A 1153433-nucleotide genomic window follows, 5' to 3' on the forward strand; every position below is an offset into this window, starting at 1 on the left:
ACTATGAAATGATCGTGTTAGTAGGAGGTAGTTAGGTTTTTGTTTGTTTGTTTGTTTTAAAATGTTACTTTACAAAATAAAAAGTTGGCCAGTCTATGCCTGTCAATTCTTTTTTTGTTAAAATTTAGTTTGGTAAATTCAAAAGGCTGAGGAAACCTGATATAGCTAACTAAATGAAAAATAGAAGTTCTGTTTCTGGCAATATGGAATACTAGATATTAAAAAAATCCTTCTGGTGCAGAGTACCTAAAAAAGAATGTAAAATTGGAAAACTTATATATTTTAAAAAATGCATAGTTGTATTGGCAAGAAAGGAAAATTCCTAGAGGCCAAAAATGACAAGAAAGCAGAAATCGGAGAAAACTACATTTGGGAGAGAAGAAATAAATCTCAAGGTGTTAGTGAGGTGGAAAATAGGATCAAATACTGTTGCCTAAAGCTAGTGTTCCCCAAAGATGACATCCTTGGTGGAAAGACAAACTAGGAAAAAAGAAATCCCCCCTCAATGAGGCCCAGTAAATACAACTGCCTGACTCACCCCTGGGATTTGAGAAAGGGTAAATTTCTTCTGAGAACTTCATAACCATGAGTCACTCTCATTGGATTTAAGTTTAAAAATCTTATCATTAATATGAGCTGAAGACTCCCAAACTGAGAATTCAAAATAATCTGAGTTGGGTAGTACCTGTAGGTGCCAGATGGGAGCAAACACAAATGTTCTCTGAAGGCATGCAGTTTGATTTCAGGCCTGAAAGTTATGATTCCGATTAAGGTTGGCTCAAAATTTGCAAATCACTAAATAAATGAGGAAATAAGATGTCAGGAGAAGAAACCAAAAGAAACATCAAGAAGCAGAATCAGAGCTTTGAAAACTTCAGGTATTAGCAATAAATATAATGTGTAAATAGAAGTCTTGAAAAGACAAGAAATTATCAAGAATATTTATTGAAAAGAATCAATTAGAATTTGATCAATGAAAAATACAACCACTGGCATTTCGAAGTTTCTGTTACACACGTGAAAAGAGAGATAATGAATGTGAGGATAGATATTTTCAGATTACTTTGAAACCAGGGAGGAACAAAGAGACTGAAAATATGGGAGGTAAGTTAAAGAGAAAGAGAAGATATGTGAGAAGGTAGACTATGTGTCTAATTGGAATTATGGTAATAATAATAGATATAATGTCAGAAAGGCATATCCCAGGTTATAATGAAGGAAAAGTTTCCAGAACTGATGAAATATGGGAATCTTCAGATTCAGAAATCCTTATGAATACCAAGCCTGATAAATTAGAAACCCACACCTAGATACTTTAATCTTATTTAATCCTATTATAGAATATCAAAGAGAAACGGACCTTGGAACCAGCTACAGGAAAAAGAAAAATAACCTATAAAGGAATGATGATAAGCTGATAGCTGACTTCTCAACAGCATCAATGAAAATAAGAGATGTACATTCAAAATATATCTGATTACTTTGCATTATGTTGGAAAAAAGCAGCTAGGCTTCTTTTCATTCAGAACACTAACATACATCCAAAGTCTGAAAGTAAATCCAGTATCACCAAACCACATTCATTCAGCAAGAAACATTTAGAAATCAATCAATACCAGCAATCCTGTTTGTGTGTGTGTGTGTACACAACATACAGTAACCCCAAGCAAAGTACTTTCCTTATGATCAGTTCCAAGGAGATAAAAACCTAATACCTTAAACCTAACTACTTGCTAAAAGGCATTTATAACCTCCAAGATTTTAAAGGAAATGAATGTTCCTTGAAGAGTTCCTAAGCTGAACCCTCATTTTTTACATGTATTATTGTATGTTGACTCTATTTTTAGACTACTTTATTTATTAAGTGTGGCCAAGCTGCTCTGAATCCTTGATCTAAGTTGTTTTTATTCTTTTAAGGAAATAACACGGACTTAAAAAAATTCTGTAATAAAATTTATGTTTTATAAGAAATAATAGGAGTCACTTTTATTCTAAGGTGTCATTTTTATTAAAATACTTAAAATATTTATTGAAAAATATTTGTTCTTTATTTTTAAACATTAAAACAATACTGAAGTATATAAAGTAAAAATTGAAAGCTCCCTAGAAGCCTGGTTCATCTCATTCCCAACAGACAGTCACTGTTAACCATGTTATGCTCATCTTTCCAGATCTAACTTTCCTGCAACTTGCTCTTCTCACTCTGGATCTGGGAGATGTTTAAACATCGCTACATACAGAGACACTTTACTATTTCATAGACCAGATGTACCATAATTACCCTATTGATGGACATTTATATTTTTCTCAATATAAGACATTTTCAATATATTCAAAATAAAACCATATAAAATGTGTTTCATATATAAAATCAGAATCACAGTAATTATATTTTTGCACACATATCTGCACATTTGTGAGAATAGTTCTCTAGGCTAGATTTTTAGAAATTGAATTAAATGTCAAAGGGTCTACATGTTTAACATCTTAATGCATTGTATGCATTTTTTTTAATTAAAAATTTTTTTTCTGAGTTTCCTGTTACTTAAAAGTTAGCTGGATTTTATTAAGTTTGTTGTGGCTTTAGGTTAACCTCTAGACAACTGCTGACATGGTTTGGAGAAGCCCCTTTACAGAGGACTAAAGAAGCTGGGAAACTATAGAGGAAAGATTTAGGGCTCGCCTGGGAAAGACACATAGCTCCACGAGCAGCCCCACATCCCTGAGAAAGCACATCAAGTGTACGGAAGTCAAAAGAAAAATGAAAGTGCTGAGTGTTCAAAACCGCAAGAAGAAAGAAATTTTAAAAAGTCCTTTAAGGATGTCAGTAGTCTTGAATGATGCAGTAAAATGTGCCCATTCATACGTGGATACTTATCTTCTTAAACATAAAATAATTAAATGTGGCAGTATTTTAACATTCTAATTTCTTACTAATAAACATGGGAATTCTATACTTCAAAGTTTCAAGTATGTCGAGACTTAAGCTCTATTTCTCACAAAGACTTGTGCTCCTTAAGACTAGAGATACTGTTTTAGGACAAAAAGTGCTTTCAACACATCTTTATACAGCTGCCTTCAACTGCCCAACTCTCCGGTCACTAGATAGATATGAATACATATGTATATATACATATATGTATTTCAGCTCCTGGAACCAAAACTCTTGGTTCCTAGTTGACAGGATATAACAGTAGCTCAAGACTTAGCTGGGCTTCCCAGGTGGCACTAGTGGTAAAGAACCCACCTGCCAATGCTGGAAACTTAAGAGACGCTGGTTCAATCCCTGGGTTGGGAAGATCCCCTTGGAGAAGGGCACGGCAACCCACTCCAGTATCCTTGCTCGAGAATCCCACGGACAGAGGAGCCTGGTGGGCTACGAGTTACACATGACTGAGTGACTGAGTACTCATGCAAATGTCAAGGGAGAGAAAAGCTGTCACAAAAGGTTTCCCACATTACTTGCACTCAGAGGTCTTCTTCTCTAGTGTGGGTCTTTTTATTACACCTGACAAAAGCAGAGTGTTGGGCAAAGGCCTTTCCCCATTCCCTGTGCTCGTAGGGCTTCTCTCCACTGTGACTCCCATAGTGTGGGTGAGGGAACAGCTGTAGTCAAAACCGTTTCCACAGTCTCTACCCTCACGGTGTAATTTGGGTCATGCCATGTGGGAAAAAACCAAGTAGTAGGTGAAGGTCTTTCCACAGTTGCAGCACTTGTAGGGCCTCTCCCGTGTAGGACTTGTCCCTTGTAGGGCTTTCTCCCATGTAGGGCTTCTCTCTGTGCAGAGCACCTCCAGCTACAGATACGAGGGAGCCATGTGCTCAGGAGGGTAGGGCGTGGGGCTATGAGTCCCAGAGGCTCCTCTGGGAGATGAATTTTCAGTTACTCTGGAAGGAAGTTCACGAGTATGGTTGGAAGTTCATCCCTGCCAGTTGTGGCAGGGAGAAACTCCAAACACGGATGCAAAGACTTTGGTCCAGCAGGGTGTAGGGAAAGAAAGAACCCTACTTACTGCTTTAGTTTATCTGCTGACACACATTAAACCATATTCAGGGGATGGGTGTTAAATTCAGTTCAAATCAACTACGTAGTTGGAAAAGGCTGAACACTCAGGACCTCTTCTACGTTGCTGATGGTTCTGTCATGAGTAAAACCACATTGAAAAGTTTTGGCCTCACCTCCTAAAGGCCTTTTCAAAGAAAAGCTTTCCCACACAGGGCCCAGGAGACATGTATCAGAAGGTTCACCGTAGCAGGCACCTGGAGAGAGTCCAGGAAAGGGGATGGATAGAGGACTTCTCTCAGGAACGGAACATTATTTAGCAGCTAGTCTGCTACTGTGGTGGGGGACCAAATTATGTTGCAGAATCTTCAAAAAACCTAAGATCCCATCAGTGCCAAGCCCTTCTAGCACTGGTGAGGAGGGGAGACTATCTGTCATGTGGAGGATGGTGACAGCAGTTTGAGCAGTTTCACCTTGACCCACTGCCCTCCCCTGCTCATGCTGGAGCTGGTTCTTCTTGGAACTAGAGAAGGAGATGCAAATTTGACGGTTTTGACATGCAGTGGAAAGACATTTGATGGTTGTTGACATGACCCATTATGGTCAATTTTAAGAACTAAAACTATAAAACTCATAGAAGAAAACATAGGAGTGAATTTCTGTGATCTTGGGTTAGGTAATGGTTTCTTAGACATGGCACAGCAAACATGAGTAACAAAAGGACAATTGAGTTTGTCTTCATCAAAATTAAAAACCTTTCTGCTTCAAAGGACACCACTGATAAAGTAAAAAGACAGCCCACAGACTAGGAGAAAACATTTGCTAATTGCTTTTTTGATGAGGAGTTTGTATCCAAAATATATAAATAACTCTTACAACTAAATTAATCAAGAGACAGAAGCTTAATTAAAATGAGCAAAGGATTAGAAGACCTCTTTCTCCATAAAGGATAAGCAAATAGCAAATAGTACATGAGAAGATGCGCTAGCATCTTTAGGCATCACGGAAGTGAAAATCAAACCCACAATGAGAAAACCACTTCACACCTACCAGGATGACTAAAATTGAGAACACAGGAATGAGTTTTGATGAAATAAGCAGAAATTGGAAACCTTATACGTCACTGGTGGGAATGTAAAATGGTGCAGCCATTTCGGGAAGCAGCCTGTAGTTCCACAAAAAGAAAGCTACCACAGGACCCCAAAATTTTACTCCTAGGTATATACCTAAGAGAAATGAAAAAAATATGTTTATATAAAAATCTGTATGTAAATGTTAATAGAAGCATGATACATAACAGCAAAAAAGTGGAAACAATCCAAATGTCAATCAACTGATGAGTGGATAAGCAAACGGTGCTTTATGTGTATGGTGGAATATGACTCAGTCACAAAGAGTCACTGGTAGATGCTACAATATCACTAAATTTTAAAACCATTATGCTATGTGAAAGAATTAACCCACAGAAGAACACATACTATATGATTCCATCTATATGAGTTGTCTAGAATAAGTACATTTATAGAAACAAAAACTAGAGTGAGGGTGGGAGGAAGGGATAAGGATTGACTGTGAAGGGGTATGGGGTTTTCTGGGGGAAGGGTGAGAAATATCTTCTAAAATTATATTGTGATAGTTGGATAACTCTGTGAATATACTAAAACCCATTGAATTGTGTACTTTGGGTAAATTTTATGTATGTGAATTTTGAGCATTACTTTACTAGCATGTAAGATGAGTGCAATTGTGTGGTAGTTTGAGCATTCTTTGGCATTGCCTTTCTTTGGGATTGGAATGAAAACTGTCCATTCTAAAGTAGATCAGCTCTGGGTGTTCTTTGGAGGGAATGATGCTAAAGCTGAAACTCTAGTACTTTGGCCACCTCATGCGAAGAGTTGACTCATTGGAAAAGACTCTGATGCTGGGAGGGATTGGGGGCAGGAGGAGAAGGGGACGACAGAGGATGAGATGGCTGGATGGCATCACTGACTCGATGGACGTGAGTCTGAATGAACTCCGGGAGTTGGTGATGGACAGGGAGGCCTGGCGTGCTGTGATTCATGGGGTCGCAAAGAGTTGGACACGACTGAGCAACTGAACTGAACTGAACTATGTTATGTGAACCATAGTTCTCAATAAGATTTTTGTTTTTACATGAGAACCATATTCAAGTGTTCAAAGAATATTTCATTTCAGGCATAGAGATAATAATATATTGACCACTCATTTACTTACCACACAGCTTAATAAAGAAAATCCTACAGATTGATTCAATTAACTTCACACTACCTCTAGAAGTAACTAGGTTGTTTGCTAAAGGTGAATTTGATATTTATCATTTGTTGTCATTTCTTGAGTTTTTTTTTATCCTTTTGCTACATTTGTATTTATGTATATATATAAAAGCATGTATGTATTCATTAACTTTATATAATACTGATATTCATATATAACCCCTTTTATTTTTAACTTTTCTGAAGGTTAGGCTATTCAGTTTTAAGCAATACCTTTTATAGGATATCCGCAGTGTAATTCAGGCTGGATTTCCACAAACCTTGTGGATATCTTTTTCCAGAAGCCCAAAGAGAGGAGAGGATATTTCTGCCTACACGCTCCAGGGTAAGACAGGAATTAGCTTCTTGAATGGCAGCTGCTCCATTGCCTCTACTTTTCCATGGTATCCAGTTCTTTAAAGAGGTGTTTCAATATGGTTAGTGTTCCACTGGTGAGCTCTGTGTTCCCTGTATTCTAGAAAAGTATGCTTTTTATTTTCTAGATCTGTTCAGTTGCCAGTTAGAAGAAACAGAAAACTTCCGTCATCACTTCTTCTGGTCCCTGAGTCCAGCTCTAGCAGTAAAGATCCCAGTTCCGGCACTGAGAAGACCCACAGCAGGTATTTTCCACCTGGGATGTCCCTGAGCCGGGCCCTTGGACTTCTTTCCCACCTGGTGCTAGGTCCTTCATGGGTCTATCTGCACTGATAGGCCTAGGGCTCTGCAAATTTATCCTCTTCAAACATTCCCAGTCAGAGAGCTCCTCTCTCACTGTGTCAGAAATGTCTACCAAAGTGAAAGTCGCTCAGTTGTGTCTGACTCTTAGAGACCCCATTCTTCAGGCCAGAATACTGGAGTGGGTAGCCTTTCCCTTCTTCAGGGGATCTTCCCAACTCTGGGATTGAACTCAGGTCTCCCGCGTTGCAGGTGAATTCTTTACCAGCTGAGCCACAGGGGAAGCTCAAGAATACTGGAGTGGTAGCCTAACCTTTCTCCAGCAGATCTTCCTGAGCCAGAAATCGAACCGGGGTCTCCTGCATTGCAGGCAGATTCTTTACCAACTGAGCTATCAGGGAAGCCATGTCTACCAGACTTGGCATTTTAAAGCGCAGAGGCGGGGAGGAATAGGAACTTAACAGTATGAGCACATCCAGGGCTGAGCTGTGGAACTGAGCCCTCCTCTCCCTTTGCTGGGTGCTGGGAGAGAGGAGGGGAGTGGAGGGGTCAAGGGCAGGTCTGGGAAATGGAGGAGGACTAGGTGGTACCCAGACCTGTGGAGATACTCTCCTTTGGCCTGTGGGGCCACTGCTCCTGCCCGCAGTCACATCCAACAGGTGTCCTGAATGCAGCCAAGTGCCACTCCTTCCAGCAGAGCAGGTCTGCGAAGCCGGCCCTTGAAAAGCTTCAGTAAGGAGACTGTGGAAAAGAAACAAGAGTGTGGATGGGCCCTGGGCTCTTAGCAACAGGGTCCCCTGACTGTTAGGCAGGAAAATTAAAGTCAAAATAGTAACTTTTGAAGAGAGTGACATGGGTGATATATTTTGATTCTGACACATTTTCTGCCTTCAGAAGAAAGAAAAAAAAAAGTCTAATAAAAAGGAAATGTCTTGAAATCTTTTTTGCTATTAAAAATTATTTGTTCTTGGAGTATTGGAGTAGCTTTACAATGTTGTGTCAGTTTCTGCTGTACAGCAAAGTGAATTAGCTATACATATACATATATCCCCTCTTTTTTGGATTTCCTTTCCATTTAGGTCACTACGGAACACTGAGTAGAGTTCCCTGTGCTATGGGCCTCCTCAGGTGGTGCAGGTAAAGAATCCACCTGCCTCAGGTTTGATCCCTGGGTCTGGAAGATCCTCTGGAGTAGGAAATGGCAACTCACTCCAGTGTTCTTGCCTGGAAAATTCCATGGACAGAGGAGCCTGGTGGGCTGCACTCCATGGGGTCAAACAGAGCTATACATGCCTGAGCATGCAAGCATGCACCGTATGCTATACAGTGGGTTCTCATTAGTTATCTCTTTTATTTTTTTAAACTGGAGCGTAATTGTTTTACAGTGTTGTGTTAGTTTCTGTGTACACCAGTGTGAATCAGCTGTGTTTTATCACATATACATGTACATATATCCCCTCCCTCTTGAACTTTCCTGCTACCACCTCTCCTCCAATCCCACCCTTCTAGAAGGTCATCACAGAGCACCAAACTGAACTCCCTGTGCTATACAGCAGGTTCCCACTAGCTATCTATTTTACATATGGTAGTGTGTTTATGTCAAATCTAATCTCCCAACTCATCCCACCCACCCTTTCCCTCCTTGGTATCCATAGGTTTGTTCTCTATGTTTCTGTTGCCACTTCTGCTTTGCAAATAAGTTCATCTGTACCATTTTTTTTTTCTAGATTCCACATGCACCTGTTCTAAGTAGCTTCAGTCTTGTCCGACTCTTTGTGAACCTGTGGACAGCAGCCCACCAGGCTCCTCTGTGCATGGGATCCTCAAGGCAAGAATACTGGAGTGGGTTGCCATGCCCTCCTCCAGGGGATCCTCCCGAGCCAGGGATCGAACCCACATCTCCTGTGGCTGCTTCATTGGAGGTGGATACTTTAACGTTGAGGCACTGGGGAAGCCCTAACAATTACATATATATGTGTAATATACGGTATTTGTTTTTCCCTTTCTGACTTATTTCACTCGGTAGTATTTTTAGAGGTGAGATAAAATAGCTTCAAGTGCTGATGGTCTTTTGATTGCTTCTTTCCCTGATCTCAGTTTATGGAGAAAGGAAGTCCAAGCTTAGGACAGTATTTAAAGCAAAAGGAAACAAAGAAACAAGTAAATCACCTTAGGCACTTCTGGTGGTCTGCCAGATTCTGGAAAGTGATTAACTCAGTTACCTCTTTCTCCTGTGAATCAGGCCTCCTGAAGTGCTCATCCTTTCTAAACTCAAAAGCGCCTGCCTGCACCTCCTTGTCTGTGCCTTGCCCCAACCTGGAATGTTTTCATTCCCTCTCTAAATGTCCCAGGCCCAATGACAGTGTCCTTTTACCCCCAAATGCGGATTCTCCTTGATACTCCAGGCTAGGAATAGACTCTCTTTGTGTTTCCCTAGTTCTTTGTCCTTAATCTCACATCATTACCCTTCTTGTCTGCCTGGCGATGAGACTGATTGTGTGCACAGCCTCACTTTCCCCACAGCTCACAGGAGCAGGATTCCTATAAATTCACCTTTATATCTCCTGGAGTAAGAAACACTGCCTTGCATGGGGGCCATGAGCAAATATGTATCCCGTCCAAGTTAATTTCTTTTATTGTTGTTGTTTAGTCGCTCAGTCCTGTCTGACTCTTTGCAACCCTGTGAACTATAGCCCCCACCAGGCTCCTCTGTCCATTGAATTCTCCAGGCCAGAATCCTGGAGTGGGTAGCCGTTCCCTTCTCCAGAAGATGATCCCAACCCAGGGAGTGAACCCCTGTCTCCCGCATTGCAGGTGGATTCTTTACCACCTAAGCCAGCAGGGAAGCCCTCGAACAATATAAAGCCTAACAAACAATCAACAAAAACCCTGAAATGTCAAAGTCAGTAAAGTGTATCCATTGGTTATCTGTTTGGGGAGCCAACTTCTCTCTTTCTTCGTCGCAAGGGAGCTGGTCCACTTCTCAGGCAGAAGCAAAGCGTTCCTCCTGCCACAGCGTGGGACCAGCTCCTCTTCCTTTTTCTGCATGTGGGAGTTGCCTCTGGGCAACTGGGGCTGCTTCAGGAGCTCCACACCTGCCTCTTGGACGCCCAGTAGATTTGGAAGTTCTTCCCCACGGTGGTTGCTGTAGGGAAAGATGAGTTTCTGTTTTCCTCAGAAGATATTCTTTCTGACTGGAGGTTTCCCTTGTGCTTCTTGTCTGTTCCACTTGTCTGTCATTTGCCGACAGGGTGCTTGACTCCTCAGTTTTTCATATAAATAAATAAGTAAGTAAGTAATGAAATAAATATTTGTTTATTGGCATATTTCCCATTACCACACAAACAGCAAATCCTTCAGAGGTTGTTATAAGATGTCAAAGTCTCACTCTATCACATCCCACTAAAAAGATTCAGAAATTGGAAACAGAGAAAGCTTCATTGCTTCTAGGTCTAGGAGGGTTTGACAAATCAATGTGGTGAGACCCAGATTTGTCGGTTTCTTCACAGAAAAGAGTGGATTAGACTAGATTATTCTGATCTGTGAATTTTTCCCCTCACCACATTCAGGCTACCTCAGTTGGTTTTCAGTGAGACTGTAGGACGTGGGTCAATGTGGGAGACTTGGGTTCAATCCCTGGATCGGAAAGATCCTCTGGAGAAGGGAATAGCAACCTACTCTAGTATTCTTGCCTGGAGAATCCTATGGACAGAGGAGCCTGGTGGGTTACAGCTCAAGGGGTCACAAAGAGTCGTACATGATTGAGCAACTGACACACACACACACACACACACACACACACACACACTCACACTCACACACACACCCATACTAGAAAGGGAATATTGAAAATGTCAGAAGCAGAACTCGTGAATTAATAGAACCATAATTATGTTTGTAACTCCAGATGGACCACCACGTTCCCTTTTAATTCAATATATCTCATGGTTTCCCATGCCAAAACTCTCAAAATCCTTTGCCAAAAAGTCTGGTCCAGTCTTGGCAGTCTCTAAGCATCTGGATGGATGATCATACTATCCCTAAGAACTCTTTAACTTCTTCCATTCCCATTTTTCCCAACAAGCCACTCCCAGCTACAGGATGTGGGCTAAGGTGAGGAAGGAGGGACCCTGAATATAATCCATGCTAAAGTCTAGTAGAGGATCCCTAAATAGTGCCTTCCCATCTTGGGCTATGCTAGCCTTTGCTCATGTTGTTGATGTGCTTAGTCACTTCAGTCATGTCCAACTCTTTGCAACCCCATGGACCAAAGCCCACCAGACTCCTCTGTCCATGGGATTCTCCTGGTAAGAATATCGGAGTGGGTTGCCATGCCCTAGTTTCTTCTTGTTTTCTTGTCCAAATTAAGGCTGCTCTATACTGTTGCCTGAAGTTGCCAATTAAAGTCTCTTCAATTAGTGGCTGGAAAGATGTGGCTGTTACTATTTGAGAATTTCAACTGTCCCTCTGAAAAAATTTTTTGGCTTCCCTTCCATAAGGTGGGTAAACGGAGCTCATTTGGGGATGTGATAGGACTTTTTTGATCTTTGGTAGATTAGGACTGATTGCTACTCTCGGGAACTAAGCATATAGAAGAAAGCCCAATTATTCCAGCCCAGTCTCTTACTCCAGACTCATCAAAAAGTGCTGCTCAGTTTTATGGGTTTTTATTGTGCCCACAGATTGAAATTCTTCTCTAGAAGTTGGTAGAGAATAGCTCTTCTTCGTTCTGACATTCTGAGTACATCCCAGAACCCTGGACCAAGTCTTCCCTGGGGAACCCTCTTCAACATTCTCCATAATAGAGGAGAATACATTCTTTAAAACACTCAACTGATCTGGTCCCTAAATATTGCTTAAATAGCCTCTTCGACTTTTTCATTAAGGCTTAATTAACAGACTCTCATTCTGCCCAAGATGGAATAGCTCCATTTTTCATTAGTCTTCCCTCTTACAACTAAAAAAAAAATCCCAGACATAATACAATATACACAGGGAGACTCTGAAAGATGGAAGGGGAATGTATACTGTTTCCAATTTTAGGACTTGAAGAAAGACACAATGGTGAGTTCCCTGGGCTTTCCTCCAATATATCTCAAACTGCAGGGTGCTGGAGAAAACTTCCACCCGGAACTCCTAACAAGCAAAGACAAAAAAGGTTCAAGATTATTCTCTCTTTGTTCAAAAGACCAGGAAAAGAGCAGCCTAATAGAGCAGAATGTCTTTTTGATATACCCGGCTCATTCCAGCCAAACAGCCAATATACTAGGAAAAACAATGATCAATATGTAGTGACAGAATTATAAAGTACAAGAGTGAATGGAGAGAGAGAAAACTGAAGATGTAAGCAGGGCATACATCCATGGAGGACCTTGAACACTGGATGAAGCATCTTAACAAAAATCTCTGGACTTTATCTTGTAGATTTAGAGGCACTACAGATGTGACTTAAGGAAATAACAGGTGTAGACGGAGTTTTAAGTGGATCATTCCAAGGGCTAACTCCAAGTGAAAGATGAGGGAGGCTTCCATTTGGGCAGGGGGCATTGGAAATGTGGAGGTGAAGAAAGATTCTGAAAATTCAATCATTTGGGAACTGATGTTAAGGGTAATGGTGAAAAGAGAAACCTAGGTGTCAAGAATGACTTCTATGTCAACAGTGAATTTCCACTGGCTATCTAATTTTACATATGGTAATGTATATGTTTCAGTGGAGCTCAAATCCGAGCCTCTGTGTTAACCTAGAGGGACAGGATGGGGTGGGAGGAAGGAAGGTGGTTCAGAGGGAGGGGGCATACGTTTACCTGTGGCTGATTCATGTTGATATATAGCAAAAACCAACACAATATTGTTATACTAATAAAGCAATTATCCTCTAGTCAAAAATAAAGTGGGCAATTCCAAACACATGATGCTGCTGCTGCTACTGCTGCTAAGTCACTTCAGTCGTGTCCTACTCTGTGCTACCCCATAGACGGAAGCCCACCAGGCTCCCCCATCCCTGGGATTCTCCAGGCAAGAACACTGGAGTGAGTTGCCATTTCCTTCTCCAATGCATGAAAGTGAAAACGGAAAGTGAAGTTGCTCAGTCGTGTCCAACTCTTAGTGACCCCATGGACTGCAGCCTACCAGGCTCCTCTGCTCATGGGATTTTCCAGGCAAGAGTACTGGAGTGGGGTGCCATTGCCTTCTCCACCAAACACACAAATAATGAGTTGTAGGTTTCTAACTGAGTGCTGTGTACATGGCATGTCATCAACTGAGAGCTCGGTGAAGAGCCTTATTTGGAGGCGGAAGTGTTAACTTCTCCTATGAATATGGTGAGTTTGAGGTGCCTGTGGATTCCCCAGGTAGAGAATTCCCCCCACATTATCAGCTGTCCAGGTCTGAAGGGAGCTGTCTAGGGGGAAGAAGTAGATTAGACCCCAGTTAGCATGTCGCTGACACCCTGGGGCTTCCAGTCCTATGCAAATGAGTCTGGGGCATTTGGTCATGACTCACCCATAATTTTCCCCTGGAGCACAGAGTTATTTTGTTCAACCAGGGCCTTTCAGTCATTTTCTTAACATGGTGCTACACATCTAAGAAAGAGCCCTGATTTCTTTTCTTTTTTAGACCTGGGAAGCCAGTATCTATGTAGTACATTTAATTAAATTAAACTCTCAGGGGCTCCTGTCTTGAGTTGACACCTGTGAACAGAGGTAAGGATTTTTAAGACCATCGAAATGGGAGAACCTCACTTGCCCCCAAATTCCCCTCAGTATCTGGTGGGAGAGAGAAAGAATGAATCAATGCTGCAACAGTAGACATCTTATGTGAGAGCTGGAAAGGACACTAGTTGAGCTGAGGGAAGAAGGGAACTTTTGCCTCCAGAAGGAGCTATGATGGCCAAAAACAGCCTGGACCATATGCCTTTTTCTGATGGCCCAGGCAATCTTGAACTGACTTGGATCACCAGGCCCCTTGGCAGATGGCAGCCAGCAGCATCCAGATCCATAGATCAGCAGACATCAGATGAAGGACTCAGGAGCTCTGCTACCAAGCCGGGCAGAAACTCCTTTGTGTGCAGGAGCAGGGAAGGTATGAGACACACCTACAACCCCAGATAGTAAAGGCAGTCCCTGGGAAAGGAGATCACAACCTCAGGCTCCACAGTCACACAGAGGTGATGCTAAAATTTCATTGTGTTCAGTAGCTCAGTCATGTCTGACTCTGTGGACATCTACTCATGGACTGTAGATCGCCAGGCTCCTCTGTCTGTGGAATTCTCCAGGCAAGAGTATTGCAGTGGGTTGCCGTTTCCTACTCCAGGGGAGCTTCCTGACCCGGGGATCAAGCCCTCGTCTCTTGGGTCTCCTGCGTTGTCAAGTGGATCTTTACCACTGTGCCACCTGGGAAGCCCCTAAAATTTCATTAATTAAACATTAATGCTATGACTTAATCCTGAAAAGAGGTAAGGTGGTTGGTTATGAATCTAAGCGATATCTCCTAGTAAGAGAGAATAGGGTGGGGAAGTTTTAAAATGAAGTTGGCTATTGATGTGTTAAGCCCCATTCGTTTGCTAAGCTCTGTGGTTGGTGTATTAGAGAATATGAGGATGTGCAAGTCACTGTCGCTACATGCAAAAGGTCTACAATGTGGAGGAAGAGAGATGAACACAGATGGGAGTGTAGTCCAGAAGATGCTGTTAAAATCGCTTCATGCTCCTTGAAGTCACAAAGAAAATATTCAAAGACATAAGATAGTCAGAATACCTATATTTAGGTAGTGATTTACTCTTCATTTTAAGTTCATTTAAACATTTTGGTTCCTAAAATGGCCCTGTGAGGTTAATGAATGGTATAACTCACAATTTAAGGATGAAGAAGCTTTGTTCAGCTAATTCCTAGTGCATGAGGTCACAAGATGTAAGAGTGGCAGGGTCTGTGCAAGAAGTTACACCTCCTTGACTATGTCTTATGGAAATGGCTTGCTGGTAACATGCAAGTATACACAGCTGAGGCAGAGGTGCCTTGCCCCCGGCCTCTGGGTGTGGAAAAGGAGAACAAAGCAAGGGAAGGAGCAAGGCCTCATCTTTCTCTTTTCACCTGGGTTTCCCAGACCTCTCTTTAGGCACGAGTAGGGGCTGATTAACTTAATAATTCAAATCCCACTCCCTTGTGCCTGTTGAAGTAGACTTCTTGCCCTGGAACATGTTCCCCTAATGATTTCTTGAAGGCCCCACTCTGGGGAGGGGAGTCACATGGACTCTTTGCCCGTGAAAACAGGCATCTCACAGGATCTCCTGGGAAGCCCCCTTCATGGAAAAGTGGAAGAACACCGCTCCTTCCTTTGTGATAAACTCAGTTATAAAGTAGGGACAGGAATAGCTCTTTCCTCTTCATTTCTTATCTCTCACTAGAATTCAGGATTGAGACTGTGTCTAAAGGCCAGGAGCTTGGATGGATCCAAGTGACACCTGCCATTCAGGATCTGACAATCATAGCGATTCTGAGAGCTGAGGCTTTGTTCCTAAGTCAGACGTCAGTGTCTTGTGCTGTCTTTTGTCTCCTGGGCTTTCCAGTCAGTCTCCCAGAAAATAGGTTCCTGGCAGGCCTGTCCCATCTGGGTCAGATGTATCCAGGTTCCAATTTTTATAATAAAAAGAAGGACCTGAGATTGGAGCAGGGCAAGTAGCATGCAAGGTATAAAATTGTAGCTCTGAAGTAGAGGATTAAGGAGTCTGATCCCAGGAAAACTGTTAAAAAAGAAAACAGATGGTATCACAAAATGCCTTCCAAACACAATGATAAAGAGACGGGGTGGGAATGAAGACAGAGAAAAGTCTGGATTTCCTATGACCAGGCTGCTAAGTCGCTTCAGTCGTGTCCCACTCTGTGGGACCCCATAGACAGCAGCCCACCAGGTTCCGCCGTCCCTGAGATTCTCCAGGCAAGAATACTGGAGTGGGTTGCCATTTCCTTCTCCAATGTATGAAAGTGAAAAATGAAAGTGAAGTCGCTCAGTTGTGTCTGACTCTTCACAACCCCATGGACTGCAGCCTACCAGGCTCCTCCATCCATGGGATTTTCCAGGCAAGAGTACTGGAGTGGGGTGCCATTGCCTTCTCCCTATGACCAGGCATAGAAGCCCAAGTTTGCATGTTTGGGCCCTTAGGAAAGGATCTGAAGGATTGATGAGGTCAGACGGACTAAAAGGGACCATTTTGTTCTTAAAGAATTGTGCCATCTCCACCAGGCCTCAAGAAGCAGAAAGGAACCCAGAGGGTTTAGAGTAACTCTAGGGGGGTTTATCAAGCTCTTTTCATCTGTGTCTGGATGACTGAGGGGTAGAAAATGTGGATGATGTGGTTGAACCATAAACAGCTTGGAGAAATTTTAAGAAAGGTCCCAGATTCTTTGAGACTTTTTCATTGAGAGGGAGTGTCCACGTCCCCTCCTCTGGGTGGGTTTGTGTTTTGAACAACAGAGCATGGCTGAGGCTTCGTGCCTTTCAAGGCTAGGTCAACAAGGCTCATGCCTGGTTCTCCAGAGGCAGGTACCCAGCCTCCATGTGAACTATCTGACTGGGACTTTCCTGGTGGGCCAGTGTTTAAGACTCTGTTTTCCCAGTACAGGGGACGTGGGTTCGATCTCTGGTCAGGGAACTAGATTCCACGTGCCACAACTGAGTGTCTGAGTGCTGCAACTATGCAAAAAAAGATCCTGCATGCTACCACAAAGATGGATGATCCTGTGTGCTGCAACCAAGACCTGGCACAGCCAAATACATAAAGAAAGAAATATTCAAAAAGAAATCTGACTACTCCAAGGTGGCCAGGGAGAAGATGCTATGTGAAGACTCTCTAGTCAATGGGCGCAAAACTGAACTCAGCCTTCCAGCCATCCCCACCTAGACCTTGGACAGCTGACTGAAGCCACTTTGGACCCTCCGGGTCATCCCAGCTGACAACTAAGTCCCACTGTGTGATACCAGTGAATGCACTGTGTGATATCAGCAAAAAACTCACCTAACAGCCTGAATTGTATTCCCTTAAAGTTTATATGTTGAAATCCTACTCCCACCCAGTACCTCAGAATGTGACTGTATTTGAACATAAGGTCTTTAAAGAAGTGATTAAGGTAAAATGAGGTTATATGAGCAGGCTCTAATCCAGTATGACTGATGTCCTTGTAGGAAGAAGAGTTTAGGACACACACAGAAGGAAAGACAAGAGATGTATGCACAAGGGGGCCATCTGCAAGCCCAGGAGAGAGGGCTGTTAAAAGAAAATTCTCCTCAATTTACTGACCTAGGAGGCTTCATCCGGAGAAGGCAATGGCAACCCACTCCAGCACTCTTGCCTGGAAAATCCCATGGATGGAGGAGCCTGGTGGGCTGCAGTCCATGGGGTCGCTAAAGAGTCAGACACGACTGGGCGACTTTATTTTCACTTTTCACTTTCCTGCATTGGAGAAGGAAATGGCGACCCACTCCAGTGTTCTTGCCTGGTGAATCCCAGGGATGGGGGACCTGGTGGGCTGCCGTCTACGAGGTTGCAGAGTCGGACACGACTGAAGCGACTTAGCAGCAGCAGCAGCAGCAGGAGGCTTCATCAGGCAGCATTCAATCCAGCAGATAGAAAGGAGCGCCAAAGAGTTGTACCAAGAGGGAGTTTTTAAAGACCAAAGTGAGCAGAAACAAGGAAGGAACACAGGCCATTTGTTGACTCGTTAAAGCAGAGTTGCTTTCCTTACACAGAGCAAAGGGGATTCTTGGAGTAAATTCAAGTAATTACCCCACTCCAGTACTCTTGCCTGGAAAATCCCATGGATGGAGGAGGCCGGTAGGCTGCAGTCCATGGGGTCGATAAGAGTCGGATGCGACTGAGCGACTTCATTTTTCATTTCATACATTGGAGAAGGAAATGGCAACCCACTCCAGTATTCTTCCCTGGAGAATCCCAGGGACGGGGGAGCCTGGTGGGCTGCCGTCTATGGGGTCGCACAGAGTCAGACATGACTGAAGTGACTTAGCAGCAGCAGCAGCAGCAGCAGTGCTGAGCAGGCAAGCCCTCATGGGCTGACCATGGTCTTCCTTTTTTGGGAGACCTGAGCATAGAAACTTAGTTAAGTTTTGGTTTGTAAACATGGGGCTTAGCATGAGTGATTCCATTTAGGACCTAGTCTGTTACTGTGATAAGCCTCAGAAGAAATAGACACCTTGGTCTTGGACTTGTAGCATGAAGAACTGTGAGAAAATTAACCTCTGTTGTTTAAAGCACCCAGTCTGTGGTCCATTATTATGGCAGCTCTTGCAAACTAATATATTCACCCAACTAAGAAATTGTCACAGAAATTGTGAGAGATAAGAACATGCTGCTGCTGCTGCTGCTGCTAAGTCACTTCAGTCGTGTCCGACTCTGTGTGAGCCCATAGACGGCAGCCCACCAGGCTCTGCTGTCCCTGGGATTCTCCAGGGAAGAACACTGGAGTGGGTTGCCATTGCCTTCTCCAATGCATGAAAGTGAAAAGGGAAAGTGAAGTCACCTCAGTCGTGTCCGACTCTTCGCAGCTCCGTGGACTGCAGCCCACCAGGCTCCTCTGTCTGTGGGATTTTCCAGGCAAGCGTACTGGAATGGGTTGCCATTTCCTTCTCTGGATAAGAACATGGCACTGTGTTAATTCACTAAGTTTGGGGGGTAGTTTTGTTCTATAGCCTTAAGAATGGGAACAAGCTTGGGCTTTTCTAAAAGAAAATTATCTGTGCCAAGTTTTAGTTGCAGCATGTGGGATCTTTGATCTTTGATGCAGCGTGCAAACTCTCATGAGATCTAGTTCCCTGACCAGAGCCCCCTGCATTGGGAGTGTAGAGTCTTAGCCACTGGACCACTAGGTAAGTTCCTTGGACTTCTGAAGTGCCTCTTCTACTAGGGATAGCTCGTTTTCTATCCACATTGTCAATTTAGGATGGATCACCATAAGCAACCTTGACGAACTGACACCATCAGAGAGAGGGAGAGGGAGAGGATGAAGTGAAAGGCTGGAGTCCAGGCTTGAGGCTTTGGTGGCAGAGCCACCAAAAAAACCCAGAAACTTTTAAACAGAGGTTTAAAAATATTTTCTCTTTAGTCTGGGAAAAGTGGGAAAAACTGTGCATACAGTGCCGCTTTATATAACGGCTATGTTATAGGGATCTCATTTGGTCAGGTGGGATTCCTTGGGAGAGAATTACAGCACCAGATTACAGGCTGAAGGCCCCATCTGACCCACATTCTAATTTTTTAAAAGAGTGATTATAGCTCTGGAGGCAGGGGTGAGGTCTCATGGTCTCTACCAGGAAGCACTTTTCTTAGCCGTGGGGGATATTACATTATAGCTAATTACATGCTGCCTGCTAAGATTTTCTAATTACTTCACTTACATTAGTCTTGCTTTCTTAAGGAGCCTGTGAGTTTTTGGAAAGCATCTTGAGGACAGGGCAGAGCCCTCGTCAGCATCAGCCGCCCAAGAGATCTTGGAGAGCAGAGGTAGATGGTCGATCATGAGTCACCGGAAGCCTGGGCTTTGCACTTAGCCTGGTTGGGTTCAAATCCAAATATTACTTCTTCTTCTCTTAAATTTTTTTTTTTTTACTTGTTAATTTGGCTGTGATGGGTCTTCATTGCTGCATGGACTTTCTCTAGTTGTGGTCATCGGGGGGCTACTTGCTAGTTGCATTGTGCAGGCTTCTCATTTTGGCGGCTTCTCTTGTTGCTGAGCACAGGTTCTAGGGCATGAGGGTTTCAGTCATTGTGGCTCCCAGGCTTTAGAGCACAGGTTCAATAATTGTGCACGGGCTTAGTCTCTCTGGAGCATGCAGGATCTTCCTGGACCAGGAATCAAACCTGTGTCCCCTGCACTGGCAGGTAGATTCTTTAAAACGGAGCCACCAGGGAAGCCCCAAATATTACTTCTTATTTGCTAAGTGACCTTGGGCAAATTGTCTTAACTTCTCCAAAACCTATTTTCTCATCTGCAAAATGGGGATACTAATAGTAGCTACCTTATAAAGCAGTTGAGACAATGCCTGGCACCTAGTAAATGCTCTATTTACATTGTATATATTCACATTAATAAACTTTTTTTTCTTCTTGCATTTGGCTCTAGCCTCCTACTCACTAATGTCGGTTTTGGGGTTTGCATGTGGGGAGAGGAGCAGAGAGCAGACGCTATTGGAGTCAAGGAGTGTGGGTTTGTTTTCTTCTTCTTTAACTGCACCGGGTCTTCACCGTGGCATGAGCATCTTCAGTTGTGGCATGAGGGATCTAGTTCCCTGACCAGGGATGGAACCCAGGCTCCCTGCATTGGGAGCATGGAATCTTAACTACTAGACCATCAGGGAAGTGCCAGAGGCATGGGTTCTGGAGAGATCTAATACCCAGCTCCCGTTTTTGGAGGCTTCGTGAATCTGCATGCACCCCTATCTGCGATGCAGGGCACTGGGGCTAGGATTGCCAAAGCAGGGCTTCTGTCTCCCCCTACCCTCATTCTCAAGTGGACAAACCCCAGGTGACCATCCAGCTCTTGTTTTAGACTGGAAGCCCCCACCAAAGCCAGAAGAACTAAAGATCTACTTCAGCCATGGCAGGGGCTTTGAGAAATGAAAAGGGAACACATTAATTAGAAAATGCTTAATTAGGAAACCAGTTTCCTAGAAGAAAGGGAATTAACTGAAAAATAAATCTTAATCAAGAAGCTTTGGGCTCAAAAATCCAGTGCTGGAGCTGGCTTGTACTGGCTTGGACGAGATGATTGGGCTCTTCCCTAACTTCACATTGTGTGATATCTTCTTGGTAGCTGAAATCACCATGGTGGGGTAATTACATCACTGACATTGACTGAGGCTACAGATGGGGGACTTTTTCTCTGGAGATTTGTTGTTGATCATTTACCATCACACAACTGCAGAAATCTAACTTGAGCTCCTGCCCTCTGGCCCCACAGGGGCACACCCTCCCTCACCATGTTACGGGAGCATCTGGCATTGTGTTTACACTTGACCTGCTGGACATCGGGAGTAGGCCACATGTATTGACTCCATGAGACCAGGCAGGGACTCCTGAATTAATAGGTCCCTCTTTTACGGAGACTTCTACTATACTTTCCTTTGAGCCATGACACCATCCATATTTATAATGTTTTGTTTTCTATAATATATATTTGGAAACGTGTGTCTAAACATGTGGGGTGTCCCATCTTCTTTCAGAAGTGCTGCCTGGGAGCACAGGAATCTGGGCGTGTGGATTAACACTGTCATTGCGACTCTGTCCAGGCATTGGCTGCTTGCCAATTGTTGTTACTGTTTCTGCATTTACTTCTATTTTATTTATCTCCTTGCTACATCCACACAACCACCTCGTTCACATTTTACCTGACACAAATGATTATCCTATAAACCCACCTTCGTTCACGTGTACAAGTCCTTTGCACCACTTACCTGCCTTATATATTAAATTATTTTTGTTTGGGTATAAAGCTTCCTGACTAGATTGTAAACTTCTTGAGTAAACTTTTTCTTCTTCAGCCATAATGCCCAGCACAGCAGTTTTGCAAAGTAAGTGCTCAATATTTGTTGATTGATTGACATGAAGAGATGTGTTGGGGCTGTTAGATTTGTTATGACAGAGAATCAACCAGCCTCAGCTCAGACGAGGATCTGCCTATCCAATATGAGGAATTTGGCTAAATACTGAAAAGCTCCTTTAATTATTATGACATTTAAAATTAATTATATATTTTCAACTGTATTTTTCAGTTGTACACATAATTATTATTATGCCGAACAGTATTTATACTTAAATGTTTAGTAGTTCATGTAAGTGACTGAAATTAGTAATGTTTTACAGCTAAACCAAATCCATTTTTAATAGATCTCTTCTCACAGCCTCACTATTGACAGTTTCTCTGATGCAACGTGCTTTTGCATTCTAATCACCCAGTCTCATGTGCAGATGGCTTGAAAGATAGAGGCCCTGAGTTGATTCCCACAACAGGCAGGGGTCTCCTTGGAAGGGAACCCCTTCATATTCATGTTCCCCCAAACTAACTGCCCATCCTGTCTGGTGCCTTGATTCTCCCAGCCACACTTGAACATTTCCTTGCATTTAATTTTGAATTGTTACTATAAATTTTGTATTCATGAAGATGTAGAAACATAGTGATTAATACCTATATTCCCATCGCCTGAATTCAACAATCCACATTTTGCCACCCATTCTTCATTATATGAGGATTTAAAAATTACAGATATTAATACATTTCACACTTAAAAATTGCACAGATCTCTGAAAAACTTTCTACATAACCACAATATCATTCTTACATTGTATTAATTTATCAGGACTGCCATAACAAAATACCACTGAAAATGAAAGTGAAAGTGTTGGTCGCTTTAGTCATGTCCAACTCTCTGCGACTACAGAACTGGGTGGCTAAAACAATAGAAGTTAATTTTCTCACAACTCTGGAGGCCAGAAGTCCAAAATTAAGGCGTCTGTAGGTTTGGTTTCTGCTGAGGCTTCTGTCTACGGCTTACAGATGGCCACCTTCTCACGGTGTGCTCACTTGGCTGTACCTCTGTCTGTATCTGTCTCTTTTTCTAAATTTCCTCTTTTTTAAGAACAGCAATCATATTGGATAAGGGCCCACCTTAAAGACTTCTGGGTTTCCCAGATGGTGTAGTGGTAAAGAATCTGCTGGCCAATGCAGGAGACTTGGGTTCGATACCTGATTTGGGACGATCCCTTGGAGGAGGAAATGGCAACCCACTCCAGTATTCTTGCCTGGACAATCCCATGGACAGAGTAGTCTGGTGGGCTACAGTCCAGGGGGTTGAAAAGAGTTGGACATGACTGAGCACTCACACACACTACAGACTTCATTTTTTTTTTTCTGTGAATTTTTGTTGTTGTATTTTTTAAAAATACATATATCATAAATTTACCATCTTAACCATTTTTAAATATATATTTCAGTGACATTGTATGTAGCCATAACTACCATTGAACCCTATAACTCTTCATTTTTTAACATTAAAACTTTATACTTATCCGTAATCAATAATTCCCCACTCTCCCCAGGCACTGGCAACCATCATTACAAGTTCAATGATTTTTGACCAAGTACGTCACGTAAGTGGAATCATTCAATATGCGCCTTTTGTGACAATTTACTTCATTCACCAAAATATCCTCACAGTTCATCTTTGTTTGGCACATTACTGAATTTCCTTCTAAAAGGCTGAGGAATATTCCATTGTATATATATACCACATTTAGCTTACAGACTCTTGGATTTCCTCTATGTTAGAGCTAATGTGAACAATGCTGGTATGAACAGTATATGACTAGCTCTTAAAAGAAACTGACCTCAATTATACCCACAGCTGGATCATACTTCTCTTTTTAACCCTTTGAGGAAACTACATGTTTCCTACCATGGTTGAACCATTTTACATTCCCACCAGTAGTGCAGATAGGTTCGAATTTCTCTATATCCTTTCCAACACTGTTCTTTTTCTGTTTTCCTTTTTTCCCCAATAGTAGTGATCGTAATAGATGTCAGGTGCACCTCACAGTAGTTTTGATTTGTATTTCCTTAATGATTAGTGATGTTAAGCATATTTTCATGTGCTTATTCTCCATTCATATATCTTCTTTGGATAAATGTCTATTTAAGTTTTTTACCCATTTTTAAATTTTTTAAAATTGTTGTTGAGTTTTAGAAGTTCCTCTACAATCTGGATATAACTGCTTATCAAATTTGCAAATATTTCCCCCCATTCTGTGGACTGCATTTTCACTCTGTGCATAGTGCAAAAGACAGTGTCCATTCAAACAATATCATTGAAACTAATGGAGTATCATTTTCAATAGGTTATTTTTGGAAATTACTTTTCTATATAACTGTGTATCTTTTTCATTAGAATGTGTAGATCATTGTCACCTGAAGGAAGAAAGAAAAAACAGACACTATGTACAGACTTCATTTTAACTAAATCAGCTCTTTAAAGACCTCTTCTTCCCTGGTATCTTAGCTGGTAAAGAATCTGCCCACAATGCAGGAAACCTGGGTTCGATTCCTGGGTCAGGAAGACCCTCTGGAGAAGGAATAGGCCACCCACTCCCGTATTCATGGACTTCCCTAGTGGCTCAGACAGTGAAGAATCTGCCTGCAATGTGGGAGACCTGGGTTTGATCCCTGGGTTGGGAACATTTCCTGGAGAAGGAAAAGGCTACCCACTCCAGTATTCTGGCCTGGAGAATTCCATGGACAGAGTAACCTGGCAGGCTAGAGTCCATGGGGTCACAAAGAGTTGGACACAACTAAATGACTAAGCCCAGCACACCAAATATAGTTATACTCTGAAGTGCTGAGGATTAGGACTTCAACATAAGACTTTGTTGTGGGGGGGCAGGGGACACAATTCAGGTCATAATGCACACTTAACAAAACTAACAGTAGTTTATTAATATAATTAATGCCCAATCTGTATTTGATTTCTGACAGCTGTCCCCCAGATGTCTTTGTTCAAATGAAGGATCAATTGAGAACCATGAATTGCATTTGGCTGTTATGTCTCCTAAATTTGTTTTACTCTAAAATAGTCCTCCTCCCTCCTTCTTTCTCCTTGCCTTTGTCTTGAAAAAGTTGTCCCACATTTGCATTTTGCATTTTTCTCTGCTCTGTAGTTGGGGGGAATTTAACCTGTTCACTTATACATTGTACTATGTCTTCTATAACTAGAAGTCTGCTCAGACTCAGGTTAAACATTTGTTTTTCCCAATAGTCATATACGGATGTGCGAGTTGGACCATAAAGAAGGTTGAGTGTTGAAGAACTGATGCTTTTGAAATGTGGTACTGGAGAAGACTCATGGAAGTCCCTTGGACTGCAAGGAGATCAGACCAGTCCATTCTAAAGGAAATCAACCATGAATATTCATTGGAAGGACTGATGCTGAAGCTGAAGCTCCAATACTTTGGCCACCTGATGCAAAGAAGTGACTCATTGGAAAAGACCCTGATGCTGGGAAAGATTGAGGGCGGGAGGAGAAGGGGATGACAGAGGATGAGATGGTTGGATAGTGTCATCGACTCAATGGACTTGAATTTGAGCAAATCTGAGAGATAGTGAAGGACAGGGAGGCCTGGCATGGTGCATGGGGTCACAAAGAGTCAGACATGACTGAGTGACTGAACAACAACAACAAACATTTTGGGAATGAATATTTCATGGATGGCAGCTACACTTAATTTTGGGTCCTATTAGATTGCACAATATGTCTGACTGTTCAAGTTTGAGTGGTGTTTAGATTAGTCACTGGGAAAAAAGTGGGGATAGCTTAATCCCTCCCTTGAGCTGTTGCACTTTCTCCCTTGTGACCAGAAAGCAATCTGTGAGGCTGCCTTAGCACCTTGGAACATCTGCTTTGCCATCACATTTCACCTAATGGTTTCCATTTCCATCAGAGATCCTTAACTGAATCAACTATTATATTAGGGTTGACGAAATTTATTCTCTATTTATTAGCTAGAATTATTCTGTAAACAAGTGCTTTCCCTCATCAACTGGGCTATTTTTTGTTGTTATTGTTTAGTTGCTCAATCGTGTCTGACTCTGGGACACCCATGGGCTGTAGCCCGCCAGGCTCCTTTGTCCATGGGGATTTCCAGGCAAGAATACTGGTATAGGTAGCCATTTCTTTCTCTAGGGGATCTTTCCAACCCAGGGGTCGAACCTGCATCTCCTGCAAGTCTCCTGCATTGCAGGTGGTTTCTTTACTGCTGAACCACCTAGGAAGCCAACTGGGCTATTTCGTCATCCTTAAATACAATTCCAAACAGAAAGACAGAATAAATCCTGTCAACTTGAATTGCCAGTTTTTAGAACAAGGGGTTGGTGTGGTAACTATCTCCAATAGTGACAAATGAGGCTTGCTTTGTTTAGAATTTTCTGGTTTTGGAGTATCATTTATGGATTTATGGCCTTTAAAATATTCTTGTAGCCATTTATCTTTGTCACACACTAACGGGCCCAGCTTTGGCCATTTGTAGCCCCTGCAAATTGGTCTGGTCTTCTTGACATGACTCCATTAATCTTTCAAAGAGTGAGATGTCCTGGGCTTGTCTTATATACTCCTTGATACAAACTTGGAGTCAGTTGTTTCTCTTAGAAGCCCTGGTCCCTCAAATACAGAATGGTTTTAGAAAGCATTCTGCCTCTAGGGATACTCATTACTCCTGGATTATTGTTGTTTTGGGGCTCTTTCAATGGGCCAAGCTAGATTTTATATTTATATGTGTGTGTGTTAGGGCTTCCCTGGTAACTCAGACTGTAGTGTCTGCCTACAATGCGGGAGACCCAGGTTCAACCCCTGGGTCGGGAAGATCCCCTGGAGAAGGAAATGGGAACCCACTCCAGTATTCTTGCCTGGAAAATCCCATGGACTGAGGAGGTTGGTGGGCTACAGTCCATGGGGTCTCAAAGAGTTGGACACGACTGAGTGACCTCACTGTCACTGGGTGCTGTGCTAAGTTGCTTCAGTTGTGTCTTTGTGACCCTATGGACTATAGGCTACTATAGGACTACCAGGCTCCCCTGTATATATATAATATGTATATAATTTGTGGCTTTATATTGATCAAATTTTCATATTTAACCTTCCAGGTTTTACTTAATTGTATGAATTTGTACTTCTGTTTTCTCTCACACTGAAAACTTGGCTTCTAACAATATTAATGTAACAACTTGGTTGTTGCATCATTATTTCAAAATTATAATACAGTGGAAGGACTATAATACTATGCTTTTATCCTAGAATATATTCCAGTGAGTAGATACAAAGTGCTAAGTTTTAAACAGGGTTGATTATTTTCTCTGTGTGATTGTGCTATTCATTTGAAATTTGATTAGATTAATTTGTTTCTTTTTTTTCCTTTGATTTTTAGGGATTTTTTCTTTTTAATTTTTATATAATATGAATCATTTGAATATGTAAAGCACTCATATGTCTTAGAAGTTCAAAGCTATATTCCAAGAAGTTTCTTTTCCATTCCAATTCCCCCCCCTTCCTATACCTTCTCCGACCACCTAATGGTAACCAAGTTTTAAAATTAATTTTGATCAATTCTTAGTGTTTCTTGTTAAAGATATAGGCAAATTTTTACTCATCTTCTTTCTGCCTTTGCCCCATTCCACAAAGGCTGCACACTAACACACTGGCTCCACGCTTTCTCATTTAACAAAGTCTCCTCGCGATCATTCCATATCCATACATTGAGATTGGACTTATCCTTTCTATGGTTGCTCAGTTCTCCAATATGTGGCAGTACCATAGTTTATTTGATAAGGGACTTGGGTATCAGTTTATTCAGCCAGGAAACTACTGATGGATGTTTGATTGTAACATGTTTTTGTTTGTTTGTTTTTGCTAGTGAATTATGCCTTGGTGAATAAGATTGTGCACATGTCATTTCCTGTTTAGGCAATTAGGTCTTCAGAATTTATTTCCAGAAGTGGGATTCCTGGGCCAAAGGGTAAACAGTGCTGCAATCTTGATAGTTATGGACCAATTCTCCTGCAAAGGAGTTGTATGATTTTTTTAATTCCTAACAAAAATAAATGACAGTATTTGTTTTCCCACAGCCTTACCAATAGAATATATTGTTAAAATTTTGATTTTTGCCAGTTTGGTGGGGTAGAAATGGTGTCACGGTATAGTCTTAATGTATCTCTCTCTTTATTGAGTAGAGTGAACTTTTCAAATGTTTAAGGGATATTGTATTTCTTTTTCTAAGAACTTTCAGTTCATGAATTTTGGTCTTTTTCATATTGATTTCTAGAAATGCTTTATGTTAAGGAAATGAATCATTTGGTTGTGAAGTAAGTTCCAATATTCTTTCTTAGTTTGTCAGTTGTCTTTTGACCTTTATGATTTTTTAAATGCAAAAGACTCTTTAAAAAAATCTTTATGTAGTCAAATCCCTCACCAGTTGTTTTTATTGATTCCAGATTTTGATCACAGTTTAAAAATTTTCTCAACTTTTAGGTTTTAAAGGAATTTTCTTTTAGTATTCGTATGGTTTCATTTGGAGCTTCCCTGGGAGCTCAGCTGGTAAAAAATCAATCTGTAATGCAGGAGACCCCAGTTGATTCCTGGCTGGGGAAGATCCCCTGGAGAAGGGATTGGCTACCTGCTCCAGTATCATGGGTTTCCCTAGTGGCTCAGACAGTAAAGAATCTGCCTGCAATGCGAGAGACCTGGGTTTGATCCCTGGGTTGGGAAGATCCCCTGGAGAAGGGCATGGCAACCCATTCCTGTATTCTTGCCTGGAGAATCCCCATGGACAGAGGAGCCTGGCAGACTACAGTCTATGTAAAGAGTGGGACACGACTGAGCGACTAAGCACACACACACACACATGGTTCCATTTGAAAATGTATTGAAGTAAAGATTTTTAGTATGGCTTTTGCACACTTCTTGCTAAATTTATTTCTGAGTATTTTATTTTTGCTGTTGTGAGATTTCTCTTCCAAAATATTTTCTAACTAGTTAATGATTGTATATAGGAAGACTACTTTTTAATTTAGATTAATGCTATATCCTGCTAATTTTACAGAATTCTATTGTTTGTGATATTTCCCCCGTTGAGTCTCTTGTTATGATAACATAACTAGAAATAATTTTATATCCTTATTTCTAACTCTTACTCCTCTAACTGCTTCTTTTAATTGCATTTGCTAATACTTCTGATAACTTGTTGACTAGCTGTGGCAATACTGAGTGTTCTTGTCTTATTTCTGAATTTACCGAGAACACCTCTAGTGTTTTTCCTTCAAAAGAGATGTTGACTCTGGGCCTGGTGTGTGTGTAATTATGTTAAGAATTAATTTTAAAAAAAATTAATTTTTATTTTACTGACTGGTTTGTTTTTCCAGCCAGTCATAGGGATTGAATTTTCTTTTTAGTGTCAGGAAGTGACCATATGTTTTTCCTATGAAGATCTTGTATTTAATATTAATATAAAAGGATTTCCTAGTATTGAATCATTATTTTATGATTCACGTACATGTTTATTCACCCTGCGATAAACTCTAACTGGTGCTTATGTATTTTGTTTAATTTGCTATTGGCATCTGTGTGACAATATTTTATTTAGAATTTCCCCCACACTATCGGTAAGAGATTAGGATCTGATTTTCTTTTATTGTGAGCAATCTTAATCATTTTTATAATGACTTGAAATTCACTTCACACAACAAATTTGGAAGTGTTTCTTTATGTTTTTTGTCTGTATATTTTAAGTAGCATTGGAATTATCCTCTCTTTACAGGTTTGTTATAGTCCCCCTGTGAAACAATCTTGGTCTGGCATTGTTTTGATGGTGGAGTGAGGATGCTTGACTGTTGAGATGGTCTTTGAACCACACATTCACATATATTTCTATCACAATCCTCCTTGTCCCGGATGCTGAGGGATGCAGGTAGTAGGAAGTAGAAAGTAAGTTTCCAGGGATAGAGGACATCTTTCCTGTGGGAGACAGGGCTAGGGGATGACTGATAAGAAAATCACATCCAGGATGGGGGAGGATGGAAGGGGAGCGATGTCCGTGGGTGGGAGGGCTGTGAGAGAGGCTACCGGAAAGGCCTAAGTTGAGGACAGAGGATCAGCTGCTTTCTTCCCAAGACTTTTCTTCTGATTGCATTCCAGCCTCTCCTGGGAGTCTCTGTCGTATTTTCACAGCTGGGAAGGCAAAGGGAATTTCCCATAATCCATGAACCTCCTTGGCAGCCTTTGTTGGGGAGGTCCTCAGGGTCACCTCACCCAAGGGGGCTTGGACAAACAACAGCAATCCCACTCCCGAGTTCCTCCTATTTGCATTTGCTCTGAGGTGGTTGCCGCCCACAAACCTCGTGGCTCACAGAATTATTAAAGACCATGAAGTCAGAGATATTCCTTTCATGTTGAGTAAAATGACTTTGCGGTGGCAAAGGCTGGGTGGGGCTGAGGGGGATGCAGGGCAGGCTCTTCTGGGTACCCGGGGTGGCTGTGTCCCCTTATCTCCCCAGTTTCCTGGCTCCTGCTTTCTCAGCTCTCTGTAGGCCCTCCAGCCACAGTACAGCCCACAGCAGGAGGTGCTAGCCGGTGAGGCAGAGAGTGGGAGCATTTGGCTGGGGAGGCCCCCGCCTCTGCAGCTGCTGGATGTTGCACTCGGTAAGAGGCTGGGGAGAGTGGGGAGAAGACAGTCATGATATCCCTCAGGCTTCCGCACCCCTTCTGAGCCGGAAGGAAGACTTCAGAGAGTCTGAAGTTCAAAGACACAGCTGAGAGATGGGCCTGTGCCCCGAGAAAATCCTAGGCTGTGTTTCCTATATGTGAGACATGGCCTTGTGGAAAGTGTGACCACTCTCAGCCCTGTGGGTCCAGTGCTGTGACCCTTGCCAGGCCATGGGCTTCCAACTGAAGATGGGAAGTAGGCTGTGGGCTCAGGGGAGGCTTATAGGGCAAAGGGAAGGCTGGGCTGTGAAAGCACTTGAAGGGCCTGGGGAGAGTTTTACTTTCCAGGCCAGGGCTTCTTCCCCCTTTACACGCAAGTAGAGTCCCTTCCCCAGTACCTTCACCCACCCCACTGCCTCAAGGCTAACCACGCCTGTCCAACCCACAACCCCAGAAGTCAGGGGAAAAAAGTACTGTGGCTCCTTTTAGAGCTTTAAATACAAATATGAGTTAGCACCCAACTAATCACAGAGGAGCCTGGCAGGCTACAGTCCATAGGGTCGCAGAGTCAGACATGACTGCAGCGACTTAGCATGCTCACGACCACAGGGGTTCATGCTTTGCTGCAGGGACTGCCAATGGGCCCCAGAGGCTCAGGGTGGCTTGGGGAACTGTTGGTTCAGACCTGCTCCTTGTGGTTGGTGCTCGGCTCTGGCTGCAGCCATGACCTTTCCAGGAGTGGGCCCAGGAGGAGGCTTCAGAGGAATTTGGAAGGTTCCTCAGGGAGACTTTTCCATCATTCACCTTCCTCCAAGGCCTTCTCAGGGTTTGACTGGTACAGTGGCTACTTTTCTGCAGTAACATTTTATCCTTTTATTTGATATCAGATGCCTAAGCCAGAATGAAGATGTTTGTAGAACATTGGCTTTGCAGTCCAGAGACTAGGGTTTTACTCCTGGCAAAATACTCTACTTAGACAGGGCTATTCTTCTCTGATCTTCCTTTCACTCCCTCAGTTAATGTTTGCAGCAATACTATCATTGATATAGTGATCTCTTCTGTGTTCAGCACTGTGCCGAATACCTTACCAGACCTCAGTTCACCAAATCCTCACAATGACCCCATGAGTGGGGGTGAGGAGGGGCCACTACTGTTTTTGTTAACAGATGAGGAAGCTGAAGCTTCAGGAGGTTGAGCAATTTCACAACATCACCAAACCAGTATGAATTCTGGCCCCAGGTAGCTTTCATTCCATAGGGTGTTAGTCAGCACCTTCAATGGTGTTTAGAGCACCATTGATCAGAATAGAATTGCCTGTGTTCCTCTTTGGACTGATTGTTTAAAGAACAATTCTTTAACCTAGTCTAAGTTTCTTTGGATTTCTCATTGTATAGTCATTTTTCAGTATCCATGGGGGTTGTTGGTTCCAGGAACCATGCAGGTGCTCAAGTCTCTTACATCAAGTCTCTTACATAAAGTGGCATAGTATTTGCATATAGTCTAGGCATAGCCTCCCATATAATTTATACCATTTCTAGATTACTTATAATATTTAATAGCTGCTGCTGCTGGTAAGTTGCTTCAGTTGTGTCCGACTCTTTGCAACCTCATGGACAGCAGCCCACCAGGCTCCCCTGTCCCTGGGATTCTCCAGGCAAGAACACTGGAGTGGGTTGCCATTTCCTTCTCCAATGCATGAAAGTGAAAAGTGAAAGTGAAGTCACTCAGTCGTGTCTGACTCAGAGACCTCATGGACTGCAGCCCACCAGGCTCCTCCGTCTGTGGGATTTTCCAGGCAAGAGTACTGGAGTGGGTTGTCATTGTCTTCTCCAATTTAATAGCATGTAAATACTATGTGAACGGGGCTTCCCAGGTGGCACTAATAGTAAAGAGCCCTCCTACCAATACAGGAGACGCAAGAGACAGACACAGGTTCTCTCTCTGAGTCAGTGCGATCCCCTGGAGGAAGGCATAGCATCCCAGTATTCTTCCCTGAAAAATCCCATGGACAGAGGAGTCTGGTGAGCTACAGTCCATAGGGTCGCAAAGAGTCGGACATGACTGAAGTGACTTGGCAGGCAAGCACACTATGTGACTAGTTATAGATACAATGTAAATGCTATGCAAATAGTTGCCAGTGCAAGACAAGTTCAAGTTTTGTTTTTTGGAACTTTCTGGAATTTAAAAAAATATTTTCTATCTGTGGTTGGTTGAATCTGCACATGCTGAACTCATAATTCCAGAAGGCCAGCTGTATACAATACAGGTCCTGCCTCTGTGGCTTCTACCAGCCCCTACTGTAGAAGCAATCTAAGTTTTTTATGGTCCAAATGCCGGAGTCCACTTCTCTCTGTGCTTTATTCCTGTCAGCAGCTCGCTGCTCTCCCACCTTTGGCTCTTCTGCCTTGGCAACAATTTCGGAAATGCCCCACTGGTTCAACCTCTGCACCCACATTAGGTCTCTTAGCTTCTTCAGCTGCAGCTCTGTAACTGTGGAGAGGCGGTGGAGGGGATGTGTTGATGTGAGTCTTGAAGGACAGGTTGAATTGGGGTGAGCAGAAAGTAGTTGGTGAGGCGTGTGTTGTCTAAGGGGCTGGGGTGGGGGTGAGGTGTATGTTGTACATGGGTCATGGTGTAGACTTGGGAGTAGGCAGTACCCAGGGAGGGGAGGAAACTGGATTGAGATCGGGCATCCTGCAGGAGGAAAGAAGGACAGGAGTCTGGGCAGTGTGGGATGCTCAGGGTACAGGCTGGAATGAGGGGCAGAGCACCAGGCTTCCAGTGTTCCCCCTGGCGGAACAGCAGACTTTTGGGACATGTACCATGGGGCATGTCCAAGGCAGCAGTGGCGAGCCCTGAGGGCAGGTGAATGTGTAGCCTCCGCCTCCTCTCCCCAGAGTGAGGCTTCACCAGAGAGCAAGCTTTGACTGTGGACTGTCTGAGAGCAGGGGGCTCTGATTATCCACCCTCGTATCTTCAGAGCCTAGTCTCGAGTCTGGTGCTTCACAGGCACTCAGGGACTTTCACATGAATGAACAGAGAGAGGTGGGGGGAAGCAGGAAGGAAGGGTGGGCCAACAGCAGGGCTTGATGATGAGCTGAGAGCTCCAGGCCAGTGTCAGCCAATCTCAATCCAGGGTCAGGCAACTGGGGCTCGCCCTCTGCATCCCCAAATGGTTGTGGGGTCACCATTCATGAGAAAACTCACTCTTCTGGTCTCCTCTGATTCTACTGGGTCAGAGAGACTAAGCCCAAATTCAACAACATCTCAGTCCAAATAAATAAGAGCGAAGAAATAAGATTCAAGGAGAGGGAATCTTAGTTCTTTCCCTCACTCAAGGGAAAGCTGCTCTGTTTGGTCAAGACTTTTGTCTTGTTTCTGAAGTAAATGGCTCTTGTTCCCACGATCATTAGATTTCAAGTGCAGTTCCTGGCCTTTAAGTGCATAAACTTAAGTTTCTCTCCTCACTGCACACTCTTTAGTGGGAAGAAGTCAGGGCAACCCAGTGAACCCCATCAGGGACAGGTTCCCCAGGATCGTGGGCATTACACAGATGCTTTTGAGCTTGTTTGATGAAGGCTGATTTTTTTTAAAAAGTGCATTGAGACAGAACTTGAAAACTATAGGTTGACTAATAGTAATCCAAAGACCAGTGTATCTCTAACCACATTTTTGTTTATTTTTAAAGTGTTACCTTCATGGCTTTTCTTGTGGCTTGCCCAGGGCAGTTTGTGCTCTTGTTGTGAGCTTTATCTGTCTTTGACATTGTTTTTGCTGAACTTGGTTTTTCCGAGACCCTCTCTGCTCAGAGGCTCAGTTTCACCCTGCCATCAGCAGTCAGCCAGTTTCGGTGGCAGAAGGGGCCACAGCTGCTTCCTGTCAGCCCCCTGGGCAGAAGCATGCAGTGGTGTCTCCTGCTGATCTGGGCCCAGGTGCTGAAGCAGGCTCTCCTCCCCACATCAGGTAAGATCTGAAGTCTAGCCCAGGACAGGACCGGGATGGAGAGCGGGCGGGAAGGGGAGGCTGGAGCCAAGGCCTCATCCATCTGACGGAAGGAAATACAGTTTTCAGAGTCCTGTGTCCCCTCGTGGGAGAAAACGCTGTCTCTGAGAAGGAGCTCCAGTTCTGTTTTCGGTGGTAGATGAAGGACTTGGGGTTGTGGGGTACCTGCCTGGCTGACCCAAAAAAAGAAGCAGGAGGTGAGAAAGGGGCTAAGGAGGAGGGATGATGGGTTTGCTGGGCGAAGTCCCCTCCTGCTCTATCCTCCTTTCTTCTGTCCTTGAGGAAACTTCTAGAAAAACATAGTATGCTTTTTGTGGGTCAAAAACGTCATTGTCACAGATTACAGATATTCTACTGCTATAGACTGAATTTATGTTAAACCTATTTCCTTCTGTATTAAAAATCATAAATAAATGTGTCTGAGGGGGCAGAAATATTTAAAAACTGTTATAATTTTGTTTCCCTGTTTTCTGAACCATCTGCGGGGGTCAGTGCTGAGGAGGGTGGTTTTGCCTGGGAGAAACAGAGTTACTCCCCAAGCGTCCTTTCCTTTAGATTTCGAGGCTTTTCTGAAAATTTTCCAGGCACCCCCAATGGCAGTCAATCGAAACAGCCAGGTCTTATTTCAAAGGATAATGGGCTCAGCGCAGAACTGGCTGCCGATAGATACAATCAGAAACAGAGGTGGTGGCCGACAAGGGCCTATATTCTAGGTACAGAGACAACATAAGTGTGTGGAAAAAATCAGTGAGCTCATCAGGAAATAATATTCCAACAGAGTGTCTTGAGAGGGTGAAGCAGCTACATTGTATAGGAATTATGGTGTTTATGGGGGAAAGACAGGACGAACTGGAGAGAGTGTCATTCCAAAATCCAATTCTGGTATTCCCCTGGTGATCCAGTGGTTAAGACGTCGCCTTCCTGTGCAGGGGGTGTGGGCTCAATCCCTACATGGGGAGCTAAGATCCCACATGCCTGATGGCCAAAAAATCAAAACATAAAACAGAAGCAGTATTGTAACAGATTCAATAAAGACTTTAAAAATGGTACACATCAAAAAAAAAAAAAAAAAAAAAATCTTAAAAAAAACGAAGCAAAACACCGAAAATCAATTTTGGCCTCAAAGACTCGTTGGAATTTCTATGGAAAGGTTCAAAACCAGATGCTAAAAATGCATACTTCTTTCCCCCTCTCTAGGAGCTGTGACAGGCAGAATAGTAACAATGGGGAACATTTCTGCAGAGGAAGGTGGCTCTGTCACCTTACAATGTCACCTCTCCTCCACCACTGCCAAAGTGACCCAAGTCAACTGGAATCTGCAAGACCAAGTTGTGGCCATTCATCATGACAGCTTGGGGTGGCACATCAATCCTGCCTTCAAGGAGCGAGTGGTCCCGGACTCCAATTTGGGCCTCACCCTCCGGTGGCTGACCAGTAACGACACGGGACAGTACACCTGCGTCTATCACACCTACCCTGACGGGATTTACAAAGGGGTGCTCTTTCTGCAAGTCCTACGACACTCAGGTATGCCTGGGGCCAGGTGGCTGAGGACCCTCATGCTCGATGATCGAATCACTGCAGAGCGGGACCTCCCAACCCTGGCTCACATTCACATCACCTGGGAGCTTTCAAATGGTACGGAAGCTGGCACCCCATCCCAGACCAGTTCAGTCAGAGCCTCTAGGGACAGAGCAGGGTGTGTTAGATTCTAGAAGCACTCTCGATGGTTTGAATAGTCAGCCATGACTGAGAACCACTGTTTGGGTAAAAGCACATCTTATGTGTTTTTGTTAGGAAGACCAGCTGTTCAGGTCATTTGAGAAGCGTGTACACGCTCAGTCGCTCAGTCATGTCCAACTCTTTATAACTCTACGGACTGTAGCCCACTAGGCTCCTCTGTCCATGGGGTTTCCTAGGCAAGAATACCAGAGTGGGTTGCCATTTCCTACTCCACAGCATCTTCCTGACCCAGGGATTGAACCTGATTCTCCTGCATCTCCTGCATTGGCAGGTGGATTCTTTACTGCTGCACTGCCTGGGAAGAACCCATTTGAGAAGGGATCACATTAATTACTTTAGCAGTGATCATGCCAATTAGATTTAGCCTCTCCATTTATAAAGGATTAGAGCTCAGTGTGTGCTAAGTGTAAATGTACAGCAATTTACATTTCTGTGGTACTTGATGGTTTCCCAAAATGCTCTCAGCTTCATTATCCACCTGCACACTTAAACCTCTTTGGAGGGGGAAAATGACTGTTCTAGTGTGAGGGACAGGATAGAAAAGTGATGATGGACCCAGACGGCCTGGGTCCAAATCCTAGTGTTGCTGTGACCTCAGACAAGATTATTGGGCTTCTCTGTGCCTCGTTTTTTTCAACTGTGAAATGAGGAGATGTAAGACCTTATGAGGTGTGAACATAGGATTGGATTACTGACTAAAAGGAAATGCCCTTAGAATAGCACCTGGAATGTGGCAAGCATGAGGTCAGTGTTAGCTATTAATAGGATCCCCCAAACCCCATCTGACTGTAGGGTGGAGGAAGAAGCTGAGCCTGACCGTTGCTCAGAGTGGTATAGCTGATTTTAATACTGGTTTTCAGGTTCCACTCACACACCCTCAGAGCTGCTGTTTGCTGCCATCAATGGTGTGGGAGTTTAAGTCTTATGAGTTAGCAAACTGTGTATGTGTAAACTGAGGAGATAAAAGTTGGCCTGCAAGTTTCTTCTCGAGCACTGCTTCCTGAGGGGCCCCCGCATAGGCCCAAGTATCATGTGGGGAAGAGCCTCCATCCTTTGCTGGTTCTATGGATGGCCCTCTGCAGGCCCTCGCACCCCTCCAGCCTCCATCCTTTGCTGGTTCTATGGACAGCTGTCTGTAGCTTTGCTCCCCGCCAGTCCTCTTTGCCTACCTGTGGCCAAGGCAGGAGACTGGGTCCTCAGGGCAGGAGGAAAGCAAGCTGGGCAATTTGGGCTCGCCTCCCTGTCCTGGTACCTTGCAGGCACCATGCGTGCTGTCCCATCCTAAGTGATGGCAGGCCTTAACCACCTTCCTGGCATTCAGAGTCCTCTGTCAAAGGAAAGAGGGCCCAGCCTCTGCTACACCCCTCTCCTTCCATGACTTCCCCGGACACCTGAATTCTGCCCGAGATCCTGGGAAGGAGGTGGGCATGGGAGGGGGCAGCCTGGAAGCTCGTGTGCCTATAGTCCAGCACACAGCCTGGCAGCTGTCTGTTTCCCTCACACCCTCCTCAGGTCAAGTATCATCTCTCCAAGCCCCCCGACTCTTCCTCCTTCTTGTTTATATTTTACACCTTGATACAGATTCTCCTTTTCGTGCTTTAACTTGTGTCACGAGTATTTATTAGGTGTCTGCTAGGTTCCAGGTGCTGGCAAAACAGCAAAGGGTCAAGTTCCAGAGCCTTAGCCCCTCCGGGGTCTCACAGCCTAGTTGAGATGTGTTATAGGCTTAAGGTGAAAGGTTATATGCCTTTTTTCTTCTTTGTACTTTAATGTTAATTTTACTTTTTAATTAAACTTTTCAAAATATCAGATTGATTATAAACACAAAGTTTCATAAAAAGAAAGTATTCACTTTCTTATTTTTTACTGAATGTTATTTGTTTCACTTTGTGACTATTACTGAAAGTGATTTTGTCCAACAGAAGAAGGGAGTGTTAAAAACGGTCTGCTGTGGTGTCAAATGCATGAGGCACAGCTCTGGAGGGATCAGTTATTCATTTTGTGATGGGCCTGGCAGATGCTCTGCTCGCCAAAGAGCTGGGTTTGAAGACTCCAGTTCTGTGGTTTGAGAAAAGCCCGGCCAATCCCCACCCCTGGTGCCCGGACACTGAGGTTTCCCTGGATAATGGTTGCCCTTTGCTTCTGGCCTCTACCCGCTCACCTTAGTTTTGTCTTCCCTCTAGTGGCTGAGTACAGCGCTGGGTTCCAGATCCCACTGCTTGGAGCCATGGCCGCAGTGCTAGTGGTCATCTGCATAGCAGTCATTGCAGTGGCCACACTGGCCAGAAAGGTAATGGCTCTGGCTGCACCTCTCAGTCCTGGGCACCCCATCCCTACCACCCATCCTATCCCACCCCTGGTCCTTTCCTGTCCCCTTGCTGTCTAGATGTGACTCCCCACCCACCCCCCTGCCCCCAGCACTGCTCTCTACGCCTCTTGCCACAGTACTTTCTCTGCCTTTCAGCGGCATCGTTTGTGCTCGTTCACTGTCCCTCTCCCTTGTCTGGGAGCTCCTGAAAGTTTGGACCTGAATCCTCCACATCATGCTGTCGCCTACAGTTCCTGGCTTCTGCTTGGCCCTTAAGCTACTCCTCTGAGAGTCTGATTTATCTACTGTGAGCTTGACGCATCTTGGGCATCTGCTCTGTGCCAGGGGTTTTTGGACATTAGCTCCTTAAATTTTAATAGCCAGTCACTAGTGCTGGTTACCTAGCATTTCTGCAGGATGAAAAATCAACACTCCAAAAATTTAGGGGCAGAAGGTGCATGGCAAGATCAGTAGGTTGTACATCCTCCATTACATTTGCTTAAGAGGTCATGTGGCTGAGAGAGTATTGGATGGGAAATTGGAAATTTCTATTCTCAGCATGGAGGGTGTGATGATAGGGTTGTTGTTTCATCTTCTGGGTCTCCAGTTCTTCATATGTAAAATAGGCATTATGATTCTGCATGCTCTATATCCCAGGATTGTGATGAACAGCTAGCATATTCCACGTGGAAGCTTTGTAAACAATGAAGAAATATATTTTCTTCATATATTCATGTCCTTGTGAGGTAACAGGCAGCTATTGTTGTGTGCATGTGTGCTAAGTCATTTCAGTCGTGTCCGACTCTTTTCAACCCTTTGGACTGTAGGCTGCCAGTCCATGGGATTCTCTCAGCAAGAATACTGGAGTGGGTTGCCATGCCCTCTTTGAGGGGATCTTCCTGGCCCAGGGATCAACCCAAGTCTCCTGCATCTCCTGCATTGGCAGGTGGGTTCTTTATCTCTAGTGCCACCTGGGAAGCTACTGATTTGGATGAACAAAAGAATTCCCACTCCTTTTTATCTGCCCTCTTGGGTCTTTTAAGCCATCCAAGGTTGCCTTAATTTAAGTTACTAAACAAACATTTTGGAGAGTACAAGCCTGTGATTCCTAACGCTGTTTTCCACCTCATACCAGATCCTCCTCCCCAGCCTGCCTTACTTTCCCTCCAACTCTGACTGTACTCAGTTAACAACTCAGCTCTACAGCCTGCTTTATTCTCTGGACTGGTACCTGGTGCTGTTATTCCTGATACCTATGGGTTTACATCTACCACCTTATTCTCTTCATGTTTGTTTTGCCTGTTTACTTCCCTAATCTTTTTCTTGCTGCCCTTTGAATTAAGTATTTTTATTATTAAAAACATGTTTAGTAGTTATGCATTTTTTCTTTTCTTTAGTAGTTACGCTAGAGATTATAAAATAGACCTCTGATTTATTAAGTCTAATATGTATTAGTGCTTTTATCATCTCTTGGATTTTGCAAGAACCTTAGAACACATTAACTCTTTTCTTACCTCCCCAACTTATTGCTATTACTGTCATGGATTTTAGTTCTCTTTCTATTTTAACCACCCACCTGAAGATGATTATTGTCTTATGAGTCAATGTGTGTTTAGATTTACCTTTCTATTGCTCTTCACTTCTTCACGAATGTTCTTTCTTATAACTAAAATAGTTTTCCTTTTGCCTAAAGAATATCCTTTAGCATTTCCTTGTGAGCAGGCATGCTAGTGGTGAATTATCTCACTTTTTGTTTGTCTGAAAATATCTTAATTTTCCTTAATTTAGAAGTGATCTATTTGTTTTTCTGGGTATAGAATTCTATGTTGGCAGTGATTTTTTTTCAACACATGGGAAATACTGCCCCATTGTCTCTGACTTCCCATATTTCTGTTGAGAAATTACATGGGAGTCTTATTTTTGTTCTGTGAAAGACAGTATTTGTTTGTTTTTGTTTTCTTGTTCTTTAAAATTTTTCCTTCTCTTTGGTTTTCAGCAATTATATGGTGATATAATTGGATATAGTCATCTATGTATTTATTCTGTTTGAGGTTCAGAGTGCTTTTTGAATTTGTTACTTGACATCTTCTGTCAGTTTTGTATCATTCTTGGCTGTTATTTCTTCATATATTAATTCTCTGTCCTTGCTTTCCTTTCCTTCTGGAATTCTAATCACAGGTGATATTTTCAACATTTTCACTTTTCCCCACATCCCTTACCCTCTTTTTGGAATTTTCCATCCACTTGTCTCATCAAATGTTTTCTTTGGATGTGCTTTCCAGTTTACTAAGTATCTCCTTTGATGTATCTAATCTTCTGTTAAACCCATCCATTAAGTTTTTAATTTCCATTATCATATTTTTCAGATCCACAACTTCTATTTTGTTCTTTGTTTGAATAGCTTACAGTGTGCCAAAATTCCCAATCTTGTTTTTAATTCTTTGAAAATATTAATCACAGTTATTTTGAAATCTGTGCCTGATAATCTTGTTTAGTTGTGTTCTCTCTGGTCTTCTAATATTTTCTCTTTCTGCTTGTTTCTTGGACCTATCTTATCTTCTTGACTGTTTATTTTTCATTGAGTGCTGTACTTTCTACTTCAAGACCTGTGGCAACAATTTGAAGCTCTAGGTAGTATCATCTTCCTCTAGAGAGGATTGATTCCTTTGGCTTCTGCCAGATGACCAGTGTGAAAGCACTAGCGTTCCTGTCTCTTTAATTAAATCAGTGGTGAGAGAATTTAAAGCTGGACCCAACTTTGCTACTTCCTTACTGGTAGAGGGTGGTCCTTTGGGATTCTAACTCAAAGCCTGTAGAGTTTGCCAAAGTCTCCCTCCTCAGTGATTTCTGAACTCAAAGTTTTGTCCCTCCAGACAGAAACTCTGTGGAGTTTATCTGCTTCTTAGCCAAGACTTTCAGGAAATTTCTCTAGAAGAAAATCTCCCTGAATGCTCTCTCATCTCTCTGGGCTTCCTACTCCTAGACTTTGCGCCCTAGCCTAAAATTTCTCACTGATTTGATAGATTTCAGATGACTACAAATAGACACTTATATTATTTAGCTTTTCTAGCTGTTCTCAATGGAAAGTTTGGTTCAAAGCAACATAGGTAATCATTATTCCACCAGAAGCAGAACTCCTGTTTCTGACATTGCATTTCCTATCTGCAATCAAAGGCTGACTCTTTTTTTTGTTTTCATAGTTATTTTATTTGGCTGTATTGGGTCTTAGTTGCAGCAGGCAGGATCTATTGTTGGGGTGGGGCTCAGGCTTCTCTCTAGTTGAGGTGTGTGGGCTTTAGGAGTTGGTGTGTACAGGCTTAGCTGCCCCATGGCATGTGAGATCTTAGTTCCCCAACCAGGGATTGAAGCCACATCCTCTTCATTGAGAGGCAGATTCTTAATCACTGGACCACTTTGGGATTTGGGAAATCCCTCAAAGGCTGAACTACAAGCAGAACACATTTAGCCCGCCCACCCACTGTGTACCTTGCACTATATTGGGTTAAGACCCCCAAATTGAGTTCTAGCTTCACTCTACCTGATTCTTCACCAGCCATTTAGCCTGAATCTGCCTGGGCCACTGCCAGTTCCAGAGGGAGAGATTTAGACAGCTGTGTGTTCTTAGGCTCAAATTCCATGTGTCTTGCTTATTTTGAGTTCTTGTCTTCTTTTTCCTTTTCTCCATCTCTCAGAAATGGACCATCCTTTGATTTTCTCTTCTTTCTTATTTAACATCTATTTAAGATCTCCTCTGAAGATCTTCAAGAGCTGCTTCCCCCTCCAGGCCTCAGAGTTGAGATGAAATTGCACAAATTAGAATTGCTTAATAAGAAAGTGCTATTGTAATGTTTTTCCACTTAGACCTCATGATAATTTACATTTAAAATAGCCTTAATACTGTATAAGTGTCTAGACTTTGTGTATACTTTCCTACTGTTAATTCTGCTTATGGCGTTACACTTTTGTGCATACTGATGCCTATCACCACTGACTAATCTTGAATTTTCAGTCTAATATCTTACATCTTAAATTCTTAGTTCATGTAGATAAACCCACTTTGCTTTCTGTAACCTATCATCAATACCAGGGTATTGATGTAACAGTAACATGTTCCATTTGACACACATTCTGTCTTCATTCAGATCTGAAAGGGAAGAAATCCCAGGAGCACTTACTCTAACCTTATTTTACTGAGAACAGATTGGAATGAGGATGGGGAAAGGAATTTGGTAGCAGAACCAACGTCTTATTCCCCTCTGAGTGACAAATTGCCCAGGTTTCCCCCAGTCAGTGGTCTAAAAGTGCTTCAGGCACCTGTTGGACTTTGCAGATTTGGTCCAGAGGAAGTGAAAGAGATTTTCCAAACGGTAGGAAAACTCATGTGATAGGTGAAAGTTACATAAAGTCTAATACTAGCATACGACTGCCTAGTCCACCAACTTGCTTGCAAAAATTTCTTGTCCTATGGTTCAAACCCTCGCTTCCAGGTTTATGAGGCAAACATTTAGTTTGCTGACTGGCTTGGTTCATAAGGATGTGGCCACTATTCCTTGTTGTTCAGTAGGCATCATGGAACAGAGTGCTGGGGATCCAGCAGTGGCTGAAATGTGGCTAGTGCTACTGGAGAAATCAATGACTTAATGACTTATAGTATTTTCATTTATGTCTTAGCTATCACAGTAGATAGGTTTCGTAATGAAACCTCTAGGGGAAAATGAATGCAAGAAAAGTGATTGACTAGAGGAAAGAGGTGAAGAGAACAACGATTGATCTGTGAGCTGGAAGAGAGTTGTTATGGTAGCTGGTGAGCAGATGTCCTCTGCTGTCACCAGTACTCTGCAGCTCTGGCACATGGAAATATGGAAGGCTCTTTACAAGCAGCAGAACACATTTTCCTGTTAATGATTAAGACTGGTTCATTTTCAGGCCAGTATTCCAGACAAGTTTGTATAAGGGAAAGGGGAAGAGGTGAAAAGAGAGAGTCCAGTAGGTATCGAATTCTGTGGCTCCCCTTCTACAATGTTTTATTCACCAGCCCCCTCTTTGACATGTCTGCTGCTACCTGTCCAAATCAGTTCCTCTCTGCTTTTTCCTATGCTTTGGCTATGGCTTCCTGTCTTCTTTCTCTTATTGCTCAAATGTATTTTATCCTTGTAGTATTTAAGGTCCAGCAGAGAAACATAGTACTCTTAAGCTGAGTAGTTTGAGGACAGTTTAATAAAGGGATTTACAAAGTATTGGAAAGCTTAGAGGGAAAGCATAAGGGGGCGGGTAGGAATGTATTGTTACCACCCTGAGATCTTCAGGGAAAAGGAGAGAGAATGATTACTGAAACCTGGAAGGAAGGGTGATGACCAGGCCCTGGAAAGAGAGGGTTGTGTGGAGGGGACCACCTTGAGAAGTACTATAATCCTTGATTGAAGATCACAGCCAGTCCAAGTGCACCCTGCAGAGAGAAGGCCGGGGAACATATACCCTCAACCTCACTCTCCTTCCCACCATTCTCCTACTGTTGCTTTGCATTGACTGAAACCAGACTCAAGCCAGAGAGCAAGAGAAATCACTGGGTCAGTATGAATCCACCTGCAATGCAAGAGACCTGGGTTTGATCCCTGGGTTGGGAAGATCCCCTGGAGAAGGCATGGCAACCCACTCCAGTATTCCTGCCTGGAGAATCCCCATGGGCAGGGGAGACTAGTGGGCTACAGCCCATGGGGTCACAAAGAGTCGGATATGACTCAGCACCTAAGCACAGCACAGCACACATGTGTAGTTCAGTCTCCTTAGGGCACAGAAGGATGGAGAGTGACGTTGAGGGGTGAACAGACAGTATCCACACCATTACTATTATAGATCTTGACTTGCCATGCTTCAATCTTCTCTCATGTATCCTTGAATTCTTGATTATACTTTTAAGCAATACCCTTGTCAGCTGTCCATCTATATGTCTCCTGGGACCACTGGGATTTATTAGCCATCTTAGTAGCGCTGTGGGCCAGGCTTCCTTGGCTGCCATTTCAGTAATTACATTCACTTCATTTCTTACATGCTGCCATCTGCCCCGTTATTATTTGGGGATCTCCTCTTCCCTGTCGCTGCTGGGGATCCAGATCTCTACATCATCGCCTTCTTCAACCCCAGCATACAGAGGAGAGCTACCTCTGAGCCCCTCAGTGATGCTGGTGGTTTCTTCATTAGCACATTTCTTTCCACTTTAGGAAAAGCGTGTCCTTTGGATCTTCTCCAGAAACATAAGCAGCTGTTGAAGTTTCAAAATTATGTAGTACAGAGATTGGCAAAGTTTCTTTGTAAAGGGCCAGGATCTTTTAGCTTTTGTGAGCCTTCCAGTCTCTGCTGCAACAATTCAACAATGCCATCACACTGTGAAAGGACCACAGATAATATCTAAATGAATGAGTTGGCCATGTTTCAATAAATCTTTATTTATAAACACTGAAATTTAAATTTTATATACATTTCATGTTTAATAAAATATTATTCTTTTGAATTTTTTGAACCACTTAAAAATATAAAACCCACTTTTAGCCCATGGGCAGTGCAAAAGCCTGTGGTGCCCCAGATTTGACCCATGGGCCTTAGTTTGCCAATTCCTGATTTAGTAAGTTGTACTGGGAAAAATGGGCTTCCCTCCAAGCTCAGTCAGTAAAGAATCTGCCTGTAATGCAGGAGACCTGGGTTCGATTCCTGGATTGGGAAGATCCCCTGGAGAAGGAAATGGCAACCCACTCCAGTATTATTGCCTGGAGAATCCCATGGACAGAGCAGCCTGGCAGGCTACAGTTTATGGGGTTGCAAGAGTCAGACATGACTTAGAGAATAAATCACCATCACCACTGGGAAAAACTCTGTCCTTTCCTCTTCTCTACTCTTAGCAGTGCACAGAACACTTCTGCCACCAGAAGCTCCCACACTGACCAATTCTGCCACATTATCTGAACGCCCTATAAGCAATCCAGTTCTGATACTATCTACCTGTAGTTAACATCGGGTCCCAGCAGTTAGGGGCTCAGTCTTCCAAGACAGCCCTCACTTCAGATGCCAGTTGCAAGTCCCAGGCTGTCACCTGTGTCTCTGACTGCTATGGCTGCTTAGTCACATCTGACTCTGTGCAGCCCCATGGACTGTAGCCTGCTATGCTCCTTGTCTATGGGGATTCTCCAGCAAGAATACTAGAGTGGGTTTCCATGCCTTCCTCCAGGAGATCTTCCCCACCCAGGAATCAAACCCAGGTCTTCCACATTGCAGGCAGATTCTTTACCATCTGAGCCACCAGAGAGGCCCGACTGGTTGTAAATTGAGGTTCCCACAGTCCCCTCCTTGGATTTGATAATTTGCTAAGATGTCCCACAGAACTCAGGGGAACACTTACCTGCATCAGTTTATTATACAATAAAGAATTTGATAAAGGATACAGATGAAGAGCCAAATGAAAGAAATGCATGGGATGGGGTCTCCAAAGGTCCCAGGCACAGGAGCATCTGTCCTCATGGAGCTGGGTGTGCTGCCCCGCAGGCGCGTGGCTGTATTCAGCAACCCAGAAACTCTCCAATCCCATACTGCTGGGGGTTTTATAGAGACTTCATCACACAGGCATGATTGGGTATTAACTCATTTTCGAGTCCCTTCCACTCCCTGGAGGATAGGGGTTAGGGCCAGAAGTTCTAAGCTTCTCCTCATGGCTTGGTCATTCTGACCAGCCTCCATGTGAGGGCCCACCGAAAGTCACTTCACTGGGACAAAAGACACTCCTGCCATCCAGGATATTCCAAGGGATTTAGGAGCCTTGTGTATGACATTCCTATCACTCGGGATATGTTAGGGTCAGGAACTGGGATTTAATGAAGACCAAATATTAACTCAGGGTAGAGACCGACATATGCTTCTCACTATTCCGCATGGATCCATGACAGCAGTGTCTGGGGAGTGGGAACGCTGGTCGGGTGAGGAGGCGATCTGAGCAGAATGCCAGCTGCATTTCCTTCAGACCCCGGGAGCCAGTTGGTTGCATTATTTAGGAGTTTGGGCTTTGAAATCAGACAGACCTAGGTTTTGGATCCTAGCTCTACCACTTGAGTAGCTCGGCCACCTAACTTTGCTGACCCTCAGTTTCTTCATCTGTAAAATGGGAATAATAATTATGGCACTGCCCTATTAGAGTTGTAGAAAAACTCAAGTCAAATAATTCAAGCAAGGCACCTGGCAGTTTTCCTGATATGGATTAGTAACTGTTCTTTATTAAGTTCTTATAATTATTATAAAATTTATTTACTATAGCACTTCATAATACCTGGTGCTCAATAGTTATAGTGCATAGACTGATGAGGACTAAATGAATGGATGTTATTTGATGACCAGCTATTGGGAAAAGTGCCCCCAGGGGATCATCTGTAAGGGAAAGGAGAGATGGGTGTGTCTAGCTCCGGGACAGTGACTGCCAACTGTCCTTATGTTCCCCAAGAGGACAGCGTGTGTCCCGCAAATGTTCATACTGTGATCTCCATAGCTCCCGTTGGTCCTTTGGAACAACATCAGTGCATTAATCCCAGGCTTGTTTTCTATGCTGATTTTGTAGGGTTCCCAACACAGGATGGATGGAATGAAACAGACCAGCTGAGAGATCCATCTCAGACATATTTACATTTCCCAGAGGATTTTTGGGAGCCAAAATAGTCCTGTGATTTAAAGACAAGGGTAGGCAGTCTAAGAATGGGAAGGAGAATACATATACCATCAGGAAAAGTCACAATCAGCTCTTTGAGAACTGGGTATCAGTATTTTTCTTAAATGGATAGAGTTGCATTAAGGGATATAGGACTCCTTTTAAGCACAGCATCACGTGACCTACAATTACAACCCTTTTCTTCACACCCACAGTAAGGTGCAGCCACTTCTACTGAAAAGGAGGGAATGAAACAGCCTTCAGGAGCCAGCTCCTCAAGGCCAGCAGTGTGACCCTGCTCCTAATTTTTGATATGTGTCCAAGGTGCCCATCCATGCAACCCACCCTTCTGTTCAGCCTCTCTGCATCTGCTTGTATCCTGTTGAGCTTGACACTAGCCAGTGAAGATGGTGCTGTTTCTTATTTTGAAGCAGTGAGGTGGACAGAATGAAATGTGGTTTGTGTTCATTGTCATTTTACGAGCCTGTGTGCAGCTCTATGTAATTCTGTCATTTGGATCTATGGTGGGGCTGGGTGACCTGCTTTGGAGCAGCATCTGTGAAAGCTGAGAGACTGTCACCTTTGCATGGCGTGCCACGAGGCACTTCTTCTGCCACCCCACTTATGCCTGCTGTTCTTTGCTTTTTTTGCCTCTAAGCACAACCCTCACCTGTGATACTGTCATGGGGATGTGATGGCTGATTTCACGTCCTTGATTTTCCCAAACAGATTTCACTGTCTTTCCTCTTGTTTCATAAGTACATATACACCTGTCTCACCATGAGTCTATATTTTGATTTGAAAAATCCTGTTCATTTAGATTTGGGGCTAGTGGGGTGGGCCAGGAGAGAGAGAGTGTTGTGTGTGTATGTGTGTGTGTGTGTGTGTGTGTGTGTGTGTTTTAGTCCTAAGACATACAATAAGCATCTGTTATGGGATCTGAGGTTACCAAGAAGAACACAGCACAGATCCTTCCCTCAGGAGAGCTCACAGTTGGGGTCTAAAGAGACAGAAGGGTAAACAATTGTAGACAGCATCGGAGGTTACAATGAAGAACACCCAGGACCACAGTGAAACACACAGGAAGGATATAACTCTGCTGGAAGGATCAAGGATGTCTTCCTGAAAGCGTGCTGTAGAGCCGAGTCTGGAGGAAGGAGCAAACAACTTTTCAGGGAGCTGTGGGGAACGGACAGTAGGGGTAACATATACCCAATTGGAGAGGCGGGAAGCAGTGCATAGCATTTGGAAACTGCAAGATGAGAGGCAGTTTGGATAAGAAGAGCATGGCCCAGAGTCAGACAAACTCAAGTCAGAACTGAGATTTCACCTGTCTGAGCCTATCAGCTCACTCAAAAGTAGAAAATTCAATAGTTGGTTGCTGAGATGACATAAAGAAACTAGCCCACTTGGTGCTCATAGCAGATTCGCAATAAATGGTGCCTCTTTGGCACCCAGGCCCTATACTTGAACTTGGGGTGCTGGTTAGGGAAGCACTGCAGGAAATGAAGCTGGAAAGGCAAGTATGACCAGATCACAAAAGGCATTTTGGGGCGCATTACTCACAGTCTCCTGTGGGGCATATGGTGAAACTGTGGACTTTCTTCCCAGAAAAATGCACTTTACAAAACATTGTTAGTACAGCTCAAGGGGTTTGAAGTCCACCTGTGGCATTTATAGGTGGTTAAGCACCTGCCCATAGACACTGGGGGCCATGGATGAGTTTTAGGCAGAAGCATGGCAGGATCCAACTTCCATTTTTGAAGGATGGTGGCCGTGTAAGTTGGAGCAGAGGTTAGAGGGAATCTAGAGAGTGGTGAGTCTGGAAGTGCAGGTGAGAGATGAGACATGGAAGTGGATGCGAAAGAGGGGCTCAGTTTCAAAGCTATTTTGGAATAAAATCAGATGGGATTTTATGGCCCACTGGAATTTTTAAAAAGTTATTTATTAGGCTCTAATATTTGTGTGTGTGCTCATTCATGTCCAGCTCTTTGCAACCCTATGGACTGTAGCCTGCCAGGTTCCTCTGTCCATGGGATTTTTCAGGCAAGAATACTGGAGTATTGCCATTTCCCCCTCCGGAGGATCTTTGTGACCTAGGGATCAAACCCACATCTCTTGCATTGGCAGGCAGATTCTTCTACCACTGAACCACCTGGGAAGCCCAAGCTCTGATATTTACTTATTTATGTATGTTTTGGCCAACTGCACAGCATGTAGGATCTTAATTCCCTATCCAGGGATGGAAATCAGCATCCCCTGCTTTGGAAGCACAGGAATCTTAACCACTGGACTGCCAGGAAAGTCCTGGCCCATTGGAGTTTAGTATTAGCCTCCAGATTTCTGGTCATCTGGTACCATAAATCAGGACAGCTTGCTGCTTGCCCGTGGTGAGGAGTGAGGCTCAGGGTCTGCAGCTGGACCTTGGTGTCTGGAGCTCAGGGCAGAGCCTGGGCTAGTTTGGATAGGGATGTGGCGTTCCTCAGAGGACAGAGGGTGGGTGGAGATGTACGTAAGGATGAATTGCTGAGCTGCTGTACAGAGGAAGAGAGAGTGTCGGGTGTGACAGACCAGAGGCGGAAGCCTGGAAGAACATCTTTATCTGGGGAGATGAGGTGTAAGCAAAAAAAAAAAAAAGAAAAAGAGCAGGCTCAGCTACGGAGGGATGTGGGAGACTTCCTCAGGAGGAGGAGGAGAAGCAAGAGAGAGTGATGCCATGGGAGCAGTAAAGCAGGGAAGGCGAACATCTCAGAGGGAAGCAAGCAGTCAGCAGCGTCAGAGGCAGCCAGGGAGTGTGAGAGACAGGGGGCTCGGAAGCCGCCTCCTGGGCTCAGCTGACCAGAAGGAGAATGTGGGGGAGCCTGGAGCCCTTCAGTGGAGCGGCTGGGGCTGAAAGCAGTCTAAGACGGATCAAGAAATTAAGGGTTAAGGAACTAGTGTTGATAAGAACACAATGTATGTGTGTGTGTAAGATATTATTCCTGGATCACGTTGGAGAGGCGTTTTTGAATGATATCCCCACATATTCACTTTGTGGGTTTTTTGTTTGTTTGTTTGTTTTGGGAAGAAATCTCTCCGAATCCGTTCTGCGGAAGGTGACCTTGGGAGGGGGCCGTCTGAACCGGAGGCGTGCAGGCCCAGGGTCGTGTCCTCCCCCGGCAGCTGTGTGCAGGCGGATGCCGGGCTGTGCGATGACCAGGGCAGCGAGGACCACGCCGAGGCTGAGCCGCACGAGTACTTCAACGTCCTGAGCTACAGAAGCCTGGCCAGCTTCAGCTTCCCCACCGAGACGGGTTAGCGCCCGAGCATCTTCCGGGAGACCCAGTCCAGTCTTTGTCGTCACAGATGGATGTACTGGCATCTGCACGTCACGGCTCTGTGTGTATGTATGTGTGTACGTGTGTGTGCGCGTGTGTTCTGTCGAGTGAATGCATGTCAGCCTCCTTTGTGTCTGTGTTTCCTCTACCAGTCCCTCCAGTTCCATGGTGCAGACCCCGGTGAGGAGCTTGTGTCTGATTACAAATGCAAAGTTAGAAAACCGAACAAAGACCTGAGCTGGTTTTGAAGCTGGCAGTGGGAGCAGATCCTGTGGCTGAGATCTGCATCCCCCCGAAAGCACTGGGCAGGGCTTAGGGCTGCAGGGCTTTGTGGTGGGTGATGGTGGTGGGGTGACTGCAGAGACACTTCATTTCATTTGTCACTGTCGTTTTCATCAATGTTCACACACTGGAGGCCTTTTAGGAATAAGGCACGCTACCAGCTTCTATGGGGCTTCCCAGATGGTGCTAATGGTAAAGAACCCACCTGCCAATACAAGAGATGTAAAAGACGTGGGTTCGATCCCTGGGTTGGGAAGATGCCCTGGAGGAGGGCATGGCAACACACTCCAGTAGTCTTGCCTGGAGAATCCCCAGGGACAGAGGAGACTGGCACACTACAGTCCATATGGTCCCAAAGAGTTGAACACGTCTGAGCGACTTAGCACGCATGCACCTGCTTCTGTGCAGAGCTTGGAGGGTGACTAAATGCAGACTCTTTCAGAGTCCTAGCCCTGTAAGAACTCACCTTTATGTGGGGAGACAATATTTACATTAAAAGGTAGTGAGGAGATAAGGGTCTAAGACACAGGCCTCTGGGAAGAGATGTCAGTTCAGAGTGAGATGGTCAGGATAAGCTTTTCTGTGGGTAAGTGGCTTGGGAGGATGTGGGGAACAGTGAGGCTGGGCTGAGAGAGCAGGAGTTTTGTTTAGGGAAGTCATAGATAGGAAAGTTGAGAGGTAAAAGTCCCACATAGAAGACCCTGGCACCAAGGGAGCAAGCAAGACTTCAGAGTTTATTTTCTGGGCAGACTATTCAAATCTCCTTTTGCTGGATGTACTCAGAGGCCAGTGATGGCCAAATACAGAGAACTCTAGGCTCTTCCAGCCACATGTGGTGGGGAAGCCCACGGAAATGGTGCGGGTCCACAGCAGGAGCTATAGTTTGACCCTTGAACTGTGATCTACTTCTTCTCTATCAATCTACCATTGAGTCTTTGAAGAAAGAATCTGTTTCCCACCAAAGAGGAAATCTTAATTTTTAAAATAGAGACTCTTCCTAGAAAAACAAAAGAGGATGATAGCAGGTTTAAAAAAATGAGCACCTCAAACTAGCTGCCCAGAACGCTTACAGTCATGCCCTTACCTTTTTGAGCTGGGGTTGTTGTGGCATTGGAGTGGCTCATTTCTGGCATTCAGGCTTTATCCTCCCACCACCTTTCTTAGAAAAATGAGGGAAGTGGCATTTACAGGAGACTGATTTTCTTCCATGGGCACAGGAACTGAGAAAATGTGAAGCAAGACTGTCCTTTGCCAGAAGATCCTCTGGAGAAGGAAATGGCACCCCACTCCAGTTCTCTTGCCTGGAAAATCCCATGGATGGAGGAGCCCGGTAGGCTACGGTCCATGGGGTCGCAAAGAGTTGGACACGACTGAGTGACTTCACTTTCACTTTCTTTTCACTTTCAAAATAGAGCATTGCCCTGCTCCCTCAGAATCAGGCTGTTGAGGGAGAAGACAATTCAACTCCTTCTCCTCCTTGGATTTTGATTTTTCTTACTTCTGTATCAAACAGGTATATAGTCAGGAGCAATGAACTGAAATATATCCAGAGTGCCAAGTCCTTTGGAAGAGAGATAGATACCTGTAAAAATGCTGCTTTTTGCCATGGCAGTTCACAATTTCTTTCTTGCAAGGCTAGTGCAGACTGGTTGGGAGTAGAAGACAATTCACAATTCACAAATGAACTAACATATAATGACAAAAAAGGGAGTGGTATTTTGATTTGAAGAAGATGCAAATTTGGTTGAGGCTGGACCAAGAGTTGGATGCTATTTGACATGACTATGATAGTTATTTAACATGATTATATAGGGAAACATTTCCAAATATCATTTGGATGGTACTAAAAATATAAAGGGACCCATAGATGTTGCAAATGGGTCAGGTTATTAAAATGAATTAGACAAAAAATAAAATTTTTTGAATTAGACAAAAAATAAATCTGAAAGTGGAATTCATTGAAGCAGATTTTCTTTGGAGAACCGAGAAGATAGTCCCCTAAAAGCCATGTACCTGGATACCTGCCTGTCCAGGACAGCAGCCGCTCTCCATGTGTGGCTCTCACATGGCATGTGGTTAGTCCTATTGAGCTGGACTGTGCTAGAAGTAGAAAATACACACCAGATTGTGAAAACAGTGCGAATAATAGAAATGTAAATGGTCACATGATTAATTGAAGAATACTGATTACATGTTGAAATTATAATATTTTGTATATATTGTGTTAAATAAAATATATTATTAAAATGGATTTAACCTGTTTCTTTTTACTTTCTTAATGTGGCTACTGGAAAATCTAAAATTGCATATGTAGCTGCCATTATATTTGTGTTGGACTGTGAAGCCATAGACTTTAAGTCCCAGTCAAGGTGGTACCTAGGATGGGTGTCTATCTCTGGCTGGTGGGCTCTGTCTCTCTCTCTCTATCATTCAAAATAGGGCCTGAGGAAGGTTTTCTCTCTTATTGTGTCTTTTGAGAAATATGAGAAAAGATCACAAGAGAGACTGAGGTGGGGGACCTCTAAGTGTAGGCAAGAGCTCTTAAGAGCTTCTGGATCCACTCTTAGAGTCCATGATAGGGGGAAGGGAGAATAAATGAATCAATGAATGTGAATTTGAAGAAAAATACATTTACACCATAGCCCTTATCACTCCACCTTCTAAGCCTGGGCATGTAACCCAATGAATTACACTGAACTGATCGGTAACCCAATGCATTACCCTGAACACGTAAGAGAAGTTATGAGTCATGGACTTTTGAGGCAGATTATCTTCATGAGTGGACAGAAACTTCCCATGCAATTTTATCTTATGACTTGTCCCTTCTCAGCTGGACAAGGGGGTGGCTGTGTGTGCTGCACAAGAATGGCAGGGTTCTGGTGGGCTCAAATCCCACCAAAGGAGGGAGTCAGCAGCATGGCTGTACCTGCCAACTATGAGAAATCAGTGTTTTGTTCAGTTTTCTGGTTCTTTCCAGTCCTGCAACCTTGCAGTCAACTCCCACATCCACTCCCAAGCACACCTTCCCAGAGACCCAGGAGAGCGTTATGTGTGTAAAAGAGTGAGTTTTCTGGAAGTCAGAATTATATTCTTTGATGTTTGGGGTTTCCCTGGTTGCTCAGATGGTAAAGAATCTGCCTGCAATACAGGAGACCCGGATTCAATCCCAGGGTTGGGGAGATCCTCTGGAGAAGGGAATTGTTACTCGTATTCTCACCTGGAAAATTCCATGGACAGAGGAACATGGCAGGCTATAGTCTATGAGGTTGCAAAGAGTTGGACACAGCTGAGCAACTAATAAACACACTTTGGGAGAATTTTTGCATAAGTTAGAGTCTAGGACTGTGTGCTGTGCTTAGTCGCTCAGTTGTGTTTGATTCTTTGTGACCCCATGGACTGTAGCCCAACAGGCTCCTCTGTCCATGGGGATTCTCCAAGGAAAAATACTGGAGTGTGTTGTCATGCCCTCCTCCAAGTGATCTTCTGAACCCAGGGGTTGAACCCAGGTATCCTGCATTGCAGGTGGATTCTTTACAGTCCGAGCCATCCGATAAAGCTTTCTATAATGACTGAAATCTTCTATATCTGTGCTCTCCAATATGGCAGCAAATAGCCATAAGTAGTCATGATTTCAATCAGCACTTGAAATGTGGCTAATGTGACTAAGGGTGTTAATGTTAAATTTTATTTCATTTTGATTGATTTAAACTTAATGCAAATAGCAACATGTGACTGGTGCCTAGCGTATTAGATGTCACAATTCTGGTAATTGCCTTGTGTTCGGAGAAAACACAGAGAGGTGTATCCATCAGCCACTGGATAGATCTTCAGATGTTATGCACTTGAAAGGGCTATCAACAGGAAGACACGTGGAGGTCTTCTGTTCTCTTCTGTCCTTTGTTTGATCAAGACAAGCATGGTACCAAATGCAAGCGATGCATTTCCTTATTTCACACACTTCCCCATGGGTATCTGAGGTAGCTTAGTGGCTCCTGTAAACAGGGCAAGAACTGGCAAGAAGTTTGCAACTCACAGGTGTTATGCAGGGATAGACTTGCATCACAGGACTTTCCCTGGACTACAGTCATCTTGACTTCATATCAGAATGTTGTGAAGAGCATCATCCCTGCTGCTAAAAGTCTAGCTGATTGTATAGAGATCAGAAGAGCAGTAGCTGTGGTGTGTCATGGATTGGGAGTCAGGGTACTTGTCCAAGCACTGAATGCTACTAGTTAGTTTCAAGGCATTGGATAAGCCACTTAACCTATTGACCTTCATTACAAATGTTTCCTCATTTGTAAAACGGTAATGATAATATCTACCTTATAAGGTTCTTGGAGAGATAAAGTAAGATAACGTGGTTGAGTTTTTTGTAAGCTGTAAAATGCAGGATTAATGCTATTATCGTGCTAGGCATTGCTTTTAACGATGCCACAGGGGTCCCTGGGGGGGCATCAAATCTTGTTGGGATTTAAAGAGTGCTTAGAAGTTGCATTCTGATGCTGGGAGGGATTGGGGGCGGGAGGAGAAGGGGACAACAGAGGATGAGATGGCTGGATAGCATCACCGACTCGATGGATGTGAGTTTGAGTGAACTCTGGGAGTTGGTGATGGACAGGGAGGCCGGGCGTGCTGCAATTCATGGGGTCTCCAAGAGTCGGACACGACTGAGCGACTGAACTGAACTGAACTGAAGAAGTTGCAGATATATTCTTGCGGCCTACAAGCTCTTGCTAAGTATTTACAACTTATGTGTGTTAAGTGAGATGATGGTCTTTAGCAAAGTCAAATGTATCTTGGATATTGATGATCTTCTTATAATAGGGTATTGTTGTTGTCTTCAGTCTTCATATTTGTGTTTCTAATTGTTGATTTCAAGACATGTGAACTTAAATCAGAACAGATTAGCGTGCTCCAGGAGGGTAAAGCAGTGGAAGAGTTTGCAGTAGTTGAAATACTAGGAAAGGGATTGAAGAGCTGGCCTCACCTTCACACTGTCACGTAGGGCTGCTGCAGCTGGACCAGGGCAGGCAGTGCACCTCCCTTTGTGAGCCCTGACTTCAAGCCAGTGAAGTATCATCCAACATATTACATTCATGTTGTTTATCTGTATTTATTTTAATAGTTTTTTTTAAATTACAGTATAGTTGATTTACAATATTGTGTTTGTTTCAGGTCTACAGAAAAGTGATTCAGTTATACATGTATATGTGTGCACACACATATATATTCTTTTTCCTTACAGATTATTACAAAATGTTCCTGTGTTATACAGTAGGTCCTTGTTGATTATCTATTTTATATATAGTAGTGTGTATATGTTAATCCCCAACTCCTAATCTATCCCTTCTCTGCTTCCCCTTTGGTACCATAACTTTGTTTTTTATGTCTGTGGATTTATTTCTGTTTTGTAAATATGTTCATATTTTAGTTTTATAATTCTATAAGAGGCACAAGCATAAAAAAATTTACTTGGTTTTATGTTTGAGAATATTTAAGAGAGAGTTTAATAAAAACACATTTCATTAATTATTGATTAATGTATTAATAGACATTAGAACAAAAATAATCAGACTCTCCCCATGGGGAGGGGTCTATGAGAAGTACTTATAAAAAAATGAATTAGTAAGTTTATTTAATTAATTAATTATTGCAGTAGAGTTACTATGTGAGAAGTACTTTTCCCTTTTTTTAAAAAACAATTCTTTAACTGGCAGGAAAATTGCTTTACAATGTTGTGTTGCTTTCTGCTGTATAACAATTCAGTTCAGCCATAATTATACTATATCACCTCCCTCTTGAGCTTTTCTCTCCTCCTCCTTCCCACCCCTCTAGCTCATCACAGAGCACCAGGCTGGGCTCCTTGTGTTATATAGTAACTTCTCACCAGCTGTTTCACCCATGGTAGTGTATATATTGGAGCAGAGAAGGCAATGGCACCCCACTCCAGTACTCTTGCCTGGAAAATCCCATGGACGGAGGAGCCTGGCAGGCTGCAGTTCACGGGGTCGCTAAGAGTTGCATACAACTAAGTGACTTCACTTTCATTTTTCACTTTCATGCTTTGGAGAAGGAAATGGCAACCCACTCCAGTGTTCCTGCCTGGAGAATCCCAGGGACGGGGGAGCCTGGTGGGCTGCCATCTATGGGGTCGCACAGAGTCGGACACGACTGAAACGACTTCGAAGCAGCAGCAGCAGTGTGTATATGTCGATGCTGCTTTCTACATTTATCCCACTCTCTCTGTCTCCCCGTGTCCACACGTCTGTTCTCTGTATCTGCATCTCCATTCCTTCCCTGCAAATAGTTTCATCAATATCACTTTTCTAGATTCCACATATATGCGTTAATATAAATATTTGTTTTTCTCTTTCTGACTTAACGTTTTTTCTTTTGTAAGTGTATACACTTGGCTTAAGTTTGAGAAACACTGGTATGGTATATATATCATTGGATTTCTGAAAGCTTGACTTCAAGTACTAGTTTATTAATTGGTTTATATTGAGAAGGACACATATTTCTAAATTTTGTTTCTATAAATAAGTGTACTAATGTTTCATAAAGCAATTGTAGGGATGGTTAAAGTACATGAAGGAAAAACTTTATTAACTGTTAAGTTTCATATGAATAATCTATGTGCCATTACTATAGATATATAAGCCAGCAAGGAGATCCAACTAGTCCATCCTAAAGGAAATCAGTCCTGAATATTCATTGGAAGGACTGATGCTGATGCTGAAACTCCAATGCTTTGGCCACCTGATGCAAAGAACTGACTCATTTGAAAAGACCCTGATGCTGGGCAAGATTGAAGGCAGGAGGAGAAGGGGATGACAGAGGATGAGATGGTTGGATGGCATCACCAACTCAATGGACATGAGTTTGGGCATAAACTTCGGGAGTTGGTGATGGACAGAGAGGCCTGGGGTGCTGCAGTCCATAGGGTCGCAAAGAGTTGGACACAACTGAGTGACTGAACTGAACTGAACCACATTTTCAACAGGGAAGAAGCCTAAAGTGTCTGTGGACAATTCACAGAGAGTTCAAAGGCTCTGGGTGAAGTTGGCTGGCATTAACATGTTGCTGAGATTCATAGAAATCAAATAGGGGAAGATCATGCATCAGGAAAACATTTTCTTCCTATTTTTTATTTCCTAGAATATCAGGTGAATTTAGGTGTTTGGTGAGCAAGTTGCAAGAAGTCAATATTTAATTCATAGAGGTCACCTTTCAGCCTAGATTTCTCCCCATCCCAGGTCCATGCCTGTGTCTCTTTGTGTTCCTCACACTGGTGGAAATGTCCATCTACATGCACCTCCTCCAACCTGAAGCATGCATGTTCCTGAGAGCTCCGGATGGGACTGTTTAGTCCTTGGACCCTTCCTTGATGTACCTGCCCAAGTATCTTTTTGTTAGTTTATAGGGCTTCCCTGGCGGCTCAGCTGGTAAAGAATCCGCCTGCAATGTGGGAGACCTGGGTTTGATCCCTGGGTTGGGAAGATCCCCTGGAGAAGAGAAAGGCTACCCGCTCCAGTATTCTGGGCTAGAGAATTCCATGGACTGTACAGTCCATGGTGTCACAAAGAGTCAGACACGACTAACTTTCAACAGTAATAATAAACTTCCACACCACTGAGAGTTTGAATGGTAGAATCTAACTCTTGACATATATGAATCTTTATTTATTTCTAGTTGTTAAATTTTAAAGTTCACCAGAGCTGAAGCAATTTCCTCCATTTCTTGCAAACACTGCACAGTTTTGAGTGAAATGTAGATGCTTACTGGAGACAGCAAATCTAATTCAGTTGTGATGACTTCACCTGGGACAAACAAGATGTAAGTTTTCTCCATTACACCGGCAATTTTCATGAGAATGATGAGGTTCGAGAGCTCTTATGGTAGAGTATGAGAAAGAGCCTTTGGAGCAAATAGGAGGTCTTTGGGAGTCCCCAGATGAAGACATATTTTGAGCCATGAGTTTTCTTTGAATACGAAGATACAGGGATAGATGGGCACAGTGTAATATAAGGTTGGTTATTTCCACAGTAGGCAGAGAGATACTGGTACAAGGAGCAGGGGAAAAAGGTGAATCAATTTAGGTAACAGTAAATGAGCCATAGGGCTTCCCGCTGGTAAAGAACCTGCCTGCCAAGCGGGAGATGTGGACTTGATCCCTGGGTTTGGAAGATCGCCTGGAGAAGGAAATGGCAACCTACTACAGTATTCTTGCCTGGAAAATTCTGTGGACAGAGAAGAATGGCAGGCTATAGTCTATGGGGTTGCAGAGAGTCAGACATGACTTACTGACTAAGCGACAAGTACAACAACAGCAGACGGTCCATGTGCATTTATGAGGCGGTGTCAGGAGGCCCAACTGGCCTTATATTTCCCCAAAGTGATTTCAGTATCATCGATCCTGGAATTCTTGCTTATCGTAGCAAGAGGGTTGATATGTTGAGAACTTTTCGGGCCCTTTAGGTTTAATCCTCAATTTGGATCATCTCAGACTAGACCCAGACCACACTGTATGAAAGAATGTGTAAAAACAGTGCCACTATATAAAGAAGACACAATAGGAAACCAAGAGAAGAGTTTTTTTTTTTTTAATTATTCCTTCATATTCAAACTTCACAAACAGTGTGAACTTGTACAATACCTCAGAAAGTGAAACTTACAAAAAAAGTGCTGGTAACATTTAAAAAAAAACAACAAAAACCCCAAAAAACAAACATCATTCTTAGCAACATCAATTACTCTTCCACACAAAACAGAAACCTTGTAAAATTTATTTTCGTATTTTTAAGGCGTAATACTTCCGTATAAAGTATATGCAAGAGATAAAACTTCACAGTATTCCAAAATGTCACAATAATAATAATAATAATATAGTATAATGAAGCGCTACAGTTAATTTTCTTTTTTTGAATGTTTTTTTCCTGTTTAAATAACAAATACAAGTCACAGGTAAATATACGTGAGAAAAATACGAGGCTAATATTAAATGGCAGGTAAGGATACTGTCACTGTAAGAAAAAACTGGCAGGATGTGTGTATTTAGTCTATATTTTAAAGCACTTGATAGAAAAGGCGTATGCAAGGTTTTTCAAAACAAGTTTTTGTTTGTTTGTTTGATAACTGACAACAATTTAAGAGTATAATGAGGAAAAAAAAAAAGGAACAAACTCCCTCTCAAAACTATTGACCTGCTCATTCCAAACCACATGTGTATATTGACGGGTGGATGGGTGTGTGTGTTCGTGTTTCCATGGGTTGAACGGTACACAGACTGATACAACAGTGTCCCTTGTCCACCTGCAAGGATTGGAGGGGACAATCTCTGCGGTCATCAAGCCTAGGTTCCTCGTGGGAAATTATTCTTTCAGTTTAAAGATCTCTTTTTCCTTGCCTCTCCCTCTTTCCAAACTCCTCCCCAATCCGCAGGTCCTCAGACTGAAAAGACAATCTGGTTAGAAAAGTTGCCCTCCATTCAAAATTCACTGGGAAATAGAAACCGCGTAAACAGTGACAACCACACAAGACACTGAAAATACCACTTGGACGAATGAATATATTTGTGCATGTGGGGGGTGTGTGTGTGTGTGTGTGTGTGTGTACAGTAGCAATTGCAAAAAAGGGACCATGTTCCTTTCCATACTAAGATACAATGTGATAAGAAACATTTCTGTGCAGGGAATACGGTTTCTTCGAATCTTATCACAACACTGTGGCGGGAAGATCAGGAAACGGGTTCACCTTTCAGCAGTCACCACAGTAAACTTCACTGAGAACACGCAGGCCCCGCCCTCTAGTCTGTGCGCATGCGTGTGTTAACAGCTAGCCATTCAGCCAACAGGTAACAGAAAGACAGCAGATAGCAAAACACGTCAATAAGGTGCTCAAAGAAAAAAGTGGCACCCATTCCTTGAATGGGTGGCCACATTAAGGTGCTTCAAAAAAGGTTTTTTTTTTTTTTTTTTTCAGTTTTATTTCAAACATTAAAAGAGTACTGGTTTGCACATGGTAGTTCTGAGTCAGGCCAAGGGTTTTGAGATTTCTGACTTCTTCCACTGAAAAGGGCTTTCGCTGTAGTCATTTTGCTCAGTTTTGTTGTGGGTCATTTGAGTTAAAGAAAATTTAATAGCCGAAAACTGAAATCAAATCAACATGACGAAAAGAAATAGGTGAAATGTATAGAACATTACTGCATTCCCATTGGATCAAGATGGTTTCGCCCATTTTTCCTCTTTCACTAACACTGTTCCTTTTTTTCTTTGTTACAATCCATTCCTTGTGAACATACAGAAATGACCAAAGTCACTGCAAGTGGCTGTTTTTATTTTTTGTGATCTGTTGCAAGAGTCCAACCTTGTTTCCTCTGCTGCTGTTTGTGTAGCATCTGGTTTTGTAATGAGCATCTGGATTTATGTGCATGTGTGTATATATGCACATATACACACCTATACATGTATAATATATACACTATATATATATGGATATATATAGGAAGTGTGTATACATTTATACATAATATAGTGTATATTGTTTCAACTGGAGATAAACTGAACTGGGTTCAGACACTAGCACATGTTTATCTTTCCCCTGCCCCCTCTGTACATTTTAAACAGTCTGGAGCTTTTATTTATTTTTTTAAAGTGCATTTTCAATGCAGAATAACTGTAATCCAATGATTTCTTGGAAAACATTTTTGATGAGAAAAATCTGACGGTTCTCAGCCCCCAGTAAGAGAAACCCGGGTTCGGTCGTGCCAGGGGCTGATGTGGCAGTGCCAGGCTTGTGCCTGAGTGATTACTGGGCGTTCTGGACTCCGGGCACCTCAGTAGCAGCAGCAGCAGCACCTTTGGGAGAAGGCAGAGATAGAAGAGGAAGGAGGAAGGAAAGCTCAGGTGAGGAAGGATGAGTTTGCGGCGTGTTACAGATCAGAAGTGCTCACCATGTATGGATGTGTGCAGTTCCTGCTCGGCTTCGGCTAAGAGATGCCATCTAGTCCCCTCCCCACCAGTGGACACCAGCCTCCCCACGCCCCGCCCGCTCCAGCATTGCCCGGGCATCCCCACTCCCCAGGCTGACTTTGGGTCAGCTCCCTGTGGGGATTTGAGTGCCAGCGTCCAGTAGGAATAAGGCACCAGAGAAATCAAAATGTTACAAAAAAGATGCAAAACCCCGTTTCAAAGAGCCTCTCCCATTGCTCCATTAAAATATTGCATGTGATACCATTCGTGTGTAAAATGTGTCAAATGCAGTCTCTGAAAGGAACTGGAGGCCCGTCAGCACCAGAGATCTTTAGGAATGCACCCTTTGTCGAAACACACCCACGCCCCCCACCCCCATGCCCACCCCACGCCACATGCATAAGCACCAGATTGGGAGAACAAGGTTGTGCGCCATTGCTCACCTCATTTTTGAGAAGGATCAAAGAAGTCTATGAAATCAAATTTTCAGGAATTGCTCGAAAATTAAATGGGTGTAGGCTGTCATGTATCTGGTCACTGGATGCTCTAAATGTCCAAAGAATATGATTAAGGGGTGGAAATCTTTGTACTGACGTTTGGGGAAATGTGCTAAACAAAAATTACTTCCTAAATGACACCCAAGTCCTCCCCCACTAACATTTCAACCTCCTCTATTGTTTAAATGCTGTAAAAAAAGAAGAGGTTCATCTAGCTATAAAAGGAAAAAATGAAGGCACATGATTTTATTCGGTCCCACAATCCTTAAGAAAAATGGTATTTTGCAAGTATGTGTGTCTGTGTGTGTGTGTGTGTGTGTACACGTGCACACAGGTATGAAATGGGAGACCAAGGGCCATTGGGGCAGTCAAAGGAAAGTTGGAAAAGGAGAAGAGGGAATTTCAAGACAGAGAGAAGAAAGGAGAAAGGAGGAAATGGAGGCCTCTCTTCAGCTTTCTGTCACAGACAGTCTCCAGATTTGGCTGCTTTTGGGTCCAGAACGAAATTCATTTGTCTTGGTCTAGAAAGTGCCCCCAGTTTAAATATCTCCAGTTAATCATGTTACAGCTTTTGGTGTTTCCCTTTTCCCTTCCCTCCAGCCAAATGATTAAAAAAAAATCACAGTTTTAAAAAATTATTTTTTCAATGTTGAAAAAATATGGCAAAGCTATTGAACAGCCTTAGGGCACTCTGCCTCTCCATCTTCACAGTGAGCAGATGGATAGACAAGCCACAGAGTCAAAGATGAAGCAGGCAAGCTCCCTTGTGCTAGAGGTCCCTTGCCTCACCTTCCCCAGGGCTGGGGGGCCCTTCATAGCATCCACAGCATTTTCTTTCAACTTGATCCTCCCTACCCCACCCCATCCACGGAAGGTGGGCTGCTGAGAGAGGCAAAGCCATTCCACAGAGCAGAGGTCTTAGAAGACAAGGATGGAGGTGATAGGGGTTGGGGAGCTCTCCCCTCAGGCAGGTCAGCACTGCTCTTGGGCAGGATGGGAAAACTGCCCACTGACAAGTTGAAGTCGCACTCACATGGACTTCATGACCCTTCAACTCTCAGGCTTGCCATCTTTATGCTTCTGTGGCCTCAGAGTTGGCCCCCAGTCCTTAAGAAGGCAATGATCCAAGACAGAGAGGCGGAGTCAACCGGCTGTGTCATACAAAAAAGGGCTACGGACAGTGGGATTTCATAAAGGAATTTAACTTTGGTTTTCCAACTTTTTCAAACCATAAAAATTAAAGCAGGGCTTCAGTGGCTTCCATCATCTGACAGCTGTTACATTTTTCTCATTTGGCAAGGCTAAGGCGGGGGGGAAGAGAAAAGGGGTTTCCCATAATTGGTCGAAGACACAGGGTGGTAAAATGCTTCCACACTTAAACTCACAGTCCAGTGTTTTTGACATTTCATAAATAGCTTTTTTTTTCTCTAAAAAAGAATAAAACAAGAACAATCCCTTTACTTACTCATCTGAAACAAAATAAACAGCAGTGGGTACAAACTTCTTCTTGTAACAATTACAAAAAACAACAATATAATCCCAACTTTTAACACGCATCTTGAATCAGTTATTTTTTTTTTTAACCTCAAAACTGCAGCATATCCTTAAGGGCAAACTTTTCGATTAGTTTTTTTCTTTTTTTTTTTTTAAATAATGTCTTCACCAAAAAAACAGTCTTGTACCAATAAAATGCATTCAAAAATAGAAAATATTACACAACAAAAATATGTATCCTTCCTTTCCAAAAAAGATTCTTCACAAAAAAATGTAGAAAAAATTCCAACAATTTTTTTCCTCTCCTAAACATTAACTTTCAGTCTAGGGCACGATTATTTATTGATTTAAATGTCTGCTTTTGCATAAAACATGGAAGATGCAAAACAATTACTGTATAAGGTTTGTGAAGTTACGTCTACTCCCACCCCAACTCTAAAACAAAACAAAACCAGAAAAACCCAGCAAACATTAAACAAAAGATACAACTGGTTGACTAGGAAAAAAAAAATCTCTGTTTCGTTTCACTGTGCATTTGTATGGGTTAACTGGCTCTCTCAGTGTCTGGGAATGCTCAAGAAGGGAGACCAGATTGGAGTCAAGAGGCTCTTTAGCATGAGCTGATGTTCTGAGAATCCTTTACAGTCTCCCATGTCATGGGCTTACCTGCTGCAAATCCTCAAGGAGAAAAGAAACATCCTGCCTGAGGATGGGCAGAGGACTAAGCTGTGTCCACACTTGTACTGTACAAATACCTCTATACAAGCCAGTTTCTCCATCATAGCATGTTTTTCTTCCCCCTTACAATAGAGCTTAAGCCTAGAAGAAAAGGCAACAGAGAGCTCCAGTGGTGTGTGGAAGGCTGGGGCCATTTTCTCTGTAGTCACCTTGCCCACACTGAACCAGTTTGGGCATTAACTGTAACAATAATCAGACCTCTAATTTTAACGGAATGTCCTATTTTCCCATCCCCACTGAATCCAGGTATCTTTTTGATTTCAAATGTTGTAGCTTTTAAACGATTTATTTTTTCTTATTTGATGGCATTTCTCTTTCCTGTGGGAAGTATTTTGTATGGTGTTTTCAGTACAAACAGATTTTTTTTTTCCCCTATTACTTACTTGGTTGCTGGTTTTTTCTCTGCGGTTTCTGTTCTGTTTTGTTTCTGATTTTTTAACAGTGAAATATGTCCAATTTTATTTCCAGTGCATTAAACAAATTTTAAATTAAAAGAAGAAATAAAACTTTCCCCCCATCCTTGTAAAGGAAACGACTGGTAAAAGTACAATATAATAAAATCAGGCATTGCCAAAAACAGCATGATGTGCAACCTCAATTACATTAAAGAAAAACAAACAGACAAACAAGAATTACAAAACATAAGCATGAAGGAGCCAAGACTATGTAATCCCAACTATGGTATGACTGGTAAGCACTGGTTAAAATAGGTAAGGCTACTCTTAGATTTCTAACTCGACATAGTTAACCACTGCTCTTCGGTCTTTTCCTTCTTAATCTTTCACTCACTAGTTCTTTATATCTTTAAAATGAACAAATTTGTTTTTATATTTTTGGTCTACAGTAGAATTACATATTAATAATATAATAAACAGATACTTCATTAACAGATTGGTACTGCATTCATGTGGGGAAAATAGAAAAAAAGCACTCACAGAGACATAGCAAATGGACTCTATTCTCATAAAAATAACCACAAATATGATAGAAATTATCATCAGGGCAACAGATTCAACTGAAAACAGGGCAAAAAAGAGATATTTGGGGTAATACAAACTCCTGACAAGTATGCCCTAGAATTGCAGCCTCCAAACCTTTCCCATGATTTCCACCTTTCTATAGGATCACTCACAATTCAAATGGAAATGGAAACAAAAGGAAAAAAAAGTGGACAGGTGATTGAGCAAGCCAAAGCTTCCAAGTTATCTTAGTTGACTGGTCAAGACCAGCTGGAGAGCATTCGAGAAACTGGTACGTCACAAGGGAGACACTGATGGTATTTGTTTTTAATTTTGGAGGGGTTCCAAGACCACTGTTAAAGAGAGAAACCAAGGAACCAAATAATTCTTCTGGTACCATATATTGAAATGAAATATAATTCCAATAGAGAAGATATGAAGGTGAGTTGGAAAAGAAGAGAGAGGAGAAATAGGCAACCTTTGGGCTCCACCTCCCTTTGTTTTCTTCAACACGTTGGTTTCCTTCTTTCTGAGCATCCTTTAGGATTAGCTCTGGGTCCCAATGTCCTCTGAGCAAATATGCATCAGCTCAGCTTTTGACATGACATCTATGCCTACTGGCTTCCCCAAGGGCTCAATGGCTCTGCAGCCTCCCCACCCCCATGCCTTTTACGAAGGAGAGAAGGGTTATGAAGCTGTAATGACAGAAGCCTTTCCACTAACCATTCCTACTTGATGGTTAATTCACACCGATGGTCCAGTGTGGGAATAAAATAAGAAGGAAAACAATTGTTAAGAGCTGAGCTTGGTAATCAACAAGTGTGAAGTTGCTTCCAGGAAAAAAATAGAAGAAGAAGAAGACAAAGAAATGGGATCAGTCAGAAAATACTGCTTTTGGTTTCTTTTCACTTGGAACTATCCTTGTTTTTCTCTCATTCAGTCGCTCCAGTTTAACGTTTAGAATCTAGTGCAAATATCATCACATCACAGCATTCCAGGAGCAATACCCTATCCCTTCATCCTAGGTGAGTATTATCCCTTCAGACCTCCTCAGGAGACTGGGGCAATGATCCAGGAAAGCATAACTAAACAGATTATTATTAACCTAGGACTTGTACAACAAGAAAGGCACTATCACAACAGACCAGCCTCAGCATTTTCCTTGCCATGGGCATGGATGTTTTAACCCCTCCAGCAACCACAATGAAACCCAAATTGTGGCTTTTCCAGTACTTGAATTCATTGGCCAGTTATCTGATTTCCCTATTGGCCCCGCTGTTGGCTCCAGCCACGCAGAGCAACGACCTGCTCTGTGTACGCGCTGCCCCATGTTTCACCAATGATCCTTGTTTGGTTCTTAATGATTTAGCTCACTCTCTTCCATGGAAGTTTCTTTCTCTCCATCAGTCTCCAGGTCATGACTCTATTAAAGACTAATTTACAGTGTCAAGTACTATCGTTTATTTTTTTCCCCTATTTTTTTTAAACTTCTAACCAATCCCTAAGTCATAGAGACAATTCAGTAGCTCCTCTAACAACAAGTCTCCTGTTAAATATCACTGTGAACAGAAAGAAAACGTAAGTATCATCACTTGACCACCAAAGCATATCCCTTGAGCCTGTTCTATTTCTTCTGCCTTGTAAGAAAGGAAGTGGGGCTCTAGAGATTAAAATCTTTGGTGACAAAACTGGAGTGGGTATGCAAGTTTTAAGGAAGAAGTTATTTTCCAAAAGCCTCAAGAGAAGTATCCTAGGACAGTTAATGTGAATATATTTTAAAAGGTCAATTTTTTCTGTGTATAACTTTGGTTTGGTACAGTCAGTATCTTCTCAGTGCTTACCCAAAACGTATCTCTAAGTATCTGTTAAGAGCTCTGAATTTCGAGTTTCTTATTTAAAAGGGAGAGAATACTTTGAGTGCTGAAGGTATTGCTTACATTAGTTCTGAAAGCTCTAAATGGAGTCTTCTGCCTAGCAAGGCTGACAGCTTCCTTAAAAAAATTTCAACTTGGAAAAGTAGATTTGGATGGATACTAAGAGGGAGAGAGAAAGACAGGTATCACCCAAGAATCTTCCACATTGATGCCCCAACATGTGACAGTGATAGAGAAATTCAACAGTACCCATTGATAGGAGCTGTGGTCCTTTCCTACGGAACCAGAATCTTCAAAGCTGTCACCTTGGATACTGGGAGAGTCCTTCAGCATCTTCACTCTTCTATTATTATCTCCTACACAATCCATTACTTTTCCTGTGGCCAAAGAGTCTTTTACTAATAGTCACTAAAGAGCTGTCAAATTCTAATTATTTCTGAGATTTAAAAAGGCAATAAAAATAAATCAAATAAAGGAATACTGAAAACAAAACCAAACCAAAACCAATCCAACTTCAAAACTAGGCTTTTAGACACTGTTAAGGTCTTCTGTTTTAGAAAGGATAGTCTCTGATGGAGCAGCTAGTAAGTAGGTTCCGATGAATCCTCCAACTCTTCCTCCAATTTCAAAGGTGGCCTAGCTTGTTTCAAAATAAACCTTTCACCTCACTGGTTTTCATGTTTATTGCACTGTTCCCTTACTGTCATCTTAAAGGATTTTTACCACATGCATGGCCTTCCTCTTTGGTTAGCCTGATCTAGGTTTCACCCAGTGATGAAAAAGCATGCTCAGGCTGAAAGGATACCTCCAGTACGGACAAGATGAGGTTTTTCTGAAAGGAGGCCCTACCCCTGGTCAAGGTGAAGACTTCCCTGTCACCTCTGTTGGCTTCCTCACCATTGAAACTTTTACTGAAAGCTTAGTTGGAGACAACGTTGGGCAAACTTCTCCTCTTAAACATCTTCAATGTACAGTACTAACTCAGCTTCTTTATAATAAGAAAACAGATCCTATCAGCATGGCAGTTGCTAGGCCTGATCAAGAGCTGGCAGATTCCACAGATTCTCACCAACCTCGATAAGACCGAGCATGATGAAAACAACCTTCCGTTTCTGTGGTGCTTCTAGTTTCGTAACTTGCATCTTTCTTTCCCATACCTCACACACTCTCTCCCGGCACAAGTAAATACATTTCAGTAGTGCAATGCAGTGCAGTCATATTTATTTAGTGCAAAACAAAAACAAAAACAAAAACAAAACCAGAAAGCCCTATTACAGACCCAAGCTCAACCCTAAACAACACTTACTAAAAGTTACCAGTGCCACAAAAGTGGGAAATTCGGTCTGTACCTCACACTTCTGTGAGTCATCTCTTTTATTGTCCCTGTTTGTTTCCAAGGAAAGAAACAACTAGCAAACACCTAGGCATTATTCTGTAAAATGTTAAGCCAATAGGCAGAATATAAAGGGAAGGAGTTGAGTTGAAACCAAGGGTAGTATTTAGAAGAGGAAAATAGCTATTTAATGCAAAGGTCAGTAGTGGTTTTTATTGAATGGTTTTCATCATGTCAAATGGCTCCGATGCTAAAGGGAATAGGTACAGAAAAAGATAAAGCTTTCCTGTTTCCCAAAACACGGTCCTAAATTTAACAGTGCTGGGTTCTTATTTTTGAATAGTGCAATCAGCTTTTCCTCAAGGGCTCCAGGCAGCAGCCACCTTACCTAACATAAATAGAGATACTAAGAGCACTCACTTTTTCACATTGACCTCATCTCTCACCTCAATCTTGTCCTGTCCACTTTTTCTGACTTCACATAAATACAGATCTACATACACATACACAGAAATTCTCAAGGCCCCTCTCAGGATGATAGATTGAAAACGGGTACAAATAGCTCAATGACACACTAACACAAAAAGTACAATTATTAAATATAAAAGTGAATTATTACACCAAAATTGAGTCTGCATTGTACCTCTTCTAATATTATTAAGAAAAGAAAAATTCATAGCAGGATGTCTGATGGAGCTTACTTTTTGCTTGAGATTCATCTGGACTTAGTTTGGGATACGGGAGTACTGAGTGATTCTGGAGAGAAGCTTTGCCTTTGACCATCCTCCAGCATCATTCTCTCCAGTGTGTCTGGGTCTCCACCCTCCAGGTGTAAGTCTGCTTGTCTGCACATACCCACACACACCCTGGAAGTCTCAGGAGAATCAATATGCAGTTTAGAATAGATTCTAGAAACATTTGGCAGGGTGGGGTGGAGGGGTCAGCACACTCAAAGTACTTTGAAACAGTATGTTCCCACAGAGTTTCTTGATTCTGTCAATTTCTTGCCTTGGTTTGCCATGAGGATTATGAAGAGACTCTACTTTCATTTACTCTGAAAACCACAATTCTTTTAACAATAGAGCAAAAAACTAAATTTAATTAGATGTATGAGAGTTACCCTTAATGTATATCTCAATAGGCCCCTGGGAAAATGTAATCAATGGGACAAAGGAAGGGGTTTAAATGATGACAACGCTTCTGAGAATTCTCTCCTTCAAATCTACATATAGATCGCTTCAAATCAAAGTTTGTGCCAGGGGCAGAGTAACTCGCCTTACTTTTCAAAGAACCCTCTGGTAAGTGAACTAAGCACTTTGGTCTATGTCTAAATCTTGTATCAGATTTGACCATTACTTTATTGTCAGTTCTTTCTGCATAAGCCCCAGAAAGCAGGGTTAGGAATAGGGGCAGACAAGTCTATAATTTCTCTTATATGGGTTTGATAGTATTAAGAGAAGTCTTAAATCACAAAGAAATGAGGTTAATTCTTAGGCTGATAATAGTGAGAATGGGCGAGAATGGCAAAGGGTAACGGTGCTGACTTTCCTTGCTAACTCTAAGAACTGGCTGCAGGAATCCAGAACTGTATCAAATTTAGTCCCATCACATGGTCCTGTTTTCCCTCTTTGCTTTTCCTCTGTTCACTTAATTGAAATTGCAATTATTTTAAAGATGCAGCCATGAATGCAAATTATAGCACAAAAGACAGGTTATAAAAAGGTTGTCAGGCTATCTGTAAATTGAGCTGAGTTGAGAACAGTATGCTTGTATGCTTTCAAATGAAGCAATACAATGTCCTCTTTTTTTTTTTTTTAGTTTCTAATTTGGTTTTTCCTTCTTGTTTAGTGGTGTGAATATGCATGGGTGAAGTACTGCCAATGCCGGTCTCCCTCTGTGATTGTCCCCTCCAGCGCCAGGTTAAGGAGACGTGAGGCAATGGAGGATGTTTCACCATTTATGACTGTGAACACATGCAGTTTTGAAATGAAGAGAACAGAAATCTGAACAATTATAGCAATCCATAGATCCACTGGTTTTGTCATTTTAGTAGTATTCTCTTTTTCTTTTCTGGTGATTCTGTACTATAGTAATAAAAAATATCCAAAGAGGGTTTTCATTACATTATCCTCAGCCTTATTTCCAAAATTTGAGGAGGCAATAAGATTTGTAGTGTGTAACTCTATGACCTTCCTCTGCAATCAATTCCCATAAGTTTAGGTAAATGGGGTTTCTTTTGCAAGGAATAGCATTTATTTTAACTATTCTACCCTCAAAGTGAAGAGAGAATTTTTCTCCTCAAAGTTCTCAGGTGCTACTAGAAAAGGAAGATAAGCTTTTCACAGAGAAAAGACTCCTTAATGATAGAATGGAAGGCTTTTCATTCTAAGAGGGAAAGGAGTAAGATAAGAGTGGGCAGTGATTTGACTGATGCCTAGGGCCAGGAACAGTATCAAATTAAAGAATCAAAACTTGACTGTCTTGAGAAGAAAGAGATAAAGGCTAACAAACAAATCAACAAACAAACTTTACTAAAATACACATTCCTCCAGTTTCAGGTTTCTAAAAAGTAATAATTATGCTTAAATCAAGGTTTACAGATAGCAAACAACTGTTTTAATGTGTACAAGTATTATCCCTTTGCTTTACTATGTTAGTTTCACTTTCTTTGAAGGAATTGTATCTGTGCACACTTGTCCTAAATCCAGTGCAGAAAATAAACTGGTTTGTTACCAGCCTCAATCTCAGAACATTTCCTAAGCTATATTTGCAAATCCTAAAACTACGTATCTGTAAAATTAGATGCAGAGTTCCTGAAATGCATTGTGGTGGTGGTGGGGACAGGGGGAGAAAGCAAGCATTTTATGGAGGGAAAAAAAGGACATCCCTTCTTGTCCTCCCAAATATATACTACCATGTTTCTGACCATTATTTTGCTGCATTAGTTACTTTAGGGCTCCTGACAGATGTCAGCTTAGAAAAGTAGGAGGCTTGAAAGCAATAAGAAATTCACGTCCTGGACTAGCTAGAATATTAAACAGGATTTAGACATTAATCTAGACTCATGCAGAGGCTGTGGTGAAAAATCCAGGGTCTTGGGGCTAGAGCTCTTCTTGGAGAGCTAAAGGAACAATGGTAAGAAGACATCCTGGAAAAAAAAAAAAAAAAAAAGAAGGCATCCTGGGGGAATCCTGGTGATACACTGGACCAGGTAGAACCTACAGAACCAGATCCTCTCCTCCTCCACATTATACTTTAAATGATGGCATTCAGGATTTAAAAGAGAGTTTTTTATTCTTTCAGAAGTTAATGCCTGAGGAGAGGAATACTTTAGATGAAGAGTACTGTAAAAAATAGAGTCAGAAGGGACGAAGGAAGAGAAGGAGATAGGGATGATGGGGAGAACATGTTCAATTAAAATGAGTCATAAGCAACATAATACCGACTTTAAGAAGTGTTGGTTTCCTGTCACATTCATGACTCAGAGTCTTTTGAATCTCTTTATTTCATCGTTCTCTAAGGTGTGAGATGATGTTAACAATTGGTTTGATTACAGTAAAAGCTGGGTCAAGCCTCAAATCAAATTCAGGCTCCATTTCTGACATGAATGTTGCTTCTGTTTGTCAACAGGTAAAGCAAGAAATGAAAGCATACCCCTGTGTGCTCAAAACCTTTAGGTAGCACTCTAAAGGCCACGGAATGGTCCTCCCAAGGGCATCGAGCCAAAGCAGTTATCACAATAAGTGTTGGACTTTCAGGTCAAGAAAGACTGTGTTATAGAGTTGCTTGGACTGTGTCCTAAACATCCTGTAAAGGGGTAGAGCCAGAACTCTGTGGGTCTTTGGGACAATGCTCTGGCAACTAGATGGGAGTAACTCATTGAAATGAGACCTAGCATGATGACCACCAAGTCACATGGTGAATGCTTAGGTACTAGGGAGTGTATTACACGGCTCTTCAAGTATCTGATCTGCCCTAATATTATTCTATTTAAGCACAGATTAACTTTACCTTTTAAAACACATCTGGTTGCAAAATAGACATTTTAGAAACTTTAGGAATCCTTTCATCCCTTAGTAAATTACTGCTTAAAGTTCTAAACCAATCAACAATTGTTTTTCAAAAAGATAAATGCAAGAAAAAAATGCTTCCTAATTGTCTCCTATGCCTTTGAGTGAAAGTGGCTTTACTTGTTTTAGAAGAGCTCATTAAGGCTTGAATAGTTATCAAAATTATTCTGAAATGTGACCCCTTTCATTAGATTTCGCTAGGTCTAGCCTCTGGCAACTATGTCATTTGGCTAAATATTAGTAGGAGTCAAAAGGATCATCATTGATGATTTTTTTTTCTCCCCCTCAGAAATAGTCCACTCATATCATGAATTCGAACACTGTGGTATTTAAGAAAAGAGGGAATAAAAAAAGTCAGAAAATATTTTTCTCTTTATCTTTGGCCAGATGTGAAGGTGAAAAGAATTCATGACCTCAGCTAATACGGCTGACATTTAAAACTGTGACTCAGGTCCTCCCACTCTCAAAAGAATATTGATAACTTTGAAGGCCTGAAAGTGCAGTGAAGACATGCTTCACTCTGCCTACGAGTCTGCTGAGCTCACTCGCGACAACGTTCGTTAACCACATAAAGCTTAAAGAAGGACATTCAGAAGGGGGCAGGGGGAAGGGAGGGAGACGAGCCCTCAGGGGTCATGATGACTTTCTTAAGGCAGTGAGGAGAGGAACAGGTAAAGCATTAAAGAGAAACAAGAAATAATAATAATTAAAAGGAAAAAAGAGTGAGGAAAAGGAAAGAGAAAAATAGTACAGTTTATACAGTGTGGGTATCAAGGGGTCCGAGGCAAAGGAACAGTTCCTCTCACCCTCAACTCACAATTATGGGCTTCCCTGGTGGCTCAGTTGGTAAAGAATCTGCCTGCAATGCAGGAGACCCGTGTTTGATCCCTGGGTCGGGAAAATCCCCTGGAGAAGGAAATGGCAACCCACTCCAGTATTCTTGCCTGGAGAATTCCATGGACAGAGGAGCCTGGCGGGCTACAGTCCACGGGATCGGAAAGAGTCAGACATGACTGTGCGACTAACTTTCACTTTCTTTTCAGTAGAAATATATGTAGTTGAGAACTTTGGAGAAACAGATGCTTTTGGACTTTTGCTTTTGGACTCAATACTCCTTCCAAGCAGATCAGAGCAGGTAGTTCCTTAATGAGTACTGGGAGTGGAGGGCAACAGGAGAATGGGGTGGGATTCGGAAATAAACATCTACTAGAAAAGATGAAAGGGAGGAATTGGTGTTACACTGAGAGGCCTTAATAGCCATTCAGTGTGGGAAGGGCTCTCACGCTGAGTATGGTGAACAGCTGTTTTCATCTTGTCCTGAATGTGGAGTTGGTCTCGGGCACCCAGGATAGATGTGAAGTTTATCCATCCGTGGGTTGTCTAGGCACTATGTTGAGTAGCTGAAGGAAGCTGAAGAAGCTCTTTATCTAAAATTACTGTTTGAAAATACTTCTTGCTAGGGAAACAGGATGCCTATTTCTGATGTTTCCATGGGGGCCTTAAAGAAGGAAGGCACCAAGTCCCCACCTTAGCAGACAACTGGAGATGCTGAGGGTGACATAGTATCTACACATTTCTGAGTTCTAGTTCTATCAGCCTCTGTCACGAAAAAGTCCCTCAAATTCTGATTTTATTAAAAAAAAACTCCTAGGAAAATGAATATTATATTGCTAAGCTGCCTCCAGGGAAGCACAGAAGACAATTTAAAATAATTGCAGGCATACTGAAAACAGAAAGGAGTCAGTAAAGAGCTAGTATTAAAAATCAGTATTTGAAAATACAGTTGGGACAACTAGGCATTTAACTGCCTCTTCTTCTCAGATGAGCAGCCCTTTGAAATGCAGCCTGTAACTGTTGGCCAGATCATATGGAGGTTAGGTGGCCCCTTGGTCATATTTTTAAAAGCAAATATAGACAGTGACAGTCCTAGAGGGGATCACAGATACATTCATATGCACTTCTTTTGTTCTTCAGATATTGAGAGGGTCAGCTAAACAAGATCACTTTGACTATGAATCTCTTTGTGTCAACCATACTTAACAAAGTTTTCACTTTCCTACATTTGCTAAGTCCGAGCTTAAAAAAAAAATTCTAAAATCCTGTAAAGACAATACTGAAGCTGATAATATAAAAAGCAAACTAGAGCAGTAATGATTATTATTAAATGCACCAGATTAACTGCAGCAGGTTGGTGATGGGTGATAAATGTGAAGAAATAATATTTCAATCAACTTGTGATTGTAGGCAGATTCAAAAGGAAAAATGAATATAATGTAATATATATTTCAATATAGAGTTGTTACATATAATGTGTATGTTCTAGCTTTCAGAAATACTGCAATGTAGTGTACTGTACTTAAGTAAGCATACCTAAATAGTAACTGATATTCTTCCACGAAGTCACTAGTACTGTTAATTAAAAAAAAAATTCATTTTTTTTTCCAGTAAAAAGAAATACCTATGGTTACAGTCACAGACTTCTTTTGGATATAGAAAGACAATATACATTTTAAAAAATAATAACAACAAAAAAGATTGCAACTGTAAGTAGCCTTACTTAATGGGAGAGGGGGAAAGTCACCAAAACAGAAGAGGAAAGAAAATGTCCTCTGAATTCTGTGAGCAGAAATAATCCACATGTCATAAAAACTAAGAAGCCACCTAATAAAAGAAGGGCGTGGGAGTGGAGAAAACTGAATTCGACTGTTTCCAGGCCACCCTTCAAAGTCAGCTGTAAGAGCCAGGTCCGTTGGTTCAGAACAGTCCACTAGAGCGCGTTCTACTTTAATGTTTGAGCTGGGCAAGAGCCGTCAATTCTTAGAGATTACCAAAAAAGATTCTTCTGAGAGTCTATTGGTCTGCTAGACACGGTAAACAACCCACTCCTGGAAAGACTTAGGCAAAGGCCACACTGGTTTCAGGAGACACAGTTTATGAATGGTGATGGTTTCCTGCAGATGCAGGCAGGATTAAGGAAGCTTTAGTCTGGGAGTCAAACTCACAAGTGGGTGGGTGTTTGTGCGCATACACTGGGTTGCATAGAGGAAAGGAATGGAGGCCTTTGAGCCACGGAACGGCTCAGGCCAAAGTCTGTACGGGCCTTGCCTGCCTGGCCCCGGTGCCCCTCCTCCACAGGAAACCTGGGCGAGAGGGGGTGCCCCAGACTGCTCTCCCTCTTGTCTACTTGCCAGTGGAGGACATCTGTTCTACCTTCTTCTGGAGGAGAGCAGCCTGTCACTGTGGGTTCGCTGTGGATCCAACAAGCTGCCTTTGTTTCTCCCAACTCTGACATGCTGCAAAAAGCAACAGAGTGGGCAGGTGACTGGTTCCTGGGAAGGGAGCCACCAGCCTTGAGCACAATGGTGGGAAGAGGCAACTGTATCTATGCACCAGGACCTATGCCTATGTGTGCTTTGTTTGAGATGCACACACGACCAGACTACAGCAAGCACACACGCAAAGACACATGTCCACACACACGTCAATAAACCCCATAGAAGCGCAGTTGGTTACATGCACTCTACTTCACACAAGCATATTCAAGTTTCTCATGAAACGGGTATCAGAAATCACTGATGGTTGGGCTCCTTCAGAATGTCCTAAAGCCTCATCACAGACAGTGGACAGCACTAACGCATCCAACTAAGGCAACAGAGCAGAAGATACGTGAGACCTCTGACCAACTAGAAATTCCAGACTCTGTCTTGTTGTCACCGGGGAATATGAACGTGGCACAGTTTTGTACTGAGAGCACCTCACCCTGCATGTGTACATGCATAATGTGTACTCATTTACAGACATTTTGGACAGCAGCTGTGACATACTAGATGGGTTAAGTCCCTTTCGTTACTAGAATCTACATATAAATTGCAATGATTTTGCTGGGCAATGACAAACTTCTGTTGCAACAGTAGTAGAAACAGATGTCTCCTAGGGGGTTAATTTTTTTTTTTTTTTTTCTGTCTTGGGTGTATTAGAATCTCATTGAAGCATTTTGAATCAAGGAAATCACTGAATTTGAAAGAGGGCTAGTTAGGGACTTTTTACACTCTAATTAGGTATCGCAAAAGCCAGGACTCCAATAACTGTAGCTAGATTTTCCCTACGATCTGCAGATTGTGCTCCTTCATTGAAGATTTGAAAGTTGTGAGTTTGCATTTAAACAAAAAGCCACCAGATAAACCAGATGCTCACTGAAACTGAGAAAAAAAAAAAAAAAGTTTAGCGATATACACTGTACAGGAAGAGAAAGCTTTTTGTTGAGATTGTTCTCCCTGCTAAGGAAATGATTCAAACCAGCATCTTAGGCACCTGTGATCATGTCTCATGGGACTCACTATTTAGCTAATAGGATGTCTATTTTACATGCAGCCCAGACCTATGTTACTGAAATAGGATAAGAAATAGCAGCCATTCCTAAAAGCAGCCAGTTCCATACAAGTTTGGTGCCTCCCTGTAAAGTCACTGTTTCCATAGTCTTCAGTCATGAATAGGGCTCAGTTTTGCGATAATGTAACCATTAAAAGGCAAGAAAGGGTCACATCTTCACACCCTTTCAATCTCTCTATTTCTGTTCTCTTCCCTGGGCTTTCTGATTTAAGGCAGTAATTCTTTACTATAAGTGGCTTCCTGTGAAAATACCTTAACTGAGGTCACTTCAGATTAGATTTAGTCTGAAATTATTCAGTTTTGGGAGCAATAGGCTGGGCCTGAAGAAACACTAGAATCCAGGCATTTTTGGTCAGCAGTGTGGAAAACTGATGTTTCTTGTTTCAACACAGGGCATTTCTACCCCTCATGCAGTGAAATACATAGTTGTGAAAAGGGACCCATGCTGTGTAGCCCTCATCTTCTACCTCTTCAGCCTAGAAAGAATCCAAACAGACCCTCGTGCTTCACACCATTTCCTGGGATCTATTCACGTGCACCATCGACTGCTACAGAGTCAGCATTCTGTAGATATTCAGAGACTGAGCAGGATCTTTGGGGTGTTTTGGTCAGGTTAATCATTTGAGTATCTAGTACTAGAAATGATGCTTTGGGTTAGTAGTTTCCAGACTCTGTGTTTACAGGAACACTGAGTCACCACAGCTTTCCTTCTTGGGGAGGTTGATGCAGCATCACAAATGGCAACTCTGCACAAATAGCTGTTGGGAATGTTCTCTCCAGAGCAAGAGCTCCTCTGTGCCCCTTTTTTGTCTCCATTTGCAGCCCGAGCACCAAGGCAGAGATTGTTTTGAAAGTTTGCCCCGTGCCATCTATTTCCTGGGCACCTAGGAGAAGAGCCCCTTTCTCTGCGAGAACACAGAAGGGGAAGCAGCTGCGGCCGCCCCTCTGCAAGGCTGCACTTGGCCTTGGGGAGCCTGGTGTGGCTCAAGCACCCTCTTCACACACTAGGCACTGAGGGGCACTGGGTTGCCTGGCTCTTCTGTGGAATCAGGGAGTCTATTGAAATTCTAGTGCGCCCTTCCTTTTGTTTGATACCAAGTCACATGGTTGTGTCTTTAGTGTCCTGTTTTTCTCTTTATAAAATCTTTCTCTGGGGGACAAAATTGGCCATTTAAATAAAGTTCTTTTATAGCGAGTAAAGAGGTTTCTCAGAGCCAGAAATCACTCAAAAGAAAGTCTGTTGACCCTACTCGTGGAAAATCCCAGAGCTTTCTCTAAATACATCTTGCCAAACCTCCTAGTTTTGTGACTGGATGCTTTCTGGCTTCGCATTATTGGGTGCTGAACACATTTTGCAAACCTTCTATTCTCTTTCCCATGGCTCCCAGGTCCCTGGACTTCAACTCATGACTACATTAAAGAATTCTTTTATACGATGTCTTTTAAGTCAGGTCACAGCAGACAGGGCACCCCCTCCCTTCTCCTAAATTCCAAGGGCATCTCAGGAGATGCCTGCTCCTCCTTTGCACATACTGTTGGTGTACTTGGACGATGGGGGAACAGGAAGTCTTCAGGACCAGTGTGAAACTTACACACCCAGAGGAAACCTTTTCTCTTTTCATATCACAATGCATGCATTCTAACTGCTCATGAGTTAGAAGTTTTCTTGGTCCTTATACAATGTTGGGCTGATACAAAACAAAACCCTGTGACTTTTAAACAAAGTAAATTCAAGTCTTTCTTTCTAAGGCTAGGAGCTACTGTGACCTCCAAGATGCCTAGGAAGAAATGGGCTTCAGCCTGAACAACAGCGGGAAATTATCCACGACACTTACTCATAGAGCATTAGGAATCTGGGGAAGAAAATGTCTATAAAATTGTATTAAAAGCTAAAGTTTACAATGCAAACTATATAGTAAGAAATATTTTGATATAGAGATTTTCATTTCAGATTCTTTTTTGTCCTGGCTTGTTTCTCAACCTTTTCCCCTGTGTAGATTTGTATCAGATCCATGTGTCCCAATTTCTTCCCTTTTTTGGATTCTATTTTACTTACTGGGAGTTAGGGGGGTGGGTACAATTATTAGAATTTATTATATTAATAGGGGCAAAATTGCTTGCTCTGTGAAGATGCTACTGATGTTTTAGAGCTAGACATTTTGTTTTTCATAAACTACATCTAAATGTCTTGAGATAAACATCCCCCTTTGACTTTTCTCCTTTCCCTTGTCCAGCTAATCCAGTTTTAAATCATAAATTGCTGAAAAAAAAAGTACTTTTCCATACCAGTTCTTATTCCCTGTACTTATCCTAAGAGGTCTTATATCTGGAACATTTGATTCCATTACATCTATTTTTTTTTTTCCTGGCTACTGAAAATTTTCTTTTTTAAAAGCACTCATTAACATCCCAGCATGACGTTCGAAATGTAAGAAGATTGTTGGATTTGAAACTAGAAAATAAAAAAGAATCCATGCTCATCTTCTGTTCTTAAAGCAAAATGTTTCCCCTTTCCTAAGATGTTGGTGGTTATTTAATTTAAAAGGAAAGATTGATAAACTAAAAGCTCCTTTATCCCTTTGAAACAGGTACAGACTGGTTTATTTCCCCTAATGTAGGTCAGTTTGGAAAGCAGCTCTTTCAGAGACCAGAGTATGGAGTAATGACCCCACAGCAAGTTCCCTCTCCCCAAACTTACATCTCCAACTTCAGTTTAGCTTCTTCCTTTCTCCAGAGGACAATCTGTCAACTGTTTTGGACTATGAGATGTCTGGGAAGAATATACACACAGTAAGAAAAAGTCTACTTCTATGTAAACCTGGATAGCACATATCATTAAAATGATTACCTCATTAAGAATTCTTTAGGGGTCCTCCAACATTTAAAAAACAGAGAGAGAAATACTTCATTTGAAGGGGAAGGATGAATATTAGGGTTTAAACTCAACTGGAATTTTTTCCCCTACATGTTCTAGAACAAAAGGTAAATTTTAACCCAATTGCTTAGTTTTTTTATGTGACAAATCAGCATTTAGGCAAATGGGTCTCCCTCAGATTTGAGAAGCAAATAGCTGAACGTGGTCCATACTGGCACCCAGGATCAAGTTTCTGGGGATCCTATAATGTTGTCTACTTTGCTAAGATTTGAGTATGGACACCATTTTAAACCAGCTACTGTCAAATAATTCAAAATATTTTAAAGTGGCTCTTGACCTTCTTCCATTTGTAACATATGCTGAGTGATTTCATGTCATTTTCCTTTAGATTAAAAAGATCTTTTTTAATGTCAATTTTTTTTCTGTGTTACATCATGGGTTGAATGACTTGTTTTTCAAAATATCAAAATTCTATGACACGGTTAATTAACTAATGCTCCCTCTGTTGGTAGCAGGTGGAAATACTGGAGTCTAAGATAGCTACTTCAAAAAGCACAATTAGCAAAAGAAAATGGACTTTTTCTTATTTCTGAAGCTGTTTCCCACCAGCTTTTAAAACAGGTCAATTTTGGATACATAGTTTGTGGTAGGACTCCTCTTAGAAATCATGATGGGCAATACTTGAAGGTCAGTTAATCATCCATGGCTACATTAAAATTTCTAGCAAAATATTTACTGAATTAAGGACCAAGGACCAAATCAAACTCACATATACGCCAGCTGTACTAACCTTATTATTTATCAGCAAAAACTTATGGAAAAGATACAAGTGAACCAATACTAAAATAATGAGTAAAACCAATTTAGTTATTACACAGTTGCTTCCCTTGGAAGATTTCTCCCCATTTGTTGCACAGTTGTTTTTTTTTTTTTTATAAATAAGTTGCTGATAGGAAAATTAAATGCAAATGCAAAGTAATTTTGAAACTGAGATACATCTTTCCTTCTTTTTTTTTTTTAACTGTAGTTTAGTGTTTCTGCTTTGTTTAAAGATTTACTTTCCCCCTTACAGGTATTAAAATATGCCCAGCAGTGAAATCACCTTTGGAGTTTTTATAAGGTTTAAGAATTCCTATGTTTGAGTTGGAATCCCTTTAGGACACTGTCTATAATGGAAAAATCTCTATTCTGATACCTTAATCAGGACCGAGGAGAGAAATCTCAACTAGGAAGAGAGAGTGGCATCTAAGATGATGCAATGAACTGGTGGTCTTCCGGACGATGGACGTTGGGCATCTGGGAGATTTTTGTTAGTTTCTTTAAAACCTTACCAACAAGCAAGGATTGACAAGGCATCTAAAGAATAATCATCTTAGTTAGCCCTCTCAATCAGGGTCGGAACAGAAACTGATCTTTGAAAGGAAGAAAGTGATTGTGGCATTGAGGCATACTGATCTGCAACAGGCTTCTGATAATGCCGTTCTCTGCAGTTGTGAAGGGTGAGGAGGGACAGCAGAGTTTCGTGAACTCCTCCTCCCGGCTGACCACAAAAGGAAAGGACCCATTTGTCAAGACTTCTAGAGTACTAGTGTTTCATCAAAGAAAAAAGGTAAAGTCAATAGAAATTCTAGAATCACAAGATCTCAATGAAACTTTCAGAGAAGCAAGACATCTGTTTCTGAACGATAAAGTCCCTCCCGTGAAAAAGAACAGAATTCTAGATGAATTGGTGAAAAAAATATTCAGTGGAGCAACATAAGCTTGCTAAAAGTTGAAAAACTACATATCAAAATACAAAGCAGCAGTTCAAATTACAGCAGGGATGGGCTGGCCAGAGGCCCTCAACCCAGGCAACACTTAAAATAATAAAAATTAAGAAAAATTTAAAAAAATATGAAGAAAATATCCTTCCTCTCTTTCAAATATAACTTTAATTGCCTTTTATTCTTTCTATCTGGAAGCAGTATCGCTAACCTTAACAGTCTTGACTTACCAAAAAATATATATATGTGTGTGAAATAAAATAAAAGAGAAGGGATTGGTGGCAGTGTATGCAAAACCGAAATGAAAAAAAGAAATTACTTTTAACAATCTCACTTTTTTTGTATTTTTTTTTTACACAAATACTGTTGTAAATATATTAAAAAAATCAGCATTCTATCTGGTAAACGTCACTTTTGCCCCTCTATAAAATTTTGAATTAAAAAAGCCTCAAGAACTTTTTATTATTCCCCCCACCCTCCATTTCTCTTTCTTTTTCTCTTCCACAAGAATATATCCTGACACTTTTTTTTTTTTGCAAAGATTGTTGGAAAGAATCCTTCTCTTGTACCTAGAAACGTAGGTGCAAACCTCTGATATCTTTGTTTTATCTGCATTCCTGCCTTTCATGAAAGTCCCTCTTGATTGTGCTGAGGCTGGAGCTCAGCGAAGACACTGAATAAATACGATAGCCACTGTTGCTTGATGCTTGTCCAAGTCTTCCTGGCTTCTGCTGAAAGGGGGGTGTGGAGGAGGTGGGCCAAGGTGTGTGGACCCAGCAGAATCTGGGGGAGAAGCCTGCCATTTGCCTTCCCCACACCATCAAACCTACACCCCCTCCCACCCCCACAGCCCTTTTTACAGAAATCAGACAACGTGGCAGGTGGAAAAGAGCAGGGCCTTCCCTCTGGGTTTTCAACCAGAAAGTGATATATTCCACAGTTTTAAATGGTTACTGTGAAGTCCAAGCGGCCAGAATTGTGAAAATGTCCACTGAAACACTGCAAGCGGTGTACTTAAAGACAGTAGGCCTTTTAGATTTTGTTATATATTTTTGTAGTGCTCTTCACAAGTGAAAAAAAAATTTTTTTTTTTTACTTTTTTTTTTTTCTAAAGATTTTTTTGTAAAGAAGGGTTGTATTTAGAGGCCAGTAGCTAGAGATCCAACCAGTGGACCTCCGAAGCACTACCAGGCCTTAAGGCCACCATCCAAGGGAGACTGGGAGAACTATTATTCCCCCCGAGCCTCCAGAAATGTAATGTACCAGCAGGCAAAAAACAGTTCTTCATGTAGTACAAAATGAAACGAAACAAAAACAAAAACAGAAAGTAAAAACGAAACCAAAACATTTCTTAAATTCTAGTGCCATAGCTTTTTTGTTTGTTTCTTTTTTGTTGTTTTGTTTTGTTCATAAGAAAGAGAGAAAGATACTACTTATCCATCAGACACGTGCATCCTCATGTGGTCGTTGAACTGCTCGATTTGGTCAAACTTGGCTGGACAGACGGAGCAGACGTAGGTGGTCCCCTCCGTGCAGGCCCCCACCCCGGGGGGGCCGGCGCGGGACCCCGGGGGTGTGCCCGCTGGAGGGGTCCCGTTGCTGGCGCTGTGCAGGGCCACGTGCCGCTCCAGGAGGGTCTTGTGGGAGAACTTCTTTTTGCAGATGTAGCACTCATAGGACTTCTCGCCCCGGTGGAGGCGCATGTGCACGTTGAGGGAGCTCTTCTGGGTGAAGCGCTTGTTGCAGATGCTACACTGGTACGCCCTCACTCCCGTGTGTGTTACCATGTGCTTGATAAGGTAATCCTTTAAGGAGAAGGAGCGCCAGCAGATGCTGCATTGGTGGGGCTTCTCACCTGGCCACAGGGGAAAGACAGCAGGCAGAACGAACAGAGCGAGACACAGCCAAGGAGGGAGAACAAGAGACAGAGAAACAAGACAACAGAAAACAAAAACAAAAACATTAAAAGAAACATCTAATTGGTTAAGGGAGCACCCCTGATTGGAAAGATCCAGTCCTTCCTGGCCTCTCATGGTCTGAGAAACCTTGCTTCAAGGTGCTGCCAGGGAAGTCTAGACTGCTTCAGGTCCCCATGCCAGAAAATGGTTCTCTTGGAAAGCTACATGACCTTCTCCAGTAAAAGTCTTCTAAGATCATTCTGTGGAGAGAGAGAGTGCTACTTCAAGGGGGTCACTTTCAATGCCTTCATTAGCTGTATGTCTGCTATTTGTATCATCAAGCAAATAAGAGAGAGAAAAGTTCTTTGGAAACATAGGGATCTCTAGAATCTTTGGGAACTAAGGATGGTGGTGACATAGCTTGCCTTTCTGGGGACAATAATCATGTCCAGTATTTTGTCTAGCAAATGCACTTGTGCCTTGATCATAGGTCTGGAAAATATTGGTTTTTTAGGAATAAGTCATTCTAAGGAGCTATGCCTTTGATTTTTTTAAAAATGTATTTTAGATAGAAATCTTCTCAAAATGTAACTTTAGAGAGTTAATTGGTTATTCTGTCTAGACTGCCCTGAGCTGCAGACTGGCCTTGTCTTGCATGGAGGTTGAGTAGGTGGTAGATAGCATGATGATCTCAGAGTCAAATGGTCCTGTTTAAATCTAGGCACCAAGGCACAGCCTGCCACTCTGACGAATCTCCAAATGCCTCTGAGGTACACGGTTCTGCTTACCTCACCGTGCTGGTGTTGACATAAAATACGTGTGAAATCACTTTGCAGACCACCAAGAGTGGTGTGGGAATACTTGCATGGTGTTCTTATTATAAGACTATCCATCCCTCCTCCACCATTAAATGGTTCCATACGCCTTTTTTTGAACTCTTGGGTCAATTTTAAAAATAGTTTTCTCTTTCTTTGCTCTCAGTGTGTTGGCTGAAACCCTTCTTTCTCGTCAGTTTACTGCTTTGGTTTGCTCTTGGCTTAGAAACCAAATGATCAAACTTGCTAAAAGCTGTAACGTATATAAGAATATTGTCACTGAATGACCACCTGAAATAGTCTTCTATAAGTAACGTCCATGGGCCTGTACCATCTCTTTGGATAAATAGAGACTTGGTTTTGTTGGTGCTGTGTGCCCTCGTCTCTGCTCTTTGAGGGTGAAATGAACTGCATTATGGTGTTTCCATCGTTCCCACCTCACCACTGACCGCCCAAGGCAGGCAGCCAACACGGAAAGCCTGTCCATGTACCCTCCCATGTTGTTTGCTATTCAGTCACTAAGTCGTGTCCAAACACTGGCGTGGGTTGACATTTCCATGCATGTGTGCTAAGTTACTTCAGTCATATCCAATTCTTTGCAACCCTATGGACTGTAGCCCACCAGGCTTCTCTGTCTATGGGATTCTCCAGGCAAGAATACTGGGGTGGGTTGCCATGCCCTCCTCCAGGGAATCTTCCCAATCCAGGGATCGAACCCACGTCTCTTACGTCTCCCGCATTAGCAGGCAGGTTCTTTACCACTAGCGCCACCTGGGAAGCGATTTCCATAACCCAGCCTAAAGCCGGAAGCCTCTGAAACTCTTCGGTCATATTTCAACATCTGAACAAGGCATCAGGGTAGGAAATCTTGAATTTGAGTTAACTTCCATTTAAAATATGTGCCTTGACAGTCTTGCCATTTTCCTCCATCATGAAACAGATGAGGTTTGGTGTGTCCTAGTGATGGTGGTGAAGAACACAATCACATACATGCTGACTGTGTGCCAAGCTCAGGGTTAGTGCTTTCTGTTCATGATATGTTTTATGAAACTTTATCTCACTGGAAAGCTTTTTTGATGTGTTTGTAAACAGAAAAAGATATATTTTGAAGCACACGATCCTAAGAAATGGCTGTTTGGTTCAATTATAACTCCACAAATTTCTAAAACAATTTCATTGAACTTTGAACTTTTTCCTTTAGTTAATCACAACCTTTTTGGCCTGGCTTTCTCTCCGCTCTGCTGTCTTCCAGTCTTCCTTTCCCTTCATCTTCATGGATGAAATAACATGAGCCATAGGCTCACAGGGATAGAAGAGTTTCACTTTTAGGCTACAATGGGAGAATTTAGAAGCCTTGTTCCTACCTGAAGAGTTCAATCCCTGCATGCTGTTTATATAGGTACATTTTTTTGAAGTGAGAGATTCCCTAAGAGAAACAGTCATGCATGTTATTTTTAGCTGGAACATTTCTGTCAGCCGTAAACATGCTTGGAACTCAAGCTGGTCTTTGCCATCCTCGGGCTTTCAGTGCACTTTCTAGAGGCTGTGACAGGCCAGCCAACTATCTTTTAAAATATGTCCACCTGTCACCTTTAATGGGAAGTGTGCCTTCTTAAAGTTCCAGATGGTATTTTGGCTGCTAGGAAGTTGAAACTCGGTCTGTGTTAAAAATTATCCTGCTGTTTCAAACTTTCACCTTCTTATAGTGTATTTTTCCCTCTAGACAAGGTCAGCGATGATGGCTTGTTACTTTCGCACCTTTCTAATCTATCCGTTGGTTCTTCACAGGTGTCGTCTCTCCCTCCATAGCTTATATATGCATGTTGTTTATATGCACCTGTGCACCCAGCACCGAGGTCTGGCCGTTAATTACCCGTGTCACCCTGGGTTTTCTAAGTGTTTTCATCGCTGTGGGTTTGTTCCCCTTCTGTAAGTGAGGAGTTGGACCAAGCACTTGCCACATTCCTTTGCAGGTTTAGTGGCCTTCGGTCCACCATGGCCCACGCCCCAGAGGACTCTGGTCCAGGTCTTGTCAATGCGTGACCTGAGGGCAACTTGCTTAAGTCACCCAAGGCGTCGGCAGTCCCACATTTTAAATAGGACAATGTATTCTACCACAGAAAAAATGATGTGATAGGTAAGGAGGAAAAATGTTTGCAAAGCACTTGGGAGCTCCATACAGGAAGGTGCTCTGAAATTATTCGGGTGCCTCACTGGCAGAGCATAGGCATTCCAGGAACTGCCTGACTACTAAACAGGGTGCATTTTCAGATTAGTCAGGTGTGAACAACTCATTTTTTATGTTTTGATTTGAAACAGTATCACTCACTAGAAATGAGTGATTCTTTCCCATTATTTTCCTGCATGTTACTTAGAGTGAACCCCAAACGGCTTTCAACATTATACATGAAATGGATGTGGCTGGTGTTGCTTGGTGCTCTCGATGTGGAGAAATGAAATTAAGATGAGTGGTAGCAGATGGCTTTCTGGGTCCAAGCCTGTGGCCAGGAACAGCAAGTCTGATAGGTTAGAAAGGGATACAGAGTACCAGGCAGACACTGGGATTAGACACAGGATGAGGAAGCTCATATAAGCCCCTGTACTTTAAAGTGATCCATTTTGGGGCCATACAGATGCTGGAGTCAGATATGAATTCCATTTCCTTGGCTGAATGACCTGGGCATGTTACTTCACTCCTGTAAGCCTCAGTTTCCTTATCTATAACTTGAGAGTAATACAGTAAGCACCTGTCTTGTGAAAGTATTTTGAAAATTAAAGCAATAAAGCACTTTTGCACAGAGTATGTGATCATTTCAAGAAAAATTCAACTGTTCCTTTCAGCACAAAGGAACTGGTGATAAATGAAATCAACTGAAAAATGACTTGCATGGCATGAGGAAGCCTACTTAGGATTTTGCAAAAAACTGTTTCAGATAATCAATAAAGCAAGTGATTATACTGTAGCTATGCAATTCAGAGTTAAGGGTCTAGTCTAGTCTCAGCTACATATGCTAATGGAAAGAAGTGGCACCATGAAACAAATGCCAGCAAAGAGACAGAGGATTCTTAGCAGGCAGCAACTGTACTCTAGAGGCTGAAAAACCAGACAGCAAGTGGTGGAACAGAAGCGGAGGCAGTGTCCTTTATGATTCCGTGTGTGTGTGTATGTGTGAGAAGGGAGGAGTAGTGAATGCATATATTTTTCTCCAGTTTCGGATGCCTGCTCCCTAAAGCATCACTTTTCAACTCCTTCTTGTGGACTGGGACTGACATTTACTCTACCATGACTGACAGTGAGAAAAAAAGAGAGGAAGAAAGATATATTCAGGTTAGAGGCTGCAGAAGGTCTGCCTAAAATTTGAGGCTGAGGCACTCCAGTTCTGAAGAGTGACCTCTGAATTGGGGGCTCAGCAAGAATCCATTTATTCTGTGGATTCTTTTTCATTCTAATCAGGCTTTTCCTAGGCTGCAAAGAGGACAGTGACTGCTGTTACAGGACACTTTTTTGAAATACTGTTCCCATCTAGTTCTCACATTCTCTCGGCCTCTCTATCATCTGCTCTAGCATACGCCTTCCTTCAGGTGAGTACAGTGTGGGGCAGTGTACAGAAAACATGGTGTTTGCTGAGGGGGCGGAGAGCAGGGAGGGAAGAGCAGGTGCAGGGGGAGGTGGCTACTGCCGAGGAGAGCAGAAGGGGTCTTGGAAATTGCAAGTCCTCTGAATGGGGACAATCAAGATCGGAACAGAAAGGGGGAAAGGTCCAGTGACAAGAATGGAAGGTGCTCAGATGGAGTCATGCGGAGCCTTCACGGGCTGAAGAATCTGCTTTCCACCAGAGAGGTCTAGTTGGAGGGGGACGTTTAAGACCACCTACCAGCCTTTCTCCCAGTCTGGGGTTAGAGGGTGCAGTCCTGGTGCCAGCTTGGACAGTGAGGCTGTCTGGGAAGGGGTGGAACTGCCTACTGGGGACACACTGCATTTATGAGACCTCTGTGGCTTTAGTGACAAGTGAAAATTTTGATGTCAAGAAGACTTTTAAAGATGTCAGGGACCTTTGTCCACATTACTTGACTTTTCTTACAACTTTGTGAGCGGGTAGAACCTTTTCCTCTATCCTTCAGTACTAAGTTCTGTTAAGATCTGTATCTTACATGACAAGAAAATGAGGCTCAGATTGATTATAGAATTTACCTAAAGTCACTCAGAAACTGGTAAAATCAAGGCTTTCTCACTTCAAACCTTACACTTGTTTGTTACTCCACTGGCTTGATACAATTAGTAGCCCAAGCTCTATATAAGGATTATAACATCACAATCTTGATCGCACTGTTATTACTCTATGGATACCATTGTTATGTTACTATCATCGATATATCTATTTTTGTAAAATTCAAGGCCAAAATAGCTGAGCATCTCAAAGTAACAGAAAAAATGATCAATTCTGCAGAGAACACTAATGGGCATTAGTGACCGCTGAGTGGACTGTTGATACTATGACTCAGAAAAGGTCCACATGTCTACCACTTGTTGGTAAAGAAAACACAAGTGGGAACACAGGTACAATATAGTCTTTGTATATAGAAAAAGAAGAGAAGAAAAAGAAATTTATGTCTTGGTAAGAAAATAATGAATTTATGTATAGGTTCCCCAAATTAAATTCTCCTGGAAAGTATACTTATATATTTGAACATTCAGTCATTCACTCAACCAATATTTGTTAAGCAAATACATATGCTAGTCTGTACCATCTATGGATTTTAAAGCAGAAGTCCTAACACTGGCTCTTAAAAGAAAGTTCCACCTGGACAGCACTGCCAGGTAAAATACAGTTAAATCTAGATTTCAGACAAACAATGAACACTTTTTTAGTATAAGTACATCACAAATAGTGAAGGGGTATACTTAGACTAAAAAAAAATATTTGTTGTTTATCCAAAAATTCATCTGGAGATCTTTGTTTTCTAAGTCTGGCAACCTTATACCTGGTGACAAAGAAATACCCTGAATGCCATCTTAGTCAGCCTTGTAATTCTGTATGCAATTTTGTTGTATAGAGCAAGGTACAGCAAAAAGAATGTGGTATCTGAAATTTGTTCTGATCATTGGAGAGTACTTATATAAATGTACAAAGTATATTTGCATTGTTTCTATGGAGCTACATCCTAAAATAAATAAAACAACTCTGTAGAAAAAAATTTTTTTTCCCTTTTGAAAGTGATTAGATATCATTAGAGAAGAATTCAGCTCATTCGTTGATCAAATATTTTCTGAATGTTTACCATGTGGAAGGTATTATGTTGGGTATATTGAAGCATAAGATATATATGATATATATCATATAATTGGGCTTCCCTGGTAGCTCAGACGGTAAAACGTCTGTCTACAATGCGGGAGACCCAGCTTCGATCCCTGGGTTGGGAAGATCCCCTGGAGAAGGAAATGGCAACCCACTCCAGTATTCATGCCTGGAAAGTCCCATGGACTAGGAGCCTGGTGGGCTACAGTCCATGGGGTCGCAAAGAGTCGGACACGACTGTGTGACTTCACTATCATATAATTATATATAAAATTGTTTCTGCTTTCATAAAGTTTACATTCTAATGGGAAAGCATAAAAACACTCACACAATGATAATATAGGGCTTCCCAGGTGGCTCAGTTGGTAAAGAATCCACCTACAATGCAGGAGACCCCAGTTCAGTTTCTTGGTCAGGAAGATCCCCTGGAGAAGGGATAGGCTACCCACTCCAGTATTCCTGGACTTTCCTGGTGGCTCAGATGGTAAAGAATCTGCCTGCAATGCGGGAGACCTGGGTTTGATCCCTGGGTTGGGAAGATCCCCTGGAGGAGGGCATGGCAACCCACTCCAGTATTCTTGCCTGGAGGATCCTCATGGACAGAGGAGCCTGGTGGGCTACAGTCCACAGGGTTGCAAAGAGTCACACATGACTGAGTGACTAAGCACAGCACAGTTATAATAAGTCATTATTATAAGTTAAATTATTGCTATAAGTTAAGTTATTGTTATAATATTAAGTGCCCAAAGGAGTACATTTGCCATGGAACCTTGAATATGCAAGATATTTGCTTCCATTAACATAATTTATCACTATAAAATCAAGCTGTTGTTCAGTACTCTGATTTACTTTTTTAAAGACGTAGATTCTTGTGAGTGGAATTTTGGGGAACAGTGTTATATAACATAAACAACCTGAAGCCATCCTCCTCCTAATCACCCAGGCCGTCTAGGGAAGTGAGTCACAACTCAGTGTGAATCAGGGCTTGTTAAGACGTAGGTCACTGGGTTCCCATTCAGATCTGGGCTGGACTCGAGAATGCACATGTTGCTGTTGTGGGGACCACAGCTTGAGAAGCACTGTTCCCACGTTACCTTTGAATTTTCCCTATTGCGTGCCTTCTATGCCCACATTCACCCCAGGCTTATCCTCCTGTGTCCTCTGTCTTTCCCTTCTGTCCCATGCCTTTTTTTGCTTTTTCTCTTGGGAGAGGGCACAGAGGAGTCCTGCTTTGTTCCATGAGAGGATGGTTTGTGTTATCTTGCCTTTTCTCTAATTCTCTTGTTTTTAAATGTGTCCTTAACTCTTGTTTTCCTGCCCCACAACATTTATGAAACTTCAGTAAAGCAAACTTGAGAAATTCCTAGAAGAGATGAAGTCCTTTCGTGGTTTGTTTGGCAGTAGAAAGAGTGGTTTAGTGAGAGATTTTCTTTAAAAAATCTTTAAGGAATGAAAAAAAAAAATTCATGCTATGTAGGAAGTTCAAGGGAAACCCAAGGGGTATCACATTGCTTTGGCATTTGCATTCCAATGAGGAAGGAAACATGTTGACAGTTATTACTCAGAGATTGGAGACAGAGCAAAGAAACTCAATGTCTCTGGGAGGAGGAGGCTAAAGTAATGAGGATTTTAAAGAAAGCATTAAGTAGTACTTTACCTTTTATGCAGAGCTCTCACATGCATAATACCTTTACAGTAGCTCAAAAGGCAGGAAAATTATTGTTTCCACTTTAAGCTCAAAGAAACTGAGGGTAATGAAATTAAGTGACTTGTGTATGGTCACAATTAGAGGAACCAAAACTGAACCCAAATAATCTAATTCCAGCACAGTCATCTTTGACTTATGTCCCTACTCTAAATATCAGTGTTATAATCATCAGGAAATATGCTCTACAACCAGTGCTCCCTTGGTGCTCTAAGGTAGAGGTTAGCTCCAAGGTCAACATGATGGACTAATTATTTGTCACAAACATGTCCTTTTAATGACTATGTGGATCATTAACACAGACTTACACAGAACTGTATTTGGAATTCAGATCTCAGAACTGAGTCTCTCCGATCGTTATACGTGTGAAAGCTGCTCAGTTGTGTCTGACTGTTTTCGACCCCATAGACTATACAGTCTATGGAATTCTCCAGGCCATAATACTGGAGTGGGTAGCTATTCCCTTCTCCAGTGGATCTTCCCAACCCAGGGATCGAACCCAGGTCTCCTGCCCTGCAGGTGGATTCTTTACCGACTGAGCCACCAGGGAAGCCCCCAATCCTTGAAAGCAAGTATCATATTCATTAAAAGTTGCAGTTGCTAAACTGCAAAGCTGGTTACCATGCATAGTGGCTGTGATGCTGAGAACCTAAGTTTTTTTCCTTTTAACTCTGTAAAGCTACTCTTTCCTAGTAAGATTCTTTTTGGTTAGATTAAAGGTAAGAAACAGAATCCATCTCTACTCTTCCAGTATACCCAGGACTTTCTAGAATCTTATTTTACACTAACATTTGGACTCTTTGCTGTGGATTTTTATCATTTCCACTGGGCTCCTGTAAAGTTGTGAGGCTCCACTTTTTGATGTTTTCTCAAGACATTGGAGAGAACTTTGTTTTGAAATGTCAGCCACAGTGAATCCAGGTCCTGAATTACTTCCATATGTTCAGGCTGTCTTGCCTTTTGAAAACTGAGACCAATTGTTCCTAAACTTTGTTAGGTTATAGACTTGTTCACTTAGACAAGTATTGATAGAGAGCTGACCATTCCAAACTGCCACTGCCAGATGATTTGGGGGTGAAATGGAAATGTTGATTCTTTTAGATAAGGTACTCAAGTGATAGATGTACATTATTTATTGTTCCTGGATGTGGTCAGGTTATACACACCATTACAAAGACCTTTATAAGTTATGAGGAATTTCATAGTTTCCCAGAGATCTGAAGGCCAACCTTTGAGCATAACTCAGATTTATAAAATGACTTTACTTGTAGCCTTTGTATCTATGATGTCTAAATTTGCAAATCCATTGCTGGTTTTCTTATGGGCAAATCAAGTTATTTGGGTTAACCACAGAATCCTTTGGTAAAATTGAATAAATATGTTCATACACCAAAGAGACAATTTTCTGTAGTACACCAAAATGTTATGCTCCAGATTTAAAGCCTTATTTTGACATGTGATCTAATAGAGTATGTAAACTTTATATCTGCTGGGTCTACTGGAAGAGATGCAAAGATGGGGAGGGTAGACACATTCATGGATCCAAGACCAGAGCCGTCAACTTTGGTTAAGAATACATCTCCACAAATGGTCTCTTTTCCCCTCCTTAATCCTTAATTTGATGGATTTACAATGTAGGTACTCAGAGGAGGAAAGGACATAAACTATGGGAGAATACCCTGTAAATCACAAATTGCCATATAAATTAAAATATTACTATTTGATTAATTTACTAAATAATGATGATACCATACCACATGGAAAATGTCCTTGATTGACCTCAGGTTATTAGATATTCACATTTGCCCTAAGTAAATACAGTGACTTACTGATTTTTTTCCTAAATGCAGCAGTAGTCACTATGTTTTTTAGAGGTATGAAAACTGTCATCTTTAAGAACTGATTCACACAAGGGCACATACATAGATTTACATATTGTTCTGACTTAAGTTGAACTGCACAGAAGGAAAGTTTCGTCTTAAGTAATGCTCTGTTTCCGTTGTTCACTTCCATGTTGGTATGTCTGTTGCAGTTCTTCCCTTCTATTCCCCAATTTAAATTGATCTGCTTTATGTCCTATCCCCTAGCTAGTCCTGCTGGCTGACCTGAGAAACAAGGTTGCTTTGAGGAACTAACTTATTTTCATGTATTGTAATTCAAGTATGTAACTTTCCCCTGACAATTTATTTGTCTTTTAACAGAGATATTCTAGAACTAGAGGGTTAGCAGATGAATGACTCTCCTAATCAGTTCTGTTCAGCTCAGTCGCTCAGTTGTGTCTGACTCTTTGCGACCCCATGGACTGCAGCAGGCCAGGCTTCCTTGTCCCTCACCAACTCCCAGAGCCTTCTCAAATTCATGTCCATCATGTCGATAATTCCTCATAATTCCTCATAATAGGAATTATATAATTCCTCATAATTATATCATTCCTCATAATAGGAATGATATAATTATATATATAATTATATATAATTCCTCATAGGAATTATGACTCTCATAATAGGAATTTCAAATATGGTGATCATCACTGAGTTAGTTACTTTTAGTATAAGAGAAGCCATGTGAAATCATATCACATATATAGACCCTTATATGGAGGAGCGTCTGTGGAGTTCTCACTTCTGTCTGGTCCATTGTAGAACTAGGAAAGGGCACTCACTGGCTGGGAGGTCAGGAAATCTTTGCTCTAGAATCATGGGCTCCAGGGACGAAGCACTATCTTGCCCAACTACTTACCTGATGAATAACTGAATCCCCTCTATAACAAATCACTATGAAATGATTATCCATTCTCTCCTTGAACACCTTTAATTATAGGAACTCATGCTCCCTTTGTAGGTTATCTACCTATCTTTAGAGCATCTCTGCTTAAACTTCCTCTTTTATTTAATTAAATTATCTTTATAGCTTCTAATCATTGGTCCATTTCTATATATGTGAACACAAATAGAACAAACTTAATGTATCTTCCCTCAAATCATTTAAATAATGCTAATAGTGCGAACAATAGCTTCCATTTATAGAGTGCTTATTATGTGCTGGAGATTGCTTTAGGAACTTCTTCATATGTATTAATTCATTTAATCCTCAAAACAGCACTACTATCACTATTTTCCCCATCATATAGACAAGGAAACTAATGTATAGAAATGTTAAGTAATTTTGCCAAGCTGACAAAGCTCGGTAGGCACTTTCAATTCAAACCTACGCACCGCCAAACACCTCTAGCACCTTCAAACATGACTCATATGCCATGGCTTCACAGCCCTTTCCATCTTAAACATACTCCTTTGAGTGTGCCCCAGAGTGTCTACTGGCCTTTTAAACGGGAGAACCCAGAACTGATTGTGGTCTCTAGATGTGGGAAATAGAGAACTAGCACTGGAAAACAGTGAGCTTATCACCCCTCTTCATTTCAGGGACCATAAGTGTAGCTTCCACTGGCATTAGCCTTGTTGTGGCCTCTTCAAGCTGTTGGTTCATATGAACCAACAGTAAGTTTCAGAAACTTACTACAGGCTAAAACCCTTATTCCTGTCTGGCCTATATGACTTGGGTCTGTAAAATGAGGTGACTGGAGTATGTGATCTCCAAGGACTTTTCCAGTTCTAAACATCTAGGATCAAAAATATGTTTCAAAGTTCAATGTATTTCAAGGATGTTGTGCCTGCAAATTCTGTATCAGGTTTTCTCATCTGGCCCTTTCCCACAAAGGGTTTCTGTGATTTTGGTGACAGGATGCTTGGTTCGTGGGATGGGGGCATAGTTGGGGCTTCTAGAAGATGGTTTACAATATGGCTTTCTGTAAAATCTGAAAGATGACTCCTACTTTCCCTGCCACCTACAGGTCCTGCCCCTCCCTTCCCCCAGCCCCCTCGGCCTCTCCCCCTGCTGCCAGGCTTCCAGCCGGGCCGCACTCACCTGTGTGTACGAACATGTGCTTGACGTAGTTCTGTTTGGCGGTGAAAGTCTTGTTGCAGAGAGTGCACTCATAAGGCTTTTTTTCGCCCTGCCCACTGGCTGTGCTGTGGCCTGCGGATGGGGCCAGGGGCTGTGGCGCTGGCAGCTGTGCAGTAAAGGTCGACAGGCCGGGCTGGGACACTGTCACAAACTGGGTCTGCTGGCCTGCCAGGGGCTGTGGCAGGCTGAAGAGGAAAGGCTTGGGGCCGCTGCCCGCCGGCTGGGTAGTGAAGAGGGCCGGCAGGTAGGTGTTACCGGCTGTGCCAATGACCTGCGTGTTGCTGGTTAAGGTCAGAGGCATCCTCAAGTTGCTGGTGAGGGTTTCGGTCTGGCGTAAGTAGAGCTGGGTACTTGGCAATGGCTGCCCGATGGACGTGTTGACCGAAGGCTGCTGCAGGACACTTTTGTCGGAGCTGTTGCTGACAGTGATCACCGTGTTGTCCACCTCCACCTCGTTGCTTCTTTCGGGGGAGGAGGCACCGGTCTCTAGCTGGTGCGGCTGCGGGGCGCCCTCGGCCGGGGCTTCCGCGGCCTGCTCAGGTTGGGCAGGTTCGGCCTGGCTGTCCCGCGCCGCCCCGGGCCCGAACTGCTGCTCCACGGAGTCAGGCTCGGTGCCTATGGAGGAGCTGACGCCCGAGTCGAAGCTTTCGCCCTTGGGCTCACTCTCGGTGCCCTCGGCCTGGTCGGTGTCTTCCGTGCACTCCTCGGACTCATTGCGCTCCAGGATCTGCACCCTTTGCTGCCCGTAGTAGTCGTAGTCGTCCTCCATCTCCTGCTTGATATGGATGTTGCCCACCAGGGTCTGGATGCGCACGGGCCGGGGCTGCTTGCGGCAGTGCGTGGTCTCGGGGGTGGTGGACAGGTAGCGCTCCATCTGCTGCGAGCGCTCGTGGATGCGCGTGATCCAGCTGGGGTCTTCTATGTGGTGGTCGCGGGGCAGGCCGAGCGCAGTCTCGTGGTGGCTGACTACTGCGCCGCTGTAGAAGGAGCGCTCGCCGCTGCCGTTCTGCATGGAGCAGGCGTACAGCGCCGAGTAGATCCTGTCCACGCTGTGCTGCGGGTGGCTCTGCAGGTAGCCTGACTCGGTGTCGCTGCTCTGGCCGGAGGTGCCTGACTCGGGAGTACCCCGTGGCGTGTCCTGGCCTGAGTCCTGGATCCCCGGGAACACATCGCCCACGTTCTGCGACACGATGCGCGTGCACTCATCGATGACAGTTTTGATCTGCAGGATGCTGGCGGCCGTGAGGATCTGCAGGGCTTCCGACTGCGAGACGCGCAGCACGCCGCTGTACATGAAGTCAATGAGCTTTTGCACCGACTGCACCGACACCACCGACGGGATCTCGATGTCACTGTAGCCCAGCAGCAGCTTGTCCTGGAAGAAGGGGCTGCCGGCGGCCAGCACGCAGCGGTGTGCGCGCAGCATGCTCCCGTGGATGCGCACCGTCACGTCACAGAAGTGGCCACGGTTGCGCTGCTCGTTGAGGGTCTCGAGCACGGAATTGCTGAAGTTGTGAAGGTTGATGCTGTGAATGCGCTCGGTCATCCCCTTGCAACTGATGTCACCTGCACGGTGAGACAGACACAACACAGGGCGTGGGTCAGAGCGACCTGGCTGCATCCCTAACATTTGGGTCTCAGGTGGGCAATGCTCATGGCTCCTAGCAGCACCCCTTTGCAGACACAAGCAGGCTCTGTGGCAAGATGGATAGGCTTTGTATCAGGTCGATCTGTGGGTATGATGTCCTATGGTAACAAGGCCTTGGATTTTGTTGCAACAGGGCCCCAGCTATTTGGGGGTACCGAATCCATAATTGACCCCCTAGACCTGCAGCCAGGGTTGTCAGCTGAAGTACAGCAGGCTAAAAAACTGATGGGTCATTGCCTGCTATTCCTATAGCTTCAGCAAATAAGAACCAAAAGGCAAATGAAGACTTGTTCTCAGGAAATTCTGCCTCCACTTTAGACAGACCTAAGCCCAGGTCCTTTGGGAAAGCTTGTATTTTTCTCAATTTATCAAAATTCCTTATTTTATTCATAGACCACAATATTTAATTCCCTTCCTATTAATTAACATGGCAAATTCCGCAAATCCATACCACATATGCAAAAATTCTTGGAAAATTCAGGTTAGACTAAGATAGACATCAAATAGCTACCACCGTGTTTTCCAGTGGAGGGACACGCTCTAGAATGCAATCTTCTTGCTAAAGGAGCACTTGTCCACTGTCTGTATCTACATTTTTCTTATCCTCTTTGGTGAGACCTGTTTGAATACTTTCTAGGGTGTTGTACGTTATATGGTGGTTGTCTGAATTTTCTGAGGCTTAATGAAGAAGAAACGTCAGAAAGGTCAAAGATGGCAGTGTTGACCTGGGAGACTGGAATACACTAGGTGACCATATTCATCATTCAAACTGGGCTCTTGGGAGGACTGTTAGTAAGCAGGTCAGGACGATAGGGTTAACCTTGAGTGGGATGCACAATTATCTCAGGAACTGGGTGCTCTCTGCTCTTGCAAGAGGGATATATCCGACAGTTGCCAGGAGGAAGGCAGCAGTCAGCAACATGGAACATCGGGACAGCCTGACCTACTGCCATCCTTCTATCCTAGGCTACACAGACAAGGGATAGGCTGGTAACACCTAGATCTCAGATTGAGAAGGACAACAAGTGTCTATAACACTAGGCTGAGGGCTTTCCTGTTGTTTTCCTATTCTCTAAAGAATCCCTCTCTCCAAGTCATTCTTCAGTCATTCCCCATTCTTGCCTTTACAACTGAATGATTAGCTTGAGGGAGGCCAAGTAAGTAGGCTTTCAAAACTAGGTGACCTAGGTATAGATTGTTGGTGTGACCCAGATCCCTGTGTCTTGTTAGAAGTAACCCAGAGGTAATGGCTTGCACACACAGGAATGCCCGCCTCCTCAGGTTCTTTCTCCTCTGCCTTAGGAAAGAGGACCTGCTCAGAGAAGTCTGAGCTCAACAACCTTTTCTACTTGATACAATCCATCTCCTCATTCTGAGTTCAGCTGTTGTGATTGCATCCTTATATACTCATTCATTTCCTTTGCTCCCAACTTTACATTCAGTCAGCCTCACAGAAATCCACTAAACTTAATAAATGCTGCCTACAGGCTCTATGTTATCTTTGAGTGATATGATTTGTGCAAATTTTTACGTAAGAGAATTCCCTTTCCTTCCAATTTCTATTAGGTCTGTTAATGTGTCTAAAACATTTCATTAGATGACTGTTTCTATTTTTCCTTTTATATAAAACAAATTGTCCTTGCCAGGTTAAGGAATCAAGGTGAATCCTTTATAACTGTTAATACAAAACACAGCACCAGAGGAAGGCCCCAAAAACCTAGAAAGGAAAATTTAGGAAATCAGTCAGCAGATCATATTCTAATGTCTTACTGAGTCCCTCATGCTCGTGCACTGTGATAATAAGAGCAATTTTTTTTAAGTGTCAAGTTTTAACTACTTTATGTACATTGTTTCATTGAGTCCTCACAACAATCCTGTAATGTCGGTAGTATTATTATCCCCATATTTCAGATGAGGAAACTGAGGCCAGAGGAACTGGGAAACCACTCAAGGCCACACGGGTAGTTGGTGGTCAAGCTGGCATTTGAACCTAGCAGTCTGGGTCTAGAGTTCACACTCTTACCTGCTTCACTGTATTGCATGCTTTGCCTCTGAATGACGCCTGGTTCTTAGGTGTCCATGGGTCTGCCATAAAGGTGCGTAATAAGGCCTGTTCACTGTACCCTCCAGCTACTTCTATACCTATCCATAAACTAGTGTGCTGTCTCATAGCCTCAGTCATCTAATAAAGCACATTTTAAAAAACTTATAAATGGAATAATGCAAGAGATAAAAGAGAGTTCGGGCACTAAAATGTAGAGGTGTCTATATACAATTTTACCATCACCAAGGTCTCTTTCATTTCATTTCATTAAGTAAAATGGTAAGCACTAAAATTGGCTAAGTCTCTGAGTAGGATGGGTTTATTAAAAACTTTTTTCCACACAGGTAAAAACACTCTTTAAACACACAATTGCTCATAGCAGCAGTCACAGCTATATCACTTGAGTTGTCATATATGACAAAGAATTGTCTTCCTTCTGATAACTCTGGGAAGAAGCTCAATCACAATTATCATAATAATTAATAACCATGTAGCATTTTACAGTGTACAAACTTTTACAGGTATAAACTCATTTACTCCTTATAACAATCCTATATATTTTCAGGACAGGTCCTATTATTACTATTTGATGTAAAAGGAAGTTGAGGGTTTCAAAGTATCTAAATGACTAGCCCAATGTTTTCCAGAGCTAGTAAGTGGCTGAGGTGGGATTAGATCCCATGTCCCTTTGATGCTCTTTTTATCACATGATACTGGATCACTGACAAATGAAATCTGGATTACCCAAAGACTGAGGGCCATCTAATTCTCAGAACATAGAAGAAAAGATAAAGACACGGAAAGTGATGATGGAGCTTGCTGTAGAGATGGATATGGTCACCAACAAGAGCTGTCATTATATCACACACATTTGTAGATACAGGCACACACACACAAACACATACAAACTCATGAAAAAAAGTTCAAACTGCTTGTTGGGCTGATCCACTCAAGTCTAAATAATCAGGTAAATCTACAGCAATAATAACAAAAAATTGTCTGCTAAATAATCCGAGTTATGATTTTTTCAGTAATGCTGTTGCCAACTTCATTAAAAACCACAGAGACAAAACCTGCACACATATACAGCCTGACCTGACCAACCTAGTTGGATTTTTGCAGACACAATTTTTAAAGATCTCTGAGTGCACTGGTCCTGCACCACAGTGAGCAGCCGTGAAAGGCTGAATCGGTTTTTGCTGATATGTGTACAGATGCGACGGGGGACCCTGCCGGTCCATTCAAGCATGCCTCGGCCCTCCAGCACACAATGCTGAAGCAAGTCCTTTCCCAGGCTTTCTTTCATTTTCAACACTAATACAGTGGGAAAGAGTTTCTGCCACAGCAAGGCGATGTCCAGGCTTTTGTGAAACAGGTCCTTTTCATCCAGTGGGCATTAATGTATAGATTCCAACGGAATAAATCTGAAATACTCTACTGTAGAAGATTTGTTCCCCATTGAAAACAAATCTTGATTAGATGGTTATTCAGAGACTGTATAGGAAGGAATGGTGTGAAAATGCTAACTCCATTCTTTCTTAGATTGGCAGTGAATAGGCATTTGGGCTATTCAAAAAAAAAAAAAAAAAAAAAACACCAACCTTCGACTCTACAAAACCATACAACTTTACAAAGATTTTGTGCATCTGGGGACGCCACGATACACTTCCTCCCCCCATTCCCTCCAAAAATCCCCCATGGTGGTGTGAACATAGAACTGATGGGGTAAAATGAAAAAAAAAAAAAACTGACAAAAATAGTTCTCTGCGTGTTTTAAAATAGTAACCCATCTTCTTTCCACTAGAGTAAAAAATATAGAGTCAGCCTGTGGTGGCATTCACTGGAACACGCAAGGAATTCTATTCCTGAATGTGATCGTGTACTCTAAGTGATGGTGTTCTGCGGGTGAGCACAGTATGGATGAGGCGAGGCAGGAGTGAACACCGGAGGGGGATTCTGCTTGTGGTGAAATAGCTGATGGAGGGCTTGGCTGTCTATGTTGTAGGAACCCAGTTCCTGCCTGTCCCTGAAACGGCGGGTGTCCAAGGATAGGACTAAGCACTAGAATAAAAAAGCTGCCTGTGCACAAGGGAAAAGGAATGAGAAAAGGAAACAGCAGGCAATACAATCTCTTTTAATTAGGTGTGAAATCCAGTCCTTTCTCAGTCCAGATATATAAAATGAGACTAGTGCAAGGGCGAGATGCTGTAGAGAGAGATGGGAATTGGAAGACTCTGTGGCTGGGAAAGAAACATGAGCTCTCAAATTAAAACCAAGATGAATTTTGGTTGACAGACTGAAGTCAAATGTCAGGGCCAAAGAGCCCTCGAGTTTTCAATCTGGGCCACCAGGCTCATGTGTGCTAAGTGGGTCAGCACATGAAACAGGGCCAGGTGGCCAGGCCTCCACACCCAGCCTCTTCTCACTCCCTTTCCCAGATTGTGCTCAATCGCACACCCAAGTTGCTCTTTCATATTATCAGGTGATGAGTGATCATGTTGAACTTTCACATTTTGGTGCTACTTCCCAAGCTGATCCCATTGGGAAGAATCCAGTTTTTACTGGAGAAAGCTGGGATACATGTGCAACTATGGCCCCTTTCTCCCCAAATCTACATCCATTGTCCTGCCAGATGCCTGACCTCAGTCATGTGTGTTTTACCTCTTTGCCTGGGGTGGATGCTTGCGGAGTCTCTGCACCACAGGAGGTTAGAGGTTGCTTGCTCACAGATTCCACCATCTAGAGCAGATGGTCCTGTATGTCCCTCCCCTCTCTATCTCCCTGGCATCTCCACAGGGTGGCTCTGAGGAAATCACTAATGCAAGTGGGAAGCAGTAGGCAGAGAAAGACTTTCTTCTACCCTAGCTCCATCTGTTGTTGTTTAGTGACTAAGTTGTATCTGTCTCTTTTGCTATCCCATGGACTGTAGCCCACCAGGGTCCTCTGTCCATGGGATTTTCCAGGCAAGAACACTGGAGTGGGTTGCCATTTCCTTCCAGGGGATCTTCCTGACCAGGGATCAAACCCATGTCTCCTGCTTGGCAGGCAGGTTCTTTCAGGTTCTTTACCCTGAACCACCTGGAAGCCCCCTGGATCCACACACCTAGCATATCCCTGCTCTCACTGCCTCTGTAGGTGAACTGTGGGAAGGTCATCAGCGTTTGAGAAGCAAATGCCTCATACGCTTACCCATTCCTGGTAAGCAGGGGGTGCTTTGAGCTATCTCCCAATGAGGGTTTTCCCTGTCTTCCAGATTGTCATAGCCTGGATTACAGGAACCATTAGCTATTCCATGTTTTTTTTTTTTTTTTTTAGTGATTGGTAACAGAATTCTTCTCCTAAAACTGAAATAAATTCTTCAGTTTTCAGAAATTTGACTTTCAAACATATTTTCAGTAATTTTATATATATATATATTTTTTTAAGTTGCTCAGTCGTGTCCGACTCTTTGCAACCCCATGGACAGTAGCCTGCACCAGGCTCCTCCGTCCATGGGATTTTCTAGGCAAGAGTACCGGAGTGGGTTGCCATTTCCTTCTCTAGGGAATCTTTCCAGCCCAGGGATCGAACCCAGGTCTCCTGCATTGTAGACAGATGCTTTACCATCTGAGCCATATACAACCTGTAAAAGTTGGGAGCACTCTGTATGAAATTTTATAATCACTGCTTATTATTTCATGTCGATGGAAATATTAAAACTACTAATGATATTTTATTTATGATCTCAATATTTTGGTTAGGTATGTTTTGTATTACTTGAATTTTCATTCATATATTAATTCACGCATGTAATGCACTTTCATTCATTCTGGAGCACATTTTAAGTATTTAAAGGTCCTTAAGAAGCATATATATATATATATATACACACACCCAGGTTTCCCAGGTAGTTCAAATGGTAAAGAATCTGCCTGGGATGCAGGAGACCTGGGTTTGATCCCTGGTCAGGAAGATCCCTGGAGAAAGAAATGGCAGCCCACTCCACTATTCTTGCTTGGAGAATTCCATGGACAGAGGAGCCTGGTGGGCTACAGTCCATGGGGTCACATAGAGTTGGACACGACTGAGCAACTAACACTTTCACATATATAATGGAATACTATTCAGCCATAAAAAGAACAATAGTTTGCCATTTGCACAAACACAGATGGACTTGGAGGCCATTATACTAAGTGAAATAAGTCAGACAGAGAAGAATAAATACTGTATGAGTGACTGAGTGATAGTCGCTCAGTCGTGTCTGACTCTCTGCGACCCCATGGACCGTAGCCCATCAGGCTCCTCTGTTCATGGAATTCTCCAGGCAAAAATACTGGAGTGGGTTGCCATTTCCTTCTCCAAAATACTGTATGATATCACTTATATATGGAATATAAAAAATACAACAAACTAGTGAATATAACAGAAAAGAAGCTGACTTGCAGATATAGAGAACAAACTAGTGGTTACCCATGGGGTAGGTGGTATAGGGTGTGAGGAAGTGAGAACTACAAAGTACTGGGTGTAAGACAGGCTCCAGGATGTATCGTACAACGTGGGGGATACAGCTAATATTCTGTAATAACTGTAAATGGAAAGTAAGCTTTAAAAATGCATGTTTGTTGTTTAGTTGCTCAGTCATGTCTGACTCTTTGTGACCCCATGGACTATAGCTCGCCAGGCTCCTCTGTCCACGGGATTTTCCAGACAAGAATAGTGGAGTGGGTCACCAAGTCTTTCCCCATAAACGCTGTATAAAAAATAAAACGTTATTTTAAAATGCATATTTCATATACTTATGTAACTATAAAATCAATGAAGGGACCAGTATCAGCATTACAGTTGTATGAATAAATGTATGAACATAAATGAATAAATGAAAGTTTTGTGATGAATTAACATTACATTTTTACTTGAAAGAGTAAAAATAAAATTAGGCCACACTTTAGCAACTATGTAGGACCTATGGTGCACTCTTCTATGTAAAATTTACCCTCGCCCTCATTCAACTCCTTATTTCACTTCTATTCTGATTTCTTTTTATAGCCATACACAAATATATTTTCCTATTTATTAATGTATTGAATATTTTTTCAAGCCAACTTAAATCCTTTTAGTTATGAGGTGAGTTTATTATCAAACAATTAATCAACAAATAATTGTACATTAACTTTATGGGACCAATTATAAACATAAGTTAACACTTCATTTTGGGGTATTATCAAGCCACATACTTTATGAATTTACATACTTTGAGCATCTGATTCCAGTGGAACAAAAGGCTGAAAGTTCAAATACCTTTACTGTCTTACAGTACAAGTGGCAAAAGCTAAGTTTTAACTCTGTGAACAAAGGCATTGGATAGCTGTAATTCTAGACAACATTCTGAAAGACACCTATGCCCTCATTCTAAAGCTGCAGTGAAATGGCTTCTTCTTGAAGAGGGAGGACCTGCTGGGACTAAGGGAAAAAGTCAATGAAATCTGAGGTTGATGCCTTTAAATCCTCTTATGCTGTAAACCTTTTGAGACACCTTTAGGGGTTTGATTTTTCCCCCCCCTAAAGCTCTTTCCTTACAAATTTAGCTGCTGCCCTATTGTAACCTTTTCCTTTGTTCACTAAATCTGAGGAACGAAAACACAGAGATACTGCATCTGTGGGTGGGATGAAAAAATGAACAAAAGGATCTACTTAAATTCACAAAGTATGCAGTTTGAACTTGGCTTTGACAGAAGGGTCTATATATTCAAATGCATAGTTAGTAAGTCCTTTATTTTGCTTAGGAGGAAACTGTACACTTAAAAAGTGTTTACATAAAAACCAGCATCTTTTTACTTACTAATCTATTCTCCTTTTGATCTCTTCATCATCATATACTTATTTTTTAGAGGAAAAACAAAATTTTAACTGCAGTGACTTGAGGCACTCCTTTGGAAAACATCATCAACTGGTGATGAAGTATAGTTAGGTAAGAAACTAATTTTTTGACTTTGGGAAAACTTTTATCTGAACTTCGATAAGTGAGAAAACAGAACCCTATAGTGTCATTTTACAAAAGCTTTTTGACTGAAATAATCACAGAGTTCCTCAATTCCCAAAACTTCCTCTGCTGCTCACTGTTCTGAGACTGCTTTCAAAGCAGACATTCAGATTCATGCTCAAATGTTCTCTTTGCTTATATCTCCCTAGAAAAAAATAAGCTACTTTCATTGTGACAACCAGTTTTTAAGCATAGCTCTTTGTTGGCAGGAGATGGATAAACGTTTTCGGTATGGAAAGTGTGGACTAGAGCCATGATAGATTGTTCTACTGAGGAATGAAGGCCTTCTACATGCGGAAGACCAGGATTCAATCCCTGGGTCAGGAAGATCCCTTAGAGAAGGAAATGGCAACCCACTCCAGTGGGATTCTTGTCTGGAGAATCCCATGGACAGAGGAGCCTGATGGGCTACGATCTATGGGGTTGCAAAGAGTTGGATATGACTGACATACAGCATACAGCTTCTCAAAGTAACAAGGAAAAGCCAAGGAAAGAGGTAAATTTGTTTGGCTGGATAACTGATTAAGACAGAACAGAGGTGATTTGATGTGGGCCAGTTTAAGAAAGTAGCAGAAACTACATCTTAACAGCCCTACCTAGGGTAATACATTATAGAAACAGGCACAGGATTTCCTTAAGAAAAAATAAGATGTAAGTTCCTTTTTGGCTCATGCTGAGATGAAGAAGAGTCTAAATAAATGTTGTTAGAACTTAAAAACTTGGAAAGCACTGGTAAGTAAGTGAAGTGGAAGGTATAATTTGCAATTATTCTAATTAGGAGTAAGGTCTATATTTTAATCTTATTTTTATTATATTCTTGATTGTATCTTTTATATAATGTTTTATTATATTGTTTACATATTATAGGGTAAAAGATAATAAGCTGTTTAAGAGTCTTCTATTGCTATAGGTAACATTTTAATTATCTTGACTTATTTCACCAATTTGATTTGATCTTATCTTCTTATTTTCCCCAGATAAAATCTCTGCATTAATTCAAGAAGCTGTGTGTTAGTTGTTCAGTAGAGTCCAATTCTTTATGACCCTGTAGTCTATATGTAGCCTGCCAGGCTCCTCTGTCCATGGGACTCTCCAGGCAAGAATACTGGAGTGGGTTGCCATTCCTTTCTCCAGGGGACCTTCCCAACTCAGGGACCGAACTTGGGTCTCCTGCATTTGCAGATATCTTGATGTAGTACATTCATTTGTCCTGAGTCCTAAGATTATCATGCTTTCTCTACTTAACAAATCTTAGGTACCATTTAAAGAACCCAATTCAAAGTTTTTCTGTTCTGTGGAGCCTTCTTTGATTACTGAACTCCATCCTGAGTTCTTTCTTTTCCTAGTTCCCACTGATAGTGAGGTAAGAAACAAACATTAATTTCTATTTTTTAACGGAACTATAAAGCTTTCATAATAATAAGGCAATTAAAAAAGACCAAGTCTTGCCCTCATTTCTGGGCTCCCTTGATAGTTGTGGCTTCTGAGCCCAGCTTCCCCTCAAATGAAGAAGGTGCCAAAGTGTGAGGTACATGACTCCAGTTGGGTTGACTGCTTGGCACACTTTTGGAGGCTGGAAATAAAAAAGCGCTCACTTGGGAGGGACAGTGATGATTTTGGGCTGGGTCCATACTCAGTAGTAAAGACCACTACTACAGCAGTGCTGGGCAGTCAGATGGACCAGTCAATTTGGCAACTTCGTTAGGTAGACAAGGAATATTGATGATGAAGACTATTATAGACTAAGAATCTGACCACTCCTGAGATTTCATGAGTCTTGTACAAGTCTAGAGAGGGGAAGGAAGCCCTGAAACTTGACTAGATTTTTTGCTAACCTTACTGATAGGGACCTTGGTTTAATTTTCTATAGAAAAGTAAGGAAACATTTCTTGTACCTCAATGTTGTAGGATAGATCGGAACTTTCTTATAGTCCTTAACAGTGTGTTGTTGATCATTCTGTCTTCATTTTTCTTCATTTGTGCCTGACTTCTCTCTATGAGAGGGCTTCCCAGATAGCTCAGCTGGTAAAGAATCCACCAGCAATGCAGGAGACTCTGGTTTGATTTCTAGGTCAGGAAGTTCCCCTGGAGAAGGGATCGCTACCCACTCCAGTTTTATTGGGCTCCCCTGGTGGCTCAGATGGTAAAAAATCCACCTGCAATGTGGGAGACCTGGATTCGATCCCTGGCTTGGGAAAATCCCCTGAAGGAGGGTATGGCAAGCCACTCCAGTATTCTTCCCTGGAGAATCCCCATGGACAGAGGAGCCTGGTGGGCTACAGTCCATGCGGTCATAAAGAGTTGGATAACACTGAGTGACTAAGCACATATTATCTCTATAAGAAGGCTCTCAGCTTCCTGGAGGCTGGTACCTTGCCTTGTTATAACTACAGCTTCATCACAGATCATCGAATCCTCACTTTGCCCACCACACTTCTTTCCACTGAGTAGGTCTCATCTAAGCGTTTGTTTGCTCATTTCTCCCCTGCATATCCCAGACATGCTGATGACAACGTATGGGTCCTGAGGATGCTCCTTTTCTCTGAGCTGTGTCTACAGGCTCTAGGCCCAAGGCTATTTTCACCCCTGCAGTTGTGGGCAATGCTGTTCCCCTGTCCTTTACCGCAGCACCCCTTCTCATTGGGGAAGTTCAGTGTTCAGTATGAATTCAAGCTCTAAGGCAAATGGTTTTTTATGTGTTCACTGCATTTCCCAGAATCTGTGCTTCTTCATTTGTGATTTTTGACACGTCATACCATCCGCATTGCTTTGGTTCCATTCCCCGCCAAGAGGCAGCTCACTGGGGCCTCAAGTCATGTCTTCACATGCAGTGGAACTCAAAGCTGAGCCACACTTTGCAACTCAAAATGAGAAGAGATGGCCAATCTGTGAAGTGGTACCAAAGCGATAAGACTGAACTCCCACCACTCTTGCTTAACTTAGGGAAGCTCAACTGCTTGGTAAAAGATGTTACAGAGATGATCTATCAATCAGCTTTGACAATGGGTATTTATATTTGCATAAACAGTGTCAGGGATTGTTTAGAATATTTTCACTTGGTGGCCACTGGGTGTCCTCATTTGCAAAGTAAATATGCATCATTTAGTGTGGGTCACCAGAGAGAATAAAAGACACTAGTTTTCTCTTTGGCCTCTTGCATACGAGGTAGAAATTTATTGCTGAACTCATAACCAGGTCACATATTAATACTGTTTAAAAACCTTCAGGTCATACTGTTAAAGTTTATAATCAAAAGTAACTTCTGCAGATTCCAGACATGAATTTACAAGGCTGGGCTTCCTTAGCAGGGGGACTGTGATCCAGCTAATAGAATGAACCCTTATTCATTTGAAAATTGGCATGGGATTTTGACTATCTGCCGAGAGAGTCAGGAGAGAGGAGTGGAGAAGGTCTTAATTTATTCTTGAAAGGAAAGAGAACACCAAATATCTCCATGGGATATTTGTTAAATTCTGTTTTTATCTCAAGTTTTCTGAAAACCAATTAAAAATAATAATGAGAAAGATAAAACATGCCCTTTGCTTGGGAAACCTGAAATAATGTGAAAAACAGTAAAATGAGCTGTGCCATATAATGCTTATCAATCATTTCATATTTAGAGACAAAGAATTAAGTTATTCCTTGGTGGACTAGTTATCCCATGTGTAAAAGAGATACTTGTGTTTCACAAGGATGTTGTAGGACAAATAAAATAGAACAGGGTTCCTAAGAAGAGAAACAGCATACAAGATAGATTACGGGCATTACTAATATTCTAATTGTGGTTGAGTCACAGTTGTGTGACTTGTTCCTGATGGCAGACAGGAGTCAAGGCCAGAGCTCACGCAGCAACAAATAAACTGTTTTGGCCACACCAAGGCACTGGGTGTGACATACTGCTGGGCTATTACTTTGTGCTCCCTAAAGTGATTTTTGCATGCTTAGGATTGTCAATGCTTATATTACACACGTCGCTGATGAGATTATTTCCTTGTATGGCCAAAAGGATTTCTATCTCCCCACCTTGCAAATTCTCAAACTGGAGATTCAAAACTACTCCTGACTATAAGAGTACTTGCTTTCAACGAGCTGAACTTTCTCAAAAGCAAAATTAACAGTAATATTTTTTTCACTAGTGTATACCCCAGGTTAATAATTATTCTCTGGCATGTCATTTCAGTATATAAATTAGCAATATGATTCTGTGCCATAGCAATTATTTACACAGATAATATCAGGGAAACTACGAAGATCCACGAGCTAGTCCCTGCCTTGCAGAGATGTTCTCCGGTCTTACTTGGCTTTGCTTAACAGCCTTTTTTGTTTTTAAAGGACCACCATGCCTCTAGTACACCATCTGTGACTCTTAATCAACTGTTTAAATCCGCAACAGGACACAACAGCCAGGTCACTTTCACCCTGAGTTTCTACTAAAGGATCACCATGTATTCAAAGTATAAGGAGAAGTGTCTCATTTCTTCTAATAGCCTTTGATTTCTGTTTCTTTAATTAGTAGATTCGTTTCTGGACTACTGTAACCCTAACACATATCTGCAGAGCCCTCCTGATTGTGTTCTACCCTAAGCCTTTCTCCTTTCAGTCTTCTCAGTCTACTCCTTTCATTTCACTTTGAGCACTTCTCAAGGCTCGGTGACCGAGCACCACACAGCCCAGGTCTTATCTGATATGCCGGCGCCTGGTGTGGTCTAAGACACACTGATGTTTTGTTCTTGAAGGACAGGACTGATGTTCTGAAACCTGGACTCCAACACAAAGGAGATCATTAGCCCACTTTGAGTGTCTCTCTTCTTTCCTCCTGCCTGGCCCCCTCCTACCCTCCCCAATACTTCCTTAGTCTTGTGTGCTGGCAGCAGATGGCAACCATATTCTGAAGCTGAGTCTGTACGAAATCGTGCCATGGAGAACAGAGTGGCTTCAAAGTTAGCTTTCTATTCAAGTGGGATGGCGGAGGCTTCTGGAGGCATGAACTCATCTCTCATTCATATAATCCTCTCTTGCATTCAGCCAGGCATTTGTTTTTTGACACATCTTTCCACTGTCCAGCCAGTGGAGGGAGGGTGGGCAGAGAGTTGGACGGCCCTTTCAGCAGGAGGGCACCAGGATTCTATTCCATGCCAACTGCTTGTTTCCCTGGGCCAGCTCCGTCTGCTGCAGATCACATTACATCCTTCCCCTGAGAGAGGCTCGGGAGCATGGGTGCAGAGTGGATTTCTCAGGAACCGTATCTTTGCTAGACTGACACACACTGTACTCCCTAGGCCAAGCTGAGACCTGGGAAAAGGGTGAGACCAGGACGGGGGTGTGGGGTTGCTGAAAGCTGTGCAGGATGGTACAGTAATGAGAAGCGGGAGTGGGAAAACCTTTCCTTTTTGTTGTTTCAAGGTTTGCTGGAGCTTTTGCCTAATCATCTGTTTGAGCATCTTGAAAATAAGTGTCTATTTTCATGATATCTATCAAAAACAGGCACCAGATTATCCTACAAAGTCGACCTTAACCCTCCCATATTGCTACTCGAATCAAAACATGTAGCAGCCTACATCCAACAGAAAGTGGTTCTGTTTTCCCAGCATAAAAACCAGTGGGTATCTGTGATACACTTTGTTTTGTTGGTCTGCTGAAAGAAAACAACTAGGTGAAAAATCAGTAACTCTACTTTTACAAACGGGAGAAATGCTCGCAAACACACTCCCACTTTTGCTCAGTTCTCCCTACCACATTCATTCATTCATTTATTTGCTCAATAAAGATTTGCTGAGCTCCTACTACGACCAAGCACTTCTCTGCTAGGTGCTAAGAAATCAGCAATGAACAAGATAGAGTTTCTGCCCTAACAAACTCTTCCACCCAGACAAAATAAAGATTTAATAATTTAACTTTTAGAATATTATTTGAGGACTAGGAATAATTAATTTGTCTTACCTAGTGTTTCTTCTGATTCTTTCTCAAACATGTCTCTCGAAGGTCCACACTCCTTTAACCACGAAGTTCTCTCCTGAAACTCTCTCTATTGTTATATTCATTCCTTTCTTGGATACAATGTTGAGAGTTCAGATTGCAACTGGTATCTTTTTTTTTTTTTTGGTAGAATTGCAACCCTGAGGATCCAGGATCATTACTTTGCAAGCTACACATGTATTTTCTCTGTAAATATTGTATCATCTAATTTGCATCTTTGGGTTCTGCTGATTAGCCATCAACATGTGATTTAAGGAATACAGCATATGAGATGTACAAATCATGACTCAGTAAGTTATTATTTTAAAACTCTGACTTGGGATTTATACTGACTTGCATACAATCTAGTTAAGCATTTGATCTGCGACTATTACTAAAAGCCTTATAGCTCAAGTTCCATACCCATGTGTCTCTGGAATTCTATACTCAGCAGCAAAAGGGCTCCACAGTTGAGAGAAGCAAATGCTTGAAGTTATCTCCACCCATTACCTCAAACCACGTAGGCACCACGGGACAGGAAAGGCTCACTGGGTACGATGAGCCAACAGGTCTTACTGAATTTCTTAAGATTATGTTTTTTTTCCCCAACTGCTGAAAACTGCTTCAGAAAGGAGGAAGGTAAGTGAGCTGAGTGATTAAGGGCAATCCTCCTTGGCACTAAAACACATTTACACTTCTAACTTTACCTCTATTTTGATTTATTTCAAAATACTCTGAAGCCATCAGGCAGACCATCTTTCAAAAAGATAATAGGTGCATTTCTTTAGTTGTAAATGTGTCATTTCAGAAGGGGCCCTCTTCTCTCTCTGACGTGGCAGCACAGCAGTGTGCCCATTCTCAGGACCTGATGCTTTGGCCTCTTTGGGTAATAGGGCTGGGAGATGGAGAGTGAAAAGATGCCTGAGCACAGGAGGGACAGCCATGGGTTCCACAATGCACTCTGAGGACAGACTATACACTCATCCAATCTCCATAATTTGAAAAATATCTCACAGATTAGAATATACTTGAGGACAAGAAAGAACAGAGTAGCTTAATACTACACTATAATGTAAATAATTGGCTAAACCTTTCCAAGTCCATAAAAAAAGATTCAGGAACATTTTTTTTAAAACTTCGCTGAGCCAGTTTCCTTATATGTAAAATGGAGTGTTTTGTAAGAATGATAGGTATTTGACACAAAGTAAATGCTTAGTCGTATTAGTTCTCTTCCAATATTTAGAAAACACATGAAAAACAGGGGAATAAAAGCAGGAAAAAAGATGATGGAGAGGCTTCCCTGTCTGCCCAGGCCTGAATCTCAGAAAGGACAAGGAGAAGGGCATGGCCTTTTCCTGAAGTGGAGAGTAGACCCTCCTACAGACTCAGGGCTTCTGTCTCAGTCACTCTCAGCAGGAGGGAGGGATGGAAAACTTGCTACAAGCTTCACTTACGTTGCATCACTTTTAGTCCGTACATTATTGTCATTCTCATCATGCCCTCCAGGACACAGAAACATAGGGAGGTTAAGGAAAGGCACGTAAACTTCTTGTATAGGCTGAAGTCGGCCATGGGGTGAGAGCAACACAGGGTCAAACCCTTAGTCCATCGTCAACATGTTCAGGAAACAGCTTTCGAAGTCTGTCAGCATACCTGCCCGTCCCCTGCGGGCACCCTGAGAACCCACATCCGACTTTCTCCTTTAAATCTTAGTTTCCTTTTAGGGGGCGGGTTTGAGGACACAGGTTCTGACTGGGGTTTGTCTTGGGGAAGTGCCTCTTGCCTTCTTTTAGTTCCCTGACACCAGTCTACGCAAAGTTACACACTGGTGTCCCCACTGGCCTGCATCTGTGTGCCTATCTTCTTAGGGAGTTCACAGACTCTGAGACGCAGGCGCAGTCATGGTGCTGGTGGAGTACCTGAGGCCTCCAGGTCAGGAACTCCTCCTCTGGAGGGAAACGGTGCATGCATGCCAAGTCACTTCAGTTGTATCCGACTCTGTGTGACCTCCTGGACCTTAACCTGCCAGGCTCCTCTGTCCATGGGGTTCTCCAGGCAAGAATACTGGAGTAGGTTGCCCATGCCCTCCTCCAGGGGATCTTCCTGATCCAGGGATCCAACCTGTATCTCCTGCATTGCAGGCAGATTCTTTACCACCTGAACCACCAGGGAAGCCGGGAGAGAGAGGTTACCCTCTGCTTAAAGTGAAAGTGAAAGTCGCTCAGTCATGTCCAACTCTTTGCTACCCTATGGATTATACAGTCCATGGAATTCTCCAGGCCTGAACACTGGGGTGGGTAGCTTTTCCCTTCTCCAGGGGATCTCCCCAACCCAGGGATCGAACCCATGTCTCCTACATTGCAGGCAGATTCTTTTTCAGCTGAGCCACAAGGGAAGCCCAAGAACAATGGAGTGGGTACCCAATCTCTTCTCCAGCGGATCTTCCCGACCCAGGAATTGAACCTGGGGTGTCCTGCATTGCAGGCAGATTCTTTACCAACAGAGCTATCAGGGAAGCCCTGCCCTCTGCTTAAAGCCTCAGCCCCTTGTCACTACTGGAGGACATCAAGGGTGCGGAGGAATGCTGCTCGGCCTGTCAGCCCAGGTGTCTGAGGCTGCTTCAATTACCCCTCTGGAACCTGAAGTCAGGAATAAAATGGAATAGGCTAGATTTAGGGATTTTTTTTCTTCAAATTAGGAAAAAAAAAAAAAAACAACAAAAACCCAGGCCTGAGCGGGGTTTTTCCTATGATATTTCCCTGAAAAAAAAAAAGATAGACTTCCTCTTCCATGGGGTTAAGTTCTCAGAGTTGAAGTTCAGAATTTGCAAGTGCATTTTCCGTAAGATGTGGGATTACACTCTGTAGCTCAAATTTATATACACTTTCCTTTCATTATCGCCTTTATATCCAAGTACCAGTTGAGATATGAGGCAAAGAGACAATAAGTGATTATACAGGAAAGGAAATGATTACGGCAGAAAACTGAATGGCAAAGTTAATTTAGTCACCACTTCTTGAAATTCTTTATGTGATATTCTACGTGCCACACCAAGCTTTCCTAAAAATTATGTCTGCCCTCATCTAAGACTGTGTGAGATTTTGGTGTAAAATTGATAACATGAACCTAGCTAAAACCACTGAGGATAAATGAGTCAGGGAGAATTCTTTTCTGGAGTTGGAGAGGAAAGGAAAACCTCCTCAAGGTCCATTTTGACGTCAACTATGAATTCACTGTTCCCAGTGAAATTATAAAAGCTCATACTCAAAATTCCTCCATGTGGCTGTTTGTATAATTTCTTGTAGCGATAAAATAATTTTCTTACTTAGTTTTACAGTAATTTAATAGCAGAGCAAAATAACATTTCATTTAGTTGTTTCCAGAGCACCACCCTGAAGTAGGAGGAATTGCAGATACTTTGTTTCCAGGGGACTGTGGCCTTAGGGAAGCCTTTAACCATCAAAGAGAACAATACAGACTAAGTAAACAAGTTAAACATGGCCCACAAATAATGAACTTGACGATGTCTGTGACAATGAGAACAACACACAGGCTTGTTGTTAGTAACTACTTGAATTGGATCTATCATGAAAGACAGTCACAGAATGTGGCATTTTAAAAATGGATTATGGTTTGAAATAACTTGTTTTAAAAGTTTTTAGAAAATTGAAAGGCTCAAAGTATATAATACCTGTCCTCTACCTAATGCTCAGAGATTACTGAGGGTTAGTGAATATTTGTGAAGTCATCCAAAGAGGATGTAACAATTCTTGCAAAACATTAGTTCTTATTAGCTACAGGGAAGAGAAAGAATTAGAGAAAGAATTAATGTAATAAAATTACTGATTCTTTGGGCTTGGGTGGTGATTTCAAATTTCCTTTACATACATTTATCATCCCAATTGCCCTGTAAAATGAGAGATCTAATTCTCTCACCTTGCCTATTTAATTGCAGAGTCTCCCTTAACACTGGTTTTTATTTTTCAGTCTATAAATGGGCTTGGGGCTGCTGTATCATAAAAATATTCATACCCTGCTTTTGCATTACCTGTTCATTATTTCTTTTTAAAGTATTAAGCTTTAAAAAAAAAAAAAAACTGGTTCATAATTGTTGCTTTCCTATTCAATTCTGTTTGCTCCTGAACCCTTTTGTATGGTGTTTTTGTCACACATCTGACTCTTTTCTCTCAGCAGCCTCCAGGAATCTACCCATCCTCCTTGTCTGAGCACCCAACACCACTGACCCTTCTTCTACCTGGTGGTCTCTCTCAATTGTCCTGCTTTTCAAATTTCCCTTACATATATTTTTGTATATATGCTATGTCTTAGACCATCTTTTCTTTCCCTCCTTTGAGGGTTCACCATTTTCTCTTTCTTATCATGCAATGCATAAATATTTCTGAAGGTTCTATTTTCATTTTTTTTTCCTCTCAACTAAATCTTTTTTGAATTTACTTCACACTCATGACTTAAAATATGGCCCTTTCGGTCAAAGCATTTGCTATTCCTAATTTCAAATCCCTCCTGCTCTACTCCAGAACCCTATTTAGAACTCAATGTCAGTTGTCTCCACAGGGTCTACCCCTGTTATCGCATACTCAGTGAAAGTGAAAATCTTAATTGCTAATTCTTGTCTGACTGTGTGGGACCCCATAGACTGTAGCTCTCCAGATTCCTCTGTCCATGGGATTCTCCAAGCAAGAATACAGGAGTGGGTAGCTATTCCCTTCTATAGGGAATCTTCCTGACTGAGGGATCGAATCCGAGTCTCCTGCATTGCAGGCAGATTCTTCACCATCTGAGATACCAGAGACATCTCATACTCAGCACTGTATAAAATTGACTTGTATTCTGTCCTCTAGTTACTTCTTTTTCATCTTCTTTCTTTGATTTCTTGGAACTGTCTTTGATGATTTCTTCTCTCTTATCTAATACTCTGTTAACTCCTGGACCTGCCCACCCTCATCCATAAACGCTGTTGAGTCTAGATCCTCCCCATTCCCCTTTCACCAGCGCCCCCAGGTAACCAATAATCTGAACTACTGACAAAGCTTCCTGGACTCTGTCTTCTCTCTAGTCACCTCCTTCCATGTACAAGCATGTTCCACATCCCTGCTGCTAGATTAGATCTTCCCAAAGCAAAGTCCAGATCATGGCAACCCCTACCTAAAACCCCACCACAGCTTTGTCCCAGAATGCAGACACCTTATACCTTTTCCTAATGCCTCACCACCAATAAAATTCTGTTCATCCTTCAAGGGAGCTCAAATGGAACCTTTCCTGATAAATTAAACTGGATGTTAATGTTAACTGGATTATAATACATTTTGTGAACTTTCTAACTTCTAAGATAATGGTGATTTGAGGGTATGGACTAAGAATTCTTGGTGGCAGGGTCTGTTTGTCTCCACCTTTCTGCCCCTGCAGAACTCACTGTAGTGCCAGACACCTAAGATGTACTCTACACATGGTTGCCAAGCCAGTGAATTGAGTGAATCGATGCTCTGGTGCATCCAGGTACATAGGGACATAGCTTTAACCACCCTGCAGGGCGGTTGGTGTGAATATGTCTAAACTTTTCCATGAGACTCTAAGTCTCTGAGCAAAGGGCTCCAGTTTATATTGAAAAACTGTATCATGTCTGATGCCTAGGCTGGGTCCTCTACATTGAAAGCATTCAGTAAACTGAAGGATGAATAGTGCTGACTCCTTCTGATTCAGAAAATGTACGTTCTCTTATTCGCAGACTCAGTAACAGGCAACACAGTATGGTGAGGATGGGAGGAGTAAGATCATATGTTTGTCTCTTCTACTCACTATATTGAGAACCTTTTGGTATGACCCTTGTTCTCTTTGGGCCTCAGTTTCCCCATGTGTATAATAATAGGTTTAGACCAGCTTAACTTTACTCTCTTTCACTGCTGATAAAAAGTTCTAACTGTAATACGTTCCTTAGAGAGAACAAAAGATGTAGGAGCCGAAGAAAAGCAAAAAAGAAAGCAGCTGTGCTTATTCAGCCCATGTAGTAATGAGAGGTTTTACTATGGTACCTGGTATGAAGTGATTGGTGGAAGGATCTGACTTGAAATTACCTTCAAGCAAGAAATTCCTAGACTCCTCATGCATGTTCCCAGTTGATCACACATCTGTCTCTGAAGACAGTACTACATTTTTTAAAGTCAGAATGTGAGAAGCCCTGACAGATATGAAGGAACACTAATTTTATATAATGAAATTTGCCACGAGTAGAGGAAGCACATATGAAACTGTCACCAGCGGCTGCAGATAAAAATTAAAGATGTGCTCCAGCAAGATGAGAGATGGCAAAATGAAGAATGGAACCCTGAAGATCAGCAGTCAGCCTTGACAATTACACACGGACAATCACAAGCACATTCACGTAGTACCTGGCAGAGTGAAAGGCATGGTGTGACTCAGAGCAATGGGCCAGAGGACCAGATTTGCCAAGGGATTGATTGCTAGAGTCTGGAGGGACCACGAGTCAGTGACTGAGTTCCAGCCTGGCACTTCTAGATGACTCTGTGACTCCTGGAATGAACCTCTTAATATGAAAAGTTATTTTGAACCATTTCATCAATAAATTATCTCTAGATGCTGCCTAATATTTGCCCACATCTACTGATCTCATGCAAAGAAAGGCACTTTTACCCATTAGAAAATAAGTGGTGTCTTGCTTTCTTATTTATCTGGAAAGCAAATGTCTCCAAAGGAACATGCAGTTCAGCCCAGCTGACTTTTAATGACAGGCAGTGTGACTCAAATACAGACTGTCCTGTGAGTTTATATTAAAATGAGGCAAACTGTAAGAAAGTCTGAGTCTGGTAACTGAACTGCTCTGTTTGCTGAGAACACCATGCTCTTTTTGTGCCTCTGTGGTTTTGCTCCTGTCCCTTCTGGCTATAAGGCCGTTCACTCCCTCCACTGCTTTACATACACCTACTCCTTCCTGATCCAGGTCTAATGTCACCTTTCTTGAGAAGCCCTTCCCACTGCTTCAGGAGCCTGGGAGCTTTTTGTGCATTGTCAGACACTTCCATATTGTAATCGCCTGTCCCTTTTACAGGTTTAAAAGTTGGTGAAAGTGTGTGGGAACACCACAAGTTCCTAAAATTTGGGGACAGTATTTTGTTTGTATCTTCAGCCCTGGTCCCTAGCTGAGGTCTTGGCACAGATGGAGGGGTTTGACAGCATTTAATGTGTGACTGAACGGAAGAAGGCAGGAGTGAATGAGGTAAGAGTGACTTCCAGAACTTGCTGCATCAAGTGGCCATGGAAGATATCCAGTTACATTAGCATTGTAGGGAAAGGATAATTTTTATTAAAAAGAGGGATAATTTTATAAAAAGTAGATTATGACATGAAATTCCAAGATATATGATTTTAAAAAATAAACGTGTCCCCAGATATACTATGTGGAAACTCTAGGAAATAAGAGCAAATAAAAAATTGACTGGCCTTCTAATGTATAAGTGTGGGATTAAGAACTGAAACCTCTAAATAAGAGGGTATCATAGGTGATAAAAATAATTCCAAAGAAATTATGTGTCAATTAACTCAGAGAAGGAAAGAAGGGAACGGCTATCTTTAAAGAAATGAACCCACACATAATAAGTAAAAGGTTTACTTTGTTAATGAAATAGCAGGAAAAACAAGTTTAAACTGTTGGTGATAAAAAGGTAAATATATAATTCTTTATAGGAAGTAGAATACAGAGAAATGTGAGACACTCTGGGGATAATGAGAGCATTTAGTTACATCAAAGATGCTCTATTTACTGTTTAACTGATACGGAATCTTATTAGAAAATTAATAGAAAGCCATAAGATAATAACGATCTGTAGTGACTTATTTCATCCCATGTTGGCTCTATTTCTTCTGCAAATTAGTGTGACCCCAAAATGTTTTCAGGATTGTCCAACTTGTCCTAAATTCCATAAATAAACTCTTTCAGAGGATGCTGTTTTTTGCCATGTCTCTATTACAGTTCTTCACAGATGGACCATTTTTGTCCTTCCAAAGTCTAAGAATAACTCTTTCAGTTATCAAGACATACCAAAATCCAGTTCAGCTGCTCCTGTGGGATTCCAGTTAGTTTAGACACATCTGCTGAGATACACGCATTTGAATCCAAATGAAGCTTTTGTTTGATGATACATTTTGAACATTTACGAAGGTTTTTCGGGGGCCAAAATGTTTTTCATTTTTTTGGCACTCCAAACAGAGATCTTCAGTTATAAACACTGCCTTCTGAGCACCTCCAGCAGAAATCCAATCTTTTCATGCGAACAGGTGCCTCAGGAAGTTTTTGGAATGCTTTACACTGAATCAGCTTTCTGATTGGAAACTTTCTGAACACGCAGTCAAATTTGCCAAAGAGACCTTCAAACTTGCATGAGTAGTTTTCACTCATCCAGACATACATTCACACATACAGACAGCCCTAGTGAAAGCAAGTCAGAGCTCTGTAAGACTGAAGTCTTTCTCTTAAAGGTTAAATACAACACACAACCAAACTAAACAAAAGGAATAAATACGTGACGGGAGAGATAATGAATAAACAACAAGAACCTCTGTTCAACTTCTCCATAAGCATGTTCCCCTTAAATTTACTTTACCTGAGAGTTTAGATGGCACATCCCTTCAGTAAAAATCCACCCCAGTTTCAAATAATACTCCAAGCATTTGTGTTCTTAAACACTGTGGCTGGGGGGATGGCTACTAATTCTTTTCACTAACAAACGTGTTCAAACAGTTCTTTTTGAAACACTTCCTTCTCTAACACAAATAGGTCAACCAGATTCAAATCTGAAGGAATGCAAACTACTCTCTAAATCAAGGGTTCTTTGGAAAACCTTCTATTTTACCTGAGTCCCTACAACTTTTCTTTTCCAGTTTGAATATAAACTGAAAAGCCGTTACAGAGTAAGACAACTTTTGAAGCCTTACGCCTGAACAGTTATTACAGAGTAAAATCACTTCCCCATTGGGCATGCCCGGAATTCAGGGGAAATCTGCTTTCAAGTTTGTCTGATGGCCCTGGACCAGATGCTCCAAGGTGGCCAGAAACCTTTGTCTACACCCACTTAGCAGATTTCTGGCTCTTTATCAGGAACTAAGAGGTTTATTTGCAGAAATGAATCATTTCCTTCAAAATATCCTTTACCCTATTTACATGCTTGCATATTCCTTCCATTTTGTTTTCCCCCTACAGCTTTACTAAGGGAATTAATTATCTAGAAGAACAGGAACATACAGTAAGTACATCTGAGATACAGGATGAGACACAGTATGTCATCTATTAGGCCTGGCTAAGACCAGCAGCTGATGCTAAATGGGAAGGAACATGCACCAAATGTTTTTTAATCACAAAGTTAGTAATTAATTGCTCTTTAAAATATATTTTATGCTTCTTTCTGTCTGTGTACATGAAATGCACATTTATTACATGCCAAAAATTACAACATTATGGTTTAAATGTGACTGGCACGGAAGTCCGGAAATCAGAGTTAATGTTCCCACAACAACTTTAATTCTGTCCGTGTGCACATGTAGAGCTCTAATCGTCTTCCGTTCCAGGATAATACATATAGATGGTTTGGGAAGGGAAGCTCAAGACCCATATCCTCAGCTGTAGTTACCGGAAAAAAACAAAGGATAAAAGCTGTGCTCCTTTCCACGTACGTGGATAAAAAACAATGTCCCCGCGACCGGTGTTGTGTAATCCGGGAACGAAAGAATCCGCTGTGATGTCGGCACTCAAGGGGACAGTTTCTGTTGCTGTGGGAACCTGAACTTTGCATTTCCTGACTGTGGGGTAATTAAAATGTCAGCCTTAATGTGGCATTAATGGAGTTTGCCATAAAGAAATCCTCTTTGTTTTGTTCTCATAAAAAATTGCTTAAAAGTTTATAATGAACCAAGTGTACTAAAACCTTCAGTCCGGGGGACTGACGCAAAGGTTTGGGAGGGGGGAGGCCAAGTGAGGTGGACGGCCTGAGAGAGCAAAGGAAGAGACCACCCGGCTCCTCCCTCGACAGTGCTCAGCCCCTCAAGATTCATGCTACCTACAGAGCTAAAGTTAAACCCGCCCACACAACAGTTTGGTAATGTGTAAAGGTTAAATTAAAAATAAATAAAAACTGTTAATGCATAAGTGCATCTTGGCAAGGACACAAAAAATGAGACAATCTGATGAGGCCAGTGCAAGACATGAGAAGGTAAGTAACCACAGATGTCAGCTTCCAACAAAACAAAGACATCCAACTAGGTCCTTCCAAAGTAGGGAGGCAGCTAAAGAGGGTGGGGGAAATCGCTCCTCCCTTTGACTCGGAGCCTTATCAGGAGGAAGACAAAATGGAAGTGTCTGTCACATGTACATGACTGAGATGTGCTAGGCTTGACAGGTGTCAAGAAAGGTTTTCCTGGGAAGAGCTCCGACTGCTCTCCTGCCTTGGTTTAAGTGCTACTTCTAGGTTTAAATGGAGAGCCTGGCTCCGCCCATCCTCAGCCTGTGCAGTGGGAACTGTTCTGTCAGACGCCTAGGGGTTCAATGCCCTTTGCATTCGGAAGCTCATCTTAATGTTTACCAGGAGATAGTTAGAAGTGGTGAGGAGGTGACACTCTAAGGGGTGGTGGGGGAATATTTCTAGAAGGTGATCATTGTGGGTGCCCTGGAAAGCGGCACATGTTTCAGTAGCGATATTAACCTCATCATTTCACCAAGGAAAGCATTTCTCAGCCATATTCCCTCTTGCTTTGACTTTTACTGGAATCTTTTGCTGGATTTGAAGTGGCTCAGCAGGTTAAATAGCCATCTGAGAATTTCAGAGGTCACACTTGTCCTTTCTGCTCCAAAATATGGGCTGTGTCTTTTAGAGGTAACAGCGCCATGGGTTCCCCGCTCTGACCAGTTCATACGCAGAACTGACTTTGTATTCATGGGGATGCTTATCCATCATGTTCTATAACCCCGTCACGGATATGAGTAGTTGCACATTTTCAAGAAACCTGTTTCGAGCCAGGAATACAATATCCAGGCTCGGAACAGAGAATTCAGGTTGCTTACAGTGACAGCAAATCCACAAACATCCCCCCCCACCCCCCACTAATTATCAAGCATTCATCTATATGGGTGTCAATTTTCTCAGTTTTCTCATCTGTAAATTGGGAAGAATTATAATGACTGACAGAAAATGGTCATTAAGCCATGCCTAAGAATAATTTTGCTAAACACAGTTCAGTTCAGTCACTCAGTCATGTCTGACTCTTTGCAACCCCATGAATCGCAGCATGCCAGGCCTCCCTGTCAATCACCAACTCCTGGAGTTCACTCAGACTCACGTTCATCGAGTCAGTAATGCCATCCAGCCATCTCATCCTCTGTCGTCCCCTTCTCCTCCTGCCCCCAATCCCTCCCAGCATCAGAGTCTTTTCCAATGAGTCAACTCTTCTCATGAGGTGGCCAAAGTACTGGAGTTTCAGCTTCAGCATCATTTCCTCCAAAGAAATCCCAGGGCCGATCTCCTTCAGAATGGACTGGTTGGATCTCCTTGCAGTCCAAGGGACTCTCAAGAGTCTTCTCCAACACCACAGTTCAAAAGCATCAATTCTTTGGCGCTCAGCCTTCTTCACTGTCCAACTCTCACATCCATACATGACCACAGGAAAAACCATAGCCTTGACTAGACGGACCTTTGTTGGCAAAGTAATGTCTCTGCTTTTGAATATGCTATCTAGGTTGGTCATAACTTTCCTTCCAGGGAGTAAGTGTCTTTTAATCTCATGGCTGCAGTAACCATCTGCAGTGATTTTGGAGCCCAAAAAAATAAAGTCTGACACTGTTTCCACTGTTTTCCCATCTATTTCCCATGAAGTGATGGGACCGGATGCCATGATCTTCATTTTCTGAATGCTGAGCTTTAAGCCAACTTTTTCACTCTCCTCTTTCACTTTCATCAAGAGGCTTTTTAGTTCCTCTTCACTTTCTGCCATAAAGGTGGTGTCATCTGCATATTTGAGGTTATTGATATTTCTCCCGGCAATCTTGATTCCAGCTTGTGCTTCTTCCAATCCAGCATTTCTCATGATGCATATAAGTTAAATAAGCAGGGTGACAATATACAGCCTTGATGTACTTCTTTTCCTATTTGGAACCAGTCTGTTGTTCCATGTCCAGTTCTAACTGTTGCTTCCTGACCTGCATACAGATTCCTCAAGAGGCAGGTCAGGTGGTCTGGTATTGCCATTTCTTTCAGAATTTTCCACAGTTTCTTGTGATCTACACAGTCAAAGGCTTTGGCATAGTCAATAAAGCAGAAAGAGATGTTTTTCTGGAACTCTCTTGCTTTTTCGATGATCCAGCAGATGTTGGCAATTTGATCTCTGGTTCCTCTGCCTTTTCTAAAACCAGCTTGAACATCAGGAAGTTCACGGTTCACATATTGCTGAAGCCTGGTTTGGAGAATTTTGAGCATTACTTTTCTAGTATGTGAGATGAGTGCAATTGTGCAGTAGTTTGAGCATTCTTTGGCATTGCCTTTCTTTGGGATTGGAATGAAAACTGACCTTTTCCCATCCTGTGGCCACTGCTGAGTTTTCCAAATTTGCTGGCATATTGGGTGCAGCACTTTCACAGCATCATCTTTCAGGATTTGGAATAGCTCAACTGGAATTCCATCACCTCCACTAGCTTTGTTTGTAGTGATGCTTTCTAAGGCCCACTTGACTTCACATTCCAGGATGTCTGGCTCTAGGTGAGTGATCACACCATCATGATTATCTGGGTTGTGAAGATCTTTTTTGTACAGTTCTTTTGTGTATTCTTGCCACCTCTTCTTAATATCTTCTGCTTCTGTTAGGTCCATACCATTTCTGTCCATTATCGAGCCCATCTTTGCATGAAATGTTCCCTTGGTATCTCTAATTTTCTTGAAGAGATCTCTAGTCTTTCCCATTCTGTTGTTTCCCTCTATTTCTTTGCATTGATTGTTGAGGAAGGCTTTCTTATCTCTTCTTGCTATTCTTTGGAACTCTGCATTCAGATGCTTACATCTTTCCTTTTCTCCTTTGCTTTTCACTTCTCTTCTTTTCACAGCTATTTTTAAGCCCTCCCCAGACAGCCATTTTGCATTTTTGCATTTCTTTTCCATGGGGATGGTCTTGATCCCTGTCTCCTGTACAATGTCACGAATCTCATTCCATAGTTCATCAGGCACTCTATCTATCAGATCTCGGCCCTTAAATATATTTCTCACTTCCACTGTATAATCATAAGGGATATGATTTAGGTCATACCTGGCGTGGTGGCGGTGGCTGCCACCCGCACACTAAGCGCGGCCGAGAGGAGCTACCCCACGTCCGAGGTTAGGGGCAGAAGCCGGGAGGACCCCATGCCCAAAGTGCAGCAGCCAAGAGGAGTTACCCCACGTTCGAGGTCAGGGGCAGCGGCCAAGAGTGCCAGGCTACAACGGCGCAGGAACGGCAGAGAAGAGCTACCCGAGTCCGAGGTCAGGGGCGGCGGCTGGGAGGAGCCACCCCACGCCCGAGGCCAGAGGCTGCAGCCGGGAGAACCAACCCCACGCCCGAGGCCAGAGGTGGCGGCCGGGAGGAGCCACCCCACGCCAGAGGCCAGGGGCGGCGGCTGGGAGGACCAACCCCACATTCAAGGAGTGGTGGCTGCGTGGGCGCAGGAGGGCCTAGAGAAGCTATCCCACGTTTGAAGATCAGGAAGGGCGGCGGTGAGGAGATACCCCTCGTCCAAGGTAAGGAGCAGCAGCTGCGCTTTGCTGGAGCAGCCGTGAAGAGATACCCCAGCCCAAGGTAAGAGAAATCCAAGTAGGGTGGTAGGTGTTGCAAGAGGGCATCAGAGGACAGACACACTGAAACCATACTTACAGAAAACTAGTCAATCTAATCACACTAGGACCACAGCCTTGTCTAACTCAAAGAAACTAAGCCATGCCCATGGGGGCAACCCAAGATGGGCAGGTCACGGTGGAGAGATCTGACAGAATGTGGTCCACTGGAGAAGGGAATGGCAAACCACTTCAGTATTCTTGCCTTGAGAACCCCATGAACAATATGAAAAGGCAAAATGATAGGATACTGAAAGAGGAACTCCCCACCTCAGTAGGTGCCCAATATGCTACTGGAAATCAGTGGAGAAATAACTCCAGAAAAAATGAAGGGATGGAGCCAAAGCAAAAACAATACCCAGCTGTGGATGTGACTGGTAATAGAAGCAAGATCTGATGCTGTAAAGAGCAATATTGCATAGGAACCTGGAATGTCAGGTCCATGAATCAAGGCAAATTGGAAGTGGTCAAACAAGAGATGGCAAGAGTGAATGTCGACATTCTAGCAATCAGCGAACTAAAATGGACTGGAATGGGTGAATTTAACCCAGATGACCATTATATCTACTACTGCGGGCAGGAATCCCTCAGAAGAAATGGAGTAGCCATCATGGCCAACAAAAGAGTCCGAGATGCAGTACTTGGATGCAATCTCAAAAATGACAGAATGATCTCTGTTTGTTTCCAAGGCAAACCATTCAATATCACAGTAATCCAAGTCTATGCCCCAACCAGTAACGCTGGAGAAGCTGAAGTTGAATGGTTCTATGAAGACCTATAAGACCTTTTAGAACTGACACCCAAAAAAGATGTCCTTTTCATTATAGGGGACTGGAATACAAAAGTAGGAAGTCAAGAAACACCTGGAGTAACAGGCAAATTTGGCCTTGGAATACGGAATGAAGCAGGGCAAAGACTAATAGAGTTTTGCCAAGAAAATGCACTGGTCATAGCAACCACCCTCTTCCAACAACACAAGAGAAGACTCTACACATGGACATCGCCAGATGGTCAACACCGAAATCAGACTGATTATATTCTTTGCAGCCAAAGATGGAGAAGCTCTATACAGTCAACAAAAACAAGACCAGGAGCTGACTGTGGCTCAGACCATGAACTCTTGCTAAACACATGACAAATAAAAAGTGCTATAAAAATCCAGGCACTAGCAAACACTTAGAACACCACATACTGGTGGAATGTTTCTGAAGTTAAAGATACTAACAAGTCAAGGGCACTATTTTTAAATGCCCCAAATCTGTTAGTTCTAAATAGAAACTGAATATTTTACCTTAAAGAAATTAGGCTTTTAAATTAATCTATGGTAAGAATGACATTTTAAAGTAAAAAAAAAAAAAAATTCTCTTGAATGCAAGAAGAGCATCCAAAAATTTTAACAGCTTAAAATAAATCTCTTTCCTGTCTTCTCTCAAGCAATCTCCAAATGGACAGATTTCTGTGAATCTTTCCTCAAAACAATTTTCTTCTAAGTGTAGGCTCAAATCAGGACAAACTACAATCCAAATATATTTGGAGAAAAGTATAATCAATTTAAACAACAGGTTGGGGCAGAAAAGATCTACACATCTTAATGGCAAAATCAGAATGACTTTCTGAACAGCTGGAGATTAGGTTTCTCCTCCCTATTTGTTCCCCTTCCAATGGCATTCAGACCTAACTGAGCTCAGATCCACTAGCTTCCTCAGGGTCACCAAGGGGCTGCTCCTTGTACATATTTCATGTTAATGCCACGGGCTGGCCAAAGAATGCTTATGGTAAAGTATAATCAACAGCCCAGTGCTGTTTCTTTCTATTCAGCAAAACACTCATTTGGCTGTAACGGGATTTCTGGGCTAAGGCCATTCTATGTAATCTTCCCCATAAGCTGTGGCAGAAAGCCAGACGTTGGAGGTCTGCATGCAGGAGCTCCAGGCCCTTCTCCACAGGAACAGGCTACCTTCCTGGTAGGTAGGGACAGTGCGCACATGTCTATGGGCACTGTGCCATGCTATTTTCCAATTCTTCCTGTAATTACTATTAGGCTAGAGACTGCCAGGCAAGAAGGCCAAGAATGTTACTATTTTGACGGTCCACAGAACACAGTCCCCGCTTCTGACCCCAAAGTTTCTCTGTGGAATCAGCAGCTTGGTACAATGCACACAGGTTGCAGAGACTTGGCTTTTGTTATTTCTCGTTTCGTTTTCTTGCGACAGCTGAAGTGTGGTCTCATCTCGGTCATGAGCAGAACAAGGTGGGGTCCCTTTATCTAGAGGTTATTATGATGAAGAAAGTACAGGATGGAATGTCCCAGCCTCATTCACCTCTCGCCCTTTCTGCAAAGTTTTATGTTTGCTTTGTCAGAAAAATAACAATAGGAGATTTAGAATCTCATTTCCTAATTAATAATTTTTGCTTTGTGGACAGGATAAATGGAGTTCTTTTTTGAAAAGAAAACTTTCTTGGTCTTAGCTTAATCCAAAGAAGACTCCAGCTTTCTGCCTGACATCACTGTGGAGGTCAGTTCTGAATAGCTGTTGGAATAAAAGGAATATTCTTTCCCAATGGGCTCCAAGTTACCCTACTTCCTTCCATCGTCAACACACGTGTTGCTCTCTCTGAAGAACTGAGCTATGTTTCAGAAAGAGAAAATATCTTCTAAACGTGATTTATCAACTTTCTTAAAATAGAATTTGAAGAAGTGACTCTCAGATTAGTGGGAAGACAGCGAAAATAAACAGCAATGGAGTGATTTCAATAGCGACAATCTCATTAAGCTGCCCATTTCCAAATTTAGCCCGTAGGCAGTTTTTTTAATTAAAAAATATTTTTAACCTGAGTTCTTATTGGCTACGTGAAGTCTGGGTGGCTTCTGAATTCTTGGAAGCCATTCTCTTTTCTTCTGTAAATTTATGCTGTCCTTTAACCACTTCAAAATAAATTAAAAACTGGAAAGAGAAATTCAGCCAAGCTACAATAACTAATGCAAAGCTGACTTGTGTTATGTAATTTCAAAATGGAAGTTTCCTTTTGAGGTCCATATTTGGTCATTGAATTTCGTCATGGTGGAAGTACCATTATTCAGATCACGGGGACAAAAGAATAATTAGAAAATAGCAACACGGCTTCTGTTTTTGAGTTAATGTTATGAAAGAGAATGCGGTTCATGTAATTAATCCGCCTTTTGAGGCCAAAAGGCGTCACCTGGTTTTAAAACACACTCTAGCTTTGAAAATATAGATGTTGGCTGACTCAAAATGGTGGCAAGTTACTTTTGGCTACTTTGGAAGGCCAAATGGAAACAGCTTGCTCTGAATGCAGAAAAGCCGGGACCCAGGGGGAGAAGCCTGCTCCAAGAACCGTGAAGACACCATCACCTCATGGTGTAAGTGGTGTACTCACAGTCAGATGACCCGGGATGAGCGTGCGAGTTTGTCAGTGAATGTGTTGAGTGGATGAGGGCTGGGCCTGGAGACAAAACAGCTTCAAAGTTCAGGCAGGGAAGGCCCGGCTTGGCGCTGGATCCACCCGGCTGAGTAATCTCATTCTCCTCAGATGCCTTCTGGTTTTCAGCTGTCTTGGGTTTCTTCCTGAAAATAAACAAAGGGCCCTTTGAAGGAACTGACTGCATATTTGGGAAAAGGCATTTTTAGAATCTGTTAAAGATAACTTGATTTTTTTTTTCTGAGGGGGGATGGGAAGGAGTCCAGTATGTCCCTTGTTTTAAAACAAGCTGATTCTTGTTTTTTTTTTTTTTCCCTCCAGTAATGGCCTAACTGGGAACACATGAAAGCATATGGGCCAAGCAAACAGCACCACATTTGGACTCTGTTGGCTGCATAAAAAGACCCTGTCCCAGAACTTTAGACAGCTTGAGCTACGTATGGCTGACATTATCCAAGAAAGCATCCTTTCTTCCCCCCGTAAGAGTTTTAACATGGTCTGGAAAAATACTAGTGGAGGCTTTACCGTTCTAGCATTTGTCAGGAAGCTTAGAGACAGGACCCGTGGAGTAATGGGAGGAGCACTGGACTGGGAGTCAGGAGACTTGAGCTATGGTACTAGCTGTGCCTCTAACTTGCTGTGTGGCACTTGGGCACCTCACTTCACCTCTCTGGGCTTCAGTTTCCTCATCTGTAAAATAAAGGGCTTGGATTAGAAGGCCTTAAAGGTTCCTTCTGCTTTTTCAGCTTCTATTCATGGAACACATTACGGAACAGTCAATTTTCTTGCTGTTAATAGATTTTGTTTTAGATCAACACATAATTTCAAATCACAATCTAAACTTGCAGGCTGTACCAACGAGAGGGATAGTGATGAAAAACTGTTTAGAGCAGCAAATGAAAAGTGAAAAGAAGAGCTTAGACTCCAGCAGGTAAAGAAGAAAGATGTCACATAGAGATCCTCTATTCCCACTCTTTACTCATCTGAAGCTTAAGATTCCCTTTTTAAAAAATAATTTAGTGCATGATCCTGGAGTGCAGGAGTGTGACTGTGTGTTTGGGAAAAGAAGGGTGAAGGGAAGTAGAAAGTAATTGTGATTTGGGACCAGAAATAGGAAGTGGCAGTGCTCAACCATCAGTCAGCTCCTCTGCCTAGGACCGTGCAACTGATAGAAATGAATACGTACTTAGCTTACGCTGCATGCACCCTTGGCCCTGGTCAAACCAAATTATTTGTCATACTCTGAACACCATCCCACCCACCCCCACCAGTTTCCTTGGCTCTAAGCTTTTCCTATCATCATAGTACAGTGAACAGAAAAAGTATTTGTAAAAAATATTTTCTGGTAGAAGATTATGTGTGGTACAGAATTTGTTGTAAGTGGGTCTGTTCCCATGTTTCCCTTGTTTCCCTAAGCATGGCAATGGACTTGTTATACAGAATATTTTGTATTGAAATTTGTTGTACTGGGTAGTTAAATCTGCCCTCGCAGAATATGGTGTTATGAATTAGCATGCTGTGTTTCTGGTCCAACAGGTTGTGAAATCAAATCTGCTTTTCCAGAGGGCAGGAGGCAGAGATGGCACGGTGAAGATGAAAATAGAGGGAGAGTGTTTAGACATATTTTTAGGATGGAGGAAGCCAATACAAAAGCAACAAACTGCAATCCTTTACTGTTGAACGGTGACTAAGGAATGAACCTCCAAATCTTGAGTGTCTATGTGGGCCTCTAGGAACTGGTTTCTGGTTTTCAGTGTAAGGAAGTACCCAACTGCTTTTTCTTCATGAAAATCAGCGCTTCCTCTCCAGTCCCTATCCCACTCACCACTGTCTGTCGCCAGGCTTGTCACCGTGTTGGACACCTCCGGGTCACACATCTTCCTCTGCCTTAAAGCCATTTTGTCAAGTCCTGACAATTGTGCAGACTTCATATTTTGCACACCTAAGTTTCCTTTCTGTGTGCATTGCTATCACCTTAACACTTTTTATTTAGACTGCTGTTTACTTTCTGACCCCCATCCTCCTTGACTTCTCTGCTGCCACAGCTTTGCCATCACTGATCTGAATGACCATGTCAGGCTGACAGCTCCAGGTGAATTCCATGCATGTGAGACTGCATGGAATTCTACTCTGAGGGTAAAAAGCATCATAGTTATTTCTGAATTCCCTGCGTTCACCCATTCGTTCCTCCTTCCTTCCCTCCACCTATTCATTTATTCATGTATTCATTCCACAAATACTTACTATGTGCCTGCAATGTGCCAGCATGGGCCTGGAAATAAAACAAGCCTGGTTTCTGCCCCTCCCAGATCTGCTGTCTAGAGTATACCGTTAAGCAGAGTAGCTTAGACAAAGCTGTCATTCAATATATGGTTTTGTTGATGGAATGAAATTGAGTTGAAATTAAAGTATATTTTGAGAATAGTTATAGTCTGAATCCAAATTAAGTTTCCTACTCTTTATGCAGCAGGGAAATCTACCTTGACAGGCTGTTTTCCTTGGAATCCATGCAGTACATTTGATAAGAGTAGGACCGTTATGCCCACTGAAGCTAGGCTGGTCCTCATGGGTCATTTAAATATCGAGATGAAACACTAATGACAGACATCATGTAACATAAAAAGTTTATTTCTGATGTTCATAAATAAGGTCTAGGCTAGTTTCAGATGTACTGATTTCCTTGGTTTCTTTCAGGAAATTGAAGAAGCTATCTTTCAAACGTGAGTGTATGACCAGCCCACCAACATTACTCTTTGATTTTAACTTTGCAGAAGTTGTACTGTTCTTTCTATCGATGGCATCGCTTCCTTCTCTAGATTTGATGCTGCCTCCCACCTGACATCTTGCATCATACCCTCCTGTCTGTCATCTCAAGGATCACCTCTGGGGACCATTCATAGCACAAGACACTGAAACCATCTCTACCAATAGAGAATATTGAAAACTCAACCTTTTGGCTCACTCCTTCATTTGCCTAAAATCCCTTTCCTTGTTCTTAGACCACTGGGCTATTTCCCAACTGCACATACCAGAGAGACATTCACTGACCTTAGAAACAAAGCGTTTTCCATCTCACTCTCTCTAATAGTGGACTGCTTTTTCTAGAGCTGAGAAACTCTAAAACATAGCAACCATCTACATTTAGACATGCACAGGTGCTGTCATTTTGACCCTAGTTTTGCAGCTCATATTTTATTGAGGAGGAAAAAGGAAGTCCTGTAGTAATTAATTGAAAATACCTTCTTTGGTCGTGTGAAAGAATTACATGAACATGGCATATTCGAGGGCAAGTCTCACCAAGCCTCGGAAGCTGTGTACTAGTCCCTGGAGCCTTTAGAGGGCAGCAGCGTACCAGCTGACTCCAGGCAGCGTGTCAGGCAAACTCCCCACCAGACCAGAACCTTCCTCCTGGTCACCATGCCAAAGGTTGGTTTGCCAAGCTCTCTGGCCGCTTAGCTTCCTTCTTTCTTTTCTGTTTCTCTCTCTCTCCCTCTCTCTCTCGCCTCCCACTTCCCACACTCCCTTTCCCTCTCTCCCTCCCTCCCTCCTCAATGTTAAAATTATACACTCTGATGAAGTCGCCCCTCAACCGGAAAATGAAAGCTCCAATGAAAAAGTTAGACGAGCCAATGACAACAAAGGGAGAAATTGGGAGAAAGGGGAAAGGGGGCTGGTAAGGGGGAAGGATTTAAGAACAAGAAAAGGGCAGATGTTTCGTAAATATATGCAAAGCAAAACTGGGTGTACCCTGAACATTTCCACAGAGAAACAGACCAATCGCTGTGCACTTCCTCCCGCCACACTGGTGGAGCTCTGCTTTCAAAAAAAAAAAGTGTGGCCACAGGCACCTGCCTTTCAACGGTCAGTTCTGACATGCTGACTATCTCCCAGTTATCCAAAGAGAACAAAAACATTTTCATTTCTCCCACAGCAAACATTTCTGTTATGAGAAAAAGGCTGCTTCGAGGAGTGGGAAGGCGATTTAAGGTGACGGGCGGTTGAGCTGGCCAGCAGGATCTACTGGTATTTAACTCTCATTGTGCTGGCCATGGCAACAAGTCTGGGGCTGAAACATAGCAGTGAGTAAGGTTGTGGGTGATGTTGGCTCTTCCTTACTAGACCATATTGTATGTGGCAAGAAATATACATGAAAACATATTGAGGAGATGGTAGGTAATAAGCATGTTAACTGCATGGAAATTAACTAGATTGGTGGCATTTGATGTATAGATTTCACACTTCTTTGCACATATTGCACACATACAGCGATGGCAATGCTCTCTGCGACATATGGAAAATAAATATTTTATCTCTGTGAGCTCTCATCAGTCTCCGGGGGCTGCTGAGGGAGAGTGTTCTCTTCACCAATTTTCTCTCTTCACTGGGCTCCCACCCTCTCCTGCACATTAACATGCCTTCCACTCATCAGCCTGGTTGGGTGGAAAAGAATTAGAACCCCTTTTTAATAAATACTGAGTCACTGGATCATGACAATTTTGACCCCTGCCCCACCTGTCCCACATCTTTTTGGTGTGGTAATCTTTTCCTTGTTCTGCTTCCCAATAATACATGGAAGAGGCTTAGCACAGTATTTGGGGAGGAGGGCACAGCGGAGGTGGTAACAAACCACCTCAGTGGGGGCTGGCAGTAGAACTGAGCTCTACCATCCAGTAGCCGTGTACCTGAGGCAGATTCCTCTGCCTCTCTGGGCCTCAGTTTCCTCATCTGTAAAATGGAAATAATAAACATTCTAGGGCTGCTATGCTATGCAATGCTAAGTCGCTTCAGTCATGTTTGACTCTTTGTGACCCCCTGGACTGTAGCCTGCCAGGCTCCTCTGTCCCTGCAATTCTCCAGGCAAGAATACTGGAGTGGGTTACAATTTCCTTCCCCAGGGGGTCTTCCCAACCCAGGGACTGAACCTAGGTCTCTTGTGTTTCCTGCATTGGCAGGCGGGTTCTTTACCACTAGCACCATCTGGGAAGGTGATGTGAAGATTAAATAATTCCTGTTGAGTGATGGGCACAGCGCTGGCACACAGTCAGTGCCCTGGGAGGGTAGCTCTTCCACAGAGTGTCGGTTGTGCAGTTTTAATTTCAGCTGGAAGGAGGCAATTCTTTTATCTTAGTCATCTTTTCAAATATCTAGATTTGGGCAGGGGCAAATGGACTATAATTGTAGCAAAGGCAGAAAGAATGCTAGGATAAGCAGTCTCCTCTTCAACACTTTTTTTCTTTTTTTTTTATGGTATCACCCTCCTGACACCTTCTTTCTGTTCATGTGTTTGTCATTGCTGCCACTACACCATTAGCTCCTCTTGAAGTTGGGGGTCAAGCAAGCTACACTTGGCCTAGAGAAGCCCATCAAACCTGAGCACTATGGTCTATTCATAGAAACCAACCTTTGGCACTCTAGCTTATCACATTTTCTTACAGTTTATCCTTTCACCGCTTGGTCTAATGTTCTCAGATCCATTTAAGATGTTTTCATGATTCAAATATTTTATTTCAATTTTTTTAACCTTCTTGGCAAGGTTGATTTACAATGTTTTTCAGTATATTTCTCCCTCACTGTATCAGTCAGGATCTTGGCAAGAAACAGATGGCATACTGAAAGGTTTTAACTGAAGAGAGTTTAATGAAAGGACTGTCTACTGAGGTACAGAGGAGGTTAAAGGACCCTCAAGGGAAGCGAGGCACCGAGGACTGGCGATAGTGCGTGGTTGTTAATCTCAGCTTTAACTGCTAAACCCAGGGGGTGAGGAAAGGTATGGAGCTCCCCACGTCCAGTCAGAACTGGAGCTGGGAAGGGGCCTGACTGAGAAGTACCCTGACCGTACTCCCCTGTCTCTTGCTAATGCTTCCTATTGTTGTTGCTCAGTTGTGTCTGACTCTTTGTGACCCCATGGACTGCAGCACGCCAGGCTTCCTTGTCCTTCACCATCTCCTGGAGTTTGCTCAAGCTCATGTCCATTGAGTCAGTGACGCCATCCAATCATCTCATCCTCTGTTACCCGCTTCTCCTCCTGCCTTCAATCTTTCCCAGCATCAGGGTCTTTTCTACGAGTCAGCTCTTTGCATTAGGTGCCAAATTACTGGAGCTTCAGCTTCAGCATTAGTCCTTCCAACAAATATTCAGGGTTGATTTTCTTTAGGATTGACTGGTTTGAACTCCTTGCTGTACAAGGAACTCTCAACAGTCTTCTCCAGCACCACAGTTGGAAAGCATCAATTCTTTGGTGCTCAGCCATCTTCATGGTCCAACTCTCACATCTGTGCATGACTACTGGAAAAGCCATAGCTTTGACTATATAGACCTTTGCTGGCAAAGTGATGTCTCTGCTTTTTAATACACTGTCTAGGTTTGTCATAGCTTTTCTTCCAAGGAGCAAACATCTTCTAACTCCTTTTGGCCAAATTCAAAGGTAGCCGGAGAAAAAGGCAGCCTGGGTGTCGTAATCTGGAAACGTGGGTCTCTTGGGCCATGTATCAGGGCAGGGAATGTACTATGGTTTTGCATGTGTGTCAGGGGTGAGGGAGGGATGAATTAGCAAACTGTGTCTCCCCTCTCCATATCCTTTACCTTTTCTCCCATTATACTTTCCGGAAGGAAAGACACAGCAATAAAATGAAAGCAATTCTCTCTTGGTGTCCAACTGCCTATTTTGTCTATTTGCAACTTGTGGGGGAAGAAAACTGAACATAAGCTCTGTGAAAGCAGGGATTTAGGTTTGTTTTATTTGCTGCCATTCTTCTGGTCCCTAGAACAGTGCCTGGCACTTGGCAGATACCCAGTAAATTTTAGTTGACTGAGTAAATATACTCATGTCTGCTGCGCCAGACACTATACATATATTATCTCATTTAGTCATCGCAACAATCCAGGTAAGTAGGCAAGTTGCTGAGCCTGGTTGTGCAGCTGTTATGGGAGTAGGTAGGTTTTAAAATCTAACACTTACCTCCTCCCTATCCACCCTTCAAGGCTTGAGACTTCACCCGGGTATTGTAAACACATAGAGAGGGATTCACTTGTAACTAGAACACATTCTTATACCATACAAGGTTTCCCAGGTGGTGCTACTTTGTAAAGAATCCACCTGCCAATGGAGGAGACTTAAGAGATGTCGGTTCGATCCCTGGGTCGGGAAGATACCCTGGAGGAGGAACTGGCAACTGCAGGCTGCCCGTATTCTTGCCAGGAGAATTCCATGGCCAGAGGAGCCTGGAGGACTGCAGTCCATGGGGTCACAAAGAGTCGGACACGACTGAGCGTCTGAGTGATGTTTATAGCATATTCACCTTATTGAATGAAGGTTTTGCACCAAGCAAGTCTCTGTAAGTTTTTTTATTATTATTTCTCTTTTACATATGAGGAAGCTGAGCTTAGGAAAAGCAAAGGCTGCAAGAATTAGAACCCAACGTCTCCCTCCTCAGGGTCCCGCAAATCATGAACACAGGCACTGGTGTTCAGCACAGAGGCTCCCTTGTAGGCTTCCTAGGAATTTTTAGGAAACCTTAGGTCCCAATTTCTGTCCTGATTCTATCCAGAATCCTTTCCCTCCCAAAGGATAAACCAGGCTGAGACTCTGAGACCAGCTGTGCCCTTGTGTTTGCGGTACTGTGCTCTGTGATGGAAACATACTCGGAAAGCTCTCCAGATGTGGGGATTTCTAAGGCATTCTTCCGCTTGAACTTAAGGGTGACAGTGTTTACACTAGCAAGTTGCTCACATGGGTACAGAATGAGGACACTCTATTTCTGACCTCTTGTCATGTCTTTAGTCCCCAGTCCCTCCAGCCCATTAGTCCTGTGGATCAGTCTGATAGTTCCGGTCTCCATTCAGGCAGGCCTGATTCTCATCTACACATCCACCACCACCAATTACAATCCAGGTGACTGACAGTGTTAAAGGCAGAAAGCAACGCAGAACAAAACAATCCAAACCCTGACTTCCTCCTCGTTGGGTTTGATTTGTGCCCAGAGTAGCTAAAGACATAGAGAATGTGAATGTGAAAATCCTACCTGAAGCCTGGGAAAAACGTTAGTTTCCTAGGTTTAGCATTTTCCAGTAACAGAGATGTCTGTAAAACACCATCCCGTTACCTGCCTCACACCATACAGGAAAATGAGCAAGTACAACCAGCATGAGTTTTTGTTTTAAAATGTATAATTGTTTTGCATGCATAGCCTCTAAATAATTTAAAGTTCTGGCTTTTCTAGTGAAAGAAGGCATATATTTATCTGTTACTTCTAGCAATGATTAATCAAAATTTGATGTCAGTCTTTCATCAGTATTTCCTGTTGGCATCCAGCTCCTACCCCAACTTACTTCTTCAACTCGACTTGCAGGGGTCATACTTCTCCTATGTAAATGTCTGACTTGAAGGGAACTCAATCGAGTACCCAGAGCCTTGCATCCAGAGGGCAGAGCTGACCTGGGCACAATGGTTTAGAGACGTGGCTGAAGGAGCCCACAGACACAAGGGTGGGTGTTGGCCCCTTGGGTAGCAAGGAGACCACAGCATGGGGGCACAGAGAGGCAGCTACATCACAGGTGGACATGAGCACAGAAAACTGGCTCACAAATGTGACCAGGGCAGCGTGAAATGACAAGCTGCAGCGAGATGCAACAGAGCTGCACAGAAGGGCGATGAGAGGCAAACACAGAGGGCTGGAGCTGCCACGGCTTCAGGCCGAGGCACAGATGACCCAGTGGAACAGCACCGGTCCCTGCAAAGTGCGTGCAGCTCAGCTCAGCCACCTGGGAAGCGGGCGTGATGCTGCCCGGGGCTCGCACTGCAGGCTGGAAGCCGAGAACCAGTGTAGGCACCTCAGGACTGAGTCTGGTTACATCACTGCATCCAAGAGATGAAGCCATCTAAAATTTCATCTGCTCTTACAATTGTGAGTGCTTTTTTTTTTTAATTAAACAAAGTGAACTGAGAAGCCTTTCACTGGAGGCATAATGTACTCACAGTAGTTTTCAAATAAATGGTGTCACTCTTCAGGTAAATCACTCCAAGGCTTGGGCCTAGTGCAGCTGTTCATTGGGGCAGGGAATACAGAGCGGCTGCATCTGGATCAGACAAGAGACAAACAAAAATAAGGCTGTCAAAGGAGGAGACAATGGAGATCACTAGTTCTGAGAGAGCCAGAACCCTCGGACTTGATTGAGAGTCTGGTTCCGCATTTTGCACAAGAGACTTGGCGAGTCAGGGGAGGGAGATGGAGATGGTGTTGTCCAGGCCCCATTTTCAGCATTTCTACCCAACTGCCTGTCTGGTGTGAGAACGTCAATAGCACCCGCCAGTACAGATGGGGCTGAAGGAGCTGACGTTGGAGCTGACGTTGCTCCTAAGTTGGAGCTGAGGGTGAGGGTAGAGCAGTGGTCCCCAACCTTTTGGCACCAGGGACCAGTTTCGTGAAAGACAATTTTCCAATGGACCAGGGGGAGGGGGATGGTTTCAGGATGATTCAAATGCATTACATTTATTGCTCACTTTATTTCTATTTATTTCTCAGCTTCCCTAGTGGCTCAGATGGTAAAGAGTCTGACAGCAATGCAGGAGACCTGTGTTCAATCCCTGGGTCCGGAAGATCCCCTGGAGAGGGGAATGGCAACCCATACCAGTATTCTTGCCTGGAGAATCCCATGAATGGAAGAGCCTGGCGGGCTACAGTCCATGGCGTCCCAAAAAGTTGGACATGACTGAGCGACTAACACTTTCTAACACTCCTTTATTTCTATTATTATTACATCAGCTCTACCTCAGATCGTCAGGCATCAGATTCTGGAGGTTAGGGACCCCCGGGGAGGGGAAGCGGGGGTGGCGCCCCTCCACCTGGCTACAGCTGACTCCTCCAATGCTCATTTCCCCTGTCTCTCCCTCTTTGTCGCTCCAAGATTCTAGCCTTCTTACAGATGCCCACGGACCCAAACGTGTTTCTGACCTCTTGCCTTCCTGCCAGCCTTCACTGCAGGCCACTTCCTGCTGCATCCTCTAACCCTGAGAGGTGCAGCCTCAGGGGTTACAGATTGGACTCCCATCTGTCTCAGAGACTCATACCCAGAGGTACTTTTCCCAGGTTTTGGCCCTTTGGTCACCTGGGCCTGATGACCACTTTATTCCGGAAGCTCTCCTCCCTTCTCATCAGGATACGGCACCATCCTGACTTCGCTCCTGCTCTCAGTTCTCTCTTCTGCTTCCTTCCTTGGCCTCTTCTCTTTCCCCAAATGCAGACATACCTCAGGATACTCTTCACAAGCTTTGCCTACACGCCCACCCTCCATGGCCTCAACAATCACTTCTCCATAGACAACACCCACATGGCTATCTTTAGTTCTCACTTGTCTGCAGAGCTCCAGACACTTATTCTAAATAACTGCTGGTTATTGGTTCATTGATTATTTTGTTTGTTTGTTCATTCATTCACTGTTTACATAGACTCTATTAGGCACCTGGAAAAGATGAATAAGATGGGGCCTCTAACTTTGAGAAGCTCACATCTCCATCGTACACTTCACAGGCACTTCCAACTCAGAAAGTTTCAAGCAGAATTCATTGCTTTTCCCTCAAAATAAGTGCCTTCTCTAGTCTTCCCATTTCCTGCTATTGGTACCATTTCCTTCCAGTTACTTGTGCCTACAATTGAGGAGTCTTGTTTAATTCCCCTTTTTCTTTCATTTCCCATAACCAATAAGCTGCCAAGTCCTGTGGTTTTTACTCAGGCTGTGAATCAATGCTCACTTTTTATCCCTTTATCACCTGTTGCCTGGACTTCTGTGAGTGCCTCCTACTTGGCTTCCCTTCCTCCAGATTCTCTTTACTTCTTGTTCATCCTTCATACCAGCAATGCATTTACTGTTCTGAAGTACCATTCTAAATACATCATTCTTTTGCTCTTTGCTGGATTAAATGCAGACTTCTCGGCTTGGCATTTAAGGTTTCTACAATATAGCCCCATTCTAATTTCCTTTTCTTTTTTTTTTCTATAGTCCATTCTACATTGCATAAGTTCCATTCCTTCCCATCAGGGTCATGGTCTTTCCTCCCTTTTCCTAACATCTGCATAGAGCTTCCTTAAGGGCAATCCAAATACCATCTCACTTATACGACATTTCCCAAAGCAAAGTGCCCTTTCTTGAATCCTAAAGAACTTTTTGCACCGTTCCCTTTGCACATTCTATGAAAAAGGAAAAGAAAGCGTTAGTTGCTTAGTTATGTCTGACTCTTTGGGTCCCCATGGACCATAGCCCGCCAGGCTTCTCTGTCCATGGAATTCTCCAGGCAAAAATACTGAAGTGGGTTGCCCTTTCCTCCTCCAGGGGATCTTCCTGACCCAGGGGTCAAACACAGGTCTCTGGCATTGCAGTTGGATTCTTTACAGTCTGAGCCATCAGGAAAGCCCTTACATATCTTATGGACTCTAATATTTATTTGTGTAATATTTCTTCCTGCTTAAGCTTCTTGAAGGCAGAGACCATTTTTACTCTCTTTTACCCCATTGTGCGCAATGCCTTACACACAGCTTAGCACTCGGTGGCTATCTGCTGATCCAAATTTAAAAGGAATAAAGATGCTTCTTGGAGTCATGGAAGCTGAGACTGAACTGGAAAGACCTTGAAGCTCATCACTCCAAACCCTCATTTTTCAGATGAGGAGATCAAGGGAACTGAGTTGCTCAATGCCACATCCTTGCTAGTGGCTGAGTAAAGACAACTGATAGAAAAAGTCACAAATCTCTAAATACCTACCAGTGCTTTCTCAGAACAAGTAGGCCCAGCAGACCATCAGCAGTGACCAGACAGAGAGAGTGAGGAGTTGGGGTGCATAATCTGCAAGGATACACTGGTTTCCACAAAATGAAGAACTTTGTTTCCCTTTCTTTAATAAACCAAACTAATAAATGGCTTTTTTATAGTTAAGTGTTTTAAAAATGAGGGTGGATTTAAAGAACAAGGGAGCAAACCCTTCTAATAATACAAGCAGAAACATTTGCGACAATATTGCAAATACCACTGGAGTGATCAACTCAGGGTGAAAAAGCAGAATGAAGAAATTTCTCATGCTTTGGAAAAGCAGTGCATTCAGCTGAAGTTCTAGGTGAGAACAGGCTGCGGTAATTCTACGGTTAAATTCATCTTTCTATAGACACATAGGCTATTGGCAATCCTGCTATTATGCCACACCAATAAATCTTTTCCCACCTAGCTTTGCCCAGTTTTTATCCTATGCTGCTGTTGCTGCTAAGTCACTTCAGTCATGTCCGACTCTGTGTGACCCCAGAGACGGCAGCCCACCAGGCTCCCCCATCCCTGGGATTCTCCTGGCAAGAACACTGGAGTGGGTTGCCATTTCCTTCTCCAATGCATGAAAGTGAAAAGTGAAAGTGAAGTTGCTCAGTCGTGTCTGACCCTCAGCGACCCCATGGACTGCAGCCTACCAGGCTCCTCCGTCCATGGGATTTTCCAGGCAAGAGTACTGGAGTGGGGTGCCTTTGCCTTCTCCTTTTATCCTATAGGTTTGTTTAAACGTTTACTTATTTTCCTTTCATTATATCTCCAATCTCCTTGTAGAAAAGGATAGTGACTGCTTCCAAGACTGTTCTAATTTTCGTCCCTTATTCTTCTCTTGTGGTAGAAGAAACATTAACTGTTTAATCTCCTCTCTATCCTCATCCTCAAACAGAATCATTTTCTTTCACCTGATGATGGAAAGCCCAATAAAACATGTCGTGGAGATAGCAGTGTTTCCCTAAGTGAGGAAAACAGACTTTTCCAGGGGATCTCAGTAGTTTTTATGTGTCCAGAAGAACTCAGCTCTTAAGCACTAGCCACCAGTCCTATAAAACTCCATCTGCCTCCCCACGTGAGCATGCTACTCATGTTACTCACTGTTAATCCCAGAGGAAAACTTGGTACTGGTTATCATGTTCTCTTGGCCAATATGGTGGAGCCATGTGAGGTACTGAGAGATCCATTATATATAACACCCCAGGAGCCACATAAACAGCAAATTGGGTTCAAGAGCGCCTCACAGTTCTTACTAAATCGTCACATGGCTGGATAGATTATCAACAGGTCACCAGACAGAGCTTCCTTCTCTTTGCTTCCTTGGCAACTATATTAAAATGATAGAGGAAATCACTTGTTGATATGTCTAGTACATTGCAATGAAAAATTACCTGGAAGCATACACATCCATCGTGTAATTACGTAAGTGTACATTTTAAATATGTCTAACATTTGATTTAAATTGTGCATATTATAATTAAGTGGAGACACAATCTTTCTGTCCTTTAATCAAACTCCTCTTATCAGCTCCACAGCCTCTTGCTATGAGTTTCCTTTCCTTTTTGGGCAAATTGTCACCTCTCTCCTTCTTATTTCCCCTCTTGCCACAGCACACACCCGAAGGTTTTTAATTAGAACTGCTGCATGGTGTGTCATGTTCTACTGCTTAAGGAGTAGTGATGTTCTAAAAAAGACCCAGGGAAATTGACTACATGAGGTTTCATATTTATCCTTTTTCAATGGCATCCATATCCAATGTACTCAGTTTTTAAGTCAAAAGGTAAGAGGCTGCTGGGGTCTTACATTTCCCCCATAGAAATCCAGCTATTCTCTCTGCCTCTTATATCATCGCTGTAAAAATGAATCTTCTCTGGGAGCCCAGATGGCAAGGTTCTGGATGGTGTCAGAGGCAGAGGAGACAGTGGGTCATTTCCATTCCAGACCGCTGTACTGTTGATGGCTCTGCAGATCTGTCTCGAAGCCCTTAGAGAGCAGGGCTGTTATATAACATGCCGCCACAGACTGCTGTGAGGAACTTTCTGTGGAGGTCTCATTTTAGTATGACCATTTCCATACCAAATCATTCTAAAATGACAGATGGGACTTCTATGACAAAAGCTTACAAAAAAAAAAAAGTAACAATAATTTGTTAGATGTTTAACTGTTGTTAGAGACTGTATGAGGAATTTTTATGTGTAAATCTGTTCTTATTCAATCCTCAGCTGTGATGCAGGTGTTAATATACCCATTTTATAAATGTGGAAAAGTGAGACCCAGAGTCCTCAATCAACTACTCTAAGATTAGAAAGCTGTGGGTAGTGTGAGACCCACGTCTTACTGACTCTAAATCTGTGCTCTTTTCACTACACAACAACTGCTCCAACACAGCACGAGCACGTTTCTAGTTCCCACTGTGAGTTCAGCACAAGAAAGAGGTTTATGTTGTTTCCATGATGGTTCAGAGTCACTGCAAGACCTGGGGGCAGAGATCTCAGGCGGAGGAACTCTTTCAGAAACGATGACTCCTTCCTAGCTCTTTTCTATTTGAAGATGAGGATGCTTTAGGCTGGTTTTCTCAAATGCTGATGAACAAATGAATCACCCAGGATTTCTCATTCAGCATGTCTGGGGATGGAGTCTGTGATTCTACATTTCTACAGGCTCCCAGGTGATGCTGATGACATCAATCTGGGTACCACAGATCCTATGTCTGACACTCACCTTCCTACTGAGGGTCGTTTTCAAAGGAGCAACTCAAGCTGAAAAACTTGGCTACCAGTTCACACAACACGACTAGCTTCTGATTCAGGGCCAGTTTGTCAAGTCATCGGACATTAGGCAGAATTCATGGAGTTTCTGGCAGAGAGCACATTATGGGGAAAAAAAAGAGTTTCTGGATCCCTCAGGGCTTTCCTCCTCCCAACTGGAAATTAAAATGATAATGTCTCTAACATGTAAAATTCCTATTTCTTACATTATTGTTATTTTTAACAATAATTATCTGGTAATAATTCAAATAACACCTTTCCTCTGAGAAATTCAATGAGCTTTACTAACCTTAATTGTCTAACAGCAATTCCCAGGTGTAGATAGAGCTGTCTCAAAGATCACAGTATATTTAAAATTGTCCCACTTCCCTCCTTTCTTCGCCCCAAATGTAGTGGTGAATTAGTGGCAGTTCAGTTCAGTTCAGTTCAGTCGCTCAGTCGTGTCCGACTCTTCGCGACCCCATGAATCGCAGCACGCCAGGGCCCCCTGTCCATCACCAACTCCCGGAGTTCACTCAGACTCACGTCGATCGAGTCAGTGATGCCATCCAGCCATCTCATCCTCTGTCGTGCCCTTCTCCTCCTGCCCCCTATCTCTCCCAGCATCAGAGTCTTTTCCAGTGAGTCAACTCTTCTCATGAGGTGGCCGAAGTACTGGAGTTTCAGCTTCAGCATCATTCCCTTCAAAGAAATCCCAGGGCTGATCTCCTTCAGAATGGACTGGTTGGATCTCCTTGCAGTCCAAGGGACTCTCAAGAGTCTTCTCCAACACCACAGTTCAAAAGCATCAATTCTTCAGGGCTCAGCCTTCTTCACAGTCCGACTCTCACATCCATACATGACCACAGGAAAAACCATAGCCTTGACTAGACGAAACTTTGTTGGCAAAGCAATGTCTCTGCTTTTGAATATGCTATCTAGGTTGGTCATAACTTTCCTTCCAAGGAGTAAGCATCTTTTAATTTCATGGCTGCAGTCACCATCTGCAGTGATTTTGGAGCCCCAAAAAATAAAGTCTGACACTGTTTCCACTGTTTCCCCATCTATTTCCCATGAAGTGATGGGACCGGATGCCATGATCTTCGTTTTCTGAATGTTGAGCTTTAAGCCCACTTTTTCACTCTCCTCTTTCACTTTCATCAGGAGGCTTTTGAGTTCCTCTTCACTTTCTGCCATAAGGGTGGTGTCATCTGCATATCTGAGGTTATTGATATTTCTCCCGGCAATCTTGATTCCAGCTTGTGCTTCTTCCAGCCCAGCGTTTCTCATGATGTACTCTGCATATAAGTTAAATAAGCAGGGTTACAGTATACAGCCTTGACGTACTCCTTTTCCTATCTGGAACCAGTCTGTTGTTCCATGTCCAGTTCTAACTGTTGCTTCCTGACCTGCATACAGATTCCTCAAGAGGCAGGTCAGGTGGTCTGGTATTGCCATCTCTTGAAGAATTTTCCACAGTTTCTTGTGATCCACACAGTCAAAGGCTTTGGCATAGTCAATAAAGCAGAAAGAGATGTTTTTCTGGAACTCTCTTGCTTTTTCCATGATCCAGCGGATGTTGGCAATTTGATCTCTGGTTCCTCTGCCTTTTCTAAAACCAGCTTGAACATCAGGAAGTTCACGGTTCACATATTGCTGAATTAGTGGCAAGGGGTTACTAATTGGCAAAGACCCACTAGCTCCTCATTTGAGTCACAGGAAATTTCATAAGGCAAGGGTAAATCCAAGAAATAATCAGCAGAAAGGTGGTTGTGGGGGCAGAGAATATTGGTGAGAGGGAAAAGGAGAGAGGTAAAAGGAGTAAGAAAAAGAAAAGAGAAAGTAAAATCACAGAACTGGACACATGATCTTGGATGAGTCATGGCTTAGCTTTTTACTCTGCAAGAAAAAGATTTTATGATTTTTAAAGTCCTTTAAAACTCTGAAAGTGAAAGTTGTTCAGTTCTATCCAACTCTCTGCGACCCCATGGACTATACAGACCATGGAATTCTCCAGGTCAGAATCCTGGAGTGGGTAGCCTTTCCCTTCTCCAGGGGATCTTTCCAACCCAGGGATCAAACCCAGGTCTCCGCATTTCAGGCGGATTCTTTACCAGCTCACCCACAAGGGAAACCCCTTAAAACTGTAATAGTCCCCTGAGAAGAAAGATGAGGGAATTAAGTGGCTTATCCACCTGTTAAACCATTAAACTTGTTAAAGAAATCCGTTTGACTTTTAACTTTTTAACTAATTACCTGAAAGGAATTCTGAAGTCTATGTCATCAGTCTCACCTTTTTGGAAACTGATGAGAAAACCATTTAATGAATAAGGCGCCAGAGGTATCATAGCCAGAAAAACTAGTCAGGAACCCTATCTTCAGCTTTGTGATGCTATAGGAAATGTTTTACTTAAAAAAAAAATTAGCTCTTTAATTAACCACTAGTTAATACCCATGTCCAGAAGAATCATCACTGATGGCCTGAAGACCCCTAGGATAGCCCTGCCAATAGAAGGTCCCACTATCTGTCCCTTTAAATTTGTGTTAATTTTCTCTACAGAGACGTTGATTCCTCTTTGATCACTCACAAACTCTGTTAATAAGAGCTGCTCATCCAGGAACCTTAGTGCTGTTAGGTAAAGTTGATTTTTGTTCTTAAAATAAGAGATCTTTGGGATATATACATATGCATATAAACATGTTTATAAATATTTGTACATATGATAATACTTTTTCTGGTTTTAATGAATACTTGTGATGGAAACCCCTTTTCTAAGTCATTAGATACTAGAATCTTCTGGTCCAGAAAGCCTGCCACAGGATCTAGTGATAAGGTCACTTCAAACTCCGTAATGAGGATTCCAACATGAGAACAATGTATGGTGCAGCACATGACTTGGTGTTATATCAGAGTTATCTATATTTTGCCCCTTGCACTGAGTATATTTTCTGGAATAATCATTGCATTGTGTCTAAATGGAGAAACATCAAAATGGCATTACCTGCAAGAAGATACTGTCACTGTCCCCAAAGCGAAAACCCCTTTCTTCTCCCTGCTCCTATAGCCTCCATAGTAGTGTGGCTACCATTATAAAATGCTTAATGTGCGGCAGGTCTTGTGCTTGGCACTTTTTATATATTATTTAACTTATCTCTTGGACCATAAAGAAGGCTGAGGGCCGAAGAATTGATGCTTTTGAACTGTGGTATTGGAGAAGACTCTTGAGAGTCCCTTGGACTGCAAGGAGATCAAACCGGTCAATCCTAAAGGAATCAATCCTGAATATATATTGGAAGGACTGGTGCTGAAGCTGAAGCTCCAACACTCTGGCCACCTGATGCTAATAGCTAACTCATTAGAAAAGACCCTGATGATGGGAAAGATCGAAGGCGGGAGGAGAAGGGGATGACAGAGGATGGGATGGTTGGATGGCATCACCAACTCAATGGACATGAGTTTGAGCAAGCTGGTGGAGATGGTGATGGACAGGAAAGCCTGGTGTGCTGCATTCCATGAGGCTGCAAAGAGTTGGACACGACTGAGCTACTGAACAACACCTAATCTCTTACACTCACTCTTTGGATGTGGGAGTTTTCTGATTTTACTCATGAGGAAACTGATGTTTAGGAAAGGTGAAGGATGAAGTTTTTTCGCCATAGATCATGATGCTAGAGGGTAGCAAAGCAGGGCTCCAGGGCCAGATTTTAAGCACAGTGCTCTGGCGCTTAACCGACACCGAGCTTGTGATTGCTAAGCAGCTGCTCTCCTGCTGTCATTCCACTGCTGTTCATTTGAGGTCCTCATCATAGACTTATAGTATTAGATTCTCCACCATGGTCCTGCATTGCCATCTGAAATCTTTTTTTAACTTTTTCCAAAACCTTCTCTACTTGATTTATGTTTGCCTTCCTTCCTTTGATTAATACATCAATCCAAACCCATTACCATTTTTTGTTCAACAGATCTTTATCATCATTTTGCTAGCTACTTTTTGGCCCTCATTCCCATTCCAAATTATTCTTCTGAGGCCTCCCATTTGATCTCAAATGCTCCAGCCTTAGCTTGAGAACTTCCCTTCCTTAATGCCTAAAGAAACTTCATTTTTCACCTGGTCTATTAGTAGGCTCCTGCTGACCTCACTAAATGTCTGTTCATTCTGACCCCATGATCAACCATTTCAACACTCTTCTCAGTGACTCTCCAGATTTCCTTGCTTCCCTAATTTTCTATGTACTGGGCCTCTTCTTATGTTATTCAATCATGAATCTGTATCACCACTCACCATTCCCTGCCACTCTTAGTTCAAAACTCTACATGTGCACACCATCTGTAACCTCACTCCTGCTTAGTGTTGCTTCTGAGTACAAGCCTACAGTAGTTTTCCCTCATATGTTTTACTTTATCAAGTCTCATTCTTTTTTCTCTTTTTCAGTTGATGATCTTGCCTCCTACATTAGTAAGAGGAAATAGACCATCTAGTGTGGTAAGCTCACAAGCTCTCACTTCCATATCCAATATCTTTGAAGTTTTCTCATGTTGTCTCCTTAAAATATATCGATACCCTTTTCTACAATCTCCTCCTGTCTTGGAGGTTATCCTCTCCTTCCCTTTGGGCTTCCCTGGTAGCTCAGATAGTAGCTCAGAATCTGGCTTCAATGTAGGAGACACTGGTTCAATTCCTGGGTCCAGAAGATCCCCTGGAGAAAGCAATGGCAACCCACTCCAGTATTCCTGCCTAGGAATTCCCATACACAGAGGAGCCTGGTGGGCTACAGTCCGTGGGGTTGCAAACAGTTGGACATGACTGAGCAACTTTCACTCACTCATTTGGTTTCATCAATGGTGTTTTCCTCTGTACTTAAAGACATATTCATTCACAATGGTACTAAATTGATCATAAAATATGATGTTTTCCTCTGTCATCTGCTCTTGCCCTTCAAAATCTTTTCAGGTGGTATATTTCAAAGTGAGTTTTATAGAACACTAGAACTTCAAGATGAACCTCAAAAAAGTCCTTTAGTCAAACAAATACAGGAAACGCTGAATACTATATGCCTGTCTTATAAACTCAAAATGTACACTGTCCAAACTTATAGGATTATAGACTCACCCCTTGTTCCCCAGTTTTTCTAATGGCACATTTAGTAACTTCAGAATATGCTTAGAGAAAAGATGCTTTAGTAGATGTCTCCTGGTTCTAAAGTCATTAGCCTAGGTATGTTAGTTCACTGAATCTATATCAAATAAGCCCTCTCAGATATCCTTTCCGTCAATACTCCATTTGGTTTAACCTAGTTAACTTGCAGAATGTCAGAAAGACTAAGCACGTTGGTATCTCTGAGTGCCTGAACATACCATTTTGGCTGTTGGCAAGGCCTCTGTGATCTTTTTCTCATTTAGACCTTTCCTTCTTTCAAGGCCCATATCAAATCATGTATCTTATGAAAACTGCTTCAGCCCATGTTGACCTCTGCTACTCATATAATAACACTTAGGTAAATGGTTATAGTTTAACCCCTGTTTCCTCTATCACTTGGTAAGAATGCAAATTCTCCAGGACATGGACCTTGGTTTACACATTACAGAAATTCCAGCACCCAGGGTCACCCTTTGTTGCAATACTGCTGCTGCTGCTGCTAAGTTGCTTCAGTCGTGTCCGACTCTGGGCGACCCCAGAGACGACAGCCCACCAGGCTCCCCCGTCCCTGGGATTCTCCAGGCAAGAACGCTGGAGTGGGTTGCCATTTCCTTCTCCTGTTGCAATACTAGGGGGTTATAATCATATTAATAGTAGTCGGGAACAGAAATACTTAACACTGGGGTATGTTAGGTAAATACTTGATTTCCTTAGGTATGGACACAATTTAATATGCTAAAGGCCCAGGTGAATGTACCACCACCTTGTGGGGAGGAAGCACCGTTCACTATTGACATCATCACCTCCATAAATAGAAACCTGTATGCTTTGGGGAGAAGAAGACCAGATCTATAAGAGCAAAGGCAGCTCTGTCCTTAGGTAAAGATGAGACTACGCATTCAGTTCAGTCGCTCAGTTGTGTCCGACTCTTTGCGACCCGATGAATCGCAGCACACTAGGCCTCCCTGTCCATCACCAACTCCCTGAGTTCACTCAGACTCACGTCCATCAAGTCAGTGATGCCATCCAACCATCTCATCCTCTGTCATCCCCTTCTTCTCCTGCCCACAATCCCTCCCAGCATCAAAGTCTTTTCCAATGAAATGGGGAGAAAGCTAAAATAATCCAAAACCAGTGGAACAAATGCCTCTCTACCAGTGATGCAATCATTATTCAGAATCATTGTATCATGGTATCTAGATGGTAAAAACAAGCCTCTTTTTTCTACAGAAGGAAGTCAGTCTCATGAGAGGATTATCACTGCCCCTTGTCACAGCACTGGAATACAGACTATGCCATTCTGCAGGGTGGTAATCACTTGCAAGATGATAATGGACCGAACGTGCTCCTGCCTTCCAGGCGGCTTCCAATCTCTAATTCTTTGGGTCAGTCTCAAGACACATTGCACCGAATACGTCAAGACAATCTGGCTGCCACCAGCACAACATTGTAACCCCCAATGAACTGGATCACTTCCATAAAGCTCTTTTACCGCCCCATCACATGGGCTGCTGAGCAGGTTTTAAGTCTCAGGTAGGTCTGCAATAACCAGATATTAAGGAGCTTTGAGTTTTTCAAATTAGATGTTATCTGAAGTTAAGACTTAATGGATTCCCTAATAGTGAGCTTGCAGTGAGGCTAGGACTAGAAATTTGTTCTCTTGATGCCTAGTCAGGGAGTTTGATTATGAGAGAAACAGAGTATATCTTTTTCCCTTAAAACTGCAGCAACTTATGATTTTCACATTTTGGGTAGAGGAGAAAATGCATTTCATTAAGGTACAGCTTGTGAAATATTTTGCTGTCTTTCTGGATAAAAAGTGGTATGCAAACCAAAGATCTAATTAAAAACTATAAACGAGAATGTTTTACTTAGGCTTACTTCAAAATAGGTACAGATTGTATTATGTAATGTGTGAAAATAGTAGGAAGAAGGTAAAAATGCTGTAATAGAAAACTCTGTGTTGGTCCTTCATTAAAATTCATAGCAATGTATGAGAGTATTAGTAGCAATAATCAATGATAAGCATTTTTAAAACTGGAATTTTTATTGTGGGAGATTACTGGGTAGGTGAAGCTAAATGGCTTAGCTATTTTCCTGTCATGCCCCTGTTCAGAGTTGCCGTTCTGGACAATTTACACATTTGAGAGTGAAAATGAAGGGTGACCTGACTTTTGAATGTGTCCTAGGCCACCAGGTCAAGGTTGCTGCCATCTGAGAACCATGGGCAGTTTCTGCAGTACAGTATTTTAATTTCTTCTTTTTGTGGTTAAAATAGTTAATTTTTATATTCTACGTGAAATCTGAGATCTCTACAGCTTTCTCCTGTTGTCACATGTGGTGGAGACAAGGGGATACTATTGGCAATCTTTGCATTGATTTAGACACATCAAAACTTATGAGGTACTTCCATGGACACTTTTTAAAAGTGAATTCTCCTCACCATGAGTTTACATAGATGAGAAGAAGATTGGGGTTGAGGAGGGAGGTTAAAGTTGCCCAGCTAATAAGCAGTAGAGTTTAATCTAAAAAATGTGATTTTCAGTAGAAAATCCTCTTTTATCACCCAAAATGTCCATGGCTACCAACAAGCTTTGTGGTGAATCTGAGAAGTAGAGGACTGGGTAGAGAATCAGAAATACCTTGTTTTCCTGGATCTGATAAATACTAGTTGTGTGATCTTGGTCAAGTCACTAACTTTTCTGAGTCTTATCAAATCATGAATGAGGAAACAATGAATGATATAATTACCTCCTAGCCATGAAATCTTTCACCTGTAAAATGATATTGATTAATAATGGGTGCGTAGCCTATCTCCCAAAGTTGTGAGCTAAAAGAAGCTGATGTACACTGAAGTGCTTTGCATTCTGCGAACTACGGAATCAACATAGTCTCAAAGAATGGCCACTGGAGGGACTAGGGAAGGGCCTCTGTGTGTGTCCACACATACAGCCAGTCCACTTCCACTCAGGATTGGGGATAAGCTGTAATAGAGCACCAGCAGAGGCTCAAACCCCTCCCCTTCTAGGGAGCTGCTCAGTGTCACCGAAGCGAAGTTAACTTGAGTAGGTGAGCCAAACGTTCAAGTTCCAGCTTTGCTGAGTAGAAGCCACAGAGAATCCTGAGCCACCCTGTAGGTGACAACCACTGCTCCTCCAGGTGTGTCTGAAACACTGGGGAGATCCGGGGAGGGCAGTACAGGAAGCGGGGGAAGGCGTCAGACCTCCCTGCTCCCCAGGCCCAGTTTTCTCCTGCACACACAGCTCCATCCCTCGTGACTTCACCTGGCAGCCCCAGGAGACAGAATAGACCCAAAAAGAGCAGGAGCCTCCCCTCTGGATAACCTAAGTGCTCTGATGGAAAGACAGAGGGTATCAGCAGAGAGGCTGTACTGAGTCGGCATTGATTTCTCCGGCCTTTGTCTGCATCTGGTTTCCGTCTCGTTTGGAGGTGGTTACTGTTACTACAAGCAGCATGAATCATGTCTCTGTTAAAAAACAGAGCTTCAATTGTCTTACATAACCCCTGATAACTGAACGTCTAATAATAGCAAGCCATTTACAGGTAGAGAGTCTGTCTTCCTCCCAGACACACACACACACACACACACACACACACACACACACACGCTACTCCCAGTGTCTCACAGTAAAGTGAGGCAGGCAGGGAGGAGGCAGAGGGAAAAAGGGGACAACACGGTCGACTTCGGAGGATTTTAAAAAATAATGAATAATCATGCATCACAGGACCTGAGGACCACCATGTTTAACTAAAGTACGTTTTATAGACTGTAAGAATCAGACATTCTTCTTTAAAGTATATGAAACAGCAAGGAATCCAAACATACCTCCTCTACAATTCTATGACTGTATAAAACCCCCAGACTCCAAAGACACAAAGGAGTGCAGGGGCTAGGAAGGAGAAGTTTTACTGAATTTGAAACTAGCTTACAGCAGGTAGGTTTAATCTTCTCAGGACTTTTTCTCCTCTCCTTTTTGTGTGACCAGAGAAAGATATCTCAAAGGTTCCTGGCTATAGTCATTATGCAAAAATTCCAGACAGTGAAGAACAACTGGAAACACGGCTGCAGTGTCCCGCTCTGCAGGCAATGCCTTGTCGGGTGCTATTCCCTGAGCCACTATCTTTGGGATGGAGAACCTTGCATCTGAAGACTTGTGTTTTCCCATGAACATAAACTCTGCCTTGAAGGTCAAGATAAGTCTTTTCATACACGACCCCCACTCCACCGCCCGTTAAGGTGATGGCCAAAAAGCAAAATAAGAGGACAGGCTGAAAAGAATGACTCAAAAATTACGAAGTTTCCCTTTAAAACATTCATTTGATTGAGGACCAAAAAAAGCCTCTAGATAGCAAGCTAAAAAGTGTATGAGAAAAAAATAATCTAAATTTGTATCATGCATGTCTCTATTTCCTTATCATGACCATCTTAAGAACAATCAATTCAGGCTATGTTTTTGGAGTATGCATTCCCAGGAGCCCAATAGCTCTAGGTATCAGAGAAATTGGACCAAGGGAGCACTTCTTGGAAAATCATCGACAGGCTACATCCAGTCACTCATCTGGGCTAGGACCACAGAAGGAAAACGTTCTTCTCTGTTTTGATTGTTCAATAACATCAAACAGTGAGCTTGGCTATTTCAAGCCAAAGAATGCTCTAGGACACACCCACTTTGAGGACCAGCACCTGGGTTATTCTGTAGTCTCTTCAGCTGTTTAGGAATGCAAAAGGCATATGGATATAGTTATGTGTCAGGATGGCTGTGTGTGCCCTCAAAATAGGATTTATTCTGCCTATTTCCTTTTGGAATATGTCCCACATCCATAAGCAAAAGATTTTTGCATAAGAGGAGGAAAGAAGAGAAAGAAAAACAATAAACAAGAAGAGAGGAGTAGGAAGGAAGATGACTAACGTCCCATTATCACTGCCTGCAAACCTGGCAGGAGTGGATACAAAACTTCTAACTACTGCTGTCTAGAAGTCTTTGCTACGTGCCATGTGGATATGGTTTCTGAAGGAAATGAGTTCTAGATTTTTCCCATGAATATCCAAATGCAGAAAGCAGGGGCTCTTGACCATTAAATCACCCCCACAGAACAGCAGTGGAAGGTAACTGATGGGGCTAGACTCTTACTTCATTCACTTTGTGAATTAAAATGCTCTCAGAGCTGGTGTGTCGGTGGACTAGATGTTTTAACAAAAACAGCCACGAGACACCACAGTTTCTTTCAGGTGAGGCTTTCTCCTCTCCCTACTGTGAATGTACTGTTGAATGATTCCTGTTTCTGGAAGAGCAGGTGGCTTGCCTCTTCTCCTTTTCTTGGCCTCAAAAGCCAGGCTCTTCTACAAAACTGTCAGGGCACTGCTCACCATGGTATGTTTGGCACTCAAATTAGGACTTGGTGGGCCAGAAACATTTAAAATGTAAGCGTGGATTGTTATATTATTTTGTGTTGCAATAGTAAGAGGATTCTGGATTGTGGCTGGCAAGCTGATCATAACCACATGCAGTGCAACAAGCCACATGACACAGTATCAGAAGTTCAGAGGTAATATTTTCAAATGACCCAGAGATTTTTTTTTTATAGAGAAAAGATGGATGCTTTTCCCCCCTTTCAATAAGTATTTATTGAATGCCTATTGTCAGTGATGGACTTTTTACTCATAGGAGGGAGCTGGGCTATGCCAGACTCTCACCGTGTTCTTTCTCTTTTAATACTGAACAAAATATCAGTAAAATATCAAGTACAGCATTTTTTTTTTTTAAGCTGATAGGCAATCAGTATGTAGTAACTGGCCATGCAGATGAGAGAAGGAACTGGTGATAGTGATGGCAGTGGGAAGAGCTTCCTTATAAAAGCGCATCAGTTTGAGAACATTTCGGGGACAATTCAGGGAATCCCTGCTGACTCAGTGGTAAAGAATCCACCTGTGATGCAGGAGATGTGGGTTCGATCCCTGGGTGGGGAAGACCCCCTGGAGAAGGAAATAGTAATCCATTCCAGTATCCTTGCCTGGGAAATCCCATGGACAAACGAGCCAGAGGGGCTACAGTTCATGGGGTTGCAAGAGTTGGACGTGATTTAAGAACTAAACCACCACTATCAAGGACAATTCAGAGGGAATACCTAAGCAGATCTGGTTTGACCTATGTATGCATTCCAACAAATATCTAAATTCTATTAACCTTTAAACACCTAATAATATGGTCATGCCATTTTTACAGGAATGATTTTTTTTTTAAGAAGAGGTATCTATATTTATGTAGTAAGCTTCTCTGTGTTTGTAGAATACTCATAATACTTCTGTACATGCTAAGTCACTTCAGTTGTGTCCAATTCTTTGAGACCCTATGGACTGTAACCTGCCAGGCTTCTCTGTCCATGGGATTCTCCAGGCAGGAATACTAAAGTGGGTTGCCATTTTCTCCTCCATGGGACTCTTTCCAACCCAGGGATCAAACCCGTGGCTCCTATATCTCCTGCATTGGCAAGGGGGTTCTTTACCACAAGTGTCACCTGGGAATCCCAGAATACTTCTGAGAACCCATCTTACATTTTAGAACCATTTCTAAGAATCCAGCAATTTATTATTTTAAAATCAACTTCAGTGCTTCCCTGGTGGTCCAGTGGTTAAGAATGCCTGCCAATGCAGAGGACGTGAGTTGGATCCCTGCTCTGGGAGGATCCCACCTGCTGCAGAGCAACTAGGCCTGTGCACCACGACTGTGCCAGCGCTCTAGAGCTGCTGAGCCACAACTACCGAGCTCTCATGTCCCAGCTGCTGAAGCCTGCGTGCCCTAGAGCCCATGCTCCGAGACAAGAGAAACCACAGCAATAAGAAGCCCACACATCGCAATGAAGAGAAGCTTCTGCAACTCGAGAAAGCCCTTGAGCAGCAACGAAGACCCAGCACAGCCAAGTATTAAGACATAAACAAAATCAACTTCAAAGCAATTAATTAAGGAGCTCATTGATAACCATGATGCACAAAGTGAGGATGGTGGGATAAGGCAAAGTTAGAATTCTCCAAAATGACTGCATAGAAGCTGAAGAAATGACGGCCCATTTGGTTGGAAGGCATCTGACTATAGATCAGATGACGTGGGTCCCCAGTTATGTTTGTCAAGTGCCTTAGATAAGACACCAGAGAAGGAAATGGCAACCCACTCCAGTATTCTTGCCTGGAGAATTCCATGGACAGAGGAGCCTGGCAGGCTACAGTCCATGGGGTTGCAAACAGTCAGGGAGGATTGAGCAATTATGACTCACTCACTCACTCACTTAGATAAGACAAGGCATCAAACTTCTCTTGAATCTCACTTTCACTTGCATAAAACAGGAGTCCTGGATCTGATGGTCCCTAAGATTCCTTCCAGTGGTAACATCTGATGATTTTAAAGTAAGGAAAGATGACAAAGTAATTCCCTCTTCCTCTCATTTTGCTAAACAGTTTAGGGTTGATTTCCCCTGATCTGTGACTATCCGGTTCACATTCAGTTTTAGGTTTCTGGGTTCTAGAAGTCACACAGTAAATTTTCAAGTCATTTTGCCTTATGTACATGAGAAAATGATAGTGAAACAACTCTTCCTTTCTTTCCATATCACTGTTTCTTCTCATATCAGACTCACACGCCTACCATAAAAACACAATCATCCTCGTCACAGGCCCTCACTCATGCTCATGCAAGCTTATCAGATTGGGTTATTTCTATATTTATGTCCTGGCTATTTTTTCTCTTCCAACTTGTTTATGAAATCCCTGGTAAGCATAAAGCTGCAAAAACAAAAACAAACAAATAAAACAAAGCAGCTCTGTTTGAATAATTTACTTCAGTGAAGGGAATATAAGAAAACGTTCTAACGGGGGAAAAGCTTAAAAAAAACACTCCCATATCCTAGAAAAGACTAAATAAAATGTTTTATCAGTGATAATTTCATATGTTGTTCTTTTTCATCACAGGGAATGCTACATATTGGGTTTATGGTCTGTTGTACAGACGTGGATATTTTCCCCAATATTTCTCAGGCCACTGCATCCTTGAAGCCAAGAAGGCCCAGAGCCTGCCGAGCTGGCTTTACATAGACAAAGGAGCCACACAGAAAACCCAATACCTGGAGCTTATATCATATCCTGCCTAGGCACTCCAGTACTCATGACTCGTTCTTTTCCATCTGCGTCCTGTTCCATTGCTGTTTGATTTCCTTCACCTAGAATGCCCTTTCTTTGCTTCCCTTTACTGCTCAAAATTCTCCCTATCTTTCAAGACCCACCTAGCTGAAGCCCCATTTTAAAGAAGCAACTTAGGTTGATCCAACTTGGGACCCAGGAATAAGTTTCATGGCTAGCAATCAATAATTAGCCCTTGTAATAACTGGAGTCACTGAAAACACATATCTAAGAAGTTCTCGGAGAACACCAGAGAAAAAAGTTTTAGAGTTGCAGGGTCCTCATAAAAGGAGGAAGAAAGCTAGCTTTAAGAAGAGGTCCGATATAGAAGCTGTGGTACATAAAGTAACAGTTGTAGCCTTGTACAGAAAGGTTGTATCTTGTACAGAAGGGACTTTTTTTTTAGAATTGCCTGGCCTTTTATTTTTTAAAATAAAGTGGAAGATATTCTTTCTCAAGAGTTAAGACACTGGATATAGCAATGCACAGTACCATGAAGTTTGATTGCATTAATTATGAAGCTAAAATATCAAGATCTTAATTAGAAAGAAAATGGGGCACAGAGTAAAAAGGCAAAGACAGAGGTGTGTGTATAAAATCTGAATTTCATCTTCCCCTACCCCTCCTCAGTCCAATGGCCACACCACACACTATGATAAACTCTGCCAGCGCCTAGCTGAGCTTAAGTGATGAGCCATGATATATTCTGATAGTAAAAGATTGAATGAAGCTAAGGAATGCTGGATGCTGTTATACATGTATATGATTTTATTTATGTGTATATTTTTATATCTATATATACAAACATATATATTTGTATGATGTTTGGCAACCTCATCCATGGTATTCCTGTGAAGTAGGCATGTGGTAAACATAATTAGCCCATTAAACAGATGGTAGGGCTCTGGCATATCTCACCATATTCTAAAATGGTGGAGCTGTGAGCAGGGACTGGAGAGGGAGTGCAGTTTGATATACGGGTAACTGCAAATCTCTGTGAATTGCTACTTTCCTGAAGACAATCTGGGTAGGTTGCATTTGGCTGAGAACTGGGGATGGTTTGGGAAGCTTTAAAAATATACAAGGGGACAACTTTTCACATTCATTCAGATATAGTATCTTCATTTTTACTCACTAGAGACATTTTTTGAAAAACAGCTTTTTCTCTTAACTCATCTGTGTTCCAAGCAAACTCTCAAATTGCTGAGCAGATTAAAAAAAAAAAGAAAAAAAAATCTACATGCCAAGTAGAAACAGCGGGTAAAAGACTTTTTTTAATTGTCTTTTACAAAGTGCACTCTTGGAAAGGATCAAGTTGAGGTTTGGTACCATAAACATAAACACGTAGCTCTCACTGTAGTTCAGTGACCAGATAGGTGCAAAAGCATGTGTGAGGAACTTTTACCCGGCTGAATTATGCGGTCGTGGCATTGCCACTCCATGGTACAGCTGGCTGCAGGGAGCCTGTAATCAATATTCTAGTTCAATTCTTGGTCAGCTGAAATAGGGGCTAGCAGAAGTGAAAGAGTTACTAAAAGTTAAGACTCGAATTTACAAATGTATTTGAACAGGCTTCAAGAAGACATGAAACATCAATACATCTGGAGAATAGAACTTGCAATTGACTGCTCTTTACCATCTGGTCTCAAGAACATTTTCTGCTTGGAAGTTGCATAAGCAATGAAAAACACACAAACAACTTCCTGCACCATGCCTTTGGTCACTCATAATCACGCATTACAAAGTAAACCAGCTAAATAGGAGAAACTCTGCCTTACTCCAGATGACAACATACATTATGTAACTAAGATCTGCGACAGAGAACATCTTTAAGACATTTAGACTAAAAAAATTTCAAGAATAAATATCCTTCCTTGTAAGGTGTTTGTTGAGTAGTTTTGGCTAGATTGGTTTTTAATGTCACTACAAAATCATATCTATTTTTTTCTAAATTGAAAAAAGAAAAACAAAAAAAGCTATACTGGGGAATAAAATGGTCATATATATATATTTTAATGACACAAACTTGCCTCTTTAAGCAATAAAATATGTTACACTTTTTTTAAAAATAGAAAGATTTTATGTATCCCTGTTGTCTTAAACATAATAGGCTGTTATCATTTATATTTCTTCTTATAATACAGGATCATCCTTGCAAAGGCCGATTACTCCTGTTTTTCAGAAATACATTTCTATTTCTCTTGAGAATCAGCTTATTCTCTCACTGTTCAGTCTAACGGCCACAGGAGCTGCAGCCCACGATCCATGGCCATCGGTGTCACTGTCCCAGTTTTTAAGAGTCATCTCCTTTTTACCTTTTACGGTAGGTGTATTTTCTACTCTGCTTTGGATTGGAAAATCAGATGAACGAGTGCTATAGAGTCAATATTACCTGTAAGGGTTTGGTTGGAAACTTTGGGACGCTCATTTTGATGTTTGAAGATCTTATTTATTTCTTTGTTCAGCATTGTAATTCAGAAGTCTGAACTGCAAGAAGTCAGACTTCCAGATATTATTGTACAACACAGCGTGACATTTATGCTTTTTTATTGCAAGGGTTTTTATTTTTGAAGAGGTTACCCAGAAATCCATTTTTGATCATTTTATTTGTTAAGTCTCTGATCCATTCCATTTCACTCCCTTGATTTCTGCAAGCAATGGAACTAACATGATAACGTTGAGAAGTAAAGAAATAACACATTTTTTAGGATAAGATGGGAGAGTCTTGGTAATTAACTGCATCATAGGGATGGAAGCCAAAGTATAGTCGTTAGAAAATTTCTCTGGACTTCTAATTTTTTCCTAGATTTTGAACAGGACTCTGGCCTTACTGAATATTAGAAAAACATTAAAAAACTATAAAGCTATTTATGTAAACTTAAGCATTCAGAAATGTATTAATAACATCTGATCATCCTTTTTCCCTTTCCCCTAAAGAAGAAATCACTGTAATTCACAATCTGTGATAGTTGGGATAGGTATTTTGTTGAAATTTACCTTTTCCCTAATCTCCGAAAATAGGATTTCAAAGTAAATTAATACTGCTAAACTGTTGGGAGGAAGGGAGGAGAACCATGTTTAACTTATAGGAGAGAAAAATGAAAACTTAAAATATTTAAAAATACTCATACTTCGTATGCTACTGACAATTCTTATTTATTGATATCAGTGTTTAAGAAACTCTACCTGTGAACACTTTGAAATGTCAGTTCAAATCACATTAAAATATTCCATGATTCATACTTTCAGCCAATTCAGATTGGTCTCTCTTTCCCAGTTTATCTGAACTGGTTAAGTTCTATAAAATAAACATCTGTAGCTTTCGAGAGTTACATTTTTACTTGTTTGACATATTGTGGGTTTTTGTAATAGTGCTTATATGATAAAAAGAAACACTAAGTGTGAGAACTATTTGTTAGAGATTATGTTTGGATCAAGAGAGTTTGCAAGAAACTATCAATTTTACATCAGCCAAGGTTATGCAGACTAAAGCAGAAGTTCCACCCATTCTCCACAACAGCATCTGAAGACATGGTTAATGAGCTCTGAAATTCATTCACAACCTTGCTAATCTTTTAGGAACCTTATAACCTTGCCCGACATTTCCATCATCATGGGAGGAAAACCTTGACAGAATTAGAACCTGTCATCATGATCTCCCTTCCTTCTAGCGATTCACCTATTTTTTTTTTTTTGGTATTGGAATAGTCAAAAGACTCCATGTTTTGAAATTCCATAGAAGACTTAACGATTGAATAATTTTCTCACATCTCTGTTTGCAGTTTCGTAGTCTGGTGGCATTGATTTGTGTCTCATAAGTAGACACTTCCTTTGTTGGTTACAAATCAATGCCATGAACAACCTGTCAGTGCATTCCCACTTCCCCATCCCCTCTTGCACTTTGAAAAACAAAGGACAGTTTTCTTTGAAAAATTAATTTCATTGGTTGGTAATATATTTTTTTAAAAAAAAGGAGAGAGAAAGACCCAGACGTTAAAAAAATGTCTGTGGGAAAAAGAGCTCCTCACCATCTAAAACAGAGACTGCCTAGCGGGAGGGCAGCACTCTATCCTCCTGGTTTGCGTCCTTAATGCAACCATGGTCCTCACTTTCATATATCACAAGGCTGCCCAACACAGCACACTGGGAAGCCACAGTCAGATATGATTTCATGGCAGGAAAGAAACAAAAAGGCAGGACAAGTTGAAAGTATTCTGCTTTTATTCAAACCTTCTAAGATGGGGCAAAAGGGAAGATAATTTTTTTTTTTTTTTTGCTAGGAGGAAAAAAGCACAGGCTTTCTCTATGTGAATGTGAAAACTGAGTTCTGAAGATACCCCGGCACTTTTACCCCAAGTGGATAAGCACAAATAAAGAAGGACAAAGAAGTACTATCACCATTCTGAATGCTCTTGCCTGCACTTAGCTACAGGTGGAAAGCAAGCAGGCACGAGTTGAATTACCTAGATTAAAAGAGCAATTTTCTATCCTCTTTTTTTTTTTTCCTTTTAAAAATAGCCAATCGATTTTGGCCTAGCTATTGCTGACTGTACTGGGTCCATTTTCATACACCACTGATTAAATGGTGTGCTCATGGCTCAAGGCACCCGAGCAGGAGCAGGCAGAAGCTGCTGAAGGAATGCGGATGGAGACCAGAGGCCACAGCACAGAAAAGCCACAGGTTCACACTCACTGGGGCCTCACAAAGGCCGTAATTACTAGCGCTGGAGTGTTGATAGCACATTTTAGACTTAGACTAGCTGAATATAATTCTGGGAGTTTAAAGCCTAGAATTCATTTAGCTTTTGAAATTTTGACCTTAAGTATCAAAGGAAAAAAAAAATCAAAGTCCTTTTTTTTTTTTTTAAAGAAATATGGATGGGGAAAATACTCTGTCCTAAATTGCGATGACATCTGACATGAAGCTGGGAATCTGCTTCTCAGGAGCTAGCTTATTTAACTGCTTTATGAAAAAGTTACATTTTCATCTGTTACAGAATTAGTCATCTACCCAAAGAGGATCCAGTTGTTTGGAGCCCTTGGTGGGTGAAACTGGATAAAAATGAAACCCAGAATACAGGACTTTTATGTAGGGTGACTCTATACTGAGATTCATATAGCAGTCCTCTGATAAGAGAGACCTCTTCTAATTCTGGAAAATAACCATCTTGGTTATGATGAGAAATCTTCAGAAATTAACCAGAATCTGTGTGGCTGGGAAAATAAACTCAGTAGGGATTTTCTCAGATCATTCTTAGAGAGACTCAACATCTACAGATGTGTCTTCAGAAAAAGACAAGCCCACCTGACAGGTGAGGCTGGAGCTCAACAGTGGATCTGAGGACATGGGGACTGGGTCTGGGAATTAGCAAAATCCATTTCTAAAAAGTCAACCTACTTTTTTCCCCCCTATACCTACTGCTTCCTCTCTCCCTTCCCTCCTTTTTTTCCTCTCCCATTATTGTTTACTTAATTTGAAATCTGGCCTTATTGTGGACGGAACTGTATCCAGAGGTACTATTAAGATAAGAAATTTCAGGCAGAAAGATTTAATGAGGGGCTTAGGAGTTTGGGGAGAGGAATAGGAAATTATTTAGAGAGAAACGAGGGAAAAACTAAGAAGTTAAGTATCAGAATTAGCACGATAGCTGGAGACTAGCTTTTGTGAGACACAGAAGGTCTGCGCTCTCCAGAACAAAAACAAACAGGAAATAACAGGGCCAGAGCTGTCTCTCTCCCCCATACCTCCCTCCCAGTAAATTTAGGGAAAACAAAACAAAACAGAAACGTGTTCAGATCAAAAAGTTTTCTTTCAAATGCTAGAAAGTGACCAAAGTAAAAGAAAAGAGAGTTGGTTCTAGAAGGTAAAATGCCAAAGGGACATCATATTTTGGGGAGAGGAGAAATTAAGGATCAAAGACACACACACAGTCTGGAAAAAAGTCAGGGTCTCTAGCTGATAAGGAAGGATGGAGCCGACAGGTGGCAAATTAGAAGGCTGGAGGAAAGAAAGGGCTTTGTTTAGGGCAGTCCACTTTCTGGAGGAGGAGTGGGGAATGTTAGGGAACGTGACTCCTCCTGGGGTGCGGGGGAGACAAGAGGCTGGGAGGAGGGAAGGGAAAGAACTAAACTAGGGAGTCGTCTGGGGGCATAGAGTCAGGTCAGGGCTCATTCTGGATGATAAGAGACTCTGAGAACCTGGTTTTGAGGTTTAGAAAAAATGGTCGCTGGAACGGATGGCTACCTACAGGGTTAACAACACACTAAGTTCTTTCATTTCCAAACCTGATGCTGACGTCCTGCCTAGAGCGGCAAGCATATACATGCAAAACTTCAAAACTCCACCAAATGGGGGTTTGGGGCCACAACGGGGGTGTGTGAAACATGCCACCTTCCTCATGCACACCCCAGGACAGCCCAGGGCTCCAGCAGGGAAATTGCCAGCGAAACCAGAGACTTCCAAGCCACCCCACAAAGATAAACCACCCCAGGTCCCCAGTGACTTCAGGCAGCAATGGGGACAGTTTCCATGTTCCAAAACTAATTCAACAGTAAGGAGTGTCCGTAAGAATAAAAGCGGGTGGGAGTGGAGGATGGAAATAAAAGCGGAAAAAAGTGTCCTTGTTGAAAGTTTTAAATTACAGGCTCAGTAAAAAACTGGCATTCCACCACATCCGGTCTAGTTACCAAATGGAAAAACAGGGTCATTAACATGTTTATTTGAATTACATTAGTCCTTCTCTTTCATATTTAATTTATTCTGCTAGAAAACACACATACACACACACACACACACACACACACACACACACACACGGCTCTGCAGGCTGGTGAAAGGCAGGGGTGTAATGGATCAGGAAGCTAAAATGCAATGATCTTCACCCATTATCTACCCTACTAAGGCTTTTCAGAGCTTACTAGGATCATTTGGGGATTCTGCCTCAGGAGCAGGGAAAGGGTACGGAAAGAAGTAAGGCACAGATGCCACTGAGTTATTAAAATACTCAGTATTTTAATAACATTTGAACCAAGGAGTGGGCGTGGGATTTTAATAGAAAGGAAGTTCAGGAAAAGAAGAAAAAGCTGGGATAGGTGACCTCTCTCTGGACTGAATGTCCAGATGCAAGGTTGAGGCTAGGGCTCTTGAACAGTCTCCACCTGACAGGGACAGTGTAGAATGCAGAGAAATCTGTTATTGGCATTCTGGGTTCTAAAAGGTTAAGTCTTCAGGATGATCTCATGAGTCTTGCTGTGGTCCAAAAGAGTTCCGATCAGCCTAAGTATAAGTAAGTCTAACGCAATACATTAAGGGGAAAATGAAAGAAAGTATATTTTTAGGATGGCATCTAGAGATCACCTGGTTGTCACCGTAGTCTTGGCAAGACCAGCCCTTGCTCAACAAACTCATTACACTTGCACACATGATTTAATCAGTTTTCCTCATCCATAAAATGGGACCATGAACAGTTACCACAGAGTGGAGAGGCACGAGTAGGATAATCTATGTAAAAGTGTTCTCCAAAGCACTGTACACATGTAAGACATTCTTATTTCCTGAAAGACTGTGGTGCCAAGTACAGGCCAAACAATGTGGCAAATATCCTTAGAAACAGGACTAGAAACAAAGCAGGAAATGCTCTGACTAAACTGAGGGGGACACGGATCTTCCATCTCAGCGCTGACTGGCTGCATCGCTCGCTACCTGCAGGGATTTCTCACCGGGATACTGACCTGGAGTTCACAGATTGCCTTCACAGTAGGCTGCCACCCACTCAGAGTGAGTCATATAAAGTTCAAATCTTTGTGCTAGGATGCTAATGTAGAAGTAAGCAGGTTTAGGCTTCTTAGTTGCAGATTTCTGCTGGAATTGTCAAAATGTAGCCCCCTCCTTTTACTGTCAGTCAGCCCAACCTAGACTTTGTTCTGGGCCCACGAGTGCTCCAAGCTCACAAGTTCCAGTTTCAGTGGAACAAAGTGGATAGATCTTAGGATCTCCAAAATGTGTAAAAATTTCAGTCTCTACCTTACCATTTAGACAAGTTTCTCACTTTGCCCCAGACAGAATCACATTTTCAGTTATGATTCTTCCTTTTGGTCCTGTTTGTTGGATATTTTGCCAGCTGCCTCTAAGCTGAACCTTGGCTCAAATACAACTGTGTTGACATTCAGGTCATTCTGGTTTGAGTCCAGAATGACTATACTTAGGATGTAATTTTGACAGAGGATGCGGAGAGTTAAATGACAGCAACTCTAGTAAAGATAATGGTGGCCCATTTGTGGGTCATTGTTTCTGGATGAAGCACTTCAATAAACAAACAAGCAAGCAAATAAATAGATAAGAATAGGAGGAAACTCAGAATCAACAGAAAAAAGTCATCATATAAGATGAAGATTTCCATTTATAATGACCAAATCCAGGAAGGGGTATGATATATGTCTATAAAAACATGATAGGCCTGGGTAGTGTTTAGTACATGTGATACAGACATTATCTCATTATGCTTTAAAAGAAACAATTTAAAGAAAAGTAAAAAATGCTTTATACAGCAGGCAGTAAGCTTATAAAATTCATTAAAGGTTGATGACAGAAATAGTATCATGAAGGCTTAGCTAAATTCATGGATAATAAGTCTATAGTGGTTTGTTCAGGCAAACTAGGATGTCTGGAGGAAAGTAACTCTATTCCTTGAAGTTAGCAAAGGACAATTGTGTCTTACATAACATTTCCCTGGGCCTGTGATCAGAAGGTGTGTGCTGAGCTGAAACGTCCCACCCAGTGGGGCTTTTCTCACAACCACATGTTCTTAAGAAACTCGGGGCTAACTGCAGCACTGGCAGTAGGCATGCTGAGGCCAGATGTGCCACAAATTTTGGAACCTACAGCCACATGTGTGAGACTGCCTAAGACGTGTCTTTGTCTGTAGTAATTGCTATCATCTCCATGTTACAGATGACAGAACTAAGGATCAAAGAAGTCCAGAGAGGAACACTAATTTAATAATGGTTACTCAGACCTGGGATTTGAATTCAGGATTATCTGCTTCCGAAGCTGTGCTGCTCCACTGTTGCTGCTTTCTTCCCAGTAACCTGAAGCATTAGCAGCTTACAATGACCAGTGTCACTTGTTAAAGCAGTATGAAGTCTTGTTCTTCATGTCCCTCCATATCTAAATTGTATTGCAGTAGTTCCTTGCTAAGAAACATTCACAGCTTTACATTAAGATGACTCCAGGTCTCATTAGGAGGGAACAAAAGAAGCAAGCAGATCACGAGAAGGGAAAGGCCTGTGGCTAGTAACACAGACAGCCACACATTACTATACAGTACCCCTGATTATGGTGTATACTAGCAGCAAATCTTACTTCTCCATCAACTTACCTAAGGGTTCATTCTTAGTTATCCTAATCTTAACATATGGATTTCAATAAAAGTAACATCTAAGAAGGGTTATCATGGATGCCTCCTTGCCTTATTACTTCTAATAATGACTGAGTTATCAAAGTGGAAGATGGAAAAATGCAAGAAAGATCTGGGTGGCGGGGAGAAGCATGGTAAAGAGAAGTAGGGGAATTAGAGAAAAATCCCTGGTTCACTCTCTCAGGCTCTAGGTGATTTGATCCTCATGAGCTTGGTTTCCTCCATATTTTGAAGAGTTTAAATTCAGTTGCAGAAGACTTTGTGATGTAAGACTGTTGCTAACCCAAAGGCTATGATAATGTATTTTAGGAGGTTTCTGTCCCTTGTAACAAAAATAAGAAGCCTTTCAAAACTGTCTATGCCTTTGAATAAGTTGTATCTTAATTTCTGTTCTGTAAAGTGGGGCTAGCTATTTTTTTTTACATAGTCAAGATTTTTGTATACATTTATAAGTGAATAGGAGCTACTTAGGTGTATTATTAAAAATTCAGGTGAAAGTAGAGTCACCTACGATCCTTTACCCAGAGTTCCCTTCCATTTTCTTCTTACATTCCTGTTCATTTTTTTCTGTTTTTTTTTTTTTTTTTCTTTTTCCAGGATTTTAGCCACATGTATAATACATTTCTATATATTCATTGGTTTCACAAATATTCTCTAGGAGATAGACTACCCAACTAGTTACTATGACTTGCCAGTGAAAAATTAGTATGTTTTAATGTTATTTAGAAAGGATTGAAATAATTCTCCGAGTAGAAATTCTTTTATTATTTAAGAATAAGTTTTACCTAAAGACTTACTTTCCCTTAACACCAATTTGACAATCTCACCCCAAATATAGCCTGGAAATGTGGCATTACCAAACCTTGCAAAGTTATGTCATGATGTCAATGCTTAATTGAATTAAAGAAACTGGTAAGTACCCGAGAAAAACAGAATATGAGAAAAATGTCAGGAGTTATTGTCTAGACTCAGAAAAATGTCAGGGGATTATTGTCTAGGCTTCTCATTGTGTTAAAATATATACAATGGAATATTACTCAGCCACGAAAGGGAACAAAACTGTGCCATTTGCAGAGACATGGATGGACCCAGAGACTGTGATACAGAGTGAAGTAAGTCAGAAAAACAAATATTGTATACTAATGAAAATATGTGGAATCTAGAAAAATGGTACTAATGAACCGATGTGCAAAGCAGAAAAAGAGACACAGACATAGAAACAAACGTATGGACACCAAGGGGGGAAATGCGAGTGGGGTGACTTGGGAGATTGGGTTGACATACATGTAAAAGCTATGTAGATGGTTCCCAAGAACTCAACAACAACAACAACAACAACAACAAAAAGACTCACAACATATTTTTTCCTTACTGATAAAATACCACTGAAGACTGGTTAGCTCAGCCTCCTTGAATTGAATCCTGACAGTGTTAAGGTGTGGGGCTGATCTCTGCCTGGCTCATGCCCTCTGACCTGGGAGAGGAGGGACACACAGGGGATAGAGCACGAGAGTGGGGCCAGCAGCTTTGAGCTCTGGTTCTGGCTCTTGATACTAATGAGCCGTGTTGAGTTGGGCAAAATGACTGAACTGTTTAGGCCCAAATGCCTTCATCTGCAAAGTGAAGGACTCCTTTCAAATCTAAACCTCCAATTTTGTCTGACTGGTTTTCTTGGTTAGAACCTGGTTTCAGTGAGGTTAACATCATAAATTCAGTTCTCATGCAAGTAAGACGGCCCAGGACAGTGCTTCACACATAGCACTTGCTCAATGAACATTTGTTCAAGGACTAAATTTTTTGGTATAGAGAAAAACTGTTTCATAGTTGAAGATTCTAATTTAGGTTAAAACAGAGCACTGCCAAGAGAGACCATAGGGTTTAATACCAATGCATCTGAGACCCTGTGCAAAATAATTCAAAACACAGGTCTCACTAATGTTGAGTGATATTGAGTGGTATTGCTATAGCTGGTTGTGGTCTAAGAACAAGATCACCATTTGCTACTCCTCCGATCAACAAAGAGCCCTCTTCCCAATATCATCTTCCAAAAAGATATTGGTTCTAAAAGAATTCTCTGAACTTGAGATTATGGAATAGCTCATCAAATCCTCTTGACAATCATCTGACGTATGAAAATCACAGATAAAGTTCTTTTCATTTTTCACATGGGAAAAGAGAAACCTGCTTCCATTCTGGGTCACCTTAGTTGCAACAGGGGTGGGAAATAAGTTCACCTTTAATACTTTAATGTTTGAACCACTACCTCTTTGTAAAATACTTGAGTTTAGGCTTTGCCCTTATATTGGATATCCAGTGATTCAGGTGGTGATACATGGCCCAGTTTTGCTTCAGAAAATGAGAATCATGTCATAAAACAACATGTAAAATATAAATTAAACGAGACAATATCAACCACCTGACCAGCATGATCAGATAAACCATAGTTTGAATTCTTTGGCAGTACTTTAAAAACTAACTAAAAAGAGGGACTGGAACCTTGGAAGATGAAGAACTGAACATTAGAACAAGTTGCCTCAAATTATGAATGTTCTCGGATATGTTCAGTTTGCTCCCAACATCTAGGGTTTTGTTTTGCTTTTGGTTCCATGACTGTGCAGTGCTTCCTTTTTCTTTTGGAGTCTGGCTATAGATGTGGAGGGGAAAACCCCATCACAGAGGGCTGATGGAGCTCCTCTGCTGGCTTACAGAGCAGATCTGTAAGTCTCAGATCTCTTGGGCTGGCCAGCAGTGACAAGTAAACACTGGTTTTATTTTAGCAGCTCTGTTGTAGTTCTGCAGGCAGCTGTCCTTACTGCATACAAGCAGTCCCTCTTTTCAGGGGGTTATAACTCAACCATCAAAATACCAAAATATGCTCTGGTTTGAAACTTGGTGTACAGAGTCCCAAGCCCCAGAATGACTGTGGTTTACTTCCAAATTTAAGAAAATATTGAATTTTGTAGGTTATTTGTTTACTGTTTTCAAATATGTTTGAAGAGTCTTTTAAACTTTCCATAGGAAAATGTACTAAAAAAGACACACCATTTTAGTATCTTTGGTAACTCATTCTGAATTTCAGCACACCACTGAAAGGACCAAGTGGTAGGAAAGAAAAGAATTTATTTATTTTCTTACCAAATACAGATGTTTTGACCACTTGGGTCCTCATCAGTGTTCAAAATATTGGTGTGTTGTAACACAATAAAATAAAATAAAGGCATTAAACTCCTTTGTTTCATTCCTTTCAGTGATGTGCAGAATGGATTAATGAGTTCTTGTTTTGGCCCTTGTATAACTCAAAAACTCATTTCAACTTAAATAAATTAAGTAAGTAATTAGTTCATAATATGGCCTAATCACCTCTGGTATTTTGAAACAAACAAAAACACAAAAATGGCTGTTGCACATTTGCACTTAATTACTTCCATATAAAATACCCATGTAGATTTTATTATAGGTGACAAGCACTACAAACCTAAGCTTTGTTTGCAATAGAAAACCTGGGCTAAGGTATTGTGTAGATTCTGTGCCCTTCCCTGCTATTTTCCTAAAGAAAGACAGTCTATGAACCCACATTCCTGCTCTCTTAATTGGCAAAGGAAAGCACTTTATTTCAAGAACTCTGGAGAATAGGTTACTTCCTACCGAGGCTCAAAGGATGTTAATAAAAAAAAATAGTATCATTTCTAGAATTTATGCAATGTTCAATTTTTGCTCTTGGAGTCTGAGCAGTTCTTGTTTGCATACATGTCTATCTAGGGATTGCTCTTGGTGATCAGGACAGCCTTATGGAAATCTTTCCAGATGAATACACCCAATAGAGCAAAAAATCTTGCTATGTCTCTAATGTAAAGGAAGAAAGGACTTTTAACAACTGTGTAATTGTGAGTTTTAGCCTTAAAGGAATTCTCTTGGCTCAGCTTTCTTCCACCCTCCCCCTCAGATACTTAATAATCAAAGTATATGCCAAGAAACTAATGATGCAAACCAGAGTATCGCAATGAACCTGGATCTCTTTCCCATTGTGTAGTGTGCATAGTATGACCAAGATTGGACCCAGAAAGTCAAGGAAAGAAAATAGGCAAGCCAACGTGATCTATCTGAAGGTGCTGTTACCCTGGGTAGATTCAGATTCATTTCCAATCCTCTATAAATGGATATAGAGAGGCTGAAGCTTTTAAGCTAATCTAACAAGCAGCTACAAAAGGAAGAAGGAGCAAACCTTCGCTAGTAAACACCCAGGTCATTTTCTTAGCATGAATACACTGCAGTGTCAGACGCGCACCTCACTGTTCTTTGGATAATACATTTATAACACCTTTTGAGTTCTTAAACAGAAATCAAAGCACAAACAAAAATTTCCCCAAGCTGTGACAGCTTTATGCATTTCACTCACTTTAGAATTTAGACCCACTTTTCTTTTTGAGGTGGGGGGGAGGATGTTTGGCCTGGGAGAGCTCCTCCTTTAAAAGCTTTCTGACTCATGCAAATCCATTTAATGCAGAGCTGCAACCCTTGTCAGCTGTGACCGTCTCTTCACTTAGTGATGCCTGACACATAGTAGGAACTTCATAAACACTTGCCTTCCAGGATTGAATTAGCCTTAATGCAAGGGAAAAGAGAGTACATAACAGAGTTCTAAATGAGCTTGAAGGAGGACTGACAGATCTCGAGGACATTAAGAAAAAATTCAAGCCGTGAAAACAGTTGGGGTTTAATACAGTTTCCCAAGGGAAGTAGTGGAAGTTTCATTACTCAGGGCATTTAAAATGGAAGTAGACAAAACACTCGTGGAGTATGTTGAAATAAAATATGCGAAGTCTGTCTGTGAATTAGTGTTTACTTTCAATATAATTATAAGTGAAGCAACACTGTAATGGGAATTTTTCATACACAGGAAAGCTATGGCTACTATGTTTCCACATCGACCATATGTTGCACATATTGGTTGGTGTGGATGTGTATCCCTACTGCCCTCTAGTGGATGAAATGTAAGACCTACCTGATCAGACCAATCTAGCAAGCTACTATGGCCCGGGGATATATCAATCCTTAATCATTTAGGGTAGAAAGAAAATAGCTGTGTTGATGCATTTTCCATCAAATTATAAAATTGAAGGGCATTAAAAACAACAGAGTCAAACTCTGTAATTAAGACTGCCATTTAATGTTTGTTCGCACACGGTATTCATTTCTGTGTATCCCTGCCAAAGATCCATTGTGTAATGTTGTCCTCACATGACATTAAAAACACCAGTTCCCTGGAAAATGTAAAAAAGAAATCATGCTGCCTTGAAATACATGGAGTTTACTTTTGGGAACAGAAAATTAATACAGACACAGTACAATAATTTGAAACACAAATAACGGCTAGAAGAAAACTTGAAAATCAGGACTACTCTTTAAATCTGAGCAGCATATTAGCAAGCAATGGGTGTGCTGGCTGATATTCAGAAGAGGGCAGGGAAAACAGGCTTCATAACAGGGAAGCTGCTTTAAAAAGTACTGACCAAACACACTCTTACCCAGAGTAATGGGACAGGAAAATAAGTCAAAATATATATTTGGTGCTGTGAGTACATTTTAAATGCTATTGTATTTAAGTTGCTTTTCAGATGTAGAATCCAGATGCTCTACACACTGAAGAAAGATATGGCTCTGTATAGTTCCTTAGTGTTTTGGCATTAAGACAAGGGGCAAATCTGAAGGCAGTTCTCTTTGTATAATATTAACTGCTTTACAGAATTTATTCTTTAATCAATAAACTTTAGTTTCAAACATAACATGTAAAATCACCCTTTTAGCATACTGAGAGGGAACAACTGTAAAATCTGAGTTGCAAAAACAACTGAAATACCAGGTAGAATAAATGAAATCAGAATGAAGAGAAACATATGCCATGCATGCTGAGTGTAGAGGGCCAATGGACATTACTACAAATGGCAGGTGGGTGTGAAATGGACCAATTCTGTAAATATCATAAATTATTAGAAGCCAGTGGTAATGTGGATGGTGTAGATAGGTGGACATATGAGAGGAGGAGAATCTGGATGGGCATGAAGCCAGATTATTCCCTTTGAAGGAGTGACAGTTTTCACAGCACCTGATTTGGTGGAAGAGTGAAGGCTTAGCAATCAAGGGTAGATTCCAGAGGACTTCTTGTCAACTTCAAAAAAACAACAGATCTACCTAGATCAGGACTTTCATAGTGGTTCAGTGGTAAAGAATCCGTCAGCAGTGTGGGAGACCAAGGTTCAATCCCTGGGTCAGGAAGATACCCTGGAGAAGGAAATGGCAACCCACTGCAACATTCTTGCTTGGAAAATTCCATAGACACAGGAGCCTGGTGGGCTGCAGTCTATGGGGTCTCAAAGAGTCAGACATGACTGAGCAGGCAGGCATGTATCTACCTAGATCAAGGTGGAAAACAACATGAAATCTCTCATCCCCTGACTGACCCAGAAGAAAATCTGACTCAATAAATATCCTAGAAACTTGGTTTTCACCTCAACTAGATTTGTGGTTGCTGTTGCTTAGTTGCTAAGTCATGTCTGACTCTTGCGATTTTGTGGACTGTATCTCACCAGGCTCCTCTGTCCATGGGATTTCCCAGGCAAGAACACTGGAATGGGTTGCTATTTCCTTCTCCAGGGGATCTTCCTGACTCAGGGAACCCATGTCTCTTGCATTGGCAGGCAGATTCTTTACCACTGAGCCATCAGGGAAACTCAACTAGATTTACTGTACAGCAATTAGCATCCCTACAGACAGATGACTGGAAGCCCCAGGAGAGTTTGGGGTAAGCAGTATGGGGCCACAGGGAAGTAATCCAGCCAATTTCCTATTTAGCACCACGGACAGAGCTGTCAGCAGAAAGGAACATCCTTGAAGCTCTCCTTGGAGTTAAAGAAATAATGAAATCAGTGTTGCATTTAAAGATGCTTCTTATCCCCAGTATAACTGGCTTGTGGGATTGTATTGGAATGCATTCTGTGGCTTCCCCACAGTGCAGCCATTGGAGATGGAAAGGACCAGCTCTGAGTAAAAAGGTGTCTTGCCCACCTGTGGGCATGGAGGAAGGAAAGGTTGATTTCAGAGAATGATGCCTCCTTGACCTTTCTGTCACTTTTGGATTTTGAAAAATCATAGAACCTTGAGGAGTACTGTACCCAGGCCTTCCCAGGATGAGATGAGTACACATGTATTTCAGCCTTAGGATCTCTAGGGCACAGAAATTCCTATGGGGCAGAACTAAGGGAAGAGATTAAGTAGAAACAACCTTTAAAGAAAATCAAGTACCTCTATTCCATCTCCTGTTATAGCAGATCACAAATCAGACGACCCTCTTTTTTCTCTTAGTTCTGGTCTTTGCAGGGTGAAAAGCACTGTTTAGTTCTATAGCTGAGTAATAGAATCTGGGAAATTAATGTCATCTCTGTTACACCTGAGCAGTGAGTGGGTCTCCTTTGCTGCCCTGCTGAAGCTTGACACAGAGACCTAGTTTAATGAAAGAAAGCATCCTGGCATGACTTATCGGACATTAAATCTTACTGTCACTTGCTGAAAATTTGGTCTAAGCTTTTCCCACTTGATTAACAAAAAACTTATCATTTCTAAAAGAACCCGATTACAGGGAACTTCTGGGTTGCAGTTTTAGTCATTTTTTAAAGGATTTTTAGGGTTTTCGTTGATTACTATTATTTCTTAGGCCCTTATGTCCACAAAGGAGTTTATGGGGCTGTAAAGGTAGTTGGAACCTGGAATTTCTGTCAGCTCACTACACGTGTTCACCAAATGGTAAAGTCCTCACATGAAATCCCAGCAAGACAAGATAAACTCTGTCTGCCCAGCAGCCTTTCAGAGGCATTAAGGGTAAGAGAGAAGGTAAGTAATTCACTATGCGTCCCCATTTCTATAATGGGGAAGGATGTCTTGATACATTTACAATACTCCTCTGGGGATATTTCATCAGTTATACCTAAACTCTAATGGACAATAATTGATTTGAACTTTCCACTTAGCACAGAGCTGTAAACAGCTTCACTGCAGACGGCAGCAATGAGCCGACGTTTTGTAAAGTGGAGAGAGATTCAGAAAACTTTTGTACTGGGTCAGGCTGTAGCCTAACAGCTTTTGCATCCAGGGAAGAAACAGTTTGTCCTCCTGGTTTTAATAGCTGGGCTAATCGAGCTTTAAGCCTTCAGTAGGTATAGGTTATCTGTTGAAGGCATTTCATTTTAACCCCTCACTATTATGATGGGTTTATAACTCAGCCATGAAAATGCATTCCTGATTTAGGCATACCTCAGGACATACTCCAAAACATAACTTTCAGAATGGTAATTTCCTGATGAAGGAAAAAAGACATTAAAATCATTTTAAGGCTAGAGTTTTTTTTTTTTTTTCCCAGCTCTCTCTGCTTGTTAAACCTCTGAGGGAACACACTCCCTTTCCTCAGTGTCTCTCATCTGGTTGGCATCACTTTGCCTCTTCCCCTCTCTCCTCGACACCTCATTTTGCTTCCGGCTGTATCCTGGTGCAGTCTCCCACAGAAGGAGCCTGAGGCCTCGTCTGCTGCTGGCACTGGCCGAGTACCAGGGTACCTCAGTGTCCCAGCTGTTTCTGCAGCCCCTCCCTAGCTCTGCTGAACACAGAAGGAAGCCAAATCTGAGGGATTCTTTATTCTATCTAACTCCATTTTGCTTAGACCACTGCCTCTTTTGCTTGAACTGTGGGTGTCTTACCTTGTCCTGCAAGTTCTCTAGATGGGATTCAAAGCCCACCTGGCTGCCGCTCTGAGACAACAAAGGGCAGAGACCCCCTTGGAAGTGTTGCTGCTGCTTCTCTGGTGTCATCATGGCAGGACCTTCTACAAGCACCAGTTATAGTTTTCTGAAAGCAACTCTGGTCTGCTGTGTGAGGAATACACAGCAAGGAAGTGCATTTCATGAATATAATGCTACCTGTCATTACTTGCCTTATGTGAGTTTGACACAGAATATGAATTTTCTGGTAATTCGACTGATGAGATTATCAGAGCAAAAACACCTCATTGTTAGAAAACAGATTTACCCTCCACCCTCAAGTGAAGCTCCCTTCCTAGAAATCTACAGGAAAAACAAGATACAATCAGACATTTTGTAAGATGTCTAGGTTCTGAAATGGATTAAAATCAAACTAAACGTAACTTGCTCCAACTAGCCTTGAAAAAAACAGTCTGTGAATTCTGCACATCAAACCTAGATCTGGTTTTGATTCCCATTGAATATATAGGTAACACTAAGTGGAGAGAAGCATATCTGTATATTTATATTCATTCACATTCATGTATATTCATTTGCTGATAAGATGAATGAAATTATATAATAAGCTGCTAGACAGAAAGCTGTTATATATTTAAGGTTCATCATGTTTAGAGTGCCATGACCAATGACTGATAATAGTCAAAGTTCAATGCATTGTTTTCACTTCTTAGGTAGAATACAACATGGAAATGACACTTCCTACTGATTGGCTTTTGCTCTAACCAAGCTCTACTATAAGCAAGCCCTTTCTTTCCACAGTCAAAGGGAAACATTTCAATATTTGACCTTTGAATCAAATTTGGCATCCTCAAATTTGATTTTACCAATGTTTAAAATTCACCTAGGATTCAGTTGAGTCACCAAGACCCTTTTTTCAGCAATAAGCTTCCATGAAACACTCTTTAATCAGAAAATTTCAGACAATGGTACCCTGTGATTTCAATTGATTTTCTCAACAATCAACAGTTTAACAATTATAAGTCTGTGGGTATTTATATTGCAGACCATCACTGTATCAGGTTCTGCTCTCATAAATTTTGCTAAGCATAAAATGTGCTTTAAAAATAAAATGACAAAAGTTAACAAAGAGGTGGATAACTTAAATTCACTCCATCTTTTATATCAACCTTGGGATTCAGAGTTCCATAATTAATGGAGATGGGAAAAGCTTAAAGAGAGTTCAGGGCAAAGGTCAAAGAACTCTCCCTCCTTCCTTGCCTCAAATATTTTAAGAGGTGATTTAAAGAGCACCAAAACTGCAACTAGCTGTTGAACAACCATCAGCAGGAAGATACTGGAACCCATCAAAAACAGATACCCCACATCCAAGGACAAAGGAAAGGCCACAATGAAATGGTAGGAGAAGAACAATTACAATAAAATCAAGCCCTGCTGGGTGGGAAAACTGGAGAAAAATAATACCAAAGAAGTTCTCACACTGTTGTGAAGGTTCTAGGCCCCACATCAGGCTCCCAGCCTGGAATTCGGCCAAGAGACTGGGAATCCCCAGGGAATCTGACTTTGAAGGTCAGCGGGATTTGATTACAGAGCTTCCATAGGACTAGGGGTAACAGACTTTTGGAGGGCACAAACAAAATCTTGTGTACACCAGGACCCAAGGTGTGACCCCACAGGAGACTGAGCCAGACCTACCTGTGAGTGTTTGAGGATCTCCTGCAGAGGTATGGGTTAGCAGTGGCCTGCCACAGAGATAGGGAGCACTGACAGCAACAGTCCTGGGAGTTGCATTATGGCATGAGAGCTCTTGGAGGTCACCAATAGCCCTACTATAGGAACTTATTGACTCCAGGACTGGGTGCCTCTGGCCAAACAACTAACAGGGAGAGAGCACAGTCCCATCCATCAGCATACATTTGGATTAAAGTTTTACTGAGAACAGCCCTGCCCATCAGAGCAAGACCTGTTGCCCCCACAGCCAAGTCCCTCCCATCAGGAAGCTTGCACATGCCTCTTATCCTCATCCACAAGAAAGCAGAAAGAAGAAATAAGAACTGAAATCCCATCAGCCTCTAGAACTAATATCACAATCACAGAAAGCTACCCAAAATGAAAAGAAATAGGATTATGTCCCAGATGAAGGAACAAGATAAATCTCCAGAAAATCAACTAAATGAAATGGAGATAGGCAACCTCTCAGGAAAAAAAAAAATCAGAATAATGATAGTGAAGATAATTCAGGATCTCAGAAAAAGAATGGAGGCAAACATTGAGAAGATGCAAGAAATATTTACCAAAGACCTAGAAGAACTAAAGAACAAACAGACAGAGATGAACAATACACTAAAAGGAATCAGTATCAGAATAACTGAGGCAGAAGAACAGATAAGTGACCTGGAAGATAGAATGATGGATATCAGTGCTGCAAAACAGAATATAGAAAAAAGAATGAAAAAAATTAAGACAGCCTAATAGACCTCTGGGACAACATTAAATGCACCCAACGTTCACATTATGGGGTCCCAGAAGAAGAAGAAGAGAGAGAGAATGGACCCGAGAAAATATTTGAAGAGATAATAGTTTAAAACTTCCCTAACATGGGAAAGGAAATAGTCAACCATGTCCAGGAATCACAGAGAGTCCCAGGCAGGATAAATCCAATGAGGAACATACCGTGACACATTACAATCAAACTGACAAAGATTAAAGACAAAGATGAATTATTAAAAGCAACAAGGGAAAAAAGACAAATATCATACAATGGAAAATCCATAAGGTTACCAGCCAATCTTTCAACAGAAACCCTACAAGCCAGAAGGCAATGGCACAATATATTCCAAGTGATGAAAGGAAAGAACCTAGAACCAAGAATACTCTACCCAGCAAGACTCTCATTCAGATTTGATGGAGAAATCAAAAGTTTTCCAGACAAACAAAAGTTAAGAGAATTCAGCACCACTAAACCAGTTTTACAACAAATGCTAAAGGAACTTCTCTAGGCAGGAAACACAAGAGAAGGAAAAAATCTACAAAAAAGTAAACCCAAAACAATTAACAAAATGGTAATAAGATCATATATATTGATAATTAGCTTAAATGTAAATGGATTAAATGTACCAACCAAAAGACACAGACTGGCTGAGTGGATACAAAAACAAGATCCACATATATGTTGTCTTCAAGAGACTACTTCATACCTAGGGACACTGACAGACTGAAATTAAGGGGATGAAGGTAATACTGAAGCAAATACTGAAGAAGGTATTTCACACAAATGGAAATCATAGGAAAGCTGGAGTAGCAATACTCATATCAGACAAAATAGGCTTTAAAACAAAGACTGTTATAAGAGACAAAGAAGGACTTTACATAATTATCAAAGGTTCAATCCAAGAAGAAGATATAAAAATTATAAATATATATGCACCCAATATAGGATCACCTCAATATGTAAGGCAAATACTGAAAAACATAAAGGGAGGAATCGACAGCAATGCAATAATAGTGGGGGGCTTTAATGCCCCACTTTCATCAATGGACAGATCATCCAGATAGAAAATCAGTAAGGAAATGCGGGCCTTAAATGATGCTTTAGATGAGTTGGGCCTAACTGATACTTATAGAACATTCCATTCAAAAGCAACCAATCCTAGCAATTCTCTAGGATTGACCATATGCTGGGCACAAAGTAAGGTTTGGTAAATTTAAGAAAATTGAAATAATATCAGGCTTCTTTTCTGATCACACTATGAGACTAGAAATAAACTACAAGAAGAAAACTGTAAGAAGCACAAACATGTGGCAGCTATACAGTACACTACTAAACAACCATTGGATCACTGATGAAATGAAAGAAGAAATAAAAAAATACCTAGAGACAAATGAAAATGAAAGCACAATGGTCCAAAACTTATGGCATACAGCAAAAGCACTTCTAAGAGGGAAGTTTATAGCAATACAGTCTTACCTCAAGAGACAAGAAAAATCTCAAATAAACAACCTAGCCTCACATCTAAAACAACTAGAGAAAGAAGAACAAACAAAACCTAAAGTTAGTAGAAGGAAGGAAACCATAAAAATCAGAGCAGAAATAAGTGAAACAGAGACAAAGAAAACAATTGCAAACATCAATGAAACTAAAAGCTGGTTCTTTGAAAAGATAAACAAGAGTGATAAACCTTTAGCCAGACTCATCAAGAAAAAAGGGGGGAGGATTCAAATCAGTAAAATTAGAATTGAAAACGGAGAAGTTACAACTGACTTCACAGAAATACCAAGAATCATATGAGATTACTATGAACAACTGTATGCCAATAAAATGGACAACCTGGAAGAAATGGACAATTTCTTAGCAAGGCACAGTCTCCCTAGACTGAAACAGGAAGAAACAGAAAATATGAACAGACCATAAGCACTGAATCATAAGCACTGAAATTGAATCCATGATTAAAAACTTCCCAACAAGCAAAAGTCCAGGACCTGATGGCTTCACAGGTGAATTTTATCAAACATTTGGAAAAGAGTTAACACCTATCCTTCTGAAGCAGTTCCAAAAAGTCGCAGAGGAAGGAAAACTTCCCAGTTCATTTCATGAGGACACCATTACCCTGATACCAAAACCAGACAAAGATACCACAAAAAAATAAAATTACAGGCCAATACCACTGATGAACATAGATGCAAAAATCCTCAACAAAGTACTAGCAATCCATATCCAACAATACATTAAAAAAGATCATACACCATGATCAACTAGGATTCATCCTGGGGATGCAAGGATTTTTTAATATCTGCAAATCAATCAATGTGATACACCATATCAACAAATTAAAGAATAAAACCCATATAATTATCTATAGATGCAGAAAAGGCTTTTGACAAAATTCAGCACCCATTTATGATGAAAACTCTTCACAAAGTGGGCATAGAGGGTACATACCTCAATATAATAAAGGCCATATATGACAAACCTACAGCTAGCATCATACTTAATGGTGAAAAGCTGAGAGCATCCACTTAAACATTGAAACAAGACAGGATGCCCACTTTCACCATTTTTATTCAACATAGTTTTGGAAGTTCTAGCTACAGCAATCAGAGAAGAAATATAAGTAAAAGGAATCCAAACTGGAAAAGAAGAAGTTAAACTATCACTGTTTGCAGATAACATGATATACTATATATAGAAGATCCTGAAGATGCTAACAGAAAACTACTAGAACTCATCAATTAATTTGGTAAAGTTGCAGGTTACAAAATTAATCCACAGAAATCTGTTGCATTTCAATACACTAACAATGAAATATCAGAAAGAGAAATTCAAGAAGCAATACAATTTACCATTGCATCAAAAAGAATAAAATACCTAGGAATAAACCTACCTAAGGAGACAAAAGACCTGTACTCTGAAATCTAAGATGCTGATGAAAGAAATCGAAGAAGATATAAACAGATGGAACGATATACCATGTTCATGGATTGGAAGAATCAATATTGTCAAAATGACTATACTACCCAAGGCAATCTACAGATTCAATTCCATCTCTATCAAATTACCAATGGATTTTCCACAGAACTAGAATAAAAAGTCTCAAAATTTGTATCAGTTCAGTTCAGTTCAGTTCAGTTGCTCAGTCATGTTCGACTCTTCACGACCCCATGAACTGCAGCACGCCAGGCCTCCCTGTCCATCACCAACTCCTGGAGCTCACCCAAGCTCATGTCCATTGAGTCAGTGATGCCATCCAACCATCTCATTCTCCGTTGTCCCCTCCTCCTCCAGCCCTCAATCTTTCCCAGCATCAGGGTCTTTTCAAATGAGTCAGTTCTTTGCATCAGGTGGCCAAAGTATTGGAGTTTCAGCTTCAACATCAGTCCTTCCAATGAACACCCAGGACTGATTTCCTTTAGGATGGACTGGTTGGATCTCTTTGCAGTCCAAGGGACTCTCAAGAGTCTTCTCCAACACCACAGTTCAAAAGCATCAGTTCTTCGGAGCTCAGCTTTCTTTATAGTCTGATTCTCACATCCATACATGACTACTGGAAAAACCATAGCCTTGACTAGATGGACCTTTGTTGGCAAAGTAATGTCTCTGCTTTTTAATATGCTGTCTAGGTTGATCATAACATTCCTTCCAAGCAGTAAGTGTCTTTTAACTTCATGGCTGCAATCACCATCTGCAGTGATTTTGGAGGCCCCCAAAATAAAGTCAGCCACTGTTTCCACTGTTTCCCCATCTATTTGCCATGAAGTGATGGGACTGGATGTCATGATCTTCGTTTTCTGAATGTTGAGCTTTAAGCCAACTTTTTCACTCTCCTTTTTCACTTTCATCAAGAGGCTCTTTAGTTCTTCTTCACTTTCTGCCATAAGGGTGGTGTCATCTGCATATCTGAGGTTATTAATATTTCTCCCAGCAATCTTGATTCCAGCTTGTGCTTCATCCCATCCAGCCCAGCATTTCTCATGGAGACACAAAAAACCCTGAATAGCCAAAGCAGTCTTGCAAAAGAAAAATGGAACTGGAGGAATCAGGCTCCCTGATTTCAGACTATACTACAAAGCTACAGCATTTAAAACAGTATGGTGCTATATTTCCAAAAATGGAAATATAGATCAATGGAACAGAATAGAAAATCTAGAAATAAACCCATGCACCCACAGTCACTTAATCTATGACAAAAGAGGTAAGACTACACAGTGTTGGAAAGACAGTCTCTTCAACAAATAGTGCTGGGAAAACTGGACAGCCACATGTAAAAGAATGAAACTAGACCATTCTTTAACCCCATACACAAAGATGAGCTCAAAATGGATTAGAGACCTAAATGTTAGACTGGACACTACAAAACTCTTAGAGGAAAACATAGGCAGAACACTCCCTGACATAAATCACAGCAAAATCTTTTTAAATCCATCTCCCTGAATAATCGAAATAAAAGCAAAAGTAAACAAATGGGACCTACGTAAACTCAAAAACTTTTGCACAGCAAAGGAAGCAATAAACAGAATAAAAAGACAACCCACAGATTTGAAGAAAATATTGGCAAATGATGTGACTGATAAGAGATTAGTCTCCAAAATTTATAAACAGCTTATGACACTTAATGGCATCAAAACCAACAACCCACTTAAGAACCAGGCAGAATTGCTGAACAGACATTTCTCTAAAGAGGACATAGAGGTGGCCAATAAGCACATGAAAAGATGTTCAAAATCACTAGTTATTAGATAAATGAAAATCAAAACCACAATGAGATATCACCTCACACTGGTCAGTATGGCTATCATCAAAAAAATCCACAAACAACAAATACTGGAGAGGGTGTGGAGAGAAGGACACCTCCTGCACTGTTGGTGGGAATGTACATTGGTTCATGCACTATGGAGAACAATATGGAGGTTTCTTAAAAAACTAAAAATAGAGCTACCATATGACCCTGCAATCCCACTCCTGGGCATATACCCAGAGAAAAATACGGCCTGAAAAGATACATGCTCCCCAATGTTCATTGAGCACTCTTTATGATGGCCAAGACATGGAAACAGCCTAAATGTCCACTGACAGAGGAAAAGATAACAATGTGGTATAAATATATATATAATGGAATATTACTCAGCCATTAAAAAGAATGAAATAAGGCCATTTGCAACAACATGGATGGACCTAGAGAGTGTCTTACTGAGTGAAGTAAGCCAGACAGAGAAGGAGAAATATCATATGACATCCCTTACATGTGGAATCCAAAAAGAAATGATACAAATGAACATACTTACAAAACAGAAAGAGACTCACAGACTTAGAAAATGAACTCATGGTTGCCGGGAGAAGGCATAGCTGAGGTCTTTGGGAAAGTCGTGTACACACTGCTATATTGAAGATGGAAAACCAGCAAAAACCTGTTGTATAGCACCTGGAACTCTGCTCAATGTTATGTGCCAGGCTGGATGGGAAGGGGGTTTGGGGGAGAATGGAAACATGTATATGTATGGCTGAGCCCCTTCTCTGTTCACCTGAAATTATCACAACATTGTTAATTGGCTATACCCCAATACAAAATGCTTCTGGTGTTAAAAAAATTAAATTAAAAAAAGTGATTAGATTTTAAAAAGAGGTGATTTGATAATGGTTTTCAGCAAGATGATGTATTAATAGATGTTCTTCATCCATAATTCAGATCAAACATTTAAAAGAGGGGTTTAAGAAACATCAGGGATTTAGTTTAGTTATAATATTCTGCTATATTTCAGGGGATATTAAATCCTCATATGACGTACTGTGATGTCCTATTATAAGTTTTATAATAGGTTTCCTAGCTAGAAGGCAGGGTAGGTAAACCAAATGAGTCTTGGACTTTAGCTTTTTTTTAAAAAGTTAAGAGTGAGTTATAGAACTTATCTTGAAATACTCTTTCACAAAAAGCATATGTGTGATATGAGGACTGGCACTCCCTCTCCATGCCAAGTTGACTGCTGTCTCAGGGAACCAATCTCATTTGAAATGTCTGATCCAAGTATTGATCAAGTCCTTATAAATGCTTGGCAGAGGTCATGGAAGCAGATACAATACCTATAAAGCAAATAAGAAATGTATTTCCTTGTTTGCTTTTAAAAATGACATTTACTGATTTTTTTTCATTATAGTATTCAGCTGTATGCAGTCCTATTATAATTGTCATAACCTTACTTCAGGGACACATCTTTTAAAACAATGTATTATTCAGCAACCTTCAGTAAACATGCAATTTAGGAGTGGAAAAGATGCACACAGAGACAAGTAATCATAGATACAAAGCATGGCGAATTTCTGTGCCATGCACTTCACACCCCAACTCATCTCGCAGGGAAACTAGAGAAGGGGCAGAACCATTTCTATTATGATAATTCACAAAGGGAGGCCATATAGATATGCATGCAAGTCTCTCCCCACCTCTCCATTTACATGCCAGGATTTCAACTCTGCGACACTGAGTCCCTTCATTTAGCCAATTAGTCTTTCCAGCTTCATGTAATGCACGCCAAGAAGAAGGAGAAATAGAAGTGCTGACGTTCACTGCTTTGAAAGTTGCTATTCTAATGCCAAAGCTGCCTCTTGAGCAATTTCCAGAATGTATTAACATGGGAGCAAAGCTCTATTCTGAAAGACATGGATCACATTATGCAGGAGAGCCCCCTTCAACGTGTCACAATCACACAGAATCTCGTCCATCTCTCTCAAGATCTTTACAGTTGTAGTTAGCATGGACTCAAGTTTATGGTCCTTACTCAGGCAAAACCTAGGAGGTCTTCCTGAAGAAAAGGGGCCAATTTAAAAATATTTAACAAGCAAAGCACGACATGTTTTCTGGACCATAGAGTTGGCCAAGTCTTTGCATGGCTGTACTGAAGAAAGCCAGTCAAGGTCCAAAGAAAACTAGCTTCTCAGTTTAGGTTAGAGTGTCATATTCTTCAGTTTCAGTCTTTTTTTTTTTTTTTTTAAACCAGCTAAGTCTAGGTTCAATTTTAATTATTTTAATTCAATATGCAGCCCCTAGAATTTCCCCTCAATGTCAAGGATCAAGCCGAAAAGAGTTGATATTTTAAACAAAATATAAATATGCTTCTACACTTGCAAGACTTTTGTGCATCTTGTGCCTGTTTACACATGATCCTGATACTTAGCAGGCAATCAGAAGTTGCTCTGAAATACTAAAAACTATTCATTCCCCTTATTCTGTTGACCATCCTGGCCACAGCTGATAGAGTGATGGAGATTTCAACATCACCCTCTCCTTTTCTCTTATCAATGGATTTACACAAGTCAGTTTGTGCCAGTCTGGTCTCTACAAATTCAGCCTTTCTTTGCTTAATTCATGACATGCACAGAAGTGAGTGGACAGGTCCTTCATGGAGGGAGCACAGCACACGGACGGAGCACGTCACTGGGATCAAACACCTTATGACCTAGTTCTGGTTCGTCTACAAGTTAGCTTTGCTTACATGACCACTTCTCTCTTTGAGGCTTCCTTTTCCCCCACATACAGAGTTTGAGCATTGGCTAAGAGAGTACTGCAACATGCCTTCAATTTCTTGTTTCTCTAAAAAGCTTCTCAAAAATGACTTCTTAGTCCTTTCTTCTGACGTTTAAAATCTTGGCTCAGTTTTATCCCTTCAATTGTTACCTCAACATTCCTTTACTGTCTCCTAACTGGGTTGTCCCTTGAAAGGCATCATCTTAAAGTTCATACTTTTTTTCTTCTTATATTCATGCATTTGAGGGGTTGATGCACACATTCATCTTTTCCTATAATCTGCCTCTTTTAGTTATGGTTAATTAAGTTACTTAGTCAACACTTCAGAATACCTTTGATTAGAAGTTCTGCTAGCACCTCAAATTCCCTACAGAGCATTCTCTCTTTCCTTTTAAATCATTCTGCTATTCAAATGCTACAAAACCACAGTCCATGACACCATCCAAATCCCCAAACTTCTGCTAAACTTTCTGTAATAAAATAGTTTGCTTCCACGTCCATCAACAAAAGATAAAGAAGATATGATACATATATCCAATGGAATATTACTCAGCCATAAAAAGAGCAAAATAATGCCATTTGCAGCAACATGGATGAACCTAGAAATTGTCATATTGAGTGAAGTAAGTCAGATAAAGAAAGACAAATATCGTATGATATCACTTATATATAGAATCTTAAAGAAATGGTACAAATGAACCTATTTACAAAAGAGAAGTTGAGTCACAGACATAGAAACAAATTTGTGGTTACCGAAGGCGGAAGGGGAGGAAGGATGAATTGGGAGATGGGGTTGACTTACACACTATATAACTAATAAGAACCTACTGAATAGCACAGGGAACTCTATTCAATACTCTGTAAATATCTATGTGGGAATAGAATCTGAAAAAGAGTGGAAATATGTGTATATATAGCTGACTCACTTTGCTGTACAGCAGGAACTAACACAGCATTGTAAAGCAACTATACGTCAATGAAAAACTAATTAAAAAACCAACCAAATAAATCTGAAAAACAAAAATCAACTAATCTGCTGGAATTTTTTTTTTTTTTGCTTCTTATATGTATGTAAGTATATAAAAAATTTCTTAAAATGATCTTAACTCAAACACACATTTTTTATTATTATCATTGGCTATCTCTTGATCAGGCTTCCCTGGTAGCTCAGCTGGTAAAGAATTCACTTGCAATGCAGGAGACCCCAGTTCAATTTCTGGGTCGGGAAGATCCCCTGGAGAAGGGATAGGATACCGACTCCAGTATTCTTGCCTGGAGAATCCCCAGGGACAGAGGAGTCTGGCAGGCTATGGTCCATGAGGTTAACAAAGAGTTGGACACAACTGAGCAACTAAGCAGAGCACAGCACAACTCTTGATCACACTATACGTAGGATATGAAAATTGCCTCCTCACTCCAAACATCTTCTCAATGGTTTGATTGTCATAGTTCCCTTTTTAGTCCTCCAGAGGATTTCTATCCTACTTAAGATCAGTTATGAATTCCAGACTATCAGCACTGAAAGCCTTTTATAGGTTTTACATTTATATTTTATTTATATTTATATTGCTCATTTAATCTCTCAGAAAATGGTGCCATGAAGGTCCCCCTATATCCACTAAGGACATCTCCTTTGCCTTTTGGCTTCTTCCCATTGACAGTCGTTTCTTTACGTGGAAAAGTATATCTCTGAATCTTTCCCACGCAAGCCTGTGTCTGTGGAATAATTCCTCAGCACTGAAGAACATCTCTCCTTCCTTCAAATGATTACTTAAAGGCTGCTTCTGCTAGAGAGACTTTCAAGATTGCTGTCAACCAGTGGCCAATCCTCTTAAACAAGGTAAAAACCACTGCATTCGCTTTACCACACTTTAAAAGATTTATTGTACTTTAAAAGTATTTTATGGGACTTCCCTGGTGGTTCAGCGGCTAAGACTCCATGCTCTCAATGCAGGGGGTCCAGGTTCGATCCCTGCTTAGGGAAATAAATCCCACATGCCAAAACTAAGAATTCACATGCCAGCGCTAAAGATCTTGCATGACGTAATTAAGACCTGCTCCAGCCAAATAAATTAATAAATATAAAAAAATAAATGTACGTTATAATTGCTTATAAATTCCACTGATGGCAGGAAAAAATATAGTGGGTACTCACCCAATACAGTTTGATTAATTTGTTGCATTGCAACTACAGGTCTTAATTTTAAATAGTATATATGTGTGTATACACACACACACACACACACACACACACACACACGGTCTTGTTTTGTTACTTTAAGACATATAAAGCTACTTAAGTCTCCTGATTTTGGGGAACTGTCAACTGTTATGCATGTGGTAGGCATCAATAAACACTTGTTGAATTGGACTGAAGAGGAATCATCTTAAACAGTTTACTCTTGGAGGAGGGAGCAATCATAAGAAGACTATTAACATAAATATTCTATAACAGAGTCTAAGTGTAATAAAAATAATACTCAAATGAGAGTTACTCAAATTTCTCTCATCCTCTTGATTATTTAATATTATATTGATAAAAATATATTGTTAAAAATAGCTTTGACTTTAAAACACTAAATTTACACACTAAGAATTAGACACTAGAAAAATCTCATAGTCTGATTTATTTCTCTGTAATATATCTGTCTTGAGAACATCAGCAGGAATACACCAAAGAAATATGTCCCTCACGGGATCAACTATATAAAAAGACAGAACACATCATCAGCACAAAAATCATTATCCATCTAATTTCTCCCATTCTGGATGGCTCCGGTGAGCCCCTCCATCATTACTGACTAGGGTTAAGATAGACCTTAATGGATTAATTAAACCAAAGTGGGACTGCACTGCAGACCAAAGAGGAGGAGATCCTGATACAGGGCAGGCAACAACCCCTGTTCTTTTACTCAGATGAGTGAGACTTGGCTCTTCCCAAGTGCTGTTTATTTGTACTGCAAAGGAGTTGTCTAAAAATAAGACTTGGTGCCTATTGTCTGGCTCTTCCCCTTAGCATTCATAAAAATTGAATACTTGGGTGCTAATCAAAAATTATCAGGTAAGAAATTAAATGTGAAGACTCTTCTTTTGCTTCAGGAAGGTGGGAGCATCTGAAAGAGAGGTCAAATGACAGAGACAGTGTGCTCACCTTGGTCAGGAAGGCCAGGTGTGGGGGAGGCTATTGTTGGAGCACGAGTGAGATTCTGAGTGCTGGCAGGACACAGAGAGCTCTCAAAGAGCTGAAAGGAAGAGATGCCCACCACAAAGTCACCGTGTGTGTGTTAGTCACTCAGTCATGCCCGACTCTCTGTGACCCCATGGGCTGTGTAGCCCGCCAGGCTCCTCTGTCCGTGGGATTCTCCAAGTAAGAATACTGGAGCGGGCTGCTGTGCCCTCCTCCAGGGGATTTTCCTGACCCAGGGATTGAACCCAGGTCTCCTGCATTGCAGGCCGACTCTTTACCGTCTGGGCCACCAGGGAAGTCACAAAGTCACAGGGACACACCTAAAGGCAGCTGTCAGTAATGGAAACCCTGAGAATCGCTCATATAAAGAGGGCTTTGAAATTCAAATGTGAAAGGAGAAGATGTTAATCCAAAGGCACAATTTAGGGTCTTTTTCTGCTGGTAAAAGGAAGAGGAAAAAAACAAAAACCAAAAAACCACCCAGTTAGTACTGTACCATACTGGCAGTTTACTCTTTCATGAACAAAATCAGCACGTTAATGACATGAACACCTACTTTCCTGATGGGGACAATCACACAACATTAAATACGCCAGTATTAAAAGAGAAAAAAACAAAAAACAAAAACACCAGGAACACGTCACTCTGGAAATGGTGAGGCTGACTAGGGCAGACTGTCACTACTATCAAGCATATCCTGAGAGTCTATAAAAGCATCTATGAAGCATTAATGAGCTGGCAGGCCTCTTTTCCACCAAAGAGGAAGTGTCCTTAAGGATTCCAGAAGTGGCGATCTGGGCAGCTTTCAGTTTCTTTTTTGAAATAACAGGAGCAGGGCAGGCTCCTCTGGGGGTCAGGCTGGCCCCACCATGTTGAATGTCTGTGTCTAAATGATAAGTAATTGAAGTGAAACGACACCAGTTTCAATAGCTGCTCTGAATTTTAAAAGCAAGTACAAATTCCCAGCCCCTTAGTAGATTTCATTTGTGATTCCTGCATTAGGGGAAAAACTGGCACAAAGTTCAAACAATAATAGTAGAGCTCTCAAAAACACACGTCATTTCTTACTAAAGAGAAAAAAATAGAATTATGGAGTTGAAAAGTTTTCCTACCTTAGTGATTATTTAATCTAGTCATTTTGTAAATGAGGAAACTGAGGACTGGCCAGTGATCATAGAGTTAATTGTACAGCTGGCAACTTTATCAGTAATGAATCTATAAATAGATTCAGGGCTATCAGTGACCCAGTGGAACTGGGTCCCTCAAGGTCTTTCATTCAAACAATTATATATATAAATCAATATATATACATACACATATATAAGTATACACACAGAGGGAGAGGTCTATTGATACAGGTATTTATACATAAAATATATTGCTGGACAGTAAAAACAGGATCCTGTGTCACTATCATGGTCCAGAGGTCACTGGATAAATTTGTTTACTCAACATTTACTGAGCTCCAACCTATGTGTATTAGGAAAGTAAAAGGGTATGATTAGACATAGTTTGTGTTGTTGCAAAGAATTTTACATCTGCAGCACAATCAGATAGAATAATGGAGCAGTCATACGTGTTCCCATTGGATAAATATAAAACCTAATCATTAGGTTTGAATCAAGAGAGGAAGGACCCTGTATTAGAGACTGGAAAGAATTAGGAATTTTTCTAGTACCCCAAATCTAAAGGTCGAGCCATTGATTTCAGCTGTTCTATGCATTTGGACATGCTTTCCCTTCAGAATCTACTCCAAATTCACTGCCCTAAGTAGCTCAGAAACAGGGCTCTTGAGGCCTGGCTGCTCCGCTCCTGCCCGTCTCTGAGAGGGTATTTAGGTCAAGGATGAGGGTGGAGCTGGGGATGAAGCAGCAAAGAACCTGGCTGAGTCCTGAGTCTGTTAGCTCCAACACACTACCTAATCTCCCAGTCATTTTGCTTACAGCTATATCTCAGTATACAACACAGCAGAATGATTTCCTACGTGGTGAACAAAAATCGAGAGGCTAAAACCTAGGTAATATGATTGGTTCAAGTAATCTGGATATGGAGAAAAATCACTAATAGCAAGCTTAAGACCAAAGAAGTGATCAGATCACCCAGGCATTTCTCTTAAAAAGAAGGGAGGAGAGAAATAATACATGTAAGTGTCTACCATGTTTCAGACACTATGTTAGGGGGTTTACATATATTATCTCACTTAATTCTGACAGAAACCTCCCAGAATAGAAGTAACCATCCATTGTTCTTCAGGTGAAGAAACTGAGGCACAGCAAGACAGTGGTTTAACCAGCCTCACAAAGTAGAAAGTGCTTTATGACATTCCTATATGGATCTAAGTTTGTCCAGCTACAAAACTTGTATTCTTTGCCAAAGTTTGCCAAGCAGGAAACCCAGAGGTGAAACAACTATGAATGCCATCAGAAAATATACTTAGTGACTGCTATACACTGCTAAAATTGGGTGCAGACAGTTATACAAATACAAACACACAGTTACTACCACCTTGACATTTAAATATGCTAGCATGAACAAACTGACATTGGACCCACCAAAAAAGAATATTACATGTAGACAATTCAAATGACTCATGTCCAGAAGGGTATTCTTTTCCAGCCATAGAAGACAGTCTACCTGGCACCGCAAAGCTTTTGTAAAAATAGTGCTTAAAAACAAATGAACAAAAAAAATCCCCAAACTCTTTCAGTATCAGAAAAACATGCACAATTCCCACAAAAATCTAGCACAATCAATTCTCCAATAATTGCCAATCATAGGGATTTTTTTTTTTTTCCTCGAAAAAAATTTAAAGGTGAGCACAGAGTTTGTGCATAAAGGCTTCCTTTTCAATCCAGGGTTGACATTATCACTGCCTCTGCTTACCTTGTCTTCGTAAAGTGTGGGAAGGGAAAAAGGTTTGAGTTTTTCTTCCACATATGAAGGCTTAGCTGTGGGGAGAGGTTGTTTAAATAAAAACACCGAGTTTCTTTCCTCGTGGTAGGCTGGGGCATTAGGAGATTCTCCTCCCCATTGCAAGCCACCATTCACACACACACACATACACACACACACACACACACTCCAGATCAAGCTTGAGGGGTAGAAAAAGAAAGAGGGGGGCAAGAAAAGTGGGGAAGGAAGAGAGGGAGGGATAGGAAGAGTTGCTAAGGAAGTAGTGCCGAGCTCCAGAGTGCTCCAGAAAGTGAAAGTATGCGAAGAGCCCGCTTAGAAGCTCTCAGCTCCTAGCTCTCCAGGGATGGCTCTTGCAGAGCATCAGCTGCAGAACTCAAGCTTTCTGTGGCCAGGATGGCGCTGAAAGAAGGAAGATGCTGGGCAGGGGCTGGAGAGTAATACTGTAGAGCTTTCCAGCCCTCCCACCCCACACTGTAAACAAATCTATTCTCGAAATACTGTAACTTCCCAGGGTATATTCGAATGCAAGGAAGAGGTACAACTAAGATGAAATGTGATGTGAGAATCTTTTTATCATTTACTATGGCATGATTTAAATTTAAATTATTATTTATCGACCGCAACCTCTCACTGCCACTTGATAATCATGATTGACAGCATGTCGTTTTAATTACTTTGTGAAAGAAATAACAAAGGAGGCACTGAGGTAGACTGGGATTGTATTGCCGTAATAAGGACACATGACCAATATCCCCAAATCAACAGCAAAAATGTTGATGGCATGGTCCTGAAGTCATAGGGGTTTGTCTGCTTCTTCCACGGTCAGAACCAAAGGTGAAATTTAAGGTGATAGGCCCTCAATAGGTGGTAACGATGGCTACTGCTGTTAGTCTTTTTTGAGTAAAATTCACAGCTGGGATTCCAAAGATTCTCCCATGCTGGAACCTGCATCCACATTAGCTTTTCTGGGGTGTCGTTACACACAGGGGAGGGGAAGGGTGGAAAAGAAAGCATCCTCGTCTACCACCTTGATGGGGGTGAGGTGAAGGCCACGGAGAGTAGGAGAGTAACGGAGGTGCAGTCAGTCGGCTCTCTCTTGACAGACAGCAGTGTGGGACGGGGTGTTGGGGGGGGGAAATCCACACACTTGTATTTTGCTAATGTAAAAGTCCCAGTGGAAACATTAGCACTCAAAGACATTAATGTGGATTTGGGACACTCCCTGAAGGATTTTGATTCCATTAGAAAAAAAAAAAAGACAGTGACAGATATAATCCTGCTTTGATATGTTTAATGCCATTTAAAGAGAAACTGCACCTATTTACCTCAGGCCGGGACACTGTGAGTTCAAAAAGTGAAATAGCAGTTCTCAGTGCAAAGAAAAAGCTTGGAAAATATTATGTGAAAATTAATTTGGCACGCTTCTTTGAAATTTTAGATTTCTGGGATGAGCAAATGGGTACAGTTTTCTTTTAACTGTTTTTGAACACCATGTGTTGAGAAGAAAACAACAGAATGGCAATTGCTCATCCAAAATGCTAACTTGTGGCATGGCACAGTCAAGATGGCCTGCCACAGCCAAAAAGCAGGTGTGTGCTATGCCTCTCACTTCAGTAGCATGCCCGCCACATGTCCCTGCATTCGGCAACCTCTTGCATTTGCTTTTGGAACCTTTCTGAGGGGGGACAGTAAACATGACTCAACAGAACGTCTAGCCTGGGACGGCTCCCCGGCTTTCTGCGAGACAGACTCTCTGAGAAAGAACGAAGGCAAAACTGGAATAATGTATCTAATTTGGAAATCTGTGACCTAGCATGGAACTGACTGGTTTCAGATCATTTTGTGTGGCTGAGGTGGAGGATCAAATCAGGTTGGAGAGTGATGGTGACGCTTTTGCGTGGCCGGACAGGCTCTAAGCAATCGGCTGTCTCATTTGGGCAGAGGACACAGTGAATGCGCCTAATAGGTCATATGCACCTAATGTAAAAGCTTGGCGTAATAAACCTTCACCCCTCAGGTCCACGCAGAAGCTCAACACACGTGATGTTCACAATCATTTGGTGTGCCGGGGTGCCAAAGCTTCCTCAATCTGACGTTATGAATCTGATATTACATTTGTTCCAGAAATTAAAATGCTTTTATAGAGACTAGGTCTCATTCAACTATTTAACACTCCTATGAGGAACAGGAGACAGAAAAAAAAAAAGATTTTTCTTCTGCCCTGTAAGAGGCCTGATAAAGAAACCAAATTAAAACTCATGACCATTTTTTAAGCCTTAGCCAGGTACTATGTGGAACGAAATCTGAAGATACCTGTGTTGCAAGTGTTGACAAGGTCTGAAATAAAGGTGTAGATGGGGATCAAAATAAGTATTTCAACATAAAGAAATGGGAAATTATTGCTTTATTCTATGATTTTAATTGATAAATCAATAATCATTTATTAAAAACCTACTATGTGAAAATGCTATTAGTGAAGAGGAGGGAAGAATGAAACCTATAAATACTAAGTTGGGGAAAAATCCTAGAGCTTTACAGATATAACTGAATGATAAACTCTGTAAGCTGCCTTCTGGGTTGGCATTTATGGAGTTTAGAAATGCTAGTTTGTTGCCAAATACTTATATGCTACTGTTAATTTCATTCATTAAAATTATATTATTCACTATGTACCTTTTATTTCTGATGGTACATTCTAGGTGTTGAAGGAGACACAAACTGTATATAAATACAATCTCTGTATTTATGAGTTTACTGTGCAGTGATAGGAGTGCACAGGAGTGATATCCTGGTGTAGGACAGTATGTAATCAGTGCCAAGTAAGACATTAAATAAGTGCTTTAACAGTTCAGAAGAAGCAAGACCTCTTGGCTATGAAACAGCCCTTCCATAGATTGACTAAAGTTTCTCAAAGCAGGAAAGGAAGGGATTGGAACCAAACTTTAAGGCACCAGCCATCAGTACACAGAGGGGCTAGCTATCTATGAAGGGAGGGATATGTACCCTCTATCAAAGCACCTCTCACACTGAGTTGTCCTGTAATCAGTGTTGACCAAGAACTTGCATGGCTGAAAGAGGAATCAATACGGATGTTAGGCCAGGTCAGTGGTTCTGCATTAGCCCTAGATATTCAGGTGATTATTAATTCACTGTTCTAAGTTGGCATTACAAAGACATCATATTTTTTCCCATAGAATTATGAGAAATTCTGTCTTTTATCCACATCAGAGTAAGGGGAAGTACAATTCAGGGCTCTTCCTTGCAAGTGAGGAGAACGCTTTGCCCATGCAGAATGCCATTGGTACAGAAATCACAATGTTTTTCAGAACAGCAGCAAATGAAATTCTTCACCTCACCTTAGGTGGGTGAGTCAGAATCCATGCTCCCTAGAAACAATGACAATGGAGTTGGGGTGTGGCAGCTAGGTTGGGATTACATAAGAAGGCAAGTTACCATTCAGCAGGAAACAGAATTTGAGTACCCTGACTTCTAGGTCTGGGTTCTATCTATAGAATTGCTTTCTTTTTCCATTTTTTTTTCCTCTTGGACACTCTAGCCCTTTACATCACGAATAGTGGCTTTCTGTAGTTGGTCTCTCTCTCTCTCTCTCTGTGTCTTTTTAAAAGGAAGGATGGCTTTACTGATGTGCCTTTTGTAAAGAATTCAAGGTTGTCTGGATCTTCAAAGAATGCAATTGAAAAAAAAATACTGTTTCTTTGATTCAATGGTGCTTACATTTGGGCAGAGTTTTCTTTTTCCATCCTCAAATACAGTATTTGAGACAATCTGCCCACAATGGAAAGCTTTTAGAGCTTCAAAAGTGTAGGCGAACCAAATCAGAATTAATCTCTGTGAAAACGGAGACTCGGGCACATGGAGAAAGTTTAGAAAAAAAAAGAAATCTGGGCAGGAGGCAGTCCCACAGAAAGATGCCTGATATCTCTACTAATTTAAGATGAGCTGGAGTAGAACAGGTGAAGAAGGGCCCTGGAAAGTTCTAGCTGCCATGTGATCTGCCGTCTTGATTCTATTCATTTACCTTGAGTCTGTGTTATCAAGGGGTTTAGTTGATTTGCTTAAGATGTGTCTTGTGGTCTGACTGTAGGAACCCAGTGAAGGCTGATAAAGCGGAGTCTAGGTTAACTGGGCCTAAGGTGAAGTGGCCAATAGCTATTCACTCAGAAAGGACTGACCAGACCAGTCTGCAGGGCATCTATAGCAGTGCTGCATTTTATTATCATATTAAAATCCATGCATTTTATAGGGGGAAAAAAAACTGCAAACCACAGAGGCAAAAAGGGTAGATGATTATAATGATCATCTTTGAATACTTGGTGTATGCTCATCGGTTTTTCTTCATATGTGGATTTCTCTACATATGTCATCTCATTTGATCCTCATGCTAACTATGAGAGGTTGATATTTTGCCCGTTTTCTTAGTGAGGAGCCTAAGGTTCAGAGAAGTTAGGTGAGCATCCTCTGGTCACACAGCTAGCAGAGGCTAAGCTGGGATTCAAATCTGAGCGGTAGGACACAAAGCCTGAACTCTTTTCTGTGCCTTGTGCTTTTCATGGCATGAAATCAGTGTTGGGGGAACTCTGCCCAGCATCTCTGGTTAGCAGAGTGAATTGCTTTTATCATTTGCCAACATGTCATAGAAAAAAACCAAAACAACAACAAAAAAATTAAAACTCCTGGCTCTAGGAGATTTCCTATCAACCACCTGAAGTTTGGCTTGGTTACATATTATTTGAATATTTGACAATCTTATAAAAAGTCTAACAACAATAAAGAATTTTTCATTTAGGCTAGCTTCTATGTTAGTTAAAAATCTCCTATTCCTACATAACAATGTGCCTGGGGGACTCTCTCACTGCCAAAAACATATCTGAAAACGCTGAAAAGTCAGAATTTGGGGCCTATATACTGACTAATATTACCAGCTGTGAGTCGGCTTGAACATCAGTAATATGATATTTCCCGCTACAATTTGATTTGGTTAAAATGTGTTTGAAGTTCACCCTTCTATTAACTAGAATTACCACCTCCTGAAACTGGAGGGCCCCTGAGAGCAGGCTGCTAGTGCAATCCAACCTCCCACCTGCCATCAGTGCATTTCCTGGCAACAAATACTATTAAATTGATAACTACAGAAATAGGTCAAAATGTCTTTTCAATAGTTGCTAATGTTCCCCTAATGTTCCATCTCCTCCCTTTGATTCTCCTGCTAACATTTTCTCTAACATCACAGGAACAACAACTAGTCAAGAGAAATGCTAGAAGATGGAGAAGCTGGCAGCCGTGGATAGAGGAGGTCTTAGGAGTTCCCCCAGTTCTCAGATAGAAAAGCTAAACTTCCCTAGGGGCCAGGGGCCCCAAACTCAGCTCTGCTGCTCAGTTGACCCGGAAAAAAAAAAGCCATGTCCCATATGAGCCTTCATACCCTCCTATGCAAAAGAGGAAAACTCAAGATGACTGATTATTCAAATTTGCAAAATGCTCAGAGTTCACAGGAGATAAGAGTCTTGACCAATCTCAAAGCAGTGGGGTTTTAAACTTATGCACACTATGTTCATAACTATACCTGTTAGAGCCTTGGCTCTCCAAGGTAGAAACCTACTTTTATATAAAGAAATGACATCACAGCATGTTTTTGTGACAGAGACCCTCTGCGGTCATCCCAGGTTTGATTATTCACCATGTAAACCTGCATTTTTTCACCCCCTTTTCTCTCCCAGGAAGAAAATTGGCTTCTCTGAGTTCGTATCACATATGTGACCGAAGATAAAGAGGCAGAGGGGTGGGCACAGCTGTATCAGGGCACAACTGATTCTAGGCAGATAGTCTGGCTTCAAAGAGAGGCCACCTCCCTGGGGCCAGGAGTACAAGCCCCCTTGTTAATGAGGTACAGTTCAATTTCCAGCACTTCAGTGAGGCTAACGTATCTTAGTGTGGCTGAAACCCTCATGCCTGGGTGCTCTGATGGTTTCAATCCCCAGAGAGTTACCTCAGTGTAAAGTAGTTTTGAATTGGAGCTGGGGAGAGGGGGTGGCGGGGAGAGGGATAATTCTGGAACAGGGAGGTTGAAGGAAAAAAATCAGATAAACGCAAGGACCCTGGGTCCCCGAGGCAGAGGAGAGGAAAAAGGGGGTGGCCATGAGCCAAAAGTACTCAATCTGTTTAGCATTTTCTGCTCAGGGCCCTGTCCAGAGCTGGTGAACCACTGAAAAATCTCTTGAGAGACCCTATGGTCTCTGAGTCGTGTTTTCAGCTTTCCTCTGTGCCACAGGTGTGTTGTCACTAGACAGGAGATCAGCTGATTTGAAACTTGCAAACTTCAGCCTACCTGGTTCAGGCAAATCAAGGTTATTCTAATCACTTGTAATTTAAACTTATAGAGACCACACAGTCTGCCACTTCTCCATCAGATTCTTTCTGCCCGCCTTCCTTTCATGAGGGAGGGAGAGCAGAGGTGTGGAAGAGAGCACACCAGGAGAGGAGGCAGGAAGGGTAGAAAGGGCTCGCTTTCCTAGGTTTCTGCTGTGAGTGGGGCTTTGTGTCAGGTAAGCCTCTCTCTGGGTTGGCTCCAGCAACCCAGGAGACACTGTTAGTGTTAGGAAGTGTTTTACAGGTTCAGGGAGGCTAAGTAGCCTCATGGAGGCTACTTAAGGTGGCCAGTCAGGTTCCTTCTCCCAGCTCCTAGCTCCTCTGGCATATTTCCTCCTCCTCCTGGTAATGGGTCTTCCCAGGTGGCACTAGTTGTAAGGAATCTGCCTGCCAATGCAGGAGACAGAAGAGACACGTGTTGGATTCTGGGGTCGGCAAGATCCCCTGGAGGAAAGCATGGCAACCCACTCCAGTATTCTTGCCTGGAGAATCCCATGGACAGAGGAACCTGGTGGGCTACAGTCCATGGCTCACAAAGAGTCGGACCCGACTGAAGGGACTTAGCATGCCCATGCACCTGATGATGGGAGCTTAGAAACCGGTTTACAAACCAGTCATCTAGAATATATCTTTTGGGAATATTGAGGATGCGCTGAACCATCAAGGGTATATCTGGCTGGGAGTCAGGAGCTTTGAATTCTTCTGGTTAAGACCTAGTCCTACCAACCTTCACTAAAGACACATGCAGACACTTGTATGGGATCTGGTCATGACCTCACATCCCTGCCATTCACACTCATCAAGGGGGTGGCAGGGGTGTGAAAGCACCAAATTCAACAGAATCATTCTCATTAGATGTTGTATGTAGATTAAAGAGAGGAATTCCCTCCTCCTAATGCCTGTTTGGGTAAGAAGGAAGGAAAGATTGATAGGAGCTGAAAGCAGACGGGGTCATGAGAAAGATGTGGAATACACAGCAGCAGCCACGGTAGAAACTTGAGAGAGCCTGAAGGCAAGGCTAGAGCTGGGACATAAAATTGTTTTAGCTTACATGGATGTGTTTGATCACACAATGGATGGAAACTCCTAGTCTATGCTAGATGTCCTGTTTAAAATCTCCACTGAATCGTTGAAGTCTATTTTAACTATTCAATAACAGGCAAATACTTCATTACCACAACTATTTCTCCCAAGTATCAATCTCTAGCAAAAATAATATTTGGCTGAGACCACTACAACATTTCTGATGACAACAAAAGACCATCTGGATGATAACCAGCTTGAGGTGTTTGCAGGAAAGAAGGAGAGATGCGTTCTTCTGAAACATAATGTACAGATAGAAATCTTCAGAGTTGAATGCAAGAATTAGCTTCTGAGAAATTGAGAAAGAGGCTCATTTTCAGTAGAAGAGGATATGTGACTGATATCTTCACTTGGCATGCTAGGAAAAGATAAGTTCCAGGCAGGATCGGCTATGTAATCTGTGGGGCACAAGGTAACATGAAAATGCAGGATCCCTTATTAAAAATCATTAAGAATTTCAAGACAACAACAGCAGCGCATTAAACCACACTGAGGGCCCTTCTGAGTGCAGGGCTCAGTGTGACAGCGCAGGTTGTACAGACAGGAAGGTGGTCTTAATTCTAGCTGTATTGTTTCCACCAAGGCATTCGAGCCCCATTGTCACCAAGGCCTAAATTAAGAAAGATGCACCGCCACTCTCAAAACTCTCAGTTCACCCTGTCTTCTTAGGGTACGGATGCAACTGAATTCTGCAGGGAGGATCAGAATGGTCTGCCAACATGTTTAATAGATTGCAGTTGTGCTGGCTTCTGCTCCATTTGTTACAGCCTCTAATCCCCACTTCTGTTACAATCTAAAGATGCCTAGGATATCAATGACTGGGGAATTGAAACATAAAAACACAAATTTCCCTGGAAAAATGAAAAACAAGCAAAAATAATGAAAAAGAAGTTGAGTTTCCTGGATATAAGTCCTACCCCTGATTTCTTTCTGGCCTTACCTTGAGCAGGTCTTGGGCATGTGCATATGGGCTCAGAAAACAGGTGAATTACCACAATAAGTCTTTTCAGTTTGGAAAAAACAGAGGAAACAGGAGAACTTGGTCTTAGCCCAGTAGAAACTTGCTGGGTTCACTAACTGTGTACTTGCTCTCTCTTTCTGTCTGTCTGTCTCATTATGCTAAGTTGGAGCTATGACTTCACTCTCCGTGGAAGCTAAGTTTCTCTTTCCTGGATGCTTGGAATGGCCAGAGAAAAGCTATTAGAGGGTAATGGTCATGTCTAAAAAATCACATTTATTTATCTTCACCTGCCCTCCTCACGTCATTATCATTCCACTGAGGTCTGTATATAGAAAGCAGAGATTAAATAGCCAAGATGAACATCAAAAGAATAACAGCAGTACCGAATAGATGAATGTGGCCTCTTTCCCAATGGTCTTAGGGGCTTTATATATACTGAGCCTGATTCTTGCAGGGGCAGACCAAGAGCCTGGGCAGATGCCTGGGATGTTTGTGTGGGCTGACGCTGACCCTCTCCTAACTATGTATCCCTGTTCCATTTTCTAAAAAACGTGTCTAATATAGAGAACTAGTTCATGTCTACAGCCAGAATTATACTTTGATACTAGACCTTGATTTAGGACTTTTCTTAAAAAAGGTATCTTTTGTTTTGCTTAACAGGTTTGTACTGCCTTGAGTAAGGCCACTAGGGTCCATAAGTAGATGGAAATGCATTTGACTTTATAAGTCAACTAAGTCTAGTTACACTTAGTTTTCAAAATGTCTTCCATTTCACGGAGATGATATAGGTTTGGTCATCATTTTCAAGTGTTTTAACAATTGGTAGGGCTTCCCTCGTGACTCACTCGGTAAAGAATCTGCCTGGAATGCAGGAGACCTGGGTTTGACCTCTGATTCGGGAAGATCCCCTGGAGAAGGGAATGGCGATCTGCTCCTGTATTCTTGCCTGAAGAATTCCATGGACAGAGGAGCGTGGAGGGCTATAGTCCATGGGGTCGTAAGGAATCGGACAAAACGGAGCCACTAACACTTTTAACAATTGGTAATTAGCAGAAGAGATCTTAAAAAATATAGTGATTGACCTTCACCACAGATGCATATATAAACTCCTGATTCATTTACTCTGAAATCATTCTCCCCTGCTGGAAATAGATAGCTATAATATATACATTTATATATGTGTGCACAATCAGCCTTAGCAATACCGCTGTGAAGGAGATGAGGACAGATGGTTTTCTATTTATTTGACAAATACACTATTACATAGACAGGTTAAGTGATTTGTCCTATAAGGAAAGGTGGAGATGAAAAAAAAAACAAACAACAAAGCCTGTCACATCTGTCCTCAGGTTATACCACTCTAGAATTGTGTAGCCATTATTGCTTTTGAGCAACTTGATCTAAATGTTTGGCAAGGCAACTTTCCTGAAAAAAGATCTTACACTTCTTTCTTTTCCATTGGTACTTTCTTTCTCCCTCTTTCTTCCTCCCTCTGAGATCATTATAAACTATTGGTAAATGTGGCTGCTCTAAGTTTATGCTTGCTCTTCCTGAGTTCAGATGTATTTTAGCTCTTCAGACAGCATAAGAAAAAAAATCATCTCTGAAAGGTAATAATGATAAATAATGCTGAAACAATGGGTTTGAGTTAATGTCATGGCAACAGTTGATATGGGTACAAGTGAGGTCTTGGACTCACCATTCACAAGAGCTAGTCTACTGGTTCTGAGTTGACTTAAGAAGAAGCACAGGCTTCTCTGAGGCAGAACACACTTGTCAATTCTCTGCTGTCCTCCTGGGACTTCAGACATGGGCCAAACCTTTCTGCTGCACCTTTCTCTGAAGTGCTGCAACTTGGAGCTGTCTCTGTTCTACACTAGGGCTACATCCTCTAAGTTCTTGACCTCAGATAGCCCTTCTCTATTTTGGTACATATTTGCATGATGCTCACGGTGCTATATTTGATTTAAAATATTGGCATGACTGTTATTTGGCCAAGGAAAGACTGTTTTGCTATCACTTTAAATCTTTATTATCTATTTTGCTAATTATTTATGTGAATAAAAAATATCCTCAACTTCTTGCCTCTTTTCATGGTTCTGGTTAATGTTTCACAATGTTATCTCACAAAATACTTGGGAAATACAATTTGGTTTTAATAAGTCCTAAACAAAACACAATTGTGAAAGAAAACTGATAGAGAACGATATAAAATAAAATTTGAAGGTAAGTGTGATGTTACTTAGTTCTGAAATATCCATCACTCTTAGTACTTTATAATAGAATGCAATATTGCCAAGAAACTTGTTACCCATACTAGTTGTTTTTTTAATGAAGGGACAAAGTGATGTTTCTTTTCTGATGATAAGAACTGCAAGCCCAGCAGTATAACGGCACCCGAGTGGCGTCTGAGATGTGAAACTGGCTTCAGTGATTTCTCTTAATGGAGACTGCTCAGTCAAGACCTTCAAGCAAGCTGCTGCTGTTTAGGACCCAGACTCCACAAGGAACGTCCCGGTTCCCTACAGAACCTGGGCTGGCTGTCATCCCATCCTGTATCCAGTCTGCAGTCGCTACTCAGTCATGTAGAGCGTGCGTCTGGGGACGATACACAGTGGAATAGGAAAGGCTACAGAGCTCTGTCGTACCAGCACGTTTATTGTAAGGAACTAGTTATGCTGCAACTGCTTTGCTCTTTTATATTCTAGGCAACACACTGGTGAATATAAGTCATAATGAACATATTCAACATTTTTTTCCATCAGTTCAATACATTATTCATAAATATTAGAGATGGAAAAGACCTTGTTGATTATCAAGTCCAAACTTTCTTTCTGCACTGCCCTTTCCCCTCAACTGTTGTTGTTAGCTCAACAAAACAAGACAACGACAAATCACATGAAGAGAGGAACAAATTCACAAGTTTAACAAGTAAAAAGGAAAGCTCCACTGAAGTCCGTATTGAGGGTGGGGAAGTCCAAGACCTTCCCTTCCTGCTGGTGGAGCTCTGAAGACTAAGAGTATGGTAGCCCTTTGCTGTGAAGATGAGTCAAGGGAGAAAAATGCTAATTTCTTCTCTTGAGAATCACAATTCAAGGTAAAGCCCAAGAGGCAATCCCACGTCCTTGGCCAAGTGCTTTCTATCTGTCTCTACAACCTGGTGTGGATTCAGGCATTCTTCTCTCCTGTTGGAATTTGAGATACTGACAATAATGATAAAATGAAAATGTATAAATGAATAGAGAGTTAAAACTACTAGAGAATGCTCCCTGGGATTATCTGTACTATCAAGATAGGAAAACTTTGCAGATGCTACTGTCTCTCTAGAGGAATAAATGCTTGCATTTTAATATTCTCAGCAGCTGGTTCCTGTTGAATGCCATCAGGATGATTCAGCCACCCACCAGGAACACCAGTAACAGCAAGTGCACACAGAGAAATCTGCAAAACTTTTCTTCTCTTGATGCCAACACTATTACTCTGGGAAAGTCAGAACCCTTTATTGAATTACCAGTTCTACTAAATGTGACCTTGTTCCCCTCACAAATACGAACTTGCTCTCAAATAAATGGAACTTCTGGCTGATAAAGATGCAGCATTCTTCCTGATTTGAATACACCCCGCCATCAGGAGCTCCTTGACTATGGTCATGTGATCTGCCCCTTTAAATTTTCTCACTATTCACTGTAACCCCGAAGAACCAGTCAGGTCCGCACACATTCCAAGTCCACCTTGTAGGCCATCCTGCCTACAGCTGACCCTACACATGTAATGCTATATCTCTAGCCCCACATGCCCCAAGTTATTTTTCATTTCCCCATTTTTAGAAGTCTCTCATTTCCACAGAATGGAGTTGTACACCCAGAAAACAGAAATGTGAAGATGAACTGCATTGACCCTAGATTTCACTGATACAGAATTATCAGACCATATTCAACTTAAGACAAAAAATTCTATACTTGCCCCCTTCTTCAAACATACCAAATTAGACACTAAAAGAGAAAAATGCCAAAGATGACAGCTAGCTATCAAAAATGTCTCACTGTATCATTTTCTGGTCCCCAAAGTAAAATCTAAAGACATTCACCACAGATTCAGGTGCTCTCAACAGCCATGAAAATATATGGCTGGAGAGGGAATCTATAAATGTAATGAATACACAATTGGCTTATAACAGATGCAACTAAAATTAAATTCGATATCTTGACCCGCTCTCCAAAGTGAAAGTTTCTAGTTCAGGCTGCAGACAGAGGTATAACCAGCTCATTAATCACATGAACCAGAACTATAAGCTGACACTTCTGGAGATGCTTCAAAGAGCAGTCCTGCACGGCTGGGGGGTCTGTGGGGAACCTGAAAGGGAAGGCAGAGCTGACAGTTTAGAGTGAGCAATACTGCTGTCTTTTATGGTATCCACAGGTCAGCCAGGGTGACTATTCTAAACTTCCAGGGAAAAAACGGAAAGGTTTTGTAAGGAAGTAATGGGACCTATGGACTTGTATAAAAAGATTTGATACATTTTTATTCAGTTCCTATTATGTAAAAGTAATTGTGATTGTTGCTTGAAGGGAAAGGGAATCTTAACAATAGTAGTAGTAACAACGACAATGATATTGAGTGATGACTACTCTCTAGTCATGGTGCTGAGCCTTCTATATACTTCATTTCAGGAATTCTTACAATTTCCCAACAAGGTAGTCAGTAGTGTTCATTTTCCTCCTTTACAGATGTGGAAACTGAGGCCCAGTGAAATTAAGGGCATTACCCCAAATTACATAGACCTGTTCCTTACATTATAAATAAACACACAAATGGCTAATCTATAAGACAAGACAAAAGCCATTAAAGGACAGAGTATTGTAGAAATAAAGAAGGCAGAATTGCTTCTGCTTGGGACCACCGGGGGAAAAGGAACAGGGGTGTGGGAATGTAGTGTGTGCTTAGGAGACAAGGAGTAGCCTAGTTAACACAGCACTTTCTGATTAGAAGTCATATTTTGATAAGATGGTAAGATACATTGATCTGTACAGGAAGATTTCTAAAAAGAAGGACTTCTTTCTAAAATATTTTCTGACTACAATTTCTCAAAATTTTTTTTCTTTCTTTCTTTTTCTCTTTTTTTCCATTGGTGGGAATAGGTGGAAGAAGAGAAATGAGATACAAGCTTACCTTGGAGGGGATAGGAGGATCATGTAGGGGGAGCAATGTCAGGAGCAGAGGGTATCCAGGGAGTCCCAGGGTGGGTGCAATTTCTTTCATTTCCCAGAATGCTGTATCCTTATCACACATATTTGACCCTTGCCCAATATATAGTAGGGTTATTGGTATCAAAATAGGAACCCTAAAGTCTTGGTTACTCTGCTTTCTTCTTCAATTACTTCTGGAATTTTTTTTTTTTTAGAAATTTGTTTTAGGGGGTCAGGCTTATGATATAGAGTAGTAGCTAGAAAACTTGAATTGTAGTACAATTTGCCTTCCTCATCTTGAGAAAGTTTGATCGTTTCTCTGTTTACATTTTCTTATTAGCATGGTATAAGCTCAAAGAGCATTTCTTCTTCTGTTGAGCAGCCTGCCCCTCTGGTGAAAATAAAATCTTGTGCTTTTCCAAAAATTTGCCATTCTTCTCTGTAGAACCACTGGTTTACAGAACCCAATGTATAGCACCACTAGTCAAGATGAATTCGTGGAGATTCAGTTTCTCTGCTTTTCAAGCTTTTATTTTAAACAGTGTTTTCCAAATGTAAGTTGTAATATATGAAATACATATTTTAAAAAATTCTGCATGGTCTTGCACCAGATATTCAGTATTCTTTTCTGGAGAGTTTGATAATCCACTCATCCTTATTGAGATATCTAAGGCTCCTTCAAGCTCTAAGATGCCATGATTATGATTCTATGATGCTGACACTTGCTTTGTCGACACTTAAAGCGGAGCTTTTCAACTTCAAACAATAGCATAAGTTGCTATAACAATTACACTTACATGAATCTTTAAGCAAATGTACATAACAGCTCTTTACAACTATTATCACACTGGACAGCCACAGCCAAAGCTTAGGAGGTTGTTAAAATTCTCTGCAAAAGCAAATTCTGATTCTAGAAGGAAAAAGTACTGTTTTTCTATCTACTTTTAAAATTAACTCTTTTTTTTTTTTTTTTTTGGTATCTGTTAATTCCACAGCCAGCTATAAGCTTTAAGCATCTCCAATAACTTTCATCATTAGCTTCCACTCTGTCATGACTTCTGTATCTCACCCTCCTGACCCTGGCCACTGAGGTCACTCTTCCTGATGTAATCAAGCATGCTTCTTTGTCGTTACATTCGTCACAGTGCTCATTAGAATTATCATCATTCCTACTGCACCTTAGGTCGACGGAATTAAATGTGCTTATGTGATTTGTTGTCATTTTAATTTTTCAGCCAGGATTTCTTCATCCAGAAGGACAATTTCATTTTATCTGATCAATAAATAACTAGCCAGTCAAATGACTCTGGAAAGACTGGTAGAAAATCATTCTTTGGGGCAAAACCTTAAGTCTAGAGAGGTTTTTAGAAACCTGGAAAGTGGCATTTCACTGACCTGGAATCCATAGGTTCGAAATATACTGATGTCAAATTAGTCTTCCAATATAGTAAAGCAGTAAGGATAAAATATACATGATTCATATTTAGGTGTGTGTTGAATTTAATAAATTAGTTGGGAGTCAAGGTATTTTTGAAGAGAATTCAGTCTGTCCACAGTGACTAATTCACTGACTCTCAATAGCCTAAAATATTTTTTGCTGTAGCTTTAACCTCATTTTTTTCAAGATAAAGAATATACATAGACTGTGAAGTGGCAATGCAGACCACTGTGACCTTCTATATATTCCTCAACTTTTGCTCTTTCTATGGTCAGGGTATGTACAAATAAATAAATCTACAATAGTTTAAATCTAGAAAATTTTTTTTGGCTAAACTCTGAAAACATAGCTTAAGTAGAGTTGAAGTGTGGCATCTCATCATTTCTCTATATTATAAGGCTTACAAATGCCACCTTATAAAAGATATATTTGTTTATTTTCATGTTCAATCAAAAGTGTAGAGTTTCAGGTCTAGGAATGGATTACAGATCGTTTTCTCCTGGTTATTTTTGGCTTTAAGTATATTGATCATTTTATCATTTTCTTGTTTTAAACTGCTTTAAACACAGCACAAATGTTATTCTCATCATGCCAGAAATGGGTTTGGAATTGATTTTGAGTTTCCATCAATTTTACTCTTTGCTCTCTGTGAGAAGTTTTTCACTTGGTTAAATTCAAAAGGATAGTTTTGTTCAAAAGATGTCAGAATACAGCATTTGGAGATCCTTAGCTGGACAAGAAAACTGACATTTTCTACTTTTCAAGAAAAAAAAAAAGTAATAAAATTTTGCATCTATTGCTATGGACTTTATTGAAATTAGGGAAGAATCATTCATATGAATGCAATTTCAAGGGCTTCCCCCCTCTTTCTCTTCATGTAAGTGTTTGACAAAAGCATGTATCTTCTGAGAAGCTGGCCTGATTGGTCCAGGTTGGCACTGTTTCAGTGTTTGGCCTACGGCGGCTGCTTAGGAATAATTTCGTCTCATCCTCTCTATTTTCCTGGACTGTATCGGACTCAGACACGTGGTATGCAAAGGAAATCCAAGTCCCTTAAAAATGCTATTTCTTTTGGTACTAAAGCCAAGCCCAGTTCTACTTTGGCCAAATGATCTTATCAAGATTTACAAGAGATATTCAGTAATATCTCCAATCTGGGAGAAGACATCCCACTAAGAAAGATCATTTACTACATACAGAATACATATATATCTTCTCATCCGCTACCAGGGAAGGACATGATCAAACTTATCCTATTGTTACCGAGAATAATATAACACCGATGCAAATTTTATGCCATTATTCATTTCAATTGATTTAAAAAGAAATAAACAAGTAGTTCTTTCCATATTAAAGCAGATATACTGAAGATCTATTTTCAGTTATTGCTGAAAATATTTTGGCTTCCATAAAGGAACCGTCCTAACACTGCTGCTTTGCCCTCCTCTGTGCTGTCACAATTCAGAATTTGTCACATTTCAGCCAGGTTCCCTAGACTAATTGGATGAAACAACTGCATTACAGTATCAAGATTCCTTTGCAGAATCAAATGAGAGGAGATCTGCACAGTTTATATAGCCTGGAAGATTTGTAACCAACACAGTCCAAATCCTATATGTTACAATACATCTTTCTACGTTTACAGTAATAATCACTTTTATAAAAACTGTTATGATTTAACTTCACACTTAAGAACATCAACAAACATAGGGAGAAATTTAGATATATAACCTTCATTTCCCACCCCATCCTTACTTCTCCCCTGTGCTGTTTCGTGTTTCGGAGCAACATGCTTACTCTTTTTTGAAGAGTCACGAAATCTCTTCTCTAGCAATCTAAGCCCTTGATTTTCCGTGTGTAGCATGACACACCTTGAAACAGAAAGCCCCACACACCAGAGTGGGACGTTAATTTAAATACAGACTTAGGGGGAAGAGCTCCATCTACTGAATCAGTTAGATCACAGTTTGTACCCTATAGTTATCCCATTCACTCCTTTCAACCTCTTAAAGACTCTGAGGAGAACTGAAAAGTTACAGACCCCCCAAACAGCTTTGAGTCTGATGCCATTTTGAATACTTTCCAGTTTCCCCGAGCCTCTTTCCTTCGCCCTTCCCAATCTCCAAAGCTTTCCATGTTTCAACATAAAAGAAAAATGGGATGCTCTGCTGTATAAATCATACCTGGGAAAAGGTAGAAAACCATTGGCAATAGAAAGACAAGCCCCAGATAGCTGACGGGAAAGCAACAGAAAAAATTCACTCTACCTGACCCATTGGCAGCCCAGGTAAGAAGCAAAGAGAAGAGTAGCCTACTTATTCCTCTTGCCTTGCATCATCGCTGGGGAAGTCTGCAGCCACCCAGGATCAGCTCTTCTGGGCTCTCCCCAGTTGCACAGTGTTGTTGTGGCATTGGGAATTTGCTGTGGCTTCGTAAGATTATGGGGATATGCTTCAGCAAGCCAAAAAAGTCACAAACAAAATTCAGGAGAGAGAGAAAAAAAAAGTACAAAAACAGCTGATCTGACTGGGGAAGCGCCTGGCATTTTCCTACATATGCCACAATTTTCTTTGGTATTTCCTGGTTCTATGATCAGAAAAGTTATCATATCGTGTTTATTACTTTTGTTTTTTCAGGGTTGCTGGTGGCGAGGGGCGGTACAGTGACAGCAAACAGAGTGGGGAGCAGCAAGGTAAAGATCACTTCTACTTGTGTGAAAGCTTTCCAGGGTATCACGAGGTTACAAAGTTCCTTCTTCAGAATACTGAAGACGTACAGAAATCATATATAAGAAAAAATAGCCATAGTCTTACTGGATTGAGAGAGAAAAAAAGAAAAAACTTTTTAATATGGAACAAAGCAAATCGTATCTGAATAAACCTGAATGTTAATATAGCTGCATAGGATTCAAGGGTATGTAAGACATAAAAAGACTATAAGTTAAGCTAAATTATTAGAATAAAAAAAGACAGTAATAAGTATATACACATATTAAATCATCAGAGGGAGGCAACAGTTAGTTGGATTTTTAAATTACAGAAAAATACTAAAATGTAATAAATTAATAAAAGTTTGGATGAATGCTAATCCTCTTTTATGCAAAAATAGAATGAATATAAATGTAAAGTGAAGCTGTGAGTGTGTGTGTCTGTATGTGTATTTGCACAAAGTATTACTGACTGACATTGAAAGATGCTATGTTACATAGAAATGAAAACTTTGAATTATTTTAAATTGGGCATTTAAAGTATCAAATTAACCTGGCAGGTTTTTTTCTTTTAAAAAATATTTTTAATTTTCAAGTTCTGTTTTAAATCATGGAAAGAAAAAAATAGAAAAGCACTGCATAGATGCACAATATGTATTTTGTAAAAAATTACATTTGCATTTCTTAGAATATTTAGTTCTCAAAAAACGGCTAATTGGCTTTTCTTCAAGCCTCTGCAAGACACAAGACAAGTTCAGTTCTGAGTCAAGAAAAACTATGAGAAATTTCACCTCAAAATGAAATTTATTTGGATAGTTATAAAGGCCTGAAAAATGAGATTATCTCCACCATAACTATAACAAACAGCTAATGAATAAATAAATTCTGACAAGAATCAATAAGAACTGCAAAGCCTGAGAGGGTCATCGCAGACTTGAAAAAGGTAAGCAAGTGAGGAAACATCAAACAGAGTTAATGGAGATAAAGCATTCTGAAAAATGGCAAGTGTTAACAATCACCGACAGGAAAGAATATACTTCCACAGGGATGACAACAAGAAAATGAAACAAAACAACACAAAACAACTGGAAATATATATTTCCTGGAGCAAAGTATGACTACTGATTCAGCAAGAGGAGAACCTACTTCTTTGTCACTCCCTTTGGAAGCCTTGCTTAAAAAAAAAAAAAAAAAAAGGTTGCACAAAAGATACATGTGTTCTTTTTCTGGTATTATTACAGGCCCACCTAGATTTAGATTTAGCTTTCGATTCCAGATGAGATCAGACATGTTCAGACTAGCACATCCTTGTTCTGTAAGCACAGAGCTGCTATCATCTCACTGGCAAATTCTCGGATCCCCAAATTTATGCACAATAGATGCTCTTAAAAATTTTCTACTTCAGTCAAATACCTCACTGAGTTCAATTTTTTATTATTTCACTCTGCTAGTATTAAGCCGAAAAGTTAAGGCAGGCGACTCCCATAAGAAAGGAAAGTTGAATAGTACTTACCCTAAGTATAATGTGCAAGCCTTAAAGGGGGAATCTACTTCTGCTCTAGGGTTTTTAGAAAGGAATCCAGGTCTAAACTCAGCTCTTGCCCTTTTCCCTTCTGGAAAACTGAGTAGACTCACAGAAGGTGGCTCTGAGAAAGATCTTACAAATCAACAGCCTTACCTGTGGCCATTCAGAAGACTGCACTTTGGTGTGTGTTTAAAACTATGAATAAAGTCAGATACAGCGCATGCTCAGCAGACAATTTAAAAATATTTATAACATTGTTGTTTCAAAAACAAATTTCCTCAAACAAAGCAAAACTCACATTTCTGATCCATGCCAAGTTTAACGTTCTGAGACAAAGCTGTTTTGGAGTTTTCCGCTGGGGAAAAAAAGGGCTTCTAAAATTTTTTGTTGAACGAAAAATAGTTCTCTCTTCCCTTTTGGGTACTCTTAAAGAGGTGGAATAAAATTTGCTCTAAGTTTCAACAAAATCCACCTCGGGCTAAGATAAGGCAGTAGAAATTGGAGATCTATAAAAAAAATAATTTTGGAAAGAGTAACAAGGAACTAAAAACTATGAGTTTAAAGAATTTAATGATCATCTGTACCTTCAAGGCAGTCGTGTTTATTACTATACAAAAAAAAAATCTTGATACAAACAGGATATATTATGTATACATAACTTATGCATTGATAAGAATAATGCACAGACAACTCTTGCATATCTAGAGAAGTTATGTTTTACTTTTGCTAACTAAAATCCGAACTCCTGAAAACTGAAAAAGAAATATATCAAAAATACAGGAGAAACCCAGGAATAATGTCAGTATATTTCCTCTGTTTTTCATAGCAGGCATGGAGAAGAAGGCAATCACATATCTATTAAATTTTGAGTTACACAAAATAAAAATTGGATCAAATACGGGTTTTAAAGTCCTAATTACTGCAGCAGGAATGCCTGTTCCCCCTGGCTGGGAATTTTTCCTCTTTCTCCTCCTGAGTGTCCCTAAGTATTCCATTTTATCATCTATCACCAAACCCTGCATGGCCCACAGATCTCCTAGACCTTATTTAAATTTCTCACGTAAGTCTCTGAATGACTTTCAGCCCCTGCTCTACTTTCCAGGGGTGCTCATCTGGCCTCAGAAAAGCTCCACAGACACATCGTTCAGTATTTCTGACACTTTCAAGCTCAGCAGAGGGTGCCAAAAAAAAAAAAAAAACCCAAAAAACGATATTAAAAAAAAGTTTATTAAAGTGAAACTAGGAGTGCAGATTTGAAGAAGTTGCCTCTACTTTAATTTCCCTCTCAACTCAGCACAGGTGTTTCCTAACTTATACTATTGTGCATGCTGATGAGGGGGAGGGTGAAATGAAGGTGAGAGAGTGGGCTAAACACCGACCAGGACCAGCAAGCATTTCGGATCTCTAGCCTCATATGTTAATGGACGTGTCTAAAAATGGACCCCCCAAAACGCCTAGAAGGAGGTTTCTTTTTGGCAAATGATTAAACCAGTATACTGAAATAATTAAAGCTTTGTCCTTAAAGAAAGCATCAGATCAACAGAACAGAAACAAAGATAAAAATTGCACACACATATGCATGTGCACACACACTCTCTCACACACAGATACACACAACTAGCGGGTGAAGGGAGAGGGAAATTAAATAAAAGAAAACAAACAGAGTCCTAACAGGCCATTCTCCGAAAAGGAATCTAAATAAAAAGTCATATGATATCTGATAGTGCAGGACACGTCGCCAAGAACTGGAGCGGATTGCCTACAGGAAGAAAGAGCCAGTGTATTCCAGCTCAAAGAGCTTTTCTTTCCTCCTCCTCTATTTTTTTTCCCTTTTCTCCTTGACTGTGAATGTGTTACTCTCAGGTCAGATGCACGAAGAATCGCAGAATGACAGCTATCACCTTTCCCTACTCCTGGCGGCACGACTGGCTGATAGGAGCTGCCTGAGTTGGGATCGAGAGGGGCTGGTGCAGCTTTCATATGAGCCTCTTCAGGAGCCCCTCTGTCTCTTCCATAAACCCCTTTGGTCACATCAAAAACAGACACCCCCTAAAAAGTACAAGCAGAAAACAAAAATGCAAACACAACGCCCATGGCAACAAAAGAGTTCAAGACAGAAAAAAAAAATCAGAAACAAGTCAAAAGGGAAAAAGAAGAGACAAAAAAAAGCTCTTGCTTTCAATATAAAACTTTTTCAAGACCGAGTTTCTTTTCTCTTATTTTAATGACTTTCTTTTTAAAGATCTTTTTCTCCTTAAGCACTCTTAAGAGCATTAAAAATCTCTACAGAAATACAGAAAAGTCTCAAGGCAAAACACTATAAGAAGTGAGTTACCCTAGAGAAATTTGGATTTGCCAAAAGTTCCCCTCATTCTAATGTCTTTTAGCGAGTTCAAGTGCAAACACTGGCCACCTAGCTCTTGTTTTTTTCTCTGATGGGTCATTACTGAGGCAACACATACACACTAAGGTTTTCCGAAAAGACTCCTTGTTATCAAGTTACTTCAAACATAAGGCGCTCACACCTCCCAGCCAGAAGGGTTTACTGACTAGACACCACTCTCTGCCCTGTTATATATTACATCCCTGAGAAGTAGTTACATAAATGTATTCTAAATATATGGAACAATGTATATATCTATATTTTCCCTACAGTTTCCCACCCCAGGGACAAAAACAGATTATATTTTCAGTGGATGAAAAAAAATAAAAGGAAAGGAAAGAGTTTCTGAACCTTGAAACAACTGTTGTAGCTGGTTTCCACTTAGTTAAATAGTTATTTGTAGTTAGGTACTGCCTATAGTATATATTTAAGGATTTTTGTGGTGCTTGTGAATTTCCCCCTTGTTCAGTTTTGTGTCTATTAAGTATCCTAAAGAGATTTTCAAATAGCAATCAAAATATAAACACATTAGGAGGAAAACTTTTAGAAAGAAAACATTGAGTTTACAATTCAAGGATGTTAGTATAAAGATATAAATGTACAGCATATATAAAAGGTGGAATTGTTTACACATTTTGCACAGACAGTTCACATGATTTCTTTCTTCTTTTGTTGGAGCATTAATTTGAAAATGATAAGCACTCTGGAATGTTTGCTACAAACACAAATTTATGGTGAAAATACACATGCATAGGCAGAAAAATCAAATGGAGAACACGCAAAGCTACGTGGCCATCAGAATCACAGAAAAATCTCTGTCTAGACTATATTTCGCTTGAACTAGTAGATCACGGATGGGCAGTAATCTCTCTGGGTTTTTTTTTTTTTTTTGCCATTTACATCATTAAATAGAAACAAAAATATAATACAAATATCTGTTCCTTTAGTACCTTGTCTTAATAACTGACAAGCGACACAGCGGTACCTTTTAAACGGATGCAAAAACTTGTGAGACCGAATGAACTAATGTACCCCATTGGTATTTTGGGAACCCAAATCCCATAGTTAACTTTTTACTCAAGTGGCAAAAGTAGAAGATGTTCTTGCCACTAAACTGATTATTTTGTGGAGTCTTGTTCTCTGCCCCACAGGATTTTAGGGACCCAGAATTGGGTAAAAGAGATAGTAAGAGAGGATGTATCCTGAACAACTTTTATTGTGAGTAGAAAAAAATACCATGGAGTGAGCATAAGAAAAGTCGGATTTAGAAAGATTAAAAGAAGAGAAAAGAGCAACATATCCAACTTAATTAGTCTTTTTCCTTTTTATTTTTTATGTATATATATATATTGGGGTGATGGGGAGAAAAGATAACTGGATTTCTTTGGGAATGTCTTTGTGTCTTTATAGAGTGAATGTTCTGTTCCTGTCTCTCTTTTTAGGCGAAAAACTAATAAAAATAGAAAAACATATATCAGACATTAAGCTCACTCCCCCCACCACCCCTTCCCTTTGTAAAGAACTCTTTGTTCTCTAGTGAAAATGCTGAAAAATCCCCGGGCAGCTACTCCCTGAAACAAGTGCAAAACACTTAGAGGCTTTTGGGCTGGCTGGGAGCCAGGAACCCTCCCGCTGTCTGGTTAGAAGAGGAAAAAAAGAAGAGAGAGGGAGAGGGAGAGAGGGGAAGAGAGATGGGGGGGGGCAGAGAGAGAGAGAGAGAGAGAGAGACAGGAAGAGAGAGAGAGAGGAAGAGAGAGAGAGGAGAGAGAGAGGGGAGAGAGAGAGAGAGAGAAATTGGAGCTTCCTTTAATAGACATAGGAAGCAGCGTTTTTTTTTTTCTTTTTCTTTTTTTCAAAACTGGCGGTCAAGCGTTAAGTAACTCCCGTCTAAATCCACCTGCTAGAAATGAACTTGGGTAACCCCCCAGGGGTGCACAAAGACAGGGAAGACAGTAACGTACTCCATACTCTTTCCCACCCCCCGTTGTACTGCTTCCATTCTTTCTGCTCCCATACACAAATGCCCACAGATCTCACACCACCCCCTTACCCCCCAACAACAAACACAGCGAAATACATGCTCCCTCAGTCTCCTAAAAAAAAAAAAAAAAAAAGGCTTTTCCATCTCCGTTGCGACACAGTGATAAGGGGTAGCGAACATCTCATACCTGGTGTGAATGCTAATCAGTCAGGAGTTCTCCTTTTCCCAAGACAGGGAACTGTTTCCTTCCAAATTTATTAGAACCTCCTCCACTGCCTCTTTGAAAAACCTTCTTTGTCACCCTCTCCCAAGTCCCGATACTTCTTTAAAAAAAAAATGGCTTCGGAGCTCCTTCTATTCTTGATATTGATTCTCTCTCTCTCCCCCCACCCCTCCTCCTCTCTCCTGTCTGTGTCTCTTCTGAGTGGTCTATTGATAAGTCCCTGGAGGCACTGGGTCAGCCTGCCCGTAGGAAACCAGACACAATGCACAAATCTCCGAGTGCCATTCTGCCATCAGCAAGCAGACCACGTTTAGGAGAGAGAGAGAGGAAAAAAAAAAAAAAAAAACAGTAGAGCAAGAGACAGAGAGAGAGAGAGAGAGAGAGAGAGAGAGAGAGAGAGAGAGACCAACCGAGGGAGGGAGAGACCGAGAGAGAGGAGAGGGGGGGAGAGAGAGAGAAGGGGGGGGAGAGAGACAGAGGGAGAGAGAGAGAGAGACACGGAAGGAGAGAGAGAGAGTGTGAGAAAAAGACTGATTGGAACAGGAGGGAGGGAGAGAGAGAAAGGGAGAGGGAGAGAGCGCGCGAGAGGGAGAGCGACACTGCCAGTCAGGTTAATCATCCCTACTTTAATTAGCTGTTCGGCTTAGACATAAAACAATTGAATTTGAATGATCTGTCAGCAGGCTCGGCTGAACCAAAGGGGAAAAGCGAATATTACAAAAAGACTGTTGGTGTGTTCTGATAAGCAATACTGCTCGTACTGACAAATCCTCAAAGGGGGAACTATTAAAACTTACAACTAAACAAAAAGTGCAAATATAAATGGCACTAGATAGAGGTCTTTTTTCAAAAATGGAGTTTTCTCCCCTAGTTTTATCAACGGTAGATATTTATATGCAGGTGCCAACATATTAGGGTCTGTGTGTAATGTGTGAAAGTTTATTAACGATGGTCTAGGAGTGTAGCAGACAGATGCTGCAGAGAACAAGACAGGTACAGTCAGATGCCGAGTCTAGATCTTGGAGGGAGATGGATGCTGGAAGAAGAGGCACCGTGGCAAGAGATCAGCACAGACAAAGTCAGTGGGCAGACAGGCAGACAGATTTTAGGCACGGCACGATCTCGTCTAAAAAGGCAAAAGTTCTGATGCAATAATAGGTGCAAAACAATCCATCCATCCTCCTCTCCCGGGAGCACTCCAAGGTACAGTTAAAATAGATTAATCTTTGTGACAAACAGAGCTGGCAAGGCAGACTATGGCAGACACTGAAGGCGATTCGCAGACCCAAGAGTACCAGAGCCGGGAAAAGCCACAGAGATGAATCTCTCCAACGCCCTCATTTATCAGATAAGGAAACTGAGGACTAGAGACTCAGGCTAATAAATCACAAGGGCAATGGCAGTGTCGACATCAGAACCCAGGGCTCAAGTGGCCCATCAGATTAGCCAACTTCTAGCTTTCTTTACAAATTCTGGCCCAACAGGTATGGAAATCACTGTTGCCTCCAGAATAACCAGATACTTCCATCTATATAGTTAGTGCCCAGACCTCTAATTTTTAAAAACATCTAAGTGGCTAACTGGAAAAAAAAAATCTTTTTTTTTTTTGGTTCATTTTGAATTCTAGGGATTTAAGTGCTTAATTCGTTCTCAGAGAAAAGCAGAAAACTATAACATTGTACAGGCCCGGTCTCAGCAAGTTATAGCTGGTGCCACACTCCAAGCTGGTGAAGACCAGTGGATCGATCTACAAAGACCTCTCCCAGAGTTTGCAATTCTCTTTGTGAATTTCATCTGCTATACATCACCAGGTAAAAAGATGTGGTTCTTTCATACAGCTCATTTTTAAAATATAGGCACACTGTGGGTGAAAGTGGTTGTCTTTCAGCTTACAGTATCATTTTCAGTCACGGATGAGATTTGTTACCTGGAAGATGTGCTATAGGCAACTCTTCCTATATATTTCAATTGAAACGAGTTACTCAATTAGAAAGGGGACACTGTATCATCTACCCACATAATTGATGGTATCTTTTTAGAACACACATGATCATATTCAAGAAGAATCTCCCTCTTACAGCAGATAATTGAAGGTAAAAAATTTTTTAAGGGGGAAGAGGTGCTTATGAAGAGAACAGTGCCATCAGATGTTACTGGAGAGATTAAATCTCTTGTCCTAAAACAAGAATGGTGGTGTACATAAAAGCAAAAACTCTCGGTCATGCTTCAGCAACGACATTGCTACTTAGGGTGAGAGAAGAAAACTGAAAGAAATGTCAGGCACCTAGAAGCCCAGTCGTAGGCAAGTAATCTGAGAGAGGTCATGGCCAGAGTAATTTAGTTTATTTGCCTGCCAACCTCTTTAACAATGGCTGCTGCGGCATGTCTAAAACACACTCTCCATCATCAGTTGATTCAGGGGAAAGAGGAATCAGTGATTTTGACACCGGCAGGGCCTCCTGCAGGTAGGTCTCAAAGCATCAGATAGGCAAGAACCCAGGGAAGACTGTGCAGTCCTTAGTGAATGCGTTCTGGGTGATCTGTGTGAAAGGGGAATGAGCTTTAGCCTCAAATGGACCATTATAACAGTGCAAAAGTCACAGCTGCTCTCAGAAGCTCAGTTTCCCTACCTGTATAAGGTGGTGATATCCATCCCATAAAGTTATTTTGAGCATGACATGAGTTAACACAGATAGAGCTCATGGTCATTAATTACATGGTAGTTTTTATTGAGGTAGGCAGACAATCAGGGTGTGAATAAACAAAACTACGTACTATAGATGTGCTGAGGGTGTTACGGTCAAAGCATGCAAGTTCAAGACACATAGTACATCAAGGATCTAATACACAGATTTCTATTCAAAAGAGTAAAGTTTAGGGCCCTAAATTCTGGAATGTAAAATTCAAGGATTCTCTGAGGGGTATATGATCTTCTTGTCTCCAGACTTTGGCATATTTCCTGGTTAATAATAATAATAATAATAACAATAATATTCAATATATCACTGAGCGCTTGATTTGTGATAAGCACTCTGTTAAGTACTTATTTTCATCAAACTTTAGTGCCCTGTGAATTACCAATCCTCACTTCATAGAAAAGAAAATCGAGGCATAGAAGAGTTAGGTGACTTGCTCAAGAGCACACAGCTAGCAAGTGTGGAGTTGGAGATGAAACCCAGGCAATCTGACTTTAAAGCCTGCATCCTCAGCCATGATGCTGGGCTGGCACACGGAAGGTATTCAGTAAATATGTGTTGAATAAATGAACAGATGCATAAAATACCACTGTATTGATTTCATTAGAAAATAAGTGAAAATCTATGCACAAGCTCTTGAGCAAACCTTGCGCTCGGATTGTGCAACCTGTCCCTCCTCTGCAGCTTGCTTCAGGTGGCAGCCCTTCCTCAGAAGCCAGGGTCAGCCATGTCCCTGGATGGTGTTGAAAACAGATGAGGTGAACACTGCTGGCTATGACCACCCAGGGCATTTAAATATCTGACGGCATTTTCAGCACTTTGAGGGTAGTGTTAGCACACGGGTTATTAATTGGCTTAATTCCAGTTTGGATAATTACATCGTGTCTCTTTAATTTTTCCCTGACTATGCCATTCTTCACTTCCTGTCACAAATGTGCTCTTTAAAAAAGCATAGGAACACACACAAACATATAGTTATATTTAAGGTTTGTATAATCATCTAGGGTGTTCTTTTTTCTAAATGATTAATACATAGTAGCCATGTAATGAATGAATGGGCAAAAGAATTAAAGTCGTTGCAAAATACAGATAACTAGTTGAAGCTGAGATTTTCATTTGGCACTGAAATAAACAGATTTTTAAACCATTTCCTTGGTGACAGGATTCCAATCATTTTTTTTTTATCATGGGCAGATATTTCAAGAACTGATGACCTGCTCATGATAAGCTGATTTCCTTATACTATGTAGTTTCCAGCATAAAAAATAGCAATGAAAACTAATATTTTAAAGTAGAAAGTAAGACTAGGACCTAAATGACACAGTATACTGAACTCATAGGTTTTAGAACAGTCGTTAATCCAGTTATTAGATCCTGACTTATTTAGCAACATTTTTTTTCCACCAAACATATTACTAGAATAATCTTCAAATTATAGAAGAAACAGAAAAGGCTTCCTCATTCAATAAGCTTCGAAAAGTTTGACAGTCATAAACAGACACCACCCATTTCCTTTACCCAAAGAATTCTTGGCCTTTGAAATACTGGTTGTGTCTACGTGATACCAAAGAAAATCTCCTACAGGCATCCATTTAATCATGTGCACAAATAGTTAAATGCTTCCACTGCAGAGAAAGGTTTTCTAGTCCTTTTCAGTGTACATTTGTATGAACAAATCACCAAATATAAGGAACACAGAAAGAGAATAAAGGGTTAATTTATTTACTATGCATGACAGTTTCTAGACCTTTGCTTCCTCAGCTTTTAGTTCACAATTCCATGCATACTCTGCACATAATAATAAATGCCATAATTCAATGTATGCCATAATTTGATTGACTTTCAAGCACCTTTTCTGGTTCAGCTCCCAAAGCTTTCCTTCCTATAAACTTCCTCCAAATTATTCTTTGTGGTCCTCTGTAAATCATCATTTGAAACTGGTGTTTGTGGGATGACTCTAATACTGTAGAGAGATCTGTATCAAACTAGCTATGTTTCCTTTTGAGAATCAGTGGTCAACTTCCATGTCCTTATCGGAGAACAAGACAAATTAAAAAAAAAAGAATAAAATCCAAGCCCTTTCCCACCTCTTCGACTCCTGTAATAACGGACAGCTGTCATTCAGTGACTGTCGTCTACTTTGTTACTCATGCCTTGAGACTGAGATCTTCAGGATGAGGTCTTCACACTCTACTTGCCGTATTTAATGTATTGTCTGGTATCACAACTGGCCATGTTGGCAGATGATATCTCAGACAAGCTGGAGGCAACAATTGTTAACACTTGTAGTTCTTCATATGCAATTGCAATTTATTTTCTATGTGCCTTAAGTTTCCAATATGTAACAGGGTTATACTTATTGGTGTAAGCCTAGTGATTTGATGCTTAGACTAAAGTAGTATTATTGGATGGGATATTTAAGAATTAGTAAGGGAGAAACACTTGTAGTACTAGAGATTTTTATAGAGTAAGCACTATTTTTTTTTTCAGTAAGAAGTCCTTGGATAACACGTTCTACATTTAGGTGAGTTTTTAAATTCAAAAGAAAACTGGACAATATTTATACTCAATATTAGAGATAGTAAACAAACTCTTGGTTTTAAATTTAAAATGTCATCTAGAAACAGCCTGATTGATTTTATAAAAGCATAGGATCTTAGACCTAGGTGAGTATTTAGGAGATTCTCTGGTTCTTTCAGTTTACAGAGGAAAGCTAAGTGGCTTATTTTATCTGATAAGTGCTAGAACCCAGTTTTGTCTGTTTCCTGGTCCCATGCCCTTCTCAGTCACACTGGGCAAGAGGGCTGTCACACTCTTGCCTTTCCTAGCCCTGGCCATACTCCTTTTGCACGTATAGTTTTTTTTATTAAAGAGCCTGTTAAATTCTGGTGCTGAGAAAGGGAATCTACATTTCAACTGTAGTCTGATAGACATGCCACAACAGGACTGTGGTAGGCCAAATAATGACCCTGAGAAAGATATCCACATTCTTACCCCAGAACCTACAAATGGTACCTTATAGAGCAAAGCAGTCTTATGGATGTGAGCTAAATGTAATTACCAGTGTTCCTATAAGACAGAGACAGGTGGGTCGAAGCTAATAGTAAGAGATGTGATGACAAAAACAAGAGGTTGGAGTTACTTGTGGAAGGGGTCATAAGCCAAGGAGTGCAGATGGCCTTCGGAAGCTAGAAAAGGTCAGGAAACAGATTCTTCCCTCAGAGCTCCCGGGGAACCAGCTCTACCACCAGCTACCTCTATCTGGACATCATTTTAAACAGCTAAAATATTTCTTAGCTTTTTAAAAAAAAAAAAAAAAGTAGATATATTACCTGTTGGTTCAAACTGAGCTTGTGATACAAGACTTCTTACCAGTCTTCAGAAAAATATTGACTAGAATAGGTCAAGAATGGATCTCTCCCTCTTTCCTCTAAGAACTTCCTCCTAAGCTGACATGGAGAAATCTATCTTAATGGACATCTTGGTTAACAGATGAGTTGCCTATGGATCCGTCTAATCATGTTTGCCTATGTTTAGTCTTATAACAAATAGTTCTTCAGTGGCGGGTTGGTACTCAGCACCAAGTTAATCTACCACACTCAACAGTAGGTTTTAGTTAAAAGCAAACTGAAGGGTTTTGCTGTGTGATTCTTGGAGACCAGGAGCCCTAAATTTTCTCTAAACAGTGAGGTGCTCCCTTGCTAGCCCCACATCCCATATTTGTTTCACTTTTACCTTGTGGAGGTCAGAAAGGGAGAAAAGCAGCAGCATAAGGCAACATGATGCAAAACGAACTTCCTTTTTAGGACTGTCTTGCCTATATATACCATGGCCACTCAGATACATGCACAATCTGTAGGACAGTGCTCCTGAAAGAGTGGTTCTTGGCCGCATCAGCATTACCTAGAAACTTCTTAGAAAAATAAATTCCCGCATCCTACTCTAGACCTAGTGAACCAGATACTCAGAGGTGAATATCTGAATGCCTGTGAATATATGAGTGCCCTTTGAAAGTGAAAGTTGCTCAGTTGTGTCTGACTCTTTGTGATCTCATGGACTATACAGTCTATGGAATTCTCTTGGCCAGAGTACTGGAGTCGGCAGCTGTTCCCTTAAGGGATCTTCCCAACCCAGGGATCAAACCCAAGTCTCCTGCACTGAAGCAGATTCTTTACCAGCTTAGCCACCAGGGAAGCCCAAGAAGCCCTTTAGATAATTCTAAAGTCCATTTAAGAACCATAGGACAAATCTGTGAGGTCTGGCAAGTATAGTGAAAAACCTCTTGGACTATGAGTGATATCACCTGTTCATCAGGGTGGATTTAATTGTGGCTCTGTCATGTGCCCACTATATGACCTTAGATCGTGTTCTTAGTTTATCTCATCAAGTACAAAAAGGGAATGACAATATTATTGCCCTCTCTATGCAAAAGGATAAACAGATCATGAATATGAAAACACTATATGCTTTATAAAAGTGTTAGTCCCTCAGTTGTGTCTGACTCTTTGTGACCCCATGGACTGTAGCCCACCAGGCTCATCTGTCCAGGGGATTCTTCAGACAAGAATACTGGAGTGAGTTGCTCTTCCCCTCTCCAGGGGTTCAAGTCCCAGGGATATAACTGCAGCATTATTATTATGGAAGAAATATCTATTTGAACTGCAAGTGTCCTGGGACCAAAGTGTGGGGGATATCCCCTTAATAATCACATTAACTAAGTAATATTAGTAAAAAAGAATTCAAGAAGCTCAAATGTTAGGTCTAATTCTCCAAGCCAAAATGAAGCCTGTAAGTCTGTAGAGTTTTAAAGGATGTGATAATGAGTGGAGAACCCACTGACATTTTTAGCTTCTAGAACCAGGTGCTGAATCTTTTGATTCAAGAACTCCACCTTTCTGTTCATCAAGTAGCAAAATGTAGTGGCAGTTTTGAATGCTATAGTGCCAATGAAAGCCTGTGGCTTGTGAGATTCAGTCATACTTCTTTGTAAATTCCCAGCACCAGTCAGTTTTAGTAAAGTGGCCCATGATTGCTTTCATTTCCATACCATATTAACTAAGCAAGAAGCTCCAGGAAGCCAGCCCAAAGACAACTGACTATATTCTCAGATTTTTCAATGGAGAAGACATAAATCCTAGTAGGTGGAAAGGGTTGTCCAGATTGAGAGTTTTTCAGATATTGAAGTCCAAGCTCTTAAGGAGCCCAAAAATATCTCTCAATGGGTTAGACAGAATCATAATTTTTATGGAAAATCACCAGGACTTTATCCAATCTCTTAGTAATGAAAATTCACAGTAATGGCCAATGCTCTATAAAGGCGGGGCACATATATGTTGTAAAAGATAGCTAACCATCAGTTTTCCTTCTTGCATGAAATCATAGCAGTTATGCCTTTTGGACCAAGGGCTCTTCCATCCTCTCATGATTAAAGTCTGTGCCTTGCAGGATTGTTGTGGTGTGGAAACGGGTTGCTTTTGGGTTGCAGCTTCCTCTGAACCAGTCACATCGTGTGCATCGGGGGAAGCAGCTGCACCTTGTAAGAGCTCTGTGTCCTTAAGCAAGTCATCTACCCTTTTAAGCTTCATAGATTTTTCACTGTAAAATGTGGATATGTGACTTAATAATTTCACAAGTTGTTGAGATCACAAGTTGAAGAGCAAAAAGTATAATATATTCCAAATGCTTTGTAAGCTAAAGATCCCATTTGCTTGGCATTATTGATGTGATTATTTACACTTCAACTGAAGAGTAAAGGTATATATGGAAACACCATGTATGGTAGTCTGCATACTTTCAGACATTTAAGGTGTATATACCACCATGGTTTTCTCTTGAACTTACACTAATCTCTTTGTCAGGTTAGAGCTAAGGTGGTTACCAAGGATGTTACTTCCTTTAAGTTCCTACATGATCTTTGGGTTGATTATGATCAACTGATCATAGACGTTGCTGCAAAATTTATTATGGCTCTGTTCTGGCCAATTCTACCCTGAACATATTCCCTAAGAACAAATTCAGTGCTATAAAGCAGAAAAAGAAAAGAAAACATGGCATCAAAAGCTGGTATTGAGGAGTGAAAATATCTTCAAAGGCAAACCGGGGTCTCTTGCATTGCAGGTGGATTCTTTACCAACTGAGCTACCAGGGAAGCCCATTTCTCAGTTAATTTACATCAAACATCTACTTAGAAATGTCTATCAGTTCAACAAGTATTCCTGAAGAAAAATCTGTAGCTTAGTTACTGAGTGCTCAACATTTAAAAGGACAGGAACATATATTTTGCCAATTTATTGGCAAATTATTATTGCTTGAATTGCCTAACCTTTGTTTAAATTAACCTATGAGTCGAGTTCAGATGACGTGGTCACAGGTTGTTGCCTTTCAGTAGCTTTAAGAATATATGGTACCGAAAAAAAAAAAAAAGAATATATGGTACCGAATCAATGAGTCTTTCCAATGGAAGGGAAATTACCTGGTATATTTTACTGTAAATAATTAATGTGATTGTGTAACAAATATATCTAAATACCTAAAATGGTTATTTAAACCTTTAATTTTGATATATAACCCCATCTTTTCTGTTGTACATCCTTAATTAGACTATATGCTTGTTGAGGATAAACCCTGACTTATACTTCTATGAATTTCCTATTGTCTGCAGTACAGACATTTATACATAGCATTTGTTTCCAAAATATCTGCTTTTTAATTGGATTCACTTCTTATTGGCTTTTCTTGGGGGCAATTAAACCACATAAAGTGCCCATAGATAAAGGCATCGTTTTCACTGAGGTGAAAGTTGTGATTCTTAATTTTTTTTTTTTAAATTATGGACTGGGACATTTTTTTTTCCCATGTGACACTTAACCTGACTAATTATAGAAGTGAATAGAAAAACATGATTCTCTTTTAAAAAGCTCACTTTACCTGCAACATTTATAGGAATTCAGCTAAGATGTCAAGCAGAATCACTCTGCACGATGAAGGGGATGGTGAGTACATACTCCAGTTTAGACTCTAGATAGACTAAATTAAAGCAGGCTACCCACAAAGTTACAAAAACATAAACACGCACTCTCTCACAAACTCACATGTGCACGTCCTTAAATTAATGCAAAGAAGAGATATATTCTTTTGTTCTAGTGGAGTACAAATTATGAAGACTAATAAATGAATAAGCAAAGCGCCGGGCAACCAAATCAATGTCTGCTCAATTCTGGTCAAGGAGGTGAAGTGAGGTTTCCCTTTGAGTCAGAGAATGTAGTGGATAAAAAGGACGTGAATAGCTGGGGGGATTTCCTGAGGCCATTGCAGACCAGCTCACATACTGTTAAGAGGCTCGTTTTTTTATGAGACTTTTGGTTGCATTTGTAATGCTCGAGGTCCCCTAGAGCATTAAGTGCCACATCACAGCACTACAACTACAGGACTAAGTGTGAGAAGGTGCATTCCAAGCTTCTTTCTCTTTCAGATCCTAATATCCGGGAGTTTGTAGATATTTGCAAGACCGTTTTTCTTCCTTTGTTCCCCTCTGCCCCCGCCAAAAAAAAAAAAAAAAAAACCCTTCCTAATAGGACTACATAGAAAGGACTTTCTGTTTTCAGTAAAAATTCTTGTGCTTAAAAAAATGACCAATTGTAAGACCTGTGAATTAGTACAGTTAATTATTTCCATAGATAGAACATATTTCATTAGAAAAAAAACAAACTTGGTCTGACTGGTAAGTTTGTTCTAGATTAAGGATTTAGCCACAGTTTGATAAGTATTTGTTGTCTATCAGGCTTGGTGCATATTAATTGATGCATATTTTAACATTTCACTGCTGCATTAAATTATTGATAATTTGAAATTATTAGCCAGTACTGCCACCAGTTTTTTTTTTTTTTTTTTTTTAACAATGCCATCCATTTCTTTCAAGTTTGGTTCCAAACAAAAAGTCTAGACTCTAATTTGTCAAGAAAACAACTGTGAAGTTTAGGAAAAGGAAAGGAATCACCAAAAGAATGAGATCCAATTTTAAAATCGCTGCTGCTGCTGCTGCTGCTGCTGCTAAGTCACGTCAGTCGTGTCCGACTCTGTGCGACCCCATAGACGGCAGCCCACCAGGCTCCTCCGTCCCCGGGATTCTCCAGGCAATAATACTGGAGTGGGTTGCCATTTCCTTCTCCAATGCATGAGAGTGAAAAGTGAAAGTGAAGTCTCTCAGTCCTGTCCGACTCTTTGCGACCCCATGAACTGTAGCTTACCAGGCTCCTCCGTCCATGGGATTTTCCAGGCAAGAGTACTGGAGTGGGTTGTCATTTCCTTCTCCATTTAAAATCACTAGGGAGAACAAAAGCTCACTTAATCCTCAACGAAAATGTAAAAGTAGGCATTCTGGTTATGTTGATGAAGAAGCTGAGGCTCAGAGAGTTTAAGTAAATTCCTTAAGGTGCAAAGTTGAGAGGTGGCAGTACTGTGTGTTGAAGCTTCCAAGGTATTGCTAGTAGTAAAGAACTTGTCTGCAATGCAGGAGACATAAGAGACCTGGGTTTGATCCCTGGGTCAGGAAGATCCCCTGGAGAAGGAAATGGCAAACCCACTCCAGTACTCTTGCCTGGAAAATCCCACTGACAAAGGAGCCTGGCAGGCTACAGTTCATGGGGTCGCAAAGAGTTGGACATGACTGAAGTGACTTAGCAGAGTACAGTGCTATGTGTCACACATTGGTCTGTCTGACAATGCCTGTTCTATTTCCTTTTACATGCTCCATTCCCAGAAGGTCTCTGGCTATCCAGAAGTTTCTTTGGGATGTGACATCAGGTTCATGGGGTGACATAACAATTATAACAGCTATAATAATTGTTAAATGTATATGTATTAATATTACGTATCAAGTATATATACATATATACTTCATATACATATGGCTATATATACTATATGCCATGTATGTGAATACTTAATAGCCAACATGTAGCAATTATAGTATACCAGATATTATTCCAAGTACTCTTATTTAGTATTTATTATTTACTGTTTATTACTATTTACTTAGACTCATAACCTCTGTAAGGTAGAAAGTGTTATCATCTGGATAACATTAGGTGAGATAACATCTAGATGAGAAAATAAGGCATACAACTAGAAAGTGGCATCGCCCAAGCTCCTCTCCACCACCCTACCTCTCTCAGGTACATCTTCCTATTTGTTACTACCTTGAGAACAACTTGACCTCTGCCTATCCTTGCAAGACTTGCTCCCTCTCAGGAGACAATGAGTACATCTTAGAAAGTGGAGCATTTTAACTATTTACTAGTCAATAGTTTACTTGCTCGGAAACAAAAAGGATGCAACTTAGTGGAATATTCCCATTTGTAGAGAGAAAGTCTCCAAAGCAAGATATTATGGCTTGGAAAGTAAGGGAAACACTTTGGTTAGGGGGCACTTTTTGGGTCTGTCAAACCCTAAAACACATACAACCCCTGATCCATAAACTCAGTTTAACTCAACATATATTTAAGGAGCACCTGTTACGAGCAAAAGACTCTGCTCTAGAAAATAGCTACATAAATGAGTAAGAAGCCACAAACCTAATGTTTAGAATATGTGAGAAAATAAACACCACATAACTAAAATACAATGCAAAATAAGATCATTATCATAAAGGGTTGATGACAAAATTCCGAAGGCTCAGTGGCTTGGGAAATATCATTTGATGATGGACAAGGGGAAAAAGTTATTCTAGGAAGGCAGTGTTTGAGATGGACCCTGGAATATGGGAAAAGTTTCAACTGTTAGAGTTTAGGCTAGGGGCACAGAATGAATAAAAGCATGGGGATAGGAAAGCACAAACTGTTTTTGTAGCTGATATGACTAGCTTCTAGAATACTTGAAGGATAGCAGCAGGAGTTTGAGACGCTGGATGGCACATTCAGGTGGGAATGTATATTTGGCAGCTGGAAACCTGTATCTGTGGTAGCAGAGCCCACAGCCAGGATGAGATACTCAAATCTTCAGGGAGGCAATAGGAATGTCTGGTTGAAGCTAAAACTGCTCACAAACTTCAAGAATTCAGTGAGGGAAGAAAGGAAGGCAAATGTAAATTTTATGGGCAGAAGAAAGGAGAATGGATGAAGGGGCAAGAAGGAGCACTCTGATGAACAGGAGACTCATGAAAACAGGTGTTACAAAGCTCAAAGGGAAAGTGATCTAGAGAAGTGGAGACAGATGGTCAAAACAGTCAAATCAGTAATGGTGGAGCTAGCACTGCCTGGAGGAAGAGTCTTTATCACTAAACTCATCTTTGAAAGGACCACCTCTTATCCCCTTTTTTACTCTATGCCTAAACTTGTATATGTACTCAACCACATACATAAACAAACTATTTCTTTTTCTGGGAAAAATTTATGGCATTATTGACTCTGAAGCACCCAACCTACATCTGGAAGCTTTATGAGTAAAGTTCAGATTTTGTTGTTTGATCTTTATTTAAAAGATGACTAATTTTTGATGCTCAAGTCAGTTGCTTTTTGATGAGAGTGCAAATTTATTCACATTTTATTTAACGAATACTTTCCTATCTGCCAGGCATTGTGCTAAGTGCTGGGATCAGAATAGTTTCCATAAATGCTTAAATGGCTTTTACCTGTGAGTTTTGCCTCCTATAGTTGGCACAAGTTGATGCACGAGTTTTTGTGTTCATATTACAAAGTACATATTTATGTGAAAATTTTCTGTTCCAAAATGCTTTCAAAATGTTTTGAATAATTTTTGGTATCAGCAAAGGGTGCTTTAGAAGAACAAGCCAATTCCAGGTCAATGCATTGCTTTGCCATGGTGGTAGTCTAGTGCGTGGGCAAGCAGGAAGAGCCTCTCAAGTATTTAAAACAACTTTGAAAATCTTATTCTTAATTGTATCCTCTAAAGAATAAAGGCAAGAAGAATAATCAGCTTCAGACAGAGTTGAAAAACAGCTTCAGGATATGTTCTAACTGATGAGTTAAAAATGGAATAAAGAAATCACATGGAAGGGGATCTACAAAAGATACCCTTGAAGCTTATTTATTAACTTATTTGTATACATTTCTTTACACATGTATACATTTTTAAAGCCAGCTCTAAGACATCAGTTCAACTTTTTCCCTATGTGTATAAATATTTTTTCTCCTAGAAAACAGGTGTCATATACATTGTAAACTTCCTTCTTTCAAGACATATATTTTTAAGCCCTGTATAGTATTTCATTATATGGCTATATCAACATAATTTAAAGCATTTCTCTATTTTTGGATAATTTGGTTGCACTCCAATTTTGTCATTTTCAATAATGCTTTGTTCAGAAGCACCGGTATGCACACAGCCTTTGCAATATTATCATTTATTGGAAAGCTTTAAAACTTAATACCACAGGCCAAGAAAGCAAGGAAACAATACATATACTGTAAGCAAAGAAAGAAAAGCCAAGTGCCGCTAGTATCCAGGGTGACAGAACAAATGAGTGAAGTGGATGTGGCATAAAATGTGGGGTGACAGGTACTTTGTCTAACTGGAGAAGACATGGCTTGTCTGAAGGGAACGGTTATTACTCAGTTCCAGATATCTGTCCCATGCAAAAATTCAGGTCTAATATTTTAAGATCGCCATATTTCCTAGAATCTGGAAAAGATCTGGGTTTCTTTTTGGTGAGACCTTTTGATCTTTAACTGTTGGCTCAAACTCTCAAATTATTTTTAAGTATTGTATGGACAAAAATTTTTATAGGCTAGTTTGATGCAGCTCACAGGTCATGGGTGTGTAAGCTTCAAATTAAAGAAAAGGAAACCTGGTGTTTGAAATCTATTTCTAGGCAGTGAGTTAAACAAATCAAGCTTGCTTTAAGTGTTTGTAGTAACAGGAGATAGTACTGGAGAAACGGAACCTAAACATGAAAGTCTTGGAAGACAGGTAAATTCTGCTCCCCATTTAATTATCCATGAAAGATTAGCTAGAAGAAGCTTCTCAAATGTTTCAGAACTCTCAAAGAACCATGTTTTATTTACATAGAACTTTAACCCAGTGCACTGTATGATGAGATCTAACCTTTATTTCCCTTAATTTTCCATCTGAACACATATTTCACATTAACATCCACCTGCACTACTTCCTTTCATAAAGAGGAGGTGGTATTTGGCTATTCTTTGGTTCTGATTCATGAGAAATCAGCCCAAGACCAACATTTCTGTTCTTAACAGATTTTGGTTTTTAAATCTGTAGAACACAATGTTTCCTTGGGCTGAGTTCTAGCATGCCAAGTTTTGGCTGGCCACAGACTTTGACATCTGAGTGAAAAATCTTTCAACAATGGCATTTAAACTGAAGAATCAACAGACCTTTAATTATAACACTGCTTGTAATCTCCCCACCTCCCCCTCCTTTTATCATGATGTTCAAATTGCCTAAAATCACTAACTGCACGGACAGCATGTTATTTCATTTGCCATTGGAAATATCATCATTTAGAAACTTGGTAGCTTGAGATCCTGTATTAATTTTTGAAAAATCAGTATTGTTTTATTCACTATAAATTAAAGAGGCATATGTAATGAAGTAAAAATTATTGATTCATTAGAAATAGGAAATAAACCCTCAGCATAGACATTTTCAATTTACTATGTTCAAGATTTATTTAGACCAGAATAGTATTTCTACTTGGAAATTAGGCATTAAATATATCAAAATATAGAGTATCCTTTTTTTGTGAAGTTTCTCTAAGTGCCAGGATACCTTTCCATAAAATGTTAAGTGATCACTTTTTATGGCTTTTTAAAAGTGACACAGCCAGAAAGTACTGTGTTTCCCTGGGTTTCATCTGTGTTTCTCTTATATAACAACAAAAGACACCTTTAAACTGCTAAAACACTAGAAATCCTTTGAAAGCTTTCTTTTTAGATATAGATACTGAAAAGGTATAGTTTATATATCCAGTCGGTCTATCTGGATATACTTAACGATGTGCATTCGTGCTAAGTTGCTTCATTGGTGTCTGACTCTTTGAGACCCTAACCGGGGTTCAAAACATAAACGTGGAAAATTATTTCCATGTTCTATAGTAGCTAAATAGTTTTTTGTTTTTGTTTTTAAATTGAGAGCTTGGTTATATGTGGAAGGTGGACAAAATTTCAGTTCTCTTTCATCTTGAAGAGAAACCTGGCTCTAGATTTCCAGGAAATTCATTTATTTAGACTAAACATCAGGTTTTTATATATAATTTCTAATCTTCATGATATGTCTGCAAGATGGGTATCATTAATTTTGGGGCTGAAATATTTGATTTATCTGAGCCTCAGTTTCCTCACCAGTAACAGATTAATTATAGGAGTTTTTGTGTCTCTTTGTCATTGAATTTTAAGTGGTAGCATTTGGATGTAACCCCAGATCTGACTTCAAAGTGTTTGCTTTCTCTTTGGGGGCAGAAAAACACCTCCCTGAAGAGTAGACCACTCTTCCCTGTGTTATTGACCTTGCTTTCTGAATACAATAGGTTATCAAAGGGACACTTAATTATGTTCAGCACTCCCTCATGACTCTCAAATTCATCTTCATTCAGAGTATAAAATTCACAGTATAAGAAGTCATGTCTCTGATTTCCTGCAACGGACCTGGTTTCAAAGCTTGCCTTTTATTATCTCCACAAATATGCTTGTATTTATAAAACTATGTCCTGTTTTTGTTCAGAAAATATGGTCCCTATCATTATCAACTTTGTGTGTCAAGTAGCCAAAAAAAGGTCAGGTGCAGGAAACTGGTTCTGACCAGCCCAGCACACTCAAGGATTAGCTCCTCCAAGACAGAACCAGCAGAGGAAATCCGAATCAGTGTTGTTGAGGGAAGTGCAGATAATAAATAATATTAATAATAGTAACTACAGGTATTGCACTATTAACAAATGTTCCTGATTCTATTTATATATCATAGTTAATCCTCACAATATGCCCATTTTACATACGAGGAAACAGAGGTTTGGAGATGATAAATACCTCGCTTAAGGTCAAACATCTAGGAAGTGGCATCTGACTCCAAAGCTAAGCTTCATCTGTGTTACTAAACTATCTCCAGGATGAGGGGAACAAAATTTAAAGAGCAGTTATAAGATTATAAATAGAAAATGGAACCAAGACTCAGAATTTGTAGGGGGAACAGATTAGGAACAAGGCAGGGGATCCAGCATGGTAGAGGTCAGTAGGTGTTTGATACATGGGGTGTCATGTGATAGTAGAGTTAGAGCAACATGCAGAGCTGAAAAAGAGAGGCGGGGTGCGGGGGGTGGGGGGTGTGCGCAGGGGCGGGGGCAAGGCGGTGGGGGCATGTGTGTGGGGAGCAGTGGAGGAGATACGTAGGGCTCTTGGGCTGATTCCCTATGTTATTCTCTCCTGCTGCTGCTACTGCTGCTAAGTCGCTTCAGTCGTGTCCGACTCTGTGCGACCCCAGAGACGGCAGCCCACCAGGCTCCCCCGTCCCCGGGACTCTCCAGGCAAGAACACTGGAGTGGGTTGCCATTTCCTTCTCCAGTGCATGAAAGTGAAAAGTGAAAGTGAAGTCGCTCAGTCGAGTCTGACTCCCAGCGACCCCATGGACTGCAGCCTTCCAGGCTCCTCCATCCATGGGATTTTCCAGGCAAGAGTACTGGAGTGGGTGCCATTGCCTTTTCCGTTATTCTTTCCTACACATGTAAATAAAACTTTGTGTGTTGGGACACAGCGGGCAGATAAATGTGTCTGAGAGCCCTACTCAAAACTCTCTCTCTTCACATGTCATTATTAACTGGAGGAAAACAAAACTGGTTGTCTAATGAGATTCATTTTAAAATACAAATTTCTCTAAGAGGTCTAAACCTCATTCACACCTTAGAGTAAATGATTTTAATGAGGCTACCAGACCACCTAACTGAGTGTAAATAGTCAAGATGCCTCAGTTTGACTGGGGAAAAGTAATGGATAAGTGTGGGGCTGAGGAGTAGAAGCAAGGTGCTGCGTGGTGATACAAATGAGGGGGAGAGAAGGATATTCCTAGTAGAGAGGGAAGGCGCCAAATCCACTTTGGTGAAAATACTGTTGAGATACACGTGAATGTAACGTACCAGCATCATTATTATCTTAGTTCTCCTCTGCACTTGGGTCTAGAATTTTGATAGTAGCCACAGATCAATTAAAAATCACAATTGGTTGCTAATTTCTGATGTAAATAAAGACTCAGCAGAATGCCCTACTTAGAGCAGCTCCTCATTAAATACTAGCTGGGCAAATGGGATATCAAAACTAGTCTGGAAGTGGGAAAATTTCAGATTTCCTGAATTCCAACCTGTTTCTCCAGTCCAACCTGTCAGGTTCAGAAGACTGTTTCCTCAGGAAGAAGGGAGAAAGACTAGAGAAAGTAAAGGAAGAACTGACACCTTAGTGCTCTCCTTCTTCTCATCTGCATGGCCCAGGACAGCATGTTCTAGATTCTGGGCCTTTAGAATGTACCTCTTATTACTGACACAATGTTGAAATAATGGAGCTATCTTCAAGTTCAAACTATGAAATGCATGAAGAAAAGTGAACCAAGCAAAGAGGGTGTGTTAAAGATGAGCCCTTTAATTAAGGAAAAGCTTCATTCCCCACTGGAATTGCAAGAGATTTTTAAAAAAGTTTCACTCTAGACCTGTTCTGGGTCTGTCCTATGGTCTAAATGTCTGTCTTGCCTCTCTCCCCTCCCCCATCTTGGGCTTCTAATTCTCAGTATGGTGATATTAGAGGTGTGGCCTCTGGGAGGTGATTAGGTCATGAGGATGGAACCTTCATGAAGGAGATCAGTGCTATTCTAAAGGAGGCCCCACAGAGCTTTCCAGTCTCTTGGGCCAGGAAAGGAGAAGTTTGCCACCTAGAAGAGGGTTGTCACCTGACCATGTTGGTGCCCTCATTTCAGACTTGTAGTCTCCAGAACTATGAGAAATAAATTTCTATTGTTTATAAGTCCTTTAGTCTATGGTATTTTGTTATAATAGCTCGGACAGAGGAAAACAGTCTACACAGGTGCTTCTGAAATGCTGATCCATGCAATCTCAACAACTGCAGCAGGAGCATTAAAACCAAGTGTAGAGCCTGGGCATCATTGAGTTTGGGGTGCATGACTAGTCCCCAGGTGCACAGAGAAGCGCTCCTGTTTGTGTGCACATGCCTTATCTTCCCTGGTTTTCTGCCCCTTCCATCTCCCTTTCACACTTACCTTTCACATTGTATAACATCACAGGACCTTCTAAATTATGTGCTTTTCAAATATGTTTTCTATCTTACTGTTGACTTAAAGAAGAGAGGGGGAATATTTTACCATACATGGAATTTGACACTAAACTTGTTATTTTGATATGTTTTCTTACTTGTGAATTGTGGCAAAAAATACCCATTTTGTCTGAAGACTGGGAACACTTTAGAATGTAAGAGCTGGAATGTGTAGCCCAGTGGTTACTAACCCTGGCTGCATGCCAGAATCACCTAGACGATTTAAAGAATACAGATCCCTGAGCCCTGGTCTCTGCCCCTCCCTTCTCCAAGTGATTCTTATATAATGTCAGTTTCGGCTGCTTGCAGCCAGTTACGTTGACCACAGATCTTAATCAACATCTTCATTTAACTGATGAGGAATCTGAGACCCAGAGAGGTGCAGTGACTACTCTAGAGTCACACAGGAACATACTATATGTGAAGATAAAAGCTGTGGGTAATGTGAAATTGATTCAAATAGCCATATTCCAAATTGCTTCATTATTTTAGAGTATATTTTTTATGTTTTTATGTAAAATTCATACATCTGCAAGCCACTTATGCAACTTTCCAAATATGGTTAAGAACAGAAAGAAAGTGAAAAAGACGTGCAAGCAGCCAGAACTGGAATCAAGTAGACCACACATAAATCCCTCAAATCTCTCGGAGAAACTCTGCTCTTGCCACTGTGTCCTCTTTGTCTTTGAGGCAAAGTCCTGATCTCCAAGCCTGGCCCCTCTGCTGCACTGTAGCCTCCTGTCTCCAAAGGCCCAGTTGAACTTTCACAGCTACCCAGTCAGCACCTTCATGCTTTATGTTCAAAATTAAACTCATGCTTTCCGCTCCAAATCTGCTCCTGTTCTTAGCCCTCTGCTTCTGTTTATGGCCCCACTTAGGCTCAATAGTAAAATGATGTCTTTGGTGCCTTCCTCTCCCTTGCTCCCAAATATAACGGATATAATTCTTCTTCTGCCACATCTCATCAATGTTTGCTGGCTCCGTTTGTTCCCTCTGCCCCTGCCCTAGTTAGGGCCCTCGCTGCCTCTTCCTGGACTATTGAGATAGTCTCCTACCTGATCTGTGTCCTCTGGTCTCTCCCTTGTCCAATTCATCTTGCTCACGGTGGCCAGATTCATCTTCTGAGGCACAGCTCTGAGGATGTTACTCTCCTACTAAAAACTTTCAACAGCTCCCTATCGTCTACTGAATAAAGTCCAAATTCCTGGTCTGGTAATCAAGTCCTTTCACTTTCTGGTCCCAATTTATTTTTACCACTTTATTGCCCACTACTCACCTTCACACACTCCATGCTCTAGTTAAACCCAACTACTCCTTTGCAGAGTCATTGCCATTTGATTCTTCCAGGCTTTGCTCATGGTTTCTGAAATGTTCTTTTCTTCTGTCTGCTCAAGTCCTGCTTGCCTTTCAAGGCCCAAATTCAGCATCGCCTCTTCTGGTAAAGCCCCCAGTTAGCCCTTCTCTGAACTGCAGTAATACTAAATCTGTACTGCTTTCAGAGAGCACATCACTTTCTACTATGGCTTCCAGTGAAGTAGGCACGTATCTCAGACCTGCTGCTGGATTAAAACTTCTCTGATGGCACGATTTGTGTCTTGTTTATCTGTATACTGCTGAGTACACACTGTACTGCACTCATTTACATATTTGTCAAGTGAATGAGTAACTGCATGGACTTCATGGGCAACCTAAGTGATGTTAGTTCCCCCCGCCCCCCATCTGAAGCAGATTAGAAGTAGCACGTTAGAGAAGGAATGAGGATTAAGATGAGGCTGGCACAACAAGAAGAAACTTAATCACTAAAGAAGGGGAATAAAAACTATAAAAAGGAGACATGAGAACTAAAAATATTATGGAAGTCTGGGGGTAAATAAGCACAGAAACAAATAATCTTAGAGACTAAGGACCAAATAGTTAATGCCACATGCAACTGCTTGGAAACCACAAAACAATATTCAAATATACAGAATTATTTTTATACTTCCACATCCTCATCACAATCAGTAGAAACACAACAAAATTGTTGTTTAGTGATGATGACCCTCAATCATTTATAAAAGTATGAATTATGGTAAATATATTCTAAGAAAGCTAAATGTGTGTATCAATTTAAGATACTATATTGAAACTTAATAAAAGAAAATATCTTTTGATAATGAAGAAGAGATTGCATCTGTTATGTGGGATACTCTATTTGTATAAACTCATTTCCACGGTGAAGTCAGATAAATAAACTCTCTACCTTTACACACATATATTTTTCTAAATATAAAAGAAATAACTTTTTATCATTAAAAATAAAATGTGCTCATGATATACAATTTAGGAAAACAGAAAAGGGGGAAGATGAAAAAATACAGTCTTCCAGGATCTATAACTTATTACTAAAAAATAGTTGTGATTACATAATATGTATAATTATGTAATTATGTATGCCATCCTTGAGTATATAACATAAATAGTCCACATTATTATAAGCTCTTCATAAACATTTTAATGATTCAAAAATTCTATCTAATGGATAAATCATAAAGCACTTAACCAATTCCCTAGAGTTGAACATATGGCTTATTTCCAGTTTTATAACATAGCTATGTCTAAGAAGATTTGCCATGAGCTGATTGTTGAAGTTGAGTGAGGAATTTATGAGGGTTCACTATGATGTTCTTTCTACTTTTGTATATGTACAAAATATCTACAGTGAAAAGGTAAAAAACGTTTATGATAAACATTTTGTATACAATGTTTTTTATTTGTAACTTTTCTTAGCTTAGCCGTTAGTACTAGCTGCCTTGTTCAAGGTCTGACTCCATCATTACCTAGTTATGTAATTGTAGGCAAACTGCTGATGTGCCCTCTGCTTCAGTCCCACCATCTGAAAAATGGGTTTAATAATGGTAACTGATAGGGCCTGGAGTAAGGATTATCACATGACATGACATGCTTCACATGCCTTCCACAGCACCTGGAATGGTGTTAGTGTGCAATAAATATTTGAAAAAACAAAATGCTGGTAGTATAATTACATGTGTTGTGATTATAAAAAAAAATCATCATATATAAACTGAGAGACAAGCCAGAAATAACACACTGAATTATTCATCATGGCCATCTCCAGGTGAGGTGTTTATTCTAAAGATACTGCCAATGCTAAAATAATTTAGACTCTTACTACCATTATGGAGCACTTTCTATGTGACTGATACTGGACCAAATGCTTCACATGTTTTATCTCATTTAATCTTCATCAGAATTCTTGGAAGCAATTACTATTACTATTCTAATTATATAACCAAGGAACTTGAGGCTTAAAGATTAATTAACTTGCCCCCAAGGACGTAAGAATAGACAGGGCATGTTGTCAAAAACAGGTCTGAACCCCTGGAATTCATCCCTAAGCTACTGGGAATGGCCTTTGGACCTTGATCTTTTTGTAAAGACCTCAGTGTTTCTAATCTTTATCCCTCAGAGGCAGATTTAAGCTTTGGACAAAATTTTGGCCCAACTTTGGAAGTTAAACTGGACCTCTGGTTAGAGCATATTTTCTTTCCTTTTACTTTCATTAGTATTATTTAATTTAAAAAATGCATTCTAGAAAACCATTTAGACAAGAAAAAAGAAGTCCTCCATAAAATAAGCAATTTTTAATAAAATTTTAAAAATTATTTTAATAAAATAAGCTATTTTTAAAGAATGCATATCTCATGGTCCAAAAAAATTAATATGCATATTGTTGTTCAGTTGCTAAGTCATGTCCAACTCTTTTGTGACCCCACGGACTGTAGCCTGCCAGGCTCCTCTGTCTGTGGGATTTCCTAGGCAAGAATACTGGAGTGAGTTGCCATTTCCTTCTCCAGGGAATCTTCCTGACCCATGGATTGGACCCATGTCTCTTGCGTCTCCTGCATTGGCAGGTGGATTTTCTACCACTGAGCCAACTGGGAAGCTTGAATATACATATTGGTTTACAAAGATTTTCCACTGGTTTGATTAAATTATGTCCACTGTAAAATAATTATCAAACACACACACATATGCATACTCTTTTGGAAACTTATAAAGCGGTCCATGTTACATATTTCACTTTAAATATATAATCTCTAAATGTGTATGCATATGTGTATACATGTAAGATACAGACAGTGAACGTTTGAATTTAGAAAATGCTTCAGAAGTCTGAAAAAGGTGGTTTTCTACAGATGTTATGAGAAATTAAGTCACAGGAAGTCTTAATTTTAAAAAAGTGGTCAGACGGCAAATTGAGTCTTTTACTTTGGGTCTCAGGAGGCTACTCCTTTGCAATGTACTCTAGATGTTGTTGTTCAGTCGCCCAGTCACGTTCAACTCTTTGCTACTCCATGGAGTACAGCACACCAGGCCTCCCTGTCCCTCACCATCTCCCAAAGTTTGCCTGAGTTCATGTCAATTGCACGGGTGATGCCGACTAGTCTAGATAAGAAATACCAAAGGGAATGCTGCATCTCCTCTGGCTCAGACAGCACATTTATGCATCTGTATTTTAAAAAATGTGCCAGCTCTAGCAAGCTCACAGTACTGAGCAAAGTGCTACAGTTACAGCTGGGAATTTGTCTTTCAGGACTGGCTCTATTTGCTGGTTGGTAGTTTTTGTTTTTGGTCTTTTTTTGGGGGAGGGGGTGTCTATTTCTTCCTGGGGGTCCCAGTGGATGTTTTTTTGTGGGGTATGGTGATGAAGGAGGGAGTTTTTCTGAGTTCTATTTTGGATTTTGGTGAATAGGAAAGCAGGGAATTTGCCAGCCTGTTACTCAGTTATACTGAAACACGATGCCTCAGATTTGGAGCACAGAAGGTGCTGAAAAAATTTTCTGAGGAGGTCTTGAAATATCCACGCCTGTCTTCAAGGAAGGACTTGTTTCTTTCAAAAATCACCCAGTAAATAATAGAGTACGTTGTTGCTATCTCTCTTCCCATAAAGGAAGTGGCCCCTAAGTCCTACCCAAAGGCATCACACTCGAAAGGAAGCCATTATGATATTGAAATTTATGCTATATTCTTTAATTTCTAAGAGAGTATTAAGAGGAATATGCTTGAGTGTGGGCCTTCTTTACAAAGTCACTTCTACATATGTACACTGTTAGGAGTATGGGCTGCAAATGTTTGAACAAGCTGTATTTCCATATTTGCATTGTCCAGTCTTTTTTTGTTTTTCCTATTTTCCTGAATATGCCTGAACATATGTGTATGAACCTACAATTGCATGGCCATGTCTACGCGAGTTTCCAATTCCATAGTATCTTCAAATGGTTAGGCTTTCTAGAAACACAGCCACATAATTTGTTTTGATTTGAAAAACTGCTCGGCAAATGCATGCAGGTCATAATGGCAGGTAACAGACCATTTATTGAAGTGCTGAAACAAACAGAAAACAAAGTCCAGGACACCATCACAGAGCTGCGCTTCCCTTGTGAGATCCTCTCGGTTGAGGAAGGATTGAGTGAGACCATAATAAAACAAATACCCGTAGGCTTTTCAAACAGTAACAACCAGTTCAGGGTTAGCAGCGTTTCAAGACCTTGATGGGACAATGAGGTCCTCAAGCTTTGCTCTCAGACGCTGGATTGCTGCTTAAGTAGCCTTTATCATTTCCCCCCTAATTTTGGTTGAAGATGTCCTTGAAATTAGATCATATTTGTTCCTAACAAAGCATATGCATATTGTGGCATCACTCTATAACCAACGATTGGTTTTAGCTCTCTGAAGAAAAAAATTCCAACAACCTTTCATGCTGAGATTTCTCATGCTAGTTCTCAGCACAGAAGTGATTTTTTTTTTTAAGTTGCATAAAGCCTAGCAAGGTTTAAGTTTTCCCAGCAAGAAGAAAGTGTTTTTCAGCTGTTAAATTTTTCAGATGCTTTTTTTGAATTTGGATAAAACTCAAAAACATGTTTGTTTTAAAATGTAAACCTTTTTATGTACAGAGGTTTGCATATAGAGAAATGTTACTACTATGTTTAAAGGTACTTTTGAAATAAGGAAGTCATGGGTACTTAAATATAACAGACCGTATGTTGCTTTATGGACATTTCATTAGGTGCTAACATAAATACGCTGTTCTGGAGGACCATGGAGCACATGTTTGCTGGTGGGATCACCTATGACATTGGCAGTGGATGTATTTCTGTGTGGGAGCAAATGGTGGCCAGGTTTGGACTAAAGAGCATCCTTCCAGTCAGCTGGTATGCTTTCCCAAGACACTTTGCTCCAGTTGCATGGCACTTTTTGGCCCTAAACTTGCTTGATTCCTCAGCTTGTTGACTGGGCCAAAGTTGAGACAGCATATGGTATTTTAAGCACAAAAATGAGGAAACGCATTGAGGTCTCGGCAGAGAGGCAGAGATGAGGGTAAATCATCAGAAGGCCTGCTGTCTGCCTATTTAATGGGTCTCAGTTCAGTTCAGTTGCTCAGTCATGTCCGACTCTTTGTGACCCCACGGACTGCAGCATGCCAGGCTTCGTTGTCTGTTAATGGGTCTAGTCACTCTTCAGTTATAAGCACATTGTAGGTATGCTGAATATAAAAATAATTATCTTGATCTACCTATTTTTTCCAAACATTTTTACTCAGGACTCACAGTAAGTTCATTTTACATTGTGATCCAGTGATTGTTTACATACATGGATGGAGATATGTGTATACACACAGGTACTACACACACACACACACACACACACACACACACACACACAGGGTTCCAGAGACAGAAGGTAACCAATCTACCCACATTTTAAACCTTAGGATTCTTCATAATTCTATTGAGTATTTACAAAAATATTTTATGGAAGTTGATTTACAATGTGTTATTTCTACTGTATAGCAAAGTGATTCAGTAATATATATGTATATATGTATAGGTACATATATACACACATTCTTTTCCATTGTGGTTTATCACAGGGTAGAATAGTTTCCTGTGCTATACAAAAGGATGTTGTTTTTTTATCCATTCTATATATAATAGTTTGCATCTACTAACCTCAAATTCCTAATCCATCCTTCCCCCTGCTCCCCTACCCCTCTCCCCTCTATAGAATATTCTATTGCTTAGAAAGTTGAATATCAAGGATGAGAAATTCAGCACACTTCAAATTTCTAATCAAGTACTTTCCAAGATTAAGAAAAGTACCTGATCTCTGGTTTAGTCTTTGAAATGCCAACAAAATTTACTTTTTCCCTTATTCATTCATAATTTATTCATTCTCCAAACATTTATTGACAGTCTACTATATGCCTTATGTTATATACCTGCAACATATTTCTAGGCCAGTTACTTCACAGTTTCTTTAGAATTTATGGCAGGGTTGGCCAGATGATTCTCAAAAAGGAGAATCTTCCAGAGTAAAACAACTTGTTCATAGTGCTTCCCATCTAGCACCTAAGAGCTCTGATAGCTTTTCTCCTAACCTCTTATGGTAAAACTTCAGTCTATTTTATTTACTTTACATATTTAATCCTAATTTAAAATGTTGAATGCAACCATGAGACTTAACATAAGTATATTTGAAAATAACTTTCGCATAATAAGGTCTTCCTCATATTTATGTGATACATAGAGGCTATTTACACAAATTTTCCATGCTACAGATACGCAGAAAGCTGACTGTTAACTATTTTATAGTAGTTTTGAAAATAAATGTGCTAAAGTATGTGAAGTTCTAAGAAGCAAAGTAAATAAATATTATCATACTAGTATCTCCAGAGACAGTGTGTCTGCTCTTCTCTTGTTGAGGGCAGTATATGTACAATAAGAAGACAAGTTCTAAATATTTATTACCAGACTTTCTTTAGATGGCCGTGTCCTTCTATTCCAGTAGAAAGCATTATGGAAGTATAGAGCTGGAGCCCAATTCAATTACTTGCATGGCTCTTCCAGGAAATGGTTAACACTGTGGACCACGGACTTAGAAAATGCAGAAGACTGACGATACACACAGGTGGAGGAGACATGAGTCTCTCTCTTCATCATGTAGGTCACAATTCAAGGTTCTGGAGTTGCTACATTTTAAGAGTAAAATGTTTTGAGGCTTTTAAGAGAATTTCAAATGAATTAACTTTATTTGGGGAACTATGATTTGGGAATGATTAAAATATTACAATTGGATATTGTTTCATAAACATAATTATAGGCCACCTTTTCAAAAGATCTCAATAACTCAGTTTTTTTATCGGTATGGTCACTTGCCTGACTCCATCTTCCATGGAAGATGGAAGTGATTCCATCTTCCAAAGCATGTTACTTTGCACAACTGACAGCTGGCATGTGGATATTGATGCAGAGAAAGAAGGAACTGCTAAGGTTGTGGAAGTTGGGACTTGGCAGGCTTTAAGCACAGAGGGCAAAGGCGCCAGAAACATGGGCAAACAGCTTAAAATTGTCCCTTCTTATGTTTGTGCATTGTTTCTATATGGAAAATTACATTTCTCTGAGAGTATATGTGTAAATATGCATCTGCTAGTGTTTTGGCAACTCTAAGTTACCTAAATTAGTTTTGATCAACACTGTCGGATTTTTAAACCCACCAACGTAATAAAAGCAAGTTTAAAAAAACACAAACAAATCCTACAGTACATTGTGTGCTGTGCTGTTCCAAGCCTCAGTTTCAAGACAAAAGGAAAGCGAGACTTTGTCATTCGCTAGCTGTTAATAATCAAGAGAAGATCTGCCAGACAAGCTCTTCAAGGGCTCTGTCTGTCTGGACCAGGTATATACCGAAATACACAAAGGGCTTTGCAGGGGGAGAAAAATGAGTGTTCGTGGACAATGATGCAGCTTTCTTAATTAAGATTTTCATTACTGATACATACATTAAGTTCTGCAACTGCAAGAGCCAAGCACTGCCATGTGCAGGTAGATGTCCCTGATTCCATCTTCAGGCAGCAAAGCTAAAACATATTAAGCGTGCACCCAGCAAATGTTGTGGGAGCCAGGAGAGTTCCAGAAATATTTCTGTTGAATGCAGAGAGGCCCCATTAAAAGCAAATTTGTAACGCATCTAATAGGCGGGAGAAAAGCCCATACCAATAGACTGTGTGCGCATGTGTCCCTGTACAGGATTGCTTTGAGCGTCCAGCCACAGCAAAAGGTAGCTGCAGCTGACCTAGAAATAATCCCTACAATCACATCAATAGCTCAGGCCTGAAAAGGACCTTTGATCTTTAGGTTTTCTAATGCCTATTGTTGAGAAAGGAAATAAAAGACTGATTTGGGGTAGTTTTTGGAAGATGGTATAGACTCCAGTCCACAGCTGGCCCTGACTCTGTCCCTCTGGGTCACTCTGTCTGTTTTCCCTGGATCCTCAGGCTGGTCCACAAGTCAGTGTGGTCTGCCAAGGGTGTACTGGTCCCAGGAAATAATCTGACTGTGGTGTGGAGAAATCTTTCTTCTTAGATCAAGTTATTTTTTGCTAAGAGATGAGAGGAAATTAAACCCTGCACAATCCTAGAAATGGATGAATATCTAGAGTACATGTTTTTGATTACATCTTGACTAAAGCCTAACTTGTTTTAGAGTTGCTGGCACTGTTAATGTGCACCCAGCTCTCTCTTGTTTTTCTGGCTTCTAATTACATCCCTCCTTGTTTCAACTCTATGTCCCCTTGGGGAGCTACCCGTAGAACTCCGATCTACTCTTTAAAAGAGGCCTCTATCTCTTGGTCATTACTAAAGAGGAAATGATTATTAGACACTGGACTTGATGAATGATCATTGTATCACAAAAGTCAAAAATTGTACATTCATATCTTATTAGGTAAAAGCATTTATTTGGAATTTAAATGTAGTCCCTCATTTTCTAAAAAAGAATAAATCAGAATCCAACACCAAAATCACTCAAAAGGTAATCTTAAAGTGTTTTCACTACAGTTCTTTGTTGTTTGGGGAAAAGGGGGAAATTCCCAATAATTGTGACCAGTAAGATTTCTCTTGGATTCCTGCTCCAAGATTCAGATCTCTGAAGTAGTTTTCTGAATGTTAGTGTACATTTCTGAAATTTGTCTCTTTTTAGAGAGTTGGAGTGGATGGTGAACACACAACCTACTGTGAGGTGGTTGACCTCTGTACAGATTCTAGATAGGAGATGTTCATGACTGGTGATAATAAGATGACCAAGAAATTGACCCTTTGTATTATCTATATTAATAAATAAATAGAGATAGATAGATTGTTATAGACACCTTGTCAACAGATACTTCATATATTTTGGGGAAACTAAACAGTATTAAGATTCTTTCTAATCTTCACTGAAAAGTGCTATTATTAAAACTGGTAGACTGGTAGTCATATAGGCGCAAACACATTCTAGGAAAAAATAAATCTACATTTTCTTACTCTCCTCCCCAACATTTTATGATTTTTGAGGCCCTCTTTTGCATCTTCATGTTAATTTTTTTCACAGTGTTTATCACTGCTTTCATAAAATTTTTAAAAATTAAAAAAATTATATATATATAATTAAGTCACTTTGCTATACAAAAGAGATTCACACAACATTGTAAATCAATTAGGCTTCAATAAAATAAATAAAAAGTGGTAGAGGAGTATGCAGAATCTCCTGGTGAAGAACCAATGTAGTAGACTATTCGAGTTTCATAATGATGGAAAAAGGAGGGGGCAAAAATCCCAGAAAATGATTCTAATCAGAGACTTCCTACTACTTCCCTTATGCACCCTTGACTAACTTGTATGGACCAGAATGAAGGACATTGCTAGAGGATTTAGGTGTAATTTTACTCAATTTCTGTCATGAGACACATGCTTCTTGTATTCAAAATATAGGATTAACTTTAAATTAGAGGTGATAATTACTTTCCATGTACCAAAGTCTAGAAATTTCCAGGGGGGAACTAAAAGTGGAATCAGTTTTAGCTTACTAAAAGTGTGAGAGGGTAAGGTGGCCATTCTAAATAAATATCTGGAAATTATTCTCTGGGATAAGATAGGTATGTCTGATTTATCTTCAATAACCTCACATTAGAAGAAATGAGAAAATGGCTGTCTGGGGAGGCCTTACAAATAGCTGTGAAAAGAAGAGAAGCAAAAAGCAAAGGAGAAAATGAAAGATATAAACATCTGAATGCAGAGTTCCAAAGAATAGCAAGAAGAGATAAGAAAGCTTTCTTTAGCGATCAATGCAAAGAAATAGAGGAAAACAACAGAATGGGAAAGACTAGGGATCTCTTCAAGAAAATCAGAGATACCAAAGGAACATTTCATGCAAAGATGGGCTCGATAAAGGACAGAAATAGTATGGACCTAAAAGAAGCAGAAGATATTAAGAAGAGGTGGCAAGAATACACAGAACTGTACAAAAAAGATCCTCACGACCCAGATAATCATGATGGTGTGATGATGGTGTGATCACTCACCTAGAGCCAGACATCCTGGAATGTGAAAGTCAAGTGGGCCTTAGAAAGCATCACTACGAACAAAGCTAGTGGAGGTGATGGAATTCCAGTTGAGCTATTCCAAATCCTGAAAGATGATGCTGTGAAAGTGCTGCACTCAATATGCCAGCAAATTTGGAAAACTCAGCAGTGGCCACAGGACTGGAAGAGGTCAGTTTTCATTCCAATCCCAAAGAAAGGCAATGCCAAAGAATGCTCAAACTACCGCGCACTTGCACTCATCTCACACGCTAGTAAAGTAATGCTCAAAATTCTCCAAGCCAGGCTTCAGCAATACGTGAACTGTGAACTTCCTGATGTTCAAGCTGGTTTTAGAAAATGCAGAGGAACCAGAGATCAAATTGCCAACATCTGCTGTATCATCGAAAAAGCAAGAGAGTTTCAGAAAAACATCTATTTCTACTTTATTGACTATGCCAAAGCCTTTGACTGTGTGGATCACAATAAACTGTGGAAAATTCTTCAAGAGATGGGAATACCAGACCACCTGACCTGCCTCTTGAGAAATCTGTATGCAGGTCAGGAAGCAACAGTTAGAACTGGACATGGAACAACAGACTGGTTCCAAATAGGAAAAGGAGTATGTCAAGGCTGTATATAGTCACCCTGCTTTTAACTTATATGCAGAGTACATCATGAGAAACGCTGGACTGGAAGAAGCACAAGCTGGAATCAAGATTGCCGGGAGAAATATCAATAACCTCAGATATGCAGATGACACCACCCTTATGGCAGAAAGTGAAGAGGAACTCAAAAGCCTCTTGATGAAAGTGAAAGTGGAGAGTGAAAAAGTGGGCTTAAAGCTCAACATTCAGAAAATGAAGATCATGGCATCCAGTCCCATCACTTCATGGGAAATAGATGGGGAAACAGTGGAAACAGTGTCAGACTTTATTTTTCTGGGCTCCAAAATCACTGCAGATGGTGACTGCAGCCATGAAATTAAAAGACGCTTTACTCCTTGGAAGGAAAGTTATGACCAACCTAGATAGCATATTCAAAAGCAGAGACATTACTTTGCCAACAAAGGTCCGTCTAGTCAAGCCTATGGTTTTTCCTGTGGTCATGTATGGATGTGAGAGTTGGACTGTGAAGAAGGCTGAGCGCCGAAGAATTGATGCTTCTGAATTGTGGTGTTGGAGAAGACTCTTGAGAGTCCCATGGACTGCAAGGAGATCCAACCAGTCCATTCTGAAGGAGATCAGCCCTGGGATTTCTTTGGAAGGAATGATGCTAAAGCTGAAACTCCAATACTTTGGCCACCTCATGCAAAGAGCTGACTCATTTGAAAAGACTCTGATGCCGGGAGGGATTGGGGACAGGAGGAGAAGGGGACGACAGAGGATGAGATGGCTGGATGGCATCACTGACTCGATAGACGTGAGTGTGAGTGAACCCCGGGAGTTGGTGATTGACAGGGAGGCCTGGCATGCTGCGATTCATGGGGTCGCAAAGAGTCGGACACAACTGAGCGACTGATCTGATCTCTGACAGAAAGAGTGCAGAAAGAATCTAATGAAAGGAAAAAAAATTTATCACTACAAAGACCTCTTCTACAAGAGAGTAGAAAGACTCTTTGACTAATTAGGTGGCATATGTACCATTGTTGTTGTTGAACTCAGTCGCTCAGTCGTGTCAGACAGACTCTGCTACCTTTTGGACTGTAGACTGCTAGGCTCCTCTGTCCATGGGATTTTTCAGGCAAGAATACTGGAGTGGGTTGCTATCTCCTCCTTCAGGGGATCTACCCAGGGATCAAACCCATGTCTCATGCACTGCAAGCAGATTCTTTACCACTGAGCCATTGGGAAAGCCCATTTGTACCAAACATATATATATAATGTATATCCTATACATACACCACTGCCCAGCTTCCAATTGGCAATGATGTTTGGGGAAGAAAAGGGTGAGAAAGAATGGAGGGAAGATTCATGCTAATAAACAACACAACACCAATCATCATTATTGGGTCCTGTTTGGCCTCTGAGTATAGGCCATGTTATAGAGGCAGGGGTATAATATGTGACGTTTTCTAAGGGCATCAATAAGAAAGTTAAACATTCGGCACTCTGAGCCTACAGTATGGCAGTGCCAGTCTTTAACTGCTCCAGGGGCATCACTGAAACCTAGCCGGTAGTCATGTGCTCCCACTTCTTGGGCAGTTTCACTGCTCAGGTAGAGGAGTTATTTACTAGGCCTGGTTCCTACCACTTGCCTCAGCTTGTAATTGGCCTAAAGGAGCTTCTGTACAATCTTGAACATGATGGTTTCTTTTCTGCTTCCCTTCTGGACACTGCCTAAGGATTTAAGGAACTGCATATGACTTCTGGACATGGTTTTTCTTTAAAGACGTAGAAAAAATGCTCCAGAGCACATGGCATCCCTTATCATCTGCAAATGAACTTTTTGTGCTGAAGGAATGCTCCAATTACCACTCAGAACAGCGTTGCACAACTCCTGCCCCACAGAGAGACTTGGGTTGCACATGCCGGGAGCCACATGCTCACAATTCCAAAACACAGGAAGATGCTCTGTCAGTCTGCGCTGTGAAGGGCAGGGGAGGATGCTGTCAGTGTGGCATTTCTGCCTCTTAGCGTCTTTCACTTTCCCTGAAGTTGCTGAAAAATATTCCATTTCATTAAGTATGTAGTAATACACATGGGAGTCAGAGAGAGGGAAAGGTGGAGGACACTGGTGACATGGCCTCTAGCACTTTATTTATGAGAACATCCAGAAATCTCTATCTACATCTGGTAGAAGAATAGTGTCAATTCTGCCCTGGAGACACAGATCAGGCAATGTTGCCAGTGTGTATTTTTCCCTTCCCAATAATTTACTGATTCTGGAGTCTGATGGCAGAGCTCAGATGATCACTTTCACATTCATATGAGTGAACAATTAGCCTGTCCCTTTGGGGGAATGGCGATGTCAAATAAACATAAATGTTTGAAACCAGGGGAAGTACTGACTGTCCCTCACCCAGAAAGAAACTCTGCTGGTCTCCCGAGTGGTGCTTCTCTCCCCACAACTTTCCCTGGGAGAGGGGTGAGGGTGGGGGGTGCCAGCAGAGCGCAGGAAACAGCGCTAGAGGTGACCTCACAGGACAAGAGTGGGCACTGCCTTTGCAGCAAAGGGTGAGACTACACAACAGAACGCCTGTGAGGCTGCTCATTCGCCCTTTGCATGTTTTTACTGTATTATTCACCTTTTCATCGTTGATTATATCTACTTTTAAAATATTAAGGATATGTCATAGTATTTCCCTAGTTGTTTAAAAAATACTGTTTACCACAGTGATTTCTATTTTCATGTAATAAAATGTAATATTCTTTAAGTTTTCAGATGGGATTGTATGCTTGGCAAAAGCATCTTGTACCCCAATATAAAAATATTCCCTTACATGGCAAAAAGTACAATTGACAAGTACAGAATTAGTGAAGATGCAGAGAAATGGGCAGCCTCTTTCCTTGCTGGTAGGGGTATACATGGCTTTCCCTAGTGGCTTAGCAGTAAAGAATCTGCCTTGCAATGCAGGAGGCCCGGGTTCGATCCCTGGGTCTGGAAGACAGCATGACAACCCACTCCAGTACTCTTGCCTGGAGAATCCCATGGACAGAGGAGCCTGGCAGGTTACAGTCCATAGGGTTGCACAGAGTTGGACTTGACTGAAGTGACAAATCAGCAGTAGCAGCAGGGGATATACACTGATACAATTTTGCTGGAGGACACTTTAGCAGCAGATACATTTTACTTTGGCAGTTCCACTACTAGAAATTACCCTAAGGAAATAATCAGGCAAGTGAATTAAAAAAAAAAAGCACATATGTATAGAGATGGTTACTGTAGCACTGTTTAGTTAGAAAAAATTTCCAAATATCCTAAATGTCCATCTGTAAGTGACTTATTCAATAAATTACCCTCTACTGGAGTACAATGTGGCTGTCAAAAAGATAATGTAGATCTATATTTATTATTATGGAAAATGCCTGTTACAATGAGTAAAAAAGCAGATTGCAAAACAGCCAGCAGATTTTCCTTTTATTTTGAAAAGAGAAAGACAAAGAAAAACAGACAGATAAATAGATATGTTTGGAAATATATTCCCCAAAGTGTTAACTCTCTGGATAGTGAGATTTTGAATGGATTTTTTTCTTTTACATCATTACTGTAACACATGCAAACCAAACTAAATGTATACTTTAGAACTAAAAAAATAGAATTTGAATTTTAGGGAAAAAAGCTTAGATAAATCCTGTAACAACTACTTAAAAATTTAAATATGAGTTTCATAGTCATTCAGTTCAGTTCAGTTCAGTTCAGTTGCTCAGTCGTGTCCGACTCTTTGCGACCCCATGAATCGCAGCATGCCAGGCCTCCCTGTCCATCACCAACTCCTGGAGTTCACTCAGACTCACGTCCATAGAGTCAGTGATGCCATCCAGCCATTTCATCCTCTGTCCTCCCCTTCTCCTCCTGCCCCCAATCCCTCCCAGCATCAGAGTCTTTTCCAATGAGTCAACTCTTCGCATGAGGTGGCCAAAGTACTGGAGTTTCAGCTTTAGCATCATTCCCTCCAAAGAAATCCCAGGGCCGATCTCCTTCAGAATGGACTGGTTGGATCTCCTTGCAGTCCATGGGACTCTCAAGAGTCTTCTCCAACACCACAATTGAGAAGCATCAATTCTTCGGTGCTCAGCTTTCTTCACAGTCCAACTCTCACATCCGTACATGACCACTGGAAAAACCATAGCCTTGACTAGACGGACCTTTGTTGGCAAAGTAATGTCTCTGCTTTTGAATATGCTATCTAGGTTGGTCATAACTTTTCTTCCAAGGAGTAAGCGTCTTTTAATTTCATGGCTGCAGTCACCATCTGCAGTGATTTTGGAGCCCAGAAAAATAAAGTCTGACACTGTTTCCACTGTTTCCCCATCTATTTCCCATGAAGTCATTAGCAATTAGTAACTCTCTGAATAGGGTGACACTACTGCCTGACCATTCTCTTGATGGATGGCATCACTGCCTGCCTTCCCCAAGTTTCCTCCAAGTTTGCCAATTCAGGTAACATATTACATCTTAAAAGACTTTAAAGTATAAAAGGGCACATACTGGAAATAACCCAAATATCTATACTTAGGGCATTGTTAGGAAAATTCTGGGAGTTTTATATGATAGGAAACTATTCAGACATTATGGTGGCAGTATGTAATTATACTGAGAAGGGCTTACATAATATTTAGTAAACAATAGAATACAACCTTATACATACAGTATGTGCTAAATCGTGTTAAATTCAGAGGAAAGACTAGAAGGTGATCTAAAAAATTGTTAATAATCACTTTTTCTGTTTAGGGGGATTGTGAATATTTTCTCCATACTTTCTTAATATTTTACAATAAATGTGAATTATAGAATCATGAAAGAAGTAACTATTAAAAAAAATACAGCTGTGTTGCTCAACAGCTGGCAAATTTTATCCCAGATGTATCTACAGTTGAGTTTTGAGTCAAATGGTCTTAATGTCATTTCCTAAAGGAAATCTAGTAGAATGGAATGTGTTCAAATAAAGGAAAGCTGTCATTGCCACCACCTCTTTGCAAGCCACCGCTTTATAACAGAATAAATCTGAATGGGGAATCCTAGTGCTATTGGCAATTAAGAATTTACACATTCTTTAGGTCTTTTTTATATCTTGTTTTATGCTACTAGAAGCTGAAGTTTAGTTAATCTTTAGTACTCTGAAAGGTCTCCAGCTCTGGAAGCTATTTTGAAGTCTGATGACATAGGACACCATTAGGAATGGAGGCTCATCCATTCATTTTAAGTGAGAGTTCCCTGGAATAACAAGGGTGAGCTGCTATACCAGGTCTTCTATAGATCATTAGCTTTCTTTCCCTTTTTTCCTTCTTCTCTCGTACCTACCCACTCTTCCTCTCTCCATCCCTTTTTCCAAGAAAATAAATAAATAAATAAATAAATAAATAAATAAACAGTCTATGTACAGTTAGATGGAAGCTCTTAAAATTCAGAGAAAATTCACCCAGGACCAATACCACACTTCAAGTAGATGACCTAATTGTTCCTAAATGATCATATGTTAGCAAAATGATGATGGAAGAAATCAGAATTGTCACTTACATATGCATGTTGTATATTAGAGGCTTGTCAATAAGGCAGAGAGTAGATATTTAGTGAGAAAGCAAGAAAATAACTAGGTAATGCCAGAATGGGAGGAAGGAGAAGGCAGAAGAAAGTAATGACGTGGGTTTCTGTGTCTTTTGGCAAAGGTTATCTAATCACCTGTTCTTGGCCTTTTGGATTAGATGTCAGCCTTTAAACTAAACTAGACTGTTTTTTCTGTACCAAACACAGTGCCTGGTGCAATGTAGATGCTCACCAGAGGCTTAGAGAGTTGAACAGAGCCCTTTTACTGCCTTTTCATTCTGGCCTTAGGTTGGATCAAAAAGAAACTAAAACCCCTAATATCTTTTCACGCTTATTATGTAAAATTCCATCGTAATTTGAACTAAAAGGCACATCTTCTCTAAGTTTCCTCCTTGGTCACTGAACTTCTGGAGAAAGTCACACAAGACAGAATGGGTACTATAAAAACCCATCAGACTCACCTAGACCTTCTGCACTGCCAAGGAGAATCCCACTGTGTTCTTCTGGTCAACCTGCCATCCTATTTGTCCCAAGAACTATTTTACACTTCTACTTTCCTCAAATCTCCTCCTCACTTATTCTTGGCAGCACCTTGCTCCCTAGGAGTGACCATTTGGGACACCTCTCAACCTCTTAGAACCAAGCCTACACACAGCTTGCACGTATCTCTACCCTTCCTTCTTTTTTCTTGTAACTATGGAAGAGATGTCCATCCGTCTATCCTTCTGCTTGTGCTCAGGACCCCGTGTCTCTGTCATATCAGGAACCATCCGTTCAACAGTCATCCTATCCTATTGTCGCTCCTATACACTGAATCTCTCATCTCTACTGTATTTTTCTAAGCATATAAAAATGCTAAAATCGCCATTCCCCTCCAGAAACTTCTTTTGACCTCACCCCCCCTCCACATTCCTAAGATATTATACTAGCTCATTTTCTTTTCCTTTAAGGTAAAATTTCCAAGACTTATCCACATTTGCTCTGTTTCTTCACTTCTTATACTTTCCTCATCCTTTAACAAATAAGTTACTGCTTCTACCTCTTCAAAAAGCCACCTTTTGCTAAAGTCAACAACAACCTTCAGACTAATATATTAAGTGATATATTTTTCAACCCTTAACTTACTTGACTCCTCAGGGGTCACTATTGACCACTCTCTTTGAAATGCTTTCTTTTCTTGGTTTCTGTGTCAATGTTTTCTGATTTTCCTACTGCTGCTGGTACTGCTAAGTCACTTCAGTCGTGTCCGATTCTGTGCGACCCCATAGATGGCAGCCCACCAGGCTCTGCTGTCCCTGGGATTCTCCAGGCAAGAACACTGGAGTGGGTTGCCATTTCCTTCTCCAATGCATGAAAGTGAAAAGTGAAAGTGAAGTTGTTCATCCGTGTCCGACTCTTAGTGACCCCATGGACTGCAGCCCACCAGGCTCCTCCGTCCATGGGATTTTCCAGGCAAGAGTACTGGACCCCTTAGCTATTCCTTCTGAGGATACTCATTTTTCCCTTCCAGGTGATTAAATACTGAGTTCTTCAAGTCCCAGTTTGGGCCTTCTTCTCCATCTAACCTTGTCCCTAGGCAATTATCATCCATGCCAACAGCTTCATTTGTCTTCATTTTATTTCTGAATTCCAGTTGTATACATTCATCTGCCTACCCAATATGATTACTTCTCTCTATCGAAAGCATTTGACACTAGACATCTCAGAAACAGATCTTAACCCCAGTTCTCCTCTGGTGTTTCATAGAACCCTGAGTGGCACCATCCTTCATATTTTTAACAAACATAAAACCAGTAGTCACTTCTTTCTCCTTCATCTCCCACATCCAATCCATATATTCGTTTCAAAATTATATATTTTGTTTCTGAATTATCTCTCAGTTGCCTTCATTTTGCTTCCATTCCCATCGTCAAAATCCAAGTCTATTTTTTATCTGTTCTATTACTATAGTCTCCTTACTTTTGCTCCTCCTAAACCATTTACCACAATGAAACTAGCTTAATTTTTTAATTTCAGGTTTATGGTAGTTTATTATGCAATTGTAAGAGATAATACAGAAAGGTCTGGTATGCCCTCTACCCCTCTCTCATAATGGCCCAATATAATATCTTGTTTAACTGTAGTACAATATCACAATCAGGAAACGGACACTGGTACAATCCATCCACCTTATTCAGATTCACTCATTTTACATATACTCATATAAGTGTGTGTGCGTCGCTCTATGCGATCGCATCCTTATGTAAAGATTTGCATGATTACCACTAGTCAAAGTACAGAACGGCTACATCCTAAGACTATTTTGGGCTACAGTTTTGTAGCCACAGTTAGCCCCATCTTCCCTCACTCCTTAATCACTGTTAATCTGCTCTCTATAATTTTGTCATTATAAGAATGTTATATAAAGGAAACTGGCCTTTTAACTCAGTGTAACATCTTTGTTATTAATCCAAGTTATACACATCAAGAGTTCACTACTTCCAAGTGTTGAGCAGTTCCATGGTTTGGTCATACTATGGTTTAACCATTTACTGATTGAAGGACATCTGGGTTGTTTCCAGTTTGGGGCTATTGTGAGTAAAGCTGCCATAAACTTTGTTTTCTGTGTGGATATGTTTCCATCTGTTTGGGATAAATGTACAAGAGTAGTAAGATCTTTTTAGAATACAAAATTGATCATGCCACTTTCAGTCTTAAATGTGCTTTTCCATTGCCCTGAGGCAGGTCCTTAACATGTCCTCAGAGATCCTGACATCAACAGGCCTTGAATTATCTCCTCAACCTCAGAGGTCAGCTCAGAATCACTTCCTCAGGGAAGCGTCTTCTGTACTTCCAGACTCACTTAGATCCCCCTCCTATATTGCTTGTAGAGGACCTGGCACTTTTATTTCACAGCAGTAAGCACAGCTTGCAATTATAAGTTCTTTTGTGTGACCATTTGATTAATGTCTCTCTCCCATCCCCCAGACCGTAAACTCCAGCAGGGCAGAGGCTCTGTGTGTTTTGCTATTAGGTTTTCAGCACTTAGTAGACATTTACTTTGTGTTTAATGAAATTCCACGAAGATTTTAAGACAGATAGTCTTGGATTCAAGTTCTATCTGTTATTTCCTAGGCATTCTTGGAAAAAATTATTCAAACATGCTAAATATCCATTTCATTTTTATAACATTATAGACTTAAAAAGAGTAGTTTAAAAGGTTAAATCATATAGCCATTAAAAATATTTTATCTAGTACCCAAAGAAAGGCAAGTACTCAACAAATTTTATCACTAGTTTCACAAAAGATAAGAGTTTTGTTTTTGTTTCCAACTTGGGTTTAGTTCATTGTCTTCATTTCTTGCTTGTTCCTGGGATTCTGATTCTGGTAATTTTAAGAGTCTAAAAAGGAAGCCTCAGTTTAGAACTCCAATAATTCTATGACAGCTGGTTTCAACCTCAGGTATGTCCCCTTAGGCATTTGAGAGCCTTATCTGACCTCTTGGCTCTGGTTTCCATTTTCATTTTACTCAGTACTTCCTCCTCTTGTTTCCCAGCTTGTGGATCTTAGGGTTTGCAGGAAAGCCTCTTCCCCCTCCCAGTTTACATAAAGAAGTTTTCTAAACATATCTTGCCTCATTCCTTATGCTAATACTTTTCCATGGAGGAGAATCATCCTGTTGGTAAGGCAGCCCTTGGTCCCTGTTTCTCAGTTGGCTGGGACTTATCTATTGAAGTTTCTGAGTCTTTCTCCTTTCTAGACTGCTTAGACTAGCAGGAGTCAGTGACCTGGAAAAGCATTACTCTTATGCAGATCCAGATTTTCCCTTGGGAGGAAGAGAGTCAGTGAGCCCCTTCTACCTCTCATACTAAGTTATATCCTTCCACCTAGACTTTAGCAAGAATTTTGGCTCCCCAGCTATCACTGTTTTTATTTTTCAATGGGCTTAAAATTTGAGTGGGGAAAAACTGCTTTTTATTGTACCCCTTCAAAGAATCCTACACTTAGGTTTATACTTTTGCTCAGGATATCATTTCTTTACTTTTCCTTTCTTTCTTTCTTTTTTTTACATTCAAGCCATTTTTCAAGACTAGCTAAATGGGAAGTCTGGGGCGCTGCAGTCTATGGGGTCACAAAGAGTTGGATACCACTTAGCAACTGAACAACAACAAAAATCACATTTTACACGATGTTTTCCAGCCCATAAGTTTTCTCTCATGAAAGAAATCCTACAGTACTTATTGGAGTATCATTCCTTTTGGAATTGTTATTATCTTATGTGCATATGGAACACTCAATAGTATGGCTTCTTTTCGTAACTCAGTGTTAAGTTTCTTAAGAACACACAAGGGCAATGTGCTCGTTTATGTTTTAACTCACCACTAAATATGATTCTGAATCCTAGCTTGTGCTATGTTTTCATTCTAGTAATGTACTCTCCCATTTCCTTTATGAAAAGCTTATGGAAAGCATTGTTTAATAGGTAGAAAGGCTAAAAGGAAAGGAAGCAGAGAGAGGTAATGCTCCTGGCTATGATAGACTGGTCTGTAGTGTATTTTGATTCTCTGAATCAAAGATAGAAAAAAAATAGCCACTACTACTACAGGGAAAAAAACATGAGGAGGAAGGGTCCTGAAAATGATATCTGAGCAATGAAAGACAGTGAATATTTTAAAGATCACTGAATTTAATTTATTCAACCTAAATGCATAAAAGTACAGGTGGGGACATTATTTATGCAGGTATATGCAAATCACTTTATAAAATAGGCAAAGCCCTTCTGCTTTTTATAAGTTGCCAAGGTGGTTCCTGATATTTTAAAAGCTATGCACCTTTCATGTAATTTCCTAAGACTTGGAATCCCTCTATCAGAATCTCATAGTCATTGTCAGAGCAAGTTTATTTTTTTTCTCTCCTCTGGGACATTTACAAGGCTCTCATAACCATCATAAAAAGAGTGGTTTCCACAGAGATGTGACTGGAAAAAATCACTTGGAAATCGCTGAGGAGCAAGTCACAATGTTCAAAGCAGAGAACATAGGCTTTGAAAACATGAACCCATCTGACCTCTTGAATTTAGAACAGTGAATTCCTGAGCTCTGAAACATGGGGCCCGGCTGTGCATGCCATATTGGTGCTATAAGACTGGCAGTAGGTTGGCTGTGGCATGGTCTATTTCAAACTCCTTCACAGTGCCCAGTGTTGCATGTTCCCAGATGACATTTGGTTGGCAGAAGCTGGGCCTCCAAAGCTGGCAGTCTGGAATGCAGCCCACTGTGTTTTGACAAACACATAATTGACCATCTGATCACCAGCCTACGTTCTGCACTCAGGTCACTGAGGGGACCTGGGCTTTCAATAGGTCCCTACTCCTTATCTTGTTCATCTCCGCAAACATTTCTCCAGAAAGTAATACAGAGAAGACTTATGCACACCCACACATATCTTCCCATTTGCTAAAGAGAACATGGCACATGCAACAGAAGCTGCTGAAAACCTCCTTTAAATTGTCCTGGCAGCCCAAAGTGAACAAGAGAAAAGCACGCTTATGGTGAACTCTAATTCAGAAAGAAGGAACAAATATCCTGCATTGTTTCAACACTCTGCTGTGCATAAGTTGCAATTCAGTTCAATGGCTTGGAACTTCTCAGAAAAGGGCAGCCATGGGAAAATGATAGGAACTGGGGCTTTGATTGACTTTAGGAGGATCTTATTAAGAACTGGTTTCATTTTCAGGTGAAAGAAGGCAGACTGGCATTGCCAGACTGGCAATGTCCCCTCCTTCTTGGCCTGCCAAGGCCACTATGAGAGAAGGAGACACATATTTCTGGAAACCAGTAGGCCTAACTCAAGTTGAGGTCTCCAGTGAAGGGACTTAAAGGAACATTTCACCTGAAATTTGGCCCCACAAAACATGTGAGCCTTCATCCAAGAAGGCAAGGATTGTGCATGGGGCCAAGCCAGGCTGGCGTTAGGCAAACATCAGGGTCTATGCCGCACTACCCAGTGGCCTCTCCTCTCCTTTCCCAGCCCCACTGCACAGTTGAAGCCCTTGGTTTTCATCTTTGACCGGCTCTCCCTTTTCTCAGTCAGTCACCAGACTGCTCTTTTTCTAAAACATAAATCTCCTTAAAATTCTTCAAAGCCTCACCAAGCCTGTTACTTCAAGTCCAAACTCCTTGCTCAGCATACAAAGCCTTCCATGATCTGCCTCCTGCTTACTTGCCAGCCTCATCTCCTCTGAAAGGATCTCCTTTAGTCACGAAACTGTGCCGAGAACTCGGAACCTGCCTGCTGTGTGTCACCTCCTTTGCGCTGGCTTTTTTTCTGATTGCGATCTTCTGTTGCTCCCCCCTCCCCCATACTCACCTGGTAAACTACAGCTCACTCTTCAGGCTTTTAGGTTCCGCTTGGGCACCCCCCATGTGCAGGCAGGTGCTCCTGCTTCTTTTTTGATCCCTTGCTACATCTTGTATACCTCCATTCCAGTGGCCATCACATGGCATGGCCTTTATTTATGTATATCTCCCTATCAGGCTGATTTTTAACAATGGGGAGCATTTCTTATTTATTTAGCAGTTTTAAGAACTGAGAATAGTGACTGGTTTTCCATAAACGTTTGTTGACTGAAAACTGAATAAAGAGCCATACGTGATAATCCATCAAAACCTAAGCTAAGCAGTAGTATTAGCTTCTACAAGCAGGATAGGAGCCTCCAAGCAATGCAATGAAGGCAGAAGACCCCAGTAGTAAGGCACTTTGGATGGTTATCACTGGGTGAAAGGAAGAGTGGGAGATCAAGGGTGTGATAGAGGAATGTCTTGTTAACAGAGAAGGTAGGCAGTGAATTTTCAGGCTTTTCAACGTTTAGTTTTCAATACAGAAAGGTCCTTTCTGAGAATGCATCTGAGTTTGAACTGTGGACAGTTCTACATTATAAGAACCTGGTTCTCAAATAGGGCGAGTCTGTGCTATCTACTTCAAGGCAGCATGTCAGGTCATGGAGGGCTCCTCTCTGCTCTGCTAAAGATGAATGGGATGAAACACTTTCGGGGGAACGTCTGGAAGCTATTCAGCTCCTATTGAAATCTATGTAAAATCCAGACTGGGACTTTGGACTAAAGGCAGTGCCAAGGAGAAAAAATTCGAACAGGCAGAATGTTGTACCTGCCTGGAGGAGGCCATTCAGTGGCATTAGGAGCTAGAAGCGCTAAGGGATAATGTTTTCACCTGACCCCAGGGAACTTTTCTTCTCCTTCTGATGGGCTCCTGGGGCACCACCTCTGGAGCCATCAGCTGTGTCTGTGGGCACATGAGGTCAGCAGAACTGTCACAGGCCCCGTCACCCTTGAAATAAAGGCAGTCTCAGGATTTTAAACAATCTAAGCAATCATGGAGGTGGGAAAAGGTTAGTGGGTACATGGATGGGCGTTCAGTCTATTCCAGGTCACTTGCTCAGCCTCATTTCTGGTTAAAACTTGGATCTTTCTAGAAGCTGCCAGATTGATGGCTGATGTAGAATCGAATCAGTTTCACATTTTCCTATGAGCCAGGCACGGCCTTTCAATTATGTTTTTTATCTCAAAGGTCTCCCCTCGATTTCTAATCTATGACCCAGGTCTCCAGGCCCCTGCACTGCTTGTGTCTGAAGCTTGCCCTCCAGTGCTGACGTCATAATAGCTGAGCCGGGCGGGCAGGAGTGCACAGTGCTGACTCATCCCCGGTGATGTGAGGATTAATGCCTTGTCTAACACACAGCTATTATGTGAACTGTTTTTACACAAAAGAACTGTAACAAAAATGATTTGCCAGTCAGAGGACTAGAAATACACAGTGCTAGGTAACTGGAGTAGGGACACAGAGACTTAAAGTGGTAACTGCAAGCATGAACGCCGACACCCTCCAAAGCACTGACAGACCCACTCTATCAACACCGAGAATGAGGAATAACAAGACTTGTCAGGGGCAGAGAGGACCCACCCCTGCTGTATAAATGCATTACACACAGCACCAGTCTTTGGGGAGTTTAATCAATCTCCTTTCTCTGTCAAATAACTGTCACTTTAGACTTTAGCCTTAGCATCCTTTGGAGGATATTGCTCCCCTAAATATATTTGCAACTCGCTTCTAGGAATGTGAGTGGAAGCCACACACAAGCAAAAGAGCCATGGGAACACCCTTTCTGTGCAAATGATTGCAACACAAGAAATAACCTCGCAGTGCGAAGGCGTCAGTGAAGTAAGACAGAGTGTTGTGAATAGGGGACAGCGTTCACCAGAGAGTGAGAAGCAGCTGGAAGGACGCTGATAATATTTATCCTGTGAGTGACTGCCACTACCTGTGGCATCACTTGGGTAGTGTCTCACACAGTGACTTTGATTATCTGGGTTCAGGGCCCCAGAATCTCTTTCAAGCAGCTCGAGGTAAAATTTATCCAAACCAACTCAGTGCAGCCTAATTTGGGCTTTAAATAATAAATATTCTGTCTTTTCATCTGAAATCAAGTTATTATTTTTCCCCAAATGACTTTCCATCTTTTCTAAAAAGAGAATGGTACCTTCTATAAACCTCCTAGCATATGTAATCCTGGATTTCTCTCTTTTTTTTCCTGGACTTTACAATTTCACAGGATTTCAGCCTAAATGACTGAAGTTTTATACTTCAGTCTTATACTTCCTGTAAAAGGATATTAGAAATTTTGTACAAAAAATGAAACCTCTGATCTAGAAGTTGAAGTAAAAAGCTATTGAACCTAGCGATGGGTATATAACTGAAGAATAAATAATTGCCCATTGATTGACAGCAGAGCAAAAGCCCAACTGTTGCTGGTATCTGACTGAAGAATGTAAGCTGTAGTCTAGAAGAGCAGTGACTTTTGCAAAGAGCAGCTGTGGCCAAGTCAAAGGCAGTCTTTATATAATACAAGCCCAGTGGCTTGGGCTGCTGGCCTTTCAGCCCCGTCATGATGGCAGCTACTACTATCACCAAGAGCATCGACTCCAAACATGAAAGAAGCTAATACACAGTTAAGACGCGCTGGAAACCACAACAAAGCCAACTGGAAAACATGCCAATAAAGACTCAAAATTCCCAAATCAGGCACTTCTGTTTTTTTTGAAAAGTAAAGAAACCATTTTACTTACACAGAGAGAAGGGGCAGGCCACAGGCTGATGGTCAAGGAACTGAAAATCAAAGACAAAACAAGGAATTAAAAATAAACCCAATGATACTGTGGAGAGAAGGAAAGCAAATTACGTTTAGACAGGACTTGTTGCTCCTAAAGCATGAGCAGTAAGAGCCCATTTTGTCACCTGGAGCCCAAGATTCAGGACTCATAAAATGTCCAAAGATGTGGCCTCTTGCTGTCTGATCAATGTAGAAGGGGTGGTACCTCTTTCTTTGTCAGCTTTGTTTTGATCGGAATCATATAAACAGTTTCTAGAGTTATGCTGTTCAATATAGTAGCCACTAGCCATATATACCTATTTAAATGTAAAATACTTAAAATTTAATTAAAAAGTAAATGTTTGGTTCCTTGGTCTACTAGTCACATCCCTAGTGCTCCATAGCCTCCTGTGGCTGGTGGCTTGCCTTATAGACAGACCGTTTCTATCATTGCTTAAATAGCTATTGGGTAGCACAATGAGAACAAGTAAAAGCTTTACTATGTTGTACATGACAAATCTTAGCTAATTTTGACAAAGATAGACTTCCGTAGACTTTGCTTCTTTGAAGGGTAGATTTAGAATGTTTAATGCTTTGGATACATTCAAAACCTCCATGTGCTGTCAGTCATTAACTGACAGTGGTTACTGCCTTGTCTGCTGCATAGCACCAGGCTAGGAACGTGCCCTCTGACAAAAGGATTTTAAAGAAAAGCATCTGTCCCCTAAAATGCATTTCTAATAATAAAAACTTCAGTTTTCTGCTATACATCAACATGAATCAACATAGGCAGAAACCAATATAATACTGTAAAGTAATTATCCTTCAATTAAAAATAAATAAATGTAAAAGGAGAAAAAAAAACACAAACTTCAGTTTGGGGGGAGTTGACCTTAACAGTGTCTCATTCTGTATTTCAAGTCTGACAATTTTCTTTTGTAATCGTCAACACACAAGTCAAATAAGCGATTAATGGGCTGGCCTGCTCACTATTGTTTTGATAGCTTTTCTTACAGAGAAATAAAACTGAAGTAACAGAAGATCCAAGAGAATAAACCAAACAAGGATGCTGAGAAGACAAAGCAGGTCTCCTTATCCCACCCCACTCAAATATGTCAAGGACTTAAAATACGCTGGTTGAATTTTTGTGTCTCTGACACTGTAGTTTTAGCCACTTCACATAAGGCCTCCAGAAAAATGCAAAACAAACTGTATTAAAAAAGATCAAGTAGAAAGACCTGATTAAATAAATTAGCATAGAATAAGGCTAAAGCAGAAAACTGGCAATTAGAGCTTCACTTCTCAGCAAGTTTTCTGGACAAATGCACCATTGTAGAGATTCCTCCGAAAAATACATCTTTCTTTTTGTGGACTAGGTGAAACCCTGTTCCATGAACATGCAGGAGTGAAGGATGGTGTTTACCTCTTTGGACAAGAAGAGTTAAATTGAAAATCTGCAGCTTGGACCATAAAGAGAGGTTGGGGGTCTCCAGTGATTTTAAATTGTTTCACAAAATTGATGAGCTTAATGAAAATTTTAAGCAAGATAATTAACTTATGTATGATTCACTGAAAGTACACACAAACTTGAAATATATATGTGAGTGTCTATATATATATATATATATATATATATAGACCAACTAGCTTCAAAGACTTTAAAACTCTAAGTTTTGCTACATTCTAGTCCCGTCTACAAGCTGGGATCCTAGACTATCACACTGGTGCATCTTTTAAACTATTTTTCCTTCCTTCTTTTCTTCTTTTCTCCTTTCCTTCCTTCCCACCGGCTCCCCCAATATTTTTGAGGTTGCTTTCTTTCCCAACCTTTGAAAAAACAGAGAAAAATATGACTGCTGGTTAATCTGTGCAGTGTGCTCGCTTATTTTTCTGTTGTATGTTATAAACCCAGTAAGTCTCAATAATAATTATGCTCTTTTTGAACTATACTCAGCATTTATGTTCTTATATCTAAGCATACAACTTTCTAAATTTCAAGGAGTATTTATTCATAAAAGTTAATCAGTCAAAATTAAATTTTTGATGTGATCAAAAGAGATCGATGTAAATTATACCCAGATTGACTAATATATCCAAGGTCTGGAATGAAAAACTATCTTTCCTGGATGTCAAATGACACACAGGCTGTCAATGACAGGAATCCAAGATGGAGAGAAAATTCACAGTGTGTATGTCACAGTCTAAGACAAATTAAAGCCAAGTTAAATTAAAGATTTTATTGGATATAATTGTTGTCTTTATGTATTAATGAAAATCAATAATATCTATCCCAAATTTAATATTAAGGCTAAAAATTTAATCTCAGAGTTCTTCTACAATTTATAAACGTTCATAAATGTCAAAAGGCCCCTGTTTCTTGATTGAATTACAATCTGCTATGCAATTTTGAAAATATGTATTAATCTGCATGGGTTTATTTTTGTTCAGCTCAAATTGTTATTTTATTGATATGTGCCCTTTCTGCCTAAGTGATATTCACTTTGTATGTCTGTATATTGTTTTCATCTGAAATGCAAAGAATTATCTACAGTGGTTTTGCACGAGATTAAAATCATTTGCATTAAGCATGCTGGGTTCAAAGCACAAATATCTAGCAAAGAGTAAAGAACTGTAAAGGCCAAATGAATCAGGACCTTAAAACAGTAGGGGAGGCAAGAATAGAGGGAGGGAGAGGGGTTAAGTCTGACTTTAGTTTTGTGATATCTGAGTAGAGTCCGAAATGCAGTACTTGGATGCAATCTCAAAAACGACAGAATGATCTCTGTTTGTTTCCAAGGCAATCCATTCAATATCACAGTAATCCAAGTCTATGCCCCAACCAGTAATGCTGAAGAAGCTGAAGTTGAAAGGTTCTATGAAGACCTACAAGACCTTTTAGAACTAACACCCAAAAAAGATGTCTTTTCATTATAGGGGACTGGAATGCAAAAGTAGGAAGTCAAGAAACACCTGGAGTAACAGGCAAATTTGGCCTTGGAATACGGAATGAAGCAGGGCAAAGACTAATAGAGTTTTGCCAAGAAAATGCGCTGGTCATAGCAAACACCCTCTTCCAACAACACAATAGAAGACTCTACACATGGACATCACTAGATGGTCAACACCGAAATCAGATTGACTATATTCTTTGCAGCCAAAGATGGAGAAGCTCTATACAGTCAACAAAAACAAGACCAGGAGCTGACTGTGGCTCAGATCATGAACTCCTTATTGCCAAATTCAGACTTAAATTGAAGAAAGTAGGGAAAACCACTAGACCATTCAGGTATGACCTAAATCAAATCCCTTATGATTATACAGTGGAAGTGAGAAATAGATTTAAGGGCCTAGATCTGATGGATAGAGTGCCTGATAAACTACGGAATGAGGTTCGTAACATTGTACAGGAGACAGGGATCAAGACCATCCCCAAGGAAAAGAAATGCAAAAAAGCAAAACGGCTGTCTAGGGAGGCCTTACAAATAGCTGTGAAAAGAAGAGAAGCGAAAAGCAAAGGAGAAAAGGGAAAGATATAAGCATCTGAATGCAGAGTTCCAAAGAATAGAAAGAAGAAATAAGAAAGCCTTCCTCAGCGATCAATGCAAAGAAATAGAGGAAAACAACAGAATGAGAAAGACTAGAGATCTCTTCAAGAAAATTAGAGATACCAAGGGAACATTTCCTGAAAAGATGGGCTCGATAAAGGACAGAAATGGTATGGACCTAACAGAAACAGAAGATATGAAGAAGAGGGGGCAAGAATACACTGCTGCTGCTGCTAAGTCACTTCAGTTGTGTCCGACTCTTGTGCAACCCCACAGACAGCAGCCCACTAGGCTCCTCTGTCCCTGGGATTCTCCAGGCAAGAATACTGGAGAGGATTGTCATTTCCTTCTCCAATGCATGAAAGTGAAAAGTGAAAGTGAAGTTGCTCAGTTGTGCCCGACTCTTCGTGACCCCATGGACTGCAGCCTACCAGGCTTCTCCGTCCATGGGATTTTCCAGGCAAGAGTATTAGAGTGGGGTGCCATAAGAATACACAGAACTGTACAAAAAAGATCTTCACGACCCAGATAATCACGATGGTGTAATCACTCATCTAGAGCCAGACATCCTGGAATGTGAAGTCAAGTGGGCCTTAGAAAGCATCACTACAAACAAAGCTAGTGGAGGTGATGGAATTCCAGTTGAGCTATTTCAAATCCTGAAAGATGATGCTGTGAAAGTGCTGCACTTAATATGCGAACAAATGTGGAAAACTTAGCAGTGGCCATAGGACTGGAAAAGATCAGTTTTTATTCCAATCCCAAAGAAAGGCAATGCCAAAGAATGCTAAAACTACCGCACAATTGCATTCATCTCACACGCTAGTAAAGTAATGCTCAAAATTCTCCAAGCCAGGCTTCAGCAATACGTGAACCGTGAACTTCCAGATGTTCAAGCTGGTTTTAGAAAAGGCAGAGGAACCAGAGATCAAATTGCCAACATCTGCTGGATCATCAAAAAAGCAAGAGAGTTCCAGAAAAACATCTATTTCTGCTTTATTGACTATACCAAAGCCTTTGACTGTGTGGATCACAATACACTGTGGAAAATTCTTCAAGAGATGGGAATACCAGACCACCTGACCTGCCTCTTGAGAAATCTGTATGCAGGTCAGGAAGCAACAGTTAGAACTGGACATGGAACAACAGACTGGTTCCAAATAGGAAAAGGAGTATGTCAAGGCTGTATATTGTACCTGCTTATTTAACTTCTATGCAGAGTACATCATGAGAAACTCTGGGCTGGAAGAAGCACAAGCTGGATTCAAGATTGCGGGGAGAAATATCAATAACCTCAGATATGCAGATGACACCACTCTTATGGCAGAAAGGGAAGAGGAACTCAAAAGCCTCTTGATGAAAGTGAAAGTGGAGAGTGAAAAAGTTGGCTTAAAGCTCAACATTCACAAAACGAAGATCATGGCATCCAGTCCCATCACTTCATGGGAAATAGATGGGAAAACAGTGGAAACAGTGTCAGACTTTATTTTTCTGGGCTCCAAAATCACTGCAGATGGTGACTGCAGCCATGAAATTAAAAGACGCTTTACTCCTTGGAAGGAAAGTTATGACCAACCTAGATAGCATATTCAAAAGCAGAGACATTACTTTGCCAACAAAGGTCTGTCTAGTCAAGGCTATGGTTTTTCCTGTGGTCATGTATGGATGTGAGAGTTGGACTGTGAAGAAGGCTGAGCACCGAAGAATTGATGCTTCTGAACTCTGGTGTTGGAGAAGACTCTTGGGAGTCCCTTGGACTGCAAGGAGATCCAACCAGTCCATTCTGAAGGAGATCAGCCCTGGGATTTCTTTGGAAGAAATGATGCTAAAGCTGAAACTCCAGAACTTTGGCCACCTCATGCGAAGAGTTGACTCATTGGAAAAGACTCTGATGCTGGGAGGGATTGGGGGCAGGAGGAGAAGGGGACGACAGAGGATGAGCATCACTGACTCAATGGACATAAGTCTGAGTGAACTCTGGGAGTTGGTGATGGACAGGGAGGCCTGGCGTGCTGTGATTCATGGGGTCGCAAAGAGTCGGACACGACTGAGCGACTGAACTGAACTGAACTGATCAGTCTCCATGGAAGTAAAAGTATTATTAACTGTAATGAAAGATTAGTCCTTCTGATTTCTGTGTATGTAATGTTCCAGGGCAATGATTACCAATTTTTGAAGGTGATGCAGATGCCTATGAAAATCTCTCTTCCTAAAATTCTTCAAAAATAACAAGTTTCAAGCATCTCCCAAACTCCAAGGAGGTCTTCTAAGAATTCCAGGTTAGTAACCCTCGGCCTAAAGGGAGAGGGGAGAAAGTGTTCTTTCAGTCCCCTTGCTCATCACTTCTAGGATGATTTAACAAGTTGCTATAAAGTTAAAGCCAGGAGTAAATGAAATGTATGAAAATGGAGCATACTACATGGGTAAATATGTGTGGCTAGAGACACACAGACTCCTTCACAGGACTTCCAGACTCTGACTTTCCTAGTCCTTGACAACTTCTTTATGAGAAAGGCCATAGAGCCTTAGGGACAATAAGGTAAAGGAAATAATGAGCAAAGGAATGATAATAAGAGGTACTATTCACTGAAGACCTTCTGTGGTTTCAGGTATCCTAAGTAAATGTTCTTCAATTTGAATACGGGCAGACCCAGGGAAGTGGAGCAGTCTGACGAGTATGCAAAGCCACAAAGTAAATAATAAAGATGTGGCTGTCTCTTTAGAGAGTCAGTTGTCCTTGTGGTTAAGTAATTCAAAATCTTATTTGTACATGTACTCATTTATCCAATAATTACTTCTTGAAAGTTATATACAAAAAGAACAGACCCTGTTCTTGTCCCCATGGAACTTCCAGTTTGGTGAAACAAACAAGGATTTGTTGAGGAGCAGAAAGCAGAATATGTACATATTTTTAGGATGAAGCCTGAGACTTTACTGAAAGCCTAATTTGTGGCACACTGTTTCAGGCATCAGTTCAGTTCAGTTCAGTCGCTCAGTCGTGTTCGACTCTTTACAACCCCATGAATCGCAGCACGCCAGGCCTCCTTGTCCATCACCAACTCCTGGAGTTCACTCAGACTCATGTCCATCGAGTCAGTGATGCCATCCAGCCATCTCATCCTCTGTCATCCCCTTTTCCTCCTGCCCCCAATCCCTCCCAGCATCAGGCATCAGGCACCCCAAATACTGGATGCTCACCTTAGCTTGAGGATCACCTGCCTAGAAGAGTTTAAAAAGCAGCTCTAACAGTATATTATTTAATCCTGACTACAAGAGTATATAGTGTCATTTCTACTTAGCAGCCCACTCCAGTACTCTTGCCTGGAAAACCCACGGATGGAGGAGCCTGGTGGACTGCAGTCCACAGGGTCGCGAAGAGTCGGACATGACTGAGCGACTTCCCTTTCCCTTTCCCTTTCCCTTTCTACTTTACCAGAGAAAAAATGAGATTTGAGAAATTAGAAAACTCACCTTAAATCAGACAGTTTCTTGGATTTAATGAGTTTGTACTGTTCCAAAGTCTATATATTTATAAATCCTAAGTTCCCGTGTCTCTTGGTATTCCTCTCTTTATGCTTGCCCTTGACATCTGGACTAATTCAGGAATTTGTTAGGCTAGTTCAGGCTTCTTCTTTGGAAGGAGACATATTTGGCTTGATTTGGATTCTACATATTGGATGGTGGTAAGGGAAAGCTGTTGTTAATATTACACCTATTTTATGGGCAGAAGCTGAGCCACTTGCCAGTTGAGGTAACTGGCTGGATTAACAAAGGAGCCCAGGGGGTTAGTCTCTCATTCCTCTTGACTAACTCCAAGGCTAGGCAATGGTACTGTCCAAGGGCTTTTCTGCAAGTGGGGTTCACACTGGCTGGTAAAGAGTGAGAGAAACTTGCTAAGGAAAAATAATAGTACATTAAAAAAATGGGAAATAATCATAACTCACTCACAAAAACTGGTTACTTTTAGCATTGTGAATAGAAAAGAGAGAACTTATTCATCACAAATGAATAAGAAAATTAGAATGTGTCACAGCATTGATGACAGAGCTGAGGAATTCAGATGAACTGAAGTTCAACACTTATCCTTCTATCTGAATAGGGTAAATGGTGAGACAACAGGACAGAAATGACCTCTTAGACATCCCTTTAATCCTTCCAATCTTTCTTTTCCAACTACTCTCTCTAATATTTAGGTGGGTTTATATCTTTGTTTTCTATGGGTAGAGATAACATTTTAACATTCTTTTCATGTTCTAGAAGTATTGCGTTAATTAATTCTTATGTGGGAGTCATTCCAAACAGTAGGATGAAGATTTTTTACCTTATTGATTTTCCTAATACCTTTCTGGCTTCAAGTGTTTTCAAAGGAAGAGGCATTATTGGATTTTTAGATTCATATGTCTCTCAGAGTAAGTGCCAGCTTCATAGGTTTCTGTCAATTGATATTCCATCTTCACTCTGGATACATGATTTCCTTTATCTGACAGATTCAAGAAATTTTATACTAGATTTAATGACATTTCATGCACCCTGAATTTGGAGGTTTTTAATTCTCTATTTTCTACCTGGCAAAAGATTTACAACTTAAAGTCAGGTGGAAGGGTTATTCAGATGTGCATACAAAGCATGCTCAATTTCCCATTAGGTACTCTGGGGTCTCCTGCAAGTTTCTTGGTCTTAAGGAGACTGACTATAAATGCCATAAATGGTCATTCATATCTTGGGGGCCTGCTTTTCAAGACCATCTTGAGAAGAACAATAGGAATATCATAGTGATGCTTTACCATTCCTTAAAATACTATGATAATTCTGAATAATGCCTACCTTCAAAATTTAGATGATGAAATAATGATCAGTAAAAAGAGAGAATTCAAAAACTAAAGTTCAGGGGCTTCCCTGGTAGCCCAGTAGTTAAGAATCTTCCTGCCAATGTAGGGGCAGGCTGGATCCCTGGTCAGGAACTAAGATTCCCACATGCTGCAGAGCAGCTAAACCCATGAGCCACAGCTACTAAGCCCACATATCTTGGAGCCCACGTGCCACAACTACTGAAGCCTGTGCACCACAGCTGGAGAGTCCTTGTGACAAAGCGGAAGACCCCCCTGACACCATGAAGATTCTGCATGCCACAACTAAGACCCAATGCAACCAAATTCATAAATATTAAAAACTAAAAAACTCACATGTATCCCATTGTTCATTGCAGCACTATTTACAATAGCTAGTACATGGAAGCAACCTAGATGTCCCTCGACAGATAAATGGATAAAGAAGTGGTACATATACACAATGGAATATTACTCAGCCATAAAAAAGAACACATTTGAGTCAGTTCTAATGAGGTGGATGAACCTAGAACCTATTATACAGAGTGAAGTAAGTCAGAAAGAGAAAGATAAATATCATATTCTAATGCATATATGGGCTTCCCTGGTGGCTCAGAGGTTAAAGCATCTGCCTCCAATGTGGGAGACCCAGGTTCGATCCCTGGGTCCAGACGATTCCCTGGAGAAGGAAATGGTAACCCACTCCAGTATTCTTGCCTGGAAAATCCCAGGGACGGAGAAGCCTGGTAGGCTACAGTCCACGGGGTCGCAAAGAGTCGGACATGACTGAGCAACTATATACGACTGAGCGTATATAGTCCACAGTCCATGGGGTCGCAGAGTCGGACACGACTGAGCGACTATATACGACAGTGTATGTAGTGACTGAGCGACGCATATATACAGAATCTAGAAAAATGGTACTGAAGGATTTATTTACAAGGGCAGCAATGAAGAAACAGACATAGGAACAGACTTATGGACATGGGGAGAGGGGAGGAGAGGGTGAAATGTATGAAAAGAGTAACATGGAAACTTACATTACGTATGTAAAATAGATAGCCAACAGGAATTTGCTGTATGGCTCAGGAAACTCAAATAGGGGCTCTGTATCAACCTAGAGGGGTGGGATGGGGAGGGAGATGAGTGGGAGGTTCAAAAGGGAGGGGATTTATGTATACCTATGGCTGATTCATGTTGAGGTTTGACAGAAAACAACAAAAGTCTGTAAAGCGACTATCCTTTAATAAAAAAATTAATTAAAAAATAAAAAACTCAAGTTCAGCAGTTAGATTTGGGGCCACTTCTGAGCCTGAGACATTGCTGAGATATAACTTGAGACTCCACCCCATCCCACACTAATCCCCCTGAGTGTTCCTGCTTCTTACAGATTGAAAGCCTGAGGAATTAGAAATGAAGTAAAATCAGTAGGGCTGGGAGGGGTGGCAGAGCAGGGTGGGAGGTAGTGTCAGGGACTGAATTTGCTTAATATATTTAGGACAATTTCTTACAGCTCCTAAAACAGACCTAACTCGATGGCATGATGACAGTTTAGGAGCTCTTTACAATCTGACTCCAAACAACTTTTCCTTCCATATTTCAAACTCCTGAAGTTATACCTTTATAGATTCCAAATGGATTGGTATACCAGGACCTTTTATTATATAGTACATTGATATTCTTTAAGGGACACTGCAAGGGCTTCTCAAGTGATACTAAGGGGTAAAGAACCTGCCTGATAATGCAGGAGATGTGAGAGATACAGGTTCAATCCCTGGGTCGATCCCCTGAAGGAGGGCAAGGCAACCCATTTCAGTATTCTTGCCTGGAGAACCCCATGGTTAGAAGAGCCTGGCAGGCTATATAGTCCATAGGGTCTCAAAGGGTCGGACATAACTGAAGTAACTTAGCATGCATGCAAACAGGAGATGCTGTAAAGATCTGGCATTGTTATCATGTGGCCCAATCAAGTAGAAACACTTGGTCGTAATGCTACTCACAGCCCATCATTAATGCCATTTGGTACAGAAAGTTGTGCCTATTATAGGACAAACTCTTCTCCAGACTCCTTGGTATATATAAACACAGAAAGTAACATGTTAGTGTACAGAGGGCTTTGGAATAAATATGGGCACAGCAGGAGGAAGAACCATCCAGATCAGTGTGAACAGAAGGCTGTCTTTACTCAAATGGTTTCCTTGAATTTTTTAATACAAAGGGAAAAATTATGACACAGAATTTATATAAAAAGACATAAATGAAGCAGGTACTTTTACCCGATGGTCTGTTAGATACTAAACCAAGAGGACAATGTGGGCACAGTCTGTGTTTTAAAGACTTGATAAGAGCTTTCCGTAATACAGATTGGAAAATGTTACTTCTGTCCTTGTTACCACCAACTATTTGTTTAAGAGCAATCCAAGATCTTTCATGATCTGGATCTAGCCCCAGTCCACCTCTCTTGTTTTCCCCCACCACTGCTTCCTTACACACTGTGACAGACTATTTGCTCTCCCTGAACATGCCCAGGACACCTCTGCCCTTGAGCCTTTGCTAACAGTTCACACTAGAACCTCCCAAGCCTAGCACAGTGTCCTAAACACAGCAGGACCCTCCAATGTTTGTTGAATAAACGCTGTCTATTTATTTTAGGAGACAAAGATGATAGAAAAAAGTTGTTAAATCAGTAAAGGAATAGCAGCAGAAAAGGTCAAGGAAAAGTTAATTTTAGTGCGTTTTCAGAGTGGGGGCAAGATGAGCCTTTAAGATTAGGAAAACTGATGCTCTTTATTCTTGGGTCTAGCCAATGCTATGAGTCAGTTACTTTTTTGGGAACAAGTTTCAACCTCAAGGTTAAATGAACACAAATGCTCTGTCCATCAGCATATAATGAAAAAGCTGTGGCTATTTCCACATCAGCACAGTGAAATTAAAACATGCAGTGCCTTTCTCAGGGGCATCATGTATGGCAGACCTTTTAAAAATACTGCCCTTTTCCATTCATGTACAGAAAGAGCTATAAAAACAAAAGTAAATGTTTAAAAAAACTGGAATAATATCGCGTACAAAAGAAAGAGCTGAGGTATATCTTCATAGTTTTCTGACTATAAGAAGGGCTGTAAAGAGGATAATGATAGGAATTTGTGTCCTAGGGCAAAATGATATTAAACTGTCCAGTGAAGAATTTAAGACTTTAGGATGAACATCTTAAATGTACAAGTGGTAAATAATCAAATAGATTGCTAAGAGCTGTTATGAAATTTCTATCTTCACGGTTATTTAAAATAGGAAAGATCCTCGTCTGTTTCGGATGGAATAAAAGCAGCTCTATCTCCAGTCAGGAGGGTGAATTCAATAGCTTCTCTAGTCTCGTTTTGCTTTATATTACTACAAAATCCTATAACATGCTGATTCCCTGAATTGTATAGAATTACAACACAGTTGAATAAAATACATTCTATGGTTTGAAGAGGACAGTGTGACACAAGAAGTCTGTAACTAAATTCAAAATAGTGTATAGACTACTTGTATGTAGATTCAATTTGCCAAGTGTATATTAATTACTCAAACAGAATTGAGCAAACATATACTTGAATCTACTATGGTTTTTAACATAATGATTAGCTAGAGTGAAACATTCTAATAATTAATTCTTTCATGTCCAAGACATTTTAGCTGAATATTTAATAAACCTGTTATGAATATGCATATAAATTCAATACCCAATTTTTTTAAAAGTTAGAAAAAAGACCAAAAAATATATACGATTTCTCTGTTAATATTCCCAGGACTATCTTCAAAGACATCAGGAGATTGGTGAGCAAATACTTTTAAATGGCCAAAATGGGCTCCATATGATTAAGAATGTATATCTAATGACAGACTCAGGGAGAGCTCTAACAGAGGTGGCAAATTACTGGCTTTCTTATCTATTTACCTTTCAGCTTTGGAGCTCAGCAGAAGTGTCCATTCCATACAAGCACACAAGATTAGATGAGCAGTTCCAAAGACCTTGTCTGAACCAAATCCATTTCATGTAGTTTGCCACATTTCTTAAACAGAAGATGAGCCCTTTCTATCTATGGCCCAGATTTGGGTTGGATCGCTGAACTATTGCCCAACTCTTATAAGCAAAGCACTAACATGTACCAATCAACAGGCAGCCCATAGCAGAGGTATCAGGAAGGTCAAAATACACACACATAAGAAATTGGCAGTACATTATAGAGAAAAGCTATTTCTAAAGATGGACTTTGGCTACTTAAAGCCTTTGAGTGTTATTCAACTTTTGTCAGGGGAAAAAAAAATCAGTCCCAGTGTTACTTGTAAAGATCTGGTTAAAAAAAGAGATCAATTCAAACCATTATTTTCATAAGGACACAAATCAGAGATAAATTATGACAATTTCTTCATAGCTGACTTCTTGGAGAATATTGTTCTTGTCTCCACTAATGACTTCTGGAGGTTGGTTATTGCTGTGATCAGGAGCTGGGAGGATAGAGGCCTAAGACCTTTCAATAGAAACATTTTGTTCAATATCAGTTCAGAAAATAAAGCCAGCATTAAGCTGACTTTGATAACCTATCATATCATTATGGCTGATTCACTCCTTATGCTGTTTTGAATGTGAAGAATGAGTTGAACAGTAAAGGTGTCAAGCTAACCAGCAACTGGAGTTTGAAAGGCTATGGTTCAAAAAGCTGATAATAATGTTAGAATTCATAAAACTTACTCCTGGTTCCCTCAGTCCATCCCTTCCTGGTTTCACATCCACATTCCTATCATTAGGCAGGTGAAGAAAAAGAAACAAATGTGATCGGGACTGCCTCTTTGGGGATACAGTTGGTTCTCCATCCTCCCCAACTGTAACCTGCTCTCAGTTATCTGAAAAGTTATCAATTGAAATGCTTTAATACTTCTTCTTAGGGGAACTGGCATTTTAAACTATCTCTACAAGATCCAAATTCAGGTTTTTCCAAGGTCATGAGGAAGGTATTTGGTGATTCTGTGTTTGTGTGTGTGTGGTGGTGGTGGTGGTGGTGGTGATGGTGGTAAGCGGTAGGGGTCATGGTAGACTCTCTGAACTACAGATTTTGCAGCTTTATTGCCCAAGGGGGTCACCTGATTTCCTATCTCAAGAAACAAAGTTTCCTATGGTTCAATTGCAAATAAAGATATATTCATACATATGCATATATCATATATATATTATATATATATTTATAGATTGAAGGTGGGAGGAGAAGGGGATGACAGAGGATGAGATGGCTGGATGGCATCACTGACTCAATAGACATAAGTCTGGGTAAACTCTGGGAGATGGTGATGGACAGGGAGGCCTGGTGTGCTGCAGTCCATGGGGTCGCAAAGAGTTGGACATGACTGAGCAACTAAACTGAACTGAATATATATATATATATATATATATATATATATTTCTGATTGAAAGTTATAAACATCTGGGGAGAGTCTATACACTCTATGAAGTGTTCCTACTGATGTCCGAGTAATTTAGGTAGAAACATAAGGAAACATAAACGGTTTCCTCTGACACTACAAACATGTTCTTCGTTAGTGATTCCTCCTGGTTAATTGCCCTTCATTCCTGGCTCTTTGGAGTATGTGCTCAAGTAGACTTTTTCACAGTATCTTTCCAGTGGGTGAAATTTACTTATAAATACCTGAATACTTGTATTCACCTATTAATGGCCTAGGAATTGAGGATGTTTTTTTGTCTGCTATTTCACCTTTCACTTCATGAAAGGATTAGATTGTAAACAGCCTAGCAGAATCCTTCAGGCCAAACCCTGGCTGAGCTGATCTCAGCAGGCAGGGACCAGTGGCAGCCTATGAAACACAATTATGAAAATAGAAAGGATTCACTCATACTTTCAGGAAGAAATTATGTTGTTTCCAAGATGACACCTAGAAAATAAGACACGTTACAAGACACTGAGCAAGATATGACTTTAAAAAGAGTCAGCAGAGGTAAATTTCAAAAAACACCAGATTTGCCAGAGCCTTCTCAAACTGTAGATATATTTTCAGTGTCTGACCTGCACCAGACATTTAAGGGAAGTCCATTTGTCTCTGACCAATGAAGCCCAAAATACCCATGCACAAAAGGCAGCGAGTATTTCTCATCTCCAAAGGCAATCAGTTTATGCCCAGAGTATGAGGGTTCATGGCTTTCTTTTAATTTTATAATTCTGTATATGCCTGGTTCCTCCTGCATGAATAGATCCTGAGGAAGTGACCCATCCACAAGCCCACGGAGCTAATTAACCCCATCCTGAGGGTTACCCCTCCCTCATCTCACACATCCACTCAGTGTTTTAAATGACCCAGCAGTAGAGTGATCAGATGATTTTTTTTTTCTCAGTGAGGAAAACATGGTGTTGGGAGAGCTAGGATATGTCTGCTCTAATTCAAAACAGCAGTGGGACCCTAAAACATTATCAAATAACTTTTTATCAGTAGTGCAGAAATGATCAAAAATGCTTGAATGAAATCTTTCATGATATTCATCCAACTTACTGAAGTTTCTATTTTTAAATAACAAATAATACATAATAAATACTGAGGTAGAGAAGTTTGAGCTATATCCATAAAAAATTTTTTAAATCTCCTTTTACTAGGGAAAAAAAAAAAAAAAAAAGACCCATAGCCTCCTTCCTCATCTTTAACAACTTAAAAAGAAGGGCCAATGAGAAGAATGACACAACCCATCCTTTTTCCATTTCAAGGAATAGGCTCATGTTTTTCCAGATTTATTTTTGCCAAAGTGAATGTCTTGAAAACTCTGAGATGATCGCTGTTTTCTAACTTTTCAAAAAAGAAAAGAAAAAAGTGAACATGATGATGGTGGGTGATTTAATGGAATCAGCTTGTCAACATGATGAAACTGAAAAAGCTTCTACAGAATATGTCCACATGCTAAAATAAAAAATCTTTAACATAATGTATATAGTGTAGCGTGATTTTTGTTATGGCAAAAGAAGAGAATATCATTAATTTAGACAGTAAGTGTAAGGTTCTGCTAAAAACTCCATGGATAAATCATAGAAATACATCTTGGCCAGACAAATGGAGCCAGACAAGTTCTAGTTCTTTCAGAAGCTATCAAAAGAGCCATCAGATTTTAAGTCTGTCATCTCTCGTATGTGATAAGAAAAATTCTCAGCAATTCCCCTCAGTAATACTAGTTATAGCTTCAAAGTTTTAGCAATTTATACATAAAAGGACAAGAAAATGACCTTTTGTGAATGTCCCATTTTAGGCAAACCATGATATTTCTTGCATTCTTAAATGTAAGTGTGGCAGATTGGCTCATTTTGGTAGGGCTTGGTGGGAGAACTTGCACATCTTGTGTGAACTTTTAACCTCTCCTTCCTCTGCAGAATGGTTTATGCACACACTATTTAATGTCCAGGAATTCTGTAATTCTTAGCACGGTGATCAGTCAATACAAGGGAAAATCATCTAATATTTAAAATTCATGTTTAAGACTGTCTTAAATCCTATGCTCTTGAACTAAAAACCTTATGAAAGTTCTAAAACAATTGAATGCTTCTTCCTAAGTGTCTTATAGGTGTGGTTGCCAACTGAGAGTGTTAGGTTGGTAAACCTGGGTCAATAGGCAAAACAGGTGCTGGATGAACAATGTTTTTATTTACACTGGTTGGAAATTGTATATTTGATTTATAGCCCAAATCAAGCTCTTGTATCAGTGCCTCCAGTCTTTGACTGGAACTGCTTCATTTGATTTCAAAGATTCCTGCCCATCATTGATTCTTGGGATTCTAAAGGACTTAGGTCTATGGGGTCCAATCCCTCACTACTTCTCTAACCTCATTTCTCATCACTTGCATGCAACATTGGTCCAACTGCAATAAAATATGTTTACCTAAGTGGAACAAGAATAGAAATGTGAGTTAGGATTGAAATGAATAAACCGATTAGAATTAGTGACTCTATGTTTTTGAGAAAATTCAGGTTTCCCATTGGAGAGATACCTGTGTTTTTAACTGAGCCTAACACAGTGTCTGGACCTTCCTTGAGAATTAGTTAGATACGGGAGAACATGCAAAGCACTGTCGATATGGAGGCATGCTTTCATTCACTAATTTAACAGAAGTTTTTCCATAGTCTACTATTAATTACTCTGCCGATTAGACTCCATTGCAGCTCTCGAGGACCTCTACTGTAATGTACACTTTACAGTTTTTATGTCTCCAATATTACTGATAGGTTACTTGCTCACTTTTGTAAGTTATCCTAAACATAACCATCTGCCTATAACAACTTCCTGTTCCTTATTCACTCTTTTCAATTGCCCTGGGACATCCAGCAGCAGCAGCAACAGCAGTAGTAGTAGTGTTAGTTGCTCAGTCATGTCTGACTCTTTGCAACCCCATGGACTGTAGCCCGCCAGGCTCCTCCGTCCATGGGATTCTCCAGGCAAAACTGGAGTGGATTGCCATTCCATTTTCCAGAGGATCTTCCCGATCCAGGGATTGAATCTGGGTCTCCTGCATTGCTGGCAGATTCTTTACCATCTGAGCTACAGGGAAGAACTCGCATGTCCTAAGTCGCTTCAGTTGTGTCCGACTCTTTGAGATCCTATGAACTGTAGCCTGTCAGGCTCCTCTGTCCACAGGATTCTCTAGGCAAGAATACTGGAGTGGGTTGCCATGCCCTTCTCCAGGGGATCTTCCTGATCCAGGGATGGAACCTGGGTCTCTTCTGTCTCCTGCTTTGGCAGGTGGGTTCTTTACCACTAGCGCCACCCAAGGAAACCCCGACATCCATTAAGCCCTTATCAATACTCTGACCCTTTGTGGCCTATATTGTCAACTCAGTTCATTTCAACTTAGGTAAGAAACTCCTTCCTTACCATCAACTACCTTGTCTTTTTCAAACCATCAAGAAAAATCATATATGTCTCCCCAGTACTATTTGTTTGAAATGGATCCTTACCATCTTATTTAAAACAGCATTCTTCTCTTTTCTTTTTTTTTTTGAACAATTGATGGGGTCTCCACTCCTGAGATATATATTTTGAGTTTCAGGCAAATTATGAGTCAATGGTCTCTCAGACACAACACTCACTACTCTCTGGGGAGAACACTTCAGACCCCAACAGAGGATTATAACTTTAAATAAACTCAGCCTCTGGAAGGATTTAATGGAGCACATGTCTCTGGTCCCTTGCTCCTTGTAAGGAGGTACCCTGCCATTATGTTTTAGTCTTTTCTGAACTTAGCTATCTTAGGTCAGTTACAGTGAACATGGTATGGAGAACATGAATTCCTTCTCAACATGTTAAATTTTCCTCCTCAAATGCCTTATATACAAAAACACAAGCGTTTAATGTATGTACAGAGCAGCAAACATTCTCTCCCTGTTTCTTTTCAGATACTTTCTTCTCACATAAACAGTGGCGATAGAATTATAAGTGCCATTGTTCTGCCTCCATGTTAATATTCTTACTATCTTGTATAAACAGGAGTGAATGAATACGTACATGACACCAATCAATCCCTTTCTTAAAAATGCAGTTCTCATCTTTTTAAACAGAGGAGGATGAATTAATGAATTCAACATGCAGTTTATCTGTTTATATTTTGAATGTTAATAAAGTAAAACCAAATTATTGCCTAAGTTCTTTTCAGATTTACATCAGCCATTAACACTCTCCATGCCAGCCTGGGCCAAGGGAAAGTGGGACTAGTAGCCTTGGGTCCAAGTCCCTGGAGTCAGCTGGAGAGGATGTGAAGCAGCTAGAGCAGGAGGAGATATTCACTGGCAATGAAAGAAAAAAAATATATATGTGAGAAATATATATATATATATGTAAGAGAAAAAAAAAAATATATATATTTGTAGAGCACATTGCTAGAAAGAGATCATCTGGGGGCATTAGGTGAGAGAAATATCAAAACCAACCATAAAAGTGCTCTGAGGGGACTAGGGAAAAGGGAAATACTGTTCTTTTCATCTCCTCAATGACTTCCCTTCTTCCTTAGAGTGCTTTCTCTTTCTATCACATCATACTTCTCCCTCCACTCTTCAGGTTTTCCTCTATTTCTAACAAAGAAGCATTTAAGAAAATTTTAGGCAACAGTGAGATCCCTCCCCCCAAAAATGAGAGGAGACTTATGATAACACACTGAACATTTTTATATACACAAGAAAATACAACCTATATTTGATTGACCAAGAACTAGAAACTGGGACTTTTGAGATTTAAAAAATTCATGGTATGTCTGGTCATATTAATCTTCAGACCAGCTGGTTTTTTTAGCATCACTGGAAAGAGCTATAAGAGAATCTTGAGCATAAAAAAATAAGGAAAAAAATGGAATTTTATAAGGATTTATATCTGTAAAGAGAAAGGGGCTTTAGAGTTGTCTATTGAAATTCCCCTCAAATTACCAAGGGAAGGAATTTAGGAATCCTTGTTGGGTTTAGGGAACTACTAAACCCTGTCTATTATGTTCATTACAGTCATTCAAGCAAATAAAGGATAACTAGAGCATGGTATCTCACAGTGAATAACATGGTTGGTTACTCTGCCACTCTGACATATGGAGGCAGGGCCCACAGGACCAGGGGTCTCCTTATGAATACTACAGAGAGATGCTCAGGTTCATCTGAATGCACAGAGAATGAAGGATTAGTGGGATGGTGTCAGCTGTGAGGTAGCTAAATGTATTTTCTAACCAAGCACCATCATTTTGAGCCTTGCCTTCTTGGAAAAAAATTTCAACACAGAGTTTATGGGAATCCTTTATTTGGTCACTGGGTGGGGGAGGATGCTGGGACTATGACAATATTCAATGGCCAGAGACAAGAGGAAACGAGAAGAAAGAGGAAACCCAGAAAGCAGGAATGAGTGCCAAAAGAAGGGTGCCAGCTCTGGAGACTCTCTTACAGAATAAATAGAGAATCTTAAAATAAGAAAAAAGAGAGCATGTGTTGAGGAAAACATCAGTATACTTTTGGAATCTGAGGCAAAAACGAAAAATATTTGTCCCTTGCCAATTTTCACCATTGTCTCATGGAAGATTCCTTTTTCTTCCACTTTAATATATACAAGTACATTCTTTTCCGAAGGGTCAGCCTTCTGTGATAATGACAGTCTTAAGTTATTGGCAAAGTTGAGAATGAAACTCTGACTTCCAGGCTATGTTTCTAAGTCCAGTCTATACCCTCCAAAGTGTTCAGCCTGTTTTCTGTGGTTTCTTTGGGACAGTGGCAAAAGATACATGTGGTAGGGGCAGACTTCCTTCTTGGGATATATACAGCCCCAGAAAATAAACACCTTTTCACCATGACTTTTGACTTTCATTTTTTTCTCTTTTCTCCTAGACTATTAATCTTCAATTTCTTCTCTACCAGTCTGGGCCCTCATGGTTAGCTTTTAAGACACCCGCCATCAGTTTCTTCCTCTATGACTTTCAATTGTTCCTCACTAGTTCTTGAGGCCATACGAACCCATTCATGTATGTTTGCCTCAACTCCCAGGCTGCTGAGCAAAGCTGAGGGAAAATCACAAAACTGGATCGCCTGGTGCCCTTTCAGAGTTCTGGTTTCCAACCTGAGCTGGGGTTTTGGAGCTACTTTACAGTTCTTTCATCTTTTCTTAGTCAGTTTCCTTTTTCAGTCCCCAGTTTCCTTTTATCATGTAATTAACTGCTTGCAACTTACCTCCTACCCTTTATTCTTAGCTACTGTATTAACCTTGCCTTCTTTTCAAACAGAAGACAGAGCTATCAAATGTCAGTCCTATCACGCTACCTCTGTCGGAACCCATCCCTGACATCTCAGATACTTTTTTGCCTAGCATTAATTATCTCCTTCAGGATCTTACTATATCAGTTACTCCTTCTATCTTCTGCATTTTCCATTTTCCTACTGCATGCCAACATGCTTCAGTTGCCCACATGTGAAACAAACAATAACAATCACAACAAACTAACAAACAACAGATCATCTTCCGTGGACACAGTCTTTCCTTCCTTTGAACCACTTTTAAGCTTCCTAAACCGATTCATTCCTCAACACAGTAAAATCTGGTTTGTCTACCTGTGTCGCCAATTAAATGACCAAGGTCTCCAAAAACCTCTGATTGCTAGCTCCTAAGATCCATTTTGCCTGGAGAATCCCAGGGACGGGGGAGCCTGGTGGGCTGCCGTCTATGGGGTCGCACAGAGTCGCAGCAGCAGCTGCAAGATCCATTTTCCAACCTTGTTGCTTTCTTTCTTTCTTTTTAAAGTCAGGTCCATTGATAAATAATTTGCATACAATAAAATTCACCCTTTCTTTTAATACCTTTCTACAGTTCAATAAGTTTTGACTTCTGAGTTGGTTTCTTGATATGTGTAAAATAAAATCCAAATGCTTTGAATTCATACACAAATCTCTTCAAAATCTCCTAACAGTCTTCCCCATGTAACCTTTGTCTGGTCATATACCCTTTAGCGAGATAAGTTCTGTACATTTAAGCTTCTAGAACTTTCTTCAGTTTCCTCCCTGTAAACATACATGTTTTTGTGTAATATAGTAAATGCTGTATTAATAGCACATCTATTTCCATATAGAATTATAAAACTAGATGCTATTTTGAGAAATTGATGTTTTCAAAATAGAGTGTAACTTTAAAGATCTCTGCTGTTTTAGTGTTATGGGTTGAATGCTGTCCTCCTCAAATTATTATGTTGAAATACTAGCCCCTGGAACCACAGAATGTGACTGTATTTGAGAATAGGGTCATTGCAGATATGACTGATAAAGATGAGGCAATCTTGAAGTAGGGTGGATTACTATCCAGTAAGACTGGCATCCTTTTAAAAGGGGGAATTTGGACACAGACAAACACATGAGGAGAACGCTAGGTGAAAACGAAGGCAGAGATTAGTGTGATGCTTCCATAAGCTGAGGAACACCAAAGATGGCCAGCAACCATCAGAAGGTCGGGAGAACTATGGAACAGATTCTTCTTTAGAGCTCTTGGAAGGAATCAATTCTACTGACACTTTGATCTTGGGTATTTAGCCTCTAGAGCTGTGAGACAAGAATTTCTGCCTCTCCATTTTGTGGCACCTTGTTATGGCAGCTCTAGTAAACCAATACCTTTAGTAAATAACCATCTTTGAGTATGCTGGAATACTAATTTGCTCATTCACTTACCAAGTCCTTAACAGATACCTCGTATGTGCTACGGGCTTCCCTGGTGGCTCAGTGGTAAAGAACCTTCCTGCCAGTGCGGGAGATGTGGGTTTGAACCCTGGGCCAGGAAGATCCCCTGGAGAAGGGAATGGCAACCCATTCCAGGATTCTTGCCTGGGAAATCCCATGGATGGAAGAGCCTGGTGGGCTATAGTCCATGGGTCACGAAGACTCAGACATGACAGAGCAACTAAACAACAGCACCAGGTGCTGGACACTGTCCCAGGAGCGATGATGCCAGGTGCACATGAGAAACTCGAACCGTTTGTTGCACGAATGACTAAGAACTTCATAATGTTCCTGTACTTTTTGTGTATTTACTAATAAGCAGTTAATCTATTCATCAGCATCAGATCAGATCAGATCAGTCACTCAGTAGTGTCCAACTCTTTGCGACCCCATGAATCGCAGCACGCCAGGCCTCTCTGTCCATCACCAACTCCCGGGGTTCACTCAGACTCATGTCCATTGAGTCAGTGATGCTATCCAGCCGTCTCATCCTCTGTCATCCCCTTCTCCTTTTGCCCCCAATCCCTCCCAGAATCAGAGTCTTTTCCAATGAGTCAACTCTTGGCATGAGGTGGCCAAAATACTGGAGTTTCGGCTTTAGCATCATTGCTTCCAAAGAAATCCCAGGGCTGATCTCCTTCAGAATGGACTGGTTGGATCTCCTTGCCGTCCAAGGGATTTGCAAGAGTCTTCTCCAACACCACAGTTCAAAAGCATCAATTCTACAGCACTCAGCCTTCTTCACAGTCCAACTCTCACATCCATACATGACCACAGGAAAAACCATAGCCTTGACTAGACAAACCTTTGCTGGCAAAGTAATGTCTCTGCTTTTGAATATGCTATCTAGGTTGGTCATAACTTTCCTTCCAAGGAGTAAGCGTCTTTTAATTTCATGGCTGCAGTAACCATCTGCAGTGATTTTGGAGCCCCCAAAAATAAAGTCTGACATTGTTTCCACTGTTTCCCCATCTATTTCCCATGAAGTGATGGGACCAGATGCCATGATCTTTGTTTTCTGAATGTTGAGCTTTAAGCCAACTTTTTCACTCTCCACTTTCACTTTCATTAAGAGGCTTTTGAGTTCCTCTTCCCTTTCTGCCATAGGGGTGGTGTCATCTGCATATCTGAGGTTATTGATATTCATCAGCATAGGACTGATTAAGTGCCTACCATTTATTCATTGATCAAATATTTATGGCATACCTACTATGTGTCAAATAACATTCTAAGCACAGAGGATAAAATTATAGATAGGACAAATTCTCTACCTTCATGAAGCTTGAGTTCAAATGGGGGGACATCAGACAAAAACAAGGAAATAAATTATGTAATTTCACTCTGTGCCCCACAATGACAATCATAAGTATTTATCCTGTAAACTCTCTAACTCTTGAACAATGCCCAGGTCAATACTGATATTAAAAATATTCCTAAATACCACTCTCTGTTATTTCCCTTATGTTCCTGCATTCTCCATATAAGCCTGAATATTTAAAGTCATTAATATTCCCTGGTGGCTCAGATCGTAAAGAATCTAAATGCTATGCAAGAGACCTGGGTTCAATCCTTGGGTCGGGAAGATCCCCTGGAGAAGGGAATGGCAAGCCACTCCAGTATTCTTGCTTGGAGAATCCCATGGACTGAGGAGCCTGGTGGGCTACAGTCCGTGGGGTCACAAAGAGTTGGACAGGACTGAGTGATTAATTCTCTTAAGCTGTTCTTCAGACTTTCTGATTTAAGCATAATTTTAGGAGTTTACACATTATTTCAGAATCTACAAAATAAAGATTAACACGTTAAAGTCTGAGAGTGGAGCTAGGGTAATCCACAGGCAGTGTACAGGCTAAAAATGTTTGGGCAGGACACCCAAAGTTGGCTTTCTCAGTCAGCCAGTGTCATTCAACACCTATTTCTTAAGTGCTTCCAGTATGTCAGCCCCTGTGCTGAAGACAGAAGAACTGTGGGAAAAGCAGGCATGGTGCTGACCCCCACCAAGCTTATGTTCTAAAGGGAAACACCTGAACACCTGATTTCACAGTCCCTTTCTTACTTACAACTGTGATGGGGCTGTGTGAAGAAAGCTGAGAGAACTCGGGGTCAGGGGACTCGGCCACGAGGGGTTGTGAGAAGCCTCCTTGAGGAAGTGGTACCTCAGTACTGACTTTGGGGCTGGGGTATGTATGGATCTTTGTTTCAGCAGGGATCACAGACTCTTATGTTTCTTCCTCCTCCTCTCCTTTCATCCGTGTACACATTTCAAATACTTAAAAGCATTCTTCAAATACAGTAAGAACACCAAAACTAAACACAAGAGAAGGACTCTTCAGAGGAAAGGGGCCAAAAATAGAAGGGGAAAAAAACCCCTAATCTCACCATTTGTTTTGAAAACATCCAAAATGATTAAAACACATTATAAACTAAAACATATGAACTAATCACTTGCCAAGTTTCATTTTTAAATCATAGCCGTTCTCGAGGTTCATAAACTAAAAAAGAGTCTTCAGTGTGAACTTGTGTTTTTCTTTGCTTGGCCCACAGTTGGCCGGCTGTGAAGCTGTATGGAGGAAAATCCAGCTGGTCAGGAACACATGGAGTACCTCCACTGGAAGGTAAGCTCCATGAGATCAGGCCTTGGTCCATTCATAGCTGTGTCCCTAAAGCACAGAAGAGCACTTGGAAAACAATGGGGACTCAATAAATGCTGAATGGCTAACTGAATGAATATTCTGGGGCTTTGAAGGAATTCTCCAGATATCTTTTCTTACCCAAGCCACATCTTGCTTTAATCCAGTGGTCTGGGGGCAATATTTATCCCCCAGGATATGTTTAGCAACATCTAGAGACACTTTTAGTTGTAAAGCTCTTGGACAGCAAGGAGATCAAAACAGTCAATCCTAAAGGAAATCAACCCTGAATATTCATTGGAAGGACTGATGCTGAAGCTGATGCGCCAATAGTTTGGCCACCTGATATGAAGGGCCAACTCATTGGAAAAGACCCTGATGCTGGGAAAGATTGAAGGTAAGAGCAGAAGGGGGTGACAGAGGATGAGATGGTTGGATGGCATCACCAACTCAAAGGACATGAGTTTGAGCAAACTCTGGGAAGTGATGAAGGACAGGGAAGCCTGGCGTGCTGCATTCCATGGGGCTGCAAAGAGTTGGACATGATTTAGTGACTGAACAACAAAATCTAGTGGGTAGAGACCAGAGATGCTGCTAAACATTCTACAATGCATAGGATAGCTCTGCACCACAAACATTTACCTATCCCCAAATTTCAGCAAGGACCAGGAGAAACTCTGCCTTAGGCCCCTTTTTACTCTTGGGCTGTATTTGGGAGCATGGGGCTCCATATATTTGGGAGAAGTTGAGTCCTGGAGGCACCAACCTGAAGAGCCTCCTTGCTTCATCCTCATTCCTTACATGGGCCAACAGAACTGCCCCACTGGGCCTTTTGGCCCCACTGGATCAATACGCAGTTTCTGGGGAAACCAGCTGAAAAAGATCTGTCTTTACAATGGTAGGGAACAATTTTTACTGTGTAGTGGTAATTTCACTGAGCTTATCAAAGAATATAACCTAATTTAAATAAAATTAGCTTGTTTAGAGTCTACTCATGTGTCTGTAAGAAAAACAAATGTCCTCCCCTAATTCAGCCAGTTTCTCCATGTCTGATTAGGACCTGCACACCAGTCTAGCTTTATAATAAATAAGATCGGCTTCAAGAATCCACCAAACCCCAATGATAATATAGTATACAGAGACTGGATTGATAGCTTTTCATCTGCTCTGTTCCTTGCCTCGTGTATTAAAATAGTAGTGCTTGTTTCGGTTTCCGTTCGGAAACTTCCATGGTGCCAGAAGAGTGCATGTGCCGATTTCCCCATGATGGTGGTTGCTCCAGGAATCTTGGTATTGTGGCATGGGTCCCAGTTACCATAGAGACTGCATACGCTGACAGTGCAGCATTATGATTGGTGAGGAAGGCATATTTTGCAGAAGCTTTTTGGAGAGATAAAGAGAAGACATGGGAAAGGGAGGCTCACAATAAAGTCGCACAGCAAAGAGAAGTCCCTGATCATCACAGATTCTAGAAATTCGGGACAATAGAGATTACAACTACTATTACAAAGCCAACATAAACTTTTTCCCCACAAGGCTGTGTCAGTCAGGAAAATTTCAAGTATGAGGAGAAATAACTGATATATTCTCAAACAAAAAAAGTAAACAAATGAACCTACCAAGGTCTCGAGGTAACAAAAATGATACGGCAAGAAAATATTTTTAAGTGATTCAAGGCAAAGGAAGAAAAACGGAATCTAAGAGAACAATAAAATCAAAAGTTACATTCCTGAGGATGGCTGATTTACGGAAAGGCTGGCAAAGAGTAACTTAAGTTCTGAGTGCCTATGTTTCCTGCCCTGAAAGTGGAAAGGAAAAGAATAAAGATGAGTCCCCTCTCATTTTTAACAAGGGTCTCCATAAAGCTCCCAAGGGCTTGACATTATAGCAGATGAATATGATGCACGCCAGTCAAAGAAAATCCGACAAAAACTCTTAGCAAATACGTAAATTAGAGAACATTGCCCATGAGGCAAGCTGGCTCATTCCACAGTTTCGTAAAATAATGAGAGCTTAAAGTGTACTGACAGTGTGTTTTCATGTACATATTATTTCTCTGTATACATTTTGAGGTATAGAATTTTTACAAAGATTAAGGCATACGTTCCATGTAAAAGGTCCAAGTGTTGAACTGTAGATAATTTCAAATAGGAAAGAAGGCTGGAGACAGGATGTGGGTCAGTGCAGGGGATGAGTGAGAAGGAACTTAGGAGAAAACCAGTCTAGGGAAATGTCAGGTAAGTGATCATAAGTTCCGTGATGTCCAGGTCTATGTCTGGTAATGTTTTATTACATATACTTTAGCCTAATATAGCCAGTGGAAACAGTGACAGACTTTATTTTCTTGGGCTCCAAAATCACTGCAGATGGTGACTGCAGCCATGAAATTAAAAGATGCTTGCTCCTTGGAAGAAAAGCTATAACAAACCTAGACAGCATATTAAAAGCAGAGACATTACTCTGCCAACAAGTTCCATATAGTCAAAGCTATGGATTTTCCAGTAGTCATACATGGATGTGAGAGCTGGACTATAAAGAAATCTAAGTGCTGAAGAATTGATGCTTTTGAAGTATGGTGTTGGAGAAGACTCTTAAGAGTCCCTTGGACTGCAAGGAGATCAAACCAGTAAATCCTAAAGGAAATCAATCCTGAATAGTCATTGGAAAGACTGATGACGAAGCTGAAGCTCCAATATTTTGGCCACCTGATGCGAAGAGCCGACTCATTGGAAAAGACCCTGATGCTGGGAAAGACTGAGGGCAGGAGGAGAAAGGGATGACAGAGGACAAGATGGTTGTATGGCATCACCAACTCAATGGACATGAGTTTGAGCAAGCTCCAGGAGATGGTGAAGAAGAGGGAAGACTGGCCTGCTGCTGTCCATGGGGTTGCAAAGAGTTGGGCATGACTGAGCGACTGAACAATAATATAGCCACGGGCCACTGGAAATCCTTCTCTTCAAATTTTAATTATCATCAATATATTAATAATCTCTGAAATCTATATCTTGAGCCATTAGTTCTCAAATCTATCTACAATTTTGAGCCATTAGTTCTCTCCTGACCTCTAGCCCACTATAACAAATGACTTATTGAACCATTCCAACTGGATAGCACAGCATGTCTAAAGTTCAACCACCTTTTCCTTTATAGTTTCCCTCCTTCCTATGCTCCCTATGTGAGCAAATAGCATCAATATTCACCCATATGTCCAAGTCTCATACCTGGGAATCATCACCCCTCAAATAATCACCAGATTTGTAATTCTAATGTAATTTCTTTTAATAATCAAAGAAGGCTTTTGTGCATAGAAAGCAATATTTACAGTTAATTGGGTTTTAAACTATCGTGTGTGTATGTGTGTACCTATCTATATACACATATATTATCCTATTTATTAGTCTAACAATTTCTCTACAAAAAAGGAAAATGTTTCCAGGAAGGGTGAGGTAACTAGGTAGAAAATTTGGGACCTTTAACTATTTCAACTATTCAGGAGGTTGGAAGAATTAGGATCTAATCTAGGAGCACCTTCCGGAATGATTCTTTAGGGTGTCACCACTGAACACACTGAATATTCTTAGAGTGACTATGACGATGAGGAGTTTTAAGGCAACATCCCACAAAGGGAATTTTACAACCCATGTCTTCTGTGTTCAAGTTCTGTGCTGCTTGCTCAGTCATGTCCGATTCTTTGCGATCCCATGGACTGTAGCCCACCAGGCTCCTCTGTCCACAGGGATTCTCCAGGCAAGAATACTGGAATGGGTTGCCATTCTCTTCTCCAGGGAATTTCCCAACCTAGGAATCAAACGGGGGTCTCCTGCATTGCAGGTGGGTTCTTTACCAGTTGAGCTTCCCAGGAGTTCTGCTCTTACCTACTTCTTTTATAATAAACTTTCCACTTTGTAGCCTAATAAAGGTAGATAGTATTTTGTTTTCTCCATCAGCCAGGTACCTTGACTTTGGTGACCTTTTACTTTTGATGTTTCTCACATTTCTAGGTGTCTTGTTCCCACTCCACCGCTTTAGCTTAGGCCTCCATTGCCTGTCATTTGTAACATGGTAATGGTCCACTGTGCCATGTCCCCTTCTGTTTCTGAGTCTTTGCACATGTCACTACCCGTGTCCAGAACAGCCATATTCCCTGGTAAGCATTTACCAAATGAAAAAAATAACAAATGCTTTAGATGTTGCTGCTTTGGGTACGAAACAGAAATAGTAGCCCACCTAATATTCTGGATAAACCTGCATGAAGTGCTCTTACTCTCAAAATTAATTTTGAAGAACTTGAATATTTTGCCATGGAGAATCATGGGGGCCGTACTACAATATTAAGTTTTGCATCTAATAAAAATGCCTATAACACAGAGAAAGAAGGACTCATTTTTTTTTTTCTTCAATTCATCCAGCAAATATTTGTGGAACACCCTTTATATACCAGGCACTGTTACAGACACTGGAAATTTCTTAGAGTACAAAACAGACCAAAACTACCCCTCCAAGATACAACCTCCTGTGATTATGGGCTTATATTCTATGACAAGGGGAAATAAATATGTAAATAAAGCATTCATCTGAAGGGAATGATCTCTATGATGAAAAATGAAGCAAAGGTAGGGGGTACAATTTTAAATATGGTTGCTATGAAAGGCTTTCCTTAGAAGTGAAAATTGAGTCAAGACCTGAAGATAGTGAGCAACCAAGACTTATCTGGGAAAAGCATTGCAAGCGATGAGAAAAGTAAGTACAAAGGGCTCTGAAGTGAAACATGTATGGTGGGTGAGGGAAGCAAGGAGGTCAATGGAGCTTTGGAGGTATAAGGGAGGGCTCAAGTGCTAAATGAAGACACAAATTAACAGAGGAAACTGCTTGTGTAGGCCTTGTGGACTATTGTATAGGCTTTTGTTTTTCCCCCTCTGGATGGATAGGGAGTCATTAGAGACTTTTGAGTAGAGGAGACATGTGGTCTGACTTACATTACATGCATTACAAAGTATCCTTCTGCCTACTATTTGGAGAACAAACTGTTTGCGGCAAGTACACAAACAGTTTCAGAAACAGAAAAGGTAAAGATAGGAGGCTACTGCAGTAATCCATGTAACAGATGATACTAGCTCGAGTTAGGATAGTAGTAGTGGTCAGGATGAGAAAGCGGTAAGATTTTGGATGTGTTTTGAAAGTAGATTTGCAGAATTTGTTGGTAGGTTGGATTTGTGAGATAAATAAAAGACTGAGAGAAACAAATTTTTGACTTGAACAACTCTAAGGATGGAGATGCTATTTACTGGGCTGGGAAAGAATGCCTATTTGTTAGGTAAAATAAAACAATTCCATTTGAGTATTTTATGTTTGTGGTGCTCATTAGACTTCCAGTGGAGATTTTGAGTAAGCAGTTGAATATGTGAGCCTAGAAGTCACATATTCTAGCCCAAGGTAAAGGCCTGGACTAGAGATAAAAGCTTAAGCTGTGAGCTTGGGTATGAATATTAAGGAAGTGAACAGAGATTAAAAAAGAGGTTCAAGGACTGAGCTGCGTGACCCTCCAGTGTTTACATGCTGGAAATGAAAATGTATCAGTCAAGACGAGTGAGAAGAAATGGCCTGTGAGGTAGAAAAAAAATCAGATGAGCCTGGAGGACTGAAAGCTAAGTGAAGAATGTGTTTTGATGGAGAAAGCTGTGCAAACAATGTTGAGAGGTCAGGGAAGACTGAATTGGTTGATGGAGTTAGAACCATGGAGGTCACTTATAATCTTAGTGTGAACTGTTTTACCACATTGGTGGGTGCAAAGGTAATCAGAGATGGCTCAAGAGAGAATTGGAGAATAGGATTGGAGAGTGTTCATAGTGAGTATCATGACATTTCTTGAGAAGTTTTGCTGAAATGGGAATCAAAGAAATAGGATAGTAGCTATAGTGAGTGTCAGAAGAGAGTATTTTTTAGGGGGAGATAAACGACAGCGTTTTGTGTGCTTGTAGGAAAGATTTGGTAGATAGGGAAAACTGATCAAGGAAGAGAAAGAGGGGAGCTTTTATGAGAGCAGTGTAGATGAGTGTGTGAAAGAGGGCGGGGTCTAACGCACACAGAAGGGTAGGTTGAACAGGAGCGGGCAGAGTTTCTTCACAGTTATGGAGAGAAACCAGGGTATGTGGGCACAGATGCAGATGGGAGGGTAGGTGTGATGGGGAGTGAATGCGCAAGTTCATTTTTGAGTGCTTCTATTTTCTCAGTGGAGTAGGAAGGAAGGTCATAAGTTGAGATTAAGGATGGGGAAGGAAGTGTTGGAAGTTTGAGAAAGGGAAAGATGAGAAATATTCTTATAGCAACATGGGGAAGGGAATGGATAGGGATGCTATGCTATGCTATGCTAAGTCACTTCAGTCGTGTCCGACTCTGTGTGACCCCATAGACAGCAGCCTACCAGGCTCCCCCGTCCCTGGGATTCTCCAGGCAAGAACACTGGAGTGGGTTGCCATTTCCTTCTCCAATGCATGAAAGTGAAGTCGCTCAGTCGTGTCCGACTCTTAGCGACCCCATGGACTGCAGCCTACCAGGCTCCTCCATCCATGGGATTTTCCAGGCAAGAGTACTGGAGTGGGGTGCCGTTGCCTTCTCCGATGGATAGGGAAGTGTGATGTAATTGCAGGGCAGCACTAAGAGCCTCTCTGAGCAGTTAGAGTTTAAAGGGAGAGTCAGGTGACCTGTGTGTTTTTCTCCAGCCACATTCAGCTAGCCTGTGGGCCTGGAATAGATGGGGAGTTGCAAATGATCAGTGTAGTTGAGACTTGCCAGTTGAGGACAATGAATCAAGAGACGATCAAGGGGACTAAGGAGGTATGCAAAGACATGATTAGAATCATTGTCCATGGAATCTAGTTATACAAGGAAGGGGTAATATGAGAGCCTCTGGGTAGAATCATTGTATTGGAGGCACTCGGAGGCTTCAGGGATTGCTGTAACAGAGGGGACAGTGGAATTGGGTTAAGAGAATATTAGGTGGTTGGTTGGAGAGTGGGATGCTTGAAACTGAGATTATGGAAAGTTTGTAATTATTAGTAAATAAAAGGTCAAAAGTATAACCACGGGAGTGAGTAGCTACGGTAGGGTAGAGGACAGATCACGACTGAATTAAGGGATTGAGAGGTAAAGTATCAGAAAGATTATATATTTAGACACTGAAATGACCTTGTATGGTGATGTGGTAGAAATGAAAAGAGCGTTAGTGAGCCAGTGGCTAAAATCGTCAAGAAACTGGAGGTGGCAGCCAGAGATGTAGTGGATCACCTCAGGGGACAGAAAACTTTTCCTACCCATCCTCAGCTTTCCCCCTCTCTCACTATCTTCACAGCCTATATGACTGGCATTAGTAAACTTTTAATTTCCCAGACTAGCTAGCTGTAAGTAACCCATGACTTCCCTTTGTTCTTTCTATTTAAGTTATTCCTAAGTCTGAAGAATTTCCACTTTCAAATATTTACTCTTCTTTCTCCCCATTTTGGGCCATCACTACTCTTGCCAGTCACTCTTCCCTATAACTCAGTTTAATGTTCTTTATGGTACTAAGCACTGTCAGAAATTATCTTGTTCAGTTTGTTTGCTTTTTGTTGCAGGGAGATTCTATTTTCCATCATGAGAATGTAAGCTCTGGAAGGGGAAAAGCCTTGACTGTTCTGTGTTTGAAACATAATATCCTCCACAATAAATAACCCTATAATGAATTAATGAATGGCCCCCTGTTACATGCTGATGAATCCTAATTTTCTGTTTCACACACAGGCATTACTTTACCTACTACCTCTTTATATTTCCTCTCCTGCTCAAACCATCCATTTCACTAAGTTAAGGCCATTATACTGCTCCCCCTGAAAATTTTGTTAATTTCTATCCTGGTGATTTTATCATATTTCTCCCCTGTTTTTAAGTCAGTCCCCCACACACCAGTTCTTCAAGGCTAAGCTTTGGTCTCTTCTCTTGGATGGCTCTTGCATGATTACTCTGAGACCTGCTGATTTCTCCCTTCTCGAAAAACCTGCTATGCTTAATAACATCAGCTGCCTTATATTTTGTAGTTGTTTAAGGAGTGTTCATCTTCTCTTTTCAGTTTGAATATAGGTTTATTTTTGGCTCAGGGATCCTGACTTACATATATGGTATCAGTTCAGTTCAGTTCAGTCACTCCTCAGTCATGTCTGACTTTTTTCGACCCCATGAATCACAGCACGCCAGGCCTCCCTGTCCATCACCATCTCCTGGAGTTCACCCAAACTCATGTCCATCGAGTCGGTGATGCCATCCAGAAATCTAATCCTCTGTCGTCCCCTTTTCCTCCTGCCCCCAATCCTTCCCAGCATCAGAGTCATTTCCAATGAGTCAACTCTTCGCATGAGGTGGCCAAAGTTCTGGAGTTTCAGCTTTAGCATCATTCCTTCTAAAGAACACTCAGGGCTGATCTCCTTCAGAATGGACTGGTTGGATCTCTTTGCAGTCCAACGGACTCTCAAGAGTCTTCTCCAACACCACAGTTCAAAAGCATCAATTCTTCAGCGCTCAGCTTTCTTCACAGTCCAACTCTCACATCCATACATGACCACTGGAAAAACCATAGCCTTGACTAGCCAAATCTTTGTTGGCAAGGTAATGTCTCTGCTTTTCAATATGCTATCTAGGTTGGTCATAACTTTTCTTCCAAGGAGTAAGCATCTTTGAATTTCATGGCTGCAGTCACCATCTGCAGTGATTTTGGAGCCCCCTGCCAAAAAATCATCTGACACTGTTTCCACTGTTTCCCCATCTATTTCCCATGAAGTGATGGGACCAGATGCCACGATCTTCGTTTTCTGAATGTTGAGCTTTAAGCCAACTTTTTCACTCTCCTCTTTCACTTTCATCAAGAGGCTCCTTAGTTCCTCTTCACTTTCTGCCATAAGGGTGGTGTCATCTGCATAGCTGAGGTTATTGATATTTCTCCCGGCAATCTTGATTCCAGCTTGTGCTTCTTCCAGTCCAGCGTTTCTCATGATGTAGTCTGCATAGAAGTTAAATAAGCAGGGTGACAATATACAGCCTTGACGAACTCCTTTTCCTATTTGGAACCAGTCTGTTGTTCCATGTCCAGTTCTAACTGTTGCTTCTTGACCTGCATATAGGTTTCTCAAAAATCAGGTCAGGTGGTCTGGTATTCCTATCTCTTGAAGAATTTTCCACAGTTTCTTGTGATCCACACAGTCAAAGGCTTTGGCATAGTCAATAAAGCAGAAATAGATGTTTTTCTGGAACTCTCTTGCTTTTTTGATTTTCCAGCAGATGTTGGCAATTTGATCTCTGGTTCCTCTGCCTTTTCTAAAACCAGCTTGAACATCTGGAATTTCACGGTTCACATATTGCTGAAGCCTGGCTTGGAGAATTTTGAGCATTACTTTAGCGTGTGAGATGAGTACAATTGTGCGGTAGTTTAAGCATTCTTTGGCATTGCCTTTCTTTGGGATTGGAATGAAAACTGACCTTTTCCAGTCCTGTGGCCACTGCTGAGTTTTCCAAATTTGCTGGCATATTGGGTGCAGCACTTTCACAGCATCATCTTTCAGGATTTGGAATAGCTCAACTGGAATTCCATCACCTCCACTAGCTTTGTTCATAGTGATGCTTTCTAAGGCCCATTGACTTCACATTCCAGGATGTCTGGCTCTAGGTGAGTGATCACATCATCGTGATTATCTTGGTCATGAAGATCTTTTTTGTACAGTTCTTCTGTGTATTCTTGCCACCTCTTCTTCATATCTTCTGCTTCTGTTAGGTCCATACCATTTCTGTCCTTTATCGAGCCCATATTTGCATGAAATGTTCCCTTGGTATCTCTAATTTTCTTGAAGAGGTCTCTAGTCTTTCCCATTCTGTTGTTTTCCTCTATTTCTTTGCATTGATTGCTGAGGAAGTCTTTCTTATCTCTTCTTGCTATTCTTTGGAACTCTGCATTCAGATGCTTATATCTTTTCCTTTTCTCCTTTGCTTTTCGCTTCTCTTCTTTTCACAGCTATTTGTAAGGCCTCCCCAGACAGCCGTTTTGCTTTTTTGCATTTCTTTTCCTTGGGGATGGCCTTGATCCCTGTCTCCTGTACAATGGCACGAACCTCCGTCCATAGTTCATCAGGCACTCTATCTATCAGATCTAGGCCCTTAAATCTATTTCTCACTTCCACTGTATAATCATAAGGGATTTGATTTAGGTCATGTATGGTATACTCCATAATAATTAACATAACATAGGATAGGTAATGAATGTTCCAAAAAATACCATGGCTTCATGGAATAGTTTCATTGACTTCTATTATCCTCAACAATCTGACCAACTTGACTCCTTTCCCACTTTTCATTGTGCTTTTTGCTAAATCTGAGTATTCTTTCTGCTGTACCAATATTGTCTTCAGTACCATGCCCTCCTGTCCGAAGCAGAGTTTTACACCCTTGCATTGCAATTTTCATAACTCAATCATTGGCTTTGCCATTATTGTTGCTGGAGTTTTTTGGTAATTTTAGTATATTCAGGACACAGCTGCCAAGATCATCTTTCTTCTTGGTTGATTTGATTCTTTCTTTAAAAAGAAATCCTTGCAGTTCTTTTTCATCACGCTTTATGTATCCCCTTGGGATTTATTTTTTCCTTGGCTCCATCCTTGGCCTGGTTCTTCTCTAGCTTCTCTGTGTTCAGTCCCTGCTTCTCACTAGATTTGCCCTTTGTCTCATTTAAAGGAATTGGTTTTCACACCTTCTTTCAAACCACCCTGTATATTTAGAATAGTTTCTCAAATAATATAAAATTTATAATATTTATGAATAAGTGACACAATGCCAAGATATTCTGTCTCTTCTTTCAAATAACATCTGAAGATGCACCTGTACCACTGAGTTCTATATTTAAGATATTGAATAAGTATCATTCATCCATCTGCTTTCATTCTGTCTTGCATTTTTCAAGACCTGCTTAAGAGTTGTATTGTGAGGTCTTTGGGGCTGGGGATTGTCTGGCATAGAGTTCACAAATTGGCCTTTGCTCTGTATATTCATATTTCTTGACAAATAATAAATAATAATAATAGCCCATTGTGCTTTTTTACATTCCATGCATAAGTCCCTGGAAAAAGGAAAACTAATAACCAGGGATTATAATAGAAACACTGAAACAAAACTAACCTCTTACTAGGTTTTGCTACAGTAACATAGACTTCTAGGCCCATATTCTAATAAATAATTACCTACTTAAGTCATTTGTAAATCGTTCCTTTGCCAACATTGTGTATCATATCAAATGCCTATGTGGCTTTTAGGACAGAGAAAAACAACTAGAACATTACAGCTACGTGGGGGATCAGAGCGAAAGCAGCAAAATAAGAGGTTTACTCTGCTGGGTGCGCAGTTTGTAAGAATTAGTCTCACAAGCAGAACTACTTGACAGAATACACGCCCGCTCTCCAGTTCCCTTCTCCCCCTCCCTTTCTCTCCGCCACTCCAGACCTCTTCTCAATAGCGGAAGACTTGCTTTTTCTTCTTTCTTTCTTTTTCTACTTTTTTTTTTTTAAATCCAGGTGGGTAGTGTGTATCATTCTGTATGAAAAATCTGCTTTTCCTGTGATTATAACAAATGTTCTGATTGAAGCTGCTCTATGAAAACGGCTGTATGTCTAACGGAGGAGGGGACTGTGGTCATGGGCGGAGTGTCTCCATATTTATCCACAGATGAGCCACATTCAAACTCCAGTTTTCAAATGAAGACAAAAATGTTACCATTGCCTTGTTACTGCAGTGGCCACTAGATGGCAGGTCCAAAAATCTGAGTGGAACCTCAGAGGAGGGCAATTCTTACATGGGAAGTAAAATAATTCTGGTACTCAAGCACTGGTTTATCAATAAGCCTCTGTTCTTCACCAAAACATTGGGTGGACAAGGCAATATGCATGTGATTTCACAGAACTGCAGTGAGAAGGAAGCCCTTTGATATCTAGGTGTGTAGAGTATTGTCTACACACAATCCAGATACAGCTAGAAATTTAGACTTCTATTAACAGACTTTCTCAGACCTGGTTTTTATAAATGTTCAGTTGTATTTCATTTATCTTGTGGTCCTGGCACTACCTTGCCATAATCTCAGGGGATATAAAATGTAGTTGTTTAATCTGCCTCTGTAAGAACACAGAGAAAAGACTGTCAAACAGGCTGTGAGATAAATAAATATACATACACACACACACACAAATAAAACTGCACTCTGTATCACTTAGCAAAATGTATTTACCAGTAATTCCAATTTAGAATTTTATATATCTGTCTATATGTCTATCTATATCTTTATTTTCTATACTAGAGGCTGACCTTATATGCATGTAAATTGTTTTAGAAAAGAGAATGAAAGACATTATTGAATAGGAAAAACAAGTAGTCCCCATGATTGAAGCACATATGAGTAATGAGTAAATTTAGAAAAGTTCTGTCTCACCCAGTGTTGTTTGCATTTTCCTGGACTGAGATGGAAGACTTCTAAGAGTGGAGCTTATGAGGCTACGAAAGAAGGCATTCTTAAGCCAGTTATTCTGAAGGTAGATTGCATCTCTCTCTCCAGGATTTTTTTCTTTTTTGGTTACTAGATTATCCTGACATAAGTGGTTTGACTACATGGACATTGAGCACTTTTCTTTACCTTTTAATTAAAGAATTGACCTTATGACTTTTAAAAGTAAAGAATCACAAGCTCTGAGATAATTTATCCTTCTCACTTGAGAAAATATGTTCTAAAGTCAAATTTATGTTTGTACAAAAGCTGTGACATGCATTTTGATATACATTTACGCATCCTTGCCAATTAAAATTCTGTCACAATGAAAGCAACATTAACTCAATTATAGCCATACAACTCTCTCATCACTCACCTTTTGTTCCCTCTTTCTTATAAAACTTAGGTAAAAGAATAATAGTAAACAAGTTGATTTCATCTACCCTTGCTCCGCATCTTTGGACAGTTAAATGTCTACATGAGACCTGAGAACAGGACATATACTTATTCTTATTCTTCAGAATAAGAAACAAGCTTCTTTTTTTTTCTGTAAGGAATAAATATGGACTATCCTGATTAGCAAGAAGAGATTTTACATCAGCACTAGCTGACTTCCTTTCGTTTGGCAGTAGAATTTAAAATACGATGACAGAAACAATTTATGATGAAATTCCATGGTTATTTCTACATAATTGTGGTGAATGGAATTTAACCTCCTCTTCTCCTCCCACCAAAAATGCTAAAACTTGTGCCTGCCTCACAGAAAAAGCACTGGAATGGAAGCTGAAGCCTGGGCTTTACCCTGATTTTGAGGGTATTTCACAGGGTGAGAGCCAGAGAGTATGGCCTCCCTCTGGGCTCCTCTTCCTCACCTCTGAGGCTTTAAGGAGAAAGTCTGGGATCCTTCTCTGCTTTAACATTCAATATCCAGAGAAGTGAATTACCATGCATCCCAGATATTTTTTTTTTCTCAGAAATAGACGAATTTTCTCAGATGAGAGAACAATGCTGTTAAGGACTTTGTACTGAAAGTGAACACGTCCCAGTCAGCATAGTGGATCTGACTCACAGAAGGGAAGCCGGGATTCTTTCTTTCTCCATTCTGCATCACTCTTCCACAGACTCCCCCATGGTCCATAAATCTAAGTCCTGCCCCAGAGGACCTTCTTGGCAGTCCCTGGTTGATTATTCCCCAAACCCTTTACTTTTCCTCTTGGACATAGAGCCAAACTCTGTTTCCCAGCCCTCCCTGCAGACAGCCACGGCCTTGTGACCACATTCTGACCAGTGGGATGTCAGCAGAAGTGACATGCACTGCTCCAGAGCTTACCCATAAAAGTTCCTTCGCAATTATTGCTTTCTTCCATCAGCAGTCTTCTGGCTGGAGGTCACCTGAAGGTGACCTTGGAAGCTATGTGCTGAAGATGACAAAGCTTTGGCCAACCTGGATCTCTGACCAATCTTTACACGAGCAACAGAGGAAATTTTGCATTAGGCCTCTGAGACATGGAGGTTTAAGTAAATAGTATAGAAACTAATATTATCTTAAGTAAGAAGCCCTCTAAACCAGAGATTTGCTCTCCCTCCAAGACATTTTATGTCTCAGTGACCAGATTTTCACATTGTAGTAGATTCCTTACGATATGTAAGATCTTTGAGGACAATATGTATTTTATTCATATTCTCATCCTCCACAGAACTCTAGCCAGCTGAATAAGTGCTGAATAGAACCTGGACAGTTTGGAAATTGTAGAATGTAGTAAAAGAAGTATTGATTAAAAAAAAAGTCCTAGCTTTTTTCTTGTCCTATTTTTTCAGAGTGGTAATGCTATACTGTGACCACCGTGTATGCGGGTGTGTATGCTTAGTCATGTAGCCTTTTAATATATTTTACGTATAGCTTTCCTAATACTCATGCTCCAGAAATTAAGTGCAAATTAAATATTTTGAAAAATTAAAAAATACAAAAGCAGGAGATAAGTGAAGAGATGAATTGAGAAATGTGAAAAATAAAGGATTAAAAATTGTCTGGATCATCATTACATGGGTCTTCTACTAGCCCTTATGGAATTATAGCTATAAACTATTACCTCAGATAAACCACCGTGCTTTTGGTACCTTACTTTCAGTGTTAGTATTGACCTCTTTTGAGCCAAATTCCTTAGACATTTTCTGTTCTATTTTTAGCTGGTCTCCCCACAGCCCCTCCCTGAAACACTTCACCCTGGTTTTCTCAATACTGGCTGGATTTTCTCATTCTCTGTCTCTGACTGTCCTCTTCCATCTTTTCTTTGGCTCTCTTTCTTATCCACTCTTTAAGTATTAGAATTTCCTAGTATTCTGCTCTGGGTTTTCCCCATACAGCTAGTTCTTGAGTCATCTCAGTCTTATGGTTTCACTGACCACTTCCTCGCAAATAACTCCTGAGTACATCTGGCCCAGCACTCACTTTCTCTAGAGCTTCAGACCTGTATTGTCTATGGTCTCTTGGACACTTTTAGACAATCTAAACATCTTGTAGCAAACTTGAATATGGCAAGTCCCAAAGCAAAAGCATGACTTGCCTTTTCCTGGCAAACCTCTCCCTCCTTCTCTGCTCCGTGTCTTGGTAGATGACACTGAGTTAGACACATGAAACTCTCCTTACTCTTCTCTGTCCCTGATCTAAATTAGCTAATTAAATTCTAAATCTTCAAGTGTCTTTACAGTAATTTTGAGATTTTTAGCCTGTTTGAGGACTAGAGAAGTAGAGGCAGATTAAAAATAGGACTTCTTTTAACTCAATGTCGAATGTCGAGACCTACCACTATGAATTTCTTCACACAAACATGTAAAAGAGGCAAGAAGAATGGAATGACAAAAAGATTTTCAACCCTTCCATCATACCTGAATTACCCTGTGAACTGGCAGAGAATCACGAGAACTGTTCTGAGAGTGAACATTCTCACATTTCATTTCTTCAATCGGGACTGCTTTGAAACAAAATTTAATGGAAAGAAAAGATTTTTTCAGAGGTGACAGGAGCTGTGCTCACTGCTCTTCCTTCCATAACCTCTGCAAAAGAAGAGTTTAAAAAATGTCCCTAAAGCCCAAACCTGCAGAAACTCTAGGCCTGTGGTTTCCATCCCTTCCTGGGTATAATTGTGAGGGCTTCCCTGGTGGCTTAGAGTGTAAAGAAACTGCCTGCAATGCAGGAGACCAAGGTTCGATCCCTGGGTCGGGAAGATCCCCTGGAGGAGGGCATGGCAACCCATTTCAATATTCTTGCCTGGGGAATCCCATGGACAAAAAGCCTGGCGAGCTAGAGTTCATGGGGGTCGCAAAGAGCCGGACATGACCTAGCAACTAACACTTTCACTTCTTCTTTTGGGTATAATTGTAAGGCCTTGCATTGATTTTAAGTGTTCTATTTTCCACTGACATTCAAATGAGACTCCTCCCTCATCTAATCAGTTACTTTGATTTCTTGATCTTGAAATTCATTCTTCAATGTTTTCTACAATTCTTCAACATTAATAATAACTTCCTATAGCAACTGTGGTTCTTTTTCTTTCCCTGGTGATATATTTATCATCTATTACACAAACCTCCTCTTTGCTTCCCCCCTTTGCACCACCAGCTCTAACATCTTAAATTTTCATTTGACATACTGCTTACCTAAATTATTTCATGTGTGTTCCCATCCATGGAAATTCATTTTTGTGTGACATAAATCCCTACCCTATTCTATTTCACAGTAATAAAACTTTATACTGAATTGCCAAAGAGATAGGTAACCAACCACGCAGTTTAAATTAAGTGCAAGATACACATGTTTGAATATTCTTCTCTCTGTCTGAGATGTGTAGAGACAGGCCCTGTTTGTGTCTGAGCACTCTGTCATCCTACTCAAACTGTTGGAGTTAAATCACATAAGAACAGTTTTCTCACTTTGAGTCAAAAGTAACTTCTGTTATGAAAAATAAAAAGCACTGTAATGAAATCATATGTGCATTAAAAAACTCTTATAAATAATGGTTATGATTCAGTACAGTCTATGAAAGAAGCAGCTCATGACTTGAGCACATGCCAGTGAGATTAAAACTCATCCAGGGTTGGCATTCTCATTGATTGCTGTCCCTCAGCACCTTCAATGGCTTCCAGTCCTTGTCCATGCTAACCTTTGCTAGCTGTTGTAGCCATGGTAAATATCCTGTTTATTGGATTTTATTAGCATTTAAAATTTTGACATTTGGAAAAAGTACAATCTTCCTTCTTTTTCATCCTGTCATTTTTAATGTATAAGTGTCCAGGCTTTTTCCAATTTTAAGTTTCTTTCTCCTAGCTTCAGAAAATTATAATTTTGGAAAGTCACAATTATACTGCTAGTTTGTGGCCAGAACATATCAACCTCATACAACAAAATTTTAGTCAGAGGTGTTATTCACACAGCTTAAGCACCAAAGTTTAATTCTGTTTTAGTTATTTGGCATTTTTGGTGAAATGAGTTTTGGTTTGAATCACTCATTTAACTATGTTGATTCTCCACCTCTTTTGGTAATATAATAGTTATAATGCTAGATATCTGCTCAGCACTATGAAGTTTTCGAGGTGCTGCCATATACACAGTTCTTATTTAATGCTCAATGGAGGGATTGGGGGCAGGAGGAGAAGGGGACGACAGAGGATGAGATGGCTGGATGGCATCACTGACTCGATGGACGTGAGTCTGAGTGAACTCCGGGAGTTGGTGATGGACAGGGAGGCCTGATGTGCTGCGATTCATGGGGTCGCAAAGAATCGGACACGACTGAGCGACTGATCTGATCTGATCTGATGTTTTGTTATAAGCAATCAGATATTACAGCCATTTCTGAGATAAGAAACACAGAAACAGAGAGTATTAATATTACTCCGGATCACACATGGTTGGCAGCGAGACCAGAACCAACTCCTATTCCAGGGTTCTTTCCACCACATGCGTGCATGCCTGTGTGCTAAGTCACTTCAGTCATGTCTGACTCTTTGCGACCCTATGGCCTGTAGCCTGCCAGGCTCCTCTGTCCACTGGATTATCCAGGCAAGAATACTGGAGTGGGTTGCCAGGCCCTCCTCCAGGGGATCTTCCCGACCCAGGGACTGAGTCCACGTCTCTTACATCTTCTATACTGACAGGTAGTTTCTTTATCACTAGCGGGACCTGGGAAGCCCTCTTTCCACTACATCACATTATTATTATCATTAACATTTATTTACCACTGCATACTTATTATTGCTTTTTAATTATCCAACCATCATGTCCTTCTCGTCATGGCACTGATGTACTTAACCTATTTTATCTGATCTCTTTCCTAGGTTGTATCCACCCTCCCAGTTCTTCATGGCCCTCACTAGACTGTGAACTACTTGAGGACAATGTTTTATCCATGTTTGGATTGCTAGCCCCTGGTGAGATCTTACCATGTGTTTGTAAATATTCACCTTCTCTTAGTTGTAAACTGTTCTCAACACATGAATTAAAAAAAAATGATATAAAGGTTAGTATTATCTGAGAGGAAGGCATTTCATCCATATCACAAGTAGGAGAATGGAAAAATCAAGAGTGAGTAGCTTTCTTTGAGAGTATCAGTGAGTCAGTGATAGAGATGTGAAACAAAAACAATCTAGGGATCTTCATGCTCAGGTTACATCTCTACCACCATAGTTGAACTCACAGGGACCAGACAGAGTGTGGGGGCTGTGCAAGCAGCATGAATATAGTATTTCTACAGCCCTTGTGCGGGTTATAATTGTTTAAAAGAACTGTGGCAAACTGGACATTTTGTTCCCTTCTAATTTATCTGTGTTTCTGTAGCCATGTCTTCACTTCTAAACACTAATCACTTCTCTAGGTGAGCTTAAGTGCCTAATTATTAAGAGCCCTCCAAATTTCTAGTGCCATCTTCAATACAGTTAGTGCCCTTTCTGTCCCATTTGCCCCCTGTGCTTGGTGCTGAATCAGTGTAGCAAATATCCCTAATGAAGAATCATGACACAGGGTTAATTTTACAAATTAAGCAATTCCTTTAGTTTTTATGTCGATTCCTTTCATCTTTGAATCCCCATCCTCCATTTGCTTAAAATACATCCTACTGTGAAACTGAAAAAACAATGTTACTCTGACAGTTCAAAGGGAAATTACTGAAACCTAGGCTATTTTCTACAGATTCTTGTCACCTGTAAACTCTTGCATGTAGCATCAGATAACCCAGTCTTCCAGGGAATGGTAGGACAATACATTAGCAGATTTAATATTAATCTCTAGAATCCCAGATTTATTCCTGTCCAGGTTAAGTGCTCTTTTGGTTATTATACCAAAAAATAATACAAAAAATCGATTACAATCGTTAATGGAGGCTTAAAATATTAACTTCCATAGCTTTAACCCAATATCTATAATTAAATGCAAAAAATGCTAAGTTCATGAAATTTTAAGGTTGAGCTTCTAATTGCACAAAAATCATGAAATTTAAAATTAAGGTTTCCAGTGCCACTATCTTGTTAGTTCTGCAACATTCCTCATATGATTTTTTGCAATACATGTTTCATTTAAATGTGTCTGTGATAGAGTTCCTAAGAAAGAATACAAAGTACAATAGGCTTGAATTCACCTCATAGATGTCTGCTTAGAGCTTTATATAATCAAAAGTATTGGGAAAATGCAATTAGTTTTAAGTTACAATGCCCCATTTGAGTGATTATCATGCTTTTGTTTAGGAATTTGTCCATTTCCCCTATAAATCCTTTAACCATCACTTCTAGCCATCCCCTGGAGAAGAAAAGACAATTTATGTAAAAACAATCAATCTGTGGGCTGGGATACTACATATGAGTCTGTTCTTCCAACATTTGACAGAAGGTATTCATGTGAAACTACGACTTAAGAGAGTATATCAGAATATTCAAGTTTATGGGTATATTTAATAGACAAACCAAGACTCTGGGGATGGTTCGATAGGGATTCAAGTCCTTTTAATGCTACTTACTAGCCAAGATGACTTTGAGCAAATTATTTAACCTCTCTGAGTCTTATTACTGGAGTAATTATATCCATTTTGTAAGGTTATCATGAAGATTAAATGAAGTGACGTATGTCACACAGGTTTTGTAAAGCTCTCTTGGAATTTATAGTACCATTCAACTACTACCATTACAGAATGAATAACCATACTTTAACCATCATTTGGTTGTCCATATGTATTTCTGAAACACAAAATTATCATTTAGATTTATTCTATTAAAAGGTATATAGTGGTGTGTTTTTTATACATATATATATATATATTTTTTTTTTTCATAATAGTTCCCTTAGGATGGGTATGTGTCTGTGGCTTATCACTGAGCATACAGATGTGTTCAATACATGATGCATCAGGTACATCAGCTAATTCTGAAAGCAAACGAGTGAAATGAATTCCTAGATATTGAGGTGCCATGCTCAATATTTTCTTCAAATGTTATGAAACAGTTGTGTCTAAAGAAAGAATATGCTTGAGAAATTCTAGTCCAACATGCAATTTAGAGAGAAAGTTATAAATCATAAATATAAGGACTTAAAGCTAAAGTGCCACCTCAACCAAAACAATAATAAAAACTCCTAAGTGCATTCTGGCACGAATAAATAAAAGCAGCAAAAAAGCCTGTTGTGGACGATGCAGAGCCCAGGAAGGCAACCAAGTGAGTAAACAGTAAGGCAGGATTATCCTCATTTGGGAGGAATCCATTCCAGACAGGAATTAAGGGGGAGGGGGTGAGGGAAGGAGAAAGGAGGTTGGGAGGAAGGGCTTTTGCATGTAAAAGCAGCTAAGTTACTTTGTGGAATGAAAAGGAAATTTGCTTTTCCCTGTCAACAGTAATCTTGTTCGAGGTCTAGCAGACAGGTACAGAAAAGATACATGTGTTCCACCTACTTGGCTTTTCTCTTCTGGCAGTGGGGTATACAGGCAAGGTTCAGGTTAATCAAACCCACTCAGAGTAACATGGCCAAATTTCTTTCCAAAGGTATAAATACGTATTCTTCAATAGCTTTATTCAATAGACTGATAATTTATTGCACAGTTCCTGGCACATTCACAGCCAAATGGATTTGCTCCTGGGTGTACTACAATGCAATAAGTGGATTTAAATGAAAGGTAGGGAGATTTATACTGAAGCCACGAATCACAATTGATAATTACTGAAAGCAAAAAGTTTCACACACATGTAATACCCAGAAAAAAAAAAAACCAATAATTTCTGAACCTTGTTGGCTTTTCCTATGTTAAAACAGTGGTAGAGACGAGATTTCAAACAGGGGAGTAGCTGGATCAATGATGTCAGCATCACGTATCATCTCTGACTTCCTGTGATGTGGAACAAATTAACTTATCTTCTTAGTACTTCATTTTCTTTTCAATTAATAAACTGACTATAAAACCTTTAACTAATATAAATTCTATTAGAAAGTGGCCTGTTTCCAAAATAAGCCAAGGACCCTAGCTATCTAAACCCAAAGACTTATATTCTCCAAGGTTTTTAGCAATATCACCATACATTTATAATATTGCAGTTAACTCTTCTAAGACTAAGAAAGTAGTTAAGGTTTCAATGGTCATGAAGAAAGCAATGGTTATTTTCTGAGGAAGGCAAGACTTTTCTTTCTATGATAGTTTAACTCAAAAACTTTTGAAGTCCTTTTCTTTAAAGATTTTCATAATTTACCTTTGAGAATAAGCATGAAAAAATCTCAGGAAATGAGTAAATATTGCTAATTTAAATACCTCCCTCCCTACTCCAGGAAACCTCACAAAACTAGATGACAATTTGGAGGTATTGCATTCAGCAACAATTTAACAAGCACCTACTAAGTCTGACATGAGGCAGTGACCCAAAGCGTTCATATCATAGTTCACCATCAGCTAGTATCATAAAGGCAAGACTAGTCATAGTTAGGTTTAGTGGTTTTGGTTATAAGGTAAATGAAGTTCAAAACAGTGATCATTTAAGTTTTATTTGATTAAAGAATTTGAAATAATCATTTATATCCTTTAAGTGTTTGTCTACAAATGATCTCCTTGCTAAAATGCTGAGAATTGCCACCTAGAGCCATTTTTGAAATAATGAGAACAGATCAGTAACAACAAGAAAAAAAAACCCAGTGATTTGGGTGAAGAAATCTATTTTATTTAACAAAAGTCATATTACCTAAGACCAAAAAATTAAATAAAAAGTGTTCTTAAAAACTAGATTTTTATCTCCCAGCTATGTTGAAAACTTTTTCATTCAGCCTGTATTTAATTGTTTACTAATTGAACATGGAAGATAGTATCTCTAGGAACTTCTATTATTCCATCAATATATTGAGAAGAATGACTCCCTATTTCAAGCAGTTATCATGAAGGGACCCTGTCAGAAAACTAAAATGAAGTGGCTCATGAAGTTGATACATAGGTTAAATAAAATACAAGAATTCTGCTCATACCCCTTCTTTCTCCTTGGAATGGCAAAATCCATGAGAATCCCTGGATACGAAGGAGGGAAAACTGCTTTGGATATTTATGCACCTGGCTAGGCTAGTGAAAAAAGAACATGAACCTCATTGTTACTGGATGCTTCCAGATGGCCTTTCGTATATAACAAAGAGGGCTGCTAGTAACTTTAGAGTGTTTAGAATAAAGTCCATTTATTCTCTCTTTGGGGTAATCTGAACATTGCCCTTCTCAGGACTTTCTGTTTCCCACATAAACTACCATTACCACTTTAGAGTTTGCAAAATGCTTTCACGTGTGTTGTGTTGTTCGGTTAGAAGGCAGCAGAGTGGGGACCAAGAGAAACGGCTTTGGCACCGGAGAGAGCCGGCTGTTTACCAGTCACTTACTAGCTGTGTCCTATGTGCAAGCTGCTTGGTAACTCTAAACCTTTTTCTCACGTGTAAATTGGGATAATAATGCCTACCTGCAGTGAGGTAGAGGTTAGCTATGGTGCTGGTAAAGTGTGATTGTCATCGACAACCGTTGCAGAGACATCAAAGGCTTCTCATAGGCTGCTTCTCTTTATCAGGCTGGAGGAAGGGGTTCTACCCCATTACTTAAGAGTACATAATCCAAGCCTCTAGTTAAAGTAATGGTCTGTTCAAATCTTTGATCTGAACCATCTTCATAAAATGTTTCTTTAATTCATGGCCAAAACAGACCTTTCTATATACTCTCAGATAGACAGCCCTTCTTTGGGAGCAAGATATAAAATTTAATTCTAGGTCTTTTTTAACCCCGAAACTATGTTCCCTGAAGCAATCCATGTGCTGCCATCAGATTTTATTAGGTGGGCTAAAACAGAGTCAGAAGGAGATTTTCTTACATAATAGCTGTCCCCAAGAGACCTTCAGAGAGTCAGTTAAAGTTTTCTAATGAAGAATTTTTGAGATCCATAAATACAGGAAAAATCTTGATGGCCTCTCTCCCTTACTGGTTCATTGATAATTCTCAAACATGGGGCTGGCACAACTAGAGTAAAATTCTGCAGAGTGTAAAGTGGTGGGTGTGGATGTTTTCGGAGCCAGTCAGTCTCTGGCAGCTGACTGAGTCACACTTGTGCTTTGCTGCCCACTTACATCTTCAGAGAGCAGCCTGGGTGGGGATGCTCATCAGATGTGCTCATTTAAGGACAAACCCATTTGAATATTACAACAACATTTGGCAAACTTCCTCTACCGAATGGTGAACCTGGCCCACTGCCTCTGAGAACTATTGCTTGGCTAGGAAACATAGGTCCTTTGATGTTCTTCACATGGTAGACCGTATTCAAGGCCTCCCGACTAATAAGTCTTGCTCCTCAATCATTTTCAAGCTCTTGACCTGCACCAGTGGGTTACAGATGTGTGGTGCATCCTTTTGCAACATATGGCTATTTTCAATCATGTCTGGAGAATCCAGATGTCTTACTGAGATCCAGTGGTCACATGCTTCATTAGGCAGAAAGCAAATGTCTACTGAAGAAGTTCTATGTGGAGAATTCTGCACCGTCCTTAAAGCAACGCTCTCTACTCCCTTGGGATGTTTGTAAGTCTTTCTGGGAATTAGGAGCAACAAAACCTATACAGGCAACACTACTTAACACTTACAGATCAATACACAAGTGAGTACAGGATATATAAAGACTTCAGGGTAATAGGACAACAGAGGATGTGGAAGGGAGTGATGGATCTACATTTTCTAAAGTGAGAGAGAAGAACATCCCAGAGTGGAGAGAGAGCATGGTTCAGGTCATGGAGATGGGAAAGGACCAGCTCACTGACCCCTGATGTAGAGAGCACAGGGCAATCAGAGCAGGAGGGACACTGTGGGTGCATGAAGAACTGACTCACTTGGTCACAGAGACTGCCAAGATGCCAACCAAACCCCTGTTCATTCTGCTTTTGGGGAGACAGAAGTTCATGGTGACCTTGGTGTTGGGGAAGAGAGGCCAAGGAGAATAAGTATTACTAGAGGAGGTGACAGTTAGAGGATGAATTGGGATTTTAATCTAGAGATAGAAAAGCAGAAGAGTAGTATCCTAAACCAAGAAAATGAGATAAAGAAATGATGGGTGACAGCAATGATTTTAGACGCTTAAAAGACTGTTTTCTGAAAACAGTCTGAAGGAAAGGTGGCCTATTTCTATTGGTTCAGAAAGGAGATGAGAGCCATTTTCTCCAGGCCCACTGTGAGGTCCTGAAAATAAACAGAAGAAAAAGGACAACTCAAGAGATGTTGGGAGAGAACTAGAATTTAGTGACTGATTAAATGGGAAGTGAAGGGCAAAAGAAGAGAATTTTAAAATGATACTAATGTCAGGGCCTGAGGAAAGGGTCTGCTGCTGCTGCTGCTGCTGCTGCTAAGTCGCTTCAGTCGTGTCCGACTCTGTGCAACCCCATAGACGGCAGCCCACCAGGTTCCCCCGTCCCTGGGATTCTCCAGGCAAGAACACTGGAGTGGGTTGCCATTTCCTCCCCCAATGCATGAAAGTGAAAAGTGAAAGTGAAGTCGCTCAGTTGTGTCCGACCCTCAGCAACCCCATGGACTGCAGCCTTCCAGGCTCCTCCATCCATGGGATTTTCCAGGCAAGAGTACTGGAGTGGGGTGCCATTGCCTTCTCCAAGGAAAGGGTCTAAAGGACAGTAATTAGAAAAGAAAGTAGATTCCTGGAGTGGAAGATGCTTTGGGCAGTGATGGGATATCCAGATGATTAGGGGTGTGTATGTGTGTGTGTGTGTGTGTAAATTATAGACACAGATTTAGAAGTAAAGCCCCTTTTCTCTAATGTTACATAACAGCTTACAACTTTAATTCAGCTACCTAATTTTTTATTAAGCAAGTATTTATGAAGGACCTATGTGTGTGTAAGGTTTACAATACAACTATGTGTAAAGCTTATACTAAAGAGACATAAAAGTTCCATCACTCAATGGAAAATGGTTTAAACCTGTTTGCAACGTTATGTAAAGAGTACATTTTCATTTTCTACATTAATTTTCCATTGTTTGTAATTCTCGGGCCACCGATAGAGCAGTGCTTTCATCAGTGATAGATGTGCCATCTCGACATAATTTATAATCAAGTAATTTGTATTAGTATACTTGGATATCTTTTTTTTCCCCTCTCAAATAGCATTTATGCATTTAAATGAAGCCAGTGAATAAGATGTCTTTTGGTTACAGTAGGTTTAAATTTCTACCCAGATCAGTCCTGATTAGAAACCATGCAGCTCCTGGAATGGATACATGCTCACTCTCTGCCTCACATGAGTTTTGGCCTTATGGCCATTGTATTAAAACTACTATCAATAATATTGTGAATTCCTGCTTGTTTAGGGTTGAGAGGAAAAAGCAAAATACACACTTATTTTGCACAAAGCAATGTGCAAGAATCCAGTGGCGGTAGCTTCTGTTCATCCTCAGTTCAGGTGTGGTGGAAAGCCATGGGGAGCTGACCTACACCCCTCTACTAATCTCTTACATCATCTCCCTTCTCTCGTGCAGCTGATGTCTAAGGAGCTGCAGAGCCTCAGGCTATCAGTCAGTCTCAGAGTCAGGTTCACCCATAAGTATATCAAAAGGAAATCAAGTTTTAAAAACATGGCTGGATTCTTTCTTAACCATTAATATAAAGGAAGAAGAGCACAAGAAATGGATGTAGAAATCTTATTTCTTTATAACTATTAAGATGAAAACTTACTTTGAAGAAAACTAGTCATGGAAAAGAAAATAACTTTTTCACAGAGGTTAAAAAGTACCCGAAGAAATAAACATATGAAAGCCTCTTAATATACCAAGGTATTACTCTATTTATTTCTGACCTTTGGCTACTGACAAAATATGAAGGATGGCAATTCTATAGCTATTCTATATAATGGCAGATGCTCCTCTTATTCAAGGAAACAAAATCCTTTTATGACATTTCACTAAATGTCCATCCATCCAAAGAGCATTTTATGTGTTCATTTTAGTCTTGTTCACCAGTCCTTATAACTATAAATAAGACCTTACCTTAAGCAGTCCACCTGGTGTGTGTGTCGAATATTTTCTTCAAGTGTTAATTTTATAGTACCTGATGTAGTAGAGTGGGACAATTATATACAATTCTATCAGTCCCATATTTATATTTCCCTTTCTAAAATGTATTTAAATTAATGGCAAAATTCTGGTACGCGTTCACTGTATACCCTCACTGTTTTTTTCACCATGGTACTATTACTGGTACCAAAACGGCCCCTCATGCTTAAGTCTATACAGTGCAATCCATTCTCTACTATAGTATCATTTTCTTTTTGTAAATAGAAATTTGGCTTTCACATAGCAATTTCCACCAAACTATAAAAGTGCTAATGATGCCCAATTTAGGACATAAACAATTTACTACTGTCCTCCTTTGAGCCTTTCTCTTTTTTAATTTCTCTAACTCATTACACAAAGAATATTCTTTCCTGTAAAGCTATGGACAGGGTTGATTTCATAACGGGTTACAAACTGACATTTTTTGAACTGATGCTGATATCAGACTTTTGGTTAACCTATCAGTTAAGAAGTATACTTTGTACGTGACACTTTTCTTGCTTGAGCAATTGACTCCAAATATCTTACTTTTATTTTGCTTTTCTCACTTTCCTTTCTACTTCTATTTAACTATATCTTCTTTATTTTTTTAATCAATCATCACATCCGATCCTATTTTTCTTATGCAATTAAAGTATTTCCTGAGTACATTTTAATTCAGTAATTAGTTGTATTTGTATCACTTAATCCATAGTTTGCTTGATTACTTGCCTAAAGCACACATATTTATCAAATTGACTAACATTCACTGTGAAAAACCAAAGTCCAAATTGCAAGTGGATTTGTCTTTAGCTTGGTATAAGCATGGCACTAGACAAGACTGCCATTCTTTAACACTGTTTCCTCTTCACTTAAAGAGGAAGCCTTGAAGACAATAAATGTGTTGTTTTAGCTTTGTGATCTTTTTTGGTTATCCTTAAGGACTAACATTCACCCTTTAGGAAGAAAATTATAATTTCTTACTTTCTGGTTTCATACTTGATTTCTTTATTTTCTCCCAGTTTTCTTCCATCTTAAAAATCATAATTCATGAGTTATCTTTTGAACACACAGAGCTTAAGATAAGTTTTTTTAAAGAGGATCTGGAGTAAAAGATGCCCAAGTTTAAGAAACAAAGGGAGCTTATAGCTTACTTTTATTGTCTTTCTAATTTTGGATATAAAGATGCTTTTATTTATTATAAGTCTGTCCTTTAAGTAGTATGGAAAACTCTCAAAAAATTCCCTATTTAAAATGAAAGAGATTCAATTAGAGTTATACTATTTATTGAGAATTTACTATGTCTAAGACATTATACCAAGTAAACTTATTTCACTTGAAGAATTTGCATCTAGCAGAGGAATCAGACTAATACCAGATGATGATGAAAATTAAGTACTAAGTTTCATACAAGCACCACCAAAAATTGTAGGGAGAGGGGTGCCTAGGAGGAATCAGTGACCTTTGCTAGAGAGAAAGGTGAAAAGAAGTAGGCATGAAGGATTGCATAAAAGTAATGAACTTTGAGAGGGACAGACAGAATAGCACAATGGTTAAGAGTATGGATATTTTCAGTTGAACTTCCCGGGTTTAAATCCTGGCTCTGCCACAAGCCACCTGTCTAGCTTCCTTTCCTGTATTTCTATTTGGGCTTCTCTGGTGGCTCAGAGGGTAAATAATCTACATGCAGTAAAGGAGACCTGTGTTCTATCCCTGGATTAGGAAGATCTCCTGGAGAAGGGAATGGCTACCCACTCCAATATTCTTGCCTGGAGAATCCCTTGGGCAGAGGAACCTGGGGAGCTACAGTCCACGGGGTCACAAAGAGTCTGACACAACTGAGCAACTAACGCTTTCACACTTTCAAGATAGACAACATTTGACAAATGGAAACGAAGAAAAGGTATATATGCAATCAAGTAAATAAAAGAGCATTAGGTCAAAAGTGAGATATTCAGGGAAAGAAAGTGCTCTTCTATGGAAACCACAGATAATATTTCAGATTTTACTCTTACAAACTATTTTAAGCGAAGTTCCACTCATTATGTGGTATTCAATGTAAAATTTTCTCCTAGCCTTTAAGGTACATTACTAGTGAAGCCAGAAAGGAAGTAAGTAGATTTAAGGCTGTCACTGGACATATCCTGATTGTGCCTCAGATGTTTCTGTAAACTTCTAATACGGTCTTTAAAGAAATAAACCTCACAGAACTTTTATTGTTTTAGAACACTTTTAATTCCATAAATAAATGGAAACATCTGCAGCTAAAAACATGGAGATTCTAGATATCTAGGTATCTATTTCCTATTAGAGCTTAACTATATTTCCTTATTATTTTTGTCTCTAGCTAAAGTTCTCTGGCAACAGACATCAAGGGAGAAGACCTCATGAGTTATGAAATCTAATTCAAAAAGATGATGGAGTCAAGGACAGTGGCACCTTTTTAAACTTTTTACTTGAATCCTCCTGATTTTTTACTTCCTTAAATTATTCACTACTCTATTCTACTTTACAACCATTGAAATAACGGAAAAGTTACAGAGATTCAGTAAATGTTCCCGTGGCCTATTTCCAAGCAGCCCAACATTAATGGGGGAAGTAAAGGCAAAAGAGCTTTTTCTCTGACATGAGTTTCTAAACAATATAATTATGGTTCACTATAATTAGTTCACTATGGTTCACTATAGTTCACTATGGTTATAAGCTTTAGGAGCTGCCACAAAAAAGTCTCTGCTGCAGATGTGGCCACTGTCTGCTATCCCCAGCAATCTGATACATGTTTGTTGTTTTAAACACACACGTGCATGCACACGCATGTGCGCGTGTGCACACACACACACACACACAATCTTCTTGTATTTCGTAGAGTAGGATGAAGCTGGACACAAAGATCAGTTATTCCAATATGGTTTCTTTCTATTTGCTTGTTCATAACCATGGTGGAAGCTTACACATCTGATGCATGTAAAGACTGTATCTATTACCCTGTGTTACATTTCTGACCTCAGAATTATTTTTTTCAACAATGTTGTTTTATATAAGCACAAAAAAATAAGTCCAAGCTGACTACTGATGTTGGGTCACTCCAAGAAGTGTCTTCAATGTAGCTTCAAAAATTTACCTTCTCTCTAAATCTAGGTTTATTTCATGGAACAGTTATATGGTATCTTTCAAGAAAGTAACTGAGAATAATGCCTCACATTTAATTGGGCATTTAGACTTGAGAAAGGAGAAGGTAATGGCACCCCACCCCACAGTACTCTTGCCTGGAAAATCCCATGGACCGAGGAGCCTGGTAGGCTCAGTCCATGGGGTTGCTAAGAGTCGGACATGACTGAACAGCTTCACTTTCACGCATTGGAGAAGGAAATGGCAACCCACTCCAGTGTTCTTGCCTGGAGAATCCCAAGCAGATTTGAGAAGTAATCCAGTCTAAGACTTTACCGTAATACCATATCTATTGTCATAGACATCCATGACAATATAAAAGACCTTAAGAACTCCAGCATTTTGTTTGCTACATAGATCTAGGATGTTTCAAATAAAGTAGTAACACTTCATGAGATAGTAGCCAATTTTTACTAATTCCTGGCATGTACATTAAGCTATTTTGCAGGAAAATGTAATAAATTGAAGTATAATTTAACTCCTATTTTCCCAAACACTAGCCTCCTCTTACCATCTTTCCTGAAGTATTTCCTTGATTCTTGGAAAGTCAGTGAAAAAAATCAGGATTTTGTGTTTGATTATGTGTACATTTACTAATAGCATACTGGGCTTCCCTTTTCTGATACTATTAGAGATTAATTATGGCTTTCCTAATCCAATCTTAGTATTAGACAGGTAAATTTTATTAGTTAAAATGAGCACCATAAATTCACAGTGTAACTTATCTGGTACATTCCTTCTACTCTAGTTTGAAAATATGCTGTTCAGGGCTGAATGGCTCAAATATAATCAGGTTTTATTTTTAGAGAAGCAAACTCTATACTTGTATGTGACCCCATCAACAATTAACTATGTCTTAATGGAATTAATACAGCATATGAGTTCAGAATTGGGTAGATGAGAAGAGGAATGGAGAATGAAACTCATTCACTCCCTTGCTAGGTTCTGCAAAATAGCTTCCTTATTCCCACAACGTGACATTTCTCTTCCTTATTTCCAGCATAGTTAAGGTCAGTAGCCCTAAAAATCTTCTACATAGAGATTTACGTGTTTCCCCTAAAAACATAAAGATGAGCTTGTGGTTAAAAAAAAAAAAATGATGTCTCCTGCTAAATTGTAGTGTCAAGATGGAACAGTTACCAAGCAAAATTTTGAAGATTCAGTCACACTTCATGCTACCTTTCTATCCTTGTCTGCTTCACAGATTTGAGGACGGCGGTCACAGCTAGTTTATCCCTTTTGGTTAGAAAGCCTTTCCAGATGAGGTCATCATTTTCATTACTCTGTTTCTTTCTCTCTCACTAGAGCGTCTTTCTAAAGGCAACGGAGGACCTCTTCAGTGAAATATTGAAGGCAGGGGATGCCTAGAATGATTAAAAGACACAAAGCTTTCCCATAGCACTTGTTCTTTTTTCTGTAAGGAGATGAGGTAATATATAATCTCCTTCCTATATTACTACCACAAGGGCAATTTGTGGGAGGAAGAGATGGATTTCTGGGAGTAAAATCCTATTGCATGGCCAGGGCTATTTTCAGAAGGGCTTATCTTCAATATCCTCATTTCAGAATTAGTCTCTTTGCTCAGAGCAGTAACTTGGGCAACACTGAGAACCCTTAACTTCAAGGCAGGAATGAAAGTTATTTACTTGTTGTTGGAATACCTGATGAAGAAAAAGGAAGATGCAAAAACAAGCGATTCTGCTAAAATAAGGTGATGTATATGAATAAATGTCACATCCTTCTGCTATTTCTCATGTGGTTTGTGTCTCATACCTCTATTTACTCTTTTGCTCTGCTGTTTCTACCACTGGGCAGCCCACATGTGTAATCTAGACAGACAACTAGTTTGCTCATACATAATTAAATAGTCTCTAGAGGCAGTAGATCTTTTTATCTTTTTAATACCTCAAAACTTGCTTCAAGTAGGAACAGTTACAGAGAACCTTACCATGTGTCTGATTCTTTGCGACCCCATGGACCATAGCCCGCCAGGCAGCTCTGTCCATAGAATTTTCCAAGGAAGAATACTGGAGTGGGCTGCCATTTCCTCCTTCAGGGGATCTTCCCAACCCAGGGATCGAACCTGCATCTCCCAACCCAGGGATCGAACCTGCATCTCCTGTGGCTCCTGTATTGGCAGGCAGATTCTTTATCACTGTGCCACCTGGGAAGGCTGAACCCTACCATAGGACATGGAATTTGCACTTGTCAAAGATATCGCTACACATGTAAATTAGAAACTAATCATTACTTCCTTTCTGGATACAGTGCCAGCTTTGCCTCAGAGTTTATGTTGAAATATACATTTTTATGAAATATTTCTCACTGCAGTCAGCATCAATTTAGGAGTATCAAACACTGATTCCCAGTCCTCTCATACCTCAAAACCAAAGACAGGGAAGGGCTGAAAAGGTAATTGACAAAGACCTGGACTTTCTTACATTTTAAGAGGCCAGTTGTATTTGTAAATTCCTGATTAAAAAACCTGACAATCATCAATGCCAGACTATTCCTGGACTTCTTCATCATATACTTTCCCCTAAAGTCTCTCAAAGAACTGAAAGGCGTCCAGAGATTAAAATAAACTTGACAATCATGTTGCAACTCAAACAGATCCTGATTCTTTTCGTCACTTTTTAATTCATTGCAGATGGTGTAAATGGGATGTTTACTGGCTGGCAGGTAATGAGTCTTGTTGTAGATAATAGTGATGGACGGGCTCTCACGCCTGTTGACAGCCCAGCGTCTCAGCTGCTGTATATGGCTATCACCTATTGCTTGGTAGCATGCACAGTATCGTGACAGGATGCAAACTCAAGTCCATTTCTCTCAGTAGAAACGATTATTGGTACATCTGAATCTCACTAGTCACATATGAGTCGCACTGATTTCATCCTCACTGTCTACGTGGGTAGACAGTGTAAGATGTGATCTAATGTCTACTGCTCTAAAAGGAAAATGTAATCTGTTTAAACATCCAAACACTCTTCTTCCCAGGTACTGCCATTCATCACAACTGTCAGTGCTTCTGTGGAAGAGTAATGACCCTCAGGCACGGGATAATGCTCCATAGGGGCCTTATGAATGCCACTGCCAAGCACAGAAATTGATCGGTTTTCAGTGGAGCTGGTATGTGCATCATGAAAGACCTGCACTTACTCACTAAATTACAAGTGGCTGTTTACTCCTTACACAATAAAGCCTGGGTTAGGGAGCCACAGACCCTGCTGACTTTAATTGTCCCAAACATGTGAGCACTAGATTTGGGCCTGTCAGTGAGATAGATTTAAACAGCTTGAAACTGAAAGTTGGATCAGAGTCATTCAAAATTGCATTGGGAAATAACGTAGGTACTGTTGCCTTCCATTCTTTTTTCTTTTCCTTTTTTATCCTCTCCAGCTATGGAAGGTAACAACATCCCACTTTCCAATATAAACACAATTTTTAAAAAAACAGGGTAAGCATGCCTATGAAAAGTTAATTCTTTGTTTACTTCCTGTGGGTTTCCCTCCATTTCTGGATTGCTCATGCATTGTTTCTACAAAGTAGGATAAAGATGAACAGTTACATAGTATGAACTCGTGATTTTCAAAATATCTCCCAACAGCTCTATTTCCACATGCAACCTATATTGACCTTTTCCTTTAAATCCTCCCTACACTCCCAATCTCATCTACATTTACTATCAAATCTCCTTGGGAGATAGGCTAACTTGCACTCTATAAACTATTCATACCTTGGTAAATGTTCTATTCTTTGAAAGTTTTATTCCAAATGTATCTCTTCCTCAGCTAATATACCTTTAATGTTTAATTTCTGTTCAATCTTTTTTTGCCAATAACTTCAACAGCATCAAACATTTAATGACTGTAGTTTATTTTTCAGTAAATAAGTTTTGGTAGTTCTATTACTAGCTTATGATATTTTTATGCCTTTTTTTTTTAAGGGGGTAGAGATAGCCAAAACTGGAGGGACAATAAAAGATACCCTTCAGAATGTCACATGTATGTTAATTTATAAGACGCTGGTTGGTCTTGCCTTGAAAATTGTTTTTCAATGTGTATGTGGTGAATGGCTCAACATAAATAAACAAAGGAAATGAAATCCTTTATCATATTGGCTCATTTCATTTTAAGAAAATTCACTATATAGTGAATGGGTCCTTATGAAATTACAGTTAGGAGAGCTCTTTCTACTTGAGAGTTCTCTGTTCCTTTGGCAGTTCAGTGTTATGCCCAACTTAACTACACTTTTTGTGTTCACAATTTTCTGATTATTAATATCTCTAATGATGGGACTCAGACATTTTCCTGGGAAGACAGACTTACAATTAGAGAAATCTTAATAATTAGTGAAATATACCAATGAGATAATGAAATTGGAAGCTCTCAGTATACTGCCAGAGATGAAGAAACCTTTTTGAAAATTAAGAATATGTTAGAAGACAAAAGATCAGGTAGTGAACTGAGTTGAGTGACCTTTGATGTAAAGTGTCAGTTAGAAATGTCAATCCAATTCAAGACTGGATACAAAGGGACATTGTGTCACTGAGCAGAGAGGTATTAAGTTACCTGATTATCTTCTCTGGAAGAATGCATTATGGTTTAGACACTTTTATTACCTGAAAGATGTAGACAAATCAGGAAAGATTAACAACCAGTTTTATTAGGAGGTAGCAGATGAGCTAGTCTGAATAGCACTGGTTGTTAAAAGTTCTGTATTCTCTTCCCAGCTTTGATATGCTCTCACGTGGGAATAGTCATTCCTGAAATTTAGATAGGATAATTTATATTCTGTTCCCCAGAGAAAGGGCATTTTGGGAACTGAAGGGAGGGAAGGGTTTAAAATAGCAGGAAGACCTGGGGCGGCAGAAGGGCAGGAAGTTCTATTATAAGATTTTCAACTTTAATTAAAACAAAACAACAACAACCATTTTGTTAAGCTTTCATTTAAATAAGCCCAGTACATTTAGTATATGCAATATGTCTTTCATATTTAGTACCTAATTGTTTTTGGTACATGGAATAAGATTATTCCATAATACTAAACTATTATGTGCATGTTTCCCGGGAAATGTAATTTACAAGGTCATTCTAGAAACTTTGATTATGAAATTCAATATCACTTTCAGCTAGTTACCTTTAATTCTAGTGCAGCTTTCTCATCTCTTTACACATACTCTGAAGCTGTAACCTCTGGTTTCATAGGAGCATCCCATTGGAAAAGCCTCCTATTCCTTGCTTTCTGAATTATTTTCTAGATATATTTTCAAGTACAATTGCATGTCTTATCAATTAATACCAGTTATGAATATTATTGAGAAATGATTCATATAATTTTCTAGTTAATTAGTGAAAATAAGTTGTCCAGAAGCTAACAATAAATTACCATTTTTACACAGGCCATTATTCCTGGGTATATTTATTATGATTTACCATTTATTAAAGGGTTTCTATTGGCTGACGAAGTATAGTAGAGCTAAACTTCTTTCAAGGAATGAGGATGACTCACTAACGTCCCAGTACATTGTACTAATACCTATCCCAGGACTTCATCTTTTAATTCTATTGGGAAACACCTATAAACATAACATAATTTATTTCTTTTCTGATGTTCATTCAAATTCATTTGTCCCTAAACATTGTAGTTATCTTCTCTGTAGACTACTTTGAGGGATAGAGTGATGAAGAATCAGGACATTTCAATTCACATTTAAAAGTAGCAGAAGAAGGGTTTAGTTGACAAGTTATCTTAGTTACCTTAGGCAAGAAGAGGCAGACTTATGATGACCCTTAGTAAAATAAGCCCAAGCTCTCAGTCACTCCCTTACCTATTGAGGTGCTCAGTTGCTGGTGATTTTCTCAGTTACTTTAACGATCTTCTCCCCACCAAATAACTCTCCTTCATTTGCAAACATTGTTGGACTGTGTTCACATTTCCTTTTCCTCTTCCTCTAAGGAAGAATGTTTTTAGGCCAAAATAATCCTTGAATAGACCAAAGACGGGAATGCTACAGATCATAAATCAGTTTCGGCTCTCTTGGCTACTCAACATAAGATATCGCAAAATCTCCATGAAGTAATATATTACACTGTCATGAGATTATTTCCTATCTTCAGTTTTGGAAATTTTCTTAACTATTAGTGGGAATTACTTCTCTTCTTGCTCCCCTACTCTTCATTATCTCTATACAGCAAAGACAGTGATTTCCTCAAATGTGAAATCAAATCCTATTACATAAATCTCCAATAGCTGCCCACCACCATGAGACGAAAATTCAAACTTCTTACTTTGAAGCCTGCATAATCTGGTTTCCAACTTCTTTTCTGATCACATCTCCAATATATTTCTCCTTATTCCCTGACCTTATTTCATAATTCACATGCCTAACTCACTTTAGGCTCAGAGTTTTTGCTGTTGCTATTCCAATTTGCTCCAGATCTTCACATGACTGGTTTCTAACATCACCCGAGTCTCAGCCAGAGGCCATCTTTGTACACACTCTATCTGTTAGGTTATACTCCTATTTTCTTCATTTCACTTGTCAGTACGTGCTAGTATGTCTACATATTTATTAACTCTCTCCCCTAACTAGAACGTCCCATGAGGAAAGAGGACCTGTAAGTCCAGGTCACTATTATATTTCCAGTGCCTAGAATAGTAGGGGCTCAATAAATATTTGCTGAATGAATGAGTAAAAGAGTGACTGAAAAATAACAGAATGAATACTGGAGTGTGCTTTTCATCCCAATGGTTCTTTAAATGAACCTCAAATGCTTAAAAAACAAAAATGCACTTTCCTAGCACATTAGCATCAAAATTGCTAATTTTACTAATTAAAAGACTAGGCCTCAATGTACATTAATGACTGGTACAAAATCATGTGACAAATAAGGATTTCACAATTCTGATCTCAAATTATGTCAGATGAATTAGTCCCACAGTGTTTTTCTTAGAAGAAAGTGTAAACCAGGGATAATTAATCTGAGGTCCAACATTAGGCTTTAGGTGGTCTGTGAATCCTCTGAAACAGCTTTCACCAAAATTTCAAAGGAAGCCGTAAGTGGGAGGAGGCTAGGAATCCTTTCAAGCAATAGCACTGTAAAGCACTATGCTATCCTACCCCTTCCTCTGTGATACTGCTATTATATTCTTTTGAATACAAAGATGCTAGGTAGCAAGTTTCAACCACTGCCTATTTGAGTGTTTTTTTCATACTCATTGTCTGTGTCTATTAGGTAAAGCTCACTTTGCCCTACAGCATTCTTACAGTTTTAAGACTGACACTTCTTGGAAAGAGATACATGCCTACATCCTCAATTCTGCTAAAATACCTTTGACCAGTTGGGATTCAATCTCATTTTCACCTGAATATGTTATACACAATCATTTTGAAATTCTCTGACATTTATTAATTACAAAATTTGGGGATAAATTTAATCCAAGTCCTAGAAGGTTCAAATGAAATAACACTGGGTAAAAAAATAACATAATAGGAAAATAAAACAAACAAAAAAACTGGGTGTGCTGAACCATATGAAATTGCTGTTTCTATAAGTCAAAACGGTTGAATATTGGCAAAGTGAAATGGTTCAACCCGTGGGTTGTTAACTGCTATTGTTGTTAGAAAAATGATTCTTACTCTCCAATTCTTCCTTCCTGTAAACATTTCTATTCATGTGAAAAGTATTGTGGGTAACTGGTGCTGGGGGGTGGGGTTGAATTTGCCCATTATTTTAATTCATAATGCATAGGCCTTCTTAATTCTTACCATAGCAGGTACCTCCAAATGACAGAGAGCCTGGAGAATAGGTATTAAAAAACTAAATTCACAGAGGCTTATTTTTCTCATACCCAGATGCACTTTTAATTGGAAAAGTTTTAAATGGATGTCAAATCCATGGAGGAAGCTCATGGGGACCATATTGGTTTCCTATCGTTGCTGTAACTAAATACCACAATGTTAATGTCTCAAACAAATCTGTTAAGAGTTTTGGAGGTCAGAAATCCTTAAATCAAGGTGTCAGTGGATTGCATCTTTCTGGAGATTCTAAGACAGAATCCCTCTTCTTATCTTTTCCAGCTTATAGAGGCAGGCTACACTCCTTGGCTCTTGGTCACTTCCTCCATCTTCAAAGCCAGCAGTCTAGCATCTTCAAATCTCTGCCCCCCGCTCTCTGATTCTGCTTCCTTTGTCATATAGCCTTCTCTGACTCTGACCCCACTTCCTCCGTCTTTCTTTTATAAAAACACCTGAGGTTACTTTAGGCCTATCCAGAATCCAAGGTAATCCTTCCATTTCAAGGTTCTAATTTACTCACACTTGCGAAGTCCCTCTTGCTATTTAAGGCAATCTAGTCACCGGTTCTGAGGATTAGGACATGGGCCTCTTTAGGGAGGGCTTCCCTGGTGGCTCAGTAGTAAAAAACCTGCTTTAATGCAGGAGACATAGGTGTCACAGGTTTGATCCCTGGGTTGGGAAGAGTCCCTGGAAGAGGGCATGACAACCCACTCCAATATTCTTGCCTGGAAAATCCAATGGACAGAGGAGCCTGGTGGGCTACAGTCCATGGGGTTGCAAAGAGTCAGACATGGCTGAAGTGACTAAGCACGCATGCCCGCTCTTTGGGGAACAGGTCCATTATTCTATTGCTGTGTTCAAAATATTCCAGGACTCAAATTGAAAACAAGATAGTATCATATTTCTTTACAGCTGCATAGAAAATTTTACATATACCCACTTATAATTTTTAAAGACACAGAAACTTAACTCTCCAGCCTCACTTTTGGCATAGTGTGAGGAAATCATAGTTTAAGTTTTGGTTTGTAGGGTCTTACAAACCAAACCTAGTTTCAGTTAGTCCTACTTATATTCTAACTTGTCCTTTTGGCAGAATTCATACTGCTATCTCTAGCCAAAGAATTATTAATATGGTAAGTTCTTTCAGTAGTACGTTCTATTAACTCTAAAAATAAAGACACAGATTTTTAACCAAGAACCAACCAGGACAGATTCCCACACTTCCCATCATATCTGTCTTGTGCCTGCCTTCGGGCACTGTATACAATCTGTCTGAATAAGCTAACCAGCATTTGCAGATGTTAACACACGACTGTTGTTCAGTTGCTAAGTTGTATCCGACCCTTTGTGACTCCATGGACTGCAGCACACCAGGCTTCCCTGTCTTTCACTGTCTCCTGGAGTTTGCAGGTGTTAAGGTATGAGTCTACCATGAGAAATTTCCTCCCTCTGATCCTTGCTTGGATAAACTTAACTCAGATGACTTCCTTCTTATCTCACTTAAAAAGACCTGTCTCCCTGACCTGCATCTCGCCCATGTACTATCTCAGTGAACACTAGCCCTTAAACATTCCAGCCTCATCAACACAGGCCCATCATGACAGCATAATATCCTTGTCCTGCTAGAAACTATTCAGCATCCAGAGGACCATCTTTATGCTGATAACACTAAAATATAAAATAATGCCAACAGCTGGTGCTACAAATGGCTTTTAAAAACGATGTTCATTCACTAAAATTCCTCTTGCTACTTTTGACATGAAACACGCAGTCTCTAATTATTCTGATCAAGACGGTGAAATACAAAAACAAACTTTAATTGTGTTTAACAGATATTTAATCAGGACTCACTGAACTACAGATTAAAGCTGAAATTCATAAACCATAATTACCCGATTGTCGCAATCTTTTGGTCCACATTCTCCTTCCGTCTGGGCGTCTGGCACCTTGCCCCGAATTTCTTTTACTGTCTTCTCAGCTTCGTTACTGTTCATGTTTTCCAGCAGAGATTTAGCACAGATTACAAAATATCTGTTCTTGGCAACTTTCTTCATTAGCTTTTTTTCCCCCTTGCAAAAAAGTTTATTTTTTTTCCTACCAGAGTAGCTGGAAACAGGCGTACGTTTAGGGTGCTTTGGTGACGCAAACTAATTATACAGTTATCAGGAGATAATAAGGCAGTGATAACGAGAGTTACTAGTGCTACCACGCAGGTATCATGCAATTTCTCCAGTATGGCATGCGGTGTGTCCCAGTCACCATGTAATTACCTCATGTCACGACCTCATTGTTTTATGGAAAATGCTTATCTCACCCTAACAAAACCTTTTCTGCCACCTTTGGTAAAAAAGTGTAACTCTTAGTTCTTATTTCCAGTACCACTTATTCCCAATAAGATGCTATCTTGCAAATTTAAGAGAAATACCTGTCCTCTCCTAAAAATTTGCTTTTACATGGAGCAAAGGGAGCAGTTCTGTCTTCTTTTGCTTTATTTAACCCAGGTGAAAGAAGTAACTACCAACAATACATCTTTCGCTTCTGTTTTTTCTTTTTTTTTAAACAACAACAACAAAAAAAACCCCACAAACAAACAAAAAACACCAAAAGAAGAAAAAAAGACCCAACCTCACCCTATTTACTTAGGATTCGTTTAGTCTGGCACTTCCCCCCTACTCTTCCCTTTCAAATCTCAGTCACTCACATTTGTTTTTTCCTAGAATTATGGTGTAAATCATTCTTAACAAGCTAGCTTGAAACATGTCTCACTCAGTAGAAACACATAACGCCAGTGTAATTGAAACATGGAACTGTGAGCTTGAAACTCTTTCTGTTTTTTTGGGCCTCTCTTCAGAAGGACATGCCGAGTTTCCCTCACAGTGCCATAACCCCTGTGTCACACAGTTAGGATAACATCACAGACCAAGGCAAGAGGATAAAGAGAAGGCGCTGGCAAAAGAAGAGGTGGGTGGTTCCTTTATTCCCCCTAGTTGAGCAGACACCCCTATGAGGCAAGGATTGTAGTTACTACTTATTTATCTCAAGTCGGTGGCTTGAAGTTTGACCTCACCAAGACCTCTGGATATGACATCCCACCTGAGAGTTCCAGTTTAAAACAGGATAGAGTGGCTTACTTTACAGCACAGATGAAAGCTGTTTCCAATTCTGCTTTTATTAGTCATCTCCCAGTCTGATCGCTTCCATTCAATTGTACACTTAACTCAAGTTGGGGTCAAAATCACCCCCAGATTTAGAAGGGCCAGAAAAATTGCCTTCCCATCCTAGGGCATTGTTCTTCAATCACACAGTTCCTCTAAATATAGTTGATGGCCTTTGAGATGCAAAATGCATCACTTAAATGTAGTAGAGGTCCCTTTCACTGCATTGCCAAATCTATTTAGCAGAATCTTCCTGGAATAATCTGTCCCTAGACCTGAGGATGCGCAGTGATTTTAAGCATTTTAAGCTAACGATAATGGTTAGTGCTGAGAACAGATGTACCTGGCTGTGATGTGATCTATTCCAGTAGGCTTTTACGAGCTGTTCATTCCTATTGACTTAGCATTTTATGTCTCTGCTTTTGCCTGGTGTGATGGTTACATAGGGGTGTCGTGTGTGTATTTTCCTGATGTGTGATGGCAGCATAGGGGGCTGTGTGTATTTTCTCAGTGCAATGGCTACACAGGGTGTTGTGTGTGTGTTTGCCTGGAGTTATAGCTGCACGTGTTATTGTGTGACTCTCCCCCCACCCCCTGGTTTGATGCCTGCTGGCAGGGTCCTATGTGTATCTTTTTCTTAGTGCGATGGTTGTACTCATTGCCCTGCTAATGATGGACATTTCTAGCGATTATCTATCTACAGGGTCCTGGGGAAAGAACCGCAGTAAAATCAATAAACGGTTCTAGACAGGGCCTTGTAAACATGAAATGACACCCCTGCATAAATGCCTTTTCCTACCATAGCATGTTAAATCCAAGTGCTGTTACCTTATTGGCATTGGGATAAAATTTCTATGGTCTCTCCATCTCTTCCATATATTGCAATCGTTTGGGGGAATTTGAGATTACTGCTGGTTGGAGGGCTTTTACACATGAATCTGTCTAATGACATTTTTCACTACATTGTCCTACGCATCACCTCTTATACTCCATCCTGACTTGCTCTGGGATAATAGCTGATATTCTGAAAGTGAACATGCCTTTTATTTATTCCTGCAGTCTCACCAGGCCCTCCCCACATGCTCACTACATCACACACACACACACACACACACACACACACACACACACACCCCGCCCCCTCCCTTACTGCTCTCTAGTCTCTGTATCCCTCCTGTGTTCACCAAATGGAACTGACAAAGCAAAGAACCAATGAGGTTAAAGTCTTTTGAAATCCCTGGAATACAGATGAGCTGGGAGGCATCTGGAAACAAAACCAGACACTTGAAATCAAAGAGACAAGTAAATTACTATCCTAATCTAGGAAGAATAACTAAAGGTGTCAGTGGGGTTCCATTGATAGCACTTGGCCCTGAGCCAGAATGCCAAGGGTTCAAACTCCACACCAGTTTTGGGCTCAGGCCCAAGACTTGACACTGCAGGGTGCAGCAGCCTGTGCAGCAGTGTTAAAGGTGTCAGCCTTCTGCAGAGAGGTTAAGTCCAAGTCCTTCTGCCTGCTTGTCATTATACCCCAGAGGGATGCAGAGATAACCCTCGCTTCCTCTTCAGTGCCTTTCTCAACAGGACAGACTGTGGGGGAGCCAGTACTCAGCAGCAGTATTTACTAATATCAGTAATGTACAATTAATGAAATGCCCCTTTTCTGATAAGGCTGCTTGAAGAAATAAAGTATGTGCAAGAACATCCAACTGCCTCCCCTTCTCCCTCCAAAAAACCTGATGGCTTTCCTAAAGATTCTTCCATCAATGCAAAGAGCTAAGTTTGGAAACCTAAAACCACGTGTCTAAATGAAAGGAAATGTTTTCATTGGAACAGCTTACATGTCTGGTACGCTTGCATAAAAACTATTGCATAGCATTTTAGAGCTAAAATTGCTATAAAATGCTTAATACAGTAAGAATAATTATGAGATTTTGCACGCACAGCTGGTATACAACTAAAGTCTCAGCTACAAATTCAGTGAGGCATGGGAAAACCATTTATAAAAATTCCTGGTATGCCAATTTGACTCACCATCAACAGCCCATCAACACTTCTCCATTCTTTAGGTGGAGATATTTACCTACGGAAAGCTTTATTTCTCCTTTTATGGCTGTCATTAATACTGGATTCAAGGAATTCTAGTCATTACTTGACAGTGGCAATATAAATAAATTCTAACAGGACACAACTGACCTGAACACAAAGCTTTTCCATTGAGCACAGTAGGGACTAATATAGTAGGCAATGAACCAGAAGACCACAGTATTAAGTTTAGCTGCAGAACCATCTCCTCTTGTCCTTCCTCTTTCTTCTATTCCTTCACCTCTTCTCATCTCCCCTCTCCTTTTCTAAGATTCAAATCCTTGAGTGACTTCCTAGGTACTCTGGACGCCCCTGGTCACAGCCCACCTGGCCTTGCCTTCCCCTGGATAACACCCAAAGGACAGAACTCCACTCTCTCCTCAAATTATAATGGTTCTTTCTTCTCCATTCCCTTCAGCATCAGCTAACGATTATTTAAAAAGGAGCTAAGTAATTTGGATGAGCTGTTAATGGTTAATAATAACTCAATGAAGATTATTTCTTGATAAAAATTGAATTAAAAGATAAGGAAGAATCTCTTTATTATGGCTTTATAGGGTCTATGGAAAATGCCATAATAGATGAGATGACTGTCATCAGAGGCATTGCTGAATGCTTCCTTGCATGGCCTTGGTCATAGAAAGAGGAGCCACAGTGGATATATAGGAACCCTCTGGGAGATAGTGGGGGACACAAAGGCAGCACACTACAAGATAAAATGAATTGGACCAGAGTCAGGAAATCAAAGTTTGAACATCAACAAACCTTGCCAACATGTGTTTGAGTAAGTCATTATATTCTCTTAGCTGAACAATGAGGCCCTTGGATTAGAAAATCTCCATGGCTCTACCTAGCTCTGAAGTGAAGGTTGTGTCATGGCTCTCTGACTGAAGATCAGTTACTGTTCCTAGGTTAGCTGCTTCCTCCAGCTAAGAATTAGTGGCTCTGAGTATAAATGGCTGATATTCCACATGGAATCTAACTGAGGGAGTACTGATGTCCGTAAATAAGTCTTCAGCTCTTTGCCTCCTACCTGCACCTATGACTTCTGAGTCAGCTCCTTGATGTTATCCAAGTATTTTCTTAGCATTTTGTTTTTCCTTGTTTCAACAAACATTTAATGAATTCTCTACATAAGACAAGGCAGAACAGGACACCATCTTTGTTTCCTAAGAAGCCCCAATGAGTCTACTATTCTTGTCCATTCCATCGCCCCTTCACTTCTGTGCATTACCATGTATACTTCTAAAACTATAAATGTAGTATAGAAAAAAATAAGGGGAATTAGACTTATCTAACCTGTGCCCAGTTCAAAGTGCTATTTATTGTCAGCAAAAGACTCTGATAATAATTGAGATTAAAAATTATAGTCATTCAAATGTGCACTTCAGTTGTACAAAGGGTATTTATCAACATGTATTTTGAGGTCACTGATGTACATTAAGAACAGCAATTTGGGTGGCAAGAAGATTATAAAGGCAAAACAATCCTTCCTGTAGTAATCCTGATAAAATTGTAGGATTAAAATCAGTAAATAGTCTCTGGGGAAGTGAGAATACAGAATATTTTTTTTAGTATTTTTTTTCTTCTGAGGATTTTAGGTTCTTATTCCTTCAAACTTTCTTCTTGAATTAATACTAATAACTGCCACTTATTGCATGCATATTAAATCATAAACACTTTCAATATAATATTGCATGATAAGAAAATGATTTTGCAATATGGATATTATTACCCTCATTTTACATATGTGAAAACCGAGGCTGAGGAGGGTGAAATAATTTGTCAAAGATAATACAGTGTGCAGAGCTGGGATTTAAACTTGGGTTTGTCTGTGAAACATAGCTCCATAAACATGTCTTGGTTCTGCCAAATCTATTCAAAAATAAATAATCCTGCTTGAATGCTTTGTTAACAAACAAGGAAAACAATCTTCATATTCTTTCTTCACATTCATTCATTGCATTACATATAGTATGATGAAAACAGGAGATGGTTAAGATCTTTCTAAGAGTTGGCTGCCTTTTCATATTTATTTGGACTGAGATGAATAATTAAATTTGGGGCTCTCGATCAAAGAATGAGCTATTTGCTATCTGCATAAGTATTTGTTGTTAATTGATCAGACACGGATAAGGTGTGTTATTACAACTATATTTGAGGTCTGATTTACATTGTTCTACTGCATATTACCCTGTGCTGTTTTTCATTTTCCTTCACTTTGGACTTTTTGTTTGGTTTTTATGAATTTAGTCACAGTCGGTTGTGTATTGAACTTTGTAAAAATGTAACTCTAAGAAAATTAAAAAAAGAAAAAGAAAATATTTTCAAAATGATGTCAAAATCAAATCTACCCCTCACTAATTTGATTTGTAGGAAATGGAGAGTGAAGTATTGTAAGCAGAGTGCTTTTAAATATATCCTAATTACTTCAATGTGCAAATGCATTGACTAAATCAAAGCATGCATTTAACACTTTGCACTTCAATTGTGCTTATTCGTCTAAGTTCTATAGATAGCAATTTCAGTTAAAAAAAAGGGATAAACTTCACTATAGTTAGTCATTCTATAGTTACCTGGGGAAAATGATCATTCTTAAATTCAAGCTTACTTCTCAAGTCTGCTCACTTTTGGACTAATGCAGAATATCATTAGTGCAAAGAATACAAAATAACAGATAATTAACTGCAGCTACTCAAGTTTTCCCAATTGATCCTATCTTTCTATTCTCTTCTGCTGTTAGTGGCTGAGGTGAGGGGTGGGACTAGTGAAGCCACACAGGATGAAGCAGACAGACTGAGTCCTGAGGAATGAAGCCATGGACTGGAGGGAATCCATGATCGAGGCTGGGATGGAATTATCATGTCAAGGTCACTTAGGGCTTGGTCTGGAGCCACCTGCATCGGAATCTCCTGAGGAATATACTAAAAACACATTTCAGAGTTTCACCCTAGAGCAACTAAACTGAATGAGTATCTCTTGAGGTGGAACTCAAAGATCTACATTTTAAACAAGCTTCCCAAGTAATTCTTAGGCTACTGAAGCCTGAAAAGCACTGGCTTATGTTCATTGGAAGGACCGATGCTAAAGCTGAAACTCCAGTACTTTGGCCACCTCATGCGAAGAGTTGACTCATTGGAAAAGACTCTGATGATGGAAGGGATTGCAGGCAGGAGGAGAAGGGGACCACAGAGGATGAGACGGCTGGATGGCATCACCGACTCGATGGACGTGAGTTTGAGTGAACTCTGGGAGATGGTGATGGACAGGGGTGTGATTCATGGGGTCGCAAAGAGTCGGACACGACTGAGTGACCGAACTGAACTGAACTGAACTGATGCAGTTCTCTGATTCTACACCCAGGGATAGAATGCTAGTATACCTTTGTTCCTTCTGTCCCAGTTGTCAAGATATATGTGCAGGTACAAATAGCTGACCTGGGAGGCATTAATGGTAGTGACAATAGCCCAAAGGCTAGACAGTCGTGTTTAATATGAACCATCTCATCTGATCCCTACAATAAGGATTGTAACTTAAGTATTATTACTATTCCCATCTTTCAGATGAGGAAACTGAGATTCAGAGAGATGTAATAATTTTTTGTTTTGAATGTCACACTGATTATTGCAAGAGTTCCTAAGTTTTAACTCTTTAGCTCTTAGCCTTGTGGAAAAATACATTCTTGAAAGGTGTTTACTTTCAAAGATGTTCATGATTTGGTGGTAACATCATTGTAAAGGGTGTTAAGTACCTAAAATAAAATGGTAACATTACTGTAAATGAGGTAAAGTGCCTAAATACTAATAAAATTGGTTATTTATTATAATACATAGGACGTCAGCATTTGTATTCAAGTAACTCTTCTCCTCTGTATTTTTATAATTACTAAAATCATCTAAACTAAATTGCTGATCTTTGATTAATTCATTCAACAATTATGCATCTTGCCAAAACCTGAGGTATAAAAGATAAATAGGACAAAGCCTCTGCCTTCACCAGGTTTACAGTTCAGAAAAAAGAGATGAGCATGTATGCAACTGGTTCTGGTTTACCTTGTGCTCAGTGGAGGCCTGAGGTTAGAAAGACAATGGTTCTTCTCTGGGCAGAAAGCACAAAGGGTGTGGTCTGGAAATTTTTAGTTACTCTAGCACTTAGCCATTGGCCAGTGTAAGGAATTTTGATTTTTTAAGATTACATTTTTACTTATATAGTTTTGTTAGAAAAAGGGCAGACTGAGTTACTTGTGTACTTTGGGCTGATAAAACTTTATGTGGTTTATTCTTTCTGGCATCCAACCGGGTTTCTTTTTTGGCTAAATTCTGGGTACAAAGCCAAGTTAGTCATTATGTTTATTCATTCTTACATAAAGCAGCTGAAATTTTCCTTCTGAGACGGATGCCTGATAAATGTTATCAGTAGTAGGTCATGCCACTCAATAAAAGTGACCTATAGATACATATTGGCTATGTCCTTTGTTTTCATCTGTTTCAGTTACTTAAAATGCTATTATTGGATTATGAAATTTTTACAATATGAGAAATTTAGAAGTTAAAAACAGTTGAAAACAAAGAGTACTCAAGATTTCTTCCCTTGAGATAAGCTCATATACATGCAGATGTGACCTGAGCATATTAATGTCAGAGCTGATTGATGGACTAAAAAAATGAGGTTCTGGAATGTGAAAGCACAGGCTGATAACCTAAGGCAAATGTTCAAGAATCCGAAAAAAGAAAGAAAGGAAAAAAGAAACTCTGGGAAACACTGGGCAATAGAAAGTATATGATATGATTTAGAAAATATATATCATATTTTAGATGATAAGATTCTAAAAATTGATATCTCAAGTACTTCAAAAGCTTAATAAATTGGAAAAGGAAGACATTTTAATCCTTTATGAAGTGATAAATAATAGACATGTGTTCTTTTCTCAAGCTGAAATATTATCAGATTTGGAATTATTTTTATTTACATTATTTACTGTTTGCTTAAAATTTTTTACTTTTCTAACCATTAGAGTATTTTCAGAATATTTAGAAAAGTTAAGGAAAAGAAGAAATAAAATATCACTTCATTCCATCATACAGAGGAGGTACTAGTATTATTCACATTTTAATGTATTTCCTTTGATGTAACCAAATACTTTCATTCATTTTTCTATTGATAATTTGGGACCATGTCAGGTATACAAGTTTCTTTTGGATCAGGCATTTTCAGTTACAATGTTTCATGAACATTTCCTAGTAAATTAACATTTAAAATATTTTAAAATTAATAACTGTAGTTAATAACTTTATACAAATAATATATACATATGTTCCATAATTTGCTTAATAATTTATTTGATTAAATATTTAAGATTTTCTCTTCTTTTACTTTTATAAATGACATTGTGATGAATAGGTCTTTGTACACAAATCTTTGAATTTCAGGTTCCTGTAGATAAATTCCTAGAAATTAAATGACTGGGCCAAAAGATACATTTTTAAAGAAAGTTTCTTGATAATATAATGCCTATTACCTTGCAGAATTTGGTGTCAACACATGACCCCCCACAATTACTATTATATGAATGACAGTTTTACTGTACATTTATCAGCATTAAAGATTAGTTTTTATAAATCATGTCTTTGAGTACTAGTGAGTTAAAATATTTTTTCATATGTTTATCAACTGCATTTCCTCTTTCATAATTTTTCTTTTTATAATCTTCTTAGATTTTTTTGAACAAATAGGTACTGAACATCTCAGTACCTTCTTATCTTTTGCTTCCATTTCATTTCTGATGCTGTCACTATACTGTAGACTCTCCTCACCTAATCCTGAACCTGGACATCATGTCTGCCTAGTCTGTAGTTCATATTTCTTCCATTCTGATGCATTCTGCACACTGCTGCCTAACAGTACTTCTGAAAATACTGCTGTTGTCATGTCAGTCCTGATTAAGATCCTACATTAACTCCCAGTTATTATTTATCTATTAGCTAAATTCAACTGCCATCTTCAGGGGGAAATTAATCCCATTCTTGGCTATGTCCTTATGAATTCTGTTGATTAACATAGGTTATTGAGATATGGAACTTATATGCAGTTAACTTTATATATGTGAGTACATATATGTGAGTATACAGAGACACATGCACCCAATATTGAATACTAGATATGAGTCTTGAAAGGGGATTTACAGAGCTTGAAGCCCAACTTTTTATGTTTATAAGTGAAGAAACTGACTCAGAGTTCAATAAATTACTCAAAGTCATAGAGCTAGTTAAATGATAGAACTGGGACTAGAAACCAAGTCTCCCAATTCCTAGTTCAATGCCTTTAAGTAGGGAATAATAAAAAAATCATTTGTATAATTTAAAGAATAGAAACAGCTAGGAAACCCATTTAATTTCAATCTGTTCTTATGGACAAAAGATTGTTAAAATCATATCACATAGAAGGGTTGAGTGTTCTTATAAACATGAATAATGTACTTATAAATTGATCAAATGTGTTATTAAAATTTTCATAAAATTTGCACATCAGCAAATGACCCAGTTTATACTAGTTTGCTTTCTTCTTGTTAATCTATATTGTTTTACTTAATCTGCTTTGCTACAATAGAAGCATGGTGTTTTTATTCTAGCATATTGCAGATCATCATTAAGTTTCTTGCTAATATCTGCTGCTGCTGCTGCTGCTGCTAAGTCACTTCAGTCGTGTCCGACTCTGTGCAACCCCAGAGACGGCAGCCCACCAGGCTCCCCCATCCCTGGGATTCTCCAGGCAAGAATACTGGAGTGCTAATATCTAGTGGTATTCAATGGAAAATCCAATTTTCCTAGCAACTTCTATAAAGAATTTCCTCTGACAATAATTGGGGATTATAAGAACTACCCTAAAAAGAACTACGTCAATGTGCCTCTATTTAAATAGTAAACAACACAAACTGTTTTGTAGGAGAATGGGCTGTGAGACTGGGAGTTGCCAAATATACTAATTATTTAGAGGGATAGGGTAGGGCAGAAGGGGTAGATGTGGGAATAGCTATGACTTGAACTAACTTGGATAGAAGCTCATTGATTGTAAAGGGTTGATTTAAAAGCATGTGTTTGCCCAACTAAATTGACAGAAAGAGTATTTATTAAATCATATGGCAGTTAAACAGTTACAATATTCAACGTTTAAATGAATAGGTGGGTCATCCAGTGCTAGAGGACACTAAAGAGATCTTAGCTATGTTTTCTTTCTCTGTGTGAATGTGTGTGCACACAAACTAGGCCTATTCATTTCATACTCAACAAACATTTTTAAGCATATACCAGAAGCTCTCTATTACTGAAGAAATGATCCAGCTTTCTGTGATTATCCTCTCCACAGCTATATCACAGAGATGGATAATAATCTATACCTGACTAATGCATTATAACAAAAACTGAGAAAGTGGGTAGGAGGAGAGGAATGAAGAAGCAGCACCCTAAATTTCTCATTTCATGCAGCATATGATTTCTTTAATAGCGATAATTAAAAAATAGTTTGTTTTAAAAAATAACTGCTACTTTTTCTAATATTATTTTAGTATTTATCTATTACATCTACTAATAATATATACTATTTATTATTTTATAGTACTCTTCATTATTAGAAAAATAAATTTTGCTTTAAAACTTCTAAATTGCTATACTAATAACAAACAAATAAAATAGTTATATACCATAGAGAAAAAGACAGAACCAAGAAGGCAGAATAACATAGAAAATACTCATTTTTTACAACAATAAATATTAAGTCAATTAATTTATTATTAAAATAAAAACCATAACATAGGCTTAAAATTCCACAAAATCTAACCATACAATAGTACTTTAAGAATACTAGTTTTGTAGTGGAGAAAACTGAATTTAAATATTACTTCTGCATTTACTAGTCATCACCTCTTTCCTAAGGAGAAATTTACTTAGCTTATTTATATCAATTTCCTTAGTTTATAAAACATGAATGAAAGTAACTGACTATATAGAGAGGATTGAATAAAACAATATCGATAAAGTTCAGTGCCCAGCACCACTAAATAATCAATAATAATAAATATTATTTGTAATATTTGTTTTAAAATGGTGTATCTAAATGAAAGAGAGGTAAAAATCAAAGGAGTGTTATACAAGATATACTGATAAGTGAAAAAACTGATACAATACAAAATGAAAAAATCTAAAAAGGCAGAGTGAGACTTAAAAAGAAGAAAGTAACCATTTCTGCAAAGAAACTAAAAACAGTGAGGAGGGCTGAAGCCATAAGCCTACTGAAATCCGGATAGAGAAGCACATAGAGGTGGCTGGGAATCTAGGTCTTTGGAGTAATGGGGCCAAAAGTGTTCCATATGAAATGGTGGACCTAAGTCTGTTTTGCTACTTCAACAAGAGGCTGTAAAAAATATGGCCATCTGCTGCCTGGGGCAATATCTTAGACAGAGCTGCAGGCACTGAAAGGTGGAAGGATGAAGGTATAGATTCAGTCTCATGATCAAATATTCTTAAAGGTAAGCTAAAGACACCATTATAAGATTTGGATTGGGACGAGAAAGCCAGGAATGCAGATAGAGGCAACTGGAAAACCATCAGTCAAGGAGGTATGAAAAAATGAGAGAGAGAGAGTGCCAAGAGGGAAGACAAAAAAGCTTTATGACCAACATTAACCTGCAAGACAAAATTCTAAAACACAGCAAGGGAAGTTCATTTCTAGCTATTTTATTCTTTTGGTATGATGGTAAATGGAATTGTTCCTTAATTTCTCTTTCTGATCCTTTGTTGTTAGTCTATAGGAATGCAAAACAACCACAAAATTAATAACTGGAATATTCACTCCAGATAAATTTGATTTTATAGAATTGTCTGATAATGATTTCAAAATGAGTATATTTGCAATGAACTTTAAGCCCAGCAATAAAATCCATGTACTAGGTCAGAAAAGAATTAAAAAAAATTTTTTTTCAATCAAAACTATATAAAACACATCTAATTATAATGGAATTGAATTCAGAATCAGTAATAAAAATAGAGTAAATACATGTTTGCCATGTAGAAATATATACTTTTTTTTGTTTGTTTTTTGGCTGCAATGCGTGATATGTGGGATATTATTTCCCTGACTGGGGATCAAACCTGTGCCCCTGCACTGGAAGCATGGAATCTTAAACACTGGACCACGAGTGAAGTCCCTAGAAATATACAGTTCTAATTAAGGGTTAAAAATAAATCAAAAGAGATATTACAAAATATTTAAAATTAAACAAAACTATATATCAAGACATGTTATGCAGCTAATGAGACCCTGAATGAGAATTTCGAGACAGATTCATTTTAAAAACAATAAAAATTATTAAAATTGAATGAGAAAAAATGAACTCAGGAATCTAGAAAAAATGATCTAAATAATAAAATAAAAAGAAAAAGTAATGTTGACAAAAGCATAAGGTAATGATATAGAATGCAAAGACACAATCAAGTCAATAAGCAAACTCAAAAGACAATTTTTGAAAAAAGTAAATAAAACACAAAATGTCTAACAGCCAGTAAAAGAAGAGAAGAGGTTAATATAAATAATATTAGGAATAAGAAGGGAACATATCTACAGATAAAGTTAAATATCATAAGAATTTATGAAGAGCTTCGTACAAATAAATTTGAAGTGTAGATTAACTGTTAATTGTATATTTTCCAAAAACACCTCCTTAAAATTGACTTAAGAAGAACTATAACACTTGAATAAAGCAATAGCTATGGAAGTAAAGGAACTGATGATAATATAACATCTACCTTACACTACCTACCACCTACTAATACAAAATATTAGGTCCAGATGATTTTAGAGGTAAATCTAACCAAATCTTCAGTATAGGTAATCTGTATAATATAAAAATAGTTTCAGAAATAGAAAAAAATAAGAGAGAAATGTTGCTCAACTTATTTTACAAGGCTACTATCACCATAATACCAAATGTCTATAATAAAAATTTTAAGAAAAGACTAATCTCCCCATGCAAACATATATAGAAAGTTGTCAGCAAATTAAACTCAAGACTGGATTTAAAAAACACACCAGGACCAAGTAAAAAAAAATTTTTTGCAGGAATGTAAGAAATGTTGACTATTAAGAAATGTCTTAATATCATATAAAATACTAACATATTAGTGGGAAATTTTATCATTTTATTGATGCAGAAAATGCATTAGATAAAATTCAATGAGTATTCTTTTTTTTTTTTTTTAATATTTATTTATTTATTTGGCTGTACCAGGTCTTTAGTTGTGGCAAGCAAACTCTCTTAGTTGTGGCATGTGGGATCTTGTTCCCTGACCAGGGATCAAACCCAGGCTCCCTGTACTGGGAGCATGGAGTCTTAGCCACTGGACCACCAGAGAAGTCCTGAGTATTCTTGATTAAAAATACTTAGCAAACTTTAAATAGCTGATGGGAACTTTTCAATAATGATTTTGATTTATCAAAATCCCAAGCAAATATCACCTTTCCAGAACATTTCCAGTAAAGAATGAAACAGAACATTCCTAATGTCATGGCTTTTACTCCACACTATATAGAGATCTCTGGAGAAGGAAATGGCATCCCACTTCAGTGTTCTTGCCTGAAGAATCCAAGGGACGGGGGAGCCTGGTGGGCTGCTGTCTATGGGGTCGCACAGAGTCGGACATGACTGAAGCGACTTAGTAGTATACTACTACGTATATAGAGGTCTCAGTAATGCAATATGACAGGAAAAATAAATTGAATTGAAAATTAGTTGATAAATTGCAATTGAAAATTAAGAGATATATTGGAATTATTTGCTAATGATATACATGTCCATGTAGAAAACCTAGGAGAGTTTCAGTTTAGCCAGTGGAACTAGTAAGAGAATTCAGCAAAGCTGTTGAGTATACACCAATACTAACAAATAAGCAATAAAGTGGAAAACAGATTTTATACATAATATCATGAAAATTAAGTTATATGAGAGGAATTCTAACAAATAAGATCAATTTATGGTGAAAATTATAAAACATTATTATAGAACTGGAAGGAAGAGCTCATCAAGTACAGCTCTCAATGTTAAAAAGACACAGTGTCATAAGAATATCCATTCTCCTCTAGATTACTATCTAAAGTTAATGTAAATACAAATAAAATTCAACAGGGCTTTTGCTAAACTTGACTAAACAACCCTAAAATTTACATTGAATAGCAGAAGGCCAAGAGGAGCAAAAAGAATTTTAAGGAAGAACAATGTAGAGAGATTTACCTTACCAAATAATAAGAATATTATAAAGCAATGGTAATTAAGGCACTTTGGTGATAGCACAAGAATAGAGAAATAGTCCACTGGATTAAATAAAGATACTAAAAACAGATTTGATGTAGGTGAAAGAGGCATTACAAATTAGTGAGTAAGGATGACTAATTTGTTAAATGGTGCTGGGATGACTGTGTTACCCACAAGGAAAAAAAAAAAAAACAGGATGCATGTAAGATACCATACACAAAAACAAATGCCAAGAAGATTAGAGATCTAAATGTAAAAGAAAAAACTTTAAAACTGTTAGAAAAAAATATAGGAAGGTTTCTTAAGGATCTTGTCATATTGAAGGGTTTTTAAAAATGAGTCGGACACGACTGAAACGACGCAGCAGCAGTGGCAGCAAGAGGACAAACCATAAAGGAAAACATCAATAAACTTAACTGCGTTAAAATCAGAAGGTTTAAAAATAAATGCCACTATATACAGTTAAAAGAGAAAACTAAAAACTGGGAAAGGATATTTGCAATCTATATTGCTCAAAAGATGAGAATCCAGAGTATTGTAACAACTACAAAACCAAAACCAAAAGCTGTCCATAACAACAGTAGCCAAACAAATAACTCAATCAAAACACAGGTGAAGATATAAACCGGCAACACGCATGAACACGCATGAGGAAATCCCAGTGGTTTATAAGTGAAAAACATTTTCAATGATATGTTATTCAATCCCCTCAGTCTGACAAAAATGTAAGAACCTTGGTCATTCCAAATGTTGTGAAGCATATGGAGAAGGTCTCATAGACTGCTAATGAGAATATAAATCGATACTACCACTTTAAAAAGAAACATTGCATAATTCTTAGTAAAGTTATTAAACTTTAAAAAATAAGAAGTTATTTCATAAAATTGAAAAATGTATTTTTTTTCTTACAGTTTAGCATTTCCTCCTTTGCTTCCAAACATGTACAAAAATGTTAAGTACAATTTTGGTGGCAAATGGGAAATACCAGAAATAATGTCTAACAATTAGAGACTCAGATTTTAGTGACACATACAGTAAAGTTCATTTTATATAACTCATAATGTATGGCTTATGTAGAACTAATTCATGATGATAGGAATCAGAAGAGTTGTGCTGTGTTTAATCTTTTGTTAAAGTTTTGGAGGATATAGCCTGTGAGGGGGCATGAGGGATTCCCCTAGGTATTGTGGATGTTTTGTATGTTGGATTGAATATTGTTGCATGGATGTATACGCACATAAAATCTCATCAAGCTATACAATTAATCTGTGTACTTCACTATACATAACTTAGAATAATACACGATAAAAACAGGTTTGGAAATAAATTTTCCACATTGAGGTTTGTTTAACTTGGGTGCTGGATTCTTGTATGTTCACATTATAATGAAACATTTTACATTAAAAATGACAGGACAGACTACTGCTTTTCCTAACTAGAATTGATCAAGGTAAAAGAAAACACTAGTGTCATCTTTTCCTCTTCACTGTCCATGACACTAGGTCCAACTGTTCCAGGAATCAATAAACACTTCACAGCCAAGTGTACTTACAAAGTGATCATTTAGTTGAGTCAAAGCAAAACTTTCAATTCACTCTTTGACTATGTGTAGAATCCAGGCTTTCTTAAGTGAATGACCAGCATCATGTATTAATACAATGCTGCTGCTGCCAAGTCGCTTCAGTCGTGTCCGACTCTGTGCGACCCCATAGACGGCAGCCCACCAGGCTTCCCCGTCCCTGGGATTCTCCAGGAATACAATGCTACCAACGCATAAAGATCAGTCATCCATTTAGGTGTTTCAAACATGAAGTGGGGGATTGCCAAGGATTTTCTGATGTGAATCAACAGGTGGTTTGGCATTAATATTGCTATTTGTTTCTGGGCTTCACCTCTGGTTTCAGAAAAGAAAAAGAGACAATACCTTTTCAATGCTGTATTTCAAGTTAACCGTATGGAAAGCAAGGTTTTATTCCAGCCAATTCTCTTTGTCTCAAAGCGCGGAGGAAAAGTGCCAGCCACTGCTACTCTCGCCACCAGCCACGGTACAGATGTTTGGAAAATGCAAAAATAGAGAAATGAAACAAAAAGGAAACCCTCAAAAATAAGTTTTGCATAAATGAAAAATGGAGTATATAATTATTATAGCTGCAAAAAGGTAAATGCATTTTTTTCCCATTGTGTTAAACAGAAAGAACCAAAACAAACAAAAACATTGATGTTTTAACTTAATGTTTTGTTGAAACCGATGATTACAAGGACCGACTCGTATGTGGCTAAAAATGGGAATAAAAAACAGATTTCTTTTAATCTGATAAGATTTTTTTTTTTTTACCTCAAAGAATTCTAGAATATGACCTACTTAAATGAATACTTATAAAAGAAACAGATTCATTTAAAAATTCATGTTTTCAGGTGCCAAAATGGGAAAGGAAAAGTGTTTCTATGAAATCTTATAGGAGAAAAGAAATAATTGAAATTATAATGGTTCCTTATATGACTCAGATAAAATATAGCTTGGTAAGAAATGTCTCAAAACTGTTCAACTGTACATTCCTGAATTAGCTTAGCTAATTTACAGACAGTTTTTCCAAAAGCAAACATCCTGTTAGATTTAAGCACGCCAATGTAAATCATTCTTTGTTTAAAAGAAAAAGTTTTTTAAAAATTATGTAATTTCTGAGAGAATATTGGCCGGATTGTAGGTCAGACCATGATTTAGGTCTGGCTCTGCCACAGCCTGGTTGCGTTTACCTTTGTTCCTGTTATAAAACAGGTCTGGTCTCAGTGTCCATATCTGTGAAGTGGACACGTGACACAAAGGCACAGCCCTATCGTCACGCTCGTTTCCAGTCCCACATTCTATGAATCCAAGGAAATCACTCCAGCACAAGAGCTTTTGTTTTCTTCCTTCCTTTCTTGCTTTCTTAAAATAAACAAACAACCAGATAAGCAAGTAAATATATATTAAAAGCACATATACTAATCATCTATCTCTCTGAACAGGAAGAGAGAACATTTTTTTTTTTTTGTGACCATTATCTATTTCCTAACGTATATTTAAAAAGAGAGTTCCCATATAAAAAGATCTTTATTTTTTCCTGAATCAAAAATAGCATATCATTTCTTTGCCATTTAAGTTCTATGAAGAAAGAAAACAGAAAATCATTACAGAAATCATATTAGGAACTTTAAGAAGGAAGAAAGAAACTCTTTAAAAAAAAAGCAAGAAAGAAGTCACTAAACTTTCTTTTAAAATTCAATGGTTTGTTTACATGTTTTCTGTGACAGAAGATGTAATTGCCACTTCAAACTACCTTCACTTCCTTTTCCTGGGGCAATATTCTTAACTGTGTAAAACGCAGGACCCTCTTCACATACCTTTCCCACCTGCCTTCTGAGGTAACGAGGCTGAGGTATAGATTACAGTCTGAGATACCTAGGATGGGAATTAAACATTTCATCTGGGAGACAGGACTGTGATCAGTTTCCCAAATCTAAAAGAAAATTAAGCCCCATCACTACTTTGGCAAGAAATTTGAGTTCTCGTGGCTGAACAATGATCATCATTTTTACACAAGACTTTTCAAAAGGAAAGCACCTGGGGCATCCACCAGAAAAAAAAATCTGAGAATGCAGCACTTTGTGTCAACATTTAAACCAGGTAAGACACAAGCAACTGCCCTTAACCCTTACAGAGAGGTATGAAAGGATGCAGGGCGACTGACACCTTGATGAACAATCGAAGCTCCGCTTTATGAAAAGGCCTAAGTCTTTGGGGCTAAAGCGCCATTGCTCCAAGTGCTGATCCACCTAAGGCACCAGCAGAGGCAGAATGCTTGGGGGCAACAGGCCAAGCTCCTGTTTAAGGCTCCAGCTCTGGCTGCACGCTGGTAAGCCTGGGACCCACCAGACACACACTCAGGGAACACCAAGGGTGGGTTCCCCTGCCAGGGGAGGGCCTCTCAAACAGAACGTGCACAGTGTGTGAGCACTCCCTACTGGCTGCTGAAGTTGGAGATGAACCGGTGGTGTTTTAGAAAGGGCTGCCCCAGGTTTCTGTGAGGCGGCTGAAGGACACAGCTCTTTTTCTAGGGGATAAGGGTGTGGCTCTGATTAGGCTTAGACTGGTTCAGATGTTATGCTACTTGAGAAGCAGGTGAGGAGAGCTTACTGATAGGAGGAAATCCAAGAACTGGCAAAAACTGTGTAAAACTGGTTATAATTTTCATTAACTCTTTCAGCTACAGTACCCCCTTCTTATCCAAGGGAGCTAGGTTCTAAGAACCCCAGTGGATGCCTTAAACCACTGATTGTGCCAAACCTCATATCCACTATAGCTTTTGCTGTACATACATACCTACGATAAAGTGTAATTTATAAATCAGGCACAGTAAGAGATTAACACCACCCAATAATAAAATGGAAACAATATAACAATATACTGTAATAAAAGTTACATGAATGTGATCTCTCTGTCTCAAAATATCTTTCTGTACAAATCAAATGACGTTTCCATCTTCACTAAGCATCATCGTGCGCTGTGGCCACAGCAATTACAGTCTGAGGTGCGACAGCAGAACTAGCATGAATTTCTTTTTTCCTTCTTCACAATTTCGCTGAGAGGAGATTCATTCCTACCATAGATCTTAGTAACCTCAGCATACGACTTTTTTTTCCTGAGTAAGTTGAGAACTTTCACCTTTTCAACAAAAAGAAACACTTAACAGCTTTTCTTTGGCATAATTGATTTGCCAGCATTACCGCTCTTATGCATTGGGGCCATTATTAAGTAAAGTAGGGTGACTTCAACACAAGAACCAGAGTACTGTCTCGGTCAATCTCATAACCGAGCTGCCTACTAAGTGAGTAACTGGTGGGGTGCTCTGGACAAAGGGATGATTCACATCCCAGGTGGAATGGCAGGAGATTTCATCATGCTACTCAGAACAGTGCACAATTTGAAACTAATGAACTGTTTATTTCTGAAATTTTCCATTTAATGCTTTCAGACTGCAGATGGCTGTGGCTAACTGAAACTGAAACTGGGGAAGGTGGAACTGAGGATAAGAAGGGACTTTTGTATTAACATTTTATATACAGACCCGTGTATGAGCATGTGTGTGTTTGGGGTGGAGGGGGTGAGGAGGAAATGAATTTCTGTGTGGCTCACTTTATTTCAGTAATAGGAAATCTTGGGACAGTCCAATGTGTTTATACCATTTATGTTTTACCAGAAAATCCCATATATAAACTTGATGGAACTGCCAGATATGTTCACTATACCACTACACCTAAGCCCTAGACAGTGGTCTCAAGTCTAGGGCAACGATACTGGAATACTGAATGTTCCCAGGGCTCTGCTCTGTTCTGGTTCTTCTGTATAATAAGATGAAGGTCAAAATGGCAGCCTGCTAAAAGCAGAAGCATTTCAGTTGCAGGAATAACTTGCTTGTCATCAACTTGTTAATGCAATAGTCAAACATTTCTTTGACATGCACAGTATCAGCTAACTTCAGCAGATAAAGGGTCTAGAACAGGAAGATGCTGCAGATGCTTTAGCTTGGAGGAAGGCTTAGCAGAGCCAAAACGTCAGCAGGGCCTGTTTGTTCCATACTTTCCATCGGGCTCTGTGAAAGAAATGTTAGATTACTGCAATGACAAGTTTGTGACAAGCAAGTCATTTGTGCAACTGGTGCGCTCCTGTTTTTATCTGTTTACCATTCAGACTTGTGAATGCCATTTCAAGCACTTACAGGATTTCTGGCTCCCATTAAGGGGAAATGGTTTCTCCATGTTTAGAATTTTCTGCCTCAAAGAGAATTACTAAGCAATTATTTATCCCTGTGGTCACAGTGTCACACAAAAGCACTCTTGAGTTGTTTAGTTGGACTCTGAATCATGAAATGGAGTCCTGGGGACTGGATCGCTTGGAGCATCAGAAATTTCTCATCTAGTTTATTGGAATGACTACAAAGCGAGCCTGTAAGAGTCAATAAAATTGTGGCCAGCTTGAAATACCTTGCTCTTTTGCTCTGAGATCATATATCAAGGCCATATGCTTCAAGGCCCATAAACTCACTTGTAATGAGTAGATCCTGAGAAGCCAAGGCCTGACTGTGTCACAGATGCTGACATGTGATCTAACATATGATAGTCTTGGTGACAAGGACTGCTTTAACTTTTGAGAAGAGAACTTACATGGCCTTCTCCCCGAGTTCTGAGGGTAACCGGAGGCCCTATCCAAATCCAGAAAACGTTTTAAGTGTTTGGCAAAAGGTAATATCATAATCTAAAATTAATACTTGGGATCATCCTACCAAGGATGACTTTTGTATAGCAAAGGGCAGATTTTGGGTCAAGAATTCAAGACTGTCTCCTTAGATTCTTCATCTGAGATTGCTGAGTGACTTTTAGTAAGTTATTTTAACCTCCTAGGAGGAGGGTACAAAATAATATCCCTGGTGGCTCAGAGGGTAAAGCATCTGCCTACAATGCGGGAGACCCAAGTTCAATCCCTGGGTTGGGAAGATCCCCTGGAGAAGGAAATGGCAACCCAGTCCAGTACTCTTGCCTGGAAAATCCCATGGACTGAAAAGCCTGGTAGGCTAACAGTCCATGGGGTTGCAAAGAGTCAGACATGACTGAGCGACTTCACTTTCATTCCTTGTTTACCTGCCATGAATTGTCTCATGGTCAATGTCATAAAACATGAAGAATGCCCTCAGAACTCAAGAACAGTATTTCCTAAAAGCCATGTATTTCTCCTAATGATTTCAAATTTTGTCCATTATTGGCACTACATTTCTAAATGATTCTAGGTATACTTCTTGAAGAACATGGAAGCATGAAGTTCTGAAGCGAGAAGGCAGACACTTACAATATCTAGGGAAGCAAGTCAAAGCTGGAACAGTTAGAGTGTTAAGAACCAGCGAGAGAGTGATGATGAAACATGAGGCAGAGCTTGGTATGCATGACTAAAGAATGTTACAGAAATGGATAATTGTCCTTGCTGAATAAAAATTTTATTGTTAATAATCAATTTCCCAGACACTACAAGCATTACACAATTTACATGTCTAATATCATCTTTACAATGGCTCCATGGTGTGTGTATTATCAATTTCTTTTCACTTGTGGAAACTAAAACTTTAGAGAAATTCAAATACTTCACCATAAATCTGTAAGTAGCAAAGGTGTGACGCTATTTTCCCTTCATCCAAAGCCCTGATACTCTTAACCACTAAAGAACTAAAGTCACTTCCACTGCCTGCAGAAGACATTTCTCCCTAGTTTACTGGAAAAATGTTTTCATCTTAAAATGTAGATATTCAAGAATTTGATGGAAAAGGCCTGGTGAGATTATTCTGACTTTAACTGTGTTGCAATCCTTGTTAGGCCTCTGGGAAAGCTGAGCTTCATCAAGATGTCGTTTCTTTTGCCTGGACCTGAACTAGTCCGGCTGAAATGCACTGTGGAAGAGGTGGAAGGGATTCTAACCTATTCGTATCTTTGTGCCATGAGTGTGGTGGTGTTTGGCTGCATCTCCCTGTGTCCATGCCAACTTCTTTCTCTCTCTTCATACGCATAGCCTCTAGTTCACCCTACTCTTTGCTCCTAAGTCACCTCCAGGGAGACTTCTTTTGTCACTTGTCTGCTATTGTTTTTAGGTGTGGGGGAGGGGCGGACATCTTTCTTACCATGACAAGGATTACTGAAACAGTCTAAACTTCCAACTTTGCACAGAATGTAGCCTTTGTTCAGTCTTCTGCTTTGTTTCTCTTTAATGATAGCTTTGCCACAGGTTTTCCCTATGTAACTCAGAGCTATGCAAATCAAACTGGTTAGCAAGACTGCAGCTGTTCTATCTCAAAATGAGTCCGAGAGGTGGAGGTCTGAGTGAGGCACGTCTTCTGAGTATTACACCTCTAACGGCTGCTTACCTTGAACGAGTAGCAAAGAATGAGCTCAGTGAGATCTGCAGTGGCTTTCCTTGGTCCGTTTTTAGTGTGTGTTCAGACTGGATCATAAGAAGTTTTAGCTTACACAAACTTTTAGTTTCCTGGTATTTATACTTCCCCAAGCACAAGATTCTTACTTAAAAGCTACTCAAAAAGACACCATGCATCATGCAGAATCATAAAATCTCAGGGCAATGTGTAAAGGACCCTAAAGTCCTGTGGTCTGAGTCTTGACCTGGTGCCTGAGTTTGCTTGCTGGGGCCATTCAGTCCCTGTTGCACACCACCAGGGACACGGTGCGCTTAACCTCACGGGCAACCCAATCCTGCTCTAGGACTTCTGTTTTTACAAAATCTTCTTCCTTTTATTAAATCTTAACATGTCTTTCTAAAATTCCCCATCATGGCTTCTAGTTCTTTTTTTTTTACCATGTCCTCCAATCCTGAAAGCTTCTGGGAATTCGTAATTTAATGATTCATTTAATGACAACTCTCGTGCATTTCATATACAAACAAGGGGGTTTAGATCATCTTTCTGCCTTGTCCCTCTTCTCTCACCACACAGAACTTAAATAGCTTTTTTAGCCCTCTGTCAACCCTGGGAGAAAAGAAAGGCAGTCAGTCTACCCAGTTTTATAATTTCTTTTTGGATGTAGGTAACACAAATGGCAAAGCATTCTTAATCTCTTTGATTTTCTGCCCTATCCTGGGGAAGATCTTTCTAGACCACCTCAGGCAGACTTGACAGCTACAGCTATTTATAGGGTGACCATAGAGTTTACTCTCCAAACAAGGCCACTTTTTGAGGGTAAAAGGACTCTATTGATAATTATACCAAGATCATAGGCATAGAACAGAAATGTCCTGGGCATATCTATACAGTACTCTTCACCTTCCTTCTCACCAACTCCCATCTCTTCACGCCCTAGGTCTCTATTTCTATGTCTGCTTCTCATTCCTGTCTGTGATCACTCTTTAGCAATGGGCACATTTATCCATGCATCTCTAGTTCCTAGAAGAGAACATGGCAGGTAGGAAGAGGTAAGCTATATGTTTGTTTTTTTTTTTTCTTTTAAATTGGGGATATATTTTTTTTCCTCCTTGTATACTCTGGACTTCTTCCCTTATTTCTTAAGCAAATACCACCAACACACATTGGTTTCATATTTCTGGAGATGAATCAGAAATACTTAGTGTCACAGGAAGGGAATGATTTAATAGAAATGAGTCTGACTTTGAATACTGAGAGCAAAAAGCAGAGAGTGAAATGTGCTAACTTTTCCACTAAAAGTCTACTGTACCTCTTTACAGAACACCGAACACTAAGTTCTAATCTCTTTGTTCACAAGTAGTTGTTTCAGCAGCTGTACCCACAATTCCAAGTTTATAGTAAATCAATTATTATAGGCAATAATGGCAACATAGTGTGACGGTTATATTTGTGATCATATGGAACAAAGGGTAGCACAGGGAAATTCCTGAGAATTCTCCACTAAGACATTGGTGGCACTTCTGTTGCTTTCGGAAGTGTCCTTTTTCTGTCCTTTGGCCAAGAACATTTAGTAGTGCTGGTGGCTTTTTAGCAGTGTTTGTTTCTGAGTAATAGTGATTTTAAAAAGAGAGAGAAAAAGAAAGTCCTGAATCATGAGAATCACCTAGAAAAGGCGCTCCTTCCCTTTTTGACACGTTTAGAATATTCCATAAAGATGAGAGTTTATCCTGTTTAGGTTTAAGCACTTTCAAGAAGACAAACCCAGAACTTCTCTTTCAGTGTTTAGAAGCCTCACTATCAAGAGTCTACCTCATTTTCAAACCTAAACATGTTCTGTTGCAGTGTAAGCCTATTTCATCACTATGCGGCCTCAGTGAAGAAAAGAAAGTCTTATTTCTTACTTCCCATAACTTGCTTAAAAAAAACTAGTCTCAGCTCACTATCTCAACCTTCCTTTTCTTCTAAAAGATGAAACAATCTCAATGTTTTGACTTCCCCTTAAATATTTTTTTTCAAAATTAATTTTATTTTAGTATAGCTGGTTTACAGTGTTGTGTTAGTTTCAGGTAAACAGCAAAGTGAATCTGCTATACATATATCCACCTTTTTAGATTCTTTCCCCATGTAGGTCATTACAGAGCAATGAGTAGAGTTTCCATGTGCTATACAGCAGGTCCTCTTCAGTTATCTATTTTATATATAGTAGTGTGTATATGTCTGGAGTAGAAAATGGCAACCCACTCCAATATTCTTGCCTGGAAAATTCCATGAACAGAGGAGCCAGGCAGGCTGCAGTCCATGGGGTTGCAAAGAGTCAGACATGACTGTGTACCTACACACACCGTATACATGTCCATCCCCATCTCCCAGTTTATCCCTCCCCTTATCTCCCACTGATAACCATAAGTTTGTTTTCTACATCTGTGACTCTGCTTCTGTTTTGTAAATAAGTTCATTTGTACCATTTTAAAAAAAATTTCACATATAAGCGATGTCATATGATGTGTGTCTTTCTCTGTGTAACTTTCTCTACTCAGTATGACAGTCTCTAGATCCATCCATGTTGCTGCAAGTGGCATTATGTCATTCTTTTTCATGGCTGAGTAATATTCCATTGTATATATATACCACATCTTCTTTATCCATTCATCCATTAATGAATGGATAAGCAATTTAGGTTGCTTCGATGCCTTTAATTTTAAATTTTACTGGGAGGGGTTTAATAACATTTTCTCTCCAAGGTGTTCATATCTAATTTCAGTTGCATTTCAAACAAACATGATAAAGTGTATGATCTATGCATAGAGGAAATAGTAGAAACATCAATATTCTTCATGTTTCTTACATAATCAACTATTATAACTATGCTTAAATCTCAGTTTTGCATTTTATACTCTTGATTAACTTTCTATGCTCTGCTTCTAGATGTTGTTTTTCCCTTGCAACTAGCCATTCTTTATTTTCAGTCCATCAGTGATATTTACCAAACCATCATAGATAATGGAAAATATGACTTGCAAGAAGATTTAAAAACAAAATTATAAGCCTTTCTTTGTATGAAACGAATTTATAGAGAAAGAAGACAACTGTAAAGAGAAGAAAAAACGTGGATATTCATATTTAAGTATGTGGTGTTAGTTTAGTAAAGATGTGCAAACCAACATGTCTATATGAACTCAGATATGAATGATGAGAGAGGGGGATGAGTTGCCACTTGTGATGCTTATTTTTCTTCCTGAAGAATATTAACATTACCTTTTATTTAACAACATTCTGTTGCTTTTCTGTTTTAGGGAATGTTAATTTCAAATGACTATCTTTTTTCTAAAGTGGATGGTTATATCTACGTCTTAAACTGTTGTTATTTGGAAACTGTGCATAAAAGCACTTTACTTTCAAAGCATGCATTCCCTGTCTGACATCTAAAACAGTGATTTACAGCTAACTGTTTAGAATTCCTGGTGTCCCATTGCTCATGGGATTTTGCTTCACTCTTCCCTGACTATTCCTCCTTAAAATATAATTTTACACTAAAATTCATTTTTTTTTAAGATTTTTGAAATGCTGCTACCAATGATTTAGAATACACTGGATTTGTTAATACTGGAAAACATGTGTCTATTAATCAAGGTAGTAAAAATACAGAATCCAAGATGACATACCATTTCTGCATTTTTCCATATTGACTACTGAGAATTCTGAAGTTCTTAGCATCAAATTAGCAGTTTAGAAATGGTTTTTGTTTGCTTGTCATTTAAGACAAAACCAAAAGTTCTGCCATTTACATGGAGTCAGATCATAACTCTAGCTTTGCCTTAGTTCACCAAAGCTCTCATTGGACTCAGAAAGAAGACAAAGTATTATACAGCATGGCCTTAAGATGGTTAATACCTAGAGTCCTGCTATTGTCAAAGGATTACCAAATATGTTTTACCAAGGCCTTCCTGGGATAGTTTATTGCACATAGGTTAGACTTCCATGTTTATAACTTGCAGACAGTAGTATTGCTGCTGCTGCTGCTGCTGCTGCTAAGTTGCTTTAGTTGTGTCCGACTCTGTGCGACCCCATAGACGGCAGCCCACCAGTCTCCTCTGTCCTTGGGATTCTCCAGGCAAGAATACTGGAGTGGGTTGCCATTTCCTTCTCCATGATAGTAGTATTAAATGGTTGTAAATGGTAGTTTCCCAAATAGTGAGTTTCATTTCGGCAAGAAGAGACAGTGAAGGTAAATATAAAGGTATCATCATTCACAAACCAGAAAGGTGAGCTAGACCATAACTGTTTCTTGGGTGGTCAGCCACAGAGCGCCACTCTTTTTAAATCGAACTATAGTTGATTTACAACGCTGTGTTAGTTTTTGGTGTATAGCAAAGTAATTCAGTTATGTGCATATATACACATATATTCTTTTCCACTGTAGTATATAATAGGATATTGAATATAGTTCCCTGTTCTATACAGTACAACATTGTTTATTGATTTTATATATAATCATTTGTATCTGCTAATCTCAAACTCCTTATTTATTCCTCCCCCACCCATTTCTCCTTTGGTAACTGTAAATTTGTTTTCCAGGTCACAGAGCACCATTTATGTAAGAGTCTGAATTTCTATCATGACTTTAATTTTGAATTTCATTGAATGTAAATATAATACTGTTGTTATTAAGCAGCTCACTTATTAAATTTATAGAGAAACTTTCTCCAAAATAGTATATTTAGTCTAATCTATTATTTCATCTAATCTATTGCCTATTTTGACCCATATATTGCCTTTACAGAATTTTATTCTTTAAAAATCTACATTATATATTTTCTAAACAGCATAATATATTCTTATACCCAAGGTATTCCACTCCCAACATTCAGTTCCAAGAGATTCACAGAAATAACTCAACATTCATCACTTTGGGGTACATGGATGGTCTCTGGGTCCATGACTGCTAGTTAAGCAGGTCACTTCTGAGCCACTATTACATGAGTAGAAACTGCTTTATAATTATTGGGTAAGAGAACACTTTCATTATGGAGGAACATATGATTATTTCAAAAGCAGTGGCTTTCAAAAGCAATGATCCCCATTCTCATAAATATTCTCAGAAATTTGGTATTATTTCCCTCCCTCTACCCTTTTGAAAAGTAGATCTCAAGGTGAGTACTGAAAAGCACTCCTTTGGTAATAATAACACCTCTTACTTTGAGTTAAAAGTTAGCAAGCAGATTTTTAGGAAGGCAGAAGCAGTAGTCATTATAAAATCATTCAGTCGCTGCTGCTGCTGCTGCTGCTAAGTCGCTTCAGTCGTGTCCGACTCTGTGCGACCCCATAGATGGCAGCCCACCAGGCTCCCCCGTCCCTGGGATTCTCCAGGCAAGAACACTGGAGTGGGTTGCCATTTCCTTTTCCAATGCGTGAAAGTGAAAAGTGAAAGGGAAGTCACTCAGTCATGTCCTACTCTTTGAGACCCCATGGACTGCAGCCTACCAGGCTTCTCCATCCATGGGATTTTCAAGGCAAGAGTACTGGAGTGGGGTGCCATTGCCTTCTCCATTCAGTCACTAATAAACTAAAAATAAAAATGACAGTTTATTGGCCAAAAATAGAGGAGGGCAGATGTCTGAATAAAGGTAACTTTGTGGCTGGAACTAGATGGGCCATTTACTTCTGCTGCCTTTTGGGGTGGGGGTTGTGGTTCTCTAGTTTAGTGGTACCTAGCAATAAGGCATCATGGAAGCATCAACAAAGCTCATCTACATAATAAGAATGGATTTGAATTTATGTTAAGATAAACTTTTTTTAATTAAAAAAAGGTTTTATTTTTATATTTTGATTGTTAGGTTAATAATGTGATTTTATTTTTTTCAATTTTTATTGGGGTATAGTTTATTTATAATGTTGTGTTAATTTCAGGTGTGTAACAAAGTAAATGACCATCAACAGAGGAAGATATGATACCCATCTACAATGGAATATTACGCAGCCAGAAAAAAGAACAAAATAATGCTATTTGCAGCAACATAGATGGATGTAGAGATTGTCATATTGAGTGGAATAAGTTAGACACAGAAAGACAAATATCACATGATACTGCTTATATGTGGAATATACAAAGGAACTTATCTACAAAACAGAAATAGAGTAACAGATGTAGAAAATAAACTTATCACTGGAGGATAAAGAGGGAGGATAAATTAGAAGATTGGGATTGACACATACACACTACCACATATAAAATAGGTAAGTAATAAGGACCTACTGTATAATAGAGGGAGCTCTACTTAATACTCTGTAATGGCCTCTATGGGGAAAGAAGTTAAAAAAGAGCATATATATATATATATATATATATATATGTATAAAAGATAGACCTTTTAAACAACCCTATCGACTGTTCAGTTGATTACAGCCATATAGTCAGGCAGCTATGTCTTTTTTGGCAGGGGTAGCCAAGGCAGAAGAGGTAATATATGTGTCTTTCATGCTGCAGTAGGGTCAGACATATTCCCAGCAATTTGGTCCCACTGTTCTCATTTGTTCTCATGTCACTCTATGAGAGTAAACAAAATATACACCAGGAAAGAAAAGAGCTGAAGAAGTTGCTGGGATTTCTAAGGAAGAAGAACCCAAATCTTTCCTGCTTTAGGCAAGAGAACATTTTACTATTAATGAAAAGAGATGGCTAAATTATAGCCCACCAAATTTCAAATACATTTCCAAAGAATGTCTAAAAATGATCCAAAAGAAAACAAAATTCCTCCTGTTCGTAACTATAAATTCTGAAGGCTAATCCTATGTTCTCATCTTATTCCTGTTTCTTGCTCTGCCCTAGAAAGGATTAGTGTCTAACATTAAACACATAATATACAATAAAGAACATAAATAAAGAACAATGTATGCTCATAAAATTCTGAGTTCAGAGCAAAAGGAGGGTAAGTTCTTAGTCCAGCAGATGAGTCTTACTGACAGTACTAAAGACACATTTCTAACTCATCCATAGGAGATTCTGAAAATGTTCTCTAATATGTCTTGAGATGAGGTTTTGGTGGTGTAAAAATCTTGTGACTAATATGGCATATTGCTGTTTTTCTTCCTCTCTGGGACCACAGGAACATATCTAAGTATAGACAGAAGCAGGAGAGCATGTTTCTCTCTTCATTAGAAGTTATACATGTTACTAAAGGAGAAAAGGAAAGATATAAACATCTGAATGCAGAGTTCCAAAGAATAGCAAGAAGACATAAGAAAGCCTTCTTCAGCAATCAATGCAAAGAAATAGAAGAAAACAACAGAATGGGAAAGACTAAGCATCTCTTCAAGAAAATCAGAGATACCAACGGAACATTTCATGCAAAGATGAGCTTGATAAAGGACAGAAATGGTATGGACCTAACAGAAGTAGAAGATATTAAGAAGAGATGGCAAGAATACACAGAAGAACTGTACAGAAAAGATCTTCACGACCCAGATAATCATGATGCTGTGATCACTGACCTAGAGCCAGACATCCTGGAATGTGAAGTCAAGTGGGCCTTAGAAAGCATCACTACGAACAAAGCTAGTGGAGGTGATGGAATTCCAGTTGAGCTATTCCAAATCCTGAAAGATGATGCTGTGAAAGTGCTGCACTCAATATGCCAGCAAATTTGGAAAACTCAGCAGTGGCCACAGGACTGGAAAAGGTCAGTTTTCATTCCAATCCCAAAGAAAGGCAATGCCAAAGAATGCTCAAACTACCGCACAATTGCACTCATCTCACACGCTAGTAAAGTAATGCTCAAAATTCTCCAAGCCAGGCTTCAGCAATATGTGAATCGTGAACTTCCAGATGTTCAAGCTGGTTTTAGAAAAGGCAGAGGAACCAGAGGTCAAATTGCCAACATCCGCTGCATCATAGAAAAAGCAAGAGAGTTCCAGAAAAACATCTATTTCTGCTTTATTGACTATGCCAAAGCCTTTGACTGTGTGGATCACAATAAACTGTGGAAAATTCTTCAAGAGATGGGAATACCAGACCACCTGATCTGCCTCTTGAGAAATCTGTATGCAGGTCAGGAAGCAACAGTTAGAACTGGACATGGAACAATAGACTGGTTCCAAATAGGAAAAGGAGTTCGTCAAGGCTGTATATTGTCACCCTGTTTATTTAACTTCTATGCAGAGTACATCATGAGGAATGCTGGCCTGGAAGAAACACAAGCTGGAATCAAGATTGCTGGGAGAAATATCAATAACCTCAGCTATGCAGATGACACTACCCTTATGGCAGAAAGTGAAGAGGAACTCAAAAGCCTCTTGATGAAAGTGAAAGTGGAGAGTGAAAAAGTGGGCTTAAAGCTCAACATTCAGAAAACGAAGATCATGGCATCTGGTCCCACCACTTCATGGGAAATAGATGGGGAAACAGTGGAAACAGTGTCAGACTTAAGTTTTCTGGGCTCCAAAATCACTGCAGATGGTGACTGCAGCCGTGAAATTAAAAGACGCTTACTCCTTGGAAGGAACGTTATGACCAACCTAGATAGCATCTTCAAAAGCAGAGACATTACTTTGCCAACAAAGGTTCGTCTAGTCAAGGCTATGGTTTTTCCTGTGGTCATGTATGGATGTGAGAGTTGGACTGTGAAGAAGGCTGAGTGCTGAAGAATTGATGCTTGATGCTTTTGAACTGTGGTGTTGGAGAAGACTCTTGAGAGTCCCTTGGACTGCAAGGAGATCCAACCAGTCCATTCTGAAGGAGATCAGCCCTGGGATTTCTTTGGAAGAAATGATGCTAAAGCTGAAACTCCAGTACTTTGGCCACCTCATGCGAAGAGTTGACTCATTGGAAAAGACTCTGATGCTGGGACGGATTGGGGGCAGGAGGAGAAGGGGACAACAGAGAATGAGATGGCTGGATGGCATCACTGACTCGATGGACGTGAGTCTGAGTGAACTCCGGGAGTTGGTGATGGACAGGGAGGCCTGGCGTGCTGCGATTCATGGGGTCACAAAGAGTTGGACACGACTGAGCGACTGATCTGATCTGATCTGATCTGATATTCTATTGTAAATGAACTGGAAAGAAAAGTACCAAATGCCTTGATGTGGGGATTGGATGTTACATATCCATGTATACCTATGTTTTCTTTTTTTCCTATTCTTTCATTTTTTGTGCCCATTGTGTTTTTTTTTTTTTTTTTTTTTGAGGCTTACCCTTACACTGCCAGATTATTTCTAGTGGTTGCAGCCCCTGTGACATTCCTTTGACCATCCACACTGTCTAGTTCAATACAAACTCCCAAGGGACTTTTTCCTACCAAAGATGGCAACTGAATGAATTAAAATGATGACTTCTGTATTATGTCATAAAAAACCTGGAATTAAAATGATGACTTCTGTATTATGTCATAAAAAACCTGGAGTTAAAATGAACTTTTAGTCTTATAAATAACTCCTAATTATTAGGCAAATAGATATGTGTATTTCCCTTTCTGAAGTATAACTAAAAGCCCTGGAAGTCCTAAGTTTATCTTCAGTTGTTATATTGAAACTGCACTAATGCTGTTCCTTAAGCATTTCTTTTCTCAATTCCAAGAAGAACCACCCTAAAATCTTCTACGGTATATAACAGATCATAGCAGCCCACATGAAAGCAAATGCTCAAATGTTAAGGACTTAGTGAAAATCCAGACTGGGAAAGATCTTTGAGTTACATGAAGCTTGGGTGAATTCATTCAACTGCAGAATTTATTGCTGGTCCAATGGATTAAAGGAAAAGGAAAAGTAATGGTACTGACCCACTCAAGGGGCTTCAGGAACTTCAGGATAGTCTCTTGGCTATCTGGAAACCTGGATTATTTGACCTGAGCATGGCCTAAAGTTATGCAGATCTCCAAGATCTTCTATTTCCTTTTGTTACAGTTCAGATTCCTGAAGTATTTTCATTATAAGGTATGGACAGGTTACACATGGGTTGAGGGCACATGATAGTTTAGAAACTATAGTGTTGCCTTATTATTGGTCTCCCTTACAAACCCTGAAAGGTCAATATGCTATTATCTAAGGCAGTTCATGGCGAAGTTGACATAATACTGTTTTAATGATTCAGTTCATAAATGGGCCATTTCACTGGTACAGTAGGGTGGACTCTAAGAAGCATTTGAAATTGTAAAGAGTTTTTGTTCCAGAGAACAACCTTATCTCTCTAAATCATTAATATTTCTTCACTATGTAGCTAAATCTCTATCACACTAGGTTGATACATAGTCTAGGAAGATTTTACTTAGAAAGCCCCAACATACAGTCTGCTTTCCACATCCATGGATGCTATTTTATGGAAGAGTCTTGGACATCTGTGAATTTTGGTATTTGTAGGGGTCCTGGAAAGAATCCCTCATGGAGATGAAGGGACAACTACATATATGCATTTCTACCATAAAATGGCAACAACAATTCTGGTTGAAACATCATAACCTAAGCAAAAAGAAACACCTAAAATACAGTAAAAGTGCATCACCTATATGCTGCTGCTGCTGCTAAGTCGCTTCAGTTGTGTCCGACTCTGTGTGACCCCATAGACGGCAGCCCACCAGGCTCCCCCGTCCCTGGGATCCTCCAGGCAAAAACACTGGAGTGGGTTGCCATTTCCTTCTCCAATGGGAAAGTGAAGTCGCTCAGTCGTGTCCGACTCCTAGCGACCCCATGGACTGCAGCCTACCAGGCTCCTCCATCCATGGGTTTTGCCAGGCAAGAGTACTGGAGTGGTGTGCCATCACCTTCTCCACATCACCTATATATATATATGTATATATTAGTTCAATTCAGTCGCTCAGTCGTGTCTGGCTCTTTGCGACCCCATGAATCACAGCATGCTAGGCCTCCCTGTCCATCACCAACTCCCGGAGTCCACCCAAACCCATGTCCATTGAGTCAGTGATGCCATCCAACCATCTCATCCTCTGTCGTCCCCTTATCCTGCCCTCAATCTTTCCCAGCATCAGGGTCTTTTCAAATGAGTCAGCTCTTTGCATCAGGTGGCCAAAGTATATAGCTATATACAGATCTTCCTTGACTTATGATGGAGTTACATTTTGATAAACCCATCATAAATTGGAAATATCTTAAGTAAGGAATGCATTTAATACACCTGGTTACTGAATGTCACAGTTTATGCCTAGTTTACCTTAAACATGCTCAAAACACATTAGCCTACAGTTAGGCCAAAACCATCTAATGCAAAGCCTATTTTACAATAAAGTGTTGAACATATCTCATATCATTTACTGAATACTGCACTGAAAGTGAAAACCAGAATGGTTGTGTGGGTACATCATGGTTGTAAGCATATCACTTGTTTACCCTCATGACTGTGTGGGTGATTGGGAACTGCGGTTCGTTGCCACACCCACCATCAGGAGAGTGTGTTGTATTGCATATCATTAGCCCAGGAAAAGATCAAAATTCAAGATTCAAAGTAACGTTTCTACTAAATATATATTGCTTTTGCACCATTGTAAAGTCAAAAAATTGTTAAGTGGAACCATTGTAAGTCTGTCTATAAAACCCACCAAATCAAGACTGTGCAACAATGCTGTTGACTTCAGTTTCATTTTAGCAATCATTTTAGATTCCTCTTTTTGTACATAGAGGGGAAAATGACATCGTATAAATGAAGGAAACAGGAAAGTGCAGAGGGCGAATGCAAGATGCCCATATACTATCTACCAAGTGTTGCCAGTTGTGAAAGATTTGACATGCTAATATCCACTCATTTGGACTCGTTACTGAGACACTAAGAGCTTGATAGCTGGCAGGCTCTACATTTAAGTGCGGTTACATAGGCCCCCAAATATTGACAGAGTGCCAGATTCTGAGAAACTATTGATGTACACAGCCGGCCACAGCTCCAGACACCTCTCAGACAGAGTCTTTAAATGTCACAGATAAATGAATTTTCATGAAACCGGGAGAGAGAAAGGAAGGACAAGAAGAAAGAACACAGAATGGGAAGCAGGATAAGAAGAAAAAGAATAAAATCAGTTTTAAACCATTGACATGAGATGTGGCATCTCATCTCTAAAGAGCCTTACAAAGGATGAGATCAAGCCTTCTGCAGGCATTCTGTGTTACCAAATGCTACATCACCTTGAATAATTTCATTGTGTTTTTAAAAAGTTAAGGGAGATACATGATAAAGAATAGCTTCAACAAAACTATTTCTGAACAAAACATAGCTCAAATGTAAATATTGCAGAACTCAATGTTGAAAAATTCAAAATAAAACAAAGGAACATAAAATCAGGGAACCATGGGTACAAATAAACATCAGAACAACTTCTAAGCTGTTCTCTATGTATATTAGAGGTTAAAAGTCAAGGTACCATGAAATTTGTTTTTCGCCAAGGCACAGATGTGTCCTCTGACAGTCTCCTTTCCAGAGTCCTACTGAAAGCAATGACACCTGAGTTTATAACAAGACATTGAGGAATACTTTCTTTCTTTACCTCTCTCTCCCTGACTTTCCACAGAAAACATCTACCAGGGAAATATATGAGGTAAGTCAGTTACTGGACACATGATAACAGAAATGAGCCAGGGTTATAACTAGAACAACCAAGTGTTCCTTAGAAATCATGTGTAACTCAATACATTTTAAATGTAAATGAAGCTTTTTCACTTTGAAAGTCTCCCATCTGCTGAGGGCACCTTCCCTTGACCTTGATGCACTGTGTCATTAAAAGCAACCACATTTTCCAGATTAGAATAGTTAGAACATGGTTTGCTTGTGCATTTACTTTTCCATATTAGAGTTGTGCAATCTTCACATTTTACATAGAGCAATCATGCCAATGCCCACAAACAAAATTCTTCCTCCTTTTCAAAAGCACGTGGGTAATTTTTTTTTTTTAACCTGCAGCAGTGTGGTTTTGAAAAGCGTCACTTGCTTCATTACTAGCATCATAGTAAGTCTTGATATATTAATGGATTACTTTTCTTCATTGATTCTCTCTTTCTTGGGTACCAGGGACATTAGAAGTTACTTGAAGAATCAAGTTCCACAGCTCAAATACGCTAAAGGAGTTTTGTTTTTGTATCAACTTTTCTATCACTTCTTAGTGCTTTTCTTTTTATGATAGGAGATAAAATGAGTTCCTTCCATGAGAAAAATAATTATTTTCTGTGTTTTTGAAGTCTTTTATTTTGAAAACAAAATTAGCTTTAACTCAAGTGGAAAATGCTGTAAAATCTCAGATACTGTAATCAGTGACTGTATCAAAGCTCTCAAAAAGTCTGCCAACTTCCATGTGAGGCCACAATTCAGCCAGAATCACAGAGACATTTTCCACCTTACCTCTGGCCATTCTAACATTTTATACTGTAAAATTATGGGTCAAGACAACTATCTCTATCATGTTCATACAAATATGCATACACACACACACACTGTCATTCTTCCTCCTGTGACTGTGTAATAAGCAGAGAGAGATTCTGATTTACTCTAGGTTAAGGTCTAGCAAATATGTAAAAATGGGCATTAAATTTTTCTGATTATAAAAGTATTGATAATAATCATCCTCAAATATTTAGCAACTAATTAAACACCTGTGGTATACCCCTACAAGGAATACCATGAAGTTGTTAAAGAGAATGAAGTAGATTTATATGCTATATGACAAGATACAAGACATATACTATATAGTCTCTCTTGTATGAATAACATGAGGACACATATAGGTACAAAGTGGCATATACATAAATACTGTTTGTGGGGAGGATGTTGAGACACTTAAGATTGGAGGGGTGAGGAGAACTTTACCTGATGCTGGGAAAGACTGATGGCAAGGGGAGGAGAGGAGGACATGGTTGGATGACATTATTGACTCAAGAGACATGAGTTTGAGCAAATGCTGGGAGATAGTGAAGGACAGGTAAGCCTGCTACTGCTGCTAAGTTGCTTCAGTTGTGTCCAACTCTGTGTGACCCCATAGACGGCAGCCCACCAGGCTCCCCCGTCCCTGGGATTCTCCAGGTAAGAACACTGGAGTGGGTCACGTAAGCCTAGTGTGCTGCAATTCATGGACTTGCGAAGAGCTGGATATGCAAAGAGCTGGACATGACTTAGTGACTGAACAACAGATATTTTTCAATTATTCATTTTTCAACATGTTTAAAAATTAATGCCAAAGTGCTGGGAAGACTGGACAGCTACATGTAAAAAAATGAAATTAGAACATTCTCTGTAACACCATAAGCAAAAATTAATTCAAAATGTATTAAAGACCTAAATGTAAGACCAGATACTATAAAATTCCTAGAGGAAACCATATACAGAACACTCTTTTACATAAATTGCAGTAGCATGATTTTTGGATCTGTCTCCTAAAGTAAATAAAATAAAAAACAAAACTAAACAAATTGGACCTAATTAAACTTAAAAGCTTTTGCACCGAGAGGGAAATCATCAACAACATGAAAAGACAGCCTACTGAATGGGAGAAAATATCTGCAAATGATACAACCAATAAGGGATTAATATGCAATGTATATAAGCAACTCATACAACTCAACACATACACACACACACATACACAACAAACCTGATTATAACAAAAAAATGGGTATAAAATTGAATAGACATTTTTCCAAAGAGCACATGAAGATGACCAATAGGCATACGAAAAGCTGCTCAACATTGTTAATCATCAGGGAAATGCAAATCAAAACCACAATGAGATATCATCTCATACCTGTCAAAACGGCTATCACTAAAAAGAACACAAATAACAAATGCTGGAGAGGATGTGTAGAAAAGGGAAACCCTAATATGTTGTTGGTATAAATGTAAATTGGTGCAGCCACTGTGGAAAACAGTACGGAGGGTTCTCAAAAAACTAGAAACAGAACTATCATATGACCCAGCAATTCGACTCATGGGTATATATCTGACAAAAACAAAAACACTGATTTGAAAAGATAAATGCATCTCAATGTTCATAGCATTTGTCATAATTGGCAAGATATGGAGATAACGTAAGTGTCCATCAAGAAATAAAGAAAGAACATATGGCATGTATATACATTATGTGTATATTATATACATGGCTACACAGTGGAATACTGCTCAGTCATAAAAAGAAAGACATTTTGCCATCTGCAACAACATGGACAGACTTGGAGGGCATTAGGCTAAGCGAAACAAGTCAGAGAGAAAGGCAAATCCTGTGATTATAATATCACTTATATGTGGAATCTAAAAAATGCAATTAGTGAATAAAACAAAAAGGAATACTCAGATATAGAGAACAAACTAGTGGAGACTGGGGTTACCAGTGGGGAGAAAGAAGGGGTAGGGGCAAAAAGGGGTAGGGAATTAAGAGGTAAAAATGATTAGTATAAAATAAACTACAAGGATATATTGTACACAGGGAATGTAGCCTACATTTTATAACTATAAATGGTTATAACATTTAAAAGCTGGATTACTATAATATACACCTATAACTTACATAATATTGTACATCAATTCTATTTCAATTAAAAAATTAATGCCAATAAGGATATCTGAGTGCAAAGTTATGAGAGAACTTCTTCCTTGTTTTTCTCTGTATTAAAAAACAATATAGGAACTAAAAAAATCTTCAAAATAAATTATGTAAATGTAATTCAGGTTAGTTATAGGAAATTTGAAAGCACTAAAAATGCACAAATAAAGTAAAAAAAAAAAAGCATATAATTCTCTGACCCAACAGTAACCACTGTTGAATTTTTGCTGGGTTGTGTCCAGTTTGCAAAGTCTCTTCTCTGTTCTACTTTAGAAATTAAGAAGGATCCTTTTCATTCTTTTAGGGAGAGGGACCCAAAAGAGTTTCAGGAGATGTTTTGCTCTATAGCTCCCTGGACACCCTCCAATACCACACTTTTTTTTTTTTTTTTAAATTTCTAGGACATTCTTGGAGCAGCATAAGCTATATGTGACACTTCTCAAAATTTCACAGGTCTTCCTTCACCTGGTATTGCCTCTGAAAAGTGTGATACCTGTGCCACCTCCTGATCTTCACAGAGTTGGAGCTGAGGGGACCTCATGATGCCCCACAATTATTGGAATATCTGCACTTAAATCATTTCTGGAGGACTCAGAAATGCTCTGTTCTCCCGAACACACCAGAGATGCTTCTCTGAAAGATATCTGGCCTTATAAGATCTTGAAAAGTGAAGAAAGAACACAGACATAGAGGTGATATACTTTTTTTTTTCTTTTAGCAACTGACCTAATGATTACAACACTTTTATTTGCTGAAAAAGAGTATTAACCCTCTCTTCCATGTAGACACTAGAGTATTACTGTTACTGTATATCCTTTAAGTACTTTATCCTCCTCTCTACAAATTTAAGCATCTTCCACCTTCATTGTTGCTGTTCTTGAAAATAAGAAAAGACTGATAATCACTATCTTTATCATGGGTAACTTCCATTGATTGCTTTCTGTGGGTTAGGCAGTTTACTTACTGCTGCTGCTGCTGCTAAGTCGCTTCAGTCGTGTCCGACTCTGTGCGACCCCATAGATGGCAGCCCACCAGGCTCAGCCACTCCTGGGATTCTCCAGGCAAGAACACTGGAGTGGGTTGCCATTTCCTTCTCCAAAGTTTACTTACAGTTATTTCATTTAATTTTTAAAATACTCCTTTTGGTTATTATTATTATTCCTTTATTACAGATGAAAAATCTCAGATTCAAGAATATTGAAAAACTGCCAAGTGTCAGTTGGCAGTAAGAAGCAGATGAAGACTCAAATCTATACCAGACTGATTTCAAACCTTACTTAAGACTATTTTCCAGATTAGATTTATGTGACTCCTTACTCACAGGTACAAATCATGCCCAGAGTTTTCTTCTCTCTTCATTATCTTTCTAAAACTGTGTGTGTGTGTGTGTGTGTGTGTGTGTAGGAGAGACAGAGAGAGAAAGAGAGCCTCAGATAAAATGTTATAAAATTTCTCTAGAACTCCATTTTCCTCGCCTCTAAAATTGATAGCATCTACCTCAGAGGTTTATTGTGAGGACCAAATGAGATAATATAAGTGAGAGCACTTAGTACACCTAAAATAAAACATCATCATTATTGCTGTACAAGTTTCCCTCCTTTGCATAATGGATGTGTTCTAGAGAAGGTGATTATGAAAATGTATAGGCTTAACTTCTATTATCAAATCACAGAGCAATTGCATTATAAAATCATAGAAAAAAAGACTCATAACAGATTGAGAGGAAGCCTTGATGTAAGGCAGGGGTTCAGGTAGAGGTTGGGTCTATGAAAGTCATAATGGGAGCAGTCTGTATGTTGGCAGCACTTTCTAGATTCTCTTATCTCCCTCTCCTCAGCCTCCTTGGTCTAGTAATTTCTCAGCTCAGTTACTCTAGCAGTTTTCTGAGATGTTTTCCTTCTTTTCCTTTGTCTGGTGATGAGGCCCAATGGAATTTGTAAGCAACAGTATTTCTCCTGATGGCCCTATCTCACACATGATACAGAACAGTTAGAAATTCCCTTTAACTTGAGATTTCCAATTACGTAAATTTGTTAGTGCCCTACTTTCTCTGAATGTTTAGTTAGAAGTTTCAGTCATATGTATTAATAATATTTGCATTCGCTTCCTCATGTTTATTATTTTGAAAGGCTTCTGGGTCAGAAACTATGTCTTCTACTTTTTTGGAAACCCTACACTTACTAGTGAGTCCTATAAATAAAATGAAACTTTAAATAGTACTGACTTCACCTTCAAATCATAACTAAACCTGACTCTGGGCTTGGAGTGCTATTTTCTCCTTGTAGTCTCATCAGATATGAGTGTGTCATGTTACTAACTGAGGCCAAACTACATGCTCCCACAGTTCACTTCTAACAACTGGCTGTATCTCAGTACTTGCCTTTTCTTGAGGTACCAGGACTTACTGTCATATCAATGCCTTAATTTTCTCAGCACATCTTTTACATGTGGAAAATATTCAGAAAGAATGGAATTTAAAAAATAAACCACGTGCTGCCCAGATCTTAGGAAAAGCTGTGATGTTTGAAAGCATCAGATTCAACTAATCAAAGGCACGGAAGCCTTATTAAATGCATTATCTTTAGAGCTCAGGTAGGAAACAAGATCCAACCTCAGCATACCAATGGGTATCAAGTGAGAGAGGTCAGCAGAGCCTGCACTCTTATGAGGTAGTTTAGATATGAGTGTGGAGTCTTAGCCATTGGGCCACCAGGGAAGTCACATCAGATACATCAGCTATGCTGCTGCTGCTGCTAAGCCGCTTCAGTCGTGTCCAACTCTATGAGACCCCATAGACGGCAGCCCACAAGGCTCCCCCGTCCCTGGGATTCTCCAGGCAAAAACACTGGAGTGGGTTGCCATTTCCTTCTCCAATGCATGAAAGTGAAAAGTGCAAGTCAAGTCACTCAGTCGTGTCCAACTCTTTGCGACCTCATGGACTGCAGCCTACCAGGCTCCTCCGCCCATGGCATTTTCCACGCAAGAGTACTGGAGTGGGGTGCCATTGCCTTCTCCATACATCAGCTATAAGTATTCTTAATTTCTAAAAGGGAACCTTGTTTCAGATTACCTTACATATGGAGAAGAGAATGGCAACCCACTCCAGTATTCTTGCCTGGAGAATCCCAGGGACAGAGGAGCCTGGTAGCCTGCCATCTATGGGGTTGCACAGAGTCGGACATGACTGAAGCGACTTAGCAGCAACAGCAGCACATATGATAGCAGCTTGGAAGCCACCAGACAGACTCACTAGATCAATTCTAGATCAGTTCTAGATCAATTAAAACAAGGCTCATTTATATTTTATTTAATATTTTTCATAAGACTATGGGATCTACTCAGGACCACTTTTATTTTACTGCTTGTTCATTTTCCCACATCAGTCCTCTATCCCCCCATTTTACCATTCATCCATTTATTCAGTATATAAAAATATTAAACACCTTAGGGGATGGGTATATAGATAGATGATTGATCAATCAATCAATCAATAGATAGATAAATAAATAAATAGTAGATAGCTGGCTTGACAAAATATATGAGAAGTGACCTTAAGAAATGGTTAAGGAAAGAGATTTCACATAGAAAATCCTTTAAACCAGGTGTTAAAGGATAGATGGGATTTCAAAGTATACAAAGGGAAAATAAATCATTTCAAGAAGAATAAATTGTATGAACAAAAAAGGTCATCATTGGGAAAAGCAAATCATTTGGTCTGTGAAAGAGAGTAGCAAGAAATAAACTGGTAATATTTAGGCAAATTAGGGCTAGATCACAGGGGAACTTGAGTGACAACCAAAGAACATCATTCTGTCAATAAACTACACCTGAAGGAAGTTCAGTAAACAACTCAGAAGCATTATAATTTTAATAGACAGTATTTACTATATCACAGACCCTGAGGTTTGGGGTTCCATGGGGGAGATGCTACATTAGTAGTAGAGAAAAGGTCCTCATAGCTATTGAGTCTTATTTCTGCTAAGGTTCCATCTATTAAGATTAATCATATCATTTGACTTAAACAAGAATCTTACCCGCGCCTAATCACATTGACATTGGTCCTTCATTCTCAATAATAAAATGCAAGAATAGTAGAGTGGGTTGCCATTCCCTCCTCTAGGGGGTCTTCCCAACCCAGGGATTGAATTCAGATCTCTTGCATTGCAAGTGAATTCTTTACCATCTGACTCACCAGGGAAGCCCAATAAATTCTACAGCGTTGGCTAAAAGCTGATGAATCTGGCTTCAACGGGAGAGCTGAGTAACTTAGGCACATGTGAGATGTCTGTAGACAAGTTTGACATAAGCTGAACTTGAATAGAGCTAATATGTTCATACATAATTTGCTACTTACGTATGTTTAGCTCTGGTTCTTTCTATGATACAGAAGGTCATTTCAATGTATTTGGAACTTTAAGATATCCTCACATATCCTTCAAAGTTTATTGCTAAATGTGTAGGATTCTTTGACTTTAGTCATCCAAGAAACACCCCTTTCCTAGTACTTCCTTTCCCCCTCTCGCTTTCTTGTTCTTTATAGTACTTTCAGTCCTCTGATATGCTTTATATTTTGCAGGTATTTGTTTATTTTCTGCCCTTTTCCTCCAACTATTAGCACTTTGAAGACGAGTTTTTTTTTTTTTTTTTGGTATGTGTCTGTTTTGTTCACTGCTGTAATGCCAGTATCGAAGACAGATACTTGTTGAAAGACCAGTTTTGAAAATGAAGGTAAATATAGAAGATGGTGAGCCAATACTAACTGGAGTGTGGGAAAATAAAGTTTTCTACATAAAACTTCCCTCAAAAAATTCATATGCTGTATCATTTGAAAATATCATCAGCTAATGACTTCATTAACTAATTTTCTATAGAACATATTTTAAAATTTTATCCATTTGCTTTTTTACTGTTTTTGAAGTAACAATTTCATTCTTTCCATTGACTGCAGATGGAAATCATAGCAAGGAGAGATGCTTTGGGGTACAGCAGATCAATTCAGGACTTTTGACTTTAGGGGCTAGGTTCTATGCATGATTTTATACCAGCTTGTAATTCATAATTAATAAGATTTTAGTGCTGAATTGCATAGGATACTAGAATTTGAACCAATAAATAATGTCATTAGCTTGTAGCCTCTGCTAGAACATGGCTTTCTCACAGAAACAAAGAAACAAACAGCAATCCAGAAAGAAGAAAGGTGAAGACCTTGAAAGGCTAAACATGGCTATTCTTAATTTTCCTTTTAAAATACAGATTGGCCTTTTCATAGTAATTATATTGATGCTTTTGGAAGAAAATGAAAGTGTTAGTAACTCAGTCGTGTCTGACTCTTTGTGACTCTATGGACGGCAGCCCACTGGGCTCCTCTGTCTATGGAATTCTCCAGGCAAGAATACTGGAGTGGATTGCCATTTCCTTCTCCAGGGGATCGTCTCAACTCAGGGATCAAACCCAGGTCTCCTGCATTGCAGGCAGATTCTTTACCCTCTGAACCACCAGAGAAGCCCCTGGAAGAGAGGAATGAGATTTAGTATACAATGCAAATGATGGGCTTCCCTGGTAGCTCAGCTGGTAAAGAACCTGCCTGCAACACAGGAGACCCTGGTTCCATTCCTGGGTCAGGAAGCTCTCCTGGAGAAGGGACAGGTTACCCACTCTAGTATTTTGGGGCTTCTCTGATGACTGAGATGGTAAAGAATCTGCCTGTAATGCGGGGAACCTGGGTTCGATCCCTGGGTTGGGAAGATTTCCTGGAGGAGGGCATGGCAACCCACTCTAATATTCTTGCCTGTAGAATCCCCATGGACAGCGGCTACAGTCCATGGGGTGGCAAAGAGTTGGACACGACTGAGTGACTAAGTGCAGCACACACAGCACATGCAAATAATAGCAGGTCAACCACAGCTTATCAAGCTCTGGAACATTATGGCTTTTCCTTCCTAGGTCCTCTTTTATTCTGAAAATATCTTTTGGATTAGAAATATCATTCAATAGATTTCATTTTCAATACAAAAATCTAAACTATCAAAGTGTCAATAGAAAACACTGACAAATCCTTTCATAATCTTGGCAGGGGAAGGACTGTTTACCTGACTTGGTATCTAGAAGCCATAATAGAAAAGATTGGTAAATCTGATTATATTAAAAGCAAAGTTCTGTATGGCAAAAATATATATCTCATAAGCAAAGTAATTAAAAAAAACTGGGAAAAATATTTGCAACTCATATAGAAAAAAATAGCAATAAGTCAATAAAAAAAAGATCAAGAACCTAATCAAAAGAAAAGACAAAAGGTAAATAGGTGCCTATAAAAAACAGTTACCAAAATCATTAAAACATATTAAAAGATTCTTGGCATCACTCATAATAAGGAAAAGGCAAATTGAAAATACAGTGAGATATCATCTTTTACCTATACAATTGGCAAAAATCCAAAATTTAAAAAAATACTACTTTGTTGAGGCTGGGAGTAAAAAGGCACTTTCATATATTGCCAATGGGAGTACTCAGCAATACAACCCCTGTCGAGATCCATTTGGTAAAATTTCTCAAAATTTAAGATGCATGTAATCCTTTGACCAACAATTCTGAGAATTTATCCTGCAAAAAATCTGCACATCTATGAAACGATTTATGTACAAGGTTGTTCACTGGAGCATTGTTTGAAATGACAAAAACTGTTTATAAATAGGAACTGGTACAATAAACTATGATACATTTACATAATGGAATACTGTGCAACTGAATAAAAGATTAATGTAGCTCTCTATGTACTGATATGAAAAGATCTCCAAGATATACTGAAGAATGCAAGATTGAGAACTGCATTGAAAATGCACTGAAATATGTGAGATGGCTAATTCAAGAATAATCTCATATAAAAGTGAAAATGAAAGTGTCTTAGCTATGGCAAAAGGGTTCCCTTGCTCCCCCATCTTTTAGCCACTGGTGTAGCCAATGGCAAATGTGGCCAGTGTTCAGCATCCCTGGGACTGTATCACCTTGAATCATAAAATGCTCTAGGTTCTTCCCTCCCTAGCTCTGTAGCTTTCTTATGATATTATTAGACACCTGCTCCTTCCTAAATCCAATAGAGTTATTAGTAAAAATCTAAAATGCCATAAAATGCTTCAACCGTGAACTTGTTGGGACAAATCCCATCTAAAAGCCTGGCGTGATTCCCAATATGTTCTACTTTCCATGTGTTGAGTGGAAAAGATCTGGTAATCCACTTGTTACTATAAAAGTAAAAGAAAACACATTCCTCTAGGAGTTTATATGTATGAGATTATTGAAAATAATGAGTGTAATATATTCATCTGATAATATTTATCAAGATTCTAAAATGCTCAGGTGAAGTCTGAGCACTGAAAGTAGCCATGAGTTTATTAACATGAGACAGAATATAGCATTAGGCTGATGATGTATGCTGAATACTTTGGAAGCTTATATAATCAGTGCATTATAATTAATAATAAATTCAATAGAAGCAGCCTAATTTTTTGTCAAATAAGCAACACATTCATTCACTAGTCAGAAATTATAATAGTAGTCCAACAACCCATTTCCCTAAAGATTTCCTCATATTTTAGTCAGACTGCTATTTGGAAGAACCCAGAGATCACAGAAAAAAGCAGGGTTACACTCCTAACTTTGATTTCCTAATTCCTTTGGGTCATTAGCTATTTTGGTAAACAGGTAACCAGTGGGTTATCCATTCTGGGTAGAAATGTCTTCCTCTGTGTTCTGTTATTTATTTTAGGCAATTATTTTAAAACAATGAGGTAGGTAAGTAAAGAGTATTGATTGATTCTTCATTAGTAAAACATCCAGTACATTCTGGGTATTTTGCTAACATTAAAGGCAGCCATGAAATTAAAAGACGCTTACTCCTTGGAAGGAAAGTTATGGCCAACCTAGATAGCATATTCAAAAGCAGAGACATAACTTTGCCAACAAAGGTTCGTCTAGTCAAGGCTATGGTTTTTCCAGTGGTCATGTATGGATGTGACAGTTGGACTGTGAAGAAGGCTGAGCGCCAAAGAATTGATGCTTTTGAACTGTGGTGTTGGAGAAGACTCTTGAGAGTCCATTGGACTGCAAGGAGATCCAACCAGTCCATTCTGAAGGAGATCAGCCTGGGATTTCTTTGGAAGGAATGATGCTAAAGCTGAAACTCCAGTACTTTGGCCACCTCATGCGAAGAGTTGACTCATTGGAAAAGACTCTGATGCTGGGAGGATTGGGGGCAGGAGGAGAAGGGGACGACAGAGGATGAGATAGCTGGATGGCATCACTGACTCGATGGACGTGAGTCTCAGTGAACTCTGGGAGTTGGTGATGGACAGGGAGGCCTGGCGTGCTGCGATTCATGGGGTCACAAAGAGTTGGACACGACTGAGCGACTGATCTGATCTGAAAGGTACAAAGATGAAGGATACAGTGCAGGCGTGCATACCAAATCGCGTCCGTTGTGTCCGACTCTTTGTGACCCTATGGACTGTAGCCCACCAGGCTCCTCTGTCCATGGGATTCTCCAGGCAAGAATACTGGAGTGGGTTGCCATTTCCTCCTCCAGGGGATCTTCCCAACCCAGGGATCGAACCCATGCTTCCTGCAGCTCCTGCATTGCAGGCAGATTCTTCACCTCTGAGCCACCAGGGAAGGCCAAAGGATACAGCGTGTGTGTGTGCGCAGTCACTCAGTCAGGTCCGACTCTTTGCAACCTTTTGGACTTTAGCTCACCAGGCTCCTCAGTCCATGGGATCCTCCAGGCAAGACTACTGGAGTGGGTTGCCATTTCCTTCTCCAAAGGATACAGTACTTGCCCTCAAATATTTTGGTCTATTGTTGCGAATGTAAAATAAATATGCAAATAATTATGACATGGGGTGATGCCTGCTATAAATGAGTTAAGTACAAATCACCATGGGAAAACAGAGGTATGGGACACTGACTTTTAGTGAGGTGAGGTGGAAAGGGACACAGGTAGAGGCAACAGAAAAAAAAATTACAGAAAAAGGCAGAATAGAGTCTATGCAGGGAACTGCAGGTGGCTCCAGACAGAGTTCTGGGTAGCACTTGGAAATAGCAGGAAATGAGGCTTCAGGGGTGGGTAGAGCTCACCCAGGTTGTGATGGAAGTACCACTTTAGATAAGATGATCAGGGAAGGCTGAGACCTGAATGAAGAGTCAGCCATGCAAAACTCAGCAAGAAGAGCATTCCCTGCTGAGAAGTGTACTTGGTGTACAGATAAGTCTATTCCAAGGAGTGGTTAGAGGGCTAGGGCTCTGATTCCTGGTTGTCAGAGATGAGCAGAACTATTCCAAATACTATTCCCCTGACTTTTATCTAATCTCATTTGTTGTCTCTGGAACCATGGCTCTTTCCCATCAATGAATTCATTCAGTCCCTGTAATCAACTCTGATTAGTGTTGTTTAACATCAATCTTTTCTACTTTTTTTCAAAGAAAGATACCAATCAGTTCTGCACACCCCTGCTTGTTAAAAGCAGCACCTCTCCTGCTGACTTACCGTTCTCTTAATCAAAAGGGCAGGAGGAAGCAGTTGGGATTCACTTTTCTTTTTTTTTTTTCTTTCAAAGTACACAAATGTCAACTTCCTCAAGGATGTTTGGCATAGCAGAGTTCAGTCATGTAACGTACAAAGTCAACTTGATCAAAAGGTTGCAGGCTGCCCACTGCTAAAATGGAGGGAGAAAAGGAAACTGAGGATTTCTCTGAAGTGTGAACGAGCACAGAGGCCACTGTCACACGTGTATTTACACTGAGGACACGCTGAGCCGACAAGGGAGCTCAGGAAGTGTATACCTCTACAGCTATGCTTCTCTGTCTTCACCTTTGAAACTCAAGCCACATTCTGTTTTCTTTCCTACTTTTATTGTTATCTCCAGCTAAGGACTTTCTCTTTAGCTTTGTAGCAACCCCAAGTCATGGACATGTATAGGTATTTAAAAAATTATTTTGACTGCCAGTCTCCCGATGTTTAGCTGAAGAGTATAACCATCCTTGCCCCCATGAACTTGAAAGTGTCAGCATGGAGAACACGTTGTTCATTCATTCACTCATACCCTCCCTTACTCTTTTAACAAATCAGTATCCATCATGTGGCTGTCAATATGACAAACCCTTGTCAATGGTTCCCATGGAAGACACTTCTGTCAGAAGCAGAAAAATTTTCCAAAGAGTTTATTATTTTAGATTAAATCATAACTCAATTTGATTTCAGAAATAGGTAACAAATCTGTAAATAAAACTTAGGGATATGTCTAAACCTGAATACACATTCCCATTAAGCTCAGAAGTCATCATATATGGTCCCCAAACAAAATTAAAGAGGTTATTTCATGTTTGTAACAATGTAGAGCTGGTATAGTTCACAAAGAACATTTTGTGCAAGCTCATCATTATTATAATATAAAAAAAAGTGACAAGAAGGGGCAAGGTCACAGAGCTCTGAGTTCCAGCCAGAACTAGAATTCAAACTCCAAATTCCTAACCTAAGGACTTTTATTTCATTTATTAGGTAGGTCTGAGGGATGGGGAAAAGAGGGATACAAAGTCTTAAGGTCACTGATATGGAGGGACAAGGAGAGACAAAATATGCTAAAAAATCACTGGCCTAAAGAAAGGCTCTCTTTTACTTTCTTGAAATGCCTCTCAAATCTTGGGAAGAACATAAGAAGTATGTATATAAGATCATCATTCCCACCTCTTTATATGTTCTGAAAAAAAATCTCAGAGCAGTGTTTCCCAAAATTCCTTGATCATAAGCATTAACTGGGTTTCTTGCTTCAGATACAAATGCCAAGATCACTCCACGGAAGTTCCTGAATTCTCTAGGTCTGGCTCGGGGGAGGGAAGACCCAAACAATGGGTATATTTCACAGGTGACTCTGATGATTCTTAGGATCAGGGATGTCTGGGGAAACAATGTCCTAGACAAACCTTTGCCACAGCAGCTAGAAAATTCTTCATTCCTAATGAATTGTCCCATTTCAATGTTTCTGTTGTGCCTTTTAAGCAAGTGTAGGCGGAGAAGGCAATGGCACCCCACTCCAGTACTCTTGCCTGGCAAATCCCATGGACGCAGGAGCCTGGTAGGCTGCAGTCCATGGGGTCGCTAGGAGTCGGGCACAACTGAGCGACTTCACTTTCACTTTTCACTTTCATGCATTGGAGAAGGAAATGGCAACCCACTCCAGTGTTCTTGCCTGGAGAATCCCAGGGACGGGGGAGCCTGGTGGGCTGCCGTCTCTGGGGTCGCACAGAGTCAGACACGACTGAAGTGACTTAGCAGCAGCAGCAGCAGCAGACTCATAGCAAGCCATGAACTTACAAGTTCTTTAACATGACTTTGATACATGTACAGAGTTTTAAGGGCTTTTAGCAACAGCGAAAGGTCAAACAGGGATCTTACCTAGCTCATTCTCACAAAAGCAGCAACCCTCAACTCCCAATAATCAATCCCTAATTTATTTTTGTAAACAAGCTTTTGCTCAGGCAACATACTTTAATAGAATATAGGACTCCTTTCCCCCCCCGCCCCCATTTTTAGTTCACTGTCTGTCTGTCTGGTTGATCAAATTAATTTTTACCCTGCTGAAGATGATATTCAGAAAAATCAGCCTGTCTTTGCATAGATATTAAGAATAATAATGAGGAAGGCATATGAAATAAAAATGACTAGGAAAAGGAAGTTCTACATTTGAACCCAGTCCCTTTCCTTCTATTCAGTGAAACATCTGTCATATATCTTTTTGACATATAGAAACAGGCCCTTTTCATATCATCTCTTCTCTTTGATAAGACAGTCTATTTCTTTCTAAATTTTCCCTGAGACTAACTCTCCTGTTTTCCTACCTACATTCTAGAAAGGCAAAATCAGCAAACACTGTCTCAAATGAGCTCACTTCTTGTATCTTTCAGTCAGATTTCGTTAAATGGATACTGCACAGACCAACTAAAAAACCCAAAATACTCCCATCACTTCTTTTACAATAATGCCACAATCTTGAGCAAAATTGAATTTTGGGGAAAAGAACGGTCTATGCCCTTATATAAGCATGAGAGGAGGGGCAGCAACTATAGAGAATATCTGTTAATTGCTGTTGTATTGTAGTTATATTAAGAATTGCACAATTTCCTTTATCAAATTAAACTGGGAAACAGGCCTAGATAAAAACACTTGTTTGCTTTGATTGTTTTCCTCAGTTCTACACAAAGTAATCATAAATTCAGTTTGCCATCATTAGTATGTTTTCATTTTGGGGGGAAAATATCTTTTTCCTCACAAGGAATATTCATACCGAGATGATGAAGTCCACAGTCAATGATGTATGTAGTTGTAGGGGTGTGGCAGCTACTAAAGTAAGCACCTAGTTTAGTAGACTATTAGAATTAGGAAGCTTGATGCACGGTAATTTTTCCTATTGGGAGGCAGTGTGTCTCCTGAGTGGGGCAGAGGCTGAGAGGCAGTGAGTGGTGCAGCCTGCAGCAGGAAATACACTTGACAGGCAGAATCCAGGAGCATCAGACAGCCTCAGAGCAGCAACACAGTGCCAGGAGACAGCAGAGACGTGTGGGCCCTTGAGGCACGATCGAAAGATGATCCATGGTGGGTGACCATGGTTTTTAAGAGTCCATCCTCAACGACAACAACATTGGCCACCGCAACACTGGCAGTCAACATTTTAAAAATCTCTCTAATTATGTCGATGACCAGACTAACTGCCCAGGTTGGGCTGGAACAACAGCTAACAAGCTGCCCCTAGCCTCCTCCAGGATTCAAATGATAAAGCCACAGCAATCACAGTGGTGGTCGAAGCAGCAAGAGCACGGCTTTGACCTGCAGTTCTTGCCCATCAAAGAGCTGTGACCTGTCTGCTCCCACTGACAGGCAGATAAATACAGAGATCTGTTGGCAAGTACATATTTATGTGTAGCTAGAGCTCCTTCATCCAGACCTACGGAGAATGCATAACAGCTTCCAGTGGTGTAACACATGCGCCCACTAATGGGGTGAGACCCATTACTCACAAATGGGTGAAAAGAAGCATCAATATGCAGGTCTTAACCCCAGTTTGTGGGCAGAAACCTGTCATTCCATTGCAGGCCGATAGGTCTCCTATTCAGACAGTCCTTGTTTAATTTTCCAAACACCCTTCCTCTAAATGGTGCCACTCTATGCTGTGCAGACAGACAGGTTTGACAGGCAGAGCCATCTATTTCACACTCCCTATGCCCACTGCTGGGAAAAATTAGTCTCGGTAAGTACCCAGGATTGATTTGCTGAGGAGGCAAACGAGTTTGGCACTTAGGAGGTATTTTCCATATCAGAACTTGGGATGTAAGCCTCACAGAGGGTCGTTCCTGTTCAAAATGCATGAAGTCGCGAGAATCTAAAAAGGTGTACTAGTGGTCTACTTCAGGGCATACGCTATGCTGAAACCGGAAGATAAAGAGAAAAGCAAGGCATGGTCTTCTTTAGGAGTTCTGTGTAGGCAAGAAAGGGCAGTCACTTAAAGAGCCATAAGATAAAATGGGGCACTTGTCTTAGGAATGGAACACAGCAATGTGCACATATGATTCTTGGCCAATAAAAAAGTTGAATACAGATGTGATATGCTGGCCAAATTGTTACCCTTCAAGAAATGTCAGAACTGTCCAAAGAAAGGCCAATTGAGTGCATGACTGATAATAATGGCACACAGCAAGAGACAAGTTAATGAGCACCATTTCTTACAACCAAGTACGAGGATACCTTTGGGATCTCTGAGACTGTTTAAGAGTAAGACAAAGCTTGGGATGTTCTTGAAATCTCTGCTAACATATAGTTTCTACTGAGGCTTCCTTTTGATGTTGATCTGGTTTAACTGCAGAAGGAAGAGAGAAAATGTGGGAAAAGGGTTCTACCACTATTTCAGGAGTTAGATAGTGAGAGTTAAGAGCTACATAGTTGAGAATAGTCCTCCAGAATCTCTCTGAGCAAATTAGCACGCTTTGATATGCAGGATTTCCCACAGAGTATTGCCTATCAGGAACCATTAAGTGTGAACCCAAAGGAGTCTGTGTGTCCCCTGAGTTTATTCCCCAAGGAGTCGAACTTCTAGAGCACATACATTGTTCAGGAATAGAATACAATTAAGCCCTTACTGATTAGAGGCTTGAATAAGCCTGAGGGTCCATTCTCCATCCTGATCCTGCCTTGTAAGTAGTTATAGACTTCACTAAAATAAAAAAGCAAAGAGGATCCCACTTTTAGGAGACATTTTCCAGTTAAAGTTATGGTGGGATTAGGGTTACAGTTGGTAGGAAAGAGACATGGAGAGTGCTGTTAATGTTTTTAAAAATGTCCCTTTTCTATCTTCACAGTCATCCTGTATTTTGAGTGTTGGTTGCTCAACATCTGAGTGACCATAATTGCCTCTCAGTTGGCATCTCTGACTAGTCTTAACCCCCTCAGTCCACACTGCACATTATAGGCAGTTTAACTCTTGTAACACCGCTTTCATTTATTTTTGCTAGCCTCACTAAAAAGTGTCAGTTATTCAGCAAATCCGTATTGAGTTCTAACTGTGTAACAGTCATTGTTCTCATCAGCCATATAACATACACTTTAGACTCCACCTGCCTTTTTAAATTCATGTCCTAAAAATCTTCAGCAACATGGATCTCATTTCTAATCTCATTACTTCCTGTACACATTAACTTCATTCCCATTGCTGTGCCTTCTTTCAGGTTAAATTTTTTTCTTCTTTCTCCCTCTTTCTTTGTTATTTGATATTACTTCACTGCATTCCATCTTCCCTTCTCTCCAAAGCACCCTTAATTTTTCATCCTTCAATGCCCAGCTTTTATAGCTACAGCTAAAGTTCTCCCTCCGCTATCAAGCCTTCCATATACCATTAGAAGCCACTCTGATGGGAATTCTCACAGCACTCCCTGCCTTTCTTTACTGCTCATTTTGGTGCATAATAACAGGCTAGTGATTTCTACCTAATTAGCTTTAGGATCTAATTACTAATCTCTGCAATAAGATTATACAAACTAGAAGCTCCTTGTAAGCAGGTATGGTTCTGATGATGGTGACACTTGTAATTATTGTGAGATATACTAATTAAGTTTAGCATCATACTTGGTTCTAAATTTAAATTGTATTTCTTCTTTTACAAATTTTTTCTCTCCTCTTTATGAATCCTGTCAAAAAAAAAGGTAACAAAAAGAGGAACACAAATACATCAAAATGTAATGGCAACTGATATTTACCAGTTGCAATGATGTTGGGTTTTGCTGTTAGTTTCTCTCCTTGTACATGGATATTTACTATTATACATATTCTACACTAATGCCAATATTGCCTAATTAAATTTTACATTAATTAAGTTTTGCGTGGTGTTAGAATCAGCCTAGGGGTAGAGCAGGTATAGGGCAAGTGAGACCAGGTTCAGGATATCAGATCTCTGATATTCATCAAGAGGCTAAGATAAGGACATTGTGGAGGCATAATGAATGGCCCAACACGTGGTCTGCCAAGGTGGATGAGTGCTGTTTCTTACAGATAGGGCTATCAGGTTTCAATTATGATTGAGGCAAGCATATTTTTCACAAAATATAACCACTATAGAAAAGGATATGTGAATATATGACATGAAGAGCAAAATCAAGGTTAGAAACAAGGGTATCAGATTAAAATACAAATGGAAAATACAGCTTGTAAGATTAAAGTCCAAATTTCGAATGGGAAGAAGGTACAGGCAGAGGCATAATGAACACAGTTCTGAGGATACTGTCTGTGGATCCACAAAGGAAAAATGAGGCAGACAGGAGGGCAGGCCTACTGTAGTGACTGGATATCAATACTGAGAGTTTCAAATTAGGCAAGAGGAGAAAAATAGCTAGCAGAGTCTGGACTGGAAGACAGAATAGTAACACTGAAATGAACATATAGGTGAAGCTTACGCCCAAGGCTGAGGTAAGCAAGCACTGTTAATTGGACAGGGTGTGTGCACATGTGTTTGCCTGTGTGTATTTGTGCATGCACACACATGTGTAGGTATTTCCCTGACATGTATTAACTGAGACTCTGTAGCATAGGAATAAGTGATGAAGAGCAGGATGATAATGGTAATTATAATAGCAGCTAATGTTTACTGAGTACTTACTGTATATACCAGTAAAACATATAAATATTTTACATTTATTGGATCATTTACTTTGCATAATAATTTTATGATGAAGGTATCATCCTCATCTCCATTTTCTGTACTAAGAAACTAAGAATGAAATAGCATTTCTAGGATCACACAGCTAGTGACCCAGAGACCAGAGAGTGACCCAGACCCAGAGAGTCTGCCCTCCTAATCACTCTGCTATGCTGCCTAAATCCAGAACAATAGGAGAGTTGTACTTCCTCATGATGGAGCTTATCTATGTCTACATAATCTCTCCTTTTTTATTCCCATAGATATAGATGATTTGAGGATACTCTTACTAAGAACAGTAGCACTTCTCAGAGATGTGACAATGACATATTATGTTGTTCAGGAATATAATGAAAATATTGTGGTAACAGATGAGAGAGATTCAGCTCTTATAGACTTTAATTTTTAATTATACTATGTAACCAACAAAGAAATATTGTGGTGAAGCAGAAGAACAATAATCAGGCTAATATGGAAAGTAAAACTTTAGTCTCTGCCACTAACTGTGTGTCCCACTATCTGCCTCTCCATCCTCCATTCCTTTTCAGGGTGATATAAGGGTTTATAAGATAACTGAAAAACACATTTGCCTTATGAGGAGTCATAAATTCTATTACTATTGTGGTTTTCTGAGTCATGATAATCCTTTGGGAATTTGTATTTAAGGCAGTATGTAGAAGGATGACTCCCAAGTCCAGGAAAGAGAGTGACCAAATAGAATGTTAGCCAGCATGACTGATAAGCTCAAACTCCAATGTCTAATTTTGTAGTGGCATCTCTGGACAGAGTTGATAGTTAACATGGGGGTACAAACATTTTCATTATAAACCAAAGAGAAACATACATAACTTTGAATCTTCCCTTGTTGGTCTCCTAGATCAATCCCAAAGCATCATCTAATAAACATGATGACAATTTGCAATTTTATTTAAATTTCTTTAGTATATAAACATTCAAGTCAATTATTTTAGCTTCCAATTTTCAGCTCGACTATATCTCAGGACAGAATGGACTCCTTAAACGTCTAGGGAATCATTTAGACGTGGGTCACTGTATCATCTGTACCTTCCTGGGTACTACTCTAACTCTTCAGTACTAGTCTTTTCACAAGTGAGCATGGGTCAAGGCAAAGAGAGGAAAGAATGGGGCAAATCCTTACAAGCTGTGATCCCTGTTGTACAGGTAGGTCTAAAGGTGACTCTGACCTTAAACAGAATAGAGAATGTCTTCAAGTAGGAAAACCAAAACACCTGTATTCTGAACCTATTGGAGAGTTTCTGGCCCTTTTTAACATTTGACCTTCAATGAATAATACAACTGCTTTTAGCCCTTAGCTCACACCAGTTGCAAAGGTGGCAGATACCTGTCATATTTTAGGACAGCTTATCACCTTAACTCCTGGAGTGATAGAGTATTTATAGACACAAAGATAGAAACATAAAACACATATGTATAGGCAGGAGTCCCTTGGAGGTGGCGATTAGGACTAGGCAGTAATTTTAGCTTGAAGTTCCTATGACTTAAATAGCCACTTGAGCTCTGCTCTCACAGTTTACGATGTCAATAGAACCCCTAAATGAAATTACAGCCTTCTGATACGCAGCAGGATATCCTTTCTTTGCCATGCAATATACACGGCCAGGAGAAATTGCTCTGTACATGGAGTTTCACTAAGGCAGAATTTATCATAAGGCTGCTCTGCTAAAATATCATTAGGCTGTTATTCACTGGATAACACATCTAATGACTCGGGGTGCACTTGATAGCCATGTTTCAGTGAACACACACGCACACCCTGATGTGAACTGGGCACTCCAGTGCTTCAAAGCACTATCGATTTCAATTCTACCATAATTTACACCTGGCTTGTTTTGCCAATAGCTTGAACCCATGCTAACACTGGAACATACACATTCAAGTATTAGAGGAATCAGAAATGAACTGTGTTGCAAAATGCATGCAGCAGACTTTCCAGGATTCTGCCTTTATCATCTCCCTTAATGCTACTGAAATATCCTATACTATTTTCTCTGTTATTTTGTACATTTCTTCTGTTAGCACTGTCCATTGTTGATGGTGAGAGTAATCTCATATTTGTACAAACTGTGGCTACTTCCAGGGAAGGAACTGGGTGCTAGTCATCCTGGTTCCTCCAACATCTAGCACAGCACCTGGAGCATAATAGTTGCTCATAATAATTTTGTTTAAGTCTCTTCTTCCTTTCTCTGTTCCATAAATGTGGTTCACTCCAGGGGTTTGCTCTCTTTTGCTTTCTACCAATACATTTTCCTTGAGAAAGGTCCATTCTTTAACTATGATGCTGAAGCTCACGCTTCAGATGATGGCCAAACTTACGTCTATTCCTGACCTATCTTCCACTTTCCTGACTAAATCCAACAGCCTACCAGGCATCAGTCTGGATGTTTCCCCAACATCTCAAATTGAACACAGTCAAAGACAAATTTATCCCCTTCCTGCAGCCTACAAGACCCATTCCTCCTCCTCATAGCTATCTTGCTTAGTCGTGGAAGGCAGAAACTTGGGAGTAATCCGAAATTCCTTTCTCTTGATGCCCAGCCCAAAGGTTATTAAGGTGTGTCCATTCTGCCTCTTATCTCTTGAACGTGTCTCTTCCTTTCTATTCCCGTAGTTATTGTCCTAGTTCAGAGCTTCATTGTGTTCTGTCTCAACAATTTTAGTTGCCTCCTAACTCATTTTTCTGTCTCTCTTCTCCCATTCCTCCAATCCATCCTCTACCCTGCTGCCTGGGTGATCTTCTATAACACAATTTGATCATTAACCTTCTCTACTTAAAACTTTTAAATGGCTCCCCACATATCCTAGGATGAAGTTAAAAGTCTTTGCATGGCAATCAAGACCCAACAGGATTGTTCCCTGCCCACGTCTATAGCATAATTTCTCCACACTCCTGCACTAAACGTTAGTGATACTGGTCCCCAACTCTGCTATGCTATTTCCTACTGCTAGTCCTCTTACTGAATGTCCTTCCTCCCTCTGACCGCTTGGGAAAATCCTTCAAGGCCTAGAAGGGATTTATTAGCTCTTTTATGAAGCTTTTCCTAACTCTACCGCAAAATACATTCAGGTAAACTTTTGCTATTTTGTGCCTCCAAGGTTCCTTGAGCATCCTTCAGTTATGATTCTTAGCATATGGCATTATCCCAACTTGTTTCCCTATCTGTCTCTCCACCAATGAGCAACTTGAGGTCATGTCTTTTCATCTTTGTATTGTCAATGTCAAGACCAGACTTTCACAACAGCATGCTCAGGCTCCCACTGCCTCTCCTGTCACGTCTACCACTCTGCTGCATGCCCACTCTCATCCTGCTACAAAGACTGCCTTGTTACCACTCAAACTTGCCTGACACAGTCTTGCTTCTTCACCTTTCTCAAATGTTGTCCCCTTAGGGAGGCATTCTGTTTCCGTTATGTTAAAATCGCAACCTTAGCCCTCACACAACCATACTCTGTTTGTCTCTCTCCTCTTATTTAACTTTTCTCCATAGCACTTACCAGTGCTATCTAACATACTTTATATTTTAAATATGTACCTGTTTGTCATCTTTCTCCGTTGCCTAAAATTCAAGTATTTTGAGAATAGAGACTTCTGTTGGTTTTGTCTACTGTAGTATCCCAAGCCCTTGGAAAAGCCCTAGGTTCACAGTATGTGCACCTTAATAAATACTTATTAATAAATGAATCAATCTTTAACTGTTAGAACAATACCTGACACAGAATATGGTTCAAAAGTGTTTCTTGCATTAATAAGTATATGAGTGAATGAATGAATGTTAAATCTATGTTTAATGAATGTAATGAAGAGACAGTCTTTGTAATCTGATCCTCATAACAATGCTGATAAATAAGTCAAATGGGTACTATTATCCTCATTAGACAAATGAAGTAGATGAATAAGGTTAGAAGCCTAAGTTAAGGCAATGTGGGTAGTTGAAGCTTTGCTACTCTTTTTCAATTCACTGTTAAAAGGAAGAGACATTTTTTTCTGCACTCTGTTCATGATGTATGTCTAACATTTATTACACTATTTTGGTTCCTTTTGACTAGGAAGGCAATTAACAGGAGATGCAAGGTGCTAACACTTTTTATTACAATTTGTGTCTTTCCTTATTAGGTGCTTTTCATAAAAACAGATCCTTTTCTTTCATTTTCAAAAGTGGATTAGGCACTCATACAATTTTGCCCCTCAGAGTTGTTTGTACATGACTACCCAAGAGGGCATCATGCTACAAATCCTGCCAGAATGAACTGGAAGGTGAGTGTGGCATTTGTAGATTGAAAATGAACAGGTTGTTTGGTGCCAAGTTTGAGCTAATGGAGATGTCTTCTATGTGTTAACACCCAAAGGAGAACATATTCAACAACAAAACATTTCAGTTTTTGGCATGTCTATGGAGAGTTAACTTTCCATTGTTCAAGGGTTAATTATCCATTATGTGAATCATTTCTCTTTCTCCCTCTGGCTGCTTACATCTAGGAATTCAGTTTACTAGAGGATAAAGGGGAAAAATAAAAAGAGAAGGAAATAAAACCAGTACATTTCATTTATATATATTAGAAGCTCTAGAAAATAATTCAATGTAGGAGACAGAATTAGATGTAGCTTAGTGATTACTAAGTTGATTGACCATTGATGACAGATATAATTAAATTTCACAAGATATTTTGGATTCTTTTAATTATTGTTTATTAGGGTCAGTTTGTTGTATATGAAGTTAGTCTCTAGATGTTATTCATGTCAGCAGGGTACCGTTTAGGGTGCTGGAATGGTTCCCTCTCCTCCGATGTGTCCAGAGCACCAAATGTGCCTTAGTATGCTCCAGCTTACTGATTGAAGAAGCACCTAGAGATCCCACCAATTTCTTTATGCATTCATGAGAAACAATTGCACTTGGCTGTTTTCAGTTATTATCTGCCTCAGACAGGGCATTTAATTAGTACTTTTTAAGATAGTGGAAATGATTGGGCAGTCTGTCTTCTTGACCCTTTCTTTACTGTGTTGTCTGCCCCAACCCTCTCCTGTCTAGTTCATGGGTATTCATAGCTAGTCCTCATGCCTTTCCACATCTGATGTCAACCTGAGCTCCTTAGATATTGAGTTTGAGGAGAGGAAGAACCACTGACTGACTATAAGCAAATACTGACAAACTGGAGAAGTTTTTGGTCAATATGATACTTTACAGGTGAGTTTGGTACTTTCAGACTGCAGGAGAGAACAATGTAGGTATTTGGCACCCTCATGAGTCCTAGGAAATGAATGGAACTACTGCATGCTCAAGACTCCATGTCCCATCAGAAATCACTTGGGCATGTAGAGATTAGAAAAGCTACCTTGGAAAATGATGCCATCAGCTAGTTGGAAGATCTAATATGGGAGTTTAAAGGATTCAGATACAGAAGAATTGATTTGTTTTCTGGACATATTTCTTCCGTATGATTAGCAATATGTACTCAATGTCAATACACTGCCATACAGATATCCATCCACTTATCCATTCATTCATTCATCACCTATTCATTGATCCTCCACTCAGATTGAGGCAATTCAACATTGGTTGGAAGGGAGGTAAATAAACATAAAATGTAGCACCTGCCCTCTAACCACTTGTAGTTTCATATGTATAAAAAAACTTCAGTACAAAGCAGTATATGATGTGTCAAATGAAAGCTACAGATTTTTAAAATGCAATTAATGTCAGAAGGGAAAGTTCACTTTTAATCTAGGTTTTTACAGAAAGCTTCAAAGAAAAAAGTGTGACTTCACAAGGATATGTCTTGGTTGGGTATCTTGAAAAGGTATCTGGGAAATTATAGTTGCTGATGTTGATATGTAAATACAGCATCAAAGTATTTAATGTACAACTAAATCACTGAGAAACTAGAATAAACTGGGTCATTTGGATATAAATTCATTCTTACAAAATAAAGTGAATCATTAAATATATTATGAATTTTCAGATAATTAAAAGCAATTTCATTTCTTTCTACTTAAACTACTTTATACATATAGCAATTAATATTTTGAAGTTGTACATAAATAGAATTTAGGCTCATAATTTAACATGTGTGTTTGATGAAGGATAATTACCAATCTTATCAGCTAACCAAATCTTATCTTTTGCAGATTCTGTTCATAAATATTTGTGTAAAATTTCTGTGTTGTCAGTGTGATAGAACGTCAACTACATTTCACTTATGGTTAATTTGTAAAACGTTTGATTGAGTTTAGAGGTAAGTGAACCTAGCTAGGATTTGGTTATATTTTTAATAGCTGAATATAGGTATGTTGCCTGGAGGAAGAAATGGCAATCCACTCCAGTATTCATGTCTGGAGAATCCCATGGACAGAGGAACTTGGCAGACTACAGTCCAGGGGGTCGCAAAGAGTTGGACACAACTTAGCAACTGAGCATGAGCACAGGTATACTGAATACAGATTATACACAAGCTAACATACATATATAATCACATGATACAATGAATCAGCACCTTCTTCCTAACGTTTAAAAACACGTGTCTTTTAAAAGAAATCACATAAATATCAAAAACATTTCTATATAAATAAGAAAGAATAATTTCTTATTGAGATAATAATAATTCTGTCATTTAGAAATGCTATTTGAATCTATTTGTGACTGCCTAATTAAATGAATATAACACTTGGGAAGTGCTTACAGCAAAAATGTACATGCAAGAAAATAGACATTTTATAACATGCATCTTCTGAAATTAAAATAAAATTTTTAGAATCAGCACTCGGAAAATTGAATTATCAATAGTACATTATGGAGGTTTATAACACAGGTTTTGAAAAGATCAGGTAACTATTTACAACCATTTCAATGGAAAGAAATACATCATTATCTTGCCTTTCTATCAAAGGTGTACTGATCAAACTAACTTAAATACTCTAACTCAGCCATGCAATTCTTTCTTCCACAGCCACGTGGAACTCCAGGTCTTGGCAACAATAAGGAAAATTTCTCTGGCAGGTTATCTTTTTAAAATGTCATCTTGGGATATACTCTTAGATATTTGTGTTTACCTATTTTCTGCTTAAATATGCTCACAACATTTTGTGTACAAGCACAGAGGATTTCAATAGTAAAATGTTTTCTAAATGCTAGCTATCCAGCTTACCCTGAGTGCAGTCTTAGCAGATATCATCTCTACGAGAGATAACGGACAATTCTCCCAGGAGTCTGTGGAGCCTGAGTGTTAACTGTGAAGGCACAACCTCACATAGGTCTTGGTAGTAATGGGTAAAAGTGAGTTACATTTATATATCACACTTTAAAAAATTTTAACCCTATTTTTCCTTTCAGCTTCTTTCCTCAGAAAAACAGAGAACTAATGGAAAATCCCCAAGAAATATTCCACATGCATGTAGTATAATTAACATGGCCTAGCTGAAATAAGCAAGCTTTCCATTAAATACCATCAAGCTTTGAGCGTACTGGTCCTAATAAAACTCTGGGACTTCTTCCTATCACAATGACAGCTCAGGAATTTGATGTGCCTCCCAAACTATAGGAACCATGAAAGTAAGCTGACTCTGTGTGCTAGAGGTCACTGACAGAGCCTGATGAGGCTGTAGCAGGGGTCAGTGTCTGTAAGGACCATGGGACTATATAAGCATGAGGTGGTAAGGAATCCTCCTGCCAGTTCAGGAGAGCTGCAGGAGACACAGGTTCAATACTTGGGTTGCGAAGATCCCCCCGGAGGAAGAAATGGCAACCCATTCCAGTATTCTTGCCTGAAAAATCCAATGGACAGAGGAGCTTGGTGGGCTATGGTCCACGGGGTTGCAGGAGTCGGACATGACTGAGCATGCACAAGTTCTGTGGTTAAGAATCTGAATCACCCAGAGTAGCAAACAAAATTCCGAAAGTAAGCATCGATATGATATGCAGAGTGATTGCACCAGCTTGGACAGGAGTCCGCACAACAGGCACACACAATACACATCTGGTTAAACGCAAAATCAACTAGTGCTAAAGCATTTCCAACTCTGAGGAAGAATCTACTGGCAATGTGTTAATAGCAAGGAAAACTAAAACAATAAATTAGCATCTCTTTCCAAATATTTAAGAACATCGAGTGAGTGCCCCTTAGGCTGGGTTGTGGTTCTTGGAAGTTTTAGCCTATGAGAACCATATTGGGAACATCAAAGACTCCTCCTTGCCTCCAAAGAGCAATTCACTTCAGATGCTGCCACACAGTCAAATGCTTTTATGGCCACCATGTTTTTTTGGTTTTTATTTTTTCCACTCTTAATATTTTGGAACACACTGGATCCTTAAGATTGGAAAGAAAACAAGAAAACACAGTGAGATCAAATACCTCTGAAAAAGCAACTAAGTAGGGACCTGATGGTAAAAGATAAATACACGTTCCAACTGAAACTCCACTTCCAGGGAGAGTGTGAATTATTAACAAGGACATGGAAGGCAAGTATTGGCACTAGAAGCTGGTCTGTTGACTCCTCTGCTAGTCTCATATCACACAGCGTGCCACCACCCCCATCTCATTTGTTAGACAACTTCTGAGCACACTCAATCAGAGGCTCTTATATTGAGGACGATACTATATTTGGGTTTAATACTGTGAGGACAGTCATCTAGTTTTCCTGTGTCACGATGATAAATTTCCCTGGAACCAAATAAGGATTTCCCTTGCATTCTTCTGTTTAATATCATGAATGCAGAAGAATAAAGACAAGGGTATGACAAATAATATTTTCCAAAGGTTGGGTGGGGGAAGTTTCCCAAACGTTTAAAAACAGCCAGTTCTTAGCAAAGTGATCTTCAGAAGAACAGTATTAAACAATATTCTTGTTCCACGCAGCCACTTTTACTCCTTGCTTAACTGGGTACGTTACGTATTCTGAGCATAATGTAAATGTGCAGAGGAGAGATGCACGAAAAGCTGGTAGAGAGAAACTCCAAACGGATCCTGAATCCCACTTTCACTTCCCCCTCCTATAACCCCATCTGCTACCTCCCAGCCGCACTCACTCACCTATCTTTCTCCTCCCACCAGCATGTTTGCTAGGCATGTCAAGGCTGACATCCATCGGTGGTAGCATGAAACCTAAGCCTGCAGGCTCCTCCTGAGCACAGACTCAAGGCTCAGCCATTGTCCATAGAGTGCTCTCAGCTGTACATAGTAAAATCTTCATCAGGCCGTTGGATTGTTTGGTAGCTTTTTTAAAAAAAAATTCCATTTTTTTCCATTTAAAAAACACTCGTTATTTTCTGACTGCCTCAGAGACACCAAGAATAGAATCCTTGACACATCAAATTCTGGAACCTCACCACTCACCAGGACTGTGGTTCCTGATCCAAGGAGTGTCGCCTGAGAATCAGCACAGACTCCCGAGGCTGTCCAGGCCTGGCAGCTAAGCTCCCTGCTTTGATTAGTTCGTCGAGTTCACGGTGTTCCAGAGTGCTGAAGCACAGAAATTAGGGAGGGGAGGTGGAAGGAAAATCACTGGAGCCTCTTACGATCTAACTTCCACTAACTGAGAGGAAATGTCTTATAAATAAACAACAGCAAGAGAAACAAAAAAAAAAAAACCCATCCCGTCCTGCCAGAGGAATGTACATTATTGTCTCCCGACGGAAAACTTTACACCACACCAGAATGCAGCCATTTCTCCTGAAACTACCTCCCTCAAAACAGAAAGGAAAAGAGAATCAGAAAGAAAAGGAGAACAAAAAGAGATTTTTTTTTTCATCTCCTTGAATTCTGTTGGGAAGTTCATGTCAGTTCCCAGTAGACACATAAGCAGTTTCAACAGTGTCACTGTTCTAGGATTTCTTGTGGAGGCTGCTTATTAGCAAAATTTCATTTCTGCCCAGATGACTGCTGTGCCATCCGGACATTTTCAGAAGGGAAGTTCAGGGAGGGGGGAGGGTGCGATTGTGGAGGAGAGGAAGAAGAGAGGACAAAGGAACATTCCTGATGAACCGGAATGCCCTAGACACGGCCATGAAAAAGCCAGCCCCCGCCCACCACCCTACTATTGCTTGTTGAGGGCTTGGTGATGCAGTGTGTTTAATCTACTTACTCTTTCTGCTCGAGAGGCTGAGGTTCCTACATTTCCAGCTCATGCTGGACTGTACCGTAAGCAACAAGTGAAATGAGTTCAGTGATCTCATTCTAGTCCTTCGACTCCTGTCCACATCGCTAAGCGACTGCACAGCTTGGCACAGGCCAGGATGAGTCAGCAGTCTCTGGTCATGAGAGGCCAGGCCTGGAATAGCAGGGGTGGGGGGGTGGTGTTAGGTCAGGAGCAAAATGAAGCAGAAAGGCAGTTTAGATGGCAGGGCTCAGCTCTGCAATTCACAGAGATACTGCAGGTCAAAATGAAAGAGCCTCATCAGCTCTGGGGTGAAGACTGAAGGACTGTACAAAAAGGAGCAGCAAGGGAAAAACTTAGAACAGCTGCCTACCAAACATAGCAAGAACAAATTAGAGTACCGCAGACAGAAAAAGAGGGCATCAGTAGAGCCCTGGAGGAGAAAAGATGCTCATTAAGATCTCTGTAATACCTTTTTTTCCATGTGCTCCTAAACTTGATTTAAGAAAAAGTGGTTACCTATACACCATCCTGTGGTATTTTGGTATTGCTTTCCCTATTTGATAAGTAGCAAAACAAACAAACAAAAGAAAAGCGGTATAGTAAAATCACAACAGGAAGCCTCATGTTCCATAAAATAATGTGATTATAAGTAAAAGCCTAATATCTCAAAGATGTGCATTTGGGTCAATGACATCCTCGCAAAATCTGGTCACAAAATGGTTAAAGAGAAGCACTCCAGTTAAGCTTTGGGTGGCAGTAAAGAAGAGCCAAGAGAAAGGAGAGAAGTAAGTTCAGTGTTGGAGCACAAAGGGAATATGAGACTGTGTCTATATTTCTGCTCCACGGGGTCAGCATGGACCTCCATCAGCAAGTGACACTTCTTGTCAACAGGACTTTCCCACGCCTCTTCCTGTGCAGGAGTACTGTTATATAGCAAGAGGAGAAGGAAAATAAAACAGTCAGAGGAAAAAAACAGGTTCAACATAAAAAATAAATCAATTAACAGACATTTTTTTGGAGGAGGCTAATAGCCTGAATGAGTCAATGGATAAAGAAAAGACTTAGGGTAGGAAACAAACTCAGAGGGAGCGTTTCTAGATAAGGAAACTGAGGTGGGGACAGAATGGTCAGCAAATAGTGGCGATGGCCCCCAAACAAGGGAGAAAGCAACTTGAAAAGTCAGATGGGGTACAGCAAGAGTTGCAGGGAAAAGAGAACACCATTATCAGGGCTGGGAAACACTAGTAAAAGATTTCTTTACAGAGCTTTAGACAGAGCTAATAAAGACTCACTCCTAACTATTTTTGTATAAAGATGAACAGTTGTGTAAAATGTATAAAAAAAAGTAGAATAAATTTTTAGTTTTTATTCCAAAGATCATTAAATCATCTCACCACCTCTTTGATAAATGCTTGACCTTAAGAAAATGAACTTTCTAGCCTCAGTTTTCTTTTCTTTGAAATGGAATATTATCACCTTGAATTATTATAAAGATGGAATCAATGTTTGCTGATCCTTATCATGGTAGTATCTATCACAGGTTGGATACTCAATGAAATGCTAATTGTTTGTATCTTATTAACTTATCATCTTCCTAAGTACTCAGTGAAAGAATCATTTCCAGTGTTGTTGCAATGGATTCAGAGGATCCAATAGGAAGACCTTACATCTAGTAAATTCCTCAGAGAATGTTGCTTCAAAAAGCTTGTTTCTATCTGGAGATTTGAAACATTATGTATGAACACAGAGGATGTTAAAAACCTATTATGTTAAAATCTCGATTTGGGGTATCTATATTGTCCAAGCAGCTTGGAACTTAATAACACGAAGTAACTAGAAACCTGAAACAGAAGAGGGATGTTTAGAAGCATCTCCAAAAGCAACAGGATAAAAGTGCTATTGGCCTTGACTGCGTGATGAGGGTTTTTTACCAAAGGGGAAAACTTAGTCCAGTTGATCATCCCAGCCTAATTGATTAATTGTGGGTCTGGCCATCTGGCTGATGAATGCTGACACCCAGCACTGATTACTGCGTAACACAAATCCGGGTGTGCTCTGCCTGCTGCCTCCCACAATAATGGCAACGCTGAACTTCAGGTTAGCTTCTTCAGGCCTCTTGGCTCAGTCTCTTCATGGAACAGTGGTTGTGGCAGGGAATATTTTACTAGACCTGGTCAAGCATTATCTTCTCTTATTTCAGTTACCCACTCCTTTCCAACTCCACGCCCACCTGCTCCTGAGCCCTCTTCTTGTATATAATCACTTCCCATGCGAAGCATTCCATCTGTAGTTTTCATCATACTGTCTGACTCTCTCATTTCCGGTTGCTCTATTCTGAAACATATTCAACTTGTCTGAAAGACCCATACTGTTATTTCACAGGGTATCCTACGGAAACATTTTTATTGTCTCTCCTTTGTTACTGGTTTATTTCAAAGTATCCTGTGCTTCCAAATAAAATTATTTCACCTAACTCATGAGCCTTATTATGAGGCCCACATATGGCTTAAGTTTTCCAGGAGGTTAACAGAATACAAAGGTTAACAGAATATAATTTTTGCATCTTAAATCTACATCTGATCCTTAGGGTGTCCCTGGGAGAAGATTCTCCGAGCTACAAGGACTCTGGAGCACATTTAAGTGCTAGGAAAAAGAGTCAGGCCCATGTAAATAACAGGAATCAATGGGAATGCCACACACGAAATAATCAAGACAACTTGTACATGGGAGAATTCTCAAAGTAAATCAAATCTGAATGTGTAAATATAAACCCTGGGGAATTACAACCAAATTATTTTATTATTTTTTTGTAGAAAGGGATGGAGGAGTAAACTGATAGAAAATATCTTTAGAAACGTTGGCCAAAGAATCACAGTGAAAGAGAATCATTCATTTCCCCTCTCTTTTTTCTCGGACTGATTTCCATCTCAGAATTCATTTTTCTTGCTTCTCACAGATGCTGAATTCTTCTATGTTCCAGGCTGGGTTAGTGTTAATTTTCAGTAGAGAATGGCAGTAGCATGCTGAACTACAGAGTTCCAGACTGGGAGTTGGGAAATGTTTTTGGCCTGACTGTCAGTAAACAGCTATGTGTCTAGGGCAAGTCAAGTCCCTTAACTCCCCATGTCTCAGTGTCTTCATTGAAAAATGATAGGGTTGGACTGCATGAACTCCATAGTCTCTGCCAACATGAAGATTCTATGGTTCTATAGCTCATTTCCTTTTTCTCTCTGGCACCAACTGCTCAGCAACTCTGCTTCTAGTCATTTCTCTGCTCTCAGTTACTGATGGAAAAATATCGCCTTCATTTACTACCCAGTATTTGGTATTTGTAACCTTTCTCTCTCTCTCTATTTTTTTTGATGCTAGATATTTTGAGTCATAAACATGAACATATCCAGATAGATGCTTTAAATTTGAAAGCATTTAAGGAGAATAGCTTTCCCATGTAGAAACATTTAGTGCAGCTCGGCATGGAGGAAGCCAGGCATCCAAAAGTGGAGCAAAGGGGCCAATTCACAAATGAGAGGAAGCCTTTCATAATAAGAGTCTCTAGACTCTCCAATTTAGATAGAGCTACCAAATTCTAGCTACTTTTCCAATCAATCGCAGACACCCTCACAGACACTTAGAACTACAAATTTTAGGACCAGCACTGGCAGTGATGCAGTTCTTATTTCACCTCCACCATGTATTGCCAAGTAGGATTTAGGATGGCATAGTAATAAGAGCCAAGAGGACAATCTGTCATTTATTTTCCTCCAAACTTTTCAAAATTTCCCATTTGGGCTCTGTTTCCCAGTTTTAATTTGGTAACTGCCATTTTTCAGCATTTCTTTTAACAGGTTACTAATAATTTCTGATACAGGATCTCATATTTCATTTTGTGCTGCTAGAACTGCTGTTAATATTTCATCTGCCTTCAATTCAGCTCTGAATCAAGGCTGCTGGGGTTTTGATACACAGTTAACACTTTGGATCTGGGGATTTGATCATCAGTGTTCACCCAGCTCGTCCCTATATTTTTAGGTAAGAGTACTAAATTGTCTCAGAACTATCTCAAAGTGTGCTATACATTTTAAGGATATGTTAGAGTATCTCTTTCTGGATTTGGTATCTCTTCTGTGTTTGGTCTCCCAGGTAGCTTGCTATTTATTTCAGTATTAGTGTTCTGATAGCAGAGGGCGATGGTTCCGAGTCAGACCTCACAGTCAGATCTAAGCTCAAAACCTTGCCCTGAGATGTACTACACAAAGCATGTTACGTCAGTTCCTTAACCTTCCAGAACCTCTATTTCTCTATTTGTAAAATAAGGATAATAACAGTGTGTGTGTGTGTTAATCACTCAGTCATGTCCTGCTCTTTGCAACCCCATGGACTGTAGTCTTCCAGGCTCCTCTGTCCGTGGAATTCTCCAGGCAAGAATACTGGAGTGGGTAGCCATTCCCTTCTCCAGGGGACCTTCCTGACCCAGGGACGGAACTTGCATCTCCTGTACTGCAGGCAGATTCTTTACCCTCTGAGCCACCAGGGAAGCCCCATCTACCCCTGTTGCTACGAGTTCTCAAAAAACCATGGGAATCATTATTTCCCTAGCATTACTAATCTAAATATTCACATTATAGTGTTATTATTTTCCAACATCTTTTCAAGGCCAACAAATTACTTTTGAGTCCAGGCTTTTGTTGTCTGCCTTTTTACAGTTTACATTTTACAAAACTCTCAGTGAGATCAAGTAAAATATTTTAAAATCAGATCCTTAAAACCATATGTACAGTTAAAAATAGTACACAGCGTCATATTCTTAAGTCACTTTTCAATCTAGCATCAAATTCTCAAAACTCTTTGTTCCTCTAACAGCGAGGCTGGGATAAGGCCCATCATACTAATGCTAATCCATTCCATAAAGAGATGATTTACTGCTACCTACTCCCAAACAATACATATTACTTCAATCCTTTTTAGTCATGGAGCAGTCATGGTCCATCAGGAAACAGAAACCACACAGTAATTTGAATAGGAAAAATTTAATATAAAGAGTTATTAACTATAACAGGGGTTTGGAGTAATGAGGGAGTGACTAATGATAAGACAACTGTAAATTATACAAGATGGGCTCAATAAAGGACAGAAATGGTATGGACCTAACAGAAGCAGAAGATATTAAGAAGAGGTGGCAAGAATACATACAAGAACAATACAAAAAAGATCTTCATGACCCAGATAATCATGACGGTGTGATCACTCACTTAGAGCCAGAAAACCTGGAATGTGAAGTCAAGTGGGCCTTAGAAAGCATCACTACAAACAAAGCTAGTGGAGGTGATGGAATTCCAGTGGAGCTATATCAAATCCTAAAAGATGATGCTGTTTAAGTGCTGTAGTCAATATGCCAGCAAATTTGGAAAACTCAGCAGGGGCCGCTGGACTGGAAAAGGTCAGTTTTCATTCCAATCTCAAAGAAAGGTAATGCTAAAGAATGCTCAAACTACTGCACAATTGCACTCATCTCACACGCTAGTAAAGTAATGCTCAAAATTCTCCAAGCAAGGCTTCAGCAATATGTGAACCGTGAACTTCCAGATGTTCAAGCTGGTTTTAGAAAAGGCAGAAGAACCAGAGATCAAATTGTCAACATCTGCTAGATCATTGAAAAAGCAAGAGAGTTCCAGAAAAGCATCTATTTCTGCTTTATTGACTATGTCAAAACATTTGACTGTGTGGATCACAATAAACTGTGGAAAATTCTGAAAGAGATGGGAATACCAGACCACCTGACCTGCCTCTTGAGAAACCTATATGCAGGTCAGGAAGCAACAGTTAGGACTGGACATGGAACAACAGACTGGTTCCAAATAGGAAAAGGAGTATGTCAAGGCTGTATATTGTCACCCTGCTTATTTAACTTATGCGCAAAGTACATCATGAGAAACGCTGGGCTGGGTGAGCACAAGCTGGAATCAAGATTGCTGGGAGAAATATCAATAACCTCAGATATGCAGATGACACCACCCTTATGGCAGAAAGTGAAGAAGAACTAAATAGCCTTTTGATAAAAGTGAAAGAGGAGAGTGAAAATATTGGCTTAAAGCTCAACATTCAGAAAACTAAGATCATGGGTTCCATTACTTCATGGCAAATAGATGGGAAACAGTGGCTGAGTTTATTTTTCTGGGCTTCAAAATCACTGCGGATGGTGATTGCAGCCATGAAATTAAAAGACGCTTACTCCTTGGAAGAAAAGTAATGACCAACCTAGACAGCATATTAAAAAGCAGAGACATTACTTTGTCAACAAAGGTCTGTCTAGTCAAGGCTATGGTTTTTCCAGTAGTCATGTATGGATGTGAGAGTTGGACTCTAAAGAAAGCTGAGCGCCGAAGAATTGATGCTTTTGAACTGTGGTGTTGGAGAAGACTCTTGAGAGTCCCTTGGACTGCCAGGAGATCCAACCAGTCCATCCTAAAGGAGATCAGTCCTGGGTGTTCATTGGAAGGACTGATACTGAAGTTGAAATTCCAATATTTTAGCCACCTGACGTGAAGAGCTGACTCATTTGAAAAGACCCTGATGCTGGGAAAGATTGAAGGCAGGAGGAGAAGGGGACGACAGAGGACGAGATGGTTAGATGGCATCACTGACTCAGTGGACGTGAGTTTGAGTAAACTCTGGGAGTTGGTGATGGATAGGGAGGCCTGGCGTGCTGTGGTTCATGGGGTTGCAAAGAGTTGGACATGAGTGAGCGAGTGAACTGAACTTAACTGAAATTATATAAGAACAAGCAAATATAAGGAGGAGCCACGACTTCTAAGGCTGATAGAGAGTGCCCGATCAAGAGTCCCTTACACCTTTGGACCAGGCTCCAGTCTTTATTGGGCAAAGTGAAAGTGTTAGGTACTCAGTCGTGTCTGATTCTTTGCAATCTCGCGGACTGTAGCCTGCCAGACTCCTCTGTCCATGGAGTTCTCAAGGCAAGAATTCTGGAGTGGGTAACTATTCCCCTCTCCAGTGGATAACTATTCCCCTCTCCAGTGGATCTTCCTGACCCAGGGATCAAACCTGGGTGTCCTGCATTGCAGGCAGATTCTTTACTGACTGAACCACCAGGGAAGCCCATTGTTGCACAAGGCACAGCCAATGACTGAATGGCAGAGAAACTGCTGGAGCAGTGTGTCAGAAAAACTGGCTGGAAGTCTATACTCCAGGGTGTCCGGGAAACTGTTCACAGGGAGGCTGTTTCATCCGAGGCACTCTACCATGTAAACCACCGTCCAATGTGTGCATGTGTGTGTGTGTGTGTGTGTGTGTGGTGGGTAATAGAGGTAGCTGCTGGACACTGGAGAAACTACCTGAACTTCGGCTGCTGGGCCACAGGGCGGAAGTGTGTGCCGCAGGAGCCAGGCCCTAGAGAACCATGCACAGTGCAGGAGCCTGCCAAAAATGTACAGGCAACCTGGAAGGAAACCCTCTTCCTCCCATAATGTCTCTCTGAATCCTCACTGGCAAAGCGCACACACACAGACAGTAAGGAAAGGGAAATATTTAAAGGAGCCAGATACATTTTTGTTGAGCAGGCAAGGAAGGGTGAATTTGGATCTGCGCAGCAGCACATGGATAACAGGCAGAGTTATTAGATCATACACTTGATGAGATAACTCACTTTGGAGATTACAATCCAGTGTTCTCTTACTATACGACTAACTAGACTTGTTTACCTTTGCTAATGCACTGACTCTGTATAATTAAATATATATTGTCAGAATTAAGGACAATAATATTCTATTAAATAAAAGTGGCACTACTAGTATTGGCATGATGACCTCCCCCAACCCAAATGCTGCCCGTGAGTGCTCATTCTCTTCAGTCATGTGGGCTGTTTGTGGCCCCATGGACTGTAGCCCACCAGGCTCCTGTCCATGGGATTTTCCCAGCAAGAAGATTGGAGTGGATTGCCATGCCCTCCTCCAGGGGATCTGCCTGACTCAGGGATCGAACTCACATCTCCTGTGTCTCTTGGACTGCAGGAAGATTCTTAACTGCTAAACCACTGGGTAAGCCCCAAATGCTGCCCACATATGTTTTACTTGTTTACAGTTAACAGATTAGGAAAAATGTAAAGAAATACTAAACTGTTGACCTAGATTTATGCATCGGTGATCCCAGTCCAGAATTTCAACTAAGTGGGTAAATCAGGAGAGTCATTATGAACAATCCACAGCTTCAAGAGTGGTAAAAATGAGCTCAACTATTATCTTTCCTTTCTCCTTTTCTTTTTATTGACTCTAGAACCCATATTTGCTGTTCTATGACTCATTTTGGGGGAGGCTGTTCACTATGAGTTGCTGTATTTTAGAAAAATGTATCATATATTTAGTAGGGAATTTTCCCTATGAGTCTTGTCCTATATTGTTCTACCTTCAATATTATATAGAAAAGCTTAAGTAAATGACCAATGGGAAGCATTCCTTAAGGTATACAGTGATCACTGACAGAACTGATTTTACATATGGATGGGGAGGTATACTTAAATATCTCAACTGTTTTCACCTAATTCTTTTTTTCCTTTTAGAAGAGGGCAGAACTGTTTATTCTATACCTAGAGGTAGGATTTAAAACACAAACCCCCGACATTAGAAAGGGTTGTGTGGTGGTAAGAGGCTGAGAGCACAGAAAGCAACTGGGTGAGGAGCGAGTGCTATGGAGAGGAGACAGGCTCAAAACTAAGGCCACAAAGCACCTGTCCCACCCATTTGTCTGTTTTCACTGATGCCTGGTCATAGTAGTACTATCCGCTCTCACTATTATGGGGAGGATCTACTGGCTTCCTTCAGTCTTGTTTTCTGAAAACCAGTGGGATTATCAAGCAAATACTGTAGGCATTGCTTTAGGATTTTAGACAAGTGACTGTCTTTAGAATCTTCTTTTGTTTGTGTTGTCTGTGAAGACTGAGGATAAACCTAATGACCTTACATACATTCGATCCCCAATTCCCCAGCAAACAGATATGCACACCTCTCCCCTGCAATTGTTGAGTCCAAAAGGAAACGATGACAAAGGAGAATCATAAGGCCATGTGAATCAGGCAGGCAAGTCCATTTTATTTTAGTGTGCCCTTCTGTTCAGTTGGCTGTTCTGCTCTGACCCACTATATTTACCCTGTCGGCTGCTCTTACTAGCAACATGCCTTTTTAATCAGCCTTCCTGGGGTCTGCATTTGATTACAGCATTTGTGTTCTATTTTGATTCTTTTGTACTGTGCCCTGTGGTGTTAGCTTGAAAGGTGTTATTTATAAAATGAAATTCTATTGTATTGCCACTTGGATTCAAAGAGGACATATAATATTAATGCAGAATGTATTTAATAATATCTTGAATCTATTAAATCAATTTCTTCATGAGAACATAAAATAGGAGGGATGCAAGTAGGTTGGTAACCCAGGTAATAAGTCTTAAGAATTACCTGACTCTCCTTCACAGGCATTCATAAAAGCTGGCATGAGAATCTTTCTCTTAACGTCACGGTTTCCGAAAGGAGGAGACTACCTTTCCTCAGCCAGACCAGTGAAGTGTGCACCTGTTTAAACATTCAATCGTGAAGACCAAACATTTTCCTAGGCCTTGGATGCAAATTTTTGACTAAGGAAACCATGAGACGAAACACGGATATGACTTTTTTACTACCTAGGAAGATTTAGGTAAAGAAGGAAATATAATCAACTGTTTCCAAGGAGCTGCCTGCAGAATTTGTAAAAAAGAAGAAAATTCATTATGTTCTTAACTTCCCTCAAAAGCAGGTTAGGAAAATTCTAGTGATACTAAGGATTGAGACAGAGTTTCCAGGGTGGCATGTTTAGAGTGACACAGGTTTCTTTATGGCTGCTGGGCCTACAGACAAATGCTTATGGATCAGACTGACTGAGTCCTCAACTTTTCTTCACTTCTAATTTTAATGCAAACTGAAGACTGGAACACTATATCACTATATCACAGCTTGCATGGCACATCTGTTGTTGTGTACATTCCACTCTTCCACCATACCCCTTTTTTTTTCCTGGTGATACATCTGAAATCATCAGTGACTAAGCTGCTGTTTAGATAAAGAATAAGGAAGGATCAGGTGTGGAAGACAGGTTAGCAATCAGGCTCTGCAGAATCTGCTAAAAGAAACTGGCACTCACAAGGGAAGCTGGTTATGCAGTCCTAGGGGGAGGGTTCCTAGATTTTTTGCCTGTTCATTTGCTCATTGTATATCTCCAGGAAATCTAGGGTCCATTTTTCTAATCACTAAAACATGGATAACTATATTTACTTCTTTCTATTTTCATTGGACTTCTTTAGGGATGGATGTGATAATGGTCTGGAAGGCTCCAAATTCTCTGCAATGAGGGTAAGATACAATTGCACAACATAATTAAAATAATAGTTCAGACCCCTTTTTAATTTCTCCAAATTCAGATATGAGAAACATTAACAAATGAATGAATTTCCTCCCCTTTGGTAATAAATCATATGCCTTCATTCATAAATGACATCCCAAACATGAGGAGCTAGGACATGTTGAGAAATATACACCTCAATCTTGAATGAAGCCAATTGCAAACTCCTTGCATGAAACAATCATGTTATTTATCTCTGTATCCATCTGGGCTCTACCATGTTGATTTGCATTATATAAGTACTTCATTAATGTTTGTTGAATTGAATTGAAAAATGAAATCATACAATTTCAGAGCTGCAAATAGCTAGAGATCATGTAAGTCCAGTTGCCTCATTTTGATGAGAAAACTGATGCTCAAACTGAGTGACTTATTCAAGTGCAATATTAATAATGTTAAGTCTTCGGAATAGTTAAAAATCTGTCACTGGAAATATATAACTCAATCAATTAAAAACATTTTTTTTGTCAAAATAAAAAGTACTCTTCAGCTTAAACAGCCTGAAGTATTCTAATCTAGGGCTTCTGAGGTGGCGCTAGAGGTAAAGAACCCACCTGCCAATGCAGGAAATGTTAGGAGACCTGGATTTGATCCCTGGGTCAGGAAGATCCCCTGGAGGAGGGCATGGCAACCTACTCCAGCATTCTTGCCTGGAGAATCCCCATGGACAGAGGAGCGAGGCGGGCTACAGTCCATGGGGTTGCAAAGAGTCTGATATGACTGAAGTGACTTAGCACACACACACATTCTAATCTAACCAAGGAGGCTGAAACCTAAAGCAATAAGTAAACTTCACCAAATGACCATAGACCATAAGCATGTTAGAACTCTGTTACTAAGTTGGCACATTTTACTACTATGCCTATCCCCACTCCACCAGCATATTTTTTGTGTGTAAAGTTAAGGTCTTGAAAACAAAAAGGAGTTGCAAATCATTGAAATTATGTGGGATTTATGGATGTGCAATTCAAAAATTAAATTACTTTCATTTATTATTTCAGTTTACTACTTAGCAATATTGTAGATGGTAAGCCAATTTTAAATTCTAGGGTTCAGGAAACAAAGTAGGACAAGACAGTTTATCCTTGGTTAAATAGAAAGTGAGCAAGACTATGAGAAAGATAATTTCCCTTTAGTGGAAGTTACTCATTTGGTATTTGCAGAAACAAGTCTGTCTGACTCTTGCCTGAGTTGTCTGGTTGAATTTGTACCATAGCAATAAAAGCCAGTCAAATTATCCTTTTGACCAACTTAATTTTTTGTGAACAGTATTAAATTTCTTTTTCTTCACCTAAAACAATCAAGAGATTTAAATTCTTGGTTAGAATATAAACAATTGGTAGTCAGGTATTTTAATGATCTCCTAAAAATGGCAGCAGAGAGACTGGCAAAGAACAGAAACTGGACAAAAGTAAAATGTCGATTATTGTAAAGTAGGAATCTAGGAATCTCCCACGAACCACTTCACATTTTTCCAGAGCTCCTTTCACAGTAGAAATCTCTGAAGGTTACAGAGAACAGAACTTGAAGAAAAGGGGGACAAGTGATAGCAACAGACTCGATGCTTCCAATACCTGGAGGGCCTGCTGGAGGCCAACATTTGTATATTACCGAAACTTTACTCTGGAAACATAATCAGGTTTTTACAGATTAAGTTCAAATTACTAACTTGATATTTCAGCCTCCATTTCTTGCTCTACTTCCTTCAATGTCCCAGGTTCCAGTACTACCCAGCAAGTATTCCAGAGTGTAGCCACACTATATTAGTATTTCCCTTTTCTTGGCATTGCCAAGGGAGGCCTAAATTTTAATTTTCTATTCTATTATCTCCATGATTTATTAAATCATGTCTGGACTTCTGGGTTGGAATATTATGCATTCATTTACTATGATTCAATAAGCATCTATTATGTGTGAGACACTAGGAAAATAAATAGGAATAAGCCTTACTTCCTGCCTTCAAAGAATTAAGGAATTCACAATGCAGTGTCTACTTCCTATAAATAGCATATGTTCCTTTCTTAAAGCTTTTGTTCTTCTCTTAGTTGGAGTGTCCTAGTGTCGTTCTTTTATTAATCTAATTGCTTTAATTACCTCATAGCCTAGGTTATGTTCTATCATATCCATAAACTGTTTCCCAGTTTTTGTGGTCCACATTAATTCTCTTTTTTCTTCTTTTTTAGACTAGTACAGCTGGAATAGACACTATTGCCAGTCAATATCCATTCCCCAATTTCTTCCTACCTACAGACTCCTATTTTGTTCAGAGTGGCAGTGTGCTCAGTCCTGAATGATGAGTTATGATATTTCTAAGCCAATTATGACAAATCTGTTCCCTGATTTCCTTGCCTCCCTAGCAACCAAGGGGGGCCTTGGGACCCAGTTCTAGTCAATAAGATCTATGTGGCAATCTGCTTGAGAAGCTGGTTTCTGAGAAAGTTTTTTCTCTTCTGATAGAGGTAAAAAGCAATCCTTCTGCTTGCCTCTTCTCCCTTTGAATATGGACAGTACACTTCTAGCTGCAGCAGCTGTTTTGTGACCATAAAGCAACAAACGTGAAATAAGAAATAAAAAAGCAAAGAGAAACACAGAGATGTTGGCCCTCACTTTATCACATACCAGCAGCTCTTTATCTCTGGACTTATGTGAGAAGCACAAACCCCTATTGTTTAAGACACTCAGGTCAGAATTTTTGCTACAGAACACATTTCTAACCAAGAAATAACTTTCATAAGTTGAATTATCCAAACTATTCTTCCTAACTAGACGGTAATCATCAGTCACATTCTTGGTATGTAATAAATATTCATTGGCTTCATATCTTGATTATATATACTAGACATTCAATAAATGTAATGAAATGCTCACTCTGAAAGCAAAGAGGAAATCTGTATTGAGAAAGGAGGATTAAACCAGGTCAAAACAGAAAAAAACAGTCTAAAATAAGAAGTTCTATGACGAGAATTTGTTACAACCTAGTTCAGTTAGTAATAAAATAAAAACAAACTTGTAAAAGTTTTCTAAAAATAGTCAAAATGTATTTTAAGTAAGAAAGAAGACATTAAGAAGTCCCAAAGGCATGGATATTTTATTTATTTATTTATTTTTTTGGCATGGATATTTTAAAGAAGAGATGATACAAATAAGATTTCTATTAAATATAGAGAAGACAATGCAATGCAGTTCTGATTCTGTTAAAACTAAGCGAGGAGCCGGCACTCGTTAAGTAGCACTAACAAGACGTTTTCTCTTTCCCTCAGGTAGCGTGGTTGCGACTCACGCAAATACTCCAGACTCCTCAGCATGCTAACTAGTTTCCAAAATCTTTCACCTGACGTTTGAACCCACGAATGAGGAAACTATTAGAGCATTTGCTTTGGGAGAAAAGGCTGCATAAGTTAGGACAGAAACTATTTTCAAGTATTCCAAGTATTCCAAATAATGGGGAACTGTTGAAGAGAGAAATAAGTAGCTTTGGGTCGTTTTAGGTTAGTGACCTTAAATATAAGGTGTGATTTAATCAGAAGCCAGAGTAATCATGGCAGGAGGTGGGGAAAAAGACTCAGCTGCCTGGAGTTTGGGAGGACTTTGGTGGCAGTTTTCAGTTCAAGCTAAAACGAAGCTAAAACTGCAGGATTCTGTCAGAAGCTCCACAAACAAAGGGCTGCATTATGTAACGCATCTTGTATTCCTTTGTGAACTAGTCCACAACAAAGTTTCATTAGTTCCCCACCCGCCAAGACATTTTACCACTTCCAGGCTGCAACTTTTTGTCCAAAAGGGAAACTTTCTACCTCAAATTAAAAGTTTAAATTGTAAGAAAACTGACATTTTCCCATGAACTTAATCAAGTCAATCTGAACTTCATACAGACCAGGAAAATTTTACTTCTTAAGCAAGGTATTGTTTTGCTTAGTTGCTCAGTCGTGTCCAACTCTTTGGGACCCCATGGACTGTAGCCTGCCAGGCTCCTGTCCATGGCAATTCTCCAGGCAAGAATATTGGAATGGGTTGCCATGCCCTCCTCCAGGGAATCTTCCCAACCCGGGGATCGAACCCAGGTCTCCCACATTGCAGACGGATTCTTTACCGTCTGAGCCACCAGGGAAGCCCTGGTGGACCAATGTAATTTCACTTGAAGAATTTCCAAATAACTCAGCAATAATTAAAAATAGTTATCAAATTCTCTCTTGAGTTATCAAACTCTCTCATTTTCTGATAATGTTATTCTGTTAAGCACATCAATTCTCTGAGGGTCACTGTTCAGTATAGCAGTTTATTGGCAAAATAGGAAGACAGCATGTTGCATGCATGGTATATAGCAATACAATCTCTAAATACTATCTTTTCTTCAAAATAAAATTCATTTGTGCCAGTCATGAGGATATTTTATGATTAAATACAGTCCTACATTATCAAATTTAATTTTTGTATATAAAAATCCTTTGCTTAGCAGTTTAATTACTTTATCAATTACTAATGTAGTAGTATATAAAGGAGATCAAACCAAGCAAAGGAGAAGAGAGTGACAGTGGATGAGATGGTTAAATAGCATCATTGACTCAATGGACATGAATTTGAGCAAACTCCAGGAGACAGTAGAGGACAGAGGAGCCTGGAGTGGTCCATGGGGTAGCAAAGAGTCAGACATGACTTCGTGACTGAAAAATGTAGTATTATATAATATTTTGATCAACTGTAGAAATTTATCTATTGGATAGATTTTTCCCTCTTGACATTTCAAATGTTTGCTTAATGCCTGTTAGTTAGACCCCTCTGAAAGTGACTAAGTTTTACTGGGGAATACTTCATGAGAACTGGGATTCAGGGCAACTTACTGGTAAGGTATATGTATATAGATTTTCATCCTTCTGGGCTTTGTTCATTCAAAATGCATCACTCTGGAACCAAGAATTATGTTCTGTAAGTTGAGTAATCGTATCTCTCCATTTAGTCAGGATAGTTTCAGTGGAACAGTGGCCACGTTCATTCTCAAAAGTGCCCTCATTTGGATGATAAATTATGGGATTATCCTACACATAAGCTTTAAAAAAGTTACTTATAACATCATTTATAGTCATAATGATTGTCTTTAGGGCAAATTAAAATAGTCACTATTGGTCCACTTCTGTAAAGTGAAAGAGATAAACTATTAAAATAAAACTTGATTACTTTAATCCCAATGCTTCCACCAGAGAGATTTTATGATATGAAAGTTTAAGATAAGAATAATTTTGGAAAGTCATATTTTTATGGATTATTTACCATAACTAATTTTAGGCAGTACTGGGGTGGCTTACGGAGAAGGCAATGGCAACCCACTCTAGTACTTTTGCCTGGAAAATCCCATGGACGGAGGAGCCTGGTAGGCTGCAGTCCATGGGGTCGCTAGAATCAGACACGACTGAGCGACTTTACTTTCACTTTTCACTTTCATGCATTGGAGAAGGAAATGGCAACCCACTCCAGTGTTCTTGCCTGGAGAATCCCAGGGACGGGGAAGCCTGGTGGGCTGCCGTCTATGGGGTCGCGCAGAGTCAGACATGACTGAAGTGACTTAGCAGTAGCAGCAGGGGTGGCTTAGCCCTATTTCATGCAAGAAGGTATATCTGCACCTAAAAATTGCTCTAATGAAAAAAGCACAAGATCTGAAATACAATTCTTTAACTCTAGGATTTGAATCCTAATTCAACTATTTGCTCAGTTGTCAAATTCAAATGATCTCTGTGAGCATCATCATTATTAATCCCTTCTAAGCTACCTTTAAGGGCATTTTATAAATTAGAAGTGAAAGAGCTATATATTCTATAAAAACCTGGCATGATTTCAAAGTAGTTGTTATTCTTTTTATAATAAAGACAGTTTTTGGATGGACTTCAGAAAAATTGTCCACAACAACGAAGATTGAGTCACACATGTGGGAACAGGAGTCTGTCTCTAGAATCTTCTTTTATGGCTTCATCACATTTCTGGGTAATACCTGTGAGTGGACTTTGATGGCTCACAAAGATCTAAGGGGGAAAGATGAATAGACTCTGTGCACAGAGGCCAGAGAATGAAAGTCTGAAATTTCAAGTGTACAATTCTGATCAAATGTTTTGTTAGTGGTTTCATGAGTTTCTGATACAGATCAGTGAAAGTGAAAGTTGCTTAGTTGTGTCCAACTCTTTGCGACCCCATGGACCCATGGAATTCTCTAGACCAGAATACTGGAGTGGGTAGCCTTTTCCTTCTCCAGGAGATCTTTCCAACCCAGGGACTGAACCCAGGTCTCCTGCATTGCAGGCGGATTCTTTACCAGCTGAGCCACAAGAGAAGCCACCTGATACAGATAATCTTTCTTCAAAATGGGAGCTAGGGGAGCTAGAGTAGGAATTAATTTGTGGAGCAGAGCAATTTTCTCTTTGCTCATCACATTTTAAAGAGATTCCTAGATCCCTACTGATATGTTCCTCTTTCTTCGTGTGGATCAGTCCCCTCTTTCTCCTCTGAAATATTAAATTCTTTGGCCCAGAAAAAATTCTAAGTGTTCAAAGTTAATTCTCTTGATCTGACATTAAAATTATATGGAAAGTTTTTTTAAAAAAATTTTCCTTTATATTTATGTAATTAAATGGTTTTATTTTTAAAAGGTCTCTAACCTTTCCCTCAATTAAAAAATAAGCATTTATTTCTTTTAGTAATTATAGGAAAGTTCTTACAAATTCTTCATTTAAATAATTAAATGGATAAATACACTAAATGGAGAGTTAATCCTTTAATGTATGGCATTTTTGTCTGTTTAAATGGACTACTGTGAAATTTAGGGCTCTAGTACCTAATTGGAGGCCCAAGAACCTTCAGGTTTATACAAAGTTCTATCAAGCAACTCTCTAATAATTCTGTTTTAAATATGTACTATTTGCAAAGGTTACTGGTAGGATAAATAGAGATGTGAATGGTAAGAGCTTGCAGATGGAAGAGGAATGTCAAGGCTGTACTTGATACCCCTGAGCTGACAAAGAGCTCTGGAAATGTCCCCATCCCTTAGAGAAAAAAATCTCTCTTACACATTCCTTCTATTAGAAGTTCATTTGTGTTTAACAAATCCCTCTTTTAAAATGCAAATCTGCCTTGTGAACCCATAAACCTCATTCACACCTTATTAGTTACTTCGATGTTCTAGAATCTGATCAACACTTAACTGATATTGGCAATCTGGGAATGAACAAATAGCTCAGGTTGGGACAAGGGAAATTTGGGTAGAGTGGGGCTGGAGGTGGTAGGGTAAGGCTTTCATTTGTGGGCAATAGTGAAGTGAAAGTCACTCAGTTGTGTCCGACTCTTTGAGACCCCTTGGACTATAGAGTCCATAGAATTCTCCAGGCTAGAATACTGGAGCGGGTAGCCTTTCCCTTCTCCAGGGGATCTTAACAACCCAGGGGTGGAACCCAGGTCTCCCACATTGCAGGCAGATTCTTTACCAGCTGAGCCACAAGGGAAGCCCAAGAATACTGGAGTGGGTAGCCTTTCCCTTCTCCAGGGAATCTTTCCAACCCAGGAATTAGACTGGGGTCTCCTGTATTGCAGGCAGATTTCTTACCAGCTGAGCTACTAGGGAAATCCTTGTGGGCAATAGGGCATACTGATATTTTGCAGTTTTGTCCAGGGGAGTGGCAGTAGCTTGGTGTACTACAAAACGAGCACTTTTCTTGATTGCCAATGCCTGACTGAGATCAGAACAAGTCTGGAAGCCTGAAAAATTTCAGGTTTCAAATATTTAGCCATAGCAAGTTAATTGAATTTACTCTTTCCTGAAAACCTTTCTAGCTAATTCTCACTATTTCTCCAACAGCAACCTTGGATTCTAAGACCCATGGTTCAGCCTCCCAGATTCAAAGCTCAACTGAATTCCACCCCACCCCGACAAAAAGAATTTGAATGCGGTCCAGTCCTTTTTCATTGTCTCACTGGTCATTCACAGTTTTGGAGATTATGGTTGGTATGTAATCCTAGAATATACTGTAAGCAGTTTCAGAAGAATATAAGATGATGTATTATTTATATATCTGTTTTAGTAAGTGCCATTCAATCTGATATCAAAAGGTTGCAAAATTTGAATTAGACTTCAGTTGAATTAAACTGCAAGTCCTAGTTAGACAGAAATTCAAGGAAAAATATTTTATGACATCTTAAACCATTATTAATCACCTCTCCTTTTATATGAAAAATAAATATGCTAAAATCTTCATTGTTAAGAAAGGGGGTCATCTTTCCCGCCAAAATGGCTAATTTTAGTTTTTATGTGGTTGGATACATTTGTAAACTATTACATGAAAACATATGGTTGGAACATGCTTATTCCTTCATGAGTATTCTTTTGAGGCTGCAAAATTTCCCTTAGTTGTTCCATGTGCTAGTTTGTTGTGCTGATGGCTTCTTGTTCTAAATAGTTTTCTTCCTTTTCCATACTTAATGAAATAAATTCTAATATGGAAAAAAAAAAAGAATCCCTTTAAGGAAGATCTCTTTCTTGTAGATGTAGGCTGGGAACTGACATAGGTCACAGAGGGACAGCAAACATTATGTCACACATTCTTCAAGTAATTGATCTCTTTGAGGCTTATTCACCTGAACGTATTTTGACAAGTAGTGAAGCAATAGTGGGAAAGGGATCACGGGTGTGGCTAATTTTCAGTTACCTGTAAAGTGCTAAACACATTTTTCTTTTTATTTCTTACTATCTACACACATTTCTGATTCATAAGATCAGTGAACTACCATTTTAAGCTATGTCATCAATAACGAACAGTGAAAAGTTCCAAAGGTATTAAAACTTCACAAAGCCTGATCTTGGACTTTGAGTATATGATTCTCAGTTGATACTTGAGTATAATAGTCAACTGTTAAATTGGCATGGTTGAAGTGAAGGTCTTTCAAATAGAAGGGTATTGAAGAAAAACTGAGATTCCCTCCAACTATTTAATCTGATTTTTTCTTACTTTATATTTTGTCCTTACCTTTCCTTATAATACTCCACCTTTTTCCCCTATGTGTATTTACTTCCATATCTTCTCAATTCTGCTTGATAGAGAGGCTTTACTGTTTTGGCATATGAATGATTCTCTATAAATGCTTGTTGAATGTACAAATCCACTTGAACAAATATTTTGAAAGAAAAAATAGAAAAACTTTAAAATAAGCAAATTAACAAATCTACAACCTTGGGGGGGAAAAATCCATGAAAGAAACAAAATGATTAATAATTTTAAGTATATTAGGAAGGATGAAGCCAGAAAGTTAAAAATTAGAAATCATAGAATTAGAAAAAAAAAAAAAAAGAAATACAGTTTGACACAATTGAAAGCACATGCAGAAGGAAGCTAATATATTGATTATTAACAGAATTCAATGGAAAGACTGAAATTAGAATGCTAGTATTATTGTATCAAAGCAGAAAGTTATTTCCTTCTCCTCCAACTCTAAAGATAAAATAAAATTCTCTAATGTCACCGAGAACAGAATAGAGCATAACATTTGGGATTTAAGAGTTGCAGTACTAGTTGTTCAAGGTAAGCCACATTGGGCTGTGTGGTTCTGGCTTCCAAGATGACCCTCAATGACCCCTGCTGACTGGTATTCACACTCTTGTGTAGTCCAACCTACAACTCCTATCAGGGTTGACTTGTGTGACCAAACAATGTGGCAAAAGTGATTTGTATGACTCTTAATTTGAGGTTAGGAAATCCATTGCTCCTCTCTTTCTGCTTTTTGATCACTCACTGTGAAGTCAGCCTCCATATTGTGAAGACACTTAAGCAAATTAACAAATTGGAGGTCCACATGGCAAGAAACTGAGACAAAGAGTCAACACTGACTTCTGCTCCATGTGAGTTAGCCACCTTGGAAGTGGATCTTCTAGCCCCAGTCAAGCTTTCAGATGGCTGCAGCCTCTGCTGACATCTTGAAATCAGAATCACAAAAATGAAAGATCTGAAACCAGAACCACCCTGCTAACCTGCTCCTGAATTCCTGATCATGAGAGATTCCTGAGAGATAACACATGTTCTCTTTTAAGTTACTATGGTCTTGAGGGGTTTTTTTTGTTCTTTTTTTTAGCAATAGATAACTACGGTAATCTATGTGTGCACCAGGAGACTCCACAGAGACTAAGCCAGACCTACCTTTGAGTGCTTTAGTGTTTGAGGTACGGGTCAGCAGTGGACTGCCACAGGGGCAGGGGCTCTGGGTGCAGTAGACCTGGGTGTGGCATAAGCCCTCCTGGAGGAGGTCGCCATTAACCCACCATAGAGCCACCAGAACTTACACAGGACTGGGGAAACAGACTCTTCGAGGACACAAACAGAACCTTGTGCACACCAGGACCCAGGAAAAAGGAACAGTGACCCCACAAGAGACTGACCCAGACTTGCCTGTGAGGGTCCAGGAGTCTCTGGCAGAGGTGTGGGTTGGTGGTGGCCTGCTGCAGGGTTGGGGGCACTGAGTGTGGCAGTGGGTGCACGGGACCTTTTGAAGGATATTGCCATTATCTTCATTACCTCCTCCATACTTTGGTCTCAGGTCAACAACAGGGAGGGAACACAGCCCCGCCCATCAACAAAAAATTAGATTAAAGATTTACTGAGCATGGCCCCGCCCATCAGAACAAGACCGTTTCCTCCTGTCAATCAGTCTCTCCCATCAGGAAACCTCTTATCTTTATCCATCAGAGGGCAGATAGAATGAAAACCACAATCAGAGAAAACTAATCAAACTGATCACATGAACCACAGCCTTGTCTAATTCAATGAAACCATAAGCCATGCCGTGTAGGGCCACCTAAGATGGACGGGTCATGGTGGAGAGTTCTGACAAAATGTAGTCCACCGGAGAAGGGAACGCCAAACCACTTCAGTATTCTTGCCTTGAAAATCCCATAAACAGTATAAAAAGGCAAAAAGATAGGACACTGAAGGCAAAAAGACAGGACACTGAAAGATGAACTCCCCAGGTCGGTAGGTGTCCAATATGCTACTGGAGATCAGTGGAGAAATAACTCCAGAAAGAATAAAGAGACAGAGCCAAAGCAAAAACAACACCCAGCTGTGGATGTTACTAGTGATAGAAGTAAAGTCCGATGCTGTAAAGAACAATATTGTATAGGAACCTGGAATGTTAGGTCCATAAATCACAGTAAATTGGAAGTGGTCAAACAGGAGATGGCAAGAGTGAACATCGATTTTAGGAGTCAGTGAACTAAAATGGACTGGAATGGGTGAATTTAACTCAGATGATCATTATATCTACTACTGTGGGCAAGAATCCCTTAGAAGAAATGGAGTAGCCCTCATAGTCAACAAAAGAGTTCAAAATGCAGTACTTGGAAGCAATTGCAAAAATGACAGAATGATCTCTGTTCATTTCCAAGGCAAATCATACAATATCACAGTAATCCAAGTCTATGCCCCAACGAGTAATGCTGAAGAAGCTGAAGTTGAACAGTTCTCTGAAGACCTACAAGACCTTCTAGAACTAACACCCCCAAAATATGTCCTTTTCATTATAGGGGCCTGGAATGCAAAAGTAGGAAGTCAAGAGATACCTGGTAACCAGTGAAGTTGCTCAGTCGTGTCTGACTCTTTGTGACCCCATGGACTGTAGCCTACCAGGCTCCTACATCCATGGAATTTTCCAGGCAAGAGTACTAGAGTGGGTTTCCATTTCCTTCTCTAGGGGATCTTCTCAACCCAGGGATCGAACTCAGGTCTCCCACATTGCAGGCAGACACTTTACTGTCTGAGCCACCAGGGAAGCTCTATTTGGTCCATACACCTGTTTTAATAGCTTACGGTGGATATCTGGAGCTGACTGAGTGAGAAACCTGTCTTTAAGATCACTCATCCCTCTTCACTTTCGGAATCAATGTCAGTCAGTCTGTGAAGGGCTCCTCTCAGTCTATCTAGGAATTTACCAGGAGCTTCCTTCTCCTGCTGTTCCATGTTTGCCAATTTGGCATAGTTTAAAGTCTGAAAGACACGGGAATACCAGAGCACCTGACCTGCCTCTTGAGAAACCTATATGCAGGTCAGGAAGCAACAGTTAGAACTGGACATGGAACAACAGACTTGTTCCAAATAGGAAAAGGAGTATGTCAAGGCTATATATTGTCACCCTACTTATTTAACTTATATGCAGACTACATCATGTCAGGCTGGATGCAGCACATGATGGAATCAAGATTGCCGGGAGAAATATTAATAACCTCAGATATGCAGATGACACTACCCTTATGGCAGAAAGCGAAGAACTAAAGAGCCTCTTGATGAAAGTGAAAGAGGAGAGTGAAAAAGTTGGCTTAAAACTCAACATTCAGAAAACTAAGATCATGGCACCCAGCCCCATCCCTTCATGGCAAATAGGTGGGGAAACAATGAAAACAGTAAGAGACTTTATTTCTGGGGGCTCCAATATCACAGCAGATGGTGACTGCAGCCATGAAATTAAAAGACACTTGCTCCTTGGAAGAAAAGCTATGACCAACCTAGACAGCCTATTAAAAAGCAGAGACATTACTTTGCCAACAAAGGGCCATCTAGTCAAAACTATGGTTTTTCCAGTAGTCATGTATGGATGTGAGAGTTGGATGATAAGGAAAGCTGATCACAGAAGAATTGATGCTTTTGAACTGTGGTGTTAAAGAAGACTCTTGAGAGTCCCTTGGACTTCAAGGAGATCAAACCAGTCAATCCTAAAGGATATCAGTCCTGAATATTCGTTGGAAGGACTAATGCTAAGGCTGAAGCTCCAATACTTTGGCCACCTGATGAGAAGAACTGACTCCTTTGAAAAGACCCTGATGCTGAGAAAGATTGAAGGTGAGAGGAAGAAGGGGACAACAGAGGATGAGATAACAGAATGGCATAACTGTCTAGATGGACATGAGTTTGAGTAAGCTCTGGGAGTTGGTGATGGACAAGGAATCCTGGTGTGCTGCAGTTCATGGGGTCCCAAAGAGTTGGACATGACTGAGTGACTTAACTGAACTGAAATAAGGTAATGATTGTGGCTTTTTTTTTTTTTTTGTACCTCTGGTATATGGAATTAGATGAATCATAATCCTTGGTACATGATACATGCTCCTTACTGGACCTCATCTAGCCTACTTTATTCATGTAGTTTTTTTTTTCAAAATTAATTAATAAACACTAGTGCCTGGAGAATCCCAGGGACGGGGGAGCCTGGTGGGCTACAGTCCATGGGGTCACGTAGAGTCAGACACGACTGAAGTGATTTAGCAGCAGCAGCAGCAACAGCAGCAGCAGCAGCAAACTATGTCCCTGAAAGAAGAGTTAGGAGCTTTTGAATAACCTACATCTATTGCCCTAGCTCTGCTCATTTACACTCTTGCCTCTTCCACCCAAGATAGCCATTATTCTGATTCTTAAGTCTATCATTTCTTTGTTTCCCTTTTCATGTAGTTTCATCTCATCTATCGGTATTCTTAAATTTATGTTTGCATGTGTATAGAAGTATACATATATACATATACATATACATATACATATACATGGGCTTCCCTGGTGCCTCAGTGATAAAGAATCTGCTTGCAATGCAGGAGAGGCAGGATGTGCAGGTTCCATACCTGGGTCAGGAAGATCCCCTGGAAGAGGAAATGGCAATCTACTCCAGTATTCTTGCCAGGAGAATCCCATGGACAAAGGAGCCTGGCTGACTACAGTCCTTGGGACCACGAAGAGTTTGAGACAACCGAAGCAACTGAGCAAACATGCATGCATTTGTATATGTACAATTATTATGTATGCAGTGTGTATATAGTTCGATTGCTTTTAACTTTATGTGTGCGAGTGCTCAGTTATGTGGGACTCTTTGCAACCCCATGGACTGTAGCCCGCCAGGCTCCTGTGTCCATAGAATTTTACAGGCAAGAATACTGGGGTGGGTTTCCATTTCCTACTCCAGGAGATATTCCCCACTCAGGGACTGAACCTACATCTCCTGTGTCTCCTGCATTGGCAGGTGGATTCTTTGCCCCTGAGCCACCTGGTAAGCCCACTTTTAGCTCTATAAAATGCTACTATGCACTATATAATGCTTTGAGATTTAATTATTTTCACTTAATATTACAATGTTGAAATTTACCCATGTTGCACATCACTGCAGGGCTTCCCAGGTGGTGCTAGTGGTAAAGAACCCGCCCGCCAACATCGGAGACAGAGACACTGGTTCAGTCCCTGGGTGGGGAAGATCCCCTGGAGAAGGGCATGGCAACCCACTCCAGTTTTCTTGCCTGGAGAATCCCATGGACAGAGGAGCCTGGCGGGCTACAGTCCATAGGGTCACAAAGAGTTGGAGACAACTGAAGCGACTTAACTCGCAGGCAGGCTCGCATATCACTGCAGTTCATTCATTCTGTGTCTAACTATCCATCTATTGATGTTGCTAATGTTGCTATCGATGTGGTAAGAAAGCCAGAAAAATGGGACTAATAAGCCCTTATATTTGGAATTATGTAGTTTTGAGTAGGCAGGATAAAGTATATTTAGGACATAATTTAAATGAATTCACTAGCTCTAGAAATGAAAAAATAATCAGAAGATTAATATTAAAATTAAAAAATCTTTCTCTATGGATAATGGATATTCAATAGCATATTTTTTAAACCCTACACACATCATAAATATAACATAGTTTGTTATATACAGACATGTGGGCCCCACAGTTGTTTGTTGAAGTGATTATTACAAATATTAAAGGCATATGAAAATATAGTAAAAGTTCCCTGTATAAAAGTAAAATGTTAATATTCTAAAGGACTCATTGTAGGAGACTATATTGGTGAGTGAATACAAAAATCACCTACTCTTTAAAAATTCACATAATACATTTTTATGTAAATAATAAGTATGTACAGAAATTTTCTTTATTACTAACTGTTCTCAAACACATATGCATTATCAAAGAATTCCTGTATATGATTAACTAATAGCTCCTTTAAACCTTATAACTACAATCCAAAGCATTAATGACAAATATAATTAAATATCTAGCCAAATGGTGAGGATCTCTCAAACTCACCTCTCACCCTTTTCCCAATCACTCAAAGACTACATTCCTTTGTCTTGATAGCACTATCTGGAAGCTAGACTCATTCGTTAATTCCAAAAATGTTTCAACTGTATTTGTTTCAGTCAGCTGTTTCCTGGTATCTTTTAGGCTAGCATCAGTTTACAATGGATAGTATTTTTGAAATTCAATGTTATTTTATTTTAATATTATTATTAGTTCCCCCACTTTCACTCTCTTCCCCAACCCACCCAGCGCCTCAAGAGGGGGTGTTGAGTCATAGCTATTTAATGACTCCTATGAAGAAGGCTGAGCGCTGAAGAATTGATGCTTTTGAACTGTGCTGTTGGAGAAGACTCTTGAGAGTCCCTTGGACTGCAAGGAGATCCAACCAGTCCATTCTGAAGGAGATCAGCCCTGGGATTTCTTTGGAAGGAATGATGCTAAAGTTGAAACTCCAGTACTTTGGCCACCTCATGCGAAGAGTTGACTCATTGGAAAAGACTCTGATGCTGGGAGGGATTGGGGGCAAGAGGAGAAGGGGACGACAGAGGATGTGATGGCTGGATGGCATCACTGACTCGATGGATGTGAGTCTGAGTGAACTCCGGGAGTTGGTGATGGACAAGGAGGCCTGGCGTGCTGCGATTCATGGGGTCGCAGAGTTGGACACGACTGAGCAACTGAACTGAACTGAACTGAAGCTAAACAAATTCTGAAAGAGATGAGAATACCAGACCACCTGACCTGCCTCTTGAGAAACCTATGTACAGGTCAGGAAGCAACAGTTAGAACTGGACACAGAACAACAGATTGGTTCCAAATAGGAAAATGAGTACGTCAAGGCTGTATATTGTCACCCTGCTTATTTAACTTATATGCAGAGTACATTGTGAGAAATGCAGGGCTGGATGCAGCACAAGTTGGAATCAAGATTGCCAGGAGAAATATCAATAACCTCAGATATGCAGATGACACCACCCTTATGGCAGAAAGTGAAGAAGAACTAAATAGCCTCTTGATGAAAGTGAAAGAGGAGAATGAAAATGTTGGCTTAAAGCTCAACATTCAGAAAACTAAGATCATGGCATCCAGTCCCATTACTTCATGGCAAATAGATGGGAAACAGTGGAAACAGTGGCTGAGTTTATTTTGGGGAGCTCCAAAATCACTGCTGATGGTGATTACAGCCATGAAATTAAAAGACGCTTACTCCTTGGAAGGAAATTTATGACCAACCTAGATAGCATATTAAAAAGCAGAGACATTACTTTGTCAACAAAGGTCCGTCTAGTCAAGGCTATGGTTTTTCCAGTGGTCATGTATGGATGTGAGAGTTGGACTCTAAAGAAAGCTGAGTGCCGAGGAATTGATGCTTTTGAACTGTGCTGTTGGAGAAGACTCTTGAGAGTCCCTTGGACTGCAAGGAGATCCAACCAGTCCATCCTAAAGGAGATCAGTCCTGGGTGTTCATTGGAAGGACTGATGCTGAAGCTGAAATTCCAGTGCTTTGGCCACCTCATGCGAAGAGTTGACTCATTGGAAAAGACTCTGATGCTGGGAGGGATTGGGGGCAGGAGGAGAAGGGGACGACAGAGGATGAGATGGCTGGATGGCATCACAGACTTGATGGACATGAGTCTGAGTGAACTCCGGGAGTTGGTGATGGACAGGGAGGCCTGGTGTGCTGTGATTCATGGGGTCACAACAAGTCGGACATGACTGAGCGACTGAACTGAACTGAAGCTAAACAGACTTCTAATACAAGTAGATTTTTGTTATGGAGTAGCCAAATTAATTTTATCCATTAAATTAGGATTTATATAGCCACTTGGCTTTACAAAATAGACACAATCACTTTCTCTGACTTGATAAAATCACAAAGAATGTGTATGAAGACTATAGAACAGGAGATATTTCGTGCTCAGTTCTTCACTGAATGAATCATTTAGATGGAGGACTAGAGGAAAAAGATTGATGGAATAGAACCTTCAACTACGGTATCAAGTCCAGAGCATGGTCAGAAAAGAATGCAGAAGATTAGCAGGATTACTGAAGGCAATCAGAAAAACTGACAGAAAAGAGTTACTTTTTTATGCTTAGTCATTTTCCTAAGGCCTTTTATAAAAAAAAAAAAAAAGGATAAATATTTTAGGAACAAATTTTTCTCAAATTTCTCAGTTTTCAAAAAATCTCCACACAAAAATGTCTATGTGAAAAGCAGCTAAGAAGGAAGACAACAGGAGTCTATAGACCAAAAAGGAGGTTACCCAAGCCACCCCTTGCCATGATACCCTCTCTCATAGGATTATAGTGAATGGGAGAAATTAGGAAAACATTGATTTGGAGATGAAAATAAAACATGGAAACTCTAGTTTAAACAAAGCAAAAAGCCTATCTTTTCTCCCTTGTACTAGAGTTTGTATTTGGAAAAGGGTCTAGTTTCTCCTAATGAAAACTACTTCCTAATGAAAACTACTTCCTAATGAAAACTCCACTAGGAACATTTGCAATAGTCATGGCACGAGGCAATGGCAGTGGAAAAGAGAGATCCGTTTTAAGATCTTCTTTGGAGGTTGAATTGATAGAATGTGCTCAAGCTATATTGAACAATAAGCCCAAAATAGAATAATCTCTTTCTTCCCTTCTATTGTATATTGGAGAGTTAGTTGACTTTTATAGTGCAAATATAAAGAAAACAAAAGTTTCATTCAATCTTCTGTAATCATGCCAATCTAATTTGCTATTAAATTTCCATTCAAATGTTCTATTTTGTTTAGTTACAAGGGATATGATCCTCTTAAACATTCCCAGACAGTTTGTATGGAAGTCAGTTGCTAAGGGTATTCCTAAGGGAAACTGCAAAACGTTGGAAGATAAACAACCTCAGTAAAATATGCAGATTAAGTGAAGGGGAAGGCTTAAGAGTTACCTTTAGTAAGCAAAAGAAAAGTCTCAGAATTCTGGGCTAGAGTTGCTAATCACTTACTGGAAGAAACTTTGTCAAGGTAGTTATACACTTCTTAAAAAGGGAGGACTTTTACGTTTTTCCTCTTAGGAATAAAGGTACAAGTTATCACGGAGGAAGCTGAAGAGGAATGCTCATCACTCCCCACCTTACAATGTTCCTTTTCTTCTTCCCTCTGCCTCTAAAGTTCTTCCTTTGGTAACCGAGAAAAGGAACTAAGAATAGGAAGCTTAGACGACAATTAGAGGTCTCAAAGTCTAAAGTGAGGTTAAACTTCTAGGAAAAGCTTTTGGCAATTTACTAAGTTTGAGTGGAAAAAACCAAGTGATATGCTAAGAAAAGCATTGGTTTTGGGTCAGACAGCTGTGAATTTGAAACCAACTCTACTACTTATTATCAGTATGACCTTGAGCAAGTTAACCAGCCTGTTTAAATCATAATCATCTCTAAGATGGTGATTACCTATATGTTATACATACTATGCAGGTACTCAGTAAGTACTAAGTACTTCTCTGCTGCTGCTGCTGTGCTGCTAAGTCGCCTCAGTCGTGTCCGACTCTGTGCGACCCCACAGACAGCAGCCCACCAGGCTCTGCTGTCCCTGGGATTCTCCAGGCAAGAACACTGGAGTGGGTTGCCATTTCCTTCTCCAGTGCATGAAAGTGAAAAGTGAAAGTGAAGTAGCTCAGTCATGTCCGACTCTTAGTGACCCCATGGACTGCAGCCCACCAGGCTCCTCCGTCCATGGGATTTTCCAGGCAAGAGTACTGGAGTGAGTCACCAGTACTTCTCTAGTATCTCTCTAAACCAGATTTGGAGTAAAGAGCGAGTAATCATGGCATTTACGTGAGAGAAAGGAAAGATGTCTAGTCCTGAGAACACTCACTGTCTGTAACAATCATTTGACAATTGACCAGATGGTACTTTGTTGACATCCCTTTATTTGCTAATTGATAAAATGTTAGAAGTAGAAGAAAAAAGATTAATTTCCATCATTTGAAAATAAACTAAAGATCAGAACTAAGAAACAGAAAACAGTACTAGATTATTTTTAAGGTTAATCCTTTAGAGATTTTTCACAATTATATCATGTTTAGGGTTCCCACATTAAAGAACATATTTTCCACTTATACTTCAATATGGTTGTAATATCAGAAGAGTAAAAAGATGTACTTTTAATGTAAATATTCCCTAAATTTTGTGCTATATTTTATAGTCATTTTACCTGTATTAATGAACTTGTTATGATAGTCTTTCCATTATTGCCTTAGCACTCCAGTTAATAAAAAAGTTTACTAAAGAAATTATTAGTTAAGATAACTAATATTTATTATTTGTTACATACTAGACATTGTATTAATCACAGTCTTATTAGTATTTTAATTCTATTAACAATTATGAACATATTATATATAGTATAATAAAAATAGGGACCATTTATTGAATGATTACTGTGTACCACATTTTGCTAAGCATTTTATATACATTTTAAATTAATATTTTCACAGTTAATAGTTTTCATTAACCTAATGGGTTAAGTACAGTAAGATAAACGAGGAGACATGATAATCTTTTAGTAAGGAAAAACTCAGCACACCCTATCTTCCAAGCACTGATAGGCTAGAATGGTAGTATCTTAGAATTGAAAGTGCCAATCAAAAAAGTGTACTCTTAACTACTTTATTAATTTGTGTTCTATACAATAGCAAAGTTATATTACATAGGATTGGCTTCCCCCTAAAAGACAGCACTGATAAATTATATACAATAAATTATTAGAATAACAGCTTAATAGAGGAATGAAATTCTATCTAAAGTACAGAGAAAGTTTAGAAAATCCAAATACTTTAGGTTGTCTAGAATTTGTCCTAATGTATCTTAAAGTTCATAAATATAGTTGGCAAAGGTCAATGACACTGTCAAAGGAATTACCTTTAAGTTTCAACACAAGGGCAACAAATGCAAACAATGCAAATATAGAAAGTAATGCTTCCAAAATAAAAGTACAGCAAATATTATGATTTACTCCAGCTCTTACAGGAGTAAAGAGTTGACTAAACCAGAAGGCTCAAAAATATGTCAGTATCTTAAAACAATACAACTTTAAGCAGTTGACCAGTATGTTACTAAATAAATGATTCCAATTACATTTGAAGTGTCTCCCAGTTCAAAAATTTAACCTATATTCATCCGTTTAATGGCAACTCACTCCAGTATTCTTGCTGGAAAATCCTGTGGACAGAGGAGCCTGGCAGGCTACAGTCTGTGTGGTCCTAAAGAGTTGAATATGACTGAGCGCGCACACACACACACACACACACACACCACACACACATACACACACACATCAATTTCCTATCTCCCTAGATAATATAATAATTTACTTATACCATAGTTTAATCTGGCAGAGAAGCCAAAGAGGACATGATATTCTTTCATAGTTGCTTTACTTTAGTGCAAGGAATACAATATAAACCATATGGAAAACCTTACTTCTGTGTGTATGTGTGTGTGTGTCCCCACAAAGTTAGAAACATTCAAGAGAAATTGATAAATTAAAAAAGATAAATAGATTCCAGAAATGTAGTTTTTGAAAAGCTAATTACACATAAAAGGGTTATTAAAAATGAAAGAGTTAGAAAATCTTCTGAGCTTTTTGAATAAGAAAATGTGGAATTCCAGCTGATTTTTTTCTGAAGAAACTACTAACAATGTTGTAGATCTACAAAACCTAAAAGGGTGCACAATGGATTCGAGTCTCTGCTTTGTGACACATGGGTATGCTTTATCAGGTTGTACTTCATCCTTCACAGGATCATATAGGTGAAAGAACCGACACAGTTTATAGAGAGAGAAGTCCACATGTGTCATAGGGATAAAATGGATTGATCTCAAGTTCTGTATACATTAAAAAGTATTTCTAACCCAAAGTTAGTGGTGTTTTGCCTCTAAAATGCCTCCTTCTTTTGCTTCTAGAATACAACTCAAGTTGCTTTAAATTTACACTAGCTGTATTGTGTATTTCTGAAATCTTTTATAAAAAGATAGCCTTAATGAGAGAACTTCTAAAGGCAATTTGGAAATATTCTTTTAAAAGTAGCAATAATAACAGTAGCAATACTAATATACAGAATAAGAATGAACAACTGGATGCACACTGTGTATCAAGCCCTACATTTAGAGTTTTATATGCATTCGTAAACTAATAAGGCAATTGATACTTTTGAGATCCTACTCCAGACTAGGAACTATACAGTATGTGTCACACACACACACACACGACAGAGCAACTTTAATTACACAACAGAGCTAGAAAATATAATGGTATCATGGGAGATTTTTGGTAAATCTGAGTAGGTCTTTTCATATTTCACTGTTTGAATCTTTCCAAACATCCTTAATGTCTGCTCTTAAAAAGAAAAAAAAACATAATAATTTTGAAAAAAAAATATTCACAAAGAAAACTCTCAACTCTTTTCCATAAAGCTCTTAGTCTTAACTTCTCAAGACACACAATATTCTCTACTGTTTCTGAAAAGTCATTGACGAATAGCCATAAAAACTTAAATAACTTCAAATAGTCTTCAGGGATTAACAGGCCAAGAAGAATTCTTAGAATCTGCATTGGCCTCCGCGCACATTTTTCAAAGCCATGTACTTTCATCTGTTTCTTTTGTTGTTTTTATATTCTTAGATTGAGGAATATCAGCATTTGTTTAATGAGGGTGCTTCCACAAACGCATATTCTTATAAAGACCAAGAAAATATGGGAGTCATAGTATTCTGAGGCCATTTAGTCTTTTTTCTTATTACTATCACTCTTCTTAGGCCTACTGCCTATTTCCAATAGGCTGAATCTTTCATTAGACCCCAAATATAGCAGTTTTTATTTAGGACTTGGACATAAATATCAGTTGTTCAGTTGCTATTTTCATAGTCATTTTAAGTGATTTCAACCTTAAATGCTTTAATTTCCTGAATATCCTAAAGCAGTCTAGGTACAAATATACTCCCACCACATTCTTCTATGCTAAAACAGTAATGTAGCTGGAACCAAGTTTCATTAAAATATGTGAGGGAAATTAGTACATTACTGACATTTAAAAATGTAACAGTATACACGATAGTCACAGGACGTAACATGTAGTCAGGATTTTAGAATTTTTGATGCATAATTTTAAAACACCTTTTTATCATTTTGATAAAGCTGAGGTCAAGTTTCTAAAAACGCAACTTGTTAAAAGCAGGAATAAATGAATGAGGGATGAGTCAGCTCATTTGATGGAAAGGGTAAGAAATACTTCAAAAGCACACCACATAACTTGGTAAATATTCAGTGTATCAAAATGCAGTTGCCATCTGGCATTGATAGACTGGGCTGGAATATGTGTTTACAAAAAAACAAGAAAGGAAGTAACTCAGCCAGGTTAATATGCTCTTGTCTATGTTTCATAATTCAGGTAGTAGGTGGTTTAAAAAATATTCACTACAAAAGAAAGACTATTCTACAGTCTGACTGGTACAGTATTTGTTGGAGGTGGATGAAGAGGAGAAAAATAAGACAAGACCTGATGACACCTATGTAAGCTAAAAACAATAGGGTTTAAGTAAAGCAGAATTCTCAATCATATGATAATATTGCCAAAACAACAGCTTTAAAGTTAACTGCAGGTAAGTGGTAAGCCTACATTTGTAAAGAAACTGAAATCGTGCTTATTGTCAGCTTTGAATATTCAATTGTTTTTTTCTTTGACTATGACTCTTTAAAAGTATAGAGTAAACCAGAGAATAAACAAAACTTTTCATTGACAGCAGAAAGAAAAAATTTAAAGCCCTGAAATTCTTCGAAGTTTTTAAGCTTAGAGTTTGCTATTAACTTTGCAATATGTAATCAAACAAAAAGTACATGTAAAGGACTTTATATCCCTTTTGCTCAGAAACAAAGCAAATCTAGAAAACAATATCATTAATAAAAGAAAACTGAACATAATCAGTGAAAACTTGCTTGAAGTAGCAATGCCTAGCCAAGGCTATATCTGGACTTATTAGATTCCTCTTTTCTTATGCTTAAACATTTCTTGGTTTCCAAATCTTGATAACTTATATTTTACCATATCCCTTGGAATTAAGACAATAGGCAAAAATAAATGTTTTAACATAGCTTTGAAGATTAATTAGGACAGAGTCCAGGGAAACTGCTGGCAAAAGTGGATGAAGCACTTCAGGAGAGAGTAGATTAGAGTTAAGAAAATGTACTTCTTTTTAATTGAGGTAAAATTTACAGGAAGCAAAGTCCATGGATTTTAAAGTATATATAGTACAAAGTATAACAGTTTTGATAAAGTATATACCTGTGTAACCACTATCCCAGCAAAGATAAAGTTTCTTTGTGCTCTCTTCCAGTCAATTCTCCTCTCTCTTAATAACCACCATTCTGATTTTTATCACCATAATTTTGCCTTCACACAGATAGAATCATACAATACGCAGTCTTTTGGGTTCCGGCTTTTTTTGTACAGCCTATCTCTAAAATTCATCCACTTTGTTGTCTGAGTTATAGTCCATTTTGTTTTGTTTGCTTGTTGTGCAAGCTTAGTTTCTCAGTTATGTCTGATTGTGATCCTTTGGACTGTAGCTCTCCAGGCTCCTCTGTCCACGGGATTTTTGAAGCAAAAATATGGGCGTGGGTTGCCATTTCCTCCTTCAGGGGACCTCCTGGACTCAGGGATTGAACCCGTGTCTCCTGTGTCTCCTACATTGCAGGTAGATTCTTTACCACTGATCCATGAGGAAAGCCCATTAGTAGTTTACTCTATGAATATGCCACAGTTTGTATACCATTTCTATATTTGGATATTTCCATTTTTAGGCACTTCTGAATAAAGTTACTGTAAACATTCTTATGAAAGTCTTTTTGAGGGCGTAGTTTTCATTTCTCTTTGGTAAATACCCAGGAATGCAATTACCAAGCAACAGGGTAGGTTGATGTATGTTTAACTTTATATGATATTAAGTGTCCCAAAGTGGAACATTCCCAGTAGTGATATAAGAATGCCAAGTATTCTTCATCCCTGGCAATGCTTGAACGTGCTAGTCTTTTTTGTTTCAGTCATTCTAGTAAGCATGAACTATGATTTCCTTGTGGTTTTAATTTGAATTTTCCTGATGACTAATGATGGCGGAGTACCTTTTAATGAGTTTATGGCCGTTTTTAGATCTTCCATTGTGAAGTGCCTATTCACGTCGTTTGCCTATTTTTAAATTTCATTTATTTACTTATTATTATTATTTTTTGTTTATACTTTAGTTACATTATGATCAGGGAACATATTTTGCAGTATCTCAATCTTTTGAAAATGTTTATAACTCATTTGATGGCCCAGATTGTAGTTTACCTTGATAAAAATTCCATGAGGAGTTGTAATGAATGCATGTTTTGCATTTGGGAATGGTGTTCTATTCAGTACAAATAGGTTGAGGCATTTGATGGTGCTTTTAATATCTTTATGTCTTTACTGATTTTCTATCTACTTTATGCCATCATTACTGTGAGAAGGATATTAAAATCTCCAGTTTTCTTATGAGTTTCTCCATTTCTCTTTTATTTTTTGTCTGTTTCCACATAGATGTTTATTACTTATATTTTCATGATAACTACATACATGTCATTATGAAAATCCCTCTTTATCTCTAATAATTCTCCGTGTCTTAAAGTCTCCTCTGTCTAATACGAATATAGCCAACCCAGCTTTTTTATGCTTACTCATATTGTATATTTATTGTGTATATCTCCCTATTCTTTTACTGTCAGTATAACCATAATTTGATATTTAAATTGCTTGCCTTGTAGACAGTATACAGTCAAGTCCTACTTTTTTTTTTAATCCAGTTTGACAGTCTCTGTCTTTTAATTATAGTGTTTAGGCCATTTACATTGAATGGAGTTATTGCTATGGTTGAGTTTAGATTTACCATTTCATTATTTGCTTTCTATTTTTTTCCCTTTTTTGTTACCCTGCTTTCCTTTCTGTTTTTAATTGCTTAGCAGGTAATTTATTATTTCATTTAAAATCCACTATTGGCTTTTTAACTGCATTTATTTTGTATTATTTTTCAACAATTGTTCTAGGGATTACAGTATGTTTCTTCAATTTATCGCTGTCTACTTAGACTTAATATTGTATCACTTCAAGTAAATACGTTGAGTCTAACAAAAGTATAATTCTGTTTATCACCATTCTGTCCTCTATGGTACTTTTATATATTTTTAAATTTACAAATATTATAGATCCATGATAAAGTTATAATTTATGCATTAGACAGTATTTTTAAATTACCAGTATAAAAGAACATATTCTTTTACATGTACTTAGATTTACAATTCTTAGTGTTTTTAATCCCCTTTTTAAAACAAAGTTTATATCTGCTGTCCTTTCAGCCTAAACAACTTCTTTTCACATTTCCTGTATGAGTTCTGCTGACAAATTTTATTTATATGAAAAATTTTATTTTTTTGTTATTAAAAGATGTTATTAACTGTAAATAGAATTCTGGGCTGGTAGTTTTTCTTTCTAATCATTGTTTCTAGCCTCTTTCGATTATGATGAGGTGTCAGCTGACATTTATCTAATTGTTCCTCTAGTGTGAAAGTGTCAGTAGCTCCGTTGTGTCCGACCCTTTGCAACCCCATGGACTGCAGCCAGGCTCCTCTGTCCATGGAATTCTCTAGGCAAGAATACTGGAGTGGGTTGCCATTTCCTTCTCCAGGGGATCTTTCCAACCCAGGGGTCGAACCCGGGTTTCCCACATTTCAGGCAGATTCTATCATCTGAGCTACTAGGGAAGCCCACTGTTCCCCTATAGCCAATCTATTTCCCAAATCCCTTTGGCTGCTTTCAAGATTTTCCTTTTTATATTTGGCTTATACAAGTTTGAAAACAAGGCCTACATGTGGTTTCCTTTGTATAATTTTGTTTTCCGTTTAATTTTAAACATTTTTAGCTATCATTTCTTCAAATGTCATTTTTGTCTCATTTTCTCTTCTGCCATCTCCAGTCTGCTGTTAAGTCTTCCCAATGAATTATTTTTATTTCATCTATTGTACTTTAATCCTTTGGCTGTTCTTAATAACTCAATTGATTTTCTCTTTTCCTGAGATAGTCTAAAAATATTAGATGGTTTAATGTTGTTCTACAGATCATTGACACTCTGCACATTTTCAGTTTCTTTATATTAATATTTTACTTGATCTTCTTTATATTAATATTTTTTATTAATCTCTATTCAAGTTTACTGACACTTTCTCCTGCTTTCAATGTGCTATTAAGCCTTTCCAATTATTTTTTGTTTGTTTCTTACACTGTACCTTAGTTTTTTGGTTTTTAAAAATCATTTCTGTTTCTCTGCTTATGTTTTCAACTGTTTCGTCATTATGACCATATTTTTCTTGAGTCTTGAATATTTTTATAAATTCTGCTTTAAAGTTCTTGTATGCTTATTTAAACATCTAGATTACCTAGGGATTTATTTCTGTCAATTGTCTTGTATTTTAGGTTAGAAGTCATTTTCCTGTTTCCATGTCCAATGTCCAATCATTTATTTAAGTGTATATTTACCTTATGTATAAGACCCTTGGTTCTGTCATCTTCCTCTAAAGAATTTTTTTTTTTCTTTAATTCTAGTAGGCAAATTACTGGTTGACAACCTTGATATTGTGGTGGCTTAGATTTGTCTTTGTTAGGTCTTTCAATCTTGTCCTTTTCAGTCTTGTCCTTTTTCTCAAATTAATGTCTTAGTCCTGATTCATCATCTATATTTGTATAGGGTGGCTCTTCTGTGTTTTAAGTAAAGCCTTAGACATTTACCAAACCTTTACAACTTAGTTAAACTCATACTTTTAATTTTATCTTCCTTTCATCAGATACTTCCTCAGCTCTTTCAGCCTTTTAGTTGTTACTTTTCTCCAGGCTTCCCTGGTGGCTCATATGGTAAAGAATCTACCTGCATTGCAGGAGACCTCAGTTCAATCCCTGGGTTGGGAAGATCCCCAGAGAAGAGAATGGCTACCTACTCCAATATTCTTGCCTGGAGAATTTCATGGACAGAGGAACCTGGCAGGCTACAGTCCATGGGGTCGCAAAGAGTCGGATATTACTGGGCGACTTTCACTTTTTCACTTCTTTTTCCAAGTCCTTATAGACTTCCCTCTACTTGCACAGTTCACAAATCAGCTAAGACATTAGAAGACATTACAGGAAGACTTATGGGTTCCCTCTCTCTGTGGCTCCATCCTTTCCAAAATTTGCTTCCTCAAATTTAGTCACTCTGCCAACTCTGAACACCATCCTCTGACACCTCTATCCAATAAGATTTTGGCTTGCTGTTTCAATTCTAACTGCCCCACATCACATAGATGAGGGAGTTCCTTGAGGGAAAAAGCTATCATAAATGTGGATGTCACCCTACACGCTTCACTCCAGATTCTGTCTGCCTTTGGTCACTTTCCAGTGCCTTCAAATAATTGTTCATCAGTTTTCAACTGTAGTTTTTTTTTTTTCAATTGTAACCAGAGTTTAAAATTCTTCTGTGAGGATATGTTTGCCTTGAAATAGTACAAGCTACTCCTCCATTAAGAAAATCAGAATTACCAAACGTGTTTTATGGTAGATATTTAGAAATTGATTGGGAAAATCGTATCATAATTAAAGTGTCAGCAAATTTTCCTCTTTCAATAGACTGCTTCTTCCTTATGAGAATGGTCATAATTTTTTCATCATCTAAAAAAGTAATTCACAGTGTCTAGGAAAATGGTATGTATCCCACTAAATATGGCTAAGAAATAGTTTTATAATTAAATTCAACAGAATACTCTATCTGAGTGAAATGAAATACAGTTACAACCAAAGAAAGGGCCCTGAATGAGCATGCTTAGGAGATTAGTAGTGTGAGATATTTCTGATTATGACAGAGAATCTGAACCTGTGGTACAGTTGTGATGGGAAAATGGGTAACTTCATCCTCACCATTTATAAAGTCTTATTCTAAGGTAAGCGTTTACTATATAGAGAGAGAATTTATACAGTGGCCCAGGCAGTCAGATTCTAGAGTTAAATTTCAACCATTCTCTCAAATTTCCAACTTAGAATTGAGATCAAACTCACTCACAGTACTTATCATATCTAACAGTATGCATTTCCTATTAATATTTGTCCCATCTCCTATATTAGCAACTTGCTTCTTCTATCTTATAAACTTGCTTCCCATCCTTCCCAGACAATTCCTGCTCACTTCATAAAGCAGCAGAAAGATGGAGATCTCAGATTGAAGCAGTATGTGGTCAAAAAATACTTCTGGAATCAATGAACCTGAAACAACCTGTCCAGTTCTGTCCTTTAGAAATCAGTTTCAAATTCCTCTCTTCCAGATAGCCTCCAGTATTTAACCTGGAGTATTTAACCTATTACTCTATCTCACCAATTACCATGGCAAACTGATATAACAGATCAATTTTTAATTATTTATTTTTATATCTCAGTAACATTCCAGGTGCTCTCAGGAAAACAAATTAAAAACAAGACAAGGTCCTTAGCTACAAACAAATTACATTTTGGTTAGGGAAGTTCTTACCCATCACACAGTCACCTACGGTGTAACCTTCATCCAACTTATTTTATCAGTCTCTATGTATGTATATATTCTAATATGTTGTTTCATTTTTCTTTCTTCTTGTGACAATTCCATGCAGGCTATTCATTTCAAGAACCTGACTGGCTTTCTATTGGTGCTCATCCCTTAAGCCCTGAGACCCGAGGGCCTAGTGGAGCCCTGTGGAACTTATCAGGTCCCTCTGGAGGAATTTAGTCCTTGCTGCCTCATCCAGCCTTCCGCACTCGGCTTGTAATCAACTTAACTGTTAAAGTCTTTGTACACATTAGGTAATATTTGTCCTCGGTACTCCCAGGGGACTGTGGTCACTGCCCAGCTAGGAAGCCCTACCCTTCATTATTCAGCCACAGCTTGAAGGGTATTCTAATCCTAACCTTCCGCCATCTGACGAACCAGCTGCATCAAAGGCTGTGTTCCCTTATTTGTTTGTTTTTTCCTAAAGCAGAATCAGTATTTCAAACTAAGTCATCTATTAGAAAAGTAAGGACTCTGGGTCCAAATTTTCAAAACATGTCTCTTCTGTGAACCACGACAAATCTAAACTGAATTATGCCTCATATTAGAGTCAGGACTCATGTGGTCCCTTTTTCTCTGCCCCTCTGGATCCCTGTATGCTGTTCAGGGGAAGTTGCTGGCTTTTGAACTGACAGTTTGAAAATGAAGGCATTTTTCTTTTAGGGAGAATAGTCCTTCAGTGATTCAAACAACGAGCCTTGTGATCAAAATAATTCATAAAGGAAAAGATTTATGAAGTGACTTCACTAGCACACAATGCATTTTTTAAACTTTGTTTTTTAAATAAATCTGTCAGTACACAAGCCAAGACAACACATCTGAATGCAATATCAGACACACCCTGAATCTCTTCTCCTTTGCTTGTCCAAGACTGTGGCAGAAAGAGAAAATGCTTCTCTTTGTCTTTTTTTTTTTCAAATTTAGTATTAGTTTTTTAATTAAAAATGCGAGTTCTGTGAAAAGACTTTTAAAAAGTATGTGTACTATCATTTCCTACATAAAACTTGCCTTTAAAAAATGCAGTTTCCAGCTACCACTTGTGCTTGTTTAAGAGAATAAAAAATAAATAAAGAAGTCTAACTTATAATGAATCCCTCTGGCATAAGGAAGCTTGTTCTAATCTCCCTTTATCAGGTTTGAGTGATAGTTCTGCTCAGCGAGTATTGACAAGGCCGTCCTGTTTCTCAGGGTTTCGTCTCCCTCAGTTGGAGAAGGATACAGTGCATTTTCACATTCTCAAAGTCTGCAGTTGTTTTTATATAAGAAGCAATTTGCTTGGGTCACGTCAGGTCGAATGGGATGCCTGCCCAGCTCTTGGTTTTAAAGGAAAAACATACAGAAAGACACAAAAACACAGCAGTTTCCTTCATTAAATTCCACTCTACCTGCCATGGGCTTCTAGCCACAATGGAATTTCCCACCCTGGCCTAGACTAGCCTAACTTTTATTTTTAGGGATTTTTTTTCCCCCCTCAAATCTTATGAGCGTTCTTTCAAATGAACTTTGAGGTAAGAATTATTAAATGATAGAGTAATTGCTTGGTTTAAAAAGAATCAGATGTGAGAAACAAATGCCTGGTGACCTTACATAATATTATTGGATAACCACTCCCTAGATAACAGCCTTTCAAAAAACGGTTCATAATCAGTACAAGACAGGTAACGTAATTCCAAATCAAAGCTTGAATCATGAAATAAGAGGGGAATGGCACCTTCTCAGTAATGCTCTCTGCTTACCACTACATTGGACAGAGAGAATTTTAAAGGGAAAAATGTAACTGAGTAACTAAAAGAAACAAAAACAAGGAAGTACATAGAAGAGAGAGAAAGAGGCAAGCTTTTGGACCATTCTCTCCTGAAAACCATTTATGCTTTTGTCTATTGCCTTGGGGCAACTGATTTAATCAGGGTTGTTCATGTGGATTATCTAAACTATGAAAAGCAACAGGGAGAACTTCCCAAGAAATCCAGACTGGGTCTGCTGCAAAACACTTGGTTTGCGGCCTGGAGCTAAGTAGTCTGTTCACATTGTACTCAGGGTCTTAAGGAAAATGGATCAATGCCTCTATAATTCTTTGTCCCTTTGATGTACCTCACCATTTGGTGTCTCTTGGCATTAGGAAAGCTCTTGAAAATGACCCTGCCTAGTTAAATGATTTATAGTCTGGGGACAAAGAAAGTAAAGAAAGAAAACAGGTCTGGTAATGAGGGAGGAACAATGTACCTTCTTGCTATCTTTTCTCAGCATAAATAAAGATTGAAAGATGTGATTTTGGGGGATTGTGAATCCCACTCTCCCCACATTAACAATAGCCCTGTCAAAGCCAAACTGAGGCCTTATCTCAACCAACTCTTTAGAACATATCAAGTTGGCCCTCTCATTCATTATTTTCGAGTGGATTTTGCATAATCTTCCTTTAAACCATGAAGTTTATTTTTCAGGCATGTCATTTGCTTTGTTGTTGTTCTTCACTCATTTTAGCTTCTTATCCTCAAACCCCTGTTTCCTTGTTAAAGTTGATTGTTAATGCAGCCGTCCCATTAGCATCCCAGCAGTTATAAACCAAAGACGGGTTTGCTCTACCTGGCTTCCAAAACCATTTGCTGGTTTAGACAAATTCATGGGTTTGTCTACTCTTGTGAATAAACAAAATTTTGTCTATAATGTGAATTTGGAGAAGGAAAGAGCAGCTGCATGGAACAAAGTCTACAGATGCCAAAATTACTGCCACAAGTTTCATGGCCTTTCCTCCTGCATGTGCTATATTCTACATTAACTTCTTCTTAGATATTAGGATTTTGCTGCTTAAATGGATTCCATTTTCTTCCAGTAAAACCGAGTGGTTTACCCTGACATTTAACAGTGATTTAGTGATTTTAGAGTTTCTTCTAACTCTAAAGTAAATGTTCATGAGACTCGTGAACTTGTATCTTGACAATTAATCTGAGCTTTTTAGCAGTTCCCTGAGGCTGCATATGGTCTCTCACAGACCCTTGGAAACCCTGAGATTTTGAACCACTGTCTAGTTTGTGGTTGTGCTGCCAAGGAGTAAAGCAAAATCATTACTTATGGTGACTCTCCCTCAAGCATAGTGAACTGAAATACAAGGAAACCCGGACTACACTTCAGACAGAACATTAGGATTAATGCTGAAAACCAAGGAACTAAGCCTGTAAATATACCAACTCAAGAAGGAGAAGACAACAAAACAATATTGGGGTTTAGAAACAAGAGTAGTAGTGTATCAATATGTAATTATGCACCAGTTGTTACAACAAAACTAGCTGAAGGACAGCCTCAAGGCCAGTGGTGATATTTTTGTGTACAATTCTCGAAGCACAACTGGCACTGGATCTGTAGGAAACGTTCTCACAGGGTGTTCTCCCTCTTCTCCTTCTCTCTCTCACGCACATACACGCATATGTACACGTGGTAGTAGACTATGGCTACGGTGTTAATTTGCATCTATGAAACAGTAAGCAGCTGCTTTATATATACACCAGAGAAGAATGAAAGTGAGAAAACGGGCGTAGCCGTGGTTTTTGGATACTAATCAGAAAGAAAGAAAATAGGCTTAGAGCAAGTTAAAGGTAAATGGACAGTGATGAGTATAGAGACCAAGTTAGGATTCCTTAGGAACTAAAGACAGGACTAATGTTACTTAAAACCTGTATAAATTACTTGCTCACCCCAGCATCTTGCAGTAGGCCTGGCACATAGTGGAAGCTCAATTGATTTTTGCCGAATTAACCAATGAGTTGGTGATGGACAGGGAGGACTGGCGTGCTGCGATTCATGGGGTCGCAAAGAGTCGGACATGACTGAGCGACTGAACTGAACTGAACTGAATCTGAAACTAAAAGTACACAATAAATTGTCCAAGTATATGGATGGAATTAGATTTTCCTGAGCAGGATTAAGCTAGCTGATGGAGCACAGCATTTGTCCAGGTGTGCAGAAAGGTGGCAGTATGAACATGGACAACCAAAACATTCAAATATATGAAAAAGATAGCTTTAAGTCTTAACCAGGAAAGGGACTTGAAGGTCACTGAATTCTTTCAGGCAAAAAACGAAAACAATAAAAACAGTACTTCAAAAACTTGGTCATTATTAAGGAAAGTATTAAAATAAAAGTTATACTTCCTTTACACTAAACTCTCTGCACTTAGGTAAAACCATCTGCACTTAGAATACAAAGTTTTTCTGACATAACATCCCAAAGCCCCTTACACAGGGCAGTCATTAAATTCAAACTAGATTAGTATAATGTAAGCTAGTAGAGAACAAATTATTTTGTGATTTCATAACAATTCATCGACTATGAGAAAAATGCAAACAAACATGGTTGTTAATAAATGTTATTTAGCTGATGTCATATTGACATTTCTTAGTAACTGGCTACCAAGTCTTACTTTCCTAGTAAGTCCAATTTCCCCCACTCCCTGAGCTTATGGACTAGTGTCTTATGGACTTGTAGTCTGGATGTTTATATTCATTTATCCATTCGACAAACTTTTACTAGTGCCTTCTCCAATTGTACCAGTCTGGTAAGATCAGATTGGGTTCTTTAGGTATTGTCACTATCCTAAATGAACACCATACTTCCTTTACCCCTTGCATTTTCTGTTTTTATTGGAGGCTATCTCTCATGATTGCAAATTCAGATCCTTGATTCTAGTTCCTTTCTTACTTTTTAAAAAATGTATTTCCCTTCACCATATGTCTTTCTTTCTATGAGTAATAAGAGGCTGTACATTTCTTAGCAGTGGCCATGGTGCTTCTAGAGTGGAACTCCACAGTCCCAAACACACTGCCTTGTTAAAGAGATATAATGTACTTTCCACAGTTAAGAAATGATTTGATTTCCTTTGCCTAGGTAGAAATATTACAAGTTAACAGAGGTCTCCTGTTATAAACTACAATAACTGGTCTGCTTACCAACATCAGTTGCTAAATTGTATCCTGATAGAATGCTAAGATCCATGGTAAGTTTTCTTTCTTCAAGTCGCCTATTTCCTTTGAATACAGTTAATTCACCTGGCAACAAGATTAATCAGCTGCTTCTTTTTTGTATGCAAAGAGAAAGAAGTATGATCTCGCTTTGCTTATTAGAACTTCTGGTAAGTGGTGATAGGTTGCTTTTCTTTTTTGGCAACCACTGTTCAATTACCAGGAACTCCAAGTTCAGAATTGAAGAACACCGATCCTGTTCTGTGATTTTACATCCCTGCTAGGGATTAGTAAATTGCTAAAGATTTCCCACATGGAAGATGAGACTGTTTTCTTCACTTGCAGGGGACAAATAGGCATATTAAAAGGGGTTTTAGAGTATCTAAAATATGATAAATGTGGCTTTCTTTTAAAAATCTATTCATGAGATTCTCCTTAGAAATAGGAGAGACTATCTCATTTCTATGAGTGGAGATCCCATCTCTAACAGTGCTTTGCAAAGAGACATGCTACCAATGCCTTTTCCAGTGAGATGCAGATTCTAAAATCATATAAGCTAGACAAGATAATTTTATAATACAAGTAGAAAATAATAAAATCTACTGTGATAGTCTAGAAAACATATGAAGAGTGTAAAAGAATAAAATGAAAAGGTCTCTAATTTTTAAAAAGCTGCAACAGAAATTCCCTTCCCCTGTAATCTTGCCTTTTACAATGTATATCAAAAGTAACTTTGTTATGTTCATGAAGAATGACCTTGATAAGGATGGCATAACTATAAGCAAAATAATTTTTAAAGGATGAGTCTATATATATAATTTCATCATTTCTAGAAACATGGATGTCATTAGACTTGAAGATAATCAGTGGGTTAAACCAACTTATTCTGATATCAACCAAAATGTGACTTAATTATAGATTACAGTGATTAAACATATTTGGAAAGAAATGAGTCTCTCTTCTATTCCTCCAACTGCCCAAACCTCTTTTCCTCTTCTACCACAGATCTATGGCAGCCTAAATTCTAGCTAACAAGTTAGAAAACTGGATGAAGCATCAGTTTGGTAATTTGTATAATTTTAAACACTATATATAACCAAAAGAAGTGACAAATGTTTTAGTGGTTACTAAATATTTAGTGGGTAGAATACACAGAAGAACTGTACAAAAAAGGTCTTCATGACCAAGATAATCACGATGGTGTGATACCTCACTTAGAGCCAGACATCCTGGAAAGTGAAGTCAAGTGGGCCTTAGAAAGCATCACTACAAACAAAGTTAGCGGAGGTGATGGATTTCCAGTTGAGCTATTTCAAATCCTGAAAGATGATGCTGTGAAAGTGCTGCACTCAATATGCCAGCAAATGTGGAAAACTCAGCAATGGCCACAGGACTGGAAAAGGTCAGTTTTCACTCCAATCTTAAAGAAAGGCAATGCCAAAGAATGCTCAAACTACTGCACAATTGCACTCATCTCACACACTAGCAAAGTAATGCTCAAAATTCTCCAAGCCAGGCTTCAGCAATACATGAACCATGAACTTCCAGATGTTCAAGCTGGTTTTAGAAAAGGGAGAGGAACCAGAGATCAAATTGCCAACATCCGCTGGATCATCGAAAAACCAAGAGTTCCAGAAAAACATCTATTTCTGCTTTATTGACTATGCCAAAGCCTTTGACTGAGTGGATCACAATAAACTGTGGAAAATTCTTCAAGAGATGGGCATATCAGACCACCTGACCTACCTCCTGAGAAATCTGTATGCAGGTCAAGAAGCAACAGTTAGAACTGGACATGGAACAACAGACTGGTTCCAAATAGGAAAAGGAGTATGTCAAGGCTGTATATTGTCACCGTGCTTATTTAACTTAAATGCAGAGTACATCATGAGAAATGCTGGGCTGGAAGAAGCACAAGCTGGAATCAAGATTGCTGGGAGAAATAGCAATAACCTCAGATATGCAGATGACACCACCTTAATGGCAGAAAGTGAAGAGGAACTAAAAAGCCTCTTGATGAGAGTGAAAGAGGAGAGTGAAAAAGTTGGCTTAAAGCTCAATATTCAGAAAATGAAGATCATGGCATCTGGTCCCATCACTTCATGGGAAATAGATGGGGAAACAGTGGAAACAGTGTCAAACTTTATTTTGGGGGCTCCAAAATCACTGCAAATGGTGACTACAGTCTTGAAATTAAAAGACACTTACTCCTTGGAAGGAAAGTTATGACCAACCTAGATAGCATATTCAAAAGCAGAGACATTACTTTGCCAACAAAGGTCCGTCTAGTCAAGGCTATGGTTTTTCCAGTGGTCATGTATGGATGTGAGAGTTGGACTGTGAAGAAAGCTGAGTGCCGAAGATTGATGCTTTTGAACTGTGCTGTTGGAGAAGACTCTTGAGAGTCCCTTGGACTGCAAGGAGATCCAACCAGTCCATTCTAACGGAAATCATTCCTGGGTGTTCATTGGAAGTACTGATGCTAAAGCTGAAACTTCAGTACTTTGGCCTCCTCATGCAAAGAGTTGATTCATTGGAAAAGACTCTGATGCTGGGAGGGATTTGGGCCAGGAGGAGAAGGGGACGACAGAGGATGAGATGGCTGGATGGCATCACCGACTCGATGGACCTGAGTTTGGGTTGACTCTGGGAGTTGGTGATGGACAAAGAGGCCTGGCATGCTGTGATTAATGGGGTCGCAAAGAGTCGGACACGACTGAGCAACTGAACTGAAGGTGTAACTGGATAATTCAGGGTATTAGTCTGCTGACTAATATTAATACTTAGAAAAATTAGAGGTGTCAAGATGTTCTTTCAACCACAGGATTCCAGATCTAGTAATTTTTAGTGGGCTTAGTATAGGAGAAAAGATGCTTAAGTATGCATACTTAATAATATCGGATTTATTTATCATCCAAGCCCTTGTGTTTTCTGGAAAATGTATTAATGAGAGAGGGGCATTATCTGACAGTTAAGAAAGGAAAATGGAAACCATCTGTTCTATACCAACTAGGCTTATGAACAAAACAATATTCTCAATCCTTGAAAGGAAAGGAATAATATAAAATAATCTGAGACTCTGGAAAGAACTGAAATATTCTCTGAAAATTTTGTAAGTGCTGTATATTTTAAAAATAGTATAACTATAACATGTCTGATTATTTGGAGAAGGAAATGGCAACCCACTCCAGTATTCTTGCCTGGAGAATCCCATGTATTTCATTTCTTTCTAACAATCCTTCTCCTTTAAATCTAAAGGGTTGATTAATTTCTTCATCTACTCTTTTGGATAAATACCATGTTCACAGATGCTTGAAATCCAGCCCATCAGTTTCCCTTTAACATATTTTAAGTAACTTTAGAAGATCATGAACTCTGCAGTACTGACTAACCGGGAACCTGACTCCATCTCTTACAGGCTGTGTGACTTTGACCAAGCTACTAAAATTCTTAATATTTCAGTTTCCTGCCCCATTGAGAATGGCATGATAACTGTACCTACCTCCTATGATTACTAGGATGATTAAGGAGTTTCATATAGCCAGTGTGAAGTTGCTTTCCTGAGTCTTTGGAGGTGTTTGAAATTAGATTGACTAAGCTTGGTGTTTTGTTTGGTAAATTCACCTCCAAGTCTTGGATCAGTGGGGCAAAGAGCTGCTTGTATAATTGCCATCTTTCTGCCTCAAAGCCAAGATGGATTTACCTGTTAGTTTTAGTTTTCACTAAAGATCCCTCTTCAGCTGTGTGCAGTAAGGGTGAAATATCAACTATTAAACTCTTTGAAGCAGGCAAATGTTGAAAGGCGAATTTAGTTAAGTCAATAGAAGTGTGCTAGCTTGGTCTGCCTCTCAGAAAGATCACTGTAATAAAAAGACCAATAAATAAATTAAAGGTATAAAATATACATCTATGCAGAATCTTAGAACCCTTTCTCTAACACGTAAGTCATTAAAGGAAATGTGTCCTGCCTATTAATTCAACATTTAAAATAGAACCTATCATAGTTCTATGGAAGAAATTCGCAGATGAGAGTTACCGAGTTTCTTTGGATCAGATTTTTCTGTATTTCATTAATAGCAACAACAACAACAACAACCAATGAATACCAACAACAGTGGTTCTGGTTGTATGTATAGTGGCTGTATGTGTGCTACTCTTCTAGTGGTTCTTAACAGGGGGACAATTTTGTCCCGTCCTTCCCCCAATCCCTAGGGGAGAATAGGCAATGTTTGAAGATGATTTTGATGATCAACTGAGGGGTACCACTGGCATCTAGTGGGTAGAGGCCAGGAAAACTGCTAAACATCTTATGGTGCAGAGGATGGTACCAATCTGCCCCCATCAAAGAACTTTCTGGTCCAAACTGTCAGTAGCACTGTGTTGAGAAACCCCGCCTTGATTTGATATCACAAAGACACTGGCCTTGAACTATCAGCCACTTCAACATTTAAGATACTCAGTTTATGGAGTAGTCTGATAGTTGAAGGATACACCTAGAAGGAATAGCACTTGGAACGTATAACTGGCAGATCTGGATACAGTGCTAAGGAAGGAACTGGTAAAGCACACAATTGTTTGGTAGCTACTTATGCCAAAAATTATAAAAACATAATTTTACATTACTGAATAAATCAGACCAATTTTTTTCTTTAACACCAGGAGGTCTAACAATATGAGGTTATGGACTATGCAAATTTATCCTGACACAGATATTTTGAAACAGTTTATAAAAAGCAGTAAATATATATATATATATAAAGATAGCCCAAATGAGGCATGAAGAATTAGAAGTCATTTTTCTACATCAGATTTTTTTCCCCTACTGATTGTATTTTTCAAATGTATTGCAAGCATTCATTCATGCAAATCACAAACTACACTTCTAACACTCTTTCTCTCTGATGGCAAATAAGGCTAAAACTAAGAATTTAAGAGCCATTTCTGTACCAGAGTAACTTTCAGCTAAGAGAGCACAACACAAGCTCTAAGGTAGGTGTGAAATTTATTTTTAAATTAAGCCACAACTATTCTGCAAACATTACCTCAGAACCACACCACTGTTACAGAATATTGACTCCATATGAAAGGAAGACCAACATAAATGAAATTTGAAAATGAAGAAGATAAAATATGTGAATGTTATTTTTAACATGGCTAAAATTAAAATATGGAATTGTTTTTAAAGGTTTCATTGTTAAAGAAACAGGTATATTTTTCCAATGACAGAGGATGACTGAAATTGACATTCAGGTGAGCATTTGGACACTACCAGTATGTGATGTTGCACAAAATTACTCATCTCCAGAATTATCCTCATGCTTTTGAATTTTATTTTGGTTCATGGTACCAGGAGTTAAAATGAATTGAGGGTCTCAGAAAAACTGACTTTTATTTATTTCCACTTGGAACCTCAATTAGTTGCTTCCTAGGTTGCTGCTGCTACTGCTAAGTCGCTTCAGTCGTGTCTGACCCTGTGCGACCCCATAGACAGCAGCCCACCAGGCTCCGCTGTCCCTGGGATTCTCCAGGCAAGAACACTGGAGTGGGTTGCCATTGCCTTCTCCAATGCATGAAAGTGAAAAGTGAAAGTGAAAGTGAAGTCGTGTCCAACTCCTAGCGACCCCATGGACTGCAGCCTACCAGGTTCCTCCGTCCACGGGATTTTCCAGGCAAGAGTACTGGAGTGGGGTGCCATTGCCTTCTCCTAGGCAGGCACTTCTTATTGATGATGAAATCCAAGGTGAAATAACTGGCTTAGCCACAAAGAGAATGGAAGGAAGGTCACTGATTTCTGAGCTGCCAATGTATTTTCTTCTCCTTTTTCTCATTTTAACTTCTAGATTTAGCTCCAAAACATTTGCTCTTTCTCCCTTAAGGGGAAATTCTAGGGTCAGAAGGTTAGTGGAGGGAGGGTAGAGATGGTTTTAGGTTTTTATAGTAGTTTAATTCAAAATTGTTAGGTATCTCCTACCAAGAGACCACCACTCAAATTTTTTCTTTAACAGAACAAGGCGAAGGGAGAGATTTAAATATGGGTAAAAAAAATTGAAAAGAAACTACAAAACTCTGGCACTGTGAAAGATTCAGAAAAAAAAAAATCCGATATCTGCTCTCAAGATACAATCTTATTCTAGAGAAAAAAAATGAATTCCACTTTAAATAGCTAAATAACAAAATGAAACAGTACAGGTAACAAGGTGTGGTAGAAGCAAAATGCCATGGGGAAGTCGTGTATTTTACAACTTTTCCAACTAGAGGAAAGAGAGAGTGGGTCAAATGTAAGCTACTCTAGTTTTTGATATTAGTTTTGTAGTATAGCTATAATCCCATTACAAAGAACTTCAAGGAACTGATGACATTTTTTTTTCTGCCCTGTAGTTTATTGTCTCAAGTATTGCTTGAAATACCAGGCTACATGCAGTGAGGTCTGCTCTAATGGTATTTGTTGACCTGTTGACCTGTAAGTTTGGGTCAGCCTGAATAAATGGAGATGTACACTATACAGGGAACCAGTTAGTCAGATGGTTTGTAGTTAGGCTTTCACTATTTTTACAATGCTTTATTATTAATATTTTTACCCTGAAGACTAATCACTATTCTCAAATAATCTTGTTATTATATGAAACAGTAATATTTATTAAGGGTGCTTCTGGAAGTCTCCAAATGGGGATATGCAGAGGTGGATTTACTATGAATTTAATGGAACTTAAACTTCAGGGTCCCTCACTTGCACAGTCCCCCCCTTCCCCTGCAAAGACCCTGTACTTAATTTTTAATCATACTTCTGTATTCTTTTCCTTAAAGAGTGTCCCCAAAATAGCTTAAGTTTCTGGCAAAATCTTGATCCACCTTCGGTATAAAACAATCTTGAAGGAGTCAAACCTGACTACCCTTAAAGGCCAATTCAAAGAGTGATATAAGACGTACTTTTACAAGCATATACAAATGACATTTCCAAATGTATCCCTCCTATTGTTGTCATCTTCCACCTTGACTCCCCTGCCCTCCAGGCAAGGGCTAGATGCCATCTTACTGTTACAAGGTCTCTAGACTCTTTTAAATAAAATCTGTCTGTGCAGTGATTGGGAATGATCATAGTGTTTCTGTAAAAGATGAAAAATTCAGAGACATAAGATAATTTCTAAGAGTAAAAAGACAGAAAATGTTTTTATGTAAACAGTAATACTTGTTATACACAGCTAAGGATTACATGCATTTGAGAAAACGAAGGATGTGGAAACTCTCTCAATACAATTTACAGTGGCACCTACTGAAAAGCGTGGTGAGTTTACACAGAGTGTGGGAATTTTTACCACAAATAACACCACGTGTCTGTTTTTTTGGTTTCTGAAAACCCCAAATAAATCCCACAAGCACCTCTAAAGCCCACCACGGAATTCAGACACTTCTGAGTAAGAAGTTCAGAAGAAAATAAAAACTTTGGATGCACTATGTCCGTCTACAGCTTTTCCTATAATGCCCTGTCCTGCTTGTTAAAGAAAACTGAATAAACGATAATTCAAAAAATGAATGAAATTATCCCAAATGAAATATTAAATTGAAAAATAATAGTTAAATTGTTCATGACTATTTCCTGTTATATTTTTTCTTTCACTCTTAGAAATGGAGTTAAGAATGCTTCAAATAAAAAACATAAAGCCCATCCCATCCTATAAAGAGCTAACTCACGTAAACAGGAAGCTTATTAAAAGAGCTAATTTCTTGGCTTCCTGGCAAAGACTACTTTTTATTTTGGTGGCAGCACCTATTTAAGTAGAGGTCTTTTTGTGGGCAGGGTGAAAAATTAAACATTACAATCCGTTAGGCACCCACAGGATTAGAGTTAGTTGAGGGTCTTGTTGACTAGAGGAGACAAGGTTGCTCTGAGATCAAGGAACAGGCTTTGGTCAAGCCCTGCCCTGTGCGTGCTGGGCTTCTCCAGCCAGGCATCGCAAATCAACTCCAAGTTCCAAAAGACTCAGTAGACAGCAGTTAATAACAGTGCAAAATGTTTCATATGCATTTGTTTCATACGTTTCAAACTATTCTCTTGTTTCCTTTACATTTAAATGCTGTTTTATCTGTTTCTCTCTTTGCTTTCCCTTTCTGGGAAGCACTCTAATATAATGGAAAGTTTTGAAATTTGAAATCTTGCTTTCTTTTTTTTTTTTTCCCATAGCAACACTGTTTTTTTTTTTCAATGCTGATTAATCACATTTATTTATTTTTTTAAATTTTATTTTTTAACTTCACAATATTGTATTGGTTTTGCCATATATTGAAATGAATCTGCCACAGGTATACATGTGTTCTCCATCCTGAACCCTCCTCCCTCCTCCCTCCCCATACCATCCCTCTGGGTCCTCCCAGTGCACCAGCCCCAAGCATCCAGTATCATGCATCGAACCTGGACTGGCGACTTGTTTCATATACGATATTATACATATTTCAATGCCATTCTCCCAAATCATCCCACCCTCTCCCTCTCCCACAGAGTCCAAAAGACTGTTCTATACATCAGTGTTTCTTTTGCTGTCTCGTATACCGGGTTATTGTTACCATCTTTCTAAATTCCATATATATGCGTTAGTATACTGTATTGGTGTTTTTCTTTCTGGCTTACTTCAGTCTTGCTTTCTAGTCCCTGTTCTGCCAAATACTGTGACACCTTGCCTTCCCGAGCCATCATTTTCTGATCTGCAGAATGGGGACTAACAATTCTTCTTTAATCAGTTCAAGCTTTTCATAGGTAAGCATCACCCATCTCAAAAATCACCTGAGGTGAAAATACAAATTTCCTGATTCTCTGCAAGTTAGAAAGCCTTGGAATCTGCATTCGAAGCCCTCTTCCCGGATGACTTTTGTACATGCTAAAGTTTTTGGACCACATCCTAACTCGTCTGAATCAGAATCAAATTAAATCACGTAGAAGAAATTTATCTGTTAACTGCAAATCAAGATGTGCGTGTTTAGTTGCTCTCATTTAGTGATATTTTCCAGGGTAGCTCAAAGAATAAAAGCAAGGACAGGACCATTTTCCCAAAGATCTTGCTTCAAGCCATTCCTGCCATGCCAATAGCATTCCGCTTTATCTTCAGTTAGACAGGTAGGTTCACTGGGGGTTAGTGGGGGGAGTAGAGCTGAGGGCTGTGACACAGATGGGACTTCTGCAGAATTTCATTTATGTGACTATACCTACCCCACAGGGTGATATAAGGATTAATTCCTATTTGGTAATTTACTGTGTGTAAAATGCCTTGAGCCCCTTGGAGGAAAGTGCTATATAAATGTAAAATAATAATTATAATAATAATAACCTCAACTATTTAACTGATCAGTGAATTAGCCAGAAGATTTAGGCTGCCAAGGGACAAGGCTGAAACCATTATAAGCAGGAACATTTTACATCATCATATCTCATAACTGTTATCACAAAAAGGGGAAACAAAGGGTGAAAATTAAGATAAATCCATGTTCTCCACTGATTTAAATGACAGAGGATCACTAGTAATGGCTCATGAAAGCCAGGAAATGTAAAAATGACAGCTGCATTGTAATTCTAACTCAGTGTATAAAATCCTGAGATTAAAAAAAAAAAAATCCTGAGATTTTATACACTTTGGTCTTTTATTTGTACAGAAAATGTCTCACCAGTGCAACATCTGAAATTTAGCATTATTAAGGCATTTGTCTGGACTTACCTGATGGCTCAGCTGGTAAAGAATTCGTCTGCAATACAGGAGACCTGGGTTCTATCCCTGGGTTGGGAAGATGCCCTGGAGAAGGGGACAGCTACCCACTCCAGTATTCTGGCCTGGAGAATTCCATGGACTGTATAGTCAGTGGGGTCACAGAGAGTCAGACACGACTGAGCAACTTTCACTTTCACTTTTTTAGGCACTTGGCCGTGCTTTTGTTCAGTTGGAATATGTTCACAATTCACTCCTATTGGTAGATAACGGTTTTCCTCTCTGAAAGATATTGGTGTTATTCTATGAAATTCCAGGTAATATTTGAATCAGTTATTTACAAACAATTTGATTCCCATGTATCTTCCTAGGAACACTAGGGATTTAGTTTCCTTCCTAGGAAACTAAAATATATTGGAGATAACTTTTCTTCCCAGCAAGAAAATATTTCAGTACATAAACTTACATGAGTTCAACTGTCCTCAGTTCCTACATTATTCGTTTTATTTATTTGATTCATTCCATGCAGATCTTTCCACTAAAAGCTCAAGGGGCTAAACCCAGAACTTTCATATACTGAACATGAATCACTTCTTAAACCACAAAAAGCAAAAGAAAGGGCTATAGAAATCTTAATGGGCAAGCTTCAGATGCTCAAAAGCAATTGTTTAGTTACTCTACTTAGTTATGCATCGTTCAAAACACTTTCTAAATCGGGCAAGAAAGGTTCTTTTGTGAAGAATAGGCTTTGGGGCCTTGGACAAGTTTTAATTCTAGTTGTTTTATAGCTCACACACACAGCAGTTTCGATGTGTATGTAAGGCGGTACTGTACTTCACGTGACAAAGTTTGCAGTTGAGTATTGAAAGGAGAAAGGGAATAAAGAAAGCTAGGAGAGGAATTGAGCATGTGGTACCCTGTTCTATTTTTCATTATTAATTCCAGACTCAAGGTTTACGCTTTTAAATTATTCAATACTGAGTGTGTAAAAACAGGTGTAGACTAAGGTGAATGAATACCAGAAAATAAAGTTAATCAGTATAATTTCTTATAAATACTAAAATTAAGCTTTACTCTCTCTATAAGGAGAAAGGCAGAAAAAAAAAAAAAGCCAAACCCAGAGTTTATGATGAATTTTCTTAGCCTGAAATAGTTAATACTTCCCTGGTGGCTCAGACAGTAAAGTATCTGCCTATAATGTGGGAGACCTGGGTTCAATCCCTGGGTTGGGAAGATTCTCTGGAGAAGGAAATGGCAACCCACTCCAGTACTCTTGCCTGGAAAATCCCATGGATGGAGGAAGTAGTTAATGCTAGATATACCTTCTGATTTACAAGAAATCATGTGATACCTAATCCCTAAGATTACAAAATATTGTGTGATGATGTGTTTAAACACATAATGTGATGTGTTTAAACACATAAATACATAAACACACATGTGCACACATCCACACATACATCAAAAATACGGTGTTCTAGTATAGATTTCTCACTTTAAAGGACCTCTAAAAGGGGAGAAGAAAACGGGTATACAGAAAAATGAATCAATTGGGGTCACCAGCAGAGAGCAAATCCAGTTAAGTGCTGCCAATAATCATTTCTACTACAAACATTTAAAAAATCCATCTTTTCTTGACAGATGTCTTTTCCTCCGGTATAGCTGATATGGTGGCCAGTGCCCTGATCTTCTAGTCACACTGGCATTTCTTGCCCTTGCATCACAAGCTCAGCCGTGCTCATCAAAGTGGAGAAGCTGACAGCATTGTCTGAAAGACACAGCTTGGGATAATTGCTCCTTGTAGTTCCCCTGTCAATGAATATTATCATATTCTTCTCACGAATAAGTTTACTGTACTTTCTATTTTTTTCTGCGCACTTAGCCACTAAGCACACTACTATTCTTTTAATGAGATGGACTAAACATGACAGTGTGAGCTTTGGCCTAACGGTCTCAAGACTCTGTTTTAAAGCCTCTGTGTTCATATTTTTTAAAAATGATCTTTGTCCAGAAGAAATAAAAATTACACTATTTTTTTACTTGATATTACTGTTTTCTTAAGAAGGCTAACTAAATATTCAATGGATAGGCACAAATCAAAGAACAAAGCACATGAGGCTAGCAAACATACTCTCTTACTGAATTTCTTTCACTTACGTGTATAATGGAATCCTCTGCACAATATGTTTTCTTTTCCTATCCTGTTAGACTGAAGGATAGTTCTTGGGCAAAAGTAGAAAGAACACACTTTCAGTCTTTTCGTGATCTACATCTTTGAAATGTTAGCCTCTCTTTCGTTTTAAATGCTAGCCAGTTATGAAGGAAAACATTTCAATGTACTGCTGTCACTAATAACAGCAGCAGCAACAGTAACGATAATGATATTAACATCAACATTTATTGAACTCTTAGATGGCTCAGATGGTAAAGAATCTGCCTGCAGTGCAGGAGACCCTGGGTCAGGAAGATCCCCTGGAGAAGGAAATGGCTACCTACTCCAATATTCTTTCGTGGTAAAACTCATGGACAGAAGAGCCTGGTAGTGCATAATCCATAGGGTCACAAAGAGTCAGACATGACTGAGCAACTAACACCTTAGATGCCCTAGGCACCACTATCCTCATAGGAACTGACTCATTAAATCTTCACAACAACTCTATCCGGTAATAGTATTATTACTCCCATCTTTTGGATGAGAAAATATATGCACAGAGAGACTAAAATTTATGCAAGATTGCACAGACAGTAAGTAGAGGAGTCAGGATTCAAATGGAGGGAGCCAGAGTCTGCCACATAATAAGCATTTGACTCCACAGGGCCAAGTGTTCCTTCTTCTCCTGAAGCTCTTCCCCAAGTGGCCAGTGATCAGTGTTTACTTCCCCTGCTGAACACTTATGTATGTGTTGACACATAGCCTGTTGTAAATAACACTCATGGTTAAAAGCTCAGTATCTGGAGGCATATATAAGAGATTTATCCTATATATCAGCAGTGTTTAACTCTACCAATATCTGCCTCAGCTTCCTCCTATGTAAAATGGTAATAATAATACCAATTCATTAGTTGTTGTGAAGGTTAAATGGGATAACACACATTTAAAGCTCAATAGAAGGTCAATGAATAATAAATGTTAACTTCATTATTACTGAGCTTAATCTCTTAATATATATATAATCCCTTTCCCCAATTAGATTGCGTTTTTTTTCACAGAAATTATCATTATGAATTCTCATTGTTTTGTGTTGGGCTTTCCAATTGTTTAATATATGTTGCTGAAATCTTAGTTGTCTTGGGCATCACTGTAATAATATAGGTGGTGCAGTGGTAAAGAATCTGCCTGCTAATACAGGAGTCACAGGTTTGATCCCTGGGTCAGGAAGATCCCCTGGAGGAGGAAATGGCAACCCACTCCAGTATTCTTGCCTGGATTATCCCATGGACAGAAGAGACTGGTGGGCTACAGTCTGTAGCATTGCAAAGAGTTGGACGCAACTGAGTGACCAAGTACACACATACACACAACTCCTTAAATTTCATTAACAATTCTGTCAGGTAATATGTATTTATACTATTATAAATAATAAAGTATTTAGACCAATATCTAAAATTAAGTGAGCACTTACTATCTGCCTGGAACTCTGCCAAGTGCATTATACCAATATCTCATTTAATTCTCCCCAAACCTCTGAACTACGGACTTCTAAAATCTCCATTTTACACAAGCGGAAACTGAGGCCCTCAGGTCACTCAGCTAAGCATTTCAGAATGTGACTCTTTAACCACAACCCTATACAACCTGGTAAAGAATGAATGTAAGGTAGGTGTTCAATAAATATTTGTTCCTGATGATGAATTGACTATTATCTTAATGATTTCTGTTACCAGAAAACCGTGCTTAAAGCAAACTAATGTGGCCTAGCTAATATCATTCATTCATTAGTTAACTATTGAAAAGAGATTACTGTATGCTAGGTACATACCACATACTGGCAATAAAAAAAAATACTATGCATCTAAAATTTTCTCATCAAAAGTAATTAAGAATTTAATATAATTTCACTTACTATCATTTTCTATGTCAATTCTTATAAAAATCAAACTTCTTCCTCTCTCCCTTTCCCTCCCTGCCCACTCTTTCTTATTTTTTCTTTTAAACCCAAGTTTCATAGTATTACATTTATATAGATTTTCACCAATAAGAAGCTTATATGTCAAGGCAAGGAACCATTTTAATTATATTTACTCTTCATTTTGAGGATATTTCTTTTTCATATCTGACAAAGACTTTTGAAGTGACTAAATAAAGGCAAAGCAACCTGATTTAAAAAAATTCTTTCATGTACAATCTTTTGTCTGTAATATTCTCATAAAAGCTTCAAAATTTTAAAAGAAGGTTTTAGCTGTTTTTGTTCTTTTCAAATTGGCAAAATTTGATTTTTTTTCTTCACGTTTGGATTTCCTTTAAAATCAACAAAGAGGAAAACAAGAGCATATTCAATTTTTAAAATACACTCTTCATTGGTGCCCTGGCATCATCAACTAATATCAGCATCACTCTGAAAACTATGTTTCAATTCTTTAAAAAAAAGAAAGAGTTGAAAATGGACCCATAGAACTCACACAAAACCAAGACTACTGTCTTAGGAAGAGAAAATGTTTAAGGGCAATGGGAGACCATGATCATTGATATTAACAAACTTTGTGAATATTTCCTTCACCTCTACACAGAAAGTATTTCATTTATCTGTGAATTAAAAATAAATCTATTTAAGGGTTTAAGTGGATAATTCAAAAGTCAATAGGCTTCAGGTATACTTTGTAGAATCATTATTTCTTATGTATGACTTTAAGTTATATTGAGTTTATAATAAAAAAAAGTCTCCTAAACCTCTGTCATTAAATGATTCAACTAGGCAGAATTATTTAAAATGTAATAACGAAGAAGAACATTCTCTATTTATCTAGAGTGCATACAGATGAGAATGACCTCAGGGTGTTAAATTCATTCATTAACTAAAGCTACATTTATTGTGTATGTACTATGTACTAGGCATTTAATGGACAACAAACCTACAAAGAGTAATCTAATTGATCTGAAAAACAGTATGGGGTATATAGATAGTGCTGGTGAGAGAACAGAGATGAGATAATAAAGTGATTATAATCATAGCTCTCATGGGCTGAGGTCCTATTACATATCAAGGGCATGTACTAGGACTTTATAAAAACCACTTTCCACCAACACTCATGATCTCAGAGACGAGAAATCAAATGGTTGATGGTTGATAAACGACTTTGTAATGACATATAACAAATTTTATACTTTATTTTGTATGTAAAAGGAAACATTTTCAAGATGAAGAATGACAGAATCGACCTTTTGTTTTAGAAAGATAACTTTAGTGTTGAGTTCATATTTGATATAGGATCACTTTCACTAGCTAAAATGTCCACCACACAAAGATATGATATTTTGTGTGGAACTGTGTAAATTCTCTAACTAATCCAGATTGCAGCACCTATAAAGCCCGGTATGAATTAAATACTATATGATTTCCAAAAAACATAGATTGGATTCTTTATATTTTTCATGGTCATCTTTAATGATTCCCATTAATTAACTAGTTGAACTCCATTCTGAGACATCTATGATCAACTCCTGAAAACTGAATAGCCTTGTCTCCCACTAAATTACTTAAAGCCCTAAAAGTCTTGCTACACCAGTCTCCTCACTGTTTCTGAACACATCAGATTCTGTCACGGCTCCGGACCCTAGTTTTCCTGATTTTCCATCAAATTATACTGCCTTGTTCTTTTTTCTATCAGGTGAAAACCTCATTCATTTTCCAAATCTACTTAAAGATCATTTTCTTTCTGTAGTTTTACCTCTCACTCATCTTAGATCAACCACTTTATTTTTTTCCTTGGCTTCCTTCATTACTTTTTTTTCTCCTTCTACAATAGCACCTTTTCATTCTGCTTTATATTGAAGCTATTTGTTTCTGAGTCTCCCTCCTTCTATTGACAGAATCTATTTGGTAAACAGCCTGAGAGTAGTGGTCTTGAATCTTTCATCTAAGGTTACAAAAAAAATAAATAAATAAAACACCAGAAAAGAAGCAAAGTGTATCATACTGTTGGCCAAGTAATGGTGTCCAAACAATGCAGTGCCATAACCAATGCTCAGTAACTGACTGGTGAATGAGATGGTCATTCATTCAATCATTTATTCTCACTTTTCATTCAATCAACAATTCTATGTGCTCATATTTAGTAGAAAATAAAGGCTGCTTAATCTTCCCTGGTGGCTCAGACCATAAAGCATCTGCCTACAATGCAGGGCATCTGGGTTCAGTCCCTGGATCAGGAAGACCCAGTTTCCTGGAGAAGGAAATGGCAACCCACTCCAGTACTCTGGCCTGGAAAATCCCATGGATGGAGGAACCTGGCAGGCAACAGTCTGTGGGGTCATAAAGAGCCCGACACGACTGAGTGACTTCACTTAACTTAAAGGCTGCTTTGCTAAAAAGAAAAAAAAAAACTTTCTGTTCATTTGAATAAAACTCTTCTACAAATCAACAGGCTAAGAAAAAAATTCATTATAATTACTATTATTGAATCCAACAATGGGCCATCTGAAGAGTACATATCATCTTAGAGGCAGGAAAACTTGTGATAAACGGAGAATTGCACCAGTTCACTGTTTAACATCACTGCCTCCATACAGCCTGTAGATATTTATTGACTGGCTTTAACTAATGTGTACTGTGGTACTGGCAGAAGTATATGAATTACCTGCCCAGAGATACTAATAGACATATACAGATATTAAAACAAACAAAACAATTTCATAGCACCACAAGAGAGAAAGGCTAGTATTTACAAAACTATTTATTGTCCAGGCAAGACTGTAGAATTCAAACATATTATCTCATTAAATCCTCTTTAAAAACACTAAAATGGCTAATGTTTACACACTTTAAGTAAAAATATAACTGAGTATGAGAATTTTAATTAAATTCCCAGAGGCCATAATATTAGGAGGCTGAAGAGCCAGAATTAAAAAGCATAGAAACCTTAGACTTTCCCATTTATGTTATTTATTAGGATCGACTTGTAAATCAAAGAAGTTGAAATCAATGTAGGTATATATTTTAATAGAAGCATTCATGGAACAGTGGGATCTTAATGTAAAGATCAAAAGATAGATTAATAGGGAATATTTATTGAGTCTCTCTTGCAGGAGATGCAAGAGATACATTCTGGATGTATTAACTCATTTAATCCTTACAGCGTTTTTTGGAGGTGATTAATACTATTACTAATATTATTATTACTAAGCTAAGATTATGACATCTGGTCCCATGACTTCATGGCAAATAAATGGGGAAAAAGTGGAAACAGTGACAGGTTTTATTTTTTTGGGTTCCAAAATCACTGTGGATTTGTGGATTGTGGATTTTTTTACCACAGCCACGAAATTAAAAGATGTTTGCTCCTTGGAAGAAAAGCTATGCCAAACCTAGACAGCATATTAATAAGCAGAGACATTACTTTGCTGACAAAGGCCTGTATAGTCAAAGCTATGGTTTTTCCATTAGTCATGTACAGATGTGAGAGTTGGACCATAAAGAAGGCTGAGCACCAAAGAATTGATGTTTTCAAACTGTGGTGCTAGAGAAGACTCTTGGACTGCAAGGAGATCAAATCAGTCAATCCTAAAGGAAATCAACTCTGGATATTCACTGGAAGGACAGATGCTGAAGCTCCAATACTTTGGCCACATGATGCGAAGGGCCAACTCATTGCAAAAGACCCTGAGGCTGGGAAAGATTGAGGGCAAGGGAAGAAGAGGGCGACAGAGGATGAGATGGTTGGATGACATCATTGATTCAATGGACATGAGTTTGAGCAAACTCCTGGAGATGGTGAAGAACAGGGAAGCCTGGTGTACTGCAGTCCATGGGGTGGCAAAGTCGGACACAACTTACGACTGAACAGCACAACAATATTTTTAGCAGTACTGTTATCACTTTTCAGGATGGAAACTGAGCCATAGAGAAGATAATAAACTTTCCCACGAAGTCACCAAGCTGGTAAGTGGCTGTATAGTAAAACTTTTTTTTCTATAGCTCATAGAATTTAACTACTATGCTATACTGCCTTATTAGGCTGTAGGGGTATTTAACGTGATGGTCTGAATAAAGTTGCAAGCAGGGGGCTATTACCACCACATTGGAAGTTCTGGCTTCTACATATGAATTGGGGGGGGGTACAAACATTCAGTCCATAATACTAGCACTTCCCAAACTTTTTCATGTCATGGCACAAATAGAAAAGGGTTATATTTGTTTTGTGTGCTTACTGGGATAAACTGGGAGGGATTTGGAGCCTTGAGGGAGGCTCTGCTGGGACAGATATGACTGCCCCTTGGCCTCCCAGAGGGGATCAATAAGTATCCCACGAAGTTTGGCAAACTACACACCTTACAAAACCATAAACTATTCAGAACACAAACAGTATCAGCCATTATAATCACTGTCTCAGAACCTCATTTTGGATCTTTCGTGATCTAGCTGATATTTTTCTGGAAGACATTAGTGTGGAAAGGGGTTTCCTAGGAAGCTGATCAATAATCACTGGAGAAAAGGTGAGAACATGTAGAAAACTATGCTGCAAGGGACACATCTCACTTTATTGAAATAGAGTATTTCTTAATATGAAAATAAAAATCATTGTTTAGATTATGCATCACATCCAACTAACACTGAGTACTTACTTACATGTGTCAGGGCAGTGCTAGACACGGGAGACCACAAACGAATAAACAATATCTCTCCCTCCAAAGGTTACAATCTATTGATATAAGTAAAGGGGTTTCTATCTAGCTTTGGGAACCAGGCTATAAATGAGCAATAACTCAATGAGGGTAGTATAAACAGTAGACAAGAAGATGCTGTGAACTGACTAATTAAAACAAAAAGTCGTCTGACGACCTGTCTCATTTTGGGCTCCTTCCAAAGAAGGGTCTGGGACAAGGGGACCTCAGAAGGCAGGAGTGAAGCAGTGATGAGAGTGAATCAGGGAGAAGAATTAGCAATAGTAAAGCTATGTCAAAGAGGCCACCAGCAGTGCAATGTCATCAGGATCAGATGTATAGACAGTGCCTCCAAAGGTATACATCTGGTAGAGGCTGGAATATTGCTTTTCCAGCCCTGTTCCTCCTTTAGTTAAGAGTTACCCCCACAGGGAAATTAGTTGCCATGCTAGTTCCCCCAAATCCAATATAGATTTGTTGAGCTCTCCCAGCACTAGAAAAGACCCTGGGCCAGAATGTGGAAGAGCACTACAGAGGCTGGAGTCTGGGCTAATACAGAACTGTTTCAGTGTGGTTAAAATTAGAGGTGAGCTGAGGGATAACAACAGAATGCCCAATACATTGACTAGAGTAACCTGTAAAGACATCTGGGGATGGGGCATGCTGCTGCTGCTGTTGCTAAGTCGCTTCAGTTGTGTCCAACTCTGTGCGACCCCATAGACGGAAGCCCACCAGGCTCCCCCGCCCCTGGGATTCTCCAGGCAAGAACACTGGAGTGGGTTGCCATTTCCTTCTCCGATGCATGAAAGTGAAAAGTGAAAAGGAAGTCACTCAGTCGTGTCCAACTCTTAGCGACCCCATGGACTACAGCCTACCAGGCTCTTCCATCCATGGGATATTCCAGGCAAGAGTACTGGAGTGGGGTGCCATTGCCTTCTCTGGGGGATGGGGCATAGACACTGTGAAATCTGATCCAGCACAATCTGACGTAAAGAATGGTTGAGGAAAGCTTAGATGGACATCTTACTAAATTATATTCCACATAAAGTGTCTCTGGTTCCTACAAGCAGTCAAACTTTGGGGTAACAAATCCTGACACTGTCCAGCTAAGAAACAGAAAAATGATTTGCTCATGGGCCTATCTGATTCTCTGGCTATGAAGTCAAGATTGGACTCTTAGCAGTTCTTATGAAAATCCTGACACTCATTCACCAATTATCTTCTAGGAATTGATGTGTATTGCTCTCCTTGTGTTTCAGGACAGAAATCTTTGAATTGCTTTAGGGAGTTTTTCCAAAAACAGTGATGTAGTTTTGCACCATTTTGTCATGACTGGGCCTACTGAAAATTTCCTGACATTCTGAATTCATGGCAATAATATTTGTGCTGTTGTAGCTGGTTTGTATTTTTTTATTGTTGTTTTGTATTAAAGTAGAGGAGAAATAAGAAAAGGTTAAGGATTGCATCTAAATGTATTAAGCTTGAAGGCTTCAACATAAATGAAAAGATTTATAGAAAGTTATTAAGACCTTTAAGTTTCTATAAAAATTTCATCATTGCTGACAATATCTACTCTCATTAACTCTGCCCAAGCAGTTCTTGTGTTGCTGTAAGGCTGCAGGTGAGTTTATTTTACAATTTACCAAGCAGTATAGGAGTTTTCTGGAGAATTTTCATTGGAGGCCCAAGGTTAAACAATATATATTTTTATGGTTACAAGAGAACATATATATACTCTTCTCTCTTCTATCATAACATATAAGGAAATAACTATTCTTAATCCGTAGAAACTGTGGTGGTGGTGATGTGGGTACATTACGGCCCTTTATATGAACATATGTAACTTCTCTTTGACCATGAGTGGACAAGTCTTTTTAAAAGTTCTGGGGGATGGGGAAGAGCTCCAGGGACCACGTGGGCTCTGTCAGTAAGTTCCAATCTGGGACATCAAATCCAGTTGCACAGAAACCAAATGTCAATATTTACAAAACTCTTTCCATCTTATATCCTGCTTCCTTTTCTTTTTATGCTTTCTCGTTCCCTTTCTTTCCTCTCTTTTCTTTGATCCTCTTTTTCACTCTATTCCATTTGCTCTCATTTTTCTCCTGCCCACAGTCTGTACATTCTGAAAGAGGATTCAGTGATGGAAAAGAAAGGGCCTCAAACAAAGCTGTCCTCCAAGACAGAGCACTCTGGAGGGAGGTGGCTGGAGACTTGGGCCAAGCCCAAGGACTAGTGCTCAGAGCCCTGAGACTCTCAACTGAAAGAAAGCATTAGGCTTCTTCAGGCTTGATGGCTGTATGAAGCCTCCGGATTTCAAAGCTTTCCTGGGCTGACAAGGACTTGCTAATTTCAAACATTCTAACCAATTACTCTCACAAAGAACTCTGGACAATAATCAGAGGAGTAGGGTGGGAGTGCTGGGGAGGAACGGCCCTGCAGGTTTCACTCTGCTGCTCTGCCCCTCACCATGGAGTCCATACTCTGCTCCATGAGTAAATAAAGACAGTGAAAAATACAAATGTGCTCAATGGGTCCTCCTGGCTGTCTTGTTCTCAGTAATGGGATACATAGGGACCCTGTCCTGCATTTAGTCCAGTAATTTCTGATGGTGTTAATTAAAAACTTTTGATGCTGATTTGAATGGAAAATACCTCAAACAGTGTTTTCTTTATTGAATCACAAGTTCTGAGCCATGGATTATTAGGTTAAGCTCTGTCATCAGTGAGACCAATATAAACGCTTTTCATACCATCTGCTTTGACAAATAATAATAATAATAATAGTGATAAATGAGAAAGAAGAGAAACCATTTGGATTGACTCTTTTATTTTAACCTGTTTTTTAAAGGACTAAATTGAAAATCTGTGTCCCTGAATGTGGAACATATGATTTTTTAAAAATCTTTTTTTTTCAAATCCTTGCAGAACATTCAAATCACCCAATGTTCCAGGACCTGAATTTTTTATATTTTAAAATGGGGAAAGCTGCTTAAAATAAGTGAATCAGCTGCTAAGTGATTTCTCTCTGTCTCTTTCCCTACTCTCCCTTTCAAAAGGCTGGAAAAATACTTAAAATGGTGTATGCAGTTGATATGTGCTGCTTAAGAAGCTTAATATAATTACGGAGGACTCAGACTTTCTATTTAAATACAAGATAGGCAAGGGCAATAGAAGCTGAGTTATGAGTATGCATCTCTTGTGAGGTATGGGGAATGTTTCCAAACGTTTAATCCACTGAGCAAGGTAAGGGTGCAAAGCAGTTATCCACAGGTTTCTCTATCCTCCTGGAAACCTGAGAAATCCAGAGAGCAATGTAAGCGGATCGTGTGACAGATGCTGTGCAGGAAGGAAGCAGGCGAAGAAAACTCCACTCTGCAACCCAAAGCTTTTGTGAAGCACTAAGCATACCACCAAAACATCCTGATTGATTTCTAAGATTTGTCTCCAATTTTGTTTTTAATTTTCACTTTACACCAAGGCTTGAAGTCTTGGACACCTAGTTTGAGAGTTCCCTTGCATATCGCCTCACAGATGACATCTTTTCTTTTTCTCTTCTGTGTTTCCATATACCTATCATTTTCCATTTCCTAACCTGTTTATTCAAACTGTCTGTAATATTATCTGAATCCTTGAAAGACCACAAGATTTTCCTTCTTCATCCTGAAGGTCTTCATCACTCATGCTCTTGTTTTGATTTACAGATCTCTACCAGTGGACAATTCTGAAAGAGATGGGAATACCAGACCACCTGATCTGCCTCTTGAGAAACCTGTATGCAAGTCAGGAAGCAACAGTTAGAACTGGACATGGAACAACAGACTGGTTCCAAATAGGGAAAGGAGTACGTCAAGGCTGTATATCGTCACCCTGCTTATTTAACTTCTATGCAGAGTACATCATGAGAAACGCTGGGCTGGAAGAAGCACAAGCTGGAATCAAGATTGCCGGGAGAAATAGCAATAACCTCAGATATGCAGATGACACCACTCTTATGGCAGAAAGTGAAGAGGAACTAAAAAGCCTCTTGATGAAAGTGAAAGAGGAGAGTGAAAAAGTTGGCTTAAAGTTCAATATTCAGAAAACTAAGATCATGGCATCTGGTCCCATCACTTCATGGGAAATAGATGGGGAAACAGTGGAAACAGTGGCAGACTTTATTTTTTGGGGCTCCAAAATCACTGCAGATGGTGATTGCAGCCATGAAATTAAAAGACGCTTACTCCTTGGAAGGAAAGTTATGACCAACCTAGACAGCATATTCAAAAGCAGAGACATTACTTTGCCAACAAAGGTCCGTCTAGTCAAGGCTATGGTTTTTCTAGTGGTCATGTATGGATGTGAGAGTTGGACTCTAAAGAAAGCTGAGTGCCGAGGAATTGATGCTTTTGAACTGTGGTGTTGGAGAAGACTCTTGAGAGTCCCTTGGACTGCAAGGAGATCCAACCAGTCCATTCTAAAGGAGATCAGCCCTGGGTGTTCTTTGGAAGGACTGATGCTAAAGCTGAAACTCCAGTACTTTGGCTACCTCATGCGAAGAGTTGACTCATTGGAAAAGACTCTGATGCTGGGAGGGATTGGAGGCAGGAGGAGAAGGGGACGACAGAGGATGAGATGGCTGGATGGCATCACCGACTCGATGGCCATGAGTCTCAGTGAACTCCGGGAGTTGGTGATGGACAGGGAAGCCTGGAGTGCTGTGATTCATGGGGTTGCAACGTGTCGGACACGACTGAGTGACTGGACTGAACTGAACTGAACTGAAAGAGGATGAAGTTCTCCATAAAGGCTAAGCGATTTGGCAAGTCTTCTTTCCTTCCCTCCCTCACCACAGGCTGCATTGACCTCACTCTCTTGGAAAAGTTTGCAGAATTGGCCTCCTAGCCTGGTGGGACATGATATGATCCTTCAATAATGACAAAGACAATGATAAAAATAACAGAAAATACTCACAAAGCAGGTGAAGCACAAAGCAGGTGAAGGGAATGCATAGGGCAACAGAACTAAAACTCCAAAAGGGAAACAGGCGTGACCAAACCACCACCCGAACTCCTTTGTTCACAGAATTTATGATTTTGCTCCCAGAGAAAATTGATAGGTGACATTGTCTATAAAGAACTAGTAAATGTAAATTAACAGATATGAGGCAAATGAATGCACTTCATGATGATTTCCAGCTGAAATGATCTTTTTTTTCCTAGAGACCAAGTTTTTGTTAAACTTAATCCTTACTCTCTTCCTTCCCCAGCAGCAGAAACATCTGGTCGGTTTTAGATTCCCCTTGGATTTCCAACTTCAAAGGGAATTATAAAGAATAACAAATTCATGTACCAGCAGTAAAAAAAAAAAAAAAATTAGAGCAGCAGGAGAGAATGGTAAAATTGTCCTTATTTGACTGCTAGTGACAGGCGCCACAGGCAGAACTAGGAGAAAAGACAAAGGCAGGCTCACCGGGTGACAACCTGAGTTCCTGGAAAAGACTGAATCTTTGGCTATACTCAAATATGCACAGGCTCTTACAAACTCAAAGGAATTTTCTCCTTGTGTAAGTGAAAAAGTATAAAGAATTAGGAAGGTTAAAAAAAAAGAAATGGGTTCACATGTACCTGTCACGTAGTAAGCATCAACAAAAGTTTGTTGAAAGAGTGATCAGGAGACAATTGTAAAGATTCACTTAACCTCTGGGTTTTTAACTTAATTTACAGAAAATTGTATGAGTTCTGATTCCACGAAGGGCTGGACAAGCCATCCCAGAAATAACTCAGGCTCCTAAGAATCCACTAGATCGATCATGTCCTCATAGAAGATCAGACCTCCCAGGGTTTCCAAAAAAGTCTGCTTCTTCCTTGCTCTGGTTCCTTATTAAAGGATGGGCAGAAATCAAAGTCCTACCAGAGTGGAGGAATAGAGTTTGAATGAACTATTGATAACTGTAGTTGTGCCAACTTGTGCTTGACATCACTTTATAGAATTGGATTTATCTTTCTCCTCTGTCATTTTCTTAGCAAAATTGAAATATACCTCCTAGAGTGTAGGTCTTGATGTAATCAGAAATTAGAAAATGAGAACAATTAAAGAAAGTACAATTTTGCCATTGTAATTACCCCTTACAAATAGCCTTTCCTCTTTCCTGTTTTATGTGCACTGTGTACAACAACAATAAACAGATATGATTATCCAATCAACTTGTTTGTGCATAAAGAGAGAGAAAGAGTTAAAAGCTAACGTGTCTTTAAGTAAGTAATTATATAAGTCTTTAAACTTAGCATTCAGCGGTTATAGATCTCCACATCACAAATACATGAGGTTGATTCATAGTGAAAGCATTAGTCACTCAGTCAAGTCCAACTCTTTGCAACTCCAAGGACTGTCACCCACCAGGCTCCTCTGTCCATGGGATTCTCCAGGCAATAATAATGGAGTGGGTTGCCATTTCCTTCTCTAGGGGAGCTTCCCAACCCAGGGATCAAACCAGGGTCACCGGCAATTTTTGCAGGCAGATCTTTTACTGTCTGAGCCACCGGGGTTGGTTGATTCATAGAATGGCCATCAAAAACTCAAAAAGCAAATGACTTCTGATAAAAAAGTATACATCAATGGCATCTTAAGAATATTTCATAGAGTAGGATAAAATAATAGAATCAGTTCTCTATGGAGCCCAGCATGATTTGCTAATGGAGTAGTCCCCTCAAAAACGGACCATCTCAAAGGAAGTTCTATATATCATAGACTTTGAGTAATCTCTAGTGAAGGATGAAACAATGAAGACTTCACATTTCCAATGTAAAAGAACTGAGCTGGCTGCAAAGTCATCTCCTTAAATATCTTTGCCTTGAATGGAGTCTTCATCCTTCTCTCACCCCTCCAGGTAAGGGAGAGAATCACCAAAGTTATCTCAGTAAAAGCATGCTGTAACTCCCATCCTTGTGTTAATTGTGCATGATTGTATGTTATGTGTCTAATAAAATTTATCCAAAAAATATGCCAACTTCTTCAAAGATGGGTCTGGTGGTATGAACAAAACATTTTTTTTTTCCTTTTGTAACTATCTGTATTTAAATCTAAATTAAAGTCTTGGCTTGATGGGGGCATTTGCAAAAAATTTCCTGCCCTATTTAAGTAGAATCATTCAACCATGATTTTGAACTATACTACAGGGAAGGATATAGAGAATATGGAATACTACTTTATTTCAAGAAAGGTTGTTTTATAGCAGATGTAAGAACTGAATAAACACCAGACCCCAAGGCCAAGCATAAGAATATGCCACACACACACACACTAAGAATCAAACACTATTATTAAGCATAGTAGTAATAATAATAGTATCTGTTATTGTGATGAGACACTTAAGGTTCACTTGGGCATAATGAATAATACTTTAGCTAGAAAGAACTATGGGTAAACTTCCTCTTCTCCCTAAAACCCAGTTTATAGTCTAGGTTTATATGACATGAGCTATATAACCCAACACCACATGTAAGAGAGAATGCAGGAAAAAGTGAAAATTTATGCCTTTATTTCAGTTGTTGTGTTGGCAATATCAATCTTAAAATAATGATGAAAAGTTAACTCTTTCCAAATATGGGTATTTTGGGTTATGGTGAAATAGCAGTAGCTTTAAAACAGTATAGTAGCTAGATCCTACCTATCTTTTCCTGGAATGCCCACTTCAACACCAAGCTGTCAGATACATTCCTGAACTTTTGAAGACATTATAATGATGGTAATGTCAGGCCAGGATAAAGAAAAACAGAAATGATCAGAAGACTGAGGGGAAAAAGACATGAGATGGAAAAAAAAAATAGTTCGTATTGTCGACACCATCCAGTCTAGCAATTTTTACAGATGCTTTCTGTTTGCTTGAGACAGTTTATTGCTTATGTTATTTCTTCTGTTCCTTTTTTTTCCATGTGCTTTCCTCCACCAACTTTGTTCAAAAATATTTTGTATGTGTCCATACTGCAAACCCTCATATCTTTCTAGATTTAGTGCAGTGGAAGAATTCTTATTTTTTTTCCTCTAAGGGTTAAGACACATCAATATTCCAGCTACTCACTTTCAAGGCCAATGGAAAATGTGCTCCTAAGATTAAATAGACCTGAGTAACACATAAATCCAGTTTATACTGATGCAGGATGGTACGCAGTTACTCACATCCTGAATCTCTGATGAGTGGAATACACCTGTTGGAACCGTCACTGACCTGCAGGTCATAGACAGCCAGGCAGGATAAAACCTTCACTACTGGTCCTCTGCGGACAGCCTCGTTGCATGAAGCATTCATCCTTGTGGATTTGGGTGTATAGGAGGTGGTCTAGCTATAGGAAACTGACTTGAGGCTCTTTAAATATTCTGAGGATAAACTAGAGTAATACACATAGGCACAGAGGCAATGAGTATCCCTTGTTCTGCAATGCACCATCTCCCTCTATGCCCACTTTCCCAGACATAGTGCTTTTTTTTGAAAAATTATTCAGACTATTAATGTATAATTCCTCCCTTTTCAGACTTCTTAAGTGTCCCCTTAGGAAGAAGCCTTTTGTTTTGGCCAATTAAAACAAACAAAAAATACCTATAAATGTTTAAATCCGGTGTTACATTTGGTTTAAGTAGGTTCGCCATATTTATCTAGGATGTGTTGGGTGCAGCCACGCTGGACTTCTCAGTAGTCAGAAGGTTACGTTTCGTTTCACCTCAAATATGGAATTATATACAGCATAGGAGATATGCAATGATGAGTGTAGTTAGTGTGGTATTGATCTGGCATGCAAATCATCATCCTAAGTTTGAATCAAAGAAAAAAAAAACACCCCCCCCCAAAAAAAAACCCCCAAAAACTCATCCAAGAAACCTAGCCAAACTTGTAAAATATCTCTGTAGTCAACTAAATTGCCCTTTGGCTTACAGATGTGCATAAAAATGTTTTGAAACACATGTCTGAGATTTATGATCAATGTTTACATTTCAGAAAATATGACAGTAATACTCAGAAGAAAAATACTCCTCTACATAATGATCTGAATGTTTTTAACATGAAAATGTAGAAGGTTCTAATGGGCCTGAAATATTGATGGGCTAAATGCTATAATGACTGGGGTTTGCTTCAGAAAAACATGGAGGGAGCACAGGAAAACAACAGGCCATGGCTTTAGTCACTGCACAAGCTGGGTCCTGAGCACATGGGATTCATGGTAGCGATCTGCCTACACTCAAGTATTTCAAATTGTTCACATAAACGATTTAAACATTTATCCTGATTTGAACTTTCATTTACTCACAATTTATTGACTGATTCATTTACTTTTTATATATAAGACTATGGAAACAAAAAATGAAAACAAAAATAAGAAAATACTCTTGGACATTTAGGTGAAGTAAGCTATTCTTCAGAAACAGTATATATTTATTTAAAATGGTGGTTATAAGGACTATGTAATTACATGTAGAATTCTTAGGTTAAATTTTGAAAGCAGGATATAAAATTATATGGAAAGTATGATTACAGCATGTTTTAAAAAATATATCCTCAGGGGAAAATGAGAGTAAAGAAATATATCAAATGGTTATTAATGGTTGGATTTAAATTATAGAAATAATTACTTTAATTTTTCTTCATTTTACTCCAATGTGTTTTTTCAAATTATTTTTAATAAGCATGTATCATTTTAAAATGAAAATAAATATTTATTCATTAGTGGATAAGATGTGCTCTCCTTTCCGAAGGAGCTTTTCATTTACTATAACAGAGAATCTACAAACACCCAGCATTGCCCTGATAGTTTAAATCTTCATACCTAGATGTGAAACACACCCATCAGATTTTATCTGATCATAGAAACATAAAGAGCTTTCTGTGTGTTGGATAGAAATAGGAGAGGAACTGGTTTTTTTGCAAGCCAGAAAACGTGTGAAATTCAGGCCATTTTGTGATGAGATCACTTCACAATGAATGCAAAGGGAATGACTAAAGTTACCCAATGAGCCTCTCCCTTGAGTTCTAAACATTCACACTGATAGGAGTTTCTTTTCGGGCAGCATAACAAGCAAAGTTTGAAGTGAGAGTAGGGCGTCACAACCTAAAGGCTTGTGCCCTTCACTGGCAAGATGGGTACCTTTAGAGAGACAGATAGATGTACAATAGAACTAGAAACAAAAATAAAAGAAGAAACAAAAATGAGGCATTCATCCTTGTGGGTCTGGGTGTATAGCAGGTGGTCTAGCTATGGGAAACTGACTTGAGGCTCTTTAAATATTCTGAGGATAAACTGGAGTAAAATACACAGGCACAGAGGCCTATCTATTGTACAGATAGATGTACAATAGAACTAGAAACAAAAATACAGTGACATCTGTAGATTATGTGCGATAGATATGGAGAGTCTCTGCTAGAAAGCTATCTTTATTACCCAAGAGATTATTTCCCTCATCTTATGCACATTCATACAAACAGAAATCAAGAGTATAGGTGCTAAAAATTTGGAGAATATGATGTTCATAACTAAATAGGCCTGGCCAGGGCCAGGCAGAATATATTCAGATGCCAGGCAAGTCACCCTTTCACTCTTTCCTCTCTGGTATAACTGTCAATTCATTTCTATGCAGGCTAATCTCTAGTACACTCAACTCTTTCAGGTCCTGTCTTGATGATGTTCTACCAATATTCCCTCAGTCCAGACCTGCACTCTCCTCCCAGCCACTGAACTCTCAAGAATTCCTGAAACTCTGAATTTTAAAACTTTACAAATTCTCACAAGACACATAGACCTCGTTTCAAACCTAGGTTCCCTTGCAGCCTTGATGTTGATCCTCTTACTTAACTGGTAATGTTGGTGGTAGTGGTGAGGGTTTCATGTCCCTTGTGTTTGTGGGTATACACAGGAGCAATCATTGATTCACATGAAGCAAATGCATTTCAAATTTGTAGCGTATCATCAAATAATAGCAGGTAATTCAACACATCATAAAATATGTTTGGAGAATTTTGTCTGCATAAGGCAAAAACACCCAGTGTTCCACATGGAAACATCCATGTTCAGCTTCACCAAATCACCTTCTCTGTCCACTCAGGGGACTCCTTTGGAAATAGACATATATTATCTCTGGAGAGTTTTTCAAGCAAGTCCTTTGAATACTTCCCCCCGCCCCCGTGCAGCAAAATCAGTGTAAACCGTCTGCTGAACTCTGTGACAATAGGTTCTTAAGATCATGTTTCTTACCATTCTAAATGATGGTATTTCAAATGAATAAATAGGAAATGGAACAGGTACCCTTCACCAATGTCAAAATACTTTCTGTTCAAATCTAGCATTTGAGGTGGTGGACATGCCACAGCTTTAGGTCTAATTCTTTCTGAGGTTGGGAGAAATATATTTGACTTCTGTGCACCTCAATATTTTGGGTCGCTGTTTAGAGATGATGAAAAGTTGCTTACCAGACAGCAATGTCACGAGGAATATCCAGTTAGTGATAGTGAAGCATTCTGAAATGAAAAGAATATGGTAAAATGTATGACAACATGGCAATCATAGAAAATAACACATTTACTTCTCATTCAGGACACTGGCATACTGACACTATATAAAAATAAAGGATGCTCCCCTTTGGGAATGAAAATACAACTGCACCCTGAGAAAGGGCTTTTGTATTTGCCTGTGTGTTTTAACTTTAAGGCTCTAACCAGTTGTAACCAGTTGTGAAAGACTTGCTGCCTATTTCTGTAATTCACTGTAACTTGTGTTGAGAAAGTTATGTTTTATGGTTAATTATCCATGGTCTGTTTAAAAAAATAAATCAAACCATTGTGAACCACCAGGATTTGCAGCTCCATTTGAACTTCACTGTACTTTTGATTAAACATTTTGTAAATAAAAACAAACTGGTTTCTCCTTGTTTGGGGTTGTTTGTTCCTTGTGTTCTGGATATAAATATTGTGGCAAGAGTGGTGGAACAAGCTATGGATTATTTACCCCTGGTTTCATGAGTTGTGAGTTACTGGCCTTATCCTCTTTCATGTGTATAAATAAATGTATAGCATTATATTCCAAGTCCTGTAAGACAACTGGAATGAGTGAACTGAAACCTTTTAAAACCAAAACCTTTTATGCTAAGTCACAGAGCAACAAAACAAACCCCAAATTAACATTTAAAAAGCTTCTACTGTGGAGAAACAAAATCCCCAAATATTATATAATCTGCATTTTAAAAATTGCTTTCCTAACAAGCAGCAAGTCTATCAACAATTCCACATGGAGGTCTTTCCACTGCTTTTATAATGGAGATGCCATAGACGGTTTTACCAGAGATCACCTCCCACCCACAATATCACCATCAGAATGAAGCCCTGAAAATAACCAGAATGATAACTTAAGCCAAAATTGATTTAGAAAGATCAGGAGTTACTGTAGCTAAAGATAATGAAACATTATAAAAGAAGAATTCTGTATAAAACTTGTCATCATCCTATGACTTATATAAATAAAAGAAGCCTAAAAAATAATTGCCTAAGCAAAGTGAGTAAAGTCAAGATTCAAAAGACCCTGTGGCAGAGTGTAAGAGGAGTATATTTGAGACCCATAATCATATGGCCCTAACATTGCATTTGAACTCAATAAGGATCCCTAAAGTACCTTGCGCAAAATTATGTTTGTTAAACGATCCAATGGTCTGTGCATCACTGACCATTAAAAAGGACTTCCAGGAAAGATATAAAATTTCTTTCTGCAATTTGTTATTTTTTTTAAAAAGATAGAGACAGGATAATAAGGGCTTTCTTATAAAATGGGGTGGTCGTCCCTGACTGAAGTTTGAAGAGCACTGTATTTGATCTCATCTGACCCCTTTATTACTATCATGGCTTACTGCTTACTTGCATAAGCACTAAGAGGGGACAGTCACTGCAGCTCACAAAAATATTCAGGTAAAATATTCCTAAAGCAGCTACTGTGTGCTGGGCACAACTAGAGTGATTCATGTTGAAAGAGTATAAGTTACTGACTGAGGTTCTTGTTGCAACATTTAAAAATATCTATTACTATTGCCAATAGCAAAGAGAAGCCAGGTTTACCCTAAGAGTTGTAAAGGACTTCTGAAAAATTAGAAGAAATTTAAATTTTGCCCTATCTTCCTGTATGCCTGGAAATAGAAAGTTTAGGCTTGCCAACCCTTCCTAGGCCTGGATCCCATACTGCAGAAGAAAAGCTAGAAGTAGCTTACAAGTTCCCAGGGCCATGGTTACAACCAAAAAAGAGTGCTGTTCCAAAGCAGCTGGAATTAATGGGGCATTGAAAGGTCAATTCTTCCCTAAGTATGTTTCAGAGAGTGTGAAAATCGACTGAGAGGGAATTGAAAGTTATTCTGAAAAACTGAGGCAGGAAAAAGTCCAAATATGTTTTACTCAAAGACGTTTTCCCTACTCTTTTGATAACCAGATAGCTCCAAATATTTTTGACAATCAAGAAAATGCTCCTCCATAGAGGAATAAGGTTTCATTTAAATTCAAGCAAACCTATTTGAAAATCAGGGTATTCTAAATGATTCCCTGTATACAGAACTGTAGACCAAAACTAAGTGTTTGGCTACAGATTAATCATGTTAAAATTACATTATAAAGAAACATTCTACGTGGTGCAGTATTCAATTTGATAATCAACTACACACATACAAAACTGCCTATTGGAATCCACACTTACCTACAATTGAGAAAACCACAATTCAAAAAGATTAATGCACCCCAATGTTCATAGCAGCACTATTTACAAAAACCAAGACATGGAAACATCCTAAATGTCCATTGACAGATGAATGGACAAAGATATGGTATATTTATATAGTGAAATACTACTCAGTCATAAAAAGAATGAAATATTGCCTTTTGCAGCAACACGGATGGACCTAGAGATTATCATACTAAGTGAAGTAAGCCAGACTGAAAAAGACAATATCATACGATATCACTTATATGTAGAATCTTAAAAAAAAGGATACAGATGAGTTTATATTCAAAACAGAAATAGACGCAAAGACATAGAAAATAAACATGGTTACGAAAGGGGAAAGGGGGAAAGAGATAAATTAGGGTTTGGGGATTAATATATACTCACTATTATATATAAAATAGATAACCAACAAGGACCTGCTGCACAGTAGCAGGGAACTATACTCAATATTTTATAATAATCTATAATGGAAAATAATCTTAAAAAGAATTACATATAACTAAATCACTTTGCTGTATAACTGAAACTAACACAACACTGTAGATCAGCTATACATTAATAAAAAAGATTAAAAATACGAAGGACACAGAAAAGATATATGTGTAAATATATATGTGAATATCTTGCTTAAAGACTAGAATATTGTGACTAATTTTCATTATGTTTCACAAACAAATCTGTCTGAATTATAGATTCTTTCAAGGAAAAAAATCTGAAAGGAAATGTATTTACAAAATACTTTAAAAACATATGCTAGCTTAATCATTATTCATATTCAGACAACAAAAGATGTGCCCATGTCATCATACATACAGAGATACTACAACCCCAGTGATCTTGATCATTCAGTTGTTACAACAGTGAACCACATATTTAGATAATGAAACCTGAAAAACCAGACAAAACTCTCCTGGCTTTGATTTTTATCTTTATGCACCAGGCTTTTCCATACAAAAGGAATCCAAAATTCAATAGCTAACATATAAGAGAAAGTCAAACAAACTAGGAAATAGCCTGAATCTTTCATAAAAAGTAGAGAAAAATCTACCTTCTTCCTTTAGTAAATCAAATGAACCAATTCCATAAGGCCTTACCATCCAGAAGTAAAGTATGATCTAAAGGAATGATACTGATCCCAAATACACAGTGATCAAGAGCTTCAGTAGTTCCTACTCAGATCCATCCTCTCTCCGGCCCCGCTTCACCTTTCCTGATTGCATTAAGAACCCTCAGAACTACTAGCACACTACTCCTTACATACCTGATCTTTCCTCTAGCAGAAATCTCAGAGTGCCTAATGCTGTGCTCACTAGCATTTTGTATCTATTTGAAAACCATTTGATAGGCAGAAGCTGAAAGGGAAGAACAAAACAAACCTCCAAAGACCTCTAAACTCCCTCATCAGACAAATGCCTGGTGCCCAGAGGACATCAGCCAGTTAAGTTGAAACAAAATATTGTAACCGGGAAGGAAGACTGATAAACCTCCTACAAATCTCACCATGTCCCCATTTGGGAAGGGAGTTACTCCAGTGAAAAAGTAGGGGGTATAGCAAAGAAGTGAAGAACAACAACAACAAAAAACACTTTATTATACATCGGAGACTTAAAGGCAGTGCAATGATCCCAAAGGTGTTCCAGGGAAGAGTGCGACAGAAAGTTCTAAATGAGAATTCCAGAAACTACAAGTTCTTAAATGGATCTGTTATTTAAGGGATGAATTCTGTAGGGAGTTTGAATTAAGTGTCTGCTGTAGCATCTAGATGTTTTCTCTTTCATTAAGACTTTGGGGTTTGAATATACTTTGTCATGAGAAAAAAAAACTGTAGGGCTTTATCCAGCCCCCAAAGTAAAAAGCAAGAGAAAGACAGGGTTTATATAACCAGCTTTTTACATAAATATTACATCAGGATACATTTCAAATGAAAACACACACATACACACACACAGCTGTCTTCCTTATCCTTTCTATTTTAAAATTCATTTCTTACTTTAAATGTTGTTGATTTTTCACAAAATAAGTAAAAACCAAGTCAGCATTAAACACCTCAGAATAATTTTAGTCTTATGTTACCTGGAAAATTTACCACATCATGGAGGGTCACAAAATCTTGATTTAAAGCCAGTGAAGGCACTGACAATTATGGGATGTTTTGCTGCAGCTCAGGGCAACTAGAAATGGTCATGAATGTTAGCTAACTCCCTTCTCAACAGTCTGAAAAAAGGGAAAAAAAACTGTAAGTTTTCCCCATCTGTTATTTCCTTTTTTTTTCTTTTTGGCTGTGGAAAAGTAAAATTATGCAAGAGCTTTTGAATGTAAAGGCTGTGTGTGCTTTTTCCCTTTTTGTCTCTGTGTACCGGTTATGCGATGTTGCGTAACTGAGTACAGAGTAGGCGGTTAGCGTTTACTATTGATTTACACTATGCCATCTAATGAATTCAGAACACTAAAAAGAAAGGAGCAGGAAGGCAGGGAAGAAAAAAGAGAAAGAGAGAAACAGGGAGAGGGAAAAAGGACCAAACAGAGGGGAGAGAGTAACAGTCAATTAGAGAAACAATTCTAACATCTGGAATAGCTTCATTCTTATTACCTTTAGCTCTGATTTTCAGTTATTGTTCAGGTCTCAGAAAAACGGATTTGAGTTAGTGACCCCAATATTCTGATCGTATGTCTAATGAGGATTACTGGCAGGAGAGTGCCTGAAAGTACTAATGTGTCAAATCACTTGAAAGCAATTCCACTGCACTGTCAGACTTCTCCATATGCTCCTGTTGTCATTCTCTCGATACCTTTGGGAATCCATACCTGTGCTAGCCAGTGCTATGGTCTAACTAGTTTACCTAATAGCAAACGTCATTTGAAAAACACACAGAGATATCACCAGGGCAAAGAGAAATATCTTCAGTTTTACCCTTCCCCTTTAAAAATACATGAAGAATGCATATGGAAATCTTTGAATAGGTCACTATTTTACTTTGGAAGAACGTATAAGTGGAAGTCGCTCAGTCGTGTCCGACCGACTCTTTTGAGACCCCATGGACTATACAGTCCATGGAATTCTCCAGGCAAGAATACTGCAGTAGGTAGCTGTTCCCTTCTCCAGGGGATCTTCCCAACCCAGGGATCGAACCCAGGTCTACTGCACTGCAGGCGGATTCTTTACCAGCTGAGCCACAAGGGAAGCCCTGGAAGAAGATATATACACATTATTTGACTAAATAGAACAGCCCAATATAGGGCAATGAAAGAGAAACAGTCAATGAGAAAAGATTCTAAACTGATGAAGATGCTTGTAAGAGAAATTTCAATAATTTCTAATATTGTGTTTATGGAGAGCACCTAAAATTAACTTTTGATATGGATGACTACAGACATCTCCAGTCCTCTGAGCCTGTCTGATGCTTCTTGTGCCACATAATGAGTTCCCAAAGCTGAGGCTAGAAAGTATGGGTGAAGTTGACTGTGCTGCTAGGCACAGGACCATCCTGTACCTGAGTACCCTCCTATGGCTGAGGACAATCACTAAGATATAAAAAGAAATAGAAATTCTCTTTATTAGCAGCCAGTTAGAGAGCAAGGCAGTACCCTTCTTGAATGTGTTTGTAAATGGTGACTAGAAAAAAAATCACAGGAGGTCACCTAAAGGAAAGAACAAGAGTTTAAGGTTACATTTCTGATCCTCCAATGTTCTCTTTTCTCCCATTTCAGCTTAGAAAATAAAAATAGATGCCTACTCCATCCGTTTTTCAAGGATGATTCAATGACTGGCAGCCATGTGCACACAGTTTATACCTAGTACCTAGCACAGTGCTTCAGAGAAGGCAATGGCACCCACTCCAGTACTCTTGCCTGGAATATCCCATGGATGGAGGAGCCTGGTAGGCTGCAGTCCATGGGGTCGCTAAGAGTCGGACACGACTGAGCGACTTCACTTTCACTTTTCACTTTCATGCATTGGAGAAGGAAATGGCAACCCACTCCAGTGTTCTTGCCTGGAGAATCCCAGGGATGGGGGAGCCTGGTGGGCTGCCATCTATGGGGTCGCACAGAGTCCGACATGACTGAAGTGACTTAGCAGCAGCAGCAGCACAGTACTTGGTACATTCTCTATGTTCAGCAATACTTGTTGAAACAGTAAACTGGTTATGGAAGAAAGAGCCCAGTAGGAATAGTATACTAGAAAAGCCTCAGAAAACATATGTCAAAGATTTACAGAAAATCTTAGGCTGTGCTTAGACTGTAAACACAAAATAATGATGTAGATAAAGTGTCAAACAGTTATTTGGGATCAGTTGACTTCAGTTTCATTTTATTAGAAACAAAGCTTAACAAAATTGCAATACTAGTAATATCAGCAAAGTTTTGTGTTCATTTCCACCATCCCTTTGGACTATTTTTCATTTCAGTCTTGGGCACAGAAAAATCCATTTTAATTTCCATGGACACATTCTAAAGGAAAAGTCATGGGATAGCAACATAATTCATCTTTTAAAAAATCCTGAGAAGAATGCAGCCATTTAGTAATGGGGGAAAATATAGCTTTTTGTTGAAGGGCAAGGCAGGTTGAGTTTTGATTAGGTTATGTAAATTTAAATTAATAGAAGGGCAACCAAGAATGTACTGATTTCCATTTTCTTGGTTACACAGGAGTTTTAAATTTCTGGATTAGAAAGTCAGAAATGCCATCTTTCAGCTAATTGGTGAATAAGACCTTTAGAAAAAGAGTTGCAAGTATAATATTCCAGTTGAAGATTTAACTAAAAGTGTGTTTGGCAATGGTAGCCATAGTACTTTCTATAAAGTGGGGCTACATTCTTATTAACTCATCTGGGACTAAGCATGTACAAATCAGTAAAAACTTCCCAAAGTTTTTTTTTTTTTTTTTATCATTAGTATGATCTAATCTAATTCAGAACTTCCTTCATCAAGCATCCAAGCAGCAGGTCAACAAGATTATTCCATGTGCTGCTTCATTTCATGGATTCTTAAAAGTGGATGAGACTATGCCTGGACCCTTTACTTTGTATGTGAAGATTATGATGCTCAGAAGGTAATTTTCTCAGGAGTTTATATTTTGAGACAGAGCTGAGACTTGTACCTAAGGCTCACAGCTCATTTCTCCACAGGACAGAGTAAGTCAAAGTTGCGTAAAGTGAATCTTATTTTAAATGATATAAACAGAGATTTCAAAAGATTTTTTATAAGATAAAGACTACTTACATTATATAAAATGTTCCCCTCAAAGCTATCTTATAATTTTCCATCTTTAATCGGAGTCTCCTCTTCCTCCCCTTTTTCTTCCTCCTTATTCTTTAGACCTTTGGACTGAGTCTCTCTTACTCTGTTTCTCACTCATTTATCTCTATACCTGGCTTTACCTGGTGACTCAGATAGTAAAGAATCTGCCTGCAATGCAGGAGCCCCAGCTTCAGTTCCTGAGTTGGGAAGATCTCCTGGAGAAGGAAATGGCTACCCACTAGATTCTTCTTGCTTGGAGAATTCCACGGACAGAGGAGCCTGGTAAGCTATAATCCACGGGGTTGCAAAGAGTCAGATGTGACTGAGTGACTTACACACACTGGCTTTAAAATCTTCCCTTTTTCTCACTTTTTATCTGCTTCTACGTTTATTTATTAGTCTTCTTCATAAAAATGATTTCTTTTTTTAAATGTGTTTTGAGAGTCTCAGAAATCTTAAAGGATGAAAAGGTTTGGGTTTAGCACTATACAACAAATAGGTATTTGGTATACATTTAAATGTTTTATAAACTGAAACAAGGTGCTGACAACCTGAGGGTAACCTACAGCTATAGACTTTGCCTGTGTGTCCAGACCTCCAAACTGCTGGGGAGGAAAGTGAGCCTTGTGTTACAGGAATCTCATTCAAGATAGAGAGCAAAGGCTCACAATCTCCAGACATGACCACTCATTTTTCTATCACATCAGTTTCCTTTTCTTTCTTTCTATTCCTCAGTCAAAACTATTTTGAGACTGATTGTGGCATAGCAGGAAGAGATCTAGAGAAGTTCTAGTGACTTAATGTGGTTTAATGACATTGGCCAAACTCTCAATGCCAGAAAAAGACAGAGAGTTGCATACTAAATCTGCAGATACACAGAAAGTGAAGTCTGAGGAGGTTCAAAGTGAGCTTAGATCTGATAAAGAGATCTCTGTATAACAGGGACATTGCTGCAAGAATCATTTAGATTGTGTCATTGTTTCCTTTATAAAGCTTAACTCCTGTGGGGTTTACAATTCAGTTAAAATGATTGGCTCTAGGCTGAAATGCAGCTGTAGATATCTTAGAGTGGGAGGTGTCCCCCCCGACCTTGCCCCTTCCCTCCCCTGCTTATTCCCTAACAAAGAAGGTATACAGCAACTATTTAGCCATTTCAATGACATCTCCAATACTTTGGCCACCTGATGCAAAGAGCCAAATCATTGGAAAAGACCTGATGCTGGGAAAGATAGAGTGCAGGAGGAGAAGGAGGCGACAGAGACTGAGACGGTTGGATGGTATCACCCAATCAATGGACATGAACTTGAGCAAACTTGAGGGAAGCCCGGCATGCTGCAGTCCATGGGGTCGCAAAGAGTTGGACATGACTGAGCAACCGAACAATAACAATGTCATCTGGATTCTGACTGCACATGCGTGTGTGCTAAGTCACTTCAGTTGTGTCCACCCCTTTGTGACCCCATGGACCGTGGCCTACCAGGCTCCTCTGTCCATGGGATTCTCCAGGCAAGAGTGCTGGAGTGGGTTGCCATTTCCTCCTCCAGAGTTCTTCCCAACCCAGGGATCGAACTTGCATCTTTTAAGTTTCCTGCATTGGCAGGCATGTTCTTTACCACTTGTGCCATTTAGGAAGCCCTTTCTGGCCGCACACCTCGCCCTAAAAAAGAGTAGGTGCTAATCAAGGAGACTAATCTACAGTGAGTGAAAGTGAGTAACATCCACTATGGAAAGGATATGAAGCAGATACAAGCATGGGCAATAAGTGGATGTTTTCTTATTTCAAAAGGCTTAATGTACATCACTTGGATAGATATTTCATTACACTTTATTGGTATGAATAGGATTCTGGCAATACTTTGGTAAACGTCTACCATTTCTATTTCTTGACTAGAAAACATTATAATTACAGGATGCAGAAATTCCTGGTGGTTTCCTTAGATCTCCTTCTTTGTAAGCCCATTACCAGGGTAGCTATAATAATCAATAATATTTTAAACACCTTATTCCTATGTCTCTAGCATTGGTTAATGTCTATATCATGATGTTAGCTACAGTGGTGAGAAGGGTTAGGAGGAGGAAGTCCCAGACAGAAGTTAAAATTAATAGGCCAGAAGTAAACTAGCATTTATTGAATACATATTATGTGCTACATCCTTCCATGATATCATTCATTTAATACGAATCCCCTGTGAATTAAGACTGGCCTAAGTTTCATAGATTAGCAACCTAGTTACAGAGCTGTTAGCTTAACTTGCTTAAGGACACAGCTAATTAAAAAGTTGCAGTGAGGAGAGTTAGGACCTACTGGACTTCCATGGTGGTTCATATATAGTGTAATGTACCACAAGGCCAGGAACAGAATATGAAGCCATCTAACCAAAGAGAAATTCTCCATACCAATGATGAGAACCAGTAAAAGTCCCAAGTAGGGGGTGGGAAGGATGCTGCTACTGCTAAGTCACTTCAGTCGTGTCCGACTCTGTGCTACCCCATAGATGGCAGCCACCAGGCTCCCCAGTCCCTGGGATTCTCCAGGCAAGAACACTGGAGTGGGTTGCCATTTCCTTCTCCAATGCAGGAAAGTGAAAAGTGAAAGTGAAGTCGCTCAGTCGTGTCCGACTCCTAGCGACCCCATGGACTTCAGCCTACCAGGCTCCTCCGTCCATGGGATTTCCCAGGCAAGAGTACTGGAGTGGGGTGCCATTGCCTTCTCGGGAAGGATAAATGACTCCTAAAAAAAATAGATTCTAGCTTTGCTCTTGGCTATGACAAATCCTTGTTTTCCAAACTCATATCTGGAAAATGTTCCTTATCAAAGGTAAAGAAATGCACAATTTCTCAGGAATCTTTAAATCACACCAGATATTTGAGTGTTTTTAAAAATTCCTTTAAAGATTTATACTGAATAAAGGTAAAAAATATAATAAAATTTGACTAAAATTTGATGATTTGCATATTAACAATTGATGTATCTATGTATGTATATTTGTGTCTATGGGTGTTATATACATTTTTCCTTTATGCCAAAGTTTATGATAGTTATTGTACTATAAAGTCCTTGACAAAGTCTAAACAATGGATCTGAGAAGCCAGGAGAAAAGGAACAAAACAAAGAATAAGTAAAGGAGAAGCATGTGTGTGTGTGTGTGTGTGTGTGTGTGCGTGTGTATGTATGTGTATACATAACTTTCCTCAGAATTTTAGTCCAAAAATGTTTAAGCTAAATAAGCCATAATGCTGTAAGTCTACATTGTATATATATATGTTTGTGTGCATACATTTTTTTACTCCTTGCCAAAATTTTGGGTAATTACTATAAAATACTTGACAAAATCTAAACAAAATCTGAATATGTTAGGCCAGGACAAAGGGAAAGAAGCAAAGAACAAGGAAAAAGGAATTTGCCTGTGTGTGTGTGTGTGTGTGTGTGTAGACAAAAAGTTTTATTATGTTAATCTGGCAAACAGTTATTTTTCAAAAGTCTGCTTTTCTATCCTGAATCTTTTATATGTAGACATATTATTTTATACTACTCATAAATAAACACTTGTTGAAAATAACATTAGAACACATCAAGTAAATAAGAGCAGTTCTGAAAAGTCTATAGTTTGAAGTACTATTGAGTTTACCAACTTTACACATTGCTAGGAAGTATTCTTTCAAAATAATTAATAAAATGGAGAGTATACTCCATTTTTCACACACTACAGGCTTTTGGAATGAATTTTTCACAACTATATTAGTGTGTGTGTGTGTGTGTGTGTGTGTGTGTGTGTGTGACATAGTATTCTCAAGACCTCTGGGACACTTTTCTTAATAAATGTTTAAACTCAAAATTTGGTGAGGAAGTTAAAGTAATAGCAGCAAAACAGGCCTGAAAGGAAGAATGAACAGTTCTTGCTGCTGCTGCTGCTAAGTCACTTCAGTCATGTCCGACTCTGTGCGACCCCATAGACGGCAGCCCACCAGGCTTCCCCGTCCCTGGGATTCTCCAGGCAAGAACACTGGAGTGGGTTGCCATTTCCTTCTCCAACGCATGAAAGTGAAAAGTGAAAGTGAATTCGCTCAGTCTTGTGCGACTCTTAGCGACCCCATGGACTGCAGCCTACCAGACTCCTCCATTCATGGGATTTTCCAGGCAAGAGTACTGGAGTGGGGTGCCATTGCCTTCTCCGGAACAGTTCTTAGGCAGCGCTAATTTATTTCTCATGTTCTAAAGAGTCCTTGCTCTGTCCTTCTCTCCTCTTCTTGCTCAAGTCTGAATGTGTTTGAGAGCAAGAAGGAAGAAACAGTAGCTTCTGGCTTCAAAGAAGCACAGAAGAGGAGAGAACGAGACCACCTTCTGGGCCCCCATTTCCTGCCTTTATAAGGAAAAGCAATAGTAAAATGATCAACAGGAAAATCGATGACAAGGACTTTGACAGTTCTGTGGTGTGAGGAAAAAGTGGGATTTGCATCTGCATAATTTCAGGAACTTTCTTCACAGTTGAGCTTCCCTGGATATTCTCATAATGATGGTGAAAAAGTCACATGATCTGCTGTGGGAAATAGGTGAGATTTATAGGAAAGAGGAGGCACCCTTTATTTTCATATGGTATTTAAACTCATGATCAAGATGTAACTTTCAACATTAAAGAAAATTACCCAGTTAACTCGAACCTGCTCAAAATAACTCACAGTACCCTCCCCACTAAAACAAAACAAAATAAAGCAAAACTCGCAACCAGTTATTTTGACTGGTGCAAACAGTGACATGAAAGTAACAGATGGAAGCCCAGTTTTACTCACACAACATACTCACTAAACACAATCACACGCAGTCCCACGAAAATAACTTAACAATGGTGACTATGGCCTTATGCTTCAAAATATCTCCTTGAGGTGGGTTCCTTAAAGACTTCAGGGGGTTTGTGAAAAATAACATAGAATGAAACTAAGTCGTCTGTCCATATCTACAGATGGGAAAGAGCTGCCAATCACAGCCTGCAAAGAAGAGTAATCTTGTCACCTTTGTCAAGTCCTTTCTCAGGATTGGAACAGGTGTTCTTTTCTTATGCATTATTTTTTTGTTGTCTGGTAGTATTTTTAGGAAGGGTGATGATATATCTGTACTTTTAAAAATACCACACTACATAGCATCTAAAAACTTTCATAAATCAAATAATTAAAAGTAACAAATCTTCCTGCTAATTGCTCCTCCAAGTTGAAAGAAAGGTTATTTTCTTACCTTACACCATGCCTTCCGATCTGACAGTGTCATTCAATCGATAATTTCAATGTCAGTTACTGATTTTCACCTCTTTTATTAAAAAGACTTCCAGCAATAATGAAATGGTGCTGATCTGCTTGTGTTCACTCTATATAAGGTCTATATTTATATACTTTGCTTCTATTTGGATCTATATTTATCTGCTTTATCTGCCTACAGAGCATCTGTTTCTCATACACACAGACATATATTTATATATATACACACATACTGTATATATATATATAGGTTATATATAAACACACATACCCACAAAAATGTATGAATGTATGCTAGTGTGCTTACTTCAACAAGCATGCAGGTGCATACATACTCAGACACATGACAAATATACAAAGAACATAAATGTACATGTAAACAGAGTTGCACAGCGAGAAGGATACCGCAACACTAGGCCTGTCTAGATATTTGGCTCTTGGCCTTTGAAGTTTTACACACTGCTGAGTGACAGCTATGTTCAACTCTGGGAAGAAGAAAAGTCTTCAGAAGGAAAAACTATATAACTAAGTAGAGAGCATTCATTCTGATTTATTCACTTTTAAGATGAGAAACAGACACTGCAAGGCTAAGAGTAAAGATTTTACAGCTTTTCAGTGGCAGAGCTGGAAACAGAAATGGGGTCTTTGCCTCCAGTACTCTTGCCTGGACAACGCCATGGATGGAAGAGCCTGGTAGGCTGCGGTCCATGCGGTCGCTAAGAGTCGGACACGACTGAGCATCTTAACTTTCACTTTTCACTTTCATGCATTGGAGAAGGAAATGGCAACCCACTCCAGTGTTCTTGCCTGGAGAATCCCAGGGACGGGGGAGCCTGGTGGGCTGCTGTCTATGGGGTCGCACATAGTCGGACATGACTGAAGCGACTTAGCAGCAGCAGCAGCAGCTTCTAGACACTCTTTTATTATGCTGAATGGAAACAATGAAAACATTTTGATCAAACCCAATATCATCTTCTAATTTCCACTCTTTTCTAGTTTCCCCTTTCCTTGCTGCATGAAATCTAAGCAACCAACATTAGTGGTACATTAGAGGTACCACTGTACCAAATGTGCTATTTCATTTAATTTGCACAATATCCCTATAAAGCAGGTATTATTATTCTTACAGATTAAAAAAAAAAAGGCTTGGTGGGTTAAATAACTCATTCAAAGTGACACAGCTCATAAGTAAAAGAGCTGAGCTCCTGTGATACTCTGGGGCCCATGTTTTTTCCACCATATTATAATGCTTTTCTTAATATACACCTCAATATCCTATGAACTTCTTCTCTGCCCCACAGCCTAACCATCATACAAACCTAATAACTGGTCTGTCTCAAACACATAACAAGCCTAAAGCAGAGATTTTCTCAGACTAAGAAAACAGTAAAAAAGAATGGAACAGGTATAAGTTACATGTCTCCAGTATGCAGCGCACATCCACTACTGGAAGCTGAAACATGCAAAAGGCAGATCGAAAAATTATCCCATGGGTAGTCTCATGTGATTTAAAGTCTTAATAACTTCTAGTCTATGAATGTTTGATGTCATTTTCACCAAAGGAGTATAGCAAACTGATGAAGGAGATCAGTTGGGAAACAGAGGCACAAGAAAGCAAAAGGAAGACAGACACTCTCGTCTCTTTCTCCTCTCCTGGGGCAATGCTTCTAAAACAAACACCCATCAAGATGTACAAAGCTAGATTCCATATATATGTGTTAATATATGGTATTTGTTTTTCTCTTTCTGACTTACTTCACTTTGTGTAATAGACTCTAGGTTCATTCACCTCATTAGAACCAACTCAAATGTATTCCTTTCTATCAGATCAGATCAGATCAGATGAGTCACTCAGTCGTGTCCGAATCTTTGCGACCCCATGAATCGCAGCACACCAGGCCTCCCTGTCCATCACCAACTCCGGAGTTCACTCAGACTCATGTCCATCGAGTCAGTGATGCCATCCAGCCATCTCATCCTCTGTCGTCCCCTTCTCCTCTTGCCCCCAATCCCTCCCAGCATCAGAGTCTTTTCCAGTGAGTCAACTCTTCGCATGAGGTGGCCAAAGCACTGGAGTTTCAGCTTTAGCATCATTCCTTCCCAAAAAATCCCAGGGCTGATCTCCTTCAGAATGGACTGGTTGGATCTCCTTGCAGTCCAAGGGACTCTCAAGAGTCTTCTCCAACACCACAGTTCAGAAGCATCAATTCTTCGGCGCTCAGCCTTCTTCACAGTCCAACTCTCACGTCCATACATGACCACTGGAAAAACCATAGCCTTGACTAGACGGACCTTTGTTGGCAAAGTAATGTCTCTGCTTTTGAATATGCTGTCTAGGTTGGTCATAACTTTCCTTCCAAGGAGTAAGCGTCTTTTAATTTCATGGCTGCAGTCACCATCTGCAGTGATTTTGGAGCCCAGAAAAATAAAGTCTGACACTGTTTCCACTGTTTCCCCATCTATTTCCCATCAAGTGATGGGACCGGATGCCATGATCTTCGTTTTCTGAGTGTTGAGCTTTAAGCCACTGTGTATATTTACCACAATATGGTACTGATGAGCCCATTTGCAGGGTAGCAATGGAGATGCAGACATAGAGAACAGACTTTTGGACACAGGAGTTGGGGAGGAGAGCATGGGACGAAAGGAGAGAGTAGTATGGAAACATGTACATTACCATACATAAAATAGATAGCCAATGGGAATTAGCTGTATGACTACTCAGGAAGATCAAACCAGTGTTCTGGGACAACCTAGATGGGTGGGGTGGGGTGAGAGGTGGGAGGGAGGTTCAAGACGGAGGGTCATAGTATACCTATGACTGATTCTTGCTGATGTATGGCAGAAACCAATACAATATTGTAAAGCAATTATCTCACAATTGAAAATAAATAAATAAGAAATACAGAGCTAGTACCAATACTTGGTATTTTGCCTACACTGAATGGTGCAGAACAGATTCAGAAAAGAAACCATGTCTACATATGGTAAGGTAATTTTACACAAATTCCCTCAGCTGGTAACCAGTCATGAGCTATCCCAATACATAGGAGCTTTCCACTTTGTTCAGTTCACACAGAACCCAGTACGAGGAGATGCCATGTGGATTTGTGAAACTCCCTGGGGCATACTGCATCCATAAGCCAAGGGAACAGAAATTACACCGATCCATACGTGCAGCTCTTCATCTGTGACATATTGATAATTACTCTTTATTTGTGAATTACATCCAAGTTATAAAAACAAGTTTCAGACATTTGTCACAAACAGGATATATTCTAGTTAACTCTTTCAGAACAGCATCTCAGTATGGGTGTACAGGAAACGGTAGCTGTCGTATGATGGCGTATGATTTTTTGGAAAGATTATGGCCTTGAGACAGAGACTAACTTGAGTCTGAATCCCAGGTCTTCTGCTGGCTGGCAATATAAATATAGGCACATCACTTAAACAACTCTGAATCTGTTTCATCACCTGTGGATGAAAGAATAAAACTACCTATTTTGCAGGAACATTATGAGGATTAGAGATAGTCCCAGTGCAATGTCCTACTCATAAAGAGGGGCATTAAATATTAATTATTGTATGTTTAAGAAGGCCTTTTGGCTGTGACTTTCTATTGTAGATCTGATACAGAATTCTTCTGGAGTACTTTTTATGTTCATTTAATCAGAGATAAACTTTCTGGTGATCAGGTATGTTCCAAGTAATGATAGAAAAAAAAAAAATCATTTCAAGGGGTAACATTTTCACTGGAAGATCTTAAAGTACTTAATAACCTTCGACTTTTGTGATTGCTGGTACTCTCATTTAAGGATTGGGCAAAATGAAGCTCCAGGATACACCCCCCAAATGATTTGTAATAAAAAAATTCACCAGCAGGAGTGAGTAGAATTTCCCTCTCTAACATCTAAACCCCATAGTGTCCAGCTGAGTAATAATTGCTGCAAGGTCACAGATACAAAGGGCCATGCTTTCCCCAAGGCTCTTAGAGATTATTCACCGAGGCCAAAAACATTAGGTAATGCTGTGTACAGCTGCTGAGATAACAGGGCTGAGTCAGGGTTAGGTCAGGGTTTCAGGTTATAGGGGTGGGATGAAGAGTGGCTTTCAGATCAAATGATGAGAGTAGTTTAATTTAGGCAGAGAATGAGCCATACAGTATTGAATGTAAGAGGAAAGGAAAGAGAGACAGCCACAGCCAAGAGGGGGTGGGTGGGAACACAGACTCTGTGGGGCTCAAATGGGTAAATCTGTGCCTCCCAGAGGAAACTCTCCCGTGTTCGCGCACACTGAGACATGAACAAAAAAGCCCAGGGTGCAGCATAAATCCTGCCATCCCAATAACACACACAGATGTTCCACCATTGTTTTCTTTTATGCACATTTTAATTAAGAGATCAGAATCAAGCATTAAAATGTTATTAAATGGCTTGTTTACATTTTCACTATATGTCATTTATTATGCATTTTCTAAATGTGTGCATATCTATTCAGAAGGATTATTTGGAATTTTTTTGTCACTGTTACAACTGTCCCTCTAACTCAGGCCAGTTTCAGCTAATCGGGTAACCATGGGAAAGCCTTTCTGGTCCAAGCAGTGCACTACAGACTCTCTCTTTAATTCTCAGTCAAGCAATTCCCTGTATCCTGTATCCATCTCACTCAGTCGTGTCCGACTCTTTGCGACCCCATGGACCACAGCCTGCCAGGATCCTCTGTCATGGGGATTCTCCAAGCAAGAATACTGGAGCGGGTTGCCATGCCCTCCTCCAGGAGATCTTCCCAATCCAGAGATCGAACCCAGGTCTCCCACATTGCAGGTGGATTTTTTATTATCTGAGTCACCAGGGAAGCTCAACAATACTGGAGTGGGTAGCCTATCCCTTCTCCAGTGGAACTTCCTGACCCAGGAATCGAATCGGGGTCTCCTGCATTGCAGGCAGATTCCTTACCAGCTGAGCTACCTGGGAAGCCCATTCCATCAAACCTCCTTGCCCAGTGACACTGCACACCAGCACTCCAACACTACAGGAAGTCCCAGGTCCACTACAACCTTTCTGATTACTAATGAGAGGCCCAATTTCAAATATTTCCCCTTGTCCTCATACTACACCCTTTCCCTAAGCAGTTCTGAAATCCTCAGAAACTCTAAGCTACCACATGGAGGAAACTGGCCTCCTCCGAGTGGCACAGACTCCCTTGGAGGGGACACAGTAGGAGAAATGGGAATAAGTAGATTTTTCTGTCTCCAACTCATCACCTACTGCTAGTCTACCACTTATGTGGATTTCCTACTATGGAGTCCTCTGAGTTTTTGGTATTATTCTGGAGTTGAAGCAGATAGCCACACTTCTCCTTCTTCCTGACTCCACAAATACTAAGACTTGTTCACACAATCCTCCCACAAGGGTGGATCACAGGTATCCTGTAGTCTGTCTGTATCATATGGTTCAAGCACTTAAACAAAAGGGCACTGTCCTAGAAGCCCACGATTCACATAATGCCTTATGGATAATGGTACATGGAGCTGTATGGTCTCAGAGGGCAGGACTCATGTCTGCTGCACGTTCAGGTAGTACTAGCACATTGGGACTGTTCAAGAGGTGGATTTTTTGTTGTTTCTTTCTTTTTCTTTGTCTGTTTTTTTGTCCAGGGTAAGCAGAACACTTTTACAGAGCAGGAATAAGATAGGGAATACATTCTAATTCCACTGTCAAATTATATTCTTTCATCTGTCTCATTTACAGCATAAATGATCTAAAAAAGGTTTATGTATAACCTTAAGGTAAGAGTTAAGTGGGGTCTGCTGTAACTGGTGGACCAGATAGGACTCAGAGAAGAGTGATTGGTACCACTTTAAATTAAGTTTCTTTTGGAAGGAAACTTTTTAGTCACCACAGACAGAATAAAATTGGCACAACTCTTGGGAGACTGTCTTAGCAATATGTATATAAAACTTTAAAAGATATAAATGCTATTTGATCCTGATCCAGAAATTTCACATCTAGGAATTTATCTAAAGGAAATAATCAAAGATCTGCACAAAGATTAAGAAGCAAGTGCTTATCATGGTTTACTTACAACTGTGAAAAACTGAAAACCTTGACTGATGATAGGGGGCTGATTAAATAAATGATAGTACATCCATATAGTGGAATGTGTGTGCTCAGTCGCTTCATGTCTGAGTCTTTGCGAACCTATGGACTGTAGCCTGCCAAGTTCCTCTGTCCATGGGATTCTCCAGGCAAGAATACTGGAGTGGGTTTCCATGTTCTCCTCCAGGGGACCTTCCTGACTGAGGGATCAAACCCACATCTCCTGCATTGCAGGCAGATTCTTTACCTCTGAGCCACCTGGGCAGCTCAAATAGTGGAATGCTATACAGCTATTAAAAGTAATATTAGGAATGGAATAAATAAAAAATGCATATTAACCAATAATATGAAAAGGTCTATTGCATAAGTAACTACTGCTATGTTAAAAATTGTTTAAGTGGTAGATGTGTACACACATAATGGGAAGATTGGAAAATATATATGTAAACACTAAAATTCATTGTTTCTGGACAGAGGAATTTTAAATAATTTTTATTTATTTTGAACTTTTCCATAATTAACATTACAGCAAAATATTACTTAAAATATTAATCTACACTAATCTTCCTTCCCTAAAGTTATATAAAGTTATTTTCTATAGGAATTTTTGTTCCTAGTAGTTTTCTCTCTCCTATTTTTTAGAGATAGTATATATTGCTTTCTAAAATTTTCAGTGACTGAGACTATGTAGTTATAATAGATGCTTTATTTCTTAAATCAAAATCTTTGATAACCCTAAGATTGTCTTGGTTGTCTCCTTGAAAACATTCCAACGACCTGTGAGTTAATCTTAAAAATTAGAACAGAGCTTCTGTACATATTTATCATAAAGTTCTAAATTTTGCTTTCAGTTCAGGCTTTATAATAGCAATTAATATCATTAAGATATATTATTTAGGCCCACAGCTTAATCTGTAATGCCCTTTAGGATTTCCAAACTCTTTCATTTATTTCACCTGTGCTATATTAATAGATGCTGATGCTACAGAGTATAGGCCCCCAACCCGCAGGCCATGAACTATTACAAGGTCTGTGGCCTGTTAGGAACTGGGCTGCACAGCAGGTGAGTTGCAGGCAAGCCAGTGAAACTTTACCTGTATTTATAGCCACTCCCCATTGCTTTGCATCACCACCTGAGCTCTGCTTCCTGTCAAACCAATGGTGTCATTAGATTCTCATAGGCCTGTGAACCCTAGTGTGAACTGCACATGTGAGGAATCTAGATTGCTCACACCTAATGAGAATCATCTTGAAATCATCCCCCCTCACACCAGTCCATGGAAAAATTGTTTTCCATGAAACTAGTCCCTGCTACCAAAAAAAGTTGGGGACTACTGCTATAGAGAATAAATAGAGTCAACCATTCAGAAAAAAATCATCATAAGTTTGGTCAAATAAGGAGGAGCTTAATTCAGTGCAGTCTAATTCCCTATGTGGTATTTGATGTAATAATCCCTGTACTTCTCATACTGGTTGCTCCTTGTAAGAGATTAATATTCACCTGCACACCCACACCCAGGGCATAGGTGATTGTGCAAGGGACCATAAAGTAGGAAGAAAATGAAGGAGCCATAACAGGCCACAGGTGGTTCCAAGTTATAAAAAGCAGGAAAAGGATGTACAGTCTATTAATACTAAAAGAACACTAGGCAGAAACGTGGAGAAAAGCCAAGCCATGATATTTAGTCTAGTATAGTAAAGTTTCATGAACTCCTGGCACAAAGTTCCTGGAGCAGTCCTGGATCTGGAATGATCTCTTCAGAACCTCTCCTTAGAATTTCTTTATTGTGCCATCTCAAAACATATCTTCCTCACTTGAGCAAACTGTGTCTCTATTCGTTTAAATAAAATAATAATAATAAAGCAATAATATCTGACAGCCAAACTTAGAGGCTACATTAGAATCTAAAGCACAGACTTTCCTGAAACCCGAGTTTCTGATTTCACCATGGCAATTTCACATAGCTGAAGTGGAGCATCACAAGTTTGTATGTCGGGTCTGTAGGATTATAAATTTAGGTCCATGATATAGAATAGCATAGCAACCACTTACAAAGATAGGATATTACACTTGAAATCAATTTGTAGGCTCTGGATAATGGCAGCAAACTGAATCTGAACCCTACAAACATCTTCCAAAGTAATGTAGATCAAAAGGAGAGAAAATAAAGCCACAACTTATGCCTAGAGCACAAACTAAAGAGAGACAAAGTTATAAACCTCAAGTTATGTGAAGGCAGGGTAATAAATCTTCTAAAACAAGAAGAGTCAGCATGAGCGTCCACACTAGTATGGTGACTGGAGATGACTCTACCTAGGAGCTCAGCAGGACTACTGACTCTAGAGAAAGTGTAAGTTGCTCAGTTGTGTCCTACTCTTTGAGACCCCAGGGACTGTAGCCCACCAGGGTCCTCTGTCCATGGGATCTTCCAGGCAAGAAGGCTGGAGTGGGTTGCCATGCCCTCCTCCATGGGATCTTCCTGACCCAGGGGTCAAACCGTGTCTCCTGCATTGCAGGCGGATTCTTTACCCACGGAACCATCAAGGAAGCCCCTATTAACTGTAGTAAATAATCATAGTTTTAGGGAAGAGGTATGCCCTGGAAGAAGTTCCCCATGTGAGGAGAAAAACAAACAAACAAAACAAATGGTAGCGCCCTTCCAAGCCCTATGAAATCAGAATTTCCAGAAGTGACACTCCTGACTCCTCCCTATCTGGGAAGCCCTGCCTGCTCCTTCCTGCCTAAGTCTTCCTCAGTTCCAAAATCGGGTTCCAGTTTTACCTGTCTTCTTCTAACTCACACTAATCCCACTCACATCAATAAACTCCAGAAAATGTGTTTGCCCCTCTGTTTTGCATTATTATGGAAACAATAAGTTATGTTTGCCTTATATTCTAGTGAGATTGTAAACCATATGTGTCCTCAGGAAGTGTTCATATGGTTTTGTTGTTACCTCTTTACTATACACGTCCCAGACTTTCCAAAGACAGACAAATGAATGAAAGTAGCACCTGTTTATTCATCATCAAATAATACAGGGTGTGCACATCTACCTTCAGAAACTGCTCAGTGTCAATTCCTTACACTCCATAGGCTTACATTCTAAAGAAAATACTTATGTAGAAGTAAAAAAAAAAAAAAAATACAGTTTGCATCTCTAGCCCTAATCCCCGCTCTGAGCTCCTGAGTTACATATCTAACCACCCTCTCAGTTTCTTCACTCGCATAAGAATCTCAAGGTCAACATGTCCCCACATGAACTCATAATTATCTCTGCCCCTAAATTTGCCCTGTCCTCAACATCCCTATAGTACCCCAATTCTGGAGTTACTGACAGTGCCATTCATCCAGTTGATCAGGCCAAATACATGTGACTCATCATACCTGATGTATTTCTTTTTATTCTATACCACATCAAATCTCTCTGTAACTGCCTTCAAATTACAGCTAAATTATTCACAAGTGAATCACTTTTCCTCCTCTCCACTGCCATGGTCCATCTCATACTTGGCTACCACAGTAAGTCCTGACTAGTTTTCCTGCTCCACCCTTGGCCCCTTAGGTCTATTCTCCACAAAGCAGCCAGAGATCTCTTTAATCTATAAATTAGATCATATGCCCTTAAAAAAAAAAATAAACGCTCTTACGGCTTCCCATCAGTCTTTACCATGGTCTTCGGGGAATATTTAAAAGTTGTTCTTACTTCACAACATCTATCCCCTCTGCCTAAATTCCTCTTTCTTCTGATCACCTCATACTTGTAAAAGTGAAAGAGTTAATTGCCCAGTCATGTTCAACTCTTTGAGACCCATAGACGCGTAGCCAGCTAGGTTCTTCTGTCCACTGGATTCTCCAATCAAGAATAACAGAGTGGGTTGCCATGCCCTTCTCCAACCTCATACTTAGCTCCCTCTCATTATTGACATCTTTGCTCAAATATCTCCTGCTCAGTGAGACATTCCCTATTACGTTTATTTCAAACAACAGTTTCTCCATTACTTATCCCTGTTTTATACCCATTTGAATGCAGAGTTCCAAAGAATAGCAAGGAAAGATAAGAAAGCCTTCCTCAGTGATCAATGCAAAGAAATAGAGGAAAACAATAGAATGGGAAAGACTAGAGACCTCTTCAAGAAAATTAGAGATACCAAGGGAATATTTCATGCAAAGATGGGCTCAATAAAGGACAGAAATGGTATGGATCTAACAAAAGCAGAAGATATAAAAAAGAGGTGGCAAGAATATACAGAAGAACTATACAAAAAAGATCTTCACAGCCCAGATAATCATGATGGTATGATCACTCACCTAGAGCCAGACATCCTAGAATGTGAAGTCAAGTGGGCCTTAGGAAGCATCACTACAAACAAAGCTACTGGATGTGGTGGAATTTCAGTTGAGCTATTTCAAATCCTAAAAGATGATGCTGTGAAAGTGCTGCCTCAATATGCCAGAAAATATGGGAAACTCAGCAGTGGCCACAGGACTGGAAAAGGTCAGTTTTCATTCCAATCCCAAAGAAAGGCAATGCCAAAGAATGCTCAAACTACTGCACAATTGCACTCATCTCACACGCTAGTAAAGTAACGCTCAAAATTCTCCAAGCCAGGCTTCAACAATACGTGAACCATGAACTTCCAGATGTTCAAGCTGGTTTTAGAAAAGGCAGTGGAACCAGAGATCAAATTGCCAACATCCGTTGGGTCATCGAAAAAGCAAGAGAGTTCCAGAAAAACATCTATTTCTGCTTTATTGACTATGCCAAAGCCTTTGACTGTGTGGATCACAAAAAACTGTGGAAAATTCTGAAAGAGATTGGAATACCAGACCACCTGATCTGCCTCCTGATAAATCTGTATGCAGGTCAGGAAGCAGCAGTTAGAACTGGACATGGAACAACAGACTGGTTCCAAATAGGGAAAGGAGTACATCCCTGCTTATTTAACTTATATACCGAGTACATCGTGAGAAATGTTGGGCTGGAGGAAGCACAAGCTGGAATCAAGATGGTTGGAAGAAATGTCAATAACCTCAGATATGCAGATGACACCACACTTATGGCAGAAAGTGAAGAACTAAAGAGCCTCTTGATGAAAGTGAAAGAGGAGAGTGAAAATGTTGGCTTAAAGCTCAACATTCAGAAAACTAAGATCATGGCATCTGGCCCCATTGCTTTATAGCAAATAGATGGGGAAACAGTGGCAGACTTTATTTTTTTGGGCTCCAAAATCACTGCAGATGGTGATTGCAGCCATGAAATTAAAAGATGCTTGCTCCTAGGAAGGAAAGTTATTACCAACCTAGTCAGCATATTCAAAAGCAGAGACATTACTTTGCCAACAAAGGTCCGTCTAGTCAAAGCTATGGTTTTTCCCATAGTCATGTATGGATGTGAGAGTTGGACTATAAAGAAAGCTGAGAGCCAAAGAATTGATGATTTTGAACTGTGGTGTTGGAGAAGACTCTTGAGAGTCTCTTGGACTGCAAGGAGATCCAACCAGTCCATCCTAAAGGAAATAAGTACTGAACAGTCATTGGAAGGATTGATGCTGAAGCTGAAACTCTAATACTTGGCCACCTGATGCGAAGAACTGACTCACTGGAGAAGACCCTGTTGCTGGGAAAGATGGAAGACAGGAGGAAGGGGATGAAAGATGATGAGATAGTTGGATGGCATCACTGACTTGACGGACTTGAGTTTGAGTAAACTCTGGGAGTTGGTGATGGACAGGGAGGCCTGGCGTGCTGCAGTCCATGGGGTCTCAAAGAGTCAAACACATTTGAGCGACTGAACTGAACTGAACTGAACTGAACCCTGCCTTGTTTTCTGTTTTTTTACCATACCTTATCATTATTTAAATGATATGGTTTTTTTTGCTTCCTTTATTATTGCCCCTCTCTCCTTTCAATACAATGCAAATTTTATAGGGGACTTTATTTAATTTCCCATAATTAGTGTTAGAATAATACCTGAAGTTTTACAGCTGGTTGATAGATCATAAGTGGCTGAGTGAATAAGTGCATGGATAGTGTTCCAGTACTGATCACTCTCATCCCAGTCACACCATCTTCAAATAGAAAACCTTTGTTCTGCCTGATATAGTGGCTGCTCTAGCCTGTCCCAGAGGCCTCTGTTCTTTCCACTTGACTGCACAGGCCAATCTGGGCACCCACTTACATGCTATATAGTTCAGGTCTTATGATTACTGGTCTTGGGGAAGGTAAAGTCAAATTAGTTGGTTAACTAAAATTCCTATCTCCGAGTCTATAAAAGGAATAGTTTTCCAGCCAAACTGACCCTGTTGACTTAGACTGGCATGGGATGGATGCTGACATGCCAATCTTGTGCCTGAGGAATTCCGGATCTAGAGGGGAAGTGAGACACCCTTTTATTTGTGAAAGTACCAAGTAAAATTCCCCTTTGTGTCTGAAAAGTTCAGAACATTTCTAAGTAGGCAGTAAAGCTCCAATTGATGCTTATTAAACAAATGAACAAACTGATCCATGAAACATACAGTAACAGGATTTTAAGTGCCATTCCTCTCTGTCTAGGCTTTGTGATAGTGTTAACTAATCTCAGTGAATAAAGAGGTTGCCTCAATCAGACATATGATATGTAAAATTCATTCTTGCAAAATCTTTTTTCTCTTCGTAGATTAGATTAAAAGCTCATTGTGAGGGACCATGTCATATCTATCTTGCATCCTTGGTTCTTAGCATGGTATCTAGGTGTAAAAGGAGAAAAATTCCAAAGCAAAGGATAAAGAAGTTTGAAGTCCTGGCAGGAATCTGTGAATATTAAGGAATGGCAGTCTGACATGATTATCAGATGTTAGGTGATGAAAACCATGCCAACTAACATATGGATTCCTACCCTGTTTCTATGGAAGACTCGAGATCTAAAATTATTTCCTGAACACAGGGGATCAGAACTGATTCTGAGTATTTACTATGAGACTGCTACTTTTCAGAATATTGCTGATCAAAGTGCTAGACATTCAATGCATGAAAATCTACACCTCTTTACTCAACTCTCTCTTATAGTTAGATAAAATGCTTTAGCAAATGAATGCTGAAAAAAGGGTTCTTAACAGCTGTTTTTTCACTAAATATGAAAGCCTTTTCAAATACAAGATGAAATATAGAATACAACCATTAAGTCAAATGTCTTGAGAGTATCCATTATGGTTAGAGTATTAATTGCCTTGCTTTGCCTGAGATTGAGGAGATTCATGGGGCGGGCAACTGTCAAGGATAAAATAGGGAAAATTCTGGACTAGCCAAGGTAACTAAGACAGTTTGTCAAACAGATCATCGGATTTCATTTGTATCTATATGTAGCATTTCTATATAGCTTGCTAAATAAATGATCAGATTTCTTAGGTATCGATATGTAGGATTTCTATATAGCTATAGAATATAAGATAGATAACTAGGTATTACCAGGCTACAAATACAGGCATGTGAGGAATTAGCCTTGTTGTAGTATACCATAAGAAGTGCAAATCCCTTCTCTTTTCATTTTTTCTCCATTTCTCTCCTATGGTCACCTTCTGACTTATGTTTAAAATTGTATGCTTGTATTGATTTTATCATAGTCAACAGACATTAATTTGGGTGTTAGGGCAATTTCTGTCTCTTCAAAAGAAAGGTAAAAGTGAGAACCAGCAGTGGAGACTGGTCTCAATAGACGCATGGGCGCATCTGTTTTTTACAGTCCCAGATGTGGTAATTTATGATGGTGATATCACTGTGGAGAATTAAAATTTTCCTAACTCAGAATGTGTGTTTTCTACATATTTCAGAACTGAAAACAAGGAGATTAATTTCCATAATCCAAGGTGAGATATCAAAAACTATCTCAGCCCAAATTCTGCTGAGGAATTTATTACGACAAACTGAGACAGACCCTTGCAATCTCCTCCAGATTCTATGGCTCTTCTCACAATCATCACCTGGCTTTAAGAAGCTCCAAAAGAGTAATCCTCAGTGTTTCGGTGCAGAATAGCCATCAGAATCTGGCCTGCAGTCTGAAAAATAGTGCATTTTCCCAAGAGTTTACAATGCCAGATTTTAAATATCGAAGGGAAATATCTTCTTTCTAAATACGTCTGGTCAGTCTTAGCAACTAGACCTACTTTTGAGGCTCCATTTCTTTTGTGTCTTTTAAATTAATGATAAAGAAGAAATATCTAAATTTATAATACCCATGAAACAGTGAAATTAGGGAAAAAAATTCTATTTGATGTGAGTCTTTTTTTTTAAGTTCTCATGACTAAGAAAATCAACAGTTACCTACATCTGTAATATTTATGCCTCCTAGACTCAGTGTAATGAGTTTCATCTCTGATCGAATTTTTATAACTGACTTTCATTTACCTGTGAAATAGAAAGTTTTGGTAGGCTCTTGCCCTACAGAATTGGATGCAAAAGTTTGTTCTGTTGCAAGGAACAGAAGGAAAAAAAAATGTCACCCTAATATGCTACTATAGCATTCCTCTGGTTTTTGAAGGAGAAAAGCTTTGAGTTCCAGATATGATTGCCAAATTTCAAGAAGTACAGAAGACTGATGAATTAAACCTAAAAATCATAGCCTTCCCCTCTCTTCTATAAAACTGTCTTGTGTGCTCTTAACTCTGACCAGGTGCCCAGTTCAGAGGATTCTTCCACGAGATGAACATGTTTCAGAGCAAACCCGTATTCTAACTGAGGGTTTAAGGAAGCCAGACCCTACATTCTGTTCAGAGCTTTGGTTAAGGAGGTAAGCCAAAACAGAGGAGACATGCCTTCCTCCATTTAACTGGCTAGAACCCAGGTTAAGCTAATTCAGCCTAAATAGAAAACCTCTGCTTTTCTATCCCTTTGTTCTCTTGGATGTCACAGCTCCCTGCTCTATTCGCGCTTCCTTTTATAGTCTTTCCTCACCAAGCATTTCAGGGGGAAAAAAAAAAGCTAAATAAAGATCACAGCCTGTTCCATTGTGTCCCCTTCTTCTTCATCATCTTCCTTTCCATTTGTGCAATGTTGTGGCACCTATTAACTACCAATGTTTTCAGAATGACATTATACAAGGTGCAGGCTGTACCACTGTGCCCTAAAAATATCAACAACTGCATTAGTCTCACAATAATTAATGGCAGGCATTATGCAAATGACAACTTTTTCGCTGCAAAATAATGACATTTCTTCATTTTGAGCAGAGTTATGCAAAACAATGAATTTAGGATGATAAATCACACAGGAGAATTAAGAAAGCCATAACGTTCCTGCCCAGGCAGGCAGAAAGATAGACAGACCAACAATTTAGAAGACATTGTTTGTTCTCACACCACCATAAAAAATCATAGCCAGTCGGCCATTAATGTGTGTGGGTTTTTTTTCCTTCTCCCCTTTAGGCAACAATGCATAAGGGGATGCTAAATTCTAGCAATTGGATCATTACAAGTCACAAGCAAATTTTTCTTTATTAACCTTAATAAGTCATTCACTCAGAGACTATAGTCATCAGGCAAATAAAAAGTATCACATGCCATTCTGCTACACATTAACTAATTCCTTATGCAAACATCACAACATATAGCAATTACTGCCGCTCAAAAAAAACAAAGTCATTTTCAATTTATTTTATTGTTTTTATACTTGGCCATTTCCTGTAGCACATTATCGTTTCTTTCCATAACAACCCGAAGGTGGAATGGAGAAGAATTTCAGTAGAAATGAGCACTTCCTCTCACCACCCTTGTCACACCTTTTTCCCTTCCTGGGGCTGCTAAGGGAGGTTATTAGGGTTGTGTGTGCTCCTTCACAGCACATCTTCAACAAGCATTGATTGGAATGGCACATTCAGCCCCTATCCTTGTGGCAAAGAGGACTAGGGGCAGGCAGAAAGCCTGGATCTGACAGTCTCCCACATTTGCCACCATAATGTTGCCAGCTTTCCTTGATTCTGTAAAACAAGGTAAAAGTGCAGGTTTAGATTTGCCACTAACAGGTGAACATTAAAGTAATGTATTCAGTGTTAAGCTCAGAGATGCCCATTATGTTTAATGAGAATTATGAGGCTAGTTCGTCATGCTTCACTCAGCGCATAACGTGTCCCTTCAAAAGATCTAAGCGAAGAGCAATAATACATATTGAAAAACCATCCCTCAATGTTAGACAGAATCTCTTTGATTTTTCTGTTTTATTCCATATCACCTTTTGTCCAAGACTCTCAGGATGGGAAACACCTGAAGTAAACCTTGTATATGGCCAATAGATTTTTCTAGCCCATTTTACAGACTGAAAAATGGATTCTAAGCAACTAGGGGCTTTTCACAAAGCTGGACAATGAAACAGGTTGGATCTGAGATTCTTCAGTGTTCTAGCCTCTGAGGCCCGTGGCTTCTGTCTCATAACCATGAGCACTCTTTCCTGCTGGTAAACAATCATGCTGAAACAGTCTGTGCCATGTCCCCACACAATAGGATCGTCATCTCCCTCTATTCTCCCAAATCCACAATCCATTCCCCGCTTTTTAAGGTAGAACACTTCCAAAATACACGAGGGAAAAGCTCCCTTTTCAGTTTCTCTTCCTGAAGGTAATAACATTTTGCAGTTCTCCTTAAATAAAATCCAGCCCATGCTGGATCAATAAGAATGATGCCCATTTCCCTAATGGCAGCCGATTGCCATTTGCTATTCAAATCAGACTAGATAAATTACAGTACATGCCAGGGAACAGGCCAGTGAATTAAGACAGGCCTCCAGAGGACCAGCGATATTATTAATCTTTTAAGACACTATCATATTTCTTCTTGACAGTGTGCGTAGACTCACAGACACACTGCACCCAGATTGAAATATCAGCTGCTGAAAAAATCAATAGTGTTAGAAACACAATAATTTTTGGTCTGCAGGGCCTACACTAAGCAACACTTGTACTCTCCGTGCCATCTCTTCCCCTCCTTCCCATTTCCCATTTTCCCCTCCTACCTTCTTGCTCTTCTCTTTTCATTTTCTGGTTTTAAAAGCTTATGAGCCCAAATGATGAGATATTATGAAGTTTCCACTGCTAACACTGGTCACTGTGGTCAGAGCATTGATTTTCCATGAGCTGTTTGAAACACAATTTCACTAGACTAGTAAACTGTTTTGGTGTGGGATTGTCCTTCCTAAGCTCTTAATACAGAACCCCCAAACCCTATGCACTTGGCTATGTTTTAAGAAGAAATGCAGATATGTAGGGAGATGGATATATCCAGAAAGCCCTGGGGAAAGTAGAATAGAGAGATAGAAAAATAATGGGAGCCTGGACCAGATATGAAAATAAAAAGCACATTCGCTGAAGAGTGAGGGGAAGAAACAAAACAAAACAAAAGAGTACTGGATGAGCAGAGGGAGACCACTGCAGGGTGGGAAGAACTTTGAAAATCTGTGTTCAAAATATTCTGAAATATTTTAAAATAGTCTGAAAATTTATGTTTAAAACCCTACCTCTGTTGTCTGCATATTAAATTATTTTGACAATTACTTAGTCTTTCAGAGCCTTGGTTTCCTTATCTGTTAACACACCAATATAATCATTTACTTTGTAGCAGTCCTGTGAGGGTTAATTAGCAAGATGTGTGTGCTTCTGAAATAATAAGGTGCTCTGTAAATGGTTAAAAATGGTTATAAATTCTGTTTCTACTAGAGAGAGATTTTTGAAATATACCTGATATTTTTTCTTTGAATTAGAATACCATAAATGAACTTAAGATGTTATCAATAAATAACTAGACTGATAGTCACAGATGTCATGTAGGGCCATTTTACCAACAGCTGGTAGAACTTGAGCTAGAACCCAGATCTGTTGATTATTAACCAATACTTTTTACATTTTACCAGACTGGCTTTGCTTTCTCCATATTTCTTTTTACTCTAGATTTGAGACTTTAATTCTCTATCAAGTTGTTTTTCAACTGGGGAAGCAGATTAAACAAATGCAAAACATAAAACAAGACAAAAAAACTACCGCATTTTGCAAATCTTGATGATACACTCTGGATTCTAAATCTCTCTCCAGTTGTTTCTCATTTGTCTTTTTCCTTTCATAGCAAAATTTATTGAAATAATTGTCTCTATTAGCTATTACCATATCTTCACTTCCTATTCTTTCCTCAAGCTGGTTCAATGAGACATTTATTCATTCTGTTTTACCATATCTGTTGCTGCCAAATCCAATGGTCACATTTTCACTCTCATCTTACTCAACTTTTCAGCAGCAGGTTAACATGGTTAGCCACTTCCTCTTACGTAAAACCCCGTGGTTATCTTCTGGGACATTTCTCTTTCCAAATTTTCCTACCACCTGATCGGTCACTTAAGAATTGAGAAAGTAGTACTGACATATATACACTATCATGTGTTAAGTAGACAGTTAGTGGGAAGTTGCTAAATAACACTGGGAGCCCAGCCTGGTGCTCTGTGATAACCTACAGAGGTAGGATGTGGGGAGGAGAGGGAGGCTCAAAGGGAGAGGATATATACACATGTATACATACATACATACATACATACATACGTGTGTGTGTGTGTGTGTGTGTGTGTGTGTGCATGCTAAGTTGCTTCAGTCGTGTCTGACTCTTTGTGACACCATGGACTATATAGCCTCCAAGGCTCCTCTGTCCATGGAATTCTCCAGGCAAGAATATTAGAGTGGATTACCATTTTCTTCTCCAGGAGATATCTCCAGGAGATATACATATATATATATGACTGATTCACGTTTTGTATGGCAGAAACCAACACAACACTGTCAAACAATTTTCCACTATCAAAAAAAAAGGAAAAAATTATTTAAGTCCTATCAGTTTGAAATCTGTTGTGAGCACTTCAATCTCAAGTTACTTCTGATTTGGGATAAAGACAGTATACTTGGCAAAATAATCAACTCTTGGAAAGTGCATATGAGATATCTAGGTCTTGAATGTCTGGCTTTATGACTTCAAAATGCAGAACAGAGAAGAAAATTTAGCCCCTTGGCTTGATGCTCGTTTATTCTTGCTGCAAAAATTTATTAGGAACTAGCTTTAAAATATGCATAAATGATCCTTTACCTAGAAACTTGCTAAATGGGCAGATTTCTACATATGGGTAAAACAGAGTGTCTTCATTGAACCAGAATTTCAGAGACCTCCATATTGAATTTGAAATTCACATATATGCAACACCTCATAGTTCTCTCAGATTCATTTAATTGCTCCACCCTGTTTTTCTTAGTAATTGTTCCTTGATGTCTACATTGCAAGAAGTGAAGATGAAAACTATTTCCAAGTAAGTCAAATTAACCTGAATACGGTTTCAGTGCTAGGCTGTACCCCTGACTTCTAGCAAAAGAATGATGACTTCTTTTTAAGATATACTCTAGCAATCATCAGATGGAACTTGTCTTTGTCTTTGAGTTTGTCTTTGTTTCGGGTGAAGAAAGTCCTTCTTGACTTACGAAAACAGCTGGAGGGCAGTACCTGAACAGAGTGATTTCTCACCCTGTGTCTGACTCCAGCAAGTTTTGATCATGATGTAATACATAAAGTCAATGACACGAAAAAATATCACAAGGCAGCATAGGGCTGATCAAAGCCAAAAATCATTCAAATATACTATTTGAAGAGAAGAGCAACAACTTCTTTTGAATGAGGTATTGGCAGGAATATGAACAAAAGGCATTTTCCTAGGAAAAACAGGTTTTTCCACTATTTGCAAATCACCTGCCACCTAGGAGTAAACTCTAGCTTCCCTTCTGCTTAAATTCTTCCACAAAGTCCACCTGCCAGGTCTATAGCCAAGGTCTTCTTTTATCTACACTAGAACAAATATTCCGTTTAGAGTCATGAGAACATTATCAACAAAATTCCCAGAGTTAATACTTTTATTTAATTATATACAAATACATTTATTTTTATGTGTTGTTCCACAAAGTTAAACTTTAACTATATTAATCCGGGGAAAAACCCCTGATTATCAACTAACAGTTTTGTAAACAGTTATCTCATGAGTTAAACAGTAACTTGAAAAATTTAAGTCAAAACGCCAAACAAGCAGGAGCCAACAGGCCAGTGGGAAGGAGTAAAGATTTCCCTGCCTTTGTTATATCAGGGCCTTTGGAAGCATGGGATATAGTAGAGCGAGGGAGTATTTTGGTGGTAGCTGGATTGTTTGTAGGAATAGGGGCAAAGGCTTGAGGAAGTAAGGAGCATGGAAGACACCTACTGCTTATCATCAAAATCTCTAAACTTAGAGCAGACAGGTTAGACCTTATAGAAAAGAAAATTCATGAGAATATGACTCTACTGGTTAATGTCCATAGGAACTCAGGGATAATAGATGTATGCACTGCAAGAATATGGACACTTAAAAAAAATCAACATACTTTAAGCTATCCAGTGCAAAGTTGGCTGGCCCACACTGCCAGCCTACCTTGAACCTCACGTGAAGCACTCTAATACCACTCTCTCACCAGAAACAATGGGGTGAAGACTAATCTACTTTTCCTGGTTCCACTTAATAATAAAGGGAAAACAAATATGTCTTCCTGCAGTACTGAGTTGTAAGGGACTATGATTTCAAGTTTCAAGTTATGATCAAACTGCCCATCAATTTATCCCCTAATAAGTAGAAATGCTGCTGCTGCTAAGTCACTTTAGTTGTGTCCGACTCTGTGCGACCCCATAGACAGTAGCCCACCAGGCTCCCCCGTCCCTGGGATTCTCCAGGCAAGAACACTGGAGTGGGCTGCCATTTCCTTCTCCAATGCATGAAAATGAAAAGTGAAAGTGAAGTCGATCAGTCGTGTCTGACTCTTAGCGACCCCATGGACTGCAGCCCACCCAGGCTCCTCTGTCCATGGGATTTTCCAGGCAAGAGTACTGGAGTGGGGTGCCATTGCCTTCTCCAAATAAGTAGAAATACCCACCTATTAAAAAATTGAATCCAGGCAGTAGACTAATGTCTGAAGAGCAATACTATAAACATTGACGTTGGTGAGGTTTTTGACTCAAAAATTTCCAGAGTATCCACATGGCCAGATAATTTGCACAATCTTGATATCTGTGATGTAGGATAAAGTTGATTTATTTTTAAGACTGTTTAAGGAATGGTTGGGCACTGTTAAGTTTCTTCCTCCCAGTCTGTTAAAGATCAGTCTTGCTTGCTGATTTTAAAAAAAATTCATAAAAAAGAAAATATTCTCAGTGCAGATCTTTTAAGGAAGGCTCCCATTTGCTCGCTAGATGAAAAGCATGAGACCAAATAACATGAGCTGCTCACGAGAAGGCTGAGACTAGCTGGAAAAAAGGGGAAGGTATGTGAATGCAAAAAGTATCATCCTTAGATACACATGTAAATCTTATTAAGAGTCAAGAAATATGGTCCCTCAGACCTTACTTTTGGTATTTTTAATTATATATTTAATACATGGACACAAGCTGATTGGAAAATATGTAAACACTATAAATTATATATAAAAAAAACTCATAGAGCTTTTTACGGTTTATAAAATACTTTCACTACGTTAGCTTTTGACTTTCTGATAACTCAAAAAAGCAAAAAAGATCAGGTTCTCCATCTCTGTTCTATAGACAAAGAAATATCACCCCAGCGTTCATGTAGTTGGTACAGAGTGAATCTGAACAGAGGAACCAGGAATCATTAATCCTGGCAATCTACATAAACATGAGGAGGGAGGGGGTAGCATGATGACTATGAATTGGAAAGACTTTATAAGTGGTCAGAGGAGGGTCATCAAGGACGGGGAGGTTTCAAAATATTCAAAAGAAAGCACAGACAAGCACTAGGAATAAAAATAATTCAGAATGATCTGTGGTAAAGAAAAAGTGACTAGAGCAAGGAAACAATTGCAAATTCAGATCACTTACTTGTTTAATTGTATAGCTACTATGTTTGAATTTCTCTGGAAGCCATTGGGCAAACAGTGATGACCTGTGGGAGGTACTTAAAATCTAATTTTGGAGACAAAGTCCAAAAGTAAGTATAACACAAGGCAGTTCAGATATTCAGGATAGGAGTTTAGAGAAAACCATATCTAATAGGCTGACTACGGAAAACCTGACTATAGCAAAGGAATCTAGCTGAACTTTGTAAAGATTCTGCATTTAACAGTTGGGAAGTGATATGAAGATTCAGGTTATGTGAAGAGCATGAGAAAAGGCAGGGAGGCAGAAAATTGAAAAATATATTTGGGAGCAGCAAATAAACAACTTACCTGTAACTGTAATAGGAAATAATGTTGGAAAGGTTGAGCCTGGTATGGAAAGGGAACCCTTGAATATTGGGCTGATCAATCCACTTTATTTTATGGGCAAAAAAGATCTATTAAAGGCTTGTAAGTAGGACAATGGCACATCATAATGGTATTTTAGCATTTAGTATAAAAAATTGGATATGGTGGGCAGAAACAGGGACAGCCTAGAGGTATTGAGAGAGACGGAAAAAGAGAGGGAGAGAAAGAGAGACCATTGCAGTAACCCAGGCAACATTTAGTAGTGTTAGTAGAAAAGAAAAAAAAAAAAAGAGAGAGAGAGATGTTCTAGAGACACTGTGAAGAAGAAATGGTAACTAATATTTATTAAACCTCTACTATGTGCCTGGCACTGGATATCTGCTTTATCTAGATTAACTTATTTAATCTTCAAGATAGCCCTAGAAGGCAAGTAACTTTATTGTTTCTATTTTACAGATGAGGATATTAAGCAAGTTATCCAAGTTTACATAGTTAATATGTGACAGAACAGGATTCAAACCCTGATCATCTGATTCCAGAGCCTGCCTGCTTAACCTCTGGGCTTAGTGGTTAAGCATTGGCTTAAGGGTTTTGGTGGTACTTTATATATGACAAGATCAGATAGAACCTGATGACTGGTGGATGACATATGAGTCATAAGACACTGATATTCTTGGGAATCTGAATTCTGACATTTTGGAGTGATGGGTAGAATGGTAATACTATGAATAAAAACAGGGAAATAATAAAAAAAAAAACTTCTGGATTTCACATTTTACACTTGCTCTTAATGGTCCAGTTGCTTTTTGTATTTAACATTTCAATTTACCATTAAAGTCACAAAAGCAACTGAACAACAAAACTTAAAAACTTCTGCAGACAGGTCCTGGCTGATTATTCCTTTCTATGAATCCACATAATGAATATGTGGAATATAGTATAGTGCTTGGTATATAGGAGATGCACAATAATGCATTAAATAAATCATTGGAGGATTATTAATCATAAATAAATGTGCATAAAAGGAGGGTGGGCAGTAGTGTCAGAAGTATATGACCCAGAGTCAGACAAATCTTGGTTCAAATCCTGGCTCAGCAGCTTTACCACTATAGGAAACAGGGCAAGGTACTTCAAACATTTTATATAATACAGGGTAATAATTCAAGAAAAACCAGATATCTTTCTGGATTCAGTACTTCTTTGTAAGGCAGTGAGTCTATGAGAGTTTAGAAAGGATGCCTCCAAAGGCCATTATCTCTGACAGAAAATCTGCAACACTGTTCTCTTATTGTGTTTAATTTACAAAAATTACATTGAGACCTATACAAAAAATGTCTGCCAAGTAATTGCCAGTTTTAAAAGAAAAATAAATTATTTTCAGAGAAGTGAAAACTGGAGTTTCAACTGAAGGGGAGATTTTAATTGCAATGAGACATATCAGCTGAATGGTTTGGCTTGGACTTGTGGGATCAGTAGCAGCCAGCGGGATATATATTAAAGAAAAACCAAGTTTAATTAGCCTTAAGATTTTATACAGCTTGGCTCTTTCCTCCCACGTCTAGTTTGATTCCAGTGGGTCAGTATCCTTTTCAATCATGGTCTCTTCCATCTTTTTCTCAGTTGCTGTCATGACAAGCCAATGGGAGAATGACATACAGATGAAAACAAGGCTTGAATAATTACTGCACTGCGGCTGGTTGTTGTTTGAGCATCATTTTATTTCTTCCAATCACACAGGTCCTTGGACTGCACAGCCCTATGTTTCAGATGGGGGTGATGCTGATTATATTATGACATTACAGCAAAGACAGGCAGATCAGACAAAGTGAATTTCACTCCATAATTAAACTGCAGTATCTTTCGTCTGAAGTCCAGGGCAGGATTAATCTAAAGGTAGCTCTTTATCATCTCGATTAGTGCTGGGATTTGAAGAGTGAGCTCTGATTTGATAGCTAGCCCTCAGCCGAGCTGACTGGTGGCCTCATATCTGTCTAACTGGCAAAAATAATATCAGATCAAGATACATTTGCAAGGTTATACCCTTTCCTTTTATTTTTATCTGAAGAAAATGCAGATAAATTCAAATATGCTGGCATTTCCATCACCCCGTTTTCTACTACAAAAATCTCTACTGAAAAGAACTGGTCCTTCTAAATCCCACAGCATTTTACAAATGAGTTCCCATAATTCCACTTAGCTCCATGCTCTAATGGCTGCTTATTTCCTGCCTTTTCTTTTTGTGAGGCTCTGATCTGAATATTTGGATGGCCCAAGCAACAGCCTCTCAAGCTGCTCACAGGGTCCCCTTTGATTTCAAAGGACTCCCCCATGTAGAATTTATGAAGGGATTTTGCTTCCTTCAATTGCTCTTATAACGTATATGATATTCCCAAATTCTTCATAATGTAATGAGCTAGATCAGTGATTCTCAACCTTAAATCCCTGTAGAAGCACCTGTGAGGCTTTGTAAACAAACAATAATCTAGCCCCGACTCCAGACCTGATGCTTCATTATTTGTGGGGTTAGGCCCAAGCATCTGTATATTTTTAAAAGTTCATAGGTGATTTGAAAGTGCTTCCAGGGTTGAGAACTATTGAGTTAGCTAAATAGCACATCAGTAGTATTTGCAAAAGACTTATCAAAACAAGTCATTGTTAAGGGAAATGAAGGCTGATACTGTTCTGAAAATAATTTTCTTAATACAATTATAAAAATGTTTATTCTAGTAACATCTGCATATAAAAATACATATCAGGTCTTTCAAGAGCTATGGAAGACAAGACAGACTATAAAACAGACAGGTTTATGTCAACAATGCTTCCATTGATCCATCTGATAACATTAAAGGTGATGATTTATTGACTGAGCTCATCACAGGATAATACCATAGCTACCAACCATATAATTTAAGATGACTCTCGACTAACATCATAAAATCTCAGAGTTTGGACACAAACTTGGAATTAGCTGTTATCTACTTTAATACTTTTACTCCTCAGCTGTCTTTTTAGAAAAAGACAGGACTGAAAAGCTCTGATTTCAAATTCTGGCTCTGCCTTGGTTTAGAGTTTAAGAACACTCATTCTGGACTCAACTGAATCCAGTTATCAGTTGGTTGGTCTTAAGAAAAATATTTACTTCTCTAAGTCTCAATTATCACATCTCTAAAAATGGGGCTAAGAATCTTATCTCACAGAGCTATTTGGGTTTTACACTGATTAATTTAGATAAGAGTGCCTGGCAAACAAAAGTATCAGAACTAAGTATCTGTTGAACTGCAAATACAGCATTTACTAAATAAAGGTTGTCACTGAGCCTCTGTGCCTAAAATTGTCAGTTTTGAGATCCACAGATCAGTTATCTGGAAGATATGATCCACTAGGGAAAAAAAGAATAAGTCCGAATAGGAATGGTGTTCATTACTTTTTTGCATAAGCATCACCTGAAATGATTGTTAAAAATATAATCTGCTGGACTTCAATCCCAAAGATTCTGATACTGTATTTAGGGATGAATATGCATTTTAGCTACCATCTAGGTGATTCTGAGTTAGGGTAGAGGATCCTCATTTGGGTAAAACAGTTATAAAGGAATAGAAATTTGCCAAATACTATCTGCCCCTTCACCCCAAATCACAGTGCAGCCTGACTTGGAAGAGATCATGTTTTCTGTTCCTTAGGTCAGAATTCAGTCAGATGAATTTGAGTTATGAACAAATGTAACATTTTCATAGAGTATGATTACGATCCAACTAAAAAGTCTATTTTTTCTTCAATTAAATATACTTTCTGAATAATTATCGTTTAGCCACTCATATTATCTTCAACTTTTTCATCACCACTAGGTATATGTAAGTATATAGTCATGGGTCAGATTCATTATCAACTCATCTTTTTTCTTTTATAAAGCAATAAAATTGGTAAATTATCTAAATAAACAAAAGTAGCTATTTCCTTCTTTAATGCTTCATAGAATAAAGTGTTTCTGAAATGCCTTAATTAAAATGGATGAAAATCAGTGGACAATTATAAGTTGAATACTTTAAATGCAATTGATAAATTAGTCTGCTAACATGAAGATACCCAACCTACTACTGGAGACTATTCTGGATCTAAGGAGAAACTTAAAACATTTTCATTTTCAAGATTTTCCTAAGGAAAGACAGTGAGACAAATGCCAGAACTAGGTTTAGTTTATAATATGCTAACAGATGCACATCATCTATATTCTAAAAGTTACTGTATAAGACAACAAGAAAATTATGGTCTCCAACTACAACTGAGCATATCATTAAGCTGGGAGAAAAAACATCCCAGTTGAGAAAAGTTTATCAACCTTACTCAATATAGCTGAGTGGTCAAGTGCAAGTCTTTTTAATACATAATATGTGAGCTGGGGTAGGCTACTTAAGATCTCAGAAACTCAGGCACAGTATTTCTTTGAGAGGGTTGAGGTGACCATAGTGAGCCCTGAATAAATGTAAGCTGTTGTTCGTTGTAATAGTTGACAATTTATTGGATGAGATCTGTCACAGATAAGACTTAAATGAATGACAGAGACACTGAGAGTTATTGAAACCTCAGATTGAGAGAATGTTGACATGATTGGAATGATTTTGAGTTAGATATTTCAGAATGGATAAGATTTGGGTAGACAGAGGGACAAAGACCATTTTAGACTGGGCGGGGAGGTGTGGGTCTTGATATGAGCTGCAGGTCAGAGGAGTTGCTTCAGTTGTGTCCAACTCTTTGCAACCTCATGGACTGTGGCTAGCCAGGTTCCACCATCCATGGGATTCTCCAGGCAAGAATACTGGAGGGGATTGCCATGCCCTCCTCCAGGGGATCTTCCTGACCCAGGGATTGAACCATATCACCTGTGTCTCCTGCACTGGCAGGTAGGTTCTTTATCATTAGAGCCACCTTAGGGACTGTTTAATAGTTTAAGATAAAACTGAAAGTTAACTTGGGATAAAACAAAAGAAGGTTCTGATTTTTAAAAGTCACTTTGACTTTTTGGTAGAATTTTTAATTCCTCAAATATTTTCTCAGTGTAATTCAATATCTCTTTAGAACAGTGGTTCTCACATTGTAGTAACACCAGTCACCTGGAGGGCTTGTTCAAAGACAGGTTGCAGTACTCTACTTCAAGGTTTAAGATTTAGTGGATTGGCCTTATGATCCAGCAATCCCACTGCTGGGCATACACACTGAGGAAACCAGAAGGGAAAGAGACACATGTACCCCAATGTTCATCGCAGCACTGTTTATAATAGCCAGGACATGGAAGCAACCTAGATGTCCATCAGCAGATGAATGGATAAGAAAGCTGTGGTACATATACACAATGGAGTATTACTCAGCCATTAAAAAGAATACATTTGAATCAGTTCTAATGAGGTGGATGAAACTGGAGCCTATTATACAGAGTGAAGTAAGCCAGAAAGAAAAACACCAATACAGTATACTAACGCATATATATGGAATTTAGAAAGATGGTAACAATAACCCTGTGTACGAGACAGCAAAAGAGACACTGATGTATGGAACAGTCTTATGGACTCTGTGGGAGAGGGAGAGGGTGGGAAGATTTGGGAGAATGGCATTGAAACATGTAAAATATCATGTATGAAACGAGATACCAGTCCAGGTTCAATGCACGATACTGGATGCTTGGGGTTGGTGCACTGGGACGACCCAGAGGGATGGTATGGGGAGGGAGGAGGGAGGAGGGTTCAGGATGGGGAGCACATGTATACCTGTGATGGATTCATTTTGATATTTGGCAAAACTAATACAATTTTGTAAAGTTTAAAAATAAAATAAAATTTTAAAAAAAAATCAAAAAAAAAAAAAAAAAGATTTAGTGGATCAGGGTGAGATCCAGGAGTTAGTGTTATAATGTTTTCCTGGTGATGTTAATGCTTCTGGTCACTGTGAACCATGGCTTTAGAAGACGCTAAGACAGAGTTGAAGAGAGGAGGATTTTCCTTAAAATAATAAATAATTCAATAACTGAATAGCCCTCTTTAGTTCTTGTACAATTTCATCCTCACTTTTATGCCAGGTCATAGAAAAAACTATATGGTGATTACTTAAGGGAAAAAAAAAATGCTTACTTTGACTCCCTAATCTCTTAATCAAGTCCAAGTCCTTAACTCTCTTAATGAAGCCCAAGTCCTTAACTGTGATAATGAGGGGCCCCTGATCCAAAGGACCCCAGGCCAACCAGCCTGGAAACTTACAAAAGACTTAGTATTAAGGATGTTGAAGAATTGAGAATAATAAAGCCAAGAGATTGGAGAAAGCGGGTGGACTTTTTATTACAAAGAACCTCTATCAATCTGTGCTAGACATTTTGTACTTGGGTAATACTTAACTGCCTGCCCCATAATCATCCACTAACTATTTTCAGTTTTTCTTCATTTACCTTGTTCCTTTCTTCAATAGGTACTCAGCAATGAGCAAGGGGAACAAGAACTCTCAGCTTAAACCTGGGTCACTGCTTAAGCACCTCCATCTCCTGCTTCAGAATCTTTCTCCAAAACAAACATCTACTATGCAGAGGCTATATTGTAAGATATATTTTAAAAGGCAGAAAGAGGAAATAGAATGCTCTGTGAGACTCTATTTTCTATGTGTGGCTCCAAGGGCACACTATTACAAGTTAGTATTCTATTTTCAATGACAGACAAAAAGAAAATGTTGTGTTTTAAGATTCATGTAGAAGTCTTTGTGAAGAAAAGAGTCAAAAATGGAACTAAAATGTTTGAAACTCCAAAAATCTCTCAATTAGAGAAGCTTGTTTATTCCCTAGCTATTTATCTTTTCTTAAAATAAGAAGCTATATAATTACAAAGTATAATTAATAATAATAACAACAATTACCACAAGTACAACAGAAATAATGATAGTAAGCACCATGGGCCCAGATCCCCATAGTTACAAAAGATAAGAATTTGTCTCAGTATTTTCAAGAACAGACAGCAGCCCAATAATACAGGGGTAAAAAAAAAATCTTTCTTATGCTCCCTGGAAAATACTACAGAAAAATAGACAATAAACTTTAATACCTGTTGTTAAGGATCTTCATTTTACAGATCAGTTCAGGCAATTTAAATAGACAACAACATGAGGCCTCTAACGTCTCTTAGGAAACAGTATCAACATTAATTCCTGTCTGGTCCCAATTCCATTTCTAGTTAAGCATCCCCATCCACTCATAAGAAGAAAGAAATAGCGTTTGTATAGTGTTTTACAGTGTATAAAGCACTTTCACAAACATCATATTATTTGATTGTCTCAACAATCCTGTGGGATATGTAAGTAGGGGAAAGTATTAATATTATACCCATCAGAAGACAAGAGAATAAAGGATCAGAGAAGAAGGAAATAAATTAATCTTAACTAAATATCTACATTGGGTCAAACTCCATTTAGACTTGAAAAGAAATCCTACATATAGAGTTTTACATAACATGAAGTAGGCTCAGAGAGTCTGATACCTGTCCAAGATTATAAATAGCAGAGCTAGGACTTGAACATAGATAACCCAGTTCAAGATACCCTGCTCTTCCATCAAACCTTAGACCTGACTCTCAGTTATAAATATCTAGTTACAGTAACTGGCCCTTTCAAGAGGAAGCTTGTTCAATTGCCAAATAGCATAACCACTACTAGTTTTAGGAGTTTTGTGTATTTTTAGTCAGTCTGATGAAAAAGGTACACGTTACTTGAGAAAATGTACACATTCATAATATCTAGTATGATAAGAGTAAGGAAGAGAGAATGCATTATTTCATTGGCTTAGAACACTGACTTTTAAAATCCAACTACTCACAGACACAAGAGACAGCACAGTCCCATTTCCAACAAAATACTCATTACAAGAAACCAAAAGACTAACCATTCTCAAAGGTTAGATTCTGGCAGGGGCTCAACTTTAAACTACTCTTATCTAAATAAATGACCAATACATATGCATACTAAAAAGAAATAACAGTAGAATGTGTATTAACAAAATAAATCACCCGTTCCTTATTTTGTCTCAAAGCTATAGATTCAGATTTTGAAACTTTCTGGTAATACCATTTTTTATTTTTCATTTGCATTTACTTATATGATTTTCTGTTTTCTTTTCTTTTTGTTTTGTTTTAAAATACAAGTTATACATCGAGAGAGAGAAAGAGAAGAGTGAGGGGGGGTTCTTGCTTCAGAATTGAAATTATCTTATGTTTCAATATAAGAATAAGTTGTGCAGTATATTGAATAAACATATTATTCAATTCATAAAAATTTTTGAGTAAATATCACAATGGATTGAATTGTGGAGAATAAATTATATTAAAAAAAAACTTAAAAAAAAAGATACAAGTTTTAGTCTCCCTCCACTTAGTATGTACAACTTCTGATTTAGAGTATTTAAAGGTTCAGCAAAGCAAAATCCCACGAAAGAGACAAAGGTTTCACCAAGAAGGTTTATTGGGAATTTGGGCTGCAGGGGTGAAGGGAGTTTAGGATATAAGTCAGTGTTTGTGAAAATAGATTGAATATTTAAGTAGTAAAGAAGACATTTATTGAAAGAAGATTGCTGTATGTACTGAACAATTACCTTGCTGCTACTGAGCATTTTCAGAGAATTCCAGAATTTCAGAGTTGCTGCTATACTGGGGGGTTTATTTTAATAATGGCAGAACATACGTGTTCAGTTCAGTTCAGTTACTAAGTCCTGTTCAACTCTGCGACTCCATGGACTGCTGCACAACAGGCTTCCCTGTCCTTCACCATCTCCCAGAGTTTGCTCAAACTCATGTCCGTTGAGTCAGTGATGCCATCCAACCATTTCATCCCAGGTCATCACCTTCTCCTCCTGCCTTCATATTCATGTTGGATTTCATTAAAATTATAGATTACAATCATATGTCTAAGGCTTGAATATCCTATGAATATTCATGTGAAGCATTTGTCTATGCTTAAACACCTTGATATTAGGGAATTAATAATTGTGGATATTAGGGACTGTTGGAAATTGAATACATTCCCTTTCTCTTCCATTCACATGTTGAAGCCCTAACCTTCAACATGACTGTATTGGGAAATAGGGCCTTTAAAGGAGTTGCTGTTATTGTTTAGTCAATAATTCATGTCCAAGTCTTTTGTGACCCCAGGGACCATAGCCCACCAGCTCCTCTTTCCGTGGGATTTCCCAGGCAAGAATGCTGGAGTGGGTTGCCATTTTCTTCTCCAGGGGAAATGTCCAACCCAGGGATCAAACCCACATCTCCTGCATTGGCAGGCAGGTTCTTCATGACTGAGCCACCAGGGAAGTCAAAAAAAGAGTGGACATATGTATTTGTATAACATTTTCACTTTGCTGCACACCTGAAACGGACACCATAAATAAGGTCCTAAGAATGTGGTTCTAATCCAACAGGACTGTTGCCCTTAGGAAAAGAGGAAGAGACAAAAGGGATGAGTGTACATAGAGCAAAGGCCATATGAGGAGACAGTGAGAAGAGTCATCTGCAGGCCAAGGAGAGAGGCCTCAGGAGAAAACAACACTGCTGGCACCTTGATATTGGACTTACAGCCCCCCAAACTGGGAAATAACTTCTGCTGTTTAAGCCACCTATCCTGTGATATTTCATTATGGCAGTTCTAGAAAACTAATAGAGGCACTAAGGTTTTCACAACAACCTGCAAGCTAGGAATTGATTAAATTTATTTTAGCTTCCCTGGTGGCTCAGACAGTAAAGAATCTGTCTGCAATGCAGGAGACACGAGTTTGATCCCTGGGTAAGGAAGTTCCCTTGGAGAAGGAAATGGCAACCCACTCCAGTATTCTTGCCTGGAGGATCCCATGGACAGAGGAGCCTGGCGGCCTATGGGGTCCATGGGGTCACAAAGAATGAGAAACGACTGGGTGACTAACACTACAGTGACTACATTTTACTGGTACAGAAACAGATTATGGGAGAGTTGTGAAATGTCCCAAGTGACACAGAAACAGTATGTGGAATAACCAAGATTAAACATAGATCTCTCCTTTAGACCAATATTTTTTCCTCCTTGTCTATTTTCTACCTTTGAGCACGTAAGAGTATTAAAAAGTTAGTTTTTATATTGACCTGAATATTTTATTATTGTATGTTTCATCACTGGCTTGTGTTCTACTTGGAATCACAGAAAACTATATAATTTATCTTCTTTGTGACAGTCCTAACTTTTCAAACAGTCTCAGTTCTGTTGACCATTCCTCATATCATTTGTTTCATTTCCCTACCATCCTGGTCACCTACTCTTGAAGATGTTGCTGTTTATTCATATATCTTATACTGGATTGTTAAGCTATATCTTGCCTATATCATCCATGAGTAGTCTTTTAGAAATGTAAAGACAAAATCCTTATCTATCCATCTAAAACATTTCATCTAGTTAGATGTAGCACATCATTCCAGTCTTTCAAGATGTTTTGGGAACTTGATTACATCATTTAACAACTTTTTTATGTATTTGGATTTATGTCATGTGCAACTCTGTTGAAAATGTTTTTATCTGAGTTATTGAAACAAAAATGGTGGTCAAAATGAAGCTTAGAATATTCCTGCAATATGCCATAGATTTCCTTCCACTTTGACATTGAGCTATTTGTTTGTACCTAATAATGTTGACATTCAACCAGTTGCTAATTTATATGTACTTAGATTAGTTCCTTGGAGAAGGCAATGGCACCCCACTCCAGTACTCTTGCCTGGAAAATCCCATGGATGGAGGAGCCTGGTAGGTTGCAGTCCATGGGGTCGCTAAGGGTCGGACACAACTGAGCGACTTCACTTTCACTTTTCACTTTCATGCATTGGAGAAGGAAATGGCAACCCACTCAGTGTTCTTGCCTGGAGAATCCCAAGGACGGGGAAGCCTGGTGGACTGCTGTCTATGGGGTCGCCCAGAGTCGGACACGACTGAAGCGACTTAGCAGCAGCAGCAGATTAGTTACTAACATATCTGTACATCTAACCCAGGTGAGATAGATCATATATTCTAGACATGCTTTCATTGAAGCCATTCTGGTTTTTAGCAAGCACCATTTCTTTCTGGGGATCATAAACCATGGCTCTATGCTTTATTGTTTTAATAACCCATTCGGGGCTCTTTCTCAGGACTGACAACAAGCTGTTTGTATGTATAAACTGCCTTCTTATACTTTCTAAAAATTAGAACATTTTTTATATCTCTAGTTGCCTAATATTTTTCTCTTCTCCTCAGATATGAATGGCAGTAACTGATCGCATTAATAAACCCTCTCTTTAGCCTACAGCTCTCTAGCCCTATTTCTAGGCTTCTCTGTTTTTCCTTTTTTTGTGTCCTCCCCAGGAATAGAGTCTCTGTGTAATCATGAGCTTCCCTGGTGGCTCAGACAGTAAAGAATCTGCCTGCAATGCAGGAGACCCGGGTTTGATCCTTGGGTTGCGAAGATCGCCTAGTGAAGAGAATGGCAACCCACTCCAGTATTCTTGCATGGAGAATCTCATGGACAGAGGAGCCGGGCTGGCTACAGTCCATGGGGTTGCAAAGAGTCAGACATGACTGAGAGACTAACACACACACACACAAACGTGTAATCATAATGACACCTAGAGATAGTCTGCTGGTCAGACATGTATCTGTAAACTAGAAGAGTAGAGAGTACTTAGGGTGCTGACTTGGGCCTGGCTGTGCTGGCAGAGAAGGGGCTGTGATCAGGGGAGGCTTTGTGCTCATCTCTGTGTATGGCTCTGCCTAACTTCTGTTTTTCACTTCTGGCTGTGAACCTGGATAGGATTATATCCTTTTCCTATTCATTCTGGTTGATTTCTTTTGCCAAAGATTCAAGACAGCTTTGTATTTTTCAGTCTTTAACTGTGAAATGTTGCGATATATGATTCATTTATTTTCCCATGAAGACTCTCTCCGAGGCAGGCATGTACCCTGACCTTTACCTAATCAAGAAAAGTTGTTTGGGGGATGGGAGATGGGGAGGCAGGTTGGACTTTAAATGCACAAATCAGTTCTAATAAAAACACTGAGATTCAGGTGCCTGAGGTTAGAAATACTGGAGGGAATTCAATTACACTAATTAATATTTAAGAAGGGCTAGAGATCACATGCTGAATGTGGAAAACTAGGCCAGTCAGACATGAGCATATGGGGAGGGCAAGATCAACTGATAAAAGTAACAAACAAATCAAACATAAATGCTCCAACAGGAACGAAAAAGAGAGTATAAAATAAATGTTCCAAATGACACTGCAGAGGAGGTAAAGTAAATGGTCTACCAGATATAAAAGCAAAATGTTCTAACACACACAAGACTTTTTATTGGTTTTATATAAACACATATATTAGAAAAATGGTTTTTTCAAATATAATAGTAGGAAAAGTTACCCAATTATAAAAACAGAGACTTAGTTTGGGATCTGTGGATTCAGAATAAAACACAAGCTGTATTTGCTTGTGTTTCCTCACTGGCTCAAGTAGTAGTCTTAAAAAGGCTTGGCTTTCTTAATAGGTGGTTCCCTAATGGTTCAGCCTACCTGGATGCCCAACACATGACGGAAGGTTGGAAAACAACAGAGTATTCTGGGTTCTATACAGGCTTTTTAGTTCTGCCTCTGATATCGTTTGGTTGGTATCACAGCTTATACCACATTTTCTAGTTTAATTTGATTTTTCATTTGTGGCCCAGAGAGTTTATTCTGATTTGTGGTCACCTTGTATATGTCAAAGCTTTCTAGAGAAGGCACTAATGGTACCAACATTACTCTGCTTCTACCATATAAATAGTTCTTCCTTCTACCCTAGCACTTGCCTACCCCTTTCCAGTCCCTCTCTACCTCTAAGCCCTGTCTTCCTCTGTCCTTTTGCTCAAGTTCATGGTAAAGTTATGCACTGAACTTTGTCCTACTACTATACTCATCTTATTCTTTCAAAGCTCCACCCTCTGAAAGCCACAGTTTATCAATTCATAGCCATGTCTTAGAAACTTTGGAAACTGGAAGTCCAGAGAATTCACTGGATTACTTTTTGCTATCATCATGAAGAAGCAGAAGTAGAAGCCAGAGTAGAAATGGGAAGAGGACTGAGACTGAGATTTGGGTCCCTTTCCGAATTCTCTGGTATACATAGATGGTAACTACATGACTTTGGACAAACCCTATGTCTATGTACAATGTATAAATGTTAGGCTGGTGGAGAGAACAAAGCAAAAGACAAAAACAAGATTCTTGTTCTTCAGGAGTTTAACCTCCAGTTGAAGAAATAATTTAAGTAAACCAAAACCTCCAAAATAAACCATCCTCAAATGATCAAATTGTCCTTAAATAATAGAGGAACAGAGAAAGGGAATATGGTTACTTCCTAAAAATTTGAACCAAATTAGTGGTTTTAAAACACTATGCTTCACGTCCTCAAGTTTAAGAAGAGATGATTAAGCAGTTAAATATTTAAATAAAATATAAATTAAAAAATAATATACTTGTGTCCATTTATAATTGTCATAATAATGACATGCAAATTTAAGTGTATAATATACATTTTTAAAAGGCCAATGTGTTGTTACAAGTTAAATATGTACAATAAGGTTAACTAGTTTTCACATAGCCTCAAATTAAGACCCTGAAATTGGAAGGCAGACTGTCTTAAAAAAATAACAGAAGTCAGAAAACAAAAATCCTATTACTATATGCAACTACTTAACTGTATATAATGATTTTCTTGACATCATACAGAAGTCCATTCCTCATACAAAAATACATTGAATTCTTAATAATAATGAATGAAAGTTTAGTGCATTGCCTACTGCATAAAAAGCTCTAATAAATATTATTAACTGCAATAATCAAAACTGATAAACACCTAAAAGCCAGTTGTTTTCTTCTGGTTAATTTTTTATATTTAGAGTTTTTTTTCTTTGCTTCTAGAATGTTCTATGAATAAGATCTCTTCAGCTCCATCCGAGTTATCACATGGGATTGTGGGGGTTCATTTTGGTAGTTCTGTATTAGCCTTTTTGTCACTGCTTGTGTTATTTTCTCGTTCCTACTCAATGGTTCAAAAAGTAAAACTCAAAAAAGAGCTAAACATTATGAGCAATATATTGAGATGAATGGTTATCACAATTGGGCAAAAAAGAACATTATTAAAAATAAATCACACTAAGGAAGAGCAGCCGATGATAGCAGCTGTTAAATGGCTGTACATGTTGGGAACCAGTGAGCCCCAAAGAAACAAAAGAAAAAAAAAGTGGAAGGCCATGAAACTTACATGATTTACGAGGGAAGTATAAACTTAATGAACAGTCACTGAAGACTACAAAAGACAGAAAAGTCACTTCTGGATGAATATTTGGACAAGACAGTAACATGGGAAGGACTGATGTTCTCTATCAAATGGGAATTACTAATGAGAATAGAATGAGAACTAAGACAAATGGAATTTTTCACTGTATTTGATTTCTTTATGGTTTAACCTGCAATGAGGGGACAATATTTTTGTGTATACCAATATAGATGGGATGTTTAAGAAATGTTTGATAATAACAGCAACCACAATGAGAATGATATAGTTTTAAGAGCCCAAGTTAGATGTTCACGGACAAGATAAACTAAAATTAGAACCCATGTTGGCAGGCATTGTGGCAAGTTATTCTGTGACACAAAAGCTTTTATTAAATAGGACTCTGAGGATTTAATTGTTTGAAAAATATTTTATGTAGGCAACACAAAAACACACAGTTCATTCTGCATGCAGACATATGGCTTTTTGCCTTGTACCTGGATACAGACCTGCCACTCAACATCCATGAACACGAAATTCAGTTAAAAACTAAAAACAAAGACATTGCCAAGGAAATTGGGATGGTAGTATAACATTATGCCTGAGAGAATAAACTATTGAGACAAGATGAACAAAACCAACTGAGATGAGACAAGCAAATTTAACACAAGTCAAGGAAGCTGTCTATAGTGTTAAAATAAAAATGCTACCAAACAGAACCAAACTTGCTATTCACGGGAATTCATGGGCATAGCAAACAAAGATTTTTTTTCTCAGAGTCTATGCTGATAACTCCTGTGAGATTACTCCAAACATGGGGAATTTTTTCAGAATTGCCTCTGTTTCCAAAGGAAATTTTTAAGACATTTCATGAAACAAGTGGAACTTTATCAGAAATAAGCCTTTAAATTACTAAAAATAAAAGGTGAGCCTACTTAGGAAAAGAAAACTCATCAAGCACAAATGCTGAGGTATCTGTGATTTAGGGAGACACAGTAAGAAATATTTTCATTAAAGCCCGATATCTTTTGTTCTCGAGACGAAATTGCTCCACTCTGCTGAGCTCCAGCTTCTTTTGTACAACATATCTCCAAAACTCATCCATTCTGTTGTCTGCATTACAGTACATTTTGGTTTATTTGCTTGCTGTGCACGCTTAGTTGCTCAGTCCTGTCCAACCTTTGTGACCCCATGGGCGGTAACCTGCCAGGCTCCTCTGTCCATGGGATTTGCCAAGCAAAAGTACTGGTGCGGTCTACCATTTCCTTCTCCAGGGGATCTTCCCAACTCAGTGAATGGAACCCAAGTCTCCTGCATTGTGGGTGGATTCATTACTGACTGAGCCACCAGGGAAGCCTGAAAATCTGTATTTAGTTATAAACCCTTATTCACGAATTTTCATTTGAAATCTCCATTTAGGAAAAAAAAATCATATTCATTCTCATTCCAACATGAACTATGTGAACTTTGAAAATTATCTTAAAAAAAAGTCACTGTTCCTTTTAGTTTAGTGTTTTTGCATTTTCCAGTAGTGGACAATTGGAAAGTAATATAATAGTGAATATCATCACCAGGTCAATAACATAATTTAATCTATAACTTTAAATCAAGTTTTTCTTTTCATGCTGTTTTATAAATAACTTCTTTATTTTACCACAATTAAAGCATCTTTTTACCAAATTTTATATAAATGCACTAGATACAGTAAATATATTTTTGGCTAAAAATGACAACGATGCAAAGTATATGATAAAGATTATATCATTGTCTCATTTTCATTTTGATAAAATGTCTTTTTCGGTGATATCATTTTATATTTTGCTTTTTTGTGCTGCTTAATATTATAATTAATAATTCATATTTTTGTCTTTTCCCTCTCACTCTGACAACTTTTATTTTTAATCGGTGGGCATGTGCCAAATTGGTTTGTTATTTATTTATAATGTAAAATGACAAGGGAATTGAATATGTGGAATAAGATGGAGAGATTTTCTTTCATATGACAAAAATTTCTTAGTAATGTGGATATTTCTTGCTTACCCTGTGGACTCAAGGATTTTGGAGAGGTTAGATCAGATGGCACCAGTGCCTCATATGACAATGTAGAATAAATATATTGAATGGAATTGTTCATTTATGTCTTAAAATTCATTTTAGTTTTGTGAAGACAGCTGGGCACAAGCATAGGAAGAGGACAAAAAAATACCAAAATTTGTGAAAGACTCCCTATTTTGATAGATGCTAAAGTGCAAATTAAGTAAAAATTCTGACCAAACAGATCTATTTGTATTCTTCCCTAAATGCTAAAACATGCAAATTTAATAGGAACAAACAGAAAATTTCAAAGATATGGAATTTCCATTGACACAAATAAAAGGCTCTGTCTGTAGGGCTTTATGGAGCATTAAATAACCCCTTCAGTTCTGCCCATAACCAGAAACTACACAATGTGAAGGCTAGGGCACTGAATGGTTGTGACAGAAAATTCAGAGTGTGGTCTCAAGGACAGCAGCAACCAGATCACCAAGGCTGATCTCAAAGAAGAATCACAGGCTTGCCAAGAATTACAGTGGAATCAGAATCTGTAGGGATGTGGCTCTCGAATCTGCACTTGAAGCCAGCTCCTGAGGTAGATTTAAGTTTGACAATAGTCTTAGGGCAAACCCCTGTATGTCACCAGGGCTCCTCACTGTTAGACATGCTCTTCCAATTCATTATTTGTGTTGAACATTAGAGACTCACAAGAGATAACACATTTGATCAAGCAATATGCTTCCTCAAAGATTCCAGTGTCTCAAATTTCTTCTATTAATTTCAAAACCACAGTCTACCCTGTGACTGCCCTACTTAAGCCAACCCCTTATTTCTGGCTCTGCCTTTGTTGTCAACCTGTGCAGACTTCCAGTCTTTGACATCATTCAATTAGTCTCCAACATTTGGAACAGAGGATCTTCTCCCCAATAGTTGGTCCCAATCCCTACTTAAAACTTGATGATTAACAGACTATACACTGAATATTTCAAAATAATTTTATGACACTAACTATTTTGATCATTATTAAAATATAGGAGGTCAATTTTGTGGTAGATGAGAAAACCAATGCACCAGGAGGTTAAATCCTTTAAGATTGACTCATTAAGTGGCAAAGTATGAACGAGAGCATAGGTATTCAAACATTATACCACATTGCCTTTCAACCTTTCTCCTGAGCAAACCTTTCCCAGACTTTAAGGAATATGCCCATTTTATGGGGTCTGTATCTTTGAGATATTTTCATCTATACTAGAATGTACCTGATATTTATCTTTCAGAAATGGATGACCCAATTTTACTGTGTTGGTATAGGATTATGCATTCTGGGTGGTCCAGTTTAAAATGGCAATAATAATGATGCTAAGGTGCCATTCTTGTGAGGTACTATTTCTGACCTGGTAATAGATACATTTTTAAAAGTTTATCATTTTGAATTTTCATAATTCATTTTAAGGTTTGGTACTATTGTCAATGGTACTAAAGGAAATCAGTCCTGAATATTCACTGGAAGAATTGATGCTGAAGCTGAAACTCCAATACTTTGTCCACCTGATGTGAAGAGCTGACTCATTGGAAAAGACCCTGATGCTGGGAAAGATTGAAGGCAGGAGGAGAAGGGGATGACAGAGGATAAGATGGTTGGATGGCATCACTGACTCAATGGACATGAGTTTGAGTAAGCTCCGGGAGCTGGTGATGGACAGGGAAGCCTGGAGTGCTGCAGTCCATGGGGTCGCAAAGAGTCAGACATGACTGAGCAACTGAACTGACTGCAACTGACTAACTGACTACTCTAGATATGAGAAAGAAAAAATAACTGCTGTCATGTTGAATATGTGTCAAAAAATTGCTAATAGCCATGACTACTACTTGGTTGCTGCTGTTGCTATGTCGCTTTAGTCATGTCCGACTCTGTGCAACCCCATAGACGGCAGCCCACCAGGCTCCCCCGTCCCTGGGATTCTCCAGGCAAGAACACTGGAGTGGGTTTCCATTTCCTTCTCCAATGCATGGAAGTGAAAAGTGAAAGTGAAGTCGCTCAGTCGTGTTCGACTGTTAGCGACCCCATGGACTGTAACCCACCAGGCTCCTCTGTCCATGGGATTTTCCAGGCAAGAGTACTGGAGTGGGGTGCCATTGCCTTCTCCGACTACTTGGTTAGCTATACTATTTGAATGTAACCATGGAAAGTGAAGTTTAGAAACTCATTCATAACAATTGCCATATAATGAAAGCAACTAGGAGGTACTACCATAGGTATAAAATTAACAAACTGGTGAATTCTCAATAGGGTTCTATCAGATTGGATTATTTCAAAAATATGCCTTCCCCCCTTAAAAATCTTCATATTTAAGTTTTTAGAGAAGAGTGCCAGTAGACCTATTTATTAAACACTTCACTTAAATAGCATTAGAAAACCTTTCAGAAATGCGAGGTGGGTTTGATTTCAGTATTTTTGATCCCCAGAGGTTAGGGCAGGGGGGCAGCCAGAGGAAGAGAAGAGTAGGTGGTGGGTATGTAAACATGGAGGAAGGTGCCTCCTTGTATGAATTTAAGCACCCTGAGTATAATGAAGAAAAATTTCATTATTCTGTGTTTATATATCTTTGTGTGAAACAAGTACTGCTCTCTAAAACTGAAGTTTACATAGGCTCTATTGTAACACCCTATGAGAATTTCTTTAAACATCAAAATTTATTTTTCCAAATAAAAGCCTTCCATGATTTAGCATTATTAAAATCTAAATGAATGTTTCCATTGATTTGTCCAGAAGAGGGATCTAAGTACAGTTTCGAGAGCAACCTTTTTAGTGATGATTGGTAGCAACGTTTCCCTTCTATCAGATGGCAAGCTATAGAAACACAAAGCAATGGATGTACACCTAGATAAAAATAATACTGTAGAGTCCAACTGGTATCTGAGAGTTGAGGACAGGCTGAGATGGACTCCTTGGCTTCCTTCTGTCCAAAAATTTTCTGTTTCCCTATTTCCTATGGTTACCACCATGGAACATGTTAAAATCTCAGTAGGGACTCTGTTTCAACTTTTCCTTTCAAAACACAGTGAAAAAGCTTAATGGAAAAAAAATGTCCTTCCTATCTCCATGCCAGGCACAGTGTAAGATCCACAAACTTAAAAGCCAGGCAAATAGTCTTTTATTTGCCCTAAAGCTAAGCAAGTGACCTAGTGCTACAAAAATTCCCAAATAGGCATGTGACCTGACTAATGTGTGCTGTGAGATGAGTCAAGGAAAATGGAACCATCTGTACTTTCATTGGACAGTCAAATAATTCCTCTCTGTCTATCCAAAAACATAATTTATATACTTGAAGAGAGATACAAGGATCTAATTTTTAAAACTGGAGATACAAAACATAACCTAGAAAACACAGGTAGAGATAAGCAAAAATTGCTTAAGAGAACCAGGATTACTCTCAGAAATTCTTACTACTCATTTGTGTACTAAAGCTTCTTTAAGACTTACAGGAGGAAATCCAGGAAAAGAAAGGTAATTAACAAGGTGGCATAGGGACCTCCCTGGTGGCTGAGTCGGTAAAGAATCCACCTGCAACGCAGGAGACCTCCTGCAGTGCAGGAGACAGGAGACTCAGGTTCCATCCCTGGGTTGGGAAGATCCCCTCGAGAAGGAAATGGCAACCCACTCCAGTATTCTTGTCTGGAATATCCCAAGACAGAGGAGCCTGGAGGGCTACAGCCTATGGGGTCGCAACAGTCAGACATTACTTAGCAACTAAATCACCACAACCAACAAGATGGCACAATCTTCAAGCAGTGGGATCTGTGTACCCTTCTTTCTCTGAGATGAAAGCTACCAAGGAATGAACTCTGAGAGTGAGTGATGGCAGAAAAATAGCAATCAACTGTAGGGCCATATTAATTTTGTAGGTTTATAAAGCTTTGCCATTGTTTTTTAAATTTATATGTCAACCATGCACCACACTTCCAATATCCTATATGGGAATTTCAGTGAATTTTTTCTATCAAGTTCTCATCAAGTTCATCTCAATTTGTTCATCAAGTTCTCAATCTTGGTGGAAAACAAGGAGAGAGTAGTAAATATAGTTGTAAATATACCAAATATTTGGTAAAATGTGTCTTTCAAAGACAGTGCCTAACAAAATATGCATGTTTAGGAAGTGAAAAGGCAAGATGGAACTGAGCAGGATACCGTGGATAAGGTGACAACCAAGTATCCACAGAGAATCCCAAGATATCTGCATTTTCTTTCATACTAAAGTGCCTCCTCACTTTATCAATAAGGAAGCCAAAGTGAAATATAATAAAAGCAGTAAACATATAATATACTTGTACCACAAGCCTAGAACTATGTCAAATATTTAAATGCATCATCTCATTTAACTCTCACAAATATCCGACAAGGCAACTATTATAATTTGCATTATACCGGTGAGAAAGCTAAAGCTGACAGAGAATAAGTAACTTATTTAAGTTGCACAGTAACTAAATAGAAGAGCCAGTATATGAACTAAGATCTGTCTGATTTCAAAATCCAGGCTCTTCACCACAAGGCCAATAGTTCTTAACCCAGACTGCACACTAGAATCAACTGGGAAGTAAAATCGATACTCAGTCCCTATCCTCAGAACAACTAACCAGAATTTCTTGTGCATGGGATGCAAATACGTGTGTTCATTTCCAAGCTCTCCTGGGTGATTATAATATGCAGCCTGGATTGCAAACCACTGCACCATGCTCAGTCTCTTTGTAGTTGCTTTTCCCTAGCCCCACTACATATTCCTTGCTATGTTCCTTCATCAAGACTATTGGAAAAGTAATATATATGTGAAAGTTTTTAAAAAGCATTGTTATAGCAGAATATGGTCACAAGTCCAATCAAAGAGACACCCATTCATATCTATTTACAGGCTATGATGAGTGAACACAAAGACCCTCATTTATCACTCTCATCTCCAAAAGGGAAATATAAAGCTGGCCTTAAAAGCCCTTCATACCAAAGCTAATCAATAAAATTTGGAAAGTCCTCCTTCTTTTCTTTCACAAATCTAATGAGTAGCTACTAGACCCAAGGGGAAAATCCAATGGCCAAATATTCCCTTACAATGCTATTTCATACAGGATTCATTGCAACCAAAAGCCATTCCAAACAAAGAAGTAGTAGAAGTAAAGAGGAAATGTATGTTGTAACCAAGTGAGATTTCAAGTCAAAAGTCAGGTTTCTGTCTGTACTCTGCCACTTTACTGCCATGAGTTGAGGCTACATCAGTTTCCTTTTCTGTACTGAAGCTACATCTCCCTTAGTGAAGTGATTTTAAAAGTGTGGTCCCCACCAGCATCACTTGGGAACTTGTTAGAAATGCAAATTATCAGTCCCTACCGCTAGACTCAGAATCAGAAACCCTGAAAGTAGGGCCTAGCAGTTTGCATTTTTAACAAGCGGTCCATGTGATTCAGATAATTTCCAGGTGATTCTGATGTGTCTACTTCATCTGTGTGTGTGTGTGCGCTAAGTTGCTTTAGTCATGTCCAACTCTTTGCGATTCTATGGACTGTAGCCCTCTAGGCTCCTCTATCCATGGGATTCTCCAGGCAAGAATACTGCAGTGGGCTGCCATGCCCTCCTCCAGGGAATCTTTTCACTCAAGGATCAACCTGCATCTCTTACATCTCCTGCATTGGCAGGTGGGTTATTTACCATTAGCACCACCTGGCAAGCCCGTCTACTTCATAGGGTTGTTCTCTAAGAACAAAAGGATATTGTGTTAGTTTTTATTGCTATCTGCTTAAGTCAGAAATCTCAAATTCTCTAGCAGAAACAGAGAAATAATATTACAGTGTACATTAGTTAGATTAATAACCTCATTTCTGAATTTCACTTTGAATGTGTAGATGAGGCACAAGTCAACCAGAGGTTATGCAATTAGCTTAGAGTCAAAGAGAAAGCAAGGAGTAAAGCTGAGAAGGAAACCCCAGAATGAACTTGATTTTAATTCAATCAAACTGTTAAAGTACCAACCACGCACTTTCATCTATAATCACAATGAACCTTTTTATAAACAAGTCTCTATCTCTCAGCTTAAAAAAGTATAACAGTAGCTTTTTGGATTTTAAAATGGATTGACTTCTATAATTCTGGGCTAAAGGCAGCTCAAGAAGCAATAAGAAATCACAAGCTTTCTACAGTGAGAAGGTTCAAGTGCCCAGACTTCTGTATGTGTGAACTGCAGACAAGTACTCCCCTTGGTCATGTCACATTTCTGATTATTGCAATGGTGGAAACCATGAGAAATGAAAGTATCTACTGGTTGAGTTTTCACTCAAACATATATATATATATATATATATATATATATATATATATATGTTCACTCAAACATATATATATATATATATATAACTTCTACAATATTATTGTTTGGATGGTATAAAACACAAAAGGGATTTCAGAAGATGTTTTGGAATGTTTTTTTTTTCCTCTATCCCCCTGTCAGCAGCATTCTATCTTTTCACTGTAATTTATCTGATATAGCTACTAAGATGCTTGATAGCTTTACATGCAAGGGTGCAGAAAAACAAAGAGCAAGGGAATGGGTTGTTAATGAAATTCTCTGATTGTAAAAAGCACTTTGAAATGATCAGGTGGTAAATAATAATAAGAGGAAATAGCATAAAGTGCTTAGATGCTACAGCAATAGTCACTATATAAATGCAGAAGAGATCAGACATGAATAGAATTTGCATTTTATGCAGCGTCTGTGTGTGTATATAGAATATACAGTTGCTAATTTTTCAACAGTGCTGGTAAAATATTGTTCGAAATCTATTCCTACTATCTTATCACTTTAAAAGGCATCATATAGAAGGACCCATCTGTCCTAGTGAAATGGTGAACATGTTTAAAGAGGCTAGAGAAAGAGCCTCTTTCACAAGAAAAAAAAAAAGAGCCCAAATAAAAGGAGAAAATGAAGAAGAGTAAATAGTAACACTATCATAACAGCTATGGAGACATACACAAAGATGATCTCTGAGAAACATCAGGGACGAATAACTCTGTTAATGTGTGGCCTCTGTGGAACTACAATAAAGATATGTGATCATACACCACAAATACAGACATGAGTTCTTTCTCTTTCCTGGGCTATTTTTATGATGGTAGTTGTTTTTAAATGAAAACAGGGAGAGGGGAGTGAGAAGAATGGTTTTTTTTTTTTAATTGTTATTATTGTTACTGTTTACCTTAGCTATATTGCTAACAGAAATTCCATACCAGGTACTTCCAACAGTTGCATATTTGTCTTCAATTTTCTTGTTATTTTTCCCTTAGTACTTGTTCATAACCCAATGCCCATTCATTAAGGTATACCAAACCCTAGTCCGTGGTTACTCTTGAGGAGCTCAGGAAATGCTAAAAGTTGGAGAGTCTCTTAGTTACAGAGGGAAAGTCTGATTAGAATTCTGAGATAGCAGATATCTTAATAAAAAGACCACTAGCCAAATAATAGAGCCCTGAAGATTGAATCAGCCTAAATACACAATTCTTTCCCTTCCTTTGTCCTCTTTCTTTGCAGACCTTTCTGTCTCTAGGATCTTTTCTGTCTCTGGTCATTAAAAAAATCCAGGTATTTCAAATATCACAAATTTCCAACTTGGAAGAAAACACAAACTTTTTCAGAGAAACTCTGTGTATTCAAAAAATTTGCACTTATTTCTGGAATAAGAAAATGGAGAGAGAATTACCAACATAAGAAAGGAATAATAATAATATTAATAATGATATTAATACTAATACTTTGGATTCTAGAAGATGTTTTATCACAAAGATTCACAAGTATTAATGGAGACTACAGAACAAAGTGTTAATTAAGCCAAAGTCAGACTCTCTGGAAAGCTGCAAATGGTCTCAGAACAGACTTTAGTAATAAATGAACACTGGGCCTGGGCATAAAAGCATCTCCCTGTCCCTTGTTCTAAAAGTTAACTATTAAACCATATGTTGTTCATGTTGATTTGTTTTACTCAATTCTAGAAATAAGGACATGTCGATCAGATTGCACTGGGCAATTGAACATTTAGTGAAGGCTTTGTGAAGACTGTGTTCTTCCACTGGTCCTACCCAAAGGGCTTCTATTATCAGACTATCAAGTCTGTGTTGTTATGAAGGATGGAAAGTATCTTCTTTTGAAGAACAAGTTCTTCCTCTCCCTGTTTTCTGGTTCTGGTACATTCAACATTTTAAGTGCTTGATCTCTTCCTCATCCTCACTCTTCCCAGACCATTTCCTCTCTTCTAATCTATTCTTTTAATTATTTACAGACTTGCTTGCCTGGACACTTCATTTTAGTAGAAGTTGGCTGATTTTTTTTTTTTTTCCAGCACATTTTAGTGGAATGCAATAATAGATGAATAGAGAGGGAACTGGTCTTTAATGTTATTTTTAGGTTTCATATGTGACAGAGATTTTTTTCCCTTTATTGATTTTTCCTGTATACTGTCCACTCTACAGCTTGAAACGGCTACCATGGTGTTTGCGAAATTGGTTGTTCTTCACTGTTGAAACCACTTTTTAAAACAGTTTTTGCAAGTCACATTTTACTCTGTTTTAAGGAAAGTTTTGTTTGGTTTTGCTTTCTTTGTGGAGTCATGCTGGCAGAGAAACACAGTCTAGAACATTGCTTTTTAAATGTGGTATGATTGGGATTATAACCATATTGATTCTGTATTTAAAATTTATTAGATTGAGCCATGTGCAGCTAAAAGGAAAAAGAAGTCATAAGTCTTTAATATTCTTCACAAATATGAGCACCAAGGGATGCAAATGTTAAAATTCATCAAGCACAACATGACATCCCACTGTTGGAAAGAAACTTTCTCATGTCCAAAATTCATCTGGGGTAGGGCAAGGAGTTGGGACATTTATGTGTGGAATTTTCCTCCATATTTTTGATAACAAATATCTGGGAATATATATTAATATTTATGTAATATTATAATACATTGCTGAAAATGATAGGTTAGAAACAACATTTTGAATACAACTAAGAATAGGAAATTTTCCTATGCTAACCTTCTGGAATTGTTCATTTTCACTTATATTTCTTGGACTGTGTGCTGTACAGAGAAGAATAAAAGCTGAACTATGGGATAAAGAAAAAGGGTAAAAATAGCCTATGGTATTCAGACTTGTAAAAAATGGCAATATTTATTTGTTTAAAAAACAGGATTTGGGGCTGAGTTTTACAGTAATTTTAGATAAATAAAGCCTCCTGAATCTTCAAAAACAGTAAGAATGAAACATCTATTTTAAATTTAGAGTATTAAATAATAGTGAAGACATATATCAAAATTGGCAATAGCCAGAATTCGAGAAGGAAACTGAACATTCATTGGGAGTAGAGGAAGGGTGAGTTTGCAAGCTAAGAAGAGCACTCATGATGTGTAAACCAAAACTTAGCATCATACAATAAGGTTTTTATATTTTTCTTCTCTGGGGAATATTGAAGAAAGATGGTTCCAGGGCTCTTGTTACTGTTTTTCTTTTCTTTTCTTTTTTTAAGCTAAAATTTCACTCTAAATGCTAGTGAAATTTCCAGAGTTCCTCTTGGAGGTTTTGACCCAAATGAAGTTAAGTGGTTGTGGCAAAGAGATAAATTAGGCCTATCTACACTAACATTCAAGTCCTTGCTCAAAGCAAGGTCTTAGGATTTGGATTGCAAATGGGCAAACTGAATGGTCCAACTGCACAGGGCAAACACCAAGTATTAATCTGGAAAGTAACGATTCTCAATCTCGGCAGGAGGGTAGTCCTGCCACTGCTTTACTGCATGTCCAAACTCCAGCTACATTGTATATCCCCATCTGAAGTGAGCCCAAGGAAAGGGCAATGTCCTCCTAAATGCTATCTCTTTGGTATGTATTTTCCAAACTGTAAACCATGAAGTGCTATATAAAAGCAAAATAGTATTAGTGCCTCATAAGATAAGCATATAGATGATGAATGTATTAAAACTGCATTGCGTGTTTACTTTATAAAGGTACTAATACAAGTACTACTAACAACAATTCTTCGGAAATTTGGTGGGAGAAAAGATCACAGAATACATTTGCTGAGAAAAATCATCAGATTTCAATTTTGGAGAAAATAACTAGGAGAAGTCACCGGAGACTTTTGAGGGGAAACCTGAAATCCCTGGTCTATGAACCACCCATTTTAAGCTCCAGTTTATTCAGAACTAGTAATAACCTGTCTCTTGAAACCAAAGGGAGCAGTAAAGAAGTTACCTACATTCATGTGCTTCAGCCTTCTGCAGATCTAGTGACTCCACAACCTGAGGCTCATATTTCTATAGAAAGGATAACAGTGAAATCTCATCGTTACTTTGTTTGTTTTGAGGAAATTGGCTATGCCCCCAATTAAATTATACTACAAACTTCTTTCCCATTACCAAAATATAAATACATAACCAGGCACAAGAATGTGGTAAAGGAGGAAAGATGAGTTTTGGCATCTTAGAACCTTGGGTGTGTATCCCATTTCCACCCCTTAACAAGTTATTTAACCTCTCTAGGTCAAAGTTTTCTAATCTATTAAGTGAAGATAATGGTAGCTATATCACAGGACTGTTTTAAGAATTTTATGTAAAATTCTTGGTGCAGAGAGGTCACTCAATAAATGGTAGCCAAATCACTGTCTGTAGTAAAATGCAGATAAAATATATTTCACCTGGACGGTTGCTCTGTGAGGTAGGTTTGGTGTCCAAGCTACAAAATCCATTAAGCCAAAATAACTTGGTCATTTTGACAATGCATTTTAGAGATATTTTAAAATGACATTTTCCCAAAGTCAAGCTAGCTTATGGCTATATCAAATTGCTGTATTTAAAAGGGAGCTTTATTCAGTTCATAAAATAGTGTATCTAGTTTTGTTCCCCAAATCTAGGATCATAAAGATCTTCCACCAAACAGGATAAGAGTGACATTTAGAAAAACAAATTAAAAAAAAAAAACTATAGCAGGAAATGAATGTAGGTTATCAGGATGACAGGAAGTCAAAGCAACACGGAGAAGAAATGTGTCCAGCAGATGAAGAAAAATAGAAAGACATGTTACTCCAGAGAGAAGAAGCCTGTAGGTTAAAAAGTGATTGAAACTCTGACTCTAAGGTGAGAGGTAAAGAAAGATTCAAGAATACCTATCAGTAGGAAGAAAAGCAGTAAGAGCAAAATTCCTAGGAACCAGACGCATTTAGGAATAAAATCCTTAAAAGTGGTCTGCTCCAAGGTGGTGCTAGCTTCAGAAAATACAAATATTGATGGGTTAAATTAGGACTGGAGAAAATATAAAGCCAAATATGGGCAGCTCTGAGGGAAAAAAAAATAGGCAGCTTGGGACTCAACTGTCAGCACAATTCATTTGTGTTTCACATCCCACTGTTTGTGACATTAACAGAATTTCGAATTTAGCAATGAACTATTTTTGTATTGTGAATATCTGCAGCCATTTTCCATATGTAGCTACCACAGAAACTAGAAATAATAGCCCTATGATCTTTAAAATGCTTCCAATTAATACTATCCAGATTAGGGGTCACCTAAGAGTCTCTCAAGTTAATTCACTTTTTCTATCATTTGAAATGGAGTATTTTCCCTGCTCTTTATTTGCATTAAGTTCAAATTATTTGACTGTTAGTAACAGATCTTTTGGTGGCTTTTGCTTTTATTGTCATTCTTCAAAAGATAGAGTTGGTTTTAGATTTTTTAATTTTATCTTCATTTAACTAAAATAAATACGGCAGACCTTTTCATAATAGCATTTAAATAGGTAAAATTTACATGTAGCACTTTGATGGTATGCCAAATATTAAGCAAGGCAATTTCAGGTATTAGTATTTATTATATTGGAATGTATATACCAATTCATATGAATCATATATATATATATTCTACACATAATAGGCTTATATTTATTGTACACAGGGTTTTTCTATCTTATTGTTATTGCCATTGTCAATAGATATAATTTATCTATCATGCTCGAAGAACTCTTCTAGGCACTACACAAACTTACCATGCAATGAGGCCATTATTGCCCCATTTTCTGTTTAAGGACTTAGCCACAAGAAATAATGTATCCATGATTATATAATATGCAAATAGTGGAGGGAATAACCGAATACATGGCTGTGCAACTACAAAGTCTACATTCTTTTCACTGTACATTTCTGCCTTTCATACTGAGGCAAGCCTACTATTTTATAAAGTTAACATAATATGTTGTCAAGATTCCACACAAATGAATTTTTCTAATATATTGTTTTTCTACTGTGCAATCTTTCTCTTAAAATCATTTTCACTTCTATAGAACATCTACACTGATGTTCATGTGCTTTTTCTTGCAAATTGTAAGTCAATTCAAAATATGTATTTAAGCACCTAACATGTGGCACTGCTAGGCTAGATATTTTTGTTCACTATCATGTTAAAATACAGATCTTGACAATGTAGAAGTCTCTTCTTCCTGAAGATGCCTCATTAGGTCAAATTATGTTTCTAATCTTTTTCAGTCACTGATGGTATAAAAAATACAGTACTATGTGAAAAACATTAGGGCTTTGGATTTAAAGTTTCTTTAATTAAACAAACCTAGTTAGCCACAGATTGTTGAAACAAAACCTGTAACAGGAAGGGCATTTAAGGCAGATTTAAACATCATTTCTATCTAGAAACAGAAAATTAGTCTGCATAATGTCATTTTATCTCCTGAATTATATTATAATTTCAGCTATATATTCAGATTCTTAATGTGTGTGGCAAAGATGATATCTCTGTCCCACCCTCAGTAAGAAGTGTGTTTTGAGTTGTTTTGTCAGTAGTGACAATGCAGATGCACTGGACAAAATCTGTTTTCAGCAAGTTTCCTTGGCAATGAAAATAACTGTAATAGTAATAGTAGTCAGCATCATATTAATGACAGCACTTACTGAATACTACACTAGGTGCCAAGAGCTGTGATTCGCACTTTATATGCATTATCTTATTCATTTCTCAAAGTATCTTGTGAGGTATATACTGTTAGTAATCCAATTTGACAGAGAAGGACACCAAGACACAGAGAGGCCAAATAACTCGCCCAAGGTCACACAGGCTGAGAAGAAGCAGTCAACGAACCTGACTTTCACACCTCTCTAGGTGAGGGCGGCAGCAGGTGCCATGTTTGTTCCGGAGAACACTCATATATGCTCTCCTAGCTACGCTAACTCCAGGTGGGACCCAGCTGGTTTGTAATACCAAATATGAAGACAGCCAACAGGAGTTAAAGTTTGAGTTGCTTCTATTCATATTGCCTGCTAATTAAAATGTTCCCTTCTGAGAAGACCGTGGCTGGCTGGCATAACTCTGGAACATAATACGCATTCAAAAAGTTTCATATGAACGTTAACAATGGTTTCTCTCAAGTGCTGAGTTAACCAATGATTTCCAATACTCCCTTTTTTTAAAAAAAAAATATAGGTTGTCTTATTGTCTAGAATATTTTCATCATGGATACATATTAGGTGACACACTGGTGTCATACCTTTGTGATCAGGTGAAAATTAGTTTACTTTAAAAAATATTTTTGTTTTGTTTTACTGTTGCATTGTTAGTCTAAGTTAAAACCTGAATCCCTCTGGGAAACCTTTCCTGTTGCCTATGCTCTGATCTCTTCTAGGACAGTACTGCATCCCTCATAGACCCTTATCAAGGCACATACTATTATTAGTCGTTTGTCATCTTTACTTTGTTTATTTGAAGATTGACCCTAACTCTTAGACCCCAGGGTGTCTGAAGTGCCTAGCATTTAGATCTTAAACAACAAAAACAAAACCCAGGAAACATACACACAAGTAAGCAAAAAGATGGAAAAGAACGGTCTTGCATTTGACCGTGCACACATATTGATCCTTGTAGTGTGCTTGTTTTTCCCCTTACATTTTGTGCAGGTCCCTATGAAAAAAAGCTTCCCACAATAAGCAGAGTCCTGGATTGACTAGTCTGTTCTCCAGTGAAGTCTATAAATGCATCAAGAAATAGGTATTTATACACACATGCACACACACAGATACATGTGTATATATATATATATATATATATGTCATGGAGGGTGCAGCAAGCAATGTTCTTAAAATGAATCATATTATACTTGCATTACTCTACATTTTACATTTAGTAATTTTATTCCCCTTCTAACCCTAATACATTATATACCCTAATATAGATTTCCGAAAAGTAGAAACTTTATTCATCATTCTATCCCTAAAGTTCCTAAAAGAAAGCATGGCACTAAATACATAGCAAATATATGTTGAAGAAAAGGGAAGGAAAAGAAAAAAGATATGGAAGGTCTCACAATATTTCTCATATTGTTCTGGAAATAATAAGAGGGGAGAGTGTCTCCAGTACTTTTCCAGGAAAACATGAATCATCAATGAAACTGCAAGTTCTATCCTGTTCCTCAGACCAGCTACCAGATTCCTTTATGCATAAAATGTCTCTTTTAGCCTGTTGATACCAATTCCTGGTACTAATGACACTTTGGAGCAGGGTACTAGGCAGGATCACTCAAGTTCCTCCATATTTTGCCCTACCTGCCAACAAGGGAGGCTAGGCTCCAGCATTTCCTACAGGTCAGCTGAGGCCTTAGATGAGGCAGTAGAAAAGGACATACAAGTCTTCATAACGTCAGATGCATTTACTTACATATCCCTTTCCTCCTCTCAAAAGGAATCCCAGTATCAAATCACTGATAGAGGACAAAGATGGAATTAGTAGGTCCCCACGACACCTCCCATTTCAGTACTGGGGGATGCAGTCTATTGCTGAGGGGAAGAAGGAGGAACCGACAATGGTTTCTTGCATTTTGCAGCTTCCAAGTTGTACCAGGGTTTATTATATAAAATTTCTATCAAGTATAAATTCATACTGATATAATACAATGGGAATCTTCAGTTTTACTCAAGAGAATATTATGTGCAATTCATACTTATCCTAGCACAGAGAAGATAATATCTTAGTAGTAATAAATTATCCTAGAATATGCATTTTTTCAGACAATGGATGGAGTTGTTCTTTTTCATCTTTGTATCTCTACTACCCAGATGCAACACATGACTTAGCACATAGTAGCTTTCAGTAAATGACAGCTAAAAATTTTAAGAACATCTTCCTGTAATGGTGAGATATGACTTGAAGGGTTCAAACAAATTCAGAATGTTTTTCTAAGCTTGATCTTCCCAGTCTCACGAAAAGGCCATCCATCATCACCTAATATGCCTTAGTGTTTTGGCCTGTGTTATACATAATTAGCTCTCATCAACTATAGAGTGGAAATTCTACCATTTTATACTCATATACTAGAAATTTTAAAGTCACAATCTTGTAAGAGTGGTTTTCCAACTTTAGTGTATGTAACTAACCTGGGTAACTTCCTAAATTGCAGATCCTCAGACTCTAATCTCAGAGCTTCTAATTCAGAAATTCAGGAATAGGGTCCAGGGATCTTCATTTTGACAAACATCCTAGGTAATTCTGATACAGGTGGTCCTTGGACTACATACTATGGATTGTGCTACAGAGGAATTGTGGAAAAAAAAAAAAAAAACTTTATGCTTTACTTTTTCAATATGGAGAAAAGACAGACCTATTCAATGTGACTTAACCATCAAAATTGCCATGAAAAGACCAGGTAGTTTGCTAAGACTTTTGAAAATGAACCAAGGAAGGACGCAAAGGCAAGAAACATTCAATTTAAGCCAGAAAAGGTTCTTTTTAAAACTTCACAAAGACTGACAGTGTGCTTCAAGTAAAAGTAGGAAAAAAATGGCAGGAGTACAGCAACATTTCAATAACAATTTAGGGAAGCAGAGTTGATTCAAGAGGTTTATTTGATAAAATGTGTTTTAATGGCTATTATAAAAGTGGATGCCTTCTAAATTTTTGATTTTTTGTTAAACTATATATGTATACATATATTTATATGAGATAATTATTAAAATTTCTCCTGAAATCCCTATTTTCCATAAAACCTTGGTCTTGCCAACATAACTGCACTAATTGGAGCTTCCCCTTCCTCCTCCCAAGAAACTTCTCGCCTGGGATTGAAAAGAGATTACTATAGTCTATTCCTCTACACGTGCCTCACAAAAGTGTAACTGCTGATTCTGTCCTGACCTCTAGGTCTCTGTAGCCTATAATTATTTTCAGTGGAAGCTCCATTAGGACTGAGTTCTCTAAATATTCAGAGTCTGTCATTCTCCAAGAACCTTAGTAATGAATGATGGAGATTTTTAAATTATTCGTATGAGTGTTATAAATTGCATAACTTGCCATGGTTTTCTCTTTGACTTGACTGCATGCAAATTTAAAGGAAAATGTATAGCACTTCATCGAATGTAGTTTGTGTACCAACTTCACTCTTGACTCTATATCTTTGCCCTTGTTTATTGTTTCTTTTCTTGTTTTTACCTTTCTTATCTACTTTTACTTCATGTATTTCACTGTATTACTTGCATCTTTTCCTTTCTCAGTCATTTGAATTCCCTTTTTGGAACTGAATGGTAGAAATATATGAGAAAAACAAAACAAAGAGTATATGTGTCTCTGTGCGTATTTATATATATGTGTGTGTGTGAAAGTTGATCAGTTGTGTCCAACTCTTTGTGACCCTATGGACTGCAGCCTGCCAGGCTCCTCTGTCCATGGAATTCTCCAGACCAGAATACTGGGGTGAGTAGCCATTACCTTCTCCACGGGATCTTCCCAACCCAGGAATCAAACCGGGGTCTCCTCCATTGTAGGCAGATTCTTTACTAACTGAGCTATCAGGGAAGCCCATATATATATAAAACTCACCTAAAATATAAAATAAAAACTAGCCTTTTGAAATAATGGAAATATTTTATAGTCTTTGGGCTAATAAATTCATTTGATTATTTGTAGGACTGCAATATAGAGAGGTATAAAATTAAAATTACTACTATGAGAATATCCATGTGAATTTGAACATAGGTATTTTTGGCACCAGATCATTAATTTTGACATCCTTCAGTTTTGAAAGCCAACTATAGCTGTGTTAAAATCTGTGTGTTCAGTCTTTTAGACTGATTGTATTAAAAAAAAAAAACAAGAAACAACCAATTCCTAGGTTTAATCAGCCTAACAAGGTGTGTAATTTATATTTTTTATTTTTAAAATTATAAATGGATGCACAGAAATATATATGAATAATTATTTACTTATATGACTCTTCCATACATATATATGTATATATCTTAAAATCTTCAATGAAACTCTTTAGTCCTCTGCCTCCAGTGTTACTTTCTTAAATAATTTTCATTAAGCAACAAACAGTGATAAGTCATTTCAACAATGAAAGCCTCTATTCAAAATGGGTTTAGTCTATTTTCTGTATTTCTTCTGATAATGATCCAGCTAGTCTCAGACTGATCCTAGTAACAACTCAGGTAAGTTAGAAGAACTCTAATTGGGCACTGGACATCTTAACAGTGACACTCATCTTAATTTGTCCTTATCTAACCACTTTGGGCTGAACTATTATTGTGTTGAGACACAAATATGATTTTTGTTATATTAATTTCTGGATCTCATATCCTTTCAGATATCAAAAGAATATAGCACCATGCAGGAATAATGCCAAGTTGCCCTTGTTTTTTTTAATCCCCCCCTACCATCATGGGCACCAACAGTTGACTGATACTTGGAATACATCACAGTTGGATTACAGATATGCTCTTTAGTCTGACCTCTACTTGTCTCTTGCAACTCATTTGTAGACAGTCCAGAAGCTAGCAGCTGGATTTCATTTTTATTCTAGCGGTCACCATTTTATGTTTCCTCAGTTCACTGTGAGTTTCACTATTGATAAGTCAATCCAAAACTCTAAGAGGCATTTAAATGGAGGGAGTTAAATCAGAGCAAAAATATCACCATTAACTTGCCATAGGTTCATGTCACTCAACTACATTTTGCCATTGACTCCCCATACATCAAAATGGTGTAATGATACAATTCTCTCACAGAAGAACTAATGAAATACTTAGCAAAAGTAAGTGGTTACAAAGCACTTTTTAAAACAAAAGTGCTGTATTTTTTTTTAAATCTTGTACAGAACTCTGGTTCAGTTTCGGAGCCTTTCCAAGTCCTCATAATTCTGTGGTATTCATAATAAAGCAGGCAGATGGTTTAGTCTCTGAACATATGCTTTAAATGTGCCCTTTGCTATTTGAAAATAATGGACCAAACTGTGCCCTCATATAGTCACAAGAAACTTTAAGGGGGCTGCCTCTTGAAATTTGAGGATAGAATGTTATCCAGTGGGAATTAAACCTTTAAAAAATACACTTTCTAAACTTTCTTCTGAGCTCTATTCTACATATTAAGAGAAGTCATTTTCTAATAAAATAGATATAGTAAGGAAAAATTGTAGCCAGTACAATATTGCATGGTTCAGGAATAGATTAGAAGGTAAAATAAGTTAAATATTTACATTTTAAAATTCTGATTATCTAAAAACTTATGTTAGTTATCTGATTTAATTTTTGAGTGATTACCAGACTTTCCACTTTTATTACTATTATTACTATTATTCTTACTGTCTTGAAGATGTTTTATTGTTAAAGCACTTTGCAATTATTAATTACTTAATTTAGTTTAAATTATGTTTATGCCTTTGTTTTAAATCCATGTTATTCATAGTTATTACAATTCTCAAATGCTATTTCGCCAGCCAGTTACTCTCATTTCAAAAACAGTTTGTTGTCGATGAAAGCACATATTCCAGGTTTTCACAGAATATGAAATTCAGTGGATATATGTGTTTTGATAATATTGTTCACTTAACCCAGCTGTATTAGCAATACATCTCTGTTTCTTAATGTCAGTATTTTATACATAAAACGAGCCTTCATTTCCACACTCATGCTTTTATGTATTTAAATGTCTTTTGAAAAAGTCTCTAACCCTAGTCTCACTTATCTTAAAATGTCCACGAAACTCAGTAGTCTGATTAACACTTCAGATAAAAAGACCACACAGTTGACAATAAGGACACTCTGGTTATTACAGAAGCCTGAAGTTTAAGTAACTATTCCGGAACTGTAATGTCCTTTTAGAAATTCTGAACAAGGACTAGCTTGGTGCTAATGTAAAACAGAGTTTACTTTGAAAAGTAAAAGCAATAGTTGTACCCAAACATGTTTGGGATGCTCTTAAGACAGATCATAATGAATAATATTGAGAATAACTGAAGAGTCTTAAATCAAGTGATAGTTTTATACAAATATCCACAAATATCTGAGCAAAGTTTAAAACTATTATTGGGGCAAAGCATTAACATACTCTTCTGCTGATAAAGGCACAAAGTAACTCTGAGAAACCTCCCTCCTTCTTATTTCTCTAACTTTCACAATAAATCCAACACTGAAACTAAACTCTCAGTCAATGCAGAAATACGCCGAGCAGTATTTCAATAAACAACAAATTGATTTTTAAAAACCCACCAGATTACACATTTCCCCCATTTTCCCCTTGCTTCCCCTTGTTGTTTCACTTTCCACGCACACATAATCGCACTTACCTGCACAAGTCTGAAACATCAGTCTAGGTAATTTTTTTGAAATGTACTCTGTACCGATGCATTTTTCTGTGTTTCTTTCTAACCCTCGGGAATGTTAAGAATTTAGGAAGAGAGCCACAGCTTAAGAGAGCAATTATTTGCCAGTAAATACTCAATTTGCTTGTCCTGTGATTTTTCTTCTAACTTGCATATTCAATAATCCGTCCCTGACTGCGTCACAAGCACAAAAAGTCTTTTCTCTAGAGGAGAACACTTTCGCCAATCAACCTTCAGCCATGCCAGGGCACAGCTCGTCAGGGTGATTTGTTAGCTTTAATTAATAATTCCTCACGCTGGCCATTTTAACAAATAACGCAGTGAGCCTGGGACGCTAGATGGCTATGATTCAGGCCGATAAAACTACAGTGGAAAGAGGTGGGGAGGGTGTGTGTGTGTGGGGAATTCAGACGCCGTTTATAAACACCTCTAATCATACTCTTTCGGTTTACAATATAGAGGACATCTCCGCTGAATTACCACGTTATGTCCACCAATTTGTATTCAGATGGGAGCCATATGTTCCTCCACTTTATCTGCTAAGGCCCTCTCAGTGCCAACACAGTCATCGGGCAGACAACATTTACAAAAGAGGTCTCTAGCCTCCAGATTGCAAAAGTTTACTGCAGGGTGAAGTTGAGAAATCAGACATATACAGCACTTCTCAGTGAGCTTGTGTAACAGTCTAAAAACACAGAGGTAAGAATTATTGAATGTCAGATTTGCTGTCCCCCCGGCTGCCTGATACTGGGCATTTCATTTAGTCTTTTTTTTCTTAATCTCATACCTCAAAACAGTTAACAATAATGGCTGACTTATTCATGCATTCCACAAACATTTATTGAGTCCTAACAATATGCCAAGCACTGTATTAAATGCTGAGAACTTTTTTGAAAGTAAGATTTTTATTTTTCTAGTTAAATGAAACAATCCATGGATTTATTATGTAACATACAGATAACGTGCTTGACCAAAGCTACCAAACAGGCAATGTGTGAATGAAACTAAGGATTCAAAATACTGTATGGTCCAGTCAAACAATCAATACTTGACAGCACACTTGTGTCCATGACAAAAATGATGCTCAAAGTAAAAACAAAGAATAAGAAAAGGTAAAAAAAAAAAAAGAATTTTTTCAAAGATTAGAAAATTTCCCTCAAAGTGACCAGAACATTCAGAGATATATCAATCTGTTTATAAGGAATGTTAAAAGGTTCATAAGCACTTGAAGAATATGCAAAGATATAGGACATTCTACTCATGCCCTGATCTAATATATGTGTGTATGTGTGTGACTGAAAGTTCATCAATTTATTGGATATATATTTATTGAGCACCCTACTCAATTCTAGGAACTGAATAATACTATGTTTTGAGAGATAAATAAAACACAGTTTTTGTCTTCAAGAAGCTCACAATTTAGCCACCAGACTCAAAAAGGGAAAATCTAAACATAAAACTACAATACAATATAGCAGAAGGAATGACATAAATATGTATAAATGTATGAGGCAGGGCTTCTAGAAATGATCCATAGACTGTTTCGAAAGGTAGAGGAGTAATATCATTGGTAAAGGAATATTTGAAGCAGAGCAAACCTTTGAACCCTTTCTAAAACTTTCATTAGAATTAGATTACCAGTTATTTATAAACTATGATATTCAAAGCATGATAAAGTCAGGTACATAATCATAAAACATTTCAGGATTTTAAAATCAATTTCTTAAGAAAAAAGATTCCCTATATTGTAATATCTTGACATCATCAGAAAAGTAAGCAGTGCCTCCATGCTGCTGCTGCTAAGTCGCTTCAGTCATGTCCGACTCTGTACGACCCCATAGACGGCAGCCCACCAGGCTCCCCCGTCCCTGGGATTCTCCAGGCAAGAACACTGGAGTGGGTTGCCATTTCCTTCTCTGATGCATGAAAGTGAAAAGTGAAAGTGAAGTAGCTCAGTCGTGTCCGACTCTTAGTGACCCCATGGACTGCAGCCTACCAGGCTCCTCTGTCCATGAGATTTTCCAGGCAAGAGTACTGGAGTAGGGTGCCATTGCCTTCTCCGAGTGCCTCCATAATTGGTACAAATAGTGACTGTGTATGTCATTCTTACTTTCAGTGTATTTCAGTTGTCTTACGCAGATAGGAAGCATTCCCAGCATATACTGACTCTGTTTTTTCCAGCCACTTCTCTACTTTTACTATGTACAAACTTACATACAATTTCTGTTTTCATTGCACCATAAGAGAAATAATATCTGTATGGCTAATAAAGGAGGGGGAAAACCTATTTCCATTTAGTGGTCACACCTATAACTCTAACCAGAGAGTTTATGCTATACAGTACTAAGGCAGAAGATGTTGAAGAAAAGAAATGATACCCCAATACCGAAAAAGCTCTGTCAGAGCTAGGACATGCTCCTGAAAATTGCATAGAGTTCTTAATGACATTAAACACTTTGTTTTATACTAAACTCAATAGTGAGACAGCCACCAGCATATCGTATTTACCATAAATCATTAACAGCTAGCCAATTTGGAGAACTGATGTAATTTATTAATTTATTCAGTACATATGTATGGAAATCCTGATATCTACCAAGTGCTTACCAGTTATTGTTTGATTTTTATTTCTGCAATAATTAAATATAATAAGTTTACCATTTATTGAGTGCTTACTATATGCTAGGAACTGATCTAAGGACTTTACATATATTATCTCATTTAATCCTCACAATATAATGAAGTAGGTACTATTACCATCTCCATTTAATAGGTTATGAAACTCACAAGTGGTGAATCTGGATATGCATTATGTGGATTCATTCTAAATAATGAGACCAGTGCCACTAATACCCACGCACCATCAGTTTCAGTACTTGATAGTTACTTGGTCACATATAATATGTATATCATTACTTTTAATTTAGAAAAATTATGATAGTTTTGAGGTTAGTTTGAGAATTAAGCTAAACCCCTATATTTAATGAGAGACATGTCTCAAAATAAGACTGGAAAATAATAATTTATTGTACCAGTAGGCTAGCACTGGGAGACAAACTGACAGCTAGCTTGAGTTGGCATGTTTTAGATGATGGAAACTAGCATTACATCACATGCTATGACAGCTCCCTTCTCCCTTATTAGAACTTCTCAGAATCTCAGAAGGTAATTCAAAATCTTTTACACCTTTACAAGAAGAATGAGATAATGGTCTAAAAAGTGAGAGGAAGACTTTGAGTCAGAAAGGCTTAGGTTTGAATCCTAGCTCGGCCACTTACTAGGTATATGCCATCTATCAAATTAATTAGGTTCTTTGAGGCTCAAATCTCTTATCTCTAAAATGGTTTGTTGTGAAAATTAAAGGAGATAATGTACCTAGGATTAAAAAACATAGAAATAAAAAGCCCTGAATAGGTGTACAATGTGGTATTTGAAGTGTTCAGAGCTACAGCTTATCACATACAACTAAAGTTTACTGTTTTGGAATCAAATGACACATGTAATATCTAAGTCTGCCTTAGACAATACATGTAAATAAGACTTAGCTAAAGCAAAGTGGACTTGGTAGTCTGGTGGAAATCCCTTTGAGAATGTTAATAATATAGCTGAAATGGTGGTGCTTAAGAAAACAAAAAAGTGAAGTGAAAGTCTCTCAGTTGTGTCTGACTCTTTGTGACCCCATGGACCATACAGTCCATGGAATTCTCCAGGCCAGAATACTGAAGTGGGCAGCTGTTCCCTTCTCCAGGGGATCTTCCCAACCTAGGGATCAAACCCAGGTCTTCTGCATTGAAGATGGATTCTTTACCAGCTGAGCTGCCAGAGAAAAGCTGACCCACAAAATAGAGATAGATAACACAAGAATTTACCAGGTAATTATAGAACAAAAAAAACTTAATTTTCCAAGTGATTAATACAATGCTACATTTTTATTTCATGGAGATGTAAAAACTTATTTGGGACTCACTGGGGAGAGTACAGAACTTAGCACAGTCATAAGCTGTCCTCTGACTAACCCAATGCCACTGTTTACTAACTACAGTTAACTACCAGCATTCTCCAACTCCAGGCACCCTGATGCCCTTTCCACATACTTTCTTCTCACTTGACCTTGATTTAGTCCAACCATCTCCAGTATTGTATAGCTTTAGTGAGCTAAAGTGTAGAGTAAATATTAACGGAACACACATTTACTGATGGTGATGAAGCTGGTCGTAGGTGAAACGGGGTATTATTTCACAGAAGGGGTCATTGGAGGGGCTTCAAGAAGGCTCTTCTCATTTACTTGAATGGGTAAGTAACATTTCTCCTTTGAGGATTCCTTCGGGATAAGCGACTGCCTAGATCTTCTATTATTGATTCTTATTCGATGGCCTCTAGCTGAGATCATCAGATGGGGAAATCAGCAGATCAATTAAGTATAGGAGCTTTCTGAGCTACACTAGCCTGAGTGAGCTATCCTGAGTCAGAGCTTTCTGGAATCTGTTTATTTCTCAGCTGGAACTCCTAATTGGTAGAACGTAGAAGCACAGAAGGGGCTTCCCTGGTGGCTCAGATGGGAATGAATCCGTCTGCAATGCAGGAGACCAGGGTTCCATCCCTGGGTCAGGAAAATCCCCTGGAGGAGGACATGGCAACCCACTCCAGTATTGTTGGCTGGAGAATCCCTGACATAGGAGCCTGGTGGGTTACAGTCCATGTGGTTGCAAACAGACACGACTGAGCAACTAACTCTCTCTCTCTCTCTCACACACACAGAAGCATGGAAGATGACTACTTCATGTACTCTTTCCTGGATAATAGGTTTGATAACAACAATTTAGTAAAATTCTGGCCACATTGGATCTCTACTGCCTAATTCTCCAGCCTTACTTAGGGAAAATCAATCTTCTGGTTAAAAATGATGACAAGCAGACATTATTATCTGGGAAAGATTGAAGGCGGGAGGAGAAGGGGAATGACAGAGGAGGAGATGGTTGGATGGCATCACCAACTCAATGGACATGAGTCTGACTAAACTCTGGGAGCTGGTGATGGACAGGGAGGTCTGGCATGATGCAGTCCATGGGGTCACAAAGAGTCAGACATGTCTGAGCAACTGAAATGAACTGAGACATTATTATAGAAACATCTCAAAACTGATACTATTTTGTATATTTGTATACCATTTTCCCAAATAAATTCCATATACTTTATGGTTTCCAAACGTATTCTTTTTTATATATGCACATAAATACCTAATATCTAACTGCTTTACTAAGTGATAACAGAGGGGAAAGGTGATTTAATTCCAGTTTCAAATTTAGAATTCTGTTGAAACAAGAATTTTAGAAATATTCATAAACTGTTAAGTGGTAGTCAATATATTTGGCTGTGTTAGGTTGAGATTAAAACTTTAAATTGCTCAAAAGGTCCTTGTCACTTGAGGCATTACTTTTTCAATGAAAGCCTTCAACCTTCACAAGTGTGAAAATTGGGATTCCCTGAAGGAGAAAAATATTTCTTGTCAGAAAACTTGTCATGACTAGTTCACAGAGGGAAGGAGTCCAAGATCTTATCAGCTTTCCAGTGACCTCGCTATGTGATTTGCTACAAGTCATTTAATATTCCCTCGCATGTCAATTTCCTTCTCTTTATCTATCATACAAAAATATTATCACGATAATGTGGAGAAAATATTTTGAACATCTCATAGAGCATTTGCAAAAGCCCTATATCTCAGAGTATCTAAATGATACTACCAGTATCACGTGGAGAGAAGGACATCAACACCTAAATCATCTTAAATAACCTATTTAGTATCTCAGCTTTTTGCTTTTTTATGCTATAAAATGAGCATAGTCATGTTTACACTTTTATCAAATAATATATTAGAATAAACTTGCATAATCTATGAAAACTTTTTAACAAAATTTCATATAATGTAAAAAAAGTGACCAATATAATCAAGTCACCAAAACTGATTTTCAAGTATTTTAGAGGAATTGATTTTAAAATATCAAGGCATAAGATGAAGTAAATATTTCTAAGCATATTCATATATTTATTAAGGAAGACTCTTTCTAAGATGGGAAGCAATATTGCCTTTTATTTGAATGGCTGGCTGCGTTCTAGGATGGATCTAAGATCTTAGTAACAAGAAAGCCGAATCAGGGAAAGCAGTTTTTAGCAGACTGTTGAATGATACATAAAGTAAAATATATTCACCAATAGGTCGCAGAAATTTTATACAAGCTTTTAGAACAAGAACTGCTTAAGCAGCTTTTTGTATCTGGCAAAGTCATGTCCCTGCACTGTCCTCTCACAACCTCCTCCCACTTCTCATTTTTTGTTCTATAAGGCCAGGTGGGAGTAATGACAAAAGGGCGGGGCAAAACAAACAGAGGCAGCCACGGTGGCAGGAGCCACTCCAAAGATCAAACAGCCACTTTGGCTCTGGCTGCCAGAATTGGAACCACAGTGGGTGGCTCATCAGCACGATGCCCTGAGAACCACATGGGCCACTCCTGGTAGGTCAGCACCTGGGGGTACAGGCCCCTCATCCTGCAGGTAGAACTGCCTGCTAAGAACTGAGTGTGCACCTTTCCTTACCCACTCACAGCATTGGATTTCAACACAATTCTGAACTTCCATGATGTTTGCTGAAAAACCTCAGTGTTATAGACACTATACAAAAGCATAATTCTGTTCTACTAATTTCATATCTACGACTAATTTTAGTACGGGGAACTCAGATTTTCCTATACTAATGGGCAGATTCTTGGCTAAGTGGTAGACAAGATAATTCAATATCTAATATTTTAATCAATATATTGCTTTAACTTTAATATCTTCCTTGAAAAAAATAATACATTAATACTTCTAGTTACCCAGCCATCTCATATTCACCTATAAGTATATCATGATTTAACATGGTCAATAACCCAGATAAAAGAAAATACAGAGTCCTTAAGAAAACTAAAACAAACAAAGATGTCATAAAGCACACACAATTGTTCAAACTTATCTTTATTCATCAGTAAATCTTTAACTTGGAACCTATATATTCTTCCTTAATACCCAGTAGCATCAGTTATGCTGATCTTTCGGGGTCTTTCACTCATGTTACATGGAGAGATGGGTTACCTCCAGAAGAAAGCACAATGGGAACTGTAAGAATGTGCCTTAGAATGAAGAAGAAACAGAGGAGGTGAGGGACGAAGTATTCAAGGTTAAGAACTATGTACAGTTTGCAAACATACATATAATTGTGTCCAACAGATATCAAAGTGATAGAGCTCTACACAGAAATATTTACATTTGCTCTGGTTTGAACTATATTCCCTCAAAATTCATATGTTAAAGTTCTAACCCCCAATAATTCAGAATGTGAATTTATTAGAAATAAGGTCATTATAGATATAATTAACTAAGATGAGGTCATACTGGAGTAGACTGGAACCCTAATCCAATTTGATTGATGTCTTTATAAAGGGGGATTTTGGACACAGACATGAACATGGGGAGAACAGTACCTGAGGATGATGGCAGAGATGAGAGAGATGCAAGTCAAAGAAACCAAAGATTGCCAGCAAACAATCAGAAGTTAGGAAAGAGGCATGGTACGGATTTCTTCTCAGAACCCTCAGAAAAAATCAACTCTGCTGATTTTACTCAACAGATCTCTGACACTTTAGTTGTTTAAGGCATCCCGTTTGCACCACTTTGTTACAGCCCTAGGAAACCATTACAGTGATAATGATCACAGAATCACTATGCAAAGGTTAATTCATGTTTGCAACACTTTGAGAAGGTTGAAAAATATAAGATTCACTTCAGAAAAAGTGTCATTGATATGCTTTAAGTAAACAAACTCTTTCATGTTTGATGACCAACATACATGAAACATACAGTTTTCAATTTCTGCTAATGCACTGAGATATTGCCACCTTTGCTAACAAGACAAAGTGGTAAGTGCTCTATAGAAGACATTAAAGAGTCCCCAACCCCGAAAAGAAGCATTTTGATTAACAAGGCAGATAAATTTGAATTTATTTTTGTTATTACATAGCCTGTGAGTTTGGGATGGTTACCAAGAGGAATTATTGGTAGAGAAGAGGCTGGCTACACAGAAGAGATCAATTAAGAAATGCGTTTTGAGTCTGGGTCAAAACTAGGAGACATTTGTCCAGATGAGAAGTTACAGATAATTTTAAGTATGAGGAATACAGGGGCAAAGTAAGAAGACTGAGGCAAAGCAAGAGAAAGAAGGAAGGGGTGGAACGATAGTGGAGGAAAATGAGAGGAAGTAGCTGGTATTGAGAGCAAAACAATCTGAACTAGGCAGAGAAAATGATAAAAAGTCTTATAGATGTTAAGAAAGACAAGAGAAGGTAGCATTCCTGTGTTCTGAACAAAGAGTTAAAAACATCTAGTGTAAGAATTAAGCTCTCTTTAAAACTAGTGCTGTGAACGCTTTTGTGTGAAAAAGAAAAGACTGTAGTTTTATTTTTCTTTAAAGATTCAATAGTGGAATGGAAACTTTTTTTCCTTTAAGTGTAAGCTAAGCAGTTATGGCAGGTAGGTCAAGGAAGAAATACTTCATGGAACAGGAAGCCATAACTTTATACAATGTGTTCTCTGGAGAAGTTACAAAAAAAGTACAAAATAGTTCCACAAGTTTGTTTGTTTTGTTAAGTAGCTTTAAAATCCTACCTCTCCTAATTGTTCTTAACATTTTATTCAGCCAATTATCAACTTAATCTAGGGAAAGAAAAATCAACTTGACTTTTTGACAGCCAAGCCAATCCAACTGGAAAATTCTAATCCTACAAGAATAGGGCACAAGGAAAACTCTGCCTAGCAACATTTTCAATTGTCAACAAAAATTCATGATATTATAATCATCTTTTTCTTCCTTTCCCAAACTCATTTCCTCTAAAGAAATTAATGATGGTACAATGAGATTCTTGGGTAAAATGAAAAAGTGAAGAGAGTCATTCAGTCTTTAAGGTAATAGGACGTTCTTGTTAGAGAAGGTCAAATTATAATCTTTTTATATCCTTCATAGAAGCTACAGATGGCCTTGTCCATGTCTCTAAAATAACTCAGTTGTATCACTAAATAGAAGCATTACAGTTTAATTTCATCTATTTTCTATGTTAAATAACTCACAAATCAATTTATTTGTTGTATCTATTCATTGAGGGAAATTTTAGCTTAGATGATGACATTCAAGTAGGGAGCTAAAATGTTAAAAATCAAAGATTAAAAAAAAAACACAGGTATTTCTTTTTCTTTCTATTGATTTCTAAATTAGTTCTGCTATAGAAACGCCTTCTGCTAAGCACTACAGCTTCTGCTGGATGGGAAATAACGCTCTCAAAACTGAGATAGTAGTAAAATGAATACATTCACATCAATGGAAAAGAGAAGGGAATGAGGAAAGGGATACTGCTACAGCATTAAAAAATACATTTTTGACCCTAACTCAAAATAATGCTTGTTTTAACCTTTCTCCTCTGAAGAGGAGTAATCGAATAAAGAAAGAAAAAGAAAAAGGAAGGAAGAAGGAAGAGAAGGAGGGAAGGAAAAGAAGAAAACAATGGAGTGATTAAGCATAAGAGCCATAAAGTAAGAAGTTGAGATGGAGAAGGAAATGGCAACCCACTCCAGTATTCTTGCCTGGAACAGAGGAGCCTGGCAGGCTACGGTCCATGGGGTCACAAGAGTCAGACATGACTTAGCGACTACACCACCACCACCACCACCAAGAAGGTGAGAAAGTAGGAAAGAAGGAGAGAAAAAGAGAAAACCATTATAGAGGTACTCTCTTATCCCCTTCTCACTGGCTGGCCCTCTAACCTTTTTTAATCTACTATCTACTCCAACTCAAATGTTTCAGACACAACAGGGATCATTGAAAGGGAGTGGGGAAGGAAAATTACTCCCTTTAATTGATGCTCATTTAGGTACCAATATCTGCAGTTTACTAGCTCCTAGTACTTTTAAGCTCATGTACCTGCTAAAATTCATGAATCCCTCCAAGGAGGAAAGAAAGTGCATGTCTACCAAGAGATATAAAGTACGTGTTGCATACTTTTAACAATACACACACACACACATAGGAAGCATATTTTTATGCATTCTCAAAAGGATCATATAAACTCTAAACTGATTCTTGTACTCTCTAACCATTCATTAGCTCAGTGTAAAGAACTATTGGCTCTAGAATCTGAATGAAGGCAAAATAAATAGAAGAGGGTAGGGACTTGGAGAAGGGGAAATGGGATATAAAACAAACAAATAACAAACACTTACGTAAAAAATATGTTTGTCTCCAAACCAACCCTTAAGCTTCTGACTCTTTTCATTGGAACTTAAGACTATTTAATTAACAAAAATATACAGTAAGATGTATGATATTTTAGTGATTCTGCATGTTTTAAACATTCTTCCCTGGTAATTGTCTTTGATAGTGCACTGACATCTAATACTGTCCTGATTTTTAATATTCACTCTAATAATAACAATAATATTGAAAAGCAATGCTACTTAATATTGTGGATATCAACTTAAAGGATTCTTAAGAAATGACATGAAGACTTGGTCATAGATGTGTAAAAAATCAAATAAGAATAATAAACTTTTCATCTATTGTCTAGTTCAACATTTTAACTAGGCTGCATATGTTTGAGGACACAGCTCATGCCTTAGCTATAATAATGAAAATTATTTATATTCATTTAAAAAATAATTTTTTCATAGTATTTCACAACCTTTAAATGCCTTGAGGTATCTTTATTTCATCTGATTTGGATTTCAATTCTGTTAAGTAAATGGAAGAGATATTATCTTCATTCTACAATGAAAAAACAGGCTCTACGTGATTAACATGCTTAATATACCTAACAGGTCGCAAAGCAAAGTTGAGAATTCAGGAACTTTGATAACTTATGCAGTAATTTTTTCTGCTATCCTATACTGCACTCAAAAAATGTTCATTACACATAACTTATTCAGGCATTTATGTTGTCTTACTTTAGAAATGAGGATGATGCTATATAACCTCACTAGGTCCATATACAAGACATGTATTTCCCATGCTGGGATTTTGTGGATGACATACAGTGAAACAGAAAATATTAGCTATTTTATAGGTGCACAGATACATACTTAAATGTCAGTGCACATGTTGTGGATCGTTTCTATAAATGGGTACATGTATGCCCATGCATATACATGGGTGTGTGGGAATTAAAGGTGTGCTTACTCAACCCATTAGAAAACAATATTGTAAAGTTAAGCTTGCACTTTCTACTATTAATCTTGCATTTGGTAGTGGGTGGCACATGTTCACAAATAATTTACAAATCAAATCAACATAAATACATGAATGGCATAGCAGTGAATACTTTGAGAAAAAATATAAATACACATATATCTACCTTCAACTATCCTTCCTATTAGTCAATAAAACTGATTATTTAGATTTATTAAATAAGAGGTAAAAACTGACTTAAAAATATACTAGTATATTTTTAATCTTCTCTTATAATTAGAATCCAAAATTTACTTGTTAAAGTTTTACAATTTGAGTGGGAAATTAGTCTTTTAGCTGGGAAATCCTCCTTTCTATTTTTTAATTTTAATTTGAGATAGATGGTCATATTTTAAAACAATAAGATGGTAGATTGCTAGGATGAGTTAATTTATTCCTCGAAGAAGCGTTAGTGGCTCAGCTGTGCCGACTCTTTGCGATCCCATGGACTGTAGCCCACCAGGCTCCTCCGTTTATGGGATTTTCCAGGCAAGGATATTGGAGTGGGTTGCCATTTCCTTCTCCTTCCTTGAAAAAAGGGTATAACAACTTACAATCTAGTGGATTTACCTGTTTTTAATCTCTTAATGTCCAAAGCAAGACTTATATCCCAGATATCATAACCCAACTTGAGAAAAATTATGAAATATAGATGAAATTTGTCCCCAGTTTCTATTCCTTATCATCCTTTGACCTGTTTCCTTTTGACCTTCTTACGCTTCCTTCACGAAATTAAAAGACACTTACTCCTTGGAAGGAAAGTTATGACCAACCTAGATAGCATATTCAAAAGCAGAGACATTACTTTGCCAACAAAGGTCCGTCTAGTCAAGGCTATGGTTTTTCCTGTGGTCATGTATGGATGTGAGAGTTGGACTGTGAAGAAAGCTGAGTGCTGAAGAATTGATGCTTTTGAACTGTGGTGTTGGAGAAGACTCTTGAGAGTCCCTTGGACTGCAAGGAGATCCAACCAGTCCATTCTGAAGGAGATCAGCCCTGGGATTTCTTTGAAAGGAATGCTGCTAAAGCTGAAACTCCAGTACTTTGGCCACCTCATGTGAAGAGCTGACCCATTGGAAAAGACTCTGATGCTGGGAGGGATTGGAGGCAGGAGGAGAAGGGGATGACAGAGGATGAGATGGCTGGATGGCATCACCGACTTGATGAACATGAGTTTGGGTGAACTCCCGGAGTTGCTGATGGACTTGGAGGCATGGCGTGCTGCAATTCACGGGGTTGCAAAGAGTCGGACACGACTGAGTGACTGAACTGAACGCTTCCTTCAGTCTTATTAAAAATTTTATTTCTGGTCCCTTTTCCCCGGGATGCTATAAATTCTACTTTATTTTCAGCTGTAATCTGCTGTCTTGATTCAACTCAGATTCCTCCTACCACATCTTTAGCCTACCTTGCCAATCCCTCCACTGGAACACTGCCATGTATCTGACCAATTTCACTTTGCCTTATGTCATGCCTAAACTCACCAAATCTTAGATGCCAGTGAGAGACTTAAGATTTTCCTATTTCTTAGCAAGTTATAACTGCATTTATCTCAGCCCTCCATGTAAACCAACTCTATTAATATGTTAGGAATCCCATTTCAGGTTCATTCAATTTTGGCTTACTTTCCTTCCCTGGTTGGGCTACCACTATGGTTCTAGCACGTTCTGAGGTGTATAAAAGGTTGTCAGTAAACAAATAAACCATAAAACTGAAATGTCACCTGAAACCTGAAAACTTCCAGTCTAGCTCAGGCTCTAATGACCAACATGGCTTTTCATGTGCTCTAGTTGTTTTATTTATCAAGTGAGAAAGAAGTATTCTTTACCATGAGACATATGAGGATAAATGTTTAAGTTGTTTTCAGGAGGAAACCTACAATAGATTCTGTAAGTATCACGCAGCTTTTCCTTCTGCTTCTAGAGCCAAAAGGAAAAAAAAAAAAAAAGAATACTCAGAGTACTCCAAAATAAATATTGGAAGTAACCCTTTATTCTAGAATTCATCTAGAATGTAGTAGACAAAACAATTATACCCCAAAGTATCCACTCTCAAAAACCTAGAAACTTGAGTACATGGCAAAATGTTACATGGGAAAAGGAACTTTGCTGATAAAGTTAAGATTATGGACCTTAAAATAGAGAGATATCCAGAAAAACATCTACACTGCTCTATTGACTATGCCAAAGCCTTTGACTGAGTGGATCACAATAAACTGTGGAAAATTCTTAAAGAGATGGGAATACCAGACCATCTGACCTGACTCCTAAGAAATCTGTATGCAGGTCAGGAAGCAACAGTTAGAACTGGACATGGAACAACAGACTGGTTCCAAATAGGGAAAGGAGTATGTCAAGGCTGTATATTGTCACCCTGCTTATTTAACTTATATGCAGAGTACATCATGAGGTATGCTGAGCTGGATGAAGCACAAGCTGGAATCAAGATTGCTGGGAGAAATATCAATAACCTCAGATATGCAGATGACACCACATTTATGGCAGAAAGCAAAGAACTAAAGAGCCTCTTGATGAAAGTGAAAGAGGAGAGTGAAAAAGTTGGCTTAAAGCTCAAATTCAGAAAACTAAGATTATGGCATCTGGCCCTATCATTTCATGGCAAATAGATGGGGAAACAGTAGAAACAGTGATAGACTTTATTTCTGAGGGCTCCAAAATCAGTGCAGATGGTGACTGCAGCCATGAAATTAAAAGACACTTGTTACTTGGAAAAAAAGTTATGAACAGCCTAGGCAGCATATTAAAAAGCAGAAACATTACTTAGCCAACAAAGGTCCATCTAGTCAAGGCTGTGGTTTTTCCAGTAGTCAGTAGTCATGTAGCACCAAAGAAGTGGTGCTTTTGAACTGTGGTTTGGAGAAGACTCTTGGGAATCCCTTGGACTGCAAGGAGATCCAACCAGTCCATCCTAAAGGAAATCAGTCCTGAATATTCATTGGAAGGACTGACGCTGAAGCTGAAACTCCAATCCTTTGGCCACCTGATGTGAAGTACTGACTCATTTGAAAAGACCCTGATGCTGGGAAAGATTGACAGCAGGAGGAGAAGGAGACGACAGAGGATGAGATGGTTGGATGGCATCACCGACTCAATGGACATGAGTTTGAGTAAACTCTGGGAGTTGGTGATGGACAGGGAGGCCTGGCATGCTGCAGTCCATGAGGTTGCAAAGAGTCGGACACGACTGAGTGACTGAACTGAACTGAACTGATCCTAGATTATCCAGTGGGCCCAATCTAATTACCTTAATAGCTGAGAACTTTTTTCCAGCTGGAATTTGAAAAAGAGATGTGGTATATGGAGAAGACAGAGAGAAGTCTGGGTGATATTGATTTGAAGCACTCTTGCCTAAAGATATAGGGGCCTGTGTGCAAAAAGCTAAGGATAGCCTCTAGCTGACAGCCAGCAAAGAAAAGGAGATCTTAGTCATATAACCACAAGGAACTGAATGAGCCTGGAAGCTGCTAAATTTGTAGTCATGTGTTATAGCAGCAATAGAAATGAATATACCATTCTAGTTCAATGGCTACTAGATACAATAGTTTAAATTTGTGTGGTAAAGAGTTGGAATGGGAACCCACATTATGAATACAAACAGTTCTTGGCACTGCTGCTGCTGCTGCTGCTAAGTCGCTTCAGTCATGTCTGACTCTGTGCGATCCCATAGATGGCAGCCCACCAGGCTCCACCGTCCTTGGGATTCTCCAGGCAAGAACACTGGAGTGGGTTGCCATTTCCTTCTCCAATGCATGAAAGTGAAAAGTGAAAGGGAAGTCTCTGAGTCCTGTCTGACTCTTCGAGACCCCATGGACTGCAGCCCACCAGGCTTCTCCGTCCATGGGACTTTCCAGGCAAGAGTACTGGAGTGGGGTGCCATTGCCTTCTCCAGTTCTTGGCACTACAAACACATTTTCCCCTTGATTTTCCTTCTTTCAGTTATATCCCCAGAGAAAGTGAAATAACAAAGGACTAAAGGACAAGGATCACAAGGTATGCACGCTCAGTCACTTCAGTCGTGTCCCACTCTTTGCGACCCCATGGACTCTATCCGACCAGGCTCCTCTGTCCATGGGGATTCTTCAGGCAAGAATCCTGGAGTGGGTTGCCATTCCCTTCCCTTCTCTAGATAATCTTCCCAACCTGAGTCCCTGCATTATAGGCAGATTATTTACCGCTGACCCACCTGGGAAGCCAATTTAAATGCAGTGTCCTTAACAAGAAGCTTCACAAATACACCTTTTTGTCACAGGCAAGTGTATTATACCAATGGTGCTACAATACTCGTACCAACTAAGTCCACTGTCTTGAAAAAGAAAAAGAAAAATCAGAGAATGGTTCAAAGGATTATAAAGATAAGATGATAATGGCCATTTAAGAGATAAGGAAGACAGAATCCAAGCAAATGTACTCATATGTGTACTGGGGTGTGTTTTCCCCACTATACAAGTTGTCTTACAAACATACACGCAAATAAAATTATTTTCAAAAAGTATGGTTGTGTAGTTTTTATGGCATTGACAGAGCCATTTCTCAAATGTAGCTTCCAAACAATTTTCTTTCTTATTCACATTTTTTTTTTCCCTTTGGCAATCCAGATTCTGGCCTTGACAGAAGAAAACAATCCTGGAGGAAAGGCAGCAGGTTCCAGTGACTCTTTGGCATGGAAGTTTTAGAGAACTTGATTTTTTTTTTTTGGGGGGGGCTGGGAATACCTTTTATTTGGCCACATGCAGCAGGGGTAAGACCAGAGCACAGCTCTCTTTCCAGCATGAGGGAGAGGTGGGAATGTGGGCAGACAGGGTGGGGAGGTCCTGGGAATGGTAGGAGAACTTGATTTTTGTAGGTATGCTCAAGTTCAGAACCTAAAACTTTTTTGAGTTATAACATCATGCTGCAAACAGATACTTTTGTAATCAATTAGAAATGATTCTCACAATAAAGGGTAAATTCTTAGCAGGTTGTATGTAGTCTGCATTATAAATATATCACAGTATGAAATAATACAAATGAAAAAACAAAGAGAAACAAATAGAGTGATTAAAAGTTCTTGTAGAAACAGGATAAATGTAGTTAATTTTTTTATGTAGAGACAGGAAATACATGATGTAAAACTTTCTAACACCACATTCTGCAGCTTTCCTTTTGTGTTGCATGAGGTCACAACTGCAAGTGTCGCTCTACTGGCCTGGTTAAGGATTGTGTAGGATGAAGACCATGTGAGAAAAAATACTTTTCTTTTGAACACTACACTCTGTTTACTATAGGTCCCTGAAACTTGCTGAAAACTTTAGTCATTTTATAAAGAGTTATCATAATCGTGAGGAACTTTGAGTCTCAGGTACAGCAAATTAATCCCCATTTTATGTCTGTCCCAATTTAGTATTTCTAAAGGGGGTGGATAATAATAAATTCTGCCAGCTCTCTTTTTTAAGGGCTATTCAGATACTAAATAAACCAGGAACATTTTAAAATGCAATCTCATAAAAATCTGCTTTGCTTAACCTTCTCTCCCTCTTTAAAAAATAAGAAAGGCATGATGTTCTTTTTTTGTTAATTAATTCACTTTAGACAATTCCTTAAATTTTCATTTTAATAAATTTTTGTGTGGGTGCATTAATTACTTTCAAAGACGCTTTACAACTGTTACCTATTAAAAGCCTTTGTTAGTGAATAAAAAAAAAAAAAAAAACTTCCAACATGCCCCCTCCCTTCTCCATTCTGAGCAGGTCCTCGCTATCAACTGCTGGAGTATGCTCGCTTTGCACCTAGAGCTATAATTATTTTGCTTTAATTTTACAAAACCTTTTGTTCCATTCCCACGAGCCCACCTGATCCTTATATTACACTCGCTCTATTAAAACACTCATGCAGAACAAAGCATGGCTGTACTGATTCATAAGTAACTTTTTTTTTTCTCAGTAAAATGCCACTGGCTAGGGCTTGGGACATAGTCCTGGGCTTCCCCCTCCTCTGCCAATTTTCATGTGTTAGAGGAAAAAAAAATATGTTGTTTCAGAGTGTTGTATTCATCCCAAACGTCCTTTCTTTGTCCTGCTGCTTTTGTAATGTGTGTTTTAAAAAATATTTTGTTATCCATAGTTTTAATCTGCTGCAATAGAAGTGATACAATGTTAAGGATGGTGGGCATATTAAGGATTGTAATCATGTTGAGATTTCCTTTATTCACATGATTAGGATCTTTTAAAAATCCCTCTTGTTGCCTTCTTTAATGTTCCGTCTCTCCATACTCCACCCATTTTCCTTGAGATCTTGCAACACATGTGGGCTTCTGGCAGAAAAAAAAGTGCAGTGACTCATCAAGAGAATTGTTTGTTTGCTCTGAGGAGCACCCTGAGGACCCTCTGGGCTGCACACGGAGCCCTTTGATCCTAGGAAGTTTATTTCTTCCAGATGTTTTCCCCACAGCCACCTTTCTGCAGTGTCCCTCTTCATTACATAGCATAAGGAGAAACATTCAGGACCCACAGCTGCAGCATACAGTTCTCCTGAATGGAGTGTGACAGGGAGCTGACATCTGATTGAGCCATTGGATTCTCCTTGCCTTAGGCACAATGATGGGGGAAGGTTAACCCTGAGGAAGGCAGAACCGGGGCTGTTCAGGCAAATCTCCTTAGAATGAAGACAAGAATTATGTGAATTAGGCCAAATCCAATCCAGTCCATTGTGTGTTCAGCCGTGTCCTACTCTTTGTGACCCTTTGGACTATAGCCCGCCAGGCTGCTCTGTCCATGGCATTTCCTGGGCAAGAATACTGGAGTGGGTTGCCATTTCCTCCTCCAGGGGATCTTCCCTACCCAGGGACGGAACCTGTGTCTCCCACACCTTCTGCATTGAAGGCAGATTCTTTACCTGCTGAGCCATTGGGGAAGCACTCCAAAATACACAGATCTGAAGACCACTGTTCATGGACCTAGCCTTATCCAATCTTATAAAATATTAATGCCTGGATTTGTCATGTAACTTGCCCACTTGTCCAGCCTAAAATATAAAGAGTGAATAGGAAAGTGAAATCTTTGGACATCTCTTGTATTTTTTTGGTCTGGCTGAATGTGCTGGTAGAAGTGAAGGGAAAACAAAGCAGGAGATGAATAACAGGTACACAGGGAAAAATGGTCTGCTAGGCTAAATAAACATCCTTCCCCACAAATGATAGCCACATCCTGATCCCTGGAAACTGTCTGTTACCTTATATGAGAAAAAGTACTACACAGATGTAATTAAGTTAAGGATTTTAAGATGGGAGACTGTCTTGGATTAGCTACATGGGTCCTGAATGCAATAAGATGAATCCTTAGAAAAGGGACATTTCAGGCAGACACAGGAGAGACAATTAATTGACCATGAAAGCAGAGGTTGAAGTGATGCAGCCACAAGCCAAGAACTGTTGACAGTCAGCAGAGGCTGGAAAAGACAGGGAAACATTCTTTCCTGGAGCCTCCAGAAAGAACAGAGCCCTGCTAATGTCTTGATCTCAGCCCATTGATTCTAATTTTGGACTTCTGGCCTCCGGAATTGTGAGAGAAGTTTCTGATATACTGTATGTAGTAATTCGTTAGGCAGTTACAGGAAACTAACACACGTGGTAACTGCTTTGAGGCTCCGGTGTTTAGCACATTCCTGAAATCATCCAAAGTTTCAAACTGAAGGAGTGAAAAATAGGGTGCTAAGACTTGACAAAACTCTTTGTGGAGATGCTGGAGTTCTTAAAAGCATTTGTGATTTACAGCAAGTTGAGAGTGAAAATAAACAGAAAAGAGAGTACATGAGATCATTTAACAGATTCTACATATTGTAAATATAAACACTCCAATTTTCTAATATTAGTTTGCATATTTTATGAAGTAGGGCAAATGTATTTTCCCTTTAAAATAAACACTTGTATATAATGTCTTAGGAGTCATTTTCTCTTAAATTGTCAGTAATATCATGAACCACAGCAACAATTGTTTTGGCACATATATATTTTGCACATACAGACTATGCTATAAAAGTGAAGCTCTTTTGTCTGCACTTGAAGTAACTTTCTTTTTGCTATTCAAAGGATAGTTCATTTTGAGATTAACTCAGCGATAATTTGGAACTTAAACCCAAGAATTCCTAAGTAGATGCATTAAAAAAAATAAATCTGGGGTGGTCCAATAGCAAAAAGACTATTATGTGACCAAAGTGCTCAGTTGATCATTTTCTCTAGTTCATCATTAAAAATCTATGGCAGATGTATTATTTAAAAGAACAAGAACGACTCCTCAGTTCCCATAATTCTTTTCAGTTATTGGGCTTTTCAACAACCAGCCATTAATCTTCACAAACAACCTGAGGTCAGTAGACCTAGACCACTAATATAGATGAAGAAATAAAAGATCTGGAGAGCCTAAAGAGATTCTAGATCAATCAGCAAATGAATAGAATTGAAAAAATCAACTAGAAATGTTGACTCTATTCTTCAGGACCTTTGAGAAGCAAATAGAGATTGAATTATCCTTTTGAAGTTGATACTCCAGTGACAAAGTATGTTAAAGGTGGTTGCTTATTTTTTGGCTACCACTGAGTATTCATTTGACAATAGGTTTAAAAACAGGAAAACACAATACTCTTATCTTTTAACGAAATAAACAAATGATAAACTTATGGTTAAGACAACTAAGACACTGAAGAACGATATCCCAAGGCATTCAGGGTACCAGGACGCTAAAGAAACTGGTATTTGTCCCCATGAGCCTACATTTGGGGAAGGAAGAATAATGAGAATCTCCTTGCATTTCTTCTCCACTTCCGACCACTACCAGCTGTACCCTGATTTGAGGCAGTTTAAGCATTCAGGATTTCAGAGTTTCACTATCTGGAGTGAACAGCAATCGGTACAAATTCCACCCTCATACTCCCATGTCTCACTGTTTCATTTGCTTTAACACTATGTACAACTTATCTTTGGAAGGTCAGAATGCATATCTTTGCTTTGAGTGTGGTACAGGTTTTCACAGCACCATATAATTATAATTGCCGTCTACTCATGTATTAACCCTCCCAACAACTCAGGAGGCAAATGTTACCTTTCCTATTTATCACCATCCCAGTTGTTTCTGTGGGTTACTGGAGGGCAGAGAATATGTTTTTCTTTCAAGTAGCTTTCCTTGGGGCTTACCAGGTGGTGCTAGTGGTAAAGAACCTGCCTGCCAATGCAGGGGACTTAAGAGATGTGGGTTTGATCACCGAGTCAGGATGATCCCCTGGAGGAGGGCATGGCAACCCACTCCAGTATTCTTGCCTGGAGAATCCCGTGGACAGAGAAGCCTGGTAGGCTACAGTCCATATGGTCACAAAGAGCTGGACATAACTGAAGTGACTGAACAAACAAACAAAGCTTCCCTTAGCTCTTAAACACCTAATAAATTCTTAAGGAGTAACTAGCTGACATATAACTCAAGGCACAGGAGAACGGGTGGCCAGGATCAGTGTGGACTTACCCATTTGGCTTTCCAAACTTTGTAATAAAACACTGCTTGCTGAAGAGATGAAATAAATAAATAAATAAAAGAGTAAAAAAAAAATACTAATACAAAAGTACCTTTACTCCTTTAGTACAGATAATGATCCTGGAAGTTAAAAATCTTTACTGTTCCATAACAAATACATTGAGCCATAACAAATATAGGAGGATGAGTTTAGAATAATATATTTTACTGTGATGGAGAAATAATTGAGATGAATGGACATTCAAATCAAGAGTATTTTGGGAAGATATAAGAACATATAAGATATAAGAAAGATATATTTTGGAACAATGTAAGATGTAATTGGGTACATTTAAAATGAACAAAACTTTTTTACAGCATTCTAGGCATCATGTTTCTGGGACTTAAATTAATCAAAGTCACAAGTCATTAGTTACTTAGTATAAGTTTTCCAATTAATAAAATTTGATATGCACTTAGATCTTCAAAGTGGGAAGACTGATATGTCCCCTTCTACACAGGCAAATTATACATACAAAAAAATGAAAAGTTAGTCTTTTTTTCTCTGAAGCAGTTTAGTGAATTTTTATGAATCCGTAATGAATAAAATCAGACTTTAAATATGGATAAAAATGTTGTACATCAATGACTACTATGATGTGTCTTGGTTACATATTACTGTATATTTTTCTTAATAAAATGAGATCTCCATCATATATAGATAGATCATAGAGTCTTCCCATAGGAACATTTAAGATCATCTAATCCAATTGCTTATTTTACAGATGAAGAAACAATATGTGAGTGTTTTAATAAAGCCTATTTTAATATTTGCCTTGACACAAAATGGATGCTACATGAGAGAAACAGAAAAGACTTAATAGCAGAAAGTTGATAAAGGAGAGGGAGCAGAAAAGAGAAGAGTTTTTTCAGTGGAGTAGAGCACTAAGCAGAGATGCATTTTCTAATGTTCATCCAGGTCTTTGCTGGCTTGAACAATACAAAGATGGCAGCATCCGTTTCTTAAAGAATTTCTTAGATTGTTAACATATAAACAGTTTAGACAGATTTACCTCTAGGGATTTGCATAACTTAACATAAACAAACACTTCTAACATGGTAACTGTCCATTCATTTATTCTGCACATCACCACTCACTTCCCCAGCATATATGCAAATTAAAGGGAAATATAAAGACCATTGTTAAAATCTATATTAGGATAAAGGTTAGACCCTCCAAAATACAGAAAATGTGAATATTTTTTATTTTTTGTTTGTTTTGTTTTGTTTTTTTGAATACTTTTTAGAGTTACATGAAGATAAGTTTTAATTTGGACGTTTGCTACTAGGAACTATGTAAACTTGTTAAAAGTGTAGGCTTTGGAGTCAGATTTCCTGGGGCTGAATATTGGCTTTGCCTTTTAGTTGACTTTGGGCAAATATATACATATATATATATATATATATGCCTAAAGAGATTGCCACTAAACTACTTGGTCTTTCCAAGTGGCTAAATGGTAAAGAATCATCCTGGCAGTGCAGGAAACTTGGGTTCAATCCCTGGGTTGGGAAGATACCCTGGAGAAGGAAATGGCTAACCACCCCAGTATTCTTGCCTGGGAAATCCCATGGATAGAGGAGCCTGGCGGGATACAGTCCACGGGGTTGCAAAAGAGTCGGATACAACTTTGAGACTAAACAACAGTAAAATCAGATAACAACAGTGACTATACAAGAGTAGTAGTGAGGACGATGAACTAATGGAACTTCATTTATAAATCTCTTAGAACAGAAACTGGCACATAGTAACTACTCAATAAACAGCCATTGCCACTAACATGTACAAGCCTTAAACATTTTCAGGGGGTAAGGGCATTCTCATTAATGAGACTTGTTTAAGTATTCTGTATTTCCATCTGTGGCCTAATTTAATTCATACCAGTATTCCAGCTCAGCATGAATAATGTAGTATGAGGAAAAGCCTCAGTTTGATTTACTTAGATGTGTTTGAGACAGGGATTATCATTCTTTTAAAAGGAATAAGCTAAAAGGCTGCACCTGGTTCTGACTTAAAATAACCGAGAGGGGACTCTTAAAAGGCAAAGGAGAAAATGAGAGAGCAGGAGACACTTACGAAGATGCATATATCATCTGACGTTGTGAGGAACATGAGAGAACACTCTAAGAGGAAAGTGAAGGTGTAAATACCCCACTTACATGACCCCATGGTCTCTTATGTATGTCTCGATGTCCTGTAATTACTATGTAATAATTACTATGTAATTATTTGTTCATGCATTTTTTTTTTCCCGGTTGTACAGTGATCCACTTGAGGACAAAAAGTAGTCCATTCATTTTTGTTCAACAGTTGCTCAGTAAAATTTCACTGAATAAATCAAATAGTTAATTAGTAACAATTACTACAATGGGGGAGGTGAGTTAACAATCCCCCCAAAAAGAGCTAAGACTCTCTTAGACACTCCTAAGTGTTGAGGTAGAAGTGACTGGCCATGGATCTGGCAATGGATCACTGATCTCTGTGCTGGGGATAAATGCTCTCAGTAAGAAAAAATATTTTTAAAGTCTTAATTTGTGTAAATTTTGTGAGTTTTCCCCCATAGCTTTCTTTTAAAAAACTCACAAATATTTGAGAATCTATATATAGTACTTTAGAAGGCAGAAGAAACAAGTACAATGTGGGAAGCAAATGTAATCAGACTAATAAACCATGGTAAAAGTCTGAAAGTAAATTCAACAAGAGTCCTATACAATGTGCTGTGGAAGATGAGAGAATAAGTAAATAGTAATAGCAGGGGCTTTCCCAATGGCTCAGCAGGTAAAGAATCTGCCTGCAATGCAGGAGCACAGAAGGCATGGTTAGGCGCAGGTTCGATCCCTGGATTTGGAAGATTCCCTGGAGGAGGGCATGGCAACCCAGTCCAGTATTCTTGCCTGGAAAATCCCAAGGACAGAGGATCCTGGTGGGCTACAGTCCATGGAGTCGCAAAGAGTTTGACATGACTGAGCATGCATGTAAGTACTTATAGCTGGACAAATAAAGGTAATTTTGTGTGTGTGCTCAGTCACATCTGACTGCTCAGTCACCAGGCTCTTCTGTCCATGGGATTCTCCAGGCAAGAATACTGGAGTGGGTTGCCATTTCCTTCTCCAAGGGATCTTCCCAACCCAGGGATCGAACCCGAGTCTTCTTCATCTCCTACATTGACAGGCAGATTCTTTACTAGTTGAGCCACCAGAGTTCATGGCTATTAGCTGATAATTATGTCCTTGAAATGGCAATTAATATAGGTAAATAAAATAGTGATAATGCCCCTTAGAAAATCTATTCAGTTAGGCGATATTCATTCATCCTTTTATTCATTCAACATAATGTAAGGACATACTGCATATCAGATTTTGAACTGTGCTGAGTACACTGGATAATAGAGTGATTAAGATGGAATAGGCTTTCATTCTATGTAAGATGAGGAAGTGGATGTTATGGCAATACATATTTGTAAGTTATTTATACTTTAACTCATTCCGGAAATATGGCAGAAATATATTTGGACAAATATAAATTGCTAGTGGTTTTTATTGACCTTGAATTCTTCTGATTTGGTCTTGTTTAAATCTACAGTAGATTGCCACATGTGGGTGTTTTGCACACTGCTTGCTCTTCAGAATTTTACCATTTGAACTATCTAACTATGAATACACTGAACAGAAAAAAATTAATTTTCTTAATTTCTTTAAAAGTCACCATGGCAGCATTTTTCCTACCTCAGGTTTTATTTTTTTATTTATTTTTCTGTTAAGGCTATTCCATCTTAATCACTCTGTTATCCAGTGTATTCAGAACAGTTCAAAATCGGATATGCAGTCGGTCCTTACATTAGGTTGAAAGAATGAAAGGATGAATGAATATTCATAAATGGATAAATTTTCTAAGGGGGATTATTATTATTTTACTTACCTAGATTTATTGCCATTTCAGGGACATAATTATCAACTATATAGACATGAACTATATATTATTTAATGCTTATTATAAATGACAGGAACTTCAGGAAGATGACTATGACAATGCATGAAATAGATGAAAAATATGCTTTCTTTTGTGAGATAGTATTTATAAACCTGAGAAAAGTAAAATCTTGCTTGGACCAGTAAATCGAACTCCAATGTTAATAGGAATCACAGAGGAAGTAATTATAGTCAACACTGATTCTTACCATTTTAGTAAGTAAAGGTCTGAAGTCATCTTTTTGTTGTGATTCTTCAAATCCAAACCATAATCTATTCCCCATACCAAATATTTCCACTCAAAGTGTCAACCACACAGTGGATCTGTCTTAGAAAACCAAAATTCCAGGTTTATTAAAGCAGAAAACATATTGCCTTCTTTCATTTCAGCTCTTGGGGAGGAATAAAATTGTCATTTTTTTTTCTTTGCTTGAAAAGTATAGTTATACTGTACTTCTAACTGCCACAGTGTAGAGGACTAACAGGGTAAACTATCGAATGATCCAGTACCTGGGGCATTTATCTCACTGGATTTCATCTAGTTCAGCATCACGACTTTATAGTCTAAGCAATAGATGAAGAGCATCAATAAACTGAGCAAGGAATGTTTTATATGAATAGCATAGAGAAGAATGGACAAAAATACAACACTTCGCCATTACACAGAATACAAGAATTGTATTGTTAAAAAAAAAATAACAGATAGCAGCTGACTCTCTGTCTCATCATTGAAAGGAATGTGATCGGTTCGGATAGTCTTAAATAAGCTGAAAATGTCCTCAGAATATACAGGATGAGAGAACAAAATGGTCTCACTCTCATCTGCTGGACTAAAGGGGCAGGTATGCTGTGTGGCTGTTATTTAAGTGTTCTATGCTTCTCTTCCTATCAATACTATAAATTATGCATGCATGTTTATATTTTAGAAGTACATATTTTTTTGGATTAACTCGTGGAGCTATTGTAGAGAAGGATGAACAAATCATGCTGAGAAAATGAGAATGTGAATAAATGCCAGTTCTTTCCCAGATGTGAGATGAGATACCCTCACTCTTATTGTAAGAAAATGAAAGATAGGATGTGAATTAACCCCTTCTCTGAAGGATATCCTATTAATTAAATACACTGACACTAATTATAACAGTAAGTAACAGTTAATGAGCACTTACCATGTGTAAGGCATTGTTATGATCATTTAATATATATTATCTTATTTAATGCTCATAACAATACTACATTACAAGTAAGAAAGCTGAGACAAAGAAGTGAAATAACTTGTCTAAGATCAGCAGGCCAAGGAAAGGTGGAGTTAGGATTCAAACCAGAAACTCCAGAGCCCCTAAGTGTTAGAATATTGTGACCCAAAGAGATGAAATGTATATAACCGATACCTTGGGATATCATTCAGTTTTGTTCAACTTTAGGTCCTTTATCAAGGACAGGGGTCAGCAAACTTTTTCTATAAAGAGCCAGATCATAAATATTTTAGGTTAGGTTTTGTAGTTCAAATGGCAATATCAGATTTGCTATATTATGTAAGCACTTATATAACAAGAGAGAAAACCAATCACCTTGTATATTAAAAATTTTTAAATTTTAAATAAAATTATTCAAAAAATAAATCACATTGTTATTTTATTAACACAATTTAAAATATAATAATAATTGAGTCTACATATTTTTTTTCAGTACAGGTTTCCTAATGGCAAGAACAGAATTCTTTTTTATAACATAACATTTTGCTTAGCTGAGATTCAAAGACAGTGTCCTTATCGGGAAATCAATTACAAATGTACATCTGTAAAAACCATTCTTACCTCACAGGCCATACAAAAACAAGCAGCAAGCTGGATTTAACTCACAAGCCATAGTTTACTTTCACTTTTCACTTTCATGCATTGGAGAAGGCAATGGCAACCCACTCCAATATTCTTGCCTGGAGAATCCCAGGGACGGTGGAGCCTGGTAGGCTGCCGTCTATGGGGTCGCACAGAGTCGAACACAACTAATGCGACTTAGCAGCAGCAGCAGCAGCACAGTTTACCAACCCCTTATCTAGAAAACAAAGTCACTATACTAGATTTCTGAGAACCCTTCCAATTGCAAGATTTTATGGCACTATTTTGCTTACAAGTATAATAATCTTGATTTTTCAATGCCTTTAATACACTTAGCTAAAAAGTAACATTTAAAAACTTTACACATTCTAATAATTAAGTGAATAGACAAATGTAACCATAGCATCGAATATTTATATCTGCTTTGCAGATTATTGTTTTCTTAATTTTGGGGGACAGTTTAGATTTTATTGCATTTCCAGGGGCCCCTTTGAATGTCATCACAAAGGAACAAGGTTTTTGTTGAAAAAGCACTGGAGTGGTATGTTAGAGACAGGGAGACAATCAACATAGCCTTACAGTGAAACAAGAAATGAGTAAATACAACATACAGATAATTTCCTTACTGAAGGGAATGTTTATATGATTTAATCTGTGCTTCTATACTAATATTTGGTACCTTAAACTAATAGTATAGATTCATACTTCACATAAATTGGCATTGTTTTTGCAACCTGTGACTTTTATACTGCCTCATTTTTATTATACTGTTGTTGTTATTACTGAAACTCCTATGGTTCGTCATGATAAGTTCTCAAGAAACTTCTAGATTCCCTGACAGTTGTAGGAGGTTATAAAAACATATGGCTTTCAGCATACATAGAATCTTTTCAATACACAAAGAAGTGGTTTTATTGTCCTTGTATAGGCAAAAATACCAAGAACTTATTATCACACATTTATTTACACTTAAATACCTATTTTTAAAAAAGAATTAAAAAGTCAGTCTATGATATTCGAGGTCAAATGTCATATGATTTATCAATTATTTAAGGCATAATCGAAAGATTTGATAAAATATTAGATAATTAACAGTTCTGAGTGACTGTATAGAAACTTACAGAAGAAATACAGTGTTGGTGTCTGATTTCTGATGGAGTTAAAGATCTATAAAATAGTGTTATTATGCAAATTCCTTAATGGTCCAAAATAAAGTTGGCCCTAAGCAAAATTGCTAAGTCTTCAGAAAGGCTTACTTTCCCAAAATTCTATTTTGTATTTTCCCACAACACTACATTTTATTTTCCCTGGTAAGAGCGAATCAACAAATCAATTAATACTACTTCATATGTAGTTCCTAGTGGTTCCTCCAAGGCAACATTGTTAATTTTGACAGGGACTTTGCAACTTAATTTTTTTTTTAATTTGAAAACTACTGAAAATTATCTCATTCCCCCACAGACAACATAAAATAAACTTAAAAATTTACAATTCCACGATTTAAAAATAAACTTTAAAAAGAAGTGAAAGAAAACTTCTTTCTTCCTCCATTCTTCCTCAGTTCAGTTCAGTTCAGTTCAGTCACTCAGTCATGTCTGACTCTTCACGACCCCATGTATCACAGCACGCCAGGCCTCCCTGTCCGTCACCAACTCCCGGAGTTCACCCAGACTCACGTCCATCGAGTCAGTGATGCCATCCAGCCATCTCATCCTCTGTCGTCCCCTTCTCCTGCCCCCAATCCCTCCCAGCACCAGAGTCTTTTCCAATGAGTCAACTCAGTCACCCCCTAAGCTAACCAGTTTGAAGTGTATTCTTCCCATTCTTTGTAACAGTTGTAGTTTACTTGTATCAGTGTAAAACAAGAGAATTAGCTATTTTAAACCTACCAATTTATAACAAACTTAACACATATTATGTAAATTTTCAGGGCAGTATATATGGGTCTATTTTATGCTTTTATTTATTTATTTTTTATTTTATGCTTTTAATAGCTAGATATAATCTAATGTATATTAAACCATTTATCTATTGATGGAAATCTAGTATACTTTGAAATCTTTGCTACTTTGAATAAAGCGGCAATGAAAATTGTTGTAAAACATGTGCAGGTATTTCTTATGGGAAGATTACTAGATGTGGCTTGCTGAATCTTAAGATATATTTCTCTTAAAAGATTTTACAGAATGTGATTTCTTTAAACATTAAAATACCAAGCAAATTTGTTAATAAAATAATTACCACTATTTAGCACCTAACATTCTAGGTAGGCAGTATGGATTGACCTTTAAAAGCATTAATACATTTCTATATACAAAATTTATTATATATAGAAATTCTCATGGTCCAATTCTGAAGGACCTTAATTGTCATACTTTGGAGTTGGATAACATGTCTATGGACAATGAGGAGTCACTGCCAGTTTCTGAGTAGGGGAATAACCCATCTCCCTCATTCATAATAAATCATTTCTAAGATGGGAAGAGAGAAAAAAGACCTATCCAGTTGGAGGGGACTTGTTAGATATATTTAGAGGGCATGAGACCAGGCAATGAAGGGCAATCCTTGCAAAGAGATAACATCAGAGTCTTACTTAACTTAGAGCCAACTTCTTCTGCACCCAAAAGTGAAGCAGCTGGCAGCCTTAACAGGAGGTAAGCATTTCCCTTCAAGTATTACCTGTCAGACAATGACACTTGCTTAGAGCAAGAGTGGGTTAAGGGTGTGCTTTCTCATCCTGCCTGTTGTTTCCAATGGCTCCAGATAACCATATCTGTTAAACTGGGAAAAGTGGAGATGAGGAGAGTATGGGGTCAGCTAAAAAAAAAAATAAATATACACAGAATTTCCAGGTTTAATGACTATCTAGTTGATGGGACATCCCTGGTGGTCCAGAGGTTAAGACTCCGCATTACCACTGCAGGGAGTGCGGGTTGGATCCCAGGTCAAGGAAGTAAATTCCCACATGCCCTGTGGAGTGGCAAAGAAACAAATAAATAAGAAGCATCCAGGTGAGAATTTTGCTATCCTTACTTATGTAAGGAAAAGACCTGAAACAAATGGGCCAGAAGCCAACTAAATTTCAGAGGAAACTGTCTTGTCAAAGACAAAAAGAATAAGAAAAAAGATGAAATACACCATAAATGGAGCAGTCCCCCTCCATCAGAATGGTGCGATTCACAGAGATGAGGTGGGGAATCAAGATCTCTTACTTAATTTAAAATGCCAACTAGACATCCGGGGCTTCCCAGGTGACACTAGTGGCAAAGAATCTGCCTGCCAATGCAGGAGATGCAAGTGCTCAAGTTTGATCCCTGGGTCAGGAAGATCCCCTGGAGAAGCGCATGGCAACCAACTCCAGTGTTCTTGCCTGGAGAATCCCGTGGACAGAGGAGCCTGGGGGGATACAGTCCATTGGGGTCCCAAAGAGTCGGACAGGACTGAAGCGACTTTAGCACGCACTGCACTAGACATCCAATGGAGACAGCCAGTAAATGGTTGCATTTATACGTCTAGGGCTCTGGGAAGAGATTAAGATGAGATGAGATAAAAATCTTGGGATCATAGATATATAGTTTTGAAAGCCATTGGATTGGATGAGCTCATCTAGGGTGTATAATGGAGCTGAGAAGAGGACCTAACAAAAGAGAATGACAAGTCAGCAAGGAAGGAGGAAAATCAGCAGAGTGTGAGGAGCATGAGGTCATAGAAGCCAAAAGGTGACACTGCTTACAAAAAATGCAAAAAAGAGGATTATTTGATGTTTTAAAAAGCTTCTGAGTGACTAAGTAAAATGAGAGTAGGCGTCTGTATCAGGAGGTAGACAATATCAGCAGCAAGGAGGAATAGTAAATAAATTAGTTAATTATGTTACACTGTGATGTAAAGTCCATCTTTGTTAAGAATGATAAAAATGCTGCCTTTCTCACCATCCTTGGTAGCTAGACATAAATCCGGGACAGATAGTGTTAGTTTTTAATTTTTAAGCTGGAAGGAATTTTAGAGATCACAAAGGCCAACTTTCTAATCTTATGGACAGGGAAGTGAATTTGGAGGGGTGGAACTACTGCTCAAGCTCCAAAACTACAAAGTGGCAGAAGTGGTCTGTGATGCAAGTTTCCTAACCCCAGGACAGGGCTCTTTTCTCTAAAATAAAACGTGTGTTCATCAACATATGTTTGTTTTCATTTTTTTCCCAAAATGCTATTTTAAAGTTGAGACCAAGACCCATTCAACACCTGATGTGCTGATCTCAAAGAATTTTATTTCAGCAACCACATTCTTAACATTACTTGCCTCAACATTAGAAGTACAAACAGAACTATAATTTAATTTCTTTTTAGATTGCCCTTTCCTACTGTATTATGTATTTTTTACCTAATGGGTTGAGATATGGCAAGTATTCAACAAACGTGTGTTGAACAAACACATTAATTTTTTATCCCTGATATCTACATTTATATAGGTACATACACTATTTTAAACTACATTAGAATTTGATATAAACAGGTGATTTTTTTTTTTTTTTAGATCTTTAAGAAAGAAATATCTGAAAACTTGAACACACTATCATAGATAAAAATAGCAATTCTGGGAAAAGTAGGGTAAAAGCAACAGAGTCAGAAATATAAAGATAATAGACTACATTTTTTTTCTATGGAAAAGTATACATATGAATGGAATATCTCTAAAAATGAGTCAGGAAAGAGTATGACCCCAGAAGCACATCATCTATAGCTTTGAAAAATGTACTTAAAAGAAAAAAATAAGCATTTCTACAACACACCTATCACAATGACTAAAAAAATAAACTAACAATACCAAGGGTTGCCAAGGACGTAGAACAATGGATGGGAACACATACATTCCTTTGTTTTTTCTCTATTTAGACTTTAAAAATTTTTTATTTATTTTTTAATTGAAGGATAATTGCTTTAAGGATTTTGTTGCTTTCTGTAAAACCTCAGCATGAATCAGCCATCAGTTCAGTTCAGTTCAGTTCTGTCCAGTCGCTCAGTCATGTCCAACTCTTTGTGACCCCATGAATCGCAGCACGCCAGGCCTCCCTGTCCATCACCATCTCCCGGAGTTCACTCAGACTCACGTCCATCGAGTCAGTGATGCCATCCAGCTGTCTCATTCTCTGTCGTCCCCTTCTCCTCCTGCCCCCAATCCCTCCCAGCATCAGAGTCTTTTCCAATGAGTCAACTCTTCGCATGAGGTGGCCAAAGTACTGGAGTTTCAGCTTTAGCATCATTCCCTCCAAAGAAATCCCAGGACTGATCTCCTTCAGAATGGACTGGTTGGATCTCCTCGAAGTCCAAGGGACTCTCAAGACTCTTCTCCAACACCACAGTTCAAAAGCATCAATTCTTTGGCGCTCAGCCTTCTTCACAGTCCAACTCTCACATCCATACATGACCACAGGAAAAACCATAGCCTTGACTAGACGAACCTTTGTTGGCAAAGTAATGTCTCTGCCTTTGAATATGCTATCTAGGTTGGTCATAACTTTCCTTCCAAGGAGTAAGCGTCTTTTGATTTCATGGCTGCAGTCACCATCTGTAGTGATTTTGGAGCCCAGAAAAATAAAGTCTGACACTGTTTCCCCCGGTTCCCCATCTATTTCCCAAGAAGTGATGGGACCGGATGCCATGATCTTCGTTTTCTGAATGTTGAGCTTTAAGCCAACTTTTTCACTCTCCACTTTCACTTTCATCAAGAGGCTTTTTAGTTCCTCTTCACTTTCTGCCATAAGGGTGGTGTCATCTGCATATCTGAGGTTATTGACATTTCTCCCGGCAATCTTGATTCCAGCTTGTGTTTCTTCCAGTCCAGCATTTCTCATGATGTACTCTGCATATAAGTTAAATAAACAGGGTGACAATATACAGCCTTGACGTACTCCTTTTCCTATTTGGAACCAGTCTGTTGTTCCATGTCCAGTTCCAACTGTTGCTTCCTGACCTGCATACGAATTTCTCAAGAGGCAGATCAGATAATTAAATATTTTAAATGATTTCATGTAGCATAACAACAAAAAAAAAAGAGGCAGATCAGGTGGTCTGGTATTCTAATCTCTTTCAGAATTTTCCACAGTTTATTGTGATCCACACAGTCAAAGGCTTTGGCATAGTCAATAAAGCAGAAATAGATGTTTTTCTGGAACTCTCTTGCTTTTTACATGATCCAGCATATGTTGGCAATTTGATCTCTGGTTCCTCTGCCTTTTCTAAAACCAGCTTGAACATCAGGAAGTTCATGGTTCACATATTGCTGAAGCCTGGCTTGGAGAATTATGGCTCCATATATATGACAACTCTCAAAAAAAATAAAACTATGATGATAAAGAAGAAACTATGGTTACTGGGGGTTAGTAGTTAGGGGAGTGTTAAAGAGATAGCATACAGGAGTTCTTTCGGCTGATGAAGCTGCTCTGCAACCTAACAGTAATGGTGGCTGTTACAAAAATGTATACACATTAAAATTCATAGAACTTTAAACCAAGAAATATATGACTCAATTAAAAAGTTCGGCATTTTCAGGAAAATAAAAAAAAACAACTGGCTCACACACTGAATTATTGGAAAAGTATGGACTCATACAAAGCCATGGCTTCTCCTACCATGAAGATAATTTGGTAAGAGATAGTGCTGTTGGTGAAAAAGAAAGCTGAAGTTCTGTCCCTAACATCAGTTGATTAAAACATGAGAATTCTAATATAGCTATAAGCATTCAATAATAAGCATGTTTACTTAAAATTTGGTCTTTGTAGTTTATTATAACCATTACTGCTTGAGAATCAAGGATAATACCAGCACTTGGATTTTATACGTATGAATGGCCTCAATAACAAAGTGAAGACTATTAATTAAACTAATAAATTATTATATTTCATAAAACCCTAACGACTGTGTGAATAGATTACTCAGTTCTGTCTAAATTGTGCCATCTAAACCCTATAGCTGCAATCCATTTTCACTGATAAGTCTTAAAAGTTTTCAAATGTACATTTCCTTTTTAAATGGTAGTAAAATATATAAAACATAAAATTTACCAGTTTAACCATTTTTAGGTATACATTTTAGTATAGCATTAGGTACATCAATATTACTGAAAACTATAGCCATCATCCATCTGGGGAACTTCTTAATCTTCGGAGTGCATTAAACAGTGACTCCCCAGTCGTCCCTCCTCTCAGCCCCTGGTAACCTCTTTCTATTTTCTTTCTCTATGAATTTGACTCTTCTAGTATCTCATACAAATGGAATCATACAATATTTGTTATTTTGCGTCTGGCTTATTTCACTTAGCATACTGTCCTTAAGGTTCATCTACATAGCATGTGTCAGAACGTCGTTCATTTTTAAGGTTAATATTTTATTGTATGTTTACACACATTTCATTTATCCATTCATCTAGTGGTGGTCATTTGGGATGCTCCCACCTTTTGACTATCAAGTTTACACCCCTTTGACATTGTTGTCAGATACAATTTATTTCCCCACAAATCAGACTAAAGGCATATTCTGGTACCCTTGAGTGATGTAGGGCATTTCATTTTCTACAGTCGGGTTTAAAGAGGACTTTTAGAATTTCATTAACAATACTTAATTTTACATTAAATATTACGATACAAGCAGTTCTATGTATATCAAATTTTTGTTCAGGTTTGGTCATTAGCGTAATGTGTGTGTGTGTGTGTATGTTACATGCATCTCTATGTGATGATATATAGATGCAGCTGTATTCTGCATAATGTTAAAACTCTACTATTGCCTGGTTAGGAAAGTAGTCATCCAGAAGAAATGGCTTTTCAGTGTGAAGAAGCATGCTAAATTTTAATTGAATTGAAAATTTTGAGGTGAAATAAGAGTTTGGTACCTGTAAGGGTCTAGCATTGTACTAATAGCTAAACTCCACCCTGACCAATTAAAACAGAATATCTGTTTTAAGGGTAAGGCCAATGCATTTTTTATTTTTTTTTTTAGCTTCATAGGTAATGTGCAGCCAGGATTAGGAATCTGTGAGCTGGAGAAAGAGATCCTGAGTCAAGGGGAGTAAAAAAATGAAAGTAACAATAAAAGGCAGTTCAGGTCTAAAGCACACAAAAGTGAGGACAGAGAAATTTAGAATTGTAAATGACAGAGGAACTATTCAAACTGGGAGAAATTAAGTAGCCTTTTATTGATAGTTAAAAGCAGAAGAGGTGTCAATTATAAGGATAATTAACATATCTACATTTTAAAGAGCTGCAGAACCTAAACTAGAACATAAGCCTTGAAAATGGTCTAAGGACTTCAAAAGGTGAGAATAAGATAATATGTAAATATTTAGAAGACCAAGAGTTACAGTGTTTTGGGAAATATCAAGTCCCTTTATTATACAGTCTTTTGCTTCATTTGAATGTATGTACCAACTGAGCCTTGTAAGTGGAACATGAAGTAATCTATCATTTAAGTAAACATACATATGTATATGTATAGGGCTTCCCTGGTAGCTCAGCTGGTAAAGAATCCACCTGCAATGCAGGAGACCCTGGTTCAATTCCTGGGTCAGGAAGATTCCCTGGAGAAGGGATAGGCACCCATTCCAGTATTCCTGGGCTTCCCTGGTGACTCAGATGGTAAAGAATCCACCTGCAATGTGGGAGACATGTGTTCAATCCCTGGGTTGCGAAGATCCCTGGAGGAGGGCATGGCAATGCACTCCAGTATTCTTGCCTGGAGAATCCCCATGGACAGAGGAGCCTGGTGGGCTACAGTCCACAGGGTCACAGTCGGACATGACTGAGTAACTAAGCACAACGCAGCACATGTATATGTATATATACACATGGTTTGAATATATCCATCAACTTGCCTTGCTTCTTTTGACTATTCTTACCTTAAGGGACAAGTGTTCTGTTTGAGTTATAGTAATCCATCACCAATAATTAGATAATGAACCATCTACCTCACAATCCCATTCTCTCAATCACTCCACTAAAGCTGAAGGGCTATCTGAGTATTAAAAATGACCAGAACATTACACTATAATAGCATTTCTAAAGAAAACAAATTTCCAGCAAGAATATCATGTCACTCAAATTTGAGATGAAATCTCTTCATTATAAGCGATGCAAGCATTAAAATTACTTCATAGATTAAATAAACAAACTAAAAAAGAAGGATATTCCAAAAGCATGTTTTCCTTTTCTTTTCTATTTCTTTCTTGCCATTTTGGAAAATGAAAACAAAGGGAGAGAAATGAACAATAACTTTCCAGAAATAAACACAATATTTTAGGCAAGTTTTGTATCTTGTTTTCATCTCTTGATACTATATAATCATTTTCTCATGTCATTAAAATCTCTTCATAAATATTATTTGTTTTTTTAACCAAACCTATATTATGTGTCACCTTTCTAGCTAGAGTGACTGTTCTTCCCATACTATTGGGATTCAGGTAGTAGTCACATAAGATAAACAAGAATTCATATTTTTCCTGTGTAAATTCCTTAAACTGAAGGCATAGAGCAAACTTACAACTTTGGATAAGCTTGCCATGGTCAGCTGCCTATTGATGTCTTCAGTCCCCCGGAGGGAAGGAATACAAAGTAATTTAGTATATTCTAAAGAGAGCTTCCAACAACTGTAAATGTTTCACTCAAGTCAGCACTCTCTAAATGGAAGGACAGGACAGCTGACTGGCTGTAAGTGACAAAAAGACCCAGCCCACTCAGGGTAGGACTCCTAAGGGAGCAGGGAAGATTTCTGCAGACGTAGAGAAAGCTTGGGGTATCAAAATACACTGAACTTTTTTTATTCATCACATTAACCACCTTCTTCCACTCTAGTACTCTCTCTCCTTTTTTATTTGGGAGGAGGATGCTCTCCCTTTCTATCCCTTCACTCTCCTAGTTCCCTCATCTCTCCCTTCCTCTCCCTCCTTTTTCTTAAAAGAACTGACTATAACATGAAGTAAAGTACATCTGGGTTTAGCTGTGGTTATTATAATACAACTTTCCTGTGTTTTTAATTTAGCTTATGGTAACTAGTTTTTTTTATCCATAATAGGTGAATCTTTGTCAGGATTACTCTGTGCTGTGATCCAGAATGTACTGGTTCGGGAAATACAGTACCTTAGACTGTGCAATTCTCTCTTGCTGATTGCAGTTCAGATATTCTGCCCAACTCATTGGCTCCAGTTTATTCAAGTACATTCTGAAGGGGACTTCTGATGTTTCTTTTTAAGCTAAGGCCTTGGGTCTGCTCCTTCAATGACTTAAACTTCTATGAATTTTGTGCTGGGAATATAGTCTTGGAAACTCATCTTGCAGAAGGTTTTATTTGTTTATTTTTCCTCAGTGCGTGAGAGACGCAGAAGTCAGAAATTCTAGTGAGATTTACAACAGAAAGAGAAGAATTAAACAGATCCAGCAAGGAATTTGGAAATGAGCAGAAAAATTAATTGACCTGGGCCAAGGAGGGTTCGTGAAAACTCTTGAAGAGGAGAGAGATGAAAATGTAGGAGAAACATTGTGGGTGTCTATAATGGAGACATGTACTGTGCATGAGAGAGATGACAAATAAAAGAAAATTCTTAAGAGGTTTTTTGTTTTTTTTTTTTTTGCATTTCAGGTACATATCCAGAGAAACTAAAGAACTGAGTTACTTTTAATAACTTTTGCTTGCTCAACAATTATTTCTTTGTATGTGGCCCTAGGTATGAACCTGCATCATGAAAAGCCTCACACACACACACACACACACACACATACATTGTGCTTGCTAACAAGAACTAATTCCATCATTCTTTTTCATGTTCATACCAACACACAAATAAATTTACTCAAAAATATTCATTATCCTGAAAACTTGCTCTTTCACTTAATAAATTATGATCATACTTTTAGGTTGAGAGCAATAGATAAAATTCATTCTTTTCCTTCTACAACTCAACAGTGCTATCAGCCATTCCAGGCAGGGCCACTCAAGATGGATGGATCACAGTAAAGAGTTCTGACAAAATGCGGTCCACTGGAGGAGAAAATGGCAACCCACTCCAGTATTCTTGTCTAGATAACCCCATGGACAGTATGAAAAGGCAAAAAGATATGACACCAGGAGATGAGCCTCCCAGGTAGGAAGGGGTACAATATGCTACGGGGGAAGAGTGGAGGGCAATTTCTAAAAGCTCCAGAATAAATGAGGTGGCTGTGCCAATGCAGAAATGATGGTCAGTTGTGGATGTGTCTGCTGGTGAAAGTAAAGTCCAATGCTACAAAGAATAATATTGCCTAGGTACATGGAATGTTAGGTCCATGAACCCAGGTAAATTTGACATGGTCAAGAAGGAGATAGCAAGAGTGAACATTGACATCTTAGGAATTAGCACATTGAGATGTATGGGACCAGATGAATTAGATTCAGATGATCATTATATCTACTACTGTGGGTAAAAATCCCTTAGAAGAAATGGAGTAGTACTCATAGTCAACAAAAGGAAGTCCAAAACGCAGCACTTGGATGCAATCTCAAAAAAGACAGAGTGATCTCTTACTCATTTCCAAGGCAAACCATTCAAAATCAGAGTAGTCCAAGTCTATGCCCCAAGCAGTGATGCCAAAGAAGCTGAAGTTGACCAGTTCTAAGAAGACCTATGACACTTTCTAGAACTAACACACAAAAAAGATGCCCTTTTTTTGATAGGGGATCAGAATGCAAAAGTAGGAAGTCATGAGATACCCATATTAAGAGGCAAGTTTGGCCTCAGAATACAAAATAAAGCAGGACAAAGGCTAACAGAGTTTTGCCAAGAGAACACACTGGTCATAGCAAACACCCTCTTCCAACAAGACAAGAGATGACTCTACACATGGACATCATCAGATGGTCAATACCAACATCAGACTGATTATGTTCCTTTCAGCCAAAGATGAAGAAACTCTGTAAAGTCAGCAAAAACAAGATCTGGTGCTGACTGTGACTCAGATAATGAGCTTCTTACTGAAAAATTCAGACTTAAGTTAAAGAAGGGAAAACCATGAGGGCATTCAGACATGACCTAAATCACATCCCTTATGACTGTACAGTCCAAGTGGCAAATAGATTCAAGGGATTAGATCCAAAAGACAGACTGCCTGAAGAACTATGAATGGAGGTGTGCAACATTGTACAGGAGGCAGGGACCAAAACCAGCTCAAAGCAAGTGAAATTCAAGAAGGCAAAGTGGTTGTCTGAGGAAGCTTTACAAATAGCTGAGGAAAGAAGAGAAGTGAAAGACAAGGGATCAAAGGAAAGATATACCCAAATGAATGCAGAGGTCCAGATAATAGCATGGAAAAATAAGAAGGCCTTCTTAGATGAACAATAGAATGAGAAATAGAAGAGAACAACAGAATGAGTAAGACTAGAGATCTCTTCAAAAAAACTGGAGATACCAAGGGAAAGTTTCATGCAAGGATGAGCATGTTAAAGGACAGAAATGGTAAGGACCTAAAAGAAGCACAAGAGTTTAAGAAGAGGTGGCAAGAATACATAGAAGAACTATACAAAAAAGGTCTCAATAACCCAGATAACCATGATGGTGTGGTCACTCACCTAGAGCTGGACATCCTGGAGTATGAAATCAAGTGGACCTGAGGAAGTATTACTATGAACAAAGCTAGTGGAGGTGACAGAATTCTAGCTGAGCTACTTCAAATCCTAAAAGATGATGCTATTAAAATGGTGCACTGACTATGTCGGCAAATTTGGAAAACTCAGCAGTGGCCACATGGCTGGAAAACATTATGCTCAAAATCCTTCAAGCTAGGTTTTAGCAGTACATAAGCCAAGAACTTTCAGATGTAAAGGCAGGGTTTTGAAGAGGCAGAGGAACCAGAAATCAAATTGCCAACATTTATTGAATCATAGAGAAAGTAAGGGAGTTCCAGTAAAACAACAACTTGAGCTTCATTGACTATGCTAAAACCTTTGACTGTGTGGATCACAACTGTGGAAAATTCTTAAAGAGGTGGAAATACCAGACCACCTTACCTGTCTCCTGAGAAACCTGTATAGGGATCAAGAAACAATAACTAGAACTGGACAAAGAACAAATGACTGGTTCAAAATTGGGAAAGGAGTTCGACAAAGCTGTATATTGTCACTCTATTTATTTAACTTATATGCACAGTACACCATGTGAGCTGCCGGGCTGGATGAATCACAGGCTAGAATCAAGATTGCCAGGAGAAATATCAACAACCTCAGATATGCAGATGATACTAATCTAATAGCAGAAAGTGAAGAGGAACTAAAGAGCCTGTAGATGAGGGTGAAAATGCCAGCTTAAAACTCAACATTCAAAAAACTAAGATCATGGCATCTGGTCCCATCACTTCATGGCAAATAGATGGACAGAGAGTAGAAATAGTGACAGATTTTATTTTCTTGGGCTCTTCAAAATCACTGGGGGCAGTGACTGCAGCCACGGAATTAAAAGACACTTGCTCTTTGGAAGAAAAGCCATGACAAACCTAGATAGAGTATTAAAAAATATATGACTTTGTCAACAAAGGTCTGTATATTCAAAGCTATGGTTTTTCCGATAGTCATGTATGGATGTGCGAGTTGAACCATAAAGAAGCCTGAGTGTTGAAGAATTGATGCTTTAAATTGTGGTGCTGGAGAAGACTTTTGAGAGTCCCTTGGTTAGTACAGAAATCAAACCAGTCAATCCTAAATTAAATAAACCCTGAATATTCCTTAGAAAGACTGATGCTGAAGCTGAGGCTCTAATACTTTGGCCACCTGATGTGAAGAGCCAGTTTATTGGAAAAGACCCTAATGCCGGGAAAGACTGAAGGCAGAAGGAGGGGGAGTGACAGAAGATAAGATTGTTGGGTATCATCACTGACTCAATGGACATGAATTCGAGCAGACTCTGGGAGATAGTAGAGGACAGAGGACCTGGTGTGCTAGAGTCCATGAGGTCGCAAAGAGTCAGACACAATATATCGACTGAACAACAACAACATACAATCTTAAATATCATCATATATCACATGGTATACATGTAGTCAAATTAATGAATTCTGTATTCTTTTTTTAAAGCAAATTTTACTAAAACCTTACTAAATTTTTACACTGGATACTCAACAAACACTTACTGAATACCTATCTGCTGCCAGTTTAATGATTGTGAACATTAATAAATTACCCATGGTACTTTCCCTCAAAAAATAAAATCAGTCTAATGTGAGAAATATAGCAGTTTAAAAGTATTTCTTAATTTGAAGAGAATCTGCTCAGAGAATTTATAATAAAGAATGCTTTAAAATAAATCTTTAAAAGAAGCAATTTATCACTAGTAATTCATTCTTAGTCATTGTTTCCAATGTGTGAATAGTACTTAGCAACAACAGAGTACTTCTCTACATGGCAACTCAAGAAACAAACTAATTTCTAACCACTAAGAGCTCAGATAAAGCACCTTACTCCTGAGACCTCAGAGTGATTTATAATTCTACTAATACTTTTACTGTGATAGTAATACATGATATTTATAAGCTATCTTTATTCTGTGGAACTCTAAATACTTAATATATATCATTTGACTTCTTTGCATAATATCTGTAAAATAGAGAAAAGTGTCCCCTACAGATAAGGAAAATGATCTTAAGACAGAACTGTTTGACAATGCCTGAATCAAGTCTCCAGATAGTCAGCCCCACGCTCCTTCCTCTCAGTTATACTGGCTGCCTTCTTAGTGGGAACTGCAGAGATTATGTGGATGGTATTATGTCATCAATCAGAGTCTTGTATAGCATGGTAGAGTCAGTTTTTATTTTACAAAAAGAGAGCTTTTCATGTAAACTGTTTCCTCTGTCTACTAGAAGGACCTGTAAATAAAATTCTGCTGACAAGTTTTCTCGGTGAGATGAATCTGAGCAACCAATCTAGTTGGTCCCTCCCACTTTCCAGTTCTATAAGAAGAAAAGACAAATGTAGCATTGAATGTGTAACCCAGGCTCACAGCTATTCCTGGAAGCCCTAATTCATAGAAGAAAAGAGAACACAGTAACAACAATGGCAATGACAAAAATGTTAGACATACATTGGTTATTGATTATTTGATAAAGTTCTACAGCATTCAAATAAACAAAGAATAGTTCAGTAAAATTGTAGTGAAGATTATGCAAATTTCATATGGTTAAGTTGGTACAATTGCAAATATGTAAAGAACTTCATCAAAAATCTAGATCTAATACTCAATAACTATTATTTTCCTATATCTCTGAAGACATTTTATCATAAGACATTTATAACCCTGAGAATCTGATACTAACCAGAAGAATGACTTCATTTGGTATTCCATTTCTCATGACCTCCTGAAAGAATGTCAGTTCAGCATGGCCTCCTTCCTTTTCCAGTTGATTCAAAGAATGGTGTTTTCAAATTGCCATTTGGGATACATGAAGCGGTGCATTTGGAGTCAATGTGCTGCAACCTGAAGTGTAACACTCTTTATTGTTCTTGAGAAACGTGTGCCTAATTCCCTGGAAATTTACTGTTTCAAAGAGTCACAAGTCTCCTGATTGCTTCTCATCAGTCTTGAAGAGATTAGATAAGCTTCCTCCTTCTTACAAAAGCATTTTCTTCATTCAAAATTCCTTTGAGAGCAAAACACTGAACCAGAATTGGATTTTTAGCAAAATATTACAATATTGTAGGAAACATATTTTTTCTCCTGAGGAGACCCAGCAGTTCAAAACATATACTTATGTACTTTCTCATTTAAGGCTACTGGCCACATATTGAAAAGAGCAAGGATGAGGTAAAAAAAACAAAGTCCTTTCTGTGAAGCAGGAAGGATGTTTTTCACTGAGTTATTTTAGAAGACTTGAATGGACTGCTAAGGGCTTTCACATAAAAAGATATGAAAGTCAAACTCAAGAAACAGAGGGGTAAAAAACAACTACAGATCTATAACAGACACTGCTTTTAATTATCATAAACTTGTGATGCACACGGGTGCTATTCTATAGTGACAGGTTTAGAATAATTGTTCAAGTGTATCAACAATAGAAATGACCTCCTTAGAAATCGAGTTATATATACTTGGTGTTGCAAAAGTTGACACAGAAGGAATCAGGATCATGTTTGCAGTAGGATGTGACATCAACACATCCCCTCTTTCAACATCTTTCAAATGTTTCAACATCTCCCTCTTCCTCTTCATCCATATTCTCTTTTCCCCTCTCTCTCCCTTACTCTTTCCCTTCCTCTCTCTCTCTCTCCTACTTTCAACAAGGAATTCACTTCTAATGTAGTCCTCAGTGGTCATTACAAAATAATAGTAAGAATTGATAACTATGTTTGGGGTTTCTTCTACTTTGCTTTTTTTTTTTTTTTTTAGTATCAGTAAGATGTGCACTTTCATTGACCTAGATCTCTGATCAGGCTTATAAAGCTTCAATTAAGCTAGACTTCAGAAGGAAAATGTACACCTCACTTTTTTCTCATTAGTCTAATTAACACAATATTTTATTTCTTTCTCTTTACAAAGAGGTTGTCAAGGACAATCAAAGTTAGTAGTGCCATTGTCTCGGAGAAGGCAATGGCACCCCACTCCAGTACTCTTGCCTGGAAAATTCCATGGATGGAGGAGCCTGGTAGGCTGCAGTCCATGGGGTCGAGAAGAGTCAGACACGACTGAGCAACTTCACTTTCCCTTTTCACTTTCACGCATTGGAGAAGGAAATGGCAACCCACTCCAGTGTTCTTGCCTGGAGAATCCCAGGGATGGCAGAGCCTGGTTAGCTGCTGTCTATGGGGTCGCAAAGAGTCGGACTCAACTGAAGCAACTTAGCAGCAGCAGCAGCAGCAGTGCCGTTGTCTGTGATATGACTGGGATCTTGGACTCAGAGACACTGTGAGTCAAGATGATGTGGAAATGAAAGACTAATGTCATGGATTTGACCAATCTTCCCAGCCCTGATAGCTCAGTTGGTAAAGAATCCACCTGCAATGCAGGAGACCCTGGTTTGATCCCTGGGTTGGGAAGATCCTCTGGAGAAGGGAAAGGCTACCCACTCCAGTATTCTGGTTTGGAGTATTCCATGGACTGTATAGTCCATGGGCTCACAAAGAGTCAGACATGACTGAGTATCTTTCACTTTCTCTTTTCTTTCCCAGCTCTTCATTTCTCAAAGATGGAAACATGTATAGGGGCTCTGTATTTATTTCCAGGCAAGATAACATAACTTAATTATAAAAGCATCATCTCAACATATTCTTTTTTCTTGGGAAATCTATGAGACTATGTATTAAATTCTACTTTGCCATATAAGGAGTTGAGGTATGTGGACCATAGAAGACTAGCATCCAGGAGAAGAGCAGACTTGGCATGTGGGTATAATAATGGAAAAATACTTGGGTCAGACAAATCTATGTTTGAATCCTGGCTTGGGCTTTTACAACAACATGGGGAATTGAAGATGGCACTTCAATTTAATCTCACTGATCCTCAGTGTCCTAAAAATGTAAACTAAAGGTTATAGCATCTATTTTGAGACGTTTTAAGAATTAAATGTAAAGAGCTTTATGCAGAGAGGGTACCTTACCTAAAGAAAAAGGTAAAGGTCTTTTCTTTACCTTCCTAACTTTTTTCAAAAAACTTCCTAACATCTTTTAGACATTTGGACTATTAGAGAACTAGTGACCTCTGTGACCACATGACCTAAAGTGGTAACAAAATTCACCAGATAAAAACACCCAGCAGGAGACAGCACAGGGTTTGAATCAGTTAGGTCTGGCATCGATACAAAACTGATTTACTGTCTTTGCAATCTTGGATATTACTTAATCTTTCTGGATCTCAGTATTCTCATTATAAAATGGAAATTATTCCGAGTTTGCTGAGTTGTTGCTGAGCGTGGTAGTGAGGATTAAAGACAACTTTTATAAAGCATCTGGTACATTAAGTAAACAGATTGGGAGTAATACTTATTGTTCAGATTTTTATTAATTAAAACTTGTCTGTAGACTCATCTCCTATACTTAATATTCCTTTTTCCACCCAAGACCTTGAAAGGGTTACAATAGGTGCTTTGATCACAGATTAGCTGGTTTGGCTGTGTTAATCTAGCTCTTAAGAATTAGAGTTCCAGCCCTGCCATTAAATGTTTAACTGTACAACTTGAACAGGAATTCTAGGCCTAAATTATGTTCATCTCCAAAATGAGGAGACTGGAATAAATAATTCCTAAAATTCTCTGTAGACATAATATTTTAAGATTCTGTGTCTTTTGACTGAGTTACAGTGGATAAGTACTCATATCTTTAGAGCTTAACCTAGTTCTCTATGGTTTAATTTTCACATTCTCTCTACTCTATTTCTTCTTTAATTGCAAAAGGGGATAATTTCCATCACTTTGCAAACAAACCAATATCTCTCTTCTGATTTAGTGGCATTCCAGAATATTAATGCATCATACTTTAAGACAGTCTGGCTTGTTTCTAATCCAGAAATTCAGTCATAATATAGGTAGTATTAATGAGGAAAATGAGGATTTATTTTCAAGGCTTTTTATGCCTCCAGGCCCCTGGACATTGCACACGATTAAATACACTCAAATTAAAAATAAGATTAAGGTTTAACAGTTAAAAATACATTTTAAGAGTAAAACACTTTTTTCGGTACTCATTTCTACATTACAGAATGGGCACTTAAAAATAAACAAAAATAACAGATTCATTAACCAGCAACAGAATTTTAATAATCATTAACTAGAAAGGAAATAAAATTAACTTGACCTTATCTTAGAAGGTTGTCAGAGACTATTTTGGTTATGTAGATGGGGAACATGTTGTGAACTAGTAGACCTCTGTTTCAAAAGTCCAAAACCCTCCTCAAATTCAGAAGTAAACTTTCAGTAAGGCTTCAAAACAAATATATAGATCTATTGCTTACAAGGTACCTTTGAATTGTCTTCATCTGGCTCTATTCTTAAGCTATTCTTCAATTAATATTTATTTATCCATCTACTCACTTTTTGTGCATGTCTACTGTGTGCTTTTCCAGTGTATTCAGAATGAAATCCAAATTCCCACCCTGGCTACTTCTCTGACCTCACCTCCAGTTTTGCTCCTCCTTTCCTCCTTCTGCTTTAGCTTCTCTGGAATCTGGTTACTTCCTCGAATTCACAGTTTGCCCTTGCCTCAGGGCTTTGTCCGTGCTGTTTCTGTCTGGAACTTTTCCCCTCTCAAGCTTCCATCCCCACCCCAAATTCTTCACCTGGCTGATTCTGCTTTCAAAGTCTCAACTTAAACGACACTTTCTCTAAGAATTATTTCCTGAGCACCCAATGGAAAGTATAATAGATTTTCTCCACCCATTCTTGTCTTGCATATCTATTAGCTCTTCTCATGGACTACAGTTTTTAATTTTATAATTATTTGTTTACTTATTTAATGTCTGATTTCCTTCAGTTCAGTTCAGTTGCTCAGTCGTGTCCAACTCTTAGCGACCCCAAGGACTGCAGCCTACCAGGCTCCTCCGTCCATGGAATTTTCCAGGCAAGAGTACTGGAGTGGGGTGCCATTGCCTTCTCCGAATTGCTCATAAGAGGCATAGAATAAATTTTAATTCATTATTATGGAAAACAGAGGGAAGAGGTCTGAGGAGAAACTTTGTTGGGTACCTACATCTAAGGCCTTGCTCTGGCATCCTCATTCTCTAATTTTCCCTTCTCTATATGCCAAAGCTTCCATGACATGTTTTAAGGCAGAACAATGTCTCCTGTTTGGGACACAAAGACTTAGGCCACCAATTTTTTGTCCACAGTGACTTGAGTTTCTTCATGGTGGGAGTTGGGAAATTCTGGAGAGGATAAATACCTTTGAGAAAGAAACTAAGATGTACCCAGGATTTAGCTCTGGGTAAAATAATAAAAAAGTCCCTACATTGGTCTCTTTGGATTGCTAAATGTCAGAATCCAATAAAGGAAACCTGAAATAAATTACTAGAGCAAGTAATTTATTTTAAATTATTAAAGTTTATTTCAATTTTTTCAGACCCAAAAAACTTTTCTCTGATGGAAATGACCCTTGGCAACAATGACATTCTGACACCATGCATGATGCACCCTTTTGGGAAGTCTGCATTCCATGTCACAATGGCTCTGTTCAGATTACCGGTTTTATCTTGCCTGTAAGCCCAATTAGACTACTGAAGTTTTTAATGGCCTTCTGTCTGCTTTGTAAATCATCATGCATGCATGCTGTTGCTTCAGTCATGTCTGACTCTGTGCAAACCTATGGGCTGTAGCCCACCAACTCCTTTGTCCATGGGATTTCCAGGTAAGAATACTGGAGTGGGTTGCATGCTCTCCTCCAGGGGATCTTCCCAACCTAGGGATCGAACCCATGTCTCTTACATCTCCTGCACTGGCAGATAGTTTCTTTACCACTAGCGCCACCTGGGAAGCCCCAGAAATCATCATAAAGAATATTAAGTCAATAAATTTAATTGCCTCTATATGACATAATTTTGCCTCTATGTGAGTCAATATAGAACCAGAGGCATAATATCAGAATGTACCATAATGCTCTTTATTTTGGAGAAGGCAATGGCACCCCACTCCAGTACTTTTGCCTGGAAAAATCCCATAGACAGAGAAGCCTGGTAGGCTGCAGTCCATGGGGTCGCTAGAATCAGACACGACTGCGAGACTTCACTTTCACTTTTCACTTTCATGGATTGGAGGAGGAAATGGCAACCCACTCCAGTGTTCTTGCCTGGAGAATCCCAGGGATGGGGAAGCCTGGTGGGCTGCCGTCTATGGGGTTGCACAGAGTTGGACACGACTGAAGCGACTTCGCAGCAGCCGCAGCTCTTTATATATGAATTTTGGACTAGTTGGAAGAGGGCACTGCAGTTAAGTGGGTCTCATAAGATGAGCCTAAGACAGTTTGCTCTTCAGCAAACACAGCTCAGACTCTGAGTGTAGAAGAAAGATCAAACACTCAGAGTCTAAAACTGGGTCTACTCTCAGTCCTAGATGTCTGAGGGTGATTTGCATTGGTAGTCAGTATCATTTGGGTAACCTGCATGCCCTACCCTGGGTCTTCATTTACTTATTTCAAAATGAGATGACTGGACTTTTTATTTCTTATATACTTTCTACCTGTAATTTTTGATGATACTTTGCCCTTAAATCCCTTTCACCTCAATCTTTTAATCTTAAAAAATACGAAGTGTGTTTATAAAGTCATTTGATGTCCCTAAACATTATTCCACATGATAACAGTACAGTTCATGAAGCTTAAATTTTATCATTTTAGCTTTGCCTCAGAGGCCAAGTTTTATGAGAGCCTTCATTTGCATCACCAGAAGCTAATTTAATAAAAATAAAGGAACCCCTTTTAGAAATAAATTAAAATTGGTGTTGGGGGGCAGATAACTTTATGTTAAAAAGAAAGCAAAACAAGCAAAAAAAAAAAAGAAAGAAAGAAACCAGGAAGCTAAACTTAGAAGGGGTCAAATCGTTCTGAGTTCTAAGGAATGCTGTCATCTTATCTGTGTTGAGAAATTGGTTCTGGCTCTCAGTGCACTGAAGATAGACGTTTCTAATGGCAACTTCCCAAATCTCTGGTCTCTTGACCCAATATCTTTTGTACCATTTGCCCCGTTTTCTTGAAGCACAATCTACGACATAGACAAGCAGGTACACAGCACCATCCATCCTAGAGTCAGGTAGATTTATCTTTGGAGACGGCTTCAGTATATGAGATGTAAGACACAACTAGATGGAAAACTAGTGAAGCCCACTTCACAGACAAAAAGGATGTGGTTTGAATGGGCACTTCTCATTCTGGTCAGGAGAAAGAAGTATAAAGTCAAAGAAGAGACGGACTAGGAGACTGATGTCTAATGTTATATGGTGAATAATAGGTTTGTCTTTGACAAATTCCTTTGTAATTATCTTCTTCACTGTCAAAAACTTCATTCAACACATCTCCACAATAAATAATTTTTGAATGAATAAATCCTAAAGTTCTGACTTAAATTTCCTAATTGTACTAGTAACAATAGCTATTTCTTGATTACTATTACTATGCCAAGCACTGGGGATCACAAAAATGAATAAGAAATAGACCCTGATTTTAGAGAGCTTACCATCCATAGTTCCTGACTCTTGTAGTTATGACAAAAATAACAATAATCATCATTTATTCATTCATATCAGCCAGGCACTATGCTCAGTGGACAACATACATTAATATAAGCTGCCAAAGTTCCCTCCAGTTCACCAGATACCCTGACAGTGAGGTGATCTTGTTCTGTCCGTGCATCATCTTTCCAAAAAAAATGGACCCAGCAAGAATTTAGACAATAGGCAGGGATGTTTAAGCAATGTCAGAAATGTCTACAGTAAACATACGAGAACTGTAGTTGATAATGAAAGAGTGAAGTAAGCCAAAGTGAAAATGGAAGAAGTCATCTGAATCACCTTTAATGTACTCTGTCTAAAGGCACCGTGACATTCTGAAAACCACAATGCAATACACCCCACATTCGGCATTCCAGCATGAACAAGGGGATGAATGCTGTTTAAGTGTTTAAGACTCTCTAGCAAAAGACCACATAGCACAGTAAATGGAAACTTAGGAAGACATCACAACCTGCTGGATTTTATTACCAAAATATGTATTTTTATCTAAAATTTTTAAAATGATAACATTGAATTTCCTTGTAGTATTTCATAACCTTTGAGTGAGGCATTAAAGTGTTTTTCCTTTTCCCCCACCAACTATAAGCTTCTGTTTTCTTACCCTGGGCGTCTGAATCTTTTATATGCTTGGGTTCTATTCACTGCCTGTTATTCAGACATTGAAATCCCAAATGTTAATTGTTCTTCCAAGTACATTGACAAAACAGCAGCTAAATAAGGGTAGACCAGACTGTGGTAGACTCTGACATGCATTTATGGAACAATGGGGCTCTGAGAGACAGCCTTGTAGCTCACGGGAAGACATAAGATGTGCTATTTTGACTGCTTCATAGCAGAATGGGGAACACACGCACACAAGGGAATTATGCATTTTACTTAGTTTTGCCCAAAGTCCTCAAGGCAACAGAATCTTGTGATGTCATCATGAACTTTCTTTCTCTCCATTTACACTGACACAAAGGCTAAAAATTTCTAATGACATCACAAAGGAAAACCGGAGTCTACTTTGATTCCATTAGAAATCTGTTACTTTCAAAGAGACTTGTACCAAAATGTAAGAATCCTTCCCGACAGGGTGTGTGTCACTGTGCTGATGCACGGTGGGTGACACCCTCCCGAACGCAATTCAAACCAGCCAAGAGCAAGGATTCACAATTTAGGTTGGATAAAAAAGACATACTGAATATTGAGCCCTACAAATTTTCTTTTTTTAAAGAAGGAAATCATTTAAACATGTATTTCTTCAGGGATATTCAAATTTCTTACTCATGTCTGGTTACTATGTGACCACTATTTTTGTCCCTTTTTGAGTGGGTCACAAAAATACAGAGGAAGGTAGAGGAAGCTTTCACTCACAGGAATGCAGTGCAGCTCAATCTTTTGTTTTTAAGGTGCAGTGATTTCAGTCTCTAAATGTAACTTCAGGCAGTCTGAAAAGAAACAGGTTAAAATCTCTTTCAGTTATAATTGGTATTTCAGATTTAATTAAAAATTAAACTTTCATAATGTTTCACCATCCAAAGCAATGCATTATCAGTCAAGCGTAGCTTTTTTTTTCTGTTAAGGAAAAAAAAAAAAACCCTCTTCCCAGAGTAGTTTTTTAATGAAAAGAAAAGGATCTAAAGAGGAAAAAAAGCAATTCTGAAAAACAAAATATGCCTCCATGTTAAGGACTTCATAATGATATGACTAGAAAATCAGTGTTTCTAAATTTTACCTATATTCTGATTAAAAAAAAAAACAACTCCTAAACAATTTCAAAGCTTCAAGATTACATACAATATTATTTCAGAGAATAAAGAAGAAAATCTACAGTCTGAATACACATATTAAAGGGAAATTACAACTTCAAATAAAATTGGAAAATAACATTAGACCCACTGCTTTCAAATGACTGAGGGGCAAACGGTGAAGCAGAGGCAAAGAAACATATTTAGCAGCACAAATGCCCATTGCAAGGCATTAAGGGTTTAGTGCACTCCAGATGACATCACACTATAGAGCTTATTGTATGAAGCATTGCTGTTTTAAGCAACATGGGAAGACCATCAGGGTTTAAACTACCTCTCTTGGTTTAAATAACCATAAATGCATCTTTTAAAATATCTATTTTTAATTTTTGAATTAAGAGTCCAGGCATTAAGATAAAAGTATTTAATAACTATCTGGGCTTAAAATGTCGTATTAATTTTTGTAGTCCTTTATTTTTTCATACAACATCACCTATAAATAAGATAATATTTAAAAAAAAACAGACAGGATTAAGTCATCCTTATTTTTAGCTTCAAATAATTGATACAACAGGTTTAGAAAAATATAGATTTTTAGTATAAAAAGGAGATAACACAATTATCTTTTACTTTACATCATGCCGTCCATTTTTTATATATTTGTAGCACTAAATGTGGTATGTTTATGTCCATCTTCATATTAATGCAAGGTAATATTTTAACATCTCCACATATAAGAGCATAATCATAAATCGGCCTTGAAACTGCATCTCTTTTTGAAAATGTATCTATTTCTTACTTGTGAGTTCTACTTTCTTTTTCCCTTGGATTAAATAAAAGAATATTTTGTGTATTGTGTCTATTTGATGCACATAGGTTATACGTTCAAACTGGTTCAAATTCACTAGATCTATCCATGAATGGATCCACACACACACACACAAAATCACTGAGTAACTAAACTTTTCGCCTGCTTCTCACATGCCTGAATTAGACCAAAAATGCACCAGTGTAAAGACAGAAATTATGGAGGCGTCACCAGGGACAACTATGAGGAGGGGAGTGCACATATTTCCTTATAAGGCAACAAAACATTCATAAAAGAAGCTGACAAAAATAACTCATGCTCAGAAATAATGTCGAATAACAATAATCCCTAATAAATGATTCAGAAATATAAGAGCTGCCCATCTCTATATAAATCTGAATCACCAACTGATACTGTTCTACTCACCAATCACATATGGTTAGTGAAACTGATTCACTGTCTAGTTTAGATAAGAAAAGGCGATAGAAACGAGACTGCATATTTATATATAAACTGTTTAACTGACAACTTGCAGTTCAATTTAGTGTCAGATTTCCTTTTCCTTAATTCACCAGATGTTGAGTGAATTGAACTCAGTTCAAAACAATAAAGCAGTTTCTATGAATAGAAAGTCTACTAAGTTATATTCTCCTCTTTGCATGTCATTCCTTTCTCCTCTTTGACCTTTATTTTCCCTTCTCTGACTCTGCCTGTTTATTCCTTACTTTCACTTTCCTCCTTATTTATTGTTTCCCTTTCTCTTTTTTCCCCCTTGGTGTGGGTAATGAAGCTCAAAAATAACATCTTGTATCCTGTTGAGGGAAACTTGGTCACAACTATCCTTCCAGATGACAAACTCATTCTTAAATGTCTGTTTTCCAATCCAAAGAAAACAGAGCAATTGAGAAAATAGAGATGCAACATCACTTACCACTACCACCACCACCACTTTTAATTCCCATGCTACATTCATCATAAGGAGGACTAAAGTTTATTTATATTATCCCCTAACCTTAAATAGGACCGCAAATAAGACTAATAACAGGACCATTTTGTGGCACTCAAGCAAACGGCTGGGCAAAACAGATGGATCTTACTTTGCGCCAGGACTCAAAAAATACAGTCGCCAACTCACTGTTGGCGACTACGTATCTTGGCCCAAAGATGGACCTGGAAGTGGGACCAGTTGTCTTTGATATGAATATGGTTCCTATTCAGATCAGCCTCATGAGAAATCATTAACTCTGCTACTATACAGTGGGGTTAAGTATTGGTTAGAAACTGTTTGGAAGACTGGTCATCAAGAAAGTAAAATATTCTGAAGGCATGCCAGATTAGATTAAGGAGCAGAGAAGTTAAGACTAGGATCTTATTTTTGGCACTATGGTCTACTTTTCAACTCCTGTTTTTGTTAAGTTCAGTGCTGTACACTGAATCCACCTTTAAAATACTAGATTTCCGGAGTACGTGTCATCAATAAGAATAACTTGCTCTTGACATTTCAAGTTCCAAAATCTGTTAAAATTTTTTCAAGTTATCCAGAACAACCTCAGTTATTATTAAAATTGACCACCAATGTCAGACTTCTTTAATCAAGATAGAACTTTGCCAGGCTTTATAGAATACAGTGAACACCCAGTGATGCACTGGTAAACAACTCAGTAATCAATGCAAATTACAAAGCCCGTAAGAATGCTTCTCTTGGCAGACACCCTTTAGCAAAGAGAGTTGTACATTCTGTACTAGTTAAAGATTCTGAATGTCTTTCCAGAGAAGTAGCAAATGCATTATATTACAGTAACCCATCCTAAGTCACAAGGCCAAAAAACAAATCCCCAGACGATAAAAAACTTAAGAGGGGTGAAGAACTATAGATCTTAGTATTGACTAGGAAAAAAGGGCTGCTTCTGACTACACTCTACTTTTCAAAATCCTCACATAGGTAGAGGTTTTAGATATCACCAGGTCACAGAACTTCAAGGAAAGATCAACAAAGCACTCCAGTTTAGGAAGTCTACGCTCATCCAGGCAGTTCTCTTAATGCTCTCCCAATTCTTCAGCACCAATTATATCCTGCTCAGATTGTTTTTGCGAGCTCACTCACCTCTCTATGACCACACTCGCCTGTGGTCAGCATAGAGACCAAATGACAATATTTGATTATTTCTCTTAGTCTTTGTTTCCTTTTCACTTAAAATTTATTGTGAAAAAATTCAAACATACGCAAGAGTAGAGAGTATAGTAAAACAGAACTCCCCTCTCCCCAAAAGAACTCCTACGTATTTATCACCCGAGGTCAGTGTTTACTTCATCTATGCTCTAACCAACTTCTTTTTCCACCAGATCATTTTAAAGACAATCCCAGATGTCATATTACTCCATCCATTAATATGTTAGTATGTATTATTAAAAAATAATGACTTTAAAAAGTCACACCATTATATCACATCAAAAATAATAGTAATTATTTAATGTTATTAAATATTCTGTCAAATGATTGACTTTTTTTTTTCTAGCTGACTAGTTTGAATTAAGATCTGAACAATATCTGCATATTACATTTGAATCACAATTCCCCTTTAATCTATAAATTTCTTTTAAACATTTTAACTTTTAATTTTGAAATAATTTTACATATATGGAAAAGTTGCAAAGGTAGCTCAAAGAATTCTCATATTTCCTTCACTATGTTCTCTTAACTTTAACATTGTATATAACCAAGGTAAGAAATTAACACTGATACAATACTATTACCTAAACTACAGACTTTATTCGGATGTCACCAGCTCTTCCACTAATATATTTTGTCTCTTTCAAGGATCTAATCCAGGATACCTGAATTAATCTACCTGGTATCCTAGATTAGATCCTTGGATCTAATGGATAAAAGATCCATGGATAATTAGATAAATGCATCTAATTAGATCCATGGATAAAAAGATGTATTCAGCTATCTTTTATCCTAAATCTCCTCTGCATGCTAAATCGCTTCAGTCATGTCTGACTCTTTGCGACCCTATGGACTGTAGGACATCATTCAGATTCTCCAAGCAAGAATATTGGAATGGGTTGCCAAAATGCTCTTCTCTAAAGTCTCCTCTGATCTGTAACAATTTCTCAGTTTTTTATTGTTCTTCAGGACCTTGATAGTTTTGAAGAGCAGTGGTCAGATATTTTGTGAAATGGTCCTCAGTTTGGATTTGACTTATGTTTCCTCATAATTGGGCTTCCCTTGTGGCTCAGCTGGTAAAGAATTTGCCCACAATGCGGGAGAGACCCTGGGTTCGATCCATGGGTTGGGAAGATACCCTAGAGAAGGGGATACTGGAGATACCCACTCCAGTATTCTGGCCTGGAGAATTCCATGGACTATACAGTCCATGGGGTCGCAAAGAGTCAGACACGACTGAGAGACTTTCACTTCACTTCACCTCTCATAATTAGCCTGGGATTACAGTTTTAGTTCAGTTCAGTTCAGTCACTCAGTCGTGTCCAACTCTTTTCGACCCCATGAATTGCAGCACGCCAGGCCTCCCCGTCCATCACCAACTCCTGCAGTTCACTCAAACTCACGTCCATCGAGTCAGTGATGCCATCCAGCCATCTCATCCTCTGTCGTCCCCTTCTCCTCCTGCCCCCAATCCCTCCCAGCATCAGAGTCTTTTCCAATGAGTCAACTCTTCGCATGAGGTAGCCAAAGTACTGGAGTTTCAGCTTTAGCATCACTCCTTCCAAAGAACACCCAGGACTGATCTCCTTTAGAATGGACTGGTTAGATCTCCTTGCAGTCCAAGGGACTCTCAAGAGTCTTCTCCAACACCACAGTTCAAAAGCATCAGAGAAGAATGCAAAAGAATGAAGTGCTCTTCTGATAACATCATGTCATGGGGTCTCGGATATCCATATGACTTATCACTAGGGATGTTAATCTTGGTCATTTGGTTAAGGGAGTATCTGCCAGGTATCTCTTTCCTTAGTTTTAATAAGCATAATTTCTTTAAGTTTATTGAGGTATAATTATGTAATAAAATTCATCCTTGTAAGTGTAAAATTTAATGATTTTAAGTAAATTTAGAGTTCAGCTATCATCACCACAATTAATTTAGAACATTTTTGTCACTCCAAAAAAGACCCTTCATGTTCTTAGGCAGTCAATCCCCACTATTATTCCCAGTCCCAGACAACAATTAATCTGCTTTCTGTCTCCAAACATTTACATTTTCTGACCATTTCTTATAAATGCAATCACACACTATGTGGTTTCTTGCATTTGGCTTTTTTTTTTCTCTCTTATCATAATGTTTTTCAGATTGATACATGCTGTGGTATATAGTGGGACTTCCCAGGTGGCACAGTGGTGAAGAATCTGCCTGCCAATGTATGGGACATGGGGGTTTGATCCCTGGATTTGAAGATCTCCTGAAACAGGAAATGGCAACTTACGCCAGTATTCTTGCCTAGAAAATTCCATGGATAGAGGAGCCTGGCAGGCTGCAGTCCATGGGCTTGCAAAGAGTCAGATACAACTGAGTGAGTGAACACACAGGCACAAAGCATATAGCAATACTCTATTCTGTTTTATGTATGAATAGTATGCCATTGTATGAATATATGATATTTTGTTAATCCATTCATCAGTTGATGGACATGTGGATTGCTTCCAATTTTTTACAATTATGAATAATGCTGCTACATGCATTTGCATATATATGCCTCTCTGTGGACATGTTTTCATTTTTCTTAGGGAGATTCCTAGAAGTGGAATTGCTGGGTCAGAAAAATAAGTTTAACTTTTAAGATATCAAGTTATTTTCTAAAGAGGCTGTACCATTTTAAATTCTGAGCAGCAACCTATGAGGGCTCCAGTTTCTTTCTGTCTTCACCAGTATTTGTTACCCTGCCTGTCTTTTTATCACAGCCACAACTGTTGGTGTAAAATAGTATCTCACTTCAGTTTTAATTTACGTTTCCTTAAAGATTAATGACATTGAACATTTTTTAATATGTTTATTAGACATTTTAATATATATTTTTGTGAAATATATATTTAAATATTTTGTCCAATTTTTTCATTGGGTTGTTCATTTTTTTATTACTGAAGAATTCTATATGTGTTATGAAATTTAAAAATATTTTATTAGATATATATTTGTAGAGCATAAATTTTCTCCCAGTATTTTTAGTGGAATCCTTTGAAGTGCAAGAGTTTTTAATTTTGATGAGACCCAAATTACCAAACTTTTTCTTTTTTGTATCATGCTTTTAGGGTCAAATATAAAACTCTGTCTACCATAAGGTCATGAAGATTTTCTCATTTCCTTATAGAAGTCTTATGGTTTTAGCTCTTACATTTAGATCCATGATCTATTTTGAGTTAATCTTTGTGTATGGTGTGAGGTAGAAATCTAATTTTTAAACAAAATTTTTGTATAGTCTTAGCACCATGGATATTCATTTATATTTCACATAATAAAATTACTTACGATTACATTTACTGACATCTATATCAGTACTGTATGTTCTTCATTATAGTTTTTATAAAAAAGTTTTTAAAACCTGGAAGTTTAAGTTGTCTAACTTTGTTCTCCTTTTCAAAATTATTTTTATTGTTCTGAGTCCTTTGCATTTTCACATGAACTTTAGGATTAGGTTGTCAGTTTTTATAAAAATGCCTTTATTATTTTTGATTCTTTTTCTATTCTTGTGAATAGAATTGCTTTCCTAATTTCATTGTTTGTTGCTAGTACAGGCATACCTCACTCTATTGTGCTTTGCTTTATTGTACTTTGTAGATATTACATTTTTAACAAATTGAAAGACTGTGATAACTGCATCAAGCAGGTCTATAGATACCATTTTTTCCAAAAGCATTTGCTAATTCCATGTATCTGTGTCATACTTTGGTAATTCTTTCAATATTTCAGTGTTTCATTATTTTATTTCTTATGGCAATATGCCAGCAAATTTGGAAAACTCAGCAGTGGCCACAGGACTGGAGAAGGTCAGTTTTCATTCCAATCCCAAAGAAAGGCAATGCCAAAGAATGCTCAAACTACCACACAATTGCACTCATCTCACACGCTAGTAAAGCAATGCTCAAAATTCTCCAAGCCAGGCTTCAGCAATATGTGAACCGTGAACTTCCTGATGTTCAAACTGGTTTTAGAAAAGGCAGAGGAACTAGAGATCAAATTGCCAACATCTGCTGGATCATAGAAAAGGCAAGAGAGTTCCAGAAAACATCTATTTCTGATTTATTGACTATGCCAAAGCCTTTGACTGTGCTGCAAGGTTGCTTCAGTCATGTCCGACTCTGTGCGACCCCATAGACGGCAGCCCACCAGGCTCCCCAGTCCCTCGGATTCTCCAGGCAAGAACACTGGAGTGGGTTTTCATTTCCTTCTCCAATGCATGAAAGTGAAAAGTGATAGTGAAGTCGCTCAGTCCTGTCCGATTCTTAGCGACCCTGTGGACTGAGGCCCACCAGGCTCCTCCATCCATGGGATTTTCCAGGCAAGAGTGCTGGAGTGGGGTGCCATTGCCTTCTCAATTTGACTGTGTGGATCACAATAAACTGTGGAAAATTCTGAAAGAGATGGGAATACCAGACCACCTGATCAGCCTCTTGAGAAATTTGTATGCAGGTCGGGAAGCAACAGTTAGAACTGGAAATGGAACAACAGATGGTTCCAAACAGGAAAGGAGTTCGTCAAGGCTGTATATTGTCACCCTGCTTATTTAACTTCTATGCAGAGTACATCATGAGAAATGCTGGACTGGAAGAAGCACAAGCTGGAATCAAGATTGCCAGGAGCAATATCAATAACCTCAGATATGCAGATGACACCACCCTTATGGCAGAAAGTGAAGAGGAACTAAAAAGCCTCTTGATGAAGGTGAAAGTGGAGAGTGAAAAAGTTGGCTTAAAGCTCAACATTCAGAAAATGAAGATCATGGCACCCGGTCCCATCACTTCATGGGAAATAGATGGGGAAACAGTGTCAGACTTTATTTTTTGGGGCTCCAAAATCACTGCAGATGGTGACTGCAGCCATGAAATTAAAAGACGCTTACTCCTTGGAAGGAAAATTATGACCAACCTAGATAGCATATTCAAAAGCAGAGACATTACTTTGCCAACAAAGGTTTGTCTAGTCAAGGCTATGGTTTTTCCTGTGGTCATGTATGGATGTGAGAGTTGGACTGTGAAGAAGGCTGAGCACCAAAGAATTGATGCTTTTGAACTGTGGTGTTGGAGAAGACTGTTGAGAGTCCGTTGGACTGCAAGGAGATCCAACCAGTCCATTCTGAAGGAGATCAGCCCTGGGATTTCTTTGGAAGGAATGATGCTAAAGCTGAAATTCCAGTACTTTGGCCACCTCATGCGAAGAGTTGACTCATTGGAAAAGACTCTGATGCTGGGAGGGATTGGGGGCAGGAGGAGAAGGGGACGACAGAGGATGAGATGGCTGGATGGCATCACTAACTCGACAGACGTGAGTCTGAGTGAACTCCGGGAGTTGGTGATGGACAGAGAGGCCTGGCGTGCTGCGATTCATGGGGTCGCAAAGAGTCGTACACGACTGAGCGACTGATCTGATCTGATCTGATGGCAATTTGTTATTAGTGATTTCTGATGCAAAAGACTCCAACTAGGTGAAGACTCAGATGATAGCATTTGTAGCAGCAAAGTATTTTAAATGAAAGTATGTACATCCATAATGCTATTGCACACTTAATTGAACTACAGTATAGTGTAAACATAATTTTATATGAATTATTGAAATCAAAAGGTTTGTGTGACTTGCTTAATTGAAGTGGTCTGGAACTGAACCCTTAGTAATTCTGAAATATGCTTATATACAGAAATACAATTGACTTGTGTATAATGCTCTTGTACTCAGTGAACGTGTCATGCTCAATTTTTAGTTTGTGTGTGTGTGCATGCATTCCTTAATGTTCTCTACATACTTATAACATTTTCTGCAAATAACAGTTTTTACTTTCCAATCTGGATACTTTTGATTTCTTTCCTTCCTGTTCCTTTTTTTCTTTCTTTGCTTTATTTCCTCTTTTTCTTTATTTTTCTTACATTTCTGGACAGATATACTAGTACAGTCTTTAGCAGAAGAGATGAGATCTGACAGCCCTGCCTATTTCCCTTATCTTAAACCACTCAGTTTTTCATCATTAAGAATATTAATTGTAGGGTTTTTTTTTTCTTGGATGCTTCTTATTTAGGTATATAAAAGCAAAATGGCTGTCTGGGGAGGCCTTACAAATAGCTGTGAAAAGAAGAGAAGCGAAAAGCAAAGGAGAAAAGGAAAGATATAAACATCTGAATGCAGAGTTCCAAAGAATAGCAAGAAGAGATAAGAAAGCCTTCTTCACGATCAATGCAAAGAAATAGAGGAAAACTACAGAATGGGAAAGACTAGGGATCTCTTCAAGAAAATCAGAGATACCAAAGGAACATTTCATGCAAAGATGGGCTCGATAAAGGACAGAAATGGTTGGACCTAACAGAAGCAGAAGATATTAAGAAGAGATGGCAAGAATACACAGAAGAACTGTACAGAAAAGATCTTCACGACCCAGATAATCACGATGGTGTGATCACTGACCTAGAGCCAGACATCCTGGAATGTGAAGTCAAGTGGGCCTTAGAAAGCATCACTACGAACAAAGCTAGTAGAGGTGATGGAATTCCAGTTGAGCTATTCCAAATCCTGAGAGATGATGCTGTGAAAGTGCTGCACTCAATATGCCAGCAAATTTGGAAAACTCAGCAGTGGCCACAGGACTGGAAAAGGTCAGTTTTTATTCCAATCCCAAAGAAAGGCAATGCCAAAGAATGCTCAAACTACCGCACAATTGTACTCATCTCACATGCTAGTAAAGCAATGCTCAAAATTCTCCAAGCCAGGCTTCAGCAACATGTGAACCGTGAACTTCCAGATGTTCAAGCGGGTTTTAGAAAAGGCAGAGGAACCAGAGATCAAATTGCCAACATCTGCTGGATCATAGAAAAAGCAAGAGAGTTCCAGAAAAGCATCTATTTCTGCTTTATTGACTATGCCAAAGCCTTTGACTGTGTGGATCACAATAAACTGTGGAAAATTCTGAAATAGATGGGAATACCAGACCACCTGATCTGCCTCTTGAGAAATTTGTATGCAGGTCAGGAAGCAACAGTTAGAACTGGACACGGAACAACAGACTGGTTCCTAATATGAAAGGAGTTCCTCAAGCCTGTATATTGTCACCCTGTTTATTTAACTTATATGCAGAGTACATCATGAGAAATGCTGGACTGGAAGAAACACAAGCTGGAATCCAGATTGCTGGGAGAAATGTCAGTAACCTCAGATATGCAGATGACACCACCCTTATGGCAGAAAGTGAAGAGGAACTCAAAAGCCTCTTGATGAAAGTGAAAGTGGAGAGTGAAAAAGTGGGCTTAAAGTTCAACATTCAGAAAACAAAGATCTTGGCATCCAGTCCCATCACTTCATGGGAAATAGATGGGCACACAGTGGAAACAGTGTCAGACTTTATTTTTTGGGGCTCCAAATCACTACAGATGGTGACTGCAGCCATGAAATTAAAAGACGTTTACTCCTTGGAAGGAAAGTTATGACCAACCTAGATAGCATATTCAAAAGCAGAGACATTACTTTGCCAACAAAAGGTTCATCTAGTCAAGGCTATGGTTTTTCCTGTGGTCAAGTATGGATGTGAGAGTTGGACTGTGAAGAAGGCTGAGCGCCAAAGAATTGATGCTTTTGAACTGTGGTGTTGGAGAAGACTCTTGAGAGTCCCTTGGACTCCAAGGAGATTCAACCAGTCCATTCTGAAGGAGATCAGCCCTGGGATTTCTTTGGAAGGAATGATGCTAAAGCTGAAACTCCAGTACTTTGGCCACCTCATGTGAAGAGTTGACTCATTGGAAAAGACTCTGATGCTGGGAGGGATTGGGGGCAAAAGGAGAAGGGGATGACAGAGGATGAGATGGCTGGATGGCATCACTGACTCAATGGACCTGAGTCTGAGTGAACTCTGGGAGTTGGTGATGGACGGGGAGGCCTGGCGTGCTGCGATTCATGGGGTCGCAAAGAGTCGGACACGACTGAGCCACTGATCTGATCTGATTCTATTTTTAGATTGTTGAAATTTCTGTCATAAATAGATATTGGATTTTCCCATATGTTTTTGAATATCTAGTGCAATAGCTATGTGGTTCTCTCCCTAATATGAACTAATATGTTCAGTTTTGTTCAGTTCAGTCACTTAGTCCTATCTGACTCTTTTAGGCCCCATGGACTGCAGCATACCAGGCTTCCCTATCTGTCACCAACTCCTGGAACTTGCTCAAACTCATGTCCATCAAGTCAGTGATACCATCCAACCATCTCATCCTCTGTTGTCCCCCTCTCCTCTTGCCTTCACTCTTTCGCAGCATCAGGGGCTTTTCTAAGGAGCCAGTTCTTCGCATCACATGGCCAAAGTATTGGAACTTCAGCTTCAGCATCTGTCATTCCAATGAATATTCAGGACTGATTTCCTTTTAGAATTGACTGGTTTGATCTCCTTGTTGTCCAAGGGACTCTCAAGAGTCTTCTCCAACACCACAGTTCAAAAGCATCAGTTCTTTAGTGCTCAGATTTATTTATGGTCCAACTCTCACATCCATGAGTGACTACTGGAAAAACCAAAGCTTTGACTATATGGATCTTTATATTACATGAATTGATTACTGGATATCAAACCAAATGCACTCCTAGGATAAATGGTTAGGGTATATAATAATACTACAAATTGCTGTATTTGCTTTGTGAATACTTTGCAGAGGATTTTAGTTTCTATAATTATGAGGAATACTGCTTTGCTTTCTTATGATGTCTTTGTCTGGATTTGGTCTCAGGGTAATACTATTGTAATAGAATGAATTGAAAAGTGTTCCTGCTCTCTCCATTTTTGGAAAAATTTGTGAAAAATTGGTGTTATTTCTACTTTAAATATTGGATAGGATACAGTGAAGTCATTTGCATCCAGACTTTTCTTAGTAGGATCACTTAATTAATAATTCCATCTTTTTACTGTTATAGGTTCATTTAGATTTATTATTTCTTTTTGAATCAGTTTTGGTAATTTATGTATTTCTAGAAGTGATACCATTTTTTGTAAGTTGCTTTATTTCTTGGAATATGTTTTTTCATAGTATTACCTTTTAAATTTCTATGGGGTTGATAATGTCTCCTCTTTCATTTCTGATTCTGGTAATCTGTTACATCCTGTCCTTCTATCTTGGTCAGTCAAGCTAAAAATCTGTCAATTTTGTTGCTCTTTTCTAATAATCAAGTTTTGGTTTCATTGATTTTCTCTATTATTTTCTTGTTATATATCATTGATTTATGTTCTGATCCTTCTCCTTTGAGTTTTTTATATACTTATACCATATTTATGTTTACCTAAATAATTACATGACCAGTGTTATTTATTTATTTGGGCATATTTTAAATAATGTTTGCTGTCATTTCTTTTTAGCCTAAAGAATTTCCTTTAGTATTTCTTATAAGGTACATCTGCTAGCAGCGAATTCTCTTTATTTATTTATATTTTAATATCTTTATTTTACCTTCATTTTGAACAGTTTTTCTGGATATGAAATTCTTGATCATCATTTTTAAAATCTTTATTTCCTTTAACACTTTGAATATATTACCTCTCTGCCTCTGACTTTAAATGTTTTTGATGGGAAATCAACTGTTAATCATAGTGGTGTTCCCTATATTGAATCAGTCTTTTTTTCTCTTGCTGCTTTCAAGAATCTCTCTTTCTCTTTGGCTTTCTAAGTTTGATTGTGAAGTGACTATGTATAGATTTTCATGTTTATGATGTTTGGAATTTCTTGAGCTTCTCAAGCATGTAGATTAATATTATTCATAATATTTGGCAAGTTTTGGGCCACTGTTACTTTGAATATTCTTTTTCTTCTCTTTCTCTTCTGCCCTCATTCTCTCCCATTGCACATGTTAATATGCTTGATGGTTTCTCACAGATCTCTGAAGCTCTATTTATTTTCTTCGTCATTTTTTTCTGTTCTTCAAATCAGGTAATTTCTACTGATCGGTTTCAAGCTCACTGATTTTTTTTTTCCTTATGCAATCTCAAATCTGCTTTTGAGTCCTTCCAGGATATTTTTTTATTTTAATTAATGTTCTTTTTAACTTCAGATTTTTGTTTCTTTTAAAAATAATTTATACCCTTATATTAATACACTTCATATGACTAGCAATTGTAGTAATACTGTATTTAATTGTTTAACATGATTTCCTCACTTATTTAAGCATATTTGTATTAGCTACTTTCAAGTCTTTTTTGCTGAATTCAACATCTGCTCTTTCCCTAACCTAGAGATAGTTTCTATTGACTGCTTTTTAAACTGGGTGTGGGTTAAAATCCTGTTTTCTTACATGTCTCACTTTTTTTTTTCTTGCAAACTGACATTTTATATAATATGCTGTAGTAACTATGACTTCTAATTTTTCCCCCAGGGTGTTGTTGCTGCTATTGCTATTTATTTGCTTTTTAGTGACTTACCTTTCTAGTTCTGTGGCATCTGTCTCCCTCAAACTATGTAGCTACTGAAGTCTCTGGTCAGTTTTTATAATTTCCATTTTCGTTTCTTAACTAAGACTTGCCCCAGTATCAGCATCATTTGCAGTTTATATCCAATGGCTGGTCAGAGTTGTACTCAACTTAGGCCAATGAACTAACACACTTTGCTGATAAATATGTATATGGGTTGGAGAATTCATTCGAAGTTCAGTCAGTATACGAGTCTTCCTTGGTTCTTACATTCCACTAGGCTCTTTCTTATCTCCTCTACAGTCTAGGATATGTGAACATCTTGGACCTTCTCTGATCTTTCCTGAAATATGCATGAAGACTTTCAAACCACCAGAAACATGTTAGTTTTATCAAGGAGCCATATGGTAGTCTTCTCATCCAATCCTTCATATTAAATTTCTGGTTAATATGCCAGGCTATTGCCTATCCCAACCTGAATTGCAATCTCAGTCTAGCTATGAGGTTTACACTTCCTATTGGTTTGCCACTGAGATTGCTATTTTGACATTACTCAGGGACATGTGGTTTTTCACATTCTATTCCACCAAGCCAGCAGTGTAGCTGTGGTTTTCATGGCTTGCCCTGCCCTGGCTGAACTATTCTGCTATTCAAGTTTGGGTAGGGGTGAGGAGTGGAGGTAGGCCCGACTGAAACACCAGACCCCACTTACACCAGTTGTATCACAATAATCTTTAATGTAGCTCCTTTTGCTCTCAAAAACATCCAGTTTAGGTAATAAAATTTATAGTCTCCTTCTACATAATGATCCTAAACAATTTACAATATTCCTTTAGCAAAATTATTCTTTTAATGCAAGAATCAGAGACCCAACTGCAGGGATGTGTGTATGGGTGGTTGAGGAAGTCCAACTGCTATTGAATGAAAGTTTCCATGATGGTTAGATGTGTACAGAATATCCTCAACTGCCTGTCTGCCTACAGTGTTAGAAAGTACAAATATTATGGGAGACAAGAATGTCTGTCAATTCTGAAAATCCTTAATTGGGATTAAGCCCATGGGGTTGGGCCATGGGCTTCCCTTGTGGCTCAACTGGTAAAGAATCCACCTGCAATGTGGGAGACCTGGGTTCGATTCCTGGGTTGGGAAGATCCCCTGGAGAAGGGAAAGGCTACCCACTTCAGTATTCTGGCCTGGAGAATTCCATGGACTGTACAGTCTATGGAGTCACAAAGAGTTGGTCACGACCGAGCAACTTTCACTTCACTTCACTTCACTTTATGAGAATTGGGAGGTTGATGGAGGATCAGGATTAGGGTGTTAAACTTCACCCATCAGAGAGAAATAATTTTGCCTTGCTTTACAGAGCTAAGAGGAGTCACTCAATGAGAATAGGTAGAATTATATGGTTTATAGAGGACTGCTAGGAAATTTAGAGCTTGAATGAGCTGAAATAAATCCATTCCAAGTGATTGTGGAGAACATGTTATCTAGACTTAATCTTTTATAAAATAGTAGCTCAGAGATCTCACTAAAGAGGTTCAAATACTTACTTGGATCAGGTTAGTATTCACCAAATTATTCTTTCATGGTTTTCTGTCTAACTTAGTTTATATCCACCCAGGAACATACTAAGGTGATGTATTCCTCTGGGAGCTTAAATAACTCTTATAAAACAGAAAATTCCAATATAGAAATGGGAATAATATGCACTTTAAAAGTGATTTTTGCTTTACATGATGATCCACGAAAAATTCCCTTGAGAGAGTCTCCGAGAGCATTTAAATTATGAATAGATTTACAAAATCACTCTTATCACATAAAATGAGATAAACATGTAGTATCTGCTTCTAGGATTTTCAAAACTGTTTTTTTTTTCCCCTCAAAAAGACTGCAAGGAATGGGAAAATCAGCAAAAATTTGTGCAGTAGAAATTCAGAATATACGATGCATTAACTTCAGATATCTTACTGATTTTTTTTGAATCAACATTACGCTTCACAATTTACAAAGTGTTGAAGAAATCAAAGTGTTCACCAAACTTCATCTAATTAAAATGTCATGATAATTCATTTTTGACCCAGGAATGTGTAATAGTAAATGTTACTATTTCTATTTGGAAAACAAAGAATCCAATCCATGAAACAAAACATGCAAACATTATATAAATTGCTTAAGGATGTGAATAAGTCTGATGATGGAGTATTTGATGAAATTCCATCAACTTGTAGCATGTATCAGTTAGGCAATACACAGGGTACAACAAAGAAGAAACTAGGAACCTCCATCTTTCTATTATGTAGATTAGAGCAAAATCAAAATAAATGTTTAGAGAGATTTTTTTGGACCTAATAATACTTCTCCAGCTAATCTCTCAGGTAAAGAAGGTAGATACTTTCTAGATGTGAGTTTTTATTACGCTTTTCAATTTCTATAGAAGAATTTTAATACATCTCCTAAACTGATTACTATTTCTGCCTTTAATTAACAAAGAATAGCTGGATTCTAAGTGTTTCCTCGTAATACCATCTAGAATTCACAGTCATCCAATACCAATCGAAGGCCTAACTTAGAGAAATAGTATATATAGGAAATTAAAAGTTATACAGTCCTTTCACTGGAGTTCAGTATCTAGATAAATTCTAAAATCCTAATTTGAGTTATACCAGAATGAAGTGTATTCTACCTGGCCTGTATTTTATGGGGTTGAAAAACCAAATTGCACGTTACTGAAATGTTATCAATCTATATGGAGGGCCACAACTGAAATGCACCTATAAAATATTATTTGTTTCTCATAAAAATGAATATTGGTCATGCTATTCATGATAAAACACTGTGATCTCTTTATACACTGATGGGTATCATAGGAAGATATTTATTTTTAGTCTTAATATCAGCAATATAGTTTTTCAAAACATACAAGAATCAACCTAGTTCTTCTAGGCACTGGACTTGATAGACTTATTTATACCTTTATGGTTACTTTATTTCATTTTCTTCTACCCTCAATGCTATTCAAATTAGATGTCTGAAGAAAAGTTATATATTTGTATCATGAGGGTTCAAGACTAAATTAAAACTTAGATAAGCATCTTTTACAAATTCATCTGAAGGTTGATTCTTGGCTTTCTATGCAAGAATAGAATAATTTGGAACCTACAGAGCAATAGTAGCTATTTTCAACTCACTAATAAAGCATACAAAATAGGGCAGCTATGACTGTGCAGGTTGCGCCCTGTACAAGGGCACCTAGTCCAGCAGTGTGTTCTGTTTTATAAGCCATACTCCCTGGCCAAGCTACATCATCTGGAAGAGGGTTTCCTTTAATAATTATGCAAAGGCGGAACCTTTTCCTAAGTTGTTCTTAACCTCCGCACAAGTAACAGAAGCCCTCTATAACATGTTTTTAGCATGTAACAGAAGCCCTCTATAGTATTTCTAACAAAATATAATTGATTGCATTGATACTTAGTCAGTTTCCTAGCTGTTACATGTTACATGAATACTCGGGTAAGTTTGCTTACCACTTGAGTTTGAGTCTTCATGACTTGGACTAAGCAGTTTTTTAAAAATAGAATGGTAGTTATAAGTACAGCTTTCCTCAAGGAGACTAACTTTGAAATAGAATAGGAGAAAAGGATGCTGCTGCTGTCTTTCTTTGTAGGAAAACATACTTTATATCAGATCATATTCTCAACATACTAAAGGCTTTTCTTCCAGAATAGAGTTGAGAAGTGAGTATAGAGCATAGTATTATTCATATTAAGATCTCATTGATTAAATTGTCTCCATTGTGGAATTTGAAGCAATGAGAAAAGAAATTTTTAGAAAATCTTAAATAAGTTTGGAGACAATGGGTTATTTGTATAATGGACTGCTAAGTCACTTCAGTCATATACGACCCTGTGCGACCCCATAGACGGCAGCCCACCAGGCTCCTCTGTCCCTGGGATTCTCCAGGCAAGAATACTGGTGTGGGTTGCCATTTCCTTCTTCAGTATAATGGAATACTTTGCCCTAAATTTAGCTGGTGGTGTCTACTCTCCCTGAGAAATTTTATACAGTTAATTCTCAATAAATGATTTGCAAGTGAGTGAAGCATGAAACATTTTATATTAATCCTTTTTTGACTACAAAATTAACACATATTCATTGCAAAAGAACTGTAAAATACAGAAAAGTATAAGAAAAAAACTACAAACACCGGAAGTCTCATCACAGGGTCAGTCAACCACTACTGACACGTCAGCATTTAATTCAGACATGACAATTTTAATCCCAGTTTGGCTTTCTTTTTCTCCTCTGCACATCATTGCCTCTTATTTTCACTATTTGGTACTTACTCAAACAATAGTAATTATTTTTTGCAAATTAATTTAATAATTAACCAAGTATGATTTTATTTCATAGATCTGATATACATTATTATTCATTCTTATTGTTCATTGTTGTTGTTGAGCTATTCATTAGAATATAAGCTAAATTTTATATGATCATGCCCTATGAAGATTATCTATTATACACAACAAAGTATGACATTACATACTTTGTATCAGATCATTTCTGTTTCATAATATGGATGCTAGGAATAGCTTCCTTAACCTATGAAAAACAAGAAGTAAAATGGTGAATTTATGCCAAAGTTAAATATTGTATACAACACCAAAGACAAATCATTTTCGATAACACACTTGTTACTTTATTTTGGTTTTTACTGTATTATTTCAAACTACATTATTAGTATGGAAAAAACTGAGAGTTAACTATGCTTATAAAGGTAAGGCACCATAAAAGCCCCAATGCATCTCTTTCAAGAGGAGTTATCTGAGGAGCTATCCTCTTTCTGTGAACTCTGTCATGTAGAATTACATCATCTCCCATGGCTCAGATTATCTCCAATTCATAAAATGCTTTAACAAAAACTGTTATTAAGTGGGTTCTGTTATGTATTCATATAACTTCCTCCTCACTTTGGTTTAGCACAGAAATACACAATACATCAATATGTGTTTCATTAAGACAGTTGTTTCAATATAGTAACAAGCTGGGCAAATAGAGGAAGTGTGCTGGATGTAATTTATTTACATTTTAGTAAGACCTCAGATGAATGATACCACACAGGAAGCTCATAGTGAGGTTATGAAGAAATAGTGGCTGAAAAATGCCTTGAAGTTTGGAAGCCATTAAGTATTACTTAATCAATAGCATTGCTTCTGAATTAAGATAGTATAACAGTCCCACAGGGATAGGTACTGTGGTCTATGACAAATATTATTCAATGCAGGCATTAAAAATTAAAGGGGGATATAAATTTTCCAAAATATGATAAATTTTTGAGGTTGTAACTTAGAACATACATCAAATGCTAAAGTTTTAAATGGATGGCCTACGATATAAAAATTCCATCAAAGTCCAAAGGATAGGACTATGCTTCCCTAATATACAAAAGCTTACTGCTAAAATTTTCTTTTAGTAGAGATGCTAACTTACTTAGCATTTGGATGTCTCCTACTTGGCATGTTAATTCTTTTGTGAATGATTATAAATATCAAAGCAAGTTCTTTAATGAAATAAGAAATTCAGAAAACAACGATTTTCAGTCTACAATTATAGTAGCCTGTACTATTTCTGTCTCCAAATTCTGAGCAGGTCACCTTTGCTTTGTAAGACAAATTATTACTGGTAATATTTCAAAGATTAATGTGCATGGCATTTAGCTGTCCAACATTGCTCCAAAGAGAATTTTTAAGAATCTTGAAAAAGTAAATAAAATTTTCAAGTAGAAACTGAGAAAATAATGATAAAAGTATGATAAAGATAGGAAAAGCAAAAAGAGGCCAAAGTGAGGACAAAATACAAAAGGTATGCTGTGAATTTCAATATATTTGCTTAAATGTAGAATAAGACTATATTTGTATTAGCCATTATAAAAAGTAAATATTTCATTAGCATTTGTTGTTTTTGCACTTTCCCTTTATATCTTCATCTGCCAACTAGAAAGTAAGCTCATTGCAAGTAAGAAATTTTTATTTTCCTATACTATAATTCATAATAATTAGCATGATGCTGAGTAGAAAATTGATTTGCAGTATTTCTTTATTTGTTTGGTGTGAAATATAAAGTACCTGGCCAAGAGGGTATAGTTTAAAAATAATGACTCATGCATACTGTATAAAAGAACAAAATAAATGTTTCTAAGAATTAAAATAAATTATAACACTAAATGGGAAAAATGAGATAAACCATGCTAAACTGCCCTAAAGCACTAAAATTAATACAAAAAACTATCTTCAACTGAAAATAAATCAATGTCAATGCACACTTAAAACTTACAGACAATTAAGACTTCCAGAGAAATGAAAACATGAAGATGGCATCATGAAAATGATTTGACTCAGTATCACGTACCATTTCTGCCATACTCTATAAGAGGTAATAAATTATGATAAGAATTCTAATTTCCTGATTGTATAGCATATGAACTATCTATATTACAATAATTTATAAAATTTTGTTTTATAGATTTTTTTGATGAGAATTTGAGCACTACGACTTCAGATGTTAAAAACTCATAATTTGAATTGTAAATCAAAATTTTAGTTTTAACAATTCTTAAAAACCACATTTTGAAATGGTAAACAATTAGGTAGCCTTCAAAGTATTGTTAATAAACTCTTAAATGTAAAGTTTTTCTAGCAATTCAGGGGAAATTTAATAATGGGAAATCATTCATTATAAATCTCTTAATGAATTATCATGGTCTGAATAATCCTTATGTTTTTAAGGGTAGAGGTCATGAATCTGAATTCCAAAGCTTAGTGAACCATTTCTGGCACATGGTAAGTGCTGAATAAATGTGTGTTGGAATTGATTTTAATTGAAAAAGATATCACAAGAAAATTCTATGTCCATCAACCAGTTAGAGTTTGACAACAGTGACGCCAAAATGCATGTGATATACTTTAATACATTCTTAATAAACAAAGAAAGGGTTAGAGAATAGTATTCTAAGTCACCTTACCAGTATAATAAAGAATATCTGTCTTAAATCAATAATTAATATCCATATTAACAATGGAATAAACTAGCATTATTATCACATAATCAAGAACAAGAATGTTTCCTATCACGATGATTATTATTATTCTAGTCAATGAAACAGAACATAAAACAGAAATAAGAGGGAAAAAGAAGATAGAGTCATTATTGTTTGCAGACAATTTCATGATCTTGAAAACTCAAGAGAATTTATAAGAAGCCCTTAAAATTGTTAAGAAAGTTGAATAAAACAGTTAGGTTATAAATATCATAAGAAGATATGGCTTTTCTCCTGAACAATTAAAAAATGCAATGTAAGCAATTAAGGACAATAACAAGAACACAGCATGCTTATACTTGAATTCAACAAGGAATCTGGGGACCTAAATGAATATAGGCAGCTTAGTTACATCAGAAGCATTACATAAATAGATACATGCAATGCTTCTAAAGGTGATGGCTAAATATTGCAAATATATGAATACTACTTTACAGGTTTAATAAAATTCCAATGAATCATTTTTATAAAATCAATGAAGTAAATTAATCTTGAATAATAAGTAGGTGATAATAGTCAAAGTATTCTTGAAAAAAGAAAAAAAAAGGAAGGATTTGACTTAGATCTGTAAACATACTGTGGACTTCTAATGGAAACAGTATGGAACCAGTGAGAGAAATGAAAAAACAGTTAGTCCAAAAATAGATCCTAATGCTGATTAAAAAATTAGTAAGCAAGAAAGATGATACCCAAATTAGTGAGAAAATGGTGCTGGGACAGTTGATTAACTATTGGGAACAAAATTAAGACACTTATACTTTAGGCTAAACTAATTTCTGGAAAGGATAGAGAATTAAAAATACAAAATAAAACCGTGATGATATTATAAAATTGATGAATACTTATTGGACTTCAAGTTGTTTGAAAAGAAGATAAAAGCAAAGGCCACAGTCGGAAAGAAAAAATACAGCAGAATTGACAAAAAATACAGCAGAATTGACCATATAAATATTTAAAATTTTCTCACACCAACAACAGCAAAATGGCATATGAAAACTGGGAGAAATCCTTTTGCAACAAGTTTGACAAAATCAATAACTAAGTATTTAAAAAAATCTTATAAATCTTCAAGACATATATGAGTAAAGGATATGAGCAAACAATATTTAAAATGAAAACAATGGCAAATAAGCATATGTAAAACATTCTAGCTCTGCATTAATCAATCCAATGTGAATTAAAAAAAAAGAATCCACTTTTTGTTTGCCAAATTGGCGAATATTTATAAAGGATACTATTTAAAGCAGGTAAGAATATAGTTAGAAAAGTACTCTCACATATATTTAGGGAGGAGTTATCAAAAGGACTTTGAAAAGTTTATGTACTCTAACCCCAAAATCAATCCTCTAATTAACGTTGAAAATATAATCCAAATTGCAGATAAAAATCTAAATATAAGACTAGTCCTTACAGCAGTGGGAACAATGGCGAAAAATAGCCAAAATGTCAAATATGGAGGATTTAAAAATTTTTGTTACATAAATATGTTTCAGTATTAAGTAGCCACTAAAAATGAGTACTTTATGACTATGAGAACTAATAATGCAATAAATGCTAATTTAAGAAGTACAGTCCAATTTTTATTTAAAAATACACATACAAACATATATATGAAAATAAATACTTAGACATATACCTATAATTAGAAAGAAGCAGACCAAAATCTTAGAATTATTCATTCCTATTTAAATTTTATTTGATATATATTTCTATTTTCAGTTATTCTATTCTATGAGCATACTTTACTTTTAATATAAAAAAATATTTTAAACCTAAAAAGAATTTATATGTATTCAGAATCTACTCAAGAGAAAAAAATTCAAGCATCAATAAAAATCAATTTTCTTATACATATGGAATTACTATGCCCATTCATCTGTGAATCGCCATAATTTTTTTATAAAAAAAATCAACTGAGATACCTGACTTTTTTATTTTTATATCTGAAGAACTTGATACTTTCTCTAAATTAAGAGCTAAAAATGTAAAGTCATTTTTAAGTTCCATATTTGACCACAGTGTTCTTCAAGTGCTCTAATGGCCCTTCCTCTAACAACTTCTAAAGTTCACCTGTTCATCAATACTCAGTCTCAGAATGTTTATTTGGCCCATTTAGCCAACACCAAGTAAGTCACCTTCAACCAACTGTGACAGACAATAGTGAACTGTGCATTTGATTTTCTCATTTCTTTTGCCTGGAACACCAACCATGCTGAGTATTCTGAAAGCAACAATGGATGGAAGTAGAATTTTTCATCAGTGCTTAAAAAATAGCTGCCAAAGTCAAGACATGCAGTAACCTTCTAAGTAAGTTTGCTGGCTCCATATTGTGCTTGAAGGCACACCCCCTCCAAACGTCTGCACTCACCATCTGCTACTCAACTGCAGAATAATGCACTCAAGTCTGGTGTTGCTTGGCATAGGCAAGGATAGTCAATGTCCAACTCCATTCTGACATGTGCACCATATCAGGAACCTTATGACACAGTCCTCAACATCAATGCAGCACTTTCAAGCCCCACTGAACATCAATCAAATACAAATGACAGTCAAGCTGATAGACAAAATCAAAGCCAACCCTAAACACCTACTGAGCATAGAGCTCTCCAGTTTGCCTGCAGCTCACCTTCTATTAAGATGATAGCTTTGGCCTAGTCTTCCATGCCAAAACAAGTCCATGGAGTCACTCTGGCAAGAAGAAGGGTCTATATCAATGTCAACAAACAAGTTCCTTGCTGCCGACCCTACCATCTGTCCTCCTGCTTCCCACCTACCTTACTTTATGTGGACCTTGATGAATGGGATTCTAATGGTCCAAGATTCTAGTTCAGCCAGCCTTTGCAGATGGGGTCAACATGACTGCCCTCTGGCCAAACACCCAGGGTAACATAGCTGAAGGGTTACCAGGATAGTGCTTTTTTGCAAATTCGATGTTAGAAACAAAGCAAATGACAAAGTTTCTATCAGTTCTTTAGCTTCAGGTTTGTGAATAAAATGTTTTGTTTGGTGGTTAAAGTGAATATGATTTCCCTTTAAATTCTTTGAAAATGTTAAACATACTAAAGAATAAATTTCATTTCAAAACTAAGGATAAGGGAAATAAATACATAAAGATAAAACTGAGATTGTTTTAAAATATCCACGATGAAGTTTTAAGAGAAAAACTTGAAGAAAATTTCAGAAATATATAGAAATAAGACTTCATAATGTAATATTAATATAGAAGTATAACATTTCATTCTGCATTAGATGAAACAATATTAGAGAATATTGCACATGCTAAGTGGAGAATAATAGCTTTCAGACTTATTCTGCAGAAGTTGTATAGCACTTACAGAGACTTTATGGTAGAGCAGTAGAATTTGATGCAATCTTAAATATAAATAGTTTCTGGGGAAATCAAATTTTCTGATCATAAAAAAAGACATATGAAATATAATGCATCAACACTGCCTTAAAAAGTAGTAAATAAAATTAGTTTTCTGAACATTTTGACAAATCTTTTCAATTAGGTCATTAAAAATACACTTCAGACTGAAACTAACATTATATAAAACAAACAGAAAATTTCAGGAAATGCCACTGGTTCCAACCAAAATCAATTTAATATGCTGATACAATTATGTGCCTTTATTTTTTGTTCAAGGTATACTAAATGTATTTCTAGAATGGTCTATGAATTTACCAAAAACAAACAAGCAAAACTCTGCCCAAATTCAACATATCACTGATATGAAACTGTAGGCTCTTTAAATAACTAATAATTGTAAAGAGAATCTTTACCACATAAATCAGATAATGAATGTGAAAATGTTATATACCATAAGGCACCATACACAGAATTATTCACAGCATCTATTACAGTGCTTTGCATATAGTAAGTACTTACTAAATGTTTATAGAATTGATTAGAATTTAATTAAAAGGAGAGGTATAATGAGACTTCTATAAGTAGAATTCAGATCCTTTCAAGATCATGGGAAAAAGTTCAATCAGATTATATTACTGGGTACCATCAGTTGTCTTTGATGTTATGAATCAAGAAGAGCTCCTATTGTATCTAAAGAAAATTTTTGTAGAATTCTCTTTGGAGAAATTGCAGAGGAATAAAAAGCAGAATTATTTTTAATTTCTAAATATCTCCAAATTTTCTAGCATTCTTTGGTCAAGTAAGATAATGCTAAAGAAATTCCACATAAAACCTGAACTTACAATGTACCAGCCTAATCATCTGGATAATCTCTTTGAGTTTTCCTAAAATATGCTCCCATCCCATTTTCTATGGGAATTCTCCCACTGATTAACACAGAGAATGAGAATTTGGCCTGTGCTCTATAGACACCATTGAAATGTGGCCACCTGAGGCATGTAGGGAGGACATCCAGCTGGCACGCCACATGTTGCCCTGGAGTGGTGTACAATGAGACGGATATTTTGGCTAAGAATACCTGGACAGTCTCTACAAAGGCCCTGATTATGAAAAGGACTTCAGTATCATCATTGTCTCTTGAGTGTAATATGAGCCAGGGAAACTTCTGTTTCTAAGTTTATATCTTTTACCCCCAAAAAGCACTTATAATAAAAATCAAAGAAAGCTGGGTCATTTAGAATAGAATTTGAGCACTATTCACATCACTGGTAGAAACTTTTCTGAGAACCTCAGAGACTTTAAAATTGATGCTGGGGCACATTACAGACTTGACCATAAACTAAAACATAGCAAACTCTGTAAAACAAAGGATGTGGAAACATAGAATGAAAATTTATGTCTGTAGTGCAGTTGATGGGCTGTATATTATGAAAATCAATTAAGTTCATACTTATTTAAGAAATACCTGTTGGTATTATTTTTATTTTAAGCAACTTGTGGGAAAGAAAAGTCAGACATTTGAACTGCAATGCCAATGAAACAATTTTGTCAATTTTGAATCTATTTTTTTCAAAACACCATACGTGATTAGAACACATAATGCACTAGTATTTTTGCCAATTTTTGTTTTAAAACCAAAGCTGTTTTTGTGTTACATAAGCACAAAATCAGAAATTCAAAACCAGCAAACATATTTAGGGGTGAATTTTAAAATAAGCCCACTTGATGCTTTGTTAGATCAACTTTGAGCGCCAGGAACATTTTTGTAAAATTCCACTGGGGTAAATAGGGTAGCTAGGAAACGCTCCTCATAGTGAGAAAGAAGCATATGCATTATTTTCAAGTTTTGTTTAGCGGTTTTTCATCCTCCTACTGAATATTTCTGGTGATATTTACAATACGATACAATAAATCTTAAGAGATTTATGATGCTGAGAAACAATTACAGCTGGGATTTACATTTGTGTTTATGTGTTATTTTGCCTATAGATTCCAAAAACCAATGAAGAAAAATTTTGATACAAAACACATCTTGGAATTGAAAGACAGATTCCATTTATCAATACACCAGTTGATAGTAGTTCTAAGACAGAGTTTGACAGTAAGTGAAACAAACAAACATAATGGCTTAAATATGCCACTGCAGCCACTAGAGCTGTCATTTAAGAGGCGTTTTTTTGAATCATTAATTCAGTGCCACACAAATAGGAATTCTTACTTTTCAACAAATTTTGGTGACAACTTGTCTACACAAAGGAAAGCAACACCTACAGGGAAACTTTTGTCATCATGTAGGTTCATTTTAACTTAAAATATTATAATTTATTTAATTTACACTTTTGTTCCCTAAAAGCTCAATAAAGATCTCAATGATCTTAGTGTTCCTAAGACCAATGAGTCTTAATTTATGTCAGAGAAAATAGAAGCTCAGCGAGATAAAGAGTATTGGCAGGGATCATACAGCAAGTCCTGGAATATACTTACTACAGTCACTTGGAATCCTAATAAAACCATAGAAATTACCATCTTACATTTTTATTAACCTATCATTTTACTTAATTCAAAACATTGTGCAGGACAGTTTTACTGCTGGCTTAAGCAACTGAAAAAATTTATTAATTGAATTATTTTTGTAATTCATAAACAATAAGGTTTGGCTTACATTTTGTCTTTTTCTTCAGGAATTTAGAGACTTCACAAATCTTAATATCCTTATGGATGTTTAAGTCCTAAGAGGACAGAAAACACTGAGATAGAAGTTGGCCCCTCTTCTATCTTTATTGACAGAAATTCTGACTGTCAATAGCCTGCACTGCTGGCTGCTGATCATCATATCTAAATATTGATTCTTCTAAAACTTGTATTTTGAGGCTTTCCTCATTTTAGAATTACAGGTGGAAAGTTACTTCTCTTTGATGCAAACTGCATGCAACAAAGAAGGAGGCAGTCCCACACAATAAATATGTAAGGAATGGTTTTCCACCTCTGCGTGCTGCAGAAAATCCCACTGAGTTAAGTAGGGTTCTACCAAGACCACTTAAACATATTAGCCTATTATGCTCCACATTTCTTTATTGTTCTCAAAAAGCTAATGAAATGTTCCAGTGTAATGTTTATGCTGGAGTACTTTTAAAGGCCTTTTAGAAGTGATGTTTCTCTCATAACTCCAGAAGGGGGTTCTACTTCCTAGAAGTGTTTAGTAGACCATGCAGAGGCCATGCCATCTTATTACTCAAACTGTTTAGTTGCATAGCTGGAGAAGAAAATCCTTAAAGATACTCACTGAAGAGTTTCAGTAAGGGTTTTAACATTGCAAAATGACAGGAATTAAAAAAAAAAAAACTGGCAGGCATCGATGGTATACTGTACTACTGAGTGAATAGATATTTTTAAAAATACTATGTATTTTCTCTCTGTAGATAATGTTGAGATATATTGTCAATCTATTGGTTCAGAATATTAGTGAAAAACCAAAGAATCACATGTTTCTCCAGATTCAACTATTTTATAAATATAAGGAAATACAATCTTCTTTCACTGAAATTCAACCTGCTATCTTCCCTGTTGCAATGTCAGTTTCTTCATTTGTAAGATGAAGGACTCAGACCTATTTATATCTATGATCACTTCTAGTTCTATATTTGCTGGTTTTATGATTCTAAATATCAACACTGTATGTTGAGGGATAGCAAAGTAGGCAAAGAACAAGGAACAAAACTTCATTAAGGTACTAACTATACAGTAAAATTGGAGGTGAATAATTCTGCCTTGAGTTGCCATACACAAACACCTCACCTACTAAATATCATTAATCATATGAATGAAAGGTTGAATATTAATGCCACATGTGATAAGAGGAAGGCTAAAGTCAAGACTAAGAATATAATAATGAATAGAGAAATGAAAGAATTATAAACTTCTATTGAACTAATATGCAATATGCTTTGACAAATGGAAATTTCTTATACAATTTTACTCAAAAACAACAACTTGGAGAGATCTTGGCGTTTTTACTTTTATTTTCAAGAAGTCAAATCATAATACTAAAAAAGTGTTTAACATAGTTCATAGCGCTGACCTCTACTGGATAATCCTAAGAATATCTTATTCGTTTTTTTTTAAATGAGACATTAACATTTAATATAGATACTACAATTAATTAATGCTATGTTTCCCATCCTTTATTTGCATTAACTCATGTAATCCTTCCATCAACTATAAGGTAACTGCTATTAGAACACAGAACCATAGGGATAGCTATCAGTAATGCTAGACTATCAATGGGTATCCCCTTTTTTTCAATCTGCAAAGTTGACACAGTGCAGCACAGTGTTTGAATAAATAATATGACTCATATCAAATGAATACATTTTTGTATTCTTCTTAACAGTAACTACATGAGTAATTTATTCTTCTATACATGAAAGTAAAAACAGAAGAAATGAAATTGGAAGGTATATACTTTTTTTCTCACTATAAGCTTGAAGTGCTTAGTCGTTCATTCATGTAGGACTCTTTGCAACCCCATGGACTGTAGCCAGCCAGGCTCCTCTGTCCATGGGGATTCTCCAGGCAAGAATATTGGAGTGGGTTGCCATGCATTCTTCCAGGGGATCTTCCCAACCCAGAGATCAAACCTAGGGGGTTGGATCGAACCTAGGTCTCCTGCATTCCAGGCGAATTCTTTACCATCTGAGCACCAGGGAAGCCCATAAGCTTGAGGATATACCCATAAATTATTAGACACATAAAATCCAAACAATGTGAATGAAATTGTTTAAAGTGACATAACAAGCTTTTTAACAAGCAAATTCTTCTAGAATAGTGAACACTAAAATGGGCAAAACAGATATGTATTATAGTCCTGAAGCTGCCACCATCAAATTGTATCATCTTGGACAAGTTACTTAACTAATAGTGCCACCAATTTTAATTTTTCCTAAAATGGGGGGATTTAGATCTCAAAGTTGCTTCCAATAACAGCATTCAGTAAGCTACCTATGAAGTCAAGCAATGATTTATTTTGTTTCATTTATTATGGAACAGTTACTAATCTAAGTGAGTGGTAGACTCACAACTAAACTATAGCAACTAACTGACCTGCTCTGTAGTTATCTAACTGCAGCTTCAACTTAATAAGGCACTATGCTGAACACTGAGGGATGTGCAATTTTCATTTCTGCTCAAGATTTAGATGAAAATATATCTTTACAGTAATCAGATAATATAAAAAATCAGAAGTGCATAAATACAAGGACTTAACCTTCTAGACCCTATCCTATAATTTTTGACCACCATTTAAAATCTCAACCTGCTGCCCTTGAATTCTAGTATTGCCAAGTACAAAAAAACTTCCTGGATATAGTACCTGAGCTGAGTAAGAGGCTTGAGAAAGGCAGAGGGAGGGGCAGAAGTAGTATTATTCAGTAAGACATTTCTCAGGCTTCTCACTATTTTTTTAGTTATGTTAGTTTCAGGAACTATTTTAACACAAGACTATGAATAGAAATCATGTGTGGCAGGCTGGTATTGTAAGCAAAAACAAAAAATCAGGGGAACAATGGAATATTAGGTCTTAGTGTTTAAGCATTTCTACCACTAGAAATACTTGACAAGAATACCACTTTCTCTGTGTTTTGGAAATTATGTGAAGGTAAAACCAGATAGCTGAAACCCAGGTTCTATATTTTGGGCATTCAGAGGTCATTTGCAAAGGACAGCCCAGGTCAAGAGCAAGCCCCTTAGGCCTACTCCAGAAATTTCGCTAGAGGGTGCTCTTGGGCTTTTATGAGTTGTCAGTTCTCCAGTAAGAAAACCAAGAGTCGCTTAGAAAACACATTCTGCCTTCGCATACTTGGGCTTCATCATGGAACCCATATCCAACACTTCCATATAGATGTAAGGATATCTCAAGTAGACTTGGGCCTTGTTCTTATTCTCCTTTGTAATTGCCTTGTTTCTACTGGTAGAACACTTGTAGGCTTCATAAATGTAGGGCCCACAAGAGGTCTCCAGAAGTCTACATTCTAGTTAGATAACTACAGAAACTTCCTGAGATGTCAGCAAAGTTAAATGGGGTTATTTTTGCAAATAGGTTTTAATCTTTGGTTAAAGGTTGGTAGGTTCATAATTTATATACCTACTGAAAGGATTTTAATTATTCTATAGGACCTATAGATATAATTTTACTGTCAAATAGAACAATATGAAGCAGTTATTTATATTTATTATTCATATTTGTAATGAAATCCAATATTGAGCCCTGAATAAGTACTCAATAAATATTCCTTGATCCCTTATTGCATATAGAAATTTCTGTACTATGTTCCTGATAGAATGACATGATTAAATCTTAATCTCTACTCCATATGTTAGAATTTTTTTCTATAACTCTGAACTTATACTAAATGACTTATTCTAGTTATTTCTAATCATAGCTGCTTTCTATATGTTTCCTGTTTTTGTTATGTACTCAAGAGAAAATGGAACAGGGAAATTGCTTTGTTATGTGGTTAACTATTAATTTTTTTTTTTACTATAAAGATTGAGTAGGTTGCTTGCTTACACATTAAGAAATTGGCAATGATGTATAACCACACATAGTAATGTTCTTCTTCAGAATAAAAACAAAAGACTAAGTAAAGTTCTTCTTCACCTTAATAATATAAAATTTCTTCTGAACCCCTGATGGCCACCTGTCATTATGCCTGTTATCACGTTGACCTTCTCATCACATTTTGCAATCTTAATGACTTTAGCATCTTTAGGATTGATAGGATAATTATGAAGATTATTATGGGATACTAAGGCTTTGTCTGCATTTTCAGTTTGGTTAAATTGAAGTTTCATTATTACATGATTGAATTAAGCTTAGAAGTTTCTCTCAAAAATCACTCTGAAGTTTCTGACAAATAAGAAATTCAGGGCTAAATAGTAGTCCTTTATAGTGTATACATTTGTACAAAAATGTGTCTTAAAACTTTCATTTGGTAAAAGATAAGCCAGTTTCATTTGTGAATTCTGTCCTTTCGTCACCCTGCATAGAATGTAATAAGCATGCAAAGTTGAGAAATTTTGAAGTGGATTCAGAGCTCTTATGGTCACCTGAGCTCTTGAGGGGCTTTCTTTGAGAAGGACCAAAGAGTTTAAGCATACACTTCTGAGGCACGTTATCCCCCATTCAGCTTGCAGAGCAGAGTCACTAGCATATATTCAGAGTGTATTTTATCCAAGCTGGTTGTAAATAAGCTTAAAGCACTCTATAAAGAATTGGCAAAATTCCCATGGATAGTGTGAAAATAAAGAAAATCAATGAAAAGATATAATTATTTTAGCCCTATATGTAATTAATTGTGGGTAAGGTCATTTTCTCTCAAACACAGGTCAGTGTTTGCTGGCTCATGGGAGGAACAACCATTTGGTCTAAGTTTTCTCATGTTCATATTCATTTCTATGTCATAGCAAAATACAATGTCTTTTAAATCATCATATCAGCAAAAGAGAGTTCAAGCTGAGGCAGAGTGACAAGTATTGTTTATTGGGAATAAGAAAACTTCTTAACTATTAAGTGTTCCTTCTCTAATTTCCTGTTCTTTCTACTGGAAAGAAACAAAATAGTTTTACCTCATTTATGAATCAGGTGCAATATGTTTTTTTTAATCTAGAAGGTCTATAGGAGATCTAAGTCTGAAGTTATGTTCCAGTTAAGACACAGAAAAAAATAAGTAGCTTCCTATCCCCTGCCTTGCAGTTAGTACATGGCAGGTCTTATTCAGGGTTCCTACTTCAGTGTTCTTTCTATTTCACAACTTTCCATTGTTTGTTTGGTTTTTTGCTTTTTTTCTGAAAGATCTGTATTATGTCATAATTTCATGTTGATTTCCATTGAAATTTCAGAGAAAGAAAAAGAGATATAAAGAAAAATATGTCTTAAGTATCCAACTCTTTAATTCAGGAAAAATTCTTCTGTGCAATGGTCTAATGGCCAACTGACCTATATGAGCTTGCATGCTCATTAGAAATGTATGTGTCACCAAGTACAGTTAATGTTCTAACTAACTAGAGTGACCTTGTATGTTCCTGTGGTTACCCAGCCTATGTCATCCTGAATCTAAGAGGCACCCTGTATGTCTCTGAAAGTCAGCCCAGCATGAAAATACTGCCTACCTTGTAGGAATAAGAGTGCAGGTGTACTCTTTGCTTTAAGAAGACTCAATGCGCCAAACTCTAAACTTACCAAACAGATAAATTAGGGGGTGATTATTCACTATAAAAGGATTCACCACAGGATGCTTTTAAATCATAAGCTTCTCTACTGCATTTTAAATAAGTTGATTTACAAAGCTTCCTTTATAAGCACTTTTCACAATCCAGAGTCTGTGGTGACCTTATCCAAAGGCAGTGAGAGATTGGTAAGCATAAAGTCCTACCACTTATTACCTGCTAGGCCAAGATTCTTTTTCCATATGAAAGAGTATTTAGCACTGTAGTTCATTTTTAATTAATGAATACTTCACTCCTAAAAAATTAATATCTTCTGAGCACTTACTATGTGCCTGGCACAGTGCTAGGCGTTTTACATAATAGTCTCATTTATTCCTCTTCACGACAATTCTGGAAGTTTAATACAATTATCCCAATTATAGATAGGGAAATTGGGACTCAGAGAAGTTTTAGAGTTAAGTAATTTGACTAAGTTCATGCAGCTAACAAGTGATGGTGCCAGAACTCAAAGTTGGATCTGTCCAGAGCTCTTGCTCTTACTTGCCTTACAATACAGCTTCAGAAGAAATTAATGGTGTCCCTTTCCTGTCACCTAGCTGAGCATAGTTGTACTCCAACGTACTACGCCAGTGCAGCAATTCTGTCTACAGAAATAGAGACCTGCCACGTGGCCTCTATCCCCAGAGACGGAGGTGTCAGTAACAAGGCTGCCTATTCTGATGACTGCACTGCTATATTAAACCAGAACCTATCTTCTTATAACTCCCACCTATTGGTCCTAGTTTTGTACATGGTTGCTGAAAACAGTTATAGCCTGATTTCTGCATCACTGTCATATATTTCTCTCATGGTTGTTTTCTTTTCCAGGTGAAATTCTTCAGTTCGTCCAGCCTTATATTTTATTCAATGGGTATGTCTACTATTCACATATATGTTACTCTTTCTTGAAACTTGTTCTTCTGAAGCCCTTAGAAGTCATCGATGACATTTCTAAGCAAGTACATAACTAACAAACGTTTGAGAGAGGCTACACAGGAGATAAGGACACAAGCTCTGGAACTCAGACTGCCTGAGTTCATTCACAACTAAGCTTCATCACTTAGTACATCTGTTTCCTTGTGGATTTACTTAGTCTCCTGCCTATGTTTTAGTACCTCTACCATACTATGAAATGAACATAGCAATAGTACATTCTTTGTAAGGCATTTTATGAAGATTTAAAAGACAGACTGTAAGTTAAATAATTTGGGTCCTGCCTAGCAGGTTGTAAATGCAATAAATGCTTTCCATTGTTATCGATGTTGTAAGAGTGGATGAACATTTATCTGCCTAGAAAAATGTATGACCTGTATCTTTCTATGAGATTGACTCTGTTGTACAGATACAAAAGAATCAAGCTCTACAAGAAAAAAAGCACTTGACTGGAGACCAGACACCTGCTTCTAGACCCAGTTCTTCCACATACCCCAACTTAGGGATCTTAGACTAGTCACTTTACCTACATCATATATTACCCAGGAATAGGAACATTCTATTTCTTAAATAGCTTTATTGAAGGATTCTAAGATTCTTAAGTCATATCCCCTTAGGTCCTGCTTAAATTTCATTACTGATTATGTTTGAAGGCTATCATTAAAATACTGACTTTTTACCTGAGCTTTTACAATGATCTGTTGAAATTTCAAGCCATTTAACTGCATTATTTCCATGACAGAGAATAAACTTTTTAGATTTTCCTGGAAAATGAAAGATGCTATAATTTCATAGAAAGGAATTTAATGTTGCTTTTGAGGTGATAACACAAAACCCTATTCTGCCATGTCAGCTGATCCCGCTCTCTATCTAGCCTACCTGGCCCAGATCATTTTCAATCATCTTGCTCAATCTCAGAGCGGTCCTTTGGGTAAACACAAATTCCAGGTTTGGATGAAATACTAAGTTGATACAATAATTACTAAGTGCTCTTTTTCACAAAAGTGAATCTAAGTTGGACTACTTCCCTACCCCAAATCACCATATTCTGTGATATGTGTAACACTCAGCTAATTTTTGTATGGCTGAATATGGCTGTGCTACTCATGTGCCTTATGATTCATTTCTAGATCTCATGAAGGCCTGCTGTCAATATCAAAGCAATTGTCTTCCAAGAGAGTGACAATCTATTTCAACAAAGTAAATTCCACAAGGGGGCAAAGGGACAAGCACCCCAAATTCACTAGTGACAGACTCTGACATTTTTAACTGAGTGCATTTTAAAAATGCACTTTTCTATGAATAAAAATGATGTCATTGGGTTCCTGAAAGCCATGAAACATTATCTTTTCTATTTCTAAAAATCTCTCTGCTCAAAGTCAACATGTAAGTTTAATTAAGTGGTCTTAATTGCATGGACAGTTCTGATGTTTCAAATCTTAGATACTAAATTTGTGCGTGGAATGAATCTCCCTTCCCCCACTTAGATGTGACCATTTCCGTTCTTACATAAAAACAAATATGAATATTTTTTAGGCCAGTGTTCTATTTTTGATAACTGATTTATATAGCATCTGTCTAAGTAAGTGGAAAGGTGACAGCTTATTTCAGGATATCTACAGCTTCATAACACTAATACGGCTTTTAAATAATTCTGCTTAAATAACATTTAACTCACATTCTATCTGTAGCCCTTGCATTGTGAAGAAAAGCTTGATGCTGAAGTAAAGATTTCAGTAAAAAGGATATGAGCTTTATATTATGAAAGGTTAGAAACATTAGAATGAAAAAGAAATGAAATTAGAAATTTGGAAACTGACATTTCTTTATATACATAAGAAAGTAGTCTGGCCCATATATACTGATTACTGAAAAATCATCACAATATCACTCAGATTGATGCTAACTCTGCTACACCAGCTTTGTTTTGGTTAATGTTTGCAAGATAATTCTGGTTGTTATAGCAGAATACTCAGCAGAAACAGTCATTTTTACATTTGTTACATTATATATGTACAAAATTTTCCCTTAAAATGCAACACTATTGCCTTTGAGAAACAGCCCTTATATAATATTCATTAAAAGGATTAAATCAACATTTCTTAGAACTTTAAGCTTCCTGGTAACTTAGACGGAAAAGAATCTGCCTGCAATGCTGGAGACCTGGGTTCAATCCCTGGGTTGGGAAGATCCCCTGGAGGAGGGCATGGCTACCCACTCCAGTATTCTTGCCTGGAGAATTCCACGGACAGAGGAGCCTGGCAGGCCGCAGTCCATAGGGTCACAAAGAGTCGAATATGACTGAGCAACTAAGCACAGCACAAGAATTTTCTGTTACTACCTGGTAAGAGAATCTTAGAGTAAGTTTTATTAACTCCATTTTATAGATTAATAACAATAGTAAGACACAGAAAGGTTAAAATGAGTAGCATAAGGTCAACAACTAGCAAGTGGAATTAAGCCAGGCTTTGAACTTTGACATTCTGTATTGTAATCTCAGTGCTCTTCGTTTTTCCCAAAGCACCTTGTTAATATCCATATCAGACTGCACTGATGTCCTGAGGATAAAGGAGACCCGTTATCTCTGTATAATCATACAGCTCCTAGAAAATACAGAAACCTGCTAAAAACACCACCCCATCAATGAGTTTGGTAAAAACAATTGAACATTTTAAATCTTAGCTGCATTGGAAAGTATTTAAAATCTTGAAAGTTAAAGAATAGCACCAAATTTCAGTCCCTCTAAATGTGTAACTCTATGAAATCTAAGGACTCTAAAATGAATTTCTAATTCCTGACTTATAAACCCCGAAGAAGGAAATTTATAACAAAACCAGATAAAGCTCTTCCAACTGTGCCTATGACACCATAGCTATACAAATCTGCCCCATTTTATAGTACACAAAGAAGACTGGAATTCAGCTGTTATCAGAGATAATAATAAACTTCTGGTGAGTCAGTCGCTCAGCCTCATATTTACATTCCCACTGTCAGCAACAGTTTTTAAGTTAAACATTTTTTAGAAGTAAAAATTCAATAAACAATATTTATATTACCAACAGAATGTGTTTTCCTTGCTTTGGTGATAAACTATCTGATTATTTTAGACGTTGCTCTCTTCTCTCTTTTGTCCATCTCTTAGCTACCTCACTAAAAGCCATGCCCCCTCTTCACACTTGTTCTCTCCCTGAAGCTTCAAGGAAGAGGACTGCAAACTGCCTGGATGCCTGGACCCTCACGATTCTGAGATTAAACCCAGATCCACCCATGGCATGGGTCCCATTCTTTGTCTGAAGCCAGCATCTGATTGAGTCAGATATGAAGTCATTATCAAATTGAACAGCGAGCCTGTATTTTCTTGCAATTCATATAAAAATATATGATATTTGTATAAAAATGACTAATAAACTCTCCCAAAGAAAATAGTCTCATTATATTTTTACCTTACTTCCTCATTCCATTCTTAAAGCCACAGTGAAAGGAAAATTGTTGTGGTCACTCCAAATATTCTTTTCCACTGCCAGTTAAAGTCTGGTTTGGGCAAAACTAAGCAATCATTTATACTTTGCATTTAGGATACTAGTTACCACTTACCTATAGAGGTTATCTGGCCTAGTGAGGGGTCCGTGGTATGATACCTGAGTTTGCCACTTCCTTGGTATTATGTTGTAGCTGTTAGGAAGGATTTTCTAAAGCTAATTTTCTCTCTTAGTTCCATTTTATCCCCACAGGGAGTAAATAAGATAGAAGGGTATTTTCCCTCAAAATAAGGCTTATGGCATTGACCAAGGCATTTAAATGTATCTTTACAATCCTCAACTTGGTCTCCCAGGAACAGTTTTTATAGATTTAGATATTTTTTTGTCATAAAGTATTCTATTTATTTCTCAGCAGCTGGTGTCAAAAAAGTTGTTGTGTTTTTTTTTAATATTCCTTTTAAATAAATAAAATCTGTTTTCATATTGTGTAAAATTAGTTTTGCCTGCTGTGAGTTTGTGGCATTATGAAGTGATCATTTCTTCCCATGAATTATTTAAAGTGAGGATATCAAAATCTGATGAAACAATACAATGCACTATACAATACAATTTAATTTTATACTATGCCACTTCATACCAGGATCTCACAATGCATAGCAGTTGCAATACACTGGCTCAGAATTAACAAATCATGCCTGCGCCCCTCAGTTTATTATTTTAGTATCTGAGGGGCAAGTCTAAATTTTCCAGTGGGTTGGAGAATCTCCTTAGATTGGGCAACACATGGATACTTAAGTACATTTTTGCTAACTACTCATGCAGGGCACTAATGTTCAAATAACCTTGGTGATATTTACCTTTAAAAAAAATTCGCTGGGCAATTGTGCACTCTTTCACTACAACACACTGTTGGTTTATCAGCATTTCTTCTGGATTTTTCTGATCACTTTTTCTCATGGGACAAATGCGTCTACGTAACCACAATCATTCTCACTACTTATTCTTACTACAGAGGTTGTATAGGAAGGGGAACAACGATCTTCTCAAATTCCCCACTGAACTTACTAGACTTATAGTAAAGCTGCTACTAACTTTGAAGGTGAATGAGGTAGCATGAATGAATTACTCTAAATATAGAAATACATGATTACAAGCTATAACAAAGTTTGAATGAAGGAGAGAGCAAAGCTTATCCTGTATGTAATATCTGTGTTGTAATAAATTATAACCAAAATACTACCCTGATTGTTTTTCTTCAGTGAATTTTGTAGCACTCCATAAGAGAAATTATATCTGATTAACTAACTCACTGTATTGAAAGGATGAAGTTAATTTTTGTTATTTCAGCATTCAAATAGCCTCTGACAAGATTCTACTACAAAAGTTAAAAAATAAAACTCACCAGGATTCAACATATTATGAGATGTTAGAGGTGGTTTTCCACAGCAAGAAACTAGCTTAAAGCACAGAATAGAGATCAGTGGGCACTTCCCTTGCTAGGGCTACGTGCTCTAGACTAATGTAACACACCAAGTCTGTAACACCCATATTGCCACCCCTTCGGCCAATCAAACTGCATTTCCTCCATCTCAGTGAAAGGTGCCATCATCCACCTGAGTGATTAGACCAAAGATTAGGAGCCTTTGAATTCCTTTTGTCTCACTCAACACACTGAATCCGTCAATAATCCCCATTAACGCAACCTGAAAAGTACATTCCAAACTCAACCATTACTCACCATCTCTGTTGCTGCCAACCCAAACATGATTATCTCTTCACTGGTCCCCTAATTGATTTCTCTGTTTCCATTCTTGTCTCTTACAATCCATTTTCCAAACAGAAGCCAGAGTGGTCTTGAAATGCAAGGCAGACCTTGCATAAAATCTACAATATATAATGTTGTAAGAATGATATTTCAAATTCAAAACACTAACCTACATCTCTCCATTTCTGTTCCTGTCCACCTGTTCCCTGGAGAAGGGCATGGCAACTCACTCCAGTATCCTTGCCTGGAGAATCCACATGGACAGAGGACGATGGCAAGCTATAGTCCATGGGGTCACATAGAGTCAGACATGATTGAAGTGATTCAGTACGTCCACCTGTTTGATCTCATCTGCTACAATTCTTCACTCACTGACCCATGATGTCCCTCAAACAAGCCAACGCTATTCCTAATACCCCTACTTCTGTCTCTGCCTGAGCTCTCCTGCCCTGACAGTTTCACGATGAACTAACTCCTCATTCAGTTCAGTTCAGTCACTCAGTCGTGTCCGACGGTGACCGCATGAATCACAGCACGCCAGGCCTCCCTGTCCATCACCAACTCCCGGAGTTCACCCAAACCCATGTCCATTGAGTCAGTGATGCCATCCAACCATCTCATCCTCTGTCGTCCCCTTCTCCTCCTGTCCTCAATCTTTCCCAGCATCAGGATCTTTTCCAATGAGTCAGCTCTTCGCATCAGGTGGCTAAAGTATTGGAGTTTCAGCTTCAACATCAGTCCCTGCAATAAACATCCAGGACTGATCTCCTTTAGGATGGACTGGTTGATCTCCTTGCAGTCCAAGGGACTCTCAAGAGTCTTCTCCAACATTACAGTTCAAAAGCATCAATTCTTCGGCACTCAGCTTTCTTTATAGTCCAACTGTCACATCTATACATGACGACTGGAAAAACCATAGCCTTGACCAGACGGACCTTTGTTGGCAAAGTAATGTCTCTGCTTTTGAATATGCTGTCTAGGTTGGTCATAACTTTCCTTCCAAGGAGTAAGCGTCTTTTAATTTCATGGCTTCAGTCACCATCTGCAATGATTTTGGAGCCCAGAAAAATAAAGTCAGCCACCGTTGCCACTGTTTCCCCATCTATTTGCCATGAAGTGATGGGACCGGATGCCATAATCTTAGTTTTCTGAATGTTGAGCTTTAAGCCAACTTTTTCACCCTCCTCTTTCACTTTCATCAAGAGGCTCTTTAGTTCTTCTTCAGTTTCTGCCATAAGGGTGGTGTCATCTGCATATTTGAGGTTATTGATATTTCTCCTGGCAATCTTGATTCCAGCTTGTGCTTCTTCCAGCCCAGCGTTTCTCATGATGTACTCTGCATATGAGTTAAATAAGCAGGGTGACGATATACAGGCTTGACGTACTCCTTTTCCTGTTTGGAACCAGTCTGTTGTTCCATGTCCAGTTCTAACTATGGCTTCCTGACCTAACCAGTACTTTACAGAGCGATCTTTCTTTCTCTGATCATGGTGTCCAGAGCATCCCCAATTCAGTCTTTTCTGTTTTATTTTCCTCTTAGAATGAATTCTTTCTCATTTGTATATATTTTTTGTGTTGTAGGGACATATAATTGCTATCAGAATATAAATTCCATGAGAATGAGACTCTCAGCCATACCGCTGTAATAGTTATCTATTACTGCTTGACAAGTTATTCCAAAACTTAGTAGCTTAAAAAAAAAAAAGAATTATCTCATGGTTCCCGGTGGGCCCGGCATCTGTGAGCAGTGTAGCTAGGTGCCTCTGGGTCAAAGTTCAAAGTCCCTCAGGAGGTTGTAATCAATCTGACAGCCAGAGCTGTGGTTTGAACTGAAAGCCATACTCTAAATTCACTCACTTGGTTATTGGCAGGCCTGAGCCCTTTGTCAGACAGCCCTTGGTCAGCCCTTTGCCTCCACAGAGCTGTGTGATGGCATGGCATTTGACTTTCCCCAGAAAGAGTAACACGGGAAACAGTGAGAGAGGCATTCAAGATTAAAGCCACAGTCTTTTTTAAAACTTAATCTGAGATATTACATCCCACCATTTTTGTCTTTTTTAGAAATGAGTCACTAGGTCTAGTCAATACTAAAGGAGAGGGAAATACACAAGGGAGTGGGACATGGGCTATGGAGAGTCTGCAAGCCATCTTAGGGTTGTCTACAACAACTGACTACCTCTGTACTCTCAGTGTGCATAATAATACCTGGAATTTAATAAGTGAATGAATAGAAATGAATCTCCCCAGATTAGTACTGGAAACTGTCCTAAGTCAATATTTTGTCAATGATGAAGAAAAGTAGTGAATAAAATCTCTCCGAAGTAGTGACAAAAGAGCCATTCAAACCAAACAGATAATCAGTCAGGAAATCAAGTTATGTGAGTAAGCAAAAAGTAGCAATAAAGTCTCGGTTTCTTCATCTGTAAAACATAGAAAATACCTGTACATGTTGGAAATTTACTGAGGTAACTCATATGGAATATTTCATACATGGCCTCCAAATCAAAGGCACTGAACAAATATCAATTAGTATTCTTAGTGAGAATAAAAGCAAGGCAAACATTTGGGGGGGGAAATAACAGAAATTGTATTTTTAAGATGATTTGAGATATCAGACACAGCAAAAAAAAAAAAAAAAAAGTATCTGTAAATTACTCTGAACTGTTTACTAATGATATTAGCTTAATAAGAACCTGTAGCCGAAAAGACTAATAAAATGTTGGGACTCATCACCTGTACTGAAAGCAAGGTAGAAAGGTTTACTATTTTTATGTTTCATGCATTGGAGAAGGAAATGGCAACCCACTCCAGTGTTCTTGCCTGGAGAATCCCAGGGATGGGGGAGCCTGGTGGGCTGCTGTCTATGGGGTCGCACAGAGTCGGACAAGACTGAAGCGACTTAGCAGCAGCTGCATGATACATTTGGATATATGTAATGATACATTTCTAGCTGTGTAATCCATGAAAGCTTAAATAGAGAAGGATGTGTGCAGTTTCAGGAGTTTCAGCTTTGGCCACCTGATGCAAAGAACTGACTCACTTGAAAAGACCCTGATGCTAGGAAAGACTGAAGGCGGGAGGAGAAGGGGACGACAGAGGATGAGATGGTTGGATGGCATCACCAACTCTATGGACATGAGTTTGAGCAAGCTTCAGGAGTTGGTGATGGACATGGAAGTCTGACACGCTGCAGTCCATGGGGTTGCAAAGAGTAGGACACAACTGTGCAATTTAACTGACTGTGTGCAGTTTTGGAATAGAAAGATCCACAGCATGACTTGGGGTTAAAGTGTCTGAAAAGTTAAAGGAAGGGCATTGAGCTTGACCTATTACATAAAGGGATTATAATAGTTTTGGAGAGGGTAATCACAGAATTTTTCATGAAACCCTAGATTATCAAACTACAGGGAAAACTTGAAGTTTGGAAAAGTACAAATAGAGTCAGAGAATGAAACCCTCTTCAGTTTTTTAAAGAATACCTACCTTGAAATGAAAGGTAGCAAAGACTTAGAGATTCATTAAGCAGTTGGAGAAATTTTATGGAGGATATACCAAAATAGACTACAATGGTATTTATATTTGAGATTGGCATCATGGAAGAAAATCAAATGTCTTTCAACCTATTGATTAATGTTTCCTTTTGCAACCAAACAGGCAGGATGGATCACAGCTTTGATGAAGCTACTCCAGAAGTATGAGCAGCATTCCTTTAAGATGTTATCATTTTGTCCTGTTAGGGACAGGGTAACAGTCACTGCTTTATGGCTGGTCTTCATGGAGAATCAGCATTACCTAGCCATTTGTAAATATTTCTCTATACATTTGTAAACTTTAGATTTCTGAACCTTGACTACTGCATATTCCAAAGATATATACCTACTGTTCTGAGAGCAAAATAGTTTATCTGATGCCAAGTCTTGTGGGTTGAATGGTGGCTCCCTAAAAGATATGCCCACATCTCAATCCTCAGAAGCTGAGAACGTGGCCTTATTTGGAAGAAGGGTTTTTGCATATTTAATTAGTTTAAGAATCTCTAAATAGGATCATCCTGGATTATCCAAGTTTGTAACCCTGGGTGCACACTAAGTCACTTCAGTCATGTTTGATTCTTTGTGACCCTATGGAACACAGCCTGCCAGATTCCTCTGTCCATGGGCTTTTCCAGGCAAGAATACTGGAGTGGGTTGCCATGCCCTCAGGGGATCTTCTTGGTCCAGAGAAATACAATGACATGCCTCTATAAGAGACAGAGGAAAAGACACAGACACAAAGGGAAGGCCATGTAAAGAAGGAAGCACAGACTGTAGATAAACAGCTGCAAACCAGGAAATGCATGGAAGAGCAAGTAATTCTCCCCTTGAGCCTTCAGAGTGAATGTGGCCCTTCTGATTCATTGATTTCTGATTTTTGACCTCCAGAGCTGTGAAAGACTACCTCTGTTGTTTTAGGCCATCAAGTTAGTATGTTATGGCAACCCCAGGAAACTGATATACTTAGAACAAGAATTGTTTCACAAAGAGGTAATGGAATGGATTAGAAACAACATTTATGCAAGATAGACTCAGATTTTAACCTAGATTTTCTCTGTACAAATTGTGTGATATAAAAAAGGAAGTTACTTAATATCTCTGATCGTCACGCTTCTCATTAGCAAAGTGATGGTAAGTTTTCAATGTAGGGTCACTGTGGGATATGGAGATATGTAAAACACCTCACTTACTGTAAGCATTACAACAGCAGAATATTATTCTGATCAATATTCAATACTCGATTAACCTATTAATAATTAATTCAAAAATGTGCCAAATATCTATAAAAGTTAAAAACTGTTGTTTTCCTTGAGAATAAACATTTTAGCAAGGTATTAATTAGAGCATAAGGGATTGATTAATGTGGAAACTGGTTGTGCAATACCAAATGTTTCGAAAAACTTTTATTTCAAACTTACTATTCATGCCATTTTAAGCCACCTCCTCAGTTGTCAGTGGAACCATATTCAGTCCTGTTCCTTTACTGTCTCATATTTAACATCCTCCCTAGTTTCTTATAGACAAATAATAAAAAGTAATGCCAGAGTATTATTGGAAAATATTTGCATCTAGCCTGGGCTTAAGTCAGCCAGATACAGAAGCAAAGACTGTGTTAATAGAATTCTCCTAAATGTTAGTCTAAGAAAATTCACAATAGCATAATAATCTCTAGGACAAAGTTATCAAATTCATACCAATCGTGAACACCTTTGGTTATTCTTGACATTAAGGCAGACAAAACAATAAAGGTAACTCTAACAATAATTTTCCTAGAGGGACAATATAGGAATCACGCAATTTGAGCATTTCATGTTCTGGAATAACTCCTTAATATCAGAAAATTGAGACTCTAGTAAAGCTATTGAAAACACATGCAACAAAAGTGAAATAAATTTTTAAGAATTGATGTTTTTTGCTTTTCTATTGATAAATATTTATAAGAATAAATACTGTAAAAAATAAAAGTGAAAAATATAACACTAGCTATAATACTATGTATGGCTATTAAAACACTTATTTATTCTTTCACTCACTCATTCTCTCAACAACTATTTATCAAATGTCTCATCAGTATCAGGCATTATGTTAGGTATAAGAGATAAATATCATTGAATGAGATATAATATCATTTCCTATCTTAAAGAAGATTTAACTAAAACAATCAATTAAAATAAGGCTTACATTATAGGAGCACAATGTAAGGCAATTAATTGGGGAAAGAGAGAAGACATCCAAAGAAAATGCACCATAAATTGAGACCTGCTAAGTTATTTCTGTAAGGGGAAGAAGGGGAAAATGGAGACGTTTTCCATCCATATGGAGGATATCTGTAAAGACCAGAAATGAGAGTGAGGTATGTGCTGAAAGTATGAAAAGAAGTTCAGTATGATTGGAGCATGGGCTTCCCTTGTGGCTCAGCTGGTAAAGAATTCGCCTGCAATGTGGGAGACCTAGGTTCGATCCCTGGGTTGGGAAGATCCCCAAGAGAAGGGAAAGGCTACCCACTCCAGTATTCTGGCCTAGAAATTCCATGGACTGTATAGTCCATGGGGTAGCAAAGAGCCGGACATGACCAAGCAACTTTCACACACACATGATTGGAGCATAGGAAGCCAGGGAAAAAGTGATTTAAGTCAGACTAGAAGAGGAGACAGGGGCTAGATTTTAAGATTTAATATTAAGGACATCAGGAGAATGCTGCAATAGCTTGGGTGAGATAAGATGGTACTGTAAACTAGAGTGTTAGCTTTGGTATGGAGAGGATACATATTTAGGAGAAAGATCAAAAATATTTCTAAACATACTAGCTTGATACCCTATTTAAATTTACTACCTACCTACTCACTGTATATAAGTCTTCATCTCTTTTGCCCTATATTTAAAAACAAATTTGTTGAAGCATAATTGTAGGACGATAATTGCACAGATTTAAATTTGATAAGTTTTGACACATTGACCAATGAAATCACTACCACAATCGAGATAGCAAAATTATTTATCACCTTCAAAACTTTCCTTGTGCAAGCATTGATCTACCTTCTGTCACTATACATTAGCTTATATTTTCCAGAATTTTATATAAATGGAATCTTATAGTATGCACTTGTTTTGCCTGTTTTCGATTAGTATAATAATTCTGAGATCCATTAGGTTGTTCAATTCAGTTCAGTTTGGTTGCTCAGTCATGTCCAATTCTTTGCGACCACATGGACTGCATGCCGGGCCAGCCATCACCAACTCCTGAAGCTTGCTCAAACTCATGCCCATCAAGTCAGTGATGCCATCCAACCATCTCATCCTCTGTTATCCCCTTCTCCTGCCTTCAATCTTTCCCAGCTTCAGAGACTTTTCTCAGGAGTCAGTTCTTCGCATCAATGTCCAAAGTACTGGAGCTTCAACTTCAGCATTAGTCCTTCCAATGAATATTCAGGACTGATTTCCTTTAGGATGGACTGGTTTGATCTTCTTGCAGTCCAAGGGAGTCTCAAGAGTCTTCTCCAACACTACAGTTCAAAAGCATCAATTCTTTGGTGCTCAGCCTTCTTTATAGTCCAACTCTCACATCCATACATGACTACTGGAAAAACCATAGCCTTGACTAGACAGACCTTTGTTGGCAAAGTAATGTCTCTGCTTTTTAATATGCTGTCTAGGCTGGTCACAACTATTCTTTCAAGGAGCAAGCGTGTTTTATTTTCATGGCTGTAGTATGTATCAATAAACTGCTCCTTTTCATTGTTAAGTGGTACTCTATTGTATAGATATGTTACAATTTGTGTATCCATTCACCTCTTGATGGACATTTAAGTTGTTTATAATTTTTAGCTTATACAATAAAGCTGCTAGGAACATCTGTGTACAAGGTTTTACAAAGACATACTTTCCTTTCTTTTGTGCAAATACATAGGAGTAGAATGACTGGATCACGTGAGTATATGTTTAACTTCAAAAACAACTGTCAGAATGTTTTCCAAAGTGGCTGTACCATTTACTTTCCCACCAGCAATGTATGAGGTTTCTGATTTCTCCACATCTTTGCCAATATTTAGTATGGTCAGTCTTTTGAATTTCAGCCATTCTAACAGGTGTAGAGTAGTGTCTCACTGAGACTTCCCAGGTGGCTTAATGGTGAAGAATCTGTCTGTTAACACTTGAGACTCGGGTTCTACCACTGGGTCAGGAAGATCCCCTAGAAAAGGGAATGGCAATTCACCCCAGTGTTCTTGCCTGGAGAATCCCATGGACAGAGGAGCCTGGCAGGCACAGTCTATGGTGTTGCAAAGAGTCCAACACCACTGAGCAACTGGCAACAACAGTTTCCCTTTGTGGTTTTAATTTGCATTTTCCTAATGATTATGGTGAACATCTCTTCATATGCTAATTTACTAATCCTGTATCTTTTTGGGAAAGTGTGGTCAACTCTTTAGCCCGTTTTAAAAAGATTGGGTTATATTATTATTGAATTTTGATATTTCTTTATATTTTCTGCCTATATAAGTTCTTTATCAGATATATTCTTTACAAATATTTTCTTAGTCTGTGATTTATCTTTTAATTATTTTAATAATGTTTTCAAAGTGTAGAATTTTTTAACTTTGATGAAGTCCAATTTATTTTTTTATGGATCATGTGTAAATGGATTGTATATTTATCATCTCCTAACATACTTCATAATTTGCCTATCTTTTTCACTAATGGATCCCAAGTATCTAGAATGGTACCTAATACATAGTAGGTATTCAATGAACATTTGGTTAACAAATAAAAATTTCCAGAAGTCAAATGCAAATTGTGGAGACAGTTTGTAGACAACACAGAAAATAAAATAGTCTTAAGTGCAAGGACATATTCAATTTTTGCTATCTGATCTAATACAAACATTTATTGATATAAGTACCCAATATAATAAATTCTCTCAGTTAAAGAATTGGTACCCTTTGCCTGGAGATAATTCTCCCCCAAAACATGAATTTGAGATACTGTAGAACTTAAATGTAAATAGTGAGTCTCCTACCCATCTCCATCCCCCACACCCCCAGTAACTCAAATCCTATATGAATTTTTGTAAATAAATTAGAGCTGCTGAATTCTCGAAAACTCTAATTGTGCCAATTATAAATAAGCCTCGGGATGGATTTCAACCAGCAGCGTCCCCAAAACCATTATCTGAAACTCTAATCCATTATTTTTTCTTTCATAATTAATTTTTCTAAGTAGGTCAGTACTATTCATTTTATTTAAGTGCTGTTCCAGCAATTCCATTTTCTCAATAACCAAAATCAACTATAACTATATACATATATTTTTAAATTAAATATACTAAAACATTCTTATATTATGTAAAACATTAATTAGACCATTAAAGTTTTTTCTAATAAGTAATAAGATAATGTGGAGAAGGAAATCGCTACCAGTACAGTATTTTTGCCTGGAGAATCCCATGGACACAGGAACCTGATGGGCTATAGTCCATGGGGTTGCAAAGAGTGGGACATGACTGCTTATAAGATAATGCACTATATTGGTACTCAATCTTGACCATACACAGTCAAATAGAGTCTTATAAGCACCTCAAGGATGTCTAGATATATGGGTGCTTAAATAGGTATATCTCATAAGAAAAAACTTAGTTTATTATATTTTAGCATCCAAATCACTAGGAACAATTACCAGAAATTTATATAAGTAAAATAAACACATGATATTGTAGATATACATTTTACATGTTATATGTATAACTATATATACCTGCTGGAGAAGGCAATGGCACCCCACTCCAGTACTCTTGCCTGGAAAATCCCATGGATGGAGGAGCCTGGTGGGCTGCGATCCATGGGGTCGCTACAAGTCAAACACGACTGAGTGACTTCACTTTCACTTTTCACTTTCATGCATTGGAGGAGGAAATGGCAACCCACTCCAGAATTCTTGCCTGGAGAATCCCAGGGACGGGGGAGCCTGGTGGGCTGCCGTCTATGGGGTTGCACAGAGTCGGACACGACTGAAGCGACTTAGCAGCAGCAGCATCATATATACCTGCATGTTTTGTGTGTGTGTATGAAATCAAAACTCAAATCACCTGGAACACAGGAGATAAAATGGTCAAGCAACCAACAGAATTTGTCACACTGAGGAGCCTTAATTCTAAGAGAGCTCCTCAGGTCCTCCTCACTTAGAACTTACATATTCTCCACTAGGCGCAATTCTAAAATCTTTGGGATCTGCTTTCCTATCCTCAACAGATTAAATATTGATAATGCAAGAGTGGAGGGGAGTTTGTGGTTGATGCTAGCTGCCAGCAGCCTGACACAGGGAGAAAAGAGAGCTGATGGAGCTCTGATAGAGCCTCTAGGCAATGGGGCACTGAGCCTGCTGCTTAGGAAGAAGCCTAGTGGAAATGGGCAAAATTTCTGGGAGGAAGGGTTTGATTCACTTGAACATTCTCAAAGGATGAAATTGTTGAGACTCAGTGAAAGGCGATATGGATCCAATAGGAGACTGACAGTCATAGAAATTCATTATCTTGTTATATAATGCAAGTTGCTTTTAAATTATTGTTTCCCTATAAACTTTACCACTATGTATTTGTAAACAATCTGAGTGAACTAATACTGCCTGATGTTTTTTAAAAAGCACTTTTGACACTACAAATTAGCTAACTCTTTCTTAAAAGATAATGAGAAGATGAGATCATGCATTTCTCATAGAGCAAAATAGAACCATCACAAGTGTATCCATTATAAACCACTGAGGTATGAATTTAGGAAAAATTAGGCTGAATATGGGGCTTCCCTGGTGCTCAGTGGGTAACGAATCCTCCTTCAGTGTAGGAGATGTGAGTTCAATCCCTGGGTTGGGAAGACCCTCTGGAGGAGGAAATGGCAACCCACTCCACTATTCTTGCCTGGAGAATCCTATGGACAGAGGATACATTCCATGGGGTCACAAAGAACCTGAAGCGACTGAGCACACAGGCTGAATCTGGGGCTGCTGTCCGTGGGGTCACAGAGTCAGACATGACTGAGCAACTAGGCACAGCACAGGTGGCACTAGTGGTAAAGAATTTGCCTGCCAAGGCATGAGATGTAAGAGATGGGGGTTCGATCCCTGAGCCAGGAAGATCACGTGGAGGAGGGCACAGCAACCCATTCCAGTGTTCTTGCCTGGAGAATGCCATTGACAGAGGAGCCTGGGGGGCTATGGCCCATAGGATCGAAAAGGGTCGGGCATGACTTAGGCGACTTAGCACGCACACAGGCTGAATATGGAATACTATCTTAACTTTCTGCAACACCCCCTGAACTGTCACCAGAGTTCTTAATTCAAATAAGTACTCCTGATCTAAAAATATGCTAGCCCAAGAAACTGAATGATTACCCCTCAGCTGAAAGCATATTTAGTGACCTGAGATAGGAGAGATTTCATTTCAGTTAAGCAAATGGTTTTGGTTTTCCAACCAAGGGAAAGCTTCATCATGTAAGAGCCATCATTATAATGGAATGTGACTGATTTTTTTTTTTTTAAAGATGTGTTTTAACATAGACCTCTAATAAGGGCTATTTTTCATAGCAGTCACCCTGGTAGAAACTTGCTCCAGGGATACTGTCATTACTTGAAAGTTGGGGCCATTGCCTTTAGAATTAGTTTCTGGACAAAAAAACCCCCCCAAAACAGCCTTTTTGCTTCCTAGCTACCCTTTCTCTACCACCACATGCTGTTGTTTACCCTGCTATGAATGTGCCTCACTTATACTGATTAACAAAAATCCTCCTCCTGGATTTGGTATCATGGTCTACTTATCCTGAGCTTTGCTCAGGGTTGGGGGTTGGAGAGGGTTTATGGGATTTAAGAGAGTCTATTTTTGACCACTGAATCTGTGTGGCATACCAAATTCCTTTGGCCATAAAGCAATACAAAATTGAGATTACCAAGGCCCTAAACCCGGGACCAGAGAATAAAAATTCTCCACAACAAAGAGGACTTTTAGGAATCATTTTCGTCTGAAGTTTGTGTGCACGTGTTTCTGGCTTGGCTCTTTATTGACCTGCTTTTCCAGTACATGGTGCCTAGAATCTGAGGGAGAACTTTGTCCTTACCAGGTCAGTTGTCATAGAGTAACACAGTAAATAAAGTATGAGTTAAATTTGAGCACCTAGTCTAGGGTTCTATGTACCCTGTGGGTCTTCAGTAAGAATATGCTACTTATGTCTGACTCACTTTCAGTGTGAATAAACCACATACATGCTGCTATTAAAATAAAACAACCAACACAAATACTTTCTAACTTCCTGGAAGTAAAAAAGCGAACTTGCAGAATCACTCTCACCCTTCCTAATCCCCTCTCCCTGCAAACCAATTCAAAGGAAGAAGAGAATACAAAGGGAAAGTGAATGTAAGAAAAACAATTAGCCACTGCAGTCTGCAAAGCCTGTAACGTTATCTAGAATGATAGCATGGCCATTGTTCAGGCTGCCAGAGCCCTGCATGTTTGCTAGCTCACCCAAGGTCCTGGGAGAATAATAAACTAAGCAGATTAGATTGTAGACTGATGCCTCAGTGCCACCACCACCTCACACACCAAGCAGACTGTTCTAAGCATCTGAACACATGCAGGCAGGTAAACCCAGAGAATGGGCACTCCATGTTGGCGGGAGGGGAAGAGGCTGCCAACAAACTGGGCCTGTTTATTATTTAACAGTTGGTACTGCTAGAGGCCTGGCACCACTATAGAGCACTCTCTGTTTCAGTGCAAGTCAGCCTGATTACGAGAGCGTGTGAGCCAAATCGTGTTTACCATAGTCCATGAGAACCTCAGTGCCCCCAGCAGACATGGAAATTCTTACAACAGCTCTCATCCAAACAGAGAACATAGCTCCTGAGATGGAGGAAAAGGGCTTTGTGTGCTTAAATCTTGTCTGATCATCTGCTCAGTGTCTCTACTTGTACTTGCTTTTCCTCTGCTTAAGACTAGTCATTCCTCTTCAGTGACATGTGACTCTGGTTTTGTTTACTCTCCTTTGGGACCTAAATCAACCAAATAATGTGTGAATCGCCCATCTACTAATAGTGCTCAGGCTAGCCGGCATGCTTTGGCTTTCCAGCAAAAGACTTTGCTGCACATGACACCTGCCTCCTGATTCGCCAGGACTGCCTCTGCAGTAAGTCTTCTCTGCCAATGTGGGCCACAGGTGGATGCCTGCCTACAAATCCAATCAGCTGGATAATGCACAACTATCACAAGAGTGGACCTTAATAACAAAGAGCCCTGCTTAGATGGGTCACCCTATTAACTTTGATTTGATTATTCTGCCCCACCAGAACACTTGGCTTTACAACCACAGATGGCACCAGCTCAACATAAAACCTGTAGAGAAAGTAGTCATGTTGGGGTCGTAGATTTTCAAAATATTAAATATGATATAAAAAATTAAAATGGTAAGTACTGAGATAGTCTCTGGCTCCTTAGGAAAGCACTAATTATTTTTAATAAATAAAAAAGGTCAGACTTTGATTCTGGGAAAGATTGAGGGCAGGAGGAGAAGGGGCAACAGAGGATGAGATGGTTGGACAGCATCACCGACTCAATGGACATGAGTTTGAGGAATCTCTGGGAAATAGTGAAGAACAGGGAAGCCTGGCGTGCTGCAGTCCATGGGGTCACAACAACAATAGAGCTCATGAGACAATGTGTTAATTAGGCAACACAGGTCATCTAATCATTTCCTTTGAAATTTAACATAAATCAACCACTCTTTTAAGTGTTAAGAATCTTGGCTTTTATCTTTAATATACACCAATCTTCAATATACACAATATATATCAAGCTTTTGATACCATGCATTCTATACATTTTTAAATAAATTTGAGATAAAATGGGCTCAACGTAAACTAATTCAATATTTTGAAACTTAATTGTACCTTGGATACTTTCCCTATGATCATGAGTAAATAACCAAAATGCTGTCTACCAGTGAAGAGAGAGGCACAATAAAATATAATGTCTTACCTGAAACAATGTATATTAATTTTTCTGTTTTGTTTTGTAATTGACAGTTGATATTTACATGCTGAAATATCAAAATGTTTTTTGTTTATTTTTCCTTAATAATCTATGTTTTTCCTTAATAATCTGCTGCTGCTGCTAAGTCACTTCAGTCATGTCCGACTGTGTGCAACCCCATAGATGGCAGCCCACCAGGCTCCCCCGTCCCTGGGATTCTCCAGGCAAGAACACTGGAGTGGGTTGCCATTTCCTCCTCCAATGCATGAAAGTGAAGAGTGAAAGTGAAGTCGTTCAGTCGTGTCTGACTCTTCAAGACCCCATGGACTGCAGCCTACCGGGCTCCTCTGTCCATGGGATTTTCCAGGCAAGAGTACTGGAGTGGGGTGCCATTGCCTTCTCTGCTTAATAATCTCTCAAGTTTAAATGCTGCTCAAAGAAAATAATATATGTTAAGTATAGCTGAATAAAGTTAATTTTATATTTTTCATTTTATTATGTTTTCAAAGAAAGTACTTGTCCATAAGTCATAGGTCAGATACACATAAATAGTAAAGAAAGCTACAACAACAGAACAGGTATGAAAAAATAATTTCCTGGTTTCAGTCAGTTCAGTTCACTCAGTCAATTGTGTCCGACTCTTTGCGACCCCATGAATTGCAGCATGCCAGGCCTCCCTATCCATCACCAACTCTCGGAGTTCACTCAGACTCAGGTCCATGAAGTCCGTGATGCCATCCAGCCATCTCATCCTCTGTCGTCCCCTTCTCCTCCTGCCCCCAATCCCTCCCAGCATCAGAGTCTTTTCCAATGAGAAAAAACCCAGTCTTTTCCTGGTTTAGGCTAAAGTTAATTCCTAATTTAAAATTTAATCATTTCTTCTACTGATCAGAGATACTTCATAAACAGCCCCAAATTAAGGAAGTTAATTCTAAAATCAAGGGGCTTCTCTCAAAGCATCCTGCATATAATAATGCTCATAAATGCTAGTTAACAGCAGAGCAATGGGTCCAATTATAGGTTCACAAAAGAAAAAGTGCTATTTCAGTCATGACAAAAATATGAACCAGGATTTTTTCACAATGAGTAGATTAAAGATGAGTGACATGTGTTTATCTTTGCACTAAAATACTTCACAACTAGGCAGAGACATTAGTAACAGCTCAGACGGTTGACAGATGACTATGTGCTAGATACTCCTTTAAGACCTTTATATGAATGTACTCATTTAATCCTTACAACTGAATAAACGTACTATTATTTCCACCATCTTACAGATAAGGAAATTGAGGCACAGTGAGATTAAGTAACTTGCCTGAGGCAGACTCTAATAGCACTGATCAGTCCATCTGAGGTCTGTATTTAATTTAAAGCTACGTGGTCCCTGCTGCTGCTGCTGCTAAGTTGCTTCAGTCCCTCCGTCGTGTCCGACTCTTAGCGACCCCATGGACTGGAGCTTACCAGGCTCCTCCATCCATGGGATTTTTCCAGGCAAGAGTACTGGAGTGGGGTGCCATTACCTTCTCTGTATGTGGTCCCAGAGGACTGTAAAATGTTAGTGCTAAAGCAATTTAAAATTATCTAGTGCATGGTTCTGGAAAAGGCAATGGCATCCCACTCCGGTACTCTTGCCTGGAAAATCCCATGGACAGAGGAGCCCGGTAGGCTGCAGTCCATGGGGTCTTGAAGAGTCGGACACGACTGAACGACTTCACTTTCACTCTTCACTTTCATGCATTGGAGGAGGAAATGGCAACCCACTCCAGTGTTCTTGCCTGGAGAATCCCAGGGACGGGGGAGCCTGGTGGGCTGCCGTCTGGGGTCGCACAGAGTCGGACATGACTGAAGCGACTTAGCAGCAGCAGCAGCACCAGTACATGGTTCTAGAATTGCAGGTTGGAAAGGAGGTTTGGGAAGATTGTGAAGTCTCAAAATTTTGTAAATAGATATACTTTTCTGAGAAAAGAATATGAACTATGAAACTAGTCTTAAGTTTCTCAAGTGAGAGATTAAAGAAATAAAGCTATGCATATAAATGTCACATATTACAGTTAGTCCCTCACATTAGAACCTTCAGGTTGCAAACTTTCGAAGATGCAATTGTGCATTCCATCAAGGTAGGTGTGAGTGGAATTGCAGCTTGCCCTCTGTCTCCTATTGCTGAGGATCCTCCAGCTCAACCATGTCCCACCTTCTCTTCCTCCTCCAGTCAGTTAACTCTTCTTGCCTGAACATGTGATGCCAGCCCTTGTACTGTACTACTATACCTTTCAAGGTACTGTACTGGAAGATTAAAAATGTTTTCTTTATTTTTTGTGTTTGTTTTTTACATATTATTTGTGTGAAAAGTATTATAAACCTCTTACAGTGCAGTACTGTATAACCAATTGTGTTAGCTGGATATCTAGGTTTGTTGGACTTATGAACAAATTGGACTTATGAATGTGCTCTCGGAACAGAACTCATTTGTATGTTGGGAACTTGCATGAGAAAAAAAGTAGAAGAATGAAGCCTGGAAACCAGAGCTCCTTTCATTGTCTTCTCAACCCTAACTCCCTCAGCTGACTTGGCCTTCCATGGCAGTAGAAACCTGAGTGAAGGAAACAAGACTTTACCTCTGCCAGTTCCCTATTTCTCACTAAAGCAAAGGAAGGAGACAAGAACAGAAATTCTCGTGGAGTCTGCTCTTGGATAGTCAGAGCTAATGGGGAAAAGGTGAGATACAAATTTTAAAATTCTTGAAATTTCTTTTTATTTCTCTTGGATCTCATAATGGTAATTTATATTTACACAGGAATCATCTATTGTGTCCAAATTTTTCAAATTTATGTGTAAAGTATTCATAGTAATTATTTTAACTTCTTCTATTTCTATGATTACTTCCCTTCCTGTATTTCTAACTTTCTGTATTTGTGGGCTTTCTCATTTGGTGATTAAATCATGTAATGTTGACTTGGTCTTTCCAGGTGGAGCCTGTGGTAAACGACCTACCAATGCAGGAGATATAAGAGACACAGGTTTGATCCTTAGGTTGGGAAGATCCCCTGGAGGAGGGCATGGCAACCACTCCAGCATTCTTGCCTGGAGAATTCCATGGACAGAGGAATCTGGCAGGCTACATTCCATAGAGTCGCAAAGAGTAGGACATGATTAAAGGACTGGAGGGACTTGGCACATATGCATGCAATGTTGATTTATTTATTGTTTTGTCATTCTTTTTGTAAAATACAATTCATGTCTCTCTTTTTTATTTTCTAATTCATTAACTTCTGATTTTATTTTTTATCAATTTTTTCCTTTTACTTTGCATATTTATTTTTCTTTTAACAAACTTCCTGAGATGAATGCCAGTATGTTTAGAATTATTTTTCCTCATAATGTTAATATTTAAAGCCATGGACTTTCCTCTGAACACTGCTCTAACTCTACCCATATGTACTTATTTTCTGTACATTCTGTAATCCTTCTTTAATTAAAAAAATAGATTTTAAAAATTTAAATTTTACCAAGAGATAATAGTTCTAATTTTTTCTTTAAGATTAATCTCTAAATCATTATTTTATGGTTGAATATAGCCTGAATTTTCTCAAATGTCCTTTAGGCATAATAGTTTTTCTTCTTTGATCTTTTAACATGGCTAACTGTATTAGAAGACTTCCTAAAAATAAACTATGTTTTAAATAGATGACTTTTTCGTCTCATATTTACTGCTTTAAAATAAAATATATTCTTGATCTTAATTCTTCCACCTTATTTTACATTATTTCAAAATCATTTCTTTTCTCTGATTTACTTCATTAATGTGTTTTCTTCCTAATAGTTTGAAAGTTTTATCTCAGTTTGTTAATTCTCTTATTGAAGTGTTTCTCAAACTTACAGGCTTTATTTTAAATGTAGGTTCCATGTCTCATCCCTCCCCACCAAAAAAATTCAGTAGGTCTGGATCGAGATACTGGGTATTTTTTTTTTTTGGGGGGTATTTTTTAAAAGGCTTTACAATGCACATTCTGATGGTCTGATGACCACATCTTGAGCAAACTGTTCTAATGGTTAACTTTATCCATTTTAATAATGGAGATAAAGTCTTATTTTTTATTCCATGACTTTATAATACAAATTTGGTTTATCTAAAAAATTATTCTAAAAATCATGAAAACACTCCACTATATTCCTTTTACCCTTCCCTCTCTCTTTCTTCTTATGGCTGGACTTTGCTTAAATTGTTACCTTTAATTATTATTTTTATAGCTTTATAATTCATCTACAGGGGCTTCCCAGGTAGCTCAGTGGTAAAGAACGTGTCTGCAAATGCAGGAGAGTCAAGTTCGATCCCCTAGTCAGGAAGATCCCCTGGAGAAGGAAATGGCAACCTGTTCCAGTATTCTTGCCTGGGAAATCCCATGGACAGATGAGCCTGGTGGGCTACAGTCCATGGGGTTGCAAAGAGTTGGACGTAACTTAGTGACTAAACAACAATGCATCTACGTCTCTTTACTAAGTTTGCCAAATTTGGGCAGTATTGATCCCTCATTCCCAGCTTTTAAACACAGGTGAATTAATCCAACTTGCCTCGTTATTTCCTCTTTACCTTTCAAATCTCTCAGGTTCTGTCATGTTATTATTTTTATATCATCAAGGTTTACACCATTTATATTCTATTATGTAACATCTTCTCTTCCTTACTGCTTTGTTTAGTCATAAGTCTATTTTTAAGTTGATCTGAGATTCACTAATGTTTATTTTATAATGGCTTCTCTTAATATTTTGGTAGCCTAAACTCATCATTAAACATTTTGTTTTGTCCTATTTGTTTACCAGAATAGTTCATGGTACTATGAATACTTGCATTTCAATATTTTGAGGCAAATTAAATCTCTCCCCTTTTGATAGTTTATAATACATGTTTTCCAGGTGTCTTTCTTCAGCCATAAAGTTCAGTAATTTCAACAAGATAGACGTCAGTGCTTACTGCTCATCACCATGAATTTCCTAGGATATAGTGTGTCTTGTTCCATATAAAAATTCAGGACACTTTCCAGAAAATTTTTATTCTATTACACATTGAAATTGTTTTCCATTCATTCTGTTCTTTTTTCCTTCACAAATATCAGTTGTCCCTATATTTCCTTTGCCTTCCAAAGGTATAACATTAAATTGTATTTATTCAATTTTAACAGATAATACCTTTACATGATTTCAGAATACAAATGTGTGAAATGATACAGTAAAAGGTCTACCTTTTATTCTGTTTCCATTCACCCAGTTCTTATACAGTCCTATGACATGTAACTACTGCTATTAATTTGCTTGCTTTTTAAAAACAGATATGCCAGTAAAAAACAACACTCACATTCTTCTCTTCATATGTATAGTTTTATACAATACATGCTGATCTACACCTTGCATTTTTCACTTAAAATATGTATATTGAATGGATATTCAATAGTCCATTAACTGAATCCTCTACTGACAAGCATTTAGATTGTTTCCTATATATATCCAACAACAAACAATGCTGTAGTGAATAATCTTGTGTATATATTATTTTGGGTTTCCCTGGTAGCTCAGTGGTAAAGAACCCACCTCATTCAGGAGATGCAGGTTCAATCTTTGGGTTAGGAAGATGCCCTGGAGAAGGAAATGGCAGAATGGCAATGCCCTCCAGTATTCTTGCCTAGGAAATCTCATGGACAGTGGAGCCTGGTGAGCTATGGTCCATGGGGTCACACAGAGTTGGATTCGACTTAGAGACTAAACAACAACAACAACAACATATATTATTTTATTTATGGAATAAGTTCTTAAAATCAGAGTTGATGGGTTAGAGAGCATATGTACTTGTTATTTTGGTAGATATTATAAAATTTATTCTCCATTTGAGGTTGTTTATTTTTGGCATTTTGATAGTTGAAAATGAATCTTGGTGTTTTTCTTATTTGCATTTCTCTTGTCATGAATATTTTAATCTTTATTTATCTTGAGTTGAATATATGTTAATATGTTTAAGGGCCATTTGAATATTTTGTGCCAGTTTTCCTATTGAGTTGTTGGTCTTCTTTCTTATCAATTTGCAGGAGTTCTGATTTATTAGGGAGATAATATTTTTATTTGAGATATGAGTTGCCAATCATAATTATCACCTTCTCACATCATTTAAAAAGTATTTTTAAGGGTTTTTTTTTCCCTCATTCACAATTCTAGTGATATTATTAAAAGTTCTTTCCTTCTGCTACTTTCTATATCTAATATGGCTTTTAGTTCTGTAATAGCTCTATTTTTGTCTTCCATTTCTTCCCTGTTCTCTCACAGGTTACTCTATCTCTTTGTTGTCTTACCTCTTTAATCCTGTATATCTAATCTATGACCTCATATTTTTATAAAGCTACGGTTTCTTCTATTTCTTTGCTATTATGAGGAAAAGATATTGTTTTCAAGTATAACTCTTTTACTGGTATATATCTTGATCTTCTATTCCTTAGGTCACTTTTGATTTAAATTAGCTACGAATGGGTTCATGCTGGTTCCTTTCTGATTATTTCTCATCTTTCAGTCAGCCAATTTTATTAGCTGTTTGCTGAACAGGAAAGGCTGGAGGAGTGAATGGGGCAGTATAGAGTTTCATCTTGTGCCATATTTGCTGCACATTGTATCTTTTCTCTTCAGTTCTACTATGCACACTGTTCAAGGGATATGCCTGTGCTCTGTAACTCCCCACTTGGATTGATGGGAGCCCTCAAGGACCTGCAAGAAGCCCTGTATGTCTCAGATCTTGCTGGTCATAATTAATGTTTGTTTTACTTTTCCTAAATGTGATCAACAGGGCAAAAGCTAAAGTGGGTTACTATCTCCACCATGCCACCCTTACATCCTGTTTTGGTACATGTGGCAGGCTGGTGCCAATTCTCTGTTGACCTGTGTTGTAGAACAGGGCTCAGGCTGCATCCACAGACCACTGAGAGCCTAGATTTTCCTGTTTCATGTAAGCAACTATAGCGTGAGTCCCTCAGAGTCATTCCAAATACTTTGGATGTTCTGGCTATCACATATGTTTAACATACTCTTGATATCCTGTTTGACTTGGTCTAAATTTCACAGTATTCCTTTGTGATTTGGGATTGTGTCTGTCTCCTAAGAAGACGGGTTTTGTGTGCCTCGTTTTTATTTGCTTATTTGTTTCATTGCTTATTAGTTTTTGTATAAGGAGGTATGAAGTAAAACTGCATTTACATTTTCATCTATGTTCTCTTAATTGGCAAACAGAGTACTTCACTTATTAGCACTTCTTCAACTCTTCCCTCAACTGATTGGCCTTCCAGTCCCCAAAACTGGACAAATCCATTGTAAGGGGCCAACTAAGTATTTATATGAGTTGACCATTGTATGTATCCCCTTATAAGCATATTTGCAATAGAGGCATTTAAACCCTAAACTTGAGGCTTTCAGAGGAAGCCATGAAATGAAGCGAGACAGCATATTAAAGCACAGAGACATTACTTTGCCAACAAAGGTCCGTCTAGTCAAGGCTATGGTTTTTCCAGGAGTCATGTATCAATGTGAGAGTTGGACGGTAAAGAAAGCTGAGTGCTGAAGAATTGATGCTTTTGAACTGTGGTGTTGGAGGAGACTCTTGAGAGTCCCTTGGACTGCAAGCAGATCCAACCAGTCCATCCTAAAGGAGATCAGTCCTGGGTGTTCATTGGAAGGACTGATGTTGAAGCTGAAACTCCAATACTTTGGCCACCTGATGTGAAGAGCTGACTCATTTGAAAAGACCCTGATGCTGGGAAAGATTGAAGGTGGGAGGAGAAGGGGACGACAGAGGATGAGATTGTTGGATGGCATCAGCGATGCAATGGACATGAGTTTGGGTAAACTGCGGGATTTGGTGATGGACAGGGAGGTCTGGCATGCTGCAGTCCATGGGTCACAAAGAGTCGGACACGACTGAGTGACTGAACTGAACTGAACTGATGAAATGAAGCTATGGATGTAGAATGACAAATAACATGGAAGATGTGGGAAAGAAGCTCAGTTCAGTTCAGTCGCTCAGTCTTGTCCAACTCTTTGCGACCCCATGGACTGCAGCACGCCAGGCCTTCCTGTCCATCACCAACTCCCGGAGTTTACTCAAACTCATGTCCATTGAGTTGGTGATGCCATCCAACCATCTCATCCTCTGTTGTCCCCTTCTCCTCCCGCCTTCAATCCTTCCCAGCATCAGGGTATTTTCAAATGAGTCAGCTCTTCGCATCGGGTGGCCAAAGTTTTGGTGTTTCAGCTTCAACATCAGTCCTTCCAATGAATATTCAGGACTGATTTCCTTTAGGAGGGACTGGTTGGATCTCCTTCAGTCCAAGGGACTCTCAAGAGTCTTCTCCAACACCACAGTTCAAAAGCATCAATTCTTCAGTGCTCAGCCTTCTTCACAGTCCAACTCTCACATCCATACATGATACTGGAAAAACCAAAGCCTTGACTAGACGGATCTTTGTTGACAAAGTAATGTCTCTGCTTTTGAATATGATATCTAAGTTGGTCATAACTTTCCTTGAAAGGAGTAAGCGTCTTTTAATTTCATGGCTGCAATCACCATCTGCAGTGATTTTGGAGCCCCAAAACATAAAGTTAGCCACTGTTTCCACTGTTTCCCCATCTATTTCCCATGAAGTGATGGGACCAGATGCCATGATCTTTGTTTTCTGAATGTTGAGCTTTAAGCCAACTTTTTCACTCTCCTTTCACTTTCATCAAGAGGCTCTTTAGTTCTTCTTCACTTTCTGCCATAAGGGTGGTGTTATCTGCATATCTGAGGTTATCGATATTTTTCCCAGCAATTTTGATTCCAGCTTGTGCTTCATGTAGCCTAGCACTTCTCATGATGTGCTTTGCATGTAAGTTAAAAAAGCAGGGTGACAATAGACAGCGTTGACGTACTCCTTTTCCTGTTTGGAACCAGTCTGTTGTTCCATGTCCAGTTCTAACTGTTGCTTCCTGACCTGCATACAGATTTCTCAGGAGGCAGGTCAGGTGGTCTGGTATTCCTATCTCTTTCAGAATTTTCCACAAGTTTATTGTGATCCACACAGTCAAAGGCTTTGGCATGGTCAATAAAGCAGAAATAAATGTTTTTCTAGAACACTCTTGCTTTTTCGATGATCCAGCAGATATTGTCAATTTGATCTCTGGTTCCTCTGCCTTTTCTAAAACCAGCTTGAAGAAGTTAGGGGGCTGCAATTAGTATCTGAAAAATTACCTGAAGTGGGTGACTGATAGATATGTTTGATTTGCTTTAATCTCTAGAATTTGCTACTACAAAGCCTCATTTTCTCTGCAACAGGAGAATAATAAAAGAAAGTAAATTTTCTAGTTAACTCTTTAAACAATTTTCTTTTAAACATTAAGGTGGAAATCTTTATTTCCAGTTTCTAAAGAAATGATATCATAAAAGTACACTGGCATGAGAAATTCTGAATTCTTAAACTCTGCCTGCCATGTACTATCAATAAAATTTTGGCTAATTATTTAACTTATTCAAGCCTCAGTTCTCCCATCTGTAAAATGGGAACAGAGATACTCTTTTTTTTTTAAAACCATAAATAGCATAGATCAAAATGCTTAGTAAACTAATAAACAACCAGAAAAACAAAAGGTTCATAATAAAAAAGGATGATCGAGATAAAAGTAAGGTATTATGATAATGTCAAAGATAATATGAAAACAAGGTGGTCGTTTATCCTATAAACATGATATGCTTTTGTGACTTTTTTGTGTGTGTTTTCTAATTGTTCAGCTAGGCTTTGAACTGCCGTTTCACTTCTCATTGCTTTCAGTGACTCTGCCTCTAGGAATAAAACTTTCTCTCTGCTTCCTCTTCCACAGTACATTTATATAGTCATTGTGTACTTTTTAATTGCCTCAAATCTGCTGTGAACGATGGTATACAGTAATGAAAAGAGAAAGAAACTCTGAAGTCAGACAGACCTGGTTTGAATCTTGGCTCTCTGTCCTTGTGCACTTCATTTAATATCCCCGAATCTATTCCCTCATTCGTAAAATGAGTTATAAGTAGAGTTATGAGAAAACAAATTGTATCATATCTACATAATGCTTGGTACATAGTATGGATTTTAAAATCAGAGATACTCTGAAGAGCTATCTAATGGGTAAAGTTCTTGGATTTCATGAAATCTCATTTGCCTTCCTAAAAGCATATTTTGCTTATTTCTATGTTTCTTTAATAGAGGTTTTAAGACATTCAACAATGGATATATTACAATACTTTGATCAATAGCTTATTTTTGCATGAAACATTTCACTTTTTTATAAATGCTACCATAGAATCTACTTTTCCATAAGATCTACTCTTTGTTGATATCCTTGACTAATCTTATAATTCCAACAGTTTCTCTATTTCAATTAAGATCTTTTTGTCTTAATTAACTTTTTTCTCTCTTGTAAAATAATATATTCCAATCATAAACTTTCAGGACAGAGACTATATTATCTCTGTTCACAGTGCTCTAAATATTATGTAAAAACTGTACCAGTATTAAGTAGTGATTATGCATGTGAATATTACAGATTCCATGAATTTATCCACTCTGCCTGAACTCATTCCTAGAAGATCACAGAATATTATTATATGGCACTTACATAATCCTTTATCATTTTGCAAACATCCCATAATCATTTAATGGAAGTCCTCAAAACACTAGAATAGGTTGATCTTGTTATTACTGTTGCTGAGAAAAGGAAATAAAGATGAAATGATGAAAACTTGTCAGATATCACATCTCCTACTACCAGGAAAAACAGGATTAGCACTCAGTCTCTTATTCTCTGATCTGCTGATATCCATTGAGCTAGAGTTATCTTAGCATCAGAGGAAGAAATAAATCCATTCATTTCTAAGAATTATAATTTGGAAACGATCTGTTCAGTGTTAAAGAGGAGGTTCTCTTTATTTTCAAAATAAATAAAATGCAAATCCCGGTGATTCTTGGGACTTGGGGGTGGGAAGGGAGACAAGAAAATTGCAATGTAGGGCCAGTGAGCAGGAAGGAGGTAAAAGAGATGGGAAAAAAAAAAAAAACTGATGGTGGGTGAATCCTCAGTCTATCATCACATGGGAGAAGGAGTTAAAAAGCCAGGCCACTGTCTTTTCTCATTGGTTTCCTCCAGAACCTGTGGGAGAGGAAGAAATACTGCTGTGCCTTCGTTTGGGGAGCAGCAGGGCAAGGCAGTGTCTCTGCAGCCAAAAGGATCCCTTTCTGACAGATGTGGGGTTAAGTACTAGAAAATTATTCCCTAAAATCACTATTGTTAGTCAGTCAAAACAAACAAGCAAACAAAAAACAGCTTCAAAGAGAAAACAAGATAGATTAAATAACATACAAAATTTGATGTAACAATCTATTGTTTTTGTGGGTTTAGGGTAGAGAGTAGAAAACACCCTGAGTTGGGATTTAGAAGTCCTGGTTTTAGTTAGAGCAGTTACATAGCTAGCTGTGTGACTTCAAACAAGTGGCTTAAACTCTCTGGGCCTCTGATCCTTCATATTTAAAATGAGGGGGTTGGTTACTAAGTAATGTCTAAGAGTCCTTCTAGAGATCGAAATTTCCCAATTTATAATAGCAATAATTAACATTTTACAGTGCCTTCCCACCTACAAAATGGTTTTCACATACATTATCTACTTTGATTCTTGTGCCAGGTCTGAGGCAGTATTATGAGTATGCCCATTTTAGAGGAGAGATTTAGAAACCACAAATGGCAGAGTTGGCATTGAACAGACATTCCCAAGAAGAAAATACCCCTTCGGTAAAAGAACTAGCTAATGCTAACAAGGATAAGTAATGGCAGATAAGCTAGGCTGTGAGCTCTTGTTTAGGGGGTGCCACAGAATTTCTGGATGCTGCACTGGGGCAATGATAATCTACCCTGTGGAATGTTATCTGATGATGTATTTATCAAAAAAAACTAATAAAAAGAAAATTAAAAAAAGATACAATAATTGTTACTGCACTACACCCTAATGAATTATTGTGTTCAAGGTTCCTACAAAAAAGAAAGTAATATTATACTCGGCTTATGTTTTAATTGATTTATTAATATTTTATCACAGGAATGTAATTTAAGCTCCTCATGATTTAGATCTCATAAACCTTTAGCATTTTGCAAATTCAAATTCCAATTTAAAGCCAGGGCGAGCAATTAACTTTTCTATCATCTTGTCAGGGAAGAAGGTTCGTGTTTAATTTGAGACAAAGTGACAGAAATATATATACGCTGTATGTATTACTCCAATTTAATTTATGAGTCAGCACCATCCACCTTCAAAATGTAGATTTAATAGAAGGGGAGGAAGCAAAGGCCATGCTGTCATGATACGGCTGTGATATCTGCCCTGAATTTCTTATATAAAAAAAAAAGTCCTGCTTTTCGAGATACCAGGCTAGATGGATTGCAGGCCTATTTTCAATTCTTTTGTTTTAAATCCATTTGCTAATTCTTTCCTCATACAGCATACAATCTCATGCAGATCACAGGGAGCTCCTACCCCCCACTTCTACCTCTGCTCCTACTTCATTGCTGGTTTCATGTAGAGCTGCCCCTCTGGATTTACCCTAAACCTAGACAAGTGAGATACATTGTGGGAAATACTGTCTTCAGTTCATTTCTTGTCCCTGTTCTCACGTTTCAAAGCAAAAACCTCCCCAGAACTTTATATTCTAATTTACAGGATATACATGGCAAGTTAAAACCGTGGCACTTTCCAGTGATCCTTTACAGAATATTTAAGGACAGGATCAGAAGAAACGAGCTCAAACCACAGAAGGTAGTCAGGTGAACAGAAGGGAAGTACTTCCCTTTGGTGGTTATTAAAGACTGGAACAGGGCTGCAGAGAGAGGTTAAGGAATTCTTCCTAGCTGTGTTATCCTATAATTCACCAAAGGCGCACAATGCTCTATGCTGATGAGATGAGTTACATGACATCTCCTCCCTGGTTCAATCAAAGGGAAGCAATTTACATCTCAAACCAGTTCTCTCATCAGTGAGACATAAAAACTGCAGAAAAGAGACACAGCAAATGCGCTTATTTATACAGCATCAACTCACTTGCCACTGTTCTTTATTATTTTCCTTCACTGCCTCCTCTCTTGTATGGTGGCCATTTTTAATAGGATGCCTTAAATTCTAAAGTGAGTAAAACACAAGAATAAGAACAATTCAGGGCCAAAAGTAACTAAAGATTTCTCATGATTCTGACAATCACTGGCCCTTGTGGTTCTGGGCCAGTCCCTTTGTTCTATTTAAAAATAAAACCGGGTTCCCTCTGCACAACACAAGAAGGGAATTTGAAGACAGTTAATGGAAAACTCTGGAAGGTAGCCTGGCAAATGTTTATTCACTTCCCAGGCATACAAAGCTGTGCTACATAAGTGAATGCAGTGCATTTGTCAAAGAAAGGCTATGCTGAATGAGTGTGAGGTCTTCATTCATAAAACAAGCTTATTTTACTAATAGTCTCGATTAATCGTACCTTAATTATGTCAGATGTTTTGCACTTACACACGGCAGTGAAAAATCACCAAAAGTGCATTTACTGCACCTGCTTAAATGCAGTCATATCCCTAAAAACTATTCCAGTGAAGGGGAGACAGCTCCTACAGACATGGCTTTTAGGCAGAATATGGGATTATGGCAGAGGGGTTTAAATACAGGAGGTAAAAATGGTAATCATATTCATCAAGTACACAAAGAAGTAAAAACAAGAAGCTCTAGATAATTCTTTTTAGTGGACTCACTAAAATAACAATAACAGCTTGATGAAGAGAACATGATTGTCGAAAGCTTGTCCGTTTTACATTTTCTCTTTACATCGTGCAATAAAAAGGAAGCACCTGCAGTTTCTACTTGTGGGTTTTTTATTTTTTTTTTCTGATGTTAAAAGAAATCATGGGACATCGTATTTGCTCTAGGAACTCCTAGTCTAATCTCAAGCACACTCTCCCTCCTGTAATGATACATTTGAGCTCCCTAGGAATACCTGTGCAGTGCAGAGAGTTTCTACAGCCTACAAAGTACAATCTTTCCTTCACACCCTTTTTCTTCATTCAAACACACCAGCCCTTTTTCATTTTGGACATTCAGCTAAAATTGACTTCTCTGTCATGAACCATTTTAGACAAATTATACCAAAATATGTTGTAATTTCCGTTACTTGGTGGCCACTATTTTACTGACCAACATCATCCCACTGTAGTCTCACTGTAGTGGTGTCCTGACTCTTACCTAAAAAATTCTATTAACTACCCATCGTGGGTACTTAACATGCATTAGAAAGCCATACACTTAATTACATTGGAGGGCTGGTGTGATCTCACATGAAACTTGAGCTATCTTTATTAAAAATAGAAATTGCATTTACTTAATGCTTCTTACGGTAAATCAGTCCATTTTAAACTTTCAAGATTGTATAATGAAACAAAACAACATTTTTTAAAAAAACAGAAAACATCTAAAGATTTTAGTAGAAGTATTTTACATGCCAGGAGAAGCATAATCTCTCTCTTTTCCCTTTGAACTTTCTTTCCTTCCTTTTCTTGCCTTTTTCCCCCTCTCTCCCTTCCATCTCTCTCCTTCCCTTTCCTTTTCTCTAATATGGAGGAGGTGATGGCAAACTTTGAGTAAGGAAATAACATTTTTGTTTCAAAATTCATGTGCTTTCACTACTCCAAACGCTGATTTAAAGGAAGGTTTGTGGTGACTTCTTACAACATTCTCTCTTTTTCCCTTAGAGTCTATAGATAGCCTTTGGGGATCAAGCTATTTCCACACATTCCTATCATGGCCTCCAGTACTACACACTGTGGTTTGTGACATATCCTAACAAAGGTACTTTTACAAAAGGCTACAATAGCTGGTGAAGAACTATTTTTTTTCAATTACTTTTGTAAAGGCACAAAGTAAATGACAGTGGAGTGTGTGCATAAATAAAGTGAAGGTTCAGACTATACTTAACAACGACAGTGTCACTAATAGGCATCATCTCCCCTGCTGTTCTACATATCTAGATTCAAGTCTGAGGCTTTAAACTCTCTTACAGACAAAGTAGGGAGATGGACAAATACGTCTTTCATGTTCCAATACCAAAGACAATATGGGAGAATGATCTCCTTCTACATGTATCTGTCACAATAAACACTCAACACACAAAATTCTGAAGTTATGACAAATTCATATGTTTTACAAAATGGTTTTTCACAGGCCTCTATTGATGAGATAGCAATTCTACGTGCATCAAAAATTGTGGTTTAACTTTTTTATATTCATATACCTTTTAAAGAAAGATTGCTATCATATAAGAAATGTCAGTATTTTCAGATCAGAGATTTCCAGAAGAACAGATTACAACATTACAACAGACACTCCTCATACTCATGCATCTAATAAGATCAGTTAAACCAGTGGGTAGGAGGTGCCTACAGGTGATTGTGAGGGCAGGTACTTTCCAAGTGGAGAAGGCTGAAAATAAAGTCACACCTACAGTGCTGTGCTTTCATCTTTCTCTTGCCCTCCCAGTCACCCTGCATCTCTCGCTGATGTGCTTTAACTGTCTTGTGGCATTCCTCTTCAAGCACTCTAGAAAACGTACAGTCTTATGAAAGTCGATTCAGTCCTGTATCACCGACTGCAGGCATTTGGTTCTTTAATGGTTTTACTGAAATCAAAAGTATCATGAATACACCTTAAAATTTAAGTCTGGGAATCATATTTTAAGGATGCCTTAAAGTCTTTTAGACCTACAGGTTGTATAGGGCAAACATGTATACATCATATGGGCCAGTCTCTACCTGGCTCTCCAAGATTTTGAAGACTGTCAAAGTTCATAAAGCATTCTTTTCTTTTCCTTGGCATCCACTGGACTAAGTCTTACCTCAGAGCCTGAGGACATTTTTTTAACTATGCCTGGAGTGTTCTTCCTCTAGAGTTTGGCTTGTTCGCTCTCCTCCTTTATTCTTTTCTCTACTCAAATACCATCATTTCAGGAGACCTACACCAACAATCATATTAAAACAGCTTCTCACTTTCATCCTACCTTAGCTTGATTTGCTTTTTTCATAAAAGATGCTTGCTCCTTGGAATAAAAGTTATGACAAACCTAGGCAGCATATTAAAAGCAGAGACATTACTTTGCCAACAAAGGTCCGTATTATCAAAGCTATGATCTTTCCAGTGGTCATGTATAGATGTGAGAGTTGGATCATTAAGAAAGCTGAGTACCAAAGAATTGATGCTTTTGAACTCTAGTGTTGGAGAAGACTCTTGAGAGTCCCTTGGACTGCAAGGACATCAAACCAGTCAATTGTAAAGGAAATCAGTCCGAATATTCATTGGAAGGACTGATGCTGAAGCTGAAGCTCCAATACTTTGGCCACCTGATGTGAAGAACTAAATCATTAGAAAAGACCCTGATGCTAGGAAAGATTAAAGGCAGGAAAAGAAGGGGACAACAGAGGATGAGATGGTTGGATGGCATCACCAACTCAACGGACATGAATTTGAGCAAGTTCCGGGAGATGGTGAAGGACAGAGAAGCCTGGAGGGCTGCAGTCCATGGGGTCACAAAGAATCAGACACAACTGAACAACAAGAAATTTCTTCCTTAAATTATATAATTACTTGCTTATTATCTGTCTTCCTCAATAAAATATGAGCTTTGTGACTCAAAGACTTTCATCTTACTCCCCATCACTTAGCATCACTAGTGACTGGAACTGTGTCTAACACATGGTAGCTGTTCACTATATATTTCTCAAAAAAGAAAACTTATGGCTAAGATACTGTCTCTTAAATTTCACAATTTAGTTTCCATCTTCTGCTGAGAAGAGAAGGTATCATACAGTGGCCTTTCACACTTTAGACAAGGAGGAAGTCAACGTGGAAGAATCCTACTCTAGGAAGAGTGTGTTCAGACATGGCTTGAAATCACAGCCTCTTGCTGTGCAGCGTTTATTTATCGTCTGCCATTTTAGCTAGACCACTGAACTGATGGAATTAACCAAGGACCTGGCAGGTCACAAGCACACAAACACCCCCACCACCACCAAAAAAAAAGCAAACAGAACCTCCTCAAATCCTCCTTACTCTTGGAATTGGAGTACTTGCTACTTTACTCCATGCCAACAACAGCTAAAGAGGAGAGGCATAAATCAGGAGAATGTTGAAAGCTATTTCACTGAACCTGCCACCTATCACTCATGTAAGAAAAGGAAATAATCCATCTATCCAGACTGGTGGGTCATGACGTTCTAAGTGTCATTTATTTATCTGAAACTAGGGATTCCTTAGGAGAAGGCAATGGCACCCCACTCCAGTGTTCTTGCCTGGTGAATCCCAGGGACAGGGGAGCCTGGTGGACTGCCATCTATGGGGTTGCACCGAGTCAGACACGACTGAAGCGACTTAGCAGCACCAGCAGCAGCAGCAGGGATTCCTTAAAAATATTTTATATCACATAATAATGAAATGACATGATCTTTGTTTTTCCTTCAGATAAACATCAAACATTTGCTTTAAGATGGCATACAACTTTTAAAATACAAACACCAATTAAATGAGGTATTTTTTAATTAGAGAAAAAATGTCTATCATAATTTTAGTGGCAATAATAGTTCTGTACATTTCTCTTAGCAGTTTTAACCTCAGATTTCTAAGCACTATGCAAACATTAATTTACTAAGTTCTGCTGTATTCTCCATGTGAATTAGAATTTTATAATTCCTTTATTATTTTCAGATGAGAATCACACAGACAGGTCCATGACTTGCCAAGATCATATAGCAAGGACATTAAAGAAAAAAAGAGCAGGATCTTTCTGTTTTGAAAGTGGGTGCTCAGGGAAGAGTAAAGAGATACGATAAAAACAAACAAACAAACAAACAAACACCTAAAATAGCACCTGGTTTTTCTTATCCAGTACTCTCATTCAAATTTGTTTGGGGAAGGAAAATAAACTAATAGTTCAGTTCAGAGGCAAGGACTCTGGATAAACATCCCTGAAACTAGTAGGGTGAATCTTTAAGAATAGTAGTTAGCTATTACTATGTGCCTGGCACTGTCCGAAGAACTAGTGGAAACAGGGAAATGTGCCTTTTCCCCATGGTATGCCCCAAGTCTAGAACTGTGACTGGGCCAGCGTGAATGCTCAATCAGTACTCGTTGCTATACATGTATAAATGAGAGAAGCATTCTTGGTTCCAAATGACTAAACTGTGTGAATTTTTAAACACAACCTGTTTGTAAGTTAGAAGCAGCCTATATAAATGTTTGCTCTTAAAAGTGGAGGAGAAAGGAAGACATTTGATATGATCTGATGTGTAACTAAATCTAGGATAGCAGCGAGCCTCTTTACAATAGAATCCATTGATTTAACAAATATTTATTGAACACACACTATATTTCAGGTATTATAAGGGGTTCTAGGAATAAATACAATGTCTTTTTGTTATGGAGCTTAAATTATTGTTTATGTATCTGAGAGGAGGGTATCTTTGTATTTATGCAATTATGAGGCAAGAAGTTTAATAAACAAGTAATTCTGTTTGTTTAGATTTACCATTTTATCATCCTAATTTGCCACTGCTTTGACAGTTGAGTCTCTTCCTGGGCATCTATGAGGAAACTATAAAGAAATGTACGTGTACTGATTATTTAAATTATATATCCATAAATTTGATGGTTAATTGACAATTACTTAGACAATGTGATCAATGTCTAAAGTTTAATTTAGGCATCAGAGTGAGTTCTGAAAGGTCTGAGTTATCTATTTTAGTTACTCATACTGTCAATTCTCTCAATTCCACCTATACAAATACACTCTAGAGCTTCCATTTGGACTGCATAAAATTGCATTTCAGTCAAAAGAAATTTAGAAGTGCACAAAATATTAAAAGATAAAAAGGCCTCACAAACTCCCTGTAAAGGCTGGCAATCTTCTCTACGGTCACCTTTGGGTGCCATCTCTTTTTTCACTGTGTACACAGACTCTCTCAGAACATGACTGACCCAAGTATGGCTTATTGATAAGTAAGCATAGCTGCATTCATTTCACTCTGATAATCCATTAGAGTTGTTCAATTTTAAAAAACAATCTCATTTCTTTTGCCTTCATTTTTAGGACAAAATATCAAGCCTTTGCAAATATTTCTGCTTATAAACTGAAATTCTTCAAGTTTGCTACGGAAGCTTCACTCTGTAAGTAAATCAACGAGATACAAGGAAATCTAAGTTTGATGTTTAATGGTGCTCAGATGGTAAAGAATCTGCCTGCAATGTGGGAGACCCAGGTTCAATTCCTGGGTCGAGAAGATCCCCTGGAGAAGGGAATGGCAACCCACTCCAGTATCCTTGCCTAGAGAATTTCACGGATAGAGGAGCCTGGTGGGCCACAGTTCATGGACAGAGGAGCCTGGGTGGCTATAGGCCATGGGGTTGCAAAGAGTTGGACATGACTGAGCAAATAATAAGTGCTAGCAGCCCACTTAAGGTTATTTCTCCTCCAAAAATTAAACTGAAGTACATATTTTGGCTGGGAGTTCAGCAATGCCAGGGAAACACTCTAAAAATCTGTTGGCAAAGGAAGAAAATAAAAAATATGGTATTGAGGTATCTGATTTTTAGTGTATTGAATTCAAGAACTAGATTCAAGTGACAGATACGCTTTAACCTTCTGGCTCTGTGCATTTGAAAAACTGAAATTTGATATCTAACAATCACCCTTATATTCAGAATTACTCAACATTCCTTTTCTGTTTATACACCTCATTCAGTGACATGACAGCCCCAGGCATTCTACCAATCTCCTTGTACATGTCCATTGACATTGTCTCTATCAAATTTGATTCAATAAAATTAAATGGAATTAAATAAAATGGTCTTTTTGAACCTCAGTATTTCTCATCTCTTATTATATTGTATTTCTTATCATTTCTTATTTATTTAGCTGAGGCAAAAAGGTTTCCAGACTCAATTATACTTTTCCTCCTGGTTTTCTATTTCTTAAGTATTTTTTCTCTGAGAAAGGTTGTTCATGTCAATTGCCAAAAGGAAAAACAGAAAGAAAGAGAGAATCCTTAAATAACTGTATGAAAATAAAATGAATATAATAATAAAGTAACTGCTATTGTATATCAGAGACAACATTTCCATCTGATGTTTCATAAAATTTTCATCTGATTCTAATACTTTTCACATAATAACAAACACAAGTATGGCCTACTTTGAGAAGATTCTAAATTGCAGATGGTGTATGGGTGGTAGGTAACAGGGAGAAACTGGGTAAGGAAGACAGATTTCTAGCTTTGGCTTCAAGAGTTAAATTTTAAAAGGAATTAAGTAGTAAGTGTTGAAGATGATATGCGATTGGCTTACAATTTTCCCATCACTTTTAGACATGAGGGTAACCGTAAATTTCCTCCCTTCATTTCCACACTCCCTTCAGCCTGCACATGGATTCTATGCTTCCCCCTCAAACCTGCTCTTAATGTTAATTTTAAGCTGATTTCATGTGTTTATAAACATTTTGAGGGGGATTAAGAAGCTCCAAAACTTTGGCCACCTCATGCGAAGAATTGACTCATTGGAAAAGACTCTGCTGCTGGGAGGGATTGGGGCCAGGAGGAGAAGGGGACGACAGAGGACGAAATGGTTGGATGGAACCACCGACTCGATGGATGTGAATTTGAGTGAACTCCGGGAGATGGTGATGGACAGGGAGGCCTGGCGTGCTGCAATTCATGGGGTCGCAAAGAGTCGGACACGACTGAGCGACTGAACTGAACTGAACTGAAGACACAATTGGTCTTACCGGGTGGCTCAGTATTAAAGAATCTGCCTGTGATGCAAAAGATGCAGGAGATGCTGTGGGTTTGATCCCTGGGTCAGGAAGATCCCCTGGAGAAAGGAAAGGATACCCACTCCAGTATTCTTGCCCTGGAAAATCCCATGGAGAGAAGAGCCTGGTGGGTTACAGTGCTGCACAGAGTCGGAAACAACTGGAGCGACTGAGCACAAGACACACAGTATGATTTTTCTCTGGAATTCTCTTTCTGTAAGCAACAGCAAGATGACAGTCAAATACTCATTAATCTCCTGGGAAAAAAATCAGTAAGTTTCTTGTATCCTTCATTTAGGATTGGTGTTTATTACAAATCATGCTGAAAGACCTCACACACAGCAAATTGAAGTATGTGGCATGTAATCCATCACACAGAATGATCAAGGAGTGAGTCAACACTTCTAGGGCTTCTACACCCCTCAACTATGGGCATTTCCATGGTGCGCATTTCCATGGTGTTCAGACATTCAAACAAACACATTTGTCTAAAAACAAATACATATGTAGGAAAACAGTTCTCCAGGGCTCTCGCCTTTTCAGCTGCTCTTGGTTGACAGATGAAAAGTCAGATACAACATCTTGAAATTCTAAGTCTTCTTGTCTTGAAACAGAAATATTTGTCCCAAATAGTGAGACGTTCATAGCTTCTATTAAATGGACGAAAGAGTCACAAAAAGAGGCCCTTGGGTTTTCATCCTGTAATGGTCTCCTCCTTGATTTCCCTCTGACTCACACCCACTGGTTTCAACTTCATTTTGAGGATACATAAAATTATTCTGAAAGAAATCATCATTTTCACTCTCTCAAAAGAGTTTCCTAAGAAATTTGCTTCAAAACAAGGTAATCTGTAACACTAAGAATACACCAGTATCTTTCAATACTTCTTTAGAGTTTATAAATCTTACCTATTCAGGGATCAACTGATAAAATTTGAGGGCAACTGAAGAAATCTCTCCACCATCTTCCTGTGCCTGAAATTCTATCACGTGAAATTCATAGAGAAAGGCAGAAATCATTTGATTCTATGTTACTCTGAGAAGGGTACCATTTTATTTTTATTTTAGAGATGAAGAAACCAAGGTACAGAGAAGTTAAGTAACTTGCCTAAAGTTTTTTGGTAACTCAAAGGGCCAGGATTTGAATCCATTGGTGTCTGATACCATGGCCTTAGCCATTATATTATACCAATTCTCTGTGAAGTAGAGATTAGTAGAGAGGAATGGTTAAATGCATGATTTTGGAGTCAGACAGTATAAGCTCAAATCCTAATTTAACCACTTACTGGCTGTTTGAGCTTGGTCATGGATCTTAACCTCTACAAGCCTTTATTTCTTTGTGTGTATCAAATGTAGCTAGCTTTCACTAAGTAGTAAAGCTATGTCCTAGTCATCAAAGCAAAGTGTTTTACATCTATTATCTCATTTAATCCTCACAATATCTCAACAAGGTATGAAGTATTATCATCCCCAAACTAGAGATGAGGAAATTGAGGTTAAGTAACTTGCCTACTGTTCTACTGTAAGTGGTGGAATCAGAATTTGACAAGGATAACCTCACTCAAGCTTACCTGGTGGCTCAGATGGTTAAGCGTCTGCCCGAAATGCAGCTGACCCGGTTCGATCCCTGGGTCGGGAAGATCCCGTGGAGAAGGAAATGGCAACCCACTCCAGTACTCTTGCCTGGAAAATTCCATGGACTGAGGAGCCTGGTAGGCTGCAGTCCATGAGGTCGCAAAGAGTCGGATACGACTGAGCGACTTCACTTTCACTTCCACTTTAACCTCATTCCAGAAACCAAGATGTTTAACCATTAAATCTGATGAAAATAATAAACAGCGTTTACCTCATCAAGCTTTGGACTGTATTTTGGTCAGGACTAAATGGGGCTTCCTGGTGGATCAGATAGCAAAGAATTTGCCTGCATTGTGGAAGGCCAGAGATTGATCCCAGAGTTGAGAAGATCCCCTTAAGAAGGGAATGGATACCCACTCCAGTATTCTTGCCTGGAGAGTTCCATGGACAGAGGAGCCTGAGGGACTACAGTCCATGTGGTTGCAAAGAAGCAGACACAAATGAGCAACTAACACATACACACACACACACACATACACACCACACACACAAATGAAGTAAAGAACGTGTGATGGTTACTATGTCAGCTTTACTGGGACACCAGTGCAGATATTTGTCAAATATTTTCTAGGTATGTCAGTTCAGTTCAGTCATTCAGTCACGTCCAACTATTTGTAACCCCGTGGAATGCAGCACGCCAGCCTTATAAGTCCATCACCAACTCCCGGAAGTCGCTCAAACTCATGTCCATCTAGCCAGTGATGCCATCCAACCATCTCATTCTCTGTAATCCCCTTCTCCTCCTGCCTTCAATCTTTCCCAGCGTCAAGTTCTTTTCCAATGAGTCAGTCCTTCCCATCAGGTGGCCAAAGTATTGGAGTTTCAGCTTCAGCATGAGCCTTTCCAATGAATATTCAGGACTGATTTCCTTGAGCACTGACTGGTTTAATCTTCTTGCAGTCCAAGGGACTCTAAAGAGTCTTTTCCAACACCACAGTTAAAAAGCATCAATTCTCCTGCCATCAGCTTTCTTTATAGTCCAACTCTCACATCCATACATGAGTACTGGAAAAACCATAGGTTTGAAAATACAGACTTTGTTGGCAAAGTAATGTCTCTGCTTTTTAATATGCCGTCTAGGTTGGTCATAACTTTTCTTTCAAGGAGCAAGCGTTTTTTAATTTCATGGCTGCAGTCACCAACTGCAGTGATTTTGGAGCCCAAGAAAATAAACTCTGTCACTGTTTTCATTGTTTCCCCATATATTTGCCATGAAGTCATGGGACTGAATGCCACGATATTAGTTTTTTGAATGTTGAGTTTTAAGACAGCTTTTTCACTCTCCTCTTTCACTTTCATCAAGAGGCTCTTTAGTTTCTCTTCATGTTCTGCCATAAGGGTGGTATTATCTGCATATCTGAGGTTATTGATATTTCTCCCGCAATCTTGATTCCAGCTTGTGCTTCACCCAGCCTGGCATTTCACATGATGTACTCTGCCAAAGAATTGATGCTTTTGAACTGTGGTGTTGGAGAAGACTCTTGAGAGTCCCTTAGAGCAAGGAGATCCAACCAGTCTATTCTAAAGGAGATCAGTCCTGGGTGTTCTTTGGAAGGAATGATGCTAAAGCTGAAACTCCAGTACTTTGGCCACCTCATGCGAAGAGTTGACTCATTGGAAAAGACTGTGATACTGGGAGGGACTGGGGGCAGGAGGAGAAGGGGACGACAGAGGATGAAATGGCTGGATGGCATCACCGACTCAATGGATGTGAGTTTGAGTGAACTCTGGGAGTTAGTGATGGACAGGGAGGCCTGGTGTGCTGCAATTCATGGGGTCGCAAAGAGTCGGACACGACTGAGCAACTGAACTGAACTGAACTCTGCATACAAGTTAAATAAGCAGAGTAACAATATACATCCTTGACATACTCCTTTCTCAATCTGGAAGACATCTGTTGTTCCATGCCCAGTTCTAACTGTTGCTTCTTGACCTGCATACAGATTTCTCAAGAAGGTGGCAAGGTGGTCTGGTATCTCTTTAAGTAAGAATTTTCCACAGTTTGTTGTGATCCACACAGTCAAAGGCTTTGGCATAGTCAATGAAGCAGAAGTAGATGTTTTTCTGAAACTCTCTTGCTTTTTCTATGATCCAATGGATGTTGGCAATTTGATTTCTGGTTCCTCAGCCTTCCAGCTTGAACATCTGGAAGTTCACGGTTCAGGTACTGTTGAAACCTCACTTGAAGAATTTTGAGAATTACTTTGCAAGCGTGTGAGATGAGCACAATTGTGCAGTAGTTTGAACATTCTTTGGCACTGCCCTTCTTTGTGATTGGAATGAAAACTGACCTTTTCCAGTCCTGTGGCCACTGCTGAGTTTTCCAAATTAGCTGGCATATTGACTGCATATTTTACAGAGTAATCTTTTAGGATTTGAAATAGCTCAACTGGAATTCCATCACCTCCACTAGCTTTGTTCATAGTGATGCTTTCTAAGGCCCACTTGACTTCACATTCTAGGATGTATGACTTTAGGTGAGTGGTCATATCATCGTGGTTATCTCAGTCATGAGGATTTTTTTTTATAGTTCTTCTATGTATTCTTGCTACCTCTTCTTAATATCTTCTGCTTTTGTTAGGTCCACACCATTTCTGTCCTTTATTGTGCCCATATTTGCATGAAATGTTCCCTTTGTATCTCTAATTTTCTTGAAGAGATCTCTAGTCTTTCCCATTCTATTGTTTTCCTCTATTTCTTTGCATTGATCACTGAGGAAGGCTTTCTTATCTCTCCCTGCTATTCTTTGGAACTCTGAGTCAAATGGGTATCTTGTTCCTTTTCTCTTCTGCCTTTAGCTTCTCTTCTTTTCTCAGCTATTTGTAAGGCCACCTCAGACAACCATTTTGCCTTTTACATTTCTTTTTCTTGGGGATGGTCTTGATTATTGCCTCCTGGATGATGTCACGAACCTCCATCCATAGTTCTTCAGGTACTCTACCGGATCTAATCCCTTGAATCTATTTGTCACTTCCACTATATAATCATAAGGGCTTTGATTTAGGTCATACCTGAATGATCTAGTGGTTTTCCCTACTTTCTTCAATTTCAATCTGAATTTGGCAATAAGGAGTTCATGATCTGAGCCACAGTCAGCTCCTGGTCTTGTTTTTGCTGTCTGTATAGAGCTTCTCCATCTTTGGCTGCAAAGAATATAATCACCGTATTGACCATGTGGTGATGTCCATGTGTAGAGTCTTCTCTTGTGTTATTGGAAGAGGGTGTTTGCTATGATCAGTGCGTTCTCTTGGCAAAACTCTGTTAGTCTTTGTCCTGCTTCATTTTGTACTCCAACGCCAATTTTGCCTGTTACTCCAGATATCTCCTGACTTTCTACTTTTGCATTTCAATCCCCAATAATGAAAAGCACATCCTTGGGGTGTGTTAGTTCTAGAAGGTCTTGTAGGTCTTCATAGAGCCATTCAACCTCAGCTTCTTTAGCATTACTGGTTGGGGCATAGACTTAGATTATTGTGATACTGAATATTTTGCCTTGGAAACAAACAGATCATTCTGTCATTTTTGAGATTATACCCAAATACTGCATTACAGACTTTTTTGTTGACTATGAGGGCTACTCAATTTCTTCTAAGGTATTCTTGCCCACAGTAGTAGATATAATGGTCATCTGAGTTAAATTCACCCATTCCTGTCCATTTTAGTTCACTGATTCCTAAAATGTCGATGTTCACTCTTGCCATCTCCTGTCTGACCACTTCTAATTTACTTTGATTCATGAACCTAACATTCCAGGTTCCTATGCACTATTGTTCTTAACAACATTGGACTTACTTCCATCAGCAGTCACATCCACAACTGGATGTTGTTTTTGCTTTGGTTCTGTCTCCTCATTCTTTCTGGAGTTATTTCTCCACTCTTCTCCAATAGCATATTGGGCACCTACCGGCCTGGCAAGTTCATCTTTCAGTGTCATATTTTTTTTTTCTTTTCATACTGTTCATGGGGTTTTCAAGGCAAGAATACTGACATGCTAGGTATATCTGTGAGGGTATTTTTTGATGATATTAACATTAGAATCTATAGACTGAGTAAAACAAATTAATCTTCCTGTAAAAACAGATTAATCTCCCTATTAGGAGTGGCCCCATCCAATCAGTTGAAAGCCTATAGTAACAGGGAATTCCTCCTGCCTGCCTATATTTGAGCTGGCATATTAGTTTTTTTCCTGCCTTTGGACTTGAACTGAGACATTGGCTCTTCCTGAGCTCAACCTACCAGTCTTTTGATTAGAACTATACCATCAGCTCTCCTAGTTCTCAACCTTGAAACTATACTCCAACCACATCATCAGTTCTCTTAGGTCTCCAGCTTGACAATTTCAGATCTTGGGACTTGTCAGCTGTAATAACTGTATGAACTAATCCCTTGTAATAAATGTGTGTGTGTGTGTAAAGATACAGTTAGTTGGATGCATATAGAGATCTATCTTGGAGAAGGCAATGGCACCCTACTCCAGTACTCTTGCCTGGAAAATCCCATGGATGGAGGAGCCTGGTAAGCTGCAGTCCAAGGGGTCACTACAAGTTGGACACGACTGAGCGACTTCACTTTCACTCTTCACTTCCATGCATTGGAGAAGGAAATGGCAACCCACTCCAGTGTTCTTGCCTGGAAAATCCTAGGGACAGGGGAGCCTGGTGGGCTGCTATCTATGGGGTCGCACAGAGTCAGACACGACTGAAGCAACTTAGCAGCAGTAGCAGCAGAGATCTATCTGTCTATCTATACATCCTGTTGGGTTTTTTCTTCTGGAGAACTCTAACAAATACCTGTAAAGTACCTGAAATAGTCATAAAGAAATGGTCAATAATTGCTTTTTAAATTGCTATCCTAAGAAAAGCCAACAGAAAAGAAATTACAGGATGGCAAAGTCTCCTTCAATAATGAAAGTAGATAAATCTAGAGGAGAATAAGTAATTTGTAGGCAATAGGTTCTTAAGAAAGGAGAGGGAAATTAAAAAAAAAAATCTCCAGCTAAGTCAGATGATTAGTTTCTTTATGTAAAATAAAAGATGGTAGAAAAACTGAACATCAAGAATAAAAGCTACTCTAATCCTCCCCTATATTGACCTTAAAGGAACTTTGGTTCTTTAACATGAAGGTAAAACTTGGTGAGAAAACAGATGTGACCTTCCCATTTGAGAGGTAAGAGATAATAGGGAAGGGAGAGAATTAACAGAAAAAGTCAGGTATATTTAATGCCCGACCTACTGCATACTAATTCAGCCAATTCAATTTCTATATATGCATTTTGTTCCCAGCTATAAACTATGATGAATATAGAAAATAAAAAAAGACTTCCCCATGGAACAGGTTAGGTCTCCAAGATTTTTCAGCTAAAAACATCCTGGAGATGGCATATTCAAGTTTCCTAATACATGTGATTGACACTGATATCCTTGAAAAACTGCTTCGATTACCCCCACCACTGTGGTCTTCACCCATGAACACCCCTCCTGGACAAATCTCTTTCTGAATATATTATTTAGTTCGGGTTAGCCAGTATCTTGACTTCAATGAGTTCATATCAGAAGGAAAGAAAGGAGCTCTCCTCTGGGTTTCAGTGAACATGTGTTACTCCCATCATCTGAGCTAAAAATCAAGGAAGCTGCAACAGCTGGGAAGGAAGGAAAAGCAAATTTGATTTTTAAAGAAAATAGAAAATAAAAGCAATTCTTCCAATTCCAATGTGTGGCATCTATGCTGATTTTTCTCAAGGAAAAGTGCTTATTGCTGCCAAAAATCCCCAGGGTAACCACAGCTGACACTCTTCTCAGCATTAGAGCACTTGGCAACTGGTGATATGGCCTGCTCCTTTCCCAAGCAGATGAGAAGCCAGGCACTTCCTAAATAAAACCAACACAGCTTTTCTTGACTCTTCAGCTGCTTGCATGTCTCATGAGCATAGCATTTTGTCCTGTGCAATGAAAGTTCATGGAGCAAACCTATTTCACCCACAGAATCAAAATCAGTATAATGAATTCTTTATGTTCTTCAGGCTGCATTGATAGAAGAACCTACCTTTATTGCACACTCAAATGCTGCTGCTGCTATACATATTGTAATTGTACAAAGGACTGAGAAATACTGTCAGTAAACAGAAATAAGCCCTGCTAAAGAATGTCTAAGTATGCAAAAGGATGCAAATATAGGCCCTCTACCATACACAGGATCTTTGTTTATACCAATTGCACATGACCAATGGAAGAGGACATTCAAAACACTGTAATAAGCAAATTCCCATCTTGCATTAGCTTATATCAATAGAATTCTTCCAAGTATCTTTCATAATAAAATGTGTTTAGATTGATTATTTTTCATTCTTATCAGAGGAAAAAATCATCTGATTGAAGGTGTTCTTCTTAAGTGAAAGCAGGAAGCCAACTTCAAGGGCCACCATTTTCATAACAAATGCCTCCATTTATATTTGTATTAAAAAGTCTACTTCTCTATCTAAGCTCTATGTAAGTATTTCTACTTATCTCACAATGATCTACATGTGTGAAATTTCATGAGTGTTATTACCAATATTTACTTCTGATGGCCACAGTTTTTTTCATCTTTGTGTAGCCATATGCTTAATGTTGCATAGTCCAGTGGGACTTCCTTTTCTAAAAACACAAAAATCAAATGGAAATTTATGAAACTGTATTCTTTTTTAATGTGAAAAGTAAAAACAAAAGAATGGTTATAAAATAAACATTGGATAATGTATAAAATCTACCTTACAAAAAGTGTGTTATTTACATCAGGAAGTCTTCATTTATCCCTTGAAATCCCAGCCCTGGGAGGCACCAAGTTCCTAGATACACTAACCGAAGCACATCCACATATGTCAGTGGTTAATCTTACAGAGAACAATGTTGTGACTCAACAATTACCCTGGTTGAACAGCATTTAATTCCTAAATAATAATGACTAATAGTGTTTTATTGGATAATGGTTAATTGCTAACACATTTCTTATAGGCATTTTGAAAAATTGTCTATCTAATCTTCCAAAATTTATTCCAAAAATGCCTAAAATGCAGAGTTCCATCCTTTGAAACTAAACACAAATTTGTTTTGACTAATATAAAATTGCTTTGCAAATCTGACCCCTAACAAGTATAAACACATGAATTAAGTTCAGCATGCAGGTGGCAGGTACTAGAAATTAGGTCATATCAAGGGACTGCTATCTAGTATGACTCATGTACTGGTTGGCCATCATCCCTTCACTTCTATACTTTAATGGGCTTAAACTCAACATCAAGAACAACTGATGAAGAGAGCTTAAATCACCAAAGAAGTCTATTTGTGAAACACTGGCACAATTCTGAGCCTTACTTCCTCACTGTGTTGTGTTTGTAATGGAAGTGGCAATGTGGAAACAAAGCTGTGATCCAGGTTATACTTAGATTAGACCCAAAGAAATAGTAGCCACACATAAAAAGCATACTAACAATGATTTCAACTTTTGTTCTGTTTCTCAAGAAAAACACCAAAAAGAGAAAGAAAAGAATCCCTTTTCTGTCTTGACTACATTGGAAATGGATCGCACCTGGGTTCAGAATCTCTATTCTTCCTCTCCCTCCCAGCTCAGATCTCTCTCCAACTCATCTATCCCCCACAAGCATTTCCCACCCCCCCACCCTGTTTATTTTCCTTTCCATCTATACTTTTCCCTCTTACTTTAGTGAAATTCTGGCACTTTAATAAAGAACTCTCCACCCTTCCCCCACCCATAGTCACTTTTCCAGTAGTGAAAGTGTTAGTGCAAGGGATTCTCCAGGCAAGAATACTGGAATGGGTAGTTATTCCTTTCTCCAGGGGATCTTCCCAAACCAGGGATCGAACCTAGGTCTCCCACATTGCAGGCAGATTCTTTACCATCTGAGCTACCAAGTGATATTGATGAATATATGGTAAGGAAAAGATGAAGTACATTGTTTAAGGTCATAATATAGCAAGGGTGGAGTAGGGCTTCCACTCAGATTTGGACCTTCTTTTTGAGATTATCCTTTTTCCTGTATATATTGGTTGCTAAACGTTATCATTTCTTTTTTCACACAAACATTTAATGTCTATATTCTTGTGAAGAAATGTTCTCTTTACCACCAATATTCATTTATTTTTGAAAGCTAGGATTATTCATACAAGACTCTAATCAACTCACAGATCCTTCATGATATGCTTCTAATCTACCTTTCTAGTCTTCCCTTGTGTCACCTGATCCCCTGCATTCTAGCTGCCAATCAACTTTTTGTACCCATGAGATTTTATCTCTGCCTAGAATTCATTTTATCTTCTCTTTTTCCACAAAGAAAGAAATAAGTACTTTTTTTAAAGGTCAAATTCAAACATCATTTGTTCCAGGAAGCCTTTCCAATATTTGTTCCATGAAGCTTTCAACATCTCCACTTCCACAACATTTTCATCATATATATGATCCCCAGTAGATCATATATGCTACTGTTTTAGAACTGTTGTCCCTTGCTAGGTTGTAGAATTCTTATTGGCAGAGCACATTCTAAACACAGGGAATATACTTGCTTTTGGCTTCAAGAAATTTCCAGTATAGTTAGGGGGTCAAAAGTGTAAACAACTCCAGTCAAATTCTGACACAGACAAAATATTTCTACATAATTGGTTTGAATTATTCCCTAGTGACTCAGTGGTAAAGAATCTTGCCTGCCAATGCAGGAGGCATGAGTTCGATCCCTAGGTCAGGAAGATTCCCTGGAGAAGGAAATGACAACCCACTCAGTATTCTTGCCTGGGAAATCCCATGGACAGAGGAGCCTGGCAGGCTACAGTCCCTGGGGTTAGAAAAGAACACAGCTTAACAACTAACAACAAAGCAACAAGATAATTGTATACATTTTTGTCATAGTCAAGGCTATGTTACATACAGCGAACATAACTACCCCCAAATTGACATGGTATAAGCAGGGAAGTGGTCAAAGTACATAAAAAGGAGAACAAAGAGAAATCAACTATAAAAATGTAATGAGGGAAAAATATTGAGCTAATTGAAGTACGGGCTTAATGCAGGAAAAAGCAGCTTGGGGAAAGGAAGTTGAATTAGTTCGGGATATTCTTGGTAGCAAGAGCCAGAAAGACTACAGTGGCCATAAATGAGAAAGGGACTGACTATGGAGCAAAGCTATCCTCCAGTGTACCCCTGGGCATTGAGTTCAGTGATTTATATTGTTTACTTGAACTAATACAGTCACCCTGTGAGGTGGGATCTGTGAAGGAACAGAGGCTCAAAGCAGTTACGACTTCTCAGCTAATAACTGGAAGAGCCAGGATTCAAACTCAGAACTGATTCCAAAGTCCACCCTTTATATATTCAATATTAGTTTACATCCAAGGAGACTGTGTCCACAGAATCAGCCAAAAATTACTTCATTTCCTCAAAGACCAAAGCCTAACAAAAATTTCTATTATTGTAAGGCTCTTAATATGATGATAATGTACACTTATATATTTAAATAGCTAATACATTTATAGTATACTCAGCTAATACACTTTCATATAGCACATTGAGATGGAAATACCTTGAAAATCTTGTAGCCCAACATCTTATTTTGTAAATATTGAAGATACTAAGACAAACTAGTTGAATTACATAGATTACTAAGGAGAGAAGTTCTGAGAAGAAATGAAGAGCAAACTCTTTGCTCCTAAGGCTGAAGACTGTGAGAAAAATACCATCTCATCTTGTGTAAGTGAATTCTATCATGTCAGCTATCTTGTCACTTTTTGGCTAATTGTATTTCCATTATCTGGGACATAAATGGTACTGTTATTAACACACAGTTACTAGTACACACTTTATAAGAGGAAGTGCCCAAATAATATTTGATTAATGAAGTGAGGAATGGGTCTGTGGATTAGAGTATATATGATGAAGGTGCAAGTGTACAATTAATCAAGAGATTGTCCATATTAGATGGTACTAAATTAATTTTAAGTGCCATTTGGATCACATCATTTTCTCCTTGACACAGTGACATTTTAAATGCCTTACATAGCAACGTTTTTGGGTTCAAATACCTTTATCAGGAATCAAGAGTTTAGTATACCACCAATACATGGAATTTACAAGGTGTCCTTGTATAGAACCATTAAGAAATCTTTTTAAATTTGTCAAGAAATAACTCAATAGATTTTGATAAAGTGGTAATATGAACATTTCATCCTTATCTTAGACTCAGGGGGTTGGGAAATACAGAAGTGATGTTTCATTTATAAAACCCTGTTCCCATGAAGCTGAGCAGAAGGATGGCTTATAACAGAATTTTCTAGCCAAATTCTCAAAGGGCCCCCAACAGGCTTTCTCAATTTGTGGGCGCTGTCCTCTAACAATCTATTCCTTTTCAGACTCTCCTTGGAAACCAAAGATTTATGTCATTCTCTTCATATTTTAAAATGAAATTGGTCTTACAGAAAAAATAAAAACTGAAAGCTTGTCTTTATTCCAAGTACCAATGCTTCCTGGACAACACCTCATTAATATGCCCCAACAACTTTGCAGCATCCTTACCATGATTTGCACATTTCTAGAAATCAAGCTCAACATTGGCATTTGTGAAGATGAGTTGTGCTGAGACAGAGGCCTAAAAAAGGAAGGTAAATAAATACTCGGTTTGTCAGCTTATAAAGGGGAAGCAGATTCTCCTTATATTAGTGACTTAAAAAGGTCCTGCTCAAATTCCAGACTAAATGAAAAGTTACATGGACTAAAACCAGTTTTTAAAAATTACTATTCACTTAGTAATTCTGAAATGCTTTCTGCTCTTTGAATACATTCAAACAAGTAGGTATCACAGTATTTCACTGATAGCTTATCAAACCACAGAACAGAACAGGAGAACTAAATAAAAAGGGCTTTCCTAAGGGAGCTCCACGGTCATTGTTCTACAAAAACATATGAACATATTGCTATAAACTCATCTTCACAGGAAGTCACCCAGCTTAATAAGCACAGACCTGCAAGTTAATATTAAAATTCACTTTGATTTCAGCAGCAACAAAGCTGATCCAACTAGGAGCTATTACATAAAACCCTTATTGTCATATTCGTCATCACCACTCTCAATAGAGACCACTGCAAGCACCAAGAAACCCTCAGTTCACCTCAGGAAATATGCTGCTCAGACAGCCATCCCAATAACAATACAGTGGTGAGATGGCCCTGTTTATTTTATCAGAATGGCACTCCCTTAATTTTTCAATTCTCTTTATTGATGTCCTCTTTCATGTATAGGTCTATTAGATTCTACTTCCTCTACTGTCCTCCCAGGAATTGGTGCTTGCCAACTACAATAAGTTGTTTTGACAACTTGTCTAGCTATACAATACTCTGTTTCTTTCCCTCTGCAGTCTTTTTGGCTTCAAATGAGTGCCTTCAAAATATAGCAGACTATCTAACCAAACTATGCAACGGGGGAGGAAATCAGCTTTCTATGTGTAAGCACCAATCTGCCAAAACCACAATCTTTCCTGTGCCCAAAGTTATCTTTCCTTTTCTCTATACTTTTGTGGATAAATTCCCCTTGCTATCTTGTCTACCCCTATCTTAATAAGGAATGACTGCCGTGACTACCCCATCTAGCTTGCGCCATTCAGCGCCAGCACCTCTGCTCTCCTCGTGTGCTTCAAGAAGAGCTGATTAGCACTTTGCATAATTAACCTGATTAGCACTGTGCATAATCAAACTGATTAGCACTTTGCATAATTAAAAAGAAATAATAATAATAACAATAATAAGCACTAAGTAATATCAAAAGCTGTTAGTCCCACAGACCTTTGGTTACCTCCAAGATGAGTTCAATACAGCATATTTTGCACCTTCCCACTGAAATCTTTTAACTCAAAAGTCAAGAAACTAATTAAAATGCTTTCAGTCCATAGACCCATTATGATTCTTCCTATTCCTATCAGTTACCCAGATCATCTGTTCCTGTCCATGTATATCTGCCTCACTTTTAGTCTTGCATATTTTACCCTTGCCAAAATGGAAAAAATGTGCATATAAAACCCAACTGATGAAAAATATTTGGAATAAAGTTAGAACCAAGATGAATGCCGATTCTCTAGCTATACAATTCTCCCACACACTGTTTCTAGGTAATAACAAAGTATTTGAAAAGAACTAGACAATCTGTCAGGAAAATCTGACTCTGACACGTACTGTGTCACCTTGGTTAAGTCACTGAAGATCTCCAAACCTCAGTTTCTTCACTTGTAAAATAGAAATAATAAGTTCTACAACCTTAAGGGTTGTTGTGAAAATAAAATAAGACTAATTCAGGAAGATACTTTGTAAACTAAAATATAAGGTACAAAATATTGATGAGGTACCGATTCTGTCTCCAAATCTCTTATCCCCTAAATTTTATTTCATACCATGGAAACCTTACACATTATTAATAATAATAACAAAATTTTATATTTCTAGTACCTTAGAATTTAAAAGTTATAAAGTCTTTTTTTTTTGCATATTTACCTTATTTCCTATTCAGTAGCTGTGATTAAAATTTTAACTTGGAGTTACAATTTCACTTTAGTCATTATTGTACCCATCACAGCCCTCATTTGTGTTTCCACAAAGGTTAAAAATCAAGCTGTTGCTGTAAATTCATGAAAGAATAGAAGAAAATCCAGTATATTTCCATTAACTTGGGATTGCAACGTAGAGCACTATACAACTTTGCTCTTTTCCACTCCACCAAAGACAACCATCTGCTCCTCATGACTTTCAAGACTTATTACTTCAGTTCCACTTTCTTCTAAGAAACTATCTCAGACACTTTTTAATCAGAATTCTTCTCTTTCTCTTTCATTCCCTCATAATATTTTATCTGTAACTCCACATTGTACAATTTGCTGTGCATTAAGTATGGGTATGGCTGATTCCTCTAGAAACTAGGAGCTCCTAGAGAGACTACTGCTGCTGCTACTGCTGCTAAGTCGCTTCAGTCGTGTCCGACTCTGTGCGACCCCATAGACGGCAGCCCACCAGGCTCCCCCATCCCTGGGATTCTCCAGGCAAGAACACTGGAGTGGGTTGCCATTTCCTTCTCCAATGCAGGAAAGTGAAAAGTGAAAGGGAAGTCGCTCAGTTATGTCTGACTTTTTGCGACCCCATGGACTGCAGCCCACCAGGCTCCTCCGTCCATGGGATTTTTCAGGCAAGAGTGCTGGAGTGGGGTGCCATTGCTTACTTATTTTTGCCTCCACAATAACTGCCACAAGAAGTGACGCAGTTGTTTAGCACTCAACATCTTTGTTACTTGAGAAAACAGGACAGCAAAGCATTTTATTTTTTTCACTACACACTTATCATACAACTGCTATATATGCAAACCTGAGGAATTGCTTCAGTGACTGTCTTCTGAGGACTATAAGGATATTGACATACCTATAACCACTTTAGTGACTATTAAAATATTTAATGTATGTGATATTACATTTCATTTATTTATCAACTCATTCATTCTCTTAACCATTCAAAAATAAATAAGAGTGCTTACTAAGTGCTAAGCATTATGCTAAACATTTAATACAGCACTGAATGAAGTTCAAAAGGAACTGTGGGTTCCTCTCAAGGAACATATATAAGAAGCCTATGGTAGCCTTTAAGAGGCTGGGGTGGAAAAGTGTGAAAGGGGAACCTTAAAGCAGTCAAGGTGATCAGTTGCAAGGTACCCACCATGGAGCCACTAAGCCTCTATCCACCTAAAGGAAAGGAACCCAAATAAACAGTCAGTGTTTCTGGGCCAATCACCCATTTTACAATTCATTTAATTCAAGAAAGAAAATGCTGCTGTGGAGATTATTCAAGTCCAAATGTTCCTGGTGAAGGTGCTTCCAGTAATTCTGGGAAAGAAGCCAATCCTCTAGTTTTATATGTAAATATTTTAAAAACACACACATATATATAAGCACAAAAGAAAGGTCAGGAAGACGTAAGTCTTTTAAAATCTATTTTAATAATTTTTTTCTAAAACTGTCCACAAAAGTTTGGGCTTTTTTGTAGCCTTACATTTTCTTTTACACAATACACCTGCTTTTTTTTCTAAACTAAATATTTCTTCCATCTAATGACTCTCTTTATTAGACAGCATCTAATTTGCATACATTTACATACAATTTAACTGCTAGCTTGTGAGAACAAAGAAATGGCTCTGTATTGTACTGAAGGACAATACTCAGTAAAGGAAGGTATAAAAACCAACCAGCTCGGTGACTGTGTAAGCTCTTTGTTTCAGATATACCAGGCTCATTTCTTTTTTTCAAAAAACATTCCAGTTAAAAGGGGTAAAAATTATTTCGTCAAACAATGAAAGAAAGATACAGCACTACTTTGTTTAACTGCCCATTTCCTCCCCAACCTGGCCACTGCAATTCAGGGGTCCAAGTTCCCTGAATCTACTACAATTTCCTTTATTAGATTTGATGGATTCCATCCCTTCCCATATTTTTGTTTCGAATCTTATACCTAAAACAACCTGGGATCCCACTGTGATAAAGCTTTGTTCTGATGCTAATTTGTACTGCCACCCTCCCTGTTCCCCAGCAGATCTGGGAGAATACGGCATTCTGTTCTCCAGTGAACAATACATACCCTTACCCTTGGCAAGTTAACAGGTTTAACTGAGACTTCAGGCTTTTATGTTATGAACCAGTTCTTTAAAAGAATTTTTTTTCGGTGTCCACTGAGGAGTAGATGAGAAAAGAAGTCTTGAATACAGGGAGGGAGTTTGTGCTGGTGAAAAAGAAGTTAGAGGTAAGAGAGTGCTTGAGTCAACTGTTTTTCCACTTAGCAAGGATCCCTTTGTGAGTCTCCAAACTTCTCATTTGAAAGTGAATTCACATACTCTGTGACACAGGCTAAGTCACAAGTCACCTTGCCTCTTCTATGTGCCTCTCATCCTTGACGCATAGCGAGGAAGACTGGGGGGAGGAATCTTGAAGAGTCTAGTCAGGTATTTTGTAAATATTAACTACTGAAAACACGAGAAATAAGAAATAAACTGAAGTTACAACCAACGGAAAACAAACATGAGAGGGATTCAAGTTTTTGAAACCCCATATGTAAAATATCACAAAAAATACAATATACAAAAATACTTCAAAATGATAACAAGTGAAGCAAATATAAGGCAGCATTTAGGACAAATTGAAAAACATAAAGCTGCATATGAACCAGTGACATAGGCTTAATGGAAATATCATTTGTGACTGAGTGCTGAAAGTGGTCTGAGGAGATGTACTTCTTTGGAAATACATTTAATATCGCTAATTTGGCCTGTTTTCTGCATCTGATAATGTAGATTTACAATTTTAATGACCAAAAGAGGTGTGAACTTGTCAGGGATAAGTGAAGAAATTCTACCACTCTGTGGGGCTGCAGAATGCCCACATGATTTGGAACCTTCAGCAACCCAACAGATTGCACAATCTCTACCAGCAATCTTGAAGCATGTCTGCTTTTTCCACCTGGTGAGAAGAAGCCTGAGTTAGAGACTTGTATTAATGCTGGAGTGCTGGCATAGACCAAGTCTGCCAACTTCTTAACCCATAAGCAGTTATGAATAATGATAAAAAAAAAGTAGGACTTAAAAGAAACGTTTAGACACTGTCCTTTTAAAAACCCTGACTAGATTTTAGTCACTAGAATGAGTAAGCCGGAAGGTGCTGACACCCTGAAAAACCACAGCTTATTTCTAAAAAATGTCCTTAAACTATAGGGAACCTGCTCTGTCTTCTAAACTCTTTACTCAAATGGAAAAATGGAACAATCACCTTACGAGTGATCGTCAGTAAGTTTTACTGTCCTTTCAGAGATTATAAGTCTTGCAAGTTCTATTTTTGCAGCTCATTAGATCTCTTTAGTTAATATAAATTTGAGGTAGTACTTGTTTTCATGTCACGGAATATTATCTGTTGGTACCTAGCACCAGACCTATTTTCTATACTCTAATGCATTAAATTGTGCCTTGTTTATTTGTAAAGCATCTCTTAATACTTACTCAGCCAACATCCCCTGTGCTGGAGGTAGTTAAGATCCACCTCCCCAAAGCATGTTACCACGGTGACAAAGTAGTGACCTAATTTGCACACACCTGCTGGGTTAATTGGGCCAAAATGAAAGATGATATATATGCTTAAAATCCAAAACTGATTTTTTCCTCAAAATTAAATATTTGATTTTTTAAATTAACAGTTTCTAAAGCTCAGTAATATACTCCAGGTGTGGATTTGCCCGTTAATATACCCTGAATGTTTCATGACACTTGAGGAGCAAAATATATTGAGTAATGAATACAAATTTTTTAATGTATTTTCTGTGTGCAATGATTAGTATGAGTAAGTGGTCTCAATCACTGAATACATGAGGTATGCCTGAAGGGTCGGGTCACTGAGTCAAAGCAAATAGGAACGGGGGAACTATGGCAAGTTAACATGCAGAGTCTGAGCTGTCTCCAAAAGTGCAAGTTTGCTTTGGAGAAAGCTGCTCTCCAAAGCCTGCAATAGCCTCCCACATTTCTTCAACAAAAATGGCTCTCACCTCTGCTTCACCTCTTCCCACCTCTTTGTACTCACCCTTCCCAGACCACTGAGAGCTTTTCTGTGAACCACACAGAGTTATACCAAGAACTGATAGAATATGAGCAAAAACAGACACTATGAGACTGCTTCTGAGGCCACAGCAATGTGTAAGTGGTATGAAGTGAAGTGAAGTGAAGGTGCTCAGTTGTGTCCAACTCTTTGCGACCCCATAGACTGCAGCCTACCAGGCTCCTCTGTCCACGGGATTTTCCAGGCAAGAGTACTGGAGTGGATTGCCATTTCCTTCTCCAGGGGATCTTCCCAATCCAGGGCTCGAACCTGGGTCTCCCGCATTGTAGACAGACGCTTTACCGTCTGAGCCACCAGGGAAGTCAGGGAAGTAAGTGGTATAACTGAATGCATTAAAAACTTGAAAAATGTGTATCTTTAACTCAAGTATTCTACATATAGTAACTTGTGCTAAGGACATAATCAAGGATGTTCATAAGAATGTGTACACAATGATATTAATAAATAGGTTATTTGTAATAGAGAAAAACTAGAAGCAACATTAAGTCCAGGAATAAGAAATGGACTAAATTAATTTAACACATCCACTGTATGGAATATTATATAACCAAAATGAAAATCATGCCAGAGAAAAATCATTTATTAACAGAAACAAATGTTCATAAACACAAAGAGTGATTTTATTGTCTTCTTTCTGCATTTTCATGTTTTCCAAATAGTTTTACTATGATGCTCTGTTACTTTTATAATGAAAAAAAGAGAATAGTCTATTAAAAATAAAGTGAAGGGTAGGAAAAAATTAAGTTGCATTTCTTGACTCCTCTCCCTCACAGATTCACATTTCATCTGTCCTTACTTCTCTCCCAGGTGGCACAGTGGTGAAAATCCACCAGCCAATGCAGGAGAGGAAAGAGACTTGGGTTCAATCCATAGGTCCAGAATATACCCTGGAGAAGGAAATGGCAACTCACTCCAGTATTCTTGTCTGGAAAACTCCACAGAAAGAGGAGCCTGGCAGGCTACAGTCCATGGAGTCGCAAAGAGTCAGACATGACTAAGTAAATGAGCATGCACACATACTTCTTTCCTAATCAATTTTAGTCATAAATATAATAGACGTTAAACTGAATATGGGCTTCCCAGGTGGCACTAGTGGTAAAGAAGCTACCTGCCTATGCAGGAGAGATAAGAGACACAGGTTCTATCCCTGGGTGGGGAAGAGCTCCTGGAGGGTGGGGGGTCGGGGGGGCATGTCTACCCAGTCCAGTATTCTTGCCCGGAAAATCCCTTGGACAGAGTAGCCTGGTGTTCTACAGTTCACAAGGTTGCAAAGAGTCAGACATGGCTGAAGTGAATTAGCGCACGCACATGGAAACTGAGTATTGTTCTTTTATTGACAAATATTCAATTTTATAACTGAATGGCTCCTTTACTTATTTACAAACCATACAAAGACGTCAGCTATCAGAACTCTTAAGAGTCCAAGCTGCTTTGCAAGCTTACAAAAACCATTCAAAGTAATCGCCTTTTAAGGATGACGATGATTTGAAGTGAACTTTTCAAGAAACAGATACATTTATTCATCACCAGGCTACTACGTCCTGCTTAAATTAGAACATTTACATTTTTATTTTACTTGTACAGCTATAGATTCTTACCGAGAAGTAAGTGCTTTTCCTAAGTAAAATTAACATTACCATATGAATTGAAATTGCTGTTAAAAGTGTCTTGCTAGGGGTTTGATTTATTCTATGATACTCTCACTGATTCAACCATTCCTTAGATTATCTAAATATAATAATTTATTCTCATAAGTAAAAAAGTTTATTGGGATTTTTGTATGTCATAAACAATAGACATTAGTGATTGATAAAGAAAAATAGGTCAATTTTGACATTTCAGTTCTCACTCTGCCAATTTTTTTTTTTTTTTTTAATCGAAGTGCTGAACTCTGCCTTTCTGAGGTACTCAGGGGCCAAAAAAAAAAAAAAAAAAGAAAGAAAAAACTCAGTCTGTTTTTTCAAGTGATACAATAAAAAAACATTTATTTTAATTCCCCCAAATATATTAATATTTTTTTAAATGTAGTATACAAAAATAAAATTTTGTTGAATTAAGGATATAAAGTTTAAAAGAGACCAAATTACAAACGTCCTAGAAGAAAATATGGGTAATTTTTCTGCGAATTTTCCTACATCATAAAGGAAATGATTGATAATGCTGGTATGTAAGAAGACCATAACAAAAGTCAAAAAGTAAATTAAAAGCTGAGACATAATTTAAAACCTAATATGGTTATTTTCCATATATGGGGAGGTTATACAAATCAATAGAAAAAATAAAACAATAGAAAAATAGGAAGCATTTAACAGCCACTCACAATTTTGACAGCAAAATTTTTAAATGGTGTTTAGCTCTACTAATAAATAAATAAATACAAATCAACACAGTGATTAAATATCATTTTCTCTTTTCAAATTAGAACAAACATTTGTTAAAGCCAAGTATTGATAAGGTGAAAGAAAGTAGGTATTCTCCTACACTGTTGTTAGAAGTATATATTAGAACTATGTTTTTAAAAGAAAATTTGTAAAAGCTATCAAAATGTTAATTACAAAAGTATACCTAGGAAATTATTTTATGAATACTTTAGAATGGGTTTCCCAGGCAGTGCTAGTGGTAAAGAATCTGTCTGCCAATGAAGGAGACACAAGAGACACATGTTCAATCCCTGGGTCAGGGATATCCCCTGGCAGCCCACTCCAGTGTTCTTGCCTGTAAAATTCCATGGACAGAGGAGGCTGGCATGCTACAGTCCACAGAGTCAGACACGACTGAGACACTGTGCACATACATTAGAATAATTAAAAGATGTATTTAGAAGGCTGTTTTTTGTAATGTTTTTTGAAGAGGGAAAAAATTGAAAATAACCAAGTATCCACAAATTAGACCATGGTTAAATACATTTTGTTACACTCATAAAATGGCAATATTATGAAGCTATAAAAAAGATGACATAGCATAATATACTATAATATAAATTCTATAAAATCTCTAAGATACAGTACTAAAAAGAAAGCAAAATACAAACAAAACCAAAATGATGTGACTCTTGTTCATTTTTAAAATGCAGGTATATAGGTACATTTTCGTACACATACCCTTGAATCTGTCTATTTCTAGTAATAGCACTTTAAGTCGGTAAAAACATATTTCTCATTTTACATCTTTGTGTGCCATTTTATTTTTAAAAATTTTCACCATGTGCATGCATTTTAAAAATAAAGATAGCAGAAAAATTGTTGTAGATGGTGAAAAGTGAAGCAAAATTGGTGAAGATGGAAGTAAAGAGTACTGCTTTACTCAGTTCTTCATTCTGCACTTGTCTAGTCCTATTCAATTTCACTGTGTTTCCATTTCCTCATCTGTAAATCACTAGATTATACTAAAAAGATAATGCAAATTTTCTTACAGATCTAACAGTTTATACTTCTAAGTCTTAATGATATAACACAGAAGAGGACAGCAGAGAATGAGATGGTTAGACAGCAACACTGACTCAAGGGACATGAATTTGAGCAAACTCAGAGAGACAGGTGAGCCTGGTATGCTTCAGTCTATGCAGATGCAAAGAGTCAGAGATGGCTTAGTGACTGAACAACAACAATCTAATATAGAACAGTGGGAGATATGTTTGAGATTTAAATATCTATTTTGAGCATCTGTAGCTACTACAATGAATAAATATCTATTTGGTACTTTGTTGATGGACTGTAATCATGTCTTCATGACAAAAGGAAACAATGTGTGTGATGAAAATCTTCATAAGCTGGAAAAACTAAATAATATCTTAAATACTATACTCACTGGGCAAGTTGTGCTTCTAGGTCTCCACAGTTTAGTTCTGCAAAGGTATTGAAACACACCAAATGAGACTAATGAGGAATGTATTTTTTATATAATTCATTGTCAACTTTTAATATTGGCCCTGGTGTGTGTGTGCCTGATAAGTTGCTCAGTTATGTCTGACTCTTTGCAACCCCATGGACTGCAGCCCACCAGGCTCCTCTGTCTATGGAATTTTCCAGTTAAGAACTAGAGTGGCTTGCCATTTCCTACTTCCGGGAATCTTCCCGACCCAGGGATTGAATCTGCATCTCTTGTGTCTCTTGTATTGGCAGGTGGGTTCTTTACCACTGTGCCACCTGGGAATTCCCATTGGCCCTGGAGTTTTCTTGAATCTATTCTTGATATATACTTTCAGATACACAACTTGAGTAGAACAAAATTTCAAAATTGGTTTACAATTCAGGTATATATTATCACAAATGCTCTTTAACAGGTTTGTGATTTTCTATGACAGTATAGTGCATGCTTACGAGTTATAAAAAACGTAATTGGTATTTTTTTATTTATGGTATTTGAAGCTTCAGTATGATAATGGCCTTCTTCCATTACAACTTAATATTCTTGACACTTGGATAGCTGTTTGTAAAAGCAAAATCTCAGTCATGGTTGGATGACAAATTGAATGGTTAATTCAGTTACATAGTAAAAATTGTGCACTGTAGTATTTCTGAAAAGGAAGTAGCTCTTGCCTTTATTTTTGGTTTCTGTTATCAGGATAAAAACAAACCTACGGGAATTTGTGTGATAATATTCAACGGTATAACTGCTAACAATATGTATTATCAATCACACCACAATTTGGTTTATAAATTAGAATGTACATAAAGTCTATCAACACAGTGGTAAAGAATCCGTGTGCCAGTGTAAGAGATGTAGAAAATACCAGTTCGCTCCCTGGGTCTGGAAGATCCTCTTAAGAAGGAAATACACTCAGTATTCCCGCCTGAAGAATTCCATGGGCAGAGGAACCTGGCAGGCTACAGTTCATGGAGTTGCAAAGAGTCGGACACGACTGAGCATGCATGAATGCAAAGCCTATCAAAATTTATACTGAGAGGTTCTTAGTTTCTCTAGTTAAAAAAATGTAAATCTGCTCATCAAAAACCACATTTCTGGAAGTGTTATTCTGCTCTATTTTTCAAATACTCACAATAGAGTGTGTATTTCATTGTGCAGTTTTTCATACAGTATCATCCTGGGTCCTGGTAATACTGTCATCTGTTATAGCAGCAAGCAATGGGCAATAATAATGCCCTGAGTGTAATGTTGATTAGACACATTAAACTCAGAAAAATTCAAATTTCATCAATTTCAGTAATTTACTACCACATATTCTTATCTAGTTTTGGATAAACAATTTAATTTTGAATGAAGTATGTGGAGCAATTCCTGCTTGAGAATGAAGGTAAAGATGAGAAGAACAGATTTCTTGTGTGCAGTTCAAATGGAAAGATAACTGTGTTGTGTGCTTAGTTGCTCAATCCTGTCCGACTCTTTGGGACCCCATGGACTGTTGCCACCAGGCTCCTCTGTCCATGGGGATTCTCTAGGCAAGAAAACTGGAGTGGGTTGCCATGCCCTCCTCCAGGGGATCTTCCCAACCCAGGGGTCGAACCCAGGTCTCCTGCATTGCAGGTGGATTCTTTACCATCTGAGCCACGAGGGAAGTCCAAGAATACTGGAGTGGGTAGCTTATCCCTTCTCCAGGATATCCTTCTGACCCAGGAATTGAACTTGGATCTTGCATTCCAGGCAGATTCTTTACCAGCTGAGATACCAGGGAAAGATAACTACATATTCCTAAAAAGTTATAGCTTAACCTAATTATACAGAGAAGGACGTAGCAACCCACTCCAGTATTCTTGCCTAGAGAATCCCATGGACAGAGAAGCCTGCTGGACTGCTGTTCATGGGGTCACACAGAGTCAGACACCACTGAAGCGACTTAGCATGCATGCATGCATTGGGGAAGGAAATGGCAACCCACTCCAGTATTCTTGCCTGGAGAATCCTAGAGATGGAGGAGCCTGGTGGGCTGCTGTCTGTGGGGTTGCACAGAGTGAGACACGACTGTAGCGACTTAGCAGCAGCAGCAGCCTAATTATAAGACTTCCCTGGTAAAGTAATCTGCCTGCAATGTAGGAGATCTGGGTCTGATCCCTGGGTTGGGAAGATTCCCTGGAGAAGGACAGGGCAACCCACTCCAGTATGCTTGCCTTAAGAATCCCCATGGATAGAGAAGCCTGGTGGGCTACAGTTCATGGGGTCACAAAGAGTTGGACACGACTGAGTGACTAAGCACTAAGCACACAATTATAAGTCTAATAGTTCAAAAAAATTAAATCTAAGGAAATTCCATTTGATTTTCCATTTTCATTTATGGCCTTCATGTACAGAAAAAGAGGAAAGGGTATGATATTACTCCTAGAAAAGATAATTTGGCAAAGGGAGAAATGATCAAGAATTTGTGTGGCTCCTCTACTAACCCTTGAGATAAAAGCAGGTGATGGAATTAATAAAGGCAGCTAAGAATAACGATAAATCTAGTCCATCTCCTTGTAGCTTAACTAACTTTGGCTTTCACAAACGAGAAGTTTCTAAGATTTTAGGAAGAAATAGTTAAGCTTCTTTAATCCATTCCTGAATGCTTATTTTTTCTGTGTTCACTATCAGGATGAAGAGGAGGGTCAACTGGATGCCCTTGAAGCAGACATTTTAATTTTACATTTTTAATAGTGGACAGACAGGACACATATCCCCTTACCTGACTACTCTAACACACACACACCTTGTGCGCACAACACTTAGAAACCTATAAGAATTTAGAGATCAAATTTCTTGTGCTCCAGATTTTTCCCTGACTGGCTTCTTTATATTTTCCTGCTCCTAGTTCAAGCGTTATTTCCACAGGAAGTCCATCAATGACCCTCTCCCCTTCCCCAGCCATTCTTGTTTTTGTTTTTGTTTTGTTTTTTTCCTATTGTACTCCCTAAATAGCCTATAGTGTTTTCTGCTCAGTCATTCAGTGATGCCCAACTCTTTGTGACGCTATGGATTGTAGCCCAGCAGGCTCCTCTGTCCATGACAAGAATACTGAAATGGGTTACCGTGCCCTCCAGGAGATCTTTCAAACCCAGGGATCGAAACTGCATCTCTTGCATCTCCTGAATTGGCAGGCAGATGGTTTATCTCTGCTCCACCTGGGAAGCCCCTCAACTTCTAGTACCAATTCTAAAAACTTACTATATGCCCATTGTATTACTAAAAACCACGAAATCCTTGTATTAGCAGTAGATCCTGGGAAATTCATATTGCATTCTCGAAGAGGCAGAATTTCATTTACAAGAGGGACATCTAGTAATTCCACCCTGGATGGAACAGCTGCTTTCTAGACATATCTTATTAATTTCTCTTTTTGTTTCCTCCCATACACACATAATAGTCAGGCAAGAGTGAACATTGACAGTTTAGGAATCAGTGAAATAAAATGGACTGGAATGGGTGAATTTAATTCAGATGACCATTATATCTACTACTGTGGGCAAGAATCCCTTAGAAGAAATTGAGTAGCCCTCATTGTCAACAAAAGAGTCTGAAATGAAGTAGTTGGGTGCAATCTCAAAAACAACAGAATGATCTCTGTTCATTTCCAAGGCAAAACATTCACTATCACAGTATCCAATCATTAATGCTGAAGAAACTGAAATTGAATGGTTCTATGAAGACCTACAAGACCTTCTAGAATTAACAGCAAAAAAACATGTCCTTTTCATCATAGGGAACTGGAATGTAAATTAGGAAGTCAAGAGATACCTGGAGTAACAGTCAAGTTTAGCTTTGGAGTACAAAATGAAACAGGGCAAAGGCTAACAGTTTTGCCAAGAGAACGCAAAGGAACCAGAGATCAAATTGCCAACATCAGCTGGATCATTGAAAAAGCAAGAGAAATCCAGAAAAACATCTACTTCTGCTTCATTGACTATGCCAAAGCCTTTGACTCTGATCACAACAAACTGGAAAATTCTGAAAGAGATGGGAATACCAGACCACTTGACCTGCATCCTGAGAAATCTGTATGCAGGTCAAGAAGCAACAGTTAGAACTGGACATGGAACAATAGACCGGTTCCAAATTGAGAAAGGAGTATATCAAGGCTGTATATTGTCACCCTGCTTATTTAATTTAATTTATTTAACTTTAAACCATTCAAAATCCCAGACTGGATGAAGCAAAAGCTGGAATGAAGATTGCCGGGAGAAATGTCAATAATCTCAAATATGCAGATGATACCATCCTTAGGACAGAAAGTGAAGAGGGACTAAAGAGCCTCTTGATGGAGATGAAACAGGAGAGTGAAAAAGTTGGCCTAAAGCTAAACATTAAGAAAACTAAGATCATGGCATCTGGTCCCATCACTTCATAGCAAACAGATGGGGAAATAGTGAAAACAGTGACAAATTTTATTTTCTTGGGCTCCAAAAGCAATGCAGATGTTGCTGTAGACTTAAAATTAAAAGATGCTTGCTTCTTGCAAGAAAAGCTATGATAAACTTACTTTGCCAACAAAGGTTCTTCTAATCAAAGCTATGGTTTTTCCAGTAGAAATGCATGTATATGAGAGTTGGACCATAAAGAAACCTGAGCACTGAAAAACTGATGCTTTTGACCTGTGGTATTGTAGAAGACTCTTGAGAGTCCCTTAGACTTTAAGGAGACCAAATCAGTCAATCCACAAAGGAAATCAGTCCTGAATATTCATTGGAAGAACTGATGCTGAAGCTGAAACTTCAATACTTTGGCCACCTGATGTGAAGTACTGATTCATTGGTAAAGACCCTGATGCTGGGAAAGATTTGAAGGCAGGAGGAGAAGGGGACGACAGAGGATGAGCTGGTTGGATGGCGTCACTAACTTGAGTTTGAGCAAGCTCCAGGAGTTGGTGATGGACAGGGAATCCTGGCGTGCTGTACTTCATGGGATCACAAAGAGTTGGACACAAAGAGCAACTGCACTGACTGACTGATACACACGTACTGCCATCCTCCTGCCATCTTAACTCATGAGTTACAGCATCTTGATCTTCTTGCTCAGAGCAGTATTTCCACTGCCTGAAACTGGGTCTGATGTTCACCACCATAGAAGCTTGATCCATACCAAAAAGTAATCTGCAATTTAGCAGAAAGATACTTTTTTTCTCTTTGGTCCTTATAGCAATAGGAACAAGACATATTAGAAGAGTTCATTCAATTAATATATTTTGGAAGCAAATCATAATTTTGTATATCAAAATCACTTTGATATTTAACTATGTTACTATTTCAGAGATTACTTTTCATTTCTATTTAATCTTTATTTTTTTCTGGCAGGGATATCTAGTACCTACTTTTAATTCTGTCTGTCCTTTGAGCATACAATTATATTATCCAGAACAGAAGTACAGCAGAGGAGCTCCAACTTGTAAGAATCTGTCCAGTAGATAAGACGTAATTATATATTTTTTAAAATTCAAATTGTTGGCCTATTGAGTATTTGTAAAGAAAACACACCTGTAATATCACAAAATCATGAGTTGGAAAGGACCAACAAATGCTTCCAATTCTATTGCAATTCTCTCAGGACTGGCTTTACTTTCTGCTCCCTCTATTTAGTCTTATCTAATAATACTTCTCACTTACATTTTCAGCGTAAAAATATTTCAACCCTTTGGAAACTGACTTGGGAGAAGTATAAAGAATGCAGGTTTTGCACTTGAATAGAGTTTAGTTTAAATTCTGTCTCAGTCACTTACTGGCTCTATCAGGTTAGATATTAACCTCTCTGAGCTGAGTCTTGCTTTCTCAATTAAGTCCTGGATGCTCATAACTTCCAGTTATCACTTAATGAAGGTGTATTTTTATACAGCCAGATTCATAACACTCTAATAAAGATCTTGTCTTATCTCATTGCTACAGTAAGCTGTTATTTAGTGCAATGTTCTTTGTCACTCTATGACACTAAATTTTAGGTGCATACTTGGCCTATAATATCTTGATATCACTACGAAAAAATTTTGTAACTAATAATTTATGTCATGAGTAAAGAGGCTTTACAAATAGCTGTGAAGAGAAGAGAAGCAAAAATCAAAGGAGAAAAGGAAAAATATAAGCATCTGAATGCAGAGTTCCAAAGAATAGCAAGGAGAGATAAGATAGCCTTCCTCAGTGATCAGTGCAAAGAAATAGAGGAAAACAACAGAATGGGAAAGACTAGAGATCTCTTCAAGAAAATTAGAGATACAAAGGGAACATTTCATGCAAAGATGGGCTCAATAAAGGACAGAAATGGTATGGACCTAACAGAAGCAGAAGAGATTAAAAAGAGGTGGCAAGAATACACAGAAGAACTGTACAAAAAAGATCTTCATGACCCAGTTAATTACGATGGTGTGATCACTCACCTAAGAACCAGACATCCTGGAATGTGAAGTCAAGTGGGCCTTAGGAAGCATCACTATGAACAAAGCTAGTGGAGGTGATGGAATTCCAGTTGAGCTATTCCAAATCCTGAAAGATGATGCTGTGACAAAGTGTTGCACTCAATATACCAGCAAATTTGGAAACCTCAGCAGTGGCCACAGGACTGGAAAAGGTCAGTTTTCATTCCAATCCCAAAGAAAGGGAATGCCAAAGAATGCTCAAACTACCACACAATTGCACTCATCTCTCACACTAGTAAAGTAATGCTCAAAATTCTCCAAGCCAGGCTTCAACAATATGTGAACCATGGACTTCCAAATATTCAAGCTGGATTTAGAAAAGGCAGAGGAACCAGAGATCAAATTGCCAACATCTGCTGGATCATCAAAAAGACAAAAAAGTTCCAGAAAAACATCTACTTCTGCTTTATTGACTATGCCAAAGCCTTTGAGTATGTGGATCACAATAAACTGTGGAAAATTCTGAAAGAGATGGGAATACCAGACCACCTGACCTGCCACTTGAGAAATCTGTATGCAGGTCAGGAAGCAACAGTTAGAACTGGACATGGAACAACAGACTGGTTCCAAATAGAAAAAGGAGTACGTCAAGGTTGTATATTGTCACCCTGCTTATTTAACTTGTATGCAGAGTACATCGTGAGAAATGCTGGACTGGAAGAAGCACATGCTGGAATCAAGATTGCCAGGAGAAATATCAATAACCTCAGATATGCAGATGACACCACCCTTAGGACATAAAGTGAAGAAGAACTAAAGAGCCTCTTGATGAAAGTGAAAGAAGAGAGTGAAAAATCTGGCTTAAAGCTCAACATTCAGAAAACTAAGATCATGGCATCTGGTCCCATCACTTCATGGCAAATAGATGGGGAAACAGTGGAAACAGTGGCTGACTTTATTCTTTTGGGCTCCAAAATCACTGCAGATGTTGACTGTAGCCATGAAATTAAAAGATACTTGGTGATTGGAAGGAAAGTTATGATCAACCTAGACAGCATATTAAAAAGCAGAGACATTACTTTACCAACAAAGGTCCTTCTAGTCAAGGCTATGGTTTCTCCAGTAGTCATGAATGGATGTGGGAGTAGGATTATAAAGAAAGCTGAACGCAAAAGAAATGATGCTTTTGAACAGTGGTGTTGGAGAAGACTCTTCAGCGTCCCTTGGACTGCAAGCACATCCAATTAGTCCATCCTAAAGCAGACCAGTCCAGGGTGTTCATTGGAAGGACTGATGTTGAAGCTGAAACTCCAATACTTTGGCCACCTGATGAGAAGAACTGACTTATTCTGGGAAAGATTGAAGGTGGGAGGAGAAGGGGATGACAGAGGGTGTAATATCTTGATATCAGATATCAGATGTAATATCTTGATATCAGATATCAGATATCAGAAGGGGATGACAGAGGATGAGATGGCTGGATGGACTTGAATTTGGGTAAACTCCAGGAGTTGATAATGGACAGGGAGGTCTGGTATGCTGCAGTTCATGGAGTCTCAAAGAGTCAGACATGACTGAGCACCTGAACTGAACTGAACTGAAAGTTACTTGAAAATATTATGGACCTTAAAGTATATTTAGTATCTCAACACACAAAGATTCACAGAAGAGTTGGACATACCAAAGTCAGTTTTTAATTTTGTACTGCATCTGTGAAGGAACTATAACTCTGTTGATTATTTCTTCTATGCCTTAAGTTCAGCATCTATAATAAAGTGGAAATTTCAGTAGTTTAAGAGTATGAAAGAGAATGTACTCACGATTCAACTACATCCATAAAAATACCAAAGTTTGAATGCAGCAAGTATTCTACAAATGCTGAACAGATATATTTTGTCAACTACAGAGGAGAAAAAGAATTAATGTGTAAGTATACAAATAAGCCTTCTGTAGTTATTTACTACAGAAAATTTAAGTTACACTCTATAGTATGTTGAATATATCCTCCAAATGTTCATGTCTATCTAGAAACTCAGAACCTGACATTTATGGAAATCAGGGCATTTGTAGATATAACTAGTTAAAGATCTTGTGATGAAATCATCTTGGATTTAAGGTTCAAGTCATTTAATCCAATGACTGGTGTTCTTATAAGAAGAGGAGAGAATAGAGAGATACACACAGAGAGGGAGGCCACATAAAGGTGGAAACAGAGTTTGAAGTTATGCTGCCAGACGTAGATGATTATGGTATTCATACAATCAGGCGGAAAACGAATTCAGTTATGTCAATAGATAGAACTATTTGCATTGAATGAATGAATGAATAAATAAATAAAACAAAAAGGTGATTTTGAACATGGATCAGCATGAAACAATTATTTTATAAATTAATATTAAATCTTTGTCACAGAGGAAAGAACATTGTTACTAAGAAGCAAATGATTTAACAGTATTAGTAATGACTAGGTTATAGAGTGTTTCTTAAATTCTTGTTTCTTTTTAGATAAGTATAATGTTCTAATCAAATAAATCCTACGTTTCATGTTATTTCAAGGCCTAGCTCAAATCCTGTGTTTTACTTGCAGCTCACTGAGCTCTTATTTCCACTGAAATCTTTTGTAATTAATGACTTGTTCAGCGATGACAAACGGGTTTCATCTTAAATCAACTGCCATCAACTGGTAAGTTAGCTGAAGTGTTGTCCTCAGGAGAATTCTTAGAGCAAGTTCTGGTCTAGTGGAAGAGAGAACCATGATAGATCATTGATAGATTCATTGTCCTTCATGGGCAAGGAAGGGGAGTAGGGGGACATTGGGTCCAGAGTCATATTTGACAACAAGAGTGCTAGTATTTTTACTTTTATAGCAATTATTTTTCACCAAATCCAGATCTAGAGTATACATTTAATATTGAGTATCTTACTTTAATTTATATCCTATATCTTCAAGTATACTGTAATATTCTTATAGTCAAAAATCATATATACTTTACGTCTATAGCATAGGTTCAGTCATACCTTGCAAAATAGGCATTTGCTGATAACAAAATGACTTTTTTAGATTTTACTCATATTACTATTATTCATAAAAGTGAAAGTGAAGTCGCTCAGTTGCGTCCAACCCTCAGCGGCCCCAGGGACTGCAGCCCACCAGGGTCCCCCGTCCCGGGGATTCTCCAGGCAAGAACACTGGAGTGGGTTGCATAAACAATATCTCAGAAGATTATTAATATTAAACCATTCTAAAGTAACTTTAGAATGCTTACTTAACGTATATGCAGAGTACATCACGAGAAATGCCCAGCTGGATGAAGCACAAGCTGGAATCAAGATTGCTGGGAGAAATATCAATAATCTAGGTATGCAGATAATACCACAACTCACGGCAGAAAGCGAAGAAGAACTAAAGAGCCTCTTGATGAAAGTGAATGAGGAGAGTGAAAAAGTTGGCTTAAAACTCAACATTCAGAAAACTAAGATCGTGGTATCCGGTCCCATGCCTTCATGTCAAATAGATGGGGAAACAATGAAAACAGTGGCTGCCTTTATTTTTTTGGACTCCAAAATCACTGCAGATGGTGACTGCAGCCATGAAATTAAAAGACTCTTGCTCCTTGGATGAAAAGCTATGACCAACCTAGAGAGCATATTAAAAAGTCCATCTAGTCAAAGCTATGGTTTTTCCAATAGTCATGTGTAGATGTGAGAGTTGGACTATAAAGAAAGCTGAGCACTGAAGAATGATGCTTTTGAACTGTGGTGGTAGAGAAGACTCTTGAGAGTCCCTTGAACTGCAAGGAGATCCAACCAGTCCATCCTAAAGGAAATCAGTCCTGAATATTCATTGGAGGGACTGATGATGCTGAATCTGGAACTCCAATACTTTGGCTACCTGATGCAAAGAACTGACTCATTTGAAAAGATCCTGATGTTGGGAAAGATTGAAGGAGGGAAGAGAAGGGGACAACAGAGGATAAGATGATTGGATGGCATTACCAACTCGATGGACAAAAATTTGAGTAAGCTCCGGGAGTTGATGATGGACAGGGAATCCTGGCATGCTGCAGACCATGGGGTCGCAAAGAGTCGGACAGAACTGTGTGACTTAACTGAACTGAAAGAAACGTTACTATATAAGCTCTCAATTTCAGGTAAATGTGTTGACTTCATCAATTCCAGGTTCAAATTAAACATCAGTAAATCGATAATATTTCAAAATTAAATATATGCCTGCCAAATAATATTATTTGTATAATATTATCTGTTACAATAATGGAACAAACAGAAGATAAAGAAAACAAGCATTCAAAAATAGATTTAAGCTTTTTAAAATTCTAAATATACATCTTTTAAAAATATATTATATATATTTAGTATGCCCTACAATTTCTATCCCTTTTTCAGTAGACTGCATCTTCTTATACCTAGTAAGTGCTGAAGAAATCCATGTCGATTAGTTTAGTTACATTAAAGAAATAGTTCCATTTTATATTCCCTCCTGCTTAGCAAATGTATTTATCATATTCCATAACAGCTCACAGTTTGTTATACATTAACTGCTCATTCTCTGTGCCAATAAGACTGTGTTGGAACAGCAAATGAATTTGGTACGTTCATTTAAATGATTCTGCAAACCACAGGCTACTCAGTTGTCTAATGATAAGAGAGTCTCAAAGCCACCTGATCACCATTATACTCCCTTATTTTTTTGGACTAGCATGATCAATACTGTCAGGATCTCAACACAGAGAAGAATGAGAAGGAAAAGTTTACCTCAGACATAATCATGAAAAGGGGCTTTATTAATTCAGGCACCAATGGTGATGTGGCTAGATTGGAAGGAGAATGGAATATAGGATTTGAAGTGCTTTATCTGCTCCAAGACCAATGCTGGTTTTGGCACTTCTTTCACTCTAGTGAGTTGCAAAAAAACAAGCAGGTGCTAGCAATCTGAGAGACCACATGCCAGCTACAGCTGCTTCAAACTGATTCAATTACATCTGCCTGAATAGTCCCAGGACATCAAACCAGTTGAAGAGATCTATAGGTTGCAAGGAGACCTTGTCTATCCTAAGACAACCACCTGCAAATCTCCACGTTTGGATAAACGTGATCATTCTGTCCCTAGGCACAGGAAAACAGACTGGAGTTGGGGGTGGGGGGGAAGGGGAATGTGATTTTAATTCACTTTAAAATTAAAAATTGGTTGGAGAGAGAACACAAAAGGTCCCTTTGAATTTTCATCTTTAAAATCTGAGAGTAGCTGAGGTCTTACGGAGACTTTGAAACAGTCTGATTCTGTGATAACATTTCCCAAATCATTGGGTTCAGTGCATTTACAGAACATGCTCTTGGGATCTGGACTTCGCTCCAAACCTTGTTTGTACAAAAAGGGGCCAAGCAGCTGGGAAATTCTGGAGTGGAGTGTGTCCTCATTAGTTCCCATCTGCCACCAGAACTCAGCTCATGGCAAGTTTGGCTAAGTCCTGGTGTACTCAGGTCCAAATGTGGGTCAGTTTTAATTACACTATACAGAATTCTGTGTGCAGTTTTTAAATCCTTATTATACAGCACAGAGGAATGGGCAGCTCTCCAGCTAATCAATTTTTTAAAAGTACATATATAAAAATTTTAAACCAGGCTAGACAACAGTGGGTGGAAAAAAAAATCTTATAAATGAGTACAAGGGTTACTTAAGAGAATTATTAGTGAAATCGGGTCATGAGCAAGTCTGCTTTAAGACTTCAAAGTGAGGACAAACTGTTACAATGGTAAGATAGAAAACTTAAAATGAGGTGCACAATGCCCCTTGCTCCTCCATGTAAATGAGTAACAACAAGGCTGTGACCAGTTTATTGTAAATACCTACGGCAACATTGGCTTTCACATAAGCAGAGATATTCCTTATTTTGTTATTCTTTACACTTATTTCTTTTCAAGGAATAACTCATGGTAGATATTGTAAAAAATGGGGAAAAATCATAAACTACCTGTTAAGAGTGAAAACAAAGATGAAGGAGAGGAGAGAGAGAGAGACAAGGAAAGCAGAGTGCACATGTGTTGAGAAGCCGACTCTGAGCATGACTTGGCTCTCGATGCCACCCACACAAACTGGGGCCAGAATCAACCCATGCAGTCTATGTTCAGAATCCGTCCTATCCAAAAGCTTCATCAGATGCAGAAGAGCTAAAACACAGCCTTCAAAGACAACTGTCAGCAAAAAATTCAGGAGTGAAGATGTAGGCAGTCAATGCTGGACATTTATACAATAGCATAATGCACCATTTTTGATGGATAAAATGTCCTTTGGCACAAACCTTAATGACAGAAAAAAAAATCCCTTAAATGCTCAGAGTATTTTGGGGGCTTTTGACTGAGTTGTTAGGAAACTGATACATTTAAAAGGCAGGACTGAATTTTGGGTTCAAGTACTACCATTTCACATTTACTGTCAGTATGATCTTGGACAAATTGCTTCTTCTTTCTGTGTGTAAGGTTTTTTTTTTTTTTTCCCCACCTGTAAAATGGGCAAAACAGCATCTACCTAACAGATTGTTGAAAGAATTATCAAATATATATATAATATACATAATAATATATATAAATACATATATACATATATATATGTATATATATATCCCTGGGTTGGGAAGATTTCCCTAGAGAAAGGAATGGCTACCCACTCCAGTATTATTCTTGCCTGGAGAATTCCATGGACAAAGGAGTCTGGCGAGCTACAATCTAATGGGTCACAAAGAGTCGGATGCTCCCGAGCAACTAACACAACATATCTATATATAAACATTTCCCTGGAATATAAATGTCACTCTGTATTGGTATACACTCCTTGAGTTGAGTTTCACTCCTTGGATGAAAAGCTATGACCAACCTAGACAGCACATTAAAATCAGAGGCATTACTTTGCCAACAAAGTTCCATCTAGTCAAAGCTATGGTTTTTCCAGTAGTCATGTTCTAATGTGAGAGTTGAACCATAAAGAAAGCTGAGCGCCAAAGATCTGATGCTTTTGAACTGTGGTGTTAGAGAAGACTCTTTAGAGTCTCTTGCACTGCAAGGAGATCAAACCAGTCAATCCTAAAGTAAATCAACCCTGAAAATTCATTGGAAGGACTGATGCTGAAGCTGAAACTCCAATACTTTGGCCACCTGATGAGAAGAGCTGACTCACTGGAAAAGACCCTGATGTTGGAAAAGATTGAAGGCAGGAGGAGAAGGAGTCGACAGAGGATGAGATGGTTGGATGGCATCATGGATTCAATGGACATGAGTTTGAGCAAGCTCTAGGGGTTGGTGATGGATAGGGAAGCCTGGTGTGCTGCAGTCCATGGGGTCGCAAAGAGTCGGACATGACTGAGCAACTGAACTGAACTACCCATTATACTGTGTAACCCTGACAAGTACATGAACTTTTCTGAGCTTATTTTCTCATCATGGATAAAACAAAGATATTAAATAGATAACTATTAAGATCCCTTCAAGTTCTAACCCTATGTGATTTTTAGAATTTCTTCTAAAAGAAATTAGAGGTAATTAGATAGAACTTTTAGAACAATCAATGTGACAATGTCCAGACCAAGATACTTGCTCTCAGGCAAGTAGGTGATCTTCCTTCAGCATCTAAGTTGTAGTAGTGGTGGGGATAGTGTTGGAAATAATAGTAGTTGGGCTAAGATTTATTCAGCATTTGCTATATATCAACCACTGAACTAAGAATTTTACATGTGTTGTTATATCTAACTCAACACAGCAATATATAATGTAGATACTACTATTTTTCCAATTTTCCAAAGGACTAACAAAGCAAACACACAAACAAAAAATTAGGTTAACTTGACTGGGTCTATACTAATAAGTGTTGAAGACAAAAGGAGCTCTGTTGACATATCTCTGTATGCTCTTTGAGAGCACGGACACTGTTTTATCTATTTAGCCTAACTCAGTGTCTAACAAATGGTACGTATTCAATTATTGTGTGGAATAAAAGAAAGGAAGGAAATGAGGGAGGGAGGGAGAAAAGGAAGGGGAGAGAGAAAGAAATTATATCTAGACATGCTATGTCCTCAATAAATATTTCTTCCTTTAACCCTTTCTTTCTTTAACCCTGAAATCACAGGGAAATCTGCAGTAATGTTCAGGAATCCTAGGGTTTAGTGATCTTTCCCTCCTGAGTATTCCAAACTGTAATTCCTAGTACAGGTCACTGAAGCATCTGCTATCATCTGGTTTAGTATTCTAGCTAATAGATAGTTTTGGTTCTCTCTCAATTCTAACATTAGTCTAACAAAAGAATATAGTTGATTCTACCACACTAAGTTTCTGGAAAAAAAGAATGTCCCTGATATTGGTCTCTCACCCACTGGTGTAAACTAAAATGAAAGAAAAGCTATTCCCAGAGGAAACAGCTTGTGTACTTCCAAACCTAATAGTACACATGAATATCATCAACCAGAATTTGAGATGCCTAAGAAAGATGTTTTGATGCAGATAAAGGGATCACTTTGCTACTTCTGCCATTGTTATAGGACCGCCTCGTGCCATACAGAATGGAACTTTAGAGGGGCGTTAACTAAAGCAGGTCATGACAAACACTACTTTGACTCTACTTCTACTTGGCTTTTTCTTCATTTATTTACAATTAGAATTCAGTGAATAACAGAAACCATAATTATAAACATGTGTACAGTAAATACAGGGCCCACTACTTATGTTTAGGAAAACACAAATTTTTAAATGTGATCTGATCTACCCAATCCTAAGAAAGCCTGCATAGTTTGTGTTTTCAGTGAGATAGTGATAGGGTCGGGGTAGGAGAGTTTGGGGGAGAAAATGATTGCTTAGGAAAGCCATAGCATTGCTCACACAACACAGAATTTTATTTACATCTATGCTGAAAACATTTTCTAGGTGATTAGTGACTTAGTCATCGAATACCTCAGCATTCTGTGTAAAAGAGGGATAATGTAAAGACTTCTCATAGTCAGCACAATGAATGCAAAGTATATTGCAAATAGTGTTATGGCAATTCTTGATTGTGTTGAGTATCAATTCTTATATATTCATTTCTCATTTTAAGGAAAGAATTTATCAGTAGTCTCATCTCCATCTCATCCACAGTGTGAGAGCTAAAGGAAGTACATGAAGACCATCCAAAATATGAAGCAAATAACAAGTTTCTAGGCCTCTATTCTTTCAGAAATGTTTTATTTATACATGCATTCATTCAACATTTACTTACCACCTAGTATGTACAAGGCATTGTATTAAGAGACTGTGGAAAACCATACACTTAGCTCAGTACCTATGTGTCTTACTCCCAAAGAGGTCAATTAAATTCATATTATGGTAGTTAAAAAAAAAAAAAAAACCAGATTTAAACAGGTCAATAAAAGAAGATACACAAGCTCTAAGATTTTATGTTATGAAATACCAATAGAAACTCGTAAGCATTTTTAAAAAGACTAATGCAAGTTATTTGAATAAGTTTTCAATATCAGGAATTTGGTACTACCAAATAAATTAATTAAATGCTTTGTATATTGAGTTGCCACTTTTTATATTATATTTATAGAACTTTAGCTAACTAGTACAGGATATAGTTCATATTAGCTTGTCTATGTTAAAAATATAGATACTTGTCAGAAACCTTGTAGAGCTGTTATCTAAAAGAAACATCACTAACAGAAATGCTTAGGAAAAAACATCAAGTGACTAGGATTTGATAAAGGATTTCTTTTGTGGCTCAGCTGGTAAAGAATCTGCCTGCAATGCGAGAGACCTGGCTTTGATCCCTGGGTTGGGAAGATCCCTGGAGAAGAGAAAGGCTACCCACTCCAGTATTCTGGCCTGGAGAATTCCATGGACTGTATAGTCCATGCGGTCCGACACGCAAAGAGTCGGACACAACTGAGCGACTTTCACTTTCAATTTCAGGATTTGATAAAACTAAAGGATGATATTCCAGTCTTAAATTTTACATCTGGATTTTAGTTCCTCTTCAAAGATAATTATCTAATTTTTCCTTATTTTCTCTCTCACTTCCACTCAGCTGCAATGGAGACACATGCACAAATCAAGAAATCATCTTGAATTTTCTTAATATCACTTAAATTTTCTGAATATGCCCCATGTGTCCACTAATAGCCAAATGCTTTCAAATCTGTTCAGCTAAATGGATCAATAACTACATCCAGCCTCACATAGTGGGGTTGCCAACATAGTGAAACTGAGCCAAACAGAAAATGTCTCTATGAGGACAAAAATTATTATCAACCCAGTTATCTTGAGAGATCCACTCTCCCCAGGTATTCTTTGGAGAACTTAGCATACACATTATCTAGGGCAGTCAACAGTTGCTAAGAAAATATTTGAGACTGAGAACAAAGAATTTGGATAAAATATTTGGGAACTAGAATCAATGAGTTTTATAATAAACCAGTGTAATAGCTCAAGGACTACATCAAGCAAGAATCTTTCAAACTTGGAGGACACAAAATATGTAACAGCACAAGCAAACTGCTAACAAGCTTCTCTGTGCACTCAATCATATGACACAGCTGCAAACAACAATTGAGCAGGTGCAACCAAGCTTTTGAGAATTCCTGCCTGTTGCCCAGAAACCACACCACCACACAGTTGAGGTTTTCAAACAGGTGCAAACATTTTTTTTTCCCATTACTCTAGTACTTGAGACAGTGCAGCAGACAGGAAGTACATCTGCAACTACTCCTTACCTAAAGCAGCCAGCACAGAAAATAAACTCAAAAGTGACACAAAAAAAGTTTTAACATAAAACAATAGTGTCAAAAACAGTAGTTTTGCAAGTCTCTGATCCCACATCAGGAGCCGCTTTAATAGAACAGTTCCATAAAACAGTTTCTAATCTTTCCATTAGATGAATGCTTTGTAACTGAAATTATTCTGCTTCATCAAATCTTAGAAATGTTTATTTGATTCTTACAATAGAGTGAAATGCAAGGTATGTATAAAATGTAATATCCTTTGATGCTTGCCAATATTTGAAGGTACTCAAAAATTAACATTTTCACATTATGAAATCTGTAAGCAATTTTAATGCCCCCAAATGTAATCACTTACCAGCTAATATGTCGATTAACATAACTGTAGGTAATTCACATACATACCTGTGCAGCTATGGGGCACAGACAGACTTGCAGTTTATCAGGTACTCTGAAATGTAAAACAAATATATTTTGTAAGTAAAAATAATTTTTGAAGTGGAGCCAGTATTTATGCTGAGACAATTTCTGCAGAGAAGTAGAAAAGATTGTAGTCCTTAAACAAGTGGGCTATTTTATATCTGAATTTTCTCCATAGGATATTTCAGTTCACCTTAAATTCATACGTGTGAGTATATGCACACACAGCTTCCGGAACAGTGTGATCAAAAACAAGTACCAGCAAGGGACTAAGACTCACCACGGTCTCTGAAATGAAAATATGTTTACCAGAGGATGAAACAAACACTTAAAATTGATTTTTTTCTTTGGTGTTGTTCCATGACTATGGCCTTCCTAATACAAATACGACTGCTACTCAGATTCATCAACGCTCAGTTTGGACTGGTGAGGAAGAAAGGTGCTTTTGTAGAGCAGTCCACAGAAATGCATAAATAAATAAAAATAAGCTCTATGCTCATTAACTTCAAGTTACAACAGCAAATAGAAATGAGATTTCTATAAGAGGAAATGCTAAAGCCACATTAGATATGATGCCTCAGTGCAACACAGTAAGAAAACTGCCATCGAAGTAGGTATTGGAAAGAAGTCCAGCTTAAACAAAGTATGCAGAGTTTACAATTAGACCCAAAAAATATCTGCATGAAGGTGGAAACTGTATTGCAAAATGCAGCCTCTGAACTACTGTGACCTTAAACATATTCATAATCTCTCTGAAAGCAAACTAAAATATTTAATCTCTATACCTCTGAACATAGTTGATGATAGGAACATATTAAAGTCATTAAGTTTAGTTGATAAAACTTGCTTAAAAGTGTGAAAAAAATAATCAATTTGTATTATGACAGTGAAACACCTCTTCATACACTTCTGAGGGGAGTATGAATTGCTAACATTTTTCTGTTAAACTATTGAGTAATATGATTAAGAATTTAAAATTCAGAATCTCTCATTCTACAGTAATTTTAATTCTAAAATTCTACCTTACATAACTGAACATCAACAGAGATTTATGTTAGCAAAAAAATAAAACTAACCTAGCTAAGCTAAATTTTCCACAGTAGAAAAATAAAGTATAGCACATCCATATAAAGAAATATTTTGAAACTATCTGCAGGGTAGTTTGTGGTTCTAAAGTATGTTATAAACACACAGAGTACCAATTGTATGGACATAATAGAATTTGTGTGGCTGAGAGAAAAAATAAGAACACGAAAAATTAAATGATTACATTTGGATAATAAGATTACGCATGATGTTAATTTTTCTTTTTACTTTCACACATAGTTAACCACTACAATAGACATGACTTTTATAATAAGAAAAACACTAGTTGTCAGAGAAGGGTAAAGGGAAAAAGTTTTAGAGTGCCATATGGAAATGATAAATCTAACCTTCATATGTGAAATAAATTAACTCAGTCGCACATGAAATCCACTAAGAATACCTACAGTGAAAAACACATCCTCCCTGGTTCCTCATAGGGGTACAGCCGGGGTCTCTTTTATCCCATTGCTTTAGAATATAAACCAGTAATTTGATAACACATTTTTTAATCATCTTAGTAAAACTTTCTTAATTATGCAGAGTGAAATGATGGCAAGAACAATTTAGGACTGCAAATCTGTTCAACCTATTACAAACTAATTTATTTAATAAGTCAACAATATTTAGTGAGCATCTATTGCATGCGAAGTACTGTTCATTATATTTTAAAAGATAAATTAGAAAACACCTCATAGAGCTAACAATTTAAAAGGACTTTTAAAATTAATGCATTTCTTTTGCTGTTTCTCATACAGGGTTATCGTTACCATCTTTCTAAATTCCATATATATGCGTTAGTATACTGTATTGGTGTTTTTCTTTCTGGCTTACTTCACTCTGTATAATAAGCTCCAGTGTCATCCACCTCATTAGAATTGATTGAAATGTATTCTTTTTAATGGCTGAGTAATACTCCATTGTGTATATGTACCACAGCTTTCTTATCCATTCGTCTGCTGATGGACATCTAGGTTGCTTCCACGTCCTGGCTATTATAAACAGTGCTGCAATGAACATTGGGGTACACGTGTCTCTTTCCCTTCTGGTTTCCTCAGTGTGTATGCCCAGCAGTGGGATTGCTGGGTCGTATGGCAGTTCTATTTTCCAGGTTCGATGCATGATACAGGATGCTCGGGGCTGGTGCCCTGGGATGACCCAGAGGGATGGTACAGGGAGGGAGGCGGGAGGGGGGTTCAGGATGGGGAACATGAGTACACCGTGGCAGATTCATGTTGATGTATGGCACAACCAATACAATATTGTAAAGTAATTAGCCTCCAATTAAAATTAATAAATTTATATTTAAAAATTAATGCATTTCTATTTATTTTACTGTGAATCCAAAACTGATCCAAAATAATAGTATTAAAAAAACAACAAAAACAAAACAAAATTTAAAATATTTACTACAGCTCAGATAAAGACATAAACACAATACATATGGTTTAAGGAATTTGTGACAGATCTGGCACACTTTGAGAAAACATATCAGGTTGATTTTTTTGTATTATTGAGCAAAAACTGATATTTACATAACACCCCAAAAGTCTTAAGTACATGAATGTGTATCACTTATAAAATGCCCTAGTAAATTACTATAAGAAACGCTGGACTGGAAGAAACACAAGCTGGAATCAAGATTGCCGGGAGAAATATCAATAACCTCAGATGTGCAGATGACACCACCCTTATGGCAGAAACTGAAGAGGAACTAAAAAGCCTCTTGATGAAAGTGAAAGCAGAGAGTGAAAAAGTTGGCTTAAAGCTCAATATTCAGAAAACGAAGATCATGGCATCCGGTCCCATCACTTCATGGGAAATAGATGGGGAAACAGTGGAAACAGTGTCAGACTTTATTTTTCTGGGCTCCAAAATCACTACAGATGGTGACTTCAGCCGTGAAATTAAAAGACACTTACTCCTTGGAAGGAAAATTATGACCAACCTAGATAGCATATTGAAAAGCAGAGACATTACTTTGCCAACAAAGGTTCGTCTAGTCAAGGCTATATTTTTCCTGTGGTCATGTATGGATGTGAGAGTTGGACTGTGAAGAAGGCTGAGCACCAAAGAATTGATGCTTTTGAACTGTGGTGTTGGAGAAGACTCTTGAGAGTCTCTCGGACTGCAAGGAGTACCAATCAGTCCATTCTGAAGGAGATCAGCCCTGGGATTTCTTTGGAAGGAATGATGCTAAAGCTGAAACTCCAGTACTTTGGCCACCTCATGCAAAGAGTGACTCATTGGAAAAGTCTCTGATGCTGGGAGGGATTGGGGGCAGGAGGAGAAGGGGACGACAGAGGATGAGATGGCTGGATGGCATCACTAACTCGATGGACGTGAGTCTGAGTGAACTCCGGGAGTTGGTGATGGACAGGGAGGCCTGGCGTGCTGCAATACATGGGGTTGCAAAGAGTCGGACATGACTGAGCGACTGATCTGATCTGATGTATTTTTTATCCTTATGTAGTCTACTTTTTGTTAACAGAATTATATATTAGGAGACCAGTATGAAAAAAAAATTGATTCAATCTCAGATACCAGATGTGTAAGACTGTCTCTGATTACCTAAAGCTACATAAAACATATGCACAATTATTAACAAGACATACTTATTTATTGTCACCCAAAGTAAATAAGTGAGTTACTTTCTAACTTTACCAAAGACAATGCTGTACTGTCATCTCCAGGGAAAGAAGGTAAGGCTGGACAGACCAGTGCTGAGGGAATCCCTGGTAACCAAGGGGGGTGATGGTGAGGGATGTGAAGCACTTAGTTGAGCAGATAAAAGAATGCAGCACACAGTATCCTTGTCACCTGTAACCATAGTGGGCATTTGCCTCTCTGAAGCTAGTGCCACATGATGGCCCTCAGGTTCAGTCAATGGGGTCAGCCTGTGTGAAGCTGTGCCACTCAGTAAGAGAAGCTATTTATGGGATCAATGACCTGTGGGTCTGGGACAACAGCAGAGTTATATGAGGCAGGATAGTTTTGCTACCAGAGAAACCTAGAATTGAGTTCTAGATCCCTCTTTTCAATTGTATTATCTTAAATGAGTTAACGGTTCCCTGTCTGTAAAATGATGATCAGGATCTCCTGATGGTGCAGTGGTAAAGAATACACTTGTCAATGCAGGAGATGTGAGTTCAATCCCTGGGTCGGGAAGATCCACTGGAGAAGGAAGTTGCCACCTCAGTATTTCGTATTCAGGAGTTCCCACTCCAGTATTCTTGCCTGGGAAATCCCATAGACAGGGGAATCTGGCAGGCTACAACCCATGGGGTCGCAAAAAGAGTCGGACATGACTTAGTGACTGAACAACAACAAAAATTATGATCATGTTACCTAACCTATAAGATTGTTTGTGCCTATGCATCCCTGGAAGCTCAGCTGGTAAAGAATCCACCTACAATGCAGAAGACCCTGTTTCAATTCCTGGGTCCAGAAGATCCCCTGGAGAAGGGAGAGGCTACCCAACCACTATTCTTGGGCTTCCCTGGGTGACTCAGATGGTAATGAATCCATCTGAAATGCGGGAGACCTGGGTTCAATACCTGGGTTGGGAAGATCCCTTGGAGGAGGGCATGGCAACCCACTCCAGTTTTCTTGCCTGGAGAATCCCCATGGACAAAGGAGCCTGGTGGGCTACAGTCCATGGGCTCTCAAAGAGTTGGACATGACTGAGTGACTAAGCACACATTATATGTGATAGGCATGGAAAAGAACTAGCACAGTATGAAAGTAAATGTTGCTGAACAGAAGCTATTGCTGCTGCTGCGTCACTTTAGTCGTGTCCGACTCTGTGCGATCCCATAGATGGCAGCCCACCAGGCTTCCCGTCCCTGGGATTCTCCAGGCAAGAACACTGGAGTGGGTTGCCATGCCCTCCTTTCTAAAGCACCAATTCTATTACGCAAGAGGAAGGCAGTAATATGTGCCCATTTTTCTGAATGAAAAATGAAGGACCACTGTCTACACTTAACTGAAACAATCAGGAAATGGAACTATAAGGGCAAAGGTAAGCAATTATTCAGCTGGAATCAGGACCAGGTGTTGTAGGCTCCTTAAAAATCACACATGAACAGTATCACTTTTTTAGGTATTCTAAAGAGACTCTGCAAATGACCTGAGTTCACATACAGCACAAGATTTTGCAAATAGAAGTAAAAAAATACTACAATTGGCTTTGCTCTCAGGGCTTAAAATACACAAATTAATACATACTGAGGTTCTAGACCTTCTGATTTGATCTGGAGGACAGCACAAAGAATTGTTACACAGTGCCTTTAGAATCTATTGCAGTTTACATAATCCCTAGAATAGTTTGGGTTTTATGAGGGTGAAGTTACTATCAGTACCATTCGTGATGGAGATATACTATAGAGGATTTATTTTTTAAGTTCTTTCTACTCCTAGGTTGGCATAGCTGTGTTCCCCAGTGGGAACTGAATAGATCTGACTTTGTGCTGTGTAGACTAAAAGTTCATCTTCCCTTCATACTGGATGGGCCTGGCTAGTGATGGAAGAGGGGGTGTTTAATGTTACCTCTTGAGCCATTAATAAATCAAATACCTAATTCACTTATTGTGGTGCTGGAGAAGACTCTTGAGAATTCTTTGGCCTAAAAGGAGATCAAATCAGTCAATCCTAAAGGAAATCAACACTGCATATTCATTGGAAGGACTGACACTGAAGCTGAAGCTCCAATACTTTGGCTACCTGATATGAAGAACCGACTCATTGGAAAAGAACCTGATGCTGGGTAAGACTGAGGTCAGGAGGAGAAGGGAGTGACAGAGGATGAGATGGTTGGATAGCATCACTGACTCAATGGACTTGAGTTTAGGCAAACTCCAGGAGATAGTGAAGGACATGGAAGTCTGGTGTGATACAGTTCATGGAGTCGCAAAGAGTCTGACAAAACTTAGCAACTGAACAACAGCAGCAGTTCACTTAAGGCACTGAAAAGAGTCTCAGCTGGGTCTGCAGGAGCACTGGCTCCATAAAAGAACTCTGAGCCTAAATTTAAACTAAAAAATATTTCCCCTATGGCTGAATGAGCATTCTTAGGAATCTTGAGTGGTTTACATTTTAAATTTGGCTTATTTTAAGAAAAGATACTATCTAATCTAAAATACTTTTATTTTATTTAATATGTATTTACTTCTTCCAGACCTACAATTGATCTGGGTGCTCAATCATTATTATATTATAAAATATAGATTTTAATAATCACTAAAGCCAGCTTATTTTTTTACATTGAGGTGTCCTGAATTCTGGAGTTTACCTGAACTCAAAGTTTATGAAGATTAAGAGGAATATAATTTTAAAAGCAGACTTGAAAAACTTGTTAGTTATGCTTATTTTTATAAATTACTAAGTTAGATTTAGCCCTGTCAGAAAGGGGAATAAAGAGAAGCAAAAGTTATCTATTTATCAGTTCTGTGAACGGGAAACAGATAAAAGGCAATAAGGAAGGAAAAGGAAATCATATGATAAACACCCGTTAATCCAAAGGCATAGTTGGTCTGTCTAGACTTTAGGTCACACTTGCTCTAATAAAGCTATAGAGTGTAGTAAAAGCTAAGCTTACAAAATAAATGTAAAATTTCTATTATTATTACTGGCTACTACTTAAAATGAAACAATTTAATATCACATTTTATGTATAAACATGATGAATTTGGACTCTCCATAGAACCCTGATCCACAATATACTAAATATTAATAATTCTATCCTGTAAGTCACACTTCAGAGTTTATTAAATAGAAAATAGTTTTTAATAGATGACTTTTATTTTTATTTTTTTTAATTTTATTTTATTTTTAAACTTTACAATATTGTATTAGTTTTGCCAAATATTGAAATGAATCCGCCACAGGTATACCTGTGTTCCCCATCCTGAACCCTCCTCCCTCTGGGTCCCAGTGCACCAGCCCCAAGCATCCAGTATCGTGCATTGAACCTGGACTGGCGACTCGTTTCATACATGATATTATACATGTTTCAATGCCATTCTCCCAAATCTCCCCACCCTCTCCCTCTCCCACAGAGTCCATAAGACTGATCTATGCATCAGTGTCTCTTTTGCTGTCTCGTACACAGGGTTATTGTTACCATCTTTCTAAATTCCATATATATGCGTTAGTATACTGTATTGGTGTTTTTCTTTCTGGCTTACTTCACTCTGTATAATAGGCTCCAGTTTCATCCACCTCATTAGAACTGATTCAAATGTATTCTTTTTAATGGCTGAGTAATACTCCATTGTGTATATGTACCACTGCTTTCTTATCCATTCATCTGCTGATGGACATCTAGGTTGCTTCCATGTCCTGGCTATTATAAACAGTGCTGCGATGAACAATGGGGTACATGTGTCTCTTTCCCTTCTGGTTTCCTCAGTGTGTATGCCCAGCAGTGGGATTGCTGGATCATAAGGCAGTTCTATTTCCAGTCTTTTAAGGAATCTCCACACTGTTCTCCATAGTGGCTGTACTAGTTTGCATTCCCACCAACAATGTAAGAGGGTTCCCTTTTCTCCACACCCTCTCCAGCATTTATTGCTTGTAGACTTTTGGATCGCAGCCATTCTGACTGGCGTGAAATGGTACCTCATAGTGGTTTTGATTTGCATTTCTCTGACAATGAGTGATGTTGAGCATCTTTTCATGTGTTTGTTAGCGAAATAATTGACTTTTAAAACTTAACTTTTTACATTAAAGTTTAAGTGTTAGTAAAGAAAATTAACAAAATTAAAGCTTAGAAAAATGTTAAAAATAATATTTTCAAAATATTCTCAACTTAAAGCTATGATTATGGAAAAGATTTATTTTTATGGAATGTGAAAATTCTACTGACCACCTTGTACACATTCCTGGGGTCTTAATTTAGGTGATATCTCATCGAGAATCTGATGTCCTGTGTTTAATATTGTCATAATAATCATCACACAGCATTGTAATTGTCTTTCATATAAGACTGTAAAAATGGGAAACAAAGGTTTTGTCTTATTCACCATTATGTCATTAGTTCCTAGTACATAACCGAATGAATTAATAGTAGGTATGGGTTAAATGGATGGAGGAGCCTGGTAGGCTGCAGTCCATGGGGTCACCAGAGTCGGACACGACTGAGTGACTTCACTTTCACTTTTCACTTTCATGCATTGGAGAAGGAAATGGCAACCCACTCCAGAGTTCTTGCCTGGAGAATCCCAGGGATGGGGGAGCCTGGTGGGCTGCCATCTATGGGGTCACACAGAGTCGGACACGACTGAAGCGACTTAGCAGCAGTAGCAGCATGGGTTAAATGGGGCTTCCCTTGTGGCTCAAACAGTAAAGAATCTACCTGCAATGCAGGAGACCTGAGTTGAGTCCCTGGGTCAGGATGATCCCTGGAGAAGGGAATGGCTACCCACTCTAGTATTCTTGCCTGGAGAATTCTGTGGACAGAGGAGCCTGGTGGGCTACAGTCCATGAGCTCACAAAGAGTTGGACATGACTGAGTGACTAGTACACATATGGGTTAAATATTCGGTATTTGGGTTAAACATTGGGTATAGGAATACCGAATGAATTGTGTCACATCTATTCCTAATGATTAAATAATTCACAATGCATTGAAAAATTAAAGAGCTACATCTCTAAACAAGACATTTTTCCATCTTTAAAGGCCTGATCTTGCAGCTTCTTTATTTGACTCTTCCTTCCTATTTTTCCTCTTAATCAGTACAAAACTAAATTATCAGAATCTGAGTCTCAAATTTAATAACAAATTACAAAGCCTGGTTGGTTTGATCCTGAGGTGGACCGGTTGATTCTTATGTCCCTCTTCAGCAGATAGCTGGTATGGTAGACTTTGACACACACAGGTCCCTGAAAGAGTTCTGCAGTTCCTAACCAATTGTGTACTTCTCAGTCTCAGAGAGACTGGGTCTGACTACTGTTCCTGAGACAGACCCAACCATTATTTTATTCTTTCTGGAATCCATTGCAATTTGAATTATTCATGCGGTTACTGGTTTAATAGATGGTAAAGAATCCACCTGCAATGCAGAAGACCTTGTTTCGATTCCTGGGTCCAGAAGATCCCCTGGAGAAGGGATAGGCTGTACACTCCACTATTCTTGGGCTTCCCTGGGTGGCTCAGATGGTAACGAATCCATCTGCAATGCTGGAGACCTGAGTTCAATACCTGGGTTGGGAAGATCCTCTGGAGGAAGGCATGGCAACCCACTGCAGTTTTCCTGCCTGGAGAATTCCCTCTCCCTCGCTAGGTTGTACATGCCATAGAGGCCACATTACTTTGTTCAGCACTCTATACCCAGGGTCTGGTTTAGTGCCTGACACACAATAAAACACTCAATAAATATTGGTCAGATGTGTAAATATAAGGTTTGGAGCAGCAGTTTTCAATCAAGAGAGACTGTAAAATTAGATAGGTAACAGCTACCCCTACTGTTGTTTTCTCTACATTCCAAGTCTATCTGCCACATGGAAGACTTGAAGCTATAGGCACTCTTTTATTATAAATTCTGTTCAATCAATGGCAAACTTCAAAAGCAATACTAGGTAGGCTGGAGGTACAATATCTAGGAGATGCAATGGAATTATAATGAGAACAGCAACCACTTCCAATAAGAAGTTTAGGATTTGAATTCCAGCTTACTAAGTGTATATCCTAGGGAACTTACATAATCTCCCTAAATACTCAGTTTCGTCTTATTTAAAATGGGGGGGAGATTTTGTCTAACATGCAGAGTTTTTAATGGTAGTTGAATAAGATTGTATATATGAAAGCAACTGATGGTATAATTCATGGCATTTAGGAGAAGGGGCTTACTACTACAGCCTACCCTCTTCTGTGCACTACCTGCAGAGTTCCAAAAGGCAAATGTGTACCAGCTCTTTAGGTACAATTACAGGGCATCCGAATTTAGAGTTAGGCCCCTTCTTTGCATTTGTGATTATCATACAGTGGCACTGGAAGAAACTGAATATTATGAAAACTTTATTGAAAATTCATTTTTCATGTTGTCATTGTTGTCGGTCAGTCACATCTGACATACGTCTAAAGTTTAGTTGGGAATGAGAAAATAAAGACAAAAAGACAATATCTCAAGCAATAATGGACCCTTTCCAAAACTGAGAAAGATATGAAACATCAGATGTATAAAGCAAGTCTTAAGAATAATAATTGGAGAAGGCAATGGCACCCCACTCCAGTACTCTTGCCTGGAAAACCCCATGGACGGAGGGGCCTGGTAGGCTGCAGTCCATGGGGTCGCTAAGAGTCAGACACGACTGAACGACTTCACTTTGACTTTTCACTTTCATGCATTGGAGAAGGAAATGGCAACCCACTCCAGTGTTCTTGCCTGGAGAATCCCAGGGAGGGGAAGCCTGTTTGGCTGCCGTCTATGGGGTTGCACAGAGTCGGATATGACTGAAGCGACGCAGCAGCAGCAAGAATAATAATTAAAAATAAATTCAAACCAAGAGACATTATAATGAAATCTAGAACACTGTATCACTGATGACCCAATCAAAGAAAACACAACTCATAGTGTTTAAAATGAGATAAGATGAAGTATGCGGAAGAGGCTGATAAGTGAACCAAGGCATGGTGACACAACCCAGAAATTTCTCAGCAATGCCAAGGGACAGAGGGGTAAAATAGTTGGGTCACCACAGAGAAGTAGCAGTACTTGGACATGTAACCCAAGTTGACAAAGGAGAAATATTTTTATTTCTTCTTTCCTCCAGTCAGTTACCAATGATTCCCAGTGGATGAATCCAGGCAGAAGAAAACTGATTTTGGAGCCTAGGAAATTCATCTTGAATTGTCAGCTATCTTCAAAAACAATCAAGAAGACAAAAGAATGAATTTTAGAGTCAAAAAATCCACAATCTGCACAAATATCAAAGAGAGTAAGGACAAATTATCTATAGAGGAAGCTCAACTAAACCGATAGTTAACACCTCACCAGCAACAATAGAGTCTAGAAAACAGTGGAATAGTATATTCAAAGTATTGAGCGAAAATAAGTACCGTAGTTTATATAGTCAAATAAAATGTCATTTTAAAAGTGAGAATATCAAAATCAAAACTGCAATGAAATATAACCTCATACCAGTCAAAATGGCCATCATCAAAAAGTCTACCAATAATAAATGCTGAAGAGGGTATGAAGAACATGGAATCATCTCATACACTGTCGGCAGGAATGTAAACTGGTGCAGTCACTATGGAGAACAGTATGGGGGTTCCTTAAAAAATTAAAAATAGAGCTACCGTATGATCCAGCATCCCACTCATGGGCAGATGCCCAGAAAAAAAAAAAGCTCTAATTCAAAAAGATACATGTACCACAATGTTCATAGCAGCAAAGACATGGAAGCAACCTAAATGTCCACGACAGATGAATGAATAGCAATACATACAATGGTATATATATATACATATATATAATGTATAAATATAAAAATATAAAATTTATATTTATGTATCTATAAAGGCTTCCCTTATATATCCATAAGGGATTCCATGGTGGCTCAGATGGTAAAGAATCTGCCTTAAATGCAGAAGACCAGGGTTCAATCCCTGCATTGGTAAAATCCCCTGGAGAAGTGAATGGCTACCAATTCCCATGTTCTTGCCTGGGAAATCCCATGGAGAAAGGAGCCTGGCAAACTACAGTCAGGGGGTCACAAAGAATCAGACATGACTTAGCAACTAACACTTTCACACTTTCACAAGGGCTTCCCAGGTGGCTCAGTGGTAAAGAATCTCCCTGACAATGCAAAGAGATACAGAAGACACATGTTCCATCCCTGGGTTGGGAAGATCCCCTGGAGGAGGGCCTGGCAACCCACTTCAATATTCTTGCCTGGAGAATCCCATAGACAGAGGAGCCTGGCATGCTACAGTCCATAGCGACCCAAAGAGCCTGATACAACTGAAGTTCAGGAGATTCAGGAGATATGGGTTTGATCTCTGGGTCAGGAAGAACTGGAGGAGGAGATGGCAACCCACTCCAGTATTCTTGATTGGGAAATCCCATGGACAGAGGAGCCTAGTGGGCTACAGTCACAAGGAGTCAGACATGACTTAGTGACTGAGCATGCATGTACATGAACAACTTTATGCTATTTATTTGAACCAATTATTAAAGCTATTTTAAAACTTAAAGGACATTTTTGTTGAAAATGAAACTAGCTTGAGAAGAATTAGAAAACTTGAATAGATTTTTATAAATTAAAATATTACCTAAGCAGTTAGAAATCTAGATAAGCACACACACACATACACACACACACACAGGCACCTACACAAGTACAAGTACATTTTAAGCCAACACTTAATAAACCTTCAAAAACCAGTATCAGATCAGATCAGTCGCTCAGTCGTGTCTGACTCTTTGCGACCCCATGAATTGCAGCACGGCAGGCCTCCCTGTCCATCACCAACTCCTGGAGTTCACTCAGACTCACGTCCATTGAGTCAGTGATGCCATCCAGCCATCTCATCCTCTGTCGTCCTCTTCTCCTCCTGCCCTTAATCCCTCCCAGCATCAGAGTCTTTTCCAATGAGTCAACTCTTCACATGAGGTGGCCAAAGTACTGGAGTTTCAGCTTTAGCATCACTCCTTCCAAAGAAATCCCAGGGTTGATCTCCTTCAGAATGGACTGGTTGGTTCTCCTTGCAGTCCAAGAGACTCTCAAGAGTCTTCTCCAACACCACAGTTCAAAAGCATCATTTCTTCGGCACTCAGCCTTCTTCACAGTCCAACTCTCACATCCATACATGACCACTGGAAAAACCATAGCCTTGACTAGACGGACCTTTGTTGGCAAAGTAATGTCTCTGCTTTTGAACATGCTATCTAGGTTGGTCATAACTTTCCTTCCAAGGAGTAAGCGTCTTTTAATTTCATGGCTGCAATCACCATCTGAAGTGATTTTGGAGCCCAAAAAATAAAGTCTGACACTGTTTCCACTGTTTCCCCATCTATTTCCCATGAAGTGATGGGACCGGATGCCATGATCTTCGTTTTCTGAATGTTGAGCTTTAAGCCAAATTTTTCACTCTCCTCTTTCACTTACTTACAGACTATATTCTACCGTTTCCTCATCTTTAAAAAATATATTCAAATGCAACATTGTAATATCTAAATAACAATAAATATAATTTTGAGTGCAATATTACTTTTAGCTTTCTGTAACTTTACTATGATATGCCTAGGTATTGTTTTCATCAAATTTGTTGTGTCTGGGGTTTGGTAAAGTCCTTGAATATGTATGTCTTTCAAAACCTTTAGGAAGCTTTTACTTTTATTCTTAAAATACTTAAATAATTTTCCTGCCCATTCTCAACTGCATATATAGTAGATGCTTTAAAATTTTCCTTCAGGCTTCTGAGTTTCTGCTTATTCTTTCCATTCTTTTTTTAATTACTCTTTTTCAGATTGGATGAATTCTATTTATCTATCTCAAGTTCACTGACATCCTTCAGCCACATCCATTATGCTATTAATCGTACTCGGTAATTTATTTCAGATAATGTATTTTTCTGTCCTAAAATTTTCATTCTTTAATACAGATATATATTTTAGAATTTCTCTGCTGATATTTCCTATATTTTTATTCATATTAACTATATTTTCTTTTACTTTATTCAGCTGTTATAATTAATAATTCAGCTTCTTTCCATTTCTTTTCTGATAATTTTAATATCTGGTCATTTCAGAATTTTCATCTATTGATTTTCTTTCCGTTTGAGAAAGGATTACAGTTTACTATGTTTTTTGAATTTGAACTAATTTGGGGTTGTATCTTGGACACTGTCAATTTTAATGGTAAAAATTCTGGATTCAGTTATACAGAAATAGAGAAAGCTGGTGTTTTTGTTCCAGCCAGTCAATAACTTGGCTAATCTCAAGCTGCAAACTCTGTCCTATTCAGATCTGTTCCAATTGTTTGCAGTCTGCCCTGTGCATGTATGGTTTCTGGGTCAGCCAAAAAGTGGTAGGCAGAGCTTGAATATGGAATTTGATTTTTCCCATCTCTGCCTCTTTCTTTTTTTAAGCTACCTCCCGCTCTCTGGCATCCTTGTCCCTTCCCATATTCCTCCAGTCTGAAAGCATCAGGCTCTCTTTTGTTTGTTTGTTTGTTTGTTTTTAATTTTATTTTATTTTTAAACTTTACAATATTGTATTAGTTTTGCCAAATATCGAAATGAATCTGCCACAGGTATACCTGTGTTTCCCATCCTGAACCCTCCTGGCTCCTCCCTCCCCATACCCTCCCTCTGGGTCGTCCCAGTGCACCAGCCCCAAGCATCCAGTATCGTGCATCAAACATGGACTGGCGAATCGTTTCATACATGATATTATACATGTTTCAATGTCATTCTCCCAAATCTCCCCACCCTCTCCCTCTCCCACAGAGTCTATAAGACTGATCTATACATCAGTGTCTCTTTTGCTGTCTCGTACACAGGGTTATTGTTACCATCTTTCTAAATTCCATATATATGCGTTAGTATACTGTATTGGTGTTTTTCTTTCTGGCTTACTTCACTCTGTATAATAGGTTCCAGTTTCATCCACCTCATTAGAACTGATTCAAATGTATTCTTTTTAATGGCTGAGTAATACTCCATTGTGTATATGTACCACTGCTTTCTTATCCATTCATCTGCTGATGGACATCTAGGTTGCTTCCATGTCCTGGCTATTATAAACAGTGCTGCGATGAACATTGGGGTACACGTGTCTCTTTCCCTTCTGGTTTCCTCAGTGTGTATGCCCAGCAGTGGGATTGCTGGATCATAAGGCAGTTCTATTTCCAGTTTTTTAAGGAATCTCCACACTGTTCTCCAGAGTGGCTGTACTAGTTTGCATTCCCACCAACAGTGTAAGAGGGTTCCCTTTTCTCCACACCCTCTCCAGCATTTATTGCTTGTAGACTTTTGGATCGCAAATCCGCAAATCAATCAATGTTATACACCACATTAACAAATTGAAAAATAAAAACCATATGATTATCTCAATAGATGCAGAGAAAGCCTTTGACAAAATTCAACATCCATTTATCATAAGAACTCTCCAGAAAGCAGGAATAGAAGGAACATACCTCAACATAATAAAAGCTATATATGACAAACCCACAGCAAACATATCCTCAATGGTGAAAAATTGAAAGCATTTCCTCTAAAGTCAGGAACAAGACAAGGGTGCCCACTTTCACCATTACTATTCAACATAGTTTTGGAAGTTTTGGCCACAGCAATCAGAGCAGAAAAAGAAATAAAAGGAATCCAAATTGGAAAAGAAGAAGTAAAACTCTCACTGTTTGCAGATGACATGATCCTTTACATAGAAAACCCTAAAGACTCCACCAGAAAATTACTAGAACTAATCAATGATTATAGTAAAGTTGCAGGATATAAAATCAACACACAGAAATCCCTTGCATTCCTATACACTAATAATGAGAAAACTGAAAGAGAAATTAAGGAAACAGTTCCATTCACCATTGCAACAGAAAGAATAAAATACTTAGGAATATATCTACCTAAAGAAACTAAAGACCTATATATAGAAAACTATAAAACACTGGTGAAAGAAATCAAAGAGGACACTAATAGATGGAGAAATATACCATGTTCATGGATTGGAAGAATCAATATAGTGAAAATGAGTATACTACCCAAAGCAATTTATAGATTCAATGCAATCCCTATCAAGCTACCAACGGTATTCTTCACAGAGCTAGAACAAATAATTTCACAATTTGTATGGAAATACAAAAAACCTTGAATAGCCAAAGCGATCTTGAGAAAGAAGAATGGAACTGGAGGAATCAACCTACCTGACTTCAGGCTCTACTACAAAGCCACAGTTATCAAGACAGTATGGTACTGGCACACAGACAGAAATATTGATCAATGGAACAAAATAGAAAGCCCACAGATAAATCCAAGCACATATGGACACCTTATCTTTGACAAAGGAGGCAAGAATATACAATGGATTAAAGACAATCTCTTTAACAAGTGGTGCTGGGAACTCTGGTCAACCACTTGTAAAAGAATGAAACTAGAACACTTTCTAACACCTTACACAAAAATAAACTCAAAATGGATTAAAGATCTAAACGTAAGACCAGAAACTATAAAACTCCTAGAAGAGAACATAGGCAAAACACTCTCTAACATACATCACAGCAGGATCCTCTATGACCCACCTCCCAGAATATTGGAAATAAAAGCAAAAATAAACAAATAGGACCTAATTAACCTTAAAAGCTTCTGCACAACAAAGGAAACCATTAGCAAGGTGAAAAGACAGCCTTCAGAATGGGAGAAAATAATAGCAAATGAAGCAACTGACAAACAACTAATCTCAAAAATATACAAGTAACTCCTACAGCTCAACTCCAGAAAAATAAATGACCCAATCAAAAAATGGGCCAAAGAACTAAATAGACATTTCTCCACAGAAGACATACAGATGGCTAACAAACACATGAAAAGATGCTCAACATCACTCATTATCAGAGAAATGCAAATCAAAACCACTATGAGGTACCATTTCACGCCAGGCTCTCTTTCTTTTTTTGCCACTACAACTGCAGATGCTCTCAAGAAAAGCCACAAAAATGTGAAACTCACCCCACCCTCTGCTAATTGCTTAATACAAGTTTCAATTCCCTTCTAAAAAGCTTCCTTCTATTATTGTTCATTCTCCAAAATGCTAGTATCATTGTATTTTGCTTTGTTTTTCTTTGGTTTTGTTTCTGGTCAGAACTTATGGTTGTTATTTGTAGGTGGGTTGTTTGATTAGAGATTTACTTTTCCACACCAGAAGTAACTCATGAATTATGCTTAATTCTGGGAATAGAAGGATCTAAATAGGTACCAAGAAGTACAGATAAGATTTGAAGTCAATGGGCCAGAAACACATCACTTGCTTTTGGAAGAGGCTTAAACAATATGAAGAAAGTGGAAAATAAAGTGGATAATAAGCAAATTTAACGAAATAATGTATCACCAAATAGCTAAGAATGCAAGTCAATATATATATACATATGTGTATATATATATATATTTTTTTTCCCACTTCCCAAACTTTTGAGCCATATTTCTCAAAACTTTGGAGAGTGGGAAAAAAATAATGTCAGTTAAATGTCTCAAGACTAACACCCTTCATCAAATCCCAAAACCAAAGTAGGAAAAACAAAAGAAACTAAAAGAATCTTTGTCCAAAATTCTTTGCCAAGATTTACAGTAATCCACAATATATCTCAAAGCTTGAAAAACTATCTCAAGAACTAGTAATAATCAAGTTCCCAAGTAAATTATATTTATAAATTAAAAACAAGCACACACTCAAATGCAAAATATTTTTTCAATTGAAGCTAAAGCAAATTCACTTTATAGTTGACAATAGAGCCCATATATTTCTATCATTACAAGGTCAAGTTTCAGATCTTGATGCATTATAGGATATGGCTATATCAGATGGTAGGAAAGAAAATCCTATTTAAAATTCAGAAAGAATATAGTCTCTACAAGAGATACCTTTTTCTCCTTTGGTATGCTTCTGGATCAAATTCTATTCAATTCAGTTCAGTTCAGTCGCTCAGTCATGTCCAACTTTTTGTGACCCCATGAATCGCAGCACACCAGGCCTCCCTGTCCATCACCAACTCCCGGAGTTCACCCAGACTCACATCCATCGAGTCAGTGATGCCATCCAGCCATCTCATCCTCTGTCGTCCCCTTCTTCTCTTGCCCCCAGTCCCTCCCAGCATCAGAGTCTTTTCCAATGAGTCAACTCTTCGCATGAGGTGGCCAAAGTACTGGAGTTTCAGCTTGAGCATCATTCCTTCCAAAGAAATCCCAGGGCTGATCTCCTTCAGAATGGACTGGTTGGATCTCCTTGCAGTCCAACGGACTCTCAAGAGTCTTCTCCACCACCACAGTTCAAAAGCATCAATTCTTCGGCGCTCAGCCCTCCTCACAGTCCAACTCTCACATCCATACATGACCACAGGAAAAACCATAGCCTTGACCAGACAGACCTTTGTTGGCAAAGTAATGTCTCTGCTTTTCAATATGCTATCTAGGTTGGTCATAACTTTCCTTCCAAGGAGTAAGCGTCTTTTAATTTCATGGCTGCAGTCACCATCTGCAGTGATTTTGGAGCCCAAAACCATAAAGTCTTACACTGTTTCCACTGTTTCCCCATCTATTTCCCATGAAGTGATGGGACAGGATGCCATGATCTTCATTTTCTGAATGTTGAGCTTTAAGCCAACTTTTCCACTCTCCACTTTCACTTTCATCAAGAGGCTTTTTAGTTCCTCTTCACTTTCTGCCATAAGGGTAGTGACATCTGCATATCTGAGCTTATTGATATATCTTCTGGCAATCTTGATTCCAGCTTGTGTTTCTTCCAGTCCAGCATTTCTCATGATATACTCTGCATAGAAGTTAAATAAGCAGGGTGACAATATATAGCCTTGATGTACTCCCTTTCCTATTTGGAACCAGTCTGTTGTTCCATGTCCAGTTCTAACTGTTGCTTCCTGACCTGCATACAAATTTCTCAAGAGGCAGGTCAGGTGGTCTGGTATTCCCATCTCTTTCAGAATTTTCCACAGTTTATTGTGATCCACACAGTCAAAGGCTTTGGCATAGTCAATAAAGCAGAAATAGATGTTTTTCCGGAACTCTCTTGCTTTTTTCATGATCCAGCGGATGTTGGCAATTTGATCTCTGGTTCCTCTGCCTTTTCTAAAACCATCTTGAACATCTGGAAGTTCATGGTTCACGTACTGTTGAAGCCTGGCTTGGAGAATTTTGAGCATTACTTTACTAGCGTGTGAGATGAGTACAATTGTGCGGTAGTTTGGGCATTCTTTGGCATTGCCTTTCTTTGGGATTGGAATAAAAACTGACCTTTTCCAGTCCTGTGGCCACTGCTGAGTTTTCCAAATTTGCTGGCATATTGAGTGCAGCACTTTCACAGTGTCATCTTTTAGGATTTCAAATAGCTCAACTGGAATTCCATCACCTCCACTAGCTTTGTTTGTAGTGATGCTTTCTAAGGCCCACTTGACTTCATTTCCAGGATGTCTGGCTCTAGGTCAGTGATCACACCATCGTGATTATCTGGGTCGTGAAGATCTTTTCTGTACAGTTCTTCTGTATATTCTTGTCATCTCTTCTTAATATCTTCTGCTTCTGTTAGGTCCACACCATTTCTGTCCTTTATCGAGCCCATCTTTGCATGAAATGTTCCCTTGGTATCTCTAATTTTCTTGAAGAGATCTCTAGTCTTTCCCATTCTGTTGTTTTCGTCTATTTCTTTGCATTGATCGCTAAGGAAGGCTTTAGGCTACAGCAAAAAACACTGCCCGTGCCACCATCAACCATCAAAAGATATGGTTCCACTACTAGGCAGCTGTGGGAGTTTGGAAAAGTTCCTATCAAGGCTTGAGTTTACTTTATGTGAAATGTGAGGCTAGAAGAGATTTTTTTTCTACTTTCCAATTGTAGCATTCTTCAACTATACAAATAGCCTCCATTTGTTGTTGTTGGCTGCAAAGCATGCAGGATCTTAGCTCCCAGTCAAGGATGGAACCTATTGCCCGCTGCAGTGGCAGTATGGAGTCTTAACCACTGGATCATCAAGAAAGTCCCTGCTGCTGCTGCTTCTAAGTCTCGTCAGTCATGTCCGACTCTGTGCGACCCCGTAGATGGCAGCCCACCAGGCTCCCCCAATCCCTGGGATTCTCCAGGCAAGAACACTGGAGTGGGTCGCCATTTCCTTCTCCAAAGAAAGTCCCTAAATAGCCTTATTTCTGGAATTATCATATTTGAAGACTTGCATGATATCTACAAAACAAGTTTGGATAATTCCTCAGATTTCAGGCCCACAGAGAATATTTCAAGAGAGACAAGTAGTCCCTTGAAGAATAGTGGGGGAAAAAATGCAGGCTCTCACATACAACCTCAAGTAAATCATCAACTGACACCTGAAGCTGCCATACCATACAGAGATAAGAAGCTTGTTTATGTTTACATCAGTACTTCAGATGAGTGGGAGAATGTTGTGATTGAGGTATTAAAAATAATTTTCAGTTTGAAGATTAATCAAGTGGACACTGACTAAAAATTTCAAGAGAAGATGCTGCATATTATTTAAGATTCTGAAATCTTTAGATCTATTTTTGGAATTTATCTATTATTATAGACAATAGATAATTATCTATTATTATTTATATTAACATAATATAAATAATAATATAATCTATTATTATTATCTATTATCTAATATTATATATTATATCTATTATTTATTATCTATTATTATTATATTATTATCTAGTATCTATTATTTAGAAGCAAAAACAGGATAAGTAGTACAGTGCTGTTTATAACTGCTTGGATTCCATTCATTCAAATAACATTAATAAGCATTTATTAAACACCTGGGGCTTCTCAGGTGGCACTAGGGGTAAAGAAGCCGCCTGCCAGTACAAGAGACACAAGAGAAGACATGGGTTCAACCCCTGGGTCAGGAAGATCCCCTTGGAGGAGGGCATGGCAACCCACTCCAGTATTCTTGCCTAGAGAATCCCACGGACAGAGGAGCCTAGTGGGCTATGGTCCATAGGCTTGCAAAGAGGCAGACACAAGCGACTTAACATGTATGCACACATGCATTAAGCACCTGGTTGGTACAAGGTGCTGTACTGTTCACTTCTAGACACAAACATGTAAGACAGTGTTTTGTGTCTGCCTTTAGAGAATTAGTAATCTACCAGAAGAGATATACACGAGAATATATACATACAGATATACATATGTACGGAGAAGGCAATGGCACCCCACTCCAGTACTCTTTTGCTTGGAAAATCCCATGGACAGAGGAGCCTGGCAGGCTTCAGTCCATGGGGTCGCACAGAGTCATTCATGACTGAAGTGACTTAGCAGCAGCAGCAGCAGCATACATATGTAAATAATAATGGTGCATAGAAGGAAATGGTAAACACTATGAAGAAGGAACAGAAAGCCCTGTGTCTCAGGCTTGACTCCCTATAGGGAATTATGGTATCAGGGGTCATACTGCAGAAGGGGGCCAACCACACAGCATGCAGGGCATTCAGAGCTAGTCTAGGAAGCAAGAGATGGAGGGATTGCTGGAGGAATCTGGAGAAACTGTGGCAGAGCAGTGGACCTATAGGACAAGCAGTCAGTTGAAGATCTAACAGGTGCCTGTTTCCTGTCTGGATGATAGCATCTAATTTCTGGGCCAATAGCTTACTTGATAAAGAATTTGCCTGCAATGCAGGAGACCCCAGTTCAATTCCTGGGTCGGGAAGATCCACTGGAGAAGGGATAGGCTACCCATTCCAGTATTCTTGGGCTTCCCTTGTGGCTCAGCTGGCAAAGAATCTGCCTGCAATATGGGAGACCTGGGTTCAATCCCTGGGTTGGGAAGATCCCCTGAGAAGGGAAAGGCTACCCACTCCAATATTCTGGCCTGGAGAATTCCATGGACTGTCCAGTTCATGGGGTCGAAAAGAGTCGGACACCACTGAGAAACTTTCACTTTCAGGGCCAAGATCAGGATCCAAGGATGATTCTGTGCAGGTGAGAGTTGAAAAAGGAAAGCAACAGAATGAGTACTCTGTTATGGAAAGAAGGATGTTCCAAGTTGGGGAAATATCAAAAATAGCAGAAGGAATTTTTTTCCTAGTGTTCTGTCTCATGTATATGCTATGTAAGCAGAAATTATCTGAAGAAGTAACAATTTCTATCAGTTTACAAATTCTGGCAGGCTAAATTAACCCTGAAGATGAGGACAAAATTACCTTCAAGTTCCTATTTATAACTTTCTATCCCCTAAAAGGCTATTTATATAGCTTATATGTGCAACTGACTTGCATCCTTTCCAAATCATTCTATTCAATTGTGAAATATTTGGAATCAAATATCATTGGTTTTCATTTTGTTTTAAGGGGCAAAAAGAATGAACTAACCTATAATCACACCAACGGCAAGAATAAGAATTTAACTCCTTCTTTTGAAATGAAGAGACAAATAATTTAGCCAAGAGCTTCCAAGTTTAATTTACAAACCACAAAAATCTATAAACATAAATTATGTAGTGAAAATTTCACTTATTCTTACTTGAATATAATTATAATCTCTTGAATATCAGTTTTAACAAAATGAATAAGAGTGCAATAGAGTTCAGATGAAGCTTATTTCTTGCCCAAATCCATATGAATGCCAAATACCTTCCAAGCAGATTGTCTAGCCACTTAGTATAAATGAATCCTCTTGCTTTCTATTTGAAAAACATTCCTCATATTGGGCACTTGCAACTAAGTTACAGTCTCCCTCATCACTGCTTAGCAGTGAACAGAACTAAGGGAGATCGACTGAACCCTTTAGGCCACATGAGTACTAACAGTGGACCACATGTATTATGCTTCTCTAGAGACAAGCTACAACAGTAAGAAAGATTAGGTGTATTATGTTTTACCTATGAATCCTGATTTACAAGATGGGGAAAGGAAGATTGGGAGAAAGGGAACTAATATTTAATTGCACCCTCTTTTGGGCTAGGCACTTAGCAGATATTTTACAACTTAATCTAATCACAATCAGATGAGGTATTAATACCATGCAATACAAAAAGAAGACCATAAAGAAGGCTGAGCACTGAAGAACTGATGCTTTTGAATTGTTGTTTGGACTCTCGAGAGTTCCTTGGACAGCAAGATCAAAACAGTCAATTCTAAAGGAAATCAACCCTGAATAATCACTGGAAGGACTGATGCCGAAACAAGCTCCAATACTTTGGCCACCTGATAAGATGAATTGATTCAATAGAAGAGACCCTGATGCTGGAAAATATTGAAGGGAGGAGGAGAAGGGGATGACAGAGGATGAGATGGTTGGATGGCATCACCTAATCAACAGATATGAGTTTAAGCAAGCTCCAGGAGATGGTGAAGGACAGGGAAGCCTGGAGTGCTGCAGTCTATGGGGTTGCAAAGAGTCAGACACAACTGAGTGACTGAACAAAAACAACAATACGAAAAAAAATGAGATTCCAAAAGGCTAAGTTACTTTCATGATGATTACCTACTTGATGACATCATGACCTAAGTCTTTCCCAATGAGTCAACTCTTCGCATGAGGTGGCCAAGAAAGAGTCGGATATAACTGAGCGACTGAACTGAACTGAACTGAACTGACCTAAGTCTAATTTGACCCTAATGTTTCTTTATCTCCCTTAAATTTATTATTGTTTATGTCCCAGTTAAAAAAAAAAAAAAAGCATACTTCATTAGGATCGCATCTCTGACAGGCAAGAGATTCCTCTCAAGCTGTTTTGGGGTGAACTTGTTTGCCAGGGGTAGTACTGTTTGTGTTGACATCCGCCTCTTCTTCAGATCTAGTGTCATGGATCACTGTAATACAAGCTGAAGGAGTATTTATCTAACACAAAACCCAGAGAATTGACTTCAAAAGTGGTGAGTCTCACTACCACAGTGATGGCAGCAGCCTGTTCAAAGACTGATGAAATTTTGTCTTTGCCCCATTTGTTTCTGCTCCTTGGAGTCACCAAGGGTCACTCTACCATGGGTGAGCCTACAGCCATGGTATCCTTTCTTCTCAGGCTTTTCTCCCTGCCAAACTTAACACGTCAAGTTCTTTGATATCATAGATATCATCCAGCCCTAAGCGTCTCAAGGCTTCTTTTTGTACCCCTTTAACGTTTTCTTCTTCATGCAGCCCAAACCCTGTGGCTCATCACTTTATTCTTTTACTCATACTTCTGGCTTTCCTCTGTCTTTTTTACCTCTACTTCTTTGGGTTAAGATCCTGAGATGAGAATTCTATGTAAGTAGTTTATTGGAATCTGATCCCTGGAAACACTAGTGAAGGAGAAAAGGGAGACAGAGAAGAGAAATGAGAGAGTCTGTAAAGATCATCAGCAGCGGTTCTGGATCCCTATTCTTACATCTTGCCCCACCCATCAAGAGAAAAAGTCTGTGTTCCCCATCTTGAATCTGGGTTGGCCTTGTACCTTGTTTTGGCTATTATATTGCAACAGAAGTCACACTGTGTCAGTTCTAAGCCAAGATCAGAAGAGTTCTAGCAGTCTACGTTTTTTGCTTTCTTGGGATGTAGACACCATATAAAGAAGTTCTGACTACATTAATGAATAATTAGAAAGCATATAGATAAAAAGAGGTCAGACTCCAGCTATTTCACCCTTTGCACTGAGGCCTCAAACTTGTACCTGAAGCCACCATGGACATTCCTGTCCCAGTCAGTCTCGCAGTCAGGTGCAGCTATATAAGTGAATTCTGCTATTATTAAGCAAAGCAGAAGAACGCTCGGCTCAGCCCAGTCACCCCACAGAATTGTCAGAAAAAAGAAATCCTACTGTTTTAAGCAACTAACAAACCACCTAAAGAGGTATTTTGTTACACAGGCATAAAGGAAATAAGTTAGTCAATAAAGGGTGCATTTATTAAGCGGCTTACTACTATAGTGAACTGGAGCTCAATCCTTTTGGACTATTCTGGCAAACAGGATAGAACATGCTTCACAGTCATCCCACATAAAGGGTGGGGATGCTAGGATATTTATCCACTAGCTTGCCACTAGTTATTTGCTTTAAGCATCTTCTAGGGACATTAAATCTTTGGCACTTTAAGCATGGCCAGAACTTGAGCCAAACTTGCTGAATATCCAGGAAAGGAAAACCATTAGAGAGCCAGAGTATCAGTCATAAGAACTCTTCAGTGACAAGAAATGAGTGGTGGAGAAAAATAGAGAGAGTCACAATACCAGTGAAAACCCAATCCTGGAGCAGTCTCACTATCTGCCTTCTCTATTTGTATAGTTCAGAAGCTAAAGATGGTCTCATGAACTCACTAACTATAACCACCACTCAGCCTCAGCCTCTCCACATAGGTGGACCCTAAATACTATTTAAAAATCCTTCCAGGTTTCCCTAATCAACTCCCTCTCTACTTCTGTATATGACAGCTATTTCAGATCTTTGTTCTTTCCTGAAATCTTCTACTCCTCCTCTTTCAACATCTGCAAAGAAATTGGCTATCTGTACCAATGAGAAAATAAAGTAAAGACCATTATATCAACTTTTGGTATCTCACTTACAAACAACTGCCTTTATACACTTCTATTTATCCTTGCCTACTATTACTACAGGAAAGGATCCACCTTACTCCAATGCTAATCCATCCACCTCTTCACCAGTGGAGCCCTCTGCCTTGGGATTTTGCCCCTTTTATGTAACTGCCCCTACCTATCTCTCTTAACACACAAATTCTGAAGAAATGGAAGGATATGATCTATTAAAATCCTACACAGTGTTCCTATTGCCTGAGATTTACTCTTTTTTTTTCTCCTCAGCCCTCCCTCAGACTCTTGCTGGGCAAACTCCTCATTATCCTTTAGGGCTCAGCTTTCTATTACAGTCTCTGGAAAGCCTTCACTAACCTTGTCACTTCCCAAATCTAAGGTTCCCTCATCACAGTGCTTTGCTCTGTATTGAAATTGTACATTCCCTTTCCTGATATTTCTCCTTTCTCCCCCATTGAATGTAAGGTCCTACAGATCAGGTACTTAAAAGTTTTCAAACCACAGTCTCTATGTTTAGAACACAATTGGTGTTTAATAAATAATTACTGAATAAATAAATAAACAGAGTCCTCTCATTCTCTCCTCATCATACCAGAGTAAATTTAGTGAAAGCCACATGCAGGACATACCATACTGTGGCCCTTTCTTTGCCATTATCTTTACTTCCATTTAGTCTGCTATAAAGTATGATAGTGTGGTCCTTTTTAATTTGCATGCAGTTTAGTGTTAAAAAAAAAAAAAAAGCAAAACATACTTGCTTAGAAGCTCAGGAATCCATTGTTAACTTGGAACTTTTTGTTTTGTTATAATGCTGTGAAGAATCAGACTTCAACTGCTGCTGCTGCTGCTAAGTCACTTCAGTTGTGTCCGACTCTGTGCGACCCCAAAGATGGCAGCCCACCAGGCTCACCCGTCCCTGGGATTCTCCAGGCAAGAACACTGGAGTGGGTTGCCATTTCCTTCTCCAGTGCATGAAAGTGACAAGTGAAAGTGAAGTCTCTCAGTCATGTCCAACTCTTAGCGACACTATGGACTGCAGCCTACCAGGCTCCTCTGCCCATGGGATTTTCCAGGCAAGAGTACTGGAGTGGGGTGCCATTGCCTTCTCCAGACTTCAACACTGGATTCTAAAATGGAATTTGTACTTCTCATCAACAGAAATTTGGAACTTTTTAAGTTTTAAAAGAATGTTCAGAGGCAAAAATGCATACTTGTATATTCACAATGAGTTGCCTAAAAAATGTTTCTAGAAATGTAAAATAACTTTCTTAGTAGTCACATTGATGGGCCTAACTATATTAGTTTCTATAGGTATGGTTTTCACTTTCATCAAAAAATGAGCCCTCAATTTTGAAAGAAATGAAAAAAGAATCAATTTGGGCTTATGATCACTTTTGATCCCTCCTGTTCAATTCGGTGCTGTGTGTGCTAAGTCACTTCAGTCATGATCAACTCTTTGTGACGCTATGGACTATAGCCTGCCAGGCTTTTTAGAGCCTTCTTAAGCCATAAACCAGATTCCCTGGGAAAGGATTTGGAACAAAGAATATATACCTCTTTGCCTCCTCCCTCTTATGTTCAAAGCAACTGAGGAAAGTGGGTTAAGTCTTTCATATAGTATTAATCCCACTGCTTTGGTACGCCTGAAATCTGCTCAGAATGATTCCCACCTTCCCCCTTCCCTTCCATTGCCATCTTTTGGAAGAGGTGACGGAGCTGAGGTGGCTTTTTAAAGCTGGTCTTCAGGGAGATAAAGACATTGAAATTCCACTCCAATTATTTTTTATTTCTTATCATTTCAAAACCTGAATATATGCTATATTATGAAATATTTGTGTTCTTCATTAAAAACAACCTTCCAATTAAATGTTTAAGTTTAGATTAAAGCAAAATGCAGAAAAGAAGGATGTAATCAGATTACCAAATCATCTGAAAAGCTTTGTCATTTACAAAAGTTGGTAAGATGAAGGAAGATGCATGTTTCCCAGTCTGCTTTCTTGGTTTGTGGATACCTGGGATATAATTCAGTTTTTCATCTCTGTTCCCATAGCAGCTCACTCTGTTTAGCTCCATCTTCAGTCTGGCATATAATTACTTCTTCAGTTCCTGTGCTATTTGGTTTTAAGCACCTCTTACCCCCAAGGCCTCATCGCTCTAAGGGCTTGTTGAATTTAAACAAGCACATTTAAATCTTTGTCTTTAAATGAGTAAAATAAAAGTCTTAACACCTAACACAGAGTACTCTTCTATCCACCTACACTCTAAATGTGCATTTTATAATTGTCTACCAGATCATAATGAGTATCTATCCATCCTCAAAATCAGAGAAAGGAGGACTCATTCTAGAGGCAAATTTACAATAAATGGTTTTATTCTTGATTAGCTATGTGTGTTTGGGGACACAGAGATTGGCATGTGCATAATTGAACTACCTAATAAATATCAGATGATCAGGGATACCTTGGAAATAAAGGTGGAAAAAGATAGTGAAGGAAAAACAAAAGAAAAAAAAGTAAGACTACTAACAGAAAAAAAATAAGACAAGGAAGTAAAGGAATTTTAAGCTTTACCTCTTTTCCAACAAATTCTGCACACTTACACAACTGCTACTCATGCATGTCCATATGTTCATACACACACACACACACACACGTTTTAATTATAGAAATGTCAAACTATATGCCTTTCCTGGAGACATACTGTAGGCCTGGATTCCACTACTACCACTGCTAGCAAAACATAAATATTACCTGTGATCTTAATTTAGGCTTGAGTAAATGAATGATCATGATATTTGTCTTACATTCTTAATTTACCCCAACTACTTTAAATGAGTATTGAATGAGACTTTCATCCAAATACACTGTCAAAAATGCAGCAAAAAGTATTATGACTATGAATTATAAGAAAAGTTTCTCAGTGAAATACGAATAGATTTTGTAGGTCTCAAATGGAAAAAAAAAAGGGATATTTAGTCTAATGAAGGAAACAAATTCTAAAAGTGGAATAGCATTCTTTCATCTATCAAGTTAATGAACATTTTAAAAAGAAAAGAACAGTGCTGAAAAGCTGCATTGCAATGGAGGTTTAGACTGGTACAAGGTGCTTTGAAAGTAAACTGGACCCTATATATCAAGAGACTGAACAATGATTATACGCTGTGTCAGGTTAGGTCCTCTGGTGCCAAGAGCCATCGGGCTTAAGAGATCTTTATAAGGAGAATAACCTGTGGGTGATAAAGGAGGCGGGGCTTAGGCAAGGAATCTGCTCAGACATCGATGAAAGTCTTGCCCTTGTGAAAGGAAAGAGGGATGGAAGAGCTTCACATGGAGAGTAGTTCTGAGAGAGTCTCAGCCAGGTTGGTGGGGAACCCTTGAGCAAAGTGGCTGCTTAGAAGACTCTCCTGCAGTGCAGGGATGCCTCAGTTCTAATACTGCTGATACGCTCCCGGGCCAAGAGCATCACAGGAGAAGTACACCTCTCATGTGAATGTCTACATGCTGTGATGGATCCAAGTGTGACAGCTAGAGGCTGTCAATCATCTGTGCTCTCCACAACTGCCTCTTTTGAAAGGACATCTAAAAAGGACACCTCTATGGCCACCACATAAGGTTTTATTCCAAATCTAGGAATTTATCTCAACTAAATACTCTAAATTCCAGGAGAAATAAATGCTGTATGCACAAAGAAGCTCATCATGTTCTTTTTTAAAATAACTGAAAGCTGAAAACAATTTTTGTCCAAGCATAAGAATTGGGTGACTATAGTGAGTGCATGGGTGCTAAGTCACTTCAGTCATGTCAGACCCGTTGCAACCCCATGGACTGTAACCTTCCAGGCTCCTCTCTCCATGGGATACTCCAGACAAGAATACTGGAGGGGGTAGCCATTCTTTCCTCCAGGAGATCTTCCCAACCCATGGATTCAGCCCGAGTTCTTATGTCTCCTGCACTGGCAGATGGGTTCTTTACCACTAGCACCACCTAGGAAGCCAACTGTGGTATATCTACTCAATAGAATACACTACAGCTATTAAATGAAAAAAATACTTATACTTTAAGTAAAATTTACAATTAAGATACAATATAGTATAATTATTAAGGTTAAAATATTCTAAAGATATATTTTTTTAAGACTGGAAGAAAGTAAACCAAAATGGTAATAAGAATTGTTTTCTGAGCTTTCTGAAGTTTTCCAAATTTTGTATATGACTTTTAATTGGGAGAATAAAGTATGAAAAATAAGGGGGAAAAGCTTAATATTTTTAAGAATTTAGAATGTAAAGTAAGTAGGGACATGTAAATATATATATATCTGAGAAAAAAAGACCAAAATAATTTGAAGAATACTATCTTTAAGATTCTGGAAAACAACTTCATAGATCCAACATACATAAAACAAACCTAAAGATAGGAGCTGAAAAGGGAAGTTGTAAAAATTTTAATTAGGGTATTGGGTACTTGAATGAAAACTAACATTTCATACACTCTTCTGTGACTATTCAGTATAGGTGTTCTACAATCACTCTAAAGAGTGTTGTCTGCATATTCCTCTGTGTGTTCATTAGCATATTCATTTTCCAGCATATAGCTGAATAATTTTTTGAGAGTCATCATATGCACTGTGCAAGTAAATCAAAGATCACAGTATAATGTGATAAACTGTATGCTTTATACCTATATTCTAAAAGTGTTTATAGTAAATACATATTTCAAGTATCACACATTTCATTGCTTTTTAGATTCTCTTCAATATGGACGTGAGTGACAGAGTGTGATTATAATTTTATTAATTCTTACAAATGAAGAAAACAGGACATCACTCATTCATTTCTGACTCTCTTAAAACTGTGGAAGGTATCCTATATTGCAGTGTGTCAAAATCTCTCAGGGTAGAAATTTACTTCAGTTCAGTTCAGTTCAGTTGCTCAGTCGTGTCTGATTCTTTGCGACCCTATGGACTGCAGCATGCCAGGCCTCCCTGTCCATCACCAAGTCCCGGACTTTACTCAAACTCATGTCCACAGATTCAGTGATGCCATCCAACCATCTCATCCTCTGTCACCCGCTTCTCCTCCCACCTTCAATCTTTCCCAGCATCAGGGTCTTTTCCAATGAGTCAATTATTCTCATCAGGTGGCCAAAGTATTGGAGTTTCAGCTTCAACATCAGTCCTTCCAATGAATATTCAAACTGATTTCCTTTAGGATGGACTGGTTGGCTCACCTTGCAGTCCAAGGGACTCTCAAGAGTCTTTTCCAACACCACAGTTCAAAAGCATCAATTCTTCGGCACTCAGCTTTCTTTATAGTCCAACTCTCATATCCATACGTGACTATTGGAAAAACCATAGCCTTGACTAGACAGATGTTTATTGGCAAAGTAATGTCTCTGCTTTTTAATATGCTGTCTAGTTTGGTCATAGCTGTTCTTCCAAGGAGCAAGCATCTTTTGATTTCATGGCTGCAGTCACCATCTGCAGTGATTTTGGAGCCCCCAAATAAGTCAGCCACTGTTTCCCCATCTATTTCCCATGAAGTGATGGGACTAGATGCCATGATCTTAGTTTTCTGAATGTTGAGTTTTAAGCAAGCTTTTTCGCTCTCCTCTTTCACTTTCATCAAGAAGCTCTTTCGTTTTCTTCACTTTCTTCCATGAGTGTGGTGTCATCTGCATATCTGAGGTTATTGATATTTCTCCTGGCAATCTTCATTTCAGCTTGTGTTTCTTCCAGACCAGCATTTCACATAATGTACTCTGCATGTAAGTTAAAAAAGCTCACAAGCAAAGGTTTCATAGATTGCTGTCATCCTCCCTAATTACACAAATGTGTTTTTCAGGTATATTTTAATGACATCTCTGATGTAATGCATACGTATCTTCTTATTCAGCCTATGTATACTTTTTTTTCACTTAAAAATCATCCATTAATAATCTGTGATCTTCAAGTAACTAATTTAATGATTACATGAATTAAAATAATACATGACCCTTCAAAGAAACCAATATATTCTATATTTATGTTACAAAATTGTCCTTGGGTGAATATCATTCATTCCCTGAATTTCATAATGCTTTAAGGACAAACTGTTTCTTCTTTGTAATTCAGTAAGTTGTTCCAAGAGACTGTTGCTTCTCCACTCAACAATGAGTAAAATTCATTCAGGGAGGGATCTTAGGAGACCTATTCTTAATAAGATAGAATCCTATCCCAGTTTGCAAAATTCACTGAATTTATAACTCATTGTTACTGATCAAGGAATTAATCCAAGCTTGTTATTTGATTGATCTCATAATACTCACAGATCGAATTTGGTGCCATAAAAAAAAATAATATAACCAGAACAAAAATACAAAGGATACAAATAAGTTGTAGGATAGGAAAGTAGACTTTATCATCAGGCAAACTAGAGAAAATTTGTATCAAAATTGTTTTATGCTTCTCAGCAGTGCTATAGTCACCCACTATCATCAGTATCACTAATGAATGATGATGAGGGTAACAATAATCTCCTACATTTGCATAATACTTTTACTTTGAGAAAAGACTTCTATAATACATCTTTTTATTTGATCTTCATGATGATTTTTTGAAAATGTAAGGTAAATGCTTTAAAATGTCTCATTTTATGAAGAAGGAAATTAGAATCCAAAGAAGATAAGAGACTTGCCTGACAGCAACACAAAACTGGAGCTAGGTTATTGGCCACCTGACTCCTATTTCAGAGTTTGTTTTTTAATACTTTCAAATCAAAAGAATCCATGATTTGCAAAATTTTTCCAAATTTTGTATAAACTACTTAGAGCCATAAATTTCTATCAATCATAGCAGTTTTAAAACAGGCAATTGGTTAGCAGGTGTGTGATAAACAATTTACAAGTTAGAAAGGAAGATATGTCTCTAATTACCAGGGCAAAAGGGAAGATAAGTCAAAGATATCTAAACATTCTACAGCCCTTGGAATAATTAATTAGTACCTTTACTTATCTTCATTGTTTCAAAATATATTCAACTTGTGAGATTTTCATCAGTGTAAAATATAATGAATTATTAATAACAATAAATAAATCTCTAGTTGTCTAAGTAGGTATGCTCATCTAGGTCACTATTCAACTTCCATTATAATTGCTTCATTTTACCAAAGTTTCCAGCACTGGATCTTCTAGGACAAACACTGATATTTATCTGTTGCTACTGGTTTTACTAATTGAATATTATATTATATCTATATATATATGGAATATTACATTATATATGGTTCATTTCAAGCTGCATATATGCAAATCTGATTTTAATCAGTATTCAAAAGAAATTGAAAACTAAATTAGCATATTAATTGACTACTGTACATAGTCATCTGAAAAAGCACTGAAAATAAAACTGGCATTGAAACCATAGAAGGCAGCTTTTAACTTGTGACCTCAACCTAATCAGATTAATTACATACTAAATAAAACAAAATTACCAATATTCTCTATAGAATTTAAGTTAGATTCAAAAATCTTATAATGTAAAAAAGTCCAGGTTGCAATCCAAAATTATTAGGTATATGACAAACCATGAAAATCTCAACCCACATGAGAAAAGATAATTAACAATCACAAACACTGAAATCAGACAGATGTTGAAATCATCTTAGAAAGATTTTAAATTAGCTATCATAAAAATGCTCCAACAAGGAATAGTCTTGAAACGGAAAAATACAATCAACAACAAAATCACTCAATAACAAAATAAAGATGATAGAGAAAAGAGACACTGAGCTTTAAAACAGGGCAGATTCAATAAGAACCAACAAAGAGAAAAACAGTATAGGCTGAAGGACCTGTGAGATAATAAGAAAAAATCTAGCACTCATGTCATCATAGTATCAGAAAGAAAGGAAAAAGAGTTTAGTGCTAAAAAAAAAAAAAAAAAAAAAATTGGAGAAACCACAACTAGAATCTTCCCAAATTTTGTGAAATACATAAATATACAGGTTCGAGAAGTATGGCAAACTTGAAACAGAATAGAAACAAACAATAATAACAACAACAGCGATAAAAACCCATATCTGGATACACGAAAACTAAACTATGGAAACTGAAAATCAGGGAAAATATCTTAAAATCTTCTAGAGAAAATTACGCATTACCTATAAGGGAACAATGATCCAAATGACTATGGGTTTCTCGTCAGAAATCACAGAAGCCAGAAGAAAATGACATGGTTTTTTTTTAAAGTGCTGAGAGAAAAGAACTATCGACATAGAATTCTATATACAGTAAAAAATAGCTTTATCAAAGTGAAATAAAGATATTGTCAGGTGAAAAAGAACTAAGAAAATTGGTTGCCAGAAGAATTGCTCCAAAAGAATTGCTAATACAATATTGTAATTAGCCTCCAATTAAAATAAATAAATTTATATTAAAAAAAAGAATAGCTAAAGGAAATTCTCCAGGCAGACAGAAAATGATACCAGAGGAAACTCTATACATCAAGAACAAAGGAAAAGCAAAAGGAAATGATAAACATGAGTGCACAGAATGAACTGTTCTCCTCTTAAGTTCTTTAAAATATGTTTGATAGTTGAAAGAAAAAATCTCCATATTATCTGATACAGTTTTCAGTGTATGTAAAGATGTGGCTCAGACAGTAAAGAATCCATCCACCTGTAATGCGGGAGACCTGGGTTTGATCCCTGTGTTGGGAAGATCCCTTGGAGGAGGGCATGGCAATCCACTCCAGCATTCTTGCCTGGAGAATCCCCATGGATTCTGGTGGAATCCAGAGGAGCCTGGCAGGCTACAGTCCATGGAATTGCAAAGAGTGGGACACAACTGAGCAACTAAGCACACATATACACAAAGATAATATATAACAACAATATTGCAAACTTTGAAAGTAAAAGAACTTATATGGCGACTAAATTTCTACATTCTGTTTGAAGTGACAAAAATTAATTCTAAAAAGGCTGTGAAAAGTTACATATACATATTATAACCTATAGAATAACCCCTAAAAATATATAAAGATAGTCAAAAGCACAATAGATAAACTAAAATGAATGATAAAAAAGTTCACATAACCTGAAAATAAGACAAGAAATGGGAAACAGAAGGAATAAATAGGAAACAAAAAATGGTAGACATAAATCCAAATATACCACCAATTATAATAAATGTAAATGTAATTATTGACACAGATATTTACAATTTCCTGGAGCCATATACAGCTGATCCTCCATATCCACAGGTTCTGCATCTGTGGATTCAAACAATCACCCGCCCATCAAAAATATTTTTTAAAATTTCCAGAGATGATCTAAAGTATAAAAAGGGATGTATGTAGATTTTATGCAAATAATAGGCCATTTTATGTAAAGGATTTGAGCATCCTATATTTTTATATCCTTGGGAGTTCTAGAACCAATTCCCCCACAGATACAAAGGGACGACTATATGCTAAGAAAGAAGTAAACACTGTGCCATGGTATGGATTAAAGAAGGGTCCTACTTTAGATAGGATGATCTAAGAAAGTTGCTTTGAAGAAGTATCATTTAAGCTGAGATTATGGAGTCAAGAAAGATCCATCCAAGAAAAGAATGAGTTTAAAAAGCACCAGTTCCAGCATGCTTCAACAGAGCACTGAGAAAAAGTGAAAGTTGAATAGTCACAGTTCTCTTCCAAAGCAAGATAAGATTTGCAGGGCCAATTCATTGGAAAAGACCCTGATGTCAGGAAAGACTGAAGGCAAAAGGAGAAGCGGGGAGGAGAGGATGAAATGGTTAGATAGCACTGACTCAATGGCCATGAATTTGAGCAAACTCTGGGAGATTATGGAGGACAGAGGAGCCTGGCATGCTATAGTCCTAGGGTCACAAAGAGTCAGATATGACTTAGCGACTGAACAACAACAACAACAAACGCACTCAACAGCAAATACTGTTAGAAACCAAGCACTCCCTGAGGGAAATATCAGAGGAAAGGAAAAACTTCACTGGGCCCCGTCTGGAACAAAATCTTGTGGAGATAGATCCCACTCTGCTCTGGCTGATCTTGGACATCAAGGGAAAAAAGATGCTTTCACTTGCAGCCATCACTGCTGTGAACAAAGCTCCTCAAGCACTTTGATCATGGCCACCAAGAAGTCTGGAACTCTGCTTCATCCCATAGAAAAATCTCCCCAAGGCAGTGTGTTGGAGATCAAGCATTCAGCCCCTTATCAGCACAGGTTAATCAGACATTCCATGACTGTGGATGAATCCTGACAACTCCAACTCCAGTATCTCATGGGCAACTTCCTAAATGGCAGTAACCGGTGACAAAAACAGCCTCCTGCTACCTATCTGTGCACCCTAATGAACAGTCAGACATACTATTCATATGCCAAGGGGTTAGGACCAATATAAACAAGATACAGTTTCCTCAGTTCTTTTCACACAGCTTTCCCAGAAATGTTTTGCTTTCTCTCCACATTGCTTTTCTTCATTTTTAGCTTTTGGATTGAATTCACTTGTTAGCTGCACTACTGTGCTTTGGGTTTGTCCTCTGATCTTGGCTTCACTGACTTAATGACAACTACTCTCAAAGGACTTGAACAAAATTTTAAAAAGTCACTGTTTCTTTTCATGCTGCCCAACTCAAGAGGGACAAGTCTTAATTATCTTAGCTCTTGTACTCAGCCCTGACATCATCCACAAAGATGTCTCACAGGTAACCTTTTTCTCATTGTAAGGGTTGGTTATGACACTGGTAAGTCACCTTCTTCAAATAAGAAATGGTGGCTCCAAATGAAGAAAGGAAAGGAGAACTGTCACTGCATCACTCCATCTCTAACTTTGGCTTTCTATGAACTCTGTTTATCTGGGCAAAGTTGAACTAAAAGTTGGAAAGAGGAGAACACATTTTATTTTGTCTGTAAATAAATGCATCTATTTCCACAAAACAATGAGTGGAAAGTAACTCGGAAAGGAATCTAGTAAGAGCGAAATAAGAAAGGGCAACTTTTGTGACATACTAAGTTGAATTGTTTAAATCCCTTTTAAAATTCGGTGCCAGGTAGTGTGAGCGACTTCACTTTCACTTTTCACTTTCATGTATTGGAAAAGGAAATGGCAACCCACTCCAGTGTTCTTGCCTGGAGAATCCCAGGGACAGCAGAGCCTGATGGGCTGCCGTCTATGGGATCGCACAGAGTTGGACACGACTGAAGCGCCTTAGCAGCAGCAGTGTTGTTTTACTTTATAGATGCATCTGAAGTACCATGTATAATGCTAAATATTTAATACTAAATGTGTTCTACTATTGCAAATAGGACCAAGGTCTCTAAACCAGATAAGAACATACTATACTAAGAGTGCAAAAAGTGCTAATAAACTCAGCTCATAGGATGAGGAAATGATTGCTATGATCTTACTCCCTAAATATAAATCTCCAACTCAAGGCATTCTGCACTCATCACTGGGTCAACCCAACAAAAGCAAGAGATTAAGTTAAATCCTGGCCTTTTCAGTCAAACAGATAGATAGACAAACACTCATGAGAATACCACATGGACCAGGAAGATGATAGCAGAAAATTACCCATGCTCAGCTCCCCTCTGCGTGACTAAACCCTGTTCTGTAGGTTTTCTTACGACTTTAGAGAGCAGGGTTGCTGCTGCTGCTGCTGCTAAGTCACTTCAGTCGTGTCCGTCTCTGTGCGACCCTATAGATGGCAGCCCACCAGGCTCTGCCTTCCCTGGGATTCTCCAGGCAAGAACACTGGAGTGGGCTGCCATTGCCTTCTCCAAGACAGCAGGGTAGGTATCCTAAAAATAGGCAAACAATGGACCTCTATGAGGAAGACATACTGAAATCATTAGGGCTGCTTTGTTTCCCCAAATTAACCTTTCTCTCCTTCAGGTGAGGATATAATTGGTATAATCACTTTAGGTAAAGGACATGAAGAAAATTAAGGTATAACGGTAGGCTTGCCATCAACGTCACTGACTCAGTGGACATAAGTTTGAGTAAACTCCAGGATTTGGTGATGGACAGGGAGGCCTGGCGTGCTGCAGTCCCTGGGGTCACATAGAGTCAGACACGACTGAGCGTCTGAACTGAACTGCCATCAGTAACTATGCCGATTAAAAATACTCTGACAAACTAACACTCTGACAATATTCTGAGAAGCCAAGAATGTTGGTTAACTTTATACAACCATGATAAATTAGACACTGCACCAAATCGTGAAGGCTACTTGACTCCACATTTGCCTCAATCAACAATATGCAAGCGAGAGACCCAATATGCCAAGTCACCATCCCACAGCTTACAGATGACTCACTTTGACAGGAAGAGCAGAGAGTTTTACTCTCATCTCACTGAACTTTGTACCTTTACATAACACCATGTGGTTTCTAATATGTACCACAGGGGCAACTTTGAGTCTTTAGATCCAAATGCCAGCAGTGAGCTGGGGTAGTGCTCTCTGTTTCCCTTCCCTAGCTATCACCCCTATCCCTTCCCTATCTCTTAGCAACAGAGGGGCAAGGTGGCAATTAGGCCTTATATCAGGACTGCTGGCATATAGGCCTAGGCCTCTCCCCCAAAGAAATCTGGACCACAGTGTCATACTGAAATTCTAAACTCTGCTTAGAATAAAAGGAAACCAAGGCATACTAAGGCAAGTTATTTTGTCTTTTATCCTGATCTTACTAGGAAATTTAAAGACATCTAAAACATTAAACTGTCCAGTGGTCTTGAAATTAAGATAATGGTTTTAGACTTTAAAAGAAAAGGAAACATAGAATAGGATAGAATGAGATAAAATTGACAGAATGGAAAATATTGGTATCATGGATAGAATGGAAAAATGGTATCATGCATAGAAAGGGTAAATATTGTAAAATTTTTGTTTCAGTGTATATATATACATCTACGTGAGCATACAAAGTCATGATTTAAATGCATTTCTTTCTGTGGCTTATGAAAATGCTTGAAAACTACTAACTGTAAGTGATACCTCTCTGATTGCCCAAATATTGGCTTTGAGAGCTGGGCATGCCACCTTTTAGGTAATTAGTTCACCCATTGTAGGACTTAAGGTCATGTCTTTTCCCTATCTACTAAATTCCAATAGTGCTTCCTGTCATTGTAACAACCACCCATTTCCAAATGCTACCTGGGAGGTGATGTCCCCCTCTATAAAGAAATGTGAATTTATAGGTCAAAGATCTCTAACTCAATTCATACCTGCTGAAAAGAGTGTTTCCAAGTATCCTTTTGTATGGAGAGCTTCACTTCCAATGGAGATCGCTTTGTAGGCCCTTATCTGGAAAATATATACTGTTCTACTTAAACTGCGAATTAAGCCTTCTGTTCCAAGCACCCATCAATCTGATACTAAATTCATTAGCAAAATGAAATGAAAAGAACACAACATAAATTGCTATTAATGGAGTTCCACGTATGTCACTCTCCACACAATGTACTAAAAATGCACAAGTATCTGTACTTTTTAATACACAGCATTCCAGGAGGGAGGTTTTCCTTCAGGCTACAAAGACACTTTATAAAGCTCGCTTTCAAGGCTAAACTTCAGGAATTTTCACCATCAGTTTATGTTGACTAAGTATTTACTCTTTGGTGGATTCTCTCTTCTATAGACAGGATCCAATAAGGAGAAATTATGGTCTCTGGCCTAAAGAATTGAAATTGTAATATTTTTTAGAGTCCAGATATTTACTTCCTATGACTTATTTTTTACGACAGTGATAAACAGCTCATAATGCTTCATCTGTCATTCTTACCCACAGAATCTAGGAACAGTATAATATATAAAATTTTGAAAATAAAGACAGAATCTGCTGGTAACATCCCATTGAAGCATAATATTTACATTTGCACTTGAGTAGGGGAATTTTTTCTTCTCTGGAGCAGAGTATAGTCTTTACAGATAAATTAGCTCTCCCAAGTTTTAAATAATAGATATTCTGAAGATATCAAGAGAAGTAGTCTAAATTTATAAATTACTTAGAAATGGTAAAATGGCATTTGAATTTTTCACAAAATTTCCAATCTCTGGCTAGCCGGGGACCAAACTATATGTAAACCAAGATTTAAATAGACCTGAACCTAAAATTCACAAAAAGTCTAAATTACCCAGCTATTTTCCTTCCAGGACCCCAAGAGGAACTGAATAGAATTCTCACTTCCCTCACATCTCATAATGAGCACCAAAGGACGATTAGTTAGAGATGAACAAACAAACCCTAAAGGAGTGTTTTTAAAACAGAAAATCACACAGTTTACAGCTTACCTTCAAATATTTTATTGGATAAAATGTGAAGAAACAAAAAGATGGACATGAAGGAGGATAAAAGTGGAAATGGAGAATAATATACTGTATATTTAAATGATAAAATGAACACAGAAATATGAGGAAAGAAAGACCACTTAATTGTTTTAAGTGGCAAGACTGCTCAAATGAGTAAAAGAAGACCACGTAGTGAAAGATCTTGGGGATAAATCCAGATAGACTGCACACTGCAAATGTCCAGTAAAAATTATGCAAATTTAGAAAGAAAATCCATTAGATATAGGTTAAGATTAAATAAATAAAATCCATAAGAAGGAAAATGAAGCCCAGTTTGCAGAGACAGCAACACCAAAACCAAGTGAGAATTCTTTTATTGCTCTTACTTCAACTTTGTTCATTTTTTTACACCAATGGACTAAATCAGCTAGTAGTATGCAGAAATTCAAAGATATTTTTATTAAATTAATAATAAAAATGTATACGCACATACTAAGAAAATGCATACACCCATACACACATGCACAGGGAAGGCATGAAGTGGATTCCCACGCCTCAGATGATTTGAAGCAGACAAACTTAGAGGTTCTGGATTCAAAATCATGACACATACAAAGCTTGTCCTAAAATTCATTAATAAGTTAAATACAGATAAATTACTAGCATTAAATGGTATCTGACTAAGAAGAAAACTGTCCTGAATATCTAACCAACCTGACTCTAAAGTGGCCATTTTTATGGAGAACTGAAAATACACTGGCAATGAGATCTAAACACAAAAGAAAGGGTTTAGAAGCAACCTTGTTAACCCAAGACAAAGAAGGGAAATATGCACAAAACTGTAAGACACTTGAAAATCTTAAACCTCACTTGGTTAACTGAGACTCTCATATCTGGGTTTCCTGTGGGGTTAAATAAGCATTGGTTAGTGCAGTAATTATAATATAAAATCTATTCACATGTTAAAAAATATTTTGATCAACAGTTCAAAGAAAAAATGTGCAAAAAATTTTAAGTAAACAGAATTAGGAATATATATGTATATTTCCACAAGCATGGAACTATCTTAAAATAGGAAGTAAAATGTGAAGTATAGATGTATAATAGAAAAGACACACAACTGTTTGTATAAGCTTTGACTATGTAATTCAAAGTGATAGCCTCACATCCTTTCCAGTTCACTGACCTCTTCAGGTAGTAAAATATGAAGCCATAGCAACATGGAATCCTAAGGAGCTGGTATGGCTCCTCATATACTATAGATTAAGAAACTGAGATTCAAGGAAGATTAATAATGGCCTAATATTAAAGCATAAACATCAGGAAGATTTTATAAGATGTACAAATTAGAACAAAAGTTATCAAATGAATTTACCATAAGAGTTTGCCGGGAGGCATGTGGTTGACTATATTACTGTAATAAAGAATGGGCTTCCCCTGTAGCTTGGCAGTAGAGAACCCATGTGCAATGCACAAGCCGCAGGAGATGTGGGTTTGATCCCAGGATCAGGAAGAGTCCCTGGAGGAGGGCATGGCAACCCACTCCAGTATTCTTGCATGGAGAATACCATGGATGGAGGAGCCTGGTGGGCTATAGTCCATAGGGCCGCACAGAGTCCGACACGACTGAAATGACTTAGCGGGCAAGTATGCATAATATGTGCTGTGCTGAGTTGCTCAGCCGTGTCCTTTTCTTTGTGACCGTATGGACTGTAGCCCTCCAGGCTCCTCTGTCCATAGGGATTCTCTAGGCAAGAATACTGGAATAGCTTGCATGTCTTCCTCCAGGGAATCTTCCCCATCCTGGAATCGAACAAGGATTTCTTACATTGCAGGCGGATTCTTTACCAGCTGAGCTACCAGGGAAGCCCATAATAAAGAATACAAGACTGTATATTTAAATAGAACCTTTGAAAGATGATCCCCCCAAAAAAGACCTTAAAATAATTATAGTACCTCCTCTAAAAACATCTCAATTTGTTATGGCTATACCGACACCAAAAATACTGGTTATGGATAGAAGCCTGTTGGATCTGGACTTTAGGATTACCAACACTTGACAACTGGATATCAGAAAAGATGCTGACAAAAGAGATATCAAGGGAATAACAAGGGGCTTAGGAAGAAAGTCAGAAGAGACTGATGCCATAGAAAACAGGGCAGAATGCATTTCAAAAAGGATGAAGTGGTCAGAAAGATGAAATGCTCAATGAGATCTCAATAAGAGTTACATTGGTGAAGTGATACAGGTCTTGGAGGCAGATGGGGTGAATTGATGATTGCACTGGTTAGGAAATGGAAACAATATAAACATGTCTCTGGTGAAGTCTGAGTGTAGATATGGAAGAGAGAGAGCAGTAGCTAGTTGCATTTTCTGTCCTTATATATGAACCTTTCATTCACCAAATCCAAGAAGTTGGCTTATTTATAATTCCTCCACCATATTCCAAACCCAGTTGATCATCATGTGGATCATTGTCTTTCCACTCTTAAATACATCATCTTATACTGGTCTTCCAGTGGCTGATCAATAGTGACAGGATAAAACCCAATCTCCCTGGTACAGGATTTAGGGCATTTTATAGTCTGATCAACATTACCCATCCAATCTCACTTCTTACTTCCACCCTAAGATGAAGCCTTACTAAACCAGTTGCCATTTCTTTTTGAGCAAGACTCTTTCATTGCCCAGGGCCTTCATGCATACTGTTACCTTTTCCTAGAATATTCTTCTCAGTGCAACTACCCACCCACCCTCACCCTCTGTCCACCCTTCACCTATCAAATCTATTAATCTTTCAAAACTCCATTTGAATATGATCTTTGTAAATCCTTCCTTAATCTCTCAAGTAGATATTATGTTCCCATAATAACTTTTTAGGCCCCTCTTAAATCACCCTGTTTATTTAACTTTTATGCAGAGTACATCATGAGAAACGCTGGGCTGGAAGAAACACAAGCTGGAATCCAGATTGCTGGGAGAAATATCAATAACCTCAGATATGCAGATGACACCACCCTTATGGCAGAAAGTGAAGAGGAACTCAAAAGCCTCTTGATGAAAGTGAAAGTGAAGAGTGAAGAAGTTGGCTTCAAGCTCAACATTCAGAAAATGAAGATCATGGCATCCGGTCCCATCACTTTATGGGAAATGGATGGGGAAACAGTGGAAACAGTGTCAGACTTTATTTTTCTAGGCTCCAAAATCACTGCAGATGGTGACTGCAGCCATGAAATTAAAAGACGCTTACTCCTTGGAAGGAAAGTTATGACCAACCTAGATAGCATATTCAAAAGCAGAGACATTACTTTGCCAACAAAGGCCCGTCTAGTCAAGGCTATGGTTTTTCCTGTGGTCATGTATAGATGTGAGAGTTGGACTGTGAAGAAGGCTGAGCACCGAAGAATTGATGCTTTTGAACTGTGGTGTTGGAGAAGACTCTTGAGAGTCCCTTGGACTGCAAGGAGATCCAACCAGTCCATTCTGAAGGAGATCAACCCTGGGATTTCTTTGGAAGGAATGATGCTAAAGCTGAAACTCCAGTACTTTGGCCACCACCTCATGCGAAGAGTTGACTCATTGGAAAAGACTCTGATGCTGGGAGGGATTGGGGGCAAGAGAAGAAGGGGACGACAGAGGATGAGATGACTGGATGGCATCTCCGACTCGATGGACGTGAGTTTGAGTGAACTCCCAGAGTTGGTGATGGACGGGGAGGCCTGGCATGCTGTGATTCATGGGGTTGCAAAGAGTCCGACACGAATGAGCAACTGATTTGATCTGATTTGATCTAAAGTATTAATACTTATAGAATTTTTTTGTGTTTGAGACCTCAGCCACCCATAGGTCTCTTGAAAGCAGATACCCTATATTTTCACTTGTATATCTCTATGCTTTGCACAAAGTTAGCACTAATAATGTTTTGCAGTGAATGAAAGGATGCAATTATTACCAAAGATGTGTTATACCAAAATATAACTAGCTTTAGATTAGGTCATAGGTGGGAGATATATATATATATATATATATATATATATATATGTTGTTCAGTCATTGAGCCATGTCCGACTCTTTGCGACCCCATGGAATGCAGCACTCCAGGCTTCCCTGTCCTTTACTATATTCCTGAGTTTTCTCAAATTCACATCCACTGAGTCAGTGATGCTATCTAACCACCTCATCCTCCACTGCCCTCTTCTTTTGCTTTCTATCTCTCCCAGCATCAGGGCCTTTTCATATATATATATATATATATATATATGTATATATGTATATATGTATATATGTATAATTGGTTGCTAAATAAAATTAGTGATTTATAAGTCACCAGTGAATTTATTTCCTTGAAAACTATATATGTGAAAGTTAAGATGAATTACATTCTGATGCAAAAGAAGTTTACTGAACTACCTTTCAATTTGGTGGCTCTCCTCAGTGACCTCAGCTTCTCTGCATTTAAGACGAGTCAGTACTGCATACCTGTAATATCCAGAACACTGAAGAGTGCTCCCATACACCATAATCTGGTCAGGATTTAAACATGCAAATATATTCTGCTTTGAACCACCTTCAAGTGCTATTTGGGCAATAAGTACCTTATAAGTAGCAAAAAACGTATATAGTGAACCTGTATAAAATGTTCAGTTCGGTTAATGTCCCTAAAATGAGAAGACATTTCATTCTAAAGTTTAAAGCCAAGAAATCTCATGAATCTCAACAAGGATGATCTCTCCTATTTATTTAAATAGGTTTTAAGTATCCCCCTATGTAGAGATGGCAGAATGGCCACAGGTAAAATCACTTTGCCTGTCTTTTTGGCATCCAATTTAAAAAGTATAATAGAAAACATGAGAAGTCAAAAACATGGAAATAATTTTAAAGGATTCAGTTTAAGTACTTCAAGATACAGAAAAGGTCCTTCTCTATTGCTGTGCAACATAGATGGGTAATTAAGAAGAGCTTAATGATTTTTTGTGGCTCGTTCAGAAAACTTGGCCTGTTTTACATGTATTCAAACCTCAAACTTGACAGTCTTTGTTTTTTTTTTTCTTCTTGAACGTTTATGTGTTATTTTGGTGGGGGGGTTGCTCTTTTTTCACTGAACCCCCAAATTCTGTCTCTGTTAACATAAAATAGGAAGATATGATAAGGATAGAGGAACATTCTGTGATTTAAAAATTGCTATTCAGTTTTCTATATTTAAACTTTAAAAGATTAAAAGCAGCCTAATTATCAATTGGTAAACTGTTTTCTAGTATTTTTGGCTCTCAGACAAGCGTCTATACACATAATTGTCTACTTGGGGAAGGTTAATTTCAAAAGACCCCACAGGTGGTAGTTTTGATCTCTACTTTCTCCACTTTGAGAACCACTGTTCTCCTTATTCAGGCAGATGATGTATTGCAGCTGTGGTGATTCACCTATTTTTCTCACTTTCGGACTTAAAATTTTATCCTAAACTCTAGAAAAAATAAATACATGGCAACTGGTCAGGTTTTGAACACACAGTTCCTGTAATTTTAAGAGATGATTAAATTTTACCCATAGTCAGGCTTTTTTTCCCACCATAATTCCCAGTCATACCTGTCATGAGCCTGCCATGTGCATACATGGCACTTGCTCAGATGTGTCTTTGTGACCCTTTGCACTGTAGCCCGCCAGATTCCTCTGTCCATGGGATTTGGACAAGACCTCAAATGAACTTACTTAGAGCTGTCCTCTTTTAGGATGAAAAAAAACAAAAAACAAAAAACAGGCATCTGGATTCCAGTACAGGTATAGACCTTGCAAGTCATCTGTATTTTGGTTTAATCAGAGATTTTCCAAAAGTCTGAATATGATGATACATCTTAAAAAAAAAAAAATAAGAGAACCATACACTAAACTTTGCTCTGTAAACCACAGGAAAAAGTATCTAAAGAGATGCCTTATGGGGTCATTTTTTCACATGATAAGCAAGAAGAACAGGGGCCCAAGTCTCAGAAGTCTTAGATCATTAGAATTATTCTAACTAATGAATCTTCTTCAAGGAAAAAAGTGGGCTCCGTTTCTGTTTTTAAAAATCCAGAGTGTCTGTAATAGTGCAACTAATGACAACCTTCCCGTTATTCTCACTTAAGAGGAAACCCTATAATAAGAGCTTCCCAAAATGTCAAATAATACTTGTCTCATAACAGGGTTTCTTTGTTCATTCACCACGTCTCTTTTGATATGCACAGATAATAAAAGTTCATGTAAAACTAAAGGTAATATAGAGCAGAAGCCAACACTAATTCTGTATAAATATGTCTGATTAATAAGAGTGCCATTGTTATGGTTATTTCATAATGTCACGATTGCTACAAGAATGGAGGATAGAAGTACTCTTACTCTTGCTGTTTTTCTTCATCCTCTGTCAACCAACCAGTCTGTGAATTTTTGCTCAATGAGGGAAATGAAGGATAGATTTTTGTCCATTAATTATTTCTATTTCATTAGTTCATGTCATAAGCTGTGAAACTAACTTTAAATTCAGGGGAAAAATTAGGGGTTTTATTCTAAAATTAAACCTCACAGTCTCTTAAAAAAAAAAATGAATACATGCTCCAGGCTTAATTTCTAAGCTCTCTTTTCTACATACACAACTACTATACCCCTCTGGTGTTCACCAACGATAAAATTTAGCATGCTAGCACTAAGACGTTCCTATGGGCCTAACATGTATTACCTAAAGTACGGTTTAATACTACAACCATAATCAAGGTTGTATGTGAGATTCAATTCCAAAAATTAGAAAAACCCCACCCTGTTAAGTAACAAGAAAGTCCAGAAATGAGTATATGGTTCCTTATTGGAATGGTGATGGAAAACAAGTAATAGATCATAGCACACATTCACGGCAAACAGACAGGATGATAGATTTCAAAGATGTGTCTGAGGCTGGTAGGTAAGTTTGTATTGTCATTACTTTTCTTTTCTCTTTAAATTCTTATCTCCTGCATCCTAGCTTCCCCCCTTGGGGCAGCAGTATAATATAAAAACTTAACAGTTGATCTTAAATTTAGCTGACATTTTTATATCCTTCACAACACACTCTTTAGATTGCACCCAAGAAGGAGATTATTAAATAGTAGCAGGAGACCAGTTACCAAACCATTTTGACTGAACAAAAAACAGCACTGTGACTTCTTACTGACAAATGAAACAACATTTATACAATCATTATAATCAATTTCATAAATAAAGAGCTATTAACAACTGGAGAAAAACAGGAAAGAATCCTATTTCTCCTAAGTTCCTTCATCCTCTCCTCAAACCTCACATTCGTTTCAGCAGTGGAGGAGGTTATGCATGACGAAGAATGGACTTGGCTGAACTGGAGTCTCCTGTGAAGCAGATGCTGTCAGTCAGAAAGCAAGGACACATTTCTGTGATTATTTCAGGCTTTTTATTTTTTATTTTTGGTAATGATTAGCCAGAGTTCCATTTTGCTGGGGCTGGCATCGCGCACAGCTCACTTTTTTTTTTTTTAAATTAGGCTTTTCTTTCCTTTTTATAAAGTAAATTTACATATTTTCAGTCTCTCAATCCCTTCTATGTTTTATTTATGAATACAGCCCTTCTTGATGGTAACTTTAATGTGAAAGAGGTAGTTATTAATGTCCCAATCTGCTAGGTTAATCCCTTTCCACATTCTCTACAGAGAAGTTTAAGGTAAGTAACAGTTTACAGTCAATATTAGGTTTAATTATGCTTAATGAGAGTTAGTGTCTCTGTTTACTAACTGCATGTAGGTGTGTGGATCCTAGATGAATTTTCCCTTGGCCTCATTCTGATTTTTTAATAGTGCCACTGTGTGCTGTATATGCAGTGCTTAGATCTATAAAGCTGCTCCAGGAGAACAAAGTGGGGAAGACACCTGTTTCACTTGAGACACCATTAAATGAGTGCAGCCTTAATACAACTGCACCTTTCTTTGGGAAGGGAGTCCTTATTTTATAATGCTTTCCAAACAGATCCATTTAAGAGACTAATTATTGCCTAGGTTTCAGATCCTGGGTAAGTCAATACAAAGAAAAAGCTGTTTCATACTAAGTACTATCCTCACTAGTGGATAATGTAAATTTAGAGTATTAAACACTTCTAAGACAAGTAATCCTTTAGTGTCATCAAAGTATTAAGTATTAAGATATAAGTATTAGTATTAAGATATAAAACTTCTTTGACAAGTCACTGGTTTGGTTTGGTCTTTCTTTTTGTCACCTAAAAACTGTTTTGTATTAAAATTGAATTTAAATTCATTGTAGCATATAGGACAAAACTTTTCTTTCCTTACTGAGCTGTCACAATAAGCATGAAAACAAACGCTCAGACCTAGAGGGAATCCTGTAGCAGTGACCCAAAGGAAATTTAGTAGACATATATATATATTTTTTTTAAGAATCCTTTTTTTTTGCTAGGCTTGTGTTGTGGACAAATTTTGAGTAGAATTTATTACTACAGTTAGTTTCTTTAAGTCTATTGATAGGTTGATCAATTCAATGAACATTTATTAAGTATCTGGTCTGAGCTAAACAGAAAGAATGAAGAAAGCATATTCCCTTCCCTCAAGAACCTTACTGCATGGGAAAGGAAACATACATAGTTGGTGAAATAAAAATTTGCTTACAATTAGCTTCAGAAATTTTTTTTTTCTTTCAAAAATTCTACCCTGAGTTAATATAATGTGAGAGTTGGACTGTGAAGAAAGCTGAGCGCCGAAGAACTGATGCTTTTGAACTGTGGTGTTGGAGAAGACTCTTGAGAGTCCCTTGGACTGCGAGGAGATCCAACCAGTCCATTCTGAAGGAGATCAGCCCTGGGATTTCTTTGGAAGGAATGATGCTAAAGCTGAAACTCCAGTACTTTGGCCACCTGATGGGAAGAGTCGACTCATTGGAAAAGACTCTGATGCTGGGAGGGATTGGGGGCAGGAGGAGAAGGGGACGACAGAGGATAAGATGGCTGGATGGCATCACTGACTCGATAGACGTGAGTCTGAGTGAACTCTGGGAGTTGGTGATGGACAGGGAGGCCTGGGCATGCTGCGATTCATGGGGTCACAAAGAGTCGGACACAACTGAGCAACTGAACTGAACTGAACTGACTTAATTTTTGCTTTTAGAAAAAAAAATATCATTTTGATATTTGGCAAAACTAATACAATTATATAAAGTTTAAAAATAAAATAAAATTAAAAAAAAAAAAGAGGCAACCGCATTTAATTAAAAACCACAATTAAATGGGTTTAAAGGAAAATAGTGCAATCCAAACTATATGCTTAATTAGAAAAAGACTTTCTACTGCTTAGATCCTGTTTTAAAAGTAATTTAGAAATAACTAAACACATAGTTTCGGAGAAGGCAATGGCACCCTACTCCAGTACTCTTGCCTGGAAAATCCCACAGATGGAGGAGCCCGGTGGGCTGCAGTCCATGGGGTCGCAAAGAGTCGGACACGACTGAGTGACTTCACTTTCACTTTCCCTTTCATGCATTGGAGAAGGTAATGGCAACCCACTCCAGTGTTCTTGCCTGGAGAATCCTGGGGACAGCAGAGCCTGGTGAGCTGCTGTCTATGGGGTTGCACAGAGTCGGACACAACTGAAGTGACTTAGCAGCAGCATCAGCAGCAAACACATAGTTTATGATAAGTATTTGCCTATTTTTGGAATATCAATTTCCTCTTTTGGAGTTTCTATAAAGTAAATATTTTTTACTTTTAAATCTTAAAGTACAAAGAACATACACGGAAATGTAGTTCCTAGGAAAAATTTTAGGAACAATACTATAGATCCTATAAGGGTCACATTCCTTAAAAGGTCTTTATTTTCAATGTCATCATATAAATTAACTTGTCTTATGAAAAATATCATGCTAAACTTAACTAGAGAAGAATCTGAACAAAACCAAATTAACCATTTTTTAATATACTTTAAATACAAAGGGATGGTTATGTACCTTTAAGAAAAATATTCAGATGTTTTTAAATAATCATCTCTCCATGATATTTTAGATTTAATTTTGTGAACTTAGCAGCAAAAAACCTGGTTTAGTACAAAATGAGAAGATAACTACTTTGGAAGTGAAGAAATTATCCAATATTATTAGATTTTTATTAAAGAGGAACAGAAAACCATATGCTCAACTATTTTCAGATATATACATATCTTCTTTTTATACCATAAGACACTACATTCCTCCATTTCAAATATGAGGATACCAGCAACGTGTACACATATTTGGATGTCTTCTTGCATTTACTTAAACTGACCTTTCTGTATGTACTCTCCATCTCAGTACCCTGAGCTATGCACATTTGAAAACCACTGACTAGTTTATATTCTCCCTCACCATATTACTTAGAACCATCTTGATTATCAATTGCTAACAGACACTGGGCATAATACATAGGCACCTACTTCTGTATCCTTGCTCAACACAAAAAAGGGAAAAACCTAGAATAAATTAGTAATAAAGTTCCTCTCACCCTGCTAAATATTAAAAAGTCAGTCTCATTCTGACACCAGTTAAATAAAATAAGTATGGTCTTAGTGTTAACTCATAGGTTATTATATAAAAATAACTATAGTTATGTATAATAGACTTCATATGTACATATATATAAATATACTTGAATATAGCATGTATAATGCAGGACAGCTACTTGTTATATTTGAATGTATATATTTTATTTTTATATTACTGTTTTTACTTGTCAACATTTTTCCCAGAAAGTTAAAAGGAAAATACTTAAACTGTTTTCATAACACAAATTCTAACTGAAATAAAATGTTCTTTAAAAACTGTAATTAATGGCTGCTGTGTCAAATAGTGAACCAAAGGGTCAAACCTTATAATTCACAGTTTGAGAGGTCATAGCTTAAATTATAACTTTAAAAAACTGATTATCTGTGAGTAATTTGACAAATCCAACTAATATACTCTGAATGCATGTAAAGTCTTTTTGAGAGTAAAAACAATGTATGTCCAAGTGGACAGTTGATGGAGGAAATGGCCTTTTTACCGAACAAGGCTGAAGTCCAGCATAATGACTTGGAATGCTTTTGAATGAGCATGCAAGGCTGGAAGGCCAAGTAGTATACACATCCAAAGGGAGCATAATGAACAATCTGATCTGCAGACAAAAATATTCCACATACATGTCCAAAGAAAGGAAGGAAAAAATATACACTTCTATCAGTTAGTCTTTCATCACCACTACTACTACTACCCAATTTACAGATAAACTCAAACTATGGAGCATTAATAAATAATCTTTAAAGAAATAATTTTTATAATTTAAAAAATACTAGAAATTCCCACTGTTTTTCGATCTGAGATTGAAAATACTTATGGAGGTAACCTATATTATATATAGTAAGCCAGATTTATAAAATTGCTTTCTTTATGACTCACCTTGAAAGTAAGTATTATTGCACCTATCTTCATCCCAAGGCCAACCACCCTTCAAGACATAATCTGAAATAGTTTTGCCTGCCTATATTTTTTAAATCTAGAAGAATTCCTCTATTAAGAAGGCAGGCCATTGAAGACCAAATTTCTTAACCCATGTCAGAATTCAGAAGTCCATAAAAATAAGTCATTTTTATATCTTTTTATATATATAATAAGTCAGTTATATATCTATGTTATAATGTTTACTTATGTGTGTATTTTATTTTCTTATTAGTCCTTCTTTCTTATCAGGGCTTCCCCTGTGGCTCAGCTGGTAAAGAATCTGCCTGCAATGCAGGAGACCTGGGTTTAATCCCTGGGTTGGGAAGATCCCCCAGAGAAGAGAAAGGCTACCCACTCTAGTGTTCTGGCCTGGAGAATTCCATGGACCATATAGTCCATGAGGTCGCAAACAGTCAGACACAACTGAGCAACTTTCACTCATTCACCCTTTCTTATGAGTCCCCCAAAGGGGAAAAACTATGTCTTATTTTTTTCTACAGCTATATCTAACCCCTAGGAAGTTCTTGGCACAGAGCAAACGTTCAATAAATATTTGCTAGAGGGTGGAAAGAAGGAAGAGAAGAAAGGCAGGAGGCTTATAGTTAGTCAGTCTCTTCTAGAATTATGTATGTTATGGTGGGAAGAAAAATCCAAAAAATAATGTACTCTCTATTTACTCAGTTTACCTACCCAGCAATTTGCTGACCCATGCATCTATTCTAGAAACCAAAAAGATTTAAAACAGATTCCAAAAGTACGTATTAAAGATAAATGAAAAGGATCGAACGTAGAGTGGGAAATAAGATGTTTATGTATGCATGTAAAGACAATTACAGGAAAAGAAAGGAATTTGCTGTTTTAATTTCTTCAGTTTAAACTAATTCTTATTATAACCACTTATTATAATGCTTTTATTACAATAAAACATTAAGGGATATTTACTAGTTCCTCATCTGGCCATGCACTATAGAAACATTACATAACCACAGTTTTTCGTATCATGAATCATAGAATCTATGAAAGAGACAAATATTCAATTATAATAAAGTGTAATAAGTAAGTTATAATAGCAGAAACATAACTTTGAGAACAAAGAACTCTTCTCTGAACCAGAAAAAAATGTTTGCTGCATGGTAACTGCTTTACTTCAATGCTACTACTATGTCCTATTACACCTCTCAGAAGAAAGACTTTTATAAACATTATTGGCTCCTGATGTACAAGGAAATATATGCACTCAAATGTCACTGGGATAAAGGAGATCCAAACATGTAAATTATTATATCATAAGAAAACACATTTGAAAAATGTTCTTTTTTCTCATAAGTGAAAGCCAAACTCTGATTCCACTTAGCCTTCTAATGTTTCTCATTCCGTTGGACCAGCCCACACATACTGGGCTCTGGATAAGTCCTGGGCTCAACCATCTGGCCCTTTACTTAATTCTTTTTTAACACTGACAAGTGTATTAGTAACACTTCCTTGATTGCTGGTAAATATAGAGCCACCACACAACTAAGATTTTCCCTAATTCTGAAAGTCACTAATTAGTTGTGGGTAGGGGTCGGGGAGTATTACAAAGATATGTTGAGCAGTACTACAATAAGTAATCTAATTCCCAAGAAGAAAGTATGTTAATCTGCTTCCCACTTCATTAGAGGAATAAAAAACATCTTGTCATCACTAAAGGATACAAAGGAGACCTGAATATTTAAAGAAATAGTAGGTAGGGACGAAAAATGAATGCAGCATTTCATCAAGAAAATCCCCTATCCTTCGTGGACAACAGTCATGGTTTTTCTTGGTATCCTCTGATTACTCTATTTATCAGTGTATTCCATGAGCGTAGTTTATTCAATTAATATAAATACAATCTTCCGAAAGAAACACATATGGTAAATGAATCCTATTTAATAGATAGGATTTAATCCTATTTAATAGATCATTCTACTGGCACTTACGCATTACGCAACTTTGGAAACTACCTTAATACTTTCAAACCAGTAAGGTCTCATTTGCCTGACCTTGCAGTATAAACTACTGTAGGTTTAGAGGAGAGAATGCAATTTCTAAAAAGTCATTTACAGAGAATATATGGTTTAATTTGTTTGTTTTTCCACTGGATAAGAGATAGTCTAACGCTGTTTATTTTCCTGTAAGGTTTAGATTTGTTAAATAACATCAGCATCAGGCTTAAAATACCATAATTCAACTCCCTAAATCTACAGATTCTAACTGTAAGGTTGAATTGGTTGTCCTCATTTCTAAGATCAAGCAACTTAACACCAAGCAACAGTTTTTAAGAGGCTATTTCAGGTTTCAGTGTATCTCCTTTGTTCATCTGGGGAAAGGATGATTTTCTCTTATAGTACTTACACCAAATAACTATAATCTCAACTAAAAACTTAGAAAACTGGATTGTGAGGCAGGTGTAAATATTTCCAAATCTTATAACTAATGAATAAAATTTAATTGGCTTATATGCAGAAGTAAATTTATGAGAGGCTGAAGAATAGAATAAACAAGGGGGGGAAAGTACATTGTTTACTATGTAATTTAAGAACTGTCAGAGAAGTGGGGCATGTCTTATTTACTGGTGTATGAAAAGAGAAGAATGAATGCTTTTGCATACAAATAAATGCAGGTATAGAAACATAATAGAAGCTTCATGTTACAATGGAGCTTAAACTTCTCTGGGCAGTGATCAGCTAAGGAGAAACAGAGACAGTTACAATGCAGTGATTAACTAGCTGACAGATCTATTATTCATGGCAGGTATGTAAGCAGTCAGGGCAGCGATGTTGGTGGCCTCTCCTCATCAAGCAGCTTTGCCAGTACAGACTGGATGTCTGGAACCAGGCAAGACACAACAACAATAAAAGCTAGCGCCAGCTAAGGGAAGATACAGCACGATTCATCTCCAATTTTAAATAGTACTAGAAATCTTCATTGAAGAAGATTTTTCCTTGGGATTGGCAATATATTGTATTTATAGGATGTAGACCAACCCTGCTCTCTGATTTATCTTACTCACTTAGCAACATGCCTAAAACACCTACCCAGAAATTTCCAGTATATTACAGAAAAAAAGGAATTTTTAGCATTATTTGGCAAAAATTTCTGTTGATAAGTATGACCATCATGTCATTACATGAACAGATGGTCAAAGTGAGTCCATTTCACCGACAGTATATTGTGTGGGTCTTTTTATCTCTGAATAACCAAACCAAACAAAAGCATAGCATGGAAGAGGTCATTGTGCCTTCTCTGATTTGGTTGGTAGCTTTATCTTTGAAATATGAAAATAAAACCAACATAACTATAATCCTCCACAGTACCATTTCTGCATAATATTTGTCTATTTAAGTATTCACATTCAAAAATCATCCAGATATTTGTGAAGATGGAAAAACAAATCAGATATTTTTAACTTTCAATACCATGATCTCCAGTAAAAGGAGAAAATATAAAGTAGCCATATTACTTATTCTTCAGTTTTATCTAACCGTTTACCAAATGTTTATTGGCAAATTACAACTCTTTTTTGGTATTCAGGTATTTTAATGAAAGATAAGGGAAAATGTATTTTAAAAAAGCAAATGTCCATAAAAAAATATATTTTCATGTGAAAGGCTGTGCTGTATATATAGATTATTTTTACTTAATAATGTTAAAGTATGACAAATGAATATTCATAACCAAATAAATTAATAGTCTAGCAGATAACCAATCACTAGTTACTACATTTTGCTCCATGAGATACATACACACACACACACACACACACACACACACACACTACTATTTGGATGCTTATTATGATAGCTTTATCAATATAACCAACTCAAAATATAATTTACTTTGATTTTTTTAAGTAAAAATAAATAATACTATGAGGCAAAAGAAAGAAAAAATAAGAATATATGTATATCTATAACAGCTAGTAGTCAAAACAACAGCTTAAAATTATGCTAAAATGCATCTTTACATGTGGCTGTGAAAACTTAAGTGCAAGGAAAATTCTGGCTACCCACATCCAGAAGGAGCTGATGAAGTATGAAGTTTAAGAGTACATCTTTAGTAGTTCTGTACCTTAAAATATTGCCGAGTATTAATTTTTCATCAAGTTGTCATTTTCTCTGACATTTGGTTTTATTAATCAAGGCATTTATCATTAATTTGTAGAAAATATCGTAATTAAGCCAAATAAAATAAAATCCTTAAAAGGTTAAAATTAGAAAGCAGGTGAATGAGAACTTTGACATTACCCTGTTAACATACAGGAGCTTTTGGAAAGTATGGGAATCAAGTTTATGAAGTGAGTTTGGTGCCTCAATCTTGGGGCTGGCTGTTTTTTTTTTTTTAATGTTATAAAGATTTGATTTAAAGCTCCCTGACAGTTTTGACATTCAGGTGAAAGTACTGCTGCTGCATTTGGAACAATTTGCATATCCCACTGCTAAATGGAATGTTTGAGGTGTGCACTGGTGTAAAGAAATTAAAAACAAGCTATCACACATGCTTAAGTGTATGTGTTCACAAAACTGATGGTTGGATCACACCACCCCTACCCCCTCTAATGTAATCTGTGATTTACTCCTCTGTAATAAATTACCCTACCATGTTATTCTTGCTGGAAGATCTAACCATGCATGTAAGAAGCAAAGTAATTACAGCCCCCTCTTGTATCAGAAACTTTCTTCAAACCGTATGAGCTCTTTATACACAATGCAGCAACACATCTATTGTAAAATTCTTGCCTGAATTTCTAGATTTCTGACCATGAGTAGCCACTAAATCTTGTCTACATGGTTTTGTTGTCCCCTCAAAAATGTATTTTTATTTCTTATAGTTAGTTGTAAAGCTCTTCCTAAAGAGCGATAGGTACTGACTTTTTTACTTTGAGCCAACATGTCTATTTAGGAAAAGGGCAGGGCATAAGATCAGAAGAGTTCCAAACTGCTTCAAAAATCAGGGGAGGGACCATAGTATATTCCCAAATAGAAGGCTGAAGGGATACAGCAACACCAAATTAGGCTGACATATTCTGAGACAACAAAAGCTTTTTCCTTTTTTGACTCATAATGTTAGATTATTTTTAGGTATACATGGAAATGTTTATTTAATGTGTTAAAGAGAAATAAAGAAAAGACCTGAGGGAGTAAGCTGAAGGTCATTAATATCACGAAACTTTTCAGTAAGATGAAAACCTATTGAACAAAATACTGGACATTACCTTTAGCCTTCAGAGCATCAAAGGGAAATTCTTAACACTTCTTTTTGTGTGACTGTAAAAGAGAAACATTTAAAATTAGGAATTACATTTCCTAATATCTTTATGATTAGTCATGAGACATAGGTAGTTGAATTTGTATATGTCAACTAATATCTATAATTTTAAAAAGATAAAGGCTAACGTTAATTTGTCTATGTGCAGAACAAGTACTTGGTAAAATATAGCATGAGTTTACAATGGAAACCACTGTACAGGGTTTAGAGGGAGAACAGAATATTTACTATAGCATTATTAGAAGCTTTATCAATTGATACAAATGTTTTTACATTTATATTTTAAAATTAAAACACTAATATCAAATAGTCTGTATCCCATTTATTTGTTTATTCTTAGTTACCAGAGATCTAGCAAAAATCTACTACATATAATACACTGGTAAGCACTGGTTAAGTTAGGAAGTATACAAGATAAGATACAGGCCCTATCCAAAAAATATGATAGCAGTTGGAAAGATTTTCGTAAAATGCATAATCTAAAGAGAATAAAAAGTAAATGGGTGGAAAGAAATAGGGAGTAGAAGGTAATACATTCAGGAGAACTTGAACTGGTCTTCAGTACCTAATGCACTGATATTAGAATGTGGCTTTATGTTCTCAGTCTCAGCAAGCAAGGTTCTAGGAAGGTCCTACACAGATATGAGCTTTGCAAGTGGCACATTGGTAAAGAATCCATCCACCTGCCAATGCAGGAGACACAAGAGACGCAGGTTCGATCCCTGGTTCGGGAAAATCCCCTGGAATAGGAAACGGCAACCCGCTCCAGTATTCTTGCCTGGGAAATTCCATGGACAGAGGAGCCTGGTGGGCTACAGTCCATGGGGTTGCAAATTTTGGGCACAACTGAGCGTGCATGCACACACACACACAGAGGCAGGGAGGTTAGCCAAATATATCAGTTATTTTCCAACCAAATGCATTTGATAGTATAGAATCCAAACTAGGACTGGGAGCAGTAAAGCAGCAGGATGCTGAGGTGATTTTAACCCCAATTTGGTGAGTTAAAATATAAAAAGATTTAATTAGAAACAACTCCCCTATTAAATACTGAGTTTGATATTGTATGTCCTTGAAAAGTGATCTCTCTAAATTTGTTATGAAATACACTGAGAACCTTGATGTCATATTTGCTAATAATCTTCACAGACACTCAGCCATTCAAAGTCTCAAAAGCAGTCTTACTAATGGAAAAACATACATAAACATAAGCAAATCCTGTAAACCAGTACATCTACAGTAAAATTTTTATTAAAATGAAGACAGTCTAAGGTTTTCAACTGACTAGATCTTTAAGATGCAGAAACAAAAGGGAAACAAAGAACCAAACAGCAATCCATACCAGCAATCCTGAGCTTATGATGTACTAATACATAAAAAAAGGATCCAGAAAAGGAAGGTTATAGTTCTGCCATAGTAGGTTACCTGAGTAATACCACACTTATTCTGTAACACTGATCTTTAGAAGAGGCCCTAAAAATTTGAATCTGCTAGGAGGAGTGAGATAATACCCACTAAGCATGGATAAGCAGAGGATAACTTGGAATGGAAAAGAAAAAAATACTGAGGTTATGGGGATGAAGTAGGGAAGGATATTTCAGAGAAAATTAATTTAGCCATTATATATTATGTTATAAAAGTGATTTTTATTTATTTTTTGTCTGTCTTCCCTACTGGAATGGAAGTTCCATGAGGTCAGGCCCTGTCTCTTTTACTGTATCCCCATGTACATGAATAGTGTCTGGCACATAGTATGAGATCAATGAATATTTACTGAAGGAAAGATCAACAGCCTGACCAACCTATGAATGAGGCACTAAGTCTACATCTATTTACAGATGAAATAATTTAAGCTTAAAGAAGTTAAATGTTATATATTAAGTTAAACTTTAAGCTTTTACAACTATCAACTACTGCAACTCATTTTTCATAGTCTTCTACTCAATATTCATTCTAGCAGGGGAATCAAATGATTAGCAAATAAATTGCTAAACTAATAATGTCCTATAATTCACACTACAAGGACAGACAAAGCAAGGTAATAGCATTGACAGTTACATGGACTGATATTTTAGATAGTTCTGGACAGAAAAGCTGCTCAGAGAAGGCAACAATAATAAAATTGCTGAGTAAAGTAAGGGAAAATGTCTAAAAATATCTGGAGGTTATGTGGGCTATTACAAGGATTAAAGGAGATACACATTACCTTTCTTAGTATAATGGCTTGCAAACAGTACTCTCAATAACTATTATTTTATTATGTTGCTATTATTTTTATAAATGGTGAACTGCCCGATAAGATTATAAGTTTGTCAAAGACATCCATTCTTCATTCCCTACAGCTCCTTAAATAGTGCCCAGCAAGAATTCTCAATAAACATTTATAGAACTGAAAATAGGAAGACACAAGTATCAGTTCACTAATTAGAAAAAAGACCATATGAATACAAGAAAGTTACCATATTTCATAGGCATAAATCAATCCAATTCTGTTAAATTAATGTCACTTAATAAAGGGAAATATATAAAATGGATATAGCCAATAAGTCATAGATTAAAAACAAAGTAAGAAATAATCAGAAAAAAATGAAGGCATTGATACTAGGTCACTATCTTGACCATTCACAAGCTCTGTCTGCCTCCATCAAGTTAATACACATTTCTAGTGCAAGAACCCTTCTGCAACAAAGTAGTAGAGAACATGGTTAACTTTTACCAAAGACTGAAATATAAGTGACAGTGTGATAACCGTCTGGAGAAGGAAATGGCAACCCACTCCAGTGTTCTTGCCTGGAGAATCCCAGGGACGGGGGAGCCTGGTGGGCTGCCCTCTATGGGGTCGCACAGAGTCAGACACCACTGAAGCGACTTAGCAGCAGCAGTGATAACTGTCATTGTTAGACACAGATGTGTAGCACAGACCATAGGGACTTAGTACGGGGTAAATATTACAAGTTGCATTTCCACAGTGCTGAGATGGTTGAGTAATTAAAGACAAACAAATTTTGTTCCCTACCTTTTGCCATGTACCAAAATAAAAATTATAAATATATATTAGGATAATAAGTAAAATAATTGAAGAGCTTTAATAAAATTTATGTATATAATTTTCTAAACTCCAAGGTAAGAAGACCTTTTGAAACACACAGATAATAGTATATAACATAAACACAAAGATTTCTTAAATTGATTAATTGAAACAAAATTTTTTTATAAATCCAAAAATATCTTGAACATAATTAAGCTGCCCACAACAAATAAGATAAATATTTTTGCTAATGCTAAGTCACTTCAGTCGTGTCTGACTCTGTGTGACCCCATAGACGGCAGCCCACCAGGCTCCCCCATCCCTGGGATTCTCCAGGCAAGAACACTGGAGTGGGTTGCCATTTCCTTCTCCAATGCATGAAAGAGAAAAGTGAAAGTGAAGTTGCTCAGTCGTGTCTGACTCTTAGCGACCCCATGGACTGCAGCCTACCAGGCTCCTCTGTCCATGGATTTTCCAGGCAAGAGTACTGGAGTGGGGTGCCATTGCCTTCTCCGATTAATGTATATGATATTCATAGGGTAAATAGTCTTTAGGAGGAAAGAAAACAAATATCTCATTTTTTAAAATGAATAGGCAATTAACAACAGAAGAGCATAAGGTATATATGAAATAATATTGAACTGTAATTGCAATGAAAGAAATGCAAATTAAAATAACCTAAATATTCCATAATAGTGAACTGGTTAAATAAATTATATGTGATATAATAATAATCTTCCATTAAATATGGCAAGTAAAAATTTATAGTACACCATTAAGCATAAAATGCAGATTGTAAAATGGTCATGATATTAAAATAGCATTTTTTAACAATTTGTCTATATATAATATATATAGGCTATGCAAATTTTTGGTCATATGCATATATAAATGTTGATCTGTATGTATGTGTGAGTGCATATGTATTAGAAAAAGCGTATGTGTTATAAAAAGCATGCAAACACTTTTACGTGGGCTTCCCAGCAGGAGATGTGGTTCATCCCTGGGCCAAGAAGACCCCTTGGAGAAGGAAATGGCAAACCACTCTATTATCTTTGCCTGGAAATCCCGTGGACAGAGAGGCCTAGTGGGCTGCAGTCTATGCGGTAAATGGCAAAGAGTTGGACTTGATTCAACAACTAAACAAAAACACCAAAGCACCTATATACTAAATTATTCTCAGGACTTATCTCAGATATTAAGATATAATAAGTGCTTATCTCAGATATTAAGATATAATAGATATTCTTCTTTTTACAATTTCCTACCAAACGTTGTTGTTGTTGCTGTTTAGTCACTAAGTCGTGTCTGACTCTTTTGCAACCCCATGGACTGTAGCCTGCAAGGCTCCTCAGTCCATGGGATTTCCCAGGCAAGAATACTGGAGTGGGTTGCCATTTCCTTCTCCTAGGGATCTTCCCCACCCAGGGATCAAGCCCATGTCTCTTGCATTGCAGGCAGATTCCTTACTGCTGGGTCACCAGGGAAAACTCTACCAAACAGTCTACAAGACATAAAAATTACTTTTCATAAAAACAAAAGCAGTAAAAAAAAAAAAAAAACAAAAACAGTCTACAGTGCAGAAAAAAATTAGGTAATATATCATTAAATTTGCTGAATGTTAAGAAAGCCACATGGAAATGTCTATCTGTCCTATTTTTGGTGAAAGCCACCTCCATTAACTGTACTTTTTTTTTTTTTAAAGAAGTAAATAAAGTAGATGGAGTGATGGAAGGGAAAAAAGAGAACAATAAAGCAAGAAAGGAAAGTAAAAGGAAATAAAAATAATATTTCTTTTAAAAAATCACTCATAATTGTACCTATTAGATTCCTAGAAGCCACATTTTAAATGTTCACATCTTTGATCAAATTTTCAAAGAAAGGCACAGCCTGAAATGTAGAAAATTTAAGAATTTTGACATTATATTGATATAGTAAGCATATTATTATAAAGGAAAACAGATAAAACATGTATTAATTTTAGCAATAGGAACACAACAGAGGGACAAACAAAATTTGCCTTGAGAACAAATGAAGCAGTTTTGGAGGTAGGAGTAGTATAATTTTGAATAAGTAAAAATTCAAACTAAGTAAATAACATGTTGGGACAAAATGAATAGAAACTGTTAAAGATTATTCACTATGAGTAATTACAGAAAACAAGTATTCATCATTAAATAAAAAACGAAGTACAAATTTTGATTGTATCTGATCAAAGACCCCAAATGAAAACCAATTTACAATACTTAAATAACATCAGAAAGAAAGAACCTATACATACATGGTCAAGAGGATAAGATATATTCTAAGACTAGAAAACACTAATTTAGTTCCAGTTAATCCATAATGGTGCTTCTGAAGGTAGAGGTATTCAATCTGGCTTTGGGTATTATCAGAGTTTTTAAAACACCAGAAAAATCTGATAAGTCCTACAGTAGACTTCTCCAAGAATCCATAAAAATGACCTGGCTAAATCCTACACTAAAGCCATCTAAAATCAAATTCCAATGAGCTTGAGCTCTAGGGCAAGAACAAAAGGTCATTCACTTAACCCAATTATTCTTTCTGTTAAGTATTTCAGTTTCCCTTCCAAATAGAGAGGAGAAGTTCAGAAAGATTATGTACTAAATATTGCTTTTAACCCTAAAATCCAATCAATTCCTTTTTCCCCTCACTTGTCTCTTTAAAAGTAACCCAAGCCATTTCCTTTATTATAGATAGCTTCACTCTGTTTATTTTTATTTCCCAATAGCAGAATGCCTTAAATAAATTCTTAAAAACCAACACACCAACAAATAAATAAATTAAAACTCCATGACTATAAAAAGTACATAGTCTAACCTGCTTAATTATTAACAGGTAAACAGAATGCATTTCTGAATTATTTACTTAATCTCCTTCAATTAAAAACTTTAAAGTTTTTGAGCTTGGAATGTGTACCTTTTCCAAGGATTCATAAAACAATTATTTTAAAATATTCTATCAAGCCATTTTAATAAAAGCAATTAAAAACACCAAGGTAAATGTGAATTTAAATATTTGCATAAGTACATAAGAAATACAACACATTTTGAACATTTCAGAGTCTAGTAAAATTCCCTTTCTTCCCACTTCCCATTGTCCTGTTTCAGATGCTTTATTCCACAATATGTTTGGACAGAATGAGTAAAAATATTCTGTACTAAATTATATTAATGAGATTGATATAATAATGCTTTGAAGCAAGCATTCATATAATGCTTTACTCCTAAGTATAAGAAATATATAATTATGAAACTACTGCAAGTGTGAATAATTCTGAAACTAGGATAAGAAAAAAGAATGAACAATAGACAAAAATCACCATTTTCTCAGGACAAAATACATACTCAGCTGATATACTGAAGAATGATTGCTGCCTGACACAAGTAAACATTGATTACCTGGAATTCTGGTTCATTAAATTTTCTGACTAGCTAAAAGTTCACCAGAGAGAATAAAATTTTCATTTTCATCCTTTTAAACTAAAAATCTAAAATATACTATAAGGTTTTGCTGCCTCTGTAAATAGGGTATCACACTTTTATCTTCACTGAAGACAAAAATTTATATTACTTCAGAGGATGGTTGTTACTTTTGGGGGGATCATAAGTCCCTCTGAGATGATGGTAAAATTAAGAATCTCTTTCTCTCGAAAAGTGTATATGTTCACAGAATTTTGAATAAAATTTCTAGGAGTCCACAAACCCACATAAAGACCACTTGTCTTCAAATTTTACAGAATTCTAAATAGTTAAGACATAGGAGATTGCACTGACTACAAAGTGACCTCAAGACACAAGGATCTTTAGACTTGCTTTTTGAAAACACCCCTAATGGTGAACTATTAACTTATGAGCTATCTCTTTTTTTTTTTTTTAAAGAGAGGAATATAAGAACAATTCTGCTTAATTTAATCTAAGGTTAAATAATGTCTCAGTTTAGGACAATTGCTTTGAGTTTTAAAACAAAATAGTGCTGTTTTCAAATCATTCCACATTCTTGAAATGGCAACAAATTTCTTATACTTTAGTAATTCTTAGAGAAGGCGGGGTCAAAGAGAAACTTACTTAATTTTTATTCTTCTAAAGATTATCAGATAATAGCAAAACGCAATTCAGTTGCTCAGTCATGTCCGACTCTTTGCCACCCCATGGACTGCAGCACACCAGGCTTCCGTGTCCATCACCAACTACTGGAGCTTACTCAAATTCATGTCCATCGAGTCAGTGATGCCATCCAACCATCTCATTCTCTGTTGTCCCCTTGTCCTCCTGCCTTCAATCTTTCCCAGCATCAGGGTCTTGTCAAATGAGTCAGTCCTTCATGCCAAGTGGCCAAAGTATTGGAGTTTCAGCTTCAGCATCAGTCATTCCAATGAATATTAAGGATTGATTTCCTTTAGGATGGACTGGTTGGATCTCCTTGCAGTCCAAGGGACTCTCAACTGTCTTCTGCAACACCACTGTTTAAAAGCATCAATTCTTTGGCACTCAGCTTTCTTTATAGTGCAACTGTCATATCCATATATGACTACTGGAAAAAGTATAACTTTGGCTAGATGTACCTTTGTTGGCAAAGTAATGTCTCTGCGTTTTAATATGCTGTCTAGGATGGTAATAGCTTTTTTTTAAAGGAGCAAGTGTCTTTTAATTTCATGACCGCAGTCACCATCTGCAGTGATTTTGGAGCCCAAGAAAATAAAGTTTGTCACTGTTTCCACTGTTTCCCCATCTATTTGCCATGAAGTGATGGGACTGGATACCATGATCTTAGTTTTCTGAAAGTTGAGCTTTAATCCAAATTTTTCACTCTTCTTTCACTTTCATCAAGAGGCTCTTTAGTTCTTTCTGCCATAAGGGTGGTGTCATCTGCATATCTGAGGTTATTGATATTTCTCCCCGCAGTCTTGATTCCAGCTTGTGTTTCATCCAGCCCAGCATTTCACGATGTACTCTACATGTAAGTTAAATAAGCAGGGTGACAATATACAGCCTTGACATACTGCTTTCCTGATTTGGAACGAGTCTGTTGTTCCATGTCCAGTTCTAACTGTTGCTTCCTGACCTGCATACAGATTTCTCAGGAGGCAGGTTAGGTGGTCTGGTATTCCCATTTCTTTCAGAATTTTCCAGGTTGTGGTGATCCACACAGTCAAAGGCTTTGGCATAGTCAATAAAGCAGAAATAGATGTTTTTCTGGAACTCTTGCTTTTTTGATGATCCAGCATATGTTGGCAATTTGATCTCTGGTTCCTTTGCCTTTTCTAAATCCAGCTTGAACATCTGGAAGTTCATGGTTTACGTACTGTTAAAGCCCGGCTTGGAGAATTTTGAGCATTTCTTTACTAATGTGTGAGATGAGTGCAATTGTGCGGTAAACAGAGCATTCTTTGGCATTGCCTTTCTTTGGGGTTGGAATGAAAACTGACCTTTTCCAGTCCTGTGGCCACTGCTGAGTTTTCCAAATTTGCTGGCATATTGAGTGTAGCCCTTTCACAGCATCATCTTTTAGGATTTGAAATAGCTCAACTGGAATTCCATCACCTCCACTAGCTTTGTTCCTAGTGAGCTTCCTAAGGCCCACTTGACTTCACATTACAGGATGTCTGGTTCTAGGTGTGATCATACCATCATGGTTATCTGGGTCATGAAGATCTTTTTTGTATAGTTCTTTGTGTATTCTTGCCACCTCTTAATATCTTCTGCTTCTGTTAAGTCCATACCATTTCTGTCCTTTATTGTGCCCATGTTTGCATGAAATGTTCCCTTGGTATCTCTAATTTAGTATCTTAGTGCAAACACATAAGCATTTCCTATACTCAGGCTTTGTTGTAAGTACTTTTATGCATATTTACTTAATGTAAAAAAAAAAAACAAAAAAACCTCTAGGAGGTAGCTACCTCATATCAGATATATCCCTGTTTTATTGATGTGTAATCTGAAACACAAAGAGATTAAGACATTTGACAAAGATCATCTCTACTGAGTGGCCAAACTAGGATTCTCACCCATTCAATCTTTCTGCAGAGTCTGTACTCCTACAAACCATACTACATTTCCAGGTTTCAATTCTTCATGAGCTTACAGGTTATCTTGTGTGGTTTTATATTTAGCACAAGTCCATCTTTTCACTACCATACAAGAAGCATTCACAGTGTTGTGCCCAGAAATAGTCATTTTGGAAATTGTTCGTAAGTTGCTGACAAAACTGATACCACTTTTGTGACAGTTACACACCCTTGTAAATTTCCCAGAGTCAACTACCCAGAAGAAAAATAAGACACCATTACCTCAGTAAATGCAGAACCCTACAGCAAAAGCTGATCCCTCATTTCCTTTTTGGAAATAGGTCTGATGAGATACAAAATTGAATGATTATACATAGTGAGGGCCAACCAAGGTAATAATAGAAGTGGATTATCATAAGAGAACTGTTATCATAATAACAGTTCCCAAAGGGAAGACTGTCTGTAGTTCCTCAATTGTCTGAAGAGAGGAACAAACCAAATTATATGATTTTTACTTTGTAGTCTGAAAATAGTTTCTATGAAATAGGAATATTAAAGTAAAATGTATATTTAGTTGAGGGCATTCAAGTTTCTGTCCGTGGTCAAACCTGCCACAACATGAAAATTGTCTTGGCATATCTTTCTCACTGACAGTTTGAGTGTTCCCAGAGATAGCAGCCACTTTGTCTCTCAGGATTTGCTTTTGATGTACCAACCTTCACATTTTCAGTAGTTCCATTAAAAGCTAAGGCTGATAACTAATGAAAGAAAGAGAGGAAGGAAGGAAAGAAGGAAGAAAAAAGAAAATAAAGCAGAAAATCCCATCCTTATAGTTTGCACAGGAATGTTTTCCATTATATACTTGTTCCATTTAATTTTTATTGAACTACTTCCTACATATAAATACAATTAAGCAGGTACCAGTGAGAGACAAATATAAAAGGATATAATAAGGCCTTTCAGAGTCCTGAAAAATGGCTAAAGATCAGATAGCTAGGAAAGAAGGTATAGCATAAGGCAAATAAAAATACAGATGCAAGACTACATAACAAGAAAGAACCTTGGTAACTGAGACAGCTTTTCTTTATTGGACCCAGGGACTTTTGTCAAGTAATTGATTGCAATGTAGACAAACTATGCTGAGAATGAGAACCTGGTTAAAATAGAAAGTATTCCTGGAATAAAATATCATCCTTGGTTCCTTTCTCTTTAAAATGTCCTAAATATCATAATAAAACAAATATTTGGAAATCATCCAGTTATTATCTTATTCCCTATAATGATTCCCAACCACTTAAAATACCAATTCCTTTGTTCTTGGTTTTCAGAGTCCTCCATAATCTGGTTCCATTATGCATCCTCTTTTCCAAATATTACAGAAATCATACCCTGTAACCTTATCAAATAAGAATTCAAAACAATATACATTTGTTCAACAAATGTTTATGTGAGCCTACAATGTGTCTAGGAGTTTTCATGTAACTGAAATCTATACAGTCTTAGAACCAAAGAACCAAGTTGTAACCTCCAGTTTTTCCAAAATGCTATGTGAATTCTTTGCCCTTCCCACTCTGCTCTTATTCCTATCCAGATACCTACACATGATCTTCTGTTGGATTCAACCAATATTGATTCAAATAAAATGAACTTAATCACTACATTTTAGCTCAAAAAAATGACATTATCTGTTTAGAAATTACTGATTCTTTGGGTACCCACGAAACAGAAGACTACCCTGTTCTACTAACACTCTTCCACAGACACAAAACATGGTGGGTCTTAACACAACACACACACACACACACACACACACACACACTGTCAATAGGGTTGTCCAGATACACTGATCTTCTTTCTATTACTTTTTGAGGTCACAACTGTTTGGGACTTTTGAACTTGTTCTTCTAAAACTCTTCTCCCACATCATTTCATGATGGCTCACCCTTCTTATCTTTCATTCTTAACTCAAATGGCACCTCGTTATTCTTCACCCCACTATCCACCCTTTCTGACCCAAATCACTCTTTATCTCTCTGCATTCTTTCTTTTTTTATTTATAAACTCATTCATTGCCCACACATTCGGAACCCTATCACTTAGCTGCATACTTTTCAAGTGGCACAGTGGTGAAGAATCTGCCTGCCAATGCAGGAGACACAAGAGATACAGCTTTAATCCCTGGGTCAGGAAGATCCCCTAGAGAAGGAAATGGCAACCCACAGCAATATTCTTGCCTGGAAAATCCCATGGGCAGTGGAGCCTGGTAGGCTACAGTCCAAGGGGTTTAGCATGCACGCATGGTCATGGTCATACACACTTCTCACTGCCAAATCCCTTGCTCCAGGGCATTATGCCTGGCACACAGTAAGCACTCAAATATCCGAGGTATGAATAAACAAACATAAAAAAGCAATTATGAAGTTAATATTCAAGCCATAAATATTTATCAAGCATCTACCATGTACAGGTGATTTTTTGTTCAGTTTAATCACAAGCTGAGGAATGCTCTGCTCCCAGTGTAAGTACATTGGGAGAAAAGTCTAAAATAAATTTGATAACACTTATTTTGTAAGATTTCTAAACAAAATAAATTTTAACAGAATAAGACTTAAAATGTCTTGATACTTAACACAAACAATATTGTTTTTCTCAGTCACCGTTCCTCTCACATTCCCCCATTAAGCCTAATGCTATATCATCATTAACTTTAATGATATCAAGAACAGTTGAACGGAACTTAGTGAAGGCAGTGACAGTGTCATATATCTCATTTTGGACTCTCCTGAAATGGATGAAACACAGAAGATTTAGAGTAAAACTAAACCCTGAGAGTAGTGACAAGTACAAATTCATTTCCTTCTTTATACAATGTATAAATATTCTACCTATGCACAGACATGACAACAATTCTAATGCTTCTAAGGGTTAAAAAAATCCATTTAAACCAGGAGTCAGTAAAATATCTGTAAAAGGCAAAATGATTCATATTTCAAGTTTTGTAGGTCATATGGTTTCTGTCTCAAATACTCAACTCTGCCACTGGAGCAGGAAAGCAGCCAAAGGCAATGAATTTATAAACAAGGATGCATATATTTCAACAAAACTTTATTTAAGAAATAGAGAGTGGGATCATCAAGGAAAATGAAAATCAAAACTACAATGACATTCTGTGGTGGCACCCACAAACACCAATGTCCACATGGTGGAAGAAACTCCCAGGAATGGCTGCTGACAGTGTTTACAGGTGAGCTGCAGTTGCTTCCTGCTTCCATGGGAAACTTTCCGAGGCCACAGGGATTAAGGTCCCCACCCAGGTGGAGGATAGTGACATCTTGCTGAGATCCTAGACTAGTAGGAACCAGAGGTTCATGACTGAGATTCCTGGAACACCACCCTGTTACCTCATCATCAACCAATCAGAAGAAAGTCAAAAACCCTGAATTCATCACCCCAAATGTACTTTTAAAGACTCTTCCCTAAAAATCATCATGAACTTCAGGTCTTTTGAGAATATGCCATGTCTTGTCCTTGCTTGCCCTTGCAATAAATCTTTTTCTGCTCCAAAAGAAACAAACAAAAAGAAACTCATTGAAATATGTCGCAGCTGTCTAAATAGCTATTATCAAAAAGCAAGAAATAATAAGTGTTGGAGAAAAGGGAACTTTTATGCATTATTGATAGAAATGAAAATTGGTATAGCCACTAAGGAAAACATGAAGGTTTCTCAAAAAATTAAAAAACAGAACTACCATATAATCTAGCCATTCCATTTCTGAAGGAAAGTTATGACCAACCTAGATAGCATATTCAAAAGCAGAGACATTACTCTGCCAACAAAGGTCCGTCAAGTCAAGGCTATGGTTTTTCCAGTAGTCATGTTGGATGTGAGAGCTGGACTATAAAGAAAGCTGAGCACTGAAGAATTTATGCTTTTGAACTGTGGTGTTGGAGAAGACTCTTGAGAATCCCTTGGACTGCAAAGAGATCCAACCAGTCAATCCTAAAGGAGATCAGTCCTGGGTGTTCATTGGAAGGACTGATGTTGAGGCTGAAACTCCAATACTTTGGCCACCTGATGCAAAGAGCTGACTCATTTCAAAAAACCCTGATGTTGGGAAACATTGAAGGCAGGAGGAGAAGGGGATGACAGAGGATGAGATAGTTAGATGGCATCACCGACTCAATGGACATGAGTTTGGGTAAACTCTGGGAGTTGGTGATAGACAGGGAGGCCTGGTGTGCTGCGGTTTATGGGGTCGCAAAGAGTCGGACATGACTGAGCGACTGAACTGAACTGAACTCATCTATAGGAAATAAAAACAATACCTTGAAAAGGTATCTGCATCCCCATGCTCATTGTAGTATCATTTACAACAGCCAAAACTTGGAAACAATGTGACTACTCAACAATGGATGAATGGATTTTTTAAAAACTGGTTTATATATACAATGGAATATTATTCAGCAATAAGAATGAAATTGCCATTTGTGACAACATGAATGGTTGAGGGCATTATGCTAAATGAAACAAGTCAGACAGAAAGACAAATACCGTATGGTCTCACGGATATCTTATGGAATCTAAAAATTTTACTGTAGATACAGAGAACAGATTGGTAGTTGTCAGAGCTTGGGGCTGGGGTGGTCAAAATGCCTGAAGGTGGTCAAAAGATAAAAACTTGCAGTTATAAAATAAATATGACCTGGGAATGTAATGTATGTCATGGTGACTATATGGTTAATAATACTGTATTGTATACTTAAAACTTGCCAAGAGAATGTATCTTAAAAGTACAAATAAAAAATGTGTAACTATGTGGGATGATGGATATTAATTAGACTTACTGTGGTAGTCAATTTGTGATATACACAAGTGTGTGTGCAAGTGTGGTCAGTCATGCCTGACTCTTTTGTGACTCCATGGATAGGAGACCACCAAGCTCCTCTGTCCATGGAATTTTCCAGGCATGAACACTGGAGTGGGTTGCCATTTCCTCCTCCAGGGGATCTTTCTGACCCAAGAATCAAATCCATGTCTCTGCCATCTCCTGCACTTGCAGACAGCTTCTTCATCACTGTTCACACCTATCACACAATTATGTTATACACCTGAAAATAATATTATATGTCAACTACACTTCAATAAAGACAAACAAAACAGAGAGTAAGAGATTTATTGGCCACTGATCTAAAGCCATAAATAAAGCCTCTGGAATTCTTATATAGGGAGAACATGTGAAAAGTGAAAGTCCTTCAGTCGTGTCCAATTCTTTGCGACCCCATGGACTGTATAGTCCATGGAATTCTCCAGGCCAGAATACTGGAGTGGGTAGCCAGTCCCTTCTCCAGGGGTCTTCCCAACACAGGGATTGAACCCAGGTCTCTCACATTGCAGGTGGATTCTTTACCAGCTGAGCCACCAGGGATTAGAAGGGACTCTTGGAGGACTCATATTAGAAGCCATCATTATGTGATATGCATATTGCTTTTACATGAATTGTATGAGTACTTGGAGGGATCAGTAGAGATTATGGGGGACCAAACCTTTCAGGACACCCTTGTCCCTGCCACCTTTTCCCAATTTGGGTATATTTTTGGCACTACATTTTGGCCTTAGGTAGACTCATTGTCTTTCCATAAATATTTAATCCATTGTGACTGACATACATGCTATTGATGCTATATATAAAACAGACAACTAACAAGAACCTACTGTATAGCTCAGGAAGCTTTACCCAGTGCTCTGTGGCGACCTAAATGGGAAGGAAATCCAAAAAAGAGGGGACAAATATATATGTATAGCTGATTCACTGTACAGTAGAAACTAACATGACACTGTAAAGCAACTATACTCTGACAAAAATTAATTTTAAAAATATTTAATGCATTAGACTATTTGTATCCTAATTTTAAAATTATTTTTGAAAAGCTACAACAAATTTTTAATCGAAGTTAAAAAATGCATTCCCTTTAAACACACTAATTCTGCAATTGTATTTTAACAACTATTAATTTTGTCAGACATGATTTGTTTAAAATAAATTCATCTTGTTCATTGCTCATGATTCCTTTGTCTTCAAGATGTTTACTGATTTTTCTTCCAGTACTTTATTGAAAATATTGTCACCATTTCAAGTTACACTTTCATGACATTCATTACAAGAATTGTTTCTTACTCAAAATCTTTAGGTCTTCTAAATTTCCCAATTAGAATAAACCTCCTTAAAACCTCCTTTACCTGATTCTGGATGATAGCCATCTCAAAATGTATTTTAAACTCATTTTATACTTCTCAAAATTGTATTCCAACATTGAAGTAGCAACACAAATAAAACTTGGTTGGCAAACATTCTAAATAATAGTACATTGTTCTACATTGTCATGAGATGCATTATTGATTAATTAGTAGCATTATCACTTGCTATTCTCTGTACTACAGTTGCTATGATAAATTCTACTGCCAATCAGCTTTCATTAAGTTATCAGCCCTTCTGTTTGTGATAACCAATAAACTGCACTCTCTCTTTTCACCATCCAATTCTGCTTTATCTCTTCTGGCCACATAAATCTCTAGAAGCTATGGTGTCAAAATATTTTTAAGCTTCAAATAGGCTTTTGCACAAATGTTAAAGTTATAATGTCTAAATGAAAGTTGACAGTTCAGTTACATCAGCATGTAGCATGTCATATAATCATGAATTTTAAGATATAATAAGAAAATATAAGATTTTAGACAGTGTTATAAAAGCTGCTTCAATTGGAGTCAGTATTCAATAAATGAAAACACTTGAGAATCCTAGTAAAAGTAAACCTTGAGATGGTTGAAATATCCTTTTTAAATAATGGGAACATTTAGGTAATTGTGTGTTCAAAACAAGGATCAGGCTTTTTGAGGTTATAAAATGCTTGAGCTTCCCAGGTAAGATGAATGGGGAAAGCTTACCACTAAATTACACAATAGGAATAAGATTGTTGAATCTATCTGAAAAATAACATTTTCAAAAGCTCCATAAAGTAACTGATTCATTAAAGAAATAATTGGAAAGATTTTTTTTCTCTTTTCTGATATGAAGGAGAATCACAAAATGTTGCAATATGATGAAGTGTTCACGTCTGACTTGTGAAACTTGAATAACTTTATTATTCTTGCTACATATAGAGAATGTTGAAGAAAAGCAGTTCCAAAAGAACACAGGTTTGCTGACACTTGGTTCCTGTTAATATCACATGATAGAATAGGCGCTTTCACACACAATCAAGCTGACAGTCACTTACTCTATTCAGAGGGAACAATTTTCCTCCATAGACACGAGTACAGTACAAATTGTAAAGTGCCAAAAAATTAAGTGTAAGTGCAAACCTCTCAACTTCACTCAGGTATCAGCAAAAAGCACCAGTTTAGCTGCACGTGAAAAGAAGTCAGATTTAATGAGTTGAAGGGGAGAGCAGATTGGAATTAGAATAGATTATTGCCTCTGCTACAGTTCATCTGCCTCACTGAAAAGAATTAAACCAACCTTGCCAAAGATTTGTCTTGTTTAGGTACAAGCTGTCTTATCAATACAATCTTGCCCACTCCCATGCTTTTCCCAGCTCCCCTACTCTCCTAAACTATCTTTTTCTTCATAAAAGTCTAATAGTCTCTTTTCCACCTAAACTCTTTAACATCTCTCTTTATCTTCCTCTACCTCTCTTCCACTACACACACACACACAAATACTCATTGCATGATGTTAACTATTAAAGGATATTCTCTTTGAAAAAAATTTTATATGATTATTGATATGACACAGAAGTACGACAACCACTGAAGAATTAGGGCAACATGATTCAACTTAAGTGCTAGACATATTAACATAATTACAGTACATTTTCTATGAGGGGATAACCATGCTGTAAACAACTTTAATAAAGATTAAGGGGAAGATCCTATCGGACATACTAGAAGTAAGACAGTTTATTATGAAATGCTAATAATTTCAGTAAATATATGATGGTGTTTTCTCTCTCTCTCACTTCAAATACACAGATACTTAGGGTAATTTTGATAATTAAAAGCTGACCAAACTAGATGAAAGATAGAAAAGGAAATCTCTAAGTGTTAGAAAAGAACAGATAGCTCAAAGCTATAGCCCAGGGTAGAATTCAAGCCTTATTGAACCCTAGGGCATCATACACACATATACCAAAACATCTGGGATAATTTATGGAGAATTAACACCAATGTGCAGAGAAGGCAATGGCACCCCACTCCAGTACTCTCGCCTGGAAAATCCCATGGATGGAGGAGCCTGGTAGGCTGCTGTCCATGGGGTTGTGAAGAGTCAGTCATGACTGAGCGACTTCACTTTCACTTTTCACTTTCATGCCTCGGAGAAGGAAATGGCAACCCACTCCAGTGTTCTTGCCTGGAGAATCCCAGGGACGGGGGAGCCTTGTGGGCAGCCATCTGTGGGGTCGCACAGAGTCGGACCGACCTAAGCGACTTAGCAGCAGCAGCAGCAACACCAATGTGAGGACAACAGACAATACCTAAAGCCAAGGAGAGGGTGAAGCAGCCAGTGAGGGGGTGGAGCAGCATCTGAGACATGTTGATTAGTAAACTTAGGAGTAGGAAAAAAACCTATAGACTGCCTTGAAGAAGCAGTAAGAAAACTTAAATTCTTCTTAGTGCTCTGGCTGTTTAAAAATAGTAATAATCACACACACAAAAATGAAAGCCAGATATGTTCCATGGTCACCACCATAGGAATCAGCATTTATACTGTATTTTGCGGACAGAAAATCCAAATTTAAACAATAACACAAAAACAATCAGGATTTCCTTAGGTTTATGGACACAGATCTAAAGATATGGTATAGAAGAAAATGCTATATCATTGAAAAGACCATCAAACTCTCATAGAAAACAACCTGCTTCAACTGAAAATGAGCTCCCCTTAATATCAAAAACTGCTATTCTTTTGTTCTTTCAATCAACAACTATATATTAAATGTCTCTTTTAGACAGGTAATATTTGAGACCCTGCCAAAGAAAGGCAATGCCAAAGAATGCTCAAACTACTGCACAATTGCACTCATCTCACATGCTAGTAAAGTAATGCTCAAAATTCTCCAAGCCAGGCTTCAGCAATATGTGAACCATGCACTTCCAGATGTTCAAGCTGGATTTTAAAAAGGCAGAGGAACCAGAGATCAAATTGCCAACATCTGCTGGACCATCAAAAATGCAAGAGAGTTCCAGAAAAACATCTATTTCTGCTTTATTGACTATGCCAAAGCCTTTGACTATGTGGATCACAATAAACTGGAAAATTCTGAAAGAGATGGGAATACCAGACCACCTGACCTGCCTCTTGAGAAACCTATATGCAGGTCAGGAAACAACATTTAGAACTGGACATGGAACAACAGACTGGTTCCAAATAGAGAAAGGAGTACTTCAAGGCTGTATATTGTCACCCTGCTTATTTAACTTATATGCAGAGTACATCATGAGAAATGCTGGGCTGGAAGAAGCATAAGCTGGAATCAAGATTGCTGGGAGAAATATCAATAATCTCAGATATGCAGATGACACCAGCCTCATGGCAGAAAGCAAAGAAGAACTAAAGAGCCTCTTGATGAAAGTGAAAGAGGAGAGTGAAAAAGTTGGCTTAAAGCTCAACATTCAGAAAACAAAGATCATGGCATCCAGTCCTATCACTTCATGGCAAATAGATAGGGAAACAGTGGAAACAGTGGCAGACTTTATCCTTTTGGGCTCCAAAATCACTGCAGATGGTGACTGCAGCCATGAAATTAAAAGACACTTGCTTCTTGGAAGGAAAGTTATGACCAACCTAGACAGCATATTAAAAAGCAGAGACATTACTTTGCCAACAAACATCCATTTACTCAAGGCTATGGTTTTTTCAGTAGTCATGTATGGATGTGAGAGTTGGACTATAAAGAAAGCTGAGCACCGAATTGCTATTTTTGAACTGTGGTGTTGGAGAAGACTATTGAGAGTCCCTTGGACTGCAAGGAGATCAACCAGTCCATCCTAAAGGAGATCAGTCCTGAGTGATCATTGAAAGGATGGTGTTGAAGCTGAAACACCAATACTTTGGCCACCTGATAGGAAGAGCTGACTCATTTGAAAAGACTCTGATGTTGGGAAAGACTGAAGGCAGGAAGAGAGGGGACAACAGAGGATGAGATGGTTGGATGGCATCACTGACTCAATGGACATGAGTTTGAGTAAACTGCACGAATTGGTGATGGACAGGGAGGCATGGTGTGCTGCAGTTCATGGGGTCACAAAGAGCTGGACACGACTGAGAGACTGAACTGAACTGATTTTAGACCCAGAACATACAGTAGTAAATAAAACTGTCTTCAGCAAGTTAATGCTCTAGTAAAGGAGACAGTGAAAAAATAAATATAAAATATAATATCCAGTACTAATAAACACCACTAGGGAAAAAGCAGGATAGGGGAAAAGAGACTGAAGATATGGAGTAGTAGATGTGTTACTACAATGTTGACAGAAAGGCTTTCTAAGAGTGTGAAATTCCAGCAGAACACTGAACAAAGTGAAGAAGTGAACCATGAAGCAAAAAAACACCTCAAGAAGTAAGAAAAAATAAAACTAGTAAAGATACAGAAAATTTAAACAATATAATTAATAATTTTGAACTAAATAGTATGTAGAAATTTTCCCCCAGGGACTACATATTCTTTTCAAGCTATTGTGTAGCATTTCTAAAATTCAATAATTATTGATCCATAAAAGAAGACTCAACAAACACCAAAGAATTCATATCATACAGACCATGTATCTGATCATAATGCAATAAAATTAGAAATTAAAGCAAAATTTCTTATATAGATATACCTATGACTGATTCTTGTTGATGTTTGGTAGAAACCAACACAATACTGCAAAGCAATTATCCTTTAATTAAAAATAAATAAATTAAAAAAAAAACAAGGACCTACTAGATACCACAGAGAACTATATTCAATATCTTACAATAACCTATAATGGAAAATAATCTGAAAAAGTATGCATATACATATATATATATATATATATGTGTGTGTGTGTGTGTGTGTGTGTGTATATAGGGCTTCCCAGGTGACCCAGTGATAAAGAATCCACCTGCCAATGCAGAAGACATAAGAGATGCAAGTTTGATCCATGGGTGGGGAAGATTCCCTGGAGAAGGACAATGGCAACCCACTCCAGTATTCTTGCCTGGAAAAATCCATGGACAGACGAGCCTGGGGCAGCTACAGTCCAGGGGATTGCATAGAGTTGGACATGACTGAGAAACTGAGTGCACATGCACACACGCACATACACACACGCATATGAACATATCTGAATCACTGTGCTCTATACCTGAAACACTGGATAGCAACTGTACTTCAATAAAAAAAATAACTAAAAAGAAAGAAAACAGCTATAAATAATCCATGAGTCAAAGAAAAAATCATAATGGAAGTATTAAATATTTAATACTAAACAACAACAAAGATACCATATATCAAAATCTGTGGGATACAGCTAAAGTGATACTTAGTGGAAAATTTATGGCCTCTAATGCATAGATATGATATTAAAGAATTATAAAATTAATTGGCTAAGGATCTAATTTAACAATCTAGAAAATAACAGTAGAATAAACCAAATAAAGAAGGAAATAAATAATGGAGATTAGAACAAAAATTAAATGACAAAGAATAAACATATAATAGAATCAAAACTGGTTCTTTAATGAGATAAATAAAATATTAGGTTGAAACATATGAAACTGCCAAACATTCAACCTATAATAAAGTATATACTGATCAAAATATTATTATTAACTATTAAGGAGGAAAAAAAGGAAGTAATTAGAAGCTTTGGAAGTGAAAGGATATATCTCTAAAAATAGAGGAACATTAAAATATCTATGAGGAAATACTGAACTACTAAATGACAATTAATTTACAAATCAAATAAGATGGGAAATTTCCTAGAAAACTTTAACTTATGGAAATCAATACAGCAAAAAATAGAAACACTGAATAATGTTATGATCAGTAATTGATAGTGAAATTGGTAGTAAATATAGGGAGCATGAAATAGGAAAAGTATATTCTGATCTCATTTAAGAATTTAGATGCAAAAATTCTAAATAAAATAAGAACAAATCAAATAAAGCAATGTACATATTCATATGTATGTATACATATGAGTCAGAGAAAGCAATGGCAACCCACTCCAGTACTCTTGCCTGGAAAATCCCATGGATGGAGGAGCCTGGTAGGCTGCAGTCCATGGGGTCGCTAGGAGTCAGATACAACTGAGCGACTTCACTTTCACTTTTCACTTTCATGCATTGGAGAAGGAAATGGCAACCCACTCCAGTGTTCTTGCCTGGAGAAGGCCAGGGATGGCGGAGCCTGGTAGGCTGCCATCTATGGGGTCGCACAGAGTCGGATACAACTGAAGCAACTTAGCAGCAGCAGCAGCATACATATAAATACATAATAACTACAGAGAATTGATCCCAGGAATGTAACAACTGTTCAACATCAGAAAATATATTAAGTGATACACATTATATTCAGAGATTAAATTAGTAAAACCATTGTTCTCTCAATATAAACAAAAAGTGAAAAAGATACAAATAAATGGAAAGATATACCATGCTCACATATTAGAATAATTAATATTTTTAAAATGCCCATACTACCTAAAGCATTCAGAGATTTAATGCAATCTTAATCAAAATACCAATGGCATTTTTCACAGAACTAAAACAAAAATTCCTAAAATTTGCATAGAACCACAAAAGGCCCAGAATAGCCAAAGCACTCTTGAAAAGAAAGAATAAAGCTGGAGTTACTATGTTCCTTGATTTCAAATTACACTACAAAACTTGCTTTAGACACTCCATTTTGATAAGGACATTGCCATATTAAATAGCCTATGGGTGTGTGTGGGGAAACATGGAACAGTGAGAAGCCTTGAAGTAGTGGGGTCAGTTGACACAACGAGGGAGGGATGGCTTGAAAAGGTGAAAATCAAGAGAGATCTCTAGTATCAACATATTCTTCGTAGATTATCAGGTAGCTAGAGGATCAGGTAGTTATAAAATCACTGGAATATTTTAGGCTAGATCTCCAGGATTGACTGCTAGGACCACATTGGAGAATCTTTGGGGTGGTGAAAATATTCGAGAATTAGATTATCGCGATGTTTGCACAATCTTCTGAACGTATTAAAGGCCACAAAATTGTATACTTTAAATCATTAAAATCTTATGGTATATGAATTATTCTTAATTTTCAAAAATGTGCCCATTAGGTTTAGTGTAATATAATCACAAATGAAAAGTCAAGAAAAAGGAACAGTACAAACTGTGGCTTCAAACAGAGAAAAAAGAAATAAGAGAGCTCGTCTATTAATACTATTAATGACATACTTATGTCTACATTTAAGTGAACTAGCATAAACTTTCTCTTATATATACCCAACCCTTGATTGTTTCTAGGAAGAAATGATATCTTGAGTGGCCCTTTCTAACCCTTATGTCATTTCCCATAGATCAAAAAACCACATGAGCCTATGCTTTAAAATGTCACAAGTGCTGTAGGATTCTGGGGAAAAAAAATAAATACACTTTTGTGTTTTACAGGTTTTTAAAAAATGAGTACTTAAAAATTTAACAAAAGTATTACAAAATTAATTCCAGCCCTCTAATAAAAAAAAGTCAGAACTACTATTTTATTTCCAATGGGATACACAAATGAAATTCATAATGTGGTTGGAAACACTTCATGGTATATTTGACATATATTCCAGAACACAGTTAAATATAAGAATAAAAATATGAGCTTTTGACCAACAGAAATATTATAAATTTATCACAGGAGGCTGTTTGTCTTCTAATCACACATGGAAAAGAATAATTGGAAATCACATGGAAGCAAAGAATAATGGATTTTTATTAGTCTAGGTTTTCTGGAATATTTTAGTTTGTTTTCTGTTTTGTTGGTTGGTTGGTTGGTTTTTGAGAAAACAAGAGTCAAGCATTACAACTATATAAAATTCAATTGCTTTCTCTTATATCACTAATTAACAACTGAAATTTGAAATTAAAACACAACACAATTTACATTAGCATAAAAATATTAAATAAATTTTTGGTCTAAAGCTAATAAAATATACAGAAGATCTACATGAGAAAAACTAGAAAACTTTGATGAAAGACATCAAAGAACTAAAGAAATGAGGAAATATCCCAAGTTCATGAATAGAAAGGTTCAATATCATCAAGACGTCCATTTTTCTCAATTTGATCTACGTATTCAATGTAATCTCAGTCAAAATCCCAGAAAATTATTGTTTAGATATCAATAAACTGATTCTAAAGATTATGTGAAGAGGCAAAAAATCAAATCAATATTGAAAGAAACTAACAACATCAGAGGACTCACACTACCTTACTTCAAGACTAACTCTAAAGCTAAGCTAACCTAAGACAGTGTGATATTGGTACAAAATTAGATCAGTGGAATAGAAATAGACCCACATAAATATTGCTAACTAATCTTTGATAATGGAGCAAAGATAATCTTCAACAAGTATTGGTAAAACAACTGGATATCCACATGCAATCGATCAATCTGTTTATCTAGACTTTGACATTGTACCTTTTTTGAAGATTATCTCAAAATGAATCACTGAACGAAGTGTAAAACTATAATGCTTCTACAGTATAACATGGGATAAATCTAGGTAATATTGAGTTTTACAATGAGTTTTTTGATATAAAAACAAAAGTATGATCCATGAAAAGTATAACTGATAAGTTATAGTAAAAAAATTCCACTCGGTTAAAGATAAGTCACAGACAGAAGGAAATATTTGCAAATAATACTTCTGATAAAGTACTGGTATCCTAAATAGACAAAGAACTCTTATAACTCAACAATAAGAAAAAAAAACTTAAAAATGGGCAAAAGATCTGAATAAACACCTGACCCCTCCAAAAAAAAAATATAGACAGCAAATAAGCACATAAAAATGTCCAATATCATAAGCCATTAGGGAGCTGTAAGTTGAAACGAGATTCCAGTACACACCTACTAGAATGGCTGGAATCCAAAACCACTGACAACATTTTGTAGTAGTGAGGATGTAGAATAGCAAGAACTCTTATTCACTGCTGGTGGGAACGTAAAATAGCACAGCCACGTTGGAATGCAGTTTGGCAAAAATATAGTGTTACCATATGATCCAGTAATCACACTCCTTGGCTATAGTTGAAACTTAAGTTCATGTCCACACAAAATTCTGCACATGAATGTTTATAGGAAATTTTACTTATAGTTGCCAAACATGGAAGTAACCAAAGTGTCTGTCTTTCAATAGGGGAATGGATAAATAAACTGTGGCACATCCATACAATGGAATATTATTTGACATTAAAAATGTGCTATCAAGCCATTAAAAGAGATGGGGGAGTCTTAAATGCATCTTACTAAATGGAAGAATTCAATCTTAAAGGTTACATACTGTACGATTCCAATTATATGACATTCTGGAAAAAGTAAAACTATAGAGGCAGTTAAAAGACCTCCAAGGGTTTGGAGGCCAGACAGTAGTATAGGGGAGAGAGTAAATAGGTAGAATACAGAGAAATTTTAATTTTCAGGTTGACATAAGACTATGCATTTGTCAAAACCCAGATAGTTGTACCATACACAGTGAACCCTAATGCAAATTAAATATTTGAGTTAATAATAAGGTATCAATATTGGTTCATCTATTGTAACAAATACACCATGCCAGCATGAAGTTAGTTAGTAAGAGGGAAAAACTGAAATAAGGGTTAAAGGGTAACAGTGTGCACTTGAGAACTCTGTATAGTCTGATCAGTATTTTTTTTTAAGCTTAAAACTGCTCTGAAAAATATTCTATTCATTTTTAAAGAGTTAAAACCACCTATTCCTAAAATTAAGAACAGGAAACATAACTAAGTTTAACAGATCTATTTCAATTCGAGTGACAGAAATCAAAATGGAAGGAAGACTATGACCAGGGAATGGAAGAGACAGGGAAGGTGAGAAAGAGATCAAGAGGAAAGGAAGGAGACAGAGCAAGAGAAAGACATAGGCATGACCACTAAGAAAAGACATACAGGGCACACACACACAGAGAAAGAAAAAAAAAACAAAAGACAAAGGTTTTGGGAAATCGTGTGCATGTGTACTCAGTTGCTCAGTCATGTCCAACTCTTTGAAACCCCACGGACTACAGCCTGCCAGGCTCCTTTGGCCATGAGATCTTTCCAGTCAAGAATACTGGAATAGGCTGCCATTTCTTCCTCCAGAGGATCTTCCTGACTCAGGGGTCTAACCTGCATCTCCTGCCTTGGCAGGTGGGTTTTTTTACCACTGGAAAAGCCCATTGTGAGTTTCAACTGCGTTAAATTCAGGCATATTCTATAGTGCTGATAAAGTTGAAAATAGCACAGTTTTTAGAGTGAAATTTGTGATTAGAAAGTAAAATGTTCATTTTTAAAAGACATAAACCCCACTCTACAATTGAACAAGTCAATATCTCATCCTAGAATATCTTTTCTTCTTTACCCACCTGTCAAAGTTTCACTCTATGTACTTCTATGCTCAACTTGACTGTCACGCCTCAGTTACAATGAATCTCACCCTCCCCTGTATTTACATAGTACTTTTTACCTCCAAGAACACTTAAGCCTGTCTTGCAGTCCAGTCATTGAAGGATATTACCCTCCCTCACTATTTGTCCATGAGTTGGGACAGAACATATTATTTTTTCATCTTTGCATTTTATATTAGTGCCTGCCACAGTGGTTTGAATAATTCACATACTAAATATTTACTGCACTGAATTGAAGATACATATCACATATCTAAAAGTTAAGAATCCAAATACCCTTTATTACAGTAGAAGTAATGTCTTTATTCCAATAATTCTATCGTTCTTGAAGTTACACCTCTTTTGAAATTGCCTTTGGAGACTGCACAAAACCACACAAGATAAATGGCATTATTATGTCTGTAATGTTAAAAAAAAAATACGCTTTTGATCATGCAAAAATGATAGGCCATAGGCTTACAAAGAGTAGTCTGAATGAAGTAGATTGGGTAACAGTGCCAAACTGGAGTAGGCTGAAGAGGTGGAGGTAAGGAAATGAAGACATGGGTCTTAGAGAACCCTACCAGTCAGAATAGGCCAGGTTTTGCTATGGCAATAAACTTGTGAACACGACTCTAAATTACCTTGAGATAATTAAAAAAAATAAATCCGTTTTTGTCAATAAAAATATTAAAAAGGATATGTCTTCAGCTCTGAAAGTAATTCCAAGACAGTACAATATTTAGAGCAATGGCTGCACTTCTTAAATGAAGAAATATCTCACAAGGTGACTACTTTACAAAGAATAATACTCATTTGGATGCATAAAAGTCTATTACATAATATACAGTTGTATTTGTCTTGAAAACATTAGTTTTAGAAAAACGAGTCCATTCTTTTTACATGTTAAACATGTATAAGTCAAAATTTGTAAAGAAATAGTACTTGTAAAATATTTTAAAAAATGTAATCTATGTATCAAATCATTTCTTAATTTGTCCATTTTTGCAAATCCTAAATAATCACAAACTAGGTTTTTTAAAGTGGAGATCACTTGAATTATCATATGGACAGATTTTAATCTTGGGAACAAAAGTCTTAACTTTTATTCAAAATATTTTGAATAAAAAGCTGTAAAGGCCAAAATACTGCTATTATTCAGAAAAAAATTGAAATGCAATGAATTTCTAAAATCACTATGTGTGTGCTAGTCACTCAGTTGTGTCTGACTCTTTGTGACCCTATGGACTGTAGCCTGCCAGGCTCCTCTGTCCATGGAATTCTCCAGGCAAGAATACTGGAGTGGGTTGCCATTCCTTTCTCCAGGGGTCTTCCCAACCCAGGGATCAAACCCAGGTCTCCTCTGTTCAGGCAGATTCTTGACTGTCTGAGTCACCAGGGAAGCCCCCCAAATCATTTATTAGTGTGTAAATTGCATATTTATTTTGATCCAAAAGTCCATGCGCTTTCAAAATGCCTCTACTCATTTTTTGAATGAGAACAACATTCTCTGTAGAGATGTGCAAAATATTTTAATATAGTATTTACTTTGACAAAGATATAAACATTTCTATTAGAAGACACTTATTTTTTTCAGTTTTACTGAGATATAATTGACATACAGCACTGTATAAGTTTAAGGTATACAATATAACGACTTGAGTTACATACATCATGAAATGATTACCATGATAGTTTAGTGAACACCCATCATATATATATATGTGTGTGTGTGTGTGCATGCGTATACATTTATAGGACATTAAATTAGTGGAAGAAAATAATTATTTTCCTTGTGATTGAAGAGAACTCTTAGGATTTACTCTAACAACTAATTTATAATGTATGCCAATGTTCATTATCTTTATTGCAAGTATATTACATCTGTAGTACTTATTTATCTTATAACTGGAAGTTACTACATTTAACCACCTTCATCTAATTTCCCCCCCCAGTCCTAACCCCACATCTCTGGCAACCACAAATCTGATCTCTTTTACTATGAGTTTATTTTTTAAGTATAAGTGATCTACAGTACAGTTAGTTCTTGGTACACAAAATGTTCACCATTATGAGTCTAGATGTCTTCAGTCAAAATTACAAAGATATTACATAATTATTGACTGCATTTCCCACATTGCACATATAATGCCTGTGACTTATTTTGCAACTTAAAGTTTGCACCTCTTAATCCCCCTCACTTATTTCTCTCCCTCTGCAACTCCCTTCTCTCCTGGCAACAACCTGCTTGTTCTGTGTATCTGATTCTATATCTGTTTGGTTATGTTTGTTAATTTGTTCTGTTTTTTAGAATATACCAATTTTAAGTGATGGTAACTTTTTGAATAAGGAGGAGAGTGTATTTTTGATTTGTAAAAGTAGACCTTCTTGATGACAGAACTATGAAAATGGCATTATCCTTTAAACAGACCTCCTCAGTTTGTATAGTAAAATGTGCAAATATGTTTATCTTAATAGGGAGTCATGTTGGATAGTGACTCAGGTGCATTCATTTACAAAAAATTTAAAATGAATTTTCACATTATAGGACATCATTGAAAAGAACAGCTTCATTACACAGAAACTTTAATCATATTTTTAATTTTGCATAAGTACAAGGTTTTTTTTACTTACAAACTTTCTGTGTCTGTATACATACATATATATGCTGCTGCTGCTGCTGCTGCTGCTGCTGCTGCTGCTGCTGCTAAGTCGCTTCAGTTGTTTTTGACTCTGTGCGACCCCATAGATGGCAGCCCATCAGGCTCCGCCATCACTGGGATTCTCCAGGCAAGAACACTGGAATGGGTTGCCATTTCCTTCTCCATTGCATGAAAGTGAAAAGTGAAAGTGAAGTCGCTCAGTCGTGTCTGACTCTTAGCGACCCCATGGACTGCAGCCTGCTGCTGCTGCTGCTGCTGCTGCTAAGTCGCTCCAGTCCTGTATGACTCCGTGCGACCCCATAGATGGCAGCCCACCACACTCCCCCGTCCCTGGGATTCTCCAGGCAAGAACACTGGAGTGGGTTGCCATTTCCTTCTCCAATGCATGAAAGTGAAAAGTGAAAGTGAAGTCGCTCGGTCTTGTCCAACTCTAGTGACCCCATGGACTGGAGCTTATCAGGCTCCTCCATCCATGGGATTTTCCAGGCGAGAGTACTGGAATGGGGTGCCATTGCCTTCTCCAGGACTGCAGCCTACCAGGCTCAAATATCAGGAAATATATATATATATATTTTACAGTAACCTTGTTAGAGAAAAATAGTGCTTTTTAGTTAGTAAGGTTCCTTTTGTCTCTGCAGTTAACCTTCATAGGTTTAAGCCTGATTTCAATAATAAATCAGGATGATTATATCTGAAATTCAAACATCAAGTTATTTGAACTCATACAAGCTATTAACCTAGAAAAAAATAGTTGAACATTTCTCTAAAAAATACTCTAAATTAAAATGGCACTCCAGGGAATTCCTTGGCAGTCCAGTGGTTAGGACTAGGTGCTTTTACTATCATGGGCCCAGGTTTGATCCTTGGTCAGGCAACCAAGATCCCGCAAGCCATACCACATGGTCAAATAAATAAATATCAGAAATAAAAATGGCACTCCAAATACATGAAGGAAAAATCAAATAACACACACATATAAAGTTGACTTCTGTAGCAAGATAAAAATTGACCATTAATGTAAAGTACAAATTATAGAAATAACAAAGGGATGAAAAATCTGCAGCCCATGACTGCATCTTGCTCTTTACTCCATTTAACAGCCTGTGAAAATTTAAATTAAATTCTACAACTAATAGGACATCCAGCCATACAAAGTATACTGTAGCAATACAGTTCTGCTTCAATTTAGTGTTAAAAGAAGCTTCCATGTAATAGAAGGGAAGTCTTTAATTTGTAATAAAACTATCTCATGTAAAATCCACCCAAAATAACTATTTCAACAAATATTTTAAAAGACTTACTAAATAGAAGATAGGTAAAAGAGAATATGCACATTTGTATATGTACATATAGAAAGACTAATAAATATTATACACATGTGTTTATTTAAAGAAGGAGATGAATAAATGTGAAGAAAAACAGATTTATGTTTAAGGCAGAAGAGAGACTATAATGAGTACAGAACAATGAAGTCCCTAGATTTCATCTTTTCTTTATCAGCCTCAAAATAGACAATTAAATGTATAAAAAGAAAAAAGAAAGAAGGAAAATATTTCTTCATTGAACTGTGTTTAAGATTTCTTTAGGTTAAAGACTGTGACTGCCATCTACCAGTTGGGTCATTAATTTATCTAAATCTGTCCAGACCTGACTACAATGTTTCTAATTATATGTCTCTGAATTCATTATCATTTGCAAAGATCTGAAAGCTTTGTCACTGGGTTTTTTTTAAATGCTGAGGCTAAACTGACTGCTGATTGACTATTATTGGTGTTATTTTTGGTAATCCATAGGTCAGCATAACCATCTTCATATGCAAGTAAATTTTAAAATTATATTTGTCTTTTTTTGTATAAGTCATAAAACACTAAAAATCATGTGTTACATAAAACCCTGGGTACTTCAGGTGCGTAGACATTTGGCTTTCAAGGTTTTACTTCAAAATTCATTTGAGAAAATGAACTAACCCTAGTGCAAAGTTGTATTGCTCAGGAATATCTTGATCTCCAACTCTCATGCAAAAGAGCAAATACTTCATTTCCATTTGTGTTGTCTGCTTTTTGCCCACAAAATACTAAAATGCTTTTCCATTAGCTAGGCTGATGTACATTAACATTTCTGAATTTTTGTTGTTCCTGTATTTGTTGAGACATTTTTATCTCTTTTCTAATTTTTTCTAAGTCCTCTCTGCATTTTTTGTTTGGTCAGGTTTTCATTTTACTGCTTCATTGCCACCTCTTCAGAGCCCTCTGTCCCACCAGAAATTTCACTGCAGTTTTACATAACCACAGTGACTCTTCATGTCTCTTTTGGATGCCTGGACTTTTTAGGAAGAGACTGCACTTTGTTCCATAAATATTCCTCAAAAATCCTCCACCTGCATGCAGTATATATTCAGACTTCATTTGACATTTTTCTAAATTCCCTTTCTGCCTTTAGTCCATTAATTTTGTAATATAACTTTTATATGAAACAAATGCTTCTAGGCACACTGAAAACTAAAAGAATGAAAAAAGTACTCACATATCCTCTAATTTTCCATGGGTCTAATGTTAACATTGAGACCATTTCAATTTCTATTAAGTCTGTAACTTGTTTTTATTATATGTACAGTATGAATATTTGAGTTTTGAAAAACTGAAAAATAGATAGGGCATGCACTAAATGCCTCAGGGCATCCCATATTAGATAATTCAGTTCATTAGATGCCAGCAATTCTCAGTCTTCATTGTATTTAAAATACAGCAATTTCTTTTGATGGATCATAATTCTTTTTAAAATACAATCCCCAAATATGATCATTAATGACACATCAACAAACTAAGTTCCAAATTAAATCTATCTCAAATTGTTTTCTCTGTCAAGGATAGTTAATCTGCTGTTTTTAAAAGATAAAGGTAACAAAAGAATTGAGAAAAAATGGATTTTTCTTTCTTCATGGTGGTACTTAAAAAATATTTAGTCAGAGTAGGTCAAGTGAAGTGAAGTGAGTAAACTGCTGAAGTCCAAACTAATTATAATTTTACCTTAGTTCAAAGGACAAAAATCATACAATTTGTAGAGGAGAAAAGTTAACACTCTAAATTGTCAAGCAACTTCTAAACTAGATCAATTGCCTTCATAATATTCTCAGAACAAAATGTTCTCTAAGAGCAGATCTGATATGAAGAGCCAAAAAATGGAAAACATTCACTATCAATTTACTGCAGTCACCCATAAACTATTACAAGAACATTATGTATTGGGGTTCAAGCCAGCAAGCTATTAAAGCAGACTGCTCTGGTGTCTTTTCATTTTACTTTAATGCTACCAAAGCATTAATAAGTCCTTGGAGAACTGCAGTTATATTGAAACAGTCTTATCATGTAATCAATTTTTCAAATAATCCAAGTCTCTTAAGGTGAGCTGTATTTCTTTTCTGTTTCTTATTGGTCAATGTCATTCTACCTTCACAAATGCCATCATCATTTTCGTTTGTCTGGTCTCAGTCATGCTTTCATCTTGGAAATATATCAATCTAAATGGTGCTAATTGCCGTAGTTAATGAGTGCCAAGACACTGAGCACCCTTGGCCCCATTGCCACTTTCAGTGCTTCTGCTCCTGTAGAGATCAAAGAACAAAGGACAGAAGGAATCATCTTCAAAAAATAAGAAGATGCCACATACACACTTTTTTTGGTCTGTTTGTTTGTTTAAAAACTTTGATTGAGGGCATAAATAAGTCTGCTAAAATTGCTTTCCTTTATAGTCCCTGGTTAATTTTAAGTTGTTAAAAATTTTCTAACTTAATTTTTTCTTATTTAAAGGATAGTAATGATACTCTGTCAAAACATGATTAACCCAATGATCTAATGCTTTTAATTCACTATTCACTGTTTTCCCTTGGTGACATAAATTCCAGGCAATTGAGGCATCTGTCAATCTATTGCACTAATGGAAAATATTAGTGCATATAAACTTCCTGCAAAATAATAAGTCTCAGTCACTTTCATGGGTACAAATCAGTAATGATTCCATTTGTAATTGAAATTGTAGGAGAAAAGAAAACTAGGCATAAGCAGGTTTAAGTTTGGAAAAGTTACTAAAATATAAATCTCAACCAACTAGATATTTCTTACCAGTACAAAATTAACCACAATTTAGTAGTATTGTTGTTTAGTCACTAAGTTGTTCCAATTCTTTACCTGAAAGTAAATATTTATGTAATTATTTAATACATGGTTGTGTGTGAGTATATATGTGTGTGTTCTATAAATATACATATCTATCTCAATTAAGCTGTATTCATGAGCCATGCTTCTTTTCATCACCATTGAATCTCCAAATTCCACCACAATTCCTATAACACAGCATTTCCTCAACATATATCTGTATATATAGGTGATAATATGAGTACAATAGTAAAAAAATTCAAAAAATTTAAATCCTAAATATAAAAGAAATCCTGGGAAATCATTAGTGATCACATATTTCCTCAATGGGTAGTTCAATTTACATCTCTCTGCGATAGCTTATTATCGTCTTTTTCTTGGTCTGCTGCAATGAAGATTGCCATCTTAAGTATTAATTTATACTATAAATTTGTCTTGAAAAGATTTATTGCCAATTCAGTCCAAAATAACTTTGTCAACCCTATCATGCAGTAATAAAACGGTATGTTTCTTTAGTTGTGTGCAAATCATACCTTATTTTTACCTCATACTGTTTATCTTAATTAGCAGATCTAGAATATTCCTGTTTTATGTTTCTTATATAACTCTCTCATGTAATTAGTCACATTCCAATCAAACTTACATTAAAATAATAAGCAATGATTTCTATCTGCAATAGTTTATAGGTCACTTGAGACCCATCACACAGCAGGTTAACAAACATAGCTCTAGTTAAACTTCTCCCCATTCCTTCTATGTTATCTTTTTCATAAAAGGACTACAAGAAGTGATGTCACTACAACAGTCAACAATTTTTGTTGAGATTGTTTCCTCAAATACTTACCAAGTGACGACACTTCTCTAAGTTCCTAAGTAAGGTCATATAGTAAAGAGCTAGTTTGTTACGTCTTGTCCTGTTTTGTTTCACCAGACTTCTTGACAAAACGCTTAAGCCGATGTTTTAAGGAGAAATATTTTAACACTCAAATGAAAAACAAAAATTAAAAAGCCAAAAATAAAAACACTGAGAAATATTCTTTGATGAACAGATACTTAATTTTAGAGCCACCTCTCAAAGCTAACGCTAGACTATAGACTCCATGAGAATGCTTTTTTGGTTCACTGAAATATTTGTAGTACCTCGGAAACTATGTGATCACAGCAAAACCTCTATAAATATTTATTGAATTGATTTGCATACATACTTTAATGACAAAAATACAGCAGACCAGGGCTAAATGAGGCAAGCAGTTTGAAACTGAAAATGCTCTGTGTTCCTTTACCTTTCTGGGTATTCTGATTAGACAAAGTCATAAAATAGGATACAGATGAATCAGGGTGTTAATTTAAAGAAAGACTACAAAGAGAATTTCTCTAGAATAACTCTTTTTAGGACCAAAAAGGAACTTTAAAAACTGTATCTGATAAAGTGGCATTTTTATGAATGAAATTTTATACTAGATTTAATTTAAAATAATTGAGTTTGGATGTGCTTTACTGACCACTTACTAATATTGAAACTATGTGATGGACACTTAGGAACTCATTATATCATACTCTCTTCTTTTGTGTAAATTTAAGATTTTCCATAATAATTTTTAATGAGAATACACATATATACATTACATATTTTATCATTTACAAAATAAAACTTTAAAAGTTTGGAGGCTTCTGACAGCTTTTCTCACCTCTCCACCCCCAAAATATTGCTAGCAATAATTAATGACTAAAAAAGACACAAGTTTCTTCCATAATTTTAGAAAACTGGAAGCCAAGAAAAGAGAGACAACAGATATAGCTCCTAATTTGCAACATTTTCTCCCATCTGAAATAGTTTTTTTAAAAAAACTGAATGAACATAATCCTGTAACAAACTTCATTAATAGCCCCCAAGTTAGCAAAACATTTACAAAGAAGTATGATAACCTTAAGATTGGAGTAGGGGTGTTTTTAAAAAAAAGACAAGACTAGAAAGCCCTTCAAACTTCCTTAGCTTGGAAAGTTAAATGGTCAATGCTTACTATTTTGTTTTTTCTCTACTAGGAGGAAAGTAGGGGGAAAAATGGAAAAAGTCATGTTAGTTTCTTAAAACTAATTACCTTTAGTGATAAACAGGCACTTAATACAATGAAAAGCAAAAGAGAAGAAAGAATACATAGTCTCCAGAAGACAGAGGAGTCAGGAGGGAAGAGCCACATCAATAGGCACAAACATAGTTCCTTGTTGCCAGTTCTAAACTATCATGGAGTGAACTCTGTGCGCCCCCCCCACCACCAGATTCATAGCTGAGATCCTCACACCCAATATGGTGATATTAGAACGGGGGCTTTGAAAGTTAACTTGATTTTGAGAGTGGAGCTCTCATGAATGGGATAAGGACAGAGAGCTAGGAGGCTCTCCCCAACCCTTCATGTGATGATATAAAAAGAAGTGAATTGCTTGAAACCTGGAAGACAGTACTCACCAGAACCTGAGCATGCTGACACCATGATCTCAGACTTCCAGCCTCCAAATTTCCTTGTTGATAAGCCATTACATTTATAGTATTTTTGTTATAGAAGCCTGAGTTGATGTAGTCTAATGATGTTATAGCAAAACCCAACAATTTTTAACTGATTTGTCCACATTGTCTAAAAAAGTATGAGAAACTATGGTTGGGAGAATTGGGGAATAGGAGAATCTAAGCAACTGCTGCTTGACTGCAAAAGTAAAATTTTAGTTTTCAAACAAAGCACAGAAAATATTCAGTAAGTTTGGATTCAGGTGGGGTGTGAAGAACATCAAGGAACTTTTACCCACACAGTTTTCAAGCATACAGATTAAGGGCTATATAGTAATTTCTGCATTTCCTATTGTGAAAGTCACTCAGTCACTCCAACTCTTTCCAACCCATGGACTATAAGTCCATAGAGTTCTCCAGGCCAGAATACTGGAGTGGGTAGGTGTTCCCTTCTCCAGAGGATGTTCCCAACCCAGGGATTGAACCCAAGTCTCTCTCCTGCATCGCAAGCAGATTCTTTACCAGCTGAGCCACCAGGAAAGTATTTCCTATTAAAGGAAACAATTATGTTAAAATAGTATAGGAAATGTGTGTAGCATGAAAAAAATGCATATTTGAGGAATGCATTCCAGGAGAAAATCTAAGTCAAGTAACAAACAAAAAAAGTCAAGAAGAAAAAGTACAAATAACCCAACAGAAAAATGATCAAAGAAAATGGAAACATGTCTCAAAGAAAAAATATATTAATGTCCTAGAAACTTTTGAAAAGATATTCAAGGAGGAAGAAGAAATATACAGGGACAGGAAGAAGAACAAGCCTACAAAGGAATCTTAAGAGAGGCCAGAGAGAACCAAGAGAAAACCAAAAACCAATGAGAAGACAGAATTTACAAAGAAAGAAGCTGTCAAAAATGTTAAAAACATCGAAGATACAAAGTAAGGTCAAGACTGAATATATTCTATTGAATTTTATGATATTTTATCTCATTGGGAATAATTTAAATTACACTTTATGGACAGAAGTCAGTTTTCAGTGAACTGTAGAAGCAATGAGAAGTGAAGAATTAAAAATTCCTTCCTGAAATTTTTAATTGAGAGAAGAAGAAATGAGAGAGAAGAAAGTGGTAACAGCGAATCTTTAAAAAAAAGGATTCTCTTTCTGTGTTGTGTTTGCTTATTTTTTGCATATTTGATGGAAGATGTTTACACAAGTTTATATACTAAGAAAGGCTGACAATATAGTTGAGAAAAAGGGGTAAGTACTTTGGCCACCTCATGCGAAGAGTTGACTCATTGGAAAAGACTCTGATGCTGGGAGGGATTGGGGGCAAGAGGAAAAGGGGACAACAGAGGATGAGATGGCTGGATGGCATCACTGACTCGATGGACGTGAGTCTGAGTGAACTCCAGGAGTTGGTGCTGGACAAGGAGGCCTGGCGTGCTGCGATTCATGGGGTCACAAAGAGTCGGACACGAATGAGCAACTGATCTGATCTGATCTGATCTGAGCAGTACACACAGCAAGTGTTAATCAGTGTTTACACAACAGTTGATTGTGCACTGACAAAGTCCTAGAGGATGAAAGTATGATGGCATTCAAAACACAGTACAGTTTATTTAAAACACTCTCTAATTTTCTTTTCTTTCTATCTTTTTGTTTTAATTTTGGAAAATGCTATCCCTACATTCTTCAGAATTAGTAGGCATTATTTGGTAAATTAAATGATGAAACATTGGAAAAGTATCTTAAGAAGTTCTAGCCATCCATACATGGTAAAAAGTATGTGTTAGTCACTCAGTCATGTCCGACTCTTTGTGATGCCATGGACTCCTTTGTGATGCCAGGCTCCTCTGTCCATGGAATTCTCCAGGAAAAAATATTGGAGTGGGTAGACATTCCCTGGAGAAGGCAATGGCACCCCACTCTAGTACTCTTGCCTGGAAAATCCCATGGATGGAGGAGCCTGGTAGGCTCCAGTCCATGGGGTCGCTAAGAGTCGGGCATGACTGAGCATCTTCACTTTCACTTTTCACTTTCATGCATTGGAGAAGGAAATGGCAACCCACTCCAGTGTTCTTGTCTGGAGAATCCCAGGGATGGCGGAGCCTGTTGGGCTGCCATCTCTGGGGTTGCAGAGTCAGACACAACTGAAGCGACTTAGCAGCAGCAGCAGCAGACATTCCCATCTCCAGGGGATCTTCCCAACCCAGGGGTCAAACCTGGAGCTCTTGCACTGCAGGTGAATTCTTCACTGTCTGAGCCACCAGGGAAGCCCAGCCATACATACAGATGACCAAAAAGCACATGAAAAATACTCAACATCAATAATTACTAGAGAAAGGGAAACCGAAACTACAATAAGGTATTACCTCACACCAGTCACAATTAAAAAATCTACAAACAGTAAATCTGGAGAGGGTATGAAAAAAAATAAACCCTCCTATGCAGTTGGTTGGAATGTAAATTGGTACTGACACTATGGAGAACAGTATGTACATGTGCTCAGGTGCTCGGTAGTTTGCAACCTGTAGCCTACCAGGCTACTCTGTCCATGGAATTTTCTAAGCAAGAATACTAGAGTATTCTGTTGTCATTTCCTTCTCCAGGGGATGTTTCCTGCCCAAGAATAGAATCCATGTCTTTTGTATCTCCTGCATTTGGCAGGCAGATTCTTTACCACTCTGCAATCTGGGAAGCCCAGAGAACAGTATGGAGGTTCCTTAAAAAACTCAAAATAGACTACCATATGACCCAACAATTCCACTCCTAGGCATATATGGTGTTTCCCAGAGAAACACCATAATTTGAAAAGTTATGTGTACACCAATGTTCATTGGTGTACTAATTACAGCACTAATTACAATAGTCAGGACTTGGAAGCAACCTAAATGCCCATCAACAGAGGAATGGATAAAGAAAATGTGGCACATATATACAATGGAATATTACTCAGCCATAAAAAAGAACACAATAATGCCATTTACAGCAACATGGATGGATGTAAAGTCTGTCATACTGAGTGAAGTTAGCCAGACACAGAAAGATAAATATGACATGCTTATATATGGAATCTAAAAAATGGCACAAATGAAGTTATTTGAAAAATAGAAGTAGAGTCATAGATATAGAAAGCAAACTTATGGCTACCAGAGGATAAGAGGGGAAGGGATAGACTGGGAGATTAAGATTGACATATACATACTACCATATATAAAATAGATAACTAATAAGAACCTACTGCATAGCACAGCGAACTCTACTCAGTACTCTGCAACGGCCTATATGGGAAAAGAATCTAACAATGAGTGGATATATATGTATACGTATGGTGTCACCAGTGGTGAAGAATCTGCCTGCCAATCCAGGAGACAAAGAGATGCAAGTTCAATCCCTGAGTCAGGAAGATTCCCTAGAGGAAAGGACAATCTGCTCCAGTATTCTTACCTGGAGAATTCCATGGACAGAGTAGCCTGGCGGGCTACAGTCCATAGGGTCACACAGAGTCAGACACAACAGAAGCAACTTAGCACACATAACTGATTGACTTTGCTATAATACGCCTGAAACTAACATAACATTGTAAATCATGTAAATATACTCCAATCAAATTTTAAAAATAAAAAAAGATGTAGTCATAAATTATATTTTACTCAATTTTATCAATAAAACTGATGTGTTTTTCAGAGAATCAAGAAAAAAATTAATTGGTCAGAATTTTACTTGAAACATTAGACTGATTATGATGTGAATATAGTGACGGACTAAAATAACAGAATTGGCACAATAAAAAATGCAAACAAATATAGATGGAACTATTCTGCAGAAAACTTTTCAGTATTTTTATTTTCATCATTAAGTTTACTAACAATCTGAAAATCTGAACCAAAAAATATCCCTATACTAATTCAGGAAAATATTACCTTGAGTTTTTAAATAAAAAGATATAGCAAAAATAGGTTAAACTGAAGAAATTTTAAATTAATATAAGGGTATAAATAGTGAAATTTTAATAAAAGAAGCTTGGAATATATTAATGCATAAAACTCTACCTAAACATTAATGTCAGGCTATTAAAACAGATTAAAAATTAGATGGATTTTTTAAAAAGATAGTTCCTTGAGCCTGGTAAGCTCCAAACACTGCTTCTAGGAACACTTGTTGAAGGATCTGCAGAGGCGGCTCAGGTTTCAAGGGGGTGATGGGAATAGATAGGATTTAAGGTGTGCTTCATTTCAGTGACACTATAATTTATGGTTCTGTTAGATATTTGCTAAAACACAAAGCCACAATATGTTTCAGGGTGACCTATTAGGAAGATAACATGTTCTGAACAAGGAATAATATTCAAAGGAAATAAAAGAAGAGCCATGATATTACATATTCCAAACTTTGCTAAAGAACAACAAAAATATCCACAGTAGTAAAGAATAAAATATACATTACCAAAAGGATAAATTTTATGGCTGTATTTTAATCAATATGAGAATATTTTATGATAGAGAATATACATATATATGTATGTATATATTTAGCTGTATATTCTTCTAGCAAGTATTTACTGGGTGCCTACAGTGTTGGACACTGTACAAGAGTAGCAAATAAAATTAAATATTTCTGACTTCACAGAGATTTCAGGATAATATGAGAAGAGAGGAGGATATATACTGAACAAACAAAAAGAAAACAGTTAATTACAAATTAAGAAGATTCTCTAACAATCATTAATAAGGATGCAGGCAAGGGGGAAAACATGAATGTTTCAAAAAAGTGATATTTTAGGATGAAATGCATCCAATGATGCAGAAAGTCAGGGCAGGGAATAATAGCATGTGGGAAAACTCTGAAGAAGAAAAGCACTGGACATTAACTAGAAACAGAAAGGACATCAGTGTGGCTAAAATGTTGTAAGCTAAAATGAGACTAAGATTTAAGGTGAGGTTAAAGAGAAATAGAGACATAGAACTTACAGAATTGTACTCTAAGTGAAATGAGAAGTCACTGAAGCATACTTCTTGGACATAATCCAAGAATAAACCTATTTCTCAAGCAGAATGGATTGCAAACAACAGGACAGTTAGTGAGGAGACCAGTTAGGGGACTAACCCAGTGGTTCAGGATAAAGATCATGGTAACCTCTCCTAAGAAGGCAGCAGTGCAAATGAAGAGAAGTGGATAGAGACTTGTAATTAGATCCTGAATCACCTTAGTTCTTACCTACATACTTTGGGCCTCGATTTCATATTCTATAAATTTGAGTTTATACAATGCTAAGAGATCTTCAGAGCATTATGTGAGACAAGATTAGTGCCTGATATAAGGGAAGTTGCAGTAAATCTCAGTTCTTTAAGAATACTTATTAAAAAATAATATTCACTCCACGTTCATACTGGTGATAGCAACTAAATATCCAGTAAGATAAGAACATTTTGCCTTTCCAACATATATAATTTCTGAGGTAACAAAGTAAAATGTTTCAGTTCAGTTCAGTTCAGTCGCTCAGATGTGTCTGATTCTTTGCGACCCCATGAATCGCAGCACGCCAGGCCACCCTGTCCATCATCAACTCCCGGAGTTCACCCAGACTCACGTCCATCGAGTCAGTGATGCCATCCAGCCATCTCATCCTCTGTCGTCCCCTTCTCCTCCTGCCCCCAATCCCTCCCAGCATCAGAGTCTTTTCCAATGAGTCAACTCTTCGCATGAGGTGGCCAAAGTACTGGAGTTTCAGCTTGAGTATCTTTCCTTCCAAAGAAATCCCAGGGCTGATCTCCTTCAGAATGGACTGGTTGGATCTCCTTGCAGTCCAACGGACTCTCAAGAGTCTTCTCCAACACCACAGTTCAAAAGCATCAGTTCTTCAGCGCTCAGCCTTCTTCACAGTCCAACTCTCACATCCATACATGACCACAGGAAAAACCATAGACTTGAGTAGACAGACCTTTGTTGGCAAAGTAATGTCTCTGCTTTTCAATATGCTATCTAGGTTGGTCATAACTTTCCTTCCAAGGAGTAAGCGTCTTTTAATTTCATGGCTGCAATCACCATCTGCAGTGATTTTGGAGCCCAGAAAAATAAAGTCTGACACTGTTTCCACTGTTTCCCCATCTATTTCCCATGAAGTGATGGGACCAGATGCCATGATTAGGTTTTTATTTATAAAATATTTGGGGTTATATAAAAATTGCTGTTTTTCAGTCATCAGTTGTGTATAAAAGTTATACGGATATTAATCCAATACCCAACTTATTACAAGAGAAAGTAAAGCAAAAGGTAATTTTTTTATTTCAATTAGTTTCAATCACATTGTAACAAATATTTTAAAAACCTACTAATTTAAAAGTGAAGAATTAAAAACAAATTTTTCATAATAAAATCCCTCTCCCTAGAAATGGGCTTATTGGCTGGAATGCAGTAACTGCTCACTTTCCTTCTTTTGTCTTTGCTTGTCCTCCATCAAAACACACACACACATAAGCATACACACACACACACACACACACACACACAACATTTAGCAATCTTGTTTTGCATTTGGAAAGAAATATAATTAGCTGACACGATAGAAGAGGGATAAGGAAACATGTTGCATGGGCTCTATATAATTGAACGCTCTTCAAATTCTTTAAACAGAAATTTCAGTACCATGGAGATCCTTAAAATGAAGACAGATAAATGTGACCAATTATAGCCAAATATCTCTTATCAAAAATTTAGAGATCTTCCATGAAAATGATAGATAAATAAAAATCTCACTTTCAAATTATAAATGTGTCCCTCAATTCAAAATATATGATACCCTTTAACATAGAGCAAGAGAAAAACTGCCTGTGTTCAGTGTGAGAATACACAGAACCTTCATCTCTGAACAAAGAAAGAAATGGCACCCAAGGAATGGACCATGGCAAATGAAAGAGCCTCTTGTGTCCATGTATAAAACTGAAAAAAGAAAAAGATACAAACCCTAAGGCCTATTATACTACACAGAACCTTGGTTTCTAAGACTTGGTGCCGAATCTTGCAGTCTAAATCCCCAAATAGCTATCTTGTAAAAAAAAAAATAATAATAATCTGTATACCATAAAAAGAAAAGAAAAAGGAAGGAAGGAAGGGAGGGGAGGAGAAAAGAAGGGAGGAAGAAGAAAGAGTAAGACTCTTGATCACAGAATATTTCTGTATACTAGCATGTTCAGTCCTACATACACAGAAATTATAAATAAGGCAATGTTTCAGTCATTTTCAATAATGGTGATTCTGGATATATAGATAGCCCTTCACACTCTTTTCAAGACCAACCCAAAACTGGGTAAACTCTAACAATATGGATTCTCAACAATTCCTTTCTCTTTATACTTCTTTCTTTCTTTTTCAATTTTCATTCTCTCTTACATTTCCTTTTCTTACCTCCAATCTTTATACTTTTTCTCCCTTTCTCCTTTGTCTCTCTCCCTTTCCTAATTTTACATTACACTGCTAATGGATGGTGTGGGGCTGGAACAAAGCTATTGGTGCCTACAAGCTCAGTCCTTCAGTCATGTCTGACTCTGCGAGGATAATGGACTGTAGACCTCCAGGTTCTTCTGTGCATAGGATTCTCTAGGCAAGAATACTGGAGTGCATTGCCATGCCCTCCTCCAGGGGATCTTCCCGACCCAGAGATTAAAATCCCAGTCTCTTGCATCTCCTGCCTTGCAGGCAGATTCTTTATCACTGAGCCACCAGGGAAGCCCTGGAATGATGCTAGAAAACAAATACTCCTTCCAATCAGAACATTACTAAACAGTACCTCCAAGCATTGCTAGTTTAATCATGAAAGTTCAGATAGGATTTTAATGATGATTCCAAGTTATATCTCCTTTTAGGATCAATACTAAAAGACTATTAATTTAGAGATAAAAATGGGGTTTCCCTGGTGGCTCAGACTATAAAGAATTTGCCTGCAATGCAGGAGACCAGGGTTAGATCCCTGCATCAGGAAAATCCCCTGAAGAAGGGATTGGCTATGCATTCCAGTATTCTTGCCTGGAGAATTCCATGGGCAGAGGAGCTTGGTAGGCTACAAACAGTCCATGGGGACACAAACAGTCGGACACAACTGAGCAACTTTCGCATTTTATCAAATTATGTTTAAGAGAACTAGACATTTACATTTGTTGTCTATGTGAAATAAAATGTTTTCTGTTCTGCACTGACCAGTACACAAGCCTTTTCCCAATGCAAATTTCTGAGCCCAGGTGAAACAAAGCCAGCTATTTGGAAGCCATCAGCTACTTCCTCCCTGGTAAGTGCTGAGGAACTGAAGAGGCAGCCACTCACCACATTCTCTTAGGGCAAACAAGGAATACCATCTCTTATGGTAAACAAGGAATTAGTATGTGAAGGATAAAGTAAGCAGGATTGGCCCCAGCTAGCTAAATGCATATGAAAGAAAATTATTTCTGCAAGCCCAGACACTTGAATTTTCCAATACTTAGAAGATCGCTAAATCTCTACATGTGAGAGATTTAGTTTTCTCTTAATTAACAGTAATCTTTTAATATTCAGATGACCTGCCCCTTGCTGCAAACTTGTATATAGCCTGACTCCTCACCTGCCTCCTTGGAGTCAGCTCTCTCAGGGTCTCCTGAAATACTGTCTCCATCCACCGAATAAAACCTAACATTCAACTTTTAGGATGCATTTTTAGTTGACATCTACATCCTATTTTCCAACTGCTGCTTCTGCTGCTGCTAAGTCACTTCAGTCGTGTCCAACTCTGTGTGACCCCAGAGACGGCAGCCCACCAGGCTCCCCCGTCCCTGGGATTCTCCAGGCAAGAACACTGGAGTGGGTTGCCATTTCCTTCTCCAATGCATGAAAATGAAAAGTGAAAGTGAAGTCGCTCAGTCGTGTCCGACTCTTCGAGATCCCATGGTCTGCAGCCTACCAGGCTCCTCCGTTCATGGGATTTTCCAGGCAAGAGTACTGGAGTGGGGTGCCACTGCCTTCTCCAATTTTCCAACTATGTACTAGTATAATTTGTAGTACATAAAAAACTTCTGTAGTTCTTCACCTCTTGCAGCACTAGATCAGAGATCTACTGCTGGCATAAGGCAAAATTGGTCAAGGCAAAAAAAGCATACTGATAGTGTTTGTCTTCAGATTCTCCCCTTTTCTTCTTTGTAATTACCCTGACCTCCCAGATTCCCCTTTTCTCCTTTAGCCAGTCAATAAATATTTACTGAATCCTAATTACTTTGCTGGAAACTATGGCATTTGCTATTGGTAAAGACATGAAATAGGCTTTCTCTAACATAGAAAGGTTTTTATTTTTTGACATAGAAAAGTTTCTCTGACATAGAAAAAAACCTAAGTGGAGAGACAGGAATGTTGTTGTAGCCACGCATTCCGGGAAACAAACTCACTCAGAAGGACAATGCAGATAGTGGAGTGCAGTTTATTATACCAGCGGGCCCAAGGCAGAGTCTCCTCTTAGCCAAGGACCCAGATCAGCATTTGCGAAAATCTTTTATACCCCATGTGTACGTGTCTGAACCCACCACTCCAAATTCCTTAAGACTTACATAAACCAAGGAAAATACAATCCCAATAACCCCATCATTCACATGCTATGTGCTCATGTGCTCAAACAGTCAAACAATTAGCCAATAATCAATAAACCCAAGGTTACACTCCGATTGATACAGAAAAATTTATGGCCTGTCTGGAGGAAGGGGTGATTAGTGTATGTTTTCTCTTAGGCAATGAGTAACCTAGATACGATCTTCAAGGTTCCCCCGTCTGGAGGGGGTCTTATTCTTCTGTTGTTGTTTTCATAGGCACTAAACAAAGAGTTCAGAGTCCATCGGAAAGGTGGCTGAGCATGATCAGCATGAACAGGCCTAAGATGGAGTCCAGGCCCTATGAATTCCTTCTTCAATATATTTTGATAAGGCCCTTAATGGAAGTAAGAACAGACTGCAATCCTCATTACATAAAAGTGTCCTCTCCTTTATTCCTTGATTTTCCCTATACTTAGAACCTCACTATCCTCATTACAACTTCAGTTCAGTTCAGTTCAGTTCAGTTGCTCAGTCGTGTTCAACTCTATGTGACCCCATGGACTGCAGCACGCCAGGATTCCCTGTCCGGTCACCAACTCCCAGAGTTTACTCAAACTCATGTCCATTGAGTCAGTGATACCATCCAACCATCTCATTCTCCGTCTTCCCTTCTCCTCCTGCCTTCAATCTTTTGCAGCATCAGGGTCTTTTCCAATGAGTCAGTTCTTCACATCAGGTGGCCAAAGTATTGGAGTTTCAGCTTCAGCATCAGTCCTTCCAGTGAATATTCAGGACTGATCTCCTTTAGGATGGACTGGTTGGATCTCCTTGCAGTCCAAGGGACTCTCAAGAGTCTTCTCCAGCACCACAGTTCAAAAGCATCAATTCTTCAGCACTCACCTTTGTTTATAGTCCAACTCTCACATCCATACATGACTCCTGGAAAAACCATAGCCTTGACTAGATGGACTTTTGTTGGCTAAGTAATGTCTCTGTTTTTTAATATGCTGTCTAGGTTGTTCATAGATTTTCTTCTGAGGAGCGAGTGTCTTTTAATTTCATTGCTGCAGTCACCATATGCAGTGATTTTGGAGCCCCCCAAAATTAAGTCTGTCACTGTTTCCATTGTTACCTGTTGGTTAATCCCATTTTTCCATTCAAGATACACCTCCTGGATAGGTAGCTTGGGAAAACAGTCTCACAAATTGTCACACTGAATATTAAAAGAGTAAAGCATGTACACCACACCTTCTTTGCATATTGATAGGTCATTACATTTGAAAGGAACTGGTGCTAATGTTGAGAATTTCAACTTTAGTTGTTATATAGTTGTTAGGGGAAGCACATGACTGAAAACTGCACACTCTGGCCAGGCACCATAGTAACCATTTGCACGAGTTGTTTAACGACAAGAGGTCCTGGTAAGGAACACATAACTAATAAGCCACCACCAACCAGAAGAGTTCAGGAAAGGTCAAAAGGAGACACCATATGTCCGACCTCTTCCCAGAATCCTTCTTGCTGGCATCAATCTTGGCTGAACAAGGTGTGAACCACCAGGAAGGACTCTGAGTCAGAATGACTGGCTAAAGACAACTCGGAAATTAATCCCATCACCATAAAACTGTTCTCCTGGGTTCCCTTACCTTATTACTCTCTACTTGGGTGCCTTTTCCCAATAAAATCTCTTGCTTTGTCAGCACATGTGTCTCTTTGGATAATTCATTTTCTAGTGTTAGACAAGAGCCCAGTTTCAGGCCCTGGAAGGGGTCCCCCTTCCTGCAACGTAGTATGCTGTTATGAAAGAAATCTTAGGAAGAGCTTCTTCATACACTACAATCACAGCAGCAAGGGTTACCTATTCCACATAAAATAAGCCTTTCTATGCCTTGACATTATTATTATTAAACAAAACAACACATTACATACTTATTCACTTACGAAATACAACCAAATCTAATTATTACTGTTAATAGTAGTGGTAGTAGGAGTTACTGTTAGTAACTGTTGTTACTAAAATAGAGACTATATTGATTTAAAATTATAAATGCTTGCCTTAATGCTTGACATTATTATGAACGTTTACCTCAGATACAAAAAAATAGCACAAGATAGTTTTCTAATTGGAACTGAATGATATTTACAATAATAGGAATAAAATAAAATCATACATATTTAAATATATCAAGAAAATGATTCATGGAATCACATAATGAGAAGTGTACCTATTGAGGAAAACAGATATTATTTAATATAATGTTTATAGGAAAAGATAATTTAATATCTGTGGAATAGGGTTTTCTCCCCTATAAAATGAAGGGTTTAAATCAGAATAAACTCTGTTTGCTCCTAGGCTTGATACATATGTGAATAATTTGCATAAATATTTTTTGATTCTCCTGTGACATGAAAGTTTACAGATTCCACAATATCATAATGGAGTTACATAAATAATTGAAACCTCTTTTATATTTGTATCCCCAATGCTAACAATGCCTAACCTAAAATAAGTGGCTTAATAAAATTTAAGTGGATAAACTGAAGACTGTATAATCAGAAAAATGCATAAAGGAATGTTGCAAAGTTGGGGATATACCCAAATATATGGAAACATTTAGTAATAGAACCAGAAGACCCCAAAAAAGTATTTTTACAGATTTCAAGTCTCAAAGGGAAGCTTAAGAAATAACTAATGTTTAGTTTGGGGGTCAAGGCAGCAAATTTAAGAATGGAGAAAACTCAAGATAAATAAGGTTTATTTTGACGAAGCCTATTCATAGAGATTCTCCTTCATCCACTTTCTACATGTTCACTGTACTGTGCTTACTGGCAATCTATCCCAAATTACTTCTTGGTAGTTTGAAATCATACTATCTATAATATATAAATGCCTCACTTGCTTCAATTATACAAATCCCAGATTTTATCTCACTGAACTTTTCTGGAATTTAATTGTTCTTCACGTAATATCTTGTGAACTCAATTTCCTCATCTGCAGAACAAGGATACTATATAATAGAGTTATTATGATAACCAGATAGACTCAATACATGCTGTATTTTCATTTATTTATTTCCAACCTACTATCATTTCCTTTTACTTGAGGCCATTTCCACTTGTATACTTAATTTTTATATCTCCCTTAAATCTCTGAGACTTTGCTCTATCAATTATCACTTCTCTCTCCTTACCTTCAATGAATTCTTTATCGGCTTTTTATTTTTCAGAACATGTATATAACCCTGATTCTAATGCAAATCCCCTTGACCTAGTGTCTCCCTTTAACAATATTTCTTCCTTCTTTTCTCACTTCTGGTCACTGATGACATAAACAAAAAATTTAAAGAATTTATTTTTCAATATAAAAATATACATGGGCTTTTACTAAGAAAAGTATAGGAAATAAAAAGCAAAAATAAGAAAAAAAAAAACCCTCCAAACCAAAACAAGAATAACAAAAAATGCCTATTGTCAAATACACACATTTATTTACAGATGTTATTTATAGTCACATATAACTAAAATGCACCCTTTGCCTAAAGTTTCAACCCAGCTTTTCCACTTAACAAATCTATATGTCAATTCTCCCCAAAACAATTCATAAATGTAAAGCAACTTCTAAAAGAAGTCCAATGAAATTGAAGTCTGGGCAGGTTTCAGGGGTGAGAGGGCAGTTACTAAATTATTCTAAAGTTCTTATGGAAGATTAACTGGATGAGAATAGTCAATATTCTTATAAAAAGAAAAAGAATAAAAGGGAACTCTCAACAGGTTTAAACTATATTGTAAAAGCCACAATGGTTAAAATAGTACAAGTAAAGAATACAGAAACCGAAAGAACTGGAGAGAAAAAATAGAAAAGCTGGGAATGGAATAGAAAGGCATGAAACAAACCCATTTGTAAATTAAGTATTTAGCATACGATAAATAATGTATTTTGAATCAACGGGGGAAAACATAGATTTTTCAATTGATGGTGCTGGGACAACCAGTTAAATATTTAGAACAGAGTAAATTTAGAGCCTATCTCACCCTGTATATCAAAATAAAATTCCAGATGGTTTAAAGAGTTATATGTAAACAATGAAACCATAAAAGAACTAGAAGCAAATATAGGAGAATTTTTAATCTAAGTTAGAGAAGGTCTTTCTAAGCATAAGCACAAAGGCAGAAGTCATAAGAAAAATGTAAAAGATTTTTTTAAAAAATAGTTGATTTGTACATATAAAGAATAAAAAGTTCTATATAGAAAAAACAAATATTAAAAGGCAAAAAATAAATTCTGAAGAAAACTATTTGCAACATGTGACAGAATACTTTGTAACAATTTTTAAAAGTCCTGTGAATAATTAAAAATTTGAGAAAAGATGATTAATGTATGCTCTTAAATGAAAAAATGTTACAAAACAGCATGTATGTTACAATGCTAATTTTATAACATCTGTACTTATTTGGGGATAATGAATTCCCACACACACCATTTTGATAATCTCCTTGCTTTTACTCACATAGTTGTCTCTGACCCAAGAAACAATCCCTCCCTCGTCGAGTCATCTCCTTTTCATTTTTCAAGGATCATTTCTCATCTCTCTACATATATCAAGAAGTTTTCCCAGACTTCAATAGTTTCCTTCCTTTGTTTGCCCATAGCATACTGTTGCACACCATCAAGCTAATATTATGTAATATTACTATCTATCTCTGTGTGCACATATCATTCCACTCCTATGAGTAAAGTTCCAAGAGAAAGGGCTACATTTTGTTTCTCTCTTATTCCCAGTGCCTACTGCTGTATCTATAAATGTACTATGCATTCAAAAAGTATAAGTTTGAAATACTGTTGAAAACTCTTTTAATCAGGATTATTCAAAAATAGAGCTAATGTCAACTGGGAGTTGAACAGTATAAGAAGGATCAAACAGTATAAGGCTGAAAGAAACAAACAAACAAAAAAACATCTACTTAATGAGAATTCATTCTGTCCTTCTTGCCAAGAGAGACCAGAAGCTTCCTTCAGGATAGAACTCAGTGATTTACCCTAGAGTACCCCCAGATCATATTGATTTTTTAAAAAAATCTAGAAACACACTTATAGACTGTGTCCCACAATTTATCATTTAAAGTTTATTTTTATTTAATTATTTCTTACTTGTGAACATCTTCTCTTTCATCAGACTTTGAGTTCTGTTACAAGAAGAGGCCAATGCCCTATTCTAGTTAGATATTTTATTACATATTTGGCGAAATAGCTAAACAATTGAATAAACTTTTAACATGTACATATTGTATTCATAGCTTTAAATAATTTTCTATGTTTTTATATATGTGCATGCATGCTAAGTCACTTCAGTTGTGTCCAACTGTGCAACACTATTGACTGCAGCCCACCAGGCTCCACTGTCCATGGAATTCTCCAGGTAAAAGTACTGGAGTGTGTTGCCATGCCCTCCTCCAGGGGATCTTCCCGACCCAGGGATCAAACTCACAACTCCTGCATTGGCAGGAGATTCTTTACCACCAGCACCACCTGAAAAACCTATTTTAATGTATATCTCTTCATTATTCTCTAGGACAGGGCAAATCAACTTGTTTCCTTCCTTCCCCATCACCATCCAAAATGGTAGCTATATACAGGGTAATACAGAAATACTTTCTGAATAAACTTGATATAATCTAATCAAAAGAACACCTTTATCTGTGTTATCCCAGCTGTGCTAGGCCATAAATCTTTCCAATTTTTGTGAATTAGTGAAGGTAACATTGCCTCACTTACTAGTAAGAGTATATGAGGATATTGAAATGAGCTCATCTTACTCAATAATAGGTCATGTTGAGCTAAATCATGACAGGAGGAACAAGTTAGATTTTTTTTTCAGTTAAAATATTTTTCTGTCAGATAAAACATATTTTGGATATTAGTATAGACAATGTCCAAAAATACACAGTACTATATACTGCTAATGCCAAATTACTGCAACATTGCTTGACATATTCCAAAGTTTTCCAATGGTCTTCTGACCTACAGACTAAAAATAAAATCATTATATTTCAGTTATTTAATGCCAAGGAAGAAAGTCATCTTTTTCTCCTTCTCATGTCTTTGTTTCACAAAACTATTATCATACAGGACATGGAAACAACTAAAAACAAAAAATTATATGGTATAGCTAATTGAAAAAATGCTTTTGCTGCACACAAAAATTGACACTAAGTGCTGTATTAGCAGGAAATCAGTGATTTTCAATTGACATTGCACAGGAAATCATTTAGTGTCAATTGATATTAAATGGGCAAAATTGTACTGAATTAGTACAAAATGATTTGGTAGAAAGAAATGTGCTTCCATTAGGTGACTTGATATTAAGTGGACTCAAATATAATAAGTTTTAGAGGTCACTAGTCAACAAAAATTAGGGCATGCTATCCAACCCTGAATACATCAGACTGGTTGCTTTTAACATATTTATCAAAAGATAAGCTAGTGTCATACTATCAGGACAAAATTGTCTCTCTCGTAGCTTTCAAGGAAAGTGGGAAAATTCAAATTGTTTAAATGAACTAAGTTAACCAGTGGTAAGAGTCATGACTTCTTGGGCTTATTTGGTGGTCCTACTCCTTCTAAAAATATATTTTATGGAATTTTTCATGTGAAATAAAAGGAAAAATAATAGTATCTATTTTATATAATAAGGTCCAGATTGAGTCCTTTCTATAAAATGTCCTTGACAGTAAGCACACAATAAATTATTGGTTGAATGAGTGATATCATTAGATTTTATGCAGAAATCACTATATAGGTCTATAAAGAAACCTGTGATTTTTTTTTTAAACCTAAGTTATGAGAAAAGAATAGTAAGTATGTAGATGCAGGAGAAATGGGAAAAGAAAAGAAGCAGAAGGAGATAAGTTATACAATAACTACAAAAAGAAAATTGCACAAATATTTTAGATATTTGCTGGTGATAGAAATGCAGATGTTTGATGCATTAAAAACTATAAAAATCACTTGCTATTAGTCATACAAAAACAATTATGGGGTAAAAGACAAATATACAATATTCCTGAACAGTCAAAACAATCCTGAAAAAAAGAAGAACAAAGCTAGAGGACTCATATCTCCTAATCTCAAAGCCTACTAAAAAGTGATAGTATTCAAAACAGTGCAGTAGGGCATAAAAAAAGACATAATGGAACCTTAAAACAGACTGCTGCTGCTGCTGCTCTAACTCGTGTCCGACTCTGTGCGACCCCATAGATGGCAGCCCACCAGGCTCCTCTGTCCCTGGGATTTTCCAGGCAAGAACACTGGAGTGGGTTGCCATTTCCTTCTCCAGTGCATGACAGTGAAAAGTTAAAGTGAAGTTGCTCAGTCATGTCTGACTCTTCAGGACCCCATGGACTGCAGCCTACCAGGCTCCTCCATCCATGGGATTTTCCAGGCATGGGTACTGGAGCGGGTTGCCATTGCCTGCTCCTAAAACAGACTAGAGTTCAGAAATAAACTCTCACATATTATGGTCACATGATTTTCAATAAGAGTGCTAAGACCATTCAATGGAAAAGATAGTCTTTTCAACTGCTAGGAAAACTGAATATCCTAATACAAAAGAATGAATTGGACCCTTACCTAACACCATTTACAAAAATAACTCAAAATAGATTCATGACCTAAATGCAAGTCTTAAAACTATAAAACTCTTAGAAGAAAACTGCAAAAAAGCTTCACAATATTGAATTTCACAATGATTTCTTGGATATGACACCAAAGGCACAGGCAACAAAAGAAAAAGTAGACAAACTGATCTTCATAATTTTTTTAAATCTCTGCATTAAAAGATACTATCAATAGCATAAAACAGGAATGCACAGGAGTAAATATTTGCAAATCATATATCTGATAAGGGATTTACATCAGAATATATAAAGAACACCTGAAACTCAATAACAACAGATAAACAACCTGATTCAAAAGCAGGCAAAAGTCTTGAATAGACATTTCTCAAAAGAAGATATACAAATGGCCAATTAACATATGAAAAGATGCTCAACATCACTAATTATCAGGGAAATGCAAAGTTAAACTACAATAATATACTATCGCATACTCATTAGGATGACTACTATTAAAAAAAAAAAAAAAACACAAAAAAAAACCCTCCAGAAAATAACAAATGTTGACAGGATCTGGAGAAGGTAGAATCCTTGTACACAATTAGTAGGACTGTAAAATGTTACAGCCATTGTGGAAAATCACAAGGAAGTCCCTCCAAAAGTTAAAAATAGAATTATCGTATGATCCAGCAACTCCATTTCTGTGTATATACTAAAAAAATTGAAAATCAGGTCTCAAAAATGTACACCAATGTTCATAACAGCATTATTCACAATAACTAAAACACAGAAGAAACTCAAGTGTCCATGGATGGATGAATAAATAAGCAAAAGGTAATATGTACATACAGTACAATATTATTCAACCTTAGAAAGGAGAGAAATTATCACATATGCTACATGGATGTGTCTTGAGGATATTTATGCTAAGTGAATAAGCCAAACAAAAATAGACAAACACTGTATGATTCCATTTACTTGAGGTGCTTAGAGAAGTCTAAATCATAGAGAAAGAAAATAGAATGATGGTTTCCAGGGAATATGGGATAAAAGGAGAATGTGGAGTTATTCTTTAATCTGTATAGTTTTAATTTTTCAAAATCAAGGGTTCTGAAGTGGGTGGTAGTGATGGTTGCACAATAATATAAATGCCACTCAGAAATGGTTACAGTGGTAAATAGTATGTTATGTGAATTCTACCACAATAAAAATAAAATGGGTAAATACGGTAGAAAAGTTGGTAACTTTTCACTTGCTCTCACCCCTCCAATAAAGAACAAATAAAAAGTTAGTGGGGAAATCACATCGGCAGGCACTGGGCTGAAGAAATAGTATGACTTTCTTTTTTCTAATTTGGTCAGAGATTGCAAAAATAATCCTTTGAAAGCACTCTAATCCCTCAGAGAACTTATCATGCATGCACAAACTGTAAACCAAGAATATTCCCTAAGATTAGCAGGAAGCAATCCAAAATAAAACTCAAGTTTCGTCACTAAAAGGATGAAACTAGTTTTACAATAAAGTAAGAGCTACATTCAGGACAACCTTTAAGATACAGGGAAGTTACTAATCCAAATGGATGATACAGAGAAATGTAATGGGATAATGATATACAGTTATGATAATTATTATTTATTGACAATTATGGTTATTGTTATTTAATGACAAGCGCATTATTCAGCATTCTTCATAAAATATCACAATTCATTCTTAACAATCTGATGAGGTCCACTTAGTTTACAAATAAAATCATAAGATCAAGAAAACTGACCAAAGCCACAAACACAGAGTATGGTAGGCCTTAAACCTACATTTACGTAAAGTCATGAATCTTAACTAAGTAAGCAGGACTTTCAAAACTGAGACATAGCTGGTAGTTTAAAACAAAAATCCTCTTATAAGCTAAACTATTCTAAAAAACATTTGGTGCTGTGACACATAAAAGCTAGCAGACTTGGGGTAGAAGTATGAACATACTGGATGACAATCAGGTGTGGGAAGGAGTTTTAAGCAGTAATTGATAGGAGATTAGTATAAAATATACAACTGGACCTAGGTGTGGCTATTCCTTTCAGTCTTGCTCTGAGTGCTGTTTTAAAATAAAAGTAGCCACTCGAAATGTTTATTCTTTGTCATTTTAACTTTTAAACAGTGCAAATGAGTTGAAAACCATAATTAAATAATTCAGTTATCCCAACTATAAAAATTCAGCTATATTCAAACGACAAAGTTTCAACAGGTACCACTACCATCTACGTAGTCACACATTACTAAGTTATAGTTAAATGTATAAAAAAGAAATAAGCAACTTCTTAGGACTAAACTTGCAATCTAAAGCCTACATAGGATGGTAAATGTCACAGGTTCAAAGACCTATAAGAAAAATCTATATAAGTTTCAAGGGAGGATCTTGAAACAAGTTTATCTCAAAGCTATGTTTTTTTCAGTAGTCATGTATGAATGTGAGAGTTGAGCTATAAAGAAAAATGAGTGCTGAAAAATTGATGTTTTTGAACTGTGGTGTTGGAGAAGCCTCTTGAGAGTCCCTTTGACTGCAAGGAGATCCAACCAGTCCATCCTAAAGGAAATCAGTTCTGAATATTCACTGGAAGAGCTGATGCTGAAAGTGAAATTCGCTCAGTCCTGTCTGACTCTTTGTGACCCCTTGGACTAGTTCTCCAGGCCAGATTACTGGAGTGGGTAGCCTTTTCCCTTCTCAAGCAGATCTTCCCAACCCAGGAATCAAACCGGGGTCTCCTTCACTGCAGGCGGATTCTTTACCAACTGAACTACCAAAATCACTGCAGATGGTGACTGCAGCCATGAAATTAAAAGACACTTGCTCCTCAGAAGAAAAACTATGAACAACATAGACAGCATATATAGATTCAATGCAATCCCTATCAAGCTACCAACAGTATTCTTCACAGAGCTAGAACAAATAATTTCACAATTTGTATGGAAATACAAAAAACCTCTAATAGCCAAAGCGATCTTGAGAAAGAAGAATAGAACTGGAGGAATCAACCTACCTGACTTCAGGCTCTACTACAAAGCCACAGTTATCAAGACAGTATGGTACTGGCACAAAGACAGAAATATAGATCAATGGAACAAAATAGAAAGCCCAGAGATAAATCCACGCACCTATGGACACCTTATCTTTGACAAAGGAGGCAAGAATATACAATAGATTAAAGACAATCTCTTTAACAAGTGGTGCTGGGAAATCTGGTCAACCACTTGTAAAAGAATGAAACTAGAACACTTTCTAACACCATACACAAAAATAAACTCAAAATGGATTAAAGATCTCAACGTAAGACCAGAAACTATAAAACTCCTAGAGGAGAACATAGGCAAAACACTCTCTGACATACATCACAGCAGGATCCTCTATGACCCACCTCCCAGAATATTGGAAATAAAAGCAAAAATAAACAAATGGGACCTAATTAACCTTAAAAGCTTCTGCACATCAAAGGAAACTATTAGCAAGGTGAAAAGACAGCCTTCAGAATGGGAGAAAATAATAGCAAATGAAGCAACTGACAAACAACTAATCTCAAAAATATACAAGCAACTCCTATAGCTCAACTCCAGAAAAATAAATGACCCAATCAAAAAATGGGCCAAAGAACTAGACATTTCTCCAAAGAAGACATACAGAGGGCTAACATACACATGAAAAGATGCTCAACATCACTCATTATCAGAGAAATGCAAATCAAAACCACTATGAGGTACCATTTCACACCAGTCAGAATGACTGTGATCCAAAAGTCTACAAATAATAAATGCTGGAGAGGGTGTGGAGAAAAGGGAACCCTCTTACACTGTTGGTGGGAATGCAAACTAGTACAGCCACTATGGAGAACAGTGTGGAGATTCCTTAAAAAAACTGGAAATAGAACTGCCTTATGATCCAGCAATCCCACTGCTGGGCATACACACTGAGGAAACCAGAAGGGAAAGAGACACGTGTACCCCAGTGTTCATTGCAGCACTGTTTATAATAGCCAGGACATGGAAGCAACCTAGATGTCCATCAGCAGATGAATGGATTAGAAAGCTGTGGTACATATACACAATGGAGTATTACTCAGCCATTAAAAAGAATACATTTGAATCAGTTCTAATGAGGTGGATGAAACTGGAGCCTATTATACAGAGTGAAGTAAGCCAGAAGGAAAAACACCAATACAGTATACTAACGCATATATATGGAATTTAGAAAGATGGTAACGATAACCCTGTATACGAGACAGCAAAAGAGACACTGATGTATAGAACAGTCTTATGGATTCTGTGGGAGAGGGAGAGGGTGGGAAGATTTGGGAGAATGGCATTGAAACATGTAAAATATCATGTATGAAATGAGATGCCAGTCCAGGTTCGATGCACGATACTGGATGCTTGGGGCTAGTGCACTGGGACGACCCAGAGGGATGGTATGGGGAGGGAGGAGGGAAGAGGGTTCAGGATGGGGAACACATGTATACCTGTGGCAGATTCATTTTGATATTTGGCAAAACTAATACAATTATGTAAAGTTTAAAAATAAAATAAAATTAAAAAAAATAAAATAAAAAATAAAAAGCAGAGACATTACTTTGCCAACAAAGGTCTATCTAGTCAAAGAAAGCTATGTTTTTTCCAGTAGTCATGTATGGATGTGAGAGTTGGACTATAAAGAATGCTGAGCACAGAAGAATTGATGCTTCTGAACTGTGGTGTTGGAGAAGACTCTTGAAAGTCCCTTGGACTGCAAGGAGATCCAACCAGTCCATCCTAGAGGAAATCCAGTCCCGAATATTCACTGGAAGGACTGATGCTGAAGCTGAAACTCCAATACTTTGGCTGCCTGACGCGAAGAACTGACTCATTGGAAAAGACCCTGATGCTGGGAAAGATTGAAGGCAGGAGGAGAAGGGGATGACAGAGGATGAGATGGTTGAATGGCATCACCGACTGGAAGGACATGAGTTTGAGTAAACTCCAGGAGTTGGTGAGGGACAGGGAGGCCTAGTGTGCTGCAGTCCATGGGGTCACCAAAAGTCAGACACGACTGAGAGACCGAACTGAACTGAACCAATACACATCAATCCAAAGTGAATTTGTGAAGAGAGCAAAGCAAGTATTCACAAACCTAGTTAACAATCTTTGATGACAAAGATTACTCCTAGTGTGCATAATAACACCATAAAACACGAAAAGAGCAAATACAACACGAGAAGAAAACTGACTTAGCCTAATGGCTTTAAAATCTAAAAAGAAAGTTAAAAATTACAAACAGATGGAAGCACAATTAATCACATAAGTAAATGCACTGCACGTAACTAGTAAATTCCTAAGTATTCAAGAACATGAAAAGTGAAATAACATGCATTACTTGTTGAATGGACTAAACTCATTCCAAGAAAGTTTTCTCGATTTTTTTTTTTTTTTTTGCTATATAAGTCATGGTGGTGGTGGTAGTTTAGTCACTAAGTCATGTCCGACTCTTGTGACCCCATGGACTGTAGCCTGCCAGGCTCCTCTGTCCATGGGATTCTCCAGGCAAGACTACTGGAGTGGGTTGCCATTTCCTTCTCCAGGGGATCTTTCTGACCCAGGAATCAAACCCGGGTCTCCTTCACTGCAGGCAGATTCTTTACCAACTGAGCTATGAGGGAAGCCATATTTTCCTGGAATTTTTATTATAAAATTGAAGGTACATTTTCCTGAAACAAGTTTATCTCTAAATATAAAGAATGTCTCCAACCTTAGAGAAATCACAAATTTTATTTAAAAGTGTATACTTTTATAAATCATTAACATTGTGTTATATTCAACAGAAATGCTAAAAAGATTGAAATTTAAATTACACTGTAGTTCTAAAAACTACTAAATACTTTGATTAATATGTCTGCAATATGAAAATGGCAAAATCTAAAAGTTTAGCATTATCATAATATTTTCAAGTTTTTAGCCAGTGCAATGTGTTTTAATTCACACAATTTTCACCTTTTTATTCAACTTTTTCTCCTTCTTTACTGAAGATTACTTCTTCTCCAATATTATTTTTAGATAATATCTCACTGACCTGTTACTGGATGTTTAGATAGAAAGAGATAGTATTTCCAAGAAGGTCAATATGAGTCAACTGTGTGATATAGACATTAAAAAAAATCAGATTAAATCTTAAACTGTTCTAACAGATTAACAGCATCTAGAATGAGAGAGATAGTAGTCCCCCTCTTGTCAGCAATGATCAGATGACATGATCAATATTGTGATAAACAGTGACCCAGAACTACTGTAATATTCTAAGAAAGGGAACAAAAATGGTGCAAGACTAGAATAATAACAGAAAAGAAACAGTTGAAAGAATTAAGAGAATTGATGCTACTACTTATGGGATTAGGGGAATGATTAGAGTAAGAAAGGTTTCAAATATTTGAAAACTTTATATTAGATTTACTCTGCATGGTCTCAAGGGATATACTAAAATAATGGGTAGGAAATACTAGATACAGATTTCAACACAAAGTAAATAAGAACTTCCTAATAACAGAATTGCTTGCACACAATATATCCTGCCTGAAATAGTAGTGAGAATATGAACACTGGAGGTGTTTATTCACAAAGTTCGGAGTTGGACTAGATTACCCAGAAGAGCAATTTTACCATATGATTCAATGATTCTTCTCAAAACTATAAACTGAAATAGTCAATATTCAATCTACTAAGTCATGGATGTTTTTCTGATGGTTTCTGAAATCTGCAGTTATTGTCTGATTTTTATCCAGTTCAGTTCAGTCGCTCAGTCATGTCTGACTCTTTGCAACCCCATGAATCACAGCACGCCAGGCCTCCCTGTCCAGCACCAACTCCTGGAGTTCACCCAGACTCATGTCCATCGAGTCAGTGATGCCATCCAGTCATCTCATCCTCTGTCGTCCCCTTCTCCTCCTGCTCCCAATCCCTCCCAGCATCAGAGTCTTTTCCAATGAGTCAACTCTTCGCATGAGGTAGCCAAAGTACTGGAGTTTCAGCTTTAGCATCATTCCTTCCAAAGAAATCCCAGGGCTGATCTCCTTCAGAATAGACTGGTTGCATCTCCTTGCAGTCCAAGGGACTCTCAACAGTTTTCTCCAACACCATTTTTATTAGCAAAATATTAAAAAGTTGTTCTATTTCCCTATAATAGGTAGTTTATACAATGATGATTGCTTTCAAATGCTGTTGTTGATTTTTTTTTTTACTTCAAGTAGTGTGGTCTGACAAAGTGCTAAATGACTCCAGGACTGAATCATTCAATCATTCATTCAACAAATAATTATTCAGAGCCTGATAGTGCCAAAGACTGCAAAGTGGCAGACAAAAAGAGAAAAAGATAGGGCCTCTGCTTATAATCTGTTGGAGTAACTGTAACAGCCACACACAAAAATTGTTATTTTATAAAGTACTGAGTCTTATTCCAGAAGCATGTGCTCTGAGAGCATAGTGAAATGATGGTTAACTTTCCCAGGAATAACAAGCAAGACTTCACAGAGAAGTTGATATTTGAGCTGGAATTTTTTTAAATACCAGCATTTCACTAGGTAGTAAGTTAAGGGAAGAGAATGACATTTTAGGCAGAGGAAGCATGATGTGATCTGAGGCATGGAAGTACATCATGTGTTCAGGAGAAATGGCAAAAAATTTGGTAAGGCTAAGTGTAAGAGGCTAAGTGAGGAGATATTGAAAATAAGATGAAGTATTTTGTGGTTAAATACCAGAGGACAATATAAGGACTTGTGTCTACCTTGAGAACAAAAAGATGATGCTTCCAGGTAGAAGGGTGACATGATCAGATTTGCATTTTAAAAAATTTATGAGCAACAGTGTGAGAAATTCATTTCTTTCAAATATCAGTTTTTTCTTTGAAACATACTTCAAGGGGAGTTGAATCCTTCAAATACTGGCATCAACAAGGGTAAGTTAATAGGCACCAGATGGCAGAATAGAGTGCCCAATTCTTTATAATATCAGTTATTATTTCTGAGCCTCTATTTTTGACTTAAATAATTCCTTTACTCAAAGTTCCATTAAAAGAATGAATTCTATTTGGACTGATACAAAGTAGATTGCTAGAAAGGAAATGCATGCACATGTGCTTAGACAGTCGTGTCCAACTCTTTATGACCCTATGGACTATAGCCCATCAGGCTCCTCTGTCCAGGGGACACTCCAGGCAAAAATACCGGAGTGGGTCCTCAATTCCTTCTCCAGGGGATCTTTCTGACTCAGGGATGAAATCCGCTTCTCCATGTCTCCTGCATTTGGTAGGATTTTTCTTTACCACTAACCCACCTGGAAGCCCTTTTAAAGAGTTAAAGACCATGTTGATGCATAAAAGGGAAAGGCATTTAACTTAAAGAGGATAAAAATATCTAGATCAAATTAAAAGTGCAACCTTGAGTTCATTGGGCTTTTTAATTTCTCTTGCAGAAGTTGCCACTTATTTTGAAATAATAATAAATGTATACACCCCCTAAAATTTGTAAAGCTATTTTGTATCCAACATCTCTAGTTTCTGTCTTGATGCTCACCATGCCTAAACCAACAAACATTACAATTCTTGTGTTAGCAGGAATGAAACTGAGGCTCGCATAAATTAGATTACAAGCTCAGCTTATGTTACAGTTAATAAAGGATAGCGCCAAAACCAAACCTCTAGTTTCTAAGTCCAGTCCTTGGTTCACTTTGTCATGTTTCACAACTGAAAACAGTTGTAAAACTAGGACAAAGTTAAGGTAAGGAGATGACATAATCAACTGACTAGGCAATTCTGCAGAAAATGCCTTGAAATTTTTAAAGCACACGAATACTGTGTGGCCAAGATGACACCGTAGAAAGACTCTGCGTTCACCTCCTCATATAGGCACATCAAAATAAAACTACTTAAAGAGTAACTATCTATGAGAAAAACTTGAAGAGGAGTGGAAAGGATTTTCGATAACTAAAGATGTAATGAAGGAACCACAGAAGAGTAGATTAGGCAGAGAGGCAGAATAAGCAAAACCTACATCCTCCGGTAGGAGACCCACAAATAGGAGGATAATCACAGTTACAAAGGTAATCCCCAAGGAGCAAGGGTTCTGAGATCCACATTAGGCTCTCTGTTCTGGGGGTTTTGCACTGAGGCCCCAGAATGTCTGCCTGTCAGCATAGCTTGTGTACAGGAAAGAGTGAGGGCTGTATAAAACAGAGACTCTGCTCTTAAATGGTGCATGCAAAATCTCACACACCAGTTCCAGTACAAAGGCAGTAATATGAATCGAGCCTAGGTCAGAAAAACTTGCTGATATTGGAGAGTCTCCCAGAGAGCAGGAGGCAGCTGGGACTCCCTGTGAGGACACAGACACCGTTGACAGCCATTTTGGGGAGCCCTTTCTACCATGAAGACACTGGCGCTGGCAAGTGTTATTTTGGAGTGTTTCCTTTAGCTTATTAGTGCAGAGGGCTTATCTGCCCACCAGCAAGCTGCCACCAACCCTGGGCCCCCTGACTCTGTAGCCAGCCACCCTGGGATCTGGAACCCACCCACCAGTAGGCTGGCACCAGCCCCAGAGCCAGATGTGCTGGGCCCAGGCCATGTCCACTAGCAGACTAGCATTAGTCCTGACCCAGTGAAACCCCACAGCCAGCACACTGGGACCCAGCCTCACCTACCACTGGGCTAGAAGCCACAGCAGGTGGGAAGACCTGGCAGGCAACTGGATTGGGGACCACACTGCCTACCAGGACTTTCCTCAGTAATTGATCCCACCACACACACACACACAAAGGCTGATGAAGGCCACACAGAGGGCATTCCTAGAGCACATAGCTCTGGTGACCAGAGAGGAATGTGTTACTCTGCCCCTTGTAGCACAAGGCCACATCTACAACATCACAGAAATATAACTTACTTAATACCTGGAACTAACACAGAGAATTAAACAAAATGAGGAGATAGAAGAATATATTCCAAATGAAGCAACAAAATTCCAGAAGAACTAAGTACAGATAAACAATGAACCTGATAAAATTTCAAGGTAATGAACATAAAGACGCTCATGAACTCAGGAGAAAGAATGGCTGAACAGTTTTTCACTGTAGAGTATGTTAGCTATGGGTTTGTTATATATGACCTTTATTATGTTAAGGTATGTTCCCTCTATTCCCACTTTCAGGAGAGTTCTTATCATAAATGAATGTTGAATTTGGTTAAAGGTTTTTTTCTATATCTATTAAGTTGGTCATATGGTTTTTATTCTTCGGTTTCTTAATGTAGTATACCATACTGATTCATTTGCAGATACGGAAAAATTCTTGCATGCCTGGAGTAAATCCCACTTGTTTGTGATGTATGATTCTTTTAACGTATTGCTTTTTGGTTTGCTGATATTTTGTTGAAGATTTTCACATGTATATTCATCTATGATACTGGCCTGTAATTTGCTTTTTTTATGTGTGATATCTTTGCCTTATTTTGGTATCAGGTTGATGCTGGTCTCATAGAATGATTTCAGAAGTGTTCCTTCATCTGCATTTTTGGAATATTTTGAGGACAGGTGTTAACACTTCTCTAAATGTTTGGATGCCAACTCTCACCATTTATTCAACATAATTTTGGAAGTCCAAACCACAGCAACTAGAGAAGTAAAAGAAATCCAAACTGGAATAAGGAATAAGTAAAACTGTCACGGTTCACAGATGACATGGCTCTATATATAGACTATCTTAAGGACACCACCAAAAAAATGGTCATACTAGACCTTATCAGTGAATTTAGTGAACCTGCATTTGGTAAACCTAACATACAGAAGTCTGTCACATGTATATACTAACAACAAACTATCAGAAAGAGAAATTATACCATCTTATCCAGAAGAATAAAAATACTTGGAATAAACTTATCTAAGGAGGTAAGGGAGAAGTACTCAGGAAACTAAAAGACACTGATGAACGAAATTGAAGATGACACAGATGGAAAGATATGTCGTGTTCTTGGATTGAAAGAATCAATATCACTAAAATGAACACACAACCCAAGGCAACCTACAGATTCAATGTAATCCCCATCAAAATACCAATGGTATTTTTCACAGAACCAGAATAAATAACTTTAAAATTGTATGGAAATATAAAAGACTCCAAAAAGCCAAAGCAATCTTGAGAAAGAAGAACAGAGTTGGAGGAATCATACTCCTTGACTTAAGATGATACTACAAAGCTTGAATAATTAAAACAGTATGGTACCAGCACAAAACAGGTTATGGAACAGAATAGAGAACCCATAAATGCACCCAGGCTTATATGGTCCATTAAGCTATGAAAAAGGAGAGAAGAATATACAATATGGAAAAGCAATCTCTTAAAAAAATAATGTGGGGAAACTGGACAGGTACATGCAAAATAAACAAACTGGACTACTTTCTCAGACTATATATAAAAATAAATTAAAATTTGATCAAAGACTTAAAGGTAAGACCCACAATCACAAAATTCCTAGAGGAAAACAGGCAGTATTCACTTGACATCAGTTAGCAATATTTTTTGGAAATGTCTCTTCAGGAAAGGGAAACCAAAGTAAAAATAAACAAGTGGAACTACATCAAACCAAAAAGCTTTTGCACAGTGAAGGAAACAGGAAGCTTACTTAATGGGAGAGAATATTTGCAAATGATATATCTGATAAAAGGTTAACATCCAAAATATACCAAGAATTCAAATAACTCAACAACAACAAAAACATGATTGAAAAATGGGCAGAGAGCCTGAATGTCTTCCAAAGAAGACATGTGGATGCCAAAAGACATGTGAAAATATGCTCAACATCACTAGTCATAAGGGAAATGCAAACCAAAGCCACAATAAGATATGACCTCATACCTGTCAGAATGGTTATTATCAAAAAGACAACAAATGACAAATATTGGCAAGGATGTGGAGGAAAGGAAGTCTTTGTGCACTGCAGGTAAGGGATGGAAACTGGTACAGCCAATATGGAAAACAGTATATGGGGGCTCCATGAAAATTTTAAAATAGAACTACCATGCAATCTAGTAATTACACTTCAGGGTATCTTTCTGAAGAAAACAAAAACACTAATTTGAAAAGATATAAGCAATCCTATGTTCAGAGAAGCATTATTAACAATAGTTGAGATATGGAAGCAACCTAAATGTTCACCACTAGATGAATGGATAAAGAAGATGTGGGAGATATCTATAGGTGTATAATAAAGAAAGATATATAATAAATGAATATTTTTATTGTTTAGTCACTACGTCCAACTCTTTGTGAGCCCATGGACTGTAGCTTGCCAGGCTCCTCTGTCTGTGGAGTTTCCAGGCAAGAATATGGGAGTGTGTTGCCATTTCCTTCTCCATGGGATCTTTACAACTCAGGGATCAAATCTGCATCTCCTGCATTGGCAGGTGGATTCTTTATCACTGAGCCACCAGTGAAGCCCAAAAGGAATATTACTTAGCCATAAAAAAGAATAAAATCTTTCCACTTGCAAAAACAAGGATGGACCTAGAGGGTATTATGCTGAGTGAAATATCAAACAGAAAAAGACAAATAACAAATGATTGCACTTATATGTAGAATCTAAAAAACAGAACAATAAGTAAACATAACAAAGCATAAACAGATTCACATGTACAGAGAAGGCAGTGGTTACTAGAATGCAGAGGGATGGGGGAGGTGAGTGAAATAGGTGAGGGAAATTAAGAGGTACAGATTTCTAGTTATAAAACAAATTAGTCACAGAGATCTAATGTACAACATCAGGAATATAGTCAATAATATTGACTTTCTATGGTGACAGATGATAACTAGATTGGTCAATAAAATATAAAAATACCCAATTACTAAAAGTTATATACCTGAACCAATATAATATTGTAAATCAATCATATGTCAATGAAAGAAGGGATTAGGTCAGAGATAGGAAGATCTGGGGATGTCAGTGTGCATAGTATGAGAAATAGAAAGGTATGGGGCATAGGGGACAGATAGAGTGGAAGAGCAGAGAAACTCAGATGAGGGGGTATTAGCAGGGAAGAGAAGGATAAACTCTCCAAACCAAAATGGGTCCTTGAAAATTAGAATTCAGAAACAGTCAAGGTCAAGATAACTATTTAGTATATTCCACAATGTGAATGCTCTTCTAAGATCCCCAACACACTTTTTCCCCATTTACTATATTTCACCACTTTAACTAGAAGTGTCCAGTTAAGAGAAAACAAGCAAGAGAGAAGTATTAGTCTAATGTTTCAAAATTATATACATTTTTAAATGGAATTTTTTGAAAGTATCATTTGAAAGTTATTGCTTAATTCAGAGAGTTTTTTCTTCTCATTTTTTCTTTCTACATTTTTTATTACTTAAAATATATTAAAAAATTACAACATGCTCTTTGTTTCAAGTCAAACAGTATTGAAATACCAAAACAAAAGAATGAGTGTTCTCACCTCCTTGCAATAACACCCATTAAATGCAATAGTTTGATGTCTCTTTATACATTATAAAATAGCATATATATATATAAAAGGATCCTCCTTTTTTATAAAAATGACAATATATATTTTACTAACACTGCTGTGCTTTCATTTATATATATATATAACAACATATTAATGACTACATGGTATTTCAGGTAATAGATATATAGTTTTCCTACATCCCATACTCTTCTGATAAATAGTCCAGCTATTTCTAATGTTTTGGCAGTACAAATATTGTCAAAATAAAAATCATTACACTAAATAAATAAGTACATAAAACATATAAATCTGTTAACTGATTAAATCACAATAGACATTGTCAAGTTTAAAGCATACATGGCATAGTTTTTTGTTGTTAACGTTTAGAAAGAGTTATGAAAAATATTGGCTGCTTTTAGCCTATATGAGTCAGTTTCCTCATCCCTAAAATGGGCAGCATGATTACACTGTGTGGATATTGTGACAACTGAAAGAAATGATGCTTGTCAGGAGCTTAGAACAGTGACAAGGTATGCACTAAAACTTTTGTAGCTGTTGTTGCAATTAGACCTCTTGCTGTTCTACATGGGCAGAGCTATAGAGAGGAAGTGGTGTGCCTGGAAATAAGAAGGAAGAATACTCTTCCAAAGTCAACCTCAGCAAGCAATGTGCTACATCAGTAAAACAGGGAAAAAAGCAGCAAATCATATTTGGGCTTCCTCTTATATTACTCTCACTGAAGCATCCTTACGTCACACTGACTACAGAAAGTTCTGTAGTGTCCGACATTCAACTTCCTCTAAGAACTTATCAATTCCATTCATGAAGTTAATCATATTTAACTTCAATTTTCCTATATCAAATTCTAACCAACTATAAAAAATGTAGCATATGATCTTATCTATATATACATACAAATGTATATAAATATACATATAGATATATTATATATAATGCTAAAATAGCCAGGTGATTTTTCTTATATCAATTTTTATAATTTTTTGATATATTAAACAATAGGGCTATTTTCACTTGAATTAAATAAAATTTTTATCTATTAAAAAACACAAAGGTGGATGGACCTCGAGTATATTATGGGGACTGAAATAAGTCAGATGAAGACAAACACTGCATAGTTTCAAAGAGAAACAGAACTGTTGGTTGCCAGAGGAAGGGGGTGGGGACGATGGGTGAAATAGATGAAGCGGATTAAAGGGTACAAACTTCCAGCTATAAAATAAGTCACAGGGATGCAATGTACAACATAGGAAATACTGTCCATAATATTGTTATAACTATATAGTGACAGATGGTAACTAGGCTTATTGTGGTGATTGCTTTGTAACATATAAAAACATTGAATCACTATGCTGTGCACCTGAAACTAGTATAATATTGTATGTCAATGATAACTCAATAAAAAAAAATCAAAAAGAATATTGAGAAAATACACTTTTCTAAAACTACATTTATACAGAAGAAATTTGTCCATTTGCAAAAATTAAAATTTGCAATTTTAATTGCAGTACTGACTTTACGATTTCTTAAATTAAAATAAAAGGGAAAAAAAAAACTGACAAGCAACTAAATGTGATCAACTCAGTCAAACTCAGAGAGCTTCATATTCTCTAGGATATCACTAATAGGGAAAAGCCTTATAACAGGTAAAGAAAAACTAAGTAAGAGAGGAAGGGGATATGAGTATAGGGTTTAGCCCTCCCTTTCAGAAAATTAGGAAAAAAAATTCAGGTCAGTGATATTTCTTTCTCTCTACCACTTTCATATTTTCTCCTTAAACTCAAATTCTGATCCGAATCTTTTTCTTTACTCTTTCTTTTCATATTGTAAAATTCGAAGACTGTCTCTCAAAACTACTGACTTCTGCTAGATTACTTGATGAGGGCTCAATAAATATTGACCACCAATTTCAGTCAAAATAATGCTACCATTTTCAGTCTTTCATCAACATATCTTTATCTGGCTCAATGAGGAGTTTTTTGAGCCATAGATCAACTAAATCAATTTTTAATGTTTTTTAACTGAACAGAGAATCATAATTTACAATTATAGGTCTTTGGGGTTAGCAGCAAGTCAGAGGTGTCTCTGTCAGGCAGTTCTGGGCTACTTAAAATAACTGTTAAGCCCAAGGTTATGGAGATTCTCTTTGAGAACAACCTTCAGGATGTGTCAGGTGCTGCATCAATAATTATTCAAACCTCAAAGGCTGAAGGTTTCAACTTGGATTATTATTTCATCCAATGGCATATTAAAAGTGTAGCATCAATCCTTTGCCCTCAAAATGAAAACAAAGACAGCAAATGTTGAGTAATGGTTTCACTCTCAGAAATCATGGGGCCATTTGCACCAGAGTTGCTATTTTGAAGAAATCCTGTTTTATTATCTCAACTAAAATTCATGTTAACCTTAAATTAAGAACTTAAGGCTACCTAAGAACTAACATGTACAACTTGACTATGCTATTTGCAATTACTGAAATAGTCTTTAGCATTGTAAGCATTATGAAGAAATATTTCTTTCATGTGTCATTCATATTTGCCAATGTAGGTTATGAATTAGATTTTAAGAGAAACCACTTTAATATATAACAAAATCCCACCTTGCTATGGGCAAGACTGTACTCCATACTGTAACAGTGACAATTTTCCAGTCAACATCATAGCTTGGAAAATAATTATTAAAACAAATACAAATCTCTATTGCAGAATATGGGTTTTTAGTGATAACAGAAGAAAAAGCAAGTATGTTTCCCTTAGATATTCTTGGCACAAATGCCAAGAGCCAATGTAGACTCTCCAACTTAAAATTATTTGCTAGCACATATATTAGATGGTATCTATTTTTCTAAATTGTATTAATGTGTTGATATATTTCAAAATGGGGCTTCCCAGGTGGCTCAGTGAGCAATGCAGGAGGCATGGGTTTGATCCCTGGGTCGGGAAGATGCTCTGCAAGAGGGCACAAGAATCTACTCCAGTATTCTTGCCTGGAGAATCCCACGGACAGAGGAGCCTGGCAGACTACAATCCATGGGATCCAAAGAGTCAGACACGGTTGAACTGAGTTAGCACGCATAATCCAAAATGAAACAATGTGATTTGATAAAGTACTTTTATGAATATTTTCTTCTACTTTTGCTTTAAGCATATTTGTCACAAACTTCAAGGTTGATTTACCAGTTTTAAAGCAACCCTGTGAGTTATTTGTTTTTCTTTGAGGAGTACAACTCTGAATTAAGCCTTTGTAGTTTTTATCTTTTCACACTTGGCAGCAAAAGTCATCAAATTGTACCAGAAAGTGTTATAAATGACAAAAAGCTTCAATAGCTTCCTTTGATTATTTGACAAAATTTGCGAAAAGACCTTAGGAACTAGTTGGAGAAAGAACTATTGGTATTTATCGTTGGGCTTTTCTACTTGTACTGTTTAAAGTACTTGTACGAAATCGTCACAACTGCATATTCACTTTTCTCAGCTTTTAGTAAACATAAGGTCTATATTGCTCTAGAATATTAATTATGTGTATTAGTGATGTATGTATTAACTATATATATATATAAGCAATATTATTATGAATTATTTAGTTAAAAATTTCACCAATACCTTTACATTTTAATGAATTTATTTTTCTCTACTAATACATTTTTGTGAATTGGGAATATAATGGAAAAGTAACAACAAACATCTGCAGGTTATATAAAACATATCAGCTAAGACATATCAATATTGTATCCTATTAACTTATTACTGATTGAGATAAGCTATCTTTGCAAAACATGTTAACTTTAAATACACAGTCTGTGAAAGTATAATGTTTTGAAATGATTGTAAAATTAATGTTAATAAAATTATTATTTTTTTATTTGTTTTATTGATTTATTTGGCTGTACTGGATCTTAGTTGTGGTATGTGGGATCTAATTCTCTGACCAGGGATCAAACCCAGATCCCCGGCATTAGGAGCATGGAGTCTTAACCATTGGACCACGAGGGAAGTTCCCTGGACAAAATTATTTCACTGTTTTTTTTCTCTCTCTAAAACTACAAAAATTTATGAGCCTTCTGATAAACTGCCAGGTCCACAAGCAACAAATTAGGAAAATACTGTTATAAAGGCTAAAACCCAAAAGTCTGAGTTGGGATAGATGATGCAGATAAGATAATTAATTACTACATACTACTACAATTACTTGAAGTAGTTGAGAAGCTTTCAAAAACAGCAACCCATTCACATCATAAACAATCTTCCTTGCCATTATCTGTGACTGAGAAACATGCTTCATCTAAACACCTTGTTATGAAACACTGTGAAATAAAACACCAGCCATAGTCAATAGATTTCTTGAGTAATAAAACTCAGATACACAGTCTAGTCTGTATAAATGTGGCCTTCCTTTGTATAAAATGGCTTTTATGGCATCTAAAAAGGATCTTCCTCTGAGTAATAATTCAAACAAATAAGCAAAACAGAACACCACATTGTAGATGTGATTTCAGTGGATCTGATTTCTCAGTGTTTGTTTTATTTTTACAGCAAGCTCATGCATGCATGTGGCACTTAAAGATACAAATTCTTATGTAAATTCTCACCTTCTAATGCCCATACACTTCAATCACAGTACCATGACTTCTTTAAACATTTTGCAAAATGAAAGACCTAGGAGAATATGGGAGTAGAACCAAGAAAAATGAAAACTGTAAATATGCAATGCAGGTTCTTTGAAATTAGGTCTTTCCTTCTTCCATGGTATCAACTTTTATGAAGTCTTCATTTTTTTTCTATTGCAGTATTGATATAGTATCTGAACTGGTAATAACTTTTTCTACTTATTAAAGGTATACTGTAAGAGGTTCTGCTTTTCTGAACACCAGATATTTTTGCCCCCAAAACAAATGCTCTATAGGTTAGATGGTTAACAAATACAACCTGGAGAAGCTACCTCCTTCTCTTTCCCCTGGTGAGTTTTCTTACCCTACACATAGTAGCTCAGTTGGTAAAGAACCCACCGACCCCAAGTCAATTCCTATGTTGGGAAGATTCCCTGGAGAAGGGATAGGCTATCCACTCCAGTATCCTTGAGCTTCCCTTGTGGCTCAGCTGGTGAAGAATCTGCCTGCAATGTGGGAGACCTGGGTTTGATCCCTGGGTTGGGAAGATCCTCTGGAGTCGGGAAAGGCTACCCACTCCAGTATTCTGGCCTGGAGAATTCCATGGACTACATAGTCCATGAGGTCACAAAGAGTCAGACACGACTGAGCGACTTCACTTTTATACATATTACAGCCAAAATTAACTTAGGTAACAAAAATGGACTTAAGAGTATAAACTGTAACTTTTTTCTCTAGTTATTAAATTCTGAGTGTTTATTATTTATTTAATTATTCATTAATTATTTAATAATTCCTGTGGTTGGAATTATTATATTTTACAGGAAACAGAAACACAAAGAATCTGAGGCTGTATCAGAATGTTGTCACAATTTTCTCAACAAAAATAAATTATGATTTAGTTGATGATGAACAACTTGCTCCCATATATGTTTACCCTATACATGGTGGAACTGAGTGTTAACAATGCTTGTCTCCTATGCACCTACCTGGAATTGTGGTAACTCCCTGATCCCAGAGGCAGTATGATCATAAAGTTGGTATAAACAAAAAAAATATCATTAATAGCTGAAAAATGTTTCTATATCAAGTACCAACTCTCTTTTTATTTGAAGAACATCTATATACACAGGAAAATCTATTATTTCTATTTCAATCCAATTAGCCTTTTATTCCTGAGTTAATTTGGCTAAGACAAAAAAGTTGCTATACATGCCTGTGAAACATCTCATTTAAAGACCATCTCAAGGCTTGCTTATTTAATATGGTTTAAAACCTATGCCAAAGTCAGGGACTTGGGTTCATCTGATTTATATTGATAAATCATAATGATAATTATAATAATATCCCAACAGAAGTGTCTGTCATTTCAGGTAAGATAAATAATCTTGGCTTAATTAAAACAAATGTTGAGATGATTATTACTGTGTACATTTCAAAGCAACTATAAGCTTCACAAAATGAATCAAATTCACAGTTGCTTATATATATAAGCTCTCACAGAGCTTATATATTAAGGACTACTATGAAAGGTCAACCGTTATTCTTTGTTCACACATGCAGGAAGCAAAGTCAATGATCTGCCCTTTGTTTATAAAGTTGTGATACTTTTGAATTTTTATTTATTATTTCTTAAATAACTGTTTCAAAATAGTAATTTTTGGATGATCTACAAAAGAGCACCTATTAAAGACTAAAAAGGCATTTATAAAAATCCATGCATTTTCTAGCTTGTGTGTGTGTGTGCTCAGGTCGCTCAATTATGTCCAACTCTTTGCGACCCTATGAACTGTAGCCCGCCAGGCTCCTCTGTCCATGGAATTTTCCAGCCAAGAATGCCGGAGTGGGTTGCCATATTTTGCCCCAGGGGATCTTCCCAAACCAGGGATTGAACCTCCATCTCTTGTGTCTCCTGAATTGGCAGGCGGATTCTTTACCACTAGCACCACTGGGAAGCAGTTTTAGCTTACTGAAACAAATTCTTTTTTCACAAGTACACACACTCTTACCTGCAAACTTCAGCCATATTGAAGTGTCTACACACTCATGAACCTCTCACACACTCTTTTCTTTTTTTAAACCTCCAGGATTTTGGACAAGCTGTTTTAAGTTTCTATAATATCCTTAGCACTTCTATCTTTGAGTAACCTTTTTGGTGTCATCTTAGCCATCCTGTCCTACATGAAGTCTTCCCTGGCTTGGGTTAGGTGCCCTCCTATCTACCTCCATTCCTCTCTGAGGCAGCATGTTTCCCATAGTAACTATAGTATAGTAATGAAAACGCCCAAAGATCTGCCAGTCTCTCTCTCTAAACCATATGTTCTTTGAGGACAGGGAGTATTTGGTGATTGCTGTTATATCTCTAGCACCTAGAAAAATCAGAGATATTGACAAAACAGTATATTTCAGAATATAAGGTAAACTGTTTCCATTTATGGAGCACACTCCCAATTACTTATTTTAAACAACAAAGTACTATTTTAAAAAGATGTGTTATCTAAAAATAACTGCATTCATTATTGGTTTTGAATGGTCTTATAGGTCATTCTGATAAAACAGCTTAAAATGAAGGCAAAATTTTAATACATGGTTACTGTTTCTTCCTGGCAATATACTAAAAACTGCAAGTATAAGGTGCCAATGTAAGTAAGGTTTTCATAGATCACTTAGAAAAGCAAAAAAAGTATATGGTTACATTATAGAGGTGATAAATAAATGCTCAAGGGACAAACGTTAAAAACAATCTCATTGTTTTTCAAATGGTATTTGTATCTTATAATGGACTTAGAGGTGACAGTATATAATCCTTATTAGACTGGATTTAAAACATGCTGTAACTAAAATAATGGGCTTCCCTGGTGGCTCAGTGGTAAAGAATCCACATGACACTTCAGGAAGCATAGGTTCAATCCCTGGGTCAGGAAAATTCCCTGGAGAAGGCAATGGTAATTCACTCCAGTAACAGATAAAATTGAATGTTACAGAAGAGTTTGAAAAAGGACACTAATTTTAAAAAATGTTTGTTAAAAAGTTGAATAAAACTGGCTCATAAAATTAGGATTGAAAAATAATACAGTAATTTAAATATTATGTGGCATTTTAATTATACTTATGTTACTAAACTCCCCTGAAAAGTTTTTTTCCATGATAAAGTAGGGACTCTAGTGACTTAAAATTATCTTCTTTGGGGGCATGTACAGAACTTGATAAACATGTGATTAAATAAGTGATCAAATGAAGTCAACTCTCTTTCATCTTCTTTTAAAAACAAAACTAAAAGAAAAAAAAAAGAAACCAAAATGACTATTACAGTATTAAACACTTTCATGTAAAAACAACTTATAACACATTTTACAAATTAAAATTACTTGATAATATGTATATTCACAGATTGATCCTCTGCATAACACAATGGTTTTTCACTTTTATTTCATGTATAATACATGCTATAAATAGTAAAGCACATTTAATTTCACAAATATATAGGTTAATTGGCATAAAATCTTAAAGAACTTTTCTACAAAATTTTTTATGTATAAATGCCATTTATGATTAAAGGTATGATCAAGGGGTCAAATGACATGGACATATGACTAGAATATCACTGTGCCGTTTTATCTACAGAAAGGAGTGAAAATAAAAGGATGGTAACAAAACAAAAGCTACGATAAAACTCAATTAGAACAATAGAAAGCTAAGAAAGGGCAAAATTATAGAATACTGAGTTTTAAATGTTGCTCTATCATTTTCAAGCACTTTTTTCTATTTTAGATATAAACTTTTGTCTTAATACTCAAAAATTCCAAATTGTTGGTATATAAATTATAAATGATTTAATTGAAATTTCATAATGCTAAAGCTTTAAGCTTAAAATACCTCAGTCAAATTTTTGGCTGGGCAAAGCCATTCAATAATTCATCCAGGTCTTTAGATACTAATTCAATAAGTAAGTATTGAGATTCTATTTTGAGTATATGTTAATTTTTAGAATGACAATGAGAAGAATAAAACAGACATAATCCCCTGCTTTTATATAACTAACATCTACTGGAAGCCAGTAATTTATAACCATACAAGTGATTACATACCTATTAGTAGAGAGAAGATTTTGGTGGGAAAAAAATGGAATCTATGATAGTATTTGAGAAAAGGATCAGACATACGCTTAAGAACATTCCTTTGCAGAACTGATGTTAAAGCTGAAATGTGATGGATGGGTAGGAGTTTAGTGGGTGACAAATCAAAGCTGGTAGGGGTTAGGATTAAAGTTTAGGGGTTTATTCTTAAATGAATATATAGGCTAGTAAGAGCTGTTAGTTCATTGTTGGAAGAGAAATTAATGTTGCTAAAGCAATATCTGACAGATAGTTTGTTCTGCTAAGTAAGCTAAAAACTAGTCATGTTGGTCATAATTTCAATGTGCTTCATAAACTCCTTTTTTACAGAGGTCAAATTTAAGCAAGTTCTTTTCCAATTCTTTTAAATTTGAAATTAGTGATATCTTAGTAGATAATGTGTATTCAGAATTTAATAAACTAAAGCTTTCTAAAGATAGAAGTGCCTGGACCACAGTACTATTTTGTGAACTAAAGAAATATGGAGTCAAAAAGATGAGATTAAAATTATGTTGTACTATTAAATGGGAATTCATCATCTTTCTTTTTGAAATATTTAACTAGAAGATAAATTTTCCACTTGGAAGAGGCTTGTCAAGCTTTCACTCCTACCACTGACTATCCTATACAAATAAAGAAACAAATGAAAAAGACCCACCCAATTCAATTTTAAAATTCATAAATTTAAATTTGTTTTATTATAATTTTGAAGTATATTTAATTTTTTATTATAAAACCATAAGTCCTTATGGAGGAAATTTAGAAAATGTAAAGAAATGAAATTTTTCAGAATCCCGCCACTGTAAAACAAGCACTGTAAACATTGTAGAGTTTGAATTTTTAGTTACTACTAATAAAATTTCATTGTTTAATTGGGTTTTAAATTAAATATTAAAATATTTATAATTAGTCTCTCTGTGGCATCCCTGGTGGCTCAGACAGTAAAGAGTCTGCCTATAATCCAGGAGACCTGTGCTCAATCCCTGAGTTGGAAAGACCCTCTGGAGAAGGGAATGGGCACTGGAGAATCCCATGGACAGAGGAGCCTGGTGGGCTACACAGTCCATGGGGTCGCAAAGAGTTGGACATCACTGAGCAACTAAGAAAAATCTACAATAAGGACCAAAATGAACGCTAAAAATCTGTGCCTATAATTCTGTCATTTGGAAAGCCACTTTGGCTCTCTTTCTGAAAACAGCTATTTTTCACTAAATAAGTATTGTGGGTGCATGTGTGCATGCATGCTAAGTCACTTCAATTGTGCTGGACTCTGCCACCCAAAGGACTGTAGTCCATCAGGTTCCCTTGTCCATGGGATTCTATAGGCAAAAATGTGTGTGTGTTAGTCGCTCAGTCCTGTCTGACTCTTTGCGACCCAATGGACTGTAGCCCACTAGGCTCCCCTGCCGGGAGCCAGCGTGACGACCTCCACCCTTGGCAAAGGTCATGAGGAAGGAGGCTCGACATATGCAAAGGCGGGATCGAGCCTCAGGAGTCCCCCTGGAAATTCTCGAGCATCTACCTCCAAAACCAGAGTCTGCCTACTTTACTGCTTTGTGCTCTCACCTACACCTCTGACTTTACGGGGGGCTGTCCCCCACCACCTCTTTCGGAGAAGGAGTTAACTTAGAGCTCCAGTTAATAATAATTCCTGGGCGTGATAGGAGTGTTTCAACCTACAAACTCCTCTGAAGGTTCTCTAGCCTGCACAGGCTTGTCCGGCCACATGTGATTGCTTACAGCCTCCCAACCATGAGAGGCACGAGATGCTTTAAACCTTCTAAAAACAGGTTCTTTAGAGAAGTTAGAAAACTATTAGTATAAGTATAGCGGGCTGATTAGAAATTGTATTGGTGAAGGGTTTTTCATTTGTTGAGCCAATGTTTACTGCTAAGTCTCCACATCCCCTGCCCTTATACATATTAATGAATATATAGAAGAAATAAGTATTAACCTTTGATATTAATCACGTTAGACCTTAGGCTAAGCAAATTCTTTCCTTAATTAAAACCCACTACACCCTCACCCTATAGGAATGTAACTTTATCTGGTACCTTAGGAAGGTGGCGTCTGTTTCAAAAATAATCACCCCTGGAGAAATAAGTGTTCTGGTTAACTGACCGCTGTCACAAGGAGAGGGTCATAAATTGTCAGCAGGCCCCCTGGCCAGAAGGTGATGTAACACCCCTAAGACCTCTGTATACATTTGTATGAAGCACCTGACTTTAATAAAAGTCAGGACTGCTGACCCCGCATGACTTTTGTATAACATCTCAGTGTATAAAAACAGACCCTGGAAATATAAAAAATGGGATCAGTTCCTCGAAAGACTGGTCTCCCCATGTCGTTCTTTCTCTCACCTTCTGGCTGAACCCCCATCTGGAATGTGGAGGCTTGTCAAGCCTACTAATTATGCCTGGGCTTCTAAGATCTGACCTGGGAGGCCTTAGTGTCTCCTCTCCTTCGGGAGAATGGGAGGACGCCTGCAGCCTATGTAGGTGACATAAATTCCTTGCCTTGGAATTTTATTAGCTTTCCACATAAACCAAGTTATTCAGCCTCTTTTCTCCACTGAATTTTCCTGCTGAGCTATCCTCATTCTATTACTCTTTATATCTCTAATTAATATTTAATTAAAGCTATTGTATCCTGATTGCCGAAGCCGTCTCCCCTTCGAATTCCCTGGATCCACCGGGGCTGGACCCCGGCACTCCCCTGTCCATGGGATTTTCCCGGCAAGAATACTGACTGGAGTGGGTTGACATGCCCTCCTCCAGGGGATCTTCCTGACCCAGGGGTCTCTCATTTGGAAAGCCACTTTGCCTCTCTTTTTGAGAACAGCTACTTTTCAACTAAATATTGTAGATACAGATAAAGAATTATCAAGCAAAGCCTATGTTGTTTTAATGTGCACTCCAAACAAAAGAAACTTAAATCTAAATCATTTGATCTATCCCTTTGAAAGATGTAGCATTTTGAAGACTATACACCTTCTTTCCATAAATCCAACAGAGCCTTTTATTTCTTCATTTTTAGAACTATTTTTTGTTTGTTTTGTTTTTCTTTCAGTTGAACAACTTAGGATGTAGTGGGATTGATTTCAAAAGCTACATAGTGTATTTTTAAGTTTCATCAAATATTAGGAATATTCAAATCACTCAGAATGGTAAGATGCTCACATGATAGTACAGGGATCAAAGCCTACCACGCCCTCCTGTCTCACTCTGAGAATGATGAACTCACTAATGAGCAAGAGCTCATTTCAGCAAAATACGTATTAGATATATATATTTTTTTCTTTCAAGGAATGTTAAATTTGTGTAAGTTAAATATGCTTATATTAACATATTTATTCATGAGATTTCACTGTACTTCTTCCTAACTTTCTTACAGTATATATTCATTATATAATTCAGGAATTTCCATATTGAAAATGGAGAATCATATTTGCTCTTTACTTAAATTATCCCAATATCCTCTGAACCAATTCATTGCACTCAAATTATGAATCAAACTTACAAGAGATACAGTATGATAACACCCACAAAATAACTACAAAAAAGATGAAAACAGACTACAAAAGTGTATTACTATCAGATACATTGCATAGTTTTTATTTGGTTTAGCTTGTGGTCGGTTTGACACTGTATTCCAAAAAAACACCACTATCTTTACCCTAAATTACTAACGATTGTAATTTCAATTAAATCAGGCTTTCATTTCAAGTCTGGAAGTTTCTCACCAATTCCTAATATTGAAGATGGATAATTTAGGTTCAAAGAGATTATGTGAATTGCCCAAGATTTTTGTAGTTATTTGACAGCAGCATTAGAACCCAACTCAACACTACATCATGTTCTAGTTTTAGTCTTTCTAGATTTAGGTTACATAGTTCAAGTGAAAATCATGAAAATAACTTAGAGTTATCCATTATCACGCAAGCAACAGTTACTTGGATAATACAAAATTGGTTGGTTTGATATTCTGATCCATACAAAACCTAAAACAAAGAATCAGAAAAGGCTCCTATGTTGGCCCATAGAGGAATTATTAATATCACTACAAGTAAAACAGTCTTGTTGAATTTTTTTAGTACTTTACCCTTTTTATGATCAATAATTTTATAATGTTTTATAGGCCCTGGAAAAATATACAAACTGATCATAAGATCTATTAATTATAAGACTTGCTCCAGTTCTCCTGCTAGTTCATGTTGAAGGTCTTCAACCTCAAGTCTGAGTTGTTGTAGAAGTCACAGTTTTTACAGATAATGATATTTTCCTGAAAACACATAAATATTCCAGAGGCTCCCTGAAATAAGAAACATGTACAAAACACAGGTCCCAGCTTTGTAAATTTCCCTTTATTACTAAAATATAAAGCCACAAAACAATTTTAACTGTCACAAACTTTTGCTATCTCCTTGCATTCTCTCTCTATCTCGGGTCACTCACCTTGGGAGAAGCCAACTGATACGTCACAAGGACACTCAAGCATGCCCTATGGAAAGACCCCTGTAATGAAGAACTGAGACTTCCAATCAACAGTCAACAAGAAACAGACTTCTTGCCAAAGCCATGTGTATAAGCCACCATGGAAGCAGATGCATTCCAGTTCTCATAAGACTGGCACCCAAGCTAACATCTTGATTAAAACCTCATAAGAAATTCTGAATTAGAACCAGTCAGCTAAGTAGCTCCCAAAGTTCTAACCCACAGAAACAATAAGACAATAAATGTTTTTTGTTTTAAGCCACTAAGTCTGGTGTTACTTGTTATATAACTATAGATAGCTAACACCTACTATATGAAATTAGGTAAGTTAGCTCTCTGAATCTGCTTTTTCACTGTTATGAGAAAATAGACCTACTAATAGCTAACCTATGTTATTGTTGTTGCTTAGTCACTAAGTTGTGTCTGATTCTTTTTGACCCAATGAATTGTAGTCTACTGGGCTCCTCTGTCCATGGGATTTCACATGTAACAATACTAGAGTGGGTTGCCATTTCCTTCTCCAGGGGATCTCCCCAAGCCAGGGATTGAACCCAGACCTATAAAAACAGCTTGCATAGCAGATAGTAAAAGCTCAATAAGTATTATATTATTTTCTATTAATATTATTATAAAATATTATCATTAGTAGTCATAGAAGGTTATATTTCATAATATTTTGCTTCCTCATGTTTACCTCATTGGCTAATTGGATTAAATTTATACACTAAACTACTGAGAAAACTAATAATAGAAAATGAAATAATAAAAATATTAGAAGAAAATACTAAAATTATTTGCCTAGATAGCATATTAAAAAGCAGAGACATTACTTTGCCAACAAAGATCCATCTAGTCAAGGCTATGGTTTTTCCAGTGGTCATGTATGGATGTGAGAGTTGGACTGTGAAGAAAGCTGAGCACCGAAGAATTGATGCTTTTGAACTGTGGTATTAGAGAAGACTCTTGAGAGTCCCTTGGTTTGCAAGGAGATCCAACCAGTCCATCCTAAAGGAGATCAGTCCTGGGTGTTCACTGGAAGGACTGATGCTAAAGCTGAAATTCTAGTACTTTGGCCACCTCATGCAAAGAGTTGACTCATTGGAAAAGACCCTGATGCTGGGAGGGATTGGGGGCAGGAGGAGAAGGGGACGACAGAGGATGAGATGGCTGGATGACATCACCGACTCGATGGACATGAGTTTGAGTAAGCTCCGGGAGTTGGTGATGGACAGGGAGGCCTGGCGTGCTGCGATTCATGGGGTCGCAAAGAGTTGGATATGATTGAACGACTGAACTGAACTGAACTGAGGGAGGAAATTTTTCCATAGCATATTACCAAGGTAAGAAACTTTAAATCAAATATTGAGAAGTAGGACTACATAAAAATTAAGACTACCTGCAGAGTAAATGGGAGAAGGCAATGGCAACCCACTCCAGTACTCTTGCCTGGAAAATCTCATGGACAGAAGGAGCCTGGTAGGCTGCAGTCCATGGGGTGGCTAGGAGTCGGACACGACTAAGAGACTTCACTTTCACTTTTCACTTTCATGCATTGGAGAAGGAAATGGCAACCCACTCCAGTGTTCTTGCCTGGAGAATCCCAGGGACGGGGGAGTGTGGTGGGCTGCCGTCTATGGGGTCGCACAGTGTCAGACACGACTGAAGCGACTTAGCAGCAGCAGCAGCAGCAGAGTAAATGAGGGCTTCTCTGGTGGCTCAGTGGTAAAGAATCCACCTGTGATGCAGAAGATGCAGGAGACCAGGGTTCACTCCCTGGGTGGGAAAGATCCCCTGGAAAGGGCATGGCAACCACTCCAGTATTCTAGCCTGGAAAAATTCCATGGATAGAGGAGCCTGGCAGACTACAGTCCATAGGGCTGTAAAGAGTCAGGCAGAACTGAGCAAGTGAATACACATATGGCTATAAGGAGAGTATCAGGGGAATCCTCAGTTTATATCCAAAATCAAATCATACAGCTATCTAGCATTTTCATAGACATATCTTTTCAATTTATAGCATGTTGTTTACAACTGCTGCTGGTACTGCTAAGTCGCTTCAGTCGTGTCCGACTCTGTGCAACCCCATAGAGAGCAACCCACCAGGCTCCCCCGTCCCTGGGATTCTCCAGGCAAGAACACTGGAGTGGGCTGCCATTTCCAACACTGATTACTAATTTTCCTTACAGCATGTCTGGGCTTAATATGAGAAGAGAGGGAGAAAACACATAGCAAAAGGAACACTTTTTCCTCTTCTACTTAATCGTACAATTTGGAATGAAAGTATCTGCATAATGATAAAGTTGTATCGAATTTGTGCCCCAAAGTGTTTTTTTTAACTGGATTTGCATTGATTCTACAGATTGCATTGGTAAGAACCAATATTGTTAACAACACTGAATTTTTAAATCCATGAACATGGTTTATCTCTCTATATTTAGTTCATCTTTAACTTCTTTCAGTAGCATTTTGTGAATTTTCAATGTACAAGTCATATACGTGTCTATATGTATACATCCTTTCTATCTATCTATCTATTTAGGAGTTCATTTTATACCTAAATATATCCGATTTTATTCTATTATCAATGGTATTTTATATTTTCTCCTCTAAATCTTAATGTTAATCATTTTTAAAATGGGAGTAACAATGTAGAATCTACCTCAAAAGGATTGTCAGGAGAATATATAGAACAGAGTAATAGTCAATAAATGCGAGCTAATGTTATTACTTGTAAAGCTTTTCCCTATTTCTGTATATACACATTCTATTCATAATTCAAAATCCAGTTAAAATGCACCTTGATAAGAAGTCTTTCCTCTACATCCAAGCTAACAGTGTGCTTTCTTAAATAAGTCAATAATAAATATTTCCCCAAAACAAACAAACATAATCAAGCATTACTAAGAAAAGGTTTTCACAAGTTCATGAATCGACTTAAACCTACTGCCATCATTGTGTGAAAACCCTTGCTTACACAAAAATACATACGCTTGCAACATTTTCTTATCTAACAATCTAGTTTATTTTATCAAAAAGAAAAATGAGGTTAGTATGACATGACTTGCTCTTGGCAAAATAATGATATGGGCGTTAATAATCACTTTGGTTTCTACATGATCACAATAATCTATTCATGTTTAGAATAGATTTCAGAATTTTGCTGCAGATAAAATTAACTCTGTAGATTACAGAATTCATCTTTATTTTATTTTTAAGACTTTATACATTTGCTTATATCCAGTATTTTATACTTTCCGACTCTCTAATTCATATCCAGAAGTTATGAATTTTCATTGGAAAAAAAACACTGGTTTTCCATCAGAAAAAAACTGCTTAAGGCTTCACAGAGCAAAAGTTGTTAGGTTTGGATTCCAGGTGGTCCATAGATGGACCACTGTCTAGCTTGAAAAATAGTATTTAATATCAGTTAACACATCTATGCTGCTGCTGGGGCTAAGTCACTTCAGTCGTATCTGACTCTGTGTGACCCCATAGAGGCAGCCCACCAGATTCCTCCGTCCCTGGGATACTCCAGGCAAGAATACTGGAGTGGGTTGCCATTTCCTTCTCCAATGCATGCATGCATGCTAAGTCACTTCAGTTGTGCCCGACTCTGTGCAACCCTATGGACAGCAGCCACCAGGCTCCTCTGTCCACAGGATTCTCTAGGTAAGAATACTGGAATGGGTTGCCATTTCCTTCTTCATAACTCATCTATACATGGAGATAATAGCATCTTCTTGGGCATAGTGAATATTAAATGAGAGTAAGTATTCAAAATTCTTTAGCTTTTCTGTTTCCTCACCTATAAAATGGGAATATTCATCCCACCTTACTACTCAAGATCACCATCAGGACCCAGTGAAATATATACACTGACAGTGCTTTGCCAAACACACATTATATAAATGACAGGATTTTTTTTTTTTCAAAAATATAATTATTATCATTCCAGAAAAAACTGCCATACTCTGTGAGAATTTGATTTTAAATTTACCTAAGTGGCCCCTTACTAACCAGCTCAATCACTGATTTCCATTGCCTTCTTTCAATCTGAGTGCCATTCCTCTCAGCAGAGAAAAATATAAGCAAAATAAATGTTTGTCGTCTCTTCCTACTTTGTATCACCTCCTAACATATCATATTCTTCCAAGTAATGGCTTTATCTATTTGGTAGGGATGACTTTTCATACCCCTTCTCAAAGTTTATTTTTCTAAGAGACTAAATTAGGGACTTTCTTGGCAGTCCAGTAGTTTAGACCTCGCCTTCCAAATGCAGGGGATTCAGGTTCAATCTCTGGTCAAGTAGCTAAAATCCCACATGCCTCAAGGCCAAAAAACTAAAAACACCAAATAGAAGCAATATTGTAACAGATTTCAATAAAGACTTTAAAAAGTGGTCCACATTAAAAAAAAAAAAAAACTTAAAAAAATTTTAGAGAGATTAAATTAGAATTATGGAAAAGAAAGTTGAAAAATTTTGGAGTTAATTTTCACAGATAACAGAAATAATTTCATTGAGGTATTCTAAAATATCAATAACTAAGTATTATAAACAATAAGTGTCAGTTACATTATGGTGAAAATATTTTAACATAGCTATATTGAGCATAAACTGGATTGTCTTTCAGGCCATAGACATTAGTCTTTTCTACCACTGACCACACAAAAACTAAATAATATGCCCTCTGCCACAAAAAGACAATATAAAAATATATATTCCCATCTCTATTAATTGACCAGAAAATATTTTGTCACTCTGAACTTAGACTGACCATAGTACAGAATCTGTCACTAAGTGTTCAGTTCACACACATACATGCCAAACTGGTCCAACAACTTCTATTATGCCAGTTACCAGCATTGCCAGCCCCTTTGCCCTTCACTGCCTGGAGAACGTCCATCAGAAACAGGGAAGCAGAGCAAGCTGCCACAATGCACCATTGATGCTTGAGCAAGGCTGCCCAAGCAGCTGCAACAACAGGGCAACTCTTCAAAGTGTCAGCATTGAAACTTAGAATTCTCCTTCCCATACAACTATCAATGAAAACCTTTATAAGCTACAATCAATTACAAAATAAATCTCTGAGACAAATCATGTTCTTTTTTCATTTCCCCTCTCCTCTTTCTCCTTTCAACACTAAATGTCCTTGGTTTAAAAAAAAAAAAATCAAGGAGAAATTCCCTCCTTTTCTTCCTCGATCTCTGTCTGCCTCTCTTATGTTCTAAAAATTCTCTCAAGAAGGTTTAAGGATTTGTGCTAAACACTTTTGTTTACAAGACATGTCCTGGGTTTTTTGTTTGTTTGTTTGTTGTTGGGTTTTATAGTTGGAGTTTCTCGTTTAAAAACTTCAAAAGGCACTTGAAATTTTGAGCACACTCATTCTGGAATTTTTGGCAAAGCATGTTTTTGATTATTGAAAGATAATCTAAATTCTGAAGTGCAAGCACTGAATCATGTAACCTCCATATTTTTGTAAACCACAACAAAAGTGGTTTTACATTAACTATAGATGAATAAGTAATGAGTCAGTGAACAGTTAAAAGCATTCCATGAGAATGCATGAACTAGCCATGTGAACTTCTTGATAGAAAAATCCTAAGTGTTTAGACATTACTTAGAATGAGGGAAAGCCACTCTTTAACAAATGCAGTATGTTTAATCTGTCTTATGTGACTAAACCTACCATATGAAATGAAAATATACTTTTGTTTTTTTCTATTTCTCCTTAGCCACAAGTAGGTAATGACTTATTTTTATATGAAACACATACTTGAAACCTGATAATTGCAAACAACCACTTTTAGATTTAACTCCATATCTTTTACCAGGTAAACAACATGAGTTCCTTATAGAAAAAAGAGGGAGCTCCTCTAAATAATATTTATTCTCAAGAGACAGAATGTCCAAATTTCAGCAATGCCAAGGTGTAAACCATTTAATTCTTCTAGATAACTAAAACATGCACACTTCATTGAGTCTTCTGGCTGAAAAATTCAAAATCCAAAATATTTATATTCATAATTTGCTATAATTTTAAAATTATTCATTTAAATTTAAAAATATTAATACTTTCTCATCATTTTCAAAGTAATGCATCTACATAGTTTACTAAATAGTAACACAATGTCTCTTAAAAAACAAAAAAAACAGCAGCCCATATCTCAACCTTTGAGACCTCTGTCAAAATTCTTTCTAGTGTTTACCTGTTTAAATAATAATCTTATATTCTTATTTTTTATTTGTAAACTATAGACATTATTAATTTCTTACCACAGAAGATAAAGCCTTAGCTCTCTTATACCACCCACTTTCCTTTTATTCTCCCAGTATTTAGCCAACTGGTACATTTTTAATACATTTCCTTCCTGAGTAAAAAGTTTTCTTTCTTACAATTCATATTGCCCATTTTTTCCCCAAGCCCAAGTTTTGCAAGAGAAATATAAAATCTCTCTGAATATATCTCACTCTTAAACGTGAAGCAATGCACAGTTGTTTTCAGGAACTTATATTCACCTTTCTTATCTCATTCTCATCACTTATTTCCTGAATCCTCTCCTTCCTCTCTCTCCCCAGTTTTCCTTCATTTGGATACAGCATAGCCACCAAAAGATTCCTGAGAAAGCAACCTTGGAAGGTAAATTTTGAAGATCGTGCAACTAAAAATGTCTTTCTTTCTACCTTCACACCTGATTAACAGTTTGACTAAGTATAGAATTCCAGGTTCAAAGTAATTTGGCCTCAGAACTTTAAAGCCACATCTTCTAGCTTTGAATGTTACCATTAAGAAATCAGATACCAGCCTGATTCTTGAACCAATGTGTACATAGGGTTTATATTTTCTCTCTAAAAGTGTCTATCATCACCTATAAACCGCTGGTAGTTTGAAATTTTCCAGTTCTATATGTTGGTATAGATCTACTTCACATTTTTTCCAGTTTTATGAAGAAATAATTGACATGTCACAGTATAAGTTTAAGGCATACAGAGTGATGGTTTGATTTAAATATACTGTGAAATGATTATGGCAATAGGCTTACCTAACATTCATCATCTCACATATGATAAAATGATAAAAAGAAAAAAAATATTTTCTCCTTTACACTTTTTATGGGCATCCAGTAAATCCTTTCAAAGTAGAAATGCTTGTTCTCCAGTTTGAAAAAAAAATTATGATATAATTTCAAGCTATTCTCTTCCCTATCACTTTTCGGCTTTTCCCCATTTTCTGAAACTGTTATTAATCAGAGTTTTGTTTGTGAGACATTCTGATTTTATCTGCTCTCCTGTTATCCATTTGACTTTCTTCTCTGAAAATTTCAATCCTGTTAAAGTTATTATAGCTGAGTGCTTATTCTCCGATTATTCATTTTTTATATTATTCTGTCATGTTTCATGGAAGTACTATCTTCTATCTATCTGAGTATATTAATTATACTTTTACTTCAGCCATTGTCTTCCAGAGGAAGTACTGCCTCCAATTCTTAAGCCAGTTCTGGAGCATGAACTGGCTTGCTTTTTCCTTGGCACAATACTCTCCAGGCACTTGTATTTAGCTTTCTCCATTCTACTAATTCCTTCATCCACTTTCAGTTCAGTTCGGTTCAGTCGCTCAGTCGTGTCCAACTCTTTGCAACCCCATGAATCACAGCACGCCAGGCCTCCCTGTCCATCACCAACTCCCAGAGCTTACTCAAACTCATGTCCATTGAGTCAGTGATGCCATCCAACCATCTCATCCTCTGTCATCCCCTTCTCCTGCCCCCAATCCCTTCCAGCATCAGGGTCTTTTCCAATGAGTCAACTCTTTGCATGAGGTGGCCAAAGTAATGGAGTTTCAGCTTTAGCATCATTCCCTCCAAAGAAATCCCAGGGCTGATCTCCTTCAGGATGGATTGGTTGGATCTCCTTGCAGTCCAAGGGACTCTCAAGAGTCTTCTCCAACACCATGGTTCAAAAGCATCAATTCTTCGGTGGTCAGCTTTCTTCACAGTTCAACTCTCACATCCATACATGACTATTGGAAAAACCATAGCCTTGACTAGACGGACCTTTGTTGGCAAAGTAATGTCTCTGCTTTTGAACATGCTATCTAGGTTGGTCATAATTTTCCTTCCAAGGAGTAAGCGTCTTTTAATTTCATGGCTGCAGTCACCATCTGCAGTGATTTTGGAGCCCCAAAACATAAAGTCAGACACTTTTTCCACTGTTTCCCCATCTATTTCCCATGAAGTGATGGGACCAGATGCCATGATCTTCGTTTTCTGAATGTTGAGCTTTAAGCCAACTTTTTCACTCTCCTCTTTCACTTTCATCAAGAGGCTTTTTAGTTCCTCTTCACTTTCTGCCATAAGGGTGGTGTCATCTGCATATCTGAGGTTATTGAGATTTCTCCCAGCAATCTTGATTCCAGCTTGTGCTTCTTCCAGCCCAGCGTTTCTCATGATGTACTCTGCATAGAAGTTAAATAAGCAGGGTGACGATATACAGCCTTGACGTACTCCTTTTCCTATTTGGAACCAGTCTGTTGTTCTCTGTCCATACCAAGACTTAAAAAAACAAAATCTTGCCATTTGTGACAACATAGATAAATCTAAAAGGTATTATGCTAAGTGAAATAAATCTGAGAATGACAAATATTGGATGATTTTACTCATATGTGGAATTTGAAAGAAAAAATAAACAAGTGAACAAACATAACAAAACAGAAACAGAGTCACAAATACAGAGGCGCTAAACAGGCTGTTGCCAGAGAGGGAGGAATGGAGGAAAGATATTAAAAAGTACAGACTTTCAGTTACAAAATAAATGAGTCATGGGAATGAAATATACAGCATGAGGAATATAGTAAATAATAATGTAATAGTTTACAGTAGTGACAGATGGTAACTAGACTAATCATAGTGATCATTTTGTAATGTATAGAAATATCGAATCACTATGTTGTGTACTAGCAATGTTGGAGGTTGATTATACTTCCAAAAAACAAAAAGAAAAAATAGACAAATAATCTCATAGAAAAAGAAATCAGATCTGTAATCACTAGAAGCAGGGGGTGGAAGGGAAGGGAATTGGAAGAAGGTGATCAAAAGAAAACATAAATAAGTACTAGGGATGTAATATACAACACGATCAAAATAAATAATACTGCTTTATGTTATATATGAAAGCTAAGAGAGTAAATCTTTTAGGTCTCATCACATGGAAAAAAATTTTTTTCTTTTACTTTTTCTTTTATTTTACATCGATATGAGATGATGAATATTCACCAAAGTTACTATATCCATCAGGTCATGGTGTATGTAAGTCAAATCATTATGCTACACACCTTAAATGTATGCAGTGTTGTATGTCAATTATACCTAAATAAAACTGGGAAAAAATAAAATAAATATAATTTTTTAAGAAATCAAGGAGCACACCCAAGGGATATGAGTCAAAAACACAGCACTGTGAACATATTCAAACTGAGACTACTCTTTTCTATTTCTGTAAAGGTCCTTAGCAAAAGATTTTAAATATCAGGTTGAATAACAGGAATTTCCTCTGAAAAAAAGAAATTCTCTTGAATCCCATCACCTTAAAAATATCTTGTATAACAAAAAGGTATAATGTGTAGATTCTCACTAGGTAGAAGTCTGAATGCCGAGCATATCATATTACAGAATAAAGATGGGTATTTTCTGGGATGCTATCTAGTTTTTATAAATTCCACTGCTGTCCTCACCTAAAATGACTATGGAAATGGTGTAGCTAGAGAAAAAAAAGGATGAAATTTAAATCAACAAACAAAGAAATAAAAGTATAGGCTGTACATGTTAACAAATGCTGACATATGGAAGAGCAAATCAAAATATGTGAAGATACACTCCTGGGCAAAAGGCTGAGGACAGCCAAAATTGATAGGATATGTAATGATTGAAGGGCTTCCCAGGTGGCTCAGTGTGTAAAGAACCCACCTGCACTGCAGGAGTTGCAGGAGACATGGGTTCAATCCCTGGGTTGGGAAGATCTCCTGGAGGAGGACATGGCAACCCTTTCCAGTATTCTTGCCTGGAGAATCACAGGGACAGAGGAGACTAGCAAGCTACATGGGGTCGCAAAGAGTCGAACATGACTGAAGCGACTGAGCACACACACACACATAATGATTGAAACAAGAGCACGGGAAAGACAGAGTAGATGAGAAATTTTAATATAACTAGTGGGTAGAAAAATGCAAAATGTTCCTTGGGAGGAAAGATAGGACAAACCTAGACAGCACATTAAAAAGCAGAGACATCACTTAGCTGACAAAGATCTGTATAGTCAAAGCTATGGTCTTACCAGTAGTCATCAATGGATGTGAGAACTGGCCCATAAAGAAGGCTGAGCACCAAAGAATTGATGCTTTTGAACTGTGGTGTTGGAGAAGACTCTTGAGACTTCCTTTGACAGCTCAGAGATCAAACCAGTCAATTCTAAAGGAAATCAACCCTGAATGTTCATTGGAAGGACTGATGCTGAAGCTCCAATACTTTGGTCACCTGATATGAAGAGCCAACTCATTGGAGAAGACCCCAATGCTGGCAAAGATTGAAGGCAAAAGAAGAAGGGGACAAGAGGATGAGATGGTTGGGGGCAACACTGACTCAACAGACATGAATCTGAGCAAACTCTGGGAGATAGTGGAAGACAGAGGAGCCTGCCATGCTGCAATACTTGGAGCTGCAGAGTCAGACACAGCTAAATAACTGAACAACAACAAGGAAAATGTATGTTGTATAAACTGAAGCAATCCCAATGATATAAAGAGTCATAAAGCAAAAAAACAAGATTTCTTCCATTCAAAGGTTTTATGACCAGTAAGGATGGACTACAGTATGAAAATGAAATAGACCTAATTCCATAATAGGCATAGAAAGTGACCAACAGTGATAACTCTATTGTTTAAGGACACAAAGTGGTACTTAATAAACTTCAGATTATACCATTTAAAAATTGTTTCTCAACTTTGGAAAATGTCTTACATTCCCCTTGGCTACCTATTTTCTTTAGCTTTTAAAATTATGGAAGTGTCATGCAAACCATCTATAGAAGGTAAATAACAACACCTCTATGAATAGTAGTAATTAAAAAGAACCCATTGATGGTACATTCATTCCAATGCCACCAGCACTGAGTCGACCATTATACTGTGTGTATGCTAAATCACTTCAGTCATATCCAACTCTTTGCAACCCTATGGTCTGTAGCCCGCCAGGCTGCTCTGTCCATGGGATTCTCTAGGCAAGAATACTGGAGTGGGCTGACATGCCCTCCTCCAGGGGATCTTCCTAACTCAGGGAAAGAACCCACATCTCCTGCAGCTTCTGCACTGCTGGCGGATTCTTTACCACTGAGCCACTAACATCCAAACCCTGGAGGACACTATCGGCATTGCTGGTAACATCTCTGCTCTTAGAGTTTGGGTCTTTTTTTCTATGAAGAGCACATTCTTACACAGGACAACAGGATGTGAAATGATATGAAAATGTGTGTGTCAGCACTTAGAAAATTCTCCTCCTAAAAGCAGTTTCTAAATGTGGAATCTTTAATAAAGACCTGTAACCTACTGGTCAGCAGAAGCATTTAGGAACTGAAGGCATACAGTACAACGCTTATCCTTATTCCCATTTAGCTACCAGGGTTTTTTTTGCTCAAGATTTCTTTTTTCTTTTCCTTGTTCTCTATATACAATTGTGAGAGAACTCTGTAGAGAAACATCTTGACTAGAATCAGGAGATGGTGAAGGACAGGGAAGCCTGGCATGCTGCAGTCCACAGGGTTGCAAAGAGTCGGACATGACTTTGCCACTGAACAACAACAAATGTGGAAAAGCATCTTGACTGGATCTAGGCTCAGTGTGGGTATATGCCGTGTAAGCACTACACACAACTCCACCAATACACCTGAAACTCTCCATGTTTCAATCCTTTCGATAGTCTTCAGCTGAGACTACATCTAATCCTCTCACTTATGTTTCACCTACAATTTCAGGTCTCAGCAGTTCCTGAGAATAAATGAGTTATAGTTATACTTCCTCTTCTCGTAAATCTGAAGGAAAGAGTAGGGTGGGGTGGGCTTAGGAAATGAACAGTTTCACTGCCAACCCAAACATAATATTCCAATAGCTGGCTGTTGTGATCCAGAAGATTATTTTTTTTAGTATCGGTGTATGTAAGCCCTTCAGCAAATAAACTCAGAGGATGAGAAGGAGGAGGTGGGGAGAGGAAATGATATTGATGATGACAATGATGGCTAATGTTTTCAGTACCTGTGTCATGCATTGTTCTAGGTGCTCTGCACTCTGCATGTATTATCTCATTTAATCCTCACACATTCAAAAAAATTTCGTGTTAGGTAAAATCATTTTTATCTTCATTTTTTTAAACAGGATATAGAAAAACAGGGGGAAAGTTGTTTAAATGAATTTAAAGATATTTCGTTCCTTTAAAGTTAAAACAAAAAATTTACACTGATTGACCAATCTTTTATGTAAGATCAAAGGCTGTCATCGACTCTTGATCTGCTAAGTCACATTATTCTCCTTACTCAGACTGTTCCACAATGTAGCATTTAAGTAAAGTCAGTGAGAGTTTAAAGATTTTGGTTTATTTAATGGCAGTGAGTGCTTAAAGAGACTTGCAAAGCAAGTTGAATGCGGGGCCCTTCCAATTTTTACATTCATCCGCTGCCCTTGCCCTAGGAGACCTTTCACGTTGTCCACCCACACTCATTTGTTTTAGTGATTCACCTTTACAAAGTCTTTCCAAAGCAGCCAGCTTAAATTTCATAATACCAATAGACATTTATACTTTTTTTACTCGTATTTCACCAGTTTGCATAATTAAATTACAATTGCACATTCAATTGGCATAAACAAATTTAAAAACAAACACAAATGACTCTAAGTAAGCATAACAGCAAGTAAACAGGGAGACAGAAATACACCATATTTCAGAGTTTCCTATCAGCCTAAAGTAGGGATTGGCCAGGAGGGCTTCTACTATATTCATACCTTCCCTAATCGCAGAGAATACTATTTAATAAGTACATTAGGTTTCTGGCACAATGGATTTACAATTGAAAAATATAATCATATTTTATAGGGGGTTTACAGTAACACAAAAATTCTATACTAGGAAGTTAATACATTCCTTCTTATGTTTCTTAAAGAGAAATACTGGGAGACTACTTCACTGATAAAAACTAAAGTCATAAAATTCTATCCTAAGCTCAATAAAGTATAACAAAGCCTGTTCCCTACTTTACGTGAGTATGTACATATATACTCATACACATAAAAACGTGTAATTAATAAATGAAGAAACTCAGACTTTAAGAAAGTCCCTACCAGAGGAAACCATCACCTTATGTGGTAAAAGCTCTAAATTTAAAGTTCAGGTTCAACCTGTTATTACTTATTTGATGTAGAATAATTCACTTCCCCTCCCTGAATTATACTTTCCTTATTTAAAAAAGGAGATAACAATATTTTCTCTCTCCATCTCAAGAACTATGGTCAGAATTACATAAAATAAAATATATGAAAACACTTTACAAACTATCAGTCATCATACATATATAATATACTATTACTAGAAATCCTACCTTGTACTTTGAACATAGAGTCAGGGAGGTCATTTCACAAATGATGGGGCTGAGAGCCCAAAGCCCAAATTACCTTCCTGCTTAGAGTGGCATGCATGACAGAGCACAAGTAGAGAATACTCGATTAACCTGGAAAGGATATCACCAGTCATGAGAGTGGGAATCAATTGGAGATTCAAGAAAGCCAAAATGCCCTGAATGAACTAATGCTGCAGTGGACACTGTGAACAGAGATAAAATGTTAAAGGCTGAGCAGTTTCATATAATAAGTTCTAGCAGTAATTTTGGTGAAAATATGAGGAGAGACAGAAAGATCAAACCCTCAAAAAGTTCAGCTATATAAAACACATATTATTATTTCATCTTATAGAACAAAATGTTGAAGCCTTTTCAAACTAAAGAAAATTGCAAATTTGAGATAATTCTCTTATTTATGTGATTCCTTTCTACTGGCTGGAGAAATTAGCCATAGGTTAGGAAGTTGAGAAAACAATAGGATGCACGTCAGTAAAGTTCAAGTACTTTAATTGGATTGATTTGGGTACAGTTTGTCTTCCTTTTTCTCTGGCCATTAATCCAGCAGGGGAAAGTGATCTGACACAGCACCATGGCACGAAGGGACAGACCCTGAGCGCCTGTCTCTATGATGACTGTTCTTGCGCATCCAGGCCGCCTATTGAAACTAACAATGCCTGCCTCTGCTGCCGAAGAGGATCATCCAAACTCCGAAAATGAAACACATCACACAAAGGGATGAAAGAATTCTTATTCCACAGGGTTTAGCTTGCAGCTGGTCATGCATGCCAGAGGGATGTGCCATGAGGATGAGAAAGAAGCTTCTAAAGAGAATAGCTGGGGCAGCCAGTTGGATATTTTGAAATACTTAGGGAATTATTCCTTTGAAACTAAAGCAAATAACTAGACTTCTTTACAGCGGAACTTAGAAGAGACCGGGTTTTTTAATCACTAAAATTCACCCAGGTGTGAATATTCTTGCCATTAAAAGAAACCGATAAATTCTAATTGATTATATGTTCTTGGGGTTCCCCATTTAAAGCAAGAGATCATTTTATATAATTTTTTTTGTCCTCAGGGCTGGTACTCAAAATCACTTGGGCGTTTAAAACTGTATCCAGGGATAAGTGTTGAGTTTTTCAGAAACTGATGCAAGTAACTAAATAATATGCTTATTATACACAATAAAACACTGATTAGGACCATAGACTCTGAGACTAGATCAGAGTTGAAACCGATTTGACTTTCAATGCATGGTGTTGGGTCCAAGGTGCTCTAATGGCCTGGAATAGTTTCACGGAGAAGTCCGCCCCACAAAAGATGTTCCAAACACAGTTAAAACTTACTAAGAAAAAAAAAAAATTCCCTGCAGTCACCATTGCTCCTGGCTCCTCAACTGGCCTCAGCAAGGAATAATGCAGTTTTGAGTTGCCCTGGACATCACTGTACAAAGTAGTGCCGAAAGCAACACCTAGAATTTTGTAGAGACATGCCACAGTGAGGCATCAGCATTCACGGATACACTCACTCTGACCAGTCAGAAACACAAACACTTGCCCGCGTTCCTTAGCCCTTTTCAACTCCTATTCCAAAACAGATCATCTTCCTCTATCTACTGGCTGAAAGGTAAAAACTCCTTCCTTTGCACATGACAGAATACACATTAGATTTAACAATCTCTTTTTACCTATTATACCACTGATTCCAAATAACTTGCTATAACTAGATATGTAGCTTTATGGAAGTTATTTAATCTAATTTAGCCTTAGATTCTTCATTGATAATATGTAAATAATATCTGCCTTATGAGACTGTTGTGAAGAGGGAGATAATATTTACCTCATAGTTCAGTCACCAGCACAAAGAGTGACTCAATAAATGGTAGTCACTGTGTGTGTCTTTCTCTATAACAGAAGTAACACATAGTTTACAGAAGAAACTAAAACGAGAAATGGAATGCAAAATTAAAAATATTCCCCTACCTTGTCAGGATGCTATTGTTGATTCAAGCATTGTATCATTCTTTTCAGGTTAGATCACACTTTATTAGAAGCATTACTTCCTTACAGGATTGAATGAATAGAAGTCTCTGGGAGAAAATTTTCTTTCCACGTTTTCAGTCCATTAGTTCTAATTAATGTCCTTCAGACCACTGTAAACAAGTTCTTGTTATAAGTGTTTTAACTTTTCAAATAGCTATGATTATATTTAATACCTAAATGTTTGGCATTGGAGGGTTTCCATAATTGTTCTAATGTTTCTTGTTCCCCCACTTCTACCACAGCTTCAACTCTCTCAGTAGCTCTTCTAACTTCTCTCAAAAAGAGAAGACAATTTGGCTGAAAACTGATACTACAAAAGAAACTTTGAAATATTTTTGAGAAAAATTAATTCTTACTCTCAGTTCTTCTACAGATACTATCCCACACAACTGCACAAAATGAATTTCTGAGTCCAACACCAACATACTCTAAAGACTAAAAGAAGCAATCTTTCAGAAAAACCTAAAAACTAACGAGGAAAGAGAAATATATACACACATAGATATAGTATCCAATGAAAAGAGATTATAATGATGGAAAATGTATGTAAAGAGAGACAATGATATTTAGAATACAGTGGAAAATTTCTACATAATAAAATAAGACCCACAATTGATTTCCCTTAAGAATTATAAAAATTTCAAATTCAAGCTTTATTGTAGTAAAAAATAATTTAAATCCCTACCATTAATTACTTCTTTGCATTGTGAATTTTTGCTCTCAAATTTTTATACTAAAATCCTTAATTTAGGTATCAAAGACAGAAGAACATAATATTTCATTTTAAAGGATTCGATCAACCATTTTGAAAACCTGAGTCATCACTTTTCCACCACCCCTTTTAGCACCACCCATTCAAACAATCCCCAGATCCTGTCAATGTTCTTTCTACTCCCACTGTACTATCTAGAATCCTAAGTAATCTAAGTATTTTCATCCTCTAATCTCTGCCATCCATCTTTATGCTTCCAGAATTACCTTCCATAAAAATAAAGGCTCAAGGAATTTCCCTTACCTCCTTAAAAACCTTGGGTGGTTTACCAAATAAAGTCCAAACTCTAGCATAACATTCAGTCTTTCACAGTATAGCATTAAACTACAACTCATGGTAATTATACTGAATGTAAAAGATATTCAGTAACAGCTTGCTATGTTCCAGACTCCATAGCAGCGGGCTGGTAGTAGGAATAAACATGAACCAGACACAGTCCCCATTTTCAAAGAAGCCAGTGCGATGAAAAGGCAGATAAGTGAACTAAACATTGTAATGCAATGAAGTGAGCACAACAAAGGTACCTAACAATAGGGAGCTAACAAAATAGATTATGCCCAAACTCAATGAGGAGAAAAGTGAAAGTAATATCTTAGTCCTCTGCTTCAGAAAATGATGGAAGCAACACAGGAGTTAACCTCCTGCATTAAACAACTAAAAATTGGACAAAATACTTTATAGACATTGGACAACAGGCAGCACATGACAAGGTCAGCCCCATAATCACTATAACTTACTGTCTAGACAGAGTTACCAGATCACATCTCAGAGCGGAAGAAACCAAATAGACCCTGTGTTGCCCAGGGCTACACTGCTAATAAGGAGTAATTTGGGCTTCAGATAGCAGTCTTTCTGATTCCAAAGTCCAAGAAGTTTTTACTTTTACTTCTCTACCACCTTTAAATCATTGCTTAGACTGTCCACCTAGGCTAGAAATCAGCTCACTCCTACCCCTCCATATTCTCTCGCCCTACAGAAATTATGTTTCAAGGTTTCAGTTTAAACATCACTTCATCCAAGAAAACTTCCCTAATTCCATTGCCCCAAGCCATAGAAAGAAAAAAATCAGTATTACCATCCTTTATAATACTGTATTTTTTTTGTCCAAGACTTCATTTTTATTGTTTTTCAGCATTAATTTTATTCTGCTTTATCTAATAATTATATTAGTTTCAAGCCAATGTTTATCAGGGCTTCCCTGATAGCTCAGTTGATAAAGAATCCACCTGCAATGCAGGAGACCCCAGCTGGATTCCTGGATCAGGAAGATCCACTGGAGAAGGGAGAGGCTACTCACCACAGTATTCTTGGGCTTTCCTTGTGGCTCAGCTGGTAAAGAATCCGTTTACTGAGAGCTTACTGTATTATATTAGTGCTAACCAATGTTTATCAGGGCTTCCCTGATAGCTCAGTTGATAAAGAATCTGCCTACAACAGAGAAGACCCGGGTTTGATTCTTGGGTTGGGAAGATCCACTGGAGAATGGATAGGCTACCGATTCCAGTATTCTTGGCTTCCCTTGTGGCTCACCTGGTAAAGAAACGTTTACTGAGAGCTTACTATATTATTGCTCTATACGATGTACATGAACCCCATCACTTAATCCTCGGGACAGTCCTATATAGTAGGTTCTATTTTCAGCTTCATTTTGTATATAAGGAAACTGAAACACAGATAGGCTAAATAACTCACTTAAAGTTATGCACTATTTCAAATCCTAAAAGATGATGCTGTGAAAGTGTTGCACTCAATACGCCAGCAAATTTGGAAAACTCAGCAGTGGCCACAGGACTGGAAAAGGTCAGTTTTCATTGCAATCCCAAAGAAAGGCAATGCCAAAGAATGCTCAAAATACCACACAACTGCACTCATCTAACTCTAGTAAAGTAATGCTCAAAATTCTCCAAGCCAGGCTTCAACAATATGTGAAATGTGAACTTCCAGATGCTCAAGCTGGATTTAGAAAAGGCAGAGGAACCAGAGATCAAATTGCCAACATCTGCTGGATCATCAAAAAAGCAATAGAGTTCCAGAAAAACATTTGCTTTATTGACTATGACAAAGCCTTTGACTCGGTGGACCACAACAACTCTGGAAAATTCTTCAAAAGATGGGAATATCAGACCACCTGACCAGCCTCTTGAGAAATCTGTATTCAGGTCAGGAAGCAACAGGTAGAGCTGGACATGGAACAACATACTAGTTCCAAATAGGAAAAGGAGTACATCAAAGCTGTATATTGTCAACTGGCTTATTTAACTTATATGCAGAGTACATCATGAGAAACGCTGGGCAGGAGGAAGCACAAGCTAAAATCAAGATTGCCGTGAGAAATATCAAAAACCTCAGATATGCAGATAACACCACCCTTAGGCAGAAAGTGAAGAAGAACTAAAGAGCCTCTTGAGGAAAGTGAAAGTGGAGAGTGAAAATTTGGCTTAAAGCTCAAAATTCAGAAAACTAAGATCTTAGCATCTGGTCTCATCACTTCATGGCAAATAGATGGGGAAACAGTGGAAACAGTGACAGGCTTTATTTTTGGGGGCTCCAAAATCACTGCATATGGTGACTGCAGCAATGAAATTAAAAGACACTCGCTCCTCAGAAGAAAATCTATGAACAACCTAGACAGCATATTAAAAAGCAGAGACATTACTTAGCCAACAAAAGTCCATCTAGTCAAGGCTATGGTTTTTCCAGGAGTCATGTATGGATGTGAGAGTTGGACTATAAACAAAGGTGAGTGCTGAAGAATTGATGCTTTTGAACTGTGGTGTTGGAGAAGACTCTTGAGAGTCCCTTGGACTGCAAGGAGATCCAACCAGTCCATCCTAAAGGAAATCAGTCCTGAATATTCATTGGAAGGACTGATGCTGAATCTGGAACTCCAATACTTTGGCCACCTGATGGGAAGAACTTACTCATTTGAAAAGACCCTGATGCTGGGAAAGATTGAGGGCAGGAGGAGAAGGGGACGACAGAGGATGAGATGGTTGGATGGCATCACCAACTCAATGGACATGAGTTTGAGTAAACTCCAGGAGTTGGTGATGGACAGGGAGGCCTGGCGTGCTGCAGTCCTTGGGATCGCAAAGCGTCAGACACGACTGAGTGACTGAACTGAACTGAACTGAACTAAGCTTCAGAGCAGGAATTCAAACCTAATAATCTGCCCTCAAAGTCCGTGTATATAAGCTAATTGTTTCCTATCTGACTAGCCTACTAGACTTCTTGAATAGGAACAGTTCATCTAGGTAATCTTGCTGTTTGTATATCTTATACCACCTGGGATTCTGTTGTTTTCCATATGTATGAATGAACAAAGGAGAATTCTGAGGCTGTGGAGGAGTAATGATACTGAGTGCTAAACGAGAACTCTGGCCATCTCTAAACTATGACAAAAGATATCTATAATTCTTTGAGAGAAACTATTCTTTATCCTTGCAACTCCTCAGAAATTTCATTCACAGCAATTAAAGTTCTTTTATGCTCCAGTGATGGAGTCTTATTTCACTCTTAGCTAATTTCAATGTTGACAAATTATAGATATATTCTTTTATGTTTATGTTAATGACCATTGTAAGACATATTTTATATATTTATTCTAAGCATAGAACAACACTACTAGTAAGAAAAAGAATATATAGAGGTGGGAAATACATGTGGGAGTAGAGAACTGGCAAAGGTAATAATAAAATAGTAACAAAAAAAATCAACTACCATTTTCAAACCCTTACCATGAGCTAGGCACTTCCATTATTGTTATTAATAATGGTACTATAATTTCAATGCATTATCTCACTTAACCCTCAGAACAACCATGAGGTAGGAATATAATGATCCTGAAATTCTGGTATTCTCATTTTTATAACAACAGTGTCAGATGCCTTAAAAGAGTGTATTCACAAAGTTCACAACCATTTTATTAAAGTAGAAGCTTAAAAATCATGGGACTACATTTTTATCAATTACCGTTTTTTCATTAATTTTACAAGTGTTATATAATAGACTGGCAAGCACTATTATTCCACATACATTAATGCCATCATGAGTTCGTTTATGTTCAGTATCTACTCCACACAAGCTCATTCACAAGTTAGTGTTTACTAAAAAAATATAAAGTTGCCAATTTCTTATGGTAGAACATAATGGTTGTTGTTGTTAGTTGCTAAGTTGTGTTTGACTTTTGTGACCCCATGGACTGTTGTTTCCTGCCAGGCTCCTCTGTCCATGTATCTCCCAGGCAATAATACTGGAGTGGGTTGTCATTTCCTTCTCCAGGGGATTTTCCTGACCCAGGGATCAAATCCACATCTCCTGCATTGCAGGAGATTCTTTATCACTGAGCTACCAGGGAAGACTGTCATATCACATCATATTACATTAACAATGGATATCAGTAATTGAGTCCCTATTATGTGTTGGGCAAAATGTTAGGTGCTTTACAATATGATCTCGTTTAGTCTCCATCACTGTGGGAGTTTGGTTTTCTTATCTGCAGTTTATAGGTGAGTAAAATGGCTCAGAATAACTTGTCCATGGTCTCACAGTTACTAAGCAGTGTGCTAGACAGGAGCTCAAACCCACCTCAGGCTACCACAAAAATGAAGAGAATTTTGTAAAGTGGGAATTTGCAAAATTAACACACAAAATAAATAGCCTTTCTATACAGAAACAAACAAACAAACAAAAAAAACCAAAAAATATTATGAAAAACTGTTTAGGATAGGAAGGATGTAAAAAAATAAAGTGTTCATTGCTGAGTCATGTCTGACTCTGCAATCCCATGGACTGTAGCCTGCCAGGCTCCACAGTCCATGGAATTTTCCAGGCAAGAATACTGGAGTGGGTTGCCATTCCCTTCTCCAGGGAATTGAACCCAGGTCTCCTGCACTGCAGGCAGATTCTTTACCATCTGAGCCACTAGGGAAGCCAAAAAAAAAAAAAAAAGCAAGCAATTAAATAAACGAATAGAACACCAAACCTTAGTAGCAAACATTTAAAACCTTTATAAGGAAAACTGTATAACACTTTTGATAGACACAGAAGTTATTTAATAAGTGGAGGGGGAAAGCAGGTTCTTAAACATGGAGATTCAACTTCATAGAGATATTAATTATCCCTATGTTGATTCATGAACTTATCATAATTCCAATAGGGTTACATCAATTTTATTTTCCCCTTGAAGTCTGCTAGTTTATTATAAAGTTCATTTAGAAAAACAACTAAGCAAGAAAAGTCATAAAAACCCCGGACAAAAAGAGCAATGGTGGGGGTGAGGTGGGAGGCTAATACTTCATATATTAAAACATGATCTAAGTTTTTTATAATTAAAAAAGCAATAATGGCATATGAATAGATAGCCCAACATAGAGTAGAAAACCTAAAAGTATGTATAGCAGCATAGGAAAAAAATTACAATAGAAAAAGCAAGAAGAAAATATATATGAATTTCTTTACAAACTTCAAGTGGGAAAAATTTTTCCAAATGATGCCACAATGACATAAGACTTCACAGTCAATTAAACAATATTAAAGGCAAATGCCTCTTTTAGCCAATAATCATCACTGTCATGGATTCTACGAAAAGCTAAAACCAACACACCTCTGGGAAATCACAGAAACTGCAGAATTATTCATTAGAACTAACTCTAATACCTTCTCTTACTTCACCACCATTTTTAAACTACAGCTCAAAGACTGTAGGAATATAACCAAAACCTAAAAGAATCTAAGCCATAACTACAGAATTTGTTGGAATTAAACTATACTACTCCATAGCCCCATATAATCCAAGACCTCTTGCATTTCAGTATTATGCAAGCGTGCTAGGTTGCTTCAGTCGTGTCTGACTCTTTGTGTCCCTCTGGACTGTAGCCCACCAGGCTCCTCTGTCCATGGGATTCTCTAGGCAAGAATACTGGAGTGGGTGGTCACATCCTCCTCCAGGCTATCTTACCAACTCAGGGATGGAACTGGCATCTCCTACAGCTCCTGCATTGCAGGCGGATTCTTTACTGCTGAGTCACCGAGGGAAGCCCCTTCAGTATTATACTTACTTTTAAAGGGATTCCAATTCCTGAATATCTTAATCCACTATTATAGTAAAAAATATGCAAGTGATTTCTATGTGCCCTGGGGCAAGGTAGATATTTAGATTTATCTTATAATTTAAAATAATAATGCAAATGTATACCAAAACTCTGTAAACGATATTTAAAAAAATAAAAAAAAATTTGTTCTGGAGAAGAATCTGGCTGGATTCAAGCCTGTCAATTGTGTAGCTGCTGACTGCACAGCCTCTGAGTCCATGAAAAGACAGCATCTTTGCTTACTCTGAGATATTTTACTTCACCCTTAAAAGTTGCCAAACCTCTAAAATTTGTAAAGAATATGTTTAGAAAGAAAAATCTAGATTGTTGTACATTTTCCCCAACATTTCAAGAGGCATGATATGGATTCTTTGGACACTGAGCATACCATTATTTACTGATTGGAATGTATTTCAGACACAGTAATTACAGTGTCTGATTAGTATCTCCAGAACATATAGATAACATCTACATTTATAAAAATTAGAACTATTTCCACAAGTAGCTTCAGAGAAAAAGCTTTTTAAAAAACAACATAAAAATGGTCCATTGGCAAAAGATATGATCAGAGCCTTGCTGTACACTAACATTGCCTTGCAAATGAAAACCTGCGCTGTTCCTTATGATCAGGGTTTTACCCATTTATTTGGTTAATCATTCAAATGGCTAAACAGACCTCTAATTTGAAAATAAAAACCAATTGATGCAATCACAAACAAGTTCTAAAATTGCGGTTTATAAAAATTGAAATCTTGTTCTAAGCCAAAACACACACACAGTTACCTTTTCCTAATCAGAGCATTCATTTCTCCTCATTATGATCTCACAAGCACATTAAAATCTTATTAACATTAATTACTTCTGAGCGCCTATGCATGAGCAGTGACAGTCGTGAGTGTGCGCGTGTCTGGATCATATCTACATTTATATACCTTGCTGCACTTTGCTTATAAAACATGTGAAAATATTTCTGCTAACACCAATTAGCTAATTTCACACACACACAGATAGTAAACTGCTGTCTCACTGCACAGCCTATCAGAGACCAGCAAACATATGGACAAACGGACGGGAAAGAAAGCAGAAACACCTCTTGAATGTGAGAACTAAAACGACTTATACTTGCTCCTTAACTCCTGAGGTGAAAACAAGTTGAGAGAACAAAATAACAAAAAATAAATCATTAACATTTTAAAAACCAAGCATTCTATTTTCTACGCAGATGGGCTCAATGATAAAAATGATAGAGACAAAGAAAAACTGGCAAGCAAAAAGCAGCAGACTCAGGAGACAGAGAAAAAGACAAAGGCATAGAAATGAAAGTGTCCTTTTTTACACATGTACACACACATGCACATATACACACTTGCTTTGTATAATCATATTCACATTATAATTTGAGAAAAACTATATATATAATCTTTACTCTGACTGCAAAGTAAGAATAATAGCACACCAGATGTCAAAATCAAACAGGTCTATCTTCACAAATAATAAAATTCCAAGTCGACCTAAATGATTTATATATTCTATTTATACCAAGACAATTATATATAGGAGCCCCTCAGTTTTTACAACAGAAACTCTATGTAAATGTAGAACACTAGATAGTTAAAGCCATAAAACCACATATAATCTGTCTCTCTTTTCTTCACACTCTCAATATCCAATATATTTTACCACACACACACGCTCCATCAACTTAGGTCCTTCTTTCCCTCATCATGTGTCTTTTAGTAGGAATATTCATAAAGAATAAACCACTGACCATTACATCCACATTTTTTTGTTTGATCCACGTATCTATCTTCTCTTCATGGCCTACAGTTTATGCTAAATCCAAAAACCTATGTAATACTGTTGGATAGAATGTTATCCACACATTTTATCTTGAGTCTTTCTGCCATCTTTAATTTCTTTGTTGCCAGTGACCACTATCCCAATGCTATATCATTTTCCCAAAGAAAATATTTCAAAATTCCTATGGAAAACACTAGGCAATGGCCAAAAATACTCATGTTTAGTTCCATAATGACTTTCTCAGTGGAAAAAAAAAAAAAAAAAAACCTCTGGGTCACAGTACCTAGGTTTATAAAAAAAGGAAATAATTCTAAGAATATACTCATTAAATAATTTTAGAATATTTGACTAAGAATAAAATATAGTCAAATATATTTGAGACATTCAACAATCCAGTACAATTAATGTTCAAGATGATTTAAGCAAATATAGCTCATTCTGTATTTACAATGTTCAACCTGTTGTTCAGTGGCCTCATCGGCCTAAAGCACGGCAGTCAATTACACACAGCAACGCAAGTGTGCACCCTATAGGTGTGCTACGTAACAAAGGTCTTAGTGCTTTTTCTGTGTAGGATATAATGCATATGGGAGTAGAAATGACAGGAAGCAAGATTTTTTAATCTTCATGAGATATTTAAAATATATGACTGATATCAATATGAAGTTTAAAAGAAAGCAAACAATATACTGAATTTTATTTTAATTCAGTGTTAAACAACATGCTCACAACTGAAAAAAAATTAGTAGACATTCTCTGGGAAATCTAAAACAGGCTAATATAATATCATAAGCAAAAGGAGTGTTAAGAGTTTTTTTAGATAAACTAGAAGATAATAAAATAAGGCCAGATATAGTAAAATGGTATCTAAAACTGAGAAAGAGTTATGTCAATTAATTGCCAACTTACCATAACAATTCAAAATAAAACTCATAGACTTTGTATAGGTCAGTAGCTTGTTACAGTACTATTTATGACTTGCAAGTATTCTGCTTTACCAGAGTTATCAAATAAAATTAAAGGTGCCCTTTATAAGAAAGCCTATAGAACTGAGAAAATCTAGATTTGAAAACCTGAAAAATCAGTCGTTGTCTGTCATAACACAATAGAATGCTATGTTTAAAAAATATATTAGTTTTAGTAAACACTTAAGTGTTTGTTTATAGGTCATTAATAGCGTAACAGAATCTGGGAACCAAAAATGAAAGTATTAGCACCCAGTGCCAAATGGAGACTGATTTTATTTTGTTTTTAAACCTCTAAGTTTATAGATCAGTGAAAAATTATGAGATTTATTCAAAAAATCAATTGACATTGACATTTTAAAGAATGTATTGTATTAAGATATATCACTAATGATCAGAGAAGTTTGGAAAAGGAGGAAGCAGCAAAGAAATAATCTTGATTAAACTTAAAAAGGACCACAATATTCCATTTTCAGTCTGCTCTTATGCAGCCAGTTTCCCAAAGATCCATTGATATATGACCATGACAGAACAACTTGCAAAAAAGTGCAGAAATAGATTGAGACTTAGAACCCATCTTCCCTTTCAAAAATGCTACATCACAAACTGCAAAGACTAGATGGTCAAATTTCAACACCAAAAGTACACTTGACATTTGAACCAGATCTAAGAATTATGGTCTTTGTTTTCCAATAAAAGTCGGTAAACTGAAGTTTACTTAACTCTTTCCTGTGTTTATGAGCTTCTCAAGGATTACTGAAATTAGAGACTACATATGAAAAAGACAGTTCATCATTTCCAAAAAAGATATTCATCCAGATTGCCCTCCAATCCGTGAAATCTGAGATGCCTAAGGAGTCTTCTTTGTGAAAGCCTTACAAATATATCCAAAGATGGTGAGTCCCATATGGCTCTGATAAATGAAACCCGTTATTGTGAATTTCAAGCTCTTCTTTAAAACAAAACACTATTGGGTGGATTTGGTGCTCATGAAATAAAGCACTAATTGCGTGGCCTAACAATACTCTGAATCCTCTCCGTAGCAGACATTTTAAGTTGTGCCAAATTGGTTTTGGGATGTGAACAAATATTCTGGAGCCAGACTCTCACATGCACGCACTACTCCCTGGAAGTAAGTTGGACACTCTTGGAAACTGCATTAACTCTTTCAGGCCACCAGGGAACCTAACTCTTTCAAAACGAAAGTTCTCTTTCAAGACGAAAATATGTCACTCAATTTCAAGTCAGACTCAAGTAAAAGGTAAAATAGAGAAAAACTGATCTGGGGTCAGTTCAGCAATAAAGTATCCATAGATATTAGATAGCCCCTATACCCCAATGGATGCTTATTCACTTGTATCCAGAAAATCTTATTCTTTTCCTATGTGTGTGCATAATTTCCGAGACATTAATAAGAGTTATGTGCATTCAGGAGAAGAGAATTCATTTTAATCTTAATATGTCACATTTGCCTCAGGCAGAGTGATAAGAAACTTTTGTTTCTTTGGTAACCACTTTCACCTTATTATAACAGAAAACTTCTTGAATTTTTGTTTCACCACATGAAATATAATTTCCACACTAGAATTTTTTCTATGCTCTCCCCATCATGGTTCAAAATGATGCCTACAGACCTGGAACTGCATATTTAAATGGTAATTAATCTAATCCCATCTCCCTTTCACTCAAATTTAAGAATTAATAAAAACATTTTTTTAAATAACTAAATATAAGAAAAAAATTATAAATATCAGTTTCTGTCTCTTTTTAATCTTAATTTCTTCAGAAGCAAAATAATTTCTTAGGAACAAGGGTTACTTTTTAGGGAATTTTAATTAGCATTTTATTTGCAGCATCTTGAAAATAACATTTCCCATTTAGCTCACTGACAGATATCCTGGCTTTTATTTGTCCTTAAGATTACCCAAATTTCACTAACTATAATTTTATACTTTTAGGTCACTGTCATTCTGTGGCTGTCACTTTCCCCTTTCATCTAAAAGGCTTAGTAAAAATATAGATAAAAGGAAAATTACTTTTTTGGGTAGAAAATAACTAAATGCCCATGGAGAGTTTTTTTTTAACCACTTCACTTCTAGTGTAAGCCTTCTAAGATATATTTTGTTAAAAATCATATTTAATTTCCTACCAATTGGTGTGAATTTAAGAGTATTACCAGAAGCCTATGATCCATTTCTAACAAAGCCTTATATTCTAACAATTAGCCTGTGTGTACTGCTGCCAATGACTCTATTGCTAAGACAAAAAAAAAAAAAAAACCTCATCAGAGCCTAAGAGGAAATGAGCTGCTATTTGCAAGAAGATAGGACACATTTGGTGAATCAAATGTGTAGGTGCTTCGGACATCGGTTAATTCCAATTGCAATTCTTAGAAACCAAGTCTGCAAATGTGTCAAGGTGAGAATATGTACCTGACTTTCACTGGAGTTTTTCAGTTCTGAATAATTCTTAAGTGTTTCACAATAAAATCATAGAGAATCCATTATTGCATTAAGGCCTAGTTGTACCATGGCTGATATAATGGCATTATTTCTATGCTCTGGGGCATACTTGTTTAGTTAGTTGCTGGTAACTAAGTAAAACTCATGTTCTAGTTGAGCTTGATACCTAGAATCATACTAATGGTATTAAGAGGTAAAGGGTAATACTCAATAGGCACCTCTACATCAAAATTGTTTTACCTATTTTTTAAAATAAATATTTATTATATCAGTAAGAAACTGAATACATATTGAAAATTTCCAAACAGAGAGATTCTAGGGCCAAGCAGCAATTTTCTCATGGAGTCCAAACAAAAGGGATATTGGGGCAGTTATAAACCTTTATAGAAGACTGAAGTTTTGATTTAAAGCTCTACTGTGGTCCTCTTTTCCAACCTAAATCCATATAATGACATCAGTTTAGGAAAGACAGTATCAAAACTTGGCATATGTTCTTTTCAAAATCCTATGATTAACAGTAATTACAAGATTAAAAAAAAACAAAAACAAAAACAATGATCTTTCTTTGCATGCATGCTAAGTCACTTCAGTCATATCCAATTCTTTGTGACCCTATGGGCTGTAGCCCTCCAGGATCCTCTGTCCTTGGGATTCTCCAGGCAAGAATACTGGAGTGGACTGCCATTTCCTTCCCAACCAGGGATCAAACCCCCGATCTCTTACATCTCCTTCACTGACAGGCAAGTTCTTTACCAGTAGCACCACCTGGGAGCCTAGTCTTTCTTTGGTAATACGCTTTTACTCCTCCCTCTTTCTGTGCATGTATCTGCTATAAGTTCTAGGTTTGTAGTTACCATGAAGCTTAAGTACTGAAGAATAAGCAAAGCTCAAAGTTAGTAGAAGAAAGAAAATAACAAAGACTAGAACAAAAGTAAATGAACTAGAGACTAAAAAGACAATAGAAGAGTCAATGAAACAAAGAGGAGGTCCTTTGAAAAGATAAAATTGACAGATCTTTTAAGATCTGTCACTACACTAAGAAAAGAAGAGAAAGGATTCAAATAAATAAAATCAGAAATTAAAGAGGAGATATTATAATTTTTACCATAAAAATACAAAAGATCATGAGAGACTACTACGAACAATTATTTGCCAATGAACTGGACAACCTAGAATAATGGATAAATTCGTAGAAACATACAACCTACCAAGATTAAATCATGACGGAATACAAAATCTGAACAGATTGATTATAGCTAAAGAGATTGAATTAGTAATCAAAAACCTCTCAACAAACAGAATTCCAGAACCAAATGGATTTACTAGTAGATTTTTTTCAAATTCAAAGTAGAATACCAATTTCAAATACCTCTTCGTTTCATTGACTCTTCTATTGTCTTTTTAGTCTCTAGTTCATTTACTTTTGTTCTAGTCTTTGTTATTTTCTTTCTTCTAATAACTTTGAGCTTTGCTTATTCTTCAGTACTTAAGCTTCATGGAAAGCTTCATTTTTTTCAAACTCTTCAAAAGAATAGAAGAGGAAGAAACTCTTTCAAACTCATTTCATGAGGCCAGCATTCTGATACCAAAATCAGACAATAAGATGCAAGAAAATTATGGGCCAATATCCCTGAGACAATAGATGCAAAAATCAACAGCAAAATAGTAGCAGAGTTCAACTATACATTAAAAAGATCATACACAATGATCAAGGAGAAGGCAATGGCACCCCACTCCAGTACTCTTGCCTGGAAAATCCCATGGATGGAGGAGCCTGGTAGGCTGCAGTCCATGGGGTCGTGAAGAGTCGGACTCGACTGAGCGACTTCACTTTCCCTTTTCACTTTCATGCATTGGAGAAGGAAATGGCGACCCACTCCAGTGTTCTTGCCTAGAGAATCCCAGGGACAGCGGAGCCTGGTGGGCTGCCGTCTATGGGGTCGCACAGAGTCAGACACGACTGAAGTGACTTAGCAGCAGCAGCAGCACACAATGATCAAATGGAATTTATTCCAGTGATTCAAGCATGATTCAATATCCACAAATCAGTCAATGTGAAACATTAAAAAAATGAAGAATAAAAATCATATGATAATCTCAATAGATGCAGAAAAAGCATTTAAAAATTTCAACATCCATTTATGATAAAAAAAAATTCTAACACAGCAGGTGTGGAAGGAACATTCCTCAGCATAATAATGATCATATATGGCAGACTAATAGCTAATATCATATCCAATGGTGAAAAGCTGAAACTTCCTTTAAGATGAGCAACAAAAGAAGAATGCCTACTCTCATCACTTTTATTCAATATAGTACTGGAAGTCCTACCCAAAGCAATTAGGCAAAAAGAAAAAAACTGGAAAGGTAGAAAGAAAACTGTCATATTTGCAAATGATATATCAGTGCGTGTGTGCATGCTCAGTCATTTGTCATGTCTGACTCTTTGTGCCCTTATGAACGGTAGCCTACCAAGCTCCTCTGTCCACGGGATTCTCCAGGCAAGAATACCAGAGTGGGTTGCCATGCCGTCCTCCAGACCTTCCCAACCCAGGGATTGAACCCACATTTCCTACGGTTCTTTCATTGCAGGCAGATTCTTTACTGCTGAGCCACTGAGGAAGCCTGATATTATATGTAGAAAACCCTAAAGACTCCTACAAAAAACTATTAGAACTGATAAATGAATTCAGTAAAGATGCAGGACACACACACACACACACACACAAAATCTTATGTGACCATATAGTAACAATAAACTATCAGAAAAAAATTAAGGAAACAATCTCATTTACAATTACTTTAAAATTAATAAAATAACTCAGAATGCATTTAACCAAAGAGGTGAAAGATCTATATACTGAAAACTACAAGACATAAATAAATTGAAGAAAACACAAATAAAAATATATCTCATGCTCATAAATTGGAAGAACTAATATTGTTAAAATATCTGTACTATCCAAAGTAAACATAGATTCAATGGAACCCCTAGCAAAATTCCAGTGGCACATTTCGCAGAAATTGAACAGAAACTCATATATTTTTATGGAACAATGAAATACCTTGAATAATCAAAAAAATCCTGAGAAAAAAGAACAAAGCTGGAAGCATCATGCTCCCTGATTTCAAACTATATTACAAAGCTATAATCATTAAAATTGTAAGGTATTGGCATAAAAACAGACACACATACAGTGGGGAAGGTACAGTCTCTTCAGTAATGGTATTGGGAAAATTAAATAGTCACATACGAAAAAATGAAACTGAACTGCTTCTTTACACCATACATAAAACTTAACTCAAAATGGATTAAAGACTTAAATATGAGACCTGAAAGTAAACTCCTAGGAGAAAACAAGATAACAAGGTTAGTCACTTGATATGGATCTTAGAAATGATTTTTTAAATCTGTACCAAAAGTAAAAGCACCAAAGGCAAAAAAAAAAAAAAAAAAATGGGACTGCTGCTGCTGCTAAGTCACCTCAGTCGTGTCTGACTCTGTGTGACCCCATAGACGGCAGCCCACCAGGCTGCCCTGTCCCTGGGATTCTCCAGGCAAGAACACTGGAGTGGGTTGCCATACATCAAACTAAAAGGCTTCAGCAGAAAGGAAACCATCAACAAAATGAATGGGAAAAAAAATATTTGTAATCCATTTATCTGATAAAGGGCTAATATCCAAAACATATTTTAAAAAACTCATACAACTGAATAGCAAAAAATAAAATAAAATCCAATTTTAAAAATGCACAGAAGATCTGAATAGACATTTTTCCCAAAGAAGACATACAGTTGGTCACTACCTATGCAATAAAACACTCTACGTTATTTATCATCAAGGAAATGCAAATTAAAACCACAATGAGATATTACCTTACTTGTTAAAATGGCTATTATCAAAAGAACTAGAAATAAGCATTGGCAAAGATATGGGAAAAAAGGGAAACCTTCTGCATGATGGAGCAGCCACTATGAAAAACAGTAGGGAGATGTGCCAAAATTAAAAACAGAACTAGAAATACCATATGATTCAGCAATTCCGCTTCTGGACTTTTTTCTGAAGAAAACAAAAACACTAATTCGAAAAACTTATGTACCTCCATGTTCACTGAAGCATTATTTACAGAACTCACGATATGGCAACAACCTAAGTGTCCATCGTTGGATGAATGGATAAAGAAATCAATATCTATCTATCTATTCATTGATCTATACAGACCTTTGCCAACAAAGGTCCATCTAGTCAAAGCTATGGTTTTTCCAGTAGTCATGTACAGATGTGAGAGTTGGACCATAAAGAAAGCTGGGCATCAAAGAATTGATGCTTTTGAACTGTGGTGTTGAAGAAGACTCTTGAGAGTCCCTTGGACTGCAAGGAGATCCAACCAGTCAATCCTAAAGGAATCAGTCCTGAATATTCAGTGAAAGGACTGATGCTGAAGCTGAAGCTCCAATACTTTGGCCAGCTGATGTGAAGAACTGACTCATTGGAAAAGACTCTGATGCTGGGAAAGATTGAAGGCAGTAGGAGAAGGGGGTGACAGATGAGATGGTTGGATGGCATCACCGACTCCATGGACATGAGTTTGAGCAAGCTCCAGGAGTTGGTGATAGACTGAGAAGCCTGGTGGGCTGCAGTCCATGGGTTTGCAGAGTCAGACATGACTGAGCAACTGAACTGAACTGTTTCATCTATCTATTTGTCTATACATTATTATTTAGCCATAAAAAAAGAATAAAATCTTGCCATTTGGATGGACCTTGAAGGCATTATGCTAAGTGAAGTAAGTCAGATGTGGTTCAGCCACTGAGTCATGTCCAACTCTTGTGACCCCATAGACTGTAGCCTACCAGACTCCTCTGTCCATTGGATTTTCCAGGCAAGACTAGTGGAGTGGGTTGCCATTTCCTTCTTCAGGGGATCTTCCTAACCCAAGGATCGAACTTAGGTCTCCTGCACTGCAGGCAGAGTCTTTACCAACTGAGCTACCAGAGAATTCCCAGATAGAGAAAGAGAAATACATGTGGAATCTAAATATATATATTTTTAGGCTAAGCTCATAGACACAGAGAATACATTGGTGATTGCCAGAGGCAGGAGGTTAGGGATGGGTCAAACGGGTGAACTGGTTTTCTTGTTTGTTTAAAGAAATTTAATTTTTAAAATACTAAGAAAATTTGAATAAATTATGAACATTATATAATAATAATGTATCAATATCTGTTCATTAATTTTAACAAAGGGACCGTGTTAATGTAAGATGTTACTAATAGAGGAAATCATGGTGTGAGAGAGAGTATTATGAGGAATCTTTACCACTGGCTCATTTCTTTTTTTGTAAATCTAAAAACAAGCAAAGAAATAATAGCCTGTCATTTATTAGGTGTCCATCATATTTTGGGGGCTTCCCTGGTGGCTCAGATGGTAAAGAATCCGCCTGCAATGCAGAAGACCTGGATTCGATCCCTGGGTTGGGAAGATCACCAGGAGAAGGGCATGGCAACCCACTTTGGTATTCTTGCCTGGAGAATCCCCATGGACAGAGGAGCCTGGTGGGCTACAGTCCATGGGGTCACAAAGAGGTGGACACAACTGAGAGACTAAGCACAGCGCAGCATCACATTTTTCATATTTAGAGATATGCCATGAATTCAGACCAAATTTATTCAAAACTATTTTTTTCTGGTTCCATGTTCATTTCTTACATAACTCCAATAAAACAGCAGCAAGAGGCTTAACATGATACACACTGTTCTTACAGTTCAGCTCGTTCTAAATGGCCTTAATAATCAAAACATATTTATTCAACTAGCTTCTAAGCCTGAAATTATAAGAAGAAATATTTTTTTAGATGTTAAAAGACAGTAGCCAAGAAAAAAGAAAAAAAAAGAGAAGGAGGGAAAAAGGAGAAGCAGTGTTATTAGAAAGGCATCGTGATCAACAGAGAAGCTGGACTGTCCAGTTGTCTTATTAAAACAAGTAACCTAGTTCCTAGGACTAATCTCAACAATGGAAACTACTATGTAACTTTAGGCAAGTTGTTTAGTATCTATTGGTTTCTATTTCTTACTCTCTAAATCAGGGGTAAATTTCAGACACCAACTGCTTTCTTTATCCCTGCACTGGCTAGGATCTTTTAAAATGTATTCCCTGAGCCAAAACCTCACCCACATGCCATAGTTATTTTCCCTCCTTTTTCCCTGTCTCCTTTGACTCTGCAGAGAAATAAAATTAGCAGTCAAAGTTAAACAAGCCCAGTGGACAAGACAGTCTTTGGTTTAAGGAAATGGATGGAGTAAGTTGTGTTAAAGTGCTCATTTGGCCCCAAAGATTCATTGTTGGGATACTACCTCCCACAACTAGCTCCACTGGAATTTTTCTCAGGAAAATGGAGAACTGTTTTAAGATAGACATGCCCTTTAAGCTGGTCTCAAATCAAAATAAATTTAGGATATTCAAAAACACCCTACAAGATTTTCCCTGTGGAGCCTAAATAAATCACTGACCAAATTTTCCAATTTATGCTCTGCTGCTAAATGGGACTTTCTTTAGAAAAAAATACATGTTTTAATTTCTATATCTGAAAAAGGAATATAGGTGAAAGTCTTCATTTTATGTTTTCACCCTTCTCTTTTCATGGTAGCATTCATTTGTGCAACAGAATTTAAAGAATGCTGTTTGGGAAAGACCACCCATAGAAAAAAATGTTGAAATACAACCTAATTTTCTAATAAACTTGAAAGTCTGCTAAAGACAACACTATATCCCTTGCTTAGTGATTTTGTGAGTCTCTTTTAAAAATATATGTTTTCATACATAATTATAGAGGAATCAATAATATCCTCAAAATATATGCATACCAAATTTATAAATATTTTCATACTTATTTTCATACTTAAAAGATATGTTTTGGAGTTCCAAAATTGTTAACAACCCTATTGCATTTAAAATATTATTAAATCTATAAAAACTCACAAACATAACATTTTTAGCAATTCATATGTATACATAGGCTATCATTTTATACCATGAGGCATTAAAACAAAATAATAAGGATATCAGGAATGCTCAGGAATCAGTTTTTGAATTTTATAAAGTACTGATGCATTGATTCTATTAATGTTTTTATTTTATTTTAAATGCAAACCAGTTATTTTAAGACCAATAACATGTCTATGGAAGCCATGAAACTGCTGTGTTAATGGCAGGTCCTACAAGGCAAGATTGAAATCATCACTCAAATATTCTGTTCCAACAAAGAGTTTCAACTCTCAAATAAAAATATAAACAAAAGATAGCTCACGTCAACTGACCTCCCTAAGGCTTTATGCATAGTTAACACCAAACTTTATTAGACTTAAAAAAAATATTACTAGACTTGATAAAGTGTGGCAAAATGGTTTGTTCCCTGCAAAAAAAAAAAAAGAACTTAATTCCCAACAAAGTGTAATTAGCAATTAGTGGCTTGTACTTACAAATTTGTGGGGCAGTCTGATTCTGCAGATTACCTGTAAAATAGAGTTAGAATCGCAGGTACTGGGGGTTAAGAGCACTAACTGTGATGCCAAAATCAGATTGAACCACAGGTCAGTCCTGGTTCTGCCACTTGTGCACGCATGTGTGCTAAACAGCTTCAGCTGTGTCAGACTCTTTGTGACCCTATGAATGGTAGCATCCCAGGCTCCTCTGTCCACAGGATTACTAGATTTGAAAACTCGGGTAAGTCACTTACCCATTCCAAACCTGACTTTCCTTATCTGTAAACCGGTTAAAAAAACACCTCATAGCAAAGACATGGGGGTTAAAAGTGATCCTGTAGAAAACATTTTTTAGTAGCTCAATAACAATCATTATTTATAGTTAAGCTCCTTATCATTCAGAAAACTTGAATTCTACCTACAGTTAAAAATTATTTCTCAATGGAAGAATAAGAAAAAAATTCAATTACTTTTCCATGGTGTAAACAATACTTACACTGTATCGGGAAAGCCCTCTGTGGCCCTTAAAGCTAAACATCATCACTTAACATAATAGAAGCCTGCTGCTGCTGCTAAGTCGCTTCAGTCGTGTCCGACTCTGTGTGACCCCATAGATGGCAGCCCACCAGGCTCCTCCGTCCCTGGGATTCTCCAGGCAAGAACACTGGAGTGGGTTGCCATTTCCTTCTCCAAAGCATGAAAGTGAAAAGTGAAAGTGAAGTCGCGCAGTCGTGTCCGACTCTTAGCGACCCCATGGACTGCAGCCCACCAGGCTCCTCCATCCATGGGATTTTCCAGGCAAGAGTACTGGAGTGGGGTGCCATTGCCTTTTCCGAATAGAAGCCTAGTAAAGATTTATTAGATTAGAGACAAAATACGATGATACTGTATAAAGAATACAGATGTTCTGAATCCTGGCATTGACACTTAACAGGTATGTGAACTTGGCAGTTTACGAGCTTCAGGGTTGTTGCCTGTAACATAAAGCGAAAAACAAAGTATAGAACAGAGCTGTGAAGATTAAGCAATTTATGTGAAAAGGAACTTCTGTTTTCCTTAATGTTGGTGTTATAGGGCAAGAGTGGTAATTGCTGTTTTTCAAGACTAAACTTTTCTTACATAACAGTACCAACTTACCCTTCTATTTAAATTGAGATTATGTTTAGTGAAGGAATAATGTGAACGATGAGAATGTATTCAGGTGCAACAGTAAACATATTTTAACAATATACCCTAAACACAAAAATGAATCTCAAAACTTCCAACATTATTAGAATCTACGATGCAGTTTTTGTAAAATACAGATGCCTGAATATCAGTCTAAAGATTCTGATACAGGATATTTGGGAGTAGAACCTAGAAATCTGTGCATTTAAAAATCCCCTAGCTGATTATGATGTACAATAGCAAAAAGTAAAACGTTTTCTAACATGTGTGTACCAGCTGAAACCCATAATGGAATCCTAGGAGGGAGAGAGTTCAGAAACCTTAATTGTAACAAACACCCACAGTAATTCTTAAGCACATTAAAGTTTAAGAACTACTGGACTAGAGTCCAATAATACAATACCGAAAAGGTCGATAAAATTTTTTCCTCATATTTGGTTATTTAAAATTTTTACTTATTTTTTTTTTAATTTTTACTTTTTAAGAAACACCACTCTCAAAAATGAATTTACCAAAAGACATATTGTACAGCAGGGCTTCCTTGGTGGCTCAAGGGTAAAGAATCCTCCTGCCAGAATGGTTACGTGTGTATGTATGGCTGAGTCCTTTCACTGTTCACTTGAAACTACCACATTATTAATCAGCTATACCCCAATACAAAATGGCTTTGGTGTTAAAAAAAAAAAAAGAATCCTCCTGCCAATTGCCAATGCAGGAAAACATGGGTTTGATCCCTGGGTTGGAAAGATCCCCTGGAGAAGGAAATGGCAACATACTCCAGTATTCTTGCCTGGGAAATCCTATGGATAGAGCAGCCTCATGGGCTACAGTCCATGTGGTTACAAAAGAGTCCAACACAACTTAACTAAACAACAACAATATTGTACAGTGCAGAGAAATATAATCATTGCTTTGTAATAACATTAAATGGAGTATAGTCTATGAAAATACTGAATCACTGTTTTATACCTGAAACTAAACTAGTATCTAAAATCAACTATACTTCAATAAAAAAAATGAACTTGTAAACGATGCATAAAACATTTATCTAAACATCTATCTTTAAAAAACACTAATTTTAGGCTCATCAACATTGTCATTATTGCTGTTGTCATTATTATTACAGGTTTTTAAATAAAAACTTAGAAAATTGGCTAAACATATCTAGTCATCGCCAGAGAGCCCATACCACTGAGAAGCACTCCAATGAAGAAATGCCTGGAATTCCAGTGTTTTGTAAATTTGTGTGTTTTGCTTTGATTTAGGTCTATAATTATCCATTCTTTCTTTAAATTGTTCTTAAATTGGTATAAAAATGTTCTTAAATTGGTGTAGTGCTTTACTATTTATAAAGAAATTCCATATACATTGTCATTTAATCTTCACAATTACCCTGTGAGGTAGATAAGAAGGGTAACATTTATTATCACCTTTCTGCAAATAGGAAAACCAAGCTTAACAAGCCTAAGCAACTCGCCAAAGTCATACAGTTTGTTGTTTCAGGTAATACAAAGACTAAAAACTCCATATATAAATTCCATGCAAAAAATCTGAAATTTAAAGCTACACACTCATTTAATATAACACTCAAGTGTTATATAAAAATTTTGAACATCACACAAGTTTCTAAATTGCAAGTAGTCCATAGTTCTATACCAAATCATAGGTTCATCTTGTTATTTATTATAATTTATTTTACATATAAAGTTTAGAAGAAAGGCTAATTAACAAAAATCAATTAGCCAACCCCCTTACCCCCAAATTCTCCCTTAATTCTTGCTCTTTCTCACCCCACATCCAATATGTCTTGAACGTTGTACCTTCTAATTGTCTCTTTCATGTGTCCCTTCCCACCTTGCCTTTCAGTTACAGCCCTAGTCTCATTTCTTTTGACTTGGACTATTGCTTTCATTAGTTTTCTAGTCTCCTCCCCTCTGTCTGATGCCTTCTAATACTATTCCTTAGCCATCAAAATAGTCTCTATAAAATGAAAACCTGATCATGACACTTTTCTTTTCACACAGCTGTTGCAATAAAATCTAGCAAAAATATTGACAAAAAACTTATCTTAAGTATCTTAAAATCAACTAGTCTAGCGTGCCCATTTAATGAATGGGAAACAAATCTAGAAAAGTTAGGTATCTTACCTAAAGTAATATAGCAAATTTACTGTAAAGACAGAACTAGAGATTAACTATCTTTACCCCAAAGTCAACTACAATATACATTTATGGAAAGGCAATACATTGTTTTCAAAATCAAAAACAATCATTTTTAATATGAGAGAAAGTATTGATAAATTTATAAAGAGATGTTTGGAGAGTAGGTGGTATCTGATAGCATTTTTCCAAAGAGAAAAAGCTCTAGAATTACTTAAAATTCAAAAACAAACAATAAAAATAAAACAAATAAGTTATAAACAAGCTAGACATAATCATTTATTCAGATCTCAAACATTTGAGTGCCTCTGGGCTGAATCCCGCCAAAAGTTCTAGAGGCAGAAGGATGAATAAGACCCAAACACTATCCTGGAGGAAATCATGGTTCAGTTGAAAGATATGCTTACAAACAATGGCAGTACAATGTAAAAAGTGATGTTACCAAGGTATGCCTATAAAAGTTGCTGTGAGAATGTGCTGGATCAAGGATCACCTCACAGTCTAAAACAACAGGGCCGAGGCCTTACAAGTGGTAAGAATTAGGTGAGTATCTTTGACAGTTCCTGCCTTCTTCATCCCCAATTCTAAATTAAACACATTCCTGTTTGTGCCTGGAATTTTAAAGTATTTTTAATATACAATGGAATGAGAGAATGGGCAAAGTGAACACATCCTAACTTCTCTCTGCAGGTAAGAATTGCCAAATACACTAAAACATAGATTTTCATGCAGTTACTGCAAAATCAGAGGTTGGAACAATATGCCCAATTTTTGCAAATTCCTGTTCTTTCCTTTTCACTGTGTCATGCATCAGTTACTCTCACAGCAATAGGGACACAAGGTGGCACTGTCGTGCTGACATTCATTTCAGGACCCTTTCAAAATGGACAAATTGGAAAAAGGTAGGAGGCCCTATTGCTACAACTGAAAGCTGAGTCCTAACCTGGCCTTCTCCCAGGTCCACCAACATTAATAGTGGTCAGAGAAGGGGCAAATCACTCTGCATTTCAGGACTACCACATCATGCCTGTACAGAAGAGAATATATTCTCTGATGGTTTCTGCAAAATGTCATGTGTATGTTCACAGATTCGTTCAAATGCACGTAGTGCAGCTTTGCTAATAGAAAGTTGGAAGTGAGCTGTTTACCACGGGCAAGGCCATGGACATGGACCACCTCTCCACCTAGTGGCCACTGAGGAGGAATGGAGCCATAGTAACCATACTGTGCTTCATTCAGTTAAAAGTAGCTTTTTTATCCAACCATCCATAGGCAATCATGTCACTTTGTCTGAAAAACAACAACTTTTAGTTTACTGCATTCATTGATTATTAATTAGCCCTAATAATATATTGTGATATCTACTTAAGCTGAGGACAACAATAGCCAAAAAATTAAAGTGTGTGTGTGGTCTCTTAGATCACCTAAATTGCCTTTATTTTTCCATTATTACCAACCTAAACTTCTCTCCATACATTTGCGATTTATAGGTAGAAAGTGCAAGCAGAATTATATATATATATATATATATATACTTATAATAAATGCACACAATCTTTAAGATAAAAGAAAACCTAATAAAGAAATTTATCCTTCATTTTACAGGCAAAGAAACTGAGGAACAGACAGATTATGATTTATTCAAAGTCATATAATCAGTTAGGACTAGAAACCAGGTCTGCAATTCAACCACTTTAAATCCTTTTTGACATTAGTTGATGCCTCGGTTCTCTAAGACACTGTCTTTTGTTTGGTTGGTTGGTTGGTTTGGTTTGGTTTGTTTACCACACCATAGGGTTTCTCTCAACATACCAGGGAAAAAATTAGTTCCTAAAACTTTCACTCATGTATTTTCATGCTATGCTGATAGTATTGTAAAGAAGTCCTAGCACATCTTTATATTTATGGGTATATTCTGAGCCCATCAAAAGAGCATTTTTTTTTAAACTAAGGAATTATTCACATTTATTTAACATTTAAAAAGTGAAGAAGCAAGTGGACAGGGAATAGAATGTGCTGCTCAAAACCACTATACAAAAATGGTTTCAGAAAGCTGCTCTAAAAAGAAATCTAAATCCATTCAGACTGACACGAAGTTTAGAGTTGTTTTTGTTTCATATAAAAAGCATATAACTTTAAGAGAAGAAACACACACACACACACATGCACATAAACTTACTCAATCATTTTACCCATTTTAATTAAACTCATGATGCTCTTCTGTGGCATGCCTTGGGAATGCTTTGTTGGGAAGCTTCTTACCAAAAAAAAAATGAAATCGATTTACCAACTAGGAAAGTCTGCTCATAATCCCCAACCCAAGGTTTAAAAGGAAAAAGATATGAAGAAAATCTGGCAGTGAATATATTAGAAATGTGATCCCTTACGACTTTCTCTCCTGTGATCTTCTCTTGGTGGTACCATGGGACTCCTTCTTGGAAGAGGAGGAGAATTTAGGTAAATCTGTTTTTTTAAACAGGCATAGGGAGAAGAGAATGCTGTGTCCAATAGCTCAGATGGCTTTTATTGAGTGTTGGGGAAAAAGTGTTTTTCTTTCATTACACTTACACATTTAGAAGCTTCAAAAGGCCCCTTTCCCTTCACCCTCAGCTTTACTTATACATATTCTTATCTTCATTTGCTTCTTAATCATCTCTATTCTTCTCTCCTCTAGAGATGAGGTGAAGGGATAAAGCTTTTTGTTGATGTGAACAACTAGAAAAAGTAAGAATGACTTCAGCTCTTTTTGCCCAATATAAAGCTGGGGTGACAAGTGAAAACAATCCAGAAGATGGAGATGATGGTACGTATGCGCAGACCCAAAGTACGTTTATTGGGTCAAAAAGAATTTTAGTGTGTCCAGTATTCAAAAACAGTAAAAAAAAACAACAACAAACCAACCGTATAAAGCCGTCCCTGAGATTACCTATATTTGCCTGAAAGTGAAAGTGAAAGTGAAGTCCTGTCTGACTCTTTGGGACCCCATGAACTGTAGCCCACCAGGCTCCTCTGTCCATGGGATTCTCCAGGCAAGAATATTGGAGTGGGTTGCCATTTCCTTCTCCCGGGGATCTTCCCCACCCAGGGATTGAACCCAGGTCTCCCGCATTGCAGGCAGACGCTTTAACTTCTGAGCCACCAGGGAAGCCCCTTATATTTGCCTAGTTCCTATTTAAACACTAAAAGAGAGGACCATCTTCTCATTATTTAAATGTCTTGGTGTCTAAATAAGGGGATTTTGTTTATATTAATAATCATACAGTGTTCATATACATGCATACTATCTCCCAGAAAAATTATATCACCTAAGAGATTCATAGTCTCCTGCTAGTAATAGTTTTAGTTTTTTTTTTTTTTTTTACTTAGTTTTAATTTGGTACCTAAGCAAACTGACAACATTCCTTTAACTTTTTCCCACTTGCATTTCATTTATGGAAAGAATCTCATACTATAAAAGAAATTTGTCAACAACAAATCATAATTTGATTACAATAGCAATTCAGAGAACATCTCTGAAAGAAAAGGAAAAAACAGCAAATATTCAGGTTCATTTAATAAAAAATTATAGCCTTCTAAACATTAGACAGAACTAAAATTTAAATAATTTAAATTCAAATGTGGTTTTCAAAAAAACTTTAGATGGAAAATTTCTAAAGAATGAAATAATACTATTATATATTAAGATGAATAATTTTTACCATTTTTAGTTTCAATGTACTGAACATCTTTTTAATCTCCAAAAACCCCACACTCTATTAAACACTTTTATATTTTTTGAATGCAAATTTTTACATTAGTTATTTATTATGTAAAGCTTTCAAATAAATTCTTAACATTTTTAAATGCATAATGTGTAATATGTATGTTGAATTCATCATATCTCATGACAGAATTAAGCAGTGGCAAAATTACTTGTAGTATTAAGAAAATAAACACAAAGTACAATAATTACCACCCTTCCCATCAAAGTTGCAAAGGTAAGACTTCATATTCAGAAATTAGTAATAATACCTTTAGTTTCCATCTGGTAAGTAGATGGATCAATGAATTTAGCCCTTGCTCCTTTCTCAGCATACTCACTTGGAAGTCAGTAGCTAACTTTCCCTAAGTTAAAGCAGTTATATAAAGGTTGCACTGGTTAACTGAACTACAGAATACCCTACACTGAAGGTTCAACTGAGTGTCAAAAGATTCCAGAAAAGCAAGTTCCATGTCCTCAAGCTGATTATTTTCAAGCGAACTGTAGAATCACAAAAAAAGCTTGATCCTAGAGTAGAGAAGAGGTTATGAAGCCAAAGTCAAGCATAATTTCCCCACAGTTTAGTGTGGAAATAGCATGCCACTTATTCATTATTACAGTTGAACAGCTAGAGTGGCAGAAAAGCCCTTTTTTCTTATAGGCCCTTGAATGTTGTTTCTAACATCTGCTGTAGTGGTTACACATACATGATAGTAATAATAGATGGCATTATTTCTTCCCACAGCCCACATTGAAATTAGAAGTAATAGAGCTCAAAGAATCTATTTTGATACATTAAACATAACTGACATCAATGTTATTTGATGATTATATAATATCTGTGTTACAGGAAAATACATGAATTTAGACTTTCTCTAGGAATTCTAGGATACAGATATTGCCCTTGGGTTTTTGGTAAAGAATTGAAAGGATTTTGCTAGTTATTTGCCATTGTTTATAATCCCTGAGGATTCTGCAAAATGCTAGAAATTACGTAAGCAATGCAAATGCATGAAAGACTGGTTTTCAAGAAAACTGCAAAATTCACCAAGTTTTTGCCAAAGAAACTGGGAATTGCATATGTAATTTGAAAGTCTGAAGCAAAGAATCAAATGGCCAATGCTGACTCTAGAAACATTATAAATAATGTTACATAAGCTAACCAAAATGGCTTATACAACATGAAAAAAAAATCATATAAAAGGGTTGATTTCTAATTGAATAATAACTCTTAGATGTACAAACTTGCACAATTGTTAGTGTTTATTGCCCTTGATGTGGGGTGAACCATTACTATGTAAGCAGTATATGATTTCTATGTGCTTGTTATAGGGAGAGGGTGGGATGATTTGGGAGAATGGCACTGAAATACATATAATATCATATATGAAATGAGTCGCCAGTCCAGGTTCGATGCACGATACTGGATGCTTGGGGCTGGTGCACTGGGACAACCCAGAGGGATGGTATGGGGAGGGAGGAGGGAGGAGGGTTCAGGATGGGGAACACATGTATACCTGTGGCGGATTCATTTCGATATTTGGCAAAACCAATACAATATTGTAAAGTTTAAAAATAAAATAAAATTTAAAAAATAAAAATAAAAAAATAAAACCTTAATTAAAAAAAAATAAATGAAAATATTTAAGTTTTCTTTTCAGTGCTACGTAACTTTTCACGCTAATTACATTCTCACTGGCTAAGGACCTTAAAGTGAGGTACCAGCTTATTTCTTTGTAGAAGTTTAATAAAGTACATTTTCCACGGGAAAATGTAGTTTGCTAAAATATGTTTCTAAAGTGGCCTCCAAGACAAGTCAGCTCTAATATCTATTATCAACTTTTAGACTTAAAAGAGGCCACCCTTGGGACTGAAGAAGGCTGGAACTAGTGGCATTCAAAGAATGTCAACATCAGTGCTTCCTTTGCCAGAAAGGATCACTAGTGAGCAGCATCAGCCAGATGCTGCCTCTACACACCTTGCCAGACCCTGGGGCAATGCATTTGCTCAGGGTCTGAACTTGGCTCCTCTGTGGCAGCAGGACTAGCCGCTACTCAATCTTGCGTGAGTTCATGAACACAGCCACTGATAATTTCTATATTTATAGAAAGCCAGAACATGTGTAGATAATCACACAATTGGATATTTATGAAGTGCCAGATTTTATGAATACGGGAATTTGTTAATTAGCACAAGGACTAATCATTAAAATTCAAAAATAGATAAATAAACAGGAATACCATTTATTTGTTCACATTTCAGGGAAAAATATGCAGCTGCTATTCCTTTGATGAATGTAGGCTTCTGGAGAAAAAAATGTGAAGAAGAAAAGTATCCAAAAGTCTTGAAATCTTAATGAGTACAATCCAAGAAATCACTATATAGTCTTTATATTAAAAATGACCATAGTGATTCTCCCCTTAAGTTAAAGAAAAAAGTTTAAACCAACATGTGCTTAGCATTTGAATTACGTTGCCTTGCATTCCACTATTTTGGTCCTTTTCAAGGAGTCAAAACTGATTTTCATCGGATAGGAGTTAAAAAGCACATAACACGTCACTCAATACCAAACTGTTTTAGCGACAGGGCATGGCAAAGCATGAAATAACTGCTTTAGAACACTTCCTCATGTGGGTGTGTTAGATAACTGTCTGCTCCAACATTAAAACGAAACATACTGTGACCTGACCAAGACTTCGGGCTTTCAACAGGCAGATTTCATGTGCTAATAGGAAAAGCCCACCATAACCAGTAAGGCTGGTTAATGAATTCTTCTGGCACTCTATAGCCCTCCTGTGATGCAAGCCTTTCAGCTTTCCAAATCCCTATATAGCAGAATACACTGGTTTTAAGTTTACTTATGCACGTTTTATAATGTCCTGCTGTATTTAGATTGTGACAGTCCCTCCAAGAAAAGGCTGTGATTATTTTTCATGCTAAAAATATTTTAGATCTACTGAAGGCTCAGAATTATAACGCAAAAGAAAATATATACACATTCTAAAAATCAAACCGACCATAAAAATGACTAAATGTTTACTGTTACTCTTTCTAGAAGGTTAAAGGAAATTTTCATATTCTCTTAAAAACCTATTTTTTTTGTTTGCTTCTAATTAACCTAAATATGCTTAACATAAAATTTAAGATGTCATATCCTCAAAGAATCTGTTTCCTTTATCCACACATGTATGAGAATATGTACATAAATATATATATACATGCACACAGGTATCTGCTCATACACATGTGTACAGAAAAACAGAATTATTAGTCAAGAGATAGTAAAGATTTCTTTTTAAAAGGTTAGAATTTTAGGTAGTTCTCATAATATTAATATAGAAAATGACAGGTGCATCAGACATGCACACTTTGACACTAGTTTTTAAACAAATGTTTGGGTCAAAAGTCTCAAATGGAAAAAAAAATCACATTTGAAATACCATATATTGCATACCATATGAACATACACTTTCAGTAGGTTCCCCCGAAGTTCCCCTTTAGACCTTCAGGGTTAAAAAAAATCCCTGACAGGGCCTCACTGAGTGTCCTTAGCATCTGTACTACTCTTGGTCAAAGCTGGCCTTCCAACTTAAAAGACAGTTTTTGTAATACAAGCAAATTAAAAGTCTCTGAACAAATTTTTTAAAAGAAAAGGAAAAAAAACTTTTAGTAGCAAAAGTTCACCACCTTCTTGGAATAATGGATTTTTAATAAATATTTTGCTAGGTTTGAACATCGAGAATGTGCTTGGGAATCTGCTCCAGCATCCCAGGTGGGTTAAGAATATTGCTTTATGGACTTCTTTGTGTTGTCAGAGAGGCCTAATGGAATTAAAAAAAAACAAAAAGTGCCACTTCTATTAATTAAATAATTTATTATGAAAAAGGTGATTATTACTATCAAAGATCTCTATAGATTAGCATCCATTTTCTATCATTGCTATGTGTATGTCGAAAATATTTGTGTATCTTACCACCTGACTTAATTTTTGTCAAAGGAGTAACAGTTTTACTTTCAGACAAACCCAAATAAAACTCCACTAAGGAGACCATTTCAAATGGACCTATTTAACTACTTCTTTGAATCAAAGAACACTGTTCTGGGAAAACTCTTCAACAATGTCAGCTAGTTGTGAAGGCAACTTTTCCCACCATAAAAAAGAAAAATAAATAATAAAGGAAAAAGAAAGCACCTCAAAACTATGCTTGAACTAACAAATATATTATTTATAGTTCCCGAAATGTTAAATGAATACTTACAGTTGTTGCACAAGATGGCCTGATACACTTCATAGCTTCCACTTTGTAAAAAGATGGCCAGCCCCCGACTCCTCCCTCCCCAAGCATAATAAACAGTAACATACTAAAAGGAAACTGTCCCAAGATAAAAACTTGTTAAGAAAGTTTGCATTCTTACTAACCAGAGTGATAGCCCTATAAATGTAAAAGTTCATCTGCAAAATAAAAGTTACAAAACAGAATAACTTATTCCTTTCAAAATACATCCCCAGATGTAATATAGAAGAGTATGTAATAATAAAAATAATTCCTAGATTTTTACCCACCCTTAGTGACAACCCCTCACCTTATGGCCAATGCCATCAAATAAATATACTGGCAAAAGGTATTTAAACTGCTTCAAGGATTTAAACTGTAAATATGGACTTTAAACTTCAATGTAAAACAAAGAACAAGAGTCTCACTTTAGTAATACCCACGCTGTCACTGCAGCTAAAACTCATTGGCACATAACTAACAAAACCCAGTTTGCAATAAATAAGGACAACATGATATATAGACAGACAGATGGAATTGCATAAACAGACAAGAAAAGCAAAGAGACTGACAAACATACGGAGGGGTCTGTTTTAAAAGAGTGAAAGATACTGATTTATTTGGAACTTTAGTGAGAAAAATAGGTTTGTTTGTAATTATTTTTAAAGTAATTAAACTAAATCACAAGGGCACACCCTTAAATAACTAGGAAGAAAATTAGTAGAGGATAGGCCTCCTAGAGATATTCCAAATTTTAAGCTAGCAATAGCTCTGTCAAACTTAAATCTGGAAATTAAAATTCAAGGGAGAAAGAATAAAAGCATGGGGGCTAAAGGAGATGATAGGTAGAGGGGGGATTGAGGGAGCAGGAATTTTTTTTTTTTTTTTTTTTGAAAGTTGTCTGCCCTACCTTCTTCCCCAGCGCTGAGTTTCTCTTCTCATAATCGGTGTCTCCCTGGAAGTACAGTGTGAGTGGTAATGACTGCCTGCCTCCCTAATGAGTCCATTTTCCTGCTCTTGATGTTGTGTATATACACACACTGCAACCTACCTTACAAACCACAGAGACGGGAAGAGAGAGAGAGAGCAAGAGAGAGGGAGGGAGGGGGGGCAGAGAGGGAGAGAGAGACAGAGACAGAGCAAGCGAGTGAGAGAGAGAGAAGAGGAGAGAGAGAGAGAAAGAAAAACAGAAAGAAACAGAGAGAGAAAGGCACAGACAAAGCCCTCCTACCAGACAGCAGACAGCCTTCCTTCCCCTATCCAGCAAAATGCAACTCGTCTAATGCAGCAACAGGTTCAGTATTGCCAGACTCACAGAGTGAAAAAGGTATATTCTCTATAGCATTACTGCTGCAAATCAACAGTTTAAGAGCAGCTGGCTCCACCTTCTTTATTTATGCTCCATTATGAGGAATGCATTGTTTCAGTTCTGGCATACAGTACATGTAATTATCATAAATACATTTTTTGCATATTAGCAGGAAATAGTGAAATACATAGCCTATTTGTGCAATCTTATAAATTTATTTTTTAATGTGAAAAGAGTGTCAACAAATCTGCTCTGACAAAAGCCTAGTAATGATTTTAAAGTCAAAGCAGTCTTAAAGGAGGCTCTGAAAGAAACAGACTCCATACAATAGGAAAACTGATCTCAGACAAAACTGATAACTGCAAAGAAGAAATCATTCCTCAATAAATAAATCAAGACCATAAGCAAAATCGCAGACAGAAAAAGAATTCAGTTGAATTAAGTAACTAATAGATTGGTACTCTAGAAGAAGGCAGATTGGTTTCTTATTTGAAGCATCTATCTGTACAAACATCACAGTGCCATGTACTTTGTGTGAACAGGTGCAATGCATATAGTACATAGTGTTACAACAACAGAAATAAATCCCACAAGAAGCTTCCATCACTAGCAGGACAAGATTACATAGACTATGGATCTGAAACCACAGCAGAAACCCCTTGTTCTTTTATTAGGAGGAAAAAATAAAAATAATCAATGCTTCTAAATAAAGCTTCCTTAAAAGAAAAGAAAAAAAATATTTTTCTTTGTCTGATGCCTCTAATCATTTTTTTTTCGCTACATGTTGCTTGAACCAAAATAATGCTGATACTGCACTCCTTACCACATCATGTGTTTCCCCACCCCTTCCCCCACTCCCAGGTGCCTTTTCTCCCATAAGTGATACATTTGCAGCCATGGAATTACAAAGATCAGAAAACAGAACTAGTTTCAAGCCCTTCTCCCTGTCTCCCAGTTTTTTTAAACTAGACTCTGCCTGTGTACCTAGATAGCCACCTTTCTTAAAATATTTCTGTACAGTTTGGCTGTGTGTCATCTAGACAGAACTTAGGAACAGTACAATAGAGGCTAAATATTCTAAAGAAAATTCATATAAAAATGAAAAATATAACTGATTCTGACCTATTCAAACTCTGCATTTAGGCACCAATAATTAAGTATATTAATTGTAAAATCATGCTTTTTACTTGGTTTAGTGTTTTACGATTCTCTCAAAGTAGGATGTGTTCCTTTGCATAAACAAAACTACTTCATTGTATAAGCATCAATTCCTTTGTTTAAAAGTACCTTTTCAAACCCAGGGAGAATAAGAAGACAATATTTGATTTCTACCAACAGGAACCAAAAGGAATGTAAAGGACCATGAAGTCTATTCACCTCTTCTAAAGAACAACCAGTTGGTTGAATTAAAAAAGAAAAACAAATATTTTGGCTTAGTGAAAAATGCACAACATCTCAACAGTTTCTCCATATCTGCATACTTTACTAGATTCCAAGCACAATAAGTGTCATATTCTTAGTACTTTCTAGAGTTCAAGATACACTTTCCCTGCTGGAACTGGTGACCCATGTATTAAATTAACCATTGCACCACATGAAACAATAATCCTAATTGACTATCAGGCTCTGAAGTTATAAAGTTATTAAGTTAAATTGTTTCATATGTTGATATGCCATGGGGCAATTTCATCCTGTAGAAAGATTCTAAGGTGGAAGTTAAGAACTAGTTTTGGTCCCAGTGTTATTACGAACACTTTGTGTAACCTCAGCAAGCCATGTAGCCATTCTCAGTTTCACATAAAAAATTAAATTAAATTTAAAAGGAAGGAATTGACCAGCTTAACATAATAATGATAATGATGATAGCTAATGCTTAAGTTCTTACTATGTGCTAGGCACTCCTATAAGTACTTTGCATTTCTTAACTCACTAAGTCCTAATAATGACCCTATGAGGCAGGCATTATTTTCAGTTTCATTTTCCAGATGAAGAAACAGAGAGGTTAAGTGATTTGCTCAAGATCACACAGCAAAACAGTAATGAGACCTGAATTCAGCCAGTCTGGTTTAGAGATCATGTGTTTAATTTCTATACCATATTGTCTCCCAATATCTAATGCTAACTCAAACCTCATTTACCCAGAAGATTCTGTGGTTATGAATCAAATCCAACATATCTTGACACTTCCTCTTACCTTGCTTACCAATATAGCATGGTGCAAATTTTTCTTCTAATTTACACCCATAACTCTCAATACATTTAGTTTAAGTGTCCAGTAATTCAAATCCCAAAGAAAGGCAATGCCAAAGAATGCTCAAACTACTGCACAATTGCACTCATCTCACATGCTAGTAAAGTAATGCTCAAAATTCTCCAAGCCAGTCTTCAGCAATACGTGAACCGTGAACTTCCAGATGTTCAGGCTGGTTTTAGAAAAGGCAGAAGAACCAGAGATCAAATTGCCAACATCCTCTGGATCATCAAAAAAGCAATAGAGTTCCAGAAAAACATCTATTTCTGCTTTATTGAGTATGCCATAGCCTTTGACTGTGTGGATCACAATAAACTGTGGAAAATTCTGAAAGAGATGGGAATACCAGACCACCTGACCTGCCTCTTGAGAAATCTGTATGCAGGTCAGGAAGCAACAGTTAGAACTGGACATGGAACAACAGACTGGTTCCAAAGAGGAAAAGGAGTATGTCAAGGCTGTATATTGTCACCCTGCTTATTTAACTTTCATGCAGAGTACATCATGAGAAACGCTGGACTGGAGGAAGCATAAGCTCAAATCAAGATTGCCAGGAGAAATATCAATAACCTCAGATATGCAGATGACACTACCCTTATGACAGAAAGTGAAGAACTAAAGAGCCTCTTGATGAAAGTGAAAAAGGAGAGTGAAAAAATTGGCTTAAAGCTCAACATTCAGAAAACAAAGATCATGGCATCTGGTCCGATCACTTCATGGGAAATAGATGGGGAAACAGTGGAAACAGTGGCTGATTTTATTTTTCGGGGCTCCAAAATCACTGCAGATGGTGATTTTAGCCATGAAATTAAAAGACGCTTACTCCTTGGAAGGAAAGTTATGACCAACCTAGACAGCATATTAAAAAGCAGAGATATTACTTTGTCAACAAAGGTCTGTCTAGTCAAGGCTATGGTTTTTCCAGTGGTCACGTATGGATGTGAGAGTTGGACTGTAAAGAAAGCTGAGTGCTGAAGAACTGATGCTTTTGAACTGTGGTGTCGGAGAAGACGCTTCAGATTCGCTTGGACTGCAAAGAGATCCAACCAGTACATCCTAAAGGAGATCAGTCCTAGGTGTTCATTGGACGGGCTGATGTTGAAGCTGAAACTCCAATACTTTGGCCACCTGATGCGAAGAGCTGACTCATTGGAAAAGACCCTGATGCTGGGAAAGATTGAGGGCAGGAGGAGAAGGGGACAACAGAGGATGAGATGGTTGGATGGCATCACCAACTCAAAGGACATGGGTTTGAGTGGACTCTGGGAGTTGGTGATGGACAGGGAGCCCTGGCATGCTGCGGTTCATGGGGTCGCAAAGAGTTGGACACAACTGAGCAACTAAACTGAACTGAACTCTATTTTAAAAGGTTACATAATCCATTTAATCATCTTTCTTGGTTTCCCAATGTCCATAATATATGCAACCATTTGCTTGAAGTGGAAAATATAATAATTTGTAACCAATAAGGCTATCAATTCATAAAGCCCAATGGCAACCCACTCCAGTATTCTTGCCTAGAAAATCCCATGGACAGAAGGAGCCTAGTGGGCTAGAGATGCAGGGTTGCAAAAGGGTCAAACACGACTTGGTGACTACACAACAAGAAGCAGCATTATATGTAGTTCCCATACATTATTCTACTCAATGCCCTGTGTTTAAAAAAGAAAAAGAAAGAAAGAAAGAAAGTTCTTAAAGTTTCCCTAGTTCAAATTTCAAATACTAATGCAAGTGATTGTTTAAATAATTAAATAAATAATAATATAAAATATAATTTAAAAATTCTTGTTTTCTGTAGCCTGAGAGGCATGAAAAGCAAGGATTTAATTATAAATGATGTTATAGATGCTGAATAATATCTTATGATTTTTATGTAGTTGGTTTTAACTTTGAACTATTTAGATATATTCTGAAGATTTTATACTAAAGTTTTATTCTGCAAGAGAGAATTTAACCACTCTGATCTTTGTGTGTTAACTAAACATGTATTTTGTGCCCAAATATGTGCCATTCTACTATACTTGAGAGTGAAAAGTGAAGATAATACGTGTGATGTAGTTTCTGCTTGTGAGGATTTCACAGGCTGGTGGGGGATAGACATGTAAATCATATTAGAACAAGCAGATAATCTTGCCACTACTTCCTATAATATCCCATGTAATGCAGTACCTTAAACTTTTTGAACTTTCCTCAAAAAACTAAAGTGAAATTAAACAAAATAAGCATATATACCTAAATTTAAAATATGCCTTATGAAAGAAAGACTTGTGTGTGTGTGTGTGTTGCAGGGTGGGTACTGAGATTAGACTGAAGATACCTTTTTCTCCAACAGTGTGGCTTATAGACTCATTAAGTAAATTTTGTCCATTGTCCCCAAGGTGCCTAGTAAAGTCTTCTACAAGTACACAGTGCATGTACTTCTTAAATGATGTGGAAATCAGTGATACCTATTGCCCTGGAGCATCAAATGCCATTAATTTTAGGGTTACAGTGTAATTTGATCAGAGATTGTTGACTTGGCAAATGAATACTTCCAAAAGTAAATAAAAGATGGGATTTTTTTTTTTTTAATTTTGAAAACAAATCAACTAAACTCAAGAACATTTGAATATATACCCCTAGCCCAGGTATACTTATTGCCAAGTCCTTTCTCAGGGATCATTAATGTTTTTATATTATGTGAAGCTAAACAGGAAAAAAAAATTGGAATAGCTTAAGATTGTTCACAAGAACATTCCCAAAAGATACCTTTATTGCCTAGATTAAAAAAAAAGAAGGGGGAGGAGTCAAAATATGAGTCATGTTGCAATGATGGACATTTTATTTATCCATTATTTCTTTCACATCTACAACATATGTTCTAGTATAAGTCTGAAACTGGCCTTAGAGTTCCTTGTAGGAATGGAACCATATCCCTTAAGAAAAATAGCTTTTAAGCTGGTTAGGGTCAAAGAGTAAAACCTGAATAATTCTTTTTGTGTGTTTAAAAGTGTGCTGCATACGACCTAAATAACAGTTTGAAGGTAGAGGAGCATAGAAATGAGAGGGGAGGAGGAAGAGAGGAGAATCACAGGAAAGAGGGGACAGTGAAAAATTCCCCAATGTCAAGATGGCCACAGATGTTTGTTTGCTGTTTTTTTTTTAAAGTGTTGCCTAATATGAAATTCCAAGAGGTCTGCGTTTTTGCAATACAAACCTTTCCAAATGTGGAAAGCTTGGTATATTCTATAACCCTGTTTATTAGCTTCTCCGAGTGTGTGTGTGTGAGTGTATTCATGCACGTGCGTTCAGTCGCATCTGACTGGAATCCCATGGACAGTAGCTCACCAGGCTCCTCTGTCCATGGAATTTTCCAGGTAAGAATACTGGGGTGGGTTGCCATTTCTTACTCCAGGGGATCTTGCCAACTCAAACTCGGGTCTCTTGTACCTCCTGCACTGACAGGCAGATTCTTTACCACTGTGCCACCTGGGCCTTAGCCCAAATGGAAAAATCAAAGTATAGCCATAGGAACGTATAGCTCCTATGCTATAGCCTCTGAAAACATAGGCCCTTCTTAAGGAGACAGTACATACTTCAGAGTTCCAAGGAGTGACCAGTGGCACTTTGAACAGTGGCCAGTAAATGGTGAAGAGTGAATAGTAAAAAGCCAAAAGTCTTTTCTACATAGAATGACTTGAATATGGATATGAGTCAATCACCTTTTTCCCCCACAAATTTCCCTACAGGAGAAATATGGTCATGTGAGAAGACACAGAGATTGTCTGAATTACAAGATTACTATTGACTATTATTGTTGTTATTAAATACTACCTCTATAAACTGATCTTAAATGACATGAATATCTTCAGAAATTTAGAGGAGAGTACTTTCATGACACAATCAATACAATTTGAATCAAAAAATTAAAAAACATAAAAATGTCATTCTCAATATCTCCCTGGCTCTAGAAAAATGTATTAGGTATATATACTACATTAACTATATCTGCTCCCTGCTCAATCTTCTCTCCTAAACAATCTAGAACAGTGTTAGTAACTGTCTTTAAAGTTTCAACACTTACATAATAATTTATTCATATGTACAGATTATATTCAGTATACAAGGAAAAAGTAACAGAAACTACAGAGGGTATTTCATAGGAAAAATAAAAATTACATAGAAGTTATAAAAGAGGTATCTTAACTGCTATAGACATTGTTTGTCCAGCAGGTTAGCGAGATCCCCACTGTTCTGCTTGGTAACTCTATATGCAAAAACTCAAACTCCATATTGTTCTCATCTAAAAAGTTGCTACTATTAGTAAGGATGCATTCTTATAATAAAAGTTACCACTATTGCAGAGAGTCAGGAACTGTACTTAGTGCTACATAACTAAGTAGTACTACATAACTGCACTTAATGCTACATAACTCATTTAACCCTCCCCACAGCATTATAAGAAAGGAACTATTAATGTTTTCATTTATAGATGAGGAAACTGAGCCCAAAGTCTTGTAGCAAGTAAGTGGTAGAAGTTAGGTCTAAACTCAATCCAAATGGAATTTGAAGGAATAAAGGGAGTGGCTTGACAAAACTCCTCCAAAATTTTCTAGAATAATAAACTGGCCAGATTAGGAAGAAATTTGGGGAGAAAAAATAATGATAAGAAACAAGTCTGAGAACAGCTATATTCCCCAGATAATTTCAACATTTATTTTAAACAGATTTGAGAAAAAGTACACATATCTCAAAATAAAATTTAAAGAAAGGATATGAAGAAAAGCAGAGTATAAATAAATAGCTTTCAAACAGGATGAAAGAAACACCAGGAACCAGTTTGATTAAAGAGTTGGAAACATTAATAACAATCTGTCCAGTAATATTGAAGCCAGTTATTAATAATAGAGTCAGCATGATAAGAGCCTGCTAACTCCTCTGAGGCAACAGGCCACAGGGATAATTCAAAATAGGTAGAAACAGTATCTCTTATTTTTAAGAAAGCTCATTTAACCCTTATAAGTTACAGGTTTACAATCATAACCTTTGAAACATATAAGGTTATATCAAGTTTTTGGAAAAGAATCTACATAAAATCTCAATCTTCTTCATTTCTATTAACAACAAATACAGGAAAACCTCATTAATCAGAGTACATACAATCAGAATGTATAATGTGTCAGATACATTTACAGGATTCTTGTGAAATAGGAATTTTGAAATGAATTACATTATACTTTAATAATTATATTGGTTGTTTCAAAATTATCAGATTATCAAAACATATTCTACTTAATGTTGAATAGCTATAAATTTAGGCTTATTCTTAAATTAAACGTGGTAGCCTCCTCTATTTCAAACTGGTGACATTTTACCACTTAAAATGTAACAAATGGACCTTCCACAACACAAATAATACACCCAACATCATCTATGTAGAATATGAACATAAAATAAGTGTCTCACCAGGAAATAGCTTTTATTAGTAATCAATAATCAAGAATACTGCCCATAATTAAAACTGCATTAATTATGAAAAGGGTTATGAAAGCAATAAATCATCATTGTGGATTTCATTTTAGAAATTTAATGATCTGGGATTTCAATACACTACTTATGAAGTCATACCCCAAAATTTGATACTGAAATAAACTGAAAAGCACTTTAAGCTAATATTTTAATAAAATTCATGTGGTTTTGTATAAAACAAACTTAACTATACTCCCTCCACCAATAAATGCATTTAATTCAATATGCCATTCAATAATTAATGCTATAGCAGTTTAATTGAATGTTTACAATATACTCAAAAATAAAATATTATAAAATATTTGTTATAAAATAAAATGTTAAATATTAAAAAAAATTCTGAAAGTTTCCCCAGTGCTACATTTAACTGAAAGTGAAAGTCGCTCAGTCATGTCCCATTCTTTGCAACCCCATGAAGTATATACAGTCCATGGAATTCCTGGTACTGGAGTGGGTAGCCTTTCCCTTCTCCAGGGCATCTTCCCAACCCAGGGATCAAACCCAAGTCTCCTGCATTGCAGGCATATCTTTACCAGCTAAGCCAGGAGGGAAGCCCAAGAATACTGGAGGGGATAGCCTATCCTTTCTCCAGGGGATCTTCCTGACCCAGGAATGGAACTGGAGTCTCCTGCAGTGTAGGTGGATTCTTTACCAACTGAGCTATCAAGGAAACCCCTATTATTTTTAAAGTTAAATTAATGAGTGTATAGAAATAAATAATAAATCAGAGCAGTTTTTAGTCAGTGGTGGGTGATACCTAAAATATTTATAGCTGGAAAGGCATGGGCATAGACCAGTAAGAAACATTACTGTAACTACTAATCAAAACAGATACTGGCTATAAATAAACGACTTATTGCCAGTGTGTACCTCCTGAAAAACAACCCGAGCTTTAGATAACAAACCAGAATCTGTTTTCGAAAACAAGTTATAAAATTTGGAGGATTATGTGGTTTTACTACTGAGCTACTACCCCTGTACCCTAGATCAATAGATTCTCCAATTTTAAAAAATATACATCCTATCAGTAAAAATATTTTGAACCTTAGGTAGATCATTTGTCTGTTGGTTCTCAACTCCATTCCCACCTCTTCCATGCTCTCTTATGTGGCTGAACCTGAAAACTACATTTCCTAGATTGCTTTGCTGGCATGAGTAGCACCGGCAGAAGATCAAAGGGAATTTTTTTCCCTTCTGTTTTTGAAACCAGCAGTTGCTGCAATGGTGTTTCAGCAGCCTCTGCAGCAGAGATCTTGTAGCACAGATCTTGGGATCTGGCTCTCAGGACTGCTGGCTGCAGCAATAGGACCACAACTGCAGAACAGCAGCAGCCATCACAGGTGACTGAAGCTCTACCAGCCTTGGCAAGTTTAACAGCACTGGAGGAACTGTGGACCCCTGGGCTCCTGCCCTGTCAGTAGGAGTGTGGTTACCTGGCTTCCCGGGAAGCAGTGGCCATGGCGATTCTAGCGTTCACAACCTCAGCGGTGCTCCAGCTTCCTCAGCAGCTCAGTGCTCATAAACTCTAGGTAACCAAACTTTCCATTGCTTTCTACAGGTGTTAGTGTTAATCTCTCAGTCGTGTCTGATTCTTTGTGACTCCATGGACCATAGCCTGCCAGGCTTCTCTCTCTGTCCATGGGATTTTCCAGGTAAGAATACTGGAGTGGGTTGCCATTTCCTTCTCCAGGGGATCTTTCTAACCCAGGGATAGAATCTGGGTCTCCCACATTGCAGGCAGATTCTTTACAGTCCGAGCCACCGGGGAAGGCCTACTTCCTACAGGTGCTCATTGCTAAATAACACTGCCACCTTCTTTTCTTTCCTCCAGACTTTCCAACACTTTTGCAACGAATTCCTTGGATTAAAATCCCTCTGTTCTGAGTCATGTCTGTTTTTGTGCCTGGGCACTGATTAAATATAAGCCCATACTCCAATACATACAATTATTTATAAATTATAGACTTGTACTACAATTTGTATTTTATATATATATATAATAAACATTATATATATATGTTTGTATTATAGAACATATGGAGTAATTGGTGTTTTAAAGAATGAGATAAACAAGAAATAAATAGTTTTTAAAGTAAACTTTAATGTTTTATTCATCAACAATTTTCAAACATTCTTGTTGTCACTAAAAAAAACAAAATTTTTAGAGTATAATAAGACTAAATATTTGTCACTCTGGGTATTTCAGCTTCGTTTTACCCTTTATGAAACAGTCCTTTGAAAATCTGGTACTATGTCCAGGTTATTGTTATATTTAGCTGTAATGGTTGTCATGGAGGGGAAAAAGCCTCACAAAATAGTAGGTCCAAGTGAAAGAAGAGCATCATTAGCTGTGCTTATTAAATCACAATACTCAATTTTCAATCCCAACCACCAATTGCGTAAAAGATTTTGCTGAAATTTGGCTAGTAAATTTCCATCTTCCCATGTGTCCACCAGTCATTCTTAAAAACTAAGAGGTACGTGTAGCACCTTCATTTTTTTTAACCAAAAAAAACTGTTAATCTGTTTAAAGATTTCATTTGGAAGATTTTATAACAAGTTATAAAATTCTGTTTCAAATTTTAAAAAACATTCAGGTACAGTTTTGTGCAGTTTTAAAATTATACAGAAACTAGAGTTTTACAATTACATTGACTTTGGCAACAGTCACACAACTCGAAAATAACAACAAACATTCAATATGAAAATGTCTGCTCCATACTACAGATCTTTCAAAAAGCAGTTATCTTCTCATTCACTGTAAGTATGATTATTTTTAAAAAAAAGATCAAGTATGTTTCTTTTTCCAAAAATATATGTTAAGAGAGCACCTATTATCACAGAAAAGGTCAGCAAAATTAGAATTCTTATTCTGTAAAAGAAAAATGCATAACTGCAACAACTTTCCTATCACTTCTCAATGATCTCCCACTGAAGAACCAGTAAACCTCAAGTGGTGCAAATAATATTACAGCCACTCTCCCATCTTACTACCAAGTATTGTAAAGACTCCACTTCTATATTTGATTCTGTTTTCTATTATATTTTAAAGATTTTATTTTTAAAAAGACACATCAATGACACCCTACAGCACTTGTGCATCCTTTCATTTTAATTGATTTGCTAAAATAGCTCGCTTATATGTGACAAGTAGATGAATTTCATGTGTGGAAGTTGCTTGGTAATCTTATCCAGAAATCTTTTCCCATTCCAACCACACCGACCACTCCAACACTACAAAACTATGTTAACATAGTTTTTTCAGAATGCATTTTTTAATTAGAGGGTATTTTGATGCTTGGCAAGCACCTTTTCCAGTAATCCTTTTAGTGATTCATAAATCATAGTTCTTAGTATTACTGAAATTGAGCTTATCAAATATCATTGGTTGAAATGATAGAAATAGTGATATTTCCATGTACCTATACAGTGAACCTTTCATACTATGTAATTTATTCAGATACTTATTTATTCAAATCTTCAATGTTTTCTATGCATCTTCTAATACCATTTGCTCACAAATAAATGTGATATTGCTTGCTGTCATATTTTTCATGCATTATTTCAGTCATTTTTCTCAAGGCATGCCATATACTCAGGGTGAGGTTCATCCCTTAATGATAGTGAATGTTAAATCCAAATTTCAAATAGATCTCTTGATCATTATTTTTGGTTATGCTTTGTCGCTCAGTCATGTCAGATTTTTTGCAACACCATGGACTGTAGCCTCCCAGGGTCCTCTGTCCATGGGGATTCTCCAGGCAAGAATACTGGAGTGGGTTGCCATGCCCTCCTCCAGAGGATCTTCCCAACCCAGGGATGGAATCCAGATCTCCTGCGTTGCAGGTGGACTCTTGATACTGTCTGAGGCACCAGGGAAGCCCAAGCATACTGGACTGGGTAGCCTATTCCTTCTCCAGGGATCTTCCTGACCCAGGAATCGAACTGGGGTCTCCCGCATTGCAGGCAGATTCTTTAGTAGCTGAGCTACCAGGGATGCCCCATTTTTTGATGACTTAGTGTCATATATGATTAAATCATCATTTAAAAAAATTTTGTAATATAGCTGACAAAAGATTCATACAATGCATTAGAGATATTCTTGTTGAAATGTGCTTATTAGTATTTATCTTTATTCTGGTATCTTTTCCCAGAGTTGGTTTGTTTTGTGAGAGTTTATCTATTTAACACTGGACAATGTAATCCAAGACCCATCACAAGGCACAGATAAAATTCAATACCACCAAATCTTAAATCAAATCAATGCCCACCCCCACCTCAGAATGCTTTAAATAACTTACAATATGTGTAAATGATACTTTGACAGTGTCAGCAACAATCTACATATTAGTAAACTTTAATTTCTTAGATTTAAAAAAATATATATATATATAAATTTTCAGTAATGTGTTATGGAAAAACCTGAGTGAACTTTTTGGTCAACCCAATGTTTCCAACAAAGCAAGTTACACTATGAAAAGCTGACTTGGAAGTTAAGCTTTCTTAACCCATGTGTGTAACCCACATCACTTTGATTACTCAAACTATTAATACATGGAACTCGCCTTTTCTCAGACCCTCTCCAGAGAATAAGAAATGTTTAAATATTGGTTTCCATCAGGATATTTTGTGCATAAAGTAGGCAATTCTCATCAATGAATTTGAAATCATGATGGCCTAGATATTATACAATATCAATTTAAATGTGTTAAATATATTATGTAAATATATTATGAAATATATTAAATAACATTTACTTCACCAAAATTAAGAATTTTTATTTCTTTATAAAATACTCATTTGTTAAATGCATTATAAACCATTAATGTTCTTTGTGATGCTTCAGATAAGTGATCTGAGATAACCTAGCTGGTGATATATAATATTTAGTTACTTAATTATACCTGAAATTTCACAAAGTTTTCTGTTCAACTCACAGTGCTGATTAAAAAAAAGCAAATCATTTTGAAATATTTAGAGAAAGTAAAAGGAGGAATAATAACTATAAAGCATCATTGTATCTTAACCAGAATTTGAAAGATTAGCTTTTCACCTTATTCTCAATTATTCATGGATGATACATTTCATCTCTAGGTGTGCAGGAAGTAGAGCGCTTTAGCAGGAAAAAAAAACATGGGCTTTAAAGTCAAATAAACCTGAATTTGCATCAAGTGTCCACATTTACTAGTTGTGAAAACCAAGTGTCTCATTTTCCATGATTTTATTTCATTAGGAAAAATGGGGCACATGTAGTCAATGAAAATAGAAACAAAGTGTTTGACGCATAGTAAAAATTCATTAAATGATAATATATTTTCTCCTTTTATTCCTAAACCAGATGTCCTCATTTTTTTGTGTATTATGAATCTCTTCAAACTAGTAATGATACACATCCACAATTTATATTTTGCCTGTCATATAAGAGCTTAAAAACTTTCTTCACATAATTACTAAATTTAACCCTCCCTGCCACACTACGAAGTAATTGGACATTATCCTAATTTTTCACAGAAATAAACTGAGCTCCAGAGAGAGTAAATAATTTGCACAAGATCTCGCAAGAAGTTAAAAAATTGAACTCTCACCTACCATTCTATAAAGTCTGCTTCCCCAGCCTCTAAAAAAAAAAATCCTAGCTAGAACTAACAAAGAGAATGTTTTATACTAAGAAAATGATATATCTAATGATAATAAACATTATTAAACTATTTACATAGGCCCAAACTGAAGTACATATGAATACAAAGGGCATATTCACATTACTATTACTACTGGTTCTAGGATCTGAGAATTTGGTTGGTGAAGCCAAATATTTTTGTAATACATTCCTAGAAAATGACTTTTTATTAAAAAAAAAACAATTAACAAAGATATACTCATATAAAAACTTGTAATTGCTAGTATGGTCATTTAAGGTGGAGCTTGATTTCCAAATAAAATTTAGAGTGTAATTTTATACTCTTCAGTAAACCCTAAGTTTTCTATCTATTTCTTCCCAAATGATATTATAAGATAAATAACTTTTGGAGATCTATGTACAGTAAGCTGATTATAGTCATGTACAGCATGCTGATTATAATACTGTATTGTATACTTGCAATTTGCTAAGAGAGTAAATCTTAAGTGTTCTCACCACAAAGGAAAAGAAAAACTATGTGAGGTGATAGATGTGTTAATTAACTAGATTATGGTAATCATTTCACAATGTATAGGTTTATTAAAATATCACATTGTATATCTTTAAAAAAATCATTCTGTACAAGCTAAATATATTCAATTTTTATCAATCATACCTGAATAAAGCTTGGAAAAAGTTTTTAAATAAAAAGTGTACATAATCTTTAAAAAAGCAGTTGTCTGTGAGCACTGGAAGCATACACTTTGTTTTTCTGCATTTTCAATACTTTCTATACAGCACAGTTTTTACAGTTATAAAATATATTAATAAAATAATTACTTTTCATAAAAAATAATACTGGAAAATAGCTATGTCTAAAGTATTGGGTGGTCTATTAAAACAAGGTCACCATTTCATTGAACCAATTCTGAAAGAATAACTGATTAAGAACTTAAATAACCACAAGACTCTCTCAGGATCACATTTAAAAAGTCATTTCTTTGAGCCCTTAGTTTCTTTTGTATCTGTTTCTTAATAATTAGGAGAAAATAAAGTATAAAAGTTAAAGGTGTATGGGTTCTAAATTCAGACTGCTTAAATTCAAATCTTAGCCCTACTACTTCAGACAATTCCTTTAATAACATTAACTCTTTTGTCTTCATCTTTAAAGTGGGAAAATAAAGTATGTACACTACAGGGGCTTTTGTGCTAATATAGTAATCCAAGCATTGGTAACAACTAGCATTTCTGATATGAGAAACATAAGGTCCACTGTCCCACAACTAGAAAATCAGAACCAAGATTTAAATCCAGTAGACTATTTCTGGAGTGTGCGTGCATGGGTGCTAAGTCACTTCAGTCAAGTCTGACGCTTTGGGACTCTGTAGACCATAGCCTGCCAGGCTCCCCTCTCCATGGGATTCTCCCAGGAAAGAATACTGGAGTGGGTTTCCATGCCCTCCTCTAGGGGATCTTCCCAACCCAGAAATCTAATCGGTGTCTCTTATGTCTTCTGCCTTAGAAGGCAGGTTCCACTAGCACCATCTGGAGTATAAACCTTCAAATGCTAAACCCTCAATAAGCTCAGACACATATGAAATGTTTAATAAATCTTAGTTTGTGGTTTTGTGCTTATTTCTAGTCTGCCTAAATGTCAGCCTCTAATGTAGGTTGAGTGAGTGAGTGATAGTATCTCAGTTGTGTCTGACTCTTGGCGGCCCCATGGACTGTAGCCTGCCAGGCTCCTCTGTCCATGGATTTCTCCAGGCAAGGATACTGGAGTGGGCTACCATTTACTTCTCCAGGCTAATGTAGTTTAAAACCTTACTAAAAAGTTTACTATTCTGTGAGTAGTGTTGATAACGGGGAAGTCTATGCATGTACGAGGGAGGAGTACATGGGGAATCTCTGTACTTTCCTTTCAATTTTATCGCAAACCTAAAACTGCTCTGGGATTCCTACGTGGCCAGTGGTAGAGAATCCACCTCTCAAGGCGGGAAACATAGGAGATGCAGGTTAGATCCCTGGATAGGGAAGAGCCCCTGCAGGAGGAAATGGCAACCCACTCTAGTATTTTTGCCTGGAAAATTCCATGAACAGAGGAACCTGGCAGGCTATAGTCCAAGTGGTTGGTCACAAAGATTCGGACATGACTGAGCAACTGAGCCTAGTAAAGCTTTTCTAAAAATATAGTCTTTAAATGTAATGTGGTATCCTGGATGGGATTCTGGAAGAGAAAAAGACATTAGGTAAAAACCAATGAAATCTGAATAAACCATGTACTTTAGTTAATAACAAATTAACACTGGTTCATTAACTGTGGCAAATGTACCACAGTAATATAAAATATTAAGGAAAACTGGGTGTGGGATACATGAGAACTTTGCATACTATGTTCTCAATTTTTCCAAAAATCTAAAACTATTATAAAAAATAATATCCATTTGAAAAAAATTCAACAAAAAAAGTCAAGAGTTGTTGTTCTGGGAATGCAAACCTAAAAATTAAGATTTGAGGGGGATGATAGTGTCAGGATGCATTTAGGTCAGACGGGGGCAAAATACAGAGTATCCTAGTACCTTAACCCAGAAAAGCCATTTTTAAAAGATATATAGCTTTGAATGGTTAAAAATTCTCAAATGGGAAATTGAAGAAGATTTAAGATTAGAAACTTTTAAGGAGTAAATTAAATGTCCAGAGTCATAAAGCTAGTCTGTGGGAAAGCATGACTCCTAATCCAGTGCTCTTTCTACTCTGACACTCTGACACAATAGAACTTGCTTGCCTTAAGGCAGTAACTTAGTACACTGAAGGGAAAAAAAAGAACAGAAAATGAAAGGAAAAAGTACTGATAACAAAATGGAAAATCTGTGAGTCAGACTCAACTATTTTATCTATAATGGCAAAGAATAGGCACAATTTAAAAACAGCTTTAACTAGAAAATAAAGAGACTAGAGATTTAAAAGTAGACGAAACTTCAAAATTAATGGGAAGTGATGACAGGCTTCTCTGTCTGTAGTTTCAGACCTGAGCTTTTGCCTTTAACATAGTAATACAAAGTAACTTTAAAGCCTGGACTGAACACATTAAATAACATAAAATTATAATCTGTCAAGATAAGGTCAATTTTACAGTCTGTGCCCTGAAATTCCCTGAATTCATGTCTTCTTAAAAGTAGGCAACAAACCCATCAGTTGGTTGAGTTTATTTAATTTTTATTATTCTGACTGCATTTAAAAACTTTTTCATTGTAAAAAATTTGAATCACACAAAAATAGTATATAACGAATGAATTCTCTTTTACCCATTATATACTTCTAATAACACACATTTTACCTATCATATTTTACCTATTGCTTGCATCTTCTTTTTTTTTTTTTTGTAGTGACTGAACTAATTTAGGATGAGGAACAGAACCATCTTTGAGGAAAGGAAGAAGAAAGGATGGAAGCAATATTTTCAGTCTGCTATTCATTGAGACTTGAACCAGAAAGATTCCAGACTGTAAGGCAAATAAACACAAGAGGCAAGGACGATAACAGTGAAAATATGTTAGTAGGATAGCTTAGCTATGTTATTTGACAATCAATGAAATTATTGTCTATGAGGAAGGAGGGTATTTTAAAGAATTCGTTTCCAACTTTTTAGTTTGACACAAAGAAGTAAGGCAAGAAAGATTATAAAGCTTCATTGAGATTTTAGTTTCTAAAGATGGGCTTATCTTTGAGGAACATAAAGATTAATTTCATCATGTTTGAATTCACATATCTAATAAGCATCTATAGAGATAAGTCTGTATGTACTATTTGCAAAATTTCAGTGTCACCAAGCTGCTTTTGAACTGTGGTGTTGGAGATGACTCTTGAGAGTCCCTTGGACTGCAAGGAGATCCAACCAGTCCATCCTAAAGGAGATCAGTCCTGGGTGTTCACTGGAAGGACTGATGTTGAAGCTGAAACTCCAATACTTTGGCCACCTGATGTGAAGAGCTGACTCATTGGAAAAGACCCTGATGCTGGGAAAGATTGAAGGCAGGAGGAGAAGGGGATGACAGAGGATGAGATGGTTGGATGGCATCACCAACTCGATGGACATGGGTTTGGGTGGACTCCAGGAGTTGGTGATGGACAGGGAGGCCTGGTGTGCTGCGGTTCATGGGGTCGCAGATAGTCGGACACAACTGAGCGACTGAACTGAACTGAACTGAAGTCTCAGTTTATTGTGAAAGCTCAAAGTTTTTATAATAAAACATTTTATTTCCCATTAAGTCTCTTTCTGTGGTTGAGAAAGTTTTCCTATTTTTAGATTTTGAAATTTTAAATTAGAATATAAAGTGACTTTGGCAAGTTCAGTGATATTTTTTGTAATCTTAATAAAGGTTTCTAGACATTGGAGAATAAAAATCTCACCTAAGTTTCCTGTCTAACTATTGAAGGTCGAGACCATTAGAAGCTGGGTATGCAGCAAATATAAGCGTATCTAAAACATCTTCATTGAAAAGATTATGTGAACAATGTCATGCTTAACTGTCTCAGTTTTCATCATGAAACAAAAGGCAAAAATTAGCAGGTAGAGATTGGAGATGATGGGGAAAGAGGAGTTAAAATGAAGTAACTAGCAAGGCACAGCCTAAGTTTTAAAGCACAAATCTAAATATCAAATAAACATTCTTTTTCTCAAATTTACATCCTTCTGATTGACTTTAAATTACAAATCAATGAACAGAGACGCATTCTTTCCTCTATATTAATTACCAAAATGTTAGCATGTAGCTGTCTCTTGCTCTCCATTCTCTCTTAAATTTAGAAAAATTTCCTTAAACATATTCCTTCCTATGTTGCATGTAAATTAAGTTAAATTAGATGTATGTACAATCCTATATCTCTGGGGATATCCTTGGTTCTCTGAGTGATTTTAATTCACTCAAAAGGTATCACAATTCTGTAATGCCTTTATATGCCCTGCTGTTCCATAATGTCTAAGTGCCTGGTTTTTCAATAAACAGTTGTCTATAAAGATCATTCACACATTGATCCTACTCTTTGCTCTTTCTGATCACACATTCCTACAATTGCTGCACAGTCTGAGTAATATATTTCTATACCTTGTAAGTATCTCAGTGCCCATCCCCTGCTTGCAATCAACTTTTCACTAGCCTACATTCACATAGCTAGACCACTTTCCAACTACAACTTCTAAATTCTGTCTTCTTTACACACTGATTTCCAATATTGAACACCCACTCTTGGGGCAAAACTATATCAATTAAAAGGTCAGGGCCAAGCAATTTATCCTAAAATTCCAATCACTGTGGAAAACATACCTGATTTTCCATAAAGTTCTAACTCTTGTTTCCTGGTCACAGGCTAGTTCTGTGTGCTGTGCAGAACTCTATACCTCTCCCTACTGCAGCCACTCCAGGTCAGTGAGGAGTCTTTCTTCTACTTTCTTTAAATCCATATCCCCTTAAGATATCCGGTCAGCATACAGCAGAAAAATTAGGAGTCTCATATATCAGCTCTCTTTCACAATCTCTTAATATTTTTGTGGGCACTTATTTTCATTCCATTCCACAGAAAACTCTTTTTCCTTAACATCGATGTATCACGTAATTTAACAAATACTAATACCAAGAAAAGCATATTAATAGTTGAATATATTTTAATATGTGACTTATTAGTAAAACATTATTTACCTATCTGATTGTATATTTGTATTTTAAAAATCTAAGTAGACACAGAATAGAAAACAAAAGAAGCATTCAAGAAAACAAAGGTTTAAGAATGGAGGCAGATTAAATTGTCAAAAGCGAGTCTTTACTAGAAACAGTAAGCAGAATACTTGTCAGTCCTGACAAATATGCCACTATACAAGCTCTGGACATCTGAGGAGGGAAAAGGCAAATGAATGAGGGAGGTTCCACTAGCCAAAGCTAAATATGACCTGAGGTCTGATGCCACGTCACATACACAATCAACCTATTACTCAAAACCAGTAACTATACATCCAATCTTCCATTTCTAGACAATTTTACATACTTTCTCAAGCTTATATATAAGCTTGCAAAAAATATATATATATATCTTATATATACACACACGTATATATACATATATATACACACACACACATATATACACATATATCTTTTATTATCTTTCAAGATGACTTTGATGTTAATGTTTAACTGATTCTCCTAAATAAAAATAGTTGGTGCTAAGGCAAAACAAAAGGCTGAGGTATTTAATCATCATAAAATTAATTCTGTTGAAGGACAGCTCAATGAAGTTTTCACACGGAAACACTCCTTAGTACTATCTGGACTTACCATCTGAATCCCTAGTAAGTGAGTTACCAAGCTGCTTAACCTCTTTTAGCCTTTGTTTACTCATCTGTAAAGTGGCGATTAACAATATTAACTATCTCATGGAGTTGCAAGGAACCAATGAGCTAAAAAATGTTAAATATTTAAATACTGTCTGGCATTTGGTGATATTAAAGACACCTAAAATGGATGAGATTCCATGGGGTAACTTATATTTAGATTCACAGAAATACTCCCAAAAGCAATTTTAAGTGAGTAGTATACATTTTTATTTTCTTAAATTGAGAAATTATGATATCAACTTGGAATCCTAAAATAAATAACTGAATTTGGAGTGGTATTCAAGTTGAATTAGCTTGAATACTATAAGACTGGCATTATATTTTATTGTTTTTTGCTTTTAAGTTTCATAGGCTGGCTTCATCAACAAACTGCAAGACAAAATAAGCATTACTGTAAGAAATGCTTTGGATAAACTTGAAGATATTTTAAAAATTATGTATTGATAACTAGGTTGTATACATAAAGAATGAAGCATATAGCTTCTAAATTAAATTTTAGTTGGGTAGGGGGAGTCTGACATTTAAGGAACGATAGAATTAAAAAGATGAATTCTGGGAAACTCTCCCTACCACACAAAAGAACATATTATAAAGCTCCAGTAATTAAGAGAATGTATGAGCACAGGGTGGAGAAGGCAATGGCACCCCACTCCAGTACTCTTGCCTGGAAAATCCCACGGACAGAGGAGCCTGGTAGGCTGCAGTCCATGGGGTTGCTAAGAGTCAGACACGACTGAGCGACTTCACTTTCACTTTTCCCTTTCATGCATTGGAGAAGGAAATGGCAACCCACTCCAGTGTTCTTGCCTGGAGAATCCCAGGGATGGGGGAGCCTGGTGGGCCGCCGTCTATGGGGTCCCACAGAGTTGGACACGACTGAAGCGACTTAGCAGCAGCAGCATGAGCACAGGGATGGTCAAATCTATCAAGATCACAGAAAAGAAAGTCTATAAATAGACCTTCATTTATATGGACTCTTGCAATGCAAATCACGAGGAAAAATCAGACATTTATTAAACAAAGCTGTAAAATTTTGTACCCCTTTAGAAAGAAACCTAATCTTTGATCCATATAGAATATACAAAAATCAACTTCAGAGTATGATTTAGCAAAAGAAAGAAAAAACACTAACCATAAAAGAAAATATTGCTAAGTATGATGACATATTTTCTGTTCATTGGAATATCCTATAGGAAATGAAAGGATAAGCTATGAGGTAGCAAAAGAAATAGAATTAGTATCTAGAACATATAAAGAACTGGTATTCAGGATTTACTTAGAAGTAAAAGAAACTTCTTTCCTGAGAAGAAGAAACTGAAAGAATATTAAGAATTAAGGATACTATTCAATACTCTATAATGACTATATGGGAATAGAATCTAAAAAGAGTAGATACATGTATAACTGACTCACTTTTCTGTACAGCAGAAACTAACACAACATTGTAAATCAACTATACTCCAATAAAAAATTTAATTTTTTTTTAAAAAAGGAATTAAGGGATAATCACTTTGGTTTCTTGAGCTGAGATCAATTGATTACTTGAAGACTTCCTTGCAACTTCCTATCAAACTGAAACTTGCTTTAGGGGTAATAATCATTGGTCGTTAGAAAATTTTTTGAAAGGAGATAGAAAAGAACAGAATTAAAAGATGACTGACAATGACATATATATCTAAGTATGCATACAAAGTATTCTAAAAACTTTTGCTCTAGTAACACTAGTATTGTTAGACAAAAGCAAAGAGATATAATAAAAATATATCCATCACAATTACTGTTAACTTCATATTTGATAAAACAATCAAAACACAAATAGAAAGTACGGACTTCCCTGGTGGCTCAGTTGGTCAAGAATTCAACTGCAATGCAGAAGACCCGGGTTCAGTCCCTGGGTTGGGAAGATGCCCTGCAGACGGCACTGGCTACCCACTCCAGTATTCTGGTCTGCAGAATTCCATGGACAGAGGCGCCTGGCAGGCTACAGTCCATGGAATTGCAAAAAGTCGGACATGACTCAATGCCTTTTACTTTTTCCAACAGAAAGTACAAATATAATGATTAGAATGACTTCATTAAGTAAAATAGAGAATATCAAAAAGATTAATTCAGGTAGTTTCTACCACTGACCTTGAATAAAGTCTATTTAAAGAAATATAGACCAAGATTGGTATCTCTTTTAGGATCTATTTTGTCAACTTTCTTATAATGTTGTCTTCACTACTGGAGGGGCTTTCCTGGTGATTAAGACAGTAAAAAATCTGCCTGCAATGTGAAACCCAGGTTCAATCCCTAGGTTGGGAATATCCCCTGGAGAAGTAAATGGCTACCCACTCCAGTATTCTTGCATGGAAAATGCCATGGACAGAGGAGCCTGGTGGGCTACAGTCCATGGAGTCGCAAAGAATAAGACACGACTGAGTGACTAACACTTTCCACTACTGGAAGAATAGCAGAGAAACTGAAGGAAATTAGATGAGCAAAATGGCAAGAATATTTATGGAAACATTACTAGGGCAAGAAAAATTTAAAATGAGAATGTATTCTTGGAAAGTGTCAAGTATAATTTAATTAGACTTAGAGAAACAAGTCCATCCACTCCATTTTTTCCAAAACAGAATCTAAGTATTCCTAATAGTATAGCACAGTATAGTTTCTCTAGTATTAAGATTATACCTGTTTCTTCAATAATGTAAATGGTTTTACTCTTTTGTAGTATTATTTTCAACCACAAATCATAATATAAGTATTTCCTGATAGTTGCACACACACCAAAAATCAGGCAATAGCACAACCTGTGTCTGGTTACTAAAAGATGATAAAGCTTTTACTATTTATTTAAAGTATCCATGCTATAGGCACTGTTAAATGCAGCTATAAATTACAAGGGGAGAGCTTCTAATGAACTATAACAACAGATTGCACAGCTGTGCTTAGCTGTCCAAGGCCATTTATTAAGTTAAAACACAGTGCAACATTATTATCATGACCAGATGTGATGAAGGCCCAGACTTCCCACAAAACACGAATATCTCTATACTAGAAAGAGGACATCAAGACATATACCTAAGTAAAGAATTTCCCTTAATGACCAGCAAAATAAAGAAATTCTGGAAACTCATCTTAAATTTCCAGCAATTGAATGTATTCACACCTTCCATAGATCCCACTGTTCTGTTGATTTGATGCTTTGATAGCTTCATCAGTATACATTCTATTATGGATATGTCAGAGACCTAACATCAAATATTCAAATATATATGTGGTGGTGGTGGTTGGTGGTTTAGTCACTAAGTCATGTCCAAACCTTGCGACCCCATGGACTGTAGCTAGCCAGGCTCCTCTGCCTGTGGGATTCTCCAGGCAAGACTACTGGAGTGGGTTGCCATTTCCTTCTCCTATACACACATATCCATTAAGTGTAAAAACTGGCCACCTTCAGATTTTCATCATCATCATTCTTTGCCCAATTAATGATGTTTTTCAAAGCACTTATATATTTACTACTTCACTTGAACCTCAAAGACTGTGTAAAGTAGGTGGTGAAAATACACTATTGTAAAGATTAAGATTCTGAGACATAGGAATCAAGTGATTTGTCTGAAATCATATTATATGCTAACTTCTTTTTATTTTTAAACATGCTTAAATGCTTTCATTTCAATATTTTATTACCTTATTAAAAATCATATTGTACCTAAAACCTATTACATAAATCAGCAAGTATTTATCAGTCAACTTCTATAGGCAAGTCTTCCATTCATGCATAACTGTTGTTATAACTAATTTGTGAAATGGCAGGGGTAATATTAGAAATATTTAACAAATGACACAGAAGGTACCAACCAAAGAAAATAAACACTGAACAAAGTGAAACACATCACCTAACTTTTACCAAGGGATATCAGCTATGTTATCAGCCCTGACATGGAATGATCTATACAATTTGACTTGATATCAAAGTATAAGTCATAATGTCTATCTGGCCTAAAATGCTAGATAATTATCTAAAGATTTTTTACAACATGTAGAAAATTCTAGTAGCATGTGACACAAAATTAAATAAACTACAAATGTAAAAAAAAAAACACACACACAAAAAAAACCCTTGGTGCCAATACTCAGAAATATAAAATCATCACCACCAAAATTAGTAGTAATACCTTTAAACATTTTAATTTCTTCATACATGTATAGCCAAATATACTTAATTTTATTAAAAAGCATAAGTGGGATTTTTAACATGCTGCATGCTAAGTTGCTTGAGTTGTGTCTGACTCTTTGTGACCCTATGGACTACAGCCCACCAGGCTTCTCTGTTCAAGCAATTTTCCAGGCAAGAATACTGGAGTGGGTTGCCTTGCCCTCCTCCAGGGGATCTTCCTGACCCAGGGATAGGTCAGGGATAGGACCCAAGGATAGGTCATGGGATAGGACCCAGGGATAGGTCATGGGATAGGACCCATGTCTCCTATGTGTCCTACATTGGCAGGCAGGTTCTTTACCACTAGCACCATTTGCCTATTTTGGAAATTTCATATAAATGAACTCATTTTCTTTAATTTATAAATAATAATTTTGTCACTTAATAGAAACTTCCAAAATTCTAATACTAACTTATAATCAAAGGATGTGCTTGCAAAATCTCTGCTTTCTAAAATTTATAGTTTTGTCACTAAGCACAGAGATACTTAAAAATATTTAAAGAAGGCAGTGGCAAACCACTTCAGTATTCTTGCCTTGAGAACCACATGAACAGTATGAAAAGATGAACTGAAAGAGGAACTCCCCAGGTCGTAGGTGCCCACTATGCTACTGGAGATCAGTGGAGAAATAACTCCAGAAAGAATGAAGGGATGGAGCTAAAGCCAAAAAAATACGCAGTTGTGGATGGGACTGGTGATAGAAGCAAAGTCCGATGCTGTAAAGAGCAATATTGCATAGGAACCTGGAATGTTAGGCTGATGAATCAAGGCAAATTGGAAGTGGTCAAACAGGAGATGAGAAGAGTGCACATCAACATTCTAGGAATCAGCGAACTAAGATGGACTGGAAAGGGTGAATTTAACTCAGATGACCATTATATCTACTACTGCTGGCAGGAATCCCTCAGAAAAAATGGAGTAGCCATCAGAGTCAACAAAAGAGCCCGAAATGCAGTACTTGGATGCAATCTCAAAAACAACAGAATAACCTCTGCTCATTTCCAAAGCAAACCATTCAATATCATGGTAATCCAAGCCTATGCCCCAACCAGTAACGCTGAAGAAGCTGAAGTTGAATGGTTCTATTAAGACCTACAAGACCTTCTAGAACTTACACCCCAAAAAGATGTCCTTTCCATTATAGAGGACTGGAATGCAAAAGTAGGAAGTCAAGAAACACCTGGAGTAACAGGCAAATTTAGCCTTGGAGTACCAAATGAATCAGGGCAAAGGCTAATAGAGTTTTGTCAAGAGAACACACTGGTCATAGCAAACACCCTCTTCTAACAACACAAGAGAAAACTCTACACATGGACATCACCAGATGGTCGACACCGAAATCAAATTGATTATATTCTTTGCAGCCAAAGATGGAGAAGCTCTATACAGTCAGCAAAAACAAGACTGGGAGCTGGCTGTGGCTCAGATCATGAACTCCTTATTGCTAAATTCAGACTGAAATTGAAGAAAGTGGAGAAAACCACTAGACCATTCAGGTATGACCTAAATCAAATCCCTTATGACTATACAGTGGAAGTGAGAAATAGATTTAAGGGATTAGATCTGATAAACAGAGTGCTTGATGCACTATGGACAGAGGTTCGTGACAGGAGAACCTACTGTCAGGAGAGAGGAGACAGGAATCAAGATCATCCCCAAGAAAAAGAAATGCAAAAAGGCAAAATGGCTGTCTGAGGAGGCTTTACATATAGCTGTGAAAAGAAGAGAAGCGAAAAGCAAAGGACAAAAGGAAAGATATACCCATTTGAATGCAGAGTTCCAAAGAATAGCAAAGAGAGAAAAGAAAGCCTTCTTCAGTGATCAGTGCAAAGAAATAGTGGAAAACAATAGAATGGGAAAGACTAGAGATCTCTTCAAGAAAATTAGAGATAGCAAGAGAATCTTTTATGTAAAGATGGCTCAATAAAGGACAGAAATGGTAGGGACCTAACAGAAGTAGAAGGTATTAAGAAGCGGTGGCAAGAATACACAGAAGAACTGTACAAAAAAATCTTCATGACCCAGATAATCACGACAGTGTGATCACTGACCTAGAGCCAGACATCAGGAATGTGAAGTCAAGTGGGCCTTACAAAGCATCACTACGAACAAAGCTAGTGGAGGTGATGAAATTCCAGTTGAGCTCTTTCAAATCCTGAAAGATGATGCTGTGAAAGTGGTGCACTCAATATGCCAGCAAATTTGGAAAACTCAGCAGTGGCCACAGGACTGGAAAAGGTCAGTTTTCATTCCAATCCCAAAGAAAGGCAATGCCAAAGAATGCTCAAACTACTGCACAATTGCACTCATCTCACATGCTAGTAAAGTAATGCTTAAAATTCTCCAAGCCACGCCTAAGCAATACGTGAACCATAAACTTCCAGATGTTCAAGCTGGTTTTAGAAAAAGCAGAGGAACCAGAGATCAAATTGCCAACATCCGCTGGATCATGGAAAAAGCAAGAGAGTTCCAGAAAAACATCTATTTCTGCTTTATTGACTATGCCAAAGCCTTAGACTGTGTGGCTCACAATAAACTGTGGAAAATTCTGAAAGAGATGGGAATACCAGACCATCTGACCTACCTCTTGAGAAATCTGTATGCAGGTCAGGAAGCAACAGTTAGAACAGGACATGGAACAACAGACTGGTTCCAAAGAGGAAAAGGAGTACATCAAGGCTGTATATTGTCATTCTGCTTATTTAACTTACATGCAGAGTACATCATGAGAAATGCTGGGCTGGAGGAAGCACAAGCTGGAATCAGGATTGCCAGGAGAAGTATCAATAACCTCAGATATGCAGATGACACCACGCTTATGGCAGAAAGTGAAGAAGAACCAAAGAGCCTCTTGATGAAAGTGAAAGAGGAAAGTGAAAAAGTTGGCTTAAAGCTCAACATTCAGAAAACTAAGATCATGGCATCCAGTCGCATTGCTGCTGCTGCTGCTGCTGCTAAGTCACGTCAGTCGTGTCTGACTCTGTGCAACCCCATAGACAGCAGCCCACCGGGCTCCCCTGTCCTTGGGATTCTCTAGGCAAGAGTACTGGAGTGGGTTGCCATTTCCTTCTCCAATGCATGAAAGGGAAAATTGAAAGTGAAGTCGCTCAGTCGTGTCCCACTCTTAGCGACACCATGGACTGCAGCCTACCAGGCTCCTCCGTCCATGGGATTTTCCAGGCAAGAGTACTGGAGTGGGGTGCTACTGCCTTCTCCGCCGGTCCCATTACTTCATGGCAAATAGATGGGGAAACAGTGTCAGACTTTATTTTTCTGGGCTCCAAAATCACTGCAGATGGTGATTGTAGCCATGAAATTAAAAGAGGCTTACTCCTTGGAAGAAAAGTTATGACCAAGCTACATAGCATATTAAAAAGCAGAGACGTTACTTTGCCAACAAAGGTCCGTCTAGTCAAGGCTATGGTTTTTCCAGTGGTCATGTATGAATGTGAGAGTTGGACTGTGAAGAGCGCTGAGTGCCGAAGAATTGATGCTTTTGAACTGTGGTGTTAGGAGAAGACTCTTGAGAGTCCCTTGGACTGCAAGGAGATCCAACCAGTCCATCCTAAAGGAGATCAGTCCTGAGTGTTCATTGGAAGGACTGACGCTGAAGCTGAAACTCCAATACTTTGGCCACGTGATGCGAAGAGCTGATTCATTGGAAAAGACCCTGAGGCTGGGAAAGATTGAGGGCAGGAGGAGAAGGGGACAACAGAGGATGAGATGGTTGGATGACATGACCGACTCAAAGGACATGGGTTTGTGTGCACTCCAGGAGTTGGTGATGGACAGGGAGGGCTGGCATGCTGCGGTTCATGGGGTCACAAAGAGTAGAAACGACTTAGCGACTGAACTAAACTGAAATAATATCATATTCTATAAATATATTGTTTTGGAGTTATATTATTCCATTTCTCTTAATTGTTGTTCACAGATGTTTAACAGAGCTGGCTAGATCTTTCCAATAGTTTTTACTATACGTATTTGTCTACTATAAATAAACATGCTCTATACATATTTATGTGGGTTTTTTCTTCATGAACTATGCCTTTTATCCTTATAGTGCCCCTTTTGATAACAATGCTGTCAACTTACATTTTCCTATTTTCTTTTTGTTTGAATTTGTGATATTTTTTATGTTCACCACTTTACAAACAACATTTCTTTATAATTTTGACATAGGTATTCTTGTAATAAAATCTGAGTGGCTTTTTAATTCAATCTAACATCTTTTTTAATGGAAGAATTTAGTCCATTACATTAAATATAACAATGTGCTTAATATTATATCTTCCAATTATATTTATTTCTTATCCTACATTGTTGTTCTCTTAGTTCCCTTTTCTGGATTTTTTTTTTTTTTTTTGCTTAAACAAGTGGCTCTGCATTCTTTTTTCCTTGCTGCTAGGAAAGTTCTAAAGGATGTTCTATCATGCTAATCTTCCCTTTCTCTACTTAAGTAAGAGGTTCTATTCCCCAACTCTGTCTCCTAAATAAATAACATGTTCAGGATATCCTCGCTTTTCTTCCTCTTCATTTCCTTTCTTCTTATCTCCTACCACTCATTTTCACCCTCTTTTTACATTTCTCTTGTTTACTCCCTCTATCAATTAAGTTTTTATCAGTTTAGCACATTGAAATTTTTCTTTATATAAATACAATGCTTATTTCAAAAGCCTGAAATTGTCTATTTCATTACTATTATCTAGTAATTCCCAAGAAGGGTAACCATCAAACAATTGCACTCATTTCCCTTGCTAGTAAGGTCATGCTTAAAACCTTGCAAGCTAGGCTTCAGCATTATGAAAACCAAGAACTTCTTGAAGTTCAACCTAGGTTTAGAAAAGGCAGAGGAAACAGAGATCAAATTGCCAAACAGAGATCAAATTCACTGGCATATTCGATCATAGAGAAAGGAAAGGAATTTCTGAAAAACATCTACCTCTGTTTCATCAACTACACTAAAGCCTTTGACTATGTGGATAACAAACTGTGGAAAGCTCTTAAAGAGATGGGGATACCAGACCATCTTACTTATCTTCTGAGAATCTAATGTGGGTCAAGAAGCAACAGTTAGAACCCTTTATGAACAACTGTTTGGTTCAGAATTGAGGTGTATGACAGGGCTATCTGTTGTCACCCTGTTTATTTAAACTATACGCTGAGCACATTATGAGAAATGCTGGGCTGGATGAATTACAAGCTGGAATCAAGATAGGTGGGAGAAACATCAACAAGCTCAGAGATGCAGATGATACCACTCTAATGGCAGAAAGCAAAGAGGAACTAAAGAGCCTCTTGATGAGGGTGAAGGAGGAGAGAGAAAAAGCTGGCCTAAAATACTAAAAAAACTAAGATTATGGTATCCAGCCCCATTACTTCATGGCAAATAAAAGGGGGAAAGGTGGAAGTAGTGACAGATTTTCTCTTCTTGGGCTCTAAAATCACTGCAGATGGTGACTGCAGCCATGAAATCAGAAGACAATTGCTTCTCGGCAGGAAAAGTATGACAAACCCAGACAATGTGTTGAAAAGCAGAGACATTACTCTGCCAACAAAGGTCCGTATAGTCAAGGCTATGGTCTTCCCAGTGGTCACGTACGGTTGTGAGAGCTGCATCATAAAGGCAGAATGCCAAAGAACTGATGTCTTTGAACTGTGGTGCTGGAGAAGGCTCCTGAAAGTCCGCTGGAGAGCAAGGCGATCAAACCAGTCAATCTTAAGGGAGATCAACCCTGAATATTCACTGGAAGGACTGATGCTGAAGCTCAGTATTTTGGTCACCTGATACAACTGCCAACTCACTGGAGAAGTCCCTGATGCTGGGAAAGATTGAGGGAGAAGAGGGCGTCAGCAGATGAGATAGGTGGATGGTATCACTGATGCAATGGACATGAACTTGGGCAAACTTCGGGAGATGGTGAGGGACAAGGGGCCTGGCGTGCTACAGTCCATGGGATCGCGGAGTCAGACACAACTGGGAGACTGAGCAACAACAAGCCATCTATCTTTATCTCTTAAATGAAATTATACACACAACACACACTCACACAATTATAAATAAATGTTCATTGTTCACCACTATTTCTTTTGCTTTTCATCTGGAAATCTATGCCCTGGTTCATTTGTTGTTTGCTTATAATTTATTCTCAGGTCTTGCATAAGGAATAATAATTCTATGTTCTGAGTTTTTAGTTTTCCCTAAATGTATTTCTTTCACCTTGACTAGCAAATGACAACTTTCTGGGCACTGAAATTCTTGGCATGTAGTCTTTCTCTTTTTGCAGTCCATTAATGTCATTCCACTATCTTCTTGCTTCCTGTGTTAGAGATACAAAGTTCTATGATACTTTAATATTTTACCCCTGTATAGGAGAAACTTGTTCTTCCTACTTGGGAATTTATGTTTCAATTTATTTTGAGAGTTCAGAACTTTTATCAGGACATGCTAAGTGTGCCTTGTCTTTCAATCAAGAACATAAATCAATAAACCCTTTCAATTCACAGACTCTGATATTTCTTAAACACAAAGAAATTTTCTTCTATTATTTAATTATACCTCTCCTCTTTCTGTTCTTATTTCTCCCTCTGTAATTCCTATTATTCACATTTTGATTTCTAAACTATCCTCCAAGACTCATCCTTGGAGTCTCATCAAGATTTTCATCATGTTTTATTTTTGTGCTATGTACTTTGATACCTCATACTTGGTCTTTCAGTTCACTGATTCACATTTCAACAGTGATCACATTCTCTTCTGATTTTTCCACCAAGTAGCTCACTGAGATATGTTTGTCTTAGTATCTGAAATTCTTCTTTGATCTGTATTTGTATTTCCTTAAGTGCTCTTGCTGTATTTCAAAATTCAGGTTTCATTTATTTTTGCCAACATTACTAGTTGCTTAGAGTATGTGCTCTTAATTTTCCTGCCTGATCTTCCTCTCTCCCTTACTATTAGGTCCTTTTAAAAAGGATTATTTTTTATTGATATCTCACTGGAGCTCTGATTTGGTTGGAGTATCTTAAATGGCAAAAGTGTTAACACTTGGAGGAAAGAAATGTAGACAGTCTACCAATTCCCTGCCAGGTCATGAGGAGGTAGATCACTGTTGCCTTGTTTCTGAATTTTCTTTCAGCCTCAGGGACAGAGAAAACTCAGCCAGTGCACTCAGCTACTTTGACTTTTTAGATAGCTGGAGAGACTTGGATATATAAAACAGGCAAAAATTAACCTTTTCTCATTGTGGTTCACAGGCCTCTGAAGCCCAAACTCTTGGTTACAGTGTCTACTGTTTCCTGATCTTTATCCCTGAACTCCAGTACTGTTCTCTAGTTGCTTGCCCAGCTGAAGGAAGAAAACCTTCAAAGCAGTTTTTCTCTGTCCCAGGTGTCATGGCAATTGTTCATAGATCTCAGCAGCGATTTGATACCAAAAGTCAGGAACTGGAAGTGAAGGAGAAAATTGCCATACCTAGGTCAAGTTGTTCTCTGAATCCTTAATTTTAAAAATACTGGTGGCAGGGGGTGGGGGGCACATATGAATCTGGAGTTATCTGGGACTTTGTTATAATTATTCCCAAGAATCAATACTTCTCTCACAAAGTACACTCTTGAATATATAAAAATGGCAATAAGCTCTCTTTATGTTCTTAGGTACAAATTCAAAAAAAAGAACACTACAGCTATTAATCATTTGAAGTACACTTTAATGAAATCCCAGTTTTAATTATTCTAGGACATAATTATCTTTTGTTTTGGAAACAACAAATCAATGTGCTGCTGTTTCAGTTAGTAGAAAGACAAACTACAACTTCGGCCAGTCATGCTAAGTCTCCTACTGTCCAACTAGCAAGTCTTATAAACAAGAAAAAGCAGGTCAGTTGTTATATAGGAATTAAACATCCATCCTACACAGTGGCTTATATGACACTACCCTCCATATTGTTCATAGCCCAATTACCTTTTTTGCTTTCTAGGAGAGCTAAGGATATAACATCAAGAACATTAAAGTGTTTCACTGGACTAGACTTCTAAACATAATAAGGTAAAATAATCTAAAGCTCTGTTCTGTAAGTGTGTGAAATTTTATGAGCTTATGTTTTTTTAAGAATTAGGAAGCTCATATATAATGCTAAAAATCTCATTACAATCTATTAAGTGCAAAAAAATACTCTGGACTGTTTGTTCTACTATCCAGATAGGAATCATATAGGATATGAAATTTGGATTTCATCCTTGAATCACTAGGTAATGTAATTCTGTGTACTCTATTCAATACAATATCCTGAATTGATTGTAGTAGATTTGCTTTACCATTGATGGGCCATATCTGATATATTTCTTTTCTGAATCACGGCAAATACAATTTTTTATTGGAACTTCTGCCATGACAGAATTTCATTAAGCATCTAAAACGATAGAAAAGCATGTGCATGTGTAAAAATATTTGGGTCTTAGAAAAGTACAGAGAAAGACTATATTAGGTAATAACAACTGGAACAATGCTAAATTTGAACCAGTCAACAGAAAATAAGGAATGATAGCCTGGTAAGCAAGGATCAAGGTAATCTTTCAGGAAAGTTACGAAAGAGTCTAATCAACATTGAATCCTCCAATGTGCCAGGGACTGTGCTAAGCACGAAGGCTTCACAGATTAATAAAATATGGTACTGCCCTTAAGGATCTGCAGTTCAGTGTAGTATAAATGTGAATGCTATCGTTCCAGGTGATGAATGTCAAAGAATGGATGCATCCAATTCTGCATAATAAAATTGATCATTACACAAATAATAGAAACAGAGGAATACATGACATGAAATTACAGAAAAAGAACAATCATTTATTTGGGGGTTTTATACACTCTGGCAATTCACTTTATAACAACTGCTGAAATACCTGAATCAGAAAGGTCTGGAATCCTGTTCATTTTTCAGCTCAAATCACCCCTTCATCATAATATTGCCTTGTTCTCAAACCTTTGCTAGAAGAAAGATTACTGAGAGGCTGAATTTTCAAAGGTATTTCTCTAAGGGTCAGATAATATAAAGGGAAAGTAAGATGCAAACAACATAGTTGTTGAAAAGACTAGGTACTACAGGATGTCAAAAGAACAAGAACAAAAGAGTACCAATGACAATAAACTTGAAGGGGAAAGATGTCACACATAAACTGGATGTACAAATGCATATTGTAGTATATTTCTTAATGCACTAGAAATGAGTCTGAAGAAAATATCAGAGATATTGTCATAAGGAAAACTAAAGACACATATGTGATAGTGTAGCTCTTCCATTATTCATTGAGTCTGCCCCACCATATATATGTAATATAGCTCAACAATGAATATTACCTCTTAAAAACTTTTGAAGTCTCCAGTGCCTTGTAGAAAAAGGGTGAGTATGCATTCAGGTATACCTACCTGTATTTGGTTTGGTGTCATTAAAATTATTTTAAATTAAAAAACATCACCGTAAAAGTTTATATAATTCCCTTTTCACTAACTCATGTGGGCAATCATAAATATAATCCAAACTCATGTATATTAACTTTGCCTGCACTGATCACTTGAACCTATTATTCCAATAGAAATGCATTCATCCTATCAAATAAAATTAAACCTTTCTTTTGGTATAGCAACTTGGTATAGAAACAAATGAAGGAAAAGTTACTGTTACTTAGAGGAGTCTAGACTCTATTCCACCTTAAGTCTGCTAGAGCCAGGCTCCATGAATATGGGAAGAGGAGACATCATAAGCTAAATTACAAAATGAAATGAAGTAAAATTAGGCTATAATTTAATTTGTTTTACTCATCAAATCCTCAGCAAAGCTAACAGGTGTTTTCTCATATTTAAAAACTGGACAGCAGACAAAAACTTGTACTATAAATGCCCTTCAGAAATAGTGATTTCAGAATTGAGGGGCACATGGTAGGTACTCAATAAATGACAGCTATTCTCAGATTTACCCTATAAGCTTTTGTGCTAAATTGCATTTCTTGGTAATGCATCTAAATTTACTGGCTAATTTTAAGTTAGTATTGATGATCATGCTTTTTGTGCCAAAACCATAGCAGCCTTTGTATCCCAAACTCTAGGTGGCCCCTATTTAAGCCAGTTGTTGGTTCTGAAACATATATAGGGGTTCAAACAACAAAAACATTGGTGCCTTCCAAAGTCAGTAGGATTGACCAAAGTTTTCAATATGTTTCTATTCTGCGTCACCCTTATTTTTCCGTATGATCCCAGTTCTTGGTTCCTCAACCTGTTCGATTGAGGTCTCCTTTTTGACCTCTGCCTTCCCAGTACTCCCAGTGTCTAATGTTTCCTTTGACCTGCTCCTACTCATTTTCTTCCATCTGCTAATATATGTTACCCAGCTCCAATGCTGCATCCGAACAAATCAGGCAGCAGCCACCCGGTCCATCCACTGTTAAAACCTTCAGACAAACTCCCTCTCAGGATCTGTACTTCTAGACTGAAGTTAATTTAAAAACAAACTTTAGCACAGCAAACATTCCTCCCACTTACAGCTCTTTCACATTGTGCCCTTCTCTGGAACCTTCTCCAAATCCACTATGTCTTTCTTGAAATAAAATTACCAGTACTAATCAGGGCGGGTATTCAGTAAAAATGGTCCCATGAGGGGCATGAGGAGTGATTAAGACCTTAGATTTTCTGGAGTTGGACTTGAGTTTGCATTTCCACCTGCTATATTCTGTGACTTTTAAGAAGTTACTTAACCTTCCTGAGCTTTAGTTTATCTTTAAAAATGACATAATAACAGTGTCTCTCTCCAAATATGCAGATATAACCAATGTCTGGTACCGAGTAAGTGCTCATAAATGTTGGCTACTGTAGTTGTTATTGTTATCATTGTTTAGTACAAGAACAGAATGTATTTTGTTTTCTTCTCACTATGCTTACAATCAATAAGCTTGCTAGTATTTTTGGTACCAATGCCATTAGGAAAGGGTCTACATTAATTCCTCAGTACATGGGCTGGGTTTCAGTTAACTTCTATTATAAGCCTCCTTTCTAAAAATCTCTCATTTTCCCCCTTATTTGCATGCATTGAAGTATTCATATTACCTTTTCTGCACTATGGTTGATTTAAATTTTTTCATTTCTCCCAAATAGCTTGGGTGTTCATTTGCTTCAGTTGTGTCCAACTCTTTGCAACCCTATGTAGCCCACCAGGCTCCTATTTGTCCAGGGGATTCTCCAGGCAAGAATACTAGAGTGGGTTACCATGCACTCCTCCAGGAGATCTTCCCAACCCAAGATTGAACCCGCATCTCCTTTGTCTCCTGCACTGTAGGTGGAGTCTTTACTGCTAAGCTACTGGGGAAGCCCCCCCAAATGGCTTAGCATTGCCTAATACATTGTTGAGTTTATTGTATATTCTATTAGGTAATTTATAAAATGTTAAGAGCAGTACCAAGAATATCAAGAGTTATGGATAGGTGTATGAGAGGGAGGTGAACCAAGAATTATATAGCTTTCTCCAGATAGCTGCTTCCATTTGTGAACAGGTAAAGGGTTTGATGGTTTTGAGCCTCTCACTAACACTCAGACTAGCCAAAGGAATATGAGTCAATCAAAAAGAAACTGAGAATGAAATTCTAAATGAAAACTTTAAGGTCATCATTAAACAAATACCTACAAGTAGGTACACAAAAATTGTGTGCAATTTGTTTCTGTATATGACAGCAGAATAGTTGCAAAGGCTTTTCTAACACAAGTTCTTCCCACTATTCTTCATCAAAATAGAGTCAACTTCCTTAGTCTATCTTACTGTCCTTCCTGTGTAAATCTATCCCTGGGTGGGTACAATGTAGAATCAAAGATCAAATGCAGCAGTTAAGAATTACCAGTTTTATAAGGTCTATATGGAGATGGCCCCTCATTACTCAGTTTATTTATGGTTTACTTTAAAAATAGCACAAAAACCAAGTTAATCTTCTTTCTTCAAATATATCTATCCATATATTTTACAGAATTAGAAAATGACTCTGAGATAATTTTCTGTTATTACCTTTCTCCACTTAAGCAACTTATACAGAGTGAAATGCAAAGAATCATGTTTATAAATTATATTACCAATATATCTACTTGAGTGAAGGTGAGCTGGTAAAAATTTATGTAAACTAATAGACTTATTATAGTTACCAACTATAAAAGATTATCAGTACTTAATATTGTGGCTTTTAAACTTGTACTACTATACTATATTTAAAAGCAAGTATCATTAAAACGAAACTTTTATCCAGGGCTGAAAGTAAAATGCAAAGACAAATATTTTACATATACTCTTTCCTGTGCCCCTCTGCACATCACATCTAGTCACATTACCTGAAGATAAATAAAGATTCAAGTATCAAAAAACCACACTCACAGAACAGAAAGAGACCGTGAAGATGAAGGAAGTGAAGGTAGAGATCCAAACAGATCATGTAACATGCCTAAGATCATACAACTGTATGATCTTAGCTGCAGCACTAGATCTAGAACAATCTTTCCAAACTCTACATCTGAAATTTTTGACAAAGTGCAATAAAAAGATAATTCAACATTAATATATGAGGGATTAGCCAATAAGTTAGATGTTGTCCCCTCAAGTTAAAAACTGTTGGACTTAATGACTTCTCCCTTGATTTTATATTCCTGGAAAATAAATTTAAAATAACATAAATCTGTAAAAACTGACTAGAATATCAATTACAAAGAAAATGTATAGCCTTTCTTAAATCAAAACCATGTAAGAAATATTTTTAATGCCTAAAGGAAGTCAAAGATTTACTGTTTTGTGTGTACATGTATAGTAGTGATGGGGTTTGTTTCATTTTGTAAATTGTTTGAGGTTCCTTTTGTGATGTTAATTTGTATCCCCAAAATGGAAGTACAAAGAAAATGAATTTCTGATAATTTATAAAGCACTGTTATATATAAATAAATAAGTCTCTAGAAACAAATATCAGTAAGAAAATGGTTGCCAATAATTTCAAAACTAAAAATCTGAGTTTTAATATTGTGTGAATAATTGAAAATAATTATTGTTTATTATTATTTAAAAGAAAACATTTTTTTAAAAAGGTCAAAATTGAAAAAGAGATTAAAGCAGTCTACTTGATTCTCTAAACTGTGTGTGCATTTTTCCTGAAGTGTATGTTCATGAGCTGACAGTAGAGACAGGCTGCCTGCTTTGTTTGACTATAGTTCTGTTTACCTCATACTGTCAAGAATGGATTTTGACACTCACAGTATTAATACTGCTATTTTTATTGATATAATTAGCACTGCTATAAATAATTCCTCAGCCTGGTATATCTAAGTATATCATTACAATCAGCAATATTAGGGCTTCTTCTTCTTCCATGATACCTCAGAAACAGACTGCTGGCCCAAACAACAATGGTGACTTCATGATGTGGAAGTTACGGGAAAAAAAAAAATTGCCCTGTCAATAGAGACTACTGTTTTGTGTATGACTTCACTAAACAAACGAGTTTATATTTGTTTGAAACTAAAGTTTCTCACCAATCTGCTGTTTCAATTTCACATCTCACCATATTGCACCTAAAACATGCAATCTGGATTCCTGTTGCTCTCCCCATCCCCCCCAATAGCTCAGGAATGGGTTTGAAATATGAAGCTTCAATATATAAAGCAAAAGAATTAAGACACCCAAAATTCAGAATGGGTGGGTGAAAATAAGTGTGCTTGAAGTCACTTGTATAACTGCCAATGGGTGGCCCACTTGTGAGCTTTTGATCATTACACTGAAACAAAATCAAAACATATTTTATCCTGCCTCGAGATCAGATCAGCTGCAACAATAACCTTATCTAGACCTTGAATAGTTTGTTCATAAAACAAAGTGGGGTGACTGACCCAGTACATACTCAACACAGAATATGAAGGCCAAAACAAAATGACAATACAATTCAAAACAAGTTTGTGGAAATTTTAGGCTAGTATATATTAAACCTTTCTTTGTCTCTCTATCACTTGACAGATGGTTAGCCTTTACACAGCCTAGTATCTCTGGCAAAGAAATGACTGTGTCTAGCCAATAACACCCCAAATTTTGACTTAAAATGCACTGTAGACATACTTGCACTTACCTTAAAAATATGAATATTAATAGAATTAGTCATTATTTTATTACTATTGAAATTTGTCAGATGTCAAGCTTTTATCTTTTACTCTATGAAATACTTCTTTTTTAAACTTGCAACTATCTTATTATGTCAGTCCAGGGTTAGAACAATTCTTCACTTCAGATTTTATTCATTTTATGTGCTGCTTAGTAATCATGCTTTGAAAAACTTCCTTGGCACTTCCCTGGCAGTTCAGTGGTAAAGACTCCTTGCTTCCACTGTACGGGTTCAATCCCTGGTCAGGGAACTAAGACATAAAATCCCACAGGCCACGTGTACTGTATGGCCAAAACAAAGCAAAAAAGTTTCAAAAATAAATTTTAAGCCAAAATTAACACAAAATTTACTACGTTGTTACTCAGAGCAAAATTTTGGTAGGTAACAAAGTGTGTTCAACAAAATCACCTGGGAACTTTGAATGCCTACCACAAGGCAGGACTAGAATTATTTATCTAGTACTGAAATAACTCTTTATTCAAAAACTGATCACATATAAATATATAGTTACATGCACATAAACACACATTGATCAACTATCTTTACTAGAATTAGAAAAAGTTCCTCATTTTTAACATTCTATCAATCATTCTTTGCTTTCTAAAAAAAATTTCAGCTGAAACAATATGCTCTATTAGCTACACTCTTGTTTTTTGTCCTAAACCTTCCTTCCTATTGATAGCTTTCAGATTCTGCCAGGTCTGTACTCAAATAGCCACAGGCACTCTCAAAGTTCTCTGAAGTGTATTAACATGTACTCTTTCTCGAAGAGTTGATTCCTGCTACAAATTAGCATAGAGATCTAGTGTAGGTCAAGAAATTCAAGCTCTTCACAGCACGGAACGGAAGAACTGGAGGTAGGATTGTGTGAACTCATATTTGACTAACAAAATAAAATTCACTGTGTTAGAGAAAAATAAGAAAATCAGAACTTGTTATTTGAGAACTGTGAACTAGGTTTTGGAAAAGTGAGACACCCACTTCTTGAAGTAACAAACTCACTGCTAAATCTACTCCCTTAACCAGGCACCAAGTTTCCTTCAATTAGAAACCTAGGATTTTTACACCTACAGACTAAATGATTAAAGTAATGCTAAAATCTTCTGTAATGTTCCTCTTGAATTACAAATGGGCTATTAAATCAGAGAAGTGCCAATCAAATGCTTTTGTAGTTTGAAGGAAAGGTTTAAATAACAAAGCATTTTTTTTGCAGGCCTCTCTCTTTTTCTCTCTTTAAAGTCACCTATAAATTAGTTACAACAAATTTCCATCTTCTCTTGATAAAAACCACAACTGAAAAAAAAAGATTTAGGTACTTGATTTTTCAGACATATTCTTAAAACAAACTAACTAAAAAAATTAAGATATTCTAGATTATGTTTTACCATAATTTGCCGACAAAAGCTCCATAGGAATTTCAGAGTAAATTCCAAGACACAGATTTTTTTTAATATAAAGTAATATTTTATTTATTTCAAAGGCATGCTTAAAAATAAAACCCTATCTGTTAAAAAGATCTACTGAAATGTATGGAGAATGTTTCATGACAATAACAAAAGGTACAAATCAGCAATAAAGTACTGTAAAGTCTTCCTTTCTTATCATTGGCAGTTGATGAACACCTCCCTGATCCTTGAAATGAGAAAACAGCTAGGTTTTAAAGTTTCATACAAAAAAACCTTCTTCTAGTAATCTAAATACACGATGTGTATGTGACATTACAATGAAAACTCCACAGGGGCAGAGAATTTTTTTTTCTTGTTCACTGTCACATCCCAAGTGTCTAGAACAATGTCCAGAACAGTTAGATGAATTTAAATATCCATTTCAGAAACAAATTATTTCAGAGAATAAGTTAGAGCCCATTAAGCTACACTTCTATATTCCAAATGTTTTGAAGAATCTCTTATCATTTATTGTAAAATATCTGGAATAAGTTATAATTCATTTATAAATTTTAGATCCTTCTACAGGAACTTAGTTGTATCTTTTATTAATCTTCTGAAATGACCTAATTTTTTTCTGGGAATTCCAATTTGGTTGGAAAGTCTCCTGAAGACTGACTCTGTGTCTGTCAGTGGCTCAGTTGTGTCCAACTCTCTGCGACCCCACGGACTGTAGCCCACCAGGATCCTCTGTCCAAGGAATTCTCCAGGCAAGAATACTAGAGTAGGTTGCCAGTCCCTTCTACAGGAGATCTTCCTGACCCAGGGATCGAACTAGGGTCGCCTGCATTGCAGGCAGATTCTTTACCGTCTGAGCCACCAAGTAAGTCCCTGAAGACTTGACTACTGAGATAAAAGTAATTCATTTAAAATGTTCCCCCACCTTTGGACTTTATTCCTATATGGAGTAATAAAAGTTATATTAATTTGACAAGAATAGCTGGATATTTGTGAACCTCAAAAACTTGCTGACCACTTCCGACACTGGCATCACATTAACAGTAGTTCTGAACAACGTCCCTCTTCCTCCCACCATACACACACACCAAAATTATAACCCTCACATGTAAATCGTTCTTTCCTCTAGTAATCCATTTAAACTCATAGTCTTTCAGTAGCCACTTAAACACATAGTCTTTCAGCAGCCACTTACTAGTAGCTAGTATACGCATTAACTACCTATTTTCTTGGTATAGTAGGAATTTTAAAATACTGGCACCTTAAATGAACTAAACAGGTAAGCACAAAAACTTCTTCCTAAAACTGGATAAAATTTGACAATTTTTAAACTTCTTTCTTCAGTCTGTTAAAACTGGGATCTCACCATGAAAGGGCGTATTGCTTTGGAGGCTGTAGCCAGTTAACTTGTCACCTGATCTTCATAAGCAAATGGCCTTTATTCCCCTGGTCTATGATATCTGATTTTACAAAGCCCAAAATACCCAACTGCTAAACTCACTGGGCAGCTAATTATATTTCTAGAAAACTCACTTTTTTTCTTCTCATCTGTTTATTTGAGCACCATGTATTCTTAAGCCTTGACAGCTAAACAATGAGTAACATCAGCAGTTCTTCAAGGGCAACTTCAAAATTTCTCAAGACTACTCCCAAGAAGACACAGTGAATGGTATTACCATGTACTATATGTGCACTCGATACACTCTGATTAAGAATGACAAAGAGCAACAAGGGCATTTAAAAAAATAATGTAAACTGGTGATGTGGTTCTTTCCTACAAACAAGGGAAATGCAGGACTTAGTCAAAATTGGACTGATCAAATTTATACGTGGGGGTGTGGTGGGGTGGAAGGGTTTATTTTAACTATTCCCAAGTGATAGCGAAGGGTGTATGGTATTAGGAGCAACAGATAGGAAAGTAAGTCATTTATGAATTTGTTGCACGCATGCACAATTATAACAGATTATTTAATGTGTAAAGCTGGAGAAGTTTTTTTACAAAGCAGTCATAATTCATGTTTTAAAACTTTCAATACCAACAACAGTAACTTTAGAGTTTGCTTGGAAACATTGTTCTCTGTTCATTTTCTTGGCTGAAATTTGCACATGACCACAGAATAAGAAAACTCCACTTGAGCAACATTTCGGTTTTTCTAATGCTAAGAAGCAGCTGAGACAATTTTCACAAGTCTAGAACATTAACAAATTCAACTTATCTTGGGCCAATGCTGATTTTGAAGACAGTACTTAACCCACCGGCTGCTTCCAAATTACTTCCTGCTTCATTCAGATTTTTATTGGAGAACTGTCATCCTGCTACTGACCCCATTCAACTGGGCTGCCTTAAGAGATCAGCGGATTACCGCGCTAGGTAGGGTAGCTGTACGCCATATTGTGTTTTCCGCTCATGTTTATAGTTTGTGTGCCTAGCATATGTTTGTGCAAGTGTGTTTATCAATAGAACTTTTAGAAAATCCCTGCCTCCTGCCTCTTCAGCATCCTTAAAAAGGATAACAGCTTCAAGAGGGGCGGGGCGTGGGGCGGGAAAAGACCAGAATGCCACACGGATAGTAATGCATTAAACAATGTAAAACAGTGCATTTCTTGCAAACTTTTAAAAAGCTTCCAACCATTTCTCTCGGCTAGTGAAAACCGTAAGCATTTTTTTTTTTCTTTTTAATGTTTCCACGGGGGCCCACAGGAGGAGAGAAAGAAGGAAAGGAGTGTCTTCCCTTCCCAAGCCCCCTCCTCTAGAGTCGTAGCAGCGAAGCAGGCGGCGGCCGGTAGCTCGGGCGTCTGGAGGGGCGTCCAGCGACTCTGGGGCCAGGACCCCTCCCGCCCCCCAGTTCTCAGAAGACGCTCCAGAGACCGCCAGAGCCACGGCAAGCGGGGGGAGGGCGAGAAGGGAGGGGGCGGAAGACAAGCGGGCGCCTCTAGTAGCTCCTGAGCCCAGGCTAGTCCCCCTCAGCTCCTCTTCTTGGAAGCGGCAACTCCAGGCGCGGGGAATAGAGAGAAGAAGGCAGAAGACTCGTTTCCAGATGCGGGACGCCCCGCCCGCTCCTAGGACCCAGGACCCTCCCGCGGTCCCTCCCTCCGCGCGGGGTCGGGCGAGGCCGCCGCCGCAGCCCGGCGCGAGGAGGGGCGCCTAGAGAAGGGGGAGCGAGGCGGGGCGCCCGGGGGAAGGGGCGCGCGCTCTGCGGACCAACGGCCCGCGGGCTCGCCACTCTAACTCGCTCCCCCAACCCCACCCCGCGCCCCTCCTTTCCCGTCCCGCCGCCCCCAACCCCAAGCGCCTCGCAGACGCCCCGTCCCCCACGGCACGCACACACCCCTCCCGCCCGCCTCACAACAAATTAGAGTTTTTGGCGTTACCTCCTCGCGCTCTTTAATCTTCTTTCCTCAACTCCTAAACTTCCCCCCGCCCCTACCTCTTCGGCAGAAGGCCCACATTGGGCGCCTCACATCGCGAACCCTCTATCTTTTCCTATTATTGGGTTGTTCTCATGCCACTCTTCGCTTCAATGAGCCAATAAGGATGGGACGCCCCTCGTGAGGTTGCCGCCCATAAACAAAATACACTCTTCCTCCTCCCCTTCACCTGTCCCCACCCCATCTGCCTCTTCCCTCATCTCTACCAGCTTCGATTGGACTAGGAGAAGCCCAATCCGCTATCCCAGACACACATTGGATCATGGAAACTTCGCTCAGAGGACTGTTAACAGGTGATTGGTCAAGAGTCTTCCCACTTCCCACCCTCTGCCGCACCTTTGCCCACTCTGGAGAGGTCAGTCATATCTCGCTGATCAGTGATCCGAGAGTTAGGAGGCAATTGGCTGAGAGAGCCCGTCAGACTGGACTGGGGTGAGTCGTGATTGGTGAACACACACATAATCAAGTTTGGTTGTCTACTCCTCCGCCCCCCCCCCTTTTCTCCACGCCCCCCGCCCCCTCCCGACTGCTTTTACTTTCTACGCATTTCTATTTCCTCCTTTATTTATTTATTTGTGATAAACTTAAATGACCCGGCGACGGAGGCGGGACTCGAGGCGAGGCCGAGGATGACGAGCGACGGCCGGGGGCCAATTGCCGAGAGGGATGCCGGGTGAGGGGCAGCGGCGGTGGCCAGTGAGAGGCAGGTGTCTGGAGCGCGCTAGGCCTATGGAGCCGGGATGCCCCAGCGGAGGCGGCGGTTACCCGCTGTCTGGCGCGGCGAGCTGGCGGGGGAGCCGCAGGAGGGGAGGAGGGGGTGTCGCTGTCGCAGACAGCTGAGGCGGCTGGAGGGAAGCTGGATCCCGAGTGATGGGAGGGAAAGCGGGAGAGAAGGTCTGGGGAGGCGGCGGCGCTCGAGGCCCCGCTGAGTCCAGGCTTGGTTCCTGTGGAGTGGGGTGCAGGTTGCCAAGCCAGGAGGTCACCGGAGGCCGCTGAAGCAGTGCCAGTGCTCAACGGGAAAATGTGTTCGTTCAGGAGGTTTGGAAAAAAGACTATGTAAAACAGTTCGGAGTAAGCCGCCCTTAATACAAATGAGGATATTATCCTAACGGGAAAAGCAGATTATGTTTCTTATTACTAAAGACCTGAAGTACCAACGACCCAACTGGAGCCCACAAAATTCAATATCCTGAGGGCTAGAAGGAACAAATAAAGCAACACGGAAAATGAAATGCGGTTCAGACGCTTCCATAAAACCTTCATCCTCATCCATTTGTCACTCAACATAGCACTCCCCAGAGCCAAATTCTTACCAAGTATTGGTTCTGTACTCAGGCACGGAGGGGTAAAAAATGAGTATTAAAGCCAGCAGGAGGCTTAGGGAAGGTTCCTAAAAAGGATTCCTAAAAAGGGCCAAGATGGGGGTTGAGGGGGGCGGGGTGGAGGGCGCTTTTCCCTAAACAAACAAAAAAACCTGCAAAAATGAAAGTCGCTGTGTTTAGGGAACTCATCACAAAATAAGGGACTTTATTAAAAATACCATGCTTATAAATAATACAGTGTATTTACAGCTTGAAAACTTTTTTAAGTAAGACATGTATTCGATGTGTCGTTTCTAGTAGACTCAGGTCTTCTGAATTTTCTCCTGGGCTTCCTTGGGTTATAGAGCATGCCATAAATTAAAAAAATTAGTCATGCAACTTGTTAAAGATGATTAGGCGGACTTTATTCAGGACCATGGAGTTGGGTATAGATAGGATCATTGCAATCGAATTTTGCATGGGGGTAGAGAGGTTGAGCTCAAGTTTGTGTTTAGAATGGGCAAGTGGGAACAATGTGAGGGTCAGTGGATGGAAAATTGCTGAGAGGGAAACGTTAGGGGTAAGGGAGATTTTTGGCTAAACAAATCAAGCAGGATTCTTGCTGAAGACAGGCCAAGGTGATCAGACATCACCTTGGGGATGGTGGAAGATAAAGAACCTGATCATATATTTAGGGTAATTGGGTGTGTGTCAGGGGAGTCATTGCTAAAACTATTTTGTGAGGAAGTGTACAAATAAATGCCTGGCTTTGGTTAATGCGTTTTGGTAGGATCTAAGCAAAATAAATTTGCCCTGATGAAAAAAAAAGTGTACAAGGCTTTGCCTTCATAAATAACATTAGATCTGTCTTTTGAAGAATATTTATACGAGGGTCTCAGAACCCACAAAATTACTGCATCAGGTGTCAGCAAATTTAAAAACCAGTATACAAATTTCTGGTTTTTAAATTTGCTGACACCTGATGCAGTAATTTGTGGGTTCTGAGACGCTCGTATAAATATTCTTCAAAAGATAGATCTAATGTTATTTTCTTGGAGAAGGCAATGGCACCTCACTCCAGTACTCTTGCCTGGAGAGTCCCATGGACAGAAGAGCCTGGTAGGCTGCAGTCCATGGGGTCGCTAAGAGTCGGAGAACACGACTGAGCAACTTCACTTTCACTTTTCACTTTCATGCATCGGAGAAGGAAATGGCAACCCACTCCAGTGTTCTTGCCTGGAGAATCCCAGGGACGGGGGAGCCTGATGGGCTGCGGTCTCTGGGGTCACACACAGTCGGACACGACTGAAGCGACTTAGCAGCAGCAGCAGATACAAATTTCTGTTGCATCTGGAAGCCAAAACATTTCAGAATTTATGTATAAAATCTTAGCTACAAAGTAATGGGATTTCTTTAGAAGGAATGATGCTAAAGCTGAAAGTCCAGTACTTTGGCCACCTCATGCGAAGAGTTGACTCATTGGAAAAGACTCTGATGCTGGGAGGGATTGGGGGCAGGAGGAGAAGGGGACGACAGAGGATGAGATGGCTGGATGGCATCACTGATTCGATGGATGTGAGTCTGGGTGAACTCCGGGAGTTGGTGATGGGCAGGGATGCCTGGCGTGCTGTGATTCATGGGGTCGCAAAGAGTTGGACACGACTGAGCGACTGAACTGAATGTAGTGACCATAGTTTAAGTGTTCCACACAGAATAATCAGCTTCACATGAGAAAATTCAGTAAAAGTTAACAGAAGTGTTTAAATAGTTTAATTCCACAATTTTACTGAAGTACAATGGCCACTCCCTGTAAGTACTATGTAAAACTCAGTCCTACGTAAAACTCAGTCCTTTCCCGCAAGCTTTTAAAGTTATCATTCAGTATAAGGGCGTGAGAGCTGTTAGGAGTATAAGAATATGGCATTAGGAAAGCAATGTAAAATATTCTAATTCAATATTAGTGAGCAGGTGAGGCCTTGGATGTTACTGCCCCTATTTGAGATAGTGGTTATTTATACCAGTTCTCCTGATGTTAGAATCTGGGGTTAGAATGCTTCTATCTATAAGGAATGCCTCAATCTTTATATTTACATTATACATGCACAGACCTAAACCACCACCACACACACACACAGAGATACAAACATGCCAAAAGATGTAGCAGGAATTCCATAGTAACATTAAATAGCTTTCCTGCACAAAAGCAATAACAGAAAATGTAGTGGAAAAATTATCCCTTTTTACAGCTGTGCAAAAAGCTATAAAACATTTTCCATGTGAACAATGAAACATTGTGTGATCTATATAAATAAAACTGTAAACTCGCCAGTGAATATCAACTAAGACTTACAAATGTAAAGTTGCAAGGGACAGAAACTCAATTCAAACCACCTTCACCAGTTAAAACTGTTGGCTTGTGGTACTAGAACAGTAAGGATATAGTTGTGCCAAGCACAACTAGATCTGGAGTTCAAGGAGGTCCCTGAGCATTATGCTGAACATTTATTTACCTTTCAGCGTATGCTCTTTTGGGGACTGTTCCTCCTAAAATCCAGTCATGTGATTCAGATAGAACTATCAGATATAATGCCCACCTCTTAGGTTAAATGCAGAATCTAGTCCCTGTAGCACCCAATATGGATTTTTATATATACTGTGTAAACTAGAGAGTTCATTTTATGTGTTTACATATTGACTTTGTATACATACATCTTGGTGGACTCATTACTTATCATTTATCAGTTGACTCGATTTTATGTAGAAATTCATATAATCTAACAGTGATAGTACTTTTCTTCAGTGTTTGTAATATATTATTTTTCGTATTTTGTTGCTTAGACTGACAGCAAAATGTTGAATAGTAGTTATAGTAGTGTGCATCTTTGTCTTATTTTTGCATTTTTGTTGTTGTACCTTTAATTATGTTTCTTGCTGAAAGTTCTGTTAAAGAAGTTGCTGTATTATCATAGATTCCAAAACATTGAATTTTAAAAATTATGAATGAGAATTGAATTTTATCAAATACCTCTTCTAAGTGTATGAAAGAATCATTGTTTTATTTGTTCTGTTAATGAATTATGATAGATATACCTAGATAAATTTGTTGATTTTTTGCTAGTTAATAAATAATGTATTTAATTTTCTATTTTTATTTTGGAATATGCATGCTGTAAACATTGATATTCCTAAGTAGCATGGACCTTGTTGAACCTTCATCCAATTTTGAAATTTTTATTAGACTAGCTTCTTGGAACTGGAAAAATTTTGTCTTTTACCATGCTTATGACTTATTTCCTTTTTAAAAAATGATAGATCTTTACTTTCTCAATTCTGTAGTTTGTGGTTATTGTACCTTTCTACCTCTTCTTTAGATATTTTGGTAATTTAAATTTGCTTAGAAAAATCTTTGTTCTAGATTTTCAAGTTTATTTTTTAACTTTACATAATGTTATTTTATCACTTATCTTTTTAAAGTGTCCATAATTAGTGTCTATCATAGCACCATATTTATTTCTTAGTCAACAGATTATTTGATTGTGTATTTGTTTATATAATTGTATTTGTTATTTATTTAGTTTTAAAAATTATTTTCACTACATACGTCTGAATCATCTTCCTACATCAGGGGAATTTTATAATTTTACCTAATCTATTACCATGCAGTAGATTATTCTAAAACTTAGTGACCAGTAACGACCATAGTTTTATTTGCTCCTGATTATATGAATTAGCATTTTGGGCTAGTTCTGCTGAGTGGCTTTTCTCCTGGTCCACCCAGCTCTGTGTCTGGGGCTTCATTCTATATCACACAAATGTCTAAAGTCCCACTTGTTTCCTCTTTATGCTGTTAGAGTCCTTCTGTAAGGCTTCTTCTCGGGACATGCAGACTCAATAGATACTCAGAAAAAAGTAGTTGGAGAATTCAGCTTACCCAGGAGAAGCTCTTCTCTCTCTAGTATTTTAATTCATCAATTCCTCTTTGCATCCACAAGTCTCTGATATTTTTAAAACTTTAGTTTTTGTGATGTATCTGATATTTTTTCCTAATTCAAGGGAGTTATGGTCTGTTACTATCTTCACCATTCTTTCTGGAGGCAGAAGAGAATAATTTAATTTCAAATACAGTTTTTTCAGTTGTAGAATTTGTTTGATTCCTTTTGATGAAGTTGTGTCTATGCTGAAATTTTCCTTCTTTTCCTCTTATTCTAAACATATTAAACATATATATTGTAACATGAAAAAGTGAATGTGTTAGTGGCTCAGTCATGTCCAAATCTTTGTGACCCCATGGACTGCAGCCCACCAGAATCCTCTGTCCATGAAATTCTCCAGGCAAGAATACTGGAGTGGGTTGCCATTCCCTTCTCCAGGGGATCTTCCCAACCCAGGAATCAAACTGTTGTGTCCTGCATTGTAAGCATTCTTCACTGTCTGAGCCACTAGGGAGGCCCTTATTGTAACATACTTGAGTAAAACTCCCATAACTGTAAGCCTACTTTTATTATTGTTTTCCTCTTCATTTGAATCATTCATTCCTATTTTTTTAGTATGGCTCATAATTTTTTTACTGAATGCTGGAGATTGTGATGAACAATTATGGAGATTAAGCTTCTGGGAGGCAGAGTCCAGGCAGATCACCTTGATCATTATAAAGGTCGGTGTTCCTTTTATTCAGGCAGGTCTATTTCAGGCAGATTTGTTTCCATAAACATAGCCTTTCTGGGGTCCCACATCAAAGTCTGGGTGTTGCAGCTTCTCGTTTAGCAATCTCTGAATTCCAATCCTCTGTCTGCCAAGCAAGGAATTTCTGCTCTGCAGTGGCCTCATAGTTACTGTTTTGTTAGTCTGTTGCATATCCAGATTAAAACTTCACAGATTTTCCAAGGGGAAAATCAAATATAGAGTTTTAGAATGACTTCTTGGTCACTCCTTTCCACTGAAATTTCTCAGTCACTTTGACTTCCACTGAAATTTTGTCAGTCTTCAATCACTTTGGGTGAAACCCTGTCTTCTCTTGCCTCTCCCCAGTGAGCCTATACTTTCTACTGAGACTCAGTTCCTTCACTTTGTGAATTAGAAATGCCTCAGGGAAAAGGCCAGGTTGACTTTAGAGCTCTCCTTGTTATGTTTCTCTTCTTCTCAGGAAATCATAGCCCTCAAACCCTGTCTGTATCAGTTGTCTTCAAAGAGATGTTTTATATATTTTATTTTTAATTTTATAGTTGTTTCTGACATAGAATTAATCTGAGAACTCCATTATAACTAGAATTTCTGTGAATTAATATAAATCATTTCACCAAGCTGAGCATACAAAACCAGGTCACAAATCTTTTAATTCTCAAATATTCCTAACTGTTGTCAAATAGACCAAGTATGACTTTCGTCTAAACTCGGAATGTGCTAGGTCTTGAAATTTTCAGAGTTCCTTACTAAGTCCACAAGATCATTTTTACTCATTGTATTGATAGTTTATGGTGAATGATGTCGGATTTGTGATCTCTGAAGCAGAAGATTGAGCTTCGAGACCAGGGACCAGGCTTGATCACTCAAGAACTTTTGTGTAGCAGAGTTTTATTAAAGTATGAAAAGGGAGAGAGAAAGCTTCTGACATAGACATCAGAAGGGGGACAGAGAGTGCCAGCCTCACTAGTCTTAGCAAGGCCTTATATGCTTTTATCAGACCCACTCCCACAACATACATCTTAAGATAACAGGATTAGTCAGAAGGTTCTTGTTAGGGAGAAACATATCCTTAAGCAAGATACATTGTTGTTACAGAATCCTTACTAAGACTAAGGAATATAGAAAAAAATGTTTGTCCTTTCCTCCTCCTTGAGAATTCCAGACCCCTATCTCCTCAAGAGACCCAGACCCCTTTCTCCTCCACGGGGACCCTGAACTTCTTGTCAACCTTCCTAGGAATTGACTCTCTAAGTATCATGACCAGAATATGTGATTTATTCACAAGGGAGGGTTTCTATTGATGCTGTTGCTTCCATCCAGTGTTGCTTTGAAAATTGATGGGTATCTCTGTATGGTAGATAGTGTTTTTAGTGTATGATACAAATGTCACTATAGCTGACCTACCCTGATTTCTATAGTATGGAAACCCTTTTTCCTGTGTGAGTAGCACAAGCCTGTGATTCAAATCTCATAGTGATTTTATTTTAGGGATCTTTGGGTGGAGGTGGAATTTTCTCTTGGAAAGTGATGGCATGAGAAGGATTTCTTGCTTCAACCACATACTGAGCCAGAACAAGCCCTTTCCTGCAAACTTTGCGTGTCCTGATCCTCAAGTAAGAATGGAATTATTTCACTCACTGTCCTAAGGTCTGCTCCAGATTCTGTCACTGGTTAAATCACATTTTGGCTAAGGAAAAATTTATGATGATACCAAAGAGCAGTCATTTAAATGTGATTTACCCAACAAGGTTCTCTATTTCTGGGTGTCTTTGATTCAGTGAATCCCTCAATGTTGACATGAGGGCCGCTTTTAGTGTTAAGGAATATCCACTGATGTGGTTTATGTTGGAAAGCTACTAGAGAAGATGTATGCATTTCTTACTGTGTTATAACAGTTATCACAAATTTAGCGACTTAACAACACAAATTTGTTATATTACAGTTTTCTATATCAGAAGTCCAAAATCAGTCTCTCTGGGCTAAAATCAAGGTATTCCAGGGCCTTTTTTAGTTTCTGGAACCCATTGCATTCCTTAGCTCATGACCTCATCTTCCATCTTCAAAATCAATAGCATAGCATTTTCTAATTGTTCTGTCTCTAACATTTTCTAACTCTCATCCCTTGCCTCCTTCTTATGAGGATCCTTGTGATTACACTGGGTTACTTGGATAATCTAGAATAATCTCCCTATCTCAAGATCTGCAAAATCTCTTTTGCTGTGTAATACATTCACAGATTCTGAGAATTAAAATATGGACTCTTCTAGGGGCAGAGGGGATGATTATTCATCTTACCACAGAAGGCTTCTTGCCACTTGCATCATTATCCTCAGACAAGCCCACAGAATACAGGGCTCTAATTTTTAAAACTGAATTTAATTCTAGACATATTTCCCTAGGTCTTAACAACAGTCCTTGAGTGGATCTTTTTTTATATAGAATTCCATAACCCAAGGGTTAAACTGCTGAATTTCTATAGCTCAAGAATTTTTAGACTGTGTCCTAATGTGCAGACCCTCAGAGGGTTAGGGTGGATTAGATAGGGATGGCAAGGAGGGTTTCAACTTGCTAATTGTTTTTTAGACAACAGGTTTAAAATCTGTTTTTGTACTGTCTTATGAAATTATGCACCAGGCATCCATTTGGAAATAGTTCAGTTTACCAAAGATTAATCACATGTCTCTCACAGGCCAGTGGAAAATGCAGTGGCCTTTAATCAAGCATCACAGCCAGGAAGCTAGAATCAGAGGAAAGACTGAACTCCACTAAAGTTTCTTCTCTGTCTCCTTCCACAAATCCAGTAATCCTGTTCTCTAATAGAGTTATTTTACATTTTGTCTATTTGTAACTGGCAGAAAGAAACAAAAAGACCTTTGGTGACCCTGTTGTTGTTTTTTTCCCCCTGAAAAATATGATTTTTACTTTATGACAGAGGTCTCTAGCTTTATAAACGCTTTACTCTCTAGGTAAAGAAATATTTAACATTATCACCTGCTAGAGAAAGTATAAAAGAAATTTGAGAAATTAGTTTCTTTTATTTTCAAACTGAGCATCCCCAAACTATTTGTGTAGAAAATTAATATGTGTAGTATTGTGTACTATTAATATATGTAATATTGTGTAGAAAATTAAATCACTAGAGATTTGTTTAAAACCTCTTTTAGTAACTCTACTGTTTTCTTCAACATCTTAGTTAGAATTTTAATGTTTCCAAGTTTATGAAATGCACCTAAATGAGTGATACTCTAAATGCCAAGGACATTTTAAGTTTCAAAACAGGATGCCTTTCTGAGATTCAAATTTAAACAGCTATCCTCATAAAAATCACTGGAAAGTACAGAAGCCACAGGGGGAAATGACAATAAACTTTGAAAACTAAACTGGTATTTTGAAAGAAAAAAAAAGTCTACTTCCAGTGCCTTTTAAAGATATGCAATAAGTTTGGTTGTTCAAGAATATACAAAGTATATTATGTTTGATCTTCTTGGCTTATTTATAGATCATAAACTCCCCCCAAACATAAGCCTTCCCCTACTAGTTTTTCATTTCTTTCAAGCCTTTATGGGCTATAAGTGAAAGTTGTTCCATCGTGTCGGACTCTTTGTGACCCCATGGACTATACAGGCCATCAAATTCTCCAGGCCAGAATACTGGAGTAGGTAGCCTATCCCTTCTCCAGGGTATCTTCCCAACCCAGGGATTGAACCCCGGTCTCCCGCATTGCAGGCAGAGTCTTTACCAGCAGAGACACCAGGGAAGCCCAAGAATACCAGAGTGGGTAACCTATCTCTTCTCCAAAGGATCTTTCCGACCTAGGAGTCCAACTAGGGTTTCCTCCATTGCAGATGGATCCTTTACCAGCTGAGCTACCAGGGAAGCCCATCTCATGGGCTATACACTTTGCAAATAATGTTTAAAATTATGAGACTGCAGTACTGTCATTTTGAAGGAAAAAAAATTTTTTTTGGATCCATGCTGCTGCTAAGTCGCTTCAGTCGTGTCCAACTCTGTGCGACCCCATAGACCGCAGCCCACCAGGCTCCGCCGTCCCTGGGAGTCTCCAGGCAAGAACACTGGAGTGGGTTGCCATTTCCTTCTCCAATGCATGAAAGTGAAAAGTGAAAGTGAAGTCGCTTGGTCATGTCTGACTCTTCACGACCCCATGGACTGCAGCCTACCAGGCTCTTCCGTCTATGGGATTTTCCAGGCAAGAGTACTGGAGTGGGGTGCCAGTGCCTTCTCCATACACATCTTTAATATTTTATATTTTCAAGAAATTTGGATGATTTAGATTTGGGAGACAAGGAAAGAAATGGTTCCTTATAAATAAAAAGGTCCAGGAGCATATAATCACAGCCCTTGTTAGCTCTTCTATTTCTGTCACTCCTCAGGCATTTTAGTGCTTTCCATATCAGCAGTTTAAGAGAAGTGGTGCTTACGTCTGAAGTAAATTTAAGTTCCTTCCTAGAGGAGCAGAAAACCAAGGGAAAGGGAAGGAAAGCCATTTAGACCTGTTTCCTGATTCTCATTTTGATCACTTTGATTTACTTTATTCTCTACATACTGGGGGCTTCCGTTGTGGCTTAGCTGGTAAAGAATCTGCCTGCAGTGTACGTACTGGATGAGTGCTTGCTTTTCTTGTTGTCCATATTACCTTTATTTCAGTTTCAGAGATAAGATAATTGAATTTGGTAGAAATGCAAAGCAAAAATCTTGAAAATTATTACATTATTTCATTGTTATTTCCATTTATATATGATTGTTTAAATATGATTTGTATGTGGCTTAACTATTGTAGGAAAAGTCCTTTTCTCATTCTCCTTCAATAGAAGTTTCAACTCTCAACGTTTAATTATTTATGTATTGAACATATGTTTATTGAAAGCTTCCTAATTTTGCTAAATATTACACACATAAATATAAATTAGTTGTGGTCTCTATAATCACACAGTCTACTAAAAGAAATATGATAATCCTATTACAATATAGTAAGGGCCATGGTAAAGTATGTCTTAATACTTAACATTTGTTAAATACTTACTGTAAGCCTAGGAACTGTATTTACACTTTATTTTTCTAATAGCTTTATGCTGCTAAGTCACTTCAGTCGTGTCTGACTCTGTGCGACCCCATAGATGGCAGCCCACCAGGCTTCCCCATCCCTGGGATTCTCCAGGCAAGAACACTGGAGTGGGTTGCCATTTCCGTCTCCAATGCAGGAAAGTGAAAAGTGAAAGTGAAGTCGCTCAGTCGTATCCGACTCTTTGCGACCCCGTGGACAGTAGCCCACCAGGCTCCTCCATCCATGGGATTTTCCAGGCAAGAGTACTGGAGTGGGGTGCCATTGCCTTCTCCGAATAGCTTTATGAGTTAAGTATAAATATTATCTCCACTAATACAGATGAAGAATTGAGGCTTAACAATGTTAAAAGCATAGTGAATTCATAGTGTTAAATAATTTACTGATTGATATCTGTTACAGTTGAGGTATCCTTTTTGTGTGATTAATTCTTGAGATTTTTCTGTTTTTGATAGACTGATTGAAGTATCATCTAATAGACATATCCTCTCTTTCAATCTCTATGTTAATTTTAAAGCTTATGACCTGCTTGTCTGCTTCCCCCAGGGTTCTGCCCATTTATCAGAGCCTCGGTGGTGAGGGGAAGAAGGGGCCAAAACCCCTCTGACAATAATAGATTCTTGGGAGAAGAGTCCAGGAAAGGTTAAAAACAATACCTGAAGAGAGATTTACAAAATGATAACTGCAGAGAAAAGAAAGAAACCATATAGATGTCACACACATGGAGATGTCATTTTGGAAGTTTTAGCCCTTAGCACTGGAGCTCACCAGTGCTTTTGGCCTTAATCCACATAATCTTTTTTAGTCATGATGGTGCTGGAAAGAGAGGAAGCCTTAAGCTTCCTTTAGAAACTGGAGTATAAAATAGATAAGAATCATCCAATGGGAGCATATAGAATGGGCACCAAACCAGGTATTGAGATGGTGATAAAATTTATCTATACTATTAGTGAAACTCTTTAATAAACTTTAGTCACTGCTATCCTTTAAAGTAGCAAATTGGATATTTTGCCTGAATTGTAACTTCAGTTAAGGTTTTCTGACCAGTGGTTATATTAAACTTAGTTCTGAAAGATCATGATAGTTGTAATATTTCTGTTTTCTTTTGTTTCTAAATCTAGTTCTTGTAATGGCCCTTTCAATGGAGGAGTAATCCAGTCTTGGAGCCCCTTAATTGTTCAAAACAAATACTACTGAAATAGTCAGGAGTCTATGTTTGCAAGTATAAGAATCCCAACTCAAATTGATTTAAATGATAAAGTATACTGTATTAGCTTACTTTGAAGATGGTACCTCATTGCTATCACCAGAAAACAATCTCTCCTGTTGTTTTTTGGCTTTTTTTCTTCATTTTATCTTTATTCTCAAGTGGCCTATCTATTAATGGCAAAGATGGTAATGAGAACTTTATGCATACATGATCTTCAGCACAAACTGGTTTAAATAATAAATGTTGCTGGTTCACATAACAGATAGAAGCCCAGATACAGTGCAGTTTGGGTTGTGGTTTGATCAAATTCTCGGGGATTCTCTTAGCCCATCTTTGTGTGTTAGCTATAATTATAGTGGTCCTCGGCCTCACAGATGCCATATCATCAGAGTAAGAGAACAAATCTTTTCCCTCAATTATTGGACAAAAATTCTGAATTTTGTTCTGTGAAGAACAATAAAATCATTGCCCATTCTGGAACCAAAATCTAGAAGCAAGAGATTGAGAAACACTGATTGACATATACTAATCAGGACCCACTTCTAGAGTTATATCAATCCAACCCAGACCAGATGCCTATTATATAATGGGTGACAGGTAAGATGGATACTGAGAAAGGTAATACAACCATGTAAGAACCAATTAAATTTCTGTAAAGTCCGGGGGCGGGGGAGTATCGTGGCAAAGTCCTGTTGGGACAGTTTCATTGACTGACACAAGCCTCAGGCTTATCTGGGCCCTTCTAGCATTAAAAGTAGAGAATGAGTGGGTCTCCATAAGGCAGAGAAGAGTTTGAGGAACAGGCCAAGCAATAGCTCTCTCTACTAGAGTATACTTTTTAGATCACATCTCCAATTGTTCTGTTTTATGTTCTGCATGGAAATTAATCTTGTCTACTGCCATGGAGACACAGACTAGAAAAATTACATTTTAGAATTCTTAAACACTGAAAGGTGAATTTTTATTTAGAATATGAAAAGATTAGATAATATTTTCTAATGGGAGGAAAAATTGAGTTTTATAGCAATAGCATTGCTTATATAGAAAGAAGCAGTATCTGTTTTTCTGGAAATGAAAGCTGCTGCTGCTGCTGCTGCTGCTAAGTCTCTTCAGTCATGTCCGAGTCTGTGCAACCCCATGGACTGCAGCCTACCAGGGTCCTCCATCCATGGGATTTTCCAAGCAAGTGTACTGGAGTGGGTTGCCATTGCCTTCTCCAGGAAATGAAAGCTGGAAGAAAATAAATCATGTTCTAGGAGAAATTGGTGGAAAAAGTTTCTCCCAATCCTTTCATAAAATGTTAGAATTACCATGGCTCATGACTGATACAGGGACTTGATTCTAATGAGAGGACACACAGAATAGTCTTTGGTATTAGGAAGAATATTTATGCAATTTTTTCTTAATTAGAAAAATATAGTACAAGTAATTTGATCCTGAATACATAAATATATATATATATATATATATTCCTGCCTTTCTTGCATCTTTATTGGGTACTTTTAAAGTTAAAGCTGAAATTTATGAAAGTTTCAGATTCAAGTATGGACTTCCAAGGAAGGATCAAAGTTATGAGACGTAATTTAAGAATATTGCTAAGTAAAATACTTCCAAGGTACCCTACCTTTGATTTATCTTTTTTATTAAAGATTAATAGTTTGAAATGTCAAAACATCACAGACTTGAGAATAACTTAAGCCTTGTTGAGTTACTCTGTATACTTACATATGATGAGCTTTTAGTGTTCTGTCAGAAAGCAGTGTGGAGCTGAAAGCAGAGAGGTAATACCCGCCCTCCCCTGCTTCTAGCCCCAAGGTTGGGGTGGTTAGTGGTGGGGCATTTCAACTGCTGACAATACACATAGCTATCTTCTGGCCCACCTTCATTTGTCACTCTGCCTCTATAGTTATTTTTTCACCTCCAGGTATGATTTTGATTTGTGCAGAGAACTGAGAAATGAAGTTCTGTCAGCAGACATTTGGTGCTGTGAATAGACAGTAGTGGTTTAGAAGGGTTGCTGTTTGATTCTTCATTTCTAGTGGAGGTAAAATAAATGCAGGAGGAAATAATAAATTAGATAAACTGTTCTGTTCTTTCAGCTATCTGGGAAAGAGCCTTACAGGACACCCCACATCTGAAAGAATTCAGCTGTAAATTATTAAAAATGGCATATTACAAATACACTTGGAATAATTTTAAATTAGCTTTAGAATAGGATTAGATGTCACTCCAGTTTAATGTATTCTCCCTGAGGATCTCATTGTGTGTGAACACTGTGCTAGCCACTTTGGGAAGATACATAATACTTCTGCCTTCAAAGAGCTGATGGTCTCAGTAACTAGAAAGACATGTAACTTGCAATAAAAGACCCAAGAGAGCATATAATAAATGGAGAGTGTTTTAGTTATTTTCATGTCCAGTCATAGAGACTCGCTGAGGGTTTTCATTAGAATTCACGTGATAAAAAGAGAGAGGACATCTCATGGAGCTCCAGGGTAAAAATCCATGCCAAGGCAACATAAGAGGGTGAAGGGCCAGAAACTTTTTGTGGATTCAAGGCAGCTGGTAGGACCCCTGCACAAATGCTCTACCATTAGTGTGATGTGACTACTTGGGTATATATTTTTTTTCTCTGCCTTTCTGCTATCCTCTCTTCTAGAGTTCAAATTCCCAAGAGAGAATCTGTGTGACTTGGCTAATTTTGCTGAGCTTTTCTTGCCCAGCAATGGCCAGTGGGTAGATAAACTGTTTGTTGGGGTTGAGGAGAACAAGCATGGTCTGTGATGAAGGACACTGTTTCCTTGGGGTACCTCTTTCACCAGGCTTTGTGAGTGTGTGGCCGGGAGTATTGTAACCAACATGAAAATAGCAGTAAGAATATTGGCAGTAAATGCTCAGAGAAATCAAAGAAGGGAGTACTTACTATGGAATTGTTAAGCCTAGTGAAATTTCATGGCAAAGAGGGATTTGAGCTATGTCCTGAATGATGAGCAAGAATCGAGTGGTAGAGACTAGGGAGGAGGGATTCTAATATAAAAGTGTTGTGCCACCTGAGTAACTACAAAAATTTCATAGTAACTGGGATGAATTTTTAATATAACTTAAAAAGTTTGACTGTGAGCCCAAAAACACTTATAGCATTTAATTAGTCAGATTAAGGACCAATTTTCTAGCGTGGAGGTGAAGCCAGAAGTGTTTTTTTTTTTTTTTCCCACTAATTGAGTGGGTCTTTATGCAGAGATTTGATCTCCAAGTAGAGATAACCGTATGCTGACTGTAATGCCATCCTCACGTGAACTAAGAGGAGGACAAAGGGGAAAATGTCTAGCAAAGAGAAAGAGGAAGGATAGTTAAAGGCTCCATGTGAATTATATTAGCCAATAGATTGAGGCAGAAATAGAAGTATGCCAGTGTTCAGCCTAAGTCAAGGGGACTTGCTTTTTGTTTTTTTTTTTAAATCATCTTTATGCCCTTCTGCCATTGCCATAGGAAAAATAGGCCTAACCAGTTCACTGGATTCAGGAAAGAGAAAAATGCAGAGCGTAAGTTCCCCAGCTGGGTCACTAGCCCATTCTAGACTAGTCATCCTCTAGTCAAATCACTGATGAATGAACTAAGTAAATGCCACTGAGATTTAGAGGTTCTTTTTCACATAGTAAGAGGTGACACAGGCAGATTTCTTCAAAATATGTTTGTAGATGTAGTAGCTTTAACCAGAACGGGGTTGTGGGCATGACAGGCACCCAAAGTACCACAGACCTTCCTCCAGCAAGGAGGAAGCCCAAGACAAAGAGACCACAAACAAGTCAAAAATTGATCAAACAAAATAATAAGGAAGAATACTTTTACTTGTATAACTATAACATATACAAAAATCTCAATCCTTGGTGCTCTAGAATCTGCATATGGATGGTGAATTCAATGTAATGGTTTTAAACCAGGCAAGGCAAGGAGTCACAGCCATCTGTTGGAAAGGCAAATCTGTTGGTAGCAGAGACTTTCTCATTCTGTAAACACCACTCATGGGGAGCTGTAGAAAATGCAGGACAACATAGATATTAGAATCAGGAAGTGTACATGGGGTTTCAGGTATGCCTTGGACCAAAGCACAGGATCCAAGAGCAAGACTTCCTCTGGGGAAGGATCTTAGTTTTATGAGGTAGGAATGTCAGCATAGTTGTTAAGAGTATCCTGCAGAAGCTTGAGACTAAGAGAAGCTTTTTATATCCATCACTTCTTAGACTCAGGGCAAGAGTGACCACCATTAGTATGCTTGGGGCAGTTGTAAGCATGCCAGCAAATAATAGACTTTGCCTCCCACGTGCTATTCAATAATTTTACCTTGATTTTATTTAAATAATTCTTTTGGTACTCTGTCATTAACGTGTTTTCAAGGAAAAGATGGGACTATGTATAAAGCTTCCCCAAATGTAAAGTGAGATTTTCCTAGTCAAGGTATGGCTCAAACCTAAAGAAATGTGTAACACTTAAAAGATATAAAGAATAGTGTACATACACCATTTCCTGTGGTTGAAAAGATAAAATTCTTAAATATATGAAAAGTTGTTAACCATGGGAAAACCATAATGGCCAAGGAACTTTCTAGAAAAGTTTTATTCTAGAAAATACTTTAGGATAGCATTCAGCATAATAAATGTACGGCTGGAACAAAAGCATTTAATTTTTTCTCTTTCTAAATTGGTAAATAGGTTAGAAATAGTAAACTATGCTATTGTCTAGGGCAGACTATACTATTAATTCTTTAATAGCCTTTTATGCTATGGCAATCTGAGAAAATAAATGAAGACTCAAATAGGTATGAGTCAAACAGTCAAACATTAGTATTAATGTATTGTGCTTTTATGATCTTACATGTAATTTTATTTGAAAATGTTAAACTTATGATAATGTGGAAGACTCTTGAGAGTCCCTTGGACTGCAAGGAGATCCAACCAGTCCATTCTAAAGGAGATCAGCCCTGGGTGTTCTTTGGAAGGAATGATGCTAAAGCTGAAACTCCAGTACTTTGGCCACCTCATGCGAAGAGTTGACTCATTGGAAAAGACTCTGATGCTGGGAGGGATTGGGGGCAGGAGGAGAAGGGGACGACAGAGGATGAGATGGCTGGATGGCATCACTGACTCGATGGACGTGAGTCTGAGTGAACTCCGGGAGTTGGTGATGGACAGGGAGGCCTGGCGTGCTGCGATTCATGGGGTCGCAAAGAGTCAGACACGACTGAGTGACTGAACTGAATGTGGAAAAGACTTCTTCCTTATGATGTTAATTCTGAAAATTTTAGGCTTTAAGAACCAATTTTTGCATTTATGAAATGGATAAGATTTCTTGGTTTTTGCATATTGTTAATATATGTAGATTAATATACCACTACATAAGTGTCTTTCCCTCAGACATATAAATAGCAACAAATACCACTATAATAACCACCTTGAAATGAGTTTTTAATTGATTTGATGACTATAGTAGCAATTCCCAAAATATGCTAGCTCTGTTTACTTTTAATTTTATTCAGCATATGGGCATAGGAAATCATTAGCATTTTCCAATTCCAAGGACGAATGTGTTTAATGTTAAAATAACTCAGAACAGTTTTATGTTTTTCATCATGAAGTTCAAGCAAGAAATATAAATACAGAAACTTGGGTCTGCTGCTGTTTTTCTGTATAAGTTTGGTCAAGCTGTCAAGGATATTATTACAGAGAGCTTGTAGATCAACTATTTGGGCTTCCTTTAACCATCAGCTCAATTGAACACATGGTACAGTATTATTTTCACCAATAAAGCCAGTATTGGAAAACATTCATACTGTGTAGACATGTTTTTAACCTCAGTTTTATCTGTCATCAGTTTTAAATATCCTTTTCCTACAGAGAAGAGGCTGTAGTGATTGGTGCCATACCTGGTAGTGGAGTATCAGAAAATGACAGAAGTTTGGGTTTGAGTCTTAGTTCACACAGCCAGTTTGCAGTAAATATAACGTTCATCTCTTATTTCTCTGCTGAATTTAATTTCAACTTCGAGACCTCATTCTACTGAGTGGTGGAAGCACAGTCACTTTGGGATTATACCAGTGTTCTCCCAGTGTTGAGTTCAAGATCCATGGAACTTGTAAAGTGCCAAGTCTTTGGGATAGAGACTTGGGGGTAGAGGGAGAATCTGGCATAGGTTGGCATCTATCAGTCCTGGCATCCTCAGGAGCACCTTCCTTCTTATCTGATCTTCAGTTGTCTGTCAGCACAGAATACTTCTGAGTTTTTATTTTTCCTGACATTAAGAGTCTTACAGGTTTTCTCCATAAACTTATTGTGTACTATTTTCAAAGCCAAACAAAGCAGACGCTTATAAAGTTTGTCTCTTCTCCACTTAATCTTTAGGGGAAAATTTCATTGGGCGGGAGCTACAATAGCCATGAAAGTGTATCTGTGGCTTCTTGTAAAAGCCCAGTCAACCTTTTCCTTCTGCTATTTCACTTCTACCTAGCAACCTTAACTCAAGCTGTGCTGTGCTCAGAGTAGAGGCTGCCACAAGCTGGAAAGCTCTGTTCCTTTACTGTTCTTTGGAGTGTCACACTCTGCTGTGGCTTTGCCCTTGGGTAAGGCTTTTGCTCTGCACATTTGCAGAGATACATACATGTGTCTTGCAGTTGTGGTTTTTTTGTGCACGTGAGACTATGGAGGGCTTGGGAATGAGGCAAAAATGAGTGGGACAAGGGATTGATGCAAGACACAGAAGGGATAAACAATCACTTTTCTAATATGATATGGAAAATTGAACCAATTCCAGGTACTTTCTGTTTTATATATCAATTTAAAAAGCAAACTGGAATTACCAATACCAAATAGGGTATGGTGAAGTTGGATCTCGAACACAATATGGGTAAAGTTATAACCAAAATAATCCAGTATCTATCAAGTCAAAAAAATCCAGAAATTCTACTTCTATTAATTGTTTTTGAAGGAAATCTGAAATGATGGCATACTTTTGCACTTGCAAGGTTACTTCTAACTCTATCCTATATTCTAAGGATAATATAAATATTCAAGAATTATGGAGGTGGTGAGATGGTTTTCAAATATGATTATGTATGTATATAATGTAATATTGCATATCCATTAAAAATGTTTACAGTATTTGTTATCAAAGGGGAAATTATTCTGATCACTAAGCTTAAAAAAGCATATTACAAAATTAAATGTGTGCTATGCCATTAACTATGTAAAAAAGCATTAAAAATAGAGGAATTATGTCAAGATTTAAAGCACTGTTTGTCTCTGAGTAGTGGGTGCTTCTTTTCCCACCTTCTCATACTAATACCAGCAGATTTTCAGTCTGTGATCCTCTGCAGAATGTATTTTCTATAGCATCATCCTCGAATACAGAATACCACATCATTATAATAAACGGTGATAATTGATTTAGATAGGTTACAATATTACCTAACTTTCCACTATCCAACTTTTTTCCCTGCCAATGATCTCTAGGAAATCTTACAGTGCCCATATTAAGAAAAGTCTGTTTTAGCTCTTTTTAAATGTTACAAAAACAAGGGAGCAGAAATGATGAAATATAGTCTTTAGTAGGGATTCCTGAGTAAGATGTGTTTCTGAGACTAGCAGCATTGAGGTCATCAGGAAACTTGTAGAAATACAGATTTCTGAGTTCCTGCAGAGACCTGCCTAATCAGGAACTCTAGAGATGAGGCCTAACAATCTATGCTTTAACAAGCCTTATAGGAGATTCTGATGCTCTGCTATAAGAGCAACTACCTGCTTCTTGCATATAAAATATTATTGAAACATAACCTTGCTCACTGTCTTTGGCTGCTTGTGGGCTCAATAGTAAGCTAGAGTACTTTTGACAGAGACCTTATGACCCACAAAGCTTAAACTATTTATGCTTTCCAAAAGTTTACCATTCCCCATTCTGGAGGATAGAATCCTTCTGAATTTTAGCTCATACAGATTTTTTCCCCATTGAATATACAAAGTCTTTGTTAAACATTTACCCCACGACAAGTGTTCTATGAAAAAATATCTGTGAACTTATAACTTTAATTGAATAGGCTGTTGTGGATTCCATTAATGTAGAGACTTTTTTGAATAAATGTAGAATGCTTATTCTTGCCTACTATCTTAACTTCAGTTCTATAAATAAATATTAAATAAAAAATAATTCTTAAAATTGAAATCACAAAGGCTTATCTATTGCTGTGTTTAAGTTAGAGAAACAAATCTAAAGGGTTCCATCTGCTGGTTGAAATTAAAAATGACTACAAATTAAAATAATGTACTATAAAAATTATCTGCTAAGTCAAAAGTGATAGTTTTGGAAGTTTAGGCTAAAAAGATGATCATCTAATCTCTTCATTTAAAAAAGGAACTGACAGTGAGTATAGAAATAAAATTATAATCCATTTAAATAGATTATACAAGCATACAGATAAATTTTTTTCCAACTATAAACTTTGTGAAGGTAGGAGCCATGTCTTTCCTACACATCAGGATATCCCCATCACTAAGTAAAGTACTGTGAAAATATGTATAAATAAATTTTTCATCTGATTTAGAGTTGCATAAAACAGTTGTTACCAAAGATTTTGTATTTTTAATTAAAAAAACAAACCATAAAGTTATAACACTTGAGAAAACACATTTAGTAATAATTTTACTCCTTAAATGGAAATTCTTCATTAAAGAATTTAGCAGAAATATAATACATTTTATTTCTTAAAAAGATAAATGTGTCATTCAGGATAGACTGCTATGCTATGATAAAATATGATTCCTGAATCTCGGTGGTTAACAGCAACAAAGATTGTTTTCTGGTTCACATCCATTATGCTTGCCTGCAGCTCTCCTCTACAGGTGTCTTCATTGTGGGAACCAGATTATTGAAACAGGCTTATCTAGAATGCAGCTGGTCATCTTGACACAGAGAAAGAGACTCGACCCATACACAGACTTTTTTCCTTTTTAAAATGTCTTTATTGAGGTATAATTTCCATACCATAAATGTACCCATTCTAAATGTACAGTTCAATCATTTCGGTTCAGTCGGTCAGTCATGTCCGACTCTTTGGACCCCATGAACTGCAGGACACCAGGCTTCCATATCCATCACCAACTCCTGGAGCTTAAACAAACTCATATCCATCCAGTCAGTGATGCCATCCAAGCATCTCATCTGCTATTGCCCCCATCTCCTCCTGCCTTCAGTTTTTCCCAGCATTGGGGTCTTTTCTAATAAGTCAGCTCTTCACATCAGGTGGCCAAAGTATTAGAGCTTCAGCTGCATCATCAGCCCTTCCAATGAATATTCAGGGTTGGTTTCCTTTAGGATTGACTGGTTGGATATCCTAGCAGTCCAAGGGACTCTCAAGAGTCTTCTCCAACACCACAGTTCAAAAACATCAATTCTTCGGTGCTCAGCTTTCTTTATGATCTAGATCTCACATCCATCCATGACTACTGGAAAAACCATAGCTTTGACCAGATGGACCTTTGTTGGCAAAGTAATGTCTCTGATTTTAATATGCTGTCTAGGTTTGTCATAGCTTTTCTTCCAAGGAGCAAGTGTCTTTTCATTTCATGGCTGCAGTCACCATCTGCAGTGATTTGGGAAACCAGGAAAATAGAGCCCGTCACTGTTTCCATTGTTTCCTCATCTATTTGCCATGAAGTGATGAGACCAGATGCCATGATCTTACTTTTTTGAATGTTGAGTTTTAAGCCAACTTTTTCAATCTCTTCTTTCATTTTCATCAGGAGTCACTTTAGTTCTTCTTCACTTTCTGCCATAAGGATGGTGTCACCTGCATATCTAAGGTTATTGATATTTCTCCCTGAAATCTTGACTCCAGCTTGTGCTTCATCCAGCCTGGCATTTCACATGATGTACTCTGCATATAAGTTAAATAAGCAGGTGACAATATACAGCCTTGATGTGCTCCTTTTCCAATTTGGAAACTGTCCATTGTTCCATGTCCAGTTCTAATTGTTGCTTCTTAACCTGCATACAGATTTTTCAGGAGGCAGGCAAGGTGGTCTGGTATTCCCATTTCTTGAAGAATTTTCCACAGTTTGTTGTGATCCACACAGTTAAAGGCTTTGGCATAGTCAATGAAGCAGAAGTAGGTTTTTTTCTGAAATTCTCTTACTTTTTCTATGATCCAATGGATGTTGACAATTTGATCTCTGGTTCCTCTGCCTTTTCTATATCCAGCTTGAACATCTGGATGTTCTCTGTTCGAAGCCTGACTTGGAGAATTTTGAGTGTTACTTTGCTAGTTTGTGAGCTGAGTGCAATTGTGCGATAGTTTGAACATTCTTTGGCATTTCCTTTCTTTGGGATTGGAATGAAAATTGACCTTTTCCAGTCCTGTGGCCACTGCTGAGATTTCCAAATTTGCTGGCATATTGAGTGTAGCACTTTCACAGCATCATCTTTTAGGATTTGAAATAGCTTAGCTGGAATTCCATCACCTCCACAGCTTAGTTTGTAGTGATGCGTCCTAAGGCCCACTTGACTTCATAATCTGGAATGTCTGGCTCTAGGTGAGTGATCACATCATTGTGATTTTCTGGGTCATTAAGATCTTTTTTTGTATAGTTCTTCTGTGTATTCTTGCCACCTCTTAATATCTTCTGCTTCTGTTAGGTCAGTACCATTTCTGTCCTTTATTGAGCCCATCTTTGCATGAAATGTTTCCTTGGTATCTCTAATTTTCTTGAAGCGATTTCTAGTCTTTCCCATTCTATTGTTTTCTTCGGTTTCTTCACATTGATCACTGAGGAAGGCTTTCTTATCTTTCCTTGCTATTCTTTGGAACTCTTCTTTCAGCTGGATATGTTTCCTTTTCTCCTTTGCCTTTTGCTTCTGACTTTAACCAAATTTATAGAGTTGTGCAGCTGATCACTGCAATCCAGTTTAAGAACACTTTGTCACCCCTAGAACATCTCCCATCCCCATGTGCAGCAAATTCCTATTCCTACTCCTGGCACTAGGCAAAACTTAATCTGCTTTCTGTCTAATAATTTGCCTTTTATGGATATTCCATATAAATGGAAACATGCAACATGTAATTTTCTGTCTGAGTTATTTCATACTTGACATATTTTTGAGGCTTGTCTGTGTTGAAGTATATATCAGTAGTTTATTTCCTTTTATTCCTAAACAACTTTCCATTGTATGGATACATTGAATATTTTTTTAATCTATTCACCAGTTGATGGACATTTGTGTTGTTTCAAGTTTTTTTTTTTTTTTTAGCTATTACATGTAAAGCTCTGTGTACATTCACACACAGTATTTGTATGGACATATGTTTTCTCTTGGTTAGATACCTGGGAGATTTGCTAAGTTGTGTCATAAATCCATGAGTAACTTATTAAGAAACTGCCAGACTTTTATAGAGTAAATTACCATTTTATGTTCCCACCAGGAACATATGAGAGTTCCACTTTCTCCATTGCTTTGCAAATACTTATTATTGTTTGTCTTTTTTATTATAGCTATTTCAATAGGTACAGAGTGGTAGTTTGTTGCAATTTTAATTTATATTTTCTAGTTCAAATCTCTAATGTGGTTTAGCATCTTTGATGAAATATCTGTTCAAATTCTTTACCATTTTTTTTAGTTGTCTTATTGAATTTCAAGAGCTCTTTATATATTCTGGATAAAATATTTTTCAAATATATAAATGAAAGATATTTTCTCCCAGTCTGTGTCTTGTCTTTTTATTTTCTTAAAGTGTCTTTTGAAGCATGAAAACTTTAAAATTTTTACAGAATCCAGTTTATCAAATATTATTCTTTTATGAATTATGCTTTTGGTGTCACATGTAAGAACTCTTTGTCTAACTTAAGGTTATGAAGATTCTGTTTCCCTCTAGAAGTTTTATGGTTTTTATTCTTATATTTAGGATAGTTCATTTTGAGTTAGTTTTTATGCTTAGTATGAGGAAATTTGTCTCATTCTTAATTTCTCCCCCTTAAATTTCTGACTGGTTTGTCTATTGCTTGCCCTAAACTTAATTCACAACTTAAGACTTCCTGTGATATTGTCTCTCCTGATTGTTTGTCACAAAGTTCACTATTGTTTTTGACGGTGCCCTGGATGTGGAAATTTTCCACTCTGTGCAAGTCAAGTAGTCTACTTCCACAGTAAAGATGATGATTTGCATGATCTGCCTGCCCTGAGGCAGGTGTAGGAGTACCCCCAGGGTAAAATTAAAATGTCATAGGTTCCTACTGTCCTTACACAAGTTTCAGTAGTTTTTCTTGAGGAGATGTTTCTTGGTTATCTGTATACCTTTGGTTGATTTTCATAATTGGGATTTTTATTTTTTTCAAAATAAAATATTTTTGGCTTTTTGTTGTTGCTTTCTTTTTGGGGAGAGGACTTGCCAAGCTTCTCCCTCCACTTTCCCAGAAGTACCTGCCTCTCTGAAACAGTTTTCATAACAGGATTTTAAAAGCTTTAAAACCTAATAAAATATGTCATTTCTATCTAGATTTCCTGAGTCAAAGCAGGTCACACGGTCATTTCTTTGCTTAACAAGATGGGGATAATCCTCCCTTAGAGGAACATCCCCAGGATGATGTCATAGGCACCTTCTGATGTAGTTCTCAATAGTTTCTGCCTTTTGATATTCACACTGTTGTGTCATCCCTTCTCCCTGTGTGTAACCTAGACTTAGTGACTGTCTCCTAATAAATAAAATTCAGCAAAAATGGTGGAGTATCATTTCCATAAAATTATCCAGCACTGTTACTTCCATCTTGTTAGCTCTTGCTGCCTTGTGCTCCTCCTTTTCTTTTGCCTTCTTGGGTTACTCACATGGAAAACATGCTGTCATATTGCAGAAGCTCACATTGCAAGGAATGGAAGGTGACCTCTGGTCAAAAGTCAGAACAGAACTGAAGTCTTCCTGTTGAGTCCAGTAGCCCCAAGGAACTGAATGCTGCCAGCAACCAAGGAGTGAGCTTGGAAGCCTGTTCTCCCTCAGCTGAATCTTGAGATGGCTGCAGCCCTGGCTGACACCTTGGTTGCAGCCTTGTATGAGACTCTGAAGGGGAGGACCCAGTTAAGCCGTGTGTGGACATGGCTTCTATATCCACAAAAAATTAGATAATGAATGCTTGCTGGTTAAGCCACTAAGTTGTGGGGGTAATTTCTTACTAGCAACAGATAATAATAGTAACTAAAATATTTGGTGAAGAGTCAAGTAATCTATGGCAATAAGTACGATAGATACAGAGCTGGATAGGCTGCTTTATGCCATATACAAGATCAGTGCTTCTAAACAAATCAAATTTTATTCAGAGTAGTTTTCCATGGAACTTATAATCTGGCATTTGCCCTGAGTTTCTGTTCTTATTTTATAAAATCATAAAATATTGGGGTCATAATTTCAGTAGCCCCAGAAATTATACAAATACTGCTAAGCCACAACAAGGAAAGTATATTTTTGTAACATGAGATTGAGAACATTAGATTTTCTTGGGCATTGTTTATGGAGTGCTCACATTTCTCCTTGATTATTTTACAACTGGCAAGTATTTGGGGGACTGTCTACTCTTTATAATTTAAAATGGTATAGAAATGCTAAAATCAACCCTTCTTACATAAAAAATTATCAGAAATATAAGGGAGTTTCTTTCAAAGAGTAGAGTATGGAAAAGGAGACTGGAAAAAGTAACATGATAGTGGAGAAGCCTAACTAACATGACCTCTAGCCAAGTGACCGTGTTGGTAATATGTATCCTTGATAAGATGTGATGAAAATGACACTTCTGCTCTGTGGCATTCCTCCCCAAAACACACTACCCAAATCTAATGATGAGAAAAACATCACATCTTAGTGGAAGGACAGTCTATAAAATATCTGACCAATAATGCTCAAAACTTTGAAAGTCATCAAAACCAAGAAAAGCTTGAGAAACCATCATAACCAATACTGAATGTAATATGGTATCCTGGAACAGAGAAAAGAAAACAGTAAGTAAAAATGAAGGAATCTGAATAAAGTATGGGCTTTAGTTATTAGTGAAACTGTGTAACTCAGACTGGGGACTCAAACACACGTGGCCAGGACTCGAACCTGGCCAAAACCTCGTCTAACAGAGCTCACACACCTGGTTTCAGTACTTAATGAGGTTCACATTCTTGATGTCTTATCTCAGAATTCAGTGAGAGACAAAGTGATAAATAAGAAGTGGATTTATTTAGAAACACACTCCACAGTGTGGGATGTCTCAGGAGAGAGCAGCCTTGAAATAGAGTAGTTAGCTTTTATGGACTGGGTAATTTCATAAGCTAATGAGTGGGAGGATTATTCCAACTATTTTGTGGAAGGAGTGGAGATTTCCAGGAACTGGGCCACTGCCCACTTTCTGGTTTTTCATGGTTCACCTTGGAACCAATTCCCAGGTGGCTCAGCAGGTAAAGAATCTGCCTGGCAGTGCAGGAGAGACAGGAGATGTGGGTTTAATGCCCCAAGTCAGGAAGATTCCTAGGAGTGGCAGCCCACTCCAATATACTTGACAGGAAAATCTCCTGGACAGAAGAATCTGGAGGACTATAGTCCACAGGGTTGCAAAGAGTCAAACACAACTGAAGCGACTTGAGCACGTACACAAGGTCATGTATGTGGAAAAATTCCTACCATTCCTACCTTGGAACTGTCATAGTGCCTGTGGGTGTGTCATTTAGCTTGTTGATGTGTTACAGTGAATGTATACTGAGGCTCAGAGACATTTTCATTGACAAATGTTCATATAGTCAAAGCTATGGTTTTATCAGTAGTCATATATGAATGTGGGAGTTGGATCATAAAAGCTGAGTGCCGAAGAATTGATGCTTTTGAACTGTGGTGCCAGAGAAGACTCTTGTGAATCCCTTGGACTGAAATAATACCAAACCAGTCAACCCTAAAGGAAATTAGCCCTGAATGTTCATTGGAAGGACTGATGCTGAATCTGAAGCTTCACTGCTTTGTCCACCTGATGTGAAGGGTCGACTCATTGGAAAAGATGCTGAAAGACTGAGGGCAGGAGAAGAAGGGGGTGACAGAGGATGAGATGGTTGGATGGCATTATTGACTCAATTGTCATGATTTTGAGCAAACTCAAGGAGATAGTGATGGACAGTGAAGCCTGGAATGCTGTAATCCATGGGGTCCTAAAGAGTTGGACATGAGTGAGCAAGTGAACAACAACAAAATAAAGCTATACTCATTGAAATAGTATAGCACTGGTAAAATAATTGTCTCTTTTTGATACATGTTGTTGTTTAGTCACTAAGTCGTGTCCAGCTCTTACGACCCCCATGGAGCCCACCAGGCTCCTCTGTCCATGGGATTCTCCAGACAAGAATACTGGAGTGGGTTGCTGTTTCCTTCTCTAGGATATCTTCCTGAGCCAAGGATCAAACCCATGTCTCCTGCATTGGCAGACAAATTCTTTATCCCTGAGCCACCTGGGAAGCCCTCTTTAAATACATCCTATTTATCAATTTCATATAGAACTGACAGTATAGTGTTGAGTCAGATAGCCCTGTCTTCATAGAGGTTACAGTCTATTGGACTGCACCCAACAGACCTGTAAGCCTTGTACTTGCCAAACCTCAAGACTGAAGAAAGAACCTAGAGTCAGCAAAAGAGACTGCTGGTTTAATGGATACGGGAAATCTTACACATGTGAAGAAAGTTTCTGGAATGATACGCCACTATGTGGGGCAGAGATGGGAACAGGAAGGCGGGGATGGAGAGGGAGGTTACCAGTTATAGAGGGAACTGATTTCAGGGAAACCAGCAGAGGGGCACATCCCTTTGATAAACTATCGTAGTGGTGATGGTTCTGATCTAAAGATTAGGACAGCCACTGGCTGGGGCTGGAGGTGGGTGGTATGTATATAGGCATTTATTGATTAGGCACTATGATTAAGAGGGAAGGTCAGTCAGGTGAGTAAGGTATAGGTGAGGCAGGGACTGGTAGAACAGGGATGTACAGAGAGCAAGAGGACAGCCATCTTGGGTGGACTGATCATACTCAGTGTATTGTAGAAGTTAGCTACTGTTTACAGTTACAAACGTACTTAGTGAACCAGAGAGAATGTATTAGAGGAACTGCACTTTAGTTAAGACTGCAAGAATTTTAAGTTAGCTAGGTGTAGGAGGGAAAACAGTCAAAAACTCATGACAGGCAAGGTAAGTCCATGTGAATGCCATCTTCAGAAAGATGTCCACAGTTACTACATGTGGAAGTCAAAGAGAAGTGTCATGAGATCAGTGACTAGAGAGTTCGGCAAATGCCACATTGCCTAAAGTTAAGAGTTTTAGTTTTTACTCTAAGGACATGGGAAATCAGTGAAGTGAGTGAAGTCACTCAGTCATGTACGACTCTTTGCAACCACACGGACTGTAGCCTACCAGGCTCCTCTGTCCATGGGATTCTCCAGGCAATAGTCCTGGAGTGGATTGCCATTTCCTTCTCCGGGGGATCTTCCAAACCCAGGGCTTGAACCCGGGTCTCCCGCATTGTAGAAAGATGCTTTACTGTCTGAACCACCAGGGAATCTGGGAAATCAGTGGGGATTTTTAAACTGGAGAAAGATCTAGTCAGATTAACACCTGTAAAAGATTACTTTGATTTCCCTGAAAAAAAGAATTAGAATGGAGTCAGGAGGTAGCTAAGAGATAAGAAGCTATTGCAATAGATGGGATTATGAAGACTTAAATATAAAAGGAAGAATAAAAAGGTGATGGAAATTTGAGTTATGGCAGTAACAGATTGAAGAGAAATGTACAAATTTATTATATTTCAAAGAAATATTTTTGAATATGTTATTCAAATAATATATTGAATATATATTTAATATAAATATAATCAATTGAAGAAATATATTATTCTTTAAGAGATGGGAATACCAGGCCACCTGACCAGACTCCTGAGAAATCTGAACACAGATCAAGAAGCAACAGTTAGATCTGGACATAGAACAACAGACTGGATCCTATTTGGGAAAGGAGTACATCAAGGCTGCATATTGTCACCCTGCTTATTTAACTTATGTGCAGAATACATCATGAGAAATGCTGGACTAGATGAAGCACAAGCTGGAATCAAGATTGCCAGGAGAAATATCAATAACCTCAGATATGCAGATGACACCACACTTACAGCAGAAAGCGAAGAAGAACTAAAGAGCCTCTTGATGAAAGTGAAAGAGGAGAGTGAAAAAGTTGGCTTAAAACTCAACATTCAAAAAATGAAGATCTTGGCATCTGGTCACATCATTTCATGACAAATAGATGGGGAAACAAAGGAAACAGTAAGAGACTTTATTTTTTTGGACTCCAAAATCACTACAGATAGTGACTGTAGCCATGAAATGAAAAGAGACTTGCTCCTTGGAAGAAAAACTATGATGTAGACATCATATTAAAAAGCAGACATTACTTTGCTGACAAAGGTCTGTCTAGTCAAAGCTACGGTTTTTGAGAGTTGGACTATAAAGAAAGCTGAGTGCCAAAGAATTGATGCTTTTGAACTGTGGTGTTGGAGAAGACTCTAGAGAGTCCCTTGGACTGCAAGGAGATCCAACCAGTCCATCCTAAAGGAAATCAACCCTAAATGTTCATTGGAAGGACTGATGCTGAAGCTGAAACTCCAATACTATGGCCACCTGATGTGAAGAACTGACTCATTTGAAAAGACCCTGATGCTGGGAAAGATTGAAGGCAGGAGGAGAAGGGGACGACAGAGGATGAAATGGTTGGATGCCATCCCTAACTCAATGGACATGAGTTTGAGAAAGCTCCGGGTGTTGGTGATGGACAGGAAAGCCTCGTGTGCTGCAGTCCATGGAGTCTCAAAGAGTCCGACATGACTGAGCAACTGAACTGAACTGATGGGCCAGCTTTTCAGAAGGAAAAAGACTTTCTAAACACAGTAGTAGTAAAAACACCAAATAATTGTGTGAAAAATTATTTTTACTTTGTACCTAAAAGTTTTCAGACATGTGGAGAAAGTCGAGAGAAAGGAGTTAATATTTGAAGAAAAAGATAAACACCCTAATGAAAAATAGGGAAAGAACATTAATAGACATTTTGTAAAATGAGATTTACAAGTGGTTGAAAAGCATAAAATTATTACAACTCATCAATGATAATTGCTATAAAATTATTTTCTCATGACTGACTCTCTTGTGACCCCATGGATTGTAGCCTGCTAGGCCACTCTGTCCATAGGATTTCTCAGGCAAGAATACTGGAGTGGGTTGTGATTTCCTTCTCCAGGGGATATTACCGATCAGGGATTGAACCAGTGTCTCTTATGTTGGTAGGTGGATTCTTTACCACTGAGCCACCTGGGAAGCCCAAAATTTTAAAGTAATACAGTTCTAATTTTAATTTCTGGAATAGGTAGGTAAAAATTAGTGGTAATATCCAGTGTTGGTGAGAATGTGGATAAAAGACAGTTATCTCACAATTCTAATGGAAGTCTAAATCAGAACTCTTTATAAAGGACACTTTAGTCATATACATCTATAAAGAGTTTTTCAAAACTTCATACCTTTTAACTCAAGATAATTCCAAAATTTAAGGAATTAATCTGTGATGTGAATAAAGTAATTATGTAATAAAATGTTTTCACTACAACACTCTTATGGCAAAAACAATTTTTAACAAGATAAATGCCCAATATTAGGGAATTGTTTAAATAATAGCGAGAAATGATTTGGAGTCATTTAAAATTATGTTTTTCGGAAAATTTAATGACATAGCAAAGCACCATGACCTAATTTTAAAAGAATAAAATTTTAACACAATACTTATATAATAGTATCCCAAATATATTCAATATAACAATACATTTTAAAATATTTCATACAAAATTAATACATATTCATTATAGAAATTTTGAAAATATAGAAAACTTGAAAAAGAAATTTAGGTCATTTATATTTTTAGCCCCTGTGAGCAAATACTATTAATGTTTTAGGGGACAATTTTGACTTCTTAAATTTTCTTTTTTTTTTCTTTTTTTTTTTGCTAGCACACCAAAGCATATTTCTTTTAATAAAAAATTGACAGTATGTACATTATTTACAAAAAAAAAAAGAAAAACCAAGTTAAAATTGTGTTTGTGTGTGTGTGTGTGAGTAAAGCTGGTGGATGGCACTAGGGTAGACTAGTAAAGAAGCAGGTACAAAACAGTTCCACGGGAGCTAAAAAGGACGACTGATTTGAATTAGTTGAGGCTGAGAAGCAGAGGAGAGAAGAAAGGGTGGGCAGCAAGGTATTCTATGGGTGAAGGGCTGGAGGGCCTGGTGCCCTGCACCACCACCTGTGACCTTAAATTTTCTGTGTATATTTATGAAGCTCCAACACTCAGTGTTTGTTTTCCACCAATAAAACGGGGGTAAAATAAGGCTTACCTTGCAGATTTGGTGTGAGAATTAAAGATTGTATTATTTAGGATTCTTTTGGTTGCAAAGTGACAGAAGCTTACTACAAACTGGATCAAACAAAAAGAAATTTATTGACTCATGTAACTAGAAAGGAAGAAGAAAAGAATTTTAAAAAAAACAGGGAATAGTGGAGTCTAACTTTAGACACAACTTGATCCAAGTTCAACACATTCTCAGAAATTTTCTCTACTTATCTTTGTTTTCCATAGTGCAGATTTCATTCTCCTGCAGCTGTCGCCAAGTTGAACATTGGGTTTCCAGGTTTATTAAAAGCCTGGTGCCTCTTTTCCAATAGTTACAACCAAAGTTCAGAGATTAACTCTAATTGATGTAGCAGGGCCTCATACCCCGTGCCTGAATCAATTTTGTAGCCTGAGGGGATGGATATACTTTGTTGAGATACAAAATCAGCTCCAGGTGAATCACAGCAACTGAGACTTGAAAAGGAAAAGGTATACCAAATCCAAATTAGTGCTGTAATGCTGTAATAAAGACAGATGCAGAGTGGGTTTTAAAAAATAATAGAGATTCACTACAAAGATACTGTGCTTAGGTCTTTGCCAGACATACACCAAGGTTCCTCAAAGTGACACTTATTATTTATAGTATTTTTACATTCAACAACTACTACAGTTAATTTCTGTGAATGCTATAAAATGAAAGCCTTTAAAACAGGCTTTAAGAAGTCATTTTAAAATGCTTTCTTATAGTCTGTGTACTTAGTCACTTAGTTGTGTCCAGCTCTTTGCAACCTGACAGGCTCCTCTGTCCATGGAATTCTCCAGGCAAGAATACTGGAGTGGGTTGCTAGTCTTTCTTATAGTCTAGTTATATTCTAATCCTCTTGTAGTTCTTTTATTCATTCATCTGACAATGATCAAATACCTATATGCCGTAACTATTGTTACGTTATATTGTTATAAGGATAGGGAAGATTGAAATCTGTTTTTAGAACTTACTGTTTTGTAAGGGTGATATGTGCACATATTACTTGTTATTAACTGTTAACTATTATATAAGAGATTCAGAGAACATACTTCAGGCATTAGAGACTACTTCCTGCTACTGCTGCTGCTGCTAAGTCACTTCAGTCGTGTCCGACTCTGTGCGACCCCATAGACGGCAGTCCACCAGGCTCCCCCGTCCCTGGGATTCTCCAGGCAAGAACACTGGAGTGGGTTGCTACTGCCCTACTTCTTACTTGAGGCTAAATAAGGAAAAGCTCTAAGAAATAGTTTATATCAAAAAGAATGCAAGAAATTGAGCGAGTGGAGATGAGAGTTTAAACACTCCTGTGTTCAGCAAAAACCTTGAGCAAAAACATAGACACTGAAACGTGTAGAGCACACTTTGAGTGTAGAGAGCAATTCAGTTTCTGGAGTATGAAGATGACTTGTGAGAGAAAATTATAAAATGATAGGTTAGCTTTTCTGATAGTGAAGACCACCCCCTGAGAACATACCTCTGGCTAGATTGCTCAATCATTCTTTGGAGGAGTTAAAGGAAACATGAGAAGTACTTGGAGCTGAGTTCAAACTCTTTGTCCTGGTTGCCATAAAACTGAGGGACTATCAGTCCAATGGGTTTCAATCCATTCCACTAAAGTTTGACATTGCTTTTAGATGATTCATCTGACAAGAGCCAGAAAATGAGAAATAGAAAAAGGAAGAAATGGTGAGGGTAAGCTCAGTTGCTCAGTTGTGTCCGACTTTGTGACCCCATAGACTGCAGCACGCCAGGCCTCCCTGTCCATCACCAACTCCTGGAGTCCACCCAAACCCATGTCCTTTTGAGTCAGTGATGCCATCCAACCATCTCATCCTCTATTGTCCCCTTCTCCTCCCGCCTTCAGTCTTTCCCAGCATCAGGGTCTTTTCCAATGAGTCAGCTCTTCGCATCAGGTGGCCAAAGTATTGGAATTTCAGCTTCAACATCAGTCCTTCCAATGAACACTCAGGACCGATCTCCTTTAGGATTGACTGGTTGGATCTCCTTGCAGTCCAAGGGACTCTCAAGAGTCTTCTCCAACACCGCAGTTCAAAAATATCAATTCTTTGGTGCTCAGCTTTCTTTAGAGTCCAACTCTCGTATCCATACATGACCACTGGAAAAACCATAGCCTTGACTAGATGGACCTTTGTTGACAAAGTAATGTCTCTGTTTTTAAATATGCTATCTAGGTTGGTCATAACTTTTCTTCCAAGGAGTAAGCGTCTTTTAATTTCATGGCTGCAGTCACCATCTGCAGTGATTTTGGAGCCCCCAAAAATGAAGTCAACCACTGTTTCCACTGTTTACCCATCTATTTGCCATGAAGTGATGGGACTGGATGCCATAATCTTAGTTTTCTGAATGGTGAGCTTTAAACCAACTTTTTCACTCTTCCTCTTTCACTTTCCTCAAAGGGCTCTTTAGTTCTTCACTTTCTGCCATAAGGATGGTGTCATCTGCATATCTGAGGTTATTGATATTTCTCCTGGCAATCTTGATTCCAGCTTGTGCTTCCTCCAGGCCAGCGTTTTTCATGATGTACTCTACATATAAATTAAATAAGCAGGGTGACAATATACAGCCTTTATGTACTCCTTTTCCTATTTGGAACCAGTCTGTTGTTGCATGTCCAGTTCTAATTGTTGCTTCCTGGCCTCCCTACAGATTTCTCAAGAGGCAGGTCAGATGGTCTGGTATTCCCATCTCTGGAAGAATTTTCCACAGTTTGTGGTGATCCACACAGTAAAAGACTTTGGCATAGTCAATAAAGCAGAAGTAGATGTTTTTCTGGAATTCTCTTGCTTTTTTGATGATCAAGCAGATGTTGGCAATTTGATCTCTGGTTCCTCTGCCTTTTCTAAAACCAGCTTGAACATTGGGAAGTTCACAGTTCACGTATCATTGAAGCGTGGCTTGGAGAATTTTGAGCATTACTTTACTAGTGTGTGAGATGAGTGCAATTGTGCGGTAGTTTGAGCATTCTTGGACATTGCCTTTCTTCAAGATTGGAATGAAAACTGACCTTTTCCAGTCCTGTGGCCACTGCTGAGTTTTCCAAATTTGCTGGCACATTGAGTGTAGCACTTTTACAGCATCATCTTTTAGGATTGGAAATAGCTCAACTGGAATTTCATCACCTGCACTAGCTTTATTCGTAGTGATGCGTCCTAAGGCCCACTTGACTTTGAATTCCAGAATGTCTGGCTCTAGATGAGTGATCACACCATTGTGATTATCTGGGTCATGAAGATCTTTTTGTAGAATTCTTCTGCATATTCTTACCTGCGGGCGGCTGCGACCAGCGCACTTAAGTGCGACCAAGAAGAGCTACCCTGCGTCCGAGGTCAGGGGCGGCGGCCGGGAGGACCGACCCCACGTCAAGGAGCGGTGGCTGCGTGGGCGCAGGAGGGCCAAGAAGAGCTATCCCACGTTGAAGGTCAGGAAGGGGGGTGGTGAGGAGATACCCCTCGTCCAAGGTAAGGAGCAGTGGCTGAACTTTGCTGGAGCAGCCCTGAAGAGATACCCCACACCCAAGGTAAGAGAAACCCAAGTAAGATGGTAGGTGTTGCAAGAGGGCATCAGAGGGCAGACACACTGAAACCATACTCACAGGAAACTAGTCAATCTAATCATACTGGGACCACAGCCTTGTCTAACTCAGTGAAACTAAGCCATGCGCGTGGGGCAACCCAAGATGGGCGGATCATGGTGGAGACATCTGACAGAATGTGGTCCACTGGAGAAGGGAATGGCAAACCACTTCAGTATTCTTGCCTTGAGAACCCCATGAACACTATGAAAAGGCAAAATGATAGGATACTGAAAGAGGAAATCCCCAGGTCAGTAGGTGCCCAATATGCTACTGGAGATCAGTGGAGAAATAACTCCAGAAAGAATGAAGGGATGGAGCCAAAGCAAAAACAATACCCATCTGTGGATGTGACTGGTGATAGAAGCAAGGTCCAATGCTGTAAGAGCAATATTGCATAGGAACCTGGAATGTCAGGTCCATCACTCAAGGCAAATTGAAAGTGGTCAAACAGGAGATGGCAAGAGTGAATGTGACATTTTAGGAATCAGTGAACTCAAATGGACTGCAATGGGTGAATTTAACTCAGATGACCATTATATCTACTACTGCAGGCAGGAATCCCTCAGAAGAAATGGAGTAGCCATCATGGTCAACAAAAGAGTCCATAATGCAGTACTTGGATGCAGTCTCAAAAACGACAGAATGGTCTCTGTTCGTTTCCAAGGCAAACCATTCAATATCATAGTAATCCAAGTCTATGCCCCAACCAGTAACACTGAAGAAGCTGAAGTTGAACAGTTCTATGAAGACCTACAAGACCTTTTAGAACTAACACCCAAAAAGATGTCCTTTTCATTATAGGGGACTGGAATGTAAAAGTAGGAAGTCAAGAAACACCTGGAATGACAGGCAAATTTGACCTTGGAATACGGAATGAAGCACGGCAAAGACTAAAAGAGTTTTGCCAAGAAAATGCACTGGTCATAGCAACCACCCTCTTCCAACAACACAAGAGAAGACTCTACACATGGACATCACCAGATGGTCAACACCGAAATCAGATTGATTATGTTCTTTGCAGCCAAAGATGGAGAAGCTCTACAGTCAACAAAAACAAGACCAGGAGCTGACTGTGGCTCAGCTCATGAACTCCTTATTACCAAATTCATACTTAAATTGAAGAAAGTAGGGAAAACCACTAGCCCATTCAGGTATGACCTAAATCAAATCCCTTATGATTATACAGTGGAAGTGAGAAATAGATTTAAGGGCCTAGATCTGATAGATAGAGTGCCTGATGAACTATGGAATGAGGTTCGTGACATTGTACAGGAGACAGGGATCAAGACTATCCCCGTGGAAAAGACATGCAAAAAAGCAAAATGGCTGTCTGGGGAGGCCTTACAAATAGCTGTGAAGAGAAGCGAAAAGCAAAGGAGAAAAGGAAAGATATAAGCATCTGAATGCAGAGTTCCAAAGAATAGCAAGAAGAGATAAGAAAGCCTTCTTCAGCGATCAATGCAAAGAAATAGAGGGGAACAACAGAATGGGAAAGACTAGAGATCTCTTCAAGAAAATTAGAGATACCAAGGGAACATTTCATGCAAAGATGGGCTCGATAAAGGACAGAAATGGTATGGACCTAACAGAAGCAGAAGATATTAAGAAGAGGTGGCAAGAATACACAGAAGAACTGTACAAAAAAGATCTTCATGACCCAGATAATCACGATGGTGTGATCACTGACCTAGAGCCAGACATCCTGGAATGTGAAGTCAAGTGGGCCTTAGAAAGCATCACTACGAACAAAGCTGGTGGAGGTGATGGAATTCCAGTTGAGCTATACCAAATCCTGAAAGATGATGCTATGAAAGTGGTGCACTCAATATGCCAGCAAATTTGGAAAACTCAGCAGTGGCCACAGGACTGGAAAATGTCAGTTTTCATTCCAATCCCGAAGAAAGACAATGCCAAAGAATGTTCAATTCTGTCGCACGATTGCACTCATCTCAAGGCAATGGCACCCCACTCCAGTACTCTTGCCTGGAGAATCCCATGGATGGAGGAACCTGGTAGGCTGCAGTCCATGGGGTCACTAGAGTTGGCCACTATTGAGCAACTTCACTTTCACTTTTCACTTTCATGCATTGGAGAAGGAACTGGCACCCCACTCCAGTGTTCTTGCCTGGAGAATCCCAGGGACGGGGAAGCCTGGTGGGCTGCCGTCTATGGGGTCGCACAGAGTCGGACACAACTGAAGTTACTTAGCAGCAGCACATGCTAGTAAAGTAATGCTCAAAATTCTCCAAGCCAGGCTTCAGCAATACATGAACCGTGAACTTGCTGATGTTCAAGCTGGTTTTAGAAAAGGCAGAGGAACCAGAGATCAAATTGCCAACATCCACTGGATCATGGAAAAAGCAAGAGAGTTCCAGAAAAACATCTATTTCTGCTTTATTGACTATGCCAAAGCCTTTAACTGTGTGGATCACAATAAACTGTGGAAAATTCTTCAAGAGATGGGAATACCAGACCATCTGACCTGCCTCTTGAGAAATCTGTATGCAGGTCAGGAAGCAACAGTTAGAACTGGACATGGAACAACAGACTGGTTCCAAATAGGAAAGGGAGTACATCAAGGCTGTATATTGTCACCCTGCTTATTTAACTTATATGCAGAGTACATCATGAGAAACACTGGACTGGAAGAAGCACAAGGTGGAATCAAGATTGCTGGGAGAAATATCAATAACTTCAGATACGCAGGTGACACCACCCTTATGGCAGAAAGTGGAGAGGAACTAAAAAGCCTCTTGATGAAAGTGAAAGTAGAGAATGAAAAAGTTGGCTTAAAGTTCAACATTCAGAAAACGAAGATCATGGCATCTGGTCCCATCACTTAATGGGAAATAGATGGGGAAACAGTGGAAACAGTGTCAGACTTTGTTTTTTTGGGCTCCAAAATCACTGCAGATGGTGACTGCAGCCATGAAATTAAAAGACGCTTACTCCTTGGAAGGAAAGGTATCCCCAACCTAGATAGCATATTCAAAAGCAGAGACATTACTTTGCCAACAAAGGTCCATCTAGTCAAGGCTATGGTTTTTCCTGTGGTCATGTATGGATGTGAGAATTGGACTGTGAAGAAGGCTGAGCACCGAAGAATTGATGCTTTTGAAGTGTGGTGTTGGAGAAGACTCTTGAGAGTCCCTTGGACTGCAAGGAGATCCAACCAGTCCATTCTGAAGGAGATCAGCCCTGGAATTTCTTTGGAAGGAAAGATGCTAAAGCTGAAACTCCAGTACTTTGGCCACCTCATGTGAAGACTTGACTCATTGGAAAAGACTCTGATGCTGGGAGGGATTGGGGGCAGGAGGAGAAGGGGATGATAGAGGATGAGATGGCTGGATGGCATCACTGACTCGATGCAAGTGAATCTGAGTGAACTCTGGGAGTTGGTGATGGACAGGGAGGCCTGGCATGCTGTGATTCATGGGGTCACAAAGAGTCAGACACGACTGAGTAACTGAACTGAACTCTGTGTATTCTTGCCACCTCTTTTTAATATGTTCTGCTTCTGTTAGGTCCATACCATTTCTGTCCTTTACTGAGCCCATCTTTGCATGAAATGTTAACTTGGTATCTTTAATTTTCTTGAAAAGATCTCTAGTCTTTTCATTCTATTGTTTTCCTCTATATCTTTGTACTAATCACTGAGGAAGGCTTTCTTACCTCTCTTTGCTATTCTTTGGAACTCTGCATTCAAATGGGTATATCTTTCCTTTTCTCCTTTGCCTTAAGCTTCTCTTCTTTTCACAGCTATTTTTAAGGCCTCCTCAGACAGCCATTTTGCTTTTTGCGTATCTTTTTCTTGGGGATGGTGTTGATCCCTGTCTCCTGTACAACGTCACAAACCTCCTTCCATAGTTCTTTAGGCACTGTAGCAGATCTAGTCCCTTATATCTATTTCTCACTTCCTCTATATAATCATAAAGGATTTGATTTAGGTCATATCTGAATGGTGTAGTGGTTTTCTTCACTTTCTTCAATTTCAGTCTGAATTTTGCAATAAGGGGTTCATGATCTGAGCCAGTCAGCTCCCAGTCTTGTTTTTTCTGACTTCATAGAGCTTCTCTATCTTGGCTGCAAAGAATATAATTAATCTAATTTCAGTGTTGACCATCTGGTGATGTCCATGTGTAGAGTTTTCTCTTGTGTTGTTGGAAGAGGGTGTTTGCTATGATCAGCGCGTCCTCTTGACAAAACTCTATTAGCCTTTGCCCTGATTCATTCTATACTCCAAGGCTAAATTTGCCTGTTACTCCAGGTGTTTCTTGACTTCCTACTTTTGCATTCCAGTCCCCTATAAGAAAAGGACATCTTTTAGGGTGTTAGTTCTAGAGGTCTTACAGGTCTTCCTAGAACTGTTCAACTTCAGCTTCTTCAGCATTACTGGTCAGGGCATAGAAGTGGATTACTGTGATATTGAATCAGTGCCTTGGAAATGAACAGCGATTACTCTGTCGTTTTTCAGATTGCATCTTAGTACCACATTATGGCCCCTTTTGTTGACCATGACAGCTACTCCATTTTTTCTAAGGGATTCTTGCCCACAGTAGTAGAGATAGTGGTCATCTGTGTTAAATTCACCCATTCCAGTCCATTTTAGTTCGCTGATTCCTTGAATGTCAACATTCACTCTTGCCATCTTCTGTTTGACCATTTCCAATTTGCCTTGATTCATGGACCTATCATTTCAGGTTCCTATGCAATATTGCTCTTACAGCATCGGACCTTGCTTCCATCACCAGTCACATCTAGAAGTGGGTGTTGTTTTTGGTTTGGCTCCCTCTCTTCATTCTTTCTGGAGTTATTTCTCCATTGATCTCCAGTACCATATTTTGCACCTACCGACCTGAGGAGTTCATCATTCAGTGTCCTGTCTTTTTTGCCTTTTCATACTGTTCATGGGGTTCTCAAGGCAATACTGAAGTGGTTTGCCATTCCCTTCTCCAGTGGACCTCATTTGCTCAGAACTCTCCACCATGACCCGTCTGTCGTGGGAGGCCATACATGGCATGGCTCATAGTTTCATTGAGTTAGACAAGGCTGTTGTCCATGTGATTAGATTGGTTACTTTTCTGTGATTGTGCTTTCAGTCTGTCTGCCCTCTGAAGCCCTCTCCCAGCGAATACCATCTTACTGAGGTTTCTCTGACCTTGGACATGGGGTAATTCCTCTCTGCTGCTCCCCGCTCAGTGCCATGCAGCCAAGAAACAGTAAAGAAGCCAATATTGAGTTGATGATGATTGGTGGTTGAACTGGGAAATGGTGAGAGTAATAATGAAGTGTTGTGTGGACAGATATTGAGGTGGTAAAATCAATAGGATTTTGTAATTGGACCTATAGATACAGGAGCTGAAAGGATTCTTAGAAGGTTATTAGAAGGGTGATGCCTTAGTCCATTAGAGTTGCTATAAGAAAATAACGTATCAGTAGATCTTGTAGCTTATAAAGAGACAGAAATTTATCTCTCACATCTGGAGGCTGGGAAGTTCAAGATTAAGGAGACTGCTGATTCAGTGTCTGGTGAGAGTCTCCTTCCTGTTTTATAAACTGCCATCATCTTACTGTAACCTAACATGAAGGAAGGGGACACCAGAGTTTTCTGGAGTCTCTTTTTAAGGGCACTAGTCCCACTCTTGAGAACTCTGACCTCATGTCTTAATCCCTTCTAAAAGGCTCACTTCCAGATTCTGTCATATTGTGGATTAGCTTTCAACATATGGATTTGGGGAGACACAAACATTCAATCTAAAGCCAATGATATTGCCATCTGTGGAAAAGGGTAATTTGTGGGGGGAGTTGATGAATACTCTTTTAGTCATTTTGAGTTTGATGAACTTATGGGAGAATATCAACTGGAGATCTCCATCATGCCATTGGCACTTCAGTGTTTGAGCTGTGAGACAGGTGGGACCAGAAATAAAGGCACTGTGTCTTCTCAACCAGTCATGACTACTTAATAGCATCAGTAGAAATCCTGTAAGTGACTGGAGTTAGCAAAGAAGTCAGCCTGAAAGAACAACCTATTTCCAGAAATTATGAAATTAACTATATTTAAGGCCTTGTAGGGAAAGAGAAGCAGAAATGAAATGAGATCAAGGCACTAAGGCAAGTGAAGTAGGGACAATTGTGTCTGAGTATGCAGGTCAAGAAGCAACAGTTAGAACTGGACATGGCACAACAGAGTGGTTCCAAATAGGAAAAGGAGTACATCAAGGCTGTATATTGTCACCCTGCTTATTTAATTTATATGCAGAGTACATCATGAAAAACGCTGGGCTGGAAGAAGCACAAGCTGGAATCAAGATTGCCAGGAGAAATATCAATAACCTCAGATATGCAGATGATACTACCCTTATGGCAGAAAGTGAAGAACTGAAGAGCCCTTTGAGGAAAGTGAAAGAGGAAAGTGAAAAAATTGGCTTAAAGCTCAACATTCAGAAAACTAAGATCAGGGCATCTGGTCCCATCACTTCATGGCAAATAGATGGGGAAACAATGGAAACAGTGGCTGACTTTGTTTTTCTGGACTCCAAAAATCACTGCAGATGGTGATTGCAGCCATGAAATTAAAAGATGCTTACTCCTTGGAAAGAAAGTTATGACCAACCTAGACAGCATATGTAAAAGCAGAGACATGACTTTGTCAACAAAGGTCCATCTAGTCAAGGTTATTGTTTTTTCCAGTGGTCGTGTATGGATGTGAGAGTTGGACTGTAAAGAAAGCTGAGCACTGAAGAATTGATGCTTTTGAACTGTGGTGTTGGAGAAGACTCCTGAGAGTCCCTTGGACTGCAATGAGATCCAACCAGTCCATCCTAAAGGAGATCAGTCCTGGGTGTTCATTGGAAGGACTGATGCTGAAGCTGAAACTCCAATACTTTGGCTACCTGATGCGAAGAGCTGACTCATTAGAAAAGACTGTGATGCTGGGAAAAATTGAGGGGAGGAGGAGAAGGGGAAGACAGAAGATAAGATGGTTGGATGGCATCACCAGCTCAATGGACATGGGTTTGGGTGGACTCCGGGAGATGGTGATGGACAGGGAGGCCTGGCGTGCTGCGGTTCATGGGGTCGCAAAGTTGGACACGACTGAACCGAACTGAACTGATGAACCACTCTATAGAACCATGTAAAATTTGGGCTTGGTTAGTTCAAGGAAGTAAGAAAGAAAAATAGAAAAACAAAGAGGATTGTATGTATTTTAAGACTTAATAAAGCAGTGACTATGATATAGGATAAAAAGAGAGTGGACAGTAGGTGTTCTAAAAATTATTAAAGAAATTCACCAACAAGTAAACTTTTATATTTTTCTATAATTCTCAGTTTTTCTCCTTTATCATATGTTACTTTCTTATGATTAGTCAGTAATGTATAGTATAAATCTTTTTCCTAAAAGAACAAAAGATTATTGTATTTTTTAAAGTATATATTATAGTGCCAGGAGGCAAATGTGATAAAAGGGATTACACACAGCCTTATCTAGCTAATATATCTCATCTGTAAAATGGGGATAATAAGACTTGTCCTCAGCTGCTCTCAGAAAGTTGTCATGAGTTAATTGAAAAGAACTATGCAGCGCTGTATGTGAAAACTATGCAGCATGTATGAATGTAATGTGCAACATAATTCGTATTTATGGATGTTTTTGTTTTGATCTTATGCTGGTAAAATTGTCATTACTTTAAATAAGCCACAAATATCTGTTTTTTACTATTATCTATGTTAGGTAATAAATGTTCTCGTCTTTCTTGCACTTATAAATTGACTATAACTTTGCCTTCTTTGAGATGTTTGCATTTATCTTGTTTTTGCCCACTTCTGCTCTGACAAATACATGCCAAATAAAATGTTAGTATCAGCAAACAGACATTTTTGTTGGGTGTGTCCACACTGCCCAAATGTTTGTGTTTAGCCAGAACTATTTGTTTCAAAAGCTTTCATGAAACATGCATTTGTTTTTGAACCATCTCAACAGTTCAAATATTCCTGTCCACATTTCCTTAGGTCACCTTCTATTCAGCAGTTTTTATGAATTCTCCTGCTGGCCAGAATTTTTTCTGAGGCTTCAGTAGTTGACTAGTAGGAATGCTTGTAAAAACATTTGTGGATAGCCCAAACATTTTCAATAACATTTGCTTGGAAAAATTTTACTGGCAGTCAAGACACATTATTTAAACATATTTCAAAATATTTATGCATCTCTGCAGTACTTTGGCGGTGTCTGTATATCAAGACTGAATTGATGGTTTTCTAGTTAAGTCTTTTTGTTTGTTTGTTTTTGGTCATTCATAATGGTTGATCAATGTTTGATAGGATTTCCATGCAATTAATTCAATTGACTCCATAGGTGACTATAAAAACCAATGAGTTTTGAACTAACTTTCTTTTCAGAGTTGGGAACTTAATAAACAAATTAGATTGACTTTACTGTAATCTCTTCAGATGCTTGATTCTCAGTTGCTATTTTAGCTCTTTCCTTCATCTGCTTCCCAACAGCAATTCAGAAAATGGTAGCTAAAATGGATCATTTTAGCTTTAGTATTTAGAAAAAGAAGTAGTTTTAGTGAGACCTGTGGTTCTTAGATAAGATTTTCATCATTTTTAAAAATCATTTTTCATATTCCATTACTCCATCTAAATGAAGAAAGGAAATGGATAAATCCTTTGTACAGTTATTTGGAATAGATAAAATAATTTGTTTTATTTTGTGTGTATTTTGTTGGTAGGGTTCATTTTTGTAATTCTCCAAAATAAAGAGGGAAATCTAAGCTTGTGATTACATGTGTTCCTTGATTTTAGATGATGCTATCTACAAAAGAGTAAGAAATAGTACCTAAACTCTGGCTTATCAGAGATGGTAAGGCCACATAAATTTAAAAAGTTTTTAGTAAGGGCATCTTTAAAGATCATATTAAAGAGTTTAGTTCATGAAGTCCTCCTTTCTGATTTTGCATCTTGCATTCTTGCATCTCTCTTTACTTTTGGGTATAAATATTTTTTCTCCATGTGTTTGTGCTGTATTTTTATGACTTTTTCTCTGTATACCACTGTGTTTACTGATTTGATTATGTGTCATTTTCTATGCTTGTATACGTATGCCCAGTCTATTTTTCCTTGGGGTGTCTCTACTGTGATCTCTGTCTGTGCCTTCATCAGTACATGTCTTTGAAAAAAAAAAAATACATGTCTTGGTGTCTGCCTGTCTATCTAGATGTATGAATTTTGTGTTCTCTCTTTCTATGTTTGTTTCAGTATATTCCTCTACTGTATGACTTTGTTCTCTTTCTCATTGTCTTTCTGAGTTTCATTTTACATATGGCTTTCTCAATTTTTGTCTTTCAGTTCTCTACATATGTCTTCTTTTATGATTACAAACACTGGAGTTTTGCTGTGATGTTATGTTTGTCAACTAGAATTTCCTGATCCATTCTATTAGGTAAACATGTTAAAGATTATGAACAGCAATTCATAAAAGCAATACAAGTGGGCTAATCTATAAAACACATATATTCTTACTAGTATAAGGGGCTTCCCAGGTGGTAAAGAACCTCCCTGCCAATGCAGGAGATGCCTGAGACAAGAGTTTGATTCCTGAGTTAGGAAGATTCCCTGGAAGAGGACATGGCAATCCACTCCAGTATTCTTTCCTGGAGAATACTATGACAGAGGAGCCTGGCAGGTTACAATCCATAGGGCCCAAAGTCAGACACAACTGAAGCAACATAGCACACACAAAATAATGAGATTATAGTCATTGACTATCGGATTGACAAAGATATCCATTGGGGGGAATAATAATAAGTTATAATAGTATTGAATCAACATTTTAAGAGAAAAACATTTATTAAAGTTTTAAATATACATAAACTTTGATTCAGCAATTCCACTTCAGGTATTTGTCAAAAATAACCAGACATTTGCACAACTGCTTTTTTCACAATTGCCTCTAATAGTATAAAATTGAAAGCAAATGTCAGTTGGTAGGGAATTGATTAAATAAATTATGATACAATAAATAAAATATTACAGAAAATTGTGTATTGGTAACCAGACAGTAATCAAATTCAATAATGTATGTCAAATGTACATATTGTACATGCTGTTTATTCAAATAATATGTATTTTGTGTCCCTTCTATGTGCTCAGCCCTCTAGAGGCACTATAGACATATTCATATTGTTTTATATGGGGTGTTAGATAATGAGAGAACTTCTATCTTCTCTTTATATGGATTTAACAATCATATATTATGAAAAATAACAAATGTAGCATCAACTTTGAGAGAAGAGTTGTCTTAAATTTTAAAACAAGTGGATATTTCTGTTTTGAAATATTAAATTGATTTCTCCTTTTGTGGTTTTTCTTTTTTTTCTTCCCCTTCTCCCCCAACATGTGGATCCATGAGCCTCTATACAAAGTGATTCCTAACTGTAACCAAGGCAGTATTCTTAAGTGTTCTGGAAATGCTATGCCTTGGTATATATTGAATTAATGAGTTGTCAAAAAGAAATATTTGTTTAAAGCCTTTGGAAAGGTAGAAAAAAAGTTAAGCCATGTAGGTGTCAAAATGTCATTCCAGTGTAAAGCATGGAGAGTTAATGTGATGTGAACCTGTGAAGAGGAATGCTTTACTCGGTCATGGAAGTTGACACTAGTGTCAGTGGAAAAGCAAACTTGAAAATGTAATGTATAGTACAGTAATTCTCAAACCTTCCTGTGATCAGACTCAACTAAGGAGCTGTTTTCAAATGTAAATTCCTAGACCCACCCCTTGCGATTCTCATTTGGTAGATCTGAGTGGTGTCGTTTAATAAGCTTCCCAGGTGATTCTTATATCCATTCTGAGTTTTAATATCTACATTTCAAAAAACCATGCTAATGAGTAAGTTTAAATAGCTAATCTACTTTTTAAAATGACAGATTTTTGTTAATCTTATCTACTAAGTACATTTCCAGAAGAATTCTTTGAACAAGGTTCTTTAAGGGATCATGAAATTTATTTAGGGGCATTGTGAGGTCATAGGCAAGCTACATTCCATTTAAGACCTATTGACTTTCTGGACCTCAACTTTGAGCCAAAATTTTAATGAGCTGCCAGTGTTTACTTCTGTCAAATAAAATTGCCATGCCTTTTTCTCAAACAATGGCATTAATATTTATAGGTTTCCTTTCATTCTTATTATATATAGTGTTCCCAAGAATATTGTTGTAAAAGAATGACAAATAAAATACAGATAATAGACCACTACAAATGCAGAATTCTAATCAGTGAAAGCAAGTATGTAGTATAGATAAAAGACTACTTTAGAGTACTTACACACTATCAGAATATCAAATCTCTGAGTCTTAAAAGACTGAATTATATACAATAAGCATATGAATTGCTAGAATATTTTGCCTTGAAAATAACTCTGAACTTCCTAAAAGGAAGGATCTTGAGATGTACTGCAAGAAGTTTACAATGTTTTTACAACATACCATCACCTACCTGTGTATAACCAAAGTGTACACTAAACATACAATTTAACTATTTTGTGATCATTTAATAACTATAATTCTATTTTAAGTAAAGTTTATTTGGATAAGAATCCAAAAAGCCTTCCTCAGTGAAGCTGATAATGAAAACACCTGATCAATACAGACTACCAGAGAGTTTTATGGCTGGAAAACCATTCAGTTCAGTGTTTCTCAAAGTTTAATATGAATAAGAATCACTTGGGGATGTTGTTAAAATGAAAATTATGATGATGGTCTAGGGTGTGGGACCTGAGATTCACATTCCAAACAAGCTGTTGTTCCAGGGACCATACTTTGAATTCCAAGTATTTATGTAAACCCTTTTGTTTAATAGAAGGAATTGGCATGGAAGGAGCATGGCATTGCAGGATGTGACTATGACTCTGGTGGACTTAAAGTCATTGGAGCTGAATGGTATTATATTAATGGCAGTTCCTCAAACTCTTATCACTATGGTCTCTGGTGGGGCCTGGGCTGCTGCCCTTCCTGAGTGGAGGCTTTCAACTTTTCCTTTCATTCTGTGAGAGCACTGAAATTGCTCCTTGCAATGAATTTTCTTTTTGCTTGAGCTATCCAGAGAGCGTTTCTGATGCCTGCGATCAAAAAAATGTAATACAGGCTCTGGGTTGGGACTTCCACTGCAAAAAAAAATATTTACATCACAAGGGAATAGATTCTTCTTCCTCTAGAACACAGTAGTAAATATATTTTCTTAAATGTTTACACAAATCCACTAGTGACTCCCAAAGGCCTCTTTCCATCATTTTTCCAGGCTCTGTCCAACTTCCTATTTGATATCTGTATTTGAATATCTAATAGGCATCTCAGACTTAACGTATTCAAAATTGAATCTCCCAAACTTGATGTTTATGTGACAAATGGCACATCTTTTCGTTCAGTTGCTCAGGTAAAAACCTAGGAATCATCCCCATTTTTTTTTTCCTTCTCACATTCCACCTATTAGCAAGTTTGTTGGTTCTGCCCTAAAAATCTAGCCAGAAATTAACCATCTTAATGGTTACTTTTCCATGGCAATTTTCCATCTTAATTGCCTCATTCTATTCTAAACCATCACTATCTCTACCTTGGGCAACTACAATAGCTTCCTAATCCTTCTTTTTGCTTCCGCTAGACCCCTTCCTCATGGCAACTAGAGTGACACTTGCTCAAAATTGGTCAGTTGCTTCCCATACCACTGAGGAATAAAATCGAAACTCTTTACCATGATCTGCAAGACCTTATGTTATCTGAGCCTTTACTAAATCTCCTACTTCATCTTGCTCCAGTTTATTCCTTGCACATGCTGCACCAGCTTACTGCTCTCCTGATAACTCTTCAACTAGAATATAAGTCCCAAGGACAGAAAAGTTGTCTGTTTTACTCACTCTTGTATCCTAGTACCTTGTGAGGCCCTGAGCAGAGAATCCAGGTGAGCTACTCTGTGCCCAGATTTCTGACCCACTCTGTGAGGTAATAAAATGGGCAGTCTTTTAAGCTGCTAAGTTTGTGGTGGTTTGTTGTGATGCCAGTAGAAAGCATACACAGTAGGAGAACTGGAAGAGTCTAATATCACAAAAGCTAGTGTAGAAAGAAAAGATGGAGTCATTAAGAAGTCATTGGCATTTCAGAAAGTAGTTTTTCCTCTTAATGAATAAGGTTCACTTATGATCAGGGATCAGTAACCACCATGAAATATACAGCTTAGATTTGAAGCCCAGTATCCAGCAGATTTAGCCTGATGTGAATCATTTCTTTATTAGCACTTTATTTTTCCAATGTACTTCACTTCAGTTGGGGACTGGGTCTTTTTCCAATCAAAATGGCCTCAGCTGCAGCAATATTAGCTCTTATTATAGCATTTTGCTGTGCAGCTGGGGCCCTTAGGTAGGAGTGGGAACTGAAGCCAGTGATAGAGGAAATAGGAAACTGTGGGGAGGATAGAAGCAAATCTTCCTTGGAGGTAAGGATGGGATGCACAAGAAGGGGATGCTAGTGGGAACCAAGTCCTGTGACAGAGGAGAGGGCAATGTCAAGGGACTTCCCCCAGCTGCACACTGGGGGTTGATAAGTGTGCTCTGGGGTGTGATATTGTGATTTATAATAGATGTATGTCTGGTCTGTGTCCCTGTTGCTTCTGGCACAGAGCTTCTAAAACCCTTGCAATTTCTTAAGTGCAGAAAGAAAACTTGCCTCTTGTTATGTTAATTAGGTGACTTTTGGACTGCAGTTAAGGATGGGCTGGTTGCCAGGAGAACCAACAATGCGATTGGAGGGTTGGAACATTCAGTCCCACGGCCCACCCCCACACCCCATCTCAGTATGAAGAGGGACTGGCAATTGAATCTGGCACCAGTGGCCACTGATTTAATCAAGCATGCCTGTGTAATGAAGCTTCCATAAAAGCCCAACAATATGGACTTCTGAGAGCTTCTAGGTTGGTAAACACATGGACCTGTGGGGACAGTGGTGCTCCGAGAAAGCACAGAAGCTCCACATACCTTGCCCTCACATCTCTTCCATCAGTATGTTAATCTGTATCCCCCGTCATCTTTTTACAGTAAACTGGTGAATGTAAGTAAATTGGTTTTTTTGAATTCTGTGAGCGACTCTACCATTGAACCCAAGGAAAGAGAGTTCTGATCTATAGCCAGTCGGTCAGAAGCACAGGTTACAACCTGGGCTTGCAATTAGTGTCTGAAGTATGTGCCTGTGCGTGTGTGTGTGTGTGTTGGGGAGTGTGGGGCAGGCAGGCTGGTGGGACTGAACCCTTAACCTATGGAATCTGGTGCTTTCTCCAGGTAGATAGTGTCATATTGAGTTGACTAGTAGGACACCCAGGTGGTATCAGAGAATTGCTTGTTGGTGTGGGGAAGATGACCCCTCCCGTGTTTGAACTGGGTCCAGGAACCTAAAAGTGGGAGATTGAACGTATCTGTAGTGCAGGTAGCACACACTAATGCCAAGGGAGGCAATACTAAAAAGAAGGAAGCAGTCATCAAGCAGAGACCAAGATGTGGCCCATAGCTACTCATGGTGAATTTACCAGGTGTTAGCTGTTCTGAAACTCTTTCTCATTCTTTCTGGGAGGGAACAGGAAAAGGCTCTTACATGGATGATGTTAATGAGGGCCTGAGTCAGAAAGCAGTTTTTGGTTGCTGTCATGACCCACATACAGTAATTTAAACCAAAAAAAAAAAAAAAAATCTTTTCAGATGGATGGAGCCTGGGGCAGCATCTGTTGTATATTTATAATCTTTTCTAAGTCCCTCACAAAAATATTTCTTGTCTGATGGTTAATTCAGGCTCTCATTATCTATCCAAACAATTTGTTATTAAGTAGGCTTTCAGTTCCTTTACATACTTAGAACAAAGATTTTCTTGGTGTTAGGCTGCAAAAAAAAAAAAAAAAAAAAAACCAAAATGGCAGCTTCTTTCCGTTCCATCTTTTCAGATGCCAAGATAGCGTGTGATGTTTCTAGCTCTTTTATCTTAAAACCCTAGTTCATTTTATGTATAATTTTGTCACCATCATTCACTTAATCAAAACTGATAATTATATCATTGACACAAGTTAAAGTATATGACCCTCTATTAACTTATTTCTGGAATGTAAGCATGGGAAGAGTATCCTTTCTTATGTGAAGGTTTCTTTGTTGAGTGCTTCATCTTGTGTCTTGGTTTGTACTCTGGCAGCTTGCTCAAATACACATCTCTCAAATCTGAACCTCCCTCTTTATTTCCATTGCCATTGATTTATTCAAGCTCCTCATTGTTTTCTCCTGGGACTGTTACAATAGTTCATCTACCTCTGGCTGCACCCACACTTATGACCCATACTGTACACTGTAGCAGGAATGACTTTTTAAACACACAAATCTAATTATGTCAATTTGTTCCCTGTAGTGCTTAACATTGCTTATTAGATAATGTCTAAATGCCTCAGGATGAAAAACCAAGACTTCAATGATCTCTGCCTACCTGTCCAGCCTCATCTACTTGCTTCTTCTAAATAAATTCTACATTTAAGCAATACTAAATTACTTGCAGTCCCTAGCCTCTGTGATTTTGTGTATGGTGTTTCTTTTTGTTCATCTACCTTGTCAGTCACATCCCTGTCTCTGTGCTACAAAGCACCATATTCCTGTCTCTGTTATGGTGCTTAGACATGTGAACAGCTACAAACAATGCAATGTCTCTTCAAATAGTGAAATTCTGGAGGGCTGGAATTATATCTTAGTTATCTTTGTTTATTAAATGAATCATTCAATTTCTAGTTTGGAATTCAGTTTGGAATTAATAGTGAATTCGTATTTGTCTCAAATAGTGATTTTGATATTTGTTAATGTTCCTAAAGGAGATGAGTCCTGGGTGTTCATTGGAAGGACTGATGTTGAAGCTGAAATTCCAATACTTTGGCCACCTGTTGCAAAGAGCTGACTCATTTGAAAAGACCCTGATGCTGGGAAGGATTGAAGGTGGGAGAAGAAGAAGGGGACAACAGAGGATGAAATGGTTGGATGGCATCACCGACTCAGTGGACATGAGTTTGGGTAAACTCCGGGAGCTGGTGATGGACAGGGAGGCCTGGTGTACTGCAGTCCATGGTGTCGCAAAGAGTCAGACATGACTGAGCGACTGAACTGAGCTGAACTGAATGTTTCTTTCCCCTTTTAAAATGTCCATGTTTAATACTAAAAGTGTGGCCATGCACCAACATCCAGGTATGGACATCTCCAAGGAACTTCTTAAAAATGCAGTCTCAGGCTCTAAAGTGAATGGAGATCTTCATTTTAACAAGATCCCTATGTGCTATTTACAACACAGTTTAAGAGGCACCAGTGTAGGAGATACTTCACCTAATAGTTCTTTTGTATTCAGGACACACAGAAACCCCTTGCCAGTGTCTCACGTATGTACTTTAATGGAGTATACAGTTTTAGGAGTTGATGAGCCTTTCCTACCAGCCACAAAATCTTTGCCTTAATATGACAAAGTCAACTTCTCTGAAGAAATCTTTATCATTTGTTAAAGAAATTTATGCACTTGAATCTAGGTAGTATGCAAATGATGAATTCTCCCAAGTAACTTTTAAGCAATCACCCTCCCAAATGGGCGTACGCCTCACTCATCACAACCCTACCCTTTCTCGTGGACACTTTGGCATTTGCATTGACCTCGCAGCCTTCCCTGGATGAAAATATCTGTGTTTGTTTTGTTATCTATTCTGTTCTACAAGAATATTTATCTTGGGTTGCTTCTTTCAGTTACTCTATTGACTTTAAAAGCTAACTCTAATTTCCCATTTTCTTTTCTTCTCATAGTTCTTCTTTGCAGCTATATTCATCTATCACTCTGTCCTTAACATAGCCTAACCTTAGTGTTACCCAGCTCTTTGTTCCGAGTATATTAATGAGATAAATATGAAAGACTGCATATCAACAATTGCATAGTCTTTTGTTTATTCTTCAGTTCTATTCAGTTACCTCAGAGTTTCAGCTTCTTTGTATACTTTCCCTTTTATATATTTTCACATACGTGCTACTACTAAACGTTTATGTTTGGGCATCGGTATATTTTCTGAAGCTGTGCTCACCTACCTTGAGCAGTGTCCTTCCTTGCTTTTAGGACTTGACTATACTCTAAAAGCAGATGTATACTTAAAGTCTAAGCTCCCAGTTTTCTAGCTAGCCTTTCGTATGCTTACAATATTCCACAGATTTTTCTTGAATAGCATCATCTCTATAGGTCATTTTTTTTATAGCAATTGGTCTGCGTTGTTCTGTGTGAATGAATGTCATGCCCTGCGCGAAGCAAGTGAGGAGCCCTGCTCTGTGGTTCCGCAGTGACCCCATATGGCATTATGACAGTAACCCTGTCAGGAGTTTATACAGACCTGCCAATGGACGTCCCTGGTGGCTCAGATGGTAAAGCATCTGCTTACTATGCGGGAGACCTGGGTTCAATCCGTGGGTCAGGAAGACCTCCTGAAGAAGGAAATGGCAACCTACTCCAGTATTCTTGCCTAGAAAATCGCATGGATGGAGGAGCCTGGTAGGCTACAGTCCATGGGGTCATAAAGAGTTGGACACAACTGAGTGACTTCACTTTCTTTTCTTTTGCATTGTTCTACTTTGCTTCTGCAAAGTTAATAACTGACACACTTCCTCTTAAAACATCCTCTCTTTACTGAATCTTTCAACACAGATCAAATCATGTTTGTTTGCTCTCACTACCATAAATTTCCTCAAGTATGTCAGAGGACATGTCCTGTTAGGAGAGCTAATCAGTCGGTCACAAAGGGCTTAAAGTCTCCTCAGAGTACTTGCCTTAAAACTTCATGGTCCAGCAACACAGTGTGGTTAAGCAAGGTAAAAGGACAGCAGGGGAGAAAACAGGAAATTATACTATCACAGGAAATTGCAGTAATAAAGTGAAAAGCCAAGGAAGCAACTGGCTAGCAAGTCATAAAATTCTAATGACGCAGCAGGGATACACTGAAGCTCTGCTCACTGGCTGGCAGAGTTCTGTATTGTTCTTTTAGTCTTTATTCACATCTAAGTGGTTACAATCGAGACTTGAAGGCCATTTGGCCTTGAGATATTTAATGATGTGCTTAATACTTGAGATTTCATCAAATGACTGCTAAAACCCAGTTTAGGATATGGGTCCTCTGATTTTTAAAGCAGGACATTTTCCCTAATATTAGGACATTTCCTAAATAAATTTATTAAAGGACCAGTAAGTTGCCAAGTCCTGTCCTCTTCACGTTTTAATGTAGTAAATCCTCTCCTCAAAGCTCTGAAGCCTACTTCCCATTTTACAGATGGGAAATCTGAGGCTGTGGGAGGCAAATATGAGGTTCTTCATTATGAAAGTGTCTCCCTTCACCCCAGAAGATAGGCTCGCATGCATGAAATGGCTTTCTCAGGTGAGCAATACTATTTTACAGACCTGAGAGGGTTGGAAGATGAACAAACTCTTTCTCAAGGAGGATAGGTGCCCTGTAGTTGCTGTAGGAACTGGAAACTGATGCAAAGGCATTCCAGCTAAAGACTTTCCATAGGTAGGAGATGTCTTTCTGTCTGATCAGGAACTGAAAAGGTTTGATTGGCTTTTTTAATTGGAGCAGAGTCGTACCAAATAGCATGTACCCTAGGAAATATGCAGGTCAGTCTCCTGGAGTTTGAGAAAATATTGTTTAAAAATCTTTTTTATTGATATATAATCCAGTGGCTCATATGGTAAAGAATTTGCCTACAATGCAAGAGACCCAGGTTCAATTCCTGGTTGGGAAGATCCCCTGGAGAAGGGAATGGCAACCCACTCCAATATTCTTGCCTAGAGAGTTTCTCAGACAGAGTCTGGCAGGCTACAGTCCATGGGGTCGCAAAGAATCAGATGTGACTGAGTTACTAACACACACAATATGTACAGATATGTGCACATATCATACGTGTGTAGCTTATATACTTATTTTCACAAACTGAAACATCCATACAGCTAACATCAAGATAAATAAAATTTTAATATCGTCTTAGAACTTAGTCATGTTCTTTCCTCTAATCAGTACTCCACCAAAGGTAATCACTAGCCTGACTCCTAATGCTATACATTAGTTATGTTTGTTTTTTGAGTTTTATGTCAGTGATACAGTATACACTTTTTTGTATGTCTAGTTTGTTTTACTTGATGTTATGTCTATGTGGAGTGTGACCAACTTTTTCATCTTTTTTAATTTTTATTTTTTATGTATGTTGATGTATAATAGTCCAGTATTAGATCCATATAATCTATAAATAAGCATAACATTTATCAGGGATGTGTGCTTAAAAGTTTAGAATTCTTGGGTTAAAGTATGACACCACTTCTGTGAATATCCCGAGTTTAAACCTCAAGTAGACTCATTAACTTTGCTCTGAAAGAACTACTCATAACTAGACTACGATCTTGACCTCAGCCAGACATTTGCTTTCAATAACATATTTTTTGAACAGCCATTACAGGTCTTTGTAGGTGCCGTGACAGTTACATAAGCAAAAAAAAAAAAAAGACATGGCTCAGGGATCTCAAGAAGTCTATCACTAGTGGGAGAAATAGAGCAATGAATTCAAATGATTAATACAGGCAGAATTAAGAGCCTGTAAAAGAAGCACAATTATAATGATGTAGGAGGCTGAGTGAAGGGTAACCAATCTTCCAGGAAGCTAGTAAAGTCTCATTAAGAGTTTTACTAGATAAACTGTGAATCCCATTCTGCTTTCCAGTTTCCAAGATTTAATCAGATTTCTCATTACAAAAATAGTGTCTTTATTCTCACAGTCCATCCATTGGGTATGATTCCAGTTTAAGGCTGCATGGTGTCTATAGCTCTTAACAGTCAAAAGGGGGCAGCATTCACCCTTTTTCTGAAAATCAGAGAGCAGTGGCCACATCCCTTTCTTTCTAGGAAAAGAATACTTTTATCAGATAGCATTTTAGAACAGACGTATATTTAAGTGCCCTGTTTTAATTGTCACTTTGTAGAGATAGCAACTGATTCGCACCTTCATGTCACTGAGACCAATATGTTACACATCTATAAACAAAGTCGGGCTGTCTCTGTCTCCAGAGTTCCCTTATTTCTGCCTTTGTCCCGTGATTGGGCGTGGCAGTCTTGCTCAGACAGAGATTGCTAAAGGGCGGTGGCTGGAATGAACAAAAGGAATCAGACCTCTACTTTCACCCAGAGAAAAAGATTGCCAGAGGAAACCTTGGGGAGGAAGAGAAATGCTGTGTGCCTCCATGATTGTTTTAATTGCCAAATGCTTTTTTTGTTTGTTTTCCTCTTTTGAAATCTTAACCTTTTAAAACCTCTATTTATAAGCATAAAGTCTATATTAAAGGTAGGTAAGTGAGATCTGTGCACTGTGAAGACATATGACTGCACTCAGTCTTAGGGCCAGTCTTTATTAGGCACTTTAAGCAGTGCACAGTTGCCCGCAGTTCTTTTCTTGCTGGTGCAGTAGCAGAGGGTGTGGTGGTGGAAACTGCAGAGGTGTTAATGCTGAAGCTGTCAGACTGTGTATCTCTCTGACCTCTAACCACAAGACCACCAGATGACTGATTATGTAATATTGTTAGTTGAAACACTGATGTTAATGACTAACTTATATCGCCTCCCATGTTCTACTTGATTGGTTTTGAGAAAATCGATGCTGACGGCCAAATTCTAAATTGAGGATCCCTTTCTAGATTTCATCATAATGTATACAGCCCTAAACAGTCTTCTGAAGGACTTTTTTTTTTAATTTAAAGATTAGACCTTAACCAAATGTCTCTGAATGATAAAGGAGAGTTGGCCCACCCCATAATTAGGTTTTGTAAATATCAAGTCAAAGGTCAGAGCAAAGATATCTGATTTCTTTCTTTTGTGAAGAAAACAAGGGTTTTAGACACTGACTGATTTCAGAATAGTAGCTAAGGATTAGGTCATTGCTTCTTTCCTAAACAGAGACTACAAATGGAATAAATTTGGAAGAGCTACAGAAATAATTACATTCATTTTAATATCAAATAACAGCTGATAATTTTTGTAGCAGTTACAAATACCTGTACCCTTAGTTGCAGATTTTGTGAAGTGTTTTGCCCTGTCAGATAAGTGATGCTGGGACAATAGCTCTTCAGCAGATCACAGATGACATTATGTCACTGTGCTCTGCCCCTTTTGAAAGATTTTATACCAGGGTCAATACAAACAAGCAATGTGGTATAGCCAAGAATTTCAAAAGGCAACAAACAAAAAGAACCCTCTATCAGCTTTCAACTCTATCAGCACCAGTTTTCCTAAATTACCTAAATAAACAATAGGCCTCATGCTCATCCGCAGTCCTATCTGACTCTGTGACCCCATGGACTGTAGCCCATCAGGCTCCTCCGTCCATGGGATTTTCCAGGCAAGAATACTGGAGTGGGTTGCCATTTCCTCCTCCAGAGGATCTTCCCAACCCAGGGATCTTCCTAACCCAGGGATCATATCTCCTGCATCTCCTGCATTTGCAGTCATATTCTTTACCACTGAGCCACCTGGGGAGAAATAAGACAAAAATATTTACACTTCTGTGGGAATTAAACATCATAAAATTGAGAATGTTATCCTTTTAAACCAGGTGAATTTAAAAACATTTGTATCAAGTGATGAGTTAAGACTTACCAGAGGAGAAACCTGGGTGACTGACTACCTTACATCACCAGGGACTGAGAAAGTCTCCAGGAGATGAGACATTCAGTCTCAGGCAAACCTGGAAAAGTTGGTCACCCCAGCTGGAAGAGATCTTTGAGACCATCTGGCCCCATTACCTCATTTTACAGTTGAGAAAAATGAGGCCTTTGGTAATTAAGATCTACTGTGTGATCGCTGCAGAATCATTTTTCTCCCTAATACTTGTATGTGTCATGCTTTTCCCATTTTCTCAGGTCATATGTTAAATTTAGACCATTATATCATCAATAGAAACAACTGGCCTTTCTCTTCAGTGGATGTAGGAGCTAAGTGTTGAATGGAGTGGTTTCAAGAGTAGCCATTCTTAGGCTTCCCTGGTGGCTCAGTGGTAAAGAATCCACCTGCCAATGTAGGAGATACAGTTTGATCCATGATCCAGGAAGATCCCACGTACCACAGAGTGGCTAGGCCCGTGCACCACAACTTTTGACTCTGCTCTAGAGCCTAGGAACCACAATTACTGAGCCCACATGCCACAACTACTGAAGCCTCATGGCCCTAGAGCCTGTGCTCTGCAACAAGAGAAGCCACCACAATGAGAAGCTGGCTCACTGAAACTAGAGAGGAGCTCCCTGCTCGCCACAACTAGAAAAAATCCAGAGCAGCAACAAAGACCCATTACAGCCAAAAAATATATATATAAATAAACAAATAAATAAATATATAAAAAAGAAGAGTACTCATTCTTCTTGGATCTGAAGGTCATTTGGCTTACTGTGGGAATGCCTGGGTATTTTTCAAGGCAAGTAAAGGATACCCTTATCAATAGCTTGAACACTGCTTTATATCTTTCTGAGTGACACAGCAAAGTATCAAAGAAGTGCAGCATTCACAGTCACAGTCAGGGGGAGGGGAGGGGTCTAGGTTCTGAGACTTGGACTACATCAGGAATTCACAGCCTTTCAAAAGTAAGGGACAGTTTACTTACACCTGTTCGTCTGGGTCATAAGGAAAGCAAAAAGTGTAATTAAGTCAGTCAGCCTGATTTAGGGGCTTCATTTATGTTCATTTCTAGGAGGATTTGCCTTTCCATGAGGACCATGGAGAGTAATAATTAAATGACTGAAGTGGTTGAGTGGGAGGTTTTATACAGCTCTGTGTGTTGATGAGTTAGTTGGTGGAGAGTAGGGTAAAGACTGCTTTCAGCATTTTCTTCAAGTCATTCCACAGCAATGACTGCCTGTACCAGAAAGAAAATGAGAACTACTAACAATATTTCATTTCCATTCATCAAGGAGAATAATTATAGAACTGAAGAAGAAAGCAAACACGGTAAAAACATGGTGCAAATAAGTTAAAACATGCTCAAAATAGAACATATGGAGGCAAGAGTAATCAAAGCCACTCAGTAAACAAAGCCACTCACTACAAGGTTATTTTTCACTAAAATAGAGACCTGTGTCTTCCATCTGCTATTTGATCTGCCAAATGCATCACTCCCATCTCATTTCAGTAGACCTTTCTATACTTCTCACCCTGAATATTACTTCTTAGGAAAGCGTCCCCTAACCCTCTAATTCTATTTTAGGTCACCCTGTTAAAAGTCTTTATAGCATTCTGCGCTTTACTTTTAAACCATGATTTGATATAAAAATTAAAGTTAGCATGAACTACACTAAAATTACACTTATAATAATTAAATATCTGTATCCCTGCTAGACTTTAAATTTCTTACACACACAGACTGTTTTTTCCTTGGTCATTGTTGATTGAGGTCCCTGGCACATAGTAAGTATTTAATAAATGCTATTTCCTAAGTTAATGAGTTAATTCCAACCATTAGGATGAGCTCAGGTTTTCAAATTTTGTGTAGACTTCCTATTTGATAGATTTTCAATATGTGGAAAAATCAATAAAATGTATTATACACAAAATATCTCCAGCATGTGTATGTAGTGTTGCTGTTAAGAGAATTGGTTCTAAAGAAAACCAACTGGATCCAAATGTTGGCTGTCTTACTATTTCTGGAAAGTTAGATTGAAAAAGCCTCATTTCTGTCATTTGCAAAATGAGGATGATTGTGTCTACTTTAAAGGTTTCTTCTGAGGATTAAATGAAATAATAAAGGGTAAATATTAAGCATAGTACCTGGAACATGATATGTTTCCCATCCTTATTAGGTTATTAATTCAAGTAATTAAAATATAGAAACAGGCAAATTCCCCAAATTTCTCAAGATGGTGGAAAATGTAACTGACCATGTGTCTAGAAATAAAAATTTAGTTCTAGCTTTCCCACTGAGTTATCATGTAATTTTAGGCAAGTTATAAAATATCTTTGGGACTAAATTTCTTAAAAATGAGAGATCAAAACCATTTTCTTAGAGATCATGGTGAAAATCAGAATGCTGTGAATATCCTAAATTTATATAAAGTTGAATGTTTATGTGGCCATATTTTTCTGAACAGAACTGTATCTTTTATTAGATTATTAAAAGAGATTGTATCTCAAGTGAGGTTGCTGGGGAGCACTCAGATGGAGATCAGGGTGCAAGAAGTGTACATGGAAGTGCTTGCACCATTAACACCAGTGGAGAAAGGAATGAAACATGTTTGGACAGAGGGAGAAGCAGTCAAAGGCCTTGACCAAACCCTCCTTGGTGGATATTTTGCTAGATTCTGTAAAACGAACATGACCAATATAACAAATGTCACACCTTCAGCATTTCTATAATTTAGAGGAAAGCATGGCACACACTTCCAGTACTATCTTCCCAGCATCCCTTCCCTTATGAACTGATCCTTTTTTCATCCCAATCATGCAGTTTACAGGGTAGAGGCCACACTCTCCCATGCTCTGCCACCTTGCCACTGTTGACTGTTCCTGAGTTGAGTACCTAACTTAAACTCAGGTGGTGTCATTTGAGTAAATTTTTAAGTTTACCTGGGAAAGAATTAACCTCTGGTGATGGGGACCAAAATATGAAACTCAGAATCTGGCCTTGCTTATGACCTCTGTAGATGAGGAAGTCACAATGCACTTCAAAACCTACCCATGCATATTACATAATAAAGAATTCAATCTCTAAGAAGTCATAAGGATTCTAAAAATGTACACACCTAACAGAATTTCACATTATATGAAGCAAAAATTGATAGGTGAATCCACAATTATAGCTGGAGAATTCAACATTCTCAGTAATTCAGAGTACAAGAAACAAAATCAGTAAGGTTATAGAAGACAGAAACACCATCAACCAATTTGAACTAGTTGACACTTACACAACACTCTACTTAACAACAAAATAATACGCATTCTGTTCAAATGTATATACAGCATTCAAGGGAGACTTTCTGGACTATAAAACAAACCTAAAGAAATTTAAAAGGTTGGAATTATGCCAACTATGTTCTTTGACCACAATGGAATTAAGCTAGAAATAACATAGTAGGAAGATAATCTGGAAAATCCACGTATATTTTGCAAAGTAAAAAACATAACTTCTAAAGTTAAAGAGGAAGTCACAAAGGAAATTAGAAAACAATTTGAATTAAATGAAAATGATACAACACATCAAAATCTGTGGGATGAATCTAAAGCATGCTATATGTTCAATTTATAGAATCAAACGTTTATATTAGAAGAGAAGAAACATTTCAATGTTTCAATCACCTAAGCCTTAAGAATCTAGAAGAGAAACAAACCTCAAAGGCAAACAGAATGAAGGGAAAGATAAAGGTAAGTGTAAAAATAAAAAAGCAAGAAGGTAGGGACAATGATACAAAATACCTGTACTTTGAAGAAATCAACTTAATTGATAATTCTCTAAGCAAGGGGGAAAAAAGAGAAGACAAAAAAATGGCTAATATCAGAAATGAAAGAAAGAACATCACTGTTGATTCTACAGACCTTAAAAGGAAAAGGGGTTATTTCAAACATCTATGCTTATACATCAGTAACTTAGATGACATGAACAAATTAGTTGAAAAACAACTATCAAAAAGCTCATTTAAAATTATATAGATAACCTGAGTAATCCTGTGTTTATTATAAATGATTTCAGTTCTTTTTACTAAACATTTAGGAAAGAAGTAATACCAAGGCTACATCAACTCTTCCAGAAAATAGAAGAAAGAACTCGTCAACTCATTTTACCTCAATATGAAAGCCAGACAAAATATTATAAATAAAGCTAAAAAGTAATATCTCTCATGAAGATGCTAAAATCATCATCAAAATATTAGGGAATTGAGTCCAACAGTATATAAAAAGGATAATACATTATGACTAAGTGGGGTTTATCCTGGAATTGCAAAGCTAGTTCAATATTCAAAAATCAGTGTTACTCACCATATAGCAGATACTTCTAACAGAGCAAAACATAATATTTATAATAAATATGAAAAAAATTATAAAATTTAATATCCATACATGATTTAAAATAAGTTACACAACTTTCAGCAAGCTAGGAGTAGGAAACTTCATCAAGCTGATAAAGGGCGTATACAAAAATACATTTGGGTAACCTCATATTTGGGCTTTCCTCATGGCTCAGTTGGAGAAGGTGATGGCACTCCACTTCAGGACTCTTGCCTGGAAATCCCATGGACAGAGGAGCCTGGTAGGCTGCAGTCCATGGGGTTGCTAAAAGTCGGGCACGACTGAGTGACTTCACTTTCACTTTTCACTTTCATGCATTGGAGAAGGCAATGGCAACCCACTCCACTGTTCTTGCTTGGAGAATCCATGGGACGGGGGAGCCTGGTAGGCTGCTGTCTATGGGGTCGCACAGAGTCGGACACAACCGAAGCGACTTAGCAGCAGCAGCAGCATGGCTCAGTGGTAAAGAATCTGCCTGCCAATACAGAAGACATGGGCTCCATCCCTGGGTCAGGAAGATCCCCTGGGGAAGGAAATGGCCACCTATTCCAGTATTCTTGCCTGGGAAATCCCATGAATATAGGAGCCTGGCAGACTATAGTCCATGGGGTAACATAAGAGTCAGACATGACTGATCAACTAAACAACAATCTCAAACTTAGTAATGGATTACCAAATACTATCCCCCTAACACTGGGGAAGAAAAACAATGATGTTCTCTCATACTACTCCTGTTCAACATCACACTGGAGGTCCTAGTTAATGCAATAAGGCAAGATCAAGCAATTATTGGTACATGAAATAACATGGATAAAAATCTCAAATATGATTATGTTCAGTTAAAGAAGTCAGATTCAAAAGGCTGCATACTGTATGAATTTATATGACAGTCTGGAAAAGGCCAAATTGTGAGGACAGATAATGGATCAGTGGTTGCCAAGAGGCAAATTACAGGGGGAATTTGACTATAAAGAGGAATTTTGGAGGGTCATAGAATCATTCTGTATATAAATATGTATGTATATGTATACATATATATAAACTCATTTATAATGATGTTTATATAACAGTATGTGTTTGCCACAAGTCATAGAATTGTATACTAAAAAGGGCATATTTTCTGTACATAAATTTTACCTCAATACAATTCACAGAGAAAAGGAAACCCCACCCACAGAGAGAAACTGTGATGAGAGTTTTTCTTTGGAACAAAATTGGCATTTTATCTGTGGTTGAAGTGTTTTTCTGAGAGTGTATCTGAGTGTATCTCTGGTCTTCTTTGAAGTTTGGTGATTCATGTACTTTATGAATTACATGAGTCACCCAGGATATTTTCAATTTAACCTTCATATTTTTACCCAAGCAAGTTCCAATTAGGTTTCTATCGCCTGCAACAGACAGTCTTGAGTAATGCATGGAACTAGCCACATGCACAAGTAATTGTCATATGAGAATGTGTGAAGGTGCTATAATAGAGGTAAAAAGGATATGAGAGCAGAGAGGGGAAAGTGATTAAGTCTGACTGGGAATATCAAGGGTGGATAGTAATTGAGTTAGCCCTGAAGCCTTTTTGTAGTTGTAGTGAGGGGAAGCATATCTCATTTTCAGGGAACAGCAGGAGCATATGATTAAACAGACAGAGGAATGAAAGCGTGTGGTGTCTCTGGGGATAAGAGGTGCAGTGGGGCTGAAATATAGAGACCATGAGACCAGGCAGCTGGTGGAAGATGAACTTGGGAAGGTAGATTTTTACCAAGGATCAGAGAGAGCTTCCAGTGGGCAAATGTTTGAACTTTATTCTAGAACTCCATAGAGAACAGGGTATGCTCAGATAAGAATTTTTGAAAGATAATTTAAATGCAGTTTGAGAAATTATCAGACAGGATTATAGATAGATTCAGGAGGCAGTTACTCTAGATTACGTGGTTTAAAGATGTTATAGCAGTTACCACTTAACCACTCTCTATGAGCCAGGCATTGTGCTAAAGTGCTGTAGATGCATTATCTTGTTTAATACCGACAATCATATAAATACTGGAGTGGGTAACCATTCCATTCTACAGGGGATCTTCCTAACCTAGGGATCAAACCCAGGTCTCCCACATTGCAGGTAGCTTCTTTACCATCTAAGCCACCAGGGAAGCCCTGGTGAATACTGGAGAATACTGGAGTGGGTAGCCCATCCCTTCTGCAGGAGATCTTCCTGGCCCAAAAATCGAACCAGGGTCTCCTGCATTGCAGGGAAATTGTTTACCAGCTGAGCTACAAAGGAAGCCCGTCATATAAAGTAGGTGGTATTATACAAGTATATTGCTGCTGCTGCTGCTGCTAAGTCGCTTCAGTCATGTTCCACTCTGTGCGACCCCATAGACGGCAGCCCACCAGGCTCCCCGGTCCCTGGGATTCTCCAGGCAAGAACACTGGAGTGGGTTGCCATTTCCTTCTCCAATGCATGAAAGTGAAAAGTGAAAGTGAAGTCGCTCAGTCGTGTCTGACTCTTTGCGACCCCATGGACTGCAGCCTACCAGGCTCCTCTGACCATGGGACCCTCCAGGCAAGAGTACCAGAGTGCGGTGCCATTGCCTTCTCTATACCAGTATATCAGCCAATGACTTTTCACTTAGTCCATGTGGGTACAGCTGACCCCATTGCCTTTCCTACCTTCCCAGAGGTGGGGACCTTAGGGATAGGCACATGTCCCAAGCCATCTAAAAAGCATATTCTTTTTTCCCTGGCCAGAGCAAATGGTGCATGCATGCTAAGTCACTTCCATTGTGTCCGACTCTGTGCAACCCTATGGACTGTAGCTCACCAGGCTTCTCTGTCCATGAGATTCTCCAGGCAAGAATACTGGAGTGGGTTGCCATGCCCTTCTCCAGGGGATCTTCCCGACCCAGGGATGGAACCTAAGTCTTATGTCTCCTGAATTGGCAGGCAGGTTCTTTACCCCCTGCGCCACCTGGGAAGCCCAACAAATGGTGAGGGATAGGTATATAACTCATTACATTTATTTATATTTGTCCTATGACTTTGGTAGGAATTATCAGTAAGATAAGATTAATTTCATCTGGTTTTGATAAGGTATAGGTGAGATCCACCTGGAGACATTTGTTAATTTATGTTTATTTAGCCCTGTGTTTCCCAATAGGTTTTCTTTGAACATTAGTCCTAAGAAATATTCTGTGAAAAAGTGTTCCATTTTACACATTAACTGGGAAAATATGGTGCATTTTATCTCCCTCCGAACATATTAAAGACTCCAGAAATTCTGCAGTAGAGAACTGAATTTAAACTTTGATTACTTCAGCTTTCTCAAAGGTATGCAATGAAAGTACCTTTTCCCCACATTTGTTGATTGTTATCTACAACAATTTGGGAGATACAACTGTAGGTATTTATTTGACCACCTGTAGTTACACCATTCAAAGTTTCAATAGCTGTATAAAAGGCATTGCTCACATTCTCTTACATCTTTCTAAGCTGTGTTTCTCAGCCACGCCCTTGGAACACTCACAAAGTTGCAGTTCATGATCTGAAAACAAATTATGTAATGTAAAAGCCAGGGGCTTGTTTTCATCAATTTGGACTTAGGCAATCCTGTATAACACCATTCTGCTATCTTAAAGAGACCCTGGAAGTCATCACTCAACAACTGTGGAGAACCTAGTGTCCCATATCTAGTGTCTCATCATGCCTGAGACTCCTGAAGAAGAGACCTAAACAGATTACTTAAAAAAATGAAGGGACGTTGAATGATAATGTGAAGTAGAATTTGACATTCTCAGCAGCACAGTCAACTGAGGATTTCATTTATTAATCTAGATATAAAACAAGCTTAAAGAGTAAGTGAGGAAATGCCCAGCATGCTTGGCGTAGTGCAGGGGGTGGTAAATACAGAAATAAAAAGATCCAACAATTGTTATCTTCATGGAGCATTCTTGCAGCTTCAAGTGACATCTCTGAGAAGCCTCCCATCAACTTATAATTTATCTCAGAACCCTACCATATAACATTTGATGAAGTGATACATAAAATGCAACAAAAGTGAGAAAAGGAGAACCAACATCATTTCTGAAAGAGAAAAGCATTTTACAAGGTAGAAATAAAAGCAGATTTATAGGAAAGGTCATCAGTGGGGCATCTGTGACTAACATAGGATCTGAAATAATACCAGTAATAATTAAAAGCACTTCTTTCTGAGGTGTTTCAAATGAAGAAAAACTCTTCTCTTCTCAGCAAACTTCACAATGTTTTGCTTATGACAAACTGGTGTAATAAAGATAAAGACACATTGAAATGGAATTTTTACAATTGTGAGTCTTAAACACTTAGCTCTGCTGTGGGAAAAAAAATACAATATACATTTACACACCCAAGCTATCTTATTTTAGCACTGTTTTGCAAACGAGAGTTTTAACAATCAATCCAGGTTAAAATTAGGTCAAAACTTATACTCTGTAAATGAATTATGTTGAACATGCTCAGGGAATATAAGGTGATTTTAGTTCTTCATTTTGAAACCCTACCACTGGTGTTTTTCGTCTTGCTTAGCAGCTTTTTGCCTATAGCAGGGTTGATAATTATAATAGATACTTTTAGAATATATACATGTCTTAGAGATGATGGCAATTTTGAAGCTGAAACAGTATGGGAGACAGAAAAGACAATGGGCAGTGTTTCAAGAGTAGATATAATCTCTGCTCTGAGAGCTTTTGGAGTGGGTAATAAACATGAACACAACTGAATCCAGTTAGGGGTATCATGGAGTGAGAACGGAAACCATCCACACTGCTTATTTTTAGATTAAACTGACTTTGTTCTTCACTGCTGTCATCAATACAACATTATCGTTTCCATGTAGAGGAGGAAAAACTTTTCCTCTCTCAGTTCTACCCTCCTAGTTTCTCCAGCTGGTGCCCTGTAAATTAGACTGACAAAAGACAGATGAAAAGAAAAATAAGCAGGTTTGTTAACATGTGCATTGCACAGATGGGAGCACCAGAGTTGACTAACTCAAAGGGATGTTTAGAACTTGGGCTTATATAACATCTTAACAAAAGAATGATGAGTTCTAGAGAAGTGATAAGACAAAGGAAATGGACTTTGAGGTTCTAGGGGAAGAAAACTCTGGGAATATAAATGTATGGAGGAACTAATGGAAGATAGGGCTAGTTAGTAAAGTTATGTAGATTCCTCTGGTGCTGTCTCTGGACTGATAAGAGTCTCGAGCTCTCTCTGGTGATTAACTTCTGTCCTTCCTGATAGAGAGTTGAGGGGGGACATCTTTACAAATTTATGTCCTGCCTTTAGGAAAATAAGGACAGAGAAAAGAGGGGGATTTTGTTTGTTTTGTATCTGCTTCTTCTCAGTTGACTTCAGCTCAAAATAATCCTTATACCAAAGTGCATGTTTTGTGACGATGTATCCTGCTAGTGCCAAAGAATGCTCAAACTACCGCACAATTGCACTCATCTCACACGCTAGTAAAGTAATGCTCAAAATTCTTCAAGCCAGGCTTCAGCAATACGTGAACCGTGAACTTCCTGATGTTCAAGCTGGTTTTAGAAAAGGCAGAGGAACCAGAGATCAAATTGCCAACATCCGCTGGATCATGGAAAAAGCAAGAGAATTCCGGAAAAACATCTATTTCTGCTTTATTGACTATGCCAAAGCCTTTGACTGTGTGGATCACAATAAACTGTGGAAAATTCTGAAAGGGATGGAAATACCAGACCACCTGATCTGCCTCTTGAGAAATTTGTATGCAGGTCAGGAAGCAACAGTTAGAAATGGACTTGGAACAACACACTGGTTCCAAATAGGAAAAGGAGTACGTCAAGGCTGTATATTGTCACCCTGTTTATTTAACTTATATGCAGAGTACATCATGAGAAACGCTGGACTGGAAGAAACACAAACTGGAATCAAGATTGCCGGGAGAAATCTCAATAACCTCAGATATGCAGATGACACCACCCTTATGGCAGAAAGTGAAGAGGAACTCAAAAGCCTCTTGATGAAAGTGAAAGTAGTGAAGTAAGCCAGAAAGAAAAACACCAATACAGTATACTAACACATATATATGGAATTTAGAAAGATGGTAACAATAACCTTGTGTATGAGACAGCAAAAGAGACACTGATGTATAGATCAGTCTTATGGACTCTGTTGGAGAGGGAGAGGGTGGGAAGATTTGGGAGAATGGCATTGAAACATGTATAATATCATGTATGAAACGAGTTGCCAGTCCAGGTTTGATGCACGATACTGGATGCCTGGGGCTTGTGCACTGGGATGACCCAGAGGGATGGTATGGGGAGGGAAAAGGGAGGAGGGTTCAGGATGGGGAACACATGTATACCTGTGGCGGATTCATTTCGATATTTGACAAAACTAATACAATATTGTAAAGTTTAAAAATAAAATAAAATAAAATAAAAAAAGAAAGTGAAAGTAGAGAGTGAAAAAGTTGGCTTAAAGCTCAACATTCAGAAAACGAAGATCATGGCATCGGTCCCACCACTTCATGGGAAATAGATGGGGAAACAGTGGAAATAGTGTCAGACTTTATTTTTCTGGGCTCCAAAATCACTGCAGATGGTGACTGCAGCCATGAAATTAAAAGATGCTTACTCCTTGGAAAGAAAGTTATGACCAACCTAGATAGCATATTAAAAAGCAGAGACATTACTTTGCCAACAAAGGTTCATCTAGTCAACGCTGTGGTTTTTCCTGTGGTCATGTATGGATGTGAGAGTTGGACTGTGAAGAAGGCTGAGCACCGAAGAATTGATGCTTTTGAACTGTGGTGTTGGAGAAGACTCTCTAGAGTCCCTTGGACTGCAAGGAGATCCAACAAGTCCATTCTGAAGGAGATCAGCCCTGGGATTTCTTTGGAAGGACTGATGCTAAAGCTGAAACTCCAGTACTTTGGCCACCTCATGTGAAGAGTTGACTCATTGGAAAAGACTCTGATGCTGGGAGGGATTGGGGGCAGGAGGAGAAGGGGATGCCAGAGGATGAGATGGCTGGATGGCATCACTGACTGGATGGACGTGAGTCTGAGTGAACTCCGGGAGTTGGTTTTGGACAGGGAGGCCTGGCGTGCTGCGATTCATGGGGTCGCAAAGAGTCGGATACGACTGAGCGACTGATCTGATCTGATCCTGCTACTGTTCAAAAGGATGCTTTTGCCCTGGAACACAAAAGTTACTAATAACTTTATTGTTCACTCCAGGAACTTCCTAAAAGACCCATCAACCCTTTAGTAGAAAGCATCAAACACAGCTTACACTACAGGACCTCAGAACTCTTCACTGCAAAATACCTGTGTCTACCAATCCTAAACCATCATCTAGTTGTCATTGCTCAGTTCGAACCCCCTCATCACTGAAAGACCTGCTTTAAACCAGTCTTTTAAGTCTCAGTAAATACCCTAGCTTATCTCTCCCCTCTAAGATACTAGTAAGACTGTCAAGGCAGTGCTCTCCCTTACCACAGTGAGCTTTATCTTACTAACAAGTTGTTTTGGTAATATTTCAGACATTTGGGGGAACTAGCATTTGAAACAGAGAAGGCAATGGCAACCCACTCCAGTACTCTTGCCTGGAGAATCCCAGGGATGGGGGAGCCTGGTGGGCTGCCGTCTTTGGGGTCGCACAGAGTTGGACACGACTGAAGTGACTTAGCAGCAGCAGCTGCAGCGGCATTTGAAAATCTTGGAGGCTCAGGGAGATGTGATTGAAATGGGGAATCAATTGTTTTGACTTGAACACAGCTGTTCCCTTGTGGTCCATCAAGCTTCTCTGACCCCACCCTGGGATGTGTCTCACATTGGCTTGAAGTTTGGTTTCTTTTCATTAAGCACTCTGAATGCTGAGTTTATTTTTTCTTTTAGGCATAAGGAACACTTTTCAGGAATTTTTTTGTTTATCTGATCATATTTGAAAAAACTGATATCTGTGGTGGAAATCTTATTACCAACAACATTATTCTTTGTCTCTGTGGTTGAAATTTTGTTCTTTCCTCCCTCCTAAGATAGATAATTATTACCAGCTCCTCAGATAGATAGTTATTACTAACTCCTTTACTGCACTGGCTCAGACTGCTAGTGTGATATCCATAACGGGAATATCAGGGCAGAGCAAAAGACTGCTGGAGTAGAGTTGATGAAAATGCATATGGGTTGATCAACCTCATCAATGAGTTCTTTGCTCTTCCCTTCCCCTTCCTTGAAGAGAGTGTTTCCTTCTGGTGCTGTCCTATAGGTAGAAAGGAGAAAAGTTGAAACCCTTTCCAGGGATGATAGCAAACAGTGAACAAGAGTTGCTGGTTGTGGTGGTAGGGAATGGTAATAAAATACCAAATACTGGGTGACTTAAACAACAGAAAGCTATTTCTCATGATTCTGAAGGTTGAGAAGTCTAATATGTCAGCATGGTTGGGCTCTGGTGAGAACTCTTTTCCTGGCTTACAGGTGACTGCCTTCTTTCTGTATCTTAAACATGGCATGGGGGGTAGGGGCTAGGGTGGGGAGGGAGAGCAAGCTCTCTAGTCTCCTGTTGAAACTGAAGTCGCCCAGTTGTATCCGACTCTTTGTGACCCTATGGACTGTAGCCTGCCAGGCTCCTCCATCCATGGAATTTCCCAGGCAAGAGTACTGGAGTGGGGTGCCATTTTCTAGTCTCTTGTTAAGAGGATATAAATCTCATCCTGAGAACTCCACCCTTATGACTTCATCTAAACCTAATTATCTCCCAAAGGTCTCATCTCTAAATACCATGACATTGGGAGTGTTTCAACATATGAATAGTGGGGCACGATTCAGCCCATAGCAGGTGGTAATCAAGAATAATTACATTCTTCTCCTGGTTTCTCCTTTACCAGTTTATCCCTGAGCCCTCCTCCATATCCCTGGAAACTTCCAGTACAGTGATCTCACTGATACAGTTATTAAGCATCAGCTACATAGTCTGGAGCTTTGGAAGCCACCAGCACTAGGATCCCTGACAAGCTTTGAGGGAAAGGGATGGTGGTAGTAATAAGATCACTTGTGCTGCGTGTGTGTTCAGTTGCTCAGTCATGTTCGACCCTTTGCCAGCCTACAGACTGTAGCCCACCAGTCTCCTCTGTCCATGGAATTTTCCAGGCAGGAATATTGGAGTGGGTTGCCATTTCCTTCTCCAGGGGATCTTCCTGACCCAGGGATTGAACCTGCATCTTCTGCATTGGCAGGTGTATTCTTTACCACTGAACCATTATAACTGATGCTCCTGTTCTGTGCTTGGTTGCTCAGTCATGTCTGACTCTTTGCAACCCCACGCACTATAGCCCACCAGGCTCCTCTGTCCATGGGATTATCCAGGCAAGAATACTGGAGTGGGTTGCCATTTCCTTCTCCAGGGGATCTTCCTGACCAGGGATTGAACCTGGGTCTCCGGCACTGAAGGCAGACTCTTTGCCATCTGAGCCACCAGGGAAGCCCTCTGATAACTATAACTGATACCTGAATGATAAATCAAGGAGGAAAGAACTAGTTTTAAGTGCTTGGAAATGCACGGATAGGCTCAGCTCTGAGAATGAGAAGAATAATATGTCAGACTTATGTATAAGTTTCAAGGAGTCAGAACTATTGGGAAATAAGTCATTTTAGGTAACAGATTTGTCTGCTTAAAATTTTATTTAAAATTTAAGGTATCTGTTAATATTAAGGAAAGATTTCTAAAGTGGATTGCTTTCTTTACTGCCTTTTTAATTTAAAAAAGGCTGAATGTTATTTAACCTTTTCTTGATGATTCAAGGTCATCATTGTGCATATCCGTGATTATTCTATAAAGCAATGATGCTCTCAAGGACTATCAGGGTATACTGGGCTGCTTACTTCTACATAAGTTTGTATCCACTCTTAATTGCCTTAAATTTTGCAGGTACTCCACACATACCTTTTCTCACTACTATCCATGTACAGTATATTTGATCAAATAAATCTCCTCCCTAATAAAAATGTGTTGGTTATCATCTGCTGTGGTCTTGGCAACGAGGAAGACAAACTTTAGAATTGCGCACTGAAAATGGTTAGGTTCTGATCATGCTTTAGCTCACAGCATTATTAACAATGACACTGGCTGCTACATTTCCCTCATATATACCAACCCCACTCATATTCCAGTTAGGTAAGGAAAATAAACGACATTGTGCCCCTGATAGGTAAGGTGCTGTTGAAACGGAAAGCACAGGCAGACTGCATTGTGATTGTCAGTTCATTAGTGACATCATAGCCCTCCTAGAAGATTAATGCTTGCTTCTCTGTGCAGAGTTTCATGCATCAACTTGAGTAAGAGCCCAGCATCCCTTTGCTTGAATAGTTAGCCTAAGTTTCCATTTTAGTCAGTGATTTTTTAAAAATGGAAGATAAAAATGATGCTTTGTTTGTTCAGTTGCGTTCGACACTGTTATTAGCACCTCAATAACAATTCCTCTTGAAGTCACTTCACTGTTTCTGGAGTATTTTTCCACATATGTTCTCCTGGATTTTCACCACCACCTTCTGCAGCAGAACTGCCCCAAACCTGGTGCTGGATCAGGGCCATTAATTTCCCAGCAGGCAGGCTATATAGATTCTTTCTTAAGCTCGCTGTCTCTGAGATCTTTCCTGCATGTCAATGAGGCAGTCATCACAAGCAATTGTAGTAATTGTCCTACGCAGAAGTAACAGATACGCTAATTTAAAAATTGCTGAGGAAAAGGGTACAAACCTTGAAAGGCTCCATCAAAAATAAATAAATAAAGCAAAATTACTGTGCACACTGGTTTAGAAGCCTCTGAGGAATTCTCCACGAATGAATGACTATCTCACAGCAGCCTGGCTGCATTCTTCAGTATTATTTTAAATAATCTTCAATCTAAGAGTCACAAACAGCAAGGACTATTTACTTGCAAGAAGGAAAGCCATTTTTACTTTGGAGTATTTTTCAGTTCAGCCTCTGAACCTACACTTCTGCAATGCAGCAAGTCTGTTTATCTTATGACTGCCTTCTTCCTGTGTGAAGGACTTTTTTCTTTTTTTTTTTCATTTTAAATCAGTACAAAGAGAGAACAGTACAGTAGCTATGGATCTTACACTAAGGGAGTTTATTGTATTCAGAATCTCTCATCTGAAGTAGCTATATATACAGTCAACACCTTTCTTGAGCTCCTGCAATGGTACTGTTCTGGATGGTGGGGTTTCGGCAGTGAACCAGAGATTAATGCTGGAGATGGGAAAGGCTGAGAGATTCTCGTGACCTGTAGTGTATGGATTAATATATAGACGACATCAGATATGTGATGGTATAACAGGCAAGAATCCGAAGAATCAAAATAGCTTACTATTTTGATTGGAGAATTTTTGTCTCCCAATTCTACATCAATGTAGGAGAGCCTGGGAAATGGAAGAGTTTAAGATTTTATTTATTTCACTGAAAACCAGGACTTGTTCCTTATTTCACCCTGGATTTGCAATAATAAAACTTTAAATGTGGGCTTTAAGATGGTGCTGGGTTGCAGTGGAAAGATGAGAATCAGTAGACCAGGGTGGAACCCCAGATTTGGAATACTGCATGACTTGGGGCAAAGATCATGGCTTTGGAAGTCAGAGAGATTTTATTTGTAACCAGGCTCTCTGACTTCCTAACTGGAGGACCAAATTATTTAAACACTCAGATTTTTGTCTCTTGTCTTCAAAATGAATAATATTCAGTAGAATTAGAATATTAAATGATTTTTATACAAATGGTCTAGTTCTGGCTAATAAATATTAGTTCTTTTTATTTTGTTTTTGCTACTAACTAGATCGATGATCGGAGAAGGCAATGGCACCCCACTCCAGTACTTTTGCCTGGAAAATCCCATGGATGGAGGCGCCTGGTAGCCTGTAGTCCATGGGGTCACTAAGAGTCAGATATGACTGAGCAACTTCACTTTCACTTTTCACTTTCATGCATTGGAGAAGGAAATGGCAACCCACTCCAGTGTTCTTGCCTGGAGAATCTCAGGGATGGGGGAGCCTGGTGGGCTGCTGTCTATGGGGTCGTACAGAGTCGGAGACAACTGAAGCAACTTAGCAGCAGCAGCAGCAGCAGATGGATGATGTGTGTGTGTATGCATTTATCTGTTTACATGTGTGTGACAACTGAAATTGATTTAATAAAAAAATAATAATAAATTCTGGAAAAATTTTTAAAGATTTTTTATTTAATTTTTTTAAAGATTTTTTAACATGGACCATTTTTAAAGTCTTAATTGAATTTATTACAATATTGCTCTTGTTTTATGTTCTTTGATTTTTTTGTCTAAGAGGCATGTGGGATCTTAGGTCCCTGACCAGAGAGGGAACCTGTACCCCCTGCATTGGAAGGCAGAGTCCTAACCAGTTGCCCTTTTTGGATGTTGGCTGAATTCCCTTCCACTGTTATTAGTCTGTGACTGTGGCAGTATAGCCTACTATTTACGTGTAGTTGTCTGTTGTAATATGAACCGAATTGTTTAGGGATGCCATATCAGAATTGATTTGTACCTTAAAAATCCATATAAATTTGTGCTATTTAGGTTGAGTAAAGATGACCCCAGAAGTGCACTATATACTGTTTAGTAAGTTTTTTGTGGTTGTTTTCCTGATGATAAAATGTTCTGCCTAAGATGTGTATTATTCCTCTGGGAAAATAAAAGTGGTCAAAATAAACTTATTCTTCTCAATCAGGATATAAAGATACATAATATGTTTTTTGTTATGAAATTGAAATAACATGATTTATAATGTAGGAAAGACAAGTGTAAATAACAGCATGGATTGGACTACTAAAAAGTTCAAATTGTTATAAATAATGAATTACTGTTATAATTAAGTTTAAGCCATGAGGGTGCTTACTCAGTGATTTAAAACATCAGTACCCTAACAGTGTTTATAGGAATAAAAAGATTTCTCTCATGCTCTTCCTCTAAAAATGCAATGTATGACAATGTCAGCCATATCTTTATGAGAGATGGAAACACTTATAGACAGTAGAGTTATATACATAACTGACTCATGTGTGTGTGTGTGTGTGTGTTAGTCACTCAGTCATGTCTGACTCTTTGAGACCCCATGGACTGTAGCCCACTTCTGTCCAAGGGATTCTCTAGGCCACAATATGGGAGTAGGGAGCCATTCCCTTCTCCAGGGGATCTTCCTGACCCAGAGAGGGAACCTGTGTCTCCTGAATTCCAGGCAGATTCTTTACCTTCTGAACCACTAGGGAAGCCCCTATATACACAGCTATTTTTAAGCAAACCCAAGGTTCAAGAGGGGGCAAATTGGGATGTAATTTGAGGGGCAGTCCTGAATCAAGGATTCAGAGTAGCATGAAGGGAGAGTGTCAGAATGAGGAGGTAATCCATTTGCCTCTCCTTTCACTGACTGGTTATGCCTGATTGAGACGAGCAGGGTGTGTTTACAGTAAAGGGTAAGGAGTGGAGATGTATCACTTTAGGTTACAGCAGCACTTCTCTACTTTGGCTATATAGAGATGGACTCTGCAGTGATGTTTTAGAGCTGGTTCATTCCAGTTCATGAGAGCAGATTGTTAAATTTTCAGGGATCTTTTAAGTCAGTTGTTACATAGCCATTATTCGAAATTAAATCACACTCTTGAGAAACCTATATGCAGGTCAGGAAGCAACAGTTAGAACTGGACATGGAACAACAGACTGGTTTCAAATAGGAAAAGGAGTACATCAAGGCTGTATATTGTCACCCTGATTATTTAACTTTTTTGCAGAGTACATCATGAGAAACGCTGGGCTGGAAGAAGCACAAGCTGGAATCAAGATTGCCAGGAGAAATATCAATAACCTCATATATGCAGATGACACCACCCTTATGGCAGAAAGTGAAGAGGAACTAAAAAGCCTCTTTCCTGATAAAAGTGAAAGAGGAGAGTGGAAAAAGTTGGCTTAAAGCTCAACATTCAGAAAACTAAGATCATGGCATCTGGTCCCATCACTTCATGGCAAATAGATGGGGAAACAGTGGAAACAGTGTCAGACTTTAATTTTTTGGGTTCCAAAATCACTGCAGATGGTGATTGCAGCCATGAAATTAAAAGACGCTTACTCCTTGGAAGGAAAGTTATGACCAACCTAGATAGCATATTGAAAAGCAGAGACATTACTTTGCCAACAAAGGTCTGTCTAGTCAAGGCTGTGGTTTTTCCTGTGGTCATGTATGGATGTGAGAGTTGGACTGTGAAGAAGGCTGAGCACCGAAGAATTGATGCTTTTGAACTGTGGTGTTGGAGAAGACTCTTGAGAGTCCCTTGGACTGCAAGGAGATCCAACCAGTCCATTCTAAAGGAGATCAGTCCTGGGTGTTCATTGGAAGGACTGATGCTGAAGCTGAAACTCCAGTACTTTGGCCACCTCATGCGAAGAGTTGACTCATTGGAAAAGACCCTGATGCTGGAAGGGATTGGGGGCAGGAGGAGAAGGGGACGACAGAGGATGAGATGGCTGGATGGCATCACTAACTCGATGGACCTGAGTTTGGGTAAACTCCGGGATATGGTGATGGACAGGGAGGCCTGGCGTGCTGCGATTCATGGGGTCGCAAGGAATCGGACATGACTGAGCGACTGAATTGAACTGAACTGAACATACAATTAAACCAGTAATTGTATGAACAAAAGCAATAGATAAAGATAGCTCATCACTTCTTAACTGTTTTACTACATTTTTACTTTATGTTGTTATTGACATCTCCTGTATTAGTATGGTGAAAATATCTTCAAATAGTGTGCTGCTGTGTTTCTCTTGAAATTGGCCACAGTAGTATTCATACAATGGAAATTAGAAAATGCTACAAATCAGGTTTTCTTTTTCCATAAGGCTGGTTTTTAAATATTTAGCAGTATACCCCTCTATATGAGGGTGACAGACTGGATTGGACTAAACTTAGAAAAAAAGTACTTCATTAGGAAAGGTTTCAAATATATACAAAACTAGAATAATATTAAGAATACCCATGTACCTATTCCTGCACATCAATAATTATCAGCATTTTGTCTGGAGTATTATAAATCAAATACCAGATATTATAGTTTTCAATCTTAAACAACTCTGCATACATGTCTAATGCCTAGGTGTTTAAAAAGATATAAGTATAATTTTATTATGCCACATGACAATAAGGAAAACTTTATGAAAATTTTAAATCTCAATCCATATTCAGATTCACTGATTGTTTTGAAAATACATTTTGAGAGTTGGTTGGTTTGAATCAGGAACCAAACAAATGAACTGGTCTTTTTAACAACTAAAAGAGACCAGAGAGCTGTGAGATCTGTCTGACATGTCATTAAAGAGCAGGAAGGGAAGATTTGACAGAACATAGTTCAAAGTAAGGATTAGAGAAAAATAAAACTGTTTCATGTTTATATCCTACTGAGATCAGACTCTTCAATAAACTGGTTATACAAAAAAAGCACACAATATATTCTGTGCTCTTAAAAAGCTCATGGTTTGGGGCAGTGGTGATGTTTAACATTTGAGGGGGTTATAGACATGTTTAAGAGATTATGAAACTTACCTGCATATGTGTAGCCACACTTGCTCACAAAATTATGAATGCTATTTGAAGCATAAACTCATCCTGCAGCCAATGGAATCAGAGTTAGGACATAGTATTAAGAAGACAGATACATTACCATATATAAAATAGAAAGCCAATGGGAATTTGCTGTATGACTGAGGAAACTCAAACTGGGGCTCTGTAACAACCTAGAGGGGTGGGAGGGAGGTTCAAGAGGGAGGGAATATAGCTATAGCTATTGCTGATTCATGTTGATGTTTGGCAGTAACCCGAACAATATTGTAGAACAATTATCCTTCAATTAAAAATAAATTTAATTATTAAAAGAGGGCAGGGAGGAAGACATGTAAATGAATAGTTTACAATCCAAAGCGATAATATTAGAACAAAACATGCGTGCTATGGGAGCCCAAAGCAAAAGAGTGCCTAATTTCTCTTAGGGCACAGGGAAATTGATGTTGAACGTGAACTTTGACATTTTGAATAAGAGTTTCTCAATCAGAAATGGTAACTAAGGCTAACAAGCTAAAGTTGCGGATGACAAGCGATGGTGCTAAATAAAGAGCTTAGCTGGAGGTCAAGAACCACACAGAGCCAAATTAAGGAATCTGAGTTTTCATTTGCCCCAGTCATTGTAAGATATTGAGAATGATGTGATCATATTTATTTTCATAAGGGACATGCAGCAACAGTGTTGAGGGAGGAATACCAGGTAGAGAGACTAAACACAATGAGGTCTAATAGCTGCTATTATAATCACTGAAGTAAAATACATCAGTCTGGACTATGGCACAATCAGTGAGGTCAGAGAAGAAGGAAGATTTTAGAAGGTATTTAAGAAATAGAAGGAAATAGTACATACAAGTAAATGATAAGAGAAAGGTGAAATCTAGGAAAGCAATAATTCCTGTTTTAAGGTTCTGGTAGAGAAAGTAATGCTTTTTACTGAAATAAAGAATATGGTATGCTGTGGTCAAGGAAAGAGAGGGGACAGAAACAGGCCATTAGTTTGAGGCATGTTGAATCTGAGGCATCTGTGGAACAAACAGGAAGGAATTTCCAAAAGGAGAAAAGAGCCATTCTAGAACTTGGCCTGGGCTTCCCTGGTGGTTCAGTGGTAAAGAATCTGCCTGCAATGCAAGAGACCTGGGTTTGATCCTTGGGTTGGGAAGATCCCCAGGAGGAGGACATGGCAACTCACTCTAGTATTCTCGACTGGAGAAGTCATGGACAGAGGAGCCTGGTGGGCTGCAGTCCATAGGGTTGCACATAGTTGGACACAACTGAAGTGACTAAGCCGCAGCAGGAGTTGGCCTAATGCTTTAAGTGCATGATAAGCGTGGTCATTTATGCTCGGATATAGACCACAATTAGTTTTGGGACCCAGTGAACCTTTAGGCTTTCTCCATGGCCAAAATCTTATTCTCTAAAACTTTACCCAAGAAGCACTTAGATTTAAAAAAAAAAAAAAAAAATGTTAATTTCCCTATATTCTCTCTCTCTTTTTTTCTTACTTAAATCCCATTTTATCTACAAACTGCAGATCTTCCCAAATGCAGATCTGATTAAACCCCTTTCCTGCTTACAACCTTTAAATAGCTCCCCATTGCCCCAGGACAAAGCTCAAACTCTTTACCCTCTCTTATTTAAGATAAGGATGATTATTTTTCAATGTGGATGTTAAATCTTCCAGGGAATCCTTCCTGACCCCCTAGGGACAGTTCTCTGAAGCAGAAAGTATTATAATCAATTAATTAGTTAATCAGTTTCTACTTAATCCACCCCTTCTACCAGGCAGCTTTCAGGAACTGGCTTCATTGAGTGATTTAGAAGAAGGTGGTTACTGTGGAGTAGGATTGAAGGCCTACTTTGTGCCAGGTTCTTTGAAAGGAGTTGAAATGACAGTGATGAGACGATTGCAAAGTAAACTCTAAATTGCTTTGTCTCAGTTATGTATTGTGTCCTCAAGAGATTAAAATTATAAAGTTACTTTTTAAGCATAGGATATGCTCCTGATCATTTCTCCTGGATTGATTATAGAATTCTCTCTGGTTATAAAACTGGACTCTGTGTTGGCCAGTTTCTGCCTTCTGCTCACTCCCAGAAGGGCAGTTCTTTAACCGGTCCTCCACTGAATTTCTTATCTGACAATGAAAAATAAGAGTCTAAATTAAGAGTTGAAGGTGAGAAAGCAGGCATGGAAACTGGGTGAGAAAAAAATAAACAAACAATGTGTAATTTTTACTTCGGAAAGGCAGCAAGTGAAATAAGCAAAAGAACAGCTATTTGAGTCACATTAAATTCTGTGCTGTGCTGTGTAAACACATCAAGAGGAAAGTGTTAATCTAATGCTGAGCACACTATGAAAATCTGTCAGTCCAAACTACTTTCTATTTTCAAGGGACTAGAGCTTTGCATTTCTTGGAAGCATTGATCAGTGTAAGTGCAGGTCGATCAAGTCCTTTGTGTTTGCATTTGAATGTTAATCAATCACATTTTATTAAAAATTTAAGGCAAGTGTGAAAATGGGAAAGTGTATGGGTCTGTGCTTATGACAAAGAAGTCAAGTTGAGATCCATTCAGAAATGGTTTGAGAATTTCATAATGTGTGGCATATTTGGGACCCTTCTGGATAACAGATACTGGTGGTAGTAATGGTGAGCTGGGGTTGGGGGTAGGACTAATGAACATTTATTGACAATCTCTCATTTGCAAGATGAGAAAGTGCCTTCCATGATGTCTGGACAAATCAACAGTGCATCTAAGCATTCCATTAACCATTACACAAATAATTATAGTAATAATTATCATAATTCAAAGTGTTTTGAATAATGCCATTTAAAAATATGTACTTTTTTTTTACTGTGGTAACATATACATAAAAAGAATTTACCATTTTAAACCATTTTTAAGTGTACAGAAGTGTGACATAAAGTACATTTACATTGTTCTGCAAACATCACCACCATCTACCTCTAGAACTTTTACATCTTCCCAAACTGAAATTTCATATCTGTTACACAATAACTCTCCATTGCCCCCTCCCCTGAGCCCCTAACAACCACCATTTTTCTTCATCTCTATGAATTTGACTACACCAGGTATCTCAATATATGTGGAACTATACAATATTTGTTCTGTTGTGACTAGCTTATTTCACTTATCATAATGTCCTCAAGGTTCACCTATGTTGTAGCCTATGTCAAAATGTCCTTCCTTTTTAAGGCTGAATAATATTTCATTGTATGTATGTACCAAATACACTTTGTTTATTTATCAGCACACTTTGGTTGCTTCCATCTTTTGGCTATTGTGAATAATGTTGTTACGAATATGGGTGTACAAATGAATGTTCAAATCCCTGCTTTCAGTGCTTTGGGGTGTATACCCAGAAGTGGAATTGGTTGATCACATGGTAATACTATATTTAATTATTTGAGAAACTACCATTCACAGTGGCTGCAACATTTTATATTCCAATCAGCAATGCACAAATATTCCTCAAAATTTTATGTAACTAAAAATTAGGAGGAGAAACATTGTAAAATGTTGGAAAGGAAAGCTGGGTTATTAAAAGGTAAGTGGAAGAAAGTTCCCTTGTCTTGCTCTTCATTTTTAATTCTCTAAACCAGAAGAATTTCACAACTGGTGAGCCTCAGTGAAGTTTCAGGTATGTTCTGATGCTGGTCCTCTAAGCTCTGGTGCAGAGGGATGAAGTAGACTGTGGGGGAGGTGGTACTGGGACATCAGGCAGGGCCTGGGGCTAACAGCCTGCTACTTGGAACAGCTTTCCTCATTTTTCACACCAGTGTGCCTAACAAATGTCATCATTTTCTATGTAGGCTAGTATATGAAAAAGTTTAGGAGGCACTAGGGATAAATCCAGGATTAAAATTGGGAAGGGATGTAAAAGTATAAAATATTTGTTCAACATTAGTGTTTATTGAGCACCTGCTGTATTCCAGTGCCTGGGTCAGAATGTGAGGATACTGTGAGTAATAAAAAAATTAGAAACATGCTTTCAAAGAGCTCAGTCTCTTGAAGGTGAAGTATAAGTAAATAAGCAATGCAAATAGCTTGTAATCTACTGAGGGATGAGCAAACTACAAGGCCTTACATATTTACCACAGCCACCAACCCCCACCCATTCAGATCTTGAGATTTGAAGACAGACCCCTCTGAACTCTTATTTCCTGTCACGGGAGGCCAAATGTAATACCTACTTCCCATTTTGTGGGATATGGATGCTCAAGGCCATGTCAGAAGACATATAGACTACATGAGTTGAATGCCACTGCTTTTTAAAAATTTTTTAAATTGATGGATAAAGTGTCAGGACTCCAGAAAATACTTTGCATTACAACAGAAAAAGAATTATAAAAACTCAAAAAGGCCATCCCAAAGACTTCTCTTTAACTGGTCTCCAGGCTGAGTCAGATTCTGATTCTCAGCACCCTGGATTTATGTATTATGAGAACCACAACTGTGTAATACTATTGTTTGATTTTTCACCTGACTCCCATTTATCTCTAAATGTCATGGTGGAAGAAATCCTACCTAGAAATATTTGTTGGATAAATAAGTGAGTATGTAGAAAGAGAGCTACAACATAATTGGGACCATCTACATGAAGTAGTCAGGATGCTCGCAGTAACTTGGAGAAACTGTACTCGGAAATTAGACACGACATATCCACTACTGGGAATTCCAACAAAATGGTGGCATGGTACTACCACAGTTCTTCCACTGCAGCACAGTATTTTTCAAAATGTCCTGCTAGCTCTCTTCCCTAAAATCTTCTCCTCCCCACCCCACAAATAATCAGTCTATAACTGAGTGTCTACATAGGTTGCAATTGTCTGAATTCATGATGTTATTGTACAGTTTTTTGTTAAATGTGTATAATGTACAAATGAGACCCAGAAATATTGCCACAGTTTATCTAGAGTACTTTTAAGAGATTATTATCATAATTAGCACAATCATCTCAATTTTTCATCCAACTTTGATTGCTTATATTAAATATGCATTTGATGTTTGATTTGAGGTCGAAGGATGATAGAAACCTCTCATTTTAGCTTTCCCATTTTTAACCCAAAGTAAGATTATTTTTCAAAAGTCAAAAAGAATATCCCAGAGAAATAAGGAAATAGGGGGTGAGGACTGTGGTAAAAATGGTTTGTAATAAACATTTTGATCTGAAATTTTGTAAAAGCATACATGTCCTGATGGAAAGAGGATAATATCTTTTTAACTCAAAGCATCAGTGTTCCAATCTGGCTGAAATTCTGGGAAATGCTGGAAATTCCCAAAGCAAAGTGCCAGATGTCATTTCTGGACCATAGATACGTGGGCTTGGTTGCTAAGAAGATGCTGCCTTCCCTTCGCCACACTCATCTGATGCCCGAGCAACAGGGAGTTGATGTAAGCAGAGCAGGGATCTAACAATGTCAACTGTGCTGACATCATCCTAGCTGTGTGGAGCTGATGGGAATTCAGAATATCAAACATCTTATCAAGGGCAATGACCAGGTGTGACTCATTTCCCTGGAGAAATGGGAGAGAGGAAGGGAGAGGGCAGGATTATCTCACACTGGCACACAAACAGCCTTTCAAACTGAGCAATCTGACTGGCTTATTTAAAAGCAGCAAACAGTGTTCTGTATCCCTCATTTTTCTACCGGAAATACTTAATAGTCTATTCTTAGGTATTTCAGTGTAGAACCAAGCATTTCCACATTTAATATATCAAAATACACATCCCTTAGGATCATTAGTTTCTATTTTATGGAAGCCTGGCTATGAGGACAGTTCATACAAAGAATTTTGATTTTCTCTGTTTTCCCTTCAGCTATCACCTAGTGAACTGTCGAGGTATCACTGATTTGAAAAAGAGCTGAACAAAAGAGCATGCTATAGAACGGATGACATTGCTTTGGGGTTGCTGAATGAGCACAGCACTTCAGTATCCTAGCAGGGTATATTGCTTGGTGCCGGAGGAGGGGATGCATAGTGAATGTTTCTTGGGTGAATAATATGAAAACCCTGTAAGTTTGGGATTGTGGGTGCCAATATACAGACTCTCACCTACTGTATGGAATTGAGTATTTATAAATTACTTTTAATGGATAATGAGCAGTGAAATTGAGCAGTGACTACCACTGGTAATTACTGCTATAGTAATCAAAATTTGGTGTTGATAAAGGTACTGGTTTCACAAAGTTCTTGTACATTGGAACCTTTCATTAGAATGGTGGGGCTAGGGCAATTAGAAAGGAATGTACATCAGAGGCGTCAAAAGGCCTGCTTATTCTAAAGATTTAGTGTATTTTACCTGGTGGCTCAGATGGTAAAGAATCCTCCTGCAATGCAGGAAACCTGGGTTTGATCCCTGGGTCAGGAAGACCCCCTGGCATAGAGCACAGCAACCCACTCCAGTATTCTTGCCTGGAGAATCTCCATGGACAGAGGAGCCTGGCGGGCTACAGTCCATGGGGTCACAAAGAGTCAGACATGACTGAGCAACTAAACACAGTAACCCAAGAGGTAGGGTAGGACAACTGAGGGTTATATGCTCTCCAGAATAATCCCAACATGTCTTATCATTCTGTGGAATACTAATTTATCTATGCTTATGTCAGCCATAGCATAAGGAATCAAAGAGCAATAATTATTTTTACCTTGTACTCAATGTTAAAGTACCATTTATTCTTTCATTCACTATAAATGTTTAGTAAAATGGCATTGCATGATAGACTGTGAAACACTTTGGAATAGATGTATATCAGTTATGATAAGTATAGATTGGACAGAAACAGAATGATTATTATATTTTAGATCAGTCTAAAGGCTAGTACTTAAACAGTTCAGATGGTGTTGGGGGCAATGGGAGGGGAATGTAACAAAGGAGGAGTGGCTTCTTTAGGATGATTTCTAGAATAACATAAAGAACTCCAGGTGGTTGTTATGAAGTAAGCTGATAAGAGACATGAAAGAATGCTAGCAAGTTCCTAAAGGCATCTTTAATGTCTGGAGCAGATGTTGGAAAATGTAGAACAATTTTATATTTCATTTCCTCTCCTTTGAAAGTTATTTTGTAAGGGATTTCTCTCTTTGTCTCCAGTCATAATTCCTAACAGGGAGACTGAGAATCACACAGTGGTTGCTAGTAATGTTTGATGATGATGATGGTGAAGAAGAATTTGTGCATCCTGGACAAGTAGTTCTCACACTGGCTCTGAGGATCCTCTAGAATGTCCTGGTGGAATATCTCCATGTTCCTGAAGAGTTGCTATCATAATATTCCCTGGATTATGACTACTATAAAAATCTGTTCATGTTTTCTCCTTCAATTTCCAGAAGGACCTACCTGATGGTTGTTATGGGTCCCCTTTGGGGATGACATGATGTTCTGCTACAGGGTAGAAAGGGTAAAAGATGTGAAATCATTATCCTTGAGACAGAATATTACTTCAGTTGAGAGCATGTGGTTATCACTATTTTATAAATCATGTGGACTAAGGCAAAGCTTCTCCCTCTGCACCTTATGGAGAGAAAATAGTATTCCTTATCACCAATGGACAGAACAACACTGTAGCATGTCTCCCCTTGGGGGGCCAATCTTAATACTTAGCCTGAGATGTGAAGGAAAATTTAGAAGCTATAAGGGAGCAATTTTATAACTGCTTAGAAAATTCCTCCCCTTAGGTTTTGTTTAGAGAATGATTGTATGATTTGTATGATTGGTAATCACGCCTACATTTCTTTTGAGGAAGACAATAGTTGTTTCTCTCTTAAAATAATCACATCTAGTAAAGAAAGCTTCTATACACTTCTGCTGCCATCAGGATGCTGAACTAGACAGGATGTAAATGAAGAATATGGAGTTCTTGAAAACTTCTTGAGCTTGAAATGCAGAATAGAGATCAAAACAGTTATAAGCAGTGTTCCTTGTTACTTTGCTGACCACACAGGGTTATGAAACTGTGATTAGCCCCCTTCTAGTTCCTGCTTATTTAACTTATATGCAGAGTACATCATGAGAAATGCTGCGCTGGAAGAAGCACAAGCTGGAATCAAGATTGCCGGGAGAAATATCAATAACCTCAGATATGCAGACGACACCATCCTTATGGCAGAAAGTGAAGAGGAACTAAAAAGCCTCTTGATGAAAGTGGAAGAGAGTGAAAAAGTTGGCTTAAAGTTCAACATTCAGAAAACTAAGATCATAGCATCTGGTCCCATCACTTCATGGCAAATAGATGGGGAAACAGTGGAAACAGTGTCAGATTTTATTTTAGGGGGCTCCAAAATCCCTGCAGATGGTGATTGCAGCCATGAAATTAAAAGATGCTTACTCCTTGGAAGGAAAGTTATGACCAACCTAGATAGCATATTCAAAAGCAGAGACATTACTTTGCCAACAAAGGTCCATCTAGTCAAGGCTATGGTTTTTCCTGTGGTCATGTATGGATGTGAGAGTCGGACTGTGAAGAGCTGAGCGCCGAAGAATTGATGCTTTTGAACTGTGGTGTTGGAGAAGACTCTTGAGAGTCCCTTGGACTGCAAGGAGATCCAACCAGTCCATTCTGAAGGAGATCAATCCTGGGTGTTCTTTGGAAGGACTGATGCTAAAGCTGAAACTCCAATACTTTGGCCACCTCATGTGAAGAGTTGACTCACTGGAAAAGACTCTGATGCTGGGAGGGATTGGGGGCAGGAAGAGAAGGGGACGACAGAGGATAAGATGGCTGGATAGCATCAGTGACTGGATAGACATGAATTTGAGTGAACTCTGGGAGTTGGTGATGGACAGGGAGGCCTGGCGTGCTGCAATTCATGGGGTTGCAAAGAGTCGGACATGACTGAACAACTGAACTGAGCTGAACTGAGGTCCTTTATGAATAATTGTATAATCAGTGATTATTATTAGAGTAGGGCTTATTTATTTACCTTGGAAAACTCTACTAGCTATGAGATTTGGGGAGTGTATATTAAAATAAGTGGGAGGTGATTTACTATGTACACACTAAAACTGCTGTCATAAGAGCTCAAAATACAGAAGTTTAAACAAGATAAAGTTTACTTCTGTCTCATACAGTAGTCCAGAGTGGTAAGGTGGCTCTGTCAATCTCAACTTCAGTCTTTTGTTTCTGGGTGCAAGAGAGCAGTTCCCTTTCTTTCCATCTCCCAGGCAGCCAGTGGATAGGAGGAAGAAGTCAGGGTAGTTCGTGTCCAGTTGTTTTAAAAACAAGACCTGGAAGGGACACATATTGCTTCTCATATCCCACTTGTTTGAGTCTATAATATGGACAGATTCACCTGCCAGGAAAGCTGAGAGGTCTTGAAATACTCTGGTAAAACTATTGCTATGGAGATACTGGGGACAACCAGTAGTTGTCCACAAGGCCTTAGGAGATCTGGGTTTGGAGGATGCTGAGAGATATTAAGGGCCTCAGCTATAGTGCTCTTCAAAGTACATTTCCTCACAGCCTGGAAGAGTCATTCTATCCTAATGGAGACTGTAGTAGGTTAGTGACTTTCAGTATTCAGAGGAGGAGCATCTATGGGAAAGTGATAATATGTGATGCCCAGAGAAATTGTTTCACCTGGTACTCCCAAGATAATGATTGACAGCATGTCCGTAAAAATCCCTTAGAATGCTTCTTCTCAAGAGAGGCTAAGGGAACCTCAGCTTTATCCAGGGACTTGGAGCCACAGATTCTTTCTGCTATATGAGCTTCTGTGAAAAGGAAAGGGCAAACCAGTACCTTCAGGGGAAGGTATAGTTAGATTTTACGGAAATGACTTGTTAAAGAGGATGGTGAATTTCCACTAGAAAATGTTGACTGGAGTCATAGGAACACTAGATCTTCAGTGATTTGAGGTTTTGGAATAAAATCTAAAAAAAGATAATTAATAAAGAAGGTGGTACTAGAAAGGGGTTGGCAGTTACAGGATCCTTTATTTTTGCTGTTTGTTGTTATTTAGTCACTAGCTGTGTCCAACTCTGTTACTACCCCATGGACTGTATATAGCCCTGCCAGTTTCCTCTGCCCATGAGATTTCTTTTAAATAAGGCCAAATTAAGTGGAGGCCTGTTGTTAGCTAATGTGACTGGTTCCTTAGGAGTTCCACTGTTGCCCAGAAGACTGTTATATATTCTGTATAACTTTAAGACATGTAGGATTTGCCACAATGCTTTAGTTAAAAGTATGCCAGCATTGGACACGACTGAGCGACTTCACTCTTCACTTTCATGCACTGGAGAAGGAAATGGCAACCCACTCCAGTGTTCTTGCCTGGAGAATCCCAGGGACGGGTGAGCCTGGTGGGCTGCCATCTTTGGGGTCACAGAGTTGGACACGACTGAAGTGACTTAGCAGCAGCAGCAGAAAGGTCAGATATCTATGGCTACAAACATGAGGCATGGTTGGCAGAGCTGGTAATGGTGGTAGTGGTTGGCAGTGCTGGGTATAATATGGAGGGTAAGTTAAGTGTGATACACACAGGACCCACAGTTAATCCATAAGATTTTCCTGGTTCAAGTTGCTTATGAGTCAGTGTTCCTCTAAAAGAGGATAAAGGTTTGAGGATGCCTTAATGAGTTTCTAATTACTCTGAGAATCTGTAAAAATCTTATTTAGATTGTCCTATTTAGATCTCACAAGGTCCTTTGGAATCATCTTAGACTGGCAGAGGTTACTGGGTCACCAGAACTTGTGATAAGTAAGTTCTGACACTGATATGAAAATATGTCCCTTCAGCCCAGCCTGTTTCTAATCTGAGCCCTGGTATAGTTTTTGGTCTCAGGGCCTTAGCCAAAACAGTGCCTCTGGCAGTGTACAGTCTCTGCAAAAGTACAAAGAAGAGGTGTTTCCCATCCAGTTCAGTTCAGTTCAGTTCAGTCGCTCAGTCGTGTCCGACTCTTTGCAACCCCATGAATTGCAGCACGCCAGGCCTCCCTGTCCATCACAGACTCCCGGAGTTCACTCAGACTCACGTCCATCGAGTCAGTGATGCCATCCAGCCATCTCATCCTCTGGCATCCCCTTCTCCTCCTGCCCCCAATCCCTCCCAGCATCAGAGTCTTTTCCAATGAATCAGCTCTTTGCATGAGGTGGCCAAAGTACTGGAGTTTCAGCTTTAACATCATTCCTTCCAAAGAAATCCCAGGGCTGATGTCCTTCAGAATGGACTGGTTGGATCTCCTTGCAGTCCAAGGGACTCTCAAGAGTCTCTCCAACACCACAGTTCAAAAGCATCAGTTCTTCAGTGCTCAGCCTTCCTCATAGTCCAACTCTCACATCCATACATGACCACAGGAAAAACCATAGCCTTGACTAGATGTACTTTTGTTGGCAAAGTAATGTCTCTGCTTTTCAATACGCTATCTAGGTTGGTCATAACTTTCCTTCCAAGGAGTAAGCATCTTTTAATTTCATGGCTGCAGTCACCATCTGCAGTGATTTTGGAGCCCAAAAAATAAAGTCTGACACTGTTTCCATTGTTTCCCCATCTATTCCCATGAAGTGATGGGACCGGATGCCATGATCTTCGTTTTCTGAATGTTGAGCTTTAAGCCAACTTTTTCACTCTCCACTTTCACTTTCATCAAGAGGCTTTTTAGTTCCTCTTCACTTTCTGCCATAAGGGTGGTGTCATCTGCATATCTGAGGTTATTGATATTTCTCGCGGCAATCTTGATTCCAGCTTGTGTTTCTTCCAGGCCAGCATTTCTCATGATGTACTCTGCATATAAGTTAAATAAACAGGGTGACAATATATAGCCTTGACGTACTCCTTTTCCTATTTGGAACCAGTCTGTTGTTCCATGTCCAGTTCTAACTGTTGCTTCCTGACCTGCATACAGGTTTCTCAAGAGGTAGGTCAGGTGGTCTGGGATTCCCATCTCCTTCAGAATTTTCCACAGTTTATTGTGATCCACACAGTCAAAGGCTTTGGCATAGTCAATCAAGCAGAAATAGATGTTTTTCTGGAACTCCCTTGCTTTTTCCATGAGCCAGTGGATGTTGGCAGTTTGATCTCTGGTTCCTCTGCCTTTTCTAAATCCAGCTTGAACATCAGGAAGTTCACGGTTCATGTATTGCTGAAGCCTGGCTTGAAGAATTTTGAGCATTACTTTACTAGCACGTGAGATGAGTGCAGTAGTTTGAGTATTCTTTGGCAATGCCTTTCTTTGGGATTGGAATGAAAACTGACCTTTTCCAGTCCTGTGGCCACTGCTGAGTTTTCCAAATTTGCTGGCATATTGAGTGCACCACTTTCATAGCATCATCTTTCAGGATTTGAAATAGCTCAACTGGAATTCCATCACCTCCACTAGCTTTGTTCGTAGTGATGCTTTCTAAGGCCCACTTGACTTCACATTCCAGGATGTCTGGCTCTAGGTCAGTGATCACACCATCATGATTATCTGGGTCATGAAGATCTTTTTTGTACAGTTCTTCTGTGTATTCCTGCCACCTCTTCTTAATATCTTCTGCTTCTGTGAGGTCCCTACCATTTCTGTCCTTTATCGAGCCCATCTTTGCATGAAATGTTCCCTTGGTATCTCTAATTTTCTTGAAGAGATCTCTTGTCTTTCCCATTCTCTTGTTTTCCTCTATTCTTTGCATTGATCCCTGAAGAAGGCTTTCTTATCTCTTCTTGCTATTCTTTGGAACTCTGCATTCAAAACTACTTAATATATGCCTATAAGCTTCATTGGTGAGACAATAGTAGACTGGACCCACAAGCCTCCTAAGATTTACGATTATTTGCTCAAATGTTGTTGGTATATTTTGTACTTTTTGTAGTTAACAGAGTCCTATCAAAACTATATGCAAAGAGCTTTATGCTGTTGATAATATTATGATGATATTTGGCCAAGGGATCCAGAGTTTTCATATCCAGATCTTTACTGGCCGTTATCACCTAGGAAGACTCCATGAAGTAGTTGCATAGAGAAGGCAAATAAAAGTCATATTGTTATTATCTGCACTGCATCCAAACTCCAATGCAGAGCTCTGGTACATATAGCTGGACTTTTTTGGCAAAGTCCTTTACTTAAGCATTGTATATGTTGAACAGCAAAAAGCCAGAAGCTGAAAGGCCCACTTGCTTAATTTTCACCTCCCAGCTAAAACCTTGGCTTGCATATTACAGTTCAGGCCTCACACACCCTTGACAAGCAGAAAGGAAAGCAAGGTTGAGAGACCTAAGTAAGGTGGACAAGAGTTCAAACTTTAGGATCATACTTTAAATCTCCAAATTCCTGGACTCAGTTTCCAAAAAGGACAAAATGACCCAGAGGCCATTCCTAATTGCCTTGAAATTCTAACCACTGAAATTGAGGCCTAGTGTGTTCTCTTGTTTGACCAATTTAGATCAGTTCAGTTCAGTTCAATTCAGTCCCTCAGTTGTATCCGACTCTTTGTGACCCCATGAATTGCAGCATGCCAGGCCTCCCTGTCCATCACCAACTCCCGGAGTTCACTCAAACTCATGTCCATCGAGTTGGTGATGCCATCCAGCCATCTCATCCTCTGTCGTCCCCTTTTCCTCCTGCCCCCAATCCCTCCTAGCATCAGTCTTTTCCAATGAGTCAGCTCTTCGCATGAGGTGGCCAAAGTACTGGAGTTTCAGCTTTAGCATCATTTCTTCCAAAGAAATCCCAGGACTGATCTCCTTTAGAATGGACTGGTTGGATCTCCTTGCAGTCTAAGGGACTCTCAAGAGTCTTCTCCAACACCACAGTTCAAAAGCATCAATTCTTCAGCGCTCAGCCTTCTTCACAGTCCAACTCTCACATCCATACATGACCACAGGAAAAACCACAGCCTTGACTAGATGGACCTTTGCTGGCAAAGTAATGTCTCTGCTTTTCAATATGCTATCTAGATTGATCATAACTTTCCTTCCAAGGAGTAAGCGTCTTTTAATTTCATGGCTGTAGTCACCATCTGCAGTGATTTTGGAGCCCCCAAAATAAAGTCTGACACTGTTTCCACTGTTTCCCCATCTATTTCCCATGAAGTGATGGGACCAGATGCCATGATCTTCGTTTTCTGAATGTTGAACTTTAAGCCAACTTTTTCACTCTCCTTCAGTTTCATCAAGAGGCTTTTTAGTTCCTCTTCACTTTCTGCCGTAAGGGTGGTATCATCTGCATATCTGAGGTTATTGATATTTCTCCCTGCAATCTTGATTCTAGCTTGTGCTTCTTCCAGCCCAGCAACCCACCTCTTATTTGAGGGTGTAAAGGAAAGAGGACATTATAGAGGATATCAGTGGGGAGGGGTTATCAGTGTGCCCAGGAGGTCCGAGAAGCTCCTTTAAGGGACCCATAGCTACCTCATTCTCTCCAGAAATATGATATTGTTCTTGGAATAATGCAAACCTAAGAAATAGGCCACAGTTATGGATATTCCCAACTGAGAATTCTGCGTTTATGCTTTTGGTTTTACCTGGTTTTATAGCATAGACTCTGGATGAATACTGAGAAGGAGTGAATGGAATCTATTTGGGATGCCACCAGCAGACACATTGTGTGGCTCAAATCCTTACAGTAATTTCAATGGCATAATGTAACATAGAACGCAGAGTTTTCACCATTAGGATCATTGCCCTGACCAGATCAAGCTTTTCCCCTTTCTTTGAAGAAATGCTGCCTGTGTTGAGTTCTGCACACATGCTTTAAATAACTCATTATTTTCTCACAAGATCTTTTGTTAACGTTTCATCATTGAGATATTATTTCCCTGATTTGTATTTCAATATTTTCTTATTTTACAACATTAATTTTGTTTTAAATCCCCTATCTCCTGAAGCACACTGTTTTCTTGCCTGGGGATATAGTTTTCCATTTGGCACTTTCATTTTGATTGAGGGATCAAACAATAAAGGCTCATCTCTGTACAAAGGACAGTTTATTATTTATGTGTATCAGAAAAACGTGTAGCTTTCTGCAGTGTGTGGGAAATGGAGGGAGTGAATATTCCACCTATCTGATTGATAGTTATATTAAAGGTTGTAGTCAGTTATATAAGTCCCTTTGGGTTGCATATGATAAGAGCCTTATGTTTTCTTTGAAATATTATTTCAGTAAATATTCGGTATTTATAATTTATTGCTTGTCCTGCTGTATTTTCCAACTGCTGTCCACCAAAGGATCACAATAGGAATGTTGTTTGGAAAATGTTAATTGTTGAAAATGTGTTTTGAAAAATAACACTTAAGGAAAATATATTTTAAAAAATTGTATGCTTCCTGACCTAAATATTGACATTTAAGGTCTGGGATTATTGCAGACCTTTCTTGCATTGATCTTTCTCTGGTGGCTCTAGAAAAAAATCCCTTCAGGCAATATTATTTAACATAATTGGTTTTTTAGCATATTGAGAGATAAGGAACAATGTAATCTAGTGTTCCAATTTGGAACTGGAATGTCATACAGACCAAGGCCAAACTGTGCTTTTCTCTACAATAGGGACTGGTATATTTTTCTGCTGCTGCTACTGCTGCTGCTGCTGCCAAGTCGCTTCAGTCGTGTCCGACTCTGTGCGACCCCATAGATGGCAGCCCACCAGGCTCCCCCGTCCCTGGGATTCTCCAGGCAAGAACACTGGAGTGGGTTGCCATTTCCTTCTCCAATGCATGAAAGTGAAAGTGAAGTCGCTCAGTCATGTCCAACTCTTCGCGACCCCATGGACTGCAGCCTACCAGGCTCCTCCGTCCGTGGGATTTTCCAGGCAAGAGTACTGGAGTGGGGTGCTATCGCCTTCTCCAATATTTTTCTAGGTTGAAATATTCTTTATTGTTTTTTTTTTGTTTTTGTTTTTTGAATCTCAATCCATCATCAGTATTAGAGGTTTCTTTCTAAAAGAAAATAAAATTCTCCTCCAAAAGTACGCTGTGAAGATTGATAATAATAATTTCTTTTTAAAAATTTCATGTGGATATATGGCAAAACCAATACAATATTGTAAAGTTAAAAAATAAAACAATTAAAAAATAAATAAATAAAGGGTTAGTGCCATCTATCAGGAAAAAAAAATCTTCAGGTTGCTTTTAACTTTTTTTTTTTTTTTTCCCACTTGGTTAGAAGTATTTTAGAAGTTGAAAAGCATAAGTCTGAGCAATATCCTGAAGTAGTGACACTAATTCACTGTTTGAATCAGTGACAGTGACTCAACTATTCTTCTTACCTTCTATTGGATAGTATCAAAATACTAAAAGTAACCCTTTTTATTCAGTATCAACATTTATATCCTTTTAGAATTCTTGAGTCCTCAAACTCACATTGAAATATAAATTGCCTTTACAACATCAAAACAATTTTGTAACATACTATTTTTTGAGGGGAAATAAAATGGATCAATGGAAGTGTCTTTAAAATGATTATGTGATAGAGTGGCTTTCACACTGTACAATCCCATCAAAATATAAGCACTGGGGACTTCACCACGCACGTGGCTACCTACTAGCTTTTGGGTATCAGAGTGCACACCGTTTTTCCCCAGGGGCTTACAAATGTCCTGGAGATAGTCATACTAGAAAGTTCAAATGGAATTCAGTCAAATCTCAGGTTATGGTTTGATAAAAGCAAAATTCAGATGTCTTGCAGGACTTGGCTGTACTGAGTAGAATATCCAACTTCCATCTCAGCACAGTGTTTGCTCAGGTGAATAGCCACAGACAGTATGCATATGTGGGTTTGGCCTCCCACGCGGATGCCCTTTAAAGGATATTCTAGGTCTTTCCCCTTAGCTTTTGGTTCTATCCATTTCATCTATGATCATGCTCTACTCCCCATTCTGCCAGTCTGTGTACCCCTCATTTAGAGATCCTTCACAGAAGTTTTCTGGGACTTTCTACCTATTGTCTGTCCCATCTACAGTTTTGTATAAATCTATATCTTGCCTATTTTTCAAGAGCTTTTCTGCTCTTAACAAATTTTACCTTTTGCAGATCCAAATTCATATGAATCAAAACTATTGTCAAAACTATTGTTTTTGAAGAGGGCTTTAAGAAACCATTTGGAAGCTAAAAAAAAAATACAAGAGATTAATGACTAGCTGAACTTTGTGTACTGCTACTATAAATATTCCAGTTCCCCTTGAGGCTGACCAGGACAAACTCATCTCCAAAGGAAAGAAAAGCACAGAGAATAATCCAAGTTTCTATTTACTGCCTTCACTATACTTCAGAGTACCTCTAAAGTACAGAGCTACTATACCCAGGCAGGATTACTGAAAATAGACACTTTGGTGAAATTATTGAATTACAAAGATAAACAGAAATTTCTGCAAACTTTCAGTCAGTTGACTTAAACAAAACAAGGCAACACACACACACACACAAGCCCCAAACATACAGGACACTCCCATTTATTTAAAAAGGAAAATGGCTCTTTTTGCCGCATCTGCTGCAAGAATGAAGACCATTCTCAGCAATCAGACTGTCGACATCCCAGAAAATGTTGACATTAACTTGAAGGGACGGACAGTTATTGTGAAGGGCCCCAGAGGCACCCTGCGGAGGGACTTCAATCATATCAATGTAGAACTCAGTCTCCTTGGAAAGAAAAAGAAGAGGCTCCGTGTTGATAAATGGTAGGGAAACAGAAAGGAACTGGCCACTGTTCGCACAATCTGTAGTCACGTACAGAACATGATCAAGGGTGTTACACTGGGCTTCCGTTACAAGATGAGGTCGGTGTATGCACACTTCCCCATCAACGTTGTTATTCAGGAGAATGGTTCTCTTGTGGAAATCCGAAATTTTGGGGGTGAAAAATATATACACAGGGTTCGAATGAGGCCAGGGGTTGCCTGTTCAGTATCTCAAGCCCAGAAAGATGAGCTGATTCTTGAAGGAAATGACATTGAACTTGTGTCAAATTCAGCTGCTTTGATTCAGCAAGCCACCACAGTTAAAAACAAGGATATCAGAAAATTTTTGGATGGTATCTATGTTTCTGAAAAAGGCACAGTTCAGCAGGCTGATGAATAAGATCTCAGTGATCCTGCTGCAGAAACAACAAGATAGCAGATGGTTCTATGGACTCAGTTGTGATGTTTTAAAGAGACAATAAAAACTCTTGATTTGAGAAAAAAAAAATTTTTTTTAAATAAATAAATAAAAAGGAAAATGATACTAGCATGAAAATTCTCATCTCCAACATTGAAAGCTGGAAAATAATGAGACAATGTTGTAGCATAGTTTCTTTAAAAAGGAATATGATCTGAATAAAGTAATTAAAATATTTAAAGAAAATTTAGAAAACTATTGTATGATCTTGCACCTGTAGGAACCTAAAAAAGTAAACTCAGAAATCATATAGGAAAAAAATAGAGGTATTAAAAACGTTTGAGTATAATATATTCAGTAAATAAAGTTTAAAAATAACAGAGTTGACTGGAAAAATTATTTGCAACCCAAATGATACCAAAAAGCTAATCTATTTGATTCTACATATTGATAAGATAAAAGATCTAATAGAAAGATGTACAAAAGGTATAAATAACTATGAGAAGAGAAAAATCTACATGGTATTTAAACATTTATTAAAATGCTTTACCATATTAACAGGAAAATAAAAATTAAAGCAACAAAAAGATATTCTTTACCCATCTGATTAGCAAAAACTACAGAGCTGTCAAAGATACAACATAGATTGCTTTGACACTTGGCAAGGTGAAGTGCTATAACTTTGTCATGAAAAATCTAGAAATTTATAATATAATTTTAAAACATATCCCAATCTATGCCCCAACCACTGATGCTGAAGAAGTTGAAGTTGACCAGCTCTATGAAATGTGTGTGTGGACGCACAAGACCTTCTGGAACTAACACCAAAAAAAAAAAAAAGATGTCCTTTACACCATAGGGGATTGGAATGCAAAAGTAGAAAGTCAAGAGATAACTGGAGTAACAGGCAAGTTTGGCCTTGGAGTAAAAAATGAAGCAGAGAAAAGGCTAATAGAGTTTTGTCAAAAGAACACATATCATAGCAAACAGTCTCTTCCAACAACACAAGAGACAGCTTTACACATGGACATCACCAAATGATCAATACTGAAATCAGGTTGATTATATTCTTCACAGCCAGAGATGGAGGAGTTCTATACAGTCAGCAACAATAATACTGGGAGCTGACTGAGGCTCAGATCATCAGCTCCTTATAGCAAAATTCAGGCTCAATTGAAGAAAGTAGAGAAAATCACTAGACCATCAGGTATGACCTAAATCAAATCCCTTATGATTATACAATGGAGGTGAACAGTAGATTCAAGGGATTAGATCTGGTAGACAGAATGCAGGAAGGACTATGGACAGAGGTTTGTAACATCATACAGGAGGCAGTGATCAAAACCATCGCCAACACAAAGAATGCAAAAAGGCAAAATGGTTGTCTGAGGAGGCCTTACAAATAGCTGAGAAAAGAAGAGAAGCAAAAGGCAAAGAAAAAGGGAAAGATATAGCCAACTGAAAGCAGAGTTCCAGAAAACAGCAAGGAGAGATAAGAAAGGCTTCTTAAGAGAACAATGCAAAGAAATAGAGGAAAACAATAGAATTGGAAACACTAGAGATCTCTTCAGAAAATTAGAGATACCAAGGGAATATTTTGTGCAAAGATGGGCACAAAAAAGGACAGAAACAGTATAAACCTAAGAGAAGCAGAAGAGATTAAGGAGAGGTGGCCAGAATACACAGAAGAACTATACAAAAAAGGTCTTAATGACCCAGATAACCACGGTGGTGTGGTTACACACCTAGAACCAGACATCCTAGAGTGAGAAATCAAGTGGGCCTTAGGAAGCATCACTACAAACAAAGCTAGTGGAGGTGATGGAATTCCAATTGAGCTATTTCGAATCCTAAAAGATGATGCCATTAAAGTGCTGCACTCAATATATCAGCAAATTTGGAAAACTCAGCAGTGTCCACAGGACTTGAAAAGGTCAATTTTCATTCCAATCTCAAAGAAGGTCAATGCCAAAGAATGTTCAAACTACCACACAATTGTGCTCATTTCACATGCTAGCAAGATAATGCTCAAAATGTTTCAAGCTAGACTTCAGCAGTACATGAACCAAGAATTTCCAAAGGCACAAGCTGGATTTAGAAGAGGCAGAGGAACCAGAGTTCAAATTGACAACATGTGTTGGATCATAGAGAAAGCAAAGGAATTCTACCAAAACATCCATTTCTGCTTCATTGACTATTTGAAAGCTTTTGACTGTGTTATTGTTTTTCAGTTGCTAAGTTGTGTCCAACTCTTTTAGACTCCAACTGCAGAAGTCAGGCTTCTCTGTCCTTCACTATCTCCCTGAGGTTTCTCAAACTCATGTCCATTGAGACAGTGATGCCATCCAATCATCTCATCCTCTGTCATCCCCTTATCTTCTTGTCTTCAATCTTTCCCAGCAGCAGGGTCTTTTCAAATGAGTCAATTATTTGCATCAGGTGGCCAAAATATTGGAGCTTCAGCTTCAACATCTGTCCTTCCAATGAATATTCAGGACTGATTTCCTTTAGGATTGCCTGGTTTGATCTCCTTGCAGTCCAAGGGACTCTCAAGAGTCTTCTCCAGCACCACAGTTTGAAGGTGTCAATTCTTCAGCGCTCAGCCTTCTTTATGGTTCAACTCTCACATCCATAAATGACTGTGTGGATCACAACAAACTCTGGAGAATTCTTAAAGAGATGGGAATACCAGACCTCCTTACCTGCATCCTGAGAAACCTGTATGCAGGTCAAGAAGCAACAGTTAGAACCAGACTTGGAACAATGGACTGTTTCAAAATTGGAAAAGGAGTACATCAAGGCTATATATTGTCACCCTGCTTATTTAACTTATATGCAGAGTACATCATGTGAAATGCTGGGCTGGATAAATCATAAGCTGGAATCAAGATTGCCAGGAAAAATATAAACAACCTTATATACATAGATTATACCACTCTAATGTCAGAAAACAAAGAGGAATTAAAGAGCTTCTTGATGATGGTGAAAGAGGAGAGTGAAAAGTTGGCTTAAAGCTCAACATTCAAAAAACTATGATCATGGCATTTGGTCCGGTCACTTCATGCAAATAGATGGGGAAAAGTAGAAACAGTACAGATTTTATTTTCTTAGGTTCCAAAATTACTGCTGATGTTGACTGCAGCCATGAAACTAAAGATGCTTACTCCTTGGAAGTAAAGCTATAACAAACCTAGATAGCATATTAAAAAGCAGAGATATCACTTTGCTGACAAATGTCCATATAGTCAAGGCTATTGTTTTTCCAGTAGTCATGTGCGGATTTGAGAGTTGGACTAGAAAGAAGGCTGAGCACCGAAGCACTGATGCTTAGAAATTGTGGTGTTGCAATGAGGTACTATCTCATGCCGGTGAGAATGGCTGCCATCAAAAAGTCTACAAGCAATAAATGCAGAGAGGGTGTGGATAAAAGGGAACCCTCTTACACTGTTGGTGGGCATGCAAACTAATTCAACCACTATGGAGAACAGTGTGGAGATTCCTTAAAAAACTGGGATTAGAACTGCCATATGACCCAGCAATCCCACTGCTCAGCATACATACTGAGGAAACCAGAATTGAAAGAGACACATATACCCTGATGTTCATTGCTGCACTGTTTAGAATAACAAGGACATGGAAGCAACCCAGATGTCCATCAGCAGATGAATGGATAAGGAATTTGTGGTACATATACACAATGGAATATTAGTCAACTATAGAAAAGAACACATTTGAGTCAGTTCTATGAGGTGGCTGAAACTGGAGCCTATTATACAGAGTGAAGTAAGTCAGAAAGAGAAACACCAATAGAGTATATTAATACATATGTGTGGAATTTAGAAAGATGGCAATGATGACCCTATACAAAAGACAGCAAAAGAGACACAGGTGTAAATAATAGATTTTTGGAGTATGTGGGAGAAGGAGAGAATGGGATGATTTGAGAGAATAGCATAGAAACATGTATATTACCATATGCAAAATAGATGACCAGTGTGAATTCAATGCATGAAGCAGGGCACTCAAAGCCAGTGCTCTGGGACAACCCAGAGGAATGGGGTGGGGAGGGAGGTGGGAGGGGGGTTCAGGATGGGGGGACACGTGCACCCGTGGCTGAGAATGTCGATGTATGGCAAAAGCAACCATAATATTGTCAAGTAATTAACCTCCAATTAAAATAAATGAATTAATTTAAAAATTGTGGTGTTGGAGAAGACTCTTGAGAGTTCATTGGACTGCAAGGATATCAAACCAGGCAATCCTAAAGGAAATCAGCCCTGAATATTTTATTGCAAGGACTGATTCTGAGGCTGAAGCTCCAATACTTTGGCCATGTGATGCTAAGGGCAGACTCATTGGAAAAGACCCTTATGTTGGGAAAGACTGAGGGCAGGAGGAGAAGTGGGCAATAGAGGATGAGATGGTTGGATGGCATCATTGACTCAATGGACATGAGTTTGAGCAAACTCTGAGAGAGGAGATAATGGACAGGGAAGCTTGGTATGTTGCAGTACATGTGGTTGCAAAGAGTCAGACCCTACCTAGCGACTGAATGACAACAACAATCCATGACCCAGTGACTTCCTAATGAAAATTCATCTTATAGAAATAAAACCAGAATGTTGGCAATATGCACAAGAATGTTTTACTGTGGTGCTATTTGTAAAGATAGAGGTTTCTAGAGATTTTATTTACTATCAATAGGAGGATGACAGAATAAAACTAATGTATAGTTTTGGACAATTTTGTAAACTTTACCATGAATGAGTTAAGTCCTTTATCTATTGACCTGATAGAATGTCTATAATATACTATTAAGGAACAGTATTCATTTAAGGGTAATATGAGGTGTTTGAAATCCCATTTTTTAAAATAAGAAATGGCAGCCACCACAAAACGCCCTGTATATGATGTTTTTGTTTGCAAATATACATTTGAGTATGCGGCAAGATATGTAAAGAAAAATAAACTGATTAAATGGGAATAGAGGAAGGGTGAGGAAAAAGACTTTTTTTTTAACTACTTCTTGTATTTATCTTGTATTTATACACTATTAATAAAGCAAAATTAATACATTTTGAAAATATTGTTTATTGGATGTTTGTATTAAGAATATTGAGAAAGAATCTATTTATTTTGACTTTCTAATCTATGATCCAATTTGTGGAAGAATTTTTCTGAATTGTTTAGGTTGACAAAATTCATAATGTCTAATGTTTACTATCTGGGTTCTTATAATTTATCCTATTGATAATGAAAAGCTATTTTAATCAATATATAGCTGTTAGGGTATAAACTCTTTAAGGGCAGAGTCTTATCTTTCTCAGGATTTTGAATAGTGTTTGTGGAAAATAGGCTGAATTGTACCTTTCTTTTTTTTTCTTTAATTACTGTGTTCCTTCTAGACTTCAACAAAAGAGTAAAATGGATTTTATTGTATTTAGAAAATCAACAATTGCACTGTGGATTCAAATAGCATTGTTTGATGCAACCAACTTGAACCAAAGGATGCTTCAAATCCCTCTGTACTGAAGATAAATATACTCAAAGCTTTGAGAGTGTCTCTTGAGGGAATTCAGAATGAAGCAGACTCTCGGCTTTACTTCACAATTTTAACTATCAAAGGGGTAAAGTAAGACCATCTTGTGACCAAGTGAGGATTGCTGGGGCCAATCTATGAGTTCGTTTTAGTCACTGATTTTAAATAAACTTTTACTTTTAATACTTTAAATGATTTTTCTGAAATGTTGTATATATGGTCAAATCTTAAAAGAAGTATTACGTGCCATATAGCTTAGTGATTCAGAGTGTGGGCTATATATCTAGCTGGCTTGTGTGCAAAACCAGCTCTGCTACCTACCATCTCTGATACCTTGAACAAGTTACATCATCTCTGTGTGCCTCAGTCCCTCTTCTGCAAAATGGAGAAAATGAGTTACCTACATCCTAGGGTTGTTGGGAAGATCTTAGAAGAGTTACTGGCACATAGGAATGCTAACAAATGATAGTCACCAATGTTTATCATATGTTTGATAATTACTACAAATATGCTTAAGAGATTAAGGCTCACAAGTCAGAAATATGCAGAGACTTGGATACTGAAAGTGGTCTTTTATAAATGTCTCATATACACAGCTCAGGTATTCACATTTTTGAACTCTTCTCTCTTTTTAAAATTATTTCCCATTTTTCTCTTCTTCTCTTCAAACCCAGTGGAAATTCTTTGGACTTTCTTATTCCTGTGATTACAGCTATCATGAGGGGCTTATGTATTAGTTATGTATTATCATAAAATTTATAATCTTCAAAAAAAATACACATATATTATCTCACACAGTTTCTGTGGGCCAGGCATTCTGGAGCAGTATAGATGGGTGATTCTGGCTTAGGGGTGTCTAAGGAGAGTGTAGTCAACATGTCGGCTAAGGCGGCAGTTATTTGAAGACTTGACTGGGGTTGGGGGAAACACTGCCATGGTGGCTCACTCATGCAGTAGGCAAGTTGGGGCTGGCTGTGAGAAGGAAGCTATGGTTCCCCACTGTGTGACCAATCTATAGGACTGGCTGAGTATTCTTATGACATGGTTGCTCCCCAAGAGCAAGTGATGGAAGAGAACACAAAGTGAAAGCCACAATATATTTTTTGAAGATTGTATTTGTTTAGAGAAGTTTTAGTTTCACTGGAAAATTGAGAGGAAAATACAGATTTCTGCACATACTCCCTGCCCTCACATGCATAGCCTCCCCCATTATCAACATTCCTCACTTGAATGGTGCATTTGTTACAACTGATGAAACAACATTGCCGCATCATAATCACCCAAAGTCCATAGTTTACATTTTGGTCACTCTTAGTTCACAATATCTTTCATGATTTCACTTTGTAAGTCGTATCCTGTTATTTCTGCAGTATCTCATTGATATTCAGTGTGGGAGGGAATTACACAAGGGCATGGATACCAAGAGGCAAGAATCCTTAGGATGTTGACTACTACAACATTTCTCATTTTATATATTTATTCAGTTAGTATATCATATGTGCATTATCTCTTACATTTAAGGCACTACTAGGCCAGGTGCTGTATTGAGGCATAAAGATGTGTAAGTTGTGAGTTCTGCTCATAAAAGCTTAATATTTGGTGCAGAGAATGAAATCCTCACTTGCATAGTTGTAGTACAAGGAAGTATGGAATATATATCAAGAAAGTATTGATATCAGTAAGCTTCTTAGGGTGTTCAGAGAAAGAGGAATAAGATCTGGCTGAAGTTTCGGATGAAATGGAATGTAATCTGGGTCTCTAAGGATAAAACAGAATCACTGGGAGTGGCGATGAGGGAAAGTGCATTTCATGCAGAGTAAAAAATGTGAACAGAATCACAGAATTGAGAAAGCAAGCTGAATTTAGAGGCCAGCAACAAGGACATTTTAGAGTAAAAGAGTACAATTTATGTAGGAAGGTAAAGGGAGAGAAAAGTAGACAAAGGCCAGTTTAACCAAGTCCTTAGATGCTTTGTAAGTTTAAACTTTTAAAAACATGCAGCAAGCAAAGGGAGCATATAGAGTTGGGTTTTTTGTTTTGTTTTATTTTTTAACTGACAAGTAATATGATTGCAGTCATGAAATTAAAAGACGCTTACTACTTGGAAGGAAAGTTATGACCAACCTAAATAGCATATTCAAAAGCAGAGACATTACTTTGCCAACTAAGGTCTGCCTAGTCAAGGCTATGGTTTTTCCAGTAGTCATGTATGGATGTGAGAGTTGGACTATAAAGAAAGCTGAGCGCTGAAGAATTGATGCTTTTGAATTGTGGTGTTGGAGAAGACTCTTGAGAGTCCCTTGGACTGCAAGGAGATCCAACCAGTCCATCCTAAAGGAGATCAGTCCTGGGTGTTCATTGATGCTGAAGCTGAAACTCCAATACTTTGGCCACCTGATGCCAAGCACTGACTCATTTGAAAAGACTCTGATGCTGGGAAAGATTGAGGGCAGGAGGAGGAAGGGATGACAGAGGATGAGATGGTTGAATGGCATCACTGACTCAATGGACATGAGTTTGGGTGGATCCAGGAGTTGCTGATGGACAGGGAGGCCTGGCGTGCTGCGATTCATAGGGTTTCAAAGAGTTGGACCCGACTGAGTGACTGAACTGAACTGAATGTGACAAAAAGGGTATTTTAGGTTATTTTCCAGGAGGAGTTAGAGATGGAAAGATGGGAGACAGAGGAACTGGTTAGGAAGAGCTTATAACAAACAGTCCTAAGGAGAGCAGGTAATACAACAAATGCTGTAGTAGGATTATAAAGTAACAGGAGCAATCTTGAAGGGGGAATTCGCAGAATTTAGCAACTAATTGGATACTTCATTTGAGGAATCTTCCCCAATAACTTGGTTTAAAAAGGAAGATGATCAATTTATAATAGGATGATGACTTTCAAAGGACTAGAAGATCCCTTGATGCTCTTTCCTTTTTCCCACAGTAAGCCTGAGCATTTCTGAGGAATCCTAGCACTGAGGTGAGAAAAGAGCATAATAGGGGCATAAAAGGGCTAGGATCTCAAGAAATATAGTTAAAGTAGTTGGCTTAAGGTTTTGTTCAGCTCAATTGGTAACCATTTAAGAGTGGGCAAGGGATGGGAAGGTGAGAGGACTATGGGATGAGAATAATATAGTTGAGGTCACATGTTTGAGATCATATGATGGACATGGTTTCAAGTTTAGGTCTCCATTTCTAGCTGAACTAGCTATTAATTTTCAGGAACTTCAGTTTCCCAATTTTTAATAGGATTTGTAATAGAGTCTTGTGAAGTTTCAATAAAATGTTTGACATGTATAGCTCTTGGCATGATAGTTGGCAAGTACTAAACACTCTTTAAAAAACAGGTTTATTGAGATGGTGAACTTTATGCTACTGCAGTAGGAGATTGATATTGTCCCAGGATGTTTTAGACCAGGTCAGCAGAATTGCTGATCTCTTTTGGAATTTGATTAGTCCCTTACTGCATATAGTTGGGTGAGATAAGTGTATTTATATAATCAGAAGGTATCAGGCAAATATCTCAGCATGAATGTGCCAGTGTACCAATACCCTAATATGCATTCTCATTCCCTATGAACTTTTATTCTTGGTCAGTAGTTTTAAGTGTAGTCTTCCCAAAGGGTTAAATGAGTGTCGGCATCCATCCCTCATCAGCAAGTGAGGGTTGGCATCCATCCATTTGTAGGATCCATCCCAATGGGAAGATATATTAAGATGAATTACATGCTTATAAAAGTATATATAAAATAAAAAATATTATTTCTTAATGATTTATTCTTTTTTTTCAATTAGCTAAGATTAAGATTAATGGAAGGAATGTTAGTATTCTTTGGGATGATTCGTAAAATACAGGGATAAGTTTGTCAAGAATCTTTGAGTTGAAAGTGACAATAAATTCAATTCAAGCTGGATTAAGAAGGGGAATTTATTGGTTCAAATAACAGGAATTCCAAGGGAAAAAGGCTTCTGGGAAAGGTGGATCGAAGAACTAAATAAACAACAGCTTCTCTTTGGTACTTGCCTCTCCTTATCTCTGGATTAGAACAATTTCTCAGGTAGTCTCTGTATTTTAATGTCAGTATCTTTGCCAGCAGTTTTAGGCTATTAATCTTATGTTTTTAGTCCAGGTTCCATGCATGAGACAGGGTGCTCAGGGCTGGTGCACTGGGATGACCCTGAGGGATGGGATGGGGGTTCAGGATGGGGAACACATGTACACCCATGGCTGATTCATGTCAATGTATGGCAAAAACAACTACAATATTGTAAAGTAATTTGCCTCCAATTAAAATAAATAAATTAAATTATTTTTTAAAAAATAGAAATCTCAGCAGAGAGAGGGCATTTCTTTTATTGTGGTTCCAGACAATAGTCTCAGGATTAGCTCAGGTTGTTTTTGATATGTCATAAAATGCTATGATATGATATGACATCATATCATATCATATCATATCATATCATGGGTGCTCTTCCTGGAGCCAGTTGCTGCGGCTAGAGCAAAGTCATGCTGATCACCTTAGCCTGCTTCACATGCCTTCCCCTGTTACTGGTGATGGAATCAGTTTCACCAAACATTATGGATTCAAAGTGGGAGGAGGTGTTTCCCAGGGGAAATCAGTATCTAATTAACAGGGGTAGGGGAAGGGATACTCTGAAGACAAAACCTTCCCACAAAAATTTTCTGTAATTCATGAGTTAAGTTGTGTAAGTCAAGATTCAGGCAAAAAAGCATCAAGTACAGCCGGAGAAAGGGGCTTAATCACTCTCCTCTCTGTAGGTTTTCTGCTTTTTAGCCTGCTAACCTTGTGATAGCACATCGTAGGCAGTCAATCAATACTTGTTGAATTGAGTTGAACCTGATTCAGACTCATGCTTTTGACCAGTGTTGAATGAGTCAGGTTTGTGGCCACAATTCATTTCTATTTAATCTTCAGGACCATTTCAATAGATACATCAAAAAGAACAGAAGATCAGGGGTTCTAAAAACAAAATGTACTTTCACATTTTTTGCAGAGTGACCCTATATTTCTCTCTTCCTGCCCTTCAAGCATCTCAAAGCTTTTCCAAAGGAGGAAAAATGAATGTCTCGAATGACCAGTTTTGTTTAAGAAGAAGCCCTGGTGGAAAGTTGGAAAAACTGTGCCAGATGTAGAAAATTAATAGATGGATGGAAAAACTTAAGGTTCCCTAGATGAGACAGAAGAAGGCATCTCTTTCCAAATGCTCAAAGCACTTTAATCTTTGATGAATGTGATTGAACTCTTTCCGCTACTCAAGGAGAAATAGAAGTGCTCACAAGGCTCATCCTGTGCTGGCTCCCTGCCACCATCAACCCTGCTTTCTGAATAATTATTAGGCCTCTAACTTTCTCTGCTTCTACTATTTTAAAATGCGTCTTTCAGACAAGAAAATGTAATAGATGAGACACATGTGCAAATGGAAACCAAGTATTACAGTAAGCTAGCACTAGAATGAGAGCCCAGAATTTAAGGTGGGATGCTGCATTAGGGGACTTCACACAGCTCTAAGTTCTCAGTGTCTGTTCTGTTATCTACCACTGCCCGAACTCCATGAGTGCCTCCTAGCAACACTACCCATATATCATGGAATAGGTACATGAACAAAGATGTGGTGTTACAGGTCCAGTGATGCTAGGATGAAGACCAGTGGACAAAATACGTCTTCTGGATCAATACAAAAAATATTTGCTAGTTAATTAAAAGAACATAACTCTTTCTTTGAGAGTAAAATACTTACAAGTACATAGGAAAAGATGAAGCAGTCCTACCACATACCAAGACTGATAAACACCATAGCATTTCTGTGTTTAAATATTCTCTACCACCTTTAACACATATGGAACTGTTCTTAGGAAAACCAAGAGAAACACACACAAATCAACTAACAAAATGATGGCAGATCCAGGCTAGAGAAGACCTAGAGAAAGATATCCCCAATCACCAGGATCTGTGCCTACCACAAACCTAAGGTCTTCTTCTATCTATGGTAGAATGCTGCTTTTTTGTGTTGTCTCGACTGACACTACAATTTCCTAACAATCCATCTATATGCATTCTGAAAGAGCATACAGAAATCAATTAGACATCAGAATAGGAGGAGTATTTCCAGATGTGTGCACATGCATGTGAGTGTAGATAAATGTGCTACAGCACATTCCATCCTGGAAGATGTGCTCCTTACAGCAATGCAGGTAGCAGTATACACTGAAACATACAGAAATCTCCATTTCCCATGCATTTTCTGGATTCAGAGAATCAGAGACCAACATAGAAATGTGACAGATGCTGCCACCTTAGTGGAAAGGAGCTGCCCAGGTGAATGACTGCACAGAAATGAGGAATGAGACAGTTTAGCCTTGACTTAGAGCTATAAGTCCATGTTTGTGTTTGTTTTCAAATTTTTTTTAATCAGGAAAATATTATATTAAAAGCAATCAACTCTCACTGTCTCTATTGTAATTTATGAAGCATATATTCACCTTTTGATTCCTGAAATAATCCTGTAAGTTAGGGGTGGTAGATGTTATTCTACAAGTAGAGATGGCAAGACCCTGGGAGATGTTTGATGTCTTACTTATTTTAGAAGAAGGGAATGTTACCAAACATTCTTACACAAGCCCAGTTATCCTTCTGTAAAGTTTCAGACAAAAAACCCAACAACAACGAATACAAAGGATTATACCAAGGCCCACCAGAAATATTTGGAATCCAAAACAGAGTGAAGAGTAGCAGATGGCTATCTTGTAATTATAGTCTGCATATTAAGGTAAGACAGTGCTGCGGGAAGAATGAACTAGGAAGGAGAAGCGAGGGTAAAATGAAGAAGTTGGAAAAGATGGTGTTCTGGAATAGTTTTTGCTGTTGTTATTGGTGGAAACAGTGTCAGACTTTACTTTTTGGGCTCCAAAATCACTGCAGATGGTGACTGCAGCCATGAAATTAAAAGATGCTTACTCCTTGGAAGGAAAGTTATGACCAACCTAGATAGCATATTCAAAAGCAGAGACATTACTTGCCAACAAAGGTCCGTCTAGTCAAGGCTATTGTTTTTCCTGTGGTCATGTATGGATGTGAGAGTTGGACTGTGAAGAAAGCTGAGTGCCGAAGAATTGATGCCTTTGAACTGTGGTGTTGGAGAACACTGTTGAGAGTCCCTTGGACTGCAAGGAGATCCAACCAGTTCATTCTCAAGGAGATCAGCCCTGGGATTTCTTTGGAAGGAATGATGCTAAAGCTGAAACTCCAGTACTTTGGCCACCTCATGCGAAGAGTTGACTCATTGGAAAAGACTCTGATGCTGGGAGGGATTGGGGGCAGGAGGAGAAGGGGACGACAGAGGATGAGATGGCTGGATGGCATCACTGACTCGATGGACATGAGTCTGAGTGAACTCCGAGAGTTAGTGATGGACAGGGAGGCCTGGTGTGCTGCTATTCATGGGGTCGCAAAGAGTCGGACATGACATGAACTGAACTGAACTCTGTTTTTAACTTTAAAAATCCATATAGACAAAAAATACTTATTGTTGAATTTTTGACACATTTATTGTTTTTTGGATGTGGAATATTTTTTTTAAACTATTGAATTTGTTACAATATTGCTTCTGTTTGTGGTTTTTGTGGTGGGCACAAGGCATGTGGGATCTTAGCTCCCCAACCAGGGATTGAGCCTCTACCCTCTGCATTGGAAGGTGAAGTCTTAACCACTGGACCACCAGGGAAGTCCCACTGGCACTCTTCTAGAATAATTATTTGTTGTCTCTCCTGTGGCTTAAAAATAGCTAATCTTCCCTGGTAGCTCAGACCATAAAGAATCTGCCTACAATGTGGGAGATCTGGGTTCGATCTCTGGGTCAGGAAGATCCCCTGGAGAAGGCAATGGCACCCCACTCCAGTACTCTTGCCTGGAAAATCCCATGGACACAGGAGTCTGGTAGATAACAGTCCATGAGGTCACAAAGAGTTGGACACAACTGAGTGACTTCACTTAAGTTTTCCTTGCTACCAAGGCACCTCTCCATCCATAATCAGAAACTCCTAAACTTCTCTATTAGTTTTGCTGAAACACCTATAATAAGCTCCCAACAATGTCTGCCCAATTTAAATTGCAAACCCATGGAGCAGGCACCAGGAATAATGCTCCATTGTCTGTAGCTTACCTTGAGCAGACTTGCAGAATACCAAGCCTTACTCCACCCCCTTTATCCTGCCTGCTTTCGTGCTCTGGTCCCCTTGCTCATCTAGCACTTTGCACCTTACTGGGAAAGTAAGGCTGTAGCCAAACAGGTGAACATGGAGCTTTATTTAGAGTTTATCTCTTCTGTTTTAACTCCTTAGAGTCTGATTTCTCTTTCTACAAAGCATGCAAACTTAGGTCTGAATGTATGCTCTCCTGAAACCAGAAATGTGTGAAACTCATCAAGTCAAACCAGTGCTGTCACTGATCTCCACCTCAAACCTCAGGAAACCAAGCCAGGCATGATATCTTCAGCTTTTATCTTCCTTTCCTTGCCTGACCTGGAAAGTTGCAGATAGGATGCATCTAAAATTGGAGTTTAAGAGGAATATTTTTTCAATGGGCTTTTACTGGGCAGGAAATGCTATATCTTAAAGAGTAGCCCTGTGTTCTTATAGCTGTTACAGAAATCTGAAATCATTTAAAACCAGCAAGAAAGATAACCAAAACTGAAGTTTATAAATTCACAAGATAGAAAAAAGAGTTGGCAGTTATTTGGATCATGTATTCACTGCAAAGAACCGATTAAAACATAGATAATTCAGGATCTTTTGGACTTAGCGGGCCAACCAACAGCATAAATGGAAAACAAAAATCATTATTTATATTACTTAAACTATGTCACTGCAGCTATAACTTCTGAAAAATTGAATGAATACACGAGGACCAAAGTTTTGGTCAGTACGGAATAAAAATCGCAGCTGGCGCTCGTGTGGTCCCAGCTTCTTTTCCTGGCACGGTGCTGAAATGGCACATACAACTTTCATCAGCACTAGCACGTTGCTCATTTCGCATTTAGGAAACAGTGAATAGCAATTACCAGTCGAATAGCTGGGAAGCAAAAATGACCTAGTAATCAGAGTAAATATACATTATGCTGTCATATTATAATGTGTAAATATTGGAGAGAAATAGCAGAAGAACATGGACATTCAGAATCTTTCTTCTGAAGGCTTGTATGAATGCAAGCGCCGTCTTGGCTCTCCCACCTGCTTTTTGGATGATGGCTATTAAACACGCTGGTTTGGTAAATAGCAACTCATCCTCATCATTTGCTCACTTAGAGGTATCATGACCAGAAAGGCATTGCCCTGTTTTTTATAAATCCTAAACTTGGCTCCCAATGACCAGGGGACATATGGAGAGATGATAGCAGCTTGGTGGGAGTTTAGACATCATAAACCTTACACAGCCAGTTGCTGTAGCTGCTTATTCCAGTCTGACTCTGTGTTGGTATTACAGAACCCTTCTTCCTTTGTGAAGCTTGGAAAATATTAAAAGCTGCCAATGTCATTTTGCTTATCATCATCTTCCAAGCAAATCAGGTGGGGATAGTATCAGTGTTAACAAAATGTTGCTAAATTGAGCACCTGGATTAAATGCTATAATACATAAGGGCACAGAAGAATAGGCAGGATCTTTATTTTAGAAGCTTCTGTGACTACAGTATACTGGGAAGATGAGGATAGCTGATGGGAGAAGTTCTTTAGCAAGGTTCTAAACAGCAGGCCCACATAGTTTCCCCACTTTTTCTATTGAGGGCTAACAGACTTAGAATAGATCTAATAATGTCTCCACAACTGAAGAGAAAGGTGGGTGATGACTGTAGTAAATGTTTGTGGTTTTGGAGTCACCCAATATTCTTTTTCCATTGCTTAAAGCTTCTTGATACTTCAGGGAATAGAAGGAGGTGGATTCTCTACCTGTGTTGGGTGACACCTTTGTGAGTAGGTAGATTCAGGTGTTTGTCCCATCTCTGTGGATCATGGCCTTCCCTAGAGGTTCACTCTGCCAGACTGTCTTTCTAAGACAGCCAAGCAATAAGCATGTACCCTAACTTTGCCAACATCTGATGGATCATTGAAAAAGCAAGAGAGTTCCAGAAAAACATCTATTTCTCCTTTATTGACTATGCCAAAGCCTTTGACTGTGTGGATCACAATAAACTGTGGAAATACCATTTCATGCTAGTCAGAATGGCTGCGATCCAAAAGTCTACAAGCAATAAATGCTGGAGAGGGTGTGGAGAAAAGGGAACCCTCTTACACTGTTGGTGGGGATGCAAACTAGTACAGCCACTATGGAGAACAGTGTGGAGATTCCTTAAAAAAACTGGAAATAGAACTGCCTCATGATCCAGCAATCCCACTGCTGGGCATACACACTGAGGAAACCAGAAGGGAAAGAGACACGTGTACCCCAATGTTCATCGCAGCACTGTTTATAATAGCCAGGACATGGAAGCAACCTAGATGCCCATCAGCAGATGAATGGATAAGAAATCTGTGGTACATATACACAATGGAGTATTACTCAGCCATTAAAAAGAATACATTTGAATCAGTTCTAATGAGGTGGATGAAACTGGAGCCTATTATACAGAGTGAAGTAAGCCAGAAAGAAAAACACCAATACAGTATACTAATGCATATACATGGAATTTAGAAAGATGGTAACAATAACCCTGTGTACGAGACAGCAAAAGAGACACTGATATATAGAACAGTCTTTTTGACTCTGTGGGAGAGGGAGAGGGTGGGGAGATTTGGGAGAATGGCATTGAAACATGTATAATATCATGTATGAAACGAGTCGCCAGTCCAGGTTCAATGCACGATACTGGATGCTTGGGGCTGGTGCACTGGGACGACACAGAGGGAGAGTATGGGGAGGGAGGAGGGAGGAGGGTTCAGGATGGGGAATACAGGTATACCTGGGGCAGATTCATTTCGATATTTGGCAAAACTAATACAATATTGTAAAGTTTAAAAATAAAATTAAATTAAAAAAAATTAAAAAAAAAAAAAAGGATGGGAATACCAGACCACCTGACCTGCCCCTCTTGAAAAATCTGTATGCAGGTCAGGAAGAAGCAGTTAGAACTGGACATGGAACAACAGACTGGTTCCAAATAGGAAAAGGAGTATGTAAAGGCTGTATATTGTCACCCTGCTTATTTAACTTATATTCAAAGTACTTAATGAGAAACGCTGAGCTGGATGAAACACAAGCTGGAATCAAGATTTCCAGGAGAAATATCAATAACCTCAGATATGCAGATGACACCACCTTTATGGCAGAAAGTGAAGAAGAACCAAAGAGCCTCTTGATGAAAATGAAAGAAGAGAGTGAAAAAGTTGGCTTAAAGCTCAACATTCAGAAAACTAAGATCATGGCATTCTGTCCCATCACTTCATGGCAAACAGATGGGGAAACAGTGGAAACAGTAGCAGACTTTATTTGGAGGGCTCTAAAATCACTGCAGATGGTGACTGCAGCCATGAAATCAAAAGATGCTTACTCCTTGGAAGGAAAATTATGACCAACCTAGACACAGTCAGAGCAGTTTTCTTTGTAACTGCATATTAAAAAGCAGAGACATTACTTTGCCAACAAAGGTCCATCTAGTCAAGGCTATGGTTTTTCCAGTAGTCATGTATGGATATGAGAGTTGGGCTATAAAGAAAGCTGTGCACTGAAGAATTGATGCTTTTTAACTGTGGTGTTAGTGAAGATTTTTGAGAGTCCCTTGGACTGCAAGGAGATCCAACCAGTCCATCCTAAAGGAGATCAGTCCTGAGTGTTCATTGGAAGGACTGATGTTGAAGCTGAAGCTCCAATAATTTGGCCACCTGATGAGAAAAGCTGACTCATTTGAAAAGACCCTGATGCTGGGAAAGATTGAAGGTGGGAGGAGAAGCAGACAACAGAGGATGAGATGGTTGGATGACATCACCAACTGTATGGAGATGAGTTTGTGTAAACTGGGAGTTGGTGATGGACAGGGAAGCTGGTGTGCTGAAGTCCATGGGGTCGCAAAGAGTCAGATACGACTGAGCAAATGAACTGACCTGAACTAACTTTGACTAGTCACACTCTGCTGAGAGACAAGAAAAGAGTTCGCTCACTTCAGCAGACATGACATTTTGCTGAGAGCTTCAGAAACTACCTGCACTTGATTTTCCTAAGTTGGGTTCTGAGGCCTTCTATTTGGTCATTGTCCATTAACATTCTAGTAATAACTTTTTGATCAAATTAACTAGCTACTAGCTAGTTATTCGGAGAAGGCAGTGGCAACCCACCCCAGTACTCTTCTTGCCTGGAAAATTCCATGGACGGAGGAGCCTGGTAGGCTGCAGTCCATGGGGTTGCTAGGAGTCAGACACGACTGAGTGACTTCACTTTCACTTTTCACTTTCATGCATTGGAGAAGGAAATGGCAACCCATCCAGTGTTCTTGCCTGGAGAATCCCAGGGACGGGGGAGCCTGGTGGGCTGCCATCTCTGGGGTCACACAGAGTCGGACAGTATTGAAGTGACTTAGCAGCAGCAGCAGCAGTAGCTAGTTATTTCTATTCAGTTAAGTTCAGTTCAGTCGCTCAGTCATGTCCGACTCTTTGCAACCCAATGAATCACAATCAAAAAAGCCTAAATAGTTTTTGTTATTTTAACCTGAGAATAACTACTTACAAAAGCAGAGGGTCAGAAAGACCACAAAGTCTGGAGTGAATCTTTGGTAGTAATAGAATCAGTTTGAATATGGAATTATAGCATTCAGGTTATCTAAATCAAAAGGATAATATTAATACCTCAAAATGGTGTTTCCTCCCATTTTTCTAGGTCCATCTTTACTTCATCTTGTCACAGCTTGAGTAATTAGGATGGAGTTGGGCCATCTGTGCCTTCTGGCCCTAATAGACCCATAAACAATAAAACAAAGTTACTTAGAGTGATCTTGATTCAATGTACAGCTCAGATACTGTCTATACTCAGTAGGCAGGGTTACAAAGAAAACTGCTCTGACTGTGACCAGATGGAATAGATTCCCTTGTCCATAACTCAGCAGCAGTTAGGAAGTGTTTTATTAATTTTTGAAAAGTCTTTACAGAACCCTGAAATCAAAACATTTGTTAACAAGGATATACAAGTTATTTGTCTTAGCTGCTATAAGGAAAACAAACAGAAGGTACAGGTTCTGCCCACAGAAAGCACATGACCTTTTTGAAAAGGTTGCCAAATAAACAGACTTGAATGTTCTTTGAGAAAGAAGGTAACATTTTTTTTTAAGCCACAGCACCAGGAAAAGCAGAATTCTACTCAATGTGAATTACTGCTGATTCTTAGTGCCCAGCTGATTTCACAGAATTAACCCAGTCTAGGCTAGGCCTGGACAGTGTCACTGCTTTGTCAGGCCCATTGTTCAGCTGATTTAACTCATTAGATGGCCTCTATGGAGGACAGCTCAATGATTTTCATTGTAGGGGTGTGTGTGTGTGTGTCTGTGTGTGTGCGCGCACATGTATAAGGGAGTGTCAAAGAGTGACTTATCAGTTTTCTGCCTTCTATGACCTTCCTTGACAGCAGAAATGGAAGGCAGAGTGTTATCGCAAAGCAGTGTATTTCAAAATGTTTTAAATTCTTGTGAGGAGGAAATTTGTGAAAATCAGTGGTGATGCACAAATAATAAACAACTTTTTGAACTGAGGCTCAGAGGATGAGCACCTTATCTACTTGCCCTCTCACTGGGCCCAAACACATCTGAATTCTTTTAGAATGTACTGTTTGCTAGAGGTTTAATCTCTGATACTTGCTAGGTCTGTTCTCACATGGATAAGCCAGGCCAGATTGATTACATTTTCCTGCTCTTATTTGGTTGAGTAGGAAGCAGTATTTCAGGTTCCCATTTTGAGACATGGGCTTTCCGTGTGTGGCTCAGCTGGTAAAGAATCCACCTGCAATGCAGGATACCTGGGTTTGATCCCTGGGTTGGGAAGATCCCCTGAAGAAGGGAAAGGCTACCCACTCCAGTATTCTGGCCGGGGAGAATTCCATGGACTGTATAGTCCATGGGTTTGCAAAGAGTTGGACACGACTGAGCGACTTTCACTACACTATTTTGAGACAGCATGTGAGAGAATTAGGGTTCATTATAACATTTAACCCTTTTACTCACATTATAATAAAATATAAGAGGCAGAAACTTGTCTCCATTTTTTTTTTTTTAAGCAGGGAGAAATTAAGGAACTTTCCAAATATAACTCAATGGCAGAGTCAGAATGGGAAGTCCAGTTTTCTGACCTCAGGCATCTTGTTTCACTAGGGCATGTTGCTTCCCTTTGAGCATAAAATAAAAATAGCCCAACTTAATCAAACGTTTGCCAAGTTCCAGTCTACAGGGAACTTTTATTTTTATAGCCAAGAGAAACATTTTAAAGTGGCAATTTTAATGGCAGTATTGGGACAACCTATACTATAGCTTCACAAATGGAGTACAAAAAGCCCATGGGCATATTTACCTATTAAGAGTTGTGTTAGAGAAGGAGAGCAGTCCACAAAGATAAATCTTGAACACTCCACCCAGCTGAGGAAAATCTGTTGTTTAATTCTGAAACCAAAATATCATTTACAATGATTTCCCTCCTCTACTATTTTCTTCAATATTAGAAAATTATAACTCCTGCCAGGCAAGGCCTACATCTTGTCCCTGCCTCTCACAGATAAATGTTTTTTGAATGAATTTATGAATAAATGTATGAACAATCTTTAAGTCAAACATATTTTGTATATATTTTCTATCCAAATAGGAAGCAATGAGTAGACAAATTGAATCCAACAATAATGTAATAATAGTGTTTCCTGAGAGGCAAATACCGTACTAGGAGCTCTATGTATATTAGTTTGATCATTGAAACAATTCTATAAACTATGTATTATTGTTAAAAGAGTAAAAGTCGCTCAGTTGTATCTGACTCTTTGCAACTCCATGGGCTATATAGTCCATGAAATTCTCCAGGCCTGGATATTGGAATGGGTAGCCTTTTCCCTTCTCCACAGGATATTCCCAACCCAGGGATTGAACCCAGGTCTCCCTCATTGTAGGCAGATTCTTTACCAGATGAGCCACAAGGGAAGCTCAAGAATACTGGAGTGAGTAGCCTATCCCTTCTCCAGAGGCTTTTCCCGACCCAGGAATCGAACTGGGGTCTCCTGCATTGCGGGCAGATTCTTTACCAACTGAGCTACCAGGGAAGTCCTGCATTATTGTTAGCTCTCTCTCAAAAATGAAAGAAGATGAGATCAGCGTGATCAAGTTTGTACTCATTGTCTCACAGCTATTAAGGTAAGGAAGAGGGATTTGAGGCCAAAGCTAGTGCTTCAGTGATTTATTGATACACAAATAGCCATGAAAACTGCCCATTAGAGTATGACTCTCCCAGAAAAGCCCCCCTACATTGACTAATATGTAGGTGACCCTTAACCTGACTATCCACACCTCTTTTCTAGAGGGACATGGGCTCAATCTCATTTAGAACATGGAGGGGGAGAAATGGAAAAATCAACAGTTAAGCAGCTGTAGACAAATTACAGCATTTCAGAGAAGAAAATTGTAAATGAGAACATTTCTGATATCACTTATAGTTTCTGGAGAAAGTTTGGTTCCTATTTTCTTGGGTAGACCCAAGTCAGGGCAGCAATGTGATAGCCTCACTCAGAGGTGGGTGCATTATAAAATATAACCTTTTTCTGAACACCTGTTTACTCTAGACTACAGGTAGCCCTCAACTTTCAGTCCAATGTTCCCTTGACCTTGGAGTCCTTCTAACCTCTCAAAAATAGGCTAGAGAGCCTTTCCTCAAGGACTTCCTAACACTTAATCACAATGGCTTAATAAGACACTTCGATTTTGCCCACCTTTCTTCAGTTTCCATTCTACATAATTATGAGCAAAAATAACCTGATATTCACAGTGTAAAGAAGGGCCATCTCCATTTCCCTTCTCTCATCACTAGTAAAGTTGTGTTCTCTGTACCAAAGTTCACTTGCTCTGGAGCCTGTCTTCACTCTCCTGAGCTCTGAGGGAAGAAAGGGCACATCATAACAGAATATTTTGTTTTCACAGAACAAGATACTTGGAAAATAAAAAGATTGTTTTGATGTTTGGTATAATTTGGCTTTTAGTTAAGGAAAAATGTGTTTTGTTTTTGTCTTCTTTGGGTCAATACACAAGAAAACCTATTCTGAAAGTTACCTGTCAACATTATCTGGCCTTAGAAACTCTGATCCAGACCAGAGATCCCAAGAAAATGTCACTGTGTGACATGACATGGTGTAATAAAGGCACCAGGATCAGGAGGTGAAGAGATACCCTGGGATGTCTAGGAGGGAAGGTAATGTGAGAGCAAAGATGATCAATAGATCTTGATACTAGAGCTGCTTTGTATATATTAAAGTATGATTCTTCTCCAGTGTCCAATCACTTGTAGAGGCTATACTCTGGATGAACATCTGGACACTGCCCATTTTTACCATCTTGTGTTTAAGGAAGAAAGGAAATAAGATGGCCCTGCAGCTCCATCATGACCACTTCCCATGGAGTACCATACACTCCATTATTGACGTAATTCCAGAATTACATGTGATTCTTTCTGCTGCTTCTAACTTGACAAGTGTGATCCATAAATCTCTAAAGAATTCTGCTCTGTTAAATATTCAATTCAAGAGAGTGTTTGACAGAGGGGAAAAAAGGGAAATTAGCAGAGGCAGAAAAGAACTGTGTAAAAGAAATAAAGCAGTTATGGGAATTTACAAAATAGGAAGGAACTTTTTATATACCAAAGATTTTACTGGATCCTATTGGAAGAAATGAATCTACCATATCTCTTATTAACATTTAACCATTATTTTCATTAATTTATAGTATTTCAGAAAAGAGGATAATCAGTTTGTGACAGTATTATTCCCTTATAATTCCTTTTGTTTTATTTTATTTAAAATATTTTAGGGTTATTTGGAGAAAGTATCCTGTTTCTTAGTGAGAAGAAAGCCCCACCCATTTTTACATGGTGTGATGATTCTAGTCCAAATGCAATGAGTTTCTGGAAATGGCAAGTGAGACACTTGTTGCCATGGTGATTGTTAATAGTTCTGACTCAGATATAGTGTTGCTATAGCAACTGCATCCAAAGCCCTTGTGAGGTGGTGCAGTCTTTTTTTTTTTTTTTTTTTTTAAGAAAGAGGCCAGGAAGAACCATTTTAGTAGCTTCTTGCTGCACTGCAGTGACGAAGCTTTCAAGGCTATTTCATCCAGATGAAAGATTGCCTTGTTCCTGCACTGATGAAGCAGATATGTTACACTGCAGGATAAATATAGCTTCATATATCTTAGTAGCAAGTACACTATCTGCCTGTTAATGAATTCTAATTTTCTGACTGCAATGGTGTCTAATAACATAGATAGTGTCAAGTGAATATCTTGAAAAATCCTTAAATGCCACTGGCAATACAAGAAAGCCAAAGGTCAAAGATGAAATAGTGCAAAATCTTTGAGATGTAGACTGTTTCAGCTGAGACACATCCTTATAAGTGTGGGGCACATGGCTAAGAAAACATTCGGAAGATCCAATTTGGATGGTCTGGGTTTGGTTCTCAGTAGTGGATGTTTCTATAACATCTTACACATACCCTGTTCTTAAAACAGTGATTGGCATACAGAAGGCCCTCAATAAATATTGTGAGTGAAATAATCAAACTGCAAGGCATGGACAGTAGTGTTTACTTTTCCCTAAGACCACTCATATAATTTGGCATCATTCAGGCCCTTTGATACATTCTAGAATTTTAAAAGCAACCCTTCTGTGTAGCCTCTTCTCCCGTCAGTAGATCAGAGCAAGTCTCTAAAGACTCTGCACTACTGAATCTGGATTTGAAAATGTTGGGATAGCATCACTGACTGGACCCTAAGACTGCCTTTTCCTAGTGTAATCCACTATCAACTGCCTCTTTTGTTTGTTTGTTTGTTTCCTCCATGGACACTTGAACTATGGTCCATTTTCCCTCCTCCAATATAAAGCTCCCTGGGGGGCTCAAACAGTGCTCTGTTATCTGTGCACATTTCACAATACCTACATGGTGGCTTCAGATAGTACGAGCACAGTAAAACCAAATTAAATACAACAAACGGAAATGAAATGTTTTCTCCTACTGCAACTTACCTTTTGATTGGATTCCTTCTTCCTGCCTCTGAAGGTAGCAACCAGTTGATATGAGAAAAGCATAGGTGTTAATGCAAATAGTTATGCAAATAGTTGGCATTAATGGGAGCATTGCCTTTTGGGTGAGAAGAGAGGAAGGCCTCTGAATAATTTGAAGAAACATTGAAATTCTCTGTTATCACACACCCTGGAAGCAAGCTGCTTGTTCTGCTCATTTGAGATCTAGACCTGGTTCCGTTTTATACAGTAAATATTTGTGGTATGAGTGATGGTCTTTTTCTGGAATCTATAAGCTTTATACACAAACTGTTGATTCCACAGGATAGTGGGCTGTCTTAATTTTCTGTCTTCTTGGAATTCTCTGCACAGCTGGAAACCATAAAAGAATGTTGGCTATATGCTAATGAACAATCTAAGGCTCATTAGGTCAGTGTTGAAGACAATTATTCTCTTAAATAAAAATATTTCTGCAATGAGCTTACCAGGATGGCTCTTTGTGAATTTTTCTTTTCCCATGTTGTTAGACTGTACTTTAAATGTTTGAAAGTGCCTGGAACCTGTCATTTCCCATCTTGATAGTTCATAACTGCTTCTCCCTTTCTAATCCATTTCTAAATTTTTCAGGGACTTGGTATCAGGCTGCGTTTTTCTTAGTTGAAAACTTTTAAACATGAATAGAGAGTTGACTTGAAATTTGTTTAAGGAGCGTTTTTTTAAAAAAATGGGGCTTCTTGTGTAAAAGATCACCTGGATAGTGGCTCCTAATTTAAGTTCTGCCATGTCTTCCCATGAATATGCCTATGAAGATGAGAAAAAGGCAGAAATTTGCAGCGACACTGAAAACGGATGACTGATAATCAACTTATTGTTGGCATCTAAGGGAATGTCCACTCACTATAAGGTGTTTGGATCTAGATTAAAAGACTCAACTGTTGACCTACCTTTATTATGACTAACTGAAGTACTTAGGAGGACCTTCATCTCTCCTTGCTCACCCTCAGGGTATGCCCCTTGGTTCACAAAAGCTCTGTTTCACATAAAAACTTGGCAGCTGCCCCTCCATCACTTTTAGGGTAGCCATAATGCTGTCTTCTGCTTTTTCCCTTTTCTTTGCTCCAGATAAAGACCTTTCTCTCTTTAATTGTGGTTAAAAAATAAAACAGTATTAAATTTATCATCTAAACCATTTTTAAGATTACAATTCAGTAGTGTTAAGCATATTCATCAGCTTCCCTGGTGGCTCAGACAGTAAAGAATCCACCCACAGTGTAGGAGACTGGGGTTCGATATCTGGGTCAGGAAGATCTCCTAGAGAAGGGTATGTCTACCTCACCAGTATTCTTGCCTGGAGAACTCCGTGGACAGAGGAGCCTGATGGGCTACAGTCCATGGAGTCACAAAGAGTTGAACATGACTGAACAACTAATACTTTCACTTTCTTTCTTCAACCGTTTTCATAATATTTGAAGACCTCTCTTTTTATATCCAACTAGAACCTATAACACCAGAAAAAAGGGGGAAAATAACTAAGGCGGGAGAAGAGGAGATTGATAGAGCATTGCATTATAGGAAGTGTGGAGGTATAGTCTTCACAAGTAAAATATAGTTGAGAAAAGGGACAGGGAGAGTGTTGGCTACAGTATACATCAACCCCAACTGTTCAAAGTGTCAGAAAATGAGGAAGTGGGCCGTTTAAGCTCCCTGTTGTAGAAGTTCCTGTTGCAGATATCAGTCCAGACCACTTGTATATCAAAGAGGAGGACTCAGCTATACTTAGCTATATAGGACTAGGAACCAATATGGTGGCATGAAGAAATACTGCAGAACAAGGAGAGTAAAGTTATTGTGGAAACTCAAAAGAAAAAGCATAACTATGAAAAGAATTTTGCAAGATCCAGAAGATGATTTTAGAAAACTGACTTTTGGAAAAGAACAGAATACATAAAATCTAGGAAAGGGAAGCAGGAATCTGAAAGCATCATAAGATAGAATGCAAAGGCAAATAGATAACATATAATATTTGTCTAACACTGTGCTCAGCTTTGTGGACTGGTATAAATCACCTGAACCTAAGAAGCTGTTGAATATTAACAGATTAAAGAACACATAGAAATCTAGATGATATGCAATAACCTGTTAATTAAGGGCCGAAGTAAACGATATAGATCTTCTGTGCTCTGGGCAGTCAGGAGGAGACAAGATCAATTTTGGTTGGAATTATCAAAGAGAACTAAAAAGACTTAGCTCAGTAGGAGAGAAGCCAGAATAGAATTCCAGAAGGAGGCAGTAGCATGAGCAGAAGCTCTCATTGGTTTTGGGCAAATGCCATCCTCCTCAAACTGTCCTCAGAAAGTCTTATACTCACAATTTTTTTTGGTCAAATGTTTAACATTTTAAAATCTGAAATATTAAAAAGACACCACTTTCTGGTCCATATCTTTTTACTCATGCTCCTTTTTAACTTTTACATAAAGTTTAATTAACCTATCCATCTCTAGCTTATGAATTTCTTCTCTCAGACAAAACTGTAAAACATCAAACATCTAACATACTAACTTCTTTAACTTCAGTCAGATCCAGAATTTTTCAGGCATTCTCTTCTCACAGTAATGTTGTGTCATAGTCAGGCTGATGATAATCATCCCATTTACAGGCAATAATAATAAAAAGTTAAAGGACTTTCCTTCTATAAAGAAGGAAAATGGTTAGGAGTTAAGTCCAAGTTTTTGATTCTTCATCTTATGTTGAAAAGAGACAACATAAGTGACTGAGGAGCAAGAACAAGGGAAGAGAAAGATGTTGAAAACGAGCCAGTAAAGATGTTTTACTTAATTATTTTAAAAGATAGGAGTAGATCTGTGGATGTTTGAAGAAAGAACTCGAGTTTCCTCTCCAACCACAGGCATATATACCCCAATTATTTACTCAGCTGTGAAACTAAGGATGTTAGGATTAGAGTGTCATTTTTGAGGAAGAAAGGTTAAGGTACATAAGATATGGGCCTAGTGAGAAGGGGAAGTCCATCTGGATAGGAATTGGGACCATCAGGTTCAGCTCTTCACCAGGTTCTGGAAGAGCAGAAGTATAAAATGTAAAAATCACTTGATTTAGCAAGTGAATACAGTTAAGTAGAAGCGACTGAGAAGCAAAGAACAAGGAGTGAAAAACCAAAGAAAGGAGAAAAGCTAAGATGAGTGATGCTCCAGGGAAGAAGAGCCTAGTGTCTATAGGCGATATTTCAGATAAGAGAATATCATACCCAGACTTGTGATGCAAGTTTGGTGACAGCTATTTGACAACTGACAGTTAAGGAATCGTACTTACTTTCAGTGCAAGATCGTGCACCTCTCTCCATCTCTTTCCCCAGTGATTCTACACGAGGGAACAGTGGTCATGCCTTATTGACAGTAGAGAGCTGTTGTGGGGAAGCAGGATTCTGGAATGACTGGAGGGATAACTGGTGATATGACGTTTTCACATGACAATAAAGTAGCTTAGGATAGTCAAACTGGTTTAACAGTCTGATGTGACTTTTGCCAATTTGTATCTTCTTTATCCTCCATGTACTCTTCTGCACTTGATTTTTAACAATGTTGTTAATTTCAATGTGTCCCTTCTTCCCTGTTTAAAAGGTTTATGAGAATTATATGCAGGGATATAAAGGCCAGAGGTCCTATAAGTGAGTACAAGCATGGTGGTGCTTTCTTCACTACCTTTGAAAACTTACAGAGCTGCACTTTGGCGTATTTTCAAGAGAATAGTTAAAAATTAGCATGCATTTTAATTTTGTTTTGTTTCGCCCAGAGAATTAATTACCATTCAGGCTGCAGGCAGTCACATTCCCCACAGTATTTTAAACCTGGAGAAAACCAGGCTGCTGGAAGAGTCTGACTTTTCAGGCTTATCTCATACTCCACCTTGCCTGACCTGTTTGCTGCCAGAAATATAATTCTGAACCCTAGAACCACTTGGTAACCCTCTCATTATTTTAATGTGTTTTGAATATACATAATAAAATATTTGATTTTCCTCCTTTCTTTTCCATTGAATTAACATTAATTGGCAGTCATTGTTTAGTTGTTGGTTCCTTGTCTGCCCTGCCCTGAATTCTTTCCAGTTTCTAGACCCTCAGCGGAAAAAGTCATTTACCTAACCCATGGATATGGCCCATCTTCTTGAGAATTACTGGCACTGCCTTGGAATTATATTAGTTTCTAGGGCTGTGATAACAAAGTACCACAAACTGGGTAGTTTAAACAGCAGAAATTAATTGTCTCCTAGTTAGTCCAAGGTCTGTGTCAGCGGAGTTGGTTCCTTCTGAGGCTCTGAGGAAGAATCTGCTTTGTACCTCTCTCCTAGCTTCTGGTGGCTTGCTGGCAGTCTTAGTTTGCTTTGGTAGAAGCATCACCCCAATCTCTTTCTTCATCTTCACATGGTGTTCTCTTGGTGGGCATATCTATTTACAAATTTCCCCTTTTTATAAAGACAGCAATCAGATTGGATTAGAGTCTAGCTTAGTGGCTTCATTTCAACTTGATTATTGTTTGTAAAAACCCTAACTCCAAATAAGGTCACGTTGTGAAGCCCTAAGGATTAGGCTTTCCAATCTGAATTTGGGGGGCACAAAATTCTACCTGTAACAGGAGTATAGACTTTCTATATCAGAAAATACAAGAAGACAAAACATGCTTAAAGAGTTACTATGGAATGCATTCCTCCTGGATTTGGCTACTTTATCTGGCCTTTATCTTTCTCTATTTCTCTTCTTTAATCTTTTCTTGTCCAGGACTCTCCCTTAGAAATCTATTTTCTTTCAATCCTAGTTATGTCTTTTAAAACATTTTTTTCTTCCTTTCTTTCTTTCTTTTTTTTTTTTAATATTTCTACTTTCTTTTCATTGTGGATATCTGCTTCTGCTCCCTTTATTCAAAAGAAAGGTTAACATCTCTCTGAACCAGTGATTATCAACCAGGGAGGTAAAATACCCTGGGTTGAGTAAATCCCCAGGTTGTGAAATGTGAAATGTGTTCAGATAATTTATTCCTTATAGCTGTGTAAACATCCAATTCTGGCAATGACTTGCCTTTTTTAAATATATGTTTCAGAATAAACCCTTGATAGTCCCATTTATCAATATTCTGATATGTTCTCTTGAAGAAGGAAGTAAGAGAAGTCATAGTCAGCTTGCAGGAATTTGTATATAACGAATAGACCACTTTATCTGTGTCCACGGGAGTGTGTCATACATGTGACTCTCATCCATCATGTGTGTCAAAGAAGAAAAAAGGATGAGATCCCAAAAGTTCTTCGATACAAGGTACCTCCCTTGGGGAAGTAGAGAATAATTTGTTTTCAGTCTGGTGATGTCCTATTTAAGTGTAAATCATATATTTTATATAAATTCTCAGATAAGACAGAGCTAATTTTGTTATAAATGACAAATTTTAATTGACTGGCTTTATATTTTGATATTCAGTAAATCTTTGTGTGTTAATAAGTTTAAATCTTCTCATCAAATTATAAACATCAGTGATCAGATTCTCAGATGAATATCATCAACACTGGGCAGGAAATTGTGAAATCTGATTTTTAACCGACGATGCAGATACTAACAATGTACTGTCATTTTGACATACAATTTCTTTATTTGTGAATTATGGTGTTTACATCAATAGCTGCCAATAATTATTTTATATGTTTTAAAGGATAATCTCTTCAAATGTAAAATTATAAATCTCATACTAACATAAAATGAACAAATGTCGAGGACTTTTATTTAACTTACTAATTAATTAGAGAGCCAGTAAGATGCAACAATTAGTCCCTCCCCCCCAAATTTAAACACAGACACACATATAAGTAACAAGAAACAAGTTTAGTAATGGATGCTAACTTATCAGTATCCACAAGGCAATATTTCAGGCATAAAACAAACCATTTGCCTTCCTATGGACAAGAATCTTTTTGCATTACTGTATTTTATAACTTACAGAGCTGTGAAATACTTCAAAGGCAATGAAAGGTACAGGCTTCTTCAAACAAAATAACCTGGAAGCAGGTACTTGACAGGATATTCAGTAATCTATTTTTGTTCGTTTTTAAATCTTTAACAATTTTTCTGAGATAAATATCGGAATCCTTTGTTTCAAACGACATGTTCTATGGAATCAATTTCTAGTCATAGCTTATATAAAAAGAAGAATCACTTTGGTTGAAATGAGTATAGGGGCTTCTGACTAAGCTTCCTCCTTATTTTTTCTCTTGGATTTTTCACTGAGACCCTAATCCAGAGTTTTTAGATATGTACAAATCACAGCTTGGAAACCATAAAAATGATCTCTGTAATTACTGATTTGCCTTATATTCAATCCCTCCGTTTTCCTTTAGTAGTTCCCATGCCCACACATTGACCCATGTTTCTAAATGTTCTCTACTAAACACACACACACACACACACACAGAATTGTATTAAGTAATGAAAGTATCCCTTTCAGCATCCTTACATATTCTCAAAATTATTCATGACTCCAAAACTATTCAGGGCTGTAGAATTTTCCATTTCTGAATTTCATAGAATAATTGAAAGTTACCTGAAAGAAAACTTCCCACTTCAGTAAATAACCTGCATCCTAAGAGTCTTGGCGTATTCTTGAAAATAATTTACAAATATATTTTTAAACTGGATTTTAGTTGGATTTTAGTGCGATGCCTCCTCTGTCATTGATGTATGCAGTTTATTTTCTTAATTTTGCAAAACATGGCCATATTTTTAGATGCCTCTGGGCATATGTACCAAAATGTCTTTATAAATTCTGAAATCATGCTTTATTTCAATCAGTTCTTTATTTCTATTTCAAATTATATGGATTGTGAACGTCTGTTATGTGAAGACTGTGAAAGACATTCTTATAAACAGCACCCTGTTTCATCACTACCCATTCTGTTCTAAAATATTTCCTCCTCTATTCTGTTTGTTGACTTTACAGTAGTCTGGCTTCATTTCTTAGAACCCAGGGTCATTGTTAGTAATTCCCATCAAATGATCCACTGTCTTATTGTCCCAACTCCTTATAGTGAAACTCAGATCCTCAATTAATTTTCTGATTCATGCTACTTGTTCTTGAAAGTACCCTTCGTTTCACTGACCTATAATCAACGGTCTATTCAGCTGATCTCCTAGACTTGACCTTTTTGCCAAGATGCCTTTCCATTTCTTTTTCCTTGACTTACCCCAGAATAATTCTGTATGTGCTCTATACTCCTGTGCCATTTTGTCTAGTCTTTCCTGTCTTTAGCTTCCCAAATCTTCACCTGAGCTTCCTTCTATATAATCCCAGAATTGTAAGAGACCAAGATATTGAACTTCACTGTTACCTAGTAAAATACCAAGTTGTTTTTCTTGCCCTAAAGCTATCATTCACCCTCACTGCAAAATCCAACACAGTGATGTGGAGTATTTTCATAAGAGATCAATATTTTCTTAAAACAGCATCAAAGAAAATCACTAGTTGAAGTCTGTTAGGTCCACTGAAAAATTTTTATTCTTCCTTCCCTCCTCACCTAGTCTCTTGACTAGGGTAGAAGCATAGACCAATGAGAAAACTTGATAAGATAGTTAATTTTGCTAAGTAAAAGACTTAGCAGTCCTTTATTATTATTACCCACTCCAGTATTCTTGGACTTCCCTTGTGGCTCAGCTGGTAAAAATCTGCCTGCAATATATATGTCAATCCCAGTCTCTCAGCAAGAACTGGGAGTAAGGATTTCTTAGCTGGTAAAGGACTCTCTCAGCTGGTAAACAATTGCCTGAAATGTGGGAGACCTGGGTTCGATCCCCGGGTTGGGAAGATTCCCCTGGAGAATGGAAAGGCTACCCACTCCAGTATTCTGGCCTGGAGATTTCCATGGACTGTATAGTCTATGGGGTCACAAAGAGTCAGACACGAATGAGTGACTTTCACTTTCACTTTCAAGGACTGTATACTAAATCTGTTAAATGTTTTAAAAATCTTATTCTTCACAATATCCTCTAAAAGGAATACTATTACTATCCTCATTTTACCGATGAGAAAAGGCTGAGTAATTTGCCAATGTCACCCAAATGATAACTTTTATAGACAGGACTCAAATTCAAGTCTTTCTGACTTCAGAGCTCACTAAACTCGACATCCTCCCAGGATAACACACTAATATCACAATCTATTACTAAATGAGTGGCAACCTTGACTGATTTGCATTTCAAAACATTTACATTCATTTGGGTAGAAAAGTTCAGAGACAAATCGTTAACCAGAGGGAAATCTCAGGAAAAAGCAAAACATCCAAAATAGTGGCAAGGGCACCGGTCAAAAGATAAGGAGGCCCAGTTCTAGTCCCAGTTCTTGTAGCAGAAGCTCTCAGGCTTTCTGTTTTCTCATTTGTAAAGTCAGAGTTTAAAAAAAATTATTAGAGTATAGTTGCTTTACAATGTTATTTTCTGCTGTACAGCAAAGTGAACCAGCCATATATACCCTCTTTTTTGCAAAGCAGAAATAGAGAACAAATGTATGGATCCCGAGGGAGCAAAGTGGGCAGGTAGGAAGAACTGGAAGATTGGGATTGACATATATATTGCAGGTGGATTCTTTACCAGCTGAGTTACAAGGGAAGCCCATGAATACTGGAGTGGGTAGCCTATCCCTTCTCCAGCAGATCTTCCCTACCCAGGAATCGTACCCAGGGTCTCCTGCATTGCACGCAGATTCATTTCAGGCAGATAGTAACTGAGCTATCAGGGAAACCCTACATATATACACTACTATGCATAAAATAGATAACTAATGGGAACCTTGGAGAAGGCAATGGCACCCCACTCCAGTACTCTTGCCTGGAAAATCCCATGGATGGAGGAGCCTGGTAGGCTGCGGTCCATGGGGTCGCTAAGGGTCGCACACGACTGAGCGACTTCACTTTCACTTTTCACTTTCCTGCATTGGAGAAGGAAATGGCAACCCACTCCTGTGTTCTTGCCTGGGGAATCCCAGGGATGGGGGAGCCTGGTGGGCTGCCGTCTGTGGGGTCGCACAGACTCGGATAGGACTGAAGCGAGGCAGCAGCAGCAGCAGCAGCAGCAATGGGAACCTACTATATAGCACAGGAACTCTCCTCAATGCTCTGTGGTGACCTAAATGGGCAGGAAATCTAAAATGAGACTTTTGTGTTAAATAGTCCCTAAGGTTTCTTCCAAAACATAACTATTTACTTCCTGAGGGGGCTGAAAAAATCCACAGACAGTATCATCAGTCTCTGAAGTTGAAAGAGAGCTATGACAGCACTGTACCTGGGTTGAGCTTGTGTAGATTGAGATTAATTATGCAAGTCAGTCTGGCTCACCTGTTGGTCTTCTCCTCTCTTGCTCTGTATCAGGACAACTGCTGAGTGAGTCGATGAGAACCAGGCAAGTGTGAAAGCAGTGTTACTTCCTAGGAGTGCTGTCATCAAAGTGGCAGGTCAGATCACCGCCTGGAAGGTAGTTGTGCATTCTACCTTAAAGTCAGTCTCTCAGCATGGAAGAGCCATTCCAACTTGAAGACACTGGCGTGGGCTCATGTGAACAAAGGAAGTGTCCACAGCAAATGATGTAAGTGAAAACTTATAACTACAAGATGAAAATCTGGGAAACATGCTGTACAGTTTCCATGGAACACAGCTTGAGGGAGGAAGGCCTGGATGAGTATTGTTGAGCAACAGCAGCAGCATATAGATCACTGATATGCGGTAATCACAGTGAGGGTGTCAGAACATCTGTTATTATGTCTGCCTGGCTGCCCTTTCTGTTGGAAACTGCTCCTCTACCACATCAAGCAAATCTGATGTGGCTATATGGTGGGCAAATAACTCAAGGGGGCCGATCAGAGTATCTCGTTTCCCAGAGCTCAGATACTGATTGACCAGAAATGGGCATGAGGCCTAAGTAGGGCCAATTAGTGTCTTTTGGGAAGAATTTCCATTGTTATGGGAGAAGAGGAATTTGTTTTGAGTTTATGAGCTATAAAGATCATTGTAAGATGGCTGCACCACTTGGAAAGAGTAAACCAACATGAAGGAAGGAAAGACAAGGGACATCACCTAAATACCCAACGCCAAACATGCCTGAAACCAGAAAACACTCAATATCTTAACTAGATGAGCCCCTAAATTCCACCCCCCCCCCTTTTTGGACAGGTTTATTGGGGCACGATTTACATGCAGTAAAATTCACCCTGTTTAGATGAGTAGTTCCATGAATTTTGATCAATGTATAAAAATGGTATAATCACTACCACAATCAAGATATAGATTATTGCTGTCACCCCAGAAAGTTTCATCACACCCCTGGGCAGTCTCCTACTTTACCCTGCCCCTGGCAAACACTGATGTGTTTTTCTATCCCTATAATTTTGTCTTTTCCCTGCATGCTTAGTCACCTCAGTTGTGTCTGACTCTCTGAGATCCTGTGGGCTGCAGGCCCCAGGCTCCTCTCTCCATGGGATTCACCTGGTAAGAATACTAGAGTGGGTTGCCATGTCCTCCTCCAGGGGGTCTTCCCAACCCAGGGATTGAACGTGGGTCTCCTGCTTTGCAGGTGGATTCTTTACTGACTGAGCCACCAGGGAAGCCCATAGTATTGCATTGTTTGGATATATCACAGTTTTGTTTATTCATGGGTTCACGAGTATATAGACTCTTTCACTTTTGGTGAATATGAAGAAAGCCACAATAAATAATTGTTTTTCAGGGTTTTGTATGGACACATTTTCATTTCTCTTGGGTAAATATACCCAAACATGGGATCGGCTGAGTACTATGATAGATATATTTCTGATATTATAAGAATTTTCTGAACTATTTCAAAGTGGCTGTACTGTTTCGCATTTCAACCAGCAATGGAAATTTCTATTGTTCCTTTCTTACCAGCATTTCATGTTTTTTTTTTCTCTTTTAATTTGAGCAATTCTAATAGGTATCTCTTGTAATTTTAGTGAAAAGTGATGCTAAGTGTCTTTTTAAAATGTTTTTCCAGTGTTTATTATGAATAAATTGGACCTCCTGGAATTTTTCTACAGAATCATAATTAAATAACCCTGGTGGTGCTACCCAGGCTATGTGAGGAGCAGCTTGCTTTCAAATCAAAATCAACCATCTTGTCATACGCTGATTTTTCATTCATATCTTTAGTGAAGTATCTGATCAAATCTTTTGCCCACTTTTAATTGTGTTTATTTTCTTATTATTATATGATTAGAATATACATTCTGGATACAAGTCCTTCATCAAATTTATGTTTTGCAAATATTTATTCCTAGTCTTTGATTTGTCTTTTCATTTTCTTTGCAATGTTTTTCAAAAAGCAAAAGTTTTTACTTTTGAAGAATTTCAATTTGCCAATTGTTTTATTTTATGGGTTATGTTTCTAGTATCCTATGTAAAAAAAAAAAAATTTACTAAACCTAAGGCCATGACATTTTTTTCCTAAATTTTTTTCCCCAGACACTTTCTAGTTTTAGATTTTCCATATAGAATTATGATCAGTTTGGGTTTGATTCTTGAATATAGTGTTCCTCCCTTTTAAAGCTGACTTAATTTGAGTTTTTGCCTCTAATGTCTAGAGTCTTGACTACTATAAATGGAGTTTTTCACAAATGTTGAATGAGAAGTATTTTAAGGAATTATTTAGTGGAAGAATAAAGGTGTGAGAATAGCAATGTATTTTACAAAAATAAAGAGACTTGGGCTCTAGATATTAAAACATACAGTAAACCACAAGAATTAAAGCAGTATGGTGCTGGTATAGGAAACAGTGGGCAAAACAGACAACCTAGACATAGGCCAGCATGTATGATTTTATCAGTATAAAATTATTTCCCCAAAAAATAGTGCAGGTAAAATTAGATTTAAAAATGTAAGTTATATTCTTACATTCATCAGTTAAAAGTAGATATTTAATTTCTAAACACATGGGGTTTTAAAAGTATCTTTGGTATTAATTTCTCATTTTGATATTAATTTCTAATTTAAATGCTTTCTTCTCTACAATCACCACCTGTGTTTTCTTAGTCTTCTAACTTTATTGAGGCTTTCAATGGCTAAGTCAAAGATCTCTTGATAAATGTCACATTGCACTTGAAAATATGTGGGTTATTTTCAAATATCTTTTGATATTGATTTCTAACATAATTCCATAGTGATAAAGGAACAGACTCTATCATTTCAATACCTTTAGACCATGAAAATTTTGCACTTGTTTTACGCCCCTAGATATGTTCCAGTGTCTCCTAGTTTATAGTCTATGGGAACTTGAATTCGTATCCTACCATTGTGTGAAAATTGTGTAAATCTTAATTACGTTGAATTGGTTTATGGTACTTTTCAGGTCTACTATATCCCTCTACTTTTCTGTATATTTATTATATTGAATTTTGAAAGTTTGATATTGAAAACTCCAACTAAATATCTTAATTTATCTACTTAAAGAAACTGTAATATATAATAGAATTATGTGTAACTGTGTTCTGTATTTTCCAAGTCTCCTGGTAAATGTGTTATCATACTTTCATAATTTAAAAAAGAGAAAAAAATGAATTATATTCTTAAATAACATCAAAATTCCAGGTGCATTAGAATGAAATATGAAAGATTAAAACATCTAGGGGAAAAACTTCTGAAATGGTAATTCAGAGTTGACATCTTGGTTTTTTCAAAAATCTGTATCTCATTTCATTATACTCAGGTCACACAAGCATCTAGATTATATCGATCTTTTATGTTGAAAGTGTAAGCGCTCTCTTTTGATGGGTAATTTTATTAATTTTCATCTATCACTCTCAAAAGTATGGGTATTCAGGCAAGATTTGTGAAAATATTTTTCTCACCAAATTAAATATTGCTTCTAATATATTCCAGCGAGAATGTTTTATAGTTAACTCTGTGGGTGTGGGGTCTGGGGGCAGAGTCGAGGGCTGAATTGACTGCAGTGTTTCTGTGAGGTGAAGCCACATTTTTCTTGTCTTCATAGATGCTTCAGCCTGGGAGATTAGTGCTTACCTTGATTTAATGTCTCATCAGAAGCATGACATCTGCAGCAGTCTGGCTGCAGCAGGATTAAATGAAGCATGGCTGTTTCTTCAAGAGAGACTTAGCCCTAGAGGGAGGGGCAGGAGATGAAGAGAGAACAAAAAAATTTATTGAACTACAGAGTGAGAAGGAATGATTCAACCCCCTTCACCACAGGCACAGTGTAGGGAAGAGAAGGCACCACAGAGAAGAGGTTTGTACTCAAGAAATCTAGGAGTTGAACTCAAGTAGGAGGCTTCAGACTTTTAGGGAAGCTGCTCTGGGAGTTCAGGGAGGGGCTCAGCTTCTCTTGGACCACTCCTGCCCCTACACCACACCATTCTGTCTTTAAGGGAGAAAAAAATGGGATTATTTTCAGTGTTTGGAAATTGACTCCAGAGCCCTGTGAGGACAAATTTTGCCACAGCAGCATATTACTTCTCCCAGAAGCAAGCAAGCGAGTATAAAAAATGCTAAACTAGGGCAAGGTGAAGGTCAGTCCACCCAGAATTCTGCCTCTGGCAGAGGATCAGGGAAGGGCTGTGGGAACTGAGCATTATGGGGTTCTTTTTGCACCCCCAACCCCAAATCTTCTGAGTTCCTCCACTGAATCATTAAGGATCCAGGGCTCATGAAATTATTTAAGTGTTTCTTATAACTCTTATATGTTTACTATTTTAATGAGATAACAAGTACTTTAAATTCACTCAATATTGTGTAAAGCGGTGCTTCTAATTTGTCCTAAAGTTAACCACTTTGAGTTTTAGTGAGTGGATCTATATTCATACATAGCAGAGTGTTAGGATTCTCACATTCTTTCTGTCCATCTTTTTCATGACTTCATAGGCTTCTATTCAGTTCAATTCAGTTCAGTTCAGTCTCTCAGTTGTGTCCAACTCTTTGCGAGCCCATGGACTGCATCAGGCCAGGCCACTCTGTCCATCTCCAACTCCTGGAGTTTATTCAAACTCATGTGCATTGAGTCGATGATGCCATCCAACCATCTCATCTTCTGTCATCCCCTTCTTCTCTGACTTTCAATCTTTCCCAGCTTCAAGGTCTTTTCAAATGAGTCAGTTTTTCGCATCAGGTGGCCAAAGTATTGGAGTTTCAGCTTCAACATCAGTCCTTCCAGTGAATATTCAGGATTGATTTCCTTTTAGGATGGACTGGTTGGATCTCTCTGCAGTCCAAGGGACTCTCAATAGCCTTCTCCAACACCACAGTTCAGAAGCATCAATTCTCAACAATCAGCTTTCTTTTTAGTCCACTTCTCACATCCATACATGACTACTCAAAAAACCATAGCTTTGATAGACAGATGGACCTTTGTTGGCAAAGTAATGTCTCGGCTTTTTAATATGCTGTCTAGGTTGGTCATAACTTTTCTTCCAAGGAGCAAGCATCTTTTAATTTCATGGCTGCAGTCACCATTTCAGTGATTTTGGAGCTCCCCAAAATAAGTCTGTCTCTATTTCCATTGCTTCTCCATCTATTTGCCATGATGTGATGGAACCATATGCCATGAATTTCGTTTTCTGAATGTTGAGTTTTAAGCCAACTTTTTCACTCTTCCCTTTTACTTTGATCAAGAGGCTCTTTAGTTCTTCACTTTCTGCCATAAGGCTGGTATCATCTGCGTATCTGAGGTTATTGATATTTCTCCCTGAAATCTTGATTCCAGATTGTACTTCATCCAGCCCAGCATTTTGCATGATATACTCTGCATGTAAGTTAAATAAGCAGGTGACAATATACAGCCTTGATGTGCTCCTTTTCCAATTTGGAAACTGTCCATTGTTTCATGCCCAGTTCTAACTGTTGCTTCTTGACCTGCATAAGGATTTTTCAGGAGGCAGGCAAGGTGGTCTGGTATTCCTATCTCTCAGAATTTTCCACAGTTTGTTGAGATCCACACAGTCAAAGGCTTTGGCATAGTCAATGAAGCAGAAGTAGATGTTTTTCTGGAACTCTCTTGCTTTTTTGATGATCCAGTGGATGTAGACAATTTGATCTCTGGTTCCTCTGCCTTTTCTAAATACAACTTAAACATCTGGAAGTTCACAGTTCATGTACTGTTGAAGCCTGGCTTGGAGATTTATGAGTATTGCTTTGCTAGCATGTGAAATGAGTGCAATTGTGTGGTAGGTATTACCTTTATTCAGGATTGGAATGAAAACTGATCTTTTCCAGCCCTGTGGCCACTGCTGAGTTTTCCAAATTTGCTGGCATATTGAGCACAGCACTTTCATAGCATCATCTTTTAGGATTTGAAATAGCTCAACTGGAATTCCATCACCTCCACTAGCTTTGTTCATAGTGAGGCTTCCTAAGGCTCACTTGACTTCACATTCCAGGATGTCTGGCTCTAGGTGAGTGATCATACTATCATGATTATCTGGGTCGTGAAAATCTTTTTTGTATAGTTCTTCTGTGTATTCTTGCCACCTCTTCTTAATATCTTCTGCTTCTGTTGGGTCCATACCATTTCTGTCCTTTATTGAGCCCATCTTTGCATGAAATGTTCCTTTGGTATCTCTAATTTTCTCTAGTCTTTCTAATTCTATTGTTTTCCTCTAATTTCTTTGCATTGATCACTGAGGAAAGCTTTCTTATCTCTCCTTGCTATTCTTTGGAACTCTGCATTCAAATGGGTATATCTTTCCTTTTCTCCTTTGCTTTTAGCTTCTCTTCTTTTCACAGCTATTTGTAAGGCCTTCTCAGACAACCTTTTTGCATTTCTTTTTCTTGGGGATGGTCTTGATCTCTGCCTCTTGTACAATCCCTGCCTCCATCCATAGTTCTTCAGGCACTCTGTCTATCAGATCTAATCCCTTAAATCTATTTCTCACTTCTACTGTATGATCATAAGGGATTTGATTTAGGTCATACCTGAATGGTCTACTGGTTTACCCTACTATTTTCAGTTTAGATCTGAATTTGGCAAGAAGGAGTCATGATCTGAGCCACAATCAGCTCCTGGTTTTTTTTTTTTTTTTTTTTTGCTGACTGTATAGAGCTTCTCCATCTTTGGCTGCAAAGAATATAATCAATCTGATTTCGGTATTGACCATCTGGTGATGTCCATGTGTGGAGTCTTCTCTTGTGTTGTTGGAAGAGGGTGTTTGCTATGACCAGTGCATTCTCTTGGCAAAGCTCTATTAGCTTTTGCCCTACTTCATTCTGTACTCCAAGACCAAATTTGCTCGTTACTCCAGGTATTTCTTAACTTTGTACTTTTGCATTCCAGTCCCCTATAATGAAAAGGACATCTTTTGAGGGTGTTAGTTCTAGAAGGTCTTGTAGGTCTTCATAGAACCATTCAACTTCAGCTTCTTCAGCATTACTGGTTGGGTCATAGACTTGTACTGTGATATTGAATGGTTTGCCTTGGTAATGAACAGAGATCATTCTGTCGTTTTTGAGACTGCATTCAATTACTGCATTTTGAACTCTTTTGTTGACTATGATGACTACTCCATTTCTTCTAAGAGATTCTTGCCCACAGTAGTAGATATAATGGTCTTCTGAGTTAAATTCACCCATTCCAGTCCATTTTAGTTTGCTGATTCCTAGAATGTCAATGTTCACTCTTGCCATCTCCTGTTTGACCACTTCCAGTTTGCCTTGATTCATGGACCTAACATTCCAGGTCCCTATTGCAATATAGCTCTTTACAGCATCAGACTTTACTTCCATCACCAGTCACATCCACAACTGGGTGTTGTTTTTGCTCTGGCTCTGTCTTTTCATTCTTTCTGGAGTTATTTCTCCATTGATCTCCAGTAACATATTGGGCACCTATCAACCAAGGGGGGTGGGGAGGGGGGTTCACCTTTCAGCATCCTATCTTTTTGCCTTTTCATACTGTTCAAGGGTTTCTCAAGGCAAGAATACCTTGCCTTGAGAAGTGGTTTGCCATTCCCTTCTCTAGGGGACCACATTTTGTCAGAACTGTCTACCATGACCCGTCTGTCTTGGTGTTACAAGGCATGGCTCATAGTTTCATTGAGTTAGACAAGGCTGTGGTCCATGTGATCAGCTTTGTTAGTTTTCTGTGACTGTGGTTTTCAGTCTGTCTGCCCTCTGATGGAGAAGGATAAGAGGCTTATGGAAGCTTCCTGATGGGAGATACTGACTGAGGGGGAAACTGGGTCTTGTTCTGATGCACGGGGCCATGCTCAGTATATCTTTAATCCAATTTTCTGTTGATGGATGGGGCTGTGTTCCCCCTGTTATTTACCTGGGGCCAAACAATGGTGACCCCAGGTAAATATGGGCTTCCCTGGTGGCTCAGCTGGCAAAGAATCTGCCTGCAATGTGGATGACCTGGGTTCAATCCCCAGGTTGGGAAGATCCCCTGGAGAAGGGAAAGGCTACCCAATCCAGTATTCTGGCCTGGAGGATTCCATGGACTGTATAATCCATGGGGTCACAAAAAGTTAGACACGACTGAATGACTTTCACTTCCCTTCACTTCAAATTATGGTGGAGATAATGAAGACAATGGTGATCTTCTTTGAAAGGTCCCATGCTGGCACTGCTACACTCAGTGCCCCCAGCCTTGCAACAGTCCACTGCTGATCCACGCTTCCACTGGACTCCTGGACACTCCTGGGCAAGTCTGGGTCAGTCTCTTGTGGGGTCACCGCTCCTTTCTCCTGGGTCCTGGTGCACACAAGGTTCTATTTGTGCCCTCCAAGAGTCTATTTCCCCAGTCCTGTGTAAGTTCTGGCAGCTTTATGGTGGGGTTAATGGCAACTTCCTCCAAGAGGGCTTATGCCACACCCAGGTCTGAGGCACCCAGCCATACCCAAGTCTGCTGCACCCTGAGCTCCTGCCCCTATAGCAGTCCACTGCTTCCCCTTACCTCTACTAGAGACATTCAGACACTCAGTGCCTCAGTCTCTGTGGGGTCTTTGGGTCCTGGTGCACACAAGGTTTGTTTGAGCCCTTTGAGCATCTCTGATAGGTATTGGGTTTGATGCTAAATGTGATTTCGCCCCACCTACTGCCTTTCTGGGGCTTCTCCTTTGCCCTTAGATGTACGGTATCTCGTCACAGTTGCTCCAGCACTACGTGGCCGCTGCTCCAGTGCCTACTGTCTTGCTGAGGAGATGCAGTTTTTCTCAAGTTTCCCAAGCATGCCATCGAAAGGGCTTGTATATGGTACATCACTTGATTCAGTGGTGAAGAAGAGAGGACTTTGGAACTGCCTGAATCCAGAAGCTGGGTGATCTGGGGAAGTTCATTTCTCTCTCTGAGCCTCAGGATCATCAACTCCACAGGAGACACTCAAACACAGTTCTGTCTCTGTGGGTCTCTGGGTCCAGGTGCATACAAGATTTGTTTGAGCCCTCTGAGTGTCTCTGGCAGGTATGGGGTTGATTCTAAACGTGATTTCACCCCTCCTACTGTCTTGCTGGGGCTTCTGTTTTGCCCTTGTATGTGGGGTATCTCCTCAAAGTCATTCCAGTGCCACACAGCTGCTGATCCTTTTAGGCTTCTTAGTTCTTTCCTATTGTGGTCACTTCCCTCCCCTTCTAACTCCTTCCTTCCTCTCTCCCTCTCTCTTTCTCTTCGTTGCTTTTCTCCTTGTCTTTCTGCCATATTCTCTTTCTGTCTCTGCCTCTCTCTTTCTCTTAGTAATGAATGCTAAGGAGAATTATTCACTGTAGGCCTTTAGGCCATGCTCTTCCTTCCATCATGTTGCACTTCTATTTAAGTCAGTGCTTAGTTCTATAAAAGGCAGTGAACTTGCAGATAGAACATGGGCTAAAGAGTCAGACAGAGCTAGGTTCAAATCCTTCCCATATTATTTACTACTTTCATGACATTGAGTTTTTTTTAAAGCTTCTTTTTTTTTTTTTTTTAATTTGAGAATAAATATGCATATCCTCATGAGTCATTATGAAGATTAAGTGATTTGAAAAACTTTAAATGGTTTGAAAAAGACTTAGCAGCAGCAGCAGCGACTGGCTGCTGGTGAAGATTACTTGCAGTACTTCTACTTTTTAACTGATTAAAAATCTAAAACTCTGTCCCACAAAGAGATCATAACACGAAGGCATTGTTTAAAACCTCTCCTTTTCCCATGTTTTACCCTCTGTCTAAACCTTCTTTGATAGCTGATACTCAAATTTACTTAAGAGCCAGAAACCACCTAGCTGTTCCACAACCTCTTCGCCTACCAACTGCTACATTCAGTCTCTTGAAAAAGGACTTAAACTTTGGCTGAGTAGAAGGTAGTGGTAGCGATGGAGATTTAATAAAAGGTGGTTTCTTGTTCCTGAAAAAAAAAAAAATGGTTTGAAAAATATATAGTTCAATATTATTTTGATAAAACTTATTTAATTTATTAAACAAATGAATACAAGTCTCAAGACAGGGTCTGACTTGTTATCAAATCTTCCCTGTACTTGAAAAATAAAGTTTTCCAGGTAAATGGTGAAAACTTCCTCCTTTGCCTAACTGGCAAGAACATGGCAGTCATTGACCAATAAGTAGAGAAATAGTTCATCACTTCTCCATTACACCTGGTAGTGTCAGTCTTGAGGGGACAAAATGAGGGAATTTTTATCAGAGTAAACCTAGAAGCTGATCATGTATGAGCTAATGCTTGCCGCTATATTCTACAACCACTTGGAAACTGCCCCTAGTACAAACATTCCCACAAAATGTTTAAAGGCCTTGGACAACCCAGTGGGGAGTTCTTGGGCAGGAACTGTTCATGAGCATTTTACCTTTTGGACTGAAATTGCTAGGACTTTGTAGTCCCACCTCACTAACTCACTGAATGTGGGCTTCCCTATTAAAGGCATGACCTCAGGAGAGGTATTTCTCAGTAGCTGAGGTAAACTCTGAAGGACTGACAGTTAGGTGCTGTCTGCTAACTGCATTCCTACATCTGGGTAGCAAGTTCTTCCCTGAAGGAGGGTTTGGGCATCATACATGGTCTTGTCTGTCACGATAAGATATTATCTTCAAAATATGTTCTAGTGCTTTTTATGTCTTTATTACTGCTTCTTTAGTAAAAATCTCTGTCTTTATTCCTATATCTTTAATGAAATAACAAATAATATTGCTACTTGCATTATTGATATGTAGTAAAACACTCCAGTATTTAGTGACTAAAAGTAATAATGACTTAGTATTTCTCAAAATTCTTTGTGTTGTCTGGGACCAACTGTATAGTTCTTCTGCAGTCTTGGCTGAAGTGACTCATGCACCTCCAGTCATTTTCCCTCTCTGTCATGGATGAAGGATATAATGGGATCTTACTCACATGTCTTGGGCCTTGGTGTTGGCTGGGTCTCTCTCCATGTGATCTCTCACTCAGTAGTTTAGCCTGTTTCCCTATGTGGGAGTAGAGTATTCCAAGAGGCAAATGTGGAAGCTATGGGACAGTCACCAGAATTGGTTGCATTCTATTGGTCAAAGCAAGTCATAAGACTACTCAGATCCAAAGAGTGGAAATGTAGATTCTGTTTCTTGATATTAAGAGCTGTAAAATATTGTTGCTCCATTTTTTCAATCTACCACATTCTATTCTCTGGCTCTGAAGTGCAAAAGGCACTCACTCTCTCCCCACGAAGCTGTTCAGTGCAGCACCATTATCAAGTTTGAAGTCCACAGTCTCAATGTAACTTGGAACAAAGCTTGATCATTTTTATTGCCATAGATTGTGTTGTGCTAAAGAGATCTGACATCTAAGAAATGCAATTTTTAAAAGAGAAACTCTTTTGATATCCTTCGTGATGCAAGTTACTCCCTAATTTCTACTTTAGGTTTAGCTGATTTTTCTGGGTGACTTAAGAAAAAAACCTTTAGATCTGCCATAATGACAGTAAGCATCCTATGTTATTAAATATTAGGGCTTATCATTGTAGAAAATAAGTTCTGTTAATGTCCAATCAAATTGTGATCTTGATCAGTCTGTGTGGTAAATAGGTCTTTCGGATGGCTCTTTCCATCATAAATCTTATTTGAGACAAAAAGTGGAAAAGAGTTGTAAAGGATTGTTTGTCAAAAATACCTTGAAAACTGTAGCACTTCAAGAAAAAGTTGTAGATGGGGTTCATCTTTTTAATCTCATTTTTAAAATATTTTTTATCTATAATCTCTGTAGATAAATAATATTTGTATACTCTGCTTGGAAAAAAGTCATCTCAAAATTTCTTTTGACTCCATGAACCTATTAAAAATCTATTAATAGCTATGAAAAGTGATCATACACACAGGATTTAGGGGTTTGTGGCTTCTATGAAATCTTTTATGATAATGCTTGAGTTCTCAAAATTTTGAATGCTTATAAATATGTGGAAGTGTTTGTCAAAGTTTGAGTTCCAGGCTCTAGGAGTCACGATTTGTGACTAGATCAGGCCAGATGAGGATCAGAGATGTCCATTTTCTTTACAAAAATGCCAGATGAGTCTGACGCAGGTTAGTTTTGAGTTTGATTTCATTTGAGAAACCTAGGAGTTCATAAACCTTCCAGTTAAACTCTTTGCTCTTTCCAGAGATAGATATACAACTAAAAATAGCAAATGAATCATTTTTTTCCTTTCTTCTGGTCCCAGAATACTTAACCAGAATTTCATCGATTTATCTATTACATCTGGTTCAGCTAATGATTACAGTGGAGTAGATTTCAATTGGATGGTTGTCTCATTGTAAAAATAAAAATATGATATGGCTTTGATTACTTAGTTGCAATTTTAAAGTTCTAATTCCTTGAACATTTCCTAAACTGCCCTTGAAAACTAAACACCAGAGATTAACATTCTTCAATTGCTGTTAATATGTTTGTATTCATTTTCACATAGCTGGAATCAGCATAGTAATCTTCTTTCTTGTAACATTTTCCATATACAAGGCTGTATTTAATTCCCTTTATCAAAATCATCTACATACTTGTATTTTGTATAGCTATAATATCCCACTGTGACATGTGTCAGAATCTGTTTTATTTCTTATTGGTAAGCTTTGGCTTGTAGATTCAACTTAACATCAACTTTATGCAATGATATCTCCTTTTTTTTTAATAGATATTGTGAAGGAATTATCATGTGAAAGCATCCTGTAAACTGATCTTGAAAGATACTTGGGCCTTATATTGACACATAATTAGTCCACAAAAAATGGGTAATAAATTGAACCCAAAATGTTGTCAAGGAGGTAAACACAATTTTAGGCATCATTAAGCATGATGTTAATAGATTCTAGACAGGAATATGGCAAGTGGAAATCAATCAAAAAGAGGGGGTGGAAGAAGCTCCTCCCAGAAAAAAATATACCAACTCTATGCAAATTTATAAACTTGAGTTTGTAAGCATGGCAGAAGGCAGCTGGATGAAATGATATTGTGTAAAGTTTCACAAGCCTCCTCAACAGACAAAATATGCTTTCTTAAGGCAGATTATAAAGATATATATTGGTGTTTCAGGAGACTTCAATTCTCTTGAAATCTGTTAGAACTCTAAATTTGGCTAAAAGGAGGACATCTGATAAATTTTTGACTACCTGACTATTTTATTACTGAGAAAGTAAGAGATTAAATGCAGGCAAATTCATACTGGACTTGATTTTGACTGAGAAGGAAAAACTGATTGTTAATGTAACAGTAAATGCTTACTACCAAAGAAAAGGAACACTGGGCTTAGTTATTCATGTGCCCTAGACTTTCAAAGCCAGTTGTTAAAACGCTTCCTTGAGGCTTTGAAAGGGAAAATAGATGATGAAGGGCAGAAAGTTCTATAAATGTAATTCAGGCTGTATAAAAGTTTTTAAAAGTTCAATGAGAAAGGCAAAAGGAAAGACATCTAAGGAAAATAATGTGGTTGCATAGGTATTTTACTCTAAGTCCAGATTCATAAAAGACTTTTACAAAAGACATAAAGAGAGACATAAAGAGGAATATAAAAGAATGACTGGAATATAAGAAATGCACCAAGAAGCCTAAGGCACAAGTGAAGTGAATGAGGTAAACTTTAGAGAGACAAAACATTAACAAAAATGGTTCTAACTACACAGAGTAAAAAGAACCTTAGGTCCGTGGTCCAGACCTTTCTGGTCCGAGGTACCAAAAAACTGGAGACTTGCATGGTGGCTCAGACGGTAAAGCGTCTGTCTACAATGCGGGAGAACTGGGTTCGATCCCTGGGTCGGGAAGATCTTCTGGAGGAAATGACAATCCACTCCAATACTATTGCCTGGAAAATCCCATGGACGGAGGAGCCTGGTAGGCTACAGTCTATGGGGTCCCAAAGAGTTGGACACGACTGAGCGACTTCATTTCATTTTTCATTTCATCCCAGTTTTTAAAGGGAGACATGTTTATGTCAGAAGGTATGAACTGAAGAACTGAATTTTAATCAGTAACTGAGATTGGATTTTTAAATATAAAGTTCGTGAACCTTTAGAAAAGAATAGGGGGATCACCAAGAACCAATATGTACTCATCAAGCACTGGTGAAGCCATATTGGTTTCATATCATTTTAAGGTGATGATTGACTGCTAATTCAGAAAAAGTGTCATTGACTTAGTACCTACTCATTTCAGTGAAGGGTTTGATTATTTTTCCTTCATGTTATTTGGGATAAAATGGTAAAACACTTCATGGATCATTAAATGAATTAATAACTTGTAGCTACTGTTTAATACTTAAGGAAAAGAGGTCTTTATTTGGCTAGAAAATGTTCTATTCTTAGCAATTCAAAATTTACACCAGTGACTTGAATGAAGGAATATATCGTGTACCATATAGCACACATGAGTTCTAGATAAAATATATCTCACTAAAACAATTTTATGTAGCTCTTGTTTTGCCACTCACACTGTTCACTGAATCCAGGGTAGATGAGGTGCAACCAGGAAAGCTGGAAGAAGACTGGAGGAGCCGTGTTGATTATAGACATGTTTATTCTCTCAGGGAACCAGCAGCAGCATTAGAGAGTCTTCAAAGACTACTGATATACTAAAACAGACAAAAGTGGCCCATGGCCAAGCGTGTGCGCAGGTGCAGTGCTCCCAGGGTCAGCAATATTGTTGTTTACAGAACATAAGGTGTGAGGCCATGAGAGAGTGGGGCAGGAGAGCCTGCCTGACGCCACGTTGTCAGTTGCTTTCTCCACGGATGTTGTTTACTCAGATTTGAGTCTTGAACACCACAAGTGAATCTGTGCCAACTAGAACCACATTGGACTATACGGATTATAAGAAGGATTTATTGACTATTATTAACTAACCCTCCATCCTTGAAAAAAAATTGTTGAGAGTTCACTCCCCTGTAGTAGGCTGAATGAATGCCTCTCAAAGATATCTTAAGTCTCAGTCCTTGAAACCTGTGAATCCATTACCTTACCTGGTGAAAGACACTTTGCAGATGTGATTAAGTTAAGAATCTTGAAATTGGGAGATTGTCTTGCACTGCTTGAGTGTAGCCAATATGATCACAAATGTCCTTATGAGAGAGACCTAAGAGGGTCAGAATCAGACAGGAACACAGAAGCAGAGGTTGGGCTATGTGAACAGCCTCTGGAAGCTGGAAAAGAAGGAACTGAAGTCTCACCTGGAGCTCCCAGAGGGCATTCAGCTCTGGACATCTGACCTCCAGAACTGTTAGATAATAAACTTGTGCTGTTTTAAGCCACCAATTGGCTCCAGCCTGGGGCTCCAGGTTGTTGGAGGTGGGGTGAGGGAAGAGAGACCAGAGAACTCAGGTGGTTGGCATCAGCAAGTGTGAACTTCCTTGGGACAAAGCTTGGAGAAATCTGCAGGGGTCTTCAGCAGCTGTGCTGATCCTTAGTTTCTTCAGTTATGAAAAGTGCCAGGGCCATCTGAAGAGATGGTCACTGGCAACTGCTGTTGCTTCCACTGCACAGAGGATATTGGTAGCTCCTGCTTTTCTTCCTTGTTCCTAACTATCTCTATTCATCTCAGCTATACCTGTTCCTGTCAGGAGTGGTGGCGGTGGTGAAATGAATCTGGTTCTTTGTATTGTGCTTGGAAAGGCTAGGAAACCTGGCCACTCGCCCTGCACTGAGTTTGAGTAAGGGAAGCTTTTTCTAGCTTTCTGTCTTATTGTGGGCCGGTGCTGGCCTAGGAGATGGGGTGATACAGAAAAAATGAAGCTGTTCATCTTTTCCTTGTTGTGTGGCTATTCTCAAGTTTTTTTTTGTTTGTTTGTTTTGTTCCACAGTGTTGCTGGAGTTTCCTAAGTGAACTCCAGAGCTCTCCCAGAAATGTCTTTGTGTCTAAGTGTCCACTGTCTAACTGTGGAGTTTGTGAGGGGACAGACGCTGATCTCTTACTCCACCAGCTTGGTGACATCACTGTAGAAATAGCTTTTCAATTCTAGCTCTTCATCAGGCTTTGTTTCCTTCAAATGCTGGTGCTGTCTATAGACTACTGTAGCTCTCCATTGGTCTAGTCTGTGTGTTCTGCATCGGTGTTCTTTTCCGTTCTTATAAGTGCCCTCTGCTCTGGCACCAGGATTCTTAGTGCACTGTGTCAAGAAGAGGGGAGTTTTTAATCCTATAATGCATTCAGTTGAAAAAGAAACCTAGTCATTGAGATTTCAGGGGATGTCTGGACGGAACAAATTACATCAATAACACGTGGAGGTGTCAGGTCAATCCGTGGCAGAGGAGAAGTAGTGAAGAGAGCAGTAAGGACCAGTTCTTCTTATGATAAATCATACAAACAATTAAGGCCATTCTTAAGACCTCAAACGAAAGATGACAGTCACCTCCACAGAGAGGTAAAGGGGGAGGGGTCTTTCCTGTCTTAGAACCACCCTTCTTAATGAGTACTTAATGGGGTTAATAATTTATTACTGGACTCAGTGCCAATTTAACTAGCTTAGTATAACCCTTCAAGTTTGAATCAAAAGATGACACCTTCACAAAAGCCAGAAGTCATAATAAAGGCATGTTTTATATTCAGACAACAAACCAATGAGTAATCACTACCTATGTTCCCATAAAAAAAATGGGATAATGCTCTCTTTGTGAGGAAAGAAATAAAACCATCAGATTTCTACCAGGAAGGGAATCAACTCATCAGATTTCTATCAACACCAACCTCTTGATAGTCTTCAATACAACATAAACAGGCCATGAAAGGGCAATAGAACCATACACCATCATAAAAAAGATTTAGCTTTGAGAGCAACCATTGAACAGAAAACCCAGACATAATGAAGGATACATTTTGCTCCTATAGAACTTTGGTCACCCTATAGTCAATTTTACAACACTATCTGGCTTTTGGCAACATGAAATATATGTCTAGTCCAAGATGAAGAATCAAAATGATTTTTAAAAAGTATTCAAAAATAAAATTGGGGCTAAAATACAAAAATATTGAGCCCAATTAATGGCTAGTGCCAAAGATACAAGATACAAGGTTAATCAGTAGCTTTTCAAGTAATAAGGTGAATTGGCTAAACTGGAAATAAAAAATACTTGGTCAGTGAATGGCATTAGAATTGTCCTTGTCCTTACACTACCAAATCCCACAGCTGAATCTGTTTAGTCTCCATCAGAATTCTTTGCACTGCTCCAGTTTGGTTTCTATTGCTAACCAAGGGAAATTATGAGAAATGATAGACCAGTCACTCAGAGGTATGTGTCAAGACACATGTCAAAGACTTTTGTTCGATTGTAAAAAAACCTGCCTGCCAAGCAATGATAGTGTCAAAAAGTTCTTTATGATCCAGCCAGTTGAGAATGTTTTGACTCCCCATTCACTTAGAAAGAACATAAAGAAGACCTTTACTTAGCATATCAACTAATAGGCATCAAATACTGATAAAAATAATTTTAAAAATGAGACTTCTAAGTACTTTTTTATACGGGAGGATGGGAAGGAGAAATCTTCCAAATTTATACATTATGCTATTTGAATGTCCTGTAATTGAGCAGTGCTGTGCCTCAATGTTCTCATCTGCAGCTGCTCAAATGCCCGCATCAACCATTAACATGATATTAGTTATCTGCCAGAATGTCAATCCAACCTCTGCCTTACTAACCCAGTTAGTTCTTCAAGACACAGCTGTGATGTTATCACCTCTGAGAATGAGACTTCCTAACCTGGGCTGGGTGCTCTCTCTTAGGAGCTCTTATAAGATGCTGCACTCTTTCTCTTTTTCTAGCAGCTTGTGCTTTGTGTTCAGTCTCTCAGTCAAATCCGACACTTTGCAACCCCATGGACTGTAGCCTATTAGGCTCCTCTGTCCATGCAATTTTTCAGGCAAGAATGCTGGAATGGGTTGCCATTTACTCCTCCAGGGGGATCTCTCTGACCCAAGGATCGAACCCATGTCTCTTGCATCTCCTGCATTGCAAGCGGATTCTTTATTGCTGAGCTACCAGGGAAGCTCTTTCAGTAGCATTGCCAGTTTATTATTTCTCCTTGGGATTAAGTTATTCAAAGGAAGGGATTGTCATTTTTATGAATGCTTCTATAGGAAATTCTGATACATTGCAGACGCACAATGATGTGTTGAGTCAATGAAAAATGAGTGCATGCATGACTTCTCCATAAACCAGAATAGAACAGACATCTAAAAGGGCAGATTTCTTAGCAAAAGTCTCTAAAGATAGGGTTTAAGAGCTTAACAATCTCTATTAGAATATAAGTGCCATGAAGGCAATGACTTGGTTGGTTTTATTCACTGTTGGCTCTCCAGAACCAAGAACATTGTTTAACAGACAGTAGGTACTCAGTGAAAGTGTTAAACGAAAAAGTGGAAAATAATGAACCGAGGCTCATTTGAACTAAAACCTTGTTTCAAAGGCATCTATGAGAGAGTCTCAAAGGTAACTGTAATTATAACTCGAATGGTATTTTACAGTTCACAGAAGATACTTCATTTAATTCCCTTAACATTGCTCGGTAGATTTTATTGTAACCCACCTCTATTATGCAGAGGAGAAAACTTGAGCTGAGAAAATGGCACAATCAGAACTGAAACCTTAGATCTCTGACCACAAATTCTGGGATTTTTCTGCTGCACTGAACCTTTTCAATCCCTAGCATTAAGTGTAATTGTTAGGTGGGAATAAAGCAGCCCTTCCGCAGAGAGACCACAGCTTTGTTTCCAAAATAAACATTTAAAACATCTGACCGTAAAATGGGACAACAACAACGATTCCCTGAATAGCATTAAAAGAAATGCATAAGATACAGAGTCTAGGACGCAATTCTCCTTTTTGAAAACAGAAGAAAAGCAACAAGACCTTTAGTGTGACAGTCCTTTGAGAAAGAAAATGGATTTGATTTTTTAGCTCACTGAGTGAAACTGTCAATATGCATACCTTCAGTGACAAGAAGCTGACAAGTCTTGGAATAATTCAGAAAAAATAATTACTTGCAGGAATTAATATAAGAACTGATTATTTGTAACTGTGCTCTCAGTTCCGTTCAATCACTCAGTTGTGTCCGACTCTCTGCGACCCCATGAATCGCAGCACGCCAGGCCTCCCTGTCCATCACCAATTCCCAGAGTTCACTCAGACTCACGTCCATCGAGTCAGTGATGCCATCCAGCCATCTCATCCTCTGTCGTCCCCTTCTCCTCTTGCCCCCAATCCCTCCCAGCATCAGGGTCTTTTCCAATGAGTCAACTCTTCGCATGAGGTGGCCAAAGTACTGGAGTTTCAGCTTTAGCATCATTCCTTCCAAAGAAATCCCAGGGCTGATCTCCTTCAGAATGGACTGGTTGGATCTCCTTGCAGTCCAAGGAACTCTCAAGAGTCTTCTCCAACACCACAGTTCAAAAGCATCAATTCTTTGGTGCTTAGCCTTCTTCACAGTCCAATTCTCACATCCATACATGACCACCGGAAAAACCATAGCCTTGACTAGACGAACTTTTGTTGGCAAAGTAATGTCTCTGCTTTTGAATATACTATCTAGGTTGGACATAACTTTCCTTCCAAGGAGTAAGCGTCTTTTAATTTCATGGCTGCAGTCACCATCTGCAGTGATTTTGGAACCCAAAAAAATAAAGTCTGACACTGTTTCCACTGTCTCCCCATCTATTTGCCATGAAGTGATGGGACCAGATGCCATGATCTTCATTTTCTGAATGTTGAGCTTTAAGCCAACTTTTTCACTCTCCTCTTTCACTTTCATCAAGAGGCTTTATAGTTCCTCTTCACTTTCTGCCATAAGGGTGGTGTCATCTGCATATCTGAGGCTATTGATATTTCTCCCGGCAATCTTGATTCCAGCTTGTGCTTCTTCCAGCCCAGCGTTTCTCATGATGTACTCTGCATATAAGTTAAATAAGCAGGGTGACAATATACAGCCTTGATGTACTCCTAGGTAATAATAAATAACAAAAAAATTGGGAAAATGTTAAAAAGGATTCTACTCTACAGTATCCAGGGAAGAAGACATCAATTCAACTTTTAGAGATACAAAGTTGATTGCAGCTGGATTTTTAATAAACTCAAGATCTGTGCATTCTATCAGCAGTATGTTTAAGGGCCTTGCCCGAAATACATATACAAATGTGATAGTCTTTAAAATGCCCTTTCCACAAAGATATCTATATCCTAACCCTTCTACAAGGGAATTTTAACTTATATGACTATATATATATATATATATATTTTTTTTTTTTTTTTTGGCAGGTGTGATTAAATTGAGAATTTTGAGATGGGGAGATTATCTTGGATTATCCTGGTGGACCCTAAATGCCCATGGATTCTTATAAAAGGGCACAGAGAAACCCTATCAAACAAATGAAGATTTGGCACAGATGGAAACAGGGAAGGTAGTGTGACCGTGGAAGCAGAGCTTGGAGTGCGTATCCACAAACCAAGGATTGCTGGCAGCCACTGGAGCTGGAAGAGGCAAGGAATGGATTCTTCCCTATAGTATCTGGAGGGAAAGTGGTCCTGCCAGTACCAGTGAAACTGCCTAAGGACTTCTGGCCTCCAGAATTACAAAAAAATAAACTTCTATCTTTTAAGCCACTAAGTTTGGGGTAATCTGATCATAGGAAACAAATACACCCACTACACATAGAGCAGCACTGGCAGGTCATTTTGCTGAAATGCTACCTTGATTTTGCTGAGGAGGCTTCGTAAAATGAACACAAGTGACAAATGATTTTGAACTTATCTCCAGTCCTTAAAATGTAAAATCTTCTGCTTGATACTAGAAGAGGACTCTGTTGTTTCTCTTTTCTAAGCAATTCAAATTGGATTTGAATTTTGCAGAGGGAAATATGGAGAGCATCGTCTTTCGTTGAATGATCCTACTGGAAAGTTGAGGAATGACTTAGTTTTTTGGCTTGGGCATGTAAGGCCCATGAGGAGTTAGAGGAACCAGTTGGGATAGTATGGGCAGAAGTAGAAATCTTTTTGACACATTAAATTTAGGCCCTTCGTTAGACACCTAAGTATACACATCAAATAGGCAATTGAATACATGAAATTAAAGCTCAGGGGAGAGGCGAAGGCAAGAGACAAACATTTGGAAATAATCAGCAAAGAGTTTGAGAGAATAAATGTTACTAATATAAATCTGACATACTTTTTTTCTGAGTAGCTAAAATACTGATGTTTATTTTATGGTTTAGAGATTTGTTTTTAAACAGCATTACTATTTCTTGCCATTTTTCAACCCTCTCTTTGTTAATTAGGGTTATATGCACTATCATTGAATCCCCATACCAATTATTCTTTAAAAACTATGATGCTCAGTGAAGTCATTTCCCTACACACAAGTAAAATGTGATAAAATCTGTCCATACTAGGTATCTTTCTCTCATTAGAGGTGACAGAGATCTAGCACTTAGTTTTTAGCAGCTTTATTTTTATCAGAAATGAGAACAAGCTGACCTCTTGCTAAAACAATCACAGAAATCGGAAAAGGAATATCATTATATGCAGCATAGTACTACATGTAATTATATGTGTGTGTATGTATGTGCTTGTTTTACTGTAGAAAATTAAATGCTTTCCAGAGCTAACTCTTGTAAGAATAACTTGCTGTGCAAACTACTAGAGATGTGGGAGAATATTTTTTGTAAATTAAATGCTTTTTAAAATTATACATTCTCTGAGAAACACTTTATGATAATATCACTCCAGATACTCAAGTCTATAGCTAATATGAAATGTATTATAGTTGTGATAAACAAATATGTTCATATAATTTTATATTTTGAATCATCCTCTTGAGTCTCCACCTTTGCTTTTAGCAGCATATCCAGACTTCTTGAAATGTCCAAGAATGGCAAGGTCTTAAGAGATTGATTCAAAATATAAAATTATATGAACATATTTGTGTATCACCACTATAATACATTTCATATTAGCTATAGACTTGAGTATGTGGAGTGATATCATCATAAAGAGTTTCTCAGAGAATGTATAATTCTCAACATTCAGAAAACTAAGGTCATGGCATCTGGTCCCATCACTTCATGGCAAATAGATGGGGAAACTGTGGAAACAGTGACAGACTTTATTTTGGGGGGCTCCAAAATCACTGCAGATTGTTATTGCAGCCATGAAATTAAAAGACGCTTGCTCCTTGGATGAAAAGTTATGACAGACCTAGACAGTGTATTAAAAGGCAGAGACATTACTTTGCCAACAAAGGTCCATCTAGTCAAAGATATGGTTTTTCCAGTAGTCATGCATGGATGTGAGAGTTGGACTATAAAGAAAGCTGAGTGCAGAAGAACTGATGCTTTTGAACTGTGGTGTTAGAGAAGACTTTTGAGAGTCCCTTGGACTGCAAGGAGATCCAACCAGTCCATCCTAAAGGAGATCAGTCCTGGGTGTTCATTGGAAGGACTGATGTTGAAACTTAAACTCTAATACTTTGGCCACCTGATGAGAAGAGCTGATTCATTTGAAAAGACCCTGATGCTGGGAAAGATTGAAGGCAGGAGGAGAAGTGGATGACAGAGGATGAGATGGTTGGATGGCATCACTGACTCAATGGACATGAGTTTGGGTAAACTCTGGGAGTTGGTGATGGACAGGGAGGCCTGGCGTGCTGCAGTCCATGAGGTCACAAAGAGCCAGCCACGACTGAGTGACTGAACTGAACTGAATCTACTTACATAGTCCAAAAATGAAATTCACCTACTACTCTTTCACGGAGAAAGAATTGGAGTCCGATTAGTCCACTAGCAGTGATGTTTCTGTCAAATGGTTCCATAGATGAAGACTGGTCCTACACAGCCTATTTGACTACGCTTATCCAAGGCTCATAGTAGGGTGCTCTATGCCTAGGGTACTGAAACTTTAGCCCCAACCCTCAGCTTAACATCACCTACCAAGGATTAGCTGGTGTTGAGATTCCTTTTCTGGTATCTATCTGTGTATCAGAATGATTTTCTTTCTAAACCTTTCAGACAACACCTTCTGAAAATGGCTATTATCAGAGAGTCAAAAGTACATTATCCTTCCAAAGAAAACTTTATAAGCAATTTTTAAGGAATGTGGCAGGGGATCCTTATCAACAATAAGAAAGATCGCAATTTAACTCATTTGGGCTCATTCATTTAATAAAAGATAAATAATTCCAAATAAATTCTAGCTTAAAAAGATCAATGTGCCCTCCTACTGTTATCCAACATATAACTGGAAATAAGAATATAGGACTGTTTCCTACACGAGGGAAACAAATAAGATGTGCCCTATGATAGGCCCAGCTTGCACCCTCGAGGTATCTTCCAGACTATAAGGTAGGAAGAGAAAATGAAAGCAAAGCCCGGCGTGCTCACTGAATCAAGGAGACAGAAATTAGGGATAGAGAGGTGGAGATGGTATCTGGAACTTGTGGAGAAGAGAATTGGATAGAGGCAAACTATATATAAAAAGAGCTCCAGAAACTTGCATAGGGGTTCCTTATATATGTTGATGAATATGAAGCTGTGCATAATGGAAAGGACAGCTCCACATGGTCATATTAGTACTGTTGCGGGGATATAAACTGAACAATTCCAAGAGATACCAAGAACTGAGACACTTTCAAGATCTAATCAGTCAGAGTAAAGACTGTTAAATACCTGGGGTATTCAGTAGAAATCCCAAAATGTTGTACCACATTAGTAGGGGTAAACAAACCCTAGAGAAATGGATACTCTAGACCTCACCATTCTTGAAAGTGAAAGTGTTAGTTGCTCAGTTGTGTCTGACTCTTTGTGACCCCACGGACTATGGCCCACCAGGCTACTCTGTCCGTGGAATTCTCCAGGCAAGAATACTGGAGTGGGTTACTTGCCCTTCTCCAGGGTGTCTTCCTGACTCAGAGATCAAACCTGGGTCTCCCACATTGCAGGCTGGTTCTTTACCATCTGAGCCACCAGGCGAGCCAGGTACAATGATCACCACAATCTAATTTCAGAACATTTTGTTATCCTGAAAAGAAACTCTATACCCGTGAGTAATCGGTCATGAATCACTCTTTCCTCTAGCCCCTAGCAAACACTCATCTACCTCTGTCTATATGGATTTGCCTTTTTGGGAAATTTTATGTAAATGGAACCATATAGTGTTTTGTGACTGATTTCTTTCACTTAGCATAATGTTTTCAGGGATCATTCATGTTGTAGCATGTTGCAGTAGTCCATTACATTTTATGGCTGAATAGGATTCCATTCTATGGATATACTACATTTGGTTTATTCATTTATCACTTGATGGGCATTTGGAATGTTTTCAATTTTTAACTACTATGAACATTTTCATGAAAATTTTATGTGAATGTATGTTTTCATTTCTCTTAGGTTATACCTTAGTAGTGGAATTCTTGGGTCATATGGTAACTTTATGTTTCATTTTTTGAGAAACTGCTACAGTGTCTTCCAAAGTGGCTGCACCATTTTAAATTCCTATCAGCATGTATGAGGGTTCCAATTTCTCCACATCCTTGGCAACACTTATTATTGTGTTTTTAAAATCTTAGTTATTTCAGTGAGTGTGAAGTGGTAGTTTATTGTGCTTTTGATTTGCATTTCCCTGAGCTTTGCATGTGCTTACTGGTCACTTATATGTCATTATTGTACCTATTTAAGTTCCCTCCCATTTGTATTAGTCTGTAAGGGCTACCATAACAAAATGCCACACAATGGTTGGCTTAAACAACAGAAATTCATTTTCTTACTGTCTGGCAGATGGAAGTACAAAATTAGGGTGTCTGCAAATTTTGTTTCTCCTATGGTCTCTCTTTTTAAATTATAGATGACTTCCTTATCACGTGACAATTTTTATCTGTGCATGTACCTCAGAACTCTTCATATAAGGGCACTAGCCATACTGGATTAGGGCCTCAACCTTATGACTTTATTTAACCACAATTACTTCCATAAAGGCCTCTCTCCAAGTCACATTGGAATTAGCACTTCCACATACAAATTATGAGGGGAGACCCAGTTTAGTCTGCAACACCACTTTTAGATTGGGTTGTATTACTTAATTGTTGAGATGTAGAAGTTCTTCATATATTCTGAATACAAATATCCTGTAAGACATAAAGATTTGTGAATATTTTCTCCCATTTCATGATTTTTCTTTTTACTTTCTTGATGGTGTTCCTATAAGCATAAAGGTTTTCAATTTTGACGAAATCCAATTTATCTATTTTTGTCTTTCATCATCTGTGCATTAGGTACCATATCTAAGAAATTGCCTAAACTAAGGTCACAAATATTTACTCCTATGTTTTCTCCTGGGAATTTTATAACTTTAGATTTTATGTTTAGTTATTTGATCTATTTTGAGTTAGTTTTTGTATATGGAGTGTAGTAGGGCTCCAACATCATTCTTTTGCATGTAGATATCCAGTTCTCCCAGTAAGTAAGTGTTAGTCACTCAGTCATGCCTGACTCTTTGCTACCCCATGGACTGCAGCCCACCAGGCTCCTCTGTCCATGAGATTTTCCAGGCAAGGACACTGGAGTGGGCTGCCTTGTTAAAGGCTATTCTTCCCCTATTAAATTATCTTATCACCCTTGTTGAAGATAAACTGACCATAATGTAAAGGCTTGTTTCTGGGATATGAGTTATATTCCATTGATTTAAATATTGAACCTATACCAATGCTAAATTCTCTTCATTACTATAGCTTTGTAGAAAGTTTTGGAATTGGAACATATAAACCTTCCAACTTTGCATTTCCATATAAGTTTTAGGATCATCTGGACAGCTGCATTTTTATAAGCATTATGTTAAATCTGTAGATCAGTTTGGGAAGTATTGCTATCTTAATATCATTGTCTTTTAACTCATGAACATGGGATTTCTATACATTTATTTGGTTCTTTAATTTTTTTCAACAATGTTCTATGATTTTTAGTGTGCAAATCTTTTTTTAAATTTATTTTTAATTTTTAAAATTTTTTTATTTTTTAAATTTTATTTTATTTTTAAACTTTACAATATTGTATTACTTTTGCCAAATATCAAAATGAATCCACCACAGGTATACATGTGTTCCCCATCCTGAACCCTCCTCCCTCCTCCCTCCCCATACCATTCCTCTGGGTCGTCCCAGTGCACCAGCCCCAAGCATCCAGTATTGTGCATCAAACTGGACTGGCAACTCGTTTCATACATGATATTATACATGTTTCAATGCCATTCTCCCGAATCTTCCCACCCTCTCCCTCTCCAACAGAGTCCATAAGACTGTTCTATACATCAGTGTCTCTTTTGCTGTCTCGTACACAGTGTTATTGTTAGCATCTTTCTAAATTCCATATATATGCGTTAGTATACTGTATTGGTGTTTTTCTTTCTGGCTTACTTCACTCTGTATGATAGGCTCCAGTTTCATCCACCTCATTAGAACTGATTCAAATGTATTCTTTTTAATGGCTGAGTAATACCCCATTGTGTATATGTACCACTGCTTTCTTATCCATTCATCTGCTGATGGACATCTAGGTTGCTTCCATGTCCTGGCTATTATAAACAGTGCTGTGATGAACATTGGGGTACACGTGTCTCTTTCCCTTCTGGTTTCCTCAGTGTGTATGCCCAGCAGTGGAATTGCTGGATCATAAGGCACACTTCCTGGGTTAAATTTATTCCCAGGTATTTTATTCTTTTTGATACCTTTGTAAAAAATGGTTTTCTTAGTTTCACTTCCAGGTGGTTCATTACTAGTATATACAAAATGATTTATTTTCATGTATTGATCTTTATCTTGCAACACTGTTTAAATTATTTATTGGTTCTAATAGCTTTTTGATGAATATTGCAGATTTTCTATATATTAGATCATGTCATCTATACATAGAGATAGTTTTACTTCTTCCTTTCCAATTTGTATCCCTCTTATTTCCTTTTCTTGCCTGCTTTTCCTAATAGAACCTCTAGTACAATATTGACTAACAGTAGCAAGAGCGTACAGTCTTGTTTTATTCCTTACGGAAGGCTGAAAACAATCACTCTTTCACCATTAAGTATGATATTAGCTGTGGGTTTTTTATAGCTGTCTTTTATCAGGTTGAGAAAGTTCCCTTGTGTTCCTAGTTTAAGTATTTTTATTATGAAAGGTTGTTGAATTTTGTCAAATTGTATTTTTGATCATATGGTTTTTGCCATTTGTTCTATTAATGTGGTATATTGCTCTATTTTCATATGTCATAGCAACTTTGGCTTCCCAGGTGGCTCTAGTGGTAAAGAACCTGCCTGCCAAATGCAGGAGACATAAGAGACGTGGGTTTGATCCTTAGGTTGGAAGATCCCCTGGAAGTGTGAATGGCAATCCATTCCAGTATTCTTGCCTGGAGATCCCATGGAGAGAGGAGCCTAGGCATTTCTAGGATAAATATAACTTATGTGTGGTATGTAATACTATTTACAAGTTATTGGATTCAGTTTATTAGTATTTTGTTAAGGAATTTTGTGTCTATATTTGTATGGGATATTGGTCTATACATACTTTTCTTGTGATATCTTTAGTTTAAGTGTCAAGGTAATACTGGCCTCATAGAAGATGTTGAGGGATTTTAAGCAAGTGAATGGTGGTAAACCTCAACTTAGGCAGGAGTAACATAATTTTTCAGGAAGGTCACTCCAGAACATGGTGAATGGATTAGAAGATGTGAGGATGGGAGGGGTTAGAATTTGGAGTCTTGGAGACCAGAAGATAATGAAATGATGCAAATTGGAAATGATGAGGCTCTAAATTGAGATTGTTGGCATGAGGATTGAAAAGAGGTGCTAAAAGCAAAATATATTGAGGCCGTATATGAGAAATCTCATTTTTATATTCTCTAACCTGTATTTTCTTGGTGTTCAGAGGATAGCTATACAGGCCCTTGGGGTTCTTTTATTTTATTTCTGCTGACACTGCTGTTCTCCCTTCGTTTATCATGCAAGCGTTGGGAAAACTATTCTCTGACTTTGTATAGCAGACATCAGATGAATTTTAGAAAAGGAATTTTCCTAAAAGACCAATGGATAAACAAAAGAGAAATAAGAAAAGAAAGTATGCAATACACACAAATGTGCCTCAAAGCAGCATCAGACGAACATAATATAGGTTTCTGACATTCCAATAGCTGATTCTTGCCAAGTAAACAAGCCCAGTTCTAATTTGTACCATGTACAAAGACCAAACTTGGAGAATTATCTTTTTGTTTCCCTCCCATGCCCCCTTTACCAGAGTCCATATTCAAACAGAAGAGGTAACTGTAAAATTCAGTGGTAAAAATCAGTGGTATTATAGGTACTTTAGTTAGCCTTGGTAAAATAAATTTTCTTTAAGAATCCATCATCTTAGAAATGAATTGTCTGGGAAGAGGGATTCACTTTTTCACTTCCCTTAAAGGATAAGGTCATTAAGGAAGTGTTTGCTTTCTTCTGTGTCAGAGTTCATCCTCAGATATTCCGTAATTTGGTAGAGGTATCAGTCGTTCATGTCTCCCAAAGGGTAGAAAGGAGCATCTACTCATCCATTCATTTAACTTTTTATGACAGCTCTTTGTGCATCTGTCAGTAACTTACCAGGCCCTATATTCACAACAACAACAACAACAACAAAAAACCATCCACTGTCCTCAAGAGGAAGGAGTTGAGGGAAACAGGGAACACACCTGAAGAACCATTACAGTACAACATGATGAGAACTGTAAATGTTAGCAGAGAGAGCACATAAGAACATCTCATTTGAGCCTGATGTAAGGAAAGGGTATCTGGGAAGGCTTCTTGGGAGTAGTGATTTGTGTTTGAACGAGTTTTTATTAGTCAAGAGGAAAAAAAAAAAGATATTTGTGTCAAGGAAAAGCATTAAAGCAAAAAACAAAAAACTATCTGGATTTTGTTTGTATCTGCTTTCAGGATACTGTAAAGTTTCCCAAATAGTTAGGGTTGCAATAATTAGGTTGGTGCAAAAGTAATTGTGGTCTCAGGCCATGGATTTTAAATCATTGTAACTATGCTCAAACACATCTTTATTAATCAAAATAGGAACTATTACAATAAACACATTTTTGTCAATGAGAAATAAGTTTGTTCACTACTCTAGCATAAACATTTGTGCTTTGGGATTTGACAAATTCTTGGAGAGCGTTTTCTGCCTTCTGCTGGTTGTGGAATCATTTTCCCTGCAAAAAGCAGTTGAGATACTTGAAGAAGTGGTAATCAGTTGGCGAGAGGTCAGGTGAATATGGCAGATGAAGCAAAATTTCGTAACCCAATTTGCTCAACTTTTGAAGCGTTGGTTGTACAACGTGCAGTTGGGTGTTGTCATGAAGAACTGGAACCATTCTGTTGACCAATGCCAGCTGCAGGCATTGCAGTTTTCGGTGCATCTCACCGATTTGCTGAGTATACTTCTCAGATGTAATGTTTTTGCTGAGATCCAGAAAGCTGTAGTGGATCAGACGGGCAGCAGACCACCAAACAGTGACCATGACCTTTTTTGTTGTTGCAAGTTTGGCTTTGGAAAGTGCTTTGGAGCTTCTTCTCGGTCCAACCACTGAACTTGTTTTCATATAAAATCCACTTTTGATCACATGTCACAATCCAATTGAGAAATGCCACATTGCTGTTGCATAGAATAAGAGAAGATGACACTTCAAGACGATGATTTTTTTTTTTTTTTTCAGTCAGCTCATGAGGCAACCACTTAAGGAGCTTTTTAACCTTTCCAATTTGCTTCAAATGCCTAATGACCATAGAATGATCAACACTGAGTTCTTTGGCAACTTCCTGTATAGTTCTAAGAGGATCAGATTCAATGATCGCTGCCATTTATTCATTGTCAACATCTGATGGCCAGCTACACACTACTCATCTTCAAGGCTCTCATCTTTTTACAAAACTTCTTGAACCACCACTGCCCTGTACATTTGTTGGCAGCTCCTGGGCCAAATGTGTTGTTGATTTTGAGAGATGTCTCTGCTGCTTTATGACCAATTTTGAACTCGAGAAAATTGCTTGAATTAGCTTTTTGTCTAACAGCATTTCCATAGTATACAATAAATATAAAATGAACAGCAAAGTAATGTCATTAGCAAAAAAACATAATGTGAGAAATACACATTAAAATGATGTATAACATAACCACATTTATTTAAGAATGTATTCCAATATCAAATGCCAAATTTCAACAATGCAATAATCACAATTACATTTGCACCAACCTAAATCCAAATCAGTCATCTGATAGAACACTGAAATGAGGCTCACAGATTGCTTCTAAACTCTTACACAAGTTGCTTTATCTATCTAAGCCTTATTTTACTTTTAAAAGAAAATATCTGTATTCTTATGAACTTTATTATTCTAACATTGTATGCTCTCCTCAGAAGAGTATTTTTTGGTCTCTAAATAGGTAGTAGAGATGTCCAGAAGGGATTTTTTTGTAGTGTAATTGGAATCCTGGGATGGTGTGGGGCAGCTAAAAGGACTGGAATAGTAGGTAGATTGGGAGGGAGGTAGATTGGAAGTAGGTAGATTGCCGAAGCTTCATTTGGGAGTGGATCAGAGGAGGGCAAGAATGTAGCGATGGTCGTAATGCACTTGGGTTATAGAAGATTCAGAAAGGATCCTCTTCTACTTACCGTACACATAGTTGTGTGTGTGTATCATTCTGAAATTCATAAACTATGGTCTAGGATAGCAGCAGTGCGGTTTGTGCATGTATTCAAAAGACGTACAGCCCAGGAATGAATGAGTGAATTTCTACCTTTCTTTCTCTTCCTTCCTTCCCTTATTTTTGGCTTGTTCAGAAGGAATTCTTAATCTTGTCACTTTTCCAGAAAGTGCTAAAAGTACTAACTGAAGAAATGTCATTCTTGAGGAATATCCCTTTATTAAAGTGTACTACATATCAGAAGCACAAGCTAGTGTTCTCTGGGCTGAATACTATACATGTTTGGTCCATAAAATATGTTTAAGGATCACAAGCCATAATTCAAAACTAAGATTTCACATACACATTTGAATTCCTAGCTTCTTTTATAAAATCACAAGTCTTGATAGCATTGAAACACTAGAATGACAGCGATTTGTGGGGCTTGAAGGCAGGAGGAGAAGGGGACAACAGAGGATGAGATGGTTGATGGCATTAACGACCTGATGAACATGAGTCTGAGCAAGCTCCAGGAATTGGGGATGGACAGGGAAGCCTGGCATGCTGCAGTCCATGGGGTCACAAAAAGTCGGACACGACTGAGCAACTGAACGGAACTGAACTGAGTAGTATTTGCCTCCTTTACGTGAGATATGTGCTTCTAACCTAAGTGCTTTGTGTTCCAGTTTTCCTACCTTTACCTTGGGAGATAAGGGAACCTCATGGTTTGGAGGGTTAAATAAATGAATATGTGTCAAGCTCTTCAACCTGTGCCTGGTAGAGAATAACTGCCATATCAGTGTTTGCTGTGATGGTGATTATTATTCCTTTCTTGAAAGCCTGGTTGGTGGAAGTAAGCCATTTAGCTTCTGAGTGGGCTTGGCTCAGCATCCACTTCTCAGGGGGTGCTGGTGTACTCCTGTTCTGTGCAGTAACTCCCCTGAGGGGCCATGTAAAGGGGAACATCTATTGCAGTGCTCATCTGACTATCAACATATGCCCTCTTTGTACCTCAGGATCTATGGTATTTTTCACTGTGATACAATGTTATCCCCGCTTCTATATAAAAAAACACTCTGCTACTGCTGCTAAGTAGCTTCTGCGCGACCCCATAGACGGAAGCCCACCAGGCTCCCCCGTCCCTGGGATTCTCCAGGCAAGAGTACTGGAGTGGGGTGCCATTGCCTTCTCCAAAAAAAATAAAAAAAACACTCTAACTAAACACAATTCTATGGGTCAAAGGTTTGAAACACATGAAAAAGTTGCGGATACAACTGTGAATAATTTGTATGAGAAGGAAAAGAAGGGATCTAGTTAGAAACTAAGGGGGTGCACAGAGAGAAGCTGCCCATTTGGCATTTTTAATGGACCCAGGCTCAAGATGGCAAGGCAAACATCAAAAATGAATTCCAAAAGGGGTGTCAGGTACTTGGATAAATAGTCAAGGAAAGCAAAAATCTAGCAGGAGCTTACTTTTGGAAAAAAAAAAAAAAAGGCAACTAATAATAATAAAGGATCTTGGGTAGAAAGTAGAAAATGTATAGGCAAGGCCTGCTGTTGCAGAAAAATAAATGTGATATTAACAGATAATGAAGAGGTAAAGAGAAGGCAGAACTTTCTGACTCAGGTCTTGTGACCATCTTTTCTGGTAAGCGGAGGTGTCCAACAATGGAATAGCTTGCCTGGCAAAGTCGTACTATTTTTAAGACATGGGAAATGTTCAAGCAATGGCTGGAAAATCACTAGCCAAGTACAAAGCCACCAGGCTCTTGCTCCCAGAGGTCCCTCTGCTCAGGTGGACTAGGGACATGTGTTCTCCAGTGGGCCCCTGAATCCCTGTTCTGCACTGAAGAAGTACCACAGGACAGACCCACTCTCTCAGTTCATCCCTTACTATCTTGTTTCTGCTGCTCTTCCTAGCTCCTTTGGATTGTGTTTTATTTGACTGGCTCTTTAGTTTGATTCTATTTTCTTTCCAAAGTCGCTAAGGAATATTTTACCCATCTGGAGTTCAGCCCAGTCTCCTGACCCTTTTCTGTAGCTTGAAACTGCTAGTCTAGGAGAAAAATTAGAGTGTGTTATCATAAATCTGGTGGCCAAGTGGGGGAATCTCATTTTTCTCTGCACTTTTATGGGCCTATTTTTCTTTTCTATTTGATGAGATTCCACTGTAAGTAGAATATTTGGCTAAATCACCATTGTAGATCAGTTCATGTATTTGGAACATGATCGTATGATTTTACAGCATTTGGAGAAACAGTTCATCACATTTTCCTAATAAGCAAGGGAGAAGAGAAGCTGACTACAGAAGTTGCAAAAACAGGAGGGAAAAGATTTTTCTGATGTCCCTTTATCCTTCTACTGTGTGCTCAGTCGCCCCCAACTCTGCAGCCCAGTGGACTGTAGCCTGCCAGGCTCCTCTGCCCATGGAATTTTCCAGGCAAGAACCTGGAGTGGTGTGCCATTTCCTACTCCAAGGGATCTTCCCGACCCAGGGATCAAACCCATATCTCTGGTGTCTCCTGCATTGGCAGGTGGATTCTTTACAACTAGCACCACATGGGGAGCCCCCTTGTACTAGAGTTATATGCGTTAGTAAGAAGGCACGCTGCTTTGCCTCCACACACATGACAGGCTAGAAAGGGCCCTTACGTCTGACCATGACATTATGCTATAGCTGCATTCGGGGGTCCTCACAGTGCTGCTGTTACATTCCTCTTTGGCTTTATGGGTTAAACTGGAGTGCAAAGTAGAAATTGGCCCTTAGCTAAATATAACTGCAGATATCGCTTGCCCAGTTCTTGGCTATTCTAGTAGGGTTTGTTGCTGGATCACAAAGTATAATTAATGTGCCTCTCTTTCCAGCTGACAGAAGTTACCTTTAAAGAACTGGTGAAACATGTTTCTTCTGTAAGTTCCAATTCCCCCATCAGAAAATTATGAAGTTCATTAAAAATTTTGCAATGATCATAATAGGTTACTTGTTATATGTGTGCTTTCAAGATACAGAGAAATATTCCTGAAATCGCACAATGGGGAAGAGGGGTGGCAGGATAGATGGAGGGGGAGAAAACACTGTGAAAAGTTCTTCCTTGTCCTTAAAAAGATAGAAAATATTTCTAGGGCAAAGTGTTCCATAGAACATGCTGAATGGACAGTCTTGTGAGACCCAGAGGCAAACTGGAGTTTTGCCCCCACTGGCCTGCCATTATGGATAATACCTCCTCTCTCGCTCTCCCCACCCCGACTTTCCACCCTTCCTCTCTCTTCTCGTAGTATCCCTGTCTGTTTTTGAACCTGTGCTACCATCTACTTCTTGGACTCTGCTTGTTTCTCTTTTTCTTCCTTCCTCCTGTATCCTCTAACTTAACTTCTATGCTTCAGTTCATCTCTCTTTCATTCATTTATATAATGCATTGGGACCACTTCCTCTGTCCTGCCTGTGTGTATGAGCCCCCCAGCCCCCCAACCTGTCCTCAGTCATTGACTCACGGCGTTGACATCCTTTCCTACACGCCTATGCCCACACGCTTCCTGTACGACATGGCTTCAACTGTTCCTTTGTTGGGGGTCCTCCTTTGCCAGCACTGACTCAGTGATGCTTCCTCTGCAATCGTGTGTTGATATCTGTTTGGATCAATGCCTTTTTAGTTTGACATGCAGACAAAGTACCACTCCAAGTTGTTCCTATGGAGCAGAGAGCAAGGATAATGTCCTGGGGAAAGAGAGACAATGCCACCTGACTCTAAACTCAGTAACACGACTCTTGATCCTCACTGATCTAATGAATCCTTACACGCACATGTAATCTTTTTAATGAGCTCTAGGTCATTCCCCACATTAAATGGTTTTGTTCAGGAATTTTTAGTTTGTGTTTACTATTTATTTATAAAAATCTAATTTTATTTAATGATCTATTCATTTACTTTTTTAAAAAAGATTTTTTTTTTTAAAGAGCAGTTTTAGGTTCACAACAAAGTTAAGAGAAAGGTCCTGAGGTTTCCCATATACCCCTGCTCCCACACTTGTATAGATTCCTCCATTATCAGCATACTCCATCAAATATCTAACTTTTTAATTTCTGCTGCTGCTGCTGCTGCTAAGTCACTTCAGTCGTGTCCGGCTCTGTGAGACCCCATAGACGGCAGCCCAGCAGGCTCCCCTGTCCCTGGGATTCCCAGGCAAGAACACTGGAGTGGGTTGCCATTTAGGTTTCTAGTTGTATGTTTTTCCCAATTTGTTATGTGATTTACCTTGCAACCTAAAACCTTCTCCAGAAGGAGCTCGTTCCCTTTGTCTCTATTCTACAGTAGCAATCTTCGCCAGTAGCAATGTTTCCATTGTGTCAGTTCTCATGCTGCATTATAGTTATGTGTTTACATGCATCACTTTCTCTTGAGGAAGAATTTTTATTTTGTTTCAGTCAGTTCCAAGAAAATTGTATAGCAACTACAGAACTGACCTTTCTACACATGTGGCAGAATTAGTCATGCCTGTTCTCAGGAAGCACCTAAATAAACAGAAATGGAAAAATCTTAGGTTCTACAGTGCACAGTCACATAACAAGAATTGCATAATCTGAAGTGGAGGTTCAGAAATAGAAGGATCACACAAGCAAAAATTTAAGTACCCAGAACGCTTAAAATGAGTCTGTGCAATGTCCCTTTGCTAAGGAGCATACTTTTGCTCTATATGGAAGCATAAGTTATATCTGGACACCTTCATGGCCACTCCCACAGAGGGTAGAAAAAAATCTTGGGAAACTCCTTTTCAGATTCTCTGATCTGGCTGGTTCCTTTCTCCATGCTGACTGCCCACCAGCAGCACCACTGTAGACACCCTACCTCCAATAAACAGAAAGGGACCCAAGGTGCTTTGTTCAGTCTGATGTAACTCTTTGTGGCTCTCCTATCATTTTGATGTTTGAGGAAGTTTGGACATGGGATTGGCCAGTGTCCATGAGTTTCTTCCTCAGTTCCTGAGGAAGATCTAGTCCTTTATAGACCAGGGTCTAAGATAGAATTTAATGAAGAAATTGGCCACAAAATCACAGTTTGATATTTTAAGTCCCATCATAGTCACAGGTTCTGCCCACACTCAAGGAAAGGGAATTATAAAGGGAGTATACACCAGGGTAGAAATTCTTCCTCATCAAAGTTTTACTTAAACTAAAAGTTTAACTAAACTAAAGTTAATGTTATTGTGTATGGCCTCCGTTAACCAATAAAGGCTTAGTGATTTGTACTTGAGGCTATAGAAATGTACAAAATATAATTCATTCCCTGAAAGAATTAGTTGTAACCATGTAATAAAAGAACATTAGATTGAGGGAGGGGATTAAGATAATTTATACAAGTTGTATAATGCATACACATACTGTAAAAGGTAAGTATGGGAGATGTCAGTGCAGACTGGAGTAGTATAGAAAGTTTTCTGGCAAAGATAAGTCTAAATTATGGACAGAAGCAGACATTGATGCATGTAGCAATGTTATTCCTCTATTGGTTACTGTCTGTAGGTATTCTCTACAGATACCATGGAATAGGAAGAGTACGGAGAGTACAACAGAATTCATTTTCTTGAGGGAGCTATGGCTAGACAGTCTGGTGGAGAGCACAGATATGGAGGAAGGGATTGGCAGACAGTACAGGGACTGCTCTCCAAGGTTCTGAACCATAGTTTATTAATTCTCCTAAGACGTCTGCAAGGAGATCCAACCAGTCCATTCTGAAGGAGATCAGCCCTGGGATTTCTTTGGAGGGAATGATGCTGAAGCTGAAACTCCAGTACTTTGGCCACCTCATGCGAAGAGTTGATTCATTGGAAAAGACTCTGATGCTGGGAGGGATTGGGGGCAGGAGGAGAAGGGGACAACAGAGGATGAGATGGCTGGATGGCATCACCGACTCGATAGACGTGAGTCTGAGTGAACTCTGGGAGTTGGTGATGGACAGGGAGGCCTGGCGTGCTGTGATTCATGGGGTCGCAAAGAGTCGGACATGACTGAGAGACTGAACTGAACTGAACTGAAGACGTCTATGGGGTCGCACAGATTCAGACATGACTAAAGTGGCTTAGCAGTAGCAGCAACCTTGACTGGGGCTTCCCTGGTGGCTCAGTCAGTAAAGAATCCACCTGCAATGCAGGAGATGTGGGTTAGATTTCTGGGTTGGGAAGATCCCCTAGAGAAGGAAATGGCAACCCATTCCAGTATTCTTGCCTAGGAATTCCCATGGACAGAGAAGTCTAGTGGGCTACCCCCATGGAGTTGCAAGAGTTGGACAGGACTTAGCAACTAAACCACCACCCACCTAACCTTGGCTGATTGGTTCAAACTCTCAGGAATGCTGAACCACATATGGGCAGAGGTGTGGAAGGGGAAGAAGAAAGGAGTAGAAAGTAAGATAGTGTCCCAGTGGTACAACCATGGGAAACTGGCAATTTTCAAATAACTGCAGAGACAGAAGAGAGTCACAGATCATGTCAGGCAAAATAATGGATAACTGTATTTGGTTTCTATTGTTGTGTAACAAATTCCAACAAATTTGGTGGCTTACAAACAAAATAATTTATTATCTTTCAGTTTCTGTGGGTCAGCAGTCCAGGCATAGTTTAGTTAGGTCTTTTGTCAGTCTCATGAGGAAAAGATCAGGGTGTTAATTTTTTCATTCCTGTCTGGAGGTAAGAGTGTTCTTTCAAGCTCATGTTGTTGTTGGCAGAATTCAACCTTGTGGTTCCTTATGGTTGTAAGACTGAGACACTTACTCTTGTTGGCTCTTAGGCAGAGTACACTTTGAGATCTTAGAGGCCACCCACAATTACTTATCACACAATCTCTTTCATAAGTGCTTAAAATCTCTGTAACTTCAAAAAGGACCTACTTTCCTTTAAGAGTTCACCTAATTGGGTCAGGCCCACCCATAATCTCATTTTTTATTAAAGTCATCTTATTAGTAACTTAGGGCTTCCCTGATAGCCCAGTTGGTAAAGAATCAGCCTGCAATGCAGGAGACCCCAGTTTGATCCCTGGGTTGGGAAGATCTCCGGAAGAAGGGATAGGCTACCCACTCCAGTATTCTTGGGCTTCCCTTGTGGCTCAACTGGTAAGGAATCTGCCTGCAGTGCAGGAGACCTGAGTTTGATCCCTGCGTTGGGAGGATCCCTTGGAGAAGAGAAAGGCTACCCATTCTGGTATGCTGGCCTGGAGAATTGCATGAACTGTTTAGTCCATGGAGTTGCAAAGAATCGGACACAACGGAGCAACTTTCACTCACTCAATCATTAGTAACTTAATTATAGGAGTGGTATCTTGTCATATTCATAGGTTCTGCATCCACTCAAGGGGAAGGAATTATGCAGGGAGTGCACACCAGGCTGTGGAATTTGGGGGGCCATTTTAGAATTCTGCCTACTACAATAAACAAAGGGAAGATAAACTTGTATAACAGCTTCTTTATTAAAATGCTTTTGACTGCAAATAGCTGTATGAATTCTAAATAACTTAGGCTAAAAAATAATTAATTAGACACATACTAGGCCATCTTTGGAGAAGGCAATGGCAACCCACTCCATTACTCTTGCCTGGCAAATCCCATGGATGGAGGAGCCTGGTAGGCTGCAGTCCATGGGGTCGCTAGGAGTCGGACACGACTGAGCAACTTCATTTTCACTTTCCACTTTCATGCACTGGAGAAGGACATGGCAACCCACTCCAGTGTTCTTGCCTGGAGAATCCCAGGGACAGGGGAGCCTGGTGGGCTGCTGTCTCTGGGGTCGCACAGAGTTGGACATGACTGAAGCTACTTAGCAGCAGCAGCAGCAGGCTATCTTACTGGAGAAGGAAATGGCAACCCACTCCAGTATTCTTGCCTGGGGAAACCCAGGGACAGGGGAGCCTGGTGGGCTGCCGTCTATGGGGTTGCACAGAGGTGACGCAGCAGCAGCAGCAGCAGCAGGCTATCTTACAGATTCCAAGGAAGAATTGGGCAACCAGCCATTAGTAATAGGCTCTGGGAAAGTACTAGAGAACTCATTTAGCGGACCAGTTCTTCAATGAACCAAAGTAATTGTGCCTTTTAGTACAAAAGTATAGTAAAATCCTAGGAGAAAATTTGAAGATAAGTGTCCACCCTAAATCAGTCAAATACAACCAGGGATAGGGTCTCATAGTATAGACATAGTTTATGAAACCCACTCCTCTGTATTGGGAATAGTTAACAGAGAAATCCTAATCACTGTGAACTATGCAGCTACCCCAGTGGGAATTTATGCCACTAGTGAGGCAAAATGATACAATGTTGCCAGTTATCAATGAATTTGGTGTAGACAGCACAAAAAATGCCACCCAAATAGAAATAAATTAAAATGTTATATTGTTTAAGTTACATTAAAATATTCAAATTTTCAGTGTTAATAGATTTTTGTTTTGATTAAACTGTTGCATTTTAATTGATGCAATTTAAAGAGCATATAACCACAGTCTATATAGTTTTATCGATTTTCAAAAGTTTTGACATGTTTCCAGTAAGTTGAATATGTATCTTTCCTGTCTTGGAAGTTTGGAAGTGGGTGGGAAATAGTCCCTGTTCCCCAGGTAATCTCACACTATTTCTGACTTGTGAGATGGACAGTAAGGGTTAGACTGGGTGGAAGTAATTTGAGAAAAGTTTTGGCATTGTATGCTAACCATATCTGTCATTAGAACACCCCATCTGTGTGTCAAAGGACGAAACATACTTTAGTCTTTGGCATAGGTGGGTTTGACACTGCAGTTTCTGATGTTCATAAGCAATACCGAAAAATTATGCATATTTTACTTCTGTAAAGACATAAATTAGAGTCATGTATACTGGTAGATTGAGGGAGAATAGTGAGACGCTTTGCTAGTGAGTGGGCACTACTGACCACCCAGTCCCTGAAACATTGCTAAACATTTATTTTGTCCCTACTACTGTTGTACATTTTGTAAGATGAGAGGAATTATTTGCAATAGTAGTATTATTCACCTTGATTTCATTAAATTTCCAAGGTGTGTTTGTCTTTTAATATAACGATCTTATATGCAGCTTAATATATATTTATATAATACTCAGCAGATTATCAAGCACTTTTCTATATATTATCTCTCTTGATTCCTACATAACCCTTTAAGGCTGTCGGAAAAACCCTCTTCAGAGGGAAGAACTCAGAGGGCATTGAAAGGGAATGTTTTCAGATTCTCAACCAGAATCCCTTGTCTTTCGACTTCTACTCCTGTGCCTTTCCAATAAAACAATGCCTTTGCTACTGTCTGAAATTGTGACTCCCATTAACATACCTGTGAGTGCTCAATAAATATTCACTGTGACATTTAGGCCATTTTTTTATTTTTCATAACTGAGAGTCCAAGAATCTCTTAGTTAAATGTGGAATCATCCCAGTAACATTCTTCCTCTTTGGGCTCTGCTCCTGTTAGTTCTTTGAAGCACAAACAAAATAGACTCATCAATTATAATTAGTTTTAAATTTCTTTCCAAATGGGCATCAAAGAGAAAAGACACCGAGCTATAAAAAAAAAAAGAAGTGATACAGAATTAGTGACAGGTTGGGCCTTGGGGAATCCCTGGGAGTCCAACAATGCAAGACACTGGTCTTAATTAACAGAAGTGAATCATACACAGGCATACAGAGTTTAGTTATGCCTTCCATTCCCTTGTTAAGTTAAAAATTACTGGACATGAGTATGTGTGTGTGGGAGTGATGCTGGTGACACAGTGAGCTGGAGGGGGCAATGATAGATGACCATTCTTATATCGCTTTTTTGGCCTCAGTAATCTTTCTGGACTGGTAGTCTTTTGACTCACAGCTGTATTCTGCTAGTTGGTTATGCCAGATATCTTTTTTGTAAGTGAAAAACAAAATGAAAAATAAATGCAATATATCTGTTTGGTATTGTTTAAAGACACAGTCATAAAGATACTTTTTAAATGTAATGTTGTCCTCAGGCTCTGCATGGTCCCAAAAGTCTGCTGTGTTGAAGATGTGTATAAAACCTGAAGGTGATATTGCAGATTGAAAAAAGATTTTTGCCAAGGCAATAAACATATGATGCTTTAGTGTCCTTCACATTATCAATCCTTTGTATTAACGCCCATTCCTTCACCTCCTCTCTTGACTCCCTGTGATACAGGTTTTGAATCACTTCTTCTCTTGAGGTGTTTTTTGTGGTTTTAGGGGTAATGATTTGGTATTTTTCCATTTCTCTCTTCAATGTTCATTCTTGCAATTTTTGAGTCACCTTTTTTTTTCTTTTTTTAACCATAACAACCATTATCTCAAGGTCTATTGAAGAGAAAAATTATCTTGGTAACTAAATAGCAATAAACTGGTAGTAATTTCAGAGGAATTTGCGTTTAAAAGAGGAAGTTTAAACAACTTTTGACAGAGAAGGCAATGGCACCCCACTCCAGTACTCTTGCCTGGAAAATCCCATGGGCGGAGGAGCCTGGTAGGCTGCAGTCCATGGGGTCGCTAAGAATCGGACACGACTGAGAGACTTCACTTTCACTTTTCACTTTCATGCATTGGAGAAGGAAATGGCAATCCACTCCAGTGTTCTTGCCTGGAGAATCCCAGGGACGGGGGAGACTGGTGGGCTGCCGTCTCTGGGATCCCACAGAGTTGGACACGACTGAAGTGATATAGCAGTAGCAGCAAACAACTTTTGAATAGGGGAACTTTCTTGAACAATCAGTAGGTTTCACAGAGGAGGAAGTGGGCTCAAAAGTGGTCAGGAATTAGCCCAGTTAGTAAAGGATGCAGGTGAGATTTGTCTTCCTCCAAAATCTGATCCAATTTTACTGCCTAGCAATGCTGACCACAAAAGAAAGAGTTTCTTACAGAGGGAATTCCTGATAATGAGAATAATGAAATTACAGAGTTGTGAGGTCTTGCAGAGAACTCCCAGACTTCACTGTGTTCATTTACTCTGCTCAAGGAAAACCTTACTGCCCAGAAAAACTTTGGTAAAAAGGAAACCCTGTTTCTTCTCTTTGTGAAGGTGGGCTCATTGAGGGGGAAAAAAGTAGAGCAGTGAGTGGGAAGCAGAGGAGCATCAGTTCTGTGCTCTCCTCAGGTCTTCAGTTTCTCCCTGCACTCATGCACAGGTCTGTCTTCACCACAGCCTGGACAGAGTGTCTGGTCATGCTCAGAATGGGAGAGCATAGAATAACTCACCAGCAGTTAGTTCTTTGAAGGATGTAGAATCATCTTAACCTGCCCACGAGTGTGTTGGGGTCAGTAGGGATTTGGGGGAATGAAGTTATATGAAAAGTGAAAGTGAAAGTTGCTTAGTCATATCTGACTCTTTGAAACCCTATGGACTGTAGCCCGCCAGGCTCCTCTGTCCATGGATTTCTCCAGGCAAGAATGCTGGAATGGGTTCCCATGCCCTCCTCCAAGGGATCTTCCCAACACAGGGACCGAACCCAGGTCTCCTGCATTGCAGGGAGTTTGTTTACCATCTAAGCCACCAGGGAAACCTCATGAAGCTCTGTGTACAATGCTTAAGATGGAAGCCTGGTATCAGTCACACCCAGGTTTGAAGCCTGATTTTGCTGTTTATTAACTATGGGACTTCACACAAGTTAATTACCATCTTCACTTATAACATGAGATAGCATCAGGGCCTACATCATGGGCTTTTGAGTGGATCAAATGACATAATGAACATAGCATGTCTGACACAGAGGATGTGTTCAATAAATCTTAGCAAATTTAAAATTGCTAATTTAAATAATTCCTGTATGAGCTCCATGTAATTGTTCCTTTCAGTCATAGCACTAACTGTGTGAAGGGCTTCCCTGGTGACTTAGCTGGTAAAAAATCTGCCTGCAGTACAGGAGGCCTGGGTTTCATTCCTGGGTTGGGAAGATCTCCTGGAGAAGGGTGTGGGAACCCATTCCAGCATTCTTGCCTAGAGGATTCCATGGACAGAGGAGCCTGGCGGGCTACAGTCCATAGGGTTTCAAAGAGTCAGATATGACTAAGTAACTTTCACTTTCGCTTTTCATATAGCTTCATCCCTCAATCCCTACTGACCCCAACCACACTCGTGGGCGGGTTAACAGTGATTCTACATCCCTCAAAGAACTAACTGGTGAGTTATTCTATGCTCTCCCATTCTGAGCATGACCAGACACTCTGTCCAGGCTGTGGTGAAGACAGACCTGTGCATGAGTGCAGGGAGAAACTGAAGACCTGAGGAGAGCACAGAACTGATGCTCCTCTGCTTCCCACTCACTGCTCTACTTTTTTCCCCCTCAATGAGCCCACCTTCACAAAGAGAAGAAACAGGGTTTCCTTTTTACCAAAGTTTTTCTGGGCAGTAAGGTTTTCCTTGAGCAGAGTAAATGAACACAGTGAAGTCTGGGAGTTCTCTGCAAGACCTCACAACTCTGTAATTTCATTATTCTCATTATCAGGAATTCCCTCTGTAAGAAACTCTTTCTTTTGTGGTCAGCATTGCTAGGCAGTAAAATTGGATCAGATTTTGGAGGAAGACAAATCTCACCTGCATCCTCTACTAACTGGGCTAATTCCTGACCACTTTTGAACCCACTTCCTCATCTGTGAAACCTACTGATTGTTCAAAAAAGTTCCCCTATTCAAAAGTTGTTTAAACTTCCTCTTTTAAACGCAAATTCCTTTGAAATTACTACCAGTTTGTTGCTATTTAGTTACCAAGATAATTTTTCTCTTCAATAGACCTTGAAATAATGATTGTTATGGTAAAAAAACAAAAGCAGAACACCTAATTGTGTGGCCTGCTACTAAATGACATGCCCTGATGAAAGAGAGAGAAGAAGAAGGGATGTGTGTGAGGGAGAGAGGTAAACCTGGCCAAATGACCCCAAAGCTAACATCATCAGTAGCCTGGGAAGAGATATCCTCTTGGACTATAACCTGCGAGTCAAGGCCTCCTGAGCTCTGCTCTGGGGAGGTGAAGGTGCCGTTTCTTGCAGTCCTGGATATGTGCTTTGTTGCAGGCCCCCCACTTTGCTTGTCTTTGCAGGGCTGTCACTGGGTGATTCATAACTCAGTATTAACTGCAGACGAGGGAGGAGTGAATAGGGGAATTTTTTTCATGTGACATAAAGTAACCAGCATCAGGGCTTTTCCACAGAAGCATTAATTACCCTTGTCAGTCTAACCAAGAACAGATTTTACTTCAACCAAGGACCATGGTATTTCATTGGCACCCAGCAAATGTGCAATGAAGGCTTTGCTATTTATCCATGAGTATAATAAGGTTAAAGTCTCTTGTGATTTATGATATTCCCCCTTTCTGTTTAAACGAGTATGGTACCTATTAATAATAAGCACACAATTCCAGAATGTGAGACAGACAGACGGAAGGTTATTGGTGACGAGACCAGGTTATCAGTGTGGAAATTAAGTTTTTTCAGACTTCTCTATTCATTGGTTTTCTTACCCTTTTTCTTATTTTATTATTCCCTTTACTGATTGTGGAAACTAATTGAATATTAGAATTAGAAAGAGCCCAAGAGATCATCTAATCTAGTTTAAGGAAAAATTGTGAAAGACTAAAATTTGATGAGTGTCCTGTTTGATTCTTATCTTTGATGAGAATATTTTACGACTCTACCAAGATAAAAGTTAATTTATAAAAAACTGATAGTAGTGCAAATAATAGCGATTTATAGAAATGCATGTGGTAGAGTCCAGTTAGTTTTCGCTCTATGGATATAGATTAGTTTTACTAGTTTTGCATTTGTAAATTCAGCATTCCTTACCTGACTCCAATTATGTGGCACCTTGCATTCTGTTTTTAACCAGTTGTGGTATCTTCTTGGTTCCCTCATCAAAATCTTGGCCTGTGTTGATTTTACATCTGTACAACAAATATGATTGTCTTTTTTAAAATGATGCCTTAACATTACAGATAATGAAAAAAAGAGAGAGAGGAAGTAAATTACACAAATTTTTTGTCATTGTTGAACTCAAATCCATATCTCTTGACCTTGATTCCAGAAACTGAAACTGACACCATGAACTCTTCCCCAATCTAATTGCCTGTATTCTATACTTCCTCATGTTTTCTTGACCCTTTGAAATCAGACCACATCTCCAGAGCACAATAATTGATAGCTTCGATATCTACTTGGTATGTTTCCTTCTGCCCCCTCCCCCTATAAGATATGTAGCAATTACTTTGCAAAAAGTAGGGAAGGTGTTAACTATGGTGTATGCTCTGAGGAGCTACTGAGATCCTCTCTGCTTCCTTCTCCACACTCCTTTTCCCTGACTGTTCAAAACGCATCCTCTCATCTGACCCTCACTGACACTTGGGTGAGTACTAACACAGCATCATTTATTTGACCAGAAGGAACTGATCCTAAATAAAACCCAAATATACTTAGAGGAGTAAATATAGTATTTCACACAAATGAGTTGATTGAATTATTTCCAGTTTGCACTCTAGATGAAGGACGGTTGACAGAAGACTGGTTTAAAGGCTGTGGACATTTGGTCTTTGGTGGGGAGAGGCTTATTCTGTCACACTCATCATTGATCTGTTTCGGTAGTTCTGGGATTTGAAGGAACTGATTTCTACTCTTAAGTGCTTGACTCCTGAATCATTGTGCCCCTACTTTATGTGTTCTTCTCTTTTCACACAGGATAAACTTAGTGGCGAGAAGTTTCCTATGACTGAAGGTGATGACCGTGGGAACCTCTGAAATCTGTATCAGAGAATTCCAAATTAGTTTGCAAAGTCATATTTTTCTACAGCTTACTGGAGTGATATGTTTTATGCCTTTCTCTCTTTTAACCTGTTCAGCATTAATGCCTTCTTAAACTGATTTGTTTACCTCTGGTGCCCTCCTATAAAGCTATCTTCTCCTCTAAGCTTTCCTGATGGGCCTCATGATAATACATCACCATTCCTCTAGACGACCCCAGGTTTTTATCTAGTCACTAGAGACAGGTATCTACCAGATTACTTAAACTCAGTTATAATCATCTCTTTTCATATATAGGCAAGTACTAATGAAGTTTCACATACTGTGGTATTATACAGTATGTTATGGAGGTTCATAATTTGTGCAGACCCTTGATCTCTGGATATTGTTATATTCTAGTGAATACCCACTTTTCTATATTACAGGGGCATCCTTAAATTTCTTACTTAACTTCTTTCCACCTCTTCTTTTTCCTTATTTCTTTTTCTTTTTTTTTCCCCTTTTCTCCTCCCTTCTTTCTTCCCTAAGTACTTACTAAGTTCCCAATATGTGTCTAGTACTTTGCTAGACACTATGGAATATGCTATATCATCCAAATTAAACATTTTTTAAGTCAAAGTTTTAGAGATTATATAAGCTTAGAATGTATAAAAGCCATTTTGCCTGGAGATGATTTTCATTTGTTTTTGTAGGGAGACATGAAGAATATCTTTTGAAATTTCTACCATTTAGAAAATGTAGACAGAAAGGCCAACTTTAGGTTGGGTCATGACAAAATTTAAACTTTCAGCATGGTTAATGAGTACTTGTTTTGGTAGATATATTTAAAATATCAATAACTACGAAGATAACAACAGTTATATACATTCAGAGCATTTTCTATCTCGGTCCTCTGTAAGGCACTTTATATATGGTTGGCATGATCAAACTTTGTCTGGGACCCAGAGCTAAAGTCCTTAACTAAGCAAAAAGAAATCATATGCAATGATTGAAGCAAGAAATTCAATTGAACAGGTACTTCTAATTGATTAGATTCTACACTTGAGACAGAACCTCTAAAATAGTTATTTTATTAAATGAGTTTTTTTTCAAGCCAGGACTCAAATTGACCAATATTAGTTCTGTTGAACTCTTCCTTTTTCATTCTGGATAACTCAATAGTACTGCAGATTAACCTTTGGAAAAGTGTCCTTGAATTTTATGTTTGTGTGAAATTCCCCTTTATTAAACTGTTTCATGTGATAAGATGTAAGGATGAATCCTGCTGGATATGGAGAAATTGGAACCCTCACACATTGCTGGTGTGAGTGTAAAATAGTGCATTTGGGAAACAGCTTTGGCAGTTCCTTAAATGTTAAAGATAGATTTACCATATGACTCAGCAGTTCTACACCAGATTTACCATATAACTCAACAATTCTACACCTAAGTCTAAATCCAGAGAAATGAAAATATATGCTTATACAAAATTCTTAAAGATGAATGTTCATAGTGGCTTATTTATAATAGCCCCAAAGTGGGGGCAACCCAAATATCTATCTACTGATTATTGGATAAATAAAATGGAGTATGTTCATGTAATGGAATACTGACAGTCAAAAAGGAATGAATCTTTGTTGCATGCTGCTAAGTTGCTTTAGTCAAGTCCGACTCTGTGCCACCCATAGACGGCAGCCCACCAGGCTCCCCAGCCCCTGGGATTCTCCAGGCAAGAACATTGGAGTGGGTTGCCATTTTCTTCTCCAGTGCATGAAAGTGAAAGTGAAGTCGCTCAGTCATGTCTGACTCCTACCGACCCCATGGACTGCAGCCTACCAGGCTCCTCCATCCATGGGATTTTCCAGGCAAGGGTACTGGAGTGGGGTGCCATTGCTTGTTACATGCTGCTGCTGCTGCTGCTGCTAAGTCGCTTCAGTCGTGTCCAACTCTGTGCGATCCCATAGACGGCAGGCAGCCCACCAGGCTCCGCCGACCCTGTTACATGCTACAATATGAATAAACCTTGAAAATATTATACTAAGTGAAAGAAGCCAATCACAAAAGGCTGCATATTGTATGATTCCATTATATGAAATTTCCCAAGGAGGCAAATCCGTAGAAAAAGAAGATAAATTAGTGGTTGCCAAGGACTGGAGTTGGGGGTAAATGGGTGATTGCTAACTGGTAAGAAGTTTCTTTGGGGGCTAATGAAAACGTTCTGGGATTAGATTGTGTGTGGTTCTGTGAATATAATAAAACCACAAGAATTTTGTACTTTATGTGTTTAAATAGTGAATTTTATGGTATGTGAATTATATCTCCACAAAACTGTTTTTTAAAAAAATAACTTTCAGGATAATATGCATAAATGTAAAAAAAAAAAAAGGATCTATAGTACATAGATTTCCTTCTATACCAAGAATAGTACCAATATATGTGAGGAAACTGAATAAATATTATTTATCTGGCTAGCTAGAAGTCTGGAAGTTTAAAGTCTTCTGAATTCTAGGCAGTTATTTCAAGGAGAGATTGGGAGAGTCAGTAAAAGCTGTGGAGGTTACTTCTACCACTAAGGGTTACTGGCTGTGGCTGCTGGATTCTATTTTCTGTTCTTTGAGAAATGACAGTAATGATGTCCCATGGTGGGGCATGGGGTGTGTGTGAGGCAGAGAGAGACTGAGAAAGAGAGACAGCCTGACACATAGGGGTACATTATTATTTTATTATGAATGTTATCATTACCTTAATCTAGGAGAGCACAGCTTCTGTGCCTGGTGTAACATCTAGGACTTGAATTTAGCATAGGGAATATGTTAAAATAGCCACAGAGACCCTTGCCCCTCAGCTCTTGCATATCTAAAAATAATTTTCTTGTTTGTCTCAGCAAATTATCATTTTAGTGAAATAATTTTTTTCTTTCTGAATTTTCAAAGTGTACATTTTTACCCTACAATATTTTCTATGAAAGGACTTTTTAAGGAATACCTATTTTTAAAAATTGAGGGCTACTGAGATGAAGTGGAAAATTAACTGGAAGCTATGTGAATTTAAAATCAACCGAATTTCGTTATTTTTAAGAGTGAAAGAATTATCAGTTTAAAGACAAAGAACAAGGTTCTAATTAGTTAATGAATCAATGGCAGAAGTATCTCTCTGAGGTGAAGAGATTTTAAGAACTCAGTGAAGGAGCCAGGTGTAAAAACAGAGAGAAATTTGAGGTTAAAAATTACAGAGAGAAAGGTAGAAAATAACACCAATGCTCCCCAAAATTCAGTGTTAAAAAGCTAGCACATTTAATGAAACTTTTAATTAGCTTAAAGTTTAAAAAGTACTAATATTTGAGGCATAAATGGGTTTAAAAACTTTGTTTTTCAAAGAGAAATCAAATCTTTATTCAAGAATGTGGTATGTATTGTAACATATTTTTAGAAACAACTAGTCACAAGTGGAATTATCGTATGTTTTCTACATCAGAAGTTTAAATAATTTTCTACTTTAAAATTGTAAGAAAAACACATTTTTGTATTATAATATTCCTAAAATTAAAAAAAAAAAGTTGTTTTGAGAAATGGTAGAATTTTTTTTTCTTTTTTCTTTGTTTTCTGAAAGCCTTAGTCGTGTCTAACTCTTTGCGACCCCATGGACTATATGCTGCCAGTCTCCTCTGTCCATGGAATTCTCCAGGCAAGAATACTGGAGTGGGTTGCCATTCCCTTCTCCACGGGATCTTCCTGACTCAGGGAAGCTGCTATCAAATCAGAGTGCTATTCAGTGACATCAGACAATTAAGAAAATTGGTAAATGTTGTGCTACATTATGGCTACAGAATGGAAGTTTCCTATAATAAATCTAGACTTCATTATACAAAGAAGTGTACTAGAAATATGGACCTTTACAAGTCAGGAAGCTAAATTGTGTTACCACCTATGGCGGCGCATCAGTATTCATTTAATAGCAAAACACTGAAGTCCATTAATATTCTGAACCATATAGAATTAGAATTGTCTAATAAATGTGGCTATTTAATTTAATTGCAATAAAGTAAAATAAAACATGTAGTTCCCCAGTCATATCACCCACGTATGGCTAGTGGGTATTGGATTTTACTGCTTGGATACAGAATATTTATATCATCTCAGAAGGATAGTTGGATAGTTCTAATAAACAAAGCTACCAAAAAGATATTTGTCTTTGTTAATGGACTGGCTTTATATCTAAGTTGATTGATTGAGGTTAATCATAAGGCACAATTTTGACACCAACCTAGGGCTTTAATTTCACATAGAATTTTCTCTTTAGAGGCCATAGAAATGTCCTTAAGCATATCCAGAAGCATGACAGATGTGTTAGTAGACCCAGGTACTAGAAGAGAGAGTATAAAATAATTATTCGATTATTCATTCATTCATCAAGTACTCATTGAGCACCTGCTATGTTCTGAGCATATGTTCACTCATGCTAGATCCACTGGTACAAAGAGGAAGATATTGCTCTTGGCCTAAAGAAACTATATCAGACAGAATTAAGTTAGGCTATTATGGGGAGCTCAGAGAGTAAAGAATCTACCTGCAATGTCAGAGACCTGGGTTCGATCCCTGGATTGGGAAGATCCTCTGGAGGAGGGCATGGGAACCCAACCGAGTATTCCTGCCTGGAGAATTCCCATGGAGAGAGGAGCCTGGTGGGCTGCAGTCCATGAGGTCTCAGAGTCTGACAGCACTGAACAACAAAGCACACAGCACACGTTATGGGGCTGGCAATACAAGTAGTTCTTCGGGAACACTGTGGAAGGAACTGGGTAACAAAGAGAAATTATTGTGAGGCCTACTTTAATCTTTTTTTTTAAGTGGTTTGTGACACTTAAAAAGAAGGTTGGTTCCATGTCAGTGAGGAAAAGGATTGCATGGACTATTTCTCTTTTATCCCTTACAGAATCTAACATAATCCTAAATTCATGAGTTGATCAGTACATCAATTGAATAATTTAGCAAGCACCAAACCCTTAACGTTTTTTAGAGGACTTTTCTTAAAGTAGCTGTCTCTTAAAAATAAATTTTGAAAAAAAAGACAACCAACCAGTCAAAGTAAGAACATATCAGGATGAATCCTAAAAATGCAGGTTAGTTGTGTGAAGAGCAATTAAGAAAAATATAATTTTTTTAAACATTAATGTATTTTAAATTTACCCTGATTTAATATCAACCAAAAGGGCCTTATAGACATCAACTACAGAGATTTCTTTTTTTCCACCTAATTTATGATGTACTGTAGATGATTGACAGGGACTATAATAAGAGGTCTGAGCACTACCTACTGGGTTGGAAGTAGTCTGGACTTGGTAATACTGAGACCCTGCTAAGAGAGAATAAGAGTCAGGAACCAGGACGATGTGCCAGTTGTGGTGAACAGTAGGGTGGGCATCAGCTCTCCTGAACATATTTATGGTTTGAGCAGTTCCAAACAATCATTTTATTCTTATAGTTACCACCAGATGGACTGTCCAGTTCCTCCTACTTGATATTAAACAACATGTCTAATAAATATTCAATGCTTAGCACATGCAAACTGCACTTGTTGAGCCTCTCTAACAGCCACTAATGAGGACATTAGCTTTCAATTAACTGTGTAAAGCTTTGGGTTTGGACTAGAACATTCATTCAGCACAGGCATCAATTTGTAGATCATTATAGGATATTAGTTGGTTGCTTGACAACCACATGGCCTAGCAGATTTTAGGCTGAGTTCCAATGATAAGCCAGGATTTCAACTCTTAAATTGGGCCGTATTATCTCTTCCACCTGGACTATTATAAAAACTCTTTGAGTCTTACCTGGCAAAGATTTAGGGGAAGCAGCTGCTAAGTTCAAAAATGAAATAAAGTATGAAAAAGTAGAATATTTATCTTGCATGCACAGGTAGAAATGTTAGCATAGCTTGAGACCAGTGACAATTTCAGCCAAACTGCTAAGAGGACTGCCACGGGATATAAGATACAATTTCACAGTTTAATTTTAGTGTCTTCTTTGGATTTTCTAGAGTTTAATAATTACTATTATAATAATATTTTTCTATGAGAAATGACTTACAAATATTTTCTATAGTTTTGTTTCATTATATACAAGTATTTTCTATCTACATGTCTGTGCGATTCTAAAGCAAACAATATGAAAAATAGAATATGATGTAAATATTACTTTGCAAAAGCAAATTTCTCTGCCTTAATGATCTACTATTTAGTTAAGTGTTCCACAAGTGAGGCTTCCCCAGTGGCTCAACGGTAAAGAATCCACCTGCAATGCAGGAGACTTAGGAGAAGGGCATTCTATTCCTGGGTTGAGAAGATCATCTGGAAAAGGAAATGGCAATCTACTCCAGTATTCTTGCCTGGAAAATCCCATGGACAGAGGAGCCTGGAGGGCTGCAGTCCATAGGGTTGCAAACCGTGAGACACAACTGAACAAGAGCATGTTCTACAAGTAAACCTGAATAAGCAGATCTCCCAGATCGTGTAAAATGGCCACAAGACAGTGTTGCCAAATTGGGAAAGGTAATAACTTGATTTGTACCTTTTACACTTTTGAGTCAGGTTTGCAAATTTTGTGAGCCTTGTTTGTGGAGTCCAGTCATCATTGTGGCTTCTGAGATTACTCTACGGTTTATATTGCATTGTATTAATTCCATGAAGCAAGATACTGTTGTTGTTGTTCAGTCACCCAGTCATGTCTATTTGTAACACCATGGACTGCAGCATGCTAGGTTTCCCCATCCTTCTCCATCTTCCAGGGTTTGCTCAAACTCATGTCCATTGAGTCGGTGATGCCATCCAACATCTCATCCTCTGTTGTCCCCTTCTTCTCCTGCCTTCAATCTTTCCCAGAATCAGGGTCTTTTCTAATAAGTCAGCTCTTTGCATCAGGTGGCCACAGTATTGGAACTTCAGCTTCAGCATCAGTTCTTTCAATGAATATTTAGGGTTGATTTCCTTAGGATTGCCTGGTTTGATCTTGTAGACCAAGGGACTCTCAGGAATCTTCTCCAACACCACTGTTAAAGAGCATCAATTCTTCGGCACTCAGCCTTCTTTATGGTCCAACTCTCACAGCCATACATGACTACTGGAAAAGCCATAGCTTTGACTATACAGAACTTTGTAGGCAAAGTAATGTCTCTGCTTTTTAATATGCTGTCTAGGTTTGTCATAACTTTTTTCCCAGGGAGCAAGTGTCTTTTAATTTCATGGCTGCAGTCACCATCTGCAGTGATTTTGGAGCCCAGAAAATAAAGTCTGTCACGATTTCCATTGTTTCCCCACGTATTTCCCATGAACTGATGCGACCAGAGGCCATGATCTTAGAAACAGGTTATAAGTTCTGCCTATTCCTTCCCTATCATTAAAGGTTGAATCAAGTGTATAGTATAGTATACACGGTCACTCAGTCATGTCCAGCTCTTTACAACTCTATGGATGGAGTCTGCCAGGCTCCTCTGTCCATGGGATTTTCTGGGCAAGAATACTGTAGTTGGCTGCCATTTCCTCCTCCAGGAGATCTTCTGGACACAGAGATTGAACTCACATTTCTTGCATCTCTTGCATTGCTGGCAGATTCTTTACCGCCTGATCCATCATTGTTGTTCAGTCGATAAATCATGTCCAACTCCGCAATCCCAGGAACTTCAGCATGCCGGATTTCCTTGTTCCTCACTACCTCCTGGAGTTTGTTCTGATTCATGTCCACTGAGTCAGTGGTGCTATCTAACCCCATCTCAGTCTCTGCCACTCTTTTCTCCTTTTGCCTTCAATTTTTTCCCAGCATCAGGGTCTTTTCCAATGAGTTGGTTGTTCACATCAGGTGGTCAAAGTATTGGAGCTTCAGCATCAATCCTTCCAATGAATAGTCAAGGTTGATTTTCACTAGGATTGACTGGTTTGATCTCTTTGCTGTCCAAGGGACTCTCAAGAGTCTTCTCCAGCACCACAATTTGAAAGCATCAATTTCTTCAGTACTCAGCCTTCTTTATGGTTCAAGTCTCACATCTACATATGATTACCAGAAAACCCGTAGCTGTGACTATATGGATCTTTGTCAGCAGAATGATGTCTCTGCTTTTAATTATGCTGTCTAGGTTTGTCATAGCTTTTCTTCTAAGGAGCAAGCATCTTTTAATATCATGACTGCAGTCACCATCTGCAGTAAATTTAGAGCCCAAATAAAATCTGTCACTTCCTCCACTTTTTCCCCTTCTACTTGCCATGAAGAGATGCTATGGGACCAGATGCTATAATCTTAGTTTTTTGAATGTTGCATTTTAACCCAACCTTTTCACTCTTGTCTTTCACCCTCTTCAAGAGGCTCTTTAATTCCTCTTCACTTTCTGCCATTAGAGTGGTATCATCTACATATCTGAGGTTGTTGATATTTCTTCCTGCAATCTTGATTCCAGCTTTTGATTCACCCAGCCTGGCATTTCTCATGATGTACTCTGCATAGAGGGCTTCCCTGGTAGCTCAGCTGGTAAAGAATCTGCCTGCAATGCAGGAGACCCCGGTTTGATTCCTGGGGTGGGAAGATATGCTGGAGAAGGGATAGGCTACCCACTCCAGTATTCTTGGGTTTCCCTGGTGGCTCAGACAATAAAGAATCTGCCTGCAATATAGGAGAACTGTTATCAGTTCCTGGGTTGGGAAGATCCCCTAGAGAAGGGAACAGCTACCCACTCCAGTGTTCTGACTTGGAGAATTCCATGGACATGGAGATGGAGAATTCCTGTAGCCTGGCAGACTACAGTCCATGGGGTTGAAAAGAGTTGGACACAACTGAGTGACTTTCATACACACTCTGCATAGAAGTTAAATAAACATTGTGACAATATACAGCCTTGACTTACTCCTTTCTCAATTTCCAACACTAGTTCCATGTGTGGTTCTAACTGTTGCTTCTTGACCCACATACAGGTTTCAGGAGATAGGTAAGGTAGTTTGGTATTCCCATCTCTTTAAGAATGTTCCACAATTTGTTGTGAGCCACACAGTCAAAGGCTTTAGCATAGTCAGTGAACCAGAAGTAGATGTTTTCCTGGAATTCCCTTGCTTTCTCTATGATCCAACAGATGTTGGCAATTTGATCTCTGGTTCCTCTGCCTTTTCTAAACACAGCTTGTACATCTAGAAGTTCTCATTTCACGTACTGTTGAAGCCTTGCAGCATTTTGAGCATTACCTTGGTAGCATGTGAAATGAGTACAATTGTGTGATAGTTTGAACATTCTTTGGCATTGCCTTTCTTTGGGATTGGAATGAAAACTGACCTTTTCTAGTCCTGTGGCCACTGCTGAGATTTCCAAATTTGCTGGCATATTGAGTGCAGCACTTTAACAGCATCATTTTTAAGAATTTGAAATAGCTTAGCTGGAATTCCATCACCTCCCTTAGCTTTGTTCATAGTAATGTTTCCTAAGGCCCACGTGACTTCAGATTCTAGGATGTCTGGCTCTAGGTGAGTGAACACACCATCGTTGCCATCAGGGAATCTCTAAAGGTTGAATTATATTTCCCTAAAATTTATATGTTGATGTTGTAACCCCTAGCACCTCAGAACATGACCTTATTTGGAAACAGGGTTGTTGCATATGTAAATTAATTAAATGAGGTCATGTTGGAGTTGGGTGGAGCTTCTAGATATGAACACCAGGAGAATTCTATGTGAAGATGAAGGCAGAGATCAGAGTGATGCTACCCTAAACCAAGGTATACCAAACATTGCCACAAAATCACTGGAACAAGTTTAGAGGCATAAAACAATTCCATAACCCTCAGAAAGAAACAATTCTGTTGACACTGTGATCTCCTTCTAGACTCCAGAAATGCCATGATAAATTTCTGTTGTTTAAGCCACCCAGTTTTAGGTATTTTCTTCTGGCAGACCTAGAAAACTAATATACCTGTAGCAGTAAAGTGAGCAGATATGTATTCATTTTCTGAGGTATTCAGTTCTACGAAATATCCTGCCCTGCGGTAAAGCTTCAGGCTACTGGTCATACAACACTTTCAAAATATAAAGGGGGTAGAATCAATAGACTTAGATGCTGCTGAAAATTCATTTGTGTCATCCATCAGTAATACAGTCCTTGTGGCTGATCCATATCAGCTTGATTCCAGCAAGTAATTTTCAATGGTATCAAAAGAAGTCACCCCCTCTATTCATTTTCAAAAGCATGTATCAGTACTCCCTAAAACCCTCACTGATCTCTTTCCAGTAGCCTCCCCTGCTTTGAGGACAGAGAGAAGGACCTAGTAAAAGCCAATAAAAAAGATTTGCCATTGACTGGGGCACTTTTCTGGAGGTAACGGAAAGCATCTTATATATCTTCAGTCCATTAGGGTAAGCCACACTTGCCAGAGGCTCATTGGCAATTAAAAGTTACAAGACACTGAAGGTCCCCAGTGAGTCCTGTAAACACACATTGAACTGGAAAAGTGCAATGCATTATGATGCTCTTCACATCTGATTCAAGGCCATGGTTGAGCTCCATGGCCATTAATACATGTATTGTTTCTACCTGGGGCTAGTCTCTTTTGAAGCAGTTTCCTAAAACTGTTCATCATACATAGTACACACTTAGAAAAATCTGATTAAATCAATGGAGGGATAAATAAATAAAACTAATTCCTTAGAAGTGGTTTCTGGATTCACCCATAAGCTGTAAGAGCCTTTTTAAAGAACCTTTGACTGGGTGTTAGCACTGTGTGATCACAATGTCTTACACACTAACAAAATAAAGTTCATATATCTCCTTACCACAGGCTGCCCTCTTGCTATACCTCTTATCTATTATTTGTCATCAAGTTGTACCTCATTCCGCAAATTATGTCAAAATCCACGTAGCTCATGATCTGTTTCACAGATATTGCTGACCATGTGTTCACTCAGTTGTAAAAAATAAGTTTTATATGTTGATCAAATTTAGTGACCACATAAGCTGCAGCACGGATTGAAGACAACTAATTTATTGTTTGTTGGGATTTATTTTTTTTTTTTATTTTTTTTCCCATATATTATATCATTTTAATGCCTAAAAATGGATTTATTTTGCCCTCATTTTTGTAAAAACTATTTTGCTTTTACCAGAAATAATGTATGTTTACAGTTTAAAAAATGGTACTATTAAGTTTATAATGAAAAATAAGTGTCTTCACCCCCTCCTTCCAATTTCCACCTCTATAGAAGTAATTAGTTTTAACTTATTTTTAGCTGTTGCTTTTGGCACATAGCCTCATATATCTAAGTTTGTTGGGATTTAGATTCATTTAATCTCTCCTGGAGGAGCCCTAGAACCCCTTCAGTTTATGTTATTAATTAACCACTCTAATCATTGCCATATGAGTATCCAGTTATCAGCATAAACATACACACTCAGCATCATTCTCTACACTGAAGCAGTAGTAATGGAGACTGGAATTCAGAACTCACAACTGAGATCCCTAGTAGAAGGGCAGTAGTGGAGTAGCAGACATGTAAGGTCAGCAATTTTTGGCTGGTTATTCTACTAAGAAGAGAAGTGAAAGGCAAAAGAGAAAAGGAAAGACATACCCATCTGAATGCAGAGTCACAAAGAATAGCAAGGAGAGATAAGAACAACTTAAGTGAACAATGCAAAGAAATAGAGAAAAAAATAGAATGGGAAAGACTAGAAATCTCCTCAAGAAAATTAGAGATACCAAAGGAACATTTCATGCAAAGATGGGCACAATAAAGGACAGAAACAGTATTAACCTAACAGAAGCAGAAGATATTAAGAAGAGGTGGCAAGAATACACAGAAGAACTGTACAAAAAAGATCTTCATGATCGAGACAAGCACAATGGTGTGATCACTCACCTAAAGCCAGACATCCTGGACTACAAAGTCAAGTGGGCCTTAGGAAGCATCACTACAAACAAAGCTAGTGGGAATGATAGAATTCCAGGTGAGCTATTTCAAACTCTAAAAGATGATGCTTTAGTGATTCACTCAATATGCCAGCAAATTTGGAAAACTCAGCAGTGGCAACAGGATGAGAAAAGGTCAGTCTTCATTTCAATCCCAAAGAAAGGCAATGCCAAAGAATGTTCAAACTACCACACAATTGTACTCATTTCCTGTGCTAGCAAGATGATGCTCAAATTCCTTCAAGTTAGGCCTCAACAGTATGTGAATCAAAAACTTCCATATGTACAAGCTAGATTTAGAAAGGTAGAGGAACCAGAGATTAAATTGCCAACATCTGTTGGATCATAGAGAAAGTAAGAGAATTCCAAGAAAACATCTACTTCATTGACTATGCTAAAGCCTGTGACAGTATGGATCACAACGAAGTGCAAAAAATTCTTAAAGAGATATTAATACTGGATCACCTGACCTGCCTCCTGAGAAACCTGTATGCAGGCCAATAAGCAACAGAACCTTACATGGAACAACTGACTGGTTCAAAATTGGGAAAGGAGTATGTCAAGACTGTACATTGTCACCCTGCTTGTTTAACTTATATGCAGAGTACATCATGAGAAATGTCAGGCTGGAATGAAGCACAAGCTGGAGTCAAGATTGCTGGAAGAAATATCAATAACCTCAGATATACAGATGAACCACTCTTATGGCAGAAAGTGAAGAGGAACTAAAGAGCTACTTGTTGAAGGTAAAAGAGAAGAGTGAAAAAACTGGCTTAAAATTCAACATTCAAAAACCAAGATCATGGTATCCAGTCCAATCACTTCATGACCAATAAATGGGAAATAAATGGAAACAGTGACAGCCTTTATTTTCTTGGACTCCAAAATCACTGCAGATGAATTGATTGCAGCCATGAAATTAAAAGATGCTTGTTCTTTGGAAGAAAAGCTGTGACCAACCTAGACAGCATATTAAAAAGCAGAGACATCCCTTTGCCAACAAAGGTCTGTATAGTCAAAGCCATGGTTTTTTCAGTAGTCATGAATGGATACGAGAGTTGGACCATGAAGAAGGCTGAGCACTAAAGAAAACTGGTGCTGGAGAAGACTCTTGAGAGTCCCTTGGACTGCAAGGAGATCAAACCAGTCAATCCCAAAGGAAATCAACCCTAAATATTCATTGGAAGGGCTGACGCTGTAGCTCCAATACTTTGGCCACTGGATGCAAAGAGCTGACTCATTGAAAAAGTCCCTGATGCTGGGAAAGATTGAAGGCAGGAAGAGAAGGGGATGGCAGAGGACAAGATGGTTGGATGGCATCACCGACTCAGTGAACATGAATTTGAGCAAATCTGGGACATGGTGAAGGACAGGGAAGCCTGGAGTGCTGCAGTCCATGGGGTCACAAAGAGTTGGACATGACCGAGTGACTGAACAACCGAATAACCAGTTCTACTAAGAAGGCTATGATTAATCAAAATGCATCTGGCTAGGTCCTCTCCTGATGTAGACCGCTGGAATCTTTATAACTGCCTTCTTTGACATTGTGAATGACGATACCTTATCATTCAAAGGACAGAAAGTAACTTAAATTTATAGAAAGACAAAGGTCAAGTCCTGCTAGCCTTTGGGCACAACAAAACTGGCACTGATGACACATCAGCAATGTATCTGTTTACCCTTTTTTATCCAGGGGTCAGGATGGGTTTCTTATCATCTAGCTTACACACTCTTATTTGGTGTCTTTTTGAACCACACTTTGGATACATAAGGCTCTGGCCTGAATTTGGACAGTGGAAGAGAGTAGGATTTGGCTCAGAGTTAAGCCAGCACAAGGTAAGGATCAACCTCATGGCTTCATCAACATGAGGTTCTCATCTGAGAGAAGCATAAAGAGTAGAGAAACCATGGTTCTCAGAGCCAGACATACCTGGAATCGTATGTCTGCTACTCATAAGCTATGCTTATTGAAGACTTATTTATATTCTCTTAGAAACTCAATTTCCTTTTATTTAAACTCAGGATAGTAATAGAACCTTCCTCCTATATTTGTGTATATATGTGTGTGTATCATGAAATGGCATATATTAATAGAATAATATATTGGAAAGTATCTGCCACCTTGCCTGGCATCAAGCAGGTGTTCAATTGCTAATCCCCTTTTCTTCTTTCTTTTCAACCAAACCAGGATGCTGGAAATGTTTTCTCTGACTCATATATCCCTGCTTGCAAAACACTGCCCCCTTTTAAATCAGAAACACAAATAAATAAATATCCAATTTGGACAAATTCTTTTTAAATCAATAAACTTCACCTTTATGATCAACAACAAAACCCAGTTGTTCCATTTTTAGCCAGTCCATAATTGTTACTGCGTGATCTGGAAGAGAGGTGGGTATTTTGCTGAAATACAAATGTTGTAGGTGCTTTGAGTGCATGAATAATACATATCCTGTTACTACCTGTCTGCTAGAAAAATGTCATTTTTAGGATTTGGGGAATAATAAAAAGGTACAGGTATTGATAATGAATAAACCTCTTTCCAATTTGATGTATATCATATTATGTTCCCTTTTGCTTGATGTTATACATTTTCTTTGTTTGAAAAATAGAGATCATTTTATAGGTAGTAACACTTTGGCACAGTGTTTGTCAAAAGAAGGGGCTTGTTTATGTCTCTTTTGTCTGTATTTAGACAGAAGGCCCTCAAGGATCTTGGGCTATTTTGTAATCTTTCCTCTTACTTAGCATAGTGCTGGTTACACAGGAAGTAAATTTTCAGTGATTAGAACTGAATGAGTCAGAACACAGAATTATGACCAAGAATAAAAGAGCAGGATGAGTCAGAGAGGAGTGAGAGGAGCCAGAGTTTGAATGAGAAAGTAGGAGGAAGAAAAAGGAGAGACTAATGTGTAGAGACTGCAACTGCTCTGGGGGTGGCCGCTGTTTGGAGAAACAGACATACTGGAATCCAACAATCCATGTCTGAAACATCAGCCAAAAAAATCCTGTCTTATGCTGTGCTGTGAAAGTAGAGGAGGACCTTATCCTATACATTTGCCTTTTCATATTAGTCTCCTCACTGCCTTTGGGGCTTTGCTCAAGTATCAGATTACCAATTAGTTCTGTGACAGCCCCACCCCTCAATCTATCCTTGGATTCCCCATAACTTTCATTATTTTTGTTTTTCTCCATGGCACTTATCATCATCCACCATATAAATGTTACTTATTTGTTGGTGTTGTTCAGTTACTCCGTTGTGCCCAACTCTTTGCGACCCCATGAACCACAGCATGCCAGGCCTCCCTGTCCATCACCAACTCCCAGAGTCCATCCAAACCCATGTCCATTGAGTCCATGATGCCATCCAACCATCTCATCCTCTGTCGTCCCCTTCTCCTCCTGCCCTCAATATTTCCCAGCATCAGGGTCTTTTCAAATAAGTTGGCTCTTCACACCAGGTGGCCAAAGTACTGGAGTTTCAGCATCAGCATCAGTCTTTCTAATGAACACCCAGAATTGATCTCCTCTAGGATGGACTGGTTGGATCTCCTTGCAGTCCAAGGGACTCTCAAGAGTCTTCTCCAACACCATAGTTCAAAAGCATCAATTCTTCGGCGATCAGCTTTCTTTATAGTCCAACTCTCACATTCATACATGACTACTGGGAAAACCATAGCTTTGACTAGACAGACCTTAGTTAACAAAGTAATGTCTCTGCTTTTTAATATGCTATCTAGGTTGGTCATAACTTTCCTTCCAAGGAGCAAGTGTCTTTTAATTTCATGGCTGCAATCACCATTTGCAGTGATTTTGGAGCCCAAAAGAATAAAGTCAGCAATTGTTTCCACTGTTTCCCCATCTTCCATGAAATGATGGGACTGGATGCCATGAAATTTGTTTTCTGAATGTTGAACTTTAAGCCAACTTTTTCTCTCCTCTTTCACTTTCATCAAGAGGCTCTTTAGTTCCTCTTCACTTTCTGCCATAAGGGTGCTGTCATCTGCATATCTGAGGTTATTGATATTTCTCCTGGCATTCTTGATTCTTGCGTGCTTCTTCCAGCCTAGCGTTTCTCATGATGGACTCTGCATATAAGTTAAATAAGCAGGGTGACAATATACAGCCTTGACGTGCTCCTTTTCCTATTTGGAACCAGTCTGTTGTTCCATGTCCAGTTGTAACTGTTGCTTCCTGACCTGCATACAAGTTTCTCAAGAGACAGGTCAGGTGGTCTTGTATTCCCATCCCTTTCAGAATTTTCCACAGTTTATTGTGATCCACACAGTCAAAGGCTTTGGCATAGTCAATCAAGCAGAAATAGATGTTTTTCCAGAATTCTTTTGCTTTTTCCATGATCCAGCAGATGTTGGCAATTTGGTCTCTGGTTCCTCTGCCTTTTCTAAAACCAGCTTGAACATCTGGAAGTTCACGATTCATGTATTGCTGAAGCCTGGCTTGGGGAATTTTGAGCATTACTTTAGTAGTGTGTGAGGTGAGTACAATTGTGTAGTAGTTTGAGCATTCTTTGCCCTTGCCTATCTATGGGATTGGGATGAAAACTGACCTTTTCCAGTCCTGTGGCCACTGCTGAGTTTTCCAAATTTGCTGGCATATTGAGTGCAGCACTTTCACAGCATCATCTTTCAGGATTAGTGCGCTACAGTTCATGGGCTTGCAAGAGCTGGACATGACTAAAAAGACAGCATGCATCCATGCACGCACTGTAAAGATACCAGCTATGTAGAAAAAAGGACATCATCTACTTTGAACCCATGGTGTATTGGAGTCAGCAGTTCAGCTCACAAGAGCCAATTCTTAAACTTTCAGAAATCCTGAGCCAGTTGTTAAACATCCATTACTAAAAATGAAATTATACAAACTTTCAATTAAATATATTGAAACAAAGATGATAAGGATTCCAAACATGTTTTACTGCATTTTGCTATTAGCTCTACTCTTGAGCAGATTTGTATTTATTATCTCTGTGTTGTGGAAACAATTTGGAATGAAGTCATGCACAATCTCTTCCCCAAACCCTGGATTCAATGACGACATGTTGATAGCGAGATGTCAGCTACGTTTGAAGTATTTACTGCATGGAAATTGGCACGCACTAGTAATCATGTGGACTTCCCTGGTGGCTTAGATGGTAGGGAATCCACTTGAAATGCGGGAGACCTGGGTTCAATCTGTGGATTGGGAAGATCCCCTGGAGGAGGGCACGGCAACCCACTCCAGTATTCATGCCTGGAGAATCCCTATGGACAGAGGAGCCTGGTGGGCTACCGTCCATGGGGTCACAAAGAGTCAGACATGAATAAGCACAGCGCAGCACAGGAATCATGTGCCTCCTGTCCAAAAAGCTAGTCATTCAGCGTTTTCTTGCATATCACTGCTTTGAGCCCAGAGACCTAATAGTTTGAGGGTCTGAAGGCTGAGTTTGTCAGGTTTGGCACACAGAGTAGACCTTCGTCATAACTGTAGTTACTCAATACATTTTAAATGCTTTTCTTATATTTTGGTAAGTCTCTTAGGTGCATTAGAGTCCAAAATGGCTCTCCCACCTCCCACGCCACTAGGCACAGGTGTGTGACCTAAGAAGGGGGTGCTGCCTGGAATCTCTCTTGCTTGCAGTGTTGGCGGAGTGTGGGGGAGGGGTGTGGAGAGTCAGGGGCAGTGGTGGGGCTGCTCCTATGGTACCCTTCTGGGTCTCCTAGGCTGTGAAAACTGTGCTGTCTGTTGTGCCTTGTGATGGGTAGATCACACATTCAGGGTACTAAATGGGTGATCTGGTTCTTATTCAGGGCTAATCAACCTTGGAGCTGAGCCTCAGCCTGATTTTCTGACTGTGTGCTTCTGGAGATTTTGTGATCTTCCTCTTTCATCCAAATATCTTCAGCATGAAATAACTAGATGGCTTTTGAGGTTTGAAACAAAGGGCCCATTAATGTAGCAGCTTATTTCTGTTTTAGCCCATCATAAGTGAAACTATAATTGTTTAAACTTTGACATTATAGAACAAAAATTATGTGGCATAGATTAAAATCTTTATTACAAATTTATTTATATTTTTATAAAAATGTTGAAAAGTGTAAATGCACTTATTACCCATGACTCATCACTACTAACACAAAATTTCTTCCTTTCTCTTTTTGTTCACAGTATACATTCTTATAAGAGCAAGCTCACACTGTTTATGTTGTCTTGCATTATATGACATTGGTGGCATTAGTTATATGTATTTAATAAGCATTACCTGCATTTGTCTTTCTAAATCAAAATTTTATTATAGACATTCTTTTGAATCTGTTTCTTCTGAAGCTTTGCTAAGGTTTTGATTCAGGGAAAGACAATCATATTCTGGAACAAGCATGGCCTTTGGAATTCATTTACTCTTTCATTCATGTATTTAATAAATGATTATTGAGTATACACCATGTACAAGGCACTGTTAGTAAGTGATAGAGATACAATAGTGAGCACATAGAAAAAAAAATCCTTGCCCTCAAGGAGAGTATATTTTGATGGGGAGATAGACAATACAGCTAGTGAACGTGTACATTAGCCTGTGTGGTAAAGGTGATAAGGTACTATGGAGAAAAATAAAACTGAGCAGGGAAGGTGGGAAATGCTGGGAGTAGGGAAAGTATGTTTAATTCTAAGCAGAGTAGTTAAAGTAGGACTCATTTTTTTGCAACTCTACTCCTGGGCATATGTCTGGGCATAATTCAAAAAGATACACACACCCCAGTGTTCACTGAGGCAGTATTTACAATAGCTATGACATGAGGCAACCTAAATGTCCAGCAACAGATGAATGGATAAAAAATGGTACATCTATACAATGAAATATTACTCAACCATGAAAAAGAATGAAATGTCATTTGCAGCAACATGGATGGACCTAGAGATTATCATACCAAGTGAAATAACCAAACAGAGAAAGACACATATCGTATGATATCACTTGTATGTGGAATTAAAAAAAGTGATACAGGTGAACTTGTCTACAAAACAGAAACAGACTCAGGGACCTGGAAAACAAACTTGTGATTACCAAGGGGAAACATGAGAAGGCCAGTGTGCCTGAAGTAGAATCAGCAAAGGAGAGAATAGTAGTAAATGAAGGTGAAAGAGAGGACTCAGAGAGTTTGGATCATTTAGGATAGTTGGCCCCTACAAGGAGTACAGCTTTTACATTGAGTGAATTGGAAAAACAGTTGGATTATTTTGAGCCAGAAGAGAAACATGATTTCAATTGTGTTTTAAAAGCATCACTCTGACTTCTGCTATTCAAAGTGTTATCTATGAACCAGGAACATGGTCATCACTTGGAGCATGTCAGAAATGGAAACTCTCAGGCCCCATCCCAGATCTTCTAAACCAGCATCTGTCTTTAACAAGATCCCCAGGTGATGTGTATGCACAATACAGCTTGAGAAACAGTAATGCAGACTGAGGAGGAGGGTAAGAGAAATATCCAGTGACCAGTAAAAGGCTCTTGCTAAACTTGTGGAAGAAGATAATACCAGCATGGGCCAGGATAGTGTCAGTGGAGGGGGAGAGAAGAAAAACTGAGTGTGAGTTGTAAGAGAAAGGACAAACCAAGACTGACTTCATAGTTTTTTGCTGATGCAAGTGGAAGGATGGAGCTCTCATTACCTGAGTTGGGGAAAGAAAACAAGCGGAGATTTGTCAAATTATGTTTGAGATGCGTGAAGGTTAATTACAAGTGCTTACTTGGAGAATGTTTTGGACATGATTAACATTTAAATTGGTAAACTTTGGATAAAGCAGATTGCCCTTCATAATGTGTGGGCTTCATCCAATCAGTTGAAGGGAATAAAACAAAAGCACTAATTTCCCCCAGCAAGAGGGAACTCTCCAGTAGACTGCCTTCAGACTTTTCTGAACAGTTGACTCTGGATATCTGCCTGTCAGCCCACACTGCATATGTGAATTTGCCAGCCTCCATAATCATGTAAGCCCATTTGCCAATTCCTTATAATAAATTTCCTTTTGGTTCTGTTACTCTGGAGAGCCCTAACTAGTACAAGATATTAAACAGTTACGTAAGTTTAAATTTTAGGGAAAAAAATAGGTCTCTGAACATTAAAATAATTGAGAATCACCAGCATAATATAAAGTCATTGGATTAAATAAAATTACTAAGGAAGTGAGGTAGATAGAAAAGGGAAGAAGTCAAAAGGACTAAATTTTAGGGCCCTTCAATGTTAAGAGGTCAGAGAGGAAAGAAGAAATCAGCAAAAGCTGAAAAGGAGAGGTCAAGGAAGAGAAAAAACAAAAACTAGAAGCAAACATGTGAATGTGATACCTGGAAGAAAAGTGAAGTGTTTCAACAAAGAGGTTGTGAGTAATGTGTCTAATGTTATTGATAAGTGAAGTAAGATGAATACTGAGGATTACACACATGGAAATGGAGGTCGCAGATGACCCTGATGTGCTCAGTGTCCATGCAGAGGTGGAACCATGGAAAACCCGACTGGAGTGAGTTTAGGGGAGAGTGGGAGAAGGAATGATTAGTTAAATGTGTGTGTATGAATATTTTATTTATTTTAAAATTATTTTTAAAATCAATGACTTTTTATAACAATAGTGGTTTTGCAGAAAAATTGAGAAATACAGAAAATTCTATTATACTTAACTCATAATTTCTCCTAATAATAACATCCTGAATTAACGTGATAAATTTGTTACAATTTATGAACCAATATTGATACATTATTTTTTATAGCATTTTATTCATTTATTTTTGACTGCACTGGGTCTTCGTTGCTGCACATGGGCTTTTCTTTAGTTGCAATGAGCAGGGGCTACTCTTCTGTTGCTTCGCTCAGGCTTCTCACTGTGGTGGTTCCTTCTGTTGTGGAGCACAGGCTCTAGGGGTATGGGCTTCAGTAGTTGCTGCATGCAGGCTCAGGAGTTGTGCCTCACAGGCTTAGTTGCCTTAAGGTAAGTGGGATCTTCCCTGACGAGAGACAAAACTTGTGTCCCCTCCATTGCAAGGCAGATTCTTAACCTCTGAACCACCATGGAAGCCTCGAAACATTATTCTGAATTAAAGTCCATACTTAACATAGAGGAGAGTGGAAAATTTGGCTTAAAGCTCAACATTCAGAAAACTAAGATCATGGCATCCAGTCCCATCACTTCATGGCAAACAGATGGGGAAACAGTGGAAACAGTGGCTGACTTTATTTTTTGGGGCTCCAAAGTCACTGCAGATGGTGACTGCAGCCATGAAATTAAAAGATGCTTACTCATTGGAAGGAAAGTTACGACCAACCTAGATAGCATATTCAAAAGCAGAGACATTACTTTGTCGACAAATCTCCATCTAGTCAAGGCTATGGTTCTTCCAGTGGTCATGTATGGATGTGAGAGTTGGACTATAACGAAAGCTGAGTGCCAAAGAATTGATGCTTTTGAACTGTGGTGTTGGAGAAGACTCTTGAGAGTCCCTTGGACTGCAAGGAGATCCAACCAGTCCATCCTAAAGGAGATCAATGCTGGGTGTTCATTGGAAGGACTATGTTGAAGCTGAGACTCCAATACTTTGGCCATCTGATGCAAAGAGCTCACTCATTTGAAAAGACCCTGATGCTGGGAAAGGTTGAGGGCAGGAGGAGAACAGGACGACAGAGGATGAGATGGTTGGATGGCATCACCGACTCAATGGACATGAGTTTGGGTGAACTCCAGGAGTTGGTGATGGACAGGGAGGCCTGGTATGCTGTGGTTCATGGGGTTGCAAAGAGTCAGACATGACTGAGTGACTGAAGTGAACTGAACTGAACATTAGGGTTCACTCTGTATAGTATAGTTTCATGAGTTCTGACAAGTGAATAATGGGTCAATCCACAGTTAGGGTGAAACTTCTGAATCACAGATCAACTGCTTACTAAGCTATGTGACCTTGAATGAGTGACTTCAAACATTGAATCTCTATAAATTATTATGCTTAAATAAGGTAAAATAGATGAAAATGCCTACCATAATTAATGACATCATTTAGTGTTAATACCCTTCCACTCTCTTTTGAATGGAAACCAGGAGGTCTTGCCAAATACTTGCAGTTTTGTTAAAATGCAACATTGCAGTTTTATAATAATTTAAATGTTTCCAGCTTAATGTGATGTTTTTTTCATCTCAGGACATCTATCTTTCCCATATAACTGTTTAACTACCATAATTGTTAATATTTGGTCCAGATGAGTGTTGGTTCCAAGTGATGAAGAGGCAAGTCATCAGTTCATCTTTATATGGGTCAGTTAGTTCTACAATAAGAAATATAGTTACATCGCCACAGATAACACATCTCACCAGCCCTGGCCATCCATCTCTTGTGGACTGACCGGCCTCGGCCTGAGCATGCAGATATCCCAGTGCAATTTTAATCACTTTTAGAAAAACAACTAATGCCATAAGACTTTCAGGTGGTTTGATACATTTTTAAGCAAAAACTATTTCCCATTAGAGGTTTTGGTAGAAGGAGTTTTAACCCTGTATGGAAGGTTAATTAGACAAACTGTAAGGACCCTTTCAGCCTGATTCTTAAATTTATTTAAGAGCTAGTAAAATAAGTATGAGATTCTGGAGTCAAAGAACAATACTCTTATGGGAGAAAAGAGCATAGACTGTTGAAAGGAAGTCTGTTTGAAAAGTTGAAATTTTGATGGGCTTCATAGAGCAGAAGGAAGGTGAATATTTCTCTAAGCTCTACTAGAAGGAGATTTGGGTTTTTTTTTTTTTCTGGAAGGTACAATGATCACTCCATGGAATCAATTTTTTTATAAGATAGTACTTTAGGAAAATATCTAGTTTGTGGAACTAATGACTAAGATGAGCTGAAATGGATTGGTTCAGTAAGAACATAGAAACATTGTTTTCCTCAGTTTTTCTGAAAAGTGCATTAATTATAACCTGTCCTTTTGAATTTTTGGTGGAAGTCTGATGATACTTCTGGGGTCTCAGACTGACAATGAGTTCTGGCATGGAGGTGGAGTTCACTAAGAGTGGTGAGTATGTTAGTAAAGGTGGTGGTAGAGGCTCAGAATGAGACATCTACCACGTAGAATAAATTGTCAGCAGCAGTTATTATAGCTGCCCAGAGTGGGACAAGGGAGGATTAAAGTGGGTATAATTTCAGAACTGTGGATTAGAGCTTCAGATAAAGAGTAGGTAAGACTTAGGATCAGGTTAACAAGATCAGGGTAAAGGAAGTCAGGAAAAGCAAAGCCAACGACATGCCCAAGAGAACGCAAGGATGAGACCAAACCTTCTAGTTCAGCCGGGTTGTTTCATTTTGAGTGACTGTCCTGGTTTCAGAGACAGAGCCATCGACCAGATAACTCTTTACGGCCCTCACATAATTGTTTCCATTTACTCAATCATTCATGTAACATCTTCATTAGTTTTAGTGTATTCAACTAACACTATATGATTAGCTACTTAGTATATTTTTATATAGATTTTAAAAACCATGAACTTTATGTCTGTATTCTTTAAAAGGGAATTTTTTTATCACTATTTAAAATGTGGAAACTTTTTATTATAAAAAGAAAGCTAACTATAAATATAATGGAAACAAAGCAATGTTAATTAAATATCTCATTACTCTTTCCTGCATCTTTCCAGATTCTGATATTGATATCCATTATCTCTTTATTAAATGGAAGATTACCCTAGTATTGGATCACTGATTGAGTAGTATCAAACTGAGTCTTCCTCTCTAGTTGGAAGGGCTGAAGGAAAACAGAAAAAGGCATGATAACTTTTTCACTATTTGATTCAACGTTATTTATTGCCTGTTCTAGGCATGATATGAAACCTTCTCACATAGCACCCCAAATCATCACATTTACAACTCAAATTTATTTTAAATGTCATATTTGGGGAGACACTGTGTGAGTGTGTGTGTTAGTCACTCAGTCGTGTCCGACTCTCTGTGACCCCATGGACTGCAGCCCACCAGGCTCCTCTGTCTGTGGAATTCTCCAGAGAAGAATACTGGAGTGGGTTGCCATTTCCTTCTCCAATGTAAATTCTAATAGTAGTAGTTTTGTTGCTAAGTCATGTCTGACTCTTGTGACCCCACAGACTGTAGCCTGTCAGGTTCCTGTCCATCAGATTCTCCAGGCAAGTATACTGGAGTGGATTGCCATTTCCTTTTCCAGGGGAGATACTGCTCTAGAATAAAATTTCTAAAATCTAGAGAACAATTTCCAAGCCTTAGTGTATAGACTTCTGTTGATCTATCAAAGGATTGATGATGGTCCATATTGAAATAAATTTTAAAAATAGGGTAATATGTGAATTTTCTTAATGTTAAAATTATTCAATTTATGATGGCTATGAGATTAACCTTATTTTTTAATTGTAAAATGTTTATTAATATGAAATGACAATAATGATAGAGGATTACTTTTATTCTGTTTTTATGTTAAAACATATATAAAGACTTATCCTTTCCAATTTTGAGGGAAAAAAATGTTTCCGATTGGCCAAGACCATAGTTTGGAAGCCTCGGGTCTAGACTTTTACCTTTAGAAGCCTGCAGATTCTCTTAGTAGTGTGGCCCTTTGGCTCCATCATCTCAGAATGTGGATCTTATCCTCAAGGTTATCTTCTTGGTTCCAAATGGCTGCTGCTGCTCAACTGCCATATTAAAGTTTCAGGTGAGAAAGAGGAAAAATGGAGAACACATAGAATTGGTGCCTGATGATTTACGTCCTTTTAAGCAGCCTTTCTGGTTGTCCACACAACACTTTAGCTTACATATCATTGGCCAGAACCTAATCACATGGTTACAACCAGGTGCAAAGACACCGGGAAATGTCTTTTGACTTGGTTTCCGTACAAATAGAGTTAGGTTTCTTTTACTAAAGATAAAAAGGAAAATAGATGTTGAGTGGCAACTCGTGTCTGTTCCACACCGTCTTTCAATTCTAGCTCAAGTCATGTGGTTCTTTTTCTGAAACACACTGTCTCTTGTGGATTCTCTCACCTGAAATAGAATCTTTGCAGGATTCATTTGGTTTTTTTTAAATCACATTCCACCTTCCTTGCCTTCTTGTCTTTTCTACCCAACTATACAATAAGCTCTTTACATGCAGGAGTTATTTTTATACCTCTTTAGAGTTACATGAAGTATCTAACCAGTCTTATATATGCTTGATGATTAATAAATTTTGTCAATTATTTTATTAGGGTATCAAGAATGAGTAAAGAGGCTGGGTTGGAAGGATAACAAGTAAATCTCAACTCTCTGCACCAACGTACCTACCCTCTCCCCAAAGTTTTTCTAGGATTGACCCAGTCTGTACTTCTCATCTGGTAGGTCATCTCTCCTAGCCATGCAATTGTTACCTTTTCCCAGGGCTACTTTCCCACATGTAAAACTTCCTTTCAGACTTCATTTGTTTGTGTGTGTGATTCATGACCAAGAGAAAACTTTTCAGGAGTATAGATGGTTCTCTGTGAAGCAGGAGTTGGTAGCCATCCAGCTTCCCTGGGCAGAAATCCACACTACAATCTGTGAGTGTCTAGCTTGGCAAGAATTCTCTGGATTCAGCAGAAAGGACACTACCTGGACAGACAGCAGAATTTGAAGTCCAAATTGCCTTTTCTGGCTTGAGTGACTCCCTATAGCTCATTGCCAGCAGGGATGAGCTTTGCGTGTTCCACTGACTCTAGACTCTTCATGTCCTGGGCCCTCCAGTCAAGAAAGGATTAACCTGGATCTTTCTCCCAGGGCTATATTTTGAAAAAAGAAGAAAAATGAGAAGAGAACCTTTGTTTCTCAGTCACCTGCAAGTATATCATTATAGTCTAAGAGAAGTAAAACATGGGTAGTTTCCTGTAATTATCACCATATATTTACATATATATACATTATATATTTATATATATATACATTAAAGATGAATGCTAGACTAAATAGTGAGGCTGTGTGTCTGTATGTGCATATGTACAAATCAGTATGTTAAATATATCTGGTAAATTTTTCATGTTTTTTGATCGGTGTGTGTGTGCATGCTAAGTCACTTCAGTCATGTCCAACTCTTTGCAACCCTATGGACTGACTATAGCTCGCCAGGCTCCTCTGTCCATGGTATTATCTAGGCAAGAATACTGGAGTGGGCTGCCATGCCCTCCTCCAGGGGAACTTGCCGACCCAAGGATTGAACCCAAGTCTCTTAGGTCTTGTGCATTTGAGCAGGTTCTTTACCACCAGCACCACCTGGGAAGCCCCTTTGAGGCAGTGTGTGTATGTGTGTGTGTGTGTGTGTGTGTTAGTTGCTCAGTCGTTTCTGACTCTTTGCAATTCCAGGGACTGTAGCCCACCAGTCTCCTTTGTCCATGGAATTCTCCAGGCAAGAATACTGGAGTGGGTTGCCATTTCCTTCTCCAGGGGATCTTCCTGACCCAGTATTTTCCTTGAAATGTTTTAACCTAGTTAGCCTTTATTACTTGGAAAGAGCAGCTGAAAAAAAGGAGTATGTCAGATAAATACATCAATCTGTGAAGGTCACAGTGAAATAAAATCGTGAAATAAAATATTCAGGGCAACTGAATAATACCTGTTACAGACCTTCTAAGAGACAGCTGAAATTTCCAAAGAAAATACACTGGGATCAGAAATCAGTGCTGCAACTATTAAAAACAATCTCAGCCATGTTCTTCTGCCTTTTTTTTTTTTTTTTTTTAGCAACTTGAAAATGTAGCCTTTATGGTATGGACAGAGAAATCAGTGATTCCTGACCCGACAGGTTTAGTGAATTGTGCTATCCTGATGACCCGGACTAAGATTAGAGTATTTGAACTGTAAGGACATAATTTTTGCTCACCCAGACCACTGAAGGAGGATGTACAAAGTAATTTTCAGACACATACTTTCTCAATTTCTTTAGGCTTTGGTTTCTTCACCTGGAACCCCACTCCAGTACTCTTGCCTGGAGAATCCCATGGATGGAGGAGCCTGGTTGGCTGCAGTCCATGGGGTCGCAAAGAGTCAGACACGACTGAAGTGACTTAGCAGCAGCAAAGTGAAAGAACTGGACCAGACTATCTCAGAGGCTTGTTTCAGCTCCATGGTTTATGGTTCTACAGAATCCACTGTGTAGAATCAAGATGCTGCACTAAGTTCATGCCAGGTTTGATGAAATTTCTGACATCTTTAGTAAGGTTTTGCTGTCTGAACCAACACAATAACATTGAACACTGATTACATTATGCTTCCTAGCTCTTCCCATTTCCTCATAAACATGGATTGTTGCAAACAGTTTTCCTCAGGCTTAGACTGTGGCTCGGTTGAATTCTTACTGACTCATTTGGGTACTGTATCATTATCTAATTTTGCTCATTGCTCACTTAATCAGGTGCTTCTATGGAATGCAGTTTCCGGAATGTAAAAAGCAAATTGTTAGGCAGAGCAAGAAGTGGAAAGCAGGTGCACCACGCTCAGCACTGCTAACTGAATATAGCAGAAAACGATAATCTGATTTCTGGGGGGCACCCAGCCCTACCTATCAAAACCTGGGTCAAGTTATTGCTTCTCCCTCATAGCTTAATCACTCACCTTCATTCTCAATATAGATGAAGCAATAACAACATCAATACCATCTCCCCCTCAGGCTATTACAGCACCCGTAGCTTGTGTTTTCTGATTGCTTCAGACTTCAGTGAAAATAAGGCATATATTACTTTTTTAGTCCCTCTCCTTTTCCATTTATTTCACTAGAAAGTTGTGACTTTCTTTTTAATTAAAACAGATAACTGATCTTAAATGGCTTCACTGCCTTCATCTACTTTTGTTCATTTCTCCCACTGATCTCAAACTATCCCTGAAAATAGTATATTTCCTTTTAAACATTGAATGCAGAGTTAGGCATGTAGTAGGCCTCTGAAGAGTTTTTTTTGTTGTTGTTGTTGTTGAATAAATGAAATGTGTCGAGATAAGAATAAATACAGAAATAGATAAATCTGGACCAGGGAGTCCTGGCAAAAAACTATTATTTAAAATAATAATGCTGAAGATGGGGAGAAGAGTATGTATTTGAAAACTATTAAGAAAGTTTAATTGATGGAAATTGGTGATTTTTTTATAGGTTGGTAAAAGACAAATGAATTCAAAATGACAACCAAGTTTATGATTTAGAGAACTGGGTTAAGAAGGCTATGACATTCAAATTTGGACAAGTTGGATTTGAGATATAGTACAACTTGAAACATTCATTTGGATGTTTAAATCAGGAACTCAAGAGATAAGCTGAACATATATAGTTATCAGTGAATTAGTAATAGTTAAAATCATGGAGCCTAAGTGGAATAGAATAACACGAGGACCTAAGATAAAGCTGGGAAAAAGATGGAGACTTGAGAATGCCAATCATTTTGATGGATTTTCCTGCTTCCCCATTAGTTGTGAATTGCTCTCCCATCCATTGAGTTAGCTGAAATATACTGATGAAAATTTGGGTTTCTAAATGTGAATTTTATAATGAGCCTGACCAGCAACAGAACATAACAGAAAAACAGTGAATGAAAATAATAACAATCTGTACAGATAAGTAGGAAGATAATAATTGTGGTGGGCATTTTAAGTAAGAAAACTGATTCGAGGGAGACTTGTTTTGGGAATGAAACTCAGGGGAACATGTAACTTGGCGCTCAGCTGTTGCTAAAAACTAGAATTACATCTAGAGTATAACAAGATGCAGTATCCTTAAGAACTCAGGCTAAGAACTGGCTGACCAGCCTGAGAATCAAAGTGATTGGATTTATAAAATTCACTTTTCTGAATTGTACTGTGGTAAGCTCGATGTTATAGTTAGTTTAACTGTATGAATTCCTCATCCTAGAGGAAGGCAAACTCTATATAACATGACTAAATAAAAAAGCCACATGCTGACATTCTACTTCAAAGGCTGCAGAATACGAAATTAGACTGTGACCCCAAAGTAAGTTTGTTTCCTTGAACAGCAGAATTCAACAGAAGGTCTCCCAGAGGATTTGGTATAGTAATATGGTCTAGGGTTTCACTAACCTTTGAGTTAAGAGATTCTTTTAAATTTAATCATTTTGGTTGATAATAAAGCACTTGTTCTTCCCTTAATAGGAACAGAAAATAATCAACCACTATCAGTCCTACAATATCCAGTGATATCTTAAAGATTAACCAACGCTTCCTACATTTTTTCTTTAAGACATGTAATCTCAGCTCCTTTGGGGTTTCATACTGGTACTCGTTTCACTAATCTGGAATCATTTTTGTTTCTGTCATCTTGAATTCGTCCAAGGACCCCACATCACACTTCATTTGTGTCACCAAAGTTTCAAGAGTTTTCTCATTAAAGATAGACAAATATTAAAAGTAGAAAGGAAATTCAAATCCAGTCTAATATACTGTGCTTCAGTCTTTTAAAGCCTAGTAGCTTTTGTTCACCAGAGAAGGCAATGGCACCCCAACCCAGTACTCTTGCCTGGAAAATCCCATGGACGGAGGAGCCTGGAAGGCTGCAGTCCATGGGGTCGCTGAGGGTCAGATACGACTGAGCGACTTCACTTTTACTTTTCACTTTCATGCATTGGAGAAGGAAATGGCAACCCACTCCAGTGTTCTTGCCTGGAGAATCCCAGGAATGGGGGAGCCTGGTGGGCTGCAGTCCATGGGATCATGAAGAGTCAGACACAACTGAGCAACTTCCCTTTCACTTTTCACTTTCATGCATTGTAGAAGGAAATGGCAACCCACTCCGGTGTTCTTGCCTGGAGAATCCCAGGGACGGGGGAGCCTGGTGGGCTGCCGTCTATGGGGTCGCACAGAGTCAGACACGACTGAAGCGACTTAGCAGCAGCAGCAGCTTTTGTTCACAGCATTCCGTTGCTGAGTGGTATTTAGCTTGTGCTGAATATAGCATTCTAACCTAGTAAGTCAGGCTTGGGAAACAAAACTGTTTTCCATGTCACCGAGGCAAGCCTATTTAATATTAGTTATATGTTAAGAATACAAAACTAATCAAAGGATTTGGGAGGTGAAGATATTGACATTTAAAGGATACAAGTGTATTCAGATTTTTTTTTTAATAGAGGCTTACAATGGGGATTTTTTTTTCTTTTAATGAACATAAAGGAGACAGGGAAATGTGAAGATGTTGATAAGTGGAATGAACTAGCGTGGCTCAATCCACGGGTGGAAGAATGTTGAGAGAGAAATTTTAATCACCCTTGGTTCGTTCTCTTCTCCACCAATTCTTGCTCAGGATCCCTGTCCAAAGCTTCAGTTCCCTTTCCTTCCCTCTCTCCTTTGTCTTTCTCTCCTCCATCTTTTTTCCCCCTTCTGCTTTCATCCTACCTCTTTCTTCTTTCCTTTATTACTGAGGTTTGTGACAGGAAATATAGAAAACATGCCGGTCTACACACAAGTGTAAGGAATAAATAATAGCAGGGGTAAATAGGAGCTAAAATAACTGGGAAACATGCCACATAAATTCCACTATTCCATACAATTAATCCACTTCAACAATAATTTATAAAGCACCTCCTACATACAAGGCACCGTAGTAAGTAAGCACGAGGGACATAAAGGTGGAAGCTATCATGTCATCGTATTAAAGGATGTTCCAGTATATTAAATTCAGAAATTCATTGTTTTCTTTTTTTTTTTTTTTGAATTTAACTTTTTTTTTAATTTTATTTTATTTTTAAACTTTACAATATTGTATTAGTTTTGCCAAATATTGAAATGAATCCGCCACAGGTATATCCGCGTTCCCCATCCTGAACCCACCTCCCTCCTCCCTCCCCTACCCTCCCTCTGGGAATAGAACTGCCTTATGATCCAGCAATCCCACTGCTGGGCATACACACTGAGGAAACCAGAAGGGAAAGAGACACGTGTACCCCAATGTTCATCGCAGCACTGTTTATAATAGCCAGGACATGGAAGCAACCTAGATGCCCATCAGCAGATGAATGGATAAGAAAGCAGTGGTACATATACACAATGGAGTATTACTCAGCCATTAAAAAGAATACATTGTTTTCTTTTGACTGAAGAGAATTGTCATCTTTCCACTTTTCATTTACTGTTTTCTACGGAGTTACCGAATATAGCAGCATCTGAAGACTCAACAACAAAGTTCTGGGAAGGATGATGGTTTGCTGTTGTGTTGCCTGGCACAAGTGTTCATCAGAGGAATTCTTTATGTGCATAACCAGCACAGCCTTGATATTTAAGACTCTAGCATTATGCCATTACTTAATTTTATCCACCTGGAATCAAGAACAGAAGGATAAAACGAAGTCCTAGGCATCCGTTTTTGTCTTTATTGTAAATGGGTTAAAAATATTTCATAGTGAAGCTTCTAAGCTGAAAGCTCCAGGCTGGCTTTGCTGTGTTTGGACACCTTTCCGATGCACAGAGGAATGAGCTTGTGATGGTGGTGGTACTAATCAGAGGTTTCTCTCCTCAGCCCTCCGTTCTTTTCTTCCCACTTTCCATTTCTTTCTTAAACATCTCTTGACTCTGTACTACTACGAGCTAGGTACTATGCTCTAGTAGTATTCCCTGACTCTGCTCTTTCTAACCTAAGCTCGACATCTCAAGGACACCTATGGCATCTGAAAGCATAAGGTATACGAATCATGGAAGTTATGCAGCATTTGTTAATTTCCACATACATCTTTAACATTTAATTATTCTTAATCAAAGTTTAAAATGAACTTTATTTAAGGAATCAAAGAACATATGACATTAAAAAAAACTAACAGCGGTCTGTATCCCATTTCCTGCTCTGCCAAGGAAAATTCTGACACTAAAACTGTTTCTTTTGAAATATACCTCTGTATTGCTAATGCATCTAAATTGCTGCTACTTATTTCTTTTTGTTTGTTTTGCTGCTGCTGCTGCTAACTCGCTTCAATCGTGTCCGACTCTGTGCGACCCCATAGACAGTAGCCCACCAGGCTTCCCTGTCCCTGGGATTCTCCAGGCAAGAACACTGGAGTGGGTTGCCATTTCCTTCTCCATTTTCTTCTCCTTTGTTTGTTTTAGGCATTATCTATTAATTGAATGTTTTGGAAGATAAGCCTGCAGCTCTTTTTGTTGCTTCTCCTTAACACCTTTGCAGTTCTTAGATGGGTCAGGGTATAATCCTTCACAGTGAAGATGGAAGAAAAGTCCACTGGGATGTGTATTAGACATCATTATGGGACCTGGCTCACTTTCAGCTCACCTCTCTGCTCTGGCCATCGCTGCAATAAGCAGGCATTTATCTCAGTATAGCTCACAGCACTTTATCAATTTCTCATCTTCTGCCTTGGACCATCTCTGTACCTCCCTGTGAGGTATAGACATATTCATGCATTCGTAGAACAGAAGTACAACAGGGTTAACTTCCTGGGTCAACCCTTGTCTAGTGGGGGACAGGAGCTAAGAGATAAGTGTTCCCTTCTTCTGTGTCTTGAATGGACAGTCCTGAAGGATGGCCTACATGGTTCTTCAGAGGCCTCTGAAGACACAATTGCCTATGACAGTAGCCAGCTTAATAATGTATCTATACACTGACTTTCCCTCTTCTCTTGTTTCAGTCATCCTAGCCCTTCTCCCCACAAAAACCACCTCTATGCGTCTCTTATTCTAGGCTGTGTGTTTTGGGGAAATTCAGAATAGTATGGAGGTTTGGGGGAAAGATGATTTCTTTCTTTTTGGAGAAAGATTTGCCCTTTGATTTCACTTTTGGGCATTGCGTTGAGAACATGATGCTTGGAGTTATGAAAAGAAAGGTCAGAGAATCACAGAAGATTGAATTTGCCAAAAAAAACAACATAAAAGAGGAGCTCTGATATTGTTAAACTGCTTAGTCAATTCTAGAAATACCTTCTTTTGGATTTCCTGTTATGTGAAATAATAGTGCTTTTAAAATGTTGCTATCTAGTAATTCTTAAATTCTAGCTAAAAGTGTACAATACAAATTGTGATCTCTTCGGCTTTATGCTCATGTTGGCGGGTACTGGAAGAGCTTCCTCCCATGTCTTCACATTTGCACATGCTATTCCTTCTACCTGGAAAGACCTCCCATTTTCTTCCTTTTATTCCTATTTTCTCTCTTCTCAGCTGCCTAATTCTCATTCTTCTTTCAAGATTCAACATCCACATTTAGTTTGGATTAAACACCCCTCCTCCATGGTTGCCTAACACATTGTGTGCCTCTTTCAGGACACCTAGAAGAGTATGATATAATCTTCTACCTGTCTTTATGTCTCCTTTATAGATTATAGTATCCTGAAAACAGGAAATCCACTCCAGGGCTTAGGACAATGCCAAACACTTAGTTATCTACTTACTGAAAGATAGGCCTTGCTTGGTGGAGGAAGTATTAGCAGAGATGGACAAACTCATATTGGACACAGAATCAAGGTCATTTGGTCCAGGACTCCCATTTCATAGAAAACAAAAACAGGTTGCATATAGCTAGCCAAAAATTCCTACTGTAAAAAAAATTACTAAGATACTATACAAAACAAATGAATAATATTAGATGGCCCTTATAATGCCTCACAAAAGGCAACAAAAATACATTATTTATTTTTCCTTAAATTAAAGAAAATACCAGATACTGGGAGAGCAAGTCCAGGAGTCAAATTTTTTTGACATTTAATCTTTTTTAAAAAATCTCCCTTGTCACTATTTCAATGGATACATGAATAGATATCATTATTGAAGTTGACCCAAGACAACTGTGAGCACAATTTATGGGTAAATAACAAATGATTAAAAACAAAATAATGTGCTGGTTATCAAGGTACTGATTTTCAGATTCAAACATAATCTTCTATACTCTGGTCTTGCTGTGTCTGGGACTCCACAGACTGCATTGCTGCTTTGCCAGCTGGTTATCACGAGGTTCTGTCAACAGAGAATACTAGAGGGATTCTAGAAGGCAGGAGGAGGGAAAGAAAATGGTCACTCTTCTTCCTATTGGCTTCCTGTTCTCACCCAAGCCATGTCTTGGCCCAGCAGCAATGGCTTATAGCAGTTTGTTTCTGTTTGCAGTTGTTTTCTCCATTTGCCCATACTCAGCCTTCTTCCTCACAAATATCTGTACCAGCTGAGTCCTGCTTCCAGGGAACCCTTCTCTGAGCATCAGAGTCATCAGCATCAGCCAGGCAGTGCTTCTTCTGCAGGATTCTGGGTCTCAGTGTTGTAGGGCCACTCTCCAAACTTATTTGTTCTAGTAACTCATTTCCCTCCCTGACCTCAGCCCTAGGGGGTCAGGGAGAGAATTCTGCATGTACTAACCATTTTGCATATATTTGCTCTAATTCTTCCATAAAATCTTACTGATTATATTTTTTTAATTTTACAAATTAAGAGACAGACTGTTAGAGTCTAAGTAAATTTCCCAAGATTACATAGCTAGTTAATAGCTCTATGATTTAACCCCCCCCCCCTTTTCTTTTTTAACTCCAATGACCATTGTCTATTATGATGTCTCCAAGGGCCTAAGTTTTGGACTGGTTAAACTGAGATTAGAAAAAATATTTAGTGTTTTTATATCAAGAGCAATGTGCTCTAATAAGCACCTGAAATTATTGTGGGCCAGTATGACAGAGAAGAGTTTTAAGAAAACTTAAAAGTTTGAAGTTTTTTTCTTCAAAATAATACTTTTCTTACACTTTCCTAATGATCATTAAATATAGTTAAATCTACCACTGAGCCAGTGATAGGCTTTAGTCAGATTATTCCCCTGAATCTGAATCCGGTTCTCTGTTGAAATTTGAGATTTAGTTTTGCTTATCTACCACTCCCTGGTGGCTCAGAGGTTAAAGCGTCTGCCTGGAATGCAGGAGACCCAGGTTTGATTCCTGGGTTGGGAAGAGCCCCTGGAGAAGGAAATGGCAACCCACTCCAGTACTCTTGCCTGGAGAATCCCATGGAGGGAGGAGCCTGGTAGACTACAGTCCGTGGGGTTGCAAAGAGTCAGACATGACTAAGCAACTTCACTCACTTTTGCTTACCTTGTATCAAAAGTCCTTGGGGGCTTTTTCTTGTAAGGGTTGGTAGTTTTACCTTCTCTGTCTAAGATGATAAATTCTGTATCATTATTAGAGAGTTATCTCTATTAGCCATTGGTCTTATTTTCAATCACTGATCTTAGTTTTTCTGTTTTTATTTTTCTCTCATCAGTTCAGTTCAGTTCAGTTGCTCAGTTGTGTCATGTCTGACTCTTTGTGACCCCATGGACTGCAGCACACCAGGCCTCCCTGTCCATCACCAACTCCTGGAATCTACCCACACCCATGTCCATTGAGTCAATGATGCCATCCAACCATCTCATCCTCTGTTGTCCCCTTTTCCTCCTGCCTTCAATCTTTCCCAGCATCAGGGTCTTTTCAAATGAGTTAGTTGTTTGCATCAGGTGGCCAAAGTATTGGAGTTTCAGCTTCAGCATCAGTCCTTCCAATGAATATTCAGGACTGATCTCCTTTAGGATGGACTGGTTGGATCTCCTTGCAGTCCAAGGGACTCTCAAGAGTCTTCTTCAACACCATAGTTCAGAAGCATCAATTCTTTGGCACTCAGCTTTCTTTTTAGTCCTACTCTCACATCCAGCCATGACTACTGGAAAAACCATAGCTTTCACTAGACGGACCTTTGTTGGCAAAGTAATGATGTCTCTGCTTTTTATTATACTGTCTAGGTTGATCATAATTTTTCTTCATAGCAAAGGCCAATTCTGTACTAGAGATAGATAAGATAAAACTACTGATCTTGTCAGAACTAAATCCTCAGTTTGACCAACACTAGAGGAATTTCCCAGTGTGCATTTCTGCTGAATTTATTGCTCATCCTTTCTCACCCTTTAGAAGAATAGAACAACTCCTTTAGCTAGGACATGTATAAATTGATTCACACATGTTAATAGAAAGGCCCTTAGCCTAGCAGATTGTTGCTACCAGCAGCTGATTTCACATTTATACTACCTCTTCTCAAGGGCCCTTTATGTCTTACACAAAATATTCTGAACAAAAAAACAGAATTTCTGAAATAAGATTTCCATAGATAGAAGAGAATTAAGTTTTGACAACACTGTATGTGGGGGAATACATGTTGAGCATAGACCCAGAGCTAGTTTAAATGAGCTAATATTAGAGAGACTTTAGGAAGCAAAGGGAAACTATAGCCCCTCCCCTAGGAATTCTCTGAGGGATGATATCAGAGGGGAAATGAGCTTGCTGTTCAAGGCAGGATTTATTGACCTCCTAATGTTTTCTTCGGAGAAGGCAATGGCACCCCACTCCAGTACTCTTGCCTGGAAAATCCCATGGGCAGAGGAGCCTGGTAGGTTGCAGTCCATGCTAAGGGTCGGACACGACTGAATGACTTCACTTTCACTTTTCACGTTCATGCATTGGAGAAGGAAATGGCAACCCACTCCAGTGTTCTTGCCTGGAGAATCCCAGGGACGGGGGAGCCTGGTGGGCTGCCGTCTATGGGGTTGCACAGAGTTGGACACGACTGAAGGGACTTAGCAGCAGCAGCAGCAATGTTTTCTTAGGACTGACCCTGTTAGTAATCTGCATTTCCTAGAAAAGTGCTAAGTGAAGATTTTCTGGTTTCAAAACTAAAAATGCAAAGTGACATGTAACCCATGTATATAGTCCATTTCTTCTAATTTGAAAAGGGAAAGAGGTGCTAGTGATTTATGGAGAAATTTCAAAGCAAGAAAAAAGATTAAATATAGAAATTGCTCCAAAAATTAAAAGAACCCTAATGAAGAAGATCCTATGATCCAGAAGACAATTATTATAATTTAGTGCACATTCTCTTACTGCTTAATTGCTGTTTTTCAAACCAGTCTGCTAGAGATGTGGGAATGTAACACTAATTTAACCTTTGCCTGAGAGATACATTTATGAATGCAAACTGAAGAATACCTGTAAGAATTTATGTTAAAGAATACGGGGAATCTACTATGTGTCAGACATTGCACTAGGTATTTAAAGAAAGAAAATCTTTAATTTTGAGGTAATTATAGAATCACATGCAGTTGTAAGATAAAAATGCAGAAAGAGTCTATGTATCTTTCACCGTTTCTTTCCTCCAATGGTAACATCTTGCAAGATTATAGTATAATATGAAAAGCTTGTTTACTCTAAAAATCCAATTCTATCCCATTTGAAGTAACAACATTTGGGGGGAGAACTTAAAATAATGCTGAATTTCACCTGGACAAACAAATCAAAGATTAAAATTGAATGTGTTTTAGATTCACATTTTAGCTATTCACCCAAAAGCAAAAGATATCTGCAGAAAATAATGTAAGAAATAAACATTACTAATAAACATGAGTGAATAGCCTGGGAGATTCTAAAGAAAGAAGATAACTTAAAAGGAGTTAAAAATTAGAAGGTTTAGTTCCTATGAGCTATTAAAAGATGATAAATCTACAATAATAAAGAAGTTTGGTATCCATGAAGGCTACCAAAGTAGATCAGTAAAATAGAATACAATGTTTAGAAATAGAACCAGATACATAGTTTGACTTTATTATAAAAGAAAAATCTAGAATTAGCACAGAAGAGATGGAATATTTAGAGACCATGAGGATAATTTGGCAAAAGAAAAAAAGCTGAAATTCTACTTCATTATATCAAAATTGCAGATTAAACCCAAATTTTAAAGGAAAAAAATATAAAAATATTATAATTAGATAAAGACTTATTTTGAAAATATTACTAGAGCTGAGAAGAGCTTTATAACCATGACACAAAATCCAGAAGCTATATTGGAAAAAAGATAAATTTGACTTCATGCAAATTAAAACTATTGAATAAGGGAAATGCCATTAAAAATTTAAAAATCAAACCACAAACAAGAACAAGTATTTGCAATATTTATGGAAAAGAGTTAATTTCTTTTACAAAACACTCCAGCAAATCAATAAGAAAAATACCAACAACCTAGTATTAAAAAGGCAAAGAACATAAAGGGGAAGCTCAGAGATAAACACAAATGATGAGTAAGATATAGAGCAATTCTGAATATACTCGGAATGATGAAGTTGCAAAATAAAGCATTAGCAGAATGGCACAAATTAAAAATTAGATAGTGAACATTATTAGATAGAAGGTGGAGAAAAATAGGCACCCATGCATATATGTTTCAGTTTAGTTTAGTGGCTCAGTCGTGTCCAACTCTCTGCGACCCCATGAATCACAGCACGCCAGGCCTCCCTGTCCATCACCAACTCCCAGAGTTCACTCAAACTCATATTCATCGAGTCGGTGATGCCATCTAGCCATCTCATCCTCTGCCGTCCCCTTCTCCTCCTGCCCCCAATCCCTCCCAACATCAGAGTCCTTTCCAATCAGTCAACTCTTCGCATGAGGTGGCCAAAGTATTGGAGTTTCAGCTTCAGCATCAGTCCTTCCAATGAGCACCTAGGACTGATCTCCTTTAGAATGGACTGGTTGGATCTCCTTGCAGTCCAAGCATATATGTTTAGGGATGATAATTGCTGCATAGTTGTTAATAGCAAAACGGAGCAAAGCAAAAAGTAACTTAGATGTAACTTAAATGTGCCTTAGAGATGTGTCAGTTGAGTAGAAATGGGTGGACCTTGTACCACAGTTTAGCTCAGTCACTGACAGAACCACACTGTTGGCTCAAAAGTTGAGGTCACCCTTAAAAGAAGGAGGCCAGAGGCATCAGTTCATCGCATCCCTTAGAACTAGGCAAGAAGTTCTTTCTTGAAAGGGGTCTAAGCGGTTCGAAAGAATAAGCTAATATGATACCACTTGTATATAAATGTTACTCATATACATGAATTTACATATACAAAGATAGGAGTTTTTTAGAATATACAAGATAATAATATTATTATAATGTAAAATATTATATATATTGATAATATTAATATCTCCCTGAGTAGTAGGATTAAGAGGAGGATATTGGGTTTTTTATATCCTGTTGTTATTGTTGCTGTTCATGTGCGACTCTTCGTGACCCCATGAACTGTAGCATACAAGGTCTCCCTGTCCCTCACCATCTCCCGAAGTTTGCCCAAATACAGGTCCATATCCTACTATGCTCTAAAAATGTTTTAGTAAGTGCATGTATTGCCTTTATACTAGTATCAAAAAATCTTGATGAATTTAGAAATAGTTTCCAAGCTTCACTGAGACCCTCTTTAGTTAAAGGCTATGACCAACATGCTTAGAGTTTCTTATATCCTCACCAGCTCACAGATTCTCCTGCCTAAGGTATTTCCCGTGCCCTGTCTCAATCATTTTCTATTCAATTATCCTGCTTTAATTTTCTTTATATACTTCATTCCAATATGGGTTTGGGTTCCCCCCACCCCATTACAGTTGCCATTTGCAACCCCAGGTTGTAACCTCTGCATCTGACCAACTGGCTTCATAGTAGAGGTTCCCATGGCCTCTTTCTGGGTTTTCACTAATTTGTCAGAGTGGCTCACAGGAATCAGAGATACATTTTACTTACTAGATCACAGGTGTATTATCAGATCAGATCAGTTGCTCAGTCGTGTCCGACTCTTTGTGACCCCATGAATCACAGCACGCCAGGCCTCCCTGTCCATCACCAACTCCTGCAGTACACTCAGACTCATGTCCATCGAGTCAACGATGCCGTCCAGCCATCTCATCCTCTGTCATCCCCTTCTCCTCCTGCCCCCAATCCCTCCCAGCATCAGAGTCTTTTCCAATGAGTCAACTCTTCAAATGAGGTGGCCAAAGTACTGGAGTTTCAGCTTTAGCATCATTCCTTCCAAAGAAATCCCAGGGCTGATCTCCTTCAGAATGGACTGGTTGGATCTCCTTGCAGTCCAAGGGACTCTCAAGAGTCTGCTCCAACACCACAGTTCAAAAGCATCAATTCTTCAGCGCTCAGCCTTCTTCACAGTCCAACTCTCACATCCATACATGACCACAGGAAAAACCATAGCCTTGACTAGACGAACCTTTGTTGGCAAAGTAATGTCTCTGCTTCTGAATATGCTATCTAGGTTGGTCATAACTTTTCTTCCAAGGAGTAAGCGTCTTTTAATTTCATGGCTGCAGTCACCATCTGCAGTGATTTTGGAGCCCAGAAAAATAAAGTCTGATACTGTTTCCACTGTTTCCCCATCTATTTCCCATGAAGTAATGGGACCGAGTGCCATGATCTTCGTTTTCTGAATGTTGAGCTTTAAGCCAACTTTTTCACTCTCCACTTTCACTTTCATCAAGAGGCTTTTTATCTCCTCTTCACTTTCTGCCATAAGGGTGCTGTCATCTGCATATCTGAGGTTATTGATATTTCTCCCGGCAATCTTGATTCCAGTTTGTGCTTCTTCCAGTCCAGCGTTTCTCATGATGTACTCTGCATGTAAGTTAAATAAGCAGGGTGACAATATACAGCCTTGATGTACTCCTTTTCCTCTTTGGAACCAGTCTGTTGTTCCATGTCCAGTTCTAACTGTTGCTTCCTGACCTGCATACAAATTTCTCAAGAGGCAGATCAGGTGGTCTGGTATTCCCTTCTCTTTCAGAATTTTCCACAGTTTATTGTGATCCACACAGTCAAAGGCTTTGGCATAGTCAATCAAGCAGAAATAGATGTTTTTCTGGAACTCTCTTGCTTTTTCCATGATCCAGCGGATGTTGACAATTTGATCTCTGGTTCCTCTGCCGTTTCTAAAGCCAACTTGAGCATCTGGAAAATCGCGGTTCACATATTGCTGAAGCCTGGCTTGGAGAATTTTGAGCATTACTTTACTAGCATGTGAGATGAGTGCAATCGTGCAATAGTTTGAGCATTCTTTGTCATTGCCTTTCTTTGGGATTGGAATGAAAACCGACCTTTTCCAGTTCTGTGGCCACTGCTGAGTTTTCCAAATTTGCTGCCATATTGAGTGCAGCATTTTCGCGGCATCATCTTTCAGGATTTGGAATAGCTCAACTGGAATTCCATCACCTCCACTAGCTTTGTTTGTAGTGATGCTTTCTAAGGCCCACTTGACCTCACATTCCAGGATGTCTGGCTCTAGGTCAGTGATCACACCATTGTGATTATCTGGGTTGTGAAGATCTTTTTTGTACAGTTCTTCTGTGTATTCTTGCCATCTCTTCTTAATATCTTCTGCTTCTGTTAGGTCCATACCATTTCTGTCCTTTATCAATCCCATCTTTGCATGAAATGTTCCTTTGGTATCTCTGATTTTCTTGAAGAGATCTCTAGTCTTTCCCATTCTGTGTTTTCCTCTATTTCTTTGCATTGATCACTGAAGAAGGCTTTCTTATCTCTTCTTGTGTATTATAACAGGTTATAACTCAGAAACAGCCAGATGGAAGAGATGTATAGGGCAAGGAGTGGGGAAGAGGATGGAGCTTCCATGCCTCCTTGGAGCATGCCATTCTCTCCACACCTCCCCATGTTTATCAACCCCTGCAGCTCTCCAAACTCATCCTTTGTGGCTGTTAGGGAGGCTTCATTATCATAGGCATGATTGATTAAATTCTTGGCCATTGATGAATGAACTCAGTCTCCAGCCTCTCTCCCAGCCTTGAGGTCAGGAGGTAGGACTGGAAGTTCCAACCCTCTAATCACAAGGGTTGTTCACTGGCACCAGCCCCCATCTTTAGGTGCTTTTAAAAAGTGATCTCATCAGCATGTCAAAAGAGACCTTTTATCACTTTTGCAACACTTATAAAATTTGAACTGTGGAGGAAGAACAAATATATGTGAGAAGTATTAATATCTTGTGGTCATCTGAATAATCAAATATGTATTTTTTGTTACAAATCACAATATCAAAATTTTATTTATAGCAATTCTCATTATCTGAAATTCCTATTTGTTTACATTTTCACTCCATGCCTCCACCAATATGTACTCAACTCCAAGAGGGTAGGACTTACTACCTGACTTGTTTACTGCCTCAGCTTCTAATAGAGTGCCTGATACATAAGTAAGCGCTATTCAATAAATATTTGTTGAATGATTTAATGAATTACAAGCAATAGAAGAACGGGCTACATGTTATCTCATTTTACCTAGAAGGTAAGTTGGATTTCTCCACCTTGGAAACTTGGCTTCATTCTCTATTCTTCAATTAATACAATGTACAGTTAGAACCCACTGTCTAGAAGAGCCATGAGCTGTGAGGCATAGCAAAGTAAGGTCTGTCTTGTCTTCATAAACCTTAAAATCGATGACAGGTTATTTCTATCCGGCAACCATCAGCAAAGGGGTGCCTGAGACAGAAAACACCATGCAGGGTGAGAATGAGAGAAGCGATTCTTGTCTCATTAACTGGTGGGGTACAAGAGGAGTTTTTGCCTCCCAGCACCAGAAGATCGGGGCCTGGAAACCACTAGCACATCAAATCTCCTGGGATTTACCCTATGTGGATACAATTCTGATATACTATCCCTCCTCTGCCAGTGTTTCTCACACATATGGTTTCTATGGTTGCCCTGAATCTCCGATGCCTGGGAGGGACCCCTGCCATGTATGCCAGCTGGCTTGTGGGCCCCGTGTTCTCACCTCATTTCTGCCAATCCTGTTTCAGAGCTGGGCCTTTTTCCCAATTTATCCAGCCTATCTCTGAGAGTGTTTTTCTGAACACAGTTGTCCTCAGAACAGGAAAAGAAATGTAATCAGGATACAGCAGCATTTCAATACTGTTTGGATTTTTTGTCTGAAAATTTGCGCTATTAGAGACTTCTTGGAGTTAATACATTAGCCTCTTTTGGGAATAAAGAGGGGCACCTTCAAATATTAAAGCAATAAAGAAGAAGCAAACAAAACTACTAAAACCTTAGTGTGAAAATGTAAATTAGGCATTTGGATTATATCAGTAGTGAAAGATTATATCTTTCACATATATATGTGTCTGTGAGTGTGTGCATATATGTATATATACTTTCAAAAATGTTTTTTCTTCCCTCTCATTTTCACAGCATAAGGACACAATCCTAGGAAAGCACAGAGGCTTGGCTAAGGTCACAAAAAAGTTTCTTGAATCCCTGCCCTTTTAAGAATTCATGGGGAAGAGCTTGTCAACTGTTAAGTGGAAATCCTTAGGACAGCCATCAACAGACTCTGACACTGAGCACCTGGGTTAGTATCATAAAGAACCATGTTTCTGGAAGCCCTTTTCAGTTATGTAACAGTTAAGGGCTTGGGTTCTGGTTACAGCAACATAGATTTAGCTCTTGCTTCACTATGCAAATTGGACAAGTAATACCATCTGTAAGTTCAGTGTATTCACCTGTAAGAGACAGATGGTGATAGTATCTGCTTTGTAAAGGTGGTATAAAAATTAAATGAGCTGAAGAAGGAAAAGCATGGAGGAAAGTCCTTGGCTCATAGTAGGCACTTGATAAACACTGGCTGTTCAAAGAAAATGATTAAAGACAAGGTTTAACTACTTCACAGTGTTGTGAAGGGCTCTCTCAACTAGCCTCTCACCACCCTGCTTCTCTGCATCTCAATTTTCATAGCTGCAAAATGGAGTTGAAGATTAATTTCCCCTACCTTCCCCCAAGAATATCTCATTTTTAAACAAAACTGTTAACTTTAGATGAGATAGTGTGCACTTGGCATCTTCAAATCCATACTGGAGAATATGGAAGAGCTAAGGAGCATGGAAGAAGCAATGGAAATAGTAGAGTTTTGAGATACTTAAAGTTGCCATCCACCTTTTTCCTCTGTTATCCATTGGCAGAAATGTGGTATGGATTGAAACTTGGAACATTTGGAAAGCCACTGTTCCCTGGAAATTCTACTCTGAGGTTTAGAAGTTAGGGGAAAGTTCTGTGTGGTTCTAGTATGCTCCATCCAACTCTGATTCATCTCAAAGATCCAAGAGGAATACAGGGTTTAGCTAGCTAGCTTAATCCAGTAATGGAGATGGGCTTAGACCTTACTCCAAAAGAAACAAACTTCTTAAAAAAAAAACAAACAATCATGCTCTTATAGGAAAAGCAGCCTTAGGCCTTAAACACTCAAGTGAAAAGACAGAGTCTTTTTCTTTTTCTTCTCATAATAGCCTAAGCTTCTCTGAAGGTCCATGGAATCACCCATTAGTTTGAAAATGCAGATTCCTGACCTCTACCCTACAGAGAATTTGATTTGGTAGATTTGGAGTAGAGCTTGGGAATAAGAATTTTTAGTGAGCACCCTTACCTGATTATGAATTGAGGGGCCATCTGAAGCACACTTAGAAATATATTAAGTGAAATACTTGCACATAAATTCCTATGCCAGTTAGAAAATTAACACAATCCTCATCTCTTTCATGTTCTTAACCTCTTTCTTCAGGAACCACTCATTTTAGCTGGAGCCAAGATACAATTTCATTACCTGAGAAGTTGAATAGAACAGAGTGAAGGAATTTAGAAAGATGTGTCTAATTTCAAATTTTCATATTGAAAAGAAAAATAACAAGGTAAAAATGGTCTGCTACTGTTTTTGTAGCAAAAGGAAATCTGAACACACAGACATGTAAATAAACATCTTCGAAGGGAAGCACAAGATGGTTAACACAGAAACTAAGGTAATTGGTTGTCTATTGGAGATGGGTGAAAACAAAGCGATAATAGAGGGATTGATATTTTCCAAGTTTACATTTCAATTTATTTTTGACTTTTAAACCACATTAATGTTTTGTATATTCAGAAAACATTATTAATTTATCAAGCATATAGTAAAATCTAGAAATTGAATACAAACACATGAATTGAACTCTATGTAGAAGAAGCAAAGCCAGAATTAATTCCAGTAAAAGCTTTGAACCTTACTCTGACTGCATCCCACCTTCAGTGGTATATTTTCTAAAGATGAAAAGAAACTTTTGGTGGTTGAATAGTTTGAAACAATTTTGTGGGTATTGCACAACTGAGCAAACAAGCAAATATATTGGTGTTTGGAGGGCATGGAATTCTCATGGTAGGAGAGTGGCAAAAACTGGGGAAAGGGGGAAGGAGAACTCTGCTGTATTGGATTAGACTTCGAAGTATCAGTACAAACTCAAAGAAAGAGCTTAAAAGTAATTATACTTAAGTAGCAATGAATGTATTTATCAATGCCAAAGAATGCTCAAACTACCGAACAATTGCACTCATCTCACACGCTAGTAAAGTAATGCTCAAAATTCTCCAAGCCAGGCTTCAGCAATATGTGAACCGTGAACTTCCTGATGTTCAAGCTGGTTTTAGAAAAGGCAGAGGAACCAGAGATCAAATTGCCAACATCCGCTGGATCATGGAAAAAGCAAGAGAGTTCCAGAAAAACATCTCTTTCTGCTTTATTGACTATGCCAAAGCCTTTGACTGTGTGGATCACAATAAACTGTGGAAAATTCTGAAAGAGAAGGGAATACCAGACCACCTGATCTGCCTCTTGAGAAATTTGTATGCAGGTCAGGAAGCAACAGTTAGAACTGGACATGGAACAACAGACTGGTTCCAAAGAGGAAAAGGAGTACGTCAAGGCTGTATATTGTCACCCTGCTTATTTAACTTCTACGCAGAGTACATCATGAGAAACGCTGGACTGGAAGAAGCACAAGCTGGAATCAAGACTGCTGGGAGAAATATCAATAACCTCAGATATGCAGATGACAGCACCCTTATGGCAGAAAGTGAAGAGGAACTAAAAAGCCTCTTGATGAAAGTGAAAGTGGAGAGTGAAAAAGTTGGCTTAAAGCTCAACATTCAGAAAACGAAGATCATGGCACTCGGTCCCATTACTTCATGGGAAATAGATGGGGAAACAGTGGAAACAGTATCAGACTTTATTTTTCTGGGCTCCAAAATCACTGCAGATGGTGACTGCAGCCATGAAATTAAAAGACTCTTACTCCTTGGAAGGAAAGTTATGACCAACCTAGATAGCATATTCAGAAGCAGAGACATTACTTTGCCAACAAAGGTTCGTCTAGTCAAGGCTATGGTTTTTCCTGTGGTCATGTATAGATGTGAGAGTTGGACTGTGAAGAAGGCTGAGCGCTGAAGAATTGATGCTTTTGAACTGTGGTGTTGGAGAAGACTCTTGAGAGTCCCTTGGACTGCAAGGAGATCCAACCAGTCCATTCTGAAGGAGATCATCCCTGGGATTTCTTTGGAAGGAATGATGCTAAAGCTGAAACTCCAGTACTTTGGCCACCTCATGCGAAGGGTTGACTCATTGGAAAAGACTCTGATGCTGGGAGGGATTGGGGGCAGGAGGAGAAGGGGACGACAGAGGATGAGATGGCTGGATGGCATCATTGACTCGATGGACGTGAGTCTGAGTGAACTCCGGGAGTTGGTGATGGACAGGGAGGCCTGGCGTGCTGCGATTCATAGGGTCGCAAATAGTCGGACATGACTGAGTGACTGAACTGAACTGAACTGATCTGATCACCTTATCTTGGTTTATAACTGCCAACTTCCATTCAAAGGAACCAGGACTCGCTGGAAAACTGACAAACCCTAAATGTGGGGCAGTGAAGTACAGGGTGAGCCAGGAGCACTGAACTGAATCGAAAAGTAAAGAAGTGCTCAAACACTGATAAGACAACGTCAAAAAATCATTGGTACCAGATTAAAGAGGCTTACACTGAACAAATCTGTGACAACTAGAATATTATTATAAATATTGGCCAGAATGGATTATAGTAAACCTCTCTGAGGCCATAGTGGTAGCAAAAATAATGGAGGTGAATGGAGAAAATAAAAAGAAACATTTATTTCTACAAAAGAATAACAACTCTTAAGCGTAGAAAGAATGTAAAATGATTTTCTAAGGCTATCAATGACTATTGTAATAATTTATTCAAACAAAAAACATCAAAACATGCTAAAACTATTGTGTAAAACATTGGTCTTACAATCACCCAGTTTCATAATTATTTATTAATAACAGAAGGAACAGGCTCTATTTACAATGGAGAAATTTGACAGCATCACCTTAACCAAATGGTGAAACTTACAATCACCAAGTTTGACAAACTGGCAGCATATGCCTCCTGAAGTGATGTACTACGAGAGACACGTCCTGCCAGAAATGTTTAACCTTACTCTAATCGTGAGGAAGCAATCAGAAAAATCTAAATTGAGAAATGGTCTGCAAAACAACTAGTCCAGACACTTCAAAATGTCAGTGTCTTAACAGTTAAAAAGAAAAGCTGGGCACAGTTCTAGAATATAAATTATTTAAGAGATATGTTTACTAAACAATACATTTTTTTAATCAAATCCTGGATTTTTAATAAAGCTATAAAAGACATTATTGGAACAACTTGGGAAACTTGAACATAGATTGTACGTTGTATAATATTACTTGTGAAAGCTAAAATTTCCTGAAAATCATCAATTCCATTGTGAATATGTAGGAGAATGACCTTGTTTGCAGAAAATACATACCACCACAGCATTTTGATGTCTACCACTTAATAGTTCACCAAAAAGAGAGAAGGAAAATGAAAGACAAAGCAAATGTGGCAAAATATTAGCAACTGGTGAAGCCTGCATAATATTATCAGGTGCTAAGTTTATTACCAGTGCAACTTGCCAATGGCTTCCCTGGTGACTCAGCAGTTAAGAATCTACCTGCAATGCAGGAGACTCAGTTTCTATCCCTGGGTCAGGAAGATCCTCCAGAGGAGGGCATGGCAACCCACTCTACTACTCTTGCCTAGAGAATCCCATGGACAGAGGAGCCTGGCAGTCTGCAGTCCATAGGGTCGCACAGAGTCGGACATGATTGAAGCAACCGAGCAGCAGCAGCAACTTGTCAGTAGGTTTGAAAATTTTCAAAATAAGAAGCTGGAGGGTCTGCAGGGGGCAAATAAAGCGAGCAGTATTGGTTGCAACCAGCATTGGTTGCCAGAATGGTGTGGTGTATATACTTCTGTTTATCTCTTATCATGTGGGGCATGCACCTGCTAACCCATTCATTAATTCATTTCCCTCTGCTGTCTGGCTGTGTCCCATCCCCCTCCTCTCACCAGGATGTGCTTAGGTACAATAGTGAGGGGAGGAGGCGTATGGAGAGCTTTCTCTGTATTACCATCTCAGAGGGATATTCCCACTTCTAGCACCTCTCCGAAGGGCTAATGGCCTACAGAGCCTTATTACCATCCTGGGATAAGTTCAATTTTTTTTTTTTTATGATAGCAATTTGTTACACCAGTTTGCCACTTGCCTGCTGCTTCCTTGTTAATCCAATAATCTATATGAGAAAAGCAATTTGACGTACCTCCTTCCCATCTGCCACCCATCATCCAATCTATATCTTAACTATCAGTGATTTATTAATGGTGTCTACATTAAGCACATCTCCGCTCCGTTGGCGCCCTCCTTCTCAGTCTCTCACTTGGATACCCTCTCTGGGTGTGTTAGGAGGCAAACTCAACATGGAGATTAAAAACAACAACAGAATAATAAACTGAGCCTCAGTTCCAGGAGTTGCTCCTTTCAGACAATTTAATTTACGCACAACCATGAGCTTATCAGATCCATTTCAGAGCCAGTCATAAGACATGTGAGAATCTAGGATATTTCTCATCATGTTTGTTACTCTGTCTTCAAACTTGATTTTTTAAAACTGGTTGAAGTTAGCCATTGGAACCTGCAAATAAACATTGTTAGTATTGCCCCTGTGCTGTAACTGAATGTTTCGTTCCTTATCCCCAACTTCCTGGATGTCCATTCACTTGAATTAAGGGCCCACATGAGCCCTGGAACCTGACCTCTTTCCTGCAGAGACCGAAGGGGCAGGTAGCTATGGGCTAGCTGTACTGAAGCACCTCTGAGAAAGGCCTTTATTCTCGAAGGTGTGAGCCTGGTTCTCTGCACATCAGGGCATTACTTGAAATTGCCAAGCTTCGTTTTCCTCCGTGTACTCTGGCCTACCCAGAAGAACAAAGGCTCCAGGCTGACACTTCCAGAGGAGGGACATAATGGAGTCAAGTGGTTGAAAATGGCACATATAGCAATGTCTGTGGTCTGCTGAAGATGCCATTCACTTTGACTTTGTGCTATCCTTTACCTATAGAAGCTAGATGCACATGGCCCAACCTAAAGCCTGTGATAAGAGAAGAAACATGGGCATTGGATGGAAATTTCCAGAATCCACTGCTATTGGTATCTAGTTGCAGTTTCCAGAGTCCAGCGGAACTGAGAGTCCAGATGCTGTAGTGGTTAGCTTATCAGCTGATACGTTAATTCTGGCTCTGCAGATTCCTGTCTCTCTGCTCCATAGCAAGTTTCTGAATCTGGAAAATGGGACTGCTGTCACCACTTCATAAGGTGGTGATTATGAGTAACAATGATTAATCAGTAAATTATTTTTATTGTCCTCTTTCATCAAATGTGATGTGAATTTTAATTCTGTAATGGCTCCTCTCCCTCGCTCTTTTTTTTTTTGTAAGCAACTTTTTTCCATTAAGTCCCTCAGGAATCCTGCTTGCATTTGCCTTTTGTCCTTGCTTCTGTTTGCACTGGTCTAACTTTTACCTGCGTTGTTTGGCTGCTCTTGGGCTTGCATTGCCTACCATTCCTGTTTCTTCCATTCTAGGCAGTGACCTTGAACTCTCTGCTGGGTAAATAACATGTAGCTTGTGGTGGGGGTGAGCTGCTAATAAGTAGAGGGGTATTTTCTTGAGTTGATGGATTTTAAGAAAAGAAAAATGAAAAAAGACAGTCAACCTGGCTCTGCAACCTACATTTAACATTCCTGTTCTTCCAAAGTCAATGGTGGCATCTTAAGTTGTCATCCTTTTAAACTCATCCTAGCAATGTGTTTATAATAAGGCAACAGTTCTAAACAGCTGGTATGTTCCACCTTATAAGTGACCAAAACTTGTAATTTTGCATAGCAGTTGTTGGTATAATTTTTTATCCTTGCAAATAAATGCCAATTGCTGAAGAATAGAAACTGTCTAATCCCATTTCTTTTCCCCTCATGAAATTCAGCATTTCTCAGTAAGTGCGGGATAAATGCTTGAGGAACAAGTAACTGTGGTTTCACCTTGAAGAGTGATAACGTATTTTACTTTGATTTATTTTCCTTTGAGTCATTGTCTTTCAAAACTCTCTATTAAATTTTTCCCCTCTGTTCAGGAGTTGTATTGCTTTCTAAAAACACATCCCCCTCCATCTTTTCTTAATTAACAGGCTTTTCCAGGACCCTTTTGGTTCTCGGTGACAGTTCTCCCTATTGTCTGTCTGCAGCTGTTACATGGTTCAGAAGCCGAGGAGACATGCTAATGAGCGCCTGGTGTGTGGGAGGAACACCTCTAAATTCTCCTGGACTGGCCTTGCCGCCTGTTCCTACTTACTTTTCCTAAAATAAGCCTCTAGTTGGCAGCCAGGGGATGGGTTATTTGCAGTTTCTTTCTGTGGAGGAAGTTCTTGCTTGGACTAGCTATCTGCGTTTCTATTTAAGCACAAATAAACATATTGCTGCTCCCACACTCCTTAGGTCTACACCACACTCCAAATTGTCAGAGCTAGCCCTCCTCACAAACTCGGCCGATGACTGGAAACCAGCTGTGGTTTCTGTGTTTATTTCATTTAATCAGTTAATTTAGCAAATTGTGTGTGTTTTTCTTTTGTCCACATCCAGTCTCTTCCTACATTGGTCTTAGATACAGTCTCTAGAAAATTGAGTCATTATGACACTGAATGGGTTTGGTCCTTGTGATTGTCTTTGGAACTCTTGTGGCTGAAAGTGAACTCCATTGAGGAATTTTGAGCACTTCATTGCTTATTCTCTGCAGGAGCCTTGAGGAAATGATACAGATAGTTCCTCTTCCAAGAGGGGTTACATAGGTGTCTGAATTTCCTGGCATCTGGGATGACAATCCATAGTATTAATCTGAGATTCTCATTCTGAGTCATGTATTTCAGTCAGTAGGCTGGAATCAAGCTAGTTAATCCCCCTTCAAAATGTTTTGCAGCTGTTAGGATTCCATGACCTTTACGCAAAGACACAGAGAATCTTACTGATCAGAGAGCAAGCTGGAGGGGAGGAGTTGGAAGCCTGCAGAGATGGTAGGCTTTGAACAAGGCACAAGGTGATTGCCCGCCATCCTGTTAATGCAGTCAGGATCTGAATGGCAAAGATGCTTTTAGCTTTCCAGGCTGTTCTACGACTATTCTTCTTTTCTCATCGAGCTTCTAAGGTGGCTTTTCTTTTGAAAATAAAAGTCTGAAGTGACCATGCCTAGAGAAGTGGCCCTCATTAAAGACTTAAGACAGCAGGTTAAGTTCTTTCTATTTTTAGGGGCTCTTTGGAACATAACCACAGTGTCCATTAAAGACCAAAAGCCATGTAGAAGCTGGAACTATGAGGATTCTTTGACAAATCTTTTACCCTACTGCCCTCTGAACATAGAAGGGACCTATGGAAAAACAAAATCACCTCTGAGTTTTTCTCTCAGGGGAAGAAAAACTTTCTCTGAGGAGGTAGGAATAAGGGCTAGACAAAGTAAGATTATACGTTCTTGTGAAGGGGACTTATCTTACTCATTTTCATTTCCTACTTCTTTGCCGATTTGTTCTTACTCTTACCTCTCCAGGACATAAGTGAATACATCTTGGGCATGTTCCCAAAGTAATCTCATCTGTTTTCATAGATTCATATATACCGCCTGCAGTAGTAATGAGATTCAGTTGAAATCAGCACCAGTTTTATTTACATGTGCCAGGAGCTGTGGACTTCCTCAGTGCCTCAAAATACAGCAGCACAATGCATTCCCTGAATTCTACCCCATGGCTCAGTTGTACCACTTAGGCTGCTCTAAAGAAGTCGTCAAGATAAATTGCTGGTGGGCATTATCACTTTACTCGTCATTTGTCTCAGCTGGGGGAGTTTTTTTAATTGAAAGAGTCAGTATAAAAAGTAACTCACAGCTGGAGAAGTTGAAACTATGTGATGAGATCATCAGACTAATTGGCCAGGTCTGCTAATCAGTAGGTAATCCAGTAATTTTGACATATAAAACAAACAAGAGATTGAGTGGAGTACCTTAAATTTTCCAGCTATGAAGAAAACAGTCTCCCTTTAATGTGGGGAGACTATTCTGACTAGAGACGCTAGGATATTTTAATTTCTTCGTATTACATATTGATTTCACTCACACACTGTGAAACTCAGTACTGACGGTTAGCTGAATCAGCACTGCAGTTTGGTTAGGATTCCTCCTAACATGGAGAAATTGTAGAGGGAGAAAACTTGAGAATATATATCAGGCCAGCTGATGGTGGACATTTGTTTTTAACCCAGTGAGAGTGTGAATATAATGGCACTGCGATCACCAACAGTAAAATGAAGGCAGAAATATCAACAAACCCTGCTCCCGTCTTGATGCCATACCTTTCTGTCATCCACTGTCTCAACCATCTGTCACCAAAAGAAGTCATATCAGTAGTTCTTCCTGTGTGGTCCCACCCACCAGCAACATTCTGCATCCCATGGAGTCTTCTAAGAAATGCAAATTCCCAGGCCCCACTTTGGCCTACTGAATCAGACACTCTGAGGGTGGGGCCCAGAAATCTGTTTTATCACAATTAGCAGGTGATCCTGATGCACAATAATGTTTGAGAACCACTGGTCCACAACTTTACTACTCAGAATATGGTTTACAGACCAGCAGACAGGCAATCACCAATAATTTGTATGTAATAAAGAATCTTGAGCCTCTGCTCATAGTTTGCAATTTTAGGCAAATCTCCAGGTGATTAGGATGGCCATTAACACATGTGAAGCTCTAGTCATTATCCCAACTTGAAATAAAAATTACATTTTTGAGCCTACCTTGCAAGTAGGTTTAGCAATGTGGTGATGAGTTTGGGCTACTGAAATGTAGGCAGGAGTCTTCTAGGAAGACTTCCTGTCTTTCAAGACAGGAAGCGTGAACCATTTAGTCCTTCCTCCACTTTTCTGCCTGTAACACGGAGGTGCTGGTCAGTCACTCACAGCAGATGACTTCTGCTTTAGTATATATTTTACCACCCCTCCTTTCTTTTGTTTCCATTTCCGAGGAGGAGGTTCTGGTCTTCTTCCCTGCCGAACCCACTGAACCTAGTCCTAGGCCTCCTGCCTCAAGATGGCATTATGCTGTCATAGAGAAAGCGTGGCCTTTGGCCCCTGCCACACAATGGCTAGAATTTCACAGCTATTGCGGATATAGATGTATGTCCTGGAGCATCTTGTTTAACCTCCTTGCACCTTGTATTTTCATCTATAGTAGAAAATAATAATAACATCTTTCACACAGTGCTGATATGAGTACCAAATAAGAAAACATAAGTGTATCTTGCATAGTAGGGCTTTCCTGATGGTTCAGCAGGTAAAGAATCTTCCTGCAATGCAGGAGATACAGGAGACACGAGTCCAATCCCTGCGTTGGGAAGATCCACTGGAGGAGGAAATGGCAACCCATTCCAGTATTCTTGCCTGAAAAATCCCATGGACAGAGGAACCTGGCGGGCTACAGTCCAAAGGGTAGCAGAGAGTCCGACAGGACTGAGTGAGCATAACTTGCATAGTGTTGGGACAAAGTAAGCACGGAATGAATGTTAGTTTATTCCTTTTACCTTGTGCTGTGTTAATAATTCTTATCCTGTTTTTGGTTTTTACATAAGCTCTCTAGCTCCTTTTCCTTTGTGTACACATGTGCTTATACACACCCTACTCGAAATAAGCCTTCCTTCATCACTAAGAAATAAATGCCATGATCTTTTGTTAGTTCTAGGAAATTCAGTTCTTTTTCTTAGTTCCTCAGTCCCAAGGATATATCTGATGCTATTGACTAAACTTTTTCCTTGTAACTGTTACCTTCCTTGGTTTCCATAAGTAAGTTGCTATCCTACCTCTTATTGCTCCGTATTTCTTAACATTTCTGGTTCTTTTTCCTGCTGCCACTAACCAAAAAATAAAAAAGTACCTCTAAAATTAGACCCCTGCTTTCTGCCCTTTTCTTTCTACAGTTATTTCCCCAGTGTTTTGATTCCCTTCCATGGCCACAATTCTCACCTTTGAAATGATTTCTACTAGCAAATCTCCCACAAGGTCCAATCCCAGATTTCCATCTACTCATCTCCACCTGCCTGTCCTAGCAATACCTTAATATGTATTAAACTGAACTCTGCATTTGCTCATAATAACTCATCCCAAGAGATGCCATTATTATTAAAAAATAATCTTTACATTTTTCTCTACCTTGCCTCACATCTAATCAATTGCCAAGATCCCTTAAGGATACCATCACAAGTTTGTGTTTCTTTTCAGAAATTATGGTTCCTAGTACCATTGCTCTACATCTCAGACGTTCATGATCTCTCCTCTGTGCCTTAGAAGTACATTCCACGCCAGTCTCCCACCTGTATCTACTTCCTCCATCAATGCTAGATATACTTAGTGACACTTCCCAACTCAAAACCCTTTGGGAAATCCCACTGCTTTCCAGCATTCCAGTTTCTTCATAATGTTGACCTGGCCTATTTGACACCATCTAACTACTTAACACTCTTTACCCCAATGACTTGCCTTTCAACCAATCTGGAGTATCTGTCCTCCAAACTTGCCTTACCTCTTTTTGTCTTCATTTACTTATTTTTACTGTACCTTCGTTCTGAAATGAATTCTGGGTCTCTCTTTATAGTTTGCAATCCTACCTTGCTTTTAAGACTCATTTCAAATCATTCCTCCTTCTTGAAGTAATTTATGTTCCTCACCTAATGTCTCTCAATTTTATGAGATTTTTTTTTGAGAAATTCATTTCTTCCTCATGTTATTTGTACACTTATCTACTATGCACATAGTATGTTGTCTAAGAGCTAAACAGTGTTTGCTCATCTTTTTCTCCCATTTTGTGCTAAAAACATTATCTTGCTAATAATATTTAGGCCACAAATATTTGTTGAATTGATTTAATTGGAAGTGCACACTGGTTTATTATGTGCAAGCCAAAACTCTGATTTAAAGAAAAAAGACAGACTAAATTATTGATTGTTAGGCTTTTTGCCCAAGATAATATAGAAGTCCACAAAACAGTCTATAAACACAGAAAAAATAAATAGCTGACTAAGAGTGGATAATCAGGTAACAAGTAATAGAGCAAGAGAAAGAGAATGACTGTTTAAGACTTGGCTTTAAAGGATTGTCAAAGGAGCAAAAAAAAAAAAAGCATTCAATTTGGTAAGCTGGCTTCATTTTGTAGAGGATTCAGTTTAGCATTTGGGAGATAATTATTTGCTTGTCTCTTAACAGTCATTTCCAGGGTAGGTGACAGCTATCAAAATAGTAACCTTTAAAGTCTGCTACTAAACATATACACAAAGGTTAAACAAATGTCATTACCGTCTACACCTCCATGGATTTGGAAGTGTGTGCTACATGCTTGTGGCTCAATTCATTCAATTTTCAAATGTCACCTCCTTAGAGAGGCCCTCCTTGTCCCTTCTACCTAAATAGCATTTATCTATCACATGACCATCAGTCCCTTTACCTTTTGTTCTTCGTAGCAGCTGTGTGACCCGTGTGTCTTCCTCACTGGAATGTAACCACCATCAGGGCAGTGGCTCAACTATTTTGTTCTCGGCAGCCTCTCTACTCTAGAACAACCTGCTATGTGCTGAGAATTCAATAAAGAAATATATTTTGTATGAACAGAAGTGCCAAAAATAATTGACCCTTCTATGATATGTTTATTACAACACCCAGTTTTTTGATAAGACAATGCTTTATTTTGTATCACTCAGGTTTTGCTCACCTAGGCAATATAATTGTAAAGCTCTCTAATCCTTTCTAGAATTACTCTTTCATAAATTGGCCAACCTACTCTTTCCTTTCACTTTCCATGATTTATTTTGCTTATTACATGAGAGAAGTTGGCTCAAATTTTCCCAGTAAGTGAAAATGGGTCTCTAATTTGGGCTTTCACTCCTTATCCTTCCCTTTTAATTCATGGTCCTCCTTGTTCCTGGCTAGTCCCTGTTGACCTACTCAGAATCATTACTGGGAACCAGAAGATGGTATGTAATTGAATTGGTATCGTTGCTGTCACCATCAATTTGTGTAGGAAAAAAGGCTGAGGAAACACAAAGGCCGAAACTATAATTGAATTTGGTTGCTCCAAAGGTAAAACACAGTTGCAATTTTCAGAGAGCATGGCAGGTCAGATGGTGAATGTGACGGGGATGAGTGAGATGGATTATCCCTAGGGGATATGAAAACCAAAGAAATGGACTTCAGCCAAAATGGATGGTCAGATGTCACTAAACCCACAGCTTTCACAAGGTCAATTCTTTTTCTAGGCACTCAAGTACAACGAACACTGGATTATGAGGTGGATAGGGGATACCTGGGGATATGGGTTCTAGTTTCAATTTCTTCAGTGGAGGTAAAACAAAGAGGTAAAACAATAAACAAATTATTTAATTGCCCTGGACCACAGTCATCTCACTTATAATATTGGGACAATAAGATAATTCCTGGCTCTCGGGGCTGCTGAGAGGACCCAATAACATGGTATATTTGATTGCTTTTGAATAGGGCTTCATGCTGTTTGAAAGCAAAGTCATCTTATTACATGATCAATACCTTATTTCTACAGTGACTAATCATTTCAGTTAGCTTTTTATCCGTTACAAAAAGCATACCACAGAGAATTGACTTGCTCAAATTATGTTTATTTAACTTCCAACCTCCCATTAATATGTATTATCATGACTAGGAATTTAACAGCCTGCAAGCCAGGAAATATGGAAGTGATATTTGCATAGCATTGTTACATATTAGTACTTCTCTTGTCACAGTGAGGGATGATATTTACCTTGAATATATTTTTTCAAAGTCATCCACTTATTCTGATGCCTAAACTACTATTTTTGTGACTTTGTTATAAATACTTTTTGGAGGGGACCATGTGACTAGACAGTATGCCCATCATAGATCAGTCCTTTATCCTCTCTTCTACCCAGAAGTTTTACCTACCATTGTTTCGCTTCTTGAAAACTTACCGCATTTGGTAATTCTAGAACTCATTTATTGCCGTGTTCTAAGCCTGGCCCCAATCAGTCATTAAACAGAAAGAGTGCAAGCTGCTTAAATTTTGCTGCCCTATTTCATATGTCTCTAAAACTGTTTAAAAGTTACCAACAGACTAAATCTTATTTCCTTTGTTATCACCTATTACTCTCAAAAATACTGGCAACTGGATATAAAGTTAAAAGTTTGAAATCCTAGTAAGGGTCTGGAAAGTGGTTGTCAAATAAGGACGGGTCACCATAAAACCCAGTGTACCTAGAGGATTCTGGTTTATACCTGATGTCTAGGAATAATTGATAATTGTACTCCTCTGCCAATCATAAAATGTCTTATTTTAATCAATAAATAACATGACCACCCGGTTGAGGACATTTCCACTGAGGACAGTGTAGCTCTAGGTGCAATCTGAGGAAGAGGTGTCACTGTCACAGCAGTGGATACCATGGAGGGCTGTGCTCCTTACAACGTTTTTGTGCCTTATGGCTCTGCCATTCCTAATCCAATGAATATACATACCCCTTCCGTCTTAGTTCAGCTTGACTTTATGGCTTGATGGGTCAAAAAGACCCAGCTCAGGATGGGCAGTCTTGGCTCCATAATCAGTTGACATCCCATGATTTTCCTCTATCAGGTCCCAGGAGCATAGCAAGACTTATTTTGCAAATGCTATCTTGATTTCTAGCAGTTTACTGCAGATGTTATAGCCTTACTCTAAAATATTAGAAGTCCACTTTAAAATTTGCCTACTGGGACTAATCAA

The 1153433-nt window shown here is 38.5% G+C and overlaps 2 protein-coding genes, 1 long non-coding RNA gene, 2 other non-coding genes and 1 pseudogene across 35 annotated transcripts; 4 read left to right on the forward strand and 2 right to left on the reverse strand.

Moving 5' to 3' along the window:
- The first annotated feature begins 33700 nt into the window (after window positions 1-33700).
- On the forward strand, window positions 33701-52784 carry TIGIT (T cell immunoreceptor with Ig and ITIM domains). Of its 2 annotated transcripts, XM_059890181.1 has the most exons (5): window positions 33701-34152; window positions 34254-34388; window positions 35389-35718; window positions 38118-38224; window positions 49990-52784. In XM_059890181.1, exons 2-5 carry the CDS (start codon window positions 34331-34333, stop codon window positions 50218-50220), a joined length of 726 nt encoding a protein of 241 aa, XP_059746164.1. In that variant the 5' UTR covers window positions 33701-34152; window positions 34254-34330; the 3' UTR covers window positions 50221-52784. The 2 variants fall into 2 exon arrangements, with proteins under 2 accessions (XP_059746164.1, XP_005201418.1); XM_005201361.5 differs by lacking the exon at window positions 34254-34388 and having other exon boundaries at window positions 33704-34152; window positions 49990-52783.
- Window positions 52785-59107: 6323 nt separating this feature from the next.
- ZBTB20 (zinc finger and BTB domain containing 20) lies at window positions 59108-921908 on the reverse strand. Of its 30 annotated transcripts, XM_059890108.1 has the most exons (13): window positions 878580-921908; window positions 752100-752151; window positions 695794-695839; window positions 582965-583038; window positions 461611-461658; window positions 340507-340678; window positions 339677-339776; window positions 259874-259913; window positions 137117-137217; window positions 128668-128832; window positions 128101-128288; window positions 95123-96727; window positions 59108-83338 (listed from the first exon to the last, which is right to left on the reverse strand). In XM_059890108.1, exons 10-13 carry the CDS (start codon window positions 128676-128678, stop codon window positions 82917-82919), a joined length of 2226 nt encoding a protein of 741 aa, XP_059746091.1. In that variant the 5' UTR covers window positions 128679-128832; window positions 137117-137217; window positions 259874-259913; window positions 339677-339776; window positions 340507-340678; window positions 461611-461658; window positions 582965-583038; window positions 695794-695839; window positions 752100-752151; window positions 878580-921908; the 3' UTR covers window positions 59108-82916. The 30 variants fall into 30 exon arrangements, 29 of the variants coding, with proteins under 29 accessions (XP_059746091.1, XP_059746102.1, XP_059746131.1 ...); XM_059890119.1 differs by lacking the exon at window positions 340507-340678 and having other exon boundaries at window positions 921880-921908; XM_059890148.1 differs by lacking the exons at window positions 339677-339776; window positions 340507-340678 and adding an exon at window positions 621619-621764 and having other exon boundaries at window positions 921880-921908.
- On the reverse strand, window positions 60968-61061 carry MIR568 (microRNA mir-568). The gene has a single exon (NR_031331.1). It is a non-coding gene; the product is annotated as a microRNA mir-568 (primary transcript).
- A 99-nt stretch (window positions 921909-922007) lies between the features above and the next one.
- Window positions 922008-923168, forward strand: LOC132346250 (uncharacterized). The gene is made up of 2 exons (XR_009496017.1): window positions 922008-922609; window positions 922899-923168. It is a non-coding gene; the product is annotated as an uncharacterized lncRNA (long non-coding RNA).
- A 93215-nt stretch (window positions 923169-1016383) lies between these two features.
- LOC783942 (large ribosomal subunit protein uL6-like) lies at window positions 1016384-1017045 on the forward strand (annotated as a pseudogene).
- Window positions 1017046-1130424: 113379 nt separating this feature from the next.
- TRNAS-GGA (transfer RNA serine (anticodon GGA)) lies at window positions 1130425-1130496 on the forward strand. Its single transcript has one exon. It is a non-coding gene; the product is annotated as a tRNA-Ser (tRNA).
- The last annotated feature ends 22937 nt before the right edge of the window (window positions 1130497-1153433 follow it).

This window comes from Bos taurus, chromosome 1 (genome assembly GCF_002263795.3).
Source record: "Bos taurus isolate L1 Dominette 01449 registration number 42190680 breed Hereford chromosome 1, ARS-UCD2.0, whole genome shotgun sequence".
NCBI classification, from domain to species: Eukaryota; Metazoa; Chordata; class Mammalia; order Artiodactyla; family Bovidae; genus Bos; species Bos taurus.

Excerpts from the sequence above, each read along its gene's own strand:
- TIGIT (XM_005201361.5), top strand. The coding sequence starts at position 34,089 with ATGCAGTGGTGTCTCCTGCTGATCTGGGCCCAGGTGCTGAAGCAGGCT. Across the intron at positions 34,153-35,388 it reads GGCTCTCCTCCCCACATCAG|GAGCTGTGACAGGCAGAATA; the intron begins GTAAGATCTGAA and ends CCCCCTCTCTAG. Across the intron at positions 35,719-38,117 it reads GCAAGTCCTACGACACTCAG|TGGCTGAGTACAGCGCTGGG; the intron begins GTATGCCTGGGG and ends TCTTCCCTCTAG.
- ZBTB20 (XM_059890169.1), bottom strand. Across the intron at positions 96,728-128,100 it reads TCATCCCGGGTCATCTGACT|GTGACATCAGTTGCAAGGGG; the intron begins GTGAGTACACCA and ends CTCACCGTGCAG. Across the intron at positions 83,339-95,122 it reads GCACATGTTCGTACACACAG|GTGAGAAGCCCCACCAATGC; the intron begins GTGAGTGCGGCC and ends CCCTGTGGCCAG.